At 39.4% G+C, this 1,153,433-nt stretch overlaps 5 protein-coding genes, 3 long non-coding RNA genes, 1 other non-coding gene and 4 pseudogenes across 55 annotated transcripts; 4 read left to right on the top strand and 9 right to left on the bottom strand.

Annotated features, from left to right (window-relative positions):
- Positions 1–48,021: 48,021 nt before the first annotated feature.
- SLC16A9 (solute carrier family 16 member 9) lies at positions 48,022–100,248 on the bottom strand. 3 transcript variants are annotated; one of them, XM_041747857.1, is made up of 6 exons: positions 100,089–100,248; positions 78,023–78,254; positions 67,185–67,328; positions 54,358–54,453; positions 50,529–51,446; positions 48,022–50,125 (listed from the first exon to the last, which is right to left on the bottom strand). In XM_041747857.1, the coding sequence occupies exons 2-6, from the start codon at positions 78,216–78,218 to the stop codon at positions 49,947–49,949; spliced, it is 1,533 nt and encodes a 510-aa protein (XP_041603791.1). In that variant the 5' UTR covers positions 78,219–78,254; positions 100,089–100,248; the 3' UTR covers positions 48,022–49,946. The 3 variants fall into 3 exon arrangements, with proteins under 3 accessions (XP_041603791.1, XP_041603790.1, XP_041603792.1); XM_041747856.1 differs by lacking the exon at positions 100,089–100,248 and adding an exon at positions 99,802–100,018; XM_041747858.1 differs by lacking the exons at positions 54,358–54,453; positions 100,089–100,248 and adding an exon at positions 99,802–100,024.
- Positions 100,249–117,526: 17,278 nt separating this feature from the next.
- MRLN (myoregulin) lies at positions 117,527–147,073 on the bottom strand. Of its 5 annotated transcripts, XM_041747052.1 has the most exons (4): positions 146,963–147,073; positions 145,776–145,900; positions 119,017–119,135; positions 117,527–117,756 (listed from the first exon to the last, which is right to left on the bottom strand). In XM_041747052.1, exon 4 carries the CDS (start codon positions 117,743–117,745, stop codon positions 117,596–117,598), a length of 150 nt encoding a protein of 49 aa, XP_041602986.1. In that variant the 5' UTR covers positions 117,746–117,756; positions 119,017–119,135; positions 145,776–145,900; positions 146,963–147,073; the 3' UTR covers positions 117,527–117,595. The 5 variants fall into 5 exon arrangements, with proteins under 5 accessions (XP_041602986.1, XP_041602985.1, XP_041602984.1 ...); XM_041747051.1 differs by lacking the exon at positions 146,963–147,073 and having other exon boundaries at positions 145,776–146,150; XM_041747050.1 differs by lacking the exons at positions 145,776–145,900; positions 146,963–147,073 and adding an exon at positions 131,437–131,576.
- Positions 147,074–151,144: 4,071 nt separating this feature from the next.
- Positions 151,145–262,783, bottom strand: CCDC6 (coiled-coil domain containing 6). The gene is made up of 9 exons (XM_041748765.1): positions 262,326–262,783; positions 209,394–209,543; positions 194,715–194,843; positions 179,103–179,206; positions 176,904–177,064; positions 171,276–171,432; positions 168,277–168,377; positions 156,484–156,608; positions 151,145–155,445 (listed from the first exon to the last, which is right to left on the bottom strand). The coding sequence occupies exons 1-9, from the start codon at positions 262,638–262,640 to the stop codon at positions 155,251–155,253; spliced, it is 1,437 nt and encodes a 478-aa protein (XP_041604699.1). The 5' UTR covers positions 262,641–262,783; the 3' UTR covers positions 151,145–155,250.
- On the bottom strand, positions 161,105–161,208 carry LOC121488478. The gene has a single exon (XR_005987103.1). It is a non-coding gene; the product is annotated as a U6 spliceosomal RNA (small nuclear RNA).
- A 45,141-nt stretch (positions 262,784–307,924) lies between the features above and the next one.
- On the top strand, positions 307,925–319,103 carry LOC121487021 (annotated as a pseudogene).
- A 6,891-nt stretch (positions 319,104–325,994) lies between these two features.
- LOC121487020 lies at positions 325,995–326,922 on the top strand (annotated as a pseudogene).
- A 9,627-nt stretch (positions 326,923–336,549) lies between these two features.
- On the bottom strand, positions 336,550–343,392 carry LOC121486140. The gene is made up of 2 exons (XR_005986552.1): positions 343,208–343,392; positions 336,550–336,758 (listed from the first exon to the last, which is right to left on the bottom strand). It is a non-coding gene; the product is annotated as an uncharacterized LOC121486140 (long non-coding RNA).
- Positions 343,393–352,996: 9,604 nt separating this feature from the next.
- Positions 352,997–1,010,380, bottom strand: ANK3 (ankyrin 3). Of its 37 annotated transcripts, none has more exons than XM_041749118.1 (49): positions 1,010,221–1,010,380; positions 895,772–895,810; positions 572,648–572,749; positions 572,138–572,236; positions 571,831–571,929; positions 563,848–563,946; positions 559,131–559,316; positions 557,172–557,270; positions 533,414–533,512; positions 514,370–514,468; positions 508,686–508,883; positions 506,781–506,879; positions 504,152–504,250; positions 502,167–502,265; positions 499,293–499,490; positions 497,665–497,763; positions 497,285–497,383; positions 491,505–491,702; positions 486,057–486,155; positions 479,670–479,768; positions 479,480–479,578; positions 478,879–478,974; positions 474,320–474,392; positions 474,095–474,157; positions 461,881–461,934; positions 454,183–454,306; positions 452,562–452,573; positions 449,127–449,229; positions 434,993–435,099; positions 429,770–429,994; positions 426,814–426,968; positions 408,238–408,449; positions 406,607–406,814; positions 405,459–405,555; positions 404,560–404,788; positions 403,702–403,827; positions 402,810–402,932; positions 402,347–402,373; positions 401,209–401,290; positions 388,345–388,419; positions 385,128–385,259; positions 384,106–384,249; positions 380,713–381,391; positions 377,810–378,188; positions 375,966–376,016; positions 374,019–374,105; positions 367,578–367,841; positions 365,993–366,073; positions 352,997–354,419 (listed from the first exon to the last, which is right to left on the bottom strand). In XM_041749118.1, the coding sequence occupies exons 1-48, from the start codon at positions 1,010,275–1,010,277 to the stop codon at positions 366,002–366,004; spliced, it is 6,363 nt and encodes a 2,120-aa protein (XP_041605052.1). In that variant the 5' UTR covers positions 1,010,278–1,010,380; the 3' UTR covers positions 352,997–354,419; positions 365,993–366,001. The 37 variants fall into 37 exon arrangements, with proteins under 37 accessions (XP_041605052.1, XP_041605069.1, XP_041605074.1 ...); XM_041749135.1 differs by lacking the exons at positions 895,772–895,810; positions 1,010,221–1,010,380 and adding an exon at positions 676,217–676,883 and having other exon boundaries at positions 367,578–367,637; positions 367,758–367,841; XM_041749140.1 differs by lacking the exons at positions 895,772–895,810; positions 1,010,221–1,010,380 and adding an exon at positions 676,217–676,883 and having other exon boundaries at positions 380,713–380,803; positions 381,083–381,391.
- Positions 455,353–456,075, top strand: LOC121487427. Its single transcript, XR_005986839.1, has 2 exons — positions 455,353–455,492; positions 455,855–456,075. It is a non-coding gene; the product is annotated as an uncharacterized LOC121487427 (long non-coding RNA).
- LOC121487428 lies at positions 809,025–827,229 on the bottom strand. The gene is made up of 2 exons (XR_005986840.1): positions 826,343–827,229; positions 809,025–809,333 (listed from the first exon to the last, which is right to left on the bottom strand). It is a non-coding gene; the product is annotated as an uncharacterized LOC121487428 (long non-coding RNA).
- LOC121487424 lies at positions 997,033–998,419 on the bottom strand (annotated as a pseudogene).
- Positions 1,010,381–1,066,953: 56,573 nt separating the features above from the next.
- Positions 1,066,954–1,067,053, bottom strand: LOC121488524 (annotated as a pseudogene).
- Positions 1,067,054–1,067,884: 831 nt separating this feature from the next.
- Positions 1,067,885–1,088,595, top strand: CDK1 (cyclin dependent kinase 1). 5 transcript variants are annotated; one of them, XM_041750724.1, is made up of 8 exons: positions 1,067,885–1,067,994; positions 1,069,588–1,069,649; positions 1,075,332–1,075,488; positions 1,076,339–1,076,462; positions 1,078,619–1,078,789; positions 1,079,989–1,080,152; positions 1,080,279–1,080,420; positions 1,082,623–1,088,595. In XM_041750724.1, the coding sequence occupies exons 2-8, from the start codon at positions 1,069,613–1,069,615 to the stop codon at positions 1,082,719–1,082,721; spliced, it is 894 nt and encodes a 297-aa protein (XP_041606658.1). In that variant the 5' UTR covers positions 1,067,885–1,067,994; positions 1,069,588–1,069,612; the 3' UTR covers positions 1,082,722–1,088,595. The 5 variants fall into 5 exon arrangements, with proteins under 5 accessions (XP_041606658.1, XP_041606661.1, XP_041606659.1 ...); XM_041750727.1 differs by having other exon boundaries at positions 1,067,946–1,068,017; XM_041750725.1 differs by lacking the exon at positions 1,067,885–1,067,994 and adding an exon at positions 1,068,318–1,068,926.
- The last annotated feature ends 64,838 nt before the right edge of the window (positions 1,088,596–1,153,433 follow it).

The following is a 1,153,433-nucleotide window of genomic DNA, read 5'->3' as shown; positions in this document are numbered from 1 at the left end:
AGATCAAGAGCTTCTAGGACAAACAGAAACTAAAAGAATTTGTGATCACTAAACTAGCCCTGCAAGAGATATTAAAGGAGATCCTTTAAGTGAAGAGAGAGCCCAAAAGTAACATAGACCAGAAAGGACCAGAGACAATATACAGAAACAAGATCTTTACAGGTAATACAATGGCACTAGATTAATATTTTTCAGTGGTTACTCTGAATGTAAATGGGCTAAATGCTCCAATCAAAAGACATAGGGTAACAGACTGGATAAAAAAGCAAGACCCACTGATATGCTATCTACAAGAAACTCATTTTAGACCTAAAGACACCTCCAGATTGAAAATGAGGGGGTGTGGGGCAGCCCAGGTGGCTCAGCGGTTTAGCTCTGCCTTCAGCCCAGGGGCCTGATCCTGGCCAGGATGGAGTCCCATGTCAGGCTCCCTGCATGGAACCTGCTTCTCCCTCTGCCTCTCTCTCTCTCTCTCTCTCTCTCTCTCATGAATGAATAAATAAAATTAAAAAAGAAAAAAGATAATGAGGGGGTGGAGGACCATTTATCATGCTAATCAGGTCTCAACTGGTATCAAAAGATTGTGATCATATCATGCATATTTTCAGACCACATAGCTCTAAAGCTTGAAGTCAATTACAAGAGGAAATTTGGAAGGAAAACAAATGCATGGAGGTTAAAGACCATCCTATTAAAGAATGAACAGGTCAACCAGGAAACTAAAGAAGTATTTTACAAATTCATGGAAACAAATGAAAATGAAAATACAGCTGTTCGAAACCTTTGGGATGCAGCAATAGCAGTCCTAAGAGGAAGTACATAGCAATACAAACATTTTTCAAAAAGAAGAAAAGTCTCAAATCCACAACCTAACCTTACACCTAAAAGACCTAGAGAAAGATCAACAAATAAAGCCTAAACCCAGCAGGAGAACAGAATTAATAAAGAGTAGAGCAGAAATCAATGAAATAGAAACCAAAGAGCAGTAGAAGAGATCAACAGAACTAGGAGTTCTTTGAAAAAATTAATAAGATCAATAAACCTCTAGCCAGATTTATCAAGAAGAAAAAAGAAAGGACTCAAATTAATAAAACCAGCAATGAAAAAAAATAAATAAAATAAAATCAGCAATGAAAGAGGAGATATCACAACCAACACTGAAGAAATACAAACAACCATAAGAACATATTATAAGCAACTATATTCCAACAACTTAGGCAATCTGGAAGAAATGGATGCATTCCTACAAATATATAAACTGAAACAGGAAGAAATAGAAAACCTGAACAGACCCATAGCCACAAGGAAATTTGAACAGTAATCCAAAACCTCCCAATAAACAAGAGTCCAGGGCTGGATGGCTTCCCAGGGGAATTCTACCAAACATTTAAAGAAGATTTAATGCCTATTCTTTTGAGGCTGTTTCAAAAAATAAAAATGGAATGGAAACTTCCAAACTCTTCCTATGAGGCCAGCATTACCTTTATCTCAAAACCAGACAAAGATCCCACCAAAAAGGAGAATTACAGACCAATATCCCTGATGAACATGGATGCCAAAATTCTCACTAAGATACTAGCCAGTAGGGCCCAACAGTACATTAAAAGGATTATTCACCAAGACCAAGTGGGATTTCTTCCTGGACTGCAATGGTGTTACAATATCTGAAGATCAATCAATGTGATACACTACCTTAATGAAAGAAAGGATAAGAACTAGATGATCCTCTCAATAGATGCCCAAAAAGCATTTGACAAAGTACAGCATTCTTTCTTAATTAAAACTCTCCACAGTATAGGTGTTGGGCTGGCTGAGAGACAGGGGCACCCCAAATGGCGGACATCTCAAATTGGGTCAAAATGGCTGATCTTGCCGCCAAAGCAGCCATGACCACCACATCATCTCCAGTAAATCAAAGCCTAGACAGGAAACTGAAACTTTCCATCCAGGACTTTCCAGCCAGGGACCACCCCCCATCCTCTGTACTATCCCCACCCCCAACCAATCATGATGTTCCCTTGCCTAATTTGGTAAGGGACCAACCCGGATCCAGACCCGGAACCAATAAAGCTTAAAAACCCCCACACTCCCCAACCCCGGTGCGACTTCCCTGACTCAGGCCACCTCTCCAAGTCACAGAACCTCACCCAGGAGTGCTCTCCATTAAAGCACTCTCGAACCTACTGCCTGGCTCTGCTGTTTTTTGTTTGTTTGTTTTGTTTTGTTTTGTTTTGTTTTTTTCTCCACTGTTCATTTTGGAAAAAAACCTAACAGTAGGGATAGACATAACATATCTCAATACCATAAAAGCCATATATGAATAGCTCAGTAAATATCATTCTTAATGGGGAAAACTGAGAGACTTTTCCCCAAAGGTCAAGAACACAACAAGGATGTCCAGTCTCACCACTGTTTTTCAACATATTACTAGACATCCTAGACTTAGCAATCAGACAACAAAAAGAAATAAAAGGCATCTGAATAGGTGAAGAAGAAGTCAGACTTTCACTCTTTGCAGATGACATACTGTATACAGAGAAACCAAACTCCACCCCAATATTGCTACAACTCATAAAGGAATTCAGCAAAGTGTCAGGATACAAAATCAAGAAGTCAGTTGCAAAATGCACAGAAGTCAGTTGCATTTCTATACACTAAAAATGAGACTGAAAAAAGAGAAATTCGGGAATCAGTTCCATTTACTATTGTGCCACAAACCATAGCATACCTAGGAATAAACCTTACCAAAGAGATAAAGGATCTATACTCTGAAAACTATAGGACATTCATGAAATAAATTGAGGAAGACACAAAGAAATAGAAAAAGGTATCATGGATTGGAAGAACAAATATTGTTAAACAGTCTATGCTTCCCAGAGTAATCTATACATTCAATGCAATCCCTATCAAAATACCAACAATATTTTTCACAGAGTTGGAACAAAATTTGTATGGACTAGAAAAGACCATGAATAGCCAAAGTAAAGTTGAAAAAGAAAACTAGGGATCCCTGGGTGGCGCAGCGGTTTGGCGCCTGCCTTTGGCCCAGGGCACGATCCTGGAGACCCAGGATCGAATCCCACATCGGGCTCCCGGTGCATGGAGCCTGCTTCTCCCTCTGCCTGTGTCTCTGCCTCTCTCTCTCTCTCTGTGACTATCATAAATAAATAAAAAAAAAAATTTAAAAAAAAAAAAAAAGAAAAAGAAAACTAAAGCTGGTGGCATCACAATTCTGGATTTCAAACTCTATTACAAAGCTATACTAATCAAGATAGTATGGTACTGGCACAAAAACAGACACAAAGATCAATGGAACAGAATAGAGAACCCAGAAATGGACCCTCAACTCTGTGGTCAACTAATCTTCCACAAAGCAGGAAAGAATAATCAGTGGAAAGAAGACAGTCTCTTTAACGAATGGTGTTGGGAAAATTGGACAGGCACATGCAGAAAAATGAATCTGGACCACTTTTTTTTACACCATACACAAAAATAAATTCAAAATGAATGAAAGACCTAAATGTGAGACAGGAATCCATCCATATCCTAGGGGAGAACACAGGCAGAAACCTTTTTGGACTCAACCACAGCAATTTCTTGCAAGACACATTTCCATAGACAAGGGAAACAAAAGTGAAAATGAACTCGGGACTTCATCAGTATAAAAATCTTTTGCTCAGCAATGGAAACAATCAACAAAACTAAAATCCAACTTACAGAATGAGAGAAGATATTTGCAAATATCATATCAGATAAAGGGCTATTATCCAAAATCTATACACAACTTATCAATCTCAAGAGCCAAAAATCAAAAAAATCCAGTGAAGAAATGGGCAGAAGATATGGACAGACATTTCTCAAAAGAAGATATACAAATGGCTGACAGAATAAAATATGTTCAACATCACTTGATATCAGGGAAATACAAATCAAAACTACAATGAGATACCACTTCACATGTGTCAGAAAGTCTAAAATTAACTTGGGAAACAGCAGATGTTGGCAAGAATGTGGAGAAAGGGGAACCATCTTAAACTGTTGGTGGAATGCAAATGGTGCAGCCACTCTGGAAAACAGTATGGAAGTTCCTCAAAAAGTTAAATGTAGAGCTACCCTATGACCCAGCAAAGCAAATAGGTATTTATTCAAAGGATACAAAAATACTGATTAAAAGGGGCACTTGCATCCCAATGTTTATAGCAGCAATGTCCACAATAACCGAAATATGGAAAGAACCCAGGTGTCCATTGACAGAAGACTGGATAAAGAAGATGTGAATGGATAAAGAAGATGTGATATATCTAATGGAATATTACTCAGCCATCAAAAATAATGAAATCTTGCTATTTGCAATGATGTGGATAGAACTAGAGAGTATTATGCTAAGTGAAATAAGTCAGTCAGAAAAAGGCAAATACCATATGATTTCACTCACATGTGGAATTTGAGAAACAAAGCACATGAACATATGAAATAAGATAAAAGTAGAGAAGGAGGCAAACTGTAAGAGATTCTTAACCATAGAGAACAAACTAAACTTGCTGGAGGGGAGGCCATTTGGGGGATGGGGTAACTGGATGATGGGCATTAAGGAGGGCACTTGCTATAATGAGCACTGGGTGTTATATGCAACTGATGAATGACTAAACTCTACCCTTGAAACTAATAATGCACAACATATTAACTACATTGAATTTAAACATATTTTTTAAATAAAGAAATATACTGGAAAATTATTCAGAATTAGCCAAGCTGAGATGGCATTATGGAGAATCATTTTTAACAGATGCTACTTGATATTACAACAAAATACATGTTATGCACTGATTAAATAAGCAATATTCAGATCAAATTTCCAAACATTTATATATTTTTAAAAGTATTTCTTTGAGGGCTGCCCTGGTGGCTCAGCGGTTTAGCGCCGCCATCAGCCCAGTGTGTGATCCTGGAGACCCGGGATCGAGTCCATGTCGGGCTCCCTGCATGGAGCCTGCTTCTCCCTCTGCCTGTGTCTCTGCCTCTCTCTCTCTCTCTCTCTCTCTCTCTCTGTGTGTGTGTGTGTGTGTCTCATGAAAAATAAATAAAATCTTTAAAAAATAATTTAAAAATAAAAAATAGAAATATTTCCTTGAGCAATCAAAGGAATGATGTATTTATCACTGCTGAACTTCTGTTCTTAAGATTTAACACCACTGAAGAAATACCAAGAAAGAGGAAGGAGAGAATATGGACTTCATATTTAGTAGTCAATAATACTATGTCACTATATGCTATATGTATATATGTATATAGCACATCACTTTACACTCTATGTATAGACCATACACCATTTCACTACAGTTATCCAACAGGGGCAAAAATTCCCACTGAGAAGCTCCGTGTCTATCTGATTCACCATAATGCGACCAGTCCCTAGTACTGCAACTGACACCTAAATAGTAGCCACACAGTGAATATTCCTATAATACTACAGAATACACAAGATGTAACTGAATGCTAAATTCCATCATATAGTTTCAAGTGATGCAGAAGGACCAGGAAATAGATAAATTTAACCTAAATAATGAGAGAAGTTTTGAAAAGGAAATAAGGCTTACATTGAGCTTTTAAGAATTTTAAGCCCATAGACAGCTTCTCTTCTTCCCCTCTCCTTCTAGTTCCTGATTTTTCTCCTCTCCCCTCTATTTACAACCACTCTTTGGTAACTTCATCCAGTCTTATGACTTCAAATACCATCTATATTATACCAATTCCACATTCCTATTTCCAGGCAACAATTCCCTTGAAAAACCCAGATTCATATATCCAACTACATCCATGACATTTCCATGTAGAGTTCATTCATCACTGAACCCTTAATATACTCCAGCACCCACCACACTTGCCAACCCTGTTCCTGCACAATCTCTCTCATCTTGGTAAATGCATTCTTCAAGTTGCTTAGGCTCCAGACCCTGGAGTCACTCTTGACTCCTCTCCTCTCTCAATCCCCACTTCCAAGGGCAGGTCCTTTTGACTCTATATTCATAACAAATCCATAATCTGACCACTTCTCACTAACGAAATCATCCTCTGCCAGTATTTCCTCTGTGACCTCCTGACCAGCCACCTGTTCCCACTCCTGGCTCCCTCTAGGCCAGAGTAACCATTAAATATATCTACAGGATCATGGAATTCCTCCATTCAAAAGCCTCCATGATGTCTCATCTCATTCAGAGCAGAATACCCAAAGTCCTTACCATGATGCCTACTGATCTCACTGACCTGTCTCCTTCTATCCCTTACAGACTGGGTAAGTTCAAGCCACCCCTGGTCTCTTTCTTATTCCTTGGATTCTTTAAGCACACTCTAGTGTCAGGGTCTTTTTCCTGCCATACCTTTTGCCATAAAGATTCCTCCAGATATCCCATTGTTCACTCTTGACCTCTTTCAGGTCTTTCCTTAGATCTCCCTGACTACAGTATTTAAAAATAACAGTCCACTCACTGCCATGACTCTTACCCACTTACCAGGCTTTCATCATCTTACATTTTATATATTTGTGGAGAGAATATAAATCCATGAGATTAGGGACTTCATTATATTCACTACTGAATACGCTAAATTCCATCATATAGTTTCAAGTGATGCAGAAGTACCCTCAGCCCCAAGAACAGTACCTGGCACATTGTAGGTCCTCAATAAATATTTGTATAAATAAATTAATAAAGAATGAATATATGATTTAGGTTGGTGGAAAAGAAGATTAAGATTTGAAGGGAGAGTTTCACCCCAAGCAAAAGTCATAGGATGGGATTGAGAGTGATATAGGGAACAGATGGGAAAGACAAGTCTAGAATATGGTAGAAAGTTTATTTAATGCACAGTTGGAATAGGTTAGAGTTAAAATAAAGTTCTAATGAGATATATTCAAGTAAACACTGCCTAGATTACCAGAGAAGATTATTGCAAGATATACATCTTAAACAGAAAGAATGTATGATATACATGATTACACATGAAAAGAGAAAAACTAGCAGAATATTAATAAAAGTTACCTCTGGGGGCACCTGGGTTGCTCACTCAGCTAAGTGTCCCACTCTTGGTTTCCACTCAGGTCATGATCTCAGGGTCTTGAGATCAAGCTGAGGGTCAAGCCCCACATGGGGCTCCATGCTCAGCGTGAAGTCTGCTTGTCTCTGTCCCTTTCCCTCTGCCCCTCTCCCTCTATTCCCTTTGCACATATGAGACATGCACCCTCTCTCTTCTCTCTCTCTCTCTCATTAATAAATACATAAAATCTTTAAAAAATAAATAAATAAATATGAGTTTTTCACATGCTTAAACATTGACATGAACACACTCTGACTTACCAGAGTTGCTGTGCTTGTGGCAATTTCATCAAGAATGATGACTCTAAAAGATAAATATATGATTTCACTCATATGTGGAATTTAAGAAACAAAACATAGGGAAAGAGAGGGAAAGATAAAATAAGACAAAATCAGAGAGAGAGAGAAAGACAACCCATAAGAGGCTCTTAACTTTATGAAACAAACAGAGTTGCTGGAGGGGAGCAGGTTAAGGGGATGGGGTAACTGGGTGAGGGGCATTAAGGAGAGCACTTAGTGGTATTGAGCCCTGGGTGTTATATAAGATTGATGAATCACTTACCTCTACCTCAGAAACTACTAATACACTATGTTAAATAATTGATTTTAAATTTAAAAAAGAATTATGGCTCTAATAAATTACACTAAAAAATCCAATTGTGGTTTATAAGATCAGGAAATGAGCACAGTTAAAAATATTAATACATAAATGGAAGTCAGCTTCACATGCCCATCTTTAGCTTCCATATTTATATGATGGCATGTCACTGTGAATAACAGAATCATTAGTCTATTTTAATCTACAGCTGGATTCTACATCCAGCACCAAGAAGAGGCCATCTGAATGATGGGCTACACTTTCACTTGTCACACAACTGTTTTGAATTCTTAGTATATACAGAACAGAGGACAATATGAGAAACTTGCCTCTAAGAAAGCTACTGAGGACAAATTTGCTATCAAATGAACTAAGTGTAGAATTGGAAGAACTTTTAATAATTAGGTGTCACCTGGAGCTTGTCATATGAAAACATAAACTCAGAATAGAGCAAATGAAAAAAAAACCTAAGTGATTATGGTATTCTTTCTAAATTAAGAACCATTTGATACTGATAACTCATTCAATTCTGGGAAATTTCTTATGCCCATAATAAAACCAGAGAATGAAAATAATCATAGGATCCAGCAGATTTTTTTCTCCTGCATAATTTATACCTATTGAATCTCAACAAGCTTCGACAAATGACTAATCAGTTGATAACTTTTCTTTTTCTCCCTTGTGATTAAACTATGATTGCTAATTTTATTTTTCATGTTTTCATTAACTATTAGGAAGAATAAGAATTTGTCAGCTTGTTCAATTGCTTAAGAACCTATAGGCCAATGTACAAATATTATCAGGAAGATTTCCTTCCTGGAAAATTAGTGTCATATAGACTTTGAGGTCTGTGAAATCTAGGTATTCCATTCTGTTATGTGGGAGCTGTTAACAAAGGAATCAATTCAGGGCAGTGGTTAAGAGCATAGGAGTTGGAGTCAGATGTTGAGTTTTGTTTGTTTCAAGTTTTTATTTAAATTCTACTTAGTTAACATAGAGTGTAATATTGGTTTCAGGAGTAGAATTTAGTGATTCATCACTTACATACAACACCCAGTGCTCATCGCAAGTGCCTTTCGTCATACCCATCACACATTTAGTCCATCCCTCCACATCCCTCCACATTCCTCCAGCAACCCTGTTTGTTTTCCACAGTTGATAATCTATTATGGTTTGCCTCCCTCTTTCTTTTTTCTTCCTTTCCCCATGTTCATTTGTTTTGTTTCTTAAATTCCATATATGAGTGGGATCATCTGGTATTTGTCTTTCTCTGATTGAATCATTTCACTTCACATAATATCCTCTAGCTCCATCCACATCACTAGCTGCAAATGGGGCTACGGCCCAACCTTGTGTCCCTTCGTAGGGCAGTGATTCCTGCAGTAGCTGCCACGTTATTCTGAGGGTCTAATCTTCTGCCTCTACTGGCCCTTGGGCACCCAGGGTCCAATTATTTTGTTTGATGCTTAAATGTTTGTTACTACAGAAAATAAAACTTGCCTTTGCTTTAGAAAAATTAATTTGAGATTTTCAAATCTCAAATCTTCCACTCTGTTCTCTATTTCAAAAGAGTCCCATTTTGTGTTAAGTTTCTGGCTATTTCTTATCATTCCATAATGGAAGTAAAATATTAGATTAAGGACTTTTCTTTCCAGCCTAACTTATAAAAATAATCTCCACTCTCCATCTTCTGAAAAAATTTCTTAGGGTGAAGTATGTTAGTTTGTGTAAAACTAGATAAAACTATTTCCTTAAGTATTTGAGTCTCTGATGTATGTATTGGTTGTGAGAAAGGTTAAAAGATTCTCTGACAAATTGTACAGTATTGATATCAGTCATCATAAATTATAATCTTTGAAAAATTAATCTTGTTGGGAAAAGACTGGGAACTACATCCTGAGAGCCTGAAGTTCTAATAGGCTTCTTAAAGTATTCAAAACTCTGATTAATGAATTTTCCTTAACTCTTGTTGCCTTAGTTTTATAAAGATCTATAGAAATTAATTTTCTATAATGCTCCAAAATCAATTGTTTCAATCCCAACACAACTCATCAAAGGAGGGGGCATGTGAACCTTTACAGATTTCCTGTCATGTATCAGGCACCTGACTCAGGGCTTTCACAAATATTATTACACTTAATCCTAACAGCTCATTTATAGAGGAGGAAACTAAAGTTCAAAGGCATTAATCTGCTTGCTGAAGGTCATCCAAGTGTTTAAATGGGGAAGATAGTGTTTTTCAGATTCCAAAGCCCACACTTTCTGAAATAATGAAGTCCTAACCATTGTGCAAGTTCAATTCACCAATCACCATTCAAAATAAATACGTCAGTGTCAGGCCTTGAAAATATTTAAAAATAAAGATGGTATAATATTCTTCAGGAAAATGGAAAGACTAAAATATGCATGATTTGGGGGTGGCTTATTAAGAGCTATAACTTATAAATTAGAAGAGTTAAAACCCAAAATGAAGAAAATATCTAACATAGCTAATGATGACTTATTTTTAATTGAGGTACTGAGAGTGGAGAGGGAGACAATGTTGGTGATAATGTTTTTATTTTTATATTTTTAACTTTTTGTAGCTTGCTTTGTTTTAGGTTATAATATAAGCTTTATGAAATCTGCTTTAGGGACAAAGATTTAATCCTAACAAACTACAAAAATGATTGTGTTTTCAGCTTCTATTTTACTTCCATCTGCTCTGTCTAAAAGCATTGGTGTCACACTGGGAAGGTGAAACTAATATTGTTAAGAGGGAATTGAAGCCAGAGATAGATAAAGAGGTTGTAATTGGGGACTTAGTCCTTAAATGAATTTCCATCTGGAAGAAAATAAGTGCAGGGATTGCAGAGAGAACTGCTGTTAGTCATCTTTGAAGAATTAGAGAGAAGAAAATCAGAATTGTAATCCCCATCCTCACAAAATAAGAGAATAAAGTGGATTCTATAAGCTCTAAATATCCAAGGAGAAGTGGAAGGCTTAATGCAATCTATTGGTGGTGTTAATGGATGTGTGGCTGGCTGGGAGGTGACAGAAGAAATCACACCCTTTCCTTTGCCCCCAGGAAACTTCACCTTTGTGCTTCTTGACCAAAAAGCAAGGATTTGGAGCAAAGATTCATAAAATGAGCACCCGAAACTCTCTGGGAATTGAATGATTACAAGTATTCAGTCTCAATCCTTCCTCTACAAGTAAAGTACACAGTAGATGAACTACTTGAAAAATCAGGTTTTTATTCACATGTATATTCCTTCCTGCCAGTATCCATGCTTTGGATACTGAGAATAAAGGTTAGACACCCTCAGTACAAAAATCGGCCAGCATGCTGCATGGGAATATAACTGAAAGTACATTACAAGGCCATTTGATGTACCCCTGAAAGAGAAGTTTCAGAAAGAATACATGGGTGTGAATGAAAATAACAGGAAGATATTATTGTCAGGCTACATGGTCTTTGGGTTTACCCCTCCAACAAGAGGTCCCAAGTTCCATGTATCATTTGTGGCAGTGGGTTGGGTTCAAGACATTTACAATGTGTGAGATGAGTTCTACTGTGTTTCTGCTTAATGCTGGAGAACTGTCAATCCCGTTTCAAGGGAGCATTGGCACACGGAGTCTGACTCATGCTAAGAGTTGAAAATTATAACCTTTCAGCAGCACATTAGTCTTCATTTCCCAATTTATTTGTAGCATTTTTAGACTGCAAGGCATTTTTACAGCATACATATATTACTGCAGTTACATAAAAGTCACATTTCATTCTAAAGCAAAGATGGATGATAGATAGGCTGTCATTCTCCATTCCCCTAGAGAAAACAGATTGTGGAGTATGAACTTAACAGTATAATTTGAGATAGCAATTGAAGTGAGATAAAGAGTAGTTTAGGGAGTATCTGAATACTAAATGGGAATCAAGAGGCACAGTTGTATTCCTAAAATTCAGTGTAACCTTGAACATGTTAATTTTTTTTAATTATTCAGCTTCCTTTTTGATGAAGTTAGAATGATATTCAAATTGTATCTATCTCATGGGGGTGTTCTGATGCTGCAAAAGATGAGACAGAAGACAAGGGAGTCAGCAAAGATGCTCAAGATCTCTGCCTGTTTCCTTCTCTTTAACTCTCCCATTAGAATAGCAATTCTCTCTTCAGTGTTCCTATGGCTCTTACTCCATGACTTGTATTATAGCATTTTCTCAATGATCGTGTGTGTTGCTTGGATAATGATTTTCACCAATGAGCTTTGTTTTTTTAATTTAAAGGGGAAAAATAAATACTAGCCACAGTTAGCTGATTAAAAAGTTGTAGGGAAAAATAAACCCTGCATTTAGCTGATGCAGAAATCCACTGAACTCCCCCATACCAGTTGGTAATACTATAACCAAATTGTTTCAGACTAGTGGGTTTGTCAACAATGTGGTTCGTGGACCCTGCACTGTGATTCCTTGGTTCTTGCCACTTCTGTGCATATCTGCCCAAATTCCCATTGCTAGTACCTGCAGCTCATTCTAAGGACTTTGTCTGAGCCAGAAACCCATTCTGTTCCTGCTGGGCTGATCAGGAACACCAGGGAATTGATGCTCCCAGGATGGTCTTCAACCAATGACTGACAAGAACTGATGAACAGCCACTCCAACTCTGGCCAGAATCAGCTCTCACATCCAGAGCCAATCAACTGAAGCCACTGAAGGCTTTTCCCTGTGGCACCACCAAGCACATAGAGCAGAGTTCCCCTAATGCTACTCCAAAAGAATCGCTGGCCATTTACCCATGTAGTTGCACACGGAAGAGAAGGGAATGACCACGCCATTTGAGGACTATTTGGTGCAGAGTCTGAGCAAATCACTGCACAACACCTATGAGAGTGACGGAAGTGAAGACTGAGTGGCAAATGGAGAGCTGGCCCAAGTCTGCCCCTCAGGGGACATTTTCTCAGTCCCTAGATGCATAATTAAGATGATATTCTTACCCCCAGATAGAATACCTACATTAGTTTATGTCTGGGGCATAAGAATGTGGATGGCACCTTGGTGAGCAAAAGGTTCTACCCAAGAATATAGTAGGGGTCCTACTAAAAGCTCTCATTTTGGACCAGTAAAGAAACGAATTGTTACATTGCCAGAAATCATTGTCTCTGATCATTCCAAGGAAATAAATATGTAGCTATAGAGTGAGGCAAGGGGGTAAGGCTTGGGTAACCCAGAGAATTCACTGGAGCCCCTCTTATTGATGTTTGCATGCCTTTCTGTAACTGTACATGAGCCATAGTAACAACTACAGCATCGCTAAAATGTTAACCAGGGGCCCAGGCCCCTTGGAGATGAAAGTGTGGCTTATCCCATCGAGTTAGCAGCCTCCACACACCAAAGTCCCAGCTGAGAGTGGGGAGATCTAGAATGGATGGAGGAGAGAAGAGATGATAAAAATCAATGATATCCTTGAAACCCGTCACAGCAGTGGGGGCTGTAGCTTGTCTGCTAAGCCCTTGTGACTGGCCCCAAACTTGAAGAAATAGTATGAGATAAAGTGAACATGGGGCACAAGTGGAAGTGTGAGGGGCTAGGAACAGATTGCAGCAGAAACCATGAGAGCTTTGCCTCTATCCCTCCATACTTCATCTTTTCTTTGCTCAGTTTCCAACAGCCAGCACCTTTAATTATTTGCCAAGGTCTCTCTTTGTCCTGGAGCTGATGGGATATGCCAAGGAATCAATCCACTCCACCTTGCAGCACCCATCCACCAATGGCAAAGTGAACTGGTAGAGGAATATCCTGATCCCTGCTCCCTCCAGTGGGATAACTATGAGTCATGTCTTCTACACTGTCTCCCAGACTTCTCAGAGGGATTAAACTCCTGTTGCTATAGAGGTAGCTTGTTATTAGCACATCCTTTTGTAGCACATCCTTTTATGGTCGCCTTTTCTTCCTGTTTCATTTGCCTACTCTTCTAGTGACTTCTTTGACCCTATTTCAAATAAACTTGCATCCTTGCCTCAAATTTGAAGGAACACAACTTACCAGAAATGTGTTTTCTGCTTTATAATTGCAAAAGAAGGGATATATACTATATAATAATTCTCCTGTAAATAAGCAAAGATATGTTCCTCTCCCAGGATAAACCCACTGTTTTTATCCCCTGTTAGGGGATTTTAAAAAGCCAGTACTTTTTCCCTTAAAACTTCATGTTTTCCTATGGATCTTAATGAGAGGACAGGAGTAACTATTGAACTTTGAAATTCTTCACTTTAGGTGGAAATAATCTGAGAGTGAATGCACTTAGAAATGAAAAGGTTATAATCTTAACAGGTAACAGTACATCAGATCTTCTGTAAAGTGCTTTGCATACATTATTTCACTTTATTTTCTCAGCAACTTTACGGAATACTTAGGATTGTTATCCCCACCTTACTGGTGAGAAGATGGAACAGTGTGCTCCTATATCAGAATATTCACTTTTGGGCATGGCTACCACAGAATTTCATGCATACGCTTTCCAATCCACTATAGAAACCCCCTTCAATAAAATAAAACAGACTTTGTACATCTACTGTGCTTGGAGTCTGGAGTACACACCAACTAGGGCAATCCCCCAAACCAGAACCAGTAAAAACCCTGAGAAAGATTATCAATTGTGAGAACAAGGAGGAAAATGTTTTAATAAAGGCAGTTTGTACTTACCAGGACTTCGGTTATTGCCTATACTGCTAAACTGTGCAGCAACAGTGAAGCAAACTGTTCACCGAACATGAGTACATTGCTCCTGGCATGAAAACATAGGGAATTCACAGCAGTGTTCCACTCAAAAAAAGTTTTCTTTTTAGCTACAAATATGCACACTTTGGAAAAATAGAAAGGGATAAACTTAAGGTGAGACGCAAAAAATATGGTTCATTAGAGAAAAAAAATCTATTAAAAAATTTTAAGTGGACTTCATCAAAAGCAAAAACAAAACAAAAACCTCAGTTTTGCTCTGTGAAATGTCCTGTGAAAAGGATAAAAAGAAAAGTTACAAACTAGGATAAAATATTTTAAAACCACATATCCAGCACCTAGAATACATATAGGACACTCAAAACTCAAGAAAAAAATCATAAATAAACAATTAGCAAATAAGCAAAAGACATGAACAGACATTTCACTGTGGAGGCTATACAGATGGAAGGTAAACACCTGAAAATGCTCAATGTCAGCCTCTCTGGAAATGCAAGTTAAAACCTCAATGAACTATCATTATACACTTATCAAAGTGACTAAAATAAAAAGCAGTGATAGCACCAACTCCTAGCAAAAATATGGAGACACTGGATTGCTCATGCATTACTGGTGGGAATGTAAAATTGGTATAGCCTCTCTGGAAAAGAGTATGGCAGTTTCTTACAAAAATAATCATGCATTTACCATGTGATCCAGCAATTACTCTTGGTCATTTACCCCAGAGTAATGAAAACTTACACAAATGTCCACAGCATCTTTATTCATAATATCCAAAATTTGGAAGCAATCTTTCAACCAGTGAATAGCAAGCAGTGGTACATTCATATGATGGAATAATACTCAGCAATAAAACCCATCAAACTATGATACATGTTACAACCTGAATAGATCTCAAGGGAGTTATGCCATGTGAAAAAAAATCTCAGAAGTTTACGTATGGGTCCATTTATATAGCATTCTTGAAATATTCTTGAAATAACAAGATGTAGAGATGAGTAACAGATTAGTGTTGGCCAGAAATTAAGAAGTGGACAGAGAGAGAAGCAGCTGTGGCTATAAAAGGGTAGCATGAGGGTGCCTTGTGATGGAACTGTTCTATATCTTTAATGTGGTGGTAATCCTGCTATTCTACACATATGATAAAGTGTATGGAACAAAATATCACACACACATGCGCACACACACACATACACAAATAGTACATATAAAACTGTTGAAATCTGAACATGGTCAATGGATTGTATCCATGTTAATTTCCTGGTTAAGATATGGTATTATAATTGTGCAAGATGTCACCATTTGGAGAAGTTGGGTAAGGATATATGAAAACTCTGTAATATTTCTTACAAGTACGTATGAATCTACAATTATCTCAAAATAAAAAGGTTTTAAACGCAATGAAACTGGATTATATAACATAGCAATTTTTATGTTTGTTTATATGCTGATTAAAATGGAGTTTTACTTTTACAAAATAATGGATGGGGAGCTTATTTACATTTTTGATGCCAAGGTTGATCAGTTATTTCTTTTAAGTAAATAGAGAAAAGAGATCCAGCACTGAATTAAAGCATATGTGGATGATCAAAAGAACTCTTAGTTTTTCATACCTCATATGTCAACACAAGAGTGGTAGAAATTTGCTCTAGGTAGTTTCACCATAAGTGTCTTTGCCAAAAGTATTTTGCTGCAAACATTTTCTCCACAAAACTAATTGGCCATAAGGCAATTTTACCATAAAAGATAAAATCACAAAAAATCAAAGGACATTAAAAACATAATGAAATAAGAAAAAAATGAATAACAAAATTAAAAAGATTTTATTGCAAAATATCAATTATTTGAATATATTCAAAATGTATAATATAGACTCATGGTAATACTGCACAAATAGCTGATTTTATTCTGCAGATTGTACCTAAGCACTCACCTTCAAAGTCTTTCATTCACAGTATCATACTTCTTTTTTGGTTTTGGGGTGGGCGGTTTGGTTGTTGATTCATCTCCTCCTTTGGTATTTCACTTTTTCTTTTTTTGCTAAAATTTTTTTCCTTCATAAAGAGAGGCATCCATTTCAGATACTAACATGCACATTTCTATCTGAGTTTTGTATTGTGTTATGAAAGCTGTTCTTGGCATATTGTCACATGTCTGTCAAAGCCATTCCTAAGTTAAATGGGAAATGGGGTTTAAAATTCTGTGCTACTGTATAGACCACTATGAGGGTTAAGACTTACACAATTTAAAAATTGAAGTACTACGGGCACTGAGGTGGACACTTGACGGGATGAGCACTGGGTGTTTTTCTGTATGTTGGTAAATTGAACACCAATAAAAATTAATTAAAAAAATAAAATAAAATAAAATAAAAATTGAAGTACTGCATCAGGGAGAAATGAAATCAAACTGTCAACCACTTATCTCTTATGGCAAAATTGCCTTATAGCCAATTAGCTATGCCATAAAATGTTTGCAGCAAAGAGGCTTATGGTTAAAATACCAGATACAGTGGAAATGCTCTTGACATGGGAATTAGGGACCCTACACTCTTTCAGAGCCTAAGGCAGTTTGACTTTTAGTAATAATACAACAAAATATAATTTCCTTTAAAACATCAGTATTTGGAATGTCCCTCCTTGCCAAATACTTACTGATACTAAAGTATCTTAAAGCAGGCAAGAACAATTTTTCTCATATTTCTCCTAGTTAACTTATATATTATGATCCAACCTTTTTTTTTAACAAATGCGTGGAGGACCTCAATCATATTCATAAAATTTTAGACATCTGTTCAAATAGCAAAATGTCCCCAAGCTAGAACCTCAGAACTACTCTGGTTTCATAGCAGATCTCATTCCTTATATATGCTACTGCCAACCTAGTAGAGCAGACTCTTCCCAATAACTTGTATCCTCCTCAGTCAAAGTAAAACTTGAATTCATTCCAAATAACTGTGTCAATATAAGAACACTTATTAGCTTATGCATTGATATAACTACCTCTCAGCAAGAGCATAGTGTGATGAAAATAGCCAAGGAAGCACATACTGACATGTCTTCAGTTTGTTTTTGTCTTTGGCTTATATCTGGACAAAGAAGTTATGAGCTTTAAAAATGCCAATCCGTGATTTTATCTTGCAATTAATGTTGCTGTGTCCACATTCTTTTTTTTTTAGGTTTTAATTTAAATTCCAGTTAGTACACAGTGTAATATTAGTTTCAAGTGTGCAATATAGTTACTCAACGCTTCCAACCTGGTGTTCGTCACACCAAGTGCATTCCTTAAACCCCGTCACCTATTTCACCCAACCCCCCAACCACTTCCCCTCTGGTAACCATCAGTTTATTCTCTTTAGTTAAGAGTTTGTTTCTTGGTTTGCTTCTCTCTTTTTTTCCCTCTTTGCTCATTTGTTTTGTTTCTTAAATTCCACATGTAAGTGAAATCATATGGTATTTGTTTTACTCTGACTTTTTCACTTAGTTTAATACACTCTAGCTCTATCCATGTTGTTGCAACTGGCAAGATTTCATTCTTTTTATGGCTAAATGATATTCCATGGTATATATAGAGATAGATGATAGATAGATAGATAGATAGATAGATAGATAGATAGATAGATACTTATACCACATCTTCTTTATCCATTCATCAATTGATGGATACTTGGGCTGTTGCCATAATTTGGCTATTTTAAGTAATGCTGCAATAAACATTAGGGTGCCTCTATCCCTTTGAATCAGTATTTTCATATACTTGGGGTAAATACCTAGTAGTGCAATTGCTGGATCATAGGGTAGCTCTATTTTTAACTTTTGAGGAACCTCTATGCTGTTTTTCACAGTAGCTATACCAGTTTGCATTTCCACCAAAGTGCAAGAGGTTTCCCCATTCTCCATATCCTCACTAATATTTGTTGTTTCCCATCTTGTTAATTTTAGCCATTTTGACTGGTATAAGGTGGTATTTCATTGTAGTTTTGATTTGTGTTTCCCTGATGATGAGTGATGTTGGGCATCTTTTCATGTGTCTGTTGGCCATCTGTATGTCTTCTCTGGAAAAATGTCTATTCATGTCTTCTGCCCATTTTTAATTGGTTATTTATTTTGGGGGTGTTGATTCATTTTATATATTTTGGGTACTTTATAAAATATGTCATTTGCAATATCTTCTCCCATTCTATAGGTGGCCTTTTAGTTTTGTTGATTGTTTCCTTCACGGATACAGAAGCTTTTTTATTTTGATATAGTTCCAATAGTTTATTTTTGCTTTTGTGTTCCTTGCTTCGGGAGACCTATCTAGAAAAAAGTTGCTACAGAGATGTCAGAGAAAATACTGCATGTGCTTTCTTCAAGGACTTTTACGGTTTCCGGTGCTATGTTCATGTTCCAATACATATGTGACTGATACTATTTTCTCTCTTGAATGTTGAATCAACTTGTTGCAATGTCAGGGAAAAACATTGCAATGTGGAGGCCCCTATCTCCAATACATCTTGTTTGTGATTTTAAATCAGGTAATTTTTAAAAAGATTTTATTTATTTATTTGAGAGAGAGAAAGAGAGAGAGGGAGGGAGAGTGCACGCAAGCAGGGGGAGCAGCAGAGGGAGAGGGAGAAGCAGGTTCCCTGTTGAGCAGGGAACCCAACATGGGGATCAATCCCAGGACCCCGGAATCACAACCTGAGCTGAAGGTAGACACTTAACCCACTGAGCTACCCAGGCAGCCCCCAAGTCAAGTAGGTTTAAAAGAACTTTGGAGGGATCCCTGGGTGGCGCAGTGGTTTAGCGCCTGCCTTTGGCCCAGGGCGCGATCCTGGAGACCCAGGATCGAATCCCACATCGGGCTCCCGGTGCATGGAGCCTGCTTCTCCCTCTGCCTGTGTCTCTGCCTCTCTCTCTCTCTCTCTCTCACTGTGTGCCTATCATAAATAAATAAAATTAAAAAAATAAATAAATAAAAAAAATAAAAATAAAATAAAAAAAATAAAAGAACTTTGGAAAAACATATGGCCATCTCTAGCAAATATAGACAATAAAAAGAGAATCTAGTAGAACTCTCTTTGGATTATTGCTCCAAGAGAATATTTGTATTAAAATAATTTGTGGAAAATGTTCTTTAAGGGGTGGCAGGCTTTGAACTTGGGCAAATACCATTTGAAATTTATGAGTAAGAGGTGGTAGTTACGAAGTGATCATTAAATTCTGAAGATCAAAATCAGATTGAAGATTATATAGAATTGTATAAATAGGCAACATTTTAAAGCTATCATCATAAAGGAAATCAAACTTTTAAGTCACAATATGGGGTCTGAAGGGTCCGAAACACAATAATAACAACAAATTTTTTTTTTTGGTGCATTGGCCAAGAATGGGTCTAAAATTTTGAAGGAGCCAATACAAAGAAAAAGCAAATAAATAACTACCCAGATGTTTCCATGCCACCAAGCCTCCAGGTGATTCTAACCTGTTTGAGATTATTACTTCCTCAATACAGGCTTCTTGGGGTTCTCAGCACTGGGACTTTATGGGGGTAAAAGACAGACATAGTTATGTTACTAGAGGAGACATTTATGTGTATAGACATTTCTGGTCATTCTTGTCTAATCTTCTCATCACTGAAATCATCATTCCTCACCCCTCTCCATGTCAAAAATAATAGCTCGGAAATAAATAATAACAGGAGATTGGGTGAAGAAGTAAAGAAATAATTGCCTGACTTTATTTCTTTTTTAAAAATTTAAGTATAGTTGACATACAACGTTACATTACTTTCAGGCGTGTAACATAGTGATTCAAACTCTCTATGCTATGCTATGCTCACCACAAGTGTACCTACTGTCTGTCACCATATGCTATTGCAATACCATTGACTCTATTCCCTATGCTACGTCTTTTATTCCCATGACTTATCATTCCATATCATTCCAAGTCTCTCCCACTTTCCTTCACCTACTTTGCCCAAGACCCCCTTCCCTCCAGCAACCATCAGCTTGTTCTCTCTAGTTATAGATCGGATTCTGCTTTTTGACCATATATTTATTCACTTGGGTTTTTTTTTTTTTACATTCCATATAAGAGTGATATCATGTGGTATTTGTCTTTCTCAGTCTGGCTTCTTTCACTTAGCATAATACCCTCTAGATCCAACCATGTTGTTGCAAATGACAAAAATCTCATTCTTTTTATGGGTGTGTAATAGTCCATTGTAAATATACCACATCTTCCTTATCCATCCATCGATTGACACCTGGGAGGCTTCCACATCTTGCCTATTGTAAATAATGCTGCAATAAACATAGGTGCATATATCTTTTCAAATTAGTGTTTTCATTTGCTTTGGGCAATTACCTAGTAGTGCAATTATTAGATCATATAGTATTTCTATTTTTAAGGTTTTGAGGAACCTCCATACTGTTTTCTACAGTGGCTACACCAAGTTATGTTCCCACCTACAGTGCACAACGGTTCCTTTTTCTCCAAACCCTCACCAACACTTGCTATTTCCTGTCTATTTTGCTTTAGCCATTTTGACAGGTGAAAGGTGATATTTTATAATGGTTTTGATATGCATTTCCCTGATTATTAGTGATGTTCAGCATAATTTCATGTGGTGTTGGCTACTTGCACATCTTCTCCAGAAAAATGTCTATTCAGGTGCTCTGCCCATTTTTAAAAATTAGATTTTTTTTGGAATTGAATTGTATAAGTTCTTTATATATTTTGGATGTCCTGGCTTTGTTTCTTTTCCTGAAGGCCCCACAGTTGGAACTGTGCAGAAATGCCAACAGCTAAGCACAATTACACACACATCAGTGCCCAGATTCATGGTGCTGTCTATAGTATATTTCCCTTTTGCAATCCTTTAGATTTTGGCAAAGCCTTTCTCTTACCATCCCAGCTGTGTTTTACAGGGACTGTGAGAGAAAAGGGAATGGTCAATTTTCTTTCTTTCTTTCTTTCTTTCTTTCTTTCTTTCTTTCTTTCTTTCATCTTTCTTTTTTCCTTTTTTTTTTTTTTTTGGAAGGGTCAATTTTCAATGGTGGCCTGGAATTCCAAAAAATGGTTGGAGAATAGAGATGGCAGTGGGAATTGGATATGATCCCAAGAGGGAAATAAACCTTTGGGAAGAGTTGGGGTCATGTGCTCCTGCCACCTCACCCCACTTAAAATACTTATTATCTAATCTTTATAGAAATATTTTGGGGTGCCGGGCTGGCTCAGTCACTAGAGCATACAACTCTTGATCTTGGGGTTGTGAGTTTGAGCCCCATGTTGGGTGTGGAGATTGCTTAAAAATAAAATCTTTAAAAATACATATTTTGCTGCCCCCAGTATAAATAATAAAAATAAGAAAAGAAAAAATAACCCATTGTTTGTACTGAACTGCTTAAAACTCCTTTCATATATATAGCCCTATTGATCTATCAATATATTCTTTTTGGTTTTCCCACAATAACCCCGAAGGAGGAAAAAGCATGCTTTTTAAAAATATCCAAATAAGAACAGGGCTTTAGTACAATATATGATAATAATCTATTTACTAAAATTTTCACATATTCCATTTGCTAGGAAGAGCAAATGCCAATCATGTTATTAATTCTTGACCTTCTCAGGCCTGTGGTAAAACTAACTGCTAATAATTTAACTAGCAATTCTTCCTCTGATGCGAGGGAAGTGGCAGTGAGAGCTGGAACTAGGACCTTCACACACTGGAGTTGCTAGCCATCTTGTCATCCCCAACCTTTGAGAAAAGACACATGCAGCAGCTGCTTCAGATGGAAATCATCCATGGAAAGAGTTACAGCCTCCTATCAAATATTTTCAATGTCTTGTGCATTGAGACTTCTTTTCTTGAGAAGGCTTAAAATTTTCCTTCTTGGGGCACCTGGGTGGCTCAGTTGATTAAGCATCTGCCTTGAGCTCAGGTCATGATCCAGAGTCCTGAGATCAAGCCCCACATTGGGCTCCCTGCTCAGCAGGGGACCTGCTTCTCCCTCTCCCTCTGCCTGCTGCTCCCCCCGCCTGTTCTCTCTCTATCAAATAAGTAAATACATTCTTAAAAAAAAAAGAAATTTTTCTTCTTTGAGCTTTTTCATATTTTTCAAATTTTCTAAGATAAACATATATTACCTTTGTAAGCAGGAAAAAAACTACTTAAATATGAATTATACAAGAGCCCATTGTTTTCATGTGCACTATTTAGATTATGTATATGTCATCCCACAAGGCTACTTTTCTCAAGAAATAGCCATTAAGGGATACCTGGGTGGCTCAGTGGTTGAACATCTGCCTTCAGCTCAGGGAGTGATCCCTGGGTCCTGGGATGGAGTCTCACTTTGGGCTCCCCACAGGGAGCCTGCTTCTTCCTCTGCCTATGTCTCTGCCTCTCTCTGTGTGTCTCTCATGAATAAATAAATAAAATCTTAAAAAATAAAGAAGTAGCCATTAAAAAGTGACCATGTCGGGGATCCCTGGGTGGCGCAGCGGTTTAGCGCCTGCCTTTGGCCCAGGGCATGATCCTGGAGACCCGGGATCGAATCCCACGTCGGGCTCCCGGTGCATGGAGCCTGCTTCTCCCTCTGCCTGTGTCTCTGCCTCTCTCTCTCGCTCTCTCTATCATAAATAAATAAAAAATTTAAAAAAAAAAGTGACCATGTCAGGGTGCCTGGTGGGGCTCAGTGGGTTGGGCATCTGTGTTCAGCTCAGGTCATGATCCCAGGTCCTGGGATTGAGTCCTGCATCAGGCTCTCTGCTCAGTGAGGAACCTGCTTTTCCCTCTCCACTCTCCTCTCATTCTCTATCTCTCTCTCTCATAAATAAATATATTTTTAAAAAGTGACTATGTCACCATGCACAGTGTTCTATGGCCACCAAAGTATGTAGGATCTATTCCAGAGTAGTTGACCCACAACACATCTATAAGATCTAATACAAGATCTCCCAAATCTTGTTGGTTTTTTATTTTATTTTATTTTTAAGATTTTATTTATTCATTCATAGAGACACACACAGAGAGAGGGGCAGAGACACAGGCAGAGGGAGAAGCAGGCTCCATGCAGGGAGCCTGACGTGGGACTCGATCCCGGGTCTCCAGGATCACGCCCTGGGCCGCAGGTGGCACCAAACCGCTGTGCCACTGGGGCTGCCTGGTTTTCTAAAACATAGTTTAATTTTAGAGTAACTTTATATTACAAAAAAAAATTGAGAAGATAATACAAAGTTCTCATACACTCACCCCACATACAGGTTCCTCTACTAACATCTTACATTAGGATGGTTACAGTTGATGGTTATAATTGATAAACCAACACTGATATGTTATTAACTAAAGGTAAAGTATTTCAATTTTTTTTTCTTTTTTTAGTTTCCATCTCACGTCTTTTTCCTATTCCAGGATCTCATCCAGGATGTCATATTATATTTAGTCATTATATCTTCTTAGGCTCCCTCTGGCTGTGACAGTGTCTCAGGCTTTCCTTGTTTTGATGACTGGGATAGTCTGGAGTACTAGTCTAGTATATTGTAGGTTGTCCCAATGGGATTTGTCTGATGCTTTTCTTATGATTCCACTAGGATTATGAAATTTTTTTGGAGGAGTATCACAGGGATAAAGTAGCATTTTTTCATCACATTGTATCAAGAGTATATGCTATTAAAATGATATATAACTATTGATGTTGACCTTGATCAACTGGCTAAAGTAGAATTTGGCAGTTTTCTCCATTGTACAGTTAGTCTCTTGTCCTTCTCCCTTTACATTCGGAACTCTTTGGAAGAAAGTCACTGTGTACATCCCACAGTTAAGGAGTGGGATGTTTTGCTTCACCTCACTGAGAGTGGGGTATCTACAGAGATTATTTGGAATCTTTCTGTATAAAACATTTGTCTCTTCTGCCCCATTTATTAATTCATTCAATCATTTATCCATTAACCATTGGATATTTATCCCATATTAGAGGCTCTACGAGAATGCACTTTTCAGAGAGCTATAAAATAGTGTTCCAGAGGAACATAGGCCCTGCCTGTGCTGCTCAAACAATTGATGCTCTGTATTGGAACAATCTATTTCCAGGTCCAGCTCTGTCCCTCTCGGGATGGTTCTCTGCTATGGAAAATAAAAAGGATTAAAAGTGAAATGCTGAGCCCAGCCTTTCCCATTCCAGCCACACCTGACTTGTGGCTTCTGCGTGCAACATTCATTTAAAAAGTACTTGCATAATGATTAATCAATGAAAGAGTGAAGCCCTACATCTTTTAAGAGGGCTGTTTGAGTGTCAGAGAATGGAGTAAAGGATATTTTCCCTAAGATGTACTGCATGCAGTCCAGACAGAAGCCTTTTCTCTGCATAACATTCCTTCTCTTTTATTTTCCCACATGTAGCCATTGGATTATTGCCTCTTCCAGCAGAGGGGGAAGGCACACTTTTGCTCCTGCGATTGAACTTTGATGTTGAACTAAGAGTTTCACATCTTTCATATGAAAATTCATATATGCACATTTGGATTTTTAGTCCATTACCAAAAGACTGGGGTCTCTTGAACTCAGGGGATGGCCTTCCCAGAGAAACAAAGCACTTCTCTAAGAGGGGGGTCAGGATTGTGGGCAGAAACAGCACATGCACCCCTAGTGCCCACATACAATGAAGGATAGGTAAATATGTGATGAATTAATGTATTAATTAATTAACTAGGGGAAGGAAATTAGCAGACCCCACCTCCTTGGCCTCTAGTTGGCTATCTGTCCTTGAGAAATCACATCCTTGCTCTGCGTCTCAGTTTTTCTTGGGCAGGGATCAGGAAAGACTATTTGTTCCAACTATTAAAAAGCAAAAGCATTCGATATACTTTGTACGGGAAGTTCTTAGGCTTAAAATATGTTCCAGGAACCCTACTGAGAAAATGCCTTTGCTGGGTGGAAGTAGCCAGATTGATTACAATTGTGTGACAGTCACAAAAAATGTTTAAGGCAGCCACTTCCAGCAGCTTCAACAATTGCTCCTGAGATGAAAAGGGGGATGAGAATAAATAATACAACTACTCTTCATAGCTATTTCTCTAAATTAAGCTGGATTTCAGCAAAATTGAAAATTAAACAGTTTGTGCTTTTTCATTCTCTCTCCTCTATGCGTGTTAAGATTAATAATTTTTAAACGTCTTTTTTTTAAAGATTTTATTTATTTATTCACGAGAGACACACACATAGAGAGAGGCAGAGACACAGGCAGAGGGAGAAGCAGGCTCCATGAAGGGAGCCCGACGTGGGACTCGATCCCGGGTCTCCAGAATCATGCCCTGGGCTGAAGGCAGGCGCCAAACCACTGAGCCACCCGGGATGCCCCTTAAAAGTTTTTTTAAAATAAACTGCTATTGCAGAAACAGGATATATGATAAATGCAAACAAGTAAAATCTATGATTTATTTTTTAATCAACAGTCTCTACATTATCTCTACTAATATCTAGACACTATTCAAATTTTCCCAACTGACCCCAAAATCTCCTTTAGCTTGTTTGTTCAAACTAATATCCAACACAGGATGGTGATAAAATTGCATTTTTAATTTTTTCCCTTCAGTGTCTTTTAGCCTAGTTCACTGCCCTCCTCTGACTTATGAACTAGGTGGCCCCAAATATCCTGAAGAAGGTTCCACCTTCTGGATTTGGATTTGTTGCTCCCTGAGATCGAGCCCTACATTGGGTTCCCTACTCAACAGGGGTCTGCTTCGCTCTCTCCTCCCTGCTTGTGCTCTCTGTTGTTATTTCTGTCTCTCTCTCTCAAATAAATAAAATAAAATAAAAATAAAGTAAAGGCTTGGTGGGTTCAAGTTGTATCACATTATAATATTGGAATGCTTAGCCTGACCCCTGGCTTAGAGTGATGATGGTCTCATATTATATTGTAGTAGAAAGTGTTCACTTTGCATCTGAGCACATAACTATGTGGTATTATCCTAGCAGTGTAGGGATGTTCAGTCATCCTTCAACTATCTGCCTAATGATCTTTAACATATTAATCATGACTACTTGTGTCAATACTTTCATTGTTGTTTCCAAAATAATATTTCCCTATTTCTTTCCTTCTTTGCACATTAAGTGTCCATTCTCCCTTTGAATATCACAACTGTTCCAGTCACTTGTGGATTCTCAGGGTGCCTCATCAATGGTCCCTATCACCTCCCTGCCATGATGACCATACATGAAAGTACAAGTGTTCATATTTGTTTCATGCTGTTTAGCATGGGAAAGGCTAACCCTGGTCACATCTTCATGAAAATGTGCTTGATGTTTCTCCATTTTATAACAACACTACTTGAAATGACACCCGTGTAAAGGAAGTTGGGGTGGACCATTTCCAAAGTGGGGTCATGAAATAGATCTTGAAAATACACACACTTGAAAAGCAAAGTGCTTTGCTTTTGCATAGGAAGCATTTAAAAGTTGGGGTTTTTTTCCTTATGAGGTTTATCCTCTTCCTCTCCCTCTTCCTCATCACTTACCATCAGGCTCCTCTGTGAATTCCAGTAGGAAGAGGCCAATCCTATCCAAGCCAAGTTCACTTGCCCCCATCAGTTGTCCTATCTGGCCCCCATGACCTCAGAATACATGACTGTTGTTGGGATGATAGGTTCCTGAAATTCTTAAGCTTTGGATGCTGGAAAGGAACGAACACAGTTTTATTGAGTTCATCTTGTGTACCAGGCACCCCACAAGGAACATAGCTTAAGCTGCTATAACAAATACCACAGTGTGGGTATCTTATAAACAATAAAAACTTATTTCACAATTCTAGAAGCTGGAAGTCTGCAAGCAGGGTGCCAACATGGTTAAGTTCTGGTGAAGGATCTCTTCTAAGCCGCAGACTGCTGACTTCTCACTGTGCCCTCACATGGTGGAAGAAGCAGGAAGCTCTCTGGGGCCTCTTCTGGGGCCTCTTCTGTATGGGCATGAATACCACTCACAAGGGCTTTGTCCTCATGACTTAATCACCTCCCAAAGCACCCTCCCCCCAATACCATCACATTGGGGATTAAGTTTCAACATATGAATTCTGAGGGAACAGAAACATTCTGTGTAGAGCAGAACATAATTCTGAAATGCCAATTTATGTCTAAAGAAACTGAGGATAGATGGGACACCTGGCTGACTCAGCAGTTGAGCATCTGCCTTTGGCTTAGGGCGTGATCCCAGGTCTGGGGTTCGAGTCTCACATCAGGCTCCCTGCATGGAGCCTACTTCTCTCTCTGCCTGTGTCTCTGCCTCTCTCTCTCTCTCTCTCATGAATAAATAAATAAATCTGAAAGAAAGAAAGAAAAAGAAAAGAAAGAAAGAAAGAAAGAAAGAAAGAAAGAAAGAAAGAAAAGAAAGAAAGAAAGAAAGAAAGAAAGAAAGAAAGAAAGAAAGAAAGAAAGAAAGAAAGAAAGAAAGAAAGAAAGAAAGAAAGAAAGAAAAAGAAACTGAGGATAGAAATATTAAGATTCTTGCCCTGTGTTTCATTTAGTTGCCTATCAGACCACACTGCCCTCACTTCATTGCTGCTGATAGTCTACCCCCATTCCATAGGCTAAAAATGTCACAACTAGGGCATGGGCATGTGACCTATCCAGGCCAGTGATACTCAAGAAGTGTTCAAGGGGCTTCTGAGATTAGTTTTCCTGCCTCATAGAAAGAAACTGCCCCTCTCCACTCTTTTCCCTTTCAGCTATAATCATGAGAGAATACCTGGAGTTACAGTGGCCATCTTGCTACCATAAGAGAATATTCCTGAGGACAAAAGCTGGTATACTGATGATGGCAAAGCAGAAAGACAGACAGAACTGAGTACCTGATGGAATCAATTGAGCTACCTTACTAGCCTTGGAACTGCCCCCCGATTCCAACCTCTTGTTACATGAGATAATAAATATCATCTAAATAGCCTATTAATACACCTAGGAAAGCAAAGAGTGAGAGTTTGAAGCCCACTCTGTCTCCTATGAAGATAGAAATTTCAAGTCCCTGGTTCTCCTGGTTTGTTTCTAGGCCCGTGAAATCAGAAGAGACTCACAAACTGCTTCCATGCCAAGTTCTCCCCAGCTGCTTGCCAACATGTGGTGTGACACTCAGCTCTTCACAAGACTCTGGTCTCTTTCTGAACTAGGACTTATTTTCCAATGATTTGGTCTGCAACTTACTGCCACAGTGGGTCCCAAGTCTGCCCCTCCACTGAGGTTTGAACATGCCCTTAGGATCCAGCTCTGAGAAAAGCATCTCAAGCACTAAACCTCTTCATACCTTCAAGGGCAAACAGAGGAACTTTGCTGTTGCCTGCCAAGACAAATAAATGCTGAGCAAATACTTTCAGTCTTAAGTTTATTGGCCATGTAGCTAAGCTTTTTGCTCATAGATTTGCTATCTATTCTCCATGTTATATATATATATATATATATATATATATGTCACTAATATATATAATTATACATATTTCATATGTGTGTGTGTGAGTGTATTGGCAAGTAAGTGCATACTACTTACCCCCCATCAAAGCTCACCTTTCACAAAGTCCATATAATGTATTTTTATACTAAGGGTTTTTTTGTTTGTTGGTTTTTTGGTTTGTTGTTGTTTTTCTTTAATACTAAGGTTAAAGTGACAGATAAAAGCTTCAATCTACTCCCTTAGCGGGATTGTACTTTAAGGATTTCCACTGCCTTAACCCAAAGGAGAAAGTCACACAGGAAGCAGAGGTACTGAGGCCACCTGGTGGGAAGAAATTTTTAGTTCTGAGGTTCCTTTCCTGTGCCACTCCCCTCCCTCCCACAGACACAGTTGTGACTGGTATGGTAGTCTGCAAGCTTTAGCAAAAAATTAAACAGTGAGCTAAGAACAGGACTCCACAGTGTTGCCTGATTAAGGAGCATTCAAAGTAGGGAGCTGTTTCTATTTTTATTTAGTATCGGAATTGCGAGTGCCATCTGACCCTATTGGATTGGAGGCTGGAGGAATATATTTTGTGGCCCTATTAATTACCACCACCATTGCTTGCCTTGGTCAGAATATGTAATTAGAATCCTATAGGCAGATGTGCGTTTCTCAACATGGAAGGATCTCCACTTGGGGTCATGGGATCCCCAGCTCACTTGTCAGACAGGAAAGGGTCAGCAAGGCCCTGCTCAGCCGACTGCCTGGAGTCAGGGAAGCTTGTGTCCAGGACCTGCCGTCAACCCCTTTTTGTCCGCTCTCCTCTCAATTCCAAGCCTGCTATCTATTCAAATCTCTTACATTGTTTTTCTCCCCAGTAGTCCTCATTAAAAGATCCTCTCAGCTAAATCCTGGAAAAATGTTAAGACAGGATAAAGAGGGATGCCTGGGTGGCTCAGTGGTTAAGTGTCTGCTTTTGGCTTCGGGCGTGATCCTGGAGTCACAGGATCAAGTCCCACATCCTGCTCTCTGCATAGAGCCTGCTTCTCCCTCTGCCTATGTCTCTGCTTCTCTCTCTCTCTCTCTCTCTCTCTCTGTGTCTCTCATGAAAAAATAAATAAAAAATTTTAAAATAAAATAAGACAGGATAAGAGCTTAATGTGGTGTTCTCCTGAGGTCTTCTCATGCTTATCCTAGGAACAAAGCCCTTAGGGTAAAATCCCAGAAGGTGAGCACAGCAATGATGGGATCAGGGCTGTCCAGCTGCTCCTCAGAATGCCTCCTTGACCCTCTTTTTGACACAATGACATTAACACTCTGAATAATGCTGTTATGGGCTGAAATGTTTGGGTACCCCTCTGCCCACCCAAAATTCATATATTAAATGCTAACGCCATGTGATGGCATTAGGAGGTGTGCCCTTTGGGGGATGATCAGGTCATGAGAGTGGGGCCTCCATGATGGGATTAGAGTCCACATAAGAAGAGGAAGAAAGCTAGCTCTCCCTCTCTGCTCTTCCAGCAGAGGATCCAACGAGAAGTCAGCCATCTGTAAACCAGATGGTCTTCACTGGAATCCAATCATTCTGGCACCCTGATCTTGGACTTCCATCCTCCAGAACCATGAAAAATAAATTTCTGTGTTTATAAGCCACTTGGATTATGGTACTTTTGTATAGCAGCCCAAACTGACTAAGGCAAAGGACATTTCATACCAGCTGCATCATCATCAGCATCAGCATCACCATCATGGCAAGGATTTCAGGGAGGCCAGGGAGGCACTCATGTCAGGTTCATCTTGAACCTTCACTTAGTCCCAGCACCAATTACTCATCAGTAAATACTTAGGTTGCAGGCCTCTGCTTAAGGCCTGTATATGTTATTAATTTAGTGAATTAGAAGAGGAAATGGAGTCACAGAAATGGGATCAATAGACATCCTGTCTGAGCTACACAGCTAATGAAGGGTAAAGCTTAGATTTCAATTGTTGACAATACACAGGTCCCCTAAGGTTTGTGCTTCCCTCCCCAGCTTTATTGAGATACTGACAAATTCAAGAGTGTGTATATTTAAGATGTCATGTGATGATCTGACAAGCATATGCATCATGAAATGATTACCACAATCAAGCTAAGGTTCTGATGTTGGGAAACTGGGAGCCTCAGGATATTGACTCTATCCAGCACTGACTACAAACATATCTCTGCAAAAATCTGATGACTTATTTTTAATAGGAAATTTGTGGGATGAAGCAATGATTAAGAACGGTAAGTTAATCAATAAAGTTCTCCCAGTGCCTAACAGTATGACCACAAGTGAGTCAATCAGCATTTCTGGACCAGTAAGGAAATTGCAAGCTCACATCTTTCCAACAGAAGCAACGGATAAAGAGATTAAGGAATATGGGTGCGAGATAATAGGGAAGCATGTGAGGTTATGGATATCAGTAAAGCTTCTGCTCTGTCTCCTGGTTTTCTAATGCCACTTATTTTCAACCTACGCTGCCCAAGCCAACATGTCTGCTAGTGAAATTCAGCTGCAGATTGGGTTGCAGACCCACGAAGAGAGTGCAATTTCCAGGGTGTATCGTCCACCGCCAGAAGCTAATTCCTAACTTGGAGTAACTGAAGGCATCAACTCAACATTTTACAGTAACAGCTAATGGAGATGCCAAGCTCTCTAGCTGAGCCAAGTCATCTGTGAAACGTGGACACAATTCAATTCAAATAATAGAACAGTAGCAGCCTGGATTTGTGATTCTGCGTGACTCTCTGCTTCATTCAAATTGGACCCACTACACCGCCCGATTTCTCAGCAGGCAGTTTAGCCTGTAGGAGACATTCCATGCCCAGCAACAAATCTCATTTCCTCTCAGACTGAAGAAGACAGCAAAAGCCAGATGGCCTTTCACGGCTGTTAATTATGCTCAATGATCCCAAGATGGATGCGGCCTACTTCTGGACTTTTTCCTCCTATACCACAAGGTGGGGCTGAAGCACAGGAAATGCTTCTTAAGCGGGCAGGTGTTGCCAGCTTGGAAAAGGCAAAAAGAGAAGGCAAAGATCCTTTATCTTGGGCAGCTGAATAAGAAAGGAAATCACAGGCCTAGGAAGGCCCTACAAGGAAGGCCTCAGTGCATAGTGAATTCCTATTTATTCTTAGTAAACCCCACAGATGCCTGAGTGTCTGGAGCTCCAGGCTGCTGGTAAATTAGGTCTGAAAATTCGAAGGAGCTTAAAAAGCAATTAAATCACACTTTGGTTCAGTAATGAAGCCAGCATTAAGCAATGGGCCAGTTAATGAATATAATTGAGCTCAGAGCCGAAAAAGCCACCAAGTCTATGTTGTAAATTCTACGCCTGTTAAGGGCTGTGTGTGTTTACAGGTGAGCTAAACAGTGAAGGAACCCCCAGGAAGGCCCTGCAGGAAATTGTAAACAGCTTGTCACCTCCCGAAAACCCAAGGAGCAAAGAGAGAGTAAGGAGGCAGGCTTCCCCACAGTTTCTAGAATGGCATGGTCCACTTGTGGCCATTGGCTACTTCCTGAAGAGAGGTGGGAGGTATGTTTAAAATACACACTGGATTTCAAAACAATGTGATCTCATTAATTATAAATTGATTATATGTTGAAATGATAACATTTGGGATCTACTGAGTAAAATAAAATATTAAAAGTAATTTCCCGTTTCTTATTTGGTTCCTAGAAATTCTTTATATATGTGGCTCACATTGTTTTTCTATTGGACATTGCTGTTCTAGGAGCTAGACACTGGCACAACTACATCACTTGTAAAATACTGAAATATTTTGGGGGCATCTGGGTGACTCAGTCTGTTGAGTGTCTGACTTGATTTTGGCTCAGGTCATGAGTTCAGGATCATGACATGGAGCCCCACCTTGGGCTCCACATTGAGTATAGAACTTGCTTAAGATTCTCTCTCTCCCTCTCCCTTACCCCAAACCCCGCTCCCCCAACCACATGCCCATGCATTCTCCTACTCTCTCTAAAAAAATAATAAAATAAAATAAAATAATAAAATACTGAGATATTTCCATACCAGCCGGATGATACCACTGCCCTAGTCCCCAAGCCCTTCCTGTATCTTCATTGCTACTCAGTCCCTCAGCCCTGCAGTGCCCATCACTCCATCATTACTTTGCTCAAATTCTTCCAGGGAATATAAAATGAAAACCTTAGAGTTTCTGGGATACATAGTGGCTCAATCAGTAAGCATCTACCTTCAGCTCAGGTCATGATCTCCTGATCCTGGAATTGCTGAGCAGGGAGTCTGCATTTATTTCTCTCTCCCTCTTCCCCTCCTCACTGCTCATTCTCTGTCTCCGAAATAAATAAAATCTTAGAAAAACTGGGAGTTTCTTATAACAAAAAAATGCATTTCCAACCTCACAACCCAGCTATTCTACTTCTAAGTATTTCTCTCAAGAGGAATAAAACATACACCCACAAAAAGACTTATACAAGAATATCCATAGGGACTTTATTCATAATAACCAAAAACAACCTAAATATCACCAAATTGTGGTACATTCATACTATTGAATACTACTCAGCATTTAAAAAAAAAGAACTATTTTTTTAAAAAGAACTATTAAAAACACGATATGGATCAAAGTTACCAGATTTAGCAAATTAAATATAAATATTGCATGGGACATACTTTTACTAAAAATTATTTGTTGTTTTTCTGAAATTCAGATTTAGCTGAGCATTGTATACTTTATCTGCAAACAACAGGGCTTAATCCAAAAAACATAATGTTAAGTAAATGAAGTCACATGCAAAACAGTAGATCCTAAATGATTCCTTAAAAAGAAAACCTTTATTTATTCATGAGAGACACAGAGAGAGACAGAAACGGAGGCAGAAAGAGAAGTAGGCTCCCTGTGGGGAGCCCTATGCAGGACTTGATTCCTGGACCTGGGATCATGCCCTGAGTAGAAGGCAGACATTCAACGGCTGAGCCACCCCAGGCATCCCGTAAATGATTCCTTTTATATGAAGTTCACCAACAGGTAAAATTAATATTTGCTGATAGAAATTAGAATAGTGGTTGCCTCTGGGAGGTGGGAGGTGGAGATTAACCAATGGAACCTCTAGAGTACTAGAAATGTTGACTGGGCTAAGTAATTACACTGGTGCATACATTTGACAGAAGTCATCACTTTGCATATACTTCATTTTACCTCAATTAAAAAAAAACCCAACAACAACTATCTTCCATGGATTCTCAATACCTAAACTCTTGACAATAGTATACAAGGTCCATCCTTCTCTTGGCATTATTTATCCATTATCCTTCCATTATTCTTCATGAGCCCTACAGGCCAAGTGTGATAAAACCTCTACTCATCATTTCACCTCTGCTTTGGCTCTGTCTCCTAGAAGCTGAAGACTTTCTAAGAGATGTAGACCAAAAGTCTTTTCTGGTACATTATATCTTACAATCTACCTCTATGATACCACTGTCCTGTTGCATTATTGTCACTGTCTACACCACAGTAAACTATAAATTCCTGTAGGGCAGGGACCTTTCTTTCCTCTCTGTATTCATGCAGGACAAAGTAAGTCACTTGGTATCAACCATGAGTGAAGGAACCAATCGTTCAGTCTAACCTCTCTCCTTAGTTCCTTACCCAGAAGCACAATTTTTTTTTCAAATACAACATTAAGCACATATGTATATATAAAAAACATTTGTATGGTCAGAAGAGAATGAAGGGCACAGTTTCCCTAACCAGAAGTAACCACTATGTTTTATTTGAAATCATTCCATAAATGTTCTGTGCTAGACAAGTATATATTATTTGTGCGTATATGTACATAGATTTATATATTCCTCCTGTTTTTACAGGTGGGAGATACTGTGTCACTTATTCCCCCTTTGACACTCCCATTCCCAACCTATTTTATGTCCTATTTTTGTCCCCTGGAGGTGGCCCATGTATGCCTCATTATCCAGATTTCTTTGCTGGCTGGTTTCCTATTGGGTTTATCCAGTGAGAGACAATGAAGGGGGTTGGAGGGTAGGCGAGAGAAGTCTGAGTATCTCTTCTTCCTTTGCTTTGGCCCTACATCCCTGGTGGTAGCTGCACCCTTCCACATCATACCTCCTACATAAAACACCAACTCCAGGCACCAGCACCTTCAGCCCCCTCAGATCTAGGGATAGACCTTAGACCTAGGTTTCCTGGAAACACACCAAGATGGTGAAGTGAATGCAGATGGCCTATTGAGGAATGCCCTTTAGATACACACCTATAAGGAGAGGAAAGTGGGACTGACCAGAAGGAGAAGCTAACATGAAATGCAGTTCAGTGAGACCTCAGATGGTGCTACAAGGAGTTCTGGAGCTGGGATGGCCCTTCAGAATTGTCCCGAATTGAGAAGAAGGGGCTGGGCTTTTGTATGCCTACATCATTGGCCCTGGCTGCCCCCAAGAGGGAACATAACCTGAATGAGGCTCTCCCCTATAGAGGCTGAGGGCAACAAAGAGAGGAGTCATCTGTGAGCCAACCACGGTTCATATTTTCAGCCCCCTGAATGTGTGCATCAGCCATGAAAAAGAGACCTGCTTGGAGAACCTCAGTTTCTACTACAGGATGATAATGCCTTCCCACTGGTACTAGTTTCTAGATGCCTCTGCCCACACTTCTGTATAGCACCCACTCATTTGCTCCACATGGACAAATTCTGTTTCCTAATGGCATCCTGACTAACATATATACAACACACACACACACACACACACACACACACACACACATATCCTTATACTCACACTTAATATGTTCTGAAACACATTCCATTTCAGTCAGTTACTGTCTAATGGCTGCAGAGTAACTCACTATATCAATATAATAGGATGCAATTATCAAGTTCCCTTGTTAGACACTGAGGTGGTTTCCAGCTTTGTTCTTACAAACAATACTGCAGTGAGTATTTGTGTACATCTTTGCATACATCTACAAGATGAAGATAAATTCTTAGTTGTGAAATTGCTGGATCAAAGAGTATGTACATTTTAATTTTGATGAATACTGTCAAATTACCTATTAGTATCATGGTGAGAATGTAAGACTATATAGGCACTTGTTGACCAGATGCATGTTCACTACTTCCCAAGTAGTCTGTTTGATTCAAGGTCTCCCCAGCATGTGCAGTCCTTTTACCCTTCTCTCTCACCTCTCCCCACCCCACCACACATGCACACATCTCTTTGGATACAAACTTATTGCTGGCCTGGAAGAAGACCTCTCTTAGACTATGTGGCCTTCACCATCTTATCTCCCTCATGGTCTTCAAGAGGTCCTTCATGTAGATGGTCTTATGCTACTTGGCTCTCAGGGCTACAGTAGCAAGTGTGATTAGTAGAGGATGTTCTTTTTTTTAAGATTTTATTTATTTATTCATGAGAGACACAGAGAGGTAGAGATGCAGGCAGAGGGATAAGCAGGCTCCTCACAGGGAGCCCGATGCATGACTTGATCCCCCCATCCAAGATCATGACCTGAACCAAAGGCAGACTCCCAACCGCTGAGCCACTCAGACGACCCAGTGGAGGATGTTCTATCTGTCCTCTCTCCCTCCAGAATTTGAGATGTCCTTAGTAATTCCATTAAGTGTCAAGAACCATAAAACTGGAGGTTAACCTAGAAAAATGAACCCTGTCGTATGTGAATTCACCTTACTCTGTAATCAGTAATCAGACCAGTGACCCCCATTCTGCAGACATTCAGACACTCAGTATGTGTTTGCTGGTGGAGGATACTAATGATCTCATCTTGACATCTTTCTTTTTTTTTTTTTTAAGATTTTGCTTATTTATTTGAGAGAGAGAGAGAGAGCACTAGGGAGAGAGCAGAGAGCACAAGTTGGGGGAGAGAAGAAGGAGCAGAGGGAGAGGAAGAAGCAGATTTCCTGCTGAGCAGGGAGCCTGACATGGGGCTCAATTCCAGGACCCCAAGATCATGACCTGAGATGAAGGCAGACATTTAACTTACTGAACCACCCAGATGCCCCACCTTGACACCTTTTTAAAGCCATTACAATGTCTCAAAGGAGTACCAGCTTTCAGATAAAATTTAGCTTCATCAATTCTATCACCTCAGCTCCAAATTTTCCCTTTAATTTCCTCTCATCCAAGCCTAAAATATAGATAGATTTCATTTGTTTTGACTAGGAACATTAGTATGTGAACTACATTCTCTAAAATTAGTTCTCGAACATTCTTGGAAATGGAAGAGAAGTTATATAATCTCAAGAACACAAAATGAAGGGACACCTGTCCTTTCATCTAATGCTTTAATCTCTTGGTTTTAAAAGGAGCTACATTTGATTTTAATAGAAGTAGAGGTCATCCAGCACAATCTGCCACTGCACCCACCAGTGCCAAGCACCTCTCATCAAACTTTGAATCACAACTTGTGAAAAATATTGTCCAAAAGGGCCAGAGGTCAGGCTAGAGTTGACTTCCAGAAACTGAGGCAGACTGTGGTGCCTCAGATTGCAGAAGTGCCATGGTGAGGCCTACATTCTCTCCTTCTTTCCCTTCATATGACCAGGAAGACATGACCCAGGGGCAACAGACCAGCTGCTGCTCGCTGAAGCCAAGTGGCAGTAGCATCTGACTGAATAGGAGATACATGGTCAGAAGTTTTAGGTGTCCACCCTAGTTCTATGCCATAAAGCAGTTCCTCAGTCACTGGAATCCTTAATTTCCTCCACTATAAAATGGGGCTAACATCATTTCCTGGCCTAAATAGTGTGGGTGTTATGAGGATCAAATGAGATACTGGATAAAAAAATCACTTTGTAAGCCAAGCAGTGCTATAGAATCAAGGGGAGTTCTTATTTCCCCACTCACTCATAGCACCTGCCATCCTATAGGCCCAATGGGAATGGGTTGTCCCAGTTTGCTCAATGCAGTAAAGATAACTTCCATAGGAAATGAAGCCAGGGATCAGACATCTCAAGTTGTTCTTCCAGGACTGCGGATAAGCTTGTAATTATCTGTCTACACTCTCTCAGGTCATCCCCAGAAGTGATTATTCTGGATAACCAAAGTCAGGAATTCATTTTTACCCAGGAGACAAAGCAAAACAAACTGACCTTGTATTTAAACCTCACAGAGTAACAGAAGTAGTAATTTTTGGCTAATTAGCACAGCCCCAAGTCAACTAGTCAACAGAGTTAATGATATTTTCATCATACATAAGAATAAAACTGCTTAGGAGTTGTTTGTATTCATGGTTCCCTATCACGTTTCCCCATTCCCTGTTGAACCTAAACAAGACACTCATGTACTGACTGCTCCTCCATCCCACTTACCAAGCACCAGATTGTCTCCACACTGGGGAAACCAACAGTGTTTGTGGCCTTCCCTTTACCGGACCCATCCATCAGATGGTACAGGTGACTATCCCCCTTTCCTGAATCACTTTCTCCACTGGGCTTCAGAGAAGCCATTCTTTTTCCTCCTATTTATCCCCTTGCTTGCTCCTTTTTGGCCTCCTTTGTTGGTTCCATCTTATCTTCCAAATTCCTAAATGGTGGAATGCCCAGACTCAGTCTCTGCCCCTCTTCTCCCCGCTATGTACAATCACCAACAAGTGATCTCACCAGACTTGAGGTTTCACTTTCTATGGGACTAATGACTCCCAAATGCATGGACAGCAACCCTGAACTTCACTTCTGTGCATCCATCGCCTGTTCAATATCACTACTTGAATGTGGAATGAATATTTCAAACTTAACATATCCATGGCAGAACTTTTATTTTACAACCTGCAAAATTGCTCTCATTTCAGCAAATGACAAATCCATCCTTTCAGTTGCTGAAGCCAAAAGCATTGGAACCATCCTTGCCTCTCTCTTTAATACCCAATGTCAAACCTGTCAATGGATCTTCCTGGCTCTACTTACCTTCAAAGTATATCCAGAATCTGGTTACGTTTCATCACCCCTGATCAGTTCCAATTCACCCTCATTTACCAACTAAACTACCACAGTAGCTTCCTGCCTTGTTTCTCTGCTTTTTCCCTAGTCTTCCTGTAGTCCATTATCACCCCAAATCCAGAATAATCCTCTTAAAACATTAATCAGATCATCCTTCCTTCTTTATTTCCTTTGTTCCTTCTTTCCTTCCTACCATCTTCCCTTCATTCCTCCCTCACTCAGCCTCTCTCCCTCTCTCACCCTCATCACTAGGTACTATCAATCCTATTTAGAGGAAAAGCCAACATCTTTACAATGGTGTATAAAGCCCCATATTAACGCTTATAAGCACCTTCAATCTGATCTCATGTCCTCATTATTCTCTCCACTGCACCCACCAGTGCCAAGCACACTCCTGCTAAGGGCCTTGGCACTTGCTTCCCCTCCTGGGACTCCCTAGACAGCCACATAGTTCACCCTCTTGTTTGCACCACGCCTCTACACACAAGTCACCTCACCAGCAAAATCTTTCCTAACAATATTTTAAAAATTCCTCATGCCCTCACACTCCCATCCCTCTTAACTGCCTTTCTTCCATTGCATGTATATATGTACACATATGCAGGTACATGTATACACACATACACACACGTGTGCATGTGCATATACTCATGTACACACATACCTACCCACACATACATACACATGAGCGTACACATGCACACATTTATGTCAATGCATGCATAGACATGCACATGTATGCACATACACACACAATATATTTGCTTTTATCTCTCATCTTTACTTAAAAATCTTAGCTTCTAAAGAATACTATGTGCCTGGCAGATAGTAGGCATTTGGTTATTTTTATAATAAATAAGATACAAGTATATTTAAGCATTCAATTTTCAAAACAAAAATATGGCTAGCATTTCACATGACTTCTCAGCATAAGACTCATGATTTCTTAGTTATATTCCATATGTTTATCTAGGTTTCAGATGGAGAGAGAAATCACATCTCCAGCTCCCACAGTATGGACTTGGCATGTGTGAGCAATGCAGTTTCAGGTACTATCTCACAGGAGTTTATGTTAGAGTATGAACTCAAAAGACTTGATCAAAAATTCCAATGGGATCAGCAATTTTTTTTCCTTAATGTTTCCTTTTCAAAACTCTCATAAAAGAGCTGATTAAAAAGATAAAGCATTTAATAAATAGGATGTATAGCTTGTTATTTAGGAAAAAATAGTAAGTTTGATCCCTAGCTCACTGCTTATATCAACATAAATTTTAGGTGGATCAAGGATTTATATGTAAAAAAGAAAGAAATTGTAAAACTACCCACTAGTGGTTTCTTCCTTTTTTCTTGCTCACAAAATCCAAATTATGCTCAGATATGTGGTGATCATTTGTTTCAAATCCTTCCCAAGTCCCAGGGATAAATCTTCATTAGTCACTCCTGCTGATTCCATCTCCATGGCCAGGGATTACATTGGAAATGAGTGTAAGACACAGTTGGGACTTGAGATTCACCATGGGACTGCTGAGAATGATTTTCCAGAACCATAAGGAGGTATCTCCAGCGTCTACATCTGTAGTTGTTTGTCTGTGATACCTGCAACAGTGGTGGCCTTCTGAGGCCAGCCTGAGAGGTAAACTGTTATTATGGCAAAATAAAATGATAAAAAGAGCATGTGTCAATTGATGACATTCTCGAGCCACAAAATTAATGAATATTGGGATTTTTGTACCTCTAGATGTTTTTTGCTATACAAAATAATAAATATTCTTAATATAGTCACAACTTTTAGCTTGATATTCTATAGCTTATAATCAAATATATCCTGATGCATTTTTTTTTATCTTCTTGGAGTTGTGAAGGCCTTCCTAAATGTGACACAAAAGTCATAAATGAAAGTATTCATGAAGTTCACCCTATAACATTAAAACTTTATATTATGATTACAGGACATTAATACAAGTTTGGGGTACTTGGTTGGCTCAATTAGTTAAGTGTCTGACTTAGGCTCAGGTCATGCTCTCAGGGTCCTGGAATGGAATGCTGCAGGGGGCTCTGTGCTCAGTGGGGAGTCTTTGCCCCCCACCCACTCCCCCCTCACCTCTCACCCGGCTCCAGTTTGTATGTGTGCTCTCTCTCTTTCAAATAAATAAATAAATAAATAAATAAATAAATAAATAAATAAATCCTAAAAAAAGGAAGGTAATACAAGTTTAAAACAGGCACATAGCAAGTATCTAAAATATATAAATTTGTATTTAAAATCATCTTGAAAACATTCAATAAAAAATCTGTCAAATACAAACTAAAAATGTTTCAACATGGCAAAAGAGATCGTAAAGTACAAAGACAAATGACAAACTGGGAAAAATAATTTTAACTTTTAGTACAGGGGCAAATATCCCTAATATATAGAAGTTTCTAAAAGTAGAGAATAAAACATCAATAATTCTATAGAAAAGCAGTTTACAAGGAATAAAATGTCCCTTAAATATATGGAAAGATGTTTAAGCTCACATAATAGAAGAAATACAACTTACAAGGGTCAGGTTGGTGACTTAATTACACAGAGAGGAACTATTTCAAAGGATTAAAATATACTAATCTGAGTGCACATCCTGAATAGATTACTTTAGGATGAAAAGACCTGTAAAGTAGTATTTCAGTAATTGTGTTACCAGTAATAATAGTAATATCATTATTTTGAAAATGTTATACACATGACAGGATAAAGCAAATATTGTCATGCAAATTGGAATTTTCAACATCAAATAGTCTAAATATAAGTATAAACATAAAATCAGTGAAGTTAGGTTTAAAAAAATGACAGGATCCTCAATTTAAATGAGAATTATCAATATTAGGGTAGCCTGGGTGGCTAGGTTTAGTTCTACCTTCAGCCCAGGGCGTGATCCTGGAGACCCAGGATCGAGTCCCGCATCGGGCTCCCTGCATGGAGCCTGCTTCTCCCTCTGCTCGTGTCTCTGCCTCTCTGCCTCTCTCTCTCTCTCTTTCTCTCTCTGCATGTCTTTCATGAATAAATGAATAAAATTAAAAAAAAGAATTATCAATATTAGCACATGCTGCATTTTCTGTTGAAAAAATAAAAATATCTATTTTGTAGAAACAATCCCCAACCCACCAACAATGAGAATCCCAAGTACCTAGATTGTGGTCTAAAAATCATCCCCTTATTCTCCTTAGAGGAATGGCTAACTCCAGATATGGGGTAGAAAATATACAAGATCGGTGAGCCTAAAACATTTTGTCACATCAGGAAGTAAAGAAACTAGCAAAGACAATGATCTTGTGTTATTTGTACTTAAGAGTCAACTTAACAGGAAAATTTGGGCATGTAGTTGTGTTCTGGACCCTGTCTCTTTTCTGGCCTACTTTTCTTCTGTGAGGTCATGGGGTTGGATCAGATCATTTCCAGATGCACATTTACTTCCCCATCACCATAAATAGACAGGAGGGAGTAGGCCTGTGCCTGAGACACTGGCTGGGTGACCTTGGGCACATTGCTTGGCTCATTTGATTCTTTGGTTTCCTCATCTGTCTCATGGTGATGGTGGCTCCCTCAAGCAAAAGTTCTGCCCATGCAGACTACCTTCTGAGCAATAAAATATGCAATGAAGCATAACGCCTCTGAGTAGACATTTGCCCAGAAGCTATGACCAGTAGCACTTGGCAGTAACCTGATCAGAAGTTGTAGCATACTGGGGAGAGAACAGGGGTTGGTTAGCCACAGTGCTTTTATAAAAGGATTGTCATGAGGGCAAATACTGTCTGTGCCCAACTATGCACTGTCTAGAGGCAGTTCCTTAGAGTGACAAAGTTTAAACCAAGCTGTCTCTTCATGATGCTATTAGCACATCACTCAATGAGCTACCATGGCACTGATCCCGGGCACCTCAAATACTTTCCAATTAGTGGTATTTGGCTTCCCGTTGAACTTAACTATATGGAAACGGAGACTACCAGGTGAACTGGAAAGTCCAGTCCTCTTGGTTATTATATTGCTCATACAAATCAGTGATTGGCCTTTTGGCTCCTATATATATATATATATATTCTTTTAGGAATTTTAGCGTGAGTCAGCGGTGACAACTCAATTGGGACAATGTTGAAGGATCATTCCAGCTCCAGAGTTTCCCATAGGAGCTGAGGCTTCTATTGCAACTAGCTCTGAGGCCCTGACATGCTCCAAGAGGACAGGAACCTTGTCTATCTTGCACACAGCTATATCTTTGGTGCCTGTGAGAGTGCCTGAACACCCTGTGTGCAGGGCTTTATCCCACTGTATTGAAATTACTGGTGTTTTCTGTCAGGTTTCCTGGTGAAAACAAACTGTGCAATGCAATTTGCATGGCAGGAAGTTTACTGGGAAGTGCTTTCCAGAAAAGCACCTGTAAAGAGGTAAGGGAAGGAAGATGGGGCAGAGGGAGAAGTTAAGCTATGAATCAATTCCAACAGAGGCCTCGGTTCTAGAGGAAGCTTTATAGCTGGGATGGCTCTCTGGAGTAGTCCAAGTTTAGTCAAAGAAGCCATTCATCAGCCACTGAGTCCAGGGTCACTAGACACTGTCTTCCTTGAGGAGGTAGTAGGATCCTTCCAGCTGAAGGCAGTTCCCAGAGCAGGACTCCACTGTGAGCCCTCAGTAGCCAATCCCAGTCCCTAGGGAAATGAATGCCCGGGTACTGAAGGGTATCTAGGTGGCACACTATTGCATCTACTATCACAGCAAACATACATGTATACCTTTTCCTCCCCCAGGACAATCTTACAGAGAGAATTGGCCTTAAAGCACAATTACTAATTTGAGTACCATGGGATCTAACTTTTGCTATAAGAAATCATTGTGGGGGCACCTAGGTGGCAGTTGAGCGTCCACCTTCAGCTCAGGACATTATCCCAGGAACCTGGGATGAAGTCCCACATCAGGCTTCCCGCAGAGAGCCTGCTTCTCCCTCTGCCTATGTCTCTGCCTTTCTCTTTGTGTCTCTCATGAATAAATAAACGAAATATTTAAAAAAAAAAAAAAGAAAAGAAATCATTGTGAACAAAAGGACCACATTTGTCTTAACACCATTACCTTAATGCCTGTGTACCTGCCACATGGTGTGTAGTAGATAAAAATTTGTTGAATGAATATATAAATTAAAAGCAAATTTTTTAAAAGTGAGTTCTGTATTTATACTTTACTGGATATCAGTTGGTCCTACTGAAACATAAAATTCTTATTTATTTATTTATTTATTTATTTATTTATTTATTCTTGTATTTCTAGAAGCTAGAATGGCCCCTGCAAGTGATACACTCTCCCCTACCATACCACCACTATGCACACATTGTTTGCTGAATAGTTTGATAATATGCCCACATTACATAGCAGTGAGATAAGAATCCAATCTACCAGATTCACTTTATGGGAGCAGAGGTTAAAAAGGTTTTCTATGTTTTTAGAAACTACTACATACTGGACATTTTGCATCTACTATTTCTAAATCTTCCAACAATATAGTTCACCAATAACAAGAATGAAGCTAAGAGAGTCTAACAAATGAAATTGAGATTACTCACCTAGTAGATGGTAGTTGGAGGAGCTCAGAACTCATGCCTGCTCTGTTGGACTCCAGATCCCATGCTTTTCCCCCTATGCCAGGCTACTTTCTTGTTAGTATCTATCCCGGATGTTCAGCTTACCAGACCCCAGGTAGTTACAACAGCTGTTGTTGCTCCATGGATTTCCTGGGCATGATCCTAGTCACAGAACAATCCCAGCTAAGTAGGCACTAAACTTCTGTCTCCTCCACTGAGAACCCCCATCCCTCCCAAAAATTTGTCAGGGAGGGTCTCTCCCCAGTGGGCAAAGTCCCCTAAGGCAAAGCCAATATCCCACAAAGGAAGTTTATCTCCAACTTCCTGAAGAAGCCCAGCTAAAGGAGGCTTCCTGTTACCTAAAAACAACCTGGGGATTTTCAATTTTCAGGTGTTTCTGGAAAGCCTGGGATGCCTCAGGTCTTGAAACAAGGTCTTCTTGAGAAGTTTCATAACTATTGCCTCAGTGGACTGCAGGCTGAAGTAATGAGGAGAATCTCTCTCAAACACCCACAGTTTTACAGTTCTTTCTCTGTCTCTCTCTCTCTCTCTCTCTCTCTCTCTCTCTCACACACACACACACACACACACATGCACACACTTTCAGAGTTCTTTGCAACATCCATTCCCAGTTCCATCAGAGCTGCCAGTGGGGTTTTCTTCATGCTTCTGCTGACACCTTTCCTTGGTTCACACCACTACCCAGGGCTTTGACAACGAACCAGAGAGCCAGCTCTAATCCTCACTTGTGCCTTTCAGCTAGTGACAGTTAAAATGCCACTTGGAAGCTGCAGCTGTGTTCAGTCTTGAGCAGAGGAGGGTCTGCTATGTTATCCCATTTTATCAAACTGATATTCAACACTTCTGTCCAGGGATGTGAACTCATCCTGACTCTGTGTGCAGCATGGCAGTCTTGTTGGCTTCGGCTGATTTCTCCATCAGGCCTTGTTCACACCTCACCTTCAGGGAGAATTTCCTTCAGGAGGGGATCCTGCCTAGGAATTCTCAAAATGCCACTCTCCCAGCAGCCATAGTGACTACATGAAAATGGACTGTTGAACCTGGCCCTTCATCTTTTAGAGGTTAATACAGCCAGTAGCATCTGTTCTCCTTGGTTATTATGGTTCTAGAGTCATTTAGGCTATGCTGGCAAATGCCCTATTAAAGGAACAGATATGGAGGAGCTTTCAGATCTAAGCTGGAGGAATGACAGCTTGCCTTATCACATGAGGCATTTTTCAGGAAGGAAAAGCACTCACATCTCCGGGGCTTTATAGTTTTAAGGTGACCTACAGCAGGGCACACCTTGACCACAGTTAATTATTCATTATAGAAAATATGCTTTGGGGGCACCTGGGTGGCTCAATTGGTTATGTGTTCAACTCTTAATTCGGTTCAGGTTCACAAATCTCAGAGTTGTGAGAGCCCTCACTGGGCTGGGTTGGAGCCTGCTTGGAATTCTCTCTCTCCTGCTCCCTCTGCCCCTCCCCCACTTAAAAAAATCTGCTTAAAAAAAAAAAAAGAAAATACGCTGTTTGCCAATGTTCATAGACTATCATTTAGAAAAAAAAATAAATTCTAAATATATATTGTTTTTATTTTTGCAAGGAGAGATAATAAAAGTAAATCACTCATTAGGGAAAAGAATATATGTAGTAAGAAGCAACTAATGTGACAGACCTGATAGGAATAGAATCCCAGAAGACCTGGTAAGGAATTACACTCCCCCAAGAGTCAATCTGAAAGATGTCCCAGGAAGGGAGAGGGAGGCAAGAGCCATGAGCTGAAGCCAATTAGTGTTCAATAAACAAATGTGAGCATTTTGCTTTCTGCCTAATTTCAGGCCCACCTTCCTAACAGCTCAGATGATGAGTTCTTAAGGAAATTAAGGTTCAAATTCCCATAGCAATTCAATTTACAAAGTGAATTTTATTCGATTTGTGGAAGAACAGCTTGTGTTTTGTTTTGTGTCAGAGCCTCTCAATGGTAATTCCAGAAAAAAATGTGCTGAGTCATGAATCCCTAAGGGTAAAAGATTTTGACAAGAACATGCGTGGGGGAGGGCATTAGCTGTGAGAGCTGTACAAGTTTGGCATAACAGAAGACTCATTCTTCCTCTAAATGAGGCCCTTTGAAGGAAACATTTACCCCATACCTGTGCCCAGGAACACTTGACATCTGCCTTGGATACTGAGAGGCCAACACTAAGGAATAATGATAGCAACAAAAATAAATAATAGCTAATATTTACTGAACGGGTGCCAGGAATGTATATGGGTTATGTTATTTAATTCCCCTAACAGCTCTGGGGCAAGTTTGACAGAAGAGGAAACTAAGGCTTTGAGAGGCTCAGTGATATGCTCACATCACCCTAGCACAGGACCTGGGCTAGGATTTGAACCTAGAAATCAGAGCCTTAACAAGTAAGCATACTGCATCTCTGAATATTGTCCATTTATCTCTGTCAATATTGTCCAAATATCTCTGATCATTTTAACTGACTGTAGTTGAACTCCTGACTCAAAGAGGCATTTTATTAACTGGCATCCTTCAGACAATGGACTGTGGAGCAAAAGTTCCCAAGATAGTTATTCATGAAGGAGAAATTTTATGGCACTGCTAATGTAAACTGTGTACTTTATGCGTTTAAAATAATACTCCTAACTAAGAGGGGGGAAAAAGTGAGGCATTTTTTCCTTCAAAAGCGAGCTCCCCTTTATTTCCCGGAACATCTTGAGTTTAGATAATCCTGGATTGACTGCTGGAAGTTGAGGCTTTCTGAGGTCAGGAGACTTTCTGGCCCCACAACACTAGGGAAGACCGTGAGGTCATGACCTCGAAGTGCTGCAACTCCTGGTTCTTGGGAATTGGTCCTCGTGGGGCTTTTAAAAGTTGGTGGCTGAAACTTCTCTCCTGATGACAGAGTCACCCTCGAGAAAATTAGTTCAGCAACTGGCTCCCAGGAGGCTAAATGGAGAGAGAATCAGAGTAAGGCAGAAGGTTGAAGGGAAAGAGGAGAGCTAACAAAAGTTTCTTACTTCACATCTTTCCCCAGCTCAGCAGAAGGCACTTGGAAGGTCAAAATATACCTTTAGAGTCACAAAAGAAAGATTGTATTCTAATCAATATAATTTCATTAAGTGTGTTTTTAAAATGCTAATTCTTGGGGCATCTGGCGGGCTCAGTAGGAAGAGCAGGGGACTCTGGATCCCAGAGTCATGAGTTTAGCCCCTTTCATAAACAAATGCATAAAGTTAAAAAAATGCTAATTCTTAGGAAATGGGCACCTCTTGAATAATTATTCACATAAACATGACTTATCTATTTAATAAAGTACTGGCTTTATTGCAACCTTCCCACCTAAGCCCCATTTCCTAGCCATGTTATAACGAAATCAAGGGATTACTAGAAGCTTTTTTCATTTTGCTTTTGGAAGTTACTTATATATGTTGCCCATATCATGACAGCTCCTCGGAAGGCAGCGGTCAAAATAATATAGCAGATCGACTTGAATAAGCTGAGGTCCACTTACCAAATTCTGGGCCTGGAGTGAACATGTGATAATTATTTTTTTTACATTCAAGTGAAATGTCACTGCAATTTGCAGGGGGAGGACGGCTAAGAAGAGAAAAAAGCAACCAAACCAATGCAAAACAAACCAAAGAAATATTTTATTGTAATGAAAAATTCATTCCCTAGACAATGGAAAATGCACACACTGGATGACATTAGTAGACAAAGTGAAGATGCATTTGGACAATTATCAACATTGATGAATGTGGGGATGTCATGAAAGTTAAACTAATTTTTCAGGCTATAGGATGTCCTGAATATAATGTTGGCACAAAGGAACTTTCAACACAAAAATATTTAGTTTAACTTTTTAAAAATGTCACTTCTTTTATTTCTTAACCTTGACAGTCACTAAAGAATGAGGTACAGAAAACTTTCCAGAAGTCTGAGTACGGTGTAGAAGTCCAAGGCACTTTGGAGTCCCATTATTGCATTATTGAATAGGGTTAACTCAGTTGTGAAATTGCCCCACACTCCGGGTTTACTGCATAGAAAAGCACTATCTACCTACCTCACTGAGGTGTGGTGGGCCTTCATGCTTATAAAGTGCTTCAGGTGCCTTCCAAGAAAGGCAACATAGAAGTATAAAATCTTACATATTTCAAAAGAAATGAAAAGACAATTTTGGCACAATAAGAAAAGTGCGTCCTATTTAAAGAACCACAGTTGGCTATTTATAAAACCCTCCTCACCTCAATAAACTGCTTTTTTGTTAGTATTTAAGAGAATGATTGTTTTCCCATTGCCAGTCTTATAACTACCATTCTCCACCTGGCTGTGCTGTTAAAATTCCTTCAAGAGTTCACTAAAAATACTGTTGCTTGGCCCACAGCCTAGACCTATAGAATTAAAATCTCTATGAGTAGTACTCAGGCAACTATATTTTTTTAAAGGATCCAGAAGATGCCAACATATAGCAAAGTTCAAAAAATATTTCTTTAGAAAAATGTCCATTTATTAAACATTGATTTTCTTCCAAAAAGTTTTTCTTCAGATTGAATAAAGTTGGATCAGGGTATCAGTTTCTTATTGCAATTCCTTATTCTCTTTCTATGTCTCATACAGACTTGGAGTACACACACACACACACACACACACACACACACACACACATTTTAGTTCTGCCCTTGAATTAAAATTTAATAGTGGTAAAATCTGATAGTGGCAAATAAACACTTTGTTGAGAAGTTATGCAAGGATTTGTGACTCATCCCCACTGTGCGCAAAGCAGATGGATGTTTCCCATTTGCCAGAACGGAATGGTTTACACATTTCCAATTTGGAAACAGGTAAAATCAGCACTTTCTGAGAAACATCGGTTGAGTGGATGCTGACAGAAAAGTGAGCATGGTTATGGCAGCCAATCATGAAGCAAGGCTGTGGTGAGTGTTCCTGCTTGGAGACTGCCTCCCTCTCAGCAAACACCTTAGGAACTGAAATAATTTAAACTCAGTGGGTCCAAACATGGGGTGCTGCCTCAAGGTAAATAAAACCAAATAGTGAAAACTAGTGACTGTAATTTAAAATAGCTTTGAAAAAGAAAGATCGGCTTGCTCCACTGGAACTCTTAATGCCATTTTTGTAAATGTTTTCACATACTAGCAGGTCTACTATAGAGAAGAGACGGATTTAGGCCCATAGCGGCCTTCATATGTATCTCATCATGCTGCCTGCATCAGGTTTAAAATAGAAGAGCCCCCTCTGGGTGCCTTGCAGTGGAACTAATGGATCCTACAGAGAAATTATATCTCTTTATACAGAGATAGCCTTCCGAGGTGGGCCAAAATTTTTATGACATCAAGAACTCAGGAGTAATAGCAAAACAGAATAGTCCCACTTCTTGAAAAAAGAAAAAAGGGAAAAATATATATACAGGAAATAGAAGCCATATATACAGTACATAGAGAATAGGATTTGTTAAAAAAAAAAATTCATTCAGAATCAGCCACAGCGAAATTTTGCTATGAGAAAATAGTCTGTAGTGCCTTCCAATATTCCTCTAAACATTAGAGGAAACTTTGTACAGAAAGGTTGTTGGAGCTGGCTTAGGCAGCAGCTTGTTGCATGTGTCCCAGGAGGGCAAGGAGGCCAGCAACAGGATGAAGCCTCCCAGCAGGACGCAGAAGCCACTGAAATAAAACGCAGTGTCGTATGTCTGGGTCCAGTCATAAAACCAACCTGAAAAGAGGGTAAGAAAAAAGTGAATTTGATATAAATAGGATGAAGAGGAAGCCCATTCACTAATTCCCTCAATCTTAGAGACAGTAAGGATTAGGATATATATTACCCCATGCACTCTACAACCAACTACTGGGGGTTAGCAGAGGAGAACCTCCCAAATAATTTGGACAAGGATAAACAGGCATTTTGAGTTTCTCTCAAATAAAATAATGAACACAAGTCCTGGAGCAACTATACTGGCCTTCTCAACTATATCAAAGTGATTGTGAATAAATCATTACCATGAGACATCTTTGCAGATTTATTTTGTGCTAATATGTGCCACTATTCAATCTGGATTTCTATATCCAGAGATGTTACAAAGAACAGTAAAATAGGTTGGCTTTAAGAAATATCTTACCAACAATTGGTGGTCCAAGGCTATTTCCAAGTCCAGCAAAGAACATTAATATCCCATAAGCATGGGCTAATTTTTCAATTCCCACAGTCTTTGTGGTCACATATGGGAAGATGGACCAATTACCAGTCAGAAACCCTAGAATCCCAGAAAGTATTGCCAATGTGACATAACTTTTGGCAAATGGAATTGCACACAAGGCCAGGCCCATGATTATTAAGGTAGCTACATAAAGATATAAGGTATTAATCCACTTGAAGTCAGCCAGTATTCCTAAAAGGAGTTTACCAACTGCTGTCATAATGCCAATAATGGAAATAAGAGGCATAATAAGCTCTTCTTCTTTCACATTTGAACTTCTTGCCACATCTTCCATAAGTAACGAAGGTGGGAATCCTCCGATGTCAAAAAGAAAGATTGCAATGAAGAGCGCTGAAAATACTTTGTTTTTAAAAAGAGCCACAGTTTCTCCACAGTAGTTTTTATATAATTGCCACTTCCTCTTGGCAAGCTGTTTGCAAAAATAGGTCTGTTCTGCAACTTTTTTTTTGTACGTTTCAGCCTCTTTTGCGTGTGCCATTATTGTTGGGTTTTTATGAAGCAGACTCTCCTGTTTCCGGCCACCACTGGCTAAGATGCTCTTGCATGTTTCCTCCGCACTGTAGCTCTTTCCAAGAATGTTTGCGTTTTCCTCCAGGTCCTTTTCTTTTTCACTGTAAATGGAGTATTGATCTGGTATACTTTCCAGAGCTGTTTTTTCAGGTAAAGGGCAATTAGAAGATTCGAGGGGTCTCATCAGGCTGCCACAGGCTAATATATTTAAAGCTAAGGCACCCACAATCAGCAGGCATCCATCCAGCCCATAGAACTCAATCAGCAACCTCTGCAGAGCAGCATATATAAAAAGTCCAACACTTGAACCTAAAAAGGAAATGGGAGCTGTTTAATCTTAATCTCTTATAATTTGGGACTCTCATAATAACCATTATTAATATAGGTCACAGAAGAATTGTAAAGATTTTTAAGCCAAGGAGCATGGTTATATTCCAATAAACCTTTGTCTATGTACATTGAAATTTTAATTTCACATAATTTTCATATGCTTTGAAATATCCTTATTTTCATTTTTTAAATTAACTATATAAAAATGTAAAAATCATTCTTAGCTAAGGAGCTCTCCAAAAACAAGCAGTAGACCAGATCTGGCCCACAGACATTAGTTACCAACCCTTCTTCACCAGGGAACAAGATCACTTCCCCAAAACCTTTGTTTCATGCCCATGTTCCTTTTTTCAGTGAGGTCACAATATTTCACATATTTTTATTTTTGGTTTCTTTTCAATTTTTAAAAAATTCTCCTTTGAGTTTTGTTTTGCTTGTCATCTTTCACTGATGGTGGATGCTATAGGTCAAACCCCCATTCATATAGGTCTATGCCCCCCCATTCATATGTTGAAATCTTAACCCCCAATTTGATGGTATTAGGAAGTGAGGCCTTTGGGAGGTGATTAGGTCATGAGTCCATGAAGCACTCATGAGTGGGAGTAGCACCCATATCCAAGAGACCCTGAGAGGTTCCCTCCCCTTCCACCATGTAAGAAATCAGCAAGAATATGGTAATATACAACCTGGAAGAGGTCTATCACAGAATCCAACACACTAGCATCTCAATGTGGGATTTCCAGCTTCCAGAACTGAGAAATAAATTTCTGTTGTAGATTAGCCACCTAGTCTATGGTACTCTGTTACCACAGACCAAAAAGACGAAGCAGATCCATGGTTCTCCTTAATTTTGTCTCCCTTAGCTCCCTGTGAGTTGAAACTAAAAACTCATTAATTCTTCCAAATCTTAACTGTGCAGTCGATCCATTTTTACTTCAGTGTGCCATGGCCGAGGTCCTTATGCCCTCCTTTCTAGACTCAGTGGAAGCATACAGCATACAATTTCTGGCATCTTCAGCACACATAAATTTGGACATTAGGGGAGACTTAGGTCATAATTATAATACTCTGTGCTTTTAGAGCCCTTGGTATGTGCCTTACACATATGCTGCTTTAATATTCCCAATAACCTGATATGATGAGTACTATTATCATCCCCGTTTTATGGTTCAGACAACTGAGGCTTAACTCAACACTTAACAGAACAGTTAGATAACTTGTCTGTCACCAGAGAGCAAGTGAGTGATACAGGCAGGATTCAAAACCGGTTAGTGGTCTGGCTCCAGGGTCTGTGCTTGTGGTTACACTACAATGCCTATACAAAAATATAGTGCAGGGATGCCTCGGTGGCTCAGCGGTTGAGCATCTGCCTTTGGCTCAGGGCATGATCCCAGGGTCCAGGATCAAGTCCCACATCAGGCTCCCTGCGAGGAGCCTGCTTCTCTCTCTGTGTCTCTGTCTCTCTGTGTGTCTCTCATGAATAAATGAATAAAATCTTTAAAAAACAAAATACATGGGCGGCCCGGTGGCACAGCGACTTAGCGCCGCCTGCAGCCTGAGGTGTGATCCTGGAGACCTGGGATCAAGTCCCATGTCGAGCTCCCTGCATGGAGCCTCCTTCTCCCTCTGTCTGTGTCTCTGCCTCTCTTTCTCTCTGTGTCTCTCATGAATAAATAAAAAAATCTTTAAAAAAAAAAAGGCAAAATACAGTGCAGGTAAGACCTATTGTCCTTCAAGCTCATGCCTACCCTTCCGCTCCCTCCCACATATGCAGGAGATCCTGGAAGGTTCTTTGAATTGTATCCCAACTGCTTTGGATTCTCTGTCTTCTGCTTTTGCTACTTCTTCTCCCACTTCTGCTTCAAACTCACCATGTCCTCAGACTCTGGCCCTGTCTCCTCTCAGACCATGATTCACATTTCGCACCTGGCAATGCTTCCTTCAACCACCTTTAGTAAATATCCTGCTCCATTTAATTCAATCTGGAATCACTTTGTCGCCACTGGGTTGGTCTCAGGAATAAAACATTAGTGTGGATTATGTTGCCAGAAAGATCATTGAACTTATTCAGTTATCTGGAAGTCTGACCTCCCAGGAATACGTGCTTATTAACAAGTGAGTTGCATATATAAACGTACAACTTTTATTAAACTTGGCAACTCTGTCTCCTAAGCAAACTCATAAGATATTGGCTGCAGAAAATTTTGATAAGTTCCCTAAACTGTTTAGGAAAAAAACCCATCTGAAAAGTGCAACCCTACTTTAAAACAGTGGAGGAAAAATAATAATAAAATAAAAATAAAACAGTGGAGGAAGTCCAGAAGGCCTTTATATTTACATTTCCCACCAGTGATCATCTCTTGATTATTAAGGGAAGAACAAGAGTAAACAGCCTGACATTTGGATATGCACACGGCCAGTGAGATGCATTCATAAATCAGTACTTTAGAAAAATTGTACCCTGTGCAGTAAATGGAGACAACGAGAAGTCAGCATCAGGCTTCATGACAGTGCCCGCAGCTCCATTTTCCTGGCATTTCTCCTACATCTTTCAAAGAGAAGGTGACTTACATAGTCCACTCTGCTTCTTTGAGTCAAGCCCTCACCAGCTTGTGACTCTCAATTGACTAGGCCTATAAGCTTTTCGTTCCTTTATTATTTTGGTCATTAAATGCCCCAGATTTTTTGTATATGTATCCTAAGATTTTCTGGAAGCTATACCCTTATTTACAGTGGAAAATAAAATTTCCTTCTCAGCCTAGAGTAAAAAAATTGTGCTACCTAAGTGGCAGCCGGGAAGTGGTTGTTTTAGACATATCTCTGTTTGGTAACTGTTTGATTTTAATTAGAAGGCTGGATAGTAACAATGCTAACTTATTTTGAAAAGTACCTGTTGAAATCAGGCCAAGGGCAAGGCCTCGGTGGCTGTCAAAATACTGGCACGTAATGGTCACTGTTGCCGTGTATAGTAAACCACATCCGAGTCCTAAACATAAGAAGACATTACATAAATTAAGACAGACAATATTACTTCGATGCGAAGAAGAAGAAGAAGAAGAAGAAGAAGAAGAAGAAGAAGAAGAAGAAGAAAGAAGAAGAAGAAGAAGAAGAAGGAGAAGGAGAAGGAGAAGGAGAAGGAGGAGAAGGAGAAGGAGAAGGAGAAGAAGGAGGAGAAGAAGAAGAAGAAGAAGAAGAAGAAGAAGAAGAAGAAGAAGAAGAAGAAGAAGAAGAAGAAGAAGAAGAAAGAAAGAAGAAGAAGAGAAAAAAGAATAATTAGGTATCTCTAATAGGTCATTCTGTTACTGACTGGCTAAAACTCTAGAGTTCGAATTCCCAGATCCTTTAATGTCAGTTGTGCAGCAACAATGAACATGTTTGGGTAGACTCAGTTCTCACTCCACACCCTTCCTAAGGTTGGGCTCAAGTCAAAAAAAAGTCCAATTTCTGAAGCATGAATGAATACTCTAAAATTTAAATCAAGACATTAAGGGCAGATAGAGAAAATGGTTAAGTCACCAAATAGTAAAATTTAATCATATGTGCCCATTCTATCTCTGTTCCATGTCCTTGCCCTCAGCTCAGTGTCCTTCCTCCTCAAACTGCTCTAAACAATCTGAGAAAGTTCCCTTCACCCTTCCAAGCTATTTTGTGAGAGCTTATAGTTTGTACACCCCAGTCTACAAAACAAAAGCGCCCCCTCAGGTCCTCTGGGCTTCGCAGATCATCCCATCACAGCAAAATATATATTCATAAGGTTTTTTTTTTCTTTCAGAGATAAAAAAACTACCCCATTTAGCAGCAAAAGGTCTTTAACTTAGTTTAAACATGCCTTTACAGGGCAGCCCAGGTGGCTCAGCAGTTTAGTGCTGCCTTCAGCCCAGTGCGTGATCCTGGAGACCCAGGATCGAGTCCCACATCGGGCTCCCTGCATGGAGCCTGCTTCTCCCTCTGCCTATGTCTCTGCCTCTCTCTGTGTGTGTCTCTCATGAATAAATAAATAAAATATTAAAAAAAATCTTTACAAAAAAACCCAAAAAACAAAAAAAGCAAATACAATAAAATATCAGCAACTATTTAAGTGAAGTGTACAGTTGTTTGCTCTATGCCTCTCTACTTTTCTGTAGATTTGAAATTCTTTTATAATTAAAAAAATACCTTACTGATTTTTCCTTTCTTGAGACCCAAGGACAATATTCATCTCCAGATTTCTCTAAGCTATTTGTTTATTAGCTTAATCTTTTCTTCTCTATATAGCACCTGATAAACACAGTTTGTTTTTCATAAAATTTTCCTCTGGCTCTTAACTCATGACTTTTTGCCTTTCTTCTGCAACAGCATCTGCTCTTGAGGATCATTCTATAAACAACACATAAGCCCTAGTTTAAAAACCAGATTTAACCATAGCCCATTAAATGAAATAAGATCATTTTCATTACTTTTAATTAGTACCTAAACTATGATTAGAAAGAATACATGGGGGGATCCCTGGGTGGCTTAGCTACCCCATTTAGGAGCAAAACGTCTTTAATTTAGTTTAAAAATCTCTTTACAGGGCAGCCCAGGTGGCTCAGCGGTTTAGCGCCGCCTTGGGCCCAGGGCCTGATCCTGGATTCCTGGGATTGAGTCCCACGTATGGCTCCTGCATGGAGCCTGCTTCTCCCTCTGCCTGTGTCTCTGCCTCTCTCTCTCTCTGTGGCTCTCATGAATAAATAAATAAAATCTTAAAAAAAAAAAAAAGAAAGAGGGATCCCTGGGTGGCTCAGCGGTTTAGCGCCTGCCTTTGGCCCAGGGCGCGATCCTGGAGACCCGGGATCGAATCCCACGTCGGGCTCCCGGTGCATGGAGCCTGCTTCTCCCTCTGCCTGTGTCTCTGCTTCTCTCTCTCTCACTGTGTGCCTATCATAAATAAATAAAATTTAAAAAAAATTTTTTTTTTAAAAAAAAGAAAGAATACATGGGCTTCACAAATATACTGCAAGTTTTAGGAAATTAACACTTTTAAACAATCTAAGACTCAGAGGATCATCTGTGATCCCATAAAAAGTCTTCTTAAATGAGATAGACTAAAACAATTACACTTTCAAGGAAACCTTTTAGAATAAAGTGCCTTTCTTATATGATTTAAGGGAAAAAATATCTTATCAACTAAAACATGAGTTGCATTGATTATACAGTTACTACATATATATAGGACACTTCAAGATATGAAATAAAACTGTTTCTAAACAATCAATTTCGAAACCAAAAAATGTCACCCTTAACTGAGACTATACTTCAGAAAGCCTTTGGAGGGGGAATGAATTTACTTTTTTGTGATTTATTTGTCAGGGCTCTGTCAAATGTCAGGCATTAGAGACAAGGGGGAAAAAAAGGCATTTCTGATTGCTAAATGTCAATGTCAGAAAAGCTGAAACAGCAAATTTTAAACTTTAGCCTGAGACCCAAAAAAAGACATCTTTAAAAACTATTTCAAGGCCATGGATTTCAGTTAAGGTTATTTCACTATTTTTAAATGTAGCAGAAATTTGAAATGCTTTCTTCTTAAGCTTTTCAAAAAGGTAGCATGATGCCTTCCTACATCATTATCAGGCCAACCTTAAACTGGAAGTTATCAAAGAGGATCCCTAGAATCTCCAAGATATTTTCTAGAGTGCATAAAGTCAAACTAGTTTCATAACTGGTCTCCTAGTTATGACATTAGTCTCCTGTTATCCACAGTTTTGCTTTCCATGATTTCAGTTACCTGCAGTCAACCATTCCCACAAGCAGATGATCCTCCTGACATGTGGTCAGAAGGTCAGTGGTAGCCAAATGCTATGTCACAGTGCCTACACCATTCACCTCACTTCCTCTCATCACACAGGCATTTTATCATCTCACGTCATCACAAGAAGGGTGAGTACAGTACAATAAGGTATTTTGAGAAAGATACCACTTCACCTAATTTTTATTACAGCATATTGTTATAATTGTTTTATTTTATTATTAGCAATTATTGTTAATCTCTTACTCTACCTTATTTATAAATTAAACTTTATCATAGGTGTATACGTATAGGAGAAAACATAGGGTTTATTACTATTCACGTGTTCAGACATTCATTGATGATCGTGGACCGTATCTCCCATGGATAAGTGGGGACTACTGTAATACTAACATGATCTCTGCTTTTGTTAGTATTACTGGCCATCTCTTTCACTGTGTTTGCATTTACGCTGACCAAGCGAAAGAGATGGTGAGTAAAACCACAAGGGCCCTGGCACAAATCAAGGTTTTGGTACCAAACTTTGGTATCAAAATATGCTGCATAGCCATATACTCACATTAAAAACGAACAAAATTTGCTGAGTGAAATAAGTGAAATAAGTCAATCGGAGAAGGACAAACAGTGTATGTTCTCATTCATTTGGGGATTATAAATAACAGTGAAAGGGAATATAAAGGAAGGGAAAAGAAATGTTGGGAAATCTCAGGAAGGGAGACAGAACATAAAGACTCCTAACTCTGGGAAACGAACTAGGGGTGGTGGAAGGGGAGGAGGACGGGTGTTGGAGGAGAATGGGTGACGGGCACTGAGGTGGACACTTGACGGGATGAGCACTGGGTGTTTTTCTGTATGTTGGTAAATTGAACACCAATAAAAATTAATTAAAAAAAAAACAAAAAAAAAACGAACAAAATTTCTAAAAAATGCTTCCTTTGGATGACAACAATTGTTAAAAGGAAAAGCCCTTAAACAATTGTTTTAGTAGCCAGCTCAAACAGCCTCTCTTCTCCCATGTAACCCTGTTCGTATTTGAAAGAATATCCGACAGATAAACTATGGTTACTTAGACTTGGGTATGTGGCAAAAATTTTTTTTGAAAACAAACTAAGGGTGACAACTGGCAGTAATTGTTACCAATGATAAAATCCAAACATTCCAGAAAAAAAAAAATAGAATTTTAGGAAACTTGTATCCATGACCATGAATTTGGACAACTTCCCAATACATAAAGATTTTCTGATGAGTCTGTTGCTGATAGTAACCAAAGCGATTTTTGATGTTGTATAATGAAATTTGTTGAAATTTATAAGTTCTGTCATAACTCAGTGAACCAATATTTTTCAAATAACCAATTCACGATAGTACACAACCAGGCTTGAATGACAATCCGAAGTGCAGAATGTGCCATTTGCAACATGTAGATGGAGCTAGAGAGTATTATACAAAGTAAAATAAGTCAGTCAGAGAAAGACAAATACCATATAATCTCACTCATATGTGGAATTTAAGAAAGAAAACAAATGAACATATGGGAAGGGGGAAAAGAAAAAATGGAGATTGGGAAAACAAGCCCTAAGAGACTCTTAACTATAGAGAACAAACTGAGGATTGACGGAGGGAGGTAGATGGGGGATGGGTTACCTAAGTGATATGTATTAAGGAGGGCATGTGATGAGCACTGGTTGTAGGTAAGTGATGAATCACTGAATTCTACTCCAGAAATCAATATTGTGCCAAATGTGAACTAACTACAATTTAAGTAAAAATTTGAAAAAATAAAGGTTAAGTATTTAAGGAAGAAAGAACAAAAGGAAGGAAGGAAGGAAGGAAGGAAGGAAGGAAGGAAGGAAGGAAGGAAGGAAAAAAAAAAGAAAGAAAGAAAGAAAGAAAGAAAGAAAGAAAGAAAGAAAGAAAAGAATAAATAAGTGGGTTTAATATAACAGAATATGAAAAGTATATTGACATGACATCAGGTTCCATATTACAATTAACTTTGGAAAGTCATTACTCATCAAGTTTTGGTACAGCATCAAAGAAGAATATCTATAATTACCCGAAAAGGCTATTAAAAACTACTCCCTACTACATCTTCGTGTGTGATGAGATTTACTTCACACACTTCAATCAAAAAACAGATTGCAATGACTGTGTACAGAGCCAATATGAGAATCCAGAAGTCTTCTAAGAAGCCAAACATTGAAGAGATTTGCAAAACTGTAAAATAATGCAGCTCTATTCACTAACTTCTGTTTTTCCTTTGGAAAATAGAGTTATTTTCATAATAAGTACATTATTTATTTTAATGTGTACTAGGTTTGTTTATTACCTTTAAATGAATTACTAAACAAATATTTTCAAATTTGTCAGCTTTTAATATAGTTAATTTCAACAGAATAAATATCTATAAGTATAATCCATATATTCAAAAGCTCCTTGGGGTCCTACGTAAAGGGAGTGTGAAGGGTCCCAAGACTATGAAGTTTGGAAGCCACTGTTTTAAAGCATCCCTTGGACTCTAGTCATTTTTGATCAGACTCCTATTCAGTGAAAAAGAATTTTGAGCATCAGCCTGCAGTATAATTTTTATTTATTTTATTTTTTTTAAGATCTTTTATTTATTTATTTATTCATGAGAGATAGAGAGGCAGAGACATAGGCAGAGGGAGAAGCAGGCTCCATGCAGGGAGCCCAACGTGGGACTCGATCCTGGGACTCCAGGATCACACCCTGAGCCAAAGGCAGATGCTCAACCCCTGAGCCACCCAGGCATCCCATGCAGTATAATTTTTAAACTGAAAACCTGTATTAATAACAATTCAAAGCACAAACATTGGTAAAATATTATTGTTTCCCTTTACTTAAATAGGTAAAAACTAAATGTATTTTCATGTTCTGACATTTCCTTTCCACACCTTACATTCCATTTCACACAGCTCCAGGCAAGACTACCACTTCAGAGGCCTCTTTTCTCTCATCTCCTCCCATCAAACCAGATGCAAGCTCTTTTTCACACCCACTAAATTATCTCAACCTTCCTATGTCTCGGCACCACCACTGCCTCCACTCATCTCATCTTTTCTGAGCTGAATTCTGGCTTCCTGATCACTGTCTCAAGCCTCCAGTACTTTTCCCACCAATCTATCTTCCTTTTTCTTCCTTTTCCATCAATCTATCTTCTAAGCTGCTGTCCAACAATTCTCATTCCATCACATGCCTGCAGTAAAGTCCACATAAAAACATTTTGTCATCTTGCCTCTGGTGCATACCATGCTTTGATGTATTTGCACCTCCCCACATGACTTCTGCAGTCCTTCAACAAATACTCTTATCCGCAGTATATCACACTTCTGAGCATCTGAGCTCCTGCAGAGACCTCCTTCTACCCCCTCACTTCTTTTCCAACCCTGTGGTCAGGTGCCCACCTGACCACATCCTACCTGTCTTTCCAGACCCAGCTCAAGCATAAACTTCGGCATGAAGCCAGCTTCAGCACCCCTCTCCCCCACAGGTACATATTACACCAGCACGGAATGTTGGTTTCATTTTATTATTGCACTTATTTTCCTGTGTTACAAGTTGCAAATTTACAAGTTTATTCCCCCAACTAGACAATGAACTGTTTGAGGGCAGGCTGTGTTTTATTCATCCAAGTACCCTGGTTCCAGGTCTGAGCCTGGCACAGAGTTAAGTGTTTTTAAAAGTTTGTTGGATGAACCTTCCCACAGAAGTTAGTCTAGTACCTTTTCCCATAAATCTCATTTGAGTTCTTGCATTTTTCTCTTCCTGTCTGTATCTCTATACATATAACAAATACAAATATATGTATATATGTGTGTATATACTTTTTAAATAGTATCTTTTTTTAATTTTTTTTTAATTTTTACTTATGATAGGCACACAGTGAGAGAGAGAGACAGAGACACAGGCAGAGGGAGAAGCAGGCTCCATGCACCGGGAGCCCGACGTGGGATTCGATCCGGGGTCTCCAGGATCACCCCCTGGGCCAAAGGCAGGCGCTAAACCACTGCGCCACCCGGGGATCCCCTAAATAGTATCTTTATATATGCTCCTTGCTTCAATGATTCAACTCAATCTTAGCTTAAAAAATATTAAAGAACTTTTTTCTTTCACAGTAATTAATTTACTAGGATAGCATCATTAGAAAGACAATTAGAATTATATGGTTTGAAAATACGATACAACTAATTTACAACCTCCATGCATTAAATATCATATACATATTTTTGATATCTATCAAGCCCTTACATTTACATATGAAAACTTCTCCCTGAATTATTAATTTTATGAAAAGGAAACATTTTAGTAACCGTGCATTTTAACATGGCAATCTTAAAAAACAATATGAGTGAGCTACAGAATCCAGACACTGTGTGGGGTAGGGGAGAAGAGGCAGTGCCCTGGACATTCCCAGTTTGGCTACTAGAAGTCTCATATCCTGGAAAACCCGTCAGTCCTGGGCAAACCAGGACAGTGGTCACTGTAATGGAGGGACCTGTCTCTTGGTCATTTGAGAGAATTCCCATTCTGTGTGTTTCAAAGCAAGTATTTGAGCCACCTCTTAGAATAGTTGAGACAAGATGATTTACTATCCTGACCAAAGGTTAGGATAGGCAATTGCATGTGGTGTTCCAGAAATATCTACTTCCAGAAATGAAATTGTGGGAAGGTAACTTAGGGCACCATGAAAGATAAATAAGCTTAGTGTATCTAAATGCGGGTACTTTTTTTTAAAGATTTTATTTATTCATGAGAGACACAGAGAGAGAGAGAGGCAAAGACACAGGCAGAGGGAGAAGCAGGCTCCATGCAGGGAGCCCAATGCGGGACTTGATCCCACAACTCCGGGATCATGCCCTGTGCCAACAGCAGACGCTCAAGTGCTGAGCCAACCAGGCGTCCCTAAATGCAGGTACTTTTATGTTGCTACCTTCAAACATCTACCTGGAAAGCTTAAAAATGCAAGTGACTGGCTAGCTTTTTTAATAAACTGGCTCTGACTTTTGTAGCTTGAACAGTGTCATGTTCATGAGTACTCTGAACATGACACTGACTAGTTAAGGTCTGGAAATAAGGCAGGCTTGGATTCAAATCCCAGCTCCATCTCTTACTGGCTGGGTGACTCTGGGGACTCTAGAGTTTACTGAAACTCTCTAATTTTAGTTTCTTTATCTTTAAAACAATCTCACAAAATAGCTGTAAAGATTAAAAGACATAAAAAATATAAAATATTTAGTATCTGTGCCTAGAATATAATAAGTACTAAAAATAACCATTGTTTTGGCATGTTTTCACTTTTCACCTGAGTATTATAGCATTATATCACTAATAGCCTTAGACTAATTAGAAAATCATAGTTCCTTATTACAATTGAACATCCATGAGAGAAAAAAAGACTATCTTTAATGATATAACCATTAAAAACTAAACTAAACAAAAAGGCTTATAAAACTCTAACTGCTAAAATGAACGTGAGGAAATGACCTTTATCTCATTTGCCATAATTGAGTAAGAGAATCAGGCTCTCTGTAAACATGGTGTTTTCTTACCCTCCCCAATCTCAAGAAGCTGTGCAGATTCAGTCTACAAGCAGATATTATCATGAAAATGAAGAAAGCGAAAATTGAATTTTTCCAAAAACCAAGAAGGAACAGTAAGAAAACACTAACCAGGTAACTAAACAACAATATACTCAGAAGAAAACAGAATGGAAGACATTGATTTTGAGTTGTGCTTTTCAGAAAAGCAAAAACAAATAACTGGAGAGATGCCTGAGCAACTCATTCAGCACATATTTTCCACCCCTACCCCCATCCTGCACCCCACTTTCTTTTTCCTGATTCAGTGAAGTAATTGAAAAAATAGAAGCCTGAATTACCAGGTTTGGCAGTGTGGCTTACAGTCAATTGACAAAGGGGAAACTGCCTTTTTATGTTAGATAGAAAAACTAAACGAGATAACATCATATTTTCATGATGGTACTTTTTAAAACATCAACTAAGTGGCAAAACAGAATTATGCTCATTAGTACAATTTAGTAACCTTTTTGATATTGTGTATTATAATTAAACATACTAAAATGCTTTAATTTCTTTATCTATCTTCTTAATCTATTACGTCAATATTGTTGATTCAACAAAGCTTCCTCAGTAGCAAAACATTGCTGCTGTGGTCTTGAACTAAGTGGTCAGAAAGGAATTGAAGGGGAGAGGATGTATGCAACACCTCTTGTGTCTCTGTGTATACATTATTTCACAAATAGGCATAATAGCTCTGTGAAGTCTTTTGATAAAAATAAAAATAGAAGCTCAGAGAGATTCAATAATTTTCCAAGGTCACAAAACTGATAATAATGGTTATGCTAGCTAGTATTTGGTGTTGCCTTACATCTTCAATTCACAAAACCTGAAGGTGGATGTCATTATTACATTCTGTTTTTAAAAAATGAGAAAATAGAAGTTAGGTAACTTGTCTGGAGGCACGCAGCTGGCAAGTGAATAAGATCGGGTTAACCCAGATGGTTAGACCCCAGAGCCTGCTTCTTGGCGCTTGCTCCTTCCCTCCCATATTGTTGCTCGTAAGAGACCATCTAGTTCACTCTAGCAATGAAAATGCTTAGTATAAAATTCTGCACAGAATTGGTGCTCAATGAATATTATCATTAGAATGAACCTTTCTTGTTTTTTCTAAGAAACTCAATACAAAAAGGAAAATGAGTTTAGGCCATAATAATTTCCTGTCACTTCCTTTTCAACTGGATATTCTAAATTGTGATAGAATGTAAGAATCATTGTTCACTATCACCTCATTTATTTATCCCCAAAATATTCAATGAGCCCTGGACTATGTACCTACTGATGAAAAAGAGAAAGAAAGAAAGAAGAAAGAAGAAAGAAAGAAAGAAAGAAAGAAAAGAAAGAAAGAAAGAAAGAAAGAAAGAAAGAAAGAAAGAAAGAAGAAAGAAAGACAAAGACATATACCACAGTAATAAGTATTAATTATCTCTGGCTAGGAGTAGCTCACAGGGCCTCAATAATTACCAGGGGGAGTGATTTTTTATTAATTGAAATCCAACTCAGTTCTTTTATTTGTTTTATTTTTATTTATATTTCACCTGACTTTATTTAGTCCTCACAAAACCTTGTGAGGTGGGTTTCCCAATGTGCCTTCACAGATGAAGGGGGAGCTATTTGTCATCAAGCTTGCTGAGGTTCACAAAATCTCTATCTCCTGACCCTAAGGCCAGCACTCTCTCCACAAGCTTACAATTGCTTCTTAGTTGCAGGGATTAAGAACCTATTCTCACAAATCGAACTTCAATTACATATATATATATATATATATATATATATATATATATATAATATAAAGAAGATATATTTTATATATCTTTTTATATATTAAATAAGAACCTATTGTCAAATCAGAGTCTTCAGACCTGAGTCTGTTTCCTGACCCAGAAACATTAAGTGAAGGACAGCCTGGGATTCAAGGAGGAAGGACATGGCAACAAATGCTATGACAAATATAGATAACAGTACCCTAAATACTTCCCCAAAGATAACTATGGCCATTTATTTAGGTAATTGTGCACCAGGGAAAGTGGGATACCCTTTGAGCATTGTTGGACACAGGACATGAGCTGGCAATGTTAACTCGGGGCCTGAAGTATTTACATGGCCTTCCCTTAGAGTGTGGTCATGTGGGGGCCAGGTAATATACAGGATCATGGCCCACTTCTGGCTCACAATGGATTCACTGAGTCCATGGACCCAACCAAATTCCTAATATTTCACTGGCTCACACATTCATGATGGTGGGTATAACCCCCTACATTGTTCCTTGGCCAATGGAGTAAGAGTTATCATAGTGGGGAAAGCCAAGTGGAGGTCCTATAATACTACCAGCAGCCAAAAGTGTCAATCAAGACCAATCTCAGATCCCATTTAATTAATTGATAATCATAGATTCATGGAAGTGGAAGGGCACAGTTAGTTCTCAAAAGGTTTCAACAACATAAGCCAAATAACTTCACATTGCTCCCTCCATTGCTACAGAAATTAAAATTTAGTTATCGGAGTTAGTTAATATTGTCTTTTTCTTTCTGTATATTATTAGACAGTCTTCCAACACAATCAAATGTACATAACTCGTATATATTGCAAGCCAATTTTTAACTCTTAAAAATTCATTTTAATCTATAAGTAATGCATGCTATGGTATCACTCACTGCATCAATTTCTAAGTTGGTAACAACTCTGTATGCCTAGATTAACCTTGAAACCATGTGAAGGAGGAAAATCCCATGAAATTTTAAATGTGTAGTCCAGAGTTTGGGGAAAATGCTCAAATCATATCAATGACATAATAATTCAATTTTCTATGTAAAAAGGGATTTGTCCTAAAAGGAATAATACAATAGTCATGCATAAACACAGATATCTACCTTTTTATTTTAATGGCTTTAGGACAACAATGCAAAATGATTATTCAATGGATACTCTCAAATTTTACGCAAGAGATTAATGTATTTTTACCCACAGTCCAAAACTGTATTAAGCACTATAGGGAATATAAAATACCAAAAATATATTGCATGTTCTCAAAGAACGAACACGGGACTTGCTTATTTAGATTCAGATCTCAGCAATATTAGAGTATGTAGTTAAATTTAAAATAGACTTTAAGTGTTCAAAAAGCACAAAAATAGTTACAAAAATGTGAACGGGGTCAGGATGTGGTGTCAGACTGAACGGATTCAACACCAAATATCCTAGTTATATATCTTCAGTTAGTAATTTCTCTGAGCTTCCCTTTCCCTCTCTGTAATTTGGGTTCTTGTGAAGATTAACTGAGGTCAGATAAAGCATTCAGCACAGAGCCAAGCACAGAGGGAGTACTCAGTGCATATTAGCTGCTATTACTTCTATTATGTTTATTTGGGAAACAGTCCCAAGTAAAAAAAAAAGAGGAATATTACTAGTCAACAAAATTAGGTTCCTTCAGACACTAGGAAAAACGTTGACTGCTGGACATCTTTTTCAAGTTCCCTACCAACAGCCTCTAGGAATAGTCTGATGATGCTGAACATTGAATACAATTAGTATAGTATAGGGGTGCCTTGGTAGCTCAGTTGGTTAAGCGTCTACGGTCCGCTCAGGTCATGATCTGGGGGTCCTGGGATGGAGCCCCACATCAGGCTCCTTGCTTAGCGGGTTGCCTGCTTCTCCCTCTCCTCCTGCTGCTCCCCCTGCTTGTTCTCTCTCTCTCTCTCTCTCTCTAATAAATAAATAAATAAATAAATAAAATATTAAAAAAAACAATTAGTAAAATACATCACAAAGGCATCTGCACCAAAACTAACTGTCAGTGCTCTCAGGCTCCGGACCCTCTCTTGTAACCAGGATCATCATCAATTATCCCTACCACTCAGTTTTTCTTCACTTGTGCCTTATCTTTAAAAAACAATAATAATGATGTGTTTTAACATCTACTTTTTATTTCTGCTGTAACTTTGAGTTGTGCACCCTGGAAGGACAGGATGTTTAGAATACAAATAGCTCAGCAGAGCCCTGCTTAACTGGCAAATGTGACAATGACCATTTCCTAAGTCAGTGGGAAGTGCTGTCAAGCTCACGCTCCCCGCTCTCTTTTTTCCTTTTTTGTGCTTTAGAAACCAGTGCTGACATGAAAAATCTTGTGCCTCGCAAGAGAACATAATATGCATTGATAAAACATGTTTATCTTTTCAAACATTTTGACTCACTGAGCAGACATGTTACTAAGGCAGTAGCTTTCAGTGATTTGGTGATTGAAAGTAAATTATTTTTGATCATTTTCATGCCTTATATTAATGGAATAATAAACCTGACATTGATAAAATGATGTTTAACTCTGAAGCTTAGAAAAAATTTAGTGACCAGCTTTCTTACCGACAACAATACCATAGGAAAAAAACAGAAAGTAGAGATTGGGAGCAAAACTGCTCAACATCAAGCCTCCAGCTACCATGAAGCCACTGAAGATTGTCACAGGTCTTGCTCCAAAAGACGAGACACAGAGGCTGCAGACAGGACCTAAAATAATAAATGAAACCTTCACTTATTTGACAATCCCATCATAAATTTAAAATGGTCTTTTCCACCACACAAGAACACTAACAATAAGCATCTACTGTGTATTTACCATATTCCAGACACTCTGTGAGATACTTCCCATAAACAATCACATTTCATTTTAATCTCACCGCAGCCCTGGTAGGTGGATACTACTGTTAACCTCATTTTTTTGATAAGGAAATTAGAGTTTCCTGATGGTAAGGCCACATAGTTAAGAAATGGGCATTCTGGAGTCAGACCTTACTCAAATTTGGCGCTCTGCTACTTGCTGGCGATTCAATCTCAGGCAACTTTTTTGATCTCTCTGTGCCTCAGTTTCCACATCTGAAGATTGTAATAAAAGTACCACCGCACAGCATTACAGCAAAGACAAATGAGAGCACAGGTGTCAAACTGATCACAAGGCCTGACACCAGGAAGTCCCCAATCAATGCCAGCTCTTCAGTGATGAGAATGGCAGCAGCAGCCACCAGAGTAGTAACAGGGGAAGAAGTAAAAACACAGGCAGTCTGACTCCTGAGCCCAGCATTTTAACCATCATACTATGTTGAGGATTTTTGCCTCCTGCACATTCCATGCATTTTTCCTACCCCGCAAAAGGGTGGTCATATAATTGATGAGAAAATAAGCTTGATGACTGACTGAACACAACCAATTGTGACCCTGTAGAGAGATGTGGATGGTGGTGGTTATTTACTCCCTAGAGACTATTCTGGCAGGTGAGGTCAAATGGAAAAGCATCCTACCCATTTGGGTATGAGTCAGTCAGTACCATGGTCCTACATTCTATGTGTGACCTGGAACTTGTGGGAGGAAGTACACCATCGAATGACAGGTAACAGTGACACTACCTGGATCTGTTCTATGGGTAAGTGGGCAACTACTCAAGTAATGGGATTTAAGTGATAGTGAAATTCTTTCCCAATAGCAGGATACCTAAAAGACACCTACAGCTACAGAGCTGAGCGTATCAGAAACGAAAGGACATTAAGGATTATTCAGCCCATTAGTCTCATTTACATGGAAGGAAACTGAAGCTCAGAGAGGTTATCCAAGCCCATGGCAGAAGAAAGAGCCCAGACTTTGAATGCAAGGAGAAATACACCTTAATTAAGTTGCCAACAACCTTTCAGGTACAAATTATCATCCCCAATTTTTAAAAAGCACAATCACCAGGATGACGAAAGGCAGACGATAGTGTTATAAGGATATGAAGCAATCAGAACTCTCATATTGTCTCCTAAAGCTGAACATAGCACATTGTATAGCCCAGAAATTCTGCTCCCATGTACACACTCAATAGAAATACCTGTTTCAGAAGTACATAAATGTTCACAGCAGAACTATTCACAGTAGCCTAAAAACCCAGATGTTCATCAGCAATAGAATGTATAAGTGAATTCTGGTATAGTCATACAATGGACTATTACGTGGCAATGAGAACGAATGATTTATAGATACACATATAGAAGTATCTCATAAATATATGTTGGGTGAAAGATGCTCAACACAAGAAAGTATACGTTGCATAATTGCAATTATAAAAAGTACAAAAACAGGAAAAATTAATCTATGATTAGAAGTCAAGATAACAGTCATCTTTAATAATGGCTAGGGAGTTATAACCAGAAGAGAGCACAGCCCACCTTCCGGGGTACTACCAATGTTCTGTTTCTTGATGTGACTGCGCTTATCACAGGTGTAACTTGGTTTGTAAAAAATTCATCAAGCTATACTCATGATATGCACACTTTTCTGTATATATCTTTCATTTAGTAACCTCAGAGAAATGAGTTTCATTGTTAGTAAGTAAGTGATAGAGCCAGGATCTTACCACTCCAAGTCCAACATTCCTGCCAATACCAGAGAATCTCTCAAGTGCATACTTAAGAACAGGATATGACCACTGAGATAGCACATAGCTCTCTCCACATGTACAGCTCTCCCACATTTCTCCCTGGTCATGAACTGGCCCCTGACATTTCAGGCCTTCTATGTGAGCTGGTATAGAAAAGCAGACTGATATGTTTATATAATAAACAAAGGGGAATATTCTGTGCCAGTGTTTTAAAAGGAAAATCCACTTGAAAGACCAAACTTATTATCCAGTAGTTGAGCTGTCTATATAACCAATGGGAAATACTTAGACACTTCAAAAATAGAACTGATTTTAATGGTCAAATTTCATAAAACATCATAAAAGCATGACCCTTCTGTGTTGTTTACCAAACTGCACTGACATCGAGACTCGGTGTCAACAAATTTAACAAGCACAATGGAATTAAAACACAGAGATAATTACTGGCATACCTGAAGAGTTTCAAGTTCCAACCTCAAAAAAGGACTTTAAATGTACGCTCCTTAATGCATGATAACTCCACAAGGAGACGCAAAGTATGGGAAACTAGGGATGTAGATGAAGGGTAATAATTTTCATAGCATGTACACTTACACTAGAACTATTACATGCTAGTAAGTACATAACCATTATCAATTATGGGATAAGTTCATAAATCATTTTGGGCTAACATATGACTTTTGAGAAAAAAATTAAGCTTAGGGGAAAAATGAGCAGAAATTCTTTGATAAAAACAGTAAATTGAGAGCTCTTTTTAAAAAATTATCTACTTTCATACTGCCATCTGCTGCTTACTTAGAGAAAAAAATCTTGATGTCAGAGATTTAAAGCAGATTTTTAGAACTAAAAGAGGCCTTGAAAAGAGTCCAAACACTTCATTTTTAAAATGATAAAACTGGAATTCAGAATGACCCTGTAATTTGACTAAGAATCCATAGCCAATCAATGACAGGGGTAAAGCCAAAGTCAGCTTAGCGTTTTTCCCAACTGAGAAGTATTTCATTTGACATATTAATTATTTCCTAAAAATCAAAATACTAGTAAAGAATGCCAATATACTTTTGTTAATATCTTACAGTTTAAGTAGTTCTGTGAATTGATGGCAGATGAAAATGTAACATTCATGCTCATTTTGGTGTTTAAAATTTCAAAGCAAACTATTTTATTCTCATCTGCAGAACTAAAGTATCTCTAGATTCTATTTACATAGATTTAGACCACATCGGCTTCATATTTCATCAATAACAATTAGGGCAAAGTATAACTGGAATTGACCATTAAGTCACATCTGCAAGACGTAACACATTTACATGCTTATTAGCTCTAGCAATTTCAGGCAACTTTTCCAAGATGAGAAACCATAGAGTACTCCTCAGTACTGGATCAGTTTCAAGAGATAAATTCAATAAAAAGACGACTCTCAGAGGAGATTTCTTATAATGCTTCGGGTCTCCTACTTTGCAGAAGGGGTCTTTGGAACAAGAGTTAGTTAACTCACAATATGAGCCAGTGATTCTACTTCTTGAAAGCTGTGAAATTTTAGACAGAAAGGAAGACAGAAAGCTTCATCTGGTGCCAGTTTTTTTTTTTTTTTAACAAATAAAGTCTTTTTAAAAATGTAACAACCATCTATTATTGCTGCCATTTCATTCAAGAGGAAGAAGGATTTTAATTAGGAAATAATGAGAAAGATAGGACTTGAGAATAAAATAAATGTAAGATAGTAAGAAGATAATGGGAACCTTATACACACACACACAGAGTATCAGTGCCTTTATAATCATTTTACCTTCAGTGAAAATGTTTCTTGGAACTACAGCTGTATGTATATGGTGTTTGGGAGCCATTATTACCATTACTACATTCTGTTTGGGAGATTAATCCTGAAGATTGGTTGAACTGAAAGTCCTTGGCTACCTGTTAAGTAGCAGAGCTGGCAGTCAGCACAGAAGAATGGTCTAAGGATGGAGATGGCAGTGTGGGGCACTGACAGGTGAACAGCTCTAACCTTCCTCACAAATGAGAGTCAGGGCTCTTAAAGATATTCTATTCTCCTGGCAACATTATTGGCACAATGGAGACACATTCACTCAAAAAAAGGTAAGAGCCCAGGGAGTAGCCCTACAAACCAAAGTCAAGAGCAAAGAAAGAAAGGAAGATAAGGATGGGATTACCTCAATCAGTCTGATTTGCAGATGACTATTAACAAATTGTTTTATATTTTTTGCTTCATTTTGTGCTTATTGAGGTAATTTTCAGCAATGAGGGGAATAAAAAGGGAAATGAAAATGAAAATTCTAACTGAAAAATTGTTTTGTTGTTGTGATCATGGGTGAATTAAGAAAATGAGAAGAATGGGTTGTTATAAGGAAGTCAGAATGATCTCCAAGTAAGTGATGAAATTGTTTGCTTCAGCCCTCAGGGTAATTTAGGAAAAAATAACAGAGCTAAAGTTTTGCTGGCTGTTAAAATTAGCACGGAAGAAGAATCCTCTTCTTAAAATTTAAAAGTATGTTAGTAACATTATATTTAAGTCTGCATCAATCAAACAAAAGACTAAACATTTGACCACTGTCACTCCTTCACTATTTAACAAGTGTCCACTGGAGTAACACTACACATTAGAAATACAAGAAGTCACACATATGAGCCACATATGGAATTCTAAACTACCTAGTAGGCATGTTAGAAAAGTAAAAAGAGGCGAAATTAATTTTAGTAATACATTTTATCTGATCCAATACATCTAAAACATTATCATTTCAGTATCATTAATGAGACATTTATAATCTTTTGTTTTGTGGTAAGCTTTGAAATCCAGTGTGAATTTGTTACACTTATAGCACATCTCAGCCTGAACTAGTCACATTTCAAATGCTCAATAACCACATGTGGCTGGACAGCACAGCACTGGAGTCTCATATTATGATAGAAGACACAGAGAGAAATACACACAATCCAAGACCTAAACCAGAAGACAAAATAAACACACACGAGTTAAATTAAAATCCAAAGTCACAGACAAGAGGCACCCAAAGAAAGGTTTCATATGTTTTGGGATTTCAGAAAAGAGAGAGCACCTTGGGCCAAAAAAACTGAGCCTTGCACTGGGCCATAAAGTATGGTTTTATCAACAAAAGGGATGAAAATGCTAAATGGAGGAAATAGAAACACAATGTGGTTTTCCACTTTCTCATTATTATAAGATAGCTTTGGGAAAGAAATCATGCCCTTTGGGAAATAAATCAACTTCCATGCACTTAGCTCTCCTAAACAGTTTCAGAATCCTAAGAGTGATAGGATGGCCAGGCCTACAGCACTGAAGCCATAAATAGGCTGACTCATAAATAGAGTGAGAAATAAAATAGAGCAGTAACCATGCTGTATTAACTGAAGCATAGCAAGAATTTCCTAATAGAGCAGATGACTGGGCCATGAGAGACTTATCCCTCTACCCACAATGCAGGCAGCCCAGCAAATTCTTATAGGTTTCTCACCCCTTGTTCCTGCTGAGACCAGAAATTCAAATTCATCTCCCTAAAGGAAAAGAAAGGCACTAAGGAGCCAAACCCAATCAAATCCTTGATCTCGTGCAGAGTGACTGCCTTGCTTATTGATTGGTTTGGTGATATACAGAGAGTACAGAAAGCTAATTCAAAAATCCAGCGTTATTCTCACCAATCCTGGAAATGCCTAGCATACTGGGAACTAGCCAATGCAACAGAATTCTTGTAGGAGGCAGAAATTCAGTCCTACTTGAAGGAGTTAACAGAGCTTGGGAGTAAAATCGTCCAGATAATCCTCAAATGCTACTCTGTCAGCAGTCACAACTCATTCAGCAAGCCCAAATGGCTATACTGACTTACTATATTAATCTGAGGATAGATTTACTGACTCATTATCAATCTGCAGGTCTGTGGAGGAATTAAGAAGAAAAGGGAGGAGAGACTGTTAAATCTGCTTAGAGTACAAAAATACAGAACAAAAGGTCTCCCTGCTGTTTCAGCAACTCTGTTGTCTGAAAAACGGCACCACCCTTCTTAAATTTGAAAAATGACGTCTAACCAAGAAGCACTTTAGCTCATCTGAAACCAATGCAGAGCCATGATCCCCCTTGAGTTAAGTTCATCTCTCCTCCATCAGTCACGTTTCAGGCAGAGAAACAGAACCAGAAGATACATGTTAAGAGAGATTTATTGCAAGGAACTGGCTTATGCAATTGTGAGACCTGGCTGGGCAAGTACGAAACCCCTAGGGCAGGCCATCAGGGAGGACAGGTTGGAACTCTTTGGCAAAGGTGGAAGCTATCATTCGAAGATGGTATTTCTTCTTCTGGAAAAATTCATTTCTGTTCCTAAATCTTTTTAATGGATTGAATCACATTCACCCAAATTATCTAGAATAGTCTCCCTTCCTTAAAGTCAGTTGATTATGGACTTTGAGCACATCTATAGAATACCTTTACAGAAACACACTATTGCTTGAGTAACTGGGGAAATACAGCCTGTTAACCTGGTTAAGGTTAACATTGACCATCACGTCTCCCAATGCACTGCTTCCTTCTGCAACCAGATTTATCCTACCAGTGCAGGCTCCAAGACTCTGCATAGAGGGAATCCATATGGATGGCTTTCTCCTTCAACGGTCCACCATGTACAGCCCATCCTCCCATCTGGCCCACCTTACAACCAACCTATATAAAACTCCAGACACTGCTTTGCCCTTGCATTTCTGAAGTCTCAAATTAGTAAGCTTTTTTTTCTGTCTCCTCCCTGAAACTAAAATCTCTTATAAGCACAAAAAAATGTCTTCTGTCTTGGAATCACGAGCACAGAGGAGACTCTATGGATGTATGTAATGGAAGTGAACTCACTTACTAGGTGTAACCCAAATTCCCAGCACTATTCATCCCAAGGATCACCTGGACAAGCAAATAATTCAGACAAGAGGAAGAAGTATTTTCTCCTCAATTATTCAAGTTTCAAAGAGAAGGAATGAAAAATTAAGATTATGAAGAATGTAAAGAAGTACATGTCTTGCATTGTTCTAATATGCTACTGTGAGCTACTGTCCAAGTCTAATTTTGCCAGAGAAAAGGGGTGGGCCTTAAACTTTGAGATGCTTGGGGACAATCTTACCAAGTTCTAGTTCTCCCTTCAGCCCATCGCCCCAGAAATATCTTTGTCTTTCATTCTGAAGGGTCCCTTTCTTTTGCAGATTCCACAGTCTGGTTGGAACTGCTTGGGAAAGTGATTTTACTTTATTTGTGGCTGATTCTTGTTCTCAAATAGCTAATGTTTGTGGAGCACTCACCATATACAAGCACCTCCTCAATTATTCTATACAACAATCATATTAGGCAGTACTTTTATTGTCCCCAATTTAAAAACGAAGAAACAGGCTTAACAGGTTAGAAAAACTGGAGCTTGGCTGTCACTATTCCTCTTAGAGAATGGGCTTTATCTTGGGCTTCATCTTCATGTGGGCATCTTGGCCCCTAAAACTTAAGGACAATAATGTCTACTTCAGAGCATTGTTGGGAGGATCAATTAAGATCAAGTATGTGAAAGTGGCTGGTATTGAGCCAGGCACAGAAGGGGCTCTTAGTGAACTGGAGGGACAAGCAAATGTAAGCAGCTTAGCAGAGGTACTTATTCTTCTGGGTCTGCCTCAGTTATAAAGCCCCAGGAGCTGGATTGTAGAAGAGACCTACTATGTCTTCTCTGGACAAAACTGAGTAAAGAAAATAACTCATGTACTCAGAAATATTATGGCCTACCTGCATCATAATCATCTGGGTAGCTAGTTAAAATGAATACACCCATCCTCACCCCCCATCTCCACCCCACTGCACTGATAGGTAGGAAAGTGCCTTTTTAGACAAACTTGAGTAATTCATAAATACTCCTGAATTTAAGAGTAAATATACACAAACACACATATACACACATACATATATATGTGTGCATATATGTATGTATATATGTAAAGTCCATCTTTATCCCAAAAAAGTATGAATATAACTATATACACACAAATATAAATTATATTTTATCAAAAAACATGCAAAGAAGTCCATTTATGTGTGTTTTTTTCACCAAATCAGAATCAGTTGGCACTATTTTTCATGTTTTACATGGCATATGCACTGCTACAACCAAGCAGAAACCTACAGTAGCTCCCTTTACAAAGAAGTGAAGGCCAATCATACATTAGAGAATTATCGAAAAACTGCAAGATTGAAATCTAAGTTAAGAGGGCTTAAGCCAGTGGTAGTTCCCATCTGAAAATCACTTCTCAGGTTATAAAAATTCACATATGTGGGCCCTATCATAGACTGACTGAATTAGAATGTCTGAGGGTCGACTAAAGGCCTTTATATGCTAAACCATTTCTATAGATGATTCTAGCTACCTCCCTGGTTAGGAACTGCTGATAACCTTTTGGGTCACCAAAATAAGCTATACTTTTCCCATTTTCAAGGTAGTACTAATGTGTTTGTTTCTCTGTACAACAAAGTTGCTAACAAAGGGCTGACATGGTTCACATGCTGTTAGACACCTCTTGCTAATACTTCACTAGCATGGCTTCCAGGCTTGTCCTTTAATTTATGTTATGAAGAGCCAGGGGAGGCCAATATCATGCATGTTCAGTGAATATCAACTAAAGTGCTCACACCTGTGCACATACACACACCTATCAGGGGTCGCTCTTCAGCCATATATTTTTCCTACCACTCCCTCATTCAAAAACACTCTGGTCTCTTTATTCCATGTTCACTTTCAAAGGGTATGACCAGCTGGTCCAAGTGCCTCCTAATCTAGCTGATGACCCTGAGGTGAAGTGAAGTGGGACTTACACAAGGTATCTCAGCTAAGTAGTCTTAGCATCAGGATTTGAACTAGCCATTGACTTCAATCCAATGCTCCCTCCCCGCCCCAATACTTGTTCTCTCCCCTGAACTTTGGAGGGATGCTCTATTTCCACAGCTCCTACAAGCAAGCCTGGCTTTGTAGGCTTAAGCCTACTCTGGCCTCACAGAGCACAGCTCTTAGAAGGGTCATGCACTTGATTTACTGCTCTGCTGTTGCTGTCTTACAATTCTTAACAAGAGGTCTTGCATTTTATCTTGTACTGGAGCCTGCAAATTATGTAGCTGGACCTCCTAAAAGCTAAGGGGCCCACTCATGACCCTTGAAGCAGAGGGAGCTTGGTGAAAGTGTAGAGCTGCAGTTCAGAGTCTCAGCCTGAGTTCTGCCCCACCCATCCCTAAAGAGCTCTCAGCTTCTCTGAACCCTCAACTTCTACCTGGACAGACTTAGTGAAAAAAATTTGTTCTCTGAGTGTGTGCTGAGACATCATTTCCATTATCCTTGACCCCTGCTGGAAGACAAAGTAATGACACTTTTGTTTTACTTAGTATTCGGTAATAGAAATGTAACTAATTGGAGAACATCAAAAAATTCTGTCCTCCTCATACCAGATCATTTTCTAGAAATCAATACTTGCAAACCCCTATATTAACATATCACCTATCATCCATTTGTACTTTGACAGCTTTGCAAACAATCCACATTTTGAAAAACTCTTTCAAAAATATCTTGAGCAAACTCTTCCTGTTTCTCATAAGTTCATAATGATAGTATTATTTTCATTTGTTTAGTTATGTTTAGTTATCTTATCTGGCATGGCCAGATGATCCAGCATTGTTTTTCAAGTCTTGCTTTTACTTTAAACAAGGTAATACATTAGTTGGAAGCAAATGTTTTGTTTTGTTTAAAGAAATTCTCTTTAGTGATATTCAGGAGAAGGTATGGCTAATACATTTTGTTTTCATGAAATCATTTCAAAGCTGAAAATTACTTTACAAAGCACCACATTCAATGTCCTTATTTTCTCCTTATATACCCACAGAATAGAGATTGTGATTTACTCATGAACCATGTCATAGCACACAGAAAGAGACCCCAGGGCTACTGATCCCAAACCATCTTAGCACACCTGTGCTTAAATAGTTCCAAGTAAATTAGATGACCACTAAATATTGCTGCAGAGTTCAAACTATTACTTCAGAAACTAAAGTGCCATATGATTTTTATCCTTTAAAGGTAAACAAAAACCCTCTACTGTTCTTTCTAAAGATGACAGGAGTCACTATTATATATAAATATTTATGAAGAACATTACTTTTGGAGACATTATGAGAAGTCTTTTGGAGACAAAATACCTCACATCTGTATCATATATAATACTATATTAAAATTCTGACCAATGTCACCAGTGTGAAATGGGACTTTCTTATGAAGGTGACACAAATGATGTTCATACAATTTGATCACAGTGTACCTAATCTGAGAGGAGTAATTTTGAATCATACAGGAACTGCTTACAGGACTGCCTAACATCATACAGTCCTTTGGTCACCATCATTCACTGGACATGCTTGGATCTGTCTTCATCTCCCTGTGTCATTCTTTCTCATGTGTGTCTTTCACTAAACTGTGAGTCTCTTAAGGACGGAAACAATGTGTTTACTGTTCATCTTTTTTATATCCAGCATCTAGCACACTGCCTGGCACATAATAGCAAAAAAATGAATAAATAAATGAATGAAGATCTCATGGAACTCTGTATTTTCACACAGGTTTATTATAGAGAAAGGGACCACGATCTCAACGAAGGCAGGGAAATATACTTTAAAAAATATCCTCCTATGCCTTGCACAACATTAGTTATGCAACAAATCTAATTAAATGATAAAGGGGTGAGAAGAAGCATAAATATATCCACTTACTTGCAAGCAAGCCAACTCCACTTGCAAGGGATCCGACCCAGGCTGTTTTTCCTTTCCCTTCACCAAAGGTGTCCAGCCATTCTATGTACAGGACTCCAACAGCCAATGGTGATCCATAACACAAAAACTGAGTGAAAAAGGAGACAAGCACAATCACCCAGCCCCATCCACCATCAGGTGACTTTTTAAATTCCATCGTAAGGTAAGATCGTGAGGTATTCCTCTATAGGTCCTAAGAAAAAACAAAAAGAAGAAAAGCATATTTAGAGCATGATAGGGCACAGTATTTTGGATTAAAAATATCTCCTCCTAAATTAAATCATGAAAAGCTTCTCTAAAAATACACACAGAAAAGCATTAAATATCACTGACATAACAAGTAACTTTAAAATTTTTACTGATGATTTGAGTAGGGAATACATCCACATGGTTCAAAAAAAATTTTTTTTAATTATAAAAAGGCACAGAGTGAAAACTGTCCCCACTCACCAAGTTTGGTTTCTTGTCACATGTTGGCTTCCCCAGGAAGCAGACTCTTGTAAGAAGGAGGTTTTTTTATAACAGGCAGGAGAGGAAAAAGGTAAGCTGACATGTAGTGTCAAGAAAGAGAACTTCTGTTTAAGATTTTATTTATTTATTCATGAGAGACACAGATTGAGAGGCAGAGACAAAGGGAGAGGGAGAAGCAGACTCCTGCAGGGAGCTCAATGTGGAACTTGATCCCAGGACTCAAGAATCATGACCTGAGCCAAAAGGCAGACGCTCAACCACTGAGCCATCCAGGTGCACCTAGAAAGGGAACTTCTAAAGCTGAGATGGCCCTTCAGAGTTGCCCTGAGTTAGGCATGGAGAGCTGACCCATCATATCCCCATCATTCACCAGATTCAGGCCATCCAGGAAGAGGGCGTGACCTTAGGTGAGGGGGCTCCCTTCAAAGGAGTCAGTCATTCCCTTAGGGCTGTCAACTGAAGGCACCCTGCTGGCAGTACTCTTAGCAGCTGGGGCAAGGAATATCTCATTCACAGAGGGAGTCTGGAGAGGAATTGGCAGCATATGACAATGTCCACCAATCTGAGTATCCTTCCAGATTTTCTTCATGAATATACAAGGAAAACCAAGCAAATGTTCTTAGATTTTCCTCTTTTTCAACAAAAAGTAGCATATTGTACATTCTATTCCAGACCTTGTCGCATGCACGTAACATCCCCAAGATTTTTCCCTATCAATATATAGACAGCATCCTTAGTCTTTTTTTCTTAATAAGCATAAAGTATCTCACCAGATGGCTACACACTTGTTTATTTACTGAATAGGCAAACATTACACAGCCTTTTAGTCTCTTTAGGTGTTTGGCTATTGCTATATGATATATAATATATATATCATAATATATTATATTATCTAGTTTATTAGCTATTATCTAGTTCAAAAATGAAAAAGAAGGCTGAAAGCTATACAGCCCACACCTATCTATTTCCCACCTAACCCCATATCCTCCTCAGGAAAACAATGCTTCTGGTTTCCTTTACATTCTTCCAGAGTTTGCTTATGCATATATTGCTAACTCAAATATAGATTTCTTCTATTTTTTACACAGAAAAATAGTATGATATACATACATTATACACACACACACACACACACACACACACACACACATATTTGTATATGTCTTGCTTTTTTTTCACTTGACAAATATCCTGAAGATCTTTACCATCAATGCACAGGGACCTTCCTTATTTTCTTCTTCATGCTGCACTGTGTTTCAGTATAGGACTTTCTCTTAATTCAACCAGCTCCCTGTGACTTACAATGAAAACACTGCAGTGAATAACCTTACATATACATATATCTTTCTGCATATATGCATATGTTAGGTAAAATCCAAAAGGCATGTACACTGTAATTGTAACCAGCATTATGAAATTGGCTTCAAGGGATTAAAACAATTTATATTATCCCCAGCAATATGGGATGTGTCATAAAACTTTTGGGTTTTTGCTGGTGTGGTAACTGTAAAACATTATTTGATTATAGATTTATAGTGCATTTTTCAGCATTCCTTGAATCTTGTGTTCCTTTCATAGGTGAAAAGTCATTTGTAATTCCTATCTAATTCTCGGGTATATATACATAGGTGTATTTCTGAATTTTCCATTCTGGTCCATTGATCTCTCTATTCACTCACCATTTCCATATTAGTTTAATTACAAATTTAACTGTTCCATGAGTTAAATTTGTAAGTGGATTTAAGGCAATTTGATCCTTTTATCAAAGGATCTGAGTCTTTCTATCAAAGAACATAGCGTGCCTTTGCATTTGTTTAAGTCTACTATTGCATTCTTAATGTTAAAATTTTCCCTAACATTTCTTTTTAAGTATTCTATTCTTTTTGCTAATATTATAATTGGGGTTATTTCTTTGTGTATGTAAAAGTTATTGATGTCTATATGTTAATTTTGTGTCCCACTACCTTACTAAATTCTCTTGTTTGCTATAGATTTTTTGATGATTCTCTTGAGTATATACAATATATAATACAATAAAGCTACACAATCATCTACAAACAGTGATAGTTTTACATTTTTATTTTGAATTTTTATACTTCAGATTTCCTTCTTTTGCCTTTGCATCAAACAGGGTATAAAGAATAATGTTAAATAATAGGTAAGGTTTATGTCTTTGGTTCCTAACTTAGTTGGAACACTATCAAATGCCAAGGTTCTGTCTCTGGGGCTTAGATCAATTTAATTTCACAAAGTTAAGAAAACATTTATATGTCTCTATTTTTGAGTATTCTTATAAAGAATGCTTACTATATTTTATCAAATGCATTTCTGGTGCAGAAGATGATTAAGATTTTTTTCCATATAACTTTTAATGTAATAAAATCTGTATTTTCTACTATTGAACCATCCTTGAATTATTGCATTAAATCATCCTTGGTTCATGCACTATTTTGATTATCTCAGCCTCTTTGGGGGAAAAGGGAAGGATTTAAATTGATAAGTTATATTTGTCTTTTTTGGTTTTAACTTTTACTAAGTTGTGGTATCAAAATGATATTTTAAAAGAATTTGAAAATACTACTTTCAAAGTTCTAAAACAGTTTACATGGCAATGGATTTGGAGGCCCAAGCCTTGATCTCCCTGCCTCCAACAAGGCTTCCCACTTAATCCATACCTCCTATGTCTCTGCACCATGTTATGTTTACAATTAGTTTCGACAGAGTCTTCTTTGACCACAGATTTTTCTAAGCCATTCCCTTGGCTGTGATTTCATCAGATAATAGCTAACAACAGTGGAAATCATCATCCATCCATTCATGCACATCCCTAATTAGATAATGGAGCATTTGGTTACCTTAAGAGAATACAGTTACACCCATCAATATATCTGGGGTTCAAAAAAAAAAATATATATCTGGGGTTCAGTGAATTTCTTCACTTGGACATTCAAAACACTAGGCAGAAATCACTTCACCACCTGCCACAGGCCTTTGTATAAATCAACTTTCAGTATTTCATAACTGAAAACTGGAAGATGTTACAATTTGTACATAAAACTGTAGAGTCTAAAAGCCAGTCTCTTAGACCAAAAGATTGTGTTAGTAGACAGAATACTGCAAACTTCCAAATGTCTAAATCCTTTGAAATAATTAGATATGTCCCTTCATCAGAAATTAACTCCCTCTAGTACTTACTGTGCTGTAAAAGCAAGCAATGTAATTCTGGTCCTTCTAATGACAATTTGGTACTTTGTAATTTTTCTTGTTCAAAATCCCTTTTAAAGAAAATATAATCTTGATTTCCTAAACTAAATAATATATGATAGCAATGGCCAAACATCTAAAAAGACTAAAAGGCTGTATAAGAACAAATGCATATGAGACTGTCCTTCATTTAAATCTTCAAATTATAGCACTTCAAGAAAAGCACACAATTACATAGGCAAAGCACCAGAATCATGAAGAAAGTCAGTATTTTCTGGAGGGTGGGGGTTGTGAATGGGTGAGGAGTATCTCCCCTGCCAGTTTGCAGACCTAAGTAGACAGAAATGCCTTTACACATAAAATACCTTGGCCTTGATTTACTTTGCCTTGCCTTGGGTGACATTTCAACACATAGGACAAGAGCCAGAGAATTCTTCTCACAGTAAATATTTGGGAGAACAACCTTTGAAATACAAAGCTCCCGTTAATATCAACTCTGACTAGAAAGACAAGTTTTTATAGAGTTGGCTAACAGCTTCTGACCTTTAATTGTCTCATCGTTTGATATACATGTAGTCTCAACAAAACATGGTGGAAAACACCATTTTGTGATTTCTTGTTTTCTATCAGTATAATGAGTACCTTTCTCATAGTTTCCTTTATTCCTTAGGTGCTATTTCTCTGAGATTATATATGCTAGGTGACTTCACAAATAGACTAATCTTTATTTTTCCTCCTTTTACAATGGTTTCCAGCTTCCCTTGGGGGACTTGGGTCATCTGGGTAGACATAGGGTCATATGGATAGACAGTTGGTAGGACTATTGATCAAGATTCCTTGATCTTGACCCATAGTGTAGTACTTGACCCACACAAGGTCAGCAGGACCTCTCTCCCAGGATTCTGAATTTTAAGAAAAATGCCATAAGGAATAACAAAATAGATATTTATTGATACCAAAGGTAGTACATTTTGAAGAGACTCTCTGGCAGTTCCTACTACCTTACTACCTAGGGGATACCCAAAATTGGTTTCTCCAGCCTTTCATTTCACTCTAAGAGCAAACCCAATTAGCTGGTTAAGTTAGCTGCTATTTGTTTCTTTTCCTTGAAACATAATTAACAAATTTGAGTGTGCAGTAATTTAAAGTTGATTATTTTAACTTTGTATACCCCACTTTGTTCCATTTGGGCTAAAGGGTAAACTTAGGAATATAATCTGTGACCACATAATATAAGAAATATAGATATGCCATATTTTTTCTCTGAAATTTCTAATTATCCTTTCTTTGTATCTTATGATCCCAATATGATAAAAAAAAATCTCTTCTCTTCCATTCTTTTAAATAAAAACTTCAAATTAACTGAAATTTCCACTAAGCACACTTATGCTAATATTTACAAAAATACAGTATTATAAAAGTTATCTTTATTCAACAAGTTTTTGGTCACTTACAAATTAAATTATATTGCACTAGATACCAGGGGAAGTCAAAAGAAGTATAAGACATGGCCTTTGCCCACTAAGACCTTATAATCCAGTGAGGGGTGTAAGATGGCATGGAATCTTTGAGTCCCAAAAAGGTGGCTGGTTTGGGAGTCAGAGGGAAATGAAAGCAGGAATGGAAGGCATTATGAAGAAGTTTGGTCCTAAAGAACAATGGAGAGATTCAAGAAAGCGAGGGTCTGGCAGGAAAAACAACATGAATGTGGGTGTGGAATCAGGATAGGCCTACTAGGTTTGATGGAAAACAAAGAAGGTAGATCTTCGAGGGGGTCACAGAGGAAAACAAAATTAGAAAGGTAGCACTCTCATTTGAAATTTAAGAAGAAAGTGTCTCAAGAAGCTTATACTTGATAGTATTTTTTTTCATATTTACATAATATATGCTGGCACTAATAATCCATTTATGTTATCTAAGTGATGAACTATTTTGTCCTAAAAAATAATAAGATCTATAAATATCAGAGAGTGCTCTTTTATTTGGAATAGTGTTCCATAAGTATATTCATAGTTTGGGGCTCTTATTCATATAACTGTATGAAGATAAGCTTCTATAAAATACGTACATTGTAGTATTTTCTAGTACATTCTTTGACAATTTGGAATCTTTTTTAACCAGAGTGTTCACAAATCCAGACTATGAATGACAAGACACCTTATAAAACTCAAAATTACAAGCCATTTTGAGAAGACCATTTGAAGAGCACTGTAATTAGGGGCAGCTTGTTGTACTACAACTTAATGGAACATCACAAAATTAACATTAACTTATACTTTAAGTGTACTTCTTGTTCTTAATTTAAATATTAAATAGGTTCTACATATTATAAACCTTGTTTGGAGTGGAGAGAGAGGGCAGTATGAAATACAACTAACCATAACATGGTATTATTAGATTATCATAGTATAAAGGACAATATATCTCAATGCTAAAATTTGTTTTGTCAAGGAGCAATTATCAGATTATCATAATAAAAGGGACAGTATGTCTCTTAATTCCAGAATTTGTTTTGTCAAAGGGCAAATTCCAAGATACTTTCTTTGGAAAATCAAAGGGACTCTTGATGAAAGTTGACATTTTACTCACGATGATTAAGCTCCAATATCTTAGATTGCATTTAGTTCTATTCAAATAATGCCAGTCCTTTGTTATTTCCTTAAGTCTACAACCAGCAGAAAATGTCTGTTCTCCACGTATAGGATCCCAGAACTGCATATTTGACATTTATGAACATTCACTGTTGACACGAAGTTTTCTATCCCTGAAGTGTGTACATATGTGCTATACTGTTATTCACCAAATTGAGAGTGATTTACAATTGATCTTACTTTCAGTCCATGGTTCCTCTTGCCTTTGTTCCCCTCACAATAAACATTCTCTAATAAGACAATAATCATTCTCTAATAACCCCCTTTTGACTATTACCTATATCTTACTAAAGAGTTCTAGATACATTTTTCACTCAAATCAAAGGATGTAAAAATAACTTTTTAAAAAAACTCCATCACTGCCAAATTAGCTGGTGTTGAAGCATGTTTTTGTTATTTAGTTTATTGATTGATTTTTGGTTTTGTTTTTATTCTAATTAGGAGCCTAAGATCATGTGATACACCCTAGGAAAAGAAGCGGTTGATTCCAGATTGATTTTGTCTTGACCTGGTCATTCATCAGGTGTGTCAAAAGTCTAAATCATCCTGGGCTTTGAGTTCCTTCAGTTACACGGGTGCTACTCTTGTTAAATGAAAGGCTCTAAAACCACAGGCCAAGATGAGACAAACTGAAACCCTGGCATGTCACTGGTGGTGATGAAAACACAGCAGTCACTCTGAAGAACAGTTTGATGGTGGGCATGAGCGCAGACTGTCAAGGGCACAAAGTTTCTTTTTGAAGTAATGAAAATCTTTTTAAATTATTTAAAAATATTTTAAAAGTAGATTATGGTACAGCTTGCACAACTCCTGAATAAAATCCATGGAAATGTACACATTCAGAAGATGAACTTTATCATAGATTAATTATATCTCCACAAAGTGGAGATGTGTTAAACGTGTTACAGCACAACATGTTCGAAAGTTACTGGATCTTATGGCTTCATTCTGACTCCAACGTCGGTAACAAGTTACAAACTACACAGCAGACCTGCTCTGCCAGAAGCAGTTCTAGCATTGATAACTACTCTTTCCTGACCATGACTTTTGGCACTCCAAGCATCCATCATGAATTCTCCACCACCTCAGTTTGGGTCCAGGGATACTGGAAATTAAGAAAAAAAAAAAACTAGAGGGAATTCTAAAAAATATATATATAAACAAATCATTCTTTGGGTGTTTTAACAAAAATTAATATAAGCAAATAATTATTTGGAAATTCTAATAAAATATAGGTTAAAAATACCCTTTAGCATATACTGAGCTTCATAATTCAGATATAAGTTAATTAAATTCCACTTAATGGGAGGCAAGCACAAGAGAAGCAGTTCAGAAGTACAAGTAATTATGCCTGCCACTGGCGCTGGAGTCCGCCTCCACTACAGCCATGATCTCACTTCTACTTTCACTTTCCTATTTCTCAAGTAGCTTCATTCTATAATGTCTGAGAAGTAAAAAGTGCAACATGTGTAGTCATCAATTGCAAAAGAGTCAACATACTGATTTTTGATCATTTGGGAGTAGCACAGGGATTTAAAATAGTGTAAGTTCCCTCTGGGTCAATGATATAAACTTTCAAGTGAAGCTACTCCACTTGGTGATTCTATATTAGTGAACATAGTCACATTAACACCAATGTCAGTCCTTTAAAAGTAAAAGTCACTGAATTAATTTTGTCACTTTCCAATGACATTTCATAATTAGTACAGTTTTGATTTCTCTTCTGAAGTAAAATAAACTTAGTTATAGGTCAAGATCATTTTTAAAAGAAATGTCCTTCTAATAAACTATTAAAACTTTTAAAAATCATATTAAGATATTCTGATTTTATATAAATACACATTTCTATATCTACAATTCTGTAGTATTTTCTACAATATGACATAGCTATAAAAGGAAGTGAACTCCAAATAATAATTTTAGTATGACCATAAGTCCAATTGTGGTGGCCTTAAATGGACTATCTCAGAAGTTAAGAGAGAATTAAGCCATTTCAGACTACTGGTATATTAAATATTGAAGAAAAAGAAGCTAAAATGAGGTTAGAAAGATATCTACTTGAAGTTTACACCTTAAAAATTAATGCTATCAGCCAAAAAAGTGCAAAAACCCAAATTCATCAACTGATGACTGGATGAATAAAATGTAGTCTAGCCACACAATGGAATATTACTCAGCAATAAAAAGGAATGAAGTGCTGCTGGTACATGTTCCAACATGATGAATCTTAAAAACATTATGCTAAACACAAAAGACCAAACACAAAAAAAAGCCAAACACAAAAGACCACATATTACATGATTCTCATTTATATGAAACTTCCAGAATAGGCAATCTACAAAGACAGGAAACAGATCAGTGGTTGCCTAGGGCTAGGAGATTTGAGGAGAAACAGGAAGTGACTGCTGATGAGTATGAGGTTTCTTTCGGGCATGAGGAAAATATTTTAGAATTAATTGTGATGATGGTTGCACAAGTCTGTGAATATACTGAAAACAATCAAACAAACTTTAAACAGATGCATTATAGAGTAGTGAATTATATTTTAATAAAGCTTATTAAGTTAATGTAAACTCCAACTGTATCTATTTGTCAAAATTCATTATATTATACACTTATAATTATTGAATTTTACTGTATATAAATTATACCTCAATAAAGCTGACTTTACAAAGGGAAAAAAATTAATTCTACAAACACACACACAGTTACAATGACCAGATATGGGGCCTGATCTTACAATCTTTGTATGAGGTCTTTCAGCCATGGGAGGCCCCTCCTCCAGGCCAATAGTACTTCTCCTCAGCCATGTCCACACACACTGCCCCAACACACACGTCCAGACTTTTAACCTAGAAACAAGTTATACTAAGGAAATGAAGTCAGGAGATGATGAGTTGCTTATTTCGATGTGTAACTCCTCAAACAAAGAATTAACAGAAAGCAAAGCTGCTTTCTATTCAGGTGCAGGAATGACCACACATCATAAGAGAAGAATCTAAGCAATGAAAATGAAACATAAATTCAGGATTTCTGAAGTACATCAGTGGTGTTTGGATGTTTTATGTATATACACCAGAAGGACGTAAAAAGAATGATGCGAAGCAAGTTAGCATTTTCAATTGTTTAATAGCTTCTTTTTATCCTTCTTAATTTTACCATAAAGATGGGGTAGAGAGGAAGAGGGAGATTTTTCTAGTAGGTGGTTCCAGAATTTTAGGAGCTTTGTTATATTATAAATAAATAAATAAATAAATAAATAAATAAATAAATAAATAAAATGCATATATATTTTATATATATATATTTAGCTTCCAATTCAGTCTATGCTACTTACCATTTGTTCTTGAGTCAACTACTTAATGTCTCTCAACCACATTTCTTTTGTCTTAAAATGGAACAACAGTGAATTTCAAGTGCAAAGCTCAGTGCCTAGCACACAGTAAAACATTTTAATAAATGTTAGCTATTACTTTAAAAATCATAAAGGATTTCTGCTAACTTGATAGCTTCTTTAAGGAGTAGGTAGTAGTTACTCATGCCAGAGTTTTATAGCAACTAGTTACTGAATCATATTTAAACCTATGGTTTATAAAAGACTTTTTCATCTTTAGTTACTCCTTAATATTTAGAAAATTTAAACCAAGATCTGGTTATTGCCAGATTCCAATTTGGGATAATTCAAAAATCATGTTTACTACCAGATTTGGTTTCCTTTTATTACAGGTTCAAGGCCTAAGAATTTTTAGTGCAATCTCAGAAATTATATATTTTTTTTTAAATCACCCTGTGATTCTGATGGAGGTCATGCACAGATGCACTCTGAAAACAGCTGCCCAACCACAGTGGTTCTTGATGTTGACAACGCTGGAATCATCTGGGGAGCCTAAAATATCCATGATGGAGGTCTCACTGCACACTGCTCTGGGATACAGCCTGACCCTCCTGTCAGTCTAATGTGCAGCCAGGGCTAAGAATCACTGTCCTTTAGGAGCAACAGCCTCTGACCAACTGTCACATCTCTCCCAGTGGAAAAGGGATACAGGCAAACGAGAGAAGGGGTTAAGAGTTGAGGATAAAAAGGGAGACTAGAGCATGTGAAAATTCTTACCTGAACCCATCCACCCCAGCGCAGCAGCCAGAATTTTGCTCTTCTTTTAGCTCAACCCTATTGTCTGTAATATTGTGAAGGACAAAGCTTATTTACCCCCAGATCTCTATTGATCAAAAGTAAAAATTCCTATAGAAGTGATGACCATGATGAAGTTATTTTCTTGATTTTCTATGAAATGTTTGAGAAAATGCAAAAGGAGAATACTATCTCTGATACAAAATTTAAAAGATGATTACATCCATTTATCTGAAGTTTGCAAAAGCTTCTTTAATGAAAATAGGAGAAAATAGTGTCAGAAAGTGTATCAACTCAAAAAACCTCCAACATATTAATGCGTCCCAGTGAATTGGAAGGCTATAAACAAGTAAGCATCTCTCTCCAAAGAATCCTAACTTTACAAAACAAGAGAGCAGAATAATTGGACCTTCTCAGGAGAGCACAGCTTTTATTTTTCTAACCACCCTGAAGCACAGAGGGCAAACAAAGGAATGGATGGTTGCCCGCTCTCTCTTCATTTGTGACATTTGGCTCTGTCCCCACTGGTGGTGGCAATGCTATTAACCCCACACTTTGATGTGGCAACTCCCCAAAATCTGTTGGCTGGTTTCCGGCTGGAGAATGAGCAGAGTTCCACCCTTGTGGCTCCAGAGAGAGCAAGTACACATCATTGCCAGCCAGAAAAGAGAAAAGTTTTTTCCTCTCTTTCCCTTTGTCCACAATGGCCAAGCCTGGACACGTTACTTCCAGAGAGTCATTCAATCACCCATAATGCTATCCTACTGCTGTACAGGAGCCCAGGAAAAACCTGAGCAGAAGCAGCTCCATAAATCTCCAGGAAGTCAGTGCAAAAATGGTCACCCCACTTCTCTGGGTCCAAGTTACATGCCCCAACAGAGAGTATCTGCAGTCCTCAGCTCTGCAGTCCCCAACAGAGCAAGCATGTTGCGGCAGGTAAAACTCTGAGCAGATTATCATGATGATGATAATGCTGCTGATGGTGATAATTATAATAAAGCTGTCAACATAATGATGGAGTCACTTATTAATTTGTCCAAATTAGCCAAGCAATCTCCCAGTTGGGGAAGGTAGGTGGAAAGAAACTGAGATCTTCTAGTAAAGGTGTTATGTGGTCCCAAAAAAATGATTAGTAGAATTTCCACGTTTCTGTTATGTCAAAAGCTATAGCTTCATACAAGTACATACACAGATATTTATATCTATAAATACAGGAAGACATATATTCTAGAAAATTTAGCATAAGGAATAAGAGTGTGGTCTTGAGTCCTAGCCAATCTGGGTGTACATCTCATGTCTGATACTAGCTAAGAGTGTGAACTTCAGCAAGTTACTGCAATATCTCTGTGCCTCGATTTTTTCATCCCTAAGGGGAAGGAATGATATAGCACTTACATCATCAGACTATTGTGATGATGAAATGAGCTCATTTATGTAGAGCACTTAGCAAAGTGCCTGGCACATTGTAATCTCAATGTAAATTATTATTTTTTATCCTGTTAAATGCAACTGCTTGTCATAAAAATATTCTTTTTATATCTTGGCAGAGAGCCTCTCAAAATCTGAAAGTACTATCCCTACAAATACAGCTGGCCAGAACATTCATGACTGCTCTCCTTCTGTCACGACAGTGCGCATGTGCACGCATACACGCATACACACACACACACACACTACCAAATTCCTCTCTGGAAAAAAAGGGATATGGAAATGACATTCTCAACATTTCGTATAATTCCTGACAGTAAAAGAAAAGGTCAGCAAATGGGGAGAGGGAAGGTTCAGTGAGGAAAGAACACAAGGACAATGACCGTCTGCTCTTAGGTCACCAACTGTCAAGAAAAAACAAAAACAAAGAGGTGCTGAAGTCCAAATGAGGTTTGCTATCATCTCCTTTCTTTTGTTCTCTTTCTCCTTTTCATTTCCTTCCTTCCTTTTCTTTCCACCTCAGGAAGCCACACAGCTTTCCAGCACCTCCCCCCCCCCCCCCCCCCCCGCCCACACACACACAGTTGCGGTACAGTGAATAGGGTATTCGTGGGTAGAGTGGAGGTGAGCATTGACCACCAGAGTTGACGCAGGCTACAAGCAACTTTTATTTATTTATTTTTTTAGGAACCCATAAACATTTAATAAGGATTAATTAACAGATTCGGATATATATTTTTCAGTATCAGCTCCAGAGTAAGTTAACACATAAACATTGTGAGACATGGTTCTCACCCACTGACCACACCAACCCTAATGACAGAGTTGATGTCTGAAACTAGATCCTGAAATAGAGAGTATTTTCCATTGATAAGATAGATTTAGCAGTGACTCATATTTTACGTCACGCTATCACTTTTGAATTCCTTTTATTTTTTTATTTTTTAAAGTTTTTTTTATAAATTTATTTTTTATTGGTGTTCAATTTGCCAACATACAAGCGACTTTTAAATCAGCTACTTTGTCTCCTAAAGCGCTACATGAACTCACGCTCGTCTTTGTATTCTTAATGCCCCAGTTTTTTAACCTTTCCCCCTTTCTTCTTCCAAAGACTCTTAAGATCTGCCTTTCTAAACCAGTTCTCAAGAAAAGGTGGTAACTCCAATTGCATTGAATGGGCAAATGAAGAACCCCATTTTGAGGCTGTATATCCACTTGAGCTTATTTCTAATCATCAAAAGCATCCTAACCTGCTTACTCAGCACATACATACCTAAGCACTTAGCACAGTAAGATGTGCAGGGGATTGCAAACCTGGCTACACCACAGAACCACCCTGGGAGCTTAAGAATGACCAGTGCCTGGGCCCACCCTGGAGCAATGAAAACAGGATCTCTGGAAAGGAGGCTCCAGGTGATTTTATCATGTGGTCACTGAGCTAAAGAAGAGACAAGAGCACTACAGGCCATCTTCAATAATTGCACGTCCTAATGTACAATCATAAAATGAAAGACTTGGCTGCTTTTATTTAAATTTATTTTCTTTCTTTTTTTTACCCATTTCAATCAATCATGGCAAAGGAGAAATATTTGAAATGTCCATTTCTTAGGAATTCCCTAAACAGTGGACTTAAGAAAATTTTCTGAGGTTTAAACGCAGTACTACCTAACCATATCATGGAATAACTTCTAATTAACCATTTTCTGGGGCACTTGAGTGGCTCAGTCGGTTAAGCATCTATCTGCCTTCGACTCAGGTAACGATCCCAGAGTCCCAGGATGGAGCCCTGCTCAACGAGATGTCTGCTTCTCCTTCTCCCTCAGCCCCTTCCCTTGCTTATGCTCTTTCTCGCTCGTGCTCTCTGTCAAATACATAAATAAATAAATAAATAAATAAATAAATAAATAAATAAATAATATTTTTTAAATTATCATTTTCTATTAACACTTTCTATTTATCAGACAGAGTACCAATGACTTTTGAATGTTATCTTTAAAAAAAAAAGATTTTATTTATTTGAGAGACAGAATGAGGTGAGGCAGGGCTCCTATTCCCTGGCTCAATCCCACAGGACCGGAGCTGAAGGCAGGGCAGATACTTAACCGACTGAACCACCCAGGTTCCCTTTTAATGGGTATACTTTAATATGACTGGGCTTGCTAATATCCTCCAGGGGCTTACATGAACAAACTGATGACTAAATAATAATAGTATTTTAACCACTTCAGCACCTTTGAGAAAAATATACAGATTATCATGGTCTTCAAATCTCCTTTGGCCTTTATTCTTAAAAGTCTTTACTAAAGACATTTCTATTAATTTCATAAAAGTTTTAATATTATCATAGCACAAAAAAAACACTAATCACTACTAGTCAAATTCATATACATTTAGAGCCAGGACTGATCACTCAATGCTCCCATGATATGTTGGGAGCAGCATTCTTTTCTTTTCTTTTTTTTTAATTTTATTTATTTATGATAGGCACACAGTGAGAGAGAGAGAGAGAGGCAGAGACACAGGCAGAGGGAGAAGCAGGCTCCATGCACCAGGAGCCCAACGTGGGATTCGATCCCGAGTCTGCAGGATCACGCCCTGGGCCAAAGGCAGGCGCCAAACCGCTGCACCACCCAGGGATCCCCCAGCATTCTTTTCTTATTCCATTCTGGCATGCATTATAGTTAGTCATTTACTCATCTTCTTTCCTTTCTTTTCACTAACAAAAAATTTCCGTTGTCAGGGGACATCTTATATTCTTTACGTTCTTTCTGCATCTATGCATACAATAGGCACTCAATAAATGTTTGTTGAACGTAACAGGAAAGAGCATTAAGCTATAGTTTGGAAAGGAATGTCAAGCAGTGGGCTAGAGTAGTGTTGTCCAAACCTTGCACTGCATCACGGGTCATGAAATCAACTGTGGATTGTGAGTAGCATGTTCTAGAACTGGAATTTAGAATAGAATAAAATAGGTAAGAATCTAAAATGTAAGAACAGCTCCTACACTGTGGTAAGTGCTCAGTACTAGTCTGTGAAACTGTGCTCCAGGATTTGTGTGTCTGCCTGTGTGTGTTTGTGCAGGGCCAGGCCCACAAACACATCTCACTAAAGGTCGCGGTCGAAACCACAAGTCCATGGGCCAGGACACGGATCCTGGCGTCATTTCTTCTGGGGTCATGGCTGAACTCTGCCATTAAGCATATGACTCTAAGCAAGTTAGTGACTTTCTGTTTCTTCAACTGTAGAATGGAAATAGTTAGAATTCCTTCCTCTTATTTTAGGAGGAATATAGGAAACAATCTCTATGAAACACGAGGCCCAGAGCTTGGCAAAGAGTGAATGAACGCTTACACTCCCCCATCAATGAATAACATTATTCAAAACTTATAAATGAAAATGAAAAATTGGTTTTACAAATCCATATTTTGTCCATATATTAGATACTTACATCTTCAAATGCCCAGCAAGTTACTAGATTCCTTTTGTTTTCCTCTAATGATTTGCAACAATCCAGCCCCTCCAGGATGTCCCTTAAACCTGTGGTCCCCAAGCAACTGTCGCAATTCAGCACTTGAGCCACGCTCCTTTCTTCCTCTAGAGAGGGGCCAGATGCATGTCTCCACTTTGCTTCGACAAACTTCTCCTTCTCCTGTCTCCTCCTGCTTGATGCCATCCTGACTCTGCAACAGTCAGCAGTTCCTCCTCTAAGATCTCACACCAGTCTGGGCAACCTTGTTATTATAACATTCATCACAATATATTGTTATGATTTGTTATTATTTTTTAACCTACAAGCCTGGCCAGTATCCCAAGTACTAAGAATTGTATTTGCCTCATAGTAAAAGGTCAGTAAATCTTTAGGAAATTAATGAAAGCTAGAAAACCTACTTACCTAACTCTCCTATATATCAAAAGAAGTAATCAAACACCTCTCATTCAACAAAATGAATTAAGTGCATTTAGAAGGTATTGTGCATTTATTCAGAAGAAAATGAAATGAATGCATTTAGAAGGCTCTGTGGAATGAAGACAATGTGTCCCTGCCTCCATGGAGCTTACAGCCTGCTTCTATCACTGCATCTGAAGGACTAGCCAAATACGTGGTAAAAATAAAGAAATTATGCTTTTTCTTAATTTAAATTTTTTACCAATACAACGTCAAATGGTATGTCTTTACTGGTCAGAAAGTTACCTGATTCTCTCAGATTTGGTTTTAAATGTTAAACATGCTTGGCACACTCTGAAGTGCAACGGGGGCGTTGACTCATTACTGGGGCCAGGACAAGGACACACTGTGGTTTAGAGCCATCATCCAGAAATGATGTCCGTCCTCTTGAAATTAGCTCAGTCACAAGAAGATATGTATGTGGCTTCTCTAAACATGCCATTCTTATTTTATTTACTCAAATGCTTCCTTCTTATTGTCAACATCTGCCCTGAACTTTTCAGTTAGAGTCAGATTCTCTTGTTTGTAAGAGAGCTCATTGATATAAAATGAGGAACACATCTTAGCCAGTCAAATCTTTACAATAAACTGAGCTTTAAAAAAATCTTATATTGAAGAACTTCACTGCAGAGGAACCAGAGTTCTTAAAAATAATTTGCGATTGGAATCATACACAAATCCATTAGTTTTTGTTTTCATTTTTACTTTGAGGTCCATCTAAATATGTTTAAAAAAATAAAAATTTAAACTGCTGTATTAACACAACTCAAAAGCCAAACCTTAATTCTGTCTGCAGTTCAAGAACATTCCGAAATACTTCCAAGTTTAAAGAGAGAGACAGACCACATGGTGAAATTCTGCCAGAGTAAAGATAATGAAGATTTCTTTGAGCACCATAAGTCAGGCTACAAATGCAACTTGCCCAAGTGGGAACCAGGATCAATTTCGCAACTGGTTATTATCTCACATTGGGGTGAGAAGGGAGAGCAGGAAGGAAAATGTTTTAGAGAAATAACCCTGGGCCCTGGAATTAAATGACACTAATTGTCCCCAAAAGGTATAATTAACACAAGTAATTAACTGCTGGAGCCTCTGAGTTATGAAAATAGCATAGCCATCCAAAAAGGACATCCTTTGACTCTGTAAGACCTTATAGATCTATCATCGTTTAGCACTTAGCAAAGAGCTCCTCCAAAGCTAAGTTATCCTCCAAAGCACAACTTATATATGGTGAGTACTGGCCTATGTTTTAGCAAAATGGAAGAAATAGGTTAGAGATAACATGGTCTGAGTGTGGGATCATGGAAGCATAAAGCCAGAAGCCGGGGATCCCTGGGTGGCTCAGTGGTTTAGCGCCTGCCTTCTGCCCAGGGCGTGATCCTGAAGACCAGGGATCGAGTCCCACATCGGGTTCCCAGCATGGGGTCTGCTTCTCCCTCTGCCTGTGTCTCTGCCTCTCTCTCTGTGTGTCTCTCATAAATGAATAAATAAATAAAATCTTTTAAAAATAAATAAATAAAGCCAGAAGCCTTGGGAATCCTCTAGCAAATTGACAGCCCTCAGGCCAGATCTGATCTCTAAATCTCTTAGAGGCATTTTGTTGGCCTGCATAATATATATTTTCTTTTCTTTTTCTTTTTGTCTTATTTTTATTCATTCAGAATTGCCAAAGTTTTAAAACTGGAAAATTTCACGTAAAAATCTGAATTTTTGGATTCTCTTGAAAATCCATCAGAAGATCTGGCAACACTGGGCCCTTGTTCCCACATAACAGTTGGCTGGGACTGAATAGCTTTCACCCTCGTTGAATGAACATGTTCTCTCCAGTTCCTTCCACTCTCTAACATCTCCTTGACACAGGACCAAGGTTGACCTGCTTTTAGAGCTTCACCTGTGCTCTCTCCACTCTCCCTTCCTCATCTGCTTTGTTGGTCTCCTCTGGGTGAACCTTGTGAACTTGCTACCACTGATTTTATCAACTCCTCAGTTGCCCCTCTGTATGAAGACACAGGTTTCGAGATGTCACGCTATAGGCAAGACCAGTACCTGGGTCCTCACTGACCAATCCAGGGAGCAGTCACCCATTTCCAGTCCTACTCTCAGGCTCAGAAGAGAAAGTAGCAGAATTTGGAAACCACTTAGAGCCTGAGAAGAAAAGATCTAGATTTAACAGAGTTACAAAAAGGAAAAATGGGGCAGCCCGGGTGACTCAGAGCGGCTTAGCGCCGTCTTCAGCCCAGGGCATGATACTGGAGACCCAGGATCAAGTCCCACATCAGGCTCCCTGCATGGAGCCTGCTTCTCTCTCTGCCTCTGTCTCTGCCTCTCTCTCTGTGTGTCTCTCATGAATAAATAAATAATTTTTTTTAAAAAAAATAGGCAAAATAAGGTAAGGGCCAGACACTTAAAGACAGTTGTTATAATCATTTCCCTGCATCTGATACTCTTATCATGTTCCCTATGCTACTGGGCTCTTGTTTCAGTTTTTCTCTTTTCCAGTAGATGATATCTACACTGATATGGCTTGTGTGATGATGATATCCACACTGGTGTGTTTTTTGCTTATTGTAGGTTTTGCATAACTTGTACATGATTATGCAGAGTCCAATCTGTTGTCTGAACATGCATTTGACTATGCCACATACAAACTAGTATATCTGCTACGTCACTTTCAGAGTAAAAACTCAAGACACAATGCAACATACACAAGATGCTGAAATACAAAAAGAGCTGGTGCATTTGAGGGGGGAGTTATTGGAAATAATGAGAAGAAGATTTGAAATGGACACTCTCCCTGAGAATCTGGCAGAGCCAGTCTTTGTATTCAATGTTGTCACATTCGCTAATGTTTTTGATCTTAGGTTGATAATCTATTAAGGTCAATTATAACTCAATTTAAAAAATAAAATCAGAATGATAGGAATGAAGACGCAAATTTTAAAACAGAGAAACACTTCTATAGGTAGCAGGCTCAATTTCTAATTTCTTTTAACAAGTTATCTTGTACGTGATAGTTCAACAACTTGTCAAAGGATGGGCTTTTGACAGACATTTTTCTTGGCTTCAAATCCTGGTCCCATCATCTACTTAGCTGAATGACCTTATTAAAATTATCAACCTAAGACCAAAACTATGCCTTCTTCAGTGAAATAAGGTATGTGGCTCACATGGTATATCATGTTTAATAAGCATTAATAATAATTATCATTATTACTGGCAACTGAAACAGAGAATAGACAATGGCTCTACTCTGCATATTGCCCAGGGAAGTAGAAGTGTCTTTCTATCCAGAGTTTTCATTGAACTAAGAGTTGGTATGCCATAAGACCAGATTTGGGGGAAAAACTTGAAACACATTACTCTTTTACAGTAACATTTATAGGAAACCAATACCATTGAGATTTCATCCATTTATTTATTTTAGGGTATAAACAAAACTGAACTTCAAGGTATAAACTACAGTTAAGGATGCTAACATTGCTGGTATCAATAATAATAACAATAATGATGATGATGTTCAATAACATTTTTAAATTTCTTTGCATGGCTTGCCATATTCTCCACAGCCTAGCCCCATCCTACCTCCCAGTCTTATCATCTTAAATTTCAGGCTCTAGCCACTCCAAACTACTCTGCTTCCTTTGGATACATCGGACTTCCAGAACTCTGTGCTGTTTGCTTGTTCCAGCAAGGCTCGTTTCAATGGAGGAAATCCTCTTCCTTCTTCAAATCCCAGCTCAAATGCTACACCTGCTATGTAACTTTTTTTAGTTCTTAACCTTGAATGAACCTTTCCTTTTCTCTGCCATTCAATAGCACACTATTGATGTTACTGCCATATGAGTCCTTTTATACTATCTTGTATTGTAGATATTTGTAAACATACCCATTTTTCCCACTAGACTAAACTCTTTGAAGGCGGAGACCATGTGTTCTTTGCTTGAACTCAGTTGTAAATTCTAGTTCAATCTCATCATCCACAGGAATACTTTGGTATCTGCAAAGAGCCTCTCAAAGTAAAGGCCAACTGCCTTAAGATATATGCACTCTTGCAATCTTTAATTAAAATTAAAGTCACGGGATGCCTGGGTGGCTCAGTGGTTGGGCACCTGCCTTCGGCTCAGGTCCTGATCCCGGGATCCGGGATCGAGTCCCACATCAGGCTCCCTGCAAGGTGTCTGCTTCTCCCTCTGCCTGTGTCTCTGCCTCTCTTGCTCAGTCTATGTCTCTCATGAATACATAAATAAATCTTTAAAACAAATTAAAATTAAAATTAAATAAATTAAATTAAAGTCACTAGGTGAAATTTTCTTGAAAGCCTAGAGTTATACAAGCAAGACGTTGTGGTTTTTTGCACCTTCCCACTGGCTTTCTATACTCAATATACTGGTATTCTATAAACTCAAGAGATATCTCACCTGAGTAAAAGATCACAGAAACTGGGGTTTCAAACGATTGAGATGAGGAAATAAAGCTTGAATATCTGACCTCATCTTTTAATTGTCCTCCTCTAGCCCCAGTTTCATGACCAGCACCAACCGAAAGCACCATGGTCTGGTTTGTCCTGGTACAGATTCCAATACCAACCAACCTCCACCGTCACCTCCATCTCTTCAGTCACAGCCAGAAGCTGGAGGAGATTTCCTAGCATCCTGGTCCACTTCCCCGTATTACCTGTCCTCCCCTATATTCACCCCCCACCAGCCTACATACAAAAGGGAAGCAACAGAGGATGTTCTTAACGCTGTTAAAACTAGTTGTCTCAAAATTGCAGGTTGAACTATTTTATCATGCAATTTCCATTTCCCAGGGCCTTAAAAAAAAAAAACACACCTTATTTCTAGCAATGATATCGGTACTAACCCTCTCCTTTTCATTCACACGTTCTTTAAAAGAAAGTGTGATCACGTAATGAATACTGATACTTTCACTGCGGAACCTTCCCACAGCTTCCACAGTCTTCCCCCTGGACCAGCCAGAACAATTTCTCAGAGCTAAAACCAACGTGAATCTTAGAAACTGTCAGGACATACCAAATTAACACAATTTGATGGAACAACTAAATATTCTACTCCGGGGATAGTGGGACCCGTCTGCAATCTAGCTACTGTGCAGATAGTTTAAGTTTGATTAAAAAAAAAAAAAAAAACACTCAAACTAATTGTGACCCAGGAAATTGGTGATTTTCGTAACTTACTGTGTAAGCACATTATCTAGTGTGAATCCCGCCTCAACAGCCCGGGTGGGTTGACCTGTACTGAACCAGACCTGGCGACCGCAGGCGCGCGGGTTGGTGTCTGACCACCAAGTTTCTAAGTGGTCGTCGCAGGTTCGCGCCCGGGGTCCGGGCTGCCCAGGTGCCGCCGCCTCCCGGCCGTCGCCCGGGCTGACCCGGTGGTGCTGAGCCTGGCGCGGCGGCGCGGAGCCCGCCAGCCCCGCGCGCTGCCTCCGTCCCCGCCCCGGGCAGCCCGGCGCCGGGAGACCCTCCCCGGGGCGGCGGCGCGCCCCAGCCCCCCCCCCGGCAGCGCGGACACGCGGGGACCGCCGAGCCCTCCGCGCCCGCCGCCCGCTCCCCGGGAGACCTCCGCCCTGCGCCCGATCCTTCCTCCGAGACCCTCTGTCTGTCCGTCTGTCCGTCTGTCTCCCTCTCTCCCGCCTCCGTGCAAAATGCCTCCCTCGATTGCTGGGGCAGCCCGGCAGCCCGCGGACGCTCCCATCCCGGGGCGCGGTGTCGGGCTGCGCCAGGCGCCCCGAGTCCCACCCCGGTGCCCATCCCAAGGCAGCAGCCCGCCCCGAAGTGCCTGCCCGGGCGACAGCGGCGCCGCCTGCAGCCCCGGCCACGGGGGCCCCGCTCGCCTCCGGGAGGCGCCCGCCGAGCCTCGGCGCCGTCCCGCCAGCCCCAGCCCTTTACCTGAGAGCGGCCTCGGCCGGGGCTCCGGGGCGCGGCACCGGGCGCAGAGCCCCGGGCGAGCCGGGCCGGGGGTGCGGGGAGGACCGCGGCCGCCGCTCTCCCCTCCGCGCCGGCCCGCCGGGCGCTATTTATCCGGGGGCCCGGCCCGGCCCGGCCCGGCCCCGGCCCCGGCCCCTGCCAGCGTATTGGGCAATCGGTCCGCTACGCGCGGCCCCGGGAGCCGCCGCCCGCCGCCGCCCTCCGCCCCCCCGAGCCCCGCGCCGCGGCTCCAGCTTCCCTTCCCGCACCTCCTTCCCGCGAACTTCTTCCCCGCCGGCTCCCCCCGTCTCCCTCCGTTGCGGGGCACCCCGGCCAGTCTGAACCGGTTGTGACTGCGCGGGTGGCGGGGGAAGGAGGAGGCGGCGGAGATGGAGGCGGAGAAGCCGGCGGTAGGGGCGCTGCTCCTGCTCTCGCGGCTCCGGCGCGGGTCCGGCCGGCGGGGGGGGGGGGGGGGGGGCACCCCGAGGCCGCGGTGCTCGGGGCCCCGAAAGGCCTCGGGAGAGCCGGCGGCGCGGGCCAGGCGCCCCCGCCCCCGCGCCCGCCCCCGCGCCCCGCGCCCCCGCCCCCGCGCCCCCGCCCCCGCGCCCCCGCCCCCGCCCGCCGCGGCTCCCGAGACCCGGGGCGTCGGGGGCAGCCGGGTCTGGAGGTGAGGGCGAGGCGCCCCCGCTCTCCCGGGCCCCCGGGGCCGCCGGGCGCCCTTCTGGCCGGAGCTGCATCCCCAGCTGGCAGGGATCCCAGAGAGCCGGGCACCAGAACCTAGTGGAGTCGGTGCTCCTGGGCAGGGAAGAGCGCGGGTGCCAAGTGCTGTCCTTTGTGACAGCCCCATGGGAAGGAGGGCGACCCGCGGCGGCCAGGGCGCCGAGAGCCGGTGCGTCCGAGTCCGCCCTCGGCGAGGCGCGCAGGGGGCGCTCTGGCTGGAGGCGCAGGGGCTCGGGAGCCGAGCTGGGGAGGGCCCCTGCAGCAGACTGCGGGCAGCTCGTGGGCACTGGGGCTCGCTGCGTGAGGGGACCCCTAAAGTAACACGCACTCTCGGTGTATACATATTTCTGGGAAGGGGCCCCGCTGCTCCTACCAGCTCCTCAAAGAGGCCTAAGGCCACGCCCATCGCTGGGACATCCCTTTATACACTGAAGCCTCCGGTTCTGACCGAGACAAAGACCCCGCACTCCAAAAGGGTTGTTTTGGGGATCCCTGGGCCGCTCAGCGGTTTAGCGCCTGCCTTCGGCCCAGGGCCTGATCCTGGAGACCCTGGATCGAGTCCCACGTCGGGCTCCCTGCATGGAGCCTGCTTCTCCCTCTGCCTGTGTCTCTGCCTCTCTATGTCTCTCATAAATAAATAAAATCTTTAAAAAAATAAAATAAAAAAGGTTGTTTTCCGAAGTCCGGACTAAGCTGCCTCCCCTTCCCGAGCCTCTGTTTGCTCTCCATGGTGGAGTCTACATGAAATGAGAGCCCCAAAATTCTCGAGGACCCGACCATGCACGTCAAGTTTTTACAGCTAGGAAAGCAGCGGTTCCTCCTTCTGCTCCACACCATTCCTTTGAACCCAATTTACTGACTTTCAGGCTATTGGGAAGAGAATAGCCAGTGCTAGTTGATGTTTTGTGTTTTGTTTTGTCCTAAGAGGGAGAAAGATGGGGGGTTGGTGGCTAGTGGTGAAGTAACAGTAAGAATGATAGGGAGGTGGTCCCAGGAATAGTTTCTGGACAAGAAAATGGAGAGGCGATGCTGTCAACACCATCAAAAATGTACGTCTGAGAAAGAGAGAGGATAGAATAGGGGCTTCTCACTATGTTCTATTTTTTAGCTGGTCTGTGGTTACTCGAGTGTGTTCACTTTATTCGAATGCATTGACCTGTGCACTGATAGGATGTGTACTTTTCTCTGTATGTTTTGATTAAAGACATTTTAGAAAGCTTTTTCTTTGATTCAAATACCCTCTAACCACCAAAGCCGGTGTCATCTTGATAGTTAGTTGATTGAACAAATACACGTATATAAAAGTATAAAAATATAAGAGAAAACAAGGAAACTGTGTTTGAAAAATACTTGTGCTCACCCGTTGGTTTCTGAAGGTGCTTTGTCCCTGTTCTCATCTCCACCAACTTTTTCCTGGATTTTTTTGGTTGGGGGAGGGGACATTAAAGATTTTTTTTTTTAAGATTTAATTATTTATTTTTAGAGAGAGACTACCAGCAGGAGGAACAGAGGGAGAGGAAGAGAATTCCAAGCAGCCCCTGTGCTGAGCACAGAGCCCAACACCGGCCTCAGTCTCAGGACCCTGAGATCATGACCTGAGCCAAAAGAAAGAGTCGGTGGCTTATTCAGACTGCACCACCCAGGCACCTCTCCCAGATTTCTTTAACAGAGATCAGCACTCCTGTGTCTCCTCAGCCAGCCCACACCTACCAATTAAGAACTGAAAATGAGCTCATTCTTACACACAGGAGCATGTCCCAACTTTAAAGTAAGACTGGATCCCAAGGGGTCAAAAACTCAAATGGCTGGGGATCCAGACTCATATTGTAATGAGTGGTGTGGGCAGAAGCAGCCTGGAGCACTTAGGGAGTCTGGAAGGTAGCTCTGGGAGCAGCAGCCACTGGCTTAGGGAGCCGCAGCCATGTGTGCGAGGAGCACCCTACCCCCTTGTGAAAGTTCCTTGTTCAGTCATATCTCAGTAGAGCAACTAGACATGCGAGAGAACTCTGGAATCTAGCCTACCCCTGACACTTTACCTATGAGTGGAATTTGACCCCGAGAAGCGGGATGTTCTGATCACACCCCCACCCCTAACCACCAGCAGGGCAGAGGGGGGTGGAGAGCAGGTTGGCAGGGATAAAAATAAAACTTTCTCTCTACCATCTAGAATTTTCATCCCCAATGACTGGAAGAAGCAAGATTTGCTAGTGAGGTGGGGGTCAGATAAGTTTCAATAACCATCTAGTGATCCTTCTATAAATTCCATTGCATTCACTCACACTGTAACAGATAAAAGGTTAAAAACTGCTAGAAGTGGATAAGTCATTCTCTCACATACTTACAGAGATTTGTTTAAAAGGACAAATTTTCAAATGTTAAAAATGACCTTAAAGACATACTTCATCATATTTTTACTTGTAATTCTCCAGAATATTGTTTCATCTTTTTCTTGCCTTTACTTTCATCACATTATTGGGCTCAAATGCTTTTTAATCTTAGGGGAAGGGACAAGAGAGAGAAATGCCATCTTTGAGCACATGGTAATTGCCAAGAGCTATGCGATCTCATGGGATTACATATTGTTATCTTCGTTTTACAGATGAGAAAATTGGAATTCAGAGGTTCACTTACTTGCTTGGTTGGTAAATGATGGAGTAGGACTCAGGCTGTGGTCCGACTGGCTGCTAAGCCTGTGCCCTTTCCACTCTACTTTAGGAAAATGATTAAACGCTCGTAAGAGGAGTGCCAGCTCAGTAAACTCACTACAATCCACAAAAAACCTAAGAAGTAGGTGCTAATATAATCATCCTCATTGGGTGCTAATGAAAATGAACTACAGAGAAATTTTTGCCCCCAATCGCACAGTTAATTTGCCCCCAATAGCACAGTTAATGACAGACAGGCCAGGATTTTAATCTAGACATCCAGGCTACAGAGAACCGTGCTCTGAACCATTATATATCCTCATGAAAGTGGAAATCAGGGACATAGAAGTACATAGAATGTGGATACACATCCTTCTGTGTGTGTGTGTGTGTGTGTGTATACATATATACACTTTCCACTTCACATCCTTCTGACTTGCATCGCACAGCCTCAAGGCCATAATAAAAGATAACTACCATTTTATATGTACCAATTCCCAAAGCATCTAACACACATCCACATGTAGGACTCCCAACCCCTATCATGTACTCATTGTTTTCACAGAGAAATTATAAAATCCTGAAAGCAGGTACCTGGTCCGTCCTGTTCATCAGTGCTCCCTAGAGCACAGTGGCAGCAATAGGGTAGCACTTTGCTTTGAACTTTTGTTGAATGAATGAATGGCCAAATGAGCAATGAATACATGAATGTGCGCTCAAACTGTTAGTGACTTTTTTGCTGCAAGAGTGGCCTTATTCTGCCAAGCTCTGTTCTATTTTTTTTTAACAGAACAGCAATTGACACATAATATTGTATTAGTTTCAGGTGTACAACATAGTGATTCAGTATTTATACACAGTGTGAAATGGTCACCACACTAAATCTAGTTACCATCTGTCACTATACAAAATTGTTAGGATATTGCAACAACTGTGCTGTACATTACATCCCCATGTCTTACTTACTTACTTACTGGAAGATTGTACCCCTGAATCACCTTCACCTATTTCATCCAGCACCCCTCTCCCCTCTGGCAACCCTCCATTTGTTCTCTGTATCTATGAGTCTCTTGCTGTTTTGTTTTGTCTGCTCTGTTTTTAGACTCCACGTATAAGTAAAGTCAAATGGTATTTGTCTTTTCCTGCACAATTTCTTTCACTTAGCATAATACCCTCTGGGTTCCACATTGTCACAAATGGCAAGATCTCATTCTTTTTTATGGGTTGGTAGTGTTCTATTGTGTATATATGCCACATCTTCTTGATCTAGTCATCTATCGATGGACACTTAGGCTGCTTCTTTATCTTGACTATTGTAAATAATACTGTGATGAACACGGGGATTTTTTTTTTCAAATTAGAGTTTCTCGGGCAGCCTGGGTGGCTCAGTGGTTTAGCGCCACCTTCAGCCCAGGGTGTGATCCTAGAGTCCCAGGATGGAGTCCCACATTGGGCTCCCTGCATGGAGCCTGCTTCTCCCTCTGCCTATGTCTCTGCCTCTCTCTCTCTCTCTCTCTCTCTCTCTCTCTCTGTGTGTGTGTGTGTGTGTGTGTGTGTCTTTCATGAAAAATAAATAAAATCTTTTTTTAAAAATTAGAGTTTCCATTTAACAGATGGGAAACTAAGGCCCCATGAGATTCAGTGAGCTGCCCAACGTCAGAGGGCAACAAAGCAGAGAAATGGAAGCAAACAGGCAGCATGAGTGCAGAGGTAACACCTCTGAAACTCAGCTTTCTGCCTTCTCCCTGTCCTCACCCACGGCCTTACCTCAGGACCCGGCACAGAGCTTGCACATATGAGGTTCTCCATCTGTGTATTGAAGAAGGTTAGAACAAAATTCCCAAAATTCCCAAAATTCCCTGAAGGACAGTCTCAGGCCACCTCTCACATCTTAATTCACTCATGGAATTGTGTATGTTACAAATCCAGCTCATATGATCTACGATGTAATCATGTTGGATAATAGATCACCAGAGAAAGGTTTAATCCCAAAGACAGGCTGTCGGGTTCAAATGTACCAATGAATTCAATTTCTTTTTTTTTTTTTTTAATACAGGTAGAATTGATTAATGTTATTTTATTTTTTAAATATTTTATTTATTTATTCATAAAAGACACACACAGAGAGAGATAGAAGCAGAGACATAAGCAGAGGGAGAAGCAGGCTCCCTGTGCAAAGCCTGACGCAGAACTCGATCCCAGGACCTCAGGATCAAGACCTGAGCCAAAGGTAGACGCTCAACCATTGAGCCACCCAGATGCCCCTGATTAATGCTATTTTAAAATAAACATAAGACTGTTGAATTGAATCTTTTGTTGAAACAGTGCCAATTTTTATCATGTGCCTCTGCCTAACTGTCGACTTCCATGTGCAGTACATAACAAAGTTTCAGACAGCCCCAAACAACATTTCAGTTCCAAATGTAAAGTTTTAGCCTTCTCTTCTCCACGACATGATGTAGGTGAAAAAGCCTGACCTCTACTCTGTGCACAAGATCTATGCAGTCCAAAATTGTGGATAATTCAAATAGCTTACTGCGTGGTTTCCACAAGCAAACATTCAAGTTTTTTTTTTTTTTTCATTTGAAAATATGGTCACCAGAGAACTAGGCAACATGCTGCCCCTTTGGCTTGTTGAACCTGTTATTGAACATGGTAGCCCACTTGTGAAAGTAAAAGGTATAAAGAAAAAAAAATGCAGCCTTGAGGGACAAAAGTGTACAGTCAAGCATGTCCTGTAAGAGTTCGGACATGGGTAGAAAATGTGTGGATGGAATCAGCCTAACAGCACACCCCTAATCCCAGACTGTGCTGGCTCCCTCCCACCCCCACACTGTACAGCTTCTTAAACTGCAGGCAAAACAACCATCCATAGAATTGAAATGTGTTTGAAGTCCTCTGCTTTATTTTAAAGATGTACGTGACTCCTGCTTTCTACTCGATAGCCATATGTGTTTTAAGATCATAACAATATCTAATATATATAATTACCTACTTTATTTTCCATTAATGGTATTTAATATTAATTTTTAAGTTTAGTAAATAAACATTTAATATTAATAAATATAATAAGAGCTTACATTTTTAAGCCATTTATATATACGGTGGATTAGTCAAGGTCCAGACAGGAAACAGAATACATCCCAGTGAGTCAAGGGAAGGAATCTAAAGGGAAAAAGTAATTATAGCACTGTGGGCAGAGTTAAAGGAATAAACAAGAGGCACCTGAAGACCAGACAATGGGAAGTGATTGGTGCTGCTGGATCCTAAGTAACAAAGAGAAGACCTAGCATTACCAGTACCGATGAAAGCAGAACTTGAAAAGGAGGGACCATCCAAAGGGAGCTGGAATTGGGAAGAGATGTAGTTTGAGTCAAAGACAAGTGCCAAAATGAGTGAAGAGAGAAAACCTCTGCCTCTTTCTTTGTTCTCAAGTCTCTTGATGGTGCTTATCATTGGCCAAGGTACCGAGGGAGCCCAAGAGGTGCTGTCCACAAGTACTCAGCGTACTGGGCACAGAGCAGGACAAAGAAGTGCAGAAATGGTGTTGAGTGGGAGAGAGTGGCAAACGGAGTCGACCAGACCCACTAGACGTTGTACTAAGCACTTAAGAAGTAGGTACTATTTCCTCCATTTTACAGATGAAAAAACAGAGATATGAATTTTAAACCAAGGTTGTCTGATTCTGGAGTCTCTGCTCTTAATTACTACACTATTTAACCAAGCTGTATTGAAAATAGTTTTGTTTTTTTTTTAACGAAAATAGTTTTTAAGTTACTTACCTACTTGGGCTTCTGGGTGGCTCAGTTAGTGTGGCAGCAGCCTTCAGCTCAGGTCACGATCCAGAGGTCCTGGGATGGAGCCCCACATCAGCCTCCCTGCTCAGTGGTGAGCCTGCTTCTCCCTCTCACTCTGCCCCTGCTCATATGTCCTCTTTCTCTCTTGCTCACTCTCTCTCTCAAGTAAATAAATAAAATCTTTAAAAAAAAAATTACCTAGTCTTAAAAAAAAAAAAAAAAAAAACCTTAGTGAAACAAATGCTATGTCTGTCTTTGTTACAAGATTTAGTGATCATGACCACCCTTATTCTGATAAATTTGCCTTAATCTCATCGGCAATTTACCTTACGGTTAGTCTCATGTAATTTATATTGATTCTATGATCTACAACTTGCAACCCATTTTCTGAAATCTGTGTTGTCTATAACCCAAGTCTCCGTGCATGAACTACAAAATATACTTCCAGTTCTTATTCTTTTTTACTCATTCATCAAATAATTCTTTTTTTTTTTTAAATTTTTTTTTTTAATTTTTATTTATGATAGTCACACACAGAGAGAGAGAGAGAGAGAGAGGCAGAGACACAGGCAGAGGGAGAAGCAGGCTCCATACACCGGGAGCCCGACGTGGGATTCGATCCCGGGTCTCCAGGATCGCGCCCTGGGCCAAAGGCAGGCGCCAAACCGCTGCGCCACCCAGGGATCCCTCAAATAATTCTTAATCATATACTTTGTGCCAGGCATTATGAAAACAAAGGGCCTTGCAATCTAGGAGGGAATACTGATAGATAGTTACTAGAATGTGCTTAAGTACCTCAGTCAAGGTACTCATGCTGCATTAAGGGAACACGGAAACATAAACACAGCTTGGATTGAGAGGGAGGCATCCCAAGACAGAGAGGAAAGAACATTTGCCAAGTCTAAATGGCACAAAAATCTCTTATGTTAGGGACTACATTGAGGACTACAATGGATAACTACAAAGGATTAAAGATAAGAGTATTTGTGGGAAGTAGAAGGTAAACAGGAGCTTTTGATTGCAAACAACAGTTCCCATCTCTTGGTAGGATTGCATAAATGGAGAACCCAAGAGGACGTAAGTCTACTTAAAGATCTAGCTGGCATGGACTCACAGTCTCATCAGCAAATGAATGGGCTCTGACCATTTGCTCCATCCTTGCAAGATTTCATTCAAAATTCAGAGTCCCAGAGGAAAGAGTGTTACTGACCTCGCTTGGGCAACATAACCATCTCTCAATTAGGGAAAAATGGAGCACTTTGAGAATACTCATTGGAGAAGAGGTAGTTCTCCAAAAGCAAATTGGATTGCTGACTAACCAAAACACAATAAATGTCTTCTCCAATGGGCTAGACCATGTGAGTTCTGGCCTCCATATGAAAGCTTTATCCAGGCAGCAAAGAGGAAGCCTTGAAGGATTCTAAACAGAGGGGTGACATGGTTAGGTTTGTGTTTCAAAATGATCAACCTTCAAAAACACATTGGAGGACAGACTGAGAGGAAGACTAGTTAGGAGGCTGATTAAACAGCCAAGGAAAAAACTTATAAAAATGTAAAGCCTATGCAATTATAAAAAGACAAGGGAACCAATTTGAGAGATTAAGAAGTACCATACAAGAATTGGGAAAAAAGAAAGGTTTGTGATGGCTTCCAGGTTTCCCATAAGAGCTTTATAGGAAATTGTTGGAAAATCCGGGAAGTGAGCTTCATACTGCAGGATCCTCCACAATAGTCCAAATTTCAAATATTATAACCATTGTTCCAATAAAACATAAAAAAATTTCCCCAAAACTCCAAATCTAAGATATATCTCCAAGATTTATTTTGCAATTTGAAATGTATAAAATTCTTTTGTCAGATTCAAGTTTCTAATTCTTGGTTTGGTTAATGTGGTCATAGTTGGGTGAGCATAAGCAACAGAGACAGAAAGTGAGAAGCCTATGCAGAACCAGTATGGTGAGTAGTGGTGAGTAGTGGTGCCTGCAGAGAAAATGCTAAAGTTTCATTAGAAATATGCATCACTTGAATAAGAAGAATCAGGGTTGATTGTTTGGCTAGAGACCCGAGAGGAAAACCAGATCCTTTGGCAGGAACAAGCAAACATCAATCAAATCCCAGGTGTACAGCTGGCTCAGGCAGAGGCATGCCAACAGCCCTATGACCCACAAATCCAGCACCCTGTACTTGGAGGAAAATCATTACATCTCTAAACCTAAAGTGCTATGACTCACACTATAAATACCCGGATTGATCACACACAGACTTTGCCACCAAGGAAAAGCTGAATTAGTTCTCAAGATTATGCACAATGATAATTATGGGCATTTCCTTCCATTGAACCTGGTCCCCCAAACATCCTTGGAGGCTTAAAGAGGCTGCTCCTGAATATTTTAACATTACCAGGATACTTTGTGACTTGAATATTTCTCTTAGTCACACATGATCATAAATATACCTTTTGAGACTGCTGGCTCTGAACCGGAGTCTCAGAACTGGAACAGGCCTTGGAGATTTGCCGGTACAACTTCACACTCAATAATCTACTAGTTATTCAGATGAAGAAACAGAAGCTCCAAGGGGTTGAATAATAAGAGGCAAAGGGAATAGAGAACAGGAGCAGAAGCCAAGATTCCATTAGCTTTGTAACCTTGATGAGGTTCCTTATCCTTCCTGTTGCCTGTTTCCTCATCTGTAAAACGAGGAGAGTAATCTCATATGGTATTGTGAAGATTCAGTGAATGAAATCAAATAAAATGCTTAGAATAAGCCCAACACATAGTAACTGCTATGTAAGTGCTTTTTCTCATGTGTACACTAAAGAAACCCAGCGAGGGTTCTGATCTTACCTCTCCTGTACATCGTTAAAAGAGGGAACTTCTATCCATTGACAAATTTACAATGATTATGAATGGTTGCCATGTGTAATATCTTTTCAGAATGCCTTATCAAAACCTGTGTCTGAGCTCTTGAAATTCATTTAAGAAGAGTTTCCATAATGGCCATCAAGCATGATAACAAGTCCAGGAAATCAACAAAGTCCAGCAACAAAGTCTGAAAATTTGTCTTTTAACCAAGACTTTGAATCATTCCTCAGAGGTCATCTTGGATCCAATCTCTGTCAACCATGGTCTTCATGAACTCAAGGGTTGAATTCTGGCTTAGATGTAATTCTTGGAAAGGCTGTTAGTTCAACTTTTCTTTGGCTGGTCAAGATTATTTTCCAACAGATTCTTTAGCCAGTAGTGTTACAATATACCACCAGATAAATCAAGAAATGAATATTGCTGCAGGGCAGATAAAGAAACACCTATTGGAACTCTTGTCATACTGACAAGATAATCTGCAACAAATTTGACTCACTATGTGCAGCCTAAATACTATACATTACAGGAAATACGCAGCTAATGTATACCAAGAGCCAAAAATTCAATCTGCAAAGGGTCTGCTGATGGAAAATGAACTACAGAATCATTTGTGAGGCACCTTGGTGGTTCAGTCAGTTAAGCATCTGCCTTCAGCTCAAGTCATAATCCTGGGGTCCTGGGACTGAACCCCACATTGTTGGGGTCCTAGCTCAGTGAGGAACTTGCTTCTTCTCCCTCTCCCTCTGCCCTTCCTCTCCACTTTTGCTCATGGTCTTCTTGTACACTCTCTCTCAAGTAAATAAATAAAATCTTTTTTTTAAAAAAAAAAGAATAATTTGTACTACACAGTATTCCTCCAACCATGTAACTAATAAAGTGAACCTTCTGAAGTAGAAAGCAGAGAGGAAAATATCCAGCATCCTGAACATGCTTGGCTTAGAGTAGGTATCCAATGAATGGTAATCAAATAAATCTAACCTCCGTCAATGAAAAAGTATCTCATGTTAATTTGGATTTTTTTTTAATCAGACCTAAAGTACTTGAAGGAAATGTCGGGAATTTTTTACATAATTAACTTTTTGAACTGAAATGGGTAATAAGGAACACAAATAATAGCTTGTGATTGCTAGATAGCATAAAATAGAGATTTAAAAAAAATAATTGGGAAGGGGAGGAGGATGGGGGGTAGGGGTGAATGGGTGATGGGCACTGAGGGGGGCACTTGATGGGATGAGCACTGGATGTTATTCTGTATGTTGGCAAATTGAACACCAATAAAAAATAAATATATTATTTAAAAAAATATTTTAAAAATAATAATATAATAATTGAAGGTTTTAAAGCTCAGATCTAGAGGAAGGGGCAGAGCTTTCATCTTTAGCCTTTATTTCATAATCTACCTATTTAATATTTAAAATCCTGAGGATTATTGCCTGTGTCTCTGCCTCTGTGTGTGTGTGTGTGTCTCTCATGAATAAATAAATAAAATATTTAAAAATAAAATAAAATAAAATCCTGAGGATTATCAAGGTGACAAAAATGTTCTCTAGGGGCACCCAGGTGGCTCAGATGGTTAAACCTCTGACTCTTGAATTTGGCTCAGGTCCTGATCTCAAAGTCATGAGATTGAGCCCCACATGGGGTTCCACACTGAGCATTGAAGCCTGCTTGGAATTCTCTCCCTTTGCCCCTCCCCCACTCACACTCTGCTCTCTCTCAAATAAAATAATATAATACATAATATATAAATACATATAAATAATATAATATATAATATATATAAATAATATGTATATAAATAATATATGTATATATAATGTTCTGTCTCCCCCTAGAAATCAAGAGAAAACCTTTTCAAAAACTACAGGTGTGGGGGATCCCTGGGTGGCGCAGCGGTTTGGCGCCTGCCTTTGGCCCAGGGCGCGATCCTGGAGACCTGGGATCGAATCCCACGTCGGGCTCCCGGTGCATGGAGCCTGCTTCTCCCTCTGCCTGTGTCTCTGCCTCTCTCTCTCTCTCTCTCTCTCTCTCTGTGACTATCATAAATAAATAATAATAAAAAAAAATTTAAAAAAAAAAAACTACAGGTGTGGGATGCCTGGGTGGCTCAGCAGGTGAGCATCTGCCTTTGGCTCAGGGCATGATACCGGAGTCCCTGGATCGAGTCCCACATCTGGCTCCCTGCGGGGAGCCTGCTTCTCCCTCTGCTTATGTCTCTGCCTCTCTCTGTGTCTTTCATGAATAAATAAATAAAATCTTTAAAAAAAAAACTATAGATGTGGGCAGCTGCTTTTGTAAAATAGTCTGGCAGCTCCTCAAAAGTTTAAAAGGAAAAAAAAGAAAATGTTTAAAAGTAGAGTTGTCGTATAACCCCATATATAGAGTTATCGTATAACCCAATGTAACCTCCCTCACCTAACTGGTTAAGTATCCAAAATAAATGAAAAAATATGCTTTCACAAAAAATGTACACATGAGTGTTCCTAAAAACACTATTCATAACCAAAAAGTGGCAACAATCCAAATGTCCATCAGCTGAAGAGCAGATAACTAAACTGTGATGTATCCATATAATGGAATATTATTTGGCCATAAAGAAGCCAAATGCAAAATGTTATCTGGTGCATTATTCTACATATATTTAATGCCCAGATCTATAGAGACAGAGACAGAGACAGAGAGTCAGTAGTCACCCAGGGCTGCTGGGGGAGGGGTCACTGGGAGCAGATAGGAATAACTGCTGATGGGTACTAATTGGGGTTCTCCCTAGAGTGGTGAAAATGTCCTAAAATTAATTGTGCTGAAGGTTGCACAACTTGGTAAATATACTAAAAATCATACAAAATATACTAAAAGAATTGTATACTTTATTGATGAATGGTATGGTATATAAATCATAATAATAAATCTGTTATTTTAAAAACTACAGCAGATACAATTTTTGCTCTGCTTGTGGTTTTTATTTTTTTAATTTTTAAAAAAGATTTATTTATTTATTCATGATAGACATAGAGAGAGAGAGAGGCAGAGACACAGGAGGAGGGAGAAGCAGGCTCCATGCTGGAAGCCCGACGTGGAACTTGATCCCAGGACTCCAGGATAGTGCCCTGGGCCAAAGGCAGGCGCTAAACCTCTGAGCCACCCAGGGATCCCCTGCTTGTGGTTTTTAAAATGCTGTCCTAAAAACACAACTTTTAAAATTAATGAGTAGAGCAATGAAGCTGCCTCACACTGCAACAAGTTAGGAGCCAGATACAACCAGCCTAGAATAACCATGGAAAAATCACAGTCCCCAGAGAGGGTTCATTATCTGTGGGATGTGTGCCAGTGCAAAGGACACAGAACGCGAGATCTGCTCACATTCTTTCTACAGTTTGCCATGAGAAAGTTTCACCAACTATCCAGGTGGTGCAACAAATATTCAATAAGTCATATAGAAGCTGATTTTTATCAAACCTGTAAAACTAACTCTCTACTTGTTCACTAAGTTATAGTCACACTGGCTTTCCTAATGTTTTGCTGACCTCTACCTGCCTACCTCAGGGCCTTTGTACCTACTATTCTCTTTACCTGAAGTCTTTACCAACAGGCCTCCATTTTAACCCCACATAAACTCTCTCTTTCTCATTGCTTTGTTTTCCTTTTTTCACAGCATTTAGAACTATCTGAAATTCTCATGAGTTTATCAGTTTGTTGTCTGCTTTACCCACCAGAAAGCAAGCTCCATGAGGACAGGGCCCACAGTCTTTCCCTAGGCCTGCAGCACTACCAGATAGGCAATAAGTGCTCGCCAAATATTTATTGAGCAGATGAGCTCCATAGTGCAAGTCATAATGAGCTTCGTAAACAACACCCAAAGGTCAGTCCAGTACCTTGAGATCACACCAGTCCAGGGACACTGACCATCCAGAAAACAGTCTGTAGCCAGCTCCTGGCTGAAAGGGCAAATGGTTCAGGCTAGAAACCCAGTTGGCCATCAAGGACTTCCCGTGCTCTCTCACTAATCTCTCCCCATCATCCTGAGTCAGAAGGCAGAGCACAGTCAAGGGGCCCTTCCTGCAGGTTTATAAATAAGTCTGGGCTCACTGTTGATCCCAGACTGGCCTACATGGCAACTTGCCCTCAGCTTGCCCAGTTAGTAGGACCGCTCCCAGTAAGGTTAGCAAATAGCCATCATGCAGACAGCAACCTGGAACAAAACCTCTTCTACATGGTCACAAAAACACCACACCTTAAAGATTCTCTTTCAAACCTCGACCCCTGTCTCCACAGAAGCACTTCTTCCCAGTCCTACCCCAGAGTTAGCAACCTTCCATTCCAATTCCAAATGGCTATCTGGCTTTTTTTTTTTTTTTGATAAGTCATTTCATTCAAGTGAATGCTGAATTACTGCATAAACTATAGAGTCCTTGTCGCCCGAAAGATGTTATATTAATTAAGCCCAAGCAATCACCACATCTACCAAAATGTCATTTGTGAATTCTTTGGGAACAAATTGCTCAAAATGGCATTTGAGATTTTGCAATTATAGAAAAATTGACATTACATGATTTTATGGACACGGCTCATATATTTCTTTGTATATTAAGTGCAGCACAATCATCCAAGATTTCCTTTTTATAGACTGTCTACAAATTGGATACCATGAAACAATGGGACTCGATGAACAATGGATTCATACGCCATTTTATTACAGATGGAAGCCTTAGAAAAGACAGATGCCGGTACAGGAGATAGGCAATACATTACAAGATTTCACAATAGGTTATACGCAACAGGTTGCATTTTCCTTGGTAAATGCCGAGCATAGGATTAGGATGCTTCATTTAGCACAAACTTCTAGCTCTGCCAAGTGAAGAGCCAGTGAGACGATTAACCTGCCTGGTTTGACATGAAGATAACTGAATGGTTGAGGCAGATTGTTTTGAGTCCAAGGTCTTGGTTTTCTCATTTTCAGCTGTCACCACAGCTTCAGGTACTGCCATTTATGAATTACGAGGTTTCTAGCAGGCAGCTTCTGACCTCTCTTCTGAAAGTCTTCATGGACCACAGAACTAGGAAGGATGCAAGGCCACTTGAGTTGATACCAAGATTATGAAATTAAGAGCATGTAGACAGAGAGCTCAGGCATGGCCAAACAATTTATATGTATTAGTCACAAGTTCGAAAACACCATCCAGTTCAGTCAGTGGGTTGATTGATTATAACAGTGCTTGTGGACATTAAGTTCTATGAAATTCCACAGAAATTCATCCAAGAAAACACATTACCTAATCCAGGCTGCAGATACACATCCATGCAGTGGATATTGTTGCCATTTAGGAAAACAATTATTTTCTAGTTCTCCTAAAGGGAATTTCAGATCCCTTACCTCCCAGAGTCACTCCTGTGTTCTTGATGTTTATAACTTCTTAGATTTACATAACTATTTTCTGTTATGCATTTCTATGTGTTTCGGTTCAGTTCATTTAAAATTTACAATGTATCTATGTGATATGCAAAGCATAAAGCCATTTTTTGGTTTTTCTTCATTCTGTTCTATTTTAATGCAGGAGGGGTATGAGACCCAGAGAGGTTAAGCAACTTGCCCAGAGGTCACATATCTGTCCACTAACCAGACAGTAGGAATTCTTAATCCAGTGAGCTTCCTTCCACATAAACGTGTTTCTCAAACTGTAGCATGCATATGAATCACTGGGGATCTGATTACAGGGCAGCTTCTGAATTCAGTAGGTCAGAATTCAGAAGGGGAACTAGGTTCTGCAATGTCTAATAGGATCCCAAGACTTGCTGCTTCTGGCAGTACCCAGAACATCCTCCACCACACCCTCCAGAACATCCCTGGTGTGTCCTGCCTACTACTTTACCCAACTGCAATTGCACCACTTGGGTATCCATTCATTCCCTCCTCACACACTGGACTGTGGACTCCCTGAGAGCAAGAACCACATTTTGCTCAATCCTTTACCTGGCTGTTTAGCACCATGCCTGTCAAAAAGAAATTGAATGAATATTTTTGAACAGTGAAAAAAAAAAAGCAATATATTTCTAATTATATAGCCAAGACTCTGATTACTTATTGCAAAAAGATATTTATCAATTTTCCTTTGTTGTCTCAAGCCACATTGTATCTAGTCATAATTGCCAGGTCCCAAACTAACATAATCAAAAGTCAGCCCTGCAGTGTCAACCCATTTAGATCTACACTTTGCCCAGAATTATGCTAGTGGCAAACAATCACATTCTCAGGCCAAGGGAATGGGTTAATATGAGGTCATTCTAAGGGCACAGGAGAAGCATAGAACAGCAGGTGACTGAGATCCGCTACCATTCAGCTTAAAGGAAGCCAAGTCACTTGTGTTCCCACTGAGGATGCCAATAACACGTATCTATCACGGTTTCAGGTTTTTCATCCTCTGAGAACTGTGCTAAGTGCTTTGCACTAGTCATCTCATTTCATCCTCTCTACAAACCTATGATACAGGCACATGTCTTAAAGGGAAGGAAAGGGAGACATGGGGTTCTTAAAGTGTAAGAGGTGAAGCCAAGATTTGGATTCAGGCAGTCTGACTTCAGAGTCAATGCTTCTAACCACATTGTCTACTGCCTGGAAGCACACAGTGGGGGGAAAAAACAATTTTCAGAAGACAGAGTGACTTACTCTCTTGTCAGTAGCCTGGTACTAGGCTCCAACAAACTCCAAATCAGAGGACCGGGGAGAAACACATTGCATCAACAGTATATGACCCTTATATCCAAAAGGAAGGCTGTGAATATATAGCGTAGAAGAAGTAGGATTTTCTATGACAGCAAATGTTCAAATAGTTTGCCTCTATTTGGCTTATGGTTAAATATACAACACCACTGAAAGGTTAAGTAAGAGTCAGTTCAGTAATAAGTCTCAAAGGTCCTAGATTCCTTTCACACTTCATTAGGCCTCTTATGAAATCTTGCATTAATGATTGGGCCAAATCTGAGAAAATGGGCACCACATGAAAAAATCACTTTTGTGAAGCAGGTGTGTTCAATGTAAAAAGTCAGAGAATTTAAAGGACAGAGTGACCTTTGCTTTTCAGAATCTTAAAAAGCAGGAGTTCAACAGTTATATATTAACACTGTCAGAAAAGGAGGTTATCAAGAAAACAAGTAAAGAGGATTCGTTGTCAAGCAGGGTAAACAATCTCTCTTTTTCACGAAAGATTTTTAAATGTGGAAGTTCTGTTTTCTTAAAAGATTTCTTTACAGTATTTTATTCCTAACTCTATGTTTTTGTTGTTAGAAACATAAAATTCTCCAGGGTTCAGAAAAACATATCCACTTCCACACAGATAGGTGTATAAGAAAATGAAGTAAACTACTGGCATATTGTATGGAAAGATTATCATATGTTAAGCTTGATGTGTTAAAAATAGAACCATATAAAATTTCATGTAGGTATGCATCCTGAAAAAAATCACCCATAATTATACCTATAAATTTTAGTCAATCTATCAAATTACAATCATGTTTAAAAGTCAAGAAGTTTTAGGACTCAGTTGTGTAGATTTATAGGGAAAAAAATGTCAATTTTTATGGTGTTTTATAAACCCTAAGGTACTAAGCAATGAATGATATTGTTTTTATTGAAATGTCATTTTAGCTTCTAGAATAAGTGGAGATCAGAATAATATCACTCAACAAATTAAACTACAAATTTTTATTCAGCAGAATTAATGTGAAATTCACATGTAAAGCAAGAGAATTCTGCTCTTTAGGAAGTTACAATGACATACATAATAGACATAAAGTCAACAAAGATAACAAACAAAATTTTTAGAAGTCTTCCAACAATTTCATCTTCTGGACTTGTGGGAATCGTAGTAGATATTAATATCCAGTTTTTACACATCATATCCAACATGCTCTTGCTTCCTGGGGGAAAAAAAAAAAGAACAAGAAAAGTACCCTGAAATAAACATGTTTATAATCTTGATTATTTAAACTCAATGGAATATTTGCACTGTAAAGAAATAGTGATGAGGGAACATCTATACACACCTGTAACCCATCAATAAAGTAAAATACTTTCCCCTCTAATGAATTAAATTATTTCCCACCTACTCATTTTGACCACTTTATGTCATAATCATACATTTTTCTACATGTCAAATATGCTTGCTTTCTGAAGAGAAACAACTCAAGGAACTATCAAAACGACTGTTCTCTTGTCATTATCAGTAATTGCTTATCAAATCTTATCTGCAAAGTCCTTTACCATTTCTGTTGGCATCAGTGAAATTGCCATTCTTCCAACCTGTATCGGCAACATCACCAGGAAATGTGAATTTGAAGACACAGAAGAAGGCAGGTGATAAATATTTTTTTAATTAAACAAACAAAAGGTCTTTTTCTTGATCTTTCCTCGGGATCCCCTCTCATTAGTTTGGTCACTTAATAAGATATCAAACATTTAATTTCCTCCACATTTCTGTGTTAAACAGTTTTTTAAATAACAGGAATTTCAAAAAGTGTTATGTATTAATGTGAGCTCTGTTTAGCACACTGTTGGAACATTTTACCGAATGCCTGTCAGGTAGGGGGTTTAGAACCATTCTGAACTCCTTTTTCAGGAATTCAAGGTCAAATAAATCAAGTAATTTTCAAAGACTTGCATCAAAGTTCCTTTAATACAGTCAAGTTAAAGGGACCGTCAATACTTTTAAAAAGAAGCAATATTGGGGTAGAAGAATATTTTTTGCTACTTTCACCCAGAAACCAAAAAGGCAGGTTGAGTTGTAAGAGGGGAACAGATGAGGTTTATACAGTGTTGTCTTCTCCCATTTAAGCAATCTTGGTTAATTTCTGTAATAAGTAGCCCCGTTCCTGGAGAAGGGAATGGTATGCCCCAAATTACACAGCAGGCACTGGCACAGTAAACACCTAGAATTTCCCGGACTTTCAACAATTCCTTTGGCCTATGTTTCAGAAACAAGGAGTGAGAATAATTCATGGGTTTGCAAAGTGATTCTCCTTTGCTGTGATGGCCATGGCCTCCAGTTTATGTTTGTTTAATCTGTGCCCTGAGGGGCACCTCTACTTTCCTCCAACAACAGAAAGAGACCAAAATAGGAAGTTCGGGAGAAACCAGGGAGCTGGCAAGGACTGATGAGTGAGCAGAAACCCATTTCTCACCTGCCTTAATCCCAGGTAGCGGTAGATAACCCTGCTCCTTGGTTTTCTCTCGGTAAACTCTAAGCTCTTGCTAGGACAAAGGGCATTCAGCACCGGTGGTCTCTTAGCAACCTTGGTCCCTGTGTCAAAGCACATTAAAAGGTTTTACTGGAAAGTGAGGTAGTGTACGAAGTGGAGCAGCAGAGAGCCTGCTTGGAGAAACTCTAAAACTACTTCCAACGAAATCAGCAAGATGTCGAAAAGTGGACTTTGGAAAGAAAGTATGACAGTTTAATTTTAATTTATCACAGATTTGTACAGCTAAACACTGAACCTTTAACAGAAACATTAAGCTGGATTCTAGAGTTTTCCTGGCAAGGCAAACATTCACCATGTCTTTAAAACAACATTTCTCAGGGGTGGGAGAAGAGGAGAAATGTTTAAAGACACATACTTGAAACTAGTAAGTTCTAAAGACCCAATACACAGTACAGTGGTTATAGACAAAACTATTATAAACATTAGACTTGCTAAGAGATTAGATTTTAATTGTTTTCAACACAAGAAGAAATGATAATTATGTGGTGTTATAGAGGTGTTAGCTAATACTCCTATGGCAATCATACTGCAATATAAATGTATCACATCAATGTGTCCTATACCTTACACTTATGCAATGCTGTAGGTCAAACACAACTCAATCAAAAAACTTCCTTAAAAATTATTTAGAATATATTTGCTTCAATATCTTCTAGGACAACAAACAAAACTTCTCTGTCTACATAAGACCATAGTTCATGTGATCGTATGTCTGCTATAAATTCTATAAATTTTAAGATTTTGTATCACTTTTATGAGCAAATTAGAAAGTGGAGGAGTAAATTTTTTTTTAATTTTTTAAAATTTATTTATTCATGAGAGACACAGAGAAAGAGGCAGACAGAGGCAGAGGGAGAAGCAGGCTCCATGCAGGGAGCCCAATGTGGGACTCGATCCTAGAACTCCAGGATCACACCCTGAGCCAAAAGCAGACGCTCAACCACTGAGCCACCCAGGTGTCCAAAGGAGTAAATTCATTACAAAAGACCAGGCTATAATATTTGGTCACAAATGGAAATTATTTATTCAATATAATGATGGTGATTACAACTCTGAAATAATAAAAATGCTACTTAGAAAATTATGTTTAAATATTCAAATATGATTAAAACCCATACCTTATGATCACCCATTACACTCCTAAGTATACACCTGATGCAGGGATATCTGCACCAGGACACACATTGTTCATAATATTCTCCACTTAGAAGCTACCCAGGTGCCCAAGATAAATAGATAAATTCATACATATAGTGGAATATTACACAGTAATGAAAATTAAGCTACAGCTCCATGCAAAAGCAGGGATAAATTTTACAATCATAATATTGAACTTTTAAAAGGCAAGGCACAAAAGAGGTGCTTGGGTGGCGCAGTTGGCTAAAGCGTCCAACTCTTGATTTCAGCTCAGGTCATGATCTCAGGGTTATGATATTGAGCCCCACCTCAGGCTCTGTGCTCTGTATGGAGTCTTCTTGAGATTCTCTTCCTCTCACTCTGCCCCTCTCCCCACATTTTCTCTCTCTAAAACAGATAAAATAAATCTTTTTTAAAAAAGTGTGAAGTTTGGGGTGCGTATGTGGATGGCAACAGTGTAGAAGGTAAATTTATCAAGGAAAGCAAGGGATTGGCTACCATACATCAGGAGGGGGTGACTTCAGTGAGGGTAAGGGAAGGGATAGTCAGTTTGAGGCACTCCCAGCAGTTTTATTCCTTGCTCTGGGTGGTGGTTACGCTGGCAATCAGTTTTTAATCACTTATTAAACTGTATATATAAGTTTTATGTGCTTTTCTACGTGTATATTAACCTTCACAACTGAAATACAAAAAGAAAACTAAGAAATATCTGCAAATGATCACAGTGGCCAAGTTTGGAAGGAAAGACTATATGTGATTTTTTTTTTTATTCTTGCTGTTTCTATTTCTCACATTTTCACTTAAAAGGATATTACTTGCTCATATATAATTTTAGAAAATAAGGAAAGTAGTTTCAAAACTGCCAGGCCTCTTCCTTCTCCATATATTGAAAAGTAACATATACTGATTTTATTTTGCCAAACCAATCATTTAAACAAATATGAACTTGGGAAAAATTAGATTTATCCTTGAAACATTTTAACGAAAATATGTAGCTTTTGTGAAAAAGTATAAATCACATTATTTCAATTAAAAAGTTTCATTAATAAAATTAACTTTCCTTGAGTTCATTTTAAATTTCTTTTGCTAAAGAACATGTTCTTGTCTCATTCAAAATGCTCATGATCAACAGGAATATGGGTGGTTCTTGTTTGATTCTTCTACTTGATGATAGATCTGCTTCTAGATGTAATCCTTGGAAGGACACAGACTTGTATCACCACAAGCTTACTAACATGCTCAGATTTTACTGTGGATTACAATTATGAGTGTCATTACACTTTGATTTACATTTTGATTAGTTCTTACTTAACTAGAAGCTTTGTAATCAGGTGTTTTTTCTTTGGGATTGGACTGACATTCTTTTTTGGGGAAAAGCTATTTAACACCAGCAATTTTTAGGGGGGAAATGATTCCTAGTGTCTTTTTTATTGGATACAACATGTACCAAGAATATAAATTTCAAACAAAGTAGGACACTTCTAAGAGTATGCTAGAACATATTGAGTGTGACTGTCTCAAGACCATGATCTTATCTTGAATTGGTATTTAAAAGTCATAATTAAAATAACCTCCAATTTCTGATATAAGACATCCCAGATTACTTTGGGCTTAATAATACTTCATGTTGAAATTTCAGATGACTGCAAATAATTTATCATCTCATTTGCAATGTTTCTACCTATATTTCTTTTCCCTATTTCCAGGAGGCACTGGGAACCAATTTATTATTTTATCGAATGTTGTGCTGTCTTATCTAGTTGTTTTTTTTTAATTTGTACTTATTTTATCTTTTGACACCAGGAAAAGCCCAAATAATCTAATTCAAAGTGATCTGTTCCTTGTTTCTTGAGTGGTTGAAAAGCGGTATCTCAGAAAGTAAGTTGGACAAATGGAAAGTAGTCTCTGGAAGCTGAATTTCACTGTATTCCATCTTCTTCCTCCTGCCATCATCTTGTAGGCTCTTGCCTTTAAAACCTTTACAATCTTGTTGTTTTTTTTTTTTTTATGTAAAATGGGGCTTCTCAAATCAACTCTGACTTCTGCAACCATAAGAGTGGATTTGCTAAATGGCTTGGCCCCCCAGTAAGACTTCACCAATTTTTTCAATTTCTTTCCCTCTACTATTTCCCCTTATTAGGTGTGGATTCTTGGTCAAGACAAAGAACAGAACATACTTTGTAAAGTCTCTTTTTTAATCAAAAGAAAACACTTTTCATTGGATTCAAGTTTATAGTCTTAATCTCTTGGGTCATACTTCAAAAATATTTTCTTTTTTGACAAGAATGTGCTAATCCTACTCCTGTTTCCATCAGTATCTAACTGTCAAGATAATATTGAGCAAAGTTCCCTAGAGACATAAGTTGGAAAATGACACAAAATTGAAATCTGTCCATTTTTACTTAATAGGTCACTTAATTAAAGTACAATAATTACCATTTATTGAGGGTCTAGCAGGTGTTAGGCTGTGGTTATATGCTATTAAAACATAGAGCAACTATCCACGGCCACTAAGTATTCTGTGCTGGATCTTGGATTCTACTAACCCAGGATTCCAGATGGCACCATCTTTCAACTACATATATTTATTAATATTTTCAAACAAGAAGTTACTTTTGAAAAGATCTATATTAAGGTAGAAATTGACCATACTGAAATGCAAATATCCACATGTAATTATTAATGACCTCTCTTCCTTTGGTCCTGGCTCCTTTGTGCATTATGTGAACTACTGGTCAATAATGCAACGGACAGTCTTGCAATTACCCTTCTGGGCGAGATAACCCTGAATTTGCCAAGATAGCTATACAACAACCAGCTGTTCATTTACCCAAATCGAAATAATCTGTAATGGGACATTCACAGACCACCAATGTGAGCTTACTATCTAGCAACTAGGTTTGCTGAAAGTAGAAGTTTTTAAAATCCTACTAGCTTTTTTATTTGCAATTTTATTCCGGTTTATCATTACTTATCTATCCAGTGATCAACCTTTGACACATTTTTCCCCCTTGATCTCCTAATGTTAGCTGGACAAAAAAATACCAAGAATGTTTTCAGGACATGGTGGTTGAGCGGTGAGTCTGGAATCAGACTGATGGTATTTCACTCAGATCTGCTACTTCCATGAGAACTTGGACAAGTTACATCAACTCTCTGTGCCTTAGTTAGCACTTCTACAAAATGGGGATGAAAATAATAGTACCTATGTCTTAGGACAGTATGAAAATTAAATGAGATGATACTTGTGCCTAGCAAGTACCTGTATTAAGCACTGGTAAATATTACCGTAACTAATCTAGTGTATTACCTCCTAGATGGTATTCTTGAATGAATCATTCTTGGGTTCTCTTTAAACACCTGAACACAAAACTGTCACACACCTTTGAAATGCAATTACCTCCTCAGTGATTCATCCTGACTTTCTCAGGCAAAATTAAAGCCAGCTTGTCTATAATATTTCCACTCACTACACTGTATTATGTTTGTCTGCATAGAACACCCCATAGACTGCTGTTATTTTACTAGAAAGTAAGGATGGCTTTATCCACCCTGGCTGCCAGTACCTCACAGTATCTGACACCAATTCATTTCCAACAAATTTTGATTTAACAACTGCTCTTAAAGTAAGAGCTTTTTCGGAAGACTGAAAGTTCATTTTGTTTACGTGATAATTACAGCAAGAAAAACACATATATTAAGTCAACCTTTTCCAGCAAATATTTAAAAAGTAAAATCCCAAAGTTGGGTGCTTTCTCTTTGTCTCTATACAGAAAATGTCTCTTTCCTATAAAGTTTATGTTCAATAAAATTATCTTTTAGAAACTTGAGAAATCATATGGGTGTTATGTTGTGTTGATGTCTTTGCTTCTGTATTGGTTTTTTCCTTGTAATTAGGGAACCATGTCAAGTTGTTGGAAGGCAACAAAAATTTGGCATCAGCAATATGGGATTTTAGGATAGGAATGTCCTGTTAGGATGGCTACTGTTTCTATGGCATAATGGAGATTTGTCCCCTTAGGACTCCAGAAATGGATGCTGGTGTGGCTGAGCAGGAGACTCTTCAAATTTGAGTCATTCAGAAGTTAACTAAAAACTCAAGTCTATTCAATGATAAATGGGTTTTGTGTGTTATGTAAGTTTCTAAAATTTGAGTTCAAATTACATTTTTTGAACTAGTGATGGCTCCATTAGACTCACTCAAAGCTGAATTATGTGAGAAAGGAAATTTAACACACATCTGAGAAATTAATTCATCAATGGTATGTGTCTTGTGTGAGAGAAAGCTTGTTGAATGAGAATCATAATAAATGGCATATGGCTTTACACTTAAATGACTGCCAGCATGATTGTTGTACCTTGTTTCCTGCTTAAGATATGATTTCAAAGAGATTTTTCTCTTTCCAGCTAAGAAAAACAATAGTAGTAAAAGGTCTGAAATACGACACGAATGTTGGCACTGGAAAAGATATTTGCTATTTTGTAAACTTCCCATTGGACAAACGAGGCCCAGAGAAATACAGGAAGTACAGCAACTTGTCTGAGGTTCCACAGCTACTTTTTTTCACAACTACCATCATAATTGCCTCAGCAAATTTTTGACATTTGAGATAAATGGGATTCTGCATTTCGCTTGGATATTTGGAGATATGCTACCTTCATCACCTCCCAGTTTCTTTGATTCGGGCCAGGGTCAGACCAGAGAGTCCAAAATAAAGTAAGTCACAAGTGAAAATTGAAACACTTGGCAGGCCAGAACTTGACAAAGTGGACTTCGACTGAAAACAAAAACATATGCTTTGTCACAGATGGTCAGTCAGCAAAGCGGAGCAAGGAGAGAGCTTTGGCTTTAGAGCTGGATGGAACTGGTTTTAGATCCTGGTTCTAGTCGGTGTTACCCTGTAGCTTTAGACCTGGCACTTAACCTCACCTGCCACCCAAAGATAATGCCTGTCTTGCAGGAAATGGAAAGGATTTTATTCATGGGACACCTGGGTGGCCGGCTTAGCGGTTGAGCATCTGCCTTTGTCTCAGGGTGTGATCCCAGAGTCCCCAGATGAAGTCCCACAACGGGCTCTTCGAGTGGAGCTTGCTTCTCTCTCTGCCTGTGTCTCTGCCTCTCTTTCTCTGTGTGTCATGAATGAACAAATAAAATCTTAAAAAAAAAAAAAAAGAAAGGATTTTATTCATAACTATCATTAGGAAAGGCCTACAAACGCTTTGATTGTAATCTCCTATAATCTTATACGGTGAGTAATTAGCGCTCCTATTTCCTTGGTTGGAGAAACTGAGGAGCAGAGAGGTTAAATCAACTATTCAAGGTCACACACCAGGGATAACCAGGACTTGAGTGAAGGGCTTCTGGCTCCACAGCCTGAGGCACTACAGTGTCTCAGGACTGGTAAGGAGGTAAGCTGAGGGCCCAGCAAGCTGCCTGGCGCTTGATGGGGCTGTGGGTGTTACAGTGAGGCTGGGGGCTCAGAAGGATGGCCCCTTCCCCACAGCCCAGCCATGGGGAGAAGAGGCTGATGAGGAAACAAATGGACCTGGAGGTGGAAAGCCCTGGAAGTGGAGGCAGGCATGCAGGCATGTGGGCTGGTTTGTCTGGCAGCACTCCGGAGGGTCCACCCAGCCCGCCAGGGGGATGGAGGGGTCCCCAGACGTGCGTGGATCTACTCTACTTCTCTTCAACTCTACCTCTGACGCTCTGTTTCTATGTCAAGGCCTCTGCGCTGTGAGCCTCCCCTGACCACAACTGACCCTGCCTCGAAAGGTTTAAGTAAATATCTTGGCCTTAAAATGAACTATTTTTTCTACACATAAACATCTCCTCTTAATCATCCATTACCAAGACTTCTGAAGGTTGAGATTTCCCATTGGCACATTCGTGCCCCAGATAGGAGATTGTGCGCTACCCCCAAGAAGATATAAATCGCCCAGTTTATAGGCACTTAACATTAGGAAATCTTCTGGCACCAAAATAATCAAAATGTTATCAAGCTTCTCCCTGTCAAGTTCCCCAGCCCTCTCCATGAATCACAGCTGTAGTGCGCTCACCCAAGGCCAGATGAACTGCCCTGAGCCTGGCCAGGGATCAACTGCAAGGTTTCAGGAGAAGCCCGGACACGTGTTCGTGCCCCTATGGTGTGAGGTAGTGGGAGTGAGACTGAGGGAGTTTGTTAGTTAGTTTTTTTTTTTTTTAATCTGCAGAATTCATATAGTGGCCAACAGACTGCCACTCCAGGCTGGGGGCTGGTGAGTGGAGGAGAGTGGGGAATGTCTGGGCCCTTTGGAGTTCTAAAAAGCATCTGGCAAAATCTTTCGATCTATTTTCTGCAACACACACTCTGCATACATTCACCAGTGGCAAGTTTTGGTTCATGAAGGTGCAGATTTGATTTCTGAAACCAGTTAAGTATTTGTTTGGAGTCAAGTTTAACTTGAGAAGGTAGATGGCTGGGTGGGAGAACAGAGTTTCAAGTTAAATGAACATCTGTGACCTTTTTAAAGGCAGAAATATATTTCCAGCATTTAGCACAGGACTTAGAACAAAATAGTGCTCAATAATAAGTAATGGCGGGGGGTGCGCCTGGGTGGCTCAGTAGGTTAAGTGACTGACTTCAGCTCAGGTCATGATCCCAGGTCCTGAGACACCACGTCAGGCTCCCCTTTCAGTTGAGGTCTGCTTGTCCCTCTCCCTCCTCCTCTGCCCCTCCTCCTCATGTGTGTGCATGCGCTCTCTCGCTCTCTCTCTCAAATAAAATCTTTTTTTTAAAAAAGGTGGGGATTGAGGAGGGGGGTAGAAAGGTGAGGATGAGATGCAGCCTTGGGACGCCTGGTGGCTCCGCAGTTGGGCGCCTGCCTTTGGTTCAGGTCTGATCCCAGGATGCGGGTTCGAGCCCCACATCGGACTCCCTGAGAGGAGCCTGCTTCTCCCTCTGCCTGTGTCTCTGCCTCTCTTTCTCTGTGTGTCATGAATGAACAAATAAAATCTTAAAAAAAAAAAAAAGAAAGGATTTTATTCATAACTATCATTAGGAAAGGCCTACAAACGCTTAGATTGTAATCTCCTATAATCTTATACGGTGAGTATTAGCGCTCCTATTTCCTTGGTTGGAGAAACTGAGGAGCAGAGAGGTTAAATCAACTATTCAAGGTCACACAGCCAGGGATAACCAGGACTTGAGTGAAGGGCTTCTGGCTCCACAGCCTGAGGCACTACAGTGTCTCAGGACTGGTAAGGAGGTAAGCTGAGGGCCCAGCAAGCTGCCTGGCGCTTGATGGGGCTGTGGGTGTTACAGTGAGGCTGGGGGCTCAGAAGGATGGCCCCTTCCCCACAGCCCAGCCATGGGGAGAAGAGGCTGATGAGGAAACAAATGGACCTGGAGGTGGAAAGCCCTGGAAGTGGAGGCAGGCATGCAGGCATGTGGGCTGGTTTGTCTGGCAGCACTCCGGAGGGTCCACCCAGCCCGCCAGGGGGATGGAGGGGTCCCCAGACGTGCGTGGATCTACTCTACTTCTCTTCAACTCTACCTCTGACGCTCTGTTTCTATGTCAAGGCCTCTGCGCTGTGAGCCTCCCCTGACCACAACTGACCCTGCCTCGAAAGGTTTAAGTAAATATCTTGGCCTTAAAATGAACTATTTTTTCTACACATAAACATCTCCTCTTAATCATCCATTACCAAGACTTCTGAAGGTTGAGATTTCCCATTGGCACATTCGTGCCCCAGATAGGAGATTGTGCGCTACCCCCAAGAAGATATAAATCGCCCAGTTTATAGGCACTTAACATTAGGAAATCTTCTGGCACCAAAATAATCAAAATGTTATCAAGCTTCTCCCTGTCAAGTTCCCCAGCCCTCTCCATGAATCACAGCTGTAGTGCGCTCACCCAAGGCCAGATGAACTGCCCTGAGCCTGGCCAGGGATCAACTGCAAGGTTTCAGGAGAAGCCCGGACACGTGTTCGTGCCCCTATGGTGTGAGGTAGTGGGAGTGAGACTGAGGGAGTTTGTTAGTTAGTTTTTTTTTTTTTTAATCTGCAGAATTCATATAGTGGCCAACAGACTGCCACTCCAGGCTGGGGGCTGGTGAGTGGAGGAGAGTGGGGAATGTCTGGGCCCTTTGGAGTTCTAAAAAGCATCTGGCAAAATCTTTCGATCTATTTTCTGCAACACACACTCTGCATACATTCACCAGTGGCAAGTTTTGATTCATGAAGGTGCAGATTTGATTTCTGAAACCAGTTAAGTATTTGTTTGGAGTCAAGTTTAACTTGAGAAGGTAGATGGCTGGGTGGGAGAACAGAGTTTCAAGTTAAATGAACATCTGTGACCTTTTTAAAGGCAGAAATATATTTCCAGCATTTAGCACAGGACTTAGAACAAAATAGTGCTCAATAATAAGTAATGGCGGGGGGTGCGCCTGGGTGGCTCAGTAGGTTAAGTGACTGACTTCAGCTCAGGTCATGATCCCAGGTCCTGAGACACCACGTCAGGCTCCCCTTTCAGTTGAGGTCTGCTTGTCCCTCTCCCTCCTCCTCTGCCCCTCCTCCTCATGTGTGTGCATGCGCTCTCTCGCTCTCTCTCTCAAATAAAATCTTTTTTTTAAAAAAGGTGGGGATTGAGGAGGGGGGTAGAAAGGTGAGGATGAGATGCAGCCTTGGGACGCCTGGTGGCTCCGCAGTTGGGCGCCTGCCTTTGGTTCAGGTCTGATCCCAGGATGCGGGTTCGAGCCCCACATCGGACTCCCTGAGAGGAGCCTGCTTCTCCCTCTGCCTGTGTCTCTGCCTTTCTCTCTCAGTCTGTGTCTACCATGAATAAATAAATAAATCTTTTTAAAAAAAAAGAGAGAGATGCAGCCCTAAGGTGCTGTTCTTCTACGCCTCACCAGCTCATTACTCAAAAAAGGACCAAAGGAGGAACCCTGAAAATCTCTGAACTATTTTCCAAGAATTTATAGCCTTCCAAGGGGAAGCCTAATCAAAAATGCCTGTTTTTGGTGAATCAGTCTTGGGTGTGAAGACCCTGTGAAATCTGGGCCCTGTCTGTACTTCTCACGTACCATGGAACAAGCCCATTATGACTTGTATCAGAGTTACTCATGAACTGACTTCTTTCTCCTACTATATTCAGAGGTTTTTTAAAAAAAGATTTTATTTATTTATTAATGAGAGGCACACACACACACACAGAGGCAGAGACACAGGCAGAGGGAGAAGCAGGCTCCATGCAGGGAGCCTGACATGGGACTCGATCCTGGGTCTCCAGGATCACGCCCTGGGCTGAAGGTGGTGCTAAACCACCGAGCCACTCGGGCTGCCCTATTCAGAGCTTATTGATGTCTTGCTCACCCAGCACTATGTCTTGCACACAGTAGGAGTTAAATAAATGTGTGCATAGTGAAAGCTTGTAGAGCAAAGCAAAAATCCCATCTCCTGAATGATAGGGGGACACTTTGGGAAGCAGGAACTCTCATCTAGGCATGAGCTCAGTCAGCAATGGGGAGGAACCAGTCCCTTCTAGCCACAGAAGCACACAACCAAAGGGAAAATTTTAGAATACTGGCAAAACAGGCCAGTTTATGAAAATACTAACTTACACTTTGAAATTGTTTTGGGAGGTTTGCCAACTTCATTGATCTTAGCTATAGCCCAATGTCCCGAACTGCTAGGTATGCCATCCTCCAATGCCTATCCTCACCACCCACACAGCTTGCTCAGCCTAAAGATGAAACCAATTATTGTTGCTACCATTTGCTTTTTTTTTCTTCTTTCTTTTTTTCCCAAGATTTTATTTAAATTTAAGTTAGTTAACATATAGCATAGTCTTGGTTTCAGGCGTAGAATTTAGTGATTTATCACTTCCATATAATGCCCAGTGCTCATCACAATACGTGCCCTCCTTCATGCCCTTTAGCATTTTGCCCATCCCCCACACTTCCCTCCACTGTCTCTACCATTTAGATTATTATTTTCTATCAAAGACCACACTGGGGGCTCTAGGTTTGAATCTGAAACAAACAAGAGGCAATTAAGAAGATTCAGGGGACACCTGGGTGGCTCAGCAGTTGAGCCTCTGCCTTTGGCCCAGGGCGTGATCCTGGAGTCCTGGGATCGAGTCCCACATCGGGCTTCCTGCATGGAGCCTGCTTCTTCCTCTGCCTCTGTCTCTCCCTCTCTGTTTATCTGTGTCACTCATGAATAAATAAATAAAATCTTTTTTTAAAAAAATAGAAGATTAAAGACAAATTCCAGTGAGGGATTTCATAAATAATGTTACTATACTTGGCTACTTATACACATTATGAGTTCAACCCAATCCCTTCTAAAAGAGCTTATGACTCTCATTTTACAAATGAGGAAACTGAGGCTCAGAGAGGTACTTGCTTAAACTCACACAATTTGTTAGTGCTCCAAGCCAGGGCTCAACACTAGGATAGCATCTACCTCATTCCCGTTTGTGGTAACACCTCCCTTCCACATTCTGTTGAGAAGTGTGATGCACCTGTTCAGGAGCAATGAATATACGTAACCAAAGCAGGAAGCTGCATTAGTCCCTGGTCCTGAAGAATGATTGGATTGTCTGGTTTCAGCTGAGCTCACGAGGACGGAGCAGGGCATTGGCCTTTCTGAGCTTCAAGGTCCTCCTTTTCCAGACAGAAAACACAGTGACCTACTTTTCAGGACTCTCAGAAGCAACCATTATAAAGGAGGCTGCAAAGACAAAGCCTTCAGCTGGAAGAAAACAAGAAGGCAATGAATCACTGGAACAAGACAGGTGCCGTGTCTGAACCAAAGCTCAAACATGGTAGAAAGACCAGACCCACACCTCCTGTGCAGCTCCCCATGAATATACCTGCCCTGTGTGAGATTTCCCTTTGCAATCACTGCAGTGACAGGCATACCAAGCCTACCACCAGGCGTGGCCGAGTAATTTAGGAATTATGAATCCTAGCTTCTTCTCCTACCTTCATTTAGCCAGAAGGAAATGAGAGGAATAGAATTCCAACTCATTAATCTGTTGTGCAACCAGCCTCGTACAAATTGGAGGGATGTTGAAACCCAGTGAGGGGAAATTGGCTGCATGCGTCTAAGTTTTAGCTTACTATATTCTCCCCCTACCACAGGCAAACAGGAGTTATACTAAACTTTCCTCCCACATCAACATTTTTAAATGTCACATATTTTAAAAACCGAAACTTACTGTTCAGGGGCTCAATAAGCAAAGTCCAAAGTCAAGGAGAAGATCTCTCTTTTGTGAAAAACACCATATGCTCTAGGTGGATCAGGAGACTCGCTGGGCTGTTATTAATAACTGGCTGAGAGCTTGATGAAGAAACATGAGCCAGACTGTCACGGGAGGAGGCAAGTGGAAAGGAACTGACGGGCACAGGTGGGATAAATTATAACAAAAATATCCTTAGGCCCATACAAGAGCTCAAACAACTAGCTCCCCTGCCCCAGCAATCAATAGACCCTTATGTCAAATGTTCTGAGAATTAAACAATAACTAACATAAATGTCATCTGACTCTCTTGGAAAACACCATGACTCATTTAATGTTATACCATCCTTTGTTCTTCTGAGCAATTATTTTTTTTTAAGATTTTATTTACTTATTCAATGAGAGACACACACAGAGAGAGGCAGAGACACAGGCAGAGGGAGAAGCAGGCTCCCCACAGGGAGTCCGATGCGGGACTGGATCCCAGGATCCCGGGATCACACCCTGAGCTGAAGGCAGACGCTCAACCACTGAGCCACCCGGCGTCCCACTTCTAAATTTTTTTTTTAATTTTATTTATTTATGATAGTCACAGAGAGAGAGAGAGAGAGAGGCAGAGACACAGGCAGAGGGAGAAGCAGGCTCCATGCACCGGGAGCCCGACGTGGGATTCGATTCCGGGTCTCCAGGATCGCGCCGTGGGCCAAAGGCAGGCGCCAAACCGCTGCGCCACCCAGGGATCCCAAGGTCTGAAGAATTGACAGCGCATCACAACCTGGCTGCTGGTTTTGAAAAATTATATGTCAAAAAAGCCCCAAAACAATACACCTCCCTTGTCCCCAACAATTGATGGTGTTTGGATCATGAACAGTATGCTTTCAGACCTAAATTATATTAAACACAGGGTCTGCCTGTCTGAAACGTTAAAAGGAAACTGATCATTAGACAGTTATGGAAATACAGAAGGATACAAATTTAAGTGAAAAAATCTTGTCAAATCACCACATTCTTAAAAGTCTAGCTCCCTGTCACCTTGGCTCAAGCCTGGTAACTGCCTTTTTTTTCCAAACTAAACCCTTTTTCACCAAACCCTGAGGATGGGGAGATCAAAACACCTCACTAGAGACAGTGGACTGCTATTTTGCCAGGGCAACTGTTAAAAAGAAAAAGTAATACACCAGTGACCGCCAGTTTAATAGATTGTTGAGAAGGAGTGGCATTGAGAACAGGGCCTAAAACTGTTTAATCGCCCACTGACCATTTACAATTCTTGCGTACCCACTGAATATACGTAGCTTTATAGAACACAACAGGGATCCCTGGGTGGCACAGCGGTTTGGTGCCTGCCTTTGGCCCAGGGCGCGATCCTGGAGACCCGGGATCAAATCCCACGTTGGGCTCCTGGTGCATGGAGCCTGCTTCTCCCTCTGCCTATGTCTCTGCCCCTCTCTCTCTCTGTGTGACTATCATAAATTAAAAAAAAAAAAAAAAGATTTAGAACACAACATGCATGTACTACTGTAAATACATTATGTACATCATAAAACATTAGTGGAAACTTTTATTTTTTTTATTTTTTTTTAGTGGAAACTTTTAAAAGATGAAATTTTAAAATGGACATTCTAACAGTTTTTTAAAAGATTTTATTTATTTATGAGAGACACAGAGAGAGAGGCAGAGACACAGGCAGAGGGAGAGGCAAGCTCCCTGTGGGGAGCGCAATGCAGGACTAGACCCCAGGACCCCAGGATCACGACTTGAACCAAAGGCAGATGCTCAACCACTGAGCCACCCAGGTGCCCCCCTAATAGTGTCTTAACACTCCTCAAGGGTCATTTGTAAAGGTCCCTGGGGGCACAAAGATCCCACTCTGCAGATATCTGGGGATGCTTCAGAGCCCTAGCTTACTAAGTACTGTGGGTTGGATCGTGTCCCTCAAAAGGATACATTCAAGTTCCAACCCCCAGTACCTGTGAATGTAGCTTTATTTGGAAATAGGACCTTGCTCATGTAATCAATTTTAAGATGAGCTCTTACTGGATGAAGATTGGTATACTGGGCCCTGACCCAATGGCTGGTGTCCTTAGGAGAGAGGGAAATTCGGACACAGAGAGACACACGGCAAGAACACCATGTGATAGAGGAAACAGACCCTGGAATGGCACGTCTACAAGCCAGGGAACACCACGCACTGCTGGCAGCCACCAGAAGTGACGAGAGAACAAGAATCTTCCCTTAGTGACTTCAGAGACAGGATGGCCTTGTGGACACCTGGATTTGGGGCTTTTAGCTTCCAAAATGGAGACAATAGATTTCTGTTGTTTTAAGCCACCAAGTTTGTGGTCACTTTTACTGCAGCCCTAGAAAGAGAATATATTCATTCTGTGACATTAGCAACGTGATGTTGGTAATGCTATTTACTCTCCTTGTGCCTCAGTTTCTTCATCTGTAAAATGGCATTTGAAAGCTCTGCTGATGTAATCAGGTTGTTTTGAGAAATAAGTGACATAAGGCATGCCGTGTCCTCAGCATGGCACCGGGAACATGCTAACAATAGCATGTTACACTTATGGAAGCTTTATGAGTGAGGACGGGGGCTCGCCAACTTTGGTGGAGCATTCACTCACCACTCAGAAACTTGTGTCTCAGGAGGAGGGAGAGCAGTTGCAGGGGCATGAGATAGTCTCTAGATCTTCTGGGAATCTAAAGCTTGATTACCCAGATCATTCTTAACAAGATAAAACATTGAAATACTAATTATTAAGCATAATTTTAAGACTTTCTATATTTTGGTCTGAATGTGTTGATTTTTGCTCACATTGAGAAGCTGTACTGTAAGGATGTATATGGCTATAAAAGGTTAGGAGAGGGGCAGCCCGGGTGGCTCAGCGGTTTAGCCCAGGGCATGATTCTAGAGTCCCAGGATCGAGTCCCACGTCAGGCTCCCTGCATGGAGCCTGCTTCTCCCTGTACCTATGTCTCTGCCTCTCTCTCCTCTCTGTGTATTCTCATGAATAAATAAATAAAATCTTAAAAAAAAAAAAAAAGGTTAGGAGATAGATGTTCATAAGCTTTGCTACAAAATGTTGATGTAGAACAGTTCACGATTATGTACCTCACAGTTATCTCCGGGAAATAGAACTTACTGTGGTTGACAGTTAAGATCAATACATGTGAATGAGGCTCTCTGGGAGAAACAATTGCAAAGAGAATACAAGGTGTCCAGGATGTACACTTGTTATGGGAAGGAGAGTAGATTTGTCCTAAAGTAATGACGGGGTGTTTAAGAATGAGGAAGAGGAATGTGTAGGGCAAAATCTGAATGGATACAGAAAGTTGTATCCAGAAAGAAAGAACTTTCTGTGTACAGAAAGTTTCACGGAGAGGGAATTGTATTTGTCGTGGTCAATGTTGGCCAAAGTTTTGATGGTCTTATTTGTAAGTTTTTCTTTAAAAGAGCTTTAGTATCAGATATTATACTAATGCAAAACTAAACTTCTGTCTCTGTTAAATGCATGAAATTGTCCTACTTTGGGAAATAGCTAAAGTTCTTTATGATCATGTTATTTCCTTTTTAAAAATTAATTAATTAATTATTCATTTAGTTTTAGAGAGAGAGAGAGAGAGAGAGAGAATCTTAAGCTGGCTCCATGCCCAGCGCAGAGCCCTACTCGGGGTTCGATCTCATGACACTGAGATCATGACCTGAGCCGAAATCAAGAGTTGGACATTTAACTGACTGAGCCACACGGGTGCCCCATAAACCTTTTATTTTTTAATCTTTTTTTGTCATTTTAATTTTAGATTGATCTTATTTTATTTTCCCTGCCACAGGAACAAACACATTTCATTGCCAATTGCATTATTTTTTTTTAATGAACTCTAATCAAATCTCTCACTTTTGAAAATTATCATTAGTAAACTAATCACAACCATTTTAAGGCTTTTGTGTTCTACAGATGGTTGGTTCTATTCTAATGCTTCCCTTAACACATTTGCAAACCAGCTACAGGCCAGAGTGCTCTGACCCTGACAAAGGATGGTCTCAGAGCCACAAGGGAAAGGGCTCAGCCAAGTACCCTTGAGCACAGATTTCTAATGTCATCGCTTAAACAATTTGGAGACCATACCACTGAACTGGATCAGGATTTCAGCACTAACAAGGAAATTAATGGGTTCGTGAGATTGCTAATCCAAGATGAAGCGGAACAAGCATTACCCAGAGCTGAGTGAGCTGATGAGGGATGATTTTGTTTTGTTTTGTTTTAAAATTTACTAGTCCTTTAATATTTTGTCTTCTGGACATAAGGAACTCCTTTTTCTTCTCTCTTAACCAGCTATAAAAATTTTGAAGTCTGTGTTTTTGAAAACATAGAAATGAAACACATCTTTCTCTCTCTTGTCTGATTCCTCCAGAATTTGGAAACTCTTACTGAGTATTCTTATTTTCATGGCAACAGAACTATTTGCATAGGTTTAATAAGAATCTGACCTCTTTATTGATAGGATATAATAGGAAACATTGGTTATACAACCAAGGTTTTGTCCAGAATGTTACATCTGAGAATTAATTAGGTGTAAGCAGTTGTTAGTTTTAAAGAAATAAGGTTGAGTTCTTAGAGCCAATGTTTATGAAACCCTTTTGCGAAAACCAGCACATTTCCTGGCTTACAGTGTTCCCAGACTTACAGAGGAGTACTATGTTCTCTTCCTGACAAGCTCAGGATATGAGCTGACGGACCTTGAGAAGAGAGGAATTCACTCAAATCTATGTAATGCAGGTCAAATCTGATGGTGAGTTCTTGGCGTGGCATTCAAGCCTCGAGAAGCTTTGAGAAGTCCATTCTGGGGGATGCCTGGGTGGCTCAGAGGTTGAGCACTTACCTTTGACTCAGGGCATGATCCTGGAGTCCCGGGATTGAGTCCCTCATTGGACTTCTCACAGGGAGCCTGCTTCTCCCTCTGCCTGTGTCTTTGCCTCTCTCTGTGTCTCTCATGAATAAATAAATAAAATTAAAAAAAAAAAAAAAGTCCATTCTGAGATTTCTTATGAAAACTTCCAGCAACACAAATTGGATTTTAAATCACCATTCTTGCTACACCTCTGTAAATAATCAGGTCATATATAATGAGACTAGCTTTATTTTATGATCCAGAATAATCTCTCCTTGTGATTATCTTTGATCAAAAGAGGGATAATTCTGGAGAGAATTTTTGTTTTTCAGTGGAAAACAGTAGCACATCCTGTGGGTTACCAGATTTTGGCCCATTTCATTGTTTCTAAGCTGGTTTGAGTCTCTTTGTAGATAACTGATGGATATAAACTCCTGCAAACTGAACTAGGTCCTATCATCTTTTACACATTGTCAAACCTTATTAAATTTCTGATTCTTTTATTTTTCTTCAGGATCTATCTACAACCATTTGAACTAACATTTCTAATTTATCTCCTTCTCTCTTCTCTTGGCATCGCCAAGAACTAAAATATGACTGACTAGATCCTCCTTGGAACTTTAGGTTGCCTTGTCATTGGCTTTTACCCCCAGCATCTGAGGAAGTACTGCAATCTAAAGCTTCTGTAGACCTCAGAAGACTCATCCCTGCAGCAGCCCATGCACAGACCAGATTCCCCCTGGAAAAGGTACTGTCTGGGCTACCAAAGAAGTCTGGTAAAATGATCAGGTCATGTGTGCCTGCATATAAATACAAGGCAACCAAGACCATGGACAGCATTTCCAAGAGCGTTGTCAGCTTCAACAAATTCAATGAGCAGTGCTGGATTACCTCCTGCCTCTTGGAATCTTCTTGGAATAGACACCCCCAGGGTGCAACTCCTGGCTCTTTACCTAAAATAACTATTTATATTAATATTTCTCTATTTCACTCTAGTCATCCTTAAAAAGCCTGATCAGTAGGATTCTACATCAACTGATCTTAGCCACTACCTCTCAGTAGATGATTTAACTGATTTTGCAGAAGTAACACCAATGAGAGTCTTCAGGAGACTATTTTTTTAGATAATTTTTCCACTCAGGAGATTTAAGAGTACCTCTGAGTTGTTCAATGATAAATGATATTTATTCATCTTGAACAAAAGAAGGGACTGACAGGTGGCTGGGTGGCTCAGTCAGTTAAATGTCTGCCTTTGGCTCAGGTCCTGATTCCAGGGTCCTGGGATCAAGTCCCTGTTGGGCTCCCTGCTCAGTGGCAAGCCTGCTTCTCCCTTTGCCTCTGCCCCTTCTCCCCACCCCCAAATAAATAAAACCTTTTCTTAAAAAAGAAGTTATTTAAAAAAAAAGAAGGCCCTGACAATGTTGAATATTTTTAAAATTTTGATTCTAGTAAAAGGCACACATCATTAAATATACCATCTTATTCATTTTTAGGAGTACAGTTCAGTTTTGCATACCCACTGTTGTACAACCAGTCTCCACAACTTTTTTTGTCTTGCATCCTTGAATCTTTATACCCATTTGAAAACAACTTCCCTCTCTTCTCTCTGGTAACCATTGTGCTACTTTCCATTTCTATGATTTTGACTAGTCTAGATACCTCATGTAAGTGGACTCCTACAGTATTTATCTTTTTGCCACTGGCTTATTTTACCTAGCACAATGTCCTAAATATTCTATTAAATGCATCAATCATGTGTTGTTTATCCACTCATCCATCAGCAGATGATAATGTTGAAATTTACCTGAGCCCTATGTTCCTAGGAAACAGTAGTCAAGAAATCCCCCTACACTTTTGTGCTTCAAAATGGCTTTCTGCAAAGAACCAGTTTATGTGACTTAGATATGACCCATGGATGCCCGTCTGTTTGCCTAAGACAAGAGCAGACACAGACTCTCCAACTTGCCCTTCCTTGTCTCATCAGATGATTAGCTGAATTGTCTGTCCCCACCAACCGATCTGGATGAAATAATGACTAATGTGACTCAACCAAACTTTAGTCAGGCTTCTCCCCTACCTATAGCCTCTGGACTCTGACCCTCAGGTCAGAATGCAGAACAGCCTTTCCTGACTGCACCAGTCTGCAGTAACTTTTGAGACTCTTGCAGATCTTCTGTTCAGAATGTTCTCCCCATTGCAATAGTCTTTTCAAATAAAATCTCTCCGTATCTTAGTCTGGATTTGTTCTTATTTGATTGGGGTTAGTGGGAAAGTGCTGAGAGGTGTACCACTAGATGCAAACTTTGAGGACCATGGCTGCAGTCCCAGCCTTGACGCGGATAATAATTTCTTAATCCCATTTTATAGGTAAGGAGGTGGAGCTAGAAGGTGAGGACGTGCTGGCAGTCACAGCATCATGACGGAGTGGGAATCCGTGCTCTGATCGCAGACAAAACAGTGCCCTTTCCAGCACAAACGTGCCTAATCTTGGTCAGTGTTTGCAGATGATGAAAACATTCTCCAATATTCCAAGGAAAGGGAAATGAATCCAAGAGTGAAAAAAATAAACAGGATACCCAGAGTTCAAAAGAATCTCTTTCAGTCTGTGGAAATGAATGAAAACCATCCAGATGAGAACAAGCAAAGGCTGTTTATTCAGAGGTTGTTCTAGGGAGGGAGTAGGCCACGATCACTTACATTTGGCAGAGACTTAAAGGCAGGCAGAAGACTGGCAAGGGTTTATAGTGGATAAAAAAGAAGGCTTCAAATGTGCCCTGACTGGGAGGCCTGGGGAAGCTGTAGGTAGGCTAACTAGAAGTGGGGAGTCCTATGTGACTGCTTAGGGATTGTATGGCTTTCTCTTGCTGGTCCTAAATTGAAGTGGATGAAAACACTAGGGAAGCTGTCAGTTACTGAGTCTTGGCTGTTTGGGGCTGTTTGCCACAGGGGTTATGGGTTGGCTTTCTGGACTGGTTACTGCTGCGAGCAGGTTGGCTTCCTGGGCGGATTGCAGCAGGTTGTGGGTCAGGGTTCTGTTTTTATGTATAGTCTGATCTCTGTATATTCATTCCGTCCATCTCTCAGGGACTCTACATTCATAAGAGGCCTTCGCACCAGCCCTGCAGATGATCCCACACTCAGGCCAAGGAGGGCGGCAAGAGGCTTTCCGCTTGCGTAGGAGAAAGGCATGTAGTGGCTAAGTTCGCTTCAACTACCTTCCCCCACATTGTCTCTTTTTAAAATAAAAGTTGAAAAGCAGGGCCTGAGCATCATCTTTGGCTTTCCAGGGCTCACAGACAATTCACAGATGAAGACCCTCCTACTTAGTTTCTATTTCTTATGTGGTTCACAGAATCTCAGAAAATCCAAAGGACTTCAGCAGTCTCCTCGCATGGCCCTTATATGTAACAGATGGGGAGAGAGAGGCCCAGAGATCACAGCGTTTAGGTCTAATTCTGTTGAGGCCTCCTTAAGGCAGTAGAGGGACAGGATGTCCTTAAGGAGCTCAGCCAGTGGGTGACATGAGTACATAAACACACTACTCATTTCCTGGGCCTACCATGCACTGCCTCAGCTCTGAGCTCATAAATGCTGTTCCTTCTAAAGTCCCTTTCCTTTCCCTAATTCCTCTCTGTGAATTCCCTTTCACCCCTCAGTTCCTAGTTGCAGCATTACCTCCAGGAAGACCTTCCACACATGCCATCCTCCTCAACACACATATGTCCCCAGAGAGTGCCCTGTGCCCCCCTTCCAGGGCTGAGCGTACTGTTCTGTGCCAGGGTCGTTTGCCTCTTTCCTCAAGTAATCAAAAGACCCTGAGGACCACTCCTAGATCTAGTCTCTGTTGTCTTGTTCCTAACCGAAAGCAGCCCCCCTGACATTTGGAGATGTGCCACTCAGAGGGGAAAGACTTGGCCAATGGGGGGGTGGGGGCAAGTCCCAAAGGAGAAGTGAACTTGCCAATGAGTCAACGGGGAAGGGTGTTTGAGGCAGAGCTCTGGAGAGGAGCAGAAGCTTGGGAACAACTGGGAGTGGGTATGGGGAGGGAGCAATGGCTGGCAGCTTGCTTCTTTGAAGGATATGGGACAAGGCAGAGGCGGCCAGACCTGAAAGTGACACTTGAGGGCTCAGGGGCTGGGCACATGAGGTGAAGGGGTGTGGGAGGAGGGGTTGGGGGATCAGGACGGGAGGCCAGAAAAGCAGCTGGGAAACCATTTCTTACAACAGCCCCGTGGACACTCAAGACAGATCTGACCTGGGGCGGGAGTGGAAAGGAGAAGCATGCTTGAGTCGCATGCAGCAGGTATATGGTTGGCCAGATGTAGGGCCTGGCTAGAATTGGGTGGGGAGAGACTGCAGGAAGTCCAGGACACCAGATTCCTGGTTTAGGCAGCTGGGTGAGTAAGATATAAAAATTCAAGGAGTTGATGAGTCTCTCCTATGTATCAGACCCAGAGCTAGATTTTGATGCCAAAGATGCTGAGGAATTGGTCCTGGGACACAAGGAGCCAGCCAGTGGCCAAAGGAGACTTGAAGTTCTTTCAGGTTATGTACTTCCCAACACTACCCTATGCAATCTGAGACATGGGTCCTTCCCAGGGATACAATTTCTGACCCACACATCACAGCTCTTAATCCTGCAGGACCAACGAGGAAGGTTCAGACACAGAGGGAGTAGGGAGGGGGCACTGCAGAGCTGCCAGGGGGGGTCCACACCAAGACAGGGAAAGCGGCTTACCTCCAGCCACCTCCCACCGGCGAATCTCTCTTACTCCATGCATTTTGATGCAAAGATGTTACATAAACCTTGCCTCTAATTCCCATTTTTTATCGTTGCGGACAGATCTCTAATGTTTCTTTTCTAAATTTTAAAAAGGGTTGTGGTTTAAAACTGAAATAATGAAAATAAATCCGGGGGCATCTGAGTAGCTCAGTGGTTGGGCATCTGCCTTCCGCTCAGGTGGTGATCCCAGGGTCCTGGGATTGAGTCTCCTACAGGGCTCCCTTCTTCTCCCCCTGCCAATGTCTCTCTCTGTGTATCTCTCATGAATAAATACATAGAATCTGAAAAAAAAAAAAAAAAAGAGGATGGGTACTGGGTGTTATGCTATGTCGGCAAATTGAACTCCAATAAAAAAATAAATTTAAAAAAAGAAAAAAGAAAAGAAATCCTATTGGAATTATGTATTTGAGCTGTTTTTCAAGTACTTTTCCCCAATTTTATCTCAAGAAGTTATTTGGGTTTTTGTTATTAAGGAGAGAACCTGGCTTGAGAAACATATCTTGAAGGAAGGAGTCAGTGCAGTTAGTAAGAAAACTAAGCAAATCTTGCAGCAGTACCTTTCGAGAACCAGCACGACCCTCCCCACAAGCCCCTGGCCCTGGGTGGGGGGGGGGGGGGCTCGGAGCCCCGGAAGGGGGTGCTCATCAGGCTGCAGGTTCCCAACCCCCGGGGCCGCGCTGGTGTCCTCATGCAGCAGGACGCACAGGGGCCGCGCTGAGGGAGGGGCCTCTTGCAGGAAGCTTCATGTGGGTGCAGGTAACTGGCAACACGCAACTGCCCGCACGTCCTTGATAACATTTGCCAGGAAGCTCACTTCCTGTCCTTAATGAGCCCCGCGTTTCCTAAAGCACGGAGGCCGCCTGGGCACGGTGGGGGGCCGCGGGGAGGAAGTGACAGCCATCAAAAGCTTTGCCCATGGTCTCTGCCCTTTGCAGCACCGCGTGGCCCAGTTTCCGTTTCTGGGCACGTCGGGGAAGTTAGGTGGCGGGTGCAGCAGCGAGTGGGGGGCGGGGGTCTGCTCCGGGCCTGGAACTGCTGCACCACGTTCTGAAGGCGGTGAGGGCCTAAGAATCCAGCACCTACCCGATTCCTTAAGAAAGCACAGCGCTCCAGAGTTTATAAATGACTCAGAAGGATCCTGAATCTTACATATTTTGGACGTAGCATTCACACAGCACCACTGCCAACAGAAAGTAAGTGGCTTTGGAAGACAGCAGCTGCCTTTTTTTAATTGCATGTGCAGAAAAGAAAAACTTAGAGATACGGCAAGCTAAATGGACATCCATCCTCAGCACGCAGTATCATGACAATCCTGCAGTGATGAAGCCACAGGATGGAGGAATCACAGCAACAGTTCTCATATCTTGAGGGCTTGTACTGGCCTAAGTTCCAAGTCCCTGTTCTGAGAGCTTCACATAGAGGAACATAACTGTCCCACACAATCTATGAGGGAATATAAGGAAATGGATGCAGAGTGCTTATGCAATTCATCCAGGGATCCTTTTTTAAAAAAGATTTTTAAAAATTTATTCATCTGAGAGAGAGACCGAGAGAGCACAAGCAGGGGCAGAGGGAGAAGGAGAAGCAGGCTCCCAGCTGAGCAGGGAGCCCAACATGGGGCTCGATCCCAGGACCTCAGGATTATGAGCTGAGCCGAAGGCAGACGCCCAACCATCTGAGCCGCTCAGATGCTCCAGAATTTCATCCAATGTCTGACATCAGGCACTCAGATCCCAGTTCCCATTGATGTTCTCACCTATGTTTTCAAGATATACATGAGTAGCTAAAACAAAAACACATTCTGATGCAAAACAAAGAAAAGAAAAAAAGTGAAAAAAAGGAGCCACCTCTCATATCAACTGAATTGTTTAATCTGTCTCCCTGTTGCCAGGTTGGACAAGCCAGTAAATCCTGGAGAAGGAAAATGCTCAGAAACGGACTAACCTGGAGAGGTTGAGATGGATGAGTTGCTAGCGCCCTCTTTCAGGTAGGCTCGGCTTTCCTTCAGAAACATAAACGGGCTGATCCAAGCTTATAGGTAATTCCATTTATCATGCAAAAGCAAACATGAGTGCAACCCAGGGTATGGGTTCATGGATATTTCAGGTCAAGCTGGCTCAGGGTTTGAAAGGTAAGTATTTTCCCTGTAACCCTTGGAGGGATTCTCAATGCATAAAAAAGGACAAAAACATGAGTTATCTGTGCTTTGTCTGAATGGTAGTAATATCTAACAAGTGAACATCTTGAGGCCAATTTAAGGCGCTTGTTTTCCTAAAGCACACAGAGAATAAATAACATAAAAAAATAACCTGGTTTTAAATGCCTTACAAATAAAACCGCTCCTCTCTTCCTCCAAGCTGCTATAATTCCCATCTCAGTGATGCAGCTCTGGATCACTGAGCCAAACTGGTCTCTGAAGGATATTCTTTAGGACCAAGGAAACCTCGGACCTCTTCAGATGACGGGATGCACCTCGAAGACAGGGTTCCTCACATTAGGAAAGTGACTGGAAGTCTGAGTATCAGTAGAATCTAATCCAACTTCTGTGCTTCGTGGCTCAGTGGTCACTGTCCGAGACTCCAACCCAGTCAAATCAACAAATTATACCCTTGTGGAGAAGTTAGGAGAGTAGAGAATATTAGAGGTTTCCTCCACCCCACATTTCTTTATATTTAGTTTTAGTAAACCATTTGATTTCACAGCCAAGACAAAATAGGTGATGATCCCTTTAGAGAAGGAGCCCAGAGAATCAGAAATGGGCTGCCCACATCCATGTGGCCATTGAAAATTCTTTCAAATTACTATTCTTAAGCACTGACCTAGGACTAGTGAGACAAGAAAATTAGAAGCTTCTGCAAAGCTCTGAAGTTGTTAAACTGGGTATGAAGCCCACCTGAGAGCCAGGCACTCAGAGAATTTGGCAGGTCACCTTCATTTCTGCCCCGTCGAGCTATCCACCTGGGGTTATACGTGCATAATCTGAAGGGCTCATCCAGTGAGTCACAGACACTCACCACAGAGAAAAGCCAGCGATTTTAAAAGCACCTGAAAGTTTAGCTTCATATTTCCACAAGGATTGAAAAGCAAAAGTGAAATAAAGCCCAGTGATTTCCTCTCTGTCGTGTCATTCTTGAACCTAGGTCGACTGCTGGGGGTCTCTCGATACGTGACCAAGTATAGACTGGTTCTTTAGAAACCTCGTTCCTGATGTATGTTGGTCAGGACTCCCGGGCCAGTTATGGTCCCAGAGCTCCATAAGGTCATCCTAAGACATGACAACATCACATCCCGACTAAAAATTTGAACACCCTTGGACAACTGCAAGCAGTAGCCTTTTCCAAGCAAAGGGAAGCCCCCACCACGTGAGCCCAATTATCAGTGGAAACGTGTCCATGGGAACAAAAATGTGAATAAAGGAGAGAACATGCCAGGTGTCTAACTTTACCAGGATGTCAAGTCACTTGCTCAGAGTCCACAGTTCACAAAGCCATAAACTTGTTTTCCGGACAGAGAACTTCTTGCCATGGTTTGCGTTTTGGGGAGTGATGCATGAAACACTTTCACTTTCTTGCAAATATTAGAGTTTCCTGTGGTGGCCACTCTAGCACTGTCTCAAAACTCCCTTTATCCTGTCCAGCCTTAAAAATCTCTGGATCTCTTCCCTTCTGTTTTTGAAAAATTTATTGTGAAAAATCTTACACATACCAAAGTAGAGAATACAGTCATCTGTCATGTAATTTAGACAATCAGCATGCTGCCCATCTTGTTTTATCTACACTCACATGCCCCTCCTCGTCCTCCTCCCAAAAGTTATTTTAAGGAAAACCAAAATATCCTATCATTGCATTTTTAAATATTTTATTTATGGACTTCTATAAGATGTAGATCTTTCAGAAATATCTATTTCTGGATAAGAAATAGGCTGAATGTATTATATACATCAATGAGAAGTAGGAAAACATAACAAAGCAAGACTGAAGAGATCTAGAAACTCCCATTAAGTCATGAGTCAGGCAAGAGTTAGTCCACCTCAAAACCACATCTTCTGTTGCTTCAAGCTCTGCCCTTTCCAGCCGCACTCTGTGACGTCTCTGGCAACCTGTCACTGCCCGGATGGCTCTGCTGAGTAAGCCTTTGGACTCAGATTTAAGGCGAAAGCTCTGCTCAGCACATAATCTGTCTAAGGCCCTGGAGAAAGGTCTCATGGTCAACCCAGAATCTTGCCCAGAGGGGTTTCTGTTTCTGTGGCCGTCCCTGGCACCTTCATTCCAGGGTCCTGACACTTCTCAGGGATCTGGGGCCCAAGTTCTCAGGGAAATAGCTACTGACTAGGACAAAAACAAAAAAAAAAAAGAAAAAAAGAAAGAAGAGAAAAGAAAGGGAAGGGAAGGGAGAGGAAAGAAAGGGAAGGGAAGGGAAAGAGAAGAAAAAAGAAAATAGCCATGATACCATCATCATAGCCAGAAGAACAATTAACAGTTCATCTTTCATAGCAACTAACCGGGGAGAGTTAACCCATTTCCCCTTCCATCCGAGCATTTGGTCCCTCAGATGCTGGATGCAGCCTGGAGACAGACAGGCGGCCTTGCTTGGAGAGCACAGTCCCCAGACACACAGACACACAGACAGTCAGGGACCTCACCAAAGGCAGTTCACAGCTTCCTCTTCCCTCCAGTCTGAATCTCCACCTTTTTTGCTGCTCTTTCTCCAACAGCTCCCCAAGGATTCTGTGGCAGTGGCCAAGGTCCAGGCTCTGGAATTCCTCATCTGCGAGGCATGGGTCACAATGATGAGTTCACTTTGTCTCCATAGTTCTTTTCCATCAAGAGATCCCACATTCTAGAGCCCGATGACTTGGGCCTTGCCGCTTGACTTGGGCCTTGCCCAAGGTCATTAAACGTGTGTCGGTTTATAGTCCAGCAATAGGGAGATGCTGGGCAGCCTGTATGTTCTAGACCGGCTCCCAAGCAGGAAGAACGCGAGTTCCCAGCAGGACCCCACTTGGCCTCCCTTTTGATGCATCTACTTCTGAGGGGTAAAGTCCCGGCCCTTGTCTAGGCTGCAGATGGGGGGGGGGGGGGTGTCAAGGTGGAGTTGGTAGAAAATTCATGCTGAGAACCTGCCCACCAGGCTCTTGAGGTGAGCGCACCAGGTCTGAGCAAAGGTCGTGCACTTGACACATGGGATCCTTGCCATGAGAGTAAGGGCAGCTGCCTCACGGTGAGGAAGTCTCACCCACCTCCTGTCCTCTGCTGAGTCCAGACCCAAGCCTACTCTCAGCCTGCAGCTGGGCTCTAGGTTTGAGGTCCCTCAAATAAAAGACTTTCCCCATTGTCACCATGTCCTTTGCAACAGGACGCAGACACAGCAGAGGCCTTCTGATAGGAGAGCCTCTTGCAGCCTCCCCCACTCCCACCCCACCCTGCTCCCAGCCAGAGGCACAGGGAACAGGATCAACAGGCTCCCAAGACCTTACAGTTAAATTTTCCAGGAATTGTGTCAGCTGGCTGCTAAACACAGACACTATTAAAAATTAAATTATATAAATTTGTAATTGAAAAGATTAAAAACAGCTAATAAATACTGAAAACACTATATATCCTAATTTACCACATTTTACTATTATTATGCTTTTAAGGTCATTTACAACTAACATGTCTCCATGGTGAAAATACTATGTGAATGGCGCACAACAGCATATCTCGCCACAGCTCAGTGACTTCACAGGGGGCTTGAAATCACATTGCTGGGGAGTATGTGCCCCACAAAAATCGACAAGCAAAAGAAATAAGGGTTTAGTCTCAAGATAGCAGAATGTTGACCACTTACCAACACACCTCTATCTGACTCAGCTCTAGGACTCCAGACTCCATCCTCAGCTCAGCTTGCTTGAAACCCACATTTCAAGTGTGTGCTGTGTGTTGACTTTCAAGACAGCCAGGGACAAACTAGATAGAGCCACAACTAAGAGAAGTCGGGAACCCAATCTTGGCCAACCCTCCCTAGGAGACTTACAAGAAAGACTGATTGACCACAGTCAATCTTGGGTGTCCAGACCCCACCTTTAATAATCAACCAGATTTGTACCAGGAACTTCCGGTGGTGGCCTCTCTCCAAAGGGGGTTTCAGTGCTCACCTCCCACTCCCCTACTCCCTGCCCTTCTCTCTTCTGCACAGACACAGCTCTAGCCAGATCAGACTTCTTTCACTCCTTAAATACTCTATACCCTGGGTCTACAAATCCAGAAGCCCGCAGGGACCACAGCGTAATGACTTGTATGACAAGCAAGGGGACCCCAGAGCCCTCAAAGAAGGCCAGGTGTCCCCTGCTGCCTGACACAGCCACTGCTCAGGCCGATCTGCTTGTGCAGTGGAGGGACAAGGCCCTACTGTAATCTTTTTTTTTTTTTTTAATTTTATTTATTCATGAGAGACACACAGAGAGAGGCAGAGACACAGGCAGAGGGAGAAGCAGGCTCCATGCAAGGAGCCCGGTGTGGGACTCGATCCTCGGACCCCGGGATCATGCCCTGAGCCGAAGGCAGACGCTCAATGCTGAGCCACTCAGGTGTCCCAATGTGATCTTATTTTTCAAGAGAAATTAGGAATATGGGTCTTTGTAAAATAAAAAATTCCCTCATTTCAAGTTAAAAAGGATTTCACATTTTCATAAATTGTAACTGTGTGAGGTGGACACAACTAACCTATACCTTACTGTGGCAATCATCGCACAACATACATCCATATATCCAATCACTACGTTGTGCATGTTCAACTTACACATTGTCGTATGTTGACTTCTCTATAAAGCTGGAGGGAAAAAAAGGGTAAATAAAACAGATGGCATTTTTCAACTCCTGTGGGGTAAAGCCCTTTATTTCATGAGTACTCCAGGCTAGAACAACGGAGGGTGAGTGGTATTTAGGTCCTAGGCCACCAAGACAAGGCCTCACACCCTCTCAGCCAGCCTGAATTCCCCACAAACACTCGTGCACCTTGCCGGCATCCCTCATTAAACAGGAGAGGTCACTCTTGCCTTGCTGCCTCAGGCATTTGAGAAAGCCTCAATCCCAGAAAATTCAGAGGAGGTGGTTCTCCCCAGGTCAGACAGCCAACAGGTGAAAGGAGTTGGTGAATCCAAGTCCCCCATTCCTACTCTCTGGTGGGACAATTCTGAGGCAATTCTAAATGATTCCTCAGGGATCCCCCCCCCCCCTCCCCATAGGGTGCAACTCCAGGTGCCCACCAGGCTGAAAAGCTCATCCGCACACCCTTCAGTGGTTTCTACTTTCTTGAGGTCTTCCACGCCCTGGAGTCACCCCCAAGCAAGATTCCTGCACCCAAGTCCTCTACTCGGTTTGCTTTCAGGGAACCCAAACCCTAACCACACGGGTGGATGCTCTAACTCCAGATTTTCACACATGTTGCTTCCTCTGTCCTGAGCACTCTTGAATGGTTCTTCAAAAATTTGGTTCAAGGGGCACCTGGGTTGCTCAGTGGTTGAGTCTGCCTTTGGTTCGGAGCATGATCTCGGGGTACTGGGATCGAGTCCCGCATCGAGCTCTTCCCCCTTCTCCCTCTGCCTATCTCTCATGAATAAATAAACAAAATCTTAAAAAATATATAAAAAGAATCTACTTCAATATCAGTTCCTCTGAAAGTCTTTCCTGACCCTTATCTCTTCCAGTGCTGGGGGATCCCACCTTGCTGGCTCCCGTACTTGCAAACCTACTTGCAAACCATTAAGAAGCTATCATACAAAGAACCTGATACTCTCTGAAGTTTCAACATGTTCATTGGGTCCTATTGACCCCCTTCCCATCCGTGTATTATAGGTGAGGAGACTCCAGCTCAGGAAACCCGACAGAGGCTGGACTTGAACTCACAGGACATCTCCCAGGCACTGGCTGCTTTCAACTTGAAGCTTCGTGCCCAACATTACAGTGACTAATAGTATTTAGCTCCCAGGGATGAGGATTTGCCAGCAATGGCTCAGCAGCACCCGGGCAGAGCAAACCCCGCGGGGAGAGGGGGAAAGATTGGTCAACTGGACTGACCTCCAACTCCAGGAGTTGCCTTTTAGAATAAAGAGCACAGAAACCCACAAAAGATGTAAGTAGCACATTTTCCTTGTTTTACATTTCAGACACTTCATTTTTTTGTCTCTAGAGGTTCATTTTGGGTCTATTTTATATTTTCAAGTTTTCTCATCATGCTCACACTTTCTTCTGCCTTCTTGAATGCACAGAGAATGTTTTCACGTCCCTGTCTACTAATTCTATCATCCATTTCACTTCTGAGTCTGGCTTTTCCTCTTTAAGATGAAAAAAAATTTAATTACTAAAATCTCTTTTGGGGCTAATTAGTAATCTTGAAAGTTGCACTAAATCATTCATAGGGTATCAGAAAATATCATCTTCAGAAAAAGCTCTAAATATATGTAGTTCAACAGCATTCAATGTAATACAGAATTAGGGATGGTATCAGAAAATTTCCAAGGAGGGAATCCAATCTCTCATGTCAACATCAAAATTAGAGACAAAACATAACTTACTGCACACTGACTTCTTCCTTTATTTCTAGAGAGAATGTTAAAAAGTTTGGGCCTGGATTAGATACTGGTGACTGAATAGGACTGCATTTCCACGAGTCTTTAGATAGCAAAACATTAAAACAAAGACCCAGATTTATTAGTTTTATTTACATAAACACAAAATTTCCATCAACTGTTTCAACTGTTTCAATTTTAGGCACACCAGGTGGACACACTGCCTCTAAAAGGTATTAGAAGAAAAAAAGGGGTACACTCGTCGCTTAAACCTTGTTGTTAAAGCACTTTATTTAAAAATCCTGTTTTCATTACACTCTGCCTGAAATCAGAATGGCTATTCTCACTATACAGGTTAGAAAACTGAGGCTGGAAAATGAAACCAAGACTTCAATTCAGTTTGCAATGCAATTTCTTGGGCAACATTTTCCGTTAAAACCTAGCGGCCAGGACTAGAGAGGCCTTTAACAAAGGGCTAGCCACATTAAAAACTCATTAACTAATAGTGAACATGGAATCTGGCTTAAGCCAGAGTGAGGTCAAGAGTCACTCAAAATCCATTTAGTACTTTTTATGCAGAAAAGGGCCTGGATTCAAAGTCTGCCCCCGTAAGATTGTAACACAGTCTTCTTGAAGATTGTGCTCCAAACACAGGATCCTGCTCAGTACCACGCTTTTCCCCACCAGACGCTAGGGGCTTACTAATACGCAGCTGACAAAGACACAGTCCCTGAACGTGTATAACCCATCATCCCAAATGCCCATTCTGAGTGTCTTCCCAAAGACATGCATGTAGGACTGTGTGCATCTTCCTCTGTGAAGGGCTGCACTGGAGGCTCTCATCCCCTAGGTTCTCATTTTAGCAAGGGAGATAACGTGTCTCACAGGGAAGGAACAGGACCTCCAGGCAGGCTAAGAAACCTCCAGGCAGTGAAAGAACTGTTACTCAAACCTCGCAGTGATCCTGGAGTCATGCTTCCTACAGAGTAGAAGGGGAAACCAACAAATCTGGACTTAAGAGTAAGCCGGCAAAGAGACTGGACGCCATAGCCAAAGCCTAAGTGTGTGTGTGTGCGTGCAGACGTGTGCGCCCACATGTATGTACGCATAGGCATATACTTATATGTAACAATTTCGGGAATGGGTGTCACTTTTGTTCTCGTACTAGGCCTACTAGGTCTGTGCTTTTAAGTTGAAATCCGACACAGATTTGAAACACTGCACAAATCAAAGCATACAGCTAGATGAATTTCCAAAAATTCAATACATCCAGGTAACTGGCACCCTACTTAAGAAGCAAAAATGGTACTAGCCCTTCTGTGTCCTGTCCTTAAGTTTACCTTCTAAGGCAGCCTTTAGGATTTAAAATCAAAGTCAGATGTACAGCAGAAAAATGGGGAAACAATGTTCACTTTCTGACTCAAAGACCAGAAACAAAGAGATAGGTTTTAAGGCTCAAGAGGTGCATTTTAAAAAATTATCTTTATTTAGGTTTCAGATTCAGCACATGTATCAAAGACTAATCAACATAAAGAAGTAAATAAGACATTAATTGGAAGTCTTACATCTCTCTAAACTCTGACCAATGTCAAGATTGCCACTATTACCAGAACTCCAACATAGTCAAGTTGTAAACAAGCTATCATGAACAACACACAGTGTGCACGGAGATGCAGAGGCAAAAGACATGCTAGCACTGGGCTCTCCTCTCTTCCTTGCTGATGTCTTCCCATTTGACGGTCCACTTTTGCTTTCCATGCTAAGTCCCAAATAAAGTCCAAAGGCTCAAGGTCAACCTGACCAAAAACTCTTCCAGAGGAATGCATTCTTAAACTGTTGTGCCTGCAACCTTGTTTTTGCCAGGATGAAGTTCAGATCAAGATGTACAATACAATCTCGATGACGGTGCAGACCGAGTCGAGAACTGAAGTTGAGCAGTAACCCGAGTTAAGGCATGAATGCACACACACACGTGCACACACACAGCGCCCGCGCTATCACGAACGTAGGATTCCTTCTACCGCCTCCCGAGAGGCAACTAGGGCTTGGCAGTAAACCACGACTGCTGAGCATTCTGGAAAATGCTCCCCATAATGTCATGCTAACAGCTGTGTGTGTATGTTAAAAAAAAAAAAAAAAGTAGAAAAAAAAAACAACCACCCAGAAACGAAAACCTAAAAACCCCTTAATCTCTTACAATGGCTCTTGAGCATGGAACTCATGTAGCAGCGTCAATGGCTGGCTCTTTAATAAATTTGGAAATAAAAGATTCTTTTACTATGTATTTCTTTGGTAGTTACCACTACAAAGTTGTCAGTGTTGGTTACCTACAAGACAAGTACTGGACAGAAGATCAAGTTACACAGAAATGATTCTTCTGTACTGGTAAGAGAAAAATATTGCGCTCTTGAAGCACAAGTTACGATGCTTGTTCTCGCCTTATTGGGCATCCTCTATAAGCAAGGCTTCGTGCAGGAAAAGTTCATGTCTACCTAACAGAGGGCGATACATAGTCTATTTTCCTACAATTGAACAGTTAACAAAAGTTCACATTATCAATGATCTCTGGTCAAATCAGTTAGAAGCCAATTACAAAGGAGCGGCAGCACTTGGTGTCAAAGCCACATTCTGGTCGCGCATTCATCCCACGGTTGTGGTATCTCAGGAGCTCAGAATTTAAAACTCCCTTCAGTTAACAAAGGAGTAAGTTGAATTACATCTTAAATACTTCCATCATCTGCCAAATTTCTAGAATTCTGTCCAGAAATGCCAGCATGCTTGAGAGAAAGCAATTCAGAGCCCAGAGAGGTGTCAGGTATTAGATAAGTTAATTTGGTTTTGTATAAAAGGCATGGTAATCTGGCAACAGAGTACTTATCCTATTAGCAGCACAGTGGTAGCCAAGGGTCTCTGTCAGCAAGACAGGGAAAGGAAGCTACTGTTGCTCCCGCCTGCCCTCGGGACAGCTCCTGATCTTAGAGGCCTTCCTTCGGGAAGTCGGTCCAGGGTGACCCTGAGCACGTGGGCCGCAGGAATGGCAGTAACCATAGTCGGCCCCCGTGAGAAGAGCCCGAGGTAAGTCAGCTTCCCATGGATGAAGGGGCTCTTGCCTCCAAGGGCTCGGGGTCGGGATTTTATGGGTCCCTGGTGGCTAAACCATCACCAAGAACGGCCCTGGCAGGTATCCTGCCCATGTGTGACAGGCTCCACACAGGGTCAGAAACCACTTTAGAAGGGCATGAAACAGCACAGACTCAAAATAGTAGTGTTTGTTCTATCAATTCTGAATGTCGGCAGGGAGAGGCAACTAGATTTATGTTGAAAAAGTGCTGTTTGAAGGAGCTGTGTTTTATTTTAAAATGAAATGACTAGGGGAACCAGCACTACATTTCTGCAAAGTCTGAAAGTCAAGAACCTATTTCTAGAAGGCATTTATCAGGAACGGTTTGCTCACGCCAAGTGCTTTTTCATTCACCATATGGCAATGTTTTGACTTTTGTGCTTTCGGGAGGTAACTCAATTGACAGGAAGCAGAGGGAAGCTCATTACATTATGGACTTTCTCATTTGAGTGCAAGCCACTATCCCAACAGCATTGAATTCTATCATCTCGCGAAAGATTCTTGTAAACATAGACCATATTTCTCCTATGAGAGAAACCAAGAACTGTACCATGAAGGCAAAATTTGTTTGCCTCCTCTCAGAATTCCTTGGAATGGCAATGTACCAGGAGGGACGGCAGGCTGTTGGTGAGATCCCTGGGTTTGCTAAGACCCCATCCGATCGAATTAAAAATCTAAAGCCTCAATAATTAAATGCCAAACTTGTTCCCCATATCTGAGAACTGTACTATGATTATGTATATTACATACACATTATAAATAAAATTTATATAGACCAATTGAGGAGTGAAGTTCAGGGGTGAAAGCAGGAAGAGGTGAAAAATCCTATTGTTGCTTTTACTCTCGAGTTCTTAAAATGCTAGTCAAACACTATTATCCAACAAGACTTGTTTCATTCTGTAATTCTTAAATATGCATTCGAAGGCAAAAATGGAAGTTTCTATACTGTACACTATTAAATATCTACAATGTCACGGTTCCTTATTTTTAGGAGTGTGTTCAATAAAGAGCTAGCTATTAGAGATGGGTGTCACAAAACATGGACTCTTAAAAATTACCGATAAATTAATTTTCAGTTCTCTGATTATATCCAACAGATACACATTCTCATCATAAAATATACATTCTCTAGTAAGTTATTTTCGTCCACAGCATATATAAATATGCAAACACAGGTGGTAAAAATCACTTTACTACCAAAGTACAAAACAGTAACTGCTGAAAAGCAAAAATAAAGATGTTGCAAGTATTAAGAAAAGAGTGACTCACAGTGTTCCACTTCCAAGTGAAACCAAATGATTTATTTGTGCTAAATGAATGGAAATAATGTATTCAGAGTATACTTGTTTGTACACTGCACTTGCTTATACTGGGCAACACAAGTGCTCATCGATGTTCATGTGCTACCGTCTTCTCACCTCTTTTCTTTTCTGCCAAGCAATAAAGTATTCTGAGGCCGCTATGCCAAGATATTCCTATAATGTTCATTTCAAATAGTACTTTCTAATAGTATTTTGCACCTTTAAAATATTTGTTCAAACTCTATTTTAGGGGAACACGAAGAACGGGAAAGGGAAGATAGCTGTTTTTGTTACAATCACGTTGCCTTCTGCAGCAGAAATCAAAGAGCGTGTGTTCTAATTGGCCATCAGAACCACTGGTGGGCAGGACAGCATTTATGGACTGGTGTTAGAGGGGCCGGGTTGGGGAGATTACCACTAAAGATAAGGAAAGAATCACACCTGAATACACATCAGTTGTCCACCCCACGTGGACGTGGAAAAGGTAGAGCCACGCGGTCCATGACTTAGGCTGTCTTGTTTCACAGGAGGCGTGGATGTTGACACTGAAAATAACCTACACAAAGTGTATCTGTAGAAAGCTCTAGGCCAGAGCACACTGTCTCGGGCACTGATCCATCTAGCTTTCCATTCTACACGGAAGGCTAGATTTTCAAAGGTCCGAACTGTAGTGCTGAATTACGGGTTACGTTTGGTAAACACCATTATAATGGGGGCGGGGGCGGGGGGCAAGGGGGAGGATCAGCTCAGTAATTTTCTGCAAATTCATGAAAAAAAAATATAAAAAAGATATCCCTTTTTATTTTACAAACCTAAAAGCCAGGAAAATGAAGCTCTGGGGCCAAGCAAAAATTGCACGCTGCTGCTGAATTACCAAATATCGAATAGCAAATGTTCCAGCCAGGGAATGGACGTACACGGAGATTCAAGTAGAACACTGATGGAAAAAAGTCGTCTGCGTAGTGTCGTAGACACACAACACTGGCTGCGTTTCCGACAAACACTTACAACACAATTAATAGTGAAGCCTAGATAACGTCAGTGCAAATAAGTCAGATCCAGAACTGCCAGGGAAGGAAGCCTTTGGCGTTGAGCAGGCGGCTCCACTGTCCGAGTCCCCACGTGAGCTGCAGACCAAGCACATGCATTAAGGCTGGGAGGGGGGGTGCGCCGGCTGCGGCGAGGGGGCGGGCGGCGCGCCGGCCGCGGGGGGGGCCGCCGGCTGCATGGGGGGCGGCGGCGGCGGCGGCGGCGGCTGCACGGGGCTCTGTGTGTTGGGAGACGGAGGCGGCGTGGGCCGTTTGAATTTGTCAGGGCTGTTGCTTCTCCGCGGTGAAGGCCTCTGCAGAGAGGACAGAAGGGCAGGTCAGTCCGGGGCGGCCCGCTCCTTTTTAACCGCCTGACAAGTGGGGGCTGGTGAAGGGGGTTGGGGGGCCACAGAGACCAGAGGCCAGCGAGTTCCTGGCCTGCCCCTCCCGCTCCCTCGAGTGGGGACGTAAACTCCTTGGGGTCTGCACCGACACCCGTGAAAAAGCCACACAAAGTGACTATGAAACTTGCACTGACCAAATTACTGGACTCGGGCCCTTCCACGGGGCGGTCCTAGAATCAAAAACAGCGCCACATCCCCCAACTGGATCTCCTCTGTCCCTTGTATGTCACCGAGTTGCTTCCATTGCTCTACTCAGTTATCAACATCCCAAAAGCTGCAGCTCAACCAGGTGTTTCCCAACAAACCAATAAAAACAGCTTCAGAAATACCTTACCGCTTTTGTAGGATAAGAGTCTTCTTTTGAAGGTTTCCTTATTGGAACTAGTACCCTCCCTTCTTCACTATTCTCAAACTCCTGTGTGCTACGTTTTCAACTGTTCTATTAGTCAACTTAATAAGCAGCTCTCAAGGAAAAACTCCGAGTGAAGTCTGAACAAAAAGCATTTAAGACTCCTTCTGATTCCAGGAGAGAAAATTCTGAGTGAAACCAGAAATAAGGCTAATTTCAAGAAGAATACTGAAGATAAGTGAACTGTGAAGATGCCAACAATAAATATTTTAGACATTGTGGCAACCAGCAATGACTCGTTATAGCAAAGAGCTGGCCAGAGTTTAATTACGGCCTTGGCCAGAGTTCAAATTACATTTCACAAAGGATAATTTTTCACAGAAAGTGAAGCTGAAGTTTTGTCTCCTGGGAAGGATTTTAGTTTCAACACCAGAATTTGGTATCAAACTGCTGGGAAGTCTCTATAGATTGAAGGTGAACTGATGGTGGGAGGGAGAAAAAAAGTAAATGTCTAACAGCATCACCCCTGTTCTCCTAAGAAGAAGCCGTTGCTACCACCATCAGGAGTCAGTGTGGCTTCCTCCCCTGTGAATACTTACTGTGATACCATGGGAGGCTCCCATATGCTGCACATGAAGCCCCGGGGAATTGTAGTAAGACATTCCGGCTCTTGTCAATGAAGTCGGTGGCGTGAAGCCAACTGTGTGACTTGCATATGATAGACCTGAAATATAACAACAAATATTATTTCAGATTCCATTATCTAGTGTCTTCAACCACCGAGAAGAATTTAAAATGCAAAAGTTTTCAGTCACCAAAAAAAATGAACACACATGAAAAGTGTGGTGGGCTCATCAAATGGCCTGCTGGGTAAAAGGGGATATAAAAGTCAAGTCCTAGAATAGAACAGAGAGCCCAGAAATAGGTCCACACATATACAATCGAAAGGTGCCAAGAATACATAATGGGGAAAGGGTAGCCTCTTCAACAAATGGTACTGAGAAAACTGGATATCCACATGCAAAGGAATGCAACTGGACCCTTACCTTATACCATTCACAAAAATCAATTCAAAATGATTGGATTAAAGGACTCAGGCATAAGACCTACAACTATAAACTCTTAGAAGAAAACACAGAGGGAAGGTTTCATGATATTGATCTTAGCAATGTCTCAGATGTGACACCAAAAGCACAACCACAAAAGCAGAAAATAGACAAGTGGGACTATATCAAACTCAAAAGCTTCCACAGCAAAAGAAATAATCAACAGAAAAGCAAACTATGGATATGAGGAAATATTTAAAAACCATGTATCAGATAAGGGATTAGTATTCAAAATATATAAGGAACTCCTACAGTTCAATAACAAATAACCCAATTAAAAAATGGGCAAAGGACTTGAACAGACATCTCTCCAAAGACATCTCTTTGCCTAGAAATAGGCAACAGGCATATGAAAAGATGCTCAACATCATGCAACATTATCCACAAGAGTCAAGATGTATAAACCACCTAAATCAAACTCAACACCCAAAAAACAAAAAAATCCAATCAAGAAATGGGCAGAAGACATGAACAGACATTTCTCAAAAGAAGGCATACAAATGGCCAACAGATACATGAAAAAATGCTTCGCATCACTGGGCATCAGGAAATACAAATCAAAACTACAATGAGATACCACCTTACATCAGTCAGAATGGCTAATATTAACTCAGGAAACAACAGGTGTTGGTGAGGATGGAGAGAAAGGGGAACCCTCTTACACTGTTGGCAGGAATTACAAACTGGTACAGCTACTCTGGAAAACAGTGTGGAGGTTCCTCAAAAAATTAAAAATAGAGCTACCCTATGACCCAGCAATTGCACTAGCAGGTATTTATCCAAGGGATACAAATATGGTGATCCAAAGGGGCAATTGCACCACAATATTTATAGCAGCAATGTCTATAATAGCCAAACTGTGGAAAGAGCCCAGGTGCCCATGAACAGATAAGTGGAGAAAGAAGATATGGTATATCTATATACACAATGGAATACTACTCAGCCATCAAAAAGAATGAAATCTTGCCATTTGCAATGACATGGATGGAACTAGAGGGTATTATGCTAAGCGAAATAAGTCTGTCAGAGAAAGACAAATACCATATGATTTCACTCATGTGAAATTTAAGAAACAAAGCAGGTGAATATAGGGAAAAGGAAGGAAAAATAAAATAAGACGAAAACAGAAGGAGACAAACCATAAGAGAAAACTATGGGAAACTGGGGGTTGCTGAAAGGAAGAGGGGGGGGGTTGGGTAACTGGGTGATGGGCATTAAGAAGAGCACTTGAAGTAATAAGCACTGCGTGTTGCATGCAACTGATGAATCACTAAATTCTACCTCTGAAACTATGCACACAAACTCCACCTGAATGTCCATCAACAAAGTAGTAAAGAAAACATGATATATACACACAAGGGAATATTATTCAGCCATTAAAAATTATTTTTAAGGAGAACATAGAGGACATCATGCTGATCTAAGCCAGTCACAGAAGGGCAAATACTGCATGATACAATTAGGAGGCATATAAGTCAACTCATAGGAACAGAGAATGCAGTGGTAGTTGCTAAGAGTTAGGGGTAGGAAGAAATGGGGAGAATTACTGTTTGACGGGCATAAAGTTTCAATTATACAAGAGTAGGTTCTAGAGATCTTCTGTACAACATTGTGCCTCTAGTTGGAGTTAACGTTTTGTTAAGAGGGTAGATCTTATGTCAAATGTTCTTATCCCAATTAAAAAAACAAAATCAGGGCAGCCTGGGTGGCTCAGTGGTTTAGTGCTGCCTTCAGCCTGGGATGTGATCCTGGAGACCCAGGATCGAGTCCCACGTCAGGCTCCCTATGGGGAGCCTGCTTCTCCCTCTCCCTGTTTCTCTGCCTCTCTTTCTTATGCTCTGTGTCTCTCATGAATAAATATATAATATTTAAAAAGAGGAGATTTCCCCCTATTAAAAAACAAAACAAAATCAGACCTTTCCAGGAGTCCAACTGAGATACAGAGTAGTAAAAAGACATGAGAAGAAATGAGTCATGTAGAAAAAATTAGAGCAAAGGGATCAACATCAGATGCAAGACAAGTGTCAAAAGAGACACTAACAATGAGACAAAACCACTGTGTGTATTGTGTGTATGTATACTTGTCATAAAGGCAAACAAAAATCACTACTGATAATTTTGCAACTTCTGGTTACTCAACGAAGAAAACAGAAGCTCTATATATGCCACTGTTTCCAAAAAGAAACTGGTATTTAAGGAAGAAACAACCCCAAGCCCACTGTAATGATCTATACAGTCTTCATCTAGGACCAAAGAATCACCTCCAAAGTGTTTTTAAAATACTCAAGCCCAGACTTTCCTTCTTTCCTTTCTATTAGATAGGTCTGGGTTGGGCTTCAAATAGTTGTATTTTTCAAACAGTCTAACATGTTCAAGCTAAGCTGCCCTGGTCTTTGCAAGTTACATGCTGCTGGTCCAGTGGTATGGAGCGATGCTTATTTATCACTGAATAAATACAGTGATCTTTATATCTTTGAGTTCCCAGCATCTACCAGGGCATCTATCACAGAGAAGTTCCATGTGAATGAATGGAATGAAAATGGAAACACAGGAGCAAGTTGAGGAGTTTGGATAGAACTATGTATTTTCAATCACTCTGGTTTTATTGTTGTGGTTTTAATTATCACACAGTTAACATACAGTGTTATATTAGTTTCAGATGTAACAGATTCAACGCTTATACACAATACCCCTTACACACAATACCCCATGCTCATCACAGCAAGTGCCCTCCTCAATCCCATCACCTACCTATTTCCTCCATCCTCCTCCCACCTCCCCTCTGGTAACCATCAGTTCATTCTCTGTAGTTAAGTCTTTCTGTTTCTTCTCTCTCCTTATTTCCTTTGCTCATCTGTTTTGTTTTTTAAATTCCACATGAATGAAATCACTTAGTATTTGTCTTTCCCTGACTTATTTCCCTTAGTACTATATTCTCTAGTTCCATCTATGTCATTGAAGATGGCAAGATTTCATTTTTTATGGCTGAATAATATTCTATTATACATATCTATCTATACCCATCTGCTTTATCCATTCATCAATCATTGGACACTTGGGCTGCTTCCCTATGTTGGCTATTGTAAATAAGGCTGCACATAGAAGTGCATGTATCACTTTGAATTAGTGTTTTTTTTTTGTTTGTTTGTTTTTGTTTTTTTGTTTGTTTGTTGTTTGGTAAATACCTAGTAGTATGATTACTGGATCTTACGGTAGTTCTACTTTTAACTTCTTGAGTAACTTCCATATTGCTTTCCACAGTGGGTACAGCAGTGTACATGCCCACCAATAGTGCAAAAGAGTTCCTTTTGTCTGCATCCTTCCCGAACCCGTTGTTTCATATGTTATTGATTTTAGCCTTTCCGACAGATGTGAGGTGATACCTCATTGTAGTTTTGATTTGCAATTGATTTGTATCCCTGATGATGAGTAGTGTTGAGCATCTTTTCACGTGTCTGTTGGCAATTTGTATGTCTTCTTTGGAGAAACATCTGTTCATGTCTTTTGCCCGTTTTTTAATTGGATTACTTGTTTTTTATATATGTATTTTGGATACTATACCTTTATCAGATATGTCATTTACTAATATATCTTCCCCTATTCCAGAGGATTGCCTCTCAACTCTGTTGTTCACTGTGTAGAAACTTATTTTGATGAAGTCCCAAAAGTTTATTTTTGCTTTCGTTTCCCTTGCCTCAGGACATCTATCTAGAAAGAAGTTGCTATGGCCTATGTCAGAGATACTATCTGTGCTCTCATCTACAATTTTTATGGTATCAGGTTTCACTTTTAGGTCTTTAATCCATTTTGAATTTATTTTTGTGTACAGTGTAAGAAAGTGGTCTAGTTGCATTCTTTTTCATGTTGCTGTCCTGTTTTCCCAGCACCATCTGTTGAAGAGACTGTCTTTTTCCCATTGGATATTCTTTCCTGCTTTGTTGAAGATTAATTGACCATTGTGGATTTACTTCTAGGTTTTCTCATCTGTTCCATTGATCAATGAGTCTATTTCTGTGCCAGTACCATATTGTTTTGATTACTACATCTTTGTAACTTGAGTCTAGAATTTGGTACCACCAGATTTGTTTTCTTTTTTCAAATTTGCTTTGGTTAAAAAAATATGGAATGCTTCATGAATTTGCATGTCATCTTTGTGCAGGGGCCATGCTAATCTTGGTATTATTCCAATTTTAGTGTATGTTCTGCTGAAATGAGTGCAATTTTCAACCACTTTGAATCTAAGATCAGCTATTAGATGCCAAGCAACATGAACTCCACTTGAACTCTTTTCTGAATACAATAAAAATAAGAAGCTGTTATTTTCTTTTGGCTTCCATGGCTGAGACTTGCAGCCTCCAAGCCTACCTTTAGTTGTCTTGTCCCAGAATTTGTGTCCTCAACATCAAAAGTCAAGGGTTTATTTTAGTTCTTGATTTGACTGTCAATTAATGCTTTCTATTTGGCACGTTTCCATTCCAATTGTGGATCTGGGGTTCACATTTACAAAATGGAGGTCTGGAGTAAAGTCTTTGGAAACTAAGTGGCCATGTTTATTTTTACCACAAGGACTTCGTTCAGCTGGAGGAGGAAAGAAGAGGTTTTATTTAAATAGTTCTGAGGAATACAACCCTAATTCTGTTTCTTATGAAAGTGATGAAATTTAAGAGAAAGGCTATGAAAGTGGATCCTTATCCAAAGACTCTTATAAAGGCCTCTGTCCTTGGCTCCAACCTATCTCTTAATGTTGTGGGTCAGCAATTCTCAACAGAGTATCAAAGCCCTCACTCAGGCCCAAACCAGATGAAATCAGAACCTATGGAAGCAGGGCCCCAGGGCGGCCAGTGTACAAACCACAGTGACTTTATCACTCTCACTCTGACCTCCACTGCTCAGTTCCCAGCATGTCCTGGGCTTCTCTCTACCTTCTTCCCTGGCCATGAGGGCCCTCGACTAGCCTTTGAAGGCAGACAGACGAGCCCCTAGAGCTGAATGCCACATTAGCTCCAACTCTAGTTCTGCCACTTGGCACTGAGTGACAGGGGACTTCAGATCCGTCAACTGTAAAATGAGATTACTGTAGTGGCCTCACAAGGTTGCTGTGGGGATGAAATGAGTAACTGTCACAAAGTGCTGGGAGAGTGCCTGGCCACCGATGGCCTCATTAAGCTTCAGCTCATGAAGTTCCTTTAAGGCCAATCTCAAAAGTGCTCTATGCATAGCTCTCTCTTTTTCGAATCTCTTCTTAAAACTATTTCAATTTTTTACAATTATAACCTTTTATTCTGAAACCGTTTACCACTCACATGAAGCTGCAAACACATGACAGAGTTCTACTGGACGCTGCAGGCAGCCTCCACCAACAAGCTTTTCCATAAGCACAGCAGTGTCAACCCCAGAAACTGACACAGGTCGCCTCCTAGTGACGAAGACCCAGACTTGCACTGGACTTCCTCAGGGTTTACTGCACTGCACTCTTCCTGTGTCCACATGTGTATACAGCTCAGTCATTTTATCACATGTATAGACTCAAGTTAACAGTCATCACAACTGGTCTGTCACCACAAAGAAACTCCCTTGTGTCAGTCCTTTCACTAATCACACCTTTCCACTCATCCTATGCCCCAGCAATGACTGATCTATTCTCTCACTGTAATGTTGTCACTTTGAGAGAGTCCTATAAACGAAATCGTACAGCATATAACCCTCCAAGGAGTGGATGTCCAACAGTTTAGCTACTTCACCTTCTGCATAAAATTCATTATGCTTGGCCTTGTAAAGTTTCTTATAAAGATGGGACGCCTGGGTGGCTCAGCAGTTGGGTGCCTCCCTTTGGCCCAGGGTGTGATCCTGAGTCCCAGGATCGAGTCCGACATTGGGCTCCCTGCATGAAGCCTGCTTCTCCCTGTGTCTCTGCCTCTCTCTGTGTCTCTCAGGAATAAATTTTACAAAAGTTTCTTGTAAAGAGTTTTGCTTCTTGTATTTCTCTCCTACACCTCCCCCAGCCTTGTTGTTGATGATGAGCTCTTAAGAGGCCACAGACTCTGTCTTAGTGCTTTTTGTTTTCCCTTAAGTTATCATCATGCACCAGACCTTCTGGCGCACAAATACAATACAGGATGAGAAACCAAAAATACCTAGGTTGAAAATGCCAAACCCCAAACACCAGTCTATTAATAAATCAAATACTATGGCTTTTCAAAGCTATTGCTACAATAAATTTCTCTTGCTCTCATATAGTTAATGTATTAACTACAATAAAAATGAGACTTATTTCACCATCCACAAGCTCAAGGCAAAATGAAGTAAGTACAAATGTGTATCATCTGTATGAACCCAACTATCTAAAAGAACACTGGGGTGGGGGAGACCTCAGAAAACAGTAACCTTTTTTTTTTTATTATTAAGATTTTATTCATGAGAGACACAGAGAGAGGCAGAGACATAGGCAGAGGGAGAAGCAGGCTCCCTGTGGAGTCTGATACAGGACTCAATCACAGGACCCTGGGATCATGACCTGAGCCAAAGAAGCTCAACCATTCAGCCACCAAGGTGCCCCTGAAAACACTAACATTTTAACACCACTTCTGGATAGAAAGATTCAGGATGACTTTATTTCTGCCTATCCCCTTCTGACTGTCCCCAAATTTTCTTTAGTATCTTTTTGCTAATGAAAAAAAAAATGTAGAACCAAACTAAAGGCAGATACCTTTGCTTCCTTTTAAGATTATTTTAAATTATGATTTTATGATAATTATATAAGTTACACGTAAGACCACTGTCTTCGCAAAAAAGTCAAATATAGACACAATTTCCTCTTGAAATCTCCCTTATCTGTTTCCATCCCCATCACTCCATCAAGACTGCTCTTGCAAAGTCAGCGGTGTTTCCATGCTGCCAGCTGCAACAACCATTCTCCACTCTTCACTGTACTTGACCCTGGAGGCCGTGTGACAAAGCTGACCACCCTCTTCTTGGTGAAAGGCTTTGTATGAGATCATATTCCAATTTTCCTTCCACTCCCCTGAGAGCCATTTCCCAATCTTGTTCGCTAGGTTTTCCTCCTGTATTTGACTTCTAAATATCGCAGCTGCATCAGGATCAGACAGGAGGGCTTTTCTCTGCTCCCTTTATCTACTATGACTTGGTGAGATCTCTACTTCTGTGGCTTTCTTTAAAAATAAACTTTTAATTTTAGAATACTTTAAGGTTTACAGAAAAGTGGCAAAAGTAATACAGAGAGTTCCAGGATGGCCACACTCAGAATCCCCTATTATTAACATCTTATGCTAGTATAACACATTTGTCACAACTAATAAACTGATACTGACACATTATTATTAACTCAGGTTCCAACTTGTCTGGATTTCCTGAAGTTTTACCTAATGTCTCTTTTTTGTTCCAGGATCCCATATAGGATACCAGTTTAGTATTTAACTGTCAGGTCTCCTGAGGTGCCTCTTGGCTGCGGCAGTTCCTCAATTTTCGTTGTTTTTGAAGAGCTTGTCCCATTGGGGGTGTATTGATCAGATATTCTGCAGACAGACTATCCCTGAACTGGGGTCTGTCTGATGTTTTCCACGTGGTTAGACTAGGGTTATGGGTTTTTTGGGAGAAGTCTACAGATGTGAAGTGCCATTTTCGTTGTATGTAGGGTAAGATACAGCTCACCACTGTCAACGCGGACCCTGATGGCCTGGCTGAGGCCACGTTCGTCAAGTTTCTCCACTGTAACGTTACTCTTTTTTTCCCCCGCTTTTCCACACATTCTTTGGAAGGAAGACACTATGTCCTCCCACATTTAAAGAGTAAAGAGTTATTTCCACTTCCTTGAGAGCAGAGCAGCTACATAAATTATTTGGAATTCTTTCATAGGAGAGATCGGTTTCTCCTCCCTTGTTTTTTACTCAGTCATTTATTTATACTAGTATAAATTCATGGATATTTATTTTATGTTTGGGTTATAACCTAACACTTTTTTTCTTTCGCTGCTCAGATTGTTTCAGCTTTGGCTTTTGGGAGCATTTTTGGTGGGCTCCTGTGTCTCTTTCACATACCTTCATCTTGCTGTTTTTTGAGCACCTCCTTCCTTTGCAGCATTACTAGATTTTCTGGGTTCGTCCTGTAGGTTCCCTGCTCCAAACCCTCCAACATCCATTTCTCCAAGGAGTTCACAGCTCTTTTCACTGGAGAATGGAATTAAAAACCCAGATCTGGGGACACCTGGGTGGTGTAGCGGTTGACCATCTGCCTTTGGCTCAGATAGTGATCTCAGGGTCTGGGGATTGAGTTCTGCATCAGGGTCCCCCCAGGGAGCCTGTTTCTCCCTTTGCCTATGTCTCTGCCTCTCTCTGTGTCTCTCATTAAATAAATAAATAAAATCTTAAAAAAAAAAGAAAAGAAAAACAAAACACCCAGATCTGGGCAGTGGGTATGCTTGTTGCTAGTGGGGTAGTGGGGTGTAGACACTTTTTCAAACTTTGTTATACCCCATCTATGATTTAGGCACATCAAAATATGCTAATTGGGAGTGTCTTGTTGTTAGGCTGCCTAAAATAACGGACAACCTGAAATCAGCAACCTTATTGCTGATAAGTAATATTCTCCCCAAATATGATCTGCATATGTAAGTCAATACATTTTTTTTTAAGATTTTTTTAAAGATCCCCCAGGACCCCGTGATCACAACCTGAGCCAAAGGCAGACGTTCAACCACCCAGCCACGCAGGTGCCCCATGTCGATACATTATTAAGAAAAGGATCCTTCAAAAGTTCTAGGAAATAGAACTTTCAAACTGAAAGAGGAAGTATTTCAACAACTTGATGAAATACAAGACTGTCAATGTTAATCAGAAATGGTAAGGGAACAAATAAGCACTCACCATGCTTAAAATGGAAATAAAAGCTACACACACACACACACACACACACACACACAACATAATTCCACTAAGAAAGTGATTAGATATTCTTAATACCAAGAACCACAACTTCTTCCAATAAAAACTAAATTGAAAGGCAAACTTGAAAATTCAGGTTTTGCTGATATACTATGTATAGAACTGCAAGGGACTAGATAAGGAGTAATTCTCTGGCCAAATATGAGATAAAATCTACTTTAATGATATTACACAACTTTAAAATAAGACACAAAGGTTCTTCTCACTTAGGCTGGCTGAAAGAAAAAAAAAAATCTAGGTGTTACTTATTACTTAGTCCAAGGGAAAAGCAAATGCCTCATCTCTACAGGAAAGTCCCCCATACAGGGATAGGTGCAGTGAAAGTCAAAATTACGTACACAGAATAAGATCTTCTGATTGAGTATCTATTACAACAGAAGTTGATATTCCCAACTAAGGTCTGATTTTTGCTTTTGCTTTATTCAAAGTCCACAACATTACACTTAATGTATTGGAAAATACATGCCTCTAAGGATTTCTTTAGGTTTAAATAAATCAAACAGAAGGCTAAATTATACTAAATATGAATCAGCATCACCATCAACTATAAAAACTATCTTCCATATTGCTCCTTCCTGAAGCATGCCTTCCTTTTATGTCAATAAGTTAGAAGGCAAAGAAGGACTTTATCGTGGTAATGAAACTGAAGTGCTGTTTGGGGAAAATGGAGAGGCAGCAAGAAAGAGGGAGCTTTTGGAGAGATTTAAAGGCCACCAGAGAACAGGAGAAACAGATTCCAGAACATCCTTTGGGAAAGAACAAGGGGAGATGGTCATGCACTGCTCCATGACACGAAGCCCTTTGGTTTGTGAACAACTCCTCTTTACCCTGCCTGAACTGGACAAAAGTTGCTATGCTTTGTGCCGGATGTTCTTTTGATTTCTCCTCTTGAAAATAAAAAGAAAGAAAGGAAGGTCCCAGCAGCAGAGCACTGGGCAGGATCTAACCTCAGCATGTGCGGAATGTGCATTACTGCGGCCTTTCCCCTCATCCACCTGAAGGTCCACCTGAAGGGCATTCCCTGTTGTCCATTGTCACAATTGTCACAACATACAAAGTCATAGAACCCCTAACACACAGCTGTTTTACTTTCCAAACCCACAAAGCCTCTTCCTGCCGCCATCCTTCTAAAAGCAGGCGCTCACTTTATTCTGCTGTGAAACTCCACTCCCCCACACACATACTTTCTCCCCAGCTCTGTTTAAAATCTGTTTACCAGCAAGCACAAGAAACTCAGACTTGTCCCTTTAGTCACAAGATGCGATCCCTTGGCTGCCTACCTTTTCTTCCCTCCCTCCACTCCCCTGGCAGGTCCCTGGCCCCCTGCTTCCTCTTTCATCCTTGCTGGATCATTGACTTGCCCTCCTGGCCTGAGAGCCCCACGCTGTGCTGGTTCTGAGCCAGAGACCGGGAGGGAGGCCTGGGGGGCTGGTTTTTGGGGTCAGATGAAGACAAGCACGCCTTTGAGGGAAAGGCTTTTGAGGAGCAAAGCCAGATGCAGAAGCAAAGCCAAAAGCAAGGCCAGTTTCTTCATGCAGGGCCTGCCTGTTGGGGCCCAGTCACACTACACGGGTCAGCTCACCAGTTGGCTCACTAGTCAGTTCACTGACCAGTTGGCTCAACCACCAGTCGGCTACCCGGTCAGCTCACCAGTCCTATTCACCAGGCAGCTCTCCAGTCTGCTCACTAGTCCAGCTTACCAGCTGGCTGACCAGCTCACCATCAGTCAGCTCACCCACCAGTCGGCTCACCAGTCAGCTCCCCAGCCACCAGTAATCTCAGGAGGCAGTTTAGTGCTCCAAAGGACAAAGGCTTTGGGAAGCAAGACCTTCCCCGCCTTGCCACCTCCTGGACCTGTGACCAACAGCCACTGTACTTTTAAATCACTGCTTCAATTTTAACATGGGAAAATGATGCCTATATTAATTATTCTGAGAGTAGAAATGAGATATAATGTATGTAAAATAAAATAATAGAAGCCCCAGGAGGTGTGCTATGCTCCATCTTAGACATCTATGCAAGGCTCTGTCACTCCACTGGCACTTAAAAATCAAAGACAGTCTTTTAAAAAAGGATTTTTGGATTAAAATTCCTTTTCAACAACAACAAAAAAATGAAAAAACACCAGCTGGCACTGTAACATTTATGCTTAAAAATTTCAGGCTAAAACTCTGTCTTGATAGTGATTTGTTTTTCATGTTTCTGAAAAACACATGACTGTTCTCCCTCTGTTTACAAGATTTTTATATGCTAGAGGGGAGCATATTTGGGGATGCCTATGAAACATACCAGAAATCATCCACAGAAGTAGCTGAGAATGTGTACTCACCGGGTGATATAGGCCTGCTTGAACTTGGCGAAGGTGTGTAAGGGATCGGGCTGGACACAGTGCGAGGTCTTAATCCTTGTGCAGACATCTCGTTAAAATACCTAAAGGAGAGGGGGGGAAAGTATCAGAACTGCATGCATTATTTTTTTTTTTTTTAAGATTTTATAAATTTGAGAGCAAGAGCAAGAGAGAGGGTGTTCACAAGCATGAGCAGGAGGAGGGGCAGAGTTGTAGAAGCAGACTCCCCACTGAGAAGGGAGCCCATGCAGGGTTCAATCCCTTGAAATCACCAACTGAAGACAAATGCTTAACTGACTGAGCCACCCAGGTGCCCTGTGAATTGCATGCATTTCAGTAGTTCTTAAGAGAACTCCTAAGAGACAAGGTTTGGGGTTCCTATCTTGAGGTCAAACTGGGTATTGAGAGAGTGATGCTATAGCTAAGAGACATGCATAAAGCAGACTCAGGTGTCACAAAGCTCCACTGCTTAGTAAACACCCCTCTCCCTAGGGGTACAGGGTAGGGAAATATGGAACACTGTAGCTCCAGGTGGAGGCCTACTAACAGCTGTGCCATTCAACAGAGAGGACTGGGCTTTTCTTCATCAGATAATAAAAGCTATGTAGAAATCTACCTCCACTGTCCCAAGGATTATTGGCACATCCATGTTTTGATGGCTACACTTAAATTGTTACTTGAAACTCAAACTCAAGCAAGCCCTGCAAGATGTATGTCATCAAATTAATGCTTAAAGTTAACAGGTATTCCTGTGAATTGAATATTTAAAGCTTAAAGGTAATGGTATTCCTGTGAAGTGGATATCAATCATTTACAAGGTAAGCCTTGCTTAATAAACAGCCACATACTAGAATGTAGCAAAGACATAGCACCGTGCACCTACTGTGGTCCACCTGGCCACACCATGCCAGCTCGGACTTCATCCCAGATGTGGAAGTCACATTGGACCTGAGAATACTCAGGCCTGATCATCAGGAATGTCAGCCTTCACTATGTGAACAAGCACAGAATGCTGACAAGGAGAAATTTCTGCTTGAGAGACTTCCCAACAAGCTAACCTTCGGCCACATGTGCAGGCCTCTTTATCCCGGGGAAGATCTCAGCCCTGACTGCCAATCAGTTCACGACAAGAACGTTAACACGGCCATTTCCACACTAGTTCATTTGACTCAAAGAAAACTGGGCTCCCAAATCTGACGTGCATCTCTCAACTAGAGCCCCATTCCTAACTATGCCCGCCTTTGAGGGCAGCCTGCCAAGGTGGCACCAAGTTGCATTTATTGTAACCTACATCCACCAGGCAGCAAAACTGCCTCTTGGTCTTTAAGGAATAAACACACCTGTAGACACCTTAAGTTTCCAACTATTTTCTTTCTCCCCAATGTGACATCATCATTTATAACAGGGAGAGGAGTCTTTATTGAGCCACTGTATTCTAGCTGGGATAATGTGACCTATGAAAAGATAAGGCAAACATCTGGAGTAAATACCAGTTCTGGAAAAAAAAAAAATTATCTGGAAGCCTAAAGTAGCTTCAGTATTTTCACCATGGTGGAAAGATGCTGCCCCTCAGAGTGTGCCGCATTCAAAATCAGGTACAGGGCACCATGTGGTGTTAATACAAGATCTGCTCTATGTCTTAAGATAGTTTATAAAATAGTTTAGTATTCTAGCTGATGGTTTTAGTCAAATGGCTTTCAGAGGACAAGGATTTTTAGTGAGAGGGGAACACTGTTGGAAAGAAATCAGTGAAATTCAAGGCTAAAAAAAAGTTTATGATATAAACTTCTGAGAAAAAATATTTATTCTTTTCAAATGAGGAAGCATATACACAGACATTTTAAATATGATAAGCCATTATAAGTTTTTTTATTATAAAAATATAGACCTCCGTTATAGAAAACCTCAGATTTTTCTTAAAATGATAATACCACTGAACACAGGAAATTGATCAAAAGCTTTGTTAATAACCCTCTGGATCTATCCAGTCATGGAAAGAGAAAGGAAGTGATTATGAAGTGTTCTGGTGTTGACAGTCAACATGATTCATCGTGATCATTAGGAGATCCTGGTCTCCGACACTGACTGCCCAATCCTGTTGGAGGAGATGCCCAAGGGAGCTCGGTCTGACCCCTCACACTAAGATACCAACACATAAGGCCAGGGCAACCCTGATCCAGAACACAGAATTTCCTTGCAGAAATGATCTGGTTCAAAGAAAGCCCAATTTCCCAAATGCTGGGTTTCTCTGTTGATTGCAATTTTTTTAAGTTGGATTTGTTGCTGTTGCTTATCCTGACAATCACCTCACTCCCAAGCGGGGGTGTCGCGGGGGGTGGTGGTGTGGGAATGGGTGGATTCTGGACAACTGGATAAGAGAGAAATGCTGGGGCCATTGCCTCTACTTATTAACCACAGATGACTCTCATTTCAGCCCATTTCTCGGTGGGATAATGAGAGGGTTAGTCATAGACACTTCAGCAGTTAAAGGCACTGCGCTGGTTTTATTTTTTTAAAGTAGCTGCAATAAGGCTCAGCAGTTTCCAAGTTGTTAAGATAAGACCTCTGCCTTTCAGCACCCTCCACCTGTCTCCTGATGATCCTTCCAACCCAGACCCACATGGAGCTTGCTCATCCACATCTAGGACTTAAGATGCTCCCATACTTTGAACAGACACAGTGCAGGACAAGAGAAACTCAACAACTCTGCAAACTCTGTCTCTCTATACATAACCCTCCATTTCTCTCTTGACCAAGTAATTTTAGAAAGGCAATTTATTCTTGGTCTTTTGTGTTTACAGAAAATGGTCAATCTTCCGTATTCCCCATGCTCAGTATCTACTCTGATGTGGTGGTGGTTGTCATCACCACAAGCAAATGTAGGAGCCATCTCCTTCCACATCGAGCCAGATGTGAGAGGAGAACTCTTGGAGCCTGGTCTGATTTGGTTTTCTCACAAGGCTCATAAGACATGCACACACCTTTCATCATCCATTTCCAGGCTGGACTCGCTCTCGGACAGCTGTCGACAGAGTGCTTCCCTTCTCTCCATCTCTCTCTGTAGCTTCCTCTGCAGCCGCAGGTTCTCCTCCCGCATGTGACGCTCCTCCTCCAGATACTGTGCCATTTTCTCAGAATCTGAAAGGCCAGAATCCTCCATTAAACCATGTTTCATGCAATCATACTCCAATGTGAACTAAGAAGACAGCAGTCTGGCTCCTATGCTACAAAGAATGTGGTCGTTCTCCCACGCATGAGGAGATCTGGATTTAAAGTTTACCCCATGTACCAAAGTTTACCAACAATTTGCATTTAGAAAAAAAATACAGAAAGCAGCTTTGCGAGGTTAGCTATCTTCACTCCCACTGACGTGCCTTCTGAAGTGCCATATGTGGAGGAGGAAATGAATGGTGGAGCCATAGCAAAGTCAGGACTTAGCAGCCACCAGAGCTCTCTATGCTGCTAGAGCAGAGAGGTGGGAGCCCAGCTGCGGTGAATGATTCGGCCCGAGGTATCCCTCAAGGAGGGACCAATCCTGCTGCCCTCAGCTCTAGGCACAAAGGGGGCTGTCATACCTGTGCACCGGTGCACTACAACACAGTTGGAAAGTTAGAATCTGTTTATGAAAATAAAAACTGACACAGTAAACAACTTCAGATGCATAGGTCAAGTCTAACTTTTGGTGTGTCTATAAGACTCTATTTCTGCCTCGCGCACAGCCTCCCTGAGTCAAGATGGCAGGTGAAGACCCCTATGCAGCTGGGCTCCAGGGATGGAGTCTTGCTGATGACAAATACTGTTCTTCAGGGGCTGCCCCGTATAACGAGGCTTCTGCTACAATTACTGGTTTCCTAGGCCAGAGCCGAACAGCCTCAGAGCTCAACACTGGAGCTGGCTGAGCCCATCAGATTCTCTCTTCAGGAATCTGAAATGTGGGACTGACAATTTCATGAGGCCCTAGGATCTCCTTGCACTGAGTTCCCTAGAGCTTTCACAATCTCTGCCTTTCTGATGTTACTCTGTGCAGGATTGCGGGGTACCTTCTGGCACCACTCCAATGAACAATAAAACATGGCCCTCTCCGACCCCTTTGCTGGTTTACTTCTGACAGAATATGTTGTCACCAAAATAATACTAATATAAAATTCAGTATCTGCCCATCTTCTTGCTTCCTTCCTTTTTCTGCTCTCTCAGCCAATGAACTTGGAAAAAGTAAAATCTCCATGTACTTCTCTTTTCTGAAAAACAGCTACAAAGTGTGAGTGGTCATGATCATATCTAAGGGGGAGTCCTACAGGTTACTGCTCCATATTATTAGCCCACTCCAAATTTAAGAATGAAGGAAGGAGTGGAATTCCACACTGACCCATTCTTTCCCACAAAGTGACCTTATTCCAACTCCTAATCCATCCAATTAGTTTGTTTTAAGACCTTTTTATGAAGGTCTGATGTTTTAGCAAATAATGATTTCTGATGATAAATATTCAATGATTTCCCAGACAGCATCATTATAGAATATATAAAAGCTTCTTGAACATCCTTATTTTAGAAATTCAAATAAAAATACCAAAAACACTAAGTTATTAAACACTATTATGTGCACTAAACACTAAATCCTTCAGTTGTTTTAATAGAACCAGAAACCCTGCTGTCTAATCCAGATGCAAAAATCTCTTTAATTGAAGGCATGCTGGGAAAATATTTACAAAGTACACTTTTAATATAAGCGATTTAAATTATTTCACCCCAAATATGCAAACCTGCAGAATTTTTCACTAGCTCAACAGGAAGCACTAGATTGGCCCCTTGGAGTATTATTGTTTCTAGAACAAGAGGGGCGGCTGTTGGAGCAAGCTGCCTTTCTTTTCTATAAATAGGAAAGCTTCAGAGAATTGAGGATTCATGAGGCTTCCAGAACAATCATTTAAGAGAAAACACTGTCTTTGAGATGCAATCCTTTAGCATCTGGGGAAATCAGCAGGGGACTCCTTAAACAATAATCTATACACAAGAACATCAGTCAGCAGGAGTGATGACTGGAGGACTTGCCTGGCATCTGGACAATTAACCCAGAAGCTAGAGGACAGAGAAGGCACCAGGCCAACACCTCTGGGTGTGACAGACCAGCCACAGATGGCTGACACGGCGGTATTCCTTGGGTGCCCTCTGCTGGCACATCCCCACACTTGATTTCAAGACTGGATTTACTCTCATCAGTCACCTGATGTGACTGTGACTTATGATGTAAGAAAGGGTCACTCTATCACCCTCTCTTACACAGAGCTCTCTAAGACTTAGGGCCACAGCTGATGCTTCCCCCAGCCATCTCAGTCAAAAACCACATCGACAGAGGGGGACTTCTGGACAGACTCCAAACAGGTGGGTCTCATATGATCTGAATGATTTTGCATTCTTTTAAGCATACGGTTAGAAAATGCTGATGCCCAGAACCCAGCCCAAACCAGAATCCTGAGGATGAGGCCTTTTCATCAGTATACTGGAAAGTCCCCGAGTGATTCTTACATTTAACCCAAGGTGGGAACTATTGGGAAACAGGTTCGAGTGCTGATTCAGACATACCTGGAGAGTGAGGAGCCAAGCACCCAACAGCAGCCTGGGGGGCAGGCTACCTGACTCGGGAGGAGGAAGCAAAGTCACTAACTCATCCTCTAAACCAGTGCAGACCTGTAGTGAGCCAGCTGGGCACCACATGTCCCTTCTGCCAGTCAGCCTTCTCTGCCCTCACAAAATGGCACTTATGGATGCTTCTGTTCACATCTGCAGTCTCTCCCAAGACCAAACAGTGCCACAGGACAAGAGTAACTAGAATAAAAAATTCTCCCTCCATTTCTTCTAACAACTGTATCTAAGGCACAAGAAAAGTATACAAAGTAATACGTGAACCGACAGCTCTGAAAGGCACTTAAAGACCTATCTGTCCGGCACACCAAAAACTCAAAAAATATCCTAACATTATCTAGTATTTGAGAACTCACTGATTTGTTTTCATAACATGTATGTGACGGCCCTCAACCTGAGGTACACATCAGAAGCCCTTGTATTTAAAAAAAAAAAAAAAAAAAAAAATGGAGAACCATTACTCCCAGAGTAAGCCCAGAATCCTGTTTCAGGTTTGAGAGAACAACAGGCCCCCGAAGATGTCCACATCCTAATCTCTGAGGCCTGTGATGAAGTTTCCTTACGTGGCCAAAGGACTTTCCAGATGTGAAGTAGTTAAGGACCATGGAATGGGAATTTACCTTGGATTATGTGACTTGCAAATATAATCACAGGGTCTTGTAGGAAGGAAGCAGGGGGTCAGAGTGGAACGATGCACACATTGATGCAGGCAGGAATGCTGCCAAAGCAGGGAAGGGACTATGAGCCAAAATGGGTAGGCAGCCTCTAAAAGCTGGACAAAACCAGGAAACAGAGCCTCTCTTAAAGAGCCTTCTACAAGAAACCAGCCGTGCTGACACCTTTATGTTAGCCCAAGGAGACCTATTGTGGACCTCAGACCTCCAGAACTGTACTTTAATACACTTGTGTTACTTTAAGTGACTAAGTGTGTGGTCATTTGTTACTGCAACAACAGGAAACTAACACTATTTCTTATAGGTTCAGGTTCCCAGGATGATCTTGAGTCACCATCCCAGATGTACTACTGGACTAGAACTTGCAATATACTTTAGAGAGGAAAACATACAGGTAAAAATCATTGAAATTTTAAATGCACAGTCACTTGACTCAACAAATCCACTTCTGGAGTTTATCCTGAAGATGTTCTTCCTCAGGTGTCAAATGTGAGGACAAAGATGTTTATTGTGGTTTATTGTGGTTGCATCACAACCAAAACGGGTCGGTCCACTGGTATGGGACTAGTTAAATAAATTCTGGTATACAGCACTGACGGGCGATACGTTCTAAGATCCTTGGTGGATGCCTGACACTGAGGATGACCCCAAACCCTGTATATACTGGTTTTTTCCTAAATATACACCCTATGATTCAGTTTAATTTCTAAATTAGGCACAGTAAGTGGTTAACAAAGTAATATTAAAAGAGAACAATTATAACAATATAGTGTAATAAAGTTCTATTAAGTGGTCCCTGTCTCCCTTGCAGGGGCCCAGGGTAGGCCACTCCAAGATGAGCCACTTTGGCATGAACAGTATTTTGAGGTAAAAGCTTTCCACACCCAGCAGATTCAGAAAGAGCTCTTTACCTCCCCTTCAACTGCCTGCCCATATCAGGAAGAGACCTATGACAGAGATTCCTCTTTATCTAGAAAACTTATCTACGTAATAGGACAAGCTTTGTTTTCCAAACATCTCTTCTCACCTTCCCACTAAGGTCCATCTCCTTTTGTATCCTCAGACCCCTACCTTTTTCCCTTGCTCATATAAACTTTCTGGTGCCTGGCTGTTCTTGCAATTTCCACGTCTGTGTGGATTCTCTGTACATATGCTATTAAATTTGGTTTTCTCCTGTTAATCTGTCTCATGTCAATTTGTTTCTTAGTCTGGCCAGAAGGTCCTTGAAGGGCAAGGGAAATTATTCCTCCCCAACATTCTCAAAACATCTTACTGTGCTAAACTCACCCTCCTTGTGATGAGGTGACATGATAAAATGCCTATGTAAGGAGATGAAGTGAGGGGAACGGCACAGTCGTTGGTGACATATCATCACTACTGACCCTCTGACGGTAGGTCAGGAGGATCACCAGTCTCCCACTGCAGGTGACCACAGGTAACTGACACTGTTGAAAGTGAAACTGTGGGTAAGAGGTATCCATACAACCTAATACTAAGCAGCTTTTAAAAAGGGAATCAGACAGCTCTCTGTATGTATTGGTAAGGAAAAACGGACAAGATATAGAAAGTAAAAACAGAAAAATACAGAGGAGTGTGTTCATTCTGCTGCTTTTTGTATAAAATAAGTTTACGTAGACACATATGTGTACCTGGGAGAATGGATTTTAAAAAAACGTGTAACTGTGAAAAATGGGTGGTTGGGGGTCAGGGGTGAGAGGGAGAACCCCACTTCCCCTGCACTATCTATTCAAATGCATCTGAGCAGCCTAGAAGCAGGAACAGGAAAAACCCAAGTAAATGCACAGTGACCTAATCAAGCGTTCAGAAATCTAGTTCCTTTGATTCCCAACTCCACATCTTGACATTTACCCAAACAATAAGCATACATTTTAAAAGCATTTCTTCTTCAAGTGTGATGAACAAATGTCAGCTGATGCTAAAATTTAGTAGTAAGAACGATAAACACTCTATTCTCTGCCTTAATTCCCTGAAAGCATATTTGTTCCTACAATCTTAGAGATAAACACAGGGAGAATATGGTACCCGATTCTGAACCCTCCTGAAATTATCTGCTTTTCTAGAAGTATTCTAAACTATTTGCTTGTCCTACTATATAATACTTTCAAAAATAATTGATTCCAGGATGATAGAAAGATGCCTATACATATGTACTGGTAATGAAGTACAGTATGTATCTGATTTATGCAAGTTCAATGGTAAATACTAGTAAACCCTGCGCTTGGTAAACAGATTAATTCTGTACACAGAAGACCAGTGAAACCAGAGGCTACATACGCTGTAGCTGAGCGGCTCTCAGCTGCTTCTTCAGCCTCTCCACTTCATTCTTTAAGAACCTGATGTGGCGCATCATGTTTTCTGGAGAGTCGATCTCCATGGAGATGTCTCTAGGCGACGGAGGAGCAGAGACCGGCTGGTCTAACTTCTCCTGCAGGATTCTTCCGTGGAAAGAAAAATTCCAACAATGAAACACAGTTTGCCTTAGAAGACAAAACCACATACTAGCAGGAGAGTTTGTTTTAATAGCAAGCTCCTGTGAATCACCGGAATTCATGGGGCTGTCGAATTCAGACTCTGCCTATTTTATACGTACTTCTGGTCTCCCTTTCCTGGTATCCAGGTCTAGGGCAGAGGGCAAAGCTGAAGGATCCACCCTCTTCTTTTTCTTTTAAATGACCACTGGTAATTAAGCATTAGTGAAAAAGTCTCCAACATTTGCTTCCGATTACTATGCCTGGCATACAGTAGGCGCTCAGAATTGTCTGCTGACTAAATGCTCGCTACGTTGTTTGCGGGAACAGATACTTAAGAAATTTCACTCTTGACATTTTCTGGTCAAACTTCCAAATTAGGGCAACGCCTGTGGCGCAGCGGTTTAGTGCCGCCTGCAGCCTGGGGTGTGATCCTGGAGGCCCGGGATCGAGTCCCACGTCGGGCTCCCTGCATGGAGCCTGCTTCTCCCTCTGCCTGTGTCTCTGCCTCTCTCTCTCTCTCTCTCTCTCTCTCTCTCTCTCTCTCTCTCTCTCTCTGCCTCTATGAATAAATAAAAATCTTAAAAAAAAAAAAAAAAAACTTCCAAATTATGTACTAGGATCTCCCCTTGGAAGGTGACACCATATAGACTCCACTTCTAAAATTCCCTCCTGAAAAACCAATCCTGAAGGCCCGGCAAACCAGGCTGAAGGCCCTATGCTTATGGCCACAGCACAGGTAAAAAGAAGACAAAACAAAATCATAATCACTGGGTTAGTAATCGGTGGTCCCACTTCTCTGCCAATTATTTTTAGTTTGGAGCACAAGGAATGTGAATATTCAACAGCTTTTCACCGACTGAATGATTATTTCATATCATTTACCACAATACTTTGATACTTACACATATAAAAACTCCAGCTGTGTTCTGCAAAGGAAGACAAACTGGCTATGGACCTCTATGTCTCTTTTTATAAGCCGCTAGGGTCTTGGTTTGGTTTGGCTTTTAACTCTTTACCTTTAAGTCTGCACAAATGCAAGTTGTGAATTACCTTCAAGCCTGCCTTTGTTGAGAAAATTGGTTGTTAAATATTGTAATGGTCCCTGCCTTTATTAAATAACTTTTCATAATTCAATTTATTAGTACCACTACATAATGCAAAACATACCCGACTCAACTACATACAGCTTGAATATTTCCCTAGAGATAAAGCTCTAATTTTCACTTTTCTTAAAGCCTGTGATATGACTATATTTTGCAAATTTAGAGATGAACTCAAAATAACTTACGGATGTTCATCCAAACCAAATACTGATGGCAAAAGGACTCTGGTTAGCAAACAAAAGATCCCAGTGAAATAGATTAATGAACGTTTTTAAAAATTCCCTTTCTACACCCATGCGCACACATCCTACATACAGAATCCCACGTTCTTCAAGTCCTGCTTCATCATCCCCAATATATGTAGTACTTAAAAATTAGGTACCAGAAATGTTTGCTGTTGAATGACATTTCACATCCATGTACATATATTTAGTACGATTCCTAACCTTAACTATGGACAGCTATTTACAGTAAGTTTTAAAGTTAACAGATTTTCCTATTAAAATCTCAGCCTTCTCAATGAAGTACATTTTAGAGATGTGTCATATTAACTGTACACAGTACACATCTAAGCACGTGAGAAGACTGGGGAAGCCAGTTCAGTAAGGTAAAAAGTTAAGTTGCAGTTATCTTTCCCGAACATTTTAAAGGTGAACAACAGCATCTTGACTAATTTCCCCATAGCTTTCACCCCAAATGAAAGGAAATTGTACTGGGACTTTAAGAGAGAATTATAAAGAGGTAACCAACATGAGACGAGGTCAAAAGCTTTCCACTTTTTTTTTGGTTTGGCAAATTACCCAAGGAATTAAAACACCCCTTTCTTATTCATCAGCCACACCCAGAGAAAAACCCCAGAAGTGCACGCGCCCCACACTGAACAGGAAGACTAAACAAACCGCTTCTCAGCTTCAAGTTTGTCCATCCTTTTCCAGAGACGATTAACTAGTGCTTCTTGTTCTTGTTCCAAAGTATTTTCAAGGTCGATCTTCTCTCGTCTCAACTAAAGGAAGGAAAAAAGTTTTACTGAGAATAGCAAGCCATTTAAACTTTGTTAATGAGATTTTTTTGATTGGACCGTTAGGACCCCCTTACTGGAGAAAACTGCAAAGAAATGGCCAATTTCCTGGCAGACACATTAAGTGCATCTAGTTCTTAAACTTTAATTGAGAAAACCGAGACAGGTTCATTCTTTGATGTTAAAGCTTAATTGCTGTCTGGTACATGAATCACACTGCTTGTTTCAGCATTTATTCAAGGCACATGCAAAGTCTTCCTTAAAGAGTGTTTGGGGGAACTCGGCTTACCACTCATACCAGGACTTTTCTGGGTTTGTGCCCTGACCCCAGTCCTGCATGGAGTTCACGTTAAACCAGAAAGCTTATATTACCATTTATATAAATAACTCAATACCTGAAGACAATTCTACATATTGATTAATGGATGCACAATACTAGTTACCCCTGAGGAGGTAGGGAAAAGGAAGGTTTGATGGGGCGGGGGGGGAGTATGCAGTTGTAAGCCCCAAAATGCACTCTACTTCATGAAGAGCAGAAGCAATGGGAAACTTCATTAAATCAATCAATATTGGGCAATACGCAAATACTGTGAACAATGCCAGCCACTGGCTAAATAGGGGTGTAGCAGGGAAACAGGTCAGAATTTTCTACCCTTATGACACATTTTAGTGGGGTTCAAGACAGTAAATGAAATAAATTACATACTTTGGTAGAGAGTGAAAGAGATATGAAGAAAAAGAAAAAAATTTCACAGCAACATGCAGAGGAAATGTGTTACGTCACTCTTGATACTTCTCTGCATGTCTGAGATATTAAATAATTTTAACAGAATTTTTCTTTTTTTTTTTTTTAAGAAAGAAAGGCTATGGTACTGCCCCTATGCTGTCTCTTATAATAGCAACTCACCTTTTCAATCACTGAGTCAACAAATTATTTTTGATTGCACAGCTATTTTGACTTTCTCAGCAGGTCATAGAGGCAAGCTTCCCACTGACCAAAGATCCCTGTATGGGGTGCCTGTGTAGCTCAGTTAAGTGGCTGGCTCTTGATTTCCACTCAGGTCACAATCTCAGGGTCCTGGGATCATGCCCCACATCAGGCTCCTTGCTCAGCAGGGAGTCTGCTTCTCCCTCTCTCTCCCTCTGCCCCTTCCCTGTTTTCTAAGATAAATAAATAAATCTTTAAAAAGAAAAATCTCTGCATATACAGTAAGATGAGACCACTACTACGTATAAACTGTAGTCTTATAAGGCAACCAAAGCAGACCTTCCTAACAGTGAATATGCCAAGATCACATGGTCAAATGAAAATACAGCTTGGCAATATTTCCCTGCATAGAGGTGGGGACAATGGTAGGGGGTGGGGACAGTGGTGGGGACGATGCCAGGACTCAGAACAAGTCAGAAGCATGTTGTGCAGTGAAGCTAGGAGCACACTAATGGCACAAATGCTTTTTGCAGTATCAGACACCTCCTACCTGTAACAAGGAGGAGAAACTCTGGAGCAGCTTTCAGAATTCTGAGTAAACCTCTGAGCTCAGTAAGGCACATATCTGTAGAGCCTGGAGCAGCAAGAGAGCCACTGAAGCCCAGGCTTTCATTTTAGGGCTGAGATAACACTGGCCTGGGACATGGTGTGATTCTGGCAAAGTGATACCACCAAGATGGGAGTGCGATCAGTCACTGTAATGGCTGAAAGAGCTGGGTCCTATCCAACCAGCAAGTACATGGATCTTGAGGAAAAAGTAGGATTTGGGGTAAATTATGCTGCGGTTTGTAGGCCAATAATTCCTGGGAGCAGCAGAGCAGGGAGCGGGTGGCTTAGAGAGTCTGAGACGTTGCCAACACAGGTAAAGGAGCAGGAAAACAGGCTGTAAACATACATGAATCCCAGGTTCTTTGTGGCACCATTGGTAGAGCTACAAGCTATCAATTTGCTGCCAGATTCAGTGAACCAAGGCTTCCTGTGGCACCACTGCTGTATCAATGCTTACTAACTAATTTCCATGAAGCCATCAACACAGGAGACCCCAGCTCAACAGCTCAGATGTGGGGGTTTCACTACACGGGCTGGCATTGCCATAGGAGTCCATTTAATCTTTAGCCTTAGAAAGAATGGGGCTTGCTGTCTTGATTTTTCAGTTTCAAAAATCTTGACTTTTGGGAAGCCCAGGTGGCTCAGCGGTTTAAGCGCCTGCCTTCCGCCCAGGGCGTGATCCTGGAGTCCGAGGATCGAGTCCCACGTCAGACTCCCTGCATGGAGCCTGCTCCTCCCTCTGCCTGTGTCTCTGCCTCGCTCTCTCTCTCTCTCTGTGTCTATCATGAATAAAATAAATAAAATCTTTAAAAAAAAATCTTGACTTTTCTAAAAATAAATACATACTAAAACAATGAAAAATCCCAACTTTTCTGCATCACTGAGGATTTCTCATGGACACTGAAGGGCAAAAAGCTGGAAAAAATGGCATTGGGACTATGATCAATTATGATTAGGATTAATTCCCCCTTGAGTTCTTTATCAGAGCTGCCCCTGCATCACGTGCCTGCCTAATGCCACAACCTCTATATTTAGAGCCAAAGCATACACATTAGCTCTGCCGACTCAGACAGAAGTAGATTTTCCATGCTTACACTATCCTGGTATCAGACAATCCTCAAATCTGACAGTGTTATGTTGAGTTTACAGAGCAGTAAGTAAGACAACTTTTGCCAATGGAAAATTCAGTCCAGTGACACAGGACTTTCATCATGTTGGTCTCTGTCATCCTCTCCTCATTCCTTCCTAATAATATCTAATGGCTCTTCTCATTCAGTGTTCGTGCAACAGGCACCCACACACCTATCACCAACGTCACATTCTCAGGCAAACCCAAACCCCTTCTTTTTTTCCCCAAAGATTTTTTTTTTAATTTTTTAATTTTTATTTGTTTATGATAGTCACAGAGAGAGAGAGAGAGAGAGAGAGAGAGAGGCAGAGACATAGGCAGAGGGAGAAGCAGGCTCCATGCACCGGAAGCCCGACGTGGGATTCGATCCCGGGTCTCCAGGAACACGCCCTGGGCCAAAGGCAGGCGCCAAACCGCTATGCCATCCAGGGATCCCCCCCAAAGATTTTATTTATTTATTTGAGAGAGCGAGAGAGGCCATGCGCCAACAGGTGGAGGGGAATAGGGGGAAGGAGAAAAACAAGCAGACTCCACAGTGACTGCAGAGCCCAACTTGAGGCTTGAGTTGGACACTCAACCAACTGAGCCACCCAGGTACCCAAATCCCTTCCAGCTGCTTATTCTACAAGCACACAGCACCAATGGATATTGCTGATTTGTGTAGTATTCATTTGAAAGCCTGCTTTATAATTAAGTCAGTTCAATGGACTGCCAAATTCTTTTTTTCTTCTCTTCAGTAGCTCTTCTTCCCATTGCAAGTTAATTAATGTCAGACCAGGAGTTCTTATTATGTTCCCAAAATAAATGCAGAAACTTCGGTAGATAAACTTAGTGCATAAAAACTAGCTGGTTCATTTGACTTCACAGCCCATCCTAGCTCTATCTTCTCAGTGGACAGATAGATACTGACCCATCACCAAAAAAGCAAAAGGTGGGAGGCGGCTGAGAGGTCACTCCCAACACCACTACACTTCTTTCTGCCTGTAGCATTTTCCTGTCTAAAGAGAACTGAGACACTGGGGTGGAGGCAGAGGTGTGAGAAAGAAATGGCTGACCAAAAAACCCTGACAACAACTTCAGCCTAACCACTGTGCTCAACCATGGAATTTTGGAAGGTTTTAGTAGATATTTTCAACCTACATTGAAAGGTTTTAGTGTAGCCATATTGTTTCCAATGGTAACATATATATATCTATATATACACACACATACGTATACATACATACACTATGTATATCTTGTGTGTGTGTGTGTGTGTGTGTATTTAAAAAAAAAGAGAGATTTACTTATTGGGACGCCTGGGTGGCTCAGTGGTTGAGCCCCTGCCTTCAGCACAGGGCATGAACCTGAAGTCCAGGGATTGAGTCCCACATCTGGCTCCCTGCATGGAGCCTGCTTCTCTCTCTGTCTCTCATAAATAAATAAAATCTTTTAAAAAAATAAATAAATAAAAGATTTACCATTTATTTTAGAGAGAGAGAGACTGTATGTGTGTGTGAGCAAGGGGAGGGGCAGAGAGAGAGAATCCTCAAGCAGACTCCCCACTGAGTGCAGAGCCTGATGAAAGGCTCAATCCCAGGACCTTGAGACCATGACCTAAGCTGAAACCAAGAGTTGGGAGCTTAACTGACTGAGCCACTCTGAAGCTCTGCTTCTATAGGAAAATATATTTTGAACCCCAGACCTCTGACTTAAAAAGTTTTGGTAGGCAGCCCCTTACAATTAATCCAAGATAATATAAGAGAGGGAAAAACCCATGAAATAAGGGCTACCATAAAAACAGAATACAGAAACAAAGTTTGTTATGACACACAGTAGAGAGCATTTAAGATGGTGATGATGCAAGGACAGCAACCAATGCTTAAAAAAGAAATTAGAGTCCTCAAAGACCTATATTAACCAAACTCTTAGTTCACTAGATTTTTTTTTCTCCCTAAGAGAATAGCATAAATCCTAAGAAAACAAGTGAGTGCTGGGGATTAACATAACAATCACCCAAATCACCCTTCCAGGTTAGGTAGTATCTGAAGACTATCAATAATTTAGTCCAATTTCCTATCCATTTGTTATGTAACACCATTAGATGTTCAAAGTAGTTACCCTGGAGATACAGAAGCACCTGGGAAGATAAAAGCATGATATTTAGAAAATGACTAAATTACAATCAGAAAAATCAACATTTTGCAATGGTTGAATGTCTGTGTCCCCCCCCCCCCCAAAAAAAATCCCTATGTTGAAGCCCTAACCCCTAGAGTGATGGAATTTAGAGATGTAGCCTTTGGGAGGTGATTAGGTTTAGCTGATGTCATGAGGTCAGCATCCCTTGTGGTGATGGGACTCAGGTCCTTAGAATTTCTAAGAGTCATGACAGACCTTGTAGCTTATGGCTTTCCGCTCTCCCCCACACAGGACACAAGGAGAAGTCAGCAGTCTGCAGCCTGGAGGAGAGTCCTCAGCAGAGCTCCATCACATTGGCACCCAGATCTTAGAATTCCAACCTCCAGAACCATGAGAAATGAAAAATAAATCTCTATTGCTTATAAGCCAATCTATATTGTTCCAGCAGCCCAAATGGGATAAGACAATTTTTGTTTCTACTACAAGAGTAGAGCCAATAAAAGATCTTACCTCATCCCATCCTACTTTGCCAACATATCTTGAGTTAATTATGGTTTTATATATCCATAGGAAAGAACAGGATTCATGAGGGGGCTATTAAAATAGATCATGAGCAACTGACATGAAAAGAGCTGAGCACAATGCATCATAGTCCTTATGGTAAAGTCTTATTCACAAATTAAAGAAACAAAGAGGGGGCACCTGGGTGGCTCAGTAGTTAGCATCTGCCTTTGGCTCAGGTCATCATCCAGAGGTGAGGTTCTGGGATCAAGTCCACATCAGGCTCCCTGTGGGAAGTCTGCTTCTCCCTCTGCCTAACTCTCTGCCTCTCTCTCATTGTCTCTTATGAATAAATAAATAAAATCTTTAAAAAAAAAAAAAAAAGCAACAGAGACAGAAGCTGCTTGGTCAAAAGTCGGTGCCTCTGTCGGTGTCTCTTCAGGCGCAATGGAATTTTGCTCAGCCCTGACAATTCTCCTCCTAGGCTGGAAAATATCTGACCCTTGCCTTCTGGAAAAAAAAAAAAATTTTTTAAAGAAATCAAACAGCCAATTTGTGTTACAGACGAGTTGAGACAGGTGTTCACAGACCGCAGAGGCCCTGAGCTACCTATCTGATTAACCAAGCTGCAGCTGGTTTCAAAACCAAAACCAAGTTCTAGGTCATCACTGCTCATGCAATACTGAGCACAGAAGGAGCCAAAGAAGTTTGTCAGTGAAGAGCAAGAGAAAAGAGAAGGGGAACTTTACTATCACTCAATAAAAAATAAATAAATAAAAATAAAAATAAATAAAATAAATAAAATAAATAAATAAATAAAATAAATAAAATAATAAAAAAAATAAAATAAAATAAAATAAAATAAAATAAAATAAAATAAAAAATAAAATAAAATAAAATAAAATATAAAATAAAATAAATAAAGTAAAATAAGAGAAGGGATGCTCACTTTCAAGTCTAAGAAGTAAAAAATTATCAAAAAATTTATCTATGTGTATCAGAGATATACTGATAGAGGAAAAAAGGAAAAAGATACTAAAAAAAATCATAAAGAACTATATAGCAAGCTAATTAGGGTTCCCCCTTGGGTGAAAGGAATATTGGTAATAACTGATCCTCCTGCCCTTTCCTTCCCCCACCCAATTTTCTAATGAACATTTACTATTTTTGTAACAAAAAATTTAAAGATATCTAATTTTAAAAACTATTTCCCAATACAATTTACCAGTACCTCCATTAATTTAGGAGGTTAATTTACACATACAAAATCCAGAATAAGCCAACAAATTCTCAGAGGATAAAGTATTAGGTATTTGAAATACTCAGAATTTTGCAGATAACCCAGAGTCAACCTTCTTTACCATAGTTTCCATATTTTTTCTCAGACTGTGCTCCTATAAAACTTAGACTTGTTCTTTGAAATGAACATAATTTCAGGACAATATTAATATCCCATCGATATTAACATGTGTAAATGACATTATTTCATCATTTACCACTTCAAAAAATTTTGCTTTTGTTCAATGATGTTGAGAAATTAAGGCCTTTTATGTAAAAAACAAAAACAAAAACAAAAAAAACATACTCAGATTTACATGGTTTCTTTTCTGGAGTTAAGTTTTCATCACTTAACATTGGCCTAATACTATAAATATTTGCATAGTGGTTTTATAATTCTAAGGGACTTTTACAAAATATGTACCATCAATGGAACTGAGTGCACATTCTTTTGCTACATCAAGGCCACTATGGAGAAGTCCATAGGAAAGAAGTCCTATCAAAGTGTATGTTGCAGTTACACTATCACACTAGTGGGTTTCCACCAATCCATTATCTAAAATAAGCTTCTTTAAGAAAATAACATTAGGGACACTTCTCTTGATACGCTTTCTCCAAAATGAAGTCTCCGTGATAAATCATTACCACATCCATCCCACTTCCTTACACGGAGATGTTGGGTTTACTTGGCCATTATTCATTAGCTGTGCATATTTAGCTAAGGAGGAAAAAGTTCTTTCTTAAGTCATCAACCAAATTATTGTTCTAGTCATGAAACAGATTTCATGCATTTTAAAATCACAAGCAACTAGAAAGTCTGAGTACAGTATCTCTGGATTTTACTGCCCTATTGTAGGCAAAATCTTTACCTCCAGTGCATGACCAGAAATGTACACTGTTGAACTGTGATGAGGCGTCTCTTTTGTTACACAGGAAACACATTTTGGATGTTTTCCCTGTAACATTATCTGCACCAATTGATCCACATGGCAAGTGCTATCTGATGCTTCAAAATAAAGTCTGACAAGATGGAACACAGTGAGATTTTCTACTTAATTGAAATGAGATCTAGTGAAGGAATTCTGAGGGATTTTTTCCCCCCATATCCTGTAGAGAGACTTACTTATCTGTGTCCCTGAAAGAGCTCAGTATACTTTCCCAGGTCTGGAGTCAGGACCTCTCAAGTTGGCTTCATGACATCCTGACAGCTTATGGATTACAAAACAATCAACTGAAAAGAGAGCCTGCTAAAGCTTCCTTTGAATGCTGAGGATCGTCCCTAGCTTGCCTACTTCCAAGGCACAAAATCCCACTCATGTTTCCACTATGCTCTGAGGCTTTTTCCCACCTTTCCCAAATAAGCAGTAGGTAAGATGCTTGTACCCAAGCTTCTTAAGCAATCCAAACATGCTCAAGGATTTGCTACAATCAAATCGCCACCTAGCTGAGTCTAGGATCTACTATGATCATTATGTCTGGCTGTGCCCTGATGCAGTTTGCCTCAATGTGGAGGCATAGGTTACAATGTTTTCTTTTAAAAAAAAAATTAAGAGCAGGGCAGCAAATTATAATACCCATTAATATGGCTAAAAAAAGGCAGTGGAAGAAAGAGGAAAAGGCAAAAGATGAAGAAAAAATATGAATAGCAGTTGTTTAGGGGGTGGATTGTAGTCTAGGTTTTTTTTTTTTTTTCATTTTTGTACTTCTGTTTTCCAATTTTTCTTGCAAGAGCAATGGATCACGTTTATAATACAAACTCCCAAGATTTCCATAATTTGAGATTAGCATTTGAAATAAAATTTCAAAGTATGCAGTGGTCACTAAATTTCATCTCCTTAATAGAAGTGGGCCCTCAAGTAATATGGTTGTTGTCTTCTGGGAAAAACGGCACACAGCCACCAGCAGGGACTCCCCAGAACCCCTGCAGCAGATTCCACCCACGCCAAGAATCTGCCAAGGGTGGCTGGTAGCATGAATGGAATTGTAACAAACCCAGGAGGGCCACTCTTCCCCTTTAAAGGGGAACTTTAAAAATACCTTGTTCCACAGCATTTAAAAAGACCAACCAAAGATGTGAAACAAGTTTGTATTTTGAACAAATTACCTGGCACACAGGTAAGGCAGAAAGGCCTTCTTATACGCTTAACTAAGAACCATTGTTCTAAGATCTAGAAACCTAAAACTTTCTTTTCTTTTAATAGCCCTTAAAATATACTAAATGTTTCCTTGTTTCACTAAAAAAAATAAAGTACAAAAAAAAAAAAAAAAACCCCACAAACTCAGAGTTCACATCACTCTGAATCCCAGCCTTGTGAGTTGTAACAGTCACAGATGGTGAGAGACCCCAGGATAAGTGGGTGTCACCTCTGCAATGCTCCTGAAGCTGAGGTCTTGTCAAGCGTCTGCCGTCAGCTGATATTGGCAGGAGGCTTAAGGGAAGCACCTAGCACCAGTTAGCACTGAGGTCTCTATGAACCCTAATACAGCCATGTGGCTGCCTTTGGCAAAATGCTGCCTGTACAGACCAGCTTACACCCTCAAAAGCACCATGGATGTAGACCGCCATAACCTTTCTCTTTCCTTGCCCAGGAACAAAGAGGACGGGTTCAATTTCACACCTTCTTGGCCAGCTCTGTTCTGTTTACAGCATCTCTGCTCCATGTGGTGCCTGCACCCACTTTTCCCCCCAGGTCTTCTCTCCCATATCCCTGCTTCCCTGCAACAAGGCTGGACTTAGATCTATCCAACCATGTGTATCAAGCAACAAATACTTAAACCTTAGGTGCCAGGAAGCTTCAAGGAATCTTCTGTGGCTGGGGGGTTGGGGAGTTGGGGGGAAGTTACTGCAGAGGTGTCACTGGTCCCCTGCACCACAGCCACACACACAGCATCCCTCCTCACTGTCCACAGATTCACTGGTCTCCCTGGACCAGGAGACCAGGCTCCATGAGGCCAAGGACCTAACATCATCTTTCTTAGCAGAGTTTGTGCAGATAGCAGGCACATAACAAACTGAATGGATACAGGGTACGTGCCATACAAATGCACTGTGGCGTGAGCACAGAAGAAAGCTAAAAGGGCTGGGTGACAGATGACATCTGAGCACATACTGATTCATAAATTGAGGAGACCAGGTCAAGGAAGCTGGGAGACACTGGAGGCTCAGAGTATGCATGCTCACTTTCCTGGAAAATGGGTAGGGCAAAGTACCGCAGAAATTAAGTGGAAACTTCCATTATTAAAGGCAGCAGCTACAATTTCTGGAGGGCTTGCTAGATGTGAGTCAGAGGGACATGGTGGTAAGGTCGACATTGTGCCTTTCCTCCTTTAACTTATTAGAAAATTTATAGGGAAGAAACATTTTGTTTAATTGTTTGCTAACTGCTGTTTGTGTACCCAGTAACACAGGAGAAGTACTGATCATCCTGTAACTACTTGATGGCACACAGGCACACAGGCACACATCCCTAACTGTCGGAGAAACACGTCCAGGGAGATCTCAGGGCAGAAAAGCACTACCCACAGCAGAGCATGGTTTTCCAACTGCAGGTCATGAACCATTACTGGGACTGCAAAATCAGTCCGCTGTAACCTACATTTTGTTAAAAAATGAAAACAAAATTCAACAGAAAATCAGTGCAAAGCACAAGAAGCATTGTTTTAGGAAACCCGTGCCCGTCACAGACACAGTTACAAAAACATCAGTGTCCTGGGTTGCCATGTTAACATCTCTCTTGCTGTGCAGTCCACACTGGAACAGTTCTGAGTGGAAGGATGAAAGAACATGGCTATGTGTGAAGTGTGAGGAGAGGCAGGGTGCAAGAGTAAGCCTCCCAACAAAGCTACAAATTAGGTATTGGTGTCTATGTCTATTTCACAAAAGAGCTCAAATTGCTTGCCTGATGCCATACAGGTTATTCAGATGGAAGGAAGATTTGAACCCAAGGAAGAAATTTCCTTAACTATGTGGGCTAATACTGTTGTTATAAATCGATGCTAATGAATGAAATTACCATCCAATTCTGAATCCAATTTTAGACAAGGGGATCTCAGCTTTTGGGGAGTCAGGGATATCTCAGCTAAAAGATGACACCCCCATTCCAAACATAAGAGAAAACCACACTTGCTGGGCCAGCTAGACAACAGAGAAAGGATGTCAGTATGTGGCAGGTGATCCTGTTCGTGATGCAAGTGTTAGCTGAATTATGGGACTAATTCTCCATTAATTCATTTCACTTGCTTGTACTTCCTCTAGTCCACCTGCTTATGGCCACTGTTTCCTCCTTTCCCACAGTTTTCTATGCCAAGTGTACAGAGGGCCCTCCACAGAGCTGACTTGAACTTCACTTAATAAATAAGCTAATGCTGCCTGCTTTTTAATACTAGTTATCCTTCTCCAGAGAAAGAAGAAAAATCCTTCCTGGTTGGCAGAAAACATTCAAGGTCAAGATTTCCTGACACTAAGAGAATATTCCAAGTTCTAAATGTTCTTACTGTCACCTCAGAAAATGTGAATACCAAATAAGAGACTAACAATGACCATGTTTGAACAAAAATTTTCAAACAAGGGTTTTGCAAGAAGTGACCACCAGTTGAAAAAAAAAAAAAAAGCTCATAACAACACAAAAGTCAAGATGACTAAACTAATCCTAGTCTACAGTGGGAGCCTCCTGGCATGTGAGTTGCAAATGATATATCTGATATGGGAACTGCCATCTAGAATATATAAGGAACTCTTACAATTCAGTAAGAATATGATCTTTAATAGACATTTGTACTAAAGATACAAAAACGGCCAAGTAGTACCTAAAAGATTCTCAAAATCATTAGTCATCAGGAAAATACAAAACTACAATGAGATACCACTCCACATTTACCAGGATGGCTATAATCAATATGGTGTAGCCACTTTGAAAAACAGTCTAGGGGTGCCTGGGTGGCTCAGTCAGTTAAGCATCTGACTCATGGTTTCAGCTCAGGTCATGGGCTTAGGGCCTTGGGATTGAGCCTCACAGTGAGCTCCATGCTCAGCATGGAGTCAGCTTTTCTCCCTCTGCCCCTCCCCCAGCTCACACTTGGGCACACTCTCTAAACTAAGTAAATCAATCTTTAAAAAGGAAAAAAGAAAAACAGTCTAGCAATCTCCCCAAAACGTAAACATGGAGTTACCATAAAATCCAGCAAATTTACTCCAAGATATGTGCCCAAGAAAAATGAAAACATATAGCCACATGAAAAACTGAACCTAAGGGTGACCTGAGTGACTCAATCAGTTAAGCATCTGACTCTTGGTTTCAGCTCAGGTCACGATCTCCGGGTCATGAGATCAAGTCCCACAATGGGCCCCACACTCAGCCTGGAGTCTGCTTTTGCTCTCTCTCTGTGCCCTTTCCCCAACACAGCTTATGATCTTTCCCTAAACCTTTTTATAAAAATGTACATGAATGTTCAGAGCAGCACTATTTGTAAAAACCAAAAGGTTAAAACACCCAAATGTCCATCAAATAATGAATGGATTCACAAAATATGGTATACCCATGCAGTGAAACATTATTCAGTCAGGAAAAGAAGTACTGATACATACTACATACTACAACATGGATAAAACCCTTATACTAAGTGAAAGAAATCATTCACAAAAGATGACATACTATAGGATCCTAATTTTATGAAGTATCCAGAATGGGCAAATACAGAAACAGGAAGTAGAACAGTGGCTGCTTAAAGGGAATGAGAAATTCAGAGTGGCAGCTGACAGATATAAGGTATCCTTTTTTTTTTTTTTTAAGATTTTATTTATTTAAATAAGAGAGATACAGAGAGAGAGGCAGAGATACAGGCAGAGGGATAAGCAGGCTCCATGCAGGAAGCCTGATGTGAAACTCAATCCCGGGACTCCAGGATCATGCCCCGGGGTGAAGGCAGACCCTAAACCACTGAGCCACCCAGGGATCCCCAAGGTATCTTTTTTGAGGTGATGAAAACGCTCTAAAATTGATGGTGCTTATGGTTACACAATTCGTAATATACTAAAAATCAATAAACTGTGCATTTTAAATGGATAATTTTTGCGGTATGTGAATTTATCTCAATAAAGCTACTACCTCCACCAACAAAAAAAAAGTGACTTAGAGTATTAAGCAGAGGAACCAGGTTCACATCCAGTTCCTTTGGAATCCAGTGCTCAATCCCTAAACACTACACCGTACATCCTTCCAAAACACAAATGACCACTCTCCAGTTACCTGGCCAAATCTACACTTAAACTCTTCCAACAAAGCAGTGGTATACTGTAAGACACGTGAGATAATTAACTTCAAATGGCTTACAGTTTAAAAAATAGGTTTATTGTCAGATAAATGAGCATAGGCATGTACTACATACAAATCATTATAATACATAATGTACTACATGCCTTTGGTCTTGATAATGATCTATAATAAAGGATATATTCTGTAACATGGACTGTGTCATACAGCATATCACATGGATGATAATCACGAGATGACCAGAAGAGAGGATCAGACCACATTCATGGAAACACAGAAGAGATTTGGTTCTACTGGGAGAAAAAAACAAAAACAAAAAAAACATTCCCCCAAAGCACTTACTAAAATTATTTATAGTTAAACAAAATACAGAATAAGGTCCCCAACATTCAATCACCCTGGACATATCTAAAACAAAGGGTGAGGGGGAAGGGAGTTTCAGGATGATGATAAATTTATCCATCTTAATTAAAATAGGAACTTCATACCCCAGATCTGAGGTTTATTTCCAGAATAGAGCTTTACAGTGCATAGATTCCACTGTAGAAATCCATTGCTTAATGGGCTGAGGTCTGAAATAACCCTGAGAGTGCACTCTGTCATTAACCTGGTGAGAATGTATGCCTTGGACATCATTTTAAAGGGTTTCAGTTACTAAAGTCCCCAAGGAGTCTTAAGATGGTACAACAACCCACTTCCTCTCCCCCATGGACTCTGAGATCAGACCATCCTCTCTCAGACGCCAGGCCACTACCTCCACCTTGTGGCCACAGCCCCAGTCCCAGGATCCCCTTCGGAGCTTCTGAACAAATGCAAGAGAGAAGCTGTGTCAATTACTGACAGCCATCACCAGGAAGTCCGTGACCAAGTGAAGTTCTCACACCAACCACCATGAACGTCTGACTTGGTCACTTGGTTAGCTCTTGATTAAGAAATACCAATAACAAATACTTGATGTGTCAGGAGCTTAAACAAGAATCTTCAAAGTTTTAACTTGAATGGAACTGGTTATTGTCTATCTTAGGAATTAAGCAGGTGAACTTTGGAACAAAATGTTTTTAAACTGTGTATGGTAGGAGTTTTCTTAATTTAGATACGCATCTGAATTTCGAAGATAAATGGTAAGTATAGATTACTCTGGATATGTATAAAATAGCCAACCTTTGGGATGCCTGGGTGGCTCAGTTAAGCATCTGTTTTTGGTTCAGGTCATGATCCTAGGGTCCTGGGATGAGTCCTGTATCCAGCTCCCTGCTCAATGCGGAGTCTGTATCTGCCTCTCCCTCTCCCCCTCACTCATATTCTCTCTCTTTCAAATAAATAAGTAAAATCTTAAAAAAAAAAAAAGTCAACCTTTGTAAATGGAACTTTCTTTTACCTGGAAGGGATAGAGAAATGTTTTTAGGACCATTATTCACAGTCTTAGAGAACTCAGTGACATTCCTTTCTTTGATATACGGAGATTCAAGAAAAACATGGAAAACAGAAGTCAGGTTAAAACCAACCCTGACTTCCTCTCAAACCTGACATTTACATCATTTCATTCTCAGGAACAATAATGAAACAGCCTTGGGAGTGATTTCCAAACCAGTCAGCACGGACTGAGACATACAGAAAGACTCTCACGTTGAGATAAATCAGACCACTTCACATCAAAGGTAGCCAAACCATCGAATTGGCAATCAGGGTCAAACTTACAAAGAGCTAGATCTTCATCAATACACTGAATTTTACACGGAAGCCAGATCACAGTACATGATGGTCAGCTTCTTATAATTTATCTTAGGGAAAGTAAAAAAGCATTTGGGAGGGGCAGGAGGGAAAGCATTAGGGAGGAGAAAAAAGCATTAGGGAGTACCTAGGCTAGGGATAACAAGTACTTTTGTCTGACATACCGACTTAGATGGGCTTATGGTGGCTGCCCACAGTTCTGTGTGTGTCGAAGGAGCACAAGGACCAGTCTGGACTCTCCAGGCAAGGCCCATGCTCAAACACAAATGTCTGCCAAGGACAACAGACATAGGGACGGATGGACATTATTAATCTCCACCTTTTAGAGAGCTTCCCATGACTGATTTGTTTGTCCTTCTCTGTTTACAAATGGAAAACTTGGGTCCAGAGAAGTTAATGCAAGGTCATACAACTAATTAGTGGCTGAACCAGGATAAGCAATCAGGTCTATGACTCCACATCCATATCAACAAATCGAAAAGATATGGTTCAAATAATACTGGTAATAATTGCTAATAATACTGCTAAAAATTCAAAGAAAAACGTGAATTGTTTGTTCTGAAGAACTCCTGAGAAAGGTTTTAGTCCACGCCAACACTGTCTCAGGAACCTTCACAGAACCCATCCTGGGTTACATACACACTGTTCGCCCTTTGTAAAGGGAACCTGACATTTCCTGCCTGTGAATCAGTACATCACAACATATCTCCAGAAACTTTATTAATTTGGATTAAAAACAGAGAAAGTGTGTGAGAGAGAGCAGGTGCTCTGCAGATCAGTTGACGCTTACTTTAGAAATGAAGTTTCCAACTATGGGAAGAAACAGCTGGAAGGTATTTTTCACTTATATTCCTCAGGCTGTCTGAAGACCTAAAAGAACATGTTGATTATAGGAGAAAAAAGTATATGGAGAGAACTAGAGATTCTTACCTGTTCTAATGTAAGCTGCTTAGAAATGGTATCATTCTCCAGTTTTTTTATTTTCTTCATCAGTTTGTTGACCTGGAATTCCTGCTCCTGTTCCAGATGCTGTTCTAGCTCAGCTTTCTCATGCTGCAACTGGAAAATGGAAAAAAAAACACACACGTGAAAATCTAGATACTCACAAGCCAGGGAAACACAGGCTCTAAGAGCTGGTTACACTGAGTAAGAGGTATCAACACAGAAGTTACAATCCTTGTTTCTGCTGATTGCCAAGTGTAACTGTGAGGAACCTGTTCCTCGGTTCCTCTAACTTAAAACCAAAAATTATAGCACACACACACAGGCACCTTTGACCTGAGCCAAAAGGCTGAAAATGGCAGGGCAGACAAACCTCAGCATCAAACCATGATGAAACACAAATTTCTGTTTTTAAAAACTCGTAAGAGGGATGCTTGGGTGGCTCAGTGGTTAAAGCGTCTGCCTTCGGCTCAGGGTGTGATTCTGGGGTCCCGGGATCAAGTCCCACATCGGGTTCCCTGCATGGAGCCTGCTTCTCCCTCTGCCTGTGTCTCTGCCTCTCTCTCTCTTTCTCATAAATAGGTAGATAAAATCTTAAAAAAAAAAAACTCATAAGAAGTTGCCTCTGTAGGGAGGAAATGGGAAAGTAGGGAATGAGGTAAGGAAGGAAGCTTGCTTTTCAATATACACACACACATACACCATATGCACATACATACACATCTATACATACATCTATATACACACACATACATACACACACACACACACACACACACACACACACACACACATACATACCAACATATATATACACATACCCTGTGGTACTTCTCAAATTTTATATACTATCATAAAAATTAAATTAAAAATAGAAATTTTACAGTTAGTTTTTACTAAATGAATTCATTTACTCAGATTTATATAATGTGTGTGTAAAAAAGGAAGAGATGTCACAATCACAAAGTATACTTAGTAAATTATTCTGAATGCTATTTCCCAATATACTAACAAGCATCCTTTGGCAAAAATCAGTATAATTAATTATCTTTCTATAATGAAACCATACATTACACCTCCTACATCTTTCCTAAAAATCAAGGTGGGGGGGAGGAGACTTCTTATTTATACAAGTAAAAGACAGAATTATGGTGTCATTGAAAAGTTTTTTTAAAAACCTACTCCAACCATTGAAATCAAAAAAGGAATAAAGGAATTCCATCAGACATATGACAACTGGGGTTCTCAATAAGAACTATGCATTATTTCTAACATTCTCAATTGGGAGGTTGTGTTGATCCATAGCAGAGGTTGGACAGAATGATACCAACAGGGTCCAATATTTTCAAAATCAAGGGGAGGGTAAGTAAAAGCTATTATAAACAAGGAATCACAGTTTTATGTAGGGGTCTAAGCTGACACTGCTCCCTAATTTTACCTTCAAAACCATTTCTTCAGGGAAACACTGTGTACCACAATCTTCATATGCATTAGGCAGGCATGGTCACCCCCATTTTATATGTGACAAAACAAGTGACTAGACCAAGATAATTCAGCTGGAAGGCAGCAGAGTCTAGGACCCACCTCCTACTCTGAACACCAAGCCAGGGTTCTCCACTGGATCCTGAGCAAACCTAAGAGGAATCAAGTTCAGACTCCTCCAGTGGTCACTGCATCCTTGGTGTTTAAAATGATCAACCAGAAACCAGTAAGCCATGCATGCTCGCCTGGAGGATGCTGTTTCTTTGTAAATCCTGTATATGGTATGATGGGCAACAGAAAGATTAGCTGGCCCTGAGCAACCTCAAAAAGCTGCACCGAAACCTCTCCACACTGGACACAATTCCAATGCTCTGTAAGCACATACTTGGTTAAAAAAAAAATTTTTTTTTAATCTGACATAGTCTTCTAACACTGGAAACGTTGACTAAACAGATGCTTGTTTTCCTCCAACTGTTTCTCATGTGCAACTCCAAAAAAAGCTGGTCAACCTTGCAGGGACCCAGGAAAAAAGCAGATGCGAGGTGGTGCTTACAGTGACAAGTCTATTTTTAGCTGGCTCTTTAAAACTCAGGTTCTGCAAGATCAAGCAGTAATTAAAAGAAATAAGAGAAATGGATAGAGAACAAGAAGAGATCTTGGCATTTTAGACAAAAGACCCCAATGGGACAAATATCACTCATGGGGGAAAAAACAGCAAAGCGTACAAGTCTCCACCTTTTTATTCTATGAACATGACTTGTGTGTCTTCTCTCTATAGGTCCCACCTTAGACATAGGTGACATCACTAGTGAAGACATTATCTTTGCCCTAAAACAGTTTATGGACACTAAGCTTAAATGTTATCTATTGGTTTTAGAAAAATGAACTCTAGTCTTGAAACCTTTAAATTCTTTGCCAAGTTTTTAAAAAAAATATTAGCTGTTTTCCTCCAATATGTTTTCAATTGCTGCCATTTTATTTGAAAAAACACCCCCCTTTTTGTTTTTTTAGCATTATTCTTCTGCCCTGAAGTAAATGAAAACAATAAAGGATTCAATCTAACGCTGAAAAATGTCTGGCCCATGAAGCCGCATTTGTCACAGAATATTAATCTGAGAAAAGGTAAGGCTGTCATTGGTTTACAGGAAAATATTCCTATTTAGACAGATGGTCTATATTGTCAATATCTGATTAGGTACTTCCTTAAGAATACAGATTAAACTAATAATAAAAGCCATAAAAGCTCTCGATTTTAAGAGGCTTTTTCCTCTCAAGAGCTATACCCTAAGGAGAATTTGATGGTAAATCTGTTGTTACCATAACTCAAGTAAGGTCCCTGGGTTACACTAACCCATTTGGAAAAGATCAAGCCATCCTGAGACTGTTTGCCGAAGATTCAGTGTTCGCCATCCCCAAAAGACAGAGTGGGAACAAACAGCTCTGCTGCCTGCTTTGTTCTGACATCCCTCAGGTGACAGGCAATTTCAGAGCAGAGCATGGAGTTTCTGAGCAGAAAACAGGGTTCTTCCTTGGAACAAAGAAACCACAATACAAAGAGAACCACAGATATACAGAAACATCCCTCCCTTCAAAATCATGAGAGAATTAAGATGAGCGATAAGCAGGTAGCAGAGCAAGGGAGGGATCCTGAGTAACTCACCGACCACAGAATTTACCCAACAAAAATCCAGAAATTGTTTGTTTTAAACAGATACCATGTAAATTCAAGCCATTCAGCTCCAACAGGGCTTGAGATGACCTCCTGAATCCACCTGCCCATGTTAAACCCATAGTTCATGACACCACAAACACTCTAAATGGAGCCTGGCTTATAGGCCGACACAAAACCTGCTATCAGAAAAAAACTCCAGTTTCAGTGGCATCTTCAAGGTGGGCATAAAACTCAAGGCATGATTTTAAAGTTCTAATCAAAGGTCTTAACACTTTATGAGCAATTTTAAATCTTCCAAGGTCAGTGATTTTGAACTAGAACAAAAAAAATCATTCACACTGAAAAGTAAATAGACAAGCAAATTTTATTAATACATTTGAAATACATTCATGTGTTTGCCTTAAATATATCCAAAGCAAAATTATTAGGTAGATTAAAAATTTTTTAATCAGATTTTTCTATAAATATACTTTATAAAGTCAATCACAAAGATTATGAAACAGTTTTATAACTCCTACTCTTGCAATATATTAACATTAAAAAAAAACCCTGTAGAATGGAAACTATGTTATATAACAGATAATCAGCAGCAAATGGAATTAGGGTTATATGAATAAAGGCTTGCTCCTTAGGATTCAGTATTAATAAAAAAAAAAATCAACATAACTGAGAAAGCCATTAGCAAAGATACAAACTGTAAATCTATAAAATTCTTTTTTTTTTTTTAAAGATTTTATTATTTATTTATTCCTGAGAGTCACAGAGAGAGAGAGGCAGAGACACAGGCAGAGGGAGAAGCAGACTCCCTGCAAGGAGCCTGATGTGGGACTTGATCCCAGATCCCGGGATCACACCCTGTGCCGAAGACAGATGCTCACCCACTGGGCCACCTAGGCTTCCCGAACCTCTAAAATTCTAAGGACTTAAACTTGAGCATTTTGTTACTATATCTACTCATTATATACTGAGCCCAAAAGCAAAGGTCCAGCCCATTAAAAAATACAAGTATAACATTATTTTGACCTAAAACAGGCTGGCTTAAGCATAATTCAATCACACATAAATGCCATCTTTTTTATAATTTACAAAGGCTTTCTGGAGCCACTTCTGTGAACCATGCCTCCTATATAAGAGATTCAAGAACTTACTTATGGCTCAGTAGTTGAGCGTCTGCCTTTGGCTCAGGGCGTGATCCTAGGGTCCTGGGATCAGGTCCCGCATCAGGCTCCCTAATGCCTATGTCTCTGCCTCTGAGTCTCTCAGGAATAAATAAATAAAATCTTTAAAATAAAATAAAAATAAAAATAAAAATAAAAATAAAATAAAATAAAATAAAATAAAATAAAATAAAATAAAAAAGAACTCCTCACTGAATGCCTTTTATTCTGGGCAAAATCCTCTCTAGCAGGTAGAGAGCCTGAAAACTGTTCACCTGAGAAAACCACCACAGGTGCACGGGTAGGCTGGCTGTTGAGCCAGGCCTCCCACCCAGAATGCAGCAGGTTTGCCAAATTCCAGTCTGGATGAAGTGTGTGTGCAAGCCTGGGTTTGTTGTCATCTAGCCAATGCCAAGTGAGGCAAGCCTTCCAGCCACTAGCCCCGGGACCCAGCTTTTAATGCAACTTCTGAGTAAGCCCGAGATGCTCCCTCCCCGGTTCTCACCAATCCATGCTAAATATTTCTGTGTACTTACTACCCAGTCCTGCAACCAACATCCTGGGTTTACTGACAGCCACCAAGCACTAGAAATATCTGCACCAGACTAAGTAGAGAGCACCATAGGGCAGTAACTACACTGAGTCAGTAGGTTGTCAAAAACAATTTATCATGTTATCCTTATAAGCTTTGTAAAAAAGTTCAAAACTATCTCTCACAGCATTGAGTCTTTTATGAACCAAGTTTTCAACCACTCTACTGAGCAGCCTGAGCAGAAAGTCAGCCTCCTACTTCAAATGCATTATGTCACCACTAAATGCCTCTTGGGCCCACACTTATTTCCACCTCCAAACCCCTTCTGTTACTGGAACCATCATTCTCAATCAACACCTCACATCTCATCAGTTACCAATTGGCATTAAATCAGCCTCCCTAACAGCTGTCAAACCACCCTCTTCTTCCTGTGCTCACGGCCCCAATCTAGTTCAAGTCTTTCATTCTTCTTCCCTGGGCCACTGCCAAAACATCTCCTCAGATCCAATGTAGATCATCCACAAACCCTAATACCTCAGTAAGCCACTCAAAACCCTTCAATGACTCCCTATTCCCTGAAAAGGTACAACATCACTGGCATAACATTCCAGTCCTTCCATGATTCAGTCCCTATGAAAGTTTCCCATGCTCTCCTCATGATATTTCACACTCTGCCGAAAGTGATAGTCTAAGGTTTGCAAACATAAATTCCTTCAGGGTCCAGACATCTAGCAAAGAAGGGATGGGCCTCGGTACAGGGAGTGGCTGGAACTGTGGTTAAAGGCCAAGTTCATGTCTTCCTCTAAAGACTCTTTCCCTAAAAAATAAATTTAAAAAACTGAAACCCATCATGCGAGGCAAACACCTGTGGAGACCACTCTGGCCCAGGGCCTTACATGGCAAGCTTTGCCAGTCACATGGGAACACTGTAGCACAAGTAGCTGCACACCCCCACCCCCACCACCCTGGTCAGGCTGTACTCTCTGGTACAGTGCTGGAATCCCTCCCTCCAACCTACTGAAGGTGTGGGGAGGGCTGGGAAAACATCTTTCACAGCGCCTTCCCACATGCCCTCCTCCCTTTAAGCTGTGATGAGCACACTGTACTTTCCGTGCATTATAATGTCTAGTTCATGGTGTTTCATATTCTATCATCACTTACTTCCAAAAGCAGCTAACACTTCAAGGCACTAGTTACTATGTACCAAGCATTTTACCTCCATAACTCTGTGGCAGATACTACCATCTGCCTTTTGCAAAAAATAAAACCATAGCTTAGAAAGTCAAGTACCTGCTCCAAGTCACACAGCTGAGGAGGGGTAGAGCTAGGATAAAAACTCAGGTCTCTGCCTTTGTCTTTCCCCCAGATATGAGCAACTGTGTACATTCTCGATCACCCTTACAGGATTATAAGTTCCATGAACAGCAGTGCCTAGGATGTACTGAATTCCACTCCAGATGATGTAGAAAATGTCTTGTCTGGGCAAATACTGACTGGAAAGATGATAAAAGCCTCACTTCCTTCATACTGTTTCCTAGATTAAAAGTCTCAGGATAAAACGAAACAACTAGGCAAGTATAAAGGGTCCCATTACTACATACGTAGTACCCTCAGGAGACCAGCACCCAATCAAGAAACAGAACATTGCCTGCTCCCCCGAAGCCTGGTGTGTCCCTTCCAGATCACAGCCCTCCATCCCTGAGAGGTAATCGCTCTCCTGATTCTTACTTACAGTAAGAATTCTTTGCATTCTTTCTTTTAAAATAAACTGTTCCTTGCCTATATATTTCTAAACGTTAGTTTTGCATTTTTTTTTGCCTTTTATTTAGCACCCTCTGCTAAATTAACTTGTGATTTCATTCACCCACATTACTGAGTCTAACAATATTTTTATTGCCTTATAATATCCCACTGGATGAGCACAATACAATTTATTTATTTATACAATTTCTGGACAATGGGTATTTTGGTCATTTTGGGTTTTTTTTGTTTTTGTTTTTTTACTATTACGAACAATGTCACAAAAAACATTCTTCTATACATCTGGTGCACATGTGCACCCACTGTGAAATCAATCCAGGAGTGGAAGTGCTGAGTCACAGACAGTGAATATTTCCAGTATCATTAGGTAATGCCAAATTGTTCTAAGCAATTGCAACCATTTCTATTTTCTGACAGCATAGAGAAGACTTGTGGTTTATTTTGCCTTTCAATGTGTACTTGTTCATTTGTTTATTGCTCATTTGGCTATCTGCTTATGTGAAGAGTCTGGTCAAGTCTCTATCCATTTTTCTTTGGGACTGTCCACTTTTCTTACTGATTTGTAGTTTTGTGTTGGTTATATAGGTTACAAACATATTTTCCTACGCTGTAGCTTGTCCTTGCATTTTCTTTATGTGATTTACAATGATATGTACTTGCTCTTCTCTAGGCATTAATTAAGGACAACTCTCCCGAAAGTCTCGTTTGGGAGAATTTCTATACTGCTGCCTATCTGTAATTTCCATGTGGATGTCTAGACATCTCAACTGAACTTCTGAGCTTCTCACTGTAAATCTATCTGACTTACTACCTTTCCCATCTTACATGATGGTAACTATTCTAGTCATTGAAACCAAAACCTCAAAGTCTTTCTTGATCCTCTCTTTGGCTCAAACCTACTTCTAATTCATCCTTAAATCCTAAAAGGATATTCCTTCAAAATGCACCTAGGATCCAATGGTCACCATCTTCACTACTACATCCTAGAACAACCCACTCCATTTCTTGGTGTGGACTATGGAATAGCCTTCTAATAGACCATCTAGAACCCACCGTGGCCTCCACTTCATAATCTCTTCTTGACATAGCAATCAAAGCAAGATCACTTCATTAATTTTCTCAAATCCCTTTCTTGCCTGCCACCCCCCTCCTGTGGCTCCCATCTCAGAGTGAAAGTCAAACTCCTGACCATGGCTCAAAGGCTCTACATGATCTGCATGCTGGCCACCAAACCCCCAGACCCATTACCTCCCAATCTCATCTCTTACTCCTCTTCCTCCAGCACTCCACTCCAACCACATTGACCTCTCTGCTGGTCCCCCAGCATGGAAGCATGATCCCACTAGGTACCTTCTTGTCTTCTCTGGTTTCAGTGCTTCTCCCTCAGAAATCTACTTATAGGGTGGGGTTTTTTTCCCCCAATAAACACAGTACACTACTGTAAAGGTATTTTCTCTCATTTTCTTAATAAGCATTTTCTTTTCTCTAGCACAGGAAGCTTGAAAGCCCTTGCCCTTGCTCTGACATTTTTGGGAGCCCGTACTGGTACATCCAATCCAGCCCTAATGTCAACACACATACGCACACTTGGAAGGAAACTCCGTGATTTCTGAAGACTCAACAACTGCATCAAGTTTATTGTGTTTTCTAATCATAATGCAAATTAGGCTGGACAGAGATTTTTGGCAGGCTACTAAACAGGAAAATTCTGGCTCATAATTTGGCCTCCGGAGGCTGTATCATTTAAAATGCATTAAAAACATCCCACGAGCCCCCTGCAGATGTATTGGGAACACAATGCTCCATGAAAAGAAACAAAGAACAAAGCAGAGGTGCAGATAATTTGTAATAAAAACAACACACTCACATACATACCCTCTAACCCAACTGTTTTGTAAGCTATAGGTAATAGCAAATTTTTCAGACCACCATTAATAGCCCTTAAAAAAGGCCACTGCTCTGGCTACCTTAATGAACATACTTCAAGGTGTCTTCTCCTCTGTCACAGGAGGGCAGAAACAGTTTTCATCTGAATGGATGCAATAGCATCCTAGCCTAGGTGCCTTTAAAATTAACTAGAGAATTTCATACATATTTATTGCTGGGACATGTGATGTTGCTGCCTGCACAAACAAAATCATTGCATGGCCTCCCGGGACTGAGCAAAGTCAGGGTCAAAGGCAGCCTCAGATTCTGGTGCACATGCTTGAGAACAGGGGACCTGACACTCTATGCTCACTTCTTATGTCTGCAGGCATGCCTACTACCCAGAGACATAGCCCTTCTGGGGTCGGGGCAGCACCCACTCCAGAAAGCCATATCCATTAAAATGGAACTGGAAGGAGAAACTACTCCAGAATTGAGGGGAGGAGAAGGAAAGGGTAAATGAAGCAGGATACCTTTGTCTAGATGAATAGACAGATTCAAGGACTTACTCAAAATCTACCTCTCGGTTTTATTCCTGTGCCAACAGTGGGGGAAGAATAATGCCATTGCACGACGTCCTCCTGCACTACGTGGCTGTAAGTCATTTGGTAGTGACAGCTTCCACAGTGGCATCTGCCCTTAACTTCCTTCCTGCCCTCTCTGTTCATCACCTTTCCCTGGATGCAAGGAAACATCAACTATGTGCATTCCAGAACACATTCTAATCTCAGGGACCAAGTCAATAACAATAAAACCCTGGCACTAAACAAGATATCCAGAAGATGACTTTTATTCTTAGATATTTTGAATCACCAATAAGAATGCGCCCTCCCATAAGGACATAACAATTTCTATTATAGCTATAGTGGTATTATATTCTGAGGATCAGATCCAGTTTCAAATGTGAATCAAAGTACAAAACTATTGACCTATTTTTTATTTTAAGGTCTAAAATTTAAAAGTTGGATTAGATTGAAAAGATTCAGACATATATGTAATACTCAATACCCTTATCTCAGTCCTGTTCCAGGGCTTTAAAAAAAGAAAAAGTATTCATTAACTCTTGGCAGCAGTATTGGCTGAGAGAAGATTGCAGACAAGAACAGGACTTCCCAAAGAGCAGGAAGTAAACTTGATGCATCAGGCTTACATAAAAGCCAAGTGAAAAAAATCCACAATTGCTAAAACCACTATCAATCTCAGTGATGTCAGGTCTTTCAGTTGGCACTAATGATTGGTAATGAACAGAGGAGTTAGCCATTATTTAAAAAAAAAAAAAAAATTTAAGACTGAGGACCAGTGGAATAAATCATATCAAGACTGACAAGACAGGTAAGCTAGTTATTAGAGCCTTCTGATACTACTTAATGATCTGAGCATTCCAGTATCTTCTATCACCTACAAATGCGTCCAAGTCTGCAGTGGGCTTCTGTGCACGGAGGTCCATGACAAACAGCAGAACCGGGGGTAAGGCGCGTGGCAACGAGTATCAGCCGAGCAACATCAAACGCGAGCACAAACACGGCTGGATCCGGCGCCTGAGCACGCCAGCCGCGTCCAGGTCGTCCAGGTCATCCCTCGCCGCATGCACAAAGGCCGCTGAGCCGCTGAGCCACTGAGCGAAGCTGGAAGCTGCCGGCGGGACCCTACCCCGCCCCCACGGCCCCGCCCCATTGGAGCATTTCTCCTTCCTGGAACCTCTCCTGCTCTTGTTTTTGTGGGGAGCTGGGACAACTGAGACATGAGCGCTCCTCGAACTGGGAGAAGTCTAGGGTTGTACGGAAAGTAGAAGCAGGAGCTCAGACCTTGCCGAGTCTCTTTCTACGATACTGAATTAGGAAGAATTCCGGACAGACAGTAGGGGTCACCAGTGAACCCCGTGGATTCTGTTCACGGCTCTCACCACCAGTTACCCACAACCCACCTGCGCCCTCCTGTGTTATTTGAGAGCAGAACTCAGACAGTGGGTTATTTCTTAAGTATTTCAGAATGCATCTCTCCAAGAAAAGGGCTCTTAAAGACATAATCACAAAACTTTACACACCTAAAGAAAGTGGTTAAGAATTCCTTAATATCATTGCCTAATAAATGTTGAAATTAAAAAAAAAAACTATGATACAACTATGATAGTAGAATCTATGTTCCAAAAGACAGGGACACAGAAGGTTTCAAAAGGTAAGGACAAAACAGGTATTAGAATTTTTTAAAATTTCCTTTTTAGAAAATAAGACACTATCCAATTACAAAAGCAATGCATGTTTCTTTTACCAAAGGAAAGGGATATTAGAAAATTAACATACCCATAAACTTAGCACCCAAGTATAACTACAACGAATGTTTTGGAAAATAGTCTTTTAAACATATTACCTAACGTAGATGTTATATATCAAAAATTGATTAAGAGGGTGCCTGGGTGGCTCAGTGGTTGAGACTCTGGTCATGATCCCCAGGTCCTGGGATGGAGTTTTACATCAGGCTCCCCACAGGTTGCCTACTTCTCCTTCTGCCTGTGTCTCTGCCTCTCTGTGTCTCTCATCAATAAATAAATTTTAAAATCTTAACAAAAAAAGCTGATTAAGACTTTGCTTACAAAATATTTCTTGTAAATTTTAATTATAAATTATGGTTAAATACAACTTCTCTGAGGCATTCTGGAGCTGAATTTAGCTTTGATGCAGGCTTGTGCTGGACTTACAAAAGTACTAGAAGGTTCTTTTTAATACAGTTGTTAATCAGATAATCAAGCCCATGGCTCAAAAGGATGCAGATTTTTCAGAGAAGTTTTCATAAAACGAAAGTATACTTTTCTGGCTACCTAATATATATTTATGTGTGTATATATATATATATATATACACACACACAAAAAAAAGCAAGAGAGAAAGCATGCTTTTTGTGTTTCAGTACTGATTAACATATTTGAAAATATTTGAGCTACTTCCCAAACAGGATCTTCTAAGACAAAAGGACTTCCTTTCATCCACACTTAAATAAACTTCTGTTTTTAAAGGTATTAGATACCAGTTCTGTCATGGCAGATAGGATAGGAAATGTTTCCTCCACAGCAATAATCTTAATTTGTTCTCGGACCCAAAGAATTCCTTTGAAATGCACATAAAAGCATTGTCCAATCACTATGAGAGACAACAGTGAAAGTGTGGTGACAAAACCAAAATTGTTCCACATGTAGCCTCCCAGTGGCCTTTGGGTGAAAGATGCTAACCAAACATTTTCATGGTGAGCGGTCAATTCACTCATTTGTCTATCAGGGACACCTGCATGAGGTTTCTCTTCGATCTAGAAGCACCATCCTAGAGAGCCATATTAAAGTGATTACACAATTAGAAAAGTCTATTGGTACCAATTACTCTAAAAGTCTCCAGATGGAGATCCATTCTTCCACACTGGGTGGCAGAAAACATGAGCCTTCCACAAAGGACTGGTTGAAATCCTTAAGGCAAGCCTAGGGGGTGAGTACCACAGGGTGGTGGCAGCCCTTCTTCCTCGCAGCTGTCCCAGCTCTCCAACCAGCCCAAAACACAGGAGGGCTGCCAGGGTATTCTGCACAGAAGGGCATGTTGTGACACCTGATGTCTGAAGTGAAAGACCACCTATCATACCACAGAACAGATGTAGCTCTAGAACTTGCCAGAGATCTCAGCCTCAAACTCCCTGACATCATCTCCTTTCAAGAGCCTAAGAACCAGGAGGGGGGATGAGTGACTGTTTAATGGGGACAGACTTTGGTTTTCAAGAAGTCCTGGGATGAATGCGTGGTGGTTGTTGCACATCAGTATGCTTTATGTCACTGAATTACAAACTTAAAACTGGCTGGAAGGGAAAATTTTATGTATATTTTGCTACAACGTATGCATGTATATGTGTATGTCTGTATAAATATATACAGCTGGGATTTGTAAGAGGTTGTCTCAGAGACATCCTAACCATTCATTTGTCCAGATTCTGCACGTCAGACCATGAATGAGCTGGCCTCACCAAGAGCTCTCCCAACAGCACAATCAATATGATATGTTAATATGATATCCTTTGTTTTCACAGAGGGCAAACCTAGGACTTGGCTGCGTGGACACCATTCCTACATATTATATACTACTTTTGGCAAAAACAATTTATTGCATTGTTCACTTCGTACCTTCTTCAATCTCTTAAGAAAAATCCAACATGTCCTTCGGTTTTTAATATATGAAAATTTTTCCTCCTGACGAAGTAAAACTATTATTTTTTTTAGATATAACAATTATGAAAAAATCACTATATTTCTCTAGGTTACAGCTTTATTTATAGGATGTTCAGAACTAAAATTTTTAAGTTCAAACATTCTTATGTCATGTATTATTGTAATTCACTTCCTTTTCTATTGCACATGGCTCTTATGTTATTTAGTGTCTTATTTTAAAGGACATCAGTGTCTTTGGGGAAAGGTGGGTTATAATAATAAAACTATGCGACCACTCACAATGAAGATGAGTCTTTATAGAGAAAAGGAGCATGATCTAGCTAGCTAGCATGATCTAGCTTGGGCAGCTTTTATAAATAATTTGGTAAAAGATTCTAAATACTAACAACCATTTAAGCTGAAAACAAACAATGTTTCTTGCAGGGCTAAAAATTATACCACCTGATTACACTCTGAACCCAGAAAAACAAACCATAACTGCATCCCTATAGTTCTAGAAGCAGCATGCAGAATAAGCAGTCTGGTACTGCCAAAGTGAGAGAGACCCAAAGGTCAAACTAACCTTCTCCCCTTTTTTCCCTCTAAATCAGAACGCACATGAGTCAAAAAAGCATTTCCGCACAAAAATTCTACCATAAATCTCTGCTGGACAATAATGCCTGGCTACCTCTATTCTTCACATTTCAACAGCCACCAACTAAATCAAATTTTCTGCAAGAGAGGAATAGTATCTTTATTTGGTAATTAGTTAGGAAAATGAGGATGAAAAAAAGATGGGATCCCAGTTGTCTGGACTACTGTATGGTTTTAACCCTAAAGTTTCTATCCCAGAGCTTCTGGCCTTCTCTTAAGGACTGTCTATGTTGGAAGATAAGAAAAGGATTTAGAAAGTTTTTTTTTTTTTTTAAATCTCAAGTATCCTTTTATTATAACCTCACTAAAATGTATTCTTCAGTCAAATCAATGAATGGGATGGTTAGTGATGTCCCTGAACGGAAGAGAAGAGGAAAACACATCTACTTTTCTTAGTCACCAGATGAAGTGGAATCACTCGTCCTCCTCCTGGCATAATTCTATACCTGCCCATGATCTCGGACAAGCTGTGGCATATAATGAAAACTTAATATCCTACTTATTCTAAAGTTCATATTACATGACCCACAAAGTATTGGCCCTAAAACGAATTCTAATTTTTGTAATTTACTAGTAAGCTTTGAGGGGAAAAAAAGGAGCCTCTGAATTAGAAAAATCAAACCTTCCTATATGTTTTGCGTTGTGTGTTCTATGAACTATTAGTGATTAACATTAAGCTGTAATAGCTACTTGACGGGATGAGCACTGGGTGTTATTCTGTATGTTGGCAAATTGAACACCAATAAAAAAATAAATTTATTATTAAAAAAGCTGTAATAGCTGTCTGATATTTGTTTAGGAACATATTACTCCACTTATCTGAGCACACCATATTGGATGTAATTTTAACGACAGATCATAGATACCTACTATTTTCATCCCAAATTGACATTTCACTTTATATCCTCATACTTTAGTGCAAAAGACCCAATTCTGCTGCAAAAATGTTTATGCATTCATTACAGATTCAATGTAGAAGAAGGAAGAAGTACCACATTTAGTGTTAATCCTCATATTTCCAAAACACTACATACAGCAATTACTCCTGTGCTAAGGCTTCAGGCTCATCAGCAACTTGGTGAGGTGCTCACAGTATAAAATATCTTCCCTTATCTAAGCAGATGAGTCTCAGAGCCAGTCTTTAGTATTACATCACTGCCATCTTTACCTGGTATTTTTAATCTTCAAAGGACTTTAGCTACAACCTCATCAGCAAATGTTTCAAGCAAAGTGCTCTATCAAAGTCATTTTTTCCTAAAGAGGAAAACAGGCAGGGAAGATGTAAGGGAAGAAAAGATAAATTTACCTGCATCAATTTTCTGGAGAGCTCATTAGTGAGGAACTCTTCTTCCTTCTCATAATTTACAGCAAGGGTTTCTTTCTCCTTCTGCAAAGCCTGGATTTTCTTGAATAAAGTATTACTGATGAATTCTTCCTCTTGCTCAGCCCTGGCTTGCTGTTTAAGGGGAAAAAAATAAAGAGAGGAACAAAAACAGCAACAATATGTTAAAGAAACAGGAAATTTACAATTGAAATAGTTCTTATTTACAGAGAGGGCACCCATTTTAATGAGATTTCTATTTTTAACTGTGAACCAATGCACACTAAGATACATAAACCAGAGGGACTGAATAGCAACCCTAAAAGCAAATCTGGCTTTTTCCCCAAAGAGCCCCTGTACTACATATGGCTCCTCTTCTTAAAGTGATGCTTCAAAGATATTAATAAAGATTGTTTTACAATTTTTTTAATCAATCCCAAGTCAATCACTAGACTACAGAGACCCTTCATATGGCAGACAGGTCCAATTCTGGGATATGGTCATCAATTCATTGTAACTCTCTGCAAGTCACTATATCCCAAAGGTTTATAGTTAAAATATATGGACAACATGTTTTACTGAAGCAGAGAAAGTAAAATCATGTCACCTCTTTAGGATGTTACTGAAAGGGTTTGAATATGCAATTTTAAAATCAATGCAGATATACAGGGATTCGTTTCCATGCTCAATGAATAGTCATTGTAAGGAAATATACCAGGCAGCTAAAAAGAATTGAGGTAGCAGGAATCCAACCAGTGAAAAGTAAGGGTGGATGAAAAGGCTTATTTTTTTATTAACTTCCCACTGGGAATCTTTTGGAGGTGAGGGCAAGGACAGCCATTACTGAATTTTAAAAACAGAAGAAAAGAGGGTCAGGATAATTCAATGGAGATGAAAATATTCTTCTGTAGCTTCCCCCACCAACCTACGTTTTAACAGAATAAACAGAAAAATCTAACCATCCTTGAAGGAAATTAATCTTTTTAAGAAAGAGGAAACTTGTTTCAACTCTACTCAAAGCACTTTTTAAACTGCATCATTTTGATGCACTCATCCCAAGTAATGCACTCCTGTTTTTTTTTTTTTTTTTTTTTTTTTTATGATAGTCACAGAGAGAGAGAGAGAGGCAGAGACACAGGCGGAGGGAGAAGCAGGCTCCATGCACCGGGAGCCTGATGTGGGATTCGATCCCGGGTCTCCAGGATCGCGCCCTGAGCCAAAGGCAGGCGCCAAACCGCTGCGCCACCCAGGGATCCCTGCACTCCTGTTTTATCAGCCACGCTGAGGCAGAAAGAGCTCCATCAATTCCAAGCCTCTAGCACCTGTCACTTATAATAATAATACTAAAGCCAGAGGGCAGGAGACAAAAGGGCACCAGCACTAAATAATTACCACCTTGCTGTAAAACCTCTGACCAGCATTCCCAAGTCCAGAGGTTTAGATTTCTGTACCTAACTCTCTAGCTCCCCAGGGCCCGCACCCTCACAGCCATGGTTTCTGGGGAGTCCGTCCTCTGTGCTCTCTACCTCTGTGGCCAGAAGGAAGGACACCAGTCCTCAGAACTGCTTGTCAAGCAATTCTACAAAAGAGAGCCATGTATAGTACTTGGGAGTGGCAGAGGCAGAAGCAGAGGCCCCCACCCCAGCTGAGGAGGGAGCCCGATGCAAGACTCAATCCCAGGACCCCAGGATCATGACCTGAGGCCAAGGCAGACACTTAACCACTGAACCATCCAGGCCCCCACCCCCATGTAGTACTTCAATTGAAAAACAGAGCTACAAAAGGTAGAAACTTTGGGAGAAGGTCCAGCACTCCCATTCTTTAAGAAACCATTTGGGATAAGCAAGGAGAACTGAGCACGTAGGAACACCTCTCAGCAAATAAACTTGTATTTCCATGCAAGAGCACCCAGGGAGAGGTCCCTAGGCTTCAGTGGCTCCCTCACACATGAGATTTTGTTAGCCCTTCCTAGTGCTGAACTCCCCCCAGGGGTCCAGATAACCTGCTGAGGGGCAGTGCTTCCCCTCCCCACTGTCAAAGAATCCACGGCTGCCCTTTAAAACCCACAGACTTCCAGGTGTCATACTAGTGCAACGGGCAGGAATCCAAAGTATTTATGGAGGCACACTTGACACATATATCCAAGCCCGCAATCTGTTCAAGCTACTTGTTTTTCTGGTTTTGACTGACAACGTCCTACATGATTTGATTTCTGATTATTCTAAAAGTTACAGAACAGAAAGGTAGAGAGGGGCTGTAATGCTTCTGCCAGTGATTCTGCACTTATTCAAAGGGGTGATTGCCATAAATTATTTTCATTGTCCAGCCAGACTCAACTTCTTTCACATTGCCTCACACTCAGAATTTTAGACAAGTTGTATATTTGATCACAAGCAGTCAAGAAAGCCAGACTCAGGCTCAGCAGAATACCCTCCCCTTTGCACTGGGGTGCGGAAGCAAGAAGCTGGAAATAAGGGATAAGCCCTAAGTGTTTGTTCATGTTTGTTCACCCCTGCCTCCCCCTTCATCGAACCATTAAGTTACAGGGACAACAGATTTCAGTGTAATATAAAACAGAACTCTGCGATAAAAAGTAGATTTGTGGTTGCCAGGGGCTGAGGGGGGGATGGTGAGTGGGGGAAGGGGGAGTGTGAGAGATGGGGACTGACTGCTAATGAGTACAGGATTTCTTTTTGGGGTGATAAAAATGTTCTGAAATTAGTGCTAACGGTTTACACAACCTTGTGCATATACTAAAAATCAATGAGGTGTACACTTTAAAAGGGCGGATTTTATCATATGTGAATTATACCTCGATTAAGAAAAAGCACTTTGGTAATTAGCAGGGTTTGTATTTCGCGGAGCACCTGGTTTCCTTTGCAATTCTTCCCAGAGAAAACAAGAAAAATTTTAAAAGGATGGGGGCGGGGAGGCGCTGAAGAGCACCAGATCTGCTCTGAAGTGCCTTCCCAAGTAAGTGACACATCACTGCTTGTGAGAGGCTGAGGCTTTAGCTAACAAAATTATTCACCATTTTAGAATAGCCACTTAATTCTAGGCAAAGCCCATTAATGGAAAATGCCGCTCTCAGGACCCCTGAATAACACGCGGAACTGCTCTGTGGAAGCTTGTCAAAGCCTCTCTAACTTCAGCAGGGGTGAACAGGCCCTCACACAGGCTTCATAAAAGGCCTCCTTTAGCTGAAGTTTTTGCCACTTTTTAGTTTGAACCCGGGGCTGTTTGTTATTCTGCCTCCAGCGGAATGTGACATCCAGAGGAAAACCACTGGGAGGACAAAATTCCAGGTCCCCAAAATGTAAAACCTAGTTCACCCTTTTGCTAACTGGTCACAGATCATTGTAGGAATTAGCACACAAATGAGGACAAAAGATAAGATTCTGCATCCAATATAGCCTCAGAGAAAATTTCCTAAAAGATTAGACAGAGTGTACTGACAACCAGGGCTAAACTTGATTATCAAACTCTGAACTGAGCGCCACACAAAGCTATTCCCCTCAGCCGGCCCCCCACAGCTTTCTCCCAGGCCATGTGCATCACGGGCCCAATTTCAGTCTTAGTCCTGGCCTTTTTTCCCCTAACTCTAAGACAAGTCTTTTATTTAAGCTGTAAGCAAATTATCATTCCAATTTATCCTCCCCACCCCACCCCCGCCCCAAAAGAAGCCAAGAGCCAGGTCGACAGTGGGCCTAGGAGCAAAGAAGCCAGCCCCAGGCACCATTTGCCAGCACTGGCACTTAGAAAAACAAGTGGACAGAGCAAAGATGAAACAAGCTATCATTTAAAAATCTCATCAGTTTGATCAATCTAGTTCCCTTTTTATCTGAAATGCTTGAAAATTTCAGCACACCTAAACACATCCAAACTCAAAAATAAAATTATATCAAAAGCTAAATAAATGAATCATGGTTCACTGTAACTTGAAAATGTGAACAAAAAATTAGGAATGCTTTGAAAAAGGAAAACTTGTGTTCTGCCTATGTCTGTAGAGCTGAAGATTGGTAAATCTGGGGAAGATTTTTTTAAATATCCATAATTATATTTGCATATTCAATATGTTCTAGATGCTGTGTTCAGAAATTCAGTGACTCTGGTTTAACCGTACTCACCTAGTAGTATCAGCTATTTTTGCCCCTCCCCTAGCAGAAATCGTCTGAGGTCTATAAATACGAGGACTAGAGCAAAAAGCATCTCTCCATCACTCCACATCCTATCAAAAATCCAACATTAAAAAAAAGGGGGGGGGACAGTAATAGGAATAGGACAGGAGAAATTTACCAAGTACTCCGGCAAAAATAAACACCAGCCAAATTCTTAGAAAAATTATTGTTTCCTGAGTCACCACATATTTAGGCAACCATATTCTAACTGAGCACAATTTTCTGTGAATAAAGACAACACAGCTCACTCTGACCCACTGCTATGATGACCAGGGCACAAATTTGACAGGAGATTCCAATGTGAATCCAGCAGTATTTTGAAGATCAGTGGGTGGAGAAAGAAGAATTCAAAACTCTCAACAGCAGCACTCACTGCTGATGAGAAAATTCAAGTGCCAAAACCAAAATCATGTAGGATGATGCAATTCATGATCTGTCAAGCATAAGGAAAAAAAAGTTTTCCAGAGCAGGCAATATTTGATAGCAGCCATAGGTAAAAAATATAATCAAGAGAAGATACAAGTGACCACCAAGATAACACACTGGCATTTGTTTTTAAAAATTACTTTTGATTGCTGACTTGTTTTAATAACAAAAAAATCATAAAAGATTACCTTGAAGCTCTAATGCTTAAGAGTTCAGGCAAGCTCTATTTATTATTTTAATTATTTACATTTAGGAATTTATTTAAATATATTATTTAAATTCACTATTATGTTGCCTAGTCACTTACAATCCATATTCTAATGATTTCAACATTTCAGTTTGAAATAGCATTAGAAACCAAATTGTTACAGTAGCAGGAACCACCTAACACGAAACCAGGCAAGTGAATGAAACTCCGTGCTTTCTCCACTGTCACTGACTAGGTTCACCACAGCATATGTGCACTGGCCACGGAGATGCTCAGAGTTCAACAGAACCCATGCCTGATGGCTGGTGCCTCTTGGGGGAAGTCTCCTGATCATCAGTCATACCAATGGGTTTATGAACACAAACCATTGCCCACTATGGTCCTGCATGGTCTGTTTAACATTTAAGTACCAATACTACAGGGGTGGGCAGCAGCTGACACAGAAGATAAGCCCATTAAGTACCTTCATTTCTTTGATTAGAAGAACTAGAGACATGATTTCAATTACATGCATGAGAATCAGAATTTTCCATGTAGTCTGTGGAAGCGCTCGGTTATTTTGTGTTTCTTCCACATACTGCACACTAGGCTTATGGCAAAAACAATAATCAGTAAATTAAAGCACTTATTTATTCCATTCCAGTACTGCCAGCAAATTACTGAGTGTGAGTATACAGGGATCAGAAGAGAATCATTGTGAGCCCTTGCAACTGTGCTATTCTGCCCCAGATACTACACCTAGGCCATTTGCAGGACTGCAGGGCAAGAGAGAAACAGCCAGAAAGCGTAACTTGCAGGGCCAGAAGAGCTCAGAGAATCTCAAGGTTAAGACTAACTCCAACAGCTACCAAGTTTCATCAACCTGCTGTACCTGTCAAACCAGCTTCAGTGAAAGACAGGTCTTTACCACTCTGGTGTCAGACTGCCTCCTTCACAAGATGCCCACCTCCAGCAGTGTGACCCCGACAAGCGATGTGACCTCTCTGAATCACTGCCTTCTCCTCTGTAAAGTGAAAGTAATGGTACCTCCCTCTGGATTGGAGTGAAGATAAACCCACATAATTCACAGAAAGCTGAGCATAGTATCTTGCACAAGGAAGCACTCAAAAGATGGTTGCCAAAAGGCCTGGGAAGAAGCATGTAAAGGCGGATTAATGAGAAAACAGCGAAGTCTTATGGAGCCTCCCCTCATTTAACTAAAAGTTGAAAAGGACATAATTATGGTACATCCTTAGAAACACACAGTAGAACCATCAAAAAATATATATATATGGTTTGCATTTACTCTCATGAAAAGATATCCAACAACAAATGATTAACTGAAATACCAAAACTGAATGTTTATATCAAAAGTAGAAGGATCCTATGCCGGGTTTCCACAGAAAAATCACACACCAAGGACACAATGCCATATGAATAAATGAACAGAAACAATCTACTTACAATTCCACACGTACACACTAACTACCCCACCTTCAGGACCAGCAAAGGCTTCAGATATTCAAATTCTCATTAACTCTAAAAGAATTTTATCTGAAACATTACAAAGAAATAAAACATGGTGAATGAACAACAAGAAAATAGATCAGGCAGGTTTGAAAAAGAAAACAAAACTTCTTGAAAGAAATGTTTAAATTCATCATGCATTTTGTATTTCAATAGCAAATTTGACACAGCTGAATAGCAAAGACTGAAAGAAAGAAGAATTAATCCAGAATGTAGACCAAAGAAACAAGAAAATGGAAAATGGGAAGGATATCAATAGAGACAGGAAGGAAATGAAAAATTTGACATACATCTCACTAAAGATTAAGAGGAAGAAAACATTTGAAGATGATGGCTTCAAATGGAAATGGTATATCTCAGAAATACCATCTGAGAATTTCCCAGAATCTAATGAAAGATGTGAATCTATAGATACAAAAAGCAACCAAGAATTGGTACCTGGACACATTTTAACCCAACTGTATGTCATTAAGACAAAATCTTAAAAATAGTCTAAAGAAAAAACAGATGATCCATAAAGAAACAAACAGACTGACAATCACTTCCCAACATCAACAAGGAAAGGAGACAACAGAATATTCTCAAAATGCTAAGACAAAACAACTGGCAAACTATACTAGGATATCAAGAAAAACTGTCTTTGAAGAAAGAAACAAAGACCACATTTCTAACATAAACCAAAACTGAGTTTATCACCAATAGACCTACACTAAGAAGGTGTCTACAGGATGGATTATTCCAGAAGAAATGTCTACAATGCACAAAAAACTGATGAGCAAACAAACTGATAAAAATGAAGGATAATCTCAACAAAGATAACATCTAGTCTGTGAGATGAAAATGTCAGTGAGCCCTCTTGCTCAACAACAGACCCCAATCCTTAAAACCAGAAAGAGACAAGCCCACTTAACTCATGCTCTAAGAATGAGTGTTTATTTATCACACTTTCTTTAGGCACTAAAGATGTTCTGTAGTGTGTGAACATTCCAACCTCCAGACTAGAAATGTATGCCTAGAAGACCACACCCCACCAAATTTCCTTCCTTGCCCAGGTTCATGGGTTGCACCAATACCAACTCCCACCTATGACCATGTGTTCCCTGGCGGCTCTCTTGAGGACCCCTCTGAACCCCTCCAATTAAACTCCAGGAGTCTACCTTGTGTGAGGTCAGTTGTTAAGGCTTGTTGATCCTGCCACCTCACCACCGCTGCCAGCACCCAAAATAAATTTCTCCCTTTCTGTTTTCCAAATCCCTCTTGAGTTACTGGCTTCTCTGGCAACAAGTTTATCCAGTAACAGTGTTGGCAAACCCAGCCAGGGCCCCCTTGGGACTGCCTGGGTGGAGCAGGTGGCCACCGCAAGATGCCAGGACTCACTTGCTCTGTCCTGAGCTGGTGGCTGCGCTAGATCATCCAGAAACAAAAATACTGAACTAGCACTAAAATACTAAGTAGTAATAGTGTCAGTCAAAGGGGATGGTGAGAATTAAAACATTTTACGGTCCTCATATTTTAAATGTGCAAGGTAAAATTTCAAGGATAACTAGTAAATGAATAGAAATGGAGAAATTCTAAACCAGTAGAAAAAATACTTAAAAAGGTCCAAAAGAAAGAAAAATATGGTAGAAAGAAGGAAACTATATCAGTAAATCATAATAAACACAAATAGACTAACCTAGACAGATTGTGAGATTGGGGAGAGGGTGAAGAAGCAACGCCTAAAACATATTAGATATAAAAGTTTTAAGTACAGAGGTGAAAAAAGATACACCATACAAACAATAACCCATCCCCCAAACTGGGGGACTACAAGGCTATATTAATATCTGTCTTAAACAGATTTTGTAACAAAACACATTTTTAGGAAGTTCTAGCAAGCACAGAAAAAATAGATAAAAATTCAAAGTATGATAATTGGTAAAGAGAAAACAAAACTATCATTATTGGCAGCATTTTAAAAACTATAAAACTCGGGGCATCTGGGTGGCTCAGTCGGTTAAGCATCTGACTCCTGATTTCAGCTCACATCATGATCTCAGGGTCCTGGCATCCAGCCCCGTATCAGGCTCCATGCACAGCAGGGAGTCTACTTGAGGATCTTCCCTTTCCCCTTGCCCCTCCTCCTGCTCCTACACATCCTCTCTCTCTCAAATAAATAAATAATCTTAAAAAAAAAAAGAAACTATAAAACTCTCCTGGAAATTGAAGTAATTAAAAGAAAGATAAAGACCATGGATTTTGTATGTACCAGCCATAAACAGAACACACATTTCAAAAAGATATTATTTAATACAGTCATGAAAATTTTAAGGCACCTAAGAATACATCAGCCAAAAGATATCAAAGATCTCTATGAAGAAAAGAAGTCTGGACTGAAATATACTCAATGAAGAAAAATACATGAATAGATATACAAAATTTACTTCTGTAGAGATGCCAATTCTTTCCTAATCGCCCATAAATTCAATGCAATTTAATTAAAATATCAACGGGGTTTTTTGAGAAACCTGACAAGCTGATTCTAAAATTTGTCTTAAAGCACAAGGGCCAAAAAGAGGCAGACCTCCCGAAGAATATCAGGAAGAAACCTGCCCTACACAGAAAGAGACTCACTATAAACCTCGAGCTATTCCCTCATACACTGCTGTGGGAGTGCAGAGTGCTCCTATCATTTACAACACAGTCTGGATGATTCCCAAAGGGGAACCTCAAGTCACCATACTACTCAAACCACTCCTAGGTAAATACCTAAGAAAACCGAAAACTTTTCTTCATGCAAAACCTCGTATACAAATGTCCCAAGAAGCATTATCATTAGGCCTAAAAGTGGCACTAACCCAAATGTTCGTCAGCTGATGAACAGAAACAAAATGTGGTCTGGCCATACAAAAATAAAGTCCTGACAGTACGGCATGGATGAACTTTGAAAATATCCTTCCTAGTAAAAGAAACCAGACAAAAAAGGCCACAGAATGTATGATTCCATTTACATGGAATGTCCAAATTAGGCAAATCCGAAGGGATGGAAAGTACATTAGTGGATGATGAGGGCTGAATGTGGGGGAAATAAGAAATGACCACCAAAAGTATGACCTTTCTTTCTGGGGTGATAAAAATGCTCTGTAATTAAACTGTGGTGATTGTTACCTCATTTTACTAAAAAATAACTGAATTGTATATTTTAAAAGAGTGAATGTTCTGGTATGTGAATTAGATCTCAATTTTAAAAGGGAGCTGGGTGGCTTACGCCACTCGGGGAGATACAACAAACCCTTCAGTCTCCAGGGCCCAGGCTTCAAGAGGAGGGCAGATGCCAAACCAGCACTGGTCTGTGTGTGTGTGGACCCCGGAGGCCGGACAGGGGTCCTTCCCCCAGGACTCAAGCAAAGATCCACAGCCTCTGGGGAAAGGGCGGGAAACTCTGTCCTGAAGACCCACAGAAGAGATTCAAGTCAGAGAACATGGTGTCTCTATGGCCCAGGCACACAAACCGAAGACTAGACCAGATGAATGAGAGAACCACCTTCCTCTACAAGGAGCCTGGGAATGAGCAACAATCATGGTGATCTAGGCTCAATCAAGAAAGGGCAAAGGCGTGAAGATTATGGTAGCCCAGGCCCTGGAACTTGCTAAAAGCTGAGAAGGCAGAGCAAGAACATAAGGAAAATGGAGTGCCACAGGCCCCACTCTATATATAAGGTAGTGGAGGGATTTGAAGCTTGTGGAAAAATGATAAACCACCACCAACAAAACCCAAATCCAGTTCAAAGACTGATTAGACGGACTCAGTCTCACATTGATGGCCCAACAGAAGAGACATACTCATTTCTGGTCATGGTATTATTCATCTCAGTCTTCGTTACACAATGTCTGTAGTCAGTCAAAAGTAAAAGAAAAATGAGGGGGTGCCTGGCTGGCTCAATTGGGAGAGTGTAGGACTCTTGATCTCAGGGTTCTAAGTTCAAGCCCCATGCTGGGTGTAGAGATTCCTTTAAAAATAATAAAAGCAAAAACATCCTATTTGAGTAGGATAAAGGAGGTTTCTTTCCCCCTTCTTTAGTATGGAGTCAATTCAAGGCATAGTTTTCACAAGTTTCTTTGGTATTTCCTCATCTTCCCTCACAGAATTATTTATCTCCTTACCAAATTGGTAGTACACTCAAAGTACTCTAAAGGCCCTACCCCAGTATAGCAAAATACCCAAACAATCCTTTCCCCAAAAGCAATCACGCCTACCTTCTTTTCCTTATAAAACAAAGTGATGAGCACCTAGCAGCCCTTTCAACTGGCAATTGAAAAGCAATCAGACTGACCTAAATTATACTAAAATGTGAAAGACTATTTTCCCAAGCCTGATGATTTCTTATGAGGACAGGAGGGCATAATAGGATCCCTGGCTGAGTGTCTTCATTCTATCAGTTATCTATCACTATGTAACAAACCACCCCAAAATGTAATGTCCATAAATAACAATGAACTATTTGACCTCATTCTACAGGCATTCCCTTGGCTAGTTTCACTGAGCTCCCTCATACTGCTTCATTCAGCTGGAAGTTCAGTTGAGCTTGTATGATCCAAGATCAAGGGAGTAGGAAAAAGTTTTCATTTCTTAATGAGAGAAGCAGTAAAATGCTACTCAATCAGGATACTTCTCTTTTTCAGAGTTTCTTCCCTTCTTGTGAAGACACACATTTCCTAAAATCTCTGTAAATGATGAGCATGAGAGAGGAACAACTCTAGAATTTGATTAATACTTTAGGTCAGTGTGAGGAGGAAGACCACCTGCATTGTTAATGAAAATGAACCTATTAACTATGGTCAGAAGCTTTTTTCTTTCTTTTTTTTTTTTTTTTTTTGGATCATACGATGAGCAATTCCTACCACTAAAACTCATTTCCTCACCTATTGACAGCACTAGATGTAGAGTCTCACAGTGGAAATAACAACGTTTCCCAACTATAAACACAGGCATTGGTCCTGCGATATCATGAAAGGTAACCTCCTCGGATCTATATGCAATATATAAAAAGAGATCAGACAACAACTGTGCCTAAGAGTCTCAAGGCACACACATCTGTAAGAACTGTCATAAACTGGATAGACTAAAGACATAAAGAGAGAAATGAGCACATCAGTGTTCTGTGTTTGTGATTCTCATCACTCATTAACTTAAATGCATCATCTTCTTCACCTTGATGATATTACTACCTCCAGGGTACACCTCAGCTCAGAAGCCATGGGGAAAGTTAAATATCCATTGCTCTTGGAAGATGAGCTCTTAAAACAGAAGCCTCTAGGGGCGCCTGGCTGGCTCTGTCAGTAAGGCATGTGACTCTCAATCTCGGGGTTATAAATTCAAGCCCCACGCTGGGTACAGTGATTACTTTTTAAAAATGCCTTAAAAAAAAAAAAAAAAAAAAAAAAACTGGGCAGCCCAGGTGGCTCAGCGGTTTAGCGCCGCCTTCTTTCCCGGCCTGATCTTGGAGACCTGGGATTGAGTCCCACGCTGGGCTCCCTGCATGGAGCCTGCTTCTCCCTCTGCCTGTGTCTCTGCGTCTCTGTGTGTCTCTCATGAATAAATAAATAAAATCTAAAAACAAAACAAAACAAAACAAAAAACAAAAAAACTGAGGCCTCTACCATTTTTTCACAAGAAAACCACTAATGCCTTACTTATCCCCAAACACCTTGAAGTTTCCAGACTTGGTGCTGGGACACTAACTGAGATCAGGAAAACAGGAATATGAAATCTCTACAGCTCGACAAGATTGGAAAATGAGCATTACCACTCAGTTGCCTACTGTGCAGAGCAAAGGAATCCAGCAAGCACGGACTACTCCAAATGATCAATAGGGGGAGCTGTGGTACAGTGACCCCAGTGAAACAGGAAGGCAGGCCAGACAGAAAAGACATGAATCCTCCTCCCCAAAAGGTACTTTGATGACAGAAGCATCATGAAGAAAATTAGGAATGACAAAACCAAAACTCGAGGAAATATTTAATAATCTCACTGGTCATTTTCACCCTAGAGGAAGAGTTGACGACAAACAATTATTATTCCAGATTGAATGCTGGTCAGGCACCATTCACAATGTGCCTAACTCATAACTTCCCTAACCAGGAACCCTGCATTATTAACCATGTCCCCACTATTTCTGATGTGGGCAGGGGTGCATCTCAGCACTACACCCAGGAGGCATCCCTTGTCAATACTAGGCTTCCCCCTCAATAAGTTCCCAACCAGAAGAGCTGACAAGTAGAAGCAGCAACTACAGTGATTAGATCTTTTAAATGTAACTTAATACATATGACAGAGAACCTCCTACATGGCAAGCACTATCCAGCAAATCCAGTGAATATCACTGACATTGCTCCTGCCCTGAAGGGGTATATAATCCTCCTAGCAATTAAAGGAAAGTAACATCATTAATCTGTACACCTAGCTGTTGGCCTTGGAGTGATCTTGGCTGCATAAAACAGCCTGAAGAATCAAGGGATTTAAAAGGAGATTAAGCGGCACAGAAGAAAAAGGTAAGTATTTTATCCACCACAGTAACAGAAGAAATGGCCCAGCACACAAGCACTCAAACAACTGCTGAATAATATAAACATAAACAAATATACAACTGTTATAGTATATACAAATATACATATGTGTGTTTTTATAAAAGAATCATTAACTCTATGGACTGTATTTCCAAACTATATGATAAAAGTATTGATTATATTTCTGGCACAGTAGGAGGCTCCTTCCACACATCTCATTTGATCAATATATGGGCTTCACACATTTCAGCCACACATAAAAATAAGAGCTGAGGGCAGCCCAGGTGGCTCAAGGGTTTAGCGCTGCCTTCAGCCCAGGGTGTGATCCTGGAGACCTGGGATGGAGTCCCATGTCGGGCTCCCTGCATGGAGCCTGCTTCTCCCTCTGCCTGTGTCTCTGCCTCTCTCTGTGTGTCTCTCATGAATAAATGAATAAAATCTTTAAAAAAAAAAAAAAAAAGAGCTGAGAGAGGTCAAGCAACTTGCCCAAGGACCCAAGCTAGTAAGTATCAGGGCTGCAATTCAAACCTAAGCTCTGGACTAGCTCCAAAGTTCCTAAGTCCTTTGATGGCCTACTCCACCATTCCAAATAACAAGGTCTTCCCCTAGTGTGAGGAATGTAGCACGATGCTCCAGAAAGAAGCCAAATCCACTAGCTCACCTTAAAGCTACCAGGTACTGTTGCACAGTGCCTGAGCACGGCAAAGCAGCTCATCTGCCAGAGGGGATACCCTATAATTTCTTTTCCCGAACAAAGTAACTAACTGTTGGATGACTGACAGGTAATCTTTAAGAACTGCACAAGAGCCACTTTTTTGCTACCACTACTACCACTGCTCCAAATGGGAGACCACCTATTTCCTGATGGTGTGCGACACTTGTTCCCAGGCATCCTGACAGCACACTCTGGCAAATCAGCTTTACTCCACATGCTCTTCTCTCCTGCTCTTGCAGAGTGAATAAAGGTGTATCTGTCAGGTTGAGGGGAGATAGGTCAAAGAAACCATGAGAGCAGGTCTGACACAAGCAAGCCAGTCAAGATTTGGATTCAAGTCCATCAGGAAACTGCAGGATAAGGAAGTTACATTCTCTTGTGTGTAAAAGAGCTAACGTATAGTAGGCCTAACCACCTTCTTTGAAAGGCTGCTTACAAAGCTTAGTCCTTGACTGGGAATCTGAATATGGGAAAGGTTCCCACCACCCTGATTAAAGGGGCTCATTGTGTCAAAACTTTGCAAACAAAATGTTCTCCTTTGGGAGTCTAGGATTTTGGTACATGCTAACAGAGGGTGCCTTCGTGGTCAGTCCCAGTGAAACCATGGGTGCTGAGTCTCTACTGAGCTTCCCTGATGGACAACATTTCACATGTGTTGTCATCACAACCTGTTGCCAGGAGGAAGAAAGTACATCCTGTAGGAATAGTGTAAGAGAACTCTTACAAGCTCATGCTCCCTCCAGACTTCGTGCTGGGTACCTTTGCTCTGTGTTGATTTTGCTTTGTAGCCTCTGGCTATAATAAATCTCAGCCATGATCATCACCACATATGGATGATGTGAGGTCTCCAGGGGGTGGTCTTGGTGACCCTTGACTCACCCTGTATCCAGCAAGAATGCCCTTTCATCTAGCTTTCAAAAACCATGAGAGCCAAAGAAAGGAGCACACTTCATACCCATCACATCCTAATGATTTCAGTGTAGGGGTATAAGGTATAACCCAAAGTCTGAATTTAAGTGGCACCCTAAGAGGCCATGAGATTACTAAGCCAGAAAAATCTCCCCAGATCTCCAGGTTCTTAACCAACTACCTACTCACCAGCTTCAACTGGAGATCATGAAGGAGCCTCAAACATAACCAACATCAAACACATCTTGAGTAAACCTTTGTTTTTCTTTGCCTTGCAGCCTTGTGCCCATTCGAGCCATCGGAACACCTTGTCTTTAACTGAAATAGATCTAGAATGTTTCTTTCAATTCTTCTCCTTGCCTCTGTTCTAGCCACCACAATTTTATATCCAGCTGACAACCACTACCCAGACAGCCCTGATTTTTCCCCTCTTGCTCTCATACAATCTATGAGATGCTCCCTTCTGCATCCAAAAGTGACTTTAGAGGCAGAAAACTAACCACTTCACTGTCCTACATCAAGCCCTCCAGTGCCTTAGATACTCAGAAATGCTGACTCCTTCCTGCTATCTACCAACCCTTCATGATGGAGTCTCTGCCTGCCTCTGCCTGCCTCTTTCCGCCGTGCTCATGGCATGCCAGCTACACCAGCACATCTACCCCCACACATGCCAAACACATAATTCCTGTGTGGGACCTGGGCACTAGCTAGACCTTCCACTGCATGGCAGGCTGGCTACCTGGGTCCTGCCACCAAGTCTACAGGCAGCCCTCAGTCATCCATCCCATGGCTTCCCTTCCATCAGAGGACACATTCCCCCTCGAATGTTTCTGTGGGGTTGTTTTTACTTCTCTGTCTCCCTATCACTCCTCACCAGCACGTGGGTTTAGGAAGTAGAGCAGATCTGCTGGTGGCTGTTGCGGCTTCGGAGTCTAGAACCGTGCCTGGCATATGGCAAGAACTCAAATACTAGACACACAGGCACTCTCTGAGAGGCAAGGAAAGCCTTCCCTTAATCTCTGAGCCTTTCCCACTTTGCTCTTCTGCTGGTTAGCTGATGGTCAAAGCACTGTGTCAAGTTCTTGTGACAGAAAAATGAGTAAAGTTCTGTCACTGCCCTTGGCATAGCTAGTCCAGGACTTCCAGATCCACCACAGCCTCTCCCACCCTATGTCAGCTTCCACGGATGCCAGCAATATCACAACACAGCCCTATCTATACTTGGTAGCTCTGACTTCCATTCTTTCTTCCTATCACCAATGCCACATAATGCTCACAAGTAGCCAAGGAAAGTGACTCAACTCTAGCCTGAACCTTCTTTCTCCTTCTCCTGTCCACAACAGGATCCCCTCATGCTCTATCTGGACTCATGACCACCCAGTTGGACTGCATTTCCCTACCTCCTTGCCAGCGAGGTGACCCTTGAGATCAGTATCTGGTCTAGAGGAGGTGAACAGAGGAAGGAAGCAGTGTGAGACTCTGTGGAGTCACATCTTTTAAAAGGAAGCATCAGGGGTGCCTGGGTGGTTCAGTTGGTTAAGTGTCTGCCTTCAGCTCAGGTCATGATCCCAGGGGTCCTGGGACAGAGCCCCACATCGGGCTTCCTGCTCAGCAGGGAGCCTGCCTCTCCCTCTACCTCTGGCTGCTGCTCCCCCTGCTTGTGCTCTTCTGTCAAATAAATAAATAAGGGATCCCTGGGTGGCTCAGCGGCTTAGCACTTGCCTTCAGCCCAGGGCATGATCCCAGAATCCCGGGATCGAGTCCCGCATTAGGTTCCCTACATGGAGCATGCTTCTCCCTCTGACTGTGTCTCTGCCCACCCCCTCTGTGTGTGTGTCTCTCATGAATAAATAAAATCTTTAAAAATAAATAAATTTTTAAAATAAAATCTTAAAAAAAAAAAAGGAAGCATCGTCACCCATGTTCCTCCTGACTGACAGCTGGCAGTTATGAAGCATAGAGGCAGCTAACCCCACAACAAGATGGTACAGCTGTGAGATGCAAGATCCTAGGCCGGCGAACATCACAGAGCCTGGAACTGGTGAGAGATAGTGAAAGACTCAGAGCCACCATATTTTGGGTCTCCCTTTCAGTTTAGCTTCTGTCCTAGTACAATTCCTGAGATGAAAATTCATCAGTATAAGAAAGGCAGAAATAAGTTTAGAAATTAAAAGCTCCCCCAAGATACAGTAAATTAAAATTGCAAAAGGCAAGAAGAGTATGTGTATTACGATCCCATTAGTAAAGTTTTATTAATAAAGATAAATGCATTCATCTAGTAATAAATTAAAATTACATTTATTATATTGTATAAATGTATATAAGGATCATGCATATAAATCCCTGTAAATATTTTAAAAATTAATAGAACTGCACCCAAGAAATGTTAATAGTGCCTCTGGAGTTAAGGGCTAATTTGTCACAAAACATCCACGATGTTGAGAACACTGCCTTGTGCATACTAAGTTTTGTAAATATGAATATTCGCTTTGCATCTGTGTGTGTAGACGCGCGTGCGCACACACACACACACACAACACGCACACCCCCCTGAGGACTGCCTTGCCTACAAACCCAAAATCAAGATTACATTAGCATCACCTAATATTCATTTTTTAAAAAAAAGTTAAAAAGGTAAATGCCCAATGCCAGGCCCCCCTCTCGACACAGCAGGGCAGCTCTGGGGTGTGGGGCCCAAGGCTCCTGACCAGGCCAGCTGGTGAGCCAGAAACCAGTGCGCTAGCACTCAGGAGGCTGGGGCTCTGGTCCTGGTTATGCTGTGAACTCCTTGGCAAGCTTCCCTCTGCCCTAAGCCCACATTTCTTTCTCTATACAATGTGAGATAATCCAAAGTCCCTTACGATGACACAAAAATCAGCTACATTATCCAGAACTCTAGGGAAAACCTTTTGTCATCAGAGGACACTGAGGCTAGTCCATGGGAAGTGGGAAAGAGAACCCAAATATCGCTATTCCCCATTCAGTGTTCTTCCTACATCCTCCTCCTCCTGCCTCCAGAGGCAGTGGGGTCTTACATGCTTTGTATAGCAACAAAGGATCCTCCAAACTCAGTGGACAACTAGCAGCAGAAAGGCACAGGACTCTGATTAAATATAAGGGGATACAATTCTCCCCCCAAAAGTAAAAGGCCCCTGGGTCAAGGGACTTAGGGGAGAGAAAGGCTAGGGGGTGGGGAGTGGGGGTGAAAAAAGAAACATTACAAAAGAGTAGAAGACTCCCAGGAAAATAAGTAGTCTATTAGGCAAAACATTGCTAACACTGTTATCTATGCCTTCCAGAGTCGGCCTATACATTTGAGAAAACTGGTTCATATTATAGGCACACTGTATCCCTCTACCCCACTTACTATATCCTAAGTATTCTCTATAATTCAATTGCCTCCAATGATTTTTGATATCAGAAATATCCTATCTCGCTGATGTGCCCAATCTCCCTGACGCTCCAGATGTTTCCAATACTTCCACTGTAAGAACTGTTACAGAGAACATGCTTGAACAGTATCTGATACTACACTAGCTGGACACTCCTTCCAGCAGATTCTGCAACGCTGGGTTTCAGTATGGAGTTAAGATATTGGCATTTAAAGCAAACAGCTTTTGACATTCTTCAAAGCTACAAAGCTTTTTCTGCCTCCCATGCAGCTGCAGATGAGAAAGTGGTAGCCAATTTACTCCACCATTCATCATCTGCTTGGTGGTACAAATGTATTTGGGGGTTTGGCTTCCACACGGACTTTCTATGGAGGCCAACTCCTCTTAAGAGCAGAAAGGCATGATACTTTGGCTACAATGGAAGACTGGCTTTGTGATTTGTGGGCTGATGTACGAAAGTTCTGTTTTTCTGTGAGGGAGGAGAAAGAGACAGTTTAACTGCTAGCAAGGGTTTACTGTTCAACATAAAATTTCTATTTCGGTTGCACATAGGGTTACAGTGGTCAAACTACATTACCTCCTTGACATCCAGGTCTAAGTCTGTTTTGTTGGGCCAAAGATGTAACTTTTGAGTAGCACACAAGTAGTAACTTTCCCCGGACAGAACTTCTAAGAAAGCTCACTAACCTGCTGTTAGGAATGAAGGTGAAAACCCAGCATAGGTCCTCGATCTTTTAAACAGAACTCCAAAATCCACAAGAGTCTGCAAACCAAAAGCTGCAACCATTGGGCAGGAAGCCCAGCAGCCTGAACTGCATTGGCCTGGTGGCAAAGCCTGATTTAAAATGACACAAGGCAGTGTGCGGCTTTATCATCGCACTCAGTGTGATGGAACACACGTTCTGCCGATGTGTTTGCTGATGGACTGTTGTTCCAACCCATTCAGAGGCGTTACATGTGGCATGTGTCCAGCACTGCCTTTCCATACCCCACCCCATCATGAGCTGAATTGTGCCCTCCCTGCCCCCCGCCAAAGTTGTGTTGAAGTCCTTTCTCCAAAGTACCTGTGAATGTGACCTTATTTGGAAATAGGGTCTTTGCAGTTAAAATCAGATTAAGAGGAGGTCATTAGGGTGGGCCCTAATCCAATAGGACTGGCGTCCTTATAAGAAGGGAAAACACAGACAGAACAAGGATGTGACTGCAGAGGCAGAGACTGAAACACAACACCTGAAGCCAAGGAACACCTGGAACCCCCAGAAGCTTCCAGAAGCTGGCAGAGGCAGGGCAGCCCCCTCTCCTGCAGGCTTTCCATAGAGCACAGCCCTACAAAATCTTAGCTTCAGACTTTCAGCCTCTAGAATGTGAGAGAATAAATTTCTGTTGTTTTAAGCAACCAAGTTGGTAGTGCTTTGTTACAGCAGCCTTAGGAAACAAATACACCTCTGTAGTCACCACCAAAACAATCTTAATTCTGAAACACATCGGGCTCCATGGACAAGAGACTGGGGGACTGTATTTTAAGGTGCCATTTTATTCTGCTCATTTTAAAATAACTCTAGGTTTCACTCACTGTTTCTGGCAACTGGGATTTATATAAATATGTGAAGATTTTGTAATAAACTTTTTTGTATTAGAAGGGGAGAGGCAGAAGCAGAAACAGAATACATAGGACACGTATTTAGCCTTCAAAATTAGGAAGACAGAACAGTTAAAAGCATCCAAATGTATCTTAAATGCTTTTTGCAAAAATAAATGTTCCCGATTTCAGTGCTATTGAGGCAGTATTACATTTAAACACAAAACAAGGGGTGGTAGAAGGGGGGAGGAGGGCGGGTGTTGGAGGGGAATGGGTGACCGGCACTGAGGTGGACACTTGACGGGATGAGCACTGGGTGTTTTTCTGTATGTTGGTAAATTGAACACCAATAAAAATTAATTTAAAAAAAATTAAAAAAAAAATAAATAAACACAAAACAGCTGTCAACATCCAAAATGCTGCAAAATTAACCATGGTTACTAATTCAGACAGAGAACTATTGTATTTAATACTGGAAAAAAGGTAAAAGAAGAGTTACAGTAAAGTGTATGTGCATGAATGTGTGTGTGTGATAAGTGTATATACTCATTTCCTTTACTCATTTATCTAGCAAATATATGCCAATAAATGTGTATGACATGTGCCAGAAGGCACAGGGAATGTAAAGCTATAATGAGAGACAGAACCTTACACTCTAGAAGGAATGCAACAAAGGAACAAATTGGTCTCCTCCCAGTTCTGAAAATTTGTCTTTGGCTCTAAACCTAAACTTGCCTTCTGTTCTCCTACCACTCAAGACTGGAAAATTCAGTAATTTGATAATTTCTGTCAAACATATTAAAACAATCACTTTGAAATACTCCATTTACAGAAAGGTGTTCCACAGATCACCCGGAGATATACAGAGGTTAATATGCGGAGGCGGTCACTGAGTCGTCATCCATATGAATGCAAACAACCAATTCACAATTCATCAACAACAGAATAGCATGGGCAGAAAAATGCCCTCTAAATCCAAGAACCTGTGCCTATATTACTTACATGACAAAACAGATGGAATTCAGGTTGCTAACCAACTAACTGAACATAAGCAGTTCTGGGATATCTGGGTGGGCTCAAGGTCCTCACAGGGGTCCTTTAAAATGTTAAGTGGAGGCAGAGAAGCGGGCAGAGTGGGATCACCTAGGACTCATCTGCCATCAATGGCTTTAAAGATGGAAGAAGGGACCAACAGCCAAGAAGTACCGGTGGCCTCTAGACACTGGACTAGGCAAGGGAACAGATTCTCTACAGCCTCCAGAATGGAAGGCAGCTCTGCCACACCTTGACTTTAGGCCAGTGAGACCTGTGATGGACTTCTAACCTAGGCAAAAGGAAGATAATATATCTATGCTGTTTCAAGTCTCTTAGTAATATGTGGTGATCTGTTACAGCAGAAACAGGAAATACAGGCACTGATAAATGGTAGTTCATCCTAACAATGGAATAATTATGCTGCCATAATTAAGAACAAGGGACGATTGTCATGATACAGTGTTCAACAAGAAAGAACAGGCTGGGAGCCACAACATGACCCCAATTTTGCTTAAAAAATTCACACCAACCCTCAGATGCATTAGAAAGAACCAGAAGTACAAGCAATTGAAGTGGTTCTGAGGAATGGCACTGGCTAAATTGGTAGAGTGAACCTGTTTTTCATAGTTTCTGCAATAAATAGTTATTTGTCATCAGAAAAAAATACTTCAAGTCTGGCAGAGATCTGCTCAACACAGGCAGCTGTGACCGGCTCCTTGGTGACTGAACCAGAGGAAGCCTGGGATGGACAAACAGGAGTAAGGAGGAACAGGCAGAGGGTCAAAGAGCACAGTACAAAGATTTCTTATCCAGGTGAACTTCGGGAGCAAAGACCTTTACTGAATGTTTCCAAGTCCAGGCACATAGCAGGTGCTTCAAACACTGCTAGTACATCTGGAAGTTGCTGACATGCTCAACACAACTCCCCACGTCCACACTCTATCTCCCAAGGTACAAAAAACTGTTTGGGTAGTTCTCAAGTGGGTGGTCTGCCCCAATGCTACTGCTCCCTCAAGCCTTCATATTTTCAGTGATTTTCCACAAGGCAAAGTTTTTCAGGAACACATTTATCATGTTAGTGCAGAAACCCCTGTACTCAATGTGATGTTTTAAGACCTACATAAGGCACCAAACTGGCTGAAACAGACCAAGCCAAAAGCTCTGGCCATTCCATGCCTGCTACATGGCATTGTGTTTAATGATATTATGCAAAGAACACCGATATTTGGGCATAATTGCATACTCTGTATTCCTACCAAAATACTAAAAGAACATTCTGTGATCCTGAAAATGCAATGGTCACTAAAAACTCCCAAGGAGCAGTCTCACAATCCCAAGCATGTGTGTGAGCAACGTGCATAGACTCAGAGACACAAATGTGTATGCATACCTGTCATTTTTTTCAAAGCATCATCACTGATGTGTGACGTGCCCAGCTGCCTCACAAAATAGGTTACTTGCCACCACTATTCTCCCAGTAGGAAAGCTTCTGACATTTTTTTTAAAAGCCTCTCCCACCTACAAAGGATACCAGCCCCAGATGTTTTCCATAGGCAAGTCCCACCACACTTATAACTGCCATGTTATACAAACTAAGCCTACTTAAAAAAAATTTTTTTAAAAAGGATCTAATATACTCAAAAATGACCCTGCTTCCAAAACTGTACAACAGAAAGCTAAACACCACTTTTATGTAATACAGATGCAGAAATCTTAAGTAAAATATTAGCAGAATGAATAAGAATACAGTAATGTATTAAAATTAAAAAATTACTAGTAGGGTTTATCTCAGGAATGAGAGGCTAGTTCAACATTAGATGATGTATTATTGTATTTCGTTACATGAAGATTTTTTAAATATCATCACAACAGATACAAAACATTTGACAAAACTCCATTCACTCATGAGAACAAACAAAACAAAGCAAACATCCTGTGTCTAAGCTTCTACCAAAAGCTTTCATCAAACAACATATTTAAGGCTAAAGCACAAGAAGCATTCCCATTAAAGTTGGGAACAAGAAAAGGATGCCTGCAATCATCAATATTATTCAAGGTTGTACAGAATGTCCTAGCTAATGCAATAAACAGAAAGGAAATACAGCCAAGGTGCTTCTTCTTACATTAGGGTTAGTTTCCAAGGCCAGCATGCAAGTGGGAAATGGCATAAAGTCAGTTTTCCTTTGATTATGATATGGCCAGGGTGGGTCTAGGGAACCCTGTTCTATTGAAAAAACAAAACAAAAAAAGCCCCACAAAACATGCAGCAGTGGAAAGGTACAAGGAAAGATCTGTAGCCAACTGGTGGAAGGAGAGACTGACCAGGACCCAGAAACACTCGCAGCGTAAGAGCGAGGAAGCCAACACTGTTTAAATTAGTACTCTTGTCTGTTTACCAGGTATAAATAGCCAAACACGTTAATCTGAATGTGAGTATAACCTGATTCTCTGGTAAGAGATTAGATGCTAGAAAAGGAGAGAACAAAATCTCTCATTCCAGATATCATCCACCTAGAAAGTGCAAGAAAACCAACCGGTAACTGGCTGGTAATCAGAGGCCAAGAACACATGAAAAACACAAAGCAAAATCATTCCTAAATATGAGAAAGTCAAATAGAAAAAGTCCTGCTCACAATGGCAAGAATAAGGGTATCTATGAAAAAAACACTGAGCCTGGAAATGCTAAATGATGTATTTTTAAAAGCCTCGCCAGGGGGTTAAAATAAAGACATGCAAACCTTAACAACTGGATAAACAGGAGATTTATAAGATATAAATTCTCTCCAACCTAAAATCCCCACAGGATTTAAGGGACGTGACATGTGGGAGGAAAACCATAATGGCCAGGCAGTATTGAAAACAATGTGTCAGAACTTGCCATATGGCAGAGTAAAACCTACTATAAAGTTGTAATAATCAAAATAGAGTTATTAACACAGGACTATAGAGATTAAGGAATCAGAAAAGAGTGTTCATAACTAAATCTGGGTATTTATGGAATTTGGATGCCATTTCAAAGCATTTCAACGGGATAAATGGTCATATATTTAGACAAAAATTATATAGTACCCCAAAATATGCACAAAAAGTACTACACTTGACAGCAAAAATACCTACTTTCTAGCTCCTATCATTTTTTTTCACCTACTTGCATTGGTTTGAAGCTCTTATTCAATTAATCCAAACACTACTCCTCATCTTTTTCCCTTCCTTTTCTTGATTATTGTCAGGCTGAATGTTGCAAGGTAAAACTCACCATTCTCACTAGCCAGTTTCACATTCTGTTCCATGAAACCGGATGAGCATTCACACACAGCTGCAGCTCACAGATAAGGCTACGTTTATACGCATTCAAGTAGCAAAAGAGAAGGTGCCAGAAATCACAAGTTTAAATGCTCTGTTAGACAAGAAAATGAGAAAAGCATGTGCTAGTTAAGTCCTATTCCTAGCCCATATGACAGGATCAGAAGTCTAAGGTGACCCAAAATGTGAACCCAAGCCCCTTACTCTTCATAACCAGAATGCTGGGCTCACCAAAGTGCAAGTCTTCTGCTCAAACACTGCTTTAAAAAGCAATCACAATGAGACACTGCAATATCTACAGAGTATCCTTGATGATGTTTTCTTAGATGAAGACAATCCCCCCTGCAGAAAAAATTTTTGTGGGAAAGTAAAGAAGATGTGGCTGCAACACCCAGCAGAAAAAAGACACATCATCTTGGCCACCTCAAATCCTTTTCAGAAGCAGGTATTGTATAAACTAGGTACCGTCTCATGGTAAGATCAAACTATTACATCACAAGGGGCCATTAAGAAATTTGGGTCACTGTTATAATTACCCTCACTCAACAGGTAAGGAAAGAAGGGTCAAGTGTGATTAAGCAATTGCCAAAGGGCCATATGACTTCACAAGGATTACCTAAAACCTCTAAAAACCAGTCCACACAGGGCAACCCTAGAACCTAAGAAGCCTCAAAACAAGGTTCTACAGGGTAATGTTCTAAATATACTTTCTGTTGAGAATTCATATTCAGTATTTTAAGGAGTCAGTATCTGCTGAAGGTCAATCCTATTTTAAGAACGTCCATATTATAAAGTGTAGATTTATGAAAAACAAACAAAAAATTTAAAAACTTTCCTTAAGGGAAAAAAAAAAAAAACCCAGCAGCCTCTGATATCCAGGAGCTGATGTGATGCTCATAGCTAAACCTCAAGATTATTACATACTCATCGGACGCTTGCAGCGAGGTCATGTTATTCTGGAGGGCATAAACAATCTCACAGAACATCCACTTCAAATAAGGTCACTCTGTGACCATGACAAAATGAGAGAAAACAAGATCCTCGTGAAACCCACAAAATACCAAACATCCCCCCTCAAAAAAATGAGTGACTGCAGCTTTTATTACCAATAACAGCTTTCAACACTCCAATCTGCCCTCTCTATAGGTAAGATTCATGGAGATTCCCAATCATAGAACTGCCCCCGCTTTCTGAAAACACCTAATCTAGAGAAAACCTGTGCTTTTCTAGATACCCCCCAAGATTACCCAGCCAAAGAAATATGTTCTTTCTAACACCCTCTTACTGCCCTGGCAGTGCTCTCCCTCACTGCAGTGAGTAATGTACTCAACTTGTCCCCTGACAGGTATTCCTGCTGGTCTTTGGCTAAAGGGCACAGATATCACTTTGCAAATTTTCAGTTTCTTTCCCCATTGAGATCCCACATATGCTTACATTTTGGTAAAACCAAATTTAACTTCATTAACAAACTTTTCAGAATCCTAGCTACTGCATAAAAGCACATCTATAAGACAAAATGTATCTGGCAGAAACTCTAAATGCATCAAGATTTTTGCTCCATTCTTTTAAAAATATGGAAATGCATTTCGCTATTAATACAGAGAATCCTTTACACCAAGGACTGAAAATTCAGACAGCTTTTTCTCAAGTTCAAAGCAAGGCAAGCTGTAAGGACACCTCATAGACTACATTTTCCAAATTTGCAAGTTTTGAAAAAACCCACTGAACACTCAGGAGACTTTATAGCCCTGGAGTTTAAATGGTTTTTCTAGACACTGTAGATCCTGAGATCCAATTTCAAGAAGGAAAAGGATCAACAACACAGATGCATCTCACACAGAAAGGAGTCAAACACTAAGGAGTACATACTGTACGAGTCCAGCTAAACAGAGTTCAAACTCAGGACAGGAGTTACTCTTGTAGGGTTGGTGACCACCGGGGGCAAAGCAGGGTCCAGAGTGTTAGTAACATTCCATTTCTTGATCTGGGTACAAGTTATACAAGTGTCTTCAACCTCTGAAAATTCACCAAGCTGTACATCTAGCATATATGCATATTAAAGAAGTTACGCTTCAAAAAGAGTTTTCAAAAAAAGGGAAGGATGAAGTATCAGCATGTCACAGAGTGGCACCCATTTGACTGAGATTCTGGAGACAGCACATGTCCACCATTTAGGCCAGTTTCTCAACTTCTCTGAGCCTCTCTGTCCAGCTGTAAATGAGGTTAACTGCTTATTCTCCACAGGGTTCTTCTAAGGGTTGCTGGAGATAAAGCTTGTACATGGTCTGATGCCTGATACACAAAACATGGAGTCCTGCCTACCAGTCTCTGCCCAATGTCATCTCTATACAACTTGGGGAGGAATGGTCACCTCTGACGCAGCCTGAGGAAATGGCAGACAGCAGATCAATGTCCAGCTGACCCCTTCCACACTCCCTCTATCTCCTCCTTCTCCATCCTTAGCCTCCTAGCCCCATTCAGGTCTCACAGACTCTTCCTGCCACTCATGCCTTCCGACCCTCTCAGCAACATCTACTGTTTCAGAGACCCATTTCCATTCTCAACACTCCAGTAGCACTATACCATTCAGTCAATTCCTTTCTACTGCCTGCATTTTGTTCTCACAGATGCAACCATGCAAGGGCTGCTCACTTCCCCGGCAATGTCACTGGCCCCTGGTACCCAAAGTCACACGGGTCACAGCAGGCAAAGGTGCCTAAGAGAAGGTGAGGCCAGGGCCCTCTGTGAGGTGTAGGCATACACTGGAGTACAACATGGCCATAAGACTTAAGATGACATGCTTTGGAGATGAGTATCAAGGCAGCATATTCAAAAGAAAAAGGAAAGTATTGGGGCTTTAGGGAGGGGAATTTCCACTTGCTTTGTCTGGGTGTCCCAGAAGGGCATAACAAGGTCAGACAACTCTGGCCCATTCTTCCCCCCGTAGGGTCCACTGAGGGCTTACTGCAATTGCAGATTCACTTTGAGTTCGTTTTTATAGACCGATTCATTCTAAAATTTACTAGGGTTCTTTGCATAAATATATATCAGATTTTAAAAGGGAAGGAAGTGTGGATGGCCAGAGGGGAAAAAGAAAATGTCTAACAGCCAAGTAAAACTAAAAGTTATATAGATGTGAGCCAACAGGTCCTATACATTTTGAAATTTTAGTTCTGAGTGTCCTGGCAGCCTAGGAGTTTTTGTTGCCCAAAAACCTGAACAGCTTTACTTGGTATTAAAACCTAAGAAAACAATTTCTTCTGTGAGTCCACATAAAAGAGACACAGTGTGATAGAGTAGATGGCCATCAAAAATATTCTCACTCCTATGTCCCTGTTCCTGAGATACACACTGAACACTTAGGAATTGACTGACCTGATATGTGAACCCAACTTTCAGATGGTTGGGCAAAAGGGCAGAGAGAGAGAGGAAGGGAGGAGGGGAGAGGGGAGAGGAGAAAGGAGGAAAGAGGAAGGAGGGGGGAGATGTGTACGATGTGGAGTCATATGATGCTAAGAATTGGTGAATTTGGTGAGGGGTATGAGGGTGTTCACGGATCTGTCTACATTTTAACCAAAAATAAATAAATAAATAAATAAATAAATAAATATATATATACACACATATACACACACGCATATGAATATATATGTATATGTGTGTGTGTGTATATATATATATATAATTTATATCAGAGGGAAAAAAAGAGGAGGGATATACTGTTACCCCCAAAGCACAGTAAATAGGGATTCTGAAGGGTCCCATCCACTTAAGTAACCGGCTGGGTTTACTGCCCACTGGGACCTCTCCCATTTCCTTCCTCTGTACCAGGAGCAGCCCTAAGCTTCAGTCTTTGAGTTAAACACCATGTGTCTTTGTAACAAACAATGTATCAGTTCTGCAAAAGACTAAACTATAGGGAGTCCAAAGTGATACTGGAAGTTGGGGGACAAGGAACTGGAAACAGAAATAAACTCTCCCCTTTGTGGCTTCAAGCAAGACAGATGATGGCATCAATACCTTGTGAAGGATGAAAGGGTCAAACAGTAAGATGTACTCAGACGCAGCAGACGACTCCACTGATCCCACTAACAGGGTCAAGACTAAAGGCAGCACCAGCCTTGCTACGAGCTTGGCTCCCCACCAAGGCTCTGTATTTGCAAACCCAAGCTCCTCTATATCTTCTCTTTGCTCTTCCCTATTCTATCAACTGAATCCATGTAATAAGCACAGGTGAATGATAGAAAAAACATAACTAATTAGTACATTTTATTGTAAGGTTGCTCAAATTATAAATCCTATTCAACAGGACCATAATATTAAAAGCTTGTGTTCCTTTTACTAGTTCCAATTACATAAACTGGAGTGAATTCAATTGATCATGTGTTTCATGAGGAAAGCCACTTTTCTCTTAAATTCCCAAAATATATTTGAGAACATGGGCTAGGACTCCTGTCATGTGAACCAATGGTGTTGGGAGAAGAGCCTGTCTTAAGAAACTGGATCTATAGATTCTGAACACAGTATATGCCAGAAACAGTTTCATGTGCTTTTGTCAGAGTTCGAAACCCTCAACACAGAACCCCAAACTTTGAACAAACATATAACACTTGCTAGCATTTTACAAAGACCATCACCCTCTTATGTGACCCAAGAGAGTGATCCACGCTAGCCAAAGACACGGCATTAGTGCTACTCCAAAAGCAGTTCTGAACTCCCAATATCTACCAATTTGCAGATTCTACTCAAAAGGAGATATTTAGTAATAAAAGCCATGTATCTTCATTCTCTCACTGACTTCTAAGTTATTTAGGCAGAAAGAAGAGTTTGCAATGCTAATAAAGTTGATTAAGTTCCAGGAAAAACAGACATATAAGCAACATGGCAATTATTTCTAAGGAAAGTCAATCCCTTCAAAACTCAAGAATGAAGGCATTTCATTAAGTGAAAAGGGCAAGAGAAATCTGCAATGTGGTCCCATTTCTGTGTATTTTCTTAAGGGCACAATATAGACCCACACATGTATCTGCATAAAATACATGCAGAAAAACTCTTAAGAAAAGGACTAAGAAACCAGTAACAGCAGTTATGTCTATGAAGACAACCCAGAGTCAAGGATAAGAGACTATCTTTCATTTTTATTGTGGCTTGAATTCCAAATGCACCAATTACATAATTATTTAAACCTACCTTTCCTAAAAATATAACAGCATGTCTTTCAGTTTTAACATGGAGCCTACGCATTTTGTATTGGTTGAATAGGAGTCTCAGATGATCTTCACAAAGAGAAGAAAGTTGAGGGTTCAGTGGCCAGGGACAAAAGATGAGCAGTTAATAATATTAGTGACTGAATAGGGTAAAGAAAAAATACAGAATGCATTTTGGGAAACATGCCAATAGGATATTCTTGCTTGTCTTCATCTACAGACTTAAACCCACCAATGTGCAGAGACATAACAGCCTTGGGCGGGAAGCACAAAAAACTCTCTACCTTACAAACTTGTTCTGTCAGCAAGCCAAGTGGGGTGGGGTTCCTGGTGCCCTCTGCTGATCCAGTCCACACCCTAGATAACCTAGTTCTCCATTCACCTCCCTAGGTATGTGATCCATGTATAAGGATATTTTCCTACATCTAACTCTTGCCAAGACCCTAGTATGAACTGATTCTCCCCATTCACCTTAACCTTCCCTCTGGCCCCAGCTTCTGGTCTACCTCATTAGTAGTACCAGTAAAGCCACCTTTTTAATCCAGGCTCCCTTTCCATCCCCAACATAGAGTCAAGATCTGAAACATGCGTGACATTTTGGAGAGAGCCATAAAACAAAGATGCACAGGCTCCAATAAAGGAATGTCTAAAGCCTCTGACTCACTCAAAGTGTAGGTTAAACTGCTCCTCTCCACAACACACCACTAAGACGTCAATAAATCCCACTAAGGACATGTAAAGAGTCTACCACCTAAGTATCTAAAACTCTAGTAAGTGTGAGAAAAACATATCCTCTTACCATCTTCCTCTTTTCTCTTGTACAAAGAAAATACAGAACAGGCTACTCACCTTTTAACTAGAATGAGCACAGAACTATTGAGAGGGGGGATCCATTCTGGATACACGTACTCCTATGTCTACAGACATCTTCATTCCTTCTCCAATCTCCCAACCAAATCAGAAAGTTTGCTTAACAATCAAATCTTTTTGCCACATTTGGATTTTAAATTATGAAGATTACTGGCAAAAACACATCCTAATGAAAAACCAAAAAAGAATGGATTAAAATTCTTGTTTGCAGACCAAATTTATTCATCTAAAGAAAGTTCTGGAATGACAAAGTCACTGGAATAAAAACTACTCCTAATTTAAAAGCACAAATAAAAGCCAGTACTGCTCCTTGAAGTAGATGCTCTAGATACTAAAAGTTGTACTGAGGCTGTAGGATTAGAAGCATGGACACGGCCTTGGCAAAGTCAACATTCTTGAAGACAATCTCCTCTTTTGTGTGATATTTTTAATAAATATTACTCAACAAAATTCTTAAGTGATTTGATTTTTTATACCTTCATAAGATTTCTCGTACAAATCAGGATAATACCTCACATCAGAACACATTTCAATTTTTAGTCAGAATGCAAGTTTCTCAGGAAAGAGAGTACAAAGAATAGTTTATTCACCAAGAGACATGGGTTCAAGTTCTGACACTACTTCTGGGCATCAGTGTGGATTTGGGTAAGTCATTCCCCTGGTCTATCATTTGTAAAAACAAGTATATTAGACTAGCAATAAATGACACTTAGGGTATCCTCAGCTCTAGAATTTGAAGATACCATGAAATAAAGCTAAACAGTCTCCTCCCTTCAAATGCATGTCTTACATATTTCACCACTGGTTCAGGTTTTATTCACAGTAGCCATCAGAAGACAGACTAGAACCCAGTCAAACCTGGCCCCACCTACTTCCAGATCCTTCCTCAGGCAACATCCAGTTCACACTCTAACCACACTCATCTCTCAGTTCCTCAAACTTACTATGCTTCTGTTGCTTTCAGGATTTTTGCATGGCCTGTTCCCTTGGCCCAGAACATGTTTTTAACCAATCTCCTCCATGGCTGACTTTCCTTTACCATTCAGATGATGGCAGCCTAAATGAATGTCACTTCAGGAAAGCTCTCCTTGGCTGCCCCAAACTGAATTCCTGATTGGTCCCCTGAAAACCATATGCATATTTTCAGAGCATCTATCACAATCTTTAAAAAAAAGAAAAACGATTTTATTTATTTATGTGAGAGAGAGGGTGTGTGTGTGAGTAGGGGAGGGGCAGAGGAAGAGGGAGAGGGAGAAGCAGACTCCCCCACTGAGCACAGAGCCTGATGTGGGGCTGCATCCCAGGACCCGGAGATCATGACTTGAGTGGATGTCAGATGCTTAACTGAGCCACCCAGCAGCCCCCTATCTATCACAATCTTAACTCTACAACTTGATAGCTATTGCCCTCTCCCCCCAGCTATAATTTAAGCTCTAAGAGGCAGAATGTCCCTTAGACCCTACCACAGTACCTGGTACACAGAATGTCCTTAAAAATACTTAGGAGACGAATGGAGATGACTAGCTAAGTGGTCAACATGGAAGGTTAAACTTAATTTAAGGTTCAGAGCTTTAAGTCTATCTTTAAACAGGGGAAATGGAAAATACTGCAGAGTAAAATAAAACTACCAGATAAAAGAGACTGAAACTAACCAGAAGAAAGAAATAATGCCAATCAAATGTAAGCCCATTTAAGAAGGTTCTAGAGACAGGAAAAGGTTACACTAATAGTATCCAAGATACATACAACTCAGTAATTTATCTATTCATCACAGATTTATTCTAATTCAGGATTGTATATGAAATAGCATAAAAAGTGATAGCATAAAAAAAGAAAAAGGGAGAAAAAGGAACCAGGAGATGTGCCTCTAATATTAAGCCATGAATTGAAATCATTTAATGCAATTTAAGAGAATATCTAGCATCACTGCTTCTATGATTTCTTCTGAATCTCTCTTAAATGCACTGTATATCATTTCAACAAAAACACAATAGCAGCCATCCTACATTTTTTTTTTCCAAAGGAGTAAATACACAGTTTTACCAAACATCGTATTATTTCCTGGTACTATAAATGACATAAGAAAGCCTCAAGAAAATTCACTGTGGCTAAAAAACAACAACAAAATAAAGATAATTGACAGTGGGAAATTTTTTTCCAACTCAAAATTAGAAAAAAGGGCAAGTCTCTGAAATATACAAAGTGAATGGCTAAGAGAAAGACCAACATCCCAACAGACAATCAAGAAAGACTGTGAAGTGGGCATTTGCTGAAAAGGAAACACAAATGCTCTTACAAGTAAGGGAGAAAATGCTTGCCAATCCCCTTGAGAAAAGTGTAGCCCACACCAAGATGCCACTTCTTATCTACCAGATTGGCAAAATCCAAGTTGGATAAAAGTGTGGTAGGGGCCACCATACTATCTCTCATATCCCCCTAATGGAAATGTAAATTAGTGCCAGCCCTGTTGACAGCAATTAGGCAACATCTACCCAAATTACACATACATAATGCATCTGACCCGGCAATGTCACTTTTGGGGATATACCCAGAAATGGAGTGTTTCAAAGTAATGTCTCTGGAGCCAACCTGTCCAGGAGTGAATTCTGGCTCTTCCCCTCTCTGTGGTGTGACTTTGGGCAAGTCACCCAATCCTTGGTGAGTCTCCGTTTCCTTATCTGCAAAATGGAGATAATACTGGCTACCTCACAGGCCTGATGTGAAGATTGAACCAAATATATGGAAAAGGTTTAAGAGGGTGGCCTGTACATAGTATGCACTAGATAAGCATTAGCAAATGTAATGGGTCCTCTTAGATATATTCACCTACATCCAAAATGATCCATGCTCAAGGTCACTGTAACAATGTGAGTTCAAAGACAGAAAACAAACTGGATGCCCAGTGGTAAGAGACAGCCATACAACAGATTACTACACAACTGTAAAACAGAATGAGGAAGCAATAAATGTACTGTTATGGAAAATTTTCCAACATATAATTAAGTGGAAGAGAAAAAAGTCACAGAACAAGGAATCATCTACGCTACCTTTCGTGTAATAGGGAAGGGGAGGTGCAGATCATGAGATGCTTTTCTATTCAAAATATGCCAATTAAAAAATCAGTATTTTTTCGATAATTATGTGACTTGATGCAGGTGTTAGCTAATGTCATGGTGCTAATCATTTCACAATACATAAGACTATCAAATCAACATGGATACCTTAAACTTACACAGTGCAACACATCAATTATAGTTCAAGAAAGATGGAAAAATTTAATGGGGAAACAAAAACCACATTTTTAACAGCAGCATCTTTTTCAAGCTTCAGGTGAAATTAATATATACTCACAAACATATAGACCAGTGGTTCCCAAACTTTGTTGCTGGTAATTTTGGAATTACGTGGGAATCTTTTAAAATACTAATGCAGGGACTCCCATCCTCAGACCCTGAAGTATTAACCCCAGGTTTCATGACTTTTCAAGTTCGCCAGGTGATTCAGATGGACAGGAAAGTCAACGACCCAAAAACTGAAAGGTGAGGGGTCTCTAGCTATAGAGGTTGAATTAATCCCAACAAAGAGCAACTGCTCTGAAAATAAACCAAATCCAAAGCCCCCAGACAGCAGCCCACTTTAAACACTAGCTGACTTAGGCAAATGAAAGCAAAGTAACATGGTCTAGACCAAGGTTTCCCACATTTCTTTTCCTAGGCTCAGGGCTTGGCAATCCTGCACCAGCCCCCACTGAGGCTTCATTACTACATGGACAGGACCCTCTTGCAGAGGTCCAGCAAGGATTCGGTTAACTCCTGGTAAAAGCAATCTTGCCACTTTCTACCCCACTTTAGGCAAGGAGTTGACAGAGTGGAAGGAACCCTGGCCATCTGCCTTGCAGGCCCACCTGTCCCACTGATCAGCACTATCCATGGCCAATAACTTAGCATTTCACTGGGTCCTGGATCCTTTCTTTTTCAGTGGAGACTCCCACTACCCGCCCTGCAGACTTTCTGTGAGACCCAAATGAAATAACCAAGTTGAAACCATTCTGTATCTATCTGCTGCACAAGCTACAGATTTCAGAGCTGCAGATTCTGGGCAAAGATGCTCAGTTTTCTACCTGTCCAGAAGACATCCGTCTGCACACACTGCCCACAGCTTCCTGTCTGGTGCTCTCCAGCTCTGCATGGCTTCACATACAACACCACGTCAGACTTTCTAGAAGCCCCTAGATGCCAGCCCATCTTCCTAAGGCATGATTCCTCCAGAATGCTCATCAGACATTTCCCAGCTAAATGGGATTCCAGGGAAGGCTGCAAAGGATGCCTCACTTCAGGTTTCTTTGCAGCAGAGCTGCAGAAGCCAAGATTCTTGCCCCATGTGCACAAGACAGTGACCTGAGAGCCATACCACTATACATCATGAGGGCTGGGAAACCAGACTGCCTACCCTCCAGAGTGACTAGGATGCTTGGGGGACTAGTACCAGGAAACAGAGCAGCAGGTAAAAGGTCCCAATACCAGCTGCCGACACACCAAGCAGGAAGAGATTCAGATCCGAGGCCAGAAGCCTCAGGGCACAGGGGTAAAGGCTTAAAGCAGAGAAGCAAGGAGAACACATTTGATCCCAGAGAAGTTGCTCCTGTTTACCTTTCAAATGCAAATTTACTACAAGAAATAGTACTTTTTTAAAAAATGTGATATGTAACGGTACGTGGTTATAAATCCTTATCAGTGATGCAAACTGAACTATTTATAGGTGAAACAATTTTGAGAATGACCACATGTTGATAATTGGTCAAGCTGGGTGGTTTATAAATTCACTTTCCTTTTTGTGTATGCTAAAAATTTTCCATAATAAAAAAGTTTAAACAAAATCCTCTAACATCATAAAAACAAATTTCACAGTAGGAGAATGTGAGAAATGTATTCTAACAGCATGATCAAGTGCCAGACATTCTGCTAGGAGACAAGGCCACTAAGCCACTAACTTGAGCAGCGAATTTTCCTCTCAAGACATCAGCATCCTCAGAGCCCTGGGTCCGTGACGGGACACAGGCTCCAAAAGGAAATGGCACCATCAGCCATGAAGTCCTCCCTGGCACTGGGGCGGCACCCTGAGCTGCCTGCCACTATTAAATGCCGCATGCTCTCGGTCAGAAGCGGCCAGTCCCAAGGGTATTTGGGATGTTGAGCTCCCCACCTGGCTCTCCCCTGTGAGCAAATTCATGTCAGCCAGAAATGACAACATGGACACACCAGAGAGCATTCTATGAAAGGGGCTTCTGGGGCCGAAGAAAGACCTCCAGTATCCATTCAGCTGTTCGGAGCTGCATGCGCTTGCGCTGCTCCAAGCGGAGCCTGCGGCTTCAAGCTGCCATGCCTTTGTCCATGTGAATCCTTCTCCCTGGAATGCCCTTCACTCACATCCTCCTGGGGAAACACAAACCTACAAGTCTGCCAACATTCTGTCATCTGTGAAGTGTTCAACGCTGCCCAGGCCAAACAGAGCCATTCCATTTTCATTTCTTCCTGAGCCAGTCCCAGGTCTGTCTGGTCCACGATCCTCCATAGCCTTTCTCCTGCTCTGCAAGGGAGGAGTGACCTCTGAAGGCTGCAACTCCCAGGTGCCTGAAGCCAGCTCATTTGCACTAGATTCAGCCAGTAAGACATACTGGCAAGAGACTGAAGGGTGGGAGAAGGCTGAACCAGGGTGTTTCTCCCCTTTCTTCTCCAGCCTGGGCAGCAGTCCTGTCTCTAGGCCCACCTAGTTCCAGCCTTCTCTGGGTGACCCCTGCCCCGGGGCTCTGATGACACCTCCTCCCGTCGTCCTCCAGGAGGATGGGAATGAGGTCCTGCTATTCCAAACCCCCGTTTCACTGCATCTCTAAGGAGTCAGCTTCTTAGCAACTCTCCCACTGGGGTAACCATTAGTCGCTGGATTAAATCTGCTTCCTTTCATTCTGTACGGTTTTCTTTTTCCTGTGTCAGTACCTGAATGGTCAATTCACCATCTTCTTTCAACCATGGCATGGTCACTGCTTTCTCATCTGTCCCTCCTGCCAGCCTCTGAGCTCCTTCCCAGCAGACCAAGGTCTGCTTGGGCTCTCAATGCCCTTAGCCCAAGGCAGGCGGCACACAGTTATTCTTCATACCCTGCCTTGCTCCTAAAAGGACATCTCAAGGATGGACCTGGCACTTGGTAGGTATCCAAAAACTACTGAGTTAAATAAACACTAAGGATACCTCATAATCTTTTAAAAGTTAGAAGAAAGGGGAGCCTGGGTAGCTCAGCCAGTTGAGCATCCATCTGACTTTTGGGTTCAACCCAGGTGGTGAACTCAGGGCAATGATCGAGCCGCATCAGGCTCTGCACACAGCACGGAGTCTGCCAGAGATTCTCTCTTCCTCTCCTTCTGCCCCTCCCCACCATGCATGCTCTCTCTAAAATGAATAAATCTTTAAATAAAAATAAATAAAAGAAGGCCACAGGAAGAGAAAAACTCTTGGAAACATCTTTAAGGGACAGAAGAAAGAGGCTTTTGGGGGGAAACTGATTCTACGGATTCACCCCCCCCCCCCATGAATTATAGCAATTTCCCAGGGTGAGGACTTAGATTACAAATTAAAAAAAAAAAAAAAAAGCAAACAAGGGGCACCTGGGTGGCTCAGTGGTTGAACGTCCGCTCTCTGCTCAGGTCATGATCCTGGGGTCCTGGAATTGAGACCCGCATTGGTCTCCCCATGGGAAGCCTGCTCTGCTTCTCCTTTCCTTCTGCCTATGTCTCTGCCTCTCTCTCTCTCTCTCTCTCTCTGTCTCTCATGAATAATAAAGACAAATCTTTTTTAAAAATAAAAATAAAAAAGCAAACAAAACTGTGCTAGATTTCTAGCTCCTACAAGGAACTCCATAGACCCTTCCGGCTGCAGGAAGATGACACAGTAGTCATGGACAGGGCCTCAGCGGGCAGGCTGCCCAATCCTGGCCCCCCCACCTACCAGCCAAAAGACCCTGGCACATTAACTTTCCCGTACCTAGGCTCTCTCAGTCCGTAAAGTCACAACAACCGTGCCCTATGGCTTGGTTTCAAGAGCTAATTCACACAGTGCAGCCTGGCACTGTTAGTCTTTATCTGTAGCACAGTTCCAGGGGTCTCAAATTCAACTGCCATCAGAACAGGAAGGAAAAAAGCATGTGCAGCTGCAGGCATGAGAAGCATAGGGACGGCTCCCAAGACAAACCAGAAACTCCGAGGCCAACCCAGTTGCTATGGGCCAAATGCAGGCTGCCAGTTGCTACCCCGATCTCTGAACAGGTCCTCCCAACGAACAGAGGAGAACACAGAAGCCCCAACATAATCTGTGATTGCCACCTGGCCCCACCAACAGTGAGAGGCCATCTCAGGCTCGAAGGAAAGGAGAAATGAAACAAGAGGGTGGGTGACATGTGGCCAAATAGAAAGGGACACCTGAGGCATATAGTCAGAGACAGCTTTCAGGGAGGAAATAAAGGAGTTGGGGGGAGAGGGGTAGGAAAAGTGAAAGCAAGCTGACAGCAACTTGAGGAAGAGGAGCTGAGGTCCTGAAGACCCAGAAGAGTCACACTCAGGAAGGGACTCTGAGTTGGCTTCCCGAGGGAGAGAAAAAGAAGATGGGCAAATCCATTATTACTGGACAAAGAGGGAGAAGGCAGACAGGTGCTGTGTCCTGAGGGCTGTCATAAATTACATTATGCATCCCTCAACCCGAGAGCTCACACACTGTGACTCAGGTTAGAGAAGACATGGTGTCTTAGGGGTTAGATAAATGGCCATACGATCACACACTACAAAGAAGCAGAACTGAGGTACTTGTTTTTAAGTCCTATGGGACTTAAGATTGCCACATAAAATACAGGATGCCCATTACATTTCCATTTCAGATAACTTCTTAGTATACGTATGTCCCATGCAACATTTAGAACATACATATATACTAAAAAGATTATTCATTGTTTATCTGAACTTTAAATATGGCTCCTTGTCCTGTTTTTATTTGCTAAATCTGGCAATACTATCTGGTTTCCACATCTCTCTCCATCATACCAAGTTCATTCAAAGAATCCTGGGGTAGAAAAACAGAAAGCAGCAAATGAATAAAACTGAAAGGGGGGATAATTCACACAGATGGCCTAATGGAGAATGCTAATATGCAACTCATAAAATTAAGGGCATAAAAACAAAGAAGGTGAGCAGTGGAACCCACAGGAATGTGAGAACTAGAGAAAAAATACACTGTACTCATGAAAAGCAGCAAAGCCTAATGGTTTTCATTTGTGGGCTAACAAGTAAATTCCAATTGCCTTTTCACATCACCCAACAGAGATTCCAAAGACCCAGAGATGTGAGGCTCTGGGCCAAGTAAGAACCAACCAAATAAGGGATTAAAGTCATTAGTGCTAATCTCCCTTACCTGAAAAAGAATGGGAAGGCATTCAAAGTAGTTTAAGAGGCGGAGTGAAAAGAGACCAGAAGGCTCCAGAGGTCCTGGCTTCCAGCCACACCTCCTCAGCCAAGAGCTAAGGGCTTTCCTGGGCTCAGGAAGGCTTACTTGAACCTACAACACCAGCTGAGTCCCTGAATCATGGAGTGTCCTCCTTGCCGCTTCCATCACACGAAAAGCCTTCATACCAGGACAATAAAACCACAATTGTCCCCTGTGAAAAGTGTGTTCCTTCAAACTTCAAAAAGTCCCAAGGCTACCACTCCTGTTGCTAGAGATCCAGAGGCAAGAGAAAGAAAACAGGTCTTCTGAGAGGAGGCCCCGGCAAACAGAACTACTGGCCCCCTGTAGACGTGTCCCTGGCTCATAGGCCGGGCTGTCCTTCATTCATCAGGTACTGCAAACCTGCAAAGTCCATTCCAAAGACATTCATGTTCTGGCCTCTGTTCTTCAGACAGGAGTGGCACGCTCATCTCGGCCATCAAAGCCCATCCTCCAGAATCCATACTCTCTCGAAACAGGGTCAAAAGTTGCAAGACAGACAAAGCAGGCTTTGACTGTCCACTGCCCACCGTGCTAAAGACAGAAAAACTGGGGAAAGGCACATGTTGGCTCTTCTTTCAGGAAAAAATGGAAAGAGCCCTACAACCAACCTACAAGAAAAAAATGGATCTTTCAGAAAACATGTCTGCCTCTTGCTCTGTTACTTTGACACCACCACACAGGCCGGCTTAATCCTGACTCACCAAACTCCAGGGAATCGGCCAGGTTCCCAGGCATCCTCAAGTGTCAGAGAACCCTAGGCCCTAGGAAGCCAGGAGGCACAGCTCCCCAGGCTCAGGTCTCCAAAGAGCTCAGAGCTCGCTGCCTCAACTTCCTTCAGCTTTCCAGACATCATTTTGATACCATCACCTCACAGAATTATCAACAACAGTTTTGATTTGGAAATACATTTTGGAAAACGAAAATGTATGGGGTGGATACTAATTATCTTAAATACCATTTTCCACAGGAATAATAATTCAAAAACTACCAAGACAACTTGATGTGTATTATCTCATTTCACCCTTATAACAACAGTGGGATGGAAGCAACACTGGTATTAACCCTAAAGACTGTGGTTTTAACGGGTAAGTCCACCAAGGTTCAAAGGCTCTGAATGCAATATAACTTATCTAGTAAAGTAGCTAATTAGAACCCCTGTCCCATAGGGCCTTGTATCCTCTGGGGTGCCACGCGCCTTTCACACAATCCTAAAGCCCAGAGATCAAGGAGGAGGGCTGGAGGGGAGGGAGGGCGCTACCCGGAGGGCAGGCCCAACCCCCCCCCCATCCACAGATATGCAAATGCTGGAATTCTGCACAGCAGCTAAAATACCTACCTCTACATGTAGCTACATACTGTTTAATATTAGTAAATATATGAACTAGGCTAACAGAATCCAGCACACAAATACCTTCTGTATAAAACCATTTATATGAAGTTTAAAAATAAGCAAAACACATTTACAGTGACAGAAGTCAGTAGTACAAGGTGACTTTCTGGGGCGTGATGACCGGAACAGAGTATAGGGGAGCTTGGCAGAGGAAATGCTGATAATAGCATGTATCTTGGAGCAGGGTGACGATTACACTGGTGAATTCATTTGTAAGTTCATTCAGCATAAATCTGTGCATTCAAATCTTGACACTTCACTGTAAGCATGTCATATTCCATTAGTTTATAAGAAATAAACCTGGGCATCCCCCCCCCCAAAAAAATACAAATTTCACAAAGTTTACTGAGCATCTACTACAGCATCATGGAAAGATGCAAACCGCAGAGTTTTTTACGCACCAGTCACCATGCAAGGTACCCTCAGACTGCCTGTGTTCAAATCCCTATTCTACCACTTACTGTGACCTCCAAGAGCTTGCTGACACTCCCACACTTCATTTCTTCACCCAGAACAAAGAGATGGCAGAGGGTTGCAAGGAGCCCCTAAGCAAAGTGTTTTGAACTGTACCAGACACACAGTAAGACTGCACCGTGCAGCTACCATTATCACAGAATAAGTCAGATCACCTCATAGGTGCCTTCAAATAGTTAAGAAGGAAAACCCAAATGTCTCTGAGCAGATGATGAAAACACAAAAATGCTCCTATTGTTCCCCTGCCCCTCCATCCCCCCAACCCCCCTCCTACAGCCAGTCCCTATATGGAACCCAGGACCTGAGCTCCCAGACTTGCCCAGCAGGGTCCTGCTCTCTTCCCGGATTTGCCTTCTTTCCCCACATTCAGGTTCTGAATCAAGGAGGCATGCCTCTCCTGCCATCACCCCTGCCCCCATCTTCCTCTAGATTAACTTCCATTTATCCTTCAGGTTTTAGCTTTAAAAATCACCTCCCGAGAGAGAAAGCCCTCCTTGACTATGGTTCCCACTTCCAGATGGAGTCAGGGGCACTTCACCAACTTCCCATGTGCTGTCTCATCCCAGTTGTTATATATGGAACATTGCCTGGTATACAGCAGGTGATCAATACGTTAAAAAAGAAAATCCACTATGACTGTGCTAGTCAGACTATTTTTAAGTAGAAGTCACAAAAGAAGTGCACAGAGATGGACTCCAGACTGGGACAGGAGCAAAGGAAGGGAGGAGGGAAGAGCCCAGATGGCTCTGCTATAAGCAGAGGGGCAACCTACTGGGGAACACTGGACAGGGAACAGGGGTGGACAGACTAAGCCCCAATACCAGAGGGTGACCAAGCCGGAAAGGGCTGCAGACTGCCCCCCATGACCAGACGTACCTTCTATCACTGCTTCTTTTTTGAGGCAGGGACTTTGCTACCCTGGAGACACTCCCTTAGGCCTGGCATCCTGGGAATTTGCTGTGGTAATGTGGTAGCCCTAACCAGTCTTGCTGAAGGAATAGAGGAGCATAAAAACAAGAAGGAGCAAAATGTCCACGACAAAATTAAGATAAAACTTATCATACAGGGCAGCCTGGGTGGCTCAGCGGTTTAAGCGCCTGCCTTCCACCCAGGGCGTGCGTGATCCTGGAGTCCCGGGATGGAGACCCACGTCGGACTCCCTGCATGGAGCCTGCTCCTCCCTCTGCCTGTGTCTCTGCCTCTGCCTCTCTCTCTCTATCATGAATAATAAAATCTTTAAAAAAAAAAAAAAAAACTTATCATACACTGATTTATACATCACTGTCTTATGGACTGTGCAGCCTGGCGCTGAAGCTCTGAGAACAGGCCTGCATTCAAATTCTCACCTACCTGGTGATCTGGCCCAGCCCGCAAGTTACATGAACTGGGGCTAAACGTGCACGTGCGGAGCTGTGCCAGACAGCAGCACCGATCCCACAGGCTGGTGGCCAGGGTTCAAGCAGCAGCTATAAGCAAACCTCTCCCAGCAGTGCCTACCCCACAGTCCGCACCACTACATAAACATCAGCAGTTACCACAGTGACACAATAGGATTTGGAAACAGAGCAATGCTGGTAGATAAGAATTGTTACTCATTTCTTCAACCTTTTGTTTTCTTCAAATGTTCTTAAACCATGGTTTATTTGAAATGCTATCAAGGAAATAAAAAGTTTACAAAACATTTAAAAGGTGGGGGGGATGCCTGGTTGGCTCATTAGATGGGGAGTATGAGACTTCTGATCTCTGGGTTGTGGGTGTAGAGCCCCATGTTGGGTGTAGAGATTATCTGTTCATTGAATTATAGAAACAGGAAAGAACCAGAGGGGAATAAAAACTGAAGATGGAGCAAGGTATCAACAGCACTTTAAATAAAATGTTTTGAAGTCCAGGGGTGACTGGGACTCAATGGCTGGTTTTGGCTCCGGTTATAACCTTGGGATCCTGGGATGGAGCCCTGCCTTAAACTCTGAGCTCAGTGGGCAGGGCAGTCTGCTTCAGGATTCTCTCTCTCTCCCTTTACCCTCCCCAACTCATGCTCACTCACTCTCTAAAATAAATAAATCTTTTCTTAAAAAATATGTTTTTAGGGATCCCTGGGTGGCGCAGCGGTTTGGCGCCTGCCTTTGGCCCAGGGCGTGATCCTGGAGACCCGGGATCGAGTCCCACGTCGGGCTCCCAGTGCATGGAGCCTGCTTCTCCCTCTGCCTCTATCTCTCTCTCTCTCTCTCTCTCTCTCTCTCTCTCTCTGTGTGTGTGTGACTATCATAAATAAATAAATAAATAAATAAATAAATAAATAAATAAATAAATAAAATTTTTAAAGAAATGTTTTTAGATCCAAATGCCTAACTTCAACACCATGACCATAAAAAAACAGCTAGCTGCTTTTGTAGATCAGAGTACATTTTTTTCCTTAAAAAAATAGGTTTTAAGTCACTAAGAATACAGGTTATCAGGGGCTGGAGATAAAAATTGTTTTTTTTTTAAGATTTATTTATTTATTCATTCAGAGAGAGAGAGAGAGAGGCAGAGACACAGGCAGAGGGAGAAGCAGGCTCCATGCAGGAAGCCCAACGCCGGACTCAATCCCGAGTCTCCAGAATCACACCCTGGGCTACAGGCAGCACTAAACCGCTGCGCCACCGGGCTGCCCTAAAAATTGTTTAATAACCATCCAGAGACAGTTTCTGTTTGGGATTATAAAAAAGTTCTAGAGATGGTTGGTGGTGATGGCTGTACAACACTGTGAATGTACTTAATGCCACTCAACTGTCCACCTAAAAATGGTTAAACTGGTAACAATGTTGTGTATATTTTACTGTATTTTTTTTTGTATTTTTTTTTTAAATCATACCAAAAAAGTCATTGGCCCTCTTCACTGGGTACATAAGGTATTTCCCAATAATAACACTATAGGGGTGCCTGGGTGGCTCAGTTGGTTGGGCATCTGTCTTCTGTTTAGGTCATAATCTAAGAGTCCTGGGATTGAGCCCCAGGTAGGGCTCCTTGCTCAGCGGGGAGTAGGCTTCTCCTTCTGCCTCTGCTCCTCCCTCTGCTCATGCACAGGCACGCAATCTCTCTCTCTCTCTCTCTCTCTCTCTCATATAAATCTTAAAAAAAAGCTACATGCATTCCAGATTCAGAATGATGTGAAATAATTAATATACTTTACAAAGAAATGGCACCTTAGCTCTTAGTGCTCTGTACCAGAAGTCCAAACCTCTACTTTATGGTATATATATATATATCTAAATTGTACTCTTTATTTAAAAAAAAAAAATGTTAAAATCATCTGGCCAATTTTTTTCCCCTCAAATTTTAGTGTTTCTATAATCAAGAGCTACTAAATGAAGCAGAGACACAATGTTTTGACTCTCAGCAAATGTCTTTGTTTAGATAAATTAAGGCCTGTCTAGTGAAGACCCAAAAAAAAAAAAAAAAAAACCTCAATAGAATAAAAGTTATTATTTGGTTGGTATATTAGGGTAACAGAAAAAAAAAAAAAAAACACCACTTCCATGCAAATAATGTCACAAGTCGAGAAGCTCTTTCTATAATTAAACACCAAATAAATTATTTTTCTCAAGACCATTTTAGCCTTTCTAACTCAATCTCAAAGAGAAGACTCTACTTAGGAGAGCAACGCATGACGTGTTTAATCTAGTGCAGGTACTAGATTTCTAAGAACTTTCTTTAGCTCATGCATACTCCATGTTTTCATTCTTTCACTTTCCTCTTTCCTTCTATGGAAAAGTTTTTTGAATCATGACCAATGTCTGGCTGAATATCCTAGCTCCGCTCCTCAGTACCAAGTGGCCTCATTTGATCTGAAATGCCCTGAGATGCCCTGGAGGGTATTAACCAGATCACTATGGACATACACCTGGCACCCACAGGAGGCTGGTCTGATCTGGAACAGATGCGTGGAAGATTATCCCGTCAATCAACACTGCTTTAAAAGAAAAAAAAAACAACTGGAATTTGGAACTGCCCATAAACTACTATCTCTAATTAACTATAACATATGAAGTCTTTACTTTCACATAGTTTTGGATTAAAGACAGGAAATTCGATCCATCCAACAAAATTCCATGAAAGGAACGTGGTTGAGCCTCAGAGTGTACCAGGAATAGAGGCAAAACCACCTAGATAATTTCAATCTACAGGCAGATGCAAATTACAAAATTAAAACATCAATGACATTTCTTTTCAATCATCACCACATAAAGGAAATTAAAAACAAACAGAAAGCCTCCTGGTGCCATCTCGACACAGACAAATTGAGCAACAGCTCTCCCCATCTCTCTGCCTTACAAAATAAACTACAGGCTAATTAAACTGTGAGTGAATATGACACATCGTTTCTCTTAAAAGTACTCAACAAAACAGAGAGGGTAACATAGCCTTCCCTGAAACCCCTGCAAGAGTCCACTGAACTTCCTTTCTTGCTTCCACCTACATGTTGGTTATCTCTGCATTCCCCAGATCTCTGGACTGCAAAGTGCTGGAGAGAGAAGGACCACTCCCTCTGCTCTGAATTCTCTAAAGCAGCAAGCGAGGGCCAAGCTGGATGAAAGTCAAGTGCAATACTTGGTAGGCTGCTAAAGAAGCCTTTGCATTCCTTCTGGATATTTCAGAGTACTGGCACACAGTAGGCTGTTCATAAAGGACTTGCAAGCTGAATGGTGCCTATTTCAGGCTGTATTTATCACCCGTCATTTTGGGCCTTATAAAAATAAAAAAAATTATTTTTGAGGCGGCAAAGGGGGAAAGAAATCACAGAAAATTCCCATCACTGAACAAGTATAAAACTGAGCACCTGGCTCAGTCAGTTAAACATCTGCCTTCAGCTCAGGTCATGGTCCCAGGGCCCTGAAATCAGCCCCATGTGGAGCTCCATGATCAGCAGGGAGTCCACTTCTCCCTTGCCCCTCCCTCCGCTCATACACTCTCAAGCACTCTCTCAAATAAATAAAACCTTAAAAAAAAAAAAAAGCATTATAATGAATTTTAATCACTAAACTGCACCCCAGACATCAGATCTAGGGACCAATAAGTAAGAGGATGAGTTCTTTCTAAACCATTAAGTCAAACTATTAACCCTTTTGAGCATTCTTTTCCCTAAAAAAGAAGGCTTCCACAAAGATTTGTAATTTGGTAGAGTAAAATTCTTAGCTGTGAGCTTGACAGCCATAAAAGATAAGAAAATTTGACAGTACTGGGGAAGAAGGAAGAGTCTGCAAGCTAACACCCCTAGGAGATCCTGCCGATTAGAAACATTTTCCAGAGCATTAGTTTCCCTGTCAAGAAAATTTCAACCACCACCAAGCAAGAACACACTGAACCTGTGAACATTTACTTCACCAGCTTTGACAATAATTCAATCTATCGAAAAGCAGCTACACTGTGATTCAAAACAAAAAGCAACTCCTACCCACTGAAGGAAGAAGTACAGGAGGGAAAGAGGAAGAGGACTGTTACTCTTTGTTCAGTCCGGCTGTGGTTTAAAAAGTCAGATTAGCATTTCTGGGTATAAATGCAATGATCTCTGCATGATTTAAGAAAAACCGAATGCAAGTACACTGTGTGTGACACTATCATCAACCCCATGAAATTCCACTCTGTAAGCCACACATGAGCATCCACAAGGATTCAGCAAGTCTCCCAATCCTATTTGCAGATACTTCTCCAATAAGAGCTTCAGGTTACTGGTACCTGCAGAGATGTAGGAAAGCCCAGAGTTGTTTCCAGAGGAAGCTGTGGGGTATTTCAACAAGAACCAAAGTTATAGGAAATACTGCAGTGATCTCACCATCACCACAACTGAGGTGGTAAACCTGAACACTTTCACCTAAAAGCCTGGCTCAAAAACCCTGGGAAAGGCAAACCTAAAGACACTTTGTCCCCTTTCAGAGGTGAATGTATCATGAGCATCTAGATATAGGCTACAAGGTAGCCTACAACATCCCTCTGGTTAGGAGGTGGGAGCTCCAGACACAGGTTGATGGTAGTAGCTCCCCAAAGTATACAGTGTATCCATCCATCCATCCATCCATCTAGTCTGTTTAACCATCCAGAGTGAAGATCTTGTTTGCTGCTATTCCAGACCCATGCAGGATGAGTGGCCTATTTTAGTCCATGGTCAGGAGACAGTATGGGCACCCTCCCCCAATTAAAAGCAAAAAGCTCCACCACCTAATGCCTCCAGAGTCAAGCCAACATGTCCTTGAGTATCCATCACATGCCAGGCCCCCAAAAATGGGGGAAAACAAAGTAAATTCTGCCCCTAAAAGGAATTTAGGCATCTGAGGTGGGGGGTGGGGGGGGGAGCGGGGAACACCCATGTGACGGGGAGGTGGAAAGAGTGACAGATGGGTCCTGTGGGAGCACACAAATGGGAGTGTAACCCACTGTGTGGTTGGCAAAGAAGCAATGCCAGCAAACACTGCAGTGGGGGGTGGAAAAGGCAGTATAGTCTACTAGGATTTACAAGGTAGAAGGGAAGGGAGGAGGAAGGAATAAGATTAAGGGCAGGAAGTACATCCTAGAGGAGTCAGAGAAACCTATTAAAATTCCAGAAATTAGCAGTTCAGCCAAGTGAGAGCCTCAAGAACACAAGGGGTATGAGCACAAGGGGTACAATAGCAAGGTACACAGGGGCCAGACCAAGCAGAGCCTGGCAAACCACCAGGAAGTCCACCCGGATCCAGAGGGGAATGGGGAACCACTGAAGGTTTTTAAATAAGCAATGACCGTTTCAGATTTTTGTTGTAGGCCAATCTCTCTGGTCTTGGACAACAGTCACCACAAACAGGTACTGGTGATTCTCTGAACTATTCCTCAGCCCCAGCAAAACAAATAAGGATAACACTGCTAAAAAGACGGTCATAATCTCCTCTAATGTTTTGTGTTTTTTTAATCAAACACAAATAAATACATTACATGAAACACACAGAAGGGACCTATGAACATGAAGAACTTTTAAATGTAGAAGAAATCTAATAATACAGCCTTTTTAAGAAGTCTGAACTTGGGGATCCCCGGGTGGCACAGCGGTTTGGCACCTGCCTTTGGCCCAGGGCGCGATCCTGGAGACCTGGGATCGAATCCCACATCGGGCTCCTGGTGCATGGAGCCTGCTTCTCCCTCTGCCTATGTCTCTGCCTCGCCCTCTGCCTATGTCTCTGCCTCTCTCTTTCTCTCTCTGTGACTATCATAAATAAATAAAAATTAAAAAAAAAAAAAAAAAAGAAGTCTGAACTTGCATATAATTAGACCTAACTGTGAGATCATACATTTTCTCAAAGTTGTGTCTCAGGTTGGGTGCTTCCATTAAAGAATCTAAGGGGAGGGGAGCCTGGGTAGTTCAGTGGGTTAACCGGCAGCCTTTGGCTCAGGTCAGGATCCCAGGGTCCTGGAATTGAGCCCTGTATCAGGCTCCCTGCTCAGCAGGGAATCTGCTTCTCCTTCTCCCTTTGCCTGCTGCTCCCCCTACTCGTGCTCTCTCTCTCTCTCTCTCTCTCTCTCTCTCTCAAATAAATAAATAAAATCTTTAAGGGAAAAAAAGGGACGCCTGGTTGGCTCAGCGGTTAAGCGTCAGCCTTCGGGTCGGGCAGGATAGAGTTCACATCAGGCTCCCTTCATGGAGCCTGCTTCTCCCTCTGCCTAGGTCTCTGCCTCTCTCTTTCTGTCTTTCATGAATGAATGAATGAATGAATGAATGAATGAATGATCAATCCTTTAAAAAAAATAGAATCTAAGGGGGAAAAAATTTTTAACAGGAAAAAAAAAAAGGACACATACCACACCTCTTTACACGGGCAATGTCAATCTGACAGTTTCAGTCTGCCAAAATGAAGTCTTAAAAATGGAAAATAGTGTATTATACTTCCAGAGTAAATAATCCCAAATCCACATTTATTATATGGTGGCTTTTACTGGTTAATGAAACCATTACACTGTTGGTGTTTGAAATAGCCAGGTTAAAAAAAAAAAATAGAAAGAAAGAAAGAAATAGCCAGGTTTTCTCTAATCATGCCATAACAACCTGGTTTTTTTTTTTTTTTTTTTTTTTGCTATAACCTCAAAATGCCTCTTTATTATAGAAGTTTAGGGAAATAGATAAACAAAGGACTAATTTTATAGTTAGACACTTAGACACTAGTGGCTTATAATAGACTTTATTTTCAAACTAGACATGCTGAAGGTCTGAACTAGTCTAGACACCTTAGAGAGCTAGCCATGTCACGTGTGAAGCTCTGCTTATACACGGAGAATTCCACAACTAGTCTACAACTATGAAGCCATCCAATGACTGCCCACTATTACATTTCTTCACCCGCTCAGAGACCAGTAGCTCTGGACACCTCTCACTACAATCAATCACATAATCCCCAATTATATTTTCACCCACAATATAAGCCAGATAGACCTAACATCTAAAAGCTAATCAACAGAGTTACTGAGCATTTGCTTTTTATGGTCTTCACTCCAATGAAGAAATTATGATCTATAATCAGCAAGCCTCAAGTAAAACACCCAAGCTTGTAACTCCTAGATGTACCAGGGACTTGGACACATGGATGAAGGGCCTCATACAGTGGATTCTTCCCTGTAGATAATGCCTACGTCTATCATGCAGATGCTGAGAATACAAACCCACAAAATCAGTCCTTTATTAAATGGATAGCCTTTTCCAAATAAGCACTTATATATCAAAACAGACAGAAATGAACACCAGGTAAGAGTTTTATCAGCCTTTGGACTGATTTTTTAAAAAGGGCACAAGAGGGGCACCTGGGTGGCTCAATCAGTTAAGCAGCCAACAGTTGATTTCAGCTCAAGTCACAATCTCAGGGTCCTGGGATCAAGACCCACATAGGGCTCCACACTCAATAGGAAGTCTGCTTGAGGATTGGCGCACTCTTTCTCTCCCTCTGCCCCTCCCCCCACTTACACTCTCTAAAATAAAATCAATCTTAAAAAAAAAAAAGAATCACAACACTTAGGTATCACTGTCCACCTATCAGAATGGCCAAAATCCAAAAGACTGACACCACCACATGCTGGCAAGGATGTGGAGCAACAGGAATTTTCATTCATTGGTGGTAGGAATGCAAACCAGTACAGCCACTTTGGAAGACAGCTTGGCAGTTTCTTAATAAAATTAAAAATACTCTTACCATACAATCCAGTAACTGCACTCCTTGGTATTGACCCAAAGAAGTAGAAATCATTTGTCCACACAAAACCCTGCACATAGATGTTTGCTGCAGCTCTATTAAAAAATGCCAAAAGTTGGAAATAACCAAGTCCTTCGATAGGTTAATGGATAACTAAGAAGACAGTAAAAAAGATCAGTGGTTGCCAGGTTAGGGAGGGATGAAAAGGCAGAGCATAGAGGATTTTTAAGGCACTTGGTCTACTCTGTATGATGCTATAATGGTAGATATGTATGATTACACATTTGTCCAAACCCATAGAATGTACAAACACCAAGAGTGAGCCCTAATGTAAGCTATGGACTTTAGGGGATTATGATTTGTCAAAGTCGGTTCATCAGCTGTAACAAATGTACCACTCTGGAAGGGAATGTTGATAATGGGGGAGGCAAAGGACAGGAAGTATATGAGAAATCTCTGCACCTTCCCTTTAATTTTGCTGCAAACCTAAAACTGCCCTAAAAAAATAAACTTTAAAAAGAGAAAGAGAGGGATCCCTGGGTGGCGCAGCGGTTTGGCGCCTGCCTTTGGCCCAGGGCACGATCCTGGAGACCCGGGATCGAATCCCACACCGGGCTCCCGGTGCATGGAGCCTGCTTCTCCTTCTGCCTGTGTCTCTGCCTCTCTCTCTCTTTGACTATCATAAATAAATAAAAATTTAAAAAAAAAAAAAAGAGAAAAGGAATGTTTCTTTAAAAAAAAAAAAAAAAAAAGAGAAAGAGAGAGAGAGACTGAGAGGGTCTCTCTCCTCCAGGGTATAGTCGAGCAATATATCTTTCTAACATGCTCAGGGGAAAGGAAAGACATCTATAATTATCTTCAGTGCTCAAGAACATGAATGCTAGTATTAGATGTAGAGGAAATAATACAAGGCAGGAAGGCAAGTAATAGGATTATGGCACCATTTCTCTTCAAATTAACTAAAACAGTGAAAAATCTAACAAGGCCTTCGTTCAATTGAATATAAGCCTTATCACAAACTTTCTAGCCAGCTATTAACAAGGGCTAAGTTTAAGTTAGAGTTGTCATGGGTTGTGCAGCTTAACCTTGACGTAAACCACAGTACAGTGTTGTACTATGGACCCTTTACACCCACAGACCCATTTCATGTGGTCACACACATTTCTCCTTCCAAATTACATACCTGAGGTCAATACCACTTCAACACAATCTGGGCCCCAGACCAGTTAACAAAACTCTCAAAAGTTTAATGGAATCTCTTCTCTCTTAAAGGAATCTCTTCTCTGAGTTTGTTTTAGTACCACCTGCCAAGTCTTAAGGAATCAGGTAAACCACAGGCATTTTTATTTGTCTCCCTGAATATATGAATCAGAGATTAAAGAACAACTGAGCGGCTTTTGGTACTTGTAGACTGTCATCTAAAACAACTTTAAAACTGGACTCAGTAAGGCCACAGAACATTTCAGAAAGTATATTTGGTCGGACGTCAGTTTTAGCTGAGGGTAAGTGCTAAGAAATAAAGCCACCACCTTAAACACTCTTCAAGTGTTCAGAAGGCCTCTCATCTTATACACCAGGAATGAACGTGTTTGTCTGTGCAAATCCAACGTGTCTGTGTACAATTTACAGGCCTACTTATAATATGGTCAAGTGTCAAAGAGATACCCTTTCATAGTACCTCCACCCCCTAATCCTCTCCCAAACAAAAACAGCCTGAATTGCTCACTGTATGCAAGAGGCTAGAGATTCTGCTTCATATAAGTTTTACTACTTTCCATGGTTCACATTCTCCAAGAGACTAACCCTCTCATTTACTAACTCAAACCTTAAATAAACTGCTTCCACCAACTTCCCCTCTTCTCAAACCCCCACTCAGCAGAGAAGTCTCTCTCGGCCAAGAAAGCTACAGAGGAGGCTTGGAAGTGGCTGCCTCTGCAAATTCCTCCCCCTTCCTACCAAAAGGGCACTTCAAGAACTTGACAGTCTGGAAACGTGTGCATGTTGCTCCAATTGCATTCACCAGGACTGGATCTGAGCATGCAAAGTATCTTTCTACAATCAATTTCTATTTAGGCTGCCAATTACACTGAAACTTTGGTGGAAATCTGCTTCCTAAGCAAAATCAGAATGCCATCCAGGTCCCACGTATGAGCTAACACTGGGGCGGCATACACCCACTAACACATACACACTCAGTCCTCCGCTGAGGACTTTTTCTGGCACAGGGGCATCCTAAACTCGCCCCATTTCATTTCCAGACTGTCATCTTTGATCCATTCCCAAATTCATGCTTTTTTCTCCATCTGAAGGTTCAGTCTCATCAGCTATTGTGCAGCAACTACGGTAATTTACCCCCTTGATTTCTTGACATTTTCTTCTCTGCTCCAGGCTGGGAAACTGGTTTGATCTGAACAGAGTTGTCTGTGTGGGGATTCTGCACGTTAGTGATGTGGCTAGCTGGCAGGGATATTAGGTGAGAGCACACGGCGTACTTTTTGCCAGTTTTGCTGCACCTCATCACGGCTGTAGTGGCCTTTCTAATCGCCTGCTATACACTAGGAGAGTACAACACCTAAACTAACCCTCTTCAGGGGAGCCTCGGGGCCTAGGTGGAAACAGAACAGACATCAAGTATCTGGGCTGTGAGGCGAAACACCCCTAGACGTAACACCACCGATGAGGCAAACGCAGGTACAGATGTTCCCTTGACCCCGTCCCCGGCAAGGGAAAAGGAGTCAGTCGATGCCCTTTCACCGTGGTTTGAGCCTGTCCACGCTTCACAGCCTTCACCCTGCCCAGGCTGGTGTAAGATGCTGCATGGCCCGACTGTGCACCGCCGCCGCCACCCACCCCCCCACACCCCGATCCCGACCGTGCTAAGGACTTCCAACGGAGGTGGGAGCACTCGCTCCGGCAGCCGCCCTTCCCTCTCAATCCTGGCCAGAAAACTCCACTTCCCGGATTCCCGGCCACTCTCTCCCGCCCCCTCCCAGGGCGATCAAGCTAGCGCCGTCCAGATGCCAGCGAAGTGCCCAGCCCAGCTACGCACCCCCCAGCACCCCAAGCCAGGCCCCTGGACCTGACTCCGGCTCCCTCCGTCTCCCACAACCTAGGGATCCCCAGATCCTCGGCAGGCTAGGACTGAAAAAAAGTCCCACCCCGCCCCCCCAGCCACGCCACCAGCCTCCAGCACCGCCCGGGAGGGGCCTCCTCCCAGGAGGCGAAAAGGGAACGTGCGTGGTGGTCCAGCAGCTTTGAGCGGCCGGACCCCCAGGGGGAGGCCAGACTCGCGGGGCCCCGAGGGGACCCCTCCCTCTCCCCCACCTCCGGGGGCCAGCAGCTGTCGGCAGCGGGTGCGCCTGCTGCGGGCTCCCGGGAGCCTCGGGGAGTTCGGGGGCTGCCCGGTCCAGGTGCAGCCTCTCCCGGCGGCGGGCGGAGGTCGGCGCCGCGGCGCGCCCCCGGGGGCACTCACGATGGTCACGCTGGCTTTGCGCAGGTCGCGGTTCTCCTCCTGCAGCGCCTTGCACTTGAGTTTGTAGGTCTCCAGCTCGATCTTCAGCACCTTGTTCTCCTGCTGCAGCGAGGCCAGGCGGTTGGTGAGCTCCTCCAGGCGGAACGGCGAGATGACAATGCCCCCCGACTTCCCCCCGCCGCCGCCTCCCCCGCCGCCGCCTCCCCCGCCGCCGCCGCCGCCCGAGGTCGACGAGCAGGACGACTGCATGGCGGCCGAGCTGCTGCTGTTGCCCCCCGCCCCGTCCGTGTCGCTCTCGCTGGCGCTGTCCGCCATGGCCGCGGCGGGCTGGGGAGAGGAGGAGGAGGAGCAGGGAGGCGGCGGCGGCGGCGGCGAAGGCTGGGCTGCGAATGAGTGGGCGCCGGGCGAGCACAGGGGAGCGCCGAGCTGGGCGCCGGGCAGCAGGGCGCAGACTCCGAGCGGCGGCGAGAGAAAGAGAGGGAGCTTCCCGCTGCCAAGGGACCTCCTCTGCCGGAGAACAGAGACCCCGCCCGGGCTCGGGCAGTACTGCACTGGGGCTCGCTCCAGCCGGGCCTGGCGCGCGCGCTAGGCCGCCCGACAAAGCTGGCCCGGAGCTCCGGGGCCCGCCCGCCGCCGCCGCCGCCGCCGCCGCCGCCGCCGCCGCCGCCGCCGCCGCGGCCCGCCTCCCTCCCGCCTCCCTCCCGCCTCCCTCCCGCCTCCCGCCTCCCCGCGCGGGCTCCGACCCGCGGCCCCGGGACGCGCGGCCACCGCCGGCGCGGGAAGGCCAGGCCAGCCTCCGCACCAGCTGCGCGCCGACCGCACGTGTTCCGAGGGGCGCCTCCGGGCCTCCGGGCCTCCCGGCCTCCGGGCCCCCAGACCCGGCCCCCAGCCCCGGCCTCTTCCGGGCCCGCGCCGGCTCCCGCGGAAGGAAGCCTCGCGCCCTGCTGGCCTCGCAGGTGCTGGGGACACGTGGAAAGGTCACTCCGTGGAGCTCCCCACCCGGCCCTGGCCGAGCTGTGCCCCGGCCCTCCGCCGACTGCGTGTGCTCCTGTCTCCCTCTGTCTGCCTCTAACACACACGCAGCCCTTTCGGTCGTATCGTCTCCGTGAGCTTCGCTGGGAAGCCCAGGAGAGCGAGCGCCAAGGGGGCGGGGGGGACGGCAGCAGCCACAGGTTCACCTCGTTAAGAAAGAATTTGCGGAACACGCCGCTCTCTTTACCCCCGTCCTAACAATCTCGTAAACCAAACCGCGCTCGACTGTTTAAACAAGGTGCAACTCTTTTCTGTCTCTCTCTGCATCCTGAGAACAAGTGCCAAGACGTGTCACGCAATGGGATTAAGACACCAACACTTCGCTAATCCAAAGAGAGACACTTTCTGTGGGTTAGAACCCGTCTCTTTAAGTGCCAGTTTTCCAAAGTAACTGCAGACCTAGCATTATGCCGTACAAATGATGATGAGTAAGTGGGAATGCGGGATGACCGTCACCCTTATTTACTGTCCTCTTGCCCACTCCTAGAAAACTTTAATAGGTCAAAAATAATACATTAATGACCCTAACGTGATCTAATTCAGGGTTCTCGTTTTGAAGCCTAAGATGGAAAACTTTTATTCCCCTTCTTCCCTCCCAAAGAAAGGGCCTGCACGAAACCCGCCCAGCAGGTGACATCTCTAAACTGTTGACACAAAACAGCTTTCACTTATGTATAAAAATTGGAAAGTGAAACCGACCAGACTAGTTATTATCTGAGCTTAGTCAAGGAAAGAACAAACACTTGGAAACAGAAAATGGGGGGGGGGGGGGGGGAGTCTGAAAATTGTCTATTGCTTTGAACTTTTTGGAAATGTTTACAATGCGTCAGGAAGGCTAAAGAGGTGGATTTAGTGACTTTTATTCCCACTCCTCTGCTATCTTTGAACCTAAGTTTGATCTTATGATTAAGCTTTCAGCGGCGAATGGAAACTGGCACCTCGGAATAAACTCAAACCCCAAGGGTTCCGAATGACATCATCCTTCACCAAGATGGCTGCTTCCAGCCGACAGCTGAGAAACGCCAACTGCAATTCACCCCCAAATCTTTTTTTTAATTTTTATTTATTCATGATAGTCACACACACACAGAGAGAGAGGCAGAGACACAGGCAGAGGGAGAAGCAGGCTCCATGCACCGGGAGCCCGACGCGGGATTCGATCCCGGGTCTCCAGGATCGCGCCCCGGGCCAAAGGCAGGCGCCAAGCCGCTGCGCCACCCAGGGATCCCCACCCCCAAATTTCTCCGAGTTATTTTTTAGTGCTAAAGGACTTTTGAACTTAGGCACTGTTGGGGTGGCAGGGGGGGGAAAAAGGATTGGCTTTGCTCTTCTGAAACATATGGCCAATGTAAATTGTGAGAAGTGATCCAGAGTGATTTTCATTGAAAACTTTTTTTTTTTTTTTTGGCGTGGGGGGGGGGGGGGGTCCGAGGGGCTGGGATCTGGTGCATGAGACAAGCAGCTCGTTCAAGTAGAAAACGGCTTCTGGAAGACTCACTCGCCGGGCGAAATGGACGAGGAGTGAAGCCCGCAAGGAGCGGCGGACGGGCCGAACTCGGCTTGAGCCGCAGTCCTCCCGCTCGGTTCAGCGCCGTGATAGCATCTCCGAGCCGGCCTGGCTTCCATACTTCACAAGTTTCCTATTGTTCCCTATCCCGTCGTATCTTAAAGCTTCCACTTTTAGAGCTTATTGCGACAGAAACATTCCTTCCAGGCAGGGCAAGGAGCAAGCTGGCCCCCAGCGCTTACCGCCAGCCACCTCGGAAAGACCGACGGACTCCCCCACGGCGGCCCGGGGGCGGGGCCTAACGCGCCCGACTTCCTTAAAGGGCCCACGCTTCAGAGGAAGCTTGACAATGTGTTGGTCTTGCACAGAATCTGGAGGAAAACTGTATTTTGACACGGCGTGTGTAGGCAGTAATTGTGTTTACAAGACTTTGGGGGGTGGGGGGGGGAGCCATCTTCTAAAGCTTCCCTGCTGATACAGATGGGAATAAACTGGGGAATATATATATTTTTTTTCCACTGTGGTTTTTATTGTTATTGCAAAGCAGAAGCGTATCTAATTTTCTAGTTCTTGTAAAAGTGATTCCCCTTATAAACAGACCATTTATCACAACATTGGCTCGGTAATAGCATTACAATGGGAACACTAGTTACAAAACCAATAATATCGTTTTAAAACTCCTTCTCAGCTTTCTAGGGGAAATGAATCAGAAGAATAGGTGGCAGGCAGTGTGTGCTGCCTGGAGGAAGAAGAGGCACATTTAGATAATCACTCCCATTGGAGAAATAATGAAATTTACCTTTGCCCTAAATTCAAGCTGCAAAATATAACAACAAAGGAAAAGAATACCTTATAATCTAATTACAAGGCACAACATCACAATCTTTCTTCGTCTAATGCCATCTGTGCAGCTGATTTGCTCCATGGCCTTGAACCTTCCAATAGTGAGATTAAGCTAATGCCATAGATCATAGGGAAATTTTGTTTAATTTTTTATGGCTACAAATAAATTGCTGTACATACCTAGTTATATTAATGTCACATACTAGTGATTTCATTCAAACTCTGAATGGTTTCAGTGGGTGGTTGCAGGACCCATCGTTACAGTTTTCGAAAGGCTTAGAATGAGCCAATATGAGCTAGCTATCAGAGTGCCAGAATTCGGATAGCATCATATAAGAATGGGGCACTCTGGTGTCATTTCTTGAAAAGTAGAAGATCTTGAAAGATATCTTGCTTGTTGAAATATATCCACACTTCCTACTATTGCTTATCTTCAACCACCCCATTTCTTTAACATGTTTTTTTCAACATTTTACATTTATTGATGTCAAACTACTCTTGCATATCCAGCATCCCACCGTGGCAAAAGATCATGACTACATTGCTTATCTTCAACCACCCCATTTATAATTATATATCTCATCTCTTTCCTCCTGTTTATGTGCACTCATTAAAGGTTCAAAGGAATCAAAACCATCTCTACAAACGGCACACAAAAGAAATATGTCATCAGCTAAAGTAAATTGGATGAGAATCAAGTAAGAATTTCAAAAATAAAAAACAAAAAATGAAACGTATGACATATATCTGGAGATTTGGCAACCTATGTGTCTTGACACATATCCTACTGAATTGCTGACCTAGAAATGCTTTTCTTAAATGGCACTAAATACACAGCAGAACTGGAAAGAAAGTAAAGGGAAATACCAGGCTCCAAAGCAAAGAGAAAAACTAGAAACAATCTATAAGTCCATCTATAATATAACTCCTGTTATATTCATGCAATAGAATAATATACAGCAATGTGAACGTGCAAACTATGGCTACATGAAGCAACATGAGTGAACCTCACAAACATATTAATAAGCAAAGGAAGGCAGACACAAAAGAGTATATGCTGTATGATTGCATTTATATAGGGTTCAAAGATAGGCAAAATTAATCTATGAGGTTAGACATCAGAATAATGATGCTTTTTGGGAGGAGATAGTGTTTGGAAAGGATACTAGAAGATTTCTAATAATGTTCTTTTTCTTTATCCAGGTACTTGTTATGTTGGTATGTTCACTTGTGAAACGATATTGAGCTGTATATTTATGATCTATGTACTTTACTATATGCATCTTGCACTTCAACAAAATGTATGAATCCAAAAAGGGGAGGAGTAAGGTACTACAAACCAGAGTGGCAACCTAGCAACTGAAACTGAAAGAGAAGCATTGTGGGGTTTGTTAATCATAAGTTTAATTATTGCCCATCAGGGACAGAATTTGAGGACTTGGGCCATTCAAGGCAGGAAGATGTAACTAAGGAATGTACAAAATGCCAGATAAGCTACACCACACTGAAAGTCTTCCTATCCACAAACAGGAAGACAACTAAGAGGCTTATTTGCCTTAAATTGGATTCAGAGTTTAAAAAAAAAAAAATCTCTTTGGAAAAATTATCATCTAAACCTAAGCCTCAAGGAGTTAGGAATTTCACATATATGCTTCATACTACCTACATGGTCCAAAAATCCCCAAGCTGACATAGTATCTTACAGGTTGAGTTGGCCTGGGGAATTTCTGAGTGATGGAAATGTTCTATACTTTCACTGTGGTAGTGGTTACACAAATGTATACATTTATCAAATCTCATCAAACATACTGAAAAAGGCTGTTTGTACTCTATGTAAAATTCAAGCAAGAAAATAAACTGGCAAAAAATATTTGGCAGAAAGATGGTAGTATTTCTAGTGTACCTGACAGGAACAGGCCAACTTCACTCTGGAAGCAGTCTCAAAATAAAAATGGGATTACAATTGGAAATTATAAAACACACAGAAATAATCCCTTTCAAATAAAAATTAGCAAATGATAAAAATAGGAAGGATGCTATTTCTAAAATTTCAGTTAAGACAAGTGTTGGAGAAAGTTGGATAAAATTAAGTATATTTAAAATAAAATCCATAAAAGAAGGAATAGAAAGCATAAGATAGAAAAACACAGACTTAAAAACAGAACAATCCAAATTACAAAAGAATTAAAGAAAATATTTAGAACTTAAAATATGTAGTAGGCTAAAATCAATTAACCAAACAGGAACACATCTGCAGCCAAAGTACTAGCTTTGTCTAGCTTGCTGCAATAAAGGAGAATGTACACCATAAAAGTTGTAGGAAGGGGTTTATTATAGGATTGGTGCTTGACGGTTGGGGATTTACCCCAAAGATTCAGATGCAATGAAACGTCGGGACACCTGCACCCCGATGTTTCTATCAGCAATGGCCACAATAGCCAAACTGTGGAAGGAGCCTCGGTGTCCATCGAAAGATGAATGGATAAAGAAGATGTGGTTTATGTATACAATGGAATATTACTCAGCAATTAGAAACGACAAATACCCACCATTTGCTTCAACGTGGATGGAACTGGAGGGTATTATGCTGAGTGAAATAAGGCAATCGGAGAAGGAAAAACAGTGCATGTTCTCATTCATTTGGGGAATATAATAGTGAAAGGGAATATAAAGAAAGGGAAAAGAAATGTGTGGGAAATATCAGGAAGGGAGACAGAACATAAAGACTCCTAACTCTGGGAAACGAACTAGGGGTGGTGGAAGGGGAGGAGGGCGGGTGTTGGAGGGGAATGGGTGACGGGCACTGAGGTGGACACTTGACGGGATGAGCACTGGGTGTTTTTCTGTATGTTGGTAAATTGAACACCAATAAAAATTAATTAAAAAAAAAAAAAAGGATTGGTGCTTGAATTGGGTGATTCTAAGCAAGGTTTAAGAAAGCAAGGGTCAGTTCTGAATTCGATATTATCAAAAAGGGATCCCTGGGTGGCGCAGTGGTTTGGCGCCTGCCTTTGGGCCAGGGTGCGATCCTGGAGACCCAGGATCGAATCCCACATCGGGATCCCGGTGCATGGAGCCTGCTTCTCCCTCTGATTGTGTCTCTGCCTCTCTCTCTCTCTCTCTGTGACTATCATAAATTTTTAAAAAAAGTAAAAAAAATATTATCAAAAAGTAGAGGAAATTTGGTGATTGAGTATGTTGATAATTTTTATCTAAGAAGCAGGAGTATGAAGGCAGGGCTAGTGTTATCATTTGGAAAGAAGCAGGAGTAAGTCATATTACTCAAGAGTGGGATAAAAGTAATTAATTAGTTAGTTTTATGGCTGCAGAGTATCTTTTTTCCTGTCCTATTCCAACACCAACATAGGAGGGCCTTATCTGATCATTGCTTTAATTCTATTAGCATTGTCTTCTTTCAATTAGGAACACCCAAACTGCAACCTGAGCAGCTATTTATTTCATTGAGTGAATAATTATAAAAATCCTCAGGGAGTAGATTAATTAGCAGATTGGACACAGCTGAAGAGAGAATTAGCAAAGTAGAAGATAGAACTGAGGAAATTCAAATGCAGCAGAGAGACATACAGAGATATAAGAGAGAGGATCCAAGAGCAAGGCCCAACATACATCTAACAGGTATTCAGAAATTAGAGAACAAAGTGGAGGAATGGAGGCAATATTTAAAGCGATAATGGCTAAGAACTTTCTGTAATTGATAGAAAAATACAAATGATTATATTCAAGAGGTAAAATAAGAATGGAGTAGGATAGCAGCACCAGGCTGGCTCAGTTGGTAGAGTGTGCAGCTCTTGATCTTGCTATCATGAGTTCAAGCCCTGCATTGGGCATGGAGCCTACTTAAAAACAAACAAACAAAAAAAGAATGGAATAGGATAAATAAAAATAGAGCTATATCTAGAGAAATTCAGACATATGTTAATAAAAACTCTGAAGAACAAGGCAAAAAAAAATTAAAACAATTCTATATAAAACCAGAGAGAAAGACAAAAATAGAGACAACCTCAAAGGACAATTGTCTACAATTAGAGTGTCAACAGATTTCTTAATGGCAACAATAGAAGCCAGAAGACAATAAAATAATAACATCAAAGTGCTAAGAGAAAAATGACACTATTAGGAATCTAAGCACATTCTAAATGTTCTTCTAGAAGCAGCAAGATACAAGAAAGAACCATAAACAAAGAAACCTGAAGAAAGTGTCTAAATTTAAACAAATACTGACCACACAAATATAAAAAAATATGAAAAATGATGATGAATAATAGGAATTTAAAAGCCAATAATAAAAATAATTACTATTTTAGGGAGAAGTAAAACACTGGAAAACAACAAATAGGCAGAGAGGAATTGGAGTTAAGGTATTCTAAAGACTTTGTGATGTTCAAAAGGAGAGAAGAGATAATGATTCACTTATGTTTTTGTTGAATAATGCATGTTAAAATTTTAAAGTAAACCACTAAAGGAATAGAATGGAATATTTAACTTTAAAATTAGTTAAAGGAATAAAAGAGCACAGCAAATACTTATTCAATCCACTAGGAAGTTTTAAAAAAAGAAAAGAAGAGAACCAGAAAAAATTAGAATAAATAGAAATCACACAGAAAGATTATAGAAATTTGTACATATTTTTCAGGAAGCATAAAAACTGTAAATGAGCCTACCTAAAGGAAGGACACAGAGATAATCAGAATGGGGGAAAAATCCAGCCATATTTCTTACAAGCCTGTCAGACATTGAAAAATTTAAAAGAATGAAAGAAGATATACAAATACCTACCAAAAGAAACCAAAGAAGCCACCTTAAAATAAGCCTCTCAGGGTATCCCTGGGTGGCGCAGTGGTTTGGCGCCTGCCTTTGGCCCAGGGCGCGATCCTGGAGACTCGGGATCGAATCCCACATCGGGCTCCCGGTGCATGGAGCCTGCTTCTCCCTCTGCCTGTGTCTCTGCCTCTCTCTCTCTCTCTCTCTGTGACTATCATAAATAAATAAAGATTAAAACAAAAATGTTTAAAAAAAAAAAATAAGCCTCTCAAAGAAATCAAAAGTGCTGCAAGATATAAAAGAAAGTAAGCATATAATAATTAAAGGAACAAATAACCATGAAAATAAAACAAAATGTTTATGTACTCAGTAGTAATACAGCCTCAAATATATGTATTAAAAATTAACAGAATCATGTGGATAAATTGACAAATCCACAATCATCATAGGTGATCATAGCACATCTCTCCATTGAAAGATAAAGCAAATGAAAAAATAAGAGGAATGTATAAGATATGCACACAATTAAAAGGCTTGATCAAATGTGTGTTTGTGTGTATGAGTGCATATGTGTATGTGTGTATCCCCATAAACAATAATTATAAAACAAACACTCTATTCAGGCACACAATTTACCAAAAGTGATAGTGCACTAGGGCACACACAGCACGCAAAATCTCAATACACAAAATCCCATGTTTCCTAGGTGCTTACCGTGTGCTAGGTGCTAGCTAAATGCTTTAGTGTTTCACATGCATTAATTTGTTTAATCCTCAGAACAAGCCTACTTGAGTGGTACTATTCTTATTCCCCGTTTCTAAGATGAGGAAATGCAGGCTAAAAAGAAAAAAATTTGAAAATTGCCCCAGCTCATAAAATGAAAACTGGAGTTCAAACAAATACATTCTGTAGACATGCACTTTTCTCCCCTTTAGAGAGAAAATTTTATAACATACACACAGGCACACATTCTCAACACCCCAAATTACTAAATTTTGCCATTTGGTCATATTTCTTTTATTATTTTCCTTTTTTTTAAAAGACACACTGTACTAAACGGTTAGTCTCCTCCATCAACAACTCCATTTGTGATAATTGGGTGGCTTAGTCAGTTAAGCATCTGACCCTTGATCTCAGCTGAGGCTTTCATCTCAGGGTCTTCATCTCAGGAAGTTCAGGTCATGAGTTCAAACCCTGCCATTGGGCTCCATGCTGGGTATGGAGCCAACTTAAAAAAATAAGAAAAAATAAAAACAACAACAACTCAGTTTGATTCCATGCCTCTTTTCCATGATAGATATGCTTCCTTCCCATTTGTATTTTACACATTTATGACCGCCAATACTTGTGACATTAAAAAGGTTATGTTTTGTGAGGATGTATATGCAAATGTGCTCATATACATGGGACTCAATTTTAATAGTTATTTGGAGAAGGAAGGAAAGGTCATTTTGATGCGGGAAAAATAGCTGATTGATAGCAATAAACCAAAAAGCGAAACATTTAGTGAGGCCAGAATGTGAGCTGTAAGAGAGCAAGTGACTAACAATATAAAGTATGACCAGATTTGAAGCACTTTTTTATGCCACAGGGATGAATTTGGATTTTCTGTAAGAAATAAATCAGTTGTCTTTCTTTCTGAGGAGAGTGGTATGTTTAGATATTCTAAAGTGAAATAGAGACATCACAATGTCTCCCTCCAAAAAATTTTCCTGCATGACCATAATACATTATTATGACCAATAAAATAATAGTAATTCCCTTACTATGACATAGTACCCTATTTTTTTGAGTAAGCTCTATGCCCAACGTGGGGCTCAAACTGACTACCCCAAGATCAAGAGTCACATGCTCTACTGCTGAGCCAATCAGGCCACCCCTCGTACTGTACTGATATCATAATTTTCCTGATTGTCCCCAGCATGCCTTTTACAACTGGCTTATTAAAACCAAGATCTAATCAAAGACCACACATCATCGCACTACATTTTTCTTCATCTCTTTAGTCTTTTATTTTAATAAAGCCCCTTTCATCACTTTTCATCATTAGAATGCTGAAGACCCTTATGCAATATCCTACTCCTAGATTTGCCCAATTCTTTCTTTTGATATTGTTTTAACTTTTCCTTCTGCCCTTTGTGTTTTCTTTAAACACAAAAAATTTAGGTCTACAACTTGTTTAGATCCATTAAACATTCTTAGCAAGAATATTTCATAGGTGATGCTGTATGCTTCACATTGCAACAGAAAGCACATAATTGTCTGGGTATTGACTAAAAATGGATTCTAAAATTAATCCCTGAGTTAAAGTGGTAACATCCAGTTTTCACTATTGCAATGCTATGGTTTACATTTCTTCCAACAAATAACGGACTAGGTGAGCAAGGTGACATCTTGGCAATGGATACATTGTCATCTTGCTCCTATCATCACTTGACCTAGTAATTTCAATATCCATGGATGATCCTGGTTTCAACCAGGGATTTCTTATATCAGCTGTCATTCTTTTGTAGAGTCTTTTCTCAGTAGCTAGGATTATGTGGTTGCCCTGATAATTCCTACTGAAAAGGGAGGATAGATGTTTAATTATAGAACATATACTTTTTTTTTTAAGGATTTTATTTATTTATTCGTGAGAGACACAGAGAGAGAGAGAGGCAGAGACACAGGCAGAGGGAGAAGCAGGCTCCATGCAGGTAGCCCAATGTGGGACTCAATCCCGGGTCCCCAGGATCATGCCCTGGGCTGAAGGCGGCACTAAACCGCTGAGCCACCCAGGCTGCCCTAGAACATATACTCTTAACAAACATGATTTCTTGCCTTATCAAAGAATCAGAATCAAGCTTTCTGATCATAATGCAATTAAATGATAAATTGTTAATAAGATATAACTAAAATAAAATATGTATTATGTGTCTTAAGGAATTTAAAAGTTTCTAAATAAATTGTGAATCAGACGTGAATTAAATATGAAAATATGAAAATTATTAACAGACGTTTATAACAAAGGTAATTTAAAATCTACTTATCAAACATAAGGGATGCTGCTAAAGTAGCAAAATACCAGATAAACAAATAGTGAGATATAGCAAGGAAAAAAAGATAAGGGGCAAGTATCTGTATGCAATTTTAAGGTAAGAAATAAAGAATGTAGTCAAAATGTACAATTTTTGTAGGAAAAAAAGAACTTGCCAAGAACAAATAGAAAACCTTAATGTAACCATTGAACAAATTGAAGCAGAGGTTAAAAATGTTCCTCCGAAAAATATGCTCCTCTGAAGTCTGAAAGATTTATAAGAGAGTGCTACCAAACAATCAGAGAACAAATAATCCCTGTCTTATACAAACTGTTCCAGAGAATAGAAAACAAGGAAATAACTCACAACTGTTTTATGAGGATAATAAGTCTGATCCTAAAACTAGAAAAGGGCAGTGTAAAAAGAAAAAAGAAAGAAAGAAAGTTAAAGGCTATTAGATTGCTAAGTATTCACCAAAACTGTTCTCTGCTTTTTTAGGCATTTAATCAGACAAGACCTCCCAACCGCACTTGCACTTGGGCATGGGCATATGATAGTGTCCCCCAGAGTAGAATATAAATGGAAGTGATGTATGCCACTGCCACAGATGAAGAATAAAAAATTTTAAGCTAGCCCTCCTTGCTCTTTTCCTTTATGACTAACTGTAACGGTAACCTCGGGGCCACCATAGGGAGCACAAATTCAAGATGGTACAACCCGGTCAGCCTGGACCCCTATGAGACTACGTATAGCAAGTAAGATATTTGCCTCTCACATAACTGACAAAGTATTAGCATTCAGAATACATAAACAACTCCTACTTGTGAATAAGAAAGAAAACCCAATCCATTAAGGAAAAAAAAAAAAAAGGCAAAGGATATTGATCAGACAATTCGACAGAAGCAGAAAACTAAATTGCCAAGAAACAACTGACAAAATGCTTACTCTTATTACAAGTGGAATCCAAATTAATACCACGATGAAATATTCTTACATAGCCTTCAAATTGGCAATAAAGTTTATTTATTTAAAAGATTTTATTCATTTATTTGACATAGAGAGAGAGAGAGCACAAGCAGGGAGAGCGGGAGCAGGAGAAGCAGACCCCTATGTGGGACTCAATCCCAGGATCCTGAGATCATGACCCAAGGCAAAGGCAGACACAACCAATTGAGCCACCCAGGTGTCCCAAATTCACAACAAAATTGAAATCTAACAATAGCAAATGGTTGGTGGGAACAAGAAGCAATGAGAACCCTCTTTTGTTATTCATTGAAGATAGAATAGTAAACTAGAGAACAGTTTAGTAATATCTAATAAAGGTGAAAATGCATGTTTCTTACAGTCCAGCAATTCCTTAGTATGCATTCTGGAAAACAGTCACACATACACAGGAGACATTAACAAGAATCTTTGCAAATTGTGTAAAACAGCAAAATCTAGGAACAAATAAATGTTCATCAGCAGGAGAGTAGATAGATAAACTTATGCTATATAGCAAGAAAAATAAATTCTCTTGAGCGATATTGTATCCACACAAATAATTCTCAAAACATGTTAAGGGAAAACAAAACAAATTGCAGAAACATAGTGTGCATAATGCGATTTGAAAGTAGGCAAAACAATAATCATTTGTGAGTACTTACATATACAGTGTATGTAAGAAGGCATGTATACCAATAAACTCCAATTTCAAGATCATGGTTGCCTCTAGAAAGGAGGAGAAGATTACAGAGGGCTTCAATTGTGTCTGTAATGTTTTATTTCTTTGAAAAAGAAGTCTGTATAAAATTGGATGCCAATGTAACAAAATGTTAAGATTTGACAAGACTAGATTGTACATGGCAGGCTGTTTTTAAACTTTTCTGTGTGTTTCAAATACAATTGATCATTATTATTTGTGAATTCCATATTTGTGAATTTGCCCACTCCCTAAAATACATTTGTAACTCCCAAATCAATACATATAGTACTGCTGTGGTATTTCGCAGACATGTGCGGTGTTGAAAAATCTGAGTCACCTGGTACACATGTTCTCAACTAGGTAGAGCAAAGGAACACTCCACTACCTTTTTGTTTCAGCTTTAATGCTATAAAAAGTGTTCCTTTCATGGTCTATCCGGTACCTCATGTTTTGCATTTTTGTGCTTTTTGTTGATAATTTCACAGTTTAAAATGGCCCTCAAGTGCAGTGCTAGGTACTATCTACTGTTCCTAAGCTCCATAAGGCGGTGATGTGCCTTAGAAAGAAGACAGCATTTGTTGCCGAAGCTGCTTTCAGGCATGAGTTGCAGTGCTATTGGCCATGAGCTCACTGTTAACGAATGAACAATATATATTAAATAAGGAGTCATTACAGAAATACATACATAAAACAAGATTATATATTGAGGGTAGACTAAAACTTTGTGTTCTCATAGGAACCTAAATCTGTATTTCTCCTAGAAGCATCAGCTCCCACTTCAGTGTTTGCTAATTCACTAATTTAGTGTTTGCAGAGACAGTACAGACAACAGCTATCATGAATAATAAGAATCAACTGTATTTAACTGAAAATATATACATTTAAGAAAGATGCAGTATCTCCCTAATAAATTTGAAAAGAAAAAATGTCAATATGAGAAGGAAGACAGTTTTCAAAAAGATGGAGCTAATTTAGCTACAGAATGATGTGGACTATATTTCCTTGTTCTTGTTCTAAGATATGTTTTTATATTGCACCTTTTACACTTTCGAAGCTGGGATGCACTCTATAATCTGTGTGTTTGTTTAATGTGGAATTGTTCTTTTTATTCCTCTCAAAATGTCATAAACTGGTGGTAGGTTGTACTATTGATGATGTTTTATAGTATAGTAAATATGGTGCACTTAAGTAATTGTGATAAGCTTTATTGATATCCAGTGATTTCAAGGAGAGGTGGGTGTGTGGTCAGTGATTAGGGACACACCCTGGATATTCCATCTGAAGCCTCTGCCAGCCTTTGCCCTACTTAGCCAGTGGTGTCATTAAGCTTTATCATTGTATTTCCCCCTCTCCTGATGGAGGACCTGGGAGGAAAGATGGAACAGCCTCTGAAGAATAATTATCTCAGGTAAGAAAGGTTGAGGGTTGTAACAGCAATGGGGAGTGTCAGCAGATTAGAGGAAGGAGGAGTTATCAAAGGGAAGAAAAAAACAGGAAGCTGAGCTTGTATGAAAGCCAAATTTTGCAATGTACCTGGTTATATGATTTTTTATTTAGGAAACATGTAAATGCTTTGCATAACTAAAAACAAAGCAAAATGTTTTAATTTTTTTTAAAAGAGTTCCTAAAAATAAAAAACTAATTCACACAAAGGAATACAGGAATCCTCTGTACTCTCTCTATAACTCTTCTAAAATTATTTTGAAACAAAACGTTAAAAAAAAATTAACTGTGAGGTGCTTGGGTGGCTCAGTCAGTTAAGTGTCTGCCTTCTGCTCAGGTCATGATTGACCCTTGCATCAAGCTCTCTGCTCAGTGGAGGGCCTGCTTTTCCCTCACTCTCTGCCCCTCCTCCCTGCTTATGTTCTCTCTCTCTTTCTCAAATACATGAATAAAATCTTTTTAAAAAATTAACCAAGGGGCGCCTAGGTAGCTCAGTCCATTAAGCATCTGCCTTCAGCTCAGGTCACCAACTCCAGGTCCTGGGATGGAGCCCCAGTGTCGAGCTCCCTGCTCAGCCGCGAGTCTGCTTCTCCCTTTCCCTCTGCCCCTTCCTCCTATTCCTGCTCTCTCTCTCTCTCCTTCTCTCTCAAATAAATAAATAAAACCTTAAAAAAAAAAAAAAACTTAGCCAAATAAATAGTCTTAATTATATACCATTTGGTGGCACAGTGATAGGAGACTTTTCAAATGTCTACCTGTGATAGGTGGAACAACAGTCCCTAAAAGATGTCTTCACTCTAATATCCAAAACTTTGAAGACGTTACATTAAAATGGCAAAAGAAACTTTGCAGGTGCGATGAAGATTATGGACTTTATGATAGGGAAATTATCCTGGATTATCTGGTCAGTCCAGTCAACTCACACAAACCCTTAAAAGCAGAGAACTTTCTGTGCTGGAAACAGAAGAGCTGGAGCAGGGAGTGCTGTCAGAGAGATTGCAAGCATGACAAGGATTAGACATGCTTTTGCTGGCACTGACACGGAAAGACACATGTGCCCAAATTAAGTAGAGGCTTCCAGAAGCTAACAGTGGCCACATGCCCACAGCCAACAAAGAAACGGGGCCCTCAATCTTATATTCACAAGGAACCAATTTGTGCAATAACCTGGATGAAGGTGGAAGTGGATTCTTGCTCCTCAGAGCCCCCCAGATCAGAGCTCAGGCCAGCCAACATCTCGATTTTGGCTTTGTGAAACCTAAAGCAGAGAAAGCAGCTGAACCAAACTGGACTTCTGACCTACAGGACTTTGAGATGAGAAATGTGCATCATTTTAAGCTGCTAAATTTGTGGTGATATGTTATGGCAGTAATAGAAAAGTAATGCAGTGTAAACCGCTATATTTTGGGTGTATATTTCTGGAGGGATATGTGGTCAGGACAAAAAAAGTACAATGAACTTCAGACTGAGTAGTCCTATTCTGAGACATTACATTGACATTATTAGCTGGAAACTGTTAACAGATGTATCAGTCGTGGTTCTGGCATTGGGATAATTTGAGGAGAGCTCCTTAACAACCCTATAGAGAAGCGGGCAGATTGTAAGGAAGCACACAAAGACTAGAGCACAAACTTGTCAGCTCTAGACCTGAGGGTGCAAGAGAGTCATTCCTGGAACCTGGAGGGGAGAGTTGTGAAGGAAGTTACCTGATGAAAGCAGTAAATATGTGTTGAATTAATGAATAAACTGATTTCATGAATTAGTAGGTCTGGGGGAACAAACTGCCTGCGTGAAATATATAAGCAGAAAAATAGAACTCTATGGATCTAATGCATTTTTCTCTAACCCGTCCCTGACTCCATCTGTATGCCCAGATTTTTAAAAATTGGGCCTATTGTTCCAGGTTTTCATTCCCCTCTAATAAAAATATATATTTGCCTCCTTTCCACTTACCTCTGCAATGTCCTCTCCCCATGAGCAGAATGTACTTACTATCCCCTGGATAAGAGCAAAGGCTTTAAAGGTGTTTTCATGGCATGGGCTTAGTCTCTTGCATAGAGACTTGGTGATTCACCAATCTCTGGTAGCTGCAGGTTCAAAGAGAATGTGGAGACATATGAAATAGACCTAAACTCGCATTCCAGAGTCTGGAGCCTCTACAAAATGTTAAGAGATAGCTAAGCCCCACTGAATCCAACTGAACACAGACAAGCACAACTAAACTAAAGCCTGAAACAGAGCATCCCAGTCAACTCTCAGGCTCACTCACACTGACTCAGAAACATTGTACCAGAAGGTCTTGCCAGAGCAATTAGGCAAGAAGAAGCAATAAAAGGCATCTGGATGGAAAGAAAGAAATAAAAACGTGTTTATCCACATATAAACACAGTCTTTTATATGGAAAATTCTAAGGTGTCCATTGATAAATCATCAGAACTAATAAGTCCAGTAAATTTGCAGAATTCTACATCAATACATAAAAATCAAGTATATTTTATACACTAGTAATGAGCAATCCAAAAATGAAACTAATAAAACAACTCAATTTACAACAGCATCAAAAAGAATAAATAGGAATAAATGTTAAAAAAGAAGCACAAGACTTATACGTTAAAAACTTAAAGACATTATTGAATAAAATTAGAGAAGACTTAATTAAATGGAAAGACATCAATCTATTAGAAGACAATGTTGGGCAATATTCCCCAAATTGATCTACACATTCAATGTGATGCCTAGCAAAATCCCAACTATCTTTTCCGTAGATATTGTCCAGGGAATCATAAAATTATTATGGAAATGCAAGGGATCCAGAATACCAAAGCAATCTTGAAAAGAAAAACAAATTTCGAGGAGCTATATTTTCCAGTTTCAAAACTTATTGCAAAACTACATTAATCAAGGCAAGATGATACTGCCGTAAAAACAGACCTATAAATTCACAAAACAGAATTATGGCTCCAAAAATAAACACTAAACACATGTATAGTAGCTGGTTTTCAACAAGGGTGCCAAGACAAGTCAATATGGAAAAAAATAGTCTTTTCTACAAATAGTGCTGAGACAACTGGATATCCACAGGTAAAAGAATGAACTTGAGGGACGTCTGGGTGGCTCAGCACTTGAGCATCTGAATTCAGCTCAGGGTATGATCCTGGATCCCCGGGTCAAGTCACGCATTGGGCTCCCTGGGTGGAGCCTGCTTTTCCTTCTGCCTGTGTCTCTGCCTCTCTTTCTCTCTCTGTGTGTGTCTCTCATGAATAAATAAAATCTTAAAAAAAAAAAAAAAAGAATGAACTTGAAACCCTACTTCACACCACATAGAAAAATTAACTCAAAAAGGGTCACAGATCTAAATGTAAGCGTTAAAACTATAGCCCTCTTTGAAGGGAACACCTTCATGAATTTGGATTAGGTATTGGTTTCTCAGACATGACAGCAAAAGCACAAGTGACATAAAAAATAGAAAAGCTGAAATTCATTAAAATTAAAACTTTCATTCCTTAAAGGACACCATCAAAAAGTTCAAGCTACAAGGAGAGAAAATATTTGCAAATTATATATCTGATAATGAAATACATCTAGAATATGCAAAGGACTCTCACTACTCAATAATAAAAAGGAATTACTGAATTCAAAATGAGCAAAAGGAAGAAGGGAAGAGCAGCAACAAGGTGGTGCCAGAGCTGGTGACCCTCTGGATGCAGAGTGGAAAGACCTCTCTGGGCTTAGCAAATTGGCCCTACTGGGAGAAGCTGATTCCTGAGCAGCTGCAATTAATGCAGCAGTTGCAGCTCGCCTAGTGGCAGGGGACTGCCACAGAGGCAGACTGGAACACCATGACCTGTGTGGGCACCGAGTCCTGGTGTTAACTACTTAGGTTTACACCTTTTATTCCATGTCTCAGGAGTGTTTTCCAAGATGAGGTGGAGTGAGGCCAAAGTTGCCGAAGCCCACGCCCTGGTGAGGGCATCAGGACCCTGAACCAGATGGGCCCTGTGCATCTCTAACCTGCTAGAGTCTGTCATATCCTGGATGATGCCCCATGATCCTGTGGAAATTGAAGCCTTCACACAGCATTGCTGGCCTCAACCTTGGACAATGATTGAGCCCGAGAAGCCAGGGATTTAGGCATTTGACTATGTCACACTTACTGTGTCCAGTCAATGAGCCCTTCTTATAGTTTGTCTCCTTGTTTGAGAATGGTACAGCCTTGGCTTTTCACAGACAGCCCTTCTAACTTTGTGGTTTACCCCCTTCACCTCTAAGGGGCTTGGCTGTTATGGGGAGAGAGTGGGAGGGGGCAGCTCTGTGTAGTGTTGGAGCCTAAAGGGAAAGATGGGGTCAGGTTGAAAATGATAAACTGAGTCACTCCTCTTGGAAAAAAAAAAGGGGGCAAAAGATTTGAACAGATATATCTCCAAAGAACATATACAAATGTCTAATAGCACATGAAAAGATGCTGGATATCATTAGTCATTAGGGAATTGCAAATCAAAATTGTGAGATAATATTTTATGTCACTAAGAAAGAAATAAACAAAAACAGATATTATCAAGTGTTGTCGAGGCAGTGGAGAAATTGGAACTTTCATACATTGCTGGTTGGACTGTAAAATTGGCAGCCACTTTGGAAAACAGGTTGGAAGTTTCTCAAAATGTTAAAATAGAATTACTGTATCACCCAGCAATTTCATTTCTAGGGATATATCCAAGAGAATTGAGAACATCTGTCCATATAGAAACTTGGATGCAAATGTTCATAGCAGCATTATCCATGATTGCCAAAAAGTGGAGATAACCCAAATGTCAATGAACTCATGAATGGATAAATAAATGTGGTATGTCCATATAATGATTGTTATTCAGCCATCAAGGAATTAAATACTTAGACATGCTACAACATGGATGAAACTTGAAAACATTTTGCTAGCTAAAAAAAGCCAGACGTAAAAGGCACACATTGTATGATTCCAATTCTATGAAATGTCCAGAATAGAGATATCCATAGAGACAGAAGGTAAATTAGTGGTTTCCAAGAATTTAGGAGAGAGAAATAGGGTTGAATGTACTGCATATTGTTTAAGGGCATATGAAGCCTTCACAGTTTGTCTCTTAAATGCATATTCTCATAGAACGAACCAAAGTTCGCAAAGCAGGCTCCATTGAGCTTGAGTGGCATCTCATCCAGGTTTATTACTCTATCTTCCCTCCCTCCTTCTTTCCATCCTCCCTTCGTTCCCTCCCTTCTTTTACTTTGAACTTTTCACTATGGATGTATTAAAAACGTTTTAAAATAGGGGTGCCTGGGTGACTCAGTCCATTAAGCATCTGCCTTCAGCTCAGATCATGATCCTGGGGTCCTGGGATCAAGCCCCATGTAGGGCTCCCTGCTCAATGGGGAGCCTGCTGCTCCCTCTGTCTCTGCCCCTCCCCCACCCTGCTCCTGCTCTCTCTTTCAAATAAATAAAATCTTTAGAAAAAGATTTAAAATAGGTGTAAAATGGAGTTCCTGTTTGTTTGACAGTGCAGTGTATAGTCAGATATACCTGTCACCTACCTTCAACAATTATCAATACATGGGCATTTTTTTTTTTTTCATCTGTAGCCCCATTGATCCACTGGGTTATGTTTGGTACTCAGAGAAGTAAATGTGAAGATAGGATAAGATGGACAAGAGATTTATTGGGGAAAATAGCTCTGAGGGAAGGGAGATAGAGGAGGCTAGGAGAACTGTCAGACTGCAATGCAAGGTCTAACCTCAATGGAGAAGAGAAAGGAGGAAGGAAGTTTGGGTAGGAAAAGTTTTAGACCTCAGTGCGGTTTTAATAAACTTTAAGCAAAGCTGATGGAGAATTCTTGAGCTAAGGTAACATGTTAAACAAATCCCCAATCTCCTAGGAATGGGCCCAGTTTTGATCTCTACTGCACTTAGTCAGTGGCTGGCAGTACTGCACAGGAACCATGGCATCCATGTAAACCGGTGATGGATCCTATCAGAGCTCATTGCAGCTGGGTGCAGTTTTCTTTTCTTTTTTCTTTTCTTTTTAAAAAAATTTTTAAAAAGATTTTATTTATTTATTCATAGAGATGCAGAGAGAGAGAGAGAGAGAGGCAGAGACACAGGCAGAGGGAGAAGCAGGCTCCATGCAGAGAGTTTGACGTGGGACTCGATCCCGGGTCTCCAGGATCATGCACTGGGCTGAAGGCGGCGCTAAACCACTGAGCAACCCGGTCTGCCCCAACTCTCCAGATTTTTAAAAGCAATTCTCATGCTCTCCCATTTTCTTCTCCATGTTAAACAGCTGTGGCCCCAGGGCCCCTGGGTGCAGTTTTCTGCATTTACTTAGTATTTTCACAGACAAAACTGCACATAAGCAAACATAAAATTTAATTTTGCTCAAATCATTCCCTAATAACTCAATTGCACTGGAATAAATTCTTATTTTCAAAACAAGCATTCTAGAACTGACAGGATAGCAAAGGAAAACTGCACCTCCCCTGCAAGTAGCAGTGAAAAACTAGATTGTGAAACTCTGGAAGCTGGGTGGATCGTATGACTCACTCCCTACACCAGGAAAGGTTCTGTGCTATGGATGTTCCTGGGCTGGAGTTCAAGGATATGAATTTCTTTGATGGATATGAATTGATCAAATTCTACAAGTTTGAAAGAATGATGTATTTCTTTGATGGATATGAATTGATCAAATTCTACAAGTTTGAAAGAATGATGTAGAATCAAACATCATTTGATATTAATTTTATGTGATCAACACTGAAAGAGAATTCTCTAGAAAAGTCTATGCCATCTGAAGAATTGCCTTTTCCTTTTGATTTTTCTGGTTGTTCACTGTGTTATTTATTTATTTTCTTGCTCTTTCCCCCAAAGATATCAATTTTGAAAGAAATTCTACGAAGTTTCTCAGGAATGGCTAACCATTTAGAAATACATTTCTTTTGTCCTTGACAGCTTTGCATTCCCTATTTCCCCATGGGACAATAAAAATGATCGAACATATATAATGTTGGCAATATCAGTGCAGTAGTTTGCTAGTATAGCAATGCTACAAAGAAAGTTTCTTCATATTTCTGTAATTTGGGAAGGAATGGGGCAGTACAAGAAACCATGCCAAATGGACATAGGAGATTCGGTTATGCAGGTTTTGTTTTTATTTTATTTATTTTATTTATTTTTTAAAATTCTATTTATTTATTCATGAGAGAGAGAGAGAGAGAGAGAGAGAGAGGCAGAGACACTGGCAGAGGGAGAAGCAGTCTCCACGCAGGGAGCCCGACGTAGGACTCAATCCTGGGTCTCCAGGATCACACCCTGGGCGGAAGGCGATGCTAAACTGCTAAGCCACCTGGGCTGCCCTGTTTTTATTTTTTGTGATTTTAGGTCTTATGACATTCTCTGGAATGAATGCCTATTGGAGCCAATTCCAAAATAAATTTTAGAGACTGTAGATGCTTCTGCACTAAAATTTTAATTTTTTAAAAGATTTTATGTATTTATTCTTGAGAGACACAAAGAGAAATGCAGAGGGAGAACAGGTTCCCTGCTGGGAGCCTGATGCTGAACTTGATCCCAGGACCCTGAGATCTGAACCAAAGGCAGATGCTCAACCACTGAGCTACCCAGGTGCTCCTAGAAATTTAAAATTTTTAACTCTATGAGGTGATCAGTTATTTAAGAAAAATTAATTCACTTTTTAATCTTCATTTATGTATTTTATTTTCCTTCACAACCCCTTGTGATTTGGCTTTTTAAGTATGACTTTACCAGGCTATAAAAGGACAATATATGTAATATAATTTTATGGGTAATAATCTCACATTTTTGCAAATAAACCTTCATTTATTACAATTGGTTATTCATTCCTTTAATGAAGGTTATTTTAACATGGTTCTTTATGTTTGCAGCAGTTATATATGATAATTAATTATTAGTCAGTTAATTATTGCTTTTTGAAACTGTTGTTGAAGATGGTGAATTTTCAGTTTAATTCCTATGTAATGACATAATAATTACAAAAATAAGTTGCACTTTGTACACGGTAATTAAAATTCTGTTTTTCTCTTCTTTCACTGAAAATATTAGAAACAGTTTCTTGCTTTTAGTTTTGACAATTTTTACTCTATATCAAAGAGTAGGAACTGTCTTCTTAATAGAAAACATTTAAAAATCCTCATTTTGGGATGCTTGGGTGGCTTAGTTAAGTGTCTGCTTTGGCTCAGGTCGTGGTTCTAGGGTTCTGGGACCGAGCCCCGCATTGGGCTCCCTGCTCAGTGGGAAGCCTGCTTCTCTCTCTTCCTCTGTAGCTTCCCCTGCTTGTACTCTCTCTTGCTCTCTCTTGGTCAAATAAATAAATAAAATATTTTTTAAAACCCTCAGTTTTTTTTTTTCTTTTTTTTTTTTTAATTTATTTATGATAGTCACAGAGAGAGAGAGAGAGGCAGAGACACAGGCGGAGGAAGAAGGAGGCTCCATGCACCGGGAGCCCGATGTGGGATTCGATCCCGGGTCTCCAGGATCGCGCCCTGGGCCAAAGACAGGCGCCAAACCGCTGCGCCACCCAGGGATCCCACCCTCAGTTTTTTTAATTAAAGGGAAAGAATTAAGCATTTATTGTATCTTTTTAGAAGGAAATGTGGTTCAGGCCTAGTTAACGAGGACAAATGCTCCTTTACATAAGAATATTTGCTAATAAATGTAGAAGAGATAATATACTTAGAAAGTCAGAATTCTTTGTCCCCCTGTTACATGAGATAATTGATGTAGACAAGGGTCATCAATAGTTACTAAATAATTGGGTGAAAAGTTTTTTTAAAAAGAATACGCTCATGATGCCAAAACTTTCCCCCCAGATAGATGGAAAATGTACCTTTACTGTGAAGCAACTAGACACTCACCACCTTAACCCAGTCATCAAATTTAGAAATATGAATAGTAGGAAGTCTATTAATAAGATGCAATATGACATACACAGTGCCATCTATGAAATATATATGCCACAAATGTTTAACCCGAATTGGACAAAGTCTTTAGATCTAATTTCTGGTTTATAAATACAAGTGACAGAGGATCAAGTTGAACACAGTGTAAGAAAACAATAGATCAAATCTGGAAGGTAGGACATTCTATAACCCAACTGCCTGATTTCATAAAATACTCAACATCATCAAATATGAGTTGAAATAATGTTCTATACTAAAAATATGTAAAAGAAATAACAGCTAAATGCACTAGATAGACTTGATTGGATCCTCGTTTGAGAAAACCAACTATGGAAGATTTTATAGAATTGTCAGAGAAATCTGAATTTTGACTGGATATTGGATGATCTTAGAGATTTGGTGTTAATTTTTTACATATGATCCTGGCATTGTGGTTATGTAGGATTTTTAAAATTTTATTTATAAGAGATACACATTGCCATATTTAGAGGTAAACTGATAGGTCGTCTGCAACTTCTTTTCAAATGGTTTAGCCAAAAGAAATACACGTATATATAAACATACACATAAAATATATTTTTAAAAGATAAAATGTTTAAAAAAATTTGGAATATAAATGATTGGTATAGGATGATTATTGTACTATTCTTTTTTCCCCTTTTTTTGGGGGGGGGTGTGTGTGCCAGTAGGAGCTTGGGGGGGCGCGAGAAGGGGAAGGGCAGAGGGAAAGGGAGAGAATCACAAGCAGACTCTGTACTGAACATGGAGGCCAATCTCATGACCCTGAGATCATAATCTGAGCTGACATCAAGAGTCAGACACTTAACTGACTGAACCACCCAAGCACCCCTGTACTATTCCTTCAACCTCCTACATTTAACTTTTTTTCATAATAAAAACATAAGTGAGATACATAAAGCTTCAAATTTTGTTAGGTGGTCACTATTTTCTACAACTTATAAAGCCATATCAGAGACTTAATAATATGTAGGAACTTAGCAGCCTAGAGAAAAAGTGGAAAGGAGATAAAATTTTTAGTCTCTTAGCATCACACATCCTATGGACCAATCCCCTCTCATAGAAGCAGAAGTCTTCTCTGAACTGAGGTAGTTTGTAGAATGCTATCTTAGGGCAGTTGCCCATGAAAGGAAAAAAAAATCGTCACTGTGCTAAAATTACCCAAGAATATAACTATAAACAGCCTCAAGACTGAGATGCCACCCTCAAATTGATCCTATTGTCATGGCTCTTGCTCATAATTGAGCAAGATAAATACCGAGAATCCTGGCCGGTTCTGAGTTGAGAGAACCCATAGACAACATTGTAGCTTGCTGAATCCTAGACCAAAGAGATTTTTTTTTTTTTTTTTTTTAAGTAGACTTCTGTACTGTGGAACCCGGTGTGGGGCTTGAACTCATGACCTTGAGATCAAGACCTGAGCTGAGACCAAGCATCAGATGCTTAATGAACTGAGCCACTCAAGTGCCCCATAGTGAAGAGATCTTTAAAACATTAGTTTGAATCCTATGAAATTGCTGATATGTGGCCATTTCTGAGCAACAAAAATAGAAATTTGATGTGGTGGAACTTATTACTTGACTCTTCTCTATGTCGACAGAGAGTCACCCAGTCTTTTCACAACAGAAAGATTAGGGAAGCCCATTTCATTTTCAAACAACTTTCTTAGGATGGTCTTTCTTTTATCCAGAAGAAATATGCCACTGTGTAAGTACCACCCCTCTCCATGATCCAGCATGGCCTTTGACTCTCCAGATTTTTATTTATTTATGAGAACACACAGAGAGGAGAGAGAGGCAGAGACACAGGCAGAGGGAGAAGCAGGCTCCATTCAGGGAGCCCGACGTTGGGACTCGATCCCAGGTCTCCAGGATCAGGCCCTCGGCCTAAGGCAGCGCTAAACCGCTGGGCCACCAGGCTGCCCCAACTCTCCAGATTTTTTAAAGCAATTTTCATGCTCTCCCATTTTCTTCTCCATGTTAAACAGCTGTGGCCCCAGGGCCATTCTCCATGTGGTACATATATATATATATTTTTTATTATCTTTGAATTTCCTCTGAAGCAGCTTTTGCCTCTTCAGTGGCCCAGAGTTCACCAATCTTGGAACCATTGACATTTGGAATCAGGTAATTCTTTACTGTTGGGGGACTGTCCTGTCCACTGTAGGCAGTTTAGCAGCATCCTTGGTCTTTATGAACTAGATGCCAGTTACACCCTCATCCCCTCCCCCATCACCAATTGTGATACACAAAATTGTCTATATATGTCCCTTGGGGACAAAACTGCCCTTGGCTGAGAACTACTCGTTTATTTTACTTTATTTTATTTTATTTATTTTATTTAAAAGATTTTATTTATTTATTCCTGAGAGACACAAAGAGAGGCAGAGACACAGGCAGAGGAAGGAGAAGCTGGCTTCCATGCAGGAGCCCAACGCGGGACTCGATCCCAGAATTCCGGAGGCAAAGGCAGATGCTCAACCACTGAGCCACCCAGGCGTCCCTGAACTACTGCTTTAGACACCAAAACAAACAAACAAACATGAAATTCCAAATATAACAAAGACTTAAGCTTTTTTATTTGAAAAACAAAAGATCCTTGTACCTTGGAAAGAGAAGACTGCTCACCATAATAAAGGAAGGATTATTTGTAGTTCAGAAGGGAGAGGATGAGGATGAGAGCAGAGAGTAGGAGGGTGTTTAAAAACAAAATTCAACTAAGTAAATGTGAGCATCTTATTGGCTTTATTCAACGACTCATAAAGTAGGCAGCATTCCATCTAGCAAGTAGAAAGAAGGAGTCATACAAAATAGAAGACTTTCATAGGCAGCAACTAGGTAGGATAAGGAAGTTATTAGTAAAAGAAAAGAAAAGATAGTTTCAGACAAGATCACCTTCTTTAGGGGGAACGGGGTTCTATCATGCAAATTATCCCACTAATACAGATCAGGAAATTCCAGATTGACAGGTTATAGGTCACATTCCTCCAAATAAGCCTTGGTTTGCTGTTGTGGGGGTGGGTAAAATAATTCATTTGGGTCCTGATTTGTTAGTTTTTAACAAAGAATACCCCAGGTCCTGGGGCCCTGGTGTTTTCTGTCTAAAGGAATTTCAGCACAGAATAGTCAAAAGTGTGATTTTAGAATCTGGAGCCTTGTTTACTCTATAACAGACCTAAATGACATTTACTATACCCTGGAAAACTTTGGGTCAGGTTGTATGATTTGTGAACTTAAGAAAGAGACTCAGCTCCTCAACTGGGTTGATGTGCAAAATACAGTTTGTGCACAGAGGGAACTTGAGACAGTGGAATCTACAGAACTCTTGTGGAGGGACTTCCACCCTCCTTCAGTGGTAGAGTATAGATTCAGAGCCATCTGATCAGGTTCTTCAGAGCCTGTGCAATCCCAGCTGGTACCTGTGCATTAAGCTGGTGTGCACCTAGCCATGAGAACAGGAGAGGACTCTACTCTCTCTTGTTTTGGACATCTATTGATATACCCTAAAATTCTTCTCCCAGCCATATTACACTGATGATTCATCTGTGGTGTGTTTGTTGTGTGTTATTTAATAATTAAAAGCCCTGACTCTACAATTAGATTGCTTGAATTCAAATCATGGCATTGTCACTACACCTCTCCTACTGTGTTTTACTACTTTACTTCTTTAAGCTTCCATGTTCTCAAACTTTAAAACAGGAATAATAATACTATCTCATGGGGCTACCAGTGAGAATTAAATGAGCTTGTGTACCTAGCACATATTAGAATCTGTAAAAGCGTAAACTATTAATAAATGTTTGCTACAATTTTTTAGTCCGTACTCATCCAAAAACATGTTTTCTTCCACATGGGCTCATACTTCTCTCATCATGGGCTTACGTATTTGTTGTTTGGCTCTAAGAGTAGGAATTCACATTCATCTCTCCTTAATTTCTTCTTGACAAGAGCGTGGCATCCTTGGGATCCCTGGGTGGCGCAGCGGTTTGGCGCCTGCCTTTGGCCCAGGGCGCGATCCTGGAGACCCGGGATCGAATCCCACATCGGGCTCCCGGTGCATGGAGCCTGCTTCTCCCTCTGCCTGTGTCTCTGCCTCTCTCTCTCTGTGTGTAACTATCATAACTAAATAAAAATTAAAAAAAAAAAAAAAAAAGAGCGTGGCATCCTGAATCAGATAACTGGTTTCAATGTCAACTCTACCTGCCTCTTACCAGGATTATGAGAATTAAGTAAAAACAATTATGGCAAAAGACTAAATCAGTCGTTCTCAACTGGGGTGATTTTGCCTCCCAGGTGACATTTGGCCATATTTGGAAATATTTTGGTTTGTCACAACTTAAGGATGTTACTAGTGCCTACTGGGCAGAGCTTAGTGATGCTGCTAAACATCTGACAATGTACAGGACAGCTCTGCACAGAAAAGAATTATCTGGCCCAAAATGTTAATAGTGCTGAGGTTGAGAAACCATGCATTAAATTGCATAGTCAGTTGTTATCTGTTCTAGCACCAAACAAACCTGTTGAAATAATTTTGAATCCTGACTCTGATCTCTAATGCCATACCTTCTCCTCCCTGCTTTAGATTATGCCTACTTTTGATCAGCACACTATCTATATCATCATCCAAATTACTAATAAAAATTGATAGCATGTAAGGATGGAGTAATCCAGTCAGATTACTGTTGAGGAAGGATGCATGCCAGTTACACATGAGTGTACTGATATGAATTTGGTAGAGTTCAAGTCCCATCTCCATGATTAGGAGCTATGTGACTGTGGAAGTTATTTAACTAATATGTACTTCCACTTCCTCATTTGTAAATTGGAGAGTAATAATAGTCTCATAGAGTTGCAGTGAGGGTTAAATGGTATTAAAGCAGGTAAAGCATTTAGCCTGATGACCAGACTATAGGAAGTGTTTGTGTTAACCAATCAATACTAAACCGAGTGAGTATTCTTTAAGTGTACTTGTTCAAAGAGTTATATATTCCCTGCTCTGTTCCCCAATGTGAACTACATTTTGCCAACATAATATTATTATTATTGTTATTGTTATTGTTATTATTTTAAGATTTTATTTACTTATTCATGAGAGACAGAGAGAGAGGCAGAGACAGGGGTAGAAGGAGAAGCAGGCTCTCTGCAGGCAGCCCTATGTGGGACTCGATCTGGATCCCGGATCACCCTGAGCTGAAGATAGATGCTCAATCTCTGAGCCGCCCAGGCGCCCTGCCAACCTGATATTATAATACAACTTGTCATATACTTTGTTGAAATCCTCACATTACATGCATTTGATTTAAAAAATTAACTCTAATAATTTTTTCTTTCTGAAACCACTCCCGTACTTCAGAACTAGTATTGGGATGCCTAGATGGCTCAGGTCATGATCCTCGTCTTGTCTCGGGATGGAGTCCCACATCGGGGTCCCTGCATGCATAATAGGGCAACCTTTGTTTTCCAAACATCTCTTCTCACCTTCTTGGTAATGGTCTTTCTTCTGTTTGCATTCTCAGATCCTACCCCTCTCCTTCCCTCATATAAACTTCCCTGACTGTCCTTGACTGTCCTTGGAATTTCCATGTCTGTGTAGACTCCCTGTATGTATGCTATTAAATTTTTATACTCTTAAATTTGATTTTCTCCTGTTAATCTGTCTTATGTCAATTTGATTCCTAGTCAAGCTAGAAAGACCTTGAAGGGCAGAGGAAATTCTTCTTCCCCAACAGCAGAGAGATGACTGAGACTGAGTATGCACCTGTGTGGTACTGAAAAGATTTTGGATTTTATTTTGAATGAGATAGGAAGTCATTAGTGGATTTAAACAAGGCTCCACTGTGGCAGGGAGAAAGTGGATGGGGATGTAGAAGTAACAAGAATGATCATGCATTGATAATTAATTGTTGAAGCTCAAGATGAGTAGGTACAGAGTTTTGTCATGCTATCCTCCCTTCTTTTATATTTGTTTAAAACTTTCCATAATAAGGGGATCCCTGGGTGGCTCAGCAGTTTAGCGCCTGCCTTTGGCCCAGGGCCCCAATCCTGGAGTGGGCTCCCGGCATGGAGCCTGCTTCTCCCTCTGCCTCTCTCTCTCTCTCTCTCTCTCTCTATCATGAATGAATAAATAAATAAATAATCTTAAAAAATAAAATAAAAATAATAAAAAAATAAATAAAATAAAATAACCTATTTAAAAAAAAACTTTCCATAATAAAAATGAAAGGAATGGAAAAGAACCCTTTAGCTGCAGTGTTAAAAGTAGATGGAAGAGGGGCAAATGCAGAAGGAAAGGGAACCAGTTAGAAGACTCCTGCACTTACCTGGGGGAGAATTGATGGTGGCTTGAAATGGTTATGGTGAAGGTGTTGAGAAGTGGGTGAGTTCTGGATGTATTCTTAAAGGAAAGTAAAAAGAACTGGTTAATGGGTGTGGATGTGGAGTGGAAGGAAAACAAGAATCAAGGATGACTAAGTACTTAGAAAAACAGTTGTTACTAACTGAGATAGAAGAGTGAGGGGTGCAGGGGAAGAGCAGAAGTTCAGTTGTCACCTTGTATAGTTTTATATGCATATCAAAGTAAGTGTAGATGGCAAGTAACTGGTTGGATATAAGAATCTGAGGTTAGGGGGCAGGTAAGGGTCGGGGATATGGATTTGGAGCTGGCAGTGTATAAATAGCATGGACAGCCCTGAGAGACTGCATGAGATCACTAACAGTAATTCTGTAATATTCTGTGATTATTTTGAAAAACAGCCCTGGGGCACCTGTGTGGCTCAGTCAGTTGAGCGTCTGCCTCTTGGTTTGGCTCAGGTTGTGATCTCAGGGTCGTGGGATCAAGCCCTGCCTTAGGCTCCTGCTCAGCGCTGAATGAAATCTGCTTGCAACTCCCTCTTCCTCCTTCTCTGCCCCCCTCCTCTCAGAAAAAAAAAAAAAAAGGAAAGAAAGAAATAAAGAAAAAGAAAAGAAAAGAAGAAGAAGAAAAAAAGGGATGCCTTGGTGGTTCAGCAGTTAAGCGTCTGCCTTTGGCTCAGGGTGTGATCCTGGAGTCCTGGATTTCCACATCGAGCTCCCTGCAGGAGCCTGCTTCTCCCTCTGCCTGTGTCTCTGCCTCTCTCTCTCTCTCTCTCTCTCTCTCTCTCTGTCTCTCATGAATAAATAAATAAAATCCCCCCCCCCCAAAAAAAGAATAAGGAGTGAAAAACAGCCCTTCCTCCTACAAGACTCAAACACACTCAAGTTGGTTCTCTGAATGTAGAAACAATAGACTGTCTGAAAAATGACTACACTCAGAGCTCTGAGCGCACACATATTAATCATTTTTATGAGGGCTTCCAAGTATCATTTAATAAATTGTATGGTCCTCGGCCACATTAAATGGAGTCCACTTGTTCTGGCAGCATGAAAAGAAATAATTTTACATCTTGAAGGGTACAATGAAAGATAAATTCAGTCATTCTCTTTTTCAATGTCAGTAATCTCAGTGGTTTTATCAAATATCAATTGTTTGGTTTATTAATATGCTGGTCAGTCACCCTTCTAAGGATCTGCCAGTGAAAATGCCCACAATTATTTAAGCCACAAACCATTTATGAGGGTCAGAGAGTAAGATTGTGTTTTCTCAGTCTGGGCCTGCTAATCAAATGTTCCATGGGTCTTGTAGATTTTCCCCTACAGATATGTATAGTGTTTTCCAAACAGGTTGATCATTATAATCACCAGAGATGATTGTGAGGCCCCACCTTTGGAAACTCTGAGTCAATACGTCTGGGTGGAGCACAGGTATTTGCATTTTTAACTAATGCCCATGTTTGGGAAATGCTGCTAAGCAAACAATTTCAAGAAGCATTTTATTTCTTCTTTCTTTACAAGTGTGCTTCCCACACCCCATTTACCTGCCCTATTACAAGATATTTTTCATGTCTGATTCCTTTTTGCAGTTAGCAGCAGGGAAGCAAGTCTCAGATCAGCTGGCGCCAGTTATGAAAGTATTAGATTCAAGTTGTGAGGATTTTTTTGCCCTGACCCCAAAGTCACTCTTAATGTACTTGCTTTTATTTTTGGAATCTAAGCCTTTTAAATTAGTAGGCCTGCAATGGGGTTCAGATTTAAATATTCCCCTAAGAGAAAAAAAAAAAAAAACAGAAAAAAGAAGAGACTTCCTGTCAAACTGAGATCTTGCCCCTATGGCACTCAGGAAACCAGAGAGATCATTTTGATATTTCAGGAAGCATAATTGGAGAATAAACACACAGGATAATTTTGAGATTTTTACTTCTCAGAGTGCCAGGGTTAGGTAGTTTTCTCCCTTTCAAGGTAATAAACCCCTTGAATTCTATCTATGGACTTCTTGGAAGTATCTGTAGACCTCATTGGGAATCTCACCTTCAAATATACTTTCGACAATAAAGCCAGAGTGAATATTTTAAAAATATAGATTAGTGGGATGCCTGGGTGGCTCAGCAGTTAAGTGTCTGCCTTCAGTTTAGCACGTGGAGTCCTGGAGTCCCGGGATCAAGTCCCACAGGGAGTTCCCTGCATCACACCTGCTTCTCCCTCTGCCTGTCTCTGCCTCTCTGTGTCTCATAAATAAATAAATAAAATGTTTTAAAAATATGTATAGATTAGAGCTTATCACCTTCCTGTTAAAACTTCTTAGTGACTTCTTGCACTTAAAGGCCAGACTCTTTTGACATTCTCTTCCCTAAAGCCCTTTGTGATATGTCCCAGCTCATCCTTCCAACTCACAACTCCCTCCCTCCACTCCCACCTTGCTATACAGCCACACTGGCTTTCTTTCTGTATTGACCATAGGGCCTTTCTCCCTACTCTTCTCTGTACTTGCGATATTTCCCCTCAGTCTTTTGGTCTGATTTTATCTTCACAGTCTAGTCTCAGACATATTGCCATCTTATTTTCTGTATAACATTTATTACCAGTGAGTATTTTTCTGTTTATTCATTTGTTTACTGGTTAATTATAGGTTTTCTCTTACTACAATGTAACCCTTGGGAATAGGGATCTTATCAGATTTATTTAGCTGTGAACCAGCTACATTTAGAATGGTGTTTGGCTCAAGGTGCTGCTCAATAAATTTTTGCTGAATCAATAAATGAATAAGCAAGAGAGAAATTGGCAAGGCTGATAAGGACTAAATTGATGAACGTGGTTATCTCAGGGGTGGGGTTGGTGAGACTGGCAGAGAGGAGGAAAAGTCTTGCAGATTTTGTTTGTACTCTTTCCCACTAAAAAAGGAAAAAAAGGACTAAGGGTGATTTTAAGTTTCCTTTTTATGTTTTTATGTATTTTCTGAATTTTCTAAAATAAACATGTTTTACTTGGAAATCAGAAAAGTGAAATGAAACACAAACAGTGATTAATAGTTACTTATCAAGTTTTGCATTTTCAGAGAACTCTGACCTTGACATTCTTGCTTAAACAAGAATTTTTTTGTTTTAGTTTTCTGCTAAATTGCTTTTGTTTTCTACTGACCTAATCATCTACTTTGGTGTAAAACCACATATTAGAATATTTTCTGAATAGTTATCAGTCTGAGTTTTCTTGGACATCACTAAGGTAAAGCATAAGATTTAGATGGTCTCCATGGTAACTAATTCAGAGCCAAGGCTGATCCTTGAGGCTAACACATGGTTATTTCAGCACAGGAATATTTTTTGGATTTACCCTAGAATGGGGAGCACCGTGTGTGTTTACTTATCTGAGCGCCACTCTCAGGAAATGTCTATTGCCAAAGACTGCCTTACAAATGTGATCTGGATCCGAACTGTAGAAGAGACTTCATTGAAGCTGCTTCCAATCTGCAAGATCTTGCCTTTGCTACAGAAGTCTCTTCTTATCAGAATCTTTGCTTCTCCAGTAAGAAGTTAACTCTTAGATGAAGCGAAATTTGCCTCCTGTATACCCCTCATTAACTCAATTTCATTCTGCCTTACAAGTAGTATCTTTACATGGTTGTTCTCCTCCTGAGTTATTGATGGCAAAGACCAAGGCAGACAGAGAAACATTAATAAATGTGATGGTAAATTTTCTGTGTCAACTTGACTGGGCCTCAGGGTACCCAGATATCTGGTTAAACATTCTTCTGGATGTTTCTGTGAGGGGGTTTTTAGATGAGTTTAATGTTTGAATTGGTAGATTGAGTTAAGTAGGTTACTCACCCTAATGTGATTGGATTTTATCCAATCAGTTGAAGGCCTGAATAGAACAAAAAGGCTAAGAAAGAACTCCCCTTGCCTGACTGCTTTCAAGCTGGGACATCAGTTTTTCTTTTCCCTGCCTTTGGACTTAACTTGAAACATTGGCTCTTCCTGGGTTTTAAGCCAGGTGACATTCAGACTGGAACTACACCATCAGCTACCCTGGTCCTTCCCACGCTTCTCGACTCAGGCTGCAACTACACTATCAGCTTTCCTGTGTCTCCAGCAATCTATAGCTAAATACATATCTCCTGACTAATACAATGAATACAATTCTATGACGTGATAGACCCTGCGCTAGGAATTGAGAGCCCCAGCTCTCTAGCTTAAAGGAGACGCCTAACTTCAGTGTAGTAGATTAACTTCAGTGTAATAAGTGCTCTAGTTGAATTGCGTACCTACAAGAGGCAATGAGCACGGAAGGAGTATCTAATTGGATAAGGAACTGGCATGAGCACACTGTGGAAAATGACACTATATCGAGAAGATTGAAGAAATTGAACTCCTGGTACATCCACCATGAATGCATTTCAGTCATTTTAAGTGGATTAAAAAAATCAGACAAAAAGAGGACATATGAAGATTCTATGGGCATCCTTAAAACACAAGCCCTAGTTGCTGACCTTGGGAGGACAGTCTCCAATATGCCATCATTCGGTGTTGGTATTGGCAGCGATTACCTAATGTACAGACAACACCTGGAGAACGTTATTTGTCTTCTTGATATGACAAAATTCTTTTCAACAATAACAATGCAATAAGTAGTAAAACTAATTATTTTCTTGATTTGTTCTTTAGGTTAAAAAACTGAACAATTTAAAAATAATACATTTCAGCTCTATTAAAATTTAATAAAATATTTCATTTATGAACTAAAATCCACCCTTCAAAAAGATTGTACTTCACAGTTTACACTGTTTCATTGTGTTAAATTTTAAACACATGTAAAAGCTCCAAATGGTCACATAGAATCATAGAATTGAAGTAACTTGAGCTCTGTTTGTCTTTATTATGATTATTGCTCTATCACATTATTTTGAGTCCACTCTTTAAATGTAGGAATATGTGTTTCCACAGAGGTGGAGATAAGAACTATGCATGAAGCAAGCTTGAATGATTCTGAATTAAGAACTTACTCTCTGCAATGAATGCATGTAGCTGAGTCTATGGGTATTTGGCTAATTGTAGAAACAAAGTTCTTTGAATTAGCTTCCACATAGAATAAAATGCTTATTACAGGAAAAGTAACAAAGGTGTGCTAATTTGATACTTATACGTATTACTAAAATTCAACAATAGTAGCTACCATTGTTCAGGATTGCAGTACTCAAACTTTTTGGTCTCAGATAAAACAACAACAACAACAACAACCCTTTTTTGTTCTCAGGATGTTACCGCATCTTACAAATTATTGAGCTCTTTGCTTTCGTTTATGTGAGTTATATCTATTAATATTTGCCTTATTAATATTTGCCTTATTAGAAAGTAAAACTGAGGGGCACCTGGGTGGCCCAGTGGGTTAAGCATCTGCCTTTAGCTCAGGTCATGATCTCAGGGTCCTGGGATAGAGCCTCAAGTTGGGCTCCCTGTTCAGTGGGGAACCTGTTTTTCCCTCTCCCTGCTCTTGTGCTCTCTGTTTTTTTTTTTCTCTCTCTATCCCTCAAATAAATAAAATCTTAAAAAAATAAAAGAAACCTCTATCTTGGAAAAAAATTAAAACTGAAGAAAAATTTAAATATTTACTTGCAAACTAAATTTCCATCTTAAAAATATGTAATCCACTGCTTATTAACATACACAATACACATTTATAAAAATTATTAAAAATTATTATTTTCTAAAGCAAAACAAAATTTCTTGATAAAAAATGACATCATGTTACATTTATGCAGCTAGATTCTCAGATTCTCATATGTGTTGCATCCAATTTGTCACAATATGTTATTCTAGTTAAAGTATATGAAAAGAATCTGGCCTCACACATGTAGCTGGAGAGAGGGTCTTTTAATAGCCTATTTAAATAATTGTACATATTCTTCTTTGATGCCACACCAAAAGAAGTAGTTTCTTGTAGGTCAGTTATAACATGTTCTAAAACCACATAAATAGACTTTTCATACTCTATTACATTAAAATCTGTTGGCCTATCTTATGTTCTGAATAAATTTTTTTCCTCATGTATGACTTTGTAGCATTGGGCATTGGTGATTTGGAAAATATTATTTCCCTGAAACGAAGCTTTTCTAAATGTTGACACATTTCTTTTTATAATAGCAAAAACATCACATTTGTTCATTTCACCACTGATCTCATCAGAAGAGTGTATGCTCATGGGAACTTTTAAGTTCACAGTAGCAGATATAAATTTCCAACATTCAATTTTGGTGTGAAAGTTCAAATTTTAGGCAATGAATATTTAAGTTACTTCCTTTGATAATGTTAGGCTTACTTAGATCATTTTTGAGATAATGCCTACTAAATAACCAGGTCTGAATAACTATAGTCTATCTGATATATATATATATATATATATATATATATATATTTTTTTTTTTTTAAAGTATGCTCCACGTGCAGCATGGAGCCCAATACAGGGCTCAAACTTAGAACTGTGAGATCAAAACCTGAGCTGAGACCAAAAGTCACATGCTTAACCAACTGAGCTGACCCATCAGATATATTTTTTTAAAGTGAAAACAGTGTTCCATAGAAGAGGCTGGATCAGCTCACATTTGAAATAATCACTAATGTGCTCTTCCTTCAGATAGCAGAATGCTTTATACTTCATTACTCAAAAAAGATGGATGCTCAGGGTTGAGATGTAATAAATTGTTTATTGTTTCATTAGGGAAATTCTTAAGTAAAACTAAGTTTTTGTTATTGTTAATTGTGAATGTCTAGGGGTAAAGAATGCAGTGTGTACTATTATGATTTGTGTTCCTCCCTTGTTGAGGAGTAAGCAATTTTACTCACCATTGTTTCTGAACCATCAGGGCACATAGTCAATGCAATGAGAAGGCAAATAATGTTTTACACTATTATGAAAATATTTTTACCCCATAGACTCTCTGAAAGGATCTCAGGTTACTTTAGGTTTGTGGATCATATTTCAAGTTTAGAATGTACACCAACAAGTGATGTTTTTTTCCTAGATGAGTGTTTCATTCTGACATTGTTTAGAATTTCCAGTCCATGGTAATAAAGTACAAACCCACTTTTAGTTAGTTTTATTATTGCTTTTATATTCTTCACAGACAATACAATGTTCTCTTTCTACACCCAGGGCATACTTTCCTATGGCCCTGTCGTTAATACACCAATGGATGTATATATATACATATTTTTTTTAGAATTGAATTATTTATTAATGTGTTTATTACAAATACTTTCTCCCAGTCAGTGGTTTGTCTTAAGGGTGTCTTTTGATGAACACAAATCCTTTTTTTTAACTTTGATTTTGGAATTGCTTTATCTTTACAAAAAAGTTGCAAAGATAGTACAGAGAGTTCCTGTCTATCACCCAGCTTCCCCTAAGGTTAATTAATACCTTATGTTACCATGTACATTTGTCCCAACTAGCAACCCGACATTGGTACATTGCAAAACTAAACTCCAGATTTTCTTTGAATTTCACCCATTTTTCTCACATATACTTAACATATAATATCTAACATTAATGTCCTTTTTCAGTTCTAGAATTCAATTCGGATACCACACTGAATTTAGTTATACTAAATACTGTCTTCTAGTATTTCATGTTCGGTGACAATTTCTTAGTCTTTCAATGTTCTGGATGACTTTGATGGTTTTGAAGAGTACTATTCTGATATTTTGTAGAATGCCCCTCAATTTGGGATTGTCTGATGTTTTTGTCATGGTTAGATGGGAATTTCAGGTTTAGTGGGGAAGGCCAGTTTCTCACTAGCATACTAGAAGTACCTGACATCAACATGACTTATCAATGGTGATGTTAACCTTTATCACTGGGCAAGGTAGTGTTTGCCAGGTTAAAATTGGTCAACATAATGGTGTATTTATGCTTTTGTAGTACAGTCATTCTGGCTTTGTATATTTTATGTCAGATACATTTGGTATTAAGATTGATATCTTCTCAATTAATCGAAACTTTTGTTATTACACAGCAACTATTTCTAGCAATCTTTTAAAATTTAAAATATATGTGTTTGCTATTAAGGAAGTTACACTGGTTTTCATTAGGTTTATTTTTTAACCCCCTTGTACATATTTTCATTCTTTTCTTTTTTTAAAGTTTGTTTAAAAACTGAAGTATACTTGACATATATAGCATTATATTAATTCCATTTGTACAACATAATGATTTGCTATTTGTATATCTTGTGAAATGACTACTACAATACGTCTAGATAACATTCATCATCACATGCAGTTGTAATTTTTTTTCTTGTGATGAGAACGTTTAAGATTTACTCTCAGCAACTTTCAAATATGCAATACAATAGTATTAAGTATAGTCACCATTCTGTCCCATAATTAGAATTTTGTGCCTTTGGACCTCTACATCCATTTCACCCTCCCCTAGTGCCCCTACTCTAGCAACCTTCAGGTTGTTCTCTGAATTCATGAGCTTGCTTTTTTTTTTTTATTTATTTTTTAAAATTTAAATTTCACATTTAATGAGATCATATGGTATTTGTCTTTCTCTGTCTCTATTTCACTTAGCAGAATGCTATAAAATTTCATCCATGTTAAAAAAAAAAAGTTCCATCCATGTTGTCACAGATGGCAAGATTTCATTCTTTTTTATGGCTGAATAACATTCACTTGAATATGCAATGATAATTTCTTTATCCATTCATCCATTGATGGATACCTACATCATTTCCACATCTTGGCTATTGTAAATAATGCTACAATGAACATGGAGGATGCAATATCTTTTTGAGTTAATGTTTTCGTTTTCTTCAGATAAATCCCCAGAACTGGGATTGCTAGTTCATATGGTAGGTCAATTTTTAATTTTTGGAGGAATTTCATACTGTTTTCCATAGTGGCTGCACTGCACCTACAGTGCACAAGTGTTCCCTTTTCTTTCTATCCTCACCAACATTTGTTATATCTTGTCTTTTGGATTCAGAAATAGTTAATTTTTTGACATGAAGTCTAATTGAACAATATTTTATAATATGTGCCTTTATAACTGTTCTGAGATTCCATTGCTGGCATAAATTCCACTTGGTCATAATATAGTTATTATCTTTTTTATATAAAGGAGAAAATTCATATTATCTCAATAGATACAGAAAAAAATTGATAAAATTAAACAATTATTTGTGAACTTTTAGAAATCTAGAAATAGGGGCAGCCCCGGTGGCTCAGTGGTGTCGCGCCGCCTTCAGCCCAGGGCGTGATCCTGGAGACCAGGAATCGAGTCCCACGTCGTGCTCCCTGCATGGAGCCTGCTTCTCCCTCTGCCTGTGTCTCTGCCTCTCTCTCTCTCATAAATAAATAAGTAAATAAATCTAAAAATAGGTTAAAAAAGTAATCTAGAAATAGAAGGAAACTGAGGTTATACTGATCTTATAAAATGTATTGAATCTATTCTCTCCTCTTTTCTACTCTGTGGGAGAGGTTTTCTTTCTTTCATTTTTTAAAACTGGGTTTTCCTTTTTTCCTTAAATGTTCAGAATATTAACTACTGAAACTATTTTGACTTAGAGCTTTCTTTGTGGGATAGTTTTTAATTAAGAATGCAATGTCACTGATACTTAATTTCATTCAGATTTTTAAATTTCTCCTTGTATTAGCTTTGGTGAGTTGTGTTTTTCAAAGCACTTGTCTATTTCAACCACATTTTTCACAGCTTTATTGAGATATAACGAATATGCCATAAACTCTCTCATTTACAATGTAAAATTAAATTTTTTTAGTATATTCTCAAAGTCATGCAACTATCACCACAACCTAATTTTAGGACACTTCCATCCTCCAAACGGAAACTTCATGCCTGTTTGTGATCACTCCCATTTCCAACCCCAGGCCTAGGCAACCACTAATTTACCTCTGTCTCCATTTCATATATATGGAATAATATATGACCTGGTATTTTATATTGACTTCTTTCATTTAGTATATATTTTTATGAAACTTAATTTTTAAAGTTCATGTCTATAGTAGCATGTGTCAGTACTTTCTTTTTTCTTTTTAAAATAATTTTTATTGAAATGTATAACCTATGTACAGAAAAGTGCACATATTTTAACAATGTATAATTTTTATACACTTCATGAAACCACCAGACACGTCAAGAAATAGAACACTGCTGGACCATAGCAGCCTCTTCATGTCCCATTCTCAACTTTGCCCCTTCCTTATAAGAAACCAATATCCTTGGTAATACCATAGATTAGCCAGTTTTTGAACATAATAAAAATGGAATCATGTAGAATGTATTATTCTGTATCTGCTTTTAATCAACTATATGTGTTTTTTAAAACTTTTTTAAAAGTATTTTATTCATTTATTTGAGAGAGAGAGAATGCACAGTGTAAGGGCAGAGGGACAAGCAGGTTCACTGCTGAAAGGGGCAAGAGGCAGGGCTCAATCCCAGGACCCTGAGATCATGATCTGAGCAGAAATCAAGAGTCAGCTGCTTAACCAACTGAGCCACCCAGGAACCCCTGTATTTTTAAAAACTTTTAAGAGCAGGTTCACCACACAGTTGAGAGGAATAGAGATTTCCCATGTATTTCCTGACCCTACACATAAATAACCTCCTTCATTAACAGTATCATTCATCAGAGTGATGCACTTTTTTCCCCCAAGGATAAACCTACAATGACACATAATCAATCACCTAAAGTCCATGGTTTACCTTAGGATTCATTTTTGGTGTAGTATATTCTACGGGTTTGAATAAATGTATAATGATATATCTCCATCATTATAATATCATCCAGAGTATTTTCATTGGTGTAAAAATCTACTTGGGTTTTTTAAAATTGCTAAATGTTATTATACTATATAGATATATACTACATTTTGTTTATCCATTCACCAGTTGATGGATATTTGGGTAGTTTCCACTTTTGGGCTACTATGAATAATGCCGCTAGGAACAAATTTAAGTATAAGTCTCTGTACAGATATTCATTTCTCTAGTGTTGATACCTAGGGATGGAATTGCTGAGTCACATGGAAACTCTGTGTTTAACAATTCTGAAAGACTTTTCAACAGTAGCTTGTATCATTTTATATTACCATATATATGAAGGTGGGAATATATGAGGGTTCTAGTTCTTCAACATTTTTGCCCAGACTTATTTTCTGTTTTTTCCCCCCCAGTTATAGCCATCTTAGTGTTGTAAAGTATTATCTTGTGATTTGGATTTGAATTTCCCCAATGACCAATGATGTTGAGCATCTTTTTCAATTTATTAACTAATTTGCTTATCTTCTTTGGAGAAATGTTTGTTGAAATCTGTTGCCTGTTTTCTTTTTTTAAATTTTCCAAAGTGTATTTATTAGATCCCTTTTGGTTACATGTGACAGAAACTACCTCCACCTATCATAGATGAAAGAACAGAATGTACTTTGAGGATGGTGTTGGGGAGAGATATTCATGATATGCAAGAGTAACACTGCAATGAAACACAGGAAAAACTGGACACAGACTCTGGAGACTGTAGGATACCCAGGCAATCCTCTATCCATTGTTTATCTCTCCTTCTCAGCTGCTTCATTCCCATCTCTTATAGGATCTGTCTTTCCATTCTCAGGCCACTTGGCAGGACACAGTTGCTGCGAATTATTCTTAGGTTCCCCTCCTTTTATTTTAAAAGACCAATCAGATATCTCTTAGTCATATTCTAATTTCCTAGGGAAGAGATTCTAATTGTCCCAACTTGGTTCATTTAGCCAGCCACAGATGAAACAGCTGTGGCCAAGAGGGTAGTAACTCATGAAACCATGTAGATCCCAGGCAGATATTGGCAACTATGGCCCTCTAGCATCTGACTTTTTTGTGCACTTATTGAGGAAAGAATGGTTTTTGTATTTTTATTTATTTATTTATTTATTTATTTATTATTTTTTTTTAATTTTTATTTATGATAGTCGCAGAGAGAGAGAGAGAGAGAGACAGAAACACAGGCAGAGGGAGAAGCAGGCTCCATGCACTGGGAGCCCGATGTGGGATTCGATCCCGGGTCTCCAGGATCGTGCCCTGGGCCAAAGGCAGGCGCCAAACCGCTGCGCCACCCAGGGATCCCGGTTTTTGTATTTTTAAAAAGTTGGGGGTGTGTGGGAGGATACTAGCAAAGAAGAATAATAAAACAAGGATGTATATGGTCAGAAAAGTATAAGTATTGGGGCACCTGGGTGGCTCAATTAAGACTCAACTCTTGGTTTTGGCTCAGGGTTGTTAGATTGAGCCCTGCATTGAGCTCCACACTAGACATAGAATATGTTTAAGATTCTCTCTCCTTCCCTCTCCTTCTGCCCCTCCCTCCACTCTCTCTCTGTCTCTCAAAATAAATAAATAAATAAATAAATAAATAAATAAATAAATAAATAAATATTTATTATCTGACCCATTGCAGAAAAAATTTGCTGATCCCAATGTAGGGGGAAGGGAACAGCTTCTCCAAAAAAGGGTGAGATAGACTGATCTGCCATTCTAAAAAAAAATCTGTAGGCTATTCATTCCATAGGGTGTGAACACATGATCCCATGTTCAATCTGCTTGGGAAACCAGATAGCAAATTTAAAAAGACTTATTGCAAGACTTCTCATAGTATTTGAAATGGTAGAAAACATTGTGAATCTTCAAAAATCTTTTTTTTTTTTTTTTTTTAAAGTAGGCTCCACACCAGGAAGCCCAATGTAGGGCTTGAACTCATAAGCCTTAGATCAAGACCTGAGCTGAGATCAAGAATCAGATGCTTAACCACTGAGCCATCCAGTGGTTTCAATAATCTTTAAGAGGAAGATATAATATGTTTTCTTCCCATATTTATTTGACTTTAGAACCTAATAGGACATATGAGGCTAGAGTTCAAAAGAAAGATCTGGACTGGAGATGCAAATGAAAAAGTCAATACCATACAGATGATAGATAAAATTGTTTGCCTTTTAAAATTAGGTTGTGTTCTTAATATTGAGTTGTAAGATTTCTTTACATATTCTGGATACAAATTCTTCATCAGATATAGTTCTGCAAATATTTTCTCCCAGGCCGTGGGCTCTCTTACATTCTTGATGGTATTGTTTAAAGTCCAAAGCCATATTTCTATAGTTTTCTATGAGTCTAGCTAATGCTGTTTTTAATTATTTACTGGATAATTCCATGTAACTTTCAAACTTAAGGAGGCTTAGTTTCTTTACTGGCAAAATGTGGGCTGCCGCCTCCTATACCCTTGGTAAGGGCTCCTTCTCTGTTTTGTTTTGTGAACAGAACTTATAGGAACTAATTGTATAATTCCTATAGTTTTTTAAAAGATTATTTATTTATTTGTCCATGAGAGACACACAGAGAGAGAGAGGCAGAGACACAGGCAGAGGGAGAAGCAGGCTCCATGCAGGGTGCCTGATAATGGGACTAGATCCCTGGTCTCCAGGATCACACCCTGGACTCCAGAACCACACCCTTGGCTGAAGGTGGCGCTAAACCACTGAGCCACTGGGCTGCCCAATAATTCCTATATTTATCTGAAGTTGAGAACTACCGTGGTAGAGTCCCCGGCTGGACATCATTTCATTCATTCATTAATTCAGCAAATACTCATTGAAGGTTGGCTGTGTTCTAGACACACTGTTAGGTGCTGCGTATTTGATGGTCAATAAGACAAAAATAGTCTCTGCTTAAAATGTAGCTGGGAAAGACAGATGCTAAATAAAACATTATATGAATAATCATTTAACTGCAGCTGTGAACTAAGTATTTGGTAGATATGGAGATTCAGATTTCCTCAAGTTCACTGCGTCAAAAACTGAACTCTTAATCACTGTCTTCAAGTCATTTCGTCCTTGAATAGTTTCTTATCTGGTAACGTCCATTTTAGTCATCCAAGCCTTGATATTTACTTTCTCTCCTTTATGATTTTCATTCAATCAGTGCCCCGTTTCTGCCTCCATCATGTCATGTAACTGATCCTTCCTCTCAGTCCCCCTTGCTGTTATCTATCTTAGGACAGGTCCTCACATCTCATGCTTAGAACATTGCAGTTATCTATACCTGGTTGGTATCCCTAATTCTAGATTGGTTCCCTTCCAATCCAGTCTCCATAATATCATTGGAATTATTATTCTAGAATGCAGGTATTTAATGGATCCTTAAAAGTTATAAGATAAAATCCAAAACTTACAAGACAAAATGCAAGCTTTTTACCTCCAGGATCTGCCAATGTGTGTAGCCTTATCTTCAACATGAAAACCACTCACCTCTTACGCCAACTGTTTTGGTTATGTTAGTTTGGTTATGTATTGCTACATAACAAGTTATCTCAAAACTTAGTGGCGTAAAACAACAACTGTTTATGATCTAGGAATCCCAGAATATCATTTCTACAGCATTTTATTGATCAGGCAATTAACTAAGGTCAATTCAGGGTAGAGGAACTGGATCCCACATCTCACTAAGTATGCAAAGAATTTGTGGATGTCTCTAATCTCCCATACCAAGGGTACCACATCTACTGAACGATAGGTCTATTTTTTTTTCCTTTTTGCTTTTTTTTTCTTGCTGTATTTTTTCTAATACTGTTCAATTTGCACCTTCCCCAGTTTCTCACCCTAGCAGACTTATGCTCTTCAAGACTTAACTTCAGTGTCACAAAATCTTTCTTGAGTGACAGAGCAACAGCATGATGTTTTTTCAATGACTTAGCATTTACTGAGTACAAGGCAACATTCCCCCAAAGAATAAACCAAGCCCTAGACAATGGACTAGGAACCATCCAAGCAGAGTTGATCCTTCTCCCCTTTCTGCCAAGACTATATATTGTATTTATGCCTACATCACAATTGTTTCACAGTTATACATATGATTGATCTGCTCCTAAAGTGAGCTCCTCAAATTCTTTGATTTCATCTAAATTCAGTTGCAGGTAACTGAAATCATTGGAAGAAAAAAGAAAAAGTATGCATGGGAAGAGGGCAATATTTATTATCTCAGAATTATGAAACTGACTTTTTAAAAGGGAGAGGTGGTGCTGGTATCTGGCATGACTGGATCTAGCAGTATCTGGTATAACTGGATCTAGGCAGAAAACAATATTAAGTGGTCTTCCTCTTACTGTCCTTACTCTCTTCCTGTCCTCCCTCCTCTCTCCTCTCCCTACTTCTCTCTCTTCTTCTCTTCCTTCACCCCCACTCTGTTTCACTCAGTGTAGTGGCTTCCTTCACTCCTACTGCAGACACTATCCCTCCACATGATGAATTGTTTGGCCATGATGGTACTAGGTTTTCAGAATGGTGCCCCCAAAGGCAAATGGCAGTCTTTGCTATTAGTCCCAGATGAAAATTCCTGAAAGGAAAGATGCTAAGGCCGGGAGAATGGAGCACTGTGGTTGGCCAACCCTGTTGTGCTGGGGAACGGCTGGTCTATTATCAGAAAGATGGTGGAAAATTGGCCCAGGTCAAAAACCACTGGCTACATTGTATTTGCTTCTGCCTCGCCCCCCACCTCTGTGGAGTTATTGGTACATAGCAGGAGCTTCCTAAATGTTTATTGAAAGGAATGAATGAATGAATGAGTTGATGAATGAATGAATCCTTGACTTGAAATGTTTTCCTTTCTGCAGAGAAGTCATGATTCTATAAAATTCTCTCAGACATTTCTCACTAACTACAGAAGTAGTCAGGAATTTTGCTGTTTTACCACTTTATGGCCACTTTGTGAACCTACCTCACAGGTACCGACACTTGAAAGAACCTGACTAAAATATCAAATCCCTAGGTTTTATTTGGTTTCATCTTTACTCTAGGTTTTTTAGGTCAGTAAAGATTTAGTAAGTGTGGTATGTTTCTGTGAAAGTTCCTTCAGGTAATTAAAGAGCTTCCAGGTGAGTCAGTGTTGGGGCTCAAACGCAGCTTTGAGTGTTAGCAGTGTCTCGTTACCAGCAACATGAGCTCACCTGGAAAGCTGCGGCAGTTTCTAGAGACCTCATTGCAGGCAGCAGTCAATCCAGAGCTTCTGCCAAAGGTTGGTGACTGAACAGCAAGCTTTTGAAAATTCTTCCTGAGATCTTTCATTCATACTCACTGTATTCAGAGAGATGAAGGAATGTGGAAGACTCTTCATGATTTCATTCTTACCAGAGGTTATTTCTTTGGCCGCTAGTATTATGCGCTGCTGAAGTGAGTACCTCTTTGGCCACTAGTAAGAAGAAATAACCAGAATCTCATGGAGAAAGAGAAAAAAAGGCTAAATGATTTCTGCAGCTCTCAAACCTTCCCAGAATAAGTCTAAACCCATCTGCCAGGGCCAGGTTCATTCTCTTTTAGGACATGCTGCCTGTACTCAGGAAGTTCTAAGTCATAGGAAAAACAACATGTAATATCCTCAACATGTAATACTCAAAGAAACTGTGCCACTTGTATTGCCATTGGGTTCTCACCTCAAGAGCCCAGATTTCCTGATTCATCAAGACACTAGGATGGTAATAAACCAAGTTCTTGCATTTAGTGGCCTTTTTTTTTTTTTCTGATGGAGGACACAATCTAAACTAGAAACAAATACATGGAAATAAATACACATGTGAGATTGTCTCAGTTTATGATAAATGCTACAAACATGATTTATAATGTGTTGAATAGAATAGGACTTAGGACAGACTTTAGGGATGAAAGTTCTCTGAAGAAGTAACTTTCTGAGCAGAGACCTGAATAAGAAGTCAATTGTATGATGATCCAGTGATGAAGAAAGAATAAATGCCAGAGAGAGTGAATTTGGTATGTTCAAGAGATATGAAGAAGGTCCTTAGGGCTGGAGTGTACTGAGCTAGGGGAAGAAAACAGGTATTGACCAGACCATGAGGGACCTTGAGGGCGAGGCAGGAACTTTGTCTTTTATTTTAATTGCAGTGGAGGATTTTAAACAGGCAAATTACATAATCAGACTGATGTACTTTATCTTTTTTTTTTTTAATGATTTTATCTATTTATCCATGAGAGACATACAGAGAGAGGCAGAGACACAGGCAGAGGGAGAAGCAGAACTTGATCTCAGGACCCTGGGATCATGACCTGAGCCAAAGGCAGACACTCAACCACTGAGCCACCCAGGTGCCCCTGATGTCCTTTATCTGTGTTGTCCAATATGGCAGCCACTAGCCTCGTGTGGCTATTTAAATTTAAATCAATTAAAATTAACTAAAATTTAGTTCCCAAGTTACACCAGACACATTTCAGATAGCTACATGTGGTTAGTGGCAGCTGTATTGCAAGTGCAGGCATCGAACATGTCCATCATTGCAAAAAGTTCTGTCAGACAGTGTTGTTCTAGAGAGCGTGGAAGCAGTGAGACCAGTTAGAGGTTACCGCTACTTCAAGTTAAAGACATTGATATCTTAGAGTAGAGGGCTGTAACCATAGAGATGGTGAGGGGTGGTTGTACTTGGGGTAGAGTTTGAAGGTAAGGTCCACAGGACTTCCTGATGAATTGTTTATGAAGGAATGAAGGGAAGAGATGAATTAGTTATATTTGCATTAGTAGTTTTAATACTACTAATTAGTTTATAATGAATTATAATGAATATTCATTTATTTTTTTGAATATTCATTTATAATGAATTAGTTTATAATACAAATATTATATATATTTGAATTAGTCTACTTTGGCAGAGGTAGAAAAATTAGAAATATTTACGTGTGGGGGGATCCCTGGGTGGCTCAGCAGTTTAGTACCTGTCTTCAGCCCAGGACATGATCCTGGAGTCTTGGGATCGAGTCCCACGTCGGGCTCCCTGCATGGAGCCTGCTTCTCCCTCTGCCTGTGTCTCTGCCTCTCTCTCTATCTCTCTCTCTGTGTTTCTCATGAATAAATAGATAAAAATTAAAAAAAAGAAATATTTACATGCGGAAGAAATAGACATCTGTTGGCCCAATGGAATAGAACTCATCCTTCACCCGGAAGAGGGCAAGAATCTTTGAAAATCATGGAGATCCATACGTGATCAAAAATATGCTGGCAGGAATTGGAACTAATGGATTTTAGAACTTCTTATTGGCAGGTCAATAGAGTCTATCACTAAAGTGGTAGAACTTATTCTCAGGGAATTTTGATCACTGTCGATGGTTACACTGCAAATCTCATTTCTGATTTCAAAGAGATCATCTTTTTCAAGTCTTCTTACAAAAAAAACAATTTCTTTGACATTTAAAAAAATTACGTTTCTCTAAAGTTCAAACTGATGCTGTAGGCACTAAAGGTCATGAACAAGAAATACTTGAGCACTGGGAGTCTGCTTATGCACTTTGATGGGAAATTAGTATTAAAAACTGTAGTAGCAGATATTTCTGCTCTGTGGTTCCTATTCCTATGCAGAAAAGGGTTTATTTGTGGAGAACAGGCCTTCACTGGAGAAGGACTTACAAGGTCAAGTCTTAAATGCTTAGTTGACTCCTTAAGGACTCTGTGATATCAAACTATTTACTACCTCCGAGCCTTTATTTCCTCATCGGTGAAATAAGATTAGAAATCTCTTCTGCCTTCTATAAATATTATGAGCTTTAAATTAGATGAAGATAGTGATAACACCACTTGACATGTATTAAGTACATATTATGTGCCAGGCACTGTTTTAAGCAGGGTGTTGAAGCTATGACACTGTGCTAAACTTAGTAGCTTAAAACAACAACCATTTTATTTACTCATGATTCTGTGAGTCACCAATTTGGGCTGGACTCAGCTGAATGGTTTTTCTGCTTTTCTTGCCTGTGGTTATGCATGTGGTTGCGAATTATCTGGCAGCTCTGATAGCCTAACTTGTCCCCTCTCATAGGTCTGGCGATTGGTGGTAGGGGTAGCTCTTAATTGGTTCGTGTAAGGGGCCTCCACTGGGACAGCTTGTCTCTCCTTCCCTGACCTCTTACACTCCAGTAGGCTAGGCCAGGCTTCTTCACATGGGGGTTCAGGGCAGAATTTCAAGAGGTAAGAGCAGAAGCTGCAAAGCTCATTGAATTCTAGGCTTAGAAATTCTGCATATCACTTCCATGACATTCTATTGATCAAAGCAAATTACAGGTACAACCCAGATCCAAGGGTAAGGTGATGAACTGTACACTTTTATGGCGGGAGAGGAAAAATCGCAGTGCAAATGCGCAGGCATACAAGGATAGGAGGAGTTTTATTAGTCATCTCTGTGAACCATCTATTGTGCCTGTCAGCATACAGCCTCACCAACGTGCACGACAATATTGTTTTCCTCATTGGACAGATGAGGAAATAGGCACAACGAGGTCAGATAACTTGCTCAAAGTCACATAGTCCGTAAGTGCCTAGGCTGGGATACAAACCTAGGCAGCCTGACTGCGGAGGCTGTGCTCTTATTTTTTAAGTTCTTCAGATGGAAATCACATTATGACAGAGATTACTTGTGTTTTCCGATGTCCAGTTCTTTCCTGGTGGGGTACATGGTAGGCTACACTTCCCATCCCTTATAGTTTAAGCGGGGTCGTGTGACTGGTTCTGGGCCAGTGGAAGCATTTACTAGCAGGTGTAAATTCTTCATTCTCCTTTATCCCTTACCTCTTTGACCCTAGAGATCAAGGGTTGAAGTGGTGGAGCTGTAAGATAGACATGGATCCAATTGCCAAGTTACGATTCAGAAGGAAACTGCCAGATCTCCAGCAAGAAAGAAACTTGCACGTGTCAAGCCACTGAGATTTTGAGATGTATCGTTGTAGTGAAGCCAGTTCTCTCCTGATTAATGCAGCCCTCACTGTATGTTTCTACTTGTAAAGTGAAGCCAGGGTCTTATCAGAATTTTAATTCAATGGGAAAGAATAAAGAAAAATTTAAAGATCATTCCAAATTCTGCTACCCAGGGTCAACAATTCTCAATCTCCTGGTGGGTATCATGACGATAATTCTCTGTCTGTAAGAATATACACACAATTTTTTATAAAGATTTTATTTATTTATTCATGAGAGACAGAGAGAGAGAGGCAGAGGCACAGGCAGAGGGAGAGGCAGGCTCCCTGCAGGGAGCCCGGTGTGGGACTAGATCCCAGGACTCTGGGATCACGACCCGAGCAGAAGGCAGGTGTCCCGAATATATACACAATTTATATAAATAATTTCTTTTGTCAGAAAACAATATAATTTCAAAATTGTCCTTGGTCGAGTAATAGAGGTCTATGTAGGAAGCTCTTTGAAATATATACCATACAACAGGAAGGTCTTTGTGAACACATAGTCTAAGGGTTAAGAGTGTGGGTTCTACATCGTGAGTGCTGGAGTCCAAATTCTCACCCCATCACTGATTTTGAGAAAGTCACTTAATCTTTCTGTGCCTCAATTTCTTCAACTGTTAAAGGGTACAGGTAATAATACTTACTATACAGTGATTTATACATTTCACCTCAGTGTACAAAGAAAATGTAGCTTCTTTACTACCTGTAAGAGATCTTTCTCATAACCCACTGCTAGATAGCAGAGGGCTGCTTTTGGGGGTGAGAGAAACCATGTTACCTTCTCTGGGTTTTAAAAGATTTCCAAGGAAATGTTTAGCCTGTCAAAAATAGGTCTCCATAATGGAGCTATCGCCCCCTTCCCTTATCATATTTTCCCCAAAGATGGCATAAAGAAAAACTTTCTTCCTTCTGTGCTTCTCTTTTCCTCTCACAGCACTGCCTCACTTTCAACACTTCTGACAGAGCTCTGGGGGAGTTTCCCTTGACCAAGCAGTTCTCTGCAACACCACCTGGAAGTCCTGTAATTTAAACAGATTCAGACACTATCCACCTGGAGGTAGATCTTAAGGGCTCAACCCCACAACTGTCCTGACTCAATTTCACATGCTGCTTGCAAGCTCGGGTTGTCACCTATACTTCTGACCCATTAGCTATAAACCAGAAGTTCTTGCAGCCCCCTCCTTGGGTTCAATTAATTTGCTAGAGTGGCTCATAGAACTCAGGAAAACAGTTTACTTAGTGTTTCCCACTTTATTATAAAAGGGTATGATAAAGGGTGCAGATGGACATCCAGGTGAAGGAGATGTATGTGTAGGACAAAGTATGTGGGGAGGAGCATGGAGTCTCCATCCCTTTCTGGACAGCCACTCTGCCAGTACCTCCATGTGCTTATCAACTTGGAAGCTCTCCAAAACCCATGCTTTGGGGATTTTTATGGAGATTTCCCTCAGGTAGGTGTGATTGATCATAAACTCCATTTTCATTCCTTCTGTCCTCTCTGGGGAAAGGGAGTTGGGACTGAAAATTCTAAGCTTCTTATCATGGCTTGATCTTTCTGGTGACCAGCTACCCGTTCAAGAGCCCATAAAGAGTCACCTCATTAGAACAAAAGACATTGCTATCACCCAGAAAATTCCAAGGGATTTAGGAGCCCTGTGTTAGGTATAAGGTCAAAGACCAAACATTAGAGCAAAAGATACTCCTAGGAAATTACACTTAGGAGATTAAAAGGATTTTAGGAGCTCTGTGCCAGGAATTGAGGGCAGAGGCCAATATATATATTTTTTTCTATTATCTCATAGATGGTTTCTCTGTGTACAGAAAAAGCTTATGAGGTCTCCTGGTGACAGAGGAAGTTTTCACGTTATCTTTTTTCACTATAGTTGGGATGAGATGGGTGGTTTAGTCTGAACTGACATCCATTACGGAGAGACTAATTCCATTTGATCTTCTGGTGAATAGTGGTACCCACTGCTGTCTGTTGGTGACTTGACACTGCCTCCAATTATTGGAAGTCTGGAGGCCTTCTTGCAGGCCTTCTTTTACCAACTCCAGGCCTCTGTAAGTCTAGTGGTCCTCACAGCCTTTCCTCAGACTCTCACCAGGACACAGAGGATCTTTCTGGACTCTTTGCACACCATGCACAGACTGTAGGGGCAAAAAGCAAGGTCTTTTCTTCTACTTTTCCTCAGCTCATCCACCCTAACACCTTGCCAGAGGTTGGCAGGCTCCTTTGCATGGAGTTCTCATTCCAAGATTCTAAATGGGGAGTAGGTAAAAAACTCCTTTGATTTTGCTTCCCAGGCCAGTCAGTTCACATGTCAAATAGCTTACTTCCCCTCCCCACTCTTACCCACGATTTTTAGGTACTGATCAGGACAGCCTTTCTCCTTCAGCTTCTTGTCTACAGGGACTGCATGTATGCCACTAAACCTCTTTGCTCAACTTGAAGGACAGAGAGGCAAAATCTTTACATGATAAAGACATTTACATGGCTTTTTTTAAAAAATATTTTTTAAAGATTTTATTTATTTATTCATGAGAGACACAGAGAGAGAGAGGCAGAGACACAGGCAGAGGGAGAAGCAGGCCCCATGCAGGGAGCCTGACATGGGATTTGATCCTGGGTCTCCAGGATCACACACTGGGCTGAAGGCAGTGCTAAACCACTGAGCCACCCGGGCTGCCCTGGCCTTTTTTTTTTTTTTTTTAATTTTATTTATTTGTTCATGACCGAGAGGGAGAGGCAGAGACATAGGCAGAGGGAGAAGCAGGCGCTACATGAAGAGCCCAATGTGGTACTCAATCCTGAGATTCCAGGATCACGCCCTGAGCCAAAGGCAGACACTGAACTGCTGAGCCACCCAGGAGTCCCCTTTACATGGCTCTGGATATGCAGTCATAAGTCAGTTAGGAACTAGAGTTAACTATTAATAGAAATGCATTAATAATCTCAAATATTGTATCATGAGAGTATTATCATCATCACATCATCGTCATATAAGAGGTGCTTATTTCTCCTTTAGTGCCCTTGCACTCTTCTCATGGATTTACACTGCCCACCAAATTTTGGAATTTGTATAGTGGTTTTGCCTGTTAGGAGATCGGAAGGCAGTCCACCTGCTGTTTGCCTAGAATGCAGGAAATGAGCATCATACCATATGGGCTCTTTAACACCCACCCACATGGCCCAAGACACAAGCAGCAGTTCCTCTGGCAACTATAAGCCAGGCACCGCTGGGGTAACTGCTGTGCTTGGGCATCACATATTTTTAAAAAGTCTTCTTAATTACACTTTAATCCCACAGATATAAATTGATTTCTGGTCTTTTTCTTGTCCACAAGCCAACTCAGGTTCCATAATAGCCTACAAATGATCAAGAAATGTTTATGTCAGTTGCAGCTGCATAATCAACTCTCTTGACCAGCAGTGCCAACCTCATACAGAAGTCAACCTGTCTAGGTGAGGTCAGGAGCTGTCACTAGGACCTTTCCCACTAAGATCTACAGCCCCAAATATCATACTTTGGCATTTATTTCCTTGAATGAAGACATGGTTTTTGTACCTTTATACCAATGGATTTGCCAGACTATATAAGAACCTGAGGCTTCAGGATAAATCTTACTTTTAACAAGCCCTCCAAGTAATTAATGGGATTAAATAGAACTGCAGTTCCTTCTTGGTGACTGTATATTATTTCAAACAAAAACTAAACCTGTTATTCATTTGTTTTCTCTTTAAGGTTAAATTATCCCACGTGATTCCAATTAAGGAGACCTCATGTGTATCTCTTTAAGCTGTAGCCATAAAGATCCAACAAGAGTTTATGGCATCTTTGAGTTCTTTTCTATGACTTCATTTTATCTGAATTTTGCCAAAATAAAAAATTAGGACCTGTGCCTTGGGACAGAGTTACAGAACTACAACATGACTCTTGGTTTTCATTTAAGACAAGAAGACCATCTGGTCAACAATGTATGCCTGCCCTCACTCATTAATTAAGCACACAGGTGGGAGTGTGTGTGAGTCAAAGCCTGGAAGTTGCCCTCCTCCTCACCCTCTTAGCCTGGTAAGATGTATGCAGTTGGTGTGATCCCCATGGCTGGGCTTCCTGCACCTTCTCCCAGAGACTTGCAGGAATCAGCCTTCAGGTACAAGTTCCCAGATGGGGTTTATCTAATTTCTTTTGAAATGGTGAGGACTGCCCTGAAAATTAGAGTTAGATTACTTCTAACCTCAGGAGAATTGATTCCACGCTGAGTTGGTAGTGAATGGATAGAGACTTTCAGTGGAGAGTGTGAATGGCAGCAGTCTACACAAGTGCCTCATGAATGCTGACTATCCTCTCCTACTCCTAAGTTTTTCTCTCTCAGTTTAAAGTCAAATACTCTTTCTCCCAAATGCTCTTTGTTCAGTGGGTTGTTTTGGTTAACGCGCTATGAGAGATTAACATGATGATAAAAAAAAAAGTCAAGCTACTTCCATAACCATATATCATTTTGGGCTGCTAGGAGTGCCTATTGCCTGCAGTTTCTTTAAAGTAGGGTTTTCTAGTCTCACTGAGCTAAGTCTTGGGGTCATCAGAAAAGGGGACTGCATATGTGTGACCATGTACCGTGTATACATGTGGAATGGGGGCTTTGCAGCAGCTGTAGACTGGTAGAGGCTAGAGGAAGAAGGAAGGACTAGCATAGATCTTGGAAATGATAGATGCTGTAAAGTGCAAAAAGCCATCTCATTTAGGATCCTCCCACCACCTCAACTTTGTCATCCTCCATTTCAGTTCCTTATGTGATCTTTGGGGACTTAACCTAATTTTCTGTTACATAAATTATATTTATTAGTTTAATTAATTATCAGGATATATTTATTTGTCTGCCCTCTCTTGTTCCAGCTCTGAAAATGTATGTTCCCAATTCATCACTGAATTTCTAATGTTCAATAGGTACTCAGCAAAAATTTGTTGAATGAATGAAGGGTTGAATGCACCAAGCACCTTACATATATTACCTTCTATACTCTTGTAGAGTAATTGTAAAATAATTTGGGTCAGAAATTGTCTTTTTTAACTTGCCTTTTTTTTTTTCTGTGACATATACTTAACAGCAAAAGCCTATGGGTGAACTGTATAAATCCAAGAGTTTAGAGTATGGCATTTGGGATATAATCATTATATAACTAGCTATGTGCTTTTACGATGACTACATACATTTCTTTGATAAACAAGCAAGGAGTTGGAAACAGTCCGCCAAGTTTGCATGCAGTCTGTGTCAGGACTGCTAGTCTCTGGAGCCTGACTGCAGCTGTTTAAATGTTCAGTCATTTTGGTCTTCATTGTTCCAAGTCTAGCCCAGAGCTGCTCCTCATTCTTGGCAGAATTCCAGAATTAAAGATGGTTCCAGAGTCTTTAGCAAGGGCTCCATAGCCCACCTCAGCCTGTCACAGCTTCCTTCCTAAGGAAGGCACCCCGGAGATTTGCAGCTTGGATACCTGTCTCCAAGAAAGACTCAGACCTTGGAACAGGGAAGGTAGATGCATTATGTGTCGGAAAAGCATGGAAGATTTTTGAATGGTATTGGTTCATAAATATTTACTTCTCTTCTTTGTGACTCTGTAAAACCTCTCAAATCTCTAGGTTTTGCCTTCTCTGACTCCTATCTTCTGTTCCTTCCAGGTTTGTCTTTCACAAGGTATACCCATTTTTTGGTGGAGTATAAAAAGACAGATTTGCATCTTTGTTTTAATGCTCTGTGAAACCAGAGTCCTTGCTGGTAGAAGAGCATGCCCATACAAGATTACATTCTTCTCTGTAAGCTGCAGTGTCTAAAATAGGGAAAAGAATTATAAATAGTATATGTTAATAATGCTAACTTTCAAAAGATTTAGAAATAGGAAAATTGCATACTTGCAAGCTTTCATTTTTGTCTCCTTTCTTAAGTCTTAATTATTCTTTCGGAAATTCAGGTTTCAATTTATATGATGTCCCCTAAGGTAACATGTAATGCATATTATACAAGAAAAAGAAAAATAAGAAGATAATACTGAAGATGGGATCTCTTGTATAATAAGTGAAACATTCATACACATACACCCACACTTGGCTAGTGGAGTGACTTGAAATAATTCTTTTGAAAATGGATTTTACATAATACAGAGCAAGAGCTATTCATAGATTTTTGACCAATAATCCTATTTTATTGGGAAAAAATTAAAGTGTCTAGTGACTAGATCATATGAATTATGAATATCATGTAAATTATATGTCTATTGGAAGAGATAGAATTATCACATCATATTTCTGTTTATAGTTACATTATATTACATATATAGCTATTAAATTATATTTATGAAGATCAGCCATGGAGAAAAGCATTTACTTTTTAATATAAGTGAAAAGGCAAACAGACTTTTACATTACTGGGATTTCACATGTGGAAACATGGAAATACAGCAGATGCAGCTTTTCTTCCTCAGCAGGGCTGTGGCCAGAGGAGCTGAGGTGCTGGTCTCTCTGAGCCATCCAGCTCCATCCTTGTCACTGCAGGGACACCCGCTCTCGCTGCTGCCATGACTGAGCCTCTCAAGATAAGACTTTCATCATGTAGAAGCTGACCAGAGATGAGAATAATTAGGGCATCCACAGTATGCTCCTCGGGTCATTCCCACTTTGTTAGTGACGTGTTCATCTCCTCAGATGGCCAGTTTGCCCTCTCAGACTCCTGTGATGGAACCTTTTGGTTTTGGGATCTCACAACTGGTATGTAGATTTGTAGGCCATACCAAAGATGTGTTGAGTGGGGACTTCTCCTCTGACAACCCTACAAATTGTCTCTGGCTCCATCACCAAGTAGTAGAATGTACTGTCCAGCATAAAAGCCATTCTGAGTGGGTGTCTTGTGTCTGCTTCTCATCCGGTAGCAGCAATCCCATCATTATCTCCTGTGGGTGGGACAAACTGGTCAAAGTATGGAACCAGCCAAACTGCAAGCAGAAGACCAATCACATTGGTCACACAGACTACCTGAACACTGTGACTGTCTGTTCAGATGGATCCCTCTGTGCTTCTGGAGGCAAGGATGGCCAGGCCATGCTGTGGGACCTCAACAAAGGCAAGTGGTTTTCTACTCCAGATGGTGGGGACATCATCAGTGCCCAGTACTTCAGTCCGGATACCGGCTCTATGCTGCCACAGGCCCCGGCACCAAGGTCTGGACTTAGAAGGCAAGACAACTGTAGATGAACTGAAGCAGGAAGTTATCAGTACCAGCAGCAGGGTGGAGCCATCCTGGTATACCCCCCCTGGCCCGGTCTGCTGATGGCCAGACTATTTGCCTGCTACGCGGACAACCTGGTATGCATGTGGCCGGTGACCATCAGCACCCACTAGAAATCTATGGTAGAGCTTTAGAAATAAAAAAAGTTGGTTTTCTAACCTTTAAAATAAAAAAAGAAATACATTACATGCAAACTGGAAGGAAATACTTATTTTAGAAAAGTAGAATTAAATATAGTCTCTCTCCCTCTCTCTCTTTTTCTCTTTTTTTAGTTTTTTTCCCTTGTAGTAAAATGTAAAAAAAAAAAATCTAAAAAGGTCAGAGAAGGTCATGTAATTTCTGGGAAATGACTACACAAACTACAATGAAATAAAATTAGCTAAAACCTGAAATGAAATAAATGCCCATTGGTTATGCATAGTATTCCACTGTTCAACTGCACTTATTCTATAGTGCAATTATTTGCACCCCAGCTTTGATGACTCTCACAGTGTATCTCGACTGTTTTCAAAAGCTGTTGAGAGAAAAAAAACAAAAAATAAAAAACTCCACAATAGCTGTCAAGAGATATTTGAAATTCTAGTTAGTATTCTTCAAGGTGTATCCAACACCTTGAGGAAATGAGGAAAATGAGGGCCCAGATCACATTCTTTTTTTTTTTTTTAAGAATTTATTTATTTATTAATGGGAGACAGAGAGAGAGAGAGGCAGAGACAAAGGCAGAGGACAAAACAGGCTCCATGCAGGGAGCCCCACGCGGGACTCGGTCCCAGGACTCCAGGATCACACCCTGGGCCGAAGGCAGGTGCTAATCCGCTGAGCCACCCAGGAATCCCCCTGCATCACATTCTTAGGAAGAGATGCTGCACCTCACAGTATAGCATTTGCCCCTTATAGGCCAGCTTCAGGGAGAGAAGGTGACCTGGGGCACTAGCCAGTATTGCTTCTGCTGCTGCCCTTAGGACACTAGGCCCTGAGGCAGAGAGGTCACTTCTCTGGGAAACCAGGCAAGCACCTGCTGAGTGGTTAGGCAGGAGACCAGCCAGGAAGTAAAACAGTGGGTCTGCAAATGAAGCTGTTCTAGGGCTTCTGTTTATAAGGGACAAGAAACACGATTCAGAGTATATTAGGTACATGAAGACTATGTTGGCTTTTGTAACTAGGAAGTGCATCATTTCTAGGAGTTTAGTGACTTCAGCAGGATTTTTAACCCCTCTTTCTCTTTCTCTGTGTCTGTTTCCTTAATGTGTTTTTCAGATCAGCTTCTTTTTGGCTCAGTGTTGGCCTCTCTGACTTCAATTGGCCTTCCTCCACGGGGTGGACTTTGCTGAGACTGTCTCAGGTCTATGTCATCCATTTTAGAGACCCTCAAAAATAAAAGCTTCAGGGGGCTCCTTCCCTGTTGTATGTACAAACAGTAGTTGGGTTTCCTGTATGTGGTGGCTGTGGCATATACTTACCAGGGCATGTCCCTTGCTCAGGATGCTGAGCCTATGGTGCTGACTACCTATTGTTGTAGGTGATGTCAGGGCAGTCTTTCTATCTCATTAAAAATACTGACTTAATCTTATTTATTTATTTATTTATTTATTTAAATACTGACTTTAAAAAAAAACCTGCCATTGGAACACCTGGGTGGCTCAGTGGTTGAGCCTTTGGCTCAGGACATGAACCTAGTCTGGGGATGGAGTACCACATCAGGCTTCCTGCGAGGAGCCTGCTTCTCCCTCTGTCTATCTCTCTGACACTCTCTCTCTATGTCTTTCATAAATAAATAAATAAATAAATAAATAAATAAACAAACAAATAATTCTAAAAAAAAAAACCAACAAGCCCCCCCGACATTAAAAATCTCTCATATCATTAGTGAAAAATTGGCCCAGAAGTACTAGAGTACTGCAAAAACTCCCATTAAAAGTAGTTGTCTTTTTAAAAAAGAACTGTTTGCTAACCATGGCTCTCTATAAATATAGAATTTCAGGCAGTAAAACAAAGTTAAATGAATAAATTTACAATATGGGTGGGAAAACAAGCTATTCTTGTCTCAAATTTTCCCTCTTATTTTGAGCCCCCTTGATTTTTTTTAAAGATTTTATTTATTTATTCATGACAGACACACACACAGAGAGAGAGAGGCAGAGACATAGGCAGAGGGAGAAGCAGGCTCCTCCATGCAGGGAGCCCGATGTGGAACTCCATCCCAGGACCCTGGGATCACACCCTGGGCTGAAGGTGGCGCTAAACTGCTGAGCCACTGGGGCTGCCCGAGCCCCCTTGATTTTATAAAATCTTTATTTTTTTTCCCCCTTTCATGCACCCATTGGTTCCCATGATAACAGCAGCTTCCTGGGTTGGGGCTGAGGCAGGGCAGTAATGTGTATCTGGGTGGTTTGTAAGTCAAGTGTTTCTAAGGTGGGAACTGTCTGTACTGCATTAGTCATTCGGATCTCAGTTTTTAAGTAGGTCCATTGTCTTTTCTCTAATGAGGAAGTACTTGTTCTCTTAACATTCTGGCAAGGTTGTTTGCTTATTTTCTTCCATGTCCAAGTCATACTGAGGAATATGTCTATCTTCTGATCCTCCATCAGTGTCAGTAGCAGAAGGAGACCTTGTGGATAGAAAGGAGGAACAGGTGGCAGTGACAAGAGCAGAAAAGAACCAGACAACAAGCCAAAGTCTGACAAGAATGTTAATAATTCTGAAGTGTTTCAATGGGAGAGTACAGGGAGTACAGTCTCGTGACAATGAGCATTATCCACCCCTTGATCAGCTTCTGTAGGAAAAAATGATGAGTGATAGTCCTCCATTCTAAAAGTTCTTCCCAGCAGACTGTTAGAGGGGTCTTGGCAGCCTCATTAGGTAGTATTCCTTGCGGTTAAGACATGGAGGATTTCTTTTTTAAAAGGCAGAAGTCCAAGTGTAGAGGTCACATTTTACTCATTTTTGTACCGCCTGCACCACTTCAGTGCCCAATAAATATGGAGTAAATGATGTAGCCAACATTATCAGCTAAGAATAGTTTATATTCAGTATTTTTAACCTATTAATTCTAGCCATTCATTTAATCATTCATTCGGCACACATGCTTTAATGATAAAGATTATAAACATAGCTCTTATTGTGCATGTTTCCATAAGTTAGGCAATGAGCTAAGTGTTTTATGTCCATTATCTCAATCCTCACAACTCTATGAGATAGTTGCTATCAGTATGACCGTTTTATGGGTAAAGAAGCCTAAGCTTAAAGAGGTTAAATTAACTTCTCCATGCAAATGGCTAATAAATGGCAGAGGTAGTACTTGTCTCTAAGACACTCTAATGCTTAAAGTCTGTACTTTAAACCTCAGTGCTATTGAGTATTAGGAGATAATCACTCATGGATCTTGCATTTTTTCTCATGTGTTAAAGAACCTGGGTTATTTGTTCTGTAAACTTTCCCAGACTCTGGGTTTTTCTGATTGCATCCTTAGAGTATCATTTAATATTTTCACCTTTCCTCTGTATTTTCTGTGAACTGGTAGTCAGATATAGAGGCTTGATCAAATTTCAGCTCAACTTTTTTGGGTGAACCTACTAAATAAGTGGCATTGTGTTCTTTCATATGCCAGAGACATGTAATATGATGTCTCTCTGTAATATTAGCCATTTTTTAAAAAGATTTTTTTTTAAAAAGTTATTCATGAGAGAGACAGAGAGGGGCAGAGACATAGGCAGAGGGAGAAGCAGGTCCCCTGCGGGGAGCCTGATACGGGTATCCATCCAGGTCTCCATCCCGGGACCCTGGGATCACAGCCTGAGACAAAGGCAGACACTCAACTACTGAGCCACCCAGGCACCCCAGCCTTTGTTATTGAATATCTGGTTCAACTAGTTTTTTGAGGTTGCAGAATAGTGATTTTCTAATATATATATATATATGTTGTGTGTGTGTGCACCTAAGGACCTCTTTACTTAATAGCTAGAATACTTCTTTAAAGAGAAACTTTCCCTTATCCATCATTGGTTACATAACAGTGTACTTTGTTCAGGGGATGCTTGACTCTTTCCCGTTACTTATATATTTTCAAAGTAATGAGCTAGTTCCCAAGCATCTTCCCTGGTTATCAATTAATTATTTGTATTATGCTTATGAACTCACAGATTTAAATATATTTGGTGTATTTAAATATTTTTAATGTATTGCAGTTCTTGTTGATGATAAAACAATCTTGCGTTTTATACATCTGAGCCTCTGCAAGTTGGCTCCTGAGTCATTTGGCACAACCCAAAGTTAAGAAGTTGGTAACTTCTTTACTATCTCGTTGGACAAGTTGTCCCAGGTCATCTTTTACAATTTCCTGCCCAAACTTGGAAATATCATATGTCCAAAGAATCTTGGTTCTCCTCAGTGGAAAATGGTATCTGGAGACTGCCAGTTTTTTTGTTTTTGTTTTTGTCTTGTTTTGTTTTTGTTTTTTTTTTAAGGATTTTATTTATTTATTCATGAGAGACACACAGAGAGAGGCAGAGACACGGCAGAGGGAGAAGCAGGCTCCATGCAGGGAACCCGATGTGGGACTCTATCCCGGGTCTCCAGGATCACTCCCTGAGCCAAAGGCAGATGCCCAACCAGTAAGCCACCCAGGCGTCCCTAAACTCCCAGTTTTTATATTAGCAACAAATTAAAGAAAAAAAAAAACTGTCTCTGGCCTGGATTCAGCCTGTGGCTAGTCTGTTGATGACCTCTGGCCGGACAAAGGCAATAGTAGGGAGGATTAATGATGGATTAATGATTAGTACTATTAGTGATGGATGATAAATATATTTTTTCCAAGTTTTTTTATTGTGGTAAAATAGACATGATAAAATTTACCATCCTAACCATTTTAATTGTACAGATCAGTGGTATTAAACACATTCATAATGCTGTGCAACCATCACCACCATCTGTCTTTAATCTTGTATCCCTGAAACTGTATCCATTAAACAATAGCCCCTCTTTTCCCTGACAACCACCATTCTCCATCCTGTCTCTATGGTTTTGACTAACCTAAGTACCTCATATAAGTGGAATCGATCAGTATTTGTCTTTTTGGGATTGTTTTCTGTTACTTAGCATAATGTCCTCAAGGTTTACCTATGTTACATTTATCAGAAAATTCTTCATTTTTAAGGCTGAATAATATTCCATTGTATGAATTATATCACATTTTGTTTATCTGTACTTCAATGGACCCTTGGATTGTTTCCACGTTTCAGGGGTTGTGAATCACGCTGCTATGAACATGAGTTACCAGTGTATTTTTGAGATCCTGCTTTCAATTCTTTATGGTGTATATCTACAGAGGATTTGTGTATATCTGGTGTACATCTATAGAGGATTTTCTGGGTCTATTGTTAATTTTTTGAGGCCCCTCTATTCTGTTTTCCATAGCATTTGTACCATTTTTTATTCCTATCAAAAATGCAGAATGGGGGACCCTTGGGTGGCTCAGCGGTTTAGCATCTGCCTTCAGCCCAGGGCCTGGTCCTGGAGTCCCAGGATCGAGTTCCGCATGGGGCTCCCTGCATGGAGCCTGCTTCTCCCTCTGCCTGTGTCTCTGCCTCTCTCTCTCTCTCTCTCTCTCTCTCTCTGTGTCTCTCATGAATGAATAAATAAAATCTTAAAACTAATTAATTAATTAATTAATTAAAAAAAAAGAATGGTTTCAATTTCTCCACAGTCTTACCAACACTTATTATTTTCTGTTTTTTTTTTTTTCTTGATAGTAGCCAAAATGTAGTAATTGGTGTGAGGTGGTATCTCATTAGAGTTTTTTTTATTTTAATTTTAATTCCAGTATACTTGACATACAATATTATATTAGTTTTGGGTGTACAATACAGTGATTCAACAATTCTATGCAGTTCTCTATAGTTGAGAGTCTTTTTTTAAAAAATGACTTTTTAAAAAGATTTTATTTAGAGAAAAAGAGAGCAAAGAAGGGGAGGGAAAGGGTAACGGGAGAGGGAGAGGAGGACTTCCCATTGATCAGGGAGCATCACATGGGGCTCAATCCCAGGACCCAGAGATCACAACTCGAGCCCAAGGCAGACATTTAACAGACTGAACCACCCAGTGCCCCTGAATTAGTGTTTTCATATCTTTGGGTAGATACCCAGTAATGGAATTACTGGATTATATGATAATACTATGTTTAATTTTTTGAGAAACCTCTATACTGTCTTCCACAGTGGCTACACCCGTTTACATTCCCACCAACAGTGTAAGAGGGTTCCTTTCTCTCCACATCCTTGTCAACACTTGTTTCTTGTGTTTTTTATTTTAACCATTCTGACAGGTGTGAGGCGATATCTCATTGTGGTTTTGATTTGATGTAGTCAAAATAGTTTATTTTTGCTTTTGCCTCAGGGGACCTATCTAGATAAAATTGCTACTGCTGATGTCAGAGAAATTACTGCTTGTGACCTCTTCTCTTCTATGATTTTTTGTTTGTTTGTTTCAGATCTCCCATTTAGCTTCCAACCCATTTGGAATTTATTTTTGTGTGTGGTGTAAGAAAGTGGTCCAATTTCATTCTTCTGCATGTTGCTGTCCAGTTTTCCCAGCACCATTTGTTGAAGAGACTTTTTCCCATTGGATATTCTTTCCTGTTTTGTCAGAGATTAATTGACCATATAATTGTGGATTTATTCAGCTCTATTGATCTGTCTACTTTTGTGGCAGTACTATATTGTTTTGATTACTACGGCTTTGTAATATAACCCAAAAGTCTGGAATTGTGATATCTCCACCTTTGCTTTTCTTTTTCAAGATTGCTTTAGTTATTTGGGGTCTTTTGTGGTTCCATACAAATGTTAGGATTGTTTGTTTTAGTTCTGTGAAAAATGCTGTTGGTATTTTGATAGGGATTGCATTAAATGTGTAGAGTGCAAGAGGCAAAGAAGGAGTGAATAAGGATCTTGGGCCTGCTGCCTTTCCCAACACCAGAACTTTCAGGGGCCAGAGCTAGAGGGAGCCGGGGAATGGCAGGACCTGAGGTGGTGTTACGGAATCTTCTATGGCGGTCACTACCTCTGTGGCAGCACACTCTATGAGTGGCATATGAGTGGCCCTGAGCACACTCTATGAGGTGTGCTCAGGCTCCTCCATCCGTATTGCTAACCTGTGCCCTCCTCTACAGAGCACGTTCTTCAGTGTCCTGGCTGCCAGGGCCATGAGCGTCCGGGTAGTAGCCTGGCTGCTTCTCTGGGAGCTACCAGCCATCCTTTCACTGCCACCCCGCCAACCCCGGCACAAGAGCCACTTGTTCTGAAATTATTTTGAGGCAGGAAGTTTTAAAAGATGGTTCCCACAGAGACCTTTTAATAAAAGTGGAATTTGGAGAAAACATTGAGGATTTATGGAACAGCTGACTCTTAATTAAACGGTACATCCTGACAGGACTTTTTGTGAGTCCATAGGAGTTGGCTTCATTACAAGAGGGAAACATAACAGAGGCAGTGATGGTTTGAGAAAATTTCCATGTAGAAGTTCCCAATTATTTGTCCAAGGGATCTAAAGTTCTAATCTATGCCAGACAAGATTCACAGTGCATTGTTTCCAAGCTTTTTTGCTTGTGCTCAACAGCTGTCGTCGGCTACATGGTAAGGATGGAAACCTTTATTGTGGTCAAGAACTCTGATTTACTGATGCATTGTGACCAAGAGTTTCAAATTCTGGAATGCTGGGCTCAATCAGAAGTGGCAATTCCTTGTGCTTTGAGGAATAAGAATATCTGCCAATGGAATAATATGAGATATAAATCAGTCTATGAGAATGTGACTCTACAGGTTCCAGTGAGATTGACTATAACATACCTCTTTAGTATGTTCCATGACTCTGCTCATTACCCTCCTGTGTTCTGCTTTGATCCCTGTAGCTGTTTTCAAATATTGCCATTTTCCCCTATAAGTCTTATAGAGTAAAAGCTTTCTATGAAACTAAGTAAGACTTATTTACTTCTCCTCATTTAAGTTAGGAAAACGAGCACTTTATGTATCAGAGACAAATTATTCTCATTTTGTGAATAAAAACATTTTAATTTCATTTAAAAATTGAGAAAATCATTATAAATAAAAAAAATAATTTGGTTGAAAAAATCTGTAGATTGCTTTGAATAGTATAGACATTTTAACAATAGTTTTTCTTTTAATCTATGGGCATGGAATGTCTTTCCGTTTCTTTGTGTAGTCTTCAATTTCTTTCATCAGTGTTTTATAGTTTTCAGAGTACAGGTCTTTTACCTTTTTAGTGAGGTTTATGTCTAGATATCTTATTTTTTTCTTGCAATATAAATGGGATTTTTTTCCCTTAATTTCTCCTTCTGCTTCATTATTGTTGTATAGAAATGCAATAGATTTTCATTTTTATTTTTATTTTTTAAAGATTTTTATTTATTTATTCATGAGAGACAGAGAGACAGAGAGAGAGAGAGCGAGAGAGAGAGAGAGAGAGGCAGAGACACATGCAGGGAGCCAGACGTGGGACTTGATCCCGGGTCTCCAGGATCACACCCTGGGCCAAAGGCAGGTGCTAAACTGCTGAGCCACCCACGGATCCCCGCAACCGATTTTTATATGTTGATTTTGTTTCCTGTGACTTTAGTGAATTTGTTTATCAGTTCTAGTCGTGTTTTGGTGGTGTCTTTCAGGTTTTCTATAAATAGTTCCATGTCATCTGCAAAGAGTGAACGTTTTACTTATTTCTTACTGATTTGAATGTCTTTTATTTCTTTTTGTCATCTTATTGCTGTGGCTAAGACTTCCAGTACTATGCTGAGTAAAAGTGGTGAGAATGGACATCCTTGTCTTGTTCCTGACCATAGGGGAAAGGTTCTCAGTTTTTCCCCGTTGAGGATGATGTTAGCTCTCAGTTTTTCGTTATTGGCCTTTATCATGTTGACGACATATGTTCCCTCTAACCCTACTTTCTCATGAGTGGATGTGTACTTTTTCAAATGCTTTTTCTGTCTATTGAAATAATATTCCTGTTACTTCTTACTCTGTTATCTTTCTAAAATCTTCTGATTAAGATATTTCGAACTTAGAAATGTGGGAAGGAAAGAACATCTGATAGAAGACTGTAACTTTTTAAAAGCTAACATAACCTGAAAACTTAGGATGTCTACTTAATACATTACATATATTATTTAATGTAATCCTCCCAATAGCACTGAAAGTGCTTTTTATAGATGAAGAGATTGAGCACAGAGGTGTGTGTGTGTGTGTGTGAGACTTCTGGGGAGGTCTTGTGCTTTCCTTTCTCTTCTTGCCCATACTACTTAGCATGTTGGTCTGACCGCTTTACAGAGTCAAAGAGTCAAAATAACAGCAACTCAGTCAGAATTAAAGTTTATTTCTCTCTCACAGTGATATGATGGTAGGTGGATGGTCTTGGATTTATTTTTTTAAAGATTTTATTTATTTATTAATGAGAAACAGAGAGAGAGAGAGAAAGAGAGAGAAACAGGCAGAGGGAGAAGGAGGCTCCATGCAGGAGCCCAACGTGGGACTCGATCCCAGGTCTCCAGGATCACACCCTGGGCTGAAGGCGGCGCTAAACCACTGAGCCATCTGGGCTGCCTGGTCTTGGATTTATAGGAAGTTTTAGTCCTTTTATTTCTTGAGGACATCCAGGGACCTGGGTTCCTTCTGCTTTGATGTTTCACCATTCCCTGGGTTTTATCCTCATCCACATATTTGAAACTGGCTTACGAGTACCATGGAAGGGAAAAGGGAGGGGAGGCCAGACATCTCACTTTTAAGACATGGAGTTTTAAGAAGTTGCATGCATCACTCCTGCTTATGTCCTATTGGTCAGTACTTTGGTCAGTCGTATGGTCAAGCTTGGTGGAAGGGATGCTGTGGTATGTAATTTCTAGCTGGCAGGGCAATTATATTGCAAAAACATAGAAAGGATGAATGGATTTTGGGGAGATATTTAGCAATATATCTTCTCTCAGTTTATACCTCTCCCCTCTCAAAAACAATCCCCCTGTATTCTCTCGACTTAAGGGAGAAAAGTGAGCCTTTGTTGTACAAAAAGAGAGCCACATCCGGCTTTGCAGGGAGACAATGTTAACAATCATGGGTGGGTCTAATGGTGAACATCCTTGGAACAGTATGTAAGTCCTAGGAACACACCTGGAGGCAGGGGAGGTAAGTAGGCTAGAGAGGTGCTGACAACAACATTTGGCTGCTACGCAGGGAACTGCCAAGAGCAAGTTCTTTGTCTAAGCCCTGGTTTATCTAGCTCAAAGCCTAAAACCATTGTGCCAAAAACATTGTGTTTTCTCTCTAAGATTATAAACACTTCTAGTCAGAGCAAATGTCCTTATTATGCAGGGATGAGTTCATTTTTTACAAATGACATTTTGCTTTGGAAAGCAAGTTCTTCTTCGATGTTTGCCAAGGTAAATAGTTCATTTATTAGACATAAAGATCCAGTATATCTCATCCTTAGCTGAATTTAAGTGAGGTAAGCTGAAATTCCTTTGTTCTTGACAGGACATTGATGTGTATTTTCATCTCCTTTTTTGTGCTATTGATATTTTGAGTGTGTATGATCTTCAAACTTGTTTGCTCTTGCCAGTGAAGTTTGAAGCAATTATACACATTATTCTTCTGTATTAATCTTTCACATACAGGGAGAACAGGAAATCTAGAGAACATTCTTATTTCTTGGGAGCTTTATTTCTAGGTTTCTTATTTTCTGTCTGGAAGAATGGTCTTTGATGTTGTCTAAGTCAAAAAGAACCAAAGTAGGAAGTTTTGTACAGGATTTAAGTGCTGCTGAAGCTGTGATATAGGCTTGCAAACAGGCATCGGGAAAGAAAACTGACTGATCTGGTTTTAACTCTGTATTGGCTGTTTTTTATTAATTGTGTGAATTTGGGTTAGTCACTTGACCTGTTTGAGGCTCGTGATCCTTGTCCAAAAAATAGGAAAAATTATCTGTATCCTGTCAGGTTGTTATTAGAGTTAAATCATGGTTACACTGCTTATTAACTGTGTGGCCTTAGTTAAAAGTTAAAGCTTCTCATGTCTCAATGTCCTCATCCATAAAATGGGTAATGATAGTACCTACTGTGTAAGAGTTTTTGAAAAGTGCTTGGAACAGCTCCTAGGACTCAGTAAGCCCTGTGTATATGTTAGCTGTTGGTGCTGTTCTATGAATATGCAGTAGCTACGTGTGTGTACTGGGTTTGGTTGGGACTTTGACAAGACAGCAAAGGGACCCGATCTCCAGCCTGGTTGTTCAGTGCAGGCTGGAATTCTTATGGGCTTCTATATTTGTGGGAAGCAGTGTGGAAGCTTCTCAGAGGCCAGAACTATCCTAACCTTTCAAGGTAACTGCTGATGATGCATCTGAGAGAGCACAGTGCCACAGAATTTTGCTGAAAAATGAAAAAAAAATTCAATTAAAATATATTCTTAGGGGCAAAATGCTGCAAATGTGTAAATAGGAATAATCCCAGAAATAGATTCTAGTGAAATCCATCCAATGATGTTTTACTTTTTTATAAACATTCTTTAATTATTTTGTTTATTATTATAGTTTTTCATTTTATTCCACATAGCCCTTTGCAATGTCAGCCCCGTCCTCTTCATTTGTGTGATTTCTTTTCCTTCATCTATGAAGAACCCTTTCTGGGGTGAGAGACTCAAAAACAACGCAGAGATGCAGCTCTGCATATTAACCGGAAATAGCAGATAAAATGTTTCACAGGTGATCCTTATCAGACTCTATCTCAGGGAGATTTCATTCAATAGGCTGCCCAGATACGTACAATTCTTCTACACTCTCCCCTCCCCCACTCCATTTTTCCCTATTTTTCAAATTCAACATCTTCAAAGGCATTTAGCTCAAGAAATCAGGGCAGCCTCCGGTTTTGGAAGGCATGCATCTTTAGCTCACAAAACTGTGTGCCATTTTTCTTTTAGCTTTCCTTAAGTTCTTTTCTTGATCCTGGAAGAAGGTGGAGATTTATAATCACATTTTATTGGTACTTTTCTCCATCATATGGATGATAAATTATTGAGAAGCCATTTGGTCTATAAAAATGAAATACAAGGCCATCCCCTTCCAGCACGTGGCCTGGACTGCTCCAGCTGCCATGAACTACTAGGAACCTGTGGTTGGAAAAACAAAGCGAATCCCATTTGCATTTTGGGTTTGGTCCTTTGTAGTGGGGATAGAGCAGTACAATAGCCTGACGGACTGTTGGCTCTCTGGAAGCTATTCATGGCCACAGAGTCAGCTCTATTATGTCTCAGAGGGTCTTTCTTCTGACTTAGGCATTCAGAGATTTTGTACCTGTATTTTAGCTAGTTCTTATTTTAGGCTCCACTCAGCAACAGTCACAGCTTCCAATAATTGACAAGGTTTAAAATTTTTCTCAGGCTTCAGGGGATGCCTGGGTGGCTTAATGGTTGAGGGTCTGCCTTTAGCTCAGGTCCTGATCCCAGGATCCTAGGATTGAGTCCTGCATCAGGTTCCCTACAGGGAGCCTGCTTCTACCTCTGCCTATGTCTCTGTGTCTCTCATGAATGAATGAATAAAATCTTAAAAAAATTTTTTTTTTCTCAGACTTTACCACCATCAATCTTAATCCTTGTGTGGGTTACATCTGCCTCTGAGAATCATGTGATGAGCTTCCCTCTCACCAACTGCACTTATACACAAATACTTCAGAGTGTTCACGCGTCCCCTGTCCACCCAACCCCTCAACTCTTCACAAGTCCACAAATCTAACATATTAGATGCTATTTTCCCTATGGCTTTTAAAAGCATTTGTTTGATGATAATTTATTTCTCTCTCTTTCAAAAACAGAAGATTTATTATTTCGGTGTGACCTTGTCTTTTATGTGATGGTCAAGTCAGCTGAGGTTTTTTATTTTTTATTTTTTATTTTTTTTGTTTTTTTTTTTTAATTAATTTTTATTGGTGTTCAATTTACCAACATACAGAAAAACACCCAGTGCTCATCCCGTCAAGTGTCCACCTCAGTGCCCGTCACCCATTCCCCTCCAACACCCGCCCTCCTCCCCTTCCACCACCCCTAGTTCGTTTCCCAGAGTTAGGAGTCTTTATGTTCTGTCTCCCTTCCTGATATTTCCCAACATTTCTTCTCCCTTCCTTTATATTCCCTTTCACTATTATTTATATTCCCCAAATGAATGAGAACATACACTGTTTGTCCTTCTCCGATTGACTTACTTCACTCAGCATAATACCCTCCAGTTCCATCCACGTTGAAGCAAATGGTGGGTATTTGTTGTTTCTAATGGCTGAGTAATATTCCATTGTATACATAAACCACATCTTCTTTATCCATTCATCTTTCGATGGACACCGAGGCTCCTTCCACAGTTTGGCTATTGTGGCCATTGCTGATAGAAACATCGGGGTGCAGGTGTCCCGACGTTTCATTGCATCTGAATCTTTGGGGTAAATCCCCAACAGTGCAATTGCTGGGTCGTAGGGCAGGTCTATTTTTAACTCTTTGAGGAACCTCCACACAGTTTTCCAGAGGGGCTGCACCAGTTCACATTCCCACCAACAGTGTAAGAGGGTTCCCTTTTCTCCGCATCCTCTCCAACATTTGTTGTTTCCTGCCTTGTTAATTTTCCCCATTCTCACTGGTGTGAGGTGGTATCTCATTGTGGTTTTGATTTGTATTTCCCTGATGGCAAGTGATGCAGAGCATTTTCTCATGTGCCTGTTGGCCATGTCCATGTCTTCCTCTGTGAGATTTCTCTTCATGTCTTTTGCCCATTTCATGATTGGATTGTTTGTTTCTTTGGTGTTGAATTTAATAAGTTCTTTATAGATTTTGGAAACTAGCCCTTTATCTGATATGTTGTTTGCAAATATCTTCTCCCATTCTGTAGATTGTCTTTTAGTTTTGTTGACTGTATCCTTTGCTGTGCAAAAGCTTCTTATCTTGATGAAGTCCCAATAGTTCATTTTTGCTTTTGTTTCTTTTGCCTTCGTGGATGTATCTTGCAAGAAGTTACTGTGGCCAAGTTCAAAAAGGGTGTTGCCTGTGTTCTCCTCTAGGATTTTGATGGACTCTTGTCTCACATTTAGATCTTTCATCCATTTTGAGTTTATCTTTGTGTATGGTGAAAGAGAGTAGTCCAGTTTCATTCTTCTGCATGTGGATGTCCAATTTTCCCAGCACCATTTATTGAAGAGACTGTCTTTCTTCCAATGGATAGTCTTTCCTCCTTTATCGAATATTAGATGACCATACATTTCAGGGTCCACTTCTGGGTTCTCTATTCTGTTCCATTGATCTATGTGTCTATTTTTGTGCCAGTACCACACTGTCTTGATGACCACAGCTTTGTAGTACAACCTGAAATCTGGCATTGTGATGCCCCCAGCTATGGTTTTCTTTTTTAAAATTCCCCTGGCTATTCGGGGTCTTTTCTGATTCCACACAAATCTTAAAATAATTTGTTCTAACTCTCTGAAGAAAGTCCATGGTATTTTGATAGGGATTGCATTAAACGTGTAAATTGCCCTGGGTAACATTGACATTTTCACAATATTAATTCTGCCAATCCATGAGCATGGAATATTTTTCCATCTCTTTGTGTCTTCCTCAATTTCTTTCAGAAGTGTTCTATAGTTTTTAGGGTATAGATCCTTCACCTCTTTGGTTAGGTTTATTCCTAGGTATCTTTAAAATAAGATTTAATTGTAATTTTATTTTAGGATACCTGTCTTTCTGGAAACTTAGTATTTTAAAACTCAAATTTAGAATCAGACACATGGGTTTTGTATTCCAAAAGCTGTATGAATTTTTTAAAACTAAAATCCAGGGAATTCCAGGATTAGTCTCATTTTTCTCCAACTGAAATTTGAATGCACTTTCACAAATCTGCTTGTCATGTAATATAATGCCAATTTTTCTGTCCACCTAATTATCTTCTAGCAGTATATTAAAAGTTTTATAAGAACTGTAACTATTCAGATATTTTGGTGAATTGCTGCTAACTTGTTTGAACTGGAGGTATAAAGGATTCCTTACTACCCTTTATCTTCTACAGATGTCTGATGACATTGATAGGATTATCAGGATGGTTTCCAGAAGGTGTTTTGTCATTGGCAGGCACTTGTGACTGTCTAAATCTTGCTTCTTATTAGAAGCAAGGTGTTTCACTCTTCAAATTAATGTTTTACGTCTGAATATTGTCTACCTGGATGCCTTCAAACAATGGATCCTGTCACGAAAATTGGCATCTGCTTTACTATTGCCCTGTTGTTCTGTTACAGACCATCGCTTCCTTCTCTGTCCTTGCTGTGAAGAGTATTCTGGTTTATTGACCAAGCTGATGAAGCCTAATCCCTTAGCGCATGATCATTATAAATCTAATGATCAGCACTCTCTTGGCACAATCGGGGTCTCTAAATCAGTCACTGTAGTAACTGTGCTTTGTGTGCTAGCAAGTTGATGACATTCCAGTTTTTGGGAGCTAAGGACACCTGTCTTTTCTGTGCTTGAACCCATCTAGTGAGTAAATCCATGGCCTTAGATCCTGATCTTTGGGCCTACTAAGTGGATGTGAGTTTAAGTCTTAGCTGTGACACCAAATAATCCTGTATGGGGCTCATCATACCTCTTTTGCTGGGTTATTCTAAGATTAGAGATAATATCTGTAAAGCACATCATAGGTGCTTAATAAATGGTAGGTTCTCACTATGATTTCCTAGTCATCATCCCTACCTTTGAAATACTGAAGGGAATCAAAAGACTTTTGTTTGATTTGTACAAATGTAAACCAGCAGCATCTTTGATGCTGGGCTGGGAGAGCCCATCGTGGTAAGTATGAGAGAAGGCAAGGGCCTCTGTCGATTGTGAATGCAGTTCTTGTTTTGGAACAGTGCCTCTTTGGAAACACACAGTACAGACTTTTAAGGGCCAGATCATCCAAGGTGAATGTTTCTGTTACTTAGAAAAATGCAGGTGAGGTAAGGAGATCATTAGCTGTGAGCAGAAGTTCTCACTGGTAGAAGAAAAATAAAAAAGCTCCAATCAAATTGTACCCATGAGTACAAATAAATTGCCTATGAAGGCTACAGTTAGGGAGTAAATGATTTCTTAATATGCAGTTTCACAGAAGAAATAAGAAAAATCAATTTTCAGTCTGAGTGGGGAAGAAACAGTGCTCTTCTGGGAATGGGGCTGTCATTGAGGCTTATGGGCAATTACTGGGTCTTTGAGACCCTCTCTGTTTCGGGAAGTGAGAGATAATCTCTCCTGACTTCCCACATGGAATGTTGGTGAGCAAAGACATGCCTCTAGGCCTCAGTGGACACACTATTCATATCATGAAAGGTGGACTCGGTATCAGGCTTGCAAAGGTTTGGGGTGACCCATTCTGAACTTTCACTGTGTCCTGTGTCTGGAAGGGAAAAGCTGGCCGTGGAATCCAAAGGGTTTAAGTAAGGCCCCAAACTCAGACTCTGCCCCACACTTAGATCGCCTGGTCTTTATTTCTTATAAAAGGACTCAGTAGCACTATTGCCAAAAATCCAGGTGACTTCTTGAGGAACAGCCGTTTTATTCAGTGTTTGCTCAGTTGAATCCCCTTGGGAAAGAGAACATACAGGGGTTCAGATGAGGGTTGACTGTTCAGTTAACCTTGGCTGTGAACCCTGCCCCACACTCAGCTGCGAGGATGGGATGAGGTGATTTCACACGGACAACCCAGCAGCTCATTTCTGAAGATCTGAAATGCTAAAGGTTCTCGAAGCTGTGGCAAACAGCTTCTTTCTTCTCACCCTGCGCTGCAGGGGTGCAGGGGCCTTTTTGTACTGTAGGGTCAGGGATGCTAATGTCAGGTAGCTAGTCAGTGAGTATCTGCCAGGATCAGCACAGAGGGTGAACAGGGCATAACATGTGCAGGGTGAACAGGGCATAACTCCAGGGGGTGCTGTTCACACAGCTACAGTGTGTTTGCAGCCCCAGGGATACACACTGCATTTCTGCACCAAGTAGGCCTGATACCTGCTTTAAATGCCGAGTGGCAGGCGTTTGGGATTCTCTTTCTTACAATGATTGCATTTCAGATGTGGGCTGACGTTGGTAGAAAAGGCCAGTCTGATCCTTAACTTCTACAGAATAGCAGCCGTCTGGGGTCCTTGTTCTAAAAATCCTTGGTATCGTACCATATCTCTGTTTTTCACAGCTGGTTCCCAGGAACCTTGATCCATCAGCAACAGGATGGCCCGGGCTCAGGGCCAAGCTGCTGAGATCCTGCAAGCTTCCTCACATGTTCTTTTGTCTCAGTCCCCTGGAGGAGTTGGAAGTCCTAAGGCCCCTAAACTCCTGGTTGCCTGGAGGGGGTGAGGGGGTGTGGGGGGGTGGCAGGTGGAGATATGCGATCAGAGCTGGCTGCTGGCCAGGCTGCAAGAACTGGTTTACCTCTAACACCTCTCCGCCTGCTGTTTCAGACCGGGCTTTTAGGATAGAAGAGACCAAAAACCACTTTAAATGGCTAAATATAATAAATAAATAAAGAGGATCTACCGGCCCATTTTATTGAAAAGTGTATGAGTGTGGCTGGCTTCAGGTGCACGGGTGATGCCAGGACAACCTCGTCTCTTTCCCCGTCTCTCCTCCTCCGCCTTCCTCTCCATCTCTCCATGCCGCTTTCCTCTGGGCTGGCCTTGTTCCGAGGCTAGGCTTCTGCAGCTGGTGGCCTCCAGCGTCTCCAGGGCTGTTTCCTACAAGCTTAGTGATTCCAGAGGGAAAAAACCAAAAGCTCTAAAGAAACCAAAACAAAACCAAAAACAAAGCTCCACAATCTGCCCCTCCCCAACAACAAAACCCTGAAAGCCAGCTCACACTAAACCAAACCAAACTAAACCAACCCAAACCAAATATATGAAAAACAAACAGAGGATTGTGTGTTCATGGTCTGGTTCGGGTTATGGGCTCATCATTGAAGCCATTGTTGTGGCCAAGGGAATGGAATCCTCTGACCAAGCCTGGGTCTTGTGTCTATATGGTGGTCACATCCCCAACCAAGTCAAATCTGGGGGATGGAAGATTAGTTCCCTAAAGGGAAATCAAGATGCCGTCTCTAGAAGGAGGGGGAATGTATATCTGGGTGTAAAACAGGAGTTATCAGGTTACTTCTTGCCTCTCCCTTTCTGTGTCTACCATGTGGGGCCAGTGGTCCTCTTCATCGTGGCCTCTATTAACCTGCCCTCTTCTGAGATACATTTCTCTGTTTTAGGGTAACCATTCATTAAATTTGCTTCTATTATTTTTACCAAAACGTCTGAAAGCCTTACAAATGGCACACAGACATGTTTCTGCCTCTAAGTTAACTTGACTCTTCCATTAACATTTCACACTGGGGACATTCACGGCAATTTATTTTATTTATGATAGTCACACACACACACACACACAGAGGCAGAGACACAGGCAGAGGGAGAAGCAGGCTCCATGCACCGGGAGCCCGACGTGGGACTCGATCCCGGGTCTCCAGGATCGCGCCCTGGGCCAAAGGCAGGCGCCAAACCGCTGCGCCACCCAGGGATCCCTTCACGGCAATTTAAAATGGTCTCCTTTGTTGACTTTCATGACACTGTGGTTTCCTTGTTGTGTTTCTACCTCCCTGATCCTACAGATCTCTTTCAGTGGCAAAGCATTTAACACTAGGTAACTCACAGATTTTTTTCTTAAAGATTTATTTATTTATTTATTGTGAATGAGAGGGAGAGAGAGAGAGAAGGGTTGAGAGAGAAGGAGAGAGAGCGAGAGAGAGATGTGTGAGCAGGGGAAGGGACAGAGGGAGAAAGAGAAAATCTCAAGCCAGAAGGAGAAAGAGAGAAAATCTCAAGCAGACTTCCTGCTGACACAGAGCCTGACCTGGGGCTCGATCTCATGGCCCTGAGGTAATGACCTGAGCTGAAACCAAGAATCAGATGCTTAACTGACCAGGCTACCCAGGTGCCCCAGCTCATAGATTTACTAAATCACTAAATTTTCTCCACCTTACTTCCTTGGTTGTCCTTAGAAAGAGTGTCTATCTCTGTGGCCACTTCACTTAGGGCCTCATCATCTGTCACCTGTGATGCAACCATCCCTTGTAGCCACTCTCTTCACTTGCAGTTTTATGCTTCTCAAATCTATCTACCCAACTGCTTCCAGATCCTCTCAGTTCCCTGTTTGGAATCATCAGCTGTTCCCCATTTGCCTAGAAGTGGTCATAATAGGGGTTCCACTCATTGTCCTAGACCCTCTCTCTAGTCCCGTTTCTTCCTTGCTTCTCTCTGGGTTTCCATTGCTCTGAACATCTTGTAGATTCCCACCATACACTGCAAGTTTCAATCCTACAACCTTTGCCCAGGATGCTCACTTTCCCTTAGCTGTCCTCCCACTCATCTGCCTGGGAGTCTTCTTTTGGTCTTGCAAACCCTCTCTAGGGAACATGTTCTCTTGGAAACATTAACACCCTGGCACCCCACGCTGAACAAATTTCATTCTTTTCTGTATTAATTTGTACGTTATTACATTCAATATTCTGTATTTTATTTTGTTTTTTAAGATTTTATTTATTTATTCATGAGAGACACAGAGAGAGAGGCAGAGACACAGGTGGAGGGAGAAGGAGGGTCCATGCAGGGAGCCCGATGTGGGACCTGAACCCTGGGACCCCAGGATCACACCCTGAGCCAAAGGCGGATGCTCAACCGGTGAGCCACCCAGGTGTCCCAGTATTATGTATTTTAAATACTTATTTACACATATGCCCTTTTTTTAAAATTTATTTTTAAAATATTTTTATCTCTTTAAGAGAGAGACAGATAATGAGCAGGGAGAGAAGGAGAGGGAGAGGGACAAACAGACTCTCCACTTAGCACAGAGCCCAACGTGGGACTCGATCCCAGGACCCCAGGACCATGACCTGAGCCAAAATCATATGCTTAAACAACGAGCCACTCAGGCATCCCTCTTGTTTTTGTTTTTGTTTTTTTTTAAACAGACTTAACGTCTTTGGGTAGGACTTGCATAGGGTGTCTTCCCCACTCAATACTGACACAAAAACAGCTGCTTCATGCTTTGTCTGTTCGGGTCACTGAAGGCATTTGAGTTTCTATCCAAACCTTAAATAACCTATAAATATGTCAGCTTCTTGAGGGTAGAAACCTTGTGTCTTATTCACTAGGCTTATCATGAAGTAAGTGCTCAATGAATAAATAAATAAATGAGTGGATGGATGAATACGGCATCTCAACTTTCTTTTTTTTTTTTTTTTAAGATTTTATTTATTTATTCACAAGAGGCAGAGAGAGAGAGAGGCAGAGACACAGGCAGAGGGAGAAGCAGGCTCCATGCAGGGAGCCCAACATGGGACTCAATTCTGGGTCTCCAGGATCACGCTCTGGGCGGAAGGCAGCACTGAGCCATCGGGCTGCCCTGGGAATATCTTTTTATACCTTTTCAAAACTACAGGGAATGAAAGAAAATTCATTGAGGGAGGGAGAGAGAAAAACACAGCAAGAAGAATGTGAGGGAAAAATGTGACAGAAATAATAGGATACATTTTTTTTCTTACTTCTTCTAGCATCCCCCTGCCCCAATCTGCTAAGGGTTTTCTAGCATTGTTCCAGGGTTTCTAAATACCTTTCCTTTATTTTCATATATCCACTGAATCTGTACCTTTAACTGTTAGCCTCTTTAAGTCTTCTCTGAAGGTAGGAAGAGTATATAAACCATAAAGGCAAAATGACATTTTCTGTGGGAAAACTTTGTACTTTTGTGAGGGCTGCCCAACATTTAAGTCTCCTTCTGTTTGATGAGTCTGGTAGGAGGTAGGGGTTCCTATCTGCAACTGTGGAAGTTGAAAAGGCTGCATCCTCTTGGCCTCTGGCCACTAGGACACAGCCCAGCTTGGCCCATAAGACCATCCCACCCGGAATTTTGCGTCTAGAGTGAGTGTTGCAACAAAGTGAGCACAGTGGTGGCATTGAGTGTTGCTGGCATTTGCAAGGTCTCCGTAGCCAAGCTTCTCTTGTGACATAACTCTGGCTCCAATTCCAGCCTCCCAGTTTGTCTTGCTTTGTGCCTGTTTTTCAAAACTTTAACCTTTTCCATGATTCTGTGAGCTGCTTGACATTCTTTCAGTAAATTTTTTTTTTTTTTTTTGGTCAAGTTAGTCAGGTGGATTCCTTTGTTTCCAACCAAGGACCCTGACTGATTATCAACATTGCAAAAGCACAGAGAAGAAATATGCAGTCTTATCTGTGGCACTTCTTACTCAAGTCCCCCTCACCTGCTGGTTTTATTCTTATCTTTCTTCTCCTCCTCCTCCTTCTGGAGCTCCATTCTGGAGCTAATCATGCGTCCTTTAAACTCCATTTCAGCTCAAGTTCATGGATTAATCATGCTGAATGCTTCAGATATCATATATCATATGTGAATCCTGGATCATCAGCTTTCTTCTAGATGGGATTGGCAAATGTGACAAATACTGGAAATCTCTTTACACGGAATACAAACACCCCTCATATATGATGCTCGGGGAATGCATTTCCATGACAACAGGATGTTTAGGACTTAAGACAAATAAAGGGATACAAATATACTTAAAGCCATTTTTCCCCCTACAGTACAGGCAATAGGCATACTTCTGATTTAATGCCGGCCCACGGAGCTCATTTTTGGAAGTCAAGACAACGTACTTAATAATAAGTTATCTTAAGCCTTATGTATTTTCTAAGACAAAAGCAAGTTTCTTTTTTCTTCCTTTTGGGGGAGGATGTAATGGTAGACATTTTTAGTTTCATTTGTCAAGAATGAAAAGACCTTTCTCTCTCTCTCTTTTAAAAACATTTTTTTAAACATTTTTAATTTATCTCAAACAATGTGAAATATATGTCTTTAGTACAAAGAGTTTTCAGAATAGTTCTAATAGGGCATATCTAAAGATAAAGAAGGTTTTTGACTTGCAATCCACTTGTTCCCAGCCTCTCACATATTCCTTCCATTTGTTACTATCCAGCCATGCTGCATTTCTGATTCAGCACAAGGAACCTTTAAAATGATTCATTTGCTGTCTGCACGGTGTCCAAACTGACACCATCAGGGCCATGATCATTTAATTCCTGGTCAAATTCTGTCTGTGATTAAAATAATACCATTACTGGACAAGAACTTTTACACATGTTATCTTGAATCCCCAAATATCCTTGCAGGGTAGGGTTAGTATTCCGTGTACATATGGAAAGATAATATGCCCAGGATCACAGAGTCAGGAACCCAAATATGTCGTGCTGAGAAGCCTAGGACTATTCTATTTCTCCATATTGACTTTACTTGCTTGATGTATTCAGATTTTTAAAAATTGAGATATAGTTGACATATAACATAATAGCTTCAGATGTACAACAGATATTTGTATTTATTGCAAAATGATCACAGTAAGTCCAGTTAACCTCTACCACCACATTTCTTGCAATGAGAACTTCTAAGACCTACTCTTTTAGCAACTTCCAAATATACAATTCAGTATTATTAAGTATAGTTACCATGCTGTACTTTATAATTGGAATTATTTATTTTATAACTGGAAGTTGGAACATTTTGACCGTCTTCACCCATTTTGCCCATCCCCTACCTTTGGCAACCACCAATCTGTTCTCTGTGAGTTTGGTTTTTGGTCACATTCCACATACAAGTGAGATCATATGGAAGTTGTCTCTGTCTGACTTATTTCATTTAGTGTAATGCCTTTAAGCATTACATTCATGGTGTTGCAAAAGGCAAGATTTCCCTTTATTTTTATGAAAAATATTCCATTTTATATGTATGCCACATTTTCTTTTTCCATTCTCCACCAATGGATACTTAGGTTAATGTCACATCTTGGCTATCGTGAATGCTGCTGTGATGAACATGGGAATGCACGTACCTTTTTGAGTTAGCATTTTCCTTTCCTTCAGATAAAAACCCAAGACTGTAATTGCTGGATCACATGGCAATTCTATCTCTAATTTTTTGAGGAACATCCATATCATTTTCTATAGTGGTTGCAACCAATTTACATTCCTACCAATAGTATACGAGGGTTCCCTTTTCTCTACGTCTTGCTAACATTTGTTACTTCTTGTCTTTTCTATAATAGACATCGCAAGAGATGTGAGGTGATACCGCATTGGCTTATATTTGCATCTCCCTTATGATGAGTGATGTTAAGCACCTTTTCACATACTTGTTTGCCCATCTTCTTTGGATAATTGTCTACTCAGATTCTTTTTTTTAAAAAGATTTTATTTATTCATGAGAGACACAGAGAGAGAGAGAGGCAGAGATACAGGTCCCCCATGCAGGGAGCCTGATGTGGGACTCGATCCTGGGTCTCCAGGATCACACCCCAGGCAGAAGGCGGCGTTAAACCGCTGGGCCACCAGGGCTGCCCTCTACTCAGATTCTTTGCCCATTTTTAAATTGTATTATTTGGGGAGGGTTTTTTTTTTTTCTTTTTTGCCTTTGAGTAGCATAAGTTCTTTATATATTTTGGAGATTAACTCCTTATCAGATATATGATTTACAAATATTTTCTTCCATTTGGTAGGTTGCTTTTTTTTAAGCTTATATTTATTTATTTTAAGAGAGAGAGTATACATAATCAGGAGGAGGGGCAGAGGCAGAAAGAGGGAGAGAGAGAGAGAGAGAATCTTAAGCAGGGTCCACACTCAGCACAGAGCCTGAGGCCCTGAGATCTTGACCTGAGCCAAAATCAAGAGTTGGGCGCTTAACTGACTAAGCCACTCAGGTGCTCTGGTAGATTGCTTTTCCATTTTGTTGATGGTTTCCTTCCCTGTGCGGGAGACTTTTATGGCAACAGGACAAGTTCCCTTTAACCAGTATTTTTATTTTCTCACTCTGTTGTTTTTAAACAGACTTATCCCCCTAAAATAAGGAAAATTTGCAGCACTTGGAAAGTTAGAGAAATCAGGAGAAAATAAGTCATTGGAGCCTAATGTTCCTTCCTGTTCCCATTGATGACATAATAGCAAAGAAATAAAAGCAACAAAGCACAGAAATTGAGTGCCTAGTCTTTTAGCCAAAATAATAGACACCTGTGAAAAGCAAATCGACTTTAAATGATTTCTGATGAATCAGAGCCACCGTTCACTATTAATAGCAGAACCATTAAAACCCACCTTTGTTGTTGAGGTGCTTTGTGAAGGAGTGGTGTCTGAGGCAAGTGGTGCTTTCTGATGTCCCTGGAATGAAAGCTGCCACATTTGAAGGTGGTAAAATAGAAATAGACGCAAGCAACAGGGAAAGCATTTGATAGCAATCCTGAATCCCATTGCCTGACTCACTTCCTATCCCCACTGCCTGGTTGCCAAACTCATCTTTGCCTCTGGATGACTGCTTTCAAAAGCTTCCCTGCGTCCTCATGAGAAACCCCTCGCCAGTCCCGACTGCGGCCCTGGCTGTGCTGCTGGCATCACCAATCTTGGATGCGGCACAGTCTTTCCTGTAGTTCAGTAGTTCCTCATTTGGACCACTGCCCAGCCTGTACATGGAACAGACAGCTCGCCCTTCCAATATCCTATTTGATTTTTTTCAGGGCATTCACTTTCATTTATGACTTGGTAAGCTTTGAATTTTAGTATTATTTTGGATGATGGAGAGGTCAATAAATCCAAGAATCAAAATCTTTTAATTTTAATCTGTTAGTGTAACTGTGGGCCTGAGTCATAAAAAAACAAAAAACAGGTTCTGGACACAAGTTTTTCATAACTTGACCTCTACTCCTCAGCCCAGAAACACATTTTATGCTTCTGTGAACAACATAAAAAAGTACTTCTCTTTTCTCGTGGAGCAGAGGAAGTGGATTTAGAGAAACAAGAATGAAATTAGAGACAACTGTGTCAAGAGGGGACCTTCCCCCCTTGGAGAGGGAGTTAGTGATTGAGCAGAGGGGCAGGGCAGCAGGTGGAGACAGAGGGGAGAGGTTTCCTGGCAGGAGGCTCACTTTCTGTCTCTGGGTTGGGGATGGAGGCCTAACTGTCCAGGGGCAGGGTTGGGGAGAGAGGGGGCTGCTGGAGCCTTGGAGGGTGATGGGGGTGGGCCTGCAGAGTCCCAGAGTGGGTGTCCATCCCCTGGTCTCTGGAGCATAGGCATGGCACACTTACACCACGACTCACAAACCACAGAGGCCCGAGCAAAGCACTTTTCTCTCTTTATCCTCTCAGCATAATATACCCTCACAAATAATAAAAAGTTAGTAATGTTTATGGAGGGCTTTCCTCTCTGTCAGGTGTTTTTTGAAGTGCTTCACTTGGATGATCTCCTTTCCACTCTTTGTGGCTGATAAAACTATCAGCCCCATTTTCCAGATGAAGAAATATAAAGATTAAGTAACTTGCCCGAGGCCATATAACTAGTACAACATGATATCATTTATATGAAAGCATGCAAGCCCATGAATCCATTCTCCATATCCTAAAAATATCTAAAATTTGGGGCTGCTCTTGGGAACTAGTCTCTATTGGCTGAGTTGTCATTTACGCTGCCCAGCAGGCTTCACAGTGACTTTCAGAGCCTGTTGTGATCCACAGGGAGTCTGCGGGGCTCTCCTGGTGAGTAGCACCTTCTGCCCTCAATTTCTATTCTTTCTCCTGAAGTTCTGACCCACAGAAACTTTGCTCATGCTTCGGGGATATGCTCATCCTTCTAGCCTCTGTGTTCCTTTCACCTGGACCTCCTTTCTTGACATGTTGAAATTCTCATTTCTCAAGTCCCAGCTCCTTTGCTAAGCAGTCCTTCATTCAGCTGGTGTTTTTTTTTTCTTTTTAATATTTTATTTATTTGACAGGGGGAGAGAGTACAAGCCAGGGGAGTGGGAGAGGGAGAAACAGGCTCTCTGCTGATCAGGGAACCTGATGTGGGGCTCGAGCCCATGACCCTAAGATCATGACCTGTGCCAAAGACTGCTGCTCAACCAACTGAGCCACTCAGGTGCTCCCATTCAGCTGGTGTTTACTGAGCACCTGACACATTTAAGAGTCTCTGCCCAGCTTCTCAGTCCACTTTATCAAGGGTAATCCTGCAATCGTGGTTGTCAGGATAATGTAATGATACCATTAGCACTCATAACAATCATTATCAGAGCCAACGCACACAGCGTTTACTCTGTGTCAGGACCAGAAATATGCTTTATACACATTTACTTAGTTAATACATAGCATTCCCTACATTGTCTTCTGTTCTAGTTAAAAACATATCTTGCTTTTCTGAGAAGGTTAAAGCTTTTTGAGTCTGTGGATTTCAGTTTTTGTTCTTTATTTTTGATAAATAGCTATATTGAGCTTATATAAAGATATCTAGGACAGTGACTTGGACATAGCATGGGCTAGATAAATAGCATTTGAGTTGAATCCGATGGACACTTATACTCCTATAAATGCATATCCCACTTCCATCTTCTCGTTTAGATTTCCAGCTTCTCTTGGAAAAACCAGAAGAGCTGACAGTTCTGGGCCTGCATTCCTGTGTTGTAATATTTTGTTAGAACTCACTCTCAGGGTTTTAGCTGGGGCCTGTGCTCTTGGGTTTTCTACAGGCCCTATCACTTCTAATGGCTTGCATCAGACTGTGTAGCATCTGACTTTTTTAACCTTGTGAAGCCAAAAGAAAGTTTAGATTCCAGTTATAGGTCGGCCCCACCAGGAGAGGGAGAGTGTAGCCATTATACAATGTAGTCCCTCAGGCTGTCTGAGCAGTTCTTTTCTGTCATTGTCCTGCCAGCAAGACTTTTGTTTCATCCAGGAAGATGGCTCATTTGTCTAGTACCAGTTTAACAGGGGCTGTGCTGTGCTTGGGTAATTCAAAGAGTCATTTGAAGATCTGGTGCTGTGACACATACCAGATGTCTTTAACAACATCCCATCACGTGTCCGCAGCACATGATGGAAAAACACCATGCTGGTACCTGGCAGTCTGTAACAAAGGTCTCATAAAATGTTGTGGAAGGCGAGCGGAGTTATAAAACTCTTCTATGCAAGTCTTCACTGGGTGTGGAAGCACAGCAACCCTCAAAGGCAAGCCAAAGTCTTTCTGATCTTTCACAACGAGTCACAGCAGGGGTTACTATGTTTCCTTGTCACATACAGGTATTTATGGAATGTGTCCTAAGCCACTCTTGTTTGTGCTTCCCTCTGTCACTCGTCAAATCCCTCGTTTACCTATTTAACAAACATTTGAGTGCAAGCTAGTGGGAGGCTCGCACTGGATGCTTTGGAGATGGCAATGGACAAGGACAAGGAACAAGTATACAAATGAAAGGGTGATTAGAGTGGCAATCCTATGGAGGGAATATATATGATGGTGTAAAGAGTAACAGGGCGTCAGAGCGGGGTGCCGGGAAGGCCTGAGAAGGGGACATTTGGGTATTGAAATGAGACGTTCCCTGGCACAGGACAAATGAGATGTGAAGGAGATGAGGAGGAACTTGGCACTTTTGAAGAACAGAAAAGCAAGCTAGTGTTGCCAGAGCTGTGCTACGCAGAGCATCAATCTGCAACAAGGAACTTACACCAGATTGTAAATCTGTGCACCACTTCCTTCTCAAAAAAGCCTCACTAGATGTTTTTTTTTTTTTTTTTTAAAGTCAACTGAAGTAAAGCTTAGTAACACAGTTGGTTTACATTCTGGATCTGGTTTCTTATCTCACTGGGCAGGCCACAGAGAATTCTCGGATGAAGACTGTACTTTCTCACTGGTCGGCAGGGTCCTGAGAGAAAAGGCTGAGATGGATGGGGTGTGGCTGTGGAGGGAGGCAGGAGCCATCTCAGGCCCAGGAAAGATCAAGTCTTCACTAATAAGTGATAAAAACGAAAGGTAAAATGCCAAGTCAGTCCTATAGACCCTTCATGAGAGTGTTAGCATTTGAACGGGTCCTTACAGCACACCTGAGCTGCAGGGAGGCGAGGTGTTAGGGAGTCCTTCAGACTGACTCAGGAATTAAACTATTTGCTATGTACAGAAACTCTATAGTATGTAATTAAAAATCACGCATCAGTAAATTTATATATGCGGTCCAGGTACATGTGTGCTCTACAGATGCCAACAGCCAGTGGTAGAGGTTGAAGGCTGGGGGCTCACGGATATGTTTGGTTTGACCTACACAGTATTATTAGGAAAAAATAAAATTAATTGCCAACATTTAAAAAACTTAGAAGGGGAATATGCTTACCCAGTACCCAACACCCCTTAATGTCTTCTCCCTGATTCGTGTATTAATCACAGGTTATGCTGTAGTAACAGATGACTGACAAATCTCAGCCGCTTACTAGAAAGGTTTATTCTTGCTCACACTGCATGTTCACTGTGGGGTGACCTTGTCTCTGCTTCGCATCACCTTCTCTCCAGCACCAGGGCAGGAAGTGGTCTCTTTGGGCAGCATCTCTGGTATTGGAGCAGGAGGAGGGAGCATGAAGAAAAATGCACTAGCTCTCAGAGCATCTGCTCTCCTTTCATTGGCCAAAGCAAGTTGCATGGCAGACAATAACTTATGTATAACAGTCTACTGCAACCTCTTGGCCTAATTTAGATGACCTGCCCAGTGCCAATAGATTTGAGAGTATGAGCACTTTGGCCTATGGAACTTGAGTATTCAAAGTTTTATCATAGCCAGAAGAAGGACAGTTATTCTAAAGCTTGCCATGGTTCAACTATCACCACTCCATCCATCCATCCGTCCGTCCATCCATCCATCATCTACCTTACAACCTACATGGCCTTGACCATTCAAGGTTAACGTTCAACAGGCTTTTTCTTAGATACCCTTTATTTATTTCTTCCTTTAGGGTTTATGCAGATAAGACACACTGACCATTCTACGGTGTTAGTGAGCCGAGCTGTGAGGTAGCTCTACCTCTGCTCTTTACTGTACCCAAGCACTGACTCCCAGCGGGTGAGGTGTGCACCCATACCGAGCCATCAGTACGTACTGCAGCAGAGCTGGAGTCTGGCAAGAGAGAGAATGAGCAAATAATTTTACATGCAAAACTGAGTATTCCATGCTTTCTGCATGCCCAGTTCTGCTCTTGGGACTGTAGAAAACACAGTCTTTGTTCTTGAAGAGCAAGACATTCAGAGAGACTGTCAAGGTTGGAGACTTGAGTACTGAATCATGGGACCCCCATGTAGTTTACCCAAGTTGGCATCAGCAGGGGAGGCTTTGTGAAGCAGTCTGAACTATGAAGAACTTCATATATGGAAGTTGAAAAACATTGGGCATGAATTTGAAGTTTCAACTGGTTTCACCTAAATCTAGAATCTTTGGAAGTGAGATGGGCTTGTAGTCTCTTGTAGATATGATCAAACAACTTAGAGATGTTTTTAAAGTTTTCTATTGAATTGCTACTTTAATCAGCCCTTGAGTCTCATTTGATTATGACTAGCAGGTATGATACGACAGCACCATGGCCACGCTCAGCGGCCACAGGGCTGCTTCTCTTCCTCTGCGTGGCCTTCCCTTGTTCTCCAGCCCATGCTACTACAGCGACATGCACCTGTTTTGTTTCCACAAGCCATTATAGGGCTTTTTTTCCTGAGGGGGCCTATATTTAGATTTCATACAGAGGCTGTCTGTGTGCTCCTCACTTTGAAAGCAGGGACAGGGAAGACAGGGAACTGCTGTGTCCTGCACCCAGGAGAGCCCCTGTAAAGTGGCAGGCCCTGACTACCTGTTGCCAAATGAGGGGGGGATGGGGGATGGGAAGAAGTTGGGGAGTGGGGGGAAGGTAAGGGAGCAGGAGGGTGGGTTTAGAGAACATGATCCATATTTCCCTTCTCAGTTCCTCACTCCCTTATTCCATTTTCCTACTAGATCTGAGAGGATGAAAATGAGGTAGATGTTTGGTTTGCCAAAAAAAAAAAAAAAAAAAAAAAGTTGGCGGGGGGGGAAGAATTTCAGCAGGATCACATCAATTTGCCTTCTCCAGTCAGACCAGAGACTAAATAGACAAGAATAAAGTAGTTTGGGTTTAGAGGCAGGAGGACATGGAAGGGCCATGGTGAGCGTGTGTAAAACACATGCTTGTCCAAAGGTAGCACATACAATTTTGCTCTAGGTGGTTAAGGAATTTCAGAAATAGCACTGTCACTTCTTCAGATTTTATTTTTTTTTATTTATTTATTTATTTATTTATTTTTTTTATTTTTTTTTACTTCTTCAGATTTTAAAGAGAACTCACAACCCATTTTTTCATTTAAAATCCCCTGATTTAAAAAAAAATATATTTATTTTGAGAGGGAGAGGGCAAGTGTATGAGCATGGGGGAGGGGCAGGGAGAGAATCCCAAGCAGACTTCAGCAGAGCATGGAGCCCGACATGGGGCTTGATCCCATGACCTAGAGATTACGACCTGAGCTGACATCAAGAGTCAGATGCTTACCCAATTGAGCCACCTAGGTGCCCCTGAACTTTCCTGATTTTTAAGAAATGTTGGTCATCTCTTTTTTTTTTCTTCTTAAACTTCATATGATCCAAACAAAATCTCTCTGCAGGATGTATATGGCTCCAGGATTTCTAGGGTATAATTTCTGGACCTTCTAGTCCTTTACCAACCCAGCAAATGCAACAACAGGGAGGTGGGAATCTTGAGGTAGCTAGACTTTTTCAAAACATCTATCATGTCTGAAAGAGAGGAGACCAAGCTGACTTTCACAGAGATGAAGGCTCATGATGGGTTGTCCGCACACTCTTGCCAGGTTTTTCCGTGGCCTGTTCATGATAAGGACACTTATAGCTGCGGCCATGGTAAGGATGCATCGGTCAGCACTGTGACTAGTGTGCTATTTATGCATGAGGCAGTGGTATACTCAAATCTAATTACTTAAGACTTTGTGGCTGACAAGGGCTTTGTGCAGCTGGAGAGAGCGGGTTAGTCCTTGGTGAATGAAATCATTAGAATCGAAAGCTGTACTTTCCTTTGATTTCCAACTTGGTTGAACCTGTATAGAAAAGAGTGTGAAGACAGTGCATGGAATAACAGTCCCTGTTTACTGTCCTGTGACCTCTATGTTTAATTCATCCGGGCACTCAACAAATATGTGCACCTCCTTATGAGGTGTCAAGCAGTATTCTAGGTGCTGTGGGCACAGCAGAGAACAAAACAAGGCCCCTGCTTTCAGCAGGTGCACAGTCTAGCATGAGGACCTGGTGGTGTGCCTCACATGCAGGGACTCTTTTAAAAATCTGGTAAATCACTATTCTTTCCCAGCTCCCAGAGTTATGCTGCTGCTTGACTTAGGTGTCAGAAGAGAAGTGGCAATTAAGGACATCAGGGGAAAAGAGGCAGAGAGAGCACTTTTTTCCTGGGATATCCACAGGAAGTTCTGAGGGGGTCTTGGACGAAAAGTTCTGGCAGATTTTGCTTCCTGGGTGCCTTCTGTAGCCTCATGGTTCCCATTGCCTTTAGAATCCTCTGAGCATGTCCCTCACTATTTTGCTTTGGGGCTACTTTGGAACTGATGAGGACACCCTGGATGTCCTGTTGAAAACATAACCCTTGGGGTAATTATTCCTTAACTTAGGAAGCTCTGTTGGATACAGAATAAAATTTCTTCACCCGGGGTTCACATCATTGTAACTACTACTCACAGCTTTAAGTAACCGAGTGTAGCAGATAGAGTGGAAACTCTCACTTTGCCCTAATTTGAAGTGTCTGTATTTAATTCTACTAAAGAAGTAAAAACGATTGGACTGATTACTAAGGGTGCTCCTCTGAGTTTGTTCTGTCCTTTATTTGGTGTTGGTACACTGTTAGCCAAGTGACCACATCAGTAAATCGCACCATTTCTTCTTGTCTCCATTACTAAAAGAACTCTTGAGAAGTTTGGCTCCTAGTTCAATGTTAGAAATATTTGCTTATGGATTATTTGGTCATGACTTCGTGAAAGAGAAGCAGTGCCATACACACCTTTTATTATGTTAGGGCTGCCTTAACAAACTAAAACCAGTAAGACTTACCCAGATAGGAAGTTAGCTTTTGGATGCTGGTTTCTTCAGATACTCAAGGAATGAATTTTCATTCCTATGATTTCTATTTCTGGGCTTACCACATAGTCCTGCTGCACAGCCAAATATGACCTGATGCTCATAATAGTAAAGGAAACAAACAATTTTTTATTTGCCCTGGAGAAACACATATGCTTATGTGTTCAGTGAAGTGGATCCCTCATAGAAATGGTGACATAACCCTGCATGGTATATTGCCATAATTTGGCAATACAATAGTGATGATACATTTCAATTTAACAAACTCAGGAATTGCTAAAAATATAAAATGAAAAACAGAGCAAACATCAGAAATCTATCAATTACAGTTTTTTTTTTAACAGCAATTTCAATCAAGGAAAAGCTTAAATACATTTTTATAAGCCAGCAGGCGAAAGACTATTAGGAATATATAATGTATGCCCTTATTCAATCTATGCACACATATATAAATATGTACATACACACATATAAATGCAAGTAAAATGTTTTCCCATTTTGAATACTTCTGAGTAAATTTATGAATTTATTCTTGAACTGCAAATTTTTAGCTATATAAGCGTAATATAACAATTATTTAATACCCAGGTAAATATAAGGAGTTTCTAATTCAGGACAAACACCTGTCAAGGACTGCAAGTGAGAAATCCTTAACTCTCAGACAGGAAGTTAGAATAGCTGAATTCTGACCCCAAATTTTACAAAGAGAAGCTTTTGGGGAACTTTTTAAAAAAATCTTTCAGGGGTCTGAGTTTGCTCATCAAGATGATTTTGGTGTAGGTATAGAGGCACTTTCCATTTGTTTGGGATCTCATGCAAATATAGTCTAGCCCCATTATTCCAGCAGAATAGTCTCTGTACATGTGTTCTGCACTGATACTGAATCCTTTCTGGGAACAACTCAGCTGATTCAGCGGCCTTCTTTTTTTTTTTTTTTAAAGTCAAGTCTACCCCCAATGGGGGCTCGAACTCACAATCCTGAGATCAATAGTCACATACTCCACCGACTGAACCAGCTCGACGTCCCATTCATCTTTAATGAACTGGAATTATGGGACGCTGTCCAATGGCTTGAAACATCCGTGTGATATTGATATGGGGCCAACTACTACCAAAGACAGCACCTACCTCATAAAGTGGTTATGAGGACTGAGTTGTCCCATGCAATGCACTTACACAGCCGGAACGTAGGGAGGGTTCCAATTTTTGCAGCAACAATTGCTAGTATCACCATTACTATGTGCCAGGCTCTGGGCTAGAATGAACATGAAAATAGCCACGGTCTCTGCCCCTGTTGAATTTATCATGTAGTTGCTGATGGCAAATTCTAGTGCCTACCAGGCTCATGAGGGCTCGCAGGTGGAAGAGGTGTGGCTGGCTTCCATGGTGCCTGGACCCCACGCACCCTGTTGGAGGGCAGGGACCACGTGGCCCCAGCAGGTTGTTGCTGGCTGGAAATGGGGGCTACTGTTGCCAAATCTTGTTTTTAGGGGAAGTTGGAAATCTGGGTTATCAGGTGAAATCTCTAACTTATAAGCTGTGACAGTGAACACCAACTGCAAACGAATGAGTGCTGTAGGGGCAAAAGCACTTCAGGCTGGATGCTTGCTGGAAGTGGCTGTGTCCAACCTCTGGATGTGTGGTTGCAATAGCCTCAATTCCTCACTTTTCTTGGGGCAGCACTAACCACATGAGGGCAAAGATCCCTTGTCAGTTCATCTTTAATTCTTGGCTCCTCCATGAAATGCACAGAATTCCCGTAAGCTGGGAGTCTGCGGGGCAGAACTGAATATTGGGGATGCTAGTGACCCCAGAAGCAGAGGCTGGAACAGGACTTGGGAGGGAAAAGGGGAGGCCAGATGCCCAGGAGTCTGTCTATAGACAGGTACCCTTTGCCAGCGAACACAAGGACACTGTTGAGCACAGACAGGTGAAGAGTTTAACACAATTTATTTTATGCTTAAATAATCGACTAGGTCATCCAGTGTATGGGTTTTTCATACATATGTCATTAGAGCTATGTGTCAATGAATGCTGATTTTATGTGAATATAATCAACAAATTAAAGGATTTCACCAAAACCCAAATAAAAATGCCCTTTAAAACACAGCAGCCTTATTAACCTAATATGACACTGCTAGAATGGTTACAAATGATTGGCTTATTCAAAGGTGTCTACATCTTATAGCCAGTACACGATACAGTAATAATTGTACAGCGTGCTGCCATTCTACTAGCTAAGAATTTCGGTTCAGTCCATTTTAAATACCCCCGACTGGGGCCTCTTATGAGCACCATCCACCTCTAAAGCGGCAAGCATTACCCCCTTTTAAGCACTAACAGCACCCCCCACCCCCTAAAGCAACTACTGTATAGGTTTTTTTTTTTTTCATTTTTAGGTCATTTCATTGAAAAATTGGCAATAGCAACAAATATTAGATGAAGGGCTTTGTGTTTACAGATAAAATCTTCTGTGTTGCAGTATACTGTAGTGTTTGCAAAATTGGAAAAGATTTAATCAAAATAAGGTGATACACATGCATCAAAATATTAGTATTCTGAAGAAAAAATTTTTCACAGAACTACAGAATTCCTCATTTTGGGAATTATTTAAATTTGCAGCAGATTTTAAAGATTTGTTTTTCTTTTTTTTTTTTAAAATCAAGCTAGCAGTTTTGCATATACAAACATTATAATTGCTAATATACAAGAATCAGTGAAGATCCCCCCCTCCCCAGAACCCCTCCCTCCTCTTCTAGGGTGAAGTCACTTGAGACCCCTTGTATGTTAAATGCATTTGCAATATTCTGTTTGTGTTCTAAGAGGCAGTGCCTTATCAACATTTATTCTATTTTTCTGTTAGAATTTATACAGTGTTATTATTTACAGCAAAACTATAGATGTTTTAAAAAAGAAACAAATAGTGTTTATACCCTGACAGTTTGGGTCCAAGAAAAATAAGGCGAGCTGTTGTGGAGTTAGTAATTTTAGTGTTTCTCTGTGATTTCATCATCCCATCTTCTGTCCCTTCTGGCGGCAGGAATTTCTTCCTTTTGTAAATGACACCAAATTACTTAAGATAAACTGTTAACAGCATGGCTTCTTGTATATACACTGCATTGCTAATTGCACACGCGCCAATCCTGGGAATGAAAGTGAATTTCCATGCTCTGTAAATTGGCTCATGCTAAATTAAAATGTGGGTAGTTTTCTTTTTTTTTTCTTTTTGCATAAAAAAAAATCATGCCATTAATGTGTGGAAGCAGCAAACGCACACACCCTTCTCCGTAAATTTTCACTTCCTGCTGACATATCTTCCATGAATTTCTCAATACTGGCAGTAAAAACACATGATCCTGTGGAAAGAGAGACAATACGCAGTGAGTTTAGCTTTTCTATTTTTTGTTTTTTAAAGAATTTGCTTAAGGCTTTCTTGACATTCAATAGAAAAGCCTGAGAGAACAGGGCCTCTACTTTCTAGTGGGTCGTTTAACATGATACTTCTGTCCAATGCAGTCGGCTAGGACAAAGGCCCAAGGTGTACCCGAAAGCTCTTTGAGGGCAGTGACTTTTTCTAGGTGACCGTGTGATCTCCCCAGCACACTGCTCACTGTAATTGTGGTTTTCGAGATTGTGTTGGCAAAGACCTAGAAGGGTTCCATCTCTAACGATCAGGTCACTCAGGTACTTGGGAAAGTCACTTTCAGCCCTCTTGGGCGGGGGGTGGGTGGAGGGGTGGGCTGTATAGTCTTATCTATACAATGAGAAGGCTGACAGAGGTGCTCTCTGGGATTTTGATCAATAGCAAAATATGAGGGGCCTGGGGTTCTCGGGGGCATAGAGAGCCAGGGATATGGAGTCAGGACAGAGCATTTCAGTAATGTCCCTATGTTTTATAATAAGTGCTCACTCCCCAAAGTGCAACTAATCTTTCAAAAAGGGAGAACAGCATCATTACTTCATTACTCTGAAACTCCTTTTCCATGCACAAATTAAAGTTAAAGGCTGTCTTCCACCACTGCAAAGAATATTTCCCTCCTCCTGCCCTACATCAGTCATCACAAGATCGATTCATTATGTTTGAGCTTCTTGTTTTTTTTTTTTTTTTTTTTAGATTTTATGTATTTATTCATGAGAGACACACAGAGAGAGAAGCAGAGACACAGGCACAGGCACAGGGAGAAGCAGGCCCCATGCAGGGAGCCCTATGCGGGACTCAATCCCGGGACTCCAGGATCACGCCCTGGGCTGAAGGCAGGTGCTCAACCTCTGACCCACCCAGGCGTCCCATGTTTGAGCTTCTTTATGGAAGCTGAGAACATCTTGTCTTACTGGATAGCACTTGCATAAAGTATCAGTGTTTTATAACCAGTCAAAAGAGTCAATATCAATCGACAATTTTTGCTATGAACTCTTTTCTCACAAAACAAAGTTTTCCTACGTACAGTCCATCCTCCTCTTTCAGTGTGAAAAGGTGACACACTTGAATGCTAGCCTGAGAACAATTCTTAGCACCTAAAGCAAACCTGAGTAAGGCAAGATGGATTTTAGGAACAACCGTGCTCACTGGGTGGTAAGCAAGCCCATCTCTACAGGTCAGGGGCACCTTCAGAAGTGTGCTTCTGGTGGGCCCGTGTGTCCTCAGTGACCTTGAGGTGGTTTACTTACCCAGACAAGTTTCTTTCTCCTTAAGATGGATCACCTAGGCTACTCTGGCTTATGTAAACATGTTAGTCCAGCACTTCCTCTTTTGGCTCTACTAGGTTCTTGCTTCCTTTCTCATATGAAAAGTGCTACTAACTCCCATGCTCCAGGTCACTAATGCCTGGAGCCAAGAACATCAGTGTGTCAATTCCTTCTGGGGTGATTTCAGTATTGGCCCCCTTCCCATGACTCTGCAGAGGCTATAGGGAAGGAAAGTGACTCATGGGTTATGTCCCAGAAAGTGGGCAAATCTGAGTAAGATCTGGATTTTCTCACCTCTGTTATTATCACTTACTCCTTATCTTCTGGGCACCAGGGTTCTTAGATGGCCCCATGATAACGTTACCCTGATGTTCGCCCTCTGTCTTCCTAGGGAGGGTCCTCAGCAATTTTCCCTAGTTGAAACCACCCTTACTTTGTGCAGCTTATTGGTATATGATTTACATGCCATGCAATATATGTATTTTGGATATAGTTTGGTAATTTTTAGGAAATTTATATAGACATGCAATCATCACCGCAAGCCATTTGAACTTTTTTTTTGTTTTGCATCCTGTCTTCCAAAAACCAATCCAACTTTCCAGGTTCATCTTGCAAGAAGAAGCAAGTTTTCTTATCACCTTAGTGCAAGCAAATGTTATTTTTTATAGAAATACTGAGTATGTTTCTATAATTTTTAAAAATACTATTCATTATGCCCATTTATATTCAGGTAGGATTTGGGTGATAGTTAAAAAAAAAAATTGGGAGTGAGTTTCCCTTGTAAATCTCTCTTGTTCTTGGTCATCCAATCAGACTGTGTTGGCCCTAACCACTCAGGGGCAGGAAGGTCATTCATTGGACAAAAGACTATACCAAGTAGGCCATTCTACAAAAAGCATCAGCGCCTTGGGCAAAGGGACTGTAGGCCTATTGTAAGATATTGACATCTTACAAACCGTAATGAGAGCGCCATCTGATGGAAAAGCGTGAGGACAGGAGCCATCAAGATGGCATTTCAGAAAGAGAATCTGAGTCCTTTTAGGTAATACATCTGAGATAGAAGCCTCTGCGTTTAGAAATATATCTTTGGGTTTCATATGCTTTTCAAAGACAAAGGTAGTAGAAACCAACTCAGAAAAAACAAACATTCCTTTTAGTCATTTCACTAATTTTCTTTTTTTTAAGGAACGTTTTTCAGGTATTAGGAAAACAGCTATTCAGTAGATTTTCCTGGCAGTTTATATTTCATAGATGAATGTGTTTTTCCATATCCATTTTCAAGTCAGGGGTTTTCTTGAGTTTGGAACTATTGTTTCCTTTATAGGTCCACATACCAGTGGTTTTTAGTTCGTGTGCCCACCTTAAAAACCAAAAATCACCCATCTGTAGCTGGATACATGAAGCTCTCTGCAGTTCAGCCCAATTAGGCTTAATGCCTGTGACTCTTGAGTGAACAGCTTCGTTTCACAATTTCCAATGGTTCTCAAACTTGGGTGCATATTAGAATTATCTGAGGAGGATTAAAAAAAACCCCAGTATCTAGGCCACATACCATGCCAATTTATTTAGAATTTCTTAGGATGGAGCCAAACATCAAAAAACATTGAAAAAACTCTCTAGATTTGAATGTTCAACCAGGTTTAAGAGCAGTGATCTATTCTAAAACACTGCTTTTCAAAATTTAATGTCCTCATGTATCACCTCAGGGACCTTCAAATGTGGATTCCGATTCAGAAGGTCAGGGTAAAGCCAGAATTGCTGATTGTCTAACAAGACTTCCAGGTGATGGCGATGCTCCACAGACCACACTAGAAGGAGCTAGACTGTGTGCCAGTCATCAACACATTGGTTTCCAACTTCCTTTTCTTTGCTGGTGATTTTGTATCCATCTATACATGTCTGCCAAATCTTCACCCATATCTCTCCCCTCTATCCTTCAAGTTTGTGTCAAATGTCATCTCCATGAAAATGTAGACTGTGCTCTCCCTAAGGAGATCTGCCTCAGCAGGTTAACTCTTACTCATCTTTAAAGACTTCGCTTTGTTCCAGTTTTAGGAAAGAAAGCCTTACCTGACGTGCCTTCCTTATAGCTAATGGAGAATGTAGATTTGTTATTCTATTCCTTTCTCTTCCTTCCCATCTCTCTTCCCTTCCCATTGTTTCTCTAGTTACGGAAGTCATGGGGCTAAGAATATTTTTTTCAGGAGGCCTGGGTGGCTCAGGGGTTGAGCATCTGCCTTCAGCTCAGGGCGTGATCCCACAGTCCCCGGATCGAGTCCCACATCGGGCTCCCTGCATGGAGCCTGCTTCTCCCTCTGCCTATGTCTCTGCCTGCCTCTCTCTCTCTCTCTCTCTCTCTCATGAATAAATAAATAAAACCCTTAAATTAAAAAAAAATTTTTTTCTAAGCATTAATTCTAGTTACTTCATATAATAAACTACAGGGCAACTTAAAAATAATTCCCAGGTCATGTTGATTTGTTCAACCACTGCCAATAAGTGGGACTTTTTTGAGTTTTGTTTTTTTCTAGTGACTTGTGATTTTAAAAATACTTGAGGTCATAGGGCCAGTTAAAAAAATGGGAAAAATATTGATTTAAATTTTGGTAGTAAAAAACATAGCACTCATAAAATACAATAGTACAGCTATTATTATTATCTGCCAGGCACTGTAGCAAAGCGGCTTAGTTCATTTACCATTAATAACAATAACATTACTATTATATCTTCCATTTTTATGGCTAAGGAAACAGAGTTTTGAGCTATAAAAGAAGCATGAGTTTGCACACTTAGTACATATTAGGGCCAGAAACAGAAGTCAAACTACTTGACTCTAGAACCCTTGCTCTTTACCTCAAAGCCAAGGCTTTTGGTTAATTGGGGATTTTTTTTCCAACGGTAAGAAAAATAAAACTAAACTACATAAAAACCTATTTACTTCGAAAAAATTTAAGGAAAATATTTAGGAGTGAAGTAATTCAGGCTGCATCTCGAACTTCTGGGAAGCAGGATCAGGAGACCCTGCTGGGTGAGATCCAGATGTATCCTTAACTATGACCACTGGGATTTTGCTGTCCACCTCTCTTCCTTCTTTAGTAAAGAGGAATGAGAATGCCTCTCTTACTCATTTCCCCTGGAATTCCTCTGCATGTATGCTGGTTTATACTTCAGAATACTTTCAGATATCCCTTGTTTCTCAGAGAATTTTGGTGAGGCGGCTGTTCCAACTCTCCCACTGTTCCATCCCGGCATCCTCATATCTTCATCTACCTGCCACTGATCCAGGCTTTTCAAGGTGCTCTTCCCAGCTGTCTTAGCACTACTAACAGCTGAACCTGCCCAGTGCTTACTATGGGTTTGCCTGCCGCTATTAAAAGTGATTTACTTGTACTAACTCAGTTAATTCTCCCAACAACTCTACAAGGTATGTTATTCTGGTCCCAGTTAATGTGAAGCAATTAAGGCCCAGAACCTGGCAAAGTTCACAGAGGTAGTAAGCTCCCTGGCAGTTCTGGCCATTCAGGCCACTTCACTTCTCCCCCACATACCAAAAATGACTGTGATCTCCAGCCCAGAGATCTCTCTCTCTAACCATCTACAAAAGTCCAGGGCCCTACGTGTTGACCATCTACGAAGCTTTGTCGTCACCTAGGCTACGTCAATCCCTAATTTTGTTTTTGTGGTCTTAGGGTCTATGATTTTGTTAAATGATCACCTATATACAAGCAATCCTGATGTCTTAAACTCTCCTCCTTCCCTCCCGACACAGAACTCCTCTGGTTCCTCAAATCTGTTCTCTCCTTTTCATTCTGTCCCAGTTCAGGCCCTCACCAGTGTATCAGAACAGAGGTCCTTGTGTTCAAGTTTTCTCCACCCTCTAGTATTGCTAGGGTTACCGAAACCTTATCTAATCCTATTATTCTCCTACACGAAGCTTCCAGTGGTATCGCACCGTATCCAGGGTAAGGGCCGATCTCCTGTGCACAGCACACATGATCTTCCATACTGCCCCATCTCAAATGCTACTCTTTCCTCAAAAACTGGATCAAATATGCACTTCCAAGAAACTTTAAAAGATCTCTCCTGTTGGACGTATATATTATCTTCCACTGGATGCCCTGAGCATTCTGTTTGATTCTTTTATCTTTTATTACATTTATATATTTTGATTTGTGTGACTTATGATCACGTGTGCCCCTTGGACTAGACTGTAAAGTTCTCTCAGATAACAATGTCACACTTAAGGATAATGTCTTACAATGCTGTACCCTCCCTACCACTTAAGCAGTGTCACAGTGTGTGTCACAGACCTTTGCACACGGTAGCTAAGAAGTAAAGGAGGTTTAAATGCACATGGTCGCCTACTCATAAAAGCATGTTAGCTAATATACATTATAGGAAAGTTTCTCTTGTCCACGGCTATGAAACTGTAAGGACTGAGATATCTTGAGGTAAAACCAAACCAGTATTCTGGAGGGCTGAGGCTGAACATGTAGGCGATCTTAGATGAGAGGATATAGAATAGCTTGGAGATTTCTACAAAGGAAGAGGTCAGGGGCAACCTTTTAAGCTCTATTCCTCTTCAAAATCTTACTCTTTGGGACTCAATGCTGAGCTCCTTCTTTGTTCACATTAACTCCCTCCCTAGATGATCACATCTATTCTCTAGTATTCAACTCTTATCTCTTTAGTGAGACCTCTCACGTTTTTATAGGTGCAGCCCCAACCTTTCTGCAGAGCTCCAGATGTGTGTCTAACGCAGTACTTAAAGGTCTCAGAAGCACCCTCAAGCCCAAGTCCAAGCCTGAATGCTTGATGTTCTTTTTAAAACCCATTCTGTTTCTGTTTCTTTCTCTACTACCCAGCTGTGTAAGCCAGAAACCTAGGGGTCATTCTTTACTCAACCCTTCTTCTCATCCTTCCCTCAAGCTAATCCACCTGTTGACTTTCCTAAGACCACTGCCCAGGTACCAGCCTTGCCATCATTATGGCTTAGGCAGACTGCTCAGTAATCTAACCAGTCACCTTCGGTTTATGCGTTTCCCCTCCAACCCATTCTTTACATTGCCTATATGCTTATAAAAACAATCGGGTCAGGCTCTTGATGGAAATCCTTCAGGAGCTTCAAAATCTTTTAGAATGAAATTGAAAACCTGTTCTCTGGTCTGTGATGATGCATCCCTCACTTACATCATCATGTGCCCTTCCCCAGCCACCACCATCTCACCAGGAGATGGGACACCTCTCTTCTTTTGTTTCCTCGACTATGTTAGGTCTTTCCCCCCTCAAGGGCCCAGCCCATATTGTATGCTTTGCTTGGATCCTCTTCTCTTCCCCATTCTTTTCATGGATGGCACCACCTGGGAGGTTCTAGTTTAAATGTCATAACTTCTTTATTTCTTAAGATTTATTTTTAAGTAATCTCTATACCCAATGTGGAGCTCAAATTTACAACCCTGAGATCAAGAGTTACATGCTCCATGGGGACACCTGGGTGGCTCGGTGGTTGAGTGTCTGCCTTTGGCTCAGGTTGTGATCCCAGAGTCCTAGTATTAAGTCCCACTTCAGGCTCCCTGTGGGAGTCCGCTTCTCCCTCTGCCTATGTCTCTGCCTCTCTGTGTGTCTCTCATGAATAAATAAAATATTAAAAAAAGAATTACATTCTCCATAGACAGAGCCAGCCAGATACCCCTAAACAATCATGACTTCTGAGTGACCTTCCCCAGCTCCCAGAAGTCTAAATATGTTTCCATATTATTCTTTTATTGGATTTTGACTTTATATATTCAGCCCTCAAACATCGGTCCCATCTTGTTCCCCTTTGCTGGCTGAGATATTAGGAAGGGCAGGGCCCATGGAAGATTTTTTTACAATTGGACATCTAGCCTTTCCATTTTCAGCCAGGTGGAAGCTCAAATATTGTTTATAAGGAATGAAAAAAATGTGTCAACTTTCTGGCTCAGAAAAAGTGTTGCCCCTGAGTGTTGTCACTCTCAGCTTCCATATGGCTGTGAGATCCTGAGCATTTCCCCCAAACGAAGTTTGGGATACAGCTGTTTCACAGTCCTTTACAGTTTATATCTGGGGCCTTCCCTTGATACAACCTCACTAGTCAGCCCTCTAATGGTATTTATAAAGTAAACATTTGGGGATTATGGCTAACTTAAAAATGAAGTTCTGCTTTATTTTAAAAAAGAACAAAAACCCGATTATTTTCACTGTGTAAAATATGAAGACATTTACTACAGGTTGTTACATACATCCATTTGATTCAAATTTGCTTTTAGGTCTCTCATCATCATCAAATACTATTTAACTATGGATGTGAATAATAGTAAGAACTCAGGTTCTGGATAAGTTCAAATTTCAATCTTTTGCTCATCAGCTATCTAGGACCTTGAGTAAATCATTTAATTTTTCTAAACATTAGTCTCCTTGCTAATGAGAAAGAGATAGTAGTATTTACCTTATAGCATTGTTTTGGGAATTATATGTGGTGACGTATGTAATGGTCTTATCTGGTACCTGGCATAAGTAATCATTTGCCAGAACATGGATATTATTATTCATAAGTAATTTTAGAAATACAGCTAAGTAATAGAAAGGTGGAGTATCAATAATCTTGAGTTCAAGTCCTAGTTCTAACAATCACAAGCTGTGTGACAGTAGAAATGTCATTGATCTCTCTGAGCCTTGACATATTCATCTGTAAAAGGTAGCAAACAAAATTGGCCTGATTTAGTGCTCACTCAGGCAGCACATATACAAAATTGAACTGACCTCTCTAGGGGCTTTTTTGAAGGATTAAATAAGACAGAAGTGTAAAAGCACTGTGTAAGTTATAAATCACTATATACTATGTACAAATCTTTATAGCTACTGTAAGCCACTGGCTTTTCCCTTACATTAAAAACAGGATGGCTGTGATGCGGTATTATAGAAAAGTGGGTACAAGGGTTCAGGTAGCTCAAAATACAACTGGTTCTAAAATGGAAAATAAAAATTTTGCTGTCACCATCTGAGACTCTGAAATTTGCCAGCATTCCACTTCTTTGTTGTTTTGTTATTTATTTGTTTATTTTAAAAAGGCAGTCAGCAGGGCTATAAAGACTCTCAATATATTTGCAAATTGATTTTTCCAGAGCACACATTTAGTGTCCTGGAATTCCAGGTGGTATTCTTGGACTCATTTTCTAAGTTCACTTATGGAAGGTAAATAACCACCCTGGAGAGTAACGTGATGCCCACAGTCAGATCACTGTTCTTTCCATCTAACGTATTAAGTTTGCTTTAGGCTGGAGTTATTTTCACATTCATATGACTTCTACCTGAGATTCCCTCTCCTTTGAGCAGTGGAGCAAGTGAGGCAAGGCTCTCACCACCTATTTACTGGGTGGGTTATTTGTAATTTGAAGGCTCTTGTACATTTAGTGACCATGTCCCATCTTATTCATTTACTCTGAAGGACCAAGCAGTATAGCACAGTTGTATTTTTGCGACATCAGTTACTCATAGATACTGTATATATGTGTTCTAGAAAAATGGCTCAGTTGGTATGGGTGACCTCCTTGTTTTTTTCCCCACCCAGAGTCTGAGTCTGAGTGAACTTTTAGGCACCTACTAAAGCTGACTGAACTCTCGACTAGATTCATTTCACATTTCACTTACAACTGCTTAACAGACAAACTCAAGACTGCAAACTCATGCTTTGTGTTTTACTTATCTACTGTGTATACATGTGTGTCCTGCATCAGGATCGGCTGTAAGACATGCAAAGTGGGTTCATTTTAGATACTATGGCCCCTATATTATTGGTCATTTTCTCCTCTCTCATGTAAGTCATGTTGAGGTCTCCTGATTCAGCCCGCCTCTTATCACCCTCATGGCCCAAGCCAGTGTCTACAAGAGTTTCGTATTGGGTTTTCTGTTCATCCACTATTGTCATCTCTAGTTCATTCTTTGCCACTACAGTGAATGATGCAGAACGTACAATCATACCCCACCCCTGCCTAAGACACTGCACAGCTTTCCTTCTGTTTTTAGGGTACAGACCAGAATCTCTACAGAGAGGCTCATGAGGCCCCAAAACTCCCACGTTTCCTCCTGCAGACCCAAGGGCCAAACTCCCTGCTAGCTGCACTGACCTGTTCTCACAGCTCCTCCTTTCTTGCCCCCCTCCTGGCCTTTGTAGAGTGCTGATGTCTGTGCTTAGAAGGCCACCCCAGTCTCCGTCTAACTCCTTCCTTCACTCAGTCGTGTCCTGTGCAGTCTTTAAAACTGAGTTCAAACAACACTTTCTCCAGGAAACCCTCCCTGTCACCTCAGATCCGGCTCAGGTTTCTAGTCCACAAGGTTGAGAGTGTTGAGAATATCTCCAGTCCACAAGGATGGCAGGTTTGTATCCTATTTCTGCCACTTTTAATTCATGTGGCATTGGGCAATTTTGGGCCCCATTCCCTCCCCTCTTACATGGGGATGTAAAGGGCATCTATCCAAAGGGGTTGGGTGTGAGAATTAAATGAATAATGGAGTGGAACACTTGTGGTAAATATTATTTCCAGAATGTTCTGCAGTTCCTGGTAGTTGTCTCAGTGCCAGGAAATACTGATGTGATCAGTTAGGACTGGGTAACATGAAATCTCCACCACATAAGCTCAGTGAGGACAAGTACCATACTAATGTCCTTTATGAAGAGTTTCTCAGTTCCTATGCAGAAAGCCTCATGAAAGGAAGTGAACTAAATCTTGGAGTGAGTAAATACATGGTAAGTTTTTTTGAGAGGGAGAGATTAGGGATTTATCTGTGCTTGAGGTAAGGCACACACCCTCACTCTAATCCTAGACCTGAGGGGGAGAAAAAAAAAAAGATGTTATATATACAGAACAGAATATTACTCAGCCATAAAGGAGAACGAAATCTCGTCATCTGCAATGACATGGGTGGAGCTAAAGCATATTATGCGAAGCAAAATAAGTCAGAGGAAAGACAGATACTGTATGATTTGACTCATATGTGGAATCTAAGAAACAAAATAAATGAGCAAATGGAAAAAAAAAAAGGAAGAGAGAGCAAACCAAGAAACAGACTCTAAACTATAGTGAGCAAACTGATGGTTACTAGAGAGGAAGTGGGTGAGGGATGGGAGAGCACACTTGACATGATGAACACCAAGTGTGGAACTTTTGAATCACTATATTGTACCCCTGAAACTAATATTACACTATATGCTAACTAACTGGAATTAAAATAAAAAAACTTAAACTCCTTTTTTTAATCTGGGTCTTAGGTACCTCATATAAAATTCAGGGCAACAAGACTAGATTTTTTGGTTCCTCACCTCCACACTCCACTACCAGGATTCTGGTAATGGGGAACAGAAGATCTATGCAAGTGAAAACTGGAATCTATTTGCGCTTTGTCATTTGGACCAGTAGGGTTAAGACAATTGCTTGTACGCAGCCCTCAAGGAATCATGAGGCTTCACCTCACAGACTTAGGGAGTGCTTTTCACATTTCTTTTCAAAGTTCCATCTGCTTTTTCACCCCAAGTGACCTTCCATAATTATAGCCATGCAGAAAATAATAGGACAATGTAAAATTTAGAAAAGAACATTAAGGAAAATCGTCTCATCTAGGAAGAAAAGTTCAGAAAGAATTCCACAAAGCTCACCAAACATTTAACTTAAAGAATTAGTAGTCCCTTAACCTCCTATTCCATTTGCTTTGGTTTATATAAGATACGCCAAAAGGTACATAGGGGCCTCAGTCACTTAATTTAAACTTGGCAACCACTGTATTTCAACTGAAATTAAACGGTCAGACGCCGTTCTGCTAAAATGGTGAGAGGCTGGATCTACACACATCTCAAAGCACATCTGTAAGAATTATTTGTTGCCAGATAGTTTTCCTGTTAGGTTGTATAGTGTGACCCCAGTACACACTGAGCCGCAGCTCTTAGAGGAGACTCAAATATCACTATTTACATTTGCTTCTGCAAACACCATTTACACTGAAATTCCTGACTAATTTGTGAGGAGAAAGTTTATGGACTGTGAACTGAGTTTCAGTGTGTGTATGGATGCGTATACAAACGTAAAAATGACTCCAGCAACTTCATACTGGGTATGCACTGGAATTGGGTGAAAAAGAGAGGAAGGGGGCAGGGAGTCAGAATCACTTATCCAGGGAAATGAGAAGTTTCCCAGGAAGTGCTGATAGGAGCACACCTCTCGCCTTGACTAACCGTTTACTGTTATGAATGGCTCTTCTTTTCCACATGCCGGATTTCCTTCTTCGTTGTCTTCACCTTATAACCTTCTCCCTGCTGTAAAAAGGAATGTACATGTTAAGATTTCATAGTCAAAGAGTTTTAGTTGTAGAGCGGTTCCCATTCTGGTCCCTTGAGGCTGGATTAGGGTAAGTGAAACACAGTTGAAAGCACTTTGTCACTTCACGTCCAAAAATACACACAATCTATTTGGCTGAACCACACAGCCTAGCGTCATGGAGGCAAGCTAGAGAGCGCTGTCAGAATGAATACAGTAACATAACTATGCTTCACAAGACCTCAGTAGGTTAGTGAGAAATAAAAGGTTAGTGATAATAAAAATAATAAATAAATAGTAATAAATAAAATTTTTAAAAAGCTTAGTGGTCAATAAAAAGAGAAAGAGTAGCCTGTTCATTTCCTGTTGTCAGCTAAAAAGAAATCATCACCAAAGCCCTCAAAGGCACCCAAACCCCAATTCTAAAAAAATGTTAGTAAATTCTTCTTAAGCCAACAGGATTTGAGGCTGTCTGTTGTGTCGAGACTAAAATTTCTTAGGAAAGCACTGATCATGAACAGACCACCAGGGAAATATTGTTGATCTGAGGGACCTTTTTTTTTTTTTTTTTTTAATTTGTGTATTTACCAAGACCTCCTCTTACGCCAGATCAAGCTGGCATCCACTTTCCATAAAACGAGACCTCTCTGCACTGAGCACCAGGGCAAGTTTTCTCTGAGAGCAAAGCTGCACAAATCCGCCACTTTTACCCGCTTTATAACAGAAACGCAGTAGCCTTTCCAATTTCCTGAGTTCGTCTTGAGAATTTTTTTTCACTTTTTCTTATGTAAACACAGGCTATTGGAGTTTCTATTTTCAAAATGAAAGGGGTAAAGTTCTGAGAAAAGGAAAGAAATGACAACCAGAGGTGTTTTGTCTGGGAGATGGAGACTCATGTGCTGAGTTTACACTGTGCAGTGTGAGCTCCTTAACTGGCATGTTGGAAACGGGCTCTTATAAACCTAAAGAGGAGAATCCTCCTCAGGTGAGATGAGGGGATTCAGATTTCCCAGTAGAACATACTGAAAAGGGAGTTAATGTAGGATCTGGAACTGAGCTTTTTGCCATTCTAACAACATTTAAACCCTGTACATTTGCTGGAAGTAGGTGCCTTTCATCCTGGTCCCAGGCAGGTACCAAGCTGTAGGGAAAGCATAGGCAGAGGCAGAGGTGGTGGTGGGGGTGGGCACTGCTAAGGAGGCCAGTGGTGATAGAGGGTTTTTATTTTATTTTTCCTACATGCTCGAACCGCACATTCTTCCCTCCGTAAATGAACTTATCTCTGTGAAAACTCTGAAGATAGTAGAAAAAAAAATATATATAATGTTACAGAGTGTTAAGAGGAAAAGTCTTTTTCTTTGACCCTGATCAAAGGCACAGGGTGTCAAAAGCAGCACACGCTTCAAGCTGCCACACTGCAGATGCCAGCCTGTTAGCAGCATGTTCTAGAAAGTTCACAAGCGTTTATCCTCTACTTTTTCTTTGGCAGTCCCTCTCCATTACCATGTCATCATGTTTTCTCTCTTGTGGGATAGCAATGCGTCTTATTACTTTCCGAGTGATCTGTAGGAAGCAATAGTGAAAAGTAGAGATTTTCCTGTTTTCTATTTTAAAAGGTGACACTACAGCAAACCATAGAAAATCTGAATTCCAAGGGAAGCATAAAATCCCAATTATGATTACTTTTCTGGTGATGAGGTTGCCTTCTTCATCAGTAAATTGCTCTTCTGTGACAGATTCACCAGGAATGCTTTTTGCTTCCTCTCCCTAAAGGATGTGGCATAGAGATTAGCAACATATTAGATGGACAGATTGCCACACCACTCCATACACCACACACATGCTCTGTGGATTTTTAGAAAAAGAAAGTATAAATTCTACTTGCTATTCCAGGGCAAGGGGAAAAAGCGGACTCCTCTGATGGTTACTTAGCAGCCAACAACATTCAAAGCACTAAACCTTAGGTATGTACAAGAATGATGGTTAGCAGCTAACTCCAAGAAGGAAGAATGATATAACACAGTTACACATTGATATATAAACCAAAAAATGTCATTAATTGAAAAAAAAAAAGCAAATGATTAGAGCTCTGATTAGATCACCTCATTTTGAGCAGTGTTTCTTGATTAGTCCTACGAAATCTCTCAAATAATTTTTGGGTTGCCTTGTGCTTAATCTAAATTAAGATGGTACCTTAGGGCATTATATTTATTGCCCTTGTCAGTTTTTTTCATTTAAAAATTCAATTACAAAGGATAACATAGACATTTTTTATAAGCAAAGTTCATGGTATACAGAAAATCTTACTTATTTTTCCTTAAAACAGAGCTTTTCATAGATCTTAAAATGAAATGATTCTAATGAAGCACATACTTTCTGGCTACTATCTTCCAGTGAAAGGGTCTTACGTGATGATAGATCATCTAATCTCCATGGCTACAGACAAAGGAAAGATCAGTATTAAAGGAATTTAAAGTGATGCTATCTTTCCCAAAGTCACTGTTAACTGATTTAGAAAGAGGAAGCTGTTAAAGATCTTCCTCTGGTGAGTTTTAAAAAATGGAATAAAGCCTTAACTCCCCTTGGTGGGCTCTTATTTTCCAGCTTGGTAGATTTGGATGGCTCCTTAGTATCTGCCTATTGGCTCCATGATAGTCTAAGAAAAACCACTCAGAGGGCAAAACTAGGACTAGGCAAAACTAGGCAAAACTAGGATTGTTTTTGCAATATAGTCCCTTCTTCTCTGATATTCCACTTTCATTTAGTGCCACGCACAGTTTGGGGGAACAGACCTACCGTAGAGACTTCATGACCCCCTAGCCAGACTTCTTATTGGAAAGGTGGCCTGGATATTGCTATGGAACAGTGGACTGCAGTTGTTATTCACCTGTGCTTGTTTTAGGAAAAATGGCAGATCACAAAGACAACAGTGACATTTCTGGGAGAGGCAGGATTCTAACTCCTTCAGTGTTGTTGGTCTGAAAAAGGTAGTAGTTCTGATAATTTTGTCAGTGCCAGCTCATGGTAAGAAAGTTCTAGGATTGCTTTATGTCACAGCTAGAAGAAAGGCAGTGCTGGTGTAAAATGATAAAGACTAAAACATTATCTTGTTTTGCTAACAAAATTGTTTTCATTCTTTTCTTTTTACAACGTGACTTTGTATTTTTATAGATTGTGGGCTCATAGGTTATGACTGGGTAAGACATGGACTCATTTTCCTCATTGTGGTATAGAAAGATAAGATGTTTCTTGCTGCTCATGTTTAGCTCCCTTTGGAACTTGCTTATGATCAATTGCCATAGTTAAAGAAGGGGATTGGAAAAATATCGCAGTCTCATGCTTAAATGCACTAAAATTTGCAACACGTTTTTATAGGAATGTTATTTATATTTCCTGTGGTTAGGAAAAAAAGAACATAAGTTTCATTTCATTTTAAGAGTAAAGGCTCAGGGGTGCCTGCTAGCCCAGTCAGTTAAGCATCCAAGTCTTGATCTCCTGATCTCAGCTCTTAATCTCATGGTCATGAGTTCAAGTCCTGTGTTGAGCTCCACATTGATTGTGGAGCCCACGTAAAAAAATAAAAAAAATAAAAAATAAAAAGGAAAGACATAAAGGTATCAGAGAAGCCAATAAGAGGTCATGAAATATTTTTGAGCTAACACTGGGAAATGTCCAGCTCTTTGCATGTTAGATAATTTGAGGATTCCAGGAAAATACAGTAAAGTAGAATCCTATTGGATAAGTTATGAATGGACTCTTGTGGGAGCGATGCCTGTTAACTGTTTGGACAGTCGCTGAGAGGAATGCAAAATGAGGTATATTTATAAACATAATGAATAGTTAGAAGAATACTGATTTATATTGACAGCCTTAGGAAAAAAAGCAAAGCTCTATCTATAAATATCAAGATATAAGTTGTTGAGATCTACCCTGGCATATGGGCATTTTCATGTTTCCTACTGAAAATTCATACTGTTTATGTATAGCTAAGGATACCTCTCTTAATCTTAAGTGTCCATTAAGTATAATCCATTTGTGCTTTAATAAGGCCAAAGTAAGTTGTGTGGTGATGTGGAAACTCACTCAACTGGGGGAGTGGATTAGTTAGGAGTTGTAGAGAAGAAAGACAGTAAGGAGTCAGGAAACATGTTTTTAAAAAAAATCATCCATCTCTAATTCTGTCAAATATATTAAGAGACCAAGTATTACCAAGGAGAGGTCTTTTTAGAGCCTTCCTTTAATGACAGAGAATAATCTCTAATTAGTTCCTAAAGTTCTAGAAAACAGTTTGTACTTCCAACTAAGCAAAACTTTCCCCCAGGTCTTGTTGATGGCATTATTTTTGGCAACACTTCCCCCTACTTTTTTCTTTCCTATTTCAAAGGAAAATTACAGCACATATGGTGTCGCAGTATCATCCTTAATGCACAGAGGCTGTTTTTTCCCTTTGAACCTCTGCTGTAAGCATTGCATTTCGTAATTTTTATTCCTCTGTCCTTGAATAAAAGGAAGGAATAACAGTATGATGTACCAATTTGCTTTGACTTAAACTTTCTCCCCAAACGGAATGGATATCACATTTGGGACATATATAACTTAGCAAGTTACTAAGCAGTATGTGATAGCATAACCCACTTTTATATTCTGAGAAACCTATTTGCTGGGAATGTGTGTAAGCATGTACTTAACGTACATGTACATTTTATGTATTGGGAATGTGTATATACGTATACATAATGTATATGTACATTTTATATACATTTCAATATATTTACATAAAAATATTATGTACATAATTAATTTGAAACTCATGAGCAGTGGTTACCTCAGGGAAATGGAATGAGTAGATCAAACTTTATATACTTTTCATTGCTTGATTTGGGGGAAAACATATGTAAACTCATAATTCCTAAGTCAGTAAAAAAGTTCAAAAGTAGAAATAAAAATACAGTTGAATTATAAATAAAAATTCAGTTATTTGGACCTTACCAAACTTTATAATAGCTTGCGGTGTGAGTGTAAGTTTTTACCTTTTAATCACTGACTTTGCTAAACAAATACTCTAAACAAGCTCGTAGGACTGGTTAATTTACTTAAGCTGCTTCTAAGCATTGAAATCACAGTAATATTATCAAATTATATAGAAATAAATGGATGTGCTTATAAAATCTAAAAATCCCCACACAAGTAGAAGAGTTTGTTCACTTGACTCATTCTTTAGGGACTTGAAAATAGTAAATGTAAAAAAAACAACTATAAGAAAATTAACTTCATAAACAATGGATGAACTTGCATAGGAAATTGATGAGGAAAATCATAAAATACTTTCACTCCATCAGTTGCACAACACTGAATGGCAAATAAGACAGATTAGCCTAGACTTGCAGTTGAGAAGCCCTGAGTACACCTCTTGTCCGCACGGACACTGTGCAACCAAGCTCCCTCTGCAAGGGACAGAACCACCCCAAAATAGCTTTCAGCTCTGAGATCCTAAGCTCTAGAGGGATTAGTATGGCAAACAGTGTAAATATCTGGTCCACCCAAGGCTGGACAGCTTCCATGAGGAAGGCCAAATTCTCAGCATTCCAGTCCCAGCAGATAATTTCCAGGAGAGACAGCTCATGGCTGCCCTGCTCCCTGCCACTGGAAATGTTGAAATGGCCAAGTGCCTAATTTGGTCTAGGCAAAGTTATTCCTTTATAATTTGTTCTAGGAGAGAAAGAACTTAGCATTGAGGGAAAAGCAGGTAGAAGGCAGTGCACTGGACAGCTAGAGGTCAGGATCCTTTCTGAACAGAAAGAGAGTAACCAGAAAGATTCTTATATATGTAATTTATAATGATTTTTATTATACTTATAGCTTTCAATTATAATTATAGCTACTTTTTCTAGCTTTCTTTGTTTGAGTGATTCTATTGTTTATACAATGCTCTCTCTACTTATAAAAACCATGCTCTGGGGGCAGCCTGGATGGCTCAGCGGTTTAGCGCCACCTTCAGCCCAGGGCGTGATCCTGGAGACACGGGATCGAGTCCCGTGTCAGGCTTCCTGCGTGGAGCCTGCTTCTCCCTCTGCCTGTGTCTCTGCCTCTCTCTCTCTCTGTGAATGAATAAATAAAATCTTTAAAATTTTTTCATATATTACACATAATTATATATTAAGTTCAAATATATAAATAACACATTCTGACATAATTACTTAAAAGCTAACTTGCTAATGCATGTCTAGAATTCTAGAAAACCAAGAGAAATAACCCTCATTGATTTGATGGGGTTTGTGTTTTTATTCTTCAGAGTAAAACTTCTTTATCGACTTCCTCTCAATTTTTGGCAGGATTGTTTATTTTCTTCTGCCCTATATAGAGGAGAGTCAACTTATATAATGAGCAGCTTTTATAAGGAGTGAGGTGGATTTGGATGCAACATCAGTATGTCGTATGTTAAGCATAAAAAGCAAGTTACAAGACAATATGTCTGGTGTGCTTTTTCTGGATGTTTCACTTTAAAATATCATTTTGTGAAGACATTGATTCTGGAAAGGGCAAAGCCTGCCTGAGCAAAGAGTATATCTTTAACTCCTTCAGAAAACCTGTATTAAGTATTTCCTTCCCCTAATCCCAGGGAATGTGTGGGAAGTGACTGATTATGAGGATTTTATAAGCAGAAGGAATACTTGCAAATATGCTGGATACCAGTAAGTAATCTGGCTTGCCTATATGGAATTGTCAAAGAAGTGATTCTTTTTTTTTTTTTGATAGCTGTCTATTGAGTTCAAGATTGATTTGGGGATAGTTTACGATTTAGACAAGGATTGGCTTTCTTCTCTAATGCTTCCAGAGTCTTGGAGAATCTATACTAGGGCAGATTTGGCAGATTTTCTTCTCTTCTTTCATCTGATCTATGTGAAAAGTACAAGCAGCAAGATTAAAAAGTTTTAGAGACCTAAGCCAACTTCTCTACTCTCCAGTGGGTCTCTTGACACATTGGAAAGGGATGATAAATTTGATAAATGGTTTTCAGTAGATATTTCCCTTTCTTTCTTTCTCTCCAGAGCTGTCAACCAAGGAGCCTCAAGTTATTTGGATCACATTCAAAGGACCGTGTGTTGAAAATGGCTTCCTAGTTTCTGCAGTCAATTATTGTAACATCAAGAAATCTCTCTCTAAAGACAGAGTAGAGCAATGAAGACAAGCAGCAGACTGTGGGAAGCGTTCTGCTGAACCTCACCAGACATAAAGTCAGTGCTTCAAAAGGCCTTTGTGGGGGAAATGAAGGTTTATTCATAGTGTTCAACTGTGCTGCAACAGGGGCGAATAATATTTTTCATTTCCAGTAAAAACTTCTTCCTATACTTAAAAAGCCTAATTTTCTGTATGCTAGTCAAGTAAAAAGCCTTTTTCAGAGGATTTTGCCTGATTTTGTTTATGTCACATACATCCATGCCAGGCTATAACTCCAAATTCTCAGCCACTGATTGGTAATAAAGAACTGGCTTTTACTCAAGATCTGTTCAGGCAGTAAGTATTTGAGATCGAGGAGTAAGCCTTTTCATTATTTCATTGTCCTTCTCCATTTGACCTTATACCTCACGGTGGCCTCTGAGGTTTCAACTGAACATTTCATTTGATAGGAACAATTCTCTCACCAAGATACAAATCTTAGTTCACACAGGATACTTCTTCAGAGAAAGCAGGATACAAATGCCAAGAATTCTCAGACAAAATTACAGCTGCCACATGTCAAACACAGGCCTTGACAGACTACTCACTACATGCAACATGACCTTCTCCTCTTGTGGTTGCTCTTACAAGCTTTCAAATGTACTAAAAAAACAACAACAAAAAAAACATAGAGCCGCCTAGCTGTCAAGCATGCTGAATTTTCAAGACCACAGGGAAGGACTTTCTGACACAGCAATGCCCCATCGCGATCCAGCGACAGGATACCTTTATAATCAAACGCCGGCGAATAACTCGGGTAGTGACTCTCCGTTCTTCCTCTGAGCTTGAATCACTCTCACTGTCTTTCAAGTCCTGATAAATGCATTTTTTAGTATAATTTTACCATCACATTTAAAATAAAAGACATTCTGAGAAGGGAAATCAAAAAAGAATTACTTTCACTTGCTGATTTTCCCTGCTAAGGAAAGTCATGATATGTATTTGTGAGAATCTTAAAAAAAAAAATTGAAGTGGAAGGAAATTCTGAGCAGGATTCTAAATGAAATTAGTCTGTATATGTATGTATATATGTGTGTGTATTAATACATGTACTTAATTACATTGATCTTTATATGCATATATGTGGTAAAGATCAATGTAATTAAATAATAAATCAAAGTAATTATAAGAGACATTTTGGTATCTGAAACTACTCGCTACTAGTTGTTTGAAGAAACACTTTAAATGAAGATATTCATTTAAAACTTGTTTTTAATCTCCATCCATGTGACCTGAATGCATAACCTTAGAGTTTAGGCCATGCCTCACTTGATCTACAGAAAGAGGCATAGTATTTCTGATTTTTAGGAAACTTTGGTCCAATTTGACAACTTTACCAAACCTACTTTGAACTTTAGAAAAAAGTAAAAAATTTACCTCAGTAGAGTTTGCTGCATATATTTACATCAGGAGATTTTTAGCAGCATAATTGGCACCTAACACACAATTGGTGCTCAGTAAGAGTTTATGCAAATTAATGAAGGAATAATGTAAAACATGTGAAAGCTTAGTCTTATTTTAAAGAACTGATATGAAATTAGGACAGAAAAAACATCTGACAGACAAGAATATGGTATAGACAAGAATACAGGAATCACACAAAATATTAATTTTTAGGCAATAAGGATGAGAAAAGGAGAAACTACCACATAGTTCAATATCTCCAGTTTTACTTAAGTGCCATGATGAAGACTACTTACTAAATGATTTTATCTCTCAATTTTAATGGAGGAATTATGAAAATTATTCTGGTATTTTATTCTAAATTTGCTAGTTGCCCCAAATCTGATATATTCTAGAAACTACAGTTACTATTCATTGGCAAAATAAGTGGAAGTGTTGGTAAAAATAGGAGGGGAGATCAAATTGTTACAGGAGGTACAAGTGTTAGCTAAAGTGATTTTTGAAATGTCTGTTAAATAGATAATAATGTAGGACATTTTTCACCCAAGGTACACTGAACAAATACATTTAAATATTATAGTAATATCTACCTTAACTGTGTAAGAAGTTTTGTCTGAACAAAGTGCCCTGCTGAATAATATGGTGTCAAAAGGAAAGAGTTTTCAAGTGTCTTGTTCCTTGCAAAGATATTGGCTGCTAAGTTCCCTATTAATTTTAAAATGCTTTAGAAAAGGCTGTAATTCAGAAAACATACAATGATGCCAGTATTGTGAAAGGAGGCACTGAAGTAGCTCAAAAAGTCAGAAAAAGTAAGAGGAATTCATACTGTGAAAAAAAAAAAGAAATGCCAATCAGCATTCAGGGATCAATAGATGAGGCAAAAGAGAAAATTCAATCTGAATTATTCATACACAGATTCATAAACTGGGGAAAGGTTTTCACTTGGGTAACATATGTTAATGCAAACACTATCAGACCAAGAAGTGTTATAATCCTATCAAGAATCATCTGAGATTAGTCCCTTACATAAAGAAGAAGTGGGCATTTGGCCAATGGTTTAGTTGCCACTTTCTGCCTCAAGTCTCTGCTAATCCGAAGGTGAAGGGTAGAGAGAAGGTGGTAGTAGAATCTCGATCAGGATTCCTGTTAGAGAATTTTCTAGAATTGGCAAAGAGGGTAACGAGGAGACCAAAAGGGATTTTTTTTTTTTTCAGTGCTTCTTGCCATGGGTCACTGCAAGGAAAGAGGTGGAAGATAGCAGAAGTTTACCTTGTAACAGCAGGCAGTCATCCTTGTAAGAGCCGTACCCGGACTTTTGACCTGATTTTTTAGGGAACAAAAAGGGGGCTGTTTTTTGAGCTCATACATCAGATGACCTAGTCGGTTGCTACTCCTGTCCTATGGTCTCGCTACAAAAGACACATCCTAAAGATTTTTGGATTTCTTGAGAGGTCAGGTTCATAGCTCTCAGGAACTTTAACTCCATTAAGAACTTTGATGCTCATGAAAACTTTAGGCAGTAGAGGAGGACCAGTAACCAATACCAAAAGCATAATCTCGTAAGGCATTTGAAAACATTTTCTAATAGTAATTATGTCCTAGTACTGATGAACTCAGCTGAGTCTCCATTCAGGGTTAAAACTTTCATTTCAAACCTTCTTTTGCCTTCTCCCTGGTTCCCCAGTGGCCAATGTGTCTGCACCTATATACACACACACACACAAGTGCCTATTTATATTCAGATGGTCATTTAATTTCAGAACTTCTCTACGGATTTTTAAAAGGCTTTTACAGAATAAACTTTCATAGTTAAGCCATCCTTCATGTTACTGCTTCCTTCAGTATTTTGTGGACTCATTTTAAAAGGGAACATCGAAGGTCATACTGCTTAAATATACTAGGAATTAACCAGAAGAAATCGACATTCAAAACCCATTTGTTGGGGAGTGAAAGGAAGGCCTGAAAAATTTACTTCCTCTCACTTTCCCTCCTAACACACAGGAAAATGGTCAAAAGATAGCCTGTAGAAGGGAAAAGGAAAGGATATGATGAGTTGATAAGCTGATCATTAGGTCTTGAGTGACTGAGAGTTTACTATTAAAGTTTTTGTAAACCACAACTTAATCATGGACTCACTATTTTTCAAAAGACTTGTATTTTTTTCTATCCCAAGCACTGCAGTAGATCTGAAGCACACTGGATGTTTTAGGGAAAACTCTAAGTGCTACTATTCTAAAAATGTCCACATCTCAGAATCTATGCCTACTGCATGGTCCAGGAAAATACATAACTGAGAGAGCAAAAAGCAGTAAAAAGCTGCAGGAAATGGAACTTCTATTTTCTTATATCCAATTATGAGTTATAATTTCAGTTCCAAATTTTTTAATAGCTAAAAGCAGTAAACCTCAAAGAAGGGGGAAAAGTCTATTAGATGGTACCACAAAAACATGTTTTAAGTACAAAGTCCAAGCAAATAATTCTATGATAGTAAAGTTTTAAAATGATTAAGAGCAAATATTCAGATAATTATTAACTTAGATATAAAAATTATTAAAATGATACCCCTCACTTCAAATTTCGAAATGTTGTCAACCAACAGTAATAACATACCCACCTCATTTCAGGCTTGGGCATTGGGTTTCTTTAAGTTTTAAAACACACTTTCAGGCAACAGATCTTACAGGGCAGAAATCTTAGATGGGTCACATGCTATAAACGCTTTAAATTATGCAGAAGACCTAGAAAAGGTCAGAATAATTATCCTATTTCCATAAGAAGGAAGACTGGGTTGGGAGTTAGAAAACCCAAATCCTAGACAAAATTAACACTGGATCTTAAGCATCTGGACAAGAACACCTCTTTGGTTCTTTTTTCCCCCCTGAAAAATGGCTGAAGAGATGCTTATTCCTTTTTCCTACTCAGTGAATGAAAATATGATCAAATAGCATGTGTTTTACCTAATCCTTTCTTCACCCCCACCATTAGTGTTGGCACTGATAATCTGGAAACAGTAAAGAGCCTTGGGCCCACTGTTAACAAGATTAATCAAAGGAAGTGAAGCATCAGTACTCTTGGTTGAAATGACAAGTGTATCAGGTAACTGGAGTGCATACCTTTTGCTCAGACCCACTGGACCCCTCTTCTTCATGAAGGTTAAGCCTTGGTTTGCCATCTGCAGGAGGAGTCCTACTCATCTTTTTCATACTGACAGGCACACAGGGTTTAGGCTCTTCTATTACGAACTTGCTGGTTTCTTCTAGAGCTTTCTGATAGACTGCTAATGATGATGCTGGTTCTTCCACACGGCCAGATGCATGTATTTTTGGTTTCAGAGTTTCCTTAGCACTCTGTTTCCCTACATCATTTTGGGATTCTGGAAAGTAGGATTTTGTCTTTGTTTCTGGAGTGACTTCTGGATGGCTTCCGTTTGCTTCAAATTTTCCAGGTTCTCCTTTAAGATATGAGGTAATAGAATCTCGACACTGATCAGGGCTGCAAAAGATAAAATGTGGAAATTTACAATGGTAATATATGGCTAAAAATGGGCTTCAGAAGCTCTAAATTTTTAACAACCATGTTTTGAATCAATTTTGAAGGCATGAAATAGAAAGGTATGAAAAATACGATGTGTGAAGGGCTATCATAGGTTTGGTTTTGGGGGTGAGGAGGTGCTACCCAAGGCTTCAGGCTTCCCTCACATTCCAATTCCCAACCTGCCTAGCTATGCTGTCCCTGTTTCTAATTTTGTTTTGTATATTTTATTTAATTTTGTTTAATTTTGTTTAATTGCACTGCTATAGCAACTTGGATTCGAGATTTTAAAAAGTCATCCTGAGAGGTTCATGGACATACGCGGAGTTCTAGACCCACCAATCTAAAAAAAAGAGGGGGATGTTGCAAAAGGCTTTAACATTGCCAGTGAAAAAACTGCTGGCAGAGAAAAAAATGCATTCCTGTGATGAGAGCTCTGGCATCCCCCAAAACCCGACATTCCACTCTTTGGATGGGTTTCCAGTTGTGAATCCTGCCATCCTGATTTTGCAACCGAAACACCCTAAAGTTTCATCTTTCCCCACTGCTGACCCCTGCTGACTTCTGCTGAGTGGGTGTTAGTGCTCACCCGTTGCGTCTATGTCCTGGGAGGACCATTTTCAAGTAACTGTTAACAATCTCTCTCTTCCAACACTTTCTTTTAAATTGATTTCTGATTTTTACTGGTATCAGTATAGACTTTTATTTTCTAGCTTGTGCATTGTTTTTAGTGTCTTTGCTTATTACCTGTAGAATTCCGAAGGCAATAACTGGCACCAGGTTCTATATGATATATGTGTTTATATGTATACATATATATATATCATGTATGTATGTCTGTGAGTATGTGTTTATTCTTATACATCAAATTCTGATTGTACATAAAAAGTCCCCATCAACAGCACACCCTATTCCATATGTGTCGGAACAAATGGCACACTGTGATGATGCCATGACCTAAATGTATCTATTTCCCACTATGCAACTATAGACTATGTGACTGTATTAGAACCCAAACATCAAAATTAGTACAATAGACAACAGAACAAAATAGACAATATTTGTTGTTTTTGCAACAGCCTGTTTGACAGGCTGAACACAGAATTCTTTGGTCTTATCATTCTTCAAAAGGAATTTTGTAGAGTCCTTTTTGCAAAATGTTATAAATTCCCTCTTTGGGATTTTTTATTGAGCAAGCAGCTTATCTACAATATGAAAATATTAAATATGGTTATGGAAGAAACTTAAGTTGCATGCAAAAAAACCTGAGGTTATCACCAGTTGCCACAGAAATAAAATATATTTCAGTTTGATATATGCATAAATAAAAATAATGCCAGCTATTACTGAGAGACTATTTGTACCAGTCATTTGGTAGTCATTGTATAGGCTTTCTTTTTCAATCTGTAAACCTGTTTGAGGAAAGTAGTAGTACTCTGATTTTTAAAGCTGATTAGAGTGACATTTTTAGAGCTTAGAAATTCATCCAAAGTCACAGAGCGCAAAGCTAATACTGGTGGGATTTGAACTAATGTCTGAAGGATGCTAGGTTCTCACTTTCCTAGAGTAAGTCCAGCGTAAAAAAGAACCAGATTCATGATTATAGAATTATTTTGGTTTTCATCAAATTTCCATCATGGCAATATTATTTGTGGTGAGGAATTACATTATGCAACGTTGCACATTACATAAAGTGTTCATGTAGGAAGAAAGGATATACAATATTAAGTATTTTCTTAGTATGGAAGGAGGTCTGATGACTCTGCTTCTCTGCATTTTCTACATAAAGACATTTAGAAAAACATCATGTAAAAGAAATCCACTGAAATTTTAGTGGTGGTTATTTCCAGATGATGGGGTTTTGACTTTTTAAATCTGTGTTTTAAAGTTTTTGCATAATAAGCATATTATGCTTGAAGTCAGAAAATAATAGAAATGCTCATATTTCTAAAAGGCGTGGAGTTTTATGTATTACATTATGTTGAAAGCACATTACTTACTGGCTTTGTGAAAAGAATAATACAAGTAATAAGCTAGAAAGAGCAGCCTTCCAAAGTAAACATATACATCTCTGGCCTGCACGTAAAACTGTTTGCATTTTACTTCAGGCTATCAGCAGTTGTTTTGTTTTGTTTTGTTTTGAAGTAGGCCTCACACCCAATGTGGAGCCCAACACAGGGCTTGAACTCACAGTCATGATGTCAAGACTTGAGCTGAACTTAACTGACTGAACCACCCAGGTTCCCCTGCCTCTGCCCCCGCCCCCCCAGCCCGCTGTCAGTAGTTTTAAGAATTGGATTTGAGTTTCATGTAACCTTCTCTCCTCCAGATTAGCAGGCAATGTACCAACCTTTAAGGCAGGTATTATCCCCAAGCTGGAATGGTGATTTAGAAAAAGAGTAATTGCTAAAAAGCAGGTATTTAAAGCAAACATGTAACCTGTGTTTCACTTTTTTTTTTTTTTTTTTCTGAAACGGAGCCATACCTGTCATCCAGCCGTTCTAGTAACCCACCAGTTATTCTTCGAGCCTGAGCAGGGGACTCTAGGTTTCCACTTGATGTCTCGTTCTGCCAACCTGAAAGTGAAGACATTTCCAGTTCTGCTTGCTGAACACGTTTAAGAATAGCCTGTACTTTTTCTTCTGTCATCTCCTCAGACTCTACTCCTTCTTCAAGCTGAATGTCCTCAAATAGAGATTTGAGTTTTTCTTCCGTCATCTCCTCATCAGGACCAGATTTTCCTTTCTCTTGCTGCTCAGAGCTTACTCCTACTTTCCTAGTCTGTTTCAATGGCTCTGCTGGTTTAACATCCTTTGGGACCCCAGCCATACTTCCGAGGTATTGAGGATACTCACTCAGACACACATTCTCCAACTGGCTCTCATCTACATCCACTGCGTCAGGCATTTCTGTTAAAGGCATTGAGTCTTCGAGTTTGCTGTCTTCTAAGGAAGTGTCTTCTGCAGTTACAACTGGAGGTCCATCTGCTGAATGCTCTACGTTCCCCTGGGAAGGCACTAGCCCATCACTCAGTCTACTGGGGGTTCTAAGGGGAGACTCTATGCTAGAGATATCGCTAAAATAATCATCTTGCTGGCAAGGGGTGGGTGGTGTGTAGTGCAACCCTGTGGGAGTTTCCAGTTCCACTTGAAGGGAAGGATAACCTATGGAAGACAGTACATTCGGACTGACTGGAATGAATTAGAGTACATAAAAAAAAAAATAAACCACATGGAATGAATTAAATTATAGTAGGTATGAAAATGTATGATGAGTTACAGAATAATGTTCATATATTTATTGGTTTAGTTCAATTAAATGTAATACAGTGAAATAAAAGACTAGTGCAAACTATAACAAAACAGAATACTGATTAAGATATAAATGATTTCTATCAATTTTGATAATTTTAATACAGTAACTTAAATATACAGACGAATTCAATCCAATACAATGTTAGCTGTCGTTATACAAGATACACTTATTCCACAGCCAAATTTATTATCTTTCTACTTTTAGCATGCAAAATCTGTATTGTGGTGGACTGTATACAGCAAGCCACAAGAAACCAATTTTTATAATTAAGTCACTTATAACTTATTTGAAGAGCTTTCCAATTCTAATTGTTACTTTTTCTCACATGAAATTTACAGTGAAGAAAAATAAATTTAATCTTTGGAAGGAAATTATTATTAAATTTTAGAGCAGTAGCACTGGGGGAAAGAAATCTAAAAAAGATGTTAAAGATAGGATCTGAAAAGCAGGTAAAGTAGAAAAGACTCCAGGGAAAGTTTTCAGGTGTCATAACGTGACAGCGATGAGAGGGTTGTGGTGTATATGGAGGTCTTAGTGAACCTGGTGATAGGGGTCCACTCAGAACCACAAATCAAATAAGGAGAAAGAAGGAATGATACACAACAGAGACAGGAAGAAAGCCATTTGCAAAGAGCTCTCTGAATATTCACGACAATGCTGTGAAACACGGAGGTTTATTTACCAGCCTACTCAGAGGGGAAGGAGGGAACAATGCCCTGGGTTTAACCTTCTTGCTTATGGACCAAGGGAACATTTTTCTCCTTCAGCAGAGAGAGAAGTCAACAATGGTCTGGTCATGGTGAGGAAAGGAGGTTTCATAAAAGTTCAACGAAGAGGAGAGACAGGAAAAAAAGGCAGCCAAGCACATTTTCTGAATTATTGGTCTACAAAACCAAAGCCTAATTTTCCCATCAGTCCATGACAAAAACCAACTTAGCTTTTGTTGTAAATTAAAATTGCTATAGGTAAGTAGAGTCACCTATAAACCAGAATCTTGTTGAAAGGTTGACTGAGAATAGCTGAGGTTTATAATGTGCACAAGTGAAATTTACTTCATACACACATTCCTAAATTTCTCTATGAATTTTTAAGATAAGAAATGTAAAGTATTAAGATGTAGCCACGAAAAGTTCTTGTGAATTTATTTAATGATATTCTGATTTTAAAATGTGAAAAATAAATCAAGCTTTCAATTCTATTGACTATTTCCATTATTTTCTGGTTATCTTGCTCACTCCTTCCTTCCTTCCTTCTTCCCTTCCTTCCTTCTTTTGCTTGTTAGATATTTTCTTAATTTTTCCCCTAAAAAGATTCCATAAACTATAACTTGACAATAATTCAGAATTTAATATAACAGTGGTCTACCTTTAGTGCAAAAAGAGACTGGCTACCATCATATGGTCTCATATATAAGAGGAAGCCTTGAAGACAGCTTTTTCCCAAGGTTCTGTGGTATTTATAAGCTTAAAAGGAAACCCTTTTGAACATTATTGTCCGTCGTATTTATGTTATGTGGATAATAAGCTAAGCTTTAAATTTTCTGTCGACTTTAACTTTAGTAAGCAGATACTCTTTTAAGAATTTGACAACTTTGCTACACAACATATGTAGAACTAGCAGTTATTGATTTTTGTTAGCCCATCTTTGCCAGTTTAAAAATGAGAAAAAAGCACATTTTTCAAAACTTAGGATAGTAGAAAAATATCCCTAGCTCTTCTTTCTATCTCCATACCATCAATATTTTTTACTCGAAATTCTTTACAGGAATAAATTTCCATTTGTAAAAAAAGACAAGCACCTTGAAAAACATAGTAAGATATTTGTTATACTACTTTACTTAATGCTTTGATTTTTAAAAAGCCCCAATTTACACAATGAAGGGAAGATTATAATATCACTATATAAATTAAACTAATGCAAAAAAGGAATTACTAGGTTATTAATCACACCTATGCTCACTGAATTAGAAATGACACTGACTTTTATATATGATATATCAGGCAGGGTTTTTCCAAACAATAAATGTAAGCAAATGAAGTTAAAATAATGCTAAATAAGTATAACACGTTTTTGAATGATGCATTAGATTTTTCTTAGTATGCGCTTAAATACTTGGCCCCCAAACAGGAATTGACCATTTTATTTGACAACTTGACCCAGAACCTTGATTATCTGGTAAAAAAATAGCTTATGATTTGGTCTTATGAATATATCAACGAAAAAGAGTTCACTAGTTGTTTAGGTTAATGTGAAAATGACAAAAACAATGCATTCTCTAGATAATAAATTTTCTTCTACTTGGTCGTGTCAAATATTTGAAATACCAACTCTTTCAGTTAACTTCTGCTTTTATACCTCATTATTTGTATTTTATATAACAGACATCTATCAAATTTGTTCTATCAGAGTGTTTATTTGCAGACTCTAGTAGAGAAAATGCTGTGAAAATGAGAAATTAAGTCAAGCAAATCACAATTTAGTTGGTTTTAAATGACTGCCTCATCCTACACACTTTCAAATTTTATCAAATGATTAAATAAATATGAACACTAAATTCAATTACCATCAACAGGGTCATGGAAAACATTGTTCTCATCTGCAAAACTTCTGGTGCCTGAAATATTTCCATAATCAAATATTGGTCCTTCTAGCAGAGTCACTATATCTATTCGATTAATTTTTGTCAAGACCGAAGTTAAGGCATCAGCTGAAAAAGGAGAAAAGAGGGTTGAAAAACCCGATTAAATTATTTTCTTCCAGTCATCACAATATTCACACAAAAGCATGGCTTTCTTCACCTTCCTAGCACTTTTAGCTCCTCCTGCCTGCGGCTCAGCCAAGACACCATCCAGGGGTTTCAGAAAGCTCGCTGTTACAGGGAAGTCATGTTAGGGTCTTAAGTATCACTTTCTGAGGCTGTGTGTGATGACAGCAACACTGATTCCACTGTAAGATGCTGAGCAGATGGGCCTCAAAATAGCTAGACTCCTTTCAGTTACAAGGGGATCTATTAACATTTTAAACATGTTCCTCTCCTTTTAGACTGTCAAAATCGATCACCCTCATATCTGATGCTTAGCATTTTAATGACTCACTAAGGTCAGGCTGACCCAGGCAAACCCGCAATAACTCGCTCCGCATTGTCGTGGGTTGGCACTTGTCATAGTATAGCACCACACCCCTCCCCTAGCCCAACAGAGCTAAACAAAACAAACCCTAAAAATATTAGAGGATTCTCTGCAGCACAGTTGAAGTGGAATAAAATGATTTCATCCTATCCTTTCTTTCCCTGTGCACCTAGCTCTGGCCACAGAGGTAGCCTCAGAGTGTTTCTGACTACCACCCCCCAGAATTAGATTTTCATTTTAAATGGTCACGGACAAAACACAAAAAATTCACTACTACTTGCTTTCTTAAGAATCTTCCTAGAGACAGATGTTTAGAATATTAGCGCTAAATTAAACAAGGGTAACTTCAAAAGCCTTGCTATTACTTTAATGAAACTCTGGTTTATCAACAGTAGGCTTATCTGAAATACTGAATCTACGCAGTTTTGAAAATTAAAGTAATATAATGTCAGCATACTTGTAGCATTTTTTCCGTCTCTGGTAACCCATTTTTTTAATAACATGAAGCTTTGAGAAATTAAAGAATTTGGATTTTCCACACGTATTTGATTGATTTCATCCACTGAAAAATTCAGTTCCCTTGCCAGTTCTGTAGGAAAGAAAAAGAGTTACTAAGATTTCACATTCTACTTTTATCACATATATTTCATAAAAGTAGTGCTCAACTGTCACACACATACATTCAAAGGAATGTTATAGTAAAACCCAGTCCAGCCTTGAGCACAAATCTTTATATGCTTGATTTTACAGGGAGGTGGTGATTACAAGCAGACCGTAACTTAACTCTCCTGAGATAATCGCTTGGTTACAATTAGATTCCCTCTTGAGAGATTCTTCTATAAAGATTCTTGATCTGTACAAAGAGGATGTTGCTGGATTCTTTTAATTCAGCCAAATCATTCTTTGCAGTTTGCACAGACCTCATATAAGATGGGCAGGGATACACACTCAAAAATATGGCACATGAGATGCTGGTAGTATGCCTTCAGGAATTCCACTTGGGAGGTTAAATGATGAACACAGCCCAGATCGTTGTCTATGCTATGCTGCTACTTGTACAACAAGTAAAAGGGAGATGTGTGTCCCTTGTGTCCATGTAAATGTCTGTACCCAAATACTCGACCTTGTTCATCAGAGTGTCTTTGGGGAGATACATATGAGCATCAGTGGCTGCCTTGGCAGAGGGAACCCAGGAGTCAAAGATGAGAAGGAGCCCGACTTTTCACTATTTCTTGTGTAGTTGAAAAACTTCCTCAGGTATGTATTACTTTAAGTGATTACAGGAATAAAAGGGAAAAAATTCTCCCATGGAAAAGGAGTTGGTCAAGATTCTACCCTGCTTAAATATTTCTAGGATTTAGCGAAATGCTATCGGAGGCTCAAAAAACTCCAGATGCCTTGATCAAGAGATTTCATGTCTAGAAATCTATCATGAAGATACATTGGGTTGGGCACAATGATTTACACACATGAATGTTTATCTCAGGCTGTACTACTAAAAAACTGAAAACAATCTAAGTGCTGAACAAAAGAAGAGTTAATTGAGTTAATGCAGTGGCTTGTGAACTGTTTTGATCATGGCCTACAGTTAGGCCATGATTGTATAGCGCGATGTTTATATAAATGAAACCAGATCTCCAAGAAGCAAAACTCAGCATTAATACTCATATTACGCAGACATTTCCCCCCATTCTATTCTATTAAAAACAAAAACAAAGTATGTATTGACTTCATGACTCACGAGTGCATTATAACCCAAAGTTAGAAAAATACCATTATATAGTATGTGTGCTGGATGTTTTTTTCCATTAAAACCAAGATCACAGAATATGCAATTTTGTGGAAACTAGGTTATAACAAATAAAGCAAAAAATTACATTATGTATATAATGTTAAAGCTTTTTATACAAAAATCAAAATACATTAAGATGTTAACAGTGGTTCTTAGGGACAGAATGAAAATTTGCCCTGCTAAATGATCATTTTAGGAGATCTTCACTGAGCATATAGTAATTCAAATTACAAAAGTTAAATTTCTTTTAGGTTCTTCATTCCTCTGTGATTTAAGAGACAACACTCCTTACTATCCAACAAGCCCTTATGATTCAGCTGTATCCTTTGTCTAGTGATCCAGTGAAGAGTAAAGACACACTGTCACTAAGAATTACAGTTTTATGGCTTTATGTCACATCTTCCCTCCAAATTTACTCTGAAAGACTAAGGACTGGATTTGTCTAAGGCAAATAATCTAACAGTATGGGCATACAATACCTCAAATCAACATATGCTCCAGTATATTTTCAGATCACAACGTCCAATGTTAAAATATAATTATTATTAATTTTATGTTAACAGATATTTATACATAACAAATTGTTATTAACTCTCAACAAGCTGCTAAGGATTACTCAAACCACCTGTCTATTCAGGGTGCCACCAGGCTCCTGGTCATTAGCAGTGTGCCTGAGAGCAGGGGCTTGGTGGAAGGAGGTAGGAAAGTTTAACAATTTGGGGGTTAGGGCAAGGACATAGGATATTTAAAGGAAGAAAATGTAGCTGACCTTGTTTGCCATTATCTGGATTCATATTCTTCCTTTTAATAGCAGAGATAATCACTTCCCTGAGTATAGAATATTGCTGAGGGTATACAAGATGACTTAGATATGATAATGGTTAACATTTATATTTTAAGCTATTGTGGTTTTTTTTTTTTTGGTTGTGTGTTAAAAATACGCACTCAAACTATAAAACTTAAATTTCTCTGATTCATGTGGGGTAGGATTTTGGAGGCCCAGTTAACATCAGATCTACAAGTAGAACTTTCCAACGGATACAGAACCTTATCTTCATCTGTACTGAGGTGAAATCAAACTAAATATTCCTTTTCTACACACAGATCATAAATGGTTTCATTCCTCTCACTGAACACAATGACTTTTATATAAAACTGAATAGATTTATATACGTGCATCCTACTTAAAAAATTGTAATTCAAATGTTCAACTTCTCATTTTCTTGTTTATGTAATTATTGAAAATGATCCTTGCTTTCCTTTAGCAAAGTGATATAAGATCTCTTTTTCAATAAATCTCTGGACATAGAAGTGAGTCCACTTAAAGAAAAGTACCAGGTAAGTAAATGTACAGGTCATCTGTGTGTATCATAAAAACTATGAAGATGACTTAGAAATGATTAAAAGTTGTGAAACAGAGGCATGGCTTAATTGAACTGATGCCTAGGAGAGCTGCCTCAAGGGCATACACCATGTTTAAAATTCATAAAATTTTGGATTATTTAAAAGTCATAAGCCTTAACTATGTTTTCCTTTACCCCAGATAAATAAGTTTGTTGCTAGGTAAAATGTTATCTATTATTACCAGAAATGGCAGTGTGAAGAAAGTGTCTATATTTAAGATTTAAATTTCTCTTGTTTAATGTATATGCCCTGACAAAGCTTTGAAAAAGGCAGTATGTGAGTAAGGTATTATCGATAATTATCTCTGGGTAGATAGAACTGTGGGGGTGATAAAAAGTGTTTTGTTTTGTTTTCCACTTGTTGCTTGTTTCTGTTTCTGTTCTGTTTTTTTTTTTTTTTAAATATAATGAACCCCTTGTGAGTAAGAGAAAGAAATTAAGAAATTGTATTTGTTTCACTCAGGATTGTATACACTTACCTGTCCAACTAAGTCCCAGGTGATCGGCTACTATTGCCATCCTGATATCTGTCCGTTCACATGGACTCTGTGGACCTACGATTTACAATTTCTTAATTAAAATAATCATCAAGAAAGACACGATACTGGAAAATTGTTTTTTTTTTAGCAGTACTCAGATTTTACAGAGAGACTAATGCTAACACTGTACACTTAAATGTGTCCTAGTCACCTACATGAACACTTCTCTTTTCACACGGCTCACTTGATTGTCACCTGCGCCAGCCAAATGTGAGACTACATGGATGCTCGATGTGATGGAATCAAACATGCTGACGAGCTATAGCTACTGGACAACGGTTACAGAATCATTGTGTCGGTGAAAACACCAGGATGGGATTCCAACATCTGCGCTTCTACTTTGACAGAATCATTAGTACATCAAAAAAATAAAAATAAAACCACGAGCTGCTCATCTTGAAAGACACCAATATCTTCGGCATGCTTCCCTAGCTGTCTACCGTGTCGTTTGGTTAAAAGGGAGAAAGAAGAGTGTAGAGACAGCACACACGGATGACAATGACAGAATGAGAAACTACGGTTAGGTCACTGGACAGGCAATCACGACAGTTCATGCACTAGGGTCTACGCGCCGGAAGGTGTTTACGAACTACGCTCATTCTCCAGGAGGTGAGCAAAGAGTGCTCGAGAGACCTGACTGCCTTCATCCTCACCAGTCCTCCTACTGCTCCTTCTCTCACTGCCGGCCTTTTCACTCTTTGATTTTAAAGGTGCTGCCTCTGTTTTCTTATCTCTAGCAGACTTCGTTGTAACTGAAGGCTGGCCACCCCGGGAAGTCTCGGACAACGACGTGTTTCTTGAGGTACTGTCTTCCTCATCGGACAACTCGGACTGCATTTTTCTGTCTTCTTCCGAGAGGCGGTCCACAAGCTTTAGGGTCTCACCACTAATTCCCTTAAAATATTCAATGGAATGTTTACATACTTCCTTAAGCTGACTCTTCCTAACTGTTACTGTGGCGGTGGTGGTGGTGGTAGTGGTGGTGGCGGTGGTGGCGGTGGTGGTGGTGGTGGTGGTGGTGACACAGGTGGATCTTACCTTTACTGGCAATTTGGATGGAAGCTGTTTGGCCTTGCCTTTGTCTGGTTGCCCTGGCTTTTGTGTGGCACATGCCTTTCTAACTACGTTATCCCTGTGTGTGTCTTTTACTGGAATTCTGGACTTTACGTCTACACATGAAGAAGCAACAGGGGTTTTGGTTTTCTCAGATTGACTGACCTGCTTCGTTTTACTCACTTTCATGTTTGGCATATGACTTGGTGGGTAGATATCTTTTGGTGAGGTGGCCTTTATGGGAAGTTTGGATTTTCGCCTAATCCCTATCGATTCCTTGGTCTTTTGCTGTTCTCCAAGAACTTTCTGCTTATCTCTTACACAGTGTCCTTGCAGTACCCCTGTCTTTTTTCCTGACGAGATTTTCACTGGATTAGCTTTCTCTGTGGTACAAGTGGGTGCAGAATGTTCTGTCACAACTACATTACTTGTAATGTTATCTGTCTGTATGGTGGAAGAATCCAAATTGTTGTTGTTATTAAAGTTATCTTTCTGGAAATCATGTTTTTCTTGGGGCCTAGTGCCTGTGTGGCTATTGGCTGTATTTGAAATCATTGTTATGGTTTCATGCTCTAGCCCCTGACAACTGGTCATCACAGCTTCTATCTTATCTGTCACTTCTCCAGAGCCTTCTTTCTTCATGGTCATGGTGGATGCAGAAATTCCCATTTTTATAGGCGTGCGCAACTTGGGGTCAACTTTAGAGGCGCTAGTGGCTGCTGCCGATTTCTCCAGGGAGCCACTACTGGATGTGCCTTCCTGACACTCTCCGCTGGTCGGGATGCTGGGGTTAGGTTCGACTGGAGGTGCCTCTACATTTCTCTCTAGATTGGTTTCTACAGTGGTGTCCCCTGACTGTGGCTGTGGTGTGGCAGTGACCATACTTTTATCCCCTTCCCCCTGGTCCCCTGACTTCCCTTCAGAAGTATGCTCACCAATCTGGAAAAATTGGAGCCTCTCTTCAACAAAATCCCTCTTGCTCATGTCAATTGCACCACTGCGAGTCATCTCAAACATTTTCCCTTCATGAAATGGGAAGGGGTTAGGCTCACTAGTTGGGGTACTTTCATCAGTTGGCGTTCTGGCTGGCGTTGTATCAGGGGTTGTTGCTGGAGAGCGGTCTTCCACAGCCAGACCAAATGGCTTAGTTTCATCTTCCCGTGATTTACCATCAAAAACTTCATCATCCCCTCGGTTATTAGACCAAGGATCGAAATCTAGACCTTTGGTAGCTACGGTTTTGAAAGGAGTGGCAAATTCTTCATCTACTTTGTAACTGAAGTATGTATCTGGAAACACTGATCTGTCAGGATGTCTGCCTTCTAGTGTGAAAAACTGGGCCCCCGATTTCTGATCAGTCTTATCAGGAGTCTTTTCAGATGAGGAAATTTTAGAGGGTGGCTTGTCTTCGTCTGGTCCCATCCTTCCCTCCTCCTCGATAACTTCAAGTTTACTTTGGCTAAAGGAGCGATCAGCTGGCTTCAGGATGCCCTCCGTGTTCCAGACATCTTTCTTAATCTCCATGGTTTGACTTGGGAGCTTAGAATCACTCTCTGTCAAGCCATCATCCTCATCCTGCAGGTCGTAGCCATCCAGAGAGTCGATCTCTGTGGCATCCGTGTCATGAGAAAACTCGGCCGTGGTGGCGATGGAACACTCAGTGATGGACTGGTCATTGTTCCCATTCTGGGCAGTTTCGTTCTGAGGTGAATCGAGGCCAAGGCCAAATTCATTATCTTTTCCAGATTCGTTACTGTCCAAGTCTTTCTGGTTGGAAGGCTTGTCAGCAGGAGCTTTGGATTTTGTCATTTCCTTTTGCTCATCATCTACTTCCTTTAACTTGAAGGTATATTTTTTAACTGGGACAGGCTGATAGATCGATTCATCATCACTCGAATCACTGACGTCGGCCCCGGGAGGAACTGGGGAAGGCGGCTGCACTCTGATGACCGGTTCGGCCAGCTGGTACTTGTCATGCTCGTCTTGCAGACTGACTTCAATCATGTCAACCTCTCTTTCAGGGAGATAATGATGTTTCTTATCTGGCTCCATCTGGTCTGCATCCAGTGGTGGAGGAGGGGGAAATTCGATGTAGGCAACTCTATTACTTTTGGGTCTTTGGCTAGAGTCTTTGCTCACATCGGTAGGCGTTTCCCGCTCAACGGCTGCTTCCTCCACGGTAGTCTGCTTCAAGGAGGCTGACTTGGCCTGGTCCTCCTCCTCAGATTCCTCAGAAACCTCGGGAATTGGGCTGGGTTTGCCTGGTATAAAAGCTATGAGCGAGTCTGGTGTCTTAGACGTAAATTCGTAACTCACTTCCTCTGAACTGGGTGTTTCTGGGGTCAAGGGGCTTTTCCCAGAGCTGTCTAGAAAGGAGACTTGCTCTAGAGTGTCATCTTCTGGGCTACCTTGGGGAGAAGGCGGCTGCTTTTGCTGTCTAGTTGTATAAAAGGTGCCCCTGGTCTCTTGCACTGTCTTACACTCCTGACTTATGATCTTTTTTACACTTCCTTGTTGTATCTCCTTTTCATATTGCTTCCCCACCTGTACAAAGCTGACATACACGGGTAAAGTTTTTATGTCTTTCCCTCCCTCTGTCTGGGCTAGTGGAGCTACTCTTTCCAAGCCGTCAAGGGGACTGTGCTCGAACACATCACTAGAGGGGGATTCCTTTCCTGGGCTAAACTCTAAGGAATCAGGAGATTTGGTGGGAGAGGTTTCGGTGTCATCGAGAGGAGGGCATAAGCCTACGTAACTCTGACGTTTGGAAACTTTGCTGATTTCTGAATAAGTAACTTTTTCATCTTCTATAGAATTAAAGTGCTGCATCTCGACTGTCTCTTTACTCATACTCGGCTGGGGTAACTTTTGTGATAGTTCATGCGGGGGGAAGGTCGACTGTTCGCAGAGGCCGTCGGGAACGTCAGAAGGCAGCATTCTCCTTCCCTCCGCAGCTCTGAGCGGGATGTGCGACACCGCAGAGCTCTCGCTTCTCCTGGGAGGTTGTTCAAGAGATCCACCCGGCCGTTCCCCTTCTTTCACGACATATTCCCTATATAAGACCTTTTTGGAGGGAGATTTTACAGTCATTTCCTTAATCTCTGAGAGAGAGCCATTTGTTAACAACTTGTGTTCTCTCTCAGTCACAGACATAAACTCATTCCTCTGATCAACAATCTTACTCTCAGGGTGACCAATGTGATTCTCTCTTACATCATGAACAAGTACATGCGAAAGTTTTTCTTTCTGCGACTTATTGTTAGTGGCTCCGGCACTTTCCCATGTTCTAAAGACCTTTTTGTCCCATGGTCCCTTAGTAGCTAACTCTGAGGTTACATGACACGCCAAGTCTTTAGCCTGTTGCTCAGAAAAATAGTCAGGCACCGCTTTACTTGACATTTCAGTCCTCTGTGCTTTCACATCCTCAGGACCAGAATCATTTACAAGAATCTCGTTGCTCTGGGCAGGCTCGTCCTTAGCCTTTAGCACCATCACATCGTTTTGCACAGATGCGCTTTCGTCTGAGAGGTCTACGGCCTTCTGCTGCTTTTCTCTAGCAAAAACCTGGTACACAGGCAGCTTGCTCTCCTGGATTTTCTTAATTGGGATTCTTGACTGGCCCTCCAGCTTTCTGTCTTCTTGAGACACGTCCTTACTTTTTGCCTGTGCGCCTTGTTCAAATTTTAATCTAATGGAACTGAGCTTAGATTGTTTGAGCTGAAACCCGGACTGGGGCCCTTCTGGTGCCTTGCTCTGCGAGATGCTTTCTCTGGCTTCTTCTGGGGACTTGCTGTCCTCGGGCTGAGGGGAGAGCATCTGCTTCTCGGGGCTGCTGGGCAGACTGGATGCTTTCTCATCGGCTTTGGGGAAGCCTTGTCCGTCAGGGCCGTGTTGCCTCGCCTTAACCCACTCATCATTGGATGCCAACAGTTCTGTCAGCAGGACCTTCTCGGGGCTGCTAGTGGTAGAGCTCTGAGAAGAGTATTCTTTGCCATTTCGAGGGCGTGGCTTTTTCTCTGGGGACTGCAGTTCGTCATTTAGCTTTTCGGTTTTGTCACGAAAAAACTGTGACACTTGGGTCAGTTTCTCTTCAGCTTCCTTCACAGTCCTGTCCACCCTATCTTCATATATCAACTTCTCTCTACCTCTGTCTAATCTGTCCTCAGCAAAGCGCATCCACATGGCATGCTTTGGACTACTAACATCGCCAGAATAGTGCAACACTGTCACTTTATCAAAATGCTCATCTTTAGACACTTTACCTACACCATTTTCAGACACATCTTTATAGATTTTGGAGAGAATTTCTTTTTTGGGGGCAGTGACTACTTTTTCTCTGGGCCGCTTATCAGACCCCTGTAACTCTGAGCTAGGGGGTCCTGCATGGTCTGTAACTGATTCCTCGGTATCAGAGTGAGACACATCTAGCTTTTCTGACAGAAGCATTTTCTCAGCAAACCTGTAAGACTCCCCTCTTAGTTCTGACAACTCATCGTCATGGTATTCTATTGAGTGCTGACTTAAAAGCTTCAACGTTTTATAAGAGTCATCAGATATGAGTTGAGCAGAACTAGGGCGACTGTCTTCTTCTTGGGACACAGGAGTGTTTACTCTGGAAGACTCCAGGTAAGAAGGCAGTGACTCTTCAGCAGTAAGTTCCTCTTCTTCTTGCTGACCCTGTTCCTCTGGACAAGGAAAAGCATCGTGTTTTTCTGGCAGAAAATCTTTTAGGTTAATATCTCCCCGGGATAAGTCTTTCTGATATACATACATTTCCTTTTCTGGATGCTTTTTGGTTTCTCTAATAATGACTTCAGTGGGCTCAGCTTGGTTACCTTTTTCGATGTGGACTTCTATTACACGCTCCAGTTTGGGTTTCATTTGGTTGTCCTTCTCTGCATGTTGGGCTGCAGTTTCAGCAGCAGACTTGTGAACGTCTGGAGGCACTGCCGACTTATGCTCAAACAGCCCCGCCAGTTCTTTGGAAGGGTCCCGCCCGGACTGAAAGGCCTTCATGATGTCATGGACTGACATGGTTTCCTCGATTCTCTCAGAGGCGCCTTCGCTGCCCGGTGGAGAATGATAGACCATTCTGGTGGTTGTGGTGATGTGCGTCTCTTCTTTAACACGCATGCCTTTGCTCAAGACTCGGCTGTGGTCGTCGTCTTCACCATTGGCTTTCATTTGAAATGCTTTAACTTTATCCTTAATACTAGAGGCAGTGGGCTTGGGTTCCAATTCTGTAAAAGTAGGTGAAGGTTTGGGTGACACAGGCTCCTCCGGCTGGCCCGGGGGAGCGTCTCCAGCTGAGGGCTCATAGCTCCTGATAACATGCACCACTTCAGTTCTCGTTTCTGTGATGACGGGAGGGATGGGGACTTCGTGAAAGAGTGGCTTAGGACCAGTGCTTTCAGCGCTCTGTGGGGCTGAAGGTGTCTTCTCACTTCTTGTTTCAAAGCCACTGTCAGACAAGGGGCTTTTGTCTTGGTCATGTTGAGAAAAGTCATCCGGAGACTCCAAAATTGTGTCTGTTCCAAAAAAGGAATCAGCCATCTTACACAACTCTTTCTCAGAGGTCGAAGGCCTCATGGAGGCTGGAGGCATTTTGAGTTTGTGTTCCTGCAAGGCGATCGCGGGCTTTAAAATCCTTTTCTGTCTCTCTTCACCATCTTTCTTTGCATCCTCAAACTTATACTTTAGATTTGTCAGTGAACTACTTCCAATATCGTTTGTTAAGTAATCAATGACTTTGGTCAAGTTATAATCCTTCTCGGAGGCGGCCTTTGCTTTCACTTGCACTCTCTCGGGCAGAGATGGAGAATGGCTCACGGTGGCTTGTTGTCTGGCTTCTCTTATTTCTTCTGAACTGAATTCTATCCAGTCGTCTTCGGGAGAGAGTCCTTTGTCACTCTTTGGTGATTTGAGTGGTCCTTTGTTATCTACACACACATCTTTCTTAAGGATTTCACTCACTTTCACTAAGTCTTCCTTTACTTTCTCAACAATTTTGAAAGGTTCTTCATCGTCTATCCTCCCCTCTTTTGGGAGTTCAGGCTGGAATGGCTTCTCCTCAGGCACGTCTGTTTGTAGTATTGCAGTCATCCGCATTAGGTCCTCCTTCATTTCAGCCACGTCTTTTAATATCTCCTGACTGGAAGATAAAGAGGATGGTGTAGACAGCTTAAGGGCAGAGGGTGCAAGGAACAAAGACGACTTAAGTGGAGATGAAGTTCGACTGACATGGGACTGAGGGCGTGTCTCCGTAGTCAATGTTTTAACGGGTGACAGCAAGGCTGCTGCTGATTTTGTAAGTGAACTAGAGTCTGGAAGTTTCTTTAATGCTGGTTCGGGCAAAACATTGACTACAGAGTATACTGGCACTGTTATTATCGATGACGTTACAGATGAGGTAGTTGCAGATATTGACGACCCAAGGGATGTATAGAGTGCACTTGCGGGAGGAGTTCTTAGGGACTGAAAAGCTGATGGTGTCGGAGAAACATATGACCTGAGTGGGGAAAATGGCATTGCTGTCGTGGTAGAAAGCACTTTCTCAACTGTGTCAGTGGCTGCGTTAACCACAGAGCTCACAGAGTTTGTAGCGGTAGAAATTTTTTCCTGTAACGTGGCAGTGGCTTTGCATCCGTTAATTAAAGTTGAAGATGACGGATATTTCAGGGGGGAAATTGATCCGTTGACTAATGCTACCTCTGCGTGTCCAGGTATCTGTTTCACTGGTGATGAGAGAGAAGAGGCCATGGTGACTTTCGCCGATGAAATGACATCAACTGCTGATTTGGCTGGAGACAGCACTGACTTTAGAGGTGAAGATATGAGCGGTGCTGCTGATGTAATAATCGACTTAAATGGCAAACTGGAGGAATACATATGAATGTTTGACTTGGGGGAGGCAGGGGGTGTCATAGTAATGGACGACCTCTCCAAAAGAGAACCTGCCGTAGTCACTGGAGAGGTGCGGGAGGAAAATGTAGAATTGGATGCCAGCCCTTTTAAAGGCGAGGCCTCTGGGACGGTGGGAGCTCTAACCAGGGTACCAGAGGAAACTTGGATATTGTATGGAGATTGTGACACCACTGTTTTTATCGGTGAAGAAATTGTCCGAAAGGATCTAATTGGAGATGCCACATCACTAATGGATTTAACTGAAGATGTAGTTGACGCGCCTAACGTGGATTTGATTGGAGAAGGAGTCGAAACAGACCATATGGACTTTAACGGAGAAGCTGATGGTGTATTAGAGGAAGAGCTTGATAAGGAAGTGAAGCCTGACTTGGCTGGCCCAGGCACTGTAATCGGAGCTGTTGTCCAGGACTGGTATGGTCTTGTAGAAAAGAATGGCTTGTATGAGTAAGTGGTGGGGAGGGATCTTGTTGCTCCTGCACTCCGTTCAACTGTTTCTTAAATTTGAAAATGAAATCAAACACAAAAATCAACAAAAATGGTTGAGAAACAGAGAGACCAGAGAAAAAAATTGGTCAGTAAACTTTGAAATATTACAAAAGCAAGTACAATTGTTTGCATGATTTAGAATGGAAGAGGCCAAAGGAACAATTAAGTAAAAGAGGAAAAAAAATCCACAGACATAACTAATCCAAAGTTAAAAATAAACAAACAAACAAAAAACAGAGCAATGTGAAATGAAAGACAGAAAAAGCACATCGCAACCAAATAGGCCAACAATGAGAAACAGAAAACATGAGGAAAGAATTAATGATGAGGAAAATAACAATAACAATGGAAAACCGTTCCCTTACTTCCTATTGACTTTCTTATGTGCTGGTTTTGAAATATCAGCAGCCATTCTGCTTTGCCTGTATAGGTACAAGTTCATTTTGTGCAACCATATAACTTTCATTTTAGCAATTTCTAACGTTTCCTATCCTTGAGCCTTTCGGTGATACAGATTGCACCTACTTAGGACCATATCGATGTGTGTCACTATACATTAAATATCTAGAACTCTTTTTTTAGAAAACTACTCAAGCCTTTTTCATGCAGAATCCAAGATAACTTTTATATGACAGGCAACTGATGTGCAAACTGTGAAGCCACTGGATTTTAAATCTGTACCTTCCATGCACAATTCGGTTATGCTTCACACCCATAAAAAGCCAATAAGAGCAAGAAATTTTCTGAGTCAGAACTTTAAAAGAAAAAAACAAAGAAAAGGAATGTTTGCATTTATTTTTTCCATGCAGCATATTCCTTTTGGTGAGGAAAAAGAAAATGTAATATGAAATGATTTAAAAATGCATGTGTACATACACACAAAGGGGGAAAAAAGCAGAAAATATGGGTCATGGTTACCATAAGCAAGCAAAGCAACTGAAAACATCTTATCATGCGCAATATATCATGGCAAACAAGCCAATGAAGTAATACAATTTTTATGCTGTGTTATGCACAATATATAAACTTTTAAAAATACTTTCACAAGAGCATTTAGAAAGAAGAGTACACTTTTTCCATGAGATGCAAAATCTTGGTACCTTTTGAGATTTTAGGAAAATATTTAATACTGCATATTAAAAACACATTCTGCAACTCAATATGTCCACATCTGGAGTCATCTTCATTATGGATAGAAGCACAAGGTTTATTTTGGATATGTTTTCACAATTATCATACTTTTAATTCTCAAAAGGTATCATGGGGAAATCTAAAAAAGCACAGTCATATTTTTAACACCCGTATTTAAGTATCTACAGTGGGATACAGTATATATCTGTATACGTTTTTATCCAGGGAAAGGTGCCAATTCTGGTGCCTCCTCAGAATGTTCCTGGGACTCATAGATAGCCCAAACACTGGAGCAGCCATGAGGCAGATCTACCACTAGGAAAGATGGATTTAATACCAGCATTTATCTGGCAATCGGACAAGAAACACACAAATGAGGTAAGCACACTCGCCAGGGGAGACACACTTGGTCCTCTCTACTTTTCCAGCTCTACCAAACAAACCGAGTTGGTCACAGAGATTTGGAATGCCTGTCAAGGGCTAATGGTCTATGTCAAAGTTGAGTACAGTTTCGCTCCCAGAAAGCACTGGTGCAGAATAATAGTGACACGCGAAGAGGAAATGAGAATCTGCTTCATCTTTTATGCTCCTCTTCATGCTGTGCCCGGGCCATTGCTATAATCCAGTCCTTGGATTAGCAGCTACTCCCACAAGGGTGAAGATTTTCATTCCTAGTGTACATTTAAATTCAAACATTCAGAACATGTCCTCTTCTAAGCTTACATATTATTCTAAGGAAATATGGAAGAACTGAGGAAAACCTCACCCATTAGTTACCCCTCCTAGTCATAATTCTCAATATTACATTGCTTAACTCTTGGAAACACCACACTGCAAATGGAAGGTTTGGGGATTCCTTCAATTTAGTGACTTGGGCTCAGTCCAATGTCTCAAGAGAATTTATTTTTATAACTACCAGAAACTGGCAAAGAATCTCTCCTTCACCACTGAAGGCTGGCTCTATCAAGCAAAGAAGTTCTTCTGAACCACACTGTATGGTTTTATACTTCTCATGAAGCAGCCAATTTACTGATCGGTTACACATGGTGTGCTTTAATGACACATACTTTGAGATGCCCTTTATAACAAAGAAAATTTCTGGGAGGTTCTGGATGTCAGGCTCTATACCAGACTCTTTCTTTATTTTGGGGGTGGGGGTGGGGAGGAGGTCTTATTTGAAAGGACAGGGTACTGAGGGAAAAGCTGCATTACTTGGAGTTCTAAGACCAATTCAGGTGCCACGGCCTTTCCTTAGTTTTCTTAACAGTCCCATCTTAGTCCTTTCCATTCCTCTATTTACCACCATTATGCTTCCTTTCATAAAATAGAGAAAAGTACCCTCTTCCTTCTATCAAAAGTCAAGGAGGATAAGCCACCTATTATACCATAACAGAAGCTAACTAAAAAATAACAATACTTTCACAAGTGGGAGAAATTTACTTGACTTAGCACAGACCTCACCTCATATAACCCTCAAATACTTTAGGGACCAGAATCATATGGGAGTTCACCTGCCAGGGGTACTTGGACCTAACAGAGCTGGCCACGGAGCCTGTCCAACTCTTAAGAATATTATTTAGGAGTCCCAACCTTGGGACACCTGATTGACTCAACAGTTGAGCATCTGCCTTTGGCCCAGGGCATGATCCTGGAGTCCTGGGATCGAGTCCCACATCAAGCTTCCTGCGTGGAGCCTGTTTCTCCCTCTGCCTATGTCTCTGCCTCTCTCTCTCTCTCTCTCTCTCTCTCTCTCTCTCTCTGTCTTTCATGAATAAATAAAATCTTAAAAAAAAAAAAAAAAAAGGAGTCCCCATGACCTACTCCCTGAGAGTCTTAGCTCTGGGCCAAAATCAGTATTCCAAAGAAAACTTCTGCCCAGGAAATTTAGTTGTATTGAAAAACTACCTAGTTATATACATATACTGTCCCTGCTTTGTAGCATAATAGGAGTTAATCTTAGCCCTTCTGGTTTTGGAAGGATTTAGACATTTATGCTAGAGGCAAAAACTGAGATCCAGAAGAACATTCATGACTATGGTAGCATTTCATTTCCCTCATGCTCTCCATTTTGTGTCTGAATATAAAAGCTTCCCTAGTAGTCAAGGAGCTAGACTCCAGAAGATTATGCTGAGACCATCTAAGCTAAGTAGTGGAGTCTTCCTGCTGCACATTTAATATGCTATCTCAGCCCACAGAAACAAGAATTCAGGAAAGGTGGCTCTTTCTGATTAGAGCCAAAGTTGTGGCTCTTACTGGTAAATTTCCAATCTTCCCTGAACGCAAGTTAACTGAGTAGAGGAAAACAGCTAGAAATTGTTTGCTAACCTAACAATAATTTTTGTAAAAAAATCCTCTTCCAGTGGGCCAAACACAGTGCTGCTCTCAGCATTCTTAGCTCCTGTTGGTGGAGGGATTCTCTGGAGGGCTGAAGGAATGGGAAAGGATGATGTGGGGAGGGAGACAGATGAATGAACATGACTGAGTGGATTTATACCTTGATACTTGCAAGCCAGCTAACAATGAACCAAAACAATCACTGAGAGAAGGAAAGGACATAGCCAGTCTAGTGAAGACTAGCCTTGGAACTGGTGTTAAATATAGGGCCGGGGTGGGGGTGGGGGTGAGGGTGGGGAGAGAGGAAGGAGGAAATAAGGAATCAGTATAGAAGTGCTACCTCAAGATGGTAGGAAAATCTAATTCTTGCAAACTGGGAAGAAGGAGAATCAGGACTAAGATATAATGATCTACCTATATTAAGAAAAAATGAGATGACAATCAAAGTTACTTTATCATTCTACCATCCTACATATATAAAAATAAATATTTTCTCTTTTGAGCATAGATTTAAAGCAACATTGGTATGTTATCTCCTAGCATAGTTAACAGTCACAGTGATAACAGGGTTTTTAAAGACAAGTAATGAGTAGATGTTTCTAATTTAAAAAAGAGGTAATTAAAAAAAAAAACGGTTTTGAAGTTATGATCTAAGGGTGTTTGTACTTCATATCGTCAACTATGTACAAAGTATCATTTAGATTTCATTGCAGGCAATTTTTTTTTTTTTGCCATTGGGTTTTCAAATGACCCCCAAATTCAGTTTGTATAGAAAAAATGCCTCTTCTTTTTTTTTTTTTTTAATTTTTTTTTTTTTTTTTTTTGCCTCTTCTTATAAAAGTCCACATAGATTAGTAAATGTGTTAGAAAACTCACTCATTCCAGGCTCAGTCAAGTAGCTGTAGCGCTTACGTAAAGCTAAAGATGCAAAGCTCTGTCGTCTATCTGCTTTCTCGGCCTGAAAAGGAAAAGAAAAAAGAGACTATGTACAACTTTCTTGTGATATTTTCATGGTTTTGAAACATTTTGTAGGATGGCATGTGGATACTTCATTTATTTTTCTTCTGGTGGATTTTCCTCATGAAAATGTTAACTTCCTATTGTGAGTCTACAACCCCACCCCAACGTCTCAACCAAATCACCATCATTTAGCCAATGTAAGAGCACCAACACAGCAGACTACAGGGAACTACAAATACAAGACGAGCGATACAGAGACTACTGATGCTGAGCAATAAATCTCCCCAAATTCATTCGTATTGAAAGCACATATATCACAATGTACAGTCACTCTATGTGAGTACATTCAAGGAGAAAGGGCACAGGGTGTATCATTCCAATTACTGCTGTTGTTTCTATGTGTTAAAAGGAATAAAGTATAGGTGTAGTTAAAAAAAGGGTTAATGGTTTTATTAGAAATAAGGATTCTATTTATTCGTACTGAGGTGTGAGTTTTAAAAATCCAATTATCCTATAACTTGGAGAAATACTAGGAGATGCCTTTGTAAGGAAAAATTCATTCAAAGCCACACAGAACCACTATACCCTTAAAAATGGCCAAGATGATTTTCTTTACATAGAATACTAAATACCTAACAGTAGCCATGGAACACATATTTTTTTAGACATAAAACAACCTGATTTATACAATAAAATTTCATGTTACTCATGATCTTGATTTAAATGTCACACAGAGTGGATACTAGGTGAAAGTATGAACAAATGTATATTTATACATGCCAAGCTACACACTTTAAAATGTCGAAAGAACATTAGTTCCTCTTTTTAAATCATTAGCTGGATTATATTACTGAATGCCCTGAAGTATTCTTATATATACATGGAGGAAGAGTAAACCATTCTTTAAGAAAAATGTATACCCTTTACCTCACTTAGGCTACGATCTGCAAATATATAATACGTTTCCCACATGTTAGCCCTCTGCAACTTCTTTTCTACAGATTTAATTTCTGTTCTACCTTTGATAGAGTAAAAGCAGAAGTGTTCATATTACCTCATCATCTTGATCTGACTCTGTCTCCTTTTGGTTCCAAGATGCATTGCAGAGACAAGGAATATTATAATGGACAGCAGGGAAAAGAATATCAGGATATGAAAAGGACTGAGTAGGGAGCACAAAATGCAAGCTGAATCAAGAAAGCAAAGCAAATCAAAAGAAGCCAACACAAAATATCAAGAACTGTACATCCATGGCAAATCAATGTGTGACGTTATTCGAAAGCATAAAAATCTATGAGCTACCAGCAGAAGCAGAAGCAATATACAGAGGACTCCATCATACAAACCATAAGAATGTGACACCACAGTAACAAGACTTAATCTACACAAAGAGACTAATAAAACTTGAGTATCAAGAACTTTAATCATGTTACAAAGCATTCCTTAATTGCATACCAAGGGCCCACTTCTTCAAGACCAGGGGAAGAAAGTTACAATAAAACAGTATTAAAAGATACCTTTTTATGCGCTGGCAGAGTGATATTTAAGTTGCAAACGGCTGTTTGAGGCAGTCCTTTTGTTGTCTTTGGTTCTTTCAGAAAAGACAGACGACCACAGGGCTCTTGGCTGGTGTCTCTAATCTAGAAGAATTTAGGTGGTTGACAGTTATAGAAACTTTTCTGAGGATTCCAGGCCGTACAAGAGTTAAACATGTTTATGTTACGGAGCCCTTCAAGAGGCAGGCAAAGTAAAGGGAAAAGATGACGGTAACTATTATAGATCAACCACGGTGGACACCTGTGAACTCAGTAGGATGTAGAGTGCCTGATTCCTAGATGAGACCCAACACTGCTATGTCTGCTTGTTTTACCCTGGCAATATGCTATAAAGTCTGGGTTATATGCATTTTCTTCCTGTCCAACAACTTCTTTTTCCCAAGGCCTTACTTTTAGCAATAATAGTAACAGCAAATAATAATAACACTAAACAGCCGTCCCATGCTCTTCTGTTCTCTGAGGAAGAAGCCGGTCTCTCCAGAATGCCCTTGGGCTCCATCAGAAATGAAGACGGAACTTAAATAGTGACTTTGGATTTCATCCATTATTTGATTACTGAGCATTAATCAGATATGATGCATTTTATCATTATTCTAGATTGTCTGGTCCTATGAACCTTTGCTTGAACATAAATGATCATTTAGATGTTTCAAAGGTAAAGACTCTTTTTTACTAATTATAAAGCTTTCCCAGCTCAAAAGTACACTCGGGGAGACGTAGAACAAAATCTGACCTTATTCCTCTGAATTCAAGCTTGGTGGGATATTTCAAACGCAATAAATCATTAGACTTTCCCTTTTATTCTCTAAGAGCATTTAAAAAAAAAAATTCAGAGTCTCTGTTGATGATTTACCTTGATGGAAAATGGCAGTCTATTTTCTTTGAAAGCATAAAAGTTAAAAACAAGTTGCTGTCCTCCTTTGGTAAGTGGGGCCAGATTTCCATAACAATCAACATAAATAGGTTTTCCTTCCAGAACCTTTTAGAGTAAAAGAAATACATAATTTAATGTTAATTTAGGTTGAAAGAATTTTGAGATTTTTTTTTTTTTGTAAAGGGATAGAAGTTTATTAAGTAAAGATACAGAGAAAGCTCTCAGGAGTGAGAGGAGCCCCCACAGGTTGCCCAGAATTTTGAGATTTTTAAGTCACATAATATTAAAAGATTGACATATTTCTATGTCACATTTGTCTCCTTATTAGGAAATTCTATGGTGTTATTCGCCACAAAAATAATTCTGTTGGCTCATAATTCAACGACTGTGATTGGAAAACGAATCATGCACATGTACGAGACAGAATTATGCATCCAGTTCTATTCTAGCAACTTCAGACATGTTTGAGAAAGTGCTGACATCACTTCATACAGACTTTGAAAGGGTTTTTTTTTTTTTTTTTTAACTCAGATACTTTCACTGGGTTTGAAAAAGGAAAATCATGATAATGTGTTAAAGAGAGTGGCCATAAAAATAAGACAACTCAAGTCACCACAGAGAATGCAGACCATGATGGAGATTCATTAGTACTATATTTTAATCAAGATAGCCTTGAAGACACATAAAATAATTTGAGAATAAATCTATATTAAAAATCTAAATCAAAACCTGAAATCAAGAATGTGCTCGATACTTCCAGTGAGTGCTATTACCACCTCAAAATAAAACCCCATATCTGGGGAATGTAATGGGACGGACTTGTCGTCAACAAGGTACCTCAATATCTTTGCTTCTCGCAACTTCCTCAAAGTTCTCTTGCTGTTCTAAAGTTTTGTCAACTTTGTCATCTGTCATGCAGAAACAGCGCAAGGAGGATTCTACAGGATCATTCATTTTGGCAAAAACAACAAACTTGGCCATATATGGAACACATATTAATTCTCTGTACAGTTGTGTGGCTAACCCCACAGTTTCTAAAACTTGATGGCAGTCTGCAAGCCAAAATCTGAGGAAAAACAAAAACAAAACAGAATTATGAAAGTGAGGTGATTTAAAAGCCAAATCTTAAAAAATCAGAGCACATAAGGGAACTACACCCAAACATTGCCTCTTTCATTTAAAGAAACAGCAAAGAAGTTTACAGAAGGCCTACGTTTATTATTTGTTATAATTTTGCTCAGGATATGCTAAGGATTTTTTTCTCTCTTCTCCTTCCCATAAGATTCTGTCCCCTTGCCCTTATACTTAGCCATGATTAGCTTTCCTTTCTAGTCCTGCTGAAGAGTTTAATCTCTCACTTTACATTGGACAGGAGCAAGCATTTTATGGAAGAAAAAAGGAGAGAAATGGGAATTCTATCAGTATTTTTTCTTTGAAAGCATAACAGTTAAAGACAAATGGCTGTCCTCCTTTAGTAAATGGGGCCAGATCTCCTTAACAATCAACATTAATAGGTTGCTAGGAACTAGAAGAAGCAGATCTAGCACCATATAGCCCCTTGCTCAAGAGAACTGGATGACTTGTGCCACTCCATTTTAAATTTCTGAGTTCAGCCCAACTGCGCCATAAAAATAAAAAAAAAATAATCATACTAGTATTGAGCACAAAAACTTTCACTTTCCAAAAGATAATAAAACTAATTCCTTAGGGCTTTTTGGAATCCTTTCTTTCCATACCTGGCTGAAACATTGGTTGTAAAAGAGACACAATCCTTGATGAATGTCAGGGGAGTAGTTCCAGTGATGTCTTCCCACTGAGCAGGCGAGGTGCCCCCTGAGAAAACAAGGGCAGATACGTTGACGTTATCATGAGAGATGCTCCTTGTAAAATCTTCATCATCAACTCGCTCTTCCTTTGCAGCTGGGAACTAGAAACTTGAGCATGTTCAATTAATGGCAGGCACTAAAGGTGGTTTTCCTCTCTCCTCTCCTTCTGTGCCTTTACTGCCTTACAGAGATCTCCTCGTAAGATAGTATATTTTTAAAAAAATTACTTTTTGGTTTATCTGGCTACTAATGAATGGTTTAAATGTGGGGCAACCACAGGCTCTGAAGTGCATTTTGTGAGTGCAATTTATAAGTGCAGAGATTTGTTGTTCAGAAACAATAAACTTCCTATGTTATACATATTTTTTTAAAAGACAAGAACTATCAAGAAAGTTAAGAAGCAGCTGATTTTGTAATTTAATTTAATTAATTTTGTCATTTAATTTTCCAGGGTAAAAAAAGGAATCCTCCATTAAAACTACTCATAAAAACAAATAACCTATGTTAACCTAGGACTTTCTGTGAAAAATACTATTAGGTTGCAAATGAACTGCACTCTGGATTCCAGGTGCTTATCACAAAATGCATTCTCCTAACCCTGCAGATTTAACCTAGTGGATTATACTTAGGAACTGAGTCCCCACTCAGCCCTCTACTCTGTGGGGGCTCTGTTTTCTCCAAAGTCGTCCAATTTTCTGTAGTCTAAGGGTGTTGCTAGGTCCACCATCTCTGTCTAGGTCCCCGAGAAATTACCTAGATGCTCTAATAGATTCAATACTATCTCAATAATCTTAAAAGAGCATTATTATTAATACCACACTAATAGCAGGGAAAATGATAACAGTGAATTTTAAATGAGTCATGATCTCAGCATCTTAAAGAAAGGTGCAGGGATAATACAGATGAGCTGATGGACAAGGGACAAGTAAAATGCTTGTTTGTTTGATTTCTACTCTTATGAAGTTAGCATGGCTGTTTCAAAGGCTTCATATCTTCATACAGAATCACTGCAAGTGCTAGTAGCACCAATAGCAAGTACAGCAACGAGTTAACCACACCTGTAATGCTGCAGAGCAGGCGCAGATTGGGCGTGCTGTCCCCCTGGTACCCGTTGACTCCCCCTTCACCGGAGGGCGGGGGCACCGGAATGCTCATTGTGATAGGTTTATGGAACTTCCTTCTTCTCGGTTCCACAGTGACGATTGGGCTAAAGGTGGCTTTGTTTCCAAGGATCTTTTTCACAATTTCATCTGGAACAGGCTGAGCCTAAAGACAGGGAGAGGACCTTAGATGGACATTAACGTTTTTCTCTCATTGGGAAATGACTTTTTACGTGAGGCAGGGAAAACCAAAAACAGACACCCCCCCCCCCCCAGCCCCCGCCAAAGTTTTTCTTCTTAATCCTTTTTCACTATTTCAGGAAAATGCAAAAAAGGAAACAAAACAACCTAACACTGTAGCAGAAACTAGTTGGTTTATTTCTTAAACAGAATATGGACGATGTGAGCCTCTGACAGGGAATCAGATCTCACAGTGGAGAAGTCTTTCAGTCTAATCCAAAGTAAAGGTCAGCAAATATTGAGTGTAGTATATTTATATTTAAAGGTATTATTTATGTATTTGAGAGAGAGCCCACTCAAGCAGGGGGAGCTGTTGAGGGAGAGTGAGAGACAGGCTCCCTACTGAGCACGGTGCCCAAGGACGTGGGGCTGGATCCCAGCGCCCTGGGATCATGACCTGAGCTGAAGGCAGATGCTTAACTGACTGAGCCACCCAGAAGTCCCATGTCTAGTATATTTTAAACCTATGCAGAACATCCAGTAAATTGCATAGGCAATTTGTGCCCAGGTAAAAATCGAGGTTTTCAGAGTTAAGTAACAAGATTTCTATTCTAGACTACCAAACCTAAGGTCTTCCTTTTGGCTTCTTTGCTATTTGGCAAAATACTCAATATGGGAGGCAACTGAAGGGAATTTCATGCCGCTGAAATTTAAGGCCATCTCCTTAGCTCAAGTGGTTACTGAAGGCCTTCCCAGCACTTAGAGCAGTTGACTCTAAAAAAAACCTCATGAGAAGAACATGAAACTGCCATTAAATTATTAATTACTATATTAATTGACACAAATTAAATTACTGCCCTTATTATTTTCCTTTTTCAATAGGTCTAACTGAAACAAATAAATATAAGAAAGATGACTCTTGCCAAGATTTTCAGTTAGCCTTCCAAATAAAACAAATTCCAACTGGTTTGGATAAAACCTGGTATTTATGATCTACTTAAATCAAAATCTGAAAGCTTGCATGTTTCCCTATTACAGATTTTTATGAAATGGTACATTATAAACCAAGTCAAATATGGTTTGTTTCTTTAATGGTGTATTTGCTCTCTGCTGCTCTTGTCACTCCACATACCAAGACCAGTAACCTATGGTTAACAAAACCATCTTTCATCAGAAACCAAGAAATACTTTTAAAAGAAAAACCCTAAAATACATATCTTATTTAATAAGCCACCAAGTTCACTTTATACTTCATGCTTTTCATTTGAAATAGGTTGATGATTCCCTAAAATGGCCTAGTGCTTTGATTAGCATTGTCATTAGGATGAATTACATCGACTGTTTTCTAAGTGGAGCATCCTCACACACTCTGTACATGTACCAAAGAAACAACATTTTGCAAACATTACCTGGAGGCCAACTCGAATTCTTTTGGTTAAAGCACCCTCTGGGAAAGAAGCCTGGACGAGGGGTACAGTGGTGCTGCTCAGAATTCCACCTTCAGGACCAATCTGGTTGCTTTCCTGCTTAATCCTTGAAACCACTGCAAAATACTGGGGGAAGTCCTTTGTGATAATCCTGCAGATGCGCTTTTTCCCTAGCTCTTCTGGGCTGTCAAGTTCTGAAAAGACAAATGAATGAAAAAACCATAAGAATAAGCCTATTGACATAATACTTTAAGATAAACTGATGTGTAATTTTGATAGGTAAAATTACTTCTATCAGGTAGTCTAAAGAGAATTTCTATGATGGAGAGAAAGGGATAGTGACTTTAAAAATAATGTAAAGATATTATAAAGCTATTCATATAAAAAGTATTTATAGAAAAATATTTCTACTGAAGAGGGACATTTTCAAAAACTAAAATTTTACCTCATATGCACAGAGCTCTACTCTTTAAGAAGAGATATTTCATTCTGTGTTTACAATAATCTGCCCTCAAACTGCCAAAGTAGGAATGAATCAGAAAAAACAGGGCCTCACAAGAAAGTGTGTATGTCTCAAAGGCTCTAGAACTTTGTTTGAAAAAACCTCTTTAATATATTTTTAAATATCCTAAACGATTAATATTGTCATCACCAATTTCTGTTACCCACCGATAGCTTTCATGCATCAAACTCAACCTGTCCACAACTGGACACATCTTCCCTTCTGTCCATTTCCAAACTTACTTCTCTCTCCTTGTCCTAACTCTGGTAAAGGGTTTATAGTTTGTCTAGTCCTCCTGTCTAATAGTTTGACTCATTTTCGTTGTTACTTCACCTCTAAAGGTCGAAGTCCAACTGATTCCACTGTGGCAATGTCTTGTCCTCCTGCCACCCCCTGTTCAAGCCCTCATTTGGCTTGCCTGGATCACTGAGTCACCTTCTACCCATCTCCCTGTCACTCGCCTCTTCCTTCTCCAACTCATCCCCTACAGTGCAGCCAGATGGGTCTTCTTTCAAAAGCCAGATTTTATGCATAATACTGGTAGGTTTAGCTGAAATAGATGATATTTGAAATCATATGAAGTAATAAATATTTGAGACGAGCCCAGCATATTTTGGAAAAATAGGTTTGTGAAAGAGAATGTATTTTATAAGATTCTAAAACTTATCTAGAAGTATCATAATAAAAGTTATATGGAGAGACATAAAATATAAGATATATATGTACATATACATATATAATTAGAAAAATAGGTTAGGGGGATAAGAACAGAGAACAAGAAATAGATTTAAATTTATATATGTATATACATATATATGCTATATATGTGACATCTACTTTTATATATTACATATAATGTATTTAAATGAAAGTCATATATTTAAACTTCAAATCAGTGAGGGAAAGAGGGCATATTTAGAATGGCATTGACATAACTGAAAATCTGTTTGGCAGAACAGAGCTAAATCACTACATTTTATTATATATAAATACAAATTACTGCTGGACAAGAGACTTAACTACTTAAAAAAATTAAAATGTTGCCATAAAACGATCAAGAGAATGGGGGCAGGGCAGCCCAGGTGGCTCAGTGGTTTAGCTCCGCCTTCAGCCCAGGGCCTGATCCTGGAGATCCGGAATCGAGTCCCTCTCTGTCTCTCTGTCTTTCATGAATAAATAAAATCATAAAAAAAAAAAAGAGAGAGAGAATGGGGGTGGAGGGGTTGGGGAGAGACAGTAGGTGAGAGATGCAAGGGAAGGAGGGAGCCAAGCTGGTAGTGATGGATTGATATAAAGCATATAAAGTGATCCTTTTTAGGAAAAAATGTAATCTGCATGTTTGTATACTTTTATAAGAGAAGTTTGTGGAAGAAACATCATAGCCATTAACAACTGGTCACTTAAAAAAAAAAAAAAACAACAACAACAACTGGTCACTTTGGAGGGATGGGAGATGGGGTTGGAGGTGAAAAAGTTAGAAGACAGTGGGCAGTAAGTACTACCTTTGGGTTTACATAGTTGGGGTGGTTTTGTTACAAATTAAAGGGAAAGTTCCCAGAATTCAGGGAGGGGTGTTGGTTTTGTTTTTGTTTTTACTCACATAGCCCTCTCTTTATACCTCTGATACATACAGCACATGTCCTCCTATTTTCCACCTATGAACATGTCTGCCCCCTTCATCACAGGAATGAGATCATGGCTTATTCCGAATAGAAATTTATAGAACAGTAAGATGGATGGTTAGATAATTGGATCAATGACACCTTCTCATTTTCTAGATTAACCATCAAACTCTGAAGTGGGAACATGAAATTAATAGACAAATAGGAGAAACAAGGTTCCACTCAAGCCAAAATCGAATTGGAATTTGGTTCGTTTTGCTTCCTGACCATCTGCTTCTCCTCTGCTCTGTCTAAAACCAAATATTGAGTTTCTTTTTAATTTTTTTTCATTTTTATTTATTTATGATAGTCACAGAGAGAGAGAGAGGCAGAGACATAGGCAGAGGGAGAAGCAGGCTCCATGCACTGGGAGCCCGATGTGGGACTCGATCCCGGGTCTCCAGGATCACGCCCTGGGCCAAAGGCAGGCGCCAAACCGCTGCACCACCTAGGGATCCCCAAATATTGAGTTTCTAACGAAAGAATATAAAAGAAAATAAAGGCAAATAACTTATTTTTAAAAGGGTTAATAAAAAAAAGAAAGGAAGGAGCCAAAGAGTTTGCTCAGGAAAATTTTCTAAGTTTCCACCTATTCAGCAACTGATGAAATACAAGTTTTCCATACAGAGCGGATATATTTCCCTTCCCATAGTTTGACTTATTTTAAAAAGTTTGAGTTCCCAGGGTTCATAATTCATGTTGCAACTGAGAGAAGTCTGATCATTTGTTTCAGGTGCCATATAGCCCATCAGCTGTGGCAAAACATTTTTTTTTTAACCTCAGCCTCAAACTTGTGATTATGTTCTCCTTTAGAAATAGCTTAGGATGCCACATAGTGCAAGCAATTTGAGAAGACTGCCATGAAATTACATCCTTCAGACAAGACAGATTTCCTGACTCTGCATGTAACAAGCTGTGTATCCTGTGAGTACAGAGTTTACTTAAGATTGGTCTGGACCTACCAGGGGCAGTGAGGCACCTTTTGGGGGACTTGGGGCAATACCCACTTCTTAGCTGTTTGTGTGTGTTGCAGATATGTGCATGTACATTTGTGAGGAGTTAAGAGGGAGACAGCCATATCACTCCTGGAAACTGTAATAGTGGTGGACTAGGAAGAGCTAGGCCACACCTCTGCTATATTGCCTTTGACAAACCATTAAAGCCACCCCAGATATAAAGAGAGCATGTCCATCTCAGATGCAGCAGATGAGTGGTAAATGGAGAAGCTCAGGGTTCTAACTCAACACTTGGCTTCTAACGTCTTTTTGGATTTGCCAGTGGTTCTGGGACACCATGTCATTCCCATTCTGTTTTAAAGCTTCTAGCAATTTCTCTGTCACCATTAAAACCTGCATAATATTTGGCCTTCAATGTTGTATTTTAACAGGTATGTTTTTAAAGATTTATTTATTTATTTGAGTGAGAGAGAGGGAGAAAGAGCACATAAGCAGGAGGAGGGATGGAGGGAGAGGGAGAGAATCTTAAGCAGACTCCCCGATAAGCACGGAGCCCGCCGAGGGCCTCCATGCAGGGCTCGATCCCACAAACAAGGTGATCACAATCTGAGCCAAAATCAAGAGTCAGACATTCAATTGACTGAGCCACCCAGGTGCCCTTTTTACCAGGTATTTTATTAACAGATATTTTAAAGATAATCCTCAACCCAAAGAAACAACTATTGTGTACATTTCAGACATTGCAACCCCCATGCACCATTCTTTAAACAGGATCATACACATATACACTTCTTGAATTACTCAGATTCCCAGGCCCCCTGCATGATGAAATGGGGAAGAGAGATCTTCCCTCAACCAGGTTATATTCTGTTTCTATGTGTACTTAAAATATTTCCAGATTTTTTTTTCTGAGAATAAAAGTCAATACAAATGTAAAAACTACAAAAAATACTTAAGTATTGGTTTATAAGAAGCAGCATAATTTAAGAGGTGTAGTTGAAGGCTAGGCTCTTACACATTGGGATGGCTGTATAAGTAAGACAGCAAATGGTGTAGATGGAAGGTAAACATAAGGAGGCAAGAGCATGAAGTGTAAGCCAGTCAGTAAAATTACTATGGAATTCTTATGACCCGAAAATCTATCACATGATCTTACTGGTCATTATATAGGACAAAGGCTAAATAAATTATGATATATTCATACTATAGAATACTATGCAGTAAAAAGAATGGAATAGAAGTACAAGTTTTAATATGTAACTCTCCAAGCTGTATGAAATGGAAACATTGCAAAAATGTGATGACAATCAATTAATCACATCTTTATATGCATATGTATAGATTCATATAATCTACATAAAATTTAGGGGAGGGGGAAAGAAGAGGAAAATTATAATATATATTATAATGACTGTGTGCTTGCATATTATTACATGGGTACTAATACTACTATTTAATAATATATACATAAAAATAGTAATATAGCAGGTTATTAATATTTTAATGTAGATTAAAGTCAAGCACTTTTTAAAAGATTTTATTTAATTATTCAAGAGAGACACAGAGAGAGGCAGAGACACAGGTAGAGGGAGAAGCAGGGTCCCCACAATGAGCCCGATGTGGGACTCGATCCCAGAATCACGCCCTGAGCCAAAGGCAGACGCTCAACTGCTGAGCCACCCAGGCATCCCAAGCATGTTTTTTTCCCCCCTCTTTATTGCTTTAAAAATAGGAAACTGAAATACAGTAATGAAATGATCTGAGCCAACTGTTTGAAAACAGGTAACTGAAGCCCCAGCTGATTAGGGGAGTCTCTAGGGGAGAGGAAGGCTGTCCACACTTGGTACAGTGAGCCCTAACTTGTGGCCACATTGACCATTTTGAGTATCTTATCATAAGGCTTTTTATTCTACTTATAATTTGAATAAACTTTTAATGTGTATTAAAATTAGATTTTTCTTTTCATAAATTGTGAAGTAATCACAGTGAAATTACAATAAATTAAATGATGTTTGATATTGAGACCTGGCACACTGCAGGTATTCAACTAGTATCCACTGAACAAAAACATCATTGGGAAGTGAGACTCACACTTTTTGTACCAAATAACTATATAATTCTTTAAATCTTGCTTTAAAATATATGTAGTAGTAGAGACTGGTTATTGTTGTTCTTTTAATAGTATTTCCTAATTGTATGTAGAAAAGTGGCTCTTATCTTTCTTCTTTTCGATCCACAGTAAACCTTTTGATGTCCATGTGTTTGTAAGAGAAATTCCTGGGATTCCTGGGTGGCTCAGTGGCCTTTGGCTCAGGGTGTGGTCCCAGAATCCTGGAATCGAGTCCCACATCGAGGTCCCCTCAAAGAGCCTGCTTCTCCCTCTGCCTATGTCTTTACCCCTCTCTCTGTGTCTCTCATGAATAAATAAACAAAATCTTTTAAAAAAGAGAGAGAAATACTTAATGGATGTTTATGCAAAGAGTGTCAAAAACTTAAGAGAATATAAAACTCTTCTGAAATTTCTGTGTTGCAAACTATGAAGGCGTGCCAGAAAAGTCAGATTTCCAGGCAAATAGTGATAAAGTCTGTTAATGCAAAAATGAATAATGTCAATATTCTTTCCAGGACTGAATTTATTTGTCTTTAGATTTTAAAATGGTCTATTACTTAGGTCAGAGAAGTTGGAATATATTACCAAGAATCTTTGCTTTGTTCCCACCCTTTACACAGATAAACCCAACAAAATAATCTACAAATATGACGCCCGTGTCCTAGTCATACCACAGAGAACCCAGCTTGTGTGTGCCCCAAACTAGCTAGATCATAAGCACATCAGTAACATCTATTAAAGGCACAGATTCCTAGGCTTGCCTTGTGGAGATTCCGAGTTGGTAGGCCAGAGGTGGCACCTGAAAAGCTACTTTTCACACTCAATTCAGGCGACTTTATGACTTGATATATGTGGGAAGCAAAGTCTTAACAGACTCTCACCCAGTGTCTGTCCTTAAAAACTCAGAACCCACATTATTAAAACATGACAATCAGATCCTATGAAAAACATCTCAGGGATGGCTCGGTATGAGGAGAGAAGCTTACGAGGCAATAATATATATTAGTTTTAAATGGCTTTGCTTTTTAAAAGAATTTACTAAACCACTCTCTAGCTATAGAATTACAGGAGAAAATGACATAAAATAGAGAGCTGCTTACGTTTAGGGGTGATTGATAATACTGTAGACCAATGAGAGGACCCTGAATCCCCCTCTTTCTCTGTGTTTAATGTTACTAATCAAGTTTTCACAAAAAATAAGACTAAAGGGAAAAGAAAGGTATATCCTGAAACAGTTTTGGTGAGGAAGAATGTTAAAATTTATACTTCTTGAATGTCTACTTTGTGTCAGGTGAGCTACTGTAATTGGGAAATGAGACTCACACTTTTTGTACCAAATAACTACATAATTCTTTAAATCTTGCTTTATAATATATGTAGTAGTGGAGACTGGTTATTCTTGTTCTTTTAATAGTATTTCCTAATTGTATGTAGAAAAGTGGCTCTTATCTTTCTTCTTTTCAATCCACAGTAAACCTTATGATGTCCATGTGTTTATAAGAGAAATTCCTGGGATGCCTGGGTGGCCCACATAGCATTTGGTAAAGAGGGTGTCTAAAGTTCAGGGAAGTGACTTGGCCAAAGTGACTTGTCTGCTTTAGAGCTTATAACCTAGGTCTAGGGACAAAGGGGAGTGGGGGACAGAAGGGGGCTTCACACAGACACGAACTCCAACCACAATTTAGCACAGTGTCCTTGCAGGCTACCTGGCACAGGAGTGGTGACTGATAAGCGGATGAGTATTGGATAGATATGTAGATACCCTGGTCCAGAAGGTGACATGGCTTCTTACTGGCCCACTCTATGAACAGAGAGCCCAGATTATAGTGGTACTTTCTGCTGCGCAAGAAATGGAAGCTAACATTCTACAGCTTTCTTACCTCACTGATTAATGATAAATTTCTTAAGCACCTTGTAACTCATTTGGTTTCTTTATTTGTAAAAAGTGGGACAGCTCTCTCTGTAACTGAGACTTTGCAACAGAGCAATGAGAATAAAAAATACGCTTTGCAAATATAAATGGCTATGGAGATCATAATACAGTGAAGCATAAATAACAAGATTGAAATCATGTTCCCACTAAATGAGTTAATCTCAAAGCTTTCAAATGATCATCCTTGATTAGTTTTGCCTCACTCTAACCTACACATGATTAAATGTCTCAGTAACTTGGTCAGGTGGGACCATGATTCTTTTTCCTATTGCAGATTTGTTTTCTGAAGGCTGTAAGTGTGAAGGTCAGGTTTGAGCGTGAATAGTCTACAGAAGGAAGATAACCTCAAGTTTTCCCAAAGGACGATTCCTATAATGACAGTTTAATTTCTAGTCAGGTGAATATTCTGCTCAGCTTGCCCCTCTAAAATGGAATATTTGATATGAAGGTAGGGGGGAGTGGAGTCCTAGAATGTTAGAATTCAAAAGGGCAAGCTAGTTAGTCTGGGTCTGTGGGAAGTCAGTGGAGTCAGGTGCCTTAGGTTCAAATCCAACTTTCAACCAGGGAGCTTAGACTTTGGACAAGTTCCTGACCTCTGAACCTTATGTTCCCTGTCTATAAGATTAAGATAAGAAAAGCTTCCTCAGGGGTGGATAAGTGATAGAAAACCATCTGCACAGTTCTTTTCATATAATAATTTAGGTTACATATTCTTTTCAAGGTCACACAGCATTAGAGGGAGGAAGAGAGAACCAGGAAATCAAACAGTGGCAGATCTAGGGTTGGATTTAAAAAACAAAACAACCCCACATTACATTATCTCTGTATCTTTACAGTGTGTAAATCTTAATTGCTATTATTTTAATTTCACCCCATTTTTCTTTTTTTAAAAAATATTTATTTATTTATTTTTTCATGTATACATAGCGAGAGAGAGAGAGAGAGAGAGAGAGAGAGAGAGAGGCAGAGACACAGGCAGAGGTAGAAGCAGGCTCCATGCAGGGAGCCCAATGTGGGACTCGATCCCAGGACTCCAGGATCTCGCCCTGGGCCAAAGGCGGGCGCTAAACCGCTGAGCCACCCAGGGATCCCCTCACCCCATTTTTCAAAGAAAGTTTTACCAATTACAGAAAATTAAATACAGGAATTTATAGCTAAATTGGGAGAAATGAAGGAAATAAAAGATATCTATATCATTCAACTCTAGCTATAGACTATATGGAACAATAAACCATGTATAATATATTCACTCAAATATTTCAGAAAATTGTAGACATTCATCCTCTTGGAATTCAAGTTCAGCTTCATCTGAATATGCAACTTTTGTAACAAGCCTATCCAAGATGTTGTAGGGAAAAAAACAAATAAATGATACAACTTGACGCTTCTTCCTCAATGTAAAACATAATAGAAAACTTTTGAATTTTGTTCGATTTTTATTTTGAAATAATTCTGGATTCATGAGTTGCAGAGTGCAGAGAGGTCTCATGCACATCTACAATTTTGGTAACTTTTAAAAAATATTTTATTTTATTTATTTATTTGAGAGGGAGAGAGAGAGCAGGGGGAGAGGTGGGGGGGGGGGTTAGAGAGAATCCCAAGCAGACTGAATGCAGCTGAGTGCAGAGCCCCACACAGGGCTCAATCCCAGGACCCTGAAATTATGACCTGAGCCGAAACCAAGGGTTGGTTACTCAACCAACTGAGCCATCCAGGTGCCCCTATAATTTTAGTAATTTAACTCGTAATCTTATTCATTTCTGGCTTCTGCTTTATGTCTGCCTGGATGAGCATGATTTTACATTTTTATGCAAGTTAAGGATCTTCTCTGTTATTCAGATTTGTATAATGCATTGAGTGCTAATGATGAAGGATGTCTAGAAACAATGATGTATCTACTTGTTTTCCCCTCCAGTTAAAAAAAAATCCGTTTAAAATTAATTTTTAAACGGATTTCTAATCATTATTTGCCCTTTCTCTTGCCAGCCAGATCTCATCTCCTCATCTGGTTGTTGTTTTCTGGGGCACCTGGGTGGCTCAGTCAGTTAAGCATCTACCTTCAGCTCAGATCATGATCTTGGAGTCCTGGAATTGAGCCCCACATCAGGCTCCTTGTTCAGCGGGGAGCTTGCTTCTCCCTCTGCCCTTCCCCCTGCTCGCGCTCTCTCTTTTTCAAATAAGTAAATACATTTTTTTTTAAGTGGGGACATATGCCTGAGTACAAAGCATTCATGTTTCCATTCATTCAGCGTTTTGAGATGTCAGTACTGTGCCAAGTGCTGTTACATGCATTAGGCATATGGCTGTCAGTGAGTCGGAGCCGGGCCCTGTCCACAGGGACAGTACATCAAGGAAGACAGCGAAATTCAAAGTTGCTTGTTACAGAAGAAGATAGGTCAGGTGCTGTGGACATATTTACCAGGTGGATCTCACTTAGTCTGGGGTTTAGGGAAGACTTTCTGGAAGAAAAGTTAGGGAGCGGATGTCTGGTCATGTCAGAACCATCATTCTAAGGTTTTTCTCGAGGACTGCATAAACCTTATATTCTTTGCATCTGTTTCTCTATGTATTTTTTTCAGGAAAATGTTCTTCCATATTTGCTTACTTTTCCACTTATGTAAATAAAAAAGCATAGTTTTCAGGCATTTAGCTCCATTATTTCACTTTCTTCCACGCTTTGTTTAAGTCATTAGTACTACACCCAGGCAAAAACAAATAATATAATCCTGTGCTCAAAATTAGGATCATATATAATGTTTTAAAGCTGAACACCGTAAATCAGTAACACAGCATGTCCAGCAGAGACAGAAAGGTACTGAACTCCAGGAGGCCTAGACTTCGTGTCTGGCACACTGTCCTCAGTTCACATCCACACTGAAGGTAATAAAGGCTTACACCCAAACTCCCAGACTTGCTTCCCTGTCCCCAGAGGGCTGAGTCCCATTGGGTCTGACATGTGGGTCAGGGTGTCTGACGTCATTGTTTTGGCCCACTAATGTTTCTTTTCTTTTTTTTTTTTTAAGATTTTATTTATTTATTCATGAGTGACACAGAGAGAGGCAGAGACATAGGCAGTGGCAGGAGAAGCAGGATCCAAGGAGCCAAATGTGGCACTCAATCCAGATTCGGGATCACACCCTGAGCCAAAGGCAGATGCTCAACCACTGAGCCACCTAGGCGTCCCCCCACTAATGTTTCATAAAGACACGTAAATGCTGGCAAATCCATATACACAGACATCTATAAAACTCAGCATCATCAGTGTGCATTTGCTTTGGTCCCATTCTCATTTGCTGGCTAGTACGGTTTCCTTTCCTTTTGCAAATGTTGTGAGGGTATGCAACTGATTTAAAACGAGTTGTAGGGTCACAGACCAAAAGTCAGTATTTTGTTATGGTTTGCCTGACAGTATTTGGTATGCACCCCCCCTCGCCCCTCACCATAACACAATCTTGATTTGGTTAACTTCAATTTTTACTTTTTCCTCCAGAATTTTTCAAATTTGTTAACAGATTTGTCCAACAGATGGTGCTGTGCACAACATAAAGCTACGCATTTCACTTCTCAGGGCTCAGCTGTGGCTGCAATCTAAACCTGACTCTTTAAGGTGACTCTTTGTCTCATGGCTGATAAAAACAAGTTCATCTGAAATGAACCAAAGTAGCAATTTATTTTTTATTTCTTTATGTTTAAAGATTTTATTTATTTATTCATGAGAGACATATAGAGAAAGAGAGGCAGAGACACAGGCAGAGGGAGAAGCAGGCTCCATGCAGGGAGCCCAACATGGGGCTCGATCCTGGGGCCTCCAGGATCAGGCCCTGGGCTGAAGGCGGCGCTAAACCGCTGAGCCACCAGGGCTGCCCCAAAGTAGCATTTTTTAACTGAAAAGTCTGTTTCTGTAGTTACTGTTGATATAGTTAGATAATAAATTACAGAAAATTTGTTTTTTATTGTATAACATTATAGGTATCAGTTTCTCTTTCCTGCTTCAATTTTCAAAAAAAAAAAATAGCATAATTATTTCATCTAAGATGTATTATTTTAAACTTTCATTTAGTCTCATGGCAATGACACAGCAAAGAAACATTTTCCTGGCAGTGTAGCATTGTTTGGGGAGCTTCAGCGATACTTTGCTCCACTATAGTGATTGGGATTTTAAAATAATAGCATAATTCCCATATCCTCAAAGCATTCTTGTTATTACTTAGGTAGCAATGATTTTGATTTTAAATCTAATAAATATGGCTACACAAGTCTACACACTGTCCAGAGAAGCACTGACTAAAAGAAATATAATGTAAGCCACATTTGTAATTTTAAATTTCCTTATAGCAACACTGGAAAGATAAAAGGGAACAGGTAAAATTAATTTTAATATTTTTTACTTAGCTGAGTGTATCTAAAATATTACCATTTCAACACGTAAATGATATAAAAATTATTAATGAGATATAGATTTGGAGGGAGGGGTTTGCTTCATATATCTGGTGTTTTTTACACTCATAGCACATCTCAATGCATACTAGCCTCATTTCAACTGTTCTGTAACCACATGTGGCTAGTGGCAACTGTAGTGACAGTGCAAGACTAGAGCATTTCTCAAACTCTTCAATTTTAAGACCTCCAAGGAGGATTCTCAAGGATTCTTTTTTTTTTTTTTAAGATTTTATTTATTTATTCATGAAAGAGAAAGAGAGAGAGAGAGAGAGAGAGAAAAGCAGAGACACAGGTAGAGGGAAAAGCAGGCTCCATGCAGGGAGCCTGCCGTGGGACTCGATCCGGGGTCTCCAGGATCAGGCCCTGGGCTGAAGGCAGTGCTAAACCGCTGAGCCACTGGGGCTGCCCAGGAAGGATTCTTCTACTAGTAAATACTCCTAGTTCAAGCAAAACTATAAACTGCAAAACATCCCTTGGAGTCTGACTTTGGAAGCACAATTTTAAACATGCTTAATGGAACTCCATGAATTTAAGTAAAGGTTTTTTTTTTTTTTTTTTTAAGATTTTATTTATTTGACAGAGAAAGAGACAGCTCAAGCATGGGCAGGGGAGAGGAGCAGAGGGAGAGAGAGAAGCAGACTCCTTACTGAACAGGGAGCCCGATGTGGGGCTTCATCCCAGGACCCTGAGACCATGACCCAACCCAGAGGCAGACACTTAACCTACAGAACCACCCAGGCACCCCTTAACTAAAGGTTTTAAACAAACTTATGAAGTGAATTCAACTTGTTGCACTTTAAAGATGACTTTTTTGGGGGGAGTAGAATGAATATTTTGTGTTTTATGGTATCTTTTTCTTAGTAGAGAATTAACAAGTGCTATAACAAGATCCCTGTCTGCTGCCAAAGAGAAAGGTTGCTCCTGTCACATGACATCCTGGTGGTAACAGCAGGTTTTTCACACCCAGACCACCTGCCCTCTGTCATTCTAGCCTCTTACTTCAATAAAGCTTTGCTAACACACCTGCTTCATTAGCGTAACCATCTATGGATGCTTTTGTCTCCGCTCACTAGTGGTAGAAATAAATCTTAATACCACCATATTTTATTTTTCCTGAATACATATTATATCCTTTTGAGTCATATAAGAACTAAGATGGTACCTTTATGAGTAATGGAAAATTAAAATAGCAGTTAACATTTATGTAACATTTTTATTCCACACAAAACACTTTCATAGGCATCCTTCATTTGAGAACATAGAAAGGCCAAAGCGTATTATGGAAAAACAACTAAATCTGGAGTCAGAAGTCTAGAATTTAGAAGCCTAAATCTAGATCTTTTTACAATCTCCTGACTTGGTGGTGGTAATGGGGAGGTATCAACCATGACCAGGGCTTCAACTAGCCTTGTGTGATTTGGAAAAGGGTGCCAGTGGAGTGGACACCACTCTACAGGTAAATGATTTGAGAACATTAGATAGAATGCCCCTTTGTTCTGTAGCCAGTGTCAGAGCAGATGGCTTGGTAAGTGGAAGAGTCAAGATTTTAGCTCCGACCCGCTCTCCTGCACAACTGTATGTGGCACCAGTGACAAATACTAACGTTGATTGATTCTTTTGTTTTTAAAAAGATTTTATTTATTTATTCATGAGTGACACAGAATAAGAGGCAGAGACACAGGCAGAGGGAGAGGCAGGCTCCATACAGGGAGCCCAACGTGGGACTTGGTCCCAGGACTCTGGGGTCACGCCCTGAGCTGAAGGCAGACGCTCAATTGCTGAGCCACCTAGTGTCCCTGATTGAGTCTCATGTTTCAGATGCTAAGAACTTTACACATATTAGCTTGTCAGTTTCCCCTTAGTTCTCTATGAGGTATCCTTACTTTATAGATTGAAACGAAAGTTTAAAGAGATTGAGTGCTTGGTTAGGGTTGCACAGCTAGTAAGTGGTGGGGCACGTTGGGAATTCCAGTCTATGCAGTGTCTACAGATCCTGATTCTAACCCCCAAGTTACACTGGGAAAATTATCCTCCTCCTTAAACTTGTCTTTTTATGAATTTATTTTATTAAAATAGTCTATTAAATTCTAACTACTAAACTGCATTTGGAAAGGCTTTACAAGTTTTGAAATACTACAGAACCATAATCTAATCTTTATGATTTTGTTGTTTAGTAAAAATCAGTTATCAAAATACTAGCTAGGGTGATTTTTAAATATTTGGGTTTTAAGATTTTTCAGAGAATAAAGCACAATAGCACTGGTTATACAAAGAGCATACATGTTAGTTACAAAGGATTCATTTATGGAAGAGGTTTAAAAAGGAGACATTTATGGGGCACCTGGGTGGTTCAGTGGGTTAAGCATCTGCCTTTGGCTTAGGTCATGATCCCTGGGTTCTGGGATCAAGCCTTGTGTCAGGCACCCTCCTTAGCGGGGAGTCTGCTTCTCCCTCTCCCTTTCCCCCTCCCACCACTCGTGCTCTATCCCTCTCAAATAAATAAAATCTTTAAAAAAATAAAAATGTAGCAAAGAAACTCTTTCTACTATTACCAAGATAGCATACAGAATCCAGGACAGAGGGCTACATCATCATTTCTTAAAACATCTGACAGATGTCCTGAGTATGGCAGCACTGGGGGCATCATTTGTGTAAGCAAGGACAGGACTAATTCCTATTGGAAATTGTTTTGTTTTGCTTTTAAAAAGAAACACAAGTCTGCATGAAATCATGGAAGTCCACTGTATAACAAACCTTAAAAATTAAAAAAAAAATTCCACCTGTGACTGTTGGGACATACTAAAATATATACTCAAAATCAAAGGAGAACATATTAGAATACTCAATGTTTTTGCTAAACTACAAAATGTCTGATGAGGTAGCAAGTGGCCATATGTGGCTGAAATTACTTAAACAAAATTAAAAATGACCTTCCCTCAGCTGCACTAGTCACATTTCAAGTACTCCAGAATCACAGGGGACTAGTTATTACTGTTGGACAGCATACACAGAGTATTCCCATTATTGTATAAAGTTCTGTTGGACAGCACTATTTTAGAATGTTTGGTATTCTTGTTATTCTGGATTATTGTTACTTTCTCAGAGTTTTCCTCAAAGTAAATGCTCCTCTTTAATTTTTGTCTCCTGGAGATTAACATTAATGACGTTTGGAGTAAAGGAAATAGACTGATGAGAACTCTTCCTCCAGATAGCTACATAATTTTCTTAAATTTATTTACTTATTTATTGTTAAATATTTTATTTATTTATTCATGAGACAGAGAGAGAGAGAGAGAGAGAGAGAGAGAGAGGCAGAGACACAGGCAGAGGGAGAAGGTGCAGGGAGCCCCATGTGGGACTCGATCCTGGGTCTCCAGGATCAGGCCCTGGGCTGAAGGCAGTGCTAAACTACTGAGCCACCTGGGCTGCCCATAGCTACATAATTTTAAAGAGGTTCCTCCTTCTGCCCCTCATCAGCAATGAGGGGGAGCCGAAATCAATGTTGCATCTGACACAGGAGTTCAAAGGTGATTAAGACATGTACTCTGGGGATGCTTGGATGGCTCGGCAGTTGAGTGTCTGCCTTTGGCTCAGGGCATGATCTCGGGGTTCTGGGATTGAGTCCCATATTGGGCTCCCTGCAGGGAGCTTGCTTCTCCCTTTGCCTATGTCTCTGCCTCTCTCTCTCTCTCTGTGTCTCATGAATAAATAAGCAAAAAATCTTATAAAAATAAATAAGACATGTACTCAGCCCTCAGGAGGTTACAGTACCAAGGTAGCTTGATTAAAAAGAAAAAAAAGAGGGTGCCTGTGTGTCTCAGTCACGTAAGCATCTGCCTTCAGCTTAGATCATGATCCCAGGGTTCTGGGATCGAGTCCCACATCGGGCTCCCTGCTTGGCAGGGAATTTGCTTCTCTTTCTCCCTATGCCCTTCCCCCTCTGCTCGTGATCTCTCTCTCTCTCTCTCTCTTGCTTTCTTTCTCTCAAATAATTAAATAAAATCTTAATTGTTTTAAGAGATTTTATTTATTCATTCATGAGAGACACAGAAAAGGAGGCAGAGACATAGGCAGAGGGAGAAGCAGGCTCCATGCAGGGAGCCTGATGTGGGACTCGATCCCGGGACTCCAGGATCATGCCCTAAGCCAAAGGCAGATGCTCAATCACTGAGCCACCCAGATGCCCTAAATAAAATAAAAGACAAGAAAAAGAAAAAAAGAAAATCTGTGTGTAATAGAGGCTACATTTCAGTAACTAGTAATCTGCTATATTGGCATTTAAGAAACACTAGAAACATGGGGGCACCTGGGTGGCTCAGTTGATTGAGCAACTGACTTTTTTTTTTTAAAGATTTATTTATTCATGAGAGACAGAGACAGAGACAGAGAAAGAAAGGCAGAGACACAGGCAGAGGGAGAAGCAGGACTCTCGCAGGAGTCTGATGCGGGAATCGATCCTGGATCCCGGGATCACGACCTGAACTGAAGGCAGCCACCCAACCGCTGAGCTACCCAGGTGTCCTGAGCAACCGACTCTTGATTTTAGCTCAGGTCATGATCTCAGGGCCATGGAATAGAGCCCCACATCAGGCTCTACACTCAGGGGGGCATCTGCTTGAGATTCTCTCTCTTCTTCTCCGACACTCTCCCTGCTCATTTTCTCTCTCTCTCTATCTCAAACAAACAAACAAACAAACAAATAAAATCTTAAAAAAAGAAACACTAGAAACATGAAAATATTTATATACTTTATTTTTCTTAAATCCAAATAACCTCTCTGGAAAACCCATTTCTCTTCTCTCCATTTTTAAATCCTGAATCACCTACAGTACTTTATTATTTTAAAAATGCTAATTCAATTCATTTTCTTAGGATGTATTCTTTTTAAAACTTTTTTTTTAAAAGCTTCTATATATTTATTCATGAGAGAGGCAGAGACATAGGCAGAGGGAGGAGAAGGCTCCTCACGTTGGAAGCCCGATGCAGGACTCGGCCCCAGGACTCCAGGATCACGTCCTGAGCTGAAGGCAGACACTCAACCACTGAGCCACTCAGGTATCCCTCTTTTTAAAACTTTCAATTGTGTTTTCTTATCAATTTCCTTTTAAGAGTATGACTACTTTTCATGCTTTAAAATAAGGTAATAAAAATTAGAAATCTTAATTACTATTGCATGTTCTTATTAGAAATCATTTGAAATTATAGATATAAATATCAGTATCACATATGATACATTTAATGATACTCATTTAAGATGACTATTCTTCTGGACCTTAAAGAGTTTGTGGGAATTTACCTACCTCTAGAGGTTTGTAGGAATTTACCTTTTTAAATTAATTTTCTTGGGACGCCTGGGTGACTCAGTGTTTAATTAAGCATCTGCATTTGGCTAAGGGTGTGATCCCAGGGTCTTGGAATCGAGTCCCACATTGGGCTCCCTGCAGGGAGCCTGCTTCTCCCTCTGCCTATGTCTCTGTCTCTCTCTCTGTGTGTCTCTCATGAATAAGTAAATAAAATCTTTAAAAAAATTATTTTCTTCTCCATCAGACACACATTTCTAAAGTAAGCGGAATACAGTTAAGTCTTTGGAAGCAAGATACAAGATTTCAACCCTAGTGCTGCTACTCAGTTTCGGTAACCTTAGGTAAGTAAGTTGATTGGTCTGAACTTCAGTTCTCTAAAGTGTGATTAAAACTATCTACTTCGCAGGACTATATGTTTGTTTTAAATTTTCATACAGAAAGGAGTTTATCACTGCCTCATGAATGGTAGAAACTCAACAATTATTAGTCCTTCCACCCTGCTGTAAGAACATCTTTAAATTCTTGGTTGGCTGCTATTGTGTCTTATACAGAAACTTTGGCAGACAATTTTTTCTCTAGAATAAATAGTGACAACAGCTGATATTTATTGAGGGCTTACTGTGTGACAGAGGCTGTATTTCACAAGTGCTTCACAGAACTATTTTTCCCAATAACAACCCTATGAAGTAAGGAAGGTGATCTCCATTTTACAGAAGTAAGAATCTCACAGGGACCAAAGAACTTGCCCATGCTCATCCCTCAAACATCCAAGTCGGTCTAGCTCCTTTGTGCTCACTTTGAAACCAGGAGACTATGCTGGATGCATTCCAAAAGCCAGTGAATTAAATGCCAGGACAGTGAATTTTATGATATGTGAATTATATCTCTAATAAAGTTCTTTTTTAGAACAAGTGCTGGATTTGTAGTGATGAGGAAGTCAGTCTAAAGATTCATTCTGTGGTGAACTTGGTCTATGTTTTTTATCTTTTCGAAGGAAAACTCTGCACCAAGTACCTACTCTCAAAACAAGTCTATTCTCAAAGTCTAGTAAGAAACCCTGCTTCATTCTGAGGGTTAGTTGAGGGAAGAGTGTATGATAAGTGACATGCTCAGCCATGTGGCCTTAGTAGGTCACAGAATATGACACAGACTCCAGTAACTAGCCTGCAATTTATTCTTTTCCGTGATCATTGCCCAAGAGAAATTAAAAATTCATGAAGAATGTTGGAATAATCGAGGAGAAAACAGAGACACAGGAAAGGATCCAGAAAGAATTATTCCAAAAATAAAATGTGAACGTATTTCCTTAAAAATATTCTGCATGCTTTGCATACCTTCCATTATTATTCACCTCCTCCTTACACATCTTGCACTTGGAAAACTCTATTGGATTTGGGAAAGCTGAATACATTTGACTAAAGGCCGGAAGAATCATCATCGTAATATTTGTCCATTAGTATTGTGAGAAAAAAAGCTGTGGGATTAAAAGGAACTTCATGCCAGAGATTCAGAAAGCAGCAATAAATGCCAGGGAGCTGGACTCCCAGCTCAAGATACAAATAAGTAGTGTTCAAGCAACATTAACTTCACCAAAGCCAGTCCTTTGATTCCTACCTGCAGACATTTATAGAGACAAGGAGTCATCATAATTACCTTCATCCATGCCATTAAGTAGTTCGGTTAAATCTTCATTTTTACTGTCAAACTGATGTTCCTTCCACGTCTCACCATTTTCACTTCGAAGAACAATGAGTTCTCTCTCTTTTCCTCGCATAGACCCAAAGTGAGGGATTTCCACTATGACAGGGCTGGAAAAAAATCCACATTATTTTGCTATCAAATGAAATATATTTATAGTATCATACTTTCAAGACAGTTTCATTAACAGTATTCATTTGAAAATCAGAGGTGCCACTAAGGTTGGGAATGACTTCAAAGCTGCAGAATCATTTGCTAATTAAATAATATGTTAGAAGCCTGAAAACATGCCATCATTCATTCATTCACGAACAATTCATAAGGGCCTACCATATGTTAGGCATTTGATTTAGTAAAGGGAAAATATTCAGCATATCTAAACAGGATTTTTGAATCAAGGAATTGAAAGCTATTAAAATAGACCATAAGCAAGTTGGTCCATTTTTAAAAACATGATAGCTCTATTATGTTATACAAAAAGCTAATGATTTAAAAGGACACAGTCAGTTCTTTGAAAAAGAAATTCTGTATATTTCCTACTTTGAAAGATCACAAGTGTTTGACCCCTAAGCAAGCAAACGATCGACCTAATTCACTCCCTCCAACAGTGACTTTCTATGACTTTGATGGCCTGTTTAGTTAAGGCGGTTTCACTCATTTCTAATTTGTGAAATGGTAGTGGGCAGCTTAATTTCCTAACTCTAGTATAACCTGCACAGGAATATTTAAACTTTCTGAAAAAGCACTTGTTGGTCTGAAATTGTAATATAGAGATATATTAATTTTTGACAGTGTCCTTTTGCAAAAGAATGTAAAAGGATGGCTGCAAATTGAGGATAGCCAATCGAGCACAGGAATAATTTTATTAACTTTTAAAATAGGATAAATGCTATAAAAAAGATGGATGGAAGTAAGCAGACCACAATCACACACAGTTTATGTAGTTGGATTGTGCAGCTTTATTTTATGACATTTAAGTAGACAGTATCATTATTCTCCTACAGAGGTTGTATGTAACCTCACCTCTTAACCTATATGTTTATGCACATGTGATAATAGAAGACAAAGCTTCAATAGGTAAGAGCATAAAAAGGGAGAGTCATTGTAACGATCCAATAATGTAAGTAGATATGAACGTATCATTTATTACAAAATCATTTACTTAAAATGGGATAATAGATGTGGGAATTTTCCTTTTGGCAAAATAATTATAATTAATTCAAATGAAGGCTTTTAAAATTTTTTATAATGTCTTTATTTTTTGATAGGTAGAAACAAAATCAACTATTCCTAAGAGTGTTAATAATTTTAAGAGTTATGATATTTACTATAGGTTTTAATCACATCTGATTTGACATTAAAAAATTTTTTTTTGAGAACAAGATACAATCTTTGCAGGTTAATGTGTCAGATACTGTCTCTGTAAATATTTAAGGAATGTGGCTTTGTGTAGGACATTCAACAATACTGGAGAGAAGGTATGAACCAGGGCCTTTGACCAAGGTGAAAGCCAAGCATAACTTTTCATAACAGGTCTCTTCATGCAGACTGCCAAGGCAAATCCACCAATCAGACAGACGAGCAAACAAACAACAAATACCAACACATTTCGGCTTAAACGAAACAAAACAAGACACTTTAATTAATTTAGTAGAATATTCTCTCTGCTGCCTATTTGGCTTTCTTTAAGTATCTTCTATTCCCAGCATTTATCAAAAATCAGTTGACTTATTGAGGACTTTTCTTTCTCAAAGTCCATAAAGATTACTCAGTATGTGGAAGTACGTACTTTTAAAAACCTGGAAGTCCAGACACGTAATATATATATATATATATATATATAAAATATATACACATATCTATATTCACACATGTACCTATTCATTTATAGCAAGTGTCACTTCAAAGCCTGCAAATACCTTCTCTTATACTGGGTTACAATGAGGTCGTCAGTCTGTCTTAACAACTATCAGAAGCAGTTGAAACATTTCAAATTAAAGGAAGGTTTACAAAAGCACAACGTCATGAAGCAGAATGCTTGCGGTGGATTCCACATGCTCGGGAAGCACGAGAGAGGGAGCAGGGCTACAGTAAGTCAAGCCACTATGGTTTCTGTTTCTTTCAGTGACACGTATCAACTGAAAGCATTAAAAACTGAAAAGATAAAAATAAAATTAAGACGAGAAGACCATGGGTGTGACAGAAAAAAAAAACTGAAAATGGAAAGAGAGTTGTAGACATTCTGTATCTTGTCTATAAAGGTCCTACCCAATAAATTTTGTTCCTTGCGGCCCAAGCTGCAGGATTCGGCTAACCAAGCTCTCACCCTCATTTACAGGGGGAGGATTGGTAGGAAGGTGCAGTTTACTGAATAACATCCATGCAGCAGGAAGAGAAACGAGAAGGGGAAACTGTGAACAAACTGTCCGTCACGACAGAGCCAGCCTGATCAGCACCCAAGTGCCACCTCAGAAAACGAATTCATTTTTCCTTTTTGCAAAACACCGCATCACAATGGATTACCACCCTGAAAATCATCTTTAAAGAAGACGTGTACCCAGAGTAGCCATTGATTCAATGTTGGTGAGAGAGTTTCGGCATCTACGTTTTCCCCTAAGAAAGGTGCCTTGACTTCTCTGGGGGCTGCGGGGTTCCGTGCACTCACTGAGCAGAGAGCATGCTTCTCGGTTAGTAAAAGCTTCGACCAGCAAACTCAGTTAAGGAAGTATCAGCCTATTAGCTTTCCAGAGAGTCACACAGCTCTGTGACCTCTGACACTACTTGAAAGGTGTACTCGATCAAAATGGTCCAACTGAGTAGTTTTAGTGGTTAACTCCTTGAGTTAAAAGAGGGTGAAGAAAACCAAATATATCACACAAGGGCCAAGATAAAGATTGACAAAATCACTTACCCTAAAAATTGTGCCCCTGCAGGACCCATTTCTACCAGCCTACTGGCTAATCCCTCTCCTTCCACCATGGGGGGTGGGTTGGCCAGTTTATGTCTCTTTACCAGTCGGCAGGTGATTCGGGTGGGGGCCGTACACTTGCGTGGCGGGATGATGATTCTCATCCCGTGGTGACGGCTCCCTCTCATGGAGCCGCCTCTTGCATCCACCATGAAGCTAACCAGAAACCTGCAGGGAGAAGATCAGAACCCAAATCAAGGACAGAAAGAAACTGTCTTCACAGTAGGTCTTGAGAGTCAATGTTAAGGTTTAAAACCACAGACAATGTAGCTATCATTTCCTCTCTTTAAAAATAAACTGGAAGTGGATACAGTGGAGTCACATCAAACATGCCCTTCAGCCTGTGAACCAAGGAATAAGTGGGACATGACAAACTGCTTTTGGTGGGATGTGGCCCCATAAGAAGACGCCAAACCCTTTGTCAGATGCTCAAATTGAGGAATGTTTCAAAGCTGGAATAAAAACTGGCTCTCACAGGACTGTCATGCACGTAAAACCCAAACCCAGACCATCTTATGTGGAGTCAGTGGATGACTTCAGCTATATTCAAGCATCATTTTTTTTTTTCAAGCATCATTTTTAACTATAAGTGGTTTTAGCCATATGCTGACTATGGAATCTCTATCTCTGACAAGTCAGATGAAACTCCACAGTATGTCTTAACATGTACAACTCATAAAATAAAAATATGCTTAATCATACCAAACACTCTAATTTTTACTACCACAAAGCAGAATTTAAGGATAAAAGCAGATGGCTAGTTTTGCTAAGGCAATTTTGATGGAAAGGAATTTAATCTTTTCAGTATAAATTTGGCTTTAAAACTGTTTAAAATAACTGACACTGGAGTATCTGTATAGCCATACAAAACGGAATATTTAGACTTTTAGAAAATGTCTCTAAATTATACACTCTAATTCCACCATTGGCCTTTCTATTAAAGCTAATGAAGAAAAATTATTTTTCTTCATGTAGATATGAAAATGTAAAGAAATGACTAGTATCTTATCTTTGTTATTGCAATTCCTGATTCCTATCACATGCTTATGGAGAGTCCTCCTCGAATCTTTGGTATTATAAAGCACTCTGGTGAACATAAGCTAGTAAGTCCGACATATGGAAGAGTGCAAGTCAAACAGGAGAACACACGTCCTTTTGCATCCCAATGTTCACATGTGAAAATGTGCTTATTACTGAAACAGCAGCAAATGTTGATAATTAGAAAATTATCTGAATATCTATAGTATTGGGCAGGGGTATAATCCCATCCATCAAAATCCTCTACTGAATATAGTTCATCTAAAAACAGTTCTAATATCCTGCAACAGATTTTAGGACCATGCACGGAGGTCGTAGCTGGAGACCCTTTCCTCAAGAGTAATGCTTCTCGACCTCAGAAGAGTAACCTCTTCAACAAAGCAAACTGACCTGCCTCCCCATAGAGAAAGGCAATAGCACAGGGCTCGGTTTTTCAGCCAATCAGATGTTCAGAACCAACTCTGGTCATCAGTGAGGTGTAATCAACTCCACACCCTTCTGGTTATTTTAGATTTAGCTATTTTCCTCTGGATTATGCATTTTTGTAATATTAGACATACTCTGAGAGGCTAGAACCAGTGTAGTAGTCAAAGTAAGAGGGGGAAGAGACTGATCTCATCAAAAACAAAACAAAACACACACCTCCCAAGTCAAAGACAAAGATACTTGTTCACTCGTGCAAGTGTTCACATGAACTGCTTCCAGTGCTAAATGATAACAAGGCTCACTTGAAACTGCTGTGGTGAGCCCACATTGTCTTAGACGTATTTAACAACTACCTTTACTCAGTAATGAAGGTAATAGGGCAACTTTTATAAAAGAAGCTAAAGACAAAACCTGATCCTTTCCAGCATTCAGTGGTGAAAATCAACTCATGATTGGATATAATAGCAACAGAATGGATTAAAATGATTCAAGATAAACTCTGAGGGGTGCCTGGCTGGCTCAGTTGGTGGAGCATCTGACGCTTGATCTCGGGCTCGTGAGTTCGAGCCCCACACTGGGTGTAGAGATCACTTAAATAAAATTTCAAAAACTAAAGATAAACTCTAGGTTTGAAAGTTTGGCTGTATTAGTACAAATAAACACTGGAGTGTTTACAGTGGGAGGGCAATGTTTGTCCTAGCAACAAACAGCTGATCTCAACAATATAGATGGTAATTCAGATCAGGCCTGTCTTATTCACTGCTTGACCTGCAAAGCTGAGCATAGTTCCCAAACACAGTAAATACATAATAAATGTTTACTGAGTGATCCACTGAACAAAAACTATTCTGTTAAGTGTGCTTCAGAATTGCACAGGTCAGAGAAGGTTACTAATACTAAAAACATATCTATATGAAAAAGATGTATATATATATATATGTGTGTGTGTGTGTGTATACACACATATATATAAAACACTTGTACTTGAGCAGTCTGAAGGCAGGTAGTATAAGAAGGTTATCTGTGTCAATATAAAAATATCCAAACTACAAAGAGTATCAGAACCAAATGGAAAAAAATAGGCCTTAGAATTCTGATTTTAACTATAAATTTGGAGAAGTTTTTCTCTGGGTTCCACATAGCACCCTCCAGTGCCTAGTTGGTACTCATTAGCAATCATTTATTGTTCTAAGGTTTTCAACTTCATAGAGCCAGTAGCCTGAGGAAAGGTGAGAATATAGGTTAAGCAGGACAAGGGTCCTATCATTAATAACATCATGAAATACAGTGATTTGTTTTCCAAACTCATTCCTTATATATTCTGTGCAAAATAAAATTTCATGCAATATAACTTATTAAAAACAAATCAAAAGTTGATGTTTAATCATATTTGTTGTACCTTATTAATATTTAAACTAAATCAGGAATTCTACGAATGATCCTAAAACTAACACATGAACGTTTCTAGTTTTAAGAACAGCGGGATGACGAATGCTGATACACTACAGACATTGACACATCTAACTGTGGGAAAACTTCACATAAATTAAAAATACAAAAAAGGGTGGTTCACATAAAGGACACAATTATCACCTTGAATCATACTGAGGAAGTGGAGAAGAATAGCTGCAAAATAATTTAGAAAGCAAATGGGAAAAATTAATGTAAGATAATTAGAAGCAAGCAACAGAAAATGTCAATGATAAGCAAAGGAAAAATAAAAACCATCAGGAAATGAAATCAAGGCATTTGGCATTTGTGGGACAACCTGGAAAAATATTCTCCTTTAGTGGCTACAGAAGCTACTCCACAGACCTGGTACTAGTGAATCATTTCCAAGTGTATACCAAGTTTATATTTTCCTTTTCAAATAAGCCCACACTAGCTGCCATTACTTTTGCTCTCCTGGACATGTCTATTGTTTCAATAAATTCAAGAGGAAGGAGAGGGAATTTGTGCATTCAAATATTTCATTTTCTCTGGTGTATGAGAAAGTTTACTTCTGATTTTATTATCCTATGCTCTCTCAACCTCTCATTTGAAGTTCAATCATTTGAAGCAAAGCAAAAGAGTTGACTAAATTAAACCCTGGTGCTTTTCTTTCCAATGTAGAGAATACAAGATGCTGGTTCTAGGTCTTTGTTACATGGTGACAATCCAACAAGCTTAATACAGAGAACTCTTGAATATGCTGCTGTTTCCCAAGTAATCTACATTTTTCTTCTTAACTAATCTTTTCTCTCTCTCTCTCTTTTTTTTTTTTTTTGCTTTTGCAATGTTAGATCCATAAACATCTAGTATCAATGGTATAAATATTTTAAGCAATTAAAACATTAATATTACTATAATTAAAGGTTTTTCTGATTGAGTTAAAGAAATGCAATGTTAATGAGTCAAAGGCCACCAGGTAGTTTATAATTTATAAAGTCCTTTCATGGCAATTATTTCTTAAATGCTATTGCAACTCTTTGTGCTACAAGCCATAATTCTGTAAGAATACTTTAAATAACCTGCAGCCTTACTATGAGTCTGACTTTTCATCTATAAAATGGGGATAATGAGTAAAACCTAACTCAGAGTGTCATTTTAAGGTTCAAATAATTAAGATAATACATGTAAGACATTTAAGACAATGCCAGGCACATAAAAAGGTAAACATTAGTTATTACAATTTATTTTAATTAAAAGCAGCAGGAAATACTTCATATAATACATACAGCATTCATAAATGTTAATTATTGTTAATTTCTTTAATTGCAAACTAATCCCCTCTTGTCCTGGATCACAACTAATTTATGGCCTAAATGCCAGTTTTAGAGGTGAAAACACCTGGATGTTTTTATCATCTCAATTATTTCCATTCCATTTGTGTGGATTCAATTATCCCAAGTTTTAATTACCTACAGGTGAAGAATCCCACATCTAAATATACGCTGATTATCAATTCAGCAATTGCAGCAGGTCACCTCCCCCAGCCTACCCCAATTCTGTCACATGATGGGGTAGTAGAAAGGAGCCTGTCTGATGTGGTTTTTACCTCTGCACCTCTGGGTCCACCCATTGGTACACTCACTTTTTAAAAGTGAATTCCTTTCTTTTCTTTTTAAAATTAATTTCTCTTCTAATTTAATAAATAATTATATAATAATAATTAAATAATTATAGAAAATAAATAAAATACTAATTTACTAAACTTAATCATAATTTTATTTCAGGAATGCAGAAGGTACCAAACTTGACCTGAAAACTTCGGGTTCAAAGCAAAGCACAAAGGCAGTCAGCAAGGTAAATGAACAGAAATACCTACATATTTTTTATTAGGAAAATGAGATATTCAGAAATAAAACATCATTTGAATAAGTAAAATTAAGGGACATGACTAGATTTATTTTTTTTAATTGAAAAGGAAAATTAAAGACCTGGAAGTAGTACCAAAACAGGCAAGACATTTTTTGCACCAATACTTTAATTCTTTTCCTTTCTAACACTGTGCAGTTTTCAACAAAAAACAGATATACAAATTTGCTCAGAAAAAAAATTTACTCATGACTTACAAATACACATCACATATACTCAGAAAGGAAGTCTTAGAAGACCAATATTTCATACATATGAAGCTTGTCAATATGAATTTATAATTACAAATAATAAACATAATGCTCATTTAATAGGATAAAGAAAAGTGACTTTTAGATTACTTACCCAGAATGAACTGGACTTGAAACAAGATTGACATTGTCCAAAGTATCTGCAGCCCAGCTATAATGTCTTAGAGAATCTGAATCAAATTCTCTTGTGAATGTTAGATGCTGCAAAATAAAATGATATATGGCATTAACAACCCACACAAGACACTGGCTTCTCTGTACCTACAAAATACACTTCTATGTCTCTAGAGGTCAAGATGGTCAAAATAAACAATTTGTACTTACTCTTTCATAGGTCTACATAGAAATTTCAAGAATAGCAATGAGAGTTTACTGATACATTATTTCAGTCTTTTAAGAAAACATCTTGAGTAACTGGCATGGCAAAAGGAATATCACAGTTTCAAATGGGAAGTAGACATAAATCACATCTGCTGATTACTAGAAGTGTGATCATTAGCTTCAAGAAAGGCATTTAGATGTAACCTGAAAGCGACTTTTCCATGAAACACGGTATACAACTGACACAAAACTATGATTATTTTGACTTGGGTTTTGACATTATTTCTTGAAGATGAACAATGTGAGTCTGTCAGTTCAAGGACGGTAACTGGTGGCATTAGTTGCTATCAATGCCAGTTAATAAAATTTTAGTTTTCAAGAAAAAATCAGAATTTTGTAAACTTTACATCTGTGATGAGCTTGGGGGAGATGTTAACTAATGTAATCTATTAGTTTTGGATAAGAAACGTATCAACAATATAAAGATTTGCATAAATTGGTAAAACAGTATTTTCCAAATCACCAATGAACTGCTAACCATGATTTCACCTACTTGAACATATAATTAACTCCAAATTAAACTTACAATTATAAAATTCCTTCCCATATCTGAAAAAAGAATCAATCTTGATAACTTTTGTTTCCAAGTGGAGCAGAGTAGCTAGTGGAAGGCTACCATTGGTGCCATACCATATAGTTATGGGCTCTGAGTGCAGCAGAGCACTGGGGAGACCCTGGAAGCTAGAGGAGCTGTACTCTTGGGGAGGGGAGGGTCTTGAAGAGTTGAGTGGACTTTTTGTTGCCATTTTTAACTTGGGTGCATTCGTGAATTATCAGTGTAGACAGAATTGGGGCTTTGTACATCCAGGGGGCGCAACTGGGGAACAGAAAAACCAAGGCAATTTTAGTGGAGATTTGGGTGGCCTTCAGCATGCTACAGATTTCTGAGAAGAACATTTGCTGAATTCTGGGGCTGTGTAGGACAGGAAGCTAGAAACCTAACCAGAAATTTGCTAAAAGGAATAGTGTTGCTTCTTGGCAGTTTCATGAGGAAAAGATTGAGTCTGGGACTTGTCGGGAGAGGGGATCACACAAGATTCTCACAGAAGGGTCTTCACAGAGGCCAGGGCAAACTAGAGGTAGTCTGAGTTTACCAGGGCTGCAAACAATTTTGCCTCATTTCAGCAAAACCTTGACTGGATTGAAATAATCTGCCACCACTCTATTTGCCTAGCAGAGGCAGGGTGCACCCTTTGTGCAGAATTACATCATCGTCGGGTGTGTCATGTCTACAAGTTTTTATATATCGTGTCCAGCATGCAGTGAGAAACTGCCAAGCATGGCCAGAGCACATGAACCAAAAACAAAATAAAACAGATACTGTAAACAGACCCCCAGGTCATCCTACAGTTTGAAGTAAGCAAATAAGAACTTCACAACAGCTATCTATGATTAGTATGTTAAAGAAAAGAGAGGGAAAAGCAGGAAAGAAATTAAAAGATGGATAATTTAACAGAGCACTGGAATATATGCAAGAATCAAATGGGCATTTGTTCATTTCTAAATACGTCAGTTCTTGACAAGACACAATAGAAAACAGGGTTAGAAAATTGGAAGTGTAAATGGAAAAATGTACAAAGGAAAGGATTTAAAAAAAAGAATGGAAAATACAGAAAATTGTATGAGACCTGTGGAACACGGTGAGAGGTCTTCCCATGTGAAACTGGACTCTCAGAAGAGGACAGTAAGGCAGACACTACATTGGAGGAGAAAACAACCTCCCTTTACTGGTCCCCAGACAGACAGGGACAGAGCCTCCAGGCAGAAAATGGGAAGGTTTTTTTTTTTTTTCCTTAAGATTTTGTTTGAGAGAGAACAAAAGAGGGAGAGAGAGAGTACAGAAAGAGAGGGAGAAGCGGCTCCCTGCTGAGCAGGGACTCAATCCCAGGACACTGAGATCATGACCTGAGCCAAAGGTAGATGCTTAATCAACTGAGCCATCCAGGTGCCCCAGAAAAAGGGAACTCTTCTCTGGGATTTCCCAGTGACTTAGTATTCACTGGGAATTGGGATTTCCTAGTGAAATGTCCCCAGCTTCTTACTTGAGTAGAAATCATTCATGGCCAACTCTCCACCATGCAGCAAGAAAGCTTCCAACGAGCTTAGTGGTGCCCAAACAGTCACAAGTCACTGCACAGTTAAGAAGTATCTAACATGAGGAATAAAATAAATAAGCAAACAGTACAAAAGCAAACTGGAAGAAACAGAGGAATTTTAGGGAGAAGAAAGCTTAAAATTTTTCATTGAGGCAGCCCTGGTGGCGCTGTGGTTTAGCGGCGCCTGCAGCCCGGGGTGTGATCCTGGAGACCCGGGATCGAGTCCCACATCGGGCTCCCTGCATGGAGCCTGCTTCTCCCTTTGCCTATGTCTCTGCCTTTCTCTCTCTCAATAAATAAATAAAATCTTAAAAAATAAGAATAAATAAAATCTTAAAAAACTTTTTTTCATTGATATCCAGAGAGAGATGAGGTCTTTTGATGCTCATAAAGCAATAAAATACTTGAAATAAAACAAACAAAAAACCTAGAGAAAAAAAGAACTCATAGAAAGTAACAAATATAACAGCATTGAAATTGAAAAAATATCTAGAAGTTAGGGGGAGATTCTCAAATATAGAAAATAGGAGAACATACAAGAAAGCAGAGGATCACGTCAGAAATGTCAGAAATTTCAAATCCATTTCCTTCCTCAAAAAAAAAAAAAAAAAAAAAAAAAAGGTCCAGGAAGAGAAAATAGAGGAGAAGAAATCAAAGAAACTTCCCAAGAGCAGAAGACCTAAGTTCAGAGTAAAAGGACTCACTTGGTGAGCAGCAATATAAATATAAAATCACTATAGCACATCATCATGAAATTTCAGAACTTGGAGACAAAGAAAGTGCCTAAAAATTTATAGGAAAAATTATCACAGATGGCAGACTTCCATCAGACTTTTAACAGCAACACCTGAAGTTCAAGGCAATGGAGCGATTCCATTGTTCTGAGAGGAACAATGTTCTGAGAGGAAATGATTTTCAATCCAAAATTCTAAAACTAGCCAAAAAAAAAAAAAAAGGTGTGAAAACAGAACGAATATATTTTCAGAAAAATAAGCCCTCCCTCCTTCAAATATATTTCTCATGAACTCTGTCAGGAAACTACTGGAAGATGTACTCATCAAAATGAAGGATTAAACCAAGAAGGGGAAGACACAGGAGCTGATCCTAAATTCTACATGGGTTAACCAGAGATTATGTGTTCATGTTAGTCTGGCTTTACTTACCAATTATATTGACTTTTGGAGACCCCAAACAACTAACCTTCAGAATAGGGCAAATATTAATATAAAATGGGTTGTGATGCTCACTTTAATTTTTCAGCAGACTATAATTTCTACATTTGGAGCCTTGAGGTTACTTTTTCACACCGCACCCTTTATTTAAAAAAAAAGTTTTAATAAATAAGTAATACCACTCCTCTTTGGTAATTACAGTAAATTATTTACCTTTGGTACTCTTAGAAACATGCACTGGCAACATTAATTATTGAAGCAATGAATTATACCATGCAAGGAGGTATCACCGCCATCATGTACTATTTATGTATGTGGGAATGTGCCAGCTTCTAGATCCCAAGTCCCTGCCAGTCCTGCATGACTCTTTTACTCTCCAAAGTAAAAGTTTGCCACTCATTGAAACTTTGTCACCATACAAATGAACAAATGTACAATGAACAAATGTATTGGGTCAGAATGATGACCTCTATATCCCAATATCTGCCCCAGTATTTTTTTCCAGAGGAGTTTGTTTATGAGCAGACATACCAATTTTAATAAGCTAAACACAGACAAACAGCTTGCTCTTCCTACACTGCATCCATCTAAACACAAAACAAGGTAATTTAACTGAACCTATATTTTGTATAGAAAGAGACTAATTTGTAGCTTCGTTTCTGAGCTCCCGGTCTCCAAATTCTTATTTCTACAGGTTAGCATTTACTTAAAACTGAAATGTCAAATTTGACCTGTTAATTTATTTTAATAAACAATATGAATTCCAAAATGTTCTGACATGTTATTGTGAACGGCACCATGGTACCAACGAAAAGCTTTTCCTCTATTTGGTTAGTGAACAAATAGACATTTGAAATGATAAACAGGATATCACATTATGGAGATGGTTAAAAAAGATGAACTACATTGGCTCTGAAGCTTCCCACAGTAAGTAGGGTGTTCCCAGGACTTAATGGAAAAAGTTGGCAGACTTAGATTTAAAAATTGCCTTTGCTACTTGTTTTTTTTTTTTTTTTTTTTTTTTTTTTGTTCCTTTGCTACTTGTTAATGGAGAACACTTCATCCCCACTCTAGAGTTTTCCATTTTGGAAAGGCGACTCAGTTGTGTAACCGTAGGCCTCTTCCTATCCTTTTATATTCACTTTGGCCCTGGAGATGTGGAGTGATTTATTTGGCTAGAAGATTGGGAAAGGTAGCTGGAAGGCTCTGTTTACTTCTCATGCTTGAGCTTGGTCCCGGACAGCGAACATGCATGTCCCTCTGGCTCCCCAAAGCCTACTTCCATGAGGGGTATGCCTGCCCCGGGGTTGGCAATGCAGGCCACCGGGGAGGAGATGTGCCTATTTCAGGGGTTCAGTTAACAGGCCTACTTGACTCAGACACTAAGCCAGCCCCCTACTTGGCCTCCATCAGGAATAAAGGAAATATTTTGCCTTTGACCTTTCCTTATCTTTCTTTACTGAAAGCCCTTTTGAAGATGCCCCAACATGGTTTCCTGGTTTCATGATCCTTAGTGCATTTCTTAGGTTTTCTCAGTCTTAGTTTCCTCATTTGCAAACTGAGGGTTGGTTGCTGTGGAAACTAAATAAAAATGTACATCAAAAATCTGGCACCAAGGCCAGTGCTGGCATGGAGTCATATTAATGTTTCTTTATATGTATAGTCATTTCTCCTTTTCAAAGGACTTTCATTCATATTAGTTCATTAGTTAAAATATGATAATTTTGGGAAAACAGAGCAAAAACAAAAATGTTCCAGTATCAGCACTGGTCCTTTACAGTTATGCCCACAGCATGCTTCTATCAAATCAACTGAGCCCATGTGATTAGAAGAATGCATCTTGTAAATGTGTAGGACTTACCTATTGACTCAAAAATGCTGAAATTTCTATGTTAACAATAGTAATGCCAAAACTCATGTGCTTGACATTGAGCAGTGTTCTAGATTTTTAAATTCATTTATTCTCTGAATCCTCAGAACCTAGTAGCACTGGGAGTCATATCATACCCATTTCACAGATGAGGAAACTGAAGTTCAGAGAGAAACTGCAAAAATTTGACAAACACAAAATCAACACCCTCCACCAGGCAGCTTTAGTAGGACACTGTGTTGAGGAAAAATTCACAATGATTTAATAAGACCTTTTACTCCCACATCAAAAATGACAATAAGCACACAAAATTTTTCATCTTCGAAGTGATGTCAAGGACCCTATTAAAATCAAAATGCACATTATTCAATAGAGTCCAAAGCCTGACTAACGATGATATCACTGTCTCCATGAGCTTAATACTTTCCCAAAATAGTTTCTCACTAGCCCTATTCATCAGAGGAAAGAGAAGAGCAAGTACACACTGGCTTTACAAGAGGACACACCCAAATGCCCGGGTCTGGAAATAAACGTCTGGGCATGGAAGAAGAGAGGCAGGGGGCAAGAAAGTATATGCAAGGAAAATAAAGAACAACCCAATTAACTCCAATATTAGATAATGCTCCAGGCTGCCAACTGTCAAGCTCCAGTATTGGATGACACAAGGGAAAGTCCTTCTCTGTCAGCTCTGCTGCCCCTGGGAGCTAGCAGAAAGTAGTCCTGAAGATTTACTGATGGCCTGGACATGCTATTGTTAACAGCACCAGGTAGATGTCACAATATCAGGTCACATAAAAATCCAGTGCATCTAATCTGAAAAACTGTAAATGCAGTTTAATTGAGAAACAGCTGGATAATGTCATGAGACTAGGAACCCATGAAAGGAGAGGCTTGCAAGGATAGCTTTACTGCATGGTCACAAACTGGACAGGACCAAGACAGGGGAACCCATGTGGGTGTCAGTTCCCTTAGACCAAGAAAACATGACGTGGGTTTGACTTTGGCTGTATCACTGCACTGTCCAGTGAGTGACAAGTCAGACACCTCACCGAACCTCCATTTCTGCATTAGGGTAACTGGTGGATAAGATTAACTGTCCCAATTCACTGTGAGCCTTGGGAGTGACCTAAGCATTGTGAAAGTCATTTGAAAATTCTAAATTGCTGTAAACAGAAACACAAATTTTAATAACCCTAAACTTCCCAGAGTTTTTATAAGTGAAGATAAATAAGTTCTTAAACAGAGCATTACAGCCTTCTATGTAGCTTTTAGGAGAGCATATGTCTTACCAGACTACAGGAAGCAGCCTGCTGGATTAACAAACAATTGGGTATCTGGGCTGCGACAAATACTTGTGCGAATATCAACCTTTTCCATGGTGAGCATGCTTTGTCAGATGTGTATTAGAGTGGCAGGCTAGTAGTCAGCAGCAAAATCGGGTAAGCAGACATTGGACCTAAATTCTAGTCTCAGCTCTATCACCTATAGTCACCTGATGTGAAGTGACACTGGGCAAGTGATATACTCCTCTCAGCCCCAGCTTCTTTGTCTGTAAGTGGTAATGATAGTACCTAGTCCATAAGGAACCTGAAAGCATGACATGAGATGATCCATTAATAAGATGTTGCGGCAGGTACTACAATAAGTATTGTTAAGTATTGAGATCTATAGCAGATACTGAGTGAAATGGCAAACTGCTACGGGACTGTTTGGACATCTAGTGTAACGAGCTGGAAATATTCTTTTAAGAAATGGATTCCATTAAAAAAAAGTCTAATACATAGTAACTGACAATAGAATGGTGGTAACCAGTGGCTGGGGGTAGGGGAAGAAGGGGCATATTGATCTAAAGGTACAAACTTGCAGTTATAAGATTAGTAAATTCTGGAAACCTAACGTACAGCATGGGGACTGTAGTTAATAATAATGTATTATATTCTTGAAATTTGCTGAGAGAGATCTCAACTGTTCTTACTATACACACAAAAATGATAAGTATAGGAGGTGATGGATATGATATGTTAATGAGCTTGATTACGGAAAAATGTATACATATATCAAAACATCGCCTTGTACACCTTAAAAAATGGATTCCACAAGAGAAAGCCTGATTTAAGCAGAAAATAAAATATAAATTAAAGGCTTACTAAAGCAAGTCCTTTTTTCCCTAAAGTATTTCTTTTCTTGATGTCAACTATTAGCACCCCCAAGATTTATTTGAGACTAAAAAGCAAACCACGGAAGCTGACTTCTCTGGGATTTCAAATCTGATTGATTTCAAAATAATTTAGCTACCAATTTCCATTAAAAAAGGTGAATCAAGGTCAGCATGGAAGCTGTTAACATAACATCCAGCTCAAGTCATCTAAATTTACTGTTCTACCTTAAGAAAGTCACAACACCCACCTGTCTGCCTTGAAAAAAAAAAAAAACATAATCTTGCTGACCAATCTGAGAGAGGTGTTGAATGGATCACCTGAGTAATGCTGGCAAAGCACTCTGGAGAGAAAAAGCAGCATATTAAATGTCACTAGTCAAAGGTGTTTATCTTCCAGGGGACTATCTCTAGCAAATCTTTAATCCCAGGCTGACTACCTTCTGCCACCATGCACATTTCTGAGAGCCCCTTAGAATTACCTTCAACACAAGAAACAGCAAGGCTAACCTGCTGATGTTGGGGGAGGGGAGGTGCAGGAGGAGAAGAGAGGGAGAGAAGTCTCAAATTTGAGTCTCATTAGACTGGCTTAGGTTTTACATTCTAACCTAAAGTGTTCACTGTCATCTAGGAAAAGGAATGCTCTGGATGGCCAGGTTTGGGGCCCATCCTTGGAGGGAGGAAGGGATTTCTGACCCTTCTAAATGACACTGAGAAATGGATGAGGGTGCAGGTTTGGCCATCAGATCCTGTCTGCTACCTGAGAAAGTGGAATGGGTGTACACAGGCAAAACCAACCCATGTTCCTAAGTGATTTCCGCTCTTCTCCTATTTTTGGATAACTACCAGAAGTCTTACTGAATTAAATGTTTCTGTTTGCTGCGCAAACACATCCCTTTGTCTTAACAGATACTTCCAGGGTCATTCAAAGGAAGTGTAATTAATTGGTTAGCTTGCAAAACATTTTTAGACCCACTATCGTGCCTTCTACCTCATATTTATGCAAAGATCAAGTATTTCCATTCCTTTCATGATGCCTTACATGTGATACTTTTTAGCATAATCATTTTCTCCATAATTTTCATAACCTGTTGCTGAATATAAGTTGTCGGTTCCTTTTAAGTCTCATCAAATAGGATATTTATTATTAGAATCTAGCGTAAGCATAATAGAGAACACACCTAAATATAACATTTTATGCTAAAAAAATATAAAAATGATGGTACCAACATCCATAATAAAAATGCTAACAAGGGATGCCTGGGTGGCTCAGCAATTGAGCAACTGCCTTCAGCTCAGGGCGTGATCCCAGGGTCCTGGAATCAAGTCCTGCATTGGGCTCCCTGTGAGGAGCTTGCTTCTCCATCTGCCTGTGGCTCTGCCTCTCTCTCTCTGTGTCTCTCATGAGTAAATAAATAAAATCTTTTAAAAAAATAAAAAGATTTTTAAAATTTATTCATGGGAGACAGAGAGGCAGAGACACAGGCAGAGGGAGAAGCAGGCTCCATGCAGGGAGCCCAACATGGGACTCGATCCCAGGTCTCCAGGATCACACCCTGGGCTGAAGGTGGCGCCAAACCACTGAGCCACTTGGGCTGCCCCAATAAAATCTTTTTAAAAAATGCTAACAAGTATGTGAGATCTTGGAAGACAGAGCACAAAGTCCGAGGGCTCTCTGATGGCTTCTTTCTCACACAGAGCAATGCAGATGTACAGCCTCTAAGGAAACAGCCTGGAGCCACATGGCCAGTGACTCTGCCATTTACCTGTGTCCTCTGAGGTGAGTTACTTAAGCTGACTGTGCCCCAGTTTCTTCATCTTTTTAATGGAGCCAAGAAACTATCTCAAAGGGTTTTTGTGAAATGTAAATCAGTTTGTACTGGTAAAACACTTAGGATAGTGTCTTGCACATAGTAGGAGCTCAAAATGTTTTCACCACTATCACCATAAGCATTATCACACCTCCTGACACTTACAGTGTCTACTGAATATTATTCCATTTATGTAATGAGGATTGGCTGGCGTGGATCATACACAGCAATTATACAAGCCATACCAGACAAGTGCTTTCAATAATTATGTCAGAAGAAATGAAAGAACCATTCTATTCTATTCATCCTAGACAACTTGGCTTCAGTTTGGAATCATCCCTTGTCTCTGTTACTTTCTATTTGGAAAAGAATGTTTTCAAGCACAGATGTTGTTCTAAGACAATCTGACACCCATATATCTGAGCTTATGAAACAAAAACATTAGATGTTGAATGATCAATATACAAAAATTTCCCAGCCAGAGTTGCTTTAAATCAATGGTTCCTAGCCAGAGATGCATCCTAGAATCACCTGTGGAGCTTTAAAAAAACACATGTGCTCAGGAACCCAGCCAGGGAGATTCTGATTCTGTAGGCATCTTGGTTTTCAAACGACCACTGGTGATTCCAATGTGTGCCCCAATTAAGAATTTGAGGAATCTCTACACCCAAGGTGGGGCTCAAACTCATGGCCCAGAGATCAAGAGTCACATGCTCTTCCAACTGAGCCAGTCAGACACCCCTTCTCCCAATTAACAAGTCTGACTAGGAATCAGGGGTTTTCAAATTCTGAGTGTATTAAAAAATCCTGTGCCTAGCCCTTCCTAGCCACTGAGCAATTGCACTTATTTGTTTGCTTTTAAGTTTTTATCCTAATTCCAGTTAATTAAAATACTGCCTTATGTTAGTTTCAGGTGTGATATAGCCATTCAGTACTACTATACGTCACCCAGTGCTCATCACCTGACAGTGCACTCCTTAACCCCTACCTAACCCGTCACATACTTAGCCTTCCACCTCACCTCCCCTTTGATAACCATCAGTTCTCTATAATTAAGAGTCTGTGTCTTGGTTTGTGTCCATCTCTCTTTTCTCTTGTCTTGTTTCTTAAATTCTACATGTGAGTGAAATCATATGATGAGCAATCATGTTTTAAAAATTCTTTAAGATGATTCTCATGTGCAGTCCGAGCTGAGAGTCACTGCTTTAAATGATAACATGATAACATCCAACAATGGGAAGGCATAATATATCTACATACATATTTTCAGAGGTCTATCTACAGGTGACTTGATTACAAGGTAAAGGGAAGGTAAAAGAATAGGGAGTTCATGGATAACCCAATATCACAGTAAAAAAAGAGTCCACTCTTGATTTTCCAGTGTGTGTGTGGGAGGTGTCTGACTGATTATGATTACAGCTCAGCAGGGCATGAGGATGGGCTTATTTCTCCCAAATCCCTTCCCAGCTCTGGCCTCCAATCCTACTTTCACAGCATAGGTTCTTAGGAACATGGGAGTTGGGAGCAGCAGGCCTGTGCCAATTATCCTGAGTCTCAACTGTCCTTTAACTATGGTTAATGTGCAAACTGATTAATCAGCAGTATGATAATGAAGAGGCAACTATGCTTTGTATCGGTGTGGTCTACTCTTGTTGAAAACAAGCAGCACATGGAGAGTTATTAATTTTTATTCATTTTCCACCTTTATGTGTCAAAGCAACTTTAACTGGACAATGACAGGGCAGTTTTAAATCTGACAGTGAGACATGTGTCATTGCCTTAAGAATTCTAAATATTTAAGGCTTCTTGCATGCTTTCAGACAATATAAATACTGTGGAGAAACTCTGTTTTGAAGTTTATAAATGCAGATTTAGAGGCATGATGGATATAAACTAATAATGTTTGCCACTTAATTCTAATATGAAGTCTGTGCTTTATGTTAAGCATACTTCCAAAATAAATGCTTCTCATCAGTCTTGCATAGTGTAACTAGACCCTTCCCTTGTGAGGCCTCTCTCTGGAGGAATCAGCCTCTTCCCTCTTCCGTAATAAATGAGATACTAGAGACTACATAAGTCAACATGCCTCTTTTGGAATTTGTTTTCCCCCTTCCTCCAAGTTTTTATTTTGAAGGAGTTCAAACAAATAAAGAAATTAAAAAAAAAAAACTGTATAAGAAATACCAGTGTACACTTCATCTAGATTCAACATTGACATTTTGCCATATTCACATTCACACAAGCTCTCTCTCTCTCCATACACACATACTTCTTTTGGTTGAACCATTTGAAAATAAATAGCTGACTTAATGATTACTCCATTGCTGGAAACCACAGCTTGCACACCCCTGGAATGGAGATATTCACCCCTGGAATGGAGATATTCCCCCATATAGCTTCAATAATGTTGTCACTATTAACAGAACAATAATTCTCTAACAATATAGCCGGTTCATTTTCAAGTGTCCTCAATTGTCCCTAAAATGTCTTTATGTCATTCATACATTTTTTTCCAAATCTCTGGTGAATTGATCATGAAGTTGTATGTGTTCATTAAACATGCCAGTTCCACAAGGAATACCTGTCAGATCATGGGATCCTCTGCCGTCGTTGAAGAAAGCAACTTCCTACTTCCGTAGTTATCAACTTGAGATTTATTTGTAAAGGTTTCAAGATGTCCTAAGCTCTTCTTTCCCCTGACTGCTCTACAGAGATGTTTGAGACAGCCACAGAGGTACTTTTCAAATTTAAGCAGCAATCAGGTTTACTTTAAAGTTCTCTTTCTTTCTTTTCATAAATCCTTTATTCTGATTAAAGGTGTCCCTTCCAGCCTACGTGAGTAAGTGGGTCTTGGCAGTAGCTAACAGGTAATGGTGTGAGAACCCTTGGAAGCCTGTCTGCAGCATTGGAGCATGGCAAACACTTATATTTAAGGTTGACATGCAGAAATTGAAATGTAGTTTAACTATGGCAGTGGGAGTGGTGGTGATGGTGGCAGTGATGGTGAGGTCATGGTGCTGATGGTCCCAATTTCAACCCTTGTCCCAAAGTAAATATATATTCAGAAACATAGGCCACAATTAGATTCAATCAAGTATTTGAGATTCCATTATAGAACTGGGCACGTGTTTTATGTATGACCAAAGTGTGACTGATACCCAAGGAATCTCCTATCACCTGAGATTTTGTAGGTTTTGTAGGGTTTCCTTAGGCCTGGAGAATAACAGGCATGTCTACACTTGTGTCACCAATATATCTACTAACATCTCATTTTAATTGGGAACATGAAGAGATCACGATTATCCAACCAGGATAATGACCACAGCCAACCGAGAGAGAGCTCCTCAGAAAATCTCAGCCAATACCTGGGCAATACCTTACACCCAAGAGCTTAGCTTCATTAGTTGAGACAAGTGCTTTCTCTAGTGCTAACACCCATTTAAACCATGACACGGTATCGCATCTATAATTATTCTACAAAGAGTGTTTATGTCTGGCCAAACACTGAATAGCCACTGTATTCACCTCTGTAAAATCTGCTTGATAAGAATGTTCTAGAGTGTTAAGTAGTAAAATATTTATTATTGGTTCTTGTGAAGTACAAGGTACATCTGTGTGTCTGGAAGTCAGCATCTCTAAACACAGGAGACTCCCAAAAATCTGACTACCTGCTGCTTAGACCTCTAACTTAGTGATACTATTACGATCACTTATTCATCTTGAAAATACCTTCATTGTTCAGTGAATAAATAGGTCCAGTATAATTTCACTATTTACATTGGTTAGATATGACAAGCCACCTTCAAAATTAGTTTTATGGCTAAACAGTTTCATCCATCATTAGCGCATGAATGTGTAAATTTAAAACCAGGTATTGTGTATATCTAGAATAATGAACCACCCTGAGCCCATATGTAGCAGAACTATGTTGCTAGAACTTCTTGCCTTAAACCAGTATCTACTCAACCACAATTACTAAAGAGAAGAAATTGCATGAACACTAGTAGAGATTCTGGTAGAAAACAAAATACTATCACATCTTGAGAAGGCCCATCACAAGCAGCTTTGATGCTAAGGGATCAAAAACCTGACCAATCTCATCTTTAACTACAACATGCTAAAAACAATTCTAGTAAATTCCAACATGCACTCACAGTTTATTTAGGAAAATCAAATACCTATGTGGATCATGCCAGCAATTTTAGCTACTGATTATTATTAATTCTTTATTTTTTATTAAATATTTTTATTTATTTATTAATGACAGACAGAGAGAGGCACAGGCAGAGGGAGAAGCAGGCTCCATGCAGGGAGCCTGATGTGGGACTTGATCCCGGGTCTCCAGGATCAGGCCCTGGGCCAAAGGCAGCATTAAACTGCTTGGCCACCCGGGCTGTCCCCATTATTAAGTCTTTAAAAAAAAATTGAAATAGATTTGACCTAGAAGGGAGAAAGGTAGCCATGTCTTTCCTAGGACTTTCTGAGTTCCTCTATGTGGGCTGTTAAGGATTCATCTGCAGAAGAGCAGCCTATTTCTGTATATGGCACAATTGTTTTTTTTTTTTTTTCCTTGTTTTTCCCCCACAAATGTTTTTTTTCCTTTTTCCCTGGCAGTACAGGAAGTTTTACAAATGCTAAATCAAATATGTAGAAATACAGTTTTTTGTCATGGGACAAAAAGCTCAATTCAATCACAGCAGTGAAAGTTCAACAATCCAAGAATATTTGAAGGAGAATGCATACCTGCTCTTTGGATGGCACAAGGAGTTCTTCAATCATCATGCTGTCCCGCGCATAGGAACTTCTGTTCAAGGTGTACGACCTATCCGAACTGAAGGAGCGGAGGCTGTTGTATTTACAGTTAACCATTCAAGAGTGGTGGATGATGATGAGATGAATAAAATAAAATTAATGCATGCAACTTTGAAAACAGGCAAGATGGCTAAAAATATCAACAGAAGTTGTTCTTGAAAAGACATCGTCAAATATAAAATCCCATATATTTGAGGAAATCTCTTAAGCTTGGACAATTTCATGATCAGATTTTTGTTTCAAATCAGGCCACATGGTGTTAAATCTGTGAGAATATGAAATGCATGAATTATGACACTATGACACTTGACAGTTGAACCAACATGGCAATGGAGAAGAACCAGATGACTCTTGATAATTTGATAATTTGAGAGATTTTTCTACGGTAAGGCTTATGTTAGAGTCTCCTTTATTGCTGGTTCGTATCTGTTTACCTCTTACTACTGAATAGAATGATGTCTGCTGCAAATGGGACTGTTTGTAAGTCTTTGGAAACCACATATGGGTTTAAACTAGTGAGAGCTCTGGGTTATAGCTAATGGAAAACATCAAAAAGGTAGTATGACAAATATATCTTGTGTGATTTTTGCCATCTTTCTGGCCTTGAAAATTTCAAATTTTCAGGCATCTGAAGGTACTTTATCTTTGCTTGCTCTACTTCTTTTCTTCCTTGGGCCTTATATTGTTCTCCTCTCTGGTCCCTCTTAAATCCTCTACACAGTTCCTGAGGTTCCCAGAGTGCAAGACCCTTGATGCCCTGAGTGCCTCTCATACACTGACCTCTAAACTAAAAACTAAGAGGGGGTTGGGGGAGAGGGTGGCAGGTGGAAGAAGTTGGGCAAATATGGTCAAAAGGTATAAATTTCCAGTTATAAAATAAGTAAGTCCTGGAGATGCAGTATATATCATGGGGACTTAGTCAATAATATTGTATTGTGTATTTAAAAGCTGCTAAGAGAGTAGATCTCAAAAATTCTCATCACAAGAAAAAAATATTTGTAACTATGTGTGGAGATGGACGTTAACTTACTGTGGTGATCATTATTTTGTGTATGTGAAACTAACATGTTATATGTCAATTACATCTCAACTTAAAAACAATACAGTAAGGGATGCTGGGAAGCTGGCACATATGCACATAGGATAAGCAGGATGGTTAGGATTGCAGATAATCTGAGCCTTGGCATAACACCTTGTGATTAATCCTCCAGAAAGAGAGGACAAGCTCGTGACGTATTTCTCTCAGGTCACCTCTGTCTTGCCTCCCATCCTACCTATCATGACAGACTGGCATAAGGTAACTTTGCATTGTCTCTTGTTTTGAATGAGGTCTGACACTTCCTGCCCGCCCTTCTTACAATAGAGCTGCAGAACAAGAAACCTCTTAGCTGCAGTCCCAGCAATGCAGCACCCTACAACTGCCATGGTAGGTAGGTATACAGCCCCTTTTGTCTTGATGCCATCCTTACTTTGTGGAGGACAAAGATGGTGGGAAGTTGCCACCTCTCACTGCCCACGTAAGTAATAAACTGTCTGGATCTAAATGTGGCTCCTTGAGTCTTTACTAAAAGGATCAATCAGATGTTGGCCTTGGCCTTGCCTTGTGTTTGTATGACAGGGAAAAGAGCAAAGAGGTATATAAGAAATGGTTCTCTGCTTTGCATAAAAGGACTTCTTTTCCCCATTGCTCACTATGCTAAAGATAACCCAAGGGGGGTATTTTTATATCAAGATACAGAAGCTTCTGGATGACAGGAATCATTCTAAGGGTCTACACAAATGAATAGATATATTCTTCTAGGATTAGAGCCTTGCCCTCCACCAGGATCTTGAGGAAGATCTTCAACCTCAAAATAAACATCATTCTACAGAGTCATTATCTAGTGCATTCAACAAATAAACACTGACTCTTAGGAGCAAGGCACAATATTAGAGACTGGATATAGAAGCAAAGACAAAAACAGAAAGAACTAAGCCTTATTTCTGCACAGAGGGGATTACCTAGTTAGCCATGTGCCTGGCCACCTGCATGGGCAGCCTTCTGCACCCAGTCACATGACACACACTCTTCATTTTTTTTTTTTCCTGCTTCAGTTGCAAACATTTTTTTTCCCCTTGTTTCCCCTGTTTCTAGCCTCTTACCTGCTCTCATACAGTATAAACTTCCTAAAAGCAGATATTGTCTTTCTACTCTCTAACTAAACACTGTCCAATAGGACTTTCTGCAACGATGGTCATGTTTTAATCAGACTGTCCAATACAGTGGCCACAGGCCACATGTGGATGCTGAACACCTGAGGCATGGTTAGTGTGACTAAAGAGTTGAATTGAATTTTATTTAATTTTTTACTAATTATAATTTAAATAGTCTTATATGGCTGAAGGCTACATCGTGAGCATAACTTCTTAGGTACTCATAGCAAGGTTCTATTTGCCCCAGTGATGTGGGGTGGGAAGCACCAGAAGGTTCCACTCTCTGCATTGCACATTCATTTATGAAAATTCTGGCTCCCACTGCATATGTTGACATTGGTGGCATGTAAGAATAGCTTTAGAGTATATGTGAACAATCACTTAAGTGTTTAAAAAATTGTTATATATTTTAACTTCAGTTTTTAAATATATCTAAAATTCATTAATATTTTAAAAATATCCTTTCTTTTAACTTTTGTATGACTGCCAAGTGAAGAACAGAACCGGGTGCTGTCCATGGAAAAACCTAAAGAGGTCTTCATTTTACAGGATGTTTAACTTGCTCCTCTCTCTTCCCAACCAAGTTACATTAGACAGATGGAGCTCATTATGACCATCAAGCTTCACTCTGAATCCTTAATACATTGAAATCCTTTCAGCTACCAAAGCTAGATATTATTGGCATGGGGTTCTGGAAGGCATGAAATTGTTTTGAACTAAGGTCAACTATATTATTTGTAGCCATCAGTATACCCTATGTGTTAAATACAGGAAGTATTAGAAAAACACATGCCTCAGAAGTCTAAAATTATACCAATGTACCTAGCACAAGTCAAATAAAACAGCCACCAGCAAACAAACTGCTTTTCAAATCAAAACTTTTTCTTCAAACCCAGTTTGGAGAGTTCTGCAGTTACTTCATGCACTATACAAACTTTGTTAAAGGAAAGAGATTCTTTAAGTATTCAATTTTACATTAGTAACATTTCTTGTCAAACATTTAGTTACTTGCTAATTTTCTCAGAATTACAAAATTGATTTTTTAACTGAGCAGGAAAAAAAAAAAGCACATTGCAGCACAGCACAGCACAGCACAATGCTGAAGAAAATAAAAATGAGAATATGAGTCAGGGAAGGGCAGAAAAACACTGTAAAAGGGACATATCTTCTTACCTGATCTTGGGACTAATTAAGGTATTTTTAGAAAAACACAGAAGAAGTAGAAAGCAAAAAATCAGACAGGGAAAAAAGAAAAAAATGTTATGGTGAATGAGTTACACATTTAATGTATTCCTTTTAAATGTTACACTCAGAATACTGCATTTGGTAATATTCCAACAATACTTTAAAAAATATATTGGCTTTACAGATTTTTTTTTTCAGATTTGCCTCTGAGCATAACATGAGTTGCCAATGTAAAAAAAAAAAATGAGTTACATATAATAGCAACAAATAATAACAGTGCAATCAAAACCAGAAGTGTGAAAGCCTTAGAACTGCCTTGAGAAAAGTTATGAGAGACAACATGCTGGTTTCATCTCTCACTAGATGTCAGCCTCTACAATTTTCTATATACAAATGATTGATTCACAAAATGTATCTTTTACATATGATTTGAGGAAGAGAATCAGCTAGTTATTGGATTGCAAAAGCTATTAAGCCTCTAAAGGAATTTTCTCCTGAGATTCTGCATACTTTCCATTGTAACTTGTGGCTCTTATGTGACTACCTGAAACATGTGGTGTTTTTAAAAAGTTATGTCCCCCTTCTTATTAACGATACCTGCTACAATAAAATTTTAAGGATTTTTATAAATAAATTTAAAAGGCAAAAATTCTGTGGAGTTACATGAGGGTCCAAATTCCACCAATCAAAAGACTAACTGCAAGAAAAATCAATTCAGTATCTAAACTGGCCACCTCACCCTGAGAGTCGATTCCCAGGCTAACTTTGCGGGAAGTGGGGAAGTGCCATTAGACAATGAAACGTTTTACAACAGATCCTTAAACTATAGGAAAATGTCCCCAGGGCTCTGGCTTAGAAAAGTTTAATTATTAGCTTTAAAATAACTTGACTGTCAGCAAACATGCTGTTCAACCAACCAGGAGAAAAGAAGTCCCCAAATTCTGGACAAGGTCCTGTTTCACTTAAGCAGTGTCAGGTAAGTTGGAGCCAAGGTTTTTCCCAGGCAAAAATTTTACACTTTGGTTTTCAGGACTGAATTTGGGGCCATTCCTGTCTGTGACTTTGGGGAAGTCATGTAACACTCCTGACATGTCCCTTGTAAACAAAGTAATGGCATAGTTTTAGAGGAGACACCCAAATATTTGGTAGACAATTGTAATAAACTATATGCAATTTTTTTTTCAAGAATGCTCCCTTTTAAGTCTCAATCACGAATTACTCTTTCAGTGACGAAGAGAGAATAGTGAACCATCAATACAACTGTATTGTCCTTATTGGAAAATTAGATTTCTCTTTCAACACGGCACACAATTTAATTTGGAAACGTGGAGGCCACCCGGGCTCTGAGCTCTTCCACTATCATGCGTGAAGCATGACGGCAGCGTGGGAACAAACACTCCACATGTTCAATCACGGACAATCGAGGACTGAAAAAGCCACGAAAGAAAAACGGTGGAACACGTGCACCAGGGTTGAGAACATTCTACCAACTTCGCACCTTCATCCAAAGAGCACACTGGGGGATAATGTGAAAAATGAAAATGATTTTGGTTTATGACAGATCATGGTCGTATTCAATTATCTGCGAAGAAGAGCAGCAATAAAATACCTGGCGGACCGGGCCCCGAGACTGAAGCCCATGTAGCCCTCGGCGGGGAGAGAGTCATCGCCCAGCTCTTTCAGGTCCTGTGGCCCCAGATACTTGTCCGTGTCCCCTGTCATGGCATCTTCACCTGCCGAGGGACAAAGCAAGCCAGAATCAGAAGCTTCCCTTTGGAGAACGCGTTCGTTGTAGAGAGAGCCACTCCTTTGGTCATCAGCAAATCACCCATTCCTCACATTCGCTTTCCCACGCCCGCTGGACAATACTCATTACTGCCGTTTACAAGGAAAAAGCAGACGTGAGGTTAGTTCAGGATCTCAAGAGTGAACGTCAGTAGCGAAAGAGCACCTGGGGTGAAGCACCAACTTTAAGACATTTCCCCCATCGGATTTCCCCCCTCAAACCTCGGCTGACTCGAAAGGTGGATCTTTTTTGTCCCTTTGCTTTCCTGGCCTCGCCACGCCGCCACGCCGAGGGCAGCTATTTGAATGGATGTGGATTGCAAAATAAGAGCCACCTCTCTATTACTATTCTGGAAATTGGATATGGGAAGGGAGTGGATTTTTTTTTTTTTTTAAATGTTCTCACACGCAGGATTTCAGTTCAGGACATCTGTAAGAAACTAGCAAGTCATTTTAATCTGAGCTGTTTCTGCTTAACTGGAGAACTTTGAAACACATCAAATTTTCTTTTTTAAGATTTTATTTATTTACTCATGAGAGACACACAGAGAGAGGCAGAGACATAGGCGGAGGGAGAAGCAGGCTCCCTGCGGGGAGCCCAGTGTGGGACTCGATCCCAGGACCCCGGAATCACGACCTGACCCGAAGGCAGACAATCAACCCGCTGAGCCACCCAGGTGGCCCTAGAAACACATCCATTTCGAACTGTTCCTGCACCCATCACAGGAGCAGCTGAGCCCAGCTGCCCCAGGGCTGGGACTCTTCTTGGAAAGGAGCTCTACTTCCTCAGAGACCGAGGGGAGCCACCAGCAGTTGGAAGGAGGACTACATAAACTGCTCTTGGCCCGTCAATACAAAGAGTTAATTCCGTAAAACTTTTACCGGCTACATGTGCATAGCATGACCTCATGGAAAAACCACATTCCAAGAGTGACAGAGCAGGTTTTTCAAATGCCTTTTGCCCTATGGGACGTTTCCCATCCCCTTTTCAAAATGTAGCACATTCTGTGGAAAAGTTCGTTCCGCAAACAGGCGAGCCTGTCTCCTTTTTATGACTCTCCTCCCCTTTCTGGACACCAGCTTGGCTGGCCGAGAGAGAGATTTCAAAAGCGTGTACGTTATGTTTTCTCAAAGGTAAGTGATTCATCTGTTCCAGCTATATTTTCCAATTCCTTCATTGAGTACCGTTTATAATTTCCATTCATTTAAACCCAGGAAACCACAAGAGCTTAGCTTTTAAACTACCAATCAAGTCTAAAAATACCCTGTCAACTACTGTTTTTGCAAATATAAAAAAATAAACAGATCTGCTTTCTACTACTCCCCAGCACCGAGAGATTATTTTAAGTAACTCTTCACAGCTGTGCTATTTGCACATTTCACTGCCTATGAAACAAAAACACACACACCAAGTAGGACTTAAAGAAAGAGCTTACTCCGCGGTAAAGCCATTTCCACCAGGCGGGGCTGATCAAATGTTTTCCTGATGTTTCCAGGAATTCCTTAAGCCGTGATTTAAGAATGCACCTCGGAATCAGCCCAAACACACCGATTCCTGGGTTGTCTCCACCGTCTTCACCGCCGCCCGGCTCCGCTCAGCATCTCCGTCTCCTTGTGGGTCGTCGAAGAAGTACACATCTTTTTCTACTCATCCGAGTTCAAAGGTTTTCGATACATCAAACCAGAAAAAAATAAAATAAAAAAGAGCAAAACCTGGCTACCCTTAATTGAGAAGACCCTCTTGGTCACTCTGCAGACATCCTTTTAAAGCTCCTCCTGATTGGACCAAGAACTCCGCTGGCAGGCCTCTAGCAGGACCGAATGGTGACATAAATGCGAGCCCTTGAGTTATTTGTATGTAAATATGAGGACTGCTCCAGTGTAGACTTTCGGTAATTTGATACCAATGCCCGGTGCCTAACCGGGTAACCGAGACAGCCTGAAATCTAGGGAGAGCCCGCGAGGGAGCGGGTGCTGCGTCCCCTCAGGAGGTGACTCTTCCCAACAGGAGTGAGGACGCCGCCGACCAGGTGGAGGGAAAACAGAAGAAAACAAAGAAGTGGCCCCGGCGGGGAGTGGCAGGGAGCTGCAGGCAAACTTTCAACTTTGTTCTCGGCTGGGAACACCGGGAGCCGCGGTTATTTATGGTCCCTGTCAGGTGCAAGGAGGGAGGAGGGCCTGCCCGGAGCCGGAGCCGGAGCCCAGCCCGAGCCCAGCCGGAGCCGAGCCGGAGCCGAGGGCCTGGGGCTGGGGCTGGGGCTGGGGCTGGCGCTGGCGCTGGGGCTGGCGCTGGGGCTGGGGCTGGGGCTGGCGCTGGGGGCGCGCCCGGAACCACGGACCCCCCGCCTGTACCAGGACTTGGAAGAAAGGAGCAGAGGTGAGACGAGCTGGAAGAAAGCAAGTGGATGTCTGCTTTACTTTTGGCGCAAATTCTTTCAACTCTTCAACACACTCGGACGCACTCCCTGGTCCTGCCTCCTTGCGAGTCCCCGGAGAGCGCGCGGGGCGAGCGCCAGGCCGAGGGGAGAGGTCTTGGCTGCAAAGGGCCTGAGGCCGCCCAGGGGAGGCGCTTCTGTCACTTTGCTGCTACACGGTTTCCCTCTCTCTGGGGCTCCTGGCCTCCCTTTCCAGCCACTCCACCCTGTTTACGTTGGCAGAGGGGAAAAAAGCGAGCAGGACTTCGGCATCCTCCATCTGGGTACGCCAGAGAGGCGATTTCTGTGGGTTTGTTTTTTTTTTTTTTCCTTCTTCTCAGAATAGCTGGACATTTAGGCTAGAAACTAAGTATAGGGTTTTGAACGGTCTTCCTGAATTAAGTGGTTCCCGGCACTTTTCTGTGAGTGTATCTCTCTCGTGGATTGTTAACTGAAGTTACAGAAATTTGAATCTGTAGAATCGATGAAGTGGGGGAAGAGATTTGGTTTTCCTGGATCAATGCGTGTATCAATGAATGCACGACTCATCTGAGATTAAGAGGATAGGAGACCTGGGGTTTAACTGGAGCAGCCTGACTGTAATTTACATTGTAAATACGCAGGGACAGAAGGGAAGCCATTTATAAAGCCTGGTACATATTGAAAAATATTCCCAAGCAAAAGAATAATTTCCAACGTTGTAAAGAATGGAAGGGGAAGTCTCGGTTAAAATGGATAAAATGACTAAACCTTGATCTGTTTTCCACATCTGCACTTAAAATCCAAACTGCTTAGCAAAACCTCATTCAATGAACGTCGCTCAGTGAAGCTTCCTAACAAGGACTGGGATGAAAAAGTTCCTTCCTCTTGACTTCTCAGCCGGCCTTTCTCTGGCCACTGCTGCACACCTGTTGCCCTTCTGTGATACAGAATTATTTCAGTCCCTAGAAATCCGGAACCACTTTAGACTTTGAACCATTATATAGGGTGCACTCTTGACGGAACCTTTATCCCTCTTCTTCACCTGAGTAATCTCTCCAATCTTCGACTTTCAAATTCCTCCCATCCTGTACTCTTCACCTAACATTAGTTGTTCTTCATGTGAGTTTCCCTTATCAAAGCACGTTGCCAGTGAAAACATCTGTTTAGTCTCTCCCACTGGACGGTAAGATCTGACCTAGATTAGGGACTGAATTTTTCGTGAGCTTGGCATATTGCAAGTGCCCTGTAAATATTTCTGGATTTCATCATTGCTTTTATGGCAAAAACAAACAAAACAAAACAAAACAAAACAAAACCAGACTCTTAAATACAGAGAACAGACTGGAGGTTGCCAGAGGGGAGGTGAGTAGGGGGATGGGTGAGAAAAAAAGTCCAGAGGCAGGTGGTTGTGCTTTTCTCTCCAACTTAGTCTCTGGGATGTCAAGCTTGATGACTGGTATATAGTAAACTGATAATAAAGTTAGGTTTCTATTCTTCTTTGCTAATCCTTCTGAGACTTCTGAAATGATCACTATGAAACCAAAAGATACCCAGAGTTGAAATGGAGGCGAGAGCTGCCAATATATTTAGCCAAAGATTAATTAAAATAGCCTTGTGACATTTCTTACAAGGCATGGAAAGTGGAAGCCCAGGCAATGGTATTATTTTAAGGCAGTTTTGCATGGTTGGTGCTCTGGATTCAAATCCTGACTTTATCATCAACTAATTAGGTGACCTTTGGAACATTGTTTACTCTGAGTCACAGTTTCCACCTCTACAAAACTGGGATAATAACTCTGCCTCTGACCTCAGCCTTCTTGAGGGATTCAAAGAAATAATGTACAGAATAAGGGCGTAGTCAGCACTGTTAGTGTTATTCTATAGCACAGCTTTCTCTGGTGCCCAAGCATCTGAATGCATGAATTCATATAGTTCACATTTCAATTGCTACTATTGATACTGGTTAAGGCAAAATCCAACCACAGTGGCAAACATTTCTCTCTCCACTGCCTAATCCAAGGCCTGGGTCAGAAGTACTCAATAAATATTTGTTGATTGATTGATTGATTGAATGAATGAATAACAATAGACCACACTCACTGTCCTTTCAATAAACAAAATATTCTATAATTTTGTTTAGCACAACACACTATTATACCAAAAACTAGAAAGGAATGACATGAATCGTGTTGAGTGGCTTATTAACTGTCTCTAATTCATTCTATAACCCAAAAATATTTTGATTAGTAATAGCTTCTGAACAACAGGCACAAATGTAGATAAGCCAACAAAGCTAACTCTATGATACAATATCAGATATACTTAGTTAAGATGCATATATCTTGCATATATATGCAAGAACCACACACTTTCACCTACTAAGAAGCACTTGTGTAGGTTTATGTTTCCTAGAAGTGTTTGGTGCAGTGGTATAATAGTTGTATTATGGATAAATTTGAGTATTTCGTGGTGAGAAGGGTGTGGTAGCTAGTATTTAAAGAAGCTTTCTTCTCCACCCGCACCCCGAACCATATCTCTTTACTTGAATCTAGGTTGGTTCAGTTTTTGAACAATAAAATGCAGGGGAGGCGATTTTGCCTGACTTTTCAGTTTTAGTTCAAAGAAACTTTGCAGTTTCTCCGTGGCTCTCTTTTGAACACTAGGTTGGGGGAAGCCGATCCCAATGTAAGAAATTTGACTCCCATGAGACCACCATGCTGTAAAGAAAGTCAAGGAAGCCATATGGAGAGGCAGCAAGGACAGAAAGAGAGGGAGAGATGCCCAGCTAGCCCTCAGCTGTTCCAGGGTCATCCTAGTGGGGCTGACAAATCTGTGACTGAAGATAGTACACTGAACGATCTGCCATATTATTACTTCCACCCCTGCTGCTACCTGACTGTAATCTCAGCAAAGAGCTCAAGAATCCAGCTGAACCCAGTTAACTCATACAACCATGGGAGATAATTATGACAATACATTAAACCACTGAGTTTAGAGATATGTCGTCACAGTGCAGTAAGTAATGGAAACACACAGGAATGAGAAATGACAAGGTCCAAAGGTAGGCCAAAGAGGTCACACGCTGATTGTTTAATGCATCCTTAGTGAATTAAGAGGTAGCTCTATAGCGTGCTACTTGATTAGCGCAGACCAAGTCCAGGAGGAATACCCGGGTTAATGCCACCTGAGGAAGCCTCATCTATTTAGTATTGACCTTATGCCTCTTAAAGTTATGAGCACTGATGTCCTCATTATGAATCCATTTCTGATAAGAAAATACCAGAGGCTAGAAAATGTTCAAAGAAGAACACAAAGCACCCCAGTCTACCTCAATCCCACCATTCACCAAATAATAAAAGTTGTTCAGAGCCGTTTCACTTCCATTTCCCAGCTATCCCCTCTTCCTAGTTGTCCTATCATGACTAGGTTAAGAAGAAAGAGGTTTCTTCTATCTCAATCAATGTCTCAAAGATCCACACTCTTTGATGCAAAATAGAATCAAGAACAAAGGAGAGAAAGAAAGAGAATATATGAAATGATTATCAAGCAACTAGCTGGTCACAGAGTTGTGTCCTCATTCCTTTGTATTTAATTATTTTTAGATTTTTAAGTAATCTTTACACTCAATGTGGGGCTTGAACTCAAAACCCTGAGATCAAGAATTGCCTGCTCTACTGACTGAGCCATCCAGGTGCCCCAGTCCTCCTTCCTTCTTAGATTCCATGTTGATGGTCCAGTGTCACCCTGTGGTGGGATATACCTAATCCAACTTCCCTGTGATCCTTCATTGTGCCTACTAATAAGGCTTTTTATGCTGAATAGAGGGAACACTTCTTGGTTAATACTGAAAAGTGTTTTCACATCCTACAAGTTCTTTTTTCTTTTTTTTTTTTTCCATGTAATTTTTTTCCTAATGTTTTTCATCTTAAGATCATCACCCAGGGATACTTTTGTTGCTTTCCTAGGGGTTGAAAGTTGTTTTTCCACTGTCTGGAGACAAGAATCATAAAGAAAGGTCCTTAAGGTAACTATACCAAGTTATTTTTTTTTTAATTTTTATTTATTTATGATAGTCACACACAGAGAGAGAGAGAGAGGCAGAGACATAGGCAGAGGGAGAAGCAAGCTCCATGCACCGGGAGCCCGACATGGGATTTGATCCCGGGTCTCCAGGATCGCGCCCTGGGCCAAAGGCAGGCGCCAAACCGCTGCACCACCCAGGGATCCCTATACCAAGTTATAATGTCTGCAACTTTACTCAGAAGTACGTCATTCCTCTGCTATGAAATCCAGAATCTTCTTCCCAAGGTATATACTTTGTAACATTATAGAATTGTAGTTAATAATACATAACACCATTGAATGAATTAATGTAGAAAATCTTCAAATTACGTGGTATTAAAAAAAAGATAGATTAGAAAGAAAACAGAGGAACATAGCATCTATCCTCTAGTGATTCATTAGGAGTTGCTTTCTTAATAGAAATCAGCAAATAGTCTTGTAAACAAATGGTTAATGATCAAAACGTAGACTTCTATTTAGTGTGCTTGTTCTGAAAAAAGTGATTTTTTTTAACACCCCATAGCAAAGAGAAGAAATTAAAACTATTGGGAAAATAAATCCTTTAAGCATTTCTAGTCTACATTATAGAATAGTAGAGTGAGAGCACACCATTATAATCACCACTAGTATCTACTGAGGATTTACTATGTTCAAGGCACTGTATGGTGCTTTATAAGTATTATCTTGTGCGATTCCTGGAACAACCTTATGAAACAGAATTGTTGTCTCCATTTTAATATAAAGAAGACCCAGTTCACAGTGGTAAATAACCCATGATCACTTAGAAATCGGGGAAAACTGGATTTAAAATCCATTGGTTTGACTACAGAGCCCCACTTTTAACTACTGTGATAATCTATGTTATTGAACAAGTACTATAAGAAATTGGTAACCAAGTGTAAGCTCCACAAGGGCAGAGGTTTTTGCCTGTTTTGTTCCATATTCAGTACCCAGAACAGTGCCTGGCACATAGTAGGTACTCAATAAATGTGTGCAATGAAAATTCAGTGATTGCCTTGGGAGGCAGCAACTATATTACTAGAGTGAGGAGGAGGAAGACTTACTTTTCACTGTAAACTCTTGTACCTTGGGAATTTTATACCATGTGCATCTATCACCTATTCAAAAAATGAATAAAATTAACGAAACAAAACGAAACAAAATACAGGGACTGCAGATAAGTCATACAGGCTGTGTTTCAAACACCAGTACTGGTATTTTGACATACACAGGTAGATATTAAGATGTATATGTGTGCCAGCAAATATTTGGTAAATGTGGAGAGGAACTCAATTCTTTATGACATTTGACCTTACTATTTAAGAGAAGGCAAAGAAGGAATAAAATCACAAGGCACATTATTAATATGGTACTTCTAATAGCTTCCCATTGTTCTAATGTGGCAGTTCTCAACCCATAGGATGCATAAGAATCACCTGAAAACTTGTTTTTCTACAAATTTCCAAGTGACTCTGATGCTTCTTGTTCAAGAACCACAAGGTGATACGCACTGGCTTAAAGGATCCTTACAAATAAATGACACTTATCTAATGGCAGTATTGATTCTAGAGAAGTATCTATTTTCCTGGTGGGAATTACAAGAGTAATTCAATGAATTGACTGTGGTATTTCTAAATTTCCATGTATACATTCGCCATCATTGGAGAACCATGTTAAGCCATAGACACTGAGTCCACAAGTCTGAGGCAGGCCCTGAGATTCTGCACGTGTGACAAACTCCCAGGTGACTGCAAGCCACACTTTGAGCACTGAGGCAATAGAGCACCGGCCTAGGCTCTGTTATGAGTAAAGCCAACTATTGCCTTTGAGGCATTTTATCTCCAAGAAGGAAGTTAAGACCAGTCACAAATAATAATAGAAATAGCACACCACGACTCCTTCTGGTTAGGATTTACTTAGGTGAGACACTGTGGTAACTGAGCACTTTCTATGCATGTCTCATTCACTCTTCAATCCCATGAAGCAGGCACTCTCATGTCCCCTTTCTAGATGAAGACAGACTCAGAGAGGTTCAGTTATCTTTCGTTGCTCAATGTCTAGTCAGTGGCAGAGTCTGGGTTAGAAGCCACACAGGTGGCAGAGCCCAAGTTCTTCAGCAGCACATGTGTGTCAGAGGATGTGCAAGAGAAATGACAAGTGTCCAAGGGGATGCACAGGAAGGGAGCATCACCTTTGATTGAGGAGAAGGGGCAGATGTTGAACGGAGGTGTGTGAGTGAAGACAGGCAGAGAGGAGTGGAAGTGGGAAGTTGGCCATCCCCAGCCACAGGACATTACATGAGAGGGAAAGAATGGGAATGTCCTGAGAATAGTGAGCAGTCAGCTTTACTAAAATGATAGGCAATGGACCTGTGGGAAATGAGGGCCATGTTGGGCCATGTTTTTAGGGTCTCTGAAGTTGGATCATTTTGTTTGACCCATACATATGTATGCACAGGTATGTATGTATGCACGTGTATGCTTGCACGTGCGTGTGTGCACGCGCGCACACACACACACACACACAAACTGAAGACTTAAACCCTCAAAACTCTCCCTCCTCCTCTCATGTTCCCCCACTCTACTTCTAATCTACAGCAGGAAGCAGGATTCACTGATAGTTACCTCCGATCAAAAAAAAAAAAAAAAAAAAAGAAAGAAAGAAAGACTCCTGTTTATCGAGCATCTACTATATGCTGGTCACTGTTCAACAAACTTTGGTATGTTATAGCTTTTCATCTTCTCGGCAGCATCATGTGGTATAATTAACCCATTTAGAGATGAGACAAATAAGACTCAGCATGTTTTATTTTTTTGAAGGTTCAAAGAAGGGACAAAAATACAGATAACTTTGAAGAGAAAACATTTTCCATCAATTGAAAGCATTAGTCAAAAGATGTATATCTCCCCTAGTGTTTGGACAATACATTCTCAGCCTGGGGAATCCACATGATGTTATTTGCTCATGAGTCTTTTCCCTCCATCCGATATTTTATTCTCAGAAAAGCGAGGGAGCAGGAGCGATGGAAGAAGAGCATGGTAATATTAGGAGCCTGATGCTCTCAGACTTTTGTTCTAAGTGTCTGATTCTACCCCAGAGTTACACAATAAACAATGGGAGGTTACTTAGATGCCAGATCTGCACGTATTGCCGTTTGGAGCAAGCACTTGGATTAAGCAAGGTTTCCTGTGAATGTCGGAGAAACTGATAAAGGGGGAGGTGATGTGCAGCTGATGGAATTGCACCACCTAGTTCAAGAGTTCATGCGTGTAGCACAGGCGCTTCTGTGTCAGGCTGGAGGCCCAGTGAGGTGCTCACGGCTCCGCGGCCTCCTGCGGGGGTGGAGGCTCAGGGCGAGGCTGCCCGTCCCAGGCCGGGTAAAGAATGAAGGGAGTTCCCTCAGCCACGCGGGGCCTTCACTTGAACCTTTGGTTTTCCAGCACCTCCTGGCAGTGGTGGTGGTTCTTTCAAAACAGTTTGCTAAGTATATTCTGGAATACAACATTTTCTTGCTTTCCTTCTCAAAACATGTGAGAACAATGGGGTAAGTTGAGAAAAACAGATGAGCAATGGGTGAGCTAAGTGGTCTTAAGAAGGCTAAGGAAGTACGTGTCATTAAGGGAGGCATGTACCTCTTGGGGGAGGCCATGTCCACACTCTGCCTCACCTTTCCTTTGTTCTAGGTGCTCCTAAGAGCAGCCGTCCTAGGTAGCCAGAAAGGAATCAGGCTTGACTGGCAAAGTTTGCATATCTCATAACCAACGCGAACAAGTTGCTGTTCTCCCACAGAACAAATGACTCTTTCTGCTCAGGCTAGGTTTTTTTTTTTTTTTTTTAAGAGTAAACAAAGTCCATTTGATTCTTTACTCTCAAACATTTATTCTAGTCTTTGTGGCTAGATGTGCTTCTTTTTTAAAAACTGGATTGCAGTTTTTAAACTGCTCCTTAATCCGGGCTAGATATAGTTTCTAAATAAGCATGCATGACTCAGTCTTGGAACTCTTCCAGATGTAGCAATGAAAAATGTCCCCTGTGATCTCGGTTGGGTTAATAAACAAACTCATCCCAGAAAGGAAAACGATTTCAGTGTCCTTCCTGTGAAGAGGTAGAAAAAGACAATGTTGGGACAGATGCTATAACTTTTTCATAGTCTTATCATTCTTATCAATACACCTTAACCCTAATCCAGAAATTGCCCTCGGTCATCCCAGTAAGATTACACTGACTTGGTCACATGGACACCTGAGACTAGAGATGGAACGCAGGTAGAAAGAAGCACAAGGTTACCTACACTGTTCTCATTATCTAGAATCTATGCCACTGGTAAAGAAGACTAGATGATGAATAAATTACTAGCCATGGACTAGCCCTATGAAATCAGGCACGAAAATGTTGGTTCTTAAAGAGAAACTGGGTAGCTTAATTCAAGGTGGTAGTGTCATGCCAATTAATTCTTTCTTCTGTTTATTCTTTGTTACCTATTTGTCTAGCTTCAACCCCAAATCCAGACCTCATTAGCCTTGGCTCGTCCTTACTTAGGTACATAAAGAGTGCTCACTGTCCCTAGTGTACAGGAATATCAGGATCTCACAAGCTTTTGTGGGCAAGCATTTGGCCTCTTCCCAATATCATACCCCAGCTGCCTTTCATTGCACAGGGCAATGAACACATGCTCTTGGTTTATTTTGTATTTCCTACCTCTACCTATGTGATGTGTGCTTACAAGGTAAAGACAGGTGGGGCCTGCCGGCACTCAGCCTCTTTGCAGTTGTGGCCCAGGAGGTCAGACAGCCCCTTCCCACTGCAGCATCTTCCCTTGCTTCTCCGACCCCTCCCAGTCCTGGCTCTCGGCACTGCCAGGCCACCCCCTGCCCTATTCATTCCCAACTGCTGATGCTCTGCTTTCTTCTCTCTGTAGCAAGGATCCCCACATGAAGGGACAGGGTTAGGGGGGGTCAGATGAGGACCCATTTCCACATGAAGCAGGTCAGACTTTCCAGGTAGACAGGCAGGAACTAAAATAATTGGAGGGTGAGGGGGAGAAACCATATTCAAAATTATAACTTGTTTTGGGCAAATGAAAAAAAGCCACTTATTGTCTCTGATCAATAAGCATGCTTCATTCCCTGCTATCCCCTAAGACAATCCCTGTGTCCATTTATTCACCGGCCACTCCAGCTACTCATCCTGTCACAGCACACAGGATGGGGAAACACGCACACACCACATTGGGACCACTCTATTCCATGTCTCTATATCCACTGTGTCATGGATGTGGTGGCTTCCTCAGATCACCGGGGATCCACAGGTTGCCTGTGCTCAGCTGGTTAGACCCCATCAGGGAATCCCCCGTGGCTTCTGCTGGAACCCCCTCTTCTTCCTAGTTTTCCTCCTCTGTTGCTCACCACTCTCCCTCCATATCCTCTGACCCACCTCCTCCTCTGTACATGTCAATGTGCCTGGAGTTTTATAGAACTGTTTTTCGTCCTCCCTGTGTCCTTTTTGGGTCCTCATTCAGGCCAGGGCTCAGTCTCCCCAGCCCCTGTGAGCTGAGTTCTTCTGTGGAGTACTCTGCTTTCCTGTCTTTCTTTCTTTTTGAAGTTTTATTTGTTTATGTAATCTCTATACCCCACCAGGGGTGGGGCTTGAACTTATGACTGTGAGATCAAGAGTCGCAGGCTTTTGCCGACTGAGTCAACCAGGGGACCCATCTCTGACACTTTCTGAATGTGGAACACTTCTTTCCTCTTTCCCCCAAATTTCTGCTTGTATGCATTCTATCTATTCCTTGAAATACTTCCTTTCTGAGGCCTTCATTAATCTCCCCTCCTTTTGAATTTCTTTGTCACTTTGATCTATTCTTCTCTATTGCATCTCGTTCAAGTAGAAAGTCAGAGCGAGAAAACTAAATTCAAATTCCAGTTTCCTTGACTATGAGAACCTGGATAAATATCTTAAACCCATTGAACCTCAGAACTAATAGCACTTTAAGTTAGGGCTCCAGATGAAGGGTAAATGTAGATTGGAGTAAAAACAGTGCCAATAAGTCTCTCAACTACTTGGAGAAAATTCAGCAAGATAGGGAACCTTGTAAATAACATTCACTGAGATCTCTGACAGGATCTCATCTAAAATTTGCAATAATCTATGAGTTGTGGGACTTTAAGTTACCAGGCACTATGGATGTCAGAGCAGAGGTTAAGGGCAGGGATTTGAGGATAATCCCTTGCACTGATTTGTGTAAGCTTGATCAAGGCCCTTAACCTTGTTGGACCAATTATCCACATCTATAAAATGGGCTTACTGATGGCTCTAACTCAGGGGTCACTGTGAAGGTTACAATACATAGTGCATGAGATGTATACAGATTCACGTCTGGCACATAGAAAGGGCTCAGTAAATGGTAAGTATCTCTTTTATGATGTTTTGAAATGTTCATTTCTATGGAATCCTGTCAGGAGACAGACACAGTGAATGTATGGATTTAAGCCCGTGGGATACACTCATCCGTGGAAGAGGGCCTATCTGTATACATCCTAAGTGCTGTGACAGGAATAAAGGCAGGTCTGCTCTTAGGGAGCGGTCTACTTTAAAAGAAAATGAAAAAAATTAATCACAAATTGGCAAATTGCAGTCTGTGGGCTGAGTACACTTCCCATCTACTTTTTAATCAAGTTTTAATTGTCACACAGCTGTGCCCATTCATTGAGGTCTTATCTCGTGCTGCCGTTGTGCCATAAAGGCAGGGTTGAGTAGTTGGGCTGGAGACCACATGGCATGAAACTTTGAAAATATTTACCATTGGCCTGTAACAGAAAAAAATTTACTGCCCTCTGAAATTAATGACTAGTACCTCAAGATGAGTCTTAGGACGACATTAAAAAGTGTGATTAAGAGGACGGTGGAAAATAGGTAACTGGGGCCACATCACACAGAACCTACTGACCTTGGAAGGGCCCGAGTTTTATGTCAAGTGCGATGTAAAGCCTCAGGAGATTTTTATTTTAGTTTTGAATGTATACTATACATTATTTAGAGAGGGTGGCTGCTTTTATTGTGAAATACAGCAATCATGCAGATGAGTACAGAAAATATAAAAGTACATTTTCACAGGCTGTTACAAAATAAATAGCATCCAGGTCAAGAGCTAGAACATCAGCACCTTAGAAGCCTCCCACATCCCATCCCAATGACAGCCTCTTTTAACCTCCCTCATGGTAATCACTTTGACATTACATTCTTCCCTTCCCCCCCCCCCCTTTTTATAGCCTTGTTATCTAATTTTATAATCCTAGTTTAGTGTTACCTGGGTTGGATGAGTTCTGTTGTCTCTGCATAATCTACAACCCAGAGCCTGCAGTCCTAGGTGTGTATCCTGTAGAAATACATGCATATGTGTATCTGGGGCAGATAGAAGCAGGCTTGTAGCAGCTTTGTTTGCAACAGCCCCAAATTGGAAACAAGCCACATTTCTATTTCCAACTGGCGTGGATAACATACTTCTGGAATAGGCATACAATGGAATATCACAGAGAAACAGAAATGAATGAACATGGCCACACCATGAAAGAATTTTAAAGACATAACTATAAGCTTGGGAGGGTTTTAACTGGATGATGGAATGATATCAGCCAATTTATTTTTTTAAAAGACCACTGAGGATGCTGTATAGAAATCCATGCCTGTGGGGAGAGAAATGGAGCCATGTGTAGAGGCTCCAGCACTGGAGAAGCAGAGAAGAGGGACGTGAGATGGGTTCTGGAAGAAGTGCTAGGACTTGCTGAGGGACTGGGCATGAGTGTAAGAAAAGGGCAGGGCGATTACGCATAACTTCAGGCCTGGCTTGTATGATGGAGCCACTTATTAGGATGGAGGAGGCTGGAAGGAGACACTGTTGGGAGCAGGTGTCCAGGGCATGATGAATTAAGTGTCTGTGAGAATCTAGATGGAAACACCAGGTATGTGCTGGGTAGGTGGACAGTGTGGATCAAAATCACTTTATTCCAGAATCAAAGATGGAATACCAAAGATAGGATGGATTGTATTTTAGAATAAAGTCTCGGTTCACAGATTCTTTTAAATTTGTTAATTATTCTCAAGATGCAGATACACCTTAGGACAGTCATAAAGCTGTTTTTTGAGGCAATTCATAGTCTAGGACTGTCTCAGTGTGAAAGCTTTTATTGGAAGGAAGAGGGACATAGCAGGTAAATTTTCTCTATCCTGTCTGCCTGTTCTCAGAAACCTATAAAACTGTTTTTTCCTGGAGTCTCCCTCTACTTTAATGTAACCACCCAAACACATAGTGAAGATCTCCTATATATCAGGCACTATGTTAGATTCTGGGTCTCTGCTTCTGCTATTTCATTTTGACTTTATCACTAGGAGAAGGATGCAATTAGGTAATGTCTATTTGAAAGGTCAATTGTAAGCAGAGAAATATTGGGCAAAAGGCTAGATTTTATGACTGAACGGGTATTTGTAAAATGATAACATTTCAGGTGAAGAACAATTTCTGCATAACAATCACCACTTCCTTGGACCACCTGGTGCAGGCTCATCTCTAAGGCTTCTTTACAGATCTATAAAGCTAAAAAGTCAATAGCCTGATTTATTTATTAGCATGCCCAGGAGATTAGGATAGCAGGACAGTCCTAGGCATTTGTGAGAGGGGCTCCTAAAAGGACATCTTCCGGGTGGTTTTCTTGATATCCATCTTCATGTCTCCCAAAGTAACTTCTACTTTTTTGAGTTTTAGATTGTGCCATTCAAATTCTACTTATCCTCTCCTAATTGAGAAGACTCCGATATGCTTGCTAAACTACTTGCTTTGAATTCTTAAGATCTATTCTAAATTATGTTTATATTTATTTTGCTGGAATTTACATCTTGGTCTGCACATTTTTTTTACCAATATGGTCAGAAGAAAGTATGCTATTTCTATTATAGTCTTATCAAGGTCATTGACATAATTATTATTAGCTTGTGATAATTTCCAAGAGCACAATCTGCTCATTTTCCTAAGCTTTTCCTTTTTTAAAGCTTAAAAAACAATACATTCTCGGGTTCTGTATATAAGAAAATAGATCATATTAGAGTAGCAAAGAAAGAGAAGATCTAGATCCGGACCATCCGTCCAATCTGCCTTCCTGTTCAGCTCTGCTACTAACCTGTCTGGGCAAGCTACTCAATGTTTATTTGGCCTTTGCTGCCTCATCAGTACAGTGGACAGCATGGGCTACATGATGTCAATTCAACTCACTGGGCGCTGAATTATGGCAAAAGGTGACTGAGCACAACTTTCCTCACCCTTCATGTCACTCTAACATCTGATGAAATTTTAATGCCTTAATATATCTCAAACCTCTACGTATCTGATAATTATTTCTACCACATGTGTACTTAGCCTCTACTTTTTTTTGTTTTAATATTGTGTCTGCATTTGATTCTGAGTAAGATATGGTAGCCCTATCAAAATTGGGAGTAGCTGAGAATTAAATAATTCCCAGTCTCACCCAATTGTCTCCCAAACCTGTTCAGTGGAGTCCCATTTCATAGAGCTACCTTGGTTTTTACTTCCCATGGTGTAATTCCTTTTTTATAAGATTTTATCCATTTATGAGAGAGAGAGAGAGAGAGACAGAGAGAGAGAGAGAGAGGCAGAGACATAGGCAGAGGGAGAAGCAGGCTCTATGCAGGGAGCCTGGTGTGGGACTTGATCCCAGGACTCCAGGATCACACCCTGAGCCTAAGGCAGATGCTCAACCAGTGAGCCACCCAGGTGTCCCACCATGGTGTAATTCCATTTCTCATTATGTACCATTTATAGTTCTTTAAATCTGTTACTATAACCCAATCTCCTAGAATTACACAAGCTAAAATAACATTTTATATGTTATTTAAAAATTTACAAAATATACTTTATAGGAATTTATAAAGTCAGCGTTGAACCAAAGCCAACTCTAAAATGTCTTGGGAGGGGGACCCAAAATAGTAGACAGATTGAACCTTATTCTCAATTTTCTTCTTTCTTCCTTCCCTCCCTTCCTCTTCTCTCTCCCTCTTTCATTTTTTCTTTTCTTTCTTCTAAATTGCAAAACCTAAAAATACAACAAGCACTAGAACCAACATTAATTTTGTGTATATATATTAATTTTACATGTATGTGACATATTTCCTGGGAAAGAAGACAATGGGGCATTAAGATATTTGTGGATCAGTCTGGCCCTCTAGGAGCTCTGCTTACCCCCTACCTAGGTAATGTGTGGGTTAGATAAAGCTGCTTTATCGCCTTTCCTTCTGTTGCTCTGCTTTGCTGATACTTCAGCCTTAGTTCTATTCTGTAACTTGGCTCCATTGTTCCCCTAGGTCATTAATTGATAACATTGTCTAGATTTATTTTCTTGATTTTTTACTGTGTGAAATTAATGCAAATACTCTTTTACCTATACTAATTTCTCATAGCAGATAGAAGAAAGGAAAAAGAGAAGGAGAAAGCAAAGAAGAAAAAGGAAAATGAGAAAGACAAGAAAAACTACTCTCGGTACCATTCCCTTAACATTTACTCTATTTTTATAATATAGGATTAAAATTTTATTTTTCCATATTACGTACTCATTCTTCTTTTCTTTTTCGAGAAAAAACTGGCAATGTATGTTGTTTTTCATTTTTATTTGCTTTTAAAGGCTACTGACATCCTTGGTACCCTAGGATACTAGTGTGATGATCTTTTATGGGTTCTTTAGAGGAAGATATTCACAATATCCTTATGGCTACCTGGAAAGAAACATTTGTCCCAGTCTGTAAGGGCTTCCTAAGGCAAGCAGCTCTGGACCGAACTAAAGCAGCCAAGTGCTGGCAAGACCATAAGGCAAATGAGTCAGAAGTAAAAGCTATCATTAAAGTTGTAGGGGTCCCTTTAGAATTAATATTCTAGGGGGGATTTGGAGTAATACAGAAATGCTAATTTATGCAGCACAGAATGATGTAAATTCATGACAGGGCAGAAGTGGCTTACTAGAACTCATGTAAGCAAAGTTTAGGACCATTAGCTGACAGTAATATTAATAGGAGTACAATTAAGTGGATATTATAACCTCAAAAATGTCTTAATCTCCCATAATAGATTTGTAATATTGTCCATGGACAAAGCAATGGCCCTGCATTACTCTGCTTTGATCAGACCACACCTGGAATGTTGTATTCAGTTCTGGTCACCTCAATCTGAGATAGACATTGACTCCCTGAAATGTGAATAGGAGGTTGGCCACAATGGTGAGGGGGCAGTGCAGGTGGTGATACCTGGAGGAAAACAGACTAACAAGAAATAGAAAGAAGGACTGTCACACAGATGAGACAGATTTTGTTTTAAATAATGCCAAATATATCAGAGCCTGAATCAATGAGTAGTAGCTTGAATCAATGAGAAGGACACTTAGTAAAATAAAGAATTTTTAAAGTCAGAGTAGTTTAAAATGGAATAGGCAGGCTAGGAATTAGGGAATTTCTGTCATAAAGGCATTTGGGCAAATGACCTCCTCAGACAGGATTTTATAGAGGTGACTCCAGCATAGATGGTTGTTGTTCAGATCAAGTGACCTTTTAGGAACCCCTTCCAACACTAAATTCTCAACATTATGAAATCAAAAGCCACTTGATTCTCACAGCCCATGGACAGACCCATAATGCAAGGGCCAAAGAGTTTAAAGAAAGATGAATAAAATGAGAATTAAAATTTGTTTCTTAATTTCAAATTCCCAAGCTGAGATAAATCCATAAGAAATCACTGTCATTTCCAGTAAAATGGCTGGATGAATTATCTTCAAATTAAAAGATTCACATTCAAACTTGGCCTCTTATCAATGCAACTATTTTTTCAGATAGTTTGTCAGAAACTAGCACATTTTGGGGTCTGAGTTTGTCATATTTCATAAAATTTCACTTGAAAATATACTTTTAACATATTTCTCACATACACACCTATGTGAGAACATAATTTTCCTTTTGTCTTCTACACATAAGAAATTGCTCTGAACACTTTACATACGAAGGCATTAAAATATAATATGACAGCAAGGCATATTATTCTTAAAGTCCTAAAGATGATACAAATATCCAATCCTGGATGGCACAGAAGTAAATATATAGTTGATGATTTAGACAAAAGGAAGGAGAAAGAGTAAAAGCCTTTCACATTTATGAAAACAACAATTACGAACAATGAGACAGTTTCTAAATGACCACTAAGGCATTGGCTGTTCTAGATATGCAGATGCAGTCCTCTGGCCACAGCACACTTATGGTAGGCAGTCACTGGATGCCAAAGAGTTAAAGTACTTTTAGTTATGTAGGTTTCCCACTATTTAGATTTTCTATTGAATTTGTACAACTCAAAGGGGAGAATCAATAATTAAAATAGGGAAAATTACCTAAATTTAGAGAAAGACTAATAGCATTGAGTCTGATCTCTGAGAAAAATACATGAGAGATAGGAAATACAGGGAGTGAAAAGATAGACGTTTGGGAGAGTCAGATGGTGGAAGAAAACAACCAAAAATATAATAGAAATTCTATTACAAGTACACATTTCATTATTCCAGCACAACTCCAATATTCACTATCTTTATAATATTTAAAAATGCTAATTTTCCAATGAACCTTTTAAAGATATCATTCATTAGTATATCTATACATCATGAGCTGGGCAAATATATTGATTTTTTTTAAAGGCAGAAAAAAGTAGTTTCTTTTAAGCAAATGAAGTATAGCTATAAGCATTTGTTTTCTGATCCCTTTCATAAAATCAATATTGAAAATTTATGCTCTGAAAGCAATTTTGTTCAGGTTGAGTTTTCATTATGGGTCCAATAATGGACCAAACTTGAGTAAACCTAACAGTGAGCATTTAGCTTCTTACCTATAAGATCTTTCTCTTATTTATTTAAAAAATATTTTAGCTGTAAACATTAATCAGATTTCCTCTTCTAGATTTTCAAATGTAAACAATAAAAATAAATTTTCTGTTTAATAGAAACAGAGAAAAAGAAAGCAACCCACATCATTAGTGATACTCATATTTTCAAGTTGGAAAATGGATTCAAGGAGAGGAGCTTCAAAGAGGCCACTAATACCAAATATCCATCTTTTAGATGGTTACATAGGTTAATAATCGGAAGTTAGGTGAAGAGTTAGTAACTCAAGGAAGTGTTACATTTTGAGGATAAGAAATGGAAGATAAAGCTGTAGTTAAGTTCCATCACAGTAAAAAGTTACAAATACCTTCTTCAACATCTGAGATATAGTCGCCATCACTGAGCATTTCAGGGGCGTTGGCTTTACGAACTGCATGATTTAAGTGAACAACGTAAGTTGTGTGGAAAATGTATAGTCTTTATGCGACAACAAAACACATTAAGACTTCAATAAACATTTTTACAATAAACATTCTTTAGGAAACAGGTACACAGTCACTCTTAATTATGAACACAAAGGTGGTTTTCATACCTTCATCGTCAGACATATCAAGAACTTCATTCATCGTTTCTGGAACATTCATTTTGTGCTTCTCTATGATAGTCTAATAACAACAACAAAAAGAGCAGTCACCTTAGTGTAAGCAGACTGAACATTTTAATGAGACTATTCATTTCTTTCTAAATTAATCATTTGATATATTATGGGACTGATGTGCTGAGTATCTTGAGGCTCCTCCATATAAAATGACATCAAAATTGTCCCTTAGCATTAAGGGACTTCACCATATATACTGCTAAGAACAAATATAAGTTAAAAGAATTCTAGTGGCAAAGCAAATCAGCTTAAAAGATTTAGGTCCCTAATAAGACTTTTCAAAGGAAAAGACAAGAGAGATATTGCCTCTCCTAGTCTATTGTCATACTTTTTCATCGTCTGATGAACCTGCTACCTCATTCCACTAAAAGTCTTGGCTGAAGATCACCAAGCATTGTGTCTCTATTGCTTGCACAAGCTAGCCATGGATTTTGTCTTCCCCTTCTATGTATACATTTTAATTCCTAGGAGAAATATAAAATATTAAGATTGCATAAATCATATAATTTTTACAAATATGCCATGCAGAAAATATTTTAGAGATCATGCATTTGCAAGATCATTTTCACCTCCACACAATTTTAAAGAACTGTGTATTATAGAGCCAAGGATTTAGTGAATTTTTTATTTGCTCTGGGATGCCTTTTTTACCTATATAGATTGTATCCATCCAAAGGACACTGAGAGCTTGTTAAAAATATTAATGACTTAATGTTTTAGACTTAAAACAAGTCCTCTTATTCTAAGCATATGAAAGGCTAATGCTACAAGGGAGGATAGATACTTAAGTAAGTCAACTAAAAAAAGCTAGGTTGTTGAAACTATGGTACATTTGTCATAATTAACGAACCAATACTCACATATTACTATTAAATAAGCCTGTATTCTATTCAGATTTCCTTAATTTTTACCAAATGTCCCTTTTCTGTTCCAGGAACCCATCCAGGACACCACAGTCTCTTTACCTGTCATGCCCCCGTAGGCTCCTATGGCTGTGAGTTTCTTAGACTTTCCTTCCTTCTAATAACCTTCATGATTTAAAAGTGAACTGGTCAGGTATTTTGCAGAATGTCCCTCAGTGGGATTTGTCTCATGTGTTTCTCAGGATTAGGGTTGCAAGTTTTGGGGAGGAAGACCACAGAGGTCAAGTGCTGTTAGCATCATACAGTATTTTTTTAAGATTTTATTTATTTATTTATGCATGAGAGACACACACACACACACACACACACAGAGGCACAGACACAGGCAGAGAGAGAGAAGCAGGTGTCATGCAGGGAGCCTGACGGGGGACTCGATCCCAGGACTCCAGGATCACACCCTGGGCTGAAGGTGGCACTAAACTGCTGAGCCACCCAGGCTGCCCTCATCATACAGTATTAAGGGTACACACTATCAACATGATTTACTCGTGTTGATGTTGGCCTTATTCTCCTTGCCAAGCCAGTGTTTATCAGGTATCTCCATGGTACCTATGGCCCCTGTGCCCCTTTCCATACTTTATTCTTTGCAGGGAAGTCATACTCAACCCACACTTTAAGCAGTAGGGAATTATGTTCTATACCTCCTTGAGGGTGAAGTGTTTTCATATATTGTTTGGGATTTTTTTTTGCCTGGTTTGCCTCTTCTTTCCTATTTATTCAGTCATTTATCTATATTAGTATGGACTCATGGATATTTATTTTATGCGTTGCATTATACTCAATTCTTTCTATCATCTATCTATCTAGCTAGCTAGCTAGCTATCTAAAATTGTTCCACCTTTGGCCACTGGGAACTCTTTCAGTTGACTGTTGTGTCCCTTTAAACAGCTCCATAATTGCGTATATGCATGTTTATTTACTTACTTGGGGAGGGAGACACCTTCTTACTTTTTGGCACTTGATGATGCTCATCTCGTATATTTCCTTCCCTAGATCTAGATTCAGCTATTCTTGAAGTAGCCCTGATTCCCTCTCTTTTAGAAGACAGTACCTGAGAGATAGATGTCCTCTGTTCTTTGCCATTGAGGAAACGGAATATTTTACATGAGGCAATTCAAATGCCTGATTCTTTGTCTGAGTGTCAACTTCTAGCTCCTTGGTTCCCCACTTGGCCAGATTGGTAAGGTCATTAACTCAAGCATCTTTCTCAGAGTTGCCAGGTCATAGATTGTACTCATAGGGAAGATGAATCGTCTATTTAAAGTTTTTGAAAAACTGACATCTGCTGATGGAGTCAAAGGCTGCTGGGGTTCCAGCAGGTGGCCATGCAAAGACCTGCCTGCGGTGGAGGCTGCACCATGTTTAGTGAGCTTAAGATCACCACCCTAAACTGTGTGGGTTCTCATCTGTGCCAGGTTACATTTCACTTACATTTCACTGCAAAAGCAGACCTGACACAATGGTGTCTCAGCTTGGAATACAGTCTCAAATACCACAATGCTGGACTAAGTCTTTGGGACTTCAATGGGCTCTTTCCTAACCTATGTGAGCTCTTCATTTGGTGGAAAGCTCATTTACTTCCTTAGACAAACTAGATCTTTCCTGTTAGCTTGGGTCCTGTCTTCTCTCTCTTGCAGGAATCACCTGCCAACTCAGCGGATGGCACTGAGGAATATGGCCTGACTCCCATACACTGTCTGTCTTTCACTTGAACCAGAGCCTTGAAAACATTCTCAGGCTGTAACTTTACTTTCTCTGTCTTTATTTTTCTCCTCAAGCTTTTTTTTAAGATTTAATTTTTAAGTAATCTCTACATCCCATGTGGATTCTGAACCCACAACCCTGAGATCAAGAGTCACATCCTCTACCTACTGAGCCAGCCAGGTCCCCTTCCTCAAGCACTTTTGATTTTTGATTTTCTTTTCTTTTCTTTTTTTTTTGCACTTTTGATTTTTAAGAAATATTTTGAGCTTTCTCAATGGGTGAGCAAGTCATTTACATTCAATAAGCAAGATTTCGATTTTGAACGATTACATCGGTTTCAATTCTCTAACACTGAAAAAGAAGTTTTATATATTTATTGCAGTGATTTCAAATCTGCATTGTGACACTTGATCATTGTTTAATACCTTATCCTTCTCCCTCTTTTTTCCTAGAGAGAGCTAAATGGAATATCTATAACATTAAGGTTAATAAACACTATTTGTTTAAACTCTTTTCTCAAGAATTTAATAACAGATTTTAAAATCATGAAATACTCAGGAAGTATATAAAAGCATTATGTAGTAATTAACATGTCCTGGTTGATAACCATTGCTCTAGTTCATTAAAGCTACTGCTTTCTTTTTTTGCAAATTGAATAATTTCTCTCTTGTGATCAGCAGGCTCTTTTTTTTTTTTTTAAGTTTTTAAAGCCTGTGCTTTGCCAAATAATTCAACCAGCAGGTTGCTACAGAATTCCTCAACCCATTTTTTTTTTTTTTTTTGTATGAAGCACTGTGTATACAAACTGTTTGCAGATGCTAACCCTGCCTCCCTTCACTTTGGAAGGTGGTAGATGAGAAAAGGAGGCAGAGCCGATAATTCCTAGTGTTCCAGAGTCCTAAATTTACATTGTACGGAGCCAATCTCAGGCATGTGTGTTGAGTCATGGAGTCAGGAATAACTCCAATAAGCCTCTGATATGGTGCAATATCTGCTCTCAAGTCCAAAGTTACCAAATCCTGATGCAGTTCAAAGGCTCCAGATGGTGCTAATAAGAAATGACTTATCCTAGAGGTTGCAGCTTGTAAAAGTGTATCTGACGCAACAAGGCCTTCTGCTGAAGATTTATTTATAATTTTAACAAAACATTTTTTGTTTTTCCTGTGAAAACTCCAATAGCCGAATGGAAGAGCAGTGAGAATGGTGGCAAAAGTCAATTTTGATCCTCTAATGTTTTATTTTTACAACAATGTAAAAAAAATGCTTTTCACCATAACAACAACAATGTATCCATTGCCATTTGTGAGTTACAACATTTTAAAGAACCAACTTATCTTCAATTTCCTCACTCTGCCAAAGGAGGATGTGAAAATATTCCTGTCTTCATTTCATTAAAAATATTTTTATATCAGGGGGCCTGGCTGGCTCAGTTGGTTAAGCATCTGCCTTCGGCTCAGGTCATGATTCTGGGTACCTGGATTGAGCCCCACATAGGGGAGTCTGCTTCTCCCCCTTCCTCTGCCTCTCCCCTTACTTGTGCTTTCTCGCGCTCTCTCTCTCTCTAATAAATAAAGCCTTTAAAAATGTTTTTATAGTAAAACAAATATATAAATTTAGCTTTATATGGGAGCAAAACACTCTATAGCTACTAATACAACTTTTCAAAAGATATTTTTAGCATTTAGTTTCTCAGTATCAGAAATGAGAGTTCTATGATGCTGGTTGCCAGCAATGAAGGGACAGCATTTGGAAGCATGGCACTTAGTCTATGAGTGGGGGGGAGTAGGTTCACTTCCCCAGAGCCCTGGAAAATCTACAGCCTGAGAGCTGGCTCTCAGGCTAATGGGGTCTGCATTCAATACTTACAGTCGTGGTCATGGTTTCCTCAGTCACTACCTTCAGGGTGTCGACCACAGAGATGTAGCCAAGCCTCCGGGCAATGGCTAGGGCAGTGTTCCCATTCTGGCAAGAGGGAAACGAGGACGAGGAATTAGTAATCACTCCCCGGGTCTCAGTGTCTGTGTGCTTCCACAAGTTTCGCCCTACTGAACAGAAGGCGAGTGGTTCACTGGTCCCACCCACTATCATACACCAAACATTTTTCATTAGAGACATACCTTGCTCAAAACCCACCTAACCTGTTCCCACTCACGCAGCAGAGAGTTGGCTGCTACACATGGAATCCAAGAGGCTTTTTAACATTCTAAGTAATCAAGGGAACAAACACGTTTTTCTTGTTATATATGGATTTGCTACTAGGTGGCAATGGATTTGTAGTTTTTAAGTGTGAAACACTAATCACATCTCTCTCTCTGGATGGCACACAGCATAGCTATCGTGCTTTGGCCTGAATTCTACTAAATGTGTGGCAACACTGGTGCACAACGAAAAATATAAGAAGATTCCAGCATCCAGGTCCATCCCCCCCTCTTCTCTTAGCCTCCTCCCTCCCTCCCTTCACTCTTACCACAGTGAGTTCATTGGGGGAAGCATTGTTCTGAAGCAAGACGTTTATTATATGCGTGTGTCCCTGTTGAGCTGCTTGATGTAACGGCGTATACCCATTCTGCAGAAGGAGAATGGAAGAAATGACTCTTACTTCCTTGGGCACAAAATCCGTGACTTTGGTGGTGGATATGAAGGAGAAAAGAGTTTACCTTTGTTCTGGCATTAACTTTTGCAGAATGCTGGAGCAGGAAATTAACAATCTTGATGTTTCCATAGTGGCAGCCTACATGTAAAGGTGTGTATCCCATCTGTAATGATATTTTTTCAGAAAAGAAACCTCATAAGTATACTTTCAGTAACAGCTATCCTAAATAGAAGCAAAAAGAATTATTTAACCTGACTTTTTGAGCTGGCATCATTCTCCCCCTCTTATGTATATATAAGATGCCCTTGATATTTCTCAGAGCTAGTGTTAGATATAAAAAATAATACCATGTCACATGTAAATAGTTATTGAACTCCCCAAAGTGCTTTCTTGCATCAGCTTATTTTATTCTCACACCAACTTTTCAAGAAAGGAAAGAAACATGGCACAGTCAATAGCCTGGACGGACTGATTCAGTGGCTTCCTGATAAGGGACAGAAAGAATGTCCTGGGGACAGATGTGCTCTAAAAAGTATAAAATTGAGGTAGAAAACAACCACGAAGTGGCTAAACGATAATTCCAGGCAGTAAATGATTATCAGAATGCATGACAGAGACGGGAAGCCCAGAAACACTAAAGCAGTAGAGAGTGGTGGGAGTTCAGGAGGTCTGAGAAATGTGACCTTGATCCAGGTATATACACTGTAGTTAGTCTTCTGCTTCCTCGCTAGAGTCCCATCATTTGACAAGAACTGATTTAGACAAAGCAGTAAGTTGTTTCCCAAATTAATATCCACTGACCCCTGAGGAACTGTAGGTTCTATCTGTCAAGAAAAATACCTTACATATATATAATTATATATGTGTGTGTATAATTATTTTTTAAAATAAGGATATCCCAGATACTTTTCCAGATGGCCACATTGTGACAGACATTACCATGCAATTTCAACATCTGCAATTAATTCTGTTTACGAGGATACTGGCAGCACCAGGTTGGCAAAAGGGAGAGGACTGAGTTTTAAAAACATTCTCAGCATGCCTGGTGGGGAGGGGTCCATGTTGTCAAGGGTCTGTATCTCATGTATTTTGCACTATTGTATCTTTATGGTGACTTTATACTATAGACAGAGTGTTTGTCCCCCCAAATTTACATGCTGAGCCCCAACCCTCAGTGTGATGACATTTGGAGATGGGGCCTTTGGGAGGTGATTAGGTCATTAAGTGGAACCCTCATGAATGGGATTCTTGCCCTTATAGGAAGAGACAGGAGTCTGCCTGCCTCTCCTCTCTGCCCTCTACTGTGTAAAGATATAACCAGAAGCTATGTGATAGCCATCTGCAAACCAGCACAAGATCCCTCACCAGACGAGGGATCCACTGGCACTTTAACCTTGGACTTCCCAACCTTTGGAACTGTAAGAAATGACAGTTTGTCCACTCCATGGTATTCTTGTGATAGCAGCCCAAACTAAGACATGCTAGCAAATAGGTACATCTGAATTTGAATGCCCAGACCACAGCTGAGTGTGGAAGGCGAAAATGTTTCTCCAGGGAGGTGCTGCCCAAGAGCTTACTCTGGTCAGATTCCCTTCCACAAACTGAACTGTCAGCGTGCCCATGTGGCCCAGACTCCCACCGATAAAGTTCATCGTGACCATGTATATGAGTCTGATTTATAACGCCTGAAGCTGCTCCACGCATGACGAAGGAGATCCTGTTTTGGTAACCTGAACTGACTTGCCTACTTTGCAGGCTTCTTTCTTGATGCTGAGGAACTCAGGATACTGCATTAGGACTCAGAATGTTACTCAGTGTGGGAGGCATGAAAATAGCTTTCGCCAATCAGTTCTTAGTACAATTAGCTTAACTGAAGTGACATTATTCCCAACTTTAGTGGTAGAGGTTTAATTTTTAGAGAGCTAAAAACAATCAGAAAATAATTTAAAAATATAACTATTAAGAAGCTTTTCAGGTTTTTTTTGGTCAATGTGCCTAAGCAATGATGCAACAGATTCCAAAGACTGTTGTGCTAAGTCTACTAAGTAGATTTTCTAAAGAAATCGAATCATTCTAAGTATTTTAATACACAGTTTCTATTCATCCTCACAGCTTTCCATCTCACTCCTAGTAAAACCCTAAGTGATTATAATGGGCTATTAGGATCTGTCTGATATACCTTCACTATACACCCTGTGCACTAAATCTCTGAGCTCATTCCTACTAATCTCTTCCTTGTTTGTTGTACCAGGGACATTGGTCTTCTTGCTGTTCCACAAGCATTAAAGTACTTTATTAAAGGGGCACTTAGGTGGCTCAATTGGATAAGCATCTGCCTTTAGCTCAGGTCATGATCTTGGGGTCCTGGGATCGAGCCCCACATCATGCTCCCTGCTCAGTGAGGAGTCTGCTTCTCCCTCTCCCCTTGACCCTTCTCCCTACTCATGCTCCTTTTCTCAAATAAATAAATAAAATCTTTAAAAAATAAAGTATTTTATTAAAAAAAAAAACACGTGCATGGATGAGAAGATTTAGTTTGCTATTAGAGAAATCAGATTGGGGCTCTTCCATTCATTGAGGGCCATAAAATTCTTATATTAAATGGTACCTTGCACAAATATGCTCAGAGAGATGTGATTTGAGAAATTCTTTCCAATTAGCAGCAATCAATTTTGGAAAGACAAACTATTCTTTCTGGAATAGCTAAGAAATAATCACAGTTCAGCTAACTTGGCAGTGTCTGCCTCTTTTTCCACTGTTGCATAGTTATACCATCAAGATGAGCAGAAGTTGTCTTCTCCTCTAGGCAATACTGAAAGGTTGTATTTGTGAAGGAAGAGCTAATAGGTGCTGACGGAGTATTCAGGCTGATGTTTCTGATCTCTGGAGCCATAGCACCATACCTTACTGGGTAGTAGTCAAGTGCCCCACACAGAACCCTTGGTCTTCTCCCTCAGCCAGCTTCCTCTAATCTCATTGAATGGTGCTTGTGATCACCCAGTCACAGGGGTCACATCCTGAGATTCTTCCTGAATTTCTCACTTTTCCTCATATCTTATTGTTCACACTCCTTTAAGTATTTCTCAAGTTTCTCTCTTGTTCATCGATTTCCCATCTGCTCCTAAGTGAAAGCCTTCTTTCTTCTCCATCCGGACCTTAGCTGTAGCCTTCAACTGCCTCTGCTCCAAACTCCTTTGACCAACTCGGTCTCTGCACTTTCTCCTAGGATCTGTCTGAGCTGGATGCCTGATCTTATCATTCTTCCGTTTAAAACCTTCCAAGGCTTTCCAATGCAAACAGGATAAAAAGCTAAACTTGCTTAGCCTGGTCCATAAAGGCCCTCTGAAATCTTAAATTTCTAGCAGCATATTGGGACATGCCCACCATTTTTCCCCTCTTGTTTCTATGATACTGAACCAGCTATAGCTCCCTTCTACACATTTCACCTTTGTAAAATAATTCAGTGAATGCCATTGATTCTAAAATTATATATTTATATGTGAGGTCAAAGTCAGGCTTTGTACTAATTAGCTATGTGACCTTGTACAAGTGACTACTTTCTGTTCTTCAGTTTCCTCATCTGTAATACAGGGACACCAATTTTACCCACCTTCTAGGGTAGTTGTAAGGATTAAACCAACTAATAAAGGTAAAGCACTTAATACCTGACACAGAGAAGATGGCTAATACGTTTTGGTATTATTATACTATTCTATTATTTTTACCATCATATATCTTCTTTTCTAGATTATAACTACTATGAGGGCAAGGAATATATCACCCTGTTTAGAATGTGGTAACTAGTAGGAGCTCTAAGAATGAATATGAAATGAATATCAAATAAATTTTTTCATTATTTTATACACATTTAAAGAAGTATAATTTAACTATTAAGTTGCTAATCAGTACTGTTGAGAATCAGTGTATTTTGGATGGTTTAAATAAAATACTTCAGGAGATTATCCTTTTAAAAAGGAAAAAGAATGACTTTATTTCAGCTAAACCACACTGAATATTAAACTGTGTGGCCAGCAGCACAATTTAGTCTGAACTGATTCAGTGAACTTCAAATACAGAGTTGGATGTGTAGAAGGTCAGCAAGCCAATAGGAAGGCTGCAAAAGCTGTTACCAGGATATTCTAGTCTTTTCCCCATAAGAGAAAAGAGCTCTCAATGTTTTCATGATTACTATTTTTAAATTCAAGCCAATGAATTAAATGGTACTACACTTTACACCTGCAGGCTGCTTAGGGCTGTCATCCTTACCTGTAAGAATTTGGCAATTCATAGAATATAATAAGCTTTTTATTCACAAGTTTAGGAAGCAAGTCCTACAACCCATCTCTCTGCATTTCTGCTTTTTTCAGCTATGGGACAATCATAGCCTCAGCTTTTTTGGGTGCTATGATTTTGCTGAGAAGAAAAAGAAAGGGAAAGAATTTGTAAGAGGCAAAGGTGCTTTCTGAAGTGCATCACTTGTCAAAGGCAGGAAAGGGGACATGCTTCATAAATATTACACCAAGTACAAAACTGATTACTGACCATGATCTGAGTTGGGCTGGGTTAGGAAGAAACCCTGGTAGAGGCTGGAGACCCTTAAGCTCAGGGGCCCTTCTGTGTAAGAAGGCTCCTAGCACCACGCCCTGCCTCTCAACCTGCCTTGGACAATCAGTGCCACACTTCATGACCGAATTACGGTGTCTGCCTTGGATGCACAGGGGCAAAAACATATTGAGAAACTTGACCCTGTCCATGCCTCCTAGAATTTTTAATCTGTAAAGGAAGCAGCAACCAAAAAAAGTGTTTAAGTCTGTTTGTGTGTATAAATGAAACAACACAAGATGAATATATTTGCCATTAATAAAATAAAGACTACAAGCTAAATTCAGTCTGATTCTTTTTTTTTTTTTTTGAGAGAGAGAGCATGAGCATGATCGAGGGGCAGAGAAAGAGGAAGAGAGATAATCTTAAGCAGGCTCCAGCATGGAGCCTGATTTAGGACTCGATCCCATGACCCTGAGATCATGACCTGAGCTGAAATCAAGAGTCAGATGCTCAACCAACTGATCCACCCAGGTACCCCTAATCTGCTTCTTTTATCAGAATTAAAAATGCTTTTATTTTCAAAATGGAAAGTAACAAGAAACCACTCAGCTGCTACCAGTGCCTTTACTGTTAAATAATTAGCTACTAGGAAAGCACTGAAGGCTAAGGATGATGAGATTTTTTATAATGGGAAGGAAATAGAGTGAAGGGATTGCTAGGTAAGCTGGCTACCGATGAGGCCATGGAGACTGCACAGAAATTCCAGAAAGGGAATTGAGTGGTAATGTGCCTACTCTTCAGTTCCACCTAGGGCAGCCCTGGCCAGGGACAATGATACTTGCTTTACTAATTTGACACAGAGTTTAAAACACAGATAGGATCTTGCCTGGTCAGATCTCTTTCAGGCAGCTCCTTTTTAATAGAACACAGACAGCATGGATGGAGCAGCTAACCATAGAGCCAGACAATGTCCAAAGCGTATATTCTCCTTGGGGCTGTTCCTTCTGTGCCTATCTGGTAAATCCAGTCTGATTTTGATGTCTGCATACCTTTTTACTTGGCTACTTCCTGGTGATACTTCTATATATTTTAGTAACTTCAGTAGGTTATCAATGCACCTCAGAATCTCTATTATACATGAGATGTTTGTATTCACAATATTTAATAAGCATTCATTTTTGCATCAAAGTATGACACACAGAAAGAAACAAGAATTATATTTTAGAGTAGATAAAACAAGTTTGCTATGAAGAAGTAACAAAATTAAGTGCCGAAAGAAAATGTTTCGAGAAATGAGATTCATACAAAGTCCTATCTCTGATGAAGACACAAAACAGCCGTTTTTCTTATCTGAGTTTGAAATTGCAGCATTATAGGATGTTAATCAGTATTTTTTTTTTCTTTTTGAAGAGAACTATTTGTCTGAGAGAGCGAGAGCAAGAGAGAGAAAAAGATGCTAGCAACCACACATGCCATAAGGAATTTAACAAGGGAAAAATAATTGAATAAAACTTACTTTATCCTTTTTTATAGACTACATCTGAACAAAGTTAAAGGTCACAAATCACTGATAAATTTTTCTGTATGTGTTGTCAGTCACAAAAGCTAAGGAACACGATTTTACACTCTGCCCCTGCAAGACAGATCTGTCATAACGGGGATCAATAGCGTTACCACAGGTGGGTACTTGTAGGCAGCTGGGATAAAGTGCCTAGGCCACTAAAGATAAAAGCATCTGGGACACTACAACTGGAGACTTTGGTGTCCCTGGCACAGATATATGTTTGAAATACTATGTATAAGAGAAATGATATAAAATTTGTTCGTCCTCTCCTATCAAATTGTTTTTGTTTCCATGCAGGAGTCACTAAATGACACTTTATATGGGCACACTGTTTCTGTATACCTTTGTCTGGGCATCCACATTTGCCCCTTGGTTTACGAGGACTTCGGCCACATTCACTCTGTCTTCTTGAGCAGCCAAATGGAGCGGGGTCAGGCCACTCTGCAAAAGATTCAAAGTACAGTCATCTTAGAGAAGGGAATGTAGCACACATAGGCATGTTTGAGCAACAGTTATGAATTCTAGGACAGGAAGCCTAGAATTCTTGTTTAAAATTATAGGGAAAGTTTACGTATTAGCACCATCACAACATTGCTATGTGTAGGCTTAATTAAAAATTTCAAACATATTCAGAAGTGGAGGGAATGGACTGAACCTTGTGTACTCATCACAAACTCAGCAATTAGGAAGGTTTTCCTCATTTGCTTCATCCAGCCCTACTTCCTGTTCATTCTTTTCTTTGTGGAAGTATTTTAAGGCAAATCCTAGACATTATATCATTTTATGTCACTTCTTTAAAGTCTCTAGTTTTAAAAAATGAACACTGAAATATGTAGTAGGAAAATGATATAATGTCTGGGATTTGCCTTAAAATATCTCCACAAAGAAAAAAATAACTAAATGAAGAAACAAACAAAAAGCAGTAACAGGCCTGTAAAAACAGAAAACCAATGGATGGCTGCTAGAAGGAAGGGGGACGGAGGGACAGGCAAGATGGGTGAAGGGGAGTGGGAGGTACAGGCTTCCAGTTGAGGAATGAACAAGTCACAGGAATAAATGGCCCAGCACAGGCAATAGAGTCAATGATATCATAATAGTCATGTGACAGGACAGAGATGGGAGCTACACTTGGGGTGAGCAGAGCATAATGTATAAACCTGTCACATCACTAAGTTGTACATGTGAAACTAATGTAACATTCTGTGTCAACTCAAAAAAATAAGTAAATAAATATTTACCAAAAAAAAAAAAAAAAAAAAAAAAAAACCCTAGAGACTTTTTTTTTTTTTTTTTTTTTGTAAAACTTGAAGGAATTTCAATATGTTACCATTGGCACTGGCATTAGCAGAAATTAATAGAAAAAGTAGTTATGAATTAAATATGATGATAAATTAACATGTGATGATAATATTTTCTCCATCACATATTAATACCCAAGGCTGATCAATATATCTGCATGTTGCTTCTGGGGAAGAAAGATGGGCTGGGAAATTCAAAAGGAATCCAATCTCATGAGAATTTCCAGGTCATTTAGATGGTATTATGTATTTAATGAGACTGAATATTTGAAGCTGAGTCTACCCCAGAATATGCAGGCTACCTGCTTGTTTCAATGGTCAAGAAAAATCACCAAGACTGTACTCTGCTTTAAAAATCCTCTGTAGCTGTTAAAGTGTCTTTTCATGAACAATATTTGAGAGAAAGTAACTTGGTGTTAGTGCTTTCAGATTGTTCTCTTTCCCTTAATATGAGCACAGAAGTTAATCTCTGTGCTCTGGAAGTCTTTGGTCTCTTCCTCTAGCATCCATGCAATGAGAACCTCAGCTGTCCTATAGGTCAGAGGAGAGGAGCGAATCAGAAGCAGTAGTAGCAAGAGCACAGAGCCCTCTAGACGCTGAACATTATTTAATCAGAGGTTGCCATTCCCTCAAACAGATGATAGGACTCAGGAAGAGTCATTTGTTCTTGACTTTTAAATACTGTTTACAGGATTTTGGAGGAAGCCTACTCAAACTGAGGAAAGAGGAAACATGGCTAGGAGGGCGGATATATTCGGTTGAAATCCAAGAAAAATAAGCTAGGGTCCAAAATGGCATCCTCCAAACGCTAACACAATCTGAGAACAAGGTCCCATGTTCTACTTTATTGATTTACTAAGTTTTTACCTTCCTTCCTGTTAGTTAACATACAGCACTCTATTAGTTTCAGGTGTACGTGATGGTGATTCAGCATTTCCACACATCGCCTGGTCCTAATCATGACAAGTGCCCTCCTCAGTCCCCTGTCCCCCTACCCCCTCCATGTTCTACTTCAGAGGAAACAAATCTTTTTAGTCCTAATATTTTATAAAAATGTCATGGTCACCTATCCTAAGTTAAAGACTTTTCAAGACTTATGAAGATTTTTTTACTGAGCAGTTCTCAGCAAAGTTCGGGAAATGTCTTCTGGCAGGTACCTTACCCTCTCGCATTCCTCTGTCTCTGTTCACGCTGCCCCCATGGGATACCAACTCTACCGGTGACATGGAGTCACTTGCAGCTCCCCTGAGCTTCACTGGCCCTCTTGTCTCTCAGAGTGCTCACTGTTACATTTATGTGCACACCTTCCATGTGCTCACCTCTATTAAGAGCATCATGATCCTGCCTTGAAATTGTTTTCTGGTCTGTCTTCCTCAAACCACTGTGAGCTTGCTGAGGCAAATACTGTATCTTTATTCTTAATACAACCAGTGTCTAGCACCTAGCACTTAATCATCTACTGAATGATTAAATCAGGAGAAAAAGCAAACACCTCTAGGTAAAATAGGATAAAGAAAAACTTATGTTTATGTTCACAATTTTCATTAAAATTTTTTTAAAAATAGCGTGATGGTTAAAACAGCCCCCTTTGACTTCAGAAGACATCTGTTAATCCTTTATAACGTTTGAACCATGGCTCATTTTAAAAACGGCCTTAACTTGAAACAAGAGAACACCACCAGTTCAGAACATCAACAGGCCTGCTTAATATTCTATTAGTGGTACAGAGGAATGGAGCTACTCATGATCTGCAGAATCTGTGCGGGAAGGCGGGAACATTGAAAGCAAAAGGTGACTCAAATCAAATGCTAGCACTTCATAGTCATATGGGGGTTTATGGTCTCATTTCCTTAAGTGACCAGGAACTACTGGTGATGAGTAAGAAAAGGAAGAAGCAAAAGCAATGAAGTGTTTTAGTTCACCATCAGTTTTCACAAAAGCTAAATCTTTCTTTTTAACATTTATATTTTTAGCAAGGAAATAAAATCTAGTGTTAAGTGGGGAGTTGGGACAGGGAGGTGTTAGAAACTCGGGCCGTCCAAGTCAAACTGGCAGAGAAGTGTCTGGACTCCTCATGAACAATGAAGTTCTGCTCCTGTTCTGTTTCCACATCAGGGCTTATTTAATGCATTATACAGAACACAGGCACTGAGAAAGGAAGCAATGATTTACAAATGCTTTCATATTAGACCATTTCTAGGTGTTGTGAAATTCTTGCAACTTAATCAAGCATGCTGTGCTAACGGGAAGCCAGCTGATCTGCTTTTTAAAATTTCCCTGGAAGTATCTCTGCTCATGTCAAGTTTTTTCAGGAAGGTGGCTGACAACGTCCAGGTGCCCTTGGTTTACTGTGTCACATGTCCTTAGAATTCCCTTGCCCATGTCCAGTCTACCAAAGCAAATACTGAGGAATTCTGAAGTATTCTCAGTCTAAAAATTTCTATGACTTTAAGGTGAATGTAAGGCTGGATATACATAGCAACTAGTTGAATGGAGGATTTTATTTTTTTATTTTTGATTTTTTAAAAGAAATATTTATTCATGAGAGACACACAGCGAGAGGTAGAGACACAGGCAGAGCGAGACGTAGGCTCTCCGCAGGGAGCCCGAAGTGGGACTCCACCTCTGGACACGAGATGACACTCTGAGCCAAAGGCAGACAGACACCTCAACCACTGAGCCACCCAGGCGTCTCTTGACCAGAGGATTTTAAAGAAAAAAAAAAAAAAAGGTCACATTGTACTTTGGTATTGAATCTACCGAAAACATTCACCTATTAACCATTGTTAAGGCCCCTATTGTGTCTGAGAGAATAGTGAGCTGTAGTATTCTGGGCTCTTAAAATAGACTCAGTGAATGCCAGAATGTACATCAATTTGAGAAGACCAAGTCTTCTACCTCATTAAGATAAGTTGAATTTTATAGCAAATTATCATAAGCCTGGTCTCTATATTATAGTCTTTGAACCCTCCAAACTCAAAAGCTCAAAAAAAAAAAAAAAAAAAAGAATCCTGATTATAATGGCTATTCAAAATTGCTCTGTGATTCCTATGAATGCAGAGACATGCATTCCTAAAAGGAATGTTTAAAAAGAAAGATATGAGAAAATCAAACTGTTACATGAGGAAAATATGAAAATATGAAAAATCTGCAGTTATCACAAAGGATTTTCAAAATACTAAAACTGAAAAGAAAGTTTCCCTGTTCTCTTACATATGATTTCCATCCACACGATTTATTAAATTACAATCTTGGGAATTTAGATTCGGGCAGAATAACTTTTTCCCTAAATTGTGAGAAGTTCAAAATTAAGACAACTATTCCTTTTCTACCTAAGAAGAAAGTATTGAATGTTATCTTAGTTCATCTTGATGACATCTCTGTGAAGTAAATATTTTGTCTTTGTTTACTAGCGGACAAAATTGAAGCTCAGTGAGGTCACATAACTTGTCCAATAAAGTTATACATCAAGTAAGAGTCAGGCTTAGGATTCATACCCAGGAGATCCAAAGCCTTGGTTATTCCAAAACATAGGCCACATACATGAAAAAAAATACATTACTTGTTATTTGTCGTCATAAAACTATTGCTATCTTGAAATTCTACTCCTATAGCTGAGCTATGGCTGTGTTATCACCAACTGGTAAAGAAGAATCCAGGGAGTGTAGATTATCAGGAATTTGGGGGCACTCTTGCAGGCTTTTGTATTATCTGAAGGGAAGACTTAGAAACATCTGTGTTTTGAGTCAATCTCAAACTTAGGTATTAATAAACAGTTCGGCAAACAGTTCAGCAAACCCATATGCAATGAGAGGTAGTAACTTCATTAAGATGTCTCAGGCCAGTTGTGGGCTGGATTTTTACCTTGCTTCACAAAATTCTTTAAAAAGAGTGAGGATGCCAAGTATGAAGGCAGAGGAGTTTGAAAAATTTGGGGAACAGAGGCCTCAGAGTTCCTTGAAACTGCCAATTTACATACAAAGACTAACAACCTTTCCAACCTATTTGAATAAAATAGTTACTTTAGATTTATGTTAATAAAATGAAGTCTCTGAAGGCAGTACTATTTCCAGTATCTGTAACCTCGAACTTAAAACAGGGATGGACAAGGAGGATGTGCCCCCAAAATGTTTGCGGACTAAATCAATGGGCTACAATTTACAACTTACTATTTGGTAGGTTCAGGTGAGGTAACAGGGTTGCTCTTTGAATTAACACAATTTCGTATTATTTTGAAAAACTTTGTGGACTTCATTTCTCCAGCTAGATGTCATTCAGTTGTAAGACTTTACAATGATTGATTTACCATTCTCTTACTGTTTAAACATGTTTTCTCAAAGTTTTTGCTATGATAAACAACATTTTGGCAAACATCTTTATGCAATGTTATATTTTACAAATTCGATTTGACCTGGATTTTTCATGCTTTTTAAGCAACCTTTGTGAGAGGGAAGCTTTTGCCGTACATTTTGTAGAGAAAAAGAAAGGTTACCTTATTGCTCAGGTTCACATTAGCGTTTCTGCCAAGGAGCAGTGACACCATGTCCACGTGTCCTTCCTGAGCTGCGAGATGGACGGAAGCAATTCCTTGCCGGGTAACCGCATTTGCATCAGCACCATATTCCAGCAGAGTCGTCGCTATGTCCATCTGGTTCTTTTTGGCAGCAATGTGCAGCGGAGTATAACCATTCTGTCAACACGAATCACTTGGTCACATGCCCAGGAACGAGATAAAAATGTGTGCAGCGCACTTTCAAATAGTATGCATCCCTTTCTAGTGATTTTCTTCGACGGTTTAAAAATTCCAAATCACATAAGCAAACTGATAAATCAGGCTATGTCATTACTGCATTGCTCTCATGGTTCCCACATTCCGAAGCTGGGGAAACAGACTATGGACAGTTTAACGCATGAGAATTGGAGTACTGCTGGTTTTGAAAGGAATATGGAGTTCTTTCCTACAGGTAGTTATGTTAGTAGGTGCTCAATAACTACTTGCTTTATTTAAATTGGTAATGAGAGGAAGCCCAAGTAGGAAACACAAACAATATGGGTATGTCCAGAGCTATTATTCTACCTTTAAGGTACCTTTAATGGTTCTTTGTTGCTAACAAGTTGAAAAATTTAATGTTCGTGGTAGTCAAGATGCTATAGTCTATTCTCATAGCCCTTTTGTTCTATTGTCATTATTTCTTTTTAAGTAGGCTCCCCGTACAGGGCTTGAACTCACAACCCTGAGATCAAAGCCTGAGCTGAGATCGAGAGTTGGATGCTTAACTGACTGGACCACCCAGGTGTCCTCCTCTCACAGCCCCTTTGCCTCTTTTATAAAACCCTAGTATCTATGTTATGCTTCAGCCGAACTGGTTTCCCAAATAAGATACAGCTCATGTTTCTGTTTTGCCTCCCTCTATCAAGAATGTTTTTCCCCACCATGTCCTTGGGGTCAGCATCTTCCAGCTGAAGTTTCAGTTCAAGGGTCATATTCTCATGAAATATTTCACCTCCTCCTTCTCCTATACCTACCCAGACCTGACTGATTAATCAAAGTCCTGGGGATATTTAGTGGTGCTCTTTCCTTTCCACACTGATTTTCTTCTACTAAAATACAAATTAGTTGAGAGCAGGTATTGTGTCCTATCAGTCCTTGTATCTCTACTAGTGCCTCATGGTGACTGGAGAATCTTTGGAATTTGAGTCAGGCTTACTAGAACTTTCAGAACATTCTGGGATTGTCATCTTGGTTGACCCTTGGCGCTCAAGGTAGAGGTGACCCAAATTTCTCTGGTGAGTTGTTAATTTAGCTGTGCCTCAGGATCCTTCAGAGTCCTTTGCCCTGAGAAAGAAAGGTCTCTTGTGCTAGGTAGGGGACCTTGTCCTGTCTTACAGTCATTTAAAAGAAACACAAGACTATACTTTGACTTGGGCATGAATCTGACTATATAAAATATGCCAATGAAAAATTGGAATGATTTTTGATGGAAAAGAAGACGTACAGAAAAAAATAGAATTCATGGATTTATATTTGGGAAAATGATCCAAATCTAGACAACTACCAGACACAATATTTCCAAGCAGTACAGATGGGTCAGAATCAACACAGAGAACAGTGGGGACTGTTGCACCACTGCTAGGCCAGCCTACTGCAATCAACCCTCATATTTTAAGTCATCGGCATGTCCTAGTAGGACAGTGTGTCTCACCTGACAGACACTCTTCCTATAATCAATTGTAGAGGATTTAAGCTGTTGGATATCACCCCACACAAGTGGAAATGCTGCTTCCAGACTCTTCTGAAACCACCCTCTGCCTAATGGGATGGACCAGGGTAGATTTTACATCTCTATTTTTAGTTTTGACCTATTGCCATCTGGAAACCCCAGCTGACCTGGGAAGCATTTGTCCCTCTGCAAAGACACACCCTAAAGAGACTGCCTTCAGGGCCAAATGTAGAGCTTTGGACTGAGCCCAACTCTACAGCAAGTGACAGGAGGAGGAGGTCTGTTTTGCTCCCATCCCCACCCTGCATAAAAGACAAAATTCACAAAACAGTGCTAAAATAGGACATCTGATTAGTCAATATGTCTAACACTGGCTAATCAGAGTGGTAACAGAATGATAGTCTGAGTTTAGCTTCTTACCATGCATCTTATTTCTTTTTGCTTTTGCTATAGACATAACCTTCACATTAGTCACCTTTCAACTACCGAAGGCAGGTCAATGTCCTCTCCGAGGTGACAATCCTCTTGATCACTTTTAATTCTACCCAAAAATCCTAGGCCCTAAAGAACACTAATCAGGAGAAGCTCTGGTATCTCTGTAAAGCATGCTGATTTCAGACAAGTTACTCATTATTACTGAGGGTTTTATTCTGAGCTCCTTACCTAAGCTATGAAGGAAAATATAAAGCAAGGGAAAAACAATTCATGGTATTATTTTAGAATGGGAAGCTCATCTCAGAAACACTTAAAACATATTTCAAATAGCAAACAAATAGTTCAACTTGAGACCTATAAGAAATTTTCTAAATTCCCTAAGTGCTTTTTAATTTCTGGAAAGTAAAAATGATTCTTACTGGTTACTCTCATTTATCAGAAGAGAAACAAAACAGTGAGAGATTCAACTACAGAATCATCTTAAATACTTTTTTCCTCTTGATGTAGAAGCCATGTGTGCTTTTGCATTTCAAGAGGAAAACAAAAGGAAATGCAATTTTAAATGACTCAAAGTAATATATTTATATCATTCTTTATATTTTTCTAAGAAATTTCACAATCTCAGTATCAATAGATACATTGCATATTTTGTGGAAGAGATATCTGATAACTAACAAGTTAAGGCTCATTATCCCTTCTATGAGTGCCCAGGTTATGCCTGAATTCATGCCAATCCTCCTTTTAGTGCTGGGCCCTGCCTCAGGAAATAGATCTGGCTAAAATGGATTACAGAAGCCCATCTACTTTTTCAGCACCTTCCCTCCTCCTCCCCCATTACAAAGTCACACCGTGTTTCTAAGACATGTATGAGTAAGAAGATATGTTCACAATTCTACAAAAGAGAAGAAAAGGCAAGAAAGCATCACATACCCTAAGAACGGAGCACAAGAATAGAGGAAGAGTTCACTGAAGCCACTGCCATCATAGTCACATGCTCAAATCGTGCCTTACTGAGGCTCTGTCACTCATTTTTCAGAAATGCCAAAGCTTCCCTGGGACCCAGGAGGCTATTTGCCTATGCTATATCCATTCTCCCTCCTTCCTTAATAAAAGAGCCTTGGCATTGGGCCCCACTGAAAACTACACTTCCTAGCTTCCTTTGCAGGAAGGAGTGGCCGTTGAGATGTAAGGAGAAATGGGTAGGTGGAGCTTCTGGAAATGCCCTATTGTCTGACTTTCTTTCCTGCTGGTTGCTTAAAAAGAGGGCCTGGCAGTCTGAGCAACAGCAATCTCTCAAAGGAAGGTTAAAAAAAAATACACATAGAACTTCCCTTAACACTCTGGAAACACTGACCTAACACCAGCAACTGTCCACCTCCAGACTGTTTATAACATGAGAAAAATGGAGCCTCATCAGCTTAAACTGTAGCTAGGTGTTTTCTAGTAGATGAAGCCAATCTCTAATTGATGAAATGGCTTTGCTTAGGATCAAAGTCTAGAAGAAGCTCCTGATAAGGTTCACTGCCCCAGAAAGTGGGGATGATTGGACATGTGGCACAGATGGCATGACTGAGGCTCCTACTAAGCAAGGATGCTGCGGCAGCAAGAATTAACAGCAGCAAGAATTAAGATTTCGTTAGAAAAGCCTGTGTCCGATTGGCTGTAAAAGCTACGCCTGAGACTAAAGGGCTGCTTCTCTACTCTTTGTTAAAGATGTCTTGCAGACATGGAAACATGAGGTCTTGTTTGACAAATATAAAGCAGGAATACATCAACTACTGGCCTATTTCAGTTATTCGTGGACTGAAAGACAGAATGGATGGATGGAAGGGTGGACTGCACTCATTTTGCTTCACTTACTACTTTATGACTCTTTCAATCCTAAACCGCTTGGCACTAGTTGTCTCAAAGTTATTACTCTCATGTAAGGAATGAAGAGTTTGCTTGTTATTTAGTGGTTGCCTACCAAGAACCTGGGTTTACTGTTAGTGGCCCAGGCTCAGAAGGATATTAAAATACACTGAAATGAAATAGACAATCATTAAATTTCACTGTAATTTTTTTCCATTTTTTAAATTGTGGTAAAATATACATTAGATAAAACTTACCACTGTCACCATTTTTAAGTGCATGGTCAATGGCATTAAGTACATTTCACATTGTTCTCCAGCCTTACCACCAACCAGCTTCAAACTGAAACCCTATCCATTAAACATGAAATCCCAATCCTCCTACCCTTGGGCCCCTGGCAACCAGCATTCTACTTTCTGTCTCTATATGACTGAAATACAATATTTGTCCTTTTGTGTAATTGGTTTAGTTCCTCGGCATGGTGTCTTCAATGCTCATTCATGTGATAGCATGTGCCAGAATTTCCTTCCTTCTGCAGGCTGAATAATATGCCATTGTATGTATACACCACATTTTATTTATCCATTCATTCTTCAGAGGACACTTGGGTTGCTTCCACCTTTTGGCTCTTGGGAATAATGCCGCTATTCAAATTTTTGTTGTTGTTGTTGTTTAAATATAAAGCTTTACCAAAAGTCACATATGGCTTTATAATAGAAAAAAATGTTCACCAGGACCAGAAACTATGAGGAGAGAGCCACATTTAAATGAAAAGCAAATTTAGGGGTATGATTCTGAATTACAGATTTCACTGGTATAATTCTGGAGAGGATGAGGCAGGAGATAATTAAGACATATAGGAAAAGAGGCTCTGAGGAGAAATACTTGTCAAAGATAACCTACTCTCTAAAAGAAGATTCCTAAAAACTTTCTCTCTTAAGGTCTCCAAATAATCTAGAACTGCCTGCTCAGATTTGATTACAACAGATTTAATGTAAACACTAATGTTAAGTGCTATAGCTGCTTCCAAATGGGAGAGAGTACCCCCAAAGATGTAGAAAGCTCAAAAGTGCTAAAAGTTCCTTCAACAACAACAGTATTCAGTAAAAGCACTGGACAGCATTAAGTTGTAGTTTGTATCATTCCAGTTTTCTTAGATCATAGCCACCTGCCCAACAACAGCAAGTGTACTAAAAGTAAGCTCGTCTTTATGGACTGCCTCACAAATCAGAATACCAGGATAATTAGGAAGCTGTATACTCTACGTATCTCTTTTCTCAGAAATAAATGTGGGTTGTCTACTGTTCAAAAATGCCCCAACAAGAGGAATAAAGATTCCCCTTAGGAATAATAAAATCATATAAATAAAACCTCCCAACCTATTTTATTGAGCAGAAATAAACGACTTGAAGGCAATGTTTTATGGCCAGGAAAATATAACACATGTTTTATAACTGTGACAAATCCGACTTCCTTACTACCTCAGGCTGTGCTTATGTTTTTAATCGGGCTGAATAGGACATCAACTTCTTTTCCTCCATGGGCCCCAGGAAGTCCTGGATTTTTAAGGAGAATCAACTGGCAAGTGAGGATTTATTGAGCATCTACTACACCACTTGACCGAATAGCTGAGGGCACAGATTCCCGAGGAGCTTAGATTTCTGTGACTGGTGGTGTAAGGTGCAACGTGAGCAGCCAAGTGGGTGCACACAGAGATCGGTGGACACTGCCTGTCAGCCTCCCCAGGCTGGCCAATCCCAGGTACCTTTGCGGCCGCGTGAGGTGAGGCTCCTTGGTCCAAAAGCAGGAGGGCCACTTTCTGATTATCGTAATGTGCAGCTACATGCAGTGGAGTTAGCCCGCTCTGAAAACACGTGCAGAAACAACAACCAGAGTCAAAAGTGTCTTAACACCAGAGGCCTAGATTTAGGAAATGGGATTAGTTTGGGTTCAACACAGAGTATAATCTATATTCCAGTTTCCACAATGCTTGGACCCCAGCATTCACCTCCTATCTCCCAAGTGATCTTCATCCTATGAGACTTAATTCTGGACTAGTGATAATTTAGATGGCTGCTGGTGAAGTAGCAAGTGCTTGTTTTGTTACCGTGGAAGTGGCCTCCTATAGGGTGGTCAGCTCCATACCTTCCCAGCAGCATCTGGAGAGGCACTTTTCTGTAGCAGGAGATTAGCTACTTCTAGCTTCCCGTATTTTGCTGCCACGTGAAGGGGAGTAAATCCTTTCTGAATAAAGAAACATAAGAATAATGAACAACAAATGATACAAAGGCATCACTTTCCTGAAACTGATGAATTATTCTAATGATGAAGAACAGTTAAGCCTGCATTTAAGGACAAACACTGGAAGAGAACAGCTCGAGTCTCCTTATCAACAAGGAGGAGCAGAATATTTACTCTCTCTCTGTTGACTGAGCCACAACATGCCACAAATTCTGGGGCTACTCAGGCCAGGATGAAGGTGGAGAGCTGAATCTGGGGTTTATCCTAGAGCTATTTTGGGATTTCACATTTTAGGAAGAATAGGCTACTAGGTCTCAGGCCCAATTTGGATTTGGAGAACTTGGGAAAATCCAGAAAAGTCTGGACCCTCCATAATCTTGTATCACCAGACTGGAGCCTTTCTCACCCTCTTCTCTAATTTTTGCGTGTATATACATATCTTTATGCATGTTCCCATCCTCAGGGGTGGAAGTCAAAGAGTCTCTCATCTTAGCTACCACAGGTGAACTGAATAAACATGATCCTAGCCCAATAAATATGCAAGAGTTGGGCATTCAGAGTTGAGTAGCTGCTCTCGCTTGCTACCTACTCCCACAAGGGTCCGGGCATGCACTATATACTATTATGGAGGGTCCTAAGCATGAGTCAGCAGTGGAAGCGTCATCAGTACTTTTGGCCTCATGAGACTAAAGCCAATTAGAGCCAATGGGCAGCTGGTATGGTGGAAGGGCTAGGACACTCAAAACCTCATCAGCTATTACTCTGTTTCACATATTAAATGAGAGACTGTGCATCTCAACTCTACTGAAGAGCCTAGAGAATCTCAGGGCAGTGGGTGGGAGTTGAGGCAGTCATGATCATTTATTCAGATAGTTTCCCAAGTATTTCCAACTATTGTAATTGCCTTGTGCATTGATCACACTTCTCTACACCCAAATAAGAGAGTGAAACACCCATTTCTACTTTCTAAGACATGTTATAGGACAATTCACCTTTCTATCACATTTGCTAGGTGTACATAGTAACACCAAAAGGTGAGCTCTAAATTTTGCAATCTGCACCTACAGAGCAACTGAGTGGTTGGTCATGGCTCTAAGGCATCAGAGTTGAGATATTAAAAATTATACAAGACAACAGAAACATAGGAATAACAACAAACAAAAATAACCCAAGAAAAATTCACCTCCTGATTTGAAAGTAATTTGTATACTTGGACTCAGCAAGAGAGATCTATGGCTATGTTTTTAAACCACCATTTAAATCTATCATATAATGTGCAAGAAACATCTGACTCTAGATGTCAATGATGCTTCATTAGAAGATAATGGACTGAGAAACTCGAGACAAACACACATACCCCAAGTTATACTGTTCCCCACCCCCACCAAGGCTTTGTTGACCATGTTCATGACTACCCTGGGATCTCAAGTATCGATGGTGTTATATAGCTTTGTACCTATTGCTGTGCTGGGAGTTATAAGGAGGATGGAATTTAGGGAAACACAGAAGAATTCCAAGAATCACTTCCATACCTTTGTTGTTATAGATAGAGATGCGCCATGATCCAAAAGGAATGCAGCTACATCCTCATGTCCCTCTCGGGCCGAAAGGTGGAGTGGGGTGTACCCAGAAGTCGTGGCTGCATTTGGAGATGCTCCTTGCTGCAACAGCTGTTGTACTATATCTGCCTTCCCCAGTCGGGCAGAAATGTGGAGTGGGGTTTGGTCATCCTAAATGGCAAGGTAGAAATACAAGGCTGACTAGATGAGAAAATAATGGTGACAGTGTGAAATATTCAGCAAAATTGGCCTGGTATCAGAGGCTACATTCAACTCTTGGAGTCAAGCCATCTCATTTATCTTTAATGTTCAGAAATATGGAGATGGTGGATCAGAGCACTGTAAATACCTTTGAGTTACCTATTAGTATGAAAAGTATGGAAGGCAGCTCTGTCCATAAATTTTCCTCACTACCACCTGCCATACTTTACCAAAAATTTAATTTCTACTGGTTCCTTTATTGGGAGAAAGGGGATACATCCTAGTAAAACTCGAATAACTGGAAAAGGTATTATACCTCTACCAGGTATAGACTTGCATGAAGGCTCCCAGACAAGAGGACTGAAAGCTAGCCTACCCTCTGCTTGTAAAGCTGTACATCCTGGCATGGGCTGCATCTGCAGAAGGGCACCTTATCACAATTCACCCCCATCCATGAGGCACTAAATCTTGTATCCTGAGGGTCTTATCCCCAAGGGGGGAGAAGCATCTTTTCCTAGTTTTCCCAAAGATGCCCTTTGGTGGCCATCCAAAGGGAAATCCCACACTTGAGTGTGAAGAAATTCAGGTAAGTACTTTATATAGAGAAGGTACAGAGAAGAGGCTGGAGTACAGAAGTCAGCTTTGAAAAGCTAAGTAGGATGAGGGTCAAGGCCAAAGTAAGAGGATCTATGTAGGAACTATAAGAGGAATTGGAGGAGCCCCAGGAAGAAGAATACCAGAAATATATAATTGCCACAGAAAGATCTCTAATTCTACTACTGTCACCACCACCACTAACCATTTGCTGAGCACCTACATGTCCTAGGCTTTGTGCTAAGTACTCCATCTACATTAATTCATTAATCAGCTCACCAATCTTATCATTTGCAACTATCAGTATTCTCAGTTTTTGTATGAAGAAACTAGAAAAAGAAATGTGCCCATAGATATGTTAAATTTGCCCAATATTACACAGTTAGTAAATGGTGGACCAAGATTCAAACCCAGGTAGTCTGGCTGAGGAAGTCAGGTTCTTAATCATGATACTTACTGCTTCCTTGATGAAATAAGGACCATAAATTCTGTCCTCCATTTCAGCTTATGGGTGAAACCATTCCTCTGATACAATGCTTGATGTATAACTAACAACACTCAGAAAATGTGAGGTTTCCTGTAATCCATGGTTAAGTACAGCCTTTCTAATCCATTCTACTCTACTGATTAAGTAGATTGAACCAAGATCTTTAGATCAGAAATGAGAAAACTGCAATCCAGGGGCCAAATCCTGTTGCTGCTGGAGTTTGTAAATAAAGATTTATTGGAACACAGACGTGCCCACTTGCGTATGTAGTATTGTCTATGGCTGCTTTTGCTCCAGAACATCAGAGCTGAGCAGCTGTGACAGAGATGGTGTGTCTGGCAAAGCCTAAAAATATTTACTCTCAGGCTCTATTCAGAGAAAGTTTGCTGACCTCGGTCTCCAAAATTCTCTGTAAAATCCACCAACTGGCCCCACAGTACAGTGGACACTCCAAGTGTGTGTCTGCTGCTCAGAATGGTACAACCTTTCTGCTCATCCGCAGATTTTATGCTCACTATGATCTAGTTGTGTTTGTTTCCACATTAGTATGTTTGTACTAGTTACATTACTACTTTGTGCTATATTCACACTCATTACTTTAATTATACAATCACACAATATGTTAGCAGGTAAAATATGAGTATTAAAGGGAAGGCTTAATTTTTCCCTAAGAATACTAAGTTGAAAGCTTTGGAGAGCTTTGATAAAAGTTGATAAAAAAAATAAAACAATTGTGCTCAAATTAGATCTGGGTGAGACAGCTAAATATGTTGGGGGAATATTATAAAAGTCCAGAAATGATTTGCATGCAAACTGCTTCAGACATGTCTTGTTTTCTCTCTACCTGAAGCTAGAAATTGCAGTCCATGTAAATAGATGGCAAATAAATGTATATTTATATGTGAAGGTTAGATTACATGGTTAAGGCATTTACATATTTATTTACGATTCCTATCCTGAATTGCCATTTTGATAAGCAGACCACCAACTACCCGTCTCAATAGTGACAGATAAGTGGGTTTCTTCCAGAAGCTAAATAACAGGCAGAGGATGAAGCACTCCAACTCTAAGTGAAGGCAAATCCCTGAAACCATTCCAGTTCAACTCTCAGGGTTTATGGCTTCACAACTTGTGAAGAAAAAGGAGAGTTCCTTTTTCCTTTTATGGCTGTGACAAATGACACGTAAGTCAACCAAAAGAGTTGAATCATGCATCTGAATTATGCTATTTCTAGAAGCTTTGTGTCTAAGACCTTCTGTATGGAGTGTGAAGAACTCTGGACCAAGGCTAGGTTTGGTTCCAATTCTGTTAGGGGGCTAGCAACATGCCAAGGACACAGAGTTCTTCCTGGAACTAAGTTCTTGTTCCATTTAATTTTGTAAAATAATTGAATGGACAAATGTGTAGGTATTTTTTTTTTTTTTTTTTACAATATCACATGGATAGAGACTTTTGTCATTACTTTATAAAAGTATCCCTGGAAGAGAGCATGCATGTGTTTAAAGGTTCTAATAAAACCAAGGGTTTTTCCCTCAACAGCACATGCTTTCATGTGTTGCACATACCTTGGCTTTCGCTTCTACCTGAGCTCCGTCTTGTACCAGGTACCTCACGACTTCGGCTTGGCCAGATCGAGCTGCCATGTGCAGTGCTGTTTCTCCTCTCTGGGGAACAGGAGCCAAAGGTAATTAACGGCAGTTCTAAAGAAGGATGGCATGTTTTATTTGCATAAAGCTTGTGATGGAGGGCTTTTTTTTTTTTAAGTAAAAAATAGTCCTAAGCATTTCCTTGTTGAAAATGAGTAAAGATAGGAAATTCAAAACACAAGAAGCTCACATCCACCAGATTCATGATGGAAGAACTGGTTTAACACTGGGGAGTCCAGTCTCTGGCAACATCAGAAGTGTTGCTCCATGTGGCAGGGTTCCCAGGGCTTGAAAGGTGAATCCCCCGAGAGCCAAGCAGGAGAGGAAATGAGTGGAGAAGGGCAGCTGGGGAGTGCTCCACGAGAGAGCCCCACACCTTGCTCAAGGGAGGCCACAGCCACCTGACACTGAAGACTGCTTCGGTAGCTGGGCAGGATGCCAGCCATGTCTTGGCACACCTTTGTAGTTTTCAAAAGCAGTGGCAGTTTGGATATTTGTGTATACTTCTTATACCTGGACCACACAATACAAATTGCAACGAGAACAAAATATAAAAACCCAAATCTGCAAGGGCAACGTAGATACCCCTGAGGTCCAGACTTGGCTGGTGGATGCTGGTTTGCACTCTCTGCTTTACTTCAGCAGACTAGTATCCTGGTCTTTGGACAATCTCCCATGGAGCCATTTCCTTTGTCACTGGACTCCTCCACCCTGACCATGCCTTCATTTTCACCAGAGAATTTAATTCAGATTTCCATTCATTGATTTAATAAAAAATGGAAACAACATAGAAAACATGGGGAGATGGAAACAAAAAGTCATAGAAATCAAATATATTCTCTCACACCAGTGATACCCACCTAAAAATTCCTTTAATGAATAAAACCTTGCTTTACAGGATATCTGCCTCCATGGAAGGATATACAAAGACACATTTCACATGTAACTTGTTAACTATGTTTACTGGAAAGGCATTGGGGTATAGTTTACCATATTATCCAGGGTTCTCTTTATGAAGGGAGATATTCTCTCTCTGGCATTAGTAACAGAAAAGGTTATGTGTCAGTTGAGAAGCTGGCCTGTTCCTCTCTTGTGGTTGTGTTGATTGGGGCTCCCAGAAGAAGAGAGCCTTACTGAGGCCCACTCACAGGGTGAATGTGCAGGACCTTATGGCTTGCTCTTTCTGTGCCAGGATATGGTTCATTTGATTTTTACTGCTTTGGTGGTCCTGAGTCCCAGGCCTACCTGCTTGTTTTTCTGCTTGTGATCTGTTATGCTAATATTACTACGATGTCAAACTTAAAGTCCTATAAAATAATGTCAAATGCCATGTGTAGATCTAGGGTGATAAGTCGCTTCTTCAATACTTACTCTGAAATGAGTCTCATGGTTCTGTAGAGCAATGATTAGAGTGGGAAAATAATACCATCCAATAATCTATGAATAGGGATTTGCTATGAACATGGTTAAGAATATTAAAGAGAAAAATTACTTTGAATTTACTTGAAGTTACAGTAATGATAATTTTGAGCCTCAATGTGAAATATTTCTTAAATGCTTCTATTGTAAAAAAAAAAAAAGAAAGAAAGAAAGAAAAAAAGAAAAAACTTCCCCTCCACAAAGGTGATATTTTAAGAGCATAATACCCAAAAGTAACATATCTGTGAGGTCAATGCACACAACCCTAAGTCCTAACAATTTGTGACCAGCTAGTGATTAAATGGATCTTGCCTTTGAAGTAAAGGAAACCACCGTTATTGTAAAATTTTATCCTTTTAAGCAGTCACAGTAAATAGTAATTAATTTAATTATAATAAAAAATAAGTAAATAAGAGTAATCTTCATCAGTGTCTTAAATTATTTCTTACTCATAATTGGACCTACTTTCTTAAAAGGGTACTTACCACATTGGTGGTGTTTGGTGAGGCTCCATGATGCATTAGTTGTGATACGATATTTACATGCCCCATGAAGGCAGCAACATGGATTGGGGTAAGGCCCGACTAGGAAGAAAAGAGCAACGTGTTAGATTGTGATTTTATCATAAAAAGGTTTTGTCCACCAGCCTCCCTGCCTGTGTTCCATCCATCCACCCACCCATCCATTTATCTACCCACCCACACACCTTAATAACATAACCAATGGAGTGATCAGATCAGAAGCTATCAGGCCATTGCCTACTATGGCCACAGATTCTATAAGATAAATGTATCAGTACATAATCATCATTTCCTGAAAGCAAGTTCAGTGATTATGTCATATCCACTAAGGAAGAAAGATTTCATATATTTTATTAAGATCAATGAGAAAAAATTAGAGAAAAATGACTTGAAGCTTTCTTCCCCTTTGCTACCAAAGCTTCTTTATCCATATAACTGTGTGTGTGTGTGTTTGGGAGGGGGGGTGCATGTGATTACATACACATGCACAAAAGTTGACTTTATTTCAGATCCTAATTTGGTCTTTAAAGATGATTCCCATGCACTAAGAATCAACTGATTACATTATACATGAAAGAGCATGGTACTTAACACAAGGCCAACCTTCTAATAAATGAGCAAATCAGCATTAATAGCTTTAATCATTTAATTTTTAACTTGATGAATATTATAAATTAAAGTGACATGATTATGGCAAATAATACTAGATCTTAAATGCTAAACTAGATTTTAAATGTTCTGTTTTTCTCAAATCCTACATACACACACACCCATATACTTGTGATTTTTATGTGAAATGATGCCATTTATAATTTTTTAGAATTTCATTCCACTTGCAGCATGAACATCATAATTTGGTAAAAATACTTAATATGGCTAGAAAAAGCCAATATGGGTGTGTGTGTGTGTTTAAGAGAGTGAGAAGGAGATACCAATCTCAACAGAAATTTGAGAAATGTCCAAAAAAAAAAAAAAAATACGTGAAAGGAGTTCGGCCTAATAGAAGTGAGGTAAAAGGCAGAAAAGAAAGAATTCTGGTTGACCCGCTTTCAAATAGTGGGAATTGAGGAAAATTGGAGAAAAGAACTGTATTGTAATTTGGCACTTTTTTTTCCATCAGCAGGGGGAGTCATTAGAACGTGTGCAGGGCCAAGCCCTCGTCTTGATCCACCGGCCTCTGAAAGCTCTGAGGGAGCACAGGGCTGGCAGTAGGCTCTTCTCAGTGGCTGACATCTTGGGATATTTAGTCAAACATCAGTCAAAAAAAAGATTATTTCAGAGCCCATTCTGACCTTTAAAAACGGTTGCCATGCACCGAGAATAAGGTTTTAAAATAATAGGTCCCATAATAAAGCCGTAAGAGTGACTAAAGAGCAAATCAGTATGAATATTTTCAACCATTTAATACTTTTAAAACCGCATTACAAATCAAGGCAAATATTTCATTTGCAGATAAGAAACTGGGGCACAACAATAGTCACTGGGCTAGATCTCACATTTTATATTTACTTCAAATGCTTTATTGATGCATTCAACAGCCTTTACTGAATGGCCTACACTGTGTTGCTGGCTTCTACAGACCAGTAAGACTCAGGCCTGCCCTAACAGGGCCTGTCCTTTCTGGGGGCAGGTGAGGCCTTATGACTCTCGGTCATAAGTAAACCAGCTGGATAAGTGGTTTGATGGAAATTGGCACAGAAAGAGGTACTCTGAGGAGGAGCTCCTAGACCAGGCCAGGTGGTAAAGGATTTCTGGGAGAAGATAGCCCCATATCCCATCCTGAAGGATGTGTAGGATTAGCTGAGCCAAGAGGGGGTGATGTATGGACAGTACAGAGATTGGGAGGTGAATGAAAGGATGTCCAGTCTAGGGAAGTGCTGTGCCTGGAATTTATGGAGAACAGAGTGCTGGGGTGGGGTAGAGTTAGAGAGTCTGGAGTGGCTGATGCCAAGCTTGGTTTGCTGTGTTGCAGGCCCAGCACTGATCCTGGAGGAACATTTCTCTGTGTTCCATGCCAGTTTGTACAAAAGAAGCCTAGAGCTACTCCTTTTTCAACTTTAGCAACTCTGTGTTTCATTAATTCTGAATTTTTAGAACGAGAAATATTCAGTTTACAAACACCCAGGAGGTGGTGTTATACAGAGTTTCTCAACCTTGGCACATCTGACATTTTGAGCCAGATAATTCTTTGTTGTAGAGGGCTGGCCTATATGCTGTAAAATATTCAGTAGCATCTGACCTCTAGCCACTAGGTACCAGTAGTACTGTCCAGTTGTCACAACTAAAAATACCTCCAGACATTGTCAGATGTCCCCTGGGGGGCAAAATTGCCCCCACTTGAGAAGCACTGCATTATAGGATTTCATGTAAATGACACTTTCAGCTATGGCACCATTTGCCCCTGCGTATGGAGTGGGTGTTTTGGATGATGTGTTTGCACTCATCCCCCTCTACCACCTGTCTGTTCTCTGGACTTGCAGCCCATTGGGTGAGGGTTCAGTGGCACCCACACACATGGCAAAACTAGCTGCTCATTAAGGATGGCTCTGGGACTGTACCCTCATATGAACCCTTAAACTCCTACTCCCCTCACCTCGGTTACGGCTTGGATGGATGCACCGTGTTTCAGAAGGAGTTCCATTACTTTAATTCGATTCTTCTTGCAGGCAATATGAAGAGGGGTAAAGCCATTCTGGAGAGGACAAAGACACAGAAGTACGTGACTGCAAGCCACTGAAATCCAATTCCTCTGAGTGAGGGAAAATGTTTGCAACATGATGTTCTTTAAGGATTTGGACAATGAGAGGTTAAACAGAATGCAAATTGTTTTCTGGAAGCGTAGGTAGTCTCACTGCTCCTAGAAATCCACAGTACTCTGGTGATCATGAACAGGAAGTGAATTTTTGTCACAGCCTCCTGCTAGCATTTTTTTTTTTTTTTTAGATTATTTTATTTTGGAATTCACTCTTCCAAATAATCTGTCCCTCCCTCCTCCAATCTCATTTCAAATACAAACTAAAAACAACTGGGCCCAAACATTTGTCCTCAAGCCAAAACTTTGCCGATGCCATTCAGTATTCTCTGCTGCATTTTAGGGCACCTACGAGACCAGTTTCTAGAATGTTTTCATCCTTTACAGTTTTAAGTTTCAAATAACTGCTAACTCCAAGGAAGCAGGAAACAACCCAATGTTATCTGGATCATTTGCTTTAGTATTTAATCTAATAAAGGAATCTGCTTTTTAACAAATGACCTCCCAATGGTACTGCCTGTAATTGAGACCACGGAGCATTTTTCAGTGGCCACAAAGGACTCTAGAGTATAAAAGCTCACATCAATGTCACTACAGGTGCTTCCATAGCCATCCTGAGACCATTCACCTGGCTATAGTCCATCTCAGGATGACTGGCTATAACCTTCACATGTTGTGAAATCTTTAGAGGCAGAGGAAAATGAGAGTGAATGTCCACACCCTGTCTTAAGGTTTTTTTTTTTTTTTCTTGCATGGAAAAATGAGTCATGATGGCTAATTTCTTTTCCTCCCTTCTCAGAATTCAAAGATATGTCTGATACACTGGGCAGGTCAACAGCTCTTGAAATGCTGCTGTGGTAAAAGCTTTTAGAGTGACAATGACAGGCTGGGGTCAGAGTGCTCCTCAGTCCTCATGTCTCCTGCCCACAGAGCTGCAGAGGAGCTGGGGATCCATTTAGACAGGGAGACAGCACCAGTTGGAAAGGAACAGTGACCCTTCCTAAATCGTTGGTCGGATGACAGCTTTTACCTCAAAATTCCTAGTAAACTCACATGTTTTCCCTAACATTCAGTGACTGATTTTTTCCTAAACATGAGTACCTATTCTGAACTAAATTTAAACAGCTTACCAAATTGGGGTAATTTATTTTTCCAAAGACAAAAACACCATCTTGCTAAGAAAATCAAGTTACAGTACAGCTCTAAGGGTTAAAATAACATCATTTTAGGAGTGAAGACAAAAATCAGACCCAAATTTTCATTTTTATCAGAAGGAAAAAGAGTTGAAAGGCCATATATTAACTTACATGGTACACATTATACAAAATTTCAGCTCACAATTTCCTAGACTGTTGATGTTTAAGAGAATGTTTTTTTTTTTTAACTATTTTGCCTCATGTTTTTAGAGTTTAGAAGAAAATTTTAAGTCACATAATTATAACTTTACCCTCAGTAAGATAAGTGGGACCACCTGAGTCTTTTTTATACTTACACAGTCTTTGGGTCTTATTTCTGTAAGAGATTCACCAGTGTGACCATAAAGAGATTAACGAGTTAGCCACATCAGTCTTGTTCATGTCAGAAATAGGTTGTTTCTTTAAAGGATATTTGACAAATTTGATAAGAAGTATATTCTACTTAATTAGACCTTTTATTTTTATCTCCTCAAAGTAATCCCTTCACATGTGGAGGCAGCATGTTGTCAGCAAGACAACATGGGCTGGACCTGTTGGCTGAGCCACTCACCAGGGCTTTGGCATTGGGGTTAGCTTTCTTGTCCAGGAGAACCTTGGCGACTTTGTAATGGCCACAGTGGGCAGCCACGTGCAAGGCGGTCAGGTAGTCATTGGTGACATCATCCACGGGCACGTTATGCTGGAGGAGAAGCTGGACGCAGTTTAAATGATCCCCTTGTGTGGCCATGTGCAGTGGAGATAATCCATTCTGGAACACATAAGAAACTCAGAATTCATTCTTTTACTTTTTAAATGCAAATGTGCCAAATACAAAATATAGTACAAATATGAAAAGATGAAAACCTAGTTTTTCACACAAAAATGCCTTCTCTTTTCAAAAGGTTCTTTTTTAAAGTTTTATTACTTAAATTCCAATTAGTTAACCTACAGTGTAATACTACTTTTAATTTTAAGCAAACTCTATACTATACACAGGGCTTGAACTCACAGTCTCAAGATCAAAGTCACATGCTCCCTACTGAACCAGCCAGGCATCCTCTTTTTAAATGGTTTTCATGATTGATTTGAACTGCAGCTACTTTTAAAACCAGTCCTCTCACTTCTTTTATCAGTTTTTGACAAACTGATAAACTGATTTCTTTTCTGATTTAAAATCAGTGTGAACTGAGGCACCTGGGTGGCTCAGTCAGTTGAGCATCCGACTCTTGATCTCAGTTCAGGTCTTGATCTTGGGGTTGTGAGTTCAAGCCCCACATTGGGCTCCACACTGGACATGGAATCTACTTTAAAAAAAGAAGTATAAATTGCAATAGTGTCCATTATTTACCATATTCCCAGTGAACTGGAATTCCTTTTTTTTTGTTTGCTTGTTTTTAATTAAAGATTTTTAAGCAATCTCCATACCCAGTGTGGGGCTTGAACCTACAACCACAAGGTCAAGAGTTGCAAGCTTCATCGACTGAGCAAGCCGGGCACCCCCAGAATTCTTGATATTAAAGAGTGAAAAGGATTAAAAAAAAAAGCAGAGGTAGTTTGGTATTCATTGCACTAGTTTTTATTTTGTCTTTATAAGTTACTAACACTTAATACTGATACTATATTAATTTGCTTAATAAAGATCTGACTGAAACAACACATTTCATTTCATACCTATGTAGAAATGAAAATTTCCCCCTTCCATCGATCTGGTGCCCCCCTGTGTCTATAAGGAGGAAAGGCAAGGCACTAATTGCTTGCCTCAGTTTACATCAACTGGGTCCAGGCACACAGTTAATCATGTGTGGGAAAATAAGTCAAAAATTCTTTAAAGAGTTGCAAGAAGAAATGAATAGGCTCAAAGGCAAATGAAGCCTTAAATACAGGTTAGAGGGACAGTTAACATCCAGTACTTGTTCCCAGGGAAGGCAAAAATAAGATATTAAGACGTTAGTCTTTTCAAGCACACTTCCTTTAAATATGGAGGCAAAGTAGAGGAGCCTGGGAAATTTCTAGAGAATCTAATTATCAAGAGAGGCTCTATTAATCACTGTAATATAGTTTAACATATCTGGGGGTAGGTGGGAAGTGAGTGTAAATTCAGTTTCCAAAAAACTTGTTACCGGTGAGCTTTGAAAATAATGATGTATTAAACAGGCACTGATGACACAGGTATTTCTGAATCCTCTGGGTCAAGTTATTTCCCCTAATTTATCTATAAATGATATAAGATGGGAGATCAGGATAGGAAGAAGAAGTGCAAGCCTTCCTCTAGCCTCTTAATAGTACCATTCACTCACTGTGATATATTTCAACTATTTGTATTCCTTGAAAGCAAGAGGTTCATGGATTATAATTTCCCCAGATTGCCTGGCAGAGAGCCTTGGATTTATAGAGAAATAAATATTCATGTAAATGTAAAGACTTCATATATGGTCAATCAGAATATTTCTGCCTAAATTCCACTTTAACATTTTGAATCAAAGTAGACACTAATGTGAAACAAAGGACGGGAACATTTCTTGTTTGAGATACTGCCACCCACAAGCATATGCACTCATGCACTCCTTTACTTCCTGCCAAGGCATTCCTTTGCTTTATATTTTGATACAGTCCTAGGGGCCAACAGTGAAGTAAACAAAGAAACAACATCTCAGAGAACAAATACTTCATGGAGAATAGCAATGGAAGGCAGTGCCGACCAAAGAAGGAAATTCTCTAATGACACACAAATAACAATATATGAGTAGGTAACTTACAGGTCGTTGGAGAAGGAGAAGAAAGGAAAAGAGCATCTGTCCTAGGGGCAAGGGTCTTATTACATACTGCACCCTCATAAAGCTGAAAATATAGATCCAACTTGGTGGGTTTTCTTAAAAAGATGAAAGCCTTGAGGAATTAGACAGATGGCCTTAAAGCCAGAAACACATTCATTCACTTAATGTTCATTCAGGAAATGTTTTCTGGAGGTCTACTATGTGCCAGACATTAATTTAGATGCTTGGGGTACTGCACCGACGGAGGTAAAGCTCTTGCTTTCATTTTACAAAAGAGAGAGATAACAGACAAGAGGATAAGCTAACAAGAAGGCCTCTGTGAGAAGAAAACGTTTGAGTTGAGAAATGGGTGGAGACTGCAGAGATCTGGGCCAAGCTGAGGAACTCAATCAGATGAGGACAAACCTGGTGTATTCTAGGAAGCAGAAGCAGGCCAGCTGGCTGGAAGACAGTAGGGAGCAGAACAGGAGATAAGGTAGAGAGGTCGTCAGATGCTGGTAAGGGATTTATTAGTGCAGGAGGACACTTCTGGAGAAATATGGTGGGTATGACCTATGCATACCCATCCTTTTCTAAACTCTAAAGTAATTTAAAAGATAAGTTTTGCAAGGGCATGCCCACCCACATCCACTCCCAAATCACACAGGAAAGGAAACAAAAACAGATATGTGATGTCTATAAATTTTAGAATGTGAAAAGAAGGTTTAGAGTGTTAACACATCCAGCAGAAGAGAGAAGGCGGAGCGCTAAGTGTCTGTGGATGGGCATCATCAGTGGTGTACTGGTAAACGTTTAGCAACAACAGCTCTTTGAAAATGAAAAACCCCGATATGTAGCATTTGCCAATCCCCATGGTGTAAAGAACCCTGTGATGACTGATTTCAAGCCATCAACATGTCACTGAATATAAAATTGGAAAAAGATGTACATAATAGGCTCAATGATCTGGCTCCAACATACCACTAGTGAAATAAAGACAAGTGATTTGTCTCTCAAATGTCCAAAAGGCAGGAACACAGGACACCTTGGAAGATAAAGATGAGGCTTAGAGTCAAAAGAAGGATTGGTTTACCTGTGTATGGAGCCGTCAGGTTTCCAGGTCTTTTGGACCCGGTAAAGCCAGACGATCTCCCTATGTCTCTTACAGGAAATCAAGAGTTTAGTGTCTGACGAAACTGAAGCAGAGAGATTCTGGATGCAGGAGCCTGGACAGAGCATTGGACAGTGGTGAGGCTCTGGACTAAGACCAGGTACTCACAGAAAAAAGGGAGGATGGTATGGTCATCAAGAGTTAGACTGCCTGGGTTCAAATCCTTGTTCTACCATGAGATAAGATATCTTGAGAAAGTCATTTTATCTCTTTGGATCTCAGTTGTCTCATCCATAAAAAGGGAATAAAAGTAACATTAGGACCTCATTGTGAGGATTAAATGGATTGAAATATGTAAAGTGTTAGAGCCTGCTATGTAGTAGATAGCATGTAAATATTCATTCTCACTATCATGATTGAAGTGTGCAGAGGACCGGGAGAATGACAGCCCCTTCTTTTTCTTACTCTGCATGTATTGACACAGCTGTACACCGCAAAAGATTGGAAGATTCATCTCTCAAAAAAATTGAACTTCCTAGAAAACAGGGCAGCTGATTGGGACCTGGGGGGCCACCACCACCTGATATACTGGAGTGGAGCCCTGCCTACACTCACATAGAGTTTCTATTCAATTGCTAGTGTCTGACACTGATGGTCAGGTACAGACATTTGTGGGAAACACCCAACATAAAGAGAGAGCCAAAGCCAACAAAGAGAAAAACAAAAAATGTGAGGAATTAGAGACAAAAGAGAGACAGAAAAAAAGTAAAGAAAAGTTATCTTGAGTGTTCTCAGAAAGGTAATAAACTATATTGCATCCATTAGACAAGAACTGGATGCTTAAGGAAAAGAAACTATCAGAGAGCAAGAAAATGTTCTTGCATGTTACAAACACAGAAGAAAAGACATCAAGGAAATCTCTTCGAAAGAAAGAAAAGACAGAGATGAGCAAAAGGGAGAAAAAACTGAGACAGCAATTTTATTTTTAGCTATGCCTTACTGTTCTGATAAAATGAAAATTAACTTTTAAGAGAGTAAAGGTTTCTAGGCAGGAGGTGACATGAGTTGGTTGACAGTTTATTTGGCCACTGTGACCGCATAGGGAGTGGGACCAGAAAAGAGCAAGGTGGGACACAGGGGACCAATAGGAAGCTATTGCAGGGTTTAGTCTGTGGTGAGGTGGCTTGAAAGCAGTAGAGGTGGAAAAAAAAAAAAAGATAGAGACAGACTTCTTGAAAGGAAAAAAGCAGAAACAGAATGGCTTAGATGAGAAGTACTCAAAAGGCCAAGGTGTCATCACATACCATGAAACCTTGTGGCTGTTTAACGCTGTGGGTGATTCCTCCCTGCCTCACTAATATAAATCCTGCATTACGAGGGGATTATTCAGACCACCTCCACCCTGGTCCATCTTCACTGGGGTTGTTGAGGAAACATTGACCAGAGAGCAAACAGGAGTAATTATTTTTTGTTGTTTTGATGATGTTTAGAAATAAGGCTTTTTATAAAGCTTAGTGCAGCTTCCAAAAATCACTGATTAGATTAATGTAAGCAGTAGGGATTCAGGTAGTTTATGTACCAAAATTTATTTACAAATATCCTCTCTTTTTAAATAGTGTCAAAAAGCTTTGCCATAAAAATCTAGAAGACATTTTGTAAAACATTAGTTTTGGGGCAATCATTATGCATTCCTTTTGCATAACTCAATTTCCCCAAGGCCCAAGCAAGATGCAATCTTTGCAATGTTTCCAGCCTTTATCAGTTCAACGATATCCTCTTTAATAATCTGTAAGCCTCAAGAAAAGAACCAAGGGGATGGAGAAAGAGAGCCAGCACCCATGCATTAGAGACTATAGATCTGGTATTTTCTTTCTCCAACAAGCAGTCATTGCTGAGCTTCGGAAATATCATAGAATGATATCAAGCAGTCAGTGTTCCTGAAACAAAGTAAAAACAAAGGCAACGCGGGATCCCTGGGTGGCGCAGCAGTTTGGCGCCTGCCTTTGGCCCAGGGCGCGATCCTGGAGACCTGGGATCGAATCCCACGTCGGGCTCCCGGTGCATGGAGCCTGCTTCTCCCTCTGCCTGTGTCTCTGCCTCTCTCTCTATCTCTCTGTGACTATCATAAATAAATAAAAATTTTAAAAAAAATTAAAAAAAAAAAAAAGGCAACGCATACAAAAATGACTTTGTGGTGGAGTGGATTCTATCAAAAGGCTTCATAAACCCAAACAAATTGTGAAGTTCTCCAAAGATTCAAACTAGCTTACTCTTAATTGCTAAGTTGGAATGATATCATTTTTCTAGGATTCAAAAGGCAGTTAAATAAGTTAAATAAGCAGTAAAGGGATGTAAAGCTAAATAATGTCCAAAAATTTGGGAAGAAATTACCTTGGTTTTTGAAAGAATGGGGGCAGCTCGATCGAGCAGCATTTCCACCACCTGCTCATGGCCACTCCTCGCTCCACAGTGCAGGGGCGTTAGACCGTCCTGTTGAACAAAGGCAACATCTTCTGTTAGATCCGATGGGAAATTCTGTAAATGCAGTGTATTTCTTCAGGATTTGGTGTAGCATCCAACAGGCTGTGGACCTGTGACTTTCAAACACTTAGTCAAATATATCAAAATAATTTCCTATTTTTAACTAGAGAACTAAATTTTTTTGTAAGTTTAAGTAGTTATAAATGGTTAGTTTCCCACATATTAGAATATTCACTGTTAAAAATAGAATTGTTTCACTACTCTTTCCATATCCGATGGAATCGAAATGCCGTAAGTAATTTGATATTTTCCATTTAAAAAAATAGAAAATAATTCCTTTTAAAATAGGAATTTGTAATAGGAACTTAACATTGGTCCTTTCCTTCTTGCATTTCTGTTTCCATTTCACTTCCCCTATAAGGGGAAGTAAAGAATCTCAAGCAGACTCGCAACATGGGTCTAGATATCATGACCCTGGGATCATGATCCTGAGAAGAAACCAAGAGTTAGATGCTTAAATGACTGAGCTACCCAGGTGCACCTATACTTGAATATTTTTAATTAATTACCATATCATATCTCTTTGCTATGAAAATATATGTTAAATTTTAAAAAGTTTAAAGATTTCCTGAGAACATAAGTCTTTAAAGCATCAAAAATAAATCTCTAAAACAGAGTTACTATAATTATTCAGATACAATTGGTCAAAATAGTGAAAACATATTACAAACTTTATGATTATTAAAAGCACCAACTTATTAAAAAGTTCCTCTCTTAATGAGATGTATGTGTCATAAGTACTTCATGTATCTATTAATGAATATTAATTATTGCTGAATGATACAGGGTCAGCATCAACATTATCCCATTTTTAAAAAGTCAAATGCAGTTTTAAAATTTTTTTTCTGGGACACCAGTGGTTGAGTGTCTGCCGTTGGCTCGGGTTGTGATCCTGGGGTTCTGGAATCGAGTCCCACATCAGGCTCCGTTAGGGAACCTGCTTCACCCTCTACCTCTGTCTCTGCCTCTCTCTCTCTGTGTCTCTCATGAATAAATAAAAATCTTTAAAAAAATAAAATAATTTTTTCTATATTTTACAAATAACAGTATAATTAACATTTAGTGTTTCCGGTGTACAATATAGTGATTTGACAATTCCATGCATTATTCTGTGCTCATGCTGATAATTGTATTATTAATCTCCACTATCTATTTCACCCTTTCCCCCTGCCCCCTTGCCAACCTCCCCTCTGGTAACTATCAGTTCGTTCTCTATAGTTCAGAGTCCGTCTTTTTGTTTATCTCTTTTTTCTTTTGTTCCTTTGTTTCATTTCTTAAATTCCAAAAATCAGGGGAATTAATGACTTATTTCACTTAGCATTTTACCCTCTAGATCCATCCATGTTGTTGCAAATAGCATTTTTTTATCACTGAATAATATTTTGTTGTATATATATATACTATATATTTTTTAAAAAAATATTTTATTATTCATTTGAGAAAGAGGCAGAGCATGAGCAGAAGGAGGGGTAGAAAGGGAGGGACAAGTAGACTCCCCACTGAACAGGGAACCCAATGCGGGGCTCAATCCCAGGACCCTGAGATCATGACTTAAGCAGATGTCAGATACTTAAACGACTGAGTCAGTCAGGAGCCCCTATACCACATCTTTATCCATTTATCTATCAATAGACACTTGGGCGGTTTCCATAATTTGGCTACTGTAAATAATGCTACAATAAGCATAGGGGTGCATATGTCTTTTCCAATTAGTGTTTTCATAATTTGGGGGTAAATATTCAGTAGTGGAATGAGTGGATCATATGGTGATTCTATTTTTTAATTTTTTGAGGAACCTCCATACTGTCTTCCACAGTGTCTGCACCAGTTTGCATTCCCACCAACAGTGCACAAGGGTTTCTCTCCCCCCACATCCTCACCACTTGCTGTTTCATGTGTTTTTAATTCTAGCCATTTGACAGGTGTGAGGGGATATGTCATTGTAGTTTTGATTTGCATTTCCCTGATGATGAGTTATGTTGAGCATCTTTTCTTGTGTTTGTTGGCCATCTGGATGTCTTTGGAGAAATGTCTGTTCATGTCTTCTGCCCATTTTTACCCAGACCATTTGTTTTTTGGTGTTGAGATAAGTTCTTTATATATTTTAGATACTAACCCTTTACCAGATAAGTCATTTGCAAACATTTCCCATTCAGTAGGCTGACTTTTAGTTCTGTTGTTTACTTTTCTATGCAGAAACTTGTTATTTTGATGTAGTCCTAATAGTTTATTTTTGCTTTTATTTCCCTTGCCTCAGGTGATATATCTAGAAAAATGTTGCTAAGGCCAATGTCAGAGAAATTGCTGCCTGTGTTGCTCTCTCCCATGATTTTTATGGCTCAGGTTTCACATTTATGTCCTTAATTTTTTAGTTTATTTTCATATATGGTGTAGGAAAGTGGTCTGATTTCATTCTGTTGCATGTCACTGTCCCCACACCATTTGTTGAAGGGACTTTTTTCCCATTGTATATTCTTGTCTCCTTTGTCAAAGATTAATTGGCTATATATATATATAATCATGGGTTTATTTCTGGGCTCTCCATTCTGTTCTGTTGATATATGTGTCCATTTTGGTGCCAGTACCATACTGTTTTGATTACTACAGCTTTGTAGGATATCTTGAAATCTGGGATTATGATACCGTCAGTTTTTTTTTTTTTCTTTTCAAGATTGGTTTGGCTATTTGAGGACTTTTGTGGTTTCATCTTGTTAGGATTGTTTGTTCTAGTTCTGTGAAAAATACTGTTGGTATTTTATTAGGGATTGCATTAAATATGTAGATTGCTTTATTTGTTCTTCCAATCCGTGAGCATGGAATATCTTTCCATTAGTTTGTGTTGTCTTCGATTTCTTTCATCAACGTTTTATAGTTTTTGGAGTATAGATCTTTCACCTTCTTGATTAAGTTTATTCCTGGGTATTTCATTACTTTTGGTATAAACGCTATCCTAATATTTGCTTTTATAAATGATACTGCTGAGACATCTTGTCTGCATAAATAAGTAGATGGACTTTTGTTAAAGCAGTGTCACTAATTCTTTGAACTGAATTACATGCCGAAATCACCTAATAACCTTTCACCAAAGATTTTTTTCAATGATACATCATAAGACAACTCCATTAGGTCCTTCATTTCTGTTAGCAGCAGTGGGGTTTCTAACCATCCAATGAGCAGAAGAATTCGTTATTCAATCATTAGAGTCACACCACTGTTAATATGACACTGGTATTCTGAACTGTCCTCCTTTCTCCACTGGGGGCCAGATGTGGGAGAGTTAGGCGTTTCTTTAGTGCTAGTGAGGAAGGACTATTGTACTACAGGTTAGATGGGAAAGGAGAATTAGCAGGGAATTAAGGAATGTAAAGATATTCATGTAGAACTAAGTGGCCCCAAACTCTATGGAGAAGCTTTTACATACCCCAGCTAATGTGTTCCCCAACTTGAAGATTCCTGTGGTTGACAACTGCTACCCTAAAGATAGTCACATTTTAAGATACATCAGAATGTAATTCACTGTATTCAAATCACGTTCTAGATTGTGTGAATGGATCTTGAAAATAACCGTACTTATCCTAATGTTTAATCGGTGAGGTACAATTCTATTCCTTGACTTTCAAATTGCAACAGCATTTTGCTAATAAAATAGGATAAAATAAAATCTGAGAACAAATTAAAAAAAACACCATGACATCCAAATGTCTTCCCAATAATGTAAAACCTGAAAATATCTGAAGGAGAAATAATAATTACATCTACCCTCCACCACACACACACACACACACACACACACAAACATCCCACACAGACCCTGTCATATGGTGATTTTATTTTACGAAATGAAAGGTCAAATTTGTTTCATTTTCTCTTAAGTAGACTCTCAGACACAAGAGGTAACAGAGTATGTGCAGACATGTTCAAACTATGGTCACACAGAAAAAAATAATTATTTTATCCTAATTCATTTATTCTTGAAAATTATCTTCCCCAAAGCAACTGCTACATACTGAATGAAAAGTGTTTGACTAGCTAAGAGCAGAATCTGTCTTGACTCCTCAGTCCTTTGAAACACACTGTTCCTTACAGACGTACATTTCTGCTGATTTCATTTTTTTAAAAAAAGTTTTAATTATGGAAAATTTCAAACCTATTTCAGACTAAAGCAGACTGAATAGTGTAATGAGTCTCTTGATGTCTGGTGTTCAGCATCAACTGTCACCTCCTGATCAAGCTTGATTCATCCATATCCCTGACCTTTTCTCCTTTCTTATATTATTTTGAAGCCAATCTAAGCTATTATATCATTTTATCCTCACAACTACCCTGACACAAAAGGCATAATCTTCATGTGATAAATGAAGACTCTAAGGCTTCAAACAGGTTAAACGCCTCGTCCAAGGCTGCACAGGCTGATTGCAGAACTTGGCCAGGCAATGGGGACAGTCCGGGCATATCTTGGGAGGAGTTAGAATGACAAAGCCCCTCTGCTCAAACTTTCAGCCACCCTGAGCCTTCCTTTATCTACATTCTGCAGCTGCTGCCTCTGTCTGGTCTCTGGTGTTTGTTTATTAAAGACTCCCAGACTCTAGAGACTCAGCTGGGGAAGGTAATTTTTTCATCAGCTCAAGAGCTGAGAAGCACCATTGTTCACTATAGCCATTGTTCCTTTTATCACCTGGCTTCAATGATAAAGCCAGCTGGTTCCCCAGGGTAGGATCTTCAGTTCCTAGCGAATGGCAAAGAGCTACCTGAAGCCTGGCTCTTTCAACTGTACTTTTACTTGCAGTATTTTTAACATTGATGGCAAGTGGCTGACTCCTTTGGATCTTTGGCAGATTTTCTCTGAAACTTTTTGAAAGTGCGTGACTTCAAACAGCCAGCATCCCGGCAGGAGCGATGCCTCATCAGGAAGCTGTACAAGATGTCACGACTGCCTGGTCGTACAGGCAGTGCCGGCCTGGCTGAAGGAACATTCACAGGTCAGTGGAAAACTGGTGCCTAGAGTTAATGTAAGGTCTTTAATTAGCTTCTCGGCTTTTACAGTGACAAAGAAGACAGCTCACCAGCTGACCCACAGCAAGACTGAAAGGTCTCTGCCATGTACTGATTCACACTTAGTTCAGTTTAAAAAAAAAAAAAAAGAAAAGAAGAAAATCAGCTGGCACTGACTTGACTTAATTAATATCTATATTTTGGGCACAAAATCAAATATTTACATTCTGAACTGATTTCTTTTGCTTTGAAATGGGTGAGGCTTATTAATCACATTCCTGAAGCATATGAAGCCCTGTGCTCAAGGAGACTTTCAACAACTGTGGCTCATTCCTTTGCCAGCCTCAGTTCCCCAGGTGAGCATGGGCAGCCTTCCCGGGTGCCCGCCCCAGCCCACAAACTCTCGGCAGTTCTCTGTTCTCTTGCTTCTCTGCACTGTCCGCACCAGGTACCCGCAAAGGGCTCCCTTTCCACTTTCTCCAAGACCCAGATTTGTACTGTTTTAAAGTAACTGTGTTCTTAGAAGGCTTTTCCAAAACTGGACATATCCATTCTACTCGCAGGATGTCTGCCTTGTTTTCTATATTTCTCTAGGGGGAACCTCTAACTTTTTACCAACTATCTCAGTTAGTTGTGAGTAGTCATCATCCTTCCAACTAGTCTGATTCTGAGGACAAGGCTACTAGTTTAAGGGGTACCTGAATCTCAGAGAGGAGGTGACTCGGTCCTAGGTCCATGAAAGTTGCTTAATAAAAATGAGTTAAATGAAGGAATGAGTGAGCAAATGAATTGGTTGCAGTGCTGGTCTTTCAAAAACAAAAAAAGATTTTCTGGTTAGTTGGTCAAAAATTCCTTTCCTTGTCATCCTTTTTGTTTAAGACTAGACTCCTTTTGTACTTCAGATGTGCTATAGTTTGTCTTTCTTTCCAGAAAAATAAAATTCTCAATAGATAAGTGACTTAAGAAATGTGACTAAAGACTGTGGCTAGTCTTTTCAGCTCTCAGAACAAGAAAATATCAGAGGAATTGTTCTAAATAAGCTATTTTCTCTTATTTGGAATACGATAAGCTTAACAAAGAGCTCTCATGGCTACCGTACTTTAGCACAGAGCAGTAAACTGGTGTGCTCCTCTCCCTAAAACTATAGCAGTGCTTTTTTCCAATACAAAAATGAGGATTCTAACCTGCTCCCAACCCCTAGAAATTTACAGTTAATATACAGGATCACTTAGGATGGGTCCAGGACCAAAAAGCAGTTCTTCAACTGCATACCAGTGTCGACCTCCAGTTGGCAAATGCTTGACAAAGGCAATTCCCAGGGTGCCGGGGAGGCCGTCTCTTGAATGGTGGCATGTGCATTTGGACAGGAGAGAAGGAGAGAGGGATGCTGAGTTGCCATAGTAACATTATGGGGGGGAAGTGAAATTGCATGGGGTTAGTAGTTGTTGTTTTTTTCCCCCAATTCCCCTGATTTTTAAAGTGCTAACATAATGAACAAGTATTCCCTTGGGGAGAATTCTGAAGCAAAGCCAACTGGCTGGCCCAGATCTCATATTTCATCGCAGTGACAGTAATCTTATTACTGAGGTGGGAAACTGTACTTTACTGGCTGGACAAAATGCTCTGTTGCGTTAGCCTAAGAGCAAAACCTTGCAATTCGAAGGTCAAAAAGGCTTTCTTTCAGCTCCTGTTTTGCTGAAAAGCTTGGAACAGGACATTAAGGTATCACACCTAAGAATACTGCACCCAGATTACATTATTAACAAGCTGAAATTTGCTCAAAGCCAATACTGAAATGATACAAATTCATGGCTTGGGAAATACTTTCAAAAACAGACATTTATTTTGACTTATATTCTGTAGGCTTTCTTTCCTTCCCTCTAAGCAAAAATAAATAAGTAAAATCTCACTCTAGAGAAGGAAATCAAGCAGCTCTTTTCCTATATCATGGATATAAAACAGGATGTGATACTTAATTGAAAACTGAAAACAATGAAACAAAAAGCAGGTACTACTCAGGGAGGGGAAAGTTATAATACAGTAAAAGTAAAAGGGCAGCAATTACAGTCCAACAGTAAAGCTATTCTCATGTCTGTATTTTTTTTACCAGAAATTCTGACTGTATCCTCATTTTGCATGTGGCTGGCAGTTGTAGATTTGGCCTAGGAGGGAGTACATTTTTCGAAACCCCCCTGTTGTTATAGGCACATTATATTTGTGATCTTACTGAATCCTTAAAACTCATGAGAAAGGCATTGGAAGTTCCATTTATAGATGAGAAAGCTGCTCCAGAGGATGAATCTACCTACTCTAGGTCACATGCAACCAAACGGCTGGAATCAGTATCTATACTTAGGCTTTCCTCTACCTGTGGGATTGGATTCCTTATACTATGAAACAATCTCCTTTTAAGATCTAGAATTCATTTCTACCATTTATGCATAGGAAAGAGAAATATCTCTTTCTAATTCCCTTCCTTCCTGTCCCTGTCATACATCCTGTATATTTAAAATTAAACGAAACAAGGCAAAATCCTTCTGTTGTTCTCTCTGCTTAGAAAGCCACAGCCTTCTGAGCCTAGAACACACCCTCATACTATTTGTTGTGTTCTTTGGGTTTTTCTTGTCCCTCTTGTTTTGTCTTCTTGGGGTTGAGAATGATTTAGGATTCTAATCACTGAATCATCACATATATCATTGGCTAGCTCCTCCTTTGGCTTTTTAACTACATCTTTTCTCTTTTTTTCTTCTCTTAGTGGTTGCCCTAGGCATTACAATATGTATCCTTAATTTAAGTCTAAATAGCATTGTGTTATTAATCATGTATCATATACTGATATTATATATGATATATAGTATTAATATTATATAACTTCACATATAAAATGAAATTCTGCAATATTACAATTCCATTTATGCTATTAGCTTTCCCTTTTGTGCTATAAATGTTGGATTTTTTAAAAAATGTTTTATTTATTCACGAAAGACACAGAGAAGCAAAGACAAAATCAGAGGGAGCCAGAGGCTCCCTTGTGGGGAGCCCGATGCAGAACTTGATCCAGGACCCCGGGATCATGATCAGAGCTGAAGGCAGATGTTCAACCACTGAGCCACCCAGGTGCCCCTAAAAATCAGATATTACAAACCTCAGAATAGATTGATAGTTTTCTTTAATCAAATTTTAAAGAATTACTAAAAAGAAAAAAATGTTCTGTATATTGATCTGCTTATGTATGGTCTGTAACTTTTCTCTCCTGTTTTAGATCCACATTTCTATTTTTTATAAAATTTTTAAAAAAGATTTTATTTATTCATGAGAGACACAGAGAGAAGCAGAGGCATAGACAGAGGGAGAAACAGGCTCCTTGCAGGGAGCCTGATGTGGGACTTGATCCCGAGATGGGATCATACCTTGAGCCAAAGGCAGAAGCTCAACCACTGAGCCACCCAGGCATCCCTAGATCCCCATTTGCATATGGTATCACTTCCCTTCAGAATTAAGAACTTCCTTTAATATTTCTTTTAGTGTGAGTTTGAGGATAACATGTTATCTCAATTTTTGCTTATCTGAAACTGAATTTTGCTCTTATTATGAATTTATGTTCATTGGATATAAATTCTAGATTAACAGATATTTTTCATTTAGCACCTGAAAAATGTTCCATTGCCTTCTGGCCTCCAGTGTTTGTTTGTTTCTTCTTCCTCATCTTTTTTTTTTTTTTTAAAGATTTTATTTATTTGAGAGAGAGAGAGAGAGAGCAAGAGACCAAGAGCAAGGAGAGGGGTAGAGGGAGAAGCACACTCCCTACTGAGCAGGGAGCCCAAAATGGGGCTCAATCCCAGGACCTGGGGATCATGACCTGAACAGCAGGCAGATGCTTAACCGATTGAGCCACCCAGGTGCCCCTGGCCTTCAGTGTTTCTGGATAAGAAGTTAAATCACAGTCTCATCATTGTTTTTCCATTTATAATGCATCTTCTTCTCTGTTTGCCTATACATTTTTTTCTCTATCTTTGACATTTAGCAGCTTCACTATCATGTGCCTCTATGTGGTTTTCTTTGCATTTATCCTCCATGGGATATGCTATTTCCTGAGTCCACGGGTTGTAGTTTGCGACTGAATTTTGAAATACATACATCTTTTTTACTCCATTCCCTTTCTCTCTGCTTCTTGGACTGCGTTGTATTTAGTCAGCTTGCTAATGTTCCAGATGTTGTTGACATGGTGTGAACTTGATTTTTAATCCTTTTTGTTTTCTGTCCTTCATTTTGGATGATTTTTATAACTTGTGCTCAAGTTCACCAATTCTTTCTCTTTTTGTATTCAATCTGTTCTTTATCCCATCCGGTGAATTTTTTTAAAAAAATTAGATATTATGTTTTTTAGTTCTAAGATTTCTATATTTTTAGAATATTTTTCCTGAAATTCATTTTTTCTTTTTTGCCTTACTCATTATATCTGTCTTTTCCTTCAGATATTGAACATATTTATCATAGTTATTTTAAATTCTATTAATTCCAACATCTGAGTCACCTATGGGTCTGTTTTTATTACCTAACATTTCCTTTGACTGCAAGTTGGATTTTTTTTCTTCTCATGTATATTACTAATTTTAAGTTATATGTTAAATTTAAGTTAAGTATTGGATATTGTGAATAATATGCTATAAAGACTCTGATCTTATAGGGACTTGATTTTAGGGTTTCAATGGCAGTTCAGTTTTGGCCTTATTCCAAGAGTAATCCCTTTAGTCCTGGGACACAGTCATAACTTCTAAGATATAGTCCTTGTAGAGTTAATAAAGAGCCAAAGATGTTTACCAAGCTTCCCTGATATGGTGATTATCTTCCTTGCAGCAGGCACTGCTGAACTTTCCCCTTAGCTTTCAATTTTTTAACTGTTATTTCCCTCTGATCTCCTTGATGTTTCAATCCCCCCAAAATATATAGTTCAGGGCTCAGCCAAGGACTGTGGGGAGTTTATATGTTTATTTCAGCACTCCCTTTGTGGTTCCCTCCTTTCAGTGATTCCTCCCTGAATATCCAGCCACTCTTATAGCCCTAAACTTGATCCTCTGACCTCAAGACAATAAAATTGCGACTTACTCCATGAATTGTATCACAGTACCTGGCATATAAACATAGATCTCATCTTGTATTGTTTAGTTCTTTCAAAAGTTGAATTTACTCCAATTTATGCCAAGTTTTGATTACTGAGCTACCTAGGCATCCCCCTTCAAAGTGATTTTCATGTTTTGAAAACTAAGGGCATTTCATGATTAGTTTTATTTTTTTAATATTAAGATCTAATATTTTTAGAGAAGCTTAAGGCTCATAGCAAAATTTGGGGAAAGGTGCCATTACCCTTCTTTGAATCCAAATAGATACTTTTAACTAGCTTTTAATATTTGTGACATAAGAATTAAAAAATTAATCTATTTTTGAATGCCATAAATATTTTAAAATTTGTCTTGACTGATGTAGAAACACAGAGTATTTTGCATAATTTCAAATGCTTTTGTCAACATGTCTATGTTAGGACTCTAGGGAGGAAGTATTGTATTAGAATTTTCTCTTTGATAGAAACTATTTTATGACCATAAAATATTTAATATTTTCTTTAAGGGTTTATTTTTAGGCAGAGCAAGACACTTCTGGAAATAAAATAGAAAGCAAACATCAGGGATGCTTGAGTGGCCCAGTGGTTAGGCATCTGCCTTTGGCTTAGGGTGTCATCCTGGAGTCCTGGGATCGAGTCCCACATCGGGCTCCCTGCATGGAGCCTGCTTCTCCCTCTGCCTATGTCTCTGCCTCTCTCTCTCTCTCTTTCTCTGTCTCTTATGAATAAATAAATAAAATCTATAACAACAACAAAAAAAGAAAGCAAAAGTCAATACCAATATTTCTTTCTTCTTTGTATTTAACCTGTGAAATAGAACCGGTTGCATTTCTGGGAAAGGACAGGCTAAAATTACAGGGCATCCAAGTGTCTCCTGACACCTTCCCAGAATAGTAAGAATTTAACAACTGACAGATTCAAGGTATTCTGAAACCTTTTATCTACTTGCACACAAATATCTCTTCATGGTCATAAATCAATTGGAAGCCATTAACTTCAGGGAACAAACTTATATTACCAAAGTATCAGTATAAAGTCAAGAAAATTAAGACTTTTGGCAAATTAACACTAAGGAGAGTATCTTTAATTTCTATATATTCAGCAAAAGATGCCAGGATGTGTGCTAAGTGCTACAGTTACCAAGATGAATGTGTGCATCTGAGTGCCTACGTGGAGCCTTGGATGTGATGTGGTAGTAATGGGACTGTATGAGGATCCGGGCAGTGGCACCTGTCAGGAAAACAGGAAGCTGGGAGAGGCATGATTAGAGCAACATTCTGGGAATCAGAGCACTACTATTACTGACTCTACCTGGAACTCCTCCATCTTTTATGAAGCACTAAATACAAGCACAGCTGCCTTTACTATTGGGTAGAGAAGGTTGGTGAAAAGAGAGAACTCAGAAGATGCTACAAAGCCTTAAAATGGTTCTGATTTGGGTCCATATTGAGCCTTGGATTTGGCTGTGAATTGATGCAAAGGAAAAGGAAAATGATGAAATACCATCCATTGCAAAGTATCTTCTTGCAAGAAGAATACATGCTAGCTTTACAGAAAGCTAGAGTTAAATGGAAAAACATACAAACCAGCAGGCTACCACAAGTAGCTATTCTTTGCAAAGCATTTTAGTTTATAAATAAAGCCATTAAAATCTGTTGTAAAAGAATGAACAAATTTCAAAAATTATTTTAAAATTAAAAATTAAAAATGATCTGCATATAGACCAGCCTGGAAAAATTTGTCTTGATATATGTTTATAACTCAGCACATTTGCCACCTTATTACAGAGATACTTAACATACTTACTCTTGTCTATTTTGCAGGAGAATAAGATAACAAGCCAGTTGGCATTAGTGAGCATTGAGAGGCTGAGAAAATACAAAAAGCTTTCTTTAAATGAACTAAATAGAAAAAGGAACACAGGCTGTGTGGTTCATCAGATCCTTGCTAAAAGCTTTCAGGAACATTCATGTATAAGTTTCTTCCCCAGGATTCCCCAACTTTACTGAAATAAAATTGACATGCAACATTGTGTAGGTTTAGGTTATTCCCTCTCATGATCTGGTGTGTGTGTGTGTGTGTGTGTGTGTGTATGTGTGTGTGTGTGTGTGTGTGTGTATGTGTGTGTGTATAGTGAAATATTTACCATGATAAGGTTACTTAACACATTCTTCACCTCACATCAATTCTGAATATACAATACAGGACTGTTAGCTATAGTCACTGAGATGAACCTTAGATACCTGAATAAATACACTTTATAACTGGCAGTCTGTACCTCTGACAAACATATCCCCATTTCCCCCACATCTCAGTGCCTGGTAGCCCCGTTTCTATTGTTTCTATGGGTGAGATGTTTTTAGATTCCTCATATAAGTGATAACATGCGTATTTGTCTTTCTCCATCTGACTTATTTTACCTCTTATAACACAATCAGGATCCACTTATGTTGTTGCAAGTGGCAGGATTTCCTTTTATGTTTATGGCTAAATAATATTCCATACACTGGAAATGCAGTTTAAATGCTATATTAAAGCTTTATCAATTAATCAACAAAACTCTAATGACTTTTTTGGTATAAAACCATTGGGTGCTTTTTCTATAATATTTTTTTCATTAAAAACTCCAATCTCTGTTCTCTAGGGGCCCCTGCTTTTTTGTCTAGTTTTTCCCCCCTCCTGACCCTTACAACTCTCCAGATTTGGGGGCAGGGTCATGAAGTCAATTTACTAAGTCCTAATAAGTTTCTCTTCTCCTTCTGGGACTCAGCGATGATAGGCTGCTTTGATGGAATGGTGCCTTTTAGTCCTGCAAGTTTTCTTCATTCCTTTTCATTCTTTTGTCTTTTGCTTCTCTGACTGGATAATTCCAAAGGCTCTTGCTTCTGCTTGGTCTGGTCTGCTGCTAGAGCTCTCTACTGAGGTCTTTGTTCCCATCCCTGTCTTCTTTAGCTCCAAATATCTGCTTGGTTCTCTTTTTATATTTTCTTCTCTTTGCTGAACTTTTCATTTTGTTCTTGTATATTATTTCCTAACTTCATTAAATTGTTTCACTATGTTTTCTCATAGCCCTCTGAGCATCATTAGGACAATTATTTTGAATCCTCTGTCAGACAATTCCTACGTCTCCATTTCTTTGAGGTCAGTTACTGTAAGTTTACTGGGTTCCTCTGCCGGTGTCATGTTGCCCTGATTCTTCAGGATCCCTGTAGCCATGCATATAGATGTCTGCACATTTAAAGAAGCAATCACCTCTTCCAGACTTTATGAGTTGACTTCGATATGGAACTACCATGAGCTGTGTGTGGGGGTGTGCTAGAGTGTGCTGTCCTGCCAGGTCCAGTGGTATAGTGTACCAAATCAAGGGTGTGTGGTCATTCTGATTCCAGGGGTATATGATGTCTCATTGGCTCAGGCCACTGGGGTCCACAACATTGATAACTGTGTGGTTCTTGGTGAGCACCGTGGAGAGTCCACAGTGGCTATAGGGGTTGTTGGAGTCCTCAGCAGCACCCCCAGGGCCATTGGCTAGAGACTTAGGCAGGCAGTGGTGGTGGCTGGAGCTAGTGATGCACACACAGCCATAGGGGCCTTGGCAGGTCTGTGTAGTGGTGGGGTCAGGGGCAGTTGTCAAGGCCTGGCCAATTGCAGGAGTACTGGCCGCTATGGGGACCACAGCTGTCTATGCATTGTACTGTGGCTACGAGGCCTCACCATGATGACACACTGCAGCAGAGGTTGGTGTGAGGAGTCAGGTGAGGGGCAAGCAGGTTCAGAGCTTGAAGGACCAGCTGCAGGTGAGCCGAGTATTGTAGGCCAGTGATAGGAGACAGGGCCAGCTCTGGCCCTCAGATAACTGGGGGCCCTGCTATTAGTGAGGGCTCCTGTGGCTGTGGGGTCTCCCTGGGGGTGTGTGCCTACCCTTGGAGGCTGGTAATGAGGGTCTGGTTGGGGCATATAGGTGCACAGCTAGAAGGTTATCTGCCCATGTGCCACAGTGGTGAAGGCCAGTGGCTGGAGCAGAGCCAAACCCAGACCCAGAGACCCCGGGGAAGGCCTGGCTAGCTGGCATGCACTTCTGTGGCTGTGGGATCTGCACTAGGTGCATGGGCAGCAGTGAAGGCCAGTGATGAGGGTCGGGCCAGAGGTGTGCCAGTGCACGCTGGGATGGGGTAGCCCCAAGTGTGAAAATGGCAATGGGAGTCAGCACAAGGGTCTTGTACTTGTGTAGCCACAGAGGCCTGGGCTGGCTGCTGCTGTGGATCCTTGGCTCTAGAAGCAGAGGGTAGAGGTAGGTGAGGGTGGGGTATGGGCAGGGAGCAGGGAAGGAAGGACTCAGGAGTCTGGGGTCTGGGAATGTGAATATCCGTGAGGCAAAACCCTGTGAAATCTGCAGGTGGCCCACAGTGGCTGTGCCGGCCGTGGCCATCGGTGGTAGTTACTTCTTGGTGGCAAGAAAGATGCTCCGGTCTTCCTGGAAGCAGGTCACTGGGAGCCACAGTCATTCCTGCTGCGTGGCTGATACTGGTAGCACCGGCTTTCCTTTGTTCCTTCCTATCTCTATTCATCTCATCCTTGCCAGTCTCTGGGTGGTGTAAAACTGAAGTATGTCCTCTATGCGGTATCCTAAGGCTAGGGAAGCCAGCCACTCACCCTGTCCCTTCCCTGGTGAGGGACACTCTTTCAGGCTACAGAGTTGCCAGGCTGGCATCAGATGATGCAGGCAGAATGAAGCTGGCCTTCCTTTCCTTCACACACAACTACTCTCAGGTTTGGTTGTTGTTTTTTTTTTTTTTTCCCCCTCACTGAGTCACTGAAGATTCATAAGTGGACTCCTAAGCTCTCTGCTTTTCTTTGTGGATAGCTGCCTAACAGTTGATCTCTGTGGGGGGATGGAGGCTCAGGTCTCTTTCTTTACCCTCTTGATAATGTCAACCTGACTTATATAACCACCTTGAGTTTTACAGTAACTAGTTTTTTTAAAGTTACAATATCCAGTGCTTCTTCTAAATGGGAAGGCCCAGTAAAATCATCTGCAACAATTCCCCATCCGTGCTGGGACACAAACTAAGACTCAGGAGGGTGAGTTGCCTAAGGTCACAATTTTATTTGCAAGTTGCTCTTAAGACTCAAGATCAGATCACTGAAGTAAAATAATATTCACTCTCATTTGCTTTTCCAGCTGGTAAGATCTTGCTCAGGTCCTGCTGACCTACTCGGATCATAATTCAAATTCACTTGCCTGTATAAAAGGCCTCTAAGAGTCTGCTTTGAACCTGAGTCCTTTATTAGGTCAGCCACACATGGGCAGGAGCAGAGCAAGCAAACCAGGTCCCTTGGAGTGCTGGCCCCTGATGGGAAATCCAGAGATGTTTTCCTGTCTCTACACATGGAGGATTAGATTCAACAGGGCAGACTTGATGCAACAAGGTGACCACAGCAGTAATAAGTACCTGCCAGGAGGTGAATGGGTAGATGACAATGTGTATTTCCCCGTAAGCTACTGGACTGAGTAGTAAAACTTGTATTTATGAACAATTTTGTTTTCTGTTTTTAGGCTTGTCCCCAGGCGCTCTGACATTTCAGCTGCTCCCTCCCTCTCACCTACCCACCCGATCACTATTCGGTCATTTCAGCCAGAGAGAAGGGAAGCTTTGATGAGAAGGACACAACATAGTTTACATATTTGGGGTATGTACTGTACTTTCTCTGCTATAGTCTGCCAGGAATTCAGTCTGTGACCCACTAATATCCCACCCTCACCCCACTCCATACAGGGCACTAACGGAAGCAGGACAGGCTTCTCTGTTCTCTGTTTCTGTCTCCATCATGTTCACACGCCATTTACACGGCACAGGAGAAAAGAAAATCTCTGTGAAAATGGAATGGACGGGGGAAGTCTGGGTGGCTCAGCAGTTTAGCGATGCCCTCAGACCGGGGTGTGATCTTGGAGACCCAGGATCGAGTCCCATGTCGGGCTTCCTGCATGGAGCCTGCTTCTCCCTCTATGGAGACTGCTTCTACCTCTGCCTGTGTCTCTGCTTCTCTCTCTCTTTCTCTGTGTCTCTCATGAATGAATGAATGAATGAATGAATGAATAAATAAATAAATAAAAATATTTTTAAAAATTGAATGGACAGTAAAAAGGAGTCTGCATCTTATTCAAAATTAGTTAGCCTTACAGAACAGGGAGGCAAAGTGGCCGAGAAACCAAGTTTCATCCTGCAGGACACAAAGTTGCAGACTACATTGTTTCATATCTCTGATACTTTTATCCAGAAGAGGTTTTTTTTTTAAATTTTTTATTTAATTATTTGAGAGAGAGAGAGAGCGAGCAAGAGCATACAAGTTGGGGGAGGGGCAGAGGGAGAAGCAGACTCCCTGTTGAGCAGGGAGTCAGATGTGGGGCTTGACAAAGGCGCCCCTCCAGAAGAGTTTTTATGTTTTAATTCTGGTGCCACTATATGCCCCATAAACATGGACCTGAGTTCCCATAAACATGGACCTGAGTTCCTCATATACCCTTTCCTCCTCTCACTGTATCAAATACAGCAAGTAAGTGTTTTTGTTACTTGATGCAAGATGATCAAAAAGGAATTTTTGATTGATGATTTTATCGAGAGAGGGAGGAATAAGGTAGTTCCTAATCCACATACCCACTAAAACCCCAGCTGGATATCCAGGTATATCCCTTCCAGCTCCTCTTTCCTACTGGGCTCCAGTATTTCTCATTTTTCTTCATAAAAATTCTCCCTACCACAAATGATCCTTTTGCTCTACATGATAATCAAGTGGCATAAGCATAGATTCTGCTTTATTCCTTACAATCTCTTTAAATAGCCTACATTAGTGGAAGACCTCTGCCATTTAAAGTGATAGCCCTACCATACTGGTTATGGCTTCATACTAAATAATGCAAAGCCAATTTGAAAAGAGCTGTATTCAATTTACTTGTCCAGGCAGACAGTCCCCTAGATGTCAAACTATGTCTTTCTTCCCTTCTTTTCTCTAGAAAGCTTATTTCTTTTAAGGTACAGACACAGATTTTAGATTTAGTAGTTATCAGGAAAAGGCAGCCTGGATCTCCTGCTAAGTGCCAACAGCTGGGCTGTCTTCAGGCCCAAGTATAGATGACAAACTGTCCATTGACTTCATGAAGGTAGGGATGGTGTCATGCCCTCTTGCTCCATCATCTCACTGTCTGCCCCACAATAGGCATACTCAATAATCATTTATTGATTGGGTCAATAAATGCAGTGAGCAATAAATGAAGTAGTAAACCAAGGAACTATAGGAATCAAATTCAGGTTACTAGGCCAGTTTTAGGAGTACGGAGATCAGGATTCCTGCAGAGGAATTCCTGCAGAGGAAGCACAGGACCGTGGGGACTACAATAATAAGACAGGGAAAATGACCCAAAACCCCGAGATAGGGTGTTGTGTATAGGGAGGTCACCTTTTCATTAGCCTCACTCTTGCTCACACCTTATAACAAACACATGAAATATTGAAAAAGATAATTCCTTGGTTAGAAGTTTAATGCTAATTGGACCTCTGAGTTATACCAGCAATGGCTGGGACTTCTGGCCGACTCTATGTCAACACAGTTCACAAACATTAGCTTGATTAAGGGGGCTGTTAATTTTATTTTTCAGATAGAGAAATTACATGCAGATGATTTGATAGCATATCGGAGTCAACTGGCTAAGGTCAGCATCTGGGATTCGAACTTGCTTCTTAGACTGCTCTTTCCTCTACCTACAATGCATCTCACTGAATCAAGCAACATGCTAAATGCCTTAGCCAAACAGATTTGGCTACACAATATAAAATTTACTCCCTCAACCATTTTTAAGTATACATTTCAGTAGCATTAACTGTATTCACATGGTTATGCAACATCTCTAGAAATTTTTCATCTTGTAAAATTGAAACTCTATACCTGTTAACCAACACTCTCTATTTCTCTGTTCCCAAAGCCCCCAGCAAGAACCATTCTACTTCTGTTACTGTGACTCTGACTACTCTAGATACCTCATAGGAGTGGAATCATTTAGTACTGTATTTTTTGACTGGCATTCACTCAGGATAACGTCCTTAAGATTCATTTATGCTGTAGAATTGACAGGATTTTCTTCCTTTTTAAGGCTGAATAATATTCCATTGTATGTATATGTTACATTTTCTTTATCCATCCATTGATGGACATTTGGGTTGCTTCCACCTCTTGGGTATTGCGAATAATCCTGCAATTGAACACGAGTGGGCAAATATTGCTTCAAGATACCGTTTTCAATACTTTTGGGCAAATATCCGGTAGTGGAACTGCTGGATGGTTTTATCTTTTGCTTTTTGAAGAACCTCCATAAGGTTTTCCATAGTAATTGCACCATTTTACATTTCTACCAGCAGTGTGCAAAAGTAGATAGACTTGTTTTTAAATAGAATAACTGTCAGTTTTAATATCAAACTGACCAAACAGCCTAGCCTGTAGTGTCAAGCAGTGATTAAATTCTTAAAAATGTCACTCAACTAAAACTCTAAACCGTAGGCCTTAGTTTTTATGATTAAAGCCATACACCATTTAAACACGCATGACAGAATTATAAATATGGATCAGCATCCCATTTTAGGACAAATAAATTTAGCAGTCATTTTCACAGAGACGACGACAAATGAAATAAAAGCAAAGGCAGTGAGCGTTGAGCCAGCGTGAAGGTCTCGGGGGAAGAATTGTTACTTGCTGAAAATAAGTATAAGCATGTACACGGATTGCACTCTTACCCTCGTTTTGGCATCGATTTTAGCTCCTCGGTCAAGCAATAGTTTTACCATGTTGGCATTTCCTCTTTTTGATGCAACATGTAAAGGTGTGATGTCATTCTGTGGAGGAACAGGAAAAAGAAGAGTTTGGTATCTTCAGTTCAACCCAAACATCACTTCCTCAACTTCCCCCAACTTTTCTCCCTTTTTAAAAATTATCATTGTGTAGGGCAGCCCAGGTGGCGCAGCGGTTTAGTGCTGCCTGCAGCCCAGGGCATGATCCTGGAGACCCGGGATAGAGTCCCACGTCAGGCTCTCTGCATGGAGCCTGTTTCTCCCTCTGCCTGTGTCTCTGCCTCTCTCTCTCTCTCTCTGCATCTCTATGAATAAATAAATAAAATCTTTTAAAAAAAATTATCATTGTGAGCAGAATGCTTCCCAACGTTTCTGACAGTAACTTTACTCAGGGGATCCCCCCTAAAAAGGGATAAATTTTAAGGAACATACTCTGTGGGTTGGGCCTAACTTTATTTCATTTGACTGAGGTGACTGATAGGTGAGACGCCATTTTTTTCCCCTCTAAAATCCTGCACCATTAAGTCAATGTATTGTCCCATAAACTCTGATGCACATCAGCTGGTGAGTGGTTGACTGAGTGGCTGATGACGGCTAGGACTCAGTGAGAGGAGTATCATGTTACGCAGAGCCATCTCTGGGTTCATTTGAGCACAAGATATCCAGGGAAGACAACAGCAACTCATGGTGGGAAATTGGTCAGGAACAAAGTCACAGGACTTCAATGCATCTGGGGCTTTTAGAATGTGTTCACAGGCATTTATTAACAATGTTACAGTTCTCTGTGAAAACAGAGAACTGTTTTTTAAATTCCTGTTGAGGAATATACATATTGTTAGAACAATCTAAAATTCCAGTTGTGACCTTTCAATACCACAGGTCTTTCCTCCATGCATCTTATAGGTGCTAAGGTTGTTTCCAGACTGTCAGGGCAATGTGTGCATATAGTGAGAACATTATCTATTTTGGCTCCTCACTCCTATGTAGTGGCAATATGGACTTACAGTCCATTGTTCCCATAAGCCAATTATATGATGTATGACCTAGACTCATACTGGGTTATGTTCTTGTCATTTGGTAGCAGCTACAATATCATGGCTCCTAGGGACTGACTCTGCTCAGGTGTTAGGCTCAACTCTTTACTATCTCATTTAATTCTCACAATCCTCACAATGCCACAAACAATCTGACCTATAATATCCATTTTACTGATGCACAAAGAGCTGGCAAAACCAGGATTCAAATTAAAATAAAACTCAAACTTAGGTTTTGAGAGAAAGGCACGAGCTTCATGTACTCCTCACTCTGGTTCAATACTTATCAACCTTTTGGTGATATTATTTCTTCTATGCTCCCTGCTATTTTGCCTTTGTTTTTGTATGCAGAAGTTTAAGAGGAGGAAGAGAAAAACCCAGGCATCATAGTATTTCACCCACAAATACTGCAATTTATTTTAACAAATAAGGATTTTTTTAAACAAGTAATCACAATACCATTATCATATTTAACAAACTAAAAATAATTCCTTCATAACACCAAGACTTAGTGTTCAAATGCTCCCATTATGTCCAGTTAGCTCAGGAGTATTGTTCAAATTAGAAGAGCCACACGTGCATTAGTTGGAAATGTCTCTTAAGTCTCTGAATCTTCAAAGGTGCCTGGTTCTGTTTTCTTTTTTCCCTATTTATTTATTTATTGAAAAAAGCTGAGTATTGTGTAGACTATTCTCACTTCCAGATTTAGTTGCTTTCATCCTCATGGAGTGTTGTTGAACATGTTCTTTTGCCTTGTATTTTCTATAAACTTTCCCAAATATTATAAACTATAATGCTCCTAGCAGTACATTCTCCTAGCTGAAAAACTCTTATCCTCTTTATTCTTAGGTGCCAAAGTATCAACTGATACATAAAATGAAGGATGAAGAAAGAAATCTCAAGAAACCAAATTTGCTTCAGGAATGCTGGTGGGGAGTACACAGGATGAGTATCATTGCTCTAGACCAGGGTAGACAAACTTTTTCTGCATAGGGGTAAATAGCAAATATTTTCAGTTTGCAAGCCATACAAGGTCAATGGCAACTATTCAGTTCTGCCATTGTAGTGCTAAAACAGTCATATAAAATACGTAAAGAAATGGGAGTGTTTGCGTTCCAAAATTTTATTTACAAAAACAGATGGTGGGCCAGATTTGACCTAGAAACAGTAGTTTGCTGACCCTGCTCTAGATCTACCAGCTATAGCTGAAGGTTTCAACTACGGGTAACAGTTCATGAAAGAGGGAGTAGAGCTATATGCTGTGCGTTACATATGCTGTGGTCTCCTTTAGTGTGGACTATTTTTGGCATGAATGAAAGCTGGCAAAAGAAAACAAAACTCCTGGTGACTCTAATTGTATAGTTTGTGCCCATTGTCCAAGTGCAAGTGTGAGTCACTCCAGTGACCAAGCAGAACACTGGATGAATACTAGACCTGAGATGGCAGGTGGAAGAGCAGGTTAGGTCTATAGGAAACATGGTCTAACAGGAAGCTTACTGAGCCCAGAGCAGGAGATGGCACAAAGGTCTCATCTCTTCCCAGCAGGAGTCAGGGCTTCCATGTGATTTCCCTTTAAAACTGTGCCCTTGCCTGGTTGAGAAGGACTTAATTAACCTCCATTACAAGTAGGCTAATTTTAGTGAGAGGAAGACTCTACTTCTAATTTTGCTCTCTTCCATATTCATGGACTCTTTCATACGGTGATGCATAGATGTCAAAAGGGTGCCTTGGAGTTCTAACCTGCACATTTTTCTACACCTCTCTGACCCTGGAGGAATACTTTATATTTCTGTAGCACTTAAAAAATGTTGTAAAGGGCTTACATTTACATAATTTCATTTTATCTTCACCACACTCTTTTGAAATAAATCATTCATCCTATTTGACAGATAAACTATGGAATGGAACTGGTCAGTAATTTGTATGTTAAAAGACAGCGAATTAGAAGCAGAATCAGGATGAGAATTCGGTTTTCTAGACCCTTGGCAGTGGTATTTTTCAGTAACGGAAACAACTATTACTTTTCCTGTCAAATGGAGCTTGGGAATGAAATATATACCTCTGCATTCCTGAATCTGCTAGTGACTGCTTCTGTCAATTAGGAACAAATCAAAATGAAAGTGGTACCTCTGGACCACTTAATGTGGTTCATCAGTTAACCAAATGTTTTATGTCCTTCTGTGCATAAGACCTGCTGTATTAAGTGACCAACAAAATTATGGAATCCCAACAGATCAAAAGAGCCCAGTGATATTAGAGAAGAAAATGCATGTTTAAGAGAACCCTCTTTTGCTGCTCACAGAATGTATTCTAGGATGCGATTTGGCGGTATATATGAAAAGCCTGCAAAGCTAAAACCACAGACATAAGGCAGAGATTGACAGCCATAGTGACAGGGTGGGAATGATAAGAAAGAATGTAAACTCAGCTAACTCTTGGCTACACTGGCTTAATCTTCCACATTTATAGCCTGATAGGCAAGGGATGTCCATTTTCAGACCAAGATACTATTTACCTGGAATCTCTCCAGTGGAACAGTGAGCTACAGGCATCAAAAGTCAGGGAATTTCACCAAAGATATGGGATTTCAGTCAAACAGAAACCCTTGGTAAGAAAAACCACAATCTAGGAAACAAAAACTTCCTTTGACGGGCTCATCACTAGACTTCACACAACTGAGAAAGGCATCAGTGAACTTAGAGATACATCAGTATAAGTGATACAAACACAAAGGGGGAAAAAGGAGTAGAAAAGAAAGAACAGAGTCTCATGGCTGGGGGACAGTACAAAGCAAATGACTAGGAGTTGCATAAGGAGAAGAGAGAAGATGGGGCAGGAGAAATACCTGGAGAGACAATGTTCAAGAATTATCTCAAGATAATGAAATGTACGAGACCATATATCCCGGAAGCTCAGAGAACACCAAGCAAGATAAACTATAAACAGACAGACACGTTAGTCCAATTGCTGAAAATGAAAGATAAAGGAAAAATCATAACGGTCACCAGAGGGGAGAAGGACAAATTTCATATAGAGAACAAGGACAATAATTACAGCCTCAGATATTATGCAATGCTGAAAACAAAGTGGCATCTTCAAATACTGAAAACTAAACACCTGTCACCTGAGACTTCTATACCCAGTAAAAGTATCTTTAAAAAATTGAGGAGAAATAAAGACTTTTTAAGATTAACAAAAGCTGAGAGACTCCATTACCATCAGACTCATAACATAAGAAAATATTAAAGGAGGTTCTTCAGGGAGTGGGAATATGATACCAGACAGAAGCTTAGACCCACATAGAAACACAGAAATGACAAAAATGAAGGCAAATGTAAAAGATAACTGATTGTCTAAAGCTGAAACAGTGAGAGTGAATTGAGGGCTTTACAACATATGCAGAAGTAAAATGCACACCACCCACACATAGATCGAAAAGTTAGAATGATCCTCATGTTAGGTTCTCACACAATGTGTAAAGTGACATAAATTTGAAGGTAGACTGTGATAAACAACATACAAACTAGGATATATTATTAAGTAAAAATATGCTCTTACATTTGTGCATAAGTATATGTATACATGCGTTCTAAAAAAGCTATAGAGATATGGACTCTAATGCTAATAATCTCTCAGTACTGAGATTATAGATAATTTTTTGCTCCTTTATGCTTTCCTAAATAATTTCTGCTATGTGCATTTGCATAACGTACAGTGAAAAATGGTTGCATTTCTTTTTTATCATTACCTAATTTGTAGCCCATCATCGCCATCTCTGTCTTGGCTCGTACTATTTGTGTTTCCCAATTTGATAGCCATGGAGAGGTTTTAGCTACCCGTCAACTTTCCTTATATTTGAACTTTTAGGGAACCTCTTAAGCCTGGAGGTATCCTGAAGGTACATATTTATTATTAATGTTTCCCCATTGACATAGAAAATTAAGTACGGCTAGAGTTAAAGCTCTATATATTCCTTCCAAGAAGAAACCTGAATTAAAACTTGGATAAAAACAAATTAAAAAAAAAAACAAAAACAAATTCAACCTAGAGTTTTGAAGCTGACCTGAATTTAGTGCAAACAAGACTAAATACTACTCTAATTTTGTATAAAGTAGCTTATTAGTGGAATTTTTTTCTTGTACCAAAGATACAGCATTCAATATAATAGAATACATTAGCGTTTTGGAAAATTTTGTTCTGTAACTGATGAGGATGTCTGACTCAGTCTAATCACCTATTTTATAGATAAGGAGGAGGTCAGGGAGGTTAAGTGGTTGCTGGGACTCATAGAGCTAGAGGATCTGCCGTGACCCCTGGGATTCCCGATCCCCAGACACTGCCCTTTCTATCTCACTGAGCTCTTTGGGCTTATTTAAAATCACTATTTTCAGGGCACCTGAGTGGCTCAGTCAGTTAAACATCTGCCTTCGGTTCAGGTCATGATCTCAGGGGTCCTGGGATGGAGCCCCAGGGTCTTGGGCTCTGTGCTCAGCAGGGAGTCTGCCCCTCTACTCCTCCCCTCCCTCCTCTGCCCATGCTGTATCTCAAATAAATAAATAAATAAATAAATAAACTCTTTTTAAAAATCTTTATTTTCATCTCTAGCACAATAGCATCTTATTTCACTGAACTTTTCCATTAAACTATTCAATGTAATAATTATTCACTCTAAAAAAATGTGTAAGTCTGATTAGCCAGTGCCTTCCTTTCTCTGGCATTTACTTTCCCTCAAGGCTTTATGAAAGATGGTGCATAGAGACAAAAAACAATCCCATCACATATGTTTTATAAAGAAAAACAAAGGAAATTTGCTGTAAAATACTTAATGAAAACATGAACAGGATTTGGGTAAATATTCCAAATTTTGACTGAAGAAAATGATAGTACTCAGCAGGTTTAATTCTCTCAGATTTCTCAGCCAATAACCTAATGGATCGCTACTGTATCCCCTCTGTGTTCCCCTATGGTGTGACTGCTAGCCTTTTCTTTCCAGTCATTCATGTTCTTCTATTTATCTTGATTTTTCAGTAAGACGTCTCACCTACAGCCTACTCTTCTTGAAGATAGCAACCACTAGTTAAGGAGTAGAAATCTCAATTCCGAAGAACAGGTTTTGCCTTCCACTTTTCGGGGAAAGGAAAGCAAAATCAGCCAGAATAGGTCAGTTGTCCCAGGACTCCTGCAAATTCTATGTAGTCCACATCCTCACAGGTATTCCATATCATCTCTCTCATTTAGCCCACACTCCAAGTCTAGAAACAGGTACTAATTTTTCCCTCTATTTTACCAATGAGGAAACTAGAACGACAAAAAAATCAATATTTTGCCCAAAGTCACAAAGCTGCCATAATTTGTCTGCCCCAAAGTTTATGCTTTTTTCAGTAGCCTAGATCATGCTGTTCCTGAACTTCTAAACAGCACAAATATACCACCAATCCTTACTATTAGAGCATTCCTGTGCAAGCAGATCCAGAGAACAGTGTGGTCATATTCTATAGCAATGAAGAGCTAATACTCTACAGCCAGACCATTCAGTTTCAAATCCCAGGTTGCCTCATACTAGCTGCCTAACCTTAGATGAGTTTATTTACTTTCTCTGGACCACAGTTCTTATCTGTAAAATGAGGCAAATAATAGTATTCATGTTACAGACCTGTCATGAGGATTAAATGAGCCAATAAGGGTAGTCTTAAGAATGTTTCCTGGCATATAGTAAACATTATACAGTATTAGCTATTACTATTCTTTTTATTATTTCTCATGTGGACATTTAAAAATGGATGATGTGATCACATCTCACAAAGACGTTATTATAAGAGAGTTTGGTTAGAAAAGACCCGAAGTAATGTGTTAACTCTAAGAAGGTACAAAGGGGGTAGTTCTTAGGATGGAAACAATGTTCCAGAAGTATCTACTCAGCACAGCTCAGCCCATGAATACCTCAAATGGAGTCTGGGGTAAGTTGTGATGGAGAGACAAAGAAGAAGGGGCAGAGTGGTGGCTTGTAGAACATGATACACATGACAAAATGTAATATAAACATGGAAAGCCATACCTTTTTTTTTTTTTTTAATTGACTTCCAGGGATGTGGAAGAAACAACTACCTGTCTTGGGAAATGGTGGAATTGCTGGCTTATTTCTTTCTTCTCAGCTGTTTTTGAAAAAGCTGGGCCAATTCCCTTTGAAACTGTCACCAAAGCCAGATTTGTTCTGTAAATTCCTAAAGTGAAATCAGGGCCACTTCCTACCTTACTTGTGATAAATGGAAGACTTTTCATTCCATTTATATATATAAAGGGCAGTTGACTTCTGATCCCCTGTACCCTCCTCTTCCTCTATCTCCCTTTCTTTAAAAACATCTAGGAGGTTATCACTAAGTAGAAGAGTAAATGTGATAGCAAGCAAATCTTTCAGGTAGTGAAAAATTAAACAATATCACGATTTCACTTTAGTTCCTTGATATGGTCCCAATTGAATACAAATTCTAAAGTAATTAAATGTTAAATTGAAAGGGAAATGGGTATCTTCTGGTAGTTCTTATACTTATTCCTACTATGGTTTTAAAAGTTTGTCAAAGTGGCAAAACAAGATATCTGAAAATGAAGTTTTCAATGTGTTAATGACTTGCATTTAAAACACACACACTTTTCAAGATCTGTATGTGTTTTCTTTCTAGTCCCTTTTTCACTATCCCTAGTATAAGAAGAAAAATGGTTAGTAAAATAAATTCAGAGTGGGCACTGTGAAGATATTTAAGCAAGGCCTACTGGCATCCTTGTCCACCTCATAGATATTTATCTTTTGAAAAGTCTTATAGCCTCTGAGAGGAGGACTGAAGGAGGTCAGAGTATGCCACCCCACAATATGCCACTTAGGCATACAGACTGTTTGGAGCTTTCTGTCTGAGAGCAAAGCACAGATTTCCCTTTGAGAAGGTATTTCCCTCTCTCAAGCCAAGAATAAGACACCTCTTAATCTCTCATTGGTGGAGAAAGCACAACTGGGATCCGCAGAACTGAACAACCCTTACCTTCCATTAGTTTCCCTACCCATACATTTACCTTTCCCAAACTGACCACGTCTAGACACCCAAATTCCCAGCATTTGACTTCACACCCTCGGCAAATACATTACCCTTTGTTAAAAAGGCTATATAAGCCCCTCGGCTCTAAGTAACTGCCTCCTTGGGCCCTCACTTCTTTCCTATGAATGTCTTTGTATGCATCATAAGCCTTTTTCCTGCTTATTCATCTTTTTTAAATTTGCAACACCCAGGAATTAAACCTAAGAGGTAGAGGAACAAGTTTTTTCTTCTACCACAAAATCATATCTGCCAATCTCCAAACAATAAATATCTGGTAAGTAATATTTTACAGTTATATAGATTTTGATACAACGTAGAAAAAACATGGAATTGAATTCCTGTTCACTTTCATTTCCTCAAGAGTATAAGAACGTGTTCTTTTTCTGCCGATTTTTATTGTTTTCCATTGCGAGTCTTCTCTGATTGTTTATTTTTATAACAGGCTTATTGAGATATAATTTACATATGATAAAATTGGCCATTCTAAAGTGTACGATTCAGTGGTTTTTAGTATATTCACAAAATTGTGCAACCATCATCAGTATCTATTTAGAGCAGCTCATCATCCCCCAAAGAAACCCCATCCCATTAAGCAGTTACTTCCCATTCTTCTGTCCATCTCTCAACCCCTGGCAATCACTAGTCCACTTTCTGTCTCTATACATTTGCCCATTCTAGATAGTTCATAGACACAGAACCATATGATATATGGCCTTTTGTATCCGTCTTTTTTTTACTTATCATAATGTTTTCAAGGTTCATCCCTGTTGAATTATGTACCAATCCCTCATCTCTTTTCTTGAGGATGCCTGATTTTTTAATATCTTAAGAAACCCATAAATATATGCAAACAAATAATGCTTTCTGTGATAAGGATTTGAGATTTCAAGGATATATCAGGAAAATTTCAAACAATGGAATATAAGATAATTCTCCAGCTTTCACAGTCTGTCACATGGTAGGATTTTTCTAAAAAAAAAAAAAATCAAACTTAGATGGTCTATGATTAATAATAAAAATATAAAATAAGCTCAAACTTTCTTTATACTAGAGCAACCATTATTAAGATGACTACCATTGTTAGTAAAAGTCCATTTTCTTCATGGAGCTTTAATGAAATGAAACAGGTCTTTTTGGGCAGTCTTTTCCTCTTCTCCAGTTTTACTAACTCCTGGCTTATTCTACAACAACTTTTCTCTCCCTATGCTTCCTGGATAAGGAGATTAGGTCTCTGCAGAGCCTGACACTGAAAATACGGATGTCCCTGGCATTCCCACCTCACTCCTTTCCCGCAGAGACTAACCAGACCCCACTGGAGTAGACACCGGTGGTCTCAAGCTCCCCGAGAGCAGCAGCAGATGCTTGGGAGTTTGATGTCTGCTGTGAAACCAGGCTCCGACTATTTGGATCTGTTCTGCTCTAAAAACCTCAAGCATTTATTTATTTTAAGGATAAAATGAGGCTATTTATTGTTAATACTGTTAGTTTTCACTTGGATTTACAGCAGATCTCTCATCAACAATTTAGATAAGTCTCTACCAGGTCTCTCACTGGTTCCCTATCTCCTTTCCTTTAGCATTTTGATTATTCGTTCGTCTTTTACTGGACACTTGGGTTGCTTCCACCATGTGGCTATTGAGAATAATGCCACTATGAACGTGGGTATATCAATGTATCTTCAAGACCCTACTTTCAATTCTTTACTATATGTACCCAGGAGTGAAAAGTAGAATTGTAGCTGGATCAGTAGCTGGATCAGATGGTAACTCCATACTTAATACTTTGAGTAACCTCCAAACTCTCTTCCTTGGTGGGTATAACACTTTAACATTCATCCCACAAACAGAGCACAAGGGTTCCAGTTTTTCTAAATCCTTACCAATACTTGTTCTTTGTCTCTCTCTCTCCCTCTCTCTCTCTTTTTTTTTTTTTGATCATAGTCACCCTAATGGGTGTTCAAGGTATACTTTAAAAAAAAGATTTATCCATTTATTTTTAGAGTGTGAGAGGGAGGAGGGGGGCAGAGGGAGAGAATCTCTAGCAGACTCCCCACTGAGCACAGAACCTGACTCAGGGCTTAATCCCATCACCCTGAGACCATGAGCTGAGTGGAAATTGAGAGTTGGTCACTCTGGTGACTAAGCCACCCAGGCGCCCCCAATATCTGCTTTTAAAATATATCTTTCAGGATCCATTTCAGGGTTTCCATTATTCCATATATGATGAGCAATTTTTGACCACTGAATGCCTTTTCATCCTATAAGAATTTGTAAGAAAAAAGAATTCTGTTAAAAAAAATTGACACTTCTTGATTTAGATCAAGCAACTCTTTGTTTTGCAGAATATAATTAAAATGAACAAAAAAGCTATGAATTATTAGGCTCTTGTTTTTGTTGGTTCTATAAGATCCATCTCATTTAATCACCATAACAATCCATAATATAGATGCTATTAGCTCAAATTCACAGGTGAGCAAGGTGAAGCTAGAAGGGTCACGTGGCTAGAAAATGCCAAAGCCAGGATTAACCTCAATTGTCTGATTCTAAAAGCTGTGCTGGCCCTTTCCAGATAGTCTCTTCTTAACTTGGGCAAACATCAGCTCTAGCTCTGAATCCATATAGCATAGTCTGCATCCTGAAAATGCTACTGGCATACAGCTTTCAACCAAAAGGAAACAGCATATCTCAAAGCGAATAAAAATATGCAGAGTCTAAAAGAGTAGCTAGTCCAGTTCTGTCATTTTAAATGAGAAGAACTCAAAAAGGTGTTACTACTAGTGCTCATTCAAAAGTAGCCTACTCTGTATTATAGTAAGAAAGCCTCTCCTAGCTTGAAATATCTGAGTAGGCAGACATACAGTAATTGAACTGAACAGGGCTTCAAAAATTCAATTACAAAGTAATCAACTGCTTTCTATACATTGAGGAAAGTTTTTTTGAAGTTTTCTAGTTCTTTAAAATGAATTAATCTAAGATACTAGATTTCCTATTATGTTTCTAATGAATGCTATCAGCTTAATTTAAAAAAGTCCACCCGGGGATCCCTGGGTGGCGCAGCGGTTTGGCACCTGCCTTTGGCCCAGGGCACGATCCTGGAGACCCGGGATCGAATCCCACATCGGGCTCCTGGTGCATGGAGCCTGCTTCTCCCTCTGCCTGTGTCTCTGCCTCTCTCCCTCTCTCTCTCTCTCTCTGTGACTATCATAAATAAATAAAAATTTTTTAAAAAATTTAAAAAATAAAAAAATAAAAAAGTCCACCCCTTTATCTAATGTTCCATCATCCAAAATCTTAAAAACAAAAATATTAAGGGGCTTTATGATGATATATTTTTCCACACTCCTCTATAATTTCCCATAAATCTGGAATGAAATTAATTTCTGGATTAAATAATTTTCTTTCCCATCCAAAAAGTTAAGCATGCTTATAGGCTTCTGAGATGGCAGTTAACTTGAAATTGCTAGTTTCTCAAGTATCCTGTCATCATTTGGTCTCTGTACAAATCAGATCCTTGCTTGGATAAAATAGATCATTGCTGAAGTTTCAAACATGTTAAGAAATGAAAATGAGGTCTTTGAAGTTTTATTTTATTTTTATTTTTTATTTTTTTTTAGGTCTTTGAAGTTTTAAAGAAAAATGATTCAGAAGAAAAAGTAGTCTGGTGGAAATGGCTTTATCTGTGTCCAGTGCACTTGTCCTAAGGAGATGGTACCAGGGACCATGTAGACCTCAGCTACTCAGAGGCCAATACCACACACACTCAGCTGCCATCTGGGCACAGCAGGTGGCTGGCTGATGGTCATGCATGAGGCATAATAAAATGGTGTAGAAGGTCTGGATCTAGATCCCTGTTATTCTACTTTACTCTCAGCAGGATCTGGGATAAATGACTTCTTGGGATCTCAGTTCGCTCATCTGTAAAAATGTCCATTCTTGTGGTCTCAAATGATGCACTGTACATAAAACTATTTTGTAAACTGCACATATGATATAAATCAAGGATATAAATTCATTAAGGAGTTATAAAGATAATTGTTACAAGCCAATGAGGTTTTTAAAAAGATGTTATTTATTTATTTATTTATTTATTTATTTATTTATTTATTTGAGACACACAGAGAGGCAGAGACATAGGCAGAGGGAGAAGCAGTATCCCTGCAGGGAGCCTGATGCAGGACTTGATCCCACATCATGACCTGAACCGAAGGCAGACGCTCAACCACTGAGCCACCCAGGTGACCCTAAAAGCCAATGAGTTATTAAGACTTCTGTGACATGGGGCTCCCAGGTGGCACTGTTGGTTAAGTGTCTGACTCTTGATTTCAGCTCAGGTCATGAGACTGAGCCCTGCATTGGTCTCCATGCTGAGTGCAGAGTCTGCTTGAGTGTCTCCCTCTCCCTCTCCTCTGCCCCTCCTCACTTTCTCTCTCTTCAATAAATAATAAATAAATCTTTTTTTTAAAGACCTCTATGGCTCAACTTTAGAAATTCATATAAAGATTTTCATAGCATGGCCTGAGAGTATTTTCTAATTGTGTCTGATCAGAAGAATCACCCGAGGATCTTGTTAAAAATACAGATTGCAAAGTCCCTCCCCAAAGGTACTGAATCCGAATTAAGGGAATGGGGGTGCTGCTGGCCAGCTGGGGAAACTGGCTTCGAGGCTCTAACTTGGAGGTTATGAAAAAGTGGCTTTTCATTTTCAAACTCAGAGGAACTTGGTCCTTGTAGAGATAAGCCTGCCTTGTATTTCTTCTTACCAGAAAATGGATGTTATATCTTTTTGTCATAGAGCCATTAGGTTTCTAAATATAAGAGTTCCTTTCAAAACATGATCTTTAAGGATCCAAAAATGCAGAAGTGATAGAGATAAATAAAATGTGGGGGCAATGTGAATGCATTATATTTTAGAAAGAACTTGATCATTTATTAGTTTTCAGGTTTGCTAATCTTTCAGCTTAACTGTTCTTAAATGTATAATGGAATTTCCTAGCAATTTGTTTTTAAAAAATATTTTAAAATCCTCTTCAAAAAGGTATTTAATTCACTTTGCAACTCTGGCACAGGCATAAGGAACTGTCAGCTGGTGCAAGGAGGGTGCTGTTAGCTCTGGTTTTCCTGTGATGATCCTGCATTCAGCATGAAGCCCAGGACACGCTGCCTCCACTGTTAGAAGATTATGAACTACTCAGTCTGAGTGTAGTTTACTTTTTTGTATAATTTTACTTTATTTAGTTGACTGTTTCTTAGCCCAATCTCCCCCAGCGTAAAGCTGTGTGGTTTTGCACAAGTGATACAACTTCTCCCATCCTAGTGTAAAATGGGAATCCTACCCACACCTCACAGGATTCCCGAGAGGAGTAAATGAAATAATGGAGATGAAACTTATCATAGAACCTCATATCTGGGAATAAATGAAAGCTGTTACCTAAGTTAGTTTGAACTTTGTGTAAGTTTTGTTCACTTTATATTTGAAAGTCACAATAATAAGAGCTGAAGAGAACCTGAGGGTCTCCTGGCCCACCCACCCACAGGGGTACAATCCCTGGGGGAAACTCAATGCTCTTACTGAGCATGAACTTCAGGGCCCTTCCTCTCCATCCTGGGATATCCCACCTGTCCACCTTAGCTATGAAGAGATCTTTGATCCAGCATGTCTCAGAGGCCATTGCTGGCATCTTGAGTGGGATACAGTGATTTGCCTGGGTCTGTCCCACACATAGAAGGAGGGCTAGCCATCCTGGTCCTGTCCCATTACATGCCAGCCATGATGACAACCAAAACTGCCCCTGCAGATTTCCAAATCTCCTCTGAAGAATGAGGATCCTCCTTCTGCTAATAAGAAACTGTGGATGTAATAGGACTCCAGAGAAGTCACCTCTGAGGAGAGGAGCATATACAAGGGGTTGGACAAGCTTCTTATTGAGCACAGTTCTTTTCCCTGTATGACCAGAGCCCACCACAGCTCACAGCCAAGTATCCTCATTTCCCCTTCATTATGCATGTCATAGTACCTCTTCACCACCACTGCCACCATCCTACTTCTCCATCTAAAGACATGCAATGACTGGTAGACACAGAGATCGGAAAGGTGCTTACCAGCGCTGGCTGGCAGGTTGGGGGTTGGGGAGATGTTGTTTAAGGGCACAAACTTGCAACCAGTTGATAAATGAGTTCTGGAGAGCTAATGCGCAGCCTGGTGAGTCTAGTCAACAATATTTGTCTGTTTCTGGTCTCATTTCACATTGGCAAGTGGGCTTCAGCCTGTTTCTTGGACTTGATTCTAATCCCTATGTTTCCAGCACAACTTACTCTTCAATTTCTTTCCCAACTATGCGAGCGCATGCCAATTTCCTACCTGAACTTGTCTTCTTGAACCTCCCGTACTGACTAGGGGGAGAGCCAGGAAATGACTGTTCATGTTTCTCAAGTTCACCCTTTGCAAACTTCTGGTTCTGCCCAGTCCTAATCTCTTCCTGCTAGGTGCCCGGGCACCTTTCCTGCACGTCCTTTAAGCCGCCAGAGGAAAAAGGGAAAGGTTCTGTCATGGGAAAACCTGCAGTCCTCAGGAGCAGACCAAGGTGTGCACCCCCGGAGGACAGTGCAGACAGAGCAGACAGACGCTGCTCGGAAGCTCAGCAGGGGGCAGAGTGGCCCTTTGCCGCTACTTGCACTCACTAGAGGAAATGGAAAATGCTACAGCTGATGAATAATTCTCTTTCAAAGTGCAGATGAATAAAGTGAGCTCTGCCAACTTTCACCTTAATAGAACTTTATTTCCCGGAATTTCAAAATAGGATTGATTTGGGTCATTTAAAACTGTTCTCAGTGCGACAATTCTAGAGCAGCACTGCAGGAAACAGGGCACGTGTCCAACGAGGAAAAGCGAAACAAAGAGAAGCATGTACCTTCCAATTTCTGTGACTTAGGTAGAATTCTTATGGTCTCAAACAATGTCATAGTAATTGTTTCTCAAAGGCCAACCTTCTCATGCTGACCAGTAGTACTGTAAACCGTGGAAATCCCACATTCTGGGAAGCAACAGTTCTGACCACCTCTAGAAGTCCTCTCGGGAGCTGCCACAATGCCACTTGCTTGACTGACATAGGTCATGCTTTACGGGCAGATGTGTCTTACGGTGACGGGCCTCCTCCCGGATGAAAGCAGCAGTAACAACCTCTGTCACAAGCCTGGCTGGGGCCCGTGCCCATGTGCTGTGAGTCATGCGCTGTACTGAGCAACTTATGTGGACTATCTCATCAGTCGTGAAGACATTACGCGTTAGGTACTATTACTGGACCCATTTTATGGATGATAAAGCTGAGGCATAACTGACTTGCCCAAGAGCACACAAAGTAAGCCATGGTGCCAGTGTGGGGCTCTGGCAGTGTGACTGAGATGCTGTTTATCGAGACACTGTCTCTTACCCATAGTGAAAGGGGAAGGGAAGGTGAAGGTGGCCTCTGTCACTGTCAGACAAGGTGGTCAGGCTGAGGGGAAAGGCTTGATTGACTCTCTCTCTCATCTGGCTCTTAGCAAAACCATAGGCCCAGTGATGAGGACACTTGCCCTGGACCATATCAATAACTGATGATGCCGCAGAATGAGAGTCAGGGGTCTGGCACAAACCTGAAGATCCTCCTCTATGCTGCTACAACTTAGAAATGTCACCTCTCCAGAAAAAAACAACACAGGTCCTATATGGCACAGTGAGACGTTAGTAAGTTCCAGCGTACTGATGATTTCAGATAAAAATGTTCCTTTAAGAAGTCCTATAGGAGGGGCGCCTGGCTGGCTCAGTCGGAAGAGCATGCAACTCTCAATCTTGGGGGTTGCAAGTTCAAGCCCCATGCTGTGTGTAGAGATTACTTAAAAATAAAGTCTTAAAAATTAAAAAAAAAAAATTATATCAAAGGAGACCCTCCTTTGATGTGGCATTCAGGAAGTGAAATGAAAAAGGCAGGAAGGAGATTGTATAGCATGCTAAGAGCAATTCTCTATAAAAGGTGTATCTCTCACCACTCTGCCCTTGGCTTACTGCTTTTGTTTGTCCTGATGTTACCATGGCAACAGTATTCTGGTTGATGCAGGAGCTGCATGGCTACTTTCCCACAGCTCACATTCCTTTGCTAATGCTCCCACATCTCTATTTTCATTCCAAAGGTGGTTTATGCAAACCCACTTTAAAAAAAGTCTTGGTCTTTAATGCTGCTGAGCCTGTACTTGGAAATAAATCTAATTTACTCTATCTTTGAAATATGTTATCAGTAGAAATTGAATGTGTTTGTGTGCGTGTGTTTGGTCTTTGTGAAGAAAGATATTTAATGCGAAAAAAATTAATAGGACTTTTATGGATAGTTTTTCTTTTCTTTCATTTATTTCTTAGTATTTTAAAAACAAATTGTATAATGCAGGAAAAATATATTAAAAAAATATATTTCCATTGGTACTTCCACTCAAACCAAAGTAGAGTCCCCAGAAGGGCTGTACCTTAAAAAACCATTGCAAAAGCCACACTCTTCCTGGCACGATGCTCACCCTTCTCTATGTAGGAGGAGCGCAAGTCTTTTCTTGTAGCATCTGATAGTGGCCTGGATTGGGACTTCATGGTCCAGTACCTGAGGCCCTGTTTAAAATAAACTTAATTGAACAAAGCTTTGGTGGCAGCCTTGGGTGACTGGCCTTTCATTCTAGGCTTGTCTTCCAAGGCTATTTACCCCACTGAATAACGAGTCTTCCGGATGCTTAAAAAAACCTGCCCCTCAGCATGTGACATTCAGTCTGTGGATTTGGTGCACTGGCTTAAAATCCCACTATTAGAATCCTATGGATTTCCATCATCCTTAGGGCACTGATGTCAGTTCGGGAAGCAGTTCCGTACCACCAGGTGAGGCTCTGTTTGAAATTCTGAGACCAGGGAGAGGACTATGGCTTAGGAGAGTGGGTTTAAATAGAGGCTGGCTGCCCAGGAGTGGTGGACATGGATGCCTCAAGTTATTTGTTCATTTACTCTCGAATTCAATAAATAGATACTAAACCCTTCGCAGTGCTAAATGTGGGCCTATTTCCAAAATGGGTACTAATACACGGGTCTGACTTTGAGGAATTGAAAGTCTTGCAAGTACAAGGATGTGGGAGTTGCATTTCATTACACATCATTCTTTGGCCTGCATAGGATTCCTGAGGTAGGACATGCTGAATGCTTAGCAAGAAACTGAAACTTAGTAAATACTCAATAAATCATAACTAATTTAAAAATCATTATTACTATAAATTTCACCTACAGAAGGAAGAAAATGGACATCCACTGAGCCCCTGTTCTGCAACAAGAAGGGTCCCACATGTTTTCCAGTTGTAGCCCTCTGGCTGAATGGAATGTAGTTGGATGCCAAAGCACCGTTTCATCAAAGGCAGATAAAGGGCTGTCAGGCAGGGAAAAAATAGAGAGAGAGAGAGAGAGAGGGAGAAAAAAAACCATCCTGCCTTCTTATAGTACAACAACAGAGGAATGGTTCTCTGAAATCAAATGCCTACCTCTCCTAAAAAAATCTACATGGCAAATATGTTGCTGAGTCTTCACTGGAAGACAGGGAAGATGAACTGCCTGTGAGAGTGATCATCACAGGGTTCAAAACCTGGTGAATACTGGGGATGAGGATGTTCGCCAGGTGAGAAGAATATGTTCCAGGTGAGGAGCTCAGCAGCGAGGGCAAATGAGGCATCCTAGCACAGAGTGTGCCAGACACGCAACACCATATACACGAAAGAACCTGCAATGTCTACTGTTGGAGATGAAACTGGAGTGTGATGAGTACACCTGGTGATGTGACAGGGGTAGCAGCTTATGTTAGGGGTCAGGGAAAGCATGTGTGAGGAACAGCATGCAAAAACCCTTCATATGGATTAAAAAACTGAGGCTTTCAGAAGTCAAGTAACTATGCAGTAAAATCTCTGACAATTGGAGACCTCTCTGGAGATTTATCTCATTTCTAATGCTTCTGAACTACACAGAGTATGCGTTGGGGAGAAAAGGCTACTTAAATGCTTCTAGTAATTTTTATTTCTCTTTTGCAAAAACATTTCAGTTTTATTTTTGGTGGTGGTGGTGGTGGTTTCTAGTTACATAATAAGAAAGGCAAAATACTCCTTTGGAGCAAGAAAGGGCAAGTCCATCAGGAGTAAAATTGCTCTGCAAAACTATTTAAGGGATCATTTTCCTTGGAGGAGGGAGTTACATTTAGAGATAATTATTATGTTGATGGGAAGAAAGACCTGAGACTAATGGTGTCTCAGCTTTCTTCTAAAGAACTTTCTGTGCTGATGGAAATGTTATGTATTTTGTGTTAAGACGTAGCCACTAGCTATAGGTAGCTTTTGAGCACCCGAAACATGGTTATTGAGAATGAGAAACAGAATGTTGAATTTAATTTAATCTAAATTAAAGTTACTTCCAACTAGATGGTGGCTACTGATTAAGATGGCCTAGGTGTAGAGAAAACACGGTTAACTCCCTCATTGGGCCCAGAGACTAAGTTAAGGTCTTAGAATCTGGCTAGGAGAGACATAATAAAAGGGGTTTCCACTGGTAGGAAGGAAGATAGACTCTGTTTCTGGGTGTTCAGGAGGGTGGTACCCAGACTTACCTTGGGGAATGGGTCATAGTCTATGGACTTTAGGGGCAGTGTTGTCCAGAACCAGTCTCTCCGCTTTGCTTCTCTGATCTGAACCTCTTACATCAGTCTCTATGTTTTTAGGAAAGTCACATTTGGTATTATAGCCTAGAATTAGTCATGCTTTGGGGAATTAAGAGGAGACTGTGTTGTATGGTTTAGCATTTTGGGGCCTAAACAAATTACTAGAATAAGGGCAGTAGTTTACTCAAGTCTGAATCTCCAGATTAGCCCATAATAGAAGCTCTTTAATGTTTGTGAGGCTTAATTTAATTGAGAAAGGAAATCTCCAGATAATGTTTATCCATGAGCATTGCTTTGTTCATGCACATTCTGAGTCATGTTGACCTCTTATGTGGGCAGATTCTAACTCTGACATGTTTGTTTTTTTCACCATCAGGTTTAGCGGTTCACCTATTTAAAATAAAGTGACCTTGGGGCACCTGGGTGGCTCAGTCAGTTAAGCATCTGCCTTTCAGCTCAGGTCATGATCTCCAGGTCCTTGGATTGAGCCCCAATTCGGGCTTCCTGCTAAGCAGGGAGTCAGCTTCTCCCTTCCTTTGTCCATCTCTATTGATCATTCTCTCTTTCTCTCTCAAATAAATAAATAATAATCTTAAAAAAAAAGTTACCTTTCGTATGACTTAACTGAGTTCGAATATGACCCTGCACCTGCCAAAATCTTGTTCAAAACATCTGATAACCTTAAGAAATGCAGTCCAATGGACAAGTTAACCAGTCAGTGATCTGAGACACGCATGCCAAGTTCTATCACACACAATTAGAATCTCATTAAGCTAAGTACCTGGGCCACAGTCCCTCAGCCTCTCTGGGCCAGGTGCCTTCACAGCCAGATTTAGTGTCAAGAGGCAGGATGGGGCAGTTGGAATTGAGCCTTTTGAAATATAGTCATTAAAGGTATTGTCAACCATAAAACTCACTATTCTTTTTTTTAATGCCTTTTTTTTTTAAAGGATCTTATTTATTTATTCATGAGAGACACATAGAGAGAGAGACAGAGGAAGAAGCAGGCTCCATGCAGGGAGCCTGACATGGGACTCAATCCTGGGTCTCCAGGATCACACCCTGGGCTGAAGGCGGTGATAAACCCCTGAGCCACCCAGGCTGCCCAAACTCACTGTTCTTAATAGAAGAATTCACACAATAAAATCATATTAGAGTTACTTCACATATACAAAAATTGTCTCTATAGAGAACTATAAGATTTCCTTTGACAAGAAAATGAAAACTATATAATCCATGCTTCCCCTTCCACTACATATATCAAAGCCTGTAAGGCCTAAATTTGCTGTCTAGTTGTATTCACTGGTTCATTCCAGCTGCTTGGTAACATTTGCTTTTTCTGTTTCATCCTTAGATATCTTAATTTGTATACATTTAATCTGCAAGCCACCTGAAATCCTTTTGGAAACAAATGCAGTACAACACTCAAACACAGAAATCCCTAATTCCTGTCAGAGATCAAAACCAAAAAGTACTAAATAGTAGGGCCAATATAAGGATGTTTTATTTAATTATCTTCTCCAAATGGGGAGTTGAATAATCATTTACAGGAGAAAAGCCAATGACACGAGAGAAGATTAAGTTGGGTGGTCCATTATATTTGATGAGAAAACTCTTAGCCAGCAAAGTATTAATCTATCTCAGTCAATAAAGGAACTTTGCAGGCATCCACACAATAATTTGGCCTTCAGTTACTCCAGTGCAAAATGTTCCTTACAGGAATGATAATCAGTAGCAGCTCTGGTGTGTCTTAGTTACATTCTCTCCCCCAAGAGAGAGGAATGATTTGCTAAGAGAGCAGGGGTCAGGCATAAATTCTGAGGGTGTAGGTGCCATGTCAGCAGACTCAATTCACAGGATGAAGAATGCAAAGGCTGCAATGAAGCGTGCAACAGCCACACCACTAATTCCCTGCAGAGGACACATGGGTCTCACTCACGGATAATCCAAAAGGAAATATTAAAGATGTCACATGGGGTATCTTACATATACACCACAAAATTATAATACAAAAATCAAAACTGACATCACAATAAAAATCAAGGAAAGGTGTAGTAAACAGGCAAGCATGCTATAAATCGGTTATCAGAATTGCCAAGACAGAGGTACACGCTCGCCATTGGCGAGGATCTGTTTTATTGATGCATATGTTAGCTACCCCTGCAGAGAAGCACAGAAAGCAGTCTGTTCTGCTGTGTACTCCCTTTAGCCACACCACGTTTGATTCTCCATATCTGCTTTGGAAACGCACATCTACTGCGTGTGGGAAAGGATTCCAGAAGAGCTGTCCTTGTTCCTATCCCCCAGCTCTCCCTGCTAACAGGTAGCCATTGTCTAGGTCATGTCCTCAGCCCACAGGGAACTACGAGGCTCTGTCTGCCTTTCTCCTCACTCTGTCCCAGCCAGTGAGCAGAAATCACAGCCCCCAAAGACAAGGGCCACTGTTGCTTTTTCATTTACCTCTAACCATGTCATCAACAGCTCGTTCAGACCCGGTTCCTGAGACATATGATTTATGGTTATGATTTGCAGCTAGTTCTTAGCAAGCAGTGCTTAATGATCCTTTATTGTTCTGACCAGGTAAAAGCTGCTCCCATCTGTGTTCCGGGGCATCTTATTTTCAGCTGCTGTTTCTGCCACACCCCCAAGGGACCCGTGACACAGAAAGAGCCCACTGAAACCGGCTGGGAGAGGCCCCAGCACCAAAGTGCAGATATGCTGGGTTCCTGGGTAATAGAATTGCTAGAGATTCGGAAGCTAAAATGGATTTCTTTATGCTGTCTATGAAGACTAGTTCTTCTCAGACGTCCTAAAGCCAGTCATCAATCACCAACCGCGGAGGGAAGCCTAGAGTATCGGGGTGTAAGTGACTGCACAGGCCTCCGACGAAGTACAATCGAATTAAACCACAGCCTTCAGCTCAGAGTGTAGGTAGGCTTCATTAATTAGGGATGACTGGAGAAAATGCTTTTGTAAATCAGTAAAAAGGCTGAATTTTAGCATGTTTTAAACAAAAGCACAGTGCGATTATTTTAAACCACAGGCAATGGTAACAACACAGGTCTGCAATCTCCACTGATCTTTAATCGATGAATTAGCATTTGTTTGTAATTAGCACATTCATTGTCTTAATGTAAACGGATGCTTTGGAATTGCTTGAAGGAATCTGGAAATACTGTAATTTGTCCTCTTAAATCCTTACACATTGCCCCCACCTTCTTATTTTCAGCAGCATCAGGAAGTTTCTGAACGATGGCAGGAGGACAAACTTCAAACGGCACCCTGACATAAATTTTCCAAATGTCCTAATTAGAAGATGTGACTTAATGAGGTTTTCATTATACTGTGAATTACAGAAATAAAACCAGAAGAATGCATCGTTGAGACAAGAACTTCAGTTTTAGCAGTGATATGCCCCTGTGAAAGACGGATGCTTAACTTCATCCTTCAAAATGTCAAATTGGGCTGCAGGTCAGCCACGTCACTGACTCCCCTGGACACACATCACGCAGTAAGAACACAGCTCTGCAGTGACATGAGCTGATGGGCACTCCTGAGTCACTGAAACCGATACAGGGTTTCTGCAACCGATGACAAGACGGCAGGAAATAGCTTTAATATTAGTACAATAGGAGTTCTTATTAATTTTTATAGAACTAATGAGTTAGAAGAGAAAAGGGAGAAAGAACACCTAAGGTCACGTGAGGGAGACAGGACTGGAGCAGCTTGGAGCTTTGGGGCAGAAATCTGCCCTTCCTAATCTGCTGGGCCTGGGATCCTGGACCAGCCACTTCTTATTGCCAAGCTTTGGTTTCCTCTTCTCTAAAACAGGGGTAAATAACACTTTTTTTGATATTCAAGTAAATGAGATAAATATGCTTAGCCTGGCATCTGCCATGCAGGAGTAGCTTCAAAGACGGTATTACTTCTACTGCTCTGGCAAATGCTGGTACTAGGATGTGGTCTCTCTCCAGTCTCCTCCTGCTCCATTCGAAATCCCAGTGCTGATGCCACTGTTGTCGATGATGTGTCATGCCCTGTGCTCAGTGCTTTACATGCACTCTCTTAATTCCCAGTGACCCAGTGAGGGAGTGGTGATATTATTTTATCTTTATTATTTAATTTCATATTTCACACTGTTTCATCTTATCAATGAGGAAACAGATGGGCACCAAGAAAATGTAAAGCCAAAATTGGAACACAAGGAATCTGAATCCTGAGCCCACACTTTTGGGCTGCTCCCTATCCTGCTTCATTTCATTTCTTCTTCTGATGAGGTTTCTCATGATCAGGCCTAGCATCAGACAGGTGTTTACACTCAGAGTGGTCCTACTCTGGATGGCTGAGCTGCTACCCAGTGGTCCACAGGGTACAGAGAACATATCCAGGGTCCATAATCTTGTTACTTGTTAGGAAAGAACATAGAGGGTAGACAATGAAAGCAGAAGACGGTCTCTATTTTGGCAGTTGTGAGGTTTGCGTCTCATCCAGATGTTCCACCCTATTCCCATCTCTGAGGTCGAGTGCTAGCTGAAGCACTATTAGTGCCATTTGACCTATTTCTAACAGTCTCAGAAATTTCTACTTGGGGAAGGGTTTGTACTTCCCAGTCATGGTTCCTTGAGTCACATCTTCTACATACCACTTGTATATGTTCCCTCTGCCCCCACTGCTCCCCACCCTATGACTATGGCTTATTTTTCCTGTTAGGAAACAGGCACACCTGTATAAAAGCCAGAAAATGCAGTAGGAGACTTAGAAAAATCACAGCTTTCACTGACTAGTAGGTAGGACCCTCAGAGGTCAGCTGTCTCAACCCTTTCCTCATGCTGGGCAAGGAGAGAGAATTGTTTCACATGCTTTCAGGGCAGATCATACTGCCTTGCTCTTACCCTCGCAGTGAAGTCCACAGCAGCCGCTCGGTTTAACAGCAACGTGGCTACATTGATATTTCCATAGTGAGCAGCTATGTGGAGCGGAGTGAAGCCACTCTGCAAAGAAAACATAGCAGACATTCAATTGACTCCTGCCAGCCCCTCGTCTGACACGTTAATACCATAACCCTGCCCAAATAAAAGTGAGGAAGCAAAATATGCTGAGGTCCACATTCCATTCTGTACTAGGTTTCTTTCAATTAGTGCCAATTGTTCATAGGGTTTCAAATAAACGCCACACTCACAGGCAGAGGAATAGCCAGGAAGGAACCAAGGGTGCAGACTGAATAATTTTAGTAATCCAGTAGCAGAACTATACAGAAGCCAACATTTCAAAAACTCAAAATAGGGATGACAAAAAAAATCCAGAGCTTATAGAAAGTTTGATTAGTACCACTGTTTCATTATTGGTGATGGAATTGTCCATTAGGAACTCTTGGTCAAAATTCAATTTGTTTAATATATTCAATGTAGAGTAAATGCCAATTTTAATGATACAAGGAATTTTGGGGGAGATAACTATAATTGGTCTTGTATCCTGGGTGACTGCATTTTATAAAGAATGCACAGGCTAGTCTCTTTATTAGCAAATGCCTATTCCATAACACAGTTTTCTACCTTAGGCATACCACGGTCATTTTACTTCCTTGAAAAATGCTAAAACATGCAGCGATTCACTTAGTCCCCAAAGATTGAAACCTTATAGGAACTAGATGCATTTCTAAATTGTTAGCAAGCTTCTTAGCCATGCTAGCTATCTCACTGAGTCTTGTGGGAGGGGTGGGAATATTGGTACCATTCAGAGGTAATTTTGATTTTGCTGACACCACTGAGGGTAAGTGTCATGCAGAACTCCAAAGAATCAGTCCTGGATGAGTAGAATGACAGGGTTGTCTGCAGCTTTAGGTAGAGCTGATAAGCATCTAAAGCGCCCAAACTCTTCATCTCACACAACTCTATTGGCGATATCCTTCATTCTCAAGGATTCCTCATTCTTCCTGTCCAACACCAGGTTCAGCTGCAGAAAGCCCTGGTAATCAAACTACTATCTTCTCTGGCACATGCTACTTTTGGGGGCAGGGAGTAAAGCAGGTATCTAGCCTACAGAGGCGATGCAAAGAAGGAGGGAGAGAAATGAGACAGCAGCACTAGGTAATGGGAGAATGATGATGCAGGTATAGATTATATGCACATGTTTATATATATATGTATATATACCTCTGTTGTTCTATTCACCACCATCTAGGTTAACACATTTGGAAGCAAAGAGGAGGAAAAAATGAACGGTTAGTTTGCACTTGGTGACATGGAGGGCAGCAAGCTCATGGCAGCTAAGTGATGAGGATGGAAGCTAGGACAGGAGTACAATAGGCACAGAAAGAAAGCTAGACTGAATGAAGGGCTACACAATGGTCTTTCCAAATGCCACATTTCCTTCACAGAGACTTTCAAGGAACACACGTCAAGGCCAATGAGAATGTTCGTTCGGCTGGGACTCTGGCTGCCGGCATGCTCTCCACAACTGTTGATACTCAGTGCATTGCCTCTCATCTTAGATACCAACCGAAGGTTTATTTGTGCACACTGTTGTTAGCGCTTTGTGATTTTCCACCCTGGTGTGTGAGCTGAAGTGTCAGAGACATTCCAAATGTCTGTGAAAAGGGAGGAAACTAGCAGGTGCCTGTCAATCGACCTTGGGGGTGGCCTCCCTGCTGGCCTGCACTCGGGGGCATCTGCAGTCACCTCCTAGCTTGAAATGCTCAGGGGGCTGTGCCTTCAGTTGGCTGGCTTGGACACGCATTTTTATTCCTCCCCAAAAGTGAGGGTTTGGCGTAGCCAGGAGGGAGGCCGGGCATTCTTACGGTGTGGGCGCCTAACAGGAGAGTGGCATGAGCAGCCCACCTCCTCGTGCCTCACCTTTGACTCTATGTCCGCATTGTTGTCATTCTGCAGCAGCAGGGCCGCGGCCTTCGTGTCGTCTTTCCGGGCAGCAATGTGAAGAGCTGGAAGACGCACTTTCCCTTTAGTGTCATTTTCTAGCAGGAGGGAAACTACTTGATCATGACCTTGTTGCAAAGCTACTGCCAATGGTGTGAAGCCATCCTGCAAATAAACAGATGAATCAAGGCTGGCCCGAGTGGACGTGTTCTTTTTAATTAACAAATAAGCATGTGACCAAGTGACCAATTCTTGTTTAGGGTGTTAAAGCTAGCATATGCAGGTACACAGGTATCCGAAAAGACACACACACACATACATATGTATATAAATACTTCTATTTAAATTTTTATATTTACCAAAGCAGAAAATAATAAAAAATTCGTAGTAAGTTTATGGTTTTTTTCTGTTAAAACGTGATATAGATTACTTGGGTAAATTCTGAAATTACATAAAAGTACTGCATAGAGAAGAAAAAGTTACCATAATTTCAATACCCAGAAAATAACTGTACGGAAAACAATAATATTTCAGGTTAAATCTAGGCAAATTTTTCAAAGGCTTTTAATAAAGTAAGCTATAAAAATTTCACCTGATGTTTTAAAACTTCCTCACTCTGCCTCATTGCCTCGCACACACCTGGTGGCCAATCTGCACATGTTAACTAATGAACGGGGTGACTGTTGTTTTAAGAAAGGTCTTTGGCTTCTCTGACCAGTGAAGGGGGTAGACACGGGGATTGTGCAAACTATGACGAGAACAAATTGAAATACACACTCAGATCTGTATGTTTTGAGTCGTCCCATTGTACTGCCCTGGGACTTCACAAAGAGAAGACAGCTACGGATTTCACTGTGGTTAGGTAATTTGTGGAGCATCCAGTGTTGCTGACAGTAGAATAAACAGCACAGAGGAAAAAACCCTACGACTGGCTCAAATTTGAATTCTCCCATGCTTTTATTGTCATGTACTCAGAAGAACATTTATAAATTATTTTTATTAGAGAACTGGCCAGTAAGTTACTTATTTTCTTTGGGTCCTGATATTTGATACTGGTAGCCCCGGTGCCACATGTAGAGGACTACTCCAGTGGAAGGGTGTCGGTACAGGAGAAAGAGAAAAGCTAATTACTTTCTTACTAATGTCTTGTCCTTCTTCCTAAAAGACCACCTTCATCATTCTTTTCCTTGCTGGACAACCAGACAAGGGCTCCTATCACTTATTTGAGTGCATGCACATCAGTGTATTTACATTGAAGGATGTGCAAAATGTTGGCCCCAAACACTTACAGGACAGTATTGCCCAGGCTCTTATATAAATCTGTTCCTGCTGTGTCCTTACCAATTGCGGTGTGCAAACTACTTCTACCCTGGCTTCTATGCTCGTGCTACATTCCGCACCCTGAAAGGTCCTCCTTCTCACTGTACATATATAAATTCTGTCTACTTTTCATGCTTCGAGATCCGGCTGAATTTCCATCTGCCCCCTTTCAACTTTTCCAAGAAAACCCCAAAGAGGAAAAGGATGATCATTAATATAGCTAGAAGGACTTTCTCTGCAGCCTTAAGAAAGATGTAAGAAAGGCTGAATACAACCAAGACATGACCAAAAAGACATCATGGGTTTACACTTAAGGGGATAAAGTTTAGAAATGCAATTTAATGTTATAAGAAAGATGCTTTCCATAACTGTGCAAATATATGACCTCATTTTCATAAAGATAAATATGTGTGTTGTATACACATACCAAAAGGTCTTAATGAATAAACAAAATGTTACCTCTAGGGAAAGTTACCAGTGGCTTTTCCTTCTTTTTGCTTTTTACCGTACTTTCTCATTGATGTAATCTATTACTTTTGCAAAAGAAAAGGAAAGGACATTTCTTAAAGGATAGAATGGTAGAAGGAAAATTGTGTATTAAAAGTGAATGTGGCAACTCACTTGTAAAACCTGGACAAAATCTAAGGGATAAAAAGGATAGCTGGCTTCTGGTTCTGAATCAAAACTAAATGGCTGTATTTTCTGCTAATATGAAATTTTAAACCTGTAGGTCCTATACATAAAGGAAACTCCTTTGCACCAGAAAATAAACTGCAGCAGAGACCATCAGCACCCATAAGAATGTGCTTCCTGCAATAAACCAATTAAAGACACTAAGATACCAGCTCTAAGGTGTCAATAGCTAAAATTAGCAACTCCAGATTTTGGTTCCAAACCTAGTTTAAATGGTTTGGTTCACTCTGTGCAGTTATTCTTAAACAACAACAACAACAACAACAAAATACATGGGGCACCTGGGTGGCTCAAGTTGGTTAAGCAGCCAACTCTTGATTTTGGCTCAGGCATGATCTCAGGATTGTGAGATGGAGCCTCCCATCAGGCACTGTGCTCTGTTATGAGACTGCTTGAGATTCTCTCCCTCTCCCTCTGCCCCCATCCCCGCTTGTGTGCTCTCTTAAAAATACATATTTTTTTTTTAAAGAAGAAAAATACAAGCCAAGAGGAAACATGATAGAAGCTCCATGAAAACCTTCTCTGCCTTGTGAAGTATCTGGCACATAATGGGTGCCTAATAATTACTTGTGGGGGTCAATGAACAAATATATTTACCTCATGATTCAGAATCTTAACTAGTAAAAAAAGGAATCTATCTATCTATCTATCTATCTAGAAAAAATTGGATATCCAGTACACTGTTAATACAGAAGAGGTTTTAAAAACCAGAATCACGCCAAACACTTAGCAGTAAGTTCAACTTACATTTGCTTCTAAAGTAGAGATACTTAGTGATCTATTCATCACAGTCTAAAAGAATACTACCTGTCCTTCATAGGCAAAGAAAGTACTATGAAATAACTTTCATTAGGATATTTATATTATTTAGTATTTCCATCCAAAAATGGGAATTGATTTTTCTCTTATCCAACAAGTAGGCATTGCTCTGTGCCTACCAAATGTATGGTCTTTTCTTAGCAGCTAGAAGTTATTTTTTTTACCTACCTTTAAGAATATCATTATAAAAACAATACATTCCCATGATAAAAATCTTCAACAGTATGGAAGGATATAAAGTGAAAAGTGAATCTGCCTCCCACGGCTCAGAATAAACCTCTGAGAATACTACGGACATTTTTTTTCTATTCGTAAGTATAGGCTTGCCTCATTTTTGATAATGCTGAATAGCATTTTATTATGTATTATTATGTATTATAATATTATTATTATTTTTTTAAATTTTTATTTATTTATGATAGTCACACAGAGAGAGAGAGAGAGGCAGAGATACAGGCAGAGGGAGAAGCAGGCTCCATGCACCGGGAGCCTGACATGGGATTCGATCCCGGGTCTCCAGGATCGCGCCCTGGGCCAAAGGCAGGCGCCAAACCGCTGCGCCACCCAGGGATCCCGTATTATAATATTATTAAACAGGTTTCCTACTGGTGCATATTTAGGTTCATTCCAGTTTTTAAAAAATGTTCATACTAATTCTGCTGATGAACTTCTCACATACTGTTTTTGTATTCCCCTCTAATACATCTATGATGTAAATTCCTAGAAGCAGAATTGTTAAGTAAAAAGTTATATGAATTCTAAATTAGACAGTTACTGCTAAATGTTCTGCAAAAAGGGTTGCAACCAATGATCAACTTTACCAACAGTGTAGGAAAGTTCCAATTTCTTCTACTCTTCAAATTATTTTCCTCATCCCCTTGGTGAAAGACTGGATCTCATTTTTGAACTGATTAAATTAATATTTCTTTGACTATGAGTGAGGATGTGATATTTTCATACATTTATGGTCATTTGTATTTCTTTTTGTGTGAACTGCCTCTTCATTTATTTAGTGGTTTCCCCAAAAGGCACGATCTCAAAGCAGGGTGAGGTTATAGGCAATTCCTCTATTGTGATCTTTCTTTGCCATTTGGAAAACATGTCAGAATATAAGAGAAGCAGTATTATGACAGGAATAATCCTGCATCTGTTTTCATTGTTTTGTTAAGAATAGAGAATATTTAAATGTTGATCTTTTAATATTAGCAATAGATTTCTAGTGATATACTTCACAAGGAACACAATCTTCCACTAAGTTTAGTTTAAAAAATAAACTGTATTGCTTAAAACAGCCCCAATGACTTAAGTAAGGTTTTTTTTTTTTTTTTAAAGTAAGTTTTTATTTTAAAATAACTCCTCTGAGATTCAAGGATACAAAATTTTCTTCACTACCATGTTTACATAACACTTAAAAACATATAATAGCTTTGCTGAAAAGTGCATTAAATCTAGTTAACTTAAGAAATACATAAATTCAGTGATTATAATTATACTAACTTGTATTTAGAAAAAAACAGATTTCAAACTTATCTTACTACAAACATATTTCAAAGAAGTGGTTGCTTTTGAGGCAAAATTATAAGAAACAGAAAAATGTTCTAAAACAAATATGTAGATATTAAATAGCTCAATTATAAGGTAGAGCTAGGCATTTAAGAGCAGAAAGGGTATCTATGCAATGGAAGATTCTTTAAAGATTGATAACAGACTTTCTAGTGTATTTCATAAACATTGAAGAATCCTCACATTTGTATATGACTAACTAAAACTCTAGTGGGACAGATTCTCCATGTTACAAGTCCAGGCTTACAAAATGCCCTGTAAACATGTAAACTCACCCACAGAAAGAACCAACATATCTTACCTCTGTGGCTAGGCTCTGGCTTGCACCATTGTCAAGAAGAAACTTGACAACTTCCAGGTGGTTTTCCTGGGCTGCCATATACAATGGCGTGAAACCATTCTGCAAAAGAAGAAGTAAAATGTTTGTCTGTGGCTTTATTATAGGGCCATTGTAGTTTTCCACTTTACTGATATGATATGTTCCAGAAAATGTTCATGCATAATAATTTTAATAATGTTTTAATATAGATATTCATATTTATTAGAGAGCCTAAGCATGACAGATTAAGAATAGTGTAATTCAAAATTAGAGTTCATAATTTATAACTTGAGTGCAGTTCATAGTTAATAGTGTATAATTCACACCAACAGATACACTTTAGATAAATAAGTACATTTGTTTAATCATCAGCCTCTTATTGAGTGCCTACCATGAGTAAAGGATTTTCTTAGATGATATAAGGATATGAAGAAAAACACATTTGGTCATTTTCCCAATGAGTTTTTTTTCCCACTCAAAGATTATCTCTTTTAAATAAAAGGTCCAAAAATAAATAAATAAATAAATAAAAGGTCCAATACTTTCACATAAAATTAAGCGTCTAAAATAGTTCCCAATTTGGAAGGATTTCTATTAATTTCAAATAGCTTCAAACTTGCCACAGGTGAGGCAACTTGAAACAAAGGAAAGAACACCAGTATGCAAAAGGATATATACTGCAATTTCAAAACAAAATTTAATTAGTAGTTTATTTTTTGTAAGTTTCTTGCCTTGCATTCCTTTTTGCAAAGACATGGATTTTCATGTTCAGAATACACACACGCACACACACATTCATACATGTACATATACATGTGCACACATCCTCTATGTGTGTATATTTATGTTTGTCTGAAATGTGGCCAACTGCCAAAGAACCTGGATTCAAGTACATGAATGTATACACTGCATCTTAAGCTTTTTATTAAAATATGTTGTATATGCATGGTTGCCCTCTAGAATGGTTGCCCTCTAGAATAATTTATTTCACATCTATGAAATATTTTCATATGCTGTCAGTGTAATATTTTAAAATCTTATTGCAAAATGTATGCATCAAAACAGATATTTTTCAAACTATAACAAATTTTCTTTGAATAAATTTTTCAGAATACAGTTCTATTCAACTGAATATTTAAAAATGTTTATTGTGTACATTATGCAATTGCAAAGAATAAAAGTAATATATTCTAAATAAAATGTACCAAATATTATTCAAACTTTTGTGATTCAAAAGGTTTAGGTCATCATTATAAATATCACTTACTATATGATTACCTTACTTATCTATAATTCAGCCTCTGGTGACATCACTTTTTTGGCTTTTAGCTGAGAATTTAAAAGTAAGTTAAAAAGATTCTTGTGCTGATAAAAGTGATGTCATGTAACAAACCTACCATAGTGTATATACTTTATTCATCAGAGAGTTCCTCTCTTCTACTTACTCTATTTTACACATAGTTGGAACAAGCTAGGTAATCTAGTTGCCAAGCTCAAAATTAGAGACACAAATTTAGAGGCAGTAGAATATGATACAGCATTCGAGCTTCTTTTCTTTAAATTATCTAGCTACTAACATCATTGTTACTCCGTTCTATCATGAATGGTTTTATCAACATTAAATACGAAACATAGAAAACCTGCAACACAATGTGTGTGTACATGTGTGTGTGCCCGTTCGTGTGTATGTGCCTGGTGTGTTTCATCTTTATCACTCTTCCCAGAGCTATGAGGGAAACTGAAAGGTAGTTTAGGATTACCTTTATGTTGCTATTTTTTTGTTATCCTAATTTGACTAACATGAAAGAGCATTTTATCCTTGGTTGAGTTAAATATCCTTTAAAAACCAAAACAAAAGAAAAAAAAACTACTGAAAATATTAAGAAAGAAGAGAAAGATAAAAACCAGGGTGGATTTTTGTGATAGCTCCGTGAACTACTGGGTATTTGTCTTTCTTCTTCAGCTGAAATTTCTAGATGGAAGGTTCAGATTTTAGGAGTAAAGTTCTTAAGAAAAATTTTGAAAAGAGATATTATTCTCTCAACTTCAGGGCAGAGTTTTGCTGTAGTTCAAGATTACGTAAGGAGCACTGGTCTATCTACAAATATGTGGCTTCTGGCCCAATATACATTGCAGTATGCAGGCTGTTCTTAAATTTATCTTCCAGATCCAAACATTTCATGACCCAGGAAGATAATCTAAAGTCATGTACTGATGTTTAAAGGATACTGTTCTTACAGACCTGGAGCTTCCAAATTATTCCACATGCCCTTTCCACAACAGTAAGGAGTAAACTGTGTGGAACTGCAATTACTCAAAAATAATATGTAGGTAAGGATCACAGCAAGACTGAGCCCTGTAATTAATTGTTTTCCACAATTACTACTACTACTACTACTACTACTACTACTACTACTACTACTTTTCTTCTTCTTCTTCCTCTTCCTCCTCTTCTCCTTCTCCTCCTCTTCTCCTCCTCCTCCTCCTCCTCTTCCTCCTCCTCCTGCTGCTGCTGCTGCTGCTGCTTCTTCTTCTTCTTGAGTGCTTTCCATTCTATTGCATTACTTGAATGCTGGCCATTTTCAGAATGGTCACATTCTTTCAAATATTTTCATTTTTATAAGTTTTTATTAATATATAATTCACATATCATAAAACTCACCTATCTAAAGTATACAATTTAGTGGGTATTAGTATGTTCATAAACTTGGGCAACCATTCCCACTATCTAATTCCAGAACATTTCATCACTGCAAAAAGGAACTCTATACCATTGGTATTCACTCCCATTCATCCTTCCCCAGCCCCCTCTGGCAACCACTCATCTGCCTTCTCTCTATGGATTTGCCTGTTCTGAACATTTCATACAAATATATGGCGCGATATATTGATATATATTGAATGGTCTCATTTTACTTCTGCTGTTTATAGTGATAAAATGTTTTTGGTGTTTTCCTCCATAATGGAAATTTCCACTTTATTGGGAGTGTTTGAGTGCTTGTGTGACTTGTGTGTTTATTTTGTTTTGCTTTAGTTTTGGTCACCAAGCATCTGTTTCCCCTTCTGGCAATATCACTCCTATTTTCTTTGGGGGACCTACCTATTCCCTGAAATGTGGGTAGCACTTGTCTTGTCTGTCTTTGAGACAAATTAGCCTCCCTTTTTCAACTACAGGCTAGGCATATGTGCAGAACATCTTCTGTTTGCTCTTCCAGGGCTACTCTCTATCTTTCTCAGTTCTGCTTTCTGCCGAATCCCTGCCTCTCCACCTTCAAATGATCTGGAGAGACCACACTGAAGGGCAACTTTACCACTTAGCTTCTGGTTACTCTTAGCCTGACTATCTAATTTCCAAAGCTTTCCAAAAAGCATCTTTCACTCCCTATTCTATGTGTTCTCCATGTAATTACAATAAATTTTCTTTTTCACTCAAGTTAGTTTCTATTGTTTTAATCCCAATAACACCAATTAATACAAATCTCACCTATCATGAAATAATCAACAGGGGCATGAGAACACATGTACACTATTTAGTTATGTTTCTAGGGAGTAATTATAAGCATTCTTTGGAAAGACTGAATAAAAATATTACTATTACTCTCTGGTACAATGAAGCTTAAGGCACAAATAATTCAATGTGTTGTCACTGGACAACCTACAGCTGAAATGATTTTTTTTGTAAAATAGTACCTGGATTAGAAGAATGGTCAGATTTCAGAAAGAATGTTATTTTTCTAAGGAAAAAAAAAAAAGTACACCACTGCTTTTTTTTTTTTTTTAATTAATTTCCTAACTTAGGAAATTTCCAAAACAAAGAGCTGGCCAAAATGGAACATATGGGTGACCAATTTACATTTTTTTTTTCCCTCTATCAACAATGGACTCAATTTTCAAAAGGCAGAACTACTCAAGATTGAGAAAGTATGTTCTTTGATACCTGATTTTTTTTTTCCATTATCTTCAACACTTTCTGCTCGGGACATTTATTGTGGTGCAATCGAAAGCATGAGAACATGCAGACCTACAGTTTTATAGATCAGACTGAAGCATGCTGTCCAATATCCACCAAAATAAAGTCCTTCTATTATTCCATTTAAGTAAGGGCTTACATTTCATCCATGAACTTTTCTTATCCATCTTATGTTCCTACAGTCAGCCTGTGTACATCATGAAATACTCCTCTGAATTATGAGGAGCAAGTAAGGGCAAGGTGGTAGATTTGGCAAGGGCACTGATTTATATCTGATACTGATTTTTCTGAACATTGGTTAGATTACAGGTGTGCTATAAGGTCAAGGTCAGGGAGACTCTATCATACCTATTTTCTGACTTCATCAAGACCTGACCTCCCCACCATAGAAAACATTTAAAAATACAGAAAGACCAAGGAGGCACGGGTTTAATCAAAGGATCTTGTTCTTTCTGAAAAGGATCCACAGAAACCCAGTATCAGAAGTTACCTGTTTCACCCCTGGGTGGAGATGGGTGGGGACTGGGCAGATGGGGGTCAAGAGTGGGAGGAAGACCTTCATTTTGTCTTTCCATGCATTTTTATGGTAGAACCATGTGAATGCATTCAGAACTTAAATAAATATGATATAAAAATTTAAGAAAACAACCCTCAAAGGTCTCCTATTTGTTAATACTGCTATGAAAATTTGTCCACTTAAAATAGTTTGATAGTTATGGTAAAATATTATCTAAAACATATTTTGCTACTTTATAAATACAGTTTGTACCTTATATGACGGAATAAAGACAGAGAAGGAGAAAAGACCGAGGTATGTCGTTCGATGTGGCACTTTGAGATTTACCAATTGCAAACACTAGTAATCCTTGTTGCTGTATTTAGTACAAAGTATGAAGGACTTAATCATGGCAGAGTTCTTTATAATCACAATTTAATTATCCAACCCAATTTCTTTCTCAGGGTAGGCCTAAATCATTTCTGGAATGTTAAGTAATATAAGAAAGAGTTAACTAACTTATTAAGACATAAGATCAAGGCAATGACAAAAATTAATTTAAAGTAATATCTAAAAATTCTTAGCTTACAGACCTTCAGTTTATAAGATCAGAACTTGATATTATCCAATTTAATTTTTATTTTCAATAGAAGGAGAGTTTTTTTTATATAAGGAAGGTGAAGGATTCTCTTCACACTATTTCTTGTTGGCTATTAAATATTACCTACTTGATAAAAATGTCATTTATTTAGGGATGCTGTCTTTCTTGAATATTTATATTCCTGTGATGTTTTATGTGCTGACAGCTAAATGGAATTTAATCTATTCCATGGCATTATTGCTTTTTGTTTTTTGTAAGAGTTCCCATTTGAAAACCTATTACTAGGAATTATCATGGAAACCCCATTCTGCTGCGTGGCCATCTTATTACTTTTTCTGTCCACAAAATGATGCAGTTCAGACGGCCCATGGGGGCAGGTGTCCAGATGAAGGGGGCATGCTCCACTGCGAACTATGGGGCAGGGCTTGCCAAATACAGCTGCAAGGGGCAGGGAATTCCACAGCCCATATTTTTCTCCATCACTTCCTCATCACCAGGGAATGTGTCTAAATTGAAATCAAATCTGGTCAGGATTTGATTTCAATTGCAGAATCTCTCTGACACTGGTCAGGATTTGATTTCAATTGCAGAATCTCTCTGACACTGTCAAAGAGGTTTAAAACTATGGCTGCTCTAAACATCAGTCAGGAATGTGTGAAATGTTTAAAAAAAGGAGGTTTTATTTCTTCTCCCTTGGGGGGATAAAGGAAATGAAAATAGGTTAAAGAGTTCTTCCACTCTCTCAGAGCTTACCACTAGTTATTTTCCAGTATAAAGTTATAGGGACATTTGAAAAAATGTTTTAAAAGCCTGATCCTTTGCTTATGGTCAGTTGGTCAGTATCCCTCTCAAAGTACTATACCTGTCAATATTCCATCTTATAGCCTTTCCTTCTGGAAAAGCATTATTACTCTAAGTAAATCCTCATAGGGAATCAGCATAAGTGGCACAGACCATATATTAAAGGTCCAACCACAAGGAAGTAGAAAAGAATCAGACCAGATACACAAGAGATCACACTTTTGGAAGTGCTGTGCATTTGCCTCTCCAGGACACTGATATTTAACAGCATCAGAGCCAAGCTGCTATGGCTGGAGTAGCCATGGAGGAATCATTGCAATTCTGTGGACCCATAAAATATAGGAGACCCCTGTTATCCACAGATAATCAGTACTGAAGATGGCTGAGGATATCGGGTACACTTAAAATGGAAGCCAAAAAAAAGCCATACTAGGGCAGCCTGGGTGGCTCAGCGGTTTAGCGCCTCGTTCAGCCCAGGGCGTGATCCTGGAGACCTGAGATCGAGTCCCATGTCAGGCTCCCTGCATGGAGCCTGCTTCTCCCTCTGCCTGTGTCTCTGCCTCTCTCTCTCTGTATTTCTCATGAAAAAATAAAATCTTTAAAAAAAAAGCCATAGTAAACAACGAAAAAAATTAGATTGAGACTCTCTTCCAAAAGACAAAACTAGAAACTGTAAAACCAAGTTTATGAGTTAACAAAACATTGGTTAAAACCGAAAATCATGTTCATCTCACAATGAACAAAGACTAAACCAAATAGTATTTCTGTGGAAGAAAAACATAATTTTTCCAGAAAATTATATGATGGCTTGATGTCCTTCATTTTTTTTTCACAGCATAAGTAAGAAAATAGCCTTTTTGCAAATGTATTTGCAAACCAAAGGCCTCACCTAATTTTTCTTGGTTATTTAATATTTGATTTTCAAATCGTTCTCACTTGAAACACTTAATCAGAAAATCATCCTAATTCTTCACACATTGCTAGAAAACCACAACCCACAGCATACTTGTGCACCCAGGGTTCTCCACCCCCATCTCCCTAACTTCAAGTGATCCTGTGTCTTTTGCAAAACGTGCAGTTTTGCTCTGTAATCAATTTGTCCAGTACCTGCCCACCTGGGGTGCAGACTGACAAACAGGAACAGATGAAAGCATTCAGCTAGAAGGAATGTTTGAGCAAGGACCAGTTTAAAAATGGTCAGGTTATTAGTGGATACTTATGTGTTATGATGATGTTTTCTTTCCAATACAATCTCATTTCTGTGGGGACTGAAATAATAAAAGATTCAGATTATGAGGGCCTATTTTTAAACCTATTTTAAAGTAAATTCTTTTAGACTAAAAGTCTACCAAGCGATGATCTATTGGTGTTCTATTTATTTATTTATTTATTTAAAGATTTTATTTATTTATTCATGAGAGAGAGAGAGAGAGAGGGAGAGAGAGAGAGAGAGAGAAGCAGGCTCCATACAGGGAGCCCGATGTGGGACTCGATCTGAGGGTTCCAGGATCATGCCCTGGGTGGAAGGCAGGCGCTCAACCGCTGAGCCACCCAGGCATCCCTATTGGTGTTCTTTTTATAACTTCATGCAAGACTCAGAGCACACAGGAGGTCCTCCTGGATGAATAATTAGCATATATGCAAAACAAAGAATCTGGAAATTTTAGTTTGGGGAATTTTAAAGTTTATTCTATTTTTTTTTCTTTTTCTTTTAATCTGTTTCAGGGAACAACAATGAGGCCTTAGTAATGGAACAGAAATTAAGCAGTGTTTTCCCTTTTTTAACCTGATAAAGCCCTGAAACATTATGAACTTTTAAGAGCATTTCCTCATTTATAGGCATTCTCATTTCCTTTATAAGTTAATAGGTACTGAGACTAGACCTGAGTTAGCATCATAAAAGAGTAAAAGACTTTGCATTACAGCTATTCCATAAACATTTGTGTCTAGAACTACCAGTGATCCAGTTTCATAGACAGGTGACTTTTAAAAAATCTCTCTCACATATAAAAGGACATATAAACCAAGTAAGGACTTGACCCAAAGAACACTTATAAATTATAACAACATTTATTTGCAACAGAATTGTAGGTTTACCTGAGATTGTGCATTGACATTGGCTCCATTTGTAACCAAGACCTTTACTACCTCTGCTTGCCCGGCCAAAGATGCTATATGCAAGGCTGTGTTTCCTTTCTGTAAAATGAAAAGATATGTCAACTCACCCCCTTTATTTCTTTTTCAACATTTTATAAAATATGGAATCCTTCTATGTTTATAAGTTTCCGAAAGAGAACATGGCTGACAAGTATCTCATGAGAAGCTTGCCTTGATTCTTATTGAGGGCTGAAACCTCATTGAATTTGTCAAGTGACATAAAAAGCATTAAATGTGGGATACTGACCTTCGTAGCTGCATCCACATTGGCTTCTCTCTGTAGTAGTTCAGAAACAACTTCCACATGGCCTTCTTTGGAAGCAAGATGAAGAGCGTTCAACCCGTTCTGATTAAGAGTGAAGAGAAAGCTTTACTCAGCAGGTGGAGAATAAAGCAGCTAACAGTCTACTCAGAACTATGAAGATCATATCCTACCAACAATCACTTGTATGTGTGCAGTGTAGAAACTTGAATTAGGAATAAAAGTACTTGAAAATTAGGTGGGTTGTTCTGGTATCATTATATTATTTACTAAATTCTAGGGATTATTAAAGGATGCCTACCTACATTTCTGAATGCTCCTTTAACAAAGCAGAGTCATTTGAATATCTGAGCTGATGATACCAAAAAAAAAAAAAAAACTCCAGCAAAAAAGAGAGAGTCTTAGTAATAACCAGTGAAAGATTCAAGGAGTTTATAGTCCCGATTTTTAAAATTTTAAGTAAAAATTTAAATGGCAACAATAACTACAACTAACCTGATTGCAAATATTGATGTCAACCCCATTTTTTATGTAGTCGAGAGCCTTTTCCAGGTGTCCAGCTCGAGCTGCTCTTAAGTAACTTGCATTGGCATCAGACTAAAATAAAAAAAAGAAAGATATTTTGATGAAAAATTAAACTTATATACATTAGAACTATTCAGCTTATACTTCAAACTAAAAAGAAAGATATTTTAAATGGAACTATTATATTTCTAACATGAAAATACCATCAAAGGTCTTTGTAAAGTCATCAGGTAAAGGACAAATTCTTGAAAAGTGAGTTTGAAGTATACAAAGTTACCATGATGTCATAACTCATCCTGAACTGAAAGAGAAAATGTCCCCTATGATGTAGGTACCTTAAATCAACATACAATTCCCGGAGAATAAAGAGAAATCCCATAACTTCCTGGTGGTCTCATTATGAAAATCTCACTATTCTATTTGTCAGAAACTTAACATCTACTCCATAGTCAACTATTATAACCAGTTTTTCAACTCATAGCTTCACAAATATATGTAATGTTGTTATACTAGTTTAACAGAATTTGGAAGATGTTCTCTTGGATTTTTCTACAGCACATAGCCACCAGTTGGAACATAGAATGTATTTGAAAAGCATCTAGAAAGGTCTACACAGATTGTGAAGCATACTTTCCACAGGTTTTCGAGCAAGCTACAGCCACTACCTGAGAAAACTCTATTAGGAGCATCAGCAAGAGCAAATAAATGAACACATACAAATTTAAAAACAACAAAAACCAAATCTGTAATTCATTCACCAGGAGCTTACAACTCTGTCTTTCGGCTAAACTTTAGTATCTATGATGGTGGAGGTCAAACCATCAACTAAGGAAATCTTTAACAGAAAGAAGACAGTGAGAGAAAAGGCTTCAAAGTTAGATGGGCACAATTTGTAAAGGAGTCCTGCTCCTTGGAGAACAACACAGAAGCAGGTTTTCCTGAAAGGGGAGCCATAAACATTTCCTCCACTGGTTATCACTGCTATCATACCGGGTATGGCTTAAATAAGAGAGGAAATTATCTTCTTTTACCCATTTGGTGAAAACCTTCAAAGCCCCTGTTCACAGGCTGGAAAGCCTTCCTAAACCTCCTGGGCAGCGATCAATTGCTCAGTGCTCCCAAAGCATTAAATTCATCGAGCCCTCTTGGTATTTCTCACACAGCCTTATGGGTTTGGCTATACCTGTCCTTCTTTCCCCCTAAACTGTAAGCCCCTTAAGAACAAGCAGAGGCAGATCAAGGGGCAGGCAGCTGAATAGTAGACAAGGTGCCAATCTTTGAGGAATGCTAATTCATCCCTGGAAATGTAATTGAGCTGAAGGAAATCCCATCTCTCAGAAGGATCTTTGGTTCCCGTGTGGGTCAATTTAGTTAAGATTTTACTTGCTCAGGTCCTCGAAGGAGAGACCACCGTTTCTATGATGTCAACCCTTCTCACTGATAGCAGTACACCTCTCAATGGAGGAGTATCCTTTTTTCTTTGAATCAGGCCTTTCTAATCTCAATACTACTGGCATTTTTTAAAAAGGACTTTATTTTATTTTAGGCAATCTCTACATCCAACGTGGGGCTCAAACTCACAACCCAGAGATCAACAGTGACATGCTCCACCAACTGAGCCAGCCAGCCACCCCTACTAGCATTTTGATCCAGATAATTCTTTGATGGGGAGATGGTCCTGTTTGGGGTCGATGTTTGCTAGCATCCCTGGCCTTCACCAGCTATCCCCTATTTGTGACTACTAAAAATGTATCCTGAATTGCCAAATTTCCGTTGGCAGCAGAGGAGGGAGGGATTTCCCCTGCTGAGAACCACCGCTTTAAATAAAGAGCAAACCAATTTATTTACAGATTGTAGGCGGCATTAGGCTTAAATCTTTGGCCTGCCTGAGTTACCACACGCCTTGACCTACCACAAGTGGGCGACTACATGCATAACATTCTTTTTTGTTTGTTTGTTTCCCCTGCAATTAGAAGCATCCTGGCACAGAGCAGATGCCTATAGATGTTTTGTGAATGAATGAATCAATCAATAAGCAAATTGTATGGAAGTAACTGTATTAATTAAAATATTGCCTGCAACAATACAGGAAGTTTGCTTTGCAACAATAGCAGCTATTTAAATGGAGAACCTACTAGATAGAATACCAAGCCGACTGCCAGAGATGATAAACGAAGCCATTGAGTTGGGTATCTGGGAACACATGCAGCTATGCTAAAATAAAATTGGGATTTGAGTCAAGCATGCAAATCATTTAATCAGAGCAGAAGGCTAAGTAAGAAGAGGACAAAAGATACAGCTTCAAATAAGACAAAGGACAAACCAAAGTTTCCAGGAATTTCAAGAAAAATAAAATACTATTTTAAGGAGGCTTGCTACTTTGAGATGGTTGGTTTGTTGTTTTGTTTTTGTTCTTGTTTTTGGTTTTTTTTTGGTCTGGTTTAAAGTTCAGTTACAAATTAGCTCTGCAAGGATGGCTCATTGTACTGTAGAACATCATCTTTTTGTGCCTGCTCGATGACTTATCAGTGAATTTGCCCAGAAGGGCTCTGATGCCGATCTGGGAACAAATGACATCAGTTTGCCGGGATATTTCAACTTCCAGAGATAACAACCGTGAGTAAAGCATCCCCCATTCTGACTCGCAGTGCATAAAAACAGCTGCTAAACAGTTCAAAAAGAGGTATCATGATTCAAGGAAAGCCTCGTCATTATTCTACATCTGAAAAATCTGGCAATTCATACCATCGATTTTCCTCTCAGAATTTTTCCACCAGACTCTCTAAAGTAGAGCAAAACACAAACAATAAAACCCAAATTTTCTCATTCAGTGGTTCTTGACCTATTTGGAGTCAGATTATTTTGAGATTAACAAAAGTTATGAATAAGTTCTTTTCCTTCAACAATTGCACATGTATGAAATGCACAGGCCAAATCTGCATTTACACACATATATCTGCCACTAATTTCATGTGGTTCAGGACTGCCAAGCCTACTTTTGGATTCATGTTTAAGAACACCTACTCCAATGATAAAGGGTTTTCTGGCGGATACCTTCATAATATCTATTCTACCCCGTGACCTTGGCAGCAGATAATTCTGAGGTAGCTAATTTATCATCTGAGAACTTTAAGAACAGGAGAAAAAACAAAAATAATTTTCTTCACTTTCCTCAGCCCTCTGTTACATACAGGCGTCCTTAACGCACTAATACATAACAATCAGCCACTTTATACTCTAAGGAAAATGTATGGGGGGAAAAGAGGGAGGAAAATACAAAGTGAAAGCAAGGGGAAGAAAATGACATTTGCCTTGAAGAAGAATGACAATTTAGGAGGTGAAGTTATTCATGCCTACAGAAAAAGAATCTAAGAAGATCCTCCTTTTATTCTCAGCCACTTGCAAGAACACAGCTACCTCTTCCTTCCACAAATATTTGTTGGATACCGCTGGTTGTGCCGACACCTGGCTGCAGGGCAGTGAAAGAAACAGAACGGCACAAATGAAGACTTGCTTGCTCTCACCTCACTCTTAAACTTTCCAGAATCATGTTGCTTAAGTGACAGGGTAAATAATGGATTCTTCACTATTTTTTTTTTTTCAAATTCTATCTGTAGTATGTATACAGTGCCATTTCTTTAATGCTAAAAAATAGAAGATTTTGTATTTGGCTCAATATCAATGCATATATTGCAATTCTTAGCTGTCATTTCATTAGAAACATAGGAGTTACTCTTAACCAAGGCTACAGCCTGTTTTTTAATCATAAACGTTCTATCAAAACAATGCCTCTTAAAGCCAGTTGTAGACATAGCACTATGCAAGGAAATCAGGTCTCACGAGAAGCTGAGCTCTGCCACATGGAAAGTCCTACAGAGGAGGTCACAGCCTAAGGAGTCTGTTGGCACAAAATGATTATAAGCAGATTGGTCTGCATTTTTTCCCCTAGATGATCAAAATCTGAAGGAAGAATCTAGAAAATAATAATAGTATCTTTCATCACCCTTTCATGTCTTGTCTACTTAATCATTTTACTAGAAAGGAAAGAAATATGAACCATGTATGCTTTTCAAGGAAATAGCTTCAAGGATAGAGTCAAACATTATTAGGAATTCATATAATAACTCAGCATTTCCACTGACACTGGAATATTGATATTATTAATCAGAAAGCAGTGATTAAAGTGAATAAGCATTTCCCAAGTGCCAATCTCAGTAATCAACTATACTTCATACCTCTGACTATATACTAGACACTATTATAAGTGTCTTATAATAACTTCATTATATTCACTTAATGTAGTATTAATTCCATGTGTCCTCATGTTAACTTAGTCCTTATAATATTTCCATGAAGAAGTATAGTGAGTTGAATAGTGTCTTCCCAAAATTCATGTCCACTTGGAACCTCAGAACATGACATTATTTGGACATAGGATCTTTGCAGATATGATTAGCTAAATGATTGGATTAAAATGGGCCCTAAATACAATGACTGGTATCTTTGGAAAAAGAAAAGATACATAAATATCAAGTCATGATGTTGTACACCTCAAACTAATATAATGTTATATGACAACTATATCTCAAAAAAAAAAAAAAAAAAGAAGAAGTAGAGATTGGAGTTAAGTTGACACAAGATAATGCCATGAGCCACTGGAAGCTGGAAGACGCAAGGAAGAATAATCCACTAGAGCCTTTGTAGGGAGTATGGCTCTGTGGACACCTTGGTTTTGGGGTCTCCAAAACTATGATGAATAAGTTCCTATGGTTGTTAGTCACCAAGTCTGTGGTGGTTGGTTTTGGTGGCCCTAGGCGACTAACACAAGTAAGTACTATTATTAGCTCCATTTTATAGATGAGGAAAGTGACCTATAGAAAGGATGCATGACTTTCCCAAAGACACACAGCTTATGAATGGCAGAAATACAAACTCAGACAAATTGACTCCAGAGTCAGTTAATCAACTATTTTAAGAAAGTGCTTGGGGTGCCTAGATGGCTCAGTTGGTTGGATGTTTGACTCTTGATTTTGGCTCAGGTCACGATCTCAGGGTCATAAGACGGAGACCCACATTGTACTCTGCACTGAGTGTGGAGCCTGCTTAAGATTTTCTCTCCCTCTCTCTCTGTCCCCCCAACCCCCACTCAAGTGCATACCTGCATACTCTCTCTCTCTCTCAAAAAAGGAGGCTTAATAAATGGGGCAGCCTGGGTCAGCAGTTTAGTGCTGCTTTCAGCCCAGGGCATGATCTTGGAGACCCAGGATCGAGTCTCGAGTCCGGCTCCCTGTATGGAGTCTGCTTCTTCCTCTGCCTGTGTCTCTGCCTTTTTCTCTCTCTCTCTCTTTCTCTGTGTCTCTCCTGAATAAATAAATAAAATATTAAAAAAAAAATAAATGTCTGCCCCATAGTTTATGCTTGGCAATTCTTGGTTCATTCATTCATCTTCCATCCATCCATCAGTCCATCCAACCACTAAATTAACTATGTAAGTACTTTCAGGTATAACAAACGTTACTAAGAATATATAATGCATCTGTCACTGCAACTAGGTACTAATTTGAGACATGTGATCTTCTTATTTTGATTTAAAGGTCCCAAAACTTCCTAGCCACTCAGGTACACAACTTCTGTGTGAATCTTTTAATTGTGGTATAATTGACATATAATATTAGTTTCACATTGCATATTGTATATATTTGTGTATATTGTAAAGTGAATTACCACAATATTTGTCGCCATACATAGCTACAAATTGCGTATGTGAGAGATCTGAATTTTTGGTTACTTGCTTCTTCTTTATTCTTTCCCTCAAACTCTCTTCCAGAAAATTATGTGTATGTTTCCTATCAAATATTCTGTCTCTAGGGGCCTTTTTAGTTTAGTTTTTTTTTTTTTTTTAAGATTTTATTTATTTATTCATGAGAGACACAGAGAGAGAGAGAGAGAGAGGCAGAGACACAGGCAGAGGGAGAAGCAGGCTCCATGCAGGTAGCCCAGTGTGGGACTCGATCCCGGGTCTCCAGGATCACGCCCTGGACCAAAGGCAGGCACTAAACCGCTGAGTCACCCGGGCTGCCCTGCCTTTTTAGTTTTTATCTTCCCTTCAAAAAGTACTTATCAGGGCACATAGCTTAGTTGGTTAAGCATCTGACTCTTGTTTTCAGTTTAGTTCATGATCTCAGGGTTGTGAGACAGACCTGAGCGGGGTCCATGCTCAGCAGGTAGTCTGCTTGAGATTTTCTCTCTCCCTCTGCCCCTCCCACTGCTGGCTCTATTTCTCTCTCTAAAAATAGATTTTTGTTTTAAAAGTGCTTATCATAATGTATCTCATACATACAAAAGAATGCAGGAAACATATATGAACAGTTTAAAGAAAAATCCTGAAAGAAATGCCGGCATGCCCAGTAAGCTCAAGAATGAAAGTTACAAGTAGCTCCATAGACTTCCAATGAGCCCTTCCAATGAGCATCATCTGTTCTAGTTTATTATTCTTATATCTTTCTTCATAGTTTTAATATCAATATAAACCTCTCTAACCTAAGCATTACGTAGTTGACTGTCTTTGCACTTTCTATAAGAGAAATCATACATTATGGATCCTTCGGTCCACATGCTTCCTTTGTCTACTGTTGTATTTCTTAGATTCATCCAGGCTGACATGTGTAACTGTAGTCGATTTATCATGGTGGCTGCAGAAGATTTCATTATGTGATTGTAACACAATCTATTTATCCACTGTGGAGTTGATGAATGTTTGAGTTGTTTCCAGTTTGGGTCCACTATGAACAGTGCTGCCATGAACATTCTGGCACTAGTCCCGGTGCACACAGGCACCTAGTATCATAAATGCTGTGTCACTTGGTATGAGCTAATTCAACTTTACTAGTTAATGGTAAATTGTCTTTCAAAGTGATTATACCAATTTATACTTTCTGTGGTTTGTGATTATTGATCATGATTTCATATTCCTTAGAAATTAATCTTTGGGAATTCTTTTAGGCCTGGATTAATGGTGCCATATTCCAAAGAAGAATTTAAGATTGCTACTTCCAGTTGCCTAGAGGCAGTATCAACCCAAGATTATTTTTAAAATAAATGCTTGCCTTCAGGGTTTTTTTGTTTTTGTTTTAAAAGACTACACAGATAAATTTAGATCTCAAACTGGTATGGATATGAGGGATTCCTTGTGGTTACACATTCTCAGAGAAGATTTTTTTTTTCTTCCTTCCAGTTGGTGACAAATTGAGACAAGCAAGTTTTGCTACACTTTACATGTGATAGGTTTACTTCCTGTCAATCTTTATATTGGGAGCTGCACCCTTTGGGGCCCAGTTTATTAGAGGATCTCTTATTAGACTGTCTACTTTGGGGATGTTCTAGGCTTTGCCTCCAGTGCCCTGTTTCTGCAGACAAGTAAAACTGGTTTTTGTTTTCATGTCATTTTTACCTCCATAGAACCCTTACTTTTGTGCCAGTTTACAGTACACTTCAAAGGACTTACTTTTCTCACCACCGTAACATCATAGCTTTGCTTGCAGCTGGATATATGCTTAATCCTCCCCCCGCCCACCCCCACCCCCCGCCAATTCCTCCTGCTCTAATTGCCCAGTTCAGGTCCATAGCCATGTATTTAGGCCCAGATCATTCTAAAAAACCTCTAAGAGGTTGTAGTTAGTACAACTAGCCATAGTTGAATATTCCAGTGTCACTGAATACTGCCTAGGAGCTTACCAAGGAACCACTGGGGGTTCTGAGAAAATCATGACAAACAGCTGCAATTTAGTGAACTCCTACTATGGGTCAGAGACTTCACTAAGCACCTTATGTATATTATTTTTATACACATATTGTTAGTTTTTATTTCTTAAAAATTCAGTCAAGACAGGAATCTTCATTACAGATGCAAAAAACTGAGTTTCATAAAAGGTAAGTGACTTGTCCAAGGTCACAGAGCCAGTAAGTAAACAGCAAGGATGGAGAGTCATAGCTGCTTGATAAAAGCCCAGGCTTCTTCCTCTTATACTAGTGGTCCTGTGCAGCCCTGGTGGCCAAAAATACTGAGATCAAGAGTAGGACGAGCAAGAAGATTTCCTTACACCAATCTGCAGTTTCACCCCAAGGAGATACACTGTTATCTGCTTTATATGTTGATGTTTGATGGCATGCTTCATTTGTATAAATGTTTCTGCTTTTAAACCACAGTAGTTGATTGCTGTGGGATGGCCTCCAAGGCCTTAACTTTAAGACCTGACCCAAACAAACACTTCTAGCCTGAACTAAAAACATGAGTACTTATCTTGAAGACAAACTGGACAGCTTTTTATTCCTCAAACGCTTATTATTTCTAGACAGGACCCATAATTTCCTGGCACTGTGACATCATCCAGCACATCGTTTTGCCAGTAATGCTGACAACCAGCCCTTGCTCCCTCTCCCCCAACAACAGATTCATCAACTAAACCCTAGGCACAGCTCAAATGTCACTTCACCTCTGCAATTTCCCTCCATAAACACTAGATATGACTCCCCACTCTTGACTCCTAGAGTACTTGGTCTATTCTGCTCAGGTGCCAGGTGTCCATCAAGATGAGATGTAATCTCTTTTAGGGCAATCCTTGTCTTGTTCATGGCTGAGTTCTATATAACAGAATCCCAGTAGTGCTGAATGAAGAAATGCTGGTCCCTTGGATGGTCTAATGCTCCAAAAGCAAAAACCCACACCAAATTAATTGGGAACCAAAAAGTCTGCTATTTCTTGCTGTCTCTCCATTTCACCAAAGAAAGGTTAAGAGTCTAGTGACAGACTAAGGGGTTCTTCGACACTTGAAGAGAAGATAAAGGGGGTAGTTCCCAGTGGGTTTGAGATTACCTTGGTCTCTGATCTGTAGAGTAGATGACAGACTTCATGTATCTGTGAGAATGAATTTGCGGCAATCTATGGAAAATGCCCTACATATTGTAAGTGTCCATTTTTAGTTATGGTACCATGTTATTAGATATCTGAGCACTTAAATGCCTTCTGATTCATTAAAGTATAACAAACTGTAGGTCTCACGTACATGAACTTTCTGACAGTTACTACTAAAACAAATACCTTATTCCACAGGTGATGCCAGCAAGCATCACAAAATCAGGTGCTTTGCCCAAGGTGAACTAGGGAACCAGGCCAGACAATTGCTACCTACATTTCAGGGAATAGGTAGGTCCCCTCAAGAAAATAAGAGCGATATTGCCAGAAGGGGAAACAGATGTTTGGTGACCCAAACTAAAGCAAAACAAAATAAACACACAAGCCACACATACCACCAATAAGATGGAAATTTCCATTATGGAGGAAAAAAACAAAAATACCAAAAACATTTTATCACTATGAACAGCAAAAGTAAAATGAGACCATTCGGGATCCCTGGGTGGCTCAGCACTTAAGCGCCTGTCTTTGGCCCAGGGCCCAGGTCCTGGAGACCTGGGATCAAATCCCACGTCGGGCTCCCTGCATGGAGTCTGCTTCTCCCTCTGCCTGTGTCTCTCCCTCTTTCTCTCTCTTTCTCTCATGAATAAATAAATAAAATCTTTTTTAAAAAAATGAGGCCATTCAACATCATTCAATATATAACAATATATCACGCCATATATTGTGCAATTCCATGTCTATGCAGACATTTCAGAAAATAAATAAATCTGTTTGCTTAAACCACATTCTTAACTTCACTGTGGGTTTGTGCTGAAAGTGAAATCACAAGTCTGGGTCTTCAAGGAATAAACATTATATCTCTCCTAACTAGAAAAACAAATCTTCATAGTGGATGTTTCACTTATTCTATCACCAGAATTAAGGATTCATATTCAACACAGCCTTCAACATCTGGCAGTTAAGCAGTGAAATCGATTCGGCCTCCAACTTGAGCATACAGTTGTTGCTTTCAGTGATCTTACAATCTAGCCATGCACATTGGAGGTAGCATGTGGAATGAGAATTTATGGTAGCAGAACCTGCAAAAGATGATGGAGTCCATAGATCCTAGGGGAAAAAGCCATTTCTGCATACTGAATATGGCTAGGGAAACAGCTAAGAGGAGGAGAGGCAGGAATTCTAGAGGGGCCCCAGTCAGCAGTGAACAGAAGGAAGGAAAAGTAAGCAGAAATACAGAAATGGCAAGGTTTCAGGAATGGCAAATAAACAATTTCTCCTTAAAAGAGGAGGCCCCTGAAGACAATGGTGGAGGAGAGGTTCAGAGAAGGTTTGAAATGGCATTTAAATCTGACTTAAGCTCATTATAAAGATATCAGGAGCCAGAGAAGGGCTTTGAGGAGTGGGAAGAAATCATTAGATTTATATTTTAGCCCAATTAATCGACAGCAGATTCATATTGGAGAAAATGGAGCTTTCAAAAAGAGCTGTAGACCAATGGTTGTCAATCTGTTATGCTTCACGGATCTCCAGGGGGACGACTTAAACAAATAATCAAACGAACAAATCAGCTGCTAGCCCCAGTGGTTCAACTGGTCTGAGATGGGACATTTTAATAAACACAGCTCACATGACTCTAATGTGCCACCAGACGTGAGTACCACTGAATTAGTTTACAATAAAAATATGGCTCTGTATGACAAATACTTATATTCACTTATATGTAGTACCTAAAAACCAAATGAACAAAAAACAAAAACCAGACTCTTAAATACAGAGAACAAATTGCTGGTTGCCAGAGGGGAGGTGGGTGTGGGTGATGGCTGAAACAGATAAAGGAGATAAAGAGGTATAGACTTCCAGTTAAGGAATAAATAAGTCACAGAGATGAAAAGGACAGCATAGGAAATATTGTCAATACTATTGTAATAATATTGTATAGTGACAGATGATGACTATACTTATCCTGGTGAGCATAGCATAATGGATAGAATTGCTGAATCAATATATTTGTATACCTGAAGCTAATACAACACTGTATGTTAACTACAATAAAAAAAAAGAAAAAAAATATGGGTCTATGTGATACAGATATTTGGGGGCAATAGCAGGTGGAATGGAAGAGAAAGGAATGATGAGAGGCATTCTGAAGATCTGCTGACAGATTTTTAATTTCACCCAAGAGAATGTTTAAGATCTACATGCCAGAGTTTTAAATTTTGTCTTTCATGTTAGTCTCTCCCTGCTTTTTCTTACTCTTTTATATCCCCCATTTAAAGCAAACCCTTATACCCAGAAACTAAAGATGTCAGAGTTAGTACTGGACAGTAATTTTTGGTGAATAAAGTAATACAGATTTATAAATTATTCTCAGTCAGGAAGGGGATTTACACAGTATGGGGGTGCTTATCAAAATCCCAAAGTGCTCCATGCAACTGCTCCTTAATTAGTGATTTAATGTCACTTGTTTTGAAGAGAGTAGACATGGAGCCACAGGGCTGCTCAAGCATGTGAGGGGAGCCAGTAACAAAGGGGGTTTATTTATTTTTTATTTATTTTTTACCCACTAGACTAGATTAGAATCGCAGTTCATACCCAGAGACATGGCTATTCAGATAGTGCCCACTCAAAGTTTCCAGATATTTTAGAGTAAGATATTATGTGTTGGTATTTTATAGATATCTTGCACAGTGATCTAATTTCTGACCAATTTCAAAAGAATGTGACCAATTGCGCAACCCACAACAACTGTGACATTCATGCAACAATCTGCCTCCTGTCAATAACAACTGCAAATCTTTAGGAGACTGGTTTTTTCCCCCACCCTGACCTCCACCAAGGGGTATTAGGTCTGTATCTTAGCAAGTAAGTCCTTTTTAGGTGTGTGTGTGTGTGGGGGGGGGTAGGGTACAGAGATCTTAAAAGGGATTTGTGTGTGTGTGTGTGTGTGTGTGTGTGTGTGTGTGTGTTTATATGGCAAATGCTTGAAAAAATTTGAACCATTTTAGTTAGGGAAGTTCTTAAGTTATTAAGATTTCATTCTTTTTTTTATTTAATTGCTGCCTAGTTACTGGAAATCAGCGTTTTTCATCTATAAATCAGCACTGGGAGGGGCAGAGAGGGGCTGGTGAGGGCTTAACCAGTAAGGAAAATGCTTTTAGAGGCTATCTATATGTGTAATCATCTCTAGCAAAACCACTCGAAGGAGAAGGGGCTGCCTCCACAGATTCCTTCCGATTGCTACAAGGCTGCCTTTGTTTGTAAGGACTCTGCTTGGAACTAACCTTAGTTCATCCCTGAAAATGAGGTCACTGTCCCCTAACACATGTTAGACATGGTTAGCATCTTTCCACTGGACCTTTGCCAGAAAGGCCCCTGCTGGTGCACATTTCAAATCTGTCAGGGCGTTTGTGCACAGTGGCCCCTCTAATGCTGAAAGGCAAAACAACATTTCCATCTTTATCTTCAAGTAGAGGGGACTGGGAACCAGTTAAAAAAATAAATACAGTGCTGGCAGGCTTTTGTTTTTATAAAAACAGTATTTTTAAGAGATTTACTTTGCCATGCTGACAAACCCCACTCTCATCGAGTCTGTCTACTATGATCTGGTTTACATCCAAAGGAAGACCCAGAATCCAGGCCCCTTGCAGTGTCTTTTCTTGCCCAGAATTCAGAGACCTAAAAATTCTCCTGGAAACTGATTAGAAATAAAAATAAATACTGAGGAGAAAGAGGTTTCCCACAGGGGGTAAAAATATTGGGTGTTAGTGGTGGGTGGGAATTTCTAATACTCCTCAAAGTGAAATTGATTCTTTTCAGCTGCAAAACAGGATTTATTTGAATTTGTCTGAATTTTTGGGGGAACATAAATAAAGTAAGATTTTAAAGAGCAAGTTTCACCCACCTCTCAAGGAACATAAGACCATTTGTATCAGGGGAGGAGAGTATTGTATGTCTTAATATTATGCGGTCAATATAATAATCTTAGGTTCTGATTTGCAGTAGCCTGGGACAGAATCTTGAACCACTTGACTTACAATTTTCAATTAAAAAAAAAAAACTTCCCTTACACTATGGAATTTTAAAGTATCTTAGTGGGCTGTGGACATAGATTATGTCCTAAGACTATCGTACAGTAGGTACAATGCTATAAATGATATTTGGAATGGATAGGTTAGAAAGGTTTAACTAAATGCCAGGTGAGTTCCCCCCTTCCCTAAAAGCTTCCGGATAATTGTGCAATGTGAAAGTACTCTTAGAGATAATGACAGGTAGCTTATTCCCAAATGAACAAAAATGGAGAAGTGTTAATAAAAGTTCCATTTTAGCCAGGGTAGCAAACACAAGACATAGAAAGAGGTGTAGCTCCTTATTCAAAATATTCCTGAAGTTTAAAATGAAAACAAAATGAACTCTTCACTTTATTCCATTCAAGAACATTTCAGTATGGGGTAAGTTTGTCTTTACTGGCAGAAGAATAAAGTTATACAGCAGGGACCTATTAACCTTAAAATTAATAAAACATTAATCTTTTGTTATTCTGAAATACAAAGACCCAAACAAATAAGTAGCCTGGAAGAAAGCCAGAGATGGAGAAATTATTTCTGAAATGTATGTTTTCCAGGTGGATTCATTACCAGACATGTTTGAAACCTCTGTCGTGTTTGGACATGTTTCTGGTTATCTCTTGGGATGAGGAAGCACAAGAGAAATGGTAATATGTTGCTTTGGAACAAACAAGCCTATCTACAGCTCTCTCAGTGCTCAGCAACTCAGAACATGTAACAGCTCTGGAGAATTTCCTTTTTTTTTTTTTCCACCTTAATCCACGAGGATGGAATATTAGCATGAAGAAGATTTAACTTTTGATAATTTTAATCATTTTTATTTCAGAGAATTATTTTTCCTATTTAGGTAAAACAAGAATGTAACTGAAGTTTGCATAAAGTTAGTTAGCAGCTAGTGTTGGTTTGTAATGTGTAAATTTTGTGGATGCCAGGCTCTCCAAAACATATGACTGAGAGCCTTTTCCATTCATTAGGCAAGAGGAGAGTGCAGGACAAAAATACAGAGAGCCACTAGGGCCTTAAACTTTCTCATTATCAGTCATCCCTTCTCTTTTCTTGCTATGCTTCATCTAGCTCATCCGTCTCAATTATTTCCCACATGAACAAGTTTTTTAAGAAATTCTCTTTTGAAAAAAAAAAAAAAAGAAATTCTCTTTTGCTCTCCCATGAGCGAGGCTGCCTATAAAATACTTGATGCGAAATCCGTACTCCATTGTTCACCCGAGGAGGTGGCTGTCTTCAGTGATCAGGCTCTCCCACCCCTGGAAAGATCACTTGACATGTACCCCTTCATTTATAATTGTTAGAGCAGGAGAGTAATTTATGGAAGTGCCCTTGACTCACCTCAACAATACATACTAAATAATCTCAGGAGACATAGCCCTGACCTAGTCAACTGGTAAGTAAAGATTCAATATAGTAAAGATTAAATCTTAGTCTTAATATATAGCTTTGCTTTGTATTACCAAAGAAAAAAATGTGCATTTTATTTTTTCTAACACATTTTGTTTTTTGAGGGAGGTTGAGGTTACCGCATCATCTCTATTGTATAAATAGAAAACTGAAGCAAAGCCAGATATGATTTGCTTAACTAGTTAGGAAATTGCTGAAACTTGAAATCAGGATTCCTGGATTTTATGTTCTTCTCCCTATCTCATGGTACAAGAACAAGAATGAATTGATCAATAATTTTATGGTCTGAGCTAGGATAAGGACTTGGCTGCAGATTTTCCTGCCAGACTCCAATAAAGAATGGGGTCTCCAAGGTGTACTTGCTCACCCTTCCTTTCTTTGAACTGTCATCCGTGTTCTAACTCCTCACACAGTTATCCCAAGCATCCTGGGCACGGTGATGCCTCTAAACATTGTGATGCATGCCCCACAGATGAGGAGGGCTAAAGGAGCTAGCTCTGTCTGTCTATATACCAAATGAAGCTGTTCTGAGCCCCAGTGGGTAGTGCTATGCAGTTGAAATTTGGGAGTCTGGGTGCACCTGTGTTTATAAAACAAATAGCAGGCTGTTGTACAGCCTAGTTAAACCACAAGAAGCAACTGCGGAGTCCCTTAGAAATGTACCTTCTAATACGAAGATACTGCTACTTATCACTTAGGAAATACACAGCAGTTACTTCTGGAATCACACATGGCAGATTATATAAGACACATTAACTGTTTGGGATTTTTCCATTTATTTGGTATGTTATGAATCAGAACAGGGCTTCATGCCTAAGGATCCTTATTATGTAGGAGGTATTGGCGTGAGTCCTAAAATATTTAATCCAGCGAACTATTCACATCTTAAATATAGCAACTGAAAACAGTGATAAGCTAAAATTGGTCTAGGTATCAGGAGAAAAGAGAAAGTATTTACTTGAATAGATGAACATTTTCCCAACATTTTTTTTTCTTCTTTTTCTTTCTGAGATTAGAAAATAAATAGCTTGGTTTTTAGTGTAGATAGGCTTAATACTGTGAACATATGTAGTTTCTCCCAAGGCATAAATATACTTTATATGGTTGGGATCAGCCAGGCGATCACAATACATTGGACTTAGCTTCCTGGTCAGATAATTAAGAGGTCTGGGATTAAAAGCTCAGAGGAATTGAAGGGTGAGGCCCATGGAACCAGAGGGAGAGGAGGCATTAGCTAGTAAGATGAAGAGCTCTTGTATTTATCATCCTAAAATGTTGTGTGCCAGCTGGTGTAGCTGGAGCCTTGCTGGTATAAGAAACTATTTGTCTTTTTTGGGGGGGCGGTTGTGGGGAACATGGTTTCATACTGACTCTTAGTAACATCAATATACCAAAATGCTATTGCTCTTTCAATTTTAATTTTTCATTGCTACTTAAGTCTATCATCAACAAAGGGATTTTAGAAATCCTTGGTAAAAATATAGCTAAATAAGTTCTTATTTGAATGAATAAAAAATATATTTTGAAATAAGTTCAGCTCACTAGTGAAGTCAGAGATAGATAGGTAGGTTTATAGATAGAATGATTTTGGAATATTAAATAATCTCCATGTGGTATCTACATTTTCCTGGACAAGACCTGTAATTAGAAGGTTTAAAATTTTATGTTGAATGCAATAAAATGGAAGAGGAAAAAAAAAAAAAAAAAAGCAAGTAATGCCCAAAAGTGCAAGAGGTCTCTTAAAAAGTACAATGAAAACACGTGCTAAAGAAGGATGTTACTTAAAGTTTAACATATGAGTAGACTTTATCTCAAAGTTAGGGTAACCACTGGAATGTGCAGTCATAAATAGTTACAGCATGGTGGCTGACTTTGAAATGTCTAGCTAGATTCTAATCAAACAGGTGAAACGTACTGCAAGGATCATGGGGATAAAGACTCATATCTAAGAAGCTGTCCTGCATGTACGAAGATGAAGGTGCTAACTCAGGGGTAAGATATCATATGTATTTTTTAAGTTTTTGGAGATAGAGCTAATCTATTATTTTCTATGAGCAAGTCAATATAGTTTGAAGATTTCAGAGTTCTGACTCCAAAGCCAAAATGTCTCCTGTCTCCATTCACAACAAGTTTCTACAATTTACAAACTGTTGTGTCCTTGGACAAGAGACTTAAACATACTGTAGCTCAGTTTACTCATCTGGAAAATGAAAATAGAAGTAAAATTTAGTGTGTATGGCTTTGTGTGTGTGTGTGTGTGTGTGTGTGTGTATGGCTTTTGATAAGACTAAGGAAGATAATATATGTGAAGCAGTTAGAAATGACCTGGCATACAGTTGGCTTTTAATTAATACTATTATTATCACCTTAAAAGTTTGAGTTAATTTTTTCAGCTTGCTTGGCTATGGCTACTACAGTAAGAGTCAAGAGCACATAACTGATCACGCAGGGATTGAACATATGAATTTGACCTTATTTGACCAATGCTTTCAGCAACTAAGCTAGGCATACAAACTAGGCCAGAGAAGCTTCACACTGCATCTGTCTAGAATAATGGTTTACGAACTTGTTTTTCAGTACTCTTAAATATTATCAAGGATCCCCAAAGAGCTTTTGAATAAGAGGGTTATAACAATTGCTATTTATCACATAGGAACATAAAACTGAGAATTAAATAATAAATTTATTTTAAAATAATAATACGTTATGTAACATAAAGCATATATCTTATGGGAAATAATGATATTTTCCAAACCAAACAAAAAACGTGAAACAATTAGTATTGTTTTAGAGTTTTACAGTAATGCCTGAAAATAGAAGATATTTAGATTCTCATATTTACTTCTGCATTCACTCTTTGGCCATATATTATTTTGGTTGAAACATGTGAAGGAAATCCAGTCTCAGAAAGATAACGTAGTTAGAAAAGGAAGGATCTCCTAGGTACTCTGAAAGAGTCTCAGGGATACCCAGGGGTTCTTAGACCACATTTTGAGAGTAGCTAGTCTCTAGTAAAAGACTGACTTCTTAGTCTATTGTCAAAGACTGACTTCATGGTACTAAAACCTATTACCTCCTAACAGAATTATCTAGGCAATAGGATTGGGCAAGAAGACAAGGTGTTAATAAATTCAGTGCTGCCATTTTTGCAAAGTACAGACCAGGATTACTCTAATTGCTACCTATTTACTGCTTTTACTGCCAATAAAATGATGGATTCTCCTAACAGTTAAATATATATTTATTGTCTATTCACTACCTTGCTTAAGCCCTCCTTCTAGATAGGCTCTTTCCAAGTGTCCATGTCCGCATACTCCAAATAATCTGACACTATTACACTTCTCCAGTGGATAATGCTGTCCTCAAAACATCAACTTAATGTTCTTGGAAATGACATGTGAGAAATAAACAACCCATCTCATTGGAAGTGGTGCCACCATATCAGAAAAGATAACATGAAAATTCTTTATAAATAATTTGTCATTATTTTGTAAACACAATTGTAGATATGAATCCTATATTCTGGGAAACTTCTAGCATGGAAATAATAGTCTAATTTTGGTTACTAAAATGAAAAGTTAGCTAGTACCTTTTCCTGTTTAAACTATTTAAATATTTGGAAATATTGTGCTTTATTATAAGACTAATCAGTGACCAGATGGCCAAACATTATTTTAAATCTAGTTTACTAAATATTTTTGACATCTTTTCAGCTATATAATAACATTTTACTTTCAATTTAATTCAAATAGTCTGAGGTTGAGATGCTGAAAATACTCTTTTGAGCAATTACTCTTGATGAGAGGCTACACTCTTCAGAGATAAGGATTTGTTTAAAAATTTTTAACAAATATTTATTGAATGCTCAATATGTGCCAGATTTCGAGGATCACAGATGAGTAAGACAGTTTGTGTTTAAAAAGCTATAGTATTCAAAGTATAATTTATCTTACTGACATAAGGGTTTTCAAAATACAACAGAATAACCACTGAATTATCAAAACATATAAATCAATCATATAGCAGAGTGATACTGAATTAGAACACAATATAATCAAGAATCTAGGACTAAAATCTGACACATATCCAGATTTTACAAAGCAATTTTTAACATTATCGACTTCTACAATTTTAATGTACTTTTACATTAGTTGCATCATTCACTTGTCACTTGACCAAAGAAAAATGCATTCAATTCCCAACCTTATTATCTGGATATGAGTATCTATCTTGAATGTCTACATAAATCTGTATTTCACATGAGAGCAAAAAAAAATCCTAAAATCAAATAACTTCTTTACAGTTTTTTATGCTTAATAAATTGTTAATTAGTAACTGTAGATATTTGCCTAATATGCTATGAAATTTGTGTTGGGTAGTCTAATATTTATCAGTAGTCTATGATTTAATTTTTTTCTATGATTTAATTTTTAATAGTAGCCTTTGCAATATATTTTGGGAACACAGTAAAAAATATAAGACATAGATATTTGCATTAGAATAGAGAATTGGCAAAAACACATTTTACTTTGTGACTAAAAATGCCTTAGTATTATAAAGAGAGTGACTGTTAGACAAGACACTTAGATTTTAAATTCTCTTTTGTCTTATAAATGTTGCTTAGGGTTGATTATCTCCCAAATTTATAACTGAGAGGAGGTAGTATCTTCACGCTGTAACAGAGAAGCACACTTACTTGGTAAGTAAATGCCATACTTACTACACAACTAAAAGTTTCCATTTTAAAACAAGAAACTACACAGATAGTCTCAGCAGCAAAAAGATAGGTTTTGCGACTCCTTTCTTCAGTCTGACTATATGAATTTTCCCACTTGCCCTAAGCTTCTTAAAGTGAAAATCATCAACAATAATATTGTAGATTCTCATAACAAATATGTACTTATTAATGAATTATTGAAAATCAGACATATAAAATAGAACCAATCTGAGTTGAAGATGGAGCAAGAAATGATACCAAGAACTTCTATTTGGTATGATAGAGTAACTTTAAAGGATTTAAAAAGAATTCATAGCTATAAAAGATCTTATTAACTGCTTATGAAATGCACACTAAAATTGTATTATATTTGTGCTTTGCTCAATATTGGAGTCTAGCTTTTTTTTTAAAAAAATCTTGATCATTGTTTAAAAGTTCAAGTTTAAGAGTTAATTTTTCATCCATCATTTATGGCAATACTAGTTCTTTCATAAAGACTTGATTAGCAACCCAGGAGAATTTCTAAAACTGGCAGAGGTATACACACACTCTACCTTTCTAGAAGGTCTGGGCTACAAATTTTCAAAATTACGAGTTTGTAAAATCACTGGAAGTTTCTCCCAAAACACAGACTAAACAATCTTATAGAAAATCTCTAAACAATACTACAGAAATTACAAGCCAAACAGAAGGAGCAGGAGGTATTAATAATCATTTGTGAAAATGTAATTATCTACTATACCCTCTTTGCAAGGATTTTATCCATAGTTCAGCTCATGCAGACAAACTGTTCAGTCTTCCATTCAAGTCAGAGATGAACCAGGAGATGAATAATTCTTATTCATTGTCCAACTAAACCCAGGACAGCAATAGTACATGCTACACTCTATTGTGATGGGACTTCTGTGTAATCTGTGTCGGGTCAGTACCCTTCCAGAGTCACTGCTTAGGGCAGGATAATTTCAAATTCAGTCTGTCATTTTATTACACATTTTTTAAACAGCATGCCCACCAAAACAGAAAATGCTGCACATATGGGCTGAGATCAAATGCTCTCACCATTTAGTTGATATATTCTGACACGAGGCAGAAACAAGATGGTCTGCTTTTATCTGAGCTTTCCTTTTGGATCTTGGATCTTTTTTTGTTGTCGTTTAAGTTAACTCATTAATTCATAAGAGGCCAAAGCTTTTCAAGTACATTCTTTAAGATTTGTTATATTTGCACTTAGTTTGAATTGTCTTAGCAATTAGTATTTTTCAAAGCCAAGTCTCCCTAAGTCATCAGCAAATGTCATTCTGATTATATGTAAAGTGCTCGGTTCCATAACTAATGGAACAGAATGGACATCTGAAATTCAACCTTCAATACATTTCATAATGTTTGATGGGTAAATTGATCATTTTTAGGGTGACATATACGATTTTTAAGACTCACCTGTTAGCATGCTTATATTACTCATAAATTATCCTTAATGTCTGGAATTCGAGAACAATATTTACATTTTTATGATGAATCTCAAGTTTAATTTGAAAAGGCCTTTCTCTGAAGCACACAGAATGTTTGCAAAGTCTCACTGAGATTAAAATTTCATAAATGTCTACTGTAGAATACAGCAATATTCAGTAAAGTTAATGAAAGAATATTCTTCGAGAGTTTTCTGAATTGCCTTCTGTAGCAGTATAAAATGACAGATCTTTTCTCAAAACCATTAGAATGTCTTCCTACCTGATATTAGAACTAGCACCAATATCCTCATCTTTATGATGTCTTCTTCTAGGCATTATGACTAACGTATACAAAATGTTCACCTGGTACTCAGGACTTAATCTACTGCATTAGTAGCAAAGTACATTTGTGAGTACATGTGTGTTCTCATTAGTAAATAAATTGGTGCTAACTGAAAAGACATAGGTAGAAAGAAGGGATCACATGAAATCTTAGCCTATGCCATAATCAAAATAGCATTTTATGATTCTCCTGGAATCAGATATTTAAAATTTTATACACATAAAGCAAGTATTTACCTCCTTTCTCCATATAGTATCCCTTAAAGGGACAGTGGCTTACTACGTTAAGTCTTTAACATTATTAAATGAGATGATATATTTATATCTATGTGCGATTCTGTTGAAACAAAAATAAAATTACATTCTCCAACTTCCAGATACATCCTATCCCCCATCTACCATTTATATGAGTTTTGAAAACAAACTTTAACTCCACACTGTCTTCTCCCCACAACTATAAAATTCCATACTCCCCTTGTAATCAAATCAGACAAAGCTGAGTTTTAAAGTTCTCACATTTCTCTTGCAAAAAGTGTGAACATTTAATTAAACCTCACATTCTTGGGTCTACTAGGCCCTTTCTAGAGCCCAAACTGCCCTAAGTCTTTTTGCATTTCACTAAGCATCTTCTTCAGACACGCCTGAGCCCAGCACACTCCAAATTACATCAAAGGCAAAACATACCTAGCTTCCAGATGCGAGCAAAACAGAAAGAAAGGACAGTCCATTGTCCTACACATACTGGACTCGGGCAAGCCGCGGTGCACATAGGCTAGCTTCCTTCCCATCTGGCACCACGCATTTTGTAAAAGACCCCACTATTCAGGCCCGAGCCGCAGTCCTATAAGGAAAATGCATTTCATTCGGAAACTGTAAATGCTTACTTGTTCTGGGAAGCTCTCTCCCTCTTCCACTGCCATTCTCTGTGGCCAAGTATGAAACCTGATAACTCAATTAGTTAACACTTTGGACTGAGCATCGAGTCTAAAAATATCTGCCTTGGGAAACGTCAAGGTTTCCCCTGCCTCCTGGTAAGAAGGTAGGAGCCGGTCAGAAATCTTCTTAACTACTGAACCAGGGAGTGGGGAGGGCCAGAGGAGAGCATCGAAGGTGCCGTGGTCCTTACAAATGCTAGAGTAGCTCCCACAATTCCCCACTGACTTACCATATTTGTGGCCTCCAGTCAAGCTCTGTGTATTTAGTCATGATATGTGGAATACCGAAAATAGCAGGGCAATCAGCTGGGAGTGTACCCTAGCTGCTGGGAATCACTCATGAAACCGGCTTTTGTCATTCTGCTTATCAGCACTTTCCTCTGTATGCGGACTACTCTCACATTCCTCCTAAAAACAATACCACCATTTTCTCCTCTGTCTCTGGAATCTAGTCTGGCCTGCCCTTTATGATTTTAATTTCTTTTGCTGCATTAGCTTTACTACTGAATATATGTATGCATGTACAAGCACGCGTGCGTGCACACACACACACACACCCCAAAGTAAAAGCATACTATACTGCCAACGAGAGTTATCTTACAAACTGAATTTCATTTCATCCAAGTGCAAATGCAATGCATCTTTTTAAAAAATATAACACCATATAAAGCCCATGTGTTTGACCAGAAAAACAAAGCAAAACAAAATGAAACAAAGCAAAACAAAATGAAACAAAGCAAAACAAAATGAAAAAAAAACTCATTGAATGCTTTTAATATATATTTTTTCAATCTAGGTATCTTCATTCCTACTAATTGAATTCAGATTTTCAGATTTGAGACAGGTAATATTCATGCAACTTTTCACTAGTCTTACATTACACTTGAGTTCAAGAATCAAAGCCCTAAAAACACCCATCATCATATGTTTTATTTGGAATAGTTCTAATTAATAGCTTCCTCAAACTTGTAAGGGCTGAAGAAGAGTGTCGGTGGGGAACAGAATTCAACTTTTAGAAGGCCAATGTGGAAGTCTATTCATTCATTCAAAATATATTTATAGAGAGCCTACTACATCATTCTAGGTGCTGGGTGAGGTGGGTAAAGAAAGACAATGAACAAAATACAGAAAATACCTGCCTTAGATGAAGCTTATATACCAGCAGAGCTGGATTAGACTATAAGCCATAAATATAATAAATTATTGAGTATGATCAACAGGAGAAGCACTGTGGGAAAAACAGAATAGGGGAGGGGGGATTGTAAGTATGTGTTTAATAAGTACAAAGGTCAACTTAATAATTATGGTAAAAGAATAATAATGTATACAGGGTAGGATTTTATATTAATATGTTGAATCACATGAAATTGTCATTCTTATTATTTTTTTAAAGATTTATTTAAGAGAGAGAGCAGGGGGAGGGGCAGAGGGAGAGGGAGAAAGAGAGAATCTCTAGCAGACTCCCCACTGAGTGCGGCTCCTGACATGAAGTTTGATCCCATGACCCTGAGATTATGACCTGAGCAGAAATCAAGAGTTGGATGCCCAACTGACTGAGCCACCCAGAAACCCTGAGACTGCTATTTTTATAGGTCAAAATCCATGTGTGTTTCAGGAATTTCATATGGTTCAATCTAATAGTAACATAATCATGGCCATCATTATTATTTAATAATTATTAAGTACTCCAAGTGCAAGGTACTACATTAATTTCTTACATATGTTCTTTTAGTCCTTATGCTATGAAGCAATTTTTCTTCATTTGTGAGGGAGAAACTAGAATTCAGAAAGGTCACCTTGCCAAGGCCACCAGTGACTAAATAGTTAACATTCAAACGTAATTCCATATTATTCTAAAGGAAAGGTCACACTGGCAGGAAGTAACAAATACATGTTATCTTGGCTCTCACTGTGTTTTAAACAATATTTTTAGATGCTAACATTTCAAAATTGATTAATTTCAACATCAAAATCTAGAGTTCTTGTTTTTTAAAAAAAAATAATGCAAGGATCTGGCAACTCTGGGCTCATGCTAGCACTGGGCCAAGTTTCAGGTGTTGAGAGATGGCTTTTCACCTCAGACCCCAGCGTTTCCTACTTTCTGACCTTGGTTTGCTTCCCTCTGTGGGTGCCAAGCTACCCAGAGATCTGAATTTGGATCTTTGCCCTAAAACCTGTGCTTCTGACCACAGCACTGGTGATTCCCAAGGGATTGTGACATCCTGGGGTCGGGGGGTGGAGGGCAACATGACACCCAAGGGAGGTTAATGGTCTGGGAAGGGATCATGGCTCTGAAATGCCTGGGGGAATTCATTCACTGCTCACTATACATCTCTTCCTCCCACCCATGATCATTCATGTATATAGTCAGCCACACACAGGGTGGGCACCTGACATGCTGGAAAATATGCACCTGTGAGAAAAACCAGGAAAACCATCACCTTCTCACTCTGTGCCTATTTCTGGATGGACACACAGTGATGTGGAGCAAAGGTCATCTCTGGAACGTAGCAAGGCTGATCTGCCTGTGACACACAAGATGGGTGCAGGACAGAGTTGGAAAAAGAAAGGTCTCATCTGCTGATGCTGATGGTGAGGTTGGCAAAAAGAAATCCTCACCATCCCCAAACCAAGCATTGTTCAGATGAGGGCAAACTCCATCAAATTCCAGGCCACATCCCCAAGCACAGCTCTTTCCTCTGGAGCTGCAGACATATTATGATAATACTTGTATTTCTTGTTCTCTTCCAGGCTGTCCTTTACATCTGCATTAACACATCTGATTCATCAGAATGCTGGGGGCCTACAGGTCCATGCTTGTGAGGCTGTCCCCTGGATGCTACAAGCAGCCCTAGTGTCTGCAATAGAAATCACAGAGCAAGGCATCTGGCTTCAGGCAAGGCATCCAAGGTCCCAGTCCCTCCAGACTTGTCCAGAAGGAACTCATGTTGGTGTTTAATCATGCCAACTGGCAAAGCACTATTCCTCACATGTAATTTAGACCTCTCCCACCAATTTCTTCATTTTCTATCTTCATTGAGAAGACAGCCTTCCAAAAATTCCAAACTGTTACTGAGGTATCCTCTCTCCTCTGATTTTGTCTTCCCTAGGATAAATAATCCCAACTGGTTGAACCTTTCTGTGGAGCTCTTCAGAGAAAAAGCACTCTATAATTATACTAAGTAAGAAAAGTAAAAATTCTCATAATCGTGTCTTTCAAGCTACCCCCTGGCCAAGACGTTTTGTTTCCCAAACTACTGCTGCTCATTTCACAGATACTGCAGCTGCAAAAAGAGAAGCGAGGATGGAGCTCACATCCCCAAATGGTGAGTGCAGGCTGATATGGGAAGCTGGTAGAGCCTGAATTGGGATCTGGTGGGTTTGCTGAAAATACTAAATGCTCCACAGGGGGTTATGAGCCATATCTTTGACCACATCTTATAAGAACAATTGTGCCCTACCTTAAGGAAACTCAATATTTAAAAATATATTTTGACACAAAAGATAAACAGTAAATTGCAAAATCTCTGAGATCATTTAATCAAACCTCATCATTTTACAGGTAGAGAAATGGAAGGCCAAGAGAAGTTCTGTGACGGCACGCTGTGAATCAAAGATGTTCTAGTGCCTAGAATTCACGATGGGATTCCTATAACAAGCATAAAGACTTAGGGTGTTTCCATGGGGATTTAATTCGCAAAATGAGATTTAACTTCTGATCTCCAGGTGCAGTTATACTGCTCTACAAAGGCAATGCATGGGAAGAATGATGATAGGAGCTTCACTTCTAGTATTTCTCATTTAGGGGCTCAGAGCAGAGCCTGGTAATACTTTTCTGGATGGATCTTTAAAGTACAGAACAGCTGAAAAGTTATGGTCTTTTCCACTAATCCAGGCTCCCGACTAGGAACGGAGGGGTGAACCCTCCATCAAGCCACCCTGAGTCATGAGTCACCCGGCTGGGACTGCCTCTCAAAGTTTTCTCTGTGAGCAGAGGATGAAGTCTGGGTGAGCAGCATGGAGGAGGCTGCTCACTCTGGGTGAGATCCTCCACGCAGCTCTCTGAGTACACTGGTCCATGAATGCTCATTTGCTGCTTGCATCTTTGTGTCCCCAACCTTTAACCAAGAGCTCCACTCAGAATGTACATGACAGATGTTTCAGGAAAGTGGGGGAGAGGCAGAGAGGAATGGAGGAGAGATTGGTGGCATCTGCATATCCTGTGGATTTCAGAGATCATCTCTAGTGTCAGAACCATTTCAAGCAAGGGGAAGAAGGTTTTTGTGGCTGTGCTGGAAGTTCCTGGGACTCTGCGGCTTCACAGATCCTTTCAAGATACAGCAAATGTCTGGAGAGTGGCCTTTTCCCACGTGTCCATCCTGAAAGTGGGCCTCCCACCTACCAGCTTCTTCATTGTGAAGCTGGGTTTGTCTTGGGGTAAGGGTTCCTCAAGCTGCAACCTGAAGACCCAGACTGGCCTGCTATTTGTTTTTGTATGACTTTTGAATTAAAACTGACTTTTACATTTTGGTTGAAGTAAATTAAAAGGATAATAGTATTCCATGACATGTGGAGATCATAGGCAATTCAAATGTTACTGTTCACAAATAAAGTTTTATTAGGATATGTGGGAGACTGTATGGCCATAAAGCCTAAAATACTCACTATCTGTCCATTTTCAGAAAAAAAAAAAACAACAACATTTTTTTGCTTACCCCTGAACTAGAGCCAGGGGTTTGGAAGTTATATCCTTATGACGCATTTTTCTTAAGTAGGCTCCATGCCCAATATGGGGCTTGAACTCACAACCTTGAGATCAAGAAAGAGTTGGATGTTCAACTGACTGAGCCACCAAGGTGCCCTCCTATGATGCAATTTTGAAAGTTAGGGGAGAATCCGAAGTACCAACCATGCTGTCTGATCTTGGAGACTGGAAAATAGCAGAAACTCCCTAAGACCCAGTAGGATGCATTCACCCATTAGCTTTATGTAACAAAAAAAAAGCAGTATCAAAAAAAAAAAAAAATAGCAATATCCTTTTGAGCAATAATTTAAAATATTAATATTATTCTCTATCCTCTATGTGTATCACAAAATATTAAGCACTGGAACCTAGGTCCTGTAATAATTTTCTCTGTTCAATATTGAACAAAAACATACAATGTTTTAGAAAAGAAAATAAACAGGATAACAGCATTTACATCATTGATATGACTCCTGCTAACTTGTAGTAACAAAGTACGCTCTCTCTTTTCCTTGTTTTCTCCTTCTTTCAAGCTGAGACCATGACATAGGCATTGTTCACAGGGAACACATGGAAAAAGTAACTCATTGAGCCTGTAAGAGGGCAAATGATCTAATCTACAAGGGAGCTTTTAAACAGCAAAGTAATCTGGATTGGCTGTATTCAACATTTTCCATATCTTCATCAGGGCACATTCTACCCTCCTTTATGGGCAGAGAAACAGACAAGATAAAGGACAAAAGAAAAGCTGAAAGTCCCAGATTAGACAGGAGACCCTTGACTTTGGAGGGAGCCTGGTCTTGGATGGCTCCTGTGGGGCCCTGGGGTCAGGAACGCAACATGGGTGGAGAGGCGGCAGAGCAGTCAAAGAAGTGGTTCCACCTCCCTTTCTCTCCATGGGTTCCCAGGGCCTCAAACCTCCACCATCCAAAATCCAGGGGTATGTGATTTGGCCAGAGCACACAACAGCCACCTCAGGGGTTACTTTTACTAAAACAAGGGATTCTGTGGTGGGGATGATCAATTCAGCAACCCTTCAGGAGACTTGCTTTATCCCTAATAAAAAGGATACAAATTCCTACAAATTCTTCTTGTACTTGATGTCTGGGGGAACCTCTACCTCCCACTCAACTCACAGCTTCCTACCCTTATCCACCCATCCCTCACTGCTCAACCCTGCTCCTGCCCTCCCTCAAAACCTCGGGTTCCAGGAGAAATGATATGGATGGACTCAACATACCTTCCCCTCCTTCCTTTGGCAAATGATTCTATATGCAAATGAAGCCAGTAGAATAAAAAAGGGGTCCCCCAAGCAAAGATACATGAGAACAAATAATGTATGGTAACACATTGCCACCAGTCCTTCACGTACATGCCTTCCCAATGCCTGCATACTTCACAGTGAACAGATTCTAAGAAGTGCTGTTCATTAACAAAGGCACCCTAGTTTTATGAGTCCAAGTTGCATTAGGAAAGCCAGGTTATTTCTGGACTTCCAAGGCTGTGTTCAGTGTAGTCTGAAGAAAGAGAACAGCAAGATATTTCTGCATTGTGTCATATGCTGTTTAATACATAAACATGAAGCTTGCAAAATTCAAAACTGATTATGAAATGATCACTTTTTTTCCTCCCTTTTTCTGAAAGGCTCCAGGGAGTGTAAATATCCTTAGTTAAATGAAATTGACTGTGTTTCTGCTGTCGTGCATAGTCAAGGCTTCAGATTTGGAAAACATAATGAACTCTGGGGGCTTTGACTAGCCTGAGAACAACACCTTTGAAGATGATGAACTTACAGCTGTGCATTCTCAATATTGACACACCACTCCAGTCGCACATCCATAAATTGTATCATCTATACACGTTTCCAAAAATGAGTTTGAAGGTTGGAATAACTTGCATAGGTAGTTTCCTTTGCCTTTTGAACACTAACACACTCTGATGCTTGAAAGGAAAGGGAAAACAGAAATAGACCAACTCTTTAAAATATTCTCTATTTGAACCATTAGCAAAGAAAGTAAGGAAGAGAGGAATTGGACTTAGGTCTGCAAAATCAATCACCTGACAGGCCAGCCCTTAGCTGTTGTTTAAATTGTGTTTTATCAGGCAGAAATCAGTGTGCCCAACTTCTTTAAAAATGTTTGAGTCTAGAGTCAAAATGCACGTGCGCACACATACAGATGCACACAATGATTTAAGTTTCTAGGAATCTTCCAGTGGTTATTCAACTCTAATTGCAATGCTCTCATTCTGGGTCTGATTTATGGGTGCCAGATTAATATTCACAAGTGAAAGGAAGGAGCTAAGATGCTTTTTCCAGGAACGGCTTTTGTAATAAACCAGCACACATGCGCATGAGTGCACACACACACATATATTATAGGAGACATGTTAAATGTGGATAATCCTTTAAAGAAAATTGGGAGAAACACTAACTGTATTCCAGAAAATTGTTCCTTGGAAGAAATTATGCATGATTTGGATATATTGGGGAGAAGAGTAAATAATAGTTTAATGCATTCATCAATGAAAGTGCAGTAGACAGAGCGCTATTTAATAAATCAATATGACAAGTTATTACGAAGAAATCGTGCAGAGGACCAGAAAAGAAAGAGGGGAAACTGGATAAAAAAAATCAGAGAGAGAGACAAACCATGTGAAAGTCTTAACTCTGGGAAACAAACTAAGGGTCTCTGAAGGTGAGGTGGGTGGACGGATGGGGTAACTGGATGATGGGCATTAAGGAGGCCACATGATGGGATAAGCACTGGGTATTACACAAAACTGACGAATTATTGAAAACTACATCTGAAACTAATGATGTACTATATGTTGGCTAATTTAATTTAAATTTTAAAACCCCCAAAACAAAAACAAACGAAAAGAAGCAACTCTAGACTCAGGCTCCCCAGTGCCTACCCCAGACAGACTTGGAGCCTCATTGCTTTCACGGAGTGGAGTCCCAGATCCCGACACAAGTAATACCCAATGTCTGAAATGTGTGTAAGTGATAGAATTATTGAAGCTAACTCCTTTCTGCTGAAAGTATTCTTCCCCTAGGAATCCAAAAAAGAGGTAGGACTACATATCTTCTCACATCATTCTCTTTGCAGTATCATTTTCTTCAACTCGGGACCTCAAAAGATCAAGTGGAGAGAGTTACATGATGGTCCACTGCTCTGTAGAGACGACTGGCATATGTCATGTGCTTTGTTCTGAGGGGTGAGAACACTTCATGACTCCAGCCCGCATTCCAACCACCTTTAATCTCTCAGGCAGCTGAGGTTGAAGGGGGCTGGGAAGCAACAGTTATCAGAGATGGGAATAAGCATGCCTCCTCTCATCAAAGTGCCAGACTTGGTGGAGAAAGGCCATCTTGTGGTGGTGGTGGTTTAATTACAAAGACTTGCGGAAACATCCCTGCTTCTTTATCTCCTAAGCCAGATGGAGGTCTGTTGGCTACTGGCTCAGAAGCAACATGCAGTCAAAACAGCACATGGGTGAACTGGGAAGAAAGGGAAGATCATTCGTCCTCACATGTGCACAGTTCAAGAAGCATCTGGACAAGAACACACCCCTTCAAACCTCCTAGGCTATGAGACATGCCTCTTCTGAATATTCCTAAATCAAATCACATTAATTGTAACTCTAATTTGCCACATCATTTAACTAAAATATCAACTAAGCAACTGGGTGATCCAGAAGACAAAAAGGAGACCAGTCCAATTCCCTTTAAGTAAATGATACTCTAGTTGGGGGAAAAGAAAACTTATGTGTATAAAATAATTTTTAAAAATCTATACCTAAACAAATTCTCTCATATCACCTATTACCTCTCTCTGCTCCTCCCAGTTTATGCTCCAGCCATACAGGTATCCTTTATACTCCTCCCAATGCTAATTTTATTCCTGCCCAAGGGCCTTTCCACTTTGTTTCCTCTGTCTGAATGCTCCTTTCTGCCAGGCTTTCCATGGCTAGTTCCTTCTTGTCAATGAGGCCAAAAAATAAATAGCATCTGCTCAGATGGGGCCTTTTCTGGGCACTCAATCTAACATAGGTCCCAAATAACCCCAAATGTCACCATTATTTTTGATGTCACACTATTTGACAAATTTCTGATTTGCTAGCTCCTGGTTTGTTTCTTCCTTCCCTCTCAACTCCCACATAATTTTACCTTGGTAAAAGCACCGCTGTGTCTTTCTTGTTTACTGATAGAATAAGACCAGGAATGCAGTAGATGCTCAATAAATATTTTCAAATGAACAAGAGTAAGCACAGTGCAGAGTCTGTAGGCAGAAATGAAAAAGGGCAGGCTTAAACTGGCTTTTGAGGGTATTTAAAATTGCTAAAGGAAGATGAGCATATCCTGGGCTGAGGGAAATAGTCAAGTAAATAAAATTCTGGAAGCATCCTCCATGGGGACAGCCTCAGGGAAGCTGGAGAGGAAAGCTAACAATTACAGAGCTGTTATTCTAAGCCCAGTATTGGGTTAAGTGCCCTGCATTTCAGAGTTGGAAAGAATAAATCTCTTTAGCCATATAAAGAACCTTAAATGATGGTGCCTGGCACAGGGCTTGGCACAGAGAAAGCCCTCAAGAAAGGTTGTTGAATGTTGAGAGTGTCTACTCTCTATTAGTATATTCACTAATAGTCCAGAAAGGCAGGAGTGTTGGGTGCTCTGCTTCGGCACCGAATGGACCAACGTGGGAAAAGTGGGCAGGCACCATACCCTCCTGACCTTGTCAAATCTCAGCAATGCAGCTGTGGTCTCCATGTGGCAAACAAGGACTCTAAGGGCTGGAAGGGGTCTCAGACAAGGGGATCCAATTTTCTTGAGGAAACAAACTCCTACCAGAAAAATGACTTGTCCAAAGTCACAAAGCTTATTAGCGATTTCTACATCTTCCTTCATTAAAGCCCTCACGCGGGCTTAAAAACAATTTTTAAATATTCTGATTGCCAACATTCCTAAATAAAGAGATTTCACACAGAAAGCCATATTTCTGCCTCTTCTTAAAAAAAAAATCAGATGCTTTGGCAAAACTAGCCCCTCATTTCCATGTGGCAACAACTGGTTGCCACTGAGCCAAAGCTGTGACCTTTCACTGGATCCCTCCCTTGCAGTTTGCTCCAGTTCCTAAGCTTGGCCACATGAGACAGTCAACTTTGCAGCTTCACAATGGAGTGCCATCGACAAGGCCCCACTAAAAACATCTGGGTCCTTTCCACAACAGACATGGTGGGGCTTTTGCAGGGAAGACCAGTCTTGTAGTGGTTAATCTCCAAAGACAGGTGGCCTATTCCCCAGTGCCCCTTTTGCTTAGCACAACATCTGAGACCTCTTGGGTTGAACTGACCAGAAGAGAAGGGAGTCTATCCACTGTGAACATAGCACTCACTCCCAAGGGCCGCAGGGACGACATGGGCTGTGGCTTTGTTGGGGTTAGCATTACTGTGAGAGAAATATTCTCAAGAGATTTTGCAGTCTCGAGGTTACAGGAAACGAGTGACTTTTAAGTAATATGTGAGTCATAGGAAAAGAAATAAGTATATTTTGCTATAACAACCATATGAATATAGTAATACTCTAAAAGGGAGTCAGAATTGAAAAAAATTGAGCCTCTCTTGACTCATGGGGTTCACATTTTATGCGCAGTTGGAAAAAGTGCTGACTTTCGTTTATCATTAGTTTCTTTACCACAGGAAAGGGTAAGCTGGGATATTTTGGTTCTCTCAGTCCATCCAATGCTTATCTCTTCGCCTGCCCTCTGGGGGCCATTCATTTCCTCTTAAACTTCTTTCACCATCAATCACTTCTTTTTCTTGAATCTCGGGCTGGTCTTTCTTTGACCTTGGCTCTTCCTCTGCAACTCAGCACCTCCATAAAATATCTCTTCCTCTACTTTCAAACCATGTTCATTAAACTCAGCTATCATAACATGTTCCATGTTTACAGAAATGTTTCTGCAAAAAGGAAGTCTCAAATAAACACAAGAATAAATAATTCAACAGATGACATTGAATAAAGTTTATAAATCACCTCTAATTGATCAGAGCATGCCAGATTCACAGTTTCTTGGAAATGTCTATCTTAAACATTTTGGCTAAAATAGCACTTCTAGCCCACCTCACCCATTACTCTAGTCTGTGATTTTTTTTTCTTTTTTAATAAGTGATCTTTACACCCAAAGTAGGGCTCAAGAGTAGCATTCGCTACTGATTGAGCCAGCCAGGCACTCTCAGTTTCCTTTCCTTACTGGCTCTTATTTCTAAGTGAATTAATATGTATCTCAATCCATTTATCATTTATCTTCCTGCTAAAGTGCAAAATCCTCCAGGAGAAGAATCTGCCTGTTGGTTAATATAGCTCCCCTCATATTTAGAACAGTGCCTAATAGTCAGTAAATAATTTTTGAACTATTGGATAAATAATAATTACTTTTGTGGAGATTCTGGTAGGGGAATACTTTGAGAAAACCAAGTTAAAGAGTTAAAATTATCAAAATTTCCAGATTAGATAATTTTCCTCAGATTTTATCCAGCTAATGTGTTCAATATAGGCAGACATATTTAATGCTAGTGATTTAATTAAACACTTATGATATCCTCCAGGCAATGCACGAAGCATTGTGCATTCATTTTCCCAATTATTTTTCACAACATCATTGGAAGTCACTGTTGTTCTGTAAGTGAATGGTGCAAGGTGTCTTTATTACTGGGTTATTTTGGAGAGAGACAATCTGCAAAGCACAGCATCCAATAGGAGTTAACCAAATTAACCCTTAAAATAGCAATTTTTCAATTGTGTTATGTAAATAGAGCCAGGTCTGAACCAGACAATTCTTGGAAATATGTGTCATATGAGTAATATGTGACTCACCCAAAAAGGAATAAGCATATTCCTGTGAAACAGTCACATGAATATAAAACTGTAAAAGCATAATCAGGACTGAAATGTTACTGGGTGAGTAACATTCTATGCAGGAAGTGTAGGCCTCCTTGACTGAAGGTACAGGCTGCATATGGATGGGGCAGGCCCACCCTGCTCAAACTGATAGGTGGCTCTTCTAGACCATCAGGGAGCCACAATATAGGTGTGTCTTCTAATATTTCAAGAAAGGATGTGAACCTGGATGTTTCTGAGTGTGATTCACTTTTTTTTTTTTACATTGGTGGCTAATTTAAAAGTTGGAAATACACGATGAAGGACTGATCTGAAAAGAAAGCACTTGCGTTCCAGATGAAGGCCATGTAAAAAAAGCTACATGATTTTACTGTAAAGGTAAAGCTCTTCTTCTAGCTTTGACTTCTGATACCACACAATTACAGAAATGTAGAGGAAATGATGATATGACTAACTTATTAAGGGTAACAAATTAGTGCAGAATTTTCTAGTTTATAAAGCCCATTATCCATCCTATTCTTGCACGCTTGCATGGCCTAACACTGTATAAGCTGCTGGAGGTTGGGGGTGGGTGCAGAAGAATTTCAAACAGTCACAACCACTGAAGCCAGAGGAAAAGGGGAGAGAAGATATTGGTGCAAGAAAAAGTTAAGTAATTACTATGAGTTCTTTGTCTGAAAAACAGACAAAGAAAACAAATGAACTCCTACTATGTGACATTGGCTTTTTATATGCTTTTTATTTATTTTTTTAAAGATTTTATTTATTAATTCATGAGAAACACAGAGAGGAGAGAGAAAGAGGCAGAGACACAGGCAGAGGGAGAAGCAGGCTCCATGCAGGGAGCCTGACATGGGACTCAGTTCGGGGTCTCCAGGATCACACCCTGGGCTGAAGGCGGCGCTAAACCGCTGAGCCACCTGGGCTGCCCTGAGCCACCCGGGCTGCCCGACATTGGCTTTTTAAATATTTCCCAGGATATTAGCTTTTTATTTAAATCTGTCATGAAAGTGTTTGTATATCATGGTATTTTAAAATTTATTGTTTCACTAGGGTATGCAAATAAAATACACAAGATGATTGCTTGTTTGACCCAATAAATCTGAGGACCTTCCAAGAACCCAAAAATTCTGGCCCTGAACCCCAGCTGGAGTCCACTTAAGGTTGCAATAATTCTAATACATATCGATGAAAATGTAAAAACAGGTTCCAGAATCGCTGTGATTTTTGCCAACATCACTGTTAGAAATGAGTCATTTGTGAAAACACTAGTAATGAAAATGGACACAAAGGAAGTTGTCTAATCTCTCCACCTGTCACTGTGGAAAGAATGTTTGGTACAATTTAATTTGGAGATTTCGTTTCACTGGTTTAAATTTGTTCCATGGAATTTGGGAAAGTTCTAAAATAAAAATAATAGTGTTACCTCCCCCTAGCTTCCCTTCTAAGCTGAGCAATCCATAGCAGTTTTACTGAGTTAGGCGTGAGCTGGCTCCATTTACCAACCATTCTCTCCCTAACTAGCACATTAAGGATTATTTTAGGTGTTTCAGCAAGGTTTTACCAATGGATAATATGAGCAAGAAGGTGATAAATCAGAATATTCCAATGGTAATACTTCAGAAGTGCTGGAAATCTCCCCAGCTTTCACTCTACAGGCTGAAGGAGGCTGATTCTGGTGGAAATGTGAAGAAAAGCTTTTGATTTTCTAATTTACTCAATTCAGCACAGTAGACAGGATTTCCAGAGACTGAGGGTTCCCTTGGCATCAAAAGCTAGCCAAAATCAAGATCCCCAGCCACAGCCCCTGTGGAGCTCTAGGACTGGAGAATTCTCTTGGTGGGCTGCAAGACCACATGTCTGAGTATTTGGATTCTTCTAAGTTGCCATTAAGGCAGGTTCTGGGCAGCTGGGACTTTGCCCAGTGAAAACTGTTAACTGTGAGAAAGGAGGAACAGAACAAGAAAAGCTATGTAAATTTATGATTTCTTAACTAGATGTCTTCATTAAAAATGTTTTGGCAGTGAGTGTCATGGTTCAGTGAGCAGATTCAAAAGGACGACTACCTGGGTTTAAAATTTGCTCTGCTCCTTCCTACTTTTTAGTCTTGAGCAAGTTACTCAGCCTCTTATTTCCTAATATTTTTTAATCTTTAAAATGAAGATGATAATAGTTTTACTTCATAGGGTTTTTACAAGAAATAACTTGGTGTATGTAAATGCATATAACATATACAAAGAGGTTAGTTAATATATTTACAGTAGGTATTCAACAAATATTAGTTATAATTACCATTATTAATGTTTGCAAAAAGGAAGAGAGAATCCTTTTATAATTATCTGATCAAAAACAACAGAGCCCTGTCTCATTCACATTCATGTCATAATACAGCTTAGCTGTCCATCCATCCATCTCCGTGTACTATAGGGATTTTCACATGGCAGGGGCAAATCTCATCCACACATGACATGTCCATGTCCACCTTTACTGAACACCTAACATGTACCAAGTGTTTTACTTACTGAAAACAGTCCTATCTAGACAATCTTCTTTAACCAACCACATGCCCAGCACCCTCCATCCTCCTTAGCCTGCTTATTCTTTTTCCATAGCATCTGTCATCTTCTTCCATATTACATAACTTATTTTTATGTGTGTACTCATAAGATCAGTCACTGAATAAGGTTTGACTTAATACTCACAGCATTCAAACAAAGTAGGTATTATTGTCCCTATCTGATAAATGAGTTAATTGAGGTTAAAAAGGTTGCCTCAAGGGGCCCCTGGTTGGCTCAGTCAGTGGAGCATGCAACTCATGATCTCAAGGTTATAAGTTTAAGCCCCATGTTAGATGTAGAGATTACTTAAAAATAAAATCTTAAAAAAAAAAAAAAGGTTTCTTGTTATAGTATCATCAGCTACATACTGTGCTATAGTTATGGCCCCAAACATCAACTCATAAAATAATTCTGACATATTCATAAGGTCATAAAAACACACAAAATCTTTAAAGAAATATCATTTACCATGTGAAGTTTACACAAATAATTTACCTTTATCTGGATTACCTGAACTTACTTCATGTTTTTTTAAATTTAGAGATCTTATTGGTTTTATTCAATGATTCATGCATCATCCAATCTAGTAGATAGAAAGAACTCAGAAGCGCTACATAAAGTAAAAGAGAGTTGTACAGGCAGAAGGGAACTGGAACAAGGAAGTCATACGAGGCAAAAAAAAAAAAAAATTAGATTGGTTATTGCAAGGTTACTTTCCCTGGAGGGAACAGCAGGGGTTTATCAGGCAGAGGACCTAACTAGTGCTGATCAAGAGTTTCCTGATTGGCTTAAGACTCCATTTCTGGGAGAGCAGAAACCATAGATAAGTCTTGGTGACATGGGGCTTAGGATAAGCTACTCCATTCTGGGCCTGTTGTTTTGTTGTTTTTGTTATTTTTGTCTTACTATTTTTTTTTTAATTTAAATTCAACTAATTAACATATAGTATATTATTAGTTTCAGAGACTATTTTATATTTAAAATCCTATCTACAGAAATCCTATCTACAGAATATTCAATTTTATAAATATCTTTCTAAAGTAACTTCTTTATAGTTTACATTACATTATACCCATAGAAAAATTTAACAGCCTAAAATTTACATTTCTAAGTTCCGACTCTCAAATCAATGACAAGAGATAATGGGATCAACTTTATCTCACAAGTTTAAGCCAACGCACTCCTGAGTTACTGTACATCCTTTACAACAACATGTGAATTGTCTCAAAGAGGAACTCTTTGGTAATATACCAGACCAGGGTTGTAGTGACTCTCTGAATGCTGAGAAACAGAATGGAAATTCTGTTTTTGCATATGGATATTGGAGAGGGCTTCATAACTCAAAAAACTAAGAACCGCCACTTCAGAATGTCAGGAAGAAGAAAAGGTTGTCCCCCTCCCTGTCCCTTACCCCTTCAAATTGCTGATACATAATATTTGGTTTAGAAAAATCACCAAATACTGTGATAACTTATGGAAGAAAACTATCCTCTGCCTAAGAAACACTGACAATTATCCCACGTTCCCACGGCATTTAAGATCAGTGTGCTCCTAAGTAGGAAGCCATTTAATGCCACCAAGTTCTGAAGAACACTTGAGTAATTGGCAACACAGCCTCGCAGAGCTTAAGTCCTTGGTCATCAAGGCTTGCACTCTAATTCATCCATACAGAAAGGCGGCAAGCTGGTATTCTTAATACACATGACTACCAACTCCTTTGAAATACTACCAGACTTCATAGTACATTCCTGCTTTTGAAAAAAAAAAAAAAGCACTCTCTGTAGGCTGTTACACATTTGCAGAGGGCTGTTTATAGTTTCCAAGGCTTTGTGACATTTATTATTTCATTTATCATCACTAGTCCATGAGATAGGAGGTCCTCTGTGCAGGTGCCACAATCTTTCTTTAATAAACAAGGAAACCAACCCTAAGAGAAATTAATAACCTTTCCTCCAAGTCAAGTGGCTGGACTGGATGTGAGTGGACTAGGCTAGGTCTTTTAATTTCTAATATCTAGTATTAACATAGTCTCCCATCATTACAGCAGAGACAAAACAATGCAACAAATGTCAGGTTAGGAAAAAACAACTGGATGGAGATGTAGAATTTATTATAATGAAATATGTCTTCTCCATTCTGTTCCTAGTATTTAGTATATTAATATATATTTTGCTTAAGCTTCCAGCTTGCTCTAACATGTATTCCTTTATTGATTCAACAAATATGTAACAATCATTTACGAGGTGTCAGGCATGGTGCTCAGTGCTGGGCTGTGCAGTGGGTGGAGTCTCGCTTCCAAAGAGCTTACTCAGGGGATATATTCCATCCACGGTTAAGTGGTAAGTCTTTGGAGATGTAGCTACTATAAAGAAACCTTTTTCTCCTTGACTACAAAAAGCTATGGTCTTCAGATTTCCTAGATTTACAGTATATTGAATAGCTCAAAAGTTCTACCTCTCTGCTGTCTATAAATCATTACTATGGTTTATGTCTATTCATTACTTATGGTGATTAGTCGTAATGTAAAGACTCCTCTGTATTCTTTTCCTCCTTCACTCCAACTCCCTTTACTACTCTGGACCAGTGTTTCTCAAACTGGTGCTCTAGAGGAATTTCTAGAGAAAATCGACATCATTTTCCTTCAACATTTGATGCTACCTCTGCATATTGATTATGCCTACTGAAGGCTCTCTTTCTTTAAATGCCTTAAAGTGAGTTTCTTCCCAGTTTGGCCACTTTCTTTCCTGGGCTAGCAAAGGAGCCAGCCTCTGTGCCTACCTTGATGGCAACGGCCCTACCACCAGCTACAATTTCCCTTCGGAGTGGCCTGTAATCATCTGTGTGATTTCATCGTGACTCTGCCCCTCATATCATCCACTCGGGACACCCTTAGGCAGAGAAACACAAGACTGGATGAAGAACAGAAGTACACACTGCAGCCCTCCTGCGCTTGTATTCAAAGCATCAACTTGTTGGGAGTCCACTGTGTACAGAAAGCACTGGAGAGCCTCAGTGATTTCAAAGATCTGAAGGGAAGAGACAGGATGTGGCAAAACCTACAGAAGTGACATTCCCTGTCTTGTGAATGGAGAGGAAAGGCTTATCTGTTGCACACACTATGAACTGCCACAGAACGAGGTGTACTCCATCAGTGGGACACAATCCCTCCCCACCCCATTTGTAAGAGTGGTTTCATGTGGCTGTAATTCAGAATCTCTAGTGGGCATGTACAGAATGTCAAAAATCCTCCCAGCATGCTCTTCTGCGATGTCCCCAGCCTTCCTCTAATATACTACTGTAGAAAAATCTTCTGTGCTTCCTTCCTAAGATCTGAATAATACATACGCTTCTGCTTACAGAGGTATTATTTTGAACACTAAATGTGGAAGCATTTAAAAAATGGAGAAAGCATCATACAAATGTAATAATGATGCTATGAAAAGGCACAGTTTGGGATGCCTCGGTGGCTCAGTGGTTGAGCTTCTGCCTTCAGCTCAGGGTGTGATCTCAGAGTCTCGGGTTCGAGTCCCATATCAGCTCCTTGCATGGAGCCTGCTTCTCCTGTCTCTGCCTCTCTGTCTCTCATGAATAAATAAATAAAATCTTAAAAAAAAAAAAAGAAAAGAAAAGGCACAGTTTATGTCTTGGAAGCTATAGTATAGTCTGGGACATTAAATAGGTGAGTATATAAGCCAACCAGAGCAGGCTATTTCACACTGACTTAGGGTTTACTCCATGCCAGCCACTCTGCTCTGTGTTCTGCACATATTAGCCCACTTAATCCTCACAATGACCTCATTAGATAGGCACTGCTATTTTGCAAGTGCAGAAGGTGACATTAAAGAGGTCACGGGACGCTGCCTGTGGTTGTGCCACTGGGGAGCTGCAGAGCTGGCACTGAATTCAGCAGGCTGGATTCCGAGCCCGGGCCCTGACCTCTATTCCACCTTTCCTTCTCCGTTGCCCCTTGTTGATCACTAGCGTCAGAATGCCAGTTCATTTACTGACCCTGCGAGTAATTTTACTTATTCAAAGTGGTCCTGGCAATTGCAAATTTATTCTCAATATACCTACAAGAACAGGTGTGTTCCTGTAAAGCCAAATATGTACAACCATTGGGTTGACAGAGGTAGAAAGAGGAAGACTTATTAAAAAGGATTCATTAGAATTTCTCTCCATCTTTGTAATACAGCATCCTACTGTGGTAAGCTCCTCTAGTGTCAACCATGGGTATTTGAAATCCCCAGGGGGCTTTTTTCTAATTGCACAAATAGATATTTGTGATATTCAAATCACAATAAAAATTCTTGGTTTGGAAAACAACTGCAATCATCATCTTCAAGAATTCCATGCAGTGCCCTTGCACACCTTTACCCGTGAAGCCTTTTCTCATGAACGATTTTTTTTTTTTCCCCATCTATGCGACTTGTTTGGCTAATATTTTTTGAAGGTTGACCATATTTTCAGACTCTCTTCTAAGCACTGAGGGTACAAGAGCAAACAAAACAAATGAACATTTCTTTCCTTGTAGAAGTACATCTAACTGTCTGAAGAAAAATAATTTTAAGATGTTGAATATTATACTATGCCAGAGAGTGCGTTCCTATGAACAAAAGCCAAGTGGCTGAATTTTTTAAAATTTATTTATTCATGAGAGACAGAGAGAGAGAGAGAGGAAGAGACATAGGCAGAAGGAGAAGCAGGCTCCATGCAGAGAGCCGATGTGGGACTCGATCCTGGGACTCTGAGATCACGCCCTGAGCCGAAGGCAGGACCTAAACCGCTGAGCCACCTAGGCGTCCCCAAGTGGCTGAATTTTGATGGTAGATCTGCTGACTGATTGGGTATGTGGTGTAAGAAAAAGAAATGTGTCAAGGTTTTTGACCACCAGTAACATTTGTATTACTTGTTTACAAAGGCAGGCAAGAGCAAGTAAAGATCTAAGATAGAGATCTTGAGCATGGTTTGGGACATGTTAGAGTTGAGATACCTATTTGGCATCTGCCTTAGTTTGGGTTTCCCCACAAGCAGACCCTGAGATAAGTATTTGAGTTCAAGTAGTTCATTTGAGAGACAATCCCAGAAAACACTTTAGGGGATTGGAGAAATGTGACAAGTATAGGAAGGGCTCCATGTAGATTATACTACCAAGTCTGTTGGTGCCATGGGTAAATGGAGCTCAATCTCTGGGGCACCCTGGGAAACAGAACATAACTCTATTTAGGGGCACAGAAGTCCCCAAAATGAGGGAGCAAAGCATTTATCTATCAACTTCCATTAGTCACCGGTTGAAGGGCTCCAAGAGAGAGTTAACTGAGCTTGATACATGGGCCAAGTAGGCCACAGAAACTCTAGCTGATGAGAAAGTCTTCCGGCAAAGTCATAGATGTTTGTAACTAACTTAATTTTGTAACTAACTTAAATTTAAATAAAATCTTGGATTAAAAAAAAAAAAAGAAGAAGAAGTCAGGCCAAATGCACAGTTCTAAGCAAACAGAGAGGGAGTCAACAGCACTGTCTATCCCAACATGCAAATGGAGATTTTGAGAAGGCTATTGGACATATATGTCTGCCTTTTCAGAGAGATGTCTGAACATAAATTTGGGAGTTATCAATATATTGATAGATTGTTTTAAGCCGTGAGACTGGATGGGATGATGAAGGAAGAAATGTAAATGGAAAAGCAATGTCATCTAAGGACTGAGCTTGGAGGTATGCCAACACTTAAAAGTTAGAGAGAGGAGGAAGGATCAGCCAAGAGAATGAGAAAAGGCAGCTAGCTAGGTAGGATAAAAACCAGCAGAGAGGTTTCCTAGAAGTGAAGAAAGTGCCTCAAAGAGAAGGAAGTGATCAGATGTGTCAAATGCCAGGTCAAACAAGAGAACTGCGGACCAACTCTAGGATTTCACGATGGAAAAGGTGTGTGTGTCCTTGCATTAGCAGTGCTGCTCCAGTGGTAAGGCAGATGCCTGCCAGAAGAGGGCTCATGAGGGAGGGAAGGGAGGCTTTGGGAGCTCTTCAGGAGAGCTTGGGGTGGGGGTGGGGGGCAGAGAAATGAGGTAGAGGCTGGAAGACAACAGGAGAGAAAGAGTGTTTCTTTCTTTCTTTCTTTCTTTCTTTCTTTCTTTCTTTCTTTCTTTTCTTCTTTCTTTCTTTCTTTTTTTTTTTTAGAGTGTTTCTTTATGAAAGAGAAATTACACATGGGAGTGCTAATGGGATGTATACCCACGAAGGAGAAGAAGACAAATAGAGATGGGGGAAATGCTGGATTGAGGACCTATAGCTGGTAAGAGCAGAAGGATCTGGTGCACACATCGAGAGGATAGCCTTAAATAGGAATACGGACACTTCCGGCCAGGATGGAAGATAAAGCAGAAGCAGTAGGCAAGTAGATGTTGTGGAGGGACTCCTAACATGGTCATAAACTTACAGTGTTCACCTGGTTCTCCAGTTTAGAATTCTACTCCAGGTAAACTCTGGAGTCCTTTGTTGCCAGGAAGAAGTGTCTCCTTCCTGATGATAATGTTGCCCTAATTCTCTCATTCCATGTCTGTTTTCTAGTGGCAACTCTCCCTTATGGGGCTCTCATTAAGTCACTGAACTTTTGAGCTGGAAGAGTCCTAAGCAAAGGGTGACTTCCATCTCCTTCTCCTCACATAGTCTACGCAAGCACTCTACAACCATTAGCCCCGTAGTTAAGTCACTTGATGTGGCTACTCCTTTCTCCCTCCCAATCCATGAATAAACAGGTAGATATGGATGGCCTCATTGTCTTCACTTCCATATTAAAAAGTAACTTTAACCAGGGTAGAGACTGAATATTTTTTTTCTGAGCATGTACCTTTCATATAAATATTCATGGATTGGGAGGGAGAAAGGAGTAGCCACATCAAATGACTTAACTACGGGGCTAATGGAATGTGAGATGTCAAGTCATGCCCTCCCTCACTTCTGTGTCCATTCTTGGATAGGCGCTTGTGGTACTCATATGCAGTGCATGCAATGGGTTTAGCAAATAAATATTTAGGGGGATTGTTCTCTCTCGTAAGAGCTCTAGGGAGGAGGCAAATAATTTTCTCTTAGGTAGGACAGCAAGTTCTATTTTTTGTTTTTCTAAGTGGTTAGATACAATACATATTAGTGTGTAAATTTAGAACAGTGAGAAGGTTGGTAAATACTGCCTAATACAAAACGTTTTTTTTTTTTTTTGTACTGACTCCCACATTCTACAGATCTTTCTTTTTCCATATAGTGAAGCAAAACAGTCCATGGCTACAAAATCTTCTAGATCCAGAGTCCCTCATTGTCTTCTTTAAAGATCCAGAAAAGAACAGAGGTGAGGATACAGGAAAATGCCATGGGACTTCTTAGAAGCCAAAGAGAAGCTCAAAGGCTATGCTGCCTTAATTCAGGGGGTCTCCTGGCTCTTCCATGCATCCTTCCTCTTGTCTGATGTCTTTTTACATCTAAAGAGCATCCCAGGATAAAGGCTAAAAGATATCCCTGGCTCTACTGCTCTTTATTCCAGCTGAGCATCAAAATCAACTGGTCAGATTTAAAAAAATACCAATTATCCAGGACCACCTCTTGGGTAGTCTGAGTCAGTGGGCCTAGTAAATGGTATTGTTAAAGCATCTTTCAGGGAACCTATGCCCTCAGTCAGGTTTGCAAACAACCAGAGTCTAATGATTTATTTTCAGAAAGGTGTGTTTGTACACTGCAGTGTGATGAATTTGGTTATATTTTAAACACATTTTAACCACAATTAAATGAGCTCTTTAGCAAATCCTCTATTTTTAAAAAATATTCTATTTATTTATTCATGAGACACACAGGGAGAGAGGCAGAGACACAGCAAAGGGAGAAGTAGGCTCCCTGCAAGGAGCCCGATGTGGGACTTGATCCTGGATCCCAGGATCATGCCCTGAACCAAAGGCAGATGCTCAACTGCTGAGCCACTCAGGCGTCCTGAATTCTCTCTTTAAAAAGACTTCTTTCTAAAAGGTTGCAGTAAAGCGGAGTGGCTTCCAGTTATGGAATAAATAAGTCACAGGTATAGAAGCACAGCATAGGGAGTATAGTTGATGGTATTTTAACAGCATTGTATGGGGACATGGTGGCCACACTCATGATGAGCATAGGGTAATATACAGAGTTGTCAAATCACTATGTTGTACACCTGAAACTAATGTAACATTGCCTCAACTACACTTCAAGTGGAAATAAATAAAAGGTGTGCGGTCATCTTTAAATCTGTTTTATTTATTTGAATTTAGGCTTAATTCATTTAAAGTAGGTATTTCCAAGATAAGAAACTTGAGTCCATGCAGCTATGATACTTCTAACAGACAGCAATTGATGAAACGGTGTAAGTGAATACAAGAAATAAAAGTCTCAGTGACATTTTTAATCCCATATACCTCTTCTATAGTTTTATGTAGGCTTATTAAATTAATTATAAGGTGGTATCAATTTTAGATCATGAGACAAAGATGGAGTTAAAAGAACTATTGCTAAATAAATAATATTAAATGTGAACAAAGATTTGCCAATAAATATTCATTGTGACATTATTCTCAGTAAGGAACAATTAGAAGCAATCTCTAACAATAGAGTAGGGATTAAATAAAAGAACTATATCCCTGTGATGGAATATGTTGCAGGTGTTAAATCAATTATTTCCAAAAATGAGAATAATTAGTTCGATAAGTTTTGTAACAGTTAAAATGTCAATAGAAGAAAATCTTATTGTAAAGTTAAACCAGCCTCATAAAAAAAAAAAAAAGAAAAAGAAAAAAAGAGGTCAGCTACCCACCATGTAGGGTCATTTACCAGTCTTTGTCTGTGATCCAGAATCTGTTTTCTGCTTCCAATCTCTTCCACTGTAAACCTACATATGTCATTCCTTTTGATATACACATTAGCCTGTCTTTGAGTTAGCAAGGGCTAATAAATAAACCAGATTTATTTTTTCAGGAGATTTAAAAGTAAAGTTCATATTCTAAACTGAAATATACTGTTTTATCATAACCAACAATCAAAACTCAAAAGTCACCTGATTTCATTCAGATATGAATGTTATTAAATGCACCTTCTGCAAAGAAACCATTTGAAAGACAGTAGATCAAAAAGAAAGAAATTGGCTCATCTCCACCTTCATCGCAGAGAGGGTCACTACCTTCGTTCTTTGTAAACTACATATTCAGTCTCTTAATAACTCTTTGGAACAATTCACAGCATCAGGAAATGTATCCATGTAGGTAACTCAATTTCTTTTTGTTGTAGCCTAGGCTCATTTTCTATTGTGCTAAACTCAGCATAAAAAACGGACATCTAGTTACCATTCCTCTCATGATTAAAACTAATTAAGACACTCCTCCATCTCTGCCATCATAAGCACATGCAAATGGGCCTGTTTCCTTAATGCTCTGCTCCTAAATTGAAAAAAAAGTATAAAGAAGCAATTTGGGGCTTTATTCAGAATGACTAGGGATTTCCTGCTGTAGCCATATGCAACTTAATTATATGCAAAATGCTCTAATACAATGTGGAGAGAAAACATTGCAATGCTTTTCCTTTAGAAATGTACCTTAAATCAGATACATATTCTTTGACTTCAAGCACTTATTTCCCAAAGGCTGCCTCTGCAGATGTTGGCTCTGCCGCTCTGATACAGGCATCCAGGATATATAGTGTGTGTTCTTTTCTAACTTCTAGAATGATATTTACCCATTTCTGCCACCTTTGCAGTCACCTCCTAGTTGGCCCAGCTAAAGGGACACATGGAGGGGGAACAGAAGGGAAGGGCACAAGGCTGCTTAACGTGGCAACTGTCAGTATTGCCACATTTGCTTGGCAGCAGCTACTAAGAGGGGAAAAAAGGAACACAGGCAAACACCCAGGAAAGACCCAGCATGGATAGATAAATACGAGCCCTCTTTTCTAAATTCTGAACCATATTAAAGAAAGGCATCGTTCTGTTTTGATAATTGCCTTCTGCAACGAGGCATCTGAGGCTGCTGGCTGTTTGCTGCCTCTGGGGTGTCTGCAAATGCCGTTTAATTTCGACCCTTCCGAGAATCAGAGCTTTAAGATAGTATCAGAGGAATCACTGAACTGTGAAAAGTGATTACAACACAAAGAGAATGGAGCTGTTGGGAGAATAAAGAGAAATAAGAATAAACCGTACCATTCCAGTGTTATAACTCTGAGCAAATTTTAGGCCTATTTGGGCAGGGTCTATTTAAAGGATGTGCACACACATGTACCCCTTTGCAGGATTTGAAGCATAAAAAAATCAGACCTAGAGATCTTTCTTAAAGGCCTTTTTAATCTTCTAATTCTGATAAAGAACTCTAAAATGGGTCATGTGGATATGCATCTGTAGTCCCCAAATCTCCATAGGGCATTTAAAGTAAATTTTCTTTTCTTTTCTACAGAAAAGGCCAAACAAGAACAAACAAGACACAGATGTTCGGCTATTCTGAATCTTGGATACTATTTAATTTCTAATTATATTACTCTTTTCTTTATTTCCATCCGTTGTCCACTAATGATGTATAATACATATTGTTTAGCCGTGTTTTGTTTCATTTCCTTAGCTCAGTGCTCACTGGAATTTCAAAAGAGAACAGGAATTAACATTAACCTATAAAAGGTTAAAAAACCAGGTGACAGCAATTAGGTTAATTTCTATTCGCATTCATAGCTCTTACACAATGTTTGCAGTCTTGGGAATGTTGGGTACCAATTACCTTGTACTTTGTCACCTAATAAAGATTTTACCAACACTCAACACAATTTACATGGCTTCACATATTTAGTTTGGCCACATTAATAATTTTTATAGATTGTTTAATTTTAAAGTGAAAAAGATTTTGCCTGATAAAAAAGATCCTCATAAAATAACATCCCAAAGTCATTAGAATTCTTCCCTCGCCTACTTCACATGATATGTACTTATGTAGTTCAAGTGTTCATTCTTAGTAATCCTGCGTCCCCTGGCTTCATGAGAGATATTCCAGCTAGAGGAGCAAAATGCAGTGGCCAGTTCAGAGCAGGTGGTGGGCTGGAAAGACGGATTCTTTCCTTGGGTAGTTCTCTAACATTCTGTACGTTGCTGGGCAGGGGCCTTCCTGGCACCAGGAGGTTCAAAGGCAAATCATGACCTCGCATAACTTTGCCACAAGTTCTTAATGTTGGATGATGGATTTCAGAAGTCTTTGGTGATTTTTCTTATCCAATTTAATGAGGGAAAGTGAGAAATGCTTTATCTTAAAAATGCAAACAGGGCCAAGGACTGTGTCACCTTCTGGTGATAAAGACATGGACAATTTAGCATTTTATGAGTGTAGAAATAATCATCTAAACTCAAGGTTTTTTATTTTTTTAACTTGGACTCCATGAGCCAAGGTCAGGAGACTACTGAACCCTCCCACCCCCCAAAGTTTGTGTCTATTAGGTATAGATATGGGGATGGAAGGCAAAGTCTATCACTTTCATCAGATTCTCAGAGATCTGAAATACTGGCCTTAAATTTCCACGATTAATGTCACTTTCAAGGAGACACTTAGATTTTTATTAAAGCTAAAGTTCTGGAGACTTTATGCCATTTTGAGGTGTGTGTTTGTGGGTTGTTAAAGAAAAAGAGCACATTTCATGGTATGAGATATTTCCCAAGTCGGCAGTAGAGGTCCCTGGACACCCGGGATCAGGCATGAGGTTGTGGGTATCAGGGGAAGTGAGAGCTACAAAAGTGAGTCTTAAAGACACACTTGTCTACTTTATATCCAAACTCTAAGCAGCTCAAAAAAATTTGTTTTCTCAAAGGAATAATGCTACTGTAGGATATAATACACACACATAGAAATGAACAACCAATTTCTGCACAGGGGTAATTTAAAAAAAAATTTTTTTTCACAGGGGGGTAATTTTTTGATAGGAGCTCCAAAAATACATTGTGATAGCTCAAAAAAAGGAGTTTTTGTTTTTTCTTTTTTATTATTGTTTGTTTCACATTTTAAAAAGAGGTTTTGTTATCTCAAAGGCATCTAAATATATTTATAAACATATATATATATACATACACACAAAAATTATACAATTACACACATTCACTCTATAGAACAAATTATTTCTGCATAGGGGAGGGTGTTTGTTTTTTTGTTTGTTTGTTTGTTTGTGGCAGTGCTTACCCTGAAACCTATTCTCTTCCTGGTTCTATCCTCTGCCAATGAGAAAAGTCAGACCTGGACCATTTCTCTTTGGCAGAGAGAATGAAGAAGGTCAGCTTATCTAAATTCTAGCCTTTAAAAACAGCTAGAGGATAGCAAATAAGGGCAGAATCAAAACGATATAACAGAGGCAATGAATTCAGCTCTCAGAAATTTGACTTTAAAGCAATTGTGGATGAAGTTATCAGAATTTTAATGAATCCACCAGTCTTGATTTCAATTTTAACAGGTATTGAAAGACATCATCCACATGATTGTTATCATTTATTTCTTGAAGCACTATTCTAAGTAATTTGTAAGTTTTCGTTCATTCAATCCTAATAAAAATCCTATGCAGTAGGTTCTATTATCCTTAATTTATAAGTGAGGCAAACAAAGCATAGAGAGGTTGAGACATTTACCCCAAGTTGCACAGCTACCTCTAGGTGGCACAGATGTAATGTAAACTCAGGCTTGGTCATGGTCACAGAGGCCAAGAAGACTAGAATTTTAAGGAACAATAATCCTAAATGCCAAATGCAGCAGAAAAGCCCAGTCAGAAAAGGACCAGAAAATGTTCTTTGGATTTTGAAGTTTGATGATCACTGGTGCATTACTGAGAATATTTTCAATCCAGTTTAGGGAGGCCGGGAAACCTGGGGACAGAGACCAGGCAAAAGTCACATTCAACAGGTTGGGAAGCCAGGCTGTTTCTAGAGTGAGGTTGAAAACAAGTAAGGTTAAAAAGGGAGGGAGAGGCACTGGGCAGGGTGTCCTGGCGTGACCAAGTTTGAATTTAGATTGGGAGAGAACTGGCCATATTTGCAGGGGGATGTGAAAGAATTTAGGAGAAAATTTTAAAACGCAAGCATAAGAGGGAACCCTTGAAAAACAGGGATCTCACCTCCTCATAACGTATCCCTTGATTCAATGATTACGGTAACTAATAACTCACAATGGACAACAGGAAGTATAAGACCAATGTACTACCCCACCAGTGCATTTTCCTGAAGGAATGCATTTTACTTCTGCTAGGACACACACACAGACATACAAGAATGCACAATGCCAAGATGGTGACAGTTATTTGTGGTTTGGTGAGACTTAGAGAAATTTTCATGTTCTATTCTTTTTTTTAATTAATTAATTGATTTTGGGGTGGGTGCAGAGGAAGAGGGAGAGAGAATTTTCAGCAGACTCCCTGCTAAGTGAGAAGCCTGAGGCAGGTTTCAATCCCACACCCCGAGATCATGACCTGGGCTGATATCAAGAGTCAGGTGTTCAACTGACTGAGCCACCCAGGACTCCTTCCCATTTTTATGTTCTTGCTTATTTGCATTTTCTAAAATGAACTGCATTTTAAGGAAAAAAGTAATATCTGATTATTCAAAAAGAAATTTAAAAATGCATTTTGTTTGAGACAGTTGTAAAAGAATAACTTGCATATCTTTTGATACATGCTGATGCTTCAGACCCCACAGCTCTGGCCCAGCAGCAGCCCTGGGAATTGGCAGAGAGCACCTCCAAAGTGCAAATCGTGTATTCAGGGAGAAAAGTGCTCAGCACTGAGACTGAGAAGGAATCCTTCCTTGGCCCAGTTTGTTTATCCATCAGCTAGATGGCGAGAGCTCCTAAGGAAAGCCCTGATCCTGAAGACCACTGGTCCTTCCCTCTCGGTTTCCAGGAACACACTTCACAGGACTGAAGAAAGGGATTGTGCTCAGTGGCTCGACATCAAGAGCAAGACTCTAAAACCAAGGGAAGAGAAACAATTTATCTTGCCAAAGATGAAAACATCCAGCGGGGGCTCTCAGGGAAGATGGTCAGGTCGTGGTGGGGACACCAACAAATGGCTTTATTGTGTGAGTTGGACTTTGATGATGAAGCAATAAGACAACAATGAACTTTTAAGTCCTTAAGTCTGGCTGACCAAATGAAATATAACATTCTCACTCCCACCCCTTCCCCATGCTTTCTATATTCTCTCCCACTGCCCATGGTATTTCCTATCTTCCATCCAGTCTTTTCTTGGCTGCCCACATCTTGCTTCATCCTGTTTTCTGAGTGCTCTGTTCTTGTCTAACACTATAATCTGATTTCTCTTCATACACAACACTTTCTAATTTCCTTCAAACAGTGCATTTTCCCACCATTCCCTTTCCTTTTTCAAATCCAGATTCATACTTCCAATCACAGGATATTCTCTTACTGGCTCCCACTGAATATCTTCCCCATTAAGTTCCATGCTTCTCCTCTGACCCCACAATCTCTTAAGCTTTTTCCTAGTTTGGGTTCCTTGTCTGTTTTCCCTCCACTTAATAATGTCATATTTGGCAAGCATGCAACTCCCCCTAAGTCAGAAGTGCTTGCCTCAGTTCAACAGATAGCCACCGAGTATGAACATAACCTTGGAGATACAGTAGGTTCCATTCAAGACCACCACAATGAACGATTTCACAATAAAGTGAGTCAAATGAATTTTTGGTTTTCCAGTGCATGTAAAAGTTATGTTTACACTACCCTGTAGTCTATCAAGTGTGCAATATCATATCTTTAAAAACCAACATGTACTTATTAAAGAATTGCAAAAAAAAAATGCCAACCATCAGCTGACCTTTCAGTGAGTCATAATCATTCTGCTGGTGGAGGGTCTTCCCCTGAATGGTGATGGCTGCTGTCTGATTGGGGTGTTGGTTGCTGAAGGTTGTGGTGGCTGTGGCAATTTCTTAAAATAAGACAACAGTGAAGTTCGTTGCATAAATGGACTCTTCCTTTCATGAATGATTTCTCTGTAGTAGTAATGCTGTTTGATAGCATTTTATCTAAAAAAGAACTTGAATTTCTTTCAGAATTAGAGTCCATTGTCTCAAATCCTGCTGCTGCCTTATCAACTAAGTTTATGTGATATTCTGTTGTTGTTTTTTTTAATATTTTACTGATTCATTCATGAGAGACACAGAGAGAGAGAGGCACGGACACAGGCAGAGGGAGAAGCAGGCTCAATCAAGGAGCCCATCATGGGACTCGATCCCGGGTCTCCAGGATCACGCCCCGGCTGGAAGGCAGGCACTAAACCGCTGAGCCACCCAGGGATCCCTTATGTGATAATCTGAATCCTGTGTTGTCATCTCAACAGTCTTCATAGCATCTTTATCTTCACAATAGATTCCATCTCAAGAAACCACTTTCTTTGTTCATTCATAAGCAGCAACTCTTCATCCTTTCAAGTTTTATCATGAAATTGCAGCAGTTCAGTCCCATCTCCAGGCCCCATTTCTTATTCTAATCCTCTTACTATTTCTACCACATCTGCAGTTACTTCCTCCTCTGAAGCCTTGAACCCCTGAAAGTCACTCATGAGGATCAGCCATTGACTTCTTCCAAACTCCTATTAATGTTGATATTTTGACCTTTTCCAATGAATCACAAATATTCTTTTTTAAAAAAATGTTTTAAATAAACCTCACATGGGGCTCGAACTCATGACCCCGAGATCAAGAATAGCATGCTCTCCCAACTGAGTCAGCCAGGCACCCCTAAATCATGAATATTCTTAATCACATCTAGAATGGTGAATCCTTTCCAGCAGGTTGTCTGTTGACTTTGCCCAGATCCATCAGAGGAATCACTATTTAGGGCAGCTATTGCCTTATGAAATATATTTCTTTAAATATTAAGACTTGCAAGCCTAAATGACTCTTGGATCCAGGGCTGCAGAATGAATGTTGTATGAGCTGGCATGAAAACACTAATCTTGTACATTTCTTTTTTTTTTTTTTTTAATCTTGTACATTTCTATCAGAGCTCTTGGATGACCAGGTGCATTGTCAACGAGCAGTAATATTTTAAAAGAAATCTTTTTTTCTGAGCAGTAAGCCTCAACAGTGGGCTTAAAATACTCAGTAAACATGCTGTCAACAGATGTGCTGTCATCCAGGCTTTCTTGTTCCATTTATAAAGTATAGGCATAGACGACAGCATAATTCTTAAGAGACCTAGGGCCTTTGGAACAATCAGTGAGCACTGCCTCTGCCTTCAAGTCACCATCTTTGTTAGCCCCTAACAAGAGAATCAGCTGGGTCTTTGAAGCTTTGAGGCCAGGCATTGACTTTTCCTCTCCAGCTATGAAAGTCCTAGCATCTTCCTCCAACAGAAAACTGTTTCATGTACATTGAAAATCTGTTGGTTAGTGAGTCACTTTCATTAATTATCTTAGCTAGATCTCTGAATAACCTGTTGCAGCTTCTACCTCAGCACTTGTGTTTTTGTGTTGTGGACACGGTTTCTTTCCTTAATTGTTACAAACCAACCTCTGCTAGGTTCAAACTTTTCTTCTGCAGCTTCTTTACCTTTCTCAGCCTTCAGAGGATTGAAGAGAGTCAGGGCTTTACTCTGGAGTAGACTCTGGCTTAAGGGAATGTTCAGCTCATTTGATTTTCTACCTGGACCACAGAAACTTTCTATGTAACAGCAAGAAGACTGTTTGCTGGCTTATAATTTGTATGTTGACTGGGGTAACACTTTTAATTTCTTTCATGATCTCTCTTCCTTTGCATTCACAGCTTGGCTAACTAGCATAAGAGACCTGACTTTTGGTACATCTCACTTTTCGACACGCCTTCCTCACTAAGGTCAATCATTTCTAGTGTTTCATTTAAAATGAGAGACATGATTCTTCCTTTCACTTGAACACTTTAATTAATCGTCCTAATCTCAATATTGTTCTGTCACAAAGAATAGGGAGGCCTGAGGAGAGTGAGAGGGATGGGGGAATGGCTGGTCGGTGGGGCAGTCAGAACACACACAACATATATCGATTAAGTTTGCCATCTTAAATATATGCTCTCAATGATGCCCCCCAAACAATCACAGTAGCAGCAACGATCACTGACCACAGATCACCATAACAAATAGAATAATGAGAAAGGCTGAAATACTACCAGAATTACCAAATTGTGAATAGAGCCATAAGTGAGCAAGTGTTGTTGGAGAAATGGTGCTAGTAGACTTGCTTGATGCAGGCTTACCACATACCTTCAGTTTGTAAAATGCAGTATCTGTGAAACGCAGTAAAGCAAAGGACAATAAAACAAGGTGCACCTGTACCTAATATATGCCAGGCATATACGAAGGGATACCAAAAACGAATAACACATGGTCGTCTCTGTTTTTGCAAATTATGGACATACATTAACAAGTTATTCCCAAGCATCCTGGTAAAAGCTATTACAGATATGTATTCTTAAAGTGGTATAGTAGCTAAAAGCAGATTGCACATAACTGTCAATAAAGTAGCACTGAATTTAGCCCCTTACCTGCTTTTATATTGGACTTTCTGTCTGATATTTTGTCTAGCCCCATTTTTCAACCTCAGTCCTACAGTTCAAAAATGCTGTGAAATGGTAGGAGGTTACTGATGCTTGACCTCTTTTACCATCATACTGAGGTCTGTGCACCTGCTCACTAGTTTCTCCCTCCATCTCTGACTTTTCCCTGAATCTTGGGTTCCACTTCTCTGTGCACAGACTGACTAAGCACAATCAAACATAGTTAATTATTATGCCGAAGGGGCAGCAGGCTGTATGATAAACCTTCACTTGCCAGGGAGGCATACAGACAGTACTCAGATTAGCTCAGTACTTAGCCAACATTAGACCAGTGGTTCTCAAATGTTTGTCTGCATCAGAATCTCCCAGAAAGTTTTTAGAAAACAAATTCCTGGGCACCTGTCTCAGGTTCTGATTTAGTAAGTTTGGATTAGGGATTAAGAATGTGCATTTCTGGGGCACTTGGGTGATACAGTCAGTTAAGCATCTGATTCTTGATTTCAACTCTGGTCATGATCTCAGGGTTGTGAGATAGAGCCCCATGTCAGGCTCCGTGCTGGGTGTGGGAGCCTGCTTAAGATTCTCTCTCTCTCCCTCTCCCTCTGCCCTTCCACTAAAAAGAACGTGCATTTCTAACAAGTTCCCAGGTAATGCCAATGCTGCTAGTCCAGGGAACACACTTAGAGAATTGATATTGAAAGAAAAATATGCATTAAACTCACCTCTCCAATTGAATAGCATGTTGAATCTTTTTGCTATTGTTGTCATGTAATGTCAATGGCATCAGGGCACATCTATGTACGCCACATGTGCCAAGCCATGGGAATACAATGGTGTTTTCCCAACTCTGGTGAGGTCCACTCCACACTGAGTTTCATGTTCTACTATAGTGAAGTTGTAAGGTAGAGGAGACTGGGCCCCAAAATTTCCCTATCCTTTGGTAAGATCTTTATGTTCTTTTGTAAATAAGTCCCTGATATAGTCTTGCTCATAAGTCCCTGATATAGTCTTGCTCTCTAATTCTTCCTAGAAATAATTTCCCCATAGAGGATTAATGCAGAAAAATTCAAAGGTTTTGTTTGTTTGGTGTTTGTCTCCAAATAAGTGGTGGTTGTATTTAAGTTTGAAGCCACCGAATCTGGGAGATTTGAAGCTTCACAGATGTTTGGTGAATTTCCAAAGAGAAAATCAGTATATACTCCAAGAGCAGAGTGAAGCAGAACTGTGTGCTTGTTTCTTTCTTTGTTAGTACAAAAATAGATTTTTGTTTATTTGCTAGAAAAAAATTTCTAGCATGATTAAAAGGTTCAGACATTAAGTGGTACATTTTGAAAGTGCGCATAGCTATATGGCTTCCATTAACATCTGTGGGAGTGAAATCCTCTGCATTGCTATGAAAATGTAATCTACTTAGAGGCCAAGATTATTTCTAGGCTGCAGAATAAAATGAAAACCCATCAGGGAGCTAAAACACCAGTGAGCCTTCTCTGAATCCTACAGTCCCTTTTGGGGAAGGAGAGATAACCTTATGACCTCAACCTGCACAAGTGAATGGGAATTTCTTAGCAGCCACACGCTGGTTATAAATGTGTCACCATTTCACATCCATATACTTATTTGACCACAATCCTCTCACATGGTGTCTGAGTCACTTCTCCTTGTCACTTTAAGCAAAGATGGACATTTCATCTGAGCAGACGGTATGGGTATGTGTTAATGAAAAAAACAATTAAGCAGACCCAGGCTTACATTTCAGTTTTATTATTCAAGGTCCACAAGCTTTTCAGCGAGAAGCAGAACATTCTCTTCTATGAGATGCATACTACAATGTTTATTCTACACAGTTTTTGACAATATTAAATAAAATAATAAGACCAGAGAAGCTGTTCTGACTTGTCCGGACAACTTTCTCTTTCCGGGGTGGGTGGAGGTGTTTGGGAGCAGGTAATAGGGGCAGTAAAATAGAAGGGGTCTTAGTGGTGGTGTGAGCGCTAGCAATACTGGCTGGAATTTCACATGTTCTCATTGTTGGGGAGCTCAGTGCTAACAAACACGATGACTGTGCTTATTAGGAGGATTTGCTCCTTCCTCAAGAAAATGTACTAGTTACTGTACATATCTCTGATAATGATGAGGGAATGGACTTCCTCGGGAGTTGTGCGATGCATATATCATACGACGGTAAGCTGAGCCCCAGAAAGCATTTTGCACACTTATCTCATTTAATTCTCACCAAAAAAAGCACATGTAGAGGTACTGTCCCTACCCTTTTTCACAGGTCAGGGTGGTGGTAAAAATGAAAGCAGCACTGAGCCAGCAGTATCAACGAAGCATATAGTGCAGGCAAAGCCTGTGCTGCACACTTCATGTGCAATATTTCAACTTACTCTCACGACAACCCTATAGATCTTGTATTCTATTGTTATTTCCATCTTCCTGATAAGAAAACTGAGGTTTAGGAGATTACAAAACTGGCCCAAGACTTCAAAATGAGCAAAGTCGTAGACTGGGACTCAAATTCAGGATTATTTAGAACAGAAACTCGAAATCACTTTTCTATTCTATTCTGTCTCCCTCTTACCACTTCTAGCATCTGCTCAAGACCACTCAAAACCTCACTACTTTCTCAGTCATGAACTCTGTTCCTAAGGATTTTGGCCTTCCTTCTCTCTGCAGCCTTGACATGGGCTGCTCAGCTCTATACGTTTAGTATTTTTATTCTTAAGTGTCTGAGACATTCTGATTTCTTGAGAAAGTGTAAAAAGACCAATGGAACCCAGTAGGGAGAGTTTTTGAAATGCAAATCTATTCATCTGGTGATTAATCACGTTCTGCTCTATGACAGCTCATATATCTTTTGGCTTACATTGGCTACCTCTTCTATTATTACCCCAATTTCATGGCTTGTCTCCTGATCAAGTGTTTCACACCAGGTTTTATGTTTCTTTATATTCCACCCATCTACCAGTGAGGATGCAACATTAATGCACTGGAGAATATCAAAGGTTCCAGTAAAATAACCTGAATATGATTATTATTTGTATTCAGAGAACTCCTCATCCCCAGCAGGACTGCATTCTGTTGCATGGCATGCCTCTGCTTTGCATTTTATGTACCTATGTGTATGGCTGATGTTCCCAATTAAAGAGCATGCATCTTAGGGTAAGGATAATGCCTTGCTCATCTTTGTGTTCTGCTCCTTGCTTGGCCCAGTACTTTAAACAAACTAGGCACTGAGTGACTGGTTTTTTGAATGAATGGTTACACAGAATACTCAATTTAGTCAAAGGAAACAGGAAGTGCTAATTTTAGGTTAAAAATATCTAGATGGGTTTTTAAGTATTTCATGACCGAGTTAATCCACAGGAGACAAAGGTCTCATTTGAGAATGTCAGGTTCTAGGGTAGCATGGTCAGTTTTACAAAACATAGTGTCTCAAAGGTGGTTCAGCTGGGACAACTTCCAGAAAGATAAATATAAACCTGTTTTCTTTTGAGTGAAAAATTGCACATTCATGAGAAGGGGGGAGGAATTGAATTTGTAGGAACAAAGAAAGGGGGCTTTCATTTATTCAAAATTAGTAAATATTTTTCTTAGACATCTACTCCATGTCCATTTACTGTGCTTGCCTAGAATCTGCAATGTGACAAGGTCTTTGTCCTGAAGAATGGTATAATTTATTCTTAAAGCATGAATCAGACTGAAATGAAATGTTCTGCTACATTGCCATATTCCAAAACACTCCTTTTCAAAATAAAGGACCTTTTTATTTAAGTAGATAAGAATTCAGATATTGAATCATGAAATCTTGAGTCAATTTGTCTTATTGTTAGGTGACTCTGCTTTTTAGAAAGAAGTATCTTCTGAGTAGGTTGCTTCAGGTCACTATCTCTAGGCTAAGTTGGGAAAAAAAAAGAAAGGAAACCAAGCATTTAGGAAGCATGCAAATCACAATCATCATATCTCATAAAAGAAAATCAGTGAACGAGCACTCTGGCAGGCAAAATGGTGCTGGCAGGACCTGACTCTAGCATAGAGCATACGCACGTAGCTTGTAGAAACTAGTATGGCAGCTAAGGGGAAAAGAACATTCTTGGATCAAGTCAGGATGAGAATCTTGGTGAACAAGTATTCACTAAGTTTGAGAATCAAAGCAGACAAAATAGGGAATAGGCAGGATGCAGAATCTAGGCAGAAAGGAGGTCTTCTGGAGCAGGACACTTACAGACCCTACAGGGCAACAGTTTCCACAGTATGTTCTACATTAGGGTAATTTCTCGAGATGCTTTCTGAAAAAGGAGTTCCATCTGAAAAAATGCTTTTCACCAGAAATCAAGGGCTTTGAATAGTTCTGTGGTAGTATGTTTAACTTTACCTGAGTGTTTCCCAAACTTATTTTGCCACATTTTTGATTACCATCTACAGAAAACACTGGGAAATGTTGTCATGAGATAATGTAAGGCTGTGAATTAAACCTGGGTTAACGATCAAGGACAGGACACACATGGGTGTGCAAGGCATTAAGTTAAAGACCAATCATGCTTCTTCATTATGCAATGAAAAATGTTTTTATATTACCATGCTATTAAAAACACTATTCTTAATTTTCAAAAGCAATGTATAAACAAATTAATAATGTAATAATAATGTAGCATGGTAAAATAGAAATGTGGACAATCTAAAACGACCTTAAAGAGGAAGAAAGAAGGAGGTAGGGAAGTATATCTCAATCTCCTTACTTTACATACTACTAAATTCAGTGAGTGAAGACATAAGAATTGAGATATGTCACTTAAAATTAGGAAGGTAATCTCTGGATGAACCAAATTAAAAAAGAAAAATTTTGGAGGAGGCAGGGGAAAGGGAAGGGAGTTTAAATCCTCATCTCTCAAAGAAGGTAGCCACAAATACTTCTTACAGCTGATACATAAAGAAGAATGTATTTTAGACTAGGAGAAGCACTACATATATATCTAAACAGGAAATGATCAAAAATGGTTCCTCTGAGAAGTGGGAGTGGAGGTAGATCTATGGTACTTTCCTCTAAAGTATGAAATTGGGTTTTAGGTATTATGCAGTCATAACTACAGACAGGAGCTAGCAGTAAGAATGTGGTCATGGGCTAAGTTTCTGTCTTGTAACAGTCATGGCTGTGAAACTTGGGCATAAACTTGGGCTTCATAATCACTGCGCAAGCTGGTGGAAGCAGACCACTGCACCCACCGGGGGGCCCTGGTACAGCCGTCTGGTGTGGGGCCTGAGAATTGGCATTTCTCACAAGCCCCCATGTGCCGTTGATGCTGCTGGTCCAAGGGACTACACTGTGAGAACCACTGCAAGTGCCAGTTCTGAAACTTGGAGTGGTTGCTCCAAGCTAAAAGCAAAAAGGGGCTGAGGTGGAGGCAGATACCTAGTAACCACCTCATTCTAAACCAGCTCCATAAAGGCTAACACTGCCTGCCCTTGCCTGCCATTGCCACCTCAATTGCCGGCTTTCAACATCCCAAATCCAACAGATGGCATTTGTACAGACGGAAAGAAAGCATTCAAAGCAGTTGGTAAACCGACTTCAGGTCTCTAATATCACATCCACAGCTTTATATTCCACATGGAAGCCAAGACAAATATCACTCAGAAAGGTTTTCCTGTGGGTGTAGAAACAGAAGAATAAAACTGAAATATAGCTAATATAGCTATTAAGCCGGCTTGTCCTGGTGCCAAAGATGCTAATGTGCAACCCTCGGTTTGATGGGAGAAAAGAGGAATAGAGATAACAGCTCAACAGTTACAGTCTGAGAAACACTACAAAAACACACAGAAGACAGAGCAGAACATCTGTATCCCATAGTAATCTCAACGACACAGCCTATTACAACGAATACTCCTCTCAAAAATGTCATCACTCCCTCAGTCTCAAATTTATCTTTCACATTTGCTATTCGCACTCAACACAGAACTTAAAAACTCTTCAAAAAATTTTAGATAACAAATACATAGCTACGATATTTGAGAATAAGATCTTACAAAGTCACACAACTCTGAAAACAGTGAAGACATGGATAATCAGTGGAAGGTAGTTCATTCCTTCTTATTCCACAGCCAAGAAGATCCACAGGTAACTGCAAAAATGTAATCTAAATTTATAAATTTAAATTAAATGTTGGGTTCTAAAAGATGAAAGACACTGAAATAAATAGGTTGAGTCTGTACACATAGAATAGAAAGTAGACATTAATTACTTTGGGACCTTTTTACTCTCAAAAGGCTAGAAGGACTTGGACATTTGTATCGGTGAGGCTGATACCCTGCTTATAGATGTCATTTAGTCTTACCCATTCCTCATTGCATAAAGCCCCAAATGCTGAATCAGCAGCCAGTATTGTGGAACAATCTCTATATGTGTGCCTATGCCTTAATCCAGCATTAAGTTACATTTTTTGTGCTATTTATTTCTATACAAGCAAAATGCTAACATTATAAACATTTGAAAAATAGGTGAGAGGAGTGCATATCACTCCCAGCACAACCAATCGCTTTGATGTTGCTCATTCTAGTCTTTTACCATAAACACATATGTGTATTTTTTTCTATAGTTGGTATGCTATATCCAGATTTTGCTTTTAAATTATTTTTGTCAGTAACTTATCTTATCGTTATTTTGGTTACTTGCTATCAGTATTTCCTGATATAAAGTGTTACCTTGAGAACATTTATGCATGTAATTTTCTACTTCCTTTTTGATTTCTTTCCTTTGGTTAGATTCTTAGAGGTTAAAGATTATGTAAAGTTTTATGGGTTTTGACATGTTATACTAAATCCAAAATATCTGAATCATGTCCATTTAGGTGTATTACTTTTTTATCTGGATGAAATGTTAATCTTTTAGACAGTGAAGAACAGAGATAGTATGACAATACCAAAGCACCAATTCATCCATTCAACACATTTATTGAGAATCTATTCCTTTTCTAAACACTGCTCTAGACCCTCCTAGATCTTACACCCTCGGAGAACTTATTAAAAATCATGAATCTCATATTCTTGATGAAAATACCCTTTCATAATCTTTACATCTCACTCTTTTTCTGTAAAACACTGGAGGCCATATTCATAGAAAACTGTTTTAACAAGTGTGGTCCCTTATTAACTAGCAAGTCCTTTTGGAGCATACACTAATCTGGAGAAGATGTCAGAAAGTCTAAAAAGTGGTTCAAAAGTGGGGTACCTGGGTGGCTCAGTGGTTGACCTCTGCCTTCAGCTCAGGTTGTGATCCTGGGGTCCTAGGTTCAAGTCCTGCATCAGGTTCCCTGTAAGGGGGAGCCTCTGCCTATGTCTCTGCCTCTCTCTCTGTGTTTCTCATTAATAAATAAATTCTTTTTAAAAAAGTGTTTCAAAAGCAATGAAACCACTCAAGTAAATTTAGAAGATTAATATATAATAGAGGTGGCATCTGAAGTCAGTGGATTATTTACAATGATTGTCTAGAGTACTTGGTTGTCCACTAAAAGAAAAAAGTGAAGCTAGGTTCCTTCCTCAGTCTTTGTACCAAATAAAATTTAAACTTGCCAAAAATATATGTGTACAAAATAAACCTATGAAACCACTAGTTCAAAATATGGACAAATATTTTAATAGTTTTGAAGCAAGTAATTCTAAGTAGAGAACAAAATCAAAGTCATAGAGAACAGAGTTTATACATTTGTGTGTATAAAAATGTAACACTTCTATATGGCACACAAAAGAAGATTTAAAAAAAGGACAAACAGCAAGAAATATATGCAATTCATACAACAAAGGGCTGCCATCTGTATAGTACAATGAATTCTTACAAATACGAAAAGCCTCCCCTGAATGATAATAGACAAAGGACATAAAGACCAAATAAACATATGAAAAATTACTCAAACTTACACATCTTTCAATAAGTATAGACAAAATAATAAAATATTATATTGCCCACTAAATTGGTAGAGATTAAGAATATTGATAATAAATACCCAGTGTCAGGGAAGGCAAGGAGCAAGAGAGACCAGCAGACACTGTTAGAGAATGTGTAAGCAGACACATCTATTTAGAGAGCAATCCAGCAATTATTGTGGAGATTTTACATGCACATAACTACACTTGCTAAGTGGAAATACATATGCAAGGATAGATATATATTCTCTCTCTCTCTCTCACACACACACATACACACACACTCCTCTTTCTCACAGAGTAAGCTATGCCTCTTTGCCCTTGGCCCAGGGTAACAGACTTCGATTTGCTGATCATACAGACTTATTCTCCTGGAAAACACTGGTGGGTTGAATGACTTAGAGAGAATGGACATTCTCACCCTCACTGATCTCACCCTGTACTGAACCACTGTTACATCACATCACTGAGGCCCTGATATTCTTTTATTGTTTTCTAATGATTTCGTACAAAGAACCCTTTACATGACTAGAGACCATCTATTATTCATTTTTTTTGTTTCTGCCAGTACCTCATGCAGTGTTGTATGGACTAGACACAGGTTTTCGAATGAATTTGTATGCTAACTGGTGTTCAAAAGCCTCACAGGTTTAAAATATAGCCATTTACATAGTGTTCCATGATTATAAAATGTAGACAAAGACTGCATGTCTAATCTCCTTACCTTATCCCTTGTTGAGAAGGATTTATGTGGATTTTTTTTTTTTAAGAGAGCAAGGGAACATTAGTTTGATTAACTCTCTGTCTGTTGAAAAGATTAATTTTAGTATTATGAATATAAGTATATAGAGACAGTAGGGTTTTCCGATTTTTGCTGTGAATCTGTCTTCCTGCTTGACCGTGAGCCCCTTGGGCTGCCATATCTTGTCTAATTCTCGAGCATGTGTCCAGAAACTTGGGTTAAATACCAAGACAGGTAGGTATATCTATGTAGTGTGGGACAAGTCACCTAACATCTCTGAACCTCTGTTGCCTAGTCTGTAAAACAGGGGCAGGAACATCCCACAGGATTAGTAGAAGGATGAAACAGAGTGACATCTGTCCAAGTGCTTGACAATAAATGGTGAATGAATAAACAGTCAAGTGCCAGATAGGTGAGTTGATACCATTATAAATCAGTTCCTTCTGCTTGCTTCAATTAGATCAACTTGCAACGGTGAACAAAGGTACACCTTAATTCAGGGGCTGTCATACCCTACTGTGCATCAGAATTTCTTTATAAAACACAGACTGCTGGGACTTATCCCCTGAACTTCTGATTTAGTGGATGTGGGATGCAGCCTGAGGATTTGTACTTTTCTCACCTTCCCAGATAATGCTGATCCTGCTGGCCTAGGTACCAAGCTTTGAGAATCACTGCCCTGCAACATTTAAAAATATGGGACTACTTTGAAACGGTTTCTTTTTAGCCTAAGTGAAAAATGGGCTCTACGGTTTCAGATGTGACCTTGAACCTCTAAGTTCTGCTCTGTCAGCCCTGTCACCACCACCATGCTTTACTTTGCTTGTTTCCCTTACACTGGAGGTGTTGGCCAAGAAATGGCTTTGTTTCCTACGCTGATTTAGGGTTCTATATTCTTTTTAGCATTATTAGCAACAGAGCAAGGATGAACTACAAATCCTGTAAAGGACGAAAGGGACTCCTGCATCTTACTTTCTGCTATTCCCTAAGCGAACTCCTGAGTATTAAGTCTTTGTCACCCCAGCCAGCCCAGTCCAAGTCTGGGTGGTATTGAAATCTGGATCTGTCACCATCTAGACCCTTCCCCCTGGCCTTCACTGCCCACCTGCTTGTGGTCACTAACCTTTGTCTTACATTGTCCCTAAAGATCTTCTTTCTGGCTTTCCTCTTGACTCAGGGCAACTGAAACCTGAAACCAGCCCCCAGGTGATGATAACTGCTGTGACAAGACTTCCCCATGGCCCAGAACACCCAGACTGTTGAAGCTAAACCTGACTCACACTTATGTAGATGGACCATCGAGTGACTCCTGGAATAACCTATCATTACCTTTACCTTATTATAATACTAAAATCTCCACCCAGGGAGGATCCTGAGCCTCATTTACATAGCATACAATATATATACAGGAGCATGCCAGACCTTATGGCCACCTCTACATAGGATGACAAGGCTTCCCTATCTAAAGAGTCATCCTAACCCTAAAGAAAAGGAACCCATTTGCTGTCTCTCGAGGAGTCATGGCTTTGGAAGCCATTCCCTGTGATCTCCTTATTTGCTGCAAATAAATAGAAGTTTTCTTTCTGCAACAACCAACCTGGTGCAGTTTCTGACTCAGCAAGGAGTGAACTCACATCAGTTTGGTTACAGATCCTTGGGTTTTAATTATTCATGCACCTGCCTTATCTGTTGTACGAAAGAACACCTCTGAACCAGCCAAAAATGTTTCAGGAAGTATTGGCATTCAACAATCTCCAGAAAAAGTAGGAGGTAGTGACTAAAGACACAGACTTAGTGGTAAAACAGAACTGGGTTTGAACTCTGCTCTGAAAGAGCTGGGTAACTCAGGACAAGTAATCTAACCACCTCAGGCTTCCTAGTTGTTAAAGAGAAGAGATACAGTAGCCATTTCAGAGGGCTAAAAAGTCTAAATGGGATATAAGAGAGGCATCTGGGTGGCTCAGTGGCTGAGCCTTTGGCTCAGGTCATGATTCCAGGGTCCTGGGATCCAGCCTGCTTCTCCCTCTGCGGATGTCTCTCGCTCTACCTATGTCTCTTCCCTCTGCCTCTCTCATGAATAAATAGAATTTAAAAATAAATAAATAAGTGGGATATTAGATTTTAAGCATTTATAATAGTACCTGACATATATAAAGTCTCTGTATCTGATAAGTGCCAGTAGTAGTAGTAGTAGCAGTAGCAGTAGCAGCAGTAGTGGTTTTAGCACTCATGATATTATATTTCTACTTTATAGAAGGGACATCTCTAAAAGAAAATAAGCTGATTTCATAAGCCATACAAAAAATGAACTCAAAGTTTCAATAGATTGTATAGGCTTACAGTGCCTGGAACAGTCTAACATGCACATGATTGGCTCTTAGTAACTATCTGGTGAGTGAAAAGGAAGACAGAAAAAGCAGAAAGATTCATTAAAAGACCCAAGACTCTACGTTCTAAAGACAGAAGGTATGCCAAAGCCATGTGCACATCTTCCATTTCAGTTTTCTGTTTTCCCAGCACAAACTAGTTTCTGAAGAAGGCTTGCTCAGGGCCAAGTGGTGACAATACAGGCTCGTGACAGAAACACAGGAAAGGACAAAACACCATCACAACTTAGTAGAGCAACAGTTGCTTTAATGAGAGGAATACGGAACATTTTTGGTGCAAACTGTTTGGTGTTACACTTGGCCTTTTATTTGCTACTTGAACTTCAACCCTACATTTAACTTGTGATCTCATGAATTCCACCAGAGAAATCAAAAAAAGATCTTTCTGCAAGATGGCTACGCAGTCTGAATGCTGGATTTCATCAGCTCCTGGCGGAAGAAGTACAAAGCCCTCATGTGTTGCAGCTTTGGCAGGCAATTCAAAACTGAAGGAACTATATCCTTCAGCTCTCATAAAAACAGTGAGCAGAGACTAGTTAGGGAGAACTGTGTGATGCTGAGGAAGATAAATGCTGAACAAACATATCTGAGAAATATTCAGTGCATCTAAAAATCCACCCCCCACACTGTTTTTGACACACCAAAAGAACTCCAAAATACATGAAAATTTTAATCCTTTCTCTTTGCTTACAACTAGTGCTTCACATAAAAAGGGACTCAGAATTACACAGGTTCTTTGGATAAAATTAACTCACTTTATCTGCTAAAAAACCATGTGAAAACTAATTCTTTCTAAATACAAAGGAAAAGAAAGTATAAAAACAATAGCAATCATTGGAATAGGAGCTAGAATGAGGGTAGAGAGAACCTCCCCTCTCTGTTCTCCCTTTGAATAGGTACAAATATTCATGTAAAATTAAGATGCTTCCAAGTAATAAGGGTCTCTGGACAAATCACATCGCCCCAGAGGTAAGTGGAGACGTAGAAGGAACAGGTGATAAGACAAGAATATAGCAGGAGAAAAAAAACAAAGAGCCATTTTCAGTTAATAAACATTTTTCTGGAGACTAATGGAATAGGACACAAGGGTGCTGAGCCTACATGTCTAGTAACTAATATATCTATTATTTACATTGTTTTCAAATCGATTGAAAATCACAGTGCTGGCCACATTTAGTCAGCACTCACTATGAGCAAGGCACTATCCTAGGGCACTATCTCCTAGGGAGAGCCAAAGAAGGAAAATGCCTTGTCTTTGACTTTATGGGGGATAAGACAATGTACACAAATATCCATAATACAATATGCATACTAGGGTACATAGTAAACATCCAGCAAATGTACACTAATTAATTATGGAGGGGAGATGGCAGCCAAAGGTTCTGGCTTTAAGAAGAGACTGAATAGTCATGAGGGAAGGCAACAAAGTCGGCAGGGAGAGGGAGCTGCCTAAAGGAACAGAAGATAAGAGAGCTATCAGAGCTTTAAGTGAACAGGTCAAAAAACTTTGTAGACTGTGAACAGCTCTTCGCTATACCATGAGCAAGGAATATGGCATCTTCTCACTCTTGGCATGTTAACAAATGAGGGGGGACAGGAAGATATTAAATCATTTGTAGAAGTTATTACACTTTTGTCTCTGAGTAGATGAAGTGGGCTCCTTGGGTTGCTCAGGCCAATCCTCTCAATCCTGCTTCTCTAGGAAAGAGACTAACACCAAGAGTCTCTTAAGCCCCAGCTCATATCTCTAAAGGATAAACAACTGTGGAAAGCTACAACCATAACTGGTACCAAGATAAAAGGGAGAGATGGTTGGAGGAAGAGGGAGAGGAGAAACTTCACAGTGGGAGCACAGTTTCCAGTGTGTGGTGAGGAAGAGAATCCTGGATAGAAGTGCTGGAAAAGCCGAGGTTGTTCCTTCAGGATCTTGAGGGTTGCAGCAGGCTCTTCACTCGCCAGTTGGGGGGAGGATGAGAAGGCCACTACCCCACCTGTGATTCTATGGGCCCTTCCATTCTTCCCAGGCCATTCACCTGGCTGTCTTCCAGGGAGAATAATTTAGCTCTAATTACTTAAACTGCCTTATTGGTTTCACACAGAAAATCCCTTAAATCTACTTTCAAAAGCAGACAATGCCACTCACAGGGCACAAACGCACTTCCTCAAATGCTTTTCTCTTAGAAACAATTAGAATTTAAACAATGAAAGAGGCCAGGCTTACTTCTCTCAATTCCACGTGGAAAACCTTCAATCCAAAGGCTTCTCCCACAGTCAACAGGGCCACAAACATTTAAATGTAAAAGGTTCATTTGAGGATTCAGACTCTGAAGGTTTTTCTTTGGGGACAATCAGAAAATAAAACAATGAGGGGGAAAGTCCTGGATACCCCCTCTCTCTACCCCATCCCCGAGTCTGCCAATAACCACTAAATGACTCCCCAGATGCATGCTAATGGCAGTCTCCCAGAACGTACATCTGCTGTGTTTGAGACTTGCTTTGACATACAACTGCCAAATATAGAATTATTCACTTCAGTGCTATCACAGACTGCTCCATCCAAGGGCAGGGGCATTTGGGAGGTTCCCTACTTGATGAGAGGAAAGTAAAGACCACTCATTTACATTTTTTAGACCACGTGCTCTTACTAACACATGCAATATCTACAGACCATGTTAATTTTTATTTTGAAATTAATTGCCTTGAGACTTTAAGGGAAAAACTGCATGGCAGGATAAGATAAAGAGAAAGCAACTACAATTCAGGCCGTAGAAAGATCTGGGTGAGCCACAGAGAACTTACAGGGGAACAGTCAGACAGAGATGGGCAGGGGACAGCTGCTCAGGCTGGCAGGGCCCCACAGAACATCTCAGCAAGCATCCCGAATGAAAAGGTACATCCCTATTACTTTAAAAATTGCTTTCTAACAAGGATTATAAAACAAAAAGCTCAGATGCCAATGCATTCAGGGCATCTAGAAATGCCTTTAAAATGAAAAAAATCTACTACTATTTTATACTTAAAGTCTAGGTGCAACAGTGGCCACTTACTTCTCCTGTTGAGTTGAATCATGAATTCAAGTACACAGCAAATGGAAAAAAAAGAGTCCAAGCAATAAACTCCCACACCTGATAATAAAGCCCTCACTGAAGGTTTGCCTTTGTACTTCATTCACACACCTACACAAACACAGATGCTAGTGAACTGGCTGAAGGAAGAGCCCACATTTACACACATGCTGAGATTTAAGTTCATGGTAACTGCCAGACCTAGAGTCAAACGAGTGAGCAGCTGTGCAAACGTGGCATCAGAGCCCAGGACACTTCATTGCCAGCATTTGCGGTTAAGAATCATGGACTGAGAGCCTGGGTGAGAACCTTATTCCTACAAGGTTCTTATGGAATGACACCCCCATGCACACACACCTTTGAACTGCTCCTTCAAGTCTTTCAACACTGGTTTCTCCCCTCCTTCCTTCTCTTTCCAAAAGAAAGGAGGGTGGGATTGGCAGCAACATTGGTTTTCCAAACATTTGTTCTTTTTTTTTTAAGATTTTATTTATTTATTCATGAGAGAAGAGAGGCAGAGAGAGAAGTAGGCTCCTTGAGAGGAGCCCAATGTGGGACTTGATCCTGGGACTCCAGGACCATGCCCTGAGCCAAAGGCAGAGTTCCACGTCTGAGCCACCCAGGCATCCCAAACATTTGCTCTTTTTTATCTTCTTGCAAATTGCACTCCTTCCCTTTGAAGTCCAGACCTTTGCCCCCTTCTTCTTAGTTTGGAATGACTCATATACCTCCTTCACCTCTTTAGAATTTCCATGTCTGTGTGGGTAGATTCCCCATACATACAAAATTAAATTTGATTTTCTCCTGTTAATCTGTCTCATGTCCGTTTGATTCTTAGTCCAGCCAGAAGGACCGTGAAAGGCAGAGGAAATTCTTCTTCCCTGGCAAAGCTTATGAACGGCTTACCTTTCCATTCCACGAATGTTTCTAAGACTCAGGGATCTTAAGTGCTGTGTTGTAAGTATGCACACACGGTGCAGCTGAACGAGGCTCATATTTAGCTTAAGTAAATCAAATGGGACTCTTGGTACAGGGAGGAAAGAAGAGGAAAAAAAGGATGAAGAGAGAAAAAGAAAATATGAATGAATAGCTGAAAATAGAAACTGAATCTTAGATCCTTAAATTCATTTAGTCCATGAGTTCCTCATAACTATTATCATATGCACTGTAGTAACCCAGGATCGTAGCACTGTCTGACTTAACCTCTATTTTCATTTATTTCAATATAAACTTCTCTGTAATGATTTCCTTGATTATCCTTGCCCAACACATCTCCTTGGATTCTCATACTACTTACTTTCTATAGGATTTCTTGCCACACAAGTTCCATTTTTATCATTGATTTTGTTGATTGATGAGCACAAACTGAGACTCCTCTTGTATGAAGGAGTTTTCTGGTTTGAAGATGCTCTGTGTCACTGAGACCTTTGGCCCATGGCCCCTATGAGCAAAGGAGGCAGAACTTGAGCATCCCTTGTTCTGCTTTGTATACATGCCCCTGCTTGATCTGGGGGAAAAGGAGGGTCAGGAACATCCCACAAACACTGACAGTAAAAAGGTCACAGGGGTAATTTTTAGAATGATGACCATTGCTAAAAAATAAACATTGCCTCAGAAACCTACTGTTTCACCCCATGAACCTTTGCACTTGTTCATTGTCTCAGGATTTTCCAGGGAGATCCCAGCCTGTTAATTTTTCCCAGTTGGAGTCAGCAGGCAGGCCCAGAGAGCCACGTGCATTGTTGTCATCATGGGCTTGGCCTGTGACCAGGCACCAAGTGTTTGTGCTTGGCTGGGGCATCTCCATGCCCACGTGCAATCCATGATGTCATGGACACTATTGTCTCTAGCAGAGTACTGTATCCTGTCGATCAGAATCCAATAAACAGTTGCGTTTTCATCTCCATCCCACCTTCTACAATCAGCTAGGCTTGACCACTGAATACTTTGTGAATTGTTCAACGATTGTGAAAATGGATCATCAGAATTTAAGCCATTCTTCTCCTCCCCCACAATGGGTGACATATTCCTTAGAAGAGATGCAAGGAGATTTGAGAGACCCTTGAGGTGATGGTGAGTCAAACCTCAGATCACTAAGTGGTTCTCCCAGAGGTATAGTCATCTTCAGTGACAAGAGATGGAGCACATCTTTACTTACTTAAAAAAAACTATTCGCGCTAGTAAACTGCTGTCATTGCCACAAAAAAGTCAGATATTATCTTCAAACTCAGTGAAAGACTGAATTTGACATTGTTTGCTAAATCCTAAATGAAAAATAACTAGGACCAACATTATTTTTTAATAACATTTTCCAAATAAGCTGGAGTTAAGAACAGCTGTCAGGAAGTTCTTTGCCACCTTTTCTCCTGCAAACCCCAGAGATAAAGAACATATAACACAAAAATAGCTCCTTGCCCCAGTTCTTCTTGGCTCTTGCCCGGATACTGATTGAAAGAAGGGACGGTGATGCAAGTCGGGTGTTTAATGTCAATTCTTTGCTTTTTTCCTCTCTTAAAGGAGTGATCCTCTAAAATGTGGTTGTATAAAAATTGTAAACTTTTATTGTAAGACAAGTTTATCTTATGTTTATGGAGTTTTAAATAAAAAAATCTTTCCTTTAATATTAAGTTTTAGATATTGATGGTTTTGTGTTCTCTAAAGAGAGAATTCCGCATTTTATATTTCTGCTAGAGAAATAGCCCTGAATCAGATCATCTTCATAATTAATTTTAGAAGTGTAAGATCTTGTATTTTGTAGTTTAATCTAAGAACAGACTTCAAATTTATTTTTATCAAGACTGTTTAGAGAATATAACTCAGCTCCCTAAAAAATTGGGACATAGAAAAAAAAAAGTAAAAGAAAAAAATGCAACATTATTAATAATGGTGAATCCTGGGTGTTAAGACTTTTCATGATTGCTGTTTTTGTCTTTTTATAATCTGTTTTTTTCCTAATTTCAAGAATTGTAATTTTCAAAATTTTGCAAATAGATTAAAAAAAAAATAACAAACCACAACTACTCTTGTCAAAAAGCTTAACTGAAAATAAACCTTATCAAGAAGTCAACATCTTTGCTTCCCCCTCAAGGCATGAAAGGAGAGGAAATCAATGATTCTTTTTTTTTCCCTTTCTAAATTCAAGGTTGGCACCACTGTCTTGAATAGCATGTTTTCTCCAGCCTTTACTGGCATTACTAGTTCTTATGTGGATTACCATTGCCCGTGCTCTCAGGGAACAAGACTTTATTAAATGGGGCAAAGCATGCTCCTATGACTTCATCACATTTAGTCTCTATGAGGAATCTGAGGTTGAAGATAGATCAGAAAACATTGCTCTAATTGAGAGAAAGGACAAGCTGGCCGGACAACTCCCTAAAGGCTCATCTTCCACGTGCTCACAAAAGACCAGAAAGCGGGGCAGCCCGGGTGGCTCAGTGGTTTAGTGCCACCTTCAGCCCAGGGCCTGATCCTGGAGACCTGGGGTCGAGTCCCACGTCAGGCTCCCTGCATGGAGCCTGCTTCTCCCTCTGCCTCCCTCTCTCTCTCTGTGTCTCTCATGAATAAATAAATAAAATCTTAAAAGAAAAAAAAAAAAAGACCAGAAAGCACCCTTCACCTCCATAATAGTACAATATTTCTTTCTTCAACAGATTAGAGATTTTAAGGCCGTTTCCAACACCTCCTTCCGGCCCCTTTCTTCACATGGCTAAATTTAATCAGTATCATCTTGCCCTCTGATAACTTTAAAGTTCTACATTTCAGACAGAAGTGGGAAAATGAGACCTAGAAAGTCTTCCTTCTTTTGTTTCTGCTTCCTATCTCCTCCCAGAAAGGACAAAGGAGGAGCAGAAAAGAGACATTTCAGAGTGCTCGTCAGGTACTGTAACATGGAGATCACGCGTTTTAGGCATAGCCCTGCCTTCAAAGATCTTTCGGTCTAGTAACAGCAACACATACGTAAAAATAATGTCCTAACAGAGAGTGAAATACATGCTGGGCTGCTGATGTGAGAGCACAGAGAAGCAGCAGTGCGGAGAACGCACTCCCCCAATAGAAATGGTCTCAGGGATGGTGAGCACAGTAGTCTCCTCAGAACTCTGGTTTATCCATCTTGTGTATGAAACATCTTCACGGACTCCCCTGGGAATTTAATGCCCTCCTCTGTTACAATTTTCATGGGATATTATTCTGAGTATTCTCTGAATCGTGGGAGTTGAGTATTTATGCTTTTCAGCATGTATTTATATACTAGATCCAGTCTACATATACAGTCAGTGGTTCTCCTGCTGCCATGAGAAAGATCAGATGCCCAGGGAGTTCCTTTGGCTGCACGTTCCCAGTAGACGTCTGCCGGCATCTACAGTTCCTCTCTCGGGTGCTCCCAGCTCAAGAAGCTGCCTAATAGAGTGGTGAAGCCCCTGTTCAACTCCTACACCCAGTGGCTGGAGGACAGAACATCCATGCAGTGGCCCCAGCCAAATACTCTGCACTCTAGTGGATTAACAACCTTTCTCTGAGAGAAATCCAGATGCAGTCCATGTCACCTTGGTCACTATCTGAAGTTCAAGTGTCCCCGACACTCCCTATACTTTCTGATTGCCTTATTATTCCAACAGAAATAGGCTGTCTCCCTTAGATCCTTGTGTAACCCTTTCACGTGAAGTCTGTTTTACTTTCACGCCTCATGCCATTCAGGGCCTGGCAACTGGAGGTGTCCTTCCTGTTCTCTTTTGCAGCTTTCAAATCATTTCTCCTACTTCCTCTTTCCAAAGCCCAGATCCTCTGAAGCACAGACTATCACTTATCAATCTTTCTTTTGTATTCATCCGTTTCTCCACTGAAATCCCTACACCCTCTTCATTGATAACAGCATCCTATGCCCCAACATCTTTCTATCACTGCTCCAAGCAGATTTCTTAGCAGTTTCAACATTCATGTAGCTATTTCCAAGACTTCGGCCTCTCAAGTCCTTGACCTCCTTCACACCAATCCATTTCAGCCACATACACACATGGCTATATGCTATCCCTTATGACCAATTGGCTGCATCACCTCCAAAATACACAGTGTAAGCCTCTCCCTCATTCACTCCCTCACTACCCATTCCTCCCATCTTGTCTTCAGTTTCCTCCCAATTAGCTTATATTTCATGTCCTGGCATTACAACCACTCCTTTTATATACTATGGCCTTGGCATTTCAAACATACCTTTCTGGAAAGCCCCCAAACATGTTTAAGCAAATCCAGTTGCACCTGGATATGATTAGTTAAAGAATTCTGGAGAAAACTACCTGACCCTGCAGACTAGACTCACTTGAAATCTGTTGTCCATCCTGAATGGACACTCCATGGTGCCAGGCAGTCTTATGAAACTTGCCTGGCAAATTCACTTTCCCATCTAAACAAAAAACTTGACTTTCAGTCTTCCCTTTTTCTTCTCCCAAACCTCCTTCCATCCTTCACTTTCAGCTGCCTCACCCTCTATGGAGAAGACAGATGCAAGGGTTTAAAACCATTCAATCCACTCAGAGATGACTGTCTCATGTCTCAGATCTGGAGCCCTGACTTTCACCATACTTGCACAGCTGACTGTCCTGTTGATGTAGCTACAGTTGGCTGTAGAGCAGGCATTTTAGGGTTCAATTTAGCTCTATTTTCCACCACTTCTCTCTTGCTGATTTTACTCTTAGAATTTTGGTCACCTTGGGGAGCCTGGGTAGCTCAGCGGTTTAGCACCGCCTTTGGCCCAGAGCATGATCCTGGAGACCCGGGATTGAGTCCCGCGTCGGGTTCCCTGCATGGAGCCTGCTTCCCCCTCTGCCTGTGTCTCTGCCTTTCTCTCCTCTCTGTATATTCTCATGAATAAACAAATAACATCTTTAAAAAAAAAAAAGAATTTTGGTCAACTTTTGAAGCCCAGCTGAGACCCATTCCCAGGGGCTTTGCACCTGCTGTTCCTTCCGCTTGATAAACTCCTCTTAGAAAAAAAAAAAAAAACTTTCTCCTTTTAAGAATTCAGATTACAGCTCAGATGTCCTCTCCCTGAGTGATCTTCTCCCATCACCCTATATAATGCAGCATCCCAGGTCACTATCTGCACATCTTGGCCACATTTACCTTCTTCATAGCATTTATTTGGAAGTGAAATTGTCCTATTGGCCTATTTGTTTGTGTATTTATTATTTGACTCCCTTCACTAGGTGTAAAGCTCTATCCTCTGAGGGTCTCAGGCTGTCTCGTTCACTACTGTGTCCCTGATACTTAGAAAGGTGTCTTGCACAAGGGAACTGCTCAGGGAATATCTGATATTTGACTACTTACCAGGTCTACCTAAATGGTAATGAGGATTAATATCAGTTCATAAAATGTTTTGACTATATGCCCTTTTATAAGTACCTGCTTACCCTTTTTGCTTTGCAATTTAGTTGACAATCAGTGATACCCGTGGCTTCCACGGCACTCTTCTCTAGCTGGAACAGATGTACCACCTTGACTGGAAGTGCTGGTCACAATAGTTCCCTTTGAAAAATCTCTCTCTGCAAATATAACCAAGGCTCAGTGTGGTGAAGAGTTGATAGCACCTCTTCAAATCATACCTAAACTACTACTTTTTATTCATGTACTGTATCATAGATTGATCAGTTTGAGGCTCTTAACTCACATGTATTCTTAACCCCTGAGTTTGTTAGTGTGATTTATGCTTTCCTTAAACTGATCTTTTTAAGATACCTTTAAACACAAAGCATGTTTAAATCATATGCTGGTCTGAATCAGCCATTCCACCTCAAGTTTTAAAATTCCTCATGATAATGCCAAGAAACCTAATTTGACCAAATTTAGAAGGTTAAGCACAACTCTACCATTCATTTCTAAAATCTGTCTTTTATTCATATTAGTAAGATTCTATTACTATTGGTAAATGCTATTAGTAGTAGTCATTCTGTCTTTCTGAGCTATAACAAAGAGACAATAAATTAGCTGAAAAAAGTCCAAACCACCTTGTTTTTTCAGAATTAAAAAACAGCTTTGATAGAGTTTTTCCCAGGTTTTTATCTCAGTGTGTCTGGCATTATGTGAGTGCACATCCATGTGTGCTAGTGTGTGGCAGGACAGGAGACAAATGCATCTTTAGGCTTATTGTACTCACCTATTTTGACCAAGACCCTAAATAATTAAACTAATTCTAATTTTACTAGATCCAATTTTACTAGAAATAATCATTCCAGGGAGCTGACTGAACATGAGCATTCAGCTAAAAGGTCAAGAAACCTGGAGTGTGATATTGGTTTCATCTTGTTTTAATAAAGTAGATGTGAAATGTGTCTTACCACATAAGGAGCAAATTAAGCACACTATCTAAAGTATTCTTTTCCTTTTCAGTGACAGGAGACCCAAGGAGATAGGCAACTGATTTACTGAAGCTAAGAGAAATCTTTTGAATGAAAAATCAATTTTAACTTTCTAATCTAATATTACAAAACCTTTATCTAAAAAGAGAAAGTTCGAATTATTTTTCTTAGTATCTACCTATAATCTATCCATAAAAGAAAAAGGAAGTTGACATTTACACAGAGAGATTCTTTCTAAGTGGTTCTTCTAGAAAGATGGATGAAAATATCATACCTGCTAGAAATATTAGTTAAAAAGAAAAGTCCAGGGGCAGACTGGGTGGCACAGTGGTTTAGCTCCGTCTGCAGCCCAGGGTGTGATCCTGGAGACCAGGGATTGAGTCCCATGTCAGGCTCCCTGCATGGAGCCTGCTTCTCCCTCTACCCGTGTCTCTGCCTCTGTCTCTCATGAATAAATAAATAAAATCTTTAAAAAAATTAAAAAAGAAAAATAAAAGTCCAGGTAGGTCTATTTTATGAAGGTGATACAATTTAAATATCTTTAGTCTTTAGCCTGAAAACTCACATGAAGGCTTTTACAACAAGAAAATAAGTGATATTGAACATATTCTAAAACCAAAATGTTAGATCAATTCTGCTTTTTAAAATCTTTCTTCTGGGTCCATCTTTCTTTCTCAAGTATCTAAGGAAGTTATTCAATATTCTGCAAAACTGATGTGTGCCCATATCTTGTCTAGTACCTTTCACTTGAGGTGGAATTTTGTCACTAATAATTATACTACTTAGAAAAAGAAAACAGGACAGTAGAATAACGTAAATGAACCACTCTTGGAAATTTTCACCTATACTTGTGGTCTTTAGTAATAGCAATTTGAGATATTGGAACTTCAAAGAGTAATTTTTAAATCACTTCCTCAAAGTTTCTATGGTAAATGCCTTCCTTGTCAACTGGAGTGTTCAGATAATGGAATATGAATTTAATTCCAGACTTTGTGGCAAATGCTTTTTGTTTAGCCCTTGATGTTGAAAATACTTCATAAATATATTATCTCACTTATGTTTCACATTGTTCAGCCACTTGTTCAGTAAGAAAGGAACTAGCAGGAGTTCATAGTGATGGATAATATTCATTGTAGTAGAAAAAGGTATTAAAAAATGGAGGAGATATATTCTAAGACATATTTTTGAAAACTATTATTTACAGTATGTTCCTGGTTATAGCTTATTTTGATTATAGCCTGATTTCCCACTGTTATGAACATAAAGAAAAAAGGTCCATTAATTTAGGTTTTACTGTTAGTTTAGTTCCACTAAGTGGAGTTTCTATCTATTCTTACATAAACCAAAAGTGTATTTTTATGAAAATTACATTTTCTTAATGTAAAACAAACATACACATTGTTTAATTTTTTAAAAACTTAAAACTTAAGAAAAACTTAAGCACTGTCTACCATTTTGGTGAAAAAGACATTCATTCATACATTAAGCACACCTTTGTAAACTGAGAGGGGCTTATGCCTCATAACCACATAGCCTACTTCATCTACCAAGCAACGTTTCAATGCTATTCGGATATCCTATGTGATCATTTTTAATGCTTCCATAGTATTCCATTATCTATTTAACCCAACCCTAGCGATGAGTTGGAATGTTTCCAAATGTTACGGTAAAACACTGCTACAAACTCCCCTCCCCTCCAAAAAAAATTGCACATATATATCTTTCACACTTGTTTAACCATTCTCTCAGGATAAATTCCAGAAAGTATAAACTATATTTTAAATTGTATGCCTACTCCAGCACAACCAAGAATATTTCCTATGAATAGATACTTTGTAGACTTTCTCAATTCAGAGAGCTATACTGATTGTTATGCTAAGATTTATAACATCAAGAGACCAAATGACTATAACTATTTAAAACTGTGTATAAAAATCCTAGGAAGGCAGAAAGTCTAGTGTCCCAAACTAGAATATTTCCATCGCGTATAAGCCAGCAGGACTTTGGCAAAAAGCTCCCCATAGTACCTTAATGAATACAAGTGGTCAGGGTTGTGGTTTCACATTTCATCAAGGGAATGCCCAGGGACAAGGATGGAATGTCAGGTGGAAGTGAGATTTCCTCATTCAGCATTCTGGGTTTACCTCCAGCAGCTGGCTTTAGGCAACATTCAGGGGATCCACACACCCCACACATTCATTCATTCTTTCAGCAAACCTCCCTGGACACCGTCTCTCAGGTACTATGTATGGTCATGTGGTCCTTGCCCAGGGAACACGCTTAGTCTAACTGATGACAACTTCAGGACCAGCTGGATTCACAGAGAAAAACTGCCTGAGCAATTCAGGACCGTCTTCACACAGGAGCATTAGATGGGGGCAGACTTGTTCTGTGGTCAGCCAGTGAATGACCCTAGCCCCTCCTACTGTTGTTACCTCTGCAGTAGAAGGGCTAGCTACTCCTTTTTCCAGCCTCTCTTGTAGCTGGAGGGAACCAGAAGAGGCCAGTGAGAGCAAAGTCAGTGAGGGGCTCCTGGAAAGGCATCTTGTTTCTCTGATAAAGGCACTGCAGTAGCTGGCCCTACCCTTCACTTCTTTTTGTCTTAACTGAGTATCTGAGGCATGAAGCAGGAGCGAAGGTCAACATCCCTAACCCTCTGAACTATCATAGAACCAGCAGGTCTTTACCTTCACACAGCTCCTTTTGTGGGGAAAAGGAACCTCTCTCTGTGTTTCCACCACTCTTAGTAAGACATACTGCTATTAGCAGCTGAAGGCATTCCCAATCAATATACTATTCCACCAACTAAGATTGTATCTGTATAGAGGTAAGAAGAAGGGGCCAAGATGGGGCAAAACAGGGAGGTTTCAGAATAAGCACCTTCAATAGCTTTCTGATGCTCTCAAAACATGGCCCTTTCAAGCTCAGGAGGCATAACTAAGTTTAGATACAGGGTGACATTTCTCCAAAGCGTCAAAACCTGAAAATGTGCATTTATTAGAAAAATATGATGATGCTATCTGATAATGAATTTGAAACATGGTTTCTTTGAGATGTAATAACTTCAAAAGTACCAAAAAGCAAAACAAAGCCACCATGAATTACAGAACCTAAGAGTACATATAATGTACGAATCAAAAACAGGAATACAAAAGGCAGTACGATCAAGCAAAGGGTATGTATGCACATAATGTCCTTTCCGTATCCATTTTCTTCTGATAGAAACTTAAGGAACTTATATGAAAACATAGGCAAATTTTTAAAAAGGCTAACAAGCCAAAATATTACCAGCATAGTGGAGTTAAAAGGAAGAAAGTTGTTGTTATTGTTGTTGTTGTGTGTGTGTGTGTGTGTGTGTGTGTGTGTTTAAGAGAAAACAACAGCATCTAAACAATCATGAATCTTGGCCAACTGAACAGTCTAAGAGATTATTCAAACTTGCTCAAGATCACAGACATTGTGTAAAGAGATGTCTATAAGAAAGATCTAATGATAAAAAGGTGTATAATTAGTTAGAAAATTAAGACAAGGAATATGCAGAGTGTTGTCCTCAAACCCAACAGCCTACCAAATTGCTCCCTGAGGTCTGAGAAAATAAGCCAATCATTTTGAACATGGACAACTTACAAAATCATAAATAAATGGGGAGGAACTAGGACTTGCAGGTGGCTCAGTGGTTGAGCGTCTGCCTTTGGCTTAGGGCATGATCCCGGGGTCCTGGGATCAAATCCCACATAAGGTTCCCCGCAGGGAACCTGCCTCTTCCTCTGCCTATATGTCTCCGTCTCTCTCTGTGTCTCTCATGAATAAATAAAATCCTTAAAAAAATAAAAAATAAAAATAAATGGGGAGGAATCATGTGTTTTAAAGGAAAGGACAATAAACACAAGGAAATCTAAATAGGGAGACATTTTCTGTATCCCCAAAGGCTGAGGGACACTATCCTAAGTGGCGCTATTTTGTGGATCTCTTTTTCTGAAAGCAAAACCAAAAATTACTGCATATTTGAGTGTGAAATAAAAAATGTGTAATAAATTCCAAGATATGAAAGACATTCCCCCATCCTTCTCCCTCTCCTCAGGCCTCTCTATTTCCTGAGACAGACAATATTAAAACCAGGGCAGTGAATAACCCTTCAATGGCCTCTAAGTGTTCAAGTGAAAGGAAGACTTCCATGTGGCAAACTTCAGTGTTGTCCTACATTAAGAAATTGCCATAGCTACCCCAACTGTTAGGAACCATCACCCAAATTACCCATCAACATCAAGACAAGACTCTCCGCAACAGAAAGACTATTGCTTACTGAAAGTTCAGATGATGGTTAAGCACTTTTTAGCAATAATGTATTTTTAATTAAGGTACGTACCTTTTTTTTTTTAAGACAATCCATTGCATACCGAATAGACTACAGTATAGTGTAAACATAATAACTCTTGCATGCCCTGGGAAACCAAAAACGTTCATTAAACTCTCTTTCTTGCAATATTTGTTTTACTGCAGTGGTTTGCAACTGAAACCACAATATCTCTGATGTATGCCTGTAATAAACTGCCATACACACACTTACTGAGACAATATCACACATATTCAATCTTTGTAAGATATACTAAACCTCAGCTATCACTTTCCTGACAAGAGCAAATATACTTATTTTTTAGAACCAAAGTATTAAATCACTGTACTTGGAAATTCTTTATCAAAAAACAACTGTTACCTCAGTGCTCATGACCCTGCCAGGAGAGGAAACCTTTTTAGTATCTCCTCTAGCTTCTGGGATACTATCTAGACAGGGCTAGACCTTTCCTCACTGCTTTCATTCTGGTTTTATGTCTGAAATTGTTCCGTGTCAGCAGTTGTTACTCTGGCCATAGTAGGTATTACTTTTTTTCAGTTGATGCCAGAGAGAAAATGAATAGTTACTTCAACCATATTCTGAGTGTATACTTAAGAGATATTATCTTAACTTTCTAATATAAATTATATGAACACAACAAAATAGATGTCTTCATTCACTTGGCTTACACAAATTCTGGGAGCTGTTATCCACAGCAGCTTATGCTGCAGTCCAAACTTTGTCTTGTTTGTCCTATTTGAAATGTTAAAAATCAGTAATTCTGGGTTTCTAATTCTAGGTCATCAATTAGGGATTTGGTTACTTAAAAATAGATCTTAACTTTAACATTTTATGTTGGTACAAACTCAAACTCTACATGTTTATGGCATGTTACAGGAAAATTAGAACCACATGACTGGCCTTCCCAATTACTTCCAAATTGAAAGATATTCTATATTAAAAATAAAGGACAGCTACAGGATACATGTGAGTTAAATGAGCAGGCAATCCAGAAATGATAAATGCTAATTGTCACCAAACACATGAAAAAAAATGCTCACTTGCACTAATAATAAAATATTGCAAGTTGAAACAATATTGACATGAACATTGTTCAACTGTGAAATTGGTGAAGAAAAGAAAAAGTTAACATTTAATGCTGGAAAGGGTATAATGAGGTCAACACATTGGAGAGGTGTAAACTGGTTTGACTGGTATACAAAGCAACCTGATAGCATGCTTTATCATCAAGGCATGAAAATTTCTTGTATTCTCCAGTTTTTGTCTCATAGAGGACACACACACACACACACACACACACACGATTTATATTTTAAATCTGGAGCCAAATCCTACTCCTCTGTTTCAAGGCTTGAACTGTTCTCTAGAGAAACAATGGAATGTAAGGAGACCAGTTAGCCTGACTCCAGACCGCCCACGTTCATATGAGGACATTCTATGCTCTAACATGTTCAGGAAGGAAGAAAGGAAGGAAGGGAAAGAGGGAGACTATCACCCAGGATTCAAAGTAACTTGGTAGCTACCTGACCTTGAACAAGTAATATAACTTCTTGAAAATGAGAGTATCCTTTCCACAGAATTACAAGGATCAAATGTGATAATGTACATGAACGTCCTTTGTAAGTAACAAATCAATACACATCTTTTGAGATTTCAAAATTTTTATTTTTTCCATTTTTCTCTTCAGTGTCCTTAGATGTCCTTTCAAAGCACTGTAGTATCCTGTCACTTCCTCCCGTGGATACACCTGCTCTAACATCATTTTTACTCTTACTCAATTATACCGCTGTATGGTCACTGTATTATACCCTTCGGGGTAAGGACACCCTACCCCTACCCTGGCCAATCTTGTTCTAAAAGAGTAACATTATTAAAATTTTCTGTTACGCTTAGGTTAATTGAGGCAGAAATGCCATAAAGATAAAGTCTTCAGAGAAAGACAAGAAAGCATTGGAGCCCCATATTCACAATGGACGTCTATTCCTCAGATGGATGGCACGTCCAGCCTTACATAACCGTTCCTACCGAAGAGAAGCTTGGTGAGACATCTGATAGAAACTTGCTCCTAAAAGAGTCTGCTTAAATATTTTATCAGACTGCCTTTATAAAAAATTGAAACAGAGTATTCTCCAAATGGGGCAACAGTTTGGTAAAAAGATTAGAATTTCCAATCACCCTTTAAACCATCTTTTTAGAACCCTATGCTTTCTATGCCTAAAATGCCAACCAAGCAAGTGTTTGGCTTTGAAACTAGGGAAAGAGTGAATTCTCCCTCAAGCCCGAGGAAGCCTTTCACTCTGACATGGCCTGGTGGCAGTTTCCCATTATTAAAAGCCTTTGTCCTTCAGGCGATGGAGAAAAATGTGCTAGAACAACAATGGGTGCCTCATTTCTGGACTGATTATCGGCACACCGTGTAAAAATGCCTTTTGCTTTCCTTCTCAAGGTGATTAGGCTGGTGAGGTGATGAAAGCAGAACGACAGCAGAATTACCAAGCCGGGAGCCCATGTATTTCTCTCTGCTGCACTGCAGATTCTTTCCAACCCAACTCCCCTGTCCTGTGACATTTAAGTACGGAAGGGGCGCTTTCCCTTTAAAACAGATGCAGTAATCCAAAAGAACAGATGAGGAGATCCATCGCTTTTAGAAATTAAATATTATGTTTCTGTCAGTCTCAAATACTGAAATGTTTCAGGCCTGAGTGTTTTAGAAAGAAGGGGTGGAGGGGGATCTGTATTTTGGATGGTGGGAGCCTGCTGTGAATACAGATGGAAATTTTATGGCTTGTTTAATGCTTGTCTATTTTAATAAAAAGAATAAATTCCAACAGCAGCACAATTTCATTCTCTTCTCCATGTGTTGCAATATTAAAATAAAAGTAGCTCTCTTCCCTGGAATCTTTATCTCTCTGTAGTGGTTCAGTTTATTTCAACCCTGCCTCCGAAATTTATTTATGAAGAAGAGCACATTAGCTAAAAGGAGGAGAAAGAAAAATCTCTAGGGGGAATATAGAATGCTCAACTAATTCTCACTCTCTCTTTCTCTCTCTCTCTCCAAGGGAGAGAACAGAAGTACTCTTTGTCTGGTTACTCTGAGAACCAAATGATAGAGCCTCACCTTGGAGGCAATGGTATATAGTCAAGGAGGAAAAAGAGATGTGAAGTCTATTTGATTTGGTTTATCACCCTACAGAGCTTGAGAGGATACTGAACGAAGCAAATCCTGTTTACATTTAGGGGATTATGCTGAACTTTTCAGCTTCACCCATGGCATTTATTGTTCATTCTTACTAAATTTCCATTAATTGGTTATTTGGTCCACCCTATAGAAGGGTGAACATACTCTGCAAAGTTAAGGTATAATCACAAAGCATTGCTGATTATTTTTACCAGAAGTGGAAATCAACATAGAGACAAATTAAAATACAACAAGAAGTGAAATTACTTGAATTCTTTTTTGACAGGCTAGAAAGAGACCTGCTCCTCTTTCAGTAACAAGATACACTCATATTTTAGAAGCACTACATTGAAATTCTGCAGGGCCAAGTTTTAGATCCTCACTCTTGGCCTATGCATGTATTCCTGAATTACCACCCTCCCTTCCCTGCCGTCTCCCCCACCCCTTATTAGTGGGGGTGGGGGGAAGGTCTTTAAAAGGGAATCATAGTCTTAAAGATCCTTCTTTGACAGAGAAGCCTCTAAGAATTAACTTTAAGGTTCAACAATGGTGCTGGAAATCCTAACATGGGCTGCTTCCAGTGGAGGAGAGACACTAACTGGCAAATGGCAGAAAGGAACTCCCAGAGGCAATGAAATGCAATCTATCTTGTTGGGGAGAATAGGATAAATAACTGTGCATTTGTCAAAACTGATTAAATATACACTCAGGATCACTGCATTTGACTCATGTAAATTATAACAAGAGTTTTAAAAACTCTTCCTGGAAACATTAAACAACAATAAGATTCTTCTAAGAACAGAGTTTTAGAATTTTCTGGACATAGAATTGTAAGGCAAATAAACAGAACGCCTTTTGCTGAACATTTACGCAAAAGCCAAGGGACTACTGGTGCCACATGTTTCTGCTTCAGTGTCATGCTTTACTGAGATATTACCATGAAGATTTTATTGTTATGAGATGAAAGCAAATATCACTGAGAATGCAATTAAAAGCTCTACGTTAAATTGCAAGTGCAAGCTAAAATTCTGGGCTGGGCATTCCGGCTACATTCCCCATGATGACACAAGGGACCTTGGGACTTCCCAGCCACAACTGAAGCAAATGTCCCAGCTGTGATCCACAGTACAGAACTGAGTATAGGAAGGCCTCTCTTGAAAGAATATGTGCTGCCCCATTTTATGATAGTTGGATAGTGGACTACAAAGAGATACATCAAGATGCAATTATTCTAATATAAAATAGAACTTTCTATTGTCAAGTGCCACTCTGCATTTTATACCATTCTATCCAGGGAACTTCTTGTTTAATATAATTACCAACTGTACTGAGCAGTAGATATATGTTTTATCTTTAATGTGCCAACAAGCTATTTTCTCTCATCTGCTTTGACTCTCCACTAAGTCAAAGTCTTTCATGAGATTAGATGTCTGTTTATTTCTGCTAGAATTAATAGCTGCAAAGCAAATAGTGATATATAGTTGTTAGGCTATTGAGATTAAAAATACAGAAAGATGCACAAACACACATGAACACAAACATACAAGAATTAGAAAAAAGTCATCTCACGAATTTTGGGGTGATGACATTCCTTACTGGTAATTTGGGCTTTAATATTAAAGCAATATTTTTGATCAAAATACTATGTGTGCTTCCCCAAATGTGTTTTACAAAAGGTCAGCTGAGTGCATTTTAATATTTTTAGAAGTCTTTAAAGTGCAACTTCAAACTTGAAAATTTTTTTTTTCAGTAAAGGTAGTACATTTTGGAAAGGTTAAATCTAGTGCATGTTCTCAGAATCCATTTCAGAGCATTCTTTTATCTCAAGTGTAATCAAGCTTCGTTTTATCAATGAACATATTTGTAAGAAAAACCATTTTATTGTTTTTCAAGATATATTCCTTTTTCATTTCTCTAAACTTCTGAAAATTAAACACTTGAAGATGTTATGTGGAAGAAATGGGTTAAATTGATCATGCAGTTTATTGCAGATGATTTTTTTCTTTTTTTTCCACTTCCCTCCTTTTAAAATCACTATAAATATGTGGTTCACAAAAATGGAAGAACACATTAAAACATGTCACATGGGCTAAAACATGTTTTAAAGGGTTTACTGTGAATATGACAAATACTTATAGTAGAAAGAGAGCCAGAAGGTAACATCACAGTTCTTATCATAAGGATTGTCATAATCTGAGTCTGAGATGCCTTTCAACTAGCGTATCTACCTTCATCATGCCTAATGAATGACAGCCTACACAGAAAGCAATGGCTTCCACATTTCTCAAAATAATTCAGTAATTATTCTCTGGGCTTTTCATGTATCAGCTCAGTCGGTTTCTGTTCTTTCAGGTGTCCCGAATGCAGAACTTCATATTGAAAAGCCAAGTTAAAAGTCAACATAAGATCATATTTTTGCAAAGTAAAAATTAAGTGTTGCCAAGAACCAGGGAAAGCAGGAAGAGAAGGGGCACATCTTATACAAATGTAGGCCAATCCCTTCAGATTCCTATCTTAATGCAAGGTATAGCTTGTCTCTCATATGCTCACATTTGATGCCCCTCCACATCCTTCTTGGCTCCTTCCTTACTCTTGTACCTACCCCACATTAAGCACCCTGTCTGGCCAGTCATACTTCTTTTCTGCAAGTTTTCTAAGTATGCTCCTGATACCATCTGCTTCCACTTCTTGGTCTAGAGAGGAAGCCAGCTTCAACATCCACCTCTGCTCCCCTCTGCCCGAGAGCTATGCCTCCATCTCCCTTTATACACTTTCTGTATCAACTGTTCAGAACACCTTATTTCTTCCCAATTGTCTATCTCCCTTACTAAACCACCAGTTTCCAAAGGACTAAAAGTATATCTTATTTTTTCTTTGTATCCCTAAAGCATATAAATATTTGTTGAACTGTTACTGAATCAAAACAATATGTGGGTTTCATATTCACTGCACTACACAAATATTTCAGAATTGTGTTACTTTTATGTCCAAATTAATTTGGCTAATTCTCCTGTCAAAATAGATCCACGCAACTTTCATGTCTAAGGATTCAGCCCATAAAAGTCTCCAAGAAGTCAACATTTTGCCTGTTAAATTGGTTGACCTGAAATATGAAAAATCAACCTCTGATAAAGCTTGATGCCTTGCATTATTTGTTCCTCTCGTGTCCAACGGGTACTGAACTCTTTCCATCTGTTCTAAGTGAATTCTGGTGAATACTTTTATGTTTAAAGAAGAAACCAGAAAGAAGAACAGGAGGGCAGACACCAGTAAAAATGAAAGGACAATGCAAGATGAATGGTTGGTACTTAGTAATTACTTAGGGAATAATTTCTGCATCTGAGGAATAGAGTAATGGGAGACAGGACAATGGAAAATACAGAAGATAAAGTATTGGCGGGGAGAGAGCTTTTGTATCTTTATAAATCTGTACTTAGTGCTGTTTATAAATGTTCCAATGTATTCACACATCAGTCGGATGTATATATCTCCATGCCAACAAAGAGACACAGCTAAAAGTGAAAGAGGAAGGAGAAAATCCACGTGCAAAACAGAAACAATGTTCCTGTGACAAGGGAATCTGCAGACGCTCACTCATCTTCTCCCTAAAATGACAGTGACCTTGGCCTCTTTTACACACAGTGGCAACGGCTGAGCTGAGCTGTATCAATGCAGAGTAGGAGCTGGAAAGTCCACAGCCAGAAAACTGTCAGTCCGGGGTGGCACATGCTGGCTAACAGGGGAAGAACGGGGTCTTGCAATCACGTCTTATGAGGACTGGCTGAAGAAACAGGGAGCATCCCACTGGGAGAGAAGACGTAGCACCAATACATCATTATCTTCATCCGTATAAATAACTGGCATATGGGTGGACATAGCAGGGTGCTAGAATTAGTCTCAAAAACAAGAGAGCATATTCTAACAATTAGAACTGTCCAGAAACAGGGTGGACTATGTTTAGAGGGAGGATGTTTCCAGTCACAGGTGATTCACAAGCAGAGACCGACAAGCAATTCATAGAGCCGTCCTCAAGGACAAGGCAGGCTCTGCAGAGGCCCTGGCTCCGTGACCTCGAAGGTCCCTTCCACCTCTAAGATTCCATGACTCTGGACACTCTGTGGAAATTTTCCACACAACGTTGTCTTTCACAACTCACGTCTCTGTCCTTTACGTAAGTCCTAGAAGTTTGAACTCAGATTTTCACAGTAGTTCTTCTTTTCATTGAATGAAATAATTCATTTACTCACCCCAATAAAGTAACTCGATAACGTTTTAATCTGAGCCCATAAAAGTCACTACTAATATGCTCAATACAATTTGATTGACTGCTGTGAAAATGGGGGCATGATAAATGGATTTTTTTTCTTACTTTGTAAAACATTTTGAAATCATGCTTGTTACCTCAATCATGTAAATTTAAGTAAAATGTGATTCTCTTGCATATATAACATTTTAGTTATGTAGCTTTGCACAGGCCTACATCAAAACATTTTCTAATAAAACAATGGGAGATTCCCTAGAACTAGGACATGAGAAACTAAATAAGAATTAAATTGGAAAGAAGTAAAGTTCTTTATTGTGTCCAATCTCCCATTGCCAGGTGGAAGGGGTCACCCAGGCTAGGAGCTTCTCCAGGGGAGAAGGGGTGAAGGCTGAAGTGTCCTTCCCTTGGTTCAGGTGGCATGGGTGGAGGGGGACACAGATTTGGTAAGTATAAGTTGGCAATGATAAAAATAAGGTGATAGTGCTAGGGCTTTTTATCACCTTGCCTATATTTTAACTCTTTCCTTTGCCCTGAGCCATTTTCTGAGAAACGAAAGAGTATATAGAACTAACAACAACAAAACATCCTGTATGTACTGTATAATCTAAATTTGAGTGGTGGTAAAGAGAAATGTAAGCAAAAGATACCAAAAAAAAAAAAAAGTTAAGAAGTAAATAAAACATATGATCTAGGGAGTTGAAAAGTCTGTGAAATAAAAGTAAAGCAAAAGCAACTAGGTCCTAGATGAGATCCTATAAAATGAAAGCAGGAGATGCCCAAAACTAGATTTTAAGTACTTCCCAACACGTGCCACGACACAGCATGCAGAAGGGTCCACTGTGCTTGGATGCTTGGGAGATAACAGAAAACTTAGGAGGAAGTAACGCCCACTGACGGCACAGGAAATTTAACAAATGGGTACCAGACTCTGGGAGGAGGAGGCATGACATCATAATCACAGATGGAACGTGAGCCCCACAAAGTTAGCAAGGCCAAGAGAGTTTTATTTTTTATTTTTATTTTTTTTAACTTTTTATTTTATTTATTTATGATAGGCACACAGTGAGAGAGAGAGAGAGGCAGAGACACAGGCAGAGGGAGAAGCAGGCTCCATGCACTGGGAGCCCGACGTGGGATTCGATCCTGGGTCTCCAGGATCGCGCCCTGGGCCAAAGGCAGGCGCTAAACCACTGTGCCACCCAGGGATCCCGGCCAAGAGAGTTTTAGAAGCAGATAGTACAGAGGACTTCTTCCTCTTTCTACAATTTGCCCCAATCCCACCACATTTTACCATTTCTAATACACCCTTGAGGTGGTCCTGATTTTATCACTGGAAGTGTCCCAACCTGGGAGATCCCCAGCCCTGGGCAGTGAAGCCTGGTTGATCTCACTAAACTCCCGACATAGATGGCAGAGCTTCTTCTCTCACCATTTGAGAGCCCCAGGCCTCAAATAATCTGGAGAAAAGGCATAGAACCCTGGGCAGATAGCTGTGTGGCCACTGCCCTTTATTCACTCAATAGGACAGAGCCAAGAGAGCCTCGAAGGGGACACACCAAGAATTGGCAATAAGCCTGCTCCGAGGAATCTGTAGCCTAGAATGGGCATGAAGGCACTACTGGAGCCTCTCCACAACACCGGGTAGGGTCCTCGACAGGAAACAGACAAGAGTAGCTGAACTTGCAAAATTAGGGCCATGCTGAGATTCAAAATCAAGACTTGGGGCTTTTTCATCTAGAGACCTTCATACACAAGAGACTATTAGCTACACATAGAGTTCCCAAGAGGTACAAAGAGCTGGAACAGATAAGAGGAAAGAAATTACTTCCAGCTGGAGAATGGGGGAGGGGGTGTTGCTGGGGGCGTGACACAAAGCCCGCGGTGGGAGAGCTGGGGTTCGTATGCTCTGGGAAAGGGAGAGGTAGTCCCTCCAATGAGAACTAAAGTCAACTAGTGTATTTGTGGAAAATGAGGCTCTGGCTTCAGAGCGAAGGTCCAAGAATGCTAAGCTATGGAGTCGCCAGAAATAAGCAGAGCAGAGAGTGAGAATCCTTTGGCTGTGGAACAAGGTGAAGCCCTGGTGTCCTTTGTGCCATTTTTCACAATAGCAAAAAATGAAATGAACCCAATATAGAAAAATAAGATATGAGTTGGATACATTTTGGTACATCCATAAAGCAGAATACCATAGATGCATTAAAAACCTTATGAATGGGAAGCCCCAGTGGCTCAGCGGTTTAGCGCTGCCTTTGGCCCAGGGCCTGATCTTGGAGACCCAGGATCAAGTCTCATGTCAGGCTCCCTACATGGAGCCTGCTTCTCCCTCTGCCTGTGTCTCTGCCTCATTCTCTCTCTCTCTCTCTCTCTCTCTCTCTCTCATGAATAAATAAATAATTTAAAAAAATGAAATAATAAAAATAAAACCTTATGAAAATATATTTACTGAGATGATGTTCATATTACATTGTTTGGTGGGAAAAAGTGAGGTTACAAAAGAGGAGGTGCCACCATTATCTCCATTAATTTGGGGGAAAAAAGAAAAGGGAAGAGAAGGAAAGAAAGAAAACAGAAGGAGAGGGAAGAATAATTAAGTTTATACATGCATAGAAAAATATTGGAAAAACCTATTTCAAAATGGTAACCGTAATGCTTTCTCTGGGTGACCTTAACCTCCCTGTGTGGAATGCGGCATCTACAATGTACATCAATTATTCACATGGTGAGAAAGACGAAGGGAATAAACTATCAGAATGCCCTAGGATATTACAAGTAATCAAGAAGGGAGTAAAGGTGGCAAACAGGTATTAAATGCCATTGAAAGCTCTGAAGGAAGTCTTCTTTGGTTGGACGGTAATATTTAGCAAGGATACCTATCTGACCGTAGTTTGTCTACTTCTCTGCAATTGTCCTGAGGAAACATATATTCACAGTCTCAGAAGCCCTCTTAGGAGAGTCACCTAAACCGAACTTTTGCTGACTAGCTTCCTCCAAATAGAGTTCACTCTGGGAGTCAAGGAGCAGCTGCCAGAGGGAGACCTTTAATGCAAAGGTAAATCCATTAAGGCCTACCCAGGGGAAAAAGGACTGGCTTCTCGGTCAGTTTAGAAAATCTACCGAGAAAAAAAAAAAAAAGAAAAGAAAAGAAAATCTACCGAGAAAAGAAAATCTACCGAGACACCTGCACTGGAGATGGGGTGCTGGGGCTTCATTGAGTGATCCTGGGAAAGCCACCGCACCTGCACAGAACCCAAGTGCTCCTACACCCCACCCTACGTTCAGTGCTCTCTCCAGAAACCATGTTTCTTTCTAATAGAAATTAATAGAAATTTGGTTCTGGATTTAACTGCCTTATGTAGAATATACACAAATAATATATATTTGGAATATATCAAATATATATATACATAAACATATATATACGTATACATAATTATTAATATTACATTTTATATCAATATTTTTTTCTCTACATATACATATGCATATAATTTTTTTTTCAATGCATATAATTTTTATTTACTATTTATCCTGCTTGGAATTACCTTCAGGGAATTTACTTTCCTCATTTTAACTGATGACTCTCACTAAATAAACTCATTTCTCCCAAGTGGACGAGGGGAAGTGGAAAGAAGTAGGGAAGTGGGAGGAATTAACACTGGTTGAATCACTGCCCTGTGCCAGGCACTTCATGTTCAATTTAATTTTGTCTTCATAACATCACTTTGCAATAGGTGTTATTGTGGATGAGGGCACAAAGGCTCCGAGAGGTTAAGTAACCAACTGGAGACCACGCAGTAAGGAAATGACAGTGAGGAGACTCAAACCCAAGCCTACATGGCTCTACGGCTCACACCCAGGCCCATTCCTCACTCCACACACTCTCCAAAAATCAATTTCCCTATTATTTCAGAGATCTCCAGCAGCACTTAAAAAAAAAAAAAAAGGCTGGATTAAGCTCTATGTGCAGATACAGCACAGATCGCATTAATAATTTAGGTTCTGCTAAAGCTGCAAAGCAGCTCTAGGAAAGCAGGTCAAAGCTGAGAATGCCAAATGCACCTAAGAACACTCTCCCTTCCTGACACTGCAAACAAAACCCTAACTAATCCACCAGAAAACAAAAAGATAATGCCTATCAGATGCCAAATGGATGGCTATGTAATTATTTTAATCTGGTCCCATAGAAAATCCACTGAAACATGTTATGTAAAATCAAGTTACAACCAGCCAGTGGAGACAAGCTTTCCAGTGGAGAGCTCGGACAAAGCCCAGGAACTGGATCCACACACAGTGGAGTGGGAGGAAATGAGGCTGCCGGAAGCACACTGAGCATCTGTGGAGGACCAGGGCTCATGTTAGCCAGGTCACAGCACAGTCAACAGGGAAAAACACCTATTTTAATGTATTCATGGTCCTCCCCCCGCCCCACACACACACCTAATTTCAGCTAAGATGAGGCACAATCAAAACCTTTTGAAATGAATCACAGACTAGAATTGGGGAGGATTACCAGGATCATTAATTCCACACTAATGAAGATGAGTGAATATGTGAGTTTCATATGCCTTGATCACCAGTATTAATATATTAATTCCACTGGGAATAAATGTGGTTAGAATAAATGTGCACAACAAAACCATTTATTTTTAGATGGCAAAGAAAGACTCCAGCTGAAGAGGCATAGTAAAGCAGGGATCCTTAACAATGGCCATTCTTGAAAGGAAAAAAATTAATTGCCTTCAGCATTTTTCAACATCAATATGATTATCTTATTTCGAGGTAGGCAAATGTATTTTGAGTGTTGACAGAGCTAAGTAAATACACTCATTATGTTACTGAATCAGGTTGCAGCAGCCAAACCATTGCACAGATGGACAGAAGGTCCTTACAGGAGAGGGAGGAGCAGAGGACAGTGTGGGGATTTGGTGACTCAGAACTTTCCAGTACATCCTCTCTCATTCACCCCTAACCAGCCAGGTAGTAGGAATGGGGCTGGGAATTATGAGATTGGGCATTTTAGGACTAATAGAAAACAAAATACATTGTTCGAGATTATGGCTTTGACAAATGTTGCTTCCCTAGACAATGGTAAATCCGCAGTGCCAAGGTCAATTACGATTTTTTTGGTACCTGCTTCAAAATTGCTCTGTGCTTGCAGTAATACTTAATGTCCCCATGTAACATCTGGAGATAAAAACATAGGGTTTAAGTCATGCATCATTATTTAAAAAGTACTTATCTAGTATTTGTCACATAAAACAAATGAACAATAACACTGATAATGGGGAACTGTAAAAATGATTAAATAACTAATTAGAAAATAATGAAAAATAATAGTAAAAGCTTTCTCCAAATGCAAGAATCTTACACGAGTGGTGAATAATCTATAAGCACAATAGTGGAAGGGGGAAAGAGGTTTAAATTCTGCCTCTGTCTGTTGTTCACCGTTACTGTTAAATTTGACGTCAGAGTCTCAATCTGCTCATCAACAAAAAGAGAATAAAACCATCTAACTCAGAGGCTCACATAAGTGTTAATGGAGAGAACAGCCTTTCACACCTGCCAATTATTTTCTTGTACATGGAGCCTAACTTTGCTAGCAGGGTCCCCATTGATTCAAACTCAGGTGTGCAAGTAAAGCCTAAAAACATCTTTTCCAAATAATCAATCAATATTTTTGAGATTCCAATTTTTGCCTACTCCCTTCACCAAATTTGAGCTTTTTACTCATTGTTCTTACCGTCAAGGAAATAAAAAAAGAGAGTATCACTCCATAAGGCATATGAGGTCTTTTCTATCCTGGCATAGAACCTAGCAGCGCCTACAGGGACTCACTGCTAACATTTGTCAGTGTCATCAGCTAAAGGAGTCTTTTTTTTTTTTTTTAATGTTAGTGCTAATTTCTTCCCATCCTACAAATTGTTTTCTAATTTAGCCTCTGAAAATAAGTCTGTTTTGAGCCCCTGAGTGAGTTCCTTAAAACCTGCTTCTTCAACAGCTTTCACATAAAAATGGTAGGCATGAAACACAAGACATCGGGAAGATACTCATTTCAAAAACCAAGAAATCAGCCAACGCAAAATGACTTCACTACTTATCCTCAAAATTACAAACCTTTTGGGAATTAACTGTATTTGCATTTATTTTACCATTAATATAATTATGATCCTGTTGAGGTAGGATACATTTCAAGTAAGTGTGTGATGTGAAAGTTAAATTATTTATTACATCCAGTATTATTACCCTCCTGCCATCCATGTACCACTGTGTACTCTTCTTTTGGAGGGAAGAGATACATCACAAGGATTTTATTAGGAATGTTCTAGGGGTGGAAACCCTAGCATCATACCTCACATTCTGGGAAAGAGTTATCTCATGGATCCCAGTATTCTGTGAGAATGGTGCTCCCAGTGGTGTCTTGGAAGTGACCCACATGTGAGAAGTGATGGCGTAAGCACAGGGCAGGGAATCAGACCCACTTCGGTATGAATTCCAGCTTTACACTTACTAACTGTGCAATCTCAGGATTGCTGAAATGTTCAGGAGTGCGCCTTCCCTGATCCAGAGAGGTAGGGTAATACCAGGCATGCATGAGAATGAACTACAATAATAATCTACTTAAAGCACTCAACAGAGTGCCTGGCCCACTCTAGTTCCTCAGTGATTTATTTATAGCCCAATCAAAGAAAGAAATGGTAAATTCTTCTCCATATATTTTTGCTGTTAGGTATCACTCTGTACTGCCCTTCTTTGAAAAGAGAAAAATCCCTTAGAGTTTATAACAAAAATGTCTAATGAGGAAAGTCCTGGTTTCGGATTCTGTTTGGTTTCGGGTGAGTAGGGGTGTCTGAACACACTGGTAATTCTAAGTGGCCTTTACTGACATGGGCCAATTTGGTCTAGGACAGGGCAACATGTAGTGTTTGAAAACTGCCGAGGCCTACAGAAATGGCAGTCTGAGAGGGAGAGAGAGAGAGAGAGAGAGAGAGTGAGAGAGAGAGAGAGAAGGGGATGTGCTGGTAAAGACGGTCCATAGAACACTCAGGATTCTGAAACCAGGTAGGTATAGATGGTGACAACTCCATATTGGCCATATCATTCACTCTTCTCTAAGTCCCCAACTATCCAGAAACTGTGCCATACCTCTTTGGTGACCACAGTATCTAGAAGGGGTGGAAAACCGGTTGGTAATGAAGTATATATATCTTATAGACATATTGCATAGCTAATGTTTTTGTTTCAGTAAATATATAAAGTATCTAGTGAAGACTTTTCATTCAGCCCTTGTTAAATACTTTTCCTCCCTCTAAATATCTCAACATTTATGACCATGTCTACAAAATAAAGTTTGTCAAAAGAATTATCTGACACTTCGTTCTATGTGTACATATGATTCTTAAGCTTTCTTTAATATCTACCTAGGCTAGCATTTAACTACTGAGAGAAGCTAATTAATAATAGTGTTAATGAATGGAAAATGTATTTAACATGTGAGTCTTTGGAAGTATTTCTCAAAATGACAGATTTAATTCCCTGAGGGCTGTAAAAAAAGTTTGCAAAGAGCTGAAATGCAGGACTCAAATGAGTTTTTGAGGATGCCAGTTTATTAGTAAAATTTCATTCATCAAGTAATTTTCTGAGTGCTTGTGAGGTACAAAAGTTCTTGAAAGCATCCACTCGTTTACTCAGCTCCTCCATTTGCTTCTTGGCTATGGTCACCTGGTTACATCTGAAGGCCCACACTACAAGGAAAGGAAGCTGGAAGCCGTCACTGACTTCTCCCTTTATGCCAGGAACCTGGCAAAATGCCTTTACAGTATTTCTACTCTTTACAGTATGTATGCAAGTAAAGGATTAATAACATCCTGGTTTGAACAATGTGGTAACTGAAACCCAAAGAAATTTAGTTCAAGACCACAGCTAATTAGTGGCAGCTCCAATATGAATTCTTTTTTTTTTTTTTTATTTTATTTATTTATGATAGGAACACAGTGAGAGAGAGAGGCAGAGACACAGGCAGAGGGAGAAGCAGGCTCCATGCACCGGGAGCCCGACGTGGGATTCGATCCCGGGTCTCCAGGATCGTGCCCTGGGCCAAAGGCAGGCGCTAAACCCCTGCGCCACCCAGGGATCCCCTCCAATATGAATTCTTATCGAGGCCCAAAGCCCATTCTTTCCATTTCCGCGGTTTACAATACTTACCCTCCCCATGACTTTCTCCTTATTGCTTACATGCTTTATTAATATTTTTAATCCTCTAGTAAACAAAATTTACTATATTTTCATACACGCTTCAATTGTATAGACATCTTAGAAAATTGTACTTCATTGGGATAAAATAATGCTGCTCATAGTATTAAAATTACAAAGTTCTTCGGGCTACCTACATGTAGGTTATAGATGCTATAGTGTTACTGGCTTCCAGTCACTAGAAAATCTTGGACCTACTTCCAACCCTCTCTGGCCAAGTTCTCTGTTGCCACTCTTTTCCACACAGTCTATACATCTTTCCTCTCCAATGGTGGTGATTTTTGTTGGCTTTTGTTTTGCCAAAGGGTAAGCTACGAACCTGGTAGATATGAACGTTAGTCTCTATCCATTCTAATGGACTTCATATAAATTCAAACAGAACTGATGATATGATCTTTTTTAATTTTATTTTTTTTTAATTTATTTATGATAGTCAGAGAGAGAGAGAGAGAGAGAGAGAGAGAGAGAGAGAGAGATGCAGAGACACAGGCAGAGGGAGAAGCAGGCTCCATGCACCGGGAGCCCGACGTGGGACTCGATCCCGGGTCTCCAGGATCGCGCCCTGGGCCAAAGGCAGGCGCCAAACCGCTGCACCACCCAGGGTTCTGATGATATGATCTTAATTAGTAGAAGGTCACCTATAACTGAGAAATCATTTACTGGAACCAACTAAATCTAAATTGAAATCTATACATTTTATAGGCAGCTCCTATATTTGATGAGGATAGGCCATTCTTTTTTAAAGCCACTTTGGGTGCAGGACAGCATAATCTTGAATCAAGGGGATAAGCACTAGAAAAATCTGAACTATATGTTAAAGGTCCAGACTTCTTTTCCATTAAGTTGCTTTCAATTCTTCTACTTTTAACTTATACAAACTAGGAACATCAGTCTAGGTAAGACTATAGCAGATTCCTTGTTTTCAAATGTTATCTTTCTATGCAAATATTTTCTTCAGAATACTATTTGGATTATATAACTGACAGTGTAACAATGTATTTAGACATCATCCTTCAACATTTAACCTATTCATCAATCAACAGATAGAAGCTAATAATTCAACTTCGTTTCAGCCACTGAATTCCTCTTAAAAGTTATTTTAAATGTGCACTAATTTAAATGTACATTAATTTAAATGTAATGATTTAGACAATATTTAGATTTGGCAGTAAAAGATAATTTATAAAATTTCAGTTACTAAATAATTTAACTATAACATTGCAACAGTTGATCATTCTTCTCTTCACATAAGAATTCACCATAAATGTCTATTAATAAGGACCTCTCTTAAAAAACCTATCCTACAGAAGTTCTGATGGCTCAAGCAAGGGGCTTAGAGCCACACAGAGCTTGATTCCAAGGCCAGTTATTTCTGTGACTGAGGCAAGTTACATAACAAACTTAAGCTTAGGCTAAAGCCTCTGTACATGTGGATAACACTCTGGCACAGTGTTAACATACCCAGTGCTAACCCAACACTAAAAAATACCTATTTTTTCCTCTAGTTCTTCACCCCTACCTGTGCCGAGTAATACAAGAAGAATATAAAGAAGCAGGTAGGGGGGCCTGGGTGGCTTAGTCAGTTAAGTGTCTGCCTTTGGCTCAGGTTATGATCTCAGAGTCCTGGGGTGGAGTCCCATGTTGGGCTCTCTGCTCAGTGGGGAGTCTGTTTCTCTCTCTCTCCCTCTGCCTTTCCCTCCCTTTCATGCATGCTCTTTCCCTCAAATAAATAAATAAAATCTTAAAAGATTACATTACCAGTCCTCACCACAGTGACAGTCACAGTGTAGGTGCACAGTGCATTTTTATTAAGTGAATAGATACTGGTAAAATGTGACATGATTAATGTATTTTTTCTAATAACATAACTACAATTATAAAGCATTGCCAAATCCTCTTTGTCCTCAAGCATACCTACTGAAAGCAAACATCTTGAGATTCAATAAAACACACATATACATAATAATATATCATCTTGCCAAAGGCAAATCAAGAGACAGAAAAGACCATGAGCTTGAAGAGTAATGAAGAAACAGTTCAGTAGCTGTAGAATGTTGGTGACAAAACTAACAAAATTTTAAATAACATTCAGATATTAATAAATATATAATTTATACTAAGATGATCTTGCACTGATTATAATGGTAATTGATCAAGACCAAGAAAGTATGAAGTTTTTTTTTAAATGAACATATAACTTTGAGAATAAAAAAAATGTATCATGATAGGAACAGAGAGCACAGAGAACCCATCAGCAGACAAGTTTTATTTAATTGCTTCCCAATTCCCAAATATCATAGAATGTTAAAAGATAAAGATTCATAACTTTTCTACGAGTGAGTTAAGCCTTCTTCCATCCATCCTCTTCCAAACGGAGGAAGAGTAGAGATGGGGGAGCAGCCACTTGTGCTCCTAGAGAGGTTATCTGCCTGGCTGCCTGGCACAGCCCCTAAAGGCTCAGGTTCCATTCATTCTTGTGTTGCTTATGAATATCGATAACAACAGCAACAACTACCACTATATGCCTTTTGTTTTGTGCCAAATGTCATTTTAACCCTAATTCATTGAAATCTCATTGCAACCCTATGTATGTACTTTTATTATATTCATTTTCAGGTAAAAAGACTAGGGCCCTGAGAGTTTAAATAACTTCCCCAAGGTCACACCAGCTACAAGGGCTAGCACCTGAATGCAGACAATCTTACACTATAGTCCATGCTCTTAACCACTGTAGGATACTGCCTCTCATCCATCCACCACCCTTCCCTTTCTCCCTCCCATCCTTCACCTACTCTGCAAGGCCCAGTTTGGTAGTAGGTGATTATGATACCACTTCCGCCCTCAAGGAGCTCATAGTCTCCTGGGTGAGGTACATGGGAACTCATAATTACAGTACAGAAAATCAAGGGTGCTGATAGAGAAACTAGACTCAACAGACATCTGGAGTCTACACACTCAGCAGAGCAGGAAACAGAAGTAGGTTCCTTTTATCTAATAATAATGGTCAACGTAATCTTCTTCAAAAGCCCAGTCATTGTAGTATACAATCTCCTCCTGCATGGCATCTTAAATCATGGGTGCCATAGGGCATAGGAAAACAGGCATGGAAAAGGCCTGTAAATGTCAGGAAGCACCAAACTTATATAGCAAGAGATAATCCTCAACAGTTTATGTGTCCTGAAATTTATTCTCAAATCCTTACATTGCTTTAATCCTAAAGGATACTGCCAGATTTTTATTTCAGTAAACCCAGTGGTTAAATACAGATTCCAAATGGGTCCTGTGACCCAAGTTTAAGTGTAGACCCAATACTTACGAGCTATGTGACCACAGGCAAATTATTTATTCTCTTTAAGTCTTTGTTTAGCTATAAAAACTGGGGATGAAAATAATGCCTGCCTCATAAAGAAGTTGTGAGAAAAACAGTAGAATAATCCGTGGGAATCACTCTGCACATCGTCAGGTATACAGCAAGCACCTAAGACACTGTTATGTCATTATAGCGGCGTGTCTTTGAGGATTTGAAGTCCTGGTGTTGGTAGTCTTCCTTTATTTTCAAAAATTTAAAAAGAAATTCTTCGGGTAAAACACTAAACTATTGTGGTGGTGGGGGGCACGTGGGTGGCTCAGTCAGTTAAACATCTGACTCCTGATTTCGGCTCAGGTCATGATCTCAAGGTTGTGGGATCAAGCCCCACATTGGACTCCATGCTCAGTGGGGAGTCTGCTGGAGATTCTCTCTTTCCTTCTCCCTGTGCCCCTTCCCCTGCTTGTGTTCTCTCTCCCCCCCTAATAAATATTTTTAAAAATAATCTATTGCAGAAGGGAAGAAAGACACACTGCTCAGACTGCACTGAGTTAGAGATATAAAGCTTGTTATTTAAGGCTCTCAGTGTCTAGGAAGTAGCTGATCACTTAGAAGATTCTCTGAATCAAATCCATTTTGATATATAGCTGTGAAAATACTAATTACATATGCTGTTTCATGTTATAGGTAAAAATATGAGCTAGAGTTAGACTTTCCATGCTGGAATCTTAGATCTATCACTAAACAGTATGGGAACAGCTTATTGGGCTCATGCCTCAGTTTCCTCATTTATAAAATGGGGATAATAAAAATATTTTCTTTGTAGGGTTTCTGTCAAGATTAAGTAAGCCTCTACCTACAAAGCAATTTAAAAACCCTACCTGGTATATTTTAAGTGGTCAATAAATGTCCTGGGAGAAAAGACATGAATCCAGGAAATTTAATTATTCATTTTCCGCTTCAAGCCAGGAACTTGGCAGTTACCCTAGAATCCGATCTCTCCCTCTCACATCCTACATCCAGTCCATTGCCAAGTTCTGTTGAGTCTTCCCCTAAATATCTCTTGGTTGCAACACCCCCTCTCCTCTGTCAGAGTCTCTGGCCTGGTTCAGACCCTCAGCATCTCTGATTCCTGAATCATCACCAGCACTTCCGGATGGCTCTCCGGCTGCTGTCTGCAACACGGACACCCAAGTGACGGTTCTAAGCCATACAGCTGTTCAGTTTCTCCTTCTCCCGCCTGCATTCAAGGTGGTTTGAGTCCCTCTCCTTTGAGAGGGTCATTTCCAACCTTGTGAGATGGCATACAGAGGTCTTCATGACCTGGCTTCTGACTACTTTTCTGGCCATTTTTCCTGCCATACACTCTTGTGCCCTTTGTTCCTTACTTATGTTTTTCACACACCTGAACATTGCCTCTTACTTCCACCACTTTGGGCATAGGATTCCTGTCCTTCTGCCTGCCTGTCTTGCTCCCTCCTCCCACCTCTAGGGCTCAGCTTCACCAAAAACCATCTCTGAGCCCATTCGAGTTCAACTGGGAGTCTTCCTAAGGACTCCCGTGCTCTCTACCACATGTTATGCAGGGTGATTACTGGTGCTCATCTCTTTCTCTCGTCTCTGCAGGGAGTTACTGCACTGCTGCCATTCTGCTTCTGTTAGTTTTGTCCCCACCACTCAATGCCATGCCTGATCCACAGAAGTCACTCAGTAAATGTTTGCTGAATGAATGCATGAATGCATGAATGCAAATATAAAAGAATGAATATTCACTCCTGCTCTACCACTGAAAAGTTGTAGGAGTCTGACATCAATAATTAGAAAAGATATTAATCATAAAATTTACTGCCACTTTATCCCAGTATATATTATCCTCTGTCAGGGATATACACACACACACACACACACACACACACACACACACACATAAATATGTGTTTCTTTTTTCCTTAGATCACTTCAAAGCGTTTTTTTTTTTTTTTGGTAGGATGTAATAAATATATACAAGGATACTTGTGAACATTAAAACAAATTATTGAATAGGTTAAGGTCAAGTCTCCTAATACCCCTCATTATTGAAATGTATTTTATAGTTTACCCAGAGAGAAGGCAAAATATGTTGGTAACTCAGCACCAGAGGCCAGAGGCAAGAAGGGAAGTGTGGGCCTGAGAGCCTTTGTGACTTCCAGCCCTCATGAATCTATGGTAGTTTGGGTCATCTACTGACACCGCCCGTGGGCCAGGACATTGCTCAGTGCAGCGAATATAAAGAGTTCCTCTCTGCAACTTGCTCAGTCAGGGCATGGATCCAATGTTAAGCCACTCAAAGGCACTCTGTCTACCTTTGGCATGCCACCCACTCACAGCCAGCCTCAGCAGCCTGTCAGGATAGGAAGAGTGAAGGGGAATATCTAGCAGGGAAGAGCAATGGGAAAGGGTGCATAAGGGAGATTTGTAAATGCAGTGGAAAGAAACTTTTAAACAAAATACTCATGAAAAGGTTTTTGGATTTCTTTCTTTCTTTTTTTTTGCTCCAAGTCAGAAAAACTGGTGATGAAAAGATTAAGGGTTCATTCATCTAGCTGTATGTCCTTTAACAAATAGAAAGATCTTTTTCTGGACCCTAAGGTTGCTATGGTAAGAATAAGACACATCGTTATTGAAATTCAAGTCATTAAAAATTCCTAGAAGTCTCCTATTTTTTGATTGGTAATCACCTATTCATGGTTATCAATACTCATAAAAGATCAAATGTGGATTTTCAAAAAAAATGATGAAATGTGAATGCAGTGTTAATTTTACATATGTATTATGATTTGATTTACAAATTAGATACTCTTTATGTTTTTCTTAAGCTTTTCTATTTTGTGATTTTGTGAGACTACTCAGTATTACTTTTATGTAATTAAAAGATCCTAGAGGATATTTCTACATGTGAGCAAGAGCAGCGAACCCCACAGTAACCCATAAAGTATATAAAAGCAGCTTTTCTGATTGACACATGACATACAATATGGAGCAAAGTAACCCACAAGCCTTCATTAGGATCTTAGGGAAAAGGGAGGAAAAAGAAACCTCAAGTCAAAATAATCCACTTTGTACAGAGTAAGTGGTATATATGCTTTGTGACCAAAAACAATCTAGATTATGTCTTCAAAGTAATCTAATCTTGCCTTTACACTTTGAAAGTAGTCCCTGAAATCTCTGGACTTTGAATATTTAAATCTCCTGAAATACACTAGTACAACAGCAGCAAAAGCATTATTCCCAAGCCACTTTCTGGATCAACTCTGTGACCGTCCCAAGAATAAAACATTTAAATCTGCTTGCACACTGACATAGCGATATTGATATTTCTCCATGTTCCCTTCTGGTTGCTAAGAGATTTACATTGGACGGACTCTGTTGTACTCATAACAAAGCAGTTTGGTCCACAAAGCATTTGCTCCAGCTCAGTGAGTCCAGAAGCTCCCTTTGCCTCACCCCTTCCCTATTTTGTGTCCAAGTCAAACAGGGGCCCAGGCCCCAAGGCAGTGGGCCTGTCATCACTACAGGAAACTGCGGTGCATAAGCCTGGCTCAGCTAACAACTGTTACACAGAGTATGAACAGCAATGATGACTTTGTATCCTTATGCAAATATATGTACCTTCCCCCATGGTTTCTTAGAAGCCAGTTTATGGTGGTGGGAGTGGGTAAAGATGGGTGGAGAGGGGCACTCAATAATGACCTACCCAGAGACAGCCTAATACAGTACAATTAGACCAGAACCTAGCAAAATATGGCAATTCCATAACTCTGCTGTGCAGGGCTTTGAAATACGCTTGCACAGAATTTCCTAACCTGAGTTTGTACTTTTGTGAAAATACATTCAAAAAAGTTAATTTACAGGAATATTGAAGGGGGAAGGGTCTATATTTAACATCTTTCAGCAAAGCAACTGTAGCCCTCCAGACTCAACTTCATCAAGCCTGCCATGTAACAAAAGGCAGAGAGTCTTCTTTTGCAGACCCTAACTCTGGAGAAGATGACAAAGGCACCAAAAATATTCATGATCAACCCTGAAAAGAGGTACATGTGGTGGATGAAATCTGCATGTCATTTGGAAGGCACATGCATCAGTGCTCAGAGCAAATTAAGATTATCTTTCCCTTGGGAATTCTCACAAAGAGACATAAAAATGCTTTATGACCTGACTTTCATATTCAGATCACAGAGTTTTAGTCAATTTTTATTAATTGCCGTGGAGGAAAAGTGCTTTGGGCCCTCGCTACCCACCGGGTACCTAGGAGTCATATTTAAGGGCACAGCCACTAAACACTCAGTAAGTACTCTCAGGCTGTAATAAAACACCACTGACCTAGAATATTCCTCCTCCCCCCACTTCCCAACACCTTAGAATATCAGTTGGGGGTGATCAATGCTCATGCTTTAATCAGAAGCAATCAGTGTTGAAGCCTGCAGGTCCCTGCCGGGCCATGGGAATTCCTGCATTCAGGATAATCTCTCTCCCCTAGCAGAGAAAAACAAACCTCTGTGATTTTAGCTTCATTTAACAAAAGAAAGTTATTTCTGGCAGCTTATTTCCATTGCACAAGCTAACTCAAAGCACCTCGTACAAATAAGAGGCAAAAGAAAAGAAAGAAGGGGGAGGAAAGCGAAGCAGGAAATGACTTTTTTGCTACGTCTTTAAGGTCACAGATCTGCCTGAGAAACGCACACATGTGACAGTAGTTCTAGCACAAAAGCTCCTTTTCCACGAGACAGACATCCAAGAAGTACAAAGACTGGCTCTCCGGCCTCTCCCTTGAACCTGAGTCCCTGTAGTCCATTTAACCTTGACGGGGCTGAGAAGAAACTACTTTTAACTCCCTTGCAACACCTTTCTGTGTCCTGGCAACATGCCCCTGCCCATGTGAAGTGCAAGCACACCTTCCGCATCAGCACTGCAATCTCCCCCACACAAGATCAAATCTTCCCTCGCCTGTAGCCCATCCTGGGCCGTGGTCTAACACTGGGTTTCAGCATCTGTTCCCAATTTATACCCTAGACAGCATGTAAAAATAGCCCTTCATGCCTCTAAACAGGCGCCAGGAGGAGATTAAAACAAAAAGAACCCAGGCAAGATATATGCTCTGGCAGAGACAACTACCTTTTTCTTCCGATCCCGGGACCGTTTGCGGTGTTTCCTTTTTTTCTCAGTCTCTTCTTCAGCATTGATTTCTAAATCCCTGTTTTTCTTTAATTGTGAGGCTGCATGAGCCATAATGCATTTAAAAAGATCTTCTCAAGCACACAGGGCTTCCTCGTCTGAGGTGATCTCCTCGGGCACCTTTAGCCAGGCTTACGGCAGCATTCCAATCACTGGAGAGAGCCCTTTGACCAGAAGCAGGAAGACATGCAAAAGGCAAAGATGCTGTAGCAGTTGCAGCATTTAAAAACCCAAAAGCCGGTCTCCAGACTTCATCTTCCACCTTCCTCCACCTGAACCTTTACACGAGAGTGCAGCCATCGTAATGCATTTAGCGTAGTGAAAAAGACAGCTGGGGCACAGGAAGCTGTATTATGGCCGTATCCCCTGCCACCAGCTGGAAGTGTCTAAGTGATGCCTCGGAAGGGGGAATGCTGCAAAGGATGCTCCTCCGAAGGGAGAAAATCCAGAGTCACCACACATGCAGGAGCGAAAATCCAGTACTAATTCTGAAAACCTATTTTAGAATCCTTCGAAAAAAAGACAGGGCTGCAATTTATACATCACCACTAGTTCTGCACAGAGCATAATTTAACCCATAAGAGAATGGAGCTGCTCCTACTTTAGTTTAACTGCTGATGGTGACAAAATATATAAAGTAAGATTTCACAAAGTGCACTAAATTTTGCTACGGAGACCCTGACTGCATTACAGGGAAAACAATGCATGCATTGCTGGTCTCAACACTGTGTCCTTTATGCTGAACTGTCAGCCCAAATGCATCTTGTGGGAGAGGACTACAGAAGGGCCTGTTGTCTTTTAAAAACAACATGCTGATTACAACACATCATACAGAAAGGCGTGAGCATGTTGGTGTATGGAACAGATGCCCGATTCAGAGGAGTTCCCCAGGACTCTCCTCTCATGTGGTCCACGGGTCGGAGAATGGGCAATCTGTGCGGCAATCAGGGTTTCAGAGACACTGAAATGGAGACGGCTTTCGTGTTAGGGTTTGCTTCAATCACCTTACTATTTTTGCCACCTGAGTCCTCACGGACTGCAGCCTCTGAATATTCATGATGTGAAGTGAAGCAGCAGTAGTTCTCAAGGCCTGCTGGCGTGGCTTCTGCCAGGATGCACACACTGGAAGAAATGCGCCAAGTCAGAAATCCTGTGTACACACACGGTATTCACACAGCCTGAGCAAGAAACGGCCGAATGTTAGATGGGACCTAAGACATTTGAGCCCTGGTAAGAAACCCTAAATCCACCAGGAAAATAAGATGATGCTCCATTGAAAAGCTTTAGACGTGTACTTCCAATACCGTAAGTCCAAGTGCTTCTTCCGGTACAAAACGTCCGTAATGTTAGAGATTGGTCCTTTTGGCTTTGCAGAACTGATGGCTAAAGCGTGTGAAAGCTGAAGCAGGAAGTCCAGAGGCGCCATGTGAGGAGTTGGCTGAAGTTCTCTGGAGCTGTTGTTCACCTACTTCATAAAGCACCTGCATTGTGAGCTCCTGCAAACAACATCCACCCGGTACATTTCGGGCTTGGAGATCAAAAGGCTTCTTCCCCATCCCCCTGTAGGGGGATTTACCCTCTGCTGGGGCAGTGATAGGCAACAGGACAGGAAAGACACCCAGGGCTTTCCAGTCCTGCTGCAAGTGGATGGCACACACCTCTCGGGCCCTACTATGAGTCACTTGAAAACCATGTGGGTCAACCATTCCCAGGGGCCTACTGCGTGTGCTGATGCTCATGAGCTGCTTCCCCAAAGAAATAGTCTTCAGGATGAAAGAGGTCTGGAAAGGGTCTCCATTGCCTACCAAACCATCATCTGACAAAATAGAGGAGAAAATGAAGTAGGGGAATTAAATGCGACCCAGATCCAAAAGTGATAAATCATATTTGGATCTTAGTAATAAAAATGTTTTTTTACCAAAATATATATTTTTTAGTGTAATAGGAATAGGTGGGATGGAGAAAAAAATACAAATTAGAACTTTTGTACAGTCTCTCCTTATATAAATTATTCTGTACTTTTGAGGAAAATTCATATAATTTCCTTTCCTTATTTTCAGCAAGTTGTAGAGAATAGCCAGCTTAAAAACTGGCTGGTTTCCCACTGGCTCCTGGACCTTTTTTTCTTTCTTTATAGACACTAATGATATTTTAAAATATATTTATAAGTATCCTTGATCAGAGTAACCTCTTTATCTGAGGCTGGCGAAACTATACTTTCCCATTGATCTCTATCAGCCAAAGCATAGCAGGAAATTAGGAGAACAGGCCCCAAGTGCTTTTCAAAACATTTCTCTCTAGAATAATTGTTTCTCCAAAATTACTCAGAAATTGAGAATCCATCACAACTATTATGTTGCCATAATATAAATTTTTTGCTATGTTGGATTTTGTAGTATCTCAGCAAGTGGTTAACCCATCAAAAATAAATTCTAAGGCTTGGCTTATTTAGGTTTTATTTCTTTCAGAAAATGTGGGCTTTTGCCCTCCATTTCTAAACCAGCAGAACTTTTAACAGCAATGCTGCTAGGGAAGGCAGCCCTGTGGATCTGAGACTTTGATTATTATACTACTGAAGTCTTAGTTCCCTTCTTTCTGCCCAGCGTTCATCCTGACAGGTAACTCTCCAACTCTCCAGCTGCTTGTGTACTCATTCTCAACACAAAGGGAGACCCATGATAGCCACAAACATGAGGTTTTCTCCTCCCAAACTGAATTGACAGTTCTTTCAATAATTGTAGGAAGCAAGCTATTAATAGCTGAAAATTAAACATGAAAAGAAAAAGAACTTTTAAACACTTTATTCTCTGGTTGAAGATTCAAACAACTGTCTCACTGAAGTCTCCAGAGCTTGCTCTTTTCTGCAAGGTTACAGAATTAGGATGGATCTGCAGAATAAAACGGTCAACACAGTTGTACAAGAGAGTGTCTCTGAGCAGGGTGGTGGGTCTCCACAGCAGGAAGGACATGCAAGGTTCAGTTGCATCAATTATCACCTGCATACAGGGTAACTTGTCCAGTCCCACTCCCTGACATTGGCCAAGAGGGGGTACTGGACAGGACTCACACAGGATGGGGATGGCCTAGGCATGGAATGTCAAAGCTGTTAAAAGTTAAAGACTATTCTTAAGCCCCTTCTCTCCAGAGAAGGGGGGCGGGGGGGGGATCTGTTCTGGTTTTATAAAAGTTCCAGGAACAAGAATTCCTAAAGCATCCTTTCAAAAATAAAGTAAAAGAGTGATCTTTCAAACTTTTAGCAACAGAAATCCTTCTTTGAATATGTCCTATAGGAAAGGCAATTATAATCAGCATAACAGTGGAGCCATTGGGCTGAACTGAAGGAATGGTATCCTGAAGCCCAGCTTTATGTCCCCCTACCCTTTCTGCAGAAGGCAGCTTGACTGAGCAATTTGAAAGCCAGCATCCTGCAGCACGGAGGACTCCTGGTCTTTTTCTTGCTTGGACCTCAGTTACCAGAACTTATTTCAAAAAGTGATGCCTGTTAAAACTTTCCTTACGATTTTGCCCAAAATTATTCCTGGTTCCTTACCAGAAATGACAAATTTCACTTAGAGGACCTCCTATTTGTGCATTACAACATAAGACTAGTACCAAAAAATAAAATCACTTTCTAGTTTGGTAGCTGGAATAATGTGTATTCCCCAAATAATTTTTAATGCAGGAATCAAAAGTTTGTGACTAAATATCCCAGTGAAAATAAAACCAAGTCAACTCATTAGGATGTTTTATAGACTTCAGAAACTAGCAAGGGAAACTTCTCTTCACAGCTTAAGCTTACATCTTGCCAGGATTTTGAGACAAACTTTGACTATTGCCTCAGCCAATTATTAACTTGACTGCTCTCGGGTGTTATTTTGTATTGTGTCTCCCCATTCTTGAGCTGGGTGGACACACAAAATGTATGTGATTTTTATGAAGGGAATACTGTCTCTTGGTCATTTTGAAGTTATAATAAATGTGCACTTTGAAAAAAATATTACATAATGATGTAGAGAAGGGGAGGATGGGGAATGTATAGACAAATGGAGGATAGGAAGCAGAAAGAAAAAAAAGTTCCCATCTGCCAGGGAGGCTGTACCTTCCCAAACCTACCCTCTGCTCTCAGTAATGAGCAAAGTGTGTGTTTTGATGGAATGAAAACTATTCGTGCTGTACCCACTGCAGTTTTCTCAGAAGCAGAGCAGCCTCACTGTAAGAGTCAAAATATTTTTCCTTCACAAAGAAAAATGGATTCATCGTCATTTCATTAATTTTGGCATCCTAGATAAAGATGATGTCAAGAGACCTTGAGCAGGTTCCGAACAATGTGAGGAAGAAGAAAGAAAACAAGCACTAAACCCGTCAATGGTTACAAATGACAATAAAGCATCCTGGGAAATTCTCAACTCAAAGTCACATATTCTTCTTCATTTGCAGATGAGACACATAAGTGATAAAAAAAAAAAAAAAGACTATCTGGACAACACTGAAAGATTGCGGGTCCTTCCCACACTCTCATAGGGGTACCACCTCTGGGTAAATGAGCACTAGCTTTGGGCCCATCTGCCTCAGTGCTCAGTCTGCCCTCCATCCCTGGACTAGACGGTCTGTACAACTAACTGGCTCGACCTCCGTGTTGGAGAGCCAGCTGGACCCAGGCTGCCAGCTGCTTCTGCCACCTCACATGGGCACCTCACAACAGGCACACAGAGGCAGCTTTCCTGAGGTCCCTACACCACAGCCACACTGGCCACCTAGGGAGGAGGGGATCCCTCGTTCTGCATGGAAGACTCCCCCAGTCACATCCCTGGGCTCCATCTGACCCAAAGAGTAGACTGGCCATGCCTGGCAGAGCACTGAGTGTGAAGCTAGCACCAAGAATGGTGGGCAAGCCAAAAGTACTGAACAAGACACGTTCTCTCTGCTCCCCTGTTTTTATAGAAGGAGTGGCTAGACCAAAGGACTTCAAACCCACCCTCTCATGAACCTAAAATGCCGTGACTTGAAGTGATAGAAGGTTGTGGGTGTTTGGAAATAAAGGGAGATGTATAGGAAAGGTATATTTAGGAAGAGTTGTGATCTATGCTGGCCATTATGGTAGCCACCAGCCATATTTGGCTACTGGGTACTGAAATGTGACTAATATGTCTGGAGAACCAAGTTTTAAATTTAAAACCATTCTCAATTCAGATAGTGGGACACATTTCAGTGTGTCTTGAAAATCTGGATATGGGAATATACTTTTCCAAATTTAAATTTTACTTGAAAAATATGGATCAAGTATTTCCAATAATTTAGTATCCAAATTAAGACATGAAGTAACACTGGCTTGCTAGACTTCATATGAGAAAAAGCAACGTAAAATTCCTCAGTAATAATCGCATATATTGAGTCATATCAAAACTAAACTATTTCAGATATGTTCAGTTAAATAAAATATATTAAAATAAATCTTACTTTTTAAAAAGATCTTTAAATGTAGCTATTGGAAATTTGAAATTATACGCGTGGCTCACACTACAGTGATTGTCTATATAAAGAGCCTATATGAACAAAAAGAGCCTAATTTGCCAGACATGATCTTTCCAAAGGCAGCTATTTCTGCAAACAAGCATTAGAAGACACCCAGCAGGGCAGCCCGGGTGGCTCAGCGGTTTAGTGCCGCCTTCAGCCCAGGGCGTGATCCTGGAGACCCGGGATCGAGTCCCACATCGGGCTCCCTGCATGGAGCCTGCTTCTCCCTCTGCCTATGTCTCTGCCTCTCTCTCTATCTCTATCTCTCATTAATAAATAAAATCTTAAAAAAAAAAAAAGAAGAAGAAGACACCCAGCAGTCAGTCATTACGTTTTCTGTTTGAAAGATGAAGCCCAAAAAGGTAGTGTGTTCTCAGGCTCTTGCACAGAAAGAACCATTCATGTACTCATGGACTCACCGATTCACCCTGCTGGTCACTGTGTCCAGCACCTGGAACATACAGGTGAATGGGACTTGGTTCCTATCCTCAAGTAATCAAATGGGAGAGAGAGAGAGAGAAGTCAACTAGCAATCACAGCACAGATGCCCTGGAAGCAGAGCTGGGCATATAAAATAGAGCACAGAGATCAGCACTCAGAAGAGTGCTATCTTGGTCAGGTATGAAGTCTCTCTTCACTATTCGCAGAACTTAGAGTTTTGCAATTTGATCCCTCACACCCTAGTCACATAGCCAACTGCTCATGCACTGAACAGATCATGTGGAATTCTCTTTATGGTCCAGGTACTGTTACAGGCACTGGTGATACCAACGGTGAGTAAAACAGAAGAAGCCTCATGCTCTGCAGCTTCTGTTCCTGTGAGTATGGGACAGGGGAGTAAACAAGCAAGCAAATCCATGAAGGAGATAATTTCAGATAGTAGCAAGTATTGTGAGGAAAATAAAGCAGTATAACCAAACTGGAAGTGACTAGAAGGGGAATAATGGCTCATGGACTCTGCTTCTTTCCATCTTTGACTTTCAAGGAAAAATAAATCAAGATGGTGAAGAGGCAATCGAGTTGAGTCTTTCACTCTATAAGGGTAGTGATTCCCCAAAATAGCCCCCTTAACTAAGACATTGATTGTGGTGGCTGATGGTAAATATGAATGTTTTCTCAAGTAATGTGAGAATAAATAATAATAATAATAATGATAATAATAATAATAATTTGAGAAAAAGTAATTTCTCAAGTAATTCAAATTTTCTCAAATTTGAATTGAGCAATTCAAAATTTTTTATTACTAAAGATATACAATATATATGCTTTTGTATCACTTATCACCTAAACTATCTGGATAATCATAGGTTCTATCACATTTTATTAACTTATGGTTTAATAAGGATTCCAATAGGATTAACAGAGTAAGTCCACTATGTAACAGAATAAACTTTTCTATGCATCTTTTGGAGATAAATTTCATTGTTCCATGGCTAAACATAACATATTATATGAAAGGATATTCTTTAGATATTTTACTAAGCCCTTATTATTTAATGCTTTTACATAATCATATTTGAAGAGGCCCAAAGGAAAGATAACGCAAGCAAGCAAGGAAGGCAAAACAGCTCTTACCCCAACTTAGCTACATATAGTTGGAAGACCTTAGGGAAGTCCCTTATCCTTCCTCGGGAGTCCCATATCTGTAAAAGGAAAGGAATTCTAAAGTCTTTCTGCCAGTATTCACACTTTGTGATGCCAAAATACAATTACAATTCGGACGCAATGATTGATTTGTGTGTGCCTCTTCTGTTGGTGTGTTCTGGTCAAGATATAAGGGAATTAAGTCTGCTTTCAAAACATTTCTTTTAATTTTTTAAAAAACATTTTATTTATTTATTTATTCATGAAACACAGATTGAGCAGAGACATAGAGGGAGGAGCAGACTCCCTGCAGTGAGTCTGATGTGGGACTCGATCCCAGGACCCTGGGATCACGACCTGACACAAAGGCAGATGCTCATTCAGTCACCCAGGCGCCCTCAAAACATTTCTTTCAAGAAGAAACTAAAGGTCAAAGGTATGAAGGAGACAGGATTTGAAAATTCAGGACTTGGGGGATCCCTGGGTGGCTTAGCGGTTTGGTGCCTGCCTTCAGCCCAGGTCATGATCCTGGAGTCCTGGGATCAAGTCCTGCATCAGGCTGCCTGCATGTGAGCCTGCTTCTCCCTCTGCCTGTGTCTCTGCCTCTCTCTCTCTGTGTCTATCATGAATAAATAAATAAAATCTTAAAAAAAAAAAAGAAAATTCAGGACTCTGCTGGTCTACTCAGTGACCATTTGCTAACACTATATATGAAGGATAGAGTGGCACACACATGAGAAAGCAAAGGTTCTAATTTTTAGAAAAATTTTAGCTCACTCACGAGGTCACATACAATGGCCAAGGGTAGGATAATAACGACTTAGCACTCTGCCAGATGTTGTCAAGGAAATCAGATAGTCACACTACGGTTCAGGTCAGAATTTATCAAACTGTGGACCATATTCAATCATGCAGAGTTTCTATCTGCCAAAACAGAAAAAAAAAAAAAAACTACTTTCCTGGCACTGATTTACTGCCATTGAAAGAGCTACATGCAAAGTTTATAGCTTTTTCCCTTTGCAAATGGAAATAACAGTATCTGCTTCTTACTACCATGTTTCTTTTTCTTTTTTTTAGAGAGATTTTATTCATCTATTCATGAGAGACACACACACAGAGAGAGAGAGAGAGAGAGAGAGAGAGAAAGAGGCAGAGACACAGGCAGAGGGAGAAGCAGGCTCCATGCAGGGAGCCCAATGTGGGACTTGATCCTGGGACCCAGGACCAACCCTGGGCCGAAGGTGGCGCTAAACCGCTGAGCCACCTGGGCTGCCCCAACTAGCATGTTTCGATAGCTAAACATCAATTGTTTATGAAACAATACAATCACACAGAAGACAAAAAGAGTATCTGTAAACACAAGGCATTACTGAGAAGGAACTATCACACAGGGTCTCCAAGGGCATTTAGGATTTGTCCTCTTCCTACATGTCCTACACCTTGGTAAGTCTTGGCAGTTTTTCCTTCTCATGTTGCTTCAGAAAGCCAATTATAAATCAGACTAATTAAACTTTCTGTTGTGTGTTCCACAACTTTGTACCTTATTACCTGCCCTTCCATTATATCATGTTAGGATATAATCACAAATGTTACTAAAGTTTGAAACAACAGAAATAGATGCATAAACACAGAGAACTGGTGGTTGCCATGGGGCAGAAGGAGGGCAGATGGATAAAATAGGTGAAGGGAGGTAAGAGGTACAAACTTCCAGTTATAAAATAAGTATATTGTGGGGATGAAAAATGCAGCATAGGAAATATAATCAATAATGTAATAACTGTGTATGGTGACAGATGGTAACTAGACTTAAGGTGAGCACTTTGTAATGTATACACAGTTGACCCTTGAGTGGGAGTTAGGGCTGCCAAGCTTCTGCACAGTTGAAAATCCACCTGTAACTTTTGACTAACAGTCTACTATTGACTGGCAGCCCTACCAATAACATAAACAGTTGATTAGCACATATTTGGTATATGTATTATATACTGTACCTGACAATGAAATTAGCTACAGAAAAGAAAGTGTTAAGAAAATCATTAGGAAGAAAAAAATACATTTACAGTACTGAACTGTATTTATCAAAAAAAGTGTGTGAGTGAACCCATGCAGTTCAAACTCATGTTGTTCAAGGGTCAACTGCAACGATCGAATCACTATGTTGCATATCTGAAACTAATATGATATTGTCGTGCCAACCATACTTCAATTTTTAAAAAGTAAAACTTGAGTATTCAAAATACTGTTTAGGATATAAGGTTATATTTGGAAGAAATAAGTTATGAGGCCCTTGTTAAAAAGATAGACGTTGAAAACAATTTTCTTATTATTTTCCATTTTTGTCTTCTGAAAAACAGGGCAGAGTAGAGGATAGATATTTTCAAATACTATGAGGTGTGTGTGTGGCTTTATTCAGGCAGACTTCACCCTACTCATTTTTTGTAATTTCTATGGTAGGGGGTCAGCAAATATTTTTGTAAAAGACCAGATAGTGAATATTTTGGGTTCTGCAGGCCGGATGGTCTCTGTTGTAGTTACTCAACTTTGTTGTTATAATGCAAAAGCAGCCAGAGACCACACATAAACAAGTGAATATGGTAGGATCCAATAAAACTTTATTTATGGATACTGTTATTGGAATTTCACGTAATTTTTATGTGTCATCAAGTATTATGCTACTTTGATTTGTTTTCAACCATTTAAAAATGTAAATACCATCCTTAGCTTGTAGGTGATTCAAACACAAGGTTGGATTTGGCCCAAGGTCCATAGTTTACTGACCCCTCTACTGAGGCATCCACATTGCTGGTGACATACTGTTCTGAAGGTTTCTGAAAAAAGGAGTGAATGGACACTATTGTCCAAACCTGATGCTTGGAATATTTACATGTACACACAAGTCCATGCATATATGTGTGACTATGTGTATATTTGCAAAAAAACAAACAAACATGAGAATCTACCCTTTGTGTTTGAACATAGTAACCATCATTTGCATAATGGAAAGACATACTATTGACTTTTCTATCCCATGTAGAGACAAGTGAAATTTCTTTATTAATTCATTCACTGACAAATATTTCTTTGATACTTCCTTATCGAAGTAGCATAATCCTACACAGGTATTTATGACACCCAATCTCAACAAGTGCTCAGTAGTATGAGAGAGAGAACAATTTTAAATTGAATAACTGATCTCATACATAGTACCATTTGAGGAGCATTTGCCCTGCAGTGAGTCTTCAACAGAACCAAATCTATGATATTCTCTCTGCAATGCATAGGCCAGGTGGTTCACTATCTGCATTCTATTTCTGCACCTGAATGGGGGCAGAGCAGAGGAAGCTTGGTGTTTTATGTGTGATTTACTAATATATTCTATGTATTTCCTACTAACTTCAATTTCTTTGTAGAGCAAGGCATAGGAATAAACAAATATTTACAGAGTGTCTCCCATGTTTCTAATGCTCTAAGACATAATAGAAAATTAAAGAAAAATGCATAACTTTTTGTTTTTAATATCAGAATCATGACTGCAGACTTACGTACTTATTTTTGGCATTATTTCATTAAAAGAACTAAACTTGGACATTTGTCAGTAGTTAATGAATGGTATGATTTTCAAACAATTAGCTGGCAAAGATGTGGATGCTATGAAAGAACAAGCTTAGAGCTATGATCTCCAAGGACTTTTATCTGCTCTGAGAGAGAGTGAACTGTCCTTTAAGAAACATGATAGGTCAGTTCTTCTTTCACCCCCGACCTCCTCCTTCACCCCAACACATACACTCAACTGCTATTCAGAGAAAGGGAAAGGCCAGATGGTTTTGGGGATTAGCAATGAGGAAAGGCCCAAGTTTCACCTCATGGTTGTTATTAAATTCTAGTGCAGATTGGCAGGGATACAAAATTCAGGCCATCTGAGAGCTCTTGGGGAGTCTTGGTCCGTTTCCTAATGAGCAGGTGTTGACATGGAAAAAGCTGCCTATACAACAGGCCTGCAGGCAAGGAGCTGCTGCAGTTCCCGAGGTGTGCAGAATCTTCCCCAGTACTTCCTCCCACCTTAGAAACCATGCACTCAACTCTGCACACTGAGATGTGTTTTGTGCCTTTCCCGCAGCATACCAAATAAAACATATCAATAAAATTTTTCCAACTGTAGTCTATCCTGCAGAAGTAGTGATTTCACAACACTTTGCCTTACGTTAAAAATTCTCTCCAGCATGTATTTAATTTAAATCTAATTCAATTTGGGGCCCACAAAACTTCAGTACCCCCTTGCAGCCATGCTTATGCATTACAGATTGCTCACTGCATTAACTATTTTCTATATGGAAACAGGACTATTGGTGTCTCAATAGTCTAGTCAAAATAAAATATACTTTAAAATCTTTAATATAGAGTTTGTTTTGTAGCCATGGTACTAAAATCTAGTAAAGTTTAGCCAATCAGTGGTAATAATGGGAAGTATTAAATAGAAATACCACTTTACTACACATGTGTAATGTGTTTTACCTTGTCAGGGAGCTGAGCAGTTAGACTGGAAAGAAAAGCACAGAATTATAGCTAGCAGTTTAACACAGATACAGTACCTGTCTCTATTTTTAACTATGACTTTCCAGCCAACTGAAATTTTTAAAAAGACTTAGGAAGCCATGAATATTGACTTTTTTTAAAAAAAGATTTTATTTATTTATTCATGAGAGACATGGGGGGGTGGGGGGGGGCGGGAGGGAGAAGCAGGCTCCATGCAGGGAGCCTGACGTGGGACTCAATCCCGGGTCTCTAGGATCATGCCCTGGGCTGAAGGCAGCGCTAAACCACTGAGCCACCAAAGCTGCCCTGAATATTGACTTATAAGAAAGGAACATGACTGATTCTGCTTCCAACCAAAATGTTTAGAAACCATTTTCATAATGGTGATGTTTTAAAATAAAAATATGATGCTTATAAAAAAAGAATTTCCCCAATCTTTGTACTTGTGAATGTTAACAGCAAAAACAAAAATATAAAGTAACTGCTACATTTCATGATGTTATGTTCTACTACAGCAGTGATAAAACCAGTCTTTTGCGTAAGTAGATCATCTTGAGTTTTAGGTAACTCTATAAATTTTGTAAAGTTCAATAGATCTTATTTCATAGAGAGTAGCAATTTAAAAATACAAATAATTCTGTAAATTGTGGCTGTGTAGGGCCTTTCAAAAAAAGATTTATTTATTTGATATATATATTATATATGTTTTATATATAAATATATACTAGATATTATAGATATATATCTATAGATATAGATATAGATATAGATAGAGATAGAGATAGAGATAGAGAGATAGAGAGAGAGAGAGAGAGAGAGAGAGAGAAAGAAAGCACGTGCAAACAAGCCGGGGGAGCATCAGGCAGAGAGAGAGGGAGAAACAGGCTCTCCACCGAGGGCAGAGCCCTATGTGAGGCTCAATCCCAGGACCCTGGAATCATGACCTAAGCCAAAGGCAGACATCTACCCTACTAAACCACCCAGGTGCCTCTCTGTAGGGCCTTTTAAAAGTCATTTTTATTTATTTTTCATATCTTCAACATATATTCTAAAAATTTCAAATCACGGATTAAAAACAGGAAAATAATCATACCATATTACCTCATTCCTGTTAGAATGGCTATTATCAAAAATAAAAAATAACAAGTATTGGCAAGGATGTGGAGAAAAAGGAACTCTTGTGCACTATTGCGGGAATGTAAATTGGTACAGACACTGTGGAAAACAATATGGAGGTTCCTCAAAAAATTAAAAATAGAATTACCATATGATCCAAGGACTCTACTATTGGGTGTTCACCCAAAAAAACCAAAAACACTAATTCAGAAAGATACATGCAGTCCTATATTTACTACCACTGTTTATAATAGCTTAAATAAGGAAGCAACCTATGTATCCATTGATAGATGAATGGATAAAAAGATGTGGTATACACACACACACACACACACACACACACACACAAATGGAATACTACTGTCATCAACAAGAATGAGATCTTGGCATTTGTGACAACATTAATCGGTCTCGAGGGTATTATGCTAAGTGAAATAAATCAAAGACAAATGCCATATAATTTTATTTACACATGGAATCTAAAAAAAAAAAAAAAAACCCAAGCACATGAACAAACAAATAAAAGCCAAAATGGGGGATTCCTGGGTGGCTCAGTGGTTTGGTGCCTGCCTTTGGCCCAGGGTGTGATCCTGGAGCTCTGGGATCGAGTCCCACGTCGGGCTCCCGGCATGGAGCCTGCTTCTCCTTCCACCTGTGTCTCTGCCCCCCGCCTCTCTTTCTATGTCTATCATGAATAAATAAATAAAATCTTAAAAAAATAAAAGCCAAAACAGACTCATAAATACAGAGAACTAGTGGCTGTCAGAGGGGGAGGGGTGGGAAGTGAGGGATAAAATAGATAAAGGGGATTAAGAGTACACTTAATGGAAACACACACACACACACACACACACACACACACACACACTGAAAACAACTACCAAAGTATTCAGCAATTCCCTTTCTGGGTATGTATCTTTAGTAAAAAAAATCACTATCTTAAAAAGATGTCTACACCCCCTGTTTTCTTTACAATAGTCAAGACAGAAACGACCCAGATGTCTATAGACAAATAAATTTAAAAATGTTACATAAACACACACACACACACACACACACACACACACAGAAGAATATTATTCAGCCACAAAAAGGAAGATAATTATGATAATTTGAGACAACATGGATGGACCTTGAGGCATTATGCTAAGTGAAATAAGTCAGAGAGAGAAAGATAAATACTGTCTGATCTCACTTACATGCAGAATCTAAAAAAACAAACTCATAGATACAAACAGGGGGGTGGGTAGAATGGGTGAAGATGGTCAAAAGATATCGACGTCCAGTTATAAGATAAATAAGTTCTGGAGATATAATGTATAGCATGGTGACTAAAGTTAACAATAGTATATCATATATTTAAAACTTGCTACGAGAGTAGATCTCAAAAGTTCTCAACACAAGAAAAGAGTTTGTAGGTGTTTAAACTTTTTGTAGTAATCATTTTGTTATACATACATATATACAATCATCATTTTGTATACCTAAAACTACTAAATGCTATATGTCAATTAGATTTCAATAAAATGTAAAAAATCATATTGCTATCATTTGGAAATAACCACCATTAACATTTTTATTATATATTCTTCTAAGCCTTTTCTTATGCCTACAAGTATTTACATGTAAGTATATTATAAAAAATAGAATCCCACAAGTAACTTCATTATCTATATTTAAATATATGTTAAACATCAACTATAAATGAACATCCATACAGGTCACTAAATACTCTTCTATAACTTTTAAATGGTTGTATAGTATTTCATGTGATTAATCCATATTATTTATTTATTTATTTATTTATTTAATATTTATTCATTTATTAATGATAGACACACAGAGAGAGGCAGAGACATAGGCAGAGGGAGAAGCAGGCTCCATGCAGGAAGCCTGATGTGGGACTCCATCTGGGAACTCCGGGATTATGCTCTGAGCCAAAGGGAGACAGACGCTCAACCGCTGAGCCACCCAGGCATCCTGAATCCATCATGTTTTTTTTTTTTAATCGATCATATTTTTAAAAATCAACCTCTTTCCATTAGACATTTAGATCACCTCCAGTTTTTCCATGAGAGAAACAATGCTATCAATGACTATTCTTTTCGTCAGATAAGCTCACACACACATAAGTAATGTAGGCTAAATTTCCAGAGGTAGGTTTCCGAAAAGGTGAAATGAATGTGATTTAACAGCAAGATGTAAATATGTACTTACGTATTGATAGTGTTAAACCGTACTTCCATTATCAACTACCCAACTCTACTTACATTTTCTGTGTTCAAGAATTGCTCTATTGACAGAATAGATGGGAAACCTAGAGAAATATATTACCAATGCTATGGTAAATTGCTTACCTTTAATATTGCCTACAGTTTATCCACAGCTCAATCTGTTTTTAAGCCCCAAATCAGTATAGCCAGGATAATTTTCAAGAGTGCCATATTTTGAATTCTTAAAGTATTATGGACATTATGGACCAAAAAAAATATAGTTTGAAATGTCACTGGTTTGGGGTTGTGCAGATACCCAAAATATATAATCATGTATAAAACAAAAATATAAACAATCAAATCTTCCTAAGTATTAATGGGAGAAAAGACATTGCTTTTGATCAGACACCAAAGAACTCAATGTTCTGTAAATTCCATAAAGATGCACAAAGACTGTAGTATCACAATACTGATTAGATGACTATTTACACAAAATTGCCAAATTCATGACAATTTGTCCATAATAGTATATCATAATAAGTGACAGATTGCAAAAATGGTGCTAATTTTCTCCTGCCCCACATCCACAGTCATTTGGAATTAGTGGTGAAGTCTATTTTTCAACTCTGTAAATCTGGGTTGTTCTTGTGATTTACTTTAATAAAAAAAAAAATGTGAGAAAAAAAAGCAATTCTGTCATATCCCAAGATTAGGTCTCGAGAGAATGTGCATATTTCTATTCTGTCTAGGAACACTGCTGAGCCACTATGTGAACAAGCCTGGCCTTAGCCTGGTAGGTGAGGAGAAACATGCAGCCCATCACCCCCATTGCCCAGCCAGTAGCCACCCAAATCCAAGAAGCAGAGCCACCTAAGAGACTAGCAGCTGCCCAAAGACCTGTGAACCTGCCTAGACTGTAAGAATTTCTCAGATGATCTCCAATGGCCCACTCATTGATAAATAAATGGTTATTATTTAATGGTTAAATAATGGTTATCATTTAATTTACTAATTTGGGGGTGACTTGCTATTTGTTACAAGTAATTGATACCAAAAAAGTCAGAGAATACAATTTACAAATACTATGACTAGATACTTGGGACTAGAGGTTAAAAAGATAAATGAATATTACGAATAACTTTATGCCAATAAATTGAAAATTTAGATGAAGTGGACAACTTTCTCAAAAAAAATCTTTAGAAGCTTTTTTTGAAGAAGCTGAAATCATAAAATCATTCTACAATAGAAACTCTACACCCATATGGTTTCACTGATGAGTTGTATCAAATTTTTGGAAAGAAATATCAATATTACACCGACTCTGGAAAATCTGAATAGACCAAATAGCTAGTAACAAAATTGAATCAGAAGTAAAAAAACTCAATGAACAAAAGCCCAGGACCAAATGGATTCATGAGTGAATTCTACCAAGTATTTAAAGAAGAATTAATACCTATTCTCCTCAAACTATTCCAAGAAACAGAAGAGCAAGAAAAGCTTTCAAGTACATTTTACAAGGCCAGCATTACCCTGATAAAAACAAAGACACCACAAAAGAGAAAACTACAGGCCAATATCTTCGATGAGCATAGATGTAAAAATCTTCAACAAAATATAAACAAACTGTATTCAACAATACATTAAAAAGATCATTCATTATGATCAAGTAGGATTTATTCTAGAGATGCAAGGATGGTGCAATATTCACAAATCAACATGATACACCACATCAACAAAATGAAGGTTAAAAATCATATGATCATCTCAATAGATGCAGTATAAATATTTGACAAAATCCAACAACCATTCATGACAGAAATTCTCAATAAAGTGGGTTCAGAGGGAACATACCTCAACATAATAAAGGTCATATATTAAAAACTCAACAGCTGACATCATACTCAATGGGGGAAAACTGAAAGCTTTTCCCTCTAAGATCAGGAGCAAGACAAAGAGGTCCACTCTCACACTTTTATTCAACATAGTACTGGAATTTGTAGCACAGTAACCAGACAAGAAAAATAAATACAAGTCATCCAAATTGTTAAGGAAGAAATTAAACTGTCACTATTTGCAGGGGACATGATACTACTATACATAGCAAGCCCTAAAGACTTCACCAAAGAACAATTAGAAGTAATAAACAAATTCAATAAAGTTGCAGGATACAAAATACATGGAGATTGGTTGCATTTCTATATGCTAATAATGAAGTGGCAGAAAAGAAATTTTAAAAATATTCCATTTATAACTGCACCAAAAAGAACAAACTATCTAGGAATAAACTTAACCAAGGCACTGAAAGACCTATACTCTGAAAACTATAAAACACTGATAAAAGACATTGAAGATGTCACAAACAAATGGAAAGATATTCCATGATTATGCAATGGAAGAATTAATATTGTTACAATGTCCATATGACTCAAAGCAATCTGCAAATCGAATGCAATCTCTATTAAAATACCAACAGCATTTTTCAAAGAACTAGAACAAATAACTCTAAAATTTACATGGAACCACAAAAAACCTTCAATAGCCAGAGCAATCTTGAAAAAGAACAAAGCTGGAAATATCACAATTCCACATTTCAAGATATACTACAAAGCTGTAGTAGTCAAAACAGCATGATACCAGCATAGAAATAGACATGTTGATCAGTGGGACAGACAGCCCAGAAATAAATCCAATTAATCTATGACAAAGGAAGCAAGAACATTCATGGGGAAGATAGTCTCTTCAATAAATGGTACTGGCAAAACTAGATCACCTTCTTACATCACACATGAAAATAAACTAAGATGGATTAGAGATCTAAAACCATACAACTCCTAGAAGAGAACATAGACATTAAGTAATCTCTTTGACACTGGCCTTAGCAACATTCTTCTAGATAGGTCTCCTCTGGCAAGGGAAACAAAAGCAAAAACAAATTACTGGGACTAAACCAAAATGAAAAAATTTTGCACAGTGAAGGAAACCATCAACAAAATGAAAAGGCAACCTAGTGAATGAAAGTCTGATATTCACAAATAATATGTCCGATAAGGAGTTATATATCCAAAATGTATAAACTTACATAACTCAACACCAAAAAATCCAATTAAAAAATGGGCAGACAACCTGAATAGACATTTTTTCCAAACAAGACATCTAGAATAGCCAACAAACACATGAAAAGATGTTCAACATCTCTCAATCAGGGAAATGCACATCAAAAATACTATGACATATCACCCTACACATGTCTGAAAAACTAGAATCAAAAAGACAAAGAAATAACAGGTACTGGTGATCAAGGGGAGAAAAAGGAATCCTTGGGCTCTGCTGGTGGGAATGTAAGTTGGTGCAGCCACTGGGGAAGACAATATGAGGTTCCTCAAAAAATTAAAAATAGAACTACCATATGATCCAGTATTTCCACTACCAGGTACTCATTCAAATAATATAAAAACATTAATTCAGAAAAACATATGCACCCCTAGGTTTACTGCAGCATTATTTACAATAGCTAGGATATGGAAGCAATTCAAATGTCCATCAATAGATGAATGAATAAATAAGATGTAAGGTATACATACATATATAAATATACACACCTACCTCTAGGGTATTATACTAAGTGAAGTAAGTTAGACAGAAAGACAAATACCATATGACTTCACTTTTATGTGGAATCAACAAATCAAATAAGTAAACAAATAAACAAAAAGCAGAAACAGACCCATAAAACAGAGAATTGATGATTGCCAGAGCGTGGGGCAGGGGGAGTTGGGATGGGTAAATGGGTAAAGGGGAGTGGGAGATACAGACTTTCAGTTATAGAATGAATAAGTCACAGGTATAAAGGTACAGCCTATGTTATATAGCCTATGGTATTATAATCGTGTTGTGTGGTAACAGGTGGTAGCCACACATGTGGTGAACATAGCATAATGTACCGTATGAACTTGTTCAGTCATTGTATTATACTCTTGAAACTAATGTTAACACTGCACGTCAACTGTATTTCAATAAATATGCATATATGTTACACCAACATGACCTTAATAACAAAGCCTAACAGGGAAATTAACAACAATAATACAAAATGATCTCTCTCATCAAGATATATGCAAAAATGCTTTAGGAAATGCTACTAAAATCAAATTTAGTAATAGAATGGATTTATTCCAAGAATGCAAACCTGATTTATTTAACTTCATAAAAGTCAATGAAAAACATTGCATCACAATAGCCAGTGAAGAAAAAAATCAAATGATTATTTCAACAGATGCAAAATACTCATTTGGCAAAATTAAACCCTGTTATGATACTTTTAAAAAACCCTCACCAGGGGAATCCCTGGGTGGTTCAGCGGTTTAACACTGCCTTCGGCCCAGGGCATGATCCTGGAGTCCCGGGATCAAGTCCCACGTCAGGCTCCCTGCATGGAGCCTGCTTCTCCCTCTGCCTGTGTCTCTGCCTTTCTCTCTCTGTCTTTCATGAATAAATAAATAAAATCTTTAAAAAAAAAAAACAACCCTCACCACATTTGGAATTAGAAGAAGATTTCCTCAATCTGATAAAAAAAAGTCTATGAAAGACTTACAAAAACTATTATACATAATGGCAAAATACTGAATGCTTTCCTACTAAGAGTAAGAACAAAATAGGCATGTTCATTCTCACCACTTTTATTCAACATTTTATAGGAGATCTTAGCCAGAGTAAAGAGTCAAAGAAATAAAGTCATAAAGATTAGAAAGGAAGAGTAAAACAGACTCAATTCACAGATGTCATGATTATTTACATAGAAAGATCCTCAGGAATTTAAAAACAACTCCTAGAACTAATAAGTGACATTAACTTGGCTTCAGGATATAAGATCTACATACAAAAATCAACTGTATTTTATATGCTGGCCACAAACAATTGGAAAATAAAATTCAAGGAATAAAAAGAAAGAAAAAAGAAAAATCCTACTTTTGAAAGCACCAAAAGTCACTAAATACTTCGGAATATGTGTGTGTGTGTGTGTGTGTGTGTGTATATATATATATATATTTTTTTTTTTTTTAAGTAATCTCTACACTCAACATGGGGCATGAACTCACAACCCCGTGAAGAGCTGCACATTCCACGGAATGAGCCAGCCAGGAGCCCCTACTTAGGAATAAATTTAAGGAAAATATGCAAGACCTCCACATTTAAACTACATTGAAATTATTGCTGAAGGAAATTAAAGGTCCAGGTAAATATAGAAATATACCACATTCATGGGTTGGAGGTCCCAACATTGTTAAAATGTCCGTTTTCCTCAGATCTACAGATTCAATGAACTTCACAATTTTTAATAGACAAGCTTATTTTGAAAATTTTTAATAGAATAAAAAGGACCTAGAATATCCAAAGCAATCTTGAAAAATAAAAACAAGTTGGAAGACTTACACTGCTACCTTAATTTAAGATTATAAAATCACAACAATTAAGAAAGTATGTTACTAGTGTTAAAGTAGACAGATAGATCAATGCAACAGAAATAGGCCTACACTTACCCCTTTGACTTATTTATAATAAAGGTACAAAGCAATTTAATTGAGAGAAGAAAGTCTTCTGAACAAATTGTTCAGAACAACTGCATACACATATGGATCATAATGAACCTCTATTCCCACTTCACACTATATGCTAGAAGTAACTCAACTTTACTGGATATGACTGACACATAAAAGAATACTTTTTATTAGTTATCAGAGCAATAAAAATTAAATCCACCATGAGATCCCAATATCATCTAACTAGAAAGGGCGGAGTTAAAAAGATGGACACACACCCAATGCTGGCAAGGATGTGAAACCATCAGAACTCTAATACGTTGTTGAGGAATGCAGCAAAGGGGGTGAAATTGTACAAATACTTTGGCAGTTTCTTATAAAACCACCATATGACTCAACAATTTCACTCTCAGAAGTTTACAAAAGAGATAAGAAAGCATATGGTTACAAAAGACTTCTACAAGAATGTTCACAGATTTATTCATAATAACTAAAAACCAGGGACAGCCTAGGTGTGGATCAACAGATGAATGAATAAACAAACTGGTGCCTTCATACAATTCATATTACTTAGCAACAAAAAGCAAGCAACCACTGTTATACACAACAACACGGAATCTCAAACACATTGTGCTAAGTGAGAAAGATCAGAACAGTGTTTGCCTGTTGGGAGTGGGGTGAGATGGGAAATGAGAAGGGGCATGAGGGAATTTTCTAGGGTGATCGTAATGTTTTATATCTCAACAAGAGTCACTTGTAAAAATTCATCAGAGTACACTCAAGTTTGTGCATTCCACAGTATGTACATTTTTACCTAAAAAAAAAAAAAAAAAGTAAACACATACTGATTGCCAGTTAAGCTGGTATGCACACCTTACTTTGAAATCCATAAAAAATAAGATGGAATAATAGGTGGGTAGAGGGACTGGTAGATAGACACATAGGTAATAAAACAAATACAGAAAATGTTAATTGTAGACTCTAGGTGGTGGAAATATGGACGTTCATTGTAGAGTTCTTTCAACTTTTTTTGTATATTTGAAAATTTTCTTAATAGCCTGCTAGGAGAAAAAAAACTAAAACTTATACTACGAAGCAGACCACTTTTGCTTCTGTATAATTTTCATATATAAGAGGTTACTTGCTTACTTCTGTAAATATAGACAAGGCTGGCATCAACTGTGCTTTACTGCTGAAGATACTGTCTCATAAGGGACCTTGCCCAAAGTGTCAGGATAGTAAATAGTAAACTAGTAGTTCCAGGGGACATTAGACTTTTTCATAAAGGGCCAGGTAGCAAGCATCTTAGGCCATACAGTCACTGCTACAACTATTGTACCCTGCTTTTTGTTGTATGAGAGCAGTTACAGACAATTTGTAAATAAATGGACATGTCTTTGTTCCAATAAAACTCTATTTATGAAAAAAGGCCGGGGCCAGGTTTGGCCCATGAGTGATAGTTTGCTGATACCTAGATGATAATCCAGGTTTTTTCACTATAGAAGGTATTTTAGAGCCAGACTGACCTATGTTTTATATACCCCATGGGGTTATTAAGATACTTCAATAGGTAATTCTTATAAAGGAACTAGCATCGAACCTGTTCTAAAGCAGATATTTAATAATTTTTTTCCATTACCTTGTCTTTTTCTCATTTGCAATTTTTGCCACTCATGGCCTGGATGAATTACAGGGAAAAAAAAAAAAAAAACAAGCTGCAGAATATTGTTTGGCCAAATTAACTATAGTAGACTTTTTGTTCAGTAAATTGCTAAATGATTACACTGTAAATGGAAACACATGATGGTTCCTGCATTTTCTAGGCTAACTTTCAGACAGAAATTCGCTGAGGGCATTCCAGGTTACTACTCTGTTATATCACATGGAAGTCCCAGTAACTCTCCCCCATTCCACATTTGAATAAACAGATTAGTTAAACTCATGCTTTCTCTCAGATCACTTCTCCAATGCGTGTGATTTCATTAACTCCCCGATGCCAAGCTGTGTGTCCCTCACATCCAAAATCCTACTGAAAACTGAACTTTTCCTTAAGTGTGTGGTGCCTCTGCACTCTTATCTTTGGCTTCTCTCCAAACACCTTGAAGCAACTGAGGCAGTAAAATGCTAATAATTCAAATTTATTCGTTTCCACAGAATTGTGAGGATGCAAATTATCCAACCATCTCTTAATATGTCACTGAGCAAAGTTACAAGGGTATAGCCAAACATTAGGTTACCAGCTGAGCAGGGAACCTGATGCGGGGCTCAATCAGGTGGGACCACGACGTGAGCCAAAGGCAGATGCTTAACTGACTGAGCCACCTAGGGATTCCAAGAAGAGATTTCTTCCACTTTCTCTAAATAATACCACAATAAGTATAGATCGATCAAGAGAACATTTATTACATGCTAAACACTATTAACCCTTCTATTCCTTCATTCACATATTCATCAATGTGCATGAAATACTCATCATCTGCCAGGATTTACATAAATTATCTAATGAATCTATACCCGAATCATGTAAGGTAGGTGCTATAATTCCTGTTGTACAAACTGAGTAAATTGATGCTAAAGAGTAATTACTTTCCTAGCGTTCCTTGGCTGGGAAGTGGCCAAGCTACTACCTAGCAGAGATCTCGTCTTCTGGAGACTGAATAAATATTGGGAGTGCATATTTGCAGTCACTTGTTTCATGTGTTTCTGTATTGCTTTGCCCTTTCCCAGCATTTTGTCCTGTCTCTACCATTTAGCTGTTCTCTCTGTAGAGGACTGGTTCAGGAGGCTCACTCCCTATGACCGCCCCCATCCCTCCCACACCACAGTGGAAGATCGATAACTTTGGTTGCTTACCCGCAGCCCCCACCACCATCTGTTCAGGCAATTCATTTCCCAACACACCCCCTGCAGGATGCTTTTTTTCACTTTATTCCCAGCCTCTCTAGAATTAATCTGCAGAAGGCAATAGAACCAGGGACTCCCCCTCTTATGAAACACTCCCTCAACTTTGAACTTTGTCATTATACTTTAGTAATTAGCTGTGCCGCTCGCACAAGGAAGGGCTCTGGAGGAGTGGCCAAAAGGAATGAAGGCATCAGCCTATAAGCTCCTTTAGAAAATAAAGTGCAATCTGGTGAGACACCTCCTCCCAGTGTACAAGTAGAACACACGTCAGTCGCTGGGGTTCATGTTGACACATTCTCCTATAGCTGGGGCTGCTTCTCTTTTTCTTTTCTTTTCTTTCTTTCTTTCTTTCTTTCTTTCTTCTTTCTTTCTTTCTTTCTTTCTTTCTTTCTTTCTTTCTTTCTTTCTCTTTCTCTCTCTCTCCCTCTTTCTCTCTCCCTCCCTCTCTCTCTCTCTCTCTCTCTCTCTCTCTCTCTCTCTCTCTCTCCCCCCCTCCCTCCCTCTCTCTCTCTCTCTCTCTCTCTCTGTCTCTCTCTCTCTTCCCTTTTCCCCACAGCCAGACTTTTGCACTAACTCAGATCCTTCTGGGCAGACTCCACCTTCTCAGATGTGCTTCTGAGATCAGCTAATAACACTGGGTACATTAACTAATTAGAACAGTAAGGAGTTCAGAAAACAAACAAGCATGGGGCAATGCTATTATTATGTGGCTTTTGCTTGACACTGTTGTCCTCATTAGGCAGGCATCGATGTCAATATATCCACGAAGGAAGGCAAAGTAAAATCCTTACTGCAAGTTGCCAACTGATTCCTTTTTCCTGAAATTAGACATAGCTACAGCTACAGCTGTATGGGAGCACTGAAGCTCATTTTTACTCCCCGTTTTTCCCAATTTTTTTTAAGACTCTCTTCGTTCCTGTAGCCATGTAGCCTCATTTTGCATTGCATGAGAGTTTAGTTTATGAACCTTCCCAAAACACAACTTGTCCAGTTCTAGAAAGACCAAGAGAAAATCACAGTATTCTTTCAACCTTTCTCATCAATTGGGATTCACAGCTCCTTTTTGAAATGAACTTAGAGCATACATCCCCCACATTTCACATTGTAGGTAATATTGGCCAATTTGTGTGCTACTTGTTAAAAACAACTGAGTTTTCTCTCTCTCTCTCTCTCTCTTTTTTAAGATTTATTTATTTATCTCAGAGAGACAGCATCAGTGGAGGAAGGGGCAGAGGGAGAAGAATAAGCAGATTCCCCACTGAGTGGGGAGCCCAACGTGGGGTTTGATCCCAGGATCATGACCTGAGCTGAAGGCAAACATATAACTGGCTGAGCCACCCAGGTGCACCTGAGTTTTCTGATTAAGTAAAAGATGAATACAGGAAGGCCTTGTCTGATTTACTTGCCATTGGCCCTTTCCCTCTGTCCTGTCCTTCCGTTCTCTCCCTATCTGACATCTTCCCTTGGATGTCTTCAACTCAACAACATCCAAAAGTGAACACATGATGTGTCCCCCTCCCTAGGTCTACCACTGTTTCTTAGTGAAGCGAATGGCACCAGCATCACAAAATGAAAGCTTCTCTAACCGACCTTTCATCATGGGCCACGTGGTTGATCCCCACCTCCCTGTCAGCCTCACTTTGCACGTGTTCCAGCCACTGTGGTCTCCTGCCAGGTCTCACTGTACCCCTCCTACCTCCACTCTTCACCTTGATGATGCCTCCTCATCCCTCAGGGGTTAGGATTTATGAAGATACCCTAGAGTTCCACAGTCCTCACATCCTGATGAAGTGAGCTCCTTCTACTGTAGTTTTCAGAGCATCACACATCTCCTTTCAGAGGACTAGCCACAGCTGCCACTTCCATTTCGTGCACGTGATTATGTGATCAACCCAAACTTTCTTACACTGGGTTGTAAACCTCAACAGGAGCAGGGGCTAGGTGTGTTTTTTCACAACTTTAGTCCATGGCTTAGAATGCTTGACACCTAATAGGCACCTCTCACTAAATACTTGTTGGAAGGAAGGCAGGGAAAGAGGATAGAAAGGGAAAAACAAACAATTTTTTGAATATCAAACTTTGGTTTGTAGAGCAGACATGGCCCAGTAATTCTCCACATGATGTCCATTCTCCTCTGGGCCACATCATTTCCTTTCCCAGCCTCCCTGCAGCCAGGTGAGGCAATGTCACTGACATCAGAGAGGGATGCAGACTGATGTGACGCATGGCACTTCAAAGCTGGCCCTTAGAAACGTCCATGCACCCTTTGTCCCTCTCCCCCCACCCCTCTCTTCTAATGGCTGCTGACTACTTACCAGGATCTGCTAAAGGACCCCAAGGTCCTGGGAGGGAGGCAGAGCTCCAAGCCAGAGGGGACCTAGATTCCATATGACCGCACAGTCCCACCCCCAAGCCACACTAGACATGATGTGAACTGGAAATAAACCTTTACTGGGGCAAATTTAGCCATTAGACTACACTGACTTGCAGAGTTTGGGAAGAGAAAGATAAAACAGTTATCACCCTCTGTGAATTTTCTAACAGAGTATTTTGTTTTTCTAGCCTGGAGAGGAGAAATGGTTATGCTTAGGGCTCAAGGGTAAATGTGCTTCAATCTGAAAAATACAACTGCTGAGCAGTAACTGTCCTTTCCAGTCATGGATCCTAAACAGAGAAATGCTAAGCTTCTCTCTCCAGAAAAAGTCATTGGCCTGTTAAGGTTGCACTCTGCCTTGCTGGTTCTCCCATGTGTATGGAACAGTAAGAACAACCACAGTGACAAAAGCAGCCCTTCTGATAGAGCAGTGTCGGGGAGAAAGGGCCAGTTTGGAGGTGGTCTGCCTCCAGTGCCCAGGAAGAGTGGGCATGGGGGGACCCTGAAAGTCATCCACATCCCAGTTGGGGGAGGGGGCACCTGAGTGCCAACCTTTCCCACCTTGGTGAGTCTGAACACAAATGAATTCAGAAGTGGAAGGTGCTAAGAGAATAGGTCTAACAGTTCTCGGCACAAGAAAGAAGATTTTTTTTTTTTTTTAACTATACAAGGTGATGGATGTTAACTGAACTTCTCACAGGCAAACATTTCCTAACGCATTCATATATCAAATCGTTATGTTGTATGCCTTAAATACAAAGTTATGTGTCAATTATATCTCAATAAAACTGAAGAGGAAAAGAAAAAAAAGAGATGCCATAAGGTACTAGAGATGAGCCCAGACTCCAGATCCAGACTGCCTGGTCTTGATTCCCAGAACAACCGCTTGCCAGAAGAATGGCCTCAGAGAAGTGGCCTGACCTCTCTGTGCCTCAGTTTTCACACATCTTAAATGTAGAAATGAGGGCATAAAAGAAACTACCTGTGAGGATTTTATGGAGATGAGTTAATATTTGGAAAGCATTTATTTCAGTAAGTACTAAATAAGTGCCTATTAAAAAAAAAAAAGGACTAAGAGAGCCAGGTAATTATCTCTGCTGTGTATTGTCTACTTTTGTGTGTGTGTGTGTGGGGGGGGGTCCTATAATTTTTCTTAAAGAGAAACTACTTTTGAATCTCTAAAAGGTTTCAAAGTGCCACAGAAGATCCAAGAAAGAAAAGAACCCGAAAATGACACCAGTGAGAAGGCATGTGAAGAGGGCGACTCCTCTTGGCTACAAGATAAGAAGCATTTGGAGAGATTATTTCAGCCACCAGTTTGATAAACTGTACAAGTGTTAAAAATCTCACTGCCTTTTACTACCCAGCAATTGGGGAGGTTCAGCCAGAACAGCTCCCCAAGCCGGTCCATCATTCTCACCATGGTAGTCCCATTGCTGATGACTCCACCCAGCACCGAGCAAATGTGCAACAAATGTGCAACTGTTTCACTGTACCTTTCTAATGACAACCAAGATTTTCTATTTAGGATTCTGATTATTTTAATGTGTATATATTATTTCTCTATAAAGTCACTTGAGGACAGATTCCATACCTCATTTATCTTTTATTCCCATTCGGCACAGTATCTTGTAAATAATAGAGACTGAATAGAAAATTGAAAGAATTAATGAATCAATAAAAGTATGGGTCATCCACTAAGTGTACTCATTAATCATCTTTCTCCCCAATCTGTAGAATACTAAAATTTAAGTTTACAAAACTGAAATGTGAAGCACAAAATAATGATCACTTTTTGATGGTACTAATCTTAAACCCTTTCATAAGAGGGTATTGTATCAATTCCAGCCACTGCTTTCTCACTAAAATTTCATGAGCTTGAATTGAAGACTTTATTTTGGCCAATTTAGTAGAAAGGATACTGAGTTCGCAAAAGAAGAGTATTGCCTCTTGTGATGTTGTGCCACATGGTACACAGGTGAAGAACCCATGACATGTGAAACTGGTGTCTGCCATGTTGCTTTATCTCAGGACCTGTTACACTTCCACGCCAAGTGTGTCAGGTAAGTCTCTATAGAACAAGTTTTGAAAAGATACTCAAAAGATCTTTATGACACTGACAAATTTCTCATCTAGTTCCCACTACAGTCACTAAGTAATATCTGTTCTCTATGGAGACAATATAAAAAATTGATAAGACCCATCTTTTGAATTCCAAACCAGTATCATTTACCATGAACTATCTCATTAACTTTTGGGAAATCTAGAAGGTTCTGCAAAATGAAATAAGTATATAATCCTGCAAAAGTATAAAAGCAAAGCCAGTATATTTCAGATAAAAAGGAGCTGGAAATGTTTTATTTGGTATGATGCAAGAGTACTTTAGGAGTATTTAATAAATAAACTACAATATACTCTCAGGTGCTATATAATTCATAATAAAATCAAACACAAAAGGAAATACTGATATCAATACAGGCACTATTATTTTGCTTCAACTTTGAAAACATTTGCAATTTGAAAAAGATGGTTTCTATTATTGTTACAGCCCAAGGAAAAAAAATGGAATTTTAGCTTAGCAACATGTATGTTCATCATGTAAAAATATGCCTACGAGAGACCTGTTCTGCTAAAGAGATTCAATCTTATTCTCAGCAAATTCCCAAACCTACCCCTGCTGGGCCTGGAGGTACTGTCCTGTAACCTCCCTGAATTCAGCTGTTGAATGTACTCCCCATTCTCAAGTAGTGTAGACTCCAGCACATAACGGGAATACACAAATCCTGAGTATTTCTCAGAAGTGCACAAGGTTATTTATATAATGATCGATCTTTAGTGCAATTCAACAAACACAAGACATACCCACAAATAACTACAGTAAAAGATCTTATAAGTAATCACAGACAGAAAAGGTGGTACAAACAAGGAGCTTTGATTTCTGGAGGAGATGACCTTTTGAGATCAAGGAAGGAAGCCACTGTGAAGGAATGGGTTTGGGAAGGTGGGTAGGGTTGAAATGAATATGCCTTCTCTTCTGTATAGGATGGACTGCAAGAGAAAGGTCAATGGTGTAATGCTGTCAAAATCATATGCATGTTTAACAGGATGTTAAAATGAGGCTGCTTCAATCTCCCTTTTGGCTGAGGGCATAAAAAGCCGGTGGCAAGTGCATCCACCTTGCAAAGCGAGGTATCAGATGCCTCCGTAGCATTTGCAAAGGCAGCGTCTGAGAGCCAGTTCTGTGACCTCAGTTTACTGCTCCCCTCAGACTATGAGAGGTTAGAAAAGCTGACAGGAGACAGTTGCAGACTAGACAGGAATCACTCCAGATGTCAGTGTGCTCCGAGTAACCCCCCTCTTTCCGAAAGAGAGGAATTTCCTCGGAGGTCTGGGGTTCCGGAAGCCATGTGCATCTCCACCCAAGTGACAGGAGGCAGCAGGCAGGAGAGAGAAGGAACCAGACTGCCCTGGCAGCTGCCTACAATTCCCCAGGGCACCTGCGGCAAGGGCTAAAGTGCCCAGGTGTTGCTTGTGATCAGCTCTGGGCCCCAGGAGTGAAAACAGTCTGTCTGGTGCTACCGAACATCCAGTCCAGAGTGCCTCCAATATTCCCAGAGGCTGAGTGAAGAAAAATGAGAAGCCAGCCTGTGTTGGGGAAAGTACAGCTGAATGTCTGCAGAAAGGGACCCCCAAAAACTGCACACAGAAGCAGCTTTAAGTATTGTGCAAAGTGCAAAGAGGAGAACTTTTCAATTCCTGAGCAGCCAGAGGGGACCATCTCCACATGAGGTCAGCGGATCAGTCCAGCCTCTGCTCCCTCCTCCTGCTTCAACCTCAGAATGGCCAGAGGCTGCATTAGCTAGTGGGGGAGGGACAAGAAATGCCCTGTGAGAAAGTGGAGCCCAGACTCCACTGTCTGTCACCAGCCATAAGCTTCCAGTCAGGCTCAAGCTGCAGGGAGAGAAAAGGCTTTAACTATCTATGAAGTTAAAAAAAATTATATATATATATATATATGAAGTTCTAAGAGCTTTTGTTGTTGTTGTTTTAAAGATTTTATTTATTCATTTGACACAGAGAGAGAGAGAACAGCAGGCAGAGGGAGAGGGAGAAGCAGGCTCCCCACTGAACAAGGAGCCCCATGCGGGGCTCAAACCCAGGACCCTGGGATCATGACCTGAGCCAAAGGCAGATGCTTAACTGACTGAGCCACCCAGGCACCCTGAAGTTCTAAGTTTATTATTATTATTATTAAATGAACCTGCTAATTTCCTAAATGAGGGTCTTCATGTGACTGAGAGACCAGAGGTCTTTTGTTATCATGAGAGTGACAGAAACAGGTTGTGGGGCAAGCCCTAACACTATAGCAGGGCAGCAAAGAAAACCGAACCTCAGAAAAGATGGGATTCCGAAATCCTGCTCACTCAAATACTAGACACACATATTATGTGGGCTACAGTAATAGCAATTTACATTTAGGTTTCTACTAAGATGGAAAATACATAAAAATGAACTACGATTACATGCAATTACATATGGATGAATTTTAAAACATTATGTTGAGTAAAAGAAGCCAGACCCACACATAATCACGATTATAGTAAAAAACCATTGAACTGTACATTTTCAATATGCATATTGTGTGGCATCTGAATTATATGTCAAAGAAACTGTTTTAAAAAGCCAGATATAAAAGAGGACAAGCAATAGGACTTGATCTTTAAAAAGTTCCAAATAAGAAAATTCGACATCAGTGGTGCCTGATGAGTAGGGCTGGGAGGGGATGCCCTGGGAAGAGGACTTAGGGAAGTTTGAGGGTGATGGAACCGTCTTATATCTGAGCTGTGCAGTGTAGTATAGTCTCCAATTATGGCTATTTAAATACACTAACATTTTAAAAATTAACAAAAACTAAAGGTTTGTTTTCTCAGCCTCACCATCCACATTTCAAATATTCCACAGCACCATGTGGCTACTATATTGGACAGTACAGAATAGAACACTCTTTGCTGTTGTCAAAAGTCTTATTAGTCAGTAATATTCTGTATCTATATCTTGATTTCCCCAGTGTTTATGTGGGTCTTGCTTGTTACAACCCCCCAAAACCAATACTTAAAATCAGGTATTTTGGGGACACCTGGATGGCTCACAGTGGTTGAGTGCCTGCCTTCAACTCAGGTCATGATCCTGGGGTCCTGGGATTGAGTCCTGCATCAGGTTCCCTGTGGGGAGTCTGCTTCTCTCTCTGCCTATGTCTCTGCCTCTGTGTCCCTCTCATGAATAAATAAATAAAATCTTAAAAAAAAAAAAAACAGGTATTTTGTGTATACACACACACACACACACACACACACTATCATGCATGTGTGCTAAAATACCATAATAAAATTGACTTAAAAATCGTTTTTGAAAAAAAAAAACAGCCTGACAATAGACTGCTGTCTGAAATTCGGAGCAAAGTATGAAGGGAAGTGGATGGTGGCAAAGAGGACATTTGTGACAAACAGGCAGGGCAGGTCTCTAGAGAAGGCAGGAAGATTTTATGTAGGAATTTTGCAGCATATAGCAGAGTCAAAAGAACTGCATTAACTGAACAGAGATGAGTGGGCAAGAAAAAATTTGAGATCTGAAAGAAACCTCTAGAGAAGGTGCACGTCTGGGGAAATGTAGGTCCTAGAAGAGAGGTATTTGACATAAAGGTTCAGGAAGGTTATCTCAGAGCAAAATGAATCCCTGGGCCAAGATTCAGGTGGTTTGAGAATGCACAACTTCACTGGGGCCACAGAGAAAACCAAATGCCCCAAGGGTTAGACACAAAGTCATAAACCTGGCCAAGATCTGAAACCTGGTATAAAAACACAGGTAGGAGCTGACCTGTTTGTCAAGCTGGTCTAATAGCACAGGCCTGTTTCCTGGGAACATAGGGATTCTGTGCAAAGTTGGTGTTTCATGCAATAGTTTTGAACTTAAAAATAGATGTCTGAGCATGCATTGTTTTGAGGAGGTTGTGGCTAAACAATGGATCCAGAAAAAGATCTAAGTGAAAGATTGATGTGCCACCTATGAAGTAGTCAGCATCCTGCAGAAAGAGTAGATGAAAACCTACACGAACTTCCGTGGTTTTCATGGACTGCTTGTTGGGGAACAAAACGGCAGGTGGATGAGGCCACAAGGACCAACAGAAATAAATTAGACCCTACTCCCTATAGAGAATTTTGAGGAAGGAACATTAAGAACATTAAGAAAATGGGTACCACCGTCTTTTTCTTAGACCATTCTTTCCCACCTGGTAAACAGGTGTGTGTCTGTGTGTGTGTGTGTGTGTGTGTGTGTGTGTGTGTGTATCACCAAGATAATTACCCAAAAGAAAACGAATACATCTACTAATTACCATGGGAAGGGGCTTTTAACAACTGTATGAACTTTATCCACATACACAATACTGTTGTCCTGAAGTGAATATACCCATGTAGTTATCACCTGCTATTTGTGACATCCACATCTAATCAGCAAGCAAGGACTGGTGATTTTTATCTCTGGAACATTCGGTATGGTTGTTTCTTCTCCTTCAATCATCATAACTCTGGTTCTGACTCATCATGTCTGAGGTGGACTACTGCAGTAGTCTCCATGCTGACCTTACCACCAATCCTGTGCTCCTGTAATGCTCCTTCCAGGTCACCCCAGCATGGTCTATAACTCTGACCATGCTTTATGTTCTCTCTGCTCTCTCACTAGGCCCTCAATGTACACACACCATACTGATTCACACCTCTTAGCTTTCACTATTGCCACTGCATCTGCCTGTGGAACACCTTCTCTAGGTCTCATCACCCGGTTAACTTTCTCTCACTTGTTAAACTTGAGCCCAGGAATCATTCCCCGTGGAAGCCTCCCCTGGACCACTGGGCTGGCTATACACCCTTCATTTTTGCCCTCATAGCTGCACTTAGCACAACAGTAACATTATCTGTTTGGGTCTGTTCTCAACTCCTTGAGGGAAAAATGAGTTTTATTCATTTTGTGATACCTAGTACCTAAACTGGGGATAATCTAAATAGAATGTGAAAATCTTTAAAAATAAAAAATAATATTTTCAAAAACTATAAATATAACAGAAATAAGGTTGCCAGATGTAGCAAATAGTTAAATTTGAATATCAGAAAAACAAATTTTAGTACAAGCCCCAAATATTAGACATACTTATACTAGAAAAAAATATTTATTGTTTATCTGAAATTCAAATTTAACAGAGCAGTCTGTATTATCCTGTCAACCTTACATAGAAATTTCCAGAGAACTTAAAAAAAATTTTATGTCTCTTTATTTAGAGTGACACTTTCAGAGATGTATCCTAAGTTTCATAAAGTTCCATATTTTTAAACTGATCCCAACCCAGGCTCTAAGCCCACATTTTTTAAATTAAGTCTTTTAAAGGTAAAAATGCTAGAGTTATATTTATAATCTATTTCAGGAGAAAATAATCTCTCCTATGCATTTTTAATCTAAACAAAGTTTTATTTTTTTTATTTTTTTTTTAATTTTATTTATTTATTTATTTATTTATGATAGTCACAGAGAGAGAGAGAGAGAGAGGCAGAGACACAGGCAGAGGGAGAAGCAGGCTCCATGCACCGGGAGCCTGATGTGGGATTCGATCCCGGGTCTCCAGGATCGCGCCCTGGGCCAAAGGCAGGCGCCAAACCGCTGCGCCACCCAGGGATCCCCAAGAATTTTTATTTTCATCTAAAACTTTGTTTAGGGGATCCCTGGGTGGCGCAGCGGTTTGGCGCCTGCCTTTGGCCCAGGGCGCGATCCTGGAGACCCGGGATCGAATCCCACATCAGGCTCCCGGTGCATGGAGCCTGCTTCTCCCTCCGCCTGTGTCTCTGCCTCTCTCTCTCTCTCTCTCTGACTATCATAAATAAAATAAATAAATAAATAAATAAAATAAAATAAAATAAAAATTCTTAATTTGATTATTTCAAAGTACTAATTGTGAATTCAATCTTCTATGGGATATGAACACCTGTATTCTTAAATGAAATTTAAAGTTTTGAAAACATCTATAAATGTCTCATGAGTCTAAAACACATTCTTTGAAAACAGACGAATTTAATTTAAAAAAGTACTGGACCAGGAGTTTGGAGACCATTTCAGCCCCATCTCAGTCATTGGCTGGAAATATGAATTTGGGCATGGAACATAACTCATCTTTCTCATCTGTGAAAGGAAGAGGGATTTTTACATGATCTCAGTGGCTCTCTTCTCCAACTCTGACAGTCTAAGACTGCAGGAAGCCAAAGCCAGGGGACCTAGTGGGAAGGAAGGAGCAGAGGCTGTGAATCAGTGGCCTAGGCTTCTGGGCAACTTTTGCATCTAAAGTGAGCCTGCCTTCCAGTACAGTTACTGATGAATTTGTTGTATGAATACAGTTAAGTTCCACCAAGAACAGAAAAAGTGTATGTTCCATAAAGTAAACAAATATGGAGAAAATGTTTCTAGGACAATACTGTATTTTGTTTTAGTCTGGATCTAAATGAATGTTAGCCAGATATGACACTTTTTCATCCCACCCAGAGAAGCAATGCTTACACATAAGACACAGATCTGAAGGTGTAAATAAAATCATAGCAAGCTTTAATAATGCATCTGGTCATCTCCAGACACAAGGAGAGGAGATGATGCCTTTCCCAAAAGGAAATAAATAAAAGGTTATAGTTTGGTGGTTCCTCAAAAACTTAAATATAGAATTACCATGTGGTTCAGTGATTCCACTGCTTGGTATATACCTGAGAGAAGTGAAAATGGGTTCAAACAAATCTTTGCATGTACAATGTTCACTGTAGCATCGTTTACAGGAGCCAAGGGTAGAAAAGAACCCGTGTCCATCAATAGATGAACAGATGAACAAAATATGATAGAGACGTACCATGGAATACTGTTCAGTGGTACCAAGGAATAAAGTTCTCATTCATGCTACATGAAATATCTAAACTAGGCACTTCATAAAGACACAAAACAAAACAAACAAAACAAAAGACACAAAACAGATCAGAGGTTACGGTTACCAAAGGCTGGAGGGGGAGGGGATTGGGGAGTAACTGACTTGCTTCATGGGTACAGAGTATATTTCGGGTTGATATAAGGGTGTTGGTAATAGAATAGAGATCATCATAAACATTGTGAATATAATTAATGTCACTTAAAAGTAGTTACAATGGCAAATTTTATGTTACATATACTTTACCACAGTTAAAAAAAAAAATTGATGGGGAGAAAGGAGAAAGGTGACTCCCTCTTCAGTAAGTGCAGGTTAGGGGAGAAGACAGCCTCTCAGCACTCCAGGCAAACACTACAAGGACACAGAGGGAGTGAGGAGGGGCTACTTGCGCCACCTACCGACTTGTGCGGTTGGAGCAATTGGGTATTGATGCCTCAGGAGGAAATCCAGTAAGGAGCAAAGAAGGGAGGAAAGGATTTCCAACGCAGTTTCCACAGGGACAACAGTGGCATGGTTCTGTGACCTCTCCTTTCTTCCCTCATTGTTCCCCTGCAGCCCTCCCTCTGAGGGGCTAGCTGAGGGAAACCCTCGCCCTTCTGGTGGGCAGATAAGCACTCAAGGAAACCAGGCACTGCTAACCAGGCACAAACAATCTCAATAGACCTTTTAAAATCTTTTGTTAAAATCCAGCTGTCTTCTGACATTGTAAACATAGCATTTGTGCTATAATTCAAACTTGGTCATTGTAATCAAATTGCATCAGTCAGGTCTCTGTTTAAAACCCACAGGCTTCAATTATTTTAGGGGACACTCTGGTGACCAGAGGAGAATGTTTGTTGAAATGTGGCTTTTGTTGGAGGCCTTAGACCCCAAAATGGATTGTTAGAACTAGGTAGTATAAAAAGATAGAAGAGCTTAGACACAAGTTCAGCGCTGACATTATGTAGCAGGGCTGTGGAAATTAGTTGGGTTTGAGGGATGAAGAAATCATCTATTTTCAGACTCTAATCTATGCTTGGAGAATTTTTAAAATGTTGACTTTGTCTTGCCTTATAATTTTAAATAATTTCCACCAAAGTCTTCCCCAAAACAATTCTACCTTTAATTACTCTTGGCTGTGGCTTACAGCCATGGACCCTGACTACCAAAAGCCACAAGAAACATTTGTTCATTCACTTATTCATTCATACAACTCTTAACAAATATTGGTTGAGTATCTCCTACCTATAAGATTCTTCACTTTCTTTTTTCTTTTCTTTCTTTCTTTCTTTTTTTTTAGATTCTTTACTTCCATATGTGATTAGCAGTGTAAATATTAATTGAGAAAGACTGCTCTAAACTTGGGGTGACTTGCCAAGAGACCCAGACCCGATACTGCTACCTGAATTGAAATAATCATAAAAATCTGCCTAAAATCTAAGCACCTAGGGGCAAGAGGTAGGATATATTTTTATCTGTCATACTGCAGTTCAATTTGGATTCCGCAACACGTTATTTCATTCATTTCTGGACACAAAGCTTGAGCAAAACATTTTCCTTTTGCCTTTCATTAATTTGGTTCACAAATATGTTCTCCTTTTTTTCCTTCTAATCTGTAATGGCCTTTGTACAGCTGCTGACATAGGGAAACTTAAAAATGCAAATAGACAGTAGGTAGATTGCAAAAGGTAATAGAGTTAGTTCTGCCAAACATTTTTTTTTAAGTTGTCAAATAATAAACATCAACTAACAGAATAAAAGGGTCAATGAGGAGTAATTTTCAATGACTTTGAAACCTAAGACTTTGTTTTACCATTCATACATATGAAGAAAACAGAATATATGCTATCCAAACTCTCCAACCATTGCACAAAGGAGCACTACTGACATTTGGGAAATGCAGTGCAGAATAAGTCTTTGTAGTGCATTGAAGGGTGAAGGGCTAGTACTTTCTCTGACTTCCACCAACTAATGTCATTGGTGTCCCTCTAGCCACTGTGGCAACCAGCACACCTACAAAAAATTCCCAAAGACCTCTGTGGAGGTCATATTAGTTCAGATGAAAACCAATCTAGTGAAATTCTCCAAAGGTATGTGTCCTAAATATATCTGTAGATAGGGACAAGAGGAGAACCAAAGAAGATAACTGGATTGGAAAAACTTGTTTGTGGTCTATTTCCATCTAAGTATCTGCATAGGGCCTTTATTTTATTGACAAAATTGGTTTAAAAAAAAAAGAAAAAAAAAGAATATTCACAGCTGCCTCTGAGGAAGGATAATAATCTCTATACTAGGTAGAATAGAGCAGTATGGAATTCTGGTTCTGCAGTAGTGTTTCTCAATCCTTTTGTTTTCATAGCACACTCTAGTCTAGCTCCCAGAGCTACTAGCAATCAAACAACATCAGAGACACTGACTCACAGTGTCTATGATAGCATCTGTAGTTGTCCCAGTCTTCATGTGGATATACTTCTGGCCAGAGTGACTATTGAGGACAAATGCCTTGACCATATCTCTTACATACCAACAAGGCAAACCTCTTGTGTGTTCCAGGAAAAACACTATCTTTGCCAATGCCTTTGCGTTGCCAAACATTTTATCTTTTAACTAAGCGTCAGTTGGTCCCTATTCTCAATTGCATTTCATGATCCATTATGTCAGACAGGATGTCAACAGACAGGCATTCTAGAGATGGCATGAAGACCCAGAATACACATTTTACGCGATGATCCAAATTTGGCAGTATTCCCATGAGAGGCTTACAGCACACTAGAGGTCTGTAGCTCTGGTTGCAAACAACTCTCTCTCCATCATTTCATAAAAATTACCTCTAATGGTGGTTTTATAGAAAAAATAAACTTGGAGGTAGGTGCAAGCATATTAGTAAGAACATATTAATTCCTTGGTAATTCCTGATTTCTTCCAGGAATTTTACATTTTGAGAAGGTAAGCTAGACTGCCAGAGCCTTTCTACAATATGGGAAACTCAGAAGATAATACACGTCTGATTCAAGGGCTTGGTCCAGAGCCCTGGATGAAGTCTCTCCTATGTGTGATTCATCATAATCATGGTGACCACACAAGTTGGTTTGCCCAGGACAGTTCCAGTTCTATCTCCTCTCCTGACATATTTACTAACAACATTCTTCTTTTTTCTCAAAAGTATGATCAGTTATGTGACCACTCTCAATATACCTAGAGTCACTGGAGAGAGATAACAAAGTCACCAAGAAGATGATCTAGAAAGATAATTTTAGGGGGGAAAACCAATCAATCAAGTCTTCCTGAGTGCCTGTAAGCTCTAAAATAGTTTATAGTGTCTCTTTAATATATATTCTAGGGTAGAGATGGGCCCTATAATAAAAAATAATCAAAAGGGGGTAGAAGGAGAAAATTCAGGTCAATCTCATTGAACATTATTGAACACCTACTATATTAATATGCTAGGCTTTAGGGAATGAGAACAGAAAGGTATCATTCCTGTACTTGGCCTTAAATTCTGTCCTTACAATTTGACAGAACACACAGAAATTAAAGAAGCTTTGGTATACATCGTGGTACAGCAGTTCCTTCCCTCATTTCTAGCTGTGAGCCTTACTAAGGTTAGTGAATCAGTTTGAAAATGAGTTTTACCATAGGAGAAATCTAGATAATACCTCTTACAGGTTCATTGATTCTATTCAACAATGCTTCCTTGCTTGCTTCCTACATGCCAAGTACACAGTGGTTCACAGAGATTAAAGAGAAATTAACAGTGATGATGTACAGTAAACAATGACGTTTGAAGACATTTATTATTATTTCATTGTATTCAGTGTGCCATGTCAATGAGAGAACAGTACATGCAAAGGGATATATGATCCTCAAAGAGGGGCTAAGGCCAGCTAGAGACAGGAAAGAGGCATAGTTCAGGGCAACTTCTTAGACCAGATGGCGCCTCAGCTAAATCTTGAAGGATGAGTAATAGCTGGTCATGAGAGATAACAGCTATCCCAGCAGAAAGAACAGAAGGAGATATGAAAAGGTGACATTTCATAGGGGACTGGGGGAAATGCAAGTGAGATGATAGCGCATTTCCAAGTAGGTGAGTGGCAAGAAGGGAAGCTGGAGGGCTGGGTGGAGGCCAAGGGCCTGGTCTTCATATATCCAGCCAAAAACTTTGGGTTGTTCCTTTAGGCAAATGGGGAACTACTGAAGAGTTTTAGTAGGTAAGTGACATGGCCAGACTCATGTTTTAGACAAATGTCTGGAAGTAGTGGAAAGATGGATATGCGTTCAAAGGACAACAACAGAGGGAGGGAAAGAGTCTGTAGGCTACTACATTGATAACACTACACAGTAAGTATTGGGAAGTAATATGAGAATATGTAGTGATTCTGTTTCCCCTTCCACTTCTATTTTCAAGTCCTGTGTGTTTAAGGTTGGATTCCTTGAAGCAGTTAGTCATTGGTAAATAGGAGAGGTTCTACCTTTCATTTTGCCTCGGGAGCCAGGTTCGTTCGCCACTGTTCTTCATACCTGCTGCCTTCAATCCTGGCCAAAGCCCTAGCTTAAGTAACCAACCCTAACAACAGAGGCATAGTCTGTGAATGCAATATTTTTCTTTCTGAGACAGACTGTTGCCTTTGTGAGAAAACACCTAGCCCAGCAGATCATGAAAGATGAAGGAGGTTAGGGTGGTATGCAAGGGCATGGCTGAGGTAAATCAGCAAAACCCAAATAAGAATTGGGTCTTGGAGTTCAGTTCAAATAAGCTTAGAAATATCAAAAAGGGTAGAATAATGAGTGCGAGTTACCAGAGGACCAACAGATATTGGGTGTGTATAGTCTTCACACTACTACTCACCATGGGACCTCAAGAAAGTCCTACTTTCCCCATCTGTTAAAATGGGTACAATCCTAGCCATCTGAAGAAGAAAAAAGGGAAAGGGAAGGACAACGACAAAAAGAGTAGACTTCTTTGTTGGACTAAGAAAAAACCTTTCAGGTTATACAGGGAAGTAAATTACCTTGAAAAAGCCTGAAGTAGTATGCAAATGTAGATCAATTTCAAACTAATTTTATTCCTCTTAAGTGGATTTGTATTTTAACCTTTGCAACTCACCATATTCTCTAAACTTCTCCCTTGGTCTCCCCTTGCTTTCTGCTTCCAGTGCAGCAAAAAAACACCTACCACTATTATCACCGATGCTTTACTATCTAACTAAACCTTGTGCTCACTCCATCCCCTTGACCCAGTTAGAAGTCTGTGTTCCATCCAACCTGCTCCCATAGCTGGCACGTCCCTATATTTAACTCCAGTTGTGACATCACCATCTTCTACTTTCCCTAATTTCATGACCAAACAAGCTTCCTGATATTCTCTGTCTTGTCTCATGACACTATATCCTATTATGACAACTAGTCAAAGCCAGGATCTTGTCCTATTATTTCCTTAAATCCTACCAACTTTGATTTAGCTTATGGGAGGACTGCACAGGTCATTTGACATAGCCTTGTTCAAAGTTCTGTTGAATCATCCAAATGATCAAGTCTGACCCCGTAGTTCCACAAGGATATTGAAGATAAATGTGCTAATATTGTAGGAGGTGCTTTTAGCTCTTGTAGGAAAGAAACTATCAATCCAAGAGATTATTATTTCATTTGAAAGGCCATCAAGCATCTTCCCACAATTACTTATTTATAGCTTTAGAAGCTTTTAGCAAAGGAAAAATCAGCATCTTCAATTAGGTCACCCAAGTTCTACATTTATGAAGTAAGGAAGACGGTATGTAAAGAACAGCTGATGAGAATTGCGGCTATGAAAACTGTAGGTGTTGTGTTACCATAGTAAGGGAAAGGCGCTGTAGTTTAAGCAAAATCATCATAACCGATTCCCAGAGAGTTTCATTGGGCATGAACTTGGAGCCCCCGTTTACTTATCTGCAAAAACTAGAGGGCTGAATCTGATGCTCTGGGTTCCTGTCCAGCTCTAACATTCTATGCAACCAGATCAGCAAAGTAAGTGGTTAAGAATACATTACCACACGGAAAACTAACAGAACGTTTGACGAAGGTCATTTCTGAGAATCGTCTGTAGACTCAGAGCAACATTTATACTCCACATTCCAAAACAGGTAACCACGTTGACAAAACACTATATTTAAATCAAGAAAGTGATTAGAGATTATCAAAGAAGATAGCAGTCAAATTTCTTTCTGGTAAAAATTACAGAAATGTATCGAGAGAGGCACACAGACACATCCTGACACTGGCCTATACAGGTGTTGGCATCTTAGGGGAAAGTCCAGGGCAGTTTATACCCAGAAAAAAAAGTAAAGAATAAACTGAGATTCCTTGACATCTTTGTTGATGAACCATGAAGACAGGGAAAAAAAAAAAAAAAACCCAACAAGGTGATTGTTTTAAAAGCGTTTTTGTATCAGTAAGTCGTATGACATATTTCTGAGGGTTTTAGAGCCCTCAGAAACCTCTGGAGTTCAAACTTGGGAAGTGAAAGTAATGGTGTATCAGAATGGAATCTGTTAAGTATCTTTCAAAAATAACATATTCAATATGTTACTGTTTTGATTGTACTCACCATGGGCATTTTGTGATTTAAAAAAATAAACACAAGGGCATGAAATTTTAATGTTTTTAAGAGGTTTCATGGCTTAATAAAAGAAAAAGAGCAGGAAAATACTGATGGTGTCTCATCTTCATCTCCAGAGCAGCAACGTGACTTTCCCAAGGTCACCAGGTTAGTCGTGGTTTAGCTGTAGAGCCAGACTGGAGCCCAGATTCTTTGTAAGTGCGTGAAATAGGTGAGCATCACCCCCATTCCTTCTGAGAAGCATATATTTACATAAGCAGTTAGACCATACAGTTACTACTGAGCATCTTAGGCCTCCGCACTCGCAGGCCCCCTTGTCTTTCTTCCTTGAGGAGGTAGCCAGCATGGATTCAGAAGTGCAGTCAGCCCTGCCGTGCCCTCTCCGGAGCCAGAGCCCTGAAAACAGTAACCAGCTACATCTCTTTTCCCAACTGCTTCGATTCCTTCAATACCCAATTCTGAATGGCTAATTGAATTGCATTTTCATGCAGGGAGTTTAGGCAATGAACTCTTCAAAGCTGTTTATAAAGTCCCTCGGAAGCCTGTTTGGACCATCACTGAATTAAGCAAGCATATCAAAAAAATGAAGCTCAAACAATGAAGCTGTCCAAAACACAACCAAGCATGAGTACAGTTCTATCAAATCCTGAGTGTGGAGCCACTCCTAGAGTCAAAGGTCAGCATTCCTTTGAAATATGGTTAGCTTCTATAAACCCAACTCTTCATTTTTCAGGGTGCTCTGACTTGCTTTAGTGGCTCAGTACCAAGACAGACAAGGCTTAGGAAGACAGTTATCTAAAATATTTCCCAAACAAGCTGCTCTCCACTGTTTTCCTGTTCCTCACAGCTTTTAGGTGTCTTGACTGCTTCATCAGTATACCATGACATTATTCCCCGTGTGGGGCCAGAATTGTAAAAATGACACCACAGCCCTGAGAGCATGGATTTACTGGCAACATCAGGTGACACTTGTTTCCAGAAACTCCATCAGCACTGAAATCACTTCCTAAGACTTAAGAAAGGGCTGGATAGGAGACATGCTGCGCTTCTCTGAGAAAATCAATACTAAACTCTCCCCATAAGTTCAATAGAAAGAGTTGGATGGTTTCCAATCTTGTTTCCATGGGAACCGAATGGACTATAACATTTTGGAAACTGAATCTACTTGCACTACATAAGCAACGGACAAAATCTACCAGTGAGGTTTTCCCTGTTTAGGAGGAGGAAGACATGCCTTAAGTTGCCCTCGATGTTGTGAGAAAGAATTCAATATCATTTCCAATCCAATACCCAGCAATAAGCACTGCTCTTTATATTGAGACCTCTATGTGCTCCACTGGGTAATATTAACAACTAATGCATTGGCAGCCCAAAAGTCCAGTACTGAAATCTGGCTGTAATTCTACTGCCAAAATTTAATGTAATTACAGGCCCTGGGGTCCCTATCTTTGGATATGAAGTCATGTGGTTTTGAAGTTATGATCCTGAATCTCTGTATTCTATCAGATTCAACTAATTGACAACCATTAGTCACTCGTGAACATGACTTGAGGTGCTTTTTTTCTTCTTCCAAGCAGCCCATATTCCTACCTGCTTCTCTAAAATGTTAGGAGAAAATAAGGGAGGAGGTAAAAGAGATGTTGAATAGAAGGGAGATACAAGGTCTAGCGGGGTGGGGTGGAGGGGGATGGGAAAAAGATGTAACCATTCCAAATAGAAAAGAGTACCTTCACTCCAGATAGAATGAATATCATTTTCTCCAGGAAATTCTTTATAGATTAGTACTTTATTTTTTGTAGGAAAAGAAAAAAACAGTAATGAGTATAATCCAAGAAAGTGTGATATTTAAACTTTTGGGTCAATTTGCCAATGAAATGGAAATGAACAGTCAGCAATTTCTTTGGTTTGGGGGAAATGATCTGGGAGGACAGTTTCCAGTTTGGGCCTTGACTTTACTTCCAACTAGTAGAAAGTCACTTAGACTCCCCCCCAGCACAGGTGTTTTCTCTATTAAAAACATAAAATTTCCTACCCAACTTTAATCACAGAAGTGTTGGAGGATCAAATAAGGTAATAGATGCAAAACTTCTTTGAAAAACCAGAGCACCATATGCGAATATGTTATTAATAGTATGCATTATTTAATATTTCATCACTTTTTAGTTAAAAAATAGGATAAAGTGAAACTAAAAAACCCCCCACTACTTTGATCTTCATACTCTTTTTCCCAAAGGCAAAGCAAAAGTTTAGAAACTGCTAGTCCTACTTGATTGTGATGACAAATAGAAGTATCTCTTTATCCAGTGTGGTTCCAGAACTGCTCATGTAGAAGTCTTACGCAACTGTATGAAGTTGTACAAAATCATAGGAATTTTTTGGAAATTGAGTATGTCATCTGGTCCAGAAGAATATAATGCCATTAGGAAGGGCATTACTTAAAGTTTTTCTGACCAATGAACTTGTCTAACACCTTTGGTTGGATGTGGAGTGGCTAATGTCTCATGGGCTTGGAAGTCTGGACAGAAAGTTTTGACACTGTCTGAAGGACAATTGCCCAGAAAATGAGGAAAGGAGAACTGTGGTGTGTAGATACAGGAGTGCAAGGGAATACCAACTCAGAACTCACTGATCTGCAGCGCATAACATCTAGACTTAAGACAGTTCAATGACCAAAAGTTGTTATTTCTCTGAAGATGACTGCTGTGGTGTGGAATAGGTGGTCCACGGGAAAGCAAGAGAAATGGCCACCCATCTGCTTTTGGACTCCGAACTGACAGGTCATTTCTCTTCTCAGATTTTCTCTGGCAGAAATGAGGTTATACATAGAATGATCATGTAATCTGTTGCCCAAATTGGGGCACTACTGAGAGTGGAAGGGGGTGCTTACCAATCATTGTATCAGGACAGCAGATGTGAACAGAGTTCGCCCCCAGCAACCCATGCATAGTCCTCCTAATTACATGTGTTGTCATTATGGGACTGAATGTCTGTGTCCTTGCTAATTTCATATGTTAAATCCTACCCCCGTAACTTGATGGTAATTGGAGGTAGGACCTTAGGGAGGTAACTAGGTCATGGGGGTGGAGCCCTCATGAATGAGAATAGAGCCCTTATAAGAAGAGGCCAGAGAATTAACTAACTCTTGCTCTGCCAGTGAGATCACAACAAGAAGGTGGCAGTCTGAAACCTAGAAGAGAGTTCGTACCAAAATGTGACCACCCTGGCACCCTACTCTCAGGCTTTCAGCCCCCAGAAGTGTGAGAAATCACATTTTGTTGTTTATAAGTCACACAGTCTAAGATATTTCATTATGACAGCCTGAATTAAGACGTTTTTCCCCCGCAAGAGTTTATTAGGATAGAATACAGTCAATCAACTTGAGGAAAGTGAGAGAAAAATAATGAACTCATTCCCCCATTTCCTAAAAGAATCAATTTTCTAGAGTTTCAAAAACATCTTCCATAACTCAAAATCATAAGTTTGGAATCAAAGATTTGGATTTAAATTCTAACTCTTCCACATCTAGCTGTGTGATTCAGGCTGAAGAATATAACCTCTCTGAGCCTTAGTCCCCTCATGTGTGAACACAGTGGGGAAAAAGTGTGCCTTACAAGTCTGTTTTGAGGATTACATGAGTTTATGTGGAATAACAAATGTTGACTTATAATATTATTATCATTCAAGTGTAAATTCTGGAACAATATTTGGTCCAAAAATGCCCTTGTCCAACCATATACTTCTCATTGATGCTTCATGTGTCTCTCTCTACCTTTCTGATCCACTCTACCCACTGCCTGTCAGCCTGTTTTCCAAGCCACCTGGACATAAGCTGTCTCCATGCCATCCTCTATCCTACCTATCTCATGGATTGCAGTAAACATCTGGAACATTCAAAGCAGCCTGCACTATGTCAAAAGAGGTCACCAATAAGCATTGTTCTGATGGCTACTTGCAAAGCATATATTGATAACTTCACAGCAAGTAGGCTCGATGTTCACTAAAGCAAAACCACTCTTCCTCAAGGCAGGGCTCCGAGGCTGCCATATTCGCAAATGGGGAGATGGTATAACAATTGCTATGACCACATGGATGCTGATTTTCCTTAAAACCAGCTTTTCTCCTGCTTTATATGAAGGCCGTAAGTGGTTAAGTGCCCTAAGTACCCAGGAGAAAGCTGGTCTATAAGATATTTAGTATTTCCTTTCCAAAGGTCTCCTCTGGAGGGCAAGACAAGGCTTGCCTCCTCTGGAGGGCAAGAAGACTAGGCTGACAAGCCCTAGTACTCTGTAATCGACACCTCCTTGGCCCTCCTCTGATTCAGGCTGCCAGAAAACCTGCCAACACTCATGAAGTTAACCATCTTCACCGCGCTCTTCATTCCAAGACATTTCTTTTATTCCTTTTTAACTATAGGAATTGACTAGACATGGAGGAATATGGAAATATAGTATTTTCCTTATCATATAATAATTGAAATGGATGATTTTTTAAAAACATCTGAACAAGCTGAACCAGAAAAGGCTGAACAAGCATGAGATCAAGTATTATAATTCTTGTATATTAAGGCTGAGGTCCAGGAGGAGGCCCTGCATGGGCTCAGGAATAAATGTTATCAGCATTATTTTAAGATCTTACAATAATGAAGAGAGCACGGCAAGTTCTTGCCAAGTGAAATCATCCCAGTGTGACTCCTCCACCATTCTGAGAAAGTCATTTACAGGATGAACTATTACAGCCTATGAACAAGTTGCAAATTTGCCCCAGGCCTTTCTTCCTACGTCAGGCCAAACTCACCATCAAAAATCTCCTTCTGTTCCCAGCTTCTACCAACGGTTGACCATGGAGATGAAGTTTCCTTTGAGACAATGTGATAAAGACAACAAAACTAACATCAACGCTTTTTAAAAAATCACTCACCAGAAGGCTGTGTGTTTATTAAGACAGAGAACGTGTAAAAAATCTCTGTACATCTCAAAAAAAATCTCTGTACATTATGCTCAACTTTGCTGTGAACCTAAAACTGCTCTAAAATATAAGGTCTAGCCATAAATCTTAAAAAGTTTTAATACCTCATTTCTGCTGATCACAGCCTAAATGACCAGAAATTGTAGGTAAAAAGGAAATATTTTTAAAAGACAAGTGAAGAACATCGAAAATGGAAATATAATTAGTGGAAATGAATCCTTAAGCCACCTGGTGTTGGTGAGGTGGATGGAGAGTAGGGAATGAGGTGAGAGGTGAGGTGGGGGGGGGTGAGGTAGGAGGTGAGATACGTAGAGGGTGAAGGGGAGTCGAATGGGGGGGAGGTAAGTAGAGAGGTGAAGTGGATGGAGGGGACAGGAGGTGGTGGATGGGAGATGAGGTGAGGTAGGTGGAGGGTGAGAGGGGAGGTGTGGGACAGAGTGGATGGAGGGAGGGGGTGGTGCATGGGGAATGAGGTGGGTGGAGGGTAGGGGATGAGGTGGGTGGAGGTGGGAGATGAGGTGGGTGGAGGGTATGGGTGGGGATTGAGGTGGGTAGGGTGTGAGGAGTGAAGTGGGTGGAGGGTGGGGGTTGAGGTGGGTGGGTGTCCGGAGGTGGTGGGTGGAGAATGAGGTGGAAGGTGACAAGTGGAGAAGTGAGGTGGGTGGGGGTGGGAGGTGAGTTGGAGCAGGAGGTGTTGGATGGAGGGTGAGGTGGGAGGTGAGGAAGGTGGAGGGTGGGAGGTGAGGTGGGTGGAAGGTAGGAAGTGAGGTGATAGGGGTGGGGGATGAGGTGGATGGGGGTGGGAAGTGGTGGATGGAGGGTGAGGTGGGTGGAGGGTGGGTGGTGGGAAGTAGAGGGCAAGAAAGGAACCAGGAATAAGGTTTGGGATTATTTGATAACGCTTACAGACTGTTTTAGAAAAACATTTTTACTACATCACTGACAGAATCTCCCAGAGCGCATTCAAGTTTTTGATCTGTTTCCAGATCCGAGTACACGTCAGACATCACTCAGAGGAGTACTGCTATATCCCTATGCAATCATGCCAGCAGCACAGGAATGGGCTCCAGAATAATCCTAAATCTTTCTCACTGCACATTGTCCCAGCTGATAAAACTTTCTAGACTTGACATTATCAACTGGATTTTGAAATTCACAGCAAGTATCAGTTACATGTATTGCTCATTAACTTAAAAACAAAGTCAAATGTTTCATAAAAGTGAGGCAAATAGGAGTCTGCAAGCAAAGCTCTGCACAATAAGGAACATCTTGGTTAAACATTCAAAATCTCTGTGGAATATTAACAAACACTTCGGTGCTTACTCAGATTTTATGATTAAGTAATATACTTTTACCTTTCTCTGTGAATGTTCATTACTAATTTCAACACAATATATGAATACTTGTAAGAGCCCATGACTTTGGTTTTCAAAATTTATTTTCTTTTATGTGACTCTTCACAGCCCACGTTGGTAATATTAAGAAGCAATACAGTCTATTTATTGTGCAATGGGGTTACTGGGATGTGGCCTGTAAATCATATCACACATTGTGGGCTAAAACAAGACAAATGAAGACAAAAGAAATCTCTAATGTGATTTCATCTTGTGTTTTATTTTTAAAATCTAATCCAGTGTCATATCAACTCCTAGTCCAGAAAATAGTCTTTTGTAGGTAGGAAGCCTTAAATTCTTCAGCAGGGCCACTTTGTGGACCTGAACGCTCACTCCAAACAGAATTTCTAATGGCATGTGGCTGTCCTGTACTGCCCCCTCGTGGAATATTCAGAGAAGACAATGAGACCTAAAGCATAGCTTGATAGGAACACCAGCACCCGCCCCCCTCGCCCCGGGGGTACTCGACTTTTCATTATTTATTACTGTGCATGCATTTTCATAGAAGCTCATATCAAATGGCTTCAGAATTTACATATCTGCAATGACTCCACACCTCAGAATTTTTCACAGAACACTCTGAATTACTGACAACTGATGTTCCATTCTTGATTAATGGAAAAAAAAAATCAGCTTCATGAAAACATGGGTTCCTTTTCAACATGTTCATTGTTTTTTCAAATCAAAACTTATGTAAAGCTTTGTACAAACGTAAGAAGTAGCTGAGGGAGTGCAGGAGACCGTGAGCTAGATACAAGTAAACCTCATCTGAAAGGAGGCTGAGGTCAGAGGTCATCCAAACACTCACTCACCTGTTCCTCTGGTCCAACCTCAATCCTGAGAACTAGGATTATTTTTATATAAATGACAACTGAAAAAGCACAAGAAACAAGGGGTTTTTCACAAAAAGTCATAATACTTTGCTCAAGATCTTTTTAAATATATAGTGTTTTCCGATATTTTAAGACATTATAGGATTACGGGTTGAATTTATTTTGTGTTGGTTGTTGGAATGTTTACTTTTGAGAATAAATTTTATTTTCCTGGCGGTTTGATATAAATGATGTTTTACACTGGAAATAATGATCTGCCTATAAAAACACGCATCATTGGTGCTTTGAGAAATAAGTGTAGTTCTGTCTCCCTATTCCTAGCTCTTATTTCAAGTACATCTCCTTCCCTTATAAAATCTTTTCTCTAGATGAGCTCTAGTCACCAAAAATCTTTGCCTTTCTCAAAAATCTTTCTTAGGTAAAAATTCTAAAATATGTGAAAAAAAAAAAACCTCCTTACAATTCAATAATGAGAAGATAGATAACTCAATCGAAAAAGAGCAAAAGATCTAAATGGACAGTTCCCCGAAGAATGTATATGAAGAGCCAACAGGTACACGAAAGATGGTCAACATCATTAGCTACCAGGGAAAACCACAACGAGCTACCACTTCACACCCACTAGGATAGCTATAATCAAAAAGATATACAACAAAACACATGTTGAAAAGGATATGAAGAAACCGTAGCCCTCACACAATTGCTGGTGGAAATATAAAATGGTGGAGCCATTTCGGAAAGCAATTTTTCCTCAAAAACTGTGACACTTACCATGTGACCCAGCAATGCCATTCCTGCATCTATTCCCAAGATAATTAAAAACCTATTTCCACATGAAAACTTGTACACAAATGTTTACAACAGCATTAGTCTCGAAAGCCAAAAATTGTAACAATCCACTAAACTGGTAAGTGGAGAAACAGAATGTGGTTTGTCCGTGTGATGAAATCTTACTAGGCCCTTGAAAGGAACACAGTGCTGAGACATGCTATAGCGTGGATGTGCCTTGGAACATTATGCTCAGTGAAAGAAGCCAGATCCAGAAGGACAAATGTTGTATGGTTTCCCTTATAGCAAACGTCTAGGATAGGCCAATCCTGAGATGGAAACTGGATTAGTGGTTGACAAGGGGTGGCAGTGGGGAAAATGGCCACTGCCAGTAGGCATGGTATGTTTCTTCGGAATGATGGAAATGTTCTGGAATGGGATGATGATGGTAATTACACAGCTTTGTAAATATATACTATTGACTCTTGTTAAGTGATTTACAAATATGTTTCCCCTTCTGTGGACTGTTTTTTTTTCACTTTCTTGACGATGTCTCTTGAGGCACAAAGTTAATTTTGATAAGTCCAATCTATCTAGTTTTACTTTGGTTACTTGCATCTTTAGTGACATATCAATACAATCTATCCATCTTAAACCACAAATATGGTGATGGTCTTAGACGTAGAACAAGAGACATAACCACAGTATTGCAGAGAATCTGTATCACAGTATCTAGTCTGTCTCCAGTCAGAAGTAGACTGGGATCAGAGTGCACAATCCTCATCACCACCCTATGCTCAGAGGCTCCTTTCTTAGCCTATGCTGGTCCTTCCTTGCACCTGGAATAGTGCTCCTTCTCACAGAGTGTTCCACAGAGCTACAATTGATTCCCTAGTGTGTTGAGACATTTGTTTAGGCATCAAAAATTCACAATTACCATCTAAAAGCAGCTGAAAGCAAATGCAGCCTTCAAATGCATCATGCCAGGCAGATAGCCCTAATCAGTGGAAGTAAAGGACTTAGCATTAGCCAAACAGCAGGTGGGGGAGGACATCTAGGTGCCATATTTGAAGGAAAATTAAAAATAGAAATGTAACCAGATGCTGCTGGTGGCCAGGACAGTGAGGATCCTAGAGACCAAAGAGGACACTTTTTTGAAGAAAAGAGGCATGGAAAACACAAGGATTGCCCTTACCCAGCCAAAGGGTGGAAACATGCATTGTTGCAGGGATGAGAAGGGGGGTCTCAGCGCAGGAATATCGACTCTGAGTTGGATATAAAGAGCCGTACCAAGCTCTAGGAGAGGCTCAATAAACCATTAGCAAATGCAAGAATGAACAAACACATGCAAGCTCCCAAACTAGCAAATGCTGTCCAGAGAATGAATGAGTTCCTCGTTGCTGGAAATCACTCAAGCAGAAGATGGTGGAAAGAACTCATAGAGAAGGCATAAAGGCAGGGGGGACAGAAATGTGAATGCATTTATCTCTTGACCCAGAATAAGTACTCATAACAAGCTTATGCGGGGGAGAAATCTTCATCCTAACTGTTCTGTCAGATGAAGAAACAGACTTAAAAGGATTATGTGTCTTATCTGAGACTACACAGAAAGTAAGATTTGATTTGAAGTCGGCCTCCAGAATGCGTATCTTTCGATTTCATCACACTGTCGTGAATTAGCTCTAAAGTCCTCAGGAACTCCAAGATTCTGTGCCTCTATGGTATTTCTGACAAATAATAACTAACAAAGCACCATTTGCTACTTTTTTCAAAATGGAAAACCGGAGCTGTCTACCAAAGCTGAGAGGAGACAGAAACATCTTCTCCAGAATTTCACAATGACCCCTACGTGTGGTTACTGCACAGACTTCTCCACTCTAATTCCCATATTAACTAGTGCTTTATTGTCACATCGAATTAAAAATTACTTTTGATGTACCCGGCTTTTCTCCTCCAAAGACACATACAGGCACATGTGATCTGAGAAGGTGAGGTGGCGGTGAGGTTGCGATGGGCTGACATGAAAAAAACCAACCAAACAAAAAAAACCCAAACTCTACTTTCTGAAAAAATGTGGTCCCCCCTCTGCCATTTAAAGGACAAGATATGAGGCTCCTACTGCAATTTATCCAACATCCTCTTCCTCTCCTGTATCCCTTTAAGCACCTACCCTAGTTCCTGGCATTCCCACATCTGGTGCTCTATTTCTTCCATTAAAGCAATAAAAGCTTAGGCTAAAATGCAACATAGGGGGAGGAAGATGGCAGATGTGAACGCATGAGCCATTTGCAGCTATTAATGACCTCACAGGGATCAGTCTATTAGATTAAGGGTGTGTGTGTGTGTGTGGCAGGGGCAGGGGTACATTTTAACAGAGGAAGACCCAATAAGCCCCTAGAACAGCACTTCCAGTCTTGAGCAGCCAGCAATTGTTACTCAGGGAAGGAATTGGCAAAGAATAATGACGTGTTCTCTATAATCCGCCATGAGGAAAACTGTAGCAGAGCTGTAGAGATCTTTCCCTCATAACACTTTGCTTCTCATTCCCCTCAACAGCCAATGACGTGGTCCCCTGCTGCTGGAAATGAGTGAGCGAGACACAAGCATAAAAGCGAGGAACATTCCTTTGGCCAGGCCAGAGAATGAGCGTGCTTCCCAAGTCCCCCCAAAATCAAGTGAGCAGAGTCTGTCATGCCCTCAGAAAATCTCAGAATCTCCAGGATGGGGGGAACCCCTGTGATTCTAGTGTTAAAAACAGTATTTTTTTCTTATAACACCTTCCTCAAACACAAACCGACTAATTCAATAGAAGAAACAAAGATCTATTCCAAAGCTGGAGGGAAAAATCGCTGTTGTTGAAACTGAGAGATAATGGGTTACCTAAGCGCTTTTCAAGATTCATTTTGATATGCCTTGGCTTTTAGATCTTAGCCACTGAGTAGGCTAAGAATGTGACACAAAGGTAAATAGGATTCGATGTGGTGGCTTAGTATAGCTTTACTATGAACTGCTAGGGAGGGGGAAATCTTATTTATCAAATATGCTACAATAAACAATACGCTACAGATTGGTATAAAAAATATGACCTAAATACAGGGGTTTGGGGGGATGGGTAAGGTGAGTGAAGGGGAGTGGGAGCCAGGCTTCCAGTTACCGAGTAATTCATGGCAACAAAAGCCCCAGCATAGGGAGCAGGGTCGGTGGAATTGTAGTAACGCTGTAGGGTAACAGATGGCAGCCTAAGGTATGGAGTCCAGTCAAGTGTCCAAGAGCTGTACACCTGAAACTCATACTACATTGTGTGTCAACTATACTTCAATAAAAATAAAATTCCAAACTCCCCTTAAAAAAATTAAAAAGAGCATGTAATAGAGCTGGTTTGAGAACTTATTGTTGGGGCTGTGAAACACTGAAACCAGGTCCCCTGGGAGTTGAATGTCAAATCCTATGTGCCTCAGGGACGCCATCTAATCCGAGGTAAGAACAAACGCTAGGCAGAGGTGCTCTGGGGTGAAGAGTTAAGTTCTAGACCTCACTCTGACCATAACTTGCTGAGTAGCCTGGACTAGATACTACACCTCTCTGGGCTTTAGTTCCCTTCTCCATGAAATACAGACACTGGGTCCAGTGATCTCTGAAACTCTCCGAGCTCTGACACCTCATGATTACACTTCAATTTTGTTGTAAATTCCCACCTGAGCTGGAGAGCCCTCCCTCCAGCAGCTCTCACACAGAATAAACCGTGTGAAAACCTAAACAAATTTCACTTAGCAGGGAAAAAATCAGTTAAATAACACATTCCATACATCAGAGTTTTTCAATCTGTACAAAGTCCATTTCTGTATGTCCTTCCCTGCTGAGAGTCCCCAGGAACCTTCCATGTTACAAAGAACTGTCAAGCTGTCCCTGGGTATTCACAAGCTTGGTTGCTCCAACAATTTAGGGCAAAAACAAAATAAAAACAAAATTCAGGGTGAGTGGGAGGAAGATAAAGACAGTTACAATTTAAATGCTACCCACCTGTTTGTCTTTGTCCTTGACTTTGTGTGGAGTTTCACCAACTCAGAGCTTGGGACCAGGTGTACCAATGAGGTGGGCTGGGAAACAATGCAGATTCCTGAGCTGCTCACCCAAAGATCCACTAACTCAGGATCCCCAGAAGTGGGGAACAGGAATCTGTGGTTCATCATGCTCCCTGGGGGATTCCTTTGCACAGTCGGAAAAGTCCCAATGTTTGAGAGACTATGTGGTAAAGGCTACCTGAATTTATTCCAGTAGCCTAAATTTTTTTTTAAGATTTTATTTTTATTTATTTATTCATAGAGACAGAGAGAGAGAGAGAGAGGCAGAGGCACAGGCAGAGGGAGAAGCAGGCTCCATGCTGGGAACCCGACGTGGGACTCGATCCCAGGTCTCCAGGATCAGGCCCTGGGCTGCAGGCGGCGCTAAACCGCTGCGCCACCAGGGCTGCCCCCAGTAGCCTAAATTAATGTAGGACATACATTGTAGGAGTCTGGCAGATTGCCTGAACAATTGGAACTAATATTAGAGACCGTGTATATGCAAAAATTAAAAAGAAGTGATTCCCTATAAACGGATTTTAAAATAGTATTGAGCTTTAGGAGCTTGTGGGAAAATGGAGTGGCACTTAGGAGACAGATTTGAGCTGGTAATGTCAATTTAGGATTTATTGCCTATAGGCAGGAGGGTGGGAAGAAGGATAGGGACGCAACAGAAAACAGCAAAAAATTTAGAAAGATATTCACCGAAACATTAATAGTAGTCATGTCTGGGTAATAACAGGTTTTACGGATGATTATTACTCTTTATAATATCATTCCTTTTGCATTGTTGAATTTGCTTTTCAATAAGCATTACTATTTTTACAGTCATTAATCAAAATATTATCCCATACCTGATATTACAGAGGTCAAAAGAATTGCTACAAATAGCCTGAAAACAATTTCCTGAGAATTTAAAATCCAGGATGGCAATATGAATATACTTAAAAAAAAAAAAAAAAAAACTAAGTCAAAGCATTAATTTTATTAAGTTATCACGAATTCATACACAGTGAAACCTCCAATTTCTGTTATCAAAAGATTTATTTTTCTCTGTATCTTTTGCTATAAGTGAAGTTTCTACAGCTTCATCTCTACTTCCGAAAGTGAGCATTTTTCTTTCAGAAATGCTATATGTAGGTCCATCACACATTCAGCAACAATTACATGAGCAGAATTCCTGTACAAATCTGTTTAGGAACTAAACAACTTACTCAGGTTTAGAAAATGGTTACATCTGACATACGTAAATAAAATAATTTATAAGTACCATAAAATCTCCATTATAAATTCTTGTGTTCAGTTGCTATTTGCAACACTCCCCCCTAGTGTCCAACTGGAGGAAATGCACAGAGGTGGGGAAACGACGCAGGTTAGGCTAAAACATTTTTTTTTTTTTTTTAAATTTTTTATTTATTTATGATAGTCACAGAGAGAGAGAGAGAGAGAGGGGCAGAGACACAGGCAGAGGGAGAAGGCAGGCTCCATGCACCGGGAGCCCGATGTGGGATTCGATCCGGGGTCTCCAGGATCGCGCCCTGGGCCAAAGGCCGGCGCCAAACCGCTGCGCCACCCAGGGATCCCGGCTAAAACATTTTTCATGTGCGCTTGTCCAACTGGACTGGAGGGGGAGCAGGGTGGAGGTGGATTATTGCTGTCTGATGGTCTAGATGAAATGTTTAGCTTTTTTTCTGCCCTGATTAATTGTTCTGCTTAATTGTTCACTAGGGCCCTGAGACAATGATGAAAGTGAAAAAAAGATTTTGCACAAGCCTTCCACAAATTTTCAAAATTGCCCAATCACATCGTTCAATGCTCATGTCCAACCTAAACTCCTTCATTTCAGCATCCCAACGTTATCCATTACATTTCGCTCAATTTACTTCAAGTTAAAACATCATCCCTTCTGGGAAAATTGCACTGAAGGGAAGAATAAAAATAAAAGCCTTTGAAATCTCAAGGAGAGTGACCCAATGTGATACTTCTAGACACTAGGGGAAATCAGGAAAGAGAGGTCTGTCTTGGGTTAGTATATCACAAAAGCCCTAATATGCAAAACTCTGACTTAATAGTAGGTCTGCCTCATTCATTCTGCAAACATTCACTGACCCCTGATGGGTGTCAGGCAAGACGGTAGACATTGCTCGCTGGAGGCCCACATCCATCTCAGCTGCACATACATCAGAGTAAGTTCAACCTGACATTTTACCAACACATCTTAAGCCCTTGAACTCACCTTCATCAACTAGGGAGACACCCCAATGCTGCTCCTGGGCTGATATTTGGCATGAAAATGGCAGTATTTTTCATGAAAAAAAAGATAAAAGATACATCTATATGTCAAATATTAACACTAATTTCTGAATTGTGGGATTATAAGTGTTTATTTTCTTTGGGTGTACTTTTTTCTACTTTTACCTCATATCCATTTCTTGTGCATCCCTAGTACCGAAATTCCTGCAAGTGATTGATTATAGCACAGGAACTAAAATATTTAATCCTAACATAAGAGTAAAATGAAGTATTGCTGGAATTGAAAGTGGTGAAATAACTCCAACATCAATCAGCAAGCCTGTACATTTGAACCCGTAAACATGATATAATACTTCCAAACAAACAAAAAACCACCAAAAAAAACAAAAACAAAAACAAAAACAAAAAGAAGGTAAAATTGAAATAACAGGAGAGGGCAGCCCTGGTGGCTCAGCGGTTTAGCGCCGCCTTCAGTCCAGGGTGTGATCCTGGAGTCCCGGGATCGAGTCCCACATCAGGCTCCCTGCATGGAGCCTGCTTCTCCCTCTGCCTGTGTCTGCCTCTCTCTCTCAATCTCTCTCTCTCTCTCTCTCCCTCTCTCTCGTCTATCATGAATAAATAAATAAAATCTTAAAAAAAAAAAAGAAATAACAGGAGAGACAAACTGGACTATCAACACTTAAAAACACAAGTGTTTTCTACTCTTTTTTTTTCCTTCACATATTAATCTACTAATTTGAGTCATAAGTCACGTTTCCTCTGCAACACAGGGCTTTCCTCCCACAGGGTTTGGAATATTAACCAAATTGCATTTCGTTGCTAATTTATGATCTGTCACTAGAGGGCGCGGTAGTTCTTTTTTCCTTTTTAAATGTTTTTATGTTACTAAGAAAAACCTTATATTTTCTTAAATGTGTTTAACATATATTTAAGTTTCAAAATGTGAATGTGTTATAAAGATCATGGATGGTCATGTAGTATCTGGAGAACCTTCTAATTTTCTGTGTTGTTTTGGTTGCAATTTTGTAGGTACTCCAACTGAACCCAGCACAATGCTGATAAATTAAATCTCACCATAAATAAGGTTTTCTAGCATTTACACGGTTTTGAAAATGAATCCCTCCTGTGAGCAGCACAATGATATAGTGCTCTTTCAAGCTATATCATTGTGAGAACAAGGTAAGAGAAAGTCTGTTTTGAGAGCTAGTTTTATCTTTTTATAAACTTGATTTAAAGTAATTTTGAAGTAAAATCCAATGGTCCAGATTATAAGAAAAAAATTCATTTGAAAATCTGTGTTTAGGAAAAAGATAACACTTGGTGCTTGGCACAAACTTAGATCACAATAAGTAAATTAATAATTCGGCCAAAATCACTGATCTAAAGAAAATTCAGTGGTCTGGCTCCCCCACCTTATTATAAAGTGAGAATTGAAATTCCAATGTAACCATCGTGCATGCTTTTACAAGTCTCACTATCAAATAGCAGGTTTCACACATCATCAAACACAGTTTCATACATATCTGCAATAAGAGCTTCAAACAAGAATTTCTGGATACCTTCCAATCGGAACAGTAGCCTAAACAACGCACCACAGATCTCAAGCTTCTGGCCCACCAGGTTATCAGGGAAATATGTAAGGGGCTGATGCAAGGTTAGCTACATCTTGTTTACCAGGCTTGCTGGCAATAGATTAATCAGTGACAAAAATACAGACACCGGGAAGGGGAACACAAATCCAGAAAGCTAAGGTGTTTTCTAACAGCCCGAAGCAAATATGACGTTTATCATCAACATTTTTCTCTATTGGTGCTGCTCTTGAAATAACAACCTGTTTGTTCAGGGGAACAAGAGGGAAAGGAAGGCTGAGGCAATCAAGACCTGCTATAAATATGCAACTTGAGAGCACAGCAAGACTGGTGCCTGGATGCTTTAATGTCTTGGTACTTTGACAATGGCTGGCCGCTTGGAATTTTAAACCATGGAGTCTTTTGTATTTCTCAAGCACGAAGAGGTATATTTTAAGGAGCGATTTTTCTTGCCTGCAGTGAAGGAAAACACTCCCAGGAAGCAAATATCTCATCCATCAGAATGGAATGCATCCATCCAGGGCCAACTGAATTTGAGAAAATTGAATCTCATGGTGTGCTCCATTACACCCCGGGAACTCACTCATCTCCAAGGCTTCAGCAGCTTGAGTGGGGATTAATTAGCATTAATTCTGGGTAGCACCTGATATTCTCCTCGTGCTCCTCTATCCTCTCCAACTCTCAATTCCTACCGACTAGCATGAATTAATGGGAGTGAATTAATGGGAGTTCTCAGTTTGTAGATGAATTCAATGTTTAGAGACTTTTGGGGGATGTCTTCAGGTTGGAGTGACATTTGGTGACAGAGATTTATCAAACGAAATATTTTATTCTCTTTTATCTCTCTCATTTGTTCTTTTGAGCTCTTCTGTACAGCCAAGGTAACATGTACAGGTGATTAAGTTTGATACTGCTTTTCCAAATAGCAATGGCAAGGTTGTTTTAAAAGCATCTTTAGGGATCCCTGGGTGGCGCAGCGGTTTGGCGCCTGCCTTTGGCCCAGGGCACGATCCTGGAGACCCGGGATTGAATCCCACGTCGGGCTCCCTGCATGGAGCCTGCTTCTCCCTCTGCCTGTGTCTCTGCCTCTCTCTCTCTCTCTCTCTCTCTCTCTCTCTCTCTCTCTCTCTGTGTGTGTGTGTGTGACTATCATAAATAAAAAAATAAAAATAAAAAAAATTTAAAAGCATCTTCAGCTTCAAAGGTTAATTTGGGGGCTTCTCTTTGGGAAAGCGACTAGGATACAGTTTGGTATTTTTGTATTAATTAAAAGAAATGAAGCCTTGCTCAAAATAACCATAATCAATGAAAACACCTTTGAAAAAAGTCATAAGATAGCAAACCCAAGAGGTGTCTGGAGGTAAAGTGCCACTTGAGATTAACTGATTTAGCGATTTAGTCATTCTGTTTGATCCTCGGGTTACTCTGGGTCTTGTACATGAGAAGTGCTGCGGAAGCAGGAAGTCTGCTTAAAATACAAACCCAGGGTTAGCAACAGTGATAGGAAACAAATTCCACAAGTGACAGGAAATGCCGGCAGAGTGTGAGACCGGGCACGCTCCCAGTGGCCCCCCGCACTGCCAAATGCCACACAGCCGCATCGCAGGTGGCTGCGTGCACTTCTTCCTACTGGAGGGAAGAGGGAGATGAGGGTGTTCAAAGACTGGAGGGCTTCCCCAGGGTAGAACACACCGGGAGGAAAATGAGGCATTACTTTAAAGCATTCTAAAAATGGCCCAGCCTGTGACACAGGGGTACCAGGACAAAGAGAGGAGAAATGAAGCAGCAGCACGAGGGTGGGGGGAGAGGGCATGGTGCCCACTCAGGAAAGGCAAAAATAGAAGCGCATCTATCACTGCTAGCTAGAGAAGCTAATTCTCCCTAGGAAACATAGTTTTTTGAAGGATACTCAAGTTCACTTTTTTCCCCCTCCCCATTTAACAAACTAAAGAAAAGCCTGCATTTCTCCAGGAGCAGCAGCTCAGGTCCCATCATCTGCATGAACAGAAACAAATGAGGTCTGCCCACGGAACCGACGCAGCTGGGAATTCCAAAGTCACTGTGAGACTAGGTGTTCCCTGGGCCAAATACATCAGGCACACATTTTCACATTTTATGCCAAAAAGTGGCAGTCGATTATTTCCGACCTTGCTTTAAAAGTGGGATCTTGCCATCCAGCTTATTCCTGTGACTGCAATGAGGACTTCCTGGCACTGTAGGGAGGGGGCTAGGCATCAACATCGACCCAGGCGATCCTGCTTGAGGACTTAACCTTGCTGCCTCCTTCTCTTTAAAAAAAGCAGGGGGCGGCGAGATGACTTTATGAATCTTTACCATCTCTAAAGCTGTTTGGTTCTGTTTTCCTTAGAGGAGTGGTACTGGCAGATGGGGAGACTCTTGAAATTCATACCGGTTATAGAGACCCTTGAAATTCACACCAACTCTGTAAATGAAGCAGGGGGAGATGAGTCCCTGCCCTGCCAGAGGAAATCCTCCCTGACATCCTTCACAAAGCCTGTTCATTCACAGCATAGGAGTGTAGACAGAACACGGTTCCATGCACCAGGGGAATCTGGAGAAGACACGAGGGAAACGCCTTGCAGCATTCTGCAACCACTAGTCAGAGACAGCCATCAGCATTACAGCTTGGGTGCAAATGGCCAGGCTCTGTGCCTGCAAAATCTGTGAGATTCATGATGTTTCCGGGGGTTGACAGAGAAACTTAGAACACCAAAGAAAACCCAAGTAATTACATGAAACTACAGCACTCCGGAGAAACATAAAATGTCATCATAACATTTCGGAATTTATTTCTTCATTAGAAAGGCAGGAAAATTAGGGCTCCCACATCTCTTTCCTCTGACTCAGACTGGAGCGTGTGAGAACTCCCCTGGCAGAGAAACAGAAATGCAGGGAGGCCAGTGGATTCGTATTACTGACATCTACTGGTGTTTCATTTTCTGTTTTCCAAAGGATTTGACCTATTTACATATATCATACATCTTCCTTCCTTACTATCTGCCTCCTGTGATAACCTGGCAAGTAAGGAATGGCTTAAGTCTTAGTTATCTACTTTGTATATTTTCTCTTCTCATCTGTTTGGAAGTGACTGCCCATCCACATGACCTCAACCTGCTAGGTGGGGAGAGCTGTGGGACTCCAGCATGGCTTATTTTGTGTTTACTGAAAGCAGCTTCCTGCTCTCTAAAGGAAGAGAGGAATTGATTACTAATTCCTTTGAAATATCTTATTTGAATTCTGGCTCTCCTCCAACTGAGGAGACACAAGATTTATTGTAACCGATATTCACAGATTATTTGGAGATAATACTTTGGCCAACAGCTCCAACCTTGTTTCCTGACTCTCTGGATGCCTGACCTTTCCACAAGATGCCAATTTGACTGAAGCACTGACCTTTATCCCTAGTAAATGCCTAGTCTCAAAGGGTCAGTGACCAAAAGCAAATTCTGGAGGAAGTTAAAGACATGTGGAATAGTCTCTGAATTAACTATCAGGTCTTAGCCCTACATACAGATAGATCTCTGGGTATTCAAATGCTGTAGAGCAATGCAGCAGAGAAAGTAGAGTTCCAGGTCCTGTAGAAATATCTACTACAGAAATGAAGCCACATGTGTTATTAACATTTTCTAATAGCCACATTAAAAATGTAAAAAAGTATTTTATTTGACCCCATATACCTTACTATGAAATATTACTATTTAACATTTCAGGTCGTGATCCTGGGGTTCTGGAATTAAGCCCCGCACTGGGCTCCCTGCCCAGCAGGAATCTGCTTCTCCCTCTGTCCCTCCTCCTACTTGTGCTCTCTCTCTCAGATGAATAAAAATCTTAAAAGAATTAGGCTATACAATCAGACTCTAGGCAAACTACTCATTTTTCTAAGCCTCAGTTATGATCTATAAAATGGGTCTAATAATAGTAATTGCTTTAGAGTTGGTGGCACAGAAGGAGGGCTCAATAAACATTGATTGTCCTTACTCTATTTGTTCCTTTATCCTACTCAATTTAACAAATGTTTATTGAGCATATTTTTTTAAAGATTTTATTTATTTATTTTAAAGATTTTATTTATCCATTCATGCAAGACACACAGAGACAGTCAGAGACACAGAAAGAGGGAGAAGCAGGTTCCTCGCAGGGAGCCTGATGAGGGACTCAATCCCCAGACCAGGATCACCTCCTGAGCCAAAAGCACTCAACTGCTGAGCTACTCATGTGTCCTTATTGAGCATCTTCTATGTATTAAGTGCTGCTATTGGGATCCCTGGGTGGTGCAGCGGTTTGGCGCCTGCCTTTGGCCCAGGGCGCGATCCTGGAGACCCGGGATCGAATCCCATATCAGGCTCCCGGTGCATGGAGCCTGCTTCTCCCTCCGCCTTTGTCTCTGCCTCTCTCTCTCTCTGTGACTATCATAAATAAATAAAAATTTAAAAAAAAAGTGCTGCTATTAGTCTGCTCATGCTGCTTTAACAACATACCACATACTGAGTGGTTCAAACAACAGGCTTCTGTTTCTCAAAGTTCTGAAGGCAGAAAAGTCCAAGATCAAAGTATCAGCCAACTAGGGTTCTTGTGAGAGCTCTCTTCCTGGCTTATAGATGGCCACCTTCTCAGTGTGTCCTCTAGAACATAGAGAAAGAACAAGCTCACTTTCTAGTGTCTCTTCTTATAAGGACATTAATATTATTGGATCAAGGCCCCATCCATAGGATGGTATTTAATCTTAATTATCTCATCGTAGGCCTCCAAATACAGTCACATTGGAGGTTAAGGCTTCAACATGTTACTTCTGGGAAACACCAGTCCATAGCAGGTGCTGTGAGAGAAGACAAGTCTACAGAATATAGAATATTTTTTTGGTCTCAAAGAACTCAAAGTCTAGCAAAAGTCATGGCTATTTACATAATTAAGTGTATATAGATAACGTTTAAGAGGCTAAAAGGAGATAAAAACAATGTGCTATGGAGGTGCAGAGAAGGGGAAGATTTAGTGGTGTGCGAGCAAAGATAAAGAAAATGCTCTCCTTTGTGGCCCTTGCCAATTTCCATGATGCAAACACTCCTACCATGGCAGATCTCAAGCTGCCAAAGCATTACTGAATATTTAACCATCAGTATCCAGCTCTCTCTCTAGGCAGTGTGAGCTAGTTTCAGTACATTCCTGGAGAAATTTCAACTTTGGGGGAAGAACAGTTAGCCAAAGAAGTGGGACATCAGCCCAGCCTTGAAAGATAAGTAGGAGAGAAAAAGTGAGTGCAAAGTGAGGGGGCAGGCTAAGTGGGGGAAATTAAGAGGAATGAAGTGCATGAGGATTCAAAAAATAAGTAATCTTTTAGGGCCATGATGCTGTAGGCAACATGATAGGAGACAAATCTCTAGAAAGATAGCTCAGGATCAAATCATAATGGAAACGGAATACAAGAACAGGAGAGCGGCTTCCAGAAATGAGGGCATTTACAGAGGCCTCTGAGCTGGACAGCGACAAGATTAAATTCAGCACTTGACCTCTCATAAAACACTCACATGCAGGTTATCTCACTTTTTCCTAACACGAACCTGTGCATCAAGCAGAGCACATATTACTTCCCCTGAAGTAGATTGAATTAAAAAAAAAAAAAGGTATGTCCACACATACCTTCAGAATGGGATCTTATTTGGAATAAGGGTCTCTGAAAATGTTAATTAAGGTAAGGATCTTGAGATGAGATTGTCCTGGATTACTGGATTAGGCTGGGCTCTGAATCCAGTGAATAGTGTCCTTCAAAGGACAGAGAAGAGACATGCAGACACACAGAGGGAAAGGCCACAAAAAGGTGGAGGCAGAGATGGGAAGGATGTGACGATCAACCATGGAAGGCTGAGGACACCAACGACCACTCAGGAGAAGGGCGTGGACCAGATTCTCCACATGAACTTCCATAAGGAGTCGACCTTGCCAATGCCATTAGCTCAAACTTCTTGCCTCCAGAACTGTGAGAAAATAAATCTGTGTTGTTTAAGCCACTTGCTTTGTGGTAATTTGTTATGGCAGCCCTAGGAAATGCCTAAAACCTCCACAAAGAGATGAGTGTTAAGTTAAAGGCTGCAGAGAGGTGAAATTATTTGTTCAAAACCATTGGTCTCAAACTTGGTGAAGCCAAAACTGGGACCCATGTATCTTGGCTGCTGGTCTAGCACTCAATTATTCCACATGGCCTTGCCTTTCAGAGAATACATGGGGATCCAGGAAAAATACAAAAGCTGCACGGGGTGTGTGTGTGGGGGGGGGGGAGCATTCACCCTCTGCCCAGAATACAGAATTATGCTTTTTGTTCCTGTCTCTTCCCATGGCCCCAATTGCCTGTACCCACGACTGTGTTTCTAAGCACCCAGACCTGGGCAGTCTGCAGATTCCAAGGCAGAATGAGTTGGCCGTATGGTATAACTAGGTCTTTGGGGAGCTCCACATGCAGCTGTCTCTAGGCTGTTGTGCTGATGACTCACACTCTGCTGGTGTGCACAGAACTAACCGCTGGCCTTGCCTGAGAGACAAAAGTCACTTAAGGAAGGGAGTGATTTTTGCCATTACTGAAGGATTTGACACCCATATCCCAAGGGTTTCTGCCATCTTCTAGGACACTGAACACTCGCCAGAAGCCCTGTGGCAAAGTCACATCTAAAAGCAGAGTGGAGTCTCACCAGCACATAGGTGTCAGGCACACCCTCTCTGTTTTGCTTCATACACTCTGCTCAAGGACTTTGTCTTCTAGGGAGGAAAACCAAAACAGCATGACACTTTCCTGCGAATTCACTGAACATGGTGTCTTTAAACCCGAAAGCTTGATAATCATGGGGTAGGAGGCCAGAGGTGACATCCATCCCCTAACAGAGCACAGTGCAAACCCGCAGAGTGGATTGATCCATCTCTGGAACACTTTCAGCTACCTTCTTCCAGGGACAAACTTCAAGGAACGATTTCCCTGCCAGTCACACTGCCAGAAATGTGCCCTCATCGATCTCCGTGTAACTGCCATGGCTACAGCACCACCAGCTCTGTGTGGTTTCCTCAGAGCAACCAGTGCTGTCCCTTTGGGATGAAGGTCTGGCAGGATGCAGGACAGGCCGCTCACTGTCCCGAGCAATGGTGATCTTGTTCCTCCAAGGAGATCTCTGGTAGGCACTGAAGGTCACGTCGGGCAGCCCAGAATTCCCTCTCGTAGTGGACAAGCCTCTGCTACAGACACGAACATTCTGCTAGAAGTGCCCACGAGAAGGGCAGCCTAGAGCGGGCAGAGACGAATCAGGAATGGCAGAGCCACTCCAAAGGAAAAGCAATGGCAGAAGAAACAAAAGCAGGGACGCCTGGGTGGCTCAGTGGTTGAGCGGCTGCCTTTGGCCCAGGGTGTGATCCTGGAGACCCAGGTTCGAACCCCACGTCAGGCTCCAGGCATGGAGCCTGCTTCTCCCTCTGCCTGTGTCTCTGCCTCTCTCTCTCTCTCTCTCTCTCTCTCTGTCTCTCATGAATAAATAAATAAAATCTTTAAAAAGAGAGAGAGAACAAAAGCAGCAAAAGCAACCATCACTGAAAAATCACCCATTATTCTCTTGTAGTGTTCTTGATACCCTGTGGCCAGTGAAATGAAGAGGGACCTTAGGGAATAGTCATTCTGTCTGCTGTGTCTTGAAAGTCTTCAGAGGAGGGAGAGCCCTTGTAATGAGCCTGCCTAACATCACCGAAGAGTGATAGATGCCAAACACAATTCACAGAGTGAATTTCCTCCTCCTAAGTTCTTCAGAATTTTATGAAGATACCTAGAAACTCCACCTCAATTTCAGTATATGAGGTTTTTTTTTTTTTAAGGAGGTTTTCAAAGATGATACTTTTGATCTAAATTATATACAGGTTGCCCATAGAATTTGGTTCACTCTTTTCATTTAACTTGTCCTGTTACAGGTTTTGTTGGGAAAGGCTGTTTCTTATAGGACTAGTGGAAAAGAAAGTTTAATATAAGCTGAATTCAAGAAATTCACATGTTCACAGCCTTGGGGGAAAGGATGCCATCACACATCCCCGGACACAGACCACCCCGGACACCTTTCCTGGTGGCGGCCAGGGAAGTGCTGAGCATGTCAGTGAGAGGTCTGTTCTGTGGCACAGAGCAGGAGGGATCAAAAGAAATTCGGCAAGTCAAATTTGTAGTTTTCTTCAAAGCAAACTAATGAATATGATCTCTAGGGGAAGTGGCACAGGGGAGCACTTTTAGAAACCCAAAAATTTGAATTTTAATCTTGGCTTCAGCGTTTGCTAGTTGTGAAAACCTGGGGACACTGCCCAACCTCGGGGTCTCTTACTCCTACATCAAGTTCAATAGTAACATGGAAGCAACGATGTGTTTGTGGAATCGAATGACACATGCCTGACCAAATGCCAACGTGTTGACGGGCACTCCTTCTCCTTCTCCTGCACCCCCCACTGCTCTGCAGATACTTTCTGGAGAATAAAATCCTCTGACCCACTTCCATAATCCATTCCAGCTCCTTCAAGTTAAGAATTTTCTCTTTAATTTGAATACATTTTCCAGCCATTTAAATTGTTCTCATGATGTTCTGTTCTCAAAGGAAATTCAAATATATCTCCAGTTATTTCTCTGTATACTGCTACCAAATTCCCCATGTCTTAGAGACTTCAAAGACAAACAGTGAAAGGCCTTGGGATTTGGATTGGATCTAGAAGACATCAAAAAAAAAAATGGCAATAAATGTCTGAGAAAGTTGAACTTCCCGCCACATTTTTCCTTGTTTTCCCCTTTATTCTGGTGGAAGATGGACCTTTGGCAACACTAGATTCAACCAACAGGAAACAGAAAAAGAAAATACAATTAAATAGGAATTTCCCAGTTATTCTGAAGTAGTTATAACATAATTTTGAAGTTTTATGCCTAAATATTAGCAATTACCTGGGATATTCCCATTAGCAGGGATTTTTAAGAATCTAGTTACTACTGGTAACAGACATTGAGAACAAATGAAATGTAAATTTACGGCCATGACTGGTTTATGGGTTTCTCATCATTTGTGTCTAACAATGAATCAAACAGCTGGCATGTTTTCTTTCTAATATGCAAACTCAGTATTTTTAAAGCCGTTTTTTTAATCCACTGCTCTCTTCCCTTCTATTTTGGAAGTGTGGATTTAAATTCACAAGAAACTGCATGCTTCTTTTGTATTTCTGTTCCATCTACAAAATCATAATAGCACAGTTGGAATTATAACTACTGAATTGTCATGTTGATTCAGAGTCCGAAATCTCTCAAGGACTGTATCTTTTGATAACCTCATTCTTGGTCCTTTCTGACATTAAAACGTTCTGTTTTATATATGCTGCAAAATGAGAGGGGGAGAAAAAGCACAATCCACAGAAAGCCAGCAGAAGCACAATCTAGAATGACACTTTTTTCCTTCTCTTTTCCTATGCACAGAATGCCTCTGGGCTCTTTCCTTCAGTTTCTATTAATGCCAGCCCGGCCTCTTAGGATCTCTCACGTGTCTCATGGCTTCAGAGCCCCCCTGAAATTGTAACCCCAACACTGATAAGGACAGGAAGGGCACTTCCTTTATAACAGGGAAGAAGGCCAAGGAGGTTGGTTTACAGGATGCCCCCTGTCAAAGAGAAGCCCCATTCAATGCCCTGGGATGAAAATAGGCCATCTTCTGGCTCTGCCTAAAGTAGGACATCCTGGGGTGATGTTTTTATTGGATACACAAAAAGGTTCCTCTGTTCTGTTTGACTCTACCTGAAAATCAAATATAAAGTAATCTCCCTCCAAACTTGGTTGTTGGAATTCACAAATAAGCTTGCTGAGCCTGACACACAAATGGAAGGCATTTTTACTAAAAAAAAAAAAAATTAGCCACAAAAGGATCTCATGTTAAGACAGTAAAACTTTATACAGCACTGTGGCCACGTTCACAGATAATGTTTTAATTGCTCAAAATATATGAATACATGGAAAGAGAAAACCACATTCTTAATTTGGAAAAGTTGTAAACAATTGTGAAAACTACATTTCTGTGTCATAATATGCAGCAGTAAGTAGCATGCTTTGGTGTGTGTGTCTAAACATCTGTTGTGAAAGCGTTTTGAAAATAGACTAACCATTTTCAAACAAAATCTTCATAAGAAGCCCTCAATGCAGAGAACAAAGGTATTTAATTATTAAAAATATTTTATTGAATCTAACTTTCTACCAAATTTGCTCACTCTAAGTTGATTAATGGGAATAATGAGGTTACTAGATATATCCCCAAATTTCAAACTAAGCATTATAGGTCATATCTGTTTCAGCATTCAAATTAGGTCCGTACCTTCTTTTGGGGTACATAGCCCTGAAAAATACCCAATTAATACAGACAAGTAGTTTCAAACAATACTATTTAATTTTTTACTTTGGGTCAAGATATTCTTAATTAAACATAGAGGATGATACAAGCTTTATTCTAAGTATGTACAAACTAACTCAACCAGGCAACAAAAGCTAATGCACTGAGAGGCTTCAATGTGCTAACATTTTGTATTTCCCTATAGTTTTAAGTAGCCTATAATTGGTTACTCTAAAACTATTATGTCTATTGTTTAAACAGGATTTAAAAGTTACTCCATTTACTTTGCCTATAAATGTAAACTATTTGTCTACATCACACTCCAAATTACTTTAATAAAATAGTTAACTCTAATTTTAGTTATATGCCAGTCTCATAATATGTCCTTCTAATTTCCTACATTTGAGGCACTGTGACTCCATCAACAGGTTAACCCTGTTGCAGGTTCATTCTTGGCCCTTATCAGGCAATGTCTGTACTCAGTCTTGGCTGCTGGTCTAAGAGCAAATCCTTTGTAGGTCTTAATGGTGAACATCCTCTTTTCACTCTAAGATTCATTTCTCTTGGGAGACATGATGATATATGGTGAGAGCATCTGCAAAAAGATTTTTAAATAGTTCCCTCCTTGAGGCACCTGGCTGGCTCAGCTGGAAGAGCAAGCAACTCTTGATCTTGGGGTTGTGAGTTCAAGCCCCATGTTCAAGCCCCATGTGTAGAGATTAGTAATGAAACAAATAAATAAACTTTAAAAAAATAAGTAAATAGAATAAATAAATAATTCCCTCCTTAATCAATCTAACCTTTTGGTTAAAGGTGCATCTGTCTTAGAGCCTCCTAGGCATGGAATGCCAGGACTTCACAGCTGGTTTGGCTCAGCATGTCATCTTTTTAAAATGTCATGCATGCAACATAATTTGGAGATCCATCTATATTCAAAGCCTGAATCACTAATCCAATTAGTGGAGGACACCTGCCAGGGGTTCCTTCTGAGAGCAAACCCTCCTTTCCTGTGTCTAACCAAGGAGTAAATGCCTGTGAGGAGTTGTCAAAAAATTCCAGTTAAGAGCCAAACCACCAGTGCCCCTTTGAATAAACAAAATTAGCTCACCTTCCCCAGGAGATTCTGATTCACTTCCTTGGAGTGAATCACTGTATTCCCTACCACTAGCCAAGAAGATCCCATGGAGCTTTAGTTTCCATACTGTCTATTATAAAAACAACAGGGTTGTTTTCTGCCATGAGCAAAACAGTTAAAACAATGATCAATATTTTTTTTTCAAATACCTACCCCCTACACTGATCCCACAGAGAGAGGAAACCTACCCTTTCCAGCACATTCCCCATCTTCCTGGTGCTTCCCACTGTGACTCCCCTAACTGAAGTCCCAGTGATCAAACTATAACATGATAAGCAGTAGGACTGAAACTGAGCTATGTCATCTTGACTACACGTCTGTCTCCTTACCATGTATCCTACCCTTCCGATTCCTTACATTCGAGGCACCATGATCATCAACAGATGACCCGGCTGCAGGCTCTGGCACCACCCTTGGTCCTCATTAGCTAACATCAACTCAGTCTTAGCTTCAGGCCTTGCTTTTGTCCTTTCCCCAAGTTCCTCCCAAACTCAAGTCTTGCCTCATGAGAGTTAACTCTGGCCTTGCTGTGTAACTCCAAAAGCCCTACCTGCAAGTCTAGGTCTCTGCTTCCCGCTCAGGTTCCTGATGCTAACCAGCCTTAGCCTATTGCCTTGTTGCTCTCTACCACTAAGCAGGATTCACTGACTCACTATGCTAATGTATACGGGATAATAGATTTGAAGGAAACGGGCAGAAAGTTAAGTCAAATAAAACAGAAGCCTAGAATTTACAGACTGGCTTTGCTAAGAGGTTTGAAAATTGTGTTTTTATCAATTTTGTTCTCCCATGGCATTGAGCAAGCTCCGGTGGTCTCTGCTCTGTTGATGGAAACAAAGGAGGGCATCATGTTACATCATCCCTTAAGTCACAGGATAAAAAGATCCTCAATGTCTCCCTGAGGCCAGGAGGTGGTTGAAAAACAGGAAGGGAAGGGGCCTCATGGGGAAGGTAAAATTGGGAGCAAAAGAGTAAGGGCTTCAGGGTATCCTTCAAGAGAATCTCCTTGAAGGTTCTGGTTTTTGTCTTATTATTTTAAAATGAACCTTTTCCTTCACATCTGTCAAAACTCTGGTTCCTCCCTCTTCCTACTCTGGTGAATCCTCCCAGCATCCAGTAGAGTCTGAGAGAGAATCAGTGGTGGAGTGTGGTGGGAGGCAGTATAACATAGATGGCAGGATGTGATCTGGGTCAGAAACAGGCTCAATCATGGGTCTGTTGTGCTATTTCTAAGGTGGTCTTAGGTAAATAACCTCTCTATATATTCTCACATACAGAAGGATATACAATCTTCTTCATTGAGTTATTGTAAGGATTAAAAGAGATAAAGGATGGGAAGTACCTTTGAAAATATCTAGTACATGGCATGAACAAAATCACTGGTTGCTATTATTTCGTATATGCAAAAAATTTCCAGGCAAGTTTTGCTATCCTTACCCTATTGCTAAGGAAGGAAATGTCTCGGAAATGGGAAGTATACTCTCTTCTGTACAGGTTCTTCCATTTGAAATTAGCTTCTTCCAGGATCTCATATTGCTATCAAAGCAATTTGAGAAAATGAAATTTACTAGCAGCCTGGGTGTTCCATATTCCATAATTTTGTCCTATAATTCCCCTCAAAGGAAGATACAATTCAACATTTCTTAGGGTACTACCATGTGCTTGGTACAGCTTAGGCCACTGTGAGGAATAATAAGATATTCACCCCCACAAAAAAAGAGTTTATAGTCTAGAGAAAGAAGGAGACAGATGCCAGCTGATTATGACATCACATAGAACAGTTGTACTGAGAAAGTTCAACGAGAACCCAAGGGAGAAGGAAATTGGTTCTATCCTTTGGGAGCAGAGGCGACTAAAGCAGAAAGGTTACTTTTCCTTAGGAACTTGTAATATTATTTTGGATGAGTAAATGAAAGGGAAACAGAAAAATAAGCTTACCTAAAAATATATCTGCCATATAACAATGGGCAGTGTAAGGGGTAATAATAGAAAGCTATTAACCTTAGTCAGAGTTACAAGAAACTCCCAATTATTTCAAAGGAGTTTTACCTGCATGAAGAAGGAAAACTGGTCTCATGGTTCAGGGTCTATGAATAATGTGGACAAAGTAAGGACAGGTAGTTTATTCATATCCCCCAAAACAGAAATTGTGGATAAGCATCTCCTTTATCAAAGGGGATTGGATTGGCCTTACTGCTACTGGCAAAAAAAAAAAAAAAAAAAAGATGACATATTTATTTTACTTAAAATATGGGTAAATTTTTTCATACGAAATAAAAGGCAACTAAAAAACCACAAAATACAGTATGTCAAAATGAGTGATGGTGCCTATATCATAAAGAGTCTAAGCTGAAAAATCTTCAACATTACCTTGGGACAACTGGTTTACAAGAAACAAATCTATTCATTTTTCAAAGGAAAGATGTGCTATATAAACAGAATGAGATTCTGTCCCTGTGACATTTAATAGACTTTTAAGTCAGTTGGTCTGAGAGTCAAAAGTTTTTGCCAATATTTGCAGTGTTTCCTTTTCCTAAAAGCTGTCCTCATCTGCAATAAACAGTACATGTGCCTTTCTCCTGCCAAATACCTTTCTTTCAGACCCTGTACGACCTGGCAGGGTGGAGAAACCAGCACTGGATATCCTGTACTAATGGGAAGCCTTTACACAACAGTCACATCCTGAATAAGAGTGAGGTACTGTGGACTTGTCCAGATCCTGCAGCTTTAGCTTTTTTTACGTTTGCCTGGGACCCTTGTATGCCTTATTATAATCTGCTTTCAGTATTAAAGCTCTGTTCTAGGACTTTTCTCTGTCTGACTGATTGCTGCTTTTATCAGCTCTAATTAATGATGCATGATGGTGTTTCAAACTGTTTCCATAAAGCTTTCCCAGTCTTCAGCACCCAGAAAGTAAAATGCAGCCACTTTGTGGAATATGACCTTAATTAACCCAAGTGATCTCACATCAATCACCCTGATTTTCTTCAGATTGTCCGGGTGAGGACATCTCTAGTAATTTACTGCTTTTGGAAACCTACACTCTCTTAGACATGTTTCTAGTTGGTCTTTATAAAACCCCCTGTACCTGTGTCTTGGGAATATACAACACACCTGCTGGCAGGAGCTTCAAAAGTAGAGTCAAGTGTATGAGACACAAGCCTGGGACAAGAATCACCTCAGCTCCGAAGAGCAGATGACAGAATGGTTTCATCACCAATACCCTCTGACATCTGAAACAAGGTCTAAAGATAAAATCCAGGGAAGAACATGTCGCCAATTCCTTTGGGCCCATCCACCACTAAATCCGCTATTCATGAGCTTAGCTGTACACTTGCTCTGCCACAACTGTGATTTATCAAGAAAGAAGCAAAACAGCAGAAACACCTAAGCTGCTAATATGTAGGCAATCACTTCTCATCAGGAGTGAATCCTCTGGGAAATAACTACACGTCTCCCAGAGGCACAGGCAATGATTCAGCAAACTAAAGAAGCCAGAAAAGCAATATTAAGAAAGCAAAAAATCATTAGAAACTCAGGGAGAAAATATAACTTTGCATGGTACTTACCTAAGCAATTTAAAGGCACAAAAAGATAATTGGCATGAAGTACTGAGATAGAACAAAGAAACAAACACATCCAATCCAGAAAAGGCATGGTTTTTGAGAATTACTTTTAAACAACAGCAATAACAACCACCATTACCACCAAAACAAACAAACAAAGGCTATCTGGATTATTTTGTCAATTGTCCTAGTTGGAAATGATCAGTGCAAATTCTTAACTTTCACAGAATTAAAATTGGCATCCATCTGGGGCATAGGGGCCTGTTGTTCAAAATACGATAGGAATCGTGCAGTTTCAACAGATACATCATTTCATTTTCCCATATCCTCGAATATTTCTTTTTTGTTTTTTAAAGATTTTATTTATTAATTCATGAGAAACACAGACAGAAGCAGAGGCATGGGCAGAGGGAGAGGGAGAAGCAGGCGTCCTGCATGGAGCCCAACATGGGACTGGATCTCCAACCTCGGGATCACTCCTGAGCCGAAGGCAGACGCTCAACCCCTGAGCTACCCAGGCATCCCTCCTTGAATATTTCTTTAAAAAATGACCAATTGTCTCCTTTGGCATTCAAGTTAAACTCATTGGTGTTTTTAGGGCTTTTTGAAGGGCATTATTCAGATTTTTATTCCATTGAGTTATCTATTTGTATTATTTTATACCTGTATGTTGGATTCATATTCTAATATTTTGAAGTGTCTAAGTCATTAAGGGTGGACATGAAAGGGCAGATGTTTTAGTTCTCCTGATTCTGAAAGTATTACAACTCCCCCCAAAAAACATACCTGAGAGTTATTGTCCCAAATCCTAAGAATTTGTTTTCCATGTAAAGATGCCAACAAGACAATGCAAGAATAACAGCAAGTTTATATAAGTATAGATGAACAAATTACTTCTAAGTCTTATTAAAATATAACTATGGCATAACACTAATAATAAATGGGATATGGCTTCATAATACCACAGAGATTTTTGAGTGACAAGAGATTGTAGACTTATTCTGGTCAAATATTCTCATTCTGCAAACACACTAATGTTCAGAAAAACTGTGACTTCTAGTCAGTGACTAGTCAGAAGTAGGGATATGATCTGAGCATGGGTCACAGAACTCTCAACACATGTCCATTTTTAACTGTGCACAAATCTACCCTGAATGGTCTCACTGGTTTTTCATGTATGGCCCCTCCCTAGCATCACATCTTATCACAGCTTGCTAACATTTCATTAGAATGAAGGCTCTGATTTCTGGCCTATGCCCTCATGGAGCAAGCATTCTTTCTCTGACACTAAACCTAAAGAAACTCTTTTCTCAAACCTGAACAACAATCAATGAATCCTACTTCTTTACCCTGACAATTAAAATAACACATGTTTTTAAAATAGTCACCATAAAAATAACTGGATCAAAATGATAACTTCAGTGGATAGATTCATTGCTAATGGATAGGAATGTCTAAACATCTGTTATAGAGAATTTCACGTGCTGATGTTGTAGACACATTTATTGTAAGTACAATAAAGACTGTTGGCCCATATGGGCCAATACATTTCTTTTCTTTTTTTTTTTTTTAAGATTTTATTTATTTATTCATGAGAGACACACAGAGAGAGAGAGAGAGAGAGAGAGAGAGAGAGAGAGAGAGAAAAGCATAGACACAGGCAGAGGGAGAAACAGGCTCCATGCAGGGAGGCTGACATGGGACTCGATCCCAGGTCTCCAGGATCACACCCTGGGATAAAAGCGGTGCTAAACTGGTGAGCCACCTGGGCTGCCCCCAATACATTTCTTAAAGGTGATTTCTATGTATGTAAGACATACTTGGGTAGGCTCCTTAGTCTAGGTGTATGCCTGACCTCCAACACCCCATCAAAAATCACAGCAAAAATGTTCTCAGGGAAAGGCTGTTGGTGACTTGAGGACAAGTTAATAACAGGGCAAATGGAACTGTTATCCAAGTGGCTCAATAGCAACACAAGTGTTTTTAAGGACTCCCTTGCAAGCTCAGATTGGGCAAGGTCAAGAATCATACAATCAAATATCAATTCGCACATTTCAATCCTGACAGAGTAAAGAGATTGAAGCGAAAATAACCTCTTCTCACATTCTTCCCCCTCTGTCCTCACCAAACCAGTCCCAGCTGCCTACCTCAAGATGGAAGAGAAAGGGGGAGGTTCTTTAGAACTCTGCTCAGACATGAAAGAAGCACTCAGTGGTTTGGGTGCCCAAGGGAATCAAAGAAAGGATAGTGGAAGTGCAGGTTTAGAGATATGCAATCTGATTGTACTTCAAGAAAGAAACTAAAAGAAACAAGTGATTTACATTATTTAACAAGGAAAGACAAAATGGGAAGATTTGGTCAAGGACTGGCAGGAATCAGTGGTTTTCCATGATTGAAAGGCAAGGTTTCTAAATTCTCAACCAGTCTCTTGACCACCAATAGCAAAACCACTATGACGGTTGATACACATGCACTTACTCCAACTGTTGAAAGGAGAAGACTCATTTCAATAAAGCCCAATAAGGGCTTGCAAAAAAGTCTCCATAATATCCTGACTCTCTAAAGGTAATTCTGGGGTGTTTTGTAACATCCCCAGGATAGTAACTCCAGGTTAACAGTAAGTCACCTGGAGTATAAAAGTATGCATGCGGAAAGCTCTTCCTTAAAAATGTTTACAATCTATAGATGTTAACCATCTAAGTATTTCCAACTGCTTACCAAGTTCTCAAGTAAGACCTGCATCATTTCATCTTGTTCTTTTCATCTTGTTCTTCCCTTTTTTTCCTGTAATACTCTAAATGTGGTCTTACCAAGCAAGAAAAATTTAGCTTTTTAAAAGCGGTGGATGGTCACATCTGTTACTTCCTAATCGGCTTTATAATCTGCCTACATGATAAACTCAGTCATTCTCTACCTTGGATGCACAACAAAATCACCAGGGGAGGTTTCTAAACACACCAATACCTGGACCTCACCACCAGAGATTCTGCCTTAATTGGCTGGAGTGATGCCCAGGTATTGGCTTTTTTTAATTTTTTAATTTTATTTATTTATTCATTTATTTTGTTAAAGCTTCCCAGATACCCACACTGTGATTCGAATGTGTTACTGGCACTGAGAACTTCTGCCCTACTTTTTCCCTGTGGTTCCATAGCTAAGAAATGTCTCTTTTCTTTTGGACTTGTTCCACAGATTTTCTTGAACCTTACATTTATCCCTGTGATGATTCATCTCTTTGATCCACTTTTCCAGATCTTGTTACGATATATTTTGTCAAGAAGAGTTCTGTCTGCATTTTATCCTGGCCACTGACAAAAATGGTGACTAGGTCAAGACCCAAGACAGAGCCTTGTGGCACCCTGTCCTCTTTAGGTAGGATCACTCCACTATTTGCCATTCTTTGTCTTCCTAAAATTTTTCCATCTTTCCCTTAAGAATATCAAGGGGGATCTTCTCAAACACAGACTGAAATTTCCTGATTTACTAGGCTAGTATCCCTGTCAAAGGAGAGCTAAGGAAATTCTGGCATGACCTAACTATTCTATTTCACTCTGAGCTGTAGTAGTTTTATAATATTGCTTTAAAAAAAAAAAAAAAAAAACTCAAATACCCAAGAACTTTCCAGATTTGAGACAGCTGATTGAAAAGTATTTGCAAAGAAAGTCTTTTTTTTTCTGAACCTAAATTTAACGAACATGATAAAACAGACTCAATTCTTCCTCCTTTTGAAAGATTTTTATATTTGTTCAGAGGGAGGTTCACTATGTATATAATGCTCCCTGGGGAGTGATGGCTTCATTCCATCAAGAAGACATTTTAATTCTCTGCTGAGGAACTGAAGATTCCTTCTTCTTTGCCAAGAAATGCACTCCACTATAACTTTAAAATAATCCAGAAACACAAGAGAAGATTAGCATTGCTTAACATGGAGAATTTATGTCCAGACTGTGTTAAACTTTGCACCTCCCAGGTGGGGACTCTAGGTACTCACATTAAGGAAGAAACAGCTAAAAGTCTCCTGGGAAATGATGCTAGAAGTTAAGTGTGCTAATTGGTGCTTTTGTCACCATTCATTAGAACAACTTGCACGATGGAACTACTCAAGAGATGTGCACAATATGAATTACTTATTCAGAAAAGAAAAATTCTATGAAGTTACGGAGGGTTTTTTCCTTCAGCTTTTACATTTTTAACTATAAAAACTCTTGTTCAGTTTTTGCTTTAAAATGTGGCGCCGCTGGGAGGCCTGGGTCACTCAGCAGTTGAGCATCAGCCTTAGGCTCAGGGCATGACCCCAGGTAGGGGGATCAAGTCCCATATCGGGCTCCCTGTGAGGAGCCTGCTTCTCCTCTCTTCTGTGTCTCGAATGAATGAATGAATGAGTAAGTGAATAAATAAATCTTTAAAAACTAAAATGTGGTGCTGCAAATAAATAATTTTTCTTTAAATATTTTTTCTGGAGCCAGACAATAGTGGACAAAGAAACAACTTAATTATTCCAATATTTCAGCCATAATTTATCAGATTTGTAAAGTTTTGTTTTGTGAGGGCAGGAAGCTAGGCAGTCTTCTCTGACTAAAACTTCTGAGGGGCACCTGGGTGGCTCAGTGGTTGAGCATCGGCCTTTGGCTCAGGGCATGATCCTGGAATGAGTCCCGCATCAGGCTCCCCACAGGGAGCCTCCTTCTCCCTCTGCCTCTGTGTGTCTGTCATGAATAAAGAAAGAAAATCTTAAAAAAATATATTGAACATTAACTAAAAGTGATCCCATGCACACATCACAATGTACTGAGGAATTACTGTTTGCCAATGTTTTTGTTTTTTTCCTTTAACATATGAAGATGGAACATTTCTGCTCTATTTCTTATCTTCAAAAACTAAGTAAATTATGCCTAACTCTACTTGTTCTTTCCCAATGTCAATTGCCTCACGGCAAATATTCAAAGTTGTAACACACATGTCACTTATAATTTGGTTGCAATGTGTAGAACTAATTTTATACTCATAATACTTAAAAATGCAAACTCTCTACCCTAAAACATAAAAATATATATATAATGCTTATAGGAACATTTCCTTCACCTGCTGCAGTTTATTCTCTATCTAGAAATCAATGTGCCACAAACTACATCTTTCGAGTTCTTCAGAGCAAATGGTACAGAGCTCTGTTTTCTTACTATGTTTCTGTGGTAAACTAGATTATCATGAGAAATTTTTAATTTACTACTGAGACCAGTACAGTAGTTTTACTAGTGAGTTACAAAATTCCAGGAAGCATTTGAAGGATTTTTTCCCTTGAGAATAGGGAAGGCACTCAGAATTTCTGGAGTCTATGTGGACCATGAGAATTCCTATACACCTGCAGAAAATTGCAGAGCAATTTTTATGGTTTCCAAGTTACCTGGGAAACATAACTCTACGTCTACCTAGTCAATGTCCACCGAAATGTATTCCTGATTAGTTATCAATCATTGTATCCAGAGGGCAGAAAACTATTGAGTGCAGAGGAAAAGACATGGCTCTAGAAGAACTTTGGGATATAATTAAACCAAACTCAGATGAGAAAAGGAGTAAGATTAGAAAGAGAGAAACTAGGTTGCTTCTGCCTCTAGGCTAAATATTCCAGGATTCCTCTAGTAGAATGCAGGAATCTCTCCTCTCAAATGAACTCTGGACTTCTGGAATTCAATAGTAAAACTTGACAAAATGCTCTACAACAATGGAAAGGTATTTCATTCAGAACAGTCCAAACATGTATATTTAAGGTATTTTTATGGCTATATTAAAATGCAAATGTCAAGTAGAGTTGAAAGTGACCCTAAAGACCACCTCATCTGTGTCCTTGTCTTACAGAGACATTGAATCACTAGTCAGGACTGATAGTGATAGATGGAAGTGGATTCTAGTCAACAGCTCTCACCTTTTCATCACAATGAGGGTCAGGTCATTAACTCTTTGGTCCTCTTGAATGCTTTTATAATTATCTAAGAATATATATGTCTATTTATGAACGAGGAAAAGCTAACAGAGGAAGACTGAATTTGCTCAAGTAAGGTCTTCAATCAAGAGGTTTTCCAGTATCCAAAGGGCTGTTGTTGGTGGAGGCAGTAGATTCACGGTTTTCCTCAGCTGAATTATCCTGGCTCAAGATAAGAAAAGTCTTTCTAATGATGACAAGCCAAAGAAGGAAACATTTATTGAGTCCTCATACTGTGTGCCAAAACCACCCTAACCACTTCACATATGCCGCCTTATTTAATCTTCATGACATTAGTGGAATAGGCTCAATTATTCCATGGTAAGGAATCCACTGTCGATAGGAATGTAAAATGGTGCATTTGCTTTAGAAAAATCTGGGAGTTTCTCAAAAGATTCAATATAGATTTATTACATGACCTAGTCATTCTACCCCAAGGCACATACCCAAAATAATTGAAAACGTGTCCACACAACACTTGTGCATGAAAGCTCACAGCAGTATTATTTTCAAGAAGTGATGTCCATCACTTGATAAATGGATAAACAAAATGTAGTATGGCTCTACAGTGAAATATTTGGCCACTTAAAGAATGAAGTACCAATACATGCTGTAACATGGATGAAACTGGAAAGCACTGTGCTAATTAAAAGAAATCAGTCACAAAAAGCCACAGAATGTATGCTTCCACTATGTGAAATGTCCAATACAGAAAAATCTTCAGAGTCAGAAATTAGATCCGTAGTTGTCTAAGGTAATCATCATTAGATATGTAGCGAAATATGGCTCCACTACTTTCAAAATTCACTGCCAAGCAAGTTTGTGTTTGTTACATTTATTTATTTATTAAGATTTCATTTATTTATTTGAGAGAGAGAGTATGATCCAGAGGGAGTGGGCATCAAAGGGAGAAGCAGGTCCCCTGCTGAGCCAGGAGCCCATAAAGGGCTCTATCCCAGGATTCTGGTTTCACCAGCTGAACCAAAGGCAAATGCTTAACCAACTAAGCCACCCAGGCACCCCTGTTTAAGCATCTCACAGTAAATGTAAAATATCTACTTGTATTGCTTCCTCATAGCAGAGAACGGGTAAAGGAAAAGGAAAACAATTTAGAAACAAAAACCAGTAATTATATTTGTTGAAATTTTTATAGGCTATTTATTAATAAGTAAGTTGGGGGAAACTACAGCTGCAAATTAGTGAGATAAACTGAATTTCCATATTATATGACATTGAAATTAGTAATACAAAATTAAAGCAATTACAGATAAAATGGGAAATACATAAAATTTTTGTATATATATATAATCCAACACCATATGTACTTAAAATGGATAATGCCCATAAGGTTGTAGAGAAACTCATTAGTGAATTAAGCAAAACAAATTCTTATATATCCTACTTCTGAAAGAAAAAGGAATAACAACAATTTGGCTGTACCTATTTAAGTATGGGTATCTGATATTCCACAAATGCTCATTTCAAGTAAAACAGCAAAACCTTATCAGAAAGATCAGACTGTCTCTCTACCTAATCTAATTCCCAGTGGTCCCCTAACCAATTTCTTGCTTACCATGATCATCAATTCATCAGTAAGGGTATTCTAGCCCGGTTTCAAATCCTAGACCCATCACTTACTAGTTGGGTGAATTTTGGCAGATTGATTTTCCTTTTAAAATGGAGCTAATGATAAAGCTAGCATTGAGGTGAGAATAGATGGGACAGGACAGTTCAACTAAAGCACTCCAACACGACATCTTTCATGGTTCAGTAAAGACTGGTTAGTATTATTTGTTATTATGTGCCATGCAATCATTAAAGATAATGCTACAAAGAAGTTCTAAGACAGTCTTTTCTCAATCAATATTGTTTTTAATATTTCTCCATGGTCATCATCCTATATATCACTTCTAACTCACACTGAATGTGAGCCAATCATTGTATTTCTTTTACACTTGTGTACCTTTATTACATTTAAAACTGGCTAAATTTAAAAACTGGCTATAAACACATTATCAATGAGTCACATCCTTTTATTTACCAGATTGGAAAAAAATCCGTGCCAATGTAACCAATTCTTTCACCTTATCAGTGGGGACACCTATATGGAACTGGGACATCTTAGGCATGGAACTTTATAAGCTAGATTGAATAGTCACAGATAAATTTCTATGATAACCTATTTATTCATGTGAAATTTCTTTCCTTAAGCTCTTAAGTTTAGACTTAGTGACACAGAAAAACCAATGGGTACCAGAACCAGAGTTGAATACTGTTTTCCTTGTGTAGATAAGGCTATATTTATAATAATCCCCCATATTAGTATGCAAAGTACTTTGGATTTACTTTGGTTTACCAGTCAAGTAAAAAAAAAAACAATTCACAGAAATGGTGGGATATTAAGCATTTGAGCATCAAGAAATGTACAATATCACAGCACAAATGTGCATTTCATAGCTCATTGTTGTTTAATTGGATAGGGATTAGTCAGTTTGGGTAACCGTAGGCCTCAGCTGTTCATTTATACAACTGCATAGTAGGAGAGCTATGTTTGGTAAGTTAAATAATCATAACAATAAGTAAATGATTTCTTGCAAGTCAGTAATTTCTTCTACCATGCAGTATTTCACATTTTCCAATAACATTAATGAAGTATCATGATTATGCAATTTCACAGCCATTAAAAAGAAAATAAAGAGAAAAGGAAAGAATCCAGCACCTCACTGTCTCCTAATAAAAGGCTAGCTACCATCAGAATTTGTTGATTTAATACGGACTAGTTCAGGGGCGCCTGGGTGGCACAGTCCATTAAGTGCCCAACTATCCAACTCTCGGTTTCAGCTCAGTTTGTGATCTCAGGGTCATGAGACTTAAGCCTCCAGTATGGCTCTGCACTAGCACAGAGTCTCCTTAAGTTTCTTTCTCCCTCTTCCTCCACCTCTACCCCTCGTTCTTGCTCTATCTAAAATAAATATTTTTTTTTAACTACAAAAAAATAAGGATAAGTACACATTTTAGGAAGTTTCCAAGTTAGGCTGCTGGAGGGCATCACCATGTGGCCAGCCAGTGGCAAGCACTTGATGGAAACTGACGCCCCCCTGGTATCAGTCATTACCCTGATCCCTGCTCCTCACTGCAGTCTGGACCTGAAGTGAGAACAGCAAAGAGACACATCGACCAAGGACTCCAAGTGGGAGAAAATGGATAAGCACAGAATAGGGACAGAATCCAATAATAATAACACCAAAGTATAAGTTAGAAACACAGCTACAAACAAACATATAAGATTTGCAGAGAGAATAAAACTTAAAAGTGAAGAAACTGTAGCTGGTTGAGTTTTTTTCTTTAAAAAAAAAAAAAAAAAAAAGTCAGCTTTCCCCTGCACTCCCCACCGCCAACAAAGAAAGAACAAATCTTTCTTCTCAAATCTTCTCCTGATTTCCACTCCTGATTTTCCATGGCATATTCTCTTTCATCACCTCTGTCCCTTATTATTTCTGAATAACACTGATTTTTAAAGATTTTATTGAAATTATCAATGTAATACTGCTCTAGGCTTACTTACATGTGTTATCTCATTTAATACTTAGCAAAAAAGACCCCAAACCACTCCATACAGAAAACTCTCATGGACAAAACAAAAAAGTAATAAATATGATGAGTTAGGAATTTCAAATAAAAAATATGTAATAAACAAAACACAAAACACCTATCCCGTATCCCCAAAAGAAACATAGGCAACAGTTTCAACATATAATTCTTAAAAAAAAAAAAAAACAAGAAACAAATAAAACCACAAAGCCTATACACACACACACACACACACACGGATGTGTTGTGTATATCTGTGTGCATGTACGTATAACTTTTTTGTGTTATTACTTTTAAATAAAAGGTAGCATTCCGCATAAGCCACTCAGCATCTTGCTTTTATAATATTATATGCTAGAAATTTTCCCATGAAGATATATTTATACTTCTCAATGGCTGCCTGGTATTCAGTTGCATGGATATAATGACATTCATTCATTCATTCATTTATTGACATTTAATACCTTATAGGAAGACAGAGCTGAAATGACTATCCTTGTACATTATCTTAGGGGTTTCTTTCTATAAGGATGTTTAGTGGAGAAATTTCTGACAGTTTAATTGTTCGATCAAAAACTATACATTTTAACTATTGAAAAAATTGCCTTCCTGTCCTCCAAGGTATTAAAACTCCCATCAATAGTATAAGAGACTACCAATTTCCTTACACTTTGTTTCAGATACCTCAAAATACATTTTTTACTTATGGCCTGATAACAGGTTAGATTTCTGAAATACTGCACAAGAAAAACATATCTGAAGAAGCCAACTGAGAAGGAAATTTGGCTTATAGATACTTATCAATGTTGCTTTCATTGAACGGTGCCATTCCCGGGTAATGGAGCTTGCCTGCACCACTGTTAAATGCTCTCAAGAGTTACAAAAAGAAGCCAAAAGTAGATTAATAATAATATTAATATTTGATAAGAAGTCATTATCAGTGATAGCCCTTGTACTCTCAGAATTTATTTCAGAGACACTTAAGTAGAAAAAGTTTTAGAGAAGACGATTTTATCAGAGCAAGTGGTTTCCAATTTAGCATTTAAGTCACACTTATGACAAATGCCAAAGAAACTTAGAAAGAGGTCTTCAGAGGTTCCAGGCAGAACTAACTGAACTATCTTCAAGCAAACACATGTAAGGTAAGCACCTCTGCAGTCTTCTGTTATCATCAAGCAGTGCTAAAGTCTGAGGATAGCACTATGGTATTGATGGTCTTTATGCTATTATTTGGGACTAACTCAAGACAAGGAAAAACGTTCACTGGTAATTTGTACCACCACGTTGATTTTTCCACTAACAACCTAACCTCCAATCCAGACCTGAAACAAATAAATTATTTCATAAATAAATAGAAACAATCACAAAAAATATTGTGGCACAAAATAATTTGCCATACTCATTAAGAGAATTCAAGAAAACCCTAGTGTGTTGGGATGAAGATTCCTGTGGGCACATTCATTGAGTAATGCTTGACTTAATGACGCTAAATACCAGGGTGTTTTCCCCTGCAAGACTTTCTTAAAGACTTCATCAGCTCTTTGAGCCTACAAAAGGAAGATATAGTTAGAACATTTTGCAAACTTATCAGACCAATGAATTTTCTCACCTTAAAATGCTTATGCGCTATTACTTTCAACAGTGACTGAGTTGTGCAACTGCAAACTTCCTGAGGATGGTACTGTGTCTTACTCTTGCTCTAGGGCTCACACATTCCTTGGCACGTGGTTGATACTCAAGAAGTAATTTGGTGAATGAATAACTCATCATTATAAAGAAAACTGAAGTTTTAAATTTACCCCACATCTGTAAAATCATCACATTCATTGCTGGTGAGGGCATTCTCTCTTCTTTCCTTGTGGGCACAGAAAGCTTTTGGAAGCAACTTGAAAATGTTGGAAAGGACAAGAGCCATTTCCCAAGCCTGCAACACCCCTTCCATGAGTGTCCTACCCTCTCCCCACACACAGTGGTAAGTTAGGTATTACTTAATGCTTAGGTAATAGGGTCCACAACTGAGAATATTTCCAGTATAACTGAGGAACAGTTAATGATACCAATGAACATTCACAATATACCAAATAAGCAGCACAATACAAAACTGAACATAAAACATGATTACCATTTGCAATACTAACAAACATGTCTATACATACCCACAGACATTCACACTCCTATTTGAATGGAAAAAAAATCTGGAAGGAAATGCCAAAAAAAAAGTGATTTTTATTTTGTCTCTGTGATGGGTTTGACACCAATTTTCTCTTTATATACCTATTTTCTACATTTTTACAAATAATTACATTAGAAGCCTACATTTATTCATTTATAAAGGAAAACTAGGATACAAATCTACTTGCCAATGCTTCAAAATCTCCAGATGCCTAGGTATTCTTTGTCCACATATCAACTCCATATTCAAATACAAAAATGTAACTTCAGGGTTTTGTATTTACTAACATGGCTCAAAAATATATATATTTTTAAAGATTTTATTTATTTATCCATGAGAGACACAGAGAGAGAGAGGCAGAGACAAAGGCAGAGGAAGAAGCAAGTTCCATGCAGGAAGCCCGATGTGGGACTCGATCTCGGGACCCAGGTTCATATGCCCTGGGCTGAAGGTGGAGCCAAACCGCTGAGCCACCAGGGCTGCCTGGCTCAAAAAATATTGAGGCAATAGTGCTCTTGTCTCAAATGTGATCCTACCTTCAGAATAACAAAAAGGGTAAGAGTACGAAGGTCCTCTTAAGAAAGGGCGTCATTTGAAGGTCCTCTTAAGAAAGGGAGTCACTTCCCCACTGTGTTCACACAGGAACATCCACTGATGGACTTGAATAAATGAATGGTTTTCATGGCTTCTTAACCTCATGCTGGAGGTGAGGAGATTGGAATATAGAACCCACAGAGAAAAGTGGACATCTTCCTGGAGTGCCTGTTTAATCCAGGGAGGGGTGGGTGGTGATGCCACAGCATATTCTCTATCAAAACAAATTCTGACTTATGATAGAATGCCAAGCTTATACAAACTTCTAACATAAAAGAAAAATTTCCAAAACTTCCCAATGAATTTCAAGCTTGCTGCAGTTTGGGACAGATACGAATTCAGTGCCCTCTAACAATTTTTCAAAAAAAAGTCTGGGAAGCACAGGAAGAAGAAATGAATATAAATCCAGAAAGGATGGTAAGAAGCTTCTGTATGGAGACCATTCTCTCCATTCTCCCATCCCTCTCAGTGTGAGAGATCTTTCAGGTGCTCTAGTGCCAGCAAGGAAGGCCAAAATCTCCCCAGATTGCTTATGTCACTCCAGAGAGAAGGCAGCCAGGGAAAATGTGCTCAAGATGGCTTTGCTTCTCCCCACAAGCAGGAGGGTCAGTGACAGGAGTAGCAGGGTCATCAAATGAAACACCATTTCCCAGCTTTACATGAAAACCTCAGGAATGTGCAAAAGAACAGTAAGACTGGATGATTTCAGGATCTGTGAGTTCACACTTTGGCCTCCAGCAATCATGATCTTGCAAAGAACTCAGACCCAAATTTTGCTTTTGGTTAAAAAAAATACATGACTTCATGGGGATCAAAAGTACAGAATAGGGAATATAGTCAATAATATTGTAATCATGTGGTGACAGAGGGAACTAGATTTATTATGGTGAGCATACTGTAGTCTACATAATTGTCAGATCACTGTGTTGTACACCTGAAACAAATATAGGTTGTAAATAAATGAATGAATGAGTAAGACTTGATGAGAAGCTCCGTAGGATTTAGGAGATTTTCCAGCATAAAAAACTCTTATGTATGCAATTATACTGTTTTTAAAATAGTCCATGCTTATTTTGAAAGAAATACATGTATGACTGTGTGTGTGTATACTTCTTGAGCACATACACTACTATGTCATTAGTCATTTCAAAATGAGAGGTTAGGGAAGATTTTTATTTTCTTTATATTTTTCTTTTTTTTTTCTTAAAGATTTTATTTATTTATTCATGAGAGACACACACAGAGAGAGAGAGAGAGACAGGCAGAGACACAGGCAGAGGGAGAAGCAGGCTCCATGCAGGGAGCCCGATGTGGGATTCGATCCCAGGTCTCCAGGATCACACCCTGGGCTGAAGGTGGCGCTAAACCGCTGAGCCACCTGGGCTGCCCTCTTTATATTTTTCTACACTTAAATTCTTTTCTATAAGGTTTTGATATCTAAAACATGAAAAAGAGGGATCCTTGGGTGGTACAGCGATTTAGCGCCTGCCTTTGGCCCAGGGCGTGATCCTGGAGACCCAGGATCGAATCCCACATCGGGCTCCTGGTGCATGGAGCCTGCTTCTCCCTCTGCCTGTGTCTCTGCCTGCCTCTCTCTTTCTCTGTGACTATCATAAATATTAAAAAATAAAAATAAAAAATAAAACATGAGAAAGAAGGCTATTATATATACATGTACATATGACCTAAATATTATTTTGTTAAATAACCTCCATACTGTTATTGCCTTATGTCCTGAAATGTGCCTTTCAGGAACTACCATACAAATCGAGTCAGAAACTAAAATAAAAGATTCATAGAACTTGTCAACAGCAATGACTCCTCTGGAGGCACTGAGGTACATATACCACCATATACTAGTGCTGCTGGATGAAAATCAAACCTTGAACACAAATTTTAACCTCTTTTTCATAAAAGCAAATGGACCCACTGATAACCATATCTACTGATCATAATCTTTATCTGAAAGACACACAATGGGATACACCATGACAAGACACGCTTTCCCACCTCTCCATGTTATAGAAATCCACATTGAAAACAATAACCACATCGCACCTATGGTTACCAAGTGAGATAAGACTTGCATTTCCTGGTTACTGGTGTTAGCCGTGTCCATAAATCTTGGCTTCAGTTTGTCACATCAGCCGTACAGACATGGTTTATTCCTATTTCAGAAATAACAACATAACTCATCTTATTTAAGAGAGAAAGTGTGCACATTTTTCCTAGTCTAAATGTGTCCAGAAACTGTTTTGAAAAAGGAGGCCATATAGTTTAATTCTGAAATAGTGTATCAGCTCTGTAAGCAAAACCCGATTTGTGAAGTTTAAGATGATCTTTTTCGTCTCTAAAAAGAGCAAGATATTAGCAAGAGATCATCACTCCCAATTACACATTGGTGCATTTCCCCAAGTCAGAGAGCCTGTCTCAAAGCCTCTGGCCATGTCCCCACAAGTGCATCTGTCCCTCTTGCCGCCATAGTTACCCTGGCCTCATGACATGCAATTGCTTTTTAAAAAACTCTTAGTTCTATAGTAGCCAAGAAGCACTGAAGACCCATAGAGCAGGCCAACAGATATTCTAGCTCAACCGAAAAGTAGGAGCTTTAAAAGTAAGCATTTATAATCCCAAACATATCCTCTCCAACCAAAGTGCAGAGAAAAAAAAAAAACAAAAAACAGGTGAATTCTCCATGAATTCAAAGCAATAGGACTTAACTGAGATCACACCTTCATGATTTGTTGTGTTAATATTCTACCTTCAGCTGTGAGGCCAAAAGTTGAGAAACAACATGATACCCAGAGGTTGGTTATAAATTTGGATCTCAGAGTGAAAGATAAATAAAACATCTGAAAAGGAGACTTGAGAAAGAACAAGAGAACAGTGGAGTTTTAAGTGAGCTCTCCAGAACAGTTTTCATAATGAAGAGGGAGGGAGGGGGGACAGTTGACAGAACAAAAGGAATAATCTTAAGAGCCATCAACATTCAAAATACAGGACAGCCCACATGTGATTGGGTACTGTGAACTGTATATTTAGGTCATAAACAGTACTGCAATTTCTCCAGGCACCAATGATTATGACCTCCCTCTTTAAATGATTTAATTTGCTCAAGAAACAATTAAAAGGAGGCAGAAACAGTCTTGTTCCAATTAACAAAGGACTTCATACAAAACTATAAGCTCATAAGGGTAGTTACTCTGCTATTTTAGACTATCTTATGCAATGCCAAAAATTATATAGAGAGACTCACCATATGCTAAGTTTAAGGGGGCAATTTTCAATTTTCTCATGGTGAGAACAGTAGGTTTATACTCAAAAATCTAGATTTGAATTCTGGCTCTGTTATTTATAGGCTACATCAACCTGAATCAGTCAATGAACTTCTGGAGATTCCATTCTTTAATCTATAAAATAAGATCTTCACTTAAAAGTTTAATTATATGATAGATACAAAATGAGAAACAATTATCCAACTCTAACTAGATACTCAAGATTACCATGAATGGGACATTTGTTTTTCCTCCTAAGTTAACACGGAAGGTGGTTTGTGAGCATTTTTTAGCTTCAAGATTGCTAGAGGTAACACACAAAAGGAAACTGGACCTGCAAATATTCTTCCAGAACATTCACCAAAAAAAGGTCACTTCTATTCAAGTGAATCCCTTTTATAAAGCATATGCAATTCCACAATTTTACATGCCACAGAAAATTATTGCTTAAAATATACATTTTAATTTAAAGAATGGGGAGGGTGCAGGAGGATGTAAACGGATAACAGAGGGCCTTTGATGTTCCCATCTTTTTTTTTTTTTTTTTTTTTTTTTTTTTTTTTTTTTACCATGCACCGGGAGCCCGATGTGGGATTTGATCCCGGGTCTCCAGGATCGCGCCCTGGGCCAAAGGCAGGCACCAAACCGTTGCGCCACCCAGGGATCCCCTGATGTTCCCATCTTTGAAAATAAACTTTTCCCTCTGGAGACTTCATAATTATGGGATTTATTTTGCAGCAAATAAATATGGCATCAAATGAGAAGCATAAAGGAATGACCAGTTTCTGTTTCAAAAAAGGAAAGATCATAATGCTCAACTGAAATTGGAGTGAGACTTTGCAAGGCCAATACTCAGGCTGAACAGAATAAACAACAAAATGCAAGGAGGAAAATACATGAAAGAATTACGGAAACCATTCTCCTGTACCTGGATCCTGAATGATGTTCTAACTTCTAAGGAAAAGATCTCAGGGACACAAAGTACAGGTGAATGCAAAGCAACAAGTATATGTATGCACACACACACCCCAGGTAGTAGGAAGAACAGCAGAAAATATGAAGTGTTACAGGGCTTCTATACCTACAAGAACAGTAAGATATTGGATGCTGGTTCCACTATGGTCACTTCAAGCTAAAAGAAAAAAATGCATAAATAGAAATATCTTAGAATTCCATTAAACTCACATGTAAAAATTATCAAGTTGAGAAAAGAGACAAGCAAAAAATGATGGATTCTGAAAATCATTTAGAGAAGTCTAAGTATACACTCTCATTTTTTCCATAGTACAAGAACAAGATTAAAAGGTTGAAAATGGACAATCTGAATGGACATTTTCATGCAATCTATAATTATCCCATAGAAAGGACATCCCAGAATAATACAAAGGCAAGTTGTATAATTTAAAATTCATACTTGATAATTACGTAAGGTTTTCATTTACTGAAGAAAGCAATACCTGCCTTCATTTGGGGAAAGAGATTGGGGATGAACAATGAATTCATTCTCCCCTTCAAGGGAGGAGGTTCTCTCCTGTGGTATAACATTTAGGGCAGGAAATTATCCAAAGACTCTATCTGTAGAACAGCCAACACTCAATATTTTTAGCAAATGAACCTGGGCAGGTCATTATGCTAAACCAGTGGGGTCCTTTTCATGGTCCTATTAAAAATTCAAAATTCAGGGATGCTTGGGTAGCTCAGTGGTTGAGTGTCTGCCTTTGACTTAGGGTGTGATCCCAAGATCCTGGGATTGAGTCCCACACATCAGGCTCCCTGCAGGGAGCCTCTTCTCCCTCTGCCTATATCTCTGTCTCTTCTCTCTGTGGCTCTCATGAATAAATAAAATCTTTAAAAAAAAAAAGTTCAAAATTCAGAATTTTAAAAAATTGCCAGTTTTCATATTTTCTGATTGTGTTGATAAGAGTCACACATTATCAGCAATGCTAAAAAATATTCTATAGCTGTTAGGTTATATGGCAGAGGATTTTATTCAGTGGTAAAAATGAAAATTGAACAGGATGAAAAGTGACTAATGGCACTTCATGAAATTACCATTATAACTCCACATTTTTGATCTGACATCAACATTTAAAATAATTGATGATGGAATAAAAGGTATTTTCTCGGGTATATACAGATCATCTTTAATATAAGCAAAGAAATATTGAAAACAAAGAAAAACTGTGCAAGAAGGATATAAGTTTCGGATAATATAACCCACCTTGACAGTAATGGTTAGGATAAGTATAAGGATGGTAAGAGGAGAACATTCTGTTTTAGAGCTGCTACTCATTGTCATTGATGGAATCACTCTTACTAAAAGAAGCAAAACTTAATAGATACATTTCATTTATATAAATCATGGAAAACAAAATAACAGCCCATTAGTGGTTAAGAGCACAAATGTTAAGGTCAAAAGACCTGATTACAACTGATCTGAAAATTTCTCATTTATAATATAAGGATATTATATATTAATATAAAATAAGGATTACAAAACCTACCTTACAGGGTTGTTATAAAGTCTCAACAGGGTAGCACATGAAAAGTATGTAATACTATTATTGGCACATGAAAATGGTTTTTATTATCAATATTGTTTATTTTTAAAGAAAATACAGCTATTCCTAAACCAGCATCTTACCTATACTAATCAAATATCTCTAGATATATGCAACTAAGGCCACTTCCAGGATTTACATTATTTATTCATCAATTTTTAACAAGTTAAACTAAAATTGTGATTGGTTGTACTAGGAATTGGTTGAAATTCAAGTAATAACATATCATGGCAATTAAATGATTTTTCCTCTTATAAAAACACAAGTGTATAGAGAAAGGATATGCTGACTACCTCATTTCTGGGTTTTGACAGTTTTAGAAAACATAAGATCAAATTACAGAACTGTATATCAGCTAAATATTTTCTCAAAGTCATCAAGTAAAATATGTCCTGACTACAAGGCAACAATTCATTAACTACTTAGTACATTTGGAGGTTAGTCAGAAATACAAAAAGATGATAGGCACAACCTGGGTGAAATAAAACTCTTGTTTAGGAAATGTAGCTACTTTTGAACACTGACACACCAGGATTAATTAGATGTGCAGACAGAAAGATTAAGAATTACTCCTGGGTTCCAACATGAGCACCTGAATCATTCCTAAAGAAGAAGAATTTTGGAGAAGGGCATATTTGGGCAACTCATGCATTCAGTGTGGTCATGTTCAGTTTGAAAAGGCCATGAGAGCTCAAGACCTATTAGAAGTAGAAATCATCAACATTTAAAGGTACTCAAAAGCCATGGGAACAGAAGAATTTATGTAGAGAGAATGTTTGGAAGAAAAGAGAATGAAACTTGAAATAATTCCCACCTAATGGACAAGATAACAAAATAACCTAATTTGTGGCCCAGAAACATGGGAACATTGAATTCCAATCAAAAGAGGTAAAAGAAAAAGTGATGTGAAAGCTAAAACAAAACAGATTGTTACTCAGTTTCACAAAATTCAAATCATATATTTGAGCGCCTACCAATTCATTCAATAATTCAGCAAATATGTCATAAGCAGTTTACTAAAACCTGGAAGTACAATGATAAGACAAAGTTCATACAAGATGATGAACACAGAAATAAGGCAGGGGAAAAGTAATCACAGGCAGTTCCCGGGTCAGCCAGCTCAGATATCTAGAGCTTTGTGTGGATCTGTCCCTGAATTACAAATAATTAAAACTTCATGATACTGGTCAAGAATGTCATTCAACTATTTCTCCAAACTCTATGCAAATGCTGATAATAACGGCCTTTCCAGGTAAATTTTCATTTGGACAGAAAACAGTTAACAAAACTTTTGGATCTATTCATATGTTTCATTGTAAATTATCATGTTGGTTTATACATTAGCATCTTTCAGACTTTGTTTGTTAGGAGCAGTTTCCCTGATTTAAACTGTCAATTAATGCACTGGTAAATGATGCTTCTGGACTCCCAGACTAAGTACCCGATTTTAAAAGCAAGTCAACTCATTTAAGATACTGTTGTTTTGTGAAGCTCTACCTGTAACCGTCTATTCTCCTTGGTTATTCATCTTTAACTATGAAGCTTTCCTTTAAAGTTTGCTGAAAGTGACCTTAGAACGGCTGAACAGAGATTATTTGCAAAAAGAGATTATTTACTGCTAAAATACTGATCCTTCTACTTGCCTATGTCCAATCCCAAATTGTCACAAGGAGAATTTTTGGAAATTCTACAAAAGATTGGCACCAGGCAACATAAGTGACACGTTTTAAGGCGATTTTGTCATATCTGCCAGCATGACTAATATCAAGGCCTCTAGCGAAAGCCGTGTCTTATGTTCTGCTGCCCGGCTACTGAGTAAAATCCCATGGTTCCTACTGGGTAGCAAAACAAGCCACACATTTGAAGCTCTGATTACACCTGGGAGCAAAAGCCTATACTTATAGCAAGAACACTATACCTCTGTTTGCATACGAGCACACACTCCAAAGCCTACTACCTTTGTCTCCAATGAGCTATAAAGACCTGGAGTTTCCCCAGAACTTGGCTTTATAGTATACATACTAAATATTGCATTAAAAAACCAAGACCGGGCAGCCCAGGTGGCTCAGCGGTTTAGCGCTGCCTTGAGTCCAGGGTGTGATCCTGGAGACCTGGGATCAAGTCCCACGTCAGGCTTCCTGCATGGAGCCTGTTTCTCCCTCTGCCTGTGTGTCTGCCTCTGTGTGTGTGTGTGTGTGTGTGTGTGTGTGTGTCTCATGAATAAATAAATAAAATCTTTAAAAAATAATAAAAAATTAAAAAACCAAGACCAAAACCAAAAACGAAACAGGTACCAGAAACAATAGCGGACATCGCTATAAAATTCCTGGCACTGCTCTCCTTTTCTGTTCTTTAATTCTCTTATTTCCTCCCACTCCCCATATTGCTCCCTTCATTCTGAAAAGTAATGCCTTCTGTCATCTCCTGTTATTCTTTCATTCCTGACTCCTACCCATAAGCCTTGCTCAAGGGTTGCTCTTTCTGGTTCAAATGATGAAGCTCTACCTTCCCAGTGACAATCACAGGATGTTGAAACTGAAAGCATCTGTACCATCACCTATTCCAAACCTCTCCTTCATAACAGAGGACAGTGGTATCCAGAGAGATTAAGTAAATTGCCTGAAATCACCAAATTGGTTCCTGGCAGAGCCCATAATTTCCAACTCTCAAACCAAAGGCATTCCCAAGTCTTTCCTTCATCTAACCCCCAACCATTCTAAAATAAAACCTCCTTCAGCAAATTTGCAAGTGTTCTCAGAAATGCAACCAAAACAATCACAACTACACTCTACCAATATCTAGAAGGTCTCATTTATTAAAGTAAAATAAAAATATAATTTACCTAAGATTAGAGACTCTGGTCACAAGGAAAACAATAACAAAAAACACGGTACAACCAATATGTAACAGAACCATGTTCACTGAGAAAAGTTTAAGAATGAATCACAAGATTATCCTTAAGTTTGGTTATTTAAGGAAGGACACGTGATAGCCATGTCTTTTTGGTGTTTCCTGTGGATGTGTCAGCACTAGTTTCTATTAGGTAAATCTTTTGTTTAGTTCTTTTAACAATTTATAGTATTTTCTCTATATTTTGTACATGAATAAACTGAAACTTGGCAAAGTTGCATATTTTCTCAGTCCTGAGAAATGTTTGAAGTCCCAGCTCTACCACTTGTTGGACTCCAGGACCCAGTCTTTTAATCACCCTAAAATGACATTCCTCCTGGTAAAAGAATATGGAAAATCATGTTTCACAGCAAGCAAAAGGACTTCTGCCTATAATATCTCTATCAAAAAAACATTAATTCTGAAAATGAAAATACCTAAAGAACATTTCCAAAATATTTTTACATGTAGTATCCCATATGATCTTCAAATTTACAGCTATGCATTGCACGTTTATAAACAATATGTTTTCTCCCCACTTTCTGCCCATTTTCTCCCTTTTTCATGCTCATGTTTCTTCAAAGATAATTTTCAGCATGGTGAGAAATAGAATGAAACATGACTTTAAATGGACTGCATTCAGCTCCTTTTTTTGTGTTTTCACAGAGCTTAGGTGGAAAATGGCTTGGAACATATACACTTGGAACATATAGTAGGACAAGAACAATGTCCAATGACTGTCCATATTTCACAGCTAGAGGCTCAAAGTGACTAAGACACTTGCCCAAATTACCACTGTTAGGGTACAGCTAAGGTGAGGACCCTAGACTTTTACCTCCTGACACTACATACATACTTCTAGAGATATCTTTTTTCTTCATTAAACAGACATCCTAAATAAGCAATAAAGTATAGCTAGCACTCACTACCAGTGGTAGTAAAGAGGAAGGTATTAAAAATGTATAAGATATTCAATACAGATATAAGATGGGTAAATTGAGGAGAGAGACAGAAAGATTACAAGGAAAACAAAGTCAGTGAGGAGAAGACAGAATGAGAATACTGCAGGTGATGTCTGTGATAGCCAGGCTAGGGATGCATCAAGAGTGCAGCTTTATCAAGTTAATCAATAAAAGAAGGAAGCCAGTCTAAGTGATTCACTATTTAAATCTTCACATCCAATCTTAGAAATTTGAGTAGATGGATATTAGAGGATATCAAAGAATTATTTTTTTATACAAAATGTTTAAAAAATACTTTAAGTCCTTACCTATTATATATGTAATATTTATGGATGAAATAATATGATGCTTAAGGGTTGTTTTAAAGTACTCCTTGATCAATAAATGTATGATATGAGAGAGACAAATGAACTAAGAATGGCAATGAATTGACAACTGACAAGCTGGATGAAGGGTAAGAGGAAGTTCACAGCAACACAGGCCTACCTCAAAAAACAAGAGAAATCTCAATTTAAGTTTATAATTACAGGAACTGAAAGAACAAACAGAACCTAGAGTAAGTAGAAGGATGGAAATAATAAAGATCAGAGTGGAAATGAAATAGACTAAAAAGACAATAGAAAAGATGAAACCAAGAGCTGGTGAGTTTCTTTTTTTTTAAGATTTTATTTATTTATTCATGAGAGACACAGAGACAGAGACAGACAGCGACAGAGAGAGAGAGGCAGAAACACAGGCAGAGGGAGAAGCAGGCTCCATGCAGGGAGCCCGACATGGGATTCGATCCCGGGACTCCAGGATCAACCCTGGGTGGAAGGCAGGCGCTAAACTGCTGAGCCACCCAGGGATCCCCTAGTTTTTAAACAAAATTAACAAACCTTTAGCCAGACTCATCTAGAAAAATAGGGCTAGTCCAAATAAAATCAGATATGAAAGAGGACAAGTTGCAACTAATACCATAGAAACACAAATCATAAGGAACTATGAACAACTGTGCACCAACAATTTGCACAACCAATAAAGTCCAAGAAACATATTTTTCCAGACTAAATCATGAATAAAAAATCTGTATAGATTGATTACTAGTAAGGGAGATAGCATCAGTAATCAAAAATCTCCCAATAAACAAAAGTCAAGGATCAGACAGTTTCACTGGTGAATTGTACCAAACATTTAAAGGTTTAATACTTACCCTCTCACATTCTTCCAAAAAAATTAAGAGAAGGAAACACTCCAAACTCATTTTACAAGGCCAGTATTACCCTGATACCAAAGACAGGAACTTCTCTCTCTCCCTCTCTCTCTCTCTCTCTCTCTCTCTCTCTCTCTCTCTCACACACACACACACACACACACACACATTACAGGCCATTACTACTGATGAACAGAGATGCAAAAATCCTCTCAACAAAATATTAGCAAATTAAATTCAACAATACATTAAAAGATCACACCTCATCATCGAGTGGGATTTACGCCAGGGATTTAAGGATGATTCAGCATTCAAAAATCAATCAAAGCAAAAATTACATCAAAAAATGGAAGATAGGGGATCCCTGGGTGGCTCAGCGGTTTAGTGTCTGCCTTCAGCCCAGGGCCTGATCCTGGAGTCCCAGGATTGAGTCCCACATCAGGCTCCCAGCATGGAGCCTGCTTCTCCCTCTGCCTGTGTCTCTGCCTCTCTCTCTCTCTCTCTCTCTCTCTCTCTCTCTCTCTCTCTTTGTCTTTTCTTTCTCTCTCTTTCTATGTCTCTCATGAATAAATAAATAAAATCTTTAAAAATAAAAAATGGAAGTTAAAAATCATATATTCATCTCAATTTATATAGAAAAAAGCATATGACAAAACTCATTATCCATTTATAGCATTTTCCACTGAACTAGAACATATAATACTAAAATTTGTATGGAAACACAAAAGACCTCCAATATTCAAAGCAATCTTGAGAAAGAAAAACAATCCTGGAGGTATCCTGTACCATGAATTCAAACTATACACAAGGTATAGTAATCAAAACAATATGCTATTGGCATAAAAAGACACACAATCAATAGAACAGAATAGAGAGGCTAGAAGTAAACCCATGCATATATGGTCAAAAGTGGCAAGAATAAACAATGGTGGAAGGGAAGTCTCTTCAATAAGTGATGTTAGGAAAACTGAACACCTACATGCAAAAGAATGAAACTGAACCACTACCTTACACCATACACAAAAATTAACCCAAAATGGATTAAATTTGAATATAAGATCTGAAACCATGAAACTCTCAGAAGAAAACTGACAGTAAGCTTTTTGACATTGGTCTTAGCAGTATCTTTCTGGATTGGACTTCAAAGGCAAGGAAGGGCAACAAAAACGAAAATCTACAAATGGGACTATATCAAACTAAAAAGAATTCTGCAGAGCAAAAGAAACCATCAGCAAAATTAAAAGGCAACCCACTGAACAGGAGAGGATATCTGCAAATTATATATCTGATGAGGGGTTAACATATGAAGAACCCCTACAACTCAACACCAAAAAAAAAATCTGATTTTAAAAATGAGCAGAGGATCTGAGCAGACATATTTTTAAAAGACAGATGGCCAAATGAACATGAAAAGATATGTAACATCACTCATCATTAGGGAAATGCAAATCAAAACTACAATGAGCTATCACCCTATACCCATTAGGATGGCCGCTATCAAAAAAAAGAAGAAGAAGAAAGAAGAGAAGAAGAAGAAGAAGAAGAAGAAGAAGAAGAAGAAGAAGAAGAAGAAGAAGAAGAAGAAGAAGAACAACAACAACAACAACAACAACAACAACAACAACAACTGGGGTGAAAATGTGGAGGAATCAGAATGCTTGTGATATTTGATGGAAATGTAAAATGGGGCAGCCATTACAGAAAAGAGTGTGGAGGTTCCTTCAAAAAATTTGAAAATAGGGGAACCTGGGTGGTTGAGCATCCAACACTTGATTTCATCTCAGGTTACGATCTTAGGGTTATGAGATCATGCCCCACGATGGGTTCTCTGCTGGGCATGGAACCTGCTTGAGATTCTCTCTCTCTCTCTTTGCCCCTCCATGCCCCCCAATGTGTCCTCACTTGTTCGCTCGCTCTCTCTCAAAAAAAAATTAAAAATAGAACTATCATATGATCCATCAATTTCAGTATTGAGTATCCACTTGAAGAAAATGAAAACACTAATTTGAAAAGATATGTGCGCCCCTATGTTCCCTGCAGCATTATTTATTACAGCTAAAATATGAAAACTACCTGAATGTCCATAGGTGGATGAATGGATAAAGAGGATATGGCATATATGCACAATGGAATACTACTCAACCATTAAAAAAAAGAATGAAATCTTTCCATTTGCATAGACATAGATGTCTATTCATTTATAAAAATGGCATTGAAGGTATTATGCTAAGTGAAATTAGAGAAATAAATACTGCCTGACTTCACTTATAAGTAGAATCTAGAGATGCCTGGGTGGCTCAGCGGTTGAGTGCCTGCCTTCGGCCCAGAGCATGATCCTGGAGTCCCAGGATTGAGTCTCACATCGGGCTCCCTGCATGGAGCCTGCTTCTCTCTCTGCCTGTGTCTCTGCCTCTCTCTTTCTGTGTCTCTCATGAGTAAATAAAATCTTTAAAAATATATGTGTAAGTAGAATCTAGAACAAAACAAAACCCAGGCTTAAAGACACAAAGAACAAATTGGTAGTTTCCAGAAGTGAAGAAAGTGGGGTGGAGGGACAAAAGGAGTATAAGGGATCAAGAGGTACAAACTTATTGTTATAAAATAAATAAGTCATGAGGATATAACATACAACACGGGGAATACAATCAGTAATGTGGTATTAAGACTGAATGGTGACAAGTGGTAATTTGACTTGGGTAGGGATCATTTCACAATGTATACGAAGGTCATATCACTCGGTTGTACACCTGAAACTAAGATAATATTGTAGGTCAATTATACCTCAATTAAAAAATGAAAATTTCCATTTCTAACTCTGAGTTAAACTTAAAACATTTTTTACCTTAAATTCAATTATCCAACATATAGTACATTAGTTTTAGATGTAGTTTTCAATAATTCATCAGTTGTGTATAACAGCCAGTGCTCATTCCATCACATGCCGTTCTTAATGCTCATCACCGAGTTACCCCATCCTCCCACCTACCTCCCCTTCAGCAACCCTCAGTTTGTTTCCCAGATTCTCTCATGATTCGTCTCCCTCTCTGATTTTTCCCATTCAGTTTTCCTGCCCTTCCCTTATGGTCCACTGCACTATTTCTTATATTCCACATATGAGTGAAACCATATAATTGTCTTTCTCCAACTGATTTAGTCAATGAGTTAAACTTTCTTAGGAAAAAAAAAACTAATTCAAAGGGATACATGCACCCCGATATTTATAACAGCATCATCTACAATAGGCAAATTATGGAAATAGCTCAACTGCCCATCAACTGATGAATGGATAAAGAAGAGGTAGTACAACAGAATATTATTCAGCCATAAAAGAAGAATGAAATCTTGCCATTTGCAATGACATGGATGGAGCTAGAGAGTATTATGGTAAGTGAAATCAGTCAGAGAAAGACAAATACTATATACTTTCACTCAGTTGTGGAATTTAAGAAACAAAGCAAATGAGCAAGAGTGGGAATAGAGAGAGAGAAAAAGAGAGAGAGAGAGAGAGAGAGAGAGAGGCAAACCAAGAAAAAGACTCAACTATGGAGAATAAACTGATAATAATGAGAGGAGACATGTTGGGGGGATGGGTGAAATAGGTGATGGGGATTAAGGAATGTACTTTGTCATGCACACCTGCACACATGCAGGTTATGTATGGAAGTGTTGAGTCACTACACTGTACACCTGAAATTAATATTAATTAATATTACACCTGAATTAACTGTATGTTAACTAGCTGGAATTTAAATAAAAACTTAAAATATATATAAGAAGTTATGACATGATTAGATCTAACAATTAATTTAAAGTGATTCCAATGTTACCCTGCCTTTTATATCAAGTAAAATAATGATTTTTGAAACTATACATACGCATGTGTATTTTGCATTTATAAAAATGGCATTTAAGCATATAACACCAAAATAGTTAAATCTGGGGGTATAATCCATGAGGCTCACCAAAGAAAAATAATAAAGGGCCACTGATTTCAGAAAAGCTGTCTGGTCAGAAAGAAGAGCACTGGAGTAAACAAAGAATTAAAAGCCTTAAGTCCTATGCTGAAAGTAACTCTTAGTATGTAAATCCAGGGAGTCATTCAGCTCATGAGTCCCAGCTTCATCATCTGCACTGTAACCGGGTTCTATTACGTGCCATGGAAGGTTCCCTTGGTCCTAACATCCTACAGGCTGCAATCTGTTTCTCCCTCTGTCTACACCTGTTCAGGAACCCAGTGCTCACCACAGATTATGACACCTCCAATTTTAGGAAGGCTCCAGGTCACAACAAGTCTGACTGTTAAAACAGCAAAGAGAAGTCTATTTCACCGGAAGTGAATGAAGCCATGCACATGGGCAGGGAATCTTAGAGTCCCAGTCACATGGAAGGGATTATCCTCAGGGAAGAATAGAATCCTTTGCTCAGTTCTGTGACGGAGGTTTGTATTAAGGAGTACTAGAAAGACTAACAAGGCACCCAAGACTTCTGGGGGAGAAGCAGGGAGGCAGGCAGGTATGGAAGTTGCTGCTGATAAAGCTCTCCCAGGGTGGATTAGGTGTCCCTTACCTAGTGTTCCCAGGGTCTCATGAACAAATCTAAGCAGCTGTCATACAGATTTATAATTAGCTGTGTGAGCTGTTGGGGCAGGGCCTGGGGTTTTCGGATTCATAGTGTATCTCCGGCATTCAGAAGTTTCAAACATTCTTCACTTGTGTTTGCTGGGAGAGTAAGGATGACCTAAGATGGCATGGGAAATATGAATATGATAATCAGGTTGGGAACATTCTATCTAAAGTAGCTGTAAATTTTAAGTAGTACATTTAAAAACGGGCTTTTGGATACTAAAAAGGGAGGGGATCAGGAAAGGTACAATTTAAGAGAACATAGAAGAATGAATTCACAAAACAAAGGGGGAAATAAAAGAAAGGGACAATGAAACAGGAAGGTGGTTCTTGAAGAAATACTGGAAAGGAAACGTAACTCAAACAGAATGGAATCTATCCCATAGGTGAATGTGCTAGATGCCAGTAGTCCTGCAAATTGGCAAGCACTTCTTCCATACACTAGCACCAAGCCCTCTGAATAGAAATTCCCAGCAGTGTTATAAATATATGCAATGGGAAGAATTAATTAGAATAAGTGAGAAGTCAAAGAATAGGAACAGTTGCTTATGAGTTTTAATGAAAATATTAAGCCTCCATCAAAATGTCTGGTTATATAAAAATATGACCAAGTTTTATAAGCATACTTGAATTCTGAGCTTTGATTTTGTTTTGTAACCTATCTATAGTAGGTCTTTTTAAAATACTCCAAGCCATAGAAAGTTAAGAAAAAGAAATTTAACAATATATATTAGACTACAGTAAACTAATAACTTCTCTTATTGATCGATTCACACAAACACAAAAAAAATGGTCTCTCCAACTTTTGTAGCACATGTAATAATATGACTTTTAAAAGATGATTTTCAGGATGCCTGGGTTGCTCAGTGGCTGGGCATCTGCCTTTGGCTCAGGGTGTGATCCTGGAGTCCAGGGATCAAGTCCCTCACTGGACTCCCTGCATGGAGCCTGTTTCTCCCTCTGCCTGTGTCTCTGCCTCTCTGTGTGTCTCTCATGAATAAATAAATAAAATCTTAAAAAAAAAATAAAAGATCCTTTTCAGGATAGACTAATTCCTAAAAGTTATGTGGTAAATGCTAATGTGTATTCTAGTCTTATAAACAAAATTAAATATTTTTTATTAAATTTCCATGTTTAAAGCTCAATTTTTAAAGCTGAGAAGCCACATATTTTTTTCCCAAATTTAATAATGCAAATATATTAGTTCTAAAAGTTACAGCTATCAGCAGTTATGTGGCAGGGTGGGGTGATTTAAAAAACAAAAAAGACAATTCTTTTAGAGGGGAAATAAACAGTAGTCGTGAGAAATCTATACCGTAAGCCCCTGAAGACATCACCTAAATTTTATTCATCCTGAGATACTCTGAATATCCAGTATTTAGCACATGTCACCTAGGATCACCCAATACATGTATGAAAGAAAAAGGGAGAGGTATAAAGGAAATAAAGGGGGAAAAGTAGAAGCAATTTTCAAGAGAAAGATCAATTCTATCTCAGATAAACCTTTGCCGCAACTCTTCATTAAGGAAAGACTAAAGCAAAGGAGTTTCCTAATACCTAGGAAGAATAAAACAAGTGAGAAAGAAAAGACATGAACAGTACTTGGGCATGATCAATGGACAGCATTTTTAATAAGTTAACAGTGATTTTCAAGTTTAGTGCACATAAGGATCACTGTGGGGGCGGGGGGCAGAGGAAGGACTACGCCGTAAAATGCATATCTCCAGTCCAGCTGATTAATTCTGATTTGGAGCGTATATTTGGTGATCCCTAAGGATCTCTGGATATTGGACTGAGGATCTTCATTTTTAAATTCCCCAGATAAAAAAATAAAATAAAATAAATTCCCCAGATAATTCTGATGCTCTTGGTTTATGGGGTTATCCTTTGAAACCCTGGGCATCTAATCAAAATTTATCATAAGAAAAAAAATATACGTAGGGATAGACTTCAGGTTGAGAGTTTTTCTTACACAAAAAGAAAGTAAAGTAAATGGAAAACAAAATGTGTGGGAGAGAGTAGAGAATTTGAAAGAAGTTTTAAAGTGTTTAATTATAGGCGATAGATACCATCTGGATTTTCTCTGCTTATCAGTTAATTAAAATGTTTGCCAAAAGTTAACTCAGTTTAAGAAACTCCCTTAGGCCAAGTTCTCTTTCACTTCAAAGTACACATGCTCAGATCAGTTTACACATGCTGTAGAAGGAGTGGGAAGGTGAGCGGGAAAGGATGCTTGAGTGAAAGTCTTTGGCAGTGCCATAAATCGGTCATCCAAGAAAGATAAAGATGCACCACACTTTAAAGGAAGAGCTCCTAAAGAGGTTGAGAAATGTTTAACAATTTCTGTGACAGTTTTTATTAAATCTAATTCACATACCATATAATTCACCAATTGGAAATGTACAATTTAACAGTTTCAGCATATTCAGAGCTGTGCGATTTTAGAACAATTTTTTACCTCAGAAAGAAACCTCCATCCATTAGTGAACACCCCCAAATAGCCCCCTCCACTCTCAGCCCTAGGGAACCATGAATCTACTTTGTCTTGATTGATTTCACTACTCTGGATATTTCATATAAATGGAATAATATGTTAGCCTTTTGTGTCTAGTTTCTTTCATTTAGCATAATTTTCAAGGTTCATCTACATTGTAGAATGTAGCATGCACTTCATTTCTTTTTACTGCCAAAAAATGTATTTTTAAACTGAATGTTTACAAAAGAAGAACACTTATAAGAGCCCTTACTTATTCATGCATCAGACTAATATGCCATAATCCCAGCGGCTAATTTGTTTAAATCAAAGAGTTGATCCTATTTGATATAATTTGACATTACCAATCATATTCTTGGCAGCTTTGATTATATTTATGAATAGACTCCCACCAGAAATGGATGCTATATATTTTTATACTAAATCAATGAATTTCATAATTTATTCTAGGCAAAAATCACAGCACTTTCATTCTCATCATGGTTTCTTTGCGAATAAATGAAAATTTCTCCAGTGGCCATAGCTCAATCTTATAAAAAAATTTATAATCCACAGGGGGACAAACAAATGTGAATAACAATATATCGAACAAAAATATAAATGTGCAGCTAGCTTATGCTGAAATATCCACTAGGAACAATAGCTTCACTGAGATGCAGGGAGCTTAACCATTGATGCCTGAATGTATAACCTCTGAAAGGACAGGGACATTTTACTTGTTCATAGATAATATTCCAAGTACCCAAGCATCCCAAACCAGCGCACTAAAAAAATTTTAATCAGTTTTTTAGTTATTATGTTACACGTTATAGGTTATTGTATAACCGGGACTCAATCACAGGACCCTGAGATCATGACCTGAGCTGAAGGCAGACACTTAACCAACTGAGCCACCCAGGCACCTCCCATCAATAAACTTCCTAAAATAATCTTTCTCTATAGGTAGAAAGCAAAACAAAGCACTTCTAAGATCTGAAGTTATGCTCATGTATACAGAACAGGGCAAAACCATTTTTTTTGCCTGCATTTATTCATCAAGGCACAGTAAACCAAGGTGACCTTAGCAAGATTTGCTTTGGCAATCCCAGCTTCTCCTTTCTCTGCGTCATCTCTCCTGGTACCCACCCCTACTTTACCTGTGGCACCCTCTGTTTTCCACTACTCTCCCTACTAAAACCAGAGAGGGTGGTACTGAGTTGGAGGCAGTGGCCTGCCCTACTTACTTGTCACGGTTCTAGTGCCATAGATGAACTAGTTTATAATTGAAGGCATGATTGTCTCAGCAATAAAAGTGAGACCTCTACACCAGTGATTCTCAAGACCACAGTCTTGTCCAGATCCCTCTAAAAACTTTTTGGCACATTCCCAGAGTACTCCCCAACCCCACTGAACCAGAAACTCTGGGGCAGGACCAGCAAATTTGTTTTAATGCACATCATGCTTCTGATAAAAATCTGACAACACTGCTCTATACCCCCTCTAATTTCCTGCATCTCCTCCACTACCCCCACTATGAACTGTTGTCCTGGCGTTCTACTTCTAAGAAAAATCACACAGAGTCATGTAGACTCAGAACAACACAACTAAGCAACCCCCAATATTTGCAGCTACAGATCGCACCTCATCTGTGGCCTTTCTAAAGCTAGTCCCTCACCTGTACACTCATCCCACCCTCTGTCCTATTCAAGTACATCACTTCACAAGTATTCATCAGCATTTTTCCCTTTAACTTTGTCATATATTTTTTAAAAGATTTTATTTATTCATCAGAGAGACACAGGGAGAGGCAGAGACACAGGCAGAGGGAGAAGCAGGCCCTCCGCAGAGAGCCTGATGGGACTGGATCCCGGAACTCCAGGATCATGACCTGAGCCAAAGGCAGACGCTCTACCACTGAGCCACTCAGGCATCCCTAACTTTGTCATATTTATTAGCATATAAACTTGCTATTATTACCCCCCCAAAAAATAAATCATTTTGATCTCCATTTCCCTTGTTAGCTACTTCCATCATCTTTTATTTTTATTTGTTTATTTGACAGAGGGCATCAGAGAGCATGAGCTGGGGGGAGGAGCAGAGGAACTGGGACTAAGTGAGGGAGCAGCGGACTCTTTACTGAACAGGGAGCCTTATGAGGGGCTCGATCCTCATATAAGCCAAAGACAGATATCCAACCAAATGAGCCACCCAAGAGCCTCTACTTCCACCATCTTATTAAATTGAAGTATGATTAACATAATAAAATGCAGATTCTAAGGGTTCGGGTTACTAAGTTTTACTAAGTTTTGATAACTGTCTATACCATGTAAATACCACCAAAAACAAATTGTAAAGTACCTCCATCACCCAAAAAAGTTCCTTCCTGCCCCTTTACAATTAATTCTACTTTACCCACTCGGGGCCATCACTGATCTGATTTATAGAACTAGGAATAATCTGTCCTATTCTATAGCTTCATAGAAATGGACTCAGAGTATATACTCTTGTATCTGACTTCTTTTGCTCAATATAATGTATTTGGCATTCATCCATGTTGTTGCATATCAGCTGTTCATCATGTTTTATTCTTTACTGTCAAGTAATATTTCATTATGTGAATACACTATATTCTGTTTACTCATTCACCTGTTGGTAGATATATGGACGGACTAGGGCTACAGGGAACAGTCCTGTGTAAGTCTTTGAGACAGATTTGTGTTTGATAAACATATACAGTGAGGGAATCTGGGTTGTGTGTCCTGAATAAGTCCTCTGTTTTAAAGCTTCAGAGTCAGCAAAAATGCAGAATACCTTCACCCTAAAGACTTCAAACTGTTCAATCAAAAGCCCTGCCACTATGAATGTAAAGCTATTCACCATTCTAAAGTGTTTGGGGGGGTGGGGTAAAAACACAGAACTCCTTTCTTGATCCATAAATACTACAGCAAACAAACATTCTTTCCATTCTTTCCTATCTCCATCCTAATAATACTTTGTGCCTACTCTGTTTGGGACTGGGTGTGAATAAGAATTGCTCAGGAAACTTCTACGCATACAAGTAGAAATTAGGAAAGACAGTGCAGTGTAATAATATTTTTAGTGCAGGAATAAAAATATGTCCCAGGTAAAATACTGCCCAAGAAAAAAGTTGACCAAATGATTGAGACACAGGAAGCAATAGTGACTAAGAGCAGAGACACAAGGGCTACACGAAGACCAAATCTCAAGGTCACTGCTTACAGCTCTTGGGCAGGGGACTCCATCTCTGTGGCTCAGTCTCCTCTAGGAAATAGAAAGAGGAGTGTCTACTCATAGTGTCTTTGTATGGATTCATACATGTAAAAGCATTCAGAACAATGTTTATACCATACATACAACTTATATGCACGCTTTATTCTATGCGCCAAGATATTCAGTCATGGTTAACCATCATTACCACCATCGCCTCCTTCTCTGTTCTCCTGGGGCTATAGACGGAGTAGAAGAATTTGGAGGTCTTTAAAAAGGGGACAGTGATGTGTGAGACCTAAAAGTAAATGAAACAGCAGGAATGCAGGCTCTATCAAGAATAGCAAGTGTGGGGAAAGTAAGAAATGCTAACTGAAATCCAAGGCATGAGATAAGGCTAGGATATGGAAGATGCAGACAGTCACGGAAAGGAATTTCACTTGACAAGGGGGAGTGTCTGACTGTAAGTCAGAAATTATCAGAAGCATTTTTTGGGAAGCTGAGTAGAGGTGAAATTGCAAGGGGCCATAGCATGGATAGGGACAGAGAGAGAGGACCAGCAATGGTAAGAGCCCAAAGGCAGGGCAGCAGAAACACAGAAAGGAGAAGGAGGAGGGAGATCAGATTAACAGAAAATAAAGAAGAATCAACAGATTTTGGTTACTGATTAACTGAGTGGTCAAACAGGACTCCTGGGGTTTTAAGTTAAAGGACTTGCCAAGTAGAGAAGTTGGAATTTTTAGGTAATGACAATCAGTTCAATTTTAGACCATAATGGATTTGAGACTTTGTTGGAAGTTTCAAGTTGAGCATTCCAGGAAGAAACTAGATGGATAGATATGAACATCTAAAACTATTTTTAGTTGAGTGTATAGATGTGGGAACTATTTTCACACATCAAGGTGGTAGTTAAGCCATGGGGGTGGATAAGATTACACACACGGAATATACAGTGAGATTAGATTCTCAAACACAAAGCTTGGGAATATAGCATTTTAAAGTTGGCAGAGAAAGAGGATAGCGGACACTGATCACCCAATATCTGTCCTATGTTACCTAAATGATCAGTACATGTCAGTCAAAATTTCACGTCCCCTGCTAGTAAAGATATTCATGGACCCAACTGGGGCCAAAGAGAAGGACAATAGGAGACTTTCAAGAAATTTTTCCTTGTTTGAGGAGAGGAAAGAACCTGACCTTTAATGAAATTGCTGAACTAATCAAACCAAATCTGATGTCTGTGTAGCTTCTAGACTTCAAGCTATGTGAGAAAATAGCCATCTTTAATATGTGAGCCAGACTGAGTCAGCTTCTGTTACTTGAAGTAGAAAATACCCAGACTGATAAAAGGTATCACTGGAGATGGAAGGTAATCATTAGAATGGAAATAGGAAGAGTATGCTGTCTTTAAAATCAAGAGAAAAAAAAAAAACACCTCAATATGGAAAGACAAGCACAAAATATAGCATCTATCTATGAATTCTTTGTACATATTATTTTATTGATATATATTTCTATATACATCAACATAGGACTCTTCCTCTTTTGATCATTGTATTTTATCAAAACAATACTAAGAATAATAAAAATGCTAATACTTTCTCTCCCTAAGGTCTAACTTGATGCCTGTCATTACATAAGTTGGAAGTAGACTAGATAAAAACTGGTGTCAATAAAGTGTGTAATTTTAGGCTTCCTTCAAAAACAGAAAACAAAACACTTTGATCAGGGGACACCTGGGTGGCACAGCAGTTGAGCGTCTGCCTTCACACCCAGAGCGTGATCCTGGAGTGCGGGGATCGGATCAGTCCCACATTGGGCTCCCTGCATGGAGCCTGCTTCTCCCTCTGCCTGTGTCTCTGCCTCTCTCTATGTCTCTCATGAATAACCAAAATCTTTAAAAAAACAAAAAGACTTTGATCAGTTTTATTTTTAACTAGCTACTATGGGAGATGGTTTCTCAATTACCTTCAATAAAGACACTCTTTAAAATGTAAGAATCTTGGGGTGACTGAGTGGCTCAGTTGATTAAGCATCCAACTTTGTTTTGGTTCAGGTGTGATCTCAGGGTGGTGAGATTCTCTGTGAAGACTCTTGCCCTCTCCCCCATGCTCTCTAAGTAAATAAACAAATCTTTAAAAAAATTATAAAATGTAGGAATCTTGATGCTTGTGTCATGATTTCATATTTTCAAGTATTCCTAAAGTTAATATACATAACAGATTTGATGTCATAAATATATAGATATAGCCTATTGCAAACATACAGGTATAGCCTAATGTAAACAATGACCTTACTATTCTAAAACATCACCATAGAGGCACTGGGGTGCCTCAGCTTGTTAAACGCCTGCCTTCAGCTCAGGTCCTAAGGTCCCGGGATGGAGCTCCGCACAAGGCTCCCTGCTCAGTGGGGAGTCTTCTTCTCCCTGTCCCTCTGCTGCTCCCCCTACTTGTGCTCTCTATCAAATAAATAAAATCTTAAAAAAAAAAAAAAAGTCACCACAAAATAAGATTAATTCTACTGAGATTAGCAAAGGTATTTATAAATCTAGATATTTCTGGCTTTAAAAGAACTGAGAAATCTAGCACTGCTTTCTCCAAAGAATCAGAAATAGAAGAAAGCAGAAAGAAATCTGTTCCTCATTGTTTTGTAGGAGAGAGAAACCACTATTTCCTATATGAAATATCCAGAGTGCCAAAAAGTTCAGACCAACAGCAAATTGCAGTGGTCTTGTAGTACAGACTGATGAGACAATTTTAAGAAGTTCCATCTAAAGCTTTACAAACTGGGCAGCCCGGTGGCTCAGCGGTTTAGCGCTGCCTTCAGCCCAGGGTGTGATCCTGGAGACCCGGGATTGAATCCCACGTCAGGCTCCCTGCATGGAGCCTGCTTCTCCCTCTGTGCCTCTGTGCCTCTCTCTCTCTCTCTCTCTCTCTCTCTGTCTCATAAATAAATAAAACCTTAAAAAAAATAATAAAGCTTTGCAAACCAAAACCAACAGTTCAAAGTCAATTCCTATAAAACTATATTAAAACCTCTAAGGCTAAGATTTAGGCCATGGTTGTAGAATCTTACTATTCAGTGTGGTCCATGGACCAGCACTATTGACACTGCCTCAAAGCGTATTGAAAACATATTCATGGGCTCCACTCAGACTTACTGAATCAGAATCTGCATATTGACAAGATCTTTAAATGCTGGTAGACACATGGCAGTTTGAGAAGAATTTGGAATATTCTCCATCCGACCTCTTGCTTAAGTTCTTATTGAAATGATACAGAGCCCATGACTCAAGATAGCTCTTCTAAAATTCTAGTGCAGTGTTCAATTGTTCATTGTGCATGTAGGGTTCCGGCAAAAAGCAAAAATCCAACAGTCTGATTAAAAAAACCATAAGATGACGCTTTTTTTTTCTAAGATTTTATTTATTTATTCATGAGAGACACAAAGAGAGAGAGACAGAGACATAGGCAGAGGGAGAAGCAAGCTCCATGCAGGGAGACCAATGTGGGACTCGATCCCAGGACTCCAGGATCACACCCTTAGCCAAAGGCTCAACTGCTGAGCCACCCAGGCATCCCTGATGGCTAACTTCTTATGAAGTACTGTGAAAAACACTAGGTGTGATTTTTAATGCTTAGATTAAAAAGAAAATCCTATAATCTTATAGCAAATTCCAATATGGTAGAGGCAGGAGAAGGAAAAATAAGTTTGCAATGATGTAATTATAACATGGAGTGGGGGAGTATTAAAAGACATGGAGACTCAATCAAAGAAGCAACTGTTAGTTATGATTCTTTAGAAGACTCCAGAGGCTTTTCTTTAATAATTAACTTATCTTTCCAAATCCCTGTTCCAAAAGGCATGTAATAGGTGTTCTTATAGCTGATGTATTCTAAATTAAGGACAGATCCCCAGTGTACGCATGTTTCATTTTTTTCTTTCCTTCTTCGCCACCTTCTAGCCCCATGATTCCAATAGCAAAACTGCCTGCTCTTATTTAAAAAAAAAAAAATTAAGTTAACTACCCCCAACTCAAAACAAATCATCTTTCAAAACAAGCAAGGCAAAATTAAATGTGTTCTACTTTTCATTTCTTTATAATTATTATTTCTTCATAATTAGAAACCTGCATTGTATTCTATCTCTGGAGAAATCTAATCTGCTCACTTTTCTCCAAAATGACTTTAAGAAGGAAATCTTTCATATGAACATTAGCTTTCCTTTTTATTGTAGCCCTATTTATTCAATTTTAATTACTTTAAAGGCAAGACAATTTTCCTTTCAACATAAGAGATATGTTGGTGCTCCTATTTGGGGTCTCTTATATAATATCTTGAGACCAAAACAAAAACAGAAAAAAAAAAAATCATCCTAATTTACAAAGGAGAGAAATGCAAGGCATGGCAAGGTTGAATTGTTTGGCTAGAGGATAGCTCTGAAGTAGATAGAGTAATAGGGCCAGGGTCTCCTATTTCTCATCCATTCACATCTTTCCTCATAATTTACAAACATTTAGATAGACTACCACTAATGTTCTCTTCTGAGAAAGAACTTCACACAGGAAGGTTTTTCTTTTAGAATACAACATAGGCTTTGGGAAAAAAAAAAAAAAAAGAATGGTCCAAGCGATTTGTAATAAATGTGAGTCTGATATCAATGCTCTCAGGGTCATACTCAAATAATGGGGCAACCAAGATCATTCTATATATATTTTAAAATGCTCAGTCCTAAAAGCCAACAATAGAGAGCATACAAAATGAAGCCCTAGGAAGCCACGTGTACAGATTTTGCTTTTCTGAGTTTGTGATATAAATGAACATAACAATGCATAAAACAAATTCCTAGAGGGGAACTCAACACATGCATGATCCAGCTTTTAAACTTTGTTTTTGTTTTTGTTTTTAATTTTGCTTTGGTATGCCCACACACAGCTCTTGAGGTTCTTATAAAGAACAATGAGAAGGCTCCTTTGCTTGGGAGTTTGAGTAATAATATTCACCTACTAAAAACATTCAGTTGATTAGCTTTACCACTATTTTAAGTCAGCAGTTCAGGTAACAAACTACACAGGTAATTCTGATGCATGACTTTGGAAATGTGCCACCCTAAATCACAATACAGGGATTGAGATGTACCAGGCAAAGCACAACAAATTCAACAAGACAAAATATGGTTGCTATAAGTCAGCAGTAAGATTTCATCCTCGTAGCACAGACAACAGAACCTGCCGCATCTCTCAATAAAACAAAATGTTTTTAGAGCTTTTATCTGCAGTTGTGTCTTTTTCTTGGGGGGCCACCCATTATCATCCCCGACTGCTGACAATCCACCCACAATCCCTACCTCTAAACTGTCTCCCAGGCCTCTTTCATCTCTCCACTTCTCTACTCCCTGACCTTCACCTCCTTTATCCTTGAACTACCGGGCCTATCTCAGCTCTGTGTGGGATTGGAACAGTTGCTCTTCACATACTCCTGAGTTATTGTATTGTAGCTCAAGGAGGATTTCATAAGAAAATAAGCTCCCATTTACAAAGCACTGTCTGTGATGTGCAGCTCTTTAAATATGTTGAACCTGGGCATAATACTGCTTCGCACAGAGACTTTGAGAATGAAACTGCAATCTGAGGTTAGCTTATTTTTATATTTAATGATAAATTTTGTAATGCACACATAAACTCTTGTTCAACATTCTATCCTATTACAGTTTCTTTAACTGACTTGCCTGGTTTTGCCGAGTAACCTGCCACACAAAAATTAGTTATCACTGTATGCAATTAAAATACCAAATTTCAAAGTGGCCAATAAAATATATTTGTAAAGAGATCAATACAGCCATGTTAAAGATTAAGATTAGAAGCATTTCACACTAACCCAATGAAAATGATTGATTCCAATGAATATATGCTTGTCACATCAAGTGATTTAAACAATCTAGTCACATTATCTTCTTAGTCACAGTACAGTAGAGTGGCAGTTCTTTTAACTACTGTTCATTTATTCATGGTTATAATTAAAGTCCCTATTATACAGTCCTCCAGGATGTTGCAAAGATGACAGATGAAGACATGTTCCTACCCTTATAGGGTCCAGTGGCCTAAATACGTTTATAAAAATTAGTCAGTATCGTAGTTACCTGACAAAAATACTCTCCTTCAAAAAGGTCATGGATAGGGGGATCCCTGGGTGGCTCAGTGGGTTAGCGCCTGCCTTTGGCCCAGGGCACGATTCTGGAGTCCCGGGATTGAGTCCCGCATCGGGCTCCCAGTATGGGGCCTGCTTCTCCCTCCGCCTGTGTCTCTGCCTCTCTCTCTCTCTCTCTATGTCTACCATGAATGAATGAATAAATAAATAAATAAATAAATAAATAAATAAATAAATAAATATTTAAAAACAAAACAAAACAAAAAAACCCAAAAAGATCATGAATAAAGCCATACAAATTATTTCTGTAAAGTCCTAGGAATCTTTTACCATGCAAAAAGAAATTTTGTTAGTTCATATCCAGCAGCATTTGGGCACCTGTGAGTAGAATTTATCAGTCTTCTAAAAAGAATATCATATGACATAGTTCTAATTACATACATGTTTCTGTACACACGTTTTATAAATAGAAAGGAAAAGAAACTAAAAAGCTCAGCTCTTAAAAACTATGCAATTCATGAGACATTAGAAATGTTCTAATCAAGGGGTCAAACAAATATTCAAATAGTATCAATTTAGTTTGACCTTTTCTGTTCAGATTAAAAGGAGAGACCCTGGAGGAAAAACACCAGTTTAATAAAAGCTCTTAAGACAAAATGCTCCCCTTGAACATAGGAGTCTTCGTCTCCTATGTTCAAGTTGCAGTGTGCAAGCATGGTCTGTACAGAAGCCAGACTCAGAGCATCTGAATGCTACAGTTCTGAGGGACTAGTTCAAAGACAGTAGAACGGAGAATTGGCCCAGCTTAGTAGAATGTTTTAAACTCAACTTATTGCCTGAAAAAAAAAAAAAAAACCTCAAATAGACATAACATATAGACAGTTGCATACTTTATCAGTGAAGCTACGCGATGGGTGCCCAGTGGCTACCAACATAAAAACACTCTTGTTTTGGCCAGACTGCTCACAATCCCTCCTACATAGACACCCACTGAATTATTTTAAAGAATTCAGAAGCATCTTTCAGAAGCATCTAGGTTAACTAAATGCCACCTGTTATAAAACAGAGAACTATAGCACTTATCAAAATCAAGAGAGCTTGACTAAATTACCTGAGTTGCTGCTGCATCCCTGGTGAACCAGAAAAAAAAAAAAGCTACAATGCTGTTCAATTGGCTCACTGATTAACACACCATTACAGATAGAGAAGGACGATCAAGCCTTGCATTGTGCGATTGGAACAGTCTCAGGAAGAATGATCCCTGACTCCCAACATTCTGCTCCCATGCCTGTCCCCCAAATCCATCTTATTAACTAAATTTTCACCATGAGTGTTATTCATCTGGGTTTTGTAAACTGAACTTAGGGAGGCAGTAACATATCAAGCAGCTGCCAATCATATGTATATCCAAACTTGAATGAATCTTTTAGCTTTTTTTTGGAGACAGCTAAGCATGATAAAGAAGCAAGAGTTTTGATTTGTGAGAAGGAATTGGGAATATATTTGAAACATAGATAAACTAAGGATACCAGATACCTTATGCACAGAAAAAGTATGTGGGGGTAGGGGGAGGGTGGAAATATAGAAACGGTAGGGGAGTTTCAAAAGCTATTCAATTGTTCACCATCCCCCAGGTCCCACTAGCACAGTAAGTGCAGGGACTGGGAACTCAAACCTGAAAAGAGAGCAAGGCTTTGAAACAACACAGCAAGCAAGCCTAGAGCAGTGGTTCTCACAGATGGTAAGGGGATCCCCAGCACTGACGCCACTGGGATAGTTTTCAAGATAGATTCCCAGGCCCTTTCCCATACCCACTCAATCAGAATCTCTACCAGTGAGATAGAGGAATCTGCATTTTATAACAAGTGCCCCACGTGATTCCTACAGTGCCAAAGTTTGAAAAACACTGCTCTAGAAGGTTTTAGCACCTTTTCTTGAAGGACTAACAGTCATCTTGAAGGCTCTCTGCACACCTATGTAACATAGCACTTCTCAATTAGATAATTGACTGCAGCTATTTCATCCCTTTATTAAACAAATATTACTATATAAAAACCCCATCTACTTTGTGAGATGCAAAAACCACATAAATATTCTGCCTTCCAGGACTTTACATTCTCAATTTAATTATGTAATCATTTGGGGTCACTAAGAAGAGGCAATGAAGAACATCATCCAAAAAAACATTCAAAATTATTCTTTACTAATGCATGAATTCCCTGCAAGTCCAAATCAATACATTTCTGAGAGCTCTGATTTTAAGGTAAGCCAAGGAGGAAGGGGGTGGGGAGGGCAGGGCACTGAGAGTAGACAGGAGGTAGGCGGAGAGGACAGAGCTTAGAGATCAGCACTGAACACTCATTCTAATCTACGTAGAATGTGAACTATATCACAGAGAAGTCCCCTTCTCAAGGGGTGTGCATTGTTCTTTCCAGATCAGAAACCTTAGTGCTGTCAAAGGAGAACACATCTCTTCATCTAAGGGGCAGCACTTCAAAATGAAGAGTAGTCCTTTGAGAACATGTTTCAGATGTTGTCCTGGAACACTAGAAAGATCTTAATTCAACCAAAATAATAAACAGAAAATGCTTTATCAAGACCTTTTGGAAAAATCTTCATTCAAGTGACAAAGACTCAAGGATGAGCTGACAGTAACCAAAGTATCAGAGCTGCTGTAACAATTCAGGTGATCATAGCCATAATCAAAATGCTTGGACCACAAGATGCAAACACTTACCCTTCCTTCATAAGAGCACATCACATTAGCAAAGAGAAGGCAATAAGAACTCTCTAAATTCACAATAGGTTCTGAAAAGTAGAGAGTTCATATAGTAGATAACACACAGCTCCAAAGTTACACAGACCTGAATTATATCCTGAATCTTCCATGTTTTAGTGATATGACCTTGGCCCTCAGTTTCTTCATCTGTGAAATGGGATAATAACGGCACATACTAACAATTGTTATAAAGACTACATGAAATATCCATATAAAATATTTGGCAAAGGGATGCCTGGGTGGCTCAGTGGTTGAGCATCTGCCTTCAGCCCAGGGCATGATCCTGAAGACCTCGGATGGAGTCCCACATCAGGCTCCCTGCAGGGAGCCTGCTTCTCCCTCTGCCTGTGTCTCTGTCTCTCTGTGTGTCTCTCATGAATAAATAAATAAAATCTTTTTAAAAATAATGAAATAAAATAAAATATTTGGCAGAGTATTTGGCACTAGAGAAGGCTGGTTAATTCATCTAACTACAACCTTTTTGGTATATCATATTTATTTGTTAGAAATTACATATGCATGCTTAAGTAGGTAGCCTTATATATGTAACTTTATATATTTGAAAGTTCATATCCATTTTTATTAATGTATATAGACAATCAGCAAACACATTGAGCTTCTGTTAACATGTTGCTCTTTCAGCTTATTAAATTTGGTTTTTATCATTAGAGGTCTCTGATATACAAAGAGCAAATTCTTTGAATAAATATCATTAGTCAAAGAAACCTAAAAACTAAGGGAGTTCAACTTACAAATACAGATCTGAGAGACTTCACTATGAGGTTCTTAAAGAGAACAATCATCCGTTACCATCAGTAGTAAAACAGCAGTGAGGACATTCTTTGATCACTTCCTACATGTAAGAATTATGAAATCACTTAAGTGGACTGTCTCACTAGATCCCCATAACAATTTTGTAAGGCCAAGGTCTATTATCACATTTTACAGATCAAAAAACCAGGGCTTCTCAGAATAATCAAGCAAATTTTCTGAGATCACATATGTAAGAACGGCAATTTTTGTCTACCCAATGTGGACCTGAAGCCTGTGTTCTTTTTTTCATTTTTTAAAAATATTTTATTTATTTATTCATGAGAGACACAGAGAGAAAGAGGCAGAGACATAGGCAGAGGGAGAAGCAGGCTCCATGCAGGGAGCCCGACGTGGGACTCAATCCAGAGACCGCTGGATTGGTGGCTCAATCGCTGAGCCACCCAGGCATCCCATGAAGCCTGTGTTCTTGGCCAGCAAGCTGTAATGCTTAAAATCCAGAACCAGAACTCAGTATCTCCAAATCCATTGTTCATTCCATGTGCTATAGAGCCTGAGATAGGCACTATCAATATAAATTCAGCCTATTAGACACCAGAGTCAAAAAAACATTAGACTCCCCATTCTCCTTTCAAATTATCCCCACTTCTACTAGGCTATAATAAGGGCCTAATTGCATTTCCCTTGTTCCCCAAGTGTCCAGTGCCTGAGGCAATGTTTCTAGATGAGATGCCCAACCCTCTGACGGTACCCACTGAAACTATCATTTGGTTGGATAACAGTGAGTCTTAGATTATCTTTCCCAGATAATTGGATACCTTGATTCCATTCTGTTACACATTTTGAAAAGCCCACAAAGAATGGTCCTGATAGTGAGAATTTCACACATTATGACTAGAAGTAGAAGAGATACAGAATTAAAATATCAAAATATAATGGTAACATAATGGATCTACCAGGGTTTGTAAGCAAACCAAACACTCATCATGTTTTCTTGTGATCTATTTTATTCCTAAGTGGTATGTATTATATGTTCATCCTAAACCTAGATACATTAACTTTTAATATAGCAATGGTAGAAAAACCTTGATGGACCAAGACCTAAGTGGCAGGTCAATGTAACTACAAGCTCTCTAAAGTGTGAAGATATCTGCTCACAGTGGGGCAATGTGTGGGCAGACGTTCCATCTGACTGGTCATTTACAGTTTATGACAAATCCGGAGAGTACAGATTTCTTTATGCACAAATTCAGAGACATTAAGGGTCTGCTCTGCTTTCCATATTTCATGCATCAATTAATTGAAGTTTACTATTCATTCTAAAGGATTTAATTACAATAAAGTCTTAATGAGCATGAAGAGTCCTTTTTTTCTGAAAAGAAGTTGCTTTCAAATATATATAGTAAGTTAGAGAACAAATTGATGGTTATCAGAGGGGAGGTGGGTAGGGGGGATGGGTAAAATAGGTGATGGGGATTAAGGAGTACACTTGTCATGATGAGCACTAGGTAATGTATGGAATTGCTGAATCACTATATTGTGCACCAGAAATTAACATTGTGTGCTACTTTTTTAAAAGATTTTATTTATTTATTCATGAGAGACAGAGAAAGAGAGAGAGAGACTGGCAGAGACACAGGCAGAGGGAGAAGCAGGCTCCTTGCAGGGAGCCCGATGTGGGACTTGATCCCAGGACTCCAGGATCATACCCTGGACCGAAGGCAGGCGCTAAACCACTGAGCCACCCAGGGATTCCCAACATTGTGTGTTATTGATACTGGAATTAAAATAAAAGCTTTAAAAATTACAGTAAGATGTCCATTTGAAGAATGGAATGAAATGATGCCACTAAACAAATGTGATTGAGATACTGAAAGGTTCTATTGAAGCCTCATTTGTGAAATATTCTTATTGAAAACATTAAAACTGAATGTAGTCAATCCTTTAGATCCTACTTCCAGTTTACAAGTATGGGGGAATAGAGGAACAAATTAAAGGATACCAGCAAAAGGAAACCAGAAAAATGTAGTGTAGAATATTCTATAGGACGCCTAACCAAGTTTCATCAAGAAGTCAATGGCAAGAAAAGGAAAGAGGAAGGAAGAGGGAAAATTATTTTGAATTTTATAAACCTTGTATGACACAATCAAATGTGAAAAGTGGAAACTAGTTTGAACCCATATTCAAATAAACTCGCTACAGAAAGTCCTTCTGAGACATATGAGAAATCTGGATAAAGACTAAGGTACTAGAGTCTATGAAGGAATGATTATGATGTTTCCAGGTGTGATATTATAGTTATATAAGCAAAGGTCCCCTTTCCTTGACGTGCATGTTGAAGTATTTGAGAGCAAATGAAAGGTCTAAGATTTGTTTTAAAATAGGTAGGTCGGGGATCCCTGGGTGGCGCAGCGGTTTGGCGCCTGCCTTTGGCCCAGGGCGCGATCCTGGAGACCTGGGATCGAATCCCACCTCGGGCTCCCAGTGCATGGAGCCTGCTTCTCCCTCTGCCTGTGTCTCTGCCTCTCTCTCTCTCTGACTATCATAAATAAAAATTTAAAAAAAATTAAAATAGGTAGGTCATCAAACCCCTCCCAAAACAGTACAGTTATTACAGAAAAATGCTGACAATTGATAAATCTCTGAAGATGATATTTAGATAATTTTCTTTTGTGTATGATGAAATTCATAGTGATAAGTTTTACTTAGAGATTCTAAGAATGCTAGATGTATAGAACTATTGTATACTGCTTTGAATCCATACGAATTATAAAATGAGTAATTGTTGAAAACTTTAACATGAAAGATATAAAATTATGCTTTTGAAAGAACTGACATTTTACTCAAATTCATTTCATCATTTGACTAAAAGTTTGTTAGATGTTAATTACTTGTTTTGCTCACCAAGATAGATTTTCCTTTATTTTAATACGAGGCCTAATTATTGTTCAAATTATTAGCTCTTCTTCTTAGAAAATTACAAAAGAAATGCAATTAAAAGTTATTGTCACAATTGTGAATTTTATATTTACTGACACTTCCAAACCTAATGGTAGTTATTTACTATGCCATATACATATGATATATATTACTTAGGATGCATAATAATATATGCATATATATGCATAATAATATATATAAGTAATGGTAGTTACTATTGTTATAAGTAATAGTAGTTATTTACTATGCCATATATATACATATGATACAAATTACTTAGGATGCATAATAATATATCTACATATGCATAATAATATTTAAGTAGGATGCAAAGTCTGTCACAGATAGAGGCAGGGTCCAGAGGTACGGTAAGTATCCTAATCTTTGTGTTTTCTAACCACAGCTAAAAAACTTTTCTAATTTCAAACAGACTAAGTAACCTATTTTGATTTACACAGTGAAAAAAGTAAAGATCACTTGGGATAGGTTCAAACTTGTCCAGTCAGCCCTCAAAAATAACCTGCTTCTATAGCCACCTTCATCAAGTCTCTTCATCCAATTAAGCAACAATTCATATTTGTAGTAGACCCTAAAATCCATTCCTCAGAGGAGCACAACAGAGCAAAAAGTAACTGGGTGATTATCTCATGTTTTCAAATGTAAACACTAAAACTGATTGGAACGCTCACAGAAATAGCAAAAATTCAAATATAATAATTTCCTTCTCAGTGGCATTATTTTAATGATAAAGAATTCATTGTCCCACTATAAAGGCCACCAAAATGATTGAGCTCTTACAAGGAAAAGTAGCTTGGTCACCATCAGTGCCATTTAAAGGAGTATGCAACACACTGCAGACAAAAGTCCCTCAAGAAAATTTCAGAGTGGCTCTGGAAAGCTTCCCCAACATCAACAACTTTGGCTATTTCTGAATTGCTATTAAAGAAAAAGACATAGCCAGGGCACTGCTAGGACACACGATGATATAGTCTGAGCCACATACTCTAAACAAACAATTTAATGACATTTTAAGTTATCTTCAAGTTATTTTCAAGAACCCTTGATTTTCCCAAAGACCAAAGTCTCTGGATTTCTGCAGCTCACTGATGGAGGCATGACTGTTTCTCATCAGAATTGAAAACCTCTGACCAGGAATGTCCCAGTGAAATCCACGATAGCAGGAACGGATAATAGGGCATTTATTGGGTCCATGTTGACTGAGATTGACTTCTGATGAATAAACGATTCATAACATTTACAACAGTTAATAAGATGAACTAAAGGTTTCAGAGGTCTGAGGTTCATGACCAATTCTCTCAAGGCCTCATCTGTGAAAAGTTCTGTTCTTATGTCCTATTTTTTTTTCAAGAATATTTCTCATTAGTAGTAGAACAAGTTACACTGTAAATGGTTAAGATAATATTCTACCTATTTATAAATCAGAGTTCCCCTCTTTGTGATATGTAAGAGATAATATTTCATTGAGAAAATAACCACCATTATGAGATTTATTCACACTTCCATCTAGCATTTAGAAATTGGCTGTTTGAAAGCGTCATATGTATAAAGCTTTGTACTTTCAGAGGGGATCTGTTTTCTACTAAAGTAATCATCCTCAAAGATTAATGTCACAGCAGCATAACACTAAAGAATTAAATCATTTTCAAATAGCTATCATCTAAAACCCTCCCAGAAAAAAATTGATCAGCATTTACAATACATTTAACACTGAGCCCTTCTGGAGTAAAATTTCTAAAAAGTAATGATAATATTTCTATTCTTTTATCCCAGATGAAGCTATAAGACGACCAATAAATTCAGGTACTTTCTAAGTATGTCAATGTAAAAATATACTTATGCATATTTCAAAAGAAAGCTTGTATGGAATATTTGCTTTCTGGAAATGAATAACTACAACAACCCACCAAGAATTTATATTTAAATAACTTTTCTGGTCTAATTTTGAGTCATTCAGAGTGAAAAAATAATAGTTCTCAACAACAACAACGGCCAGCTAGTAAACCGAACTCCGAATTTCAAAAAGCAGAGTGGTCATTAGATTTTTAAATCTTAGAAATTAAAAATGGAAATAGTTAAAGGATTTAGCTATAACAGTCCTATAATATTAAAAAGCTACTTAATACTATAAAATTCTTTAATGACAGTATATCTTTTCAATAGTGAATTGAATAAAAAAAAAAGAATAAAAACAAAACAAAAAAAAATAGTGAATTGAATAGAAATTCATATTCCTATTTAGCTTAAAATGCCTTTAGATTCCCTTCTAAATATAGATCTAATATTGTAATGTCTACCTAGTAAATACAGTCTTCAAATATTTAAAAAGAAAACTCCAATTATACTTCTTTGATTTAGAACTCTGAATTCCAAAAAAGGAATCTAATAATAGTCTAGTCCTCAGGCAACTATTAATTTAGTGTTTTGCTTTGGCTGGGACTTTAGACCCTTCTGTCAGCGTAGAGTTTCTTTTTTTGAGCTACAAAGACCACCTAGTGACAATTATCACATCACTGTAGTATCATAATATTCTAGATTTCATTCCAAACTGGACATATATGAAACAACGCACAGTGATACAGATTGATTTAAAATACCAACGACACCAAATTATTTCAGGCTTTTTAAGTTGTCTTCCAGAAAGCACATCCAAAAAGCCTACAAAATAAATCTCATTTTTCATTGTTTTAGCTGTGCCAGCTAGAGATGCTTACTAAACCAACACAGCCACTTTTGCTAGGACAGGGAAAGGAAGCAGGTCCCCAGCGTGGTATGAGGTAAGGTTAAAATGAACATCACACACTTACCATCTCTCTCAGAACATATACTCCAATAGTATCCACAGTACCTGCATCTCAGTATTTTTTTTAACTGCCTTGTTGAGCTTTAGTCCATAAAATGACAATACGAGGAAGAGCCAGACAGAAAACATAATGAGCATCGCCCAATGCCATGTTCACTTACCTACAAAAGAAAGAGCAAAGGTTTAAAACACTCTAATCACAATTATCTCCCCACATGTCTACTAATTAGCTTTGACTTAAAGCAGATTATGTGATAAAGAAAAAGACAAATATAACCTTGAGGCCTTTAATAACATCATTTGAAAACAGAAGGTCCCTCCTCCCATAGACAAACTAGGACTTCTTTCACAGGCACAAGTTAATTGGCTACAGAAGTGGAGGCATTATTTTCTGTCTGATGAGCTGATGAGCCAATTTCTCTACAGTGCAGGGACGAGTAGGTATGGCAATGGAACAGTGAGAGAAACAGAAATCGGTGAGGATTTGGAGGGGGTCTTCCCAGGCAAGCTCTCTAATAATTATTACTAGATCAGTTGCAGTTCTCTCTTTACAGGATAAAATGGTGCTAGTTATTGCTGGGATTTTGCCAATGATCTCCTAGGCAACTGACAGCTTAAAAAGCCATAAATAGAGCAGCAAACACCATCATTTTGCCCTTATCTACTTCAGGGTACACTTTCACAGGGGTACGTTTTAGCATGAGGACTCCTCTTGTCTCAAAGCATAGGGAATGTCTAAAATACTGATGCACTAAGGGGAATGAACTAGGAAAAAAAATCTAAATAAATGAACTAGCTCTATATATCTGAAACCATAATAACAGCTAATATCTGAGCTAGTCTCACATGCCAACTACCAAAGCATTTCTACATATGCAAACTGATTTTGTTTTTAAAACAAGTCTTTGAGGCAAGAACTAGTATTATTTTCATTTTCTGTCAATCAGAAAGTTAAGAAACAGGAAATTCAGAAAACTTGCTCAAATCTACATGGCCAGGAGTGATAAAGCTAGAATAAAGAGATGTATTTTCTATTATCATCAACTCAGATTTCACAGATTCCTGAGTCAAACCATCAACTTCTTTCCCTCATGGTTTTCATTTTGACATGTTACTGAAAAAATGAGGAAGTCTGTAATTGTGCACGTCAAAAAACATCAAAATGACAATATGGTTTTACAGCTGTTTTCTGTAAGACAAAGGACATCATTTCCTTGGACTATAGGATTCACAATATGAGCTTGATAGAAATAAAATGCTTCAATGGATCAAAGTTTGCAAGTATCAAATTGTTATCTGTCCTTGGACTGGTTCTATAAAACTGGCCTCATGAAAGATTCATTCAGGGATTGTTCATAGGATTGATACATGGTATACTAAATGGCATATAATATATATATAACAGGACTTTTCTGGTCACAGTGTCTCACCTCCTTTTAAAACATCCCTACATGGAAGCTATGTGCCTATTCCATCGCAGGAGCTATTCCTCTATTTTTAGAACGCTTTTTGGAAGCTATATTCAGACATAGGCATTCTATAAGACAATGGTCTCATTTATGGTAACATTTTATTTTTGACTAAAAACCACATTACTCAATGGGAGTAGTCCTTTACCTAATGCCAAATAACATTTTCAAAAATCAAATCCACCATTATAAAGTATGTCCATTCATTAAAGTTATCACCTAAATGGGTGATAATTAGATATTAGATGATAATTAGATATTAGATATAGCTATACACATGCATCTATATAGCAAGGCAAGATAGCTCTTGGACCTGCATAATACTTTCTAGAGTTAAGATTATGAAGGCAAAAGAATTCTTTGAATGTTCTAGCATGCATGTGTTTTTTTTTTTTTCCCCCTCTACTAACGTCCTTCTTATTGAGGCCAATCACAGAAAGGATCTAATTCAATTAATAGTCATTGATTACCTACCATGTGCTAAGCTCGAAGCTAAGCGGTACATTGGCTGAATTTACATAAGTAAAAATCCTAATTTAAAACAATGATCTTGCAATGAAACGCCGGGACTCCTGCACCCCGATGTTTATAGCAGCAATGTCCACAATAGCCAAACTGTGGAAGGAGCCTCGGTGTCCATCGAAAGATGAATGGTTAAAGATGTGGTTTATGTATACAATGGAATATTACTCAGCCATTAGAAATGACAAATACCCACCACTGGCTTCAACATGGATGGAACTGGAGGGTATTATGCGGAGTGAAATAAGTCAATCGGAGAAGGACAAACATTATATGGTCTGATTCATTTGGGGAATATAAATAATAGTGAAAGGGAATAGAAGGGAAGGGAGAAGAAATGGGTAGGAAATATCAGAAAGGGAGACAGAACATAAAGACTCCTAACTCTGGGAAAGGAACTAGGGGTGGTGGAAGGGGAGGAGGGCGGGGGGTGGGGGTGAATAGGTGACGGGCACTGAGGGGGGCACTTGACGGGATGAGCACTGGGTGTTATTCTGTATGTTGGCACATTGAACACCAATAAAAAATTTAAAAATAATAAATAAATAAATAATAAATAAATAATCGATCTTATTTTAGAGCTAAAGAAACAGAGACTTAGAAATGTAACATGAAAGGCCAAAAGTTAATATGGCCATTCACTGGGATTCCAGCCCGGGTGTCTAGACCATTAGATATTCTCTGGACCACCTGCCTGCATCTAGCTGCATGACTGACCATCTTTATGAAGGATAGTGTGAGACAAAGGTCTCTGAGAGGGAACACTGTTCATTAAAAGGGAGAAAATAACATTCATCAGAACTAGTTCCTTCTTTCTTAGGATTTGTATTTTAGATCTCTATCCTGTTTGTAATGACCGTTCTGGATACCACCTGCATGCTATGGAGAGAAATTACACATGTATGCTAACAAGCCAATTTTAGTTCAGACAGAAATGATCAAAATTGTCCCAACTTTGTCTCGTCTCTTTTCTGCCTAAGTCTGTTAGCAAGAGCATGCTAGGCACTGACAGATATCTGGGATGGGTATTTTCTTACTATGGCTTTAACTTCCGTTATGGGGAATTAGAGAGGGAATCGGACAGGAAAAGGAATAAGACTGAGGAATAAAAAAAAAGCAGCTCCAGAAATTGTGTTTTTTATGAATTCCACAAGACGCTAAGGTAATTTTTATGGTAGAAGAATAGCACTAATACACCTGTGCCTCGCTATACTAAAAAAAGTTCCATTCCAGAATTGCATAATAAAAGCTATTAGCAGCTAGAAATGCATCTAACAGAAGAGATTATCTTTATTACAGGAGTTGTTTTATGCAAATTATTATTCCTGTATCTCGGAACATTATTTTCAAAGCATTTGCAGACAAAGACACATGGCTTCAGCTTCTTATGCACATTTGGAAGACCTCAACTCTACAGAATATTAGAATGATAAACCTAGTTCGCCCTAGTACCAGACTGCTTCCACATTCTTTACCTACCACTTCCCTTACCTTTCATACAACCATCAGCAGCACAGCAGTGAAGAATATATACATTTGTTTTTAATAGCAGGAGACCGTGCAAATTAAGTAGTGTACAGAATACTTTCCATTCTAAGCAAGGATTCAAATGTTTCTGGTAGGGACAGAATTTCTGAGATAATTAAAGGTCTTGACCCTCAGTATACACAAATCTCAGGCCTAGCCCTACTGAGTCAAGACTGAAATAGCCAACCTGGAATGATCCATGCTCTGGAAACATTAACAACACTCCCCATAGAGTATAGGGTGTCCAACCTTCAGTATGGCTGACACCCAGGGAGTTCACCCTTCATGGGTAGAGATACAAGACCCTGGTTTCAGAAAACTGTCACCCTTGCCATCACTTACATTAAGTACAACAATGCAGATACCACTGTGAGTCTTCTCCTGTGTAGAAAAAGGTCATCTTCACCTCCCCAGAGAGGTAATTAAAGACAAAAACCAGAAAATGAGAATTGAATAGGGTTGTTTTGCATCAGTTGTCTTCGTGCAGTGATCGAAAACCAACACTCACTCATATCTTGACCTCTTTTTGCCCTCTAGAGCGAGCAATGCAACAGTCTCTGGAAGTTTTTGTTTTGTTTTGTTTTGTTTAACTAAAGAATAAAAAAATTCTGAAAGGAAATATTCATCCAATTAGTGAAAAACCCTACTGGTTTTAAATGTTAAAGTTACCACCAAGTGGGAAAGTGTCATGGTGTATATGCCAAGGGTTATTTTCACACTGAGGAAATAGCAAAAAAATCTTTCCATGGGAAAAGAAAATTCTTCAGCAAAATCAATTATTCATGGCAACACAAGGAAAACAATTTTGCTGCTGGCCTAGGATGATATCAATAATTTCCTAGCTGTAGACATTCTTAGTCTCCTAATTTAATGGCAGGATGATTCCTTCAAAGATTTCTAACACTCTGGAAAAACGTTTCTTTACGGAATTAAATTTCATATAACTGTATTATTGGCTAACTACAGTTTTGATGCAGACGAGAGAAATATTAGGCTGTTATTTGGATTTCATATATATGTTAATGACCAAGTAGGGTTAAGTACTGTGGGCACAGCTGGGAAACTGCAGTCATGGTGGGCTGTTTGGGATGAAATATGGGCAATTCACTTGAGGTAAACTAAAAATAAAAATAAGGAAGAACAATTATTTCTTGAATTTAAATAATGTATACTTACTTTAAAATTTTTATTTATTTGAGAAGGAGAGAGGGAACAAGCAGGGGGGAGGGGCAGAGAGTAAGGGAGAAACAGACTTCCTGATAATCAGGGAGCCCAACATGGGGCTCGATCCCAGGATGCTGAGATCATGACCTGAGCTGAAAGCAGACACTTAACTGACTGAGCCACCCAGGTGCTCACTTACCACTTTTCATTGAAAACATACACTGAAGAATTTTCTCATAATGAACTTTAGTGTTAAAAACAGTAGCTGCGTCTCAATTCACGGCATAAGCCCTCAAACATCAGACAAAGAAATCTGAATTTATTTCAAGAGGTACATACATACCTCTATTGATGTCTGGCTAAGCTCAAGGTCAGCCTCCCTCACAATATTGTGAATAATCGCTGGAGAGCAACTTTGTTTATCTTTGTACTTGTGGTGTCTAAAACCACACTTGATGCCAGTGTGTGTGTTCAATAAGTGAACAAAGACACAACTAGGTGTGAGGTCCTGTGGTGGGTACAAAGATTAGAAGGCGTGGCTATATATTCTCAAGACCCTAAAAACTATTTGGGGGATGCCTGGCTGGCTCAGTTGGTGGAGCATGCCATTCTAGATTTCGGGGTTGTGAGCTCAAGCCCCATGTTGCAGGTAGAGTTTACTTGATTAAACAACAACAACAACAAAAAAAAAACCTAGTTGGGGATATTAAAACATAAAAAGCCAAAATACCAGTCAGGATTCTACTTTGTAAGTGATTAACTATTTATTCTAATGGTAAGTGCTATCATCTGTGAATGTTCAGACTTAGCAAGAGACCACACTCCATTGGCAGAAGGAACCTGGGAGATTTCCGAGAAAGTGAAATTCAAAGGAGGTGAAAACTGAAGAGGGACAAATCTTTGGAACCTAAAGGATGTTTGGCTAGAATGGAGGTTAATGTTGGGAAGGGGGAGGAGGAGGTTGAAAATGAAAAATAAGCCCAAATGTTAAAGTCAAATGACTTCAAACTGGTAACATACCAACCTCTCTCTAAATATGCTTTCCTGCTTGCCTTCTACATACTGTAAAAATTAGAAACTCCATCTGTATAATATTTTTAAAGTAGTGCATAGCATTCATGGAAGGGGAAACATTTGTTTTTTTTTAACAGATGATCTTATGTATAGCACCAACTCAAGTAGTAGTAAGAAATAAGTAGTTATTACAGAATTAGAACAGCCTAAAAAAGTGTATCTAGACTAGTCAGCAGGTTAATATAATAAAAATCCACCCCTCTTAAAAAAATGCTAATCAGGGATGATATTCAAAATTTAATTAGCTGTAAGTTTCGAACATGAAGCAATCAAAATGACTCCTAGAGCATCAGAATGCAGCCTGGGTTTTACTGGTTGGTTATCAGTCCCCAGTTCTAGCACTACTTTGCTCAAAATTACCTACTATCAGATGCAAGATCAGTTCAAAAAACATTCAACACACCCCCCCAAAAAAGGATATGTAGTGGTCTGTCTGGCAGGGGCATGTATATGAACACAGACATCTGTGGAGCTGTACAAGGACCAGGGACCTTGAAGTCCATGTCTGCCAGGTATAGTGGTCTGGCCTGACAGAGTCACCTTATACATCTAAACCTACTTCCTCACCTACCAGATCAGGATGGGGATATGCACTCACAGCAATGTTCTGAGGATTAACCAAGATACTCTGTAGGAACATCCTGTGTAATTTGTAGCACCCTATTCAAACATAAATTTTCAAAGACTAAAAATTACTAATGTTATCAAGGACATTCTACTTTAGAAGAGAAAACTTAATTAGTAATGCTGATCTCTGCCTCTCTATTCTCATTTCAGAGAGGCCTCCTGGAGAGGTGGGCCTAAGCAGCCTTATTAGTGCTAGATGCTCCCAAACCCACTCAGAGTTGATGGGGCCAACAGGATACCTGATCAATGCTAGCCCAGTGTGAGCTAAAAATGTTGAGACCAAGTCAGTCCACCATTGGAGGAGGAGGTGACATTCTGGAAGGCTATATGGGGCAATGTGGAAGTGAGTGAGAAAAGTCTGTCTAAATAATAATAATAACACAACCACAAAGCAGATGAACAGAAGAAAGTTGAGACAGAGATCATAAAACTCAGACAAAAGAAGAGACAATACAGCACCTGTATTCCCTATTCCTCAGTACCATTTTCTTGAGGTTCAATTCCCCAGTATCCATTCCTTTAGTGCTTTAAAAATAAGTTTCTTCCTATCTGAGCTTTCTTGAGTGGGTTTCTCCTTCTTGAAACCCCAAATGAACAGAGAAAACACAGAGCAAATTGAGGTCATCTGTACTCTCCCTCCCTATCCATTAACTTCACTATGTGATGGCCCTTTCTTCTCTAGGATCACCCCCTAACAAGCTCTCTGAATAAAGAAAAGAGCCACTAGAGGATTAAGTATGTCACTAGGTTTCTACATTGCTTATAACTATGTCAACCTAACTGAATCAGAGATTTGACACCCACCCCCAAAAAAATAACAGCCAAAAAATGAAAGGTACATCTAAATGAGCTACTTCTCTCAGATATTTTATCTAAAATGTCAAAATTTCCTGTAAAGAATTGTATACTTGGTCGAAGACTCTGAGTCTTTAAATAGGCTCGAAAATAATAAGACTGCTAAATTTTTTTTTTTTAAAGAGAAAAAGACTTCTCTCAAATAAATGTAAGTATGTTGGGCTTCAGGCTAAACAGTTCTAATAATAATTGAGGATACTAGACCAACACTATTTATTCATTCAAAACATTTGGACCAAGAGCCTACAACAGGTAACATCTCGTGCTAAGACATTCTGGAGTGATACAGATATGAACGTTTCCAGAAAGCAGCTGACATCATAGGCCAAACAAGGGCGAAAATGATTAAACTACTTCCAGCTTTCTTATGACTTAGGGAATAAAATGCAACTGCAGGAAGCATTGGCCATAAATGCTCCCAGCGGTTCCAGTTTTTGCACATTACACAGGCTCTAGTCTGACCTGGCTTGAAATGAAGATGAAATGAAGATTGTACCAGAAAGCAGTATGTCCACAAAGAGGATCATCATGCTCACATAGGACCTTTCTTGGCCCACTAGAAGGATAGAAATAATTTTCAAAATAAATGAGTGCTAGATTTTATAGAATAATGCTTAATTAGTTCAGTAGTAGAGCACTTTGATATGTGTAAATCATTATTAAAATAATAGCGCCTTAGATTTATATGAGGCTGGGTGCATCCAGGGGTTCACAACCAGCAAGGTGTTTCAGAACTACCACTGTACTGTCCCTTAGCAACGCCAAGTTCTATTCTCAAAGGAAACTGCTACATGATTCACGACTGTAACAGTGAGACAGAAGAAATTCTTTTTTCCTCCTATGCCGTTTTGCTTGGAGCTAGAAGTCACAGAAAGCAGCTAAACAGAAAACAAGAAGCAAACCAATTGGCAAACACTGAAAGCTAATGCTGTCATTATATCGGTAAAGATGATTGTGCCGGATGCTGTGGTCGTGCTGGATGAACACGGGTGAATAAAGTAACTATGTCCTCAGCCTTCAGGGAGCTTGCAACCTAAATGGGAAAGAGGAGCATCAAGCAAAGGAGCCAATGTACATGCCAGTCAGTACCAACTATGGTCAGTGCACATAGTGAGGCTCCCTAGGGCAGGGATGATGTAATAAATAGGGAACCAGAATTGAGAAGAATGGGGAACTTGGGAGCAACCTACTTAAGGCAGCCAAGGAGGAGGTGAAATGTGCCAACACCATCTTAATCCAACAGTCAAGGTACTTAATTCCGTAACGCTGATGACGACACTTCCATAGAAGTGTAGAGAGCACTGCTTTATCTTAAGCCAAATGTCTGTAAGGGTGGATTTGGAAAGGAGGGAAAAAATATCAAGCACATTTTGCCCAAGAAGAAAAAGCTACTCCTAACTGAGAGGATAGGTATTGATTGAGAGCCAGGATCTGTTCTAGGAAATCTCACTTCATCTTCACAATCCTACCAGCTTCACAAATGAAGAAACTGAGGGTCAGAGTAGATCAGATAGCTTGCCCAAGATTACACACAGCTGGTGGACTCAAAGCCTGGAGATGCTCTAGTCCAACGCTCTTTCCATGGACCACATTTTCCCAAGGTCTGCAATTATTCTAGAGGTCTAAGAATATCATTCCCCTCTCGCCTTTTTTTTCCTCAAAGATAGAAAATTCCCCATTGTGATGAACTTCAGTGACTGCTAAATCGACAGGTTGGCGTGTTGGTGCTTGATGGCAGTGGGTAGAGATGGTGAGAAAAGACTTGGCAAAGCAACAAGAACCACATTATTTTATCTATAGGAATACATTGCTACAGTCTTTCAAACTGTAGGCAGTCAACTAACCAACTTTGCAATGACAAGTCCAGACAGGAGACTCCTGAAAGCTCCAACAACGGGGCCGGGTGTGGGTGTGGGGGTGTGTGTATGTGTGTAAAGACTGGGGTCAGTAGGGATGGAAAGCAGCCCTGGATTTGCCTCTGGGGAAGGAAACATGGTGTTGGGGATGCATACAGATAAAAAGGCTGGTAGCTTTTACACATACTCCTTGTACTGTTTGATTTTTGTGCCACATGTATGTATTAGCTACACCAAAGCTTAACGGAGTTTTGTTTTTTTTTTAAGTGACCCTAGACAAGTTGTTTTTTTTTTTTAAGTCACCCTAGACAAGTCACTACCATTTTAAGACTCTGCTTTCTCTTACACAGCTGGCCTCTCAGGATTGTTGAGAGAGGGGTCACACAAAATTTTACATTTGAAAGCACTTTGTAAGTTGTAAAATATATGCCAATACATAACACAGTTTTTAACAAGGAATGAGGAGAAGTGCATTTTGTGTTAAGAACAATTAAGATGACTCCCAAGGGACACAAAGACCAACCACTGGAGATTCCCTCTTGAGCATGCAGTAGAGGGTACGGGTTAAGAGGAAGGCTTAAGAGCCAGAGAACCACTACATTACTAGCCGTGGAACCGCAAGCTAGTTGCTCAACCTCTCTGAGCCCCCATTCCCATCTCAGCATAAGGACACTTATTATGTCTCAGTGAGGTCATGAAGCCTAAGTAGCATGATTCACTTGCTTAGCAAAGTCCTAGAACATAGTAAAACTGATAAGTATTTGTTATTAATTAGAATAGCCAAAATACCTTACTTAGCCCCACACCACCCTAGAGGTCACTTGAGTCAAATCTAAAGACCAAGAAAGAAATCATGGAAGAACTTATTTCACTGTTGCCAGAAGTTTCTAGTATAGTCATCAAATAATTTATGTAAAATTCACTTACTTTCCTATCTGCAAATAACATGGTGCATACCAGCAAATGTCAAAAGGGAAAAAATAGCAAGTTCCTATTCCCTAAAAAAAATGAGACACACAGAACGACTCGTAAAAGGACCATACTGTGGCTGTTCCAGACTCCACGCCAGCCACAAACTCTGGCATTAGTAAGACAAACTTTAAAGACCTAGGCATAGGCACTCAGCAGGCTTCCATACATTTACCCCTTTATAAGAATCACTTGGGCCTCTTGTTAAAACTCTAGATTCCCATCCCTACCACAGAATCCCTGAATGTGAGCCTCCAGAAGAGAGGCCTGAGAATGTGTGCCCCAAAGGAGGCTTATTTGGTTTCCACTTTCCCCTTCCTTCCAAACCCCAGTCTCATTGTTATGAAGCCATTCTCTTCAGCTTCCTAGATAAATATACACACTAATTAACCCTAATGACAGGAAGACTATTTTTACCTGAAGACTACCAATGGTTTGACTACAAATTTGTGGATTGGAAACAGCTTTTAATTATCCAAGTCAATGTGTGCAAATCTGGTTTACGATGCCTGTAGGCATTTTGATAATTCACAACTGATCCAAAAGGATAAAAGTACCCAGCCCCAGTTTTGCTGGGCAGCACTGGATGGCTTCCCCATCTCATCCTTGGCTCACTTCCCAGCCTCCTTCTGACCAGGTTCCCTCCTGCCTCAGGGATAGGAAATTAAATTTCTTTCCCCCTCCCACCTTCACCATAAAAGACTTTCCTGTAGATGCTAGAGAATACAGTAAGAGAACCATACCTTTGCCTCCCTCGTTGCTGTTGGCATAGAAGAATAAAGAAAAATAAGGTTGCCATATCTAAGGAGTCAAGAGGTGCCCTTGGCCCAGACCCAATGCTTTGGGTGAGACATTAAAGAGTGACAAGCTCCCACAAAGAGACTGACAAAATTGCTTGTGTGTCTTGGGGCACTTCTGGCAGTACAGATGAGGTCTATCCAGAAACTCACTTAAAATCTCTAAGTGTCTTATATATTTAAGGCTCCAGGCAGGTGCCATAGGGAATGCCATCCATGTTCACACAAAGTGCCTGCAGTACAGAACCCTATGGTCCAACCATGGCTGAACAATTAGTAAAAGGGAAGAATAAATGAAAATCTGTTACAGAGGTTTAGAGGAGGGAGAAATCACCTCCCACTAATTGAACTGCAAAACACCTTGGAGAAACTTATTTTGCTCTGGCCCCTCATTTAACCAATAGGAAAGGTGCCTCTGGTATCTTTAAATGGATTCTCAGGATGAGACTTGACAATTAGCTAAGAACAAGGCTGGGCATCCATCCCAGGTATTCATTCTACTTCTACATAAGCCAACAGATGTATATGCAACTCCTACTGTGTCTAGCTAGGCACTGGGATCCAGGACAAAAAGGACTGAATCATTGCCTTCAAGAGCTTATATTCTTGTTAATTTTATTACACCCCACCATGGTCAGAACAAAGGCACGCAACCAGAAAGACAACATTGGGAAATATGAATGCCATCAAAGCCTCAGGTGTGTATGCAGGATCAGGATGATGGTTCAAGGGGTAATCAGGTGGAGTTTGTCATGAAGTGACACGGTGTTGTGTTCTGACTGCGGGCCTCCATTTCAGCCCTGTTAGCCCAAGCACTCAAACACGATCACAGAACTCGACGACAGAAAATGGTGGGCCTAGTTTCAAGCTCAGGCCTACTGACTTCAAATCCCATTCTCATTCTGACCTACACAGGGATAAAAAGAAATGATGAAATTAACAGGAGTTTCAAGGAGTAAAACAAAGAGGAGAAAATTTTCAACTAAGACATCTTTGAAGAAGCCTGCCCAATTTGTATACAGTTTCCAGTATGCTAACAATCTTTTAATACTTTATCCTCTGAATTTTTGTCCATTGTTTCCTGCCTTGCCATCAAGGTCATAAACTACTCCAGTAAAAACATAGGCTTTTCTATTTTTTGTATTACTTCCCGAGTACTTAGTGTTTCTGCCCACTGCTGTCACTTAAATCATACTGATTGGCAAACAGAAAACTTGTCCTCTTCAAAACTTTATGACCCCTTGGCAAAGGTAAAAATCAAAAACAGTTTTTAGATATTAATAGACCAATTACACAGAATGACATGTTCCAAATTCTAACTTTGTTCCTGACCCAAAAGTTCTGATTTTTCTACAAATTTGTCTCCAATTTCTTCTGTTCTTCAAAATTTGATTCACAAACCAACTAAATGCTGTGTCAAGAGCATTTAATGCTGTGTTCAGCAGCAAGCCAGCCATTATGTTCCACAAAATGTATTATATAAAAAGTAAAGGTATAAAAAGTAGTAAGGGGCACCTGCGTGACTCCACTTGGTTAAGCGTCTGACTCTTGATTATAGGTCTGGTAGTGATCTCAGGATGGTGAGATCAAACCTAGCGTGGGGCTCTGCACTCAGCCCAGCCAGGGAATCTGCTTCTCCCTTTACCTCTCCCTCTGCCTCTCCCCCTGCTTCCTGCTTGCACTCTCACGCTTTCTTTCTCTCTCATTCTCTTTTTCTCTCTAAAAAATAAAAATAAATACAATTTTAAAAAATAAAATATTAAAAGTGATAGCCCTTTGGGGAGTACAGCCAAGTTTTATCTATTTGGGGGAAATAGAAATCATGCCAGTCAATAATGGACTTATCACTGTTTTCGTATATCAGCTGTAAAAGAATTTTTTTTCTTTGTAAGAGACTGCCAGTATGTTTATGTCTCCTGAGTTCTAATGAATCTGCCTCATGAGTTAAGTCACAGTATACTATCTCTTAAGAATGAATTATATCTTACAACAGATAACTTTTAAAAATATTTTGTCCAGACACTTGCATCATTTGTATTATACATTATGTAATGTGAAAAGCTAATGTGTCTAATTAAGTTCCTGATTAGAGTAGACTGGGGGAAAATCATATTTGTATTAAGTATCTTAGAGTTTAAATAAAGCCTGGAGTTCTGAGCAGAGGTTAAGATCTGATCAAAAAAATAATTAGTAAATTCATGATAGGTCTGATTAAAGTTCATTTGTAATAATGATGAGTTACCTTTGCAAGATCTCACAGTTAAAATTAGAGATTAATGCAGAACAGTGGCTGTGCCACTGGATAATGGTATGGAATAAAGCACCCCAATCACTTTAACACCTTGCATTACACCAAACAGTTTCTTCCAAACCAGACTGGGCCTACTCTGGAATCCTTTTTTTTCCCTTTGAATATAATTGATCAAAGCTGTGAGAAGGACTGCCTTAATCTGAAGATGGTCTGACCCAAAAATTACTAAATCTCCGCATTTCCCAATTATTTCCAAAACATCATCAGTTCCTGCGTCTTTGTGGCAGATAATGAAAGCTGCCAAAATACCAAACTTCCTTCCACATTAGCATAGCAGCAAATATCACTTCAGGAATAAGTTCAAGTGGGAAAACAAAAACCAAAAAAATAAAGACCAAGTTATGTTGCTACCATCAAGAGGCTAGAATATTTTGGCCAGAAAAGTTTTTTTCACTCTGAACACCGTTTGATTAATCAGAGTGGCAAGAAAATGTCAGCTCCGTGGGGATTTGGGGAATGTGTGCAGTTTTCTGAAAGAAACCACATGGCTAAAAATCAATGCAATTCCTTGCAGCTGAGCCCAGCTGAAGGCCATTGTCTCCACCTCCTTTGCAGGAGTCACTGCCGGCCTCTAGCTCCTAGCTCCTTCTTTGGGCCAGGTGCTTCCAATTTTATGCTTAGTTTAAATGCCCAGGCTGGGGTGGTTTCCTGCTGATACAGGACCACAGAAGGACTCTAACACAAAGGGAATGCTAAGGCTCTGTATCAAGATGTGTTTTTTTGTAAGCAATGTGTGCTCTTTTGGCCAGGTTTCTGCTTGGATCATGGGCTCCTTACTGTCTAGCCCCCTCCCTAGATTCAAAATTTTCAGCTCATCTGCCCTGTATTCTATAATGGTCGTTTGTTTAAATCTTTGACACTTGACTTTCCATCGCTGACCCAGGTTTTGGATTTTAGCCTCCTGATTGTAGCGGGAGCCTCCACTCTAAACTGCTTAACTCCAGGCCCTGTGATCCATCAAAACCAGAAGCTCCTAAATACTCATCCAGATCATCTGGATGATTAGGGTGTTCCTAAACCCATCCACTGGCTAAATTTTTCCCATCTGTTAAGTGGAGATAATAACATCCATTTTATTTATCCTCATAAGGCTTTGCAAGAATAATAGGAGTTAAAGGATAATCTTTTTAGAGGTTAAAATGATGATTCTTACCCGAATATAAAAAGAACATGTTTTAAAGATTTTATGGAAGCCATTAAATGAATGAAGGAATCAGTAGGATGTTATACCCAAGTTAAAGAGCAAACACATAAGCAATCTGGAATGCTAAAATGAATTAATAGATACTAAATGGGCTTCTTTCACCAAGAAGATGGGTAGTGTCAATTGTGTCTCCATGAGACAAAAATTATTTGCCTTACTGTGAGGTTTCTGCAACTGAGGTAAAAGATAATGAAAGAAAGAAACAGATCTCTGGAGAATTACCGAACATGGAAGAACACAGTAGATATCACCTAATGTTCCCCTGAAAAGAGATCTTATAATCTTTATTTCTTTTTTTTCCCTATTTCAAAGTTCTTTACAACTTTGCCTGGTGTTCACACAAGTCGATTTGTGCAAAACAGCTTTGCGTATTAAAACATTTTTTTTTTACCAAAACTAATCTGTCAGAGACTACTTTGTCTAGACAAATGATCTAGTACATGACTTTTCAATGTACTCTTTTGGTCACTGCCACAAGAAAAAGCTGTTGTAGCATTAAATGAAAATGTGTATAGGACCTACTGGGTGCTTACCAAATGGCAGCTATTTAAAAACAAACACAAACATATACATCTACAAACATATGTATAAGCCCATACTGGACTATTCAAAAGGTATAAGGTTTTGGGCAGGACTTTTCTTGGATTAAATTAAAGAGATGCTACAGAATTCCTATGTTCACAGGGGACTGAAAAATCTAGTTCCTTCTGGCCTCCCCTTTCTTTCTCTCACCCACATCTTGGTTATTTCTAGGTCTACCAACTGCCTGCCCTGGTACATGGTGGTACACCCTGAGGACAACAATCTCCTAGGCTAACTAAATTCTTGTCTCTGAGAAAAGGTCTTGGGAATTTTATTCAGGCACCCCAGGTAATTTGAATGACCAGGCAGGTTGATTAGGCACTATCCTGGAGCCTGGCAATGAAGAGAATAGTCAAGAGCAGAAACCATAAAAGCTCTGGCTGAATAAAGCCACACAAACAAAACAGAGTTTGGGTCAAATGAAATTCTATTTGTCTCAGACTCTTGTGACAGCACAGTTGCAAGGCTGAAGGACAGAATCACCCCAAAAGTAATGAGAGTCCACGATCATATAGTTGATGTGATGAACAAAACCCATAAAGTTTGATGTTTTATAATGTAGTTGAAGCTGAATCAATAGAGCGAACATTGTCCTTTGTAGTTTTTACTCATTTAAAGCACTGTGATATTCAACACCAAAACATATATAATTTAAATACATATTTACCCACTAATAATTTCATCTGATATGAATTTTTTGTAGACACCCCACCTCCAAAGAACAATATATTTAAGTTTGTTTGTTTGTTTGTTTGTTTATCAGAAAGAGAGAGCATGAGTGGGGAGGAGAAGGAGAAGCAGGTTCCCTGCAAGTAGAGAGCCCGATGCGGGACTCAATCGGTGCCCTTCAAACAACAATACTTTAATGGGAAGTTGTAGGAGGAATTGGTTAAGTATAAAATTACAGCACAGGTTACTCACGTAAACAGAAGCTTTTCATATGAGCAAAATGTCAGAAGATTCTATTATAAACATCTTGAGAAGAGGATTTTATCATTGTCACTCCCAGAAACAATGTAAAAATTTTAAATCAGATTCCACTATTAACAATCACAGCTTACCCTTCAGCAACTCAGGAAATCTATGTAAATACTGTTTATTGAGATAAATGCAAGGTGCACTAGGGAAAATCACTGCGCAAACTGTTTCAACAACGGAGAAAAGCTGAGAAGGGTTAAAGAAAACTCTTAGTACCTTTTTAAAGAAAGAGAACATGATGTTCAAAGAGCTCAACATTAGACATTTTTGGAAAAAGATACCACACTAAATACTTTCTGAAAGCCTACTGTATACCCTAAACTGCAATGCTTACCAAAATTAGAGACATAGGTTTTATCCTTTGTAGTTGCAATATTTTTTTGGATGGAGACATAGTAGTGTTAACTGCCAAAGCCAAAAAAAAAAAAAAAAAAAAAAGGGAGGGGGATTTTTCCCCCCCTCTACTATGTGTTTTGGTTCTAGCTGCATAAACCGTGTGTATCTGGATAACAATTTAACTTCCTGGAGCCCCACATGCAACAAGGAAAGAAAGAATGCCTACATCAGGGGGATCTCTGGGTGGGCTCAGTGGTTTGGTGCCGGCCTTTGGCCCAGGGTGTGATCCTGGAGTACCGGATGGAGTCCCAAAACGGGCTCCCGGTGCATGGAGCCTGTTTCTCCCTCTGCCTGTGTCTCTGCCTCTCTCTCTCTCCATGTCTATCATAAATAAATAAATCTTAAAAAAAAAAAAAAAAGAATGCCTACATCGTTAGTGTTGTTGGGGAGAGCAAATGTGATAATGCATTTTGTAAATAATCAAGCATCTCACAAGGAGTAGTTACTGTCCATTCAATTACTCTACACAGCTGTGAAATTTACAACATTATTTGTATAAAAAGGAACTGGGTGGGGTACCTGGTGGCTCAGGTCAGGATCCCAGAGTTCTGGGATCAAGCCCCCTATTGGGCTCCCTGCTCAGTGGAGAGCCTGCTTCTCCCTCCTTCTGCCTGCCGCTCCCCCTGCTTGTGTGTACGCATGTGCTCGCTTGCTCTCTCTCGCGCGCACTGTCAAATAAATAAATAAAATCTTTTAAAAGGCAGGGGAGGGGGGAACTGGGTCAGACTGCCTGAGGCTGGGGATCAAGAAAGACCAGGCCAAACTGGTCAAGCTATTCCAGAGACTGCAAAGAAAGGATATTTGAATCTCAAAGAGCAAAGAGGTAAAACATGATGGGAGCCAGCCAGTTAGGATAGATGGAATTTGTCAGAAGCTCTGACTCTTCATGACAATGTGAAACAACTCAGCCATGAGAAAACTTCCCATCCTAATGGTATTTTTTTCACTGGTAAACCTTTCTTAATGAAATCAAATATACTCACCATTCTATGCAGAATGACAGAAAAATGAGAAGGGCTTTCTGAAATCTTAGTTTTTTGACTATACAATACAGGTATTTAATTGGCTGTTCTCAGAATACTGTAAAATGAGTTCCCTAGAATGATTTCATCACTGTTATTGGAACAGTGAAATCAGTAGCAACTTTAAAGACAGTATCCATCTCAGCTGAGGCAACTGTAATATATAACATTATTCTTGATACCCTGATTCTCACACTGTAGTCCCTTTTATTGTGTATTCCATCAGAGAGACATTCTTTGAATTTTGCAGTGACTCATAAAAATGTCAGTAGTGATTATTCCATACCATTGTGATAAATAACAGCTCTTTGATATAACATGCTTACCCATAAAGAATTTGAAACAAAAAAGGCATTGTGATAGGAATACATCAGAATCTTTCCAAAGAGGCTGTTAGGAGACGATAATCAGCTTTTTCCCCAATGCCAAATTAATATTTTCTTGAATAGATTTCCAAAGAAATTATGTCAGTGCAGTGGCAAAGGAATGAGAGACATACAACGGAGTCCTTAGAAAAAGACTAAAAATGAAGAAACAAAAAAATACAGATTGGTAGGAATGCTATTTGTCATTTTTTCTCTTGCCTTAAAAAAAATGCTCATGGAAAAAAAAAATGCTCATGGGAGAAAATGCAAACTGGATAATCAACGAGACTCCTTTCGACATACACTCATGTATATACATATATATCCGTATTGGGTTTTTTTTTCACTTAATATATAGATATTGACAACCTTTTACATAAAGTGCTAAATAGGCATTTATATTAAAGAAAAGATTGCAAGGGACAAATGGTCTTTAACTTCTAAACCAGTACTTCTTGGCTCTAACTAAAAGCTGGAATCACCTACGGACCATTTAAAACATACTGATGTGAGAGACCTACGCCAAATCTGGTATCATATTCATTTTTTTAAGCTCCCTGTGGAATTCTAATGTTGATCCATTGCTGATGTGTTAAGATGGTATGTACCTAATCTCTCCAACACATTTTATAGGATCAATGCACACCATGTGGCCATACGCAGACGTCTCTTGTTTTTACTAATCCATATTCATTGCAGAAAAGTTAGGAATACAAAGAGAAGGAGTTCAGAAACACCCACACCCACATGAGTTCTTAATAAATACCACCTGATAAAACAACAAAGAAAAAATAACGTATAAACCTCCCTAAAGAACATTGGGAAAATTAGATTTTTTGAAAAAGATGATATTAAGGAGAAAAAACTCCCCTCTGTTCAAAGTACTTCACTATTCAAGCAGAATGTCTGGTGGAATCCATGCAAAAGAGCGTTTATTGAGTGGCTACTGTGTGCTACGTACTGAGGATAGAGAGGAAGGAGGTAGTCCCTGCACTTCAGAAGGTCACTGTCCAGTGCAGTGGTTTACAGAGTGTAATCCTGCCTACTAAAATATCTCTTCAAATGCAATTTAAATGGAAGCTCAAGATCTAAGCCATTGTTAAGGAGAGCTGCTCTGCTTGAGGGGGCAAACAAGATCAGAGCCCAGATTCCTGCAGCTGTGCCCTACAAGGAGCAGCCAGTCACCCCAGACACCACCAAAGAACCCCTAATTATACCAAAGAGCATCATATAATACACTTTAGCCTAATAAATCAATGGCAGTCACATCAAATTCCAGATTAAACTAAAGTCTAGAGCAGCATTCTCCAAGGTAGAGAATATACAAAATGATCCACAGGAACATAAGAAGAAAATATTAAAATTCTCTATTTTATTTAAGGTTTTTTAAAAAGATTTAATTTATTTGAGAGAGAGCAAGCACAAATGAGGAGTGCAGGTGGGGGGTGGGGGGTGGAAGGTGGGGTGGGAGCAAAGGGGAGATGGAGCAGACTCCCCACTGAGCAGGGAGCTAGAGGTGGGACCAATTGCAGGACCCGGGGATCACAACCTGAACTGAAGGCAGATGATTAACTAACTGAGCCACCCAGGTGCCCCAAAACTCTCTATTTTAATAGCCTTTCAAAAGATGCTATTTTGTGAATTTTATTATGTAAATAATTTATTGGTAGTTCGTTTATCCAATACCTAATATGTTGATGTATGAAACTAGCATTTGTAAGTACAAATGAATAGAATGTTAGCAGTTTCATTTCAGCAATGTCAACCTGTTTATCAGCATCATTCTATCAAGGCTCTTGGCATTTTAGGCCAGATAATCTTTCTTTTGGGATGATGTCCTATGCATTTAATATGTTTGGCAGCATCCTTGGCCTCTCTACCCACTAAATGTCAGCATATACCCTCTCCCCAGCTGTAACAAACAAAATGCCTCCAGGCATATCAATTGTTCCCCCAGGGAGACAAAACTATCCCTTGTTGAGAACCACTCCTTCATGAGTGCACGTGCTGATTTTTTACTAATGAAATAAATGATTGAAATAGTGTGGGCGCCACTGGCCTAGAGAAAAGAGACAGTTGCCATTAACGTTTATAATAATGCCAAGGTGCTAACCCTAGCTAGACATTTTCATGAGTTTCATATGTGAACCATCTGTTAAAGGTAAGACAGGTTCACCATTGCCATGAATGTTATGATCTATCAACCCACTGAAGATACTCATGATAGCACCATGCTATGTACAGAAGGCATGTGCAAAGACCCATTCACAAGTGAATGGTGATGCAGCTGCTCTCCCAAGCTTAGAAACTAGAGCTAGGCTTTCTCCCACCCTGATGGTCTATTTGTGAAGCACCAAAAAACAATGGTCACAGATACACCACCCTAGCATGCAGTTATCAGGCCTAGGTACACTTTTCCCAAGCAGAGGCTTTCAGAAGGCTCTGAACACCAGATCACAAAATGTTCTCAACTGCCTAGTCATAAACACAATGAGAGTCGCAATCAGGTGCCAAAGGACTGTCTTCCCAGATGCACACAATGGAAAAGGCTGTTAGTCACAAACTGATCTTTCATGCCACCCCCGCACAGAGATGGAGGTCTAACCAATACAATATATTTTTGAAATTAAGATTGATGAAATACAGGTTCATGCACACACTCCGGGATATGTATCCAGAAAATACAGTGCTAACTGAGCTCACTTTTCTCCTCTTCAAAAAAGTGGTAAAGTTCAAATGTTCGCTTACTCATGTAGTCTGAAGGCACATTCATCCTTGGAGAAAAAAACATGCCTTAAAAATATCGGTTGAACAGTTTTTATCATGAAGCAGTTCATCTTAGTTCCCAGTGGCATATATAAGATAATACAGCAATTAGATATCATCACCATCTACACACAAATACAAGCCTTGTTCTTTTTTTAAAAATTTACAAATATACGAAGACACATGACAAACATTTTTCAAATACTTACTTAAGAGCCTTATAATTCACTTTCTTTCTCAGGCATTAATATTTTTGGGTATTGAGTGGGAGGAAGTGTGGGAAGGAGGGAATTCTCAAAAAGAACCAAATGAAAGCTGGCATTAAATCAGAGTTGGGATTCCCCCATCCCACTTCCTGCCTCTAAAGGGGAAAAGAGAACTTGAGTCACAAGAAAGCTGGCCCCTGGCTCGACCCCTTGGGCATGCCAGTCTTTCCTGGAGTCCTGCCATCCTGCCCTGCATCCCTGACATGGAAGCCAACTCGGTGCCCGGACGGTGGGCTGTTGGATGCTCTCTCTGTTCTGCAAACTTTTCTGATCCAATCCTCATTTCACCCCGTGTTCTCTGTAGCCCTGCCCCCCTTTTCTAGAACCAAATCCAGTCACGATTGCCTCCTTTTTACAGAAGGCTGAGCCACCCTCAGTCCCCTGGGCACATCTCTCTGCCCACAGGTGCTCTTCTGTCTGCTACACCTGCCCCAGAGTTCAGGAGTGCTTATTCCTTCTCTCCTTCCTTGTCTTTCTCTGGTCCTCTCTCCCTTCCCCTGGTCGCAGGAGGAAGGACCCAAAAACAAACCCATAACAATTATGTTGGCAAAATACCTGTATATAGCCCCTTCTTCTTTTTGCAGTTATGTTCTCTCCTTAATGTGGAATTGTCCAGCAAAATGTTTAACTCAGGTGTGAATTTTGAAGATATCTCTGTAATATTTTATCTTTTTAAAAAAAAGAAAAAGGAAAAGAATGCCAAAGTGTGAAATATTGTGCTAGCTTCCACAAGAGAGTTCCTGCATAGGCTGGGAATCTTGGTTGATTTCTCCGGAACCTTCTCTCTAGTCTCCTTCTTTGTGGGCCAAAGATGTAACATGAAGCCATTCCAGAAATGGTAACTTTAAAAAAAAAAAAAAAAAAAAAAAGATTGTATATCCAAGAAAATGTTGGTTAAGCTGCTCGCTCTTGGGCTCAGGTCCTGATCTCAGGGCTCTGTGCTCAGTGGGAGTCTGAGATTCTCTCTCTTCCTCTCTCTCAGGCCCTCCCCACCCCCTTTCTCTAAAAATAAATAAATCTTTTTTAAAAATGAACTTTGTTCTTATTTACCTAGAATCATTGGGAATACAATTACTGGACAACGCCATAAAGCAATCTCTTTCTAATGGAGAGTATAAGGCAATTTGCTCAAAGTGGGGGTTTTTGGACTTTGGGTAACTGCTCTTTGGTTTATTTGTGGACTGCATGACTAGAAACCCAGTTATGCCCATCAGTAGGAGGCCATTTAAATAGATTACGGACAGCCACACAACAAGTATTACACAGCTGCACCAAAGAACCAGGGAGTCCTCCATGTACTGAAAGGAAAGATACACCTTGAGAAAAGCAAGCTACAGAACAATGAATGCTAGTACTTTAATTAAAAAGGACATTCAGGGGATCCCTGGGTCCTGCGCCTGCCTTTGGCCCAGGGCATGATCCTGGGGTCCCAGGATCGTGTCGGGCATCGGGCTCCCGGCATGGAGCCTGCTTCTCCCTCCTCCTGTGTCTCTGCCTCTCTATGTCTATCATAATAAAATAAATCTTAAAAAAAAAAGATTCAGTCTGTATACGTTTATATACGTATGCACATATAACACAAATATCGCTGGAAAGATACATAATTTAATAATGATATTAGGGGGTCACTGGGTAGCTCAGCAGTTTGGCGCCTGCCTTCAGCCCAGGACATGATCCTGGAGTCCCAGGATCGAGTCCCACGTCAGGCTCCATGCAGGGAGCCTGCTTCTCCGTCTGCCTGTCTCTGCTTCTATCTCTGTCTCTCATTAATAAATAAATCTTTTTTTAAAAAAGCTTGAAAAAAAATAATGATATTAGTTGCTCTGGAGAGGAAATATCAGTGGCTGTGGACCCATAAGGGGGACACTTCACTAGATAGCCTTTTGTACTTAAAAATTACTTTATGTGAATATACTTCTATTTCAAAAATTGAAAAACAAAAAAAAATCAAAATCAATAGAATACTTGGAGGGGATTGCTGCAACGTACAGCAAGCTCATGTAAGTAAAGTATGATACCTATTTGGGATCTGGACATCTATCTGTATTACAGCATTCTAGATTGGAGGTGAGGGCCAAGAACCAGCATCACCTGAATATCTGTCAGAAAAGCAAATCCTTGGTCCCATCCCAGATCTACTAAAGAGGAATCTCTGGGAGTGGGGCTAGGGATCTGGGCAAAGAAGCCTTCCAGGTGATTCTAAAGCCCACTCAGAAGCAGGGGCCCAGAGCAGTAATTTACACAATCACTTTGCAGACCGGCTATTTGTTGAAAACAGGCTCCTAGGCCCCAGCCTAGACTAAATTACAATATCCTGGATGAAACACAAGAATGTGTACTGTTTAATAGCCTGAATCTGACACACAGCCAGAGTTTGAGAATCACTTCCTAAACCAAAGTCTGCTGTGATCAATCCAAATGCTTTACTGAGATTAATTTGCACATGGCAGACTAAAGAGACCCAGTCCCATGCCTACTTCTCACAGTTAAGTGTATGTATGGAAATATTTCTTGTCTACCTTCGGTTCAGGTCATGACCTCAAGGTCCTGGGATTGAGCCCTGTATCCAGCTCCCGGCTCTGAGGGAAGTCTGCTTCTCCCTCCAACCCTCCCCTGTTCGTGATCTCTCCCTCTCAAATAAATAAATAAAATCCTAAAACACACACACACATATTGCATTATCCCAACTGCAGAAGCTTTCGTTTAGCAGAACAGAGATGGATAATTTGTATTTCTAATAAGTTCCAGGTGATATTGCTACTGATGTTGTTGGTCTGAGCACCCTGGGAACCACTTCTCTCTCTAGTCCATGGATTCTCAGCCAGAACGCCACATGCCCTTTCTAAGCATGCTCCCAAATATGATGACAATGCACAATAGTTTTTGCACTAATTGAAGATGCAAAATTTTATGGGAATAAGTGTGAGACAGAACTTTGAGCTGAGCAGGTTGTACTGTGCAGTGTTGGGTAGGGAACACTTGATGAAGATAATTAATAAGATGCATAGCCAAGTATTTATCAGGAAACCTGATGAGTATCTAAGAAAGCCTGGTAAGGGCTACAGACAGTTCTTATCCAGCAGAAAAATCATAAAATAGAGTGTAACATGTAGGAATGCAATGAAACCTTTTAAGATGTTTCTCCAACATTTTCTGTATGTGAAACCAATCCTTGAACGTTGAAAGCTGAGAATCACTGCTCCCATCAGCACTCTGTCCTGACAAATTTGCTGCCCAAATGGAACAGGGCTATGCAACCAAATGCAGATGGCACCAGGCCTGGGTCATACAGTGGCTCCCTGGCTGCATTAAATGATGGAGTGACTAAATTAACAGAATTTACTGAGACTCACAATGGTAGAGCTGGACTACCTGTGCGATCCAGGAAAATCTCACCAAGGTCCAGTTGAGGAATCTATGAAGCACACCAGATGAGGTGCTTGGCCACCCCTCAGTGGTCAGTGAGAACTCATTTCCCCTCCAGAGTGGGGGCCCCATGCTCCCTACGCTGGGGTCTTCTGCATGGGGTTTTCCATTCTCCCATCCACAAAAACCCTCTCAGACATATCAATAAGTGCTTCTCAGGAACAAAAGGTAAAGTTAGAGCATTTTGTGGCTTAGCAGCATCCCAGAAGGTGGAGTTAAGAAGACATTTCTGTGGGTGTGGAGGAAGTGTCTGTGACATTGGAAAGAGCAACATTATTGGGGAAAGACCCCATTATTGGTAATGCATATTATTTTCATCATGAGCTGGCTAAATTATGCTTAGAAAAATGCTTGTTTTATGTTCCCAAGGCAAATTTAACATGTAAAAAGATTAGCTGGTGGAGGAGAAAATTAGAGAGGAGGGGAGCTTGCTCTTGAGCCCATTTACACTATTCTTTCTCTAATTGCAAGGACCGAACTACTTAAAAAGTCATTCTACCATCTAAATATCTTATGATATGTTAACACTGGATATATGAAAATATTTACTAAGAAATTAAGGAGTTCAATTTCTATTATTATATCTCAGGCCTCACTCAAGTCGGTTTCTTTCCTGCCCTGACACACCTGAGGTTTTGCCACAACCCTATCACTATGGATATGATTCTCACAGGGCCACACTGGGCTTTCCAGCTGGTGGTAAGAATCACTCCTCCACTATTACCAAAGAGTAATCATTACAAGAGAGGGCTGATGCAGATCATTAGAAGAATAAGAGTCATCTGTCACTCACCAAATTCATGGATCCTCCTGCATATAATTTTCTCCACACGTGTAAGCAACAAAGAATACAAGACTATGTAGGTATAATGGGCAGTAGACCCTGAGCAGATGGATGAATTTGCTAAGTCACTTGCTTCTGCACTCCAGACTTCTAGAACTTTGCATACATCCATGTCTCAGCAGAACTACAGATTACTCTGGATCACTTGGGAAATACTGGGAGTGTGCTGTTAAATTTGCAAAGGTCAAAGGTCAGCTACACAATAACCAAAGATAAATGAGTGTTCTAAATTGCAGTAACAAGTCAAAGAAGTCTTTTATATATTTTTTACTACTTGAAATTGGTTCCGAGTCCTATGTATAAATTATAGAAGCACTCAAGAAAAATAATACATCTCATTATAGTACATTAGGGCATTAAATTTACAACAACCTAAATTTCCTCTAGGGCATATACAAAGTTTCCATTTCTCAGAACCTTATCAGTTCTATCTGAGAGTATGATTATTAAAAAAATTCCAAATTAGAGCTATTAGTATATGTGAGAAAACTGTAATTAGCCTGAAATCATAGCCATTAGCCAGCTATAACAGTTAAAATGACAACTCCCTATCTTCAAGTCTGGGGAAAATGCATGTGTCTTATTACTGTGACTGGTGAACTCCTGGCTTGTGACAAAAATCCCAAGGCTGTAGGATGGAAAAATACTTCCCCAGCCTTTCAGCAAGGAACAAACTCAAGAAAAGAACCACAGCAGGATCCACCAGTGTCAATCAGCCTCCACTGTTAAGCCTCACAGACCCTCAGAACCAAACCCCACTTCATCACAGCTGGGAAAATCACCACCCAAATGCTGGAGGCTGGTTGTGCACACCGTAGCTAGGACTATAGAGCCGCAACCTTCAGACACATTTTCCTTTTTGTTAAATCAGTGAGCATTACCACTAGGAATACAGGCTGGTGACCTTACACCATGGCATCTGTAGTTTTAAAAACAACAAAACCTTTATTGGGCTCTGATGTTTGCAGGTATGTCATCATTATCAGTGGGCTTTTAGATTTAGCCCAGATATTAAATTAATATACCATGTGAGCCAAATCCAGACTGGGAAATTCCTTATTAGCAGTAGAAGAAAAGAGGTCATCTGAAATTTCTGATTCAGTGATATACAGCCAAATTAGTCCTCTCTGGGTATAGAAGCCCCTTACTTCAAAGACCCTTTATCTGAGGAGACTGTCATTATCTCCTCCTTTAAATCATAAGTTGCAAATATTAATTAGCTCTATGTAGTGAAATAGTATGACAAGGATGCCTACTGTTATAAGAAAATTATGTATCTTCCACATTACTTAGCAATAAAGACAAGGGGCCATGATTTCTTGACTTAATATTGATCTTTCGTCAAGACTGAGTGGGGCCTACTGTGGACTACACATTTTCAATGGAGTGATACTGCACCCCCCTTCCCCATCCCACCACAAAAACACTGGTTCTTGTGAAGGGAAGGCAGAGGGGAGGAGGAGGCAAAAACAACCTAAGGCATTACACATTATTTATATATATTAAGCACAAATAGACATATGGTATATAAAGAGTAAAGAGTATATGGAGATAAGAAGTATATCTATCATATTAAAATTTCATTGAAGGGACTTAAAAAATAGTCTAAAGAGGGCTTAGGGAGGAAATAATGCTTGAGAAACAATGCTCTAGATATCGGCAGAGCAACTGCTTAAAACTTCCAACAAAACAATCACAATTATTATTCTGGAAATAACAATTTGTTGTTTAAATCAAGCTTTCAATAACAATCAAATAATTTTCTTTTTGAGGATAGTCACTGCAATTGCAATAAAGCAAGAAAGAATTCCATATGATTACAAATATTTTACAAAATGCTGTGATCTCATTAGGAATGACTAAAAACTACTTCTAACAAGTCGATCATATCATTTCAGGAGTTCATATCTCTCTTAGTAGTAATATAATATAGGTATAATAGTAAATAGATATTATAGTATAATAGATATAATATCTTCTGTCAAAATCCTAATCACAGATAATTTTATAATTGCTGATGAAAAATTAACAATTTTTTGAAAAATCTTATTTTAAAAATATAGCAATCCACATCCCTTTTGTTAAACTCCAGGAAGTTTGTTTTGCAGAATAATATGCAAATTTCAAAAGCATGCATAAAAAATTAACAAGCCCTGTACTGTTACAATGGTGTAATAGCAAAAAATGAGGCAAATGCCACCTGCAACTCAACCACTTTTCCCCAAAAAAATTCGAATAGAATTCTATGAGCTTAACATAAAAATATTTCCCTCGTTTAAAAAGGACTATTAATAGGGTAATTTCTAAAATATTTCGTGTTTCAAAGAGAGGCACATTCTTTTCGTTCATAAAATAAGTTTATGAACAAAATTCTTTTTTCTGGGATCTTCTCGTGTCACTCCAAAAAAGATGAATTTTATAAGTATTTAAAAATGGTCACTTCTGCCATTAAAAGGAAGAGGCAAGCAAGAATCTGCCAACCAGTAAACTGAGGACCAGTTGGTGACAAAGATTTCCATAACTGAAATCTGTCTCATCTCTAATGATAAGTCATGTTTCCTTTCTTCCAGTTCCTTCTTCTTGAAGTAATAGTGCATCCAAGAATTCAAGAGCCAAGAAGATGGGTTTGCTGGCCATAAAAACTTTTAATTTGATTTATGCAAGAATAAATCATGCTCACAAAAGGGACTGGCACTTTTCTAAATTAAAGTTAATTCCAGTAATTACAATCAGAGTTCTTCAGTTGACTGAAACAAAGCCAGAAGCAGCATTAACCTAAGCATCTGCTTCAGCAAGGGCCAGAAAGTGCTAAGTTGACATTCAGCTTCAAAAAATTATATGGGGAAAAAAAAAAAAAAATTATATGGGGAAAAAAATGGCACACACTAAAAATCAAGTATTGGTGAAAGAACTTATAATTAATGAAAATCTGGGGAAAGGATTGTACATTCCATAACCAACTAAATAAGAATTTTGTTTTCAGTAGAGGACTAATTTTTAGAATGAAAACTGTTATCTTATTTTCTGAAATGACATTATTATAGCTATTTAGCTTTTTAATGGTTGATAAAAGATTTTTTATTTATTTTTATTTATTTTATTTTTTATTTATTTTTATTTTATTTTAAATTTTTTAAATTTTTAATTTTTTTATTGTTTTATTGTTTTTTTATTGATAAAAGATTTGAAGAAAAAAATTGAAAAGTGATGAGGTGAACATTTCAGCCATTTAGTGTAATGTAAATCTAGTTTTAGATTCTCTGCGTATCTTCTGAACATACTAATTAATTTAAGATTATGATGTAAAAATGCTTTTAAAGAGAACAATGGATATTCTCAGTTGAGAACCTCAAAGGGCCACATGACTCTCTCATGCATAGAAAACATAAGAAGTGATGGCACAGAGTAGCACTTCTACCATAGAAACCACCCAATTCATCAGTCACTTTTAATATACATCGCTGTATTATATTCATTTTACATCACTGTATTATATTCATAATATCCCAAGCCACTGAAAAGTGTGCTTTTGAAATTTACAAAAGAAAATGGAAATTAGTAGATGTTATGGAAACATAGTGTACTTACAACTTTTTGTATTACGAAAGTAAAGTACTATTCAAATGGAATAAATATTAAGCAGCCTTATTTCACAAGAATAAAATATTTTATATTTGATTTTCAAAAATATGATGAAGTGTCATCGTATTAGCCATATGATATAATCTCAAAATCTGAATTGTAAGTCATACTTACCAACATGGAACAAACAAGGTGACATCTCATTGCCTTTTGTGTCACCATTTCATTTGTGTACAATGACTAAGATGCTCCTATAGTGTGTGATTCATGATGACTCATTCTTATACGGGAATAAAGCGAAAATGTATTAGCGCAATGAATAAATTCTAAACTCTTTTTTAAAATAACAGGAATCCGAGCACATCCAAAATACTTTCAGTTAAACATCATTTCACTTTGAGCAGAGTAAGTGTGGTTATACTTAATTTTATGTTATTCTTTAACCATGAAGCCATGGTTCACCAGTCATGGTCTCATATTTGGGTTAGGTCACATGTCCTTGGATGGTTGTTTTTAGAAGTAAGGTAGATATTTCAGAATGATGATTGAAACTGAATAAGGCAAAGAAAAGGAACCAGTAGTGAACAAGAATAGCAGATTGGGAAAGTTTATTCCATAGAATTCCAAATTAAAACAACCTACTATATGCTGCTTAAAAAAGTCTTGTACACCAGGCTTATCCCATAGTCTATCATAGTCTAGTATATAAAATTCCTAACGGCCAGCAGCTAACACTTATTTGTCTGTCAGCAGGTTTTAGGTCACAGTACATTATCTTTTGTTTTCTTGGAGGAGGAAATCATTACTCATGTTAACTTTTCATGCCTAGAAAACACCCATTCTGGCCCCTGGATTGCCAATGAAAAGCTGACATCTTCATCAGCCTTTTCCTTTAATCACTCTCATTGGAAGTGTTCAATTATCCAGTTTTCATTTATTTGGTTATTTAACAAACATCTACATGGTCTGTTCTACATGCTATGAAATCCACTAGATACTTCACCAAATACAAAGAAGGAATGTTCATATACATATAACATACAGTGTAACTCTGCAGTTAGTTTTTTTTTTTTTTTTTTAAGATTTATTTATTCATGAGAGACACAGAAAGAGAAGGGCAGAGACACTGGCAGAGGGAGAAGCAGACTCCCCGCAGGGAGCCCAATGCAGGACTTGATCCCAGGACCCCAGGATCGTGCCCTGAGCCAAAGGCAGATGCTCAACCATGGAGCCACCCAGGCGTCCCTAAACATCTTTGTTAACTCCACATAATTAATTCTAAAAGCTAGGAATTACTGAGATTAATGCTAGTATAGGAATCAGGAGCCCTGGGCTCTAAAATAAGATCCATTATCTACCAGGTGTTTGGTTTTGAACAAGTGTGCAATCTTCCAGCATCTCAATTAATGCTTCTACCAAACAAAATGATACCTGACTTTCTCATTCAGACTGGGAAACCATCTAGCAAACCCTATTTAAAACAAGAGGTAGTGGGATCCCTGGGTGGCGCAGGGGTTTGGCGCCTGCCTTTGGCCCAGGGCACGATCCTGGAGACCCGGGATCGAATCCCACGTCAGGCTCCCGGTGCATGGAGCCTGCTTCTCCCTCTGCCTGTGTCTCTGCCCCTCTCTCTCTCTCTGTGTGACTATCATAAATAAATAAAAATTAAAAAAAAAATAAAAATAAAAAAAAAATAAGAGGTAGTGAAATAGGTCTTCAAATAGGAAAAGTACTCAAAACACATATAGGAGAAAACAGCTCTCAGAGAAACTGAAACCATACAGATTCACTATCCATTAAAAATCCCCAAGGTACAGCTTCTGCAAGATAGAGGTACATCTTCTAGGTCTGTCCATCTGTGTCTTCATTCTTCATGTATTTATTGAGCGCACTCTGTGTACCAGGCACTCTTCTAGGCCTGGGACTACAGCAATGAACATAATAGGTCCCTTATGCTGCAAAGCTAATATTCTAATGGGAGAAAAAGACAAAAAAAAAAAATAGCTCAAGATTAAGTGCCACAGAATAATAATGCATAATCATGAGAGGGAAAGTCAAAGGCAACAAGCACATTTTGGGTGGGTGGCAAAGCATTAAAATAGTAACATCCAAGAAGGTGGAAGTGAACAACAAGAAGAAACCTTCGGGTGTGTTGACGCTTCTTTACCTAATTCCCTATCCCAGGGACAGACACATCACTAAGCCAATCAATACAACATTCTGTCCTAGGAATTTGGAATCAGGACTTCAAGACTATTATCTTTGAAAAGCCTTGAACCAGGCAGTGATGCAAAAATGGCCAGGGCTGTCTTATTTCTACTTGATGCACAGGACATTGATCATCCAAAAAAGGGAGATGGGCACAAAGGAACAGAAATAAGAAACCACATGGTCCTAAGGAGATGGAGGGACTTTTGCTCTGTATGGCTTTCCAGATCCTGGTCCTAGTCTCTTTTTGAGCTATAGCTGTGTTTTAAGCCCATGAGTTCTCTGAGATCCAACTGGATCCTTCAGGTGATTTCCCAAATGGGCTTAGCCTTCTAAAACATAGTTATTACAACAGATTACATTATTATCCTAGCTTCATTTGAAAGCACATTATATACAAATCAATTTATCAAATTAATACTAAACACTGTCAACTAAGAGAGAGAATGGTATGGTGGGAGAGGTAATGGGATAAAGATGTGACAACAGTGGGCCAAAGGGCACCATGGTGAGAGCTCTCCAGAGGTATATAAAGAACAGCTTAGAATGTCTCTAAAACTCAGGAGAGATTCCTGCATCATGGCACCTTGAATGGAGAGCTGACTGGAACTACCATCAATGTGGCTAATGATTTTAGGCTCTAAAATAATCCTACTTTGAAAAACCTGGCATGACAGTGTCAACTTGCTCCTTTTAAAGTCTTAAGTTTTTTTAATGTAAATATCAAAATTCCACTGCAAACATATCAGAGAAATATTCGCATGAGTACACCTTCCTATGTATACAAAGATACTTATTGCAGCAGCCTCTAACAGTGAAAAATTGGGAATAACATAAATCTTTCAAACAGCAACTAAGTCTACTAAAAGCACAATCCTAACAAAACTCATATACTTAAGTAATTAGGCAATTCTACATGTACCGGCATGCACTGATTATCAAAATATACTGGCATATGAAAAAAGCAATGGTTCAGGCAAGAACATATATTATTGCCTGAGGTTCAAAAACAAGCATATTTGTGTGTATGCAATGAGAATATGAAAAGAAAAGTTTGTCAGCTCTCCTCCAAACTCTTCACTGCAGAGATTTGGTCAGATCAGGACTGGAGGTACATTTTCATTTTCACATCTGCTGTTTTCTGTGTTGTTAACATTGTTCACAAGCATGCACACACCACTGTTCTAATCAGTGAGCGGACGGAGATGTGCCACTCAATCCATTCCTGTGCAGAGAATGAAAAAAAAAAAAAAAACAAAAACGTTCAACTATATGAAAACTGTCAGCAAGCCCACAGATTTAGAAATGTGAGGGAAGAGAAACTTTCTTTCTCTCTCTTTTTTTAACAGCACTACAGACCTGTAAAGGAAGAAATCTAGTGATTTTACATCTTGCTCACAGAAGCCGGCGGTTTTAAAAAGGCGCAAAGTGCTGCAAGTACTAAAAATACCCCCTATGCCACCACAGCACCCAGCTTCCATTTAACTCTCTTTGCTATAAATAGCGAAAGAATAACACCCATACTCCCTAGAGTACTCCCAAAAGTGTGGCTATAGAGGAAGTCGCACTACTTTCTAGGCTAGAATATGGCTTTGGCAAAGGAGGGAGCTCCTTTGGGTGAGGAAAAATAGGGTTGTCATGGCACCCTGACAGGCTTTCCCCAAAAGGCTAAATTGGGAGATACTTGGGTTAAAAATAAAGCAGAGACTTTTCCTCAGAAACAGGTGACTGGAGTTTTGCCTTATTTGTGAGGATTCTTTTCTCTGGCACAGCAGGCAAAGCTCCTTGTGGGAACCTTCCATTTGTGAGCAGGCAACCACTTCCTTGGGACTGAGGCGCCATAGACTACTGTGCTCCTAATTTGTAAACACATGTGTAGCTTATTTAGGAATATGGCAGCCGTGCCAAGAAACGTCCTCTCACTTCCCCTCACACTTGTGAACACCACACACCAATTACCAACTGTCTGGCTGTAATTTTTTTTTAATGTCTTTTCTCCTCTTCCTGCGAATTTTGGACTCATTTGATGTTGTTAGAGAAAAATACAAAAATCCCCACCCCCAGTGATTGTCTGCTTACTTCATTGTGTCTGAGGTCCACGTCGCAGTTACAACAGAAATTTACCTAAAATTCCCCCCGTTAATACGCACTTACCTGGGGGGGGGGGGGCACATTCCCTTCAAACACCAGTCCGCAATGTGGAAAAAAAATGCTATGTTTGGATTCGCTATATTCTTCCTTGAATGTGGTTTCTTTTTTGTTTTTTAACTAAAAAGATAAATCCTAGAGCTATATTAAGTTCCAAAATGCCTCACAACAGGTGTGGATATAAAGGAGCAAGGGAGTAGGGGTAATCACAGAGAGACCCAAAGCAGCCCTTTTTTTTTTTTCCCCAGAGCCATTTTATCTATAAAGTACTTTTATGATTTCTGGATACCAAAGGTAATATAATGCATGCTCCTTCATTTGGTCCTTGACTGGCATTTGGGTGGAGAGAACTAAAATAATTAGATGGCCAGAGAAGAAAACTAGAACAGGAGGTTTGTCTTCTCAACCTCTGAAATCCCAACTGTCTAAAAGTTAGGATTCCAATGCATTCACTGGGTCATTTATTCAAGCAGTTGAACCCACTCAGGGTCAGGCTGAGGTTTGAAACGCTACATTTCCTTTTACTGGTTTTAATGGGGTTTAAAACTGTGGAAGCCAGAAAAATGTAGAGGTAATTTGCTGCCCACATGCCTAACATGATTCAACTTGCCCTTAGCTTGACTTTTTTAGCTTTTACTGAGACTTTATCCAATGAGTAATCCTTCTAGTAAAAAATTTACAGCAAATCTTTTTCAAATGTCCTGTTTTAAATAGTCCATGAGGAAACATGTTATTTATATTACTTAAAATCTTTTTTTTTATATTACTTAAAATCTTATGAAACTAAGAAATGCAAATTTAACTCCAATGACACACATTTTCACCTTTCATATTGAAAAGTATCAAAAAATCTCGACAATGTTCTGTGAAGACAGGCCTGCCAGGAAACCCAAATCCCATCACCACTGACAGGAAAACATGGGATAAAATGGGAGATGCTCTGTGGGAAATCTGGCAATACCTACAAATTGACAATGTATATGTCTTCTCCCAGAATTGCATTTCTAAGAAAGTACCCACAAACACACTGACATATGTGCAGAGATAAACAGGCAAGATATTCACAGCAGCAGCATTTGGAAAAGTTAAAGATCAAAATAAGTCCAATGTCCATAAGCAAGTCAGGGTTTCAAGTACCTCAGGTACAGACTTCGAAATAATGGGATGGGCTGTAGTCAAAAGTAAGGTAACTATGTGGAAAAAGGTCCAGGAAAAATACACAGACAGCTCAATAGACGGATCAAGAGAAACAAACACATTGGAGTATTACGCAGACTGTCTCTGGGAGGAAACTGCTAGCAGTGATCCTATCTTGCAGAGGGGCTGCCTTGTCACCGTGTGTACCCACTCTTTTTTTTTTAATTTTATTTATTCATGGGAGACACAGAGGCAGAGACACAGGCAGAGGGAGAAGTAGGCTTCCTGCAGGGAGCCTGATGTGGGACTCGATCCCATGACCCCAGGATCACACCCTGGGCCAAAGGCAGGCGCTCAACCACTGAGCTACCCGGGCACTCCTGTACCCACTCTTCATACATTTTGATTTTCATACCATGTACATGTAGCACTGATGCTGAAGGAAATAACTATATTTTTTAAAATCTCACAAAATCTTAACTAAAATTTTCAGTTGCTAATTCAACAATGTTCAGATCATTGTTACTATGAATCCCATCCTTTTCATAATGCTTACTTTCTCCCACCAACTTACTTAAAACTGTCAAATCCTTGAAGGTGCAGTTCAAAGGCTTTTCTCTAGCTTCTCTATCCAGATGAAACCCTCATCTCTGGGAAACAAGTATGGGACATGGTCTAGCCTCCATTTTGCTGAGTCTGTGCACCTGAGTTCTAGCTGTCTACGCTCTATCCTTCTCACTAAGGTAAATTCCTTGAGGAGTAGGGTGGAGAGAAGGCTTTGTCCATATCTCCCTCTGTGTCTTGCAAAACACACAGCAGGCTTTAGATATGTGTAAGCCATATGCTTAGAAATTTACAGAAAGCAACAATAGGTAAAAGGCAGTATCTGGAAAAAAAAAAACAAAACACAAACAAACAAACAAAAACAAAACCTAGAGAATAGAACAGGCATCATTAAATACTGTATACACTTTATTCTAAGAGCCCATTCAACGTGTCCTAGCACAGAAGAATACTGGGCTTGTTATATTTCAAAAGTGTTGAAATATTTAACTTTAACTCAATAGACTATCTGATTCTGATGTTGTTACATCAGAATTTAACTTTGGAATAATATTATGATCTCTGAGAGGTAAAGAAGAGTATGAAAAAGATGATTACAATATCTTAAATGTAAAAATTAAGAATATAACATTCTCGTTTGCTACACTTGTCCATTTCTACTTTCCTCAGGACAGCAACTGAAATATTGCTTTCCATTTTCTCATATTTAATCAACATTAATAATCTTTAACTCTGACAGGTTAACAAATTCTCCCCTTAAAAAGTAATGACTTTGCACTAAACTTTAAGTTATATCTAAATGGCAGTTACAAATATAAAAATATTATCTGATGACTCACTTCAAAATGACAGACTAAGATTTTAATCTAAAATGACACATGCAGGGAAGCCCGGGTGGCTCAGCGGTTTAGCGCCGCCTTCAGCCCAGGGCCTGATCCTGGAGATCCGGGATCAAGTTCTGCGACGGCCTCCCTGCATGGAGCCTGCTTTTCCCTCTGCCTCTCTTTCGCTCTCTCTTTCTCTGTATCTCTCATAAATAAATAAATAAAACCTTTTTTTAAAAAATAAAATAACACATGTAAATACCAAAACAATGTAAAATAAATACATTTTTAACCATTTTCTCCCTCATTTATAAGGCTGTCTTGATCATTTTCTTTGTGTTAATCTATAACACTGCTTAACATATGACATTTAAAGAAATTTAAATATTCATCATGGATGCTTACAAATTTCCATATGGCTTGGTATCAGCAAATAATATTCTAATGTAAGTCATTTAAAATTCTTTCTTTTTTTTTAGAGATCTCTACATCCAATATAGGGCTCAAACTTACAATCCTGAGATCAAGGGTCACCTGCTCCACCAACTGAGCCATCCAGGTGCCCCTATTTAAAATACTTAAGGAATGCAGTGGCAGATACAGTTATCTGATTTTCTAGTGAATTCAGCACTATGGGGAGTAGATAATGTTTTTATTATTCTTTTTTTAATGGAAGAAGTGCCACATTATTTTGGCTGAGACTGGTCCTTTTTTATTCTTCCCTGGAAGGTTCTCTTCATTTACCTGCAAAGATCTATGCTCTTTAAAAAAACTAAGCTTGGGATGCTTGGGTGGCTCAGCAGTTAAGCATCTGTCTTTGGCTCAGGGTGTGATCCTGGGGTCCTGAGATTAAGTCCCACATCGAGCTCCCTTCATGGAGCCTGTTTCTCCCTCTGCCTATGTCTCTGCCTCTCTCTCTCTCTTTCTCTCTCTCTCTCTGTGTCTCTCATGAATAAATAAATAAAATCTTTAAAAAAAATTAAGCTACCATAATAAGTATGAAAGATACATAAAATAGGAACATCACTCTTGTGATGAATAGTAATGGTATTAGGATGGGAAAAGGAACAATTAGAGTGCGAGAAGAATGACCAGCAAGGTCAAATGAACAAGACAAAAGGTGGAAACTTAGTGATATAAGGAAGGGATGTCATAGGAAAGAAGAGAAAAGTGAGATTAAAGAACTAGCAGCCTCAGAAATTCTGTCGGGGGACAGCAATTCTATCTTGTGGTCCAGCCAATAGTCTCCAGGGAGACTACTGGTGTCTCTTATTGAATTAAATTTTTTTTCTAGGTACTTCCAAACTGAAGTTCTATGGTTCTGAGTCAGGTGAAGAAAAAAAAATAGTTCTAGGTTACTAGGGTTTTCGCTCAGTTCTGTGCTAGTAGGTGTTATAGACCTTGGTTCAAAACCCAAAAAACAAATATTCAAGAAGCCTTTATGCCTGCCAAGTATGATGGCAAGAGATGTTCTCACAATTCTCATGAATGTGTAAGATTTTCAAGGGATTGAAAGAAACACTATATTTAGCTTAAAACATTCTCAAGTCAAAGCAAAAGATCTTGTGTGTCAAGAGAGAATAGATCTATTCTCTTAGCATCATTCAAATATATAATACAGCATTGGTAACTACAGTCACCATGCTGTATATATGATATCCCGAAGGACCTACTTATAACTTGAAATCTGTACCTTTTGACCCCCTTCATCCATATGTTCCCTTTTCTCTATCATCTTCTTTATTAGGTCTGTCCATAAGATTTATGAATATTTGTAGGTAACCAGAAAAAATATATGTTTACAGGAAAAAGAAGAGGGGAATAGCTTTTATTAATCAGAATAACAATATGTTTAAGGACAGGACAGAAGGGGGCACCTGGCTGATTCAGTCAGTAAAGCATGTAACTCTAGATATCCAGGTTGTGAGTTCAAGCCCTATGTTGGGTGTACAGATTACTTAAATTAAAAAACCCTTAAAAAAAAAAAACAGTGAAAACAGTACAGAGCAAAAGGAAGGCTGTCTTCTACTTAAACTTGAAAAAAAGATTATAAAGATTCAAAGATTTTAGGAACCAGAAGAAATAAGAAGAGTGAGGCCATCTCAACATCACAGCCCTAGGTTTAATGTTGAGATGGTCTCCTTATTTTCTAAGGAGAAAGAAAACAGTATAAATTGGAAATTTTTAAATGTCTTTTTAAGTGAACTCTACCCTCAACATGGGGCTCGAACTCATGACCCCAAGACCAAGAGTCACATACTCTACTGACTGAGACAGCCAGATGCCCATAAAAAGGAAATTATAAAATTACAAGGTACCACAAAAAACATAAACAAGTCTGAAATGGCACACTGAGCACCAACTGCCCCGTGGTCAGGTTCCAATTATTCTCTCCCAAAGAAGAAAACTTCCCAAAGTAAGTATTTAAGAACAGTCACAGAGGACATTCACAATAACCAATAATAATGCATAGTTTCAGAAAATATCAAACCATCTGTTTTATAGCCATCAAAATGAGGGCTAGGCCTTGATTATTATCACCTTTACTTATATACTGAAGTAGTTAAACATACTAGTTCCCATTTAATGTGGTATTTTATTACTCCATTTCTCATAAACAGGTACTTCTTAAAATACTATAATATAGGATTATTATGGTAAATTTCATTCATTCATTCATTCATTCATTCATTTCTAAAAATTTTGTTTGTAAGTAATCTCTATATCCAACATGGAGCTCGAACTCACAACCTGGAGCCAGCCAGGCAACCCTGGTAACCTGCATTTATACTATTGTTCTTTCTACATTATAAACCAGAGAACACATTCACTTTTACAATCTCATCTCTTTCTTAAAACACACACAAGGCAGACAAGACATCGTCTCATCCCTATTTTTACGGATCAGGAAACTGAAGGTGAGAGACTCCAGGCTTTCTACAATCAGATTTTGTAATGTCTGCTCACTTGATCTACAGCTTAGAATCTACTAAAGTCAAATCACACACCTAACAGGAAGTATCATTGTCAAATTCACTAATTGCAATTTCATAGGTATTCTAATTCCAAAAGAAATAAGAAACTAAGTCTTTATTACAAGACCTCCTAAATAATACAATTCTCTAGGAAACCAAGCTAATCAGACACCATCACACATATGACCAAAAGAGAGAGAATGGTCTGTTCCAAATACACACACACACACACACACCTATGGTGACTGGCATGTACAAAGAAACACCACGGTTTTCCAAGAGATGTTATACATCACAAGTCCAAAATATTTAACTGCTTTGAAATGGGTTTCAAAAATGACAGTTTAAAACATTAATAATAACAGCTTATGATTCATTAACATTATCCTCACTTGGAATATTATTAAAAGAGTGTTTTTACTACAAATTTACTATGGTTTAATATTTGGTTCTTGTATAATAATACATTTCTCTTACAACTAATGTAAGTAATACTCAAACACTCTGACCCTTATTTCTTCTTCTAGGAAAAGACTTAATACTCCCTAAAGTTTGTTACTAGTTGAACTAGTCCTGACAAAGTATTCTAAATTCATTTAAACTTTATCCCATGCACAAAGTAGATTAATCTGCCCATAATTTTAGACAGTTTGGCCATGAAACTTAGATTTTATTGAGGATTATTACATTTCTTATTAGGTAGGGTACAAGGAAATTTTATGTTGATATTTCTTCTATATTAAATCCAAATATTCTTATCATAATTGAAATTTAAGAATACAAATAAAAGAGAAGATCCAAAGCAACATGTATATAGGTGTCACTCAAAAGCATTTTGATAAAGACCTATAATCTGAAATGGCTTTAATGCATGCTGGATTGTTGCCTGAAAATTGTGAATTCTTCATGGGGTCACTAGGTGGCATATCACTCTGGGTTGTCTGAACAGGTACCTATAAGGAGCATATTATCAAAGAGAGTAGTAGAGGACAAAAAAATAAGAGTAATTACTATGCTTTCATAAAAAACCTCTGTGTTGACATGAACTAGAATCATTCGAACTAAAACAACTCTTCAGTAATCTGCTATTCCTTGTAAAAAAGGAAATTACTGAAACTAAAAATCACAACAGTAAAATCACAGGTGAATTGTACCACAATTTTTTCTTAATATTTATAGAGCCTTGAAACATTATACATATATATACAATATTTTATGTAACATTTATATGTTATATATAAATATACCTTATATACTTACATATTACACATTTATATTTTATATTATAAAAACATTCTTGTGTGCTAGAGATAGGTTTGATTGAGGTAAGATATACGAGCAGCTTTTATTATCTTAAGTAGCTTTTAATTGTATCATTAACAGATTTCCTTTGTTGTAAGTAACAGAATTAAGAAGCATTTACTTGGTATAAATGTATTCTAAAAAATTTCAGGCTGGTGTACCATTTTATAAAAGGAAAGGGAAAATACATGTGTTTAGAGTTTTCTAAACAGTCCAAAAAAGATGAGAATTTCTATGAAGTCTAAAATATGGAACAGAATTTTCAAAATGTTTACATAGTTTTCTTCTATTTTTTGCTGTTTTGTATTTTCTGGTACTTCTAGAACAAATGGTATACTTAAAAGACAACAAAATACATTCTCTACAAGATAAACATAAAACAAAATGGCAGACTGAAAAACAAGAATATAAAAATTTAAAGGTAAATGATTTTTAACTCCACCATTATTCATTCACCTTTTATGTGGAGCAGAAAAGCAGGAACACAGAATGTTGCGGCAGCTGATCTATCTTTGAACAAGGCGTTGCTATCATAAGGTGAATTTTTCTTTAAAGCTCTCTGACATTTTCATAAACTAAAAAGTTTTTTTGTTTATGCTTTTATATTTACCACTGCATTAAATATTATGCCTTTTTGTACTTCTGATTAATACACCAACCACATCACTGCAAATACTGTTCAGTGTCTCTTCAGAAGTGGTTACATCACTTCAGTACATCCACAGTTTGAGATAAGATTCAGTAGTATTCTTATCGAGAATTTTCTGCACATAAAGTTAAGTTAAACATTTCTATTTCTTTAATCACATATATTACCAATACCATGATACTCGTTCTCTTTTCAATAGATCACACAACAAAATGCCGGGTTGGATTTTTGGTTTTCTCGAGCTTTCAACTTAATAATATCTAATATACAAATCTAGAAACTGAGTATTCAAGGACATCTAGCACTGTTACACTTTAAAAGTGCACCTTGAACTGGGTATTATATGTAAGTGATAAATCACTAAATTCTATTCCTGTGAACATTACAGTATACGTTAACTAACTAGAATTAAAAATTTGGAAAAAAATAAATCACAACCACAATTTATTTCTCCATTCACCTGTTGATGGACATTGGACTATTTCCAGTTTGAGGCAATTATAAATAAAGGGCTATAAACATAAAAGAATAGTGCTCTTTGAAAATGAAAATGTATAGTCAATCCATACAACAACAGATTAAAATACAACTATATTTTTAAAAATAAGGATGAGATTAAAAGGAAAATAAAGGGCTATTATTAGTGAAATATAAATATATTCACTAATATAGATATTGGTGAAATATATTGGTGAAATAAAGGAATTAAAGTGAGAGCCAACTAATTTCCAGGGTGTTCAATTATGTTTTCACACTTAAGTTGGTCTTATTTACAAGGCTGAGTTGGTGCACACTGAAGATCCCTGAGCTGCCATTTACAAAGGAAAGTGAAAGAACCTGAAAAGAAGACATGTATCGTCCATATATTTATCTTGACTTTGATTTAACCTTGAAGAAAAATGTTATCTTCTATCACTAAATAGCATTTAAAAAAATAATCTAGCATCACAGTACTATGATAGCATCTAGCAGACACTTAACACGATTGAGTCTCATTACAGTCCTACAAACACAAACGATTCCTGAGCTGTGACTTTTCATTTGGAAAGTCAATTTTTCACTATTGTATTTCATTAATTTAGGGTGCCATTGATTATGAGATATGCCACTTTTAATGTAACATAAAGAAAGCAAAATACTGCCAATGAAATTGTGACATGAAGCATTATCAGGTGAACTTTCAAATTTGTTCTTTTTGAAAATAATTATTTAGGCTCACTTAGACACAGGCTCGTGTCATAGATGACCTTTATATATACTAAAATAAGAAGATAAAAGAGGAATAGACTGGATAAGGCATTCTTAAAACTGCACGCATTTAGATCTCTACTCTTTTTTCTCATGAGTGCCTTCAGGTTGGGGCATCGATGAGTCTTCACATACACAATACACTTCCATGACATCAGGATGGTAATTGACACAACATTTCTTAAAGTGCTCCATAACTACCTCCAGGATATTCTCAGAACCCATTGTCACCCCTCTACAAATTCCTCCCTCACAGAATCCTTAAGTACTTTATTGACTGAAAATGTGAGGCATTGCAGTCATGAACCCCGGAATAACAACCAAGTTTGCACATTCAGTCCACGATGATTACATCATAGCTGCTGTCTGGACAGCAGCAGAGATAAGACTTCACAGACTGTAAATTCACCTCGATTTCAGGCATATGTAAATGTGTAAGGTACTTTGCCATTTAGAACTGAGGAAATACGATATTCATATTCATTTCTTGTTAATCTGCCATTAGAAATAGGAGTCTTCATACATGTATCCTATAATCATAAAATCTAAGCTAATTTTTGTGCTCTCAACTAAGTATTTAATAAGGTGGAATACACAAACACTCCTTAAACATCCATATCTGAGCTTTCACAACCAACTAAAATACACATATGCTAGGTTTCAACAAAATGTTTTTTATTACAACAATAAGTATAAACATCACTGGCATTAAAGTTTCATGGTATAATGACATAGTACAAACATGTTTTTATTAAAAATCTTGCATACTTTGTGAATTTGGTACAGCAGTTTAGTGAAAATAGGTTTCTTTGCTACGACTGTACAATGCACCACTTCTGAACTCTAAATATGTGAGATTTGATCTATTTTATAAATTTAGATTGCTATAGGATCCTAGAAGTTTGTTGCATGTAGTAATAAAGCATAAAGAACTAAGGGACTTTGTTAAATCTATTAAGGTAGGTATTTCTACTTTCTTTCCTTCACATTAGTACCAACTGATAATTTGCAAGGACTAGAAAAATCCATAATACTGCCTGAACAGCAAATTTCCTTGAAGCAGGGAAGTGTGAAAAGGCAAGAGACAAGAAATCAGACTTTGGATTCAGAATGGCTGCACTCCTGGGTTTACCAGATGCCCCCTGGGTGAGCTGGATCAATATCCTGTCATTGGTTTGCTGGAGGACTTAAGAAAATTAGGTAGGTTAGATAAATCTCACAGACTATACCTGGTACATAGCAGGGATTCAGAAATCATTAATTCCATCTTCCATTTTTCTCAAAGAGTTTGATTCACAGTACATTTTCAATAAAATAAATTCCTGCCTGGCATATACTAATTGAGAAATCTATAATTTCAATCGCCATCTAAAGTTCCTAAACTCCTAAAACACCATCCACATTTTCCAGCCATGGCCTCTCTATTATTTCCACCACTTGAAATTATGAGGAACATGATGTATATATTGCTTGCTCATTTAAACCATTTTTCCGATGGGCCTTGATGGGGGTGGAGGTGGGGCAAAATCTGATATCAATATTTGAACAATCAAAAGAGTAAAACAAAATTTTTTTAACCAAGAAAGTAAAGGATGATAGATTTACATTAGGTAAATGTTTACCACAGAAAATCTTTACCTAGGAACTCAGTTCTAAAATTCTACTCAGAGAACTGTCTCTACTGGAGACAATAGCCAACACAGCTAAAAACAAAGGTGCAAACATGGGGCCCAGAAAACTGTCCTGGTCAGGTGTCTGTTTACTTGGTTGTTTTGGCCACACAATGAGTTTTTTCAAAAAAATTTAATCTGTTTCAATATTTCAATATCAAGAGATTTACATAGAAATCTAGACTTCTGGCTTTTCTTACAAAATTATGAAACCATCTACACTGCCCCCAATTTATTCATTTATATTACTTCTCTGGCTTTTTAATCATGAGCTTGCTGCCCTGGTTCAAAACAAGTTCTCTCCAGAAAACCTTTCCAGAAAGAGACCTGACATGCTTAACGCTAAGCCTTTCTTTCATGGACCATCTTTCTACAAATGATATCTGCTGACTGCTGACCAGCTTTAAGAAGATGAAGCCAGAAACTGCAATGACATGAAGTTTCATAGTTCAGTCAAAGGGAGTCAATGACATTTTAAAGTATATGACAAGACAAGAACCACTGTGACCATCATTTAAAAATCCAAAACCTAATCAGAGACACCGACGTCTTCAACAATAGGTGTCAAAATGTATTTCCAGATGGATTTTCTCTTACATCTCTGTGTTAGCAAGCTTATTTTCCTGATAAGATGACTTCTAATTGAGTCTCTCAGCAGGAATATTTCCAATATTTTAGTTTTGTATTTCTTCCATTTTAAAATAATACCTATGTCCAAAATTCTTACAGAAAAGGGTAGGCAATAAAGAGAAGAAAACAAAAATAGAAATTGTTAATATTCCCAGTTACAAAAAATTTAAAGCAAGAAATTTTTAAGAAAATATTTAGATAAAGAGGCTACATTTTATTGGAATATATCCTCTTCAAATTAAAGTTTACAAAAATTTTCTAGATATAAATGTATTTAGAGAAAGAAAACTTTTTTAAAGCATTCAATTATGAAGGCTACATTGTATTTTGTGTATCTGAAGACCACAAACAGACTCTGAATGGCTTTCCTGAATAGTTAATTTTAAATCTTTAGCATGTAACACATGTCAGGACCAGAAAGTACTCTATGGGGTAACACCAGTTTTGCTCAGCAGACTATGCAATAACTTGACTAACTGCATATTTTCATGAGGTTGGGTATCACCAAAAAAGAAAGAAAAACAACAAAACTACCCCACCTAGAAAAAAGCTAAGAAGCTCATATTTTAGGAATCTTCCTGTGTCTTCTGTAAATATCATGTAACCCATAAGCAAATGCCTTTCCGATACTTTTCTGTAGTGTTTCTACTACACAGCAAAGTAGTTAATACTTGTTTATGGTGACGTGTGATTACAATCACATAGTCAGAAGCTCTTGATGAAAGTCCCAGTGGTACAGCTCACCTAGTTTTACCCACAAAACGAGAACCAAAGTAGAGGCTACAGTTGTCAGTCACAGCCTACCTGGTTCAGAAACCTCTCTGTGACACTGCCCGAGAGCATTTTCTCACTCCAAATATTAAAATAGAAACAAATGAGAATGATTGACACTATACTATGAAATGAGATTTAAATACTCCTTGCTTCACAGTAAAGTTAACCACAAACATGTGCAACAAAGAGGGCATCTGATATTTTCAGACTCTCACTGACTTCTCTCTGGAGAAACCTTATACCAGGTGTGGCTAAATTCACCAACTCTTTTTCTGGCCGAGTGTAAAGAACAGCATGCATTTCATGCACTTTGTTCTGGAAGAGTCAATAATTTCTGCTATGGGAAAGAACAAATACCATCTTCTCAGTTCTGCCACGTTCAAAGTTCCTATTTCAAGTAAAAGTCCTAACTGGAAACATTACCAGCAGAGCTTTTACTTTTCTCTTCTGCTCTAGGATATACCTGCTGCCATCCACTCAGAGCTCATGAGTGGCTTTATCTCTATTTGTCTCAGTGCTGCTGTCTCTCCACAAAATCCTTACTGCCATCTCCAACCCTCTATGAGGAACAGACACAAAATTTTGCTATATTTTACCCACCAAAAAAACCCCAGGAGTAACAAGTGACTACATAAATAATAAGATATAGAAATATGAATTCAACAGAAATCAAACTATAAAAACTTGTTAGAAAAAAACATCCTTATAAGTGCTTCAATAAGTTTTATGTTTCTAGAATTATTACATGACCAAAGAATTCCACTCCCAGGTAAATATCCCAAAACTGGAAACAAGTGTTCAAATAAAAGCTTGTAAGTTTCTTGCAGCACTATTCACAATAGTCAAAAGTTAAAAAAAAAAAAAATGTCCCCTAACAGATGAGTAAATAGACAGAATGGAGACTATCCATACAATGGAATATTACTCAGCTAAAAAAAATGGATAAAGTACTGATACAAGTTACAACGTGGATAAACACTAAAAATATGCCAAGTGAAGGGAGCTAGACACAAAGGGATACATATTGTATACACCAGAAAGCATTAATATGAAATATTTATGGGCAAATCCATAGAGAGAGAAAGCAGGTCAGTGGCTGTCAGTGACTGGGGGGAAGAGGGAATATAGAGTGACTTCTCAATGGGTACAGGGTTTCCACTTATAGAGGTAAAAAGTTCTGGAACTAGATAGTGATGATAGTTGCACACCATTGTGAATGTACTTAATGCCACTGAATTGCATTTTTAAATGATTACAATGCTAAATTTTATGTTATGAGTATTTTACCATAGTAAAAACAAAGAAACAAACAAAAAGAATGACAAATCATCTATGTTCTAGATGTGAGCAACATACAAATTGTCCCCGAGGGGACATCTATTAAAAGCCGAGGAATGAAAAAGCCCAGGGACTTGCTTTGCCATTAAATAGGGCATCCTCTATAAAACTACTTCAGATCCCATACATAAATTTAGAATGTTTCATGCAGTGGTGGTGTTAAATATAATCATGAAAGGGCAGTTGGGATTCTATGTGAAAAGTGAAAAGATTAATACCCATTCCTTGTTTTCTTTACACTTCAATTATAAAAATACAAAAAACTCGAATGCAAATTAATAGATGAGGTGGCTACATTGTTAGGGACAAAATAGCACCAGAGGTAGTATTCTTCTTTGAACAGAAGGTGACAACTACACAGAGGAGGCCTCTGTCCCCTTCAGCAAACACACAGCATGCCCCAGATCTCGCCCAATACACTATCGCTTTCAAAGTATGGATTCAATATTGTTGCTCGAAAGTAGTGTCTTAAAACCCATAAGCATCATAGGTATAACTGTTTCAACTACATTTCAGAAATTAGAAAATGAGAGGTTTCAGTTCAATGTCACAGTGGCAAATGCAATGAACATTTTTATATTTTCATATATATTGTCTTAAATGTCTGTGACATAATTGTCAGCTGATTTGAATCTTCCACTCCTTCCACTACACTTCCTCTTGCTCCTGTTCTACCAGAGTCAAGAAGAAAACCCATGTGCTGTTCTTTCTTACATACTACCCTGTTCTCTCATTCTAAGTGGTTAAATAAAATGCAAAGTGCAAGGATTTTTAGAGCACAAATACTAGAGCCAAATATCTGCTACTATGCTAATATACTAATGCTAATAATATAAATCCTATCTAACATGTACCGTTAGGAGTTAACATTACACAAATATATAATGAACTATCTCTACCAATTTATATTATTACAATGTAGTATATTCCATAAATCCATTCCTAAATTGAAATTTCATTAGGGGTAAATATTGAATTTTCTAAAACAACTCAAAAGATAATTTTTATACAAATTGTTACATATGGATGACAAATTTCTAATTTTTTAAATAAATGTTTAATAAACATTACAAGTAAATTTTACCATCAGAGAACAAACTATTCTGATTTGTAAAGAAAGGAGATCAAGTCATATTAAAATGATACACAAAAATTCTGATTCAGAGAGAAAATGAACTTATATCTCTTAAATTCTGCTTTTCTACATAGGCAGTAAGTAGTACCAAATCTATTCTTATACTAGCAATGCTTTTTAACACTAAGGACAATGGCTACTCTATGATGCATGCATGCATGATGTTGGCCAAGAGCTGTGCCAGCCACTTGACATATAATGTTTCTATCCTTGCATTAAGCAATATAGCCTCATTTTAAAGACTAGGATTTAGGTAACCTGGTGAACTTTACATAAATATTAAGCAGCAGAACAAGGACTTGGTATATGTGATTTCATTCTCACTCTTGCAAAGTTATCTTCCTTGGCTAAAGCCCATAATCATATTTTTTGGAGAACCTCCACTTCAAAGATTATAGAAAACCTTTAAAAGCAGAAGATAAAATGCACATATTGACATGTTGGTTTAATGTAGCTACATTAGTACATCTACTTTCTAAAGACAAACCTAGAATTGGCATGTTGATAATTTACATGAAGTACTATAGCAAAATGCCTAAAATTTACCTCCTAAAAGACCTTTATACAGAGATGAAAGTTTATCATCAAAAGCATTTTTAGCAGGTGGACTAAGGAGAGAAAATGTGTCATTAAATCTAAGCATTTAAAATTACTGTTTTGTAGGCTTTACTCTTTGATAATACAGAGGACCATCCATTTTTAGTTTTGTTCCAGAGATCCCCTAAAATAGCAAAAATCAGTGAAAGACTGAAAACTTCGCAAGCACCCATGTGTTGCTGCAAGTTCCTAGCACTTCTTTGGAGCACATTCACATAACTAAATTCATCAAAAGTCATATCTAACAAATTCTTAAAAAGAAAGGCTGGAATCCTGGGATCTATTATTGCTATTATAACTTCATAAATATCCTGCGTATTTTTTCTAATTTTAAGATATAAAGAACAATTGAGGAGAATGAGTTCTGCTTAATGGATCAGAAAGCCAATTTCAAATATCTGAAACCAAGCTGTTTCTTGTGCTTCTCGATTTGTCCAAAACAACAGACTGTGTGAAATAACTCCACATATGTGGTAGGAGGCAGTCCATTAAATTTCTGATAAACATCTCTGTGGAGAAAGTGGAGTGGGAATCCATAAAATCATAACTGGGGTTCCTTTTGTTTTGAAAAAGAAACTTTGAAGTTATTCATAAATATTTACTTGAACACATGATTCACTTAATTACCGGTAATTACACAGAAAATCTTTTCATTAATATTCAAACAACTGTGATTCAACTTCTGTATGTAGTTTTGATGTTCCCTCTATGTGAAAATGAATTAGATTTAAAAATGGTGGGAACAATAGTTAAGGTAACATGATAATGTTCCAAAGAGACTTTCCAATTTTGTAAAATGCCGAGGTACATTACCTGGCGGTGAAATCACTGCAAGTAAAGACTAAGTAAGCCAGCATCGTGAAATAACAAAGGGAAATTACACAACGTTCCCAGGAAAATTATCTAGAGGTTCAGCTTCATGTCAAGGAATTAGCTTGATTTGCTATAATTAGCGTTTAATTTTTTTCATTAAGTGCTCACAAAAATTGACATTAAACACCAATGCTCAGGATTATGAAACCTATAAGACAAGGCATATATCATAGGCTACAGATGTCCTATTGGCAAAAGTTACTGAGCACAAACTTCACATCATGGTTTCTCAAATTTAGTTTCTAATGTATGTCTTTATTTTTATTTCTAATTTATTGAATAGACTGTGTACGAAGTAGGGGGTGGTGGTGGCAGTAGTTGTTCATTAGAGGCTTAAGAGATATGGGTTTCTGTAAGTCTCTGACTTCCTCACTGTACTTAAGTCACAATGGTTAACAATGAGAGCAGCACTGAAGGGAAAGTGAAAAGTAGAATAAAAGTTCATTATTCTCACAATTTCACTTACCCTGTGCAGGTACTTGGTATACTCAGCTGACTCCCTCAAATATTGTTCTTTACCCTTAAAACTCACAAAACATTGATTGAATTCCAGGAGGAAAAAGACATTTGAGAGCAGTGTATAGAAGTCTGTACAGTTCATGCCAACTGGGAGAGTCCATTAAAGTGTTCCTTCCTTGGAACCCAAACGCTACAGGGCTTTCCACGGCCCCCCGCCAGCAGTTCCTTCTACCTAAAATGTCCTCTCCAGAGCTGACCAAGTCCCCAGTATGACTGAGCCACTGCTCAATGGTCCCCATCACGAGAGCCTCCCGCTACCTCCTTGGCATGAGATCTGCTTTTCCTCTAGAGTAGAGGCTTCTTGTGGAATTTCTGTATTGACGTATTACTAGTACCCACTTTGTATGTTTATTGCCTATCATGTTCCCGGATGAACCCCTTGCACTTCGAATAGTGAGTGCTCAAAAAATGTTTTCTGAAAGGATAAATGATAAGGTACTGAGACAGAATCAAAATAGCTTTGCACAATTATAGTTTGTTTTAACACACACACACACACACACACACACACCCCACAGTAGAAATGCCAGACCAACATATCTCATATGCTGTGAAACATGTAAAAGACTAGTGAGTTGGGAGTCAAAGTGAGCCGGCCTTCTGCATTTAGTAAACTGTTTAACCAGGTTTTGAGTTTCACAAGCATTAAAACTTCAGAAATTATTTAGAACTTTGGTTTTCTTAAGGACACAATTGAAGCCAATATATCAATTGGTATCTCCAATAATACTAATGAGATGTCTTATGACAGCACATTTCTTTTACTTCCCTGGTAGTGGGAGAACCAATGGATTTCCATGACTAAAGTTATACAACTAATAGAAGAGTAAGAAGTTGAGAGGAACTTCTAGACTTTAAGCTGTTAACACAGCCATGTAATAAATTACTTTATACTTACATTTATGTGTAATTGTGAGGAAAAACTGGAATGAAAAGGTTTTAAAATTAAGTTGTATAATATATACATAATTAAGTTGTATAATATACCCCGAGGTGAAATTTTTTATTTAAGATGTATGACAGAGAGTCATTTTATGTGCTAACTGTGGGAAATTAATTATCCCTCATATAATTATCATTATTTTCTCTGCAGGTAGGCACAATGATTCAATCAAACAATAATTTACCCCAAATCTATTATTTTTTCTTTTAGAAAACATATATATACCAGTTATTTTTCATGACCTCATCAAATGGTCATGAACAACAAAAAACCCCAAGAATTTTCTAAGAATTACGTTTTTCTTCTTATTGATAAGCCACAATTCACTACTTAAAACAACAACAAAAAGGCTTTGTAAATATCATCTTCAAAACCACCCTGTCAAAATGTTCAGATTTATTGCCAAACAAGCTAAAATCTGTTAGATTGCACCTGGAAATAATTTTTCCTGCAACACTGAACACTGTATTAAGGACCTTTGATATGGTGCCCAGCATCACAAGATTCCACTTTATCTGGAATTTATTAAGGACAGCAACAAGTTCCTTCCTCCTCACAGCAAGCTAACCTTTAGTCATGCTGGCTCACCAGTCCCAGCTCAGGATTCAGTGAAGATTCACAATCCATCGTCTGAAGTCCCTGAAGCTAGAAAAGCTTTGGAATTCAGAACTTCTCAAATTTTAGAAAGGCATATACCAATATTATAGGCTTAGCTCCACAGCATGTTGGGACATGCCATACTCTGTAAGCAAAGAATTTTTACTTCTGCAGCAAAATGTATGAATATTCACACTAAGTTGGATAAATAAAGACTATAAATAGCTTCCCATAAGGTCAGAACAGGTTTTGCTGCCGAATGAGTTCAGGTCGGGTCAGATTTTGCCGCCAAAGAAGTTAGAAAATATTTTCGGTTTTCATTTTGAATTTTGGAATTATGGAGAAGGGACTGTGAACCTATTGAAAGAATATCACAGCTTCCATTTAAGGGTCATGTTCAGAGTCCATGCCCTAAAGGCTGCTATATATAAAATAAATTTATGTCAAGTTTTTGCTGGCCTTTTTCTAACAAAAATTGAATAAAATCTCCAAGTAAATGTACCTCACTAAATTTGATTTTTAAAAGATGATACTGATAATCTTTCATGAAGTTCTGATGTCATGAAGTAACCTCCCAGGTTCTCTTAATTCTTTAATCTCTCCCTGCAAATAGAAAGTTTTGAAAGCACAAAAACCTTGGGCGAAGATGACAAAGAAATCTGCATACTGATATGAGCTAACTCCAATACTAAGTTTGAGAAAATACCAGTACAAATTCATTACTAGAGGAGTCAAAATTTCTCTTTCGTGGATATGGATGCACAAGATATTTAAACACTTTAGGTGCCTTTTAACTATAAAGTTGGTAGTATTTGTGAAAGTAAGAGTAACAGCAAAGAGAAAAATGATTAAGAAAATAAAAAGTACTAAAAAATTTCTACTTATATTAGACTAAGAGAAGAAACATCAATAGTAACCCATATAGTGAAATGGAAAAGGATATAAAAGCCACTCAACATGGAGTGTATATTAGCCCCCAGAAGTTACAAAGCACTGGATATGTGATCATGTTCAGTGAATAATAACTCAATTCATCTCATTCATCAACAAAAGACTTCAAGAGTTCTGTGCTTCTAGAGCAGTAGTGAGCAATGTCCAAAAACACAAATGAAAATTACAAGTCAACACAGATGCCATGTGTTCAATGTGCCCACACACCATTACCTCAGTTTAGAGGGAACTTGGTATTCAAGGCATCCTGATCCAAGGCCCTAAACCAAAAACCAAACAAACCAACCAAAATTCCAACAATGAAAACTCCAGGAGTATTAGGAATAGTGAATGAAATTCAGAAATGGACGTTCCCTTGACTCTTCCTCAAAAAAAAAAAAAAATGGATATGCATTTGGGTAATTTAAATGTCATAAGAAAAGAAACAAGTAGCGTTCTGACACATAAGACAAGCACATGGGAGAGAAGAGTGGAAAAGAAAGTAAGTTATGAAGCCCACCCTTAGAAGAAATACAAACCATTAAAATTAACTTAAAGTAAGTTATTTTGGAGTCTTAAGATGGAAAAGACAACTGAACTAAAATGGTGAAAATCCTTTACTGAAGTTCCTTAGAAAATAAGCAAACCCATTGCAATGGAACTCATTACCCAGTGGGGTCTAAATATTTGAGTATTTTTTTCCAATGTCACTAGAAAAGAAAGAAATAAAAAGGGGGGGGGGAGGGAGGATGGAGGGAAGAAAAGAGAAAAAATAAAAGAAAAAAGAAAAGGAAAAGAAAAGAAAACAGAAAAGTCATTGAATGAAACACTCAAGAAACTAAGTTTTTGGTAATCATCAGCAGTGAAATATATGACCTATAGTCCCACCAGATGGACTGACAGTGTAAAATAAAGTCCCAGCTCTTCTACCAAATACTAAGGATGTTTTTCTAAAAAGCAAATGCGATGTCAATAGTCATCTGCTCAAAGCCTTTTGGTGAACCCCAGGATAAAATGAGATCTATAACTCAAACTTCTTGAGTTGGCCCTTCTCTTTTTTGACATCTTTATATCTTTCAATGACATGTCCCTGTCCATTGCACTCCAACCATGCAAAACAACGTTTAAGAATCCTAAGCAGGAATCAGCCTACTTCAAATGTTTCTCTCTTTCATCCCATACTCTATCAGGAAGGCTCTGACCCTCTTGGGGAGCACCTGGAGAACACAAATCTTCTTAACACCAATTCAAGCATGTCTTCCTCTATCTCTCCTCTCCTAACATCATCCTCTGATGGAATTTCTCACTCCTTCATTCTGCCACCAGTAGAACCTGAATTCACCTTTATTTGGAATCCTCACTTTGGGCACAGATTGGTTTACCATAGCTGGCTCTGGCCCAGTAATTGAAGGTTCTCTATTACACAAGCATCTGCTAAATAACTAAATTAATTGAAAGGACTTCAATCACTATCCTATGTTTTATTAAGCATATTTAAGTTGGGAATTTGGATAACATACTCTTTTCTAGAGGCTTCTATGGACTGAATTGTGCCCCCCCCTCCACCAATGCATATATTGAAGCTCTAATTCCCAATGTAACTATTTGCAAACAGGGATTTTAGGAGATAATCAGGGTTAAATGAGGTCATAAGGGTGCAGTACTTATCCAACAGGATTGATGGTCTTATTAGAAGAAGGAGAGAGAGAAACCAACCTCCCCCTTCCCACCTCCACTTTCACTTGTACACACCAAGAAAAAGCTATGTGAACATACAGTGAGAAGGCGGCCCTTTTAGAGTCAGGAAGAGCCCTCTTTACCAGACCCCACCACATGGGCACTCCGATCTCGGACTTGCATTCTCCAGAACACTGAGAAAATAAATTTCAGTTATTTAAACCATGCAGGCTATGGTATTTTGTTATGGCAGCTTAGGCTGATAAAATGCAGATGCTAAATAAATAAAATCAAAGAATGACACTTTTCACACTTATTCTTTGGTGGCTGACTACTAAGCTAAGTGCCCTGGCAGTCGGTATCATATTATTTGGGTAATATGGCCTCATCTGGCATTTCTTCTTGAGAATCAGTCAATCTATAGCAAGTTCAAAATTCTACCATGACAACCATTATGACTTAGGTGTTATCATTTTAATATCTCTTTTGAAAATATGGCCCTACTGATTATTTTTATTTTACTCTCATAATATCCCTGATGGTTGTGTCAGGCACATGAGCCCCATTTTATAGCTAAAGAGTTTGAATGTTCTATCCAAGACATCCAGCTAGAAGCAGGGCTTTATATGAACTCAGGTCTCCTGACTTTCAGTAAATCCTTCTCTTATAACCAGCATAAGGAGAGAGAAATAGCTGTGAGATATGGATATATGCACACACACACATTCCCTCTTCACATTCAGAACAAAATATAGAAATTGTTAGAAAAAACATTTCCTAACATCAGTCTGAATCCTTATATTTCTGAACAAAACAGAAAATACTTGCTATGTGCTAACAAAGGAGTAATATAATGATACCATTACATTTATCTTGCTGACTCCAATATTAAATGTGTCTCATGAGACACTACACCCAAATGCCCTAAGCATGTGATCTGTTCTGAAAACACCCAACAACAACATATCATTTTAAAGGCCATTTTGAGACATATTCCTATGCAAAAAAGATTCCACACTAAATTTTATATTAAAATAATTCCATAAGTAACTAGGAAATATTTCAAACACTTGAGGAGCTTGTTGCAACAAAATTTTAGAAGGTTGCATATATTTCCCACCTGAAATGCTTTCCTTTGACCACACCCACCAATGCTGCAGTGTAGGTCACCTAGAACACCCAGAAACCTTCTAGAATATTTGGTTCAGAAGGAAAAGGAATACACATACACACACACACACACACACACACACACACACACGTATGTTTATAGATATATATTCTTTTTAAGAAGACAAAAACTATTATATTTTTTATCCAGAAAATGTTGGGAGAAAGGCCTGAATATCTATTTAAAAGATATCTCCACTTGATATTTATCTGCTCTAATACTGAACATTCTTAGTGAACTCTGGTCAGTAAATGAGAGAGGTATTTCAATGGGACATTTATTTAGTGTCAGCTGTACATAAGGAACATTCTGAGTCCTCCTGAGGTAAATACCAGTAGGTCCAATGTGGACAAGAAAACAGAGCAGGTACATAATAACTTGAAACAGAAGCAGAATGTGTTAAGTATCCTGACATAATAAGGTACTGTGTCAATCCAGAAGACTGACTGACTTCAAAGTAGGGTGAATTGACAAATTTCAGGAAGAAGGCAAGATCCGGTTGTACCCTGAAGGATGGGTAGGATTTCATAAAGTGGCCTGGCACAGAAATGCTTTCTCCATGGATAAAGGACAATCATTAGAAGAAGTGGATTAATTCAGGGGCTGGTGAGATGATCTCCAGTTTGGCTGGAGTCAAATATGAATGAAGTAAATGGTGAGGAGGAAAAAAAAGCCTGAGATGTGGGCACAGGTCAGAATGGGAAGGGCCTCAAGCTCTGTAGTCAGGAATCTGGACTTCACTGAACAGGCTGGAGGGAGTTTGGAAGGTCCTGGGGCAGAGTGTGATGATGAAGGCTTCATAAAGAGTATCCTGACAGGCCCTGGGAGACTGTAGCATGTACAGGAGAAGGAATCAGAGCAACTGACTTCATACTGTCTGAGAAGGATAACCTCATATGAGGAGAAGTGGAACACAACTGGAAAATTTTCAAGAGAGAAAAAAAAATGTCCATGTTAAAGGATTCCACATAAAAGCTCAATGATTTACAACTGACCCAGCCACTGCTCACTTTAATCTGGATTGCACTGTCGTGGCTCATGATGTCTGTCCGGGCTCTCCGTGACACTCTGTGTTCAGAATCATGGTGGAGCCTGTCAGCCACTTAAGGCCATATCTCATAAACATGAAGCAAGCTGACAGCTTTCCTTGAGACCAGCACCACTACGCCAGGCATTAAACAAATCATTTGTGCTGTGCAGCTGCGACCTGCTCCCTTGGGAAATCAGAATAGCACCTTTGCAACATCATCAGCCCCTGCTGACACAACGTACCAGAACTCGAGGCTGTCTTAAAGCCAGTCTGCACAGCTTCCCTGTCTATAGGATGTTGAACCACTGCCCTAGAATATGGCACATTCATAAACGTGTCCTCAGAGGAGTCTGCTGATAGTAGCTCCTTTAAGAACACCAAATCCAAATGAATCTTTTCATAAATAATATATAGATTGTGAAAAAAATTTTACATGCTGACAATTCAATGAGGAGTTGAAATCTTTATCTTCTCTGCTATAGTCATCCATTCTCCATGCTTCCATTGGCTGAGCATACATTACATTGGATCGAGAAAGCATTTTAAAGAGTCACTATCATATGTAACAGTCCTAATAATTAAAATAAAGTGTCTGAAGATTTTGATTGTAGATTAGAAAAATATAATGCACATTTTCCTGAAACAGCTATGTACTATAATCCTATTTTAGAGATTTGTTTTTCTTTGTTACAGATATACAAATGTCTTTTCCATTGGTGGCACACCCTATAGAAGCCAGTTTATTAACCACAATGGATCAAAAGCAAATAAATGCCAGACCTTAGGAATTACCTCCCTCACCCCCCAACCCCCTGTTTCAAAATGTATCAAAAAGTTAGGAGCACATTTTAAGGTATGCACATTTGAGACATCCAAAATGAATCTACAGGTTTATAATAATCATCTATTGCTATTCAGAAGATTCTTCACTTTACATGGAAAACAAAATTAATTTTATAAATTACAGTGGACGAATGAGGCACTCTGTACAACTGCAGAGTCTGTTGCAAATTGAGATTTGTCAGCCATAAGCTGATCAATAATTAAAATGGAGTTCACCTCCATGCTGTAATTTTAAAGTGTAACTACAGGTTTCCCCAAGTTTGCCTGAAATATGTGCTAAAGCTAAACATCTATACCATAATAATATTCATTAGTAATTGTACCCTGTTGATTAACAAGCTTTCTGGAAAATTTAAGGGGGAAAAAAACACCCACCCACCCACATAATTAGGACATGTGTTTACTTAATAATCCTGAATATCACTATGAAAAACACACCACTTCAGTGAAATCTAAATGACTATATTTAACCGTTTAAATATTTTAGCAATGCATCCGAGTTGTGATGTTTTTCTCCAACACAGAACACACCCATTATTAATAGACCAGAAAAACAAAAGCAATCTGATTCTAGCAGCTTCTTAAAATCCGATCTCTGAAAAAAATCCAGCCTGAAGATCGCTGCCTCCCCAGAGCCAGAGAACAATACAGAGAACATGTTGCTTATTCATTTCTTACCTTTTTCCCTTTCCTTTTCCTATGAGCAGGTTTTGCATTTTTCTCCTTTGGTTCTTCGCTCATCTTTCCTTTAAATCAGGTGAGTTTATAAAAGACAAGAGATCACCGCCCGTATTCCAACATCCAAAACCACGACAAAGAGTCAAAGCATTGGGAGCAAAGTCCATTTACGGGCGCTCCCCAGCTCCCCAGCTCCCCAGCTCCCCAGCTCCCCAGCTCCCCAGGCGGGCAGCGGCCGCTTCAACCCAGCCCTGGCTGCTGCCGAGCCGGGCTGCGACTGTGCACTGCTCAGCTCTCCCCGGGAGGCAACTGGGTGTTCTCTACATCAAACGGCCAATTATTCTTACAATGAAAATCAATATTTCAGCCTTTCATTTTTGACTAATCATAACCCTGAGATAAGATCTTGACAACACTTTGTTGCTCTTCCTCCACAGTGATTCCAGCCTGGTAAATGGTGAGCGAGAGGAAGAGAGAGGGAGACACACACACACACACACACACACACACACACACACACGCACACACACACCCTCACACATACAGAAATAAGCTACAGACTGCTGACAAGTCTCCCGAAGCCTTCCCTGAGGCTGATTCGCTGCTTCTCGAAGGCTGGGAGGCTGAATGTAAATCGCTCCGAGGGCTGCCGGTTTCCCATTCGAACACATGTGTTGAATGCATCAGGGCAGAGCGGCGGGGCAGGCGGTCCAGGGAGTGATAAAAGATCAGGTTACCGGTTCGCAAAAAAACACTCAATGATTCAGACCATAAAAGAGGTCTACTACTACCACCGGAGACACCAAAGGTTACACTTTCTCCATGATTACTTTTTCTTTATGTGATAACCAAACAGATGGGCGAATTGCCAATCTCCAGCTAAAGATTTCTAATGAAGGGCTAATTACAGAAGGCCCCATGCCTAATTTGCCATCATTTGTATTTAATCGTTTTCCTGCCATGAATATACCCACCAACCAACACTAGAAGCCCTCCAGAATATTCAAGAAATACGAAGAGCAAAGCTGCTGTCTACCACACTCAGGGCAGCATTGCTCTCTCAGATCACATCACACACTCCATGCTGCACACCATCCTAAGCCAAGGCTACAGGGTGTTTTCTGGGTACCTGGAGGGGCTTCACACCGGAGGGGAAACTCCTGTTCCCTGCTTTCGTCTCTTTAGATATAGCTGAATTACCAACAGAAACTGTCATGTAAGCAAGCATCTCTTTGCAGTAACAAAGTTCTGAGCCACCATGGGCTACCACGAAGTTGGAAACAGGTCTCTCAAAGCAGATAACTTATACAGGGGTAGGGAAGAGTGGAGAGGAGAGGAGGAGGTGGACGGCAGGGTCAGATCCATCCTTAGGGGTCCAGAAGCCAGGAATCAATCATTTCCTTGCTCACTCTAACATTTGTATTCAGGGGAAATTGGATTAACATTAACATCTTCCTTCACAAGAAATCGGGTTAAAATGATACAACACACAGCATTACAGGGCAAAACGTCATAAGAGTCTAATTTCCAGTGCTGTGTAGGGGAAGATTTAGCCCTGGTTTGAGGAAATGATGCTAAAATAATGAACCAAAAGGGCAGATATTTATACTAAAATATTCCCCATTATTTCCCTAACATAGAAAGGGGGTTTGTGTTTATGTGCAACCAACATTCCTTCTGCCACACCTCAAACCACCAGTGCCCCAGAAAACCAAAGTGTGAGGGATGCTTGAGATGGCCCCCCCATGGCCAACTGGGCCAGGGCTGCAAATGACCCTTCCAAGAGCTTCATGGGTTTTATAAACTGTGGGTTAGCTACTGGAGCTACTCTTCCATTGAGAGGTTTCACATTATTTAATTACAATAATATACATCTTAGAAAGTCTGGTGTGGCCAGAATTCTGAATGGTGTCAGGCATGTAACCCCACATAGCAAGTTTCTTCTCTGACTCTGAACCACTACCTATTCATAGTCCCCACTTTCCACTGCTATTCCTCAACACCCTTCTTATCACACAATAAGAGGGAAAAAATCATATTATGACAGAATAAACCTTTCGACTTCTTCCCTGATTCAACTCTTGCTCATTTTCAGAACACTGGGAAACCCAGGGACCTGGCAGTTCCTTCCTGGCTCTACCCTTCCTATACTTTAATTGGATAAGCCTGGTTTGTTACTTGCAGACCTTTGGAGGGATAAGGGTGAGATAGGGGCTTTATACAAATTCTGAACAAACTAAATGAGGTAAGCAGGTGGACTGAAGTCAGACTATCTAAATCTTTGCATTTTTCACTACTTAAGCAATAAAGATAATGCATCCATTTATAGCAGAATCCTAACAGTTTTGATTCCTAGTGTCTAAAGAACTACTGAGTTAAATACCCTTCCAGAAAAGTCTTTGTCACCAATTATTTACCAATATCCAGTGTAAAGCCTCTTAAAAAAAAATCCAAGGTGTAGAGATATTGAGACTAAATTTAGTCCATTTGTGGAAAAATTAACAAATCAATTAGGACTATCAAATATACAAAATAAAACTAACATGACTGTTTCTAGCCAAGTAAATAGCACAAGAATGTATTTAGAGAAAATGTCATTATAATAACTTTTTTAAACTATAAAAGTGTGTTTAAATAGATGAAAACTTTAAGAAATTGATGAAATTAATGGGAACTGACAGGAGACAAGGAGTTTGTGAGTGATGATAATTGCCCATTTCTTTGATAAAGCATGATCTGGACTCTTGTATATTCGATGCTCATGTTACAAGCTAAAGTGCTCTCTGCTGGTTAGTTGGAAAAAAACAGGACTTTCTTTTAAAGATAAAATTAAATAGCAAAATTCTACAAAAGATCATTTTAGGAAGGAATTATCCTTACAGATAAGGAATTCATAAATCTTATTGAATAATATTTCCAGATGTCACATTGTATAATCAAATCTGATAAAAAGCCCAGTTTCAAAAATTAACTTTAAAATATGTCAAATTGTACTTAAGTAACAAAATATAATGGTCTGTGATGTATAGTATGTTTTATGTTTGTTTTCTGGAACTTGATAGGTTCTAGACCTTTTAGAAGGAACAAATCTCTAAAAAGTCTGTAAGGCAAAAAGAGTTTCCATGTTAGAATTAAGGCCTTAAAATATCACAAAATCAATAGTAATTTAATTCCTCACAACGTAAAACATATTTCACTTTGTAAAATCAGACAACGTAAAGGTTGAGAAATTAAAACAACTTAGATGTAATAAATCGAAAAATTATTCCCTATAATTGTTTAATGGTCTTTCCTACACTTGCACTCTAGAAATATGCATTTGCAGAAATACTGATTGTTTTTAATATGCCCAAAGTGTACCAATGCACATTAAGTTAAAATTGCTCTGGGTAAGAGTCATTTGATTGATCTAAAAAACAGTCTAGGTGTGATTACTTGTTCCAAAAATGTTAAATGTTAACTACTTTCAAATGGTAATCTCTTTTTCATCCAAATTATAAAATTCCCCCAACCCTTAAGGAAATTAAATTTAGCCTAGGAAAAAATAATAAGCTAAATACACTGAAATTATCAACTTGGAAACAAACCTCTCTGTCAGATTACCAAAGAGGAAAACACAACTGGATTGCAATGCTTCCAAACGTGACCCCACAGAACTGCCTACCTAATTAGAGTTTACTCCACACAGAAACCATCCCAAACTAGTTGATACAGATCTACTGAGACAGTTCTATTTTTAAATTAAATAACTCGCATAAGAGGACAACAACCAGGGCCAAGTTAAGTCTCGTAGAACAGATCTATTTTTAAAATGAAAGTGGCTTACCATAGGAGAAATAGTGGGGCCGGGGTTATTAGGAAGCAAATGTTTTATGCTATATTCTGCATAAAAGTCACTGGAAAACAGTGACACTGATATAATTTCTTGACTAAAGTTAAAGTGCATCAAATTAAAAGTAAAAAATAAAATTTTCCATTTAAATTCAGCAGAAATACCTATATGAATAGACTAATTTTATTTTTAAGGCTGGGACGTCACGTACTTACTGTAAGTTACACTGCTGGTTGGCAAGCTACAGTCATTGCTAAATCTTACTAACAGCATTCCCTTGATACTGTTCCTGAGTCCTCAATGTTTAAAACGCTCGTAAAGCTAAAGACAAAACTACAGGCAAATAAACTATTTACTGAAAACCCTAAGATCTTTAGAGCTGAGTGAAACAGGCAGAGGTTCTCTCTTCACACCCACCTGTAGCCCTGACACATCTTCCCTGAGGTGAACTCAGCCAGTTTAGGGCAGAACTGGGACCAGAGGTGGTTTTACTGACTCTGCCACTGACGAAGGGCTTTCTTTCCACTTCACCAGTATCTCCCAGAGAGGGAGTGAACCCACGGTGAGATCAGAAATCATCTTCGGTGATAAGTAAACGTGTTTTTAATAATTATGCATGTACTTCAAATTAAAAAAAAACACACATCACTAGGAAACCTCACTGTGAGATGTTGGTACTTACCTTGCCCTATTTGGGGTGAATGCCAGGAGAGCAGAAACAGGACAAAGAGTATGACAGGAATAGGTGGTCACTTCATAAGCCCAACTGGTCACTCTCCTTCCCACAGATTTGGGGTTGCCTCAGGCTAATTTTGGTCTGAAGCTGCTCCCACCATGACCACCACTACTACTTCATCTTCCCACTTGCCAACTATCTCAGGTGACATGCTGGAACCCCTAAACTTCTGGGCTATCCCTAGTGAGGATTTATAAATATGAGAAGTATCATAGCGCAATTTTAATCAAAACCATTATGTTTTGGGATGCCTGGGTGGCTCAGCAGTTGAGCGTCTGCCTTTGGCTCAGGGTGTGATCCTGGAGACCCAGGATCGAGTCCCATATTGGGCTCCCTGCAGGGAGCCTGCTTCTCCCTCTGCCGGTCTCTCTCCCTTTCTCTCTGTGTGTCTCTCATGAATAAATAAATAAAATCTTTTAAAAAATAGCATTATGTTTTATACAATATCTTGATATTTCTAATGTGAGTGAAAGCATCTGAAGGAACACGCTCTGCATTTAAGCTGCTAGTCTTCACTGAGTCTTCATATCAAACACAATGACACACAGTGACATCTGTACATTGGCTTAGAACAATGGAACATTCAGGCAGGTGTGGGCAGGAGATGAAGGAGAATGAGAGTGTGAACTGAGTCTCAATTTTCAGCCCCTGCTCAATTACCACCATGATTTTTGTCATATCCAACAGCCATCTGTATTACCCATTAGTACTTTTTTTTCAAATAAAGTTTTTTAAACCTAGCTTTGCTCTAAGCAATATTATCTGTGAAATTATAGTTTTGATACACTAGTTCCATTTTTGACAATACATCAGAACCCTTCAGGCAGGTCCAGAGCAGGAATAGCCTGTTTTGTTCTGGGTGTTCTTTCTTTCCTGATTATTTAGTCATGTCCCCATTAAAATATAATGATATAATCAAAGTGGATTAGTAAAATGGGGAGAGACAGAATGTTCCAAAGAGATAGAGCCTATAAATGAGTGGTTTGGTTTTTGTTTGTTTTCTTCCCTGAACCTCTGCATTTTTATTGGTGTGATTTTCTGAGCAGGGCAATCTTCTTACACTAGGCTAACAATTCTCTTTGGAGGTTGGATAGTATTTACACGCTAGTTATCCAACCTTTTGGGGGTGAGGACTGATGAGTCATTCCTGTGATCATCCCTAAATCCATGTGTTTGATTTAATAACAATAGAGATCCTAAATGACCTTAAAAGAACCATAAAAGAACACAGTCTAAAGAAATTCCCTTGCTTTGTGAAAGATAATCCCTAGCAATACTAATATTAAAATGATTAAGAATTATGGATGCTTATGTTTGGGTCCACACCCAAATGGGATCAGAGGTTCTGCAGGGTTTTCTTTCATTGTTGGAAAAAAGCTATAGGAAAACAACCAGATAGAGCTCTAGGGGCATCCTTCTCCATCAAATGTCCACCCAAGACTGCTTCTTCACTCTTCATATTCCAAACAACATAGTAACATGGACACACTTATTCTTTCAATGACCGAAATAAAAGGGATTAGAAAAAAATTGATTATTAAAAACTTTGACTTAAGCTATATCTCATAATATCTTTTTTTAAGATTATTTATTTATTTAGACAGAGAGAGAGAGAGCGAAAGAGAGAGAGCACAAGCAGGGGGAACAGCAGGCAGAGGGAGAGGGAGAAGCAGACCCCCCACTAAGCAGACAGCCTGACATGGAGCTCCATCCCAGGACCCTGCAATCATAACCTGAGCTGAAGGCAGATGCTTAACCGACTGAGCCACCCAGATACCCCTATCTCATAGTATCTTAAATGTTTTTTACTAACATTAATGCTGCCTTGACTAAGACTATCATGATATAGTGACAACTATGTTTACACCTGCTGCTTGGTATTTCATTTTCCTTAATAACTATTGGCACAAATGCTTAAAATCATTTTTTATGCAACAAGAGAAGGAATGTATTTGAGAGATTTTCCTAGCAGCAGAAATTTTAAAAAAATATATTAAAGGAACTATATAATAAAAGAGGGATTCGTTATTAAAGCAGAGAGTTTATGAAATGAAGATCATGATTGCTGCTCTCTCTTGCTCACCTCTACCCACACATGTGAAACCAGGACATCACCTCATTTAGCCACATGGTCCAAAATGATGTTGGAACTAAAGCCAGGCTGAGGCTCCAGCCAAAGACGTTTTCATCATGTCATACATGGCTAATCCTCAGATTAGTTACAAGAACTATAAAGTTAAGGCAATATCTTTAATTTTACAATAAGTGTACATCGAATGCTACATAGTAATCTGAATCTGTCGTGGTCCTTGGCCCATATTCCTCCAATCAAATAACTGCAAACACAAACTCCTCTTGAAGTGAAGGATTCCAGGGCAATGTCAATCCTTTTATAAACATCCTTAAGATATTTTTATTGATGCTTTTGATGCAAAATTATGAAATAATGCCTCCAATTTTAAATGATTTATGAATTTAAGACATTGCAAGATAGCTCAGAAAATCACATCGGGATAAGCAGTGAGGAAAACACTCCGCCATTATTTCTCATTCACTCTCAATCGAAATATTCCTCAATGATGTATAAACACGCATGTTACTTACACCTTCACCAATGTAACCTAGCATCGGTCTTTTATAATATTTGTCAGATTGACAAGAGAAAAATATTATCATGCTGGGTTGTAATTTACATTTCTTTGGCAGAAAAGTAGAATCTCTTTATATTTACTAATTGCTGTCATTTCTTATCCTATAAATTTTATTTTTGTGACAACTCAAGTCTATTAGGATAATCAGTGAAGATGAACTTATTTCTAGGCCTGAGAATCCGAGGACTAGGAGACACAGAGCCTCTACTCTAAGCAAAATGAGAAATGAGGACATGGCAAGAGAACCACAACTGCTATCTAAACCAGTTCCTTAGAAGTCCTGTTTGATAACACCCAGTACATACACACCATTTCCTGGTGTGCCATCTTTAGTTAACTCAAAGCCAGTATTGTAATAATAAACATGTCCAAATTCTGCTCCTGCCTTGCCCTCGCTACAAAAGGCTCTTTAAAGAACAAGAATTTTTCCATGTAAATTAAGGTCAGCTTGATACAATGAATCTTTATAGTATGATTCTGTATTAAAATGAATTTATTCTCTAGGACTATTCACTACAGCTAACAAACAGCTTATAAAGTTATTAAGAATGTGCTCCAATTAACCCGAATATGTAGGCAATCTTCATTACTCAACTCTTGCAACGGTCTAAAAATTTTTCACAAAAGAAAATTCAACATTTACACTGAGATGTAAATACTAAAGATATATTCCTCCAGAAACTGAAAACACACCCAAATAAATGCACAGAACACTTTCATGGGGAATCTGGTCTCCACCATCTGATCAGGCCTTTTTCAGGCTTAAAGGATAGAAAAAAAAAAGCCCAATGAAATGAACTCCAGGCTTCCCTTCTCTACCTACACAGGCAGGCCTCATTTTATTGCCCACCACTTTTCAGAACTTTGCAAACACTGTGTTTCTTACAGATTGAAGATTTGTGGCAACCATGCCTTGAGCAAGTCTGTTGAAGCTACTTTTCCAACAGCATTTGTTCATTGCATGTCTGTGGGTCACATTTTGGCAATTCTCACAATATTTCTAACTTTCTCATTATAATTATATTTGTTACGGTGATCTGCAATCACTGACCTATGATGTGACTGTTGTAATTATTTTGGGGCACCACAAATCACACTCAAGTAACATGGCAACCTTAACTGATAAATGTGTGTTGTCTGACTGCTCCACTGATTGGCCATGCTCCCATCCTACTCCCTTTCCTTGAGCTTACTCTTTCCCTGAGACACAACAATATTGATATCAGGCCAGCCTTAAACCCTAAAATAGCCCCTACGTGTTCAAATGAAGAGTCACACATCTCTCACTGGTTTTAAATCAAAAGCTAGAAATGACTAAGCTTAGTGAGAAGACACATCAAAAGCCAACATAGGCCAAAAGCTAGGCTTCTTATGCCAAACAGAGATGTTGTAAATGCAAAGGAAAAGTTCTTGAAGGAAATTTAAAGTACTACTCCAGTAAACACATGAATGTTATGAAAGAGAAACAGCCTTATACCTGATATGGAGAAAGTCTGAGTGGTCTGGATAAAAGATCAAACCAGTCAAAACATCCCCTTAAACAAAAGCCTAATCCAGAGCAAGGCCCTCACTCTCCTTAACTCTATGAAGGCCAAGAGAGGGGAGGAAGCTGCAGAAGAAAAATCTGAAGTTAGCAGAGATTAGTCCATGAGGTTGAAGCAAAGAAGCTATCTCTATGACATGAAAGTACAAGGGGAAGCAGCAGCTGCTGACATGGAAGCCATAGCAAGTTCTCCAGATCTTGATAAGATAATTCATGAAGGTGGTTACACTAAACAACAGGTTTTTGTTGTAGACAAACAGCCTTCTAGAGGAAGAAGATGCCATTTAGGACCTCCATAGCTACACAGAAGGCAATGCTTGGCTTCAAAGCTTCCGAGAACAGGCGGACTCTCTAGTTAGAGGCTGACACTTGAAGTTAAAATCAGTACTCATGACCATTCTGAAAATCCCAGGGCCCCCCAAAATTATGCTAAATTTTCCTGGCCTGTGCTCTGTTAGTGGAACAACAAAGCCTGGATGACGGCCTATTTGTTTACATGATTTACTGAATAGTTTGAGCCCATTGCCGAGATCTACTCCTCAGAAAAAAAAGATTTCTTCCAAATATTACTGCTCATTGACAATGTACCTGGTCACCCAAGAGCTCAGATGGCGGTGTATAATGAGACTAATGTTGTTTTCAAGCCCCACTAATACAACAACCATTCTGCAGTCCATGGATTAAGGAGTGATTCTGATTTTCAAGTCTTATTATTTAAGAAATACATTTCATAAGGCTATAGTTGCCATAGATGAGGATACCTCTAATGGAACTGGGCAAAATAAGTGCAATACCTTCTAGAAAAGATCCACCATTCTAGGTACCATTCAGAACATTCATGACTCATGGGAAGAGGTCAAAATATCAACGTCCACAGGAGTTTAGTAAAAGTAGATTCTAACCCTCACGGATGACTTTGAGGGGTTCGAGACTTCAGTGGAAAAATAAATGCAGGTGTGGTCGAAATAGCAGAGAACTAGAATTGGAAGTGGAGCCTGGAGATGGGACAGCATGGCTGCAATCTCATGACCAAACCTGAGTAGATGAGAAGTTGCTTCTTACAGATAAGCAAAGAAAGTAGTATCTTGAGATGGAATCTACTCCTGGTGAAGATGCTATGAAGACTGCTGAAATGACAACACAGGATTAAGAATACCGTACAAACTTAGTTGATAAAGTCAGTCAGAGATTACTGAATCCAATTTTGAAATAAGTTCTACTCTGGAGAATGCTATCAAACCGCATCACACACTACAGAAAAATCGTTCATGAAAGGAAGAGTCAATCAATGCAGCAAACTTCATTGTTGTCTTATTTTAAGAACTCATTCCAGCCTTCAGCAACCATCGCCCTGATCAGTCAGCAGCCACTGACATCAAGGCAGGACTCCCCCTCCCCCTCCCCCCAGGCCAAAAGATTAGGACTGGCTGAAATACTGGGTGATTATTGCATTGTTAGCATTTGAAGCAACAATGTATTTTTAGTTAAGGTATAGACGTTGTTTCTTTAGACATAATGCTATTGCATACTTAACAGACTACAATATAGGATAAACATAACTTTTATATGTATTAGGAAAGGAAAACATTCATTTGACCGGCTTTGCTGCAGTATTTGCTTTACTGGGGTGGTGTAGACCCAAACCCGTAGTATTTCCAACTTGGGACTGCATTCAAGAGGATCACACATATGTCCCTGCAAACTCTAATCACCTTGAAAAATGTTATGCCCAAAATTATGGTCCAGTAGAATATTCTGAAACTTAATAATAAATTATGTTGCCTGTAAACTCCTGATGCAACACTTGTGTCACATTGTGTGTGTATCCTAGGTGCAGTACAGGGTCTGGGACAGAACAGGTGCTTCATAAATACCACCTGGATTAATGAATGACAGAATTACAGAGCCCTGTGGTATGCCCAGACAGTGTCCTACATTAGAAGTGTTATGCTATCTAAACTTTGCAGTCCTATCTTTACGGTTTGATGTGGTGTAGGAGAGGACAGTGACAGAAATCTCAGCAGGCTACTTCCCACACAGCACCAAAATAAAAGGTGGTGGTTTTTACCTCCTCAAACCATCCCTCTCCTTAACATGGCCTGTCTCATCCCAAGCATGACCCACCCCCACTCGTGCCTCACTGGGAGCGCAAAGATGGTGAGATGGAGACAGGGAATCAGGGATATGGGGTCAATTATCTGGTAGCAGTTTTTAGCTAAATAATAAGTGGCTTACTGTTAAGAGTATACTAAAACAGCTATCTCACAAGTATGTCATCGCAATGTCCTTAGCATTTTGAATAAGATTTAAAGCATGAGGGACACCTGGGTGGCCCAGTGGTTGAGTGTCTACCTTTGATTCAGGTCATGATCCAGGGGTCCTGAAATTGAGTCCCACGTTAGGCTCCTTGCAGTGAGCCTGCTTCTCCCTCTTCCAGTGTCTCTGCCTCTCTCTATGTGTCTCTCATGAATAAATAAATATCTTTAAAAAAAAGATTGAAAGCATGAAAATGTACCAAAGATAATATCAAAGTCATATAGGGCTTTGAATCTGTGCCTTTCTCTTGAGGCATTTTAACTGAAGTTCCAATTGTTGCCTGAATTTTCCTTCTTTCCCTTCTCTTTGTTTGAGCCACAGTGATGCCCTAGTAGAAGCAGACTTACACGTTCCCAATTCAGTTTGAGATATTCATTAAGTGTCTTGGATGTTCCAGGCTGAGCCATGGGCTGAAGGGCAAAAATTGCCAAGGCCTTGTCACACCAGCAACCATACGGCCTCCAGGTCCCTGTGTGGCTCTGAGCCAGCTGCAATGGTTTCCTGTCCTAGTTCCTGATTCCTAAAACGAAGAGAAGTTGTATATACAACAATCCCTAAAGTCCTTTTTTAGTTCCAAAATTCTCTAATTCTGTGACAGCCTTTACTACTCTCATTAGCATCACCCTGATGAATATAGAAATTAGTACCTTCAAGTGAGGTGTTGCCATAACAAATACCTAAACTTGGCCTAGTAGTCAGGCAGCATGGCAGAAAGGAAACTGATGCTGGAAGATGGAAACCTAGAGATCCGTGGTGTATTTGGTGGTGAAACAACCAGTAAGGGAGTCCAGAAAAGTGAGAACTTGCAAGGATGGAAAAGGTGAGTGCCCCAAACAAAGAGACAGAAAACTGAGAAAGACCTCCTAATGGACAAAAGCCCATTGCGACTCAACTTTGGGGCAAAGATCAGATTGAGAAAATGGCCTTCTTTCTATTTTAAGGGGCTCCTCAACAGCCACTCCTAAATGAGAGATAGAGCCAAAGGAGTGAGAAAGGAAACAAAAAATTTGAGTTATACTTTGACAGACCTTTGGATGACATTACTGGCACATGGAACTACCAAGGTTTTAAAAGAATTGTACTGCTAAAGAAATGAGAATCTCTTCTAAAAGGATGAAAAGAGTTTGAGCTTTAAAAAAATTTTTTTAAGCTATGAATTCCCAAAATTACCCTCCAACTTGCAAGAATAGAATGCAGCCTACAAAAAACGTATAGCTCCCAAGGATGGCATAGTCTATAACCACCTCAAACGTGGGCAGGTATGAACATGAACATGAACAAACCTGCCAGAGTGGAGGCAAGAGCCATCAAGAGCAATGGACAGAGAATGGTTTACAGTGACTGGAAGTAGAATTCAAGTCTAACTGAGGAATTGCATCCAATACCAGAGCAGGAAGAATGCCCAACAGCATTCCAACATTTCCATGACATCAGTGAACTGTGCCCTACCTCCTTTTCTTGACATGGGAGTGATTATTGTGGTCATCCTGTGCTTCCCCCATTATACATTGATTTAAGATAAGGGAAGATGCTGTCCTTCATGCTGGATTCGGTGACTGAGACTTTGGAGTGTCCCTTTGGAGGAAGTAGGGGACAGCATATGATTTGGGATGGCAAAAGGCTGGCCTCTGGCAGAGACAGCCTAACCTTCAACAAAGATGTGTGCTCTTTTTATGTTGGCAAATTGAACACCAATAAAAAATAAATTTATTAAAAAATATTAAAAATAAATTTTAAAAATTTATTTAAAATGCTCTGCTGATGTCGGTTTCCTCACCAGGGCCTCCCTTTGCCACCTTTACTATGTTGCGTTGAGGCAGGGCTACATGATCAGTTCTCACTAAGAGAATGAGAGTAAAAATGATGTGTATCACTTCCAGGCCAAAGTGGTTAAAAAGTAGGTGCCTTTCCATTTTTTCTGTTTTCATCTCTCAGCTGAAAGAAGAGGATTCTAAGGCCCTGCTAGTTACTGCTGCTACAAGATAAACGGATTCCGGGTTCCTAAATCACTGCATGGAGGACTGTCTGCTGAGGTAATAGGTAGAAATAAACTTGGGTTGCCTTAAGCCGCTGAGATCGGGACTAAGTTCACTAGAGTTTTCCTAATACAGACTCCAGACTGAAAATTCCTGAAGGTTAAGATCCAGGGTGCCCATATGTGTTCTCTAAATAACCTTTGTTCCCTTACAAAAACCAGGACCCCTTGGAGAAATGGCTGATTTGAGATCTGGGACAGCGAAACGTAAGCTGAGCCTGGAACATCTTGGCATCCCAGAAAGCAAAGAAGCTAATCAAGTTCACTGGGGTTATATTAAAAAGGACACAGAAACAATTTAAAGAGCCTTCCACTGGCCAGAAGTGGAGCATCAAAAAGAGTAATAAATAGAATGGATTGAAACACATCAAATATGATTAAATCCACAAATTATGACACTGGAAAAAAGATAAATAAAGGAAAAGAATCAAACATTAATCCTGTCTTTACTGTATAAACTGTATCTCAAATTGATGAAGTAGTTGAAAAAGGAACATTTCTCTATGTAGAAATATGCCAGCTAATGAATTAAGAAGGAATGACAGAATTTGAAGATCATCATTTTGCAATTCCTAATGAAATAATGGATCAAAGCAATGGCTGCTAAAACTATTTCCTGAAAAGTGGATGAAGAACTTTACAATGGTTGGTAGGTCCAAATTGGCGACACACAAACATGTTCATCACTGTTGACATTGCAGTAAGAAAGATAGCCAGATATTATGTGCTTCCACATAAAAGTACACAACAGCACCTAGGAAATAGTTTTACAAGATAAAATAAAATAAACCTGAATCTAGTTAGACTTTCCATCTAATCACCATTTTACTAAGATATAGAGGACAGAGGTACATAATAACATGATAACCAGCATCACAGGGATGCAGCCAGCAAAATCTAGACTGTAAGAAATTCCACAGAACAAAGTACCTAGATTCTCAACAAATATATTACAAGGGGGGAAAAGGAGAAGAGTGAGCTTATGGATGGAGCTCATAAACCAAATGTAATATGTAAATTGACTATATCTTGATTAAAGCAAGATTCCTATTTTAAAAAGCCAATTGTGAAAATATGAATATTGACTATGTGATGATATTAAAGTTATTAAATTTTGGAGCTGATGTATTATTTTACTGAAGACACTAAAATTAAGAATGTACTGTCAAGGATTCTAGAATTATGTCTTGAGGTAACTGAGGGTAGAGCTATAGATGAAAAAGAAATTATCCATTAGTTAATAATTGTTGAGGCTGGGCTAGAAGGTTCGATGGAGGTTCATCATCCTATTCTCTCTAATTCTGCATATATATGAAAATTTTCATAATAAAAAAGTTTAAGCAAAGTAAAAAATGATATTACTCTCACATGAATCCTTAATGATTCTGATACAAAAATAAATTTCCTATTAAATTAAATGTTTATGCTTCTTCTATATGTAATGACATCACATAAGCAGGGTCTGTGTGACTGTTCTCATGAATTATTAAGAAATTACGGAGCTTTCTTTTTTTAAGTTTCAGGTGGCACATTAACTTGGCTCATCCACCACGTGGATGACAACTGAAGTCCCAGATGACTGTGGCATAAAGTATGACAGAAATCTGGCAACAGATGGCATGAAAGAAGAGAGTTCCTTAATCTCCACATAACCGACTGCATTTCATAGTAAATCATATAACCAGTTTAAAGAAAAAATGACATTGGTACTCCCAATTGGAAAGAAAGAAGTTCTGTAATTTCTCCCTTTTAACAGAGATCAGGCTCTGACTAAAAGGTCTCAGATGAAGAAAAAAAAAATTTTTATGGGAAATTTATCAAATTCGTTTTTAAACATTTACAATTTCAACCAGCTTCCTTTTGGCATCACTAACTAGCTGTTGATTTTCTTCCCAATCAATAATAACTAAAGACGGAACCTTCCTTTAAGTTTCCCCAATTTAGTTCTTTCCTAACAATGGTTAACTGCTATTTGGATTTCTGAAAATAGCCAATATGGTCTTAGATTCACACACTCCTTTTCTATCAATGTTTACTCTGGATGAGCTATAGAAAAAGCACATATTGAAAACTCAACTTCAATTCATTCTTTCTTTTTCTGTTTTTCTCCTTCCAAGTGAGGATCTGGAAATAATCCAAAATTGTTTAATGAAGAATTCACGGTTACCTCCTGGAACATGGTAACATAATTTAGCCCTGCTCTGTCCACTATGGTAGCAACCAGCCACATGCGGTGACTGAGCACTTGAAATGTGGCATGTGTGAACAGAGATGTGTTATAAATGTAAAGTACACACTGGACTCCAGACTTGATGAGGAGAGAAATGTAAAATATCTTATTAATAATTATTTAGATTACATTTTAAAATCCTGTTATTCTAGATATGTTAGATTAGATGAAATAATTAAAATTAATCTCATCTCATTCACTTTACTTATCTATGAAGCTACTAGAAAATTTGAAATTACAAATGTGGCTTGGTTTACATTACATTTCTATTGAACAATACTGATTTAGCACTTAAAGATTTTATATAGGTTAAATTTTAATGCAATGAAGAAGTCAGGATACGAAGGAACTCAGAACAAAAAAAAGGAACTTTTATGTGCCTAGCATCTTACGACAAGCTTTTCACTATCCATGTCCTCTAACAATGACCAATAGCAAGCTCAGGTTAAGATGAACATGTCATGTAAAAACTAGCATGATGCTTTGCTCATAGTAGATATTTCAGAAATATGAGCTGTGAGGGACCTGGGTGGCTCAGGTGGTTAAGCGTCTGCCTCCAGCTCAGGTCATGATCCTGGGGTCCTGGGATCAAGCCTGAATCAGGCTCTCTACTCAGCAGGGAGTCTGCTTCCCCTTCTCACCCTGCCCCTCCTCCCTACTTGTGTTCTCTCTCTCTCCCCTTCAAGTAAATAAATAAAATCTTCACAAAAAAAAATATAAGCTGAATAAATGAACTCAAGAACATCAGCAACACAGATAATCCAATATGGAAATTAAAAGTATTTATATTTTGTATTACTTCTTGTTTCTATGATTTAAAATTTTATAAGCTTTTAGAAACATATAAGCTAATATTATTAAATGTTTGCTCTGTGTTACAATTTTTTTATCTGATTATGTCCATGTAACAAGCCTTTAAGATATGCACTATTTCCTCCATTTTATAGGTGAAGAAACTGAGTCAGAGACATTAAATGACTTGTCTGAGGTCACATAGCCAGTAGGCAGCAGAACTGGGATTCAAGGCCAGGCATCCCAGCCTCGTTCTTAGTCATGTGCAATATGCCTCCCAAACCTAAGGCCTGATTATGCTGATGATAAGTGAGTCAAGAGAAATAATAAATCAACATTGTCCAGATTCAGCTCAAAGGAATGAACCATAGAGCAGAATGGCAGTTGTCTATCTCCTTTATTCCTAATTTTTTATTCATTTGCCAGGAATAGAAAGCACCACCTCCCTAAGAGGTAACAGCCACCAACCTATTTGGAAGAAAAAAAGAAGAATTAAGTATAAAATTACCAACTTCTTCTAGGCTAGAGTGAAAGTAGATCTCACCTTAAAATTACTTGGCGGAGGATGGGGGGTGGGCAGCTGAGGGGAGAGAACTACTTAAAAAAATTTACCAAGAGAAATGGAAACGCCAGTCAATGCACACAAACAATCAGGAACAGAGCCTTTCAGATTTAATGGTTCTATTTTACTGTTTTTAAGATCAACTTCAAACCAATAAACAATGCAAACAAAAGTTTTATATATTTTTAATAACATCATAAATATAGTTATAAATCTTCTGTCTAGCTTTCCTCAAAGGACTTTGTGGCCAGTTAGAGACTTGGACCTTGCAGGAAGAAAAATGCCCAGGCCTCTTAGGAATTACTGGGCACTGGCTCTGAGCCAAAACTAATTCTGCACATGACACTGCAGTCTGACAGCCAGTGTGGGGGCTGCTGGGGGGGGGGAGGGTCAGGTTACAAGTTGGAGTTTTGACTCGGTCTAGCTCACACTGAGCCCAGGGGCACCTCAAACCAGGCTGTGGTTACTCTCCCTGTTTTCAAGTGCAGACTTCATAGAGATATTCCTAAGAAGAAAACGCACTGACCTATGAGGTAGAGGTTATTTTGGTGGGAATAGCCAAGCACCCTTTAAGCTGCTTTTCCTCATAATCAAAATCATAATCAAAGTAATAAGACATCCCCGAAGAAATGGCAGAGGTCAATGACACCATGGAAGACCAGACAGATGCAGAGGATGATGATTTCTACTCTGTGCGCATTATCACCTTTAACCAGGTGGTGAGTGGATCTCTACTTGCCATTCCGAACATGGTCTGCTTACCAGAACAAGCGGATTCGGCCCCTGAAACCCTCGAGGCTACCAATGACTATACAAATGCTGGACCCTCAAAAGCAGAAACACCAGAAGCAACCTGCTTACCCACAAGGATGGATGGAATACCTCCAGGGTCTTGCCTTACAACCACACATACTCTCTGACCGTATCCCACCTGTTCATCTACCAACATTGATCATCTTGCCAAGCTACAGGGTCACAACAGTTACCAAAACTGAAGATACCATCCTGTGCATTCCTGAAGACCCAGCAATCCTCCTCGATGTCTCATAGGACACACATGTGCAGAAAGCAAGAGATACAAAGCATCTGTGCAGGAGCCAGTTATTCATAGAAGTGGTAGTTGGACTTAGTGTCTGGCAGTGACCAGGGCATGTTCCATCAGTAACGTCCTGACTAGAATATTTTCTGTAGCATGACTCTATTGCTTCTGTTGACTAATACTGGCTATATTACTTAGCTTGTCCACATTCCCCTGCTTCTGCCATAAATCCAAGCCTTGTTTTCCAGGCTTCCATTCAATTCTGCAAGTGTCTGATATTCTTCAACAGATTCTTTTTCTGCTTAGGTCAGCCAGAATCAATTTGCTGCTTGCAACTAAGAACAATATATTAAGTGATTTAGACTTAATAGATAAATAGAATCTATGGAGCTATGAACTAGAAGGTAACTACAAAGACTGCTGGGCACTATAGTGCCTGAGTGTATGTTCAGTCAACATGTGAAGTAAGGCCTGGAAAGATCGGAGAGGAGTCAGGAGAATAGCTGAGGATCTGAACTATTCAAAAGTTTCACTGAACTATTTCAAGACAGACAGGGATCTGAGAGTGAAACTCTCACATGTTCTTTGTAACAGTTCTGATAGGCTGTTGATTCGCTAAATGTTATGAGAAGCTACCCCTGAAGATAACATTCCACAACTAACCCAAAGAACGTGCTCTCCACCCTTCTTTCCAAAGGGGCATATCTTGGTGGGGAGAATAAGTAGAAAGAAAAGTGGTACTTCTCCCTTTGCTTCCCTGTCTTTGGAACCTCCTTAGCATTTCTGTTAGCCAAGCAGCATGAATGACCCCTATGTCTTTGCTGAGCTCACAACCACACAGAAATCTTTAGAGTTGCCAAGGGCTACAGCAGTACTTAGAAAGATAACTGATACTTAAGTAAACACAACAATTAATCTTAAGGAGTTTGATGCACCTATTAATTAACTCTCATCATTATAGGTACACTCAAATCTAAGGAATTGATGACAGTTTTTTTCCTACCCCTTTAAAACATTTTGTGCCTGTCTTGCAGCCAGGAAATGAAGAAATGTGTTTTAATGAAAAACAATCATTGTCTTATATAAAATGTTATTCCTGGATTTCTTTCGCAGGACATCTTGCCTTGATCTCTACAAACTCGCTATTAGGAGAATCAAGTACTTGGGCATGCTAGAAAAGTGTATGACACAAGCTGTAGGGCAAACAGCTCCAAATCTTTCTCATGTATTAAATGCAGTTCTTTACCCTATAACCGGGAAAAGAAAAATAATACCAAAATCGTGATTTTCTTAGATTCTTACTGCTTTCTGGGCATTCTCAGTATTTCCACAGTTATGAACAATGTTTATTAAATAGTTTCCTTTCAGACTTTTGAGGTTGGTTGGCCAAATCTGAGTTTTACTACAAGAAAATGAAATATGTACTAAAAGTGATTCTGATGAAAGTATTCTAAGAAAAATACTCTTGTTCCAAGGGACTGTGGTGAACTGCAGATTTTCCTCACTCAGGTTTCAATCTCTTTTATTTTTTTGCTGACATAAAATCTGGATACTGAAACAAAAATGAAAATGTCTGTCTGCAAGGTGTCTGTGAGTAAAAAGCCTGTGAGCTTTGCCTCAAAAGCTCTTACAGTGGAAGCACTTACTTAGTGCTTTACATTATGCATTAAAGATAGAGGACCTGAAAGTAGTATCTATTTTCCACGTGCTTTAAAATACAAATTTGATAAGTCACTTGTTGATATAATCCCACTGAGGCTTGCTTCCCTACACTCTGGCATTGGTTAAATGACCACTATCCATTGAGGAAATGTGTATAACTCCGATTTATCAAGGAATTGCCTATCTTAATTTTAATATGGAACCAACAATAATCTAACAATCAGCTTGTCCTCCATGCCTCTCTTCCCTGTCCATCTGCCCATATAAATTTTCCTCCCTCCCTGTCTGTTTCTTTCCATATAATCCCCCCCATCTTTCCATCGAAAAACAGTTAAAGCAGGGGCTATTGCCTTGGAAGGACTCACACAGTCCAAGGCTCATCCTCGGACTACAGCTTTCACTTCTATTAGACTAGGCAACATTTAATGATTGAATGTATGCTGCTTGGTCTTTCTGATGCTTTCTTTAAAAATAAATCCATTTTTCAGTTAAAGACTTCATTAACTTCTTCTAAGAGAACGGATCACCACATGCACCTGGCTTTCCATCTCATTCTTTCAAAAATATGTCAAGTCATTCATTATCACACACTTTGCAATACAATGTCACCCATTTACTGTACCATTTTTGGCCTTTTACCTACAAGGAGAAGCATATACATTTGTCTGTCTGACACAGATATGCTTCTATAAAAGTAAAATGCAAACAGAGAATTTGTTTACAGATCTTTGCCATTTTGTGGCCTGTATTTTATCTGCAGATTCATATTTATGGCAAGCTGATTTTTATTCGAGGTATACTTGTGTTTGGACTAGGATGAGACAGCAACAGCCTCACTATGATGAGGTCTTTGAAGCTTACAGGGTTAGGCCTTGATTCTGCCTGAGAAATACATGCCATCTGGTCTCTGCGTATCACCTTACAGGGAACAGTAATTGCTCCTTTCAGGTAATCCTCGGCAATCAATTGCAGGCTGATTTCGGCTTAATGGCAGCCTTTAGACTGTTACTGCTTCCAGCACGGTAAGGACCCACTGACACCTCTGGTGTCTAAGGGACTAGAATATTCTAGAGGAAGAAATAAAATCTCCAGATCTTGCTGTTAAGCATAGGGCCTGTCAATTCAGGCAAATCCCTGGAAGATCTTTTTTTTTTTTTTTAAAGGCAGGTAAAAGAGCTCCGCATTTGCCCCAAGATATTGCCAACAAGAAAGTCAAAAACCTAAAAGGCAAGAGAGGACAGATTGACAGTTCATGCTGAATCCTTTCTTTCTACATAATTCTTCATCATGAGGTTCTTAGCCTTTTTAATATTCCTAACATCATGCCTGCAATATCATGTACAGCATCCCTGCTAAGAGGCTCAGTGAGAAAAAGGGGAGAAATTTGAGAAAAATATATGGATTTTACCCGACATGAATAAGACCGCAATGCAAATAAGAATATAACACTTCTGGGATTGTCAGTTTTGCACATGTGAATTTGTTCTGCATACTGTGTGTTCCCTTAATAATTAGATACCGGGAAAGTGTTCAGAAGAAGAAACAAATGCTTGAAATAGATCTTTAACAAGCTGTGAAATGGCTGAACACTCAACATAATGAAACAGCAACAATGAAATTAAAATCTACTCCCCAAAATCTATTATGATCATTAATAACAGCAATATTTTATATGTCAGAAACACTTGTTCTAATCAAACATGGAAACAGACCTATTCTCTTTCACAGCCGTTGGCTTATTGTGGACTCCAGTTGAACAAACTCATTTTTATATTGTGTCAAAAATAATTTTCCATATTATCTATTTTTCAAACCTGATAGAATTGTTAGAACAAATAATGAGAGGTACCCGTAGATTTTTCCACTGGATGCTCTAATGGTCTCAACATAAAGTCAATAGGATACTGAACATGTTCCACTTTAAGCATTTAAGCAAATCCAATATACAAAAGTACATTTTTGAAACCAGTAAATTATATAAAAACTATGTAAATTAAAAAATACATACTATATGAAAGGATTCACTCTGAATATGGAATTCTTTTGATTAAAAAAATAAAGCTATTAAATGTCTTCTTTAAAATGCATTTTATTAGGGTTCCTTCCTAAATTGAGTCCCCAGATGTAAGAAAATAAAGTGTTAGATCAGCTGCTCATATACAGACTCCTAGTAGACCAGGAGACTAGACACCCAAAGCTTAAATCAGATGGATAAGAAACCAAGTTTTTTAAATCAGTAAATTATAAAAAAGCCTATTCACACTTTAAAAATTGGACTGCATATCATATAAAAGATTCACCCAGAATGTGGAATTTTCCTGAATAAAAAAATATAGTTGATTAAATGTACTCATTTAAAATTCATAGCATTCCCCTCCATTAAAAGTGAGCACCCAAAGGCTGGGAAACAGAAACATTAAAACAATTGTCCTTTTGCAGACTTCGAATACCAGGAGACTAGAAACCAAAAACTTATCTCAGAAACGTCTATCCACATTTAGACCAAGAAATCCTTTATGAACCAAAGATGTTCTTTCTCCATCTGATTTGTAGCAATTGGATTGGGAAATTGCAAGTGAGATATGAAGCGAACAAAACAGATTGCCAAGTTCTCATAATGTGAACACACTTTATGTGATTATGCTACCTTGTTTAACTGATTTAAATACACATTAGTAATCTGTGTACTGTCAGTGAACAAGCAGACTGCCCATCCATGTGATTGCATCTGTTCAGCAGCCTCTCTGTGCAGGGCACTTTGCAAGCCGTCCAGTGACCAGTGAAGCAACAGGCACCATCCCTGGCTAAAGCAGAAGAGCCAGAAAAGGTGCTATCATTTCTACCTCCAGCACTTTCCTCATGGCTTCTGTTCCCTATCATTCCCATCTGTTTAAATTCTATACCTCCTTCAAGAATCAGTTCAGATGCCAAATTCCATGTCACTCTCACGGCTGGACTTACTCTGCTCTTGTGCATGTTCTCCTCACATGTTATATGCACTTCTCTGGCTGTGCACAGAAAGATGCCAAGCTGGAACACGAGCCAAGCAGAGCTCTCATGCCCAACTAGGTTTAAATACTTTAGGAAAGGATTGTTTCATTGACATCTTTATATCATGTCACTTTTTTCAGAACTTTCCTCCTTGCTCAGTAAATTTAATCAAAGGATCAACGTAATTCATAACAGCAACTTTTGGTTTGGTTTTGGGTTTTGCTCTATGCTGCCCTGGTAATAGAATCTCCTGGGGCTAGGAGAACCACAATTCTTTACTAAGAATAACCAGATGAAATATCAATACATTCTTTTCTTATAAGGTTTGAAGTACTTTTGATAATATAGCTTATTTATTTGTTTAATCATTCAAAGTGTGTTTTAAAGTAGCTAGCAAAACTTGGTTCCTGGAATTCATTCACAAAAATACTCCTAAACCTTTAGTGAGATGATACTAACAAATATTCAACACAGTTAATTATATTCCAAATAACAAACTTGGGTAGAATCCTGTGCTTGAAACTAACTTATATTCTGATAGGCAAACCCATTTCAACTTACAGTGTCTCAGTCTTAAGAAAATAATAAAATAAATAAATAAAATAAAATAAAATAAAATAAAATAAAATAAAATAAAATAAAATAAAATAAATACAGCTATACCTGCCTTAATAAACAGACAAAAACTATAGACAATTAACATATCAACACCCCTTTGGTTAATTTTGGTGATATCCATCTACTTATAGAGTGCTTTGTAAAAAATATTTTATTTACTTGGAGAGGGGGGTGGGCAGAGGAAGAGGGAAGGAGAATCTTAAGCAGATTCCATGTTGAGTGGGGAGCCGAATGTGAGGTTTGATCTCATGACCCTGCAATCACGACCTGAGCTGAAACCAAGAGTCGGACGCTTAACCAACTGTGCCACCTAGGGGTCCCATGCTCACGTAGTGCTTTTTAATAGTTTACTAAAGAGGTAAATATTTCCCTTTTCTTTACCTCATCAGCTCCTTAGCAAATCTTACTTCTAGACCTATCTTGCCTTCCTTACCCAAAAGTATTAAATTGAGCCCAACTAATGAGGTGGTTTCATTGAACAATGTGTCTTCATACAGCAAAAGAAAATATTTCCTTGAAAATTTAAAACAAACCAATTGTTATAACATTACATTCCAAGTTCTCATAAAATGAATTGCTATTTTTGATGTACGAGTTAAGGCTGATGATATTTAGGTATCCATGCCAAAGAAAGCTTTGTAAAACTCTTTATCAAAAAGGCATTTTGCATGCAAGTAACAGCTACAAAAATGAAATGTTTTCTCAGTGATTTCAAAGTTAAACATCAATATATGATTAAAACATGCTTTGCTGAATATTAAAATCATTATGGGATAAAAGCAATTCACAGTGACCATTACATCAGAAATATTATTATTAAGATGAGAATTACCTGAGGAATAATAATTAAATGAGTGGGATGCTTAACTACTCCAGTTTATTATTAACCCCTAAAGACAAATTCTTACTGTTGTGGGCTTGGTAGTTATGGCAGACTTAGTAGATAATAAAAATTAAGAGCTCAGGATGCCTGGATGGCTCAGTGGTTGAGTGTTTGCCTTCGACTCCAGGGTATGATCCTGAGGTCTGGGGATTGAGTCCCACATTAGGTTCCCTGTGAGAAGCCTGCTTCTCTCTCTGCCTATATGTCTGCCTCTCTCTCTCTCTCTGTCTCTCATGAATAAATAAATAAAATATTTTTTTAAAAAATTAAGAGCTCATTAACTTGGTAAGCAAGTTTCTTCTTCCCTTATGATGTGTGAATTCAGTTAGGGTGGACATGGCTCCCTAATGCCTTCCAAGTGTGTTAATGTGGTTATTTTTTTTTTAATTTTTTTTTTTAATGTGGTTATTTAATACCACTCTTCTTCGGTTTTGTTTTAATTTTTTTATTTGAGTCTAGTTGACACACAATGTTGCATTAGTCTCAGGTGTACAACACAATAATTCAACATCTCTATATGTCATGCTGTGCTCACCACAGGTGCAACTCCCATCTGTCACTATACAGCACTGTAACAGTATCACTGACTGTATTCCCTATACTGGGCCTTCTTTCCCATGATTTGTTCAATTCATAATGGAACTCTGGATCTCCGTCTCCCCGTCATTCCTGCTGCCCATCTCTCTACCTCTCTTCCATCAGTTTGTTCTCTATCTTTATAGGTCTGATTCTGCTTTTTGTTTCTGATTTCACTTGTTTATTTTTGGATTATTTTTTGATTCCACACATGAAAGAAATCATATGGCATTTGTGTTTCTTAGTCTTGTTTCATTTAGCATAATACCCTCTAGGTCCCTCTGTATTGTTGCAATGGCACACTCTCATCCTTTTTATGGTTATGTAATATTCCTTTGTATACATATATGTGTATGTTCACATATACACATACACACACACATCTTCCTTATCCATTCATTTATCAATGATACCACTCTTCTCTTAAAACCTTAATTGAAAATATAATGCTGATGACTCTTTTCTTATGCCATGTTTTTCTAACATTAAACTCCAGAGCAATACAATCTATTTGGAGGCACTTTATATGGCATCACCACCTGAACTACCTTCTTCTGTCCATCTCCCTGACAGTTCAAATCACCATCCATCTCTCATATGGATTCTTACAATGGCCTCCTGACCGGTATTCTTTGTTTCCTCTTATCTCCCCTACAATCGCTTTTCTACGTAGCAACTAGAAGGTGCTTTTAAAATGCATGTATCAGATCATGTCACTCCCTGCTCAGAACCATCCAAAGCCTTCCCATAGTGGGTAACTCTGCCAGTGAAGCCCTGCAGGGCAGGCCTGCCTTCCTCACGGCCTTTTCCCACTCTTCTGCCCTCATTTATACCATCCCGGCTTCTATATTCCTGGAAGCTGCCAATCCCCTCTCAACTCCAGATTCTGCTGGAGAGCTCTTCTCCCAGACTTTCAGATGTCTGGTCTTCCTGCATCCTCAGGCTTCCATTCAACTGCTCTCTTGAGGACTACTCTGGCCACAAAGCTGAGAGCAGCCCTGATGCAGCCACCATGGCCAAGGAAACCACTAGCACTTCGTTCTCCTTATTTTCCTCAACACACTTATCAGTCTCTGAGATGATCTTCTTTATTAATTTTTAATGTGTTTATTGTGTGTGTCTTGCACTAGAAACAGGATCTGCCTCAGGTCAGGCATCTGATTTGTCTTACACCAAACCATGGCAAAACACAGCAGTTCAATAAATAAATACCTGTTAACTAAATAAAGAGCCCCAAAATATGTAAGTACACAGTGGAGTTTAATGTTACAAAGTCAAATGTGACATTTGATAAGACAGAAGCATCTCTAGATATTGATTACAAAACCACAGTTCTATGAAAACTGCTTATGTAGTTACCTGGGGCAAATAATTTATTGTCAGGTAAGTAGCTTAGAAATTATCATCTATGAATATCAATGAAGCCATTATTAAAGTACCACATTGTTTATTTTGAATTTAACTCTATGTACAAGCATGATTAAAATAACTGGAAAATTATAAATAAACAAAAAGAGCTTCTCTGAGTACCTAAAGAGAAGTATCTCAAAAAATATATATGTGAAGGGAGAAGATATATTTGGGAAAGTATCTCTCAAAACCCTAGTTCTTTGTTTCATTTTAGAAAAATGAATAAAGTCAAAAACAGACTTTGAGGCACCTGGGTGACCAGTTCAGCGACCGACTCTTGATTTTAGCTCAGGTCATGATCTCAGGGTTGTGGGATCAAGCTCCGAGTTAGGCCCAGCATGGAGCCTGCATAAAATTCTCTCTCCTCGGCAGCCTGGGTGGCTCAGCAGTTTAGAGCTGCCTTCAGCCCAGGGTGTGAAACTGGAGACCTGGGATCGAGTCCCACTTCAGGCTCCCTGCATGGAGCCTGCTTCTCCCTCTGCCTGTGTCTCTGCCTCTCTCTCTCTCTCTCTCTGTCTCTCATGAATTAATAAATAAAATTTTTTAAAAAATTCTCCCTCTCCCTCTGCCCTTCCCTTCCCACACACATATTTTCTTTCTCTCTAAAAACAAAGAAAAAATAGACTTTTTTTCACATGTCATGTATAGTCCAGTGGAGTATTAGAAAGTCATACACACACAACACACACACACACACACACACACACACACACACACACATATCATCTTTCTCCCAAGGAAGTGGAACTTCAGTCCATTTGACTGTGGGCCCCATTTAGTGAGCTGTTTCCAAAAAGCAGAGTATGGAAAGGGAAGGAAAGTTACTTTACAGAGTAAAATCTGGCAAACACTACCTCATTCAAGTGACCATGGTCATCATCATCAGTGATAAACCACACTGACAGCTCGTGCTCTTGACACTGGTGATAAAAAGCATACTTCACCTCATATTCCCAAACCTATATAAACCCAGACTGGCTACGAGAAAACACCATTCAAACTCAGATGGGAGGACCTTCCACAATACCTAGCCAGCATTCCTCAAAACTGTCAAAGTTGTCAAAAACAAGGAAAATTTAAACAACTATCACAGACTAGAGGAGACTCTCAGGGACATAAGGACTAAATGTAACATGGATCCTAGAACAGAAATAAAGAACATTAGGGCAGAACTAGGGAGACCTGAATAGAATGTGGACATTAGTTAATTATAGTACAATACTGGCTCCTTAGTTTTGACAGCTATGCTACCATAATGTAAGGTGTTTACTATAGAGGATCCAGTGGGTAATATACGGGAATTCTATCATCTTTGCAACCTTTCAGCAAGTCTAAAATTATTCTAAATCAAAAGTTTGTTTAAATAAACATGGCAGGGACGCATGGGTGGCTCATTGGTTGAGCGTCTGCCTTCAGCTCAGGGTGTGATCCTGGGTCCGGGGATCGAGTCCCACATTAGGCTCCCCATGAAGAGCCCGCTTCTCCCTCTGCCTATGTCTCTGCCTCTTTCTCTGTGTCTCTCATGAATAAATAAATAAAATCTTTAAAAACAAACAAACAAAACAAAACACAAGGCAACTGTATATGGAATGATCTCTACAATGTATTTACTAATATACTCTGGATAAAGTACAGTATATAGCATACAATCATTTCTGCATTAAAAAGACTATATGTGAGGGTGCCTGGCTGGCTCTGTTGATACAGCAAGTGACTCTTGATCTCTTGGTTGTCATGATTTCAAGCCCCATGTTGGGTGTTGAACTTACTTTAAGAAAAAAAAAAAGACTATATGTTACAAACTTGCATATGTTACAAACATATGCATAAAATCTCCCTTTAAAAATAAATCTAGGGACACTTGGGTGGCCTTCTGCCTACGGCTCAGGTCATGATCTCAGGGTCCTGGGATTGAGCCCCGCATCAGGATCCCTGTCCAGTGGGGAGACTGCTTCTCCCTCTCCTTTTCCCTCTGCTGCTCCCCTTGCTCATACTCTCTCTCTCTTCTCAAAACAATAAACAAAATCTTTAAAATAGCAAAATATAAATCTATTACTTTTACATAGAATACATTGCCTCTAGGAAGGAGAACTGAGTGACTGGGATAAAAAGAAGCAAAAATGATTTACTTTTCACTATATATACACTTTCATAGCTTTAAGATTTTATATAATGTTCATGTATTATCTAGTCAAAAAATAAGTTAAATACATCTCTAATGTCATCCCACAGTGGCCTGGTAAGCCCTAAATTATCACTGCTATATATGTAAATATGGTTCTTTGAAATAAGAAAGCTTTGTGCCCTCCACAACAAATCTGCGGAACTTATTAGTAGTAACTTATGGTGGAATAGCAATAACAGCGTTAACATAGGGTTTCCTATGTGTCAGACTGACTCTACATGTGATGTGTTTATTAACCCACAAATACCTATGAAATCAGTGCTGTTATTTGCACAAAAGATTTTCCATATGACGACCTGCATTATTCACTAATGAGCTGGGCATTCTCCCTTGGCCTCTTACAGGTTGTTTAGATGAAATTTCTCCCCTTAAACTATGGCTTTATTCCTTATGCTCCTTCAAAAATATAATGGAAGACTGGCAAAGGGCCCAGCCATTTGGCATCTTCTGCAAAGATTTATCATTCTATTCTATTGAGGGCTAGGTCACATGGACAATATACATGCTTGAAACTCATTTGTCTCTGCTACTACACATGCTTAATAAATAGTTTAAACTATATACCCTACATGGAATATTTACAAGGATTTTAATCCCAGAGACTTTATCATCTGGAAAGAATGTATCATTGTCTTATATTAATACTATATTTTACTTTTTTGTTTTTAAGAAAATTACTTTTGTGAAAATTACAATTATACTGGTGGATACATAAACAGATTTACTTTAATTGAGGTATATGGACATCCCCCACGTGGGTCTGTGGACAGACTCCTGGGGAGAGCAAGTATATCTTTATTTTAATTAACATCTAACCGAAAACTCCTTGCACTATAAATATAGGCATGATAAAAGCCATGGAGTATTAACAGGACCTATGACTTTGTCACCAATAGAAATGATTACTTTTCTATCACTCTATAACCAGGCAGACATGATTAAGTGGATCATGATTACAAAAGAACAGCTGATATTCAACCCTCTGCTAGATCTTATTACCTAATGCATCAAAAAGTATATCTATTACTTTATCACAATTTTTAATCTTGAATAACTATTTTAATATAATTAATTCCTCCTATCTTATGTATTTAAAATATTCTTTCTGAGAAGGGGTCTGTCAGTTAGCCAACGGGTCTTAAAAAAAGGCCAGTGTGAGATTTTCACATGTGACAGAATTTATCTGCCCCACAGGTCTTCAAATCATCGAAGGCACTCCTCAGCAAACACTTGTGGATTGAAGAAATGAACAAAACCAGCATTCCTCAGTACTGCTTTATGGTTTGATTTAAAACAGTTCACTCTCCACTCTTGTACAAAGAACTCAAAGGGAGTGTGGAAACTAAGATGAGGTATCAGGCCTTTTTCCAACAGTCATTGACACATTGACACTTCAAATGCAAAGCCCCAGTGGTGACAAAGGCCCAAACTGGAACCCCACTCACTTTGGGAGGGCACAGACGCTAAAGATAAGCTCATCCTGAATGAGCTCTGTTCTAACACGTGAGCAGAGCCTCATGCAACAAAATGCTAAATATTTACTTTAAAAGATAAAAAGCAAAACTTTTTCTCAGAGAAAGCCCAAGTATGAGGGGAAAATGCAAGTGGTAATATCTATATAAAAATGTTATGTCCCCGAACTGGAAAAAATATATTTAATGTTCTCTCATTTCTTCAAATAACTCACACAGAAAGCAGGAAAAAAATTGTTAAGTGCTATTTTAAAGCATAAAAGTTAGAGACTGCAGTAATGAAATGTTGATTATCATTAAGAAATTTCATCAAATATGTTACCAAAATCCATATCCAGTGGCTACAGAATAACATGAGTCCGCAGCATAGTAAAATCATTAGGAAGAAAAAAGGTTTAATTTTACATGAGTTTTTCCTTGTGAAAACAGGTTGGCTCCTAATTATCACCACTTCTTAGTCATCACAAGCTATTAGTTCAGTAACCCAGACTGCGGTGTTGCCAGATATCAATTCCAAGCTCACTGATACTCAGTTTCTAAATCCATCTTTTTCTCCTTTGGGACACTGGCAGAAGATCTGTATTATTATAGTCTTCCTATCTCCCCTTTCTACCTGCACGAGTATTATGAACAGTCCTGAGGAACATCCCTCGGCCTCCTCGCTCAATAAACACCAATGGATAATTGAAAATATAAACATTGGCTATAAGCATTTACCCAAACATTTGTTTAAAAGCTGGTTCGTTAGTATTTGAAAGACAAAATCTGTAAAGGTCAAGAAAGATTTACATAAAAGATGGCTCCAGAAAATTTGGTCAGGATAAATCCTGATTACAAAGGTTTAAATGGTCTTTTATTTAGAGATGACTCTCAGAGGCAAGAGAGAGGAACGAACTACAGATTCAAAGCCACTGATTTAGGTTAAAGAAGTACACAGTGTATGAAGACCAGAAGAAAGAATACAAAGCTACATCGATGTTTTCTTACTAAAAGAGTGGGTAAAGCTGTATTTGATTCCACCATGTTTTTATTAAGAACTATTTTATCTGCTTCAAGGCCTAATTTCAACACCTACTGCCTGTGAGGAGGAGCTCACCTTTTTATCTAGGAAGATCAAACCAAAATGTCTTCGACAAATAAAGTGTCTCTGGAAAAGACATTTCTACAAATAAAAACTCCCCAAAGGATATAAATACACAATCCCAAAAACCAGAGCTGACAGAAATAAATAAGTAAATAAATAAATAAAATACATAATCGAAAGAAAATATTGTCTCTCTTTTGATTGCTGGCTTGTGACAAAGCTTGTGAACTCCTCTCCTGGTTGCATAGCAACAGTGGAGGCAGCCGTTCCAGCCTGTAAGAAATTTCCATGCCAGAACTGTGGAAACAAGAGCTAACTACTCAGTCTATTTTTCAAGGTTACCTGTATTCGCAAAAGAAAAAAAAGAAGAAGGTAAAATAATGCTCCTGGGGTGTCTAGAACCAAAGATCTGAAGGAAGTTGTCTAATGCTTTGAACCCTCTACAATAATTCCTCACCACCTACGCTCTACATAGACAACTCCCGTATGGGAAAGAAAGGCTCCAAACCTAGAGGAAGTGTGTCTTATCACTGACACAAAATAACCAAGCTCCACAAAACTAAATCCCTAAGTTCCAGAGTTGGAAGGTAGACAGCTGGATTTCATGAGCATCACCATTCAGAGTCTTCTGTGCTGGTCCCATGATCGCTACTGAACAACAGAAGAAGATTTATTTTTGGTTTTGCTATGTTAGTGTTCCAATAAACACATTATTATAACTTGAATTCTTTTTCTGTCTTCTTCCATTCTTGAATGTGGCTGATCACAGCACTGGACAAGTCCCTAAAATGAGCAAGTCACTGCCATAGAGATTCATCTTAAAAGCTTGAGCCTGGTGAACATCATCAGCAAACCTGCACTGGCATCAGCACAACGGATAGGCTCAGACCAGTGTTCCGCTTGTCTCCATCTAGGTTTCACACAGGAAAAAATAAACAACCTACATTACCAAGTGTGACAAGTCCAGATAAAAACGTTCTTATGGGGAACATGGAGACATACATGGAATGATTCATATGCACTGGTGAACCGCTGTTATTTTCTCTATACATACTTACAGATTCTATCCTTTAATGTTCAATGTCCAGCCCACCAAGGACCAGGGCTTGACTGCTTCTCACAGGGAAATTACTTGAATGGGCACACATGGTCCCTCACATGAGTGACTCGGATAATGGGACAGTGAGAAAAGCACTGAACCAAGGGCCAGGCTCTCATCACAAGTAGGTCAGTTTGGGGACTTTGTGCAAGTCAGGTCAATGAGCTCCCATTTTTATGTCTATACAGTTATATTAAGAGCTTCTCTGCCCACTTCATAGGATGATCTAAAATTTAAAAATGTTGGGCAGCCCAGGTGGCTCAGCGGTTTAGTGCTGCCTTCAGCCCAGGGCCTGATTCTGGAGACCCAGGACCCAGTCCCACATCAGGCTCCCTGCATGGAGCCTACTTCTCCCTCTGCCTGTGTCTCTGCCTCTCTCTCTCTCTCTCTCTCTCTCTTACTCTTTCTCTCTGAGTCTCTCACAAATGAATAAATAAAATCTTTAAAAAATAAAAGAAAAATTTAAAATATCAAATGAAGTAACAAAACATATACAAACTTCTGAATGTTCTTTCTGATTTTATGTAACACTTTCTGTTTCCTCAAGTCATGTTACAAGGGCATCATACTGGTGCTGATTGTCTATAAAGAAGTGCTTAGGGAAATTCAGATGCAGCTTTATCATCAGAAACCAGCAGAAAATTTGGTGCTAGCTATTGATGGGCAGCAATACTGACAACTAGAAAGGGAACATAAAAAGTGACAGGTAGTCATTTCCTTATATTTCCTGACTTTAAAAATGATGCATTTCCTAGATTTTTGAGGACTGAATTAGGACAAAAATAAACACAATTGTAAACTGAGGAACATTTTCTTTTGGAACACTGACAAGAGTACCACAGTAAAAGTAATTTTAAAGCTTTTGATTAATCAAATTAATTGGTCTCGAGGTCTTTTAGAGAAAGTATGCATCGTCTATTCTAAAACATCTATTTCTGTAGAGAGAAAGTTCTCTCATTTGGTGATTTTTTTAAAGATTTTTTTATTTATTCATGAGTCACAGAAAGAGAGAGACAGAGACAGAGACAGAGAGACAGAGACAGAGACACAGGCAGAGGGAGAAGCAGGCTCCATGCAGGGAGCCCGACATGGGACTCAATTCCAGGTCCCCAGGATCATGCCCTGGGCTGAAGGTGGCGCTAAACCACTGACCCACCCAGGCTGCCCTCATTTGGTGATTTAAAATACTTACTTTTTCTTTTTTTTTAAATACTTACTTTTTCATTAAAAAGTATACCTGTATATAAAATTATTCATGTGTTGACTTAAAAGTAAAAGAACAGTAGTTAATTCTAATTTTCGATACTGGAGAATATCTAATAGCTGATTAATTTACAGTGAAACCTTACTAACTGTTAACCTTTGGGCACATTTAAAATTATTTGGGAAAACTGTTGAGTTTACTTAATAAGGCAGATGGGATAGGCAAGTTTTTGTCAGGAGCACAGAATTCACAGAAGAAGAGGAATATAAGATAAAACATAATCCCTCCCAGCCAAGAAGTGTTTTCTCCTATGGCTCTAAGCCTTGACCTACCACATTGGTCATTTCTGCTTCCTGCACAACTTAAAAAGCATCACCTGTGTCTTATAAATGTGCTGGAATCATCAATAACTAAGTCTAGCAAAATGTGACTCTCAACTCACTGCACCCCAGATCCGGCAGGAAGAACACTTGCACATAACAGATGTATGGAATACACCCAACTAGCTGTTGTATATTGAGTTCAAGTCTTATCTCATGCAGAGGTATCAGGGAAATGAGAGAGTTTAAACCTTTATTTAAAATAGAACAGATACAGAACTATAAAGGGAAGACAGTCTTTATGTGAGGAAAGGCTTATTTAATCAGTCTTTCCTCCATATACATGCATTCTTTAAAGGCAAGAATTAAAAAAAAAAAAAAGGCAAAAGAGCATTACCTTCCAGGTCAAGATGCAGAGAACTAATATTTACTCAGTGATGCTCTATGCTAGGCACTGCACTGAGAGTATTATAAACAATGGTAAGTATAACACCTGTTTTACAGATGGATAACCAGAGCTGCAAGGAGTAAAATGACTTGCTGGGGACAAGTGAGAGATGGGACTACAATTTAAGATTGCACCAATCAGACACTCAAGCTTACCCACTTTTCCTCATACCACACACTTCCTCCCTTTCTAATATAAAAAAAAGAAAAAAATCTTACTAAGAAAGGCTAAATCCAACCCAGAATACCCCAATCATTGCAAAAGGCTGCCTATTGAATCCTGGAAACTTTCTGTTAAAGAGCAACATATTTACACACCAGAAGGTTTTAGCATATGCTCTATCTATATCATCTCCAAGTACCTATCAGCGTAGTGCTTAGGAATCCTGACAAGGCTGACATCTTAATTGCCGACTCTTTTCTCAAGAGGTTATACATGCCTCAAATTATAGCTGGATATTCAAAACACTGGATTAAAGTTGAAATAAATAAGTGAAGTAAATAACTGTCACCAATATGGCTTTACTAGTTACAAAGCAAATCTAGCTCATGTTAAAATTTTAGTGGCAAGTGAGAGGCACGTTGGATGTCAGAAAGCCAAGGTCAACAGCAAAGAGCAAGGCAGTACCCTCAAGCCAGAGGACAGAGGGAGGAACTGACAGCTGAGAAGGAAACTTGCCTTACATGGTTGCTATTACCTGCAGCAGCTACCCGCTGCCCTCCCGGGGTGTGGACAGCCAGGGCCAACATGTGAAATGGGGAAAACTTTGAACAATTGTTCTGGTCTCCCTTATTCATATTGCATGTATCAGCATTGGGGAAAAGGCACAATTTGGGGGGACCAACTGCACCTGGGTTCAAATCAGAACCCTGCTATTTACCAACTACTTTGAGCCTCACTTCCCCATCTATAAATTGGAGGTAATCAAAACCAGCCTCACAGAGTCTTTGGAGAATCAAATGAGTTAAAATCATAGAGTGCATAACAGCCATGCAATAAATGGTGTTAATGTATGTTTCCTTCTACTGCACTGTTTGAAGAAATTATCAGCAGACTGGGTTATAGGCTCAAAAGACAAACCACAGTCAGCTCCATCAGGAAGTCTTTTTCTCTTTCATGAACCTAAGAAAGAATACATATGTATCCTATTTTCTTTCTGGCCTGAGACAGAGTCACTTTCTATTCCAATAACCTCCTGAGTTGGAAGCTACAGACTGAGCAGTGGGGGATACCCATTAAACTCCATCGTGAAGAAAGAAACCCATCATTGTAGCTTAGAGTAAACAGTATTTATCACACTGAAGCTCCTCCCCAGGTCTTCCCCCTGGGAGGAACTAGCAGACTAACTCCTATGGAGAGGCTCAGCAGGGGTCTGGAATTATGGAGACTTTTTAGAGCTCTAACACATCATTTTATATATATTACACAAATCGTGTGTGCACACACATGTACACTTGTCTACACATTCATGTCACATGTAGTAACATCTATATACATTTATTTAGTGATAACACACAGATTAGATAGATAAACATACACCATTAAAGGCCAAAACAAGACTAACATTCTCAAATCCTGTCCATCTATTTCGATCCAATTTCTACAATATCACAAATGGATATGAGAGGGTGTGACATGTGAGCCAAGGAAGTATCCATCAGAATAAACTTTGACCATTTTGCAATGGGATTTTAAAGCATCATTTCCCAGCTCCATTACCAATTTCTTGCCTACTGTTTTATTACTATACTATTAGAATGTTTAAATCCTCATAATTTTCTGGGTTTTAGCCTCATTCTCCCAAAACCTACTACGGGAAAGATGGGCTTAGAGCATCACCAGCTGAGAAAAAGAAAGGAAAGGGCATCTGCATCCTGCTAGTGGTGACATTAACATGTATTTATAGCAGGAACTTTTGGGGAATGGAGCATTTTCATTTCATTTTCATAAAAACTCTATGAGGTGTATACTTGTTATTACTGACCTTTAGAAATGAGAAAGTTGAGGAATACAGTGGTCAAGCAACTTTTTCACAATTCCTAACTAGCAAGCAGTCTGTCAGACGCCAACCACTAGGTATCCTGCCCTCCAGAAAGAGATGGCTTGTGAGCAAGAACTATAACGTCAACCAAGTTAAGGTCACATCTTTCATCATAAAGATGAGAACTGCAGAGCAAGAATTTACCTTAGAATTCCAGGGTACTAATTTGAGTTTTAGAGATTCATTAAAGACATGTTCACATATGAAACCTTTTAGATGTAATCATGGATTTAGATGTGATATGGATAAATCCATTAAAAAAAATCACACAGGGGAATTCTATGAAAGTTAAAAAAAAAAAACCCACAGTGAAATAATATGACAGTGTCCCACAGCTTAGCATCTCCTCCACTACTTCAAAGGAGATTAATATATACTGATTGATCCCTTATCATATTCTGATCCACAGTTGTATACAATTTAAATATGAAGCACATCTATACTAGGACTGACCTCCTTAGCTGAAAATTCAAAGCCCCCAACATGACTCTTGCCTATCTTTTCAGCCATATTTACCACCTTTTGATTTTTGGTTTTCAGATCAAAAATATAACCTGAAACTGTGTCCAAATATGTTTTCTAAAAATTACCACATTTGAAAATAATTAACAGTCTTACCATAGAAAATAAGTGTGCGCTAAATTTTTGCTTAAACTATACAAACTAAACATAATACAAAGAGCAGTAAAGGTCAAATATTTGCCCCCAAAATGGAGCTAAAGGATAATAATATTAACACATAAGAAGCTTGTATAAATTGTTGAGAAAAATATGAATACTTTCATAAAATAATGCCCAAAGACGTGTAGAGACAATTTCCGAAAGAAGATGTTAAATAATAAACAAACAGACCACAATCATATGCCTGGGAGGAAATACCATGATATCAGACTTAATTTCTGAAATTCTAAACAGCTTTGTAGTTATTCTAGAAAACAGAAGATCAATTGAAAAATTATATTTTCTCATGGACAGTAGCATTTTGTGAGAGCGTGGCATTGATAATATTTGGTTATGAATCATTTGGTCTGCTAAGCCAGGATTCTAAGCTCGTGGGTTCAAACTTGGTGTTAATGTATGTGACAACTATACATTAGTGAACAAATTGTCATTGTAAGATGATTTCTAATATATGGAAACTGCATACTTTTATAAATATTCTGAGTAGGTGATATTTTTCAATCTTCCCCAACACCCCTCCCCGCCCCCCTGAAGTCTCTGGCTCTCGCACATACTCTTACTTGCATTCCTACCACGTTTTTTAAAGGGCCTACAATAACATTATTCTCCAGAACAGAAATCAAAGCAAACATGTCTTCCTTGAATATCAAGAAAAAGTGCTAAGGACTGATATTCCCAAATGAAAAATGGGAGTCTTTTCTTCCCACTGACCACACACCTTTAGGAAGGGGCTCATTTGAAGGAGCCGCGAGGAAAGCCCGTCTGAGCCGTCAGCTCTGGGGCTAAGTGAAATGACAGAGGATGAGCAGCACAGTGACATCTGAACCTGATGTAAGCCAGTCTTTCCACGTAAAGACCTTCGGGGCAGCATCGTGCCTGCACTGTGGCAGCTCTGATTTGTTCTGATCGTAGAATGAAAACAAACTTTGGCAAGCAACAGCCAACATCCAAGTATTTTTAGTCAGCCTCTTCGTAACCCATACCCTTAAATTGGGCAGGAGTCAGTTCTGACAGTTCTTAGAATTGTGTCATCGGGATTCAGACTCTGCTTGACACGATGCAGCGTTGTTCCTGATTACTCATATTCCAGGGTTCAAAAACAAAAGAATTCTATCAGAGAGGCTCATGCTCTCCTTCATCTCTTCTATTAAGTAAATCGAATGTTCTGGCAGCACACCTATCTGTAGATTTCAAGTCACATTTACAAACATCTAAATCAAAGGCTTGCCTAGACAGGACTTTGGTGTTCAAGATTTAAAAAGTGACCTTGGTTTCTTTCAGTGCTGCCATTCGATTCACATTCTATAAGAACACAAATTCAAATGGTAGGTAAAAACAACAAAACAGAGATATCAGACATAATAAATGGGTTTCCTTTTATTTTTATTGATGATCTTTTTAAACTCCAAACTCATCCAAGCTACCCCTTTAATTTATGTGCTATAAAGTCCTATCTCCTCAATCTCTAATATCTTGAATATTTTATTTTGGTGAAAGGATTCAATCTCAAAAATTCAGAAGGATTCTGTGTTGCCCCCTGAGGCCTCAGCCATCCCCTTGCTGACAAAGTGGTTTGGACCATTAAGTGACTGGAAGTGGAGGAGCTGGAGTGGGTACCAAGCAACGAGGGACCTCTTTAGAGTTCAGACCTCTGACTTCTGGTATGTTCTTTAAAACTGTGACAAGAAAGAAAGGAGGCAAACTGAGCTGATGGGCCAGTGAGTGTTCCAAAGCACCAAGGCTGTTGAGTTTACACCCAAACTGGATAGAGGCCAGAAGAGGCACTCCCAAGATCCCAAAACTATAAAGCAGAAGAAAACTTTCATTTTGAGTTTTAAAAAAAAAGCACCAACTCCTCTTTTCACCCCCCATTTTATTCCCTCACCTAACTGAACTCCTGGTGGTGTTGAGGCCTTTGAGAAATCATTTCAATCTGGCAAAGCCAATGATTCATGTTTTCTGACATCATGGTACAAAGCCAAAACTTCAGTAAAGACAGTATTTAGACTACATATAAAACATTGATGCAGGGGCAGCCCGGGTGGTTCAGCGGTTTGGCGCCGCCTTCAGTCCAGGGCATGATCCTGGATACCCGAGATCGAGTCCCACATCGGGCTCCCTGCATGGAGCCTGCTTCTCCCCTGCCCGTGTCTCTGCCACGCCCCCTCTCTCTGTGTGTGTGTCTCATGAATAAATAAATGAAATCTTTAAAAATAATAAAACATTGATACAGAAGGTAGTATAAGCACATTCTAGAAGCTGTTTAAATGGCTAGAGGCTGGGTAAAGGAAGTTGGTCTGTGCACAAATAGGTAAGTAGAAGAGAACAATAAAGTCCTAAATCCACACATGAATGGTTGTTTCATTTTTATATAAGGTTCAAGAAAAACTAAAATATTTCAATGTTGAAATATGACAACATGTAGTTTTGTTCTTCATCAGAGTACTGATGAAATTCATGTTTCATTCATTCTAAAAATGGCATCAATTATTAACTATCTCAGAGTTAAAATTCTAAAACATGGTCAGATAATGCTTTTGAGCAAATACAGAATCCTAGGAATATAGTAGGAGGGGGAAAAATTTAAAGATACCCATTTTTGTTTTGATTCTGCCATTATTATTTCAGATAGCCTCTTAAGATTTTTATTTACCCAACATACAAAATGAGAGTTTTGGGTGAGACCTCAGGAAGTCCACCTTAGCTTTGAAATTATGAAGGCCTCTGTTCAACTAACTAGATTACTAACTAAATCTATGCTCTTGGTCCAATGATTCAACACATGATTCTATTTTTAATTTAGAAAATGAAGATAGTTATACTTCTGCCCCTCAAAATTATTGGAAAAGAAAACATACCTGAAAAATACAAAAGTTCTTTAAGAGGTAAGACATAACATACACGGGCAAGAAGGAATTAACAGTAGGATTCCAATGAACTTTGTTTTGGTTTATTACCAGTGACACAAATAATACTAACCAGAAACATTACAACACCCTGCAGAGTTGGTGATATGAGAAAAGCCTACCGAACCAATGTCAAAATCTCAAAAGACTACACTATCATTCTTGTGAGCAGTTCATGACAAAAAAAAATCAGCATTACTCTATCATTTCACTAAACAAGAAAAAAATATCATTTAAGGGAGATGATCTGAGTATACCTATATTTCAAAGGATAAGGGTAACAATGTGTTAAAGAGGTAAAATAACTAAAAGTTCCATAGATAGGAGAAAGAATTATAAGTCAATTGTTATTGGTTTTAGCCATATGAAGTAGCTGGTGTTAGACAATTTTTGACATACCAAAATGGCAATTCTGCATAATTCACTCTAATAAAATCTTTACATATGAGTGTAAAAGTCACCTTAGAGAAAACAATAAGCCATAATAACATGAATGATATCATTTGACTTTTTTGGAATTCTTATTTCATCACTGAGCTAAAAAGCTTATCTCATAACAAACCTATGAGAGAGGTGCCATTTCTAACCTTTTTTTTTTTTTTAAGATTTTATTTATTTAGTTGAGAAAGAAAAAGCACAAGCAGGGGGAGCAGCAGGCAGAGGGAGAGAAAGAAACAGGCTTCCTGCAGAGTAGAGAGCCAATGCAGGGTTTGATCCCAGGACCCTAGGATTATGAGCTGAGCTAAAAGTAGACACTTAACCTACTGAACCAACCAGGTGCCCAGGTGCCATTACTAATCCATTTTCACATGAGGAAATTGAAGCATAGGGTGACACAGCATGGTATCCAAGAGCATGGAGCAGGGGCACCTGAGTGGCTTAGTGGTTGAGTGTCTGCCTTTGGCTCAGGTCGTGATTCCAGGGTCCTGGGATCGAGTTCCACGTTGGGCTCCCTGCAAGGAGTCTGCTTCTCCCTCTGCCTATGTCTCTGCCTCTCTCTCTCTGTGTCTCTTGTAAATGAATAGATAAAAGCTTTAAAAAAAGAAAAAAGAGAGAGCATGGAGCCAACTAGGGTTGACATTCAAATGCAGCCTGTCTTAACCCTTTCTTTAGTCTGGCTGTTGCAAAGAACAAATACTTCCCAGACTCAGAGCTGAAAGACAGTGGTTGTTAAGCATATGCAAAATGAGGCCTGGGAACTCCAGGGAGATGGGAAGGTAAGAGGGAGAGAGTTATAGCATTTATGCATTGCTGTATAGAGGAAAGAGAAAAGGCACCCTTCGAGGCCCACTAAAAAGAACACCCCTCAAGATCAGATGGAGGCATTAGGTTATCACAGCTAGAAGATTTTCACTATTACAATCATCAAAATGGCTCTCCTAATTCCAGATTGAGAAGCATTTGATCATAATTAAACTTCCATTTGGGCTTTTCAAACAGAGAATGGACTAAAGAACCAAGCCAAGCATTTGGTTTTCATGGCATTATAAATGGAGAAAATGATGCCGCATCAGTCTCTAGGGGCAGGGTCACTCTTGGATGCCATAAACTCAAACCTCCAGCTGCATAGCTAAGGACCAGATGTGGAACACAGCTAATACCCCAAGGTACCATTCTACCATGAGCACGTGTCCAGGCTACCAGGTGACCCCACGAGGCAAAAACCAATAAAGCTTTCAAAATGTTCTCTAATTTAAATTTTAAACGGTTAAAAAATAGCATCTTATATAAATAATTCATTAAAGTTCATGTTTATAATTATAACAAAGAAGGGAAACCAAAATATATACATATATATATATTGAGTTTGGTGTTAATCTTCTTTACCTTTCTGGAGCTTCCAGAATAGCAGGATCCATAGTCACTCTAGAAACAAAGAAACAAATTTTAGCAGACTTGAAAGAATTTCATCTTTACCATGACAACAGTTTATAAATGACGATTATTAATGGACTTAAAAACACAAGAAGTGCCCTAAAAGGGACACAAAGTAAAACAAAGGAAATGTGATGGGGCATAGAGAAAAAAAGAACATGTGGGAAATGTTCATATAAGCAATGCCATAAAGAAAAGCACAACAAGTCAAAGGCATCAAAAATCTGAATGGAGTTTTTAAAAACAAAGTTGTGTCAAATATAAAAAAAAGTGTGAACCTGAACCTGAAAGGAATATGCCCATGAGATACAATTTCAATGGGGTAACAAAAATGCTGCAAAACCAGTCTTTTCTGTGTGAAAACGTTGGCACAGTAAAACACTTTCTCATACCATTTACCTTCACAGCAATTATGAGAAACCAATTTTGTCTCTGAAACTTCATTATCCCAAAAATTGTTTACCAAGGACCAGAATAACAAGATAAGTAAAAGCCAAAAGCCAGATTATGCGAGATGACCTGGTTCCTATGAGACTATTCCCGCCTCAAAGGAGAAAACTATGGAGTCTGAGTGCAGGCACTCTAAGACGAAGGACAGGCTGACTTTCTGCTTTTACAAAATGCTAACTTTATTCTGTCAGGAAAAAATGCATTTAGCTCATTTCCTGTTAGGATATAGTAACATGTGCAAGATGCAAATTATTCCAACCAGTATCAAAGATTAAATATAGAGAATGTGAAGAAAGGAACATTGCACTTTATACTGTTAGCTGCAGTGATGCTTGCATTACTTAACTCTTCCAAAAACTACACAAAATGGATGTCACAAGAGTTATTTAGTCTTAACCAATTTTTTAAAATCCCCATCAAATCATAAAGGATTAAATCTGAATTCTGATGTTCCTATCTGAGTTTCCCATAAAGGAAAAGAGGAAATTCACATTTCTAAAACCTAACTTTACTCCCAGCCATATTTTCTTATTTAATCTGTACAATAACTTCCAAAAGAGTAACTTAAGTAACTTTTTTTTGTCATAAAAGCAATTATGCGTTTATTGTAGAAAATTTGCAAAACACAGGAAATAAGAATCAACCATGATCACACCACTTAGAACAGAATTTATATCAATCTGTAGTTCCCTTTCACACAGACACACACACAGAGCCTTTTAAACAAGATTAAGATTATACCACAAATAGAGTATATCTTGCCTTTTTCCCTTAAAAATGAATCATTTTTACATATAACAGTCTTCAAAAATTCAATTTTAATGGTTACATCTTAATCTTCATATTCACATGACACTTTTTGTTCAAGCATTTCCTAATATTTCTTATTTAAGTTGTGCTCTTTTTTCTATTTATCTAGTACATCTAACATTGCAATAATATCCTTGTACAAAAATCGTGACATTGTATATGTTAATTTCCTTAAGTGAAATTCATCAAAATGGAATTTCTGAAGAAAAGGCATTAACTTCTTCCATGGCACTTGTCTACAGTTTGCCCACCAAAAGAGCAAAACTCTATACTGGCGCACTTCACTTTATTGCACCTTGCAGATACTGCAGGTTTTTTACAAATTCAAGATTTGTGGCAACCTGCCTTGAGCAAGTATTGGCACCATTTTCCAAAAGCGTTTGGCCATTGTGTAACACAATATCACATTTTATAATTCTCACAATGTTTCAAACTTTTTCATTATGATTATATTTGTCATACTGATCTATGATCAGTAATTCTGGGGCACTACGAACCCTGCCCAATATAACACAGTAACTTAATCAAGAAATGTTGTGTGTGTTGTGACTGCTCCATGAACCAGCCTCCCCTGCCCTCCTAAGGCCTCCATCTCTCTCCCTCTCCTCAAGCCTCCTTATCCCCTAAATTACAACAATATTGATATTAGGCCAAATAATAACCTTAAAAAGGTCCCCAGTGTTCAAATGAAAGGAAGAGTCACACATCTCTCACTGTAAATGAGAAATGACAGAGCTTAGTGAGGGAGGCATGTCAAAAGCTGGAACAGACCAAAAACTAGGCCTCCTGTACCAGTTAGCCACGTTGTGAACACAAAGGAAAAGCTTTTTTTTTTTTAATTTTAAAAAATATATCTTTTAAAGACTTTATTTATTCATGAGAGACACACAGAGAGAGAAAGGCAGAGACACCAGCAGGCTCCACACAGGGAGCCCAATGTGGGACTCAATCCCCAGACTCCAGGATCATGCCGGGAGTCAAGGGCAGATGCTCAACCGCTGAGCCACCCAGGGTTCCCAGGAAACATTCTTGAACAAAATTTAAAGTAGTGCTCCAGTGAACACATGAAAGATAAGAAACTGGAACAGCCCTACACCTGATTTGGAGAAAGTCTGAGTGGTCTGGATAGAAGATCAAACCAGTCAAAACATCCCCTTAAGACAAACCCTAATCCTGACTCTCTTTAATTCTAGGAAGGCCAAGAGAGGGGAGGAAGCTGCAGAATAAAAGTCTGAAACTAGCAGAGATTGGCCCATGAGGTTAAAACAAAGAAGTCGTCTCTATGGGGATGCCTGGGTGTTTCAGTGGTTGAGTGTCTGCCTTAGCTCAGGACGTGATCCTGGAGTCCCAGGATTGAGTCCCACATCAGGCTCCCCGCATGAAGCCTGCTTCTCCCTCTGCCTATGTCTCTGCCTCCCTCTCAGTGTCTCTCATGAATAAATAAATAAAATATAAAAGAAAGGAGAAAGAAGAAAGAAGAAAGAAGAAAGAAGAAGAAGAAAGAAGAAGAAAGAAGAAAAAAGAAGAAAGAAGAAGAAAGAAGAAGAAAGAAGAAGAAAGAAGAAGAAAGAAGAAGAAGAAGAAGAAGAAGAAGAAGAAGAAGAAGAAGAAGAAGAAGAAGTCGTCTTCCCTTCTCTACAACATCAAAATACAGGGGGAAGCAGCAGGTGCTGACATGGAAGCCACAGCAAGTTCTCCAGATCTTGATAAGATAATTCATGAGGTTTAAAAACAACAGGTTTTTGTTGTAGACAAACAGCCTTCTAGAGGAAGAAGATGCCATTTAGGACATCCATAGCTACACAGAAGGCAACACTTGGCTTCAAAGCTTCCGAGAACAGGCTGACTCTCTAGACACATCTGGTGACTTTAAGTTGAAACCAGTGCTCAGGCCATTCTGAAAATCCCAGGACCCTGAAGAATTATGCTAAATCTTCCCTGCCTGTGCTCTTTTAGTGGAACAACAAAGCCTAGATGACAGCATATTTGTTTACAACATGATTTACTGAATAGTTTAAGCCCAATGCCGAGATCTACTGCTCTGAAAAAAAAGATTCCTTCCAAATATTACTGCTCATTGACAATGTACCTAGTCACCCAAGAGCTCAGATGGCGGTGTATAATGAGACTAATGTTGTTTTCAAGCCCCACTAATACAACATCCACTCTGCAGTCCATGGATCAAGGAGTGATTCTGATTTTCTTTTTTAAGATTTTATTTATTTGAAAGAGAGAGAGTACATGCAAGCATGAGCAGGGAGAAGGGGGCATGGCGGAGGGAGTGCAAAGGGACAAGCAGACTCCCCACTGAGCAGGGAACCCAATGAGGAGCTTGATCCCAGGACCCTGAGATCATGACCTGAGCCAAAGTTAGATATTTGACCAACTGAACAACCCCAGTAATTCTGATTTTCAAGTCTTATTATTTAAGAAATATATATTTTTTAAGGCTATAGCTGCCACAGATAGGGATTCCTCTGATGGTTCTGGGCAAAATCAGTGCAAAAACCTTCTGGAAAGCATTCACCACTCCCAATGCCATTCAGAGTATTCATAATCCATGGGAAGAGATCAAAAGCTAAGTAAACATCCACAGGAGTTTGGCAGAAGTAGATTCCAACTCTCATGGATGACTCTGAGGGGTTCAAAGCTTCTTCTTCTTCCTACTTCTGAGGAAGTAACTGCAGGTGTGGTGGAAATAGCAAGAGAATTAGAATTAGAAGTGGAGCCTGGAGATGGGACTGCATGGCTGCAACCTTGTGACCAAACTTGAATAGATGAGGAGTTGCCTCTTATGGATGAGCAAAGAAAAGTGGTTTCTTGAGATAGAGCCTACTCCTGGAGATGCTATGAAGATGGATGAAATGACAACACAGGACTTAGAATATCACATGAATCTAGTTGATATAGCAGGGGCAGCATCTGAGAGGACTGACCCTAATTCTGAAAGAAGGTCTACTATGGGTAAAATGCTATCAAACAGCATCACTGCTACAGAGAAATCGTTCATGAAAGGAAGAGTCAATCGATGCAGCAAACTTCATTGTTGTCTTATTTTAAGAAATCACCACACCCACCTCAACCTTCAGCTACCACCATCCCGATCAGCAGCTACAACAATGAGGCAGGGCCCTCCAAAAGCAAAAATGTTCATGACTCACTGAGAGCTCAGGTGATGGTTAGCATTTTTTAGCAATAAAGTAATTTTCAATTAAACTATGTATATTTTTTTATTTTTTATTTTTTTAATGATAATCACAGAGAGAGAGAGAGAGAGAGAGAGAGAGGCAGAGATACAGTCAGAGGGAGAAGCAGGCTCCATGCACCGGGAGCCCCACGTGGGATTCGATCCCGGGTCTCCAGGATTGCGCCCTGGGCCAAAGGCAGGTGCCAAACCACTGCGCCACCCAGGGATCCCAAACTATGTATATTTTTTAAAGATAATGCTACTGTGCTGCACCTAACAGACTACAGTATAGGGTACACTTAACTTTTATACGCCCTGGGAAAGCAAAAAATTCATAAATTTGTTTTATGGCAATATTCACTTTATTGTGGCGACCTGAAACCAAACCTACAGTATTTCTGAGATGCGCCTTAGGTTGCCCACCAAAAAGACAATTAGCAGTGCATCTCAGTTCCTATTTCTCAAATCTCTTACAAATGTATCTTAACAATTTTATTAAATACTCTTTTATTTCACAGTGAAAGTGGTGTCTACTTTTAGTTATTTTTTTCTTGTCAGTACTTCTGAGCAATTTTAAAAATTTATGGTAATTCTCCTATTTATTGCCTTTGACCGTTTTTACTTAGGAAATCTGTGGGTTTTTATTGATTTGTAAGAGCTCTTTGTACAATAAAGATATTAATCATTTGTGTATCTTAGTTGTATATTTTCAGTTGCCTTCATCTTATTTGCATTCAGGTTTGGTTTTTGATGCACAGAAGCTTAAATTTTATGCAAACTTATCAATCATTTCTTCTGTGGTTTCTTCCATGGTTCGTATACTTAGAAAGTTCTTCCCTAGTCCAGCTGCAATTAAATAGCTATTTCTATTTCTTTTACTTGCCCTCCAACTGCTGCTACCAACTTTTACCCTTGGCCCTTTTTACCGACCTGTGTAGAATTTCTTAGGTATGGTGTGAAGTAAGTACTTAATGTTATTTCTGACAATCCCCTACCTCAGCTTTGCCTCCAACATCATTGGTAAAATCACTCATTCATCATCTGTGTAAAATTCACTTTGAGAGCAATTGCTTTGAGGTACAATCTTTGCCTTAGTGTCAGCTTTGGCACTCGGGTAAGTTTTGTTTGTTTTGTTTTTTAATTTCTCTAAACCTTAGTTTCCTTATTCATAAAACAGGCATCATAACACCCATGTTACAGTTTTGTGGTAAGAATCACACTAGATAATTTACAGGAAGTACTTAGTTCAGTGCCTACCATAGCACATATGCTCAGCAAATCAGCGGCTGGACACCAGATTCAGGGCTATTTGTCTTCCTCTTACCATCTGTCAGCTCTTGTGCTCACAGGATAAATTTGATAGTACACATAATACTTGGTAGGAAAAGTATCTCTAACTACTTTATCAAAATCGCCTTGATTGTTCCCACCTGTTTGTTTTTACATAGGCCCAATTCACTTTTCATTTCAGTTATTCTTAGAATGGTCTTTTCTTTCCAAACTCATCTCTCTCTTACTTGCTTTTTGGCACATGCTATTACATAGGCCAGAACTTCCAAAATGATGTAAGTAATGGTGAACAGGGGTATCTGGGTGGCTCAGTGGCTGAACATCTGCCTTTGGCTCAGGTCTTGGTCCTTGGGCCCTGGGATCAAGTCCCATGCCAGGCTCCCCAGGGGGGTCCTGCTTCTCCTCTGCCTATGTCTCTGCCTCTCTCTCTGTGTCTCTCATGAATAAATAAATAAAATCTTTAAAAAAAAATAAAAGTAATGATGAACATAGATATCCTTGCCTTTAACTGCTTAAAATATTAAATATTCTAGAGTCTCGACATTGAGTTTGATGTTGGCTATAGGTTTAAATGAGGTAGTCTTTATAATACTGAAATCTTGATAATACTGTTTTTTGACATTATTTTTATTTCCATCCCACTGAGGAAAAGGAATTTTAAAGAGGTAACATGAGCTACCCAAAGTCATATAGCCAGTACATGGGGCCTGAATGCATGCCCGAGTTGTCTGGTTACATTTTCCTTTTCCATTGCAACAATGCTACCACTCTATAATATAGTCAGTCTTCAGCCATTTGTTTTTTGTGGGTTTTTTTTTTAAGATTTTATTTATGTGAAAGAGAGAGAGAGCAGTAGCTGGGGGGAGGGACATACAGAGAGGGAGAAGCAGGCTCCCCACAGGGCAGAGAGCCCAATGTGGGACTCAATCCCAGGACCCTGGGATCATGACCTGGGCTGAAGGCAGACGCTTAACCAACTGAGCCACCAAGGCACACCCCAATCATTTGTTTTGTTCCAAGTTTAGCCATAAAAATTCATTTAGATCTTATAAAACATCTTCTTACAAAAGCAAAGTAAGAAAGAAAGAATAGCTAATTTCTCAGCTGATCTGAAGAAATGTACATCATCAATTATTACTGTAGAAATACTTCAATATTCATCAGTGTTTGTCTGAGAAAGAGAATTTAGTAGGAGATACCAGAGACATGGCTGTGACTCCTCCCCAGTTATGCCCTATGTGGAGAGAACAAAGAACTTCCATTGCTTTCAGTCACTGAGGGTAGAAAAGGGCAGGACTTTGAAGTAAAATAGAAACTCTTGAAGAAAGAAGATTGGGAGTTAGCAGATCAGATGGTGGTGGTGATAGAAAGCAGGGCAAAAGGACAGAGCCGGAGTAGAAGGTTTAAGTAGTACCTCCTGACCTCTTCCTCTTCCTTATATCCATGAGGGCTGAATGAGCCTGTCAGAGCAAATGCCAAATAGAAAGGAGATTCGACTCACCTGCTTTTCTTTTCAGCCAGACTCTGAAGTTTTCCCTCCCTCTGACCCCTGGCATTTCAGAAAGGCAAGTCTTCCGTTGGCCTGATGCCAAATAAATATATGTCTTTCTGCTCTAGGATAGTTTAACTTTGGCAATTGCTGGAAAATTGACAGGAAATTTTAAAGTGAAGATAAGGAGAAAGTTGCAGTTTCAAAAAATCTCAAAGTTGACCTTAGTTTTTCCTAGAAGGCAATGATCCAGACCACACTCTATCTCCGCAGTAGTTCTACCCTCTTCTATGAGAGCTCCTTCATGGGCCAGATTTCTCCTTTTCCTAACAGGAATCCCAGATGCTCTCTGTACTTGGAAACCTCTCTGTACTTGGAAACATACTGATCATCTTTCCCTATTACCACCCCACAAGAGATCTGAGAATCTTGCTAAGGCCTCATCTGCCAAACAAAGGCTTAACAAAACCTATCCACACCTTTTGGCACATAGTAACAATTGTATAAGGATTAACTCTTATTATTTTAAGTAGGCTCCACATTCAGCATGGAGCCAATTGCAGGGCTTGAACTCATGACCTGTATGCTTCACAAGAACCTCTGCTCACCTTTAATCCAGCCCCCAACCCAAGCTTCTCCCCTCTGTTCTCATTCTACCAACCAGGTCAAAATCATTCGCTGTGAGGAAAAGTGATAAAATTAGAATAACTTACATTAAATTAAATTAAATTAAATTAAATTAAATTAAATTAAATTAAATTAATAATGGTTTAAATGTAATAGATCTAAATTTGTAGAATAGAGAATAAATAGAAAATATCCCTTCTGCTTTTCTCTTCACATAGCCCAAGGCATGTATCCACAGTTCCATACAGAAATAAAAACATTTAGTTCTTGACATTGTCTTGTCTTGACATTAACAAAAATAGCACGATCATATACATGTCCAGAAATTTTACCCAGTCTATTACTGAGCCTACAAAACAATCCTGTGAGAACATCAGGGTAGAGATTATCATTCTTATTTTGTAAAAGAGGAACCTAATGAGCAAAGAAACAAGTGAATTACCCCGAGTTATATTTTCATAAGTGGCAGCAACAAGACTCAAACCCAGGACTTCTGTTGTCAAATCCAAAATTCCCCTTCTTCCTGAAACTGACTCCTACAGTCTCTAGAACCATTGGTTACTAACTTTTATCATTTCTATTAAGGCCACAGAGGCCATCATGATTCATTTCGCAGCAACCGTTCTCCGACAGACTATTCTGAAGTTCATGGTAAACACTTTGAGACTGTCCTACACAACTTTTATTTGTTCCTTGACTCAATAACCAGGAAAATATACATCAAATCATATCTGAGTTTATAAAGGCAGGATTGGAGGTTATTACATTGCTACAAATGCTAAAAAAATTATTTACAATAACTATATATAATATTATACATAGTTTTTTTTTTTTAAATAATGACTCTTTTTCCAAGGAGATCTTGAATTTCTGACTTTTCCATGTCTAACATATTTCTTATGTATACAACCAATTAGTCAGTATCTGCAATAATTAGTCCATCCATCATTTAAACTACATATCCAGGGATACTGGGATGACTCAGATAAATGTCTGAGTTTTGATCTCAGCTCAGGTCTTGATCTCAGGGTGGCAAGTTCAAGCCACATATTGGGCTCCATACTGGTGTGGAGACTACTTAAAAAAAAATAAACAAAGAAAAATAAACAAATAAACAAATAAAAAAATAAAATGCACACCCATCATTATGGTTGTGTGCAAATCAAGTTTTGCTATGTTAGTACCATTAATACAAAATAATAAGAGCTAATCCTTACATAATTCTTACTATGTGCCAGGTACGGTTCTAAACGCTTTACAAGTAACATCTCATTTTGCCCTCACCTGTGAGATAGGTGCTTTTACTATCTTCATTTTACTAAGGAAACTGAGTAAGAGACAAAGTAAGAAATTAAGTAAGTAAATAACCACAGCTTACATTTGACCCCAGATTGTGTGGCTCCATAATCCACAGAATTTCAGTAACTTGTAGTTTCCAAAAGATTTTCATTTGATGCCAAGAATTCAATTTGAATTCAAACTCATGTATGTGGACTGCTAGAATTAAGTTCAACATCTTGAAAACAAGCCTGTTCAGAGACCACTGTGTTGTTGTATTTAGTTCCTCCTGACAGTAGCCCTTTTGTATTTAGCAACAATGCTAATCACCCAGATCACTTATTGTCTTAAAGTGGTGATTTTTAAAAATGAGTACAAAGAAAGAAAATGGATACTTTCCCCAACAAATATAAATAAAATAGTCATTAACCTTTTAGAGCTAGAGGGTATCTAATACATACACCCAAACATAAAACACATTTAATCCACTAAACATGAGGTAGGAGGATTTATTATCACTCTCATTTTCCTGATGAAGAATCTGACACTCAGATTAAATTACCCAATGTTCTACAGCTTATAATGTAGCAAAGATAACATTCAAACCCAATTCTGTCTTCAGAGCCCAACACTTAGCCATTCTATCAAACTTCCCTCCATCTAGTCTACTGAAATAATACAGCTTGATTTCGAAAAAAAGCAATTTGAGCAAATATTTCTCCACTTCAACTATGCAAGGCAACACAATGCAGTGTGTTCACTTACATTCACAAATGCACCTGCCAATATATTCAAAAGAAGCGCCTACTGTATTGTAGTACTTTAAAGACTTTTAGGGGAGAGGGGTTAGAAGAGTAAGACATTTCTTTTAAATAATACTATTTCCCTTACTCATTACGATAATTAAAATTCTAGATTGTTTTGTCCTGAATCGGACATTTCCTGTAAGAAATAAGTATAGGTCTCCAAATACATTATTTCAAATAAACTTGAATAAATAAACTTAAGTGCTTATCATTCATCAGACTCTTGCATTAGAGAACAGTGCAACAATTTACCACTGACAAACCAGCATTCCAGACCTTCCTGGGAGTCGTGTGATTCAGGGAAGGTTTGAGAAGCCTAATGTCAACCAACTTGCTAGAAAAATCTTAATTCACTTGTTGAACTTAGACCAACTAATGTGTTTATCCTAAACTACTGGAAAATTCCAAGTGGCACAATTATCCTTAGCAACCTGTAGCAATTTAAAAAATATTTTTTAGTATCATCTATTCCTTCTTTTTCCACAATGATATTCAAGCAATATATGACTCTGTAAGGAGCAAAGATAAGTATTACTGCTATGGAGTTAATGAATTTGATCCATTCACTCAGCTGATCATATAGTAACAATTCAAAGTGAGATTTTTAAAAATTTTATTTAAATTCAATTTGCCAACATATAGTGTAACACTCAGTGCTCATCTCTCATCATGTGCCCTCCTTAATGCCCATCACCCAGTTACCCCATCCCCCTACCCACCTCCCCTTCTGCAACCCTTTGTTTCCCAGAGTTAGGAATCTCTCATGGTTTGTGTTCCTCTCTAATTTTTCACCACTCATTTCCCCCCTCCCTTATAGTTCTTTTCACTGTTTCTTATATTCCACATATGAGTGAAACAATATGATAATTATCTTTCTCCAGTGGATTCCAGTTCCATCCATATCAATGTAAATGGTATTCATTCAAAGTGAGATTTTTAACACAGACAAGAGCTATGTTTGATCACTGGGCTAGAATAACAATGCAAGATCACAGTGAACTGCAGCTAAAGGTGGCAATGCCTATCCTACTAATAGTAATCCATTAAACAGTGGTAAAAAGTGCAAGTTCTAAAGGAGGCAAGCCTGAAACATAGCCTCAGCTTCCTCATCTATAATGTAACAATAATTAGGTTGCTACCCAAACATTGTAAGAATTGGGGTAATATATAGAGAGAGTACTTAACACATAGTAAGTGCTCAATTAATTTTAGCTACTGCAGACAGATACCATTTAGGTCTTCTGTTTCACAGACCTGTTAGGGAAATTAGTGAGTTGAAAGTTAGTTTTTTAAATCCCTTCTGAGGGAGAAAATGAGAACAAGGAGTATTCCTGTATTGTTCACCACTATATCTGCAACACCTGACATAGTATCTAATAAGTACATGTTTATGGAGTATACTCTGAATCATTATACATATTCATTATAAGAATGAATCTATTAAAAGAGCTCTCTCAGTATAAGGGATGGCAAGGGAAAAGAGAGGGTTAAAGATGGAAGAGAGAAGTTAAATGAATCCTATATAGTTATTCTTCACCCTGGGAACAAGACCCAATCAGATCCTTTAGGTTAGATTCCCCAAATCACTGATTTATCCATAGTGCCAAGTGCTGCACATCGACCACAGAACTCAGTGTTAGTGTTTATGTACTCATGTGAATTCAGCTCTTTAAAAACACAACTAAATCCTCAAAAGGAGCTCCCTAACCAGCCATCCAAGATGGACCCCAGGGGGCATATTATCTATAACATTCATTTGGCACCTAAGCAAGTGGAGAAGCCACCATTTTAAGGAGTTTGTTCTTATGACATTAAATGTTTGTTGGATCTTCTCCAAAAGACAGGAATTAAATTCTGCACAACTAAATTCTGCACATATTCTGTACCTTCCAGGTTTTCAGGCATTAACTTGGCCTCTACAGGGAACATGAAGAGGCACAATCCTTACTCTGAAGGAGCTTCCTATCTAATAAAGAGAATAAGACAGGTACAAAAATAACTTCAATGCAAGGCAGATCATAGCAAGTGTCATGGAGATATACAAGGAAAGAGATCCAAAGAGGAATCAAATAAATCTATTTTAAGCAATTAAGGCTTTATGATAGTGGGGCACACGAATGAGACCACAAAGATTTTGAATGGGCAAGGGCACTGCAGGTTGAGAAGACAGCAGGGGTAAAGACCAGTTAGGAAAACGTGGGGTGATTATATAATCTGGGACCACTTTGATATTTTACTGGTTTATGGGACTGAAAAAAAAAAGAGTATTTATAATCAAGATGACCTGTAAACTCTGAACATAGGAACAAATAAAACACAGAGGCTGTGGAGAAGAAAATGACATGGCTAAGACTGTTCATTAGATTTACCTGGCAAGCGAATGTTAGGTGGAACGGAGAGGGAAAGAGAAAAAGGAGCTCTGCAGTAAAGGGTTAACCTTACTTAGAAAGTGGTCTAGGGGATTCCTGGGTGGCTCAGCCGTTTAGCGCCTGCCTTTGGCCCAGGGTGCAATCCTGGAGTCCCGGGATCGAGACCCACGTTGGGCTCCCGGCATGGAGCCTGCTTCTCCCTCTGCCTGTGTGTCTGCCTCTCTCTCTCTATCACAAATAAATAAATAAATCTTTTAAAAAAGAGAAAGCGGTCTAGCCTTTGCCCTTGATCCTGGGAACTGGCCTTGAAACCCTTGGAACAGTCTGCCCCCTAAGTGTCTTTGTTGACATTGGGATCAACACATGCTATACGAATGATGCCATCTGTGGTGGATACTTGTGGTCATGCACTATCTGCTCCATCTAGGGAGAGACTGGAGACAATGGTAAAGCCCAGAAGCAGTCAGCAACGTCTGTGTGACCAATCAAGTTTATGACTGAGTCTCAGCGCAAACTCCAGACACCAACACTCAGTGAGTTCTCTGGCTGGCAGTGCTGTGTGTGTTCTCGCACACTGCTCCTGGGAGAAGTACCTGTGGCCCCATGATGGGGCTGGGGGAGGACAGCAGAGCCCAGCCCCTGGAATTCTCCCAGGCCCTGGGCTGAGCATGTCTTCCCTCGGCTGATTTGAATCTGCATCCCATCACAGTAACAAATCACAACTGTGCATGCAACAGCTTTCAGGGTCCTGGGAGTCTCTCAAATGGCTTATCAAACCTGAGGGTGACCTTGGGAACCCATACTTGCAGTTGTGCCTCAGAAATGAAGGTTGTCTTGAGACATCCAAATCAAAAACAACCGATAAGAAAACCCTCTGTGACAGTGCAGGGGGAATTTAGGAAAGCCTAAGAAACAGAGGTAGAATTGAAAAGGCACTGATGCTACAGCTCTACAGAGAAAAAAATAAATACAGATGTGATTACATATAAGAAACTAAAGAGAGTTAGCCTGGGAGAAAGGAATTAATTAACTTATTAAGAAATACAAATTGAGAAATGAGAAGCAAGAGCTGGTTTGAGGAGGAAAGCAGGGTACAGCAGGGGAAATGAGGAGTTTGGGTACCTCCAGCTCTCTCCTTCTCTGAGCACACATGCCAATGTCCCCATCGACCAGTGAGTCTGTTCCTTTACCCCTGGGAATCTTTCCTTACCAACAGAACACAGCATAAACGATGCTGTGCACAGGGTGATTCTGGCCCTTAAGAGGACCCCTCAGGGCCATGAGAGGTAAAAACACAGTTTCATTCAGCCAGTAGGCTTTGGGGTGGTTAGTTATGACATAATAAGATAACTGAATTTAAGACAGTAAATAGAGCATAACTAAATCATTTTCTCTAGCTAATTTCTTTATTTAGAAAGTATACGATTCTCCAAGACAATGGAGGTCAAAAGTAAGACGTCTAACTAATTACAATCTTTAAATGACCCAGAGAGTTTGAGAACATTTTGCTACGTGGCTACAGATTGTCAAAATCAGTTCTTTTCCCAAGTACCTAATTGACTTGGAAGGAGGCACGAAGGAACATGCTCAACTAGGTCTGATAATACCTGGCTCATCCTCCCCCTCACCTCCTAGCTCCATTTTTCCAGTATATTAATATCTTCAGTCTAATCCTGGTTGATAAATTGCTGGCAAGCTTGCTCAGGTCCGTGTTATCTGCAATCACACTAGAAGGCAATGCAAACGTGCAAAGATTAAACTTTTTCCTAATCTTTATCTCTCTATATTAAAATAATTGAAGGGGCACCTGGGTGGCTCAGTGGTTGAGCCTTTGGCTCAGGTCGTGATCCTGGAAGCCTGAGATCGAGTCCCACATCGGGCTCACGATGTAAGAAGCCTGCTTCTCCCTCTGCCTCCATCTCTGTCTCTGTGTGTTTGACTCTCATGAATGAATAAATACTTTATAAATAAATAAATAATAAATAAATAAATAAATAAATAAATATTGAAAAGAATCCGGGGTTCTTGTCAAATTACAGCATTTTTGTTCTAAACACTGAGATAAAGTACTGGCTAAAATAATACCTGAGGCATACATAAATATTTTTAAATGCTCAAGGAAAAATATAATCCACAAGAAAACAGGCTGGGTGGCTCTGACCTGGTACTTCACTCCCAGGTGCTGCCGGAGAGAGCGCCCGAAGGTTTAACCACTAACATTTCAGTCAGTGTTAAAAATTTTTGAGTGTTAAAAGTTCTTAAATAAAAGCCATGTTTTCACACTTTAAAATAAGCAAAAAAGTAAGCAGTACCATTCAAATTTTATTACGGCTATCAAATTTTATATGATATTTGATATCATACAAACATGAAAACAGGGGTTCTGAACACAAATGGTTAATCTTATAGACCATGGACCCCTTTGGCAAAATGGTGAAGCCTCTAAAGCCCTTTTCAAAATAGTACTTGTAAAGCATAAAATAGAAATGCAAAAAAAACCCAAACCCAGCAAATCAGTTATCAAAAAGACTTTTAACAATTTTTTTTTTACTGAGCTTATTCAATACTGAACCTGATGTGGAGGTACAACAGCAATCAGGATACACATAGAACTTCTCCTGATAGAATTTATGTTATTTTTAGTAACAGCTCTTTTTTAAAAATCAAGTATAATTAGCATACAATGTTGTACCAGTTTCAGGTACGCAATGACCCAACAATTCTATGTATTACTCAGTGCACATCACGATAAGTATACTCTTAATTCTGTTCATCTATTTCACTCATCCCCCCACTCACTTTTTATTTGATAAAAATATCAAAATATTTTAAAACAATTTTATGATAAAATTAGTGCTTTTTTATTAAAGCATTAAATTGTATGATCTAGTATCTGATCTAATAACTAATTTTGAAGTAGATAAGAGTATAAATGGTATTTCAAGATATCTCAACAACTGTAATATAATATAAAAATATTCATAATTACTATTGATAACAGAATCACAGGTATTAGTAGCACTACTGTGATTTCTGACCTAAATTCATAATTAAATGAAAAGCTAAATTTTGGCCTAGAGATTACTGAAATGAAGTATTTTTTTCTATCCAAGTTCAAGGGCCTTATAAATTCTACTCCCAGCCATTTAGTTATAATCCCCTACCTTCAATAAAGCATTGGGCATGCCTCTTGTTAATTATATTGAATTCACAGAACTTCCGAAACACTGAGTCTTGGTGCCAGGGAGAGGCTGGGACCCAGACGGAATTTCTTTCTTCTTTCTTTCCTTTCTTTCTTTCTCTTTCTTTCTTTCTTTCCTTTTCTTTTCTTTTCTTTTCGTATATTATTTGTTGGAGTTCGATTTGCCAACATATAGCATAACACCCAGTGCTCATCCCTCAAGTGTCCCCCCCTCAGTGCCCGTCACCCAGTCACCCCAACCCTCCGCCCGCCTCCCTTTCCACCACCCCTTGTTCATTTCCCAGAGTTAGCTGCCAGACAGAATTTCAAAAGTAAGAGGAGCCACGGGTTCTAAAAGACAGCAGGAACAGGATTGCATGGTAGAAGTGGGCCTGGTTAAAGGTACAGAGGTTTGGGGGTCATGCACCTGTTTGAAGTTACAGCAGGGTACTGACTGCAAACACTGGTGTACAGTCACACTGAGGCCCGGCTAGCAAGAGACCGAGATGATGGCAGGATAGCTTTCCAAGCCCACATAGGGTTAGAAGTGGGGATTGAATGAGATGGGCTGGGGGGAGTTATAAATCCAGAAAAGACAACACAGAGGAGATCAGAGCCTTGCCTTGAGATTTACCAAATTTAGGTGCAAAGGCAAAGGCCTAAAGGCAGAAAAGCATGAAAGCAGTGAGTGAGAAATAGTAAATAGTTCATTCAGTCCAGGATCACCAGACCAGAAACAACTGAGTTTGAATCAGGGCTGTGGATTAACTCTGATATCTGATTTAAATAGACAACCTCAATCCATTACAATAAAAGGAATTTAACCTGGGCAGCCCAGGTGGCTCAGCAGTTTAGCGCCGCCTTCGGCTCAAACTGCAACCTCTGGTAAGAACTATATTTGTCTCCTGTTTAGTTTTTCTGTTAAGTATTGAGTCAAAATCCATCAAAGAGAAAGAAAAAGGCAGGTAAGGGAAGATAATATATCATGACAAATTCTATCTGACCTCATTATCTTCTGCCATTAAAAAAAAAAAGAAATTGTAACTTCTGCGCCAAAAGCTTCTGTACAGGGACTGAGGAGCATAAAGATCAAGGTTAATAAATCCTTATTGCATTTGAGTGGACTTGCTAGCAAATGGAACCTTGGTAAACAGTGTAAAAGGCTACCGATGTTATGCCAATGTCCTGCATGTAATTTTAAATCTGAAAAAACTGAAACAAGTGCACTATTTATGATACTGTTTATCTGACTTCTTCAACATGAATTAATCTTTGATTCCATCTGGAACTGACCCTCTGGTCAACCGTCATCAGCTGGGTAACTCTGAACCCCAACCTTCCTACTTCTTTCCACTTTAATTAACACATCTAAATCGTACTTTCTGTGTTCCTATCCCAAGCACTTAACAAACATAACAAACATAAATCCCTTTAATCATCATAACAACCTAGAACATAGTGACTCTTATTATCCCCATTATACAATGAGGGAATGGAGATCCCAAGAGGTTAAGTTGTCCAATATCACAGAACCTAGTAAATGATCAAACCAGGAATCATAGACAGGAAGCCTGACTCCAGAGTCTGTGCTTTTAACTACAGCATTGTTTTTCTGCCTCAAATAGCCATGTTTGAGGCAGAGAAGCATTCTCTGCTTTTAACTACAGCACTGCTCTGAGATACCCTATGCCAGAGAAAATGAATATATACAAAACATTATGAATGCCTCATCAACAATAAACCCTAAATTCACTAAATGCCAAGTTTTTAATGTTATTCTTATCCTAAACTCAATACTCCCATCCTAGATTGATATTACCCATTAAGTTACTAATTCCCTTATCTGTTAAACCAGAAGGACTATATCAAATCCCATTTGTAGGTAAGCATCATTGTTTGAGAACTCTGTAGCTTGGCAATTCAGAGTATTTTACTCTCAATTTTCTTGAAGCTACTCCTTGCAAGACAGTTACTTGATACATTAACATCATGGATTAGAGATCAATTTTTAAAATATCTTCTAGCCAACTCTACACACTGCCTCTATGTAAAAACACAGTTTGGTTTTATATTTTTCTCTTGGATGCCCCATGGTCACCCAGAAGCAGTACTCACTCCTCATGGCTATCCAGAAGCAGTTCATGTACTCACCAATGCTCTCAATTACTCAGTTATGACCATATGATTCTGTGCTGAGCCTGGAGAAAAGGCTATCTTCATATGTCCCAAAAGAAACAGCTTTAGAAGACTGTTGGAGAGCTCTAGCACTACGTGGCTTCAATAAAACAAAGCAAGGAGTACTAACATCATGTCTTCCACAACTTTAGAGAAAGGCTTGGTAAATGTCTTAGTTCATGCAAACTGGGTGGCTTATAAACAGCCAACATTTATCTCCTACAGTTGTGCAGGCTGGAAAGTCAAGATCATGGTGCTAGCAAATTTGGTGTCTAGTGAAGACCCAATTCCTGATTCAAAGATGGCTGTCTTCTAACTGTGTCCTCACAAGTAGAAGGACACCAATGACACTAATCCCATTCTTTTAAGAGACCCAATCACCTCCCAAAGGTCTAACCTTCTAATGCCATTATATTGGACATTAGGTGTCAACACATGACTTTGGAGGGAACACAAGTGCTCAGAGCACAGGAGCAACTAAAAAAAAAAAAAAAAAAAAAATGAAGCCAGATCATAAAACTAAAATTGAAAAACCTAAAGTTCACACATCTTTTTAAAATCCCTAATACACATAGATCTAATTTGCTGAACTGTTAAAACATTTTTTCTACTTGCCCTTGTGACAAAATAATGGTGTGTCACTCTATCAAGATAAAAATAACAAAGGTTATTTGTAGGTAACTGACATAATATGCCTAACAAATAGGTTAGGAATTTCAAAATGATTGCTACAGGGTTAGATATATCAAAATGTTTTCGAATAGTATGTTTAAAACTTCTCTTCAACCAAAGGATTTGCCATTTTACTGAAAATAGTTTCTCTGATTTTTTTTCTTTTGAAAAGCCATTTTGAGCCATGAGTCACTGGGTGATTTCCTTTCTTTATTTCTGAGTTGCATTTCAAAGACAAAAACTACTCTTCCTCCTCCTTGTCTTCTCACAGGTACCTGAGCTGCTATTATCCAAGGTCGGAAAGAAGCCAAGCTGGTTAAAACAAAAACTTATGCTTATTTGACAAGGAGCTTTATTCCATGGGAGTTTATATGCATGTCAAACATTTATGGCAATTTGAATTTTTAGTGTCTCCAGAGATGAACCTAAATGGCTGCTAAAAATTAGCTTTTACAGCAGCTTTCATTTCTATTTAATTTATTTGAATAACAAGCATCATATTTAAAGTATCTGTGGGAGATAACCAGGATATTAAAATATTGTTTGTCTTATCTTTCAATATTGGACTCCTAAAACAAATATTCAGATTCACTATCATCTCCAGCTAGCTGATATTGAAAGACACATAATGGCGGACTGTTGCCATGACAACTCCTCTACAACTACACATTTTCTATGGCAACCCAGGCTCCATGGAATACTAATGAAAACCCATAGCAACAGAGAGTTAAAGAGGTGATGTCTGGAAACCAAAAAGCTCATGTAACATCTATTACAAATGTCATAGATGCTTTTGTATGTTTAACAAACAATAATACAGTTTAAAGACATATTAGCTGGAAAATTAAAAGGTATATTTCAAGTATTTTCTGAAAAAAAAAACACTAATATGGGACTTGAGGAATTCACATCAATATACTATTAAGTGTGAAAATGTGTTCCTCATATTTTAAAATAGAGAACCCTAATTTTTAATAAAAATGGATATATTTTCCCAGTTGCAGAAGACTTACATGCTATCATGCAAAGTGACCAGTAGAAACGACTCAGGAGCACTCTGTTTAAATCTCATTCTTTTCCTGGTTCCTCTTCTTTTCAAGAGTTCCAGCTGCGTAACTTTGATCACTTAACCTCTAAAAGCTTAGGTTCTCTTTCACAAAAGGATGTTATATTTAAAGGCCACTAAAGCCTCTATGATTCCTATTCTGTCATTTACCAGCCAGTGAACGTGCACATGCCATTTAATCTGAGTGTCAGTTTCTTATCTGTCAAAGGGCATGATACCTGCCTCTTCCTCATTACCAGTTTGCTGCAAAATGTGCTAGACATACATAAGCACTCAGGGAAAACATTAAATTAATTGTCTTGGCTTTAAAAAAAAAAGAATTAAAATGTTTCTCTTTATGTTTTTATTTTAAAATATTGAAGTTAATGCTAAAGATCAACATAAAACTCCATGCCCGTTATGAACCATTCCGATGTACAATCATTTATTGAGCACTTAATACACTGCCAGTTGTTGGCGTTACAGCAAAGAACAAGGTAGATATGTTCTAGCATATTATGTTCTAGCAGATAGTGTCAAAAAATAAATATGTAAACAAAGGTGATGAAAGAAAGTGGCACAGAGGAAATCAGCAGAGTAAAGTGAACAGAAAGGATTTGTGAGAAGAAATGGGCTAGTTAGCTCAGGGTGTACATAGTCAGTCCTCCTGGAGGAAGGGACTATGAAATGAGCCTTGCAAGGAGCCAGCCATGGGGAGACAGGGACAGCCAAGTAGAGGGGACCGCCATTCTAAGACCTCAAATAGCAGGGGAGCCTGGCTGACTCAGTGGGTAGGGCCTGCAACTCTTGATCTCAAGCTCATGAGTTCAAGCTCCATGTTAGGGGCAGAGTTTATTCAGAGAAAAAGAGAGACAGACAGACAGACCTTTAAGTAGCAAAGCCTTTAATGTGTTGACAAAATAGCACAGATGTCAGTGGGATTGAATAGCAGAGAATGGGAACAGAATAAATGATAAAGATAGGAAAACCAAAAGGGAGGCAGGACTGAAGTAAGGCCTTGGTAAGAATATAAATGCGATGACTAGTACAATGGGTTTTACCAAGAGAGGCACATGTTTTATGACTGTGTGGAGAGTGGACTGGACAGGGGGACCAGAAAGGAGACTGCAACACTGTCCAGTTTAGAGATAATGATGTGACTTCTACTTTGGTGACAGCAAGAAATGGATATCCCTGAGATATTTCGGATTTGCTAATAGCGATAGGTATAGGAGATAGGATGGGACTCCCAAGTTCCTGACACAAACAACTGGGTGGCTGATAATACAGTCATCTACTACAGGGAATGTGAAGCAATGAACAGGTTTGGGGTGACAAGAAGAGATGGACAAGATTCAGGGCTCTATTTTGTACTGATTTCACTATTAAATGTTTTCCCAGGTCATAGTCACAAATTTCCTGAAAAATACTTAATAATTTGGGGGCCCCTGGCTGGCTCAGTCAGTGGAGCATATGAGTTTTGATCTCAGGGTTGTGGGTTCAAGCCCTGCATTGGGTATAGAGATTACTTAAAAATAAAATCTTAAAAATAATTATATTTGATTAATTGGTGCCTGTTATTACAAAACTTATAAAAATCCAAACACAAGCTCTTCTTTCAAAACATGCATCAAAATTATACACAAAAATTAAAAAAAAAAACAAAATTATACACAAAAATTGTATAAATTTTTATCAAAATTGTTAAACTAAATTTTAGATTAGACAAATAATACCTGTGTGATAATGAAAGAACACAAGGATGAATATATACCTAAATATATACATTTTGAAGTAACTACCTTTCTATGACAAAATACAGATTCATTGCAGAAATTTTAGAAAATAAGGAAAAGTTTAGAGAAATTAACAATTACTTCTAATCCCATCCTCTAGCAATAAATCCTATTAATATTCTGGTAACTATAAGACTAATTTGTTTATCTTTGCATATTTAATTAGTTTTGGTAAAGCTGGAGAAATCTAAAATTCACATTTCAAAACTGAATGAATAAAAGGATAACATCCCCATGCCTATTATTAAGCTTCAGAGTTTAGTCTTGGCCATCAGTCTAATTTCAGACATAAAGATGGAACACATCCTAAAAGAGCTAGGTAGAGCCAACCGCTTCTGATGCAGATCTTCCCCACAAACAGCTCCCTATCACCACCTGCCACCTTTAAACCCTGTATCTACAAATTAGACATTCAGTTAAAATAAGGTAAGCTTTCTTTTTTTAACCACCTTTTTTTCTTTTTTCTTTTCTTTTCCTTCTTTCTTTTTTTTTTTTTTTTTTTTTTTTTTTTTGAGAAAGAGCAGGCTGGGAGGGCACCGAGGTAGAGGGAAAGAGAAAATCTTAAGCAGGCTCCATGCCCAGTGCAGAGCCCCACACAGGGTTTGATCTCACAACTCTGAGATCATGAACGGAGTGGAAGTCAAGAGACTTACCTGATTGAGCCACCCAGATATCCCCTCAACCGCCATTTAAACTTGGGTTTATATTGCTTTGTAATTCATACGCCTCATATTCATTTATATGAAAGCCAAATTGTTCCTACACCAGCAGGACATTGACCCTTCAATTATGTTTTTAATCTTTTCTTATTTATTTGTCATACTTATGTATAGTATTTAAAATTCTACATCACAATTCAACAGAGTTCAAAATAATTGCTTTTTAAAAATCTTGACTATAAACAGGAAAAAATAAAAGTCTTAGAAAAGCATAAAGTTTAAGTATGTATTTTAGTTCAAAACTACCTAATGTTGCATGATAGTCAATTTTTATTTTATAAAAGTAAAGCTTTGGGAATTTTTAATAGTTTACTTTGGGGTTATCATCTCTATTATTTCCAGACAGAGTAGTATATATAGATTCTATACTAAGCCCAAATTTAATAAATTCAAATAAAATCATGTTTAAAAGTTTCATATTATTCACATAGAGTTTAATAAAAACAAAAAACCAAATGGAGTTTCTACATAGATGAAATCCAGTTTTAGTAGTATGTAATACAGTATAGTCATCACAATATCCTTTAAAAATAATCATTAGCCAAAAAACAAAAAAGGAGAGGGGGGAAGGCACGTGGTTGGCTCACTCAAGTCCAACTCTTGATTTTAGCTCCAGTCACGATCTCAGGGTTGTGAGATGGAGCCCCCATGTCAGGCTCTGCACTCAGCACGGAGTCTGCTTGAGATTTATCCCTCCCCCTCTCCCTCTGCCTTTCCCCCACCACTCCCTCTTTAAAAAAAAAAAAAAATCATGATCATTAGCATGATTAGTGATGCTAGTCAGCTTAAGATATTTATTTCATGCAATAACTGCACATTTAAATATGAACTGAAAATATACTCCCCAGACCAAAAAAAAAAAAAAAAAATAAGTCATAGAGACTCCTTCAAGGTGATTTGTAAGTGCCATCCTATGGCTAGGAATAATTTATTTTTAAAAACAGATTGCTGGAGTTGTGGGGTTTTTTTTTTAAGCAAACAATGAATTACTTTATTTTTTTAAATATTTTATTTATTTATTTATGAGAGACAGAGAGAGAGAGAGAGAGAGAGAGAGGCAAAGACACAGGCAGAGAGAGAAGCAGGCCCCATCCAGGGAGCCCAATGTGGGACCCGATCCAGGATCATGCCCTGGACCGAAGACAGGTGCTAAATCGCCTAGCAACCCAGGGATCCCCAATGAATCACTTTAATCACAATTAAAAAACACTTACTAATTCAAAGAAAACAGTAGTGACTAGAGAATTTGAAAGTGCATAAATTTATGCAATAGACATACACATTTAAGCAAATCTAGACAAAAGTATAAATTCAGATATAATCCAAAACATGGTCATGACCTTGCTTTAAATTTTAGTTGGCCAATCCAATGAAATGGAACAAAGAGAAAGGACTTGAGCTGGGGTGGGGATGGGTGATGATGCTCTAGCTCTTTGATATTCTGGGTAACACTAGGTGAGATTTACAAATGTACAACAGGGTAAAAGCATCATTAGGAGACCAATGTCCTAAAAGTCTCTACCACCAAAGCATTCAGTTCTGATTCTCTCTAGCTTTTTCTAATTTTTAAATGTTCACTTACTCTTTAATTGAAATGCCCATGCTTTCCACTAAACATTGGCTGTTTTTACCTAACAAATTTTGCAAATGTTTCCTGCCTTGGGGTCAAATACAAAGAACATAACTTAACATAGCATGAGCAAAGAAATAGAATAGGAGTCTCATGGAACTTGAACAAACTCTAGTGCCTGTATCTAAATAAGAGTTATCTATCTCAATGATCATATAATCTGCATTGAGTTCAATTGTAACTACTTGAATGGGGAGTGGTGGGCTGCAATTTATTCACTTATTCTGCATAATAACCTATAATAAGCCTTACTGCTTCAGAATAATATAGAATCTTTGAAATTACTTTGGAGGGTTTTTTTGTTTGTTTGTTTTTTGTTTTTGTTTTTGTTTTTTTTTTTTGCCTGCTATTTCTGTTTGGGTTTTGTTTGGTTGGGTTGAAATTTCTGAAGGCACAGGATAATTCAACAAGTAGAGGGAAATAGACTAAGACTGTCAAGTATTCCCAAATTCTCCCACAAACCAACTTTAATTTATGATTTGCACCCTGAGTAGATAAATCATCTAGTAAGGAATCTGATTATTCGAATATTAAACAGTTTTGTTATCATTTCGACAGCTCAGGCATTTCTAAAACCTTAGTAACCCAGGGTTCATAGTGCAGTGGGCATATTTTAGTTTCCCCAACACTCCACTCTACTCCATGCCTCCAGAGATAGACTCAGTAGAAATACTTCTCATCACTCAAAATGGTGGTTACACCTAAATTCTGTTCACCTATCTATAGAGGGTGGTCTTTCTGAGACTTCCTCAGATTCTACCTCTGATTTCCCTGTAATTTATTTTTTAAAAGATTTTATTTATTTATTCAAGAGACAACAGAGAGAGGTAGAGACACAGGCAGAGGGAGAAGCAGGCTCCATGTAAGGAGCCCGATGTGGGACTCAATCCCGGGACTCCAGGATCATGCCCTGGGCCAAAGGAAGGTGTTAAACCGCTGAGCCACCAGGCATCCCTTTCCCTGTAATTTAAATAAAACTTCAATAACTGGAGTCCCAGCGCAAATTATATCGGAAGCAGTCCATAAAAATATGAAGGCAGCAAACATACCTAAGACAAAAATCTGCACAATTAGATGAAACAGCTAGAAGAATAACAATTTAGGGCCACTCCTCATAAGGACTGGTAGACCTAAACCGCCTCAATAACTTCTGAATACCACATCAGTTTATTACCAATTTCATTGCCAGTGGCTCCAAATCATTTGTAGGATGTTCGGATATGCTTTCTGTACAAGCAGTCTCCATGTTATGAAGGAGCATTTGCCCCAAACTCAAGCACAAGTCTGTTATTTAGAACTGAAAAAAGGTTTCTAGTCATTAAAAAAAAGTTACAGTTTATGCCCAAAATAGTACACAAAAAGCCTATTCAAGACCAAAATAACTAAAGTATCAGATTAAGAGTACTTTAAACAAAAATTATAATACACAACCTCAAAGAACCTTCTCTCTCATCTCACGATGCAAGACAAGCAAAACCTCAGAATTACGGCAGAAGTGGAAATGGAAAGAAGCCATAGATGCCCACAACCAGGACAGCTATTCTGAGTTTAACTCTGGTAATTTGAAGTCTCTTAAAAAAGAACTGAATACTCATTTAAGCACTTTATTTTAACTATAGTCCTAGTGAAACATCTCAAGTGTAAATATCTGCTATGCATCAAAGATAAATGAAGAGTAACCCAATATGTTGGTTAGATATTCCTCAGATATGAAACTGACACATCACGGTTAGAAGATAATTCATTAAAAAATTAGAATTCTGGGGGTGCCTGCATGGCTCAGTGGGTTAAGCATCTGACTCTTGATTTTGGCTCAGGTCATGATCTCAGTGTTGTGAGAGCGAGCCCTGCATTGGGCACCACACTGAGCTGGGTGGAGCCTGCTTAGGATTCTCTCTCCCTCTCCCTCTGCCCCTACCCACCTCCTTCTCTTAAAAAAAAAAAAAATGTATTTATTAAAGGCCTTTGGTAATTGGGAAACAGAATATGGCTAAATGTTGCCTTTAATATAAAACAAAAATCTAATTTCTATATCCACAATGTATCTGAGTACAATGATAGGTTATCCTTTTAAACTTTTTTTTTTAATCCCTGCTTATACACTCAAAGTTTAGAACTAGTAGAGAATGTAAAAGTCATTTCATTAATCACGAAGCAGAGACCAAAGAGCTAAGTGACTTGACCAAGATCATTCAATTCAGTCACTCAGCCAACTGGAAACTAGGTCTGTCTCTGAAGTCCCTGATCAATTCTCTTCTTAACATTTTCCCACTTCTTCATTTTTGTGTGATGGCTGAACTTTGCTTCAAGTATCTTGGTTTTATAGGAGTGTATACTTGTGGTTGCCTTTGTTCTAATGCGGCAAAAAGCCAAGATGAGACCTTCACCCTGAGGGAGCCTAAATTAGTAAAAGCCAGCTCCAGAGAGGATACTCACCCAGGATAAAGAACAGATCATATGTTCAGCTCAAAGAAGACTGCTCCGAGCAAGGCTGTGTCTGCACAGAGAGCAATGTATGCTGTTTATAAGACAAGAAAGAATCAAACCCATTGAATTTACAAGAACAGACAAGGCCTTAACCTGTTCACTTAAGAAACAAACAACAGAAGGTTGCTGTGGTATTTAGATGCTGGGTGTTAATCCTCAGGTGAAATAGGACTCATGGTTATGAAAAGACTTTAGAAACCATTCTAAGAAAAGTTGTGTAGGAAAAACAAAGCCAATGGTAAGAAATTGAATTTTACAACATGTAAGGTTTCAGTACATCCATGAAATGTAGGAGATTGGGTGCGTGTTTCACTTACTCAGAACCATACAAAGCCCTTCACTATCAGCTTTCCACCTCTAAATCCTTCATTATTTCCTTCTACTTTCTCACTCCAAACCCATACTTTAGTCACCTTAAATGTCTTATCAACCCTTCTTATGTTTTTTTTCCCTCAATGCAACCTTGTTACAAACTGCCTATCCTCAAATATTTAATGAAAACTTCACCTTTGTGGGGTTTCCCTAGGCAAAAGTTGATCACTCCTTCCAAAATTCATCACATGGTGGTGATTAGTTTACTGTTTCTCTCACTCGCCTATGAGCACTCTAGGGAAAGAGACTGCACTTGATTCTTCCTGGCAACGGGCCTCACACTGTAATGCATTCAATATGTGTTCATACAAAGAATAAAATAAGCAGTGCTGTTAAGGGTATAGCAAAATGAAAACTCTCATACAATGCCAATGGGAAATTGGCACAATCTTTCCAGAAAATATTTAGTGATACATTTGTAGGGTGTTAATACTCTCAAATCCTTCAACCCAATAGTTCCACTTCAAGAAATGTATCACAAAGACATAAATGAATGTAAAAAAATAAAGATTCATATCCGAGGATGTTTAAGAGAGCCTTCAATGTAGCTAAGGATGTTTAGGATAGCACCTTCAAATAATGGAAAACTAGAAACAAGTGTAATATCATAAAATAGGGAGAGTTAAATAAATTATGGATCATCCTCAGGATGGTATGACAGGACTTTATAATCACATGGGGAAAATTTTATGAAATATTAAATAAAATATGCATTTATAACATGAATGCAATTATATAATATTTTGCTATTCCTGCTTCCACTCTTAAAAGATTAACTGCTATAGTAATTTCCTTTCTGCTGTTATGTGGACAAAACACATGAAGCAATGTTTTTCAGATATCAAAAAATAAGCAGTGCTGAAATATGATATCTGAGTGAAGAAGGAAAAGGGAGTTCAGCCCTATAATGGTGCCAACTCACTCCCTGGGAACAGTTTTAAGCCACAGCACAGGAAGAGAAAATGCAAACACATCACAGAAGACTTACTAAGTGGAGGAAACACACAGCTAGAATTTTTTTTTTAATTTTTATTTATTTATGATAGGCACACAATGAGAGAGAGAGAGAGGCAGAGACACAGGCAGAGGGAGAAGCAGGCTCCATGCACCGGGAGCCCGACTTGGGATTCGATCTCGGGTCACCAGGATCGCGCCCTGGGCCAAAGGCAGGCGCTAAACCACTGCGCCACCCAGGAAACCCCCACAGCTAGAATTTTTGAGGCTGAGTACAAGAGAGAAAGGAGCTGCACAGAAGCTTCTGTAGATATGCAGCAAGGTTCAATGAATCATTAACAATTACAGATCTATACAGTCACAGGGTGGGACTCCATGAAATGGAGGAATGAACAAACAGGGTACAAGATTCCTAGTATGTATGTAGGCCTGGGAATAGTTCATGATTCTACCAGCCAGAGTGGAAACAACTTGTAATCTATGGGGCACTGAGTAAGTTCCCCAGGGGGTTTCTGCCTTGGTAAGTGGGGCTTAGCCCAAGAATAAAGGTTAACTCTGGACCCATCCAAACAAAGCTAACCAACAGCCTCAAAGAGTTACACTGATTTCTAAGTTACTTAACTACATGACACAACAAAAATTAAAGGAATACAACAAAATCCAGCACTTGATAATGAGAAAATCTTGATGTCCAGTATCTAATCAAAAATCACCAGGCATGCAAAAAAGCAGAAAAATATGACCCACTACCAGGGGAGGAAAAAATCAATCAATAGAAACAGCGCCAGATATGACAGATCTGATGGAATTAGCAGACAAAAATGTTAACAAAGCTATTGTGCAAATATTCATATGCTCAATGACATAAGGAAAAATGTAACCATAGTAAAGAGAGAAATGGAAAAATATATAAAGGCCAGAGGGAATGTATACAGATGAAAATAGGCTGGATGGTTTCTAGAGTCAAAAATATATGACATAAGATTAACAGCAAAGATCAGTGAACCTGGAAGCCATCCAAAAAGGCACAGAGAGAAAAAAGATTGACAAAGTGAATAGAACATCAGTAGCTGGTACAACTGTAGTAAGTAGTCTCTCATGTGTATAACTGGAGTCTTAGGGAAAAGATGAAAAGTACAGAATTATTGAAGAAATAATGGTTGAAGATTTCCCAAATTTGTTGAAAACTATAACCCTACAGATTTTAGAAGTTCAAGGGGCACCTGGGTGGTTCAGTGGTTGAGCATCTGCCTTTGGCTCAGGTCATGATCCTGGGGTCCTGGGATCGAGTCCCACATCAGGCTCCCTGCAGGGAGTCTGCTTCCTCCTCTGCCTCTCTCTCTCTCTGTGTGTGTCTCTTATGAATAATTAGATAAAATCTTCAAAAAAAAAAAAAAGTTCAAGGACTATCAAATAGAATAAACACAAAAACCCCACAAAGATACATCATAGTCAAATTGCCGATAAAGAGTGATAAATCAATAAAGAGAAAATTCTAAAAGCAACTTGAGGTTAAAAAAACATATTAAGTTCAGAGCCACAAGAATATGAATGACAGTAGGCTTCTCAGAAACTAAGCAAACAGAAGACAGTACAATGCTGGCTTCAAAGTTATGACAGAAGAGAACTGTCATCAAAACTCTATATCCAAAAAAAATTTTTAAATCTTTCAAATTTGAAGGTCAAATAAAGATGTTTTTAGACCCATCCTCCCAAAAAAGTACAGCTGAGAATTTATCACACTGGATCTTCTCTAAAATATGAAAATTTGGGGGTGGGGGGGGGTGTGGGGCCTGGGTGGCTCAGACAGCTAAGCAGCTGCCTTTGGCTCAAGTCACAATTTCAGGGTCCTGGGATGCTCAGCAGGAAGCCTGCTTCTCCCTCTCCTCACTGCTGTGCTCTTGCTTGCTTGGCTCACTTTCTCTCAAATAAATAAAATCTTTTTAATTTAAAAAAAATGGAAATTTGAATCTAACCAAAGGAATGAAGTACACCCACAATGGTAAATGTGTGTGTGTGTATGTGTGTGTGTGTGGGGGGGGGGTTGTTTCTAAAATATTTTCATCTGTGACTGTTAAAAATAAAAGTGACCATTTAATAAAAATAATAAAAGTATAGAGTTTATAACATATGTAAAATTAAAATGTATGATAATAGCACAAAAAACTGGAAGAAATATACAGAAGTAGACTGTTACAAGTTTTTTACACTGGTAATATATTATATTTGAAGATTTACTATGATATAATAAACATGCATATTATAATCACTAAATTAATAAAATAAGGTAAAACAAAATAAAGAGGTATTTCTTTTTTTTTAAAGATTTATTTATTTATTTATTTATTTACTTACTTATTTATTTATTTATTTATTTATGATAGACACAGAGAGAAAGAGAGAGGCAGAGGCACAGGCAGAGGGAGAAGCAGGCTCCATACTGGGAGCCCGATGCAGAACTCGATCCTGGGACTCCAGGATCGCGCCCTGGGCCAAAGGCAGGCACCAAACTGCTGAGCCACCCAGGGATCCCCCTAAACAGGTATTTCTTATAAGCTATTAAATGAGATAAAATCAAATCTTAAAAAATACTCAATTATTCTCCCAAAAAAAGGAACAAAAGAAAGAAAAAGAATGTATGTGTCAAATAACAAACACATAGCAAAATAATAAAAGCAAACCAAATCATATCATTATATATATATATATATAACATAGGTCATGTAACATTCCAGTTAAAAGGCAGGGATTACAAGTTGGACAAAAATAGAAGACTCAAGTATATGTTGTTTGTGAGAGATCCACTTGAAACTTATGGGCACAGGTTAAAAGTAGTTTTACTTTTAAAAGTAAAAGAAAGATGTATCATAGAAACGCTAACCAAGGGAGGGGAAAAAAAAGCTGGAGGTGCTATATTCAAAACTGTAAGTAGACTTCAGAACAAGGAATATTATCATGGGTAAAGACAGACCTTATTATAAAGTAATAAGGAGTTAGTGCATTGAAGAGATACAGCGGTCCACAATGACTATGTATCCAATAACAGAGCTTTGAAATACATGATGGCAAAACTTGACAGAATTGAACAGAAACATAGAAAATTCAACTACATAATTAACACACATGCATAATATTTTTCTCTAAAATGTGAGCTTAGAGGCCAGATGTTTTCCTTCTTTCTTAGACGTTTCTGTATTTCCAGAATCTTCTTCAACAAGCACATACTAAAAAAACAAAAAAACAAGCACGTACTAAGGGTTAACAAAAATGGTATCCTGGCTCCGTCCTGCTTTTGTCTCTCAATCCTTCCTTGATCTGGTTTCCTTTGGGATCTAATCCTTCTTACACAGTAGAGCTCTCAATATGAAGGCCTGCAACTCTGCCAGATAAACAGTATAACCCCAGCCCCATAGACCTGGTGATGAATCCACAAATGGAAAATTAGCCAACAGCGTTCATCAGGCTCCTTATTCAGGAATGTGTATGTATGCTGGAAGATACTTTTCGCTATCTGAAGGTCCCATGAGCCTGGACCAAAATGAGCATCTTTGCCCTTTATGGAGAATACCTTCTGAGGACAAGAGCCTATCAAGAAGAAAGTCGTGCTGAGTATCAAAGAGACAGAAGCAAGTGTGACAGTAATATTATTTGAGCCCCTGTCTGCAGCTGTGCCTAGACCCATACCCACCTGGACCTTTTAGTTATAAAGCCAATTCTTTTCCATTTTTTACTTAAGCTGATTTGAGTGTAGTTTCTATCAGAGGAAACCAAAAGAACCGTTGTACAAAATAATGTAAAAGAGTTATTTCAACTAATTCCTGGTTTGCTTATATTTTTCTTTTGAGAGAAGAGTGGTGAGTTAAAAGATCACTTTTCTTGGTTTTGTTCATGCCCATCATGCTGGCATGGGATTATCTGGCATGGCCATTCTCTTGAAAGAAGCTCCCAGAGAAAACAAACTACCTCTAGGACTTACAATATGGCATTTAACATAACGACATGGTATCTACCAAAATCAATAAACATACAAGGTAGATTCTTCTCAATGTTATTTCAGCCTCTGGGGTGCCTGGGTGGCTAAATCATTTAAACGTATGACTCTTGATTTCAAGTCAGGTTATGATCTCAGGATCATGAGATCAAGCCCTGTGTCAGCTCTCTCCTTGGCATGGAGTCTGCTTGAGATTCTCTCTCTCCCTCTGCCCCTCCCCCTGCTCTCTCTCTCTCTCTCTAAAAAAAAAAAAAAAAAGTCTTCAAAAAAATAAAATATATTTCTACTCATTTGTTAAAAAGCTTTCATAGAGCACAAAACAAGATTTTTTTTTAAATTTCCATTATGGAGCCACAAAGATTTTTGCCCTGTGTTATACAGATTTCTAAGTAAATACATATGCCACTAAATAAAAACCAGAAGGTTCGAAATTACTCTGAACCAAATGAAGGAATAATTATCTTTAAAACTACCACATTTCTCTACTAGAAAAAAAATGTAGCAAATTAATTTATGAGTCAATTCATCAGAACAGGGATCTGAAACATTGCAGCTTAGTTTATAAGATTGGTTTACACACTTCTTGGTAATTCTCCTACAGGCACATAGATCCTTTCTACCCATCCCCTCCCTCTTCTCCTAGATGAGATCATGGAATAGATTATGCATCTTATAAAAATGTGTAATTGTGAGTTGTGTAGCAGGGAGGTATTCAATACCTATTTATTCCAACAATTTTAAAATCAATAAGAGAAGCTCTACAAGGAACTTAATTTAGACAAAAAAAAAAAAAAAAAATTCTTTCAGATTGAGACCTGAATTACTGCTGGTTTTACTTAAAAAAAAAATAATGATGATGAGTCATTGCTGTTCCTCCTTGGTGTTCAAATTTAGACAAAAACTCAGGTGTATTTTTAGAAGTAATTGTGGCCTACAAGGTTGATTAGGACTAAAATTATATTTACTTTAAAAATGATGGGGCTTTTATACAAATAAATGCTCTTCATTTAATTTTAGAATACATCTGGAAGTGGGGGGCTAGGATAAATATAATTCTTACATATCTTAAATAAAACAAAACAAAAATACACTTTACCTAATAAAGGTTGTTGTTGTTTTTTTTTTTTTTTTGATGCCCAGGATTTGAAATCCTCTTTTATCACCCTATTTATATTATCCACAGTTACAGACAATTGCCACACACACGCACACACACAACACAAGAGAAAAATCTGGTACGTATTCTATAAAAAGAGAGAGAGAAAGAGATTTAATCCCAAAACAGGTCAAACTAGTAAAGTCACTTCTTAAAAGTACACTTGGTGTTCTTAAAAGTTCAGTTTAATGTGAATAATTTTCAACAAATTTCTAGTAACAATTTTCTTACCAAAGTTACTGATCTAATAAACTGATATATAATCTATAACAGTGAAAAGCTAAGTTTTAGAAATTGAGTATGGAATGTTTCAGAGGTTCCCAAGGTATTTATTAAATGCTGTTTATTGTGTTTATACCAGCCTGGCCTGTTCTGGGAATTTTATTATGAATCGGAATACAACAAAGTACCCGGTAATAACAGCTTACAGTCTAGGAGAGAACACGTTATTACATAAAATTTCATTTACAGAATTGTCATAAAGGCTCTGAAATAAATGCAACATGAAATGAGAACTTTTCACAGGAAGAAGACCCAATAGAGTCTTCGGGGACAGGGAGGAATTTCCTGGGGAAGAGACAATGAAATTACGCTGGGCTGGGGACCCTGAGAAAGAGAACCAGGCAGAGAAAGCCACCTGCACTCTTGAGCAGACGTCTGCAGGCAGGTAGAAATGGGAAATTCCTGTGGCTGGATTGCAGTAAGTGAAGGAGAATGGCTCAAGATCATGTCGAAAATGTAGTAGGCCTAGCTGGAGTAGAAAGTGCAGTGATAAGAATTGAAGACTTAACCTTCAGAGAGATGAAGAGCTTTGGGCATGTTCTCACTAAGAGAAGTGGGATTGCTTTTGGAAAGCTCTTTCTGGAGAAAGGTGGAGAAGGGATTGGTGGCAATGACTCTGGACAAAAGAAAACCAGTTAAGAACTGCCTGGGTGATGCAGGTGCAAAGGCCTCATGGCTTGGCCTAGGGTGGGGGGCACAGTGACGGAGAGAAGTTGGGGACTTCATGGAGGGACATGAGAGAAAGATATCAGACATGATTGCGACCTGACAAAAGAGAAATTTAATGAATACTAAGCAGTTCCTGCTGGAAAAAAAAAAAAAGGCAAACAGGGAAACTAGTACCTTGTAAGTCCAGGGAGGTCAGGGTGGGAAGCTGCTGAGAGCAAGGACCTGTCCCTTGGCTTTAGCAACATGGAGATCCTGAGTAACCTGAGCACCAGCAGTACTGGTGGCGGGACAAGGGCAACCAAACTGAAGCAGACAACACAGTCAATGGTAGGTGAGAAATGTGCACAACGGCTGGCAAAGCAGCACTTCTCTTAAGTTCAGCTAAAAGCAGAAGAGAGGATAGAAGCAGAACACAGATGACTCACATATTAAAGTTTCCAATATAAAATTAGATTATGCAGCATGGTCACTAAGGTATATTTGTGTGTGCTGCATGTATGCATGTGTCTTCAAAGACAATATAGGACTTTTTAGGACTGTATTTTGAATAGAACGTATAATAACAGCAAAATATTTTAATCATTTTTGAACTAAAACATTCCTGATAAAGAAATTGAGCAATTAAAAAAAAAAAGAAATTGAGCAATTATATGCTGAGCTCTGTGCTGAACATTGTGGAAAGAATAGATAAAAATTACAGCACATTATTCCTGACCTCGGGATGATTGCTATCTGATAGGCAAAACTAATACTGAAGAGCTGAAATCATATAATGCAGGTTATAAGCAAGGAAGGAATTGCTTGCTTATAACTCACTTAAAAGCCATTCAGTCGATTAAAAATGAAGTTTTCCAAATGAAATACAGAGAAATCTTTTTGCCTTAATAATGCTAAATTGCAGCTGCAATACAGGGCTTCTGCGGAGCTTCACTTCAAGTACAAAGTCATACTGCCATCTACTGATTATTTTTTAGACTGTCTTTGACAGTTTTAGTCATCACTGGACAACTCTACTGACTATTAATTGGGGTTAAGATATCTAACAAATGCCATATAACAAAATTTTCAATGAAATCTTGCCATTTGCAAAGACATAGATGGATCTAGAATATAATGCTAAGTGAAATAAGTCAGTAAGAGAAACAAATACCATATGATTTCACTCATGTATGGAATTAAGAAACAAATGAGCAAAGAACAAAAAAGACAAACCAAATAACAAACCTTTAACTATAAAGAATAAACTGATGGATATCAGAAGGAAAGTCAGTGGGAGGATGGGGGGAGTAGGTAAAGGAGATTAAGAGTACACTTATATTGATGAGTGCTGAGTAATGTATAGAATTATTGCATCACTATATTGTACACCTGAAGCGAATAATATAACACCGTATATTAATTATACTGGAATTTTAAAAATAAGTAAAATAATACATTAAAAATTGTTTTACAAAGTTAAACTCATAGATACAAAGGACAGATTGCTGGGTGGTTGCTGGAGGTGGCATGGGGGTTGGATAAAATGCATTAAGGAAGTTAAAAGATATGGACTTTATATAGTTATAAAATAAGTCATGAAAGAAAAAATAAAAAATAAAAAAATAAAATAAGTCATGGGCATGTAATGTACAGCATGGTGACTACAGTTTATAATACTGCCCTGCATATTTAAGAGTTGCTGAGAGAACAGATCTTAAAAGTTCTCATCACAAGAAAAAAACTCTAACTACATATGGTGACGGATGTTGTTTGGACTTACTGTAGTGATCATTTTTCAATATATACACATGTTAAATCCTCTTGTACATCTGAAACAAATATAATGTATGTCAATTATACTTCAATAAAAAATAAAATACTAATGGTTCTTTTAGAAATGGAGGAAAAATGGAGGAAAGGGACACCTGGGTGGCTCAGCGGTTGAGCAACTGCCTTCATCCCAGGTCATGATCCCGGGGTCCCGAGATAAAGTCTCACATCGGGCACCCTGCATGGAACCTGCTTCTCCCTCTGCCTGTGTCTCTGCCTCTCTCTCTATGTCTGTCATGAATAAATAAATAAAATCTTAAAAAAATAAATAAATAATTTTAAAAGTGCACCATCTCTATAATTCTTTTAATAATATAATTATTTTACCATAGAAATCATTTAACCTATTAAAGCATAGATAATATCAATATTTTTATAGTAATAGTATTTCCCATAACATCCTTGGTAAGTCTCTTAAGATAAAGCACCAAGGGTAAGAATTAATATAAAAGTTCAACAAAGTAGGGCCCCTGGGTGGCTCAGTCAGTTAAGCTTCCAACTCTTGATTTCAGGTCAGGTTATGATCTCAGGGTCATGAGATCAAGCCCTGCTTTGGGTTCCATGCTCAGTGGCAATTCTGCTTGATTCTGTCCCTCCACCCCTCCCCCTGTTCACATGTGAGCATGTTTCCTCTCTCTTTAAAATAAATCTTAAAAAAAAATCTTCAACAAAGTTCATTAACTGCTCCAAAAAGGACAATGTCTAATGTGAAATCAGTTCAGCTCAATACACTTTGGGTGCACACCTTTGAAACCTAGAACTACCTCTCCCAACTGTGAGGCTGGTAGCCTTAAAATAGTCTTCCCAACTATAGTCTATGGAGCTCTAGGAGGGCTCCCCTCCCCCACATCCTGAGTGCCTCAGGGTTCTAACTACCTCATCCCAGCTTCAGTCTGAGTGACTTTCATTTATGTTTTCACCCTGTTTTACATTTTATCTGTTATCTTCCAGGAAAGATTTCTTGGGCTGTTCACAAATGGTCTATTTCTCTTCCCTCTAGGTTCATAATAGGATTGCACCTCCATTTCTTTTGAAGTTGGGTATGGCCATAGGGCTTGTTTCAGGCGATGAAACATGTTACCTGCAGGTAGAAGCTTTAAGGAACAGTTCATGATCTGACATCTTCCCTTTCCTTTGCTACATGGGAACACAAATCTTGATGAAGCAAGCCCCCATCAACCTGGGGACCTGAGTGTCTAAAATAAGCAGAGAGTTCCTGCTAATTCCCACTGGATAGAAAGTATGAGCAGAAAATAAACTTTGGTGGATAAAGCCACGGAGGTATTGGGGTTCTTTGTTACCCCTTATCCTTCTAACTGTTACAACTGCTAAATGATTTATTGAACCTCTGCTCCAAGGCAGGGATTGGAAAACGATGGCACAGGAGCCAAATCTTGCCAGCTACCTGCTTTCATAAGCAAAATTCTGCTGAAACATTGCCATGCCCACTCACTCACATGTTGCCTATGGCTACTTTCCAGCAACAAAGGCAGAGCTGAAGCTTTAACAGACATTAATATGGCCCACAAACTCTAAAATATTTACGATCTGGCCCTTTACAGGACAAGTTTGCCAACCACTGCAGCAAAGCCCCATGCTAGCCAGTACAGCAAAGAAAAGATGAGTAAGATCTATCTATTCTCTGAGAGCAGGTGCTAGGTCTGCAGAAATAAACATGGCAAAATGTGTTCACAGTAGACCAGAGGCATCTGTAGTCTTAATATTCACAGTTATGACTATTGTCTGGCATCTGCTATGGACACTGTAAAGAAATGAAATTTTGTAGAGGCAGAACCCTGGGTTATAGAGTGGAGAAGCTGCTGTGTGGGAGAGAACAAAGCTATGAAGTGACCCTCCTTAGTAGATTGCTCATCAATCCTATCTCCTCACAACTTGATTTTCCTCTGCTCAGTGCAGAGATTTTCTTTCTTTTTTTTTTTAAAAAAAAAAGATTTTATTTATTTGAGAGAGAGTGAAAGAGAGAGAGTGCAAGCAGAGGGAAGGGCAGCAAGAGAGGAAGAAGCAGACTCTTTGCTGAGCAGGGAGCCTGACACAGGACTTGATCCCAGGACCCTGAGATCACGACCTAAGCTGAAGGTAGACACTTAACCGACTGAACCACCCAGGTGCCCCATGGGAGCCAAAACACAAAGACATTTAATTTGGCAGATTAAGGGCATACACAAGAAACACATTTAATTTTTGAGTAAAATGCAAAGCAACTTCTTATCCTATTGCACTTTAGCACTAACACTGAATGAACACGGCTGTACTGCTGTATAATACAGCACAGGTTAGCAACTTAGGGAGAACGTGGAGCCACACTCTGGCTTCAAATGCCAACTCTACTATTGATTAGCTTTCTGACCTTGGCACATTTCCTAACTGCTCTCTGGCTCAGTTTCCTCAGTGGTAAAATGGGCACCTATATTATTGGGTTTTCGTGAAGGCTAAATTATTTCTATTTGTAACAGTGCAGCTAAATTATTTCTATTTGTAACAGTGCCAGCTTGGTGCCTGGCAGAGAAGGTACCACAAAGTATTTGCTAATTAACTGCCCCAGCAGTCCTTTCTGATGGAAGCATTTTAGCCTCACACATGAGTAAATAGACACTTAAAACATGCTCGGTTAAAAGCCCACTATTCTGAAAACTGTATAATAAAATCTTATAAAATAGAACACTCGTGGGCAGCCCGGGTGGCTCAGCGGTTTAGCACCTGCCTTCAGCCTAGGGCGTGATCCTGGAGTCCCGGGATCGAGTCCCACGTCGGGCTCCCTGCATGGAGCCTGCTTCTCCCTCTGCCTGTGTCTCTGCCTCTCTCTGTGTGTCTCTCATGAATAAATAAAATCCTTAAAATAAAATAAAATAAATTAAATTTAAAAAACTTAAGAAAAGTTCTTAAGAAAAGAACTTAAGAAAAGGACAGATTTGGCATCCTTCTATAAAAAAGTCAAGGGAGAAAAGAAAACACAGGCAGAGCCATAAGTGAGCGTATGATGGTATATACAGCATTACGATTAGAAGTATATTAGCCTAGCACTGAAATTCTTTATGAAAACAGAAAGTACCAGTTTGTTTCCATATTTTTGCCTGAGGGGTTTATTCTCGTCCGGGAAAAACATACAAAACTCTAAGCTGTTCAAAGAAACAGGTCCTGACAGGTCCTAGTCTCAGGGCTTTGAGCCAGGAAGTATTCAGAAGTCAAAGCAAGGACAGTATCAAAAATCCAAGATATCAAAAACTACAGAACAGAAAGATAGGGCCGGGCTCCAGAGAACAGATAGGAGGTAGAGCCTGGGTAAGTTCCACAAATGAAGACCTCCACATGCTTCCACTTTCCCAAATGACTCACGTTGAGCATCTTTTCATATCCTATTGACCATTCGTTTATTTTGACTTGTGAAGTACCTGTTCCAATTTTTTTGCCACTTTTATTATTCATCTTGTTATTACTGACTTCCAGGAATTCTTTATATATTCTAGCTACAAGTCCTTAGTCAAACATATATATTGTAATATTTCTCCTTTTCTATAATTTATCTTTTAGTATATTTCAAAGAGCAAAAGTTTTTATTTTGATAATAGTCTCTTAATGAATTATATTCTCTTATGATCATGATTTTTTTGTGTCCTAAGAAATCTTTGCCTTTCCCAAGGTCACAAAGATATTCTACATTCTTCTTCTTAAAGTTTTATAGCTTTAGCTTTGATGTGTAAGGCCGCGAGTTAATTTTTTAGTATAGTATGAGGTAGGGGCTGATTTAACTTTTTTCCATGCAGATTTGCACTTGTTCCAGCAGTATTTCTTGAAAAGACTTGTCTCTTCCCATTAAATTACCTTACCATTCTTGTTGAAAATTGATACTATATATATTGATAATTAAATGTACAATAAAAATTTTTCTGGATTTTGCTACTAGTCCACTGATCCATACATCATCCTTTCTCCAGTACCACCACGTCTTGATTACATGGTTTTATAGTAATCAGGTAATAGAACTCCTTCAATATTGCTCTTCTATTTAAAACTGCTTTGGCTATTATTGGTTGGAACTTTTGCAGGGACTGTGCCAAAACTATAGATCAATTTAAGGATTAAATTCAGTCTTCCAATCCATGGACACAATGCACTTCTACACTTATTTAAGTGTTCTTCAATTTCTTTCAGCAATGTTTTTGTACTTTTCATTGACAGGTCTTTTGCACAGTTTGGTATTTCATGGTTTTGAATAATATTATAAACAGAATTGTACTTTTATTTCATTTCCAGTAGCTTATTGTTTATATACAGATATATCCTTAATTTTATACATTGTTCTTGTATCCTGTGGCTCATTTCTTAGTTCTAGTAGCTTTTTAACAGATTATTATTTTTTTTTAAAGATTTAATTTATTTATTCATGAGAGACACAGAGAGCGAGAGGCAGAGACACAGGCAGAGGGAGAAACAGGTTACCTGCAAGGAGCCTGATGCAGGACCTGATCCCGGATCCCAAGATCACACCCTGAGCCAAAGGTAGGCACCCAACCACTGAGACACCCAGGTGTCCCAGATTCTCTCTTTTTAATTAGTCTAGGTAGAAGTATACCAGTGTTACTCAGGTTTTCAGAGAATCTGCCTTTGATTTCACTGATTTTCTTTTGTCTTTTTTTTTTTTTTTAGCTAATTTCTTTGTATTTAATTTTTTTTCTTCCTTTTATAGTTTACTAAAGTGCAAAGGTGTGAGCTTTGGTCAATTATTTAGACTTTTTTTGTCTTGTAACACAAACATTTATAGCTATAAATATCCTTACTATAGCTGCACTCTACATATTTTATTTTTTCTAATTTTGATATGTTGTGTTTTATCATTCAATTCAAAATTACTCTAATTTTCTTTTTGATTTCTTGACTCATGAATGTTTAGCAGCAAGATATTTAGTACATAAGTATTTCGGGCTTTCCTGGGTGTTTCATGGTGGTTGATTTTTAATTTGATTCCATTGTCATCAGAAAGCATATTCCATAAGTTTTCAATCTTTTGGAACCTACTGAAATTTGTTTGATGGCCCAGTATACAGTCTATCTTGTTGAAGATTCTATATGCACTTGAAAATTATAAGTATACTGTAGTCGTCTTATATTGTGTTCTATAAATATCAGTTAGATTAAGATAGCTAAGTACTATTCTGATCCTCCATATTTTTACTGATAGGTAATTGTCTCTCATTTCTCATTTCTAAGGGACCATTTTAACCTGGCTTCCTGGAATCTCCCTGACAGGTGTGTCCTATATGTGTACCTATATATACTTTCTATAGTTCTGTTGCTGCCACAAATTCCTCTTTGAATGTCCACATGCTTTTCAAGGCCTTATCTCTGATCCCTGCTACCTTTAGTCAGTAAGGCTGCAGTATGCCATTGAAAGTTAACGTCAAGAAAAAGGGCTATTGGGCCAGAACGTTACAAATTCACAATTCCAATCAGTTTCTTGAGAGTAAATTTCCTTCTAGTTTTTGTCTGTTCTGTGATACTTTCCAGCATTGTTAAATAACTACAGTTTCTAATTTTTAATTATCATTTTACTCTGCTCTTATCATTGTTATCTGCAAGAGAGTTTGTGTGACCAGATCACTCCTCTCTCTATTAGAAGCTGTTGGTAGTTGTACAAGGTTAAAACTCAAAGGTCACCTGGGTGGCTCAGTTGGTTAAGCGGCTGACTCTTGGTTTGGGCTGAGGTCATAATCTCGGGGTCCTGGGATCGAACTCTGCATCAGGTTCCATGATCAGCAGGAAGTCTGCTTCAGGATCCTCAATCTCTGTGCCCCTCCCCCACCCTGAAATAAATAAATCTTTAAAAATAAATAAATAAAACTCAAAAGTACACAATGGCTATTTGTCCCTTATAAAATGCCTGTACATATAAAATGGCTTAAATACCTTTAACAAAAAGAGTATACCCTTGGCATACCATAAATATAAAAGGATATGATAATCATTTAAGAGAATGGGGACTACTTTCAGGTACATTGTCATAAATATAAAATTAGTGGGGGGAAAATTAAGAGCAGAAAAAAACTAGATGTACACAAAGTCAAATTAACCTTTATAAGGAAAGCTTATAAATGGGGTGTAGGGGAAGCACCTGGGAGGCACAGTTAAGCATCAGATTCTTGGTTTTGGCTCAGGTCATGATCTTAGGGTCATGCACTCAGTGCCGAGCCTGCTTGAAATTCTCTCTCTCCTTCTTTCTTTCTGCTCCTCCTTCTTGTGCTCTCTCCTTAAAATAAATAAATAAGGCTTTAAAACAAAATCAAAGGGGGATGAGGATACAAAAAAAACTGATAATGGGTACCTTACATGTCCAGGAGACTTTGCAACAAATAAAATATCCCCAAATCTTCTCTCTGTTAAAATGTTAGGATTTGTTTCTACTTTTAAAATCTAATCAGTTCTTAAAACTTAGTCATACTGAAGGTTACTTTTGTTATATAGATTGAAAAGAAGGTAGATGGATATATAAGTTGGTAAATTTCACCTTCTGGACTCCTTGAACTCCTGGCTTATCCCTCCCCCATGACGTCTATTTTTCTGACTAGATGATTAGTTGTTTGCATATTACGCTTTGAGCTGCTTCAGAACAGGGATCCTCGTTTGTTTTCTTACGGACTGAAGTTCATACCATATGCAGGCACTAAAACATTTCCTGAATACACATATCTCTGTATATCAAATGTTTACTGCAAAACCAATATGTATATGGCACGGTTTTGGGATGCAAAGATATATCAACTAACAGCATCTCCCCCCTCAGTCTGGTGAATGATACAGTCATAGTAAACTAACTAAAATACCTATCTAGTCATGATTAGTATTATAACAGTAATCATATTTGTGTTTACCCACATATTTGACACTTCTGGTGTTCTTAACTCTTTCCTATGAATTCAAACTACCTCTTGTGTCATTCCCTTTCTACATGAGTATAGGTCATATGTTCTCCCTTCTTTGTATATCAACTGGGTTGATACATTGTAACAACTCCAGATTCAGTTGTGTTCTTCTGAAGATTATGGCAGAAATGCTATGAAGAAAGGAACATTTTATTAATTCTCATCCTGGAGTAGAACCAGGGAGGTTTCACAGCAGAGGTGACATTTAAGCTAGGCCTTAAAGCAGAAGTAAGATTCTTCTAGACAAAAAGGTAGAGAGCATTAGAGGCCAAGAAAATGGTATGAGCTTAGCAGCGTGAGCATTTAAGTGTTATTTCAGGAATCAGGACCTGGTCTTACCTTAAAATCTTTTGAGAATAGGGGCAAAAACCTTAGAGTATTATAACACTACACACATACACACACATACACACTCACACACATAAACACACCACAGCCAACTGAGAAACTATACCAAGGAGTTCAGGCTTAGTTCTGCAGAAAATAGGAAACCACAGAAAGGTTTCTGAAGAAGAAAGTAAAATAATCAGAAAAATGACTGGTGGTAAGGTGAAGGATGCACTATGAAGAGAGAAGTAGGGGGGGTGGGGGTGGATGTGGGGCAGAGAAGTTGTTTTTTTCTGGAAGGCAACTATTGCAATGGAACTATAACCATTATCTAGGTTACAGTTTTATTTTCACCTGTCAAAATCACATACAAATACATAAGAAAATAGTACTGAAATAGTGTAGCTACACTTCTAAGATCTTAATCATAAAACTAGAGTTTCCTAGAACATGATAGAACAAGGGCCAGAAATAAAACTACCATAATTTCTAGACATTCCTGTTTCCTTCTACCAAAATAATGCTTTCAAGGGAGCCTCTCTAGTCTACAAAAGACACTGTACACAAAGACACTGTTTATGAGGACCTAATCATTTGCTCTTCTAATTGCTTTATTTTTTCTTGCCCTATAAAAACTTCATTGTTTTCACCTGTCTATTCTACACCTTTGCTTATGGATATGAGTTGATACCAAGGAGATTTCCCTAGTTTTTATCTTATTTTATCTGTTCCCATTGTCTCTTAACTTTGGATTTTGAACTCCCAGCAGAGTAATGACTTGCTCATTATATGCAACCTTGCAAACTTAAAAGAAGCATTTCCCAGATGAATGACAATTTCCAGGTATAGCTATAAGAAAAGGCATCCCAGACAACATCTACAGGAATAATGCCCTGCTACCTGCGGGGAGCCCCTTGGCACCCTCGCCTTCCATCTGGCTCATCTGGGTTACAAAAGCATTATTACTTCTTCAGTTTTTTTGAGCTAACTCTAACATCTGTACACACTTTAATCCCCAAATAAAGCCAGACTAAGAATTGAATCAGGTCATTTGGTCCCGGTCTTAGCCCTAAACTGCTATACAGGCTGTCAAGAGTAGGAACCAAAGCTGAACAGATAATCCTAAATCAATCCAGTGAAATTTTTGGATAAAATCAGTTATACCATCTCCTAAAAGAATATGAGTTATAAACAAATCAGAAAAATTGTGAACATAATTTTCACTTCCTTTTTTATTGATTGGCCTTTTATTTTGAGAAAAATTTTTAAAAGTAAAAGATTAAGAAAATTGATGACACAGTAGCCAAATTTAATTGTGGGATTGCCCTGGAAAGAAAAGGAATGCAAAAGAATTTCAACTGTCCCATTCATATATTGAGAAATAAAGCTCAATTACATTGTGCTTCATTCATACTTCATGAGTGTATTTGTTACACACTAAAAGATTAATGAATAACCTGGGGATTATAGAAGAATACAACGATTCCTTTTTAGTCTTTCTGCCACAAAACCCTGCAGAAAGTTGAAAAAGTAAAAGCTGCATGCTCTCCAGAATCAAGTCCTAACCACTGAATTTACTAGTAAACACATATATGTATATTTAGATACACATTCATTATTGTCATTCCTTCATAACATGTACTCCAGGTAATTAAGGTAAATATATAAAGTATACTGACAATTTCCTCAAGCAAGCTGTAATCAGAGTAAACACCTTTACCAATTAATTCCTTCCAAATGTTTATATCTATGATTTCTAAACTGAGAGCAAGTTCTAAGAGAATAGGAACCTGTTTTGTTCGTGACATAATTCTGAGTCTCTAGAGCAGTGTCTAGCATATAGTTGGTGCTCAACAAATATTTGTTGAATGGATAAACATATCTAGAGTACAATCCACTTCTAAATTAGCCCTTAAGATAAACTATTAAACTATGCCAGGACTTTCCTCAATGTTTTATTCATTTAGTCATTCGGATATTTACAGAACACTTGTGTAAGACCTCGTGACAGATACAAATAAGCCTTACATAAGGTTCTCAAAAAGTCCTTTAGAACAACCTACCTGGGGAAATGAGGCAAGTCAAATAATGTAAGAGTTCATGGTAGTACCAAGTCTTCCTGTATCCTCTTCCTTCCAGTAATGCCCCTCAGCAAGTTCCCCCAAATAAATGAACAATCCATGTAAAAATAATGTGTTTGCTATGCAAATAGCATATATCCCCTTGCCACCATCAGACTGCTGCCATTTAGCCCTTCCTATACATACATACTTGGCTACCAGGAAGTTTTAAATTGTGATTCAAGAAGTTACTGTAAGCAGGATATGGGGAAAGAGCACTGATTTTCCTAGAAAGACCAAAGGGAGAGGATAGAGACAGATTCCACTGAAATGGCCCCATGTTTGAAGATACTGGTCCCTGGGCCCCTCATCTAGTGCTTCATCCCAAACAGCTCCACCTTTACCAATGTTACAGGGCTAACAGAAAGAAGATGACATGGAACCACCAAGCCACGACTTTCTTGTATGTATTCAGGACCCTAAAGGGAAAGTGGGCTGGGACAGTGGTCCAAAGCCAGGGAGAAGCTCTGGGGTCTTAACCCTGCATCTCCTGGCCTGGGACTGCAGCCTAGGTACCAAACCCCTCAGGCCCCTTCTTACCAGAAGAGAGCTGATAATACTAGCATCTCTTCCTACTTCACAGCAGTGTGAAAATGTTCAAATGTGACCTACATGTAAAAACACTTTGAAATTGTAAAGATACTTTTTAACATAAATTACTTTAATTTTTTCATCTTAACTAGGTGACAAGTTTAACTCATTTCTCCAAATTAATACATAACAATAATTTTCGTATTGGGGTTTAAATTTACAAAGCCTTCACAAACCATGTCTTATTTATTCTTGCAACAGTAAGCAGTGAGGTAGTTAGAACAGGGTAGATGCTACTATTAGGAAGGAAGAAGGAAGGAAGGAAGGAAGGAAGGAAGGAAGGAAGGAAGGAAGGAAGGAAGGAAGGAAATAAAGTGAGATTAAAGAGCTCACTCGGAAGCAAATTCATCTCAGGTCATCTGCCTTTTAAAGGCAGCAGTCTTCCCCCACCTTGCAAGGCCAAGCGGCAGTGCTGGGAACGTAGTGCAGCCTGACGCTTACCCACCCACGCAGCCTCCCACAGGCACCGTCAAGGAGGAAAGCAGAATAGGGCACATAAGGCAGCACAAACCCTGACATAACTCAGCCTAAAATCCAATCCAGCGCTTCCAAGAACTTCTAAACTAGATGTTTGAGATTAATAAACAAGAAGAGTTTATGTCAAATTTCATATACTAATGCTAGCAAGTTAGGGCAAAGTACCAAAGAGGTTTTATTATGGCATGATTCTATAATTGTACTTGAAATGACAGTTGTCATCACAGTCTGTGAAAAAAAGGAGCCAAAAACTAAGAAGCAATGGCCTCGTCTTAAATCTAAAATATGATCCGAGATATCCAGATTAAGGTATTTATATATGTACATTTATAGAAGAGAACATTCGAGAAAGAAACGTTTAATCAAATGAGTTGAGAATCGGTCACCTTGATACACCAGATGGTCCTAGTGTAAGCTTGTTTCATGCAAAGTTAGCCATTTAAAGTCTCAAAGCACAGAGAGAAACCAGAATAAATTAGCTTAAAAGAAAACGCTGCAGGCCAAAATAGTTAGCAGAATGCTCATGAATTCAGACAGACCTAAAATCTAAAAAATCACTGACTTCAGGATCCATTTAAAAGCATAAAATTCAAAATTCCAACAATGACCTTTGCTGAATAAGGTACCTATGAAATATTTTCAAAAGGCATTGCAGAGATATTTGCTTCATGACATAATGATAATGCGCAATTTCATCACAACGTAATAATTTTGATATAAAGTTGAAATATTTTCAAGTCCACAGAAGCCAAATGTTGATTAAAAATAAGAGGAGTAAAATATGAGGAATTTAAATTGCTTTTCTATCCAGTATGCAATTCACTCAAAAAAGAATAAGCCTTAAAACAACCACAGAATCAATGATAAATTTTTATGGGACCATGTTATAAAATAGAAACATGAAAAGTGTTTCCCATCCAGAAGGAAAGAGTAGGAATGCTAATCAGAATGACTCAGGAGGCAACTAGAATGACTCCCAGTCAGGTGCTCAGATTAACTCTGTGCAAGGTACCTAAGAGCTCCAAGCCTCTGTCTTCTCATCAGTAAACTGAAAAGAAAACTGCTCTGAGTACTGCTGGAAACTACAAAACACTGTCGTAATTTATTTTTATGTTTATTGTTACCTAATGAAATAGGGGTAGTATTGTTTTCTTTTTTTTAATTACCAGAACAGCACAAAACAACAAAAATACCAAAATGCAATTCTACTCAAAAAGCATCCTCTGAGAACCTAAAACATGCTCATCATTATGACTGAGGAACCCTGAACAGCATCAAAATTTGCTGATCCTTCTTTTGTGTCCTCAATAGCAACATGGTGCCCAACACTGCAGATGCTTGTGAAATACCAAATTCTTTGAGACATGATTCCCCTCCTTGACACTAACACATTGCCACAGCAGAAAGGACAGTATTTCAGACAAAACACCCATTCATGCTCAATTGTGGACTGCATCTTTAGTATCTGTTTTTATATAAACACAGTTGAAGTTCTGGCAATTTATCAAAAACAAAATAAAAAAGCCATTCTATTAAGAGTATCTTGAAAGATTCTGAAAAAGCCATCAGACTTCTCCATCCTAATCCCAGGATAAATTTCTGCTGCCAACCAGTAAACCACAGAAGAGGATAGCAGTTGTCAACTACCAGGTAACAACACACTAGTGCACTTGTATCAAATAATTCATTACATGGGCAGCCCGGGTGGCTCAGCGGTTTAGCGCCGCCTTCAGCCTAGGGCCTGATGTTGGAGACCCAGGATCGAGCCCCATGTCAGGCTCCCTGCATGGAGCCTGCTTCTCCCTCTGCCTGTGTCTGCCTCTCTCTCTCTCTCTCTCTCTCTCTCTGTGTGTGTCATGAATAAAATCTTTAAAAAAATTCATTACCAAAAATAAAAGACTAAATTATTTAGTGACTTTTTTTTTTTAAATAAGGGATGTCACCTTACACCCATTAGGATGGCTACTATCAAAACAACCCAATAACTGACAAATGTTGTTGAGAATATGGAGAAATTGGAACACTTGAGCACTGCTGGTGAGAATGTGAAATGTTGCAGCTGCTATGGGGAACAGTATAGCAGAGCCTCTTAAAAAAGTAAACACAATTACCGTATGATCCAGCAATCTCCCTTCTGGGTATACACCAAGAAGAATTGAAAAATCTTAAAGAGATAGACATGAGTACATCCATGTTCACAGGATTATTCACAATGGCCAAAAGGTGGAAGCCACCCATGCTCCTAGTCAATTAAAGACAGAAGGTAAAATGATGGAAGCCACAGTCTGGAGAGAGAGCAGGATGGGGAATTACTACTCAATGGATAGAGTGTCAGTTTTGCAAGATGAGAAAGTTCTGGAGATGGGTGATGGTGATGGTTGCTCACTAATGTAAATGTACTCAATACCACCGAACTGTACATTTAATTTAGTTAAGTGGTGAATTTTAGTTATGTGTGTTTCATTATAATTTTTAAAAATACACCAATAGGTCACTTATTATAAACTTAGAAAAACTGAAAGAGAAAAAAAGAGGTATTAGCTATTCAAGAGTTGTATTATAAAAGATATAGAGAACGTCTTCAAGATTATCCCTAGAAGTATCTCACACATATTTACTGCCTACTAATGTGATTCCTTGAGGAGTGAGTGAGGCTTCCTCTAGGAAAGTGTACATAGCCCACAGCCAATCTTAGCTAAAGCTGTAACTATTTCAAAAACTTTTAGTTTATAGCTGGGGGGCAATTTTGAATGACTGTAATGCTTAGACATTATAATTTAGTTACTATGAATTTAGGAGTGTCAGATAAAATACAGGACACCCTGTTAAACTGAAATTTCAGATAAACAATGAATAAATATGTCCCAAATTTTGCATAGGACAAACCTATACTTAAAAAACAAAACTATTATGTATCTTATCTGAATTCAAATTTAACTAGGCACCCCATATTTTTATTTGCTAAAACTCTCAAATATACCCCAATTTCTTCTTAATTTTATCCTGGTATAAAAATTTTAAGATGAAAAAGAAATTAAATCAACCATGTGCATGAAGTGATGCACATGCTCTTAAGGGGGCCACACTCAGCAAATCAAAGGCAGCACAGAGATGATGCAACACAACACTCCACTGATAGGGAAATACAGGAATCCATTCTTGTAGAATAAAATAAATCTACTTATGCATATTTTTTTAATAAAAAATTTATTTTTTATTGGTGTTCAATTTGCCAACATACAGAATAACACCCAGTGCTCATCCCATCAAGTGTCCCCCTCAGTGCCAGTCACCCATTCACCACCACCCCCGCCCTCCTCCCCTTCCACCACCCCTAGTTCATTTCCCAGAGTTAGGAGTCTTCATGTTCTGTCTCCCTTTCTGATATTTCCTACCCATTTCTTCTCCCTTCCCTTCTATTCCCTTTCACTATTATTTATATTCCTCAAATGAATGAGACCATATAATGTTTGTCCTTCTCCAATTGACTTACTTCACTCAGCATAATACCCTCCAGTTCCATCCACGTTGAAGCAAATGGTGGGTATTTGTCGTTTCTAATGGCTGAGGAATATTCCATTGTATACATAAACCACATCTTCTTTATCCATTCATCTTTCGATGGACACCAAGGCTCCTTCCACAGCTTGGCTATTGTGGACATTGCTGCTACTTATGCATATTTCTTTAAGGCCTACTCTTCACTTAGGTTATTGGCCATGAATTGGATTTCTGGGTGTGAAATTAATCTATATTTTTAAAATTTACATTGCCAAAGGTATTTTCTTTGACAAGTTACTGAGATCTTTAAAGATCTAATTTCACCACCTATGCACTTTGAAAATACTGTTAGGTGATCCAACCCTTCCCCTCCTCCCTGCTTAAAATAAACAAACAAGTAATAAAAATAAAAAAATAAATAAATAAATAAATAAATAAATAAATAAATAAATAAATAAATTGCTGCACCAGTTGTTATAAGTCCCTACATAATTGGTGTGGGATGTGGGGTCACATCCATGGAACTAGGACATGCATGTGGTTATCACCCATTTTAGATGAGTGGAGGGAGTAGAATCAGCCCACTCCAGGGAGAAGCCAGATGTGGGAGACAAGAGAATTCACCTTCCCTACTAACAGGATGTAGGCAGGCCTCACCTAAAAGTCCTCCTGGTCAAAAAGAATGTTCTTAACTACAAATAAAATAAAAATGTGTTGCAGATGTTGTTGCATTAAATAAAACAAAACATCAACATGTATGAAACACTTTTGGCTGAACAGAATGGTTCTTACCATTTTTTGAGTATTGGAAAAGAAAACCAAAATGGTGAGATACAAAATTGTATAAAAATTAAAGCCCCCCAAAATAAAAATAATAATAAAATAAAATTTAAAAAAAATAAAGCCCTCAGGATGCTTGGTTGGCTCAGTGGTTGAGTGTCTGCCTTTGGCTCAGGTCATGATCCTGTGGTCCTGGGATCAAGTCCAGCATCAGGCTCCTCTCAGGGAGCCTGCTTCTCTCCCTCTGCCTATTCTATCTCTCATGAATAAATAAATGAAACCTTAAAAAAAATTAAAGCCCTCAATGAAGGCTGAAGACACATTGAAGTCTTAGATATAGAAAGGTAGATCATCTTTTGGAAATGTCCTTCATTCACATTTCTATCCTCCAGGAGCCTGTCATTTTTCTGTAACCCTTCTCAAGCTGTCTGCTTCTCTGTCCCTCCCATTCACCTTCCCAGCATGCCTCCCCTCCTCCCTCTCCCCTTCCTGAGGACCAGGGTATAGGGGGGACATGGCCAGGGCCTCAAAGGAGCAAGTTCAGAGATTGTAGGTCTGTATTACTATGTAAGAATACACCCTGGGCCCAGTTCTATATCCAGTCATTTGCACCCATTCTCCCTATCCTGGGAGGGTCCCCAGATCACTCTCCCGGGTTACAGCAGTCCTTCTCAATCTTTGCCTGGCCACAGAATCACCTGGAGAGCTTGTTAAAACCAATTGCTAGAAATCACTTCCCAGCGTGAATACAATAGGTCTTGGTTGGAAGGAGGAAAAAAAAAAAAAAAAAAAGGCATTTCTAGTGAATTCCCAGCTAGCTATGATGCTGTCCTCTAGGGATCATACTGTGAAGACTCCTGCTTTAGGGAATGTGCACAAATCCTGCTCCTTCACCTCTCCAAGTAACTCTATTTCTCTTTCTAAAAAGAGGGTGAAAAAGGAAGCTCAGAGAACATGAATTCTCACCCTCTCTTCCGCAAGAGGGACCATCCGAGGAACAGAAATAACTCATCAGATAAAGGGTGTAACTTGAAGTCTGGAGCGTCTTCTAGTCCAATTACTCATGAGAAAGTGCCCCCAAGATGTAAGCGGGGAAGTAACTATTCATAGAACCAGGGACCACTTCAGCATGGCACTGATTATAGTACTTAAGGGACACTGCAATCCACGCAGGCCCACCAACTCACGGATATAAATACCCGCCTTACGAGAGAAAGATCCGCTGGACCATTTTCACATCATTGACACCGGGGAGGAGGACTTCTTGCTGCCAGGTGCCAGGAATTTCTTAATCACAGGGATATTACTCATTCCTGCTGGAAAGAACTGTGGAGAGAACACTGAGGACCTTCTCTTTCACAGCAAAAAAAAAAAAAAAAAGATTTCTAGCAGGTGCACCTCAGCCAGGCTCAGCTTGTCCGAGATTGTCTTCAACAACTCTTCAAACACAAGAAACGTGATGCTGCTGTGGCTTCAGGGACCAGCGGTCCTGTGTTTCTGATCTCCTGGCTTTGAGAACGGGCCTCAGTGACCAGACTCGTGTTGGTGGCACAAATACGTCGAACAGGTTTTTCTCCTTCGAGCCATTGTGTAAATGGCCTGTACTTGTGGGCTACGTGCACAGAAAGGGGAACGGTTTGCTCACAATCAAGTCCACTCCTGACAACTGTCACCACCCGCGAGTGTTCAATAACTTGATGAACCATTATTTTGTTTCGAAATCTACATTCCAGCAGGCAGCAGCTTATGCCCATTTCATGGGCTCCATCCTGCCTCTTCCAGGGGTCTACGGAGGATTTTCATTTTCCTGTTGTGACAAACTCTAAGTTTCTCAGAGGCCTGTGCTCTCTATACAGCAGTTGGTACTGCCGGGCCCCACTCACACTTGAACACATTCCCATCTGGTTCCCAAGCCGCCACGCCCCCACTGCCCTGAAATGCCCTTATCAAGGGCACCCATGCCCTCCACATTCCCGGGTCTGACAGACGCCTCCTGGCCAGACCTTCACCAGCCCCTCAGCGGTGAAACACCCCACCTTGCAGCCCTGACTCTCCGGGTTTCCAAGACACCACACCCCAGATTTCAACGGCTACAAATACAGTGAATACACTCTGACTTCCTTTTTGAACTCCTGAAATGTTTAGTTAACTGCTTACTCGACACCTCCCACAGACATCCCAACCCTAACATACTCAAAACCAACCTCCTAATTTTCCCTCCACGCTGGCTCCCTGCCTGGTCTTCCTCATCTCTGTGATCGTACCACTGCTCCCAGAGTTGCTCTAACAGAAAACCTGGATTTCATTCTTGAATCTTCCCCTTTCCCTTGTACCTCCCTTATGTACACCCCAGATCTCAGCTCTGATATACAGCCTGGACCTACCCACTGCCATCACCCCTGCCACCCACCTCGTCCCAGCCCATTATCCAGCCTCTGAACCCCTGTCCTGAGCTCCCCACCCCCACTCCTTCCCTCTATAAGCTATTCTCCACCATGAGCCAGAGGAATCTCTTTAAAGCATTATGTAGCTCTGGGTTTCTTGTTTTTTTGTGTGTGGGTTTTTTTTTTTTTAAGGATTTATTTATTTTTATTTATGAGAGAGAGAGAGAGAGAGAGAGAGAGAGAGGCAGAGACACAGGAGGAGGGAGAAGCAGGCTCCATGCCGGAAGCCCTAGGGGGGACTTGATCCCGGGACTCCAGGATCACACCCTGGGCCAAAGGCAGGCCCTAAACCGCTGAGCCACCCAGGGATGCCCCTAGCTCCGGGTTTTAAACCCTCCAGTGTCTGTGTCAAAGGCTGCTGGGCTGCCTACCCCAATATCCATTTTCCTTCCCCCTAAGTAACGGGGACATGACAGTTTAGTTGGGTGTTCCTCACCCAAAATAGAAGTTTACATTCTCCCTTACAACTGAAGAAGCCATGTAAGGCCTGGCCAACTGATTCTAAGTGGGAGCATCATGAGGGACTTCTAGGAAGCCCATCTGAAGGAACTGAGCTGGGAAGAGGCCCTCATTTTGCCTTTTGGACTTTCCTTCTTCTGATCTACAGCTAGGATGTACAGACTAGAGGTGTAACTAATATTAGGCTGTGAGGCCACCTTCGTGATGGAAGCAAGCCAGAAACAGCTAAATGAATAAATGAATCAGTAGGAGTCCAGGTCCCTGGATTTCTGCCATAAGATTCCTTTCATAGGAGAGAAAAAGGATAAACTTATATGGTTATAAACCAGTCTCTCTTTTTTTTTTTTGGTAGGGATTGGGGGGTCAGCTATATGCAGCTGAACCTAAATGCAGATATACCATGACATTGATATTAAAATCCAACTTCTTAGGATCTACCTGCATGATTCAGCACCAAGCTACCTCTTCAGTTGTGCATCACCATTCCTGCAACAGGCCAAATGCCCTCCTTCTCTAGGGTCATACTTACACAGGCTCTTCTGTTTCCCCTCCCAGCCTTTCCTGTGATTGGCTCTTACTCATCCATCTGGTCTTGATTTACAGATCGCTGCATCTCAGGGGTCTTCTCTGGCATCCCCATCTAAGTGGGTCCCTCAGCTACAGTCCAACTCAGTACCCTGTTTGTCTCTGTAGCAGCACTTTCTGCCATTGAAAATATTCTTTTTTGTCACTGGACTGATAGAGGTGTGTGCGTATGTGTTCCCCTGGCTGGGCCATAAGCTGGTAGAATGGGAATATGTGTATGTGTACCTCTTGCTCACTATTATACCCCAGTATGGAGTCCAGCCCAAGAGACAGTGAAAATAAAGGAATATGCCTTACAAAGACAAGTCTGAAGACACTGCAGTCTCCATCTTACCCTGTCTTGGATCACTCACCAAGTGAGGGAAGTCAGCTCCATGTTACAAGGATACTTAAGCAGCCCAATGGGGAGATCCACATTGTGAGGACACTCAATCCTACATGGTGGGAACTACAGCCACTTGCCAACAACTGGAACTAAGTTGCAAGGCATGCAAGCAACCTACTCCCAGTCAAGTCTGCACACAACCACAGTCCCAGTTGATATCCAGGCAGAACCTCGTGAGGGATTGAAACCAGAACCACTTCTCTAAGGTGCTCCTAGATTCCTAACCCCAAGAACTTACATGAGATCATAAATAGTGTTTTAAATTGCTAAAATCTGGTGTGATCAGTTACTCAACAATAGACAACTAAGATCCACTTCTATCATTTAAATTTGGTAACAATCATTTTACATGCAATGACCACCTATCTAAAATGTGTAACATTTCAAAGAGTTCACGTGACAGGATTATAAAATAATTGTTGAATCTTTTAAAAACGTATGCTGCAAGCATTTTTTGCTTAAAAATGTCTTTAATAGGCAAAGAACAGAACAGGCACTCAGAAAAGACTACATGGCCCCATCCTTTATCCTCAACAAAACTATGAGAGTAAGAAATAACTCAGAGAACAGGGATCTAATTTTAATTTTGACCTCTCCTTAGAAAATATCTTAAAAAAAAAAAAAAAAGAAAATGTCTTCAAATAGAAAACCAAAAGACTCCACCACAAGACTGCTAGAACTCATACAGCAGTTTGGCAGTGTGGCAGGATACAAAATCAATGCCCAAAAATCAGTGGCATTTCTATACACTAACAATGAGACTGAAGAAAGAGAAATTAAGGAGTCAATCCCATTTACAATTCCACCCACAAGCATAAGATACCTAGGAATAAATCTAACCAAAGAGGTAAAGGATCTATACCCTAAAAACTACAGAACACTTCTGAAAGAAATTGAGGAAAACACAAAGAGATGGAAAAATATTCCATGCTCATGGATTGGAAGAATTAATATAGTGAAGATGTCAATTCTACCCAGGGCAATTTACACATTTAATGCAATCCCTATCAAAATACCATGGACTTTCTTCAGAGAGTTGGAACAAATAATCTTAAGATTTCTGTGGAAACAGAAAAGACCCCGAATAGCCAGGGGAATATTGAAAAAGAAAACCAGAGCCGGGGGCATCACAATGCCGGATTTCAAGTTGTACTACAAAGCTGTGATCATCAAGACAGTGTGGTACTGGCACAAAAACAGACACATAGATCAATGGAACAGAATAGAGAACCCAGAAATGGGCCCTCAGCTCTATGGTCAACTAATATTTGACAAAGCAGGAAAGATTGGAAAAAGGACAATCTCTTCAATAAATGGTGCTGGGAAAATTGGACAGCCACGTACAGAAGAATGAAATTAGATCATTCTCTTATACCATACACAAAGATAAACTCAAAATGGATGAAAGATCTAAATATAAGACAAGAATCCATCAAAATCCTAGAGAAGAACACAGGCAACACCCTTTTTGAACTTGGCCACAGCAACTTCTTGCAAGATACATCTATGAAGGCAAGGGAAACAAAAGCAAAAATGAACTTTTGGGACTTAATCAAGATAAAAAGCTTCTGCACAGCAAAAACAAACAAACAAACAAACAAACAAAACAACAGTCAACAAAAGTAAAAGACAACCTACAGAATGGGAGAAGATATTTGCAAATGACATATCAGATAAAGGGCTAGTATCCAAGATCTATAAAGAACTTATTAAACTCAACAGCAAAGAAACAAATAATCCAATCACGAAATGGGCAAAAGACATGAACAGAAATTTCACCAAAGAAGACACAGACATGGCCAACAAGCACATGAGAAAATGCTCCGCATCACCTGCCATCAGGGAAATACAAATCAAAACCACAATGAGATACCACCTCACACCAGTGAGAATGGGGAAAATTAACGAGACAGGAAACAACAAATGTTGGAGAGGATGTGGAGAAAGGGGAACCCTCTTGCACTGTTGTGGGAATGTGAACTGGTACAGCCACTCTGGAAAACTGTGTGGAGGTTCCTCAAAGAGTTAAAAATAGACCTGCCCTACGACCCAGCAATTGCACTGCTGGGGATTTACCCCAAAGATACAGATGCAGTGAAACGGCAGGACACCTGCACCCCAATGTTTACAACAGCAATGTCCACAGTAGCCAAACTGTGGAAGGAGCCTTGGTGTCCATCGAAAGATGAATGGAGGAGATCCCTGGGTGGCTCAGCGGTTTGGCGCCTGCCTTCGGCCCAGGGCGTGATCCTGGAGTCCCAGGATCGAGTCCCACGTCGGCTCCTTGAGTGGAGCCTGCTTCTCCCTCTGCCTGTGTCTCTGCCAATCTGTGTGTGTGTGTGTGTGTGTGTGTGTGTGTATGTGTCTCACATTAATAAATAAATAAAATCTTAAAAAAAACAAAAACAAAAAGAAAGATGAATGGATAAAGAAGATGTGGTCTATGTATACAATGGAATATTCCTCAGCCATTAGACACGACAAATACCCACCATTTGTTTCAACGTGGATGGAACTGGAGGGTATTATGCTGAGTGAAGTAAGTCGGTCAGAGAAGGACAAACATTATATGGTCTCATTGATTCGGGGAATATAAAAAATAGTGAAAGGGAATAAAAGGGAAAGGGGAGAAAATGAGTGGAAAATATCAGAGAGGGAGACAGAACATGAGAGACTCCTAACTCTGGGAACGAACAAGGGGTGGTGGAAAGGGAGGTGGGCAGGGGGTTGGGGTGACGGGCACTGAGGGGGCCACTTGACGAGATGAGCACTGGGTGTTATGCTGTATGTTGGCAAATCGAACTCCAATTAAAAAATATACCAAAAAAAAGAAAAGAAAAGGTCTTCATTTTTGCCCTGTGCCACAAGCATTCTTTGTAAAGTTACAGATTTTTGAGGAAAAAGGCAACTGAAAACCTCAATCTTCATTGATTGCTGTTCCCTTGAATCCTTTTTTCTGTGCATTGTTCAGGTTACTCTCCTCTGTATCTTCCATGTGGCTACTGTGACTACTCTCTTCTCCCATGTGGCTACTCAAGGGGAAGGATGGGTATTAGAGAATGAGAAGGCTGAGTTGGAATCAAGATGGCACGAGAGACTTAGGCTGTCTCTCCTCTTGGCACAGAGTTTTCCCTGCTTGTGCGTGGTCAAGTTCAGTTCACCTAAGTAGGAAACAGCATATGGGTTTGGGCCAAAGCCCCATGTAGTCATAAATGTTGTTCAGTGGCCTGGATTATCCTCTTTGATTGTGGGTCCCAAGCTATGGTAAATGGACCTATTCTGAGAATATGAAAATTCCTGTAAAAAACTTTTAACTAGGGACTAGGGGCACCTGGGTGGCTCAATTGGTTAAATGTCTGCCTTCAGCTCAGGTCATGATCTCAGGGTCCTGGGAATCAAGCTCCACCTTGGGGGGGGGGGGTGTCCCTGCTCAGCAGGGAGTCTATTTCTTCCTCTGCCTCAACCACACTTGTGCACAGGCAACTTCTCTCTCTCAAAAAATAAATAAAATCTTAACAAAAAAAAAAACATTTTAACTATTGTGCCTTTATTCCTATCATTATCTTTATTAATATAAAATTTACATATAATAAATTCAAGTGTATAATTTGATGAGTTCTGATAAATTCATGCACCCATAAAAGTAATACCTCAATCAAGACATAAAAAGTTTCTATCACCCTAGAAATTTCTCTTGTACCCTTTTCCAAGTAATTTCCCCCTTAAAGGCAACTACTATTTTGATTTATATAGCCATACCAATTATAATCTTTTAAAAATTAATACCAGTATCTTCTGAATCTTCTCCATAACTAACTACTGTGCCAACTTATATGCACAATCAAATTGACATCAGATAGCAATATATAAAATTGTGAGCTGATTAATACAAAAAAGAACAAAAGCATAAACAACACATTTGGGCCCTGGTAGGGAGGGCATGTTGGAATCAAAAGAACCTATGACATAATGGCCAGTATCATATTTGAGTCAGAAATGGCAATTTATTTGCTGCAACATATCATTATCATTGCTTGTGTCATTTTGTTTATATGAGATGTGTAATCAGTTTTGGGTTTTACACTTGCACAAGAGTTATAAAGTGGTCAGGCCAAGTTTTGTGTTTTATAATATTTGTGTTTTATATATGTGTTTATATATTGTGTTTTATATATTTATATTTGTTTTTATATATGTGTTTATATATTATGTTTTATATATTTATATTTGTTTTTATATATGTGTTTATATATTATGTTTTATATATTTATATTTAAAATATAAATATAATTTATAATATAATATGTGTTTCTAATATTTAAGAAATGTTAAATAAAAATTTTATATATGTTTTATATATGTGTTTTATATATGTGTTTATATATTGTGTTTTATATATTTATATTTGTATTTATATATGTGTTTATATATTGTGTTTTATATATTTATATTTAAAATATAAATATAATTTATAATATAATATGTGTTTCTAATATTTAAGAAATGTTAAATAAAAATTAAGTCAACACTGACAGACCACAATAATTATTTTTTCTTTTAAAAACCATCATGACAGGCAGTGGCTGAGCGTCTACCTTAGGTTCAGGGTGTGCTCCCAGAGTTGCGGGATGGAGTTCCACACTGGGCTCTCCTTAGGGAGCCTGCTTCTCCCTCTGCCTATGTCTCTGTCTCTCTTTGTGTGTCTCTCATGAATAAATAAATAAAATCTTTAAAAAATAAACAAATAACATAAAATAAAAACCATCATGATGTTACTCAAGTTTGAAAAACATTATTTTAGTCTACACATGCATCCTGATGGAATCTATCAAGGATTTTTTTTTAATATTTTATTAATTTGAAAGAGAGAGCATGGGCAGGGGAAGGGACAGAGGGAGAGAGACAAGCAGACTCCCCACAGAGCAAGGAGCCCAATGGGAGACTCAATCCCAGGACCCTGGGATCATGATCTGAGTTGAAAGCAGATACTTAACTGACTGAGCCACCCAGGCCCCACTATTGAGGATTTGAGGTCATCACTAAATCTTTGCAGCCAGGCTAACACCACCCATTTCCTCCAGCTATCTTCCTAATCTTCTCAAGCCTAATTCAACCCAATGTACCCAAGAACATTCCAGCCCACACAATTTGTCTCTCTCTGGGTGCAGCAGACAATATCAATTTGTGTTTCACTGAGAATTCCTGGCTTCATCATAACACCTAAATTCTATAACCTGTGCAAAATTGCTAATAAATATTTTTTGAGTGGATACACAGTAGTTCTACAGAAATGGGAAAATAACATACTAAATCTGGGTATTTAATCTCTGAAATTAAACAAATAGTGTCTGGCACAGGGCAGGGCTCCTTAAACTGGAGTTCATAAAATGCCCAGAAATGTATAATAAATTTTGTGTTTATAAACTTTGCATTATAATATATTTTGTATTTTGTTTTTTTTTTCCTCAAGAGAGGGTCCATGGCTTGCTGTCTTCTGATCTCAAATGGAACTCTAGTCTTAAAAGAGAGTACGAAATTCTAAGAACATGCAAAGGTGAATTTGTTATCACATTTCTCTATACATTTGGGGCCACCACCTCCCATGAACATAGCCAACAAAGTGATTAAAATATTGAGATAATTGGGGAGAAAAAAATAATAACAACAGGGAATAATAACTTACAGTTAAATTGCACCATTTATATATCTAAACACAGGTTCAACTCAAAAACTAGAATATTCTACTTTTTCCTATCTTATGTGTACACTGGAAATTATTTAAAAAATGACTACCTCAAAAGGTAAGGCTTACTTAATTTTGACATAGAACCATCATGAGGGATGCCTGGGTGGCTTAGCTGGTTAAGTGTCTGAATCTTGGTTTTGGCTAAAGTCATGATCTCAGGGTAATTGGATCGAGGCTCAAGTCTGGCTCACACTCAGCATGGAGTCTGCTTGAGATTCTCTCTTCCTCTCCTTCTGCCCCTCCTCCCCTCCTGCTCATGCTCTCTCTCCCTCTCTCTCTCTCTCTAAAATAAATAAATAAATCTTAAAAAAAAAAAAAAGAACCATCATGGAAGAGTCAATAAAATCAGAGAAAATGCTACATCAGAGCAAAATATTTGATGTTGCAATTTTAAAATGAAAAAATTTACTTGTCCACTAAACTAACAATAATTCTTGCAAGTAATTTGAAAATATTTTAATCGGGGATCCCTGGGTGGCTCAGTGGTTTAGCACCTGCCTTTGGCCCAGGGTGCGATCCTGGAGTCCCGGGATCAAGTCCCACATCGGGCTCCCAGCATGGAGCCTGCTTCTCCTTCCTCCTGTGTCTCTGCCTCTCTCTCTCTCTCTCTCTCTCTCTCTCTCTCTCTGCCTATCATAAATAAATAAATCTTTAAAAAAATAAAAAATAATAAAAATATTTTTAAAAAAGAAAATATTTTAATCAATAAAATGGAATGAACAAATAAAAATTGGTTTAAAAGTGTATGTGTGTTCATATGTTCACTAAGATGATCACTTGTACATATAAGCTCATTATTCCACATTTTCTTTTGATTTAAAGAAAAAACTGCTAATAGCATTGTATATAGCATATGCTAACAGAATCATAAATTAACTTCTATTATACACATTTTCAGTAGCCTGTTTTCATGATACATAGCAGTAAGCCATTACATTTGTTAATGACTCCATCTCTGCATCTCTTTAATAAAAATCATATTCATTAATTATAAAATACTGACATAAGTTCCAAATCTCAGGCTACATTGCACTTACAGAATCATTAAGGATGACAAATGGTGATGAGTCACTCAGTGTCATAACTAAACAGGAAATGAGAGAGGGTACAAAATGTTAAGAACTATAAAGCCACAATACGGAAGCAAACTAAGTGCCCATCAATCAATGAATGGATAAAGATGTATTATGGATATAGATATAGATATACAGACGTATAAGGGAATATGACACAGCCATAAAAAGGGATTAGATCTTGCAGTTTACAATAACGTGGATGGACCTAGAAGGTATTATGCTAAGTGAAATAAGTCAGACTGAGAAAGACAAATGCCACTCACATATGGAGTCTTAAGAAAAAAAGAATAAACAAAAAGCAGAAAGAGACCTATAAATACAGAAAACAAACTCATGGTTGGTTGTCAGAAAGAGAGATGGAGGGATGAGCTAAATAGGTGAAGGGGAGTGAGAGATGCAGCTTTCCAGTAACAGAATGAGTAAGTGATGGCAGTAAAAGGCACAACATAGAGAATATAGTCAGTGATAGTGTAATAGCAAGGTGTGGGGACAGATGGTAGCTACACCTGTGGAAAGGACAGCATAACGTATAGAGATGCTGAATCGCTGCAGGGCACCTGAAATGAATGTAACATTGTGTGTCAACTACACTTAAATTAAAAAAAAAATTTTTTTTAAAGAACAACAGGACCCTAACTGTGTTGAAAAAATAAAAGTACAGTGATCTTCTTTACTCAAAAGGTTAAGTGGTGGGACACCTGGGTGGCTCGTGGTTGAGTGTCTGCCTTTGGTTCAGGGCATGATCCTGGGGTCCTGGGATCGAGGTCTGCATTGGGCTCACTGCAGGGACCCTGCTTCTCCCTCTGCCTGTGTCTCTGCTTTTCTCTCTGTGTCTCTCACGAATAGATGAATAAAATCTTGAAAAAAAAAAAAAAAGTTTAAGTGGTGTCATTGTAATGCTTGCTCATGGCTGAGGCAGATTCCCAGTGCAGGAGCTGGCTGTGACCATTTCCCAAGAGGATAATGGCAAAGTTATAGTCCAGAGAAAAGAGATCAGCAATGTTCTTCAACAAATTAGATGGAAGAAGCAGTAACATTCCATTTTGTTCTTTCAAAGAACTGATCCAATAAAATGAGACACACCAACAAGGAGGCACTGAAGTGAAAGAGGAGGTCGGAGGAGAACACAAGAGAGTCTACATGTATGTCGGTATATGGCCATAACCATGCAGCACATTTTTTCCAGATTTAAATCAGTGCATGTTACTATTCAAAGATATTAGTATACATTGTATCCTTTAAATGTTTAAAATCTACCAAAGAATGAAAATCTTGGGTTGGAGGCTGTGATGTAATTTCTTAAAACTGATTTTAAATATTTCACTTAGTTTTTCTACTCAAATAAGCAGCTTACAAAGTTGCAGCTTATCACTCCAGCTTTCAAAGAAGGGTGTTTGGAATATCTGAATGCCTTAGGTTTAGAAATGGTTATAGAGGATTTAACATTATTTATGAAGGATAAAAGCACCAGCCTTTGCAACCAAGCATTAAGTTTGATCTCCAGAGACTCTCAAATGCCAAACTGTCACAACCTCATCTGGAGACTGAATCCCAAACAGATCCCTTCCCAGCTACAAAAAGAAAAAAAAAAAAAAAAAAAAAAGACGATATCAAACACTACTAGCTTTTCCTTAACACGATGAAGCACAATACTCCTCCCAAAAGCCAGACTCTGCTAGGCTTCTACTGGTTCTTTGTCACAGGGGCTAAATGCCAACCCAGACATCCAAATCCACTCTGACTGCCCTACTTACAGACAGTAATCTGCCACACAACGTGAGGGAAGAAATGGAAACCAATCGGCTATCTGTGAGCAGGTGGTTTTGTCCTCATTAGTGGAGAATGAACGATGTCAAACTCAGGCTGAGGAAAAGGCAGAGTAACTTTAGAATAACTTTCTTACTCTCCATGAACACAAAAGCAACAATAAGAGCTCTAAGAGTTAGTTTTTAATATTTCAAAAGCTCTACAGAAATTGTATTGTAAAGTACATGAAGGTTGCAGAATCCAACAAGAAAATAAATTGATAAGGCTTTTGTGAGAATTACATTGTCAGCTTAGTAGTAAAATAGCTCATGCTGACAGTTATATATTGGCTTTAACATGGGGAAAAATGGAAAAATGAATGACTACTTAATTTAGTGGGTGAAATTTCAAAACATTGGGTCAGAAAATTAAAAAAAGAAAGTCAGGAATAGCCTTAAAAACTCAACTCATGAAAGTATGTATTTAAGCAAAGCACAAGACTTGCCTTATTATCTAATTAAACACTAAATAGGAATTTCTTCTTCTTGGAATTAAAAATGCATTTTTAAAAAATATTTAATTTATAGGGGCACCTGGATGACTCAGTCGGCTAAGCGACTACCTTTGGCTCAGGTTGTGATCCTGGGGTCCTGAGATCACAGGGGGTTTGCTTCTCACTCTCCCTCTGCCCCTCTCTCACTCTCTCAAATAAATAAAATATTTTAAAAAATAAAAATAAATAAAATATTTATTTTATAAAATGCCTATATACTAGAATATATATCTGTTATCATTCATATATAAAATCTATAAAATCTATCATGGATGATGCTATCAGGCCACTTGCAAATAATTATTACTTTATCTGTTTTTATTCAATATTTATGTAAACTATTCAGTTATGGATTATTAAGACACAATTAGGACTTCAAAGGTTCAAAAATATAAAACAGTTTTTGGAAGTGGAATCGATGCAGTGCTGTGATTTTTCTTCCCATACCATTCTGAGGCGTAGAAAAAGAAAAGAGGGACACTCACCTGCCTTTGGCTCAGGGAGTGATCCCAGAGCTCTGGAATCCAGTCCCACATCAGGCTCCCCACAGACAGCCTGCTTCTCCCTCTGCCTATGCCTCTGCCTCTCTCTTTGTACCTCTCATGAATAAAAATAAGAAAAAGAGAAAGAAAGAAAGAAAGAAAGAAAGAAAGAAAGAAAGAAAGAAAGAGAAAAAAGAAAAGAAAGAAAAGAAAAGAAAAAAGAAAAGAAAGAAAAGAAAAGAAAAGAAAAGAAAAGAAAAGAAAAGAAAAGAAAAGAAAAGAAAGAAAAGAAAGGAGGAGAAGGAAGGAAGGAAGGAAGGAAGGAAGGAAGGAAGGAAGAAAGAAAGAAAGAAAGAAAGAAAGAAAGAAGAAAGAAAGAAAAGGAACAAGCCAATCATAGGCCTGATCCAACACTGGGACTTGGCCATGGAAGTGGGTTAATGAGAAGAGCCCAAGAATGGGTTTTAATGGGTTGTTGCATGGCACATCACAGAAAACAGGCTGAACTGAAAAGCAAGAACAGAAATCACAGAGCAAAAGGTTTAGGGGAATAGGAGAGATGGTGGGTAAGGGGAGTATTCAGGGTAGGGAACTGTGAGGTTCCCAATTTGATAGTTAAAACCCAGGTCTTTGGATTATATTGGATTATATGACCAGGGCAGGTGATTAACTGAGTAAGTGCCATGGACTGCATACATGCAGAAATAACAAAATGATGCATGAGACAGGGCAAAGAACTTGGCCTAAGAGATGAAATAATCCAGTGATGTACAGAAGAGACACACCACAATAGAAGATGGGGCTGCCCCAAGGGCCAGGAAGAAGGCAATGAACACTAGGCTAGGCTAGTGATTTCAGGTCATGAGGGGGGTGGGGTGGGACTGAGTCCTTTAAAGCCAGTTATCCCATAAAAATGTCACTGAGTAACTATCTCACAACAGTCTTCTGGTTTCCTTCCCAAATGCAGCCTTGCCTAATCTCAGTCTTCTGGGAACAACTCTAGAATACCAGTGGTCCCAATAGATGTTCTCCTCCTCTTTGATTCCACCTCTTCTTCCTCTTACAGTTTAATTATCATGCACCAGCATATAGTTCCCAAATCTACGTGTACAACCTAAATGTTTTGCTAAACTCCAAACCACTAGGCTTCTTCAATTTAGATGTCTTGATGGTGCCTCAAACTCAACATGACCAAGACTGAACTCCTCTTCCTCATCGATTCTGGGACCAGACCACCAGGTCTTCTGGCCTTGTGTTCTGGGGCAGATTGTGGGTCTCTCCACACCTTCACCTTTGTTTCCTCATCTGAAAAATGGGAATCAGGGCACCTGGGTGGCTCAGTTCAGATGGGCATCTGTCTTTGGCTTGGGTCATGATCTCCGAGTCTCGGGATCAGGCCCTGCATCAGGCTCCCTGCTGCGTAGGGAGTCTGCTTCTCTCTCTGCTCCTTCCCACAGCTCATGTTCTCTCTCTCTCTCACCTACTCTCTCAAATATTTTTTTTTAAATGGGAATCGATTCTAGTTCCTACCTCACAGAGCCATGGTGACAATTTGAAGGTATAGTGCATGTCTAGAGCACACAGGGCACGTTTTAACCTGGGAAGTAAGTAGTAATTTTATTTCTCCCCTCCTGACATTCTCGGTCTCAGGGAAAGGCACCACCTACTCAGCAGATGACCAAACCACAAATCTGGACAACACTCTCCCTCTCCTCCAGTTTCTGTATCCAAGCTGTCACCCCACAATCTAGATATCTGCTGAAGATATTTACTACTTCTTCTTTCAACTACCACTGTTCTAGTTTGGGCCCTCTATCATTTCTTGTCTCCAAACTGGCCTCCATTCTTGACCTCCTGATCACCTGTTTGTCAGACAACACCGAGTACAAATCTTATCATTTGTCAACGTCCTTAAATTACTTCAGTGGCCTCCCACTGCCCTCAGAACCAAGTCCAAAGCCCTTTCCATGACTGGCCAGGGCTTGCAGGGGGTATCTCTGATACCATTCCCACCTAAGTTCTTACCATCTCCTACAAGTATACAGCTTGAACTTCTTTCATTTGCTGGAAAACACCATGATGTCTCACACCTCCGGCTGTCCACAAATACTGTTTTCTCTCCCTAGAACATTCTACTCCCTCCCCTTCATTTGGCTAAATGTTAAGCATCCTTCCATCTCAGAAGTCCAGGAAACCTTCCCCACCTACCCAGCCCCAGCAGCCTCATGTGCCCTTTCTATGCCTTCTAGTAGTAATACCCTCTGCATTTACCCTCATTGTTCTCACTACCATATAAAAGCATCCCCAGTAAAATGGAAATTTTGTGAATACAGGGAGAAGGGCTATCTTGTTCAGCAATGTGTCCTCAGTGCAGAGCAAACTAGTTACACATATTAACTCCTCAGTAATGATGACGGTAGATGGAAGGAGAGGAGGAAATAGGAGGACAGGAATCTAGAAACTGCCTTTAAAGAAAAGGATTATCATCTCCATGTTCTTCCTGAGAAAATAGAGATTTAGAAAGGTTAAATAATGTGCCCAAGGTCAAGGTCATGGAGCCAGATTCTACGAAACATATTATTAAGGTCAATGTCTTTTGGTGGAAAGTCCATGCAATTATACATCAAATATCCTGAATTCTAACCTGATAACCTGATTCTGCCACTTAATACATGTTGGTCTCAAGTAAACAACACCTTTGTTGGCCTCTCTCTTTCTCTTTTTTACATCAGTTAAATGATGACCATAATATCTACTTAGGAAGGTCACTGTTAACATTGAAAAAGTGACAAAGAGAATTCTTGGCCTTCAGAAAGTACTCATAACTGTGGAAACTATCCAACAATATCTGGGACAGTTATCAACTTTGAGCAAGCACAGTCCTTTCTGGCAGGGTAATAGTGAGAGAAGCCAAACCAACCATATCAAACTTGCTAACTAGTGGGGGGCTAACAGCAGCTTATCATCCTTCCCATCTGACATAGTATAGTGCCCTAGCCTCGTCTCTGAAAGGGGAGATGAACTAAAAACATGGTCTTGATTTTCACTCTGAAGACATTTCACAAGTGGGCTTTCCTTTTAGAAACAGAAAGTTTGCCTTTTCCCAATTTCACCTTAAAATCCAGAAAGCTATGAAAAGTCTGTTCTGAATTTATAAAGGGCAAAATCCAGAATGCTCTCTGCTTTTATACTTTTCTAAACTCCTTTACACCCATCTCTTCATTTAGTTCCCATAAGCATCAGCCTCATTTTCCACATTAACAGACTGAGGCGCAGATCATAAAAGTGGCTAAGACAGAATTACACACCACATGTCAGTTTGCATATCAGTATTCCTTCCTGCACACTGCAATCACACTCTGTGATTCTTAATTTAAAAAAAAAAAAGGATATACTTACTTCAGATAAACTTACTCTTTAAAATTCATGGAAATACCCTAATTCTCTAAGAATATTTTTAAGTTATGTGTCATCAATGACTTCTGCCTATGGTTTGGCCAATGCTAACCGGCAGAACTATCTATCAAGTCATTACATGGCATTCAAATAAATGTGCACTCATTGATGTAGCAAGAAAAGTATTCACACATTAAATAAAGAGAGAACTAGCAATTACTCTCTCAGAAGGGTGGAGGAAACAGTTGAACAAATATGAAAACCCTTAACATTGGCTAATACTCATCCTCATTATACTGTCATTCTCTTGGACAGAGTGTTGCCAGAACAAAAAACTCAAGATGCTAAAACACATGGCATGTCTTTTAATGCCCTTCCTTCAATTATTAGAAAATGCTTATTAATGGTCTAGACTGAGAGTATGTTTTAAATCATTTAGATTTTTCTTGTCAAGACTGCTCAAAGACCTTATGGAGAAATGCAGCTGCTCCATCCACTTAGATAAGCAACAGCTGCTTTAAAAAGAGCACAAAAATGTTCTATCACCTTGAGGAGTGGACACACAAATCATGGCCTTAAGTATATTGCTTGTATTCTTCCTCAGTGCAGAAATTACAGAGATAGGTCTGAAAGTCTAATCTGTTTATGATACACCATAACCAAACACCCTTTCTAAAACCAATGAAAAGGCAGAGCCAACAACATCTGATGTCCAATTGCTTTCACTTCTCTTGCTAAAAGACCTTGTACTTATACCAACTGTAGTCTAAGAGGCTTTGAAGTATACAATCTTAAGTTAATAGCATTTGCTAAACATCTACTACATGTTTATTATATAAAATGATCCACACTAATGAAGAGAAACCTGGCAAAACTTCAGCTTATCTAAAAAGTACCGATCAGATATTTTAGAATGAGTAATGTTATTTGTAATCAAACATGGGACTGGAAATTCGGGGCCTAGAATAATGACCTGAGAAGAACAGCAGAAGCTCTGAAGAGAGACTAAAGTTTCACTTACAGAGAATGACAGCTGGAACCATGACAGCTAATGAAATCTGTGAAATAGAAAATGTAAAAAAAGAAACGGCCTTCAAATGAAGACACAAACCCACCAATTAAATGAAGATACAAACCCACCAATTAGCCACACTACTGCAAACATATAAACATGACAAGCAATATATAAATAGAATTTGTAAGATGCAGAAGAAAGAAAATTATAATATAAATAGAGCCCAAAAATGACCTAAGTAAAAATTTTCTCATGGATGAGAAAATCTAATAGCATTATCAATTTTCCCCAAAATTGGTCTATAAATTCAAAATAATTCCAATCAAAATGAAAATAAAATTTTCATCAAAATTGACAAGCTGATATCAAATTTTACAGAAGATCATCAAGAGCTAAGATAATTTTAAATAAGAGTGGAAAGTTTGCCCTGGGTATCAAGAAGATTTATGAAGTCATAGTATTTAGTATTGAAACAGGAATACAAAGCAGGCTACTAAAACCAGACAGCCCAGAAACAGAGACAAATATAGGTACATAGAAACTCAATATATGTGACCAAAGCAGAATTAAAACAAACAAGGGAAGAACAAACATAAATACCCAATAGAAATATATATAGATAATTGAGGGGCACCTGGGTGGCTCAGTCAGTTTAGCGTCGGACTCTCAGGTCAGACCTCAGGGTTAAGAGATCAGTTGGGAGTCTACTTGAGATTCTTTCCATCTCTCTCTGCCCCCACCCAGTGCACTCACACATGCACTCTCTCTCTTTCTCTTTTTTTTTTTTTAAATTTTTTTTTAATTTTTATTTATTTATGATAGGCACACAGAGAGAGAGAGAGAGAGAGAGGCAGAGACATAGGCAGAGGGAGAAGCAGGCTCCATGCACCGGAAGCCCAACGTGGGATTCGATCCCGGGTCTCCAGGATCGCTCCCTGGGCCAAAGGCAGGCGCCAAACCGCTGCGCCACCCAGGGATCCCTCTCTTTCTCAAATAAATAAATCATTAAAAAAATAAAGAAAAATATATATAATTGAATCCTAACTCTACTCCATAAATAAAATCAATTCCTGGTGGATTAAAGACTAAAATATCAAAATAAAAAACTTAATACCTTTAAAAAGAAACAGACAATATATAACTTTTGATTAAGAAAGGATTTCCTAAGCTAGATTTTAAAAAGCACAAAACATAAAAAATTAAATCAACCATATTAAATGTTAAAATTCTACTCATCTAAAAAAATGCTATAAAAAAATCTTTAACTGAATGCCACACTTGAAAATACTTATGTGCAAGTCAAACAGAGAAAAGGTGCAGATCCTGAATGTACAGATGTCCAACAAGTCAATGAGAAAAATACAAAGAACCTTGCAGGAAAAAATGAGTCAAGCATATAATTTGGCAATTTTAAAAGACCAAACTAAAATGGCCTATTAAACATATAAAAGTAGTTCAACTTCATTTGAAATCAGGGAAATTCAGCAAATTAAAACCACAGTGAGATTCATTTCACAACCAAAAACTGACAAACTTAAGAACCTCACAATGTAGAGTGGTAAAAGAATCTGAAGAAATATTATCTCTTATACACATTTGGGTGATAGGGCTTGTAAATGTAGTTAGCACCAATACTTTGGAAAGCAATATGGCAATATCTGATAAAGCTGAAGATGCACATACCCATCAAAACATCACACTGTGTACCTTAAATTTTTGTAAACTATGACTCATAAGTTAGGGGGGGCACCCTTAAAGGCTTTAACAAAACAAAAGAAACAAAAAAAAAAAACACATGCATTCCTAGTTATAGATCTAGAAAAAACTGAATCTCGAGGACTCAAGGGGAGATTTTCAAGCACATTTTATTGTTGTGTATTATTTTATATTTTTATATGACAAATATCTATGTATGTATCTTACTTACTGTGTGCCAGGCAGGCATATTCTAAGTTCTTTTTACAAATATTAACTTATTTAATTCTCTACAATTCCATGACTTAAGTACTCTTATTATTACCTGTTTACTTTTATTTCATATTTGAATCTCATGTCTATAACATTGGATTAATCAGTATCCCTTGTTCGCCATACCATCTCCTCATATATTCATGCATGGCCTACTTCACCTTTTAGTTGGTTTGGTAATTATGTTATTGTGTGACAAGAACCAGAAAAAACTCTTCCTGAGTCCCTGCTTTTAGCCCCTACACCATGCTGTCAGTTTCTGAAATGACAGGTAGAAAAAGGGAAACAAATAGTGTTTATCAACAGAGAATGGATGCCTGTATAAAACTGTATTTACAAAGTGAAGTCACTCGGGCAGCCCTGGTGGCGCAGCGGTTTAGTGCTGCCTGCAGCCCAGGGCGTGATCCTGGAGACCCTAGATTGAGTCCCACGCTAGGCTCTCTGTGTGGTGCCTGCTTCTCCCTTTGCCTGTGTCTCTGCCTCTCTCTCTCTGTCTCTCATGAATAAATAAATAAAATCTTTAAAGAAAAAATGAAATCACTCATAGCAGCTAAAAATGAATGAACTATAGCCATATATATATATAAATAAAATTAAAAATTATGATACTGAGCCAAAAAATTGCATAACTATATGTAGAGAATGAAGCCATTTTAATAAAATTTGAAACAATACTATACTATAAAAACACACTTAAATATATCAAATACCAACTTTAAGAAACACTTATTCTGTGCATGCAATGAGAAAAAAGATTCAGATTAGAAAGGAGTAAAAAACAAATAACACATGTATATTTTTTTAACTACCAGAAGCAAACATGGCAAAAAAAAAAAAAAAAGTAAGATTTCATAAAGATGATTAGAAGATTCACAGGTATCATTATAATATTCACTATGATTTCATATATTTAAAAAAAATTTAAAGGAAAGTTAGTTTGATATACTAAATATTCCCAACCTATCATAATCATTAAGGTAAATACATTATACAGACTTGAATTATAGAGTGATTTCATAGGTTGTATATTCTTTTCTAGAAACCACCTCTCAAAGGAATCAGTCACTTTCTCCAATGCAAGATTAATTATATTCTTCCTCTCAAGATATGCAATTCATATTAAATATAATACTGAGATATTAGTATAAAGAAATCCAAAGTAGTTCTGATTGTACGAGTAATAATAACAGGAAATAATACAACTTTATGAGGACTTACCTACATGACAAGCAATTGTTTTCTAAAACTACTTTCATATTTTTTTATGACATATGAAATAAACTTTTTCCAAATAATTTTTCAGAAAAAGCAAAAGGGAATGAGAACATTGTTGTCATTCAAGGGCTAACTAACTGGTGCCAAAGCACATTTTAGTCTGCCTATTGGATAAGCCCAGTGCTGTCGCCCCACCCCCACCAAAACTCTGGTGAAAATAACCAAAAGATAATTAATTCAACCTACCAACCATGGATGACCTACCACCTCCTTTGAGTGATTTCACCAAGAGCCAGCTGCCTACTCAAATGTCTTTGGAAGCCAGGCACGTAACAGTAGGCAGTTTCTAGGTCCACAGCAGCAGTACGGACTATTCATGGGAATACTCCCAACCCATGCAAAGGCACACAAATTCTATTTGTGTTTAAGTATTGTGTGGGGCTATAACATAAGGTTGTTTATAGAGATTTCCAGGTTATATCTGCCCTTAAGCCCATCTTTTAATCACTCCTGAATTAAATAAATCCACACAGATCTACTTCACCTTTCAGACTAACTACATTAACAATTTCATTCAACAGGTCAATTTCTTTCATGTATATTTAGTTCTTTTTGGTGGGTATGTAGTGATTTTATGGCATCTGCTCACAGATCCTTTAGATCAAGTCAGCCCTCCTACACTCTGACAAAACCTCCCAATCTTTTCCATTTCTTGACACAGACAGAAGTAGTATTTAAACTAGCACTCTGGATAAGAAGAAAAGGCTGTGCCCTGAGATGGGCAAATTGGCTTTGGAGCTCCTGCCAACACTGAGGCTAAGAGGATCAGTTTATCTGACCCCCATTCATCATGGTGTGGCACACAGATTCAGAAGCTCTGCTCTGTGCAGTTTTATTCAAATACCCGAAAGCAGTGTAATACAATGGTTAAGAGCAGAGACTCAGGAGTTGACAGTCTGTCTATGTTGAATCCTTGCCTCACCACTAATTACAGCATGACCCTGGGCAAACTAATCACACCATGTCCCAGTTTCCCTATCTATAAAATGGAGAGAATAAAACAGTATGAACTCTGTAGAGTTATAAGCACTCAATGAAAGGACCAATATATTTAGAATTGTACCTGACATGCAGAGAATGTGCCCCTTTTTCTTATTTAAATTACCAGCAGATCAAAAGCAAATTCTTAAGGAACATTTTGCCCTACCCAGGGGTGTAGTGAAAGATGTTCTCAAAAGGTGAAGTGATATAGCCATGCTCAGCGGCCAAAATATAGGTCAGGTTCTCTGACTTTTCAATATACAATGTCAATGATGATGTCTCTTGAATGTGTAACACAGATGACTTTGCTAACACAACAGCAAATACCGTGCTGCATTTCAGTCCCTAACCCTAGGCCTTCACCCGCTATCTTCTTTCTCTTAAGAGCTCAACTGAGGTTTTTAAGAATGAATAATTTAAGGCAGTGGTTCTGAAATACCTTCTGCCAAAAGATACACATTCTGCACTCAATGTACCTGCACGACAAACTCATTCCAGCAGGAAAAGGGCTCAACCGTTTATCAGGAATAGAGGGCCTCAGCTCTAAAAAATAGGCCAATGAATCCTCTATACTTAAAAATTAGCTAAATTCAAGTAGTCTTCAAGCAGACTGCCAAAAGTTAAGTGAACTTCATTATTTAAGGTCCACGTTATGCAACAGAATTTAAAATCAACATATTGCTTATTTCAAGTTTTAATTATTAGAGCAGTTTTAGGTTTAGTGTCAGAGCAAAATGAGGAAGAAGGTACAGAGATTTTCCAATACCTCCTGTCTCAACACATGCAGGAGGCCTACATTCATACCTCCCACCATTTGTTATAATTGATGAACCTACATGGACACATGTTAATCACCCAAAGTTTATACTTTACCTTAGAGTTCACCCTTGGTTTCATAAATCCTATGGGTTGAAATGATACATAATGGCACACATCCATCATTATGGTATCACACAGAGTATTTGCACTGCCCTAAAAAGTCTTTGTGCCCTGTTCATCTGGCACTGTTTTGTCTCCATTGTTTTGCCTTTTCCAGAACGTCATATAGTTGGAAACATGCAGTATGTTGCCTTTCCACACTGGCTTCTTTTACTTACTTATATACATTTAAGCTTCCTCCATGCCTTTAGAAAGCTCATTTCTTCTTAGCACTGCATAATATTTTGTTCTGGATGTACTACAGTTTACTTATCCACTCACCTACTGAAAACATCTTGATTGCTTACAAGTTTGGGCAATTATGAATAAAATTGCTATAAACATCCATGTGCAGGGTTTTGTGTAGGTTTTTAACTCCTTTAGGTAAATATCAAAGAGCACAATCAATGGATTATGTGTTAAAGTATATTTGATCTTTTTTTTTTTTTTTTTTTTTTTTTAGTATATTTGATCTTGTAGGAAACCACCAAATTGTCTTCCAAAGTTATTCTGGTAATAATGCCATTCTGCATTCCCACTAGTACTATACAAAAGTTCCCACTCTCCACGTCTTTGTCAGCCCTTGGTGTTGTCAGTGTTCTAGATTTTGACCATTCTAGTAGGTATATAATGACATCTCAGTGTTGTTTTATTTTTCATTGTTGTTTTAATTTGCATTTCCCTGATGATTTATGAAGTAGAGCATCTTTTCACATGCTTACTTGCCATCTGCATGTCTTCTTTGGTGAGTGCGTGTTCAGGTTAAACATTTTTGTTTTGTTTTGTTTTGTTTTGATTGACCACGTCTAAAACATCTTGTAGGGACAATATGGCTACACCAGGCAGTGCTCCTATGTAAGCAATACTGATATGTATAAGTTTTCCGGAGCATAGCAGCACCATTCCTGCTAACCTCTGGCTGCTGTCTTTCTTTCTGTTAGACCAATGTAACCCCAGGTATTTTCCCTTTTTTCATTGGCTGCCTAGAATGGGGGTCTTCAAACTGGGGCTATATGTACCAACAAGGTTCAGAATAGCAAACTGGATTGTGGATATTTTTTATATATCAATGTCCAGATTGTCAAATTCCATTTTTGTTCTTTCCTAAAATTGATCTGCTGAAGAGGACCAGTTCACTTCCTTTACCCCCTCTCTTTTCATAAAGTCTCTCCCCTCCCAATTTACAAAAAACGGGGGGGCCAACCATTTTCATACTCTGCATCTTTCTAGGGTACATGATGTCAGGCTATAAGAATCACCGGGGTTCCAGGGGTAAGGTAAGCACAGTTCAAATTTTACTGCTGTCAATTCAAGAAAGCAAATGACCTTATTGTCTGATTAACAAATTCTTTGGCAATTGAGGTGATTTCCAATTCTTTACTTTAAACAAAATCTAAGAAAGGCATGATCCAGTTGTCAACTGCTCCTTAAAAGCAATTTTTTATAACAAATTGCTATGCGCTTTTGGCATGTGACATGAAAGTCAAAGAACTGAATCACCTGTTATAATAAAACCTCTTTTATTACCATTTATTATTCACATGAACCAGGTTTCTCAGGATTATAGCTATAAAAACAAAAGCAGAAGTGGAATTGTTGCTGAACCCTGTTTTATTCTGGTAATAAGTATTATTCACACAAGAAGAACTAAAATAGTCTCATTCATCTCTCCAAGAAATGGCATTTCCAATAAAATTTTGCTTTTTAAATAAATATAATGTTTCTTAAATACTTTAATATGTTCATGCTATTTTGGTAAATTTTATACTGCTCATAGGTAATGGTAACAAGCTCCTTAAAGCTTTACAGTCACAGAAAATTTTTAAATAATTATTTTCAATTTATAGGAATTTTTATTTTTTTTTAATTTTTTAAAAAGATTTTATTTATTTATTCATGAGAGACACAGAGACAGAAAGAGAGACAGAGACACAGGCAGATGGAGAAGCAGGCCCCATGCAGGGAGCCCGACGTGGGACTCAATCCTGGGTCTTCAGGATCACACCCTGGGCTGAAGGCAGCGCTAAACCACAGAGCCACCTAAACCACAGAGCCACCGGGGCTGCCCTATATGCATTTTTATTGCCAAGAAGTATGATACAGTGGTCAAAAACAACAAATTAGCACAAAAATGCACTTCAATACAATGTAATTCTAAGCAGGAAGGGGAAAGAAATGCATATTTAGGGAGAAAAATAAGGTCAAATTTAGCTATCAAAGATCATGTTTATATTTCTATAATGCATGACCAGAGGTCTTAAAAATTCTGTTATTCCCATTTCATTGGCTACATTTAAAAGAATGATATTAATGGTATCATTTTTAAGTGACACTGTTGACCATAAACAGGAAATCACATTATTTGCAACAGTTTAAGTTTATTGTAAAAATGTTAGATGTCAACTAAAAAATATGCAAGGAGGCAAATAGTTTCAAAATTCTTTTAGGAGATACAAAGACCTTAGGCTTAGGAGTTGATATAAATGTTAAATGTACCTGTAGACACCACCCACAGCCATGGCTTCTGTACAACTCTCTCCTTCCCATACCCATGACCTCTGCCAACCTTTGTTTTGTGTTTTTTGTTTTTGTTCTTCTTTTACTGGATCAAGGTGTAGAACTTTCTGTTTCCTAAAGACAGGTGCATTATAAATGACCTGAAGTAAAGAAGCTAATTACAGATACAAATGATCTACTACTTCAGATACAATCAGTCGTATCAATAATTCCAATATATGGAAACAAAAGTCATTATAGCAATAATCCTCAATATTTCCACTTACTGTAGTCAGTTTTTTGAGATTTCTTATAACTTAAAGTCTTTGCATAATTTAAAATGTCCAAAACATGGGGTTCCGGGGTGGCTCAGTCAATTTATTCAATGGACTCTTGGTTTTGGCTTAGGTCATGATCTCATGGGTTGTGAGATCAAGACTGAGTTCCAGGTTGGGCCCCACAGTGGCGGGGGGGGGGGGGGGGGGGGGCGGGGGGAATCTGCTTGAAGATTTCCCTCCCCCCGTGTGTGTGCATGGGCTCACACTCTGTGTCTCTAAAATAGGTAGATAAATCTTTTTAAAAAAATAAAATAAATAATGTCCAAAACTTAAGTAAGGAAATAATACAGACACACTTGAAAGTCATGAAAGCAAACTTGAACTAGAAATGGAAAACATGCCTTGGTTAGGAAGATTCAACACCACAAAGATGTTCAGTTCCAAGTTAATGTATTAATTTAAAACAATCCAAATAAAAATACCAATTCAGGTTATTTTTCCTGGAATTAGACAAGTCAGTTCTGAAGTTCATCTTAAAGAGCAAACATTCAACAAAGGCAGGAAAATCCTGCAAAAGAACATGAAATTGGGGTGACTAGCTGGAACACATTATATGGTCACTAATATTAAAACATGAATTGTTGGCGGGCATCTGGGTGGCTCAGTTGATTCAGTCAGCATCTGACTCTTAGTTTCAGCTCAGGTCATGATCTCAAGATTATGAGATGGAGCTGCCTATTGGACTTGGTGCTCAGCATGGAGTCTGCTTGTCCCTCTCCTTTCCCTGCCGCCCCTCCTCCCCTGCCCCTTCCCCTCCTCACATTCTCTCTCAAATAAATGAATAAATAAAATCTTAAAAAAAAAACAACATGAATTGTTTGCATTAACATATGAAGAGGCAGACCAATCAGGCAAAATGAAATCCAGAATTACTTCCAATTACAAATACAAATGTAATATTTCATAAAGAAACCCTTACTTGGGGGTAGCATTTAATAACTGAATTAAAAATATGTAAAATTGGATTCATTCCTCATATCACACACTAAGATAAATTCCAAATGGATCAGAAATTTAAATGTAAAAATATGAAATCATGTAAGCACCAGAAGAAAACCTAAGTGACTTCCTGTATAGTCAACAGAGAAAACTTTTCTAATTATGACCAAACCCTAAAAGTAGTGAAACAGAGATAAATTTGATTGCTAGAAACAAAAAGAAAAACCCAAACAGCAAGAAAAATCACAAGTAAAATGACAAAATCATTTACAATTTTTACCACAAATAGGGATGACAGTTATCTATATAAAAATTTCTAAAAATAGAGAAGAAAGGACCAATGATAATATAGAAAAATGAACTACAGAAAGAAACAGCTGACTGAAAAGTAAATAAAATGTCTCTTAATCATATGGAAAAAAAGCTCAACATTCCTCATAAGCAAAATGAAATTAAAACCTTGTTAGATATGTGATTTTTTTACTCATTACATTGGTAAAAATATGTTTCATGACAAACTCTGTAGAAGAGGCTGTGAGAATATCATCATTCTCATATGTTGGCGAAAATGCAAAACACAGCAGCCTCTATGAAAAGCAATTTGGCAACAGTCAATAAAATTACATATTCATTTGTAATTTGAGCCTCACCTTTGACTCATCTACCTGCTTTGAGATGTTTACTTCAAGGATATACGCAAAAACATGAAAAGACAAACATTGGTGAAAAAACAAAATCAAACAAAAGCCATGAGAAGACAAGGTAATTCATGGCAAAAAAACTGGGAACAATCCAAATGCTCATCAAGAAGGAGCAAACTAAATAAAATTATGGTACATTCACACAGTGGCATTTCCTGCAGCTCTGAAGAAATCTCATTATACCTTGCTAAGTAAAAAAATCAAGATGGGGGAAGTGTGCATAGTTTGCTCCAATTTATCTAATAAAAGGGTGTGTAAATGTATATATAAATATATATCAAAAATGGCCTATAATGTTAAAATCAATAAAAAGATTAAACTATAAACTTAAAAATGGTTAATTAAAGGGGAAGAGAAGGTACAGATAGAAAGAAGATAAATAATTTGCATAATTATAAAATTAAATTAAATTTTAATGCAGGAATTCCCAAAAAATAATGTGTGGTTAGTTGGAGACCTAACTATACAGACAGAAACTATGGTAAATGATTTAAAACAAGTAATTTACACATCCCATGTGAGATACACACAAAGACAAAAAGAACTGGGGAAGGAAATATACTTGACAGTAATCATGTTGTTGGTCATAGTACTGGTATTATCTTGAGACTCAGTACATACCGGGGAATAAATCAAAGAACTAATTACTTGATATTCTAGTCCTATCCCTATCCCCCTATTCCTGGGGGGGTCTAGAAAACTGAATCTTGGAGTAAAAACAAAGAGATACAGATGTGAGACAAAAGGAGACAAGTGGAGACACCTGCGTAGTTCAGTGGTTGGGCGTCTGCCTTTGGCTCAGATGATGACCCTGGGGTCCTGGGATCAGGTCCCACATCAGGCTGCCCATGGGGAGCCTGCTTCTCCCTCTGCCTATATGTCTCTGTGTCTCTCATGAATAGAAAATAAATTCTTAAATAAAAAAGGAGACAAGTGAACTAACTCATTATTTTGAGAACTTCCTATGTGAACAGTACCAAAAGATGAGTAAATAGGGGATTTAAGGATTCTTCTCTTTATAGCACTATTTCCACCAATAAAAGAAAATGAATTATAAATTTAGAAAAACAGAATGAATTCTAGAATCGGAATATCACCATTTTGCACTTCCTAAGAATTAGTGAATATGTGCACTTTTCTTCAATAAAGAGACAAACAAGCAATCATTATTTTGCAACCGCATGGAAGAACATACCCACAATCTATAAAGTTCTATCCAAAGAAAAATCTGAATCTGATAGAGCTGCTAAATTTAACTGTCAATTTATAGGATATAATATCCAATGATACTACTGAATGTAATGCAATCAGGGCATGCAGTCAGCAAACAAGGACTTGGTTTCTTTAACAAATAAATTGAAAAAGAAAACCAAAACAAAACAAAACAAAAAAAAGAAAAACAAAACAAAGAAGAAACCAATAATAAGTTAAAAGAGATTCAAGAGACTTATTGACCAACCAATTACAATGTGTAGATCTTTATAGGATCTTGATCTAAAAAAACAAAAAAATTATGATATTAATAGACCATTAGAAATCTGAACTTCCTGATTATTTTATTATATTTAAGGGACTATACTATTGAAGTTTCAGGTATGTTTGAAGTTTTAGGTATTATGTAAGATTTAGATATTATGGTTAGGCTAGGATTAATCTTTTTAATTCTTCTCTCTCAGAGATAAAAGTAAAATACGTAGAGCTGAAATGTTATGGTCTCTGGGGTGCAGATGAAATCAGATTAGCCATGAGTCCATGTTTGTTAAGGCTGAGTGACGGGTAAATAAGAGTCCATTCTACTATTCTTCCTAATTTTGTTTATGTTTAGAATTTCCCACTGTAAAGAGCAAACCAAAGCTTTCAGTTTCTACCTCAAATAGCAAATTTATTTTTGGTGAACATTTTTTAGTTATGAGCTCTTCCTCAACACTAAAATTTATATATATTTATATATATTTATATATATATTTATATATATTTATATATATTTATATATAATATATAAATAATAAATATCTATATATAAATATATATAAATAATAAATATATGAATATATAAATAAGTAATAAATATATAAATCTTTATATATAAATATATATAAATATAATTCTATCATGAAATATTTTTAAAGAACCAAAATTTAAAAATAAAAACACAAAAAAGCTATGTATGGCCATATACTGCAAAATATATATGTCAGAAATATAATTTTCTCCAATTATATTTCCCCCTCTGTCCACTTCTCCCTACCCTCTCCAAATAGAACCAGTATTTTGAATTCAGTGATGAATAGTGCCCCATATGGTAGCTAGTCTTCAAAGCGAGCTCTCCAGTGAATGAACCCCCTCCGCGGTCATGCTCTCTGTAGGCGGCTGAATTTGGGTTAGCCCTAAACACTTTCCTTTTCATCAATAGAATGCAGTGAAAGCGATATTGTGTGATTTGTTAGAACAGGTTATAAGAAGCCTCACCACCTCTACCTGAGCCACTTTGGTCACTCCGTCTGGAGCCCAGTGGCTACACTGTGAGAAGCCCAGACCACAGGGATCAGAGTTCCTCACGGAAAGCCAGCACCAACATCAACTGTCAGACACATAAGCCAGTCATCCTGGAAATCCTGCACATGTTAGCCTTCCAGTGACTCCAGCCCACCGCCAGCCCCTGTCTAAGTAAAAAAGCTGAAAACCAGTACCAAGAGAAATATGAGAGATAAGAAAAAACTGATGTTTTAAGCCACAAAGTTAGTAAACGACCTTTTACACAGCAATACATAATCAGAATACCACACGTCTTATACTTTTATTACTTATTAATAAAATAAAGTACTTCAAAGGAACAAAAGTTCATAGTAAAAATAACCCCTAGCATTTATGGATACTTTTTTACCACCACATTTGTCATATAGATAAATACCAGACCAGAAGTCCACAAGAAACAATGCAGGCAGCAAATGTGCCTGCTTTTGCACAACCCACCAAACTTAGAATAATTCTATTTTTTTTAAGTGATTGGAAAAAAATTTAAAAGATGACAATTTTATGACACACAAAAGTCATTTGAAATTCAAATTTCAGTATCCATAATAAAACTTTATTGGGGAGTTGGTGTTAAAAAAAAAAAACCTTCATTAGAACATTGGCATACTCATTCCTTTATATATTACCTGGGTGTATTGTCTTTGGCTGTGTTCAAGCTACAACAGAGTTGAGTAATTGTGATAAAGACCCTTCAGGCTACAAAGCCTAAATATTTACTACCTGGCCCTTTTACTTAAAGTTCAGCAACCCTTGTCATAAACTTCCTTATCAAATGCTTCCCATGCAAAAGAAAAACTCATTAAAGAAAATGAAGGACAATAAGTGGGCAAACCTGAAATGGACTCACAAGAACAAAGCAGAGACTAACCTCTAAAATACCATCTAAAACAAAGTCTGGTAAGGAAAAACAATCATTACCCTACCACCAAATAAATTTATCAACTGATTAAAAGAAAGGTGGAAAAAGGGAAAATGGTTTCAAGATCACTTGAACTCCCTATTCATAGGAAAATAATAGTTAGCATAGGTCTTACAGAGTATGTTAATAGGGTTTCCTCCCAGAGCAGAATGACTTCAAGTGAAAAGTAAGCTAAGAGGTAAGGATGGTGGGAGGTAAGCAAACGGGGGGGGGGGGGGGGGGGTAGGAGGTTTGGGGGGGGGGGGTAATAAGGATGGGGGGTAGGTGCACTGGAAATCAAATCCATCTTAAACATGCCTCCTAAGTTACACAAAATGACTATGCATGAAGCATTCTGCAGCTTAATAATAAGAAACTCTTAAGTACCAAAACAATTATCCAAATATTTATATCCATTATCTGCATATAATTGTAGGACAGACATTACCTTTAATACCTGATTATTTCTTCACTATTAAAGGTTGACATTTCTCACATGAGCTCTTGTGAGGTTCAGGCAAAGCTCTAAACAATGTTGGTTTCTGAATTTAATCTTAATATCAGTGAGCCCCAAGAAAATGAAGTTGTTGTAAATATTTAAAATAACAACAATGGTAAAAACCAAAATACTATTATTTCCAGTGTATTTTAAAAGTTTAAAATAACAACAACAAAAAACCAAAATACTATTATTTCCAGTGTATTGAAGATCAGCAAAATAAACTACTCAAAGTCATAGAACAAACACATGGTAGAGCCTGCCTTCCATCGCACACAGGCTGATTCCAGGGTTGTGCTCTCAACTCCTACAATTTATTGCCTCTCCAAAAGTTAACTGTGAACAGCCTCACTATGAGCCTAATCATATGGAGGTGGAATCAAAGTCAAACAATATGCCATTAGCCTCCAAGAAGTTTTATTTTTTTTTCCAAGAAGTTTTAAAGTCACTATAGGTAAATGTCAAGTACAGTATTTTTATCACTTCATTTCACTTCAATATTAGTTTTGTTTCTCTTTCTATACTACCTCAATTAAATACCAGTTGAAATAAAAAAAAACCTCAGCTCTATAATGCATTTTAATCAAGGCTGACTACTTAGCCTGCATAAGTAGTAGCAATCATTATATGCCTAAACTCTGAAAGAAGTTTAGTGCAATTATGCAAAAAAGTATCCAAAAAAGCAGAGCTTTTATTAGAGTAAAAGGCCTTTATCCTGAAACTCAAAAAAAAAAAGATAATCTCAAAAAAAGCAATAGATTATAGTGGTAAAGTGAGAGAGATAGAAAGAATTTTAATAATGCTGTCCTCCTGACCTTCTCCAACAAAGAAACTCTACAAAGAGGAAGTACAAAGGTCATTTGAGGAAATGAGGGTGAATGAAAGAAGGAACACAGATGTATCCAATGCTTGTTGTTCCACTTAGATTTCAAACTTATTTTAATTTGGGGGATGTAGCTACCAGCCAAACATGCATTTTCCCCACAAAGTAGGGAAGTACGAGGAACACAAGCGCATCCCTTAGGGCAAGCACTAGGTCACAATGACAAGCCATCACCAGTGTCATCATGGGGCATGATGGTTTGTAAGCTCTGGTATACGGCATCTTCCCAGTTTTGTTTTCTAACAGAGCTTCTTCCTTCCTGACTCTACAAGAGTCTGAACACTGCTTTACACTGCCTTATATGGTATGTGTAGGATGGATATAATTGGATTAATGAAACGTTAGGTTTTTGTGAATAGTAAACGAATTTTTTTGTATGGACTTCTTTGTTCTCAAAATTGCCACAATTGCTGCCATTGTCAAGTTTAAGACTTAATTAACAAAATTAAGTCAAACAACTTGTAGAACATATTACAAATACTTAAAGCAAATAAACTCAGGCCTGTAAACTAGTTTATACTTGATACTCATGGAAATATTTTTAACATAATTTGACTATATATATTTTTTTAAGGTTTATTTATTTATTCATGAGAGACACAGAGAGAGAGAGACACATAAGCAGGCTCCATGCAGGGAGCCTGACATGGGACCCAATCCCGGGTCTCCAGGATCACACCCTGGGCCAGAGGTGGCACTAAACTGCTGAGCCACCCGAGCTGCCCAATTTGACTATATATTTGAAACCAAAGCAAATAAAAATTGTTGTGAGACTGGGGAAACAAACAAATGCAGTATTCATAGTAATAAATATTCTTAAGTATGAATACACACAAGTGTGTGTTCATATACACATACATGTTTCATACCTGATAATATGCAAATGTGTTCAAATATGTAAGCAGTCCTTCACTGTAAATTTTAGGAGTTCACAATCGCTATTTTTTTAAGATTTATTTATTTATTTGAGAGAGAGAATGAGAGTTGCACACACATGCATGAGCAGAGGGAGGGGCAGAGAGTAAGGGTGAGAGAGAATCTTCAAGCAGACTTCCTGCTGAGCATGGAGCCCAAGACCTGAGCCAAAATCAAGGGTCAGTCACTTAACCAACTGAACCACCCAGGTGCCCCATAATTAATATTTAACATAATGCCACTTTTGCCAAAGCAAAAAAACAAACAGTAACTGCTAATCTTCCAGTCATAATCACTATTATACAATAATTAGTCAGATTCACTATTACGAATAATTTGGAACATGCAAAATCTGATTTTAGACTACAGGAATTCTAATGTGAAATTTTTAGGAGACTACATTGAATTATTTCACTTTGTTTTTTTTTTTTAAGATTTTATTTATTTATTCACAAGAGGTAGAGAGAGAGGCAGAGACATAGACAGAGAGAGAAGCAGGCTCCTGGTAGGGGGCCCCGTGTGTGGGACTTGATCCCAGAACCTGAGGATCACTCCCTGAGCCAAAGGCAGATACTCAACCGCTGAGCCACTTAGGCATCTGAAATTATTTCACTTTCAAAATCTAAATTCTCAACAGTCATTATGCAACCCTCCATTTAAAAAACGATGTTTTAACCATTCGCCTGAAAATCCAGGTTTTCACATTTCAATTGATATAAGATCTTGTTTACCTAGAATTAAACATAAACAAGTATGGAGCAGGAATACCAAAGGAAAGTATTCTCAACTTGCTAAAGTGATAATTAAGTCTAAAATCATCAAACAATGGACGCCTGGGTGGCTCAGGGGTTGAGCTTCTGCGCAGGGCGTGATCCTGGAGACCCGGGATCGGATCAAGTTCCACATGGGGCTCCCTGCGTGGAGCCTGCTTCTTTCTCTGACTATATCCCTGCCCCTCTCTCTCTCTCTCTCTGTGTCTCTCATAAATAAATAAATAAAATATTTTTTAAAAAAATCATCAAACAAAAATGTTACAAAAATTATTAGAATGTGGCAGAATTGCACATATCCTGATGGGCCAGCCTAGAACATTTTCCTGAAACTTAACAAAACACAATTCTGATAAAGCTAGACATAACTGGGCATGATTATAGAGTTTAAAATGCCAATTAAACAATATTCAAAGTGAGTACGTAATAATGTCTATGCATTTTTTTTCAAAGCTAGCAACCTGTACATTTTCCTGTGTTTCCTTTCCCAGTCATAAGCTCATCCCAGAAATTACATCATCTCTAAGTCTAACCCTGCCAATATGCCCAAGCTTTGGTCATGCCTAGAAGTCCAATAACTAACTAGAGTTTAGTTTTCCATCTGCCTTTACTGCTATTACACTTCAAAATCTAGCCTACCTACATAGGAATCCCCTCTTTAAGTAAAAACACAAAAAAGGACTGTAATTCAACACATTTCAGGTTTTTAGAATGCCAGCATTATTTACAATACCAAAGGTGACAAAAACATTTATAGAAATTATGGTCAAAACAGAAATCACAGGGAGAATGAATGCATTTGAGATAACCTTGAAGAATGAGTTGAATTTCAAAAGGCAGAGATGGAGCAGAAGCTGTACTTTGTAGTTAGAGATAATGACATAAACTAGGGCCATGGGGCAGACATCCCATCTTTCTTGAGAGGAGCACAATTACAGTGATTTAGAGCTTACTGTCTCAGACGCTATGCTTAATGCTTTCTATGTATCCAATTATGTAATGCTCACAATGACACTACGAGGTAAATTGTTATCCCAGTTGTATAGATGAGGAAGCCACAGCATGGAGACATTAGTAATTTCTTCACAGTGGTGTGGCTACATGCGGGAGAGAGCCTAGAGGGGTGAAGTGGTTGAGTGAGTGAATCATGAAAGAGTGGGAAAAGCAGGTGTATACTTCTCCAAGAAAGCCTGTGGTTACTTTAACCATAATCACTTTTGAGTCACAAGATTACTTTCTTTCTTTCTTTTTTAAAAGATGTTATTTATTTATCTGAGAGAGAGAGAGAAAGCACACACCTAAGTAGGGGCAAGGGGCAGAGAGAGAAGAGGAAGACACCCCACTGAGGAGGGAGCCTGATTCAGGACTCGATCCCATGACCGTGAGATCATGACCTGAGCTGAAGGCAGACATTTAATTGACTAAAGCACCCAGGCACCCCAGGATTACTTTCATTTTGCCTATAATTTATATATTTTCCACAATGAAATATGTTAGTCTACTTATCGAAACACAATAGGAAGAAAGGAAGGAAGGAAGGAAGGAAGGAAGGAAGGAAGGAAGGAAGGAAGGAAGGAAGAAAGAAAGAAAGAAAGAAAGAAAGAAAGAAAGAAAGAAAGAAAGAAAGAAAGAAAGAAAGAAATTTTTTAACAGTTGTGACTTGAAGTAGAGTCATACAGTACAGAAAACATGAGCACTATTGAGTCTTACCTACAGCATAAATGAGTCCACATCTTCTACATCCCTTTCCCCCTTTGTCCTGTTAATTCCAGATGGTGCTATATAGGCAGTGAAGAGAAGTGCTAAATAATTTACAAACATGCAAATTTTTAAAAAATAACTAAGGGCATTTAAGGTCTGTTGTTGGTTTTTTTCTTGTATGGATTAGTAGAAATACTTGTTGTATATGTGGAAAAAGAATGTGGCATCCAAAAAAGAAAAAATAAGGATTTCTAGGCTAGGTTAATCTAAAAATTATAAATCCTAACAAATGTATTTTTATGATTCAGTCCCTATATGTAATTAGATGCCTGGATTTAATAAATAATCTTTGTTTATATACGTGCCACTCACATGTACTTTTTCTGTGTGATGAATCAGTGCTTCATTTTAAGAACTAAATTAACAGGTGTATAGTTTCTCCAAAGAGAGTCAAACGGAAGGAAGGAGACATAAAAACTGAACTAAAAACTGAACCACTTGTCAATATTCTCTGATTCCTTATTACATCAAGAAATTTAGTTTCATTTGCAGACTTTAACACTTCGACAAGTGCTAGTTTTGCCTTTCAAAAAAGAAAAAAGCAGTTCTTAGATCAAAGCTTTGAGCAAGCTACAGTATATCCATCTAGAATTTTGCAGCATTGTTTTATTTTCATGAAGATTTTTTTTTTTTACTTTCTGGGGATCCCTGGGTGGCTCAGCGGTTTAGCGCCTCCTTCGGCCCAAGGTGTGATCCTGGAGTCCCAGGATCGAGTCCCATGTCAGGCTCCTTGCATGGGGTCTGCCTTCTCCTTGTGTCTCTGCCACTCCCTCTCTCTCTCTCTCTGTGTATCTCTCATGAATGAATGAATAAAATCTTAAAAAAAAAATATTTTTGTTTACTTTTTATTTCAGTAAAACCATAGTGATTTTTAATTTACAATACTGATGTCAAATTTCCTTTCAAAAAGAATTTATAGGGTAGCCCGGGTGGCTCAGTGGTTTAGCGCTGCCTTCAGCCCAGGGTCTGATCCTGGAGACCCGGGATCAAGTCCCAAGTCGGGCTCCCTGCATGGAGCCTGCTTCTCCCTCTGCCTGTGTCTTTGCCTCTCTCTCTTTCTCTCCCTCAGTCTCTCATGAATAAATAAATAAAATCTTAAGAAAAAAAAGAATTTATATTTCTAAAACAGGAGTTGATAAAGAATAATATTTAAGTAAAGTGGTTATGTGGATACAGGGGGAAAAAAAAAATCATAAACCCTGGGATCTGAGCCAGACTGCCTAGGATTGAAGTTGAGCTCTATCTCTTAATGGGTGACCTTAATCCATTGCTTTAATCTCTCTAATCTTCAATTCCCTCATCCATAAAATGGGTTCAGTAATTATACCTACCTCATAGCAGTGTTGTAAGAATCAAATGAGTTAATACAACTAATGATTTTAAAACCACAGTTGGCACATAGAGTTTCAGCAAATGTGAACTCTTATTCAAAAAAAGGGAGGGAAATGAGGTAAATTTCCATGAGCTATTTTTTAAAATTATTTTTCTCAAAAAAAAATCATTTTTCTCAATTGGAGGAATTTAAATATCTAGGTAATTATTTTCTTTCCTTGGAAAGCATACAAGACAGGAAATGCTACATTCAAGGAACACAAGAGAGGCCAGGAAAACAATGCACAAAATATAGTTACTTGGTGGATCTTGCACTAAAACAGTCCCTTAGCAAAGTAGTAGCCCAAATTTTGTACTGAGAGAAAGAATGGGGCAAAATGAGATAACCACAAACCTGAGAATCTTATCAAATTGCTTCACGTTAGATGCTTACTTTTATCTTCTAGTATTCCTAATCTAGGCAAGTAATAGTCATAGTCACACCTCAGTAAGGGTTTAAAATTTGAACAGTCCCAGCTTCAACAGAGCCCCAATCTCTTCATGAGTTTCACCTCCAGGAACCCCACCAGGTTCTCAGGGTAAAGACTGCAGAAAAATCCACTTCCATTTCTGGCAGGGAGAAGGGAGAGGTAATCATTTTAAAACACACCCAGAGCTCTGTTTTCCTTAACATAAGTATACCCTTGAGGGAAACTAATTTGTGAGAAAGCCTAACTGACTCTTGGGTTTTACCAGAGCCTAATCTACCTGGGTGAGAGAAAATGCCCAATGTCAGCATCCCTGAGGCTTCCCTTCTCACGCAAAGTGGAAAAGAAAGGATGAGAAGTATTTTGAGGGTCACAGTCCAGGGGCCTCACTAAAAGACTCAGACCTAAGCAGTCTGGCTTCTGTATGGTAACAAGAGATTCTAGCTACTGAACTGCAGACAACAAACCACAGATCCAGGAAGCTCAGAGAATACCATGCAAGGTAAATACTAAAAAATCTACACCTTGACATACCGTATCCAAAACTGCAGAAAATCAGGAGATCCCTGGGTAGCTCAGTAGTTTAGCGCCTGCCTTTGGTCCAGGGCACGATCCTGGAGTCCCAGGATTAAGTCCCACGTCGGGCTCCCTGCATGGAGCCTGCTTCTCCCTCCTCCTGTGTCTCTGCCTCTCTCTCTCTCTCTCTCTCTCTCTCTATCATAAATAAATAAATAAATAAATAAATCTAAAAAAAAAAAAAACTGCAGAAAATCAAACACAAAGAGAAAAATCTTGAAAGAAGCTGGAGGAAATAAACACCTTACCTAAAGAAGCACAAAAATAAGAATTATATCCAATTTCTCTTCAGAAACCACACAAACAAAAGAGTGGCATGAAATATTTAAAGTTCTAAAAGAAAGAAAAACTACCTAAAATTCTGTATCCAATGAGATTATTTAACAATAGTAATGAGAAATACTTTCTCAGACCAAAAAATAATAATAAAAATAATAAAGGAACTTATTGCCAATAGATGTATCTTGGAAAAGTGTTAAAAAAAAAGTTCGTCAAAGAGAAGGAAAACAATATAAGCCAGAAGCTCAGACCTACATTAGTAAAAGATGAATGTTAGAGAAGGAATAAATTAAGGTAAAATAAAATATTTTACTTTTCTTATTCTTAACTTACCTAAGAGATAAGTTTGTTCAATAACAAGTCTTATTCAATAGCCATAACAACAATGTATTCAGTGATTATAGCATACAGATAAGTGAAATGAATGACAACAATGTTATAAAAGAGGGAGGAAATGAAAATACCTGTATTATAAATTATTTGCATGACTTATATATTTGATGATGTTTTTTGAAAGTGAGCATGGATTAGCTGTAAATTAATATAACCAACTCTACAGCAAACACTAAAAAAAATTTTTTTAAAAGCATAATTTATACCTTAAGAGAGGAGAGAAAATGGAATCATCATATAAAATGCTAAATTAAAACCAGAGAAGAAAAAAAATAGAAAAAGTAACAAAGAACAGAACAACAAATTAAAAAATAATTCAGCCAGGGTACCTGGGTGGCTCAGCAATTGAGTGACTGCCTTGCCTTTGACTCAGGGCATGATCCTGGGGTTTGGGGATTGAGTCTCCAATGGGCTCCCCACAGGAAGCCTGCTTCTCCTCTGTCTATGTCTCTGCCTCCCTCTGTGTCTCTCATGAATAAATAAAATCTTTTAAAATAAATAAATTTTAAAAATCTAAATATGGTAGATATTAATCCACCTATACAAATAACCACGTCAAATATGAATGGTCTAAATACACAAATTAGAAGACAGAGACTATTAGAATGCACTTTAAAAAAAAAAAGACCCAACTAAATGTTACCTACCAGAATACCACTTTAAATATACAGACACACATAGATTAAAAGTAAAGGATGAAGGATTATATATTATGCTAACATGAATCAGAAGAAAGCTAGTATAGAAACTAATTTCAGAAAAAGTTGATTTCAGGGGTTCTTGGGTGGCTCAGTCAGTTATCTGCCTTCAGCTCAGGTCATGATCCCAAGGTTCTAGGATTGAGCCCTGCATCAGGCTCCCTGCTCAGTGGGGAGTCTGCTTCTCCCTCTACCTCTGCCTTTTCCCCTGCTGTGATCTCTCCCTCTCTTGCAAATAAAATCTTTAAAAAAAGGGAAAAAAGAAAAAGCTGACTTCATAGCAAGGAAAAAGATCAAGGATAAAAAGGAGCATTACATAATGGCTTAAAAGATCAATGTTTTAAAAAGACACAAGAATCATTAATGTATATCTAACAACAGAATGTCAAAATATGTGAAGCAGAAAGTGCTAGAACTACAAGAAAAAACATTTAAAACAATAGAATCAACTATTATTTTGGAGACTTCAATACCCTTATCAGTAATTGACAGATCCAGCAGGCAAAAAATCTAATTGCCATTTATAGAATACTGCATCCAACAAGAGCAGAATACACATTGTTCTTGAGGTTACATGGAACATTTACCAAGACAGATCATTCTGATAAGCCATAAAACACGCCTTAATAAATTTAGACAAAAGAAATGATACAATGTATGCTCTCAGATCACAATGGAATTAAACTGGAAATTGATAACAGAAAGATAGCTGAAAAACCCAAAATTAGAAATTAAACAACACACTTCTAAATAATATATCAAATCAAAGAAATCTCAAAAGAAATTTAAAATATATTGAACAAAATGAAAATACAGCATATTGAAATATATGTGACATACTAAAAACAATGCTTCTTGAAAAATTTATAACATTAAATGCATAATTATAAAAGATCTAAAATCAATAATCGGAGATTCAATCTTAGAAAACTAGAGAACTAAGAACTATATAAGTCTAAAGCATAAGAAAAGAAATAATAAAAGAGCAGAAATCAATGAAATTAAAAACAAGAAATCAACATTTGGGAAATTAAAGGAAATCAACAAAACCAAAAGCTCATCTTTGAAAAGACCAACAGAGTTGGTCTTGGTTAGGCTTTAGCCAGGCTAACCAAGAAAAAAGAAAACACAAGTCACTAATATCATAATGAAAGAAGAGTCATCACTACAGATTCATAGACATCAAAAGGATAATAAAAAAATACATGAACAATTCTACGCCTACAGATTTGAGAACCTAAATGAAATGCACTGATTTCTTAAAAGATACTTTTATATCTATCAAAACTCATCCAGGGAAAAATAACTACTCTGAATAGGCCTGTATCTATCAAATAAGTTGAATATAATTAATAACATTCATAAACAGAAATAATAACTTTCCAGAATTGCTCACTGATGATGTCTATAAAACATTTGAGAAAAGAATTATACCAATTTTCTACAGTCAATTCCAGGAAATATAAGCAGAGGGAATTTTTTTTTTTTTACTTTTTATATATTTTTTAAAGATTTTGTTTATTTGAGAGAGACAGCACAAGCACAGAGGAAGGGGGAGAGAGAGAGAGAGGGAGAAGCAGACTCCCTGCCAAGCAGGGAGCTTGATGCAGGGCTCATCCCAGGACCCTGAGATCATTACCCAAGCTGAAGGCAGGCACCTAACCAACTGAGCTACCCACATGCCCCAGAGGGAATATTTCTTTTTTTTAAGATTTTATTTATTTATTCATGAGAGACACAGAGAGAGGCAGAGACACACGCAGAGGGAGAAGCAGGCTCCATGCAGGGAGCCGACATGGGACTCGATCCCGGGTCTCCAGGATCCCACCCTGGGCCGAAGGTGGCACTAAACCGCTGAGCCACCAGGGCTGCCTAGAATATTTCATTATTCATCAAATGAAGTCAGCATTCCCTCAATACAAGAACTAAAGGCATTATGAAAAAGGAAAACTACAAATCAATACCTCTTATGAACATAGATACAAAACCCTTAAATTATTAGCAAATCAAGTACAACGTCTAAAAATAATTATACATCTTAATCAAGTAAGATTTATTCCAAGTAGCAAGACTGGTCTAACATTTGAAAATCATTTGCCAGGATACATCACAGCAACAAGCTAGGAAAAAAACAAACAAAAAGAAAAAAAAAAAAGAAAAAAAAAGCATGATCTTATCAACAGATACAGAAAAAGCATTTAACAATAGCCAAAATTCAGTTATGATAAAAAAAACCTCTCAGAAATTAGAAATAGAGAGGAAGCTCCTAAACTTGATTTTAAAAGCATCTACAAGGGATCCCTGGGTGGCTCAGTGGTTTAGCGCCTGCCTTCAGCTCACAGCGTGATCCTGGAGTCCCCGGATCAGGCTCCCTGAATGGAGCCTGCTTCTCCCTCTGCCTGTGTCTCTGCCTCTGTGTGTCTCTCATGAATAAATAAAGAAAATCTTTAAAATAAATAAATTAATTAATTAATTAATTAATAATTAATTAAAGCCATCTACAAAACACCTACAACTAACACCCCCCTCTTTTTTTAAGGATTTATTATCTCTTTTAGAGAGAAAGCATTCACATGAGAAAGCAACTGGGGGAGATGGGGAGGGGCAGAAGGAAGAGAGAGAATCTCAAGAAGACTTCCCATTGAGTGCAGAGCCCAACATAGGGCTTGATTTCATAACCCTGACACCTCAATCTGAGCTGAAACGAAGAGTCAGACACTTAAACAACTGTACCCCCCAACACCCCTAATATCATTCTTTTTTTTTTTTTTTTAAGATTTGTTTGAGAGGAGGAGAAGCAGAGTGAGAGGGAGAATCTCATATAGACTCCCCACTGATCATGGGGCCCAACAGAGGGCTCAATCTCATGACCCTGAGATTATGACCTGAGCCAAAATCAAGAGATGGACATTTAACTGAGTGACACAGGCTTCCCCTACCCCAAACATCATTATTAATTGAGAAATCAGATCCTTTCTCTCTAAGATCAGAAACAAAGCAAAGATCATCACTCCTATTCAACATTGTACTAGAACTCTTAGCTACTCTCTTTGTACTCAGATTATATAAATTGTTATGCAGAACATACTAAAAAACAGAGAACTGACCAAAAAACAAACAACAGATAAAAAGCCTCCAGGTGGGATGCCTGGGTGGCTCAGCAGTTGAGCGGCTGCCTTAGGCTCAGAGCATGATCCCAGGAACCAGAATTGAGTCCCACATCCTGCTCCCTGCATGGAGCCTGCTTCTCCCTCTGCCTATGTCTCTGCCTCTGTGTGTGTGTGTGTGTGTCTCTCATGAATAAATAAATAAATAAAATCTTAAAAAAAAAAACCACCTCTGGAATAAGCAAATATAGCAAGGTTGCAGGATACAAGATAATTATACAAAAGCTACTTGCTCCAATATTCCAGCAATGAACAACTGGAATTTTAAATTAAAAATACAATGCCACTTACATTAGCACCAGAAAGAAAGATTAAGAGGGAGGGAGGAGAACAGGATGAGTTAGGTATAAACCGAACAAAACATGCACAAGATACATATCAGTAAAAAGCAAAACTCTAATAAAAGAAATCAAAGAAGACCTAAATAAATGGATAGTTCATATTCATAGAACAAAAGTGTATTTGTTATTGTTGTTGTTGTTTTAGAGAGAGAGAACACAAGCAGAGGTGGAGAGGAGGGGCAGAAGGAGAGGGAGAGAGAGAGAGAGAGAGAGAATCCCAAACAGGCTCCATGCCCCACGCAGAGCCCAACATGGGACTTGACCCCACAACCCTGAGATCATGACCTAAGCCAAAATCAAGAGTCAGACATAACTGACTGAGCCACCTAGGCACCCCCATGGACCAGAAGATTTAATATTATTAGGATGTCAAGTCTTCCAATCTAATCTAGAGATCTGACACATTCTCAATCAAAATCCCAGTAAGTTACACCAAAAAAACAAATATTCCAATTTAAAAATGAGTAGAGGAACTAAACAGCCATTTTTCCAGAGAACACATACAGATAGCCAACAGACACATTAAAGGATGCTCAACATCACTAATCATTAGGGAAATGTAAACCAAAACCACAGTGAGACATCACCTTACACTTGTCAGAATGTCTAGTATAAAAAAGACAAAAAAATAAGAAGTGTTGGTCAAGATGTGGAGATAAAGGAGCCCTCATGCACTGTGGAGAAAAAGGAGCCCTCATGTACTGTGGCTGAAAATGTAAATCTGTTTAGCCATTGTAAAAAACAGTATAGGGTTAAAAAATTAGAAATACCACACAATCCAGTAATTCCACTACTGGTTATTTATCCAAAGAAAACAAAACGACTAATTTGAAAAGATATATGCACCCCTATGCTTATTGCAGCATTATTTATTATAGCTGAGATATGAAAACAACCCAAGTGTCCACTAACAGATGAATGGATAAAAAAGATATTGTACACACATTTACATACACATAGGCACAGGAATATTATTCAGCCATTAAAAAGAATGAGATCTCGCCATCCATTTGCAACAACATGGATAGCCCTAGTATGGTATCATGCAAAGCGAAATAGGTAAGATACCATATGATTTCACTTATATGTGGAATCTAAAAAACAAAACATACACATACAAGCAGAAACAAACCCATAAATACAGAGAACAAACTACGTGTTGGCAGAGGAGAGGGTGAGAGGGATGGCAAAATGAAGGGGAGTGGCATAGGCTTCCAGTTCTGGAATGAGTAAGTCACAGGGATGAATACAAGGAATAGAGTCAATGGTATATAGCATTATAATAGCAATGTATGGTGACAGATGGTAACTACTTGTGGTGAGTTTAGTCTAAGGCATAGAGTTGTCAAATCACTATGTTGTCCTAAAACTAATACTTCAATTGAAAAATAAAGTCCCAGCAAGCTATTTTGTGAATATCAAAAAAATTGGTTCTAAAGTTTATATGGAGAGGCAAAAGATCCAGAAATAACCAGCACAGTATTAAAGGAGTGACCTTACCAACTTAAAGACTTACCATAGTACAGTTACAGTAATCAAGACAAGGTGTTATTTGTATATGAATAGACAAATAGATCACAGGCACATGGAACAAAACAGAGAACCCAGAAACAGATCCACACAAATATCTTCAAGTGTTCTTTAACAAAAGAGCAAAACTGATTTAATGGAGAAAGGATAGTCTTTTCAACAAATGGTGTTAGAAAACTGGACATCCATATGCAAAAACATGCATCTAGACACAGACCTTACACCATGCCCCAAAATTAACTCAAAATAGATCACAACTCTAGAAGTGTAAATTCACAAAACACAAATGGATAAAACTTCTAGAAGATTGCATATGAAAAACTCTAGGCCTTATAGGGCATGGTGTTGAGTTTTACATACAATACCAAAGGCATTGTCCATGAAAGAAAAATTTAAGTTGGACTCCATTAAAATAAAATAAAAAAAATTCTGCTCTATGAAAGACACTATTAAAAGAACGAGAGAAAAAGTTTGCAAAGTACATATCTGATAAAGGGCTTGTATCCAAATTATACAAAGAATTCTTTAAACAATAAGTAAACATCTAATTTAAAAGTAGGGGGGAAATTAAATAAATAAAATAAAAATGGGCAAATGATCTGAACAGGAACTTCACCAAATAAGATATACAGACCCCAAATAAGCATATAAAAAGATGATCAGCATCATATGTCATCAAGGAATTGCAAATTAAAACAATAAGAAACTAGCAAATAGGAATACCTGGGTGGCTCAGTGGTTGGGTGCCTGCCTTCAGCTCAGGTTGTGATACCAGGATCGAGTCCCTCATCAGGCTCCCTGTGAGGAGCCTGTTTCTCCCTCTGCCTATGTCTCTGCCTCTCTCTCTCTCAGTCTGTGTCTCTCATGAATAAATAAATAAATCTTAAAAAAAAAAAAGAGGAAACTACCAAATACCTAGTAAAATGGGTAAGAATCCCAAACACTGACAATACTAAATGCTGACAAAGATGTGGTGCAACAGGAGCTCTCATACTGCTGATAGGAATGTAAAATGGTACAATGACTTTAGAAGACAATTAGTAGTTTCTTACAAAGCTAACTATAGTCTTACCATATGATTTAGCAATTATGCTCCATAATACTTATTCAAATAAGTTAAAAACTATGTCTACTCCAAAAAAGCACACATGAAGATTTATAGTAGATTCACTTATAATTGCCAAAACTTAGAAGCCACCAAGATGTACTTCAGTAGGTGAATGGATAAATAAACTGGTGGGCGGCCCCGGTGGCGCAGTGGTTTAGCGCCGCCTGCAGCCCAGGGTGTGATTCTGGAGACCCAGGATCGAGTCCCACATCAGGCTCCTTGCATGGAGCCTGCTTCTCCCTCTGCCTGTGTCTCTGCCTCTCTCTCTCTCTCTCTCTCTCTCTCTCTCTGTGTGTGTGTGTGTGTGTGTGTCTCATGAATAAATAAATAAAATCTTTAAAAAATAAAATAAAATAAACTGGTACATCCAGACAACAGAATATTATTCAGCACTATAAACAAATAAGCTATCAAGCTACAAAAAAAAAAAAAAAATAGAGGTCATTAAATGCATATTACTAAGTAAAAGAAGCCAGTCTGAAAGGCTACATACTGCATAATTCCAACTATATGACATTTGGGAAAAGGCAAAACTATAGACAATAGAACAATCAGTGGTTGCCAGGGCATGGGGGAGGGAAAAGGGATCAATAAGTGGAGCACCAGGGGTGTGTACTATGATATGCAGTAGAAGACACAGATACTATACATCTGTCAAATCCCACAGAACTATACAACACAAAACCTGAATGCTAATATAATCTATGGGTTTTAGTTAATACTGCTCTAGAAAATAAAGTCTATTAATTAAAAATATATAATGATCCTTAGAGCAAAGACAGTGTTTTATTTGCCATTGTAAATCCAGTCTCAGCAGAGTCCCCTGGCATGAAGAAGTGTGTCAGTATCAGATACATTAAAGGTAGGATGCATAAAGGCAATTCAAGCCCTGAAAACACAGACGCACACACATCTGGTGGTGGGAGAGACGGAGGTACAGTTCAAAAAGCCTTTACAAAAGGGGTGATATTCAAAGGATGGGCATAAATTACAAGAGACCTTTCCAGGGTAGTTCCAGGTGGGGGAATACACAAAGAGAGAAGGATCTGAACAAAAGCATAGAAACAGGGAGAGGCTGTGTATTTGGATAATAGCAAAAGGGTAAATTCTGGGGAGTTTTTTGTTTGGATTTCCTTCTAAGGCAGAATAAAAGTTACTTTAGATACTAAAATTAAAGAGTGGGCAGCCTGGGTAGCTCAGCAGTTTAGTGCCGCCTCCAGCCCAGGGCGTGATTCTGGAGACCTGGGATCGAGTCCCACATCGGGCTCCCTGCATGGAGCCTGCTTCTCCCTCTGCCTGTGTCTCTGCCTGTCTCTCTCTCTGTGTTTCTCATGAATAAATAAATAAAATATTTTAAAAATAAATAAATAATAAATTAAATTAAAGAGCTATACTGAAAATACAAAATTGATAAAAGAATATAAAAAAAGAGAAATCTCACTAAAGTGGAGTCCATAGGCTAGCAGAGGGAACCTGTACCACACAATGTCAATTACAGGAAGAACTCTCCATTACAGACCCCAACAGAAGAATAGTCAACAAAAAAAGAATAAATAATTATAAGCCCCAAAGGGGAAAGATGCACATTGCATCTCCTACAGGAAACCAACTATAGCAATTCAGCCAATGAGAAACCATCATCACCCGAACTCCTGCTTTTCTCTTCCTTTCCTTTGTTTATTAGACTTGTCTATAGTTTGACCATAGCTTGCATGTCCCGAATTACAATTCTGTTATTCTTAAGTAAAATCATTTTTGCTGTAACATAACTGACAGTTTTACTTTTAAAGATTTTTACTTATTTATTTGAGAGAAAGAGAGCACACGCAGAGGGAGAGAAAGAGAATCTCAAGCAGACTCCCCACTGAGTGCAGAGCCTGATGTGGAGCCTTATCTCACAACCCGGCAACCATGACCTGAGCTGAAATCAGGAGACAGATGCTCAACCGACTGAACCACCCAGGCACCCTGCCTGTTTTACTCTTTAAGATTAACAACACTTTATGAAATGTATTCTTAAATTGTAGTTTTTATTTTTATATATTTGCAACTCTGTTTGAACATGTATGTTATTTGTTTTCACTAGTTTTTTCTTTCTTTTTCTTTTTTAATTCAAGCTTTGCAATGGCTTTCAGCCAGAAGATATTAAGGCTCTGATCTGAAATACAGAGATTTGAAATTTGAGGACAATGTTGATCACATTAGCATGTCTCTATCCCTTAACAAACAACTGTCTCTAGTACAAGAAAAACCAGGAAAATCTATGTACAAATTAAACGAAATCTAGATCAACATTAGGAAATTTACTTCAGATGGTTAGTGAAGAATGTCATGTTTTCCTCTGAAGAAACACACACCATTGCTACATATAATACACGTACTCAAATTTTTTGACACCCATTATAAGACATGAATATGACATGAAAATAGCAATCTTTATCAAGAATCATTAATACCATACCCTACAAAAATTTTAACACCAAAATCCAAGAAAGCTAGAAAATTTCATTCTAAGTATTGAGTTCACTGGGATGCCTAGGTGGCTCGGTTGAGCATCTGCCTTCGGCTCAGGTCGTGATCCCAGGGTCCTGGGATCAAGTTCTACATTGGGCTCCCCGCAGGGAGGGAACCTGCTTCTCCCTCTGTCTCTGTCTTTCTGTGTCTGTCATAAATAAATAAACAAATAAACAAACAAATAAATAAATAAAATGTTTTTTAAAAAAAGTATTGAGTTCACATTTTGACTAATATTCTTGCCATCTTTCAAGGAAAATAAAAAAGCATGAAAAAAGTGAACACGGCAATCTAAGTATAGCTTCTCATAAATAAAACAAGTATTTGGAGAAACAAACCGCATGGCCAAAGTAAACTATGCGATTAAATATCACTAAGAAACAAAATGTCAAACATAGTATGGACAATTCCTTGGATCTCTAACCAGGAAAATAAGTCTCAATCTTCCACTCAAGTTAGGGATAGTCCTCTACAGTCTCCTGCAAGTTCACACTCATCAATCAATATTAAAGAAGAAAAATTTCAGAATGGAGATTTTTATGTTGAATCTCAATTTAGTAACAGATCACACAACTATCATCAGAACCACAAAGTATAGCAGTGTAATGTGAGGCACTGAGCTCCCAGGACAAGTGTAAATAAAGAGCAGAGCCCAACAGTAGTGCCTCGCCCAGCTGGTGATTTACAAGGCTGTCAGGTATTAGTGCCCCTGCACTTCAGCCCCTCAGGATCTCTTCTGAAAGTTAGTACTCCATATTTCACTTTTATGTTGATCAACAATGTATAACCACAAAGTAAAACAATGTGGAGTCACTTTTCACCAATCATGTTCATGAAGGTAAAGAAAAAATAATGCTGCACTTGGAGAGAGTTTGGGATGTAGGCACTCATGTACTCCTTCGTGGGATATAAATTGGTATAATCTGTCATCTGAAAGTAGATTTGGCTGTATTCAAAAAGTAAAGGGGACATAAAAATGTCCACATTGTGTGTATGCTCCACTTCCGATAACATATTGTAAGCCCAACATAGGTCAGAAGTAGAGGATTATTGATCTCTCCATCTTTAAGGCAATGAAAAAGGGCCGACTGTGGCCACAGCCCCCTAGTGCCACCTGCATCAGGGAGCAGCCTGGTCCTTTGACCCCAGCGTGTCGTCATTAAAAAAAAGAGGTTCAGAACAGCATAATTGATATCTCTATATTGAACATGTATTACCTGCTCAGTAAAAACAATACTACATATGATACCTTTAAACACAGGTATGATACCTTTTTACTTATTATAAAAAGAACTTACTATGAACCAAGTACTGACCTTTACAATTCAGCGCTAGCAACAACCCTACAGTGTGTTAATAGTATTTATTAGTATTTATTAGCATTTTCCAGATAAGAAAATTAATATATAAATCAACCAGCTCTAGAGATGAGTATTCAGATTTGTCTGTGCATTGCAAATGTTTTTAAATTTTCTATTTACCTAATGCATCAACATCCCCACCAACAGGCCATGAAGACCTGTCCCAGACAACCAGACACGAGTTCCCTTTCCTGTCTATCCTTGACTGTGAACTAGTGATATTCAAATGCACCAGTGAAATCCCCTCCTGTCTCTGGCTTGTGTACTCCACCCTGATCTGTTGAAGCTCCTGTCATACATGCCACAGCACGTTTTGCTCTGCCCCAGAGGCCCATGGAGGTAATATATCTTTCATTTTCATGGGCCTCTCTGTGGTATTACTCCATACCCATCCTCAACAGATCATCAAAAAAAAAAAAAAAAAAATTTTTAAGTAACATAATTATTCCATACAACACAATCTGACCTTCATTATCACTCTACAGAAAATATGAGCAATGAACAGTTTGAAAGAAAGTCACCAAGGGATTGAGATTAATATCAAATGAGTGGGATTTACACAACTCTTTGCTTTGGAGGCGAGGAGTTGGGCTTGGTATTTACTTGACTGCATCTCTGATTTTCAGGAATGAACAACATTTGTTCTCATAATTTAAAACACAGTTAAAGAATTTAAACTTTAACTGAAAGCAAAGCAAGAATTAAAAATGAAAGGACCCAATGAGGCAAGGACTCTACTTACCTCGAAATAAAAAGGATGAAGCTAGGACTATCTCAATTTAGGGCATGAAAAGAAAATAAGCATTCTTAATCCTACCATCTAAAAACATGATTATGATATCAACATCCAAACAAAAAATTCTATATAGCTCCAGCTCAGGCCCAAATATAATTTCTAAACAGTAGGCCTGTGCAAAGAAACCACAAATCTTAATTAGCACTAAGAAAACTTCCACAAGCACAGATACCAACCATTTTAGAGAACTGAGTTCTGTGACTGTGAATAAACACTCCTAAGATCAAATGTACAATAAACGATAGTATAAAAATGCATGCAAATAAAAGATGTCCAAGAGAACAAGGGTTTCTGCTTTTCCTTTAACCTAAATTTTTCTTTCCTTGATTTTGTTTTTGCTTTTTGGATTTTTTTAATTATATAGTATATGCTCATTTTAACATATTGAGTGAACAGAAAATTTAATAAATCCCCCTTCCCTCAAAATCCCATCTCCAAGGTAACCAAATCAATCAACAACCTCTGCTCAAATATTATGACTGTCCTTTCCCTCTTTGTTTTCAAAATTGGATCATGCCACACTCTTAATAAATAATGCACATCCTTCCAGTTTACTATGTGTAGCTCTTATTGTTAAATTACCTTAATGATATTCCATATAATAGAGAAACCATAATACATTCAACCAGTCAGTCCCATTAAGTTTTAAATTTTGTTTCCAGTGTTGTTGCTTTACAGACATTGCTGTAATAAGTATCCTTGTAAATATGTCCTTACATACTTTTTTGTTGTTCTTGTTTTGCTTTTGAGGTTTTAACTTCTATAGCAGAAGTTCCTAAAACTGGGTTGCTAGAGCAAAGGGTAAGAATGTTTTTATTTTATTTGAATAGATAAATAGTGTACCTAAGTTCTCCTCCTCCTCCCACCAAAAAAGTTGTACAATTGACACTCGAATCAGCACTAGTTAGAAGAGTCATATCCTCAACACTGTAAAGAGGATTTTCTTTTGGCCAATCTAGTAGATAAAATGCTATCAAATAGAAAGTAGTCCTTCTAATCTCTTAAGACTTGTGAATTTAACATCTTTTTACATGTTTATTGGCCAGTAGCTTTTCCTACTTTTTTTTTTTTTTTGTAGAGAAGGTGACAGAGAAGCATTGAGAATTTTTTTTTTACTTTTGCTGTTTCTTATTGCTCAAAAAAACTTCATGTTTTTATTTAGCTTTCTGAATCTGTGCTTGTGCCTTCAACATTTTCACAACAATTTTCTGCTCAATAAAAAAAGCACACTTGACCCTGTCACGAACACACTTAGCACATCTGGAACCATCATAGGCCTGTTGATGTGTTTTCTCGTTTTAGACAATCTCATGAGGACTTTAGGTCTTCCAGCACGAACTCCTCAAAGTTGGCCTGGGCATATGCCACATGCAGATTTTGGTGTTTTCCCAACCTTCTTGGTATAAAGGTAAATGATTCTATTACCAGGGGTTTGAGACAGCCTATTTTTGTTAAGAGGATATATTGTCGGACAGCCTACAATGGTATGTCAAATGCTGGACCATTCTGAATGTCTATGGACACAGTCCCCAGAAGCCAGAGAGAGAGAATCAGACGTGGGGCTTGATCTCATGACCCTGAGATCATGACCTGAGCCAAAATCAGGGATTTCAGCTGCTACCTATCATAGCAAGAAAGATAGATTACCTTTATCTTATCATCAATTGACTATCAATAATATCTAGTTTTAAAAATCACTTTTTAAAAAAGGGTGAACATATGTGGGCCAGAACTGAGACTATTTGTACCTCATTACATGACAAAGGGAGAAAGGTCTCATTAATGACTCAGATTTCTAACTTAAGCAATGATCACAAACAGATAAAAGGCTTCTTCAGGAATCTGTGTACATTAGGTATTTACTCATCCCTCCAGAGTCTTCATCAATTTCTAGGCAAACCTACAGCTTGGAATTAGCACACCGGGAGGTTCTGCAAAATAACATGTACTAGTCTTCACTGAAAGCCTTACCACAGTCTGGATTTTAGAACATGGAAACTCTTTAAGCAGGTAGAAATCCTAACAATTAAGAGGACACTGTAGAAGCTAAGTGATTTGGCCAACCACATACACATTGAATAAGAGACTAAACCCAAATTTCCCAATTTAGAGAACAATTCATTACACAACACCTGGAGAATTTCAGGCTAAGTACCATATTTTGAGGGACTCAATGGAGACTTAAGTAGATATTCACACCAATCAAAGCCATGCCATTTCATAGTCAGTAAACAGCTCTGCAATCTAACCAGACTTTGCAAAATGCAGCACAGAGCTCCAGAATTTTAATTATCATGTATGTACCTGTTCCGCTGGACCAACAAACAAAAATAGCAGTTTCCTGGAATTAATTAAAATTGCCGAAAATGTTTTAATGTTTTAATTGAATTTTAATCAAAAAATTGCCAAAAACTCAGAGACACTAAAAATCTCAACTTCTTAAGAAACCAACTTTAAAGTAGCAAGTCATCACTGCAATATTACTGGCTATCAGTTATCGCATTTACCAAGATGCTAGGTTTGTTCAGTGGAATGCTATCATAATGAAAAGCAGCACACAGAAAAAAACACACCAATATGATCATAGGGCACAAAGCAATTTGAATTAAATAAATTACCTAATCATACAATTTGATCCTTACAACTCTGCGGTGGACAAAGTAAGCATTATCATTAACCCCATTTTGTAGATGAGGAAACTGAATTGCAAGAGAGCTCAAAATTACATTTGTGAATCTCATTTTGACATATCCTAACACTGAGCTTGCTTCCCTTCTATTAGCTAGCAATGCCTCCCTCTTCTTACTATTTTATTTATGTTGTTGAGAGAGACAAAACAGCATTAAAATCAATTCTTGGTTGTCAACATTTTATGGTACTGCAGACGAAACTCTTACACAAAAACCAGGCCTTCCTCTGCATATCACCGGTAAACCTGAAACTCTTGTCTGCACACCATTCACAAGCAGGGGGACACTAGGAGCAGCAAGGATGTCATCCATTTCTCTCCAGCTTCTACACCTATCATTAAAATAATTGGGTGTCCTTCCTGTCTTAGCAGAGTTTGCCTACTGAATACCAGCAACGCCCTCAGCATAGTGACAGATGAACACTTTGAAAGGCTGATAATTTTGAGTCGAATGTTTAACCATTATGACTTTTTTAAACAGGACAGTTGCTAGAAAATTGTACAACATGTGCAAAACATAATTATAATCATTTTACATAACTACCTTTCAGAAGCATCACAAATAGTGAATAGAAAAGCAAGGTAAACTAAAAAGCAACCCATTCAAAATGATGATCAAAGTGGAGGTCAACATGATGCATAGCCAAAAGCCTCAGGCAGGCTCTAGAAGATAGAAAAAGTAAAGGATTCTCCTCTGGAGACTCCAGAAGGAACGAAATCCTCCCAACCCATTTTGGGCTTCTGGACTCCAGAACTACAATATAATAAATCTGCTCTGTTTTAAGCCACCCTACCCCCACCAGAAAAGAGACTATCATACTTCAAATTTAACTCGAACAACAAATATAACAATAGGAGATATATCTGTCAAGAAAATCACATTTCAACCCTTTAAAAATAATATACATGCAATCTTTTGAATCCATGAAGAATGATAAGGACAGTTTATCATTTTAGAATTAAACATTTAGTATATGATATTCTAATTCTGTTAAAAACTGTACCATATTACACATCGGTCTCTATTATCTAAAATACAAAATTTAAAAGGAACTTATTTTTTAAATCCTACCAAGACTAGCACATTACAAATCTTTATTACAAAAAAAAAAAAAAAAGAAGTTGCTCTCTGTGAGAAATTTTACTTGAAACTTCAGAAATCAATCCAAATTTTATTTCATTTGGAATATCTGTCCCACACAGTGTAATGATAGCAGGGTCTCTCTGGTTAAGCCTAGTGGTGACAGAGATCACATAAAAGATATTCAAACTATATCAACATCCTGTTTTCTTTCGTTTTTAACTTCACCATTCAGCAGGTTGAGTGAGCCAAACGTAATGGTTCATGGCACATTATCATTATTCTCTTTACCTATTGATTGATTCCTTTTTATCTCCACAGCCTACCCACCCCCAACATAAGCTTGGTCCCACAGGCAGTCATTCTAATGTGCTTAATGAGTACTTTATGTAAGTGTTCTTACAAGATGTGTACTGTGCTATGCTTATGAATTTTTAATTCATATAAACAATATACCTTTCACTCTTACATTTTTCACCAAGCACTCTATTCTTAAGATCCATTCATGTTGCTTTTTGTTTATCTAATCTGTTGCTTCTAATGGCTGCAGACAACCCCATGCTGTGCACTCACAGCTTTCCCTCACCCTCTCCCAAGGGTGGTCACCAAGTTACCTCTCATTCCCCCTCCCTACCACTAACACAGCAGTGAAAAACCTGGGACACATTCTCTTGGGGACCTACGGAAACACATTCCAGTGTCCACCTGTAGGAATGAAATGCTGGGCATAAGTAGCTAATTTGTTCAAGTAATGCCAGATGCTTTCCAGAACAGCTGCCCCAGTCTCAGCTCCCACCAGCAATACACAAGGCTTCTGATTTATTGCCCCCTTCTCTCATTTGCTTTGCCACTCAGGAACAAGTCCACCTCAGAACGTTGTCTTTCTTTTCCCTAAAATGAGACTATTTACTCCCAACTGCCGGATATGGTTGCTGAGATACAAATTTTTTTTTAAAAGATTTTATTTATTTATTAATGAGAGACACGGAGAGAGAGAGAGGCAGAGACACAGGCAGAGGGAGAAGCAGACTCCCTGCAAGAAGACCAACATGGGACCCGATCTCGGGTCTCCAGGATCAGGCCCTGGGCCGAAGGCAGCACTAAACTGCTGAGACACCCAGGCTGCTTGCTGAGATACAAATTTGAAGAAATAAAATGAAAATCCTTTAAAAAATATAAACAGCTATTTATGGATGTCAGCAATTATTATTGTGATTTTTGTTCATGACAATTTCTAATCATCCTGCTCCCCACCCCCAATCCTGTCCTGCCAAATAGGAAGTGGTAATAAGTGAATAAACTTGAAGGTTGGAAAATGAAACTTTGTCTTAGATACCTAAACATTGAGGGAGACTAAAACAGCATACGTAAAATGCTTTTTCTTCTTTATTAACTCATCTATGTATCCATTTAACCAAACATTTTATTCAGGACTATGTATCTAGCACCCACTAGTACTAAAATACAAAAATTTATATAGCAAATATGCACATCATACATGAGCAAATTTTCCATCTATGCCTTGAATTCTGTAATGTTATTCCTAGATGTGAATACTTCAAAGATGGTAGCTGCTGATATCACAGAATAACACTGCCTATTTATTGAGCACCTACTATATCAATATGTCATGGATATTTCCTCAACCACTGACAACAATCCTGAAAGATGAATGTTACTCTAGTTCCTCATATAAGGAAACAGAGTTAAGTGATTTGCCCAATAGAGCATTAAATGAAAGAGCCAGAAAAGCTCAGCACTTTACTCAAAGTGGACTTTTACTCTTTCCACTCCACCTCATTTCCTCTTAAAAGATGTGTCCACGGGGCAGCCCAGGTGGCTCAGCGGTTTAGTGCCCCCTTCGGCCCAGGGCGTGATCCTGGGGACCTGGGATCAAGTCCCACATCAGGCTCCCTGCATGGAGCCTGCTTCTCCCTCTGCCTCTGTCTGTGCCTCTTTCTCTCTCTGTGTTTCTCATGAATAAGTAAGTAAAAATCTTAAAAAAAAAAAAAAAAAAAAAAGATGTGTCCAAATATATCCTTAGTAGAGGGCAGACTACTGAAGCAGTTTTAAAGATATGAACAAAATACCACAGAAATCACAAAAATGCAGACACAGTTCAACTATAAACACTGCCATTTGTTTAATATTCATTACAGACTAAGTGCTTTGTGGGCATTACTTACAATCCTTGTAAAAAAAAAAAAAAAACTGTAAAGGAAGTATCTTCATCTCTCGTCAAGGTATAGAAATTGAGATTTGGCTTACCAAGGTCATGCAATTGCTAACTAGTAAAACTAAAACTAAAACACAGGTTTTCCTTAACTCCACAAGCATGGTTTTTTACCATAAGTGAGCACTAGTTGGAAGGTAATAGAAATATTCTAAAAATTAGATTGCGGCAATGATTTTCTGACTCTGTAAACATGCTAAAATTTATTGAATTGTATATATTAGGTGGGTGAACTTTATGTATATAAATTATATCTCAACAGTTATTAAATTTATAGTTTTATCTTTATAACTATACTTTCTTTCACAACCTTGTAAAGTTTTACTTACCATCAATTTTTTTTTCTCAATATGCACCTAGTTAAAATCATATTTTCAAAAATTCTCATTTTAAGCACCTGTCAAAGGAAAAATTTCTCCCTGGACTTTCCCCTTCCTCCCATTCGGATCTGAGATCATTCATTCTTTAGGATATGAAGAAAGACATGGGTGGTTTCTTGTACAATTATATACACCTTCAATTATACACTACCTTCCCAATATACTACCTACCTTATATATTACCTTCAATTATACACTACTCTACAGTCCTACTCCCAGGTATTCAACATCATTCACACATACACAAAAGGGGGGGAGAATATATGTCAACAAAGAGACATATACAAAAATGTTTATAGCAGCTTTATCCACAGTAACCAAAGCTAAAAACAATTCAAATATCTGATGAATGGATGAACAATCTGTAGTACATTCCATACAATGAAATAATACTCAGTAATAACAAGGAATAATCTTCTAATACAGATAACAGCATGGATATCAAAGACCATTCTACAAAGGGAAAGAAACCAAGTACAAAAGAAAACAAAATGAATCCATGGTGAAAGAAATCTGGAAAGTACTTGCCTGGAGGATTGGAGGGAGTTTAATTGGGAAGGGACACAAGTGAACATAGGATGATAAATATTTTGTCATGATAGGGTATAATAATTGCACACTTAGTTGTACACTTAAATATGGTGAATTTTATATATCAAATTATAAATTGTAAATGTCAAATTATAAATTATATCTCAGTAAATGTACCTAATAAGCATGCATGCATACCAACACATATATAAGGGGAAGAAAAATCTAGTAGGCTTGATTTCCAAAGAAACAAAGTGTTAAAAACCTTGTTTCACCATTTTAACATCTAATAATCCAGTTACAGGCCTCAGTTCTCTCGCTTCCAATTCAGATATCTAAGGATCTACTTGATATTTACTTTGTTATCAGTGGAAAACAGAGAGCTAATCAATCATTCTGTTACAAGAGCCCTTTCTTTACTTAAAAATTCATTTAAATAACTAGCTAAACTATGACATCCCAGAAAATAAAAACTAGTTATATATCCATGTATCTGCATGTATGCCTGATACCTGATAAGTGCCAAATATATTACGGACAAATCATTTAATCAACTCAAAAAATTCAGTGAATTTCACTGTATGTAAGTGGTGTGCTGCAACTAGCTGATACTAGCTTGTATAAGAGCCACTTTGGGATGCCTGGCTGGCTCAGCAGTAGAGCTTCTGCCTTTGGCTCAGGGAGTGATCCTGGGGTCCTGGGATCCAGTCCCACGTGGGGCTCCCTGCAGGGAGCCTGCTTCTCCCGCTGCCAGTGTCTCTGCCTTTGTGTGTCTCTCATGAATAAATAAATAAAATATTAAAAAAAGACCAACTTCTGCACATGTCTTCCCAACTCCATGTTCAACTCCCACTGGCAGCTTGAAATCAGTCATTGATGTAAGTACTCTGTGATATCGTAATTTGTAAGAAATATATATATTTGATCTTTGACCCTGTTTCTGGCATGAAGATCCTAAAACCCTTAGAATTTCCTAAGTGATGAGAGGAATAAAGGTGTCTTGTTATGTTAATGAGATGACTTTTTGAAAGCTCCTAAGGATGGGGACTGGCTGCCTGTGGAGTCAACTATGGGATTAGAGGGTTGGAACTTTCCATCCTACTCCCCTGATTTCCAGAGAGGGGAAAAGTACTGGAAGTGGAATCAATCACCATTGACCATTGACTTAATCAACCATGCCTGTGGAATGAGGCCTCCATTCAAACCCAAAAGGAGAAAGCTTCCAGATTGTTGAATAATAGAGATGCAGTAAGAGTGGCATTCAGAGAGAGAGACAGCATGGAAGTTCTGAGCCCTCTCCCCATACCTTGCCCTATGCATCTCTTACATCTGGCTATTCCTGAGTTTTATCTTTATATATTAAACCAGTAATCTAGTAAGTAAAATGTTTCTCTTAATTCTGAGAGCTACTCTAGCAAATTAACTGCACCAAAAGAGAGGGTTTTGGGACCCTCCAATTTTTAGCCAGTTTGTCAGAAGCACAAGTGATTACCTGGGCTTGCAATGGGCATGTAAAGTGGTAGGGCAGTATGTGATTGAGCCTTTAACCTGTGAGATCTGATGCTATCTCTGGGTAGACAATGTCAGAACTTAGTTGAATGGTAGGACATCCTGCTGCTATCAGAGCACTGCTTATTCTATAGGGGAACCATTGGAACTGGAGATCAGAATTCTTCTATTTACTTCACAGAAATGGGCAAATGCTATAAATCAGGGCTTTTTTTTTAAGAGGCAGTTTACCAGCATACCATTAATCACATCTCAAATTTAAAAAAGAAGAAGGAGAAGAAGAGGGAGGAGAAGCAGAAGCAGAAGAAGAAGGAGAAGAAGGTGAAGAAGGAGAAGAAGGAGAAGAAGGAGGAGGAGGAGAAGAAGAAGAAGAAGAAGAAGAAGAAGAAGAAGAAGCAGCAGCAGCAGCAGCAGCAGCAGCAGCAAGCCTAAAGGCCCCACAGAGTCCAAGCAGTTATCCCAACTGCTCTCTACCTACCATGTGAAGTATCCTTCTTCTTTTATACTCCATTCAAACTCCTTGTCTTTGGTGAGTGCTCAGTTACCAACCCAAACTCACTGAGATGTCCTCTTGCTATTTCCACCCTGGAACTACTAAATGTATTATACTCTAAGATGTCGTCAGTTACAAAAAGCACAATTTCTATAAAATCAGATTTTCAGAGAAAAATAAATCATTTAAATTAAACAATATAAAATAAACTCAAAAGCTTCTAACATTTGGAAAATTATCTTAATATCAGGAATGCCAAAATATGAGGGGGAAATGCTTCTGAAAAACAAGAGACTATATCACTTTATTATTAATTATCTATAGCTTTCTCTAAGCACTTAATTTTTAAAATCATAGACTAATTGAGCGAGAATGAACCTTACAATTTATTCCAACTCTCTCTTTCAAGAGAAACTCCAACTTTCTCTTACCAAGCCCAAGAGATGTTAAGATTTTGAGGTTACAGCATAGTATGGGGATTAGAATGGGGACTTCATTCTTGGCCTCCTGATTTTATCATCATTGCCTTCTCACTGCTCAAGCAGACAGGAGTTCCAATCCAGCTGCAGCCCTTACCAAATTACAACCTGCCTAGCCTTTCTATGAAAGCTCAGTTTCTTTGTGTATAAAATAGGGTGTAGTAATAATAATACCTACCCTGTGGTTTGTTTTGAAGTAGACAATATCCTCCATGAAAAGCACAAGAGATCATGGCTGCTACTACTAAAGATGTGTACATCTTCTCTATCCAATTGGATAATGAAATTTTTTTAAGTAGGCTCCTCCCTTAACATGGAGTCCAACTCTGGATTGAGCTCACAATCCTGAGATCAAGACCTGAGCTGAGATCAAGAGTCAGATACTTAACCAACTGAGCCACCCAGCCACTGCAGATTATGAACTTTTTATTTATTTGCAGCATTGTCTATAGAGGTCAAAAAACTGGAAGCAAGATAAGTGTTTATTAATCTGGAAAACAGTAAATAAATTATGGTCAATCCACACTGTGAATATTAAGCAGCCATTAACAAGAATAAATTAGAGCACTTTTCCAGACAGTTCTCTATGCCTTTTCACACATTTCTATTCTGTGTCATTTTTCAGTGCAGAAACAAGGAAGTATAAACTCTCCATTCCTGATACCCCTCTCCTAAAACTCTTAGGTTCCTTCGTCTACATTTTCCCATCTTTATCATATACTATAGCCCAAACTAAATTGAGGCACACGATTAAATGAAAATCTAGGCATGGAAAAATATCTGTTACTGGCTCTGTGTGATCCTTGTACTATGCAAACTCTGAGTAACTTGGATTATGAACTTATTGAGAGTGAAAGCCAAGACGTGCAAAAGAATAACTTTCACTTGATAGGAACTCAAACGTATTGTTCAAATGGTTAAAGCTGCCCCTAAATCTGAATGCCAGATCCTTTTTATCATTTATTTGATCATTTATTCAACAAACATTAGTTGAAGGCCTACTGTGTGTCAAGCCCTGTATTTGACTCTAAAGAGCAGAGCTGCAGTCACAGAGCTCTTTGCCAGGTTCCATATAAAGTGTCATGACATGAACAAAAGGGAAAAACAGTAGCCCCACACTTGTATGGCAGACTCTTGGCATCAAGCCTTAACATTACCCAGAAGAGCTGCATAAAGCAGAAATGCAATTCCATGCTAGAAGAACAAAATAGCTACTAATGAACACGGTGTTATCTTTAAAACACTTTGGGAAACCGCCTTTCCAATTTGGCAACATACAGTTCTTTATTCCAGGGCAACTCTGAATATTCATCAGAAAACAAAATTAATGTTAGGGCCAATTTTCTAATATTTTCCTTTCCTTAATAGTTTCTGGAAATGGCAGTAACTAAGCATCATCTGATGAAACATCAAATAATTTCTCTTACAGTTTAAAGCTCTAAGTCCAAACACTAGTTCACTTAATCTGTTTACTAATACACAGTATAAAGTACTAAAGATAGTTTATTCCAAAAAATTACTACCATCTATTCAGATCTGAAAACATGCAACTTTCCTGTGACTGCTTTCTTCCTGGCCAACATAAGATATTTGCTATTTAATCCATACAGGACCTTCCCAAGAAAGGAAATTCAGGAATTAATTTCCATAGAATTGATTCTACTTGGGTGCCATTTCACTCCGGTGAAACAGGAACCTCACTGGTTCCTGGAAAAATCATTGTCCTTTTGAATATAAACCCATTTGTTCATTTTCAAACATACTGAAACAAGTGTCTAGCAGTACTTAAACTATGACTATAGATTTTGAAGATGTTACCATATCCATTTAGGGTCCAGTCAGAAAAAAGATACTCAGAGACTGCACGTAACTTTGACAGAACTTTCAAGCTATAACTAATCACAGTTGGGCTTCTAGTACTCAAAAAACACATTTAATAGATAAAAATAATAATAAGTAAAAACTCTATATTAAAAATAAATATCTTTAAATGTCTAATAGAAAGTAGATAATATCAAATTAACCTTAAAAATTATATCATGGATAGAAATAAAAATTCAAGCCGTTTTCACAAATTTAGGTTGTTGACTCAGGATGAAAATGAAAAACAGAAATTAAATGTCCCTATTCCAGATACTTTTATTGTTCCAGCATTAATCCAATATCAATCCAGCATTCACATTGGGAGATCCAAGAGTAGAGTTTCGTTATCAACGGCCCAGTCAATACATACCGGGACAGGTTACTTCAGATCTGATTAGATTATTAGTAACCTTGATCTCAGAAGGGTAGCCTTTACTAAGTTTGGAGGTATTGTGGCAAGGCTAAACATTTCATTTCTTTTTTTTCAGAGATTTTATTTATTTATTCATGAGAGATACAGAGAGAGGCAGAGACACAGGCAGAGAGAAGCAGGCTCCTCACAGGGAGCCTGTTGCAGGACTCGATCCTGGGACCAATATCATGCCCTGAGCCAAAGGCAGGCAGGTGCTCAACCGCTGAGCCACCCAGGTGTCCCAAGGCTAAACATTTCAATTAAAAAGTGTTAACTCATAAATGTTCTTACATAAAAGTGTCAGGTAGCTCACTGGTCTCATCAATTTCAAATATTTAGTTTATTCAAAAGTGTAAAAATGCCACTTATATGGGCTAGAATTTCACAGGATCTCCCATTGGGATTATACTGATCTAGAGTTTCAGTAACATAGTCTACAAAAATATACAAACATAAGTTACTTATTGGAAATCAAGCTAAGAACAACCACTGAGAGTCCAGAACAATTATATTCTTTTCAATTACCAAAATACTATTCTAGAATTAGGCAGGCTCACTTGTTTCATAAACACTGTAAAAGGGAGGAAAAATTTGAAATACTGAATAAAGGAAAACCACAGTCCTAATGTAACCACTGCCACAAAAAAGCAAACAAATTCAGAATCCACAGTGTTTCCTTGGATTCCAAAACATACCACTGGTCTTTATATTGTCTGAAGGACATTGAGCCACATTCTCTGCTGTGGAACCTAACACATCGCTGCGCAGGTTACGAAACAGATATTTATTTATGCTTTAACAGAAAAAATTCTGAGAACCATCATAAACGGTTCATCATAAATAAACATTTATTTAACTACAGTCCAGATTCCCAGCTCACTTATTCATCCTCCACTGATTTGAGAACTTAGAGGAAATCAGCCCTGGAGATATTAGTAGCTGGGGAGAAGATACTCAGTAGATTCCTTCAGTTTTTGTTTCAGAGTGGTGATTTTAATTTTACATACACTTTCAATAGTGAAAATCTGCTTCCGTAAAGATGTACCTGATTGAGCCCAGGTCAGCAGATTATAAGGAAGCCAGAACTGCTAAGGCAGCAATCCATGTCTACTCAGACTGTCCCCCTCTAGTTTTCCTGCTGTAGCCTTACCAGAGGTGGTCCACCCTCTTGGAATAAGGCCGGGTTATAACCCTAGCGTGACTCCCAACCGTCCTTTTAATAGAAAGTGGTCTCTTCCTAAATCAGACAAGCCACACTCATTCTCAACAAGCAAAATCAAAAGGCAGAATCAAGGTAGCCATAAAAACCACCAATTAACTTTGCCAAGAGGTAAGAGTTCTCTTTTGAAGACTTCTCTTGGACTCCCTGAGGATTCTGACAACCAAAGAAAGACATGATAAGGGCTAGATTTGTATGTTTCCAGCGCAATCCTACGTAATTTGAAATTTAAGTAAACTATTGCGTTCAAGGCTACTCGAACATACCTCATTTTTTTATAGGTAGTATTTCTTATTTTTCAAGAATAGATCATTCACACATGTTGTTTTTTTTTTTTTTAAAGGTCCCAAAAGGTACATGAAAGCAAGTCTCCCTTTCACCCGTCCACCCCCACCCCCACCCCCGCAGGTGCCTCCCAAAGAACTACTGTGTCTTGAGGCCCTTCCCGTCGACCTTCTATGAACGTACAAACATACGCAAGTATTTTAAACCAATTATCCCCTATTATACACTCAGTGGCAGCTGCAAAATTGCTGCTGAACGCCTCTGGGCGTGAAGGTGGCAATCAGCTCGGGCGTGCGGGGTGGAAGGGAAGGAGATTCATCTTGAAGCTGTGGTTTCGCACACGCGCGCCCCGTTTTCACTTGGCGGCGGGCTCTCCGGGGGGGGGGGGGACCCAGCACAAGCCACCCCAGGTGCCGCCTGTGTCTGTCCTGGCCTGCCCTGCACCCACGTCCCAATCTTTACGCAGATTTTGTATTCTTCCTGGAACAAGTGAAGTACCTCGACTCACCTCTAAAAAAAAAAAAAAAGCCTGAATCTGAAGGTAACTTTCAGCGCCAGGTGACCTCGTCCCCGCCAACCTGCATCCTGCTTCCGCCGCGTCCCGGGAAGGGTGCAGCGGGCACGGCGCTGGGCGGGGATGGAAGCCCCGAGAGGCGACGGCGCCCCGAGCCCTGCCCCGCGCCTTCCTACACACGAACGTTTCCGCGCAGAAGCCCCAAGTCCTCGGGCGCCCCTCGCTCCTCCCGCGGATGCTCGAGCGGCTCCCGCCCCAGCCCCGGGCCGCAACCCCAGCCCCGCGCGGCCGGACCCCCACGACCCGCAGAGATCGGGCCCCCCCGCTCGCCCTCCCGGTGCCGCCGGCGCCCCGCGGCCCCCGCCCTGCAGCCGCCGGGGAGCCACAGGTAGGGGGGCGGGGCGGCGCTCACCTGCGCACGAGGGGCGCCCTGGGCGCCGGCGGGAGACCCGGTGGCGGAGGAGGCCATGTTGCTGAGCCGCCGCCGCTCCTTCCAGGAACTCCGGTCTCCCCTCCCCGCCCGCTCCTCCTGCCCCCAAATGTGGGACTTCTGGGGGAAAAGTTCGGCTGCGGCTCAGCCTGGCCCGGCGCGGCCCCGCGGCGCCCGCCCCGCGGCTGTCTCCTCCCCCTGCTGGGGCGGCCGCGGCCGCCAGGTGCCCGCCCGGGCCGGGGCGCGGGGGAGGGGGGGTCCGGCCAGGTGGGGAGGCGCGGCGGGCGCGGGAGGGCGGCCTCACCTGGGCGGCAGGGGCGTGGGGGGAGGGGGGGTCCGGCCAGGTGGGGAGGCGCGGCCCGGCGGGCGCAGGAGGGCGGCCTCACCTGGGCGGCAGGGGCGCGGGGGCCGGGGGGCTCGGGCCAGGTGGGGAGGCCCGGCGGGCGCGGGAGGACCGCCTCACCTGGGCAGCAGGGGCGCGGGGCCGGGGGGGGGGGGGGGCGGACTCGGGCCAGGTGGGGAGGCCCGGCGGGCGCGGGAGGACCGCCTCACCTGGGCAGCAGGGGCGCGGGGGCGGGGGTGTGCCCGGGCCAGGTGAGGAGGCCCGGCGAGCGTGCCCAGGCGGGCGCGGGAGGGAGGCCTCACCTGGGCAGCAGGGGCGCGGGGGCAGCCCTGGGGAGAGACCGAGGGCGAGTCCCGGGTCCCGCGGGCGTCCGAACACAGTGCCCGTAGTCGCCTCCATCATGAGAACAAAATAAGAATATTCTCCGTTTGTTTGGCTAATTGAACTATTCAAGTTCAAGTGAATAAAGTCATCGAGCACTATGGCTTTGGCCTTTGTGCTAGTACGAACCCACGGCTTACAACCCCACCGAAGCAGTGTCTGCCAGGCGGAGAGCCTCACAACGCGGTCCCTAGCCTCCCTCCCTCCCCACCGAGGTCCCAGCAGCCCGCACACCGCCTCGGCTACTTGTCCAATTAAGAAACAAAACCCCAGGGCCGTCCGGGATGTGAGGCAGGCGCTGAGCGTGATCTAGCAGGGAAATAGGGGACAGGACCTCTGAGCGTCCTTGTTCCTAGGAGCTTAAAGAGCAAGGCTTGCGGAGCTCCTGTCCTGGACCGGGCTGAGGGACAGAAGGATTCAGGACCCGACCCCATCCGACCCCACCACGCCCCCGGAGCATTTATTATTCGGATCAGAAGTGAAGCAGGACAACCACTACCCCTCCTAAAAGTCTCCCAAAGGGAGAGCCTCTCCCTGGAGTCGGGGGAGACTCCTTCAGTCTGCATCAGCAAGGCCAGAGCTTTGAAGGACAGCGAGTCACATCGGCCAGAAAGTTACTTCCTTTTCAGTTCTCTTTTGGGTTCTTCTGACTACTGCAGGAAGAAAGTATTCTGATAAACTCTGTTTATCAAAGAGCGGGCCCCTGGCTCAAAGCCCTAGGTAAGCACTGGTACCTAACTAGAATTTGCAGCATTGTTGTATTGTCATTGTTCAGTTTCATTGTTTATTGTTACTGTTACTTTCTATTTATGGCAAGTGAAAGTGTTTTCTATTTATGGTAGAGTTTCCTTTTTAAGCAAGTATATGTAAGGGTTTTTTGTTTGTTTTGTTTTTAGATTTTATTTGTTTATTCAGGAGAGACACAGAGAGAGGCAGAGACATAGGTAGAGGGAGAAGCAGGCTCCTGGCAGGGAGCCCGATGTGGGACTCCATCCTGGGACTTCAGGATCATGCCCTGGGCTGAAGGCAGGCACTAAACCACTTGAGCCACCCAGGGGTCCCTATATGTAACTCTTTAAAAATTATATACATATAGTAATAATTCAGATGGGACTGAGATAAAGCAAAATTCTAGAGGTAGATAAGGAATAACTGAAATATACAACAGTATTTTCATCAATGAATGACAACAAAATGCAGGAATGAGTAACAGAAAGTAGTGACTTAGGTGTGCCTCTGATTTAACACCTAACTCACTTCCTCTGTAACACACATAAAGTTGAAATAACATTTACTGGCATCAGCTCTGTGTTGGGCTCTGTGCTAAGCATCTTCATAAGATCACGTTTAGTCCTCCTAAAATCTTTGCAAGACAGGCACTACAATCAGTAAGTTGAATCTCAGAAACATTATTTTGGACAAGGTCACAAACCAATAGAACATGAATGACTATTTGAAGTTTGAGCATCCCCAACTTGAGTTTTGAAAACCACTTCAGTATTTAACATATACACACACACATAAAATTTGAAATTTTATATCAAATTCAACATCTCCAAGAGATCCACACGTCCTCCAAAAAGTTTAAGAGCCACTGTTATCATTACTTACAAGACAAGACACTCCCATATCTTGGGTTATAAGGTCCGTGGAGGCAAATGCTCTGTCTTCTTATGTCTTTACTATACCCAGCCTGGTGCTTTATCCCCTCAGGAATTGGTTGAGCTCAATCAAATTTGGGAAGCACACGATTCAGACTACAAGAATGGGGTGAAGGTGGCTTGGGAAGAGCATTGCTTTAGTCAATCCTGAACATGCATGGAAATTTTACAAGCCAGCTCCCTGGCACCCATATAGCCATAAAAGTCATCTTAAACAAATGGCAAGCATCCAACCAGGTAGCCAAAGGAGGCAGGAAGGTGCAAAAGCCTGGCTGGAAGTTCGCACAAGAAACAGTACCTGGGGGATGATTCCAGAAAGTGGTGCTTTCCCACAGAGCTATTCCAGGGCCGTCTACTTCTGAGAAGCACTTGTATTCAGGTTGAAGACATTTCTCCTCCAGATGCAGCTTACAGCACACTGAAAAAGCTGACTACAAGAAGTGACTGGGAGTCTGGCAGCACTCTCCTACCTTTAAAAACTAAAATTAAACCCAAATCTTTCCGTACCACCCATTACCTCCTCTAACTTTGGCCTTCTGCTCTCTGTCCCTCCCTTCACAGCCGAGTGTCTTAAAAGGATGGTGGTCCCCTGCACACTCCTCTGTTCAGTCACTCTCTGCCCCTCCTCAGCTACTGAAACTGCTCTTCTCAAATCACAGTTAACATCTCATTGGCCATGGCCATTGTGGAGTTGTCCAGACCTTATCTCAGTTGACCTTCCTAGGGCACTTAATGTGGTCCCTGGTTTCCTTTCCTTCCCCTTAAGTAGTTTCTTGAATTCTGACTCCAGGCTTCCTTACTTCTGAAACCAGGCAACTGTCTGTAATCTCATCCACAGTGAGGCTTCAGCTATCACCTAACAACTCCCAAATCCAACTAAGATCATTTCCCTGAGCCCCAAACTCATACTTTGTCAGGTCTAAAAGGGAATGCCAAGCAACAAAGACCTGGAAGCCAGGAGAGGGGGCTGGGAGGTTCTGGAGGCAGGGATGCTCTGGACCTCCTTCCTCCCAGTCCAATCAGATATCAGAAATGGGGTCCTAACTAATTCCTTAAAATCACTCTAAATCGTCTCCTCTTATCCATCCCTGCTATATCCCTGCCTTTGCCCCTCTACTTGCTACAAGTTATTGAGCAACTTGAGCAACTATGTGCCAACCATGCCAACTTGCATTTTCTCATCATCTCACTAGACAACGACAGTCGCCTGAATTTTGTGTAGGGCATCAGTTCTGCCATCCAATATTATGATTTTTCTATAATTTCAAATCTGTTCACATGACTACACACTGTTAAAATCTTGTAAGAGCGTTCTTCATGCTTCAGAGTAAAGGTTAGATGTAGCGAGGTCCCTGACCACTGCCTCTACCTGAACTCAGCTGTTCTCCACCAGCACCTCCATCCCCTTGCCCTTCTCCATCTCTGTCTCAGGCAAACTATACACATGGCCATCATGAATTATCTGCAGTTGCCCCCAAACACCAAGTCCATTGTCTTTCTACAGGCTGTCCCCACTGCCTAGAAAACCCTTGCCACCATCTGGTAGGGGTTTACCACCAGTCCTCTGCCTCCTCTATGGGGTTAATTCTTATTCATCCAGCAAGACTCCATTCAGATAACACATCTTTAAGGAACGCTTCCCTGATAACTTTTTTCTTTTTTTTTTTTTTTTAAGATTTTATTTATTTATTCATGAGAGACACAGAGAGGCAGAGACAGGCAGAGGGAAAAGCAGTCTCCCTGTGGGGATCCCAACGTGGGACTTTATCCCAGAACCCCAGGAACATGGCCTGAGCTGAAGGCAGATGCTCAACCCACTGAGCCACACAGGCGCCCCGCCCCTGACAACTTTTCAATTAAAATGTGGTTCAGGGTCTCCTGGCTGGCTCAGTTGGTAGAGCTCACAACTCCTGATCGTGGGCGTCTTGTGTTTGAGCCCCCACGCTGAGCATAGAGATTACTTTAAAAAACATAAGATGAAATAAAATTATTAAGAATGTAGGGGATCCCTGAGTGGCTCAGAGGTTTCACGCCTGCCTTTGGCCCAGGGCGCGATCCTGGAGTCCTGGGATTGAGTCCCGCGTCGGGCTCCCAGCATGGAGCCTGCTTCTCCCTCTCCTCTGCCTGTGTCTCTGCCTCTCTCTCTCTCTCTCTCTATGTCTATCATAAATAAATTAAAAAAAAAAAAAGAATGTAGTTCATCACCCTTTCTTTGTTTTTCCAAAAGACCTTGCAGTGTAACTGTAGTTATTTTGAAGACTATTTATAGTCTTCATTCCATTTAGTGTGAATAGTCACATGTTTTATTTTTTTTAAACAATGGTTTATTTTATTTTATTTTTATTTATTTATGATAGAGAGAGAGAGGCAGAGACACAGGCAGAGAGAGAAGCAGGCTCCATGCACCTGGAGCCCGACGTGGGACTCGATCCCAGGTCTCCAGGATCGCGCCCTGGGGCTTGCCAAACCGCTGCACCACCAGGGATCCCTAGTCACATGTTTTAATTGCGGGGTGCTACCCCAGACCCTTTTATGGGTATTATGCAGTATATAGTATGTGCGCCATATTAACATTGTAAAACTTCAGAATTGTGAAACACATATACCTTCAAATGTTTCAGATAAGATGTATAGATCAATATAACCATTGCTTTCCTTGTCTGTCTTCCCTTATAACGAAAAGCTTCTTGAAGCATCCAACTCTTTTTCAAGTCTAAATCTCCAGTATCTAACAGAATGCCAGACTCAACAAAGGCTCGCTGAATAAATTCAGAATGTATTTGTGAACTTGGACAGTATTTCATAGGACAGGTTCCCAAGGTCGAAACCCGATACCTTTCCTTGCTTCCCTCCAGCTTTCCCCCCTCTGGGCTACACTATACCTTGCATGCACATCAGATTTCTCACTGTATAATCATTGTTTGCATAACTGTGTCTGCAGTGAGAACTGTGTCTGCAGTGAGACAGAGCTGGTTGAAAGCAAAGATGATGATGTATTAATCTCTGTATTTCTGTGTTCACAGTAACCAGCACAACGTCAGACCCTTTATATCCTGGCTCTGTACACTCCATTGAATGATAGAGGGTAGAAAAAAATCAAAGAGAGAGAAAAGAAGGAAAGATAAAAAGAAGTTGGAAGAAGTCTGGGTGAAGATGATTTAATCTCTCTCTTTAAAAAAAAAAAAAGTCACTCTACTGGGGGGCAGGAGCCAGAGCCTTTATATTTTCTCCCAGAGGATAGCATTTTGATATATATTTTAAGATTTTATTTATTTATTCATGAGAGATACAGAGAGAGAAGCACAGACACAGGCAGAGGGAGAAGCAGGCTCCCCATGAGGAACCCCATGCGGAACTCGATCCTGGGACCCCAGAATCATGCCCTGGGCCGAAGGCAGGCGCTCAACCACTGAGCCACCCAGGTGTCCCTAATTTAATCTCTATGAAGAGAACTCTAATAGAATATTCTGAACTCCTCACCTCACAATATTTGTCATGTTTGTGCATCACCTTTACTGGTTAATATTTTTATTTAAGTTAACTTACTTTTTAATCTTACAAACTTATGTTTAAAAGAAACAGTACTGGGATGCCCAGGTGGCTCAGCTGTTGAGCATCAGCCATCGGCCCAGGGCGTGATCCTGGAGTCCTGGGATCAAGTCCCACGTTGGGTTCCCTGCATGGAGCCTTCTGCCTGTGTCTCTGTCTCTCTCTTTCTGTGTCTCTCATGGATAAATAAATAAAACCTTGAAAGAGAAAGAAAGAAAGAAAGAAAGAAGAAAGAAAGAAAGAAAGAAAGAAAGAAAGAAAGAAAGAAAGAAAGAAAGAAAGAAAGAAAGAAAGAAAGAAAGAAAAGAAACACTACCTTATTATGTTAATGGAAAATCACTTTCACTTGCATTCAAAACAAAATATTGTAAATTTTTTTATTTATTCTGTATTGTGCCTGAGGCCCTCTTCTTCAATTAAAAAAAAAAACTGTAACAAGGGTTAAGAGGACACAAACACTAGCACTAGGTGTAAACTTTCTCCTCAGTGTTAACAGAAGGAGTGAAAAAGAACTGAAAAGGGAATATCTTATACAATATTAATATTTATTTAATACCATGTCCATAAATATTTATTTAATACCATGTTTAATACCAAACTTAGGTTTAAGCCACCTAAAGTTACTTCAAGAACCACCACTACAAGGACTATAGGAACTTTCTTCTCTTACCCTCACTCTGCTTATACATTTATATATACATTTATATATTTCTCCACAACTTCAGTTAGACACCTGCGTGGCTCACTTGATTAAGCTCAGGTCATGATCCCAGGGTCCTGAGATCAAGCCCCACATGGAGCTCCCTGCTCAGCAGGGAGCCTGCTTCTCCCTCTCCCTTTGCCCTTTGCCACCACTCATTCTCTCTCTCTCTCTCTCTCTCTCTCTCTCTGTGTCTCTCAAATAAATAAAATCTTTATTTTTCTTCCAGAGTAATTTCTACTAAATGAGACTTTAACTCACAATTGTGTTTACACAGTAGGAATTTCCCATTGGACATTAGCAAAAAAGAAAAGTCGATTTTTTACATGCAATAAAGAGGAAAATAAGAGTACTACAGAAAGTTTGTGCCTGTGAGAAAACTTTTTTTTTAAGTTTAGGAGATTATGGTTAGTGAATATGTGTTTGTTTCCTAAGATCAGCAAGTAATAGAAAAGCATTTTTCAAATAAAAGAAACATATTTGGTTACCACTATCCATGGGGTCTGTGACTATACATGGGAATATGTCCCATAATTTGTCAATTTTGTGAAAGAAAACAGCTCACCAAGCACAAAGTTGAACCAAAATGTTTTCTCTCTTGTGGCTTAGGGCCTTTCTCCCCATTTATGGTCTCAACTGGGTAGAAACTCATACTTCTAAATATACGATAAAGATCATGGCTTGGCAATACTTTATCAAGGTCAATTGGAATGAGAAGACAATGTTTATTCATTAAGTTTTGCAATCCTGTGTAGAATATGGTTAAATAACTTATTTTAGTCTTCACTTCCATTACTTAATTCCTTAACTTTCATAAACATTTGAAAGGAAATAGAGATTATTCAAGTATCTCCTATGGAATGAGAAACACTGTCTGACTCAACATATTTGAGATAACTATTGATTTTAAAAACCCAATCACATGGGGTGCCTGGCTGGCTCAGTCAGTAGAGCATGTGACTCTTGATCTCAAGGTTGTGAGTTCAAGCCCTATGTTGGGTGTAAAGATTGCTTAAAAATAAAACCTTAAAAAAATCACAAAGTAGTTTACAAAATGGGATAATAAACTTCATAGTGATGGGACATCTGAGTGGCTCAGTGGTTGAGCGTCTCCCTTGGGGTCCGGGTGTGATCTTGGGGTCCTGGGATTGAGTCCCACATCCGGCTCCCCTCAGGGAACCTGCATCTCCCTCTGCCTTTCTGTGTCTCTCATGAGTAGATAAATAAAATCTTAAAATAAAAAACTTCATAGTGGCAATAAGCTTCACAATCATAATGAACTTCATAGTATAGTTACAGAAAAGATCACTTTCTCTCCACATGCTGAGTATGATAATTTTTCATCAATTCTTCTACTTTGGTCCAGGATTTCAAAAACACAGAAAGTGATGATAATATGAACAACAATAATACCAATCCTCAAAAGGACATATAAAAAGTTTCCATAAAGCAAAACGAATTAGCAGTGGGAGGTAAATTGGTAACTTTCAGCCCCAAATTAAGAAAGAAAAGCAAACTTTTCTTATTACCCTTGCCTGACTTCCCACTGAAATGAGCTGTGTTGGTCTAGTTGTGGACCTGAGGAAAAGAGGAAAGGAAAGGAAAGGAAAGGAAAGGAAAGGAAAGGAAAGGAAAGGAAAGGAAAGGAAAGGAGGAAAGAAAAGAAAGAAGAAAGAAAGAAAGAAGAAAGAAAGAAAGAAAGAAAGAAAGAAAGAAGAAAAGGAAAGGAAGGAGGAAAGAAGAAAGAAAGAAAGAAAGAGAAGGAAAGGAGGAAAGAAAAGAAAGAAAGAAAGAAAGAAGAAAGAAAGAAGAAAAGAAAGAAAGAAAGAAAGAAAGAAAAAGAAGGAAAGGAAAGGAAAGGAAAGGAGGAAAGAAAAGAAGAAAGAAGAAAGAAAGAAAGAAAGAAAGAAAGAAAGAAAGAAAGAAGAAAGAAAGAAAAGGAAGGGGATCCCTGGGTGGCGCAGCGGTTTGGCGCCTGCCTTTGGCCCAGGGCGCGATCCCGGAGACCCCGGATCGAATCCCACGTCGGGCTCCCGGTGCATGGAGCCTGCTTCTCCCTCTGCCTGTGTCTCTGCCTCTCTCTCTCTCTCTCTCTCTCTGTGACTATAATAAATAATAAATAAAAAAAAATTTAAAGAAAGAAAAGGAAGGAAAGGAAAAGAGGAAAGGAAAGAAGAAAGAAAGAAAGGAAGGAAAGGAAGACTTGGAGTTGTTCACTGACATGGTACAAGAAGAAATGAATAAAAAAATTACACATGAGAACAAGATTTGGGAGAATAAAAAGGGACAGACTTTCCTTTAAAATGTTTTCTTGTCCCCACATCTTCTATTTTAGTTTCCTCTTGCTCCCTTTGCCCTCCTCCATCCTGTTTCAGCTAAGCCAGGACCAAGCTCTCTTAATTCAGGCATTTTCATCTTTGTCTGAAGTCAAGGGAAAAAATAACCATGAAGCTCCTTGACCTACTCCACGTACACTTTGCTCAGTGCCCAGAGAATGGCCTGTTTCAGTCTTGTGTTTTATAAAGCTATGTCTAGTGGCCTTCTGTGGGACTCCTGCATCGAGGAGTTCTAATTGTACACCATTTGTACTTCAAATCTGAGTTTTGAAACACAAACCAGAAAAGAAGGAAATAAATAAGTTCGATTCTATGAAAATGGAAACACACAGCACAACTCCTCAACACAGCCCCCAAACCAGCTGCAACCTCCCAGAGCATCGAGAATATCTGTTCACTAAGACAGTCCTATAACCGACCATTTAATTTTGCCCCCTCTTCCCCTTGTCCACTCTTTCAAGAAGAGTGTGTGTGTGTGGCTTGCTTAAATTTTAAAATGAAAGTTTTAGAGAGCCGTATTAAAATCCTTGTGGACACTCAGGATCCTGATACAACCAGACTTGGGGAATCACTGACTTAGTTAAAACTGTTAACTACAGAAACTATCTTCACAATCTTCAGCTCAGGCCTGTCCCTTCTTTTTAATATAATCATCACTTTCCTCTTCTGAAGACTGGTGCTTCCACGTGAAATTGAGCAAGTTTCTCCACTACAAAAGGGTTCCACACCCAGGTGCCATTCCCATCACAGTTACGCTAGAGTTGAGTATTCATGTTACATGGTTTTGGCAGACAGCCTTAAGAAAACCACTATATTTAAAACGTATTTCCTGCAAATGGAGATACAGTGTCTTAAAGAAGACACACAGAGGTAGTCACCCGCTGTCCCAGAGGTCTTCCCCAAAAGGGAACATCAAACTCAAAGTCCTGGGAAAGCAGGAAATGGTGTTATATCCACCACCATAGATCCCAGCACCTAGCACTGGACCCATGCTAAATTAATGCTTGTTGACTGTCTGACTGACCATCACTTTTATCTTCTCTTACACTAAATTTATAAATCCATAGTGAACAATTTTAACAAAACTTTTTTTTCAACTTCAATGCTTCTGCAGTTATATTTTAAAACAGAACAGGATGATCGATATCAGGTTTCATGGCTTTTGTGTTTCACAACATTCAACCGAAGTCTGCCTTTTGAATTTTATTTTGTAAAATGACATTTACATTATGTAGAATGAAGCAATCAATTCTTAAGAAGTAATGACAAGAAACACAAAGAACAAAGGCTAGTGCGCAAAGATTTTCACTTTGTAGACTTGTCATCACACTCCCTCTGTTTGTTGTAGTAATAGAAAGTTTGTCTTTTCTTTGGAGTTTCTTCACATAGCCTGTCTCTGGCCAACGATCTACCATAGAAACTTGTTTCACTTGTTTATATTCAATTTCATTCCTGTATCCTGCTTGCTGAAATCTGTACATTTTCTCTCTTCTGACCAGTTTTTGGCACGACTTACTGATTTTGGTTTCATGTCAGAACTAGCCATGGCTATGGAAGTCTTATTGCCAATTCTTTCTCCTGGCTGTTCCTGGCCCACCTTCCACATTGAGGCCTTGGTTGGGGCTGCTGCCCTCTGCCTGTCATAGTCTTGCTCCATTTATCCCCACCGCTAACATCTTCATCTTGGTCTTTTATTAATGTCAACAAAACTATTGATAGAATGGAAAGATATATAAAGATATATGAATGCTACATGATGTTATTTGTTGATTTATATGACAATGACATAAGAAATTTATTTCAAGGGATCCCTGGGTGGCGCAGCGGTTTGGTGCCTGCCTTTGGCCCAGGGCCTGATCCTGGAGACCCGGGATCGAATCCCACATCGGGCTCCCAGTGCATGGAGCCTGCTTCTCCCTCTGCCTATGTCTCTGCCTCTCTCTCTCTCTCTCTTTCTGTGTCTGTCATGAGTAAATAAATAAAATCTTTAAAAAAAAAAAATTCCTTATCCTCCTTGCAAAGCCTGGCCCCTGCCTGCCTCTCTGACCTCACCTCCTGCCCTATTACTCTTCCTCTGCAAGCTCCAGCCCACCAGCCTAAATTCAGTTTCTGAAATGTGCCCAGACCCTTCTAGTCTCATGACTTCCCTACCTGATGCTCCTTCTACCAGGATCATCTTCCCTGCCCTTCCTCCAGGTCTTCTTGCTACCTCTTTCTTAATATTTAGGTCTTGGGCAGTCTGGATGGCTCAGTAGTTTGGTGTGGCCTTCAGTCCAGGGCCTGATCTTGGAGACCAGGGACTGAGTCCCGCATTGGGCTCCCTGCATGGAGCCTGCTTCTCCCTCTATCTGTGTCTCTGTCTCTCTATGTCTCTCATGAATGAATAGATAAAATCCTTTAAAAAATAATTAATATTTAGGTCTTAACATCAAGGTCATTTTTCCCCAGAAGCCTTCCAGGATCTTCCAGTCTTGCTTCATCATGAATCGTGTTTTTCTTTGCACAACATTCATTACTGTGTGAACTCTCTAGTCTTGTTCATTGCCTGTCTGTCTCACTAGAATATATGCTCTATAATCTTTTTCCCATTTCTTAACTGCTATATCATCAGAGCATTCAATAGTGCATGCTCAAGAAATATTTATAAACATCTACTTAATGAAAGTTTATTAACAAAACTCCCATGCTCTTCACCACAATTTACTGCTTCCCAGGACTGGCTGAGCCTATTTCTCATGAGTCACATTACAACCAGGGCACCTGGGTGGCTCAGCTGGCTAATCATCTGCCTTCATCTCAGGTCATGATCTCAGGGTCCTGGGATCAAGCCCCTCATCAGGCTCTCTGCTCAGGGAATCTGTCTCTGTGCTCTCCCTTCCTCTCTCAAATAAATGAATAAAATATTTTGTAAAAAGTCACATCACAACAGTTGGTTGGGAAACCATTTTATTTGTGTTGTTCTATCCATATTCCTTAACTTACATTATCACCCCAGAAGCATAAGCAGACAAAAACAAACTAGACCAACTGTGCTGGCCAGTTAGTTCAATGCAAAGATGATGCTATGCTCCATTTAAAGAACAATACTGTTGAAAATGACAGCCTCACCTTAATAGGGCTAAAATTCTGTTGCTTAGATAAGCAACCTTGCCAAGTGGTTTACCTCTGAGAATGCTATTCTTCAAAGATCTCGTTAACAATGAAAAAGTGGGGGGCACTGGGCACTGTTGAGTGCCTGCCTTTGGCTCAGGGCGTGATCCCAGTATACTGGGATCAAGTCCCACATTGGGGTCCCCACAGGGAGCCTGCTTCTCCCTCTGCCTATGTCTCTACCTCTCTCTCTCTCTCATGAGTAGATAAATAAAATATTTTTTAAAAAATGAAAAAGTTGTGGTCTATAAGGGAAAAAACTTTCATTTCACACCAAGTTCAGGGGAAATCAACAGAATTTTTTTTTCCATAATTACGTCTTGCCATGAATATAGTCATAGGTATTTCTATTCATGACTAGATTATAAATTCTTTACGAGTAAGGACTATGATTTTTGCATTCCCATGATGTTCAACATAGAGGTATTTAATAAATACTCAATGTCTAAATAAAGAATAAGAAAGGGGAAGAAACAGTGGAAGTGATTGATTTCAAAGCAACCGAAAGCCTTCTGAATCTGGGGCCCCTCTGTGGCTCAGTCAGGTAAGCATCTGACTTTGGCACAGGTCATGATCCTAGGGTCCTAGGTTGGAGCCCGACATTGGGCTCCCTTCTCAGCAGGAAGCCTGCTTCTTCCTCTCCCTCTGCTTCTGTGCACATTCTCTTTCTCTCTTCTCTTCTCTCTGATAAATACATAAATAAATAAATAAATAAATAAATAAATAAATAAATAAATAAATCTTTTTTAAAAAGAGAGAAAAGAAAGCCTTCTAAATCCCTAGCCTGTTAAAAGGAAGTAATAAGCATTTGATTTGCAATACTGAAGAGCACAGTTGTGGTAAAAAGTCAGGATCAGGATTCAGAGAGCCAGAATCCCTGCCCCCTTACAGGTCCTTCTGGCTGGACTAAGAATCACATTGACAGGAGATACACTAACAAGAGGAAAATAAAATGTAATAGGCATACATACGGGGAATCCACACAGACATGGAATGCCAGAGACAGGCAGGCAGGGATATATATATCATTCTGAAGTAAGCAGAACGAGGTAGGGATCTGGGACCTCAGAGGAAAGGAATGCATTTCACAGAGTGAGAAGAAGAGCAGATGTTTGGTAATTAGATGTTTGCCCTGCCATACAGATGGGTCACTCAGATAAAATTTATCTCTGTTAATAACCCTTATCTGGGAAAGACCTCCAGTGTGGATTCTTCTGTGTAGTTAGATGTGAGACAAAGTTTCTCTTGAATCCACAGGGTCTCAAGTGCCTTTAGTTCAAAATAATCCACATGTCAAAGTTCCACATTCAGAGGGTGAGGGGGTCTGAGCCCCTTAGCCCCCTCATCTGGAACTTCTGTGGGAGTTTCACATATTATAAGTTGAGCTGGTAGGTTGTCTTGTCTCATTGATCCACTCACTTAGTCTTGACAATAGATGAGTTAGGTCAAACTCGTTTCAGGATGCATGATATAGGTATATTCTCAAAGTTAGACCGATGATTCAAGTAATCAGGTATTAACTAAGAGGCATTTCTGTGGAAACAAAAGAAAAACAATGGTAAATGATTGGATCAAATATTAAGACAGTTTCTGAGTTCTGAGGGCAGCCAGCTGTGAGGATATCTAGATGTCAGACTTCAAGTATCTTGAGTGAGGATAGGTAGTGCAATCTTTTTTTTTTTTTTTTTTAAGATTTTATTTATTTATCCATGAGAGACACACAGAGAGGGAGAGGCAGAGACAGGCAGAGGGAGAAGCAGGCTCCATGCAGGGAGCCCGATGCAGTACTTGATCCAGGATCACGCCCTGGGCCAAAGGCAGCCACTAAACCGCTGAGCCACCCAGGGATCCCCCTCTAGTGATATTTTTGAGTGGCCCATAAAGCAAGAGCACAAAGATTGTCTGTGCCTGAGCTGTTATGGTGATTTCTTTGCATCAAGTCATTTAGCTTGTGGAGCTTCAGAAAAAAGGGCAGTTTTAATTCTCAAATGATTCCAAGATAGAAAGATAGGAGAAAAATCAAATGTTAGATGGAAAGCTATAACTAAGCATTGAAGAACATTAGAAGAAATGAGGATTTAGTTCACTTTATAATGAATAGTATTAAAATATAAAATATCTACAAAAACATGCTATTCAAACATTTTCTCTATATTACCACCTTAATTTTTACCAAAGATAGCCAAATTAACATTAATTTGTTTGCAAAGTAAGTCTAGTTGCAAAAATCCCTCAGCCTAATTACTTATGTAAATGCAGCAAGAATAGTGATTGACCAGGGATGCCTGGGTGGCTCAGCGGTTGAGCACCTGCCTTCGGCTCAGGGTGTGAGCCCTGCATGAAGGCTGCTTCTCCTTCTACCTATGTCTCTGCCTCTCTCTGTGTCTCTCATGAATAAATAAATGAAATCTTAAAAAAAAAAAAAAAGGAATAGTGATTTACCATATAGACTCTTTAAAACTTGCTTTGGGAACACCTGGGTGGCTCAGTGGTTGAGCATCTGCCTTTGGTTCAGCGTGTGATCCCGGGGTCCTGGGATCGATCTCGCATCAGGCTCCCCATGGGGGAGCTTCTCTCTCTGCCTCTGTCTCTGCCTCTCTCTCTCTGTGTCTCTCATGAGTAAATAAATAAATAAAGGGAAAAGGGGGAGGAATAAAACTTGCATTGTTGGAACTTTTCATAAGGAATCTCTAGATTGAGCTTTTAATAGCCTCTCAAGGTCAGAAACCAAGCCAAATAATTGCCATCAGATTTCACCTGCAATATCTATAGATTTGGGTGAATTCTTCCCTTCTTGAGTTCCCCAAAATATCCTGAGGTTCCTGCACCTGCCAGTAGCTGACCTTCACTTTCTTTGTAAGGCTGCTAGGAAATCTATAAGCAAGGTATCAATCTGACATTTCTAAGGGGGTTTTATTGGCTCCATAAAGCCAAACTTAGTTCCTTAAAGCTGTCTAGTCACATCTGAGCCTATGCAGGTCCTTCGCAGATATGACATTCCAATCAAACCCTTAGTGATATAACCAGCATTTTCATTTGTGTCTTCTCATAAGGATAATGGATCCTTATTGAACTTATGCAAATAAAGATATTGCCATAAAAATATAAGAATACTCACTGAGAGTTTCTGAATTCTGGAAGGATCTGGTAGGGAGAAAAGATAAATGTTTTAATTTGTTCACAAAAGTATGTTTGATTAAATTGCTGTAAGTCAGTTATCTTAAGAGAAAGTTTTCTTAACTCTGGGAAATTATTTTTTTTAAAGTCAGCAATGTTTCAAACAAAAAGTCATTAAAAGTATAATTATCTTCCTCAATTCAATTAGTCTCATATTATTAATTCTTGTTCTATGTAAATCTAATTTTTCCACTACTTCTGGAAATTTTTACCCAGTTCGGTTTTATGATCTTAATCTTATCAGAAACCTGTAATCAGAGTTTTTTTCCATGAGTCTCACTGAAGATGAAGCACATTTGCAGGAAACTTTTATAAAGGAATCTGAGTAAAAGTATAACTGTCTATAAGTGATAAAAGACTTAAAAATAGCCATGGTTAAAGATAACAAACACTATTATGTTAACTATACCAGAATTAAAATTTTAAAAAGGTTAATAACAAAAAAATACATATACTACACACACTACACACACAATTTGCACATATACCATGCATACTTCATACACAGAACACAAATACAAAGACACACACACAGAGCCCTCTGATTTGAGTTCATTATAATGCAACTGACAAGGAAATTTGTAATTTTTGTGAATACAACACTTCAAAATAATAACATACCAGCCAGGAGTGCCTGGCTGGCTCAGTCGGTTCAGCCTCCAACTCTTGATTTTGACTAAGGTCATGCTCTTAGAGTCAAGAGATCGAGCCCCCATGTAGGGCTCTGCATTGGGCATTAAGATTCTCCATCTCTCTCTGCCCTTCACCCCCCAACCTGGTATGTGCAACTCTCTCTCTAAAAAATAAAACTTTAGGGATGCCTGGGTGGCTCAGCAGTTGAGCGTCTGCCTTCACCTCAGGGTGTGATCCTGGAGTCTTGGGATAGAGTTCCACATCAGGCTTCCTGCATGGAGCCTGCTTCTCTGCCTATGTCTCTGCCTCTCTCTCTCTCTCTCTCTCTTTCTCTCTCTCTGTCTCTCATGAGCAAAGAAATAAAATATTAAAAAAATAAAAATATAATAGTAATAATAACAATAATATTAATAGCATACTAGGACATTAGATTTCTAGGAGTTTCATGTAATTTTAGAACACCCGTTTTTATAATATCTCTATGTAAATATAATCTAAAAGTGTTTAATACCACATATTTGACAATGCTTCCAAGTAATTTAACGTACCAAGTAAGCCTCATTAGTTTAATTTCTCACAATTTTTTTTCTCTTGAAAATGTTCTAGGGGCCCTCTGGAAAATTTCAGTTAGATTATGGTGAAAAGACTTCTTTTTAGAATTTGATGTTGGAAACTATGTCCAAAAAAAAAAAAAATCAAAAGATTTGAACATTTGGTTAAGTAGAATCACAATCATTAGGAAACAATATTTAATTATCCATTTCATCAAAGTGACAATAAGAAATCTCAAAGGCAAATGCAGAAGGCCACATAGTTGTGAATAAAATTTAGCTTTTAATAATTGTAAGACTTAGTTTTATTAAGTAATCAAAGACCTGATAAATATGGGAAATTATTTCGGTAAACATTGAGCCATTGTTTTTTAAGCAGATAAAAGGTAAAGAAAACTTTTCTTTACAATTTCTTATGAAGAGCAGACCAATAGTTTAAGAAACTTTCTATTTCTAACAAAGAGAAAAGCTGAATCTCACTCTTAAACCAGCATATTTGTAAAACTCTTCCAATTCCAATCTTAGTTAGTCCTGATCATGCATAAAATTATTTTTCAAAGATTTCCCTTCACAAACCTTCCACAACTTTCATATTTTGTCCTAAGCCTTCTCTAAAAAAACCAGTCTCATTTTAGGGCAAAATTACTTTATTTTCCCTCAACAAAAATGTATTCCCATTCCTCATACCTTTCTTATCAAAAACACATCTTATTTTCCTTGCATACAGAGTTGCTTACTTTATCATTCATTACATTTGTAAGAATATTAATTTTAGGAGTGCCTGGGTGTATCAGCCAGTTAAGCATCTGCCTTCAGCTCAGGTCATGATCCTAGGATCCTGGTATTAAGCCCCTCAGGAGCTCCCTGCTAGCAGGGAGTCTGCTTCTCTTCTCCTTCTCCCTCTGCCTCACTCTTCTGCCTCCCTCTACCTCTCATTCTCTCTCTGTCAAATAAATAAATAAAATATTTAAAAATAAAAGAATATTACTTTTAGAAACTTTGGTCTCCAGTGAAAACTAAATAACCAATTTGTGAACTGTTTCTTACACTAGAATTCTCTAAGATGCACAGATTTATTGATATGTTTCATTTCATAATTTTTAGAAACATGAATTTTTTTCATAGTGAGATCTTCCAGTAAAGTATAAAACATTGTTTATTAACAGACCCAAATTTATCCATAGTTTTTCTATAATAAGACAAAAGTAGATAAATAGATAGTAGATCAGTACTCAATGTTTCACTATTTTGTCTTATTCAGAAATTATTTAAATTGTCAATGAAATTTACTTATCATTTAACTTAGCAAAACTCTAAAATATTAGGTCACCAAAGATTTTGGAAGCTATTTAGAAGCTTGGCTACAAACCTTTTTATTTCTTTGTATCTATTTAATTTACTTGTTCTTAACAATTATGCTTAGACTACCCACAATAACTTCATAAGGCATTAGACATAGTCAACCATTATTCTAAAGTTTTTTCCTAACAAATTTTGCAACAAAAATACCATGAACTTATTTGACTTCTAGTAAACAAAAGTAGAATAAAAGTTTGTACTCAATGCTGATAACTCTAAAGACATGTCTATTTTAATTAAACCAACAACATTAAATTAGCTTTAATAACAAATATTTTGCCAAGTCATGTGAGCTCGAAAAACATTTGGGTTAGTTTCTACCTTTCTGAGCTTTAGAATGCCCAATCCTTAGAAGCACACGTCTTCAAACCAACTAAATAGAGCTCTTTTACATATTAATTTTAGCAGTACCATCTGGAGGTAGAGAAAATATCTCACATTTACTACATACATAGACACATATGACAGGAACACAGACACACAAACTAAGACAAGATGTAAACAAAATCTTAATTTTGTTTCTACTAATATTTGTGGAAAGGACAGTATAGGCCCGATTTTTTAAATCTTCCCTCTATTCAATTATTTATTTTTATGGAAAACTTTTCCTTAAAGTTTGCATTTCAAAGATTGGCTCTTAGATCCTAAAGAAGGTATTTGTATCAAAATTTATATTGAAGGCAGAGAGAATATCTAAGTTTTTTGCAAGGTGCATGTTTGTAGCATATCTGCCTGTTATCAGAGGTGCTGGAATCTGGGGATAAAAGCCCTTTCAGTAGTTTGTATTTTTAAAAGGCCTCCTTCCCTCTTTTTTTTTTCCTTCAGTCTCAGGAGATTGTGGGTTATGTTTACATTTCAAAGACATGATAAGATTTATAATTTCAAGGAGTAGAGAAAGAAAGTAAAGAAAAAAATCTTTCAGAGTTCCGGGTAATTGCTATTTAAAATTTACCATTCTTTTTAAAGTACAGAACAATTTTGACCCAGTATCCTGATTATTTTTTAATAATATCCACAAACTTCTTGAGAGAAACAGGCAAAGTTTGGAGATTAGTAAAGATGGGTAGGCTTTAACTTGTTTTTAGGGTTGTAGTTCTGGTTTTGCAGAGATTTATAAAGACAGTTGTTCCTAATTCCCCAAAGAGCTAGATTAGGCCTTGAATATCAAAGAATTAGCCCATCTTTTTAATTAAATTCACTTTTTTATATCAGGGAGAATTTTAACTAAACTGGGAGCCAAAAGATTTATGCCTTTGTAAAGTCTGTATAAAGCATTTTAACAAAAGCCTTATTTCTAGATGCACAGTTTCACCTTGGTTTCTTTTAGTCCCTGACTACTGGCCTTGTGCAAATCAGTTGTAGGAGGGTCTAGGAGAAATGTTGGTCATCTATTTCCTCAGAAGGAAGGTTGTGAATATGGCCAAATAATCTTTCTAATTAGTCTCTAAATTTAGTAGGATCTTTTGAGAGGTAAAAGGGCTTTAAAATTTAAAGCTCTCCTATTGTCCAAAGGACATAAATTTTTTGTGGTGGGGGTCTAGGACACTCCTACAAAGAATATTGTATAGGAATGCCTGAGGGTAGACAGAGCCTGATTATAGAGCTCCAGAAGATAGGAGCAAAATGAGCCAATCTCAAGTGCTTTTGTTAAATTCATTTTCTGGCTTTTTGTATTTATGTGAACAATCTCTACACTTTGAACCTAGAGTTTAGGCCAGAGCAATCTCTATAAATCCTGTAGGCAAACAAGCTAAAACAGACAGATGCAATCAGATTTTAATAAGCGGAATTTATATTGGATGTGGACATTTCTTTTTGTCTGATGTCTAATTTCTGTTTTTTAATCCTGTCAAGGGAGTCCCTGAGGCTAGCCATTATACTAATAAAACAATTGAGAACTCTTTGTAATATATATATACCCAATTTAAAGGATCCATTATCTGGCCAATAGTGACTCAAACCAATAAACCTTTTAATGGCTTAATCAAGATGTAAGCGGTGTCCAGGCATAGATGATGCAGCCTCATGATCCAAAAGTTTACCCCTAATATGAATCTAAGAAAGCAAAGACCTTCATTGCGCAGGTGGTGAGGATGGTGCAGTGAAAACAGTGTATCCGGTCTCCCACAAAAATGTGAGATGCCTCCAGTCACAGAATCATTAATCTGCAACACCAGACAGGTGCTCTTGGACCTTTCTAGCACTAACAAGCAACACAATTTCCCATGGGCTGGAAACTCTCATGACAAATGCCCCGAGAACTGGCACAGCTAAACCCAGAGAGAAACTAGAATCCCCAGTTTATTTGTTTGATCACCAAGGTATACCCCATAAGTACACTCTCCAAATGGTGGAGAACAAAAAGAATAACCTCACTGGGGATGCCTGGGTGGCTCAGTGGTTTAGCACCTGCCTTCTGCCCAGGGCGTGATCCTGGAGACCCGGGATCAAGTCCCATGTCGGGTTCCCTGCATGGAGCCTGCTTCTCCCTCAGCCTGTGTCTCTGCCTCTCTCTCTCTCTGTCTCTCTCTGTCTCTCTCTCTCTCTCTCTCTCTCTCTCTCTCTCTCTCTCTGTGTCTGTCATGAATAAATAAGTAAAATCGTAAAAAAAAAAAAAAAAAGAATCTCATTGTTCACAAAGCCAAGCTCTTAGGACATAGAAGAAGACAAAAGGAAAAGTCTAACTCTTTCTTTGGGTCTCTCAGAGTCACACTAATACCCAAAGAAATGTGCCGTGGGGTGGGAGGCTGTGTTTTATTATATTATTATTATTATTATTATTATTATTATTATTATTATTAAAGATTTTGTTTGAGAGAGAAAGAAAGAGAGCACACAAGCAGAAGGGAAGGGCAGAGGGAGAGGGCAAAGCAGACTTTCCCCTGAGTAGGGAGCCTGACTCGGGACTCAATCCCAGGACCCTGAGATCATGATCTGAGCCAAAGGCAGGCTGAGCCACCCAGGTACCCTGAGACTGTGTGCTGTTTTACAGTGGACCTCACTGCACAGAAGTTTTCTTAAAGTTAGCAAGTGACCTAGTGTTAATCTAACCCATTCTGTGACCAATTTACCTATCACAGGAGTCTTCTTGAGGTGATAAACCCTCTAACACCTTTGAAGTAGTCAACTTGTGCCCCAAAATTTTGTGGCTTTAGCTTCCAAGATGTCTCTTAGCAACAAACAGATGACAAACCACATAAAAGACACTAAGGAAACAGAGACCATCTCTGGGAGGAAATAGATTAGTAACCAAAGAGTACTCTGCCAAATTTAACCAAAGAGTCGCCAGACTAGTTCCACAAATATTTTCTCCTGCTAATCTAAATTTAGAAAGAGAGAAAATATTCTTAACCACACTCGCTTCAATGGAGTCTACAAAGAGAGATTTCAGGAGACTGACATGGTAAGAAATCTCACCTTCTATTGGCTGTATGTCACATGTCCCAGGATCTTTCAGCTGCAACAAGGTCTGTGCAAGCCATGTCCATTGAGCTAAGTATCCTACCAACCATGTCCACTGTCGGCAGCAAGAATTCCTGTCCCCTCACAGATCCTTCTGGCTGGACTAAGAATCAAATTGAATCAAAATACATTAACAGAAGAAAAATCAAATGTAATAGGCATACATACGGGGAATCCACAGACATGGAAATGCCAGAGACAGGCGGGCAGAATGGGGTATATATGTCATTCTGAACTAAGCAGAACGAGGTAGAGATCTGGGACCTCAGAGGAAAAGAATGCATTTCATAGGGTGAGAAGAAGAGCAGATGTTTGGTAATTAGATGTTTGCCCTGCCATACAGATGGGTCACTCAGATAAAATTTATCTCTGTTAATAACCCTTATTCTGGGAAAGACTTCCAATTTAGACTCTTCTGTGTGATTAAGGAAGGGACAAAAGATTCCCTTGAGCCTGCAGGATCTCAAGTGCCTTTAGCTCAAAATAATCCACATGTCAAAGTGGCACATTTCAGGGACTAGGGCAGGGGTGGGGGTGAGGGGAGGTCTGTCCTAAACCCCTTCACTACTCTGAAACCCGAACGTCCACTTTTTCAGCCTTCATTCCCTCCATTAAATATGTAATCTAGGGCAGTCTGGGTAGCCCAGCAGTTTAGCGCCACCTTCAGCCCAGGGCCTGATCCTGGAGACCCAGGATAGAGTCCCACGCCAGGCTCTCTGCATGGAGCCTGCTTCTCCCTCTGCCTGTGTCTCTGCTTCTCTCTCTCTCTCTTTCTGTGTCTCTCATGAATAAATAAATAAAAATCTTTAAAATAAATAAATAAAGTAATAAATTAATCTTTAGGGTCCTTTCCAACTTAACATTCTGTGATTTCACCAAGACTTTCAACTCAGCAGCTGAAAAGATAAGCCTGAGATTCAGCTAAATAAGACACACTGCAATTCACACATTTGTACAAAAAATATAGAAAAAAAAAAAAGAGCAACCAGAATATTTGAAGATACTTGGACCTACATTCTTCATTCACTCATTTGTACATTCATTCATTCAAAAATACATTTTTAATACTCACCGATATTTTACTAGATGTAGAGAGAGGAATGAATCCTACAGATATTTTTTTAAATACCCAATACATTCTAAGCTCTCTAAACAAGCAGAAGAGAAAGCACACAGCTTGGAGCATATATACCTGGCTGTAGTGCATAAAGCTCAGAAAGGAACATTCCTAACTTGGTGCTCCATAGAATCTGCCCAGTTTCCCTTGCCAGGACATGATGGGTCAGCCACAACACTTGATATTTAGATGCATCCTTCCTAGAAATAAAATTTAATGCTATGAGGACAATGGGGACAATTTGGTCAATGAATGTCATCAATTATAAGATATTAGACACTGCACAGGAAGCTTGAAATGCCCTGAAATCTGAGAGGTCATATATGAAAGAAAATTGATAGCAGTTTTCCCAAAGTGGGGAACACCCTGAAAATTTATAGGACATCACCAATAATTAGTATGGAACCAACATAAACTTTTCTAAACAATTTCAGATCAACCTAAAAGAAAAACTGAATTTTTTCCATTTTCCCTATAGAAAATTTTACAAAGCTGCTGTCAGGGTTCAATCTTTACAAAATCCAGACTCTCCTCAGGATTTATCAGTAGGAGAAGAATTAGGGAAGACAAACATCAATATAATTCAAGAAGGCTTCCCAGAGTGGGTAGGATGGGACATGGGCTTTAAAGGATGAATAGGATTCAGAAATTGTTAAAGGGTGAATTCAGAATTCAGAAACTGTTTAAGTTAATTCACAACTCAGGAAGAGTCCACAGAGCACTCCATCTTCAAAGCCATGCTATATTCCAGGCATGCCAAATGATTGTCTTGCAAGGTGCCCATCTCCAGTTGATTGGTGTCGGTTCAATGGAGAAGAGTGCTGTGATCAGCTGGTGATGAGATCAGAGCCAGGGGAAAGGAGCCATGTGTGCCACATGCTTGCCTTACCTGCTCACATCTCTCAGGGACCTGTTTTTCACATCACAATGAGAATATTTTGTCCCAATTCAAATTTTATGTATCTTCTCCTCAAGTTATGCCAATGCTGACTTCTTCAAAGTTAACTTCTCCTTAAGTTATGCCAATGCTGAGGTGTTCTAGTAGCAAGATGAGAGAAGAAAATAAGAAGAAATGTTTGTTTTCAGGAAAGAGTTTTATCACTTTCTCCCCAAATTTCACTGCCCTTCACAATCTCTGTTTCCCAGACAGCAGGATGTGTGTAGCTGAAGGTGAGAATGTGGAAGTTTCGATATTGTGCATGTAACACAGGCATAGAGGTCTATAGGATGGCCACTAAAAGGAGGGAGAGGGAATCAATGTGGCAGGATGCCAGGTGAAGAGGGGCTCAGCTGAAGGGCCTCTCTGTGTATACATTGTTTTCCCCACTTATTCCCCTTTGGGATGTAGCTCCTTTGTTTTCTCACTTGTAGAAAACAGTGGGATTTATGAAAGAGGGGCATGAAGAAGCAGAAGAGCATCCGTATGGCTTTGATGCTCTCTGGGGACATGAGTATGGAAAGGCCAGAAAAGTCCTCTCATCTCCTGGGTCTTAAGCCACCATGCCTCTGGGGCTGCTGTGCCCCATGTACATGCCAGCTGGCCCTTTACTATATGCCAAACACTGTACTAAGTACTTGGGGGTAGGTTTTCTTGTGGTCAGAAACAATATAACCAAATGGAAAGACTCTGGCCTCAGGCAGACCTTGGTTTGAATCTGACCTCCATCAGTGATCACCTGTAGGATTTGGGTTAAAATTAATCATTTCTCAGAGTCTCAGTTAACCTACATGTAAGAAGGTATTACAATAATATCTATCTCACATTATTGCTGTAGTTATTAGAGAAACTGTCCCCTAGTAGTCCCTCCATAAACAGGTATTAGCACTCTCATGATTATTATTTTCATCAATAGCTTCTGGTAAGAGAGCCTGTGGGAAAGGATTGTCAGCTGCCAGGGACAGCAAGGCCTAAGAAGGTCCAAAAACAGTATGGACATGGGCCGTATTTGGAAGTGTCGGAGGATTACTGTGGGAGTGAGAAGAATGGTAGAGTCAGGCATGAATGGTTGGGCAGCTTCCCTTGCAACAGCAACACAAAATGTCCTTCCGGGGCCTTGACGAGAGTAACTGGTCCTAGGGTGGCCTTGACAGGAATTCAGAGAATGCAGGAAGTAAGCTTGGACAAACATTCTACTTCCTTCCAGACAATTCCCTCTCCCTCCCCCCAGCTCTAGGTCCTGTTTTCATGGAGGACATGACTGCGCTTGGCTGGCAGTCAACTCTAATAATATGCAGCAAGTACCCACAATATGCCAAGTCTTGGGCTAACCTTATTAGTGACCAAAGCAGAGTGCCTGTCAGAGGCACTGCAATTTGAATACAGAATCACGAAACTATATTAACTAAAGAAAGCCAGCTCTACTGTCAAAAGGCAGGTAAGCCTGCAATTTACCACTTGTGACCAGCAATGTCTGTCAAAACCTTCCAACTGGGAACTAGCTGAGCAACATACTGGCCTACATCCAGTGTATTAGTCTCCTATGTGCTCTGTAACAAATAACAAATAATCACAAACTTGATGGTTTAAAGAGCATAAACTTATTTTCTTACAGTTTTATTTTTTTTTTAATTTTTATTTATTTATGATAGTCACAGAGAGAGAGAGAGAGAGGCAGAGACACAGGCAGAGGGAGAAGCAGGCTCCATGCACCGGCTGCCCAACGTGGGATTCGATCCTGGGTCTCCAGGACCGCGCCCTGGGCCAAAGGCAGGCGCCAAACCGCTGCGCCACCCAGGGATCCCTTCTTATAGTTTTAAAGAACAGATTTTTGAAATGAGTTTTATGGGGCTGAAATCAAGGTGTCAGCAGGCAGGTTCCTTCCAGATGCTCTAGGGGAGAACATGTCCCTTACCTCTTTCAGCTTCTAGAGGCTGCTGGCATTCCTTGGCCTTGAGTCGCATCGCCTTTTCTCCCCCCACTCTGGCCTCCTCTGTTGTCATCAGATCTCTCCTTGCCTCTCTTTTATAAGGACACTTGTAATTACATTTGGGGCCCACATGGATAATCCAGGACAATCTCTCCATCTCAAAATCCTTTAACTTACTCACATCTGCAAAGTGCCTGTTGTAAGATAATGATCACAGGTTCTAGGAATTAGGATCTAGATATCTTTGTTTTTTTTTTTTTCTTTAAGGATTTATATTTATTCATTAGAGACACACACACACACACAGGCAGAGACACAGGCAGAGGGAGAAGTAGGCTCCATGCAGGGAGCCCAACGTGGGACTCGATCCTGGGTCTCCAGAATCAGGCCCTGGGTTGAAGGCAGCGCTAAACCGCTGAGCCACCCGGGCTGCCCGGGATCTAGATATCTTTGAGACCATTTCTCAGCCTACCAGAGTTGTTATGTTTAAAAAATGGCATGTGCTGCCTCATTTTTAGGTGTGATACAATAGAGACATTTGAGCCAGCAAGGGAGACAAGACAGATCCCTTGGCACATTGAGTTAGATGTGTTTCAACCCTAGGGCCAGGATCTTAAAAGTTCCTGTGTAAAGAAGTGTTTCAGGAATCATAGCAGTGCAAAGGCCTTCTGAGAAGAGATGGAGTTCCCCCATCTTAGAAATGAGAAGACTATTTGCAAAATGCCGTGAGGTAACTTGCCCAGATAATTCAACCAGACTAGAGCCCACATGTTTACACTCTAAGCCTCATGCTCTCTCTTCTATTTCTTGAGACCTCTGAACACAAATCGTTTACTTAATAAATGTCCAAAAGTTTGCAAGCTAGCAAGTATTGTTTCTTTCATGGAAAGAGTCTGGCAAAACAGCCCTCTGAAAGCCCATGCAGGTAGAAATTCACTTGTCTGAGCACCTGAAATGCATATGAATTGTAGTGCTGTGTTTTGTTTTGTTTTGTTTTGTTTTGTTTTTGAGCCCACCTTTGTTCCCTAAGATCTGGAAACTTTCTCATAGGCCTTTTCAAGTTCAGCTGGTTTTGCTCGTGGGATGGAACTTGTCAAGAAATACTGATCTTTGCAGGGCGAGGGGAAATAAACCAGTGGCTCTGTGCAAAGTGGACACCCTACCCCTACCAGATTCACTTGGAGGGCTTTATCTTCTGTCATCATACCTTATGCTTCTCAAGGAATGCAGGGTCCGGTACAGAAGCATCAGCATCACTTGGGATTTGTTAGAAATCAAATCATTGGGCCCCACCCCAGATCAATTCTGAAACCTGGAGTTGGGGTTCAGAAATCTATGTTTCGGGGCACCTGGGTAGCTCAGTCAGTTAAGCATCTGACTCTTGATTTGGGCTCAGGTCACCATCTCAGAGTCCCTGGATTGAGCCCCACCCCATGCTCCCTGCTCAGCAGGGAGTCTGCTTGCCCACCTCTCTCTCTGCCCCCCCACCCTGCTCCAAACAAATAAATCTTTCTTTTTTTAAAGAAATCTATGTTCCAACAGGCCCTCCAGGTGATTCTGATATAAGCTAAAGTAAGAACCATGTCCTTAACATAAAGCCAGGCTTTTGTGGGTGAAGGGGATAGTGGGCAGGAGAAAAGAGTAAGAGCAGAGTTTGCTTCTCAAGTTGAGAAAGACCATGGAAATTATGACGGTTAAGGATGTGTTTTCCTAATAGGTGTGTTGGGGTAGAGACCTCTCTTCACGGTGATCGACAGGACAAAAGGAATTGACAAAGGATAACGCCGTGGGAAAGATTCTAGAACATCCAGGAGTGTAATTCGGGGTGACAGCAAGAACAATTTCAATTTCAATCAGTATGATAGGGAAACTTGGAATACATAGAAAAAATGTCTTGCTTTCCAATAGCCCAGAGACCTGAACTTTTTTTTTTGTTTTTTAAGTTCTGTCTTTGAGCAAAAGAGTAAGGAAAGAAAGATGGATTCCCAGCAGCAAAATCATTACCAGACAAACTGACAATTTACTGGATGACAGGAGCAGAAATTTGTTTCACTAAGAAATAATTTTGGAGCCTCCTATGGGAGGCAGCTTCGGTCCAGATTAGTCATAGTGGGGTGTGAAATGAGGTGGAGAAGGATTCTTTTCTCCACTTAGGTCAGGGTGTGAAATATGAGGATATATGATACTCTTCAAACTGACAAGGAGCAGAACTTCCTCCTAACACCTGAAGGGATATGGATCTAGGGCAGTGGTTCTCAGCTGGGGGCTGTTTGTTTCCCAGGGCACATTTGACAACGTGGAGACATCTTTAATTGTCACAGCAGGTGGGGCTGCCACTGGGGCCTAATGAGTCAAGGCCAGGGGCCCTGCTGAATACCCGACACAGCACAGGATGGCCCCCCACAGAATTATTCTGTTCCAAAGGTCAAAAGTGCCAAGGTCAGGAAACACTCCTCCAGGGTAAGGTGCCCCGCAGACCCCATCTCAGTCACACATTGGGTATCAGGCTTCCTAGTGAAAAACCTTATGTTTGCAGGCAGCAAAAGTTGTACCTTTGAGTATTTAGATGGAGTCAAAGTGAGAATAATGTTAAGTGATTGCGAGATCTGAGGGTAGGGACAGAGAAAGCGGTAGAGACTGATGGCTGGACTCACAGAGGAGAAAATCAAGTGAACAGATCAAGGAGACACCCCCATCTTCTCCATCGAGAAGCCACCTTCTCCTAGCCCTTTCCCATGTGTGGGTAGCGGCTGCCTTCACATCAGCAACTCCAGCCTTGCAAGGGGGCGGGAGTGGAGGATACATATAACTTTGGGATGGGAACTGTGCTATTTATCTACTCTGAACACCAAATACAAATTACACCCATCCTGAATCACCAGCACTGTTTCATCATTTAACTAGTGAAAGTAAAACCTATTCATTATAAAAGGAACCCTATAATGAACTTCTCCATGACCTTGTGTGATGAAAGATCCAAGAGGCTACTATTTCGCACTCAATGTGTGCCAAGAACGCACTGTGTATCAAACATGAAGATCTGTCTGCTTCCCATCCAGAATCACCCAAGGCGACCAGATGTACGATTAAGAGAGATTTGAATACAATTCACTAAAAGTAAAGAAGAAATAGAAATCTGATTTTCTACCCACCTCTGGCATCTTTCCTCCAAACTACTTGTACTTAAATATCCGCCCTCCTTTTTTCTGGTCTACTTAATTAGATAGTGATAATGTAAAAATTTGTAGGTAAAATATAAGTTTGTTGAATTCCTTTGTTGATTTTTACTGCTCTTCTAATTAGAGTTGTGTAACATTTCTAAGTTTCTCTGAATTATTTTTTAACCCCCTAATTAAAATTGCCTGCAATTTAATTAACTTCTAATTAATTCATCCACTTCACAAAGTGGTCAAGATAAAGAAATTTGGGGTATAGTTTTCAATATGTAAATTGTAATTACAGCAGTTGTAGGTTTTGTTTTGTTTTTTTAATTGGGTGATTTGACTAGAAGACTAGATTTGACAGTCTTCTTTCAGGACATTTTGCCCTGGTTCCCCACCTATCAGAGCACTTGGTGGAAATTTTGCTTTGGCCTCAGGACCTCTGGAAACCATGAAAGATGAGACCACTAACTTCCCTGGTTCTTAAAGAAAATTTTAAGGGCACCTGGGTGGCTCAGTTGGTTAAGCATCTGCCTTTGGCTCAGGTCATGGTCCCAGGGTCCCCGGATTGAGTTCTACCTCTGGCTCCCTGCTCAGTGAGAAGTCTGCTTCTCCCTCTGACCCTTCCCTCTCTCATGCTCTCACTCTCTCTCTCTCAAATAAATAAATAAAATCTTTTCTAAAAAAAGTTTTTAGAATTGGAAAGAAGAAATGTCATGAATATACTTGGTTATGTATTCATTCAGTCTGATAAAATCACAAGAGCTAAAATTCTTGCTGGATAGAAAATAGATATACTTTGAAGCTTGTTAATTTTTTTCCTGGTCACTGAGTAATAAAGAATAATGAGGAAATTAGTCTGGCTCTGCACAAGGGCTACCAGAGTCAGGGAGAGGAATTCATGTGCCTAAGCCAGAACGAAGGGGACCAGCCTCATCACAATTAGTGCAATTATTGTTAAGAATGTCAGAAAACAAAGACATGATCTGAAATAAGATTTAGTTTTCTACTAAATGGAACCATTCCTTTTTTCTCTGATCTCAAACTGTGATAGGCTTGTCTGTATGCACATACGCATACACTTCCTACACATAATTTGTTTTCTTTTCTTTTTTTTTAAGAGCTTGCTCGGGTAGAATTGGGCTCCTTACAATTGTGCAGCCAGTGCCTGGGACAGATCCTGCTACATGCTGGGTACCAATACATGTTTTATAAATTTTTCTTGACAGGCCTAGTGATAGAATGAAAATCATTGCTCAGTTCTACAGTACAGGAATGCATGACTACCAAAAGCATGGAATTCACAATAGCAACATTGAAGAGAACCAATTAACATGATTAGAAACTGCCACACTCGATAAAATTCAGGGAGTTGCTACAATTGGACAACTTACTCAGCTTAAAATAAATTCATTCATTCATCCAATAAACATTTGATGAATGTTGAAAGCCAGGGGCTGAGCTCCTTTGCAGGGAACCAAAGACTAAAGAGAGTGTAAAGGGTGCCAAGACTGTACAGTTATAACAAAGTGAGATAAGACTCAATAAAGGTGCGTGTGAGATGATGGCAGTGATAAGGTCAGAGGCTCCAGACTCAGAGTGTCCAGATTCTAGACCCTCATCACTGGTAGTTACAATTCAGGCGGCCTGGAAGGGTATTTACTCTACTAAGCCTCCTGATCCTTACCTGTAGAATGGAAACATAGTAACTCCTGCCTTATATTGGGATTCTTCTTCTTATTATTATTTTTGGGGGGAGGATTCTGATTATTAACCAATCCTTCTAAGGTACTTACAACAATGCCTGGGACATAATAATAAATAAATGTTGGCACTTCTGCTACTGCCACTACTTCAATAGTATAAAATATGGAAGGAGGGGGATCCCTGGGTGGCTCAGCAGTTTAGCGACTGCCTTGGCCTAGGGCCTCATCCTGGAGTCCCTGGATTGAGTCCTGCATCGGGCTCCCGGCATGAAGCCTGCTTCTCCCTCTGTCTGTATCTCTGCCTCTCTCTCTCTCTCTGTGTCTATCATAAATAAATAAATCTTAAAAAAAAAAAAGAAAATATGGAAGGACATGCTACTTAATGAGAGAGGAGACAATGAGAGGTGATTTTTAAAAAACTTTTATTTAATATACAAAAACCCCTTCATTACTTCACCACATTAGAACAAAAAGTTTAAACTAAAATCATCTGTATTCTTAAGTGAACTTTTTTTAAAAGACTTATTTATTTGTTCATGAGAGACACAGAGAGGGAGGCAGAGACACAAGCAGAGGGAGAAGCAGGCTTTCTGTGGGGAATTCAATGTGGGACTCCGGACTCTACCCCGGATCCCAGGATCAAGCCCTGATTGGAAGGCAGATGCTCAACCACTGAGCCACCCAGGGGTCCCTCAAATGAACATTTTGATGCGTATTGTTCTACAATGTTTTATTTCCATACGTAAAGATACTACTATACATACTATTTTGTGTCATATTTTCCCACTATCACTGTCCATAAATATATATTTACATCATAACCATTAACAGTTCCATGTGTTCATTGTATAATTGCATACTATTGTATTCAGATACTTGTCTGAGTTATTTTTCTTTGTTCTATTAGAAACAACACTGTAATGAGTATTTCCCTCTCCATCTCTCTCTCCCTGAGTTGTCTGATAATTTCTTTCTGATATATTTCTAGAAGGTAGCAAATATACAGCAACAACTAAACTTATTTTATTTTTTCAATAGATAAAACATTAGCATTTCCAAATACAAAAAAATATGAAAACCATAATTAAGATATCTTACTAACACTCTGAATCCATTCATTTTTTCCCATTTCCTTCCATCATAGGAAACCATTATAATTAGGATGTTATGCAAATGTTTAGTATTGTTATGCAAATATTAGCAAATTTTCTATATATATTTGTATTTTTCCCATTTCTTAAACAAAAGCTAGCATAATATACTCAATGTTCTGCATTTTCCCCCCATTGGAGATGATACCACTTTTGTACATAAAAAACTTTTTCTTTCCTTCCCTCCAGCTTTCTTTTTTAAATAGCAGTATAGATTACATTTTGGGGAGATATCATTTAAACAAGTTTCTTATACATTGACTTCCTGCTGTAATCCCCAGGTTTGGATAAATTTGACCCTGTCCTCTTCACCCCACCATCCCCTCATCACTAAATAATGGAAGGATGGGAAAAGCACGTCAGTGAGCAAAATGCCTGGATTGTTCCAAACCCATGCTGGACAGTGTCTACCATTTCCCCATCTAGGTTCTTGGTTTCTGGGGTTTCCTTTCAAACAGAAACTTGCAATTAGACCATGAGAGACATTTGCAACCATATGCTTTATGAGTTTACACTGACTCTGACCAAAAATAGTGTGGAAAACACAGGTGTATGACACCAGAAACCTCTCCCAGGCACAGGATCAAGTTAATTCTGTATTTATATAAACCATTTTCTTACCCTCCGTGACTTCATTCTTTGTTTCCAGCACAGAGCCCTCCCAAAATCACCCCCTGACACATTTCCAAGGAATGGTAAGAAGTTCAAGATCCCTAATTGCTGTTTATTTCATTTGCATGTATATTTTCTAATTATGGTACAATTACCATCAGATGATGATCCCATGGCCAGGTCAACAAGAACTGTAGAAGAAACAATGAAACTTGAACTAATAACTATTTCCTCTCTTTGCCTCACACCCTCAAAGTTTCTCTCTCTCTTTCTTTCTCTCCCGCCCCCCACCCCGTTCTGGTTGACCTTCAGTTTCTCTTGAAATTATTGAATATATTGCTTCCATTTCTACCAGCCAAACTTGAGACCTTTCTGCTCTTCTTAGCTAGCACCTTGGCTGATCCTTATCACTGAACGAAATGTCAACAAAGCAGGGGGAGGTTTCAGATAGAATGTAATTTGGTGTGTTTTGAAGAATCACAATTTCTTTGCACTTCCAGGACCACCGAGTACAGCATGGGGGTTGTCAGGAGATGTGATGATTGGATAGCTTGGGATGGTATTGTGACAAAAGTGGGGTAGTTTGCTAAAAGGCTAACTAAGGCTTCATTATCTCTATGATGGAATGCTCCTGAATAATTTTAAGGAAAGTCATCATATGGCTGTGGAGATTGACGAATCACCGGAGGGAGGACAACCAGCTAGGCATTTATTGAAATGGAAGACTTAACAACTGAAGAGAGCCCAAACTAAAAAAAATCACAGTGACAATGGAAATAGAGGAAAAGGTAGAGTGGACTTGTTGAGTTAGGTGTGGTTGGAGAAGAAAGTGTCAGGATTTTTTTTTTTTTTTTTTTTTTTTTTTTTTTATTTATGATAGTCACAGAGAGAGAGAGAGAGGCGCAGAGACACAGGCAGAGGGAGAAGCAGGCTCCATGCACCGGGAGCCTGATGTGGGATTCGATCCCGGGTCTCCAGGATTGCGCCCTGGGCCAAAGGCAGGCGCCAAACCGCTGCGCCACCCAGGGATCCCGAAAGTGTCAGGATTAACACTGAAACTTCGGACTGGGTAGAAATGGAGAGATGATACTTGATTGGGGAAGATAGCTGAGGTTAAGACATCAGGAGGAAGACAGGGTGGAGCTCTTCAGTAGACAGAATGCGGCTCAAAGGACAGGTGGGGATTGGCAACGTGCACCATTATAGAGGTGGTAGCCATGATCTTGGGATTCCAGAAGGCCACACAGGAAAGATAATGGAGTGAGAAGAGAGTGCTCAGGATAAAATCCTGGGAACCATGAGAGAGAGAAAGACATCAGTCAATGAAAGACATGAGGAAGCAGAAGCCATGGATAAGACGAAAACCACTTACCACAAGGAGGCTGATGTTAGGAAGGATGTATCTTTTAAGACAGTTTCAAAAGAAAAAGTTTTGCCAACAGTATTGAGTGCCTCATAGAGATTATGTAAAATTGTACTAAATAAGTACTTTTTTAAAATAAGTACTTTTTGTCTGATTTTTCTGCATGCGTGAATAACAAAATAATTTGTTTCTGTTAAATAACCTAATGAACCTAATTTTTTTTCAAAATCCCTGTATAGCCTTCCCTTCTATCTTCCCTCTTTGTTAGAGAATCAATATGTATTTGTAATCAGTATGTAAATACCATCCTTGTGCCACCCCCACCACTATTTATCACTATTTCACTACAAATACTATTTCTGGGCCCCTTACCATGTGCTGACCCTGTCCTGTCCCTGTGGCTTCAGAGAGAAACAGTCTCGGTCTCAAGGCTCACACAGTCTGTATTCTTGTCATCCATTCTTGTCACCTTACACTAAACAAGTAGAAATCACAAGCAGGCTGTGGGGGTTTGCTGGACCAGAGGGCAGCACACAAGCGCTGGGCAGGTGGAGAGCAGAGAAAACAGTGGGAGCCAACCTGTCTGGGATATTTGCTTCCCCACTGCTTCCCCTTGACACTCCCCAGACTCAACTACCCAGGCTAAGGGGTACTTCCCTTGAAAGCCCATTCATCCTGCCTATCATGGAGAGAGAAATAATTAATTGTGATGTTCTGGTACCGGGGCTCTCTACCCTGGGGCTTACCCCACTTTCCAGCACCCACCCAGTCAGGGACTGGGTGGACTTTGGCATTTTTCAGCACATAAGGCAGGCAATCCTTCCAGGAGAGGAGGAGTTCACAGGCTAAAATAAGCAGATACCTATTTAGAAAGAAAAATAACTTAATGATTACAGATTTCCTTAGAAGCACATGTTAGAACAAAAGACAAAGAATTTAGGGATTCCTGGGTGGCTCAGCGGTTGAACGTCTGCCTTTGGCTCAGGTCAGGATACTGGGGTCCTGGGATCAAGTCCCGCATCCGGCTCCCTGCATGGAGCCTGCTTCTCCCTCTGCCTGTGTATCTGCCTCTCTGTATCTCTCGGGAATAAATACATAAAATCTTAAAAAAGAAAAAAAGACAAAAAATTTAAAGTCAGTCTAAAATATATACATAAAAAAGATGAAAAAAGTAACAGTGTAAAAACAGAAATGATTTTAAAATGAAAAACAAGTGCAAAAAATGTTATGGGAAATAAAATAGATTGGATAAATATTAAGAGAATCCAACTGAGGAAATTAGCATACTGGAAGATGATATTGAGGAATTCTCAACAAAGGAAGGAGGAGAAGAAAAAAGCAAAAGAAAATATAAAAATAAAGCCAGATGATATGAAAGAATGTAATTGTGGGGTACCTACCTGGCTCAGTTGGTGGAGCACATAACTCTTGATCTCACTATTGTGAGTTTGAGTCCTACATTGGATATAGAGATTACTTAAAAAAAATTTTTTTAATAAAAATCTAGAAAAAAGAAAAATATAATTGCTAACATATGAGTACAAATAGTCATCAAATTAGAGAAAAATAGAAAGAGGGAGGAGTAAATATTTGAACAAATAATGGAGACAAATTCTTCAAATAAAACAAGGATAAAAGACCTAGAGTCAAAAAGCCCATAAAGCCCCAAAATAAGAAATTAAAAAAAAAAAAGACTTTTCCCTGGATCTATTTGAAATTTTAAAATGTCACATGAAAAAGAAATTCTAAATCTTGCAGAACAGCAATATATATGTTTTAAAAAGGAAAAAGGATTAAGGACCTAGAATTTTTTAGCAACTGAAATATAAGGACTTGGTAAAAAGATTCTCCGATGTTTAAGGCCTCAGAATGTTTACAACACAAAAACCCACCCTGAAAACGGTTTTAGATAACATACATATAAAAGAAAACAAGTGTAAAAAGTATGAGATATATGAAGATCTTCAAATGTTTGGTAATGTTTGTGTTTACCTTAAAATATCTGTATTAGTTTTCTCTTGCTACTGTAACAAATTAGCACAAATATAGTGGCTTACAATAACATAAATTATTTACAGAATTTACAGAATCTTACAGTTCTGTAGGTTAATAGGACAACACCTGTTTCACTGGAATGAAATCAAGGTGTGAGCAAGGCTGCATTTCTTTCTGGAGGCTCTAGAAGAAAATCCATTTCCTTATCTTTTCCAGCTTCTAGAAGCTGCTACTGCATTCCTGGGTTTGTAGACCATCTCCAAAGCCAGCAACCTTGTTTCTCTCTAACCGTCCTTCCAGCAAGTCATATTTTCCTCTGACTCCTTCTTCCACTTTTAAGAACATTTGTTAAGGACTGTTGATTAGATTGAGCAAACCTGGACAATCCAGGATAATCTCCCCATCTCAAAGTCCTTAAACTTAATCACATTTGCAAAGTCCCTCTTGCCACACAAGGGCAAAACATAATCACAGGTTTCAAGGATTAGGATGTGGACATTGTTGGGCGGTCATTATTCTGCCCACTATAATATTTATATACTAGGGAGGGCAAGGGAAAGCATATCCATAAATACCCCAAACTTAATAGTTTAGACATTAAAGGCATGAGAGAGCATGTCAAAATGGCAAGATATATAATAATAGGGTTAAAAGAAACACAGAGAAAGGTAGTAGATTTTGAAATAATTAGTTGCAATTATAGAAACAGATCATTTTAATAATTAATAATTATAATAAATGTAAGTGAACAGAACTTGGCAGTTAAAAGAGGTCATCATATTGTATAAAAGCAAAACTGAAATCTAGAAAACTTGTTTAATCAAATGTAACATGCCATCAAATCTAAAATGTATATTATATTTTGTAAATCTAAGTGAAAAAGAAGAAATGCAATCCATTAGATTATAACAAAAGCTTTCTGATCACTTAGACTTTATGCTAATTTAAAGAGCTCTTTTAGATTTAGACACGTAATTTATCATACATAACTATTATGTGCATATAAAAAGTAAAATAGAAGCAAGCTAAATTGATTAAAGTGTTTCTAAAATTTTATCACATTAAAAAAATTTTTTTTAATCACATTCACTCAACCCCTATGAATCACCTTTCCATTTGACAATATCCGTACAATACTATGGTTTGTGCCATCAGGAGCATTGGTGATTCAGCACTTCCTAAAATAATCTAAAAAGGAACTGAAAGCGTGGTCTGGGCTCTTAGGATAGCTTCACAATTATGTAGAGCTGATCTGTTTTGTTTACTTTGATTTTGTGAATAATGCCAAACATGTTTGACTCATACTTTCTCTACTCCTTTCTCACAAACATTTGGTTCTTAGGGGCTAAGAGAGAGTCCACTGTAATCTCGTGGAATTTTTTTTTTTAAGATTTTATTTTTTATTTATTCATGAGAGACACAGAGCGACAGAGAGGGAGGCAGAGGGAGAAGCAGGCCCCATGCAGGGAGCCCGATGTGAGACTCCATCCCGGGTCTCCAGGATCACGCCCTGGGCTGCAGGCGGAGCTAAACCGCTGGGCCACCGGGGCTGCCCAGTCTCCTGGAATTTGATTCTGAGCCAGTGAGCCAGTGACATTCATTCTTCAAGTTTTGATACAGATATTTTCTTCCTTTTTTTTTTTTTTTTTTTTTAAGTAAGCTCTAGGCCCAATGTGTGGCTTGAACTCACAATCCCAAGATCAAGAGTTGCATGCTCCACCAACTGAGCCAAACCAGTGCCACGATACAGGTAGTTTTGATGCTTACGTATGTTCAGACAATGATATTCAGACCACCTGTCTGACAGATTGTTAAGGCTCTATTGATTGTAAGTCAAATTCTGATTTCAAAGTAATTTAAATGCCAGATTTTATATATATCTTAACCTCTATAAAACATTGCATATGGCTTTTACAAGGACACAGAGCTTATGAATACAAAGTGTTTCAAAGTAAAAGATGAAAAAAGAAGCTACAAACAAATATCAACCAAATGTAAGCAGGTACTCTGATGTAGACCTGCATGTCCAGTATGGTAGGCACTAGCCACATAGGGCTACTGAGCGCTTGAAAAGTGATTAGTCTGAATTGAGGTGTACCATAAGTGTTTTATATACACCAGATTTCAAAGACTTACCACAAAAAATAAGGAATGTATGACACCTTATTGATATTTTTTTAAGATGTTATTTCTTTATTTTGAGAAGAGAAAGGGAGAGGGCATGAGCAGGGGAGGGGAGCAGAAGAAGAGGGAGAAGCGGACTCCCCTCTAAGCAGGTAGCCTAATGATCCCAGGACCCTGGGGTCACAACCTGAGCCAAAGGCAGGCATTTAACCAACTGGGTCACTCAGGTCCCTCACTGATAATTATTTCTATTATAGTTTAATTGATAAATTTGTAATATATTGAGTTAAATAAATGTATTATTAAAATTCGTGACAAAAAATAAAATTGATGTCACCTATTTCTTTTTACTTTTTTTTATTGTATTTGTTTTTATCTTTGTTTTTTTTCTTTTTTTCTATCTATCCTTTCAGTGTGACCACTAGAAAATTTGAAAGTACATGTATTTGCCACATAAAACTTCCATCAGACGGTTCTGATAATAGACTTTGAGAATAAAAGCATTGTTAGGAAAAAAGTATTGTTACTGTATAATGGTGAAAGTTTCAACTAACCAAGAACATATAACAAATATGTAAGTATATAATAAAATATCCCCAAATAAGATGAAGCAAATTTTGATACAATTGCAAGTAGAAGGTGTTAAATCCAACTATTGTATTGAAAGATTTCAACACATTCATCTCAACTATTGATACATGTGGCTATCAAAAATTCAAGTGATTAAAAAGTCAGATAAAAAACACCATTAATGAGCCTGAATTTAATGAATGTATATATAAATCTACATCTAAGATTAGAGAATATCCAGCTTCCTTTAATTCTCATAATACATTTACAAAAATTGATCGTGTACCAAGCCAATAAAGCAAACATCAACAAATTTCAAAGACCAAATATCATTTAAAAATAGCTTTTCTGTTTTGTTAAAAAATTTACTTTGAAAATGATAAACGAAAAATCCTTACATATTTAAGATTTTAAAAACACACTTTTAAATAACTTCGGGTTAAAGAGAAAAATCACACAGGAAATTTCAAAATAAAACCTAGAACACTGTAGAGGCTTCTTCATGGCAGCTTGAAGTAATAGGTACTGAATTTGTTCTCCCACCTAAAACATCAAGAAATAATGAAATATTTTCTCCTCTCACCAAAACATATGAGACGACAGTTTTCAAAACCCTGGCCATCAAGCAACTTAGAACGATGATTCATGAGAGATTGGAATCAAATGGGATGAACCCAATGATTGTTCCAGTTTGCTGCCTTGAGAGTTTCTAGTCTGTGGTGCAGGGAAGAGAGGAACAGATGGAGGCTGTTAGACTCCCTGAATTGAAGAGGCAAAGCTGAGAGCTCCCAGAGTCAAAGTAACACAGCTAGCATTCACAGGGCTGAAGCCTTGGGCGGAGGACATGCACAGAAAACCCTGGAAATCTGCCCATGGTCTCCCTCAAGGATTGAGGAGAGTATTGATAGCATATGCAGGTGTGGAAACCATAAAAGGACAGGACAAGAACCACTGTGATGGTTAACTTTACGTGTTAACTCTATAGGGCCACAGGCTGCTCAGTATTGGGTCAAACATTATTCTGAGTGTGTCCACGAGGGTGTTTCTGGGTGAGGTTAACATTTGAATTAATGAACAGAATATGGCAGATTGCTCTCCCCAATGTGGGTGGGCCTTACATAATCAGTTGAAGGCTTGAATAGAACAAAAGGCTGACCCTCCCCCAAAGGGGAATTCCTTTCCTCTGACTGCCTTCAAGCTAGGACTTTGGTCTTCTCCTACCTTCAGACTCAAATTGAAACACTGGCTCTCCTTGCATCTTGAGTTTGCCAGCTTTCAACGGACTTTACACCATTGGATCTCTGGGGTTTGTAGCTTATGGACTACAAATCTTGAGGTTTCTCAGTTTCCATAATCATGTGAGTCAGTTCCTTATATTAATAATATAATTACATAATATAAAAATGTAATTACATAATATAATTATAATTCCTGACAATAATTATATAACAGTACATATAAACATCCTATTGGTTCTATTATTGTATTATTACTCTTTATTATATAATTGTATTATTATTGTGTGCAATAATACATATATACAACCTATTGGCTCTGTCTCTCTGGAGAACCCTAACACTGCCATCCAAAAGATCAAAGGGTTAAAGGTGCTCACCCAGGCCCTGCCAGACTAGAAAATCTCATAATTTCTGGGACAACAGGAAAAGTAGTCAGAGGGAACTTGCCACAGTAGTGGAGAATAATTAGCCCCAGACTAAACACTGCTCTGGTCTTACCTAACAAACCATAAAACCTCTCCAGCCCTGGAGAGGATCAAACTGTTTCCAAGGAACTTATCTGCACCCTAGAGCAAAACTCAGGAATATTTATAGAAATACAAAAGTAAAAAAAAAAAAAAAAAAAAAATACAAAAGTATTGAGCCCCCAGCAATGTAAAATTCAAAATGTCTGACACAGTAAAAAATTACCAAGTTTGCCAAGAAACAGGAAAATACAACAAACATGGAAGAAAAAAATAAACTGACAACAAAGTAGGACACAGATATTAGAATTAGCAGATGACATTTAAAGTTATTTTTACTGTATTCAATATTTTCAAAAAGTTGAAACACTATATATCAAAGCTTGTAGGATACAGAAATGATATTATGAGGGATGATTTTTTTTTAATTCTAGTATAATTAATCTACCGTGTTATATTAGTTTCAGGTGTATATATGAGGGACATTTTATTATTTATTTATTTTTAAATATTTTATTTATTTATTCATGAGAGACACACAGAGAGAGAGGCAGGCTCCATGCAGGGAGCCCCATGTGGGACCCAATCCCAGGACTCCAGGATCACGCCCTGGGCTGAAGGCAGACGCTCAACTGCTGAGCCACCCAGGCATCCCTTTTATTTATTTTTCAGAAGATGTTATTTATTTATTTATTTGAGAGAGAGTACACAAGTGAGGGGAGGGACAGAGAGAGAGGGAGAAGACTCCCCACTAAGTGGTGAGCAGGATGTAGGGCTTGATCCCAGGACCCCAAAATCAGGACCTGAGCCAAAGTCAGACACTTAATCAACTGAGCCAGCCAGGTACCCCTGAGGGACATTTAGGTATTAATACTTGTATTAGAAAGACCAGGTGCTAAAAGTTAACGAGTTAGGAAGAAAGAAGTAATCTAAATAAGGGCAGAAATCAAAATATAATAAAAAAGATTAATAAAGAGCTGCCTGGCTGGGTCAGTTGGTAGAGCATGCCACTCTTGATCTCAGGGTGCTGAATTCCAGCCCCAATGTGGGCTGGAATGTGGGCCCAATGTGTAGGGATTACTCTAAAAAACAGAGAAACAAAAAAACCAGAATGTTAAAGCCAAACATCAATTCTTCAAAAAACAAATTAAATAGGTAAGCCTCTGAGATTATACCAGAAAAAAGAGAAAAATCACAACTAGTACTGTGAATTAGAATAATCTATAGAAATATTGGCTATATAAAGTATCATAATAGAACACTATTATCACCTATGCCAACAGTTTAGAAAATTGGACCCAGTGAACAAATTCCTTGAAAAATGTAACTTAATAACCAAATCCTTTTCTTTTCTTTTCTTTTTCTTTTTTTTTTTTTTTTAAGAATTTATTTATTTGGGGATCCCTGGGTGGCTCAGCGGTTTAGCGCTGCCTTCAGCCCAGGACATGACCCTGGAGACCCAGGATCAAGACCCACGTCGGGCTCCCTGCATGGAGCCTGCTTCTCCCTCCGCCTGTGTCTCTGCCTCTGTGTGTGTGTGTGTGTGTGTGTGTGTGTGTCTCTCATGAATAAATAAATAAAATCTTTTTTCTAAAAAAAGATTTTATTTATTTGGCAGAGAGTGAGCGAGTGCTCAATCAGGGGGAGTGGTAGGCAGAGGGAGAGGGAGAAGCAGGCTCCCTGAGGAGCAGGGAACATGAGCAGAAGGCAGACATTTAACTAACTGAGCCACTCAGGAGCACTTAGTAACCAAATCCTGACAGAGGATCCACTTCCAAGCTCACTTACTAGCAGCGCTTCAGTGCTGGCTCTTAGGCAGAGACATAGTTCTATCCATGGCCTGAGTGTCCCCATGCCATGTCAGCTAGAGATGGGGAATTAAGATCTACCTCATGAGCAGAAGACTATCCAAGAATTTGTGGACATATATTTAAAATGGAAAGGACTAGAAGTTATCAAAGAAATAAAGTAAGCCACCTGTATCATGACCCTCTTGATATGATGCAATGTGAAGTACACAACTTCATTATGAAGTATCCTTGCCAAAAATGTTTAGCCTGAATTTAATCAAGCTTCTAGATCTAACTGCCAATTACAGAAGATACTTTATCTAATACAGGGAATACTGGAACAAGGTAAATGACACCATGAAGAAACAGATGGATTATGTGGACACTGTCTCAGGACAGCTGGCTTACAAATAAATAATATCATCAAAACCAAAATAAAACAATATGGAAAGAGCCCAGGTGTCCATCGACAGATGAATGGATAAAGAATATGTGGCACAGGGGTGCCTCAGTGGCTCAGTCTGTTGAGCATCTGTCTTCAACTCAGGTCATGATCCTGGGGTACTGAAATGAACCCCACATCCAGCTCCCTGTTCCATTGGTGGCCTGCTTCTCTTTCTCCCTCTTCTGCTGCTTCCCCTGCTTGTGCACTCTCTATTTCTCGCTCTGTCAAATAAACAAACAAACTAGTATTTAAAAAAGATGCAGTATATATACATACAATGGAATATCACTCCATCATCAAAAAGAATGAAATCTTGCCATTTGCAATAACATGGATGGAACTAGAGGGTATTATGTGGAATTTAAGAAATGAAACAGAGGATCATAGGGGAAGGGGAGGAAAAGTCAAACAAGATGAAAACAGAGAGGGAGACAAACCATAAGACACTCTTAACTATAGGAAACAAACTGAAGGTTATTGGAGCAGAGATAAGTGGGAAGATGGAGTAACTGGGTGTTGGGCATTAAGGAGGGAATTTAAAGTAATTAGCACTAGGTGCTGTTGGAACTGATGATTCACTGAACTCTACCTCTGAAACTAATAATACAATATATGTTAATTAAATTGAATTTAAATAAAAAACAAAATGAAACAAGAATAGTGTTAAAGAGACAAATATAATTCCTACATCTTCATTGTATTTCAGATTTTTTTTAGATCTTCAAAAGACATTTTGGGGAAAATGATAGATATTTGAAAGCATATAGCATATTAGAAAATATTGTGAAATTAGTGTTACTTTTGTGCTGGCTTTGGCAGCACATATACTGAAATTAGTGTTACTTTCTTTAGATGTCACAATGGTGTTTTGGTTATATAGGAAAACATCATTCTTAAGAGTTGCATGGTGATGCATTTGGGGTAAAGTCATGATATGTGTGTAATTTACTTGAGAATGAATAATTCAGTAAGGGGGGAGAGAGAGAGGGAAGGATGAAGGGAGAGAAAAGAAGATAAAGCAAATTTGGCAAAATGATAATTGATGAATCTAGGAGAAGGGTATATGGGTTTTATTATTATTCTCAACTTTTTTGTAGGTTTAAAATTTTTAAATAAAAAGCTGAGGGGAAACACATAAATACACTTTTTTGACACTGTATAGATAAGATAAAACCAAATAAAAATACCAGCAACGGAATGATGATTAAGGATGGCAGTTACCTGGGGCTGAAGTGGTGGCAGAAAAAGAGATGGTGCAAAGAGGATCACATATGTGCAGAGTTTCAAGTTTTAATGGGTTATGGTTTCATGGATGCTTAACACATTATTACTATAAATTACTAATTACATAAATAAAGAGGGTAATAAATGCACCAATGATGAGACTGTGTCATGAACGAAGCATTACATTATTTCACTTCTTTATTCATAAGTCACCACCAGCCTGCTCCTCTAGAAACACCCAAAATAGCCATGTATCTTGAGTGGAAAATTCTAGTGATGGGAGAAAAGCTGGACCTACAGCTGTTTGAGAATGAGCTCTGAATTTTTCATCCCTTTCATCTGAAGCTAATAATTGTGGTGTTCCAAGAATAATGAACAACTATTTTAAATACTCCACCATTAACCAATGATTCAACCTTGCTTAATCACATTCTTATTTAAAGAAAATGATACACTTCTACTGTTCTTTAAGGAGACATTACTGAGGATGAAATTATCATGAAGATGCGCAGTATAAGAAGACTAAATATATAACATCTATTTTACAAAGTTAGTGTTAATAATATTTCCAATAATTTGTCATCTTAGAGTGTTTGTTTATTTTATTGCTTCTAAGTGGAAGATTGCATGGTGGTAGAGAAACTGTGCTTTGGTGTCAAAAAGCCTTGGGTTCAAGTCTCCATTCTTCCTCTTGTTAGTTGTCTAACACTGGGCAAATATTAGACCTCTCTAGAACTCAGTTTCCTCATCTGAAGCAAAATATTTACCAGTAAGATTGTTCCATCTTTATAGATAGTCCATTTAAGGTTCTTAGCACAGCTCATGGCATGGCTGAATGTTATAAAAGATAGCTATTATTGCCATATGAAACTTTTAAATTGATTTACTTTATTTATTTTTTTAATTGATTTATTTTTTTTTAAAGATTTTATTTATTTATTCATGATAGTCACACACACACACACACAGAGAGAGAGAGAGAGGCAGAGACATAGGCAGAGGGAGAAGCAGGCTCCATGCAGGGAGCCTGACGTGGGATTCGATCCCGGGTCTCCAGGATCACGCCCTGGGCCAAAGGCAGGTGCTAAACCGCTGCGCCACCCAGGGATCCCTAATTGATTTATTTTAAATATTGATCTATACACTCAGATATTTTAATATATACATATGTGTATTGCCTACATACTGGCAAAGTTACACTGTTTATTATCAGAAACTTAATTAAAATAAGTATGTGAAACTCTGAACATTGGATAAATGTGAACACTTAATCTCCTTAACACTCTGTTCATTTCTCATTAGATGATCTCTAAGTCTCCATCAACTCTAACATTTTACCATTTATAAATTCTATGATTATTGCCTTTACAAGTAACTAGAAACCATTAAGATGAAGATGGGTTTATTTTTAGTTTGGGAGTTTATGTTTTTAAAAATGGAAGAGGATGTTCAACTTAGATATTTTCTGACTGAGCAAGTCTTCAAAGCTTCTGCTCCTATACCAGGACTTGTCTATTTGATACTGATAAATTCCATTTTATTTATTTATTTTTATTTAAATTCAATTTAGTTAACATACAGTGCATTATTAGTTTCAGGGGTAGAATTTAGTGATTCGTCAGTTGTGCACAACACCCAGTGCTAATTACTGTAAGTGCCCTCCTTAATGCCCAGCCCCCAGTTACCTCAAGCCCCACTGACCTGCCCTCCAACAACCCTTTCTTTCCTATAGTCAAGAGTCTCTTAAGGTTTGTCTTCCTCTCTGTTTTTATCTTATTTTTCCTCCCCTTCCCCTATGCTCCTCTGTTTTGTTTATTTATTTTTTTTTGAGATTTTATTTATTTATTCATGAGAGACACACAGAGAGAGAGAGAGGCATAGACACAGGCAGAGGGAGAAGCGGGCTCCATGCAGGGAGCCTGACGTGGGACTCGATCCCAGGTCTCCAGGATCGCGGGGTATCTTGGGCTGAAATCCACACTAAACCGCTAAGCCACTCAGGCTGCCCATGTTTTGTTTCTTAAATTCCACATATGAGTGAAATAATATGGTACTAGACAAATTCCATTTTAAATTTGTTTGCTCTGCTATTACGTAAGCTATTGAGGAAGGTATTCATAAATCTTTTAAAATGCTATATTTTACTCCAGAAATATTTTGTTTGTAGATACAATAGCAGGTATATTCTAGAAGTATCATTTTAGTTTGTTCTTTCCTCCTTCCTTCCTTCCTTCTTTATTTTTTTTAAGGTGATTGAGAGTTATTCTGATTAAAGTTTTACTATATAGTGATCTTTACACTGTGAAGCTTTGAAAAGTGTTAATTAAATGGCAATACGTTAAAATTATAAGTAAAATGATAATGGCAGCATATTCTTCCCTTTTGGTGTGTGGTCATTGTAAAAAAAAAAAAAACATAAAACTAGTTGAATGGCAATGTTTTTAAATGACCCTGGATTTCATTACCTTAAGAGAACAGTCTGTGTCTATTTCCTTCTTATGCAAGTTCATGCTCTTATAAACTTGCAATCACAGTGTGTGTTGTTAAAATAAATTTAGCTATTTAACCATTTTCCAATTAGACTTCTAGGTTGCCGCTAAATTTTTGTTATTATAGAAAATGTTATTATAGCATAATAATACAGCATAATAAGTTTTTTTCCAGTATATGACTTATTTATATTTATATTATTTATATTGAATTATTTCCTTATAACAAAATAATGTTAGAAGAGTATTAAGTTAAAAAAAAATAAAACAGTATGGGCATTATGGCTCTTCATTGCTGTACTACTTTCCAAAAGGAAATGTGTCTATTTGTGAGTATAAAATATAGCAGTATGGGGCAGGCCCGGTGGCGCAGCGGTTTAGCACCGCCTGCGGCCCGGGGTGTGGTCCTGGAGACACAGGATCGAGTCCCACTTCGGGCTTCCTGCATGGAGCCTGCTTCTCCCTCTGCCTGTGTTTCTGCCTCTCTCTTCGCTCTCTCTCTGAATGAATAAATAAAATAAATCTATAAAATAAAATATAGCAGCATGTATTTTAGGATTTTATCTGAAAATGAGTATAACCAAAGATACGTTTTTTTCAACTTAAATTATCTAACCAAGAGTACATATCGAATTTAACTATACCAATCATACTTTTGTCTTCTTCATCATTGTCATCTTTTTTTTTTAGCATAATCAATTAACAGACTTGTTTGTACTGTTCAGGGTTCAATTTAAAAGAAGAGTTTCCATTCAAGGCCATAATGAGATATTGGTTATTGTAAAAAGGCTAAATGCCAATTGGTTTTCTGGTTTGGCCATTTCAGCTTTATTGTCTTCTGAGAATAGACATATTGAATTTATTAACTTGTCTAGAGCTACAACCCACTAAATGTACTTGTCATATTTTTCTCAGTCGTGGGATAACTGAATTAAGCTGCAACCATTACAAAATATAGACAAGAAGAAAAATACTAGGTTCGCAGCAAGTAGGGATTAGACAGCTTCACCTCTTTTACCAATTTGTCTCTACTACCCTCTAGTGGAATCATTGTCATAATATCCTTAACAGCATTGCCTCCAGATTACTAATACACCACGTATACAGAGATTTATAAATTTCAGCTTTATAGAGTTGATCCCAGCAGTAGATATGATAAACTCCGGGGAAGGGGGGTGTTGGGGATTAACTTTCTGCTGGCATTCTTGCACCTCTTTCTTCCCATATTCATCCTCTCTCTATAGTACTGCCGGATTAATCTGTTTAAATAGAAAATGCAATCTATCATGCCCCTGCTCAAATAAAAAAACCTTTAGTCCTTCCTTTTGGATTGTTTGAAGTACTGTAGGTAAACTGCCCCACAGTGACTTCTAAAACTCTTCACAATAGGAATCTAACTCTTCTTTCTCCTCTTCTCTTTACTTCCTATCCCACTTTACATTCCTGCCAAATCCCACTGCCAGATGTTCTCCAAACCTGCCCCGTTTTTCGTCTTTCTGCCTAGAATGTCTCCCGCTTAATAATTCCCACAAACATTCTTTTTCCATTTCTCTTTGCCAAATTTGGGCTTATATTTCAAGAATTAGTTCAAATGCTCTCTTTGTTCAGCTTTACCAGGCTCCCTTCATCAACCTTGCATGCCTCTTTGCCACTGTGCTGTCTGTTGCATATGCTGTTTCCTTCCCAATGTTCTGGCCTTCTGGCCGGGCTCCTCTCCTTCAATTCCCATTTAAATGGATAACATCAGGTTTCCTTCCCGACCCAAAACAAGGGTCATAGCATTAATGAAGTCTTTCTTATCTGCCTCCTCCAGAGTTTCCCCCGCTTCGCCCCGGCTCCTGTGACCCACAGCAGTGTATTCAAGTTTCTGTCCCACTATTCACCACCAGAGCAATTTTTGTGATAGAGAGTGATCGATATGATTAGGAAAAATCACATGTGTGAAGTGCTTAGTGTGGGTTATGCACTGATCTAAGGAAATGTTAGATGTATTACCTCATTTTATATTCAAAACGACACAACCAGGTACTATTAATATCTTCATTTGAGTTAAATGAAGCACAAAGAAATAAAGTGATTAGCTCAAAGCCACAGATAAATTTAGAGGGAGAACCAGAATTTGAAAGGACTTGAGGTCACATAGTCTCAATCCTGAACTTTTTTTTTTTTTTTTTTGAGAGAGAGAGAGAGAGAGAGAGAGAGAGAGAGAGAACACACAAGCAAGGGAGGGCCAGAGGAGAGTGAGAATCTCAAATAGGCTCCGACTCCCATTGAGCAGGGAGCCTGATGTGGGGCTCAGTCTCAGCACTCTGAGATCATGACCTGAGCTGAAGTCAAGAGCTGGCTGCTTTACCAACTGAGCCACTCAGTGCCCCAATGATCCTGAACTTTTAACTACTGTGATGGTATAGCTATAGCTATTACTGGAGGGCTTTTTGTTGGGACAACAGAGCTTCAATGGTTCTCTTCCTACCTTGTATTTTTTTTTTTTTTTGGCCACCATTTTTGAAAATTTAAATTCAATTAACATATAGTGTATTATTATTTCAGAGGTAGAGTTCAGTGATTCATCAATCTTATATAACACACAGTACTCATTACATCACGTGGCCTCCTTAATGCCCATCACCCAGTTATCCCCTTTCCTACCCCTCTCCACTCCAGCAACCCTCAGATTGTTTCCTATGATTAAGAGTCTCTTAAAAAAAAAAAAAAGAAAGAAAGAGTCTCTTATGGTTTGTCTATCTCTCTGATTTCCTCTTGTTTTATTTTTCCCTCCCTTCCCCTATGCTCCTTTGTTTTGTTTCTTAAATTCCACATACGGGTGAAATTATATGATAATTGTCTTTCTCTACTGTATGTATATACCACATCTTTATCCATTCATCTGTCTGATGGACATCTGGGCTCTTTCCACAGTTTGGGGGTATTGTGAACATTGCTGCTATAAACAGTGAAGTGCAGATGCCCCTTCAGATTAAACATTTGTATCTTTGGGGTAAATACCTAGTAGTGCAATTACTGGGTCATAGGGTAGCTCCATTTTCAATTTCTTGAGGAAGCTCCATACTGTTTTCCAGAGTGGCTGCACCAGCTTGCTTTCTCACCAACAGTGTATGAGGGTTCCCCTTTCTCTGCATCCTAGCCAATATCTGTCATTTTCTGATTTGTTAATTCTGACCAATGTGACATTCTATCTCATTGTGATTTTGATTTGCATTTCCCCAATGCCAAGTGATGCTGAGCATTTTTTCATGTGTCTATTTGCCATTTGTATATCTTCTTTGGAGAAATGTCTATTCATGTCTTCTGCCCACTTCCTGATTGAATTATTTGTTCTTTGTGTGTTGAGTTTGATAAGTTCTTTATAGGTTTTGGATACTAGCCCTTTATCTGGTAAGGCATTTGCAAATATCTTCTCTCATTCTGTTAGTTGTCCTTTGGTTTTTGTCAATGGTTTCCTTTGCTGTGCAAAAGTTTTTTATCTTGATGAGGCCCCAACAGTTCATTTTTGCTTTTGTTTCCGTTGCCTTTGGAAACATGTCTTAGCAAGAAGTTGCTCTGGTCGAGGTCACAGAAGTTGCTGCCTGTATTCTTCTCTAGGATTTTGATGGATTCCTATCTCACATTAAGGTCTTTCATCCATTTTGAGTCTATTTTTGTATATGGTATGAGGAAATGGTCCAGTTTTATCCCTCTGCATGCAGCTCTCTAATTTTCCCAACACCACTTGTTGAAGAGACTGTCTTTTTTCCATTGAATATTCTTTTCTGCTTTGTCGAAGATTAGTTGACCAGAGAGTTGAGGGTCCTGCCTCACATCTTGAGTTTGTGGTTTGGGATTGGCTGTGGAAAGACTCCAATATGATCGCTGGAGTAGAAGAAAGTTTTTGTTTTTGTCCTGTTGAATAAAACAATCTACTTCCCTCTTTGAATTTTTTTTTACATGTTTCCCCATTTGGCACTGAAGCTTTGAAGGGCAGGTTTGGATCCGATTCCTGTTTGTTTATGCCCATTATTTAAACCAGCACTTGGGACATTATAAAGGCTCCATATAGTTACCAAATGTTGTTGAAACAGCAGGTATCTTTGCCTTTTTGTCTTATCTGGCTGTGACATCATTTCACTTTGTATTCCTTCAGGACTTGGTTCTAAGTATCAGCTGGGAAGATATTTAACTAGTTAGCCTAAAGGAAGTAGAGTCATTTGATGAGTTTTTCTTATCTTGGCCTCTCCTTTCAAGCTCAAGGAGGACAGACAGGCTAATTCATCTTTGTATCTTTAGTAGCCCCCAAATAATGCCAGGTATTTGGTGAATGGAGCTGAAAGAGTTTAATTTCCTGTTGTACCTGAAAGTGCCTATCTCATTTTTGAAGAAAGAGTAAATTATGTTTCATCTGTATCATTTTAACAGTAGGAGCATGTCCTTTGGAATCTCTCAATTATAGCAAACATTTAAAATGAAGCAGAATATTCCATGTGAAACCTCAGGCCTGTATCATCTAGGTGATGGTTTATTGAGTTAAATTAGAACTTCATTGGGATGCCTGGGTGGTTCAGTGGTCGAATAAGGCTGAGGGCGTTATCCTGGAGTCTTGGGATCCAGTCCCACATCTGGCTCTCTGCAGTGAGTCTGTTTCTCCCTCTGCCTATGTCTCTGCCTCTCTATCTGTATCTCTCATGAATAAATAGACGAAATTTTTTTTTTTAATTTTTGTTTCTTTAACATCATTAGAAAATGAACTTTTATATTCATTCCTTAACTTACTAAAGATCCAGCCATAATCCATTGCCCTGGTTCCCTGAGGCAACTTTACAAATATAAAAGTCTTAAAGAATTACTTCTTGCTGTAAATTTTCAGTTCTGGCAGAAGGGCCTATCTTAAGCATCAGCAGAATGTGATAAAATTTAAGGAATCCATTAAAAAAATTATCAAAAACACCTCAGAGATTCAACTAAAACAATACCCGTGATCATCTCAACAGTCCCTATCACTCCTTCTGGCTCCAATTATGTTTAAAATTGCGGTTTATCAGACTCACTGTGAATCTAATGAAGCTTAAATACCAGGATCCTGCCTTAGCACAGGCCCCTTCCCAGGCTCTGAAGAGGGGTGTTCATATAATCACCTGTTTTTGAAAAATGCCTAAAACAAGGTCGCTTAGCCACAGGTCTTTAAGACTGTTATTTCTTTCCAGTTCAACTCCTCACCAGTCACATTTCCCTACCTGCCCAGTGACAGTGGTGGAACCAGAGCACTGTGGGGATTCAGCTCAGGGGAAGTTGAGCTGAGGACAAATTTAGTTGAGGATTAGTGGTATCTAGTTATTCATCCCCAGCACTTCCAAGTCATTACCAGCAGTCCTAATATAGCATCAGCTCCTGGAAATACTCTTTCTACCCATTCTCTGAATTCTCTCAGTATGTGGAAAAGAAAGTATAGGGTTAGTGATCTTATCTGACCTGGAAGTAAGTAGGTAGTGGGTAACAGAGAAGAAGCTAACCTGTGGGAAATTCTTCCAATTAGCAGATGTGTAAAATTATATCATTACCTCATCCGAACTAAACTCCTGTGTCAGGAATATGCTTATTAACACAGCATGAACAATTATAAATGCATCACAGAATTTTTGGAATCTGGAATTTAGGATCATACAAATTAGAATTTAGCATAATACTGTGTAGAACATAAGCTTAGAGCAGTTGTACAAACAGCTCATATATGAAAAAACTTGATTAAATGTTTTCTCAAATTTGATGGAAATTCTAAAAATCTAACCATGATGTTATCAATAATGAGGTAGGAAGTCATAAAAACTTTTTTGAAATAATCATAACAAGCCAATTCAGATTAATCATGTTAAAGGAATGACTGAATTATCTTTTTTTCTCTTCATAGTAAATATTACAAAATTGTGATTCATATAGAGACAAAGATAAAGAATTTGCCAGCTGAAAGAACCAATAAGAATTTAAAATGTGGATTCCAGGGATGCCTGGGTGGCTCAGTGGTTGAGCATCTGCCTTCTGCTCAGGGCATGATCCGGGAATCCCACATGGGGCTCCCTGCATGGAACCTGCTTCTCCCTCTGCCTATGTCTTTGCCTCTCTCTGTGTCTCTCATGAATAAATAAATAAAATCTTTAAAAAATGTGGATTCCAAAAATTATTGCCTCCCCAAAATATAGGATACGTTGTAAGGATATGTCAGGCAACCAGGCAATTAATAAAAATATAATTTTCTATGAATTTTGTGATTTTATGGTACATTTCAACTTTAAAAATTTTGTAATTTGGGCAGCCTGGGTGGCTCAGCAGTTTAGCACTGCCTTCGGCCCAGTGCGTAATCCTGGAGTCCCAGGATCGAGTCCCGTGTCGGGCTCCCTGCATGGAGCCTGCTTCTCCCTCTGCCTGTGTCTCTGCCTCTCTCTCTCTCTCTCCCTCTGTCTGTCTCTCATGAATAAATAAATAAAATCTTTAAAAAATTTTTTTGTAATTTTATGATTTCTTATTCTCGAACTATATTCCCTATCACACTTAATCTAGCATTCTCTTTCTTTCTTTCTTTTTTTATGATTTTATTTATTTATTCATGAGAGACACAGAGAGAGAGGCAGAGACTCAATCCTGGGACATTGGGATCATGCCCTGAGCTGAAGGCACATGCTCAACTGCTGAGCCATCCAGGCATCCCTGGAGGTCTCTTTTTAGTATTTTTTTATTTTATGTATTATTTTTTATTATTATTTTAAAGTGTTTTTTTAAAATTATTTACTCATGCGAGACAGACAGAGAGAGAGAGAGAGAGAGAGAGAGAGAGAGAGAGACATAGGCAGAGGAAGAAGCAGGCTTCATGCAGGAAGACTGATGTGGGACTCGATCCCGGGACCCCAGGGTCATGCCCTGAACCAAAGGCAGATGCTCAACAGCTGAGTCACCCAGGGGTCCCTTTTTTTCTTTAAAAGGGCCCCAAATGACATATCCTTCAAGTTTTATGGAACCTACATCTGTCTTTGGCCATCTGTGGCCACATGGATGTTATATTGGTACCTCACAATCAACATTCTCAAACCAGCACCACCCCCTGCCCTGCCATAGTGCCTCTTAGCCTCTCTCCAGAACTGTAGTGGCACCAGCCCATTGTCAAACATGTATCCTAGTCATCTCTGATGACCCTTTCTCCCTTAGTCAATACATCCAATCTTGGGCTTACAGTTCGAGTTCCTCAAAATATTTTATCATCATTTACTCCTCTTCAAACTGACTACCATTCCCCTAGTTCAGCCCCTGTTGGGATAGTTGCAGAGCCCTCTGGTGGTCTACTGGCTTGGATGCTACCTCATTGTCCCTCCTCAGATCTCCTATGCAGTGACTTTTCACTCCTAATCCCACATCTGACTATGTCACCCTCTCACTCACATTTTTTTTTTTATACACATTCCATCCTTCATCCAAATCCTTTAGTGGGATCTGAAAGGTCCTATGGATATTGCTTAACTCCACAGTATCATTTCTCTGATCCTTTCTCCAGCCCGCAAAACCCATTTATGTTCCAAGAATACTGAATTAATTTTATTCATCAAACATGACTTATTATTTCTTCTCAGTGGACCTTGTCTGCTTGGCAAACTCTTTATTCCTCAAGACTCAGTTTAGAACCTACCTCTGCCACAAAGCCTTGCCTGACCCCTCTGCCCTCCACTACACTCACAACTACTCCTAGTAACCACCATGCTCTGCACAGAGCAGTCTTTATTTATTACACCATAAGCATCTGCAGCCTTTACCTATTACACTGTAAGCATCTGCTCCCCACCTACACTGGGAGACACATACCTGTTCACCTGTTGTCTTTGATCCTCATTGGTTGATGAATGAATTTCTCCTCCATACCCTATCCCCAGTTCCTGAGTTTCCAATAAAGATTAAGATAAGTTGACACATGTGCATTTAAAGTATGGATGCCAAAAGCTTAACCATGATTTCTCTTTCTGTCTCTTTTGTTGGAAGAATGAGGGTGGGGGCATGGAAGGTATATATGACAAATTTTTATTATAAAATTGTTTGAACATTTTACAAAAAAACACCTTCATAATTTGAAAAAATGCCTAACTCAGGAACAGCCATAATAGTTCCATGTTTTCAGGTGTAATTGAAAGATCTTAAAACTTCATGTCTTGCTTTTTTTCAACCACTTTACTTTCTGAATTATGCAAAGGGAGATCAGTACTCTCCTTTTGAGTAAAATTTTCAGCAATTTCTATGAATTTTATCCAGTAGCAAAAAGAGGCCTTGGCCTCTTTCATCCATCCATCCATCCATCCATCCATCCATCCATTTTTGGGCTAGGTAATATACTCACATGGTTCAAACTTCAAAAGATACGAAAGTCTCCCTTTCTACCTCTGTGCCCCAGGTACTCCTCCTCCAGGCACATTGCTATTTGTTCCATCTTCCTCCAGGCTATTTTATGTATTTACAAGCAAATGATTCTTTCTTTTCTTTTTTTATTTTTTTATTATTATTTTTTTATTTTTATTTTTTTAAAGATTTTATTTATTCATGGGAGACAGAGAGAGAGGCAGACACAGGCAGAGGGAGAACCAGGCTCCATGCAGGGAGACCCATGTGGGACTTGATCCTGGGTCCCCAGGGTCAGGCCCCGGTCTGAAGGCGGCGCTAAACTGCTGGGCCACCGGGGCTGCCCTCTTTTCTTTTTTTAAAGATTTATTTATTTATTTATTTATTTATTTATTTATTTATTTATTTATTTATGAGAGAGAGAGAGAGAGAGAGAGGCTGAGACACAGGAGGAGGGAGAAGGAGGCTCCATGCCGGGAGCCCGACGTGGGACTTGATCCCGGGACTCCAGGATCATGCCCTGGGCCAAAGGCAGGTGCTAAACCGCTGAGCCACCCAGGGATCCCTACAAGAAAATGTTTCTTAACTTTTTTAGCTGAAAAAATACTATATAGTCAGCTTGGGCTGTCATAACAAAATAGCATAAACTGGATGGCTTACACAACAGAAATTTATTTCCTCACAGATCTGGAGGCTAGAAGTCTAAGATTAAGGTGCGGGCATGATGGGTTGTGGTGAGGCTTCTTGGCTTATAGATGGTACCTTCCTACCGTGTCCTAACAAGGTGGAGAGAGAGTGACCCAGCTCTCTAGTTTCTAATAGGAAACTAATAAGAGTACTAATCCCATAGTGAGGCCTTCACCCTCATGATCTCATTTATGAGATAACCAAATTATTGGGGTGCCTGGGTGACTCGGCCAGTTAAGCAGCTACCTTTGACTCAGGTCATGATCCCAAGGTCCTGCTATCCAGCCCCTAGTTGGGCTTCCTTGCTCAGTGGACAGCCTGCTTTTCCCTCTCCTTCTGCTGCTCCCCTGCTTGCATTCTCTCTCTCTGTCAAATAAATAAATAAAATCTTTAAAAAATAAATAAATAAACCAAATTACCTCCCAAATGCCTTATCTCCAAATACAATCACATTGAGGGGTGGGGCTTCAATATAGGAATTTAGGATGGAGGGAGACATAATTCAGTCCACAGCAATATTTCTTTTTTTTTTTTTTTTAAGATTTTATTTATTCATGAGAGACACACAGAGAGAAGCAGAGACATAGGCAGAGAGAGAAGCAGGCTCCCTGTGAGAAGCACGATGCAGAACTCTATCCCAGGACCTCAAGACCATGGCCTGAGCCAAAGGCAGATGCTCAACCACTAGCCACCCAGGTATCCTGCAATATTTATACCAAAAAAAAAGCTTATATGCAGTGCCAACTGATCTTTTCCTTTTTTTCTAAATGGAATTCTCTGAAATATAAATATGCCATTTTTTGTAGCACATGCCCTTTCCATCCTCTCTTCTTCTCTTCTTTCATTGTTTTTTCACAACTCCTGGAGAATAGTTCTAAAATAGTTCTGGGGCACTTGGGTGGCTCAGTCAGTTAAGCATGTGCCTTAGACTCAGGTCATGACCCCAGGGTGGAGGATCTCCCCCTATTGCCTGCTTCCTGCTCCACAGGAAGTCTGCCCCTTCTCCCAACTCACGCTTTCTCTATCTTCCCCTCTTTCGGTCTCAAATAAATAAATAAAATCTAAAGAAAAAAAAAAAACTTCTCTTGTGCAGCCCCTTAGGACATTATTCAGGGCTCTTCAAGATTCTCATTCCAAACTCCCTTCCCTGCTTCACATCGCAGAGGCTCTGCAGCCTCCAATGGTCGCCTGCCTGTGGACTCCCTGTACCCTACAATTGGAGGCACCCTGAATTATTCAGATAGATTTTCAATGCTTACTGTTTGGAAGCCCCACTCCACAGTTCTTTCTCCAGTGTCTGTTTGAATTTGGTGATTTACCTCTCTCTGTTCTCATGTCACTTTATAGCGTAAGTTACAACGTAAGTACCATCATAAAATTCTAATCCTGTGTTCTCCCACCCCCAAGCCTAAGCAAGAATTGTATCTGATTAATTTTCTGTCCATAAAGTACTTTAGAGACCCTAAATTCAAGCTGGCCCAAAGAATTAATAAACTGAATTTGCTAAGATGCTAGGATGAATTTACAATAACCCCTTAAAGTTTAAAAACAAAGATAATTGAGTTAAAATGAAAAATCTAGCATCACAGCTATAGAAGCTTGTGATCTTCATGTTGAATGTAAAATGGATATAATGAATTATAAGCTGTTATTACGTGCTATAAAATGAATGCCTTGTTGAGGCCTCCCAGAGAGAAATATCTACATGCACTCATTAAATCAGTACCCTGAACTGGCAGAGAACAGTCATCTTCCCTAGAGTACTTCTCTGGGGTAGTCAATTTTCATTTAAAATGTGAACTTGGGTGTTGAAAAGTAAGTTTTACAAGTTCTTAGGTTCAGGCAGAGATTTCACAACTACCTACCTCCAATGTGAACCCCAAGTGCTCTGTCACCTAGGAGCACAAAATTGTTAAGACCATGTGTTGGTACCACAAATGGTGCCAGATGACAGATGCTTCTCACTGTGTAAAAAGGTACTAAACACTTACATGCATGTGATATACTAGCTCATTGTTTATCCTAATCTGGGTCTTTTTTTTTTTTTTTTGGTATATGGAACAGTTCAAGAATTTGTGCGTCATCTTTGCGCAGGGACCAACTTAATCTGTTTTGTTCCAATTTTAGCACATTGCTGTCCAAGCCAGCACCTAATCTGGCTCTTCTGACAGGTCTTTGAAGCGTTCATGGTAATCCATCCTTGTTCTACATTCCATTAAGAGCAGCCCTTATTATGTGACTCTTATCGCTAGTTCTATTTTATTTTTTAAAGACTGAAAGAATGATGTTCAAGTGCAGACATCTCTCTGAAGGTTATTGTGGAGGGCAGTGATTGAGAGAGAGAGAGAGAGAGTTTTTGATACTGGGTTATTTAAAGTATAATTTAGGTCTTCCCTTTACCGCGCCCCCCCCAAAGACTTGTGAATTTTTGTGTTCTAAAAAACTAAAATTCTGTTGTGAAAATACTTAAAAATCTAAAAATGTAAAATTTTGTCTTTAATTTTTAAATACATGGAATTTTAAGTAAATGGAAACTTTAAAATTCTAAAAATAAAGTAAAAGCAAAGCATATATGCGTGTGTGAAATGGACTCCTTTGGCCCAGCCGGAAAATCACCCACTTAGAAAAACACCATTTACAGTAGCTTTAAGTATTAGAAGTGAAAGTGATGGAATCTGAATGTAAATGTAGTATCGCTGTTGTGATGAGAGAGCTGAGTGCAGTAAGTTTTAAAAGCCCGACCCAGGGCCAACAGTAGATTTCCGACGACCAGAAACAGTAGGACGACGCTCTCCAGCGATGAAAGAGAGCGCCTGCGCTCGGACTCAGTTGGCGCCCGCCCTCCTGCTTTTTCGCCAGCCGCCGTTTCCACCCTCTTTCGCGCTTCAGCCTCGCGGGAAGCCCAGCCCCGAGCGTCGCTGAGCTCCGATTGGCTCCTTTGAAAGTCTACGGGCTGCCTGATTGGCGGGCCCCCGGCCCTTTAGCGCGGTGAGTTTGAAACAGCTCGCGCTCCGCTTCAAAGCTGGCTCTGGGAAGTTGAGGCGAGAGCGACGCGGACGTGGAGGCGGCCGCTGCTTTCGCCGCGGGACGGTAAGCCGGGTGGCCTCGCTGAGGTCAGGGTCGTTCCTGCGGGGCGTCTGCGCCGCGGGCCCGGCTCGGAGGCCGCGGCTGGTGCTGGGAGGCCGCGGGGGTCCGCGCGGGGCCGGGCCGGGCCTCCGGATCCTAGGCCGCGCCCTCGCCGGGGCCCCGGGGCCCGGCCCTCCGGGGAGGCTGGCGGGAGCCCCGGCGCGGCGGGCGCGCTCCCGGGCGGGCTGGGGCTGGGGCTGCGGCCGGGGGGAGGCCGCCCGGCCGGCTGAGGAGGCCGTCGGGTCGTGGCGCTGGCTGGACGACGCCGATTGCCGGGCTCCGGCCTGGGCCCCGCGCGCGCGCCGCCCTGCTCCCTGGCGTGGACGGCCGGAGCCCACCTGGGCCAGGTGCCCGCGTGGGAACGCCGGCGGGCCCCGCTAGCCTGTGGGCCTTCTCGGGGTTCCCTGCGCCCGCTGTTGTATGCGCTGTGCAATCGGCCCAAAGGGAAGGCTCAGAAACGCCTAGAGGAAGGACATACGTGTGTGCGTTTCGCATTCAACACTAGAGTTCCCAGTGTCCGCGCCTTGCTTCCCTCAAAGACCCGGAGGCCTCTGGGTAGGAGACGAGGCTGTGGTGTCGCGGTGCCGGGCCCCAGGGGCTGGGCCTCCAGAGGCTTTGTGAAGCTGCGTCCTCTGTTCAATCGTCCCAGCAGGGAAAGGGAGAGCCGGCTCTGAAGGGACTGCTCAGAGCGAGCTCCACAGCTGGATTGTTCGTCGGGCACATTCAATCTGGGTATCGTAGAAGAGATGATTGCCGTTCTGTAGAGTTAAAAATGTGTAAGATTGGAACTCGCAGCCAGTGAGGTGCAACTTCGTTCATTTAAAAAGATTTTTCTCGCTTCTACTTCTGGAATGATCCCGGAGACGAATGCGAGCGTCGATTACCCAGTGACCTTTGTACGTAATCTTATCAGGGATGAGTGTGTTAGAAAAATCAAGGTAATTATATACTTGGGGCTTCTGAAGTGATGATTTCTTTGGCAAACTTCTCAGCGGAGGACGTCTTGAATGTCTTGTCAGCATTTCAACGGACATTTAAGCAGTCTTGCTGATGGTTGATTATTACGGCCACAGTAGCTCTGTCTGTGTCATTAAAATTTTTTCCTTTTGAGTTTTCTTAGAAAAGGGGTACAAATTCAGTCAAATAACACTATTTGACTTATTTAACACAAATAACATTTGTGGAAATGGCTGGGTATAACTATAACTGGTAGAAATTGATGCTCCTTAGACGTGTTACATAAAGAAACATACTTCTGTTTTTTGTTTGGGGGAGGGATAGATAAGTTTGATAGCTGAATTTGAGGGTTGATCTGATTGCAAGAAGCAAAGTACTAACTGGCTAAGATATACAAATCCAATGTTTTAAGAGCTAAAAAAGGTGGAAAAATCTTATGGCAAAGGTCCCTTCCCTTGTAAATGTTTTAACATAATTAGTATTTATGGGAAATTAATACTGCAGTAGACACTGGAAAATGCTTTATACTATCATTAAAAACTTAAAACCATCTTTTGAGTTAGTGGCATATGATCAAATTAATTTTTTCTCTCATTTTAGGATCTACCGTATCTGTTGATTAACTATGGAAGATTATACCAAAATAGAGAAAATTGGAGAAGGTGAGTGGTTTTAATAATAAAAGAGTTAAAAAATGATTTGGTAATGCTCTAATATCTGGGACATGAAAACCTGTAAATATTTATTGAAATCCAATCTTTAAGGTGTCCTTCAGTGCTAATGTGCCTTAATTATATGTTCTTTACATGGTAACATATGCACAAAATGTTCAGATTTCAAGAAAATTGAAATTATTCTGATAGGATTCCCTGCCAACCCTCTCCATCCCCCTAAAAATCTTATATTTTTAAAGTACTAAACACTTAAAGCAATATTTGTATTTTGAAAACACTATTGAGATCTTGTGTTATGTTTTGGTGGGGAGAGGTTAGGGCAGTAGAAATTTTTTTTTTTTTTTTAAGATTTTTATTTATTTACTTGAGAGAGCACAAGCAGGGGGAGCTTCAGAGGGAGAGGGAAAAACTGGCTCCTTGCTGAACAGGGAGTCCATGGGGGTCTGTATCCCAGAACTCTGGGATCAGGACCTGAGCTGAAGGCAGACGCTTAACCGACTGAGCCACCCAGATATGCCTAGGGCAGTAGAATTCTATTAAGTTTAAAGTACTTTTACCTAAACTTTCTAAACTAGTATAATAGACTATTAAACCAATTTAAATAAATTTTTAAATTTCCCTTGATTTAAATGACATGTCATGTGTACCTGCTTAAGCAATTCTAAAACAACTTTTTTTATTTTATTTTTTTATTTTTTTTATTTTTTTATTTTTATTTTTATTTATTTATGATAGTCACAGAGAGAAAGAGAGGCAGAGGCATAGGCAGAGAGAGAAGCAGGCTCCATGCACTGGGAGCCCGATGTGGGATTCGATCTTGGGTCTCCAGGATCGCGCCCTGGGCCAAAGGCAGGCGCCAAACCGCTGCGCCACCCAGGGATCCCCTAAAACAACTTTTTTTAAAAGATTTTATTTATCCTTTAGAGAGAGAGAGCAGGGGGAGGCTCAGAGGAAGAAGCAGGCTCTCCACAGAGCAGGAACTTGATGCAGGGCTTGAACCCAGGACCCTGGGATTATGACTTGAGCTGAAGGCAGGCACTTAAACAACTGAGCTACCCAGGTGTCCCTAAAACCAGTAACTCTTATATATGAACATTCCCCTCTGTAGTACTTTCATTGAAGTTTTTAAAGAATGTTCATATGGCACAAGTGGAAGGGTAAAAATCCCTTTACCTTTTTTTTCCCCCAACAGAATATATAAGTTTCTGTATAAGAGTTGGTATTAACGTTCTAAACTCTATAGGAACAAATGGTACACCTTTATACAAAGCAATTTGCTATTAGAGTATTTTATGTAGGTCTGTTTGAGGGATATTTCCAATCAGTATATTTTTAGTGTGTTTCAAAACTGTATTTGTACAAGGAATACTACTAAAAGTCTAGGGGTGGAGTACTGGAAAGAATTTAGTAAGATAGTAATGAATAACTTTAGGTAGTGCATGGGTTAGAGATACATTCTTTTTCTTACAAATACTGTATTTTTTTAATCGCTTAAATACTTTCTTAAATCCTCTCAACTAAATTTTGTTTGAGTTGAGAATAAGTTTTGAATAACATATCTAATGTCTTCTACTTTGAGTTTTTCTTAATCCCCAGAGAATCAAATGAGTGGTGATTTTGTTTGTAACAAAAAGTTATTCTTAAAGTGTAAATGTGTTTTCCTTTAAAACTCTGGAACTCCTAACATGCAGGAGACTACGTATTTTTTAGTTGAAATAGAAGCAGTAAAGAATATAATTTCAAATGTTGCCTTATTTCCTTGAGTTAAATGATTCCCATTCTACCATATGATGTCCTCTCAAATTCCCTGTAGAATTTTGGCCTCTGAACTTCTGACAATGGCTGTTCTTTCACCTTGGAAAGCCACTCTGCTGCCTTCACTTACTTTCATCTCATTGTTCTAGTCCAAGTGTATTTTGTAGTTCCCTATTTGTTATCCTTAACATCCTTTTTCTTTACTACACTGCAAGTAAGCTTTCTGAAGTTTGGGATTTTTGTCTTGTTCACAACTGTTTGAACAGTGCTTGACAGTAGTGTCTAGCACTATTGGAGATATTCAAATATTTGATAATAACAGTATCTATTTTTCTATGTGTGTTTTTCTTTGTTTCTTTCTCTGGCTTGTATTGTCTGGACTACTCCAGTGCCTGGCTGTTTTGGATTATGTGTGGTGGGCATTGTTTTTGAAAAAGAAAATTGTATGATACTTTCCCATGGTATTTTCTTTTGCTTTTTGCCAGATACTTAATCAAATTCTAGCACTAAAGTTTTGATGTAAAAAGTTAAATTTCTTTCTCTCGACTTTTATTATTTCCAAACATACAGAGAAATTGAAAGATAAATTCAGTGAACTTGTAATACCTTTTGCCAAGATGTTAATTTTGTCACATTTACTTTATTATGTGTGTGTGTTTAGCATTTTTTCTTTTGAGTCATGTAAAGTAAGCTGTAGAGATATGCTTTATTTCTAAATACTTCTGAAGAGTTAGCTAATGTTACACATTCATAGTTTTAAAGATTTTATTTATTTATTCATGAGAGCAGAGAGAGAGAGTCAGAGACACAGGCAGAGGGAGAAACAGGCTCCATGCAGGAGGCCCGACATGGGACTCGATCGCAGGACCCCAGAATCACGCCCTGGGCCGAAGCCTGGCGCCAAACCAGCCACCTTAGTCTTTTTAAATTTAGAGTAATCCTCTTGACTTTTCCACCTTGACACTTGAACTTTTTGACAACTTGATTCATGTCTTAAATACATCTAGACTTTTCTTGTTATCTATCTAAAATTTTCAGTTATTACAAAGATGTTCTCTGGTTTCTTCTGAATTACAAAGATCTGGGTATTGTCACATTCTGTCATAAGAAAATGTTTTTTGGATCATAGAGAGTAGCTATCTATATCCGTGATGTGGGACCTAACTTGGCCTTCATTCACTCGTAAACATTAAAGTTTTTATGCTTATCATTTAGTCTCCATAACTTGATCATGACTAACATTTTTAAATTTAATAATGTGTAGTTCATTTCAGAGTATATACTATGCATTTCATAAATAATTTTTATTGCTTAACCATTAGAATCATTCTGCTTCGTTTAGAGCTCTGTATGTGTAGTTATAAGAGTAATGGTTCAAAGAGTCCGAAAGAAGAGACAGAGCATTTGTGATGTCTAAATTGAATAAATACTAAGTGTTATCTATAAGTTAATTCTTCTGCGTAAATTTTAGGCCCAGATGAGATTGTACATTTGAAGGAGAGAGGAATACTAGGGGGAAGAATTAGTTCTGAATTTACCATTAACTGCTTATTAGATGACATCATGATGTATTTGCATGCAAATTACAAATCTTTTTGAGTTTGCTTTAACAATGTGCCAGATAATCATGCTACTGACTTACCTACTTTTGTGTTTTTCGATGCAAGTATAATTGATGTCCAAAAAATAGACAGACTTTATTTATTTATTTATTTTTAAATGGACAGACTTTATTTTTTTTTATTTTTTTATTTTTTTTAAGATTTCTTTATTTATTTATTCATGATAGACAGAGACAGAGAGAGAGAGGCAGAGACACAGGAGGAGGGAGAAGCAGGCTCCATGCAGGGGGCCCGATGTGGGACTCGATCCCGGTCTCCAGGTTCGCGCCCTGGGACCAAAGGCAGGCGCTAAACCGCTGAGCCACCCAGGGATCCCCTAAATGGACAGACTTTAAATGAACAGAAGGTTACTTACTTTTAAGAATGGTTGTGAAGATCAATAAAATAGAGTTTTTAAAAAATCTGGTATAATTTTGGTTATCCAAAAGTCAAACTAAGGGGCACCTGGATGGTTCAGGTGGTTAAGTGCCTACCTTTGCATCAGGTTCCCTGCTCGGTGGGGAGCCTGTTTCTCCCTCTCTCTCTTTGTCAAATAAAGTTTTTTTAAAGAACAAAATAAAACAAAAGTCCTACTTAATCCAAATTTAATCAAAATAATGTAAAATGGCTTTTAGGTCAAATTAGGTCTTTAAAATCGCACCAATATTTAGGAAGACAGACTATTGTATAGAATTTCTCTATTTAAAACAAAATTAGAATAAAATTTATATAACATCACCAAACTATCCTTAATATTCTAATTAAGCCAGTAGATAATATTTATTTATTTATTTATTTATTTTTAATAAATTTATTTTTTATTGGTGTTGAATTTGCCAACATACAGAATAGCACCCAGTGCTCATCCCATCAAGTGCCCGCCACGCAGTCACCCCCACCCCCCGCCCTCCTCCCCTCCCACCACCCCTAGTTTGTTTCCCAGAGTTAGGAGACTTCCATGTTCTTTCTCCCTTTGTGATATTTCCTTCCCATTTCTTCTCCCTTCTCCTCTATTCCCTTTCACTATTATATTCCCCAAATGAATGAGACCATATGTTTGTCCTTCTCTGATTGACTTACTTCACTCAGCATAATACCCTCCAGTTCCATCCACATCGAAGCAAATGGTGGGTATTTGTCATTTCTAATGGCTGGGTAATATTCCGTTGTTTACATAAACCACATCTTCTTTATCCATTCATTTTTCGATGGACACCGAGGCTCCTTCCACAGTTTGGGCCAGTAGATAATTTGATAGTAGTCTTAGCCTTTTTCTAAATATTGCTACCTTTGAGGAAACTGATAAAAGCTACAGAATAGATTTCCTTAGAAAAGTGCACTCTAATCACTTTTGAAGTTATACTGATGTTATAGAAAAATAGGGCATTCAAAATTTTATGTAAAGTCAAAGGGTTCAAGATCTATTTTCTAACCTCAGTTTAAAGATTCTGTTTATTTGTTTAAGATTTTTTTATTTTTTAAGTAAGCTCCATGCCCAACATGGGGTTTAACCTCATGACCCTGCAAGGTCATGCTCTACCTATAGAGTCAGCTAGGCATCCTTCCAACTTCAGTTTAAAAAGCATTTACCTGGGAACTGAATGTATTCTGTATATGAACTTTTTAAGCTAACTAGTCCATCTCCCTTAATGTTGGCACTTCTGTTCTCGGTATCTACCGGCTTCCTGCCCAAGATCCCTTATATTGACATTGTTGCTCATTATCTGAAGCTTATATATCAGAATCTCTGTTCTTGTTAACTTCCAAATGGGTGTGAGGCTTTTGTACTGTATAGTCGATATTTTGAACTTTAATAGATTTAATAAATATTTAGTAAAATGTTTTAGCCCCACTCTTTTCTAGATGAGGATTATTGACTATTTGAAATGCATAAAGCACTCTACACAGTTTTCTGAAAGTCACAGTGACTCTGGTTAATAATTTCTCAGCCCAAATCTTTATTCTCTATTTGACGCTGCTTTATTGTTAGATGGGGTACTTGAGAAGAGAATAATTCGAATCTGCAAAGGATTCATTTTCTTCTCTACAATGTGCTGGGAAATTATTGGTTATTTAAATATAAGGGAAAATTGTAACAACTACATGAATTTTATTTCTAAACTATAGACACAGTAGGTTGTAGTTGCCCTCAATTTCCTTTTGGAAGTGATGAGGGTATAATTATGACTAAGATATTTCCTATCTGGTCACAGAGACATTTCTATAATATGACACTTTATGGGATTCAGTCATTTTTTAAAATCTTAGTTTGTGGAGGGTGTCATATAGTAGACATTTACTTTGTCTATTTCAGGTACCTATGGAGTTGTGTATAAGGGTAGACACAAAACTACAGGTCAAGTGGTAGCCATGAAGAAAATCAGACTAGAAAGTGAAGAGGAAGGGGTTCCTAGTACTGCAATTCGGGAAATTTCTCTATTAAAAGAACTTCGTCATCCAAATATAGTCAGGTATGGTATATCTGAATTTAAACCATTTTCCGCATACCAGTTCAAATGTGAATGTCAATGTGGAAATTTTTACATTTGCTTAATATCTGGTCTAACTTTGCTGAGCGGAATAGAACCCTACTATTTTTGTTAATTGAAAAGGTCAGGCATAGGAAGATGAGGGTTAAAGCAGGAGCAGGGTCAGAGGAGTGTGATGATAAGAGATTAGTATTGGGGGCTGGAAAATCAAGGTAAACTGGCCAAGGGAGAAAAGGAAATACTTAATACTTTCTTGTAGGCCTATATCACCTGCACCCATCTGAGCTCTCTGGTCCTTGAAGACCCCCTAATCAGATTCCTAAGACAGGTAGCTAGGTCAGATGAAAAAGAACAGTGTTGGCCTGGTGTTTGGGGGTTTGTTTCCTAGTAGTCCAAGTTAAGGTTTAATTACATTTTTGTGGGACTGGAGATAGCTACTATTAAGGGTTCCTAGTAAGTTTTAAATTTTAAAATTTTTATAATTCACTGAAAAGCTCTGAGCAACAAGTAATTACCCTAGAAATTTTTGTTTTTTAAGAAATTTTCTTTTGAAATATAAGTGGTTTGGTAGCACCTTCAGCATAATAAACTAAATTTTCAGGTGCTGCCCTGAGTATCCTTTCTCAAATTCTAGTTTAGTACTAAGGTTTTCACTACTAGGAAAGCTACCCATCTTTTCTTTGCCAAAACAGTATGTATTTTTTGTTACAGAAAATTTCTTACAGCCCTACTTTTTGTGATAGCCACTGCTAAATTTATGGATGTTTTATTTTGTAAGAGGTCAAAAGTATTTGGTAGATTTTTTTTTTCACATAATTATTTTATTCTCCAGTCTTCAGGATGTGCTTATGCAAGATTCCAGGTTATATCTCATCTTTGAATTCCTTTCCATGGATCTCAAGAAATACTTAGATTCCATCCCTCCTGGTCAGTTCATGGATTCTTCACTTGTTAAGGTAATAAGCTTACTTAATTTTATTAGTATTTATCCACTGTGAGTGTCTACTGTATAGAAATTCTGTATTTTGGGGACATGCTTGGAAAGAGTGTAACTTCAGTTAAATTGTAAATGTAATTTTTTAACAAGCATTGAACTCTAAAAGTAGAAGTCTTAACTGCTAAACCACTCCTCAGATAGGTAGGCATTATTAGTTTTTTAGTAGTCTTACAGATACTTGTGTGTCCTTTGCATATACACACACAGTTTTACAAAACAGCCCTTTTTTTGTGAGACATTCACCATAGAGGTTTTGCCTGTCTATCAGTGTTTGGTCTATTTATTTATTTTTAAAGATTTTATTTATTTGAGAGTGAGCATGAGGGGGGGCGGCGCAGAGGGAAAGGGGGAAAGCAGACTCCCCACTGAGCAGGGAGCCCAAGGTGGCCTGATCCCAGGACCCTGAAAGCACATGACCTGAGCCCTTTGCCAAAGGCAGATGCTTAACTGAGTGAGCCACCCAGGCACCCCTGGATCTGATTATTTAAACCAATTCCATACTGATAGACATTGAAGTTGTTTTCCAGCTGGTGATTCATGCTGTCATGAATCATGCTGCAGCAAATCCTTACGTTTATTTATCTTTTGCAACTTTATAGAATAAATTTTTTTTAAGTATTTACTTATTTATTTTTTTGAGACAGAGTACCAGGGAATGTGCAAAAGTGGTGGGAAGGAGCAGAGGGAAAGGGGAAGCCGACTCCATTTTGCAGAAGGAGCCAGATTTGGGGCCCCTCCCTGAGATCAGGACCTGAGCTGACACCAAGAGCAGAATGCTTAACTGACTAAGCCATTCAGGTGCCTCTAGAATACATTCTTATAACTTGAATCAGTGGGTTGGAGATGTATTTAAGTAATCTCTACACACCCAGTGTGGGACTCAAACTCAAAACCCCAAGATCAAGAGTTGTACTCTCTTCTAACTGAGCCAGCCAGGTGCCCCAGCCTATATGTGGTCTTCACTGACATTTCTATTAGGGTATTTTTTCACTGGTCTCTAAGGTCCTTTCTGCTAACACATTGATAATATTCCCTTTATTCCTTTATATATGCCATTAATAATTTTTATAATATATTTAATCTTGTACATGACTTTTGGACTTTAAGCTTATATGTCTTAAGTCTCGCTCAAAGATCATGTATATTAGAACATATCTTTCTAGTAAGTTGCCACACCTCCTTTTTTGTTTTTTTTTTTGTGTGTGGATGGATCAAAGGTTTATTTATTTTTTATTTTTTAAAGATTTATTTATTTGAGAAAGAGAGAGAGTGTGTGGGGAGCAGGGGGCAGAGGGAGAGGGCCAGAGAAGTACACTAAGGACACTCCCCACTGAGTGTAGAGCCCAGTGTGGGGCTTGATCTCATGACCCTGAGGTCTTGACCAGCCAAAATGAAAAGTTGGATACTTAACCAACTGAGCCACCTAGGTGCCCCTCAAAGGTTTATTTTGGTATAGGAATTAGGGCTCTTTTTTTTTCCCCCCATAGGGCTAGCCATTTGTTTTAACTTTGTAAGTCAATACGGTTACTATGTATACTTCATATTTCTGTAATACCAGGTTGCTTCATGATAATTACATTGTTTTGGCAACACTTGTACAATATTTTTTCTCTGAGCTAATTGCATATTATGATAATTGTCTCTATTTAAATATATAATCATAATATTCTGTTTGTCTTTTTTTTTTTTTGGAATCTGTGACCAGTACTACCAAAGAGAAAATTAATATGTAACAATAAGGAATAGAAATGGACCAACCTTATTCACAATAAAAATAGAGTTGCTATAAGCATATATACAAAAGTTTAAAAAATATCTGTGCAGACCTTGTGAGTTAAGAATTGGGGACAAAAAAAATAGTAGAAGACTAAATGAGTTCAGATGGATGTGTCCATAAGGAAAATATCTTTGTCTCAAGTGTACAAACAGGATGCTGTATATCAATTCGCTTCCCACTCCCAAATGCTGCTTGTCAGTCTCAAAAACCTGAAAACTTTTGTGTTAAATTATTTCCCTGCATTATAATTTCTTAGATCTTTGAAATAAACTCACCAAGATTATTTAGAAAATCACTGTGTGGGACATTTAAGTTTCTAACTTACTTTCTTCTTCCAGAGTTATTTGTACCAAATCCTACAAGGGATTGTGTTTTGCCACTCCAGAAGAGTTCTGCACAGAGACTTAAAACCTCAAAATCTATTGATTGATGACAAAGGGACAATTAAATTGGCTGATTTTGGCCTTGCCAGAGCTTTTGGAATACCTATTAGAGTATACACACATGAGGTATGTAGAATAGTGTTTTGTGATGGCTGGTTTGTTTTCTGTATTTGTTCATTAAGTCAAGCAAGAATCAATGAGAAAGATTTCCATTCTGCCAGCATGAATTTATTGCCTTTCAGCTCCGAACTCACCCTTCATTGCATGGAATGTGAACATCTTACTGGGACCTTTAAATATTCTTTGCCAGCAGGTGTGATGGCAGTAGAAGGTGCTAGAGAGGCACTTGCAGGAAGGAAAGGATTTTCCTTGCTACAGTTCTAAGAGTTATTTCTTATTAGTGTCTTTTTCTAACCCTCTGTTACTTAATAATTCTTTTTAGTAAACTTTCCCCATGCAAATCATTGCATGTGGTTTCTGTCTTCTGAATGAATCCTTTCTGGTATACAATCAAATTGGTTAAAGAAAGGTTTTGTTGCTTAAGGGTTACTGTTTCAGATACATCTAGAAGCTACTAAATATAATCAAGTTTTGTCAGTGTTCTACAGAGGACTTGGCATTTCATTTGTTACTTCCAGAGCCAAAGGGAGTGTTGACTTATATAGTAAGGGACTGCTGGAAGATGGTTTTCTGTGTCATTGTCTATCCCTGGGCCCAAAGACTGTCTTCAGTCAGAACTTAGAACAGCGTTCATTTGGTTAGATGTCTTGGCTTCTTTTTATCATTTTTTTCCCATGGCTATATAAAAAAAGTAAAGATTATTTGGTTCCCATTGGCTTAAGCAGATGCTACTGATCTCATTAAGTTAGAGATATTTTTTTCCAGCCTGATAAATTATGGATACTAAAATAGTAGATCAGCTCTAGACCACTAATAAACTATTATTTGACTTAACTCATGTTTTTAGCATGTAAGCAGTATACATACATGCATTGCAGTGTCATGCCCAAATCAATCATCAGTGACTTTTTTTCTAAGTGAATGCTTATTTGACTATTTTGATTCTTGCACTATAATGATTTGAAAAGCTAGAAAAGGGCTGGTATGCTTTTATGTTTTTTTAATTCCCTTGTGACCAGGACTTACAAATGAAATATTTGTCTTCCATTTATTTTGTGTATAGTTAATTGACTTTCAAACAATATTATCAGAGGCAATCATGGAACTTTTTAAAGGACAGCCATACCGAAATATAAATATTAATATTTATATTTAGTAGTTCAATGCACTGCATTTATTCATTGTAAAAATTTGCTTTGTAACAGGTAGTAACACTGTGGTATAGATCTCCAGAAGTATTGTTGGGGTCAGCTCGCTACTCAACTCCAGTTGACATTTGGAGTATAGGTACCATATTTGCAGAGTTAGCAACTAAGAAACCACTTTTCCATGGGGATTCAGAAATCGATCAACTCTTCAGAATTTTCAGGTATTTTTGTCTTATAATTAAGCTTTTAAGAACTTTCAAATGAAATAATGAAGGCAATGTGTATGTAATACTAAGATTATATTTATGCTTTAGCTAATATTTTTTTGTTTTGCTATGGCCTTTTAGAGCTTTGGGCACCCCCAATAATGAAGTGTGGCCAGAAGTGGAATCTTTACAGGACTATAAGAATACATTTCCCAAGTGGAAACCAGGAAGCCTGGCATCCCATGTTAAAAACTTGGATGAAAATGGCTTGGATCTGCTCTCGGTAAGGAGACCCTTTATACTGACTTCAACAGTATTGATTCTGAATGTACCTGGGAAATAGAAAACTAATATTCATTGAGCTAGGCACATAACTATTATGCCTCTTATGTTTAGTGTATTACTGGCTCCATTTTAGATACCAAGAAACACTAGTGGTTTTGAGAGGTTTTAGCATTAGTTGTTATTTCATTTTTTTTAAATCTTTTAGGTAGCTATAGATATTCTGAAGGAGAGGCCAGGGTTAATACACCTTTACTTTTAAGTAGCTGGTTTGTAGTAGCCTTCCTTTATAACTATTTGTCTCAGTGTTTACTACTTTATAGTTTATCTGAGACATAGGTGTTTTCATTATTGCTTGATATTTTTATTTATTTTTTTAAGATTTTATCTGTTTATTCATGAGAGATCCAGAGAGAGACAGAGACATAGGCCGAGGGAGAAGCAGGCTACATGCAGGGAGCCCGATGTGGGACTAGATCCTGGGACTCTAGGCTCATGCTCTGGGCCGGAGGCAGGTGCTAAACCACTAAGCCACCCAGGCATCCCTATTGCTTGATATTTTTAGTTATTAAACCCTTTTACTGCATGAACTCTCATTTCCCACTTTGTGCCTCATTTCTACATCAGAAAGGTTAGAAGTATTAATGTAATTCTTTAAAAAAATCTTTCCCCTTTACTAACTTGTCGTTCCCAACTAATAGTTGTTTTCTTTAAAAACAAGACAAAAAAATCTATTAGGATAAAAAATTGTCCTAGGCCTGCTTTAAGAAAATTGTTTTAGAACAATGTTTAAATATTGAGCTTTTTAGACAGAACTAATTTTTATGAATCTCAGCGAATATAATTACAGGGAAAAAATAAGGTTTGGGTAGGTTTCTAAACAAAAAATAATTTCTATATTATCATGTAAATCTTCTTTGGGCTCCTTTCAGCATTTATAAATCATTATGACACCAAATTCAGCTTGGATTTTCCAAATGGCTTGCAGTGAAGTCTGACGTCCTTTATCTGTCATTCAGATGTTTATATATTGATATTGTTGATTTGACTTAGAGGGTCTTCCATATCCTGAGCTGAATCTGTCTTTTTCACATCTGTAATTCTTGAACACAGAGAATTTCACTTCAGTCAATGAAACAAAAACCAAATACTGTGAATCATGGTTCCTTAGTCTAGCTAATCTTGACCTCTTTGACTGGATCATGATTTGATACTAGGGGCTGTCCTGTACATTGTAAGGTATTTTAACAGCATCCCAATCCTTTGCCCCATAGATAACAGGAACATATTCCTCTCCATTGTATCAACCCAAAATGTCTCCAGACACTGCCAGATGTCTGTTCCCTGGTAGGCAAAAACCCACCCAGATGAACCACTGCTGTAAATCATCAGACTTGGTTTCAGAGTTAAACCCTTAACTATATAAGAACTTGAGCAAGTTATTTAACATCTGAGCCTCAGTGTCCTCGTTGTAAAATGGGACCAGTACATAGCTTTTGTTGTGAGGATTAAGGAACATAGTATGTCTACCAAGCACTTAATATAGTGCTTGATACATGATAAGAGTTCAAAAGGTTACTAGAGGGTAAAAGTATATCTAGTCTGCTTATTGATTTGGTTTTCTTTAAGATAAAATGTAAAATCAATATTAAGCTTTATGTAGTCTTTTCTGGTGATGTGTAAATTAAAACTTTAATACTAGATTGTCTGACCATAATTTAGTGACTCATTTTAATTGTGTTTATAACACATTGTGCTCTTGTCTGTTTTTATTTGGAACTTGCTGGAAGCTACATTAGAAACCACTATAGTTAATTGCCACCATTTCAAGAATGTTATAAATAACTCTGATGGCCATTTAATTCTCAAAGTAAATATAATTAACTAGATATCTTTCTAAAATTTATGTCCTGGTTTTAAAGCTATTTCTGAATGCTTGTGTCTTAAAGCATAATTTGTAACAAAAAGAGGTTATTGAGATATCTATATTTTTAAAAAAAGGTTATTCTGGAGCTAGAGGGTGAAGTATGGCGAATGAGGCATTTATGTGGTTGGTATTGAACTAATGGAAATGTTTCTGTAGTAGTTTTTTATTAAAAGTATTATGGGTTATGGGTAGAAAAATTAAGGATTTATGGAGTTTTTTTTAATGATTCATTTCTTAAATAAATAACTTTTTTTTCTTTTTATCTTTCCCCTTCAGAAAATGTTAGTCTATGATCCTGCCAAACGAATTTCTGGCAAAATGGCATTGAATCATCCATATTTTAATGATTTGGACAATCAGATTAAGAAGATGTAGCTTTCTGACAGTTTCCATGTATCAAGAACAGATAGTTACATTTTCACTGTTAACTTTGTCTATTTTTGTTTGTGTATTTTTCTTTGTTGTAAACTTAAGCTATACTTCATCTTCTGATTTCAAAAGTGTAACTTAAAAATGTAAATATTGTTCTATATGAATTTAAATATAATAATTCTGTATATGTTTATAGATCTCACTGTAACAACTGTTTGTTACCATAATAAAACTATAAATCTAGTATTGATGTCAGGAATTTTAAAAATTTTGAGTTAACTTAAATCATATCAAATCTTAGAGATTGGTTTTCCTGTAGTTAGAACCACTAAGATTTAGGAAAATGTGCTAATTTCAAAAGTTCATAAAGCTTTGAAGTCTTTTGATGCTCTCTGTTTAAATTTTGTCAGTTGCTTGCTTTGGAGTGGTAACTGTACACCTGCCTAAAGATAAGTATTTTTCTGCTGGTATTTCAATTTGTGACCTAATGTTTAAGCATTCAGAATGAGAAAACTATCCAGATTTGAGAAATGATGCTAAATTTATAGAGGTTTTCAGTAACTTATAAAACTAACATTAGAGCATGCCAAAGTTTGCAAAGTTTTACAGTCAGAGATCAAGGGCTGCTCACAGCAGGGAAGAACATTTAGAAAATTTATGATCTAGCCTATTTTTAGGTAGGTTTTGAAAGCTATTTGTCTAAGTGAATTCGTTTGCCTTGGCCAGAGGTAATAACTAGAAAAAAGAGTTGCTCATCTTGGCTTCCAAGTCTAACTTGAAATCTGTTTGTAAATTATGACATAATTTTTGCCTTTTATCAGCCTTAGAAGATTCTAATTTACAAGTATTTAGCTAAAATCACTAGCCTTAAAATTGTTAAATTAATAGTCCTGCTTATTGTGATTCCTATCTATAAGGAGCCTAATTTAAATTACTTGTTATAGCCAAGAGAAATGTCTAGGAAGTTTTATCCTTCCTAGTGTACATCTATCTGTTATCTAACCATAACCCTCTTTTTATCCTGGTTACCTATGGCTGGAATGGGCATTCCTGTGTTGTTGGTTGCATAGGTGATGTGTGATCAACCTAATCTACATTGTCTTGGAATTTTTGCATCTAGGAGAAAGGGTGGGTTATTTTCTTTGGTAATGGGATTTGTAAGATGAGAAGTTTGTTGGCCTTGTTCTAGGTCCTTTGGTAGAAGCCAGCCTGCTATTAAGAGAATGCAGAACCTAGAAATGGAAGTTGTTTGGGGTCACAATGTAAAGAGTTCAGATTTCATGGTGGGAATTTGGTAAATGAAAGGTCACACAGAAGATTTCATTGAGATGGTGAAATGACATATCTACAGACTTGAATATTCTTACCTATAAAGCGGAATGTTGGATTGGTTCTGTTTTTCAAATTGTGGATTGCAGTGGCTCAGGACCCTCCTCATCCTCTCCCTTCCCCGTCTCCAAAGAAGACTGGAAACTCCATGTATCCTCTAGAATTATTTCTTGGTACTTCAGTTTCAGTAATGTATAGATACATGAGAGTTACAAATGTTTAAGGCTTTCTGGATTTGGTAGAAATTGTATGCAGCCTCACGGTGATTGCTCCATGGAGTCTAATTTGAAAAGTCAGAAAGGCATCAATTTAGAGCCTACCTTGTGGACCAGGGAAATGAGATGGTAGAGCTGATCAACTGCTGTAATGAGTGTCCTACTTATTTGTGGAGTCCTTATCTCAGCTTCAGTGGCTGGGTGAAAAGTTACTGAATTCGGTCCCCCCTCATCTTGTGCATATTTTTAAATTGGCTTGTGCTATGGTGCTTGGGAGTGATTTTAAAATGGAACGTGTCTCTGGGCCAGTAGCTCTTAGATATTTTGTACGCTCAAAACACCTGAGACTAATTCTAACATTTCTGAGCAATTCTGAAGTTGAAAATTGGGAAATGTATCCCAGGAAACTATTTTTTCAGAAGTTCGACAAGCTGATGCTGATGTATCCAGTTATCTGTTGGTGATGTTTAACAACTTTGGACCTACGTCTAATATTGTCTTAAAATTTCATGGCATCAGGTAGTATCTTTTACTTATTATATTTCTGTTTCAGTCTGTACCCTTTAGTGAGGGGAGGTGGCTATATATTTTGTCACCAATGTAAGACTTTCATATATACTTGAGTATAGCACTGTGACAATTGTCCTATGTTAGCATTGTCCCTAGTCTGTACAGGAGGTTTTTTTTTTTTTAAGTTTAAATATAAAAGCAGTAATGATACAGAGGTTAACACATAATGTATAATCGACTATATAGCATATGTAGATGTAATGTTCTGAAAAAAATAGTATTTTAGAATTGAGTTAATAAAATGGCCTAATAAAAGGATTTTTGGGGACTTGGTTAACAGGCTTAAATAATTTCTAATCAGCAAAATAGCTCTTAACTGGAAAACTGTTGGATGAAACAAACTTTTTTTACATCGGTGTGTTTAGCAGACTGTGCTTTATAATCGGGTCAACTGCAGTCCCATCTAAGTAATCGGTACATCCACAGGAGTCAGTGGGGCTCCATAGGACCATAGAGTCATTTTGCATGTGGATGGAACAGAGACACTTAGGAATGAGTGTGAAGAGTCATTTAAATAAGTTTGGGACAAAATGGGTAGAGTATTGAATGACTAAGAGAAAGGAAAGGATGGAGGGATAAAAAGTAAAAGACCTTGAAGGGGAGGTATTTCTGACTTAAAAGTAGCATCTAATAGAAGGTAGAGGTGGGGTAGCAATTGTATTGGCAAGCATTGTCGTTTTAGTTCGTTCAGTGAAGTTTAACGAAGTGTTTGAAAACAAAGGTAGATATTTTCAGTCCTGTGCCTTAGTGTAAATTTCAAGTTTCTAAGATACCTCAAAAACTCCAGAAGAGGAGGGGGAGCCTGGGTAACTCAGTTGTTTAAGCATCTGCCTTCGGCTCAGGTTGTGATCTCAGGGTCCTGGGATCCAGCCCAGCGTCGGGCTCCCTGCTCAGTGGGCAGTCTGCTTCCTCCCTCCATTTGCCCCTGTCCCTGCTCATGTTCTCCCTCAAATAAAATCTTTTGAAAAAACTTCAGAAGAGATGTATTGTGAGTTATGCACTTGGTTGTTGAAGAGGAGAAAAGGTCTCATAATATGCTGAATGTCTGTTTTTCCAATTTGCATTAGGAACTCCTGGAGAGCTAGTTAAAACATTTTTGGTCTATGCCCAGCTTCCGGTAGGTTCTATGTGGCAGGGAATAAGCTTTCTTAAGTTCCCAGGTGATGATGCTGATGGTCCAGGGACCAGAGTTTGAGAATCACTAATGAGTAGTTCTCAGAACTGCAGAGAACTGAAGAGAAGCTCAGCTGTTAGGCCAACATGTTGGGTTTGTTAGGGGGAAGTACAGGAGGTGCAGGAGAAATGGGCCTAAAGTCAGAGATACATTTAAAGGTCAAACTGGAATTTCAACCTAAACCTTCCATTGTTATTGTTGAGGAAAGTGAAGGTGTGATGTAAAGGTTCAAGACTTTAGAACCAGAGAGGTTAGGGCTTGGCTCCAGTTCTGTCATTTCTGTCTGTGACCTTGTATAAGTTACTCAATATATGTGAGTTGGTTTCCTCATTTATACAGTGGAAGTAATAGAACTTAATGTTTATATAAATACATGTAATGTTTATATAAATAGAGAAAGAGGATTGTAGGATTGTTGTCAGAGTTAGTTTTGCCAGGCATCCTGCATATATAGGACATGTCCATTTTTGCCAGGATTCCCTAAATGTCCCTTTTTTCAATATATTACAAAAAATTGAGCAGTTAGTGCTATTTTTCTGCTATAGTAATTGGTGCTTAAATCCATTAAATAGCAACACTAGATGGGGGAAAGAGTATAGATGAGGTTCCTAGAACAAGGTAATTTCATTGCACACTTCGTTTTTCTTGTTGTCTCTTAAAGCACTTCTTTTACTTTGTCCTTCACTAAAGTGTAAGTCTAGTGAGGGCAGGGACCATGTCTTGTTATTTCATCCTCCCAGCCCTTGGTCTAGTACCTCAAGCATTTAAGTTTGCCCTGTGGTAGTGGCACCTCACTTTCAGTAACAATTGAATCTGAGTTGTGAGCAGCCACTTGGTTTATGTGTCTATCCTCTGTTTTCACAGCAACTTTATAAGGGAACAGGCATTCGTTTTACAGATGATGAAACTAAGATTTGTAGGACCCGCCAAGATAACCTCCCAAGGATCCCAAGGCTAGTAAATGCCAGAGCAAGGAAGGATCTGGGCTTTTGCTTCTAACTCTGGTCTTTCCATGGCATCATGTTGGTTCCTAAGATAAATTCATAAAGTTTCTAGTAGTTAAAGCTTAAGTGTATCAAGTTTCAAAAACTTAAGAAAGAACTGAAGAATGCAGGCAAAGAACTAAAGCCAAGGCAGTTCAGATGCCAAGGAACACCAAGCTCAGTGTTGTCAAAACCAACATGACAGGCCTGCAGGTCTTAGCACCAAAGCTCCTGACACATAAGAAACCTCCACCTCAAGGTTGAAAGGACCAAGGTCACCAAAGTAAGAACAGTTTTTAGACTAGTCCATTTTCTATCCCATTTTAGGTAGCAATATCCCTTTCTCCTGGGGGAAGCCCGCTACTGCATGCAGTCCTTTTGGGCTTCTTAATTCTGGCTCTCCACTCCTCATTGCTAAGGATGACTGAGATTGGATCGGTCACAGTATACCACAACCCAGCAGCAGTGATTGGTTCAAGAGGACCTAAACAAGACCCATCAGGGTTCTTTTTGTTACAGAAATCTTGAGAGAATGAAGTCCTCTTTCTACTGATATTATTAACCTGAGAACATGACTACCACCCTAACTGGAGCTGCCTGAGCTGAGAAAGTAATAGATTCCTGGAGCTGTATAATGTCCCTGGTTCTGGTCCTGAGGTCCTGGTTCCTGCAGTGCTGCTTTAAAATTGTATAAGCTACTCAGTATTCCTTGTAGGTGTAGGGATTGTGGGTTTTGTTTTGTTTTAGCTTAATCTAGTTTGAGTTGGGGGTTCTGTTTAAACCTCAAGAGTCCTGACTAATTCAGCTGTCAGTATTAAGACAATTGGATGAATAATTTTAAGTGAGCCCTCAATTTAAGTACCCTTGTAGTTATAAATTCTTACACAAGTATCTTCCTTCTTTGAAAGCTCTTTCTCATAATCCTAGTTTTCACTGTAGCTTCTAGTACTGGTTGTGTAGAATGGTACTGATAAAAATGTATGCCCATTGACCTTTCAAAGAACCTAAAAACTTTGGGGGAAATGTTTGTATTATGGATACTTATTCTATCAGGAGTAGAAATCTGTAAAATCCACTTTTCTGCAGGCAATTTCTTTTCCTCGAGATAGGATTTCACAACCATGCTCTACTTCTCTGTTAAGAAAACAGTGCAATAACAAGAGTAGAATGTATTTGGAAAATTTATTTGCTAATGAGTATTAGTAGTTCTTTTTATTTGCAAAGAACTTTATCGTAATTAAGTAGCATATGCTATTTCGGTAGACAGAAGCTTCCTATACTATAAAAGTGTCTTGAACTATAAAACCACAAGAATAATTATACCATAACACATTCTTTATAATACAGAAAGAAAAGATACACTTCCCAGCTGAACATAGCCATTTGTCTCAGTGGTTCTGGTATTATGACAAACATATTTATGTGCAAGAAAATATAAATGTGTTCTTCATGAAGTGTGTTCACTGCTTCAAGGATCCAAATGGGAAGCAGAGCATTTGCTCCATCTTAAATCTTGCTAGAATTTGAACATAGTTTTAGAAGTGCTTTTTGGCTTATTTGAAATACTTCTCATGCACAAGCACTAATGGAAAACGGCTCAGAACATTAAAAGATTGCAAATTCCCAGGTGAACACAGAATTTTTTTTTGACCCATCAACATCAATTTGAAGCCCCATGAACTGGATGACAAATGTAATGTGAATTATATGTTGGGAACTCTTAAATAGCCATGCTTCTAGAAGTTCATAGCAGGTTGGATAACCCTAAAGAACAAACAAATCTCACCTTTCTTGCCCCAGATTTTGACATTTGCTGTGTGACCCACCCACTTTTAGCAATAAATTAATTAGTGAAATTGTAGAATTGAATGGAATCTCCCAGACATCAATTTAATTCTTATTTTCCCAGGAGGAACCTATGGATTTCAGCAACAGAGAGAAATTAGAACCTAGATTTTCTGATTTCCAGTTTAAAGAGATTTCTACTCTGCTTTAGATTAGCTCTGACAGTGAACTGGGGTCAATACGAAGTCAAGAAAGGAATGTATTTTAAGGATGAAATATTCAGGCAGAAAACTGTAGTGAGGAGAAAAAAATAGTAGATCAGAGAAAGTTATATACATTTTTAGTTCCTAGAAATAAGGGAAATAGCCAACAATGCAAGTAGCACATTCAAGCCAGTCATGGTACAGGATAGGAACTGGGTGTCTTGTTTGCAAAAGCAGTAGCAGTTTTCATTCTCTACTCCCCTTCAGAGGATGATCTGGGACTTAAGTCCCAGATGCTACAGGTATTTTTAAATAGACACTTTCTAAAAACAAAAAACGTTATCTCACTGCAATTTAAGTGTATATCAGATAATCAACATTGTGCTGGTTAATATTACCTATTCATGAAAGTCTCTGGCACTGGAATAGCTAACATTAGCTGACATGTATAATACAAGAAAAAGGCAAAGAGCTCAACTTCATCTCTATCATTTTTCAAGAGAAATATCTGTGTGTTAACCATGTTTGTAATATTTCCTAACATGGCCCAGAAGTGAGGAATAAACAAGTCAATGTGCCTAATGGCAAAAAATAAAAGAATTATTTGCAAACAGAAAACTGGACTTTTGAGCAGATGTTTATTTAAATCCAAACAGCAACTCCTACTTTTCCTGTTATCTCCAATTATGTGATGCAACATATTTACCAGAAGAAGCACTTTTTAAAAACAGCCTTCCGGGGAGTGAATAAACAATACTATATTTGGCTAACAGCTGCTTTTGGAAAATGAGATGTCAGCAAAGCTGAGTGTTGTTTAAAGAAAACTAATTATCCAACTACCTTTGACTTGGAGCAGAGTAAATAAAGCACTTCCCTATTTGCACTGAAATGTTTTGTCTAGGATTTAAATATTAGGTATTAGCTAGATATTTTACTTCCTCCTTCTTTTTGCCATGTGGAGCAAATGAATTTTAAGAAGTATTCCTGTGTTTGATTTTGCTGCCAAAACCACTTTAGGTCATCTGGTGCTGTACAAAGCTATTGCTTCTTTGCTTATTCACTGTCCACTATTTATGGTGTTCAGTTTAAAGCAGTGTTTATGGATACATTAAAACCCAGATAACCTAGTGACATGCTCTGTGGTTGCATTTGTGTGAATTTAATTATGCAGATGTCAAATAATATTAAGTTATGTTTAAACTCGTGTGGAATTTGAAATAATGCAAATATCCCCAATTTTTGAAAATTGGTTTTAAGGTTGGCAAGCTTAGTAAAATATAAAACTGGTTTATGCTATTGCTGCACTGCACTTTGGCTGGTAGTACAAAAATACGCGCAACCCTTTGTTAGTGTTGCGTGAGCCAGACTGTGGTCTCCCTGAATTAGAACTCCTGCAGGTGGTGGTGGTGGTGATGATGCTGTACTTATTTTAGCATTTACTCTTTATAATTTGAAATATTTTTACATTCTGAAGCAATCTCATCCGAGCACTCATTAAATGGGAGTCCATTGCTGGCGCTGAAAAATAGGCCTGAAAATTGGGCATTTTGGAATGAACTTGAGACCCACTTTAATGTCACAAAGAAGGCCAAACAACTCCCATGGTACATTTTCGAGCAAGTATCCCATAAATTGTTAGTGATACTATCGAGAAAATACAAAGCATTAAAGCAAAAATACATGTTCATTGTAGATTTTAAGAAACCGTCTTCTTATTTTACACTTATTTCTGTGGAAAAATCAGTGTTGTGTTATGGAAGTTCTTCAAGAATATATCCTGTGTATAAAATCGGCCTATGATTTTCACATAAAGTTATTAGGTGTAATATTTTATTTATTTTTAAAGATTTTCTTTATTTGAGAGAGGGAGCATGAGCAGGGGGGAGGCGCAGAGGGCAAGAGAGAAACAGACTCCCTGCTGAGGGAAGGAACCCTATGCGGAGCTCCACCCCAGGACCTGAGTCAAAGCTAGACGCTTAACCAACTGAGCCACTCAGGTGCCCCTAGGTGTAATATTTTATAAATGTTCATCCAACAAGTATTTGTTGAACATACATTATAAGCCCGATACTGAGCGAGGGACATGAGGACACAGTATTCAATTTAGTGGTCTTTACATTTCCTTGTAGGAAAGATCAATTATAAGCTGGTAGATAGTGTAATGGAACACGAGAATGGGATTTTTCCTTCCTGGTTTGACTTAGGGCGGTAAGATAGCTATCAGCTATCGAGTGGTTGTCAGAACTCCTTCTCTGATATGCAGATTTACAAGAAAATGGCTCTAGGAACCTGTCCCACAGCTCTCAGGCCCAGGATAAGCTATACAATTTCTGGGGCCCAGTGCAAAAGGAGAATGCGGGGTCTCTTGCTCAAAAATTATTAAGAAATTCCACCCAGCAAGAGCAGAGCATTAAACCGAACACAGGACCCTTTGAAGTGTGGGGCTCTGTGTGACTGCCCAGGTCACAGACCCGTGAAGCTGGCCCTGTTTAGATCTAGCCAAAGAAAGAGTACAAAGGCTTAGAGTGGAGAAGAGAGATTTGGGGATGATGATTTTGGAGAGCTGTGCCATGCTTTGGGATTGCTACCATCCAACCCAGGCCTAATGGAGGAGGAATGCAAAGAGACCTCTTGAAGAGCTCTGGAACATGTTTCTTGGCATCATGAGGCAGAGTCCCTGCCTGAATGAGGCCTGAGAAAACTGAAGTAAACCAACTGGGGGCTTAACTTCTACCTGGAATATCTGCAGTATAGTCAGGAGAATACTACTGATGACCTGCATGTCTAGAGCTTGCCCGTGGGAGGGTTGATTGTCTGCCTCACTGGATCCGGTTCAAGCAGGAGATAGAGCCGGAAGGGGGTTTCTTGGGCCAATGTTGAGAACGGCATCCAGCCCTGGCTCCGAAATAAACAGAATGGAGTGTCCTTCTTCAGCGTAGAATAGCCAGCTCTATATTGCTCATACTCCAAACTCCTTTGTAAGACTAAGATTTAATGTATTGTGAAATATATATATATATTAAAGATTTTATTTATTTATTCATAGAGACACAGAGAGAGAGAGGCAGAGATACAGGCAGAGGGAGAAGCAGGCTCCACACAGAGAGCCTGACGTGGGACTCGATCCAGGGTCTCCAGGATCACGCCCTGGGCTGCAGGCGGCGCTAAACCGCTGTGCCACCAGGGCTGCCCTGTGAAATATTTTTTTATGTAAACGATAAGCAGCAATAGGCATTGCCCCATGTATCCATCACCCAGTGTCATTACTATTACATTTGAAACCTTCAGAGTATCTCTTCCTATTCACATTTTCCTTTCTCTCCACAAAAGATACATTTCTTTATACTTTTTCAACTTTTCTTCATGCCTGTACAACATATCTATCTATCATCATCATATTGCATGCTTTTATGCTTTATATAAATATTAAAGATTCAAAAATTTATTTTGTTTGGCTTTGTGAGATTTATCCATGTTGATAAATGTCACTATTGTTCATTTGCTTTCACTTCTTTGGAGTATTCTGTTGTGTGACTCTACTACAATTTATTCCTCTCTTCTCTTAATAGGCAATTATTTCTCATGTTTTGCTTTTATGAACTATGTCACTCTAAGTTTTATTATATATGTCTCCATTTGCTTGTGTGCAAGGGTTTTTGTTTTTTGTTTTGTTTTTGGCAGATCCATTCTTTGTCCTTTCCCTGTTCTGCTCTGTATCTCAGGGACCTGATCCACATAGGTTGACCTTGCTCAGCCTCCTGTGTCACTTGCCTGCTTTCTGGGTGTAGCCAGTGGGAGACATGAATGAGAGAGTAGGAAGGAAGGGAAGAGAGAAGTCAGAATGCTCTTGCTCAGAGGGGCTCCCTTCTGCTTCTCAACTTCCATTGCACATGTGGCCAGAGTTCTCGCTTCTGCCCAAAGACTCACTAACTCCTGCTCTTTGGTAGCTCCTCCTGTTCACCTCTGTATCCTGGGGTGGTAGTGGGTTCCTGAAGTGGCTTGTCCCTAAGTTCCTCACTGCTTTTTGACTTCTCAGGACTTTAATCCCCAGGTAACCAATTCCTTAGATAAAATTCCTTCTGTTTCAGTACTTGGAATAGTGTTTGTTTTCCTCTTACATCCTAATACGTAGGTTGTACATATCTTCAAATTGCTCTCCAAAGTGGGTGCACCAATGTATACTTCTAACAACAGTGTATGTGTTTCCATTATTATAATCATTTTTTAAAAAAGATTTTATTTATTTATTTGACAGAGAGAGAGAGAGAGAGAGCGTGAGCACAAACACAGGGAGCAGCAGGCAGAGGGAGAAGGAGAAGCAGGCTCCCCACTGAGCAAGGAGCCCATCATGGGGCTCAATCCCAGGACCCCAGAATCATGACCTTAGCCAAAGGCATACACTTAACCAGTGAGCCACCCATTGTTAAATCTTAACCAATATTAAGTATTGCCAAGCTTTTTAAAAATTTTCCAATCTAATTTGTTTGAAATATTTCCCTGAAGTTTTAGTTTCCTTTCCTTGAGACTAAGGGTCTTTCTACATAGACCATTCAGCTTTTCCTTTTGGTGAATTGTTTACCTATTTTTAGATTTTTCAGTTCTTATTGATTTATAGAAGTTGCTTATGTTGGCCTACTAATTCTTTGTTGGTTATGAGTGCACGAAATATCTTTCTCCCATTCTTTGTCCCATCTTCCCATTTTTCAGTGGATGGGTTTTTTTCATGGACAGAATTTTCTAATTGTAATGTAGAAAGTTGAAATACTTCTCTGAGCTGCTTGGAATAGTAGACAAGACCCACCTTAGAAAAGGAAAGAAAGAAAGAAGAAAGAAAGAAAGAAAGAAAGAAAGAAAGAAAGAAAGAAAGAAAGAAAGAAAGAAAGAAAGAAAGAAAGAAAGAAAGAAAGAAGAAAGAAAGAAAGAAAGAAAGAAAGAAAGAAAGAAAGAAAGAAAGAAAGAAAGAAAGAAAAGAAAGAAAGATAGGCAAGATCCACCAATCATGAACTAAGTTGTACTACCAGATGACCTGTAGTGACAAACTTGTACAACCCAAATCCCTCAGTCAGGGCATGTGCAGAGCAGTGGCTTGTAGTTGGCTAGTCCAAAACCACACCCAGTGTTTCCCTTTAGACCAAATGGATGGACTCAGGAGAGTAGGTGTGAGGGTATATTTGCTGCAGACTCTAGCTAGAGCATGGAGAATGTGGGGCTTCGTTGGGGGCACCTTCCAGGCTTTTCTAGCCCAACTGTACTTCTGACTCAATTGAACACAGACCTAGTCTCTTTCAGTGTATACTGAGCCTGGCTTCAAAAGTCTATTGGACAGGGCAAGTCCCTGAAATGTAACCAGCTATGTTCAACATCGCCAACTCGGAACCAAGAGCCATGCTGGGTTGGAACAGAGAACACACAAACAGTGTGGAGCTAGAGTCTCATACTGCCTCAGGAAGCAGATAAATCCAAGCACGACTACTCAGCAGGCTGAGGAAAATGAGCTCACGATCAGCCTGGCACTTCCTTTGCCACACAGGCCTGCACATTTATCTCTCCACTGGCAATGGCAGCCTCTAGCACAAACCCACTGTGAGGACTCCCCAAGCAAAGGTCAGGAGCTCATATAATACTTGTATTTTAGAATAGTTATTACTTGCATGTGGTATTTTAAAAATTCAAACAATATAGCAAAAAGTACATAAAGTCTTGCTTCTTATCCTCATATTGGGGTTCCTACATCTTACACACCTTACCACCCCCTCCCCAAACATTTCAAGCAAAAATGAATATATGTTGTTACACTTCCATTTTTACACAAAGATAGAATATCTGTAGTCTTTATTTATTTATTTATTTATTTATTTTTTGTAGTCTTTTTTTAAACAACAGATCTTAACAGATTCTGATCAAGAATTTTTATTTTATGTATTTATATATATTTTAAATATTTTATATATTTGACAGAGAGAGAGAGCATGAGCATGGGAGAAGGGGAGAGGGAGAATCAGGCTCCCTGCTGAATGTGGAGCCCAAGTGGGACTAGATCCCAGGACCCTGAGATCACAACCAAAGGCAGACGCTTAACTGGCTGAGTCACCCAGTCACCCCTTAATCAAGAATTTTTAAATCAAATTTTAATCTAATTAGATTTTTCCTACAAATTGACTATGTCATTTTCATAATTTTTTCCTTACTTTATACTCTTACCATATTTTTTTTTTCTCCTACCACAATTTTAAAGTCTGTGGTCAACCACCACAGATGTTTTTTTTTTCTTTTTTAACATTTCAGAATCAGAAAAAAAAAAAAGGGGTTGTATGTTGTGTTTATTGAAGAAAATTTGGAGAACAGAGAAACATACGAAGAAGAAAATAAAATTTAAGAGTAATTCTACTACCCAGTAGCGTTTCAATGACAATTGTAGTGTTTGAGATCCAATAATTTTATAATAGATTATCACATATCCCAATAAAACACAAATACAATTAATATATACTTTAAACTATAAAAAGGAAAAGCATTCTTCAATACATGTTTATCTACCTTAATATCATAAAGTTCAAAATTTTCAAATTCATTACTGATAATAATGTATTGTTGTTTTGTGTATTAACTTGATCTCTATTTTAAAAATTTCTCTCTCTATAGATGGTATTTTTAAAAGAAGTCTTAAACAGAGGCACATATTGATTCTGTAAAGAATGATTTCTCCTCTCTATTCGAAGCATTCCAACAGGTATTTATTCACTACTTGAGTTATGATTGTAATTCCTTACCTTTATATACACTATCACAGTTTGCAAGTCTTGTCTGTTCTTCTGAACATCCCTGTGAGGCAAGTAGTGCTATTCTCATTGGCTGGCTGAAGAAACCAGGCATCATGGAGGTGAATGCCTTGTCCAAGGCCATCTAGCTAGTTAGGTAGGAGAGTTGGAAGTTTGGACACTAAGTCTAGTTTGTATTCCATCAGACCATTGTGGGGACAGAAGAAGAAACACCCTACATTCCCAGACCTCTTTGGGTTCATAATGTAGCTGATGAGACATGTTGCAAAACCATTAGACACCCACAGAAGAAAACACTTGGCCTAACAGGTACACATGGTCACCCTCATTTGACCTTCTATATGTTCCATTTAGCCAGTTTCCACTGCTTCTCACTGTTGCTTTGGCTGCTCTTCGGGGGCATCTGTGGTACCTGCCTAGGCCTTGAAGTCCTTTGAAGAGAGCTCTTGATTAGAAGTTAGAAAGAACTTTAACTGTGTTAAAGGCAGGGCAGAAGATGCTCATTCCTCCAGTAATGGAGATAGTTCACTGACAAGTGAGAAGTATACCTTAATTGTACTTGTCCTGTGGCTTAAAAATGTTTTTCCTGCACCCATTTGATTTGTTCAGTCATTTACTCATTCATGGTTGAGTTCAACAGGCACCACTGGGTACCCAGCATGTCCTCAGTATAAGACACCCTGCAAGCCCTAGAGGAGGACGGATAAATAAAACATGACTTACCCCCTTAGGGAGCTCTGTTTCCACACGATTCTTCTGGTTACTCAGGCAACAGACTTCGGTAGATAGCACGGAATCCACACTTTGAACCTAGACACAACTAGGTTGTAGCTCTGTAAAGCTATCTCTTAGCTCAAGCACAGGCCAGGAGGCTTTTGTCTCTTTTTGATACCACAGTCACTCTTGTGAAGAGAAGGTCTCTTTTCTGGGCCCAGCATTAAAGGTAACAGTATCCAACATGGGAATGTAAAAGACAACCCATTTGGGGCACAGAAAATAAACATTTTGATGTATACTTACAACATTTCTTTTACTGGGTATGTGTTTTATATGCTCTAAGATGTGTTAGTATCATACACAGTGGCTCACATACATGCTTTGTGAATCAATAAATACACATATGTGCCTGGCAGGATTTTATGGATGGGGCGGGTGATCAAGAATTTGGGGTTCGGGACTCTAAAGCCACAGCTACACTGCTTCTCCTTTCTGTGGAAAGGCTCATTTGGGAAGCTTTCCAAAGTCATTGAGTTTGATTTTGCCCTGATGGCTGAGAAGAGAATTCTACAAGGTTTCTAGAGTATAAAGTTCAAGTGAGTTCCTACAGATTGTGCCAGACTGTGTCTCTAACACAAACAGAGGAGAGATAGATTTCTTCTTCCCTGAATAAGCCCTTCTTCCTTCCTGTCAGGATGCTGAGCTTGAAGAGCTGGCTTTTTCCCCCCTCACACTTGGAGGATCCGCTTTGTTTGTTGTTGGGGCCCTTCCGTAGTTGCTTTTCACCTATTTTCCCAGATAAACGCCTCCACTCCTTGTTCCTCACCAAGCTGGAGTTGGAGGAGAATCACTGGAGTCCTGAGTTCTCAGGATTCTTCTATTGCCAGGCACTTACATTTGGTAACAGATGTCCAGCATGGTCCCCCATGTGTCAATTCCAGAGCACTCTACCAGCTTCACTGACAAGTGTAAATTCTCATTAATCCAGTGTCTGCACACAGAACACTCTGCCTGCTTTCTGGCCCAGGAGTCCTTTCTGGAATGTAGATTATTTTTCACTTTTATCTAAGCGTTCTATTTTTTCTTTCTCCATCCCACCTCTGCTTGCATCTTGGGTATCATTGAAGTCATTGACAGCTTATGCAAAATATAGATTGCTTTTCACTAAAAGGATTATGAGTCTGTGATAATTCAAAAAGTACTTAAGGAATGTGGGTTGAGATTGTTTGAATTGCAGAAAGATCTTTAAAGACAGATTTTTTTTTATATCCTTGACATATGATCAGTCTGATAAAAATTTCAATTTTGTTTGTTCCAGAAACCCATCTGTAGCATAATATGAATTTTACTCAAAGTATCCTTTTCCTCCTGTTCTGGTGTTTACTAAAGTCCTTGCATAGAATGTCTGTGTTTTGAGATGGAATTTGGAAAAATTGCTCATCTACATCAGAGATAAACCAGATGATTCTTGCAAACATCCACACCTGGCTTCAGATAAGAATTCTGAGCTTGTCAATTACTAGGGCCTCCTGAGGGCAAAGGCAGGCTGGCAAAATAGTTTTTGGATAAGTAGGCCATTCTGGAGGATCTTTTCTTCCAAAGCAAATGAGAGATTTCTGTCCTTGATGCTAGTATCATGACACGTGATGACATCTATGCCTAGGTAGGGAAGGCTAGCTGCTGTAAGAGACACACCTTATGGTATATAATGGCTCAGACACGATAGAAGTTTATTTTTTGCTCTGATGGCAGCACTGGGTAATGGGAAGGATGACAGGACCACTATCATGAAGACAATCATACAGGGATCCAGGCTCACAATGCTCTCGTATTTTCAACTCGTGATTTCCAGAATTGCCCTAAGAGGCGACTCCATTCAGCCATCCAGAGGGCACGTTCAAACATGGAGAAATGTGTGTGGCTGGGCCTGGACGTGGCACATCTGACTTCTCATACCCTGTTGGCTGCAACACAGTCATACAGCCATGCCTAACTGTAAGAACAACAGGGAAGTGAGGGCTAGTTGTGCATCAGAGAGGAAAAGGAGAATATAGCATCAGTCTCTGCCACCACATACTTACCCTTTGTCTCATAGAAAGATTTATTTCAGAGGCCCCCTTTACCAAGCTGTGAGAATCAGTTGTATATTCTGGGGTAGCTCTGGGATCCCTCTCTCAGGCAAGGGGTAGCTCTGGGATCCCTCTCTCTTGGAGCCCTGTCATTTTAGAGAAGGCGATGAATTCCTCCTAATAGAGTTAAATGGCACAGAGTGGATTTGGGTGTTCTGCAAAAGGTTTTTGGATGATCAGCAAATCTCAGCTGGAGGAACCAGCAAGGGTGACCTCTCGAACTGGACACACAAGTCTGCCTATCTAAGTCCTCTTTGGCGCTCGCGACCCAGTGTTTCCAAGTGTCTGAAAAGCTGATACACACTCCCTTTTCACTTGATAAGGGGAAATTCTGGCCATATCTTTGCAAATAAAAATAATTCTTCTGCTGAAATTGCCTACTTGTTATCCGCAAAGACAGCAGGGTTTTTTTTTTAGCAAGAAAGGCCCCAGCAACCTGCCTGGTACACGACCAATTGATGGTCTGGCGAAGGCTGGGAGGCTTTCATCTTTTGAAGGAATTAATACATAGGGCATCAGCTGAGTTTCCATTTCAGTGCAACTTAAGCCTGAGTGATAAAGGCAGCCGTGTTCTGTGAATCTTGTATTACATAACCCTCATGTGATCGAGGGCTGCTATTTATAGTTTTCCATTGTGTGGGGCTCTGGACTGGGTTACAGGATGCAGCTTCCTTCTTCTCCAGCCTCCCAGAGGAGGTCAAAATGACTCTGCATTTATCTTGAACTTCCATCTAGCTGAGGTCTTTTAAAACTGCTCTTGTTTTATTGTCAAAAATAATTTTGGCTTCTACCTTAGCCTGAAGGTCACTCGTTTGTTCATCTTTCATCCATCTATCCATTCATTCATTCATGTAACGTTGAGTGAATGCCTTTCAGGCACCAGGGATACACAGTTGAGTGAAAAACATGTCTGGAGTGGGGGTAAGAGGTTGAAAATTTTGATTCTTAGGCTCCATCCTAGACCAATTAAAATGCAGCCTTTGGGGGGTGAATTCTGGGCATAGGTATGTTTTATAATCTTCCCAAGAGTCCAATATGCAGCTAGGCTTGATAACCACTAGAATTTGTAGGCACTGCAGCCAAAGTAATGTATAAGGTTTAATATGCCAAGAAAGGGACCAGAGAGAGAACCAAATAAAGACAGAATCCTAAGTGGGTAGTGAGAACAGTGTAGAGAGAATTGGAAGTTGTTAGATATAGAGAATGAGAAATAACGATCCATCTGTGGTAGATTTTCAACCTTTTTACATTTTAGCTTGTGTTGTGGGACAACATTTAACCACTCTGAGCCTCTTCTTCCTCATTTTAAAAGTGAGGATAGTAATAATCTTTACATCCTAGGATTGCTGTGGCCATTTAGTCAAAATGCCTGGTTTGCAACAAATTGGTTATTTTTGTTATTATTTGGAATTCAGGAGGAAATATCAAGCATAAAAATGTGGGTAGTTAAAGACTTGAGTATGTTGGTGAATTATACTGAACATTCAAAGAAAATTTAATACGTCCATCTCAAACTCTTTCAAAAAATTGAAGAAGAGAGAACACTTCCAAACTCATTTTATGAGACCAGCATTACCTTGATGCCCAAAACGTACAAGGATACTACAAAAAGAAAGAAAGAAAATTATAGGTCAATATCCCTGATGAATATAGATACAAAAATTCTCAACAAAATATTGACAAACCAAAGTCAACAATACATTAAAAGGATCATCCACCACGATCCAGTGGGATTTATTTCAGGGAAGCCAGGATGATTCAACATTTGTAAATCAATCAATGAGATACACTGTATTAACAGAGTGGAAGATAAACACCATGTGATCATCTCAATTGATGCAGAAAAAATCATTTGAAAAAATTCAACAGTCATTTATGATAAAAACTCTCAACAAAGTGGGTATAGGGGAAATGTACCTAAACATCATAAAAGCTATATATGACAGACCCCACAGCTAATACTCTCAGTGGTAAAAAGCTGAAATCTTTTCCTCTAACAGCTGGAACAAGACAAGGATGCCAACTCTTGCTACTGTTATTCAACATAGTATTAGAACTCCTGACCACAGCAATTAGGCAAGTAAAAGAAATAAAAAGCATCCAAATCAGAAAGGAAAAAGTAAAACTGTCACTCTTTGCAGATGATGTGATGCTAAAACTTTAAACTCTATCAAAAAGCTGCTGGAGCTAATACGTGAATTCAGTGAAGGTTTAGGATGCAAAGTTAATCTACAAAAATCTGTTTCCAACACAAATAACAAACTATCAGAAAGAGAAGTTTTTAAAAATTCCATTTACAGTCGCATCAAAAGGAATATAATACCTAGGAATAAATTTAACCAAGGAGGTGAAAGACCAGTACACTGAAAACTATAAGACATTTACGAAAGAAATCGAGGAAGATACAAATAAATGGAAAAATATTCTGTGTTTATGGAGCAATTAACTTTTTAAAATGTTTGTTCTACTCATGGCAGATTCAATGCAATTCCTATCAAAATTCCAGAGGCATTTTTCACAGAGCTAGAACAAATCTAAAATGTATATAGAATCTCAAGAGACCCCAAATAGCCAAAGAAATCTTGAGAAAGAAGAACAAAGCCAGAGGTTTCACATTCCCTGATTCCAAACTATACTACAAGCTATAGTAATCAACACAGTATGGCATTCACGTAAAAACAGACACATAGATCAGTGGAACAGAACAGAACGTCCAGAAATAAACCATGCATATATTGTCAGGTTACAACAAAGGAAGTAAGAATATACAATGGGAAAAGAACAATCTCTTAAATAAATGGTGATGGGAAAACTGGACAGGTACAAGCAAAAGAATGAAAATGGATCACTATCTCACATCATACACAAAAACTCAAAATAGATTAAAGACCTGAAACCATGAAACACGTAGAAGAAAATATAGATGATAAGCTCCTTGACATTGGTCTTAGTGATGTTTTTTTGGATATGACTCCAAAGGCAAAGCAACAAAAGCAAAAATTGGAACAAATGGGAATACATCAGACTAAAAAGCTTCTGTCCAGGGAAGGAAATCATCAACCAAACAAAAAGGCAACCTAATGAATGGGAGATGATATTTGCAAATCATCTATTCAATAAGGGGCTAATATCCAAAATATATAAAAAGGTCATCAACTCAACAACAACAAGAAATCTGATCAAAAAATGGTCAGAGGATCTGCATAGATGTTTTTCCAAGGAAGACATACAGATGGACAATATACATGAAAAGATGCTCATTAGTCTGTAGCAAAATGCAAATCAAAAGCAGATGAGATATCACTTTGCACCTGTCAGAATGACTAGTATCAAAAAGACAAGAAATAACAAGTGTTGACTACGATGTGGAGGAAAGGGAACCCTTGCACCTTGTTGGCAGGAATGTAAATTGATGCGGCCACTGTGGAAAATAGTATGGCAGTTCCTCAAAAAATTAAAAATAGAACTATCATGTGATCCAGTAATTTCACTTCTGGGTATCTATCCAAAGTCATACCTGGGTATCTGGTATGAGGAGAAAATGAAAACACTAATTTGAAAACATATATACACTCCTAAGTTCATTGCAGCATTATATACAATAGCCAAGATACGAAAACCACCTAAGTGTCCATTGATAGATGAATGGATAAAATTCATCATCTGATGTGTGTGTGTGTGTGTGTGTGTGTGTATTATATATATATATATATATATATAGTGAAATATTACTCAGCCACGACAAATAATGCAATACTGCCATTTGCCACAACATGGATGGGACTTGAGGTTATCATACTAAGTGAAATAAGTCAGAGAAAGACATACCACATGATTTCACTTGTAAGTGGAATAAAAAAAACAAAACAAAACAAAACTCAGACTCATCCATACAGAGAACCGGGTGGGGGGGTAAGTGATGAAGGAAATCAAGAGATACACGCTTCCTATTATGAAATAAATAAATCACGGGGATGTAAGGTACAGCATTGGGAATATAATCAGTAATAGTGTATTCACTTTGTATGATGACATATGGTAACTGGACTTCCCGTGGTGACCATTTCACAGTGCATGCAAGTGTCAAATCACTATGTTGTACACACAAAATTAATATAATGTTGAATGTCAATTATACTTCAATAAAAATTCATTATCAAAAAATATGCGAAAGAACAATTAGATGCTCAAAAAAATAAAGATCTGAGGACAGACCTTAAGTGATTCTCTGATGCTGCCAAAACTGGGAGAAGGCTCAGATATCAGTTTATCTGGGACCTCAGCTCCATATGCTACATCTTCCTTGAGGAAAAAGGAATAATTATATTCATCTTAAAAGTAATGCAAATATGTTGTTGGCTAGAATGGCAAATTTTGTCAATTAATTAAGATTAAAATAAAAGTTCATATATTTTGAAAAGCACCCCCTTATTTGGAGGACACCTTAGGGAGTGCTCAGGCCTCCCTGTGGGTACCATTCACATCTCTGCTACTAGTGTCTCCCGATCGTTGGGTGGAAAGCACAGCTTTGAGCATCATGAAAATCTCATCATTCTGAGTGAGATGGGACACACAGGAGGTCATTTTTTCTGGATATTTATGTAACCACCGTCAGCGATTTTTCCAGTGATAGACTATATAAACATGAGTAGATTTATATATTCAGTATATTCCTTTTTTGATTTGTAGCAAAGAAGATAGAACATTCCACACACCATTTTAAGCCCTGAATTTTACCTTAACAATATATCTTAAAGATTATTGATATCAGCCTATAAAGAGTTTCATTTTTAAAAAATTTAATTTAAATTTTTTTAAAAAAAGATGTTATTTATTTGAGAGAGCGCGCATAAGCAGGGAAAGTGACAGAGAGAGAAGGAAAAGGAGAAGCAGGCTCTCTACTGAGCATGGAAGTGGATGTGAGGCTCAATCCCAGGACCCTGAGATCATGACCTGAGCTGAAGGCAGATACTTAACTTTTTTTTGGAAATAGTTGTGCAAGTGGTCTGATGTAGTGTGATTTATTTAACCAATATTCTGTTGGTATTTTCAGCCTTTTGCTATTTAAACATTGCTGCAACGAATGATGTGCCCATAAGTCATTTTGCATATGTGACCATATTTTGTTCTAGAAATTTTTTTTTTTAAGATTTTTATTTATTCATGAGAGATAGAGAGGCAGAGACGCAGGCAGAGGAAGAAGCAGGCTCCATGCAGGGAGCCCGATGTGGGACTTGATCCCGGCGGGATCATGCCCTGAGCCAAAGACAGACGCTTAACTGCTGAGCCATCCGGGCGTCCCATGTTCTAGAAATTCTTGAAGTGCAATGACTGGTTTAAAGAATCTGTGTATTTGCAGATTGCCCTTCACAGGAGTTGCTCTAATTCCCACTTCCACCAGCAATATAGGGGAATGCCTGCTTCCCCATACTCTTACCAACTGAAGTTGGATTTCTGCCAATGGACTAGGAGCATTCCAATAGTTGTAAAGTGTATCTCTCCCACTGTGAGTGACATTGAACCCATTTTCATATGTTTTTAAGACTCATTTGGCTTTTCTTTGCTGGGGATAGTTGGTTCTTATCATTTGCCTATTTTTCATTTGGGTCATTGATTTTTTCATTATTGGTTTCTGGGAATTCTTTATATATTTAGGTAAACCAGCATGGTGCCTTTTGCAAATATATTTTCCTTCTAGTTCTGTCATTTGTCCTTTTTTTTCCCCATGGAGCATTGTGATTTCTGTGTTTTATGCATGTCATAAATACAAAGGCATTCTGCACTCTGAGATTTTTAAATAATTCTTCCATGGTTTCTTATGTCAATTGTAATACGTTGCTTTTTTAAACTTCCACATTTTTGTAACACTGGGAATTTTTAGATGGCCATCTAAAACCTAAAATTGAATAATCTATCAATCGACCTAAAGCCTTTAACTGAATAACCTATCTTTTCTCCCTTGATTTGAAATATTATTTTTAAAAATATATTAAGTTTATTACATACTCAATTTCCAGATGTTATTAGGTCTACTTCTGAACTATTTTCTTTCATTGATCTCTCTATTCATATATCAGTACTATACATTTTTTAATCACCATAGCTTTATAATAGACTTTAATTTTTGATTTGGAAAAAAATCTGGTGATTATTCTTTTTCAGAATTTTCCTGACCACTTTTGCTTGCCTATTTTTCCATCTAAACTTCAGAATCAACTAACTTAAAGTTAAACTTAAGTTTAAAAAGATAATATATTATTGGCTTTGTATAAAACATTGATTAACATAGAGAGGACTAAAAAAAAAAAAACATAGAGGGGACTAATGGCTTTATGTGTGTTACCTTTGTAGTACAGTGGTCCTGCCCCTTGGTTAGTATGATCCAATGGATGTCAGACTCACAGATATCACCAATCAGGTATAACAGTACTCTGCCTATGGGGTTGACTAAGTGACGAGGAAGAGAAGCAACCAGAAGTACTTACCATTCTTTCCTGGGAAGTAGAACAGGAAACCTCTCCTTCCATGGAAAGATGAGAAACAAGTGGATAATGATGTTTGCCATTAACAGTGGGATTTGAGGGACACCTGCTAGGGATTCCTCTTGGGATATCTCAGTAGCTCTATTTTTTTTTTAAAGGTTCTATTTATTTATTTATGAGAGACACACAGAGAGAGGCAGAGGCAGGTAGAGGGAGAAGCAGGCTCCTCATGGGGAAACCAATGTGGGGCTCCATCCTAGGATCCCAGGATCACACCCTAAGCTGAAGGCAGATGCTCAACCACTGAGCCACTCAGGTGTCCCTATCTAAGTGGCTCTTAAAGGAGTTTGGTCTTGTGATTCTGGAGATCAGAGACACTAAAAGTTTATGTGGAGTTATTTCATCTGCTGAAAAAGATAATGAGAGGCAAGTGTAGGATAAAGAACATGGGCTTTAGAGCCCAAAGAGACTGAGTATAAACCCCAGCCTGCCAGTTGTATAATCTGGAGCACGGAATTTCTCCAGCTCTCATTTTTCTCACTTTTATACCTTACAGAATTGTCAGTATTAGAGTAATATATGTCAAGATTCTAACACAGCACCTGGCATACAGTATATAGTGAATAAATAGTCTGATGCACATTTTGAACAAAAGACAAACTTCGGTTTCTCTGATGGTCTTGGCAAACTTCTCCTGCAGCAAGTGGCCCCAGACACCAGAGAGGGACCATGTTCCCTTGGCTCCACGGAAAAGGCACCTTTAAGACTGTTTCTGGAATTCTAAGCATTTCAATTCTTGCTCTTGGTTTGTGACCCACTGACTCAGGTTCTCTTATCTCAGTGCATTGCTATGCATCTCACTTCACAGGAATTTTTTTTCATGCTTCCAGGTCATCCTCAAATGGAGATATTTCACATATAAACAAATAGAAACTTGATCTTTACAAAGAAGGGCTGATTATGATTTTAATATATGTTTATTTAAGAAAAAATGGAAAATGGGGAAAACATAAATATTATTTATAATGCCATAAAACTGAAAATGCTTATTTGTATATATATTTCCTTCTGGGCTTATTTCTATGTCTACGCCCTCCTCCATGAACTTGATATTGTATAGACATGTATGTACATGCTTGTGTAGACATGTACACCCATACTCACACTCATATGTAATTGGATCATACTTCATATATAATCTGGCGTCTTTTTAAACATATTACATCTTTCTTTTGTGTTTTAGGAAGTTTGTGGTAAGTATAAGTTTTTACTGCTGCATAGTGTTTGGTACTTTTTTCTTTTAAAAGTCAAAAATTATGCAAGCAAATTTTATCTCCATTGACACTATTTAGGGAGAGGACACAAGGATTGGAGAGTTACCATTTATACATTTTCATTTAAATACTAAACAAGCGAAGTGAACAAACCATCAGTTGGTTTCTGAAAGCTTAGAATAATAAGTAAAAGCCCATTTAAAATCATTGTTCCTACATTGTTTTTTGTCCCTTTTTTAGGAAAAAGGTTTGAATATTTTTCAGGCTCATTACTGAGTAGCTTGCGCAACACTATTTTTACAAGGGGCCCAACAGAAAGCCAGGGTTACGGCCTCCCTTCCCTTTCCAGAACACAGAGTGTTTATCTTTTTCTTTGGGGGCAAAGTTGATATTTTCCGTAAAGCAAAACAACCTGGAAATCTAAGATGATTTACTTGAGCCAAATGGTAAATAAAAAGCAAATAAAGTAAATTAAGAAATATTTGTGGGAGAATGAACTAGATCGGGTCTGTCATTCTACCATGACCCCTTTTTGCTGTGTCTCTGGTGGTTGACCACAAGATGTCACTATGGCTTTTTTAATCCTAGTAATCACGTAACCGGCTGGGGGTGGGGAAAGAGCCGGGAAAGAGAAAATCTTACAGTTCTATGCAAAATGGAATAGTATTTTTTTTTTTCCTGGCAGCCAGCCAGGCTAATAAAAAAAAATGTTTTTAAAACCAACACTAGGAATTCAAAAGGCTTTCAAGAAACATCTGCACAGTGAAACTGTTAACTCCAAAGAAGTCCAACATTGTATTTATACTGTATAAATTAAAATGGAAAATAAAAACCCATTTGGGCCAGTGTGCAAAATCTCCAAAGCAAGAGAAAACTACTTCTGAAGTTGATCCATTTGTAAAATGATGGCATTCAATACGGAGGAGGTAATAGCTGAAAACAACTGAAATCCTGCCCAGTGAAGCTTCAAATAACCAGTTTCCAAAAACAAATATTGTTAATTAACCAAATTTCCCTTCATGGACTCAAGTTTTAGGGGAAAGAAACAATTTTTTTTTTTTAATGCAAGCTGCTCTGATGTTACTTGGGTAAAATGGTTTGCACATAGAACTAACACAGTCTGCAGTGCCCCTCTGTACAGCACATCTGTAGGTAGGCAGAGGGGACCTGGTGTTCCGGATGGGGTTCTGAAGAACTGAGAGCTCCTGAGTCACCAAAAAATTACATTTCTTTATTTACATAGAAGGCAAGAAAGTGCTTTAGGAATAATAAATAAATAAATAAATCCAATAAATCCTTGGATGTGAACAGCCATCTATTGGCTGGTCTTCTGGGCCCCCCACTTAGATGCAGGTGTCCACATGCATCCCTTCGGCCACATGGTCATAGTGTAGCCAGCAGCCTGACCTAGATCCCTAATCAGTAATTTGGGATTGAGTCAGTTGAGTCTCTTTGCAGATGACCAGACAGTAGCATGCACACTCTGGAACTGTTGGTCACCATAGTTTCCATCTTGTCAATGGAGAAGTGAAAACATAAGTGTATGGGGAGAGAGAAGTGTGAAGGGGGCACTAAAGAGCATTGACAGATAGGGAGCTTTGATGGCATCCAGTTCCAACTTGTCCTTGAGGTCCAGAGTTAACTGTTCTTTAGTTTCCAGAGAAAGCCCTGTATCCTCGAGGCAAATAATCATTTTGTTCAACCAAACCACTCTGGTGGTTGTAATTCATTTCAATGCAAAGTGTCTTAATATACAACTTTTCAGGATGATTTGGAGCTCAAGTCATAGTAATTTTTTTTCTCTTTGCACTTGAAACCTTCTCTGCTCCTCAGTTGTCTTCTGTCCCCCATCATTTATCAGATATTTAGGTTCTGGGCTATTTTATTTGTTCTTTTGAACTAACTCTCCTAGCTTGCTGAAGGATAGTGTGCATCACCTAGAAAGGCCTTAAGGAATGGTTTGAAAGATGGCTTTGGTCTCTGTAATCTTTGGCTGAAATGGGCCTGTACATTAGTTTTCTACAATAGCATTTCTTCAAATTTGTTCTTTAGAACATTAACCCTGAAATTGTTAAGGAAACAAAGGAAGTATTCCAAAGTAAAATGAGTTTGAAAAAAAAATGCAGAGTAAAATAAGTTTGGGGGAAAATGCAAAAAAAAAAAAAAAAAGTCTCTTGAAGGCTTACAGTTCACATTAATATATTACAGGCTCTGACAAGTCCTGCAATAGAAAAGGAATCTAAATTTGTTCAGCTCAAGATTTTTTCTAAACTTAGGAGATAATAGATTTCTTTTGCATGTATGTGTGGGGGGGGGCCGTGGTTAATCCTTACTGACAACATTTTAGAATGTTAAGATGCTTTATAGCCAAACTGAGTTTGAGATGGGCTCACTTTGGGAATTTTTATAGAAAGGCCCTGGAAAGGGGCACCTGAGTGGCTAAGTTGGTATAGGGCTGCTTTTAGCTCACTGCATGATCTTGGGTTCCTGGGATTCAGCCCTGAGCCCCATGTTGGGCTCCCTGCTCAGCAAGGAGTCTGCTTTTCCCTTTGTCTCTGCTCCTCCCCTTGCTCACTCGCTCTCTCTCAAATAAATAGATAGATAGATAGATAAAATCTTTAAAAGAAAATCTTAAAAAAGAGAAAAAAAAAGGCCCTGGAAATATCTCAATCCCTCAACCTCCTACCTCCTAGCCCTTAATTTTTTTGTATTTTTTTTATTGGAGTTTGATTTGCCAACATATAGCATAACACCCAGTGCTCATCCCCTCAAGTGCCCCCCTCAGTGCCCGTCACCCAGTCACCCTATCCCCCTGCCCACCTCCCCTTCCACTACCCCTTGTTCGTTTCCCAGTTAGGAGTCTCATGTTCTGTCATCCTCACTGATATTTCCCACTCATTTTTTTCTCCTTTCCCCTTTATTCCCTTTCACTATTTTTTATATTCCCCAAATGAATGAGACCATATAATGTTTGTCCTTCTCTGATTGACTTACTTCACTCAGCATAATACCCTCCAGGTCCCTCCATGTAGAAGCAAATGGGGGGTATCTGTCGTTTCTAATGGCTGAGTAATATTCCATTGTATACATAGACCACAGCTTCTTTATGCATTCATCTGTCGATGGACACCGAGGCTCCTCCCACAGTTTGGCAGTTGTGGACATTGCCGCTCTAGCCCTTAATCAATCAGGCAATTAGTCTGAAGGCTAGGGAATGGCCCAGACCTCCAAGTACTGTAGGAGAGATTGCCTTATGGCCTTTCTTGCAGCCCCTACATTTACCAGAGTCCTGATTTAATGCCTTCTTTTTATGCTTTTCACAATATAATATACACAAAGTACATAAATCACAAGTGTATAGTGATGGATTTTTGCAAAGTGTTTCATACACTACTGTAATTAGCACTAAATTAAGAAATGGCATCACAAGCTTCCAGAGAAGCCCCTTCATGGTCTTTCAGGTACTTTTCCAAACAAGAGTAACCGTTGTGTGACTTTATGCCTTCTCTTGCCAAATAAATGGTGACATTCTGGAGGATAGGGAGGATCCTTGATCTCCTTGTATCCCTGCCCCATCTCGAACAGGATTTAGTGGAAGCTAATTCATTGGACAAACCATTAAAGCACAAGTGCCCACTAGTCTCCTGTAGGGGGTGGTGGAAGGGCCCTGCAGTCAGCGTGGCTGGGTTCAAACCCTGCATCTGGCTGGCCTTGTATGAGAGACAGGTAGAGGGAGATCTGATGTCCACCTACAGAGGAGGAGGTAAGGTGAGAATGGACAGAGAGATTTGAAAATGTTGGCCTTGAAGGTTGGAGTGAAACAGCCACAAGCTACAGAATGCTGGCAGCCACCAGACTCTATAAGAGACACAGAGCTGATTCTCCTCTAGAGCCAGGGAGGGAGTGTGGCCCTGCCAACACCTGGATTCTGGCTCAGTAAACTGATTTCAGACTTCTGGCTTCCAGAAGTCTAACTAAGAGAATACATTTCTGTTGTTTTAACCCATCAGGTTCGTGGCACTTTGTTAGGGCAGCCATGGGATCTCATACGCTTGCCACGTGACAGGTGTTGGGCAATAGCAATGAAGAAATCACAGCCTCTTATATTCTAAGGTGGAAGACAGACAACGAACCGACACACAGATGCAGAATCTAATGCCGGGCAGTGATGCTTGCTGTGTAGGAACAGGAGAGCAGGGTGGGGGGAGCCCAAGGAGCCTCTCTAGAGGGGAGAGAGAGGTAAGACAGGAGCTGGGCGGTACGCAGGACCCCGCAGGTGGTGCGCAGTAAGGGGCCACCGCCGGTGCTTTCTTCCAGGTATGGCTTTGGGATTTTTCACTGTGTTTGGGAAGACCACGGGCTCCTCTTCAAGGTGTCCTAAAGGGGCCCCGGACTGGGGCCAAGTTGACTGCTGTACCTGTGCCCTCAAGAGGTTTCTTTAACCTCTCTAGATTGGGATGTCCTCCACGCAGGTCAGAGTGGCTAATCCGTAAGACTCTTGCTCTCAACACAAGAAACCACCGCGCACAAGCCCGTCCTGCAGGAGGCAGGTCACCGGCAAGGTGCTCCCGGGCCGGGCCGATGCCCCGGGGCCGCTGCGGGGAGGCGGCAAGGCCACCTTCGCAGCTCGCAGCTGTCCAGGGAGGACTGCAGGCGCGCGGTGCTCAAAGAAAGGGCCCTTCCATCCCTCCCAGGATCCGCTTCCAATTATACGAAGGGCTAGACTCAGGCACACACGTTCCGGCCAATCCTAGATGGCCGGGGCTGCTTCCCCACCCGCAGAGCCACGGGCGACGCTCCGCAGACCAGGGAAGTGGAACAAAGAGTCACGGATACGGGGTCCCACCCCGCCCTGTGCTCGGGAGCCTCCGGGACCCGCAAGCAGCTCCGGTTCAGCACCCTCCGCCCCCGCCCCCGCCCCATGCCCAGGCCCCGCCCCGCCCCCTGGCCCCGCCCCGCCCCCGTGCCCAGGCCCCGCCCCGTGCCCAGGCCCCGCCCCCGTCCAGGCCCGGCCTCGCCCCCTCGGCTGTCCTAACCCCCCACGGCTCAGCCCCAGAGTGGACCCAAGTGTCTTTCTAATTTCTTCCCAGAGTGGTTTGACAATCACTCTTTTCTAGTCACGGTCCTAGTCTGAGGCTGGAGAGCCGTCCTCCCCCCAACCGCGTTAGAGTAGAAATAGACCTCTCAATTTCAGGGGTCTAAAGACCCTTTCAAGGGATATTACAAAGGAAGGGGAATTTTGGAGACATTCTGGATGCATATTCTTGAAACAATAAAAGGATGTGACAATAACCATTAAGAGACTTTGCTTTCTCCTGTTTAAGCCTTCTAGCCTCTAAAGCAGAAGCTGAAGAAGGTGGAGTATTAGGAAAAGATTAACTTATGTATTCAATAAACTCTTTTCCCTTTAATTCCTTTTTTTTTTTTTAATTTTAAAGATTTTGTTTGTTTGTTTAGAGCACAAGCAGGAGAGGGGCAGGGAGAGAGACAATCCCAAGCAGACTACCGGAGCAGGAGCCCAACACAGAACTCAGTCCCATCAGCCTGAGGTCATGACCTGAGCTGAAACCAAGAGTGGGACACTCACTCAACCACTGAGCCACCCAGGCACTCCCCCTCCTTAACTCCTTATTTTGACTTAATTTCTGACTAGAAGAAAAGTTGTACAGATAATGCAAAGAATTGCCAAGTTTCCTTTTCCCAGATTCCAAATATTAGTATTTTACCATGTTTGCTTTTTTTCTCTTTTCTTCTCTCATACTGTTTCCTGAACCATTGAGGGTCAATAGAAATGATACCTTTCCCCTCTTCACTGCTCATTTCCTTACAACAAGAATGCTTTCTTACATAACTGCTGTGTGACCAAAATAATCAAAATACTTTGTTTTGATAATATTATTTTTTTAATTTACAGACTTTATTCAGTTTTTTCCAATTGCCTTTTTTTATATAGGAAATAAAACCTCCCAGATGATATGTGGCATTCACTTGTCATGTCTCTATAGTTTCCTTTAAGCTGAAATGTTTTCTTGGTTTTGCTTTGTCTGCCTTGATATAGACATTTTTGAAAAGTAAAAACAAAATATTTGGTCGAGTGTCAGTGTTTGGGTTTGTTTGATATTACTTTATGATTAGACTCAGGATGTACGTCTTTGTTAGGAATACCGTAGCAATGATGTTGTGGCTTTCTCAGTACACTACATGGGGCAGCACATGATGTTGATTTGTTGTATCACTGATGTTATTAACTTTAATCGCCTGTTAGGGTGGTAGTAAGCATGTTATGAAAGCTATAATATATAGGTCATATATATCATATGTAAGCTAAATATAATATAATAATATTATATGTGCTAGGCTAGTGGTTCTTAAACTTCTGGTCTTGGGAATACTTTTCACTCTTGAAATTCATTGAGAGTTTCAAGGAGCTTTTGTTTATTTTAGTTGTAGCTAACAGTATTTACCATATTGAAAAGAAAAATGAGAAATTTAAAAATATTGACTTAATGTATTTAAAAATAATAAACCTGTTATGTAGTAACATGAATAAAACATATTTAAAATAACTGTACTGGGACACCTGGGTGGCTTAGTGGTTGAGCACCTGCCTTTGGCCCAGGGCGTGATCCTGGAGTCCTGGGATCGAGTCCCATGTCGGGCTCCCTGCATAGAGCCTGCCTCTCCCTCTGCCTGTGTCTCTGCCTCTCTCTCTCTCTCTGTGTTAAGTGAATAAAATCTTTAAAAATGAATAAATAAATAAAATAAAATAACAGTATTTTCTCCAAACAAAAAATTAGTGAATTGAATGTCATTGTTATACATTTTTGCAAACTTCTTTAACGTCTGCCTTAATAGAAAGCAGCTAGAATCTCATACCTGCTTCTCGAGTCAATCTGTGGCAATATGTTTTTGGTTGAAGTATATGAAGAAAAGAAATGCACATGTAATAGGAAAAAGAAGGTATATTTTAGTAGCTTTTTCACATGATAGTGGATAATCTTTGATACTATACCAAAACTCAGTAAGTGAGTTTATTAAGGAATAAGGAATATTCCTTAAGGAATATAAGGAATATATATTTATTTATATATATTTTCAATAAGGAAACCTTTAGTTTCCTAAAGGTTAGCTGCAGTGTGAAATCTAAAACCATTATCAATAAAAATTTTGTTCTCCATTTTAGTAAAATCCACTGGTTCATCATGTGCTCTGAATGGATCTTTTACTCATGCATGCTTTTGTTAATATTATACACTAGTCACTTGAAAAGTATTGGCTCCCAGAAATACATATATCTTCTAAACGTTGCCATTTCTTTATAGAGTAACAACAACAAAATCCCACATGTGAATACTGATCACTTGAAATGTGACTAGATCTAATTAAGATCTTTTGTAAATGTAAAATACATACCAAATCTTGAAGGCTTCACATAGAAAAAAAAATGAATGTAACTATCTGGTTAATAATGTTTATATTTGGGGCAGCCTGGGTGGCTCAGCGGTTTAGCGCCGCCTTCAGCCCAGGACGTGGTCCTGGAGACCCAGAATCGAGTCCCACATTGGGCTCCCTGCATGGAGCCTGCTTCTCCGCCTCTCTCTCTCTCTCTTCTCTGTGTATTCTCATGAATAAATAAAAATAAAATCTTAAAAAAAAATAATGTTTATATTTATTATGTGCTGAAATGATAATCTTTTGGATATAGTAGGTTAAATAAAATACATTATTAAGACCACTGACCTCTTCAGAAAACTGTGTAGATACTGAGATGCTGTGAAATTCACAGTGGTGGATACAAATTTCCCAAAATTTGGGTCCCCCTCCCTTTCACTGTCAACCCATACCCAACACTTACTTCCTGGGACCAGTTACTAAACAGAGTAACAAAGCCTCCTGGGGCTCCTGGTGGTTCTCTCAGGGCAGAAGGAGGAAAGAATTACCACCCCCAGGAAGTACGAGAGAGAAGGCACAAGTTTTTTTGGGGGGAATGAAGGGTGCAACTCTTAACCTCGCGATAATCAAAGAGGCAATCAATTTACAAATCTGTGCAAACATATTCCAATGTTTACTATAGAAGGAAGAAAGAGCATGGCTTCTTTAGAGGAAGACTATGCTAGAAGGCAGCTGGTTAGGGTTTGGGTGGTGGGGATGGAGGATTCTTAAAGCACACAGAGTGTCTTTTGGAGGTGATAAAAGTGTTCCAAAATTGATTGTGGTGATGGCCGTATATACCTGAGAATATGCTAAAACCATGCATTGTACACTTCACATGGATGAATTGTATGCTATAGGACTTATATCTCAATAAAGCTTAAAAAAAAACCAAAACAAATTTCCCCAAATTTGAGTTTTCACTTGAATACTCACATTTTTATTATTGACAACAAATACCATCAGTTGTTTTCTTTGAAGTGACAGGTGTACTTTGTTTATTTTGAGAAAATGCCCACTAAATCTCCAATTCTGAATAACCACAGTTTGTCTGTCAGTTGTTCTTTCAAGGAAAAGTGGTGTTCCATGAAAAAAGCCACTGCTTCAGCTCACAATTCAGACACGGGTGCTTTTCTGGGAAAACAAGTAACAACATCTGTACTGGAGTGTGCAGCAGGGTGCTTTATGCATGCTTCCCTTTAATCGTGGAGAATGTTAAACAGGGAAGCATTCAGGGATCGGGGGTTAATAAAATTAATACATTGTACTGCTTAACCAAGGACATTTTATTTTATTTTTTTTAAGATTTTATTTATTTATTCATGAGAGACACAGAGAGAGAGAGGCAGAGACACAGGCAGAGGGAGAAGCAGGCTCCCTGCAGGGAGCCTGGATGCGGGACTCAATCCCAGGACTCCGGGATCTTGCCCCAAGCCGAAGGCAGGCACTCAACTACTGAGCCACCCAGGTGTCCCTGTCAAGGACATTTTAAAGTAAAACTTGCACTTCTTTTAAACAGAAAGTGGGTGGCACTGAAGATTGCTGTGATTGCATATTTATTTACTGAAGATTGCATATTTATTGTTAAATATGGGGCTACCACCTTGGTTTGTGCTAAGGTGTCAATAGTTTTACACACTGTTGCTTTTGTAATTTGTGCAAATGTCAACATAATGAAAAGGCAAATAGTGTCTTAATATTAGTACAAAAATATTCTGAGTTTAAAGTATCTCAGGGATTCCCAGAGTCTGCAGACCACACCTTGAGACGACAATAAAACACAAACGTCTATAGGGGCACCTGGTGGATTCGTCAGTTAAGGGGCTGCCTTTGACTCAGGTCATGCTCCCAGGGTTCCGGGATCGAGTCCCGCTTTGAGCCCCACATCAGGCTCTCTGCTCAGTGAGGAGCCTGCTTCTCCCTCTCCCTCTGCTGCTCCCCCTTGCTTATGCTCTCTTGTTCTCTCTGTCAAAGAAATCAATAAAATCTTAAAAACAAACAAACCCACAAGCATCTATATAATATACATATTCTGTCCTCCATGAACTTAACATCTAATTGTACCAGCTGACCAGCTGACAAGAAGCAGTACTAGGGAAGAGTTTATAGGCATATAGAAGTTATTGGTAATATTTTAGTTCTTGTTTTGGTCATGCGTGTGTGGAGGCTGGTTATATGATAAATCTGTGCTGTCTACTGGCCACATGTGAATACTGATCAGTTGAAATGTGACTAAATCTAATTAAGATATTTTGTAAATGTAAAATACATACCAAATCTTGAAGGCTTCACATAGAAAAAATGAATGTAACTATCTGATTAATAATGTTTATATTTATTATACGTTGAAGTGATAATCTTTTGGATATATTAGGTTAAATAAAATACATATTAAGATTAATTTTATCTGTTACTTTATACTTTTTAAAATGGAGCTGCTAGAAAATTTAAAGCTATATAGGTGGTTTCCATTATATTTCCACTGGGCAGTACTGTTATAGATAAATATATACACAGATAAAATTAAAGACCGATTATAAAACAAGGTCAAGCATAGACCAGTGATGATAATGCATTGCAAACCAAGAATTGTTTTTCAACGGATTCTGTGCATATGAGGTCAAGGGCAGAAGAGAACTTTATTTAAACAGGGTAATGAAGATTATCAAAATCATTTGATAAAGATTCAGGCTGCTAAGAGAGCGCAAAGGAGGGGCAGGCAGCCAACCCAGCCTTGGGAAGATCACAGAAAGACCTCTTCCCAGAGAAAGAGATGTCTCAGCTGCAGCTAAAGGAATATTAGAAAATTCTCAACCAGCACTCTGAGAGCTCCAAAATTGATAGGGGCTATTGTAATGCTGTTACATCACCACCTGCTGCTATTTACATAAAACTCCATTTTCCCTGAGGCACTTCTATTTAAAGGGGAGGTTTATTTTACTTTCCTGCATTTCTCCAAAGAATCATGAATTTAAAATTATATATTTTAAAATCTGGGAAACATCTCGGCTTATACTAAGAGATGCTTTGGAATTACTATTTAGTTTTATAGACACACATGGGGTTTTGCTTATCCACATCTTGCCAAAAATGTGACCTTTCATATCCAGGATAGTAAAAACCTGACTCCAGGATACATAGAGCCACACATGGCTCTCGGCAAGAGGAAAAGTAAAAAAATACACGTCTGCAAAGACATAAAAATGATATTATGGTTCATCCTGCAATGACATTATATTGACATTATGGTTAATGCCAAACCGAGCAGTGGAATCCCAGTGTCAGGACCTTGATAATTAGCACTCTTCCAGCCAAATTGCTATCATATTGATTGAGAGAACAGGCTTTGGTGAATAGTGGAGACAGGATTTAAACTGTGTTTAGGGGGAGCCTGGGTGGCTCAGTAGGTTAAGCGTCTGCCTTCGGCTCAGGTCATGATGTTAAGGTCCTGGGATTGAGCCCCACATGGAGCCCCACATCAGGCTCCCTGCTCAGTGGGGAGTCTGGTTCTTCTTCTCCCTCTGCGGCTCCCCCTGCTTGTGTGCTATGTCTCTCTCTCAAATAAATAAATAAAATATTAAAAAATAAATAAATCAACTGGTGTTTGGATCTCTAACTTGACCTCTCCCCTCCTTTTCCTTAGATGGGAAACATGTCTGAAGTCCTCAAGCCTCTGGCTCAGGCAGGTCCTGGCAACATGGTCCTCACTGCCTCTGCTCATTTGTTGATGGTCCACTGGAGTGTAGGTGCTTCAAAAACTGGGGCCAAAAAAAAAAAAGAAAACTGGGGCCTCATCTGCTTTGTTGGTACCTGTCCATGCCAGGGACTCGGGCAGAGCGGGAGCTGGGAGGAAGAGCCCAACCATCACTCTCCCAAACTTTCCTGCCTTTCACCTCAAGGTCACTTTCATGGACACAGTGCCTTTTCTGTGCTGTGCTGGCCACTTCACAAACATCATTCCCAGTCCTTACAACAACCCTACAAGATGATGGTTATTAACATTGTCATCATCTCTATCTTGCAAACCAGAAAACTGAGGCTGCTTGCACAATTACATGCTGTTAGGAATAATGAGCTTAGCTGGGATCTGAACCCTCCTGCTATTTCACCCCAAACTCTGGCCTTCCTCTTCCATCCATAGGGAGTCCGGTCTTAGGGTCTGGAAAGCCAGCAGCTCGAGGGGAGAATGAGTGCCTCTGGGGCACCTGGAAGAAAGTGCGAGTGAACAGCAAGTACTACCTGTGGCTTTTGATATTTCCCAACCATTTGTCACAGCGAGACCTACACCAAACACGTTCCTGGTGTATCCCAATTATCTGTGGGTAAGATTTTTATAGAAAAAGGAATCTCAGGCTTGAAGAAGTCAGAAATTTGTGCTAGGTCTTAGAGCTAGTGAGTGGCAGAGCCAGAGTACAGACCTTTCTGAGCCTTAGGTCCATACTCTCTTTTTTTAAAAAGTAACTTTTTGGAGCAAAAGGAACCCTCCTGCATTGTTGGTAGGAATGCAAATTGGGGCAGTCACTGTGGAAAGCAGTGTGGAGGTTCCTCAAAAAGTTAAAAATAGGGCTACCCTACAATTCAGCAATAGCACTGCTGTTTACCCAAGAACACAAAAACACTAACTCAAAGGGTATGTGCGCCCCTATATTTATAACCACTTTATCTACAATAGCCAAATTATGGAAGTGGTACAAGTGTGCACCGACTGGTGAATGGATAAAAGAAGGTGTGGAAATATTACTCAGCCATTAAAAAGAATGAAATCTTGCCATTGGCAATGACACGGATGGAGCAAGAGTATTATGTTAAGTGAAGTAAGACAGTTGAAGAAATACAAATACAGTAAGGTTTCACTCATATATGGAGTTTAAGAAATGTGGGATGTCTGGGTGGCTCAGTGGTTGAGGGTCTGCCTTCAACTCAAGGCATGGTCCTGGGGTCCCTGGATCGATTCCCACATCAGGCTCCCTGCACAGAGACTGCTTCTGCCTCTGCCTCTGTCTCTGCCTCTCTCTGTGTGTCTCTCATGAATAAATACATAAAACCTTAAAAAAAAAAGTTTCACTCATATGTGGAATTTAAGAAACATAACAATGAGCATGGAGAAAAAAGAGAGAGACACACTGAGGAACAGACTCTCAACTATAGAGAACAAACTGATAGTTACCAGAGAGGGAGTGGGTAGGAAGATGGAGGAGTACACTTGCTGTGATGAGCACCGGGTGTTGTATATAAGTGTTGAATCAGTATATGGTACACCTGAATACACTGTATGCTAACTGGAATTTAAATAAAAACTTAAAAAAAATTAAAAAGTAAAAAAAGTAACTTTTATTTGAGTAGGCGTTAAATCCATGTGGTTCAAAAACATCAAAAGGATATTCGAAGGTATGCAATTAAAAAGTTTGCTTCTGTGTCCAGCACCATGCCCTCTCTTCCTGTAGGTAACCACTCTCACTAGATTCTCATATATCTTCCCAAAGCTGCTCTCTAAGAAGAAAAGCAAATGCAAATACAAGTTCTTATTTTCTGCCATTTCATACGCAAAAGGTAGCATATTATGCATCCCCAAATGTTGCTCTTTTCATTTAATGGAATATAAAAGTAACTAGGGAACTTCTCTGCTGTGTGCCAGACCCAGTTCTAAGCATTTGATGAATATGAACCCATTTAATGCTCTCATCAACCCTAATTATCTGCATTTTATAGATGATTATATTGAGACACAGAGATGTTAAGGACTTGCCTAAGATCACACTGCTAGGAAGAGTGGAGCCAGGCTTCAGACCTGGGTAGTATGGCTCCAGACGGTATGTTTTTAACCTCTACTCTGGGCTGCCTTTCTCATATTACATATGAAGAAGATGCATCATGAATATATAACATAGATCACATATTATAACGAATCTATTCTCTTTCACGTAATATGAATTGTGTATCCTCTGTGTGTAGTGTTAAATTCTGCTATAGCAGTACGTACGTAGAGGGATCTCCCACTTTTTAAACATCTGCATAGTATTCTTTTATGCCAACGTATTGTAATTCATTTCACCAGTCTCCTACTGATGGATATTTTGGTTATTTTAAATCTTTTGCTGTAATATATATAGTGTATATAGGATATATACTTATATATAACATACAATTATAATACATAATTCAAATGTAAATTAATACATAGTTAAAATAATATAAATGTACTATAAATATCAAGCTCATGTTCATTTCCTATGTGGCAATCTATCTGTGGGATAAATCCCCGAAGTGGGATTACTGAATTGAAGGCTATTTGCATTTGTAATTTTGATAGATAGTGCCAAACTACCATTGAAGGAACTTGTACCCTTTTTCATCCCATCAGCCATGGACCAAAGTGCCTGTCTGACGATGGCTGTACTCACTCTGTGCTTTGTCATGAGGCTGGTGTCCTTAGGCCCGGCACTATACTGTCTCCTGAGAGCACGGTAGTTTGATTGGCTGTGTGAATCTAAGGAAAACTAAGTTGCGTAAGAAAAGGTCAAAAACCTGACCTCAGTCAAATGTCTGGCCAAAAGTACTACAGACCAGAAGCCAAATGGAAGGTGCTTAGTAACTTTCCTCAAGGGAAACAGTATAAAGACACGTATGCCAATAACTGAGTTCCCATTCTGAAGGGCCTGGGTTTCTAAACTGTCCCTTCCTCTGTAGAGAGAGGAAAGTAGTTGAATTCCTGGAAATGCCACTGGATTCTGAACACAGACAGGAAGTGTGCTATCTTCTAAGTGAGGACGAGGAGGAGGAACTAACTGCTGGTCTGGGCTTCCCAAAGCCTTTGAGCTTACATGGGATAAGATCATCTTTTCTGGTTCCAGTTCTGGTGACCTGATTGAATACAAATTTCTGGGAGCTGATCAAAAAGGAAAAGGCAGGCCCCAGCTGCTCCCCAGGAGCTCAAGATGAGGGGATGGGGTCCTCAGAAGCCTTCAACCAAACGCGTGGAGTTAGTGATGCAATCCTGTGGTGATTTTGTTTTTTTCTTAATGCTTTTAGAGGTAATATTTACCAGAGTTTTAATAGGGAGCATATATTACTTTTACAATCAGGAAAATAAACAAAGGTCATTAAAACGAAAACAATTCTATATCTCTCCTTTTTTTCCTCCTCCAAAACAATTCTTTCAAAACAAGCCAGCAGCCTTCTATGTGGGGAGATTCAAGAGCCCCGGGAAGTTCCTGGCTGCACCCAGGCCTTTCATCAGCTTTATAGCTCCTAGGAATATTGCAGATGCAAATCCTCTCGAAAATGAGCTCACCTCCCCTTTTAGCCATTCCTTCCTAAATCTGGCTCCAGCAATTAGCGGCTTACTGGAGTGTGCAGGTCCCGTCGGGGTTCGGGGTTCGGGTGGAGAAAGCGGATGCACTGCAAACCCTGAAGGGGAAGTGGGTACAGGGAGGCAGGTGAGAGAGGGGTAGAGGTGACTGCATGGACAGGAGTGAACAGCGAGGGATGTGGCACCATGGACATACTTCTTTAGCTTCTCCAGATCATCTACAGCCAGTGCTGTATATCACAATTGAAAATAATCTGGAAGAGAAAATCTTAATTGAAAATAGATCGGTGGGGGAGCATGGCTGGCTCTGTCGGTTAAGGGTCTGCCTTCAGCTCAGGTCGTGATCTCAGGGTCCTGGGATGGAGAGCCATGGCTCCCTGCTCCATGGGAGGCCTGCTTCTCACTTTCCCTCTGCCTGCCACTCCACCTGCTTGTGCTGTCTCTCTCTCTTTCTCCCTGTCAAATAAATAAATAAATAAATAAATAAATAAATAAATAAATCTTTTAAAAAAAGAAAAAAAGAAAATGGATTGATAACCCCCCATTGCTGGTAGGAGTAGCAATCAATCCAACCTGTAGAGAAGTTTGGAAATACAGAGAAAGATTGTAACAATATACTCCTATTCTCAGGAATTTACCTTGAGGACATAACTTAAAATATGCAAAGAGTTGTTTACTGAAAGATACTTACAGCATTATTAATAAATCTGAAAAAATAAGACATAACTTAAATGCCCAATAATAGGGAACTAATTATATAAATTAGGGTACGTACACACAATGCAATATTATGCAGCCATTAAAGAATTTAAGTTATAATTTTAAATGGGAAGCAATGTGCAAAAGTGATTTACTTTATGATTAAAATTATGCAAAAATATGCATAAAAAAGAAGACTATAAGTAAAGGCACTAAAATGTTAAATGTTAGTCTTTGTGTAGTTGGGAATATGAAATGTTTGTTTTTTCTTTCTAATTTTCCATGAGTATGAATATTTAAAAATTAAAACAATATGCTTATCTAAAAATATAAGTAGATTACAGGTTTAGCTAAGGTGAATGTACTATGTGTGCATGATTAATTATACTTCAATATATGTACATGATTAATATAACTGTGTGTATAAAAGTGGGTTAATTTTCTGCACCTCCAGTGAACTAGCTAGAGATTGACTCTGAGTTCAGTATATAGTCCCTAAAGTCAGTACCAGGTGCCAATAAAATGCATCATGGGGGCTTATTGGAAGTATTTGAAGTAATTGAAGATTTGCTTTAATCAGTATAATTTACATATGAACAATAACAGATTCAATAAAACCCTTAATTTTTTCTTTCCGGCTAAGTAGGTTGTATAAACTCCCACAAATTCCAATTAGGCTGTTACTTTGCTTGGCAAAATATACACTTATAGAAGACTTATAGGTCAGTTACACACTGGACCAGACCAGCTGTGGTTAAATAATCTAGTAAGATTTTATTATTTATATACCTGTGCTTTTTCTAAAACTTTCTAAAATTGTTCTTGCTGTAGTGACAGGGCATCCAATCCTATAATCCGTACACCTTACATTTTGTTAACTATGTTTGGTACCATTTGCCAATGGCTTTGTAAGTGAGATCTTACCTCCCTTGACTTCCCTGGAAGGCCAGGATTTGATGCTATTTGAACTGATTTAACCAACAGCCCAGTGCAAGGCTGTACTTGGGATTTGTTAGTTTGTAAAATGAAAAAAAAACAAAAAAGAGTCGGGAACATGCTCCAGAACACGGCTCATTTATAAAGTCAGAAAAGCAACAGTTCAGTATTATTCATTGAATGCCCTTGCTGCTTATCAGCGCTGTCTAGGTGTTACAGGGATGCAAACACAAATCAGACGTGGCTCTTGCCCAAGGTTGGTTGTTGATTACAAATTCTCTTATGCTCCCTTGTGCATGTGGCATTGGGTAGTGGTGGCAAGTTGGAAAGGGCTCCCCAGGTTGAAAAGCTTTGGTTGAATCTTTTTTTTCTTAAGGATTTACTTTTATTTACGAGAGAGGGAGAGAGAGAGAGAGAGAGAGAGAGAGAGAGAGAGAGAGAGAGAGAACAACACTGCACCAGTGGGGGGTGTGGTGGGGGAGAAGGAGGGAGAGAATCTTGAGCAGACTTCCTGCTGAGCATGGAGCCTGAGCCGAAATCAAGAGCCAGAAGCTCAACCGACTGAGCCCCCCAGGCACCCCATGGTCGAGTCTTATCGTTAGGCCCTCTCAATTCAAAACAGGTTATCAAAATGGACTTTCACATAAAATGGATTTTAAAAATGTTGTCAACTAAAGTTTTTAAAAATGTTGTCACTTTCTTGTGATGAGCACTGGGTATTGTATGTAATCACCGAGTTCTACTCCTGAAAACAATACTGAACTCTATGTTAACGAAATAGAATTTAAATAAAAATTAAAGGAATGCCTAGGTGGCTCAGCACCTTGGAAGTCTGTCTTCAGCTCCAGACATAATCCTGGGATCCGGGATGGAGTCCCACATCGGGCTCCCTGCATGGAGCCTGCTTCTCCCTCTGCCTGTGTCTCTGCCTCTCTCTCTGTGTGTCTCTCATGAATAAATAAATAAAGCTTCAAAAATAAATAAATATTAAAAAAATTAAAGCGTTGTGACTTTGAAGCAACCAAACAAATTCCACTGGACCACATTACGTATGTGAGTCCCGTAGTATAACTTTGTCTGAGAAACAGTCCTGTTGGATGACAAAACACTTCAAAATGTGCCTAGTTGCAAAGTGATATGCTGATAATACTTATCTCACAGGCTTACTGAAATATTTAAAAAGATACTGAGTATGAAGTACTTGGCCAATGACCACTCTTAATTGTGATAAATTGATGATAAAATTCATGTGTCAGGGATAGAGGTAATGAGAAGGTGGGATGACAGAGCTAGGGAAAGTCAGACAGTTTCCCAGAGGGGCTGATGCATAAGCATTGCTTTTTGTAACAGCTTTATTGAGAGATAATTCATATGCCACACAATTCACTCCTTTAAAGTACACTGTTGAATGTTTTTCAGTATTTTCATAGAATTGTGCAGCCACCACCACAATCAATTTTATTACCTCCAAAAAGTAATTCCATACTGGTTAGCAGCAGTCACTTCCCCCTACCCCATTACCTCCAAAAAGTAATTCCATACTGGTTAGCAGTCACTTCATTACCTCCAAAAAGTAATTCCATACTGGTTAGCAGTCACTTCCCCCTACCCCAACCCTTCCAGACCTAGGCAAATACTCATATACTCTGTCTCTATAGATTTACCTATTCCAACCATTTAATGTAAATGGAAGGGTGCCTGGCTGGCTCTGTTGGTAGAGCATGCGACTCTAGGTCTCAGGGTCATGAGTTTGAGCCCTGCATTGAATGTGGAGATTGCCAAAAAAAGAAAGAAAATTAAATGGAATCTTGTATAATGTGGTCTTTTGTGACTGACTTCTTCCATCTTCATGTTTTCTAAAACATGGATTCATTTATTTTTTTTAAGATTTTATTTATTTATTCATAGATAAGATAGAGAAGGAGAGGCAGAGACACAGGCAGAGGGAGAAGCAGGCTCCAAGCAAGAAGCCCGATGTGGGACTCGATCCCAGGTCTCCAGGATCAGGTCCCGGGCCCAAGGCAGCGTTAAACCGCTGAGCCACCCGGGCTGCCCAGGGTTCATTTATGTTGTAGTATGTATCAGTACTATATTCTTTTTAAGTGCCTAATAATATTCCACTGTGTGGATATACCACATTTTAATTTATTTATCAGTCGAGGGACAGTTGGGTTTTCAGTTTGGGCTATTACGAATAAAGCTGCTATGAACATTCATGCACAGGTTTTTATATGGACATGTTTTCATTTCTCTTGGATATATATCTAGGAATGGAATTGCTTGGCTAAGCGCTGCTTTGACTGATAGATAGGGTTTTAGGATGAAGAGGCAGAGAGAGTCAGAAAAGGGAGAAGAGATGGCTGAAAATTCGGGAGGGTGTTTTTCATTTTGAGCCAAACCATTTATAAAATAAAAAAGTGTATGCAGGAAACTTGAAGTGATTCTGTATAGAGAAAATGGTGGGAAATAAGACTACAGAAGGAGGAAGAGTTTAGGGTATGGGGGAGCTTGTTGGTCTAGACTTTCTTATGAAGGTACTAGAATACCACTGAATGGCCAAAAGCAAGTCAGGGGCAAGGTCATTCCAGAGGCCTGGTGGAGGGCAGATTTGGTTTCACAACTGGACTCCTACCTGGCAGGCAGCTCTGATCAACATCTTGCTACCTGCAGAGAGAATTTTGCTCCTCAGAGCTATCCACATCAAATATTTGGACTGGCTTCTTAAAACCAAAATAATGTAATATGGATTTGTGATATGTGATATATTTATAATGGAGTTTTAAGATAAGCTCTTTTATTGTCTTAAATGACATTGCAAAATTGGGTGAGGCTTATTTATGTTGGTACCAAAATGTGTTTGGATTAGGTTTTTGAAAGTGTATGTGCCCATTTGCTTAGATTATTCTTTTTTCCTGCTGTAAAAAAAATATTCATTTTAACTAATCAGAAGTATACCAGGATCATGATTGACATGGAGAAGATGAGTCATGATTTGAACTTGAATCTTCTGAAATTAAAATTCCTTCTGCACTGGTAGCTTTGAACACGAGGACATTCAGAGGGTGCTCCTTGATTACCCAGGTTGGAGGACAGGAACCTGAATTAAGATGTTGTCATTCAGAATTAATGTTATTTGTGTCCCTACACCATGGGAATTACGAGGCATTATTAAGAATGCTGTTATGGGTGAGGCGAGCGGAGCCAGGGTCGAGAGCTGAGGCCGAACTCGGGATCTGACAAGATAGCCGGGCTGCCCCGCAGGATTATCAAGGAAACCCAGCGTTTGCTGGCAGAACCAGTTCCTGGCATTAAAGCAGAACCAGATGAGAGCAACGCCCCTTATTTTCATGTGGTCATTGCTGGCCCCCAGGATTCCCCCTTTGAGGGAGGGACTTTTAAACTGGAACTATTCCTTCCAGAAGAATACCCGATGGCAGCCCCTAAAGTACGTTTCATGACCAAAATTTATCATCCTAATGTAGACAAGTTGGGAAGAATATGTTTAGATATTTTGAAAGATAAGTGGTCCCCAGCACTGCAGATCCGCACAGTTCTGCTATCGATCCAGGCTTTGTTAAGTGCTCCCAATCCAGATGATCCGTTAGCAAATGATGTAGCGGAGCAGTGGAAGACCAACGAAGCCCAAGCCATAGAAACAGCTAGAGCATGGACTAGGCTATATGCCATGAATAATATTTAAAATCGATCTGATCATCAAGTGTGCATCACTTCTCCTGTTCTGCCAAGACTTCTTCCTTTTTTGTTTGCATTTAATGGACACAGTCTTAGAAACATTACAGAATAAAAGCCCAGACATCTTCAGTCCTTTGGTGATTAAATGCACATTAGCAAATCTATGTCTTGTCCTGATTCACTGTTGTAAAGCATGAGCAGAGGCTAGAAGTACCATCTGGATTGTTGTGAAACGTTTAAAAGCAGTGGCCCCTCTCTGCTTTTATTCATTTCCCCCATCATGGTTTAAGTATAAAGCACTGTGAATGAAGGTAGTTGTCAGGGTTAGCTGCAGGGGTGTGGGTGTTTTTCTTTATTATTATTTTTGAGGGGGAGAGGTAGTTTTATTTTAATTTTATGGGCTCCTTTCCCCCCTTTTATGGTGATCTAATTGCATCGGTTAAAAGCAGCTAACCAGTTCTTTAGAATATGCTCTCTAGCCAAGTCTAACTTTATTTAGACGCTGTAGATGGACAAGCTTGATTATTTGAACCAAAATGGGAACATTAAACAAACATTACAGCCCTCACTAATAACATTGTGACTTTGCTGTCAAGTGTAGAATCCTTCCTTCAAGAAAAAGCTTGTGACCATTTTGTATGGCTTGTCTGGAAACTTCTGTAAATCTTATGTTTTAGTAAAATATTTTTTGTTATTCTAAAAAAAAAAAAAAAAAAGAATGCTGTTATGCATTTCCTCTTTCAAAGATGCTAATTCTCTTCTAAGTTTTATTTAACACATTTTCCAGTCCTTTTCGGTCAAGGGCCTTTGGAAATAAGATTTCTCTGTGCTGATTCCAAATTGAATTTAAGTCTGATTATTAAAACAGCTTGTCGTTGCTTTTTAAATTTCCTTCCTCCCTTGGTAAACAGTAGAAGAGGAACAATATAAAAGGACTTGGAGAAGTTATATAAAGTCTTCTAGTTTCCATTTACTAGTGTTTCATTTATTGGATTTGCTTCCTCCCCTTTGAAATTAAATGCAAGTTGGGAAAGTTTAAAACACTACCTGTATATATTCAGGCCATGAGTATGTAATTACCTATTGTTGTCAGACTGGATGGAAGGTTTGGGGGGTAACATGATCAAGATAAAGATCCCTGCTGCAGGAGATAAACACACAAATGGCTCTGCCAGGAGCCTGAAGGGAACAGGGCTTGGGAGTGACGTATCTGAAGAGCATAGGGTGAAGCCTACTTTTATGGGTGGTGATTTAATAAGTGTTGTGCAGAAAGGGGGCCTGTGATCAAATGTGTTGGGAAGCCCTGATATAAGCAAAATCAAAAGGGCAGTGTCGTGCAGTGGCTAAGAATATCTCTGTTCAAAGCCTGGATCTTTCATTTACTTTTCATGTGATTCCAGTCAAATTAATTAAACCTAGAGTTTCCTTATCTATAAAATCAATGGATTCTGTAGAGTTAGTGGTGAGGGTTAACTAAGATCTGGAAAGCATTTAGAGGAGCCTTATCTAAACTCTCAGTAATGATCTTTCTTCCAGTACAGGACTTCTCAGAACCCTAAGTGCTAATACACATTCTGAATTGGAGAGAGAGAGCAAGGCAGGGGAGGGAGAGAAAACTCAGCATCTTGTCCCAAAACCAGAACTTTTTATTATTATTATTTTTCATTTTGATAGCACATCTCAAGGAGTTAGTGTTGTCAGGAACAGACTTTGAAAGCCCAGGGACAGGGAAACGAGAGGCAAAAAAGATAAGCTGGGCTGGGCCTCGTGAGATGGGAATGCCTTGGTCAAATAATGTTGGGGTACAGGATATTCTAGGCAGAGCAGAGCAAAGGCAGAACCCAAAGTTATTAAAATTGAGGCAGCAAAATAAAATAAAATAAAATAAAATTGAGGCAGCAAAAATCTTTTCTAGAAGATATATTTATTCATAGGGGAAAAATGGAGTCGATGGAAAGGCTAAAAGCCAGATGATTATAATAGACAGCTACAGTTTTGGTCTGCCAGCATCCATTCCCCCTTCTTCAGGAAACTGCATAGGAATCCCCCTTGGGTCCCACCAGGGGGGTACACCTTGTAGCTCCTGAAATTTCAGCCTCCAAGCCTGTCATTTGCAAAGGCCCCTCCCAAGGCTCTGTGAGGGGCCCCAGAGACTTGCCACCAAGTCACACATGTTGTAAAATATGTAAAAATGAGATACTTAACCTGCAATTGGTTCAGACCACAGTCTCTTTTCCTTTTGCCCTTCCTCATTTACACTTCCCCTTGTGTTCAAGGTATTAGAAGAGATGTAGCCATATTTTTGCATCCAGTTAAGGGGAAGTTGAATTGGAAGGAAATACATTTAGTTTGTGTTTCAATGGGTGTATTTTGTGGTTCATAGTCAGTCATGATTCTGTGTTTGCTGGCATCCTAATGTGATCTCTGACTTCCAGGGCTACTCCTCCTGCCCCCTGTGGTGATTGATTCCCCGGGCAAGAGGACAGTAACATGTCCATTGATTGATGAATGCATAAAGATGTGGTATATGTATACAATTGAATATTATTCCACCATAAAAAGAATGAAATCTTGCCATTTGCAACGATAATGGATGGAGCTAGAGAGTATTATGCTAAACAAAATAAGTCAGTCAGAGAAAGACAAATACAACATGATTTCACTCTTACATCGAATTTAAGAAACAAAACAAATGAGCAAAGGGAAAAAACAGAGACAAACCAAAGAACAAGCTCTTATGTGTAGAGAACACACTGATGGTAAATAGAGGAGAGGCAGGTGGGGGGGAGGTTAGGTGATGGGAATTAAGGAGAGCACTTGTGATGAGCGCCAGATGATGAATGGAAGTGTTGAGTCACTATATTGGTACATCTGAACCTAATATAATACTGTTTGTTAACCAACTGGAATTAAAAACTTTTAAATAAAGGACGTTGACAGCAACTGGTAGTGAGTGTCAAAATTCAGAGTATTTTAGATGAGTTATATTTGGATAAGAAAAGTTGAAATGTCTTGAAACCATCTAGCTGATATGTTCAAGAAATTTGAGAGAAGTCCCAAATCTGGCAAAAATCATAAAAATACACAGAGAATCACTAATAACACACTATGAAGCTAAAGAACATTTTAAAGCTATTGGTAATGAAAACAACCCCAAGTATTGATCAACCGTGGTAGAAGCAGGACTGAATTATCTATTTTCCTTAAAAAAAAGTATTTTGAAGTCATTATTGTATGAAGAAGTGATCAAAGGGTATTCAGCCAAAAAACAGAGGGGAAAAAAACAATTACAAAGATATGTCAGGAAGGATTTTGTGATGATTGTGGTATCTGGTATCTCTTAACTCTTTGGGGTTTGGGATTTATTACTTCTTTTCTCATTTGAAATATTTTTTTCACTATCTAATTTTGAATTCGTATTTTGTCTATAGAATTAAGATAATATGAATTTTAAGAAATTAGCAGTTTGTATATTTTCAAAAAGTTATTTTGCTCTTAAGATTTTAAACACCTATTAAAAGAAAACCAAAAATACATAGTCTAGTTAATATCAAATATTGTATCAAGGATATGTAAATATTACTTAAATTTAAAATTAATTTTGGAATATTAATTAAATCTGATTAAAATTTTAAAAGCCTATTCACAATTCTAGTGTTCAGTGTTCTAGCTGTACTGTGTTAAATTAGGATCCTATTTTATGCATGTAACTATCTAGACCCATGTGTAAAAACTTGAGTAATATGAATTCTTCAGCATTGTAAAATGTTTTTTAGCTGCCGTGGCAAACATTGCAAATACCTCTCTAATTGTTGGCTTTCTTTGTAACTATAAATTGGGACATGAAGAAATGCAAGAAGAAAGAATGCTTGCGGTGTCTGGGAATTAATACTTCATTTGCAAGATTTATTGCATTCATACCAATTGAAAGAAAGTATTTGACAAATTGATTAACTTGTCTTTTCTCTCACCTAAACTCTTCCCTCCTCTTCCATCCTCCCCACACTACTGCACTCAGAGTGTCCCTGTCTGACATTGTCAGTAGGACAACCCGCAGAATTTCATGGCATTCAGACTCAGTTAATTTGAAGAAACAGAACAAGGGGGGCGGGGGGAAGAGATGGGGACATGTCTTTCCTTGGGTCCTAAAAGTTGTGATGCACAGAGAGGACACTTAGAATGTTCTTTACTGAATATAGATGACCACCCTTGCAGTGCTACCCAGAATCCCTGGGCCCGTGTCTCCTATGTTCACTTGCCACCAGGGCCTGGAGGGGGAAATGGGGAGAGTTGTTAAGTGATCTTCCCCTCACTCCCCCTACTCTCAAATGCTGGTTTCCCCTCTCTCCCTTTCTCAGGAATAATTCATATCTCTTTAACAATTTCAGTATTTATTTTATTTTATTTTATTTTAAGATTTTGTTTATTTTTTCATGAGAGACAGAGAGTCAGAGACATAGGCAGAGGGAGAAGCAGGCTCCCCATGGGGAGTCCCATGTGGAACTCGAAACCAGGACCCCCTCATTATGACCTGAGCTAAAAGCAGAAGCTCAACCACTGAGCCACCCAGGCACCCTCAGTATTTATTTTATTTATTTAATTAATTTATTTATTTTTATAAATTTATTTTTTATTGGTGTTCAATTTGCCAACGTACAGAATAAGACCCAGTGCTCATCCCATCAAGTGCCCACCTCAGTGCCCATCATCCAGTCACCCCCACCCCCCGCCCTCCTCCCCTTCCACCCCACCTAGTTCGTGTTTCCCAGAGTTAGGAGTCTTTCATGTTCTGTCTCCCTTTCTGATATTTCCCACTCATTTTTCTCCTTTCCCCTTTATTCCCTTTCACTATTTTTTATATTCCCCAAATGAATGAGACCATATAATGTTTGTCCTTCTCCGACTGACTCACTTCACTCAGCATCATACCCTCCAGTTCCATCCACGTTGAAGCAAATGGTGGGTATTTGTCGTTTCTAAAGGCTGAGGAATATTCCATTGTATACATAGACCACATCTTCTTTATCCATTCATCTTTTGATGGACACCGAGGCTCCTTCCACAGTTTGGCTATTGTGGACATTGTTGCTATAAATATTGGGGTGCCGGTGCCCCGGCATTTCACTGCATCTGAATCTTTGGGGTAAATCCCCAACAGTGCAATTGCTGGGTCGTAGGGCAGATCTATTTTTAACTCTTTGAGGAACCTCCACACAGTTTTCCAGAGTGGCTGCACCAGTTCACATTCCCACCAACAGTGCAGGAGGGTTCCCCTTTCTCCATCAGTATTTATTTTAGACAGACTTTGACTTCAGCTGGCTTGCTGTTTCAGGGGGGTGGGGGGTGGTGAGGAGACAATCTCCAAGACAAGGAACTGTGAAGAGTGTGGCTATCTGCTTAAAATAATAAGAGGGATGGTTACAGTTAAACAAATTAACGTCTCAGTAAATTATCCTGCTGCCACAGTGGCCTGGCTACTGGCCTCCCCCATGGTGGGAAGACTAGTTTCGATGTTACCATCAGCCCATGAATGACAATGGGGGCCCTTCTGGAAATCACCTTTGAAAAGCAGAAACGGATATTTGAGGTATGACCTGCATGTCCCCATCACTTGATAGTGGACAGCTGACAGGCCTCAAGGTGGGCCCAGATGGAGATGGGGAGGTCCTCTCCCTAGAGTGCCCAGTGACAGTTTGGCTCTGGGAACAAGTATTAATAGGCTAGTGACCACCTTAGCCAGGTGGTTTTTTACCAAGCCCAGTGTGAACAGAGGGGACGCTTCCTATCAGATTGGGCAGGCATAATTACAATATGGGTTAGAAGAGAGGTTAAAAAAAAAAAATTAGGCCCAGAGGAAAAAATATCAAAAGTAAATTGTAATTTTATGTTGTGAGCTAATTGGAAGCTTTAAATGGCAATTGAAATTCTTTCTGGGCCTCGGGGAGATGAGGCGGCCTTCTGCAGGATGTTTGAACTTCATTACCAGGTGCAGCAAGAGCCGAATGGATTTTGTAAAATTACTTAAAATAATCATGTTGGGCACCAGAAGTGGTTATATTTATCTAAAGGCCTTAGCATACCTTTCAAGTTGAAAGATAATTTATATCATTGGAAATTTAGTAGAATTTTAATGAGATTACAGATGAGTGAGAGAATATTTGAAAACTGTGGTCTGTACCCTGTCAGAACTTCATTTGGGTTTAAAAATGCATATGGATACTCTTTGCTGGTATACTGGCAGCAAACTGCTTTTGTATTCTTAAAAATATTTTTAAAAGGTAAAAGTAATATAATAATATTACAAAGTTTTAGGAAAACAACAACAAAAATTCATCTATAATCTTACCAAGAACTCATCTTTTTATAATCCTTTGTGGGCATATGGTTTTCATATTGTTATGCAATTTTTATTATGCTCTTTTTTCCCCTTATTATAAAATAAGTTTTTTCTTATGTTGCTACATATCCCACATTTTAATTTAAAATTTTAGTGGTTACATGGTATTCCTTCTAGGAGATGTGCCAAAATTTACTTAACTCTAGTCTGTAGGCTAAACATTTAGATTTTTCCCAATTTTTGCCATTAAAAATAAAAATGCAATAAACATATTCATGTGGCAAGTACCCCTCCTTCATCTCTTGTCCTGGTTCCAAGCTTTGAATTACTTCTAAGAAGTGGGATTAATGGGTAAAAGGGTAGAGGACATTTTCTTGGCTCTGGATATATATTGTTAAATTACTTTACAAAAGCATCCTTCCAATGGAATAAAGTGCTACGATGTAGCAGACTGGCACATCCATTGTACTCGTCAGCATTTTGTCTTTCTTTCTTTTCTGTCTCTAATTTAATAATAGCTGTCTTTTCACTTATGTTTATTTAATTGTGAGCAGAGCTAAATGCTTTTTTCTTATGTTTGTTTTTTCTTCTATTAGGTATTTAGGACTTAAAGATTAACCCATCTCATGTGAACTTAAATTCAACTGATGACAAATTCATGACAAGTTTTTGAAAATTAGTTGGAAGAAAGTAATTATACTCTTAACCTAAGTGAACAAAAATTTTAGTTATATTTGAATTAAAAATGGAATGTTTCTGATGTAGGGTATTTACTACTTTTTTTCTGGTACATGCTTTTTCTGGTTACTTCAATCTTAACCAAATTTCCTTCAAAATGTTAATAAGAACTCTTAGAAAGGAGTTCCATGATCAAATGAGCTGAGACAGCACTCCAGGAGGTGGTGGGTAAAAAGAAGAGCCCTTCCTCTGATCAGTGCTAAAGGAGTCTTAGAAAAATTGAATCCTAGGATCCCATATTCCCAGTTTGTATGATTCCCAATCTCTATTCAAAGGGAACAGGACTCCAGTCTCCTCTGGGCGCTTTACAAAGCACATATCAACAGGTCTGTGAGGTCCTCTGGTAAAGAAATCTATTGATCAAACCACTTGATCATACTATTAAATTTTTTCGTGGGTGTGATCATGAGAGATACCAAGGACCTTCTTCCTTTTTTTTTTTTTTTTCGTTTTGAAAAGAGACATTTTTCCTCGTTGTCTCTTGTTTCCTACCAAAGCCAACTGAAGGAGCAAAGCAGGTATGGGAGCAGGGATTGTTTACCTGGGTCTTAGAGAGAAGGCTTCATTGCCTTGGGTCCATGTAGTCTTGCTCTTATCATTAAATAGTAAGACCTACAGTGGGGTACTGGTTGAGAATGCTTGGGGGTACATAAGAACGTCTGCTGGAGCTTTACAAGAGTGTACCAGAACCTCCAGTTATGTTTATTTTTCATCTTATCCTTTGATATATCTATTTCTATGGATGTTTTATAAGTACAGTTACTTATGTCTTATGTTACTATTTATTTGTTGTGTCTACAACAAATAAATATGTATTGGGATACATGCTCAAGTTTGATCTAAAATAGCTAAGAATAGGTTGTGAGCTTTAAAGGAAATAAGAAGGTGTATATTCATTAAAAAAAAAACCTTCTTGGGGTGCCTGGGTGGCTCAGCCCATTAAGCATTGGCCTTCAGCTCAGGTCATGATCCCGGAGTCCTGGGATGGAGCCCTGTGTCTTGCTCCCTGCTCAGTCCTGCTCCTCCCTCTTCCTCTCCCTCTGCTGCTCCCCCTGCTTGTGCTCTCTCTCTTCCTCAATTAAATAAATAAAAATCTTAAAAAAATACTTCTTGAGCAAATACTGAGTGTCAAACCTCTTTGGCATTGAGGATATTATAATAAACAAAGATCTTTACCTTTGAAAGAGGACTCCAGCTACCTCCATTTGACCTCAAACTTACTAATTAAGTTCTTCCTTCCAGCTTATTTCTTAACTCAGGCAAAAGACCCTGCAGGCAAAGCATCCCCTGATGGGAACCCCTACCCCCTCAAGCAATAAGGACTGCCCTGAGCCAGCAACACCCCACCAATGACAGTGATCACTGGACCTTCACTGCCCACTTGCTTGTACCCACTAACCTTGGTCCTACATTTTCCTTATATAAACCAAGAAGTATTTTCAGGACTTTGGAGACAGTCTTTTTAAAAAAGATTTTATTTATTTATTCATGAGAGACACAGAGAGAGAGAGAGGTAGAGACATAAGGAGAAGGAGAAGCAAGCTCCCTGCTGGGAGCCACATGCAGGACTAGATCCCAGGACCCCGGGATCATGACCTGAGCCAAAGGCAGAAGCTCAACCACTGAGCCACCCAGGTGTCCACTTTGGAGACAGTCTTGAGAAAAGAGCCTCCTGTCTTCCTGGTGGGGGCCTCACTGAAATAAGTACTTTCTTGTTTCACCACTGCTTGTCTCTCTGCCTTTAAATTTTGTCAGTGGTGAGTGGCCAAACTCAATCTGTGTCCCCTGGAGCCACATGTTCTTGTACCCCTGCACCCCAGCTACACCTTCATAGAGATTTTTCTGATCAAAAAAACAAACCCCGGTACCTCACATGTAATGAATATAGCTCATCAGACAACAGTGGGATTTGGAGTGAAGGAGAGAAGTATTTGCCACCCCGAATGTGCCTCTTAGATATAAGGGTTCCTTTAGGCTGATGACGTTTAAGAAACTGCAGACCTAGGAAAAGCTCTGAAAACCAAGTAGAAGTTAACCTTTTGCAAGAGACATTTACATTTATAAGGGAAATCTCCATCTCTAAGGGCGTCTCCCTGCCTGTACCAGGAAGAGGAGGATGACCAAATGTCTCCAAACTGATTAATGGTGAAGGCAACTGACATAAATTTGCATAAAACCATCTCCTAGTTTACCTCCCTTTTCCTGGTAACTTCTATAACTGGACCTTCTTGCCCCTTTTCAACCATCTTTCTTTTTCCTTTAGCTGGAGATGGTGTTTAAGGTGGTGGCTTGGCCCATTTTGGGGAGTTTTGCAATTTTCCTGGGTGTCTCTCATATATACAGGAGGTTTACATGTTATTAAACTTCTGTTTGTTTTTCTACTGTTAATCTATCTTTTTATTACAGAGGGGGCTCACCCAAGAACCTAGAAGGATAAAGGGAAAATTATTTTTCCTCCCCCATGGTTGCAGACTTTTACCTGGATTATTTGTCTCTGCATATATTCATCTCCAAACTGCCGACAGCCAATGCCTCATGAAGAATTTGAGACTGCTATTTCCCATTCATCTCTTTCTGTATCATTTCTTATTGAGGATATGATGATTCTGATATCTGCTTTTCAAAACGGGGTGCACTTCGGAATTAGTCTAGCTAACGGGTTCATCGTTAGATGAATCATCCAGTTGGTTGATAGCAACTTGGGGTCACGTGATACCGTGTTGATTTCCTAGGGCTGCTGTAACAAAGTGCACCAAGGAAGTGCCCTGAAGCATCAGTGGATTTGGTTTTCTTTTGAAGGCTCTGAGGGAGAATGTGTACCATCCCTCTTTCCTAGCCTCTTGTGGCATTCGTTGGCTTATAGACTTATTCTGATTTCTGCCTTCGTGTTCACATGGCACGCTTTCTCTATGTGTCTGCCTCTGTGTCCAGGTTTCCTCTTTTCATAAGGACGTCAGTCATTTTGGATTAAGGCCCATCCTTAATGACCTCACCTTACCTTGATCATCTGCAGACACCCTACTTCTGAAAAAGGTCTCCATAGGTATTGAGGGGTTAGGATGTCAACATCTTTTAGAAGGACATGATTCAACTTATAATAGATGGTTAAGATGAACTGGGAGATGAAGAATGGCTTGACAAATGCCACCATGAGATACAATGATTTTAGAGTACAGTATTTCATATGTTAGGTTTAATCAACCTATCCTCTTGTCCAGGACCATTTTGTTAAATATATAATTCCAATATACTTAGAAACTAGGTGTTAACATGATTCCAGTTAAGACTATGCAAAACTTTGGGATTATACCTATTTGGTGCCCATAGTAAGACAAAAAGCTGCGTTGAGGCAGAGCTCATGGCTTCTACACAATTCACATTCATGCAGAATGGAGTCTGGTCATAATGTGGGGCCACATTACTTACCTGACACTGTCACTTCAGACTTCACTGGCCCTCTCTACATCCAGGCAACTAGTTCTGTTAGCCTTACAACTTAATCTTTGAGTTTTATCTACCTGTTGGAGGAATTCATAATTGCTTCCTCTACCCCAACCTTTATATCATCCCCCAATTTTTTGAGACTTCACAATATGCTTCAAAGAGATGCTTGAAGAGATATAGATACACAGAATAGCAAGCCGTCTGATAATATGGTTCCTAAGTCCTGCTGTGTGGATTGGGTGCAACAGAATCACTGAAAGGAATGAAAGTACAGATTCCTGGCCCCACCACTAGAGGTTCTGATTCAGAATGCCTGGGGTTGGGCAGAGCAACATATGGTGCAGGAACCAGTCCTCTAGGAGATCCAGCTTGCTTACTTTCTGCTTCCTGCTTAGCTCCTCTTCGTGTCCTACTCCATCTGGAGGTTCTGTCGTGCATACTGGGATTCCTAGAAGTTTAGATTCTAGACGCCAAGTTGTAGAAACAGCTGAGAATCCCCAGGGTGGCAGGGTGGTGCACTGCTTCAGAGCCCGAGTGGTGAGTTCTGCTACTAGCTGGGTGACCTTGGGCTTGACTTCTCTGGGTCTTGGTTTCTTCATCTATGAAAGTAGTGAGTGCTACCTCACAAATTTGTGAGCTGTAAATGAGTACATGTATAGTACTTAGTATAGTGATTGGTATGTAGCAATCTCTCAATTAGTTTTGCTAGTTACACAAATATGACAATGATTATTTTCCTTCCCATCTAAGTTTCAATGTCTAACTTCTAGATTCCTGTCTGAGAAGCCACCTCTTTCTGGGAGTCTGACAATGGGAATGACTCACTTGAGTTCAAATATCAGTCCTTGCCACTGGACAAGTTAAATTATCTCTCTACTCTCTATCCAGGAGTAGCTAGAGAGTGCTTATCCCAGAGTAGCGATAAGGAAACCATATCAAAATATATAATCCCATGCTGGATCTGGAGTCCTACTCTGAACTCAGGCCATATGGCTGGAACTCATGTCACTTAAGAAGTCCTCATGATCTTGCTCTTCGGGATGATGGATCTTATCTTGGACCCGGCCCTGAACCTACTGGAAAAAATGCACTAAGACTAGGAAACTTGGGGAGCGATGGGAACTGCAGAGGATTGTTGGTGCCTTCTCAAGAGATGGAAGTTATGTATTATTATCAAAAATGTGATAGATACGGAAAATGCCACAAAAATATATTGCCACCATGAACATAGAGGTGGCATAAAATAAGACATATATGTAAGTGATGATGATTTTTATCTTATAGGGAATGTGTTCAGTACCTTCTGAAATTGTCACTACACTAAGGATTCTCTGGAGAATCCTGATATTCATGACCAAGGATTTTTTTTTTAAAGATTCTATCATCTATCTATCTATCATCTATCTATCTATCTATCTATCTATCTATCTATCTATCTATCATCTATCATCTATCTATCATCTGAAAGAAAGAGAGAGAGAGTATGAGCTGGTTGTGGGGAGGCAGAGGGAGAAGCAGACTCCCCACTGAACAGGGAGTCTGACTTGGGGCTTGATCTTGGGATTCCAGGATCATGACCTGAACTGAAGGCAGATGCTTAACCGGCAGATGCTTAACCGACAGTCCTATGACTGAGAATTCTTTTTTTCATATGCCGTACATCCCGTTATTGCAGGCCTTACTTCACTGTGCATTTGTTTACCTACCTGTCCCTTTCAAGACTGTGAGGCCCTCAACGATTATGTTCTTACCACCTGATCGAGTACCTGGCATTTAGTAGGTGCTCAATGAATGTATGCTAAATAAATGAAAGCTTTAAGTAACTTTTTATTAAACGACATGATAAGGGTATCAAAAATTAAAAATAGCAGGGACACCTGGGTGACTCTGTCAGTAGAGTATGTGACTCTTGATCTTGGGGTCATGAGTTTAAGCCCCACATTGGGCATGGAGCTTACCTTAAAAAAAAAGGCAAAAAAAAAAAACAAACCCAAAAGAAATAGTCAAAGTCAGAGAGTGTATATGTTAGACTTACAGGACTAAGACAGGAAAGACACAGATCCACATATGATCCGTGATATCTGTTTAGTAAACTAGTTTTTATTTGCTTTGACAAAAGTATCTGTATTTATATTACAAATGTCTGTATGTATTGTTATGTTCTGGGAGAAATTGATAGACTGCATTAAAAACTAAAATGCAAACAAAGACATCCTGGTCAAGAGTCGTGAAGGCTGTTCTTATGGGGAATGAGAAGGGGACAGGATCATTCATCACCCAGGGTGAAGTTAGAAGTATATCTCCAGGCCCTTTGGGTCATAAAAGGAACCCTCCTCTGGCTCACCTGTCACATCGCCTCCTGGGAAGAAGCCCACCCGCCCTGGGATGACCCTGTCAGCCCAGCTCGAGGCTCACAAGGAATAGCAGCCGCTTACAATTTTGTTGTGTTCTCCCTGTCACAGTCGGAAGCGCTGCCAGGACAAGAGCTCTACACAGAACCGTCCCCCCAGTGATGGCCTCCCATGTTGTCCCCCTGAAACTGACACCCCCAGTGTGTGGGCAATCTCCAGGGCAGGAGTAGAAGACCTAACAGAGCTGGGCCTACGCACAGCAGCTTGTCTGATTTAAAACTTCAGGCTAGGGGATCCCTGGGTGGTGCAGCGGTTTGGTGCCTGCCTTTGGCCCAGGGCACGATCCTGGAGACCCGGGATCGAATCCCACATCGGGCTGCCGGTGCATGGAGCCTGCTTCTCCTTCCGCCTGTGTCTCTGCCTCTCTCTCTCTCTCTGTGACTATCATAAATAAATAAAAAAATTAAAAATAAAAAAAAAACTTCAGGCTAATGATTTCTTGTTTAGAAAGAAAAAAATGATTAGATTCCTAAATAAAGGCTACTGACATATTTTGGGCTAGCTTAAGGGAGGGGGGGTGTTGCAGAATTGGCCCCAACGGGAAGATGAGGACTGGACTGGAAGCTTCTGAAGAGAGAGGTAACCAAGGAGAGTCAGAGCCGAGGCTAAATTTACACTCATATCTAGGTCACACTGACCCGCTTGGGAGAGGGAAGTTGAGATGGGGGCTGAGCCTGAATGGAGAGGCAAACACAGAAATAGAAGTGGCTTAGGTCAGTGATTCTCAGACCCTCTTGTGCCTGCGCACTGCCGGGGGCCTCTGGTTGCACGTAGAGGTCTGGGGGGGCCTGGGGTCTGCATTTCTAAGGGGCTGCCAGGTGATAACGATCTGCGGGTCCACTGACCAACCACACTTCAGATGGAGGGGATGCAACCAGGGCCGCGTGGGGCCCGGAGGAGTGCGGTTGGCCTCCTCGTCAGAGCACAAAAGGCCAGCGGGGACTTCCTACTGGTAGAAGGGGTTTGATTAAGTGGGAGCCCACCTGTCCAAGCCGGCAGTGTTCGGGAAGCCTTGGTGGTGTGGTTGAAAGGAGATCAGGGCTCTGAGTTGTGTCGACATGGGTGTGAATCCCAAGGAGCTCGGTGTTGATTCTGTTAGGGATGCAGAGGCTTTGAAGGGTTTAAGTGTCTACTGGTCAACTCCTTCCTTGGCCTTCTGGCTACATCCCTCATTCGTGCTTGAGACATGGCCAGCCTTCAGTGGAAATGGCCCATTGCCACCTCCTGGCCAGGCTGAGCAGTTCCTCCTGCCCAAAGCTGCTTGTCCAGAAAGAGAGAAGGGCTTGAGAGTCCAGACCTCCTGCTGTGGTCAGGGTACACGGTGGGTCCTCAGGCCCTTTTCCATAATGAGATTTCTGCTGTGTCATCTACACTCTCCCTACTCAGTGTCTGGTCCACGGACCACAAGCATCTGTACCTCCTCAGCAACACACAATCTTTGACTCCATGTCATACCTTCTGAGTTAGAGTCTCCATTTTAACAAGATCCCCAGGTGATGTATGTGCGTATTAAAGTTTGAGAAGCTCTGCTTTATATAACTCTTCCTCCAGCAGCCTTCTGTCCAGGGAAAGACACTCAATAAATTAAACACATGCTCATACAGTCTTACTCTTGGCCAGGCAACATTCTGAGCAGCTTTCAAATATTAACTTCTAATAACCCATCAGCCACATCACTGCCCTCCTCTGGCCTGATGCCTGTGTCAGGGCCACCCTGCAGTGTCCAGGAGCAGGGCAGGCGCCCTATTACATGGAGTCCCCACACCAGCCTGGCCACTTGGAGATGACTGGGACCTCTTTCTGGGGCTCAGTCAAAAGCAAAGCCTGGGGGTGGGATTCGGATGTTAGGGAGCACTCTATCTCGAATAGTCCTTTCTGAGGATCTTGGAAAGCTTTCTGGGCTCTGACAGTGATTGCATTTCAGAAATGGGGTTGGTAGGTTGGCTTCCACCCTCTTTCCAACTGCTCTTCAACCTCCAGAGGGAGGGAGAAATTTGCTGTTTTAAATTTCAAGTCATCCAATGGGGTGAGTCTCTGGAGGGGAAAACCTGAGATGGCCCTGCCCACAGTTCCTTGTCAGAGTGTGGAACTTGCACCGTGCAGAGCAATAGTTTAAAGCTTAGATTCTGGAATAAGGCTTCCTGAGTTGAAATCTGCATCCTGATTCTTGCTAATGGTATGGACCTCAGGTAAATTACTTACCATCTCTGTGCCTCAGTTTCCTATCTGTGAAAAGGGCATATGAAGTACCTACCTTATAGGTATGTGGTGAGGATTGAGCAAATGAATACATTTAGTGTACTTAGGCACTCGATGTTACCTGTTGTGGCTCTGTCCCAGATCAGACTTCTGTTCTCCATCCTGACAGGGTTGAGTGGCTCTGCTATTCAACAGGGCCAGAGCCAAGCTGGGAGATCACAGGGCTCCCCCAGAATTTGAGGAAGACATTGGTGGGTCTTTCAGGGTGAGGAGGGATTAAGGGCTCTATAGTTTCCTGTTGCTACTGAACAAATTTAGTGGCTTAAAACAACTAAGACAAATTTACTGTGTTACAATTCTGGAGGTCAAATATCTGAAATGGGTTTCACCAGGCTAAAATCAAGGCGTCAGCATGGCTAAGTTCCTTCAAGAGGCTCAAGGAAAGAATTAATTTCTGTGCCTTTTTCATTTTCCAGAGGGTTACCTGTATTTCTTTCTTCATGACCCCTTCCTCAGGCCTCAAAGCTGGCAGCCTGTCATCAGCCAGTCTGCTTGCATGACTCCAATCTCTGCATCAGTCATAGCTTCTCCTTTTCTGACTCTTACCTCCCTGCTTCTCACCTCTAAGGACCCTGGTGATTACAGTGGGCTCACCTGGATAATCTGGAATAGCCTGTTCCTCCTCACAGTCCTTAACTTCATCACTTCTGCAAAATCTCCTTTGCTACATGAGGTAACATGTATAGGTTCTGGGGAATTGGACATAGATATTTTTGGGAGAGGGGCCTCTCATTATTCTGCTACCACAAGGCCCAGAGGTTCAGCAGCAATTTCCTTTGCTGGGTCAATGGAGAAAGTCCTAGTTAATGCCCAGAAGAGGTTGGTAAGAAGTCCTTGGCAATCCGAGGGCACTACCTACCGGTACTAGGGGCAATCGTACGGGCCGAGTCCCACTGCAGGTACTCCCATGGTTTTACCATTTAATTTGTACACAGCCTGTTTTGTAAATGAGAAACAGAGGTTGAGAGAGACAGGGACACTTCTGTGGTGGGGCAGGGCTGGTATTTGAACTCAAGTGTTTAACTCTAGTTGCAAAGCCCATTTTCTACCCCCCATACTGTCTTTTATTCAGAGGAAGTTGAGCCTATTCGAAGGCTTAGCCTCCTCAAAGGAATCCATTTATACAAATATTGTTTGAATATTTCTACAGCTGAAAGCTGGCCAGAGTCGAATTTGGCAGTAGCCTTTGGAGGCTCATTACCCAGTGCAGGCAAGGGCATTGAGAACCCCTTGGGGAGGAAGCTTCAGCTTGCTATGCCTTCTACTCCCCCTGTCCTTGGCCTCATCTCAAAGCTCCATGGTTTTCAAGACAATGTGGCTCAGAAACCCAATGCCCCGCACTGCCTAGCCCAGGTTGACACCTAGCCCAGGGTAGGATCCTCTCAGATAAACAAATGAGTATCTTACAGCTTGCAGAGCACTCTGCAAAATCAATTCTGCACCTTTTGGCATTAAGAATATTGGAAGGGTCAGGAATAATGGAGGTCACACTAAATGGCAGGGGAGAGAGAAACATGGTTTGGCGAAATATGGTTTTGTCATCACAGCCTTGGAAGTGGAATATTCAAGAGCACAGGCAAACTTGGGCGAGGACCCTCCCCATTGGGATTATGGGCAAGGGGAGAAGGTCCTCTTGTTCTAGCAGGGGCTGATGCTCTCTCCATAGGAAATGCGGAGCCTCCCTATATGGCACTCCTGGGAGCAGCACTGGGAGAGCCCAGTGAGCAAACAGGCTGGAAGGAGAAATGGTAGAGAAGCAAACTTCTCCTCAAATGAGAGGAAGAAAAAAAAACAAAAAGAAAAAAAAATGTGAGGAAGAGCTTCCAGCAGCGTGAGCTGCCCAAGAATGGGATGGATCAACATCCAGAGCAGTGAGCTCCCTGTCTTAAGCATTATTTAAGGAGAGGCCAATGGAAACCACTTAGGAAGCATAGAGAGGGACTATCTACCTTGAACCCTTGCTGTGGGTTCAAAGGAGACCCCCTTATATTTGAGCTTCACATTTGATAGGTGAACCTATAGAAGTTTCCCAGCTTATTCCCAGGAATAAGTCCCTATGTGTTGCACATATACTCAAATCTGTCATTCTTAGGTCTTTTGAATCACCTTGCTTGTCGATGTCACCTGCCTGCTAGTTGTTCGAGGACACACCTGATACCCGTCACTCGGAGTACTCCACAATGATAAGACTGACGGACTCGTGTTCTATGTGCCAGATGTGCTGAATTCCCAAAGAATGGGGAGAAGTCAGCAGGGTGCTGGTAAATGTGTAATCACGTGCTACACACACACACACACACACACACACACACACACACACACACGGCACTGATTTGTAAAGCCTCTGATCTGTTTTCTAATTTCCGTGGCATACATACTCCCATACTCATTCAAGCTATCAACTTCTCAAATGGCTTGCAAAATTCCTGAAAATTGAACAGCTGATTCTCCGACACTGGTGTGGGTCAGCTCCGGCACCAGTGGCACACAGTTTCCATTTCTGGTTGTCATTCAGAGCCCCTGCTGCTTGTGACCAGAATGTATGATGAAAGCAGCTGCTTGGTTTCTGCTTCCTCTTCCATGGGGGCCCTAAGTTCTTAGGGCAGGCTAGGGGGTTAAATGCTCTCGTGTTTACTTCCTCCTCAGCCGCATCTCCTGCTCCCTATGCCTGTGCCCTATGCAAGGAAGCCCTCCTGGCTGTGCTCTGTGGGCTCTGTCTGTATTTCTGCCTTGTGATCCCGAGGAGCTTGACTGATGGCTTGCAACTTCACCTTCAGTTTTAACTCTTCCCAAAGTCAGGATGGCAAACACTATACACCAGATTTTCCAGTATCACAGCTGGAGCTGGAGAACTCTGCAGTGGTTCAGAGTCTTCACCCAAAGTGACAACCCAGACCACAGGGCCTGCTGGGAGCAGAGAAGCCTGGAGCTGCCAGGCTGTTTACTGCTGTATGGGGGTGTCTACTGCATCTGGAAGGGGTGTTCGGGCAGGGGATGGGGACAAACTGTGAATGGCACGTGGGCAGGACTCTGATTAGCTGTCTGCCTCGGCGACATGGGGCCAGGTCACTGTGCTACTGGTCCTCCCCTCTCTGAGCCCCCTCGATGACCTAGCATCTCCTACTGGGTTCACACCGATGCCTCCTGAAAGACTAGTGGTTGGGTTAGCGCAAACGTGCCTTCCATCTTCCTAATTTCCCTATCTGCTGCCAAGACAGGGAGGGCAGGGAACAGGTTTTCTGTGTCATCGTTCTCTCTCCCGACGAGGTGTTTTAAAGTAGGGGAGGGGAGCCTGGATGGCTTAGCGGTTTGGGGCCGCCTTTGGCCCAGGGCATGATCCTGGAGACCCGGATGGAGTCCCACCTCAGGCTCCCTGCATGGAGCCTGCTTCTCCCTCTGCCTGTGTCTCTGCCTTTCTCTCTCTCTCTCTGTGTCTCTAATAAATAAATTAAAAACCTTAAAAAAATAAAGCAGGGTGCCCAGAGAAATACAGCACCCCGCTCGCCTCCTTGCCTCTCCAGAGAGCAAGGCCGTGGCCCATGTCTGCCAGACTCGGGGCTCATCTGGTACCTGCACCTGCAGATTAGAACACTGGTGAGCTGTGGACGACTTCAGAATCCCATCACAGGTTACGCTTTAGCCAACCAGCCGGGTAGAAACGAGACGCACATCTCATTCAAAGGCCCCTGGAACCTACCTAACACCTGGCTGTCTGCACACAGTGAGAAGAGGGCTTTGTGGGTGTGAGGGACAGTCTGCAGATGCAAGCCCGAGGAGAGAACAGGAGGGTTATCAGGAGGGCGAGAGGTCACCGGGCCATTGCACGTTCTCTGGCCCTCAGGGGCCTCACGAATACATTTCTCAGTTTACATAATTGAAACTGTCCGTTGTTTCTTTGGTTTCCTGAAGGCTGGAATCAGCCATAAACGTTATCCCCCTCTCCAGAGAGTCACCCACAGTTTTGTATTAGTTCTATGGTTAAATTTGTTTTACCCAGACCCGTGAAGGTAAAAATGATGTGGAAGTACAAATGTATTTTATTTTTTTCTTTGCAAACGGCTGCCCATTGTCTCAACACTATATATTAAAAATTCCATCCCTACCCCACCCATGTGAAGCAAAAACTTTAATCACGGGGCAAACATACTCTGCATGTGTTTATTTCTGTCCTTTCTATTCTGGGCCACCTTTCTGTCTGTTCTTGGGCTGGCATTAACTGCCTGAATTGTAAAGGCCCCTTAGATATTTTAATATCCAATAAGTCTATTCATCTCTTATTTTTTTTTCTCCTGTTTTTAGAGCTTTCATGGTATTTTAGTCCGTTTGGGCTGCTTTAACAAAAATACCACAGACAGGATGGCTTATAAACAGCAATTCATTTCTCATGGTTGTGGAGGCTGGTCTGAGATCAAGGTACCAGCAGATTGTGTGTCTGGTGAACCCCTTCCTGGCTCATAGACCCCTGTCTTTGTTCTGCATTCTTCATGTGGCAAGAGGGCTGAGGGAGCTCTCTGGGGTCTCTGCTATCAGAGCACTGATCTCATTCACAGGGCTCCACGCTCATGACCTCATCACCTCCCAAAGGCATCACCTCCCAACGCCATCCCATTGGGGGGAGCAGATTTCAACTTATAAATTTAGGGGAGACACGAGCATTTGGTCTATAGCACAAGGCCATTACTATCTTTAAGAACTTTAGAATAAATTTGTCTAAATCCAGTAAACAAACCAACCAATGGAAGGCACCCATGGAAAAAGTGAAGGAGTACTGAGGTGAGTTAGAATCCCTGCTCTGGCACTGAGTGTAGAAGCTCAGGAAGCTCTTTAGCCTCTCCGGGTCTGTATTCTTATTTGTAAAGCAAATGGGAATCTGATTGGCAGAGCCCTGCAGAATGGATTTCGGAATCAGACAGACTGGGGTCCTATTCTTGCCAAAGAATAGGCACAAAGTCCTTACTGACTTTGTGATCTTGGGTAAGTGACTTATCCTCCTTGAGCCCTACCCTCCTCACCTTGAAACAGGGTTGGCAGGAGGCGGGGCAGAACTGTCATGAGTGGTGCCATGTTCTCAGCAAGTGGAAAGAAGAAAAGGTAGTAGTTGTGTGCTTGGGGAGGTCATATAGTCATCTCTCCCTGCTTCCAGGCTCTAACCAGTGAAGAAAAGGTATAAGCAGCCATAAGGTGATTGAAGTCTCAGCTCTATTAGTGGGGTCAGCTCTCTAATAATCCTGAATTTCAGGATTTCCTGGTGAAGCTGGATTGGACCCTTGTCTCAGGCCTTGGGCGGTGTGAGGGCCTCTTGGTCCTTCTCAGGTCCATGCCTTAGCCACTGTCAGTGGAAGCTCAGGGCCTGCTCACATATCCACTGCTGGCAGAGAAAGGAAAGGCCTTGAGAATATGGTGGCCTGCAGACTGCCTCTCAAAGTCTTGACCCAGAAGTTCTCTCTGTTGAGCAGGGAGTATAAGAGTCCTGGCCCTTCCTGCCCTTCCTCGAGGCAAGGGTGAGCCAGGCTGAGCAACCCTGTCCAATGAGTGTCACACTCCCACCAACCATGTGGCCACTGCTGGAGTGGAGGTGCCAACAGAGGGTAGAGAGGAGCTCAGGAAGTGTTGCCCCAAGACTCTACCATCATGGAGAGTGATGTGAAAGTGCTGCCCAAACATGGACAGGAGCTGAGGGTTCCCTTCTAAAATGGTTGTGCCTATGGTAACGAAAGACCATTAAACCATTGCGAAGAGCTTGGACTCCAGGTGTTTGTAAGTCTGGCAACTGGATAGTTCCAGGAAACCTGTTGGGTGAGTATCCTTTCCAACCCCTAGCTCAGACACAGTCTGCCTTGCTTCCATTCCCCTTGGATGGTCTGAATATCAGTTCCTATTGAAAGTTTGTGAAAGCAAGTGCAAAACATCTGGAACTTTCGAGTGCCAGATGCCCCAAAATACGTATGAGTTGGTGACTTTGACGAAAAGAAACAGGATGCCTATTTTTGGAAAGGTTACTCTGGGGGAAGGGAGCCCTTTGTTCTCACTGGCATTCCCTGCCTCTGGCTCCCATCACTGCACTGGGCCTTCTAACTGGTATCCCCACTGGCTGCTGCTTCCCACTGGGCCTTCTAACTGGTATCCCCACTGGCTGCTGCTTCCCACTCCACTCCTGACATGCATATGGTCTCCTTCAAATCAGAGAGAAGGAGCAGTACAAGGTGACTGGGGTTGGGGTTACAGCCAGGCCAGAGGGTTTGGTCGAAGGTACACCAGTGAGTTCAGCTAGAAACCATCAAGGGGCTGTTTACAGAGAAGGAGACAAATAGGGGCGGAGTAGTCACTGCTTCTTTGATGATAAAACAGACAAGTGAGCAACGGTGTGTATAATTACAGGACTTCAAGGCTGACTTCTTTTCCAACTATAAGCTGAGATGGCTGCTTTTACTTCCCTGAAGATGGATATCCACATAGATAGAAACTCAAGGAAGCCACTGTGGTGGCATCTGAGCAGAAACAGTGCTGCTTCTTGAAGCTTTGTGGTCCTGGTACAGGTCCTGGAATGGTGGAGTGACTCAAGCAGGTACCTGGGAAAAGAACAGGCTAAGGAACAAGCATGTGCAAAGCTCACAGTGCAGGAACATATTTGGCCTATGAAAGGCACATCAAGAAGACCAGTGGGTCTGGAATGCAGTAGGCAAGGGGAGGAGCAGCAGAAGTGGCCAGGAAGGGAGTCAGGACAGAGCACATTACAGTCACCCAGTGTGGTTTAAAAACTCAAGATGTCCTGGCACCACCCCATTGGTATTTCATGTTGACCTTTGGGCTCTCTGGTTTCTTCACTGAAAAAGAAGATTGTTGTTGCTGCCGTTGTTGTTTATGAAGAAAGATTTGCTTTTTGAACTTGTACCGAACAAAAGGCCATTAGCGCAAGAAGTTCAGACTCTCCCTGGAGAGTTTGTGTGAGTATAATGAGAGGGCATGGCTTTAAAGAGGTTGTTTCTTATCTTGGGGGATCTAACAGGAAAATAGCTGGGCCTCCCGGGGCTCAGTAATCTTTGGACGGTTGAAGCTGTTGAAATACGGTGGCTGTCCCACTTGGAGAGGTAATCATTATGATGAGCTTGGGTGAGGTGGAGGCAGTTCCTGTTGGTTCCATGAGCATGGGTTCCTGTAGAAGTCAGGCAGGAAAGGTCAGAGAATAGCCCTCGTGGTGGTTTTGATTGTGAAAGATGTCAAATAATAAAGTAAGTGGTGGCAGAGCTTTTCCTCCTTGCTCTGAGCCCTGACCCTTTCTTTTCCCACTTTGGGGCATAGGGTACACTTCATCTTTTTGTCTCCTCTTTCTCACTCCAGTCAAATGGCAGCTGTGGTAAGCCATCAACTCTTTCACTTTTGGATATTGTGTCAGATGGCAGCAACAGTCTCTCTGATTCCACAGGTTGCTCTGACAAGTTGACCATGGCAGTCCTCCCACTGGGGGGTGGAGTGTGTGCTTTATCCCCTGGAACTTGGGTAGACCTCTTGACTGCCTCAGACAATAGAGTATAGTGAAGAGATGCAACATGACTCCTGAGGTAAATGAAAAACATGCCGTGTACTTCTACCTTCTTCTTTGGGGACACTCACTCTTGGAACTCAGCTGCCACTCTCTAAGAAAGCCCAAACAAGCCCAGGCAAAGAGACGCCATGGAGAAACCCTATATAGGTGTCCTAGTGAACAGCCCTGCTGGGGTCTTAGTCAAGTGCCAGCATTAACCACAAATATGTGAGTGTAGCTACCTCCAGATGGCTCCAGCCCCTTGCCATTTATTTACCCCTTGCTTCCAGGTCTTAGCTGATGCTCCAAACATTGTGAAGCCATGTTCTATCCAAATTTCAGAGTCACGTAGTTCAGGCCTCTACTTAAATAATACCTCCTTGGAGAGCACTTCCCTGACTACTTTTATCTAAAATGGTATTTTTTAAAAATTGAGAAATAATTGACATATATAATATTATATTAGTTTTAGGTGTATAGCATAATGATTCAATATTAGTATTTATTGCTAAAGGATCACCTCAATAAATCTAATTAACATCCATAGTTACAATTTTTTTTCTTGTGTTGAAAACTTTTAAGATCTGCTATCTTAGCAACTTTAAAATATAGAACACAGTATTATTATTCATTTTTCCCTTTTTAAAATTTATTTAAATTTAAAATCCCATACAGTTAACTAACCTACAGTATTATATTAGTTTTGGGTGTGCAACACAGTGATTCAACACTTCCATACAACACCTGGTGCTCATCACAACGGGTGCCCTCCTTAATCCCCATCACCTGTTTCCCCCATTCCCCCATCCACCTCCCCTCTGCTAACCATCAGATTGTTCTCTATAGTTAAGAATCTGTTCTGTGATACCTGGGTGGCTCAGTGGTTGAGCATTTGCCTTTGGCTCAGGGTGTGATCCTGGCGTCCTGGGGTTGAGTCCTGATCAGGCTCCCTGCGGGGCGGTGGGGGGGCTGCTTCTCCCACTGCCTATGTCTCTGTGTCTCTCATGAATAAAAAAGTAAAATCTTTTTTTTTTTTAAGATTTTATTTATTTATTCATGAGACACACACACACACACACACACACACACACACAGAGACAGAGACACAGGCAGAGGGAGAAGCAGGCTCCATGCAGGGAGCATGACATGGGACTCCGTCCGTGGTCTCCAGAATCAGGCCCTGGGCTGAAGGTGGCCCTAAACCGTTGAGCCACCCGGGCTGCCCAAAATAAGTAAAATCTTAAAAATAAAGATAGAGTTTGTTCCTGGTTTCTCCTTTACTTGTTTTATTTTTTCCCCTTAAATTCCTCATCTGGTATTTGTCTTTCTTTGACTGACTTATCTCACTTGCCATAACACTCTCTAGCTCCATCCATGTCATTGCACGTGGCAAGATTTCATTCTTTTTGATGGCTGAGTAATATTCAATTGTGTGCAATGCAGTATTTTTAAGTCTAGTCACCATGCTATACCCAGCATCTCCAGGACTGGCTTATTTATATTTTATAGCTGGAAGTTTGTATCTGTTGGCCACCTTCACCCATTTTGCCCTAAGACATTATTATTAATTTCTAACTTCTTCTTTTTTCCCTTCATAGTACTCATCTGATAAAAATATGTATTTGTTGATTTCCACTGCAGGCCTCCCAAAGTGGAATGTTAGGGACATTGGTACTTAGATGTGCCTACATGCATTGGATGGGTATCTGTGCAATAAATGTTTGTGGAATAAGTAAAATGTGATGATTACTACTATTTCATTCTCCCAGAGTTTTGTCAGATACTCTTAGGCAGCCCCAGCACTCTCTGCCCTAGAGCCTGGATTGTGCCCAAGAATAAGTCACAAAACAGTCATACATTACTGATTGGAATTAACAGATGAGATTAATGCCTGTTTTCTATACCTGATCTACAGCATTAATTTTGACATGTTCATTTATTATCTTATTGTTGTTATTTGGGTGTGTCCAACCAGACACTGGATACTCACTGGGACCGTACATTGAGTCATGTACTATTTTTAGCACATACTGGAAGTTCAAAAAGTCCTAGCTTATTGGAATAATTTGTAATAATCATCAGATCCAGCCCTTTACGAGGGTAGGAGGAGGACTTAATCAGAATGTGATCACGAAGCTTCCCAAGGTAAGAGGTAAATACTTTGTACCACAGCAGTACAAGAAATTTTGAAGACTGAATGAAAGGAAGCGACTCTCTGGCAAGTATGGTAGATGAAAAAGTCAGTTCTGATGCCAGAGATTTGGGGCTACAAAGTGTTCAGAATGAACCTCTGGAGGATTTGAAAAGTGGACCTTTTTCACCTAACCCACCACAAAGCAACCAAACCTTCATTTGCATCATCTGGTTGCTTTTGGTGTGAGGCGGGGCAAATGGAATTTCTACATGGCCAAACCTAGAAACATGGGTCAGGCTTGGGGTGAAGGAGGAGGTGGGGTGGAAAAGTGGGAGCTGTAATACATTCCTCCAGACTCAGAGATCAAAGGGACCCTGTTGACAGATTTTGCTGGGAATGGGTGATCTGTTTCAGGAGAAATGAAATCTGGAATAATCCTCAACCTGGATGGCCCTGAATTCCTGGGTGGATTTTGGGTCAAGACATTCTTAATCAAAGCATGTTTTTGTGGCTGTCATCTGAGGGCCTCACTCATGCCAAGTGTTTTTAAGACAGGAGAGCTATGTCCTAATCCATAGCTTATAGATGTGATCATTTTTGCTTCAGGACACACATAATAGAGAAGAACATGCTCACTGAAACTGAGGACAAATACCAGTTTTGGAAAGAGCTAGTATCAGCAAAAATTACCATCATGCATAGAGATATCATCTACCCCTGTGACCAATACATCTGTCCATCAGAAACAACCCAAACTATGAAAAGAAAACAAAAAGATATGCCATGGCAATGAGCTCAGGTATTTATCCCTTCCATACCCCCAGTCTGGTAAGTTGCAGGAAGGTATATGGATCAATAAAACTGTTTTCTTTTCTTTTTTTTTTTATAAACTTTTCTTTTTTTTATAAATATTTATTTATTTATTTATCATAGACAGAGAGAGAGAGAGGCAGAGACACAGGAGGAGGGAGAAGCAGGCTCCATGCCAGGAGCCTGACGTGGGACTCGATCCCGGGACTCCAGGATCGCGCCCTGGGCCAAAGGCAGGCGCCAAACCGCTGAGCCACCCAGGGATCCCTAAATGGGGTGCGGGTAGCTCAGTCGGTTAAGCATCTGATTCTTCTTCTTCTTCTTCTTTTTTTTTAAAGATTTATTTATTCATTCATTCAGAGAGAGCGAGAGAGAGGCAGAGACACAGGCAGAGGGAGAAGCAGGCTCCATGCAGGAAGCCCGATGTGGGACTCAATCCCGGGACGCCAGGATCACACCCCAGGCTGCAGGCGGCGCCAAACCGCTGCGCCACCGGGGCTGCCCGGTGTGCACTTGTCTTAAGAAGAATGAGGAAAAGCCCACATTATTGGATTTCTTACATTGATAGTCAACACACTTAGTCACGGGTTCAGAAACTGAGTGCTTACTCTATGCCAGGCGCTGTGCTGAGGATAAATCCTCTCATTTAATCTGCGCCAAAAACTCAGTGCAAGCTATTCCGGTGTTTTAGATAATTAAAGCTTAGAAAGGTTGTGTATCTTTTCACATAGAAGTTCAGCTTAACATCCCCTGGGTAAATACCCACTCTGATCTGAACTACCATGAATCATGAAATGACAAGGTTGTTTCTTTTTTATTAGATTGGGAAGGAATTTTCAAAATTGCCCAAACTTTGGTTGTGTCACCCTTAAAAATAAAATAGCTAGCTATTTTATTAGCAAAATGAGTTTGTTTGGGAATAACAGAGGAGTTGCAGTTCAGAACATGCAAGTTCTTTTTTTTTTTTTTTAAGATTTTATTTATGTATTCATGAGAAACAGAGAGAGAGAGAGAGTAGAGACACAGGCAGAGAGAGAAGTAGCCCTATGTGGGACTCAATCCCAGGACTCCAGGATCATGCCCTGAGCCTAGGCAGATGCTATACCACTGAGCCACCCAAGGATCCCCAAGAATATCCAAGTTCTGATGGATCACAGGCAAGCCGGAAGAGATAAAGAAGGTCAGCCTTTACTAGGTTTGGAGGAAATTGAAGTGTTTTATTTATTTACTTATTCATTTAAAGACTTGTTTTTAGAGAGAGCACAACTGGGAGGGACAGAAATCAAAGGAGAGAGAATCTCAAGCAGACTCCACACTAAGCACGAAGCCCAAAGCAGGGCTTGACCTCTCGA

This window comes from Vulpes lagopus, chromosome 3 (assembly GCF_018345385.1).
Source record: "Vulpes lagopus strain Blue_001 chromosome 3, ASM1834538v1, whole genome shotgun sequence".
Taxonomy (NCBI): Eukaryota; Metazoa; Chordata; class Mammalia; order Carnivora; family Canidae; genus Vulpes; species Vulpes lagopus.
Note: the sequence above shows the minus strand (reverse complement) of the source record. Positions and strands in the feature narration are given on the sequence as shown.

What these genes read in the sequence shown, in the direction of transcription:
- SLC16A9 (XM_041747857.1), bottom strand. Translation starts at nt 78,218, where the DNA reads ATGGAATTTAAAAAGTCACCTGATGGTGGATGGGGCTGGGTGATTGTG. An exon ending in CCTTGGCCTGATTTCAACAG is followed by an intron (nt 51,447 to 54,357) that starts GTACTTTTCAAA and finishes TTTCCTTTTTAG; the next exon opens with GTTCAAGTGTTGGACTTTTT. An exon ending in CCTTGGACCACCAATTGTTG is followed by an intron (nt 50,126 to 50,528) that starts GTAAGATATTTC and finishes CCCTCTTTTCAG; the next exon opens with GTTGGTTTTATGACTGGACC.
- CCDC6 (XM_041748765.1), bottom strand. Translation starts at nt 262,640, where the DNA reads ATGGCGGACAGCGCCAGCGAGAGCGACACGGACGGGGCGGGGGGCAAC. An exon ending in TCTCCAGAAAATTGATGCAG is followed by an intron (nt 194,844 to 209,393) that starts GTAAATTTATCT and finishes TCCATTTTCCAG; the next exon opens with TTGCAGCATGAGAAAGCTGA. An exon ending in GAGCCTCCCATGGTATCACA is followed by an intron (nt 155,446 to 156,483) that starts GTAAGTATTCAC and finishes TCCTCTCTGCAG; the next exon opens with AGGCCTTCACCGCGGAGAAG.
- CDK1 (XM_041750724.1), top strand. Translation starts at nt 1,069,613, where the DNA reads ATGGAAGATTATACCAAAATAGAGAAAATTGGAGAAG. An exon ending in TGGATTCTTCACTTGTTAAG is followed by an intron (nt 1,076,463 to 1,078,618) that starts GTAATAAGCTTA and finishes TTCTTCTTCCAG; the next exon opens with AGTTATTTGTACCAAATCCT. An exon ending in ATGGCTTGGATCTGCTCTCG is followed by an intron (nt 1,080,421 to 1,082,622) that starts GTAAGGAGACCC and finishes TTTCCCCTTCAG; the next exon opens with AAAATGTTAGTCTATGATCC.
- MRLN (XM_041747052.1), bottom strand. Translation starts at nt 117,745, where the DNA reads ATGTTGGATATGATGTGTAAAAACTGGATATTAATATCTACTACGATT.
- ANK3 (XM_041749115.1), bottom strand. Translation starts at nt 676,330, where the DNA reads ATGGCTCATGCAGCCTCACAATTAAAGAAAAACAGGGATTTAGAAATC. An exon ending in CCCGGGATCGGAAGAAAAAG is followed by an intron (nt 572,750 to 676,216) that starts GTAGTTGTCTCT and finishes TTTTTATTTTAG; the next exon opens with TCTGATGCCAATGCAAGTTA. An exon ending in ATGTGGATGCCCAGACAAAG is followed by an intron (nt 479,769 to 486,056) that starts GTATACAGAAAC and finishes ATATCATTACAG; the next exon opens with ATGGGATACACACCTTTACA.